The sequence below is a fragment of the Onthophagus taurus genome, chromosome 2, assembly GCF_036711975.1.
Source record: "Onthophagus taurus isolate NC chromosome 2, IU_Otau_3.0, whole genome shotgun sequence".
Classification (NCBI taxonomy): domain Eukaryota; kingdom Metazoa; phylum Arthropoda; class Insecta; order Coleoptera; family Scarabaeidae; genus Onthophagus; species Onthophagus taurus.
Genome location: NC_091967.1, coordinates 8,364,406 through 9,398,467, shown reverse-complemented (window position 1 = coordinate 9,398,467; position 1,034,062 = coordinate 8,364,406). Strand labels below are relative to the sequence as shown.

General features: G+C 32.8%; 74 protein-coding genes, 12 long non-coding RNA genes and 4 other non-coding genes across 149 annotated transcripts; 48 read left to right on the top strand and 42 right to left on the bottom strand.

Moving 5' to 3' along the window:
• The first annotated feature begins 5,914 nt into the window (after nt 1–5,914).
• On the top strand, nt 5,915–109,787 carry LOC111427293 (TOX high mobility group box family member 4-like). Of its 5 annotated transcripts, none has more exons than XM_071194125.1 (11): nt 6,379–6,454; nt 51,251–51,295; nt 67,501–67,544; nt 81,067–81,109; nt 94,890–94,970; nt 99,896–100,432; nt 100,546–100,661; nt 103,901–104,036; nt 104,178–104,546; nt 104,873–105,138; nt 106,331–109,787. In XM_071194125.1, exons 5-11 carry the CDS (start codon nt 94,959–94,961, stop codon nt 106,395–106,397), a joined length of 1,503 nt encoding a protein of 500 aa, XP_071050226.1. In that variant the 5' UTR covers nt 6,379–6,454; nt 51,251–51,295; nt 67,501–67,544; nt 81,067–81,109; nt 94,890–94,958; the 3' UTR covers nt 106,398–109,787. The 5 variants fall into 5 exon arrangements, with proteins under 5 accessions (XP_071050227.1, XP_071050228.1, XP_022918122.2 ...); XM_071194124.1 differs by lacking the exons at nt 6,379–6,454; nt 51,251–51,295 and adding exons at nt 66,722–66,817; nt 66,869–67,442; XM_071194126.1 differs by lacking the exon at nt 51,251–51,295 and having other exon boundaries at nt 5,915–6,454.
• A 1,812-nt stretch (nt 109,788–111,599) lies between these two features.
• On the top strand, nt 111,600–114,196 carry LOC111427136 (sodium-dependent nutrient amino acid transporter 1-like). The gene is made up of 8 exons (XM_023062125.2): nt 111,600–111,931; nt 111,988–112,108; nt 112,165–112,296; nt 112,376–112,920; nt 112,975–113,462; nt 113,515–113,689; nt 113,738–113,860; nt 113,923–114,196. The coding sequence occupies exons 1-8, from the start codon at nt 111,629–111,631 to the stop codon at nt 114,184–114,186; spliced, it is 2,151 nt and encodes a 716-aa protein (XP_022917893.2). The 5' UTR covers nt 111,600–111,628; the 3' UTR covers nt 114,187–114,196.
• Nucleotides 114,197–119,923: 5,727 nt separating this feature from the next.
• Nucleotides 119,924–150,527, top strand: LOC111427554 (vasoactive intestinal polypeptide receptor 2-like). Of its 4 annotated transcripts, none has more exons than XM_071194123.1 (12): nt 119,924–120,073; nt 145,921–146,053; nt 147,508–147,617; nt 147,681–147,827; nt 147,881–147,975; nt 148,034–148,199; nt 148,253–148,418; nt 148,538–148,668; nt 148,729–148,959; nt 149,011–149,153; nt 149,209–149,342; nt 149,655–150,527. In XM_071194123.1, the coding sequence occupies exons 2-12, from the start codon at nt 145,933–145,935 to the stop codon at nt 149,879–149,881; spliced, it is 1,671 nt and encodes a 556-aa protein (XP_071050224.1). In that variant the 5' UTR covers nt 119,924–120,073; nt 145,921–145,932; the 3' UTR covers nt 149,882–150,527. The 4 variants fall into 4 exon arrangements, with proteins under 4 accessions (XP_071050224.1, XP_022918524.2, XP_022918523.2 ...); XM_023062756.2 differs by having other exon boundaries at nt 119,924–120,078; XM_023062755.2 differs by lacking the exon at nt 119,924–120,073 and adding an exon at nt 137,863–138,203.
• Nucleotides 150,528–152,309: 1,782 nt separating this feature from the next.
• On the bottom strand, nt 152,310–158,803 carry LOC111427593 (Na[+]-dependent inorganic phosphate cotransporter). The gene is made up of 10 exons (XM_023062806.2): nt 158,679–158,803; nt 157,966–158,216; nt 157,420–157,677; nt 157,282–157,366; nt 154,786–155,006; nt 154,576–154,722; nt 153,699–153,831; nt 153,330–153,485; nt 153,111–153,196; nt 152,310–152,714 (listed from the first exon to the last, which is right to left on the bottom strand). The coding sequence occupies exons 1-10, from the start codon at nt 158,695–158,697 to the stop codon at nt 152,493–152,495; spliced, it is 1,578 nt and encodes a 525-aa protein (XP_022918574.2). The 5' UTR covers nt 158,698–158,803; the 3' UTR covers nt 152,310–152,492.
• TRNAT-AGU (transfer RNA threonine (anticodon AGU)) lies at nt 154,424–154,497 on the top strand. Its single transcript has one exon. It is a non-coding gene; the product is annotated as a tRNA-Thr (tRNA).
• Nucleotides 158,804–169,648: 10,845 nt separating the features above from the next.
• On the bottom strand, nt 169,649–180,101 carry LOC111427570 (uncharacterized). 2 transcript variants are annotated; one of them, XM_023062780.2, is made up of 7 exons: nt 179,950–180,101; nt 175,827–178,779; nt 172,551–175,460; nt 171,478–172,461; nt 170,927–171,418; nt 170,002–170,874; nt 169,649–169,865 (listed from the first exon to the last, which is right to left on the bottom strand). In XM_023062780.2, exons 1-7 carry the CDS (start codon nt 179,995–179,997, stop codon nt 169,792–169,794), a joined length of 8,334 nt encoding a protein of 2,777 aa, XP_022918548.2. In that variant the 5' UTR covers nt 179,998–180,101; the 3' UTR covers nt 169,649–169,791. The 2 variants fall into 2 exon arrangements, with proteins under 2 accessions (XP_022918548.2, XP_022918549.2); XM_023062781.2 differs by lacking the exon at nt 170,002–170,874.
• Nucleotides 180,102–181,059: 958 nt separating this feature from the next.
• LOC111427270 (lipid droplet biogenesis associated protein seipin) lies at nt 181,060–182,713 on the bottom strand. The gene is made up of 6 exons (XM_023062321.2): nt 182,319–182,713; nt 182,110–182,255; nt 181,831–182,033; nt 181,636–181,774; nt 181,367–181,504; nt 181,060–181,308 (listed from the first exon to the last, which is right to left on the bottom strand). Exons 1-6 carry the CDS (start codon nt 182,588–182,590, stop codon nt 181,214–181,216), a joined length of 993 nt encoding a protein of 330 aa, XP_022918089.1. The 5' UTR covers nt 182,591–182,713; the 3' UTR covers nt 181,060–181,213.
• Nucleotides 182,714–183,242: 529 nt separating this feature from the next.
• Nucleotides 183,243–188,514, top strand: LOC111427072 (bifunctional 3'-phosphoadenosine 5'-phosphosulfate synthase-like). The gene is made up of 3 exons (XM_023062042.2): nt 183,243–184,256; nt 187,071–187,866; nt 187,929–188,514. Exons 1-3 carry the CDS (start codon nt 183,468–183,470, stop codon nt 188,228–188,230), a joined length of 1,887 nt encoding a protein of 628 aa, XP_022917810.2. The 5' UTR covers nt 183,243–183,467; the 3' UTR covers nt 188,231–188,514.
• Nucleotides 188,515–188,878: 364 nt separating this feature from the next.
• LOC111427073 (irregular chiasm C-roughest protein teiresias) lies at nt 188,879–298,850 on the bottom strand. Of its 2 annotated transcripts, none has more exons than XM_023062043.2 (9): nt 298,417–298,850; nt 292,437–292,635; nt 249,265–249,696; nt 235,121–235,480; nt 218,345–218,614; nt 216,980–217,090; nt 212,246–212,440; nt 189,499–189,674; nt 188,879–189,441 (listed from the first exon to the last, which is right to left on the bottom strand). In XM_023062043.2, exons 2-9 carry the CDS (start codon nt 292,507–292,509, stop codon nt 189,187–189,189), a joined length of 1,872 nt encoding a protein of 623 aa, XP_022917811.2. In that variant the 5' UTR covers nt 292,510–292,635; nt 298,417–298,850; the 3' UTR covers nt 188,879–189,186. The 2 variants fall into 2 exon arrangements, with proteins under 2 accessions (XP_022917811.2, XP_022917812.2); XM_023062044.2 differs by having other exon boundaries at nt 298,421–298,850.
• LOC111427074 (uncharacterized) lies at nt 222,299–224,185 on the bottom strand. 2 transcript variants are annotated; one of them, XM_023062047.2, is made up of 3 exons: nt 224,042–224,185; nt 223,475–223,978; nt 222,299–223,408 (listed from the first exon to the last, which is right to left on the bottom strand). In XM_023062047.2, the coding sequence occupies exons 1-3, from the start codon at nt 224,088–224,090 to the stop codon at nt 222,489–222,491; spliced, it is 1,473 nt and encodes a 490-aa protein (XP_022917815.2). In that variant the 5' UTR covers nt 224,091–224,185; the 3' UTR covers nt 222,299–222,488. The 2 variants fall into 2 exon arrangements, with proteins under 2 accessions (XP_022917815.2, XP_022917814.2); XM_023062046.2 differs by having other exon boundaries at nt 222,299–223,978.
• Nucleotides 225,603–229,055, top strand: LOC111427071 (uncharacterized). Its single transcript, XM_023062041.2, has 3 exons — nt 225,603–227,262; nt 227,375–228,097; nt 228,155–229,055. Exons 1-3 carry the CDS (start codon nt 225,669–225,671, stop codon nt 228,934–228,936), a joined length of 3,099 nt encoding a protein of 1,032 aa, XP_022917809.2. The 5' UTR covers nt 225,603–225,668; the 3' UTR covers nt 228,937–229,055.
• On the top strand, nt 234,862–234,933 carry TRNAP-UGG (transfer RNA proline (anticodon UGG)). Its single transcript has one exon. It is a non-coding gene; the product is annotated as a tRNA-Pro (tRNA).
• Nucleotides 246,258–248,123, bottom strand: LOC111427076 (uncharacterized). Its single transcript, XR_002707899.2, has 2 exons — nt 247,352–248,123; nt 246,258–246,990 (listed from the first exon to the last, which is right to left on the bottom strand). It is a non-coding gene; the product is annotated as an uncharacterized lncRNA (long non-coding RNA).
• Nucleotides 254,412–255,327, top strand: LOC111427075 (NADH dehydrogenase [ubiquinone] iron-sulfur protein 3, mitochondrial-like). The gene has a single exon (XM_023062048.2). It carries the CDS (start codon nt 254,442–254,444, stop codon nt 255,228–255,230), a length of 789 nt encoding a protein of 262 aa, XP_022917816.2. The 5' UTR covers nt 254,412–254,441; the 3' UTR covers nt 255,231–255,327.
• LOC139428974 (uncharacterized) lies at nt 283,674–284,768 on the bottom strand. The gene is made up of 3 exons (XR_011639674.1): nt 284,631–284,768; nt 284,298–284,553; nt 283,674–283,939 (listed from the first exon to the last, which is right to left on the bottom strand). It is a non-coding gene; the product is annotated as an uncharacterized lncRNA (long non-coding RNA).
• Nucleotides 298,851–323,034: 24,184 nt separating the features above from the next.
• Nucleotides 323,035–324,818, bottom strand: LOC111427587 (uncharacterized). Its single transcript, XM_023062798.2, has 5 exons — nt 324,655–324,818; nt 324,335–324,601; nt 324,002–324,274; nt 323,471–323,947; nt 323,035–323,410 (listed from the first exon to the last, which is right to left on the bottom strand). The coding sequence occupies exons 1-5, from the start codon at nt 324,758–324,760 to the stop codon at nt 323,100–323,102; spliced, it is 1,434 nt and encodes a 477-aa protein (XP_022918566.2). The 5' UTR covers nt 324,761–324,818; the 3' UTR covers nt 323,035–323,099.
• A 3,070-nt stretch (nt 324,819–327,888) lies between these two features.
• On the bottom strand, nt 327,889–327,960 carry TRNAW-CCA (transfer RNA tryptophan (anticodon CCA)). Its single transcript has one exon. It is a non-coding gene; the product is annotated as a tRNA-Trp (tRNA).
• A 1,667-nt stretch (nt 327,961–329,627) lies between these two features.
• Nucleotides 329,628–335,370, bottom strand: LOC111427363 (glycerol kinase 3-like). Of its 2 annotated transcripts, XM_023062476.2 has the most exons (13): nt 335,247–335,370; nt 335,097–335,174; nt 334,666–334,924; nt 334,281–334,495; nt 334,013–334,225; nt 333,497–333,607; nt 332,117–332,216; nt 331,874–332,030; nt 331,614–331,819; nt 331,424–331,561; nt 331,268–331,351; nt 331,127–331,162; nt 329,628–329,945 (listed from the first exon to the last, which is right to left on the bottom strand). In XM_023062476.2, the coding sequence occupies exons 2-13, from the start codon at nt 335,169–335,171 to the stop codon at nt 329,836–329,838; spliced, it is 1,704 nt and encodes a 567-aa protein (XP_022918244.1). In that variant the 5' UTR covers nt 335,172–335,174; nt 335,247–335,370; the 3' UTR covers nt 329,628–329,835. The 2 variants fall into 2 exon arrangements, with proteins under 2 accessions (XP_022918244.1, XP_022918245.1); XM_023062477.2 differs by lacking the exon at nt 331,127–331,162.
• Nucleotides 335,371–337,652: 2,282 nt separating this feature from the next.
• Nucleotides 337,653–351,996, top strand: LOC111427362 (Anaplastic lymphoma kinase). Its single transcript, XM_023062475.2, has 17 exons — nt 337,653–338,112; nt 338,864–339,471; nt 344,498–344,699; nt 344,758–345,182; nt 345,245–345,375; nt 345,432–345,792; nt 345,851–346,013; nt 346,069–346,363; nt 346,566–346,711; nt 346,778–347,235; nt 347,293–347,394; nt 347,442–347,637; nt 347,978–348,263; nt 348,318–348,738; nt 348,789–348,997; nt 349,049–349,249; nt 349,299–351,996. Exons 2-17 carry the CDS (start codon nt 338,964–338,966, stop codon nt 349,602–349,604), a joined length of 4,410 nt encoding a protein of 1,469 aa, XP_022918243.1. The 5' UTR covers nt 337,653–338,112; nt 338,864–338,963; the 3' UTR covers nt 349,605–351,996.
• LOC111427364 (inactive peptidyl-prolyl cis-trans isomerase shutdown) lies at nt 342,215–344,013 on the bottom strand. Its single transcript, XM_023062478.2, has 2 exons — nt 343,824–344,013; nt 342,215–343,577 (listed from the first exon to the last, which is right to left on the bottom strand). Exons 1-2 carry the CDS (start codon nt 343,883–343,885, stop codon nt 342,299–342,301), a joined length of 1,341 nt encoding a protein of 446 aa, XP_022918246.2. The 5' UTR covers nt 343,886–344,013; the 3' UTR covers nt 342,215–342,298.
• A 207-nt stretch (nt 351,997–352,203) lies between the features above and the next one.
• On the top strand, nt 352,204–363,783 carry LOC111427055 (calpain-B-like). Of its 5 annotated transcripts, none has more exons than XM_071194121.1 (15): nt 352,204–352,242; nt 354,616–354,860; nt 356,024–356,197; nt 357,262–357,449; nt 357,514–357,648; nt 357,702–357,870; nt 358,021–358,456; nt 358,515–358,678; nt 358,737–358,954; nt 360,224–360,266; nt 360,419–360,557; nt 362,000–362,347; nt 362,520–362,647; nt 362,708–362,903; nt 363,470–363,783. In XM_071194121.1, exons 2-15 carry the CDS (start codon nt 354,636–354,638, stop codon nt 363,553–363,555), a joined length of 2,649 nt encoding a protein of 882 aa, XP_071050222.1. In that variant the 5' UTR covers nt 352,204–352,242; nt 354,616–354,635; the 3' UTR covers nt 363,556–363,783. The 5 variants fall into 5 exon arrangements, with proteins under 5 accessions (XP_071050222.1, XP_022917784.2, XP_071050220.1 ...); XM_023062016.2 differs by lacking the exon at nt 352,204–352,242 and adding an exon at nt 352,361–352,620; XM_071194120.1 differs by lacking the exons at nt 352,204–352,242; nt 354,616–354,860 and adding exons at nt 355,537–355,939; nt 363,029–363,098 and having other exon boundaries at nt 363,470–363,563.
• A 494-nt stretch (nt 363,784–364,277) lies between these two features.
• Nucleotides 364,278–369,818, top strand: LOC111427647 (uncharacterized). Of its 3 annotated transcripts, none has more exons than XM_023062885.2 (8): nt 364,278–364,424; nt 364,561–364,626; nt 367,078–367,575; nt 367,630–368,668; nt 368,717–368,861; nt 368,916–369,047; nt 369,102–369,292; nt 369,352–369,818. In XM_023062885.2, exons 1-8 carry the CDS (start codon nt 364,367–364,369, stop codon nt 369,710–369,712), a joined length of 2,490 nt encoding a protein of 829 aa, XP_022918653.2. In that variant the 5' UTR covers nt 364,278–364,366; the 3' UTR covers nt 369,713–369,818. The 3 variants fall into 3 exon arrangements, with proteins under 3 accessions (XP_022918653.2, XP_022918655.2, XP_022918654.2); XM_023062887.2 differs by having other exon boundaries at nt 364,283–364,424; nt 368,729–368,861; XM_023062886.2 differs by having other exon boundaries at nt 364,283–364,424; nt 368,720–368,861.
• LOC111427649 (alpha-1,3/1,6-mannosyltransferase ALG2-like) lies at nt 365,458–366,928 on the bottom strand. Its single transcript, XM_023062888.2, has 2 exons — nt 366,628–366,928; nt 365,458–366,578 (listed from the first exon to the last, which is right to left on the bottom strand). Exons 1-2 carry the CDS (start codon nt 366,823–366,825, stop codon nt 365,526–365,528), a joined length of 1,251 nt encoding a protein of 416 aa, XP_022918656.1. The 5' UTR covers nt 366,826–366,928; the 3' UTR covers nt 365,458–365,525.
• A 12,474-nt stretch (nt 369,819–382,292) lies between the features above and the next one.
• Nucleotides 382,293–562,438, top strand: LOC111427128 (dendritic arbor reduction protein 1-like). 3 transcript variants are annotated; one of them, XM_023062117.2, is made up of 5 exons: nt 382,293–382,825; nt 558,731–559,096; nt 559,203–559,716; nt 559,775–559,834; nt 560,947–562,438. In XM_023062117.2, the coding sequence occupies exons 1-5, from the start codon at nt 382,670–382,672 to the stop codon at nt 561,135–561,137; spliced, it is 1,287 nt and encodes a 428-aa protein (XP_022917885.2). In that variant the 5' UTR covers nt 382,293–382,669; the 3' UTR covers nt 561,138–562,438. The 3 variants fall into 3 exon arrangements, with proteins under 3 accessions (XP_022917885.2, XP_022917887.2, XP_022917886.2); XM_023062119.2 differs by lacking the exon at nt 382,293–382,825 and adding an exon at nt 524,746–524,882 and having other exon boundaries at nt 560,947–562,437; XM_023062118.2 differs by lacking the exon at nt 382,293–382,825 and adding an exon at nt 524,769–525,382 and having other exon boundaries at nt 560,947–562,436.
• Nucleotides 422,359–422,429, bottom strand: TRNAE-CUC (transfer RNA glutamic acid (anticodon CUC)). Its single transcript has one exon. It is a non-coding gene; the product is annotated as a tRNA-Glu (tRNA).
• Nucleotides 562,439–562,557: 119 nt separating the features above from the next.
• On the bottom strand, nt 562,558–569,942 carry LOC111427127 (nardilysin-like). Its single transcript, XM_023062116.2, has 9 exons — nt 569,178–569,942; nt 568,953–569,121; nt 568,223–568,596; nt 568,049–568,170; nt 566,454–566,574; nt 565,797–566,401; nt 565,591–565,741; nt 565,168–565,536; nt 562,558–563,384 (listed from the first exon to the last, which is right to left on the bottom strand). Exons 1-9 carry the CDS (start codon nt 569,766–569,768, stop codon nt 562,590–562,592), a joined length of 3,297 nt encoding a protein of 1,098 aa, XP_022917884.1. The 5' UTR covers nt 569,769–569,942; the 3' UTR covers nt 562,558–562,589.
• Nucleotides 569,943–570,238: 296 nt separating this feature from the next.
• Nucleotides 570,239–578,870, top strand: LOC111427134 (uncharacterized). The gene is made up of 6 exons (XM_023062123.2): nt 570,239–577,087; nt 577,141–577,182; nt 577,236–577,358; nt 578,055–578,114; nt 578,169–578,297; nt 578,359–578,870. Exons 1-6 carry the CDS (start codon nt 570,325–570,327, stop codon nt 578,802–578,804), a joined length of 7,563 nt encoding a protein of 2,520 aa, XP_022917891.2. The 5' UTR covers nt 570,239–570,324; the 3' UTR covers nt 578,805–578,870.
• Nucleotides 576,160–579,864, bottom strand: LOC139428973 (uncharacterized). Its single transcript, XR_011639673.1, has 6 exons — nt 579,548–579,864; nt 576,564–577,931; nt 576,427–576,493; nt 576,311–576,373; nt 576,236–576,250; nt 576,160–576,178 (listed from the first exon to the last, which is right to left on the bottom strand). It is a non-coding gene; the product is annotated as an uncharacterized lncRNA (long non-coding RNA).
• A 92-nt stretch (nt 579,865–579,956) lies between these two features.
• LOC111427537 (aprataxin) lies at nt 579,957–580,806 on the top strand. Its single transcript, XM_023062730.2, has 2 exons — nt 579,957–580,496; nt 580,553–580,806. The coding sequence occupies exons 1-2, from the start codon at nt 580,052–580,054 to the stop codon at nt 580,711–580,713; spliced, it is 606 nt and encodes a 201-aa protein (XP_022918498.1). The 5' UTR covers nt 579,957–580,051; the 3' UTR covers nt 580,714–580,806.
• Nucleotides 580,807–581,289: 483 nt separating this feature from the next.
• Nucleotides 581,290–582,810, top strand: LOC111427536 (uncharacterized). The gene is made up of 3 exons (XM_023062729.2): nt 581,290–581,955; nt 582,032–582,142; nt 582,209–582,810. The coding sequence occupies exons 1-3, from the start codon at nt 581,338–581,340 to the stop codon at nt 582,779–582,781; spliced, it is 1,302 nt and encodes a 433-aa protein (XP_022918497.1). The 5' UTR covers nt 581,290–581,337; the 3' UTR covers nt 582,782–582,810.
• A 1,915-nt stretch (nt 582,811–584,725) lies between these two features.
• Nucleotides 584,726–589,432, bottom strand: LOC111427371 (CTD nuclear envelope phosphatase 1-like protein dullard). Of its 2 annotated transcripts, XM_023062484.2 has the most exons (5): nt 589,053–589,432; nt 588,580–588,646; nt 588,107–588,526; nt 585,710–585,851; nt 584,726–585,621 (listed from the first exon to the last, which is right to left on the bottom strand). In XM_023062484.2, exons 1-5 carry the CDS (start codon nt 589,149–589,151, stop codon nt 585,405–585,407), a joined length of 945 nt encoding a protein of 314 aa, XP_022918252.1. In that variant the 5' UTR covers nt 589,152–589,432; the 3' UTR covers nt 584,726–585,404. The 2 variants fall into 2 exon arrangements, with proteins under 2 accessions (XP_022918252.1, XP_071050219.1); XM_071194118.1 differs by lacking the exon at nt 584,726–585,621 and having other exon boundaries at nt 585,697–585,851; nt 589,053–589,423.
• Nucleotides 589,433–589,568: 136 nt separating this feature from the next.
• Nucleotides 589,569–590,721, top strand: LOC111427481 (MOB kinase activator 4). Its single transcript, XM_023062647.2, has 2 exons — nt 589,569–589,735; nt 589,919–590,721. The coding sequence occupies exons 1-2, from the start codon at nt 589,676–589,678 to the stop codon at nt 590,525–590,527; spliced, it is 669 nt and encodes a 222-aa protein (XP_022918415.1). The 5' UTR covers nt 589,569–589,675; the 3' UTR covers nt 590,528–590,721.
• Nucleotides 590,642–593,951, bottom strand: LOC111427480 (fatty acyl-CoA reductase wat-like). The gene is made up of 6 exons (XM_023062645.2): nt 593,783–593,951; nt 593,463–593,561; nt 592,886–593,411; nt 591,168–591,600; nt 590,847–591,107; nt 590,642–590,792 (listed from the first exon to the last, which is right to left on the bottom strand). Exons 1-6 carry the CDS (start codon nt 593,870–593,872, stop codon nt 590,705–590,707), a joined length of 1,497 nt encoding a protein of 498 aa, XP_022918413.2. The 5' UTR covers nt 593,873–593,951; the 3' UTR covers nt 590,642–590,704.
• Nucleotides 593,952–594,965: 1,014 nt separating this feature from the next.
• On the top strand, nt 594,966–597,728 carry LOC111427396 (sporozoite surface protein 2-like). The gene is made up of 2 exons (XM_023062524.2): nt 594,966–595,069; nt 595,166–597,728. Exons 1-2 carry the CDS (start codon nt 595,018–595,020, stop codon nt 597,577–597,579), a joined length of 2,466 nt encoding a protein of 821 aa, XP_022918292.2. The 5' UTR covers nt 594,966–595,017; the 3' UTR covers nt 597,580–597,728.
• An 8-nt stretch (nt 597,729–597,736) lies between these two features.
• Nucleotides 597,737–600,535, bottom strand: LOC111427398 (Cytosolic thiouridylase subunit 1). Its single transcript, XM_023062526.2, has 2 exons — nt 600,449–600,535; nt 597,737–598,762 (listed from the first exon to the last, which is right to left on the bottom strand). The coding sequence occupies exons 1-2, from the start codon at nt 600,491–600,493 to the stop codon at nt 597,749–597,751; spliced, it is 1,059 nt and encodes a 352-aa protein (XP_022918294.2). The 5' UTR covers nt 600,494–600,535; the 3' UTR covers nt 597,737–597,748.
• A 185-nt stretch (nt 600,536–600,720) lies between these two features.
• LOC111427397 (tRNA methyltransferase roswell) lies at nt 600,721–602,118 on the top strand. Its single transcript, XM_023062525.2, has 3 exons — nt 600,721–600,859; nt 600,910–601,667; nt 601,722–602,118. Exons 1-3 carry the CDS (start codon nt 600,721–600,723, stop codon nt 602,061–602,063), a joined length of 1,239 nt encoding a protein of 412 aa, XP_022918293.1. The 3' UTR covers nt 602,064–602,118.
• Nucleotides 602,119–602,983: 865 nt separating this feature from the next.
• LOC111427462 (Down syndrome cell adhesion molecule 2) lies at nt 602,984–655,036 on the bottom strand. 2 transcript variants are annotated; one of them, XM_023062620.2, is made up of 22 exons: nt 654,967–655,036; nt 625,130–625,456; nt 624,483–624,644; nt 623,326–623,472; nt 618,230–618,347; nt 616,868–617,313; nt 615,839–615,983; nt 611,640–611,791; nt 611,049–611,321; nt 610,148–610,432; nt 609,341–609,460; nt 608,159–608,764; nt 607,622–608,092; nt 606,064–606,372; nt 605,707–606,003; nt 604,800–605,645; nt 604,599–604,739; nt 604,430–604,546; nt 604,194–604,366; nt 603,994–604,141; nt 603,854–603,941; nt 602,984–603,796 (listed from the first exon to the last, which is right to left on the bottom strand). In XM_023062620.2, the coding sequence occupies exons 1-22, from the start codon at nt 655,010–655,012 to the stop codon at nt 603,553–603,555; spliced, it is 5,661 nt and encodes a 1,886-aa protein (XP_022918388.1). In that variant the 5' UTR covers nt 655,013–655,036; the 3' UTR covers nt 602,984–603,552. The 2 variants fall into 2 exon arrangements, with proteins under 2 accessions (XP_022918388.1, XP_022918386.1); XM_023062618.2 differs by lacking the exon at nt 610,148–610,432 and adding an exon at nt 610,528–610,812 and having other exon boundaries at nt 602,984–603,941.
• Nucleotides 630,500–668,044, top strand: LOC111427465 (uncharacterized). Of its 12 annotated transcripts, none has more exons than XR_011639659.1 (9): nt 630,500–630,588; nt 630,647–630,757; nt 630,833–638,387; nt 641,729–641,941; nt 643,630–643,884; nt 645,440–645,610; nt 652,561–661,973; nt 662,163–662,328; nt 667,575–668,044. It is a non-coding gene; the product is annotated as an uncharacterized lncRNA (long non-coding RNA). The 12 variants fall into 12 exon arrangements; XR_011639660.1 differs by lacking the exon at nt 667,575–668,044 and adding an exon at nt 662,413–663,218; XR_011639662.1 differs by lacking the exon at nt 667,575–668,044 and having other exon boundaries at nt 630,833–631,092; nt 631,146–638,387; nt 662,163–662,397.
• LOC111427463 (trehalose transporter 1-like protein) lies at nt 663,167–665,140 on the bottom strand. Its single transcript, XM_023062623.2, has 2 exons — nt 664,881–665,140; nt 663,167–664,557 (listed from the first exon to the last, which is right to left on the bottom strand). The coding sequence occupies exons 1-2, from the start codon at nt 664,945–664,947 to the stop codon at nt 663,215–663,217; spliced, it is 1,410 nt and encodes a 469-aa protein (XP_022918391.2). The 5' UTR covers nt 664,948–665,140; the 3' UTR covers nt 663,167–663,214.
• LOC111427464 (acyl-CoA Delta-9 desaturase-like) lies at nt 665,699–668,752 on the bottom strand. Its single transcript, XM_023062624.2, has 3 exons — nt 668,519–668,752; nt 667,947–668,466; nt 665,699–666,116 (listed from the first exon to the last, which is right to left on the bottom strand). The coding sequence occupies exons 1-3, from the start codon at nt 668,664–668,666 to the stop codon at nt 665,750–665,752; spliced, it is 1,035 nt and encodes a 344-aa protein (XP_022918392.1). The 5' UTR covers nt 668,667–668,752; the 3' UTR covers nt 665,699–665,749.
• A 2,964-nt stretch (nt 668,753–671,716) lies between these two features.
• LOC111427342 (Tousled-like kinase) lies at nt 671,717–721,023 on the bottom strand. Of its 8 annotated transcripts, none has more exons than XM_023062441.2 (12): nt 720,500–721,023; nt 719,952–720,013; nt 705,881–705,966; nt 690,246–690,330; nt 684,898–685,175; nt 681,571–681,690; nt 680,337–680,891; nt 679,855–680,150; nt 679,645–679,792; nt 677,335–677,585; nt 676,925–677,144; nt 671,717–674,482 (listed from the first exon to the last, which is right to left on the bottom strand). In XM_023062441.2, exons 2-12 carry the CDS (start codon nt 719,980–719,982, stop codon nt 674,228–674,230), a joined length of 2,325 nt encoding a protein of 774 aa, XP_022918209.1. In that variant the 5' UTR covers nt 719,983–720,013; nt 720,500–721,023; the 3' UTR covers nt 671,717–674,227. The 8 variants fall into 8 exon arrangements, with proteins under 8 accessions (XP_022918209.1, XP_022918212.1, XP_022918218.1 ...); XM_023062444.2 differs by having other exon boundaries at nt 684,898–685,154; nt 720,500–721,020; XM_023062450.2 differs by lacking the exon at nt 705,881–705,966 and having other exon boundaries at nt 720,500–721,020.
• On the top strand, nt 687,229–688,157 carry LOC139428971 (uncharacterized). Its single transcript, XR_011639669.1, has 3 exons — nt 687,229–687,312; nt 687,363–687,562; nt 687,628–688,157. It is a non-coding gene; the product is annotated as an uncharacterized lncRNA (long non-coding RNA).
• Nucleotides 695,910–698,487, top strand: LOC139428972 (uncharacterized). Of its 3 annotated transcripts, XR_011639672.1 has the most exons (3): nt 695,910–696,403; nt 696,460–696,548; nt 697,892–698,487. It is a non-coding gene; the product is annotated as an uncharacterized lncRNA (long non-coding RNA). The 3 variants fall into 3 exon arrangements; XR_011639670.1 differs by lacking the exon at nt 696,460–696,548; XR_011639671.1 differs by lacking the exon at nt 695,910–696,403 and having other exon boundaries at nt 696,411–696,548.
• LOC111427346 (uncharacterized) lies at nt 713,006–714,368 on the top strand. The gene is made up of 3 exons (XR_011639656.1): nt 713,006–713,942; nt 713,999–714,210; nt 714,267–714,368. It is a non-coding gene; the product is annotated as an uncharacterized lncRNA (long non-coding RNA).
• A 2,463-nt stretch (nt 721,024–723,486) lies between the features above and the next one.
• Nucleotides 723,487–728,336, bottom strand: LOC111427344 (late secretory pathway protein AVL9 homolog). 2 transcript variants are annotated; one of them, XM_023062451.2, is made up of 6 exons: nt 728,172–728,336; nt 727,689–728,112; nt 725,329–725,518; nt 724,405–725,277; nt 724,260–724,348; nt 723,487–724,186 (listed from the first exon to the last, which is right to left on the bottom strand). In XM_023062451.2, the coding sequence occupies exons 1-6, from the start codon at nt 728,241–728,243 to the stop codon at nt 723,948–723,950; spliced, it is 1,887 nt and encodes a 628-aa protein (XP_022918219.1). In that variant the 5' UTR covers nt 728,244–728,336; the 3' UTR covers nt 723,487–723,947. The 2 variants fall into 2 exon arrangements, with proteins under 2 accessions (XP_022918219.1, XP_022918220.1); XM_023062452.2 differs by having other exon boundaries at nt 724,053–724,186; nt 724,264–724,348.
• A 244-nt stretch (nt 728,337–728,580) lies between these two features.
• Nucleotides 728,581–730,705, top strand: LOC111427133 (retinol dehydrogenase 11-like). Its single transcript, XM_023062122.2, has 5 exons — nt 728,581–728,682; nt 728,735–729,055; nt 729,104–729,420; nt 729,469–730,153; nt 730,212–730,705. The coding sequence occupies exons 1-4, from the start codon at nt 728,583–728,585 to the stop codon at nt 729,658–729,660; spliced, it is 930 nt and encodes a 309-aa protein (XP_022917890.2). The 5' UTR covers nt 728,581–728,582; the 3' UTR covers nt 729,661–730,153; nt 730,212–730,705.
• Nucleotides 730,706–730,994: 289 nt separating this feature from the next.
• Nucleotides 730,995–732,816, bottom strand: LOC111427379 (isocitrate dehydrogenase [NAD] subunit beta, mitochondrial). Its single transcript, XM_023062501.2, has 5 exons — nt 732,640–732,816; nt 732,486–732,539; nt 731,812–732,399; nt 731,546–731,755; nt 730,995–731,488 (listed from the first exon to the last, which is right to left on the bottom strand). The coding sequence occupies exons 1-5, from the start codon at nt 732,679–732,681 to the stop codon at nt 731,249–731,251; spliced, it is 1,134 nt and encodes a 377-aa protein (XP_022918269.2). The 5' UTR covers nt 732,682–732,816; the 3' UTR covers nt 730,995–731,248.
• LOC111427380 (uncharacterized) lies at nt 732,754–733,546 on the top strand. Its single transcript, XR_002707932.2, has 3 exons — nt 732,754–732,818; nt 733,025–733,198; nt 733,259–733,546. It is a non-coding gene; the product is annotated as an uncharacterized lncRNA (long non-coding RNA).
• Nucleotides 733,547–734,026: 480 nt separating this feature from the next.
• LOC111427148 (Casein kinase Ialpha) lies at nt 734,027–747,073 on the top strand. Of its 3 annotated transcripts, none has more exons than XM_023062141.2 (5): nt 734,027–734,296; nt 734,851–734,957; nt 740,921–741,440; nt 741,595–741,829; nt 744,862–747,073. In XM_023062141.2, the coding sequence occupies exons 1-5, from the start codon at nt 734,168–734,170 to the stop codon at nt 744,870–744,872; spliced, it is 1,002 nt and encodes a 333-aa protein (XP_022917909.1). In that variant the 5' UTR covers nt 734,027–734,167; the 3' UTR covers nt 744,873–747,073. The 3 variants fall into 3 exon arrangements, with proteins under 3 accessions (XP_022917909.1, XP_022917910.1, XP_022917908.2); XM_023062142.2 differs by having other exon boundaries at nt 744,848–747,073; XM_023062140.2 differs by lacking the exon at nt 744,862–747,073 and adding an exon at nt 741,933–744,152.
• A 355-nt stretch (nt 747,074–747,428) lies between these two features.
• LOC111427324 (uncharacterized) lies at nt 747,429–781,423 on the top strand. 4 transcript variants are annotated; one of them, XR_011639653.1, is made up of 9 exons: nt 767,264–767,641; nt 767,713–768,023; nt 768,210–768,453; nt 768,551–768,886; nt 768,943–769,038; nt 772,903–773,081; nt 776,980–777,356; nt 777,420–780,601; nt 780,659–781,423. It is a non-coding gene; the product is annotated as an uncharacterized lncRNA (long non-coding RNA). The 4 variants fall into 4 exon arrangements; XR_011639652.1 differs by lacking the exons at nt 767,264–767,641; nt 767,713–768,023; nt 768,210–768,453; nt 768,551–768,886; nt 768,943–769,038 and adding exons at nt 760,133–760,322; nt 760,379–760,489; nt 761,288–761,416; nt 761,469–761,701; XR_002707927.2 differs by lacking the exons at nt 767,264–767,641; nt 767,713–768,023; nt 768,210–768,453; nt 768,551–768,886; nt 768,943–769,038 and adding exons at nt 747,429–748,047; nt 761,288–761,416; nt 761,469–761,701.
• Nucleotides 748,327–806,102, bottom strand: LOC111427321 (putative leucine-rich repeat-containing protein DDB_G0290503). 3 transcript variants are annotated; one of them, XM_023062403.2, is made up of 11 exons: nt 805,773–806,102; nt 789,009–789,459; nt 783,432–783,542; nt 766,320–766,453; nt 760,955–761,045; nt 755,622–755,840; nt 754,493–755,546; nt 752,560–753,564; nt 751,790–752,505; nt 750,002–750,158; nt 748,327–749,584 (listed from the first exon to the last, which is right to left on the bottom strand). In XM_023062403.2, the coding sequence occupies exons 1-11, from the start codon at nt 805,808–805,810 to the stop codon at nt 749,340–749,342; spliced, it is 4,221 nt and encodes a 1,406-aa protein (XP_022918171.1). In that variant the 5' UTR covers nt 805,811–806,102; the 3' UTR covers nt 748,327–749,339. The 3 variants fall into 3 exon arrangements, with proteins under 3 accessions (XP_022918171.1, XP_022918174.1, XP_022918173.1); XM_023062405.2 differs by having other exon boundaries at nt 749,496–749,645; XM_023062406.2 differs by lacking the exons at nt 783,432–783,542; nt 789,009–789,459; nt 805,773–806,102 and adding an exon at nt 776,317–776,478.
• Nucleotides 802,275–805,300, top strand: LOC139428967 (uncharacterized). Its single transcript, XR_011639649.1, has 2 exons — nt 802,275–803,234; nt 803,398–805,300. It is a non-coding gene; the product is annotated as an uncharacterized lncRNA (long non-coding RNA).
• Nucleotides 806,103–806,212: 110 nt separating the features above from the next.
• On the top strand, nt 806,213–808,753 carry LOC111427322 (tRNA pseudouridine synthase-like 1). The gene is made up of 5 exons (XM_023062409.2): nt 806,213–806,382; nt 806,436–806,558; nt 806,614–807,172; nt 808,245–808,430; nt 808,661–808,753. The coding sequence occupies exons 1-5, from the start codon at nt 806,336–806,338 to the stop codon at nt 808,670–808,672; spliced, it is 927 nt and encodes a 308-aa protein (XP_022918177.1). The 5' UTR covers nt 806,213–806,335; the 3' UTR covers nt 808,673–808,753.
• On the top strand, nt 808,430–810,206 carry LOC139428855 (serine-arginine protein 55-like). Its single transcript, XM_071194113.1, has one exon. It carries the CDS (start codon nt 808,471–808,473, stop codon nt 809,434–809,436), a length of 966 nt encoding a protein of 321 aa, XP_071050214.1. The 5' UTR covers nt 808,430–808,470; the 3' UTR covers nt 809,437–810,206.
• On the top strand, nt 809,601–810,080 carry LOC111427323 (MAP kinase-specific phosphatase). Its single transcript, XM_023062411.2, has one exon. It carries the CDS (start codon nt 809,601–809,603, stop codon nt 810,078–810,080), a length of 480 nt encoding a protein of 159 aa, XP_022918179.2.
• Nucleotides 810,207–810,481: 275 nt separating the features above from the next.
• Nucleotides 810,482–810,963, top strand: LOC111427408 (mitochondrial ribosomal protein L55). Its single transcript, XM_023062542.2, has one exon. The coding sequence runs from the start codon at nt 810,573–810,575 to the stop codon at nt 810,882–810,884; it is 312 nt and encodes a 103-aa protein (XP_022918310.1). The 5' UTR covers nt 810,482–810,572; the 3' UTR covers nt 810,885–810,963.
• Nucleotides 810,925–813,651, bottom strand: LOC111427407 (NADPH-dependent diflavin oxidoreductase 1). Of its 2 annotated transcripts, XM_023062541.2 has the most exons (5): nt 813,551–813,651; nt 813,121–813,355; nt 812,000–813,059; nt 811,719–811,945; nt 810,925–811,227 (listed from the first exon to the last, which is right to left on the bottom strand). In XM_023062541.2, exons 2-5 carry the CDS (start codon nt 813,273–813,275, stop codon nt 810,999–811,001), a joined length of 1,671 nt encoding a protein of 556 aa, XP_022918309.2. In that variant the 5' UTR covers nt 813,276–813,355; nt 813,551–813,651; the 3' UTR covers nt 810,925–810,998. The 2 variants fall into 2 exon arrangements, with proteins under 2 accessions (XP_022918309.2, XP_022918308.2); XM_023062540.2 differs by lacking the exon at nt 813,551–813,651 and having other exon boundaries at nt 813,121–813,544.
• A 106-nt stretch (nt 813,652–813,757) lies between these two features.
• Nucleotides 813,758–814,888, bottom strand: LOC111427604 (uncharacterized). Of its 2 annotated transcripts, XM_071194116.1 has the most exons (5): nt 814,760–814,888; nt 814,620–814,709; nt 814,314–814,560; nt 814,103–814,256; nt 813,758–814,015 (listed from the first exon to the last, which is right to left on the bottom strand). In XM_071194116.1, exons 1-5 carry the CDS (start codon nt 814,796–814,798, stop codon nt 813,964–813,966), a joined length of 582 nt encoding a protein of 193 aa, XP_071050217.1. In that variant the 5' UTR covers nt 814,799–814,888; the 3' UTR covers nt 813,758–813,963. The 2 variants fall into 2 exon arrangements, with proteins under 2 accessions (XP_071050217.1, XP_022918589.2); XM_023062821.2 differs by lacking the exon at nt 813,758–814,015 and having other exon boundaries at nt 814,023–814,256; nt 814,760–814,886.
• Nucleotides 814,889–815,911: 1,023 nt separating this feature from the next.
• LOC111427339 (uncharacterized) lies at nt 815,912–817,293 on the bottom strand. The gene is made up of 4 exons (XM_023062438.2): nt 816,712–817,293; nt 816,469–816,576; nt 816,280–816,412; nt 815,912–816,227 (listed from the first exon to the last, which is right to left on the bottom strand). The coding sequence occupies exons 1-4, from the start codon at nt 817,258–817,260 to the stop codon at nt 816,070–816,072; spliced, it is 948 nt and encodes a 315-aa protein (XP_022918206.2). The 5' UTR covers nt 817,261–817,293; the 3' UTR covers nt 815,912–816,069.
• Nucleotides 817,294–817,395: 102 nt separating this feature from the next.
• LOC111427338 (retinol dehydrogenase 14) lies at nt 817,396–819,903 on the bottom strand. Its single transcript, XM_023062437.2, has 4 exons — nt 819,710–819,903; nt 819,275–819,552; nt 818,409–818,645; nt 817,396–817,961 (listed from the first exon to the last, which is right to left on the bottom strand). The coding sequence occupies exons 2-4, from the start codon at nt 819,549–819,551 to the stop codon at nt 817,471–817,473; spliced, it is 1,005 nt and encodes a 334-aa protein (XP_022918205.2). The 5' UTR covers nt 819,552; nt 819,710–819,903; the 3' UTR covers nt 817,396–817,470.
• Nucleotides 819,904–820,088: 185 nt separating this feature from the next.
• Nucleotides 820,089–823,261, bottom strand: LOC111427337 (uncharacterized). The gene is made up of 5 exons (XM_071194109.1): nt 823,055–823,261; nt 822,763–822,993; nt 822,481–822,713; nt 821,770–822,431; nt 820,089–821,422 (listed from the first exon to the last, which is right to left on the bottom strand). The coding sequence occupies exons 2-5, from the start codon at nt 822,958–822,960 to the stop codon at nt 820,263–820,265; spliced, it is 2,253 nt and encodes a 750-aa protein (XP_071050210.1). The 5' UTR covers nt 822,961–822,993; nt 823,055–823,261; the 3' UTR covers nt 820,089–820,262.
• Nucleotides 823,262–823,766: 505 nt separating this feature from the next.
• On the bottom strand, nt 823,767–830,519 carry LOC111427451 (probable sodium/potassium/calcium exchanger CG1090). 2 transcript variants are annotated; one of them, XM_023062603.2, is made up of 7 exons: nt 829,949–830,519; nt 828,805–829,273; nt 828,088–828,198; nt 827,858–828,035; nt 827,132–827,803; nt 826,527–826,657; nt 823,767–826,463 (listed from the first exon to the last, which is right to left on the bottom strand). In XM_023062603.2, the coding sequence occupies exons 2-7, from the start codon at nt 829,268–829,270 to the stop codon at nt 826,264–826,266; spliced, it is 1,758 nt and encodes a 585-aa protein (XP_022918371.1). In that variant the 5' UTR covers nt 829,271–829,273; nt 829,949–830,519; the 3' UTR covers nt 823,767–826,263. The 2 variants fall into 2 exon arrangements, with proteins under 2 accessions (XP_022918371.1, XP_071050211.1); XM_071194110.1 differs by lacking the exon at nt 829,949–830,519 and adding an exon at nt 829,375–829,460.
• A 1,169-nt stretch (nt 830,520–831,688) lies between these two features.
• LOC111427279 (center divider) lies at nt 831,689–839,448 on the top strand. Its single transcript, XM_023062333.2, has 5 exons — nt 831,689–832,712; nt 835,083–835,403; nt 835,824–836,331; nt 836,648–836,923; nt 838,410–839,448. The coding sequence occupies exons 1-5, from the start codon at nt 832,440–832,442 to the stop codon at nt 838,907–838,909; spliced, it is 1,878 nt and encodes a 625-aa protein (XP_022918101.1). The 5' UTR covers nt 831,689–832,439; the 3' UTR covers nt 838,910–839,448.
• A 171-nt stretch (nt 839,449–839,619) lies between these two features.
• Nucleotides 839,620–843,196, bottom strand: LOC139428968 (uncharacterized). The gene is made up of 2 exons (XM_071194115.1): nt 842,341–843,196; nt 839,620–839,966 (listed from the first exon to the last, which is right to left on the bottom strand). The coding sequence occupies exons 1-2, from the start codon at nt 843,071–843,073 to the stop codon at nt 839,932–839,934; spliced, it is 768 nt and encodes a 255-aa protein (XP_071050216.1). The 5' UTR covers nt 843,074–843,196; the 3' UTR covers nt 839,620–839,931.
• Nucleotides 840,134–842,253, top strand: LOC111427544 (uncharacterized). The gene is made up of 4 exons (XM_071194114.1): nt 840,134–840,747; nt 840,914–841,017; nt 841,857–841,989; nt 842,044–842,253. The coding sequence occupies exons 1-4, from the start codon at nt 840,300–840,302 to the stop codon at nt 842,196–842,198; spliced, it is 840 nt and encodes a 279-aa protein (XP_071050215.1). The 5' UTR covers nt 840,134–840,299; the 3' UTR covers nt 842,199–842,253.
• A 233-nt stretch (nt 843,197–843,429) lies between the features above and the next one.
• LOC111427642 (ADP ribosylation factor 4-like) lies at nt 843,430–844,147 on the top strand. Its single transcript, XM_023062881.2, has one exon. The coding sequence runs from the start codon at nt 843,487–843,489 to the stop codon at nt 844,024–844,026; it is 540 nt and encodes a 179-aa protein (XP_022918649.1). The 5' UTR covers nt 843,430–843,486; the 3' UTR covers nt 844,027–844,147.
• LOC111427639 (uncharacterized) lies at nt 844,143–846,070 on the bottom strand. The gene is made up of 5 exons (XM_023062877.2): nt 845,463–846,070; nt 845,315–845,413; nt 844,835–845,262; nt 844,559–844,777; nt 844,143–844,505 (listed from the first exon to the last, which is right to left on the bottom strand). The coding sequence occupies exons 1-5, from the start codon at nt 845,631–845,633 to the stop codon at nt 844,172–844,174; spliced, it is 1,251 nt and encodes a 416-aa protein (XP_022918645.2). The 5' UTR covers nt 845,634–846,070; the 3' UTR covers nt 844,143–844,171.
• A 70-nt stretch (nt 846,071–846,140) lies between these two features.
• LOC111427638 (Brahma associated protein 55kD) lies at nt 846,141–853,154 on the bottom strand. Its single transcript, XM_023062876.2, has 5 exons — nt 852,781–853,154; nt 852,118–852,728; nt 851,911–852,064; nt 847,834–847,922; nt 846,141–847,780 (listed from the first exon to the last, which is right to left on the bottom strand). The coding sequence occupies exons 1-5, from the start codon at nt 853,001–853,003 to the stop codon at nt 847,565–847,567; spliced, it is 1,293 nt and encodes a 430-aa protein (XP_022918644.1). The 5' UTR covers nt 853,004–853,154; the 3' UTR covers nt 846,141–847,564.
• LOC111427641 (sperm flagellar protein 1-like) lies at nt 846,503–847,390 on the top strand. The gene is made up of 3 exons (XM_023062880.2): nt 846,503–846,596; nt 846,707–847,143; nt 847,197–847,390. The coding sequence occupies exons 1-3, from the start codon at nt 846,503–846,505 to the stop codon at nt 847,335–847,337; spliced, it is 672 nt and encodes a 223-aa protein (XP_022918648.1). The 3' UTR covers nt 847,338–847,390.
• Nucleotides 853,155–853,513: 359 nt separating the features above from the next.
• LOC111427640 (myb-like protein X) lies at nt 853,514–855,298 on the top strand. Its single transcript, XM_023062878.2, has 2 exons — nt 853,514–853,659; nt 853,866–855,298. The coding sequence occupies exon 2, from the start codon at nt 853,867–853,869 to the stop codon at nt 854,941–854,943; it is 1,077 nt and encodes a 358-aa protein (XP_022918646.1). The 5' UTR covers nt 853,514–853,659; nt 853,866; the 3' UTR covers nt 854,944–855,298.
• A 2,314-nt stretch (nt 855,299–857,612) lies between these two features.
• LOC111427316 (adaptor protein complex 2, mu subunit) lies at nt 857,613–859,566 on the top strand. The gene is made up of 3 exons (XM_023062397.2): nt 857,613–857,782; nt 857,895–858,084; nt 858,133–859,566. Exons 2-3 carry the CDS (start codon nt 857,908–857,910, stop codon nt 859,270–859,272), a joined length of 1,317 nt encoding a protein of 438 aa, XP_022918165.1. The 5' UTR covers nt 857,613–857,782; nt 857,895–857,907; the 3' UTR covers nt 859,273–859,566.
• Nucleotides 859,567–860,630: 1,064 nt separating this feature from the next.
• LOC111427190 (Sil1 nucleotide exchange factor) lies at nt 860,631–900,880 on the bottom strand. Of its 3 annotated transcripts, XM_071194111.1 has the most exons (5): nt 900,692–900,880; nt 900,598–900,639; nt 898,773–898,816; nt 884,917–884,959; nt 860,631–861,817 (listed from the first exon to the last, which is right to left on the bottom strand). In XM_071194111.1, the coding sequence occupies exons 4-5, from the start codon at nt 884,939–884,941 to the stop codon at nt 860,718–860,720; spliced, it is 1,125 nt and encodes a 374-aa protein (XP_071050212.1). In that variant the 5' UTR covers nt 884,942–884,959; nt 898,773–898,816; nt 900,598–900,639; nt 900,692–900,880; the 3' UTR covers nt 860,631–860,717. The 3 variants fall into 3 exon arrangements, with proteins under 3 accessions (XP_071050212.1, XP_071050213.1, XP_022917959.2); XM_071194112.1 differs by lacking the exons at nt 898,773–898,816; nt 900,598–900,639; nt 900,692–900,880 and adding an exon at nt 893,791–894,007; XM_023062191.2 differs by lacking the exons at nt 884,917–884,959; nt 898,773–898,816; nt 900,598–900,639; nt 900,692–900,880 and adding an exon at nt 868,550–868,964.
• Nucleotides 865,063–865,956, top strand: LOC139428969 (uncharacterized). The gene is made up of 4 exons (XM_071194117.1): nt 865,063–865,241; nt 865,300–865,604; nt 865,663–865,754; nt 865,812–865,956. Exons 1-4 carry the CDS (start codon nt 865,178–865,180, stop codon nt 865,927–865,929), a joined length of 579 nt encoding a protein of 192 aa, XP_071050218.1. The 5' UTR covers nt 865,063–865,177; the 3' UTR covers nt 865,930–865,956.
• Nucleotides 869,184–871,198, top strand: LOC111427191 (nucleoplasmin-like protein). 2 transcript variants are annotated; one of them, XM_023062192.2, is made up of 4 exons: nt 869,184–869,539; nt 870,074–870,468; nt 870,566–870,610; nt 870,665–871,198. In XM_023062192.2, the coding sequence occupies exons 1-4, from the start codon at nt 869,518–869,520 to the stop codon at nt 870,770–870,772; spliced, it is 570 nt and encodes a 189-aa protein (XP_022917960.2). In that variant the 5' UTR covers nt 869,184–869,517; the 3' UTR covers nt 870,773–871,198. The 2 variants fall into 2 exon arrangements, with proteins under 2 accessions (XP_022917960.2, XP_022917961.1); XM_023062193.2 differs by lacking the exon at nt 870,566–870,610.
• Nucleotides 871,835–882,929, top strand: LOC111427305 (Inositol phosphate kinase 1). The gene is made up of 5 exons (XM_023062378.2): nt 871,835–871,990; nt 872,047–872,482; nt 880,731–880,924; nt 881,678–882,312; nt 882,368–882,929. The coding sequence occupies exons 2-5, from the start codon at nt 872,056–872,058 to the stop codon at nt 882,531–882,533; spliced, it is 1,422 nt and encodes a 473-aa protein (XP_022918146.1). The 5' UTR covers nt 871,835–871,990; nt 872,047–872,055; the 3' UTR covers nt 882,534–882,929.
• Nucleotides 883,818–885,142, top strand: LOC111427306 (protein-lysine N-methyltransferase EEF2KMT). Its single transcript, XM_023062379.2, has 3 exons — nt 883,818–883,945; nt 883,996–884,304; nt 884,357–885,142. Exons 1-3 carry the CDS (start codon nt 883,859–883,861, stop codon nt 884,903–884,905), a joined length of 945 nt encoding a protein of 314 aa, XP_022918147.2. The 5' UTR covers nt 883,818–883,858; the 3' UTR covers nt 884,906–885,142.
• LOC111427132 (PRL-1 phosphatase-like) lies at nt 889,704–899,557 on the top strand. The gene is made up of 2 exons (XM_071194655.1): nt 889,704–889,709; nt 898,921–899,557. The coding sequence occupies exons 1-2, from the start codon at nt 889,704–889,706 to the stop codon at nt 899,497–899,499; spliced, it is 585 nt and encodes a 194-aa protein (XP_071050756.1). The 3' UTR covers nt 899,500–899,557.
• Nucleotides 900,881–901,777: 897 nt separating the features above from the next.
• LOC111427573 (MICAL-like protein) lies at nt 901,778–921,025 on the top strand. Of its 2 annotated transcripts, none has more exons than XM_023062783.2 (7): nt 901,778–902,615; nt 908,511–908,729; nt 909,521–909,708; nt 912,671–912,762; nt 915,631–917,744; nt 919,576–919,768; nt 919,827–921,025. In XM_023062783.2, the coding sequence occupies exons 2-7, from the start codon at nt 908,578–908,580 to the stop codon at nt 920,790–920,792; spliced, it is 3,705 nt and encodes a 1,234-aa protein (XP_022918551.2). In that variant the 5' UTR covers nt 901,778–902,615; nt 908,511–908,577; the 3' UTR covers nt 920,793–921,025. The 2 variants fall into 2 exon arrangements, with proteins under 2 accessions (XP_022918551.2, XP_071050208.1); XM_071194107.1 differs by lacking the exon at nt 901,778–902,615 and adding an exon at nt 908,076–908,431.
• On the bottom strand, nt 911,151–912,518 carry LOC111427575 (uncharacterized). The gene is made up of 2 exons (XR_011639655.1): nt 912,054–912,518; nt 911,151–911,514 (listed from the first exon to the last, which is right to left on the bottom strand). It is a non-coding gene; the product is annotated as an uncharacterized lncRNA (long non-coding RNA).
• A 319-nt stretch (nt 921,026–921,344) lies between the features above and the next one.
• On the top strand, nt 921,345–927,783 carry LOC111427621 (eukaryotic translation initiation factor 3 subunit a). The gene is made up of 6 exons (XM_023062846.2): nt 921,345–921,532; nt 921,609–922,306; nt 922,361–922,569; nt 924,711–926,581; nt 926,634–927,350; nt 927,476–927,783. The coding sequence occupies exons 1-6, from the start codon at nt 921,484–921,486 to the stop codon at nt 927,532–927,534; spliced, it is 3,603 nt and encodes a 1,200-aa protein (XP_022918614.2). The 5' UTR covers nt 921,345–921,483; the 3' UTR covers nt 927,535–927,783.
• Nucleotides 927,784–929,262: 1,479 nt separating this feature from the next.
• On the bottom strand, nt 929,263–931,261 carry LOC111427336 (clarin-2). The gene is made up of 4 exons (XM_023062435.2): nt 930,679–931,261; nt 929,775–929,963; nt 929,583–929,718; nt 929,263–929,519 (listed from the first exon to the last, which is right to left on the bottom strand). Exons 1-4 carry the CDS (start codon nt 930,896–930,898, stop codon nt 929,387–929,389), a joined length of 678 nt encoding a protein of 225 aa, XP_022918203.2. The 5' UTR covers nt 930,899–931,261; the 3' UTR covers nt 929,263–929,386.
• On the top strand, nt 930,083–930,985 carry LOC139428970 (uncharacterized). The gene is made up of 2 exons (XR_011639654.1): nt 930,083–930,181; nt 930,248–930,985. It is a non-coding gene; the product is annotated as an uncharacterized lncRNA (long non-coding RNA).
• Nucleotides 931,262–936,673: 5,412 nt separating the features above from the next.
• Nucleotides 936,674–940,778, bottom strand: LOC111427359 (vacuolar protein sorting 51). The gene is made up of 8 exons (XM_023062470.2): nt 940,603–940,778; nt 939,782–940,551; nt 938,314–938,514; nt 938,036–938,258; nt 937,759–937,986; nt 937,557–937,703; nt 937,031–937,503; nt 936,674–936,972 (listed from the first exon to the last, which is right to left on the bottom strand). The coding sequence occupies exons 1-8, from the start codon at nt 940,681–940,683 to the stop codon at nt 936,864–936,866; spliced, it is 2,232 nt and encodes a 743-aa protein (XP_022918238.1). The 5' UTR covers nt 940,684–940,778; the 3' UTR covers nt 936,674–936,863.
• A 9-nt stretch (nt 940,779–940,787) lies between these two features.
• On the bottom strand, nt 940,788–941,998 carry LOC111427360 (retinol dehydrogenase 12-like). Its single transcript, XM_023062472.2, has 3 exons — nt 941,848–941,998; nt 941,114–941,739; nt 940,788–941,054 (listed from the first exon to the last, which is right to left on the bottom strand). Exons 1-3 carry the CDS (start codon nt 941,996–941,998, stop codon nt 940,863–940,865), a joined length of 969 nt encoding a protein of 322 aa, XP_022918240.1. The 3' UTR covers nt 940,788–940,862.
• On the bottom strand, nt 941,954–943,337 carry LOC111427361 (retinol dehydrogenase 11-like). Its single transcript, XM_023062474.2, has 3 exons — nt 943,155–943,337; nt 942,464–943,089; nt 941,954–942,411 (listed from the first exon to the last, which is right to left on the bottom strand). Exons 1-3 carry the CDS (start codon nt 943,291–943,293, stop codon nt 942,220–942,222), a joined length of 957 nt encoding a protein of 318 aa, XP_022918242.2. The 5' UTR covers nt 943,294–943,337; the 3' UTR covers nt 941,954–942,219.
• A 491-nt stretch (nt 943,338–943,828) lies between these two features.
• On the top strand, nt 943,829–951,861 carry LOC111427131 (RCC1 and BTB domain containing protein claret). The gene is made up of 10 exons (XM_071194104.1): nt 943,829–944,261; nt 944,319–944,632; nt 944,689–945,051; nt 946,663–946,830; nt 946,879–947,111; nt 947,163–947,549; nt 948,064–948,880; nt 948,937–949,395; nt 949,468–949,866; nt 950,269–951,861. The coding sequence occupies exons 1-10, from the start codon at nt 944,009–944,011 to the stop codon at nt 951,508–951,510; spliced, it is 4,635 nt and encodes a 1,544-aa protein (XP_071050205.1). The 5' UTR covers nt 943,829–944,008; the 3' UTR covers nt 951,511–951,861.
• Nucleotides 951,862–953,030: 1,169 nt separating this feature from the next.
• Nucleotides 953,031–956,016, bottom strand: LOC111427276 (facilitated trehalose transporter Tret1-like). Its single transcript, XM_023062329.2, has 2 exons — nt 955,774–956,016; nt 953,031–954,915 (listed from the first exon to the last, which is right to left on the bottom strand). The coding sequence occupies exons 1-2, from the start codon at nt 955,835–955,837 to the stop codon at nt 953,546–953,548; spliced, it is 1,434 nt and encodes a 477-aa protein (XP_022918097.1). The 5' UTR covers nt 955,838–956,016; the 3' UTR covers nt 953,031–953,545.
• A 116-nt stretch (nt 956,017–956,132) lies between these two features.
• Nucleotides 956,133–1,029,035, bottom strand: LOC111427332 (5-hydroxytryptamine receptor-like). Of its 4 annotated transcripts, none has more exons than XM_023062428.2 (7): nt 1,028,736–1,029,035; nt 984,321–984,380; nt 974,097–974,242; nt 970,847–971,074; nt 969,433–969,566; nt 959,085–959,194; nt 956,133–959,030 (listed from the first exon to the last, which is right to left on the bottom strand). In XM_023062428.2, exons 3-7 carry the CDS (start codon nt 974,176–974,178, stop codon nt 958,004–958,006), a joined length of 1,581 nt encoding a protein of 526 aa, XP_022918196.2. In that variant the 5' UTR covers nt 974,179–974,242; nt 984,321–984,380; nt 1,028,736–1,029,035; the 3' UTR covers nt 956,133–958,003. The 4 variants fall into 4 exon arrangements, with proteins under 4 accessions (XP_022918196.2, XP_022918198.2, XP_071050206.1 ...); XM_023062430.2 differs by lacking the exon at nt 1,028,736–1,029,035 and adding an exon at nt 985,033–985,137; XM_071194105.1 differs by lacking the exon at nt 1,028,736–1,029,035 and adding an exon at nt 984,707–984,784.
• On the top strand, nt 994,406–996,366 carry LOC111427333 (cytochrome P450 4C1-like). Its single transcript, XM_023062431.2, has 4 exons — nt 994,406–994,702; nt 994,760–995,143; nt 995,202–995,990; nt 996,046–996,366. Exons 1-4 carry the CDS (start codon nt 994,495–994,497, stop codon nt 996,216–996,218), a joined length of 1,554 nt encoding a protein of 517 aa, XP_022918199.2. The 5' UTR covers nt 994,406–994,494; the 3' UTR covers nt 996,219–996,366.
• Nucleotides 997,524–1,001,586, top strand: LOC111427334 (cytochrome P450 4C1-like). The gene is made up of 5 exons (XM_023062432.2): nt 997,524–997,747; nt 997,801–998,184; nt 998,525–998,591; nt 998,643–999,367; nt 1,001,408–1,001,586. Exons 1-5 carry the CDS (start codon nt 997,564–997,566, stop codon nt 1,001,569–1,001,571), a joined length of 1,524 nt encoding a protein of 507 aa, XP_022918200.2. The 5' UTR covers nt 997,524–997,563; the 3' UTR covers nt 1,001,572–1,001,586.
• Nucleotides 1,029,036–1,034,062: the final 5,027 nt, after the last annotated feature.

The following is a 1,034,062-nucleotide window of genomic DNA, read 5'->3' as shown; positions in this document are numbered from 1 at the left end:
TAATAATTTTTTGGTATTTATTTTTGTTTTCGCTTTTATTGTTATCTGTTCTATAATAACAGTGTAATATTTTCCGCGATATTCCAAGGTTCTTTTAAAGTGGTTTCTTTAGTAAACATGTGACTTAAATGTTCGCATACCGACTAATCTTTTAAAAGAATGCAACAGAAATTAACTATAGAAATAAGAAAATATGACTTGATTTCATCGGCATTCTAAATATGCTTTGATTATTCGAAAGATGGTGTTTGTAATTTTTCATTACCATTTTCTTTCTTATATTTACATTTTTCTACAATAATTCAAAATGATTGCTTGTCAGTGCATATGAAGAGTAATTTTTATGGTAATTAATGAGTCGTTATGATTGATCTTCTTGTTTATACAAGATTTTAATTATAGCTTGGCTAATAATAGTAGCTTTTAATATTCAGAAAATGTGTCTATGTAAACGATTTTAATGGAATACTAACATTGTTTTATATTTGTTTCTTATACCTGTCTATTAACGTGACGTTGTTTTTCATTTACTACGATGTTAAAATGCTTTTTTGAAGGTTTGCAATTCCCCATGTTAAAGTAAATTGAAATTATAGAGTAGTTGCTTTTGTTATTGTACTGAACAAACATTAATCATAAAAAAAATGTTACTCATTAAATTTACTTAATAAATCCATTTTAAACTTAATTGACTTAATTTAACCGTTTTTTTTTGTAAATAATATAAAGTGAATTATTATTATTCATCTGAAAATACAGTTAAACCTCAATATAACAGATTAATACGGGAATGGGAATAGGATCAGTTGTAGCCAAAAGTGCATTATATGAAAAATTAAAAACTGTGTTAGTTCTAGTTTTAGTTCAATGGAAAATATACAACAATTTAACGCTGAATAACAACTAAAAGTAGAACTAACACTAGACTTAGAACTAGAAACATTCGAGATTAGCCGTCTTATGAGACGTATGGCTAAACTCGAATGTTTCTAGTTAATATAACTATATAATATAACTAGTTAATATAACTATAACTAGAATCATTTGGGTTTAGCCGCACGTCTCTAAAGACGGCTAAACCCAAATGATTCTAGTTGTAGGTATAGTGTTTGTTCTACATAGTAACAGTGCTAGTGTAAAACTAGAACTAACACTACACTGAGTGTTACTGACTAGAGTGAAGTTCGAAGTACGTTCTAACGGGGTTTGTTATGTCGAGGTTTTACTGTAAGCCTTTTTTCTATCAATATTCGTTTTGCACGCATTAGGTATTTAAAGCAAGACCTGTATAAAACAATGTATAAATTAAAATATTAAAATATGGATTAAATGTTATAATGTAAATTTCGTAAATGGCCAAGTTATTAACTTTCCGTTTAATAATTAACCATTACAGGTTATTGCGAAATAATATTCCGCGAGCTTGCACTTGCTCTCACGAAATAACAAGATCGCACACACTTTCATATTGTACACACCTCGAACTCCCTCGGTGTTAATTTCACGACCTTTTGCTGAAAATGTCGCCCGCATTCAGCTGAAAACTTATAATAGAAGCCTTACGTTCCCGGTTTAATGACTTATTACTTTAGTAGAGAGAGAATGAGAGAGATGGGAGTCTAATTGGGGCGTGCAGTTTCGTAGTTCATTCGATAAGGATTGGGGAGGAGCGCGCGAGGTTCCCCCGCGGGACCAGATCGATATCGCCGGGAATAAATTTTCACTTGCCTCGAGACGGGCCGGCCCCGACGTTTTTTCTCCTCGCCCTCATTTCCGATTTGCATACGGTTAAAATTTAATAACCGCGGAAAAAGGCGATTACGTGCCCGCGCACGTACCGTAAATCATCTCTGTCGTGATTTATCTCTGGAAAATATCCTTAGGGCCCCCGCTAGCTTTTCGGTAGGATCGCTCTCTTTCTCGTTCAAACAAAACTATCCACTCGAAGAAGAACGGCTAATCGACTATCGAGTACCCTCACTCAATTACTAATATTCAGTTTTTCTTCGTTCTTTGAAAATTCAATATTTTAGACACAACATAAGATGATTTACTGAAATTCCAGATTAATTATTGATACAAGTTGAAATTAATTAAATCCATTATGTTGATTTATCAATTTGTGTTGGTTGGTTATGATTAAATTTAAGTTAGATTTGGTTCAATTTAATAGTAAATTGTCTCAAGGATGGATTTATTACGTTGGAACTTTGAACTGGACCTTTTAATGCAAACAAAAACAGAATTCAGCGTCTGTAACTGTTAAAAGAAAGATATATTTAATTGTTTTTAGAATGACGATAATATTTAAAACATGCGTTATTTCATCATCATCGAACATGTAAAACAAATTTATCCTTGAATTTCAAATCAACTTAATTTTGTGAGACATGAAATAACATAAACAAAACACAACACACATTTGATTACTCATTTTTCGATTTACATCCTTTAATGTTCCTAAGAATAGCTCAAATATAAAATAGTATAATATCTCAAATGTTGGATTTTATAAGATGTGAAAGAAAGATGCAAGGTGTATTATGTTATTTATTTGTGATACACAGCATATTGATGTTTTCGTTTCTGTATAAATGACCTCATTAGATAATTAATTCCATCAAATCATTACTCTGCAATTAAAACGGATGGAATAGGTTCATCAAAGCCAGGGACTGGTTTATTACCACAGCTATTCACCTACTCGATAGCTGGCCACAACAGCTACTATATACTATATTAAATTAATTTTATATCGTAGTTGTAATGATATATTTGTTTATTGTACATCGTTATGCAAATATTTGACAGGTTAAATAGCTTAAAATACTAATAGGAACATTAAAAAGTCAAATTCATTTTCTAAAAAATTTTCATATACGTAGTTTTGTTAAATTTCATATTTTTGACAATAGCGATTTGGTCACCAAATTTCTTATGATACCTGTGGAATCAACAACAATATTAATAAGATTATTACTCCAATTTGATGTCTTTGCGAGTGCAGCCAGACACACTTTTGATTTGCTCAGAACTAAAGGCAAGGATTTGAAATATTCATACCAAAAGTAAAAGCTTTTGAAGTAGTTTTTACCAAGCATATATGTAAACTTTAGGTATTGCACCGATTCTTAAATCGTTCAACCTAAGATTTAGTTTTTTAAATGAACTTAGGTTCATTCAAGAATTTCACATTGTAATGAATATTTCTCTCTGCTCTGGAATCTTTTAATAACCGAGTTGGTTTCACTCCAGAACTCAAGCAAGCTTTGGTGCAGCCCTATTTTTATGCTGTGTTTAAATATGTACAGGGTGTCCAAATTTCGATGGGTTTGCAGGGTATCTCAGTTATTATGAAAGGTAGAAAGTTACGGCTTTCGCGAACCTGAGCTACTTTTTTGTGAAACTTACAATGGCGCAAACCAAATTTTCATAGCCCTCTTGGTTTTTGATATACAGGGAGTGTTTCAAAATTTACGGTTTTCAGACACCTCCTGTATCTCGGCTATCCGGAAACGTAAAAACGGGTTCTAATAGATTTTTTCACGTAGAATCCAATGGTGCATGTAGAATTTTTCTAGTCATCATGGTTTTTGAGTTATAAAGAGTTAAGTATTTTAGAAGTTGAGTATTCAGTATTTGAGTTGTGTTTATAACTCAAAAACCGTGATGACTAGAAAAATTCTACGTGCACCATTGGATTCCACGTGAAAAAATCTATTAGAACCCGTTTTTACTTTTTTACTAAGTTTCCGGATAGCCAAGATACAGGAGGTGTCTGAAAATCGTAAATTTCAAACACTTCCTGTATATCAAGAGAAGAGGGCTATGAAAATTTGGTTTGCGCCATTGTAAGTTTCACAAAAAAGTAGCTCAGGTTCGCGAAAGCCGCAACTTTCTATCTTTCATAATAACTGAGATACCCTGCAATCCCATCGAAATTTGGAAACCCTGTACAGTGTTTTTAGGCAGATGGTGTGCATTTTGTTAGAATTAAACAGTCTGTTAGTGTTATATAAAAGTGCAAAATTAATGGTATGTGAATTGCAGTGTTTTTAGGCAGATGGTGTGCATTTTGTTAGAATTAAACAGTCTGTTAGTGTCATATAAAAGTGCAAAATTTTGTAGTGTGGACCATTCCTGTTATTTTCATATACTACGGCAGTGGATATATCGGGTTCTGCCACTTGTAATAATGAATAGCCTATATATCTTGGTTTTCTGCCATTGAAGCTAATTGACCGACCATCAGTTGCAGTTACGATGGGCTTAAAAAGAAAGCATCGTTGCTGTTGTAAATCTACCTGGTATTAACATATCGATCATAAAATATTTTGCTTGAGATGCTGATAAGCAAAATTACCCTTACACAACATTCTTTCACGCGACGATTGACGTTTCAAAAGAGAACTAACCTTACCTAACATTCTTTCATGGGATAATTGGCGTGTCAAAACAAAACTAACCGTGCTCAACATTCTTGCACGGTTTAATCGACATTACAAAAGAAAACTGACTTAGCCAATATGTGTTTTAATTGATTTTTAGAACTTAGAACACACAGATAAAGTTCCATCGATGAAATGCTTGGGTGCAAAATCACAGAATAAATATTTATATTATGAAATGATATCAATTGAAGTTGCACATTTGCATTAGCCCAGTAGAAAAGTATCAAGAGAAACAAACATTGCAACACAAAGACGAAAAGCTTAACTTGCAGGATATGTACTACCTGGAAGAAAGACGTCTTTGTGGTCCTCGCATACCAGATTAACTGTAAGCTAATAATTATGCGTAATGTAAAAATTGTGATAACTTCAATTCAGTTTTTTCTGTGTAATGTAAGAATGTTATGTCGAAAGTGATTTAATGCGTGGCAAAAACTCACCGGTAAAGCTATCTTTGCTAAAAAAGATGTTTCGATAGAAAATGTCTGCTTTAATCTTTTGTGTCTATTAAATAAAAAAGTTGTATTGATGAAGATCAACTCACTGATTTTATGTGTAAGCTTGTTTTTTGACCGACGGCGATAAATATTGACAGGGCAAAACCCGGATTTACAAGCTGATGATGTTCTTTTTTTGCCGCATAGTATCATATCGGGAGGACTAAACCCCAATTGGAAAATCAATAAAAAAAAGATCAGGCTGTCTAATGGCTTGTTTCTATATTCTGCTATCTCCAAACACAACGAGATATTGGCAAGTATATGCGCAGAAACGTTCTGAAAACTGTTGGAACTGCATTTTGAGCTTTTTTTTAATAAATTTTCATGAAGGAGTGTAGACCACTGGACTTATTTTAATTATGCGTACCCCTTCTCTACGAATAATGTATTTTATATGGAGGATAAATTAGCATCTTTATGTTGGGGAAAAAGTAATTTACGTAAATTATTCAACGTTTTCGATTAAGTGGATTATTAAATTTATTTATTAAAATTCGATTAATTTTAATATTTAGAATTTCTAATGAAATACACTAAGCACATTAAAATAAATAATAAACCATAAAACGTTAAGAATAGAGAAATTTCAACACGGTTATGAGCGAGTAGAGACATAAAAGAAAATGATTTAAAATTGCGTAATAAAAATCAATCAAAAATTAAATTAAAAACTTGAAAAAAAAACGTTGAGTAAATGACATGACAATTTCATTTTATAAGAGTGGAGCCCTTAAAAAGAAGTGGGCTTTCCCCCCTATTCAAGAGGGGTTCTTGTAAGGTAAGGTTTCTTCTGGAATATTATTTATTCGTTTTCCATAGATTTTTTGAGATTCGTGGCGGCGCGGGACCGTCTCAGTTTTAGTGGAACCTCGCGCACCCGGGTGGGGAACAAGGGGGCCCCGGAATGGTCGTGGCGGGAGGGGTCGGTCGCTCTGCGCTCCTCCGCGCCGCCTGCTACTCCGTCTCTCGCGTCCGTACCGTGATCACACGTAACGCACCGCGCGCCCGGAAACATGCTTAAACCGACCACGCGTCCGGAGGACTCCGCCGGTCACTAAAAAATAAAAAAAGCTCTTTTTAAAAAATTGTTGTTAAAAAAATTAATAAAAAGCAAAAAAACTGTGCCTGTGTGGATTTTTAATTAAAAACATCAATCATAGAGAATTACTGAAACTTGATCGTGACTGTGTGCTTTACTGAAAAAAAAAAAAAACGTGAAATAACAGCTGATACTCTGAAATATTCGTGAAGACAGTGAAGTGAAGAAGACAATCGAAATTGGATTCTTTTTTCAGTTTTTTAATATACTTAGTACTTTCGCCGAAACGGTTGATTTATTTTCTTCTTTTGCCCTGGACAACTTAAGCGAACACCCTGGAACATTTAAGGCCTGTGGTCGCGTCCATCAACACCCTCAACGGATTTTGTGAGAATATGGAGGCAACCTATTGCGTCGGGAACGATGTAGATGTTTGCAGGATGTTTGACCAATATTTATACAAGGTACCTAAAATGTTTATATTTTTCATAAAAAATATTAAATCATCAAAGCTTTTCATTCAAGTCGAACGGCCATAGTTAATCCTGAAAGTTTTTGAAATTTGTGCTGAAACGTTCAAATTTTTAGTTCGCGTTAACACCGCATGGTGGCGTTAAAATTAAATAATTTTCAACATTTTTTAACATGAATATATCATTATAATGTTTATGGTAAACGATTAAAGTTGAATTTATAATAAATATGCCAAACTCATAGATTGTTACCACCAATTTATAGCTTTATATTTTCTAAACTTATTTTATAGTTTGTTGCTTAACTTCCGCCCCATTTCATTGCTTACTAATTATTTAGTTCAAAACTGGTAAATATAAATTATTCATCGAGATTAAAGTTTTATTCTAACATTCATTATTAAAGTCATAAAATTCTCCCAACGTGGAAAATTTATTATTTATTAATTTGAATAAAATATGATAATTACCTTTTAGAAAGATGTTAAGAATGATTCGTGCCATTTTCACTTTATTCAATAAAGATATCGTTAATAAAATCTAGGAATGCTATAAAAATGGCATTTCCCATAAACATTCTATAAAGATTAAGCTTTAAAATAAAAGTAATTTCAAGATTAAATCTCAATTAAAAAGTATTGTATGGTATTAAACTTTAATAAAGTTTCATCCCTTAATCGTAATCGAAATTCCAATTCAATCAAAAATGTTTTTTGCAAACAAAAACATAACCTTTAAAGCTTTAATTTAAAAAACCATTCGTTTCATAACTCGTAAAAATAAATTCAGAATGATTTTTAAAAACTTATCAAAATTATCATAAAAAACCACTTTATATTCTCAATCAATGCAATGGGAAATGATTAAATCTTTAAATCTGCTTTATAATTTTTTAATTTATTCGTTATTCATTAAAAATATTTTCAATTTACCTTTCAAATCGTTTTCTTTATTAAATCTTTCAAGATGAATTAATTTGAAACTTTCTTATTTTTGTTGTTGTTTTTTTTAAGAGAAAGTTTTACGTTACATACAAATAATGGCACTAAATTATAAAATAAACTTGTACTTTTCTTTTCGATTAAAAACCTGTTAATTGCTTATTATTTAAGGTTGAATTAACACGCCGCGAAATTTAAATAACAATAAAAAAGGTACTCTCTCAAAAAGAAAAAAAAAATTCACGACAAAAAGCTTTGCAAGTTTTCCCTTCTTAAATTAAACGCCATCTGCGAACTAACCGAGTTAAAAATTGCACATGTCACCGGCCCAAATAACCCAAGTTTATGGATCATCACTGTTATTCAAAAGTAACTTTCTTTAAAAATTGTTTATATTAACATTTTTAGAAAGTTATTTCTTCATTTTGATAAACTTTTTTGATTAAATAATCAAAACGTGGGAAGTTATTTAAAGAAAATGGTCACGTATACATTTTATTCTTATCATTTCTTTATTTATTTACAGCTTTCTTATCTTGGTGATAATGTAATATGTTAATAGGACAGTTTCAGATAAAATATCTCATCCATTACATAGTTTTAAAATAGTGATTTCCGGGAACTAAACCAATAAACATTTCGTTTTATGTTAAGTGCTTAAAAAATTTAAAGTGCTATTGTGTTAAAAATACTATTCAAAAGGATGTAAATTTGGAATATAGACCGGTAAAAATAACGTACCATTTTTAAAACTTACCTTTCTTGTACCGGATAAAGTATTTTAGAATAAATTCCTTTCAAATAACGTTTTTCTAACTCTTTTATATCCGAGTCGTAAAAAGGAGCACTTTATATTCTGTATGTTTGGGTTTATTCTATATGTATTCAAATGGTTGAATGTAAATATTTGAATCGGTGCTATGATGTAGAGGAGGAGGAGGCTTTTTCTATGAGAATCATCGTAAAACGGATCGTGAATAAACGTACATTTCAAAATTTACGGCCACGTCGATATCTAGATACATTTTTATTGAATTTAAAACTATAAACTTTAAAATTAGGGGATTTCAAATTGTAAATCTAAATGAAATATCGATAAATTCATCGGACATTTTTTATAAATAAAAAACACTTTTTATTTCTCGCATTACATCATTGTGTATTTTATGTAAACTCGCAAAATAAATAAAATGTCCAAATGGGAAGAGTAATTATTTTGTTTGTTTGTATATCATACATTTTCTCTCGCTTATTTTATCTACTATAATTGTTATCAAATGTTGGTTGTTCATAAATAATATTATCTTTTAAAGCAAATTGTTAAAATGAAAATTAAAATGGTTTCTTTTAATATTACTTTTTACTGAATTTAGAGAAATAATTTAAATATGTTTTTAAAATCCATTAATAATAATTTATTTCTGCCTATAGTTGTTATTTTAATCTGACAAATGATTCGTTTAAACTTAATCTGAGATCTCCATTATTCAGGAACATCCTTATCATATTTTTAGAACGAATTAACAAAAACATCACCGCAATGTTATCATACGATTTGTTGTAAAATTTTTAATAAAATTTGTATCATAAAACGTTAATTTAAAGATTTGGAAGATATGTTTTATAAATTATGTCTTTATGATGCGTTTTTTTATTAATACCATTATCATCTACTGTTTTTAATTTTTGAGATAAAAAATATTTTGATGTCAAATGTGTTAAATTTGAAATCTTACGGATTTAAATTCGCTAAGTTGGTAATAATCATAGTTGAGTTATAAACGATTTCGGATAATGTTAAGTTGATTAATTACAAACAATTTTCATCCATCACATTTTCTCCTAGTACTTTTACATTTCGGGTTATACTAAAAATTTGTTATACAAAAATGTAGATTTAGTGAGTTTGAGATTTTATGGTTTATAACTAAAAATGTGGTGTAGTTAGAAAGAAATAGTTTCTGGATTATTTCTTTATGATGTATTATGAGCAATTTTTATCAATACAATTATCATCTACATCTTTTAATTTTTAAGATAAAAAAGATTGTTATTAAATGTGTCAAATTTGGAATATTTCGGATTAAAATTCGCTAAGTTGGTAATAATCATAGTTGAGTTATAAACGATTTTGGATAATGTTAAGTTGATTAATTACACACAATTTTCATCCATCACATTTTTTCCTAGTCCTTTTACATTTCGGATTATACTAAATATTTGTTATTCAAAAATACAGATTTAGTGAGTTTGAGATTTTATGGTTTATAACTAAAAATGTGGTGTAGTTAGAAAGAAATAGTTTCTGGATTATTTCTTTATGATGTATTATGAGCAATTTTTATCAATACAATTATCATCTACATCTTTTAATTTTTAAGATAAAAAAGATTGTTATTAAATGTGTCAAATTTGGAATATTTCGGATTAAAATTCGCTAAGTTGGTAATAATCATAGTTGAGTTATAAACGATTTTGGATAATGTTAAGTTGATTAATTACACACAATTTTCATCCATCACATTTTTTCCTAGTCCTTTTACATTTCGGATTATACTAAATATTTGTTATTCAAAAATACAGATTTAGTGAGTTTGAGATTTTATGGTTTATAACTAAAAATGTGGTGTAGTTAGAAAGAAATAGTTTCTGGATTATTTCTTTATGATGTATTATGAGCAATTTTTATCAATACAATTATCATCTACATCTTTTAATTTTTAAGATAAAAAAGATTGTTATTAAACGTGTCAAATTTGGAATATTTCGGATTAAAATTCGCTAAGTTGGTAATAATCATAGTTGAGTTATAAACGATTTTGGATAATGTTAAGTTGATTAATTACACACAATTTTCATCCATCACATTTTTTCCTAGTCCTTTTACATTTCGGATTATACTAAATATTTGTTATTCAAAAATATAGATTTAGTGAGTTTGAGATTTTATGGTTTATAACTAAAAATGTGGTGTAGTCAGAAAGAAATAGTTTCTGGATTATTTCTTTATGATGTATTATGAGCAATTTTTATCAATACAATTATCATCTACATCTTTTAATTTTTAAGATAAAAAAGATTGTTATTAAATGTGTCAAATTTGGAATATTTCGGATTAAAATTCGCTAAGTTGGTAATAATCATAGTTTGGTTATATACGATTTTGGATAATGTTAAATTAATTAATTACAAACAATTTTCATCCCTAACATTTTTCCCTAGCACTTTTAGATTTCGGGTTATAATAAAAGTTTGTTATTCAAAAATGTCTATTTAGTGAGTTTGGGATTTTATGGTTTATAACTAAAAATGTGGAATAGTTAGAAAGAAATAATTTCTGGATTATATCTTTATGATGTATTATGAACAATTTTTATTAATACAATTATCATCCACATCTTTTAATTTTTAAGCTAAAAAACATTGTTATTAAATGTGTCAAATTTTGAATATTTCGGATTTAAATTCGCTAAATTGGTCATAAATAATCATAGTTGGGTTATAAACGATAGTGGATTCTGTAAATATATTCTAAATTTTTCGCTAATTTTATCATTGCATTAGCGTTGGATATAAAAAAAAGTTGAGTACAGACCACTTTAGTTAATTAACTATGGTTTGTGGTGTGGCTTAAATACTAAACACCAGGATGAATGAACGTGGAAATTAAAACTTATGAAAGTTTGCTAATAATCTATTAAACAGCATCTATTCACCAACATAATCTAACTTAGCCTTTGCCTTGTTAAAATCAATAAGAATGAACAAAATTGAAATGTGGCATAAAAATATTCACCTTGAGCTTCTAAATAAAGCTGTAATTATTTAAGAAAAACTTTATTTCACTGGTTTTAGCCAAAATACCTTTTAGAAATTATGAGAAATGGTGTTACACTATTAGAACATACACTGGCTTGTTAATTGCTTGAAAAAATGTCACCCCACTTTCCACGTCAAAACAAGTCTAGAAAACTGGATTCAGATCATTATTCTATACAGTAATGTGGATTTAAATTCCTTTTTCACGAATACAACTAATAAACTTTTGATAGTTTACGGTTAATGAGAATTATAAAACTTGCGCAATCTTTATTTACGAGAAATAATTGATGAATAATAAAAAAGTATTCAAATTAAAACTCAAATTAAAGGTAAAACCATCTATTTTAAGAGAAACCAAAATAACATAAGATTAATGATGGAATTTCCCAGAATAAATTTTCAAATCAAGCGTATCATTACCGTTAAAATTAGAAATTCTTACTTTTTTATTTATGAGAAATTAATTCATTATTTATAGCACAAATTAATATTTAAAGTTGTTGTTTAACAATGACATTTATTAGAAAACATTCAAAATGGATATGTTATTGCCTTTATTTTTGCATAATGGAAATTTATTTAAAAAAATATTTATGTTAAATTAATGGTATAAACATCAATTTTAAGATAAACTAACGACCTAGAACGTTCCAGAAATGTTTGAAAATGGTATCTCATGTTAAAAGTAAAGTCATCTATTTTAAGATAAACCAATAACAACATGGGCTTAATCATCGAATTTGCCAAATAAAATAACTTAAAGTGATATATTTTTGACATTTTGAGGTTAATGGAAAATTAAAAATATCATTATTTGTGGAAATGAATTCTTAAATCATCAATAAGATGAGAAAATCAATACAATTGTTATCTTAATTGTGCCCGTTGAAGTAAATAACTATTACTTCTCGTATTTCTTTCTATATCATCATCCTCTTTTACCTGAGAGGATTCCGGAGGCATATTAGAGTAATACGAGTGATCGATATGACATATACAGTTTCAAGAGTATCATTAAGTTGTCCTACTTTTCAGACAAAACCTTCAAAGTGTATTTGTACAGTTTTCACTCAATTTGTTCATATCATAAAGACCAGAGAAAAATATCAGAAGTTTTTATTCTTCCTTTTTTTTTCAAGTCTTTGGTATAAATAGAGGTAAGCTTTTTTTGACCAATTTGTCACACGATCAAAAAGTTTTTGTTTTTATCTTAATTTCAATCTCGTTATGGAATACATAGAAATGAATACGTTGCACGAAATACTTGGTTAACTTCTTATCTAACTTATTATTTGTGTTTTGCCCTCCTAAGCAATCAGAGTAAGGGATCAAATATTTAACTTTAGCTGATAGTTATTTAGTAATCTAAAATATAAAGCCAGTGTTATCATTTCAAAAATATGAAAGTAATAAAATTTACTTTTAACAAACACGACCCAATTTCCTGAGTGCGAAGCTGTTTTATATCATGTAAGATTGTCTAGATATCGCAGATATTTGCATAGATGTTTTGTGGAAGTTGCTTTAAATAGTCATTTTTTCTAAATAAAATTTTTATTCAATTAACTAAATAATGCGTTTCGCTTGAATACATTCATAGGTGTATCTATTGGAATACAATAATTACGTTCGTATTATTATTACTGTTGTATTATCGCATAACCATTAGTCTGTAATGCGCTATTGAGCGCATACGGGCATTTCATTCGAAATCCTGTATCACATTCACTATGTTCGATTATAATATAAATTATAAAGCCATTAAGTTCGTGAACCTCGTTCCCACAAAATAATAGCCAGTTAATGAAATGTTCCGGTAAATAAACGACCTTATTTGCATTGAATCGTATACGCCGGGGTATTACTGTTAACGAAGCAACTGATACAATTATTTGATAAGACGAGGAGGTTCTGATGGCGAGGCCCTCTTTTCGTCGAGCTTATTAACTACCGACTCTCCATTGCGGGAGGGGTTCTTGTGGGAGAAAGGGAGACGTGGTGGGACAAGGAGGGAACACCCTCTCCCCGATGTAAATTGCCGAATAGTTAAAAAGTCTTAGGGGAACTTTACTCATAACATCAATCTAAACTTTGGGTAACTCGACCAATTTAGGATGGCGCGAGTGGGTAGTTCTCATAAAGGGAAAAGTTGCGTTATTAATTATTTTTATAACAGCGAAATTGTTAGTTTTTTCAACGAGTTTCATCGAAAAGTTTTAATTGAATTTGTTTTTTCTTTATTTTTTACTCTTTACTATTTTAGATCAACTTTTAATAAAAAAAATATAAAGTTATTACACGAAAGCTTTTTTTTTCTTCACTACAATTCACTACTTTACAAAAGTTATTATTAACAACATTTTACATAAAAACTTGAAAGTTATAGTTATTCCACATATTGATCAAATTTATTATTAACTCTGTATACCCTCTAAAACATTAATCTTCCCTCCCTGTCTGCAACAACAGGTGGAGCAATCTTGAAGCAAACAATGGACCCTGATGGTTTTAGGTATTCGTCTACCTGAAAAGAGGCAATAACCGCTTAAAATACTTAAAAAGGAGCTTTCATGTAATAGAGAAAAAAGATTAATCCAACATATGGGAATATAGAGTTATTTTAGATACGTTCTATATTTAAATCACATATTGTTTTCACACAACTGCTTTATTAATTTTACCTTAAAAGTATATTTGTGTAACGCCAAGAATATTAAATAAAATATCTTTTAATAACCAGCTCGTCATGGATTGGGTGTATTGGTTAATATCGATTTCATTCTGAGAATAACAGAAGGTATTTTTGGTTCGTTCTGAAAATAACTCAAGTTTTCTATTTATTTGCCTTGTATCGAATTCATTTCGTGTTAGTAATTTCGACCAACAAGAAACTATTTTAAGAAATTATTTCTTCTATCATATTGATTCAGAAATTATACATCACCTGTTTTATCACCGTTCAAACACGCTTTAAGATAAGAATTTTAAATAACAGCAAACACACGAATAACTGAAAAAATAAACAACTAAAGGGCAGTAAATCTTTCAGGTTTTATAAACGAACGTTTTAAGTTTTTTTTTTAAATATCTCTTACAACCTTAATACAACATAGAGGGAATACACAGTATAATTTACACGGGCTTACTGATATACGAACGTAAATATTTGGATAAAATGTTTTAGTTGGTTATATTACAGCAGGTAGATATTACGAAAATTCGTTACCAAAGTAAATTTGAAAACTTCTCCTTGTAAATCCATTAATATTCGATCTAATCGGGTCAATTCAATAACTTTTGCAATCATTTCAAACTTTAACGGCTTTAAACAATTTAGTGTTGTCTGTAATAGTGCCAGAGAGACTATGATGAATGAAAATCGTGTTAATGTAACCACAAGAACTCCATCTTGACGGGCCAAACATTTTCTTGGCGAAGATATATTGCTAACAACAAATTACTTGCGTCATTAAGAAATGGGGTCAAGTATCCGGTCGTAAAAGAGCAATGGTAAACCCATTACGATTTTGAAAAAAATAATAATAAAAAAGACATAAATAAGTAGATAAAAAATATATCGAAACCATTAAGATAAAGAAAAATGTTATCTGACAGCATAATGTTAATAAATCGAGTAATTAATTTCGAAATTATACGAAAGTTTATCGAAAGCACTCCTTGTAACGTGTATATTAACAGATTAACGTGGTTGGTGCAGGTGTCAAGTTTGTGCACTAAATGCAACAACGAACTGGTTATGTTATTAATTAAAATCTCCTTCTCTATAAGCGACAGGAATATTAAATATTAGATTTATGAAACTATGAAATCAAGGTGAACATGTTATTTCAGTAGTGAAATAGAATAGATAATATGAGAATAAAAAAAGGTCAGTGTGAAAGTTTTCCCACAGCCTCATTGTTAAAGTTGTTGTAACAAATTATAAACAATAGACATTTAAATTGCATTATTAATTATTTTGTGCTTTATTTTTTTTTCCATTATAGAACGTAGATTGCACAAAACTGTGATAACTTACAATAATATCAAGTTAAAACTAATCTAGGATTTTTAGCACAGAAAATCTGCCATAAACTAAAACTAGAACTAATAGTAGCACTATCACTAAAACTAACGTCTTTTGAAAAAATGTTGTAACCTTCTTTATCTTCGAACTTGTTTCTGAATAAGGTTGCAGCATAGTATCAGAAACGTCAAACATTTTTTCAAAAGACGCACGGTTTAGCCGGAAAGTTAGTTCTAGTGATAGTACAATTAGTTCTAGTTTTAGTTCAAAATCTGGCATAATTTTCATAACTCTGGAGAGATAATTACGAAAGAATAAAGTAGTATATAATAGAATTGATCTAAAACATAGTCGTGTATCAATTTATTTGTTAATTACACAATATGTAGTGTAATAATGCGTTTTATTTGCGTTAACATGATGAACGTACAATAGAAATAGCAACAAACTAGCAAACCAGTTTTAATTAAAAGCGGCAATAAATAACAACAAACACACAGAACGAAGCGTGATCGTAAAAGCTTAACGATAGCAGCATTAAAAGGAAACATGACGGGTTTATGGTTATCCGATATTATTCCACTTTGTGTCCGGCCGTTCTTCCCATGGGAAGGGCAAGATAGATCTTCTCCATCGCGGACAGGTTGGGGTTAATTTATGGTAATTACCTTTGTTGATACGTCTATAGGTATATAATTACGTAGAGATATGGATTGTAAATAAGAGGAACGTCGTGTACCAATCAGATAAGATAGGGCAATGTAAGCAATACCGCGAGGTAAATTTTATAAACGAAAAGTTTCGTTCTATCCTTCGTTTTGACTCTTGTCTCTTTTGCTTGTCCCCTTCCTTCTTGGATCTTTGAATGTTCCAATCGAGTGGTACCCCGTTTTGTCGAACGTGGAATCTTCTTGTATATGTTTTACTATTCGAGGTACGGCCGTGGAAAACAACGGAGAGAGCGCAGGAAACAAGAGAAAAAAGAAGGCAAAACGACACGAAACAGGCCATAGACATTATATAAACCCGTTCCCGGCGACTATTTATAAGAGAATAAGGCCATTAAAAGGCAACGTAAACTGGTTATAATGGTCGATTTTACCCGGCCAAGTTGACTGTGCAGAGAACCGAAACTGGATATTTCAATAAGGGACCGGAGCCCTTTTTACAACAGGTTTTCGACGGGTTTGTTTTATTCAAACGCGAAAATATACGGTCGGTATACGTAATGAAGTTCACGGGCGCATAAACTTTGTTATTTTACGTTGGGTTTTAGTCATCTAAAAAGATTTAATAATTTAAGATTAATTCTTTATTATATAAAAAAATCTCATTATGTAATAATACTTTTATCTACGACTGCTTGGGTAAGTCATCTTTACCACACTCATTTGAGGTGATTTGAGTTACGTAATGAAGTTCATTACCGCACTGGTTTCATTACGTAACGCATTTTTAGTCCAATCAGAACAGACTTAATTTATTGAAACGAGCAACAATACAAAAGGAAAAGTGGAAGTTATATTTTTACATTTCGAAACACTTATTCCAGATGAGTAAACATGTTATTGAAACTGACATTAATTCAAAATTGTCAACAATCATTTCAAAATAAACCTTTTTAAAGAAATTGATATTTAAGTAATTTTTAGCAGTCGTACATAAAATGTTGTATATCACACGTGGGTTAGAGCATAATTACAGTACTCGTGTGATTACACACTCGTCATTAAATATGTTTCTAGCCCACTTGTAATATAAATAACTATTATATAGATCGAAAGATGTGAAATTGCATTTTAGCACATCATATTTTACATAGAACTATATAGTGTTTCTTAACGTAAGATTCGAACTTTTGCATTTTTAAGAATAGACGCAATAAAATGGGGGAGAGTAGTCGCCCTCGAACTGAGAGCTTTGTGTCGAAAATTGAATGAAAAAGCTTTTAAACTTTTGTTTGAAATTGGGGGAAGGGGGCGAATCCTAGTTGGATCGGAAATGGGACCCTAAGGTATAGAAGAAAATTTAAAAGCGTTCGGGTCCGTTAGCTTTTCAATTGTGAAATAACTACATTCCATAAATTTTACTAATTCACTATAACTATTAATTCACTCTAACAGTTTCAATTTAAATTCTATCTCCGTTCCCTTTTTCTATGTACATATTACATTTTTTATTTTGTTTTTATAACGGAAAAGATTTCCTCTTCAAGATATATAGATACATTAAGTTTTAATATGGAAACTTTGTGTTATTTTAACAAGTACAATGTCTCGCAAAACTTTCCGTATTAAAACTTAGGTCGTTTTGTGTAGGGAAAAAATAAGAATATTATTGTCTGATTATCTTTAAATTGACTGCAAAGTTTAATTTTCATGGAGAAAGGTGGCATAATTCTGATCTTATCTTCAAATGAATGTGTCAAAAATCAAGTTGATCTTGTAATAATTCAAGTACAATCCATTCATTTGCAATCTTCTATTCTATAATATGACATGAATCAACATTGGTTTTTGTATGTTATTTAAAAATCATACGTTCTTTTTTCATAAAAAAACTACAAAGATAATATTTTTGGTCGCTCACAGTGAAATACTTCCCATAATTAATGATTGGATAGAAAATTAGGCATTCTACAATAAATAAAGCAAAAACGAGCAAATCTTAGGTGTAAAAATCGTCCTGTAGCTTTTGCAAGAAAAGTCATTGAAAGTGGAACTCAGACTTATTACGTCAGTGTGATAGTCGCGTTTCTACTTTCATTCAATAATACAGTGCTAAACCGCATTTATAACTACTTCAATGAAACTCTTACCGCGTTAAATTTTGCCAATACTCCAATAAACGTCTCGGTTTTGAATGCCATTCAGAGGCTGGAATACCAAACTGATGCTTTAGATGTCGATAAACTTATTGATATCGTCTTAACGAGGTTTACAGTCCTCCATAACATCACGAATGAATTATAATTCAATTAATAACCAACCCAACCCATTTAGGCAAAGACAAATTACTTCCTAGGTGCTTACTTCTATGTACTTACTAGGTGGATAGTTATCAGCATGGCATGGAGCTTGGCAAAGGTACTCGAAAAAAATTAGCAACTATGGTCACAGTATAACCAGAAAGGACAGTAATGGCGGTTCCTTTGATGTTGGAGGAACCGCATTTTTTGAATTCCGCTATCTTTAAGAAGAGACGATTTGATAACGTCGTTCGTTTTCGCTTGTTACAGGTTAACCGAAGAAAATCTCTTAATCAAATTGTGCATTAAGTTTGGAGCACTTTATAAATACTATTCTTGAACACGAATATTTTGATATAATTGACAAAATCTCTATTTTTTTCTTGATCGCACTTAATATTATTCTTTCTAACCTTTCGAAAAGGTGTGTAAGTCACGAATAACCTGTCGTAAAGTAATCTTAGCTAATGGGGTGGCCCGTAACTGAATATCCCAACCAGATGGGGTGACCTGGGATCAAGTCCGATCTGATTACGGGGCCCAATGAACCGAACTAAGCATCGGCACATGGCTATACGTTCCCCATCTGCACCTTTAACAAGACGCAGACGATTTTTTCCCAACTCAAATCGCCACAAATCACGATTTACTTGTTAACAGTTCGACGCTGGGATAATTCCGTTACAACAAAACGAATTGTTGTGCACGCAACAGATTTTATCCTTAACTAATAAACAATAAAATTATTAAAAAAAAATCACTCATTTTGCATTCAATGATTGAGTTAGATGTTTTTCTTGCTTCTTAAAATGTGGAAACTGACTGAATAATAAATAAGATTCTTCGTAAACACGTTCTCATTTATTGCATGTAAGATTTTGAATTTAATTATAAAATACAACGTTATTTCTAAAAAAAAATTAAAATCAATATTGGTCCCGTTGAGAGAGCTTTTCTTTAGCTTTTACTTGCAACATTTCAAAGTGCGCGCACGATTTACATCTTTCTTGTCGTGTTATTAACTAATTACGGCGCATTGAGGAAGCTGCCAGTCATTTTGCCGTGATTACGCATGGCCACGCGTATCATTATTAAATTATAAGCTGCACATCTGCTCGATTGTAGGCAGAGAATTCACGGAAAAGACTATTAAAAGGTACCTACCTATATAAGATTTTACATTAACTCTTTAAATGTCGATTTTATATGCGTTAAAAAAGTATTTCTGCAATTCTATGCTTCATTTTCGAGCAAAATTCCCATTTAGATGAATTAGTTCGTGATTTAATCAGCTTAATTTTAACGAGAAATATCTGTCGATAGGGAATTATAATTTAAATAAAAAACTTTAATATTCCAATCAAAACGATAATTGCTTTATATTCTCTCGCTGATATTTCAACCAGCAAAATGGCATTAAATCATTCAATTATATTAATATTGGAAATCCTTTATTTGACTTGAATAATTTCATTAAAACGTATTCTGCTATATTCTTTGCTTCGTTTTATCAAGTTTGGCGAATCCTCGTATATGTATTCATGATGGGGGACGGAAAAGGACAAAAGTAAAACGCCCCGACAAGATTTATAGTCCATTGTGTATCAAATGAGGAAATATAACCGCAAAAGGACCTCCTTATGCGAACAAATACATGCAGCGTGCCAGTTTGCAATTTCGTTATGCAAGAATTTTAGAAAACGGAGAAACTACGCCTCAATAGAATCGCAATTCAACGGGCTCTCTTCATTTTTATCCATATCAAACAAGGTTATTGTCAACACAAGAATATTACGGAAAGGATTTTGTCTTAAGATCTAAACAAAAAACGATTCATTGAGCAATTTGTACTCTTAACTTTAGTAATTCAGTAATTAAAAAAGTCCGTTTATTTAAAAAGTAAATGAACCATATTATTCCGAACTTCCTCTTTATACTACGATAGGATGAGAAACGACCGTTCTGTTTTCGAAAATTAATACAATTATACGAGCCCAAAGTTAGAAAGTGGCACCATTAATCTTGAGTAACTATTGGGAGGAAGAAACTTTGAAAGGAGAGATTAATCAAGTCTATATAAATTATACATTTACAGAATATAATGTGTTCATCTCTCTCAATGTTCACGGTTCCTTCTCCTTCTTCCGTCTCATTCACTGCCCATCACGCTATTACAATGAAATATGACTCTTGTCAAGCAACAACAGACACGCGAATGCATTTGGATTTCTCCATAAAAAAATTCTTTACAAATGACAGATTGCATCTTTCCCTCTGTTCCCCATTCTTGGTATTATATTAAGTTATTGTCCATTCAAACTGGACGAACTTAACTGTAAACTGGAAGTCATTAACATCTATATGCATCAATATTTAGATGCGTTTGAAGACTCATGGCTAAACCCGAAACTTTCTAGTTCTAGGTCTTGTGTTAGTTCTAGGTCTAGTGTTAGTTCTAATTTTAGTTTAATAAAAATATGCAACATAGTGATTATATAACTGGCGCTACCTACCACTGTCACTAGAACTAACACTAGACCGAGAACTAGAAACATTCGGATTTAGCCGCACGTCTTTCAAGACGGCTAAACCCGAATGATTCTAGTTTTAGGTCTTGTGTTAGTTCTAGTGATAGTGCTAGTGTAAAACTGGAACTAACACTAGACGTAGAACTTTCAGGTTTAGCCGTGCGTCTTCAGACCCGAATGTTTCTAGTTCTAGGTCTTGTGTTACTTCTAGTTTTAATTGTTTTTCAGCTATGACGTCATGAACGGGCCTTTGAGTATATAACGAACTTTTGGCTATAATGGACATTCCCTTTCCCGTATTAATCGAGATTTTATTGTATTAGAAAAAGACTTGGAAAGATAATATAAGCATTGTTTAAAAATCGAAAAGATACGCTTAATTGCCTCATTACAATTAATTAAAAACATTATACCTTGAAACTGGTTTCGACCGGTTAATAAAATTGGATCTCGTTAAAATTTACATTCCTATATGTAAACAAAAAGATTGAAAATAAGAACTATAAATGTTTATGCGAGATTGTATCTGGTTGGTTTTAATTAATTTTTTCTTGATTGCTTTTTAAAGATAACATTAATTATTTTTAATCACAAAAGATTTTTAATGCCATCAAATTATTATTTAGAATTTTTGTTATTAATTTATTGCATAGAGTCGTAAAAATAATGAGGATTAAACTCGACAATCTTGGCATTTGAATGTTAAGTGAACTCGACTCGTAACGGATTCCGCAAATAACGAACGCCAGCACAAAAGGATGAGGGGTGAATTTTTTAATTAATGCAACCGGATATGAAAAGAAATGGCACTATTACAGAAAAATCTAAGTACCGTCTCAAAAATAATGATGATTTTAAAAAGAAATTCTAAAAAATGCGGCATTAGTTAAATAAACTGTGTTGATTTTTGTTTTGGATGTTAATCTGATCGTTAAAATTCATTGTTTGTTTTCGTGTTCTAAATAAACCTGAAAATAAATTTGAACGAAACGCGTAATGAATAAAGAAGAACGAATTTAGCACTGATGTGGTTCTCAGCAACACCACTAGAGTTCGCGGCGGCGCGCAACTATCGCCAAAACACCAATCCGACTACGATAAAGTGCACAATGGATAAAGTTTCATCAATAAAGATTAATTTTGGTGATTATCACATAATGGTTTTCCATTACTGGTAATAATTAACGTAACTTGCAGGATTCAACGTTATTATTGGTGAAGACAAGATTAATTTTACTAATTAATTCGCCGTATTATTTTTCATTTTCACATGATGGAATAATAGGTATAAATAAAATTTACAGCTAAGTACATTGGAATGTGCAACAAATCTGAAGTAATAAACGACCAGATCATTGATCGTTAAAAGAATAACAATTTAGTTCCAGTTTATAAGTGTTGATCACGAAGATATCGTGGCTTGGTCGTTGTGGTTACCTCATTCGATTGGTATTCGTTAAATGCCACACATAGTTGTTAATTAGCAATTTTTGCCACAATAACCCAACACGTACAACCCATTAAGTTAAATTCAGACTCATTATCATTCACGGTTCGTTGTATACTGAAAATTGACCATCAATTAATTAACTGTGACCGTAAAATAATCATTTAAATTTTGAATAATTGGACTAAATTCATGGACATCAAACATTTATAGCTGATCCAAGTCAGTTCACGAATCTACACCTTGCAGCTGTATGATATAATATTGACAACGTCCATCAACAGTCTCTATTCTCCCTGGTCGTTAATTCTTTTGATGCCTCATTTCTAAACAAAAAAGGTTTTTATCAAATGCATTTTTTGAATTCGTTAGAATTATTAAGAAGACATTTTGTTGATTTATTTCATTGTATTGGTGAAACATAAAAGCTTTATTTATAACCAAGTTGATTAGGTAATGAAAATTTCTAAACAAGTACGTGAGCACGACGAGAAAGACGGCCTAAATCACTTTATACTCGTTTTGTAAAATTTCTGTTTAAGACCAGTTTCCAAACAACTGTTTGGTTAAAGAAAATTCTACCTCTCACTAACCTAGTTAAGTTTATTTACATAATTATTTGCTAACTTTATTGATTAATTTCATATCCGCATTCTAGTGCAATATCGCATTGTATATTAGTTACTTCTTTTGTAACAGCTACAACCAATAATTATCGGTTGTTAACCGTTACAACATTTATTATTAAAAGATAAAGTTTCAGTTGCAACACAAACTGTAAATTTAATATTGCGATTAATAATTAATTCATTAATTTATCAGTTTCTTTTTAGTTTTCACCGAAATACAACGTTAACAAAGTTTCTATTTTTAATTCGTCCCGCAAGCAACAAGAAAATTGCGTGCATAGAGATCGTCAACACTGATTCTAAGTAAAACAGTACGGATTGAAAATGAACTACATGCAAATCCACCCGTAGGTATTCAGATAAAGCACCTACCACAAAGTTATTGCAAAGTTTCGATGTCGCTGTAAATCACATTATCGAGCAGCGCGAACATTTCGCTAGTACAGTAATATGTAAATGAGGCTCGAGTAGTGAATCACTGAAATGAGCATCGCGCGTCACGTCAGTCCGGTCGTCCAGATAAAATAAGCCTCGGAAATGGACGGGTTAGACGAGATAATAAATTACCACAGCTGTCTTAATGAAACAGGTAACTTTAATTGGTATTCGAAACGTGCGATTTCGACACATCACGCACGATAGCTAACACAAGTTCATTCCTATTCCGGTTTCTGCATACGTACTGAGTAAATTCTCAACTATATGTGAATATTTGTATGAAAACAAAAAAAATATATACATAATGGTCCATTACTTTGATTTACGATCGATTACCAGGGTCTCCAAGTAAGTAATCGCTCCAGTTGATAGATGATATAATTTAATACCATTACATCTTTTAACTCAATCCAATCACTTTTCTAGAAATCATAAGCGAAAAGGTGCATTGATTGAAGTTTAACATTGGTGGTGCAATCTCATTATCGAAGGTGTCCTAGAATCGAACGGGGAAAGAAGGAAATTAATTGATTAATTAACAAAGCTTGTTTGTTTTACTTTGATTAAAAAGTAAAATAAATGTAAATACGGAAGTAATTCAGATACAAAGTTTCTTATTGGAAATGAAAGCATTTATTACGAACATTTTTGTTTAAATAGTTAATTGTTAAAGTATTGTGATATAATTAACTAGACTAACACTAGAATACTTGAAAGTTCTCTTGAAGCAAGTTCAACGACAGACATAGTAGTTTCTGTTACTGTCAGATAACATTTTACTTATACAAATATCTCGGAAAGTTTAAGAATATATCTTAGTTCTAGCACTTGTGCATATGGCATCTCATAATACTCAACAAAATACTTCCTGAAGCAGCAAAATAAGAATTCCTTTAAATTACGGTCTCTAGTGTTTCCTTTATAACTTTGCGCAAATATTGTTCAAACTAATGTTCATGCAGAAATAACGAGTATAGCTCCTTAATGTTTGTAAGATAAGAGCCTTCATTAGCAAGTGTTAACTTTTGATATAATATATTCAATATTGTTTGACGGTGGTTCGCTTCCAGGACATTTTCTTAAATGCGATTGAATGTCGTTAGTTATCTCGTGTGAGACAATTTGCCAGTTTGGCGCTTAAAGAAAGCAATTGAACAATAGATATTCCAAAGGTATTCTTAACCTATAACATGGTGTGTATAACAGGGTGAAAACGAGTTCTCTCATATTGTTCGTGGTTTAGCATCAATAATTTAAATAATTAAATTGTTGTGTTAATTTGTCCTCACTATTTGAAGCAGGATCTTGGCAAAGATAGCGCAATTCCGATATCATCTAGACTTCTATAAGATGTTGCCTGATAAGCAGTCAAGGCTTAAGTAGGATACATGCAGCTATCAGATAGAACTACTTGCAATAACGTTGCAAGTTGTACCATGTTGATTTTCCTTATCTTCATTAAAACGTTTTAAACCATAAATGATAAAATTTTATTATCATTACTGCATTATATTGAACTTAGACAAGGAGCTATGAGATGTATATATAATCGCGAGGATCCTTCTTTTTCTATGTTGAGGTACACATTCAAGAGATCGTTTTGGCCATTAGTTTTCGGGCATTCTCATCACATTTCTATAATATTAAGACTGAAGCAAATGAAACGCACTATGAGGTTAGCTATAAGATACTTTCATATTTAACATAATTGACATAGTCAATGAAGATCTGCGTATAAATAATCAATAATGGAATAAAATGTAAATCTCTGTAATTTAATAGTGTGGTGTGTGTGGGCTTAAGATTCTATGTCTTATTATATTATTTGTCTTATATGCTGTATGAGCTACGTTGTAAGTAGTTTTAGCTGAAACACTTAATTTTTAATGAAATGAGCAATACTTTAAAGTATTACATCATAAAAAAATACTGTATAAAGTTTACAAAAACTATTCTGTACTTTTATAAATAGTTAAATTATATCTATTAAAACAAGTTTTGCGAAAGTTCACCGAATAAATAATAAATTACTAGTCGCGTAAATTATCGTTTCATAATAATTAATGGTCTGTGAAACACGGCGTAATGTAATTAAATCGGACAATCCACTTCTTGCCCAACCACGGGAGCATTGTCTGTTCGGTAATTCATTAAAAGCCAATCCCCCAAGCAATGTCCTTATCGAAACTAAATCACTCGTTAATTGTAAAACAAAGTTGAAATAGATCCGTGTTTCGAAATCGGCCCCCTTTTTATTTGTTTCCTTTAACATTTTTTACCGGATTTCACGAAGGATCTCGACTTCCGCATATTTGGTGAGTACAGTGGCGTGTAGTCACGTTCTTCCACACGGTTGTCAATAGGTGTTGCAATCACTGGTGTCACGTCGTACATGTCTTCGGCGACGAGGAACCTATATTAAATCCGATTGTGCAATTCCTCTTCGTAAGGTTATTTGATATTATGCAACTTTTCTCAGAAATTGGAATTTTTAAATGGAATTTTTTTATTAATATGTGGAATCCTTTTTTCTTTTTTTAGTTACGAAATAAATAACATATTTTTATCGATAACTCCGCTTAGAAACACCGAAGACTAGCGATCTTTTAAACCCGTTTCGCAAATTGGTGAGCAAAACAACAAAAATCTCATTTAATTTTTTTTTTATTTTCGGGTTTCGAAAATAAACGAACGGGTAGATTTGAAAATATGATTTACGGCGATCAATTTAACCTTTTCGAAAAACGTTCGCGATGAAACGAAAGGTCAAGGACCATGTTGCACAAAGAGCGCATTAACATTTTACACAATGAACCAAGCTTTCTGGAAGACGACCAGTTTATCGCGTTATCGAGAATAAAAAAGTGGGAAAAACGAATTCTTCACGATTCACTAAATGTAATTTTTATACTAGAAAAGGTTCATTTGCAAACGGAAAATTGGGTTACATTTAGTATTCACGACGGGCAAATCCAATTTCATTTGAACAGATTCAATATTCATGCTCGTATATTACATTAATATAAATTTAATATTTAAAAAAGAAGTATGAATTAACCGGATGTAATTTAATATGATCAATAGAAAAAAAAAAGAATATTAAACGCTGTATGTATACATAATAGCATCTAATTGCACGTTTACAATACATTCCACTTTGTCGTAGCAAAGAAGATTATGCGTTATAAATTAAAAACATACAAATAGCCTCATTATACCTACTTAATGCATATCATTAACGTCGCCGGTCGATTTCTTCCACGTATGCGATTATCTGCAATTTGGCGTGCATAAAAGTCGAAATTCTCGTGCTTTGTAGCCGGGTCGTGTAATATTATCCCGTTACGGACGCAATGTAATGCCGGTTATTAACATTTATTCAGGTGCTAATCGATTTTTATGTTGTTGTTTCAGGTAAGGAATGCCAGGGAACACTATTCTCCAAGGAAAATTATAGAGGCGTTGCCGTAAGTAGGTTTCGCAATTTCTATACCGCGGGATCGTGTTTGTATGCTAATCTATAATTGCGAATTACAATATTTATAAGCGATCACATACGTTTATGTTATTTATTATAAATCTACTTGATTAACAATGAAAAGGTTTAGTATAGTTGAACTTTAGAAATGTGTTTTCATAAATTTATTAAGAGATGGTAAATGTGAGCTTTAGAATTATGTTTCTAGTTTTAGGTCTATTGTTGGTTCTAGTTTTAGTTTAATGAAAAATATATAACAATATAACGCTGAATAACAACTAAAACTGGAATTAATAGTAGACCTAGAACTTAGAAATATTCAGGTTTAGCCGTACGTCTGTCAAGACGGCTAAACCCGAATGACTCTTCAGTTTCATTGCTTCATGCTTTATCAGCATATAATAAACAGTCAATGTCCTTAAAATAATAGGGAAAGTCATTGAAAAACATCAAAAATAAAAGAGGACCAAGGATAGAACACCCCAAGTCAAAGTGACTTTTTCCGATGTCACTTGACCACAAGTCACCTGTTGCGTTCTGCCGGACAAATAAGATTGGATTAGAGCAACACTTTTGTCGTCAAAATTATAAACATTGCGAAGTTTATCAATAAGAATTGGATGAGAAATTGTATCGAATGCACGAGATAAGTCCAAAAACAATGACATACAGTATTCACGCTTTTCAAAGCTGTCAAGACAGATATTCACATATTTAACTACCCCTTCGAAAGCCAAACTGATGAGGGTGTAATAAATTATTTTGGTCAAATATGCGATGATTCTATTGGAAAAGGCTCTTTCAAATATTTTGGAAAAGGTGGGCAGAATACTTATAGGACAAAAATTAGCATTGTTGTTCTTATTTTCGCCTTTAAAGATTGGAGTTACATTAGCTATTTTTAATAAGTCAAGGAATACGCCAGATGAAAAGGAAAGGTGAACCTAATCGTGTAAAGGGCGCCACATATAAACCGGTGTTACTTCCCACAAAGTTTGCAGAAATGCCATAAATGTCTTTAGAGTTACCTCAAACCACCTCGTCAGCAATGCCAATAAAAGATTATTTAATTCATTAGGGTTTAAATGAGAAGTGTCATCATTCATACAAGTATGCCTAGTATTATTAATAAGATTCCACATTGCTTTTGGTTTATTCTTGCACTGCTTAATAACTTCACTCGAAGCCTGCTTTTTTGCATCAAAAATCGTCTTTCTATATTGAATTCTAAGTTTATTTTTAGCATGAAGTAAGTCATCCGTTTTAAATTTTCTACATAGCTCACAAGAAGAGTTATACATTTCCCATATCTGTTTCAAATCATTGTTAAACCAATTGAGGCTGTCATCACAAGACCTGAGATTTATTTTACATAGTGGAAAAGACGCATGAAAATCCCCTATAATGACATTATGAAATATTCCATATGCATCTTCACGCTATCAGCAACCTCAGTCAAAATTTTCCAATCTAGTTGATTTAACATGTTAAAATAGTTCATTCTACCGCTTAGTGTTAGAGGCCTGTGCAGTTTTGTATTATTGGTTTTAATTTCATGATGTGTCGGTATACTAACACATTGCACCTTGTGATCTGATAAATTTGATTCAATCACGGTAATATTGAAATATCATGATATATCTGTACACTCTTCGTATATATCGTCCCACTAAGGTTCACCTGTGCTTTACGTATAACCTCTTCACGGGCAACGTTAAATAGATTACAAGACAAGGTATCTCCTTGTTGAAAGGTTTCGACAGTTGTCCTTGTGGTCTGATTACCCATTCGACATTTTCCATGGTTAGTTTGACCATATCCATCAGAGAGCCTGGTATTTTGAATTCTGTGTTGAATTGATGAGTATAACTTTACTCTATCAACCGTATCAACGAGGTCCATTATATCGAGGTTTTTGCATATATGATTATTTATGACTTTTCACATTTGTTACATAATACACACATTATCTAACTGATCATCTTTGACGTTTACTTAATCATAAATGTGGAGGTGTGCGAACAACAACGACCATTAAATTGTCACTATAAATTAATCATACATCCCGAGAGACGATTACGCCGCAGGTTTGCAATGTTCGCCGAGGCGGAATCGTTTCAGATAAAGTCCGTTGGCGCAGTCAAAACGTCTCTCCTCATCCAGATTATAAACGTTAAATAATAACGCTATTACTTAACGCACATCACAGTTACGGACAAAACAATGAGCGGTGGCGACGCTGTGTAATAAAGTAAATAGATGCCGTTGAATAATTTATAAGAAACGTCCGCTGTTCAAAATATACATGAAGGTGTACCGCGTATTCGAGCCGTAAACAGTAAACGGCTATTTCAGGTATTCGCGCTATTTACGTTGCTTGAAAGACTGAAAAGTTACTGGGGCTTTGTTAATTTCGATAAGGAAATCGCGGAATGTACCGAACAGTGAAAAAATCGACGTCCCACATTTATCGCTTTATTTATGAGAGACTTTGAGTTGAGGTGGGAGGATGATAAGGTGACGTGGTAACATGCGGAGATTGATTGCGAAAGAGTAAAGTGACTGCGTCAGGTGTACCGCGGCGAAGAACATGAAAATTATCGCGTAATTCGATCGCCACGCCAGCCGGTGTTCTCGTGTGTAACTTTCGTCTGTGTACTGGTGACGTCTGATATACAACATCAGGTGAAGTGTCGTGCCGTTACTAACCTAGGACGTGACGGTGTGAGTTGTGACTGACGTTCGTGATTGACTGACCAACACTAACCTAACATCTTTTACAATACACTCGAATTTAATCGTAACCAACATAAGAATGATAGATATGAACTTTTTGAATGATCAAAATAATTCGGTTTAGAATTAGTTCGTTTTGAAACACTCTGTAAATTGATTGAATCATTTTAGTGTTTGTTCATGACCGCCTCCGTGCGTTTCTAGTGGCACGCGACCTCTACCGCCCCCGCACAAAACGGTCTCGCCGGCAATAACGCCATCTAACAGGTGTCGGACGTCTCGATATACTCGTTGTCCCGACCCACTGCAATCACTTTTACGGTTTGCCTGACGATCAGAGACCACAACCAGCATATTTAATCCGGATAAAACTATGCTAATGCATACTTTTGGTCATAAATATAAATTAAAATAAAACCGTACCGTTTATTTGTTTTTCCATTATTCCAAGGGCTTTAAAATATTTAAATTCCGGATGGTGTTTTTAAAATATTTCCGAAATGAATATTTATTATTTAAAATGACGGTAGTAAATTGTTTGTTCATTACATAAAAATATTTAAAATTGCGAAAAATAACAATTTCAATTTTACGGATTATTATAAATATTTATGAATATTTATATAGGTTGAAATATAAATTTTTGTTAATTTTTTTACAATAGGAATATTTACACATTTTTGAATAAAATATATACGGCTATTCATTTCAGTTTACCATTTACAAATATTTTTTTATAAAACTTAGTTCTCTATGAAATATTAGTATAGCTAATTACAAAATAATTGTTTAGTCATGATTTTTAAAATTAATTGCGATGTTAATTTTTTTGTTTGTTGCCTGAAGATGACTCAGAAGAACGAAAACAGCATTGCATCATGTTAGTGTTTTACAATATACTTCTACAGAGTGTTAAAAGATTACGGAGTGTTTATTTTTGGTCTAAATTGCTCCCGATAGACAGATATCGATTACTTCCAATAGCTTGCGTTTTAAATGCTTCTCAGTTACTTTATGCTCTTAAAGCTAAATTGTCAAAAATCGTTTTCTTGAAAATTTTTACAGAATTCCCCCAATTATCACTTTAAGTATCTACCTTTCATACACGCTTTAAAGTTTAACGAAAATCCTAAACCGAAAAATATCACCTAAAATAAAACTCGTAAAAAACTGCGGCGATAAATGGACTACAGATATTCTCATAAAGAGGTTAAGTTTTTACATCAACATTTTTTTTACCCCAAATATACAGTCCGTTTGATGGCGGAAAACCACAGCGGCAGCGAATGAGAATAAATTATTGTTTGGCGAATAATGATGTTGTAGAAGTCAAGTTCGTGGAATAAAGATATTAATAAAAAGGATGACGAGATTTCGAGTTGTTTTGTCCTCTGCGGAAAATCGTCTTATGGAAAACGAATAATTAAAGACCGGCGAGACGATAGCAACAAACTTTTTCCTTTATATTTCCACCTACTTCTAGGGCCCATATCTTCGTTATATAGAAAGATAGCGAAAAACAAAGATATCCGTCCGAAAAGTAGATGGAAATACAAAGGTAAAGTTTGTTGCCAACTGCAGGCTCTTTTTCAGGAGCGTTTTTTTTACAGACGCCGACAGATAGTGATGGACGAAAACTCGGAATAAGATAGTCCAAGGTCAGCTCTTTCCGAATATGTAAACCATTTATTGAATTTCCATCTGGTAACGGCTGCACAAGGCCGTGAAGTTTGGTAATTTTGAGGTAAATTGAATGCAGCGCGACGTTTCTTATTTTTTCTTGCTCCTATTATCAACATATCGGCGGACTCGGTTTAAGATAGAGAAAAGGCCAAGCTTTCCAACCGTGTGCTTAGTGTTTCGCTATCTTTCTAGATAACAAAGATATGGGCCCTACAAGTAGGTGGAAATATAAAGGAAAAAGTTTGTTGCTGAGCGGTTTGTTGCTATCGTCTCGCCGGTTAATTAAAGGCAAGATAAATAACGATGAAAAATCGGTATTCCACCCACATATCTCAAATATCTCTTCCAAAGACAGCCAAACTTTCAAACAGCTACTATTGTATATTGAAACTGTAAGCTTTTATCTTTGTTGAGATTGATATGACGAATGATTTATAATAACAGAGGTCGTTTTGTGGCCGAGACGCTGCAATGGAAACAATCAAACTTAAAATACAGTTAACCTATGTATATGATCTAACCTGTTTTAAAATCGATTATATATATCTAATCCTTTAAGAATTCAAAATATAATGAGTGTTATTGTTTTTAGAATAAATTTATATACAACAGCCGAAATCACTTGTGAGCAAGGCGCTGCAATTTAGAGCGTTATTTTAGATAATCAGTTAAAATACTAAATGCGTACCCAATCTACAAGAGATAAACAAGATAAGCAAATAGCTCTCGCTGTAGAACATAAGTCAGGTAGAACGTGATACTACAGTGAATTCAAACCTTCTACCGTAATCTCGTCCCAGGAGCGCACCAAGACCGTTTTGAACCCCTCTTCGTGTTTCTGAGATTTTTTGCTTTAAAATGGACTAAATGTAGTAATCCATTGGGTTGAGATCCGACGAATTAGGCGGCTAGCTTCGAAATTTGCTCCTTAGCCATTTTTCTAATCAAACGTTCCGGCTTTAATTTCGTAAGGAATCCTATGAAATCATCAGAATAAACAAATAATCACAATACCAACCTCAATTAACGTCAAAAAAATGTATGGCAACTTTTTGAAGCTTTTTCAGAATTGTTCAAAGTTATAATAACATTTTATTTCATTTCATAATGATTATATTTTCAAATTATGCTTGAAACTTTAGCAATCAAGGCGTCCCCAACACTGCGAACTGCTTTTATGGGGTTTTTATATAAGTTTACGACATCGAAAGCAATAATACGAAAATTAACTATAAAATAATAAGTTTCGAAATGATTTCTGGTAGTTGTCGATGTTTTATCTTACTTTTGATTCAATTCCAAAATGTTGATTTATGAATTTGACTTTTTTTTTGGATCGAATTAAATGTAATAGTATATTAAAAAATAAGTTTCGTAAGACACGCTTGAAACGCACGAATTCAAGTTGAAAAACGAGTGGCGAAGCCACGAGTTTTTTAATGAATGAGTGCTTTAAGTTTTATGAAACGTGTTTTTTATGCTATTTTTTGTAATTCGCGTTTTTATCCTTTTTTTTTCTCAAAAATAAAATAAATTTTGACAATGTAGGGAAATAGGTATGTAGCAGTTGGTAACAACGTAACACTTGAAAATAGAAATTTAAATGACAAATAGAAACTGTCAAAACACAAAACGTATTCACCTGATAAAAATGTTTCATGTACACCTCCTAAAATAAGAGAAATTGCTCAATGTTCAATGTCCTCATCATTGTGGACCTTGTATTCGATGTTAAGAACGTGTTTAAACATCCATAGACAAACACTGTCACATTGACAACTAGAAAAATTAATGACCCAATGTCACCAACTTGAACTGATTCCATAAAATGTTACTAAAATCTCATTACAGCATCGGATGCTGTAAAGAGTGTAATTACAGCACCCGTTTGAGTACTGTAATAGCTTTCATTACCGTCGCGAATTACAAAAATAAATATTTATGATATTCATATTGATTTATGTATGAATTATATCCAGTCCTTAGAAAATTAGAGATGGCTTTAAGCTTGATTGTGGCTATAGTAACAATTCCCAGAATAGCAAATTTATCACTCATAATAAAATTAATTTAAAATCACTATAAATAAAAATGATTAATAGAGGTATTTAAATAAATTATCACTGCAGTACACAACTTAGTTATAAAAATAATAAAAATAAAGTATACAATATCATATGTATACAAAATAACTATTTGCGATAACAATCTTTTTCAACTTATTAACATACTAATCCAGCGCAACGGTATTACACAGAAAATATATTCAAACAACTGCGGACACGAAGGGTAATAAATACATGCCCGCAACTCACCGCACCCTACCTAATAACCCGCCCCCACCAACAATGCCCTTTTACCGCCTTTTTTTTCTTAACAGTAATAAATAACGACATTTTGCCCTATTTATAAACGTAAATTGCGCCGCTAACTCCATTATACAAGTTCAGAACGAACGCCGGACGGCAAACTGTATGCAAACGTAACCATTATGCAGAACAACTCGAATACAATTAATTTCAACTTTAATTATATACGTGAATTATGAACGAATGAACACGCCACCTTGTCTTCTTGTAAAATTAAATCTCATAAAAATAAAAATATCTTATTGTTTGTACTAAAACAACTGTTATCTAACAAATTGAATTGGCCTACTTAAAATTAAATTAACGTTAATATAGACTTTATTATATGTTGTTGTTGTATAGAAAGTTATTTGCAGTTAATTTTATTGTTGAAATCTTTATTGTCTATATTAACTTCATTGAAAATTTATTTCAAACAATGAACAAACAAGTTGTAAACTTGCAAATAAGAGACACTCAAAACTTCGCACGCGCGCAGTGTGTGCTGTGTATAATATTAATAACTTATCCTATCCCTTTGAAGTGTTCGCCTCAGCAATAACCGAGAGAAGATCCCTTTTAGAACGACCACAATAATCAATATACCATTACAACACACTACTTAGGTGAATAAATATTGGATCAGGCGTGCGGAACAAAAGGGCGCGTTTTTGTTTACTTTCGCGGGTTTTTTTTTTCTTTCGTGTTTGTTTTCTTCCCGGTCCCCGTGAAGAATGTTAAATCACCGGAATTTAATAATAAAAGCGAAACAGATGGTCTCATATCGTCAATGGGACGTGATTAATCGTTTTAATTTTAATATATCGCAAGATGGTCATCCCTGATATATTACAAATTAATCCGTTCGATTACGCAATCGATCGTAATTAAAGCCACTATAAAAAAAATGCCACAGTCACGATGTGGTTATTATAAGTCCTATAAGAACGGAAGGAGAGTGAAGAATGACAACAGATGCCATGCAGATTTTTTTTTAACTTTGTTTGGTTGGCATAGTAATTAACGATTCAAAAGAGATAATCGAAATTAACTTTTATATCTTAAAGAGAAATTCAAGATGGCAGATTCATCAAATATGAAAATCTGATGAATTTCGTTGTTTTATAAGTTGTTAATGGTGACCACCCGGGAATCGGAGCATGCTATAAAAAAACTTTTAGAACAAAAGTTGTAACAAATTTTATTCCTAATAATATTGCTCTCTTGCACTTTTGCTCTTAGATGCGTCATTATTGAGAAAAATACAAAAATATGAATATTGGATGAATTTGTTGTCTTTTGAGGTTGGTCATGGTAACATTTGGGAAACGGAGCATTTTACAAAAAAAATTTTGGAACTAAATTTGTAGCAAATTTTATTCTTATCAATGTTGCTTTCTTGCACTTTTGCTCTTAGATGCATCAATATTGAGAAAAATACAAAAATATAAATATTGGATGAATGTGTTGCCTTTTGAGGTTGTTATGGTAACATTTGGGAAACGAAGCATTTTATGAAAAAAATTTTGGAACGAAAGTTGTAGCAAATTTTATTCTTAATAATATTGCTCTCTTGCACTTTTGGTCTTAGATGCGTCAATATTGAAAAAAATATAAAAATATGAATATTGGATATATTTGTTGCCTTTTAAGGTTGTTATGGTAACATTTGGGAAACGGAGCATTTTACGAAAATACTCTTGGAACGAAAGTTGTAGCAAATTTTATTCCTAACAATATTGCTCTCTTGCACTTTTGGTCTTAGATGCGTCAATATTGAAAAAAATATAAAAATATGAATATTGGATGTATTTGTTGCCTTTTGAGGTTGTTATGGTAACATTTGGGAAACGAAGCATTTTATGAAAAAAATTTTGGAACGAAAGTTGTAGCAAATTTTATTCTTAACAATATTGCTCTCTTGCACTTTTGGTCTTAGATGCGTCAATATTGAAAAAAATATAAAAATATGAATATTGGATGTATTTGTTGCCTTTTAAGGTTGTTATGGTAACATTTGGGAAACGGAGCATTTTACGAAAATACTCTTGGAACGAAAGTTGTAGCAAATTTTATTCCTAACAATATTGCTCTCTTGCACTTTTGGTCTTAGATGCGTCAATATTGAGAAAAATACAAAAATTGCATGAATTTGTTACTTTTTCAAGTTGTTAACATTAGGGTTGGCAATGCTGGGTATGTTCAAACTTGCACGCTGCAGAATTGTGTCCTGTGTCCGTTTTTGCACATCCTAACAAAATGCTTCTTCTTTATATAATAATATTAAGTTAGAAATGTGTGATTTATTATCGAAATATAATATTTGGCATACAATATTGGCAGAATATAAAAGTTACCATTAGATATTTGAATGCCCGTTAGTTGAATCCGTTAAACAGCTTTGTAAATATCTAAACGTTGTTTAATTTGGTGTTTCCTGCCATAGTTTCAAACGTTTCTCTAAAACTGTACCAACACTATCCGTTATAGCTCTGCAAGTTCAAAGCAAATAATCGTATAGATCGAGGTTCTTTTGTGTTCCTAGTTATTATTACCGCCAGTTAAATTTTCAAATTATCAAGCGGTATTTTAAACTGTTTCTTTAGTTCTTTAATTCCACCATTTCGATTTACGTACAAAGTTTTCAAAGCAAGACTAATAAAATTTAACACCAATGACACGAAATGTTTTTATTTACGAATTTAGAAAAAGAACTATTTCAAGGATTACATGATAAAAACTTTCCTATTGACCTAACCAATTAAAATAAACGGCCATTGTATGCGATATTTGACACTTTCAATTATGGCCTATTTTTATTCAAATAGAACGAACCACGTGTGAAAGTCCACGAAATTTACATATACGTTTAGAAATTTTCCATTACGATTAAAAATAAAAATTAACTAAAAAAATAAACATAAATTTCTACATAGAATTAAACTTTCTCTGGCGATTCTCCAACATACCAATCAAGTCATTAAGTTTTAATCATAAAATTTTAATAAAAGTAATTGAATTTAGCTTATTAAAAAAAATTTAATTACATTTAAACGATGCGATCCGATACGACGAATAATATTCATTCGATGGGAAACAATTTAATAATTCAGGTATACAAGGGAAGACCCTTGTAGAAGATGGGCATATTATTACCGCCCATTAATCCCAAATATAGAAAACTATTATCGTTTCGACCCTCCACTTAATGACATACGAAGCATTCTTCGTGGATCAAGATTGTCGTTTCCGCTCAGTTAATCCCGGACTTGGCGCGAGAATATTAATTATTTCGGATTTCCAGATTAGAAAGTCAGTCCGTTTGACCCCTTCGGCCTCTTTTATAACGAAGAAAGTCGTGTCCATAAGTTCAATTACAAGAAAACAATAAGATAACTTAAGACGACGAATATTATTATAACTTGAAAATTAATGTAATTCGCATAATCGTGACCGGGATTACATGTGAAATTAGATTTTTATCAAGTATGCATTCCCGACTTTATGGGAAAATAATAATTTAACTGACCGTTGACCCGCGATCGTGTAGACATCTCAAGAATGAAGAGAGAAAAAGGAATATAAACTGGCTTTATTGTATATTTTTTATTTTATTGCTTTTCGTTTTTGTTTTATATAATTATACGATCCTCTTGGTTGTATCATCAATCATTTTCGATAATTCCGATTTACCCCCTTCTAAGTTTAAGAATAATTACTCAAATAAATCCGAACATCAATAACGTCGTTATCGTTTGTTCTTCGGATCGAAGAGATGGACTATTTGTTTTAGTTGAACGAGTACGTTTCTCATCAATCGAAATCGAATAAACACCGCTAAAAAAGGCAAGCAATCAGTCTTACAAGGTCTTATACATCACTCACACCTACATTTCTAATTTAGATCTTCAACTATGATAATAAACACGAATTTGTACGTACTAATAGATCGTTTCGACGATTACAAAAACGGATTTTACTAAATTAAATTAATAACATTGCATTTTAATCACCATTAAATTTTAGATTTGAATCGAATGAATTTCTATATATTCGTTTATTCCAGGCTTTCATATTATTATAAATGCAATAAAATCGAATTACGCGGTTGAAAGGGCGATTAATATAAATTTTAAATTGTTACATTTGCAATACTACCGCAATAATTCCCTATTATGTATAATTTTGTGTGCTTTTATTCAAAGGTGATTTTTAGAATTAAACCAACCCTTTGGGACATCGTGTAAACAATTAAACCTATTTATATGGTTCGTCCCATAAATGTATTAACGAACTCCGTCATTATATTTCACGTGTTTGTTCTAATCCGGACCTCTATAAAATTATAATTTAATGCAGTCCATTATAGTGAAACTAATATTTGCCATTGAATCGATGGCAATTTATCTGCATAATTCCGAGTCCAGTTTAACATGATCAAAGGCCTCGAATTTAATTTTAAATGCCTTTTAACAATATTTCGTGGGATGGGAAATTAATTGAAATTGTGAAACTAATTTTTGAACATACATATACGTATACGTATTAGCAAACAACTCACTTTATTTCATTTTGAAATTTAAATAAAGGTTTCCAAAAATTAATTATTAATTTTTCTTTGTTTGTTCTACCTAATTTAAACTAAAATATAAATTTAAGTATATATAAAAAGGAATATATAACCTGAGAATAATTTATACGTGGAACTATTAAAATTCACTTCAAAAGTCACTTTACACCAAAACTGTATAAACTTAAATTTTGCAGACTCTGTGTACTGTAGAATCAAAGTTAGCCTTTGCACACTCTGAGCCTTGGTATCTTCAACAACATGCTTCCATTCGTCTCGATTTTGGGCAAATTTTCTCTCTTGGTTATTCTCCACAAGTGTCTTCAGCTTCTAGGCTTTAATCTACATTGATAGTTCTGATACTTCCTGCAGTTCCCTTATCTTGTAGTCCATTAATTGTCTTCATCCTCCCAGATTTATATCAAATTCTGACCCATATATCATTCGTATCCTTAAAATCAAAATTACAGCCTTTCTTTACAGCTTCTTGTTAAAAGTTTGGACCGTTGTAGTTTGCCCAGCGCAAATACTGATATTGTTACTTTGAGTTGTAATGGAGCCTAGATATCTAACTCATTCACCATTCCAAGGTTGTTACCTCAATATGCCTACTTGTCACTAGCAAGCCTGGTCACATGCCCAGTAACCAGTCATTTCATCTTAGCCACTTCTTCAGTTATATCAGTAACCTTTGTTTCTCTCCTGATGTTTTCATTTCTTATTTTATCGCGTAGTAGCATCGTTCCTAAGCTCTTTGAGTTGTTAAGAGCTTGTTTGTACATGCTTTTGTTACACTTCTATATACTTTTCGCTTCAGATTTATAGAGAAATTACTTTTATTGACATTGTTGCTGTTTACAAAGGGTTGCAAGAGTTGTATCTCCTTTAATTGCAATTATTAGAGTATTTTTGTAGCATTTCCTTAATGTTCAGAAGACTTCAAATTATCACAACTTCTATTGATACTGCTCTGAACACTATGGAATATAAAATGTTTCTTTATGGTTTATGACGAATTATCAATAAAAGTTGCAATGAATATTTTATGTACGAACTTTTGCTTTATTCCAGTAACTAATTAGGATTAATAAAATTGACGAGCCTCTTTTTATAAGATTTGGAACAATTGTAATTAGATAACAGGTAGTTTCAACTCCATATAGGAGTAAAATAAATAACTTGATCAAGTTGAAGTTAGACACATCACCATCTACTACTGCATTATCGAAGTTCCTCAAATGTCGACCAACAAGTACCCCATATAAGATCAGTACTCTAGACACGTCGTCAATTGACGAGGCGCGCGCTCTGTTTGGCATATAAAATCGTCAATTTGCCTTCCCCTATAGATAGGTGATGTAGATAAATAACCACGTTCGAAATAAATTAAACGCTTTTTTACCTGACTTTAACTAGTTTACCCTCGATGAATCAACGCACGGCGTTTCTTTTCTAAATACACCTCGCGAAGTCCTGGACCTTTGTTTCCTACAACTCGTTTTTTAAGTCCGCGTGACGTGTTCGTGTGAGCGTTTCTTTGTGCCGGTGGATGTGAGAGAGTAATAAAGTTTTACTCTTATTGGTTCTGTTGTGGCTACGTTTGAATGTATACACTTTTTTTGTTAAACGTCTGAAAGGTCCATGACCCCCAGAGAACGCGCAGGCCCCCCCCGAACCGAACATTGTACTACACAACCACCTATGACCTCGGCATTCCTCTACCTGTTCTTCTACATCTCACCAGACAACTCGACCGTTTCGTTGATGGCTTGATTGAAATTACATTTAATGATTGATCTACGAATAGGCGGACGTGTGTTTTAGAGTTCGTTGTTTGATCAGCTGCTTGCTTCTTATGAAAGTAACATTTTATCACGTAGAATGGTAGGGCAAATTCGCAAACTCTATACCTAAACCTTTCTAAATATTGACGTGCGCAGTTTAAATTAGCAGGTTTCGAACGAACCAGAATGGTTAATCGACTATGACATTATTAAAATGAGCTCGAGCACGCGTCATAACCGAAATGGTATGGGTAATTTGCTATTTGTGTTAGAATGTGCATTATTACTGGCGGCTATGGCACTAACTTAATTTCCTGTATATGTGAATTTAGGCTTGGGTTTCTGTGATGACATTTCAATATTCAGCACATAACTAAGTAAATATATGATATTAATATGAAACGCTTTGATTAAATTTGATTTAGAACTTTAATTATTTGTTATACTATTACTATATATTATATTAGTTACGAAGTTAATGATTTATAGTGGTTAATAAATCAAGAAACGCTAAAAGTTATTTAAATTGAATGAAAAATTATAATTATTTTAAAATGGAAAAAGACCTAGTAATAAGATTTTTAATGGATCCTGTCATTTACAACAAACGAAGTTGGTCGTTTATCAAGGCAATTCATTTTCTGACATACTAAATAATTAGTGGTAATAATTCAAGCGGCGTTCATAACATGAAGAATGGCTTATATTCGAATATACGGTTGTTTACGTGAACGTTAAAATTAGTGGTTTCGTAATAACAAAGAAACGACCTCGGCGTTAGAAATTAATATCTTTTTTTTCTAGAATAATAAACAATAATAAATTCGAATTCGCGCTACGTAACAAAAAAAATATGTGAAAAATACGATAAATTCGTTCGCATCGAGTTGAATCATCGCGTGTATTTTTGTACACGTGAGTAATTGAAACATCTGTCCGAAATGATGTACGACGTGCGCATCCTTAAGTGGAGAACATCTATTTGCAAGTAAATTCGATTTCATTAAAAATAAAAAAATTACATAATAATTTTGTACTTATTTTTTGGTCTTTTCCCACATAACATCTTTCGTAAATTGGTGTTGTGTATGTACACGCGAAAAGAACGTTCTTAGGTTGTAATCGGGCTCGTTCGATCAGACCTCCATTTGAATAATTTACATACCCAATTAATTTCACGTAATAGTCAAGTGTTACTGAAGGAAAAGTCATTCATCACATCTAGACTGAATCATTAGCAGAGGTCATCAATCAAATAATTTTAATACATCCTATTATTACTACCGGATTAAGTCCCGCAGCTATTGTTTTTTTTCCTCTTGACCTGAAAAACGGAAGCATACCAAATGGAGCAACGGACCATGAAATGAAAAGATATACTTACTTCACGGTACAGTTACAATGCAAGAATTATAAATATGCAATTTGCTACAAGTACAATGTAAATTTTTTTAATGTGTTATAAGTAACTTATCTTATTTCGCATTTTTACACCTTTTGTTGGTTCATAATCTAAAAATCTAAACAATGGGAAAATTAAATACATAGTTAAATTTAAAAGTCGATCTATGACCTTGGTTCTTTAGGAATCCGGTCAAACGAGAATATCAAACAAGATGGAAAGACGAAGAAGAAGAAGTTGTGAGAGGAGTGGTGGGATTCTAACAGCACGAAGAGAAGACTCATCTTAAAAACTATACTATTACTGCACGATTCTGTCTGGTCCCGACGTATGTGTGTGTACTAAGAAAACTTTTCATGGCAGCTGTTTGACTTACGCATTAATCAGAACACAGAGATTTCTTTTCTCTGTTTTTTTTAAGGTTTAGTGGGGAGTTGTTGGGACATGAGTTCCATAATAAATTGAAATCTCTCCATTGAAAACAGGTTGGAAAGTAAAGCTATTTATCCTTGTAATTAGTGTAGGTTTGTAAATAGTGAAATCCGGATTTTAATTAAATGATAAGGATTAATTTAAGTAGTTTACCTAGATATATTTTTTTCCAGCAACATTAACTATTTTAAATTAATAAATACTTCCATTAAATTATTAATGTACTTAATAAAAGTTAATCAACCGAAAAATTGCTAATTATGCAACAAAATACCACTTTAATCCTAAAAGAAGGATTTAGAATGAATCGGCAAATCATAAGCTTCAATTAATTTAGTTATTCCAATTATATTGGTGATTTCATTTTGTTCTAAGATGTTTAATTAGGAATCTTCTTAGTCACACTACAAAGTTCATGAACTTCATCAACTGTGGTTAAAATTTAGTTAAATATTTTTCCTCATTTTTTATCTCAATGTTTGGTGCTTTCTTTCTGTTTGGTTCAGAGGTAAGAGTAAAATTACCTCTTAAAATTAATCCAAATGACTGAAACGGCTGACCCTAGAATACGTCATCCGATCAACCTAATTTTCAAGTACTTTTTTAATTGTTTGTGAAATTGTAACATCGAAAATGTTATCAAAACTTCATATATTGTTTTCTCTAAAGCTAAAAGTTATTTTTCAAAACGGGTTGGTTCATTGGAAAGAGGACACTTTTATTAACATCTTGGGAAATTTTCATACTCATATTCCAAGAAATCGATTTTATATGAATTTTTAAAACTTAATCGGCGAAAATTATAAAATTTGAAAAAATTTTCGATCATTTCAAAAATTTATTTCTCAAAAACTGAAAGTGATTTTTCAAAACAACTTTTTGCATTAAAAAGAGGATGTTTTAATTAATAATTGGTGATATTTCCACAAGGATCCTTCAAGAAATTAATTTTATAGCGAATTTTGAAAATTATCGATTAAAATTGCAACATCGAAAATTTTATCAAATATTGTTTTCTCAAAAACTAAAAGTTATTTTTCAAAACGTGTTGTTCATTGGAAAGAGGACACTTTTATTAACATTTTGGGAAATTTTCATACTCATATTCCAAGAAATCGATTTTATAGGAATTTTTAAAACTTAATCGTCGAAAATTATAAAATTTGAAAAAATTTTCGATCATTTCAAAAATTTATTTCTCAAAAACTGAAAGTGATTTTTCAAAATAGCTTTTTGCATTAAAAAGAGGATGCTTTAATTAATAATTGGTGATATTTCCACAAGGATCCTTCAAGAAATTAATTTTATAGCGAATTTTGAAAATTATCGATTAAAATTGCAACATCGAAAATTTTATCAAATATTGTTTTCTCAAAAACTAAAAGTTATTTTTCAAAACGTGTTGGTTCATTGGAAAGAGGACACTTTTATTAACATTTTGGGAAATTTTCATACTCATATTCCAAGAAATCGATTTTATAGGAATTTTTAAAACTTAATCGGCGAAAATTATAAAATTTGAAAAAATTTTCGATCATTTCAAAAATTTATTTCTCAAAAACTGAAAGTGATTTTTCAAAACAGCTTTTTGTATTAAAAAGAGGATGCTTTAATTAATAATTGGTGATATTTCCACAAGGATTTTTCAAGAAATTAATTTTATAGCGAATTTTGAAAATTATCGATTAAAATTGCAACATCGAAAATTTTATCAAATATTGTTTTCTCAAAAACTAAAAGTTATTTTTCAAAACGTCTTGATTCATTGGAAAGAGGACACTTTTATTAACATTTTGGGAAATTTTCATACTCATATTCTACGAAATGGATTTTATAGAAATTTTTAAAATTTAATCGGAAATTGTTGATTACTTCAAAAATTTATTTCTCAAAAACTGAAAGTGATTTTTCAAAATCAATGTGCTTTTAGCAGCCTCTTACAAGGTTGGAAGCAGTTATACTAATTTTCTACTATTTTGATTATTATTAATTTAAAAATTCCACGAAAAGTGTCGTGCGAAGAAGCACGCAATACTTTTTCACACTTAAAAAACTTCAGAATCTTGTATAAGTTGTAAAAAAAAATAAAGTAGTGGAAAGATTATATCTACCATTAACTTTTCCGGCAATGTTTTTATAATTGAGAATAAACACTACTTTTAATTCTTCTTGGTTTTAGGAAAGAGTATGTATCTAAATTTAAGGATGGCGTGGACAACTTTTATTTGGATTAGAAAACACTAAAGTATTATAGTGAAAAAGGAGAGGCAATGATGGAGGGTGAGAAAGCAATATAGTGAAAGATACAATCCCACCATGACTGACTAAAGAAAAAAAGCTAAAATTGCTCAATGGGGATAATATGTAAGTTGTGTTATGAAGGCATGTCCTGAGTGAGAGAAGATCTATGACCATTTTTGGACTTTAGCGCAAAGAATGAAATGGACTTTGCAAAAAGCTTGCCAGAAATCAATGTTACATCGCCTAAGAAATATTAATTTTTTTATATCTGTAACATTAACATTTTTCTAATTGAAACTATCTATTTACAATTAATTTTTTTTGAGATCATAAAAGAATTTAATTTGGTAATACTTTGAATTTTTAGAGATGAATCACTATGTTTAGCTATGAGATACAACATCAGATAAACGAATATCCCCACAAATTACAAATTTATTATTATGGTGGTAATCAATAATCGAAGTAATTTCCTCTACAAAACTCTGCAGCGATATCGTATCGTAAGGGGGAGTATACATACACACATACAGCACACATGAAGCCGCTAATGCCTCGAAACCCGGTCAAACCCGTTAAATCATGTGTGATGTAATGTAGCAGGTAAAACGGTGCAAACAACGGTCAAAACGCCACCCCCATGTTGTCGGAAAGATTATGGGGGTCTATGTGATATACGAGGTGTGTAAATCAAGAGATTAGACTCTTTTTTTTATAGAATAATATATGAAACTAAACATTGTCTCCGTCAATATTCAATCTTCGTAGCAGTGCTGAAACTTCATTATTTCAAATTTTTAATTATGACACATCCATTTTATGACCTTCACAACTACAGTGTCTACATTAACGATTAAAAAATAAAAATAATGTTGTAAAAATACTTTAAATTGCTTTTAAAAGTGACATATTGCATGCACATTTATCAACAACAATAAAAAGAAAATGTTAAGAATGCAAAAACCACTTAATGCCCGTTGTTCTCTTCATCAATCATTCGTTTATCATCAAGGATCTTGTCGCCAGTATTAAATTACGAATAAGCAAAAGCGATGAGTAGATATTTTAATTTATGGTCAAATGCGGGTAAAACAGCGCGTATGATAAAATAAATAACCTCCAATGGCACAGGAATTATAAAATCTCGCATGTGCAGCATACATTACTGTCAGAGCGGGTATCAAAATAAACGAAAGGAAAAAAAATTAAGTACAAAAATAAAAGTAAAGATATTTGCAAAAGTAACATACATTGTAAATTGTGAGTGCGCCGAATCCATTAAATCTCGAGTTCTCAGATAAAATACCCGTGGCGTTGTCCGAAGAAGTTCTAGAATTCGCAGGTACATGTTGTGAAGATTTTCTGTGTGCGTTCATCTGTGTGTGTGTGTGTTAGTTGGATGTTTGTAATTTATAGAACGAGTTGGAGTCTTCGGGTCTTCGCCCATTATTATGCAGCTCCCTGATCTGATGAGAAACAAAAGACCGTTCACAATGGCAACTTGTTCTTCGCGACGAACCGTAATGTATGTGCCCATTGAAACGTCTTTTTAAATATCCTCCTTTTTTTCTCCTTTTTTTTCGTATTTTTTTCTTATTACGATCCTCTTTGAGTCATAACTACTAGGGGGGCGGTGTCACATTGCCAGGATTTTATCCTGATTATAAAAACCACCTTCATTAATTGCCGAAAAAAAATTCTTGATCTAGTAATTACTATATACATATATTTCGTGCTGGGTAATTACGATGGCAAGCTTGATAACGATCTTTTAAAAACTTCTTTTCATGGGAAAGCCGAGTTAGTTTTTTTAGATCCTGCAATTACATCCGAGCGCTCTTTTTCTTTCTAAGAGGCTCAGGAGTTATTGTGTTTCGTTTTTATTGTTGAACCGAGTACCCTATTGTGAGAATATTACAATGTGTCGAGAAACATTTTTCAACATCCGGCCTCTCGTGTAATAACAATAATAACGTTACCCGTGGTATTTATTGGAATTAATTAATTTTCTATCAAATTACGTTACAAATAAATAATTAATTACCAGCTTTACTGCATCGCTTTATACATATTCCATTATTTATTACAATTTCGGTGCTGCTGCATCGTTCCCAATACACATTATAACAATGCATTCAATTCGATATGTGTATGTCACGTTCATTAATTTTAGTTGTGCTGTTAATTAATCTCCGGTTTTCATTAAATTAAATGTTATTATTCTTCTAGATGATGTTATTACTAAAATCATCAATCACGTTAATTGACTCTTTGTAGTACCTTACAATTTTTAATCAATTTTCAATATAGTGTTAATATTCCAGTGGAAAATGAATTGTTTAAAAATAGTTAACTTAAAAACGCCTATATCACAATGAATCTTGTTTATCACACTATTAAGCGTTTTAATTAACAGCAATTAGAAGTCAAGGACGCGTTCGTTTTACATTCCATAAGAACAAAACCCACGGTAGTATGGAATTCAAGATGATAAATAATTAAAAAGAATTAGTTGTGCGATATTTTTAAACCGAGTATGCGTTCGATTGCAATTACGTGAGAACCTCCACAATTGCATTAATTCCAGTTAATTGCATATTTATTTCAAGCGCATAATACGTTCTCAGCAAATCTCTTTTCTTTTTGCTTATTTTATTGCACAATTATCAACAATCGGTCATAAATTCAATTTGAGGGGGGAACTGCGCGGGAATATCGCCTTTTGTACGAAAGCGTTTTCTCTTCGAGTTATAATAAATGGACACTTCAAGGCGATATAAACGTATTAATTTTAATCAACGTCCATTCACCTGTGTAGATATTTTCTATGGGTTAACACAGGAAATGATGGTTTCTATCCACCTGCGTCGAAATTAACTTTAACTTATTTAATGAGGAGTTCATTAATATAAAAAAAGTTGAAATTATCTTAATTTGATTTAAAGAAAAAAATTGTAATGTAATGTATACTTCTGCTACTTTAAAATTAATGCCTAAAAAGTAGTACCGGTTTGAACCTAGAAAAAGGACAGAAAGGTGCAACCATAAATATTTTCACAAACAGTTGGGTTGCCCTAAAGGCAATTTAGGTCTACACGTGTGATTCTGCACTGATCAGAGAAGCGATGATGTTACTCTGCGGTGGGTTCTAGGACACAAAGACATTGATGGCAATGAAAACGTCCTTTATTGGACCCCAACATTAATAGTTTGGGAGGCCTTACGCTGGAAAGAACTTCCAGGTTACAGACAAGCGAAGAGTATGATAACTTCGTCGCAAAACAAAACCAAAGAGGTTTTATGCCTCAGCAAAGGAGATCAGGCTTCCTGACCGGCCATGCGCCCCTTAAATACCATCTCTTCCACATTGGACAAGCTGAGAATCAAACTTGTCTAATTTGTAACGACGAGTCAGAGACTTCTGAACATATACTGTGTGAATGCATCGCCTAAGACACAAAATTTTCGAAATAAAGGAATCTAATAAAGAGCTTGGAGCAATACTAAGGTTCATCAAGGATCTAAATTTGTCCTAAACTTTTGGAGGGCTTCAGTTACAATCTGTAAGTTCTCTCAGCCCGGCAGCAATAATAATAATAAGTAGTACCAGAGTATTGTAAAATTTTAGAAAGAATTTATTAAATGTTGTGCGAAACATCTAATTTCTTAATATAAAAAAACTTTAAGAAAAAGAAATTTAATTTGGTTTGAAAAAACGAAATTCTCGAGATAATTTTAATTTATTTAATCTTAATTGACGTTTAAACAGAATAAATTAAAAATGTCGTTCCTTTTTTAATTAATTTGATAATTATGAAAACATCCAATCATTACTTTAAGTGTAATCGTTGATTTTCGATAAGGAGCTTTTTACCAGTTACTTCACGATTCAGCACCAACTGGGAAATACAAATTATTGAGTAATAGTACACAGAAAGTTCGTCGAATAATTTTTCTTCTTTGCTTTTCCAACTTCCTTAACTTATTTTATCAAATTAACAAACATTTAGTACGATTCTTGTCTCAAATTTACGAAATGACTTGACCATAAACGGAATGTTAGCGCAACTTTAACGTTATGAATAGGACATGACACTGAATACGTATTTATTCACTTATCAGAAACTTAAATTTTGATTTTTGGACCATTGTTTGTGCATTTCCACGGGGAAATCGTAGCTCATGGCTTATACAAACAGAAACACCATTGTCAAGGTAAAGGCATGGATCTAGAAAGAAAATCGAAGCTCATTGAGATGGTTAACAATTATTGTAATTTCGACATTCTAGAAACACAGGAAGTTGTTATGATGATAGATTGGTTATGGAATATGATTTCTTCGTCTAATGCGAATAATTTTTTCCAATTAGATTATTATGCCATACCAAAAGCCCTTATCATATCGTTGCATATGTTGTAAATCAGCTTTCATACTTACATTACATCACGGATTGAGTTGGTTTTTTGTATTTCTCTTGCGTCTGTTTCTATCTACTTTCTCCTTGGCCAAAATATGTTAAAAGCTAGAAGAAAACCATGCCACAAAAAATAAGAGTCAATTTTACTTCCGTTAGAATTTAGTGTATTAGAAAAACCAAACGCCAAAGTTTACAAAATTCGAACGGCATAAACGACATTTGCTTCATTTGCCAGGAAACAAAAAAAAATTCGTCGCGTTATTCAAATAGGCACTTTAAACCAATATTGTAGCGATTGAAATTTGTCTGTGGTTATGCCGCTTTAACTGTTGAATGCAGATTTAAAAACTCAATTCAACGGTTTTTTGGCTTGCATTGCCGATATATACAGCAGAAACAGCTTCAACTCCATTATTTTTTCAAAATAAATTGACAAAAAGCATAACACACTTTACCAATTAATGAGGTTCAAGTTTTTTTTCGGTAATTTTGTAAACTAGTACTGTAAACTACATCAACATTTCCAGGATTATTGAGGTTGGATTTTCTCTTAAACAAATCTAAACTTTAATTTTTCGAAGACGCATTTCTAATGTTGCAAACATTTTTTCATTCAAGGTTCGAGTATGTGAAAAGAATAAAAAAGCCACATGTTTCTTAGAATCCTTTATTACGTTAGCGAGTTAACAATACGAAGAAAACTTAATAACGCGTCTTTAAAAAGAGAAGAATCCAAGAAACAAGTTTCAACAAAGATTAATTACGAAATTAGTTAAGGTTTTTGTATGTGTTCCGTGAAGCAAACGTGATTTAATTACGAGCCTTAAATGAGTAAAAGAGACGAGACAAGTATGAAAGTATCGTCTCCGAGTTCCAATTAATGCGATTAGGGCCGAAAACACTTGGGCGAAGTTAAAAACTTCCATAACTACTCTCAATGTTAAATACGAAATCCCCTAATTGTATTACCGAAGAAGTTTGTTATTACGTTGAGTGGAGGGGACCATCTGAAGAGGTTTCTAACCCGGTGTTGAAAGAGAGGGGTCGAAAAGTGAGGGGGGTGCTATGAGTGCATAAGTGCTCCGACAATATCTTTAATCAGTGTAGGAATTCAACGAAGTTGGACGTCATTCCGCGGACATAAAAGCTCTGAACTCAGCACGGAATTACATTCAATTGTGAGTTCCCATTGTTCACGGAAATTACGTTTGTTTCGAAATAATTTCGTCTTTTTGCTTCGACAAAAGTTTTAAAAGTTAAATTAGACAATGTAAACCAAACGAAATTTTACGACTTTCGCGTACATTATAAAAGTAGTTACGGCCAAAGTTTCATCCCCCTTTTTAGAAAACTCGTTTTAGAATGGCGATAAAACCGCCCCCAAAATATAAAAATACGCGACTCACCTTATAGAAAAATTGCGCGCCATCCCCCAAAAACTCCTCGTGTGCTCGAAATAAATGCGAAATAAAAAGGGGACGTAAAAGACGAATTTACATAACACAGAAAACTCGTTTCTTGCGTTACGTACCGGCCAACTCGCTCGTAATACAACACTGTTTTGAATTACACTGGGCATTACATAAATTTTCCACGGGTTCGCTTACATGCAACGTTCCCAATAATAAACGATGCTAAATTTGTAATAGTGGACGTAAAACGTTTTTATTACCTGTTGAAAATATAATCCCATAGTAGACGACTTATAATCTTTGTCATCTTCTTTTTCTTGTTTTTCTTTATATTATGAATATATTACATGATTCAATCAGGCAAATATTTTCAAATACTTCAAGTAATGCAGCGAATGTTTTTAGCCGATTTTAGCCACAAATTATTACACTGGTCGAGTTTAGTAACAAAGAGTAAACAAGCTCAATATAAAATCACCGTTAAATTAACACCAGAGTTACCGCGTTTTTTTAGTTCGAAAAAGCTCATGATAGCATTAAGATGACAGCTTGATGATGAAATCGGCCTTAACACGCGATTCAATAAAGCTCGATTAACGTCAAATTAATTTCAAAGTTAATCACTTAATCGCATATTCGTAATCCAATACTAATCAATATTATTAACCTTTTTGATATTTTAAAAAGATCATTTTAGGTAGATTTCGTAATAACGGCCAATTAATAGCGGATTAAAGTATTAATTTAATTCTGACTTGATATTTAAGTAAATTCTAAAGTTAGTCTGCAAAAAGAAGCAAAAACAATTAAGAAACCAATAAGCCACATCGTAAATATCAATTGCTAATTAAGATAATATCCATGTTGTATGGTTCGTAATTTATTACCGATAACAACAAGCGTTTCACAACGAGATTTCTTTAGACAGATCGATTGATACTTAATACAAAAACCCAAGTTGACACACTTTCTATCAGTTTCTTTCTCGCTTTACACCTACGTAACCACTTAACGTCGAATAGAACGGCTAAAGTATGTAAAAAAAATAACTTCTCGTCGATTTAATATGCTAATCTTAGTAATTTCGCACTGGGATTATAATAAAAATAAAAGTTCACGTCATTTGGATTACATGACACCTTACCTTAAGGAAATCGCTGATCAAAAGGTGAGGAAAGCAATTTGTCGAACGCGAGCGCGTTTCGTTCTTAATTGAAAATCTACTTCGGATGTTATTCAAGACGGCAGAATGTTAACAATCTTGTTTTCTTCTTGGGAAACGGAGCCCCCTTTACACGAAGGCTTTGCGTTAGTTTTATTAATATCAGCAGAGTAGGTCGCTACATCGGCCATAAGTGCTTGTAAAACGTTCCCCGCTTCCGAGAATTTAATTTCAGTTATACCTTTTATATTTCGCTCGAAACGTTCAACTCATTCGTTCTGTAAACGAAATATTAAAAATTATTTCTTTTTTTATTACAGGTAAGGATCGTATTTCTTCTGTTCAACTAATCCGAAACCGGAGATGTAAGTATATCAAAAATGTTTTTTTTTTGTTGTGTAATCACAAGAAAGAAAGTAATAAATAATGGTATAATTATATAGTTTCGACATTTAAATTGATCATATTAAATCATTAGGGTATTTTAGAAAGTAATAAAATTTTGTAACTATAATAAAACTGAAGAGAAATTTTACGAATTTATCGTATTTGCTCATCGCCTTTTACTTGAAGATCTCTCATTGACCTCAATTGCGTTTGTTCATTTTACACGAACCCAATATAAATTGCCTTTATATTACTTACCGTGTTGGCTAATGAAGAACTGTACGGAAAGCTACCGTAATTAAATGTCAAGGCTGATTTGTTCATAACGGCGTATTAGATGCTTATTATAATAGATTTTAATAACCGTGTACCGTGGAAGCGTTATTAACATTTTACAACCTATAAACGATCTGTCATCGGCGTAAAAACGCAATGAAAAGATATTAAAAAAATCTCAGGAAACGTCTATTTAACACACAAATGAATAAAATTTTTAACAAGAAAGATAAAATAGTTATTAATGGTTTCTTTTATTTCCCAATAAATATGTAAATTACTTTTCTAAATCTTCCTAAATTATATTTCGTGATGGTTTTGAAAAAGCAATTTCATTTGCATGAAACAGAAAGAAGTGGGGTGTCAAGATGAATTAACTGGAGAGGGATTTGAGTTGACTTTCAATTAGAACAGCAGGGAGAAAAAGAAAACCAAAGCTTTGTCAATCAACTGATTGAATAAGTCTCTTCCATTATTTTTTTTATCTTTCGAGGGAGCAAAACCTTTTGTATGAGTAAATATGAAAATGTAAGTGCTGTTGATCGGAACAACTTTTATTAATCTCTTTTTCTATGTATTTAAAACATTTTTTTTATTAAGAAATCAATTGAGTTTTCCCAGTTTATTGTTCAAAATTATTATTGATCAAAAAAAAAGAAAAAGTTCATCTGCTTAATTAAGTCATTTGTCTTTGAAAGCTTTCCAACTTTCCACCGAGATGGTATTTATGTAGCGCCTCGGCCGCAAGAGGCTTCGCCTTAATTATATCACACAGCCTTAAAAACTATCTAGGTTTCCACCAACATGGTATCTATGCATTTATGTGGCACCTCGGCCACAAGTAAACTCAAGTTACTTGAGCCACGTCACCTTGAAAACTATCCAACTCTCCAACTTCATGGTATGTACATAATATGTAGGTATTATGGAAAGTACCAGCTTCTCATCAATATGGTATCGATGTAGCCTCCCGATCACAAGCAGCCTTGGCTTAATTTCATAAAAGATTGTTAAAGCTTCGACCCACTTCGAATATATTCACAAAGCTTGTAACTCAAATTGACGTTGTTCCTTTTCTAACTGAGTTACCATCGAGCTTAAAAAAATGAAATGAACAATTAGTTTTAAAATCGATTAAAGAGATTAAAGAGATTGTTATTTAGGTTGAAATTAGTTACAGATTAAGTTAATTCGATCCTTTTAGTAAAACTTTCATAACAGTAAATAATATGAAAATGTAAATGAAGTTAGTAACATAACTCTCTTGCACCATAAACCACGATTATTTCATCTTTTTATGGTTTACACGGTTTAAACCGGAGAAAGAACTTAAAAGCGCTATTTACCATGAACGTTTGACAAATAATCCACTGTAAATCACCTCAACTCCTTCTCCGTATAACGTAATCTCCTGAAATTTAACAAGCGCACCAAGAAAGGATGATAAATCGGTCTTCTTTAGTTAATTCGGTAATCCTAATGTATTGTATGTAAAGATATTTTAAATTAAAATGCATCAATCGCCCGGTATTTAGTGGATACTTCCTATTTGTTAGGTAACTAATACTGTTTGAAATTATATAAAAATAAACATGTACGCAGTTTAACTATAAACTTTATTATAACGTTAAATCCTTAGTTTTAGACTAGCACTATCACTAGAACTAACACAAGACCTTGAACTAGAATCATTCGGGTTTAGCCGTCTTGAAAGACGTGCGGCTAAATCCGAATGTTTCTAGTTCTTGGTCTAGTGTTAGTTCTAGTTTTGCACTAACACAAGACCTAGAATCATTCGAAAATAAGTAATATTTCAATTTAACATGGTTCAATTTTAGTGTTCACATTTAACTTTAATACAAAAAAAAGCAATTTCAATCAATATTTATGAACCTTTGTAAAATTTATTATATTTTGCACCATTTGTTATGCGTAGGTTGAAAGTCTTCCTTTGAAAATATTACTACATAAATCTTCAGTTTTCCACGAAAACGTTTAATCATAAATACTAGAACGGAGTAAAACAGTCTTGTATAGCCCAGTCTGGGCAACGTTTCAAGAATATTAATATTATCCGTACCGTTATCTAACGGATTTTATATTAGAAACAATGAGTTTAAAGGCGGAATGGCAACTAGAAACTTTTTATGGTGTTTTGAGTAGGTATGTTTCCAGGCTGTTACAAACCCGAGAAACGTTATGTTTTAAAAGAAACCTTAAACCGACTCATCCAACGAATAAATTAGTCTTTGAACACATCTAATAAGAAGAAGTGATCTATTAATATTCTTAATCAAAGTAATTAAAGATATAAATTGGTTCTGGTCCAAAGGGTAAAAATCGAGACTTAATTGCCCACAACCGACGAGCGGATTAGTCGGAACAATTACTTTATTTAAAAGGGGTTAATAAAAAGATAGGAGAGGTTAGGAGAATTTCAAAGTCATGAATATGCTTGTAGGCGCATAAATCTAGTGACATCGTCCGGTACGGGTTCGGAGGATTGGGTTAAAAGGGAGAGAGAAAGGAGCACGCCGCGTTTAGTGTACTGGAAGTTTTCGTATCGCTCTAGAATCCAATTATCCGCTGATTTATGGCTAATGGTTGACTAGCAACGGTGTAGTACAAGTGTTAAGGGGAAGAAACGCACAGTTTCAGCGCTAAATAACGACCTTTGGGGTTTTATTTGTAAAATTTAAACTAGACGATTTATGCTCGACTAGAACGAAATAGTTAACACGAAATATACAGGGTGTTTTTACAAATTACAAATAAAAATTAATAATTCTTAATTATAATCAATCTAAAAATATTTTAGACCTCACCAAAGTAAAAGTTCCATCACAGTTTTATATTATTAAAACGCCCTATTTTACTTCATTATATCTGACCTCGTTCTAGATTTAGTCTAGATATTTAGACGTCCTCCATTTTATAATTAGTTGGAAAATATTTATGGATTTAATTATGCGGATGTTACTTCTAAAACCGAAAGAGTTACGGTAAAACAGTGTTTCTAAAAATGAAAACGTAAAAACTAAATAAAAAAAATTATTTGAATCTATGTATTACATCATTGAAGTAATAAGGTAAAACACCATAGTAATAAATCTTGTTAATTACTAAAATGCGACGTATAAATAAATTACGTAACGTGTAAAATAAAGCGACAACATCCCAGGCAGTACGTAAGTGATCGGTTTTGTAACTAAACGATCGATGTCCATTTATGCCGGTTTCAATCAACCCAATCCCAATTAAGGTGACTTTAGCAATTCTATGTTCGCCGTATAAATAAAAACCGTAACAGCAAGTAATTTACGTTAATAATTTTAAGTTGATGTTATACATTGAACTTATTTTAATTGGTTCGGGACCGCGTCGTAAAATAAATAATAAACGGGCCAGAGTTAAATTGGATGCAAATGCGACCCATTGCGTGTGCGCGAATTTATTCCGCAATCAATTAAATATAACGTATACATAACAATTAGCATACAAATGTATTTTTGAAAACGAGCACATCACCACCATCAAATAATATAAATTGATGCCTGTTTCACTGGGTACTGCCACATCCACGATAATCGCTAGTAATTACTTCCAGAAATTTCAATAACCACCAATAATAATAATAAATTAATGTCGATCGGCAATTGTAATGTCAAATTGTAACCGTTAATGATATGCGATGTAACTGAATAATTTAAAAAGAGTAAACAAATATGAATATATCGCTTTAATCAGTTATGTGGGCAAATTAATTAAAATTTACATAAAAATTTAATTAATGATAATCATAGAAAAAAATTGGTTTTATTCTCCACATTCTATTCTCTGATAATAACTCTGATAATGTGTGTGTTATGAGGCAAAATTTCAATGAACTTGTTTCCATTTAACCTCCATAATCTATTAGCTGGGTGCACTATCTGTCAATAACAAAACTTGAAAAGCAATATTGTTATTGGGATTTGATGGATTTATGGGATATTGTCATTTATTAGTTCTTATTCTTTAGGACTGTTTTCTTAGTGAGTTTAGTCTTGAAAGAACGCTTCTGTAGAGTTTCCCTTAAGAGGATTAAGCTTCCATACTGGGCTTCGAGAATCACAAGCTGCAAATTTCTGATGTGGCCTTTCATCCATGAGAGTTTCATTGTGGACCATTTTAATCCATGCCCGAAGAGATGACACTATGTGTTATTCACGTTCAGTCTGATATTTGATTCAAAGGTAATATTGACTACAAATACGCCTAGATAGTAGAGGATGTCTTTCGCAAGTGTCTCATTCCCTGGATGCTTCCTATGTCTCGTGCGCCCTCGGCGACATTGTGGTGTAAGATACTTCACAGTCTCCATGAAATGTTGGTCATTCGTCATTTGGGGGTAAACTCAAACACCTCTTTTTAAATTTATGGCCTTTTTGACGGTAGGTTGGGATAGATTGGTAATCGCAGAAGTCTTCTGCATTTACCTTCTAAACCTATAGACCAACAATAATTGGCTGAAGAGCCATCTTAGTCTTTCTTTTCAAGTAGCTAAAAGCCATCTTAGTTTTTAGCCTTTTGAAAACGTTTGAAAACTGCCTGATAGGCGAAAGCAGAATCCCATTAACGAAAAATTATGAAGTTTGGCTTTGCCTAATAATCTATACTTACAGCAAATTATGTGATGAAGAGAATTTAGTTTCACAACATTTACGTATAGCTTTGCTTCTTATTATACCAGAGCTTAGCTCTTTTTGAGCTTGACTTTCAATATATAAAGCGAATACGTTTTCAATTTTTGCTATAGATTTTTTTTCTATACATCTTTTTGAATTATTTCTTTATTTTGACGAATTTTGCTACAATTTTATAATCTAACTTTACACATTACATAGGTTGGAAGGTTTTCAGGCTCAATGTGTATCCTTGAGATAGATTAAATTTGCTTTAAAATGTAATTTAAGATATCTTAATTCATTCATGAGATATAATTTTTGAGTTGAATTTAAAAAACCACAACAACGATGTTTATGGCATGTAAGAAATTGTTTATGTCGCGTTAAATTCTCATTAAGTTTGCTTTAATATGTTTGTTATTTTACCATCATATTATCTCAATTTGATCGTGAAAAACGATTTTTAAAATTTCTATTTAAAACCCATAAATACCAAATATGCAAAAGTGGAGTTAAAAAATTACAACATTATTAGAACGTAGTTAAACCCATAAAATTTGTTTTTTTTAAAAAGTTGCAATCCTTCAAAATTATTAAATTATTATTGCAAACTAAATATACCTGTATACCACAAACTCTTCTTTTTCAGTTAATATCTATTAAATCCAACAGAAGTCAATGAGGTGGAAACGAATTAAGGAAGACGTGGGATTTTCTTAGGCGAACTGGTCGAGTGGGCTTCTAGCTATTGTATTTCTTCTTTAAAAAAATAACCTGGTATAACATCTGTTCAACCGTGTAGTCTATTATGGTTATAGCAACTCGGCTACTTGCATTGTCTTGAAAACAAATTCTTCTACAATATTATTTTTTTACTTCCATTTTGAGATAATCATCAATTTTAATATCTACACCATTAATCTTTACGGTATCTAGTTTATAATTACGCATAAATTATATCAGTTTTATCTTATTAATCATTACAAAAACACACGATTGTGTATTCAACTATTCTTAGTTCTGATGATGTAACTCTTAAAAAACAAACAAGGAAGTGTTATTTTCCAGTTTCATTATTGATAGTTCTTCCCAAGGTCTTTCAAATGTAAAAATATACATACTTAATTATTCTGCAAATAACAAAAAATTATTGTTTAAGATTTATTATTAGATTGGAGTGTTTAATAAGGTGGTTTTTAAACAATTTTGTTTTAAGTTGATCTAGATTTTCTTTGGAATGTAATAAAAATACCAGCATATAAAATTTTCCTCTCTAACGGATATTGCACAATCGCAATTTGGAACGTTCAAAATGACAGAAAGAAACCATTATTGTTTATTTAATTAAAATTATGAAAGGAACATTATCTCTATTGGCATTTCGATTGATCACGTTGAAAGGGAAAGCGAACTAGTTGTCCAACAAGAAATAGAAAGTAAATAAATGTTCGCCAATCGTATATTAAAATAAAATAATAAATATGATTTATAAATCATGTCCTCCTCCCCATCGTTTTTCCTTCCATCGTTCAGTTTTAAATCAATCGAATTCACGAAGAGAGATAAAAACGTTTCCAGACTGGATTTTGAGGGGCAATATATCTTCCGTATCTGATTTTCTGTAGTTATACGGCCCTGATTGGATTTTGTCGACTCCCCTAACTGCACGAGATGAGGCCCAACGACGAAGATAGGGTCGGTGAACTTTACCAAAGACGAATAGAGGTCGTCCTAAATTAGATGTGAAGACGTTCCAAAGAAGAGGAAGAACAAGTGGAGGCAAAAACACTGATGGGGGAAAAATAATGAAACAAAAAAAGAAAAATTAAACGGAAATGAAAAAAAAAAAACAAAAAGAAAATTAACGAAAACGTTAATGAAAATGTTAATCAAAACGAAGGGCAAATATGAAAAATGAAAATTCATGGAGTTATAAATATAAATAAAAGGATTAAATAGTCGTGCGACAGGAAGACAATGTAATTAAACCTCTGATGAATATTAATGTGAAAGAATACGGGACGAAATCTGGGTCCGGTTTAAATGCCTAAATTAGAATAATTTTTAAATTTCATTTTCCAGTTATGCATAATGTCAGGTTTAATTTAAAAAAATTCTTTTCAGTTTAAAAAGAAAATGGTTACCGTAAAATTAAGACACCTTTTTATTATTAAGAATTATACTTTAGTTATTTAATTAGTAATTCATATGGAAATCAACGCCATTTGTATGCCGGTTAAATAAAGACTGACATTAAAATTAATTCCTGCCTGAAAATCGTTGTAGGTCATCGGGGGTTTCTTATCGATTTACTATAAAATTTCATTAAGATAAAATGTTTTGTATACAAATTAGAAAGGAAACCATACATTTTGTAGATTTCATTTTAAACTTTATTTTCTTGATACATTTAAAGGCGATCAATATAATCTTAATGAAGAAAATTGAAAGATAAATTAAAATCTGATTTTACAGAGAGAAATTGAGTAATTTGCTATTTTCTACATGCAAAAATGTATTTAATGAAAAGAAAATGCAAACAAGAAGAGAGACAGTTAAAGAAACTAAAGAAAATCAAAATAACCTAAGATACAAAACTACCAGAAAAAATGTAGCAGGAGAAGAATATTAAATTGAATGCCTGGCTAAAGCTTGTGAAATAAGCTACAAGAAAATGCTTGGTGGGATGCGTTTATTAGAAAATAAGTCCTTACCAAGAGATTAAGGAATCAACCAAGGAGCTTTCTTCAACCAGGAGGATCAACCAAGGGGATGGGTAAACACAAGTAATGAAACATTAGCAAAATGAAATATCCTGATATTTGCTAAACTTAAAACGAGAAAACAAGTTGTTTGAATAATATAACTCCTAACAATTAAGTACAACAAGAAAAAACGTAATTAAAAAACCTGATGGTGCCAAAGACATGAACAGAACGATGTAAACGAATTCTGAACCCACAACTATTAGAGAAACAGTAGGTCAGAAGAAAGATATCAAAAAAACAATATGGGTTCGGGAGTTGCCTTTTTGAATCAGATTCTTGATCAGCAAGATAACCAAAATGTCAAGTGTATCGTGGATGATGATCAAGTGCAATGTCGAAGCTAGGTGGTAATGAACATAATGGGTTGGGTTGTGTTCTCGTTGAAGTATCTTGATGTAATAGTTTGTAGATTCCAATAGAAGAAAATAAAATTTGTCTAAAAACTAGTCTTCCAATCATAAACCATGACTTCTGTGACCAAACTTATACCTCTTAGTATTCTCATAGCTTATTAATGTCCTTATGATATTCTATTCGATTTTTCTCAACACCTAATCCGGGTATAGAAACGAATATCTAAACTTAAAAAGTTTAAGATATGGGTTTTAATAGGCATAAAGCAAAAGTCATCGTGGCAAAATATTATGGGATTTTGATGAAGGCTTTATTGAAATAATCAACTATAAGATAAAGATTTGTTTATCGAAAATCAATATGAGCTGGGTTTGTTAGATCAATATCAATATTCTCCAATTATCAGTAAACTAGGGAATAATTAATTATTCTGAACCTCTGAATACTGAGAGACGCTTCTTGTTAATTTATCAAAAGCGTGTTTCAGATATAATTATTATCCCAATTCATGGCCAAATCATGCCAATGACTTGCTAATAATTTCCCTACTGTAATGGTTACATATAAATTACTTGTAATGTAGTACATCCTATATATTTCAATGTTTTGATATTGAATTATCTCAAGGTTATTTCAAACAGGTTCCTACCGGTTCATTAGAAGTATAAAGGTAATATGAAACCATGGGCAATCGCAAAACGGTAATCGCATCTGGAAATCTCTCACAATAATACCACGTCGCCGTGGATATAAGCGAGAGAACGTTTTTCCACATGCAACGATGCACGATCATTCCTTATTACTATAATTATCGAACAATGAGGGGGCTTATTTGCGATTCCATTATGATAACTTCGTAAACTCTACGTACTATTTGTCGACGATTGCACAATAGACATTTTAAAGTTCATTGGCCTATTAAAAAATAAAAGCAAATTTGTTGGAATTTCTTATCTAACTTAAAAGTGTTGATTACTTAAATCTAAATTATCTTATTGAGGTTTACACTAAATTTTAGTTATTTTATATTTAAAAGAGGAGGTCCTTAAACAAATATATCAATATTTACTTTGTAGAAAGTTATAACTTACTTCTCATAATCCTGAATTATAACTGCCTGTAAGTACATATTCAATTTGCATAGAAGATGGAATTCTGGAACTGGGGTTTGGGGGTTTGGTTGTAAAGCGAGTGGAGGGATTTAGGGGAGTTGAAGGGGTTGAGTTAAATCTCAGCATCTCTAAAACAATCTGCTAGCGGGGGTTAATCCTCTACTTTATAATGAGGAGAAAATTCGCATTCATGAATTTACTAAGAATAACTTTCGTAAAATTCGTTTGACCTTCTTTACAAATAAAAAAAGAAAAGAACTAATCCCATTTCCGCACAATGTTTCTTAGAAATTCGAATAAATAAGCTTTTTCGGGAAATTGAATCGAATCCAATTACAGAAATGTCGCCAAGAAATGAGAGAAAACATTGCAAAATTTATTGTTATTTATAAAACGATCCTCTTTTCATAACTTTTGAAACATAAAACTGGCCGGAGTTTTGTGACTTTATTCACAGGGGGCGAGTTCTTATTTGCGATTTTAAACTTCTCCGAAGACATAATTAAACTTTAAAAGTGATTACAAAGTTAACCCCGACAACGGAGTTTAATGAATGCTTTTTAATCTTGGCGTTTTCGGCTTTCAGAATAGAACCGAGAATTTTAGTTTTATAGTAGTACTTTAAAAATTTATTACTTTCAAAAACACTGCTTTAGTACTTTCAATTTATCAAACGAGAAACTTTTTTTTAATTAAATAGAAACGCCCGAAAAATCAATTAAGGTTAAATTTTACACGTCCCAAATTCTTAAAAAAAAAACAACTTTGTATATTATTATTAAACGTAATATTAACGGTGTAAATTTCTCCATCGTATTTTATTTAAGTCCTTTCGAAGTATGTTAGTAGGCCATCCGGTACTTCTCGTCGAAAACTAAACAATGTCTTAAGATTCAATCTTAAAAGAGATTTTATCATTCGAAAATGTTTTCAGAAATGATTAATACAAGTTAAATTCTTGTAATATTTATTATCTTTCAAGTTTTTAAATTTAAATTTACAACAGATTTAAATCTTTCACAACGGAAAATAATGTTGTTGCGAAAGATGGTCTTCAATTTGAATGTTCCCATCGTTTATCTTCGAGAATAATCTTCAAATAAAACCACTAATGCAACAAAACGGATTTAATAACGCGCGTGACCAGCTGTCGAAATAAATTACTTTCTATTTTATTTTTTTTTCTTTTTATTCCTACAGCTTTAAACGTCACAGCATTTCCGAGAACTCATCGTAATTTCGTTATTTTAAGTACTTAATAACGGTTAGAAAAGGTCTACATTTTACGTGGTGATTATTTTCTTTTTGTTCGGCGTGATTTGCTTTTTCAAATCCAACTGGGATGAAATTGTATAAAGCTTGGATATTGATTTTAAAGGGAGTAAAAGTCTTGTACTTCTTTTTACCCTCGTTATGTGCCGTTCGTGGAATAGAAAATGGAAACGTGAAGTAAAATCCATTGAAAATTTTGTATGGAACTCGGGGTTGATGTTATCTTGTTACTGCATATACAAACGGATTTTAAATTAAATTTATTTTTTAAAAGAGTGATCTTAAATTTGCTTTGATTGTATTAATTAAAAAAATTATTTGTTTATTTGATTAATTATTAATGGAAAACTATGTATATTTTATCCTTTAACCCCTCTCATTTTTAAAGGGGTGGTCCATCCCCTATAGGGTTTGAGAAAGAGAACATCCGGCGAGTTCTCTGGTAATCCAGTTCAATTTTAGCTGCAAACTTCTTAAGACCTTAACAATATTCAGAATTTAAACTAGTGCGTAAGTATTTGGTTTACGGATTGCGTTTAACAATTTTCGGAAAGTTCTCTCGGTTTCTGTGGAAAGGGGCTTTTGAAATTCTGGTAAGTTTTATTGGGTGGATAAACTTAACTAATTGCCAAAGTTGTTCTGAAGGACTTTCTTCGGCTTTAATTATAGGTACAGTTCCGACTAAAATGTTTCAACGTTATTAAATGAACCTATTTATTTAAGAGGATTATGTAATTTAAAAAATTACACTGTTGATTTAACTAAGCTTTTTTCTTGATTGAAACGATAGTTTGTAAGGCGGATTAAAAATTTTTTGTTGTTGTATATACACTTTTTTCAGAGGTTCAGTTTGAACACATAATAAAACGAATTGGCGGTGATACAATGCACCGTTCGCCCTAAGAAACCTGTTTACAAAAGAACAGGTTTTCGAAACACGTTCCTCAAACATGACCCCGGGGTCGGGATTAACACACAACCACCATCTGAAAGAATAAATAGACTTCGATGTTGATTCTGGTTCAAAAAAAATCTTAATAATTTCTTAAATAAACAACTCCACAAATATTATATTTTCTTAAAACATAAATTATTGTTTAAAGTTTATGATTACACTGCTCCACAGTGGTTTTGTTGCCCTAGATATAAGATTGATTTTGGATATTTGGATTGCACTTGCATTTTCCCCCATTGCGATTTAATTATGCAGATTATCTATATAGATCAGGATTCTCAGGTCGAGTTGTTCTCTATAACTAATGAATGTGACTTTTTCTTCAAAAGAATGTATATGTAGCTGCACCATCTTTAAGTAGTTCCATAATAGTGGATTTGTGGCAATAGTGAATTCCACATTTCTGATCCAGTTCACTTGTTGATCGTGTTGGATTATCATCAGCTTAGGTGTCACGAGATAACTGTATACTGTTTGGGTTATTCCTCCGCAGCTTATTAACAACAACATTTTATCTGAACGTTGAGGAGTAGCCTACTTGACATTGGCATAAATCTTTTAGCAAAAAATTGCAACAATTTTTATGTGTATGTCACAGATATGTGTATGAGACAGGAGATATTAAGGAACGGATGCAGAATTCCCCAACATCTTATTCTACAGGAACAAATTACTTTGTATAAAGACTGACATGAAAACACTCATCTTAAATTAGTAAAGTAATTTCAAAATTTGATGTCGATCAATGTTTGTTTTGGGCTGATTATGTGACACAAAGACTACAGAGTTGGTATTTCTGCACTTAATATGCACAAATAATAATTTCTGTACAAATATCGTTATCAAAAGATTGTCGAGATAACGTCAATATCGATTTTATGATACATATATGTCCTAAACACTTGAAATATTTCGGTTTAACAAATTCAAAAATCAATCATTATGCAATAATCAGAAATTTCATTATAGAACTGAAATAAACCAATTCCGTTAGTTTTCAACCGTGTTTGTTAATTTGTTCGAAATAGGAAAGCTTTGGAACAAAACGATATTGGCCCGTCGATCAATTCGACAATGATAAACAGTGATATAGGTTCATTAGTCGTTAAACCATTGCGAGCCCAAAATTATTTGACCGAACTCTGGTGGTAAATACCGCAGCCGTTGAGCAATTAATCTGTTTATTGCTAAACCTAAAATGACACCCAAAAACCAATTTCCTATATAATTACAAATATACTATAAAAATTTTAAATAAAAATCCTTTTTAATTAAATTTCTATTGTGTTGTAATAAAATTTCTATTTCATCTTAGTCGAAGTAATTTAATCATAAGATTTCAAGAAGTAATTTTATCGTTATAAAAAAAGTTGCTTTATAATGATATATAATTATCGAGCATCCAAGCGCAGATGTTTATTTATCTTATGGGGACATCTGTTCGTCTCATTCTGTTCTTCTCATCCTGTTCATCTCATTCTGTTCATCATATGAAAAGATAACGAGAAAAGAATATAACGTGAGAATATTTAAAAAAAATAATTAGGTGTAGAAGAACTTTTCATTTTAAATACAACTTGATGTCTTCAATTAACACTACATTACGTTGTACAATTTTAATATTACACAATTGACGCACGACCAACAAACCTATAGTTATTTACAAGACTTTCTATTGATTAGTAAATAAGTAATATATTTACATCACTGAGAGTTGTTTCTTGCGGAATGGAATGAGCCTCTCATTACAAGCAATTTACATTTTGATTAAATTGCGAGTTATGGTAACATCTTCAAGCTTCAGCCACTTAATGAAAATGCCTTGTATCGTTTAAACGTGCGAATCGGCTTTTTCGACGTCTCCAGATGAGATGGAGAGAGAAAAACATTAAGATCATTAAGGTTTGTCAATGTTGAAGCCATTAAGTCTTAAGTGGTTGCAAATATTCTTTCTTATTTTTCATTCGGTTTTAATCTTTTAGATCAGTTAATTTATGTGTTTAAATCTAAGGTAAAAAAGTATAAATTGCGTTTATGTTAAAATGGAATAAAATTGAATCAGATCTGATAACCTTAGATAGTCGGTGTTTAATCAGATTATCAGGAAAATTTGAAAGCTTACAAAAAGTCACAATATCCTTTTTATAATATATAAAACTATTGCAGAGTAATAAAGAATTATAAATGAAAGTTCTGGCAACCCAAATTGCATCAGCATAATAGATGGCATAAATCAACAATTCAATACCAGATAAAAATAAAAACAAGACTTTACGAGTCTTAAATACGAGTTCACTCCAAAATTGTTTGCATTCTTGTTGTAATCGCATCAAACATTGTATGATGAGGAGGTGTTGACTTGCATAGATCAAGTTGAAATGCTGGAAATTCTTAGAAAAATCACCCATGCTAATATCCCACATACTAAGACAGGGAGCACAAAAAGTAAGCTAAGCATATTTGTGAAAAATGTGTTAAGGAGAATTTGGGGCCAATCAAAGATAACTATATGAAGAGTCAGATATAATCACCTCCTCGCAGAACACCTCTCGTACAGTTCATCAGACTTCAAAGGCTGCAATGGGCAGTATCTTAGCAGGATGGAAGAAGAGAGACAGCAAAGCAAACTCATGTAAAGTTAAAACTTTATTCCTTAAAATGTAATATTTTTGCAACAAATTTTTATGGAAACAATAATAAAAATGGAAACAAAAAACTAAAACCACAGCATGAAAAGTAACGAAAAATATTTCAATTAAATAATAGTTGTATTATTTAAAAGGAGATACTAAATAAAATAACCTTATTTTGTATTTAAGTGTATTAAAGTGGATTTAAAGATGTATCTCCTATTATTGATTGTAGAATCGTGGCTCGTGTGTGGTGCCGTTAGCAAATATTTATAGCATAATTGAAGATTCTTGCCACGACACCACCAATTGCGAAATGTGCCATTTTGCCTTTGATTATTTTAAGTAATTCATTTGCTTTAAAGGTTGGAGCTGATGACATTACGGTCAAGCTTGTCGAAACAAGCATTATACTTTAAAATATCTTATTAAATTTTCCTACTGCCTTCTGAACACAATCTTTTGATTGATACAACTTAAAATAAAATTTAATTTCTTGCAGTGTATCATTTTCCCATTGTTATTGACAGTTATGAACAACCAATTCAATCTCTCGAACATTCTTGCTTGTTCCCTTGCATATATATAATTGTTTTTACTGCTGCTCGTCACTGTTATCATTGATTTTTCTAAATTTTCGAATACTTGATGGCAATCAATCAATGTTGACCGACATGAGCAAAAAGCAATTGCTGCAACGGCTGTATTCTTTTCCCAAATTTATCGTTATACTCGGACTGAATCAATGTCATCTTTTGGTGTTAATCTAATTGCAATTTTGTATCAAGATCAATATTTTGATATACAGAAAAGTTACAAATAGACTTTAGATTCTCTTTAGGTTTTTTAAGTGTATGGTATAAAATCAAAAACATTTTAGATAACATATTCATAGCTAATGCAACATAAGAGGTGCAAATTATATTTTAGGCAAAATTGTAAAATAAAATTAAAATTTTCAAATTTGTGTCCATTTAATTAAATTATTTATCAATAGATGGCGCACTCTGCTAATTTTGTTAAATTATATTATTGCCTTACAAAAACGCAAAAATCCAGCGTTTAATTAATTCCAGTTTGTTTAATTAATAAATACATTTATAATCCTTTTGAATTAAGAAAAATTATTTGCAATAAACAAGGAATTAAAAAATCATAATTACTATTTCTATTAATAGGTGGCACTACTTGAACTATAACTGTCAAAATGTATAAAATTTGGATTTATTTGGGTTAAAAATTTCATCCCAAATATATTTAAATAAATGGAAAAATTATTATTATTATTTTCCATAATAAGTTTGAACTCGCTCCAATTCATTTAAATTGTATTTCCCGCATTTATTATTACCAACCTCATTTTGATTTTGTATACAACATAACCTCAAAAATTCTTGTCACTTTACAATAACAACGTGCTTTACTACTTAGGAGATATTAATTAGAAGTGCTTATAATTTTCTAAGGTAAGTTGGCCTCCAATTTACTTTATACGTATAGTAATCTAGTTATTTCAGGAAAACCTTTAATTAATCGATTACCAATTTCAATCGATTTTTTAATTCTTGGCAAACGCTTCTTTGGTGCCTGAAAATGCATCAGTTACTTGTATGGAAATAAATTTATGATAAATTGGCTATAATCCCTTTGAAGGAATTCTCCATATGGTTTATCTACAGTCCAACAAACACCATATAAATTTTAAATACCTTTTGAATATGTTTGTTGTATCCTTAGCTGAAATCTATTAATAAATGATACATGATCTAAAGCACGTACAATTTGTGGGCGGACTCAAAGAATGTGAGAGGGCATGTGACAAATCGCACGGTTACCCTAAAAGCTTCCTTTGTGTTTACTGAAGCTTGACGCATTACCATCGCATTAACATAAAGCGACGAATGGGCGCTTTTATGTTTTACGTGTTTTTCCCTCTGGTTTCATTTTCTTTTCCTACTTACTCAATAAAAAAAAACAATACCGAGAAATAATTCGATAATTCTTTAAGAATTCTTCAATAAGTAGAGTAGGTTGATGGATTTAAACTAAATCGCATTAAAACTGGAACGAACATTTGGCCTATTGATTTTTGTAATTTCTAACCGATTATTATTTTAACTGGGTTAATAATTTTTCTCTTTAATTTCAGGTAAGGAATCAGAACAAATAGGAATAGCGACTTAAAAATTTGTGGTAAGAAATAAATTTTGTTCTATAAAAATAAATTTATCATTAAAAACATAACATCGTATATAAAATGTTTAAAAGAACCTATATGAATCACTAATATTTACGGGGGAAAAGAATTTAATGTACAAAACTTAATATCCAAAGAAAAAAATTCAAGAAAAAACTATATACGCGAACCGGCGCGAGCACTTAACTTCTCTTGAAGTTTAAGATCAAAAGGAATATATTATTTAAGCCATTACCATATCAAAGAGGTTTTGCTTTGTTTGCGTTCGTGTTTAACGAGAAATGAGTTAAATTTAGTGGCCCTTTCACCGGGGAGGATGTTTAATTTTAGAAACATTGATAAATGAACGGGCGGTCATTACAACGGTCCCTCCCCGTCCGGTAAACAATCGTGAACATAATAAACGTTTTAAGACTTGGCGGTTAAAGTAGTTCAGATAGAACGCAAAAATGCCAGCGGTTATTTTACAAATAGCGGCCTCAGCAAAGGTCCGAACGAGGTCGACCTCAAAACGCTCTTTGAAAAATATTTTCCCTCCCGTCTCCTTATAAAGAATACGAATCCGCATGGAGGGGAATAATAAAAGCACTTTATAACTTCGAAAAAGCCATTTTATATTCCTTTTGACAAACACAATTTAACTTTTCCGTCCCCCCTTCCCACTCTCACCCCCTCCCCACCCTAAGTCTTGTCTTATCTCCGTCACCCGCTTTTCGGGAGATTTCAACTTGATGTATTTTCTCAGACAACGCAAGAAATTACAATGTTACAATTTTAAAACATTTTAACAAGTTTATTTAGAGCTTATCAAAATAGGACATCATCGACAATGATTTCACGGTAAATAATTCGATCGCGTTCAAATCGCATCAACACGAAAGTGGTCGTATTGTAAATATTGCTATAAACCGGTTCAGCTCAACTGTGGTTTTATTAGGACTTTCACGTGCATGTTAAACATCATCAAATGTCGTTGTGTGTATTTACAAGTTCCTTCCACCTGAATCAACAAAGGTTAGCTATTTGAATAGATTTATCAAATTATATTAATTTTTATTTTAGCATTGATAAAAAAATGTGTTATTACACGCAAGGGCAATTATTTTCTTTTAACTTTCATTTTTTTTAATTATCACTAAATTTGACAGACAAATTTAGGATGTTATTTTGAAGTGAAAGTTAATATTATGAAAATTGTAATGATACTTTGAAGTTTGGAACAATATCCCCTTGGAATATGTCATAAGAAAAATGTCGATCAATTCTTCAAACATCTTCAATAATAAGTCCTTCCAAATAGCAGCATATGACGACGACATTAATATAATGGGAGGAGCAATAACAACGGCGAAGGAGATATTTATCGAACTATAAGACCATGCTCGAGAAGTGGGTCTATCAATAAATGCAGATAAAACCAAAGTTTGAACCCAAACACGCTCAGGCAGAACTGAAAAATATGCAAATATTTATATAAAAGTATTCCAATATTAACATATAGGTGCGAAATCTGGTTCCTCACCAAGAAAATCACAAACTATATAAGCGTATTTGAAAGGAGAATCCTAAAAATAATATTTGGTCCAAAGCAAGAAGACGGGGAATGGAGATCCAGGTACAATCGCCAATTGTACAAAATGTATAAAGGGATGTCTATATCCGTTTTCGTCCAAATACAAAGACTCTGTTAGGCTGGCCACGTAGTTGGATCTAAAATAGATCACGCAGGCCAGCGGGAAGTCCCAGAAAGTGATGGCAGGATGAGGTGGAGGAGAGCTGGAAGAGAGCGGCTATGGATAGAGATTGATGGGGAAAGAAACTGAAGGAGGTCAAGGCTCAGAGCGGGCTGTAGCACCATTAGAAGAAGAAGAAGATGCATGACGTTTGGCAAATAGCATTGAAATAGCGCGAAAATTCATTATATACTTGGGTTGGGTTTTTATACAGTAAAATAAATGCTCACAAAAAATGGTGACCAGAACACTTCAGCCTACTTCGACACAGACCTTAAACATTCTCTTCTACTATTCACACATCTTATCAATTTGTAGCTCCCAATGATGCACAGTATCTCTAAAAGTGTGTCCATACTTAGTTATTCTTACGATTAGTTATCAATCATAACAAAATTTGCAGTATCCCAAACTTATTCTTCCCAAACATGGAGTCAATTGAAATCGATAGTAATTAAAAAAGGATTTCCTACTATACACACCAATACTATCCAATCGAGATACTCTAAAATAGTTATTAGAGTTCAATTTGTATGTTGAATACTAAAAGACAATATTTGAAAGCCTAACCCAGCTATTATTTATTATAGTTTCTTTTTGTGTTAATCAAATAATACTTAATAGAAAATATTTATTAAATTTTGTTGATTTTATTTGTAATGATAACGTTTTCGGTGTAATTCGGAACCAGGCAGAATGGCATTGAATTAAAATATTACCATGCCATTAAATTATTCTCGATGAATTTGTCCAATTGGGTGGTAGTGGGCGGCCAATTATTGAATTGAGATAAAATTTAATTTCGTTATAAATTTGCTGACAATTACCCGTCGCGACCGATCGACTACGCGTAATTAAAACAATGGCTACACTCTGTTAATTAAAATTTAATGAGTAATATATCTTTGGGTTGGATGCGTGTTCGCTCGTCCATACGAACCTGTGTCCAGTTCACCGCTTTGTTCACCTAATTGGATCTCTAGTATAGATTTCGTATACATCGAGTTTAACAATTTTTCCTGTGACGTTAAAAATGTTGTTTAAGTAGTTAAAGTAACTAAATCCATTAATTAACGAGTTTAAAGCCGTAAATATACATGGTTGGTAAATAGGAGGTCATTAGCTAAAAGTTTCAGTCATTATTTCAAAATAATGAACCCAACAAATATCGATCAAGTGACACGGAAGCACACGGACCGCAAAAGCTGAGGAGAAAGAGAGAGGGTGGGAATAAAATGATCGTCCCCCGCGCTATCACCCGAACAAACCCAACAACTCCATTCTTAATGAGATTTTCCCGGTTCCATAAATTTTGGCCTATAGCTCATTCCGAGACATTAATTCTACTGTTAAACACTCGCCTCGTTCCATTAAATTATCAATGTAACGAACGCGACACAGGGTCGCGATTTACAGTTATATAAATAAATTTATGCCGATTTAAAATAACAACGTGCCGAGATCGAATTCGTAACGATATCGAAACCGAACGATTATGACGGGACACGAAGCGCGAAAAACTTTCGGAAATATCTTCGGAGAGGTCGTAAAAGCGGTTTTACTGCGTCCTGAATTATTTTACGGAGGCAATTTTGTAGTTCGGACGTGACAAGAGCGCTAAAAGTTTTACAACTTTCTTTTTAAATGTTGCCCCGTACATCGTGTTTTTTTCTCTCTTTTTCATGGATTCATTCGATACTCATGTGGTTCAAAACCGGAGGTGGAATCCGTAATCATTTATTTTAAATGAATGGAACTTAATTAAAGTTCTTAATTAATACTATATAAGTAGCAATAAATTTTATAGATCTTCCGAGGAAACGCTTAATCAAGATCGACCTATCAGGATTAACATTTTTGATTATATATATTTTTTAATCGCTTTAAATAACATGTTAATTATTTTTAAAACCTACATTAATTCTATCTAGTTAGTTATAGGAGTCGTAAAATAAAATATGTAGGGTGATTCAATAAATGGTCCATCTATTTAAGATTAATTAAGAAGATTCTGGCTCGTTGCCTATAAAGATTCTCGAATCTGAATGGTAAAGTTGTTTATTAAGTTTTGAACAATTTTTATCTAATTTTTTTTTATTCTGGGAAAAACCAACATAATGTTTATAGCGTTTTAGAACGATTAAATGTAAGTAGTTAACAGCTGTTGGATATAACCGAGATTAATTAAATCCAGTTAATTCTCACGACATGTTATTCGTGAGACAGTAACCGGTGATGTCCCCTAATGGATACCTCTTCAACACTTAACCATAATTGATTAAAATTCCGCCATAATGAATCACGGTGGATGTTAACACCGAACAGTATTCTTCTTGGTCAAAACGATTCTTCGGAAGCAATTTTCTTATCCCGTGTGGTTCGATAACATTACCATAACATGAATATGCGATAGGCGCGCACCACATATTGAACTGCGGGGTACACAATATGTCGAGCAATTTCGTTAATTCGCGTTCGCTTCAATCGTGTTCATAATGCCGTCGGGCCAAAATTATGTGAAAATATAGATTCGCGCTGTTTGTTAATTGAATGTAAACACGCATCAATTCAGATTCTATATACCTATATAAAATAACAAGTCAATAAATAAGCGCTAACGGTAAATATTTTCGTATAGCACGTTTGTTTTAATTCTCATTACGCCAAAATATATTTGCTCTTACCATCAGATCAAAACCTGTATAATTGGATTAAACTTTTTATATACATATTTATTTTTAATGAAAATAACATAGCTATTTGAACCAGTTTTGATTGAATTGACTCTCTGGATCATTGCCAAAGAAGAACCATCAAATCCAAAGCTAACGGCCTCACGACAATGACACTAGCATGGCAAACGCGTGTATCACTCGACGAAGACGTTATTTACATAATATTTATGTCCGTACATAATCCATTCATAAAACATGAAATGATTGACAGCGAGGGTCGCGATATACTACGTTATATGGGCCCTTCGATGCTGTTTTGTTGTACCGATATCGGACACAATGGCTCTCTCTAGAAGTGCATTTTATGTTCCCACAAGAAGGCCCCATTGTTTGGCCACAATAAATAATAAACTTGCACACATGGTGATGTCTTGAACCGTGTGTTAATCCGGAATGTACACGACCAACTGAAAACTCAAATTGATAAAGTACGTGATGATTCGTAGTTTTTCGATTGTATAGTGTTGAATTTTTTAAAGTTATTTTACTATTTATACACTAATAAAAAAAATTTTTTTAGCTAATCTTCTGTCATTGTTAAATGGAACCACATTTAGTTTTAAAAGCTGTGATGAAATCATTTCCTCAAAAGTTACCACGAAATGACATTACTGAAGTCTTCTCAGCGCTACATTAATCACTGATATTTTAAAAAATTACCATCTTCATTTGAATCAAAACACCAATACAATTCCTTTTTTAAATCTGCGTATATCCAAGATTCGGAAGAATTGTAGATGTTGTTATGGGTGTAATTTCTTCTCATGAAGAAAATAGCGACTTTGACAATGAAATTGGGCTTTCAGTGGAAGAGGGCAAAAACTTTTAAAGGCAGCAGGACTTTTCAGGTCTCATTTACCGAGCAGAGTGAAAATGAATAAATATAACGGCTTCTACAGTGACAGAAAATTTATTGCAGTTTTATTCAACATGTCATTCAGAATGCCAAAGATAACATCAACGAACTATCATAGATGTGTCTATATTGGACCAATACTGATATGTATGATTGTCTAAAAAGAATTATTACACATTGCAGATTGTTGTTGAACTGATAACGACTCAGATTACACGAAATCTATATTAGATTCTATATTAGCTTTTTTTTGAGATCGACTCTGAGCATGTGTTTATAAGCAAAAATTGATTCTGTTACCATGAACTCTACACTCTTAAATTTAGTATACATACTTGTGCTACATTCTGTATATATTTATAAATATAAGTGCGTGACCGGTAAACATATAAGCCAAAACGTCATAGACGTTTTAAGATATGAATTAAAATCTTTATAAAAGTGAGGTCTAATGATAGATAATTTATGTGTTATGCAGTGGAATGAACATAACAGTATTATTACATCACATTTCTCTGTGCGGTTTGTTTTGGCTTTATTAATTAAATTCTATAAATAAATAAAAAAATTCAAAATAAATTTTTCGTTATCAAAATAAATTGGACATCAATTTCAGTTTTATGTTCGATAATAAAAATGAATTATTCTATGTAATATTTTATAAAGATTTATATTTTCTGATTCAAAAACGGTATCTGAGTATTATCTTTATGTAAATATTTGTAATGTAGTATTTATGGTGGTATCGCGTGCTCAAAAAATCACCCATAATTGGGTCGCTCTTTACATAACGTGTTTGTCGTTATTTTTAGATAGGAAAAACACACACATACAGAGTTTAACACGGCTATAGAGCATTTTAGAACGTGGTTTTAGTGATCGTTCGGACCACGTTAAATAGAAATGGTCAATGAACGCGTGCGTGTTCGTGACGATGTCTCATTCATTTCGGGTCAGATGCGTTGTTGGCAATTAACACCAATCTGTTATCAAACCGGTTTGGACGTTTTCACAGTCTGTCAAGTTTTCTCTTTTCCGCAACCTCACGTTTAGGGTAAGAGAAGCTTTTTTTTGAGTTACAATTTGCGTACTTGAATGAATATAACGATTGACAACATGTTAAATTAATGTCATTTCAAGTACTTACTAGCCAAGATCTACCTAAATGCAAATTTAATTGAAACATCCTGTTATTTATGTACGACTCGTTCGTACAAAAACATCGCCCTCGTTAACCGTAATTCGTGTTTTTAATAAAACCATTACTCTAGTTAAGTACCACATACATATAACGGCCGTTAGCTTGCAGGAAAAAAAATGTTGAAACAGTTTCATTAAACTTCGTCTAAAGATTTCAATTGATTGAGAATATAAGTATTTATTATGTGTTGAGAGTTAGTATGTCATTTAAGTCGGAATAGTTCGCAGCTGGATAATGAATAATATTTTAAAACCAAATCATTGGCGAGGTTTATTAACCGTATTGATCGAGCTAATAAGATGTTAAAGTCATTCCGAGTTTGTCCTTATTCGATGGGGACTAAACTATAATTAAAAAAGAATTTGAGCCGAAGTACATCTGGGAGTTAATGGAAAATATATTACGTTCCACAAGAGTGGTTTTTAGATGGAAAAAACGATAGCGATGTTAATGCAACACAGATGCGCTTGGTAATAGCTATGGGAACAAAGTCGTGACATCACGCTCTGGTATGTTTAATATAATTCTTAGAGATCTGATTAGTTATGTTATTTTTTTCTTATTTCTTAGTATTATCATTGTGTAAATATCTATTGTAAAAAGTCAATATATGTTGCAATACTTTTTTATGTGTATAACATATTGTCTTTAAATCTTCTATACGCTCAACTCAAGAAAACAATAGTTTGGGGTTATTTAGTATTATAATTCATTTGAGCACCATTTTTGAATCTCAATACTACGAAGTAGATATGTTTTAGGATATGCTTCTAAACTTCACCATAAAATTACGCTAATTTTTCTAATATATATGAAAAGCTGCCTTTCTAATAACAATTTCAGCTAATTTTATCGAAAGCTTCCAAACATCAATAACTGTTTCATCCCAACCCAAGTTGTAGATTACCAACTCTTTAGAGCTGTACTAGATATAGCGGATACTAATATTCAAAATAATACCAAAGTTATAACGTAGATTTGCTTCAACATTTCTCTCTCTTCCAAATGTTGCAGTACTCCAAAGAACATTCTTAATCATATCTTGTTACTATCAATTTCCTTTCCAAATCTATCAACCATCACTGTTTCTTCCCGCTTTGATTTCTCAATCCTCTTTCACCAAATCCCACTCCGGTTTCATTGTAATTAATTTCTTCAATATATTCTCAAGTCCATCCTCGGAAATATTTTCTCTTGTAATTTTTCTCAGATTTTCTGCTTCTCTTCCTCAGCTCCGCTCTGCCCATTCTAAAATCTGCGTTGTATCTCCTGAAGATATTGCTGTTAACAATACCGTTTTGAACAATCTAGTAATCATGCCTACATTTCCCCGGATTTTCTATTATATGCATTCCTAATTTCTTTCGCAGCAAGAACTATTTGTTAGGGTTAAGTATACACCATACTTGATAGGAATGATGATTATAACATAATAAGAAAAATCGTGATGATGCTCTATTGGAGTACATATAATTGAATTAACTTAGCAACAGAACTACCATCTTTGTTGATGTGCTGGCGATGGGTCAATAACGGTTTTCCTCAATGTTGGTAAATTCTTCAAATCACTTGAGAGACTGATGTTCATAACTGTATTGCAACTAAATGGTTGAAAGGTCATACAGGAAATAAGAGCCATGGTCATTGCTATTGTATTATCTCATATTGTGATTTTCTCTGCTAATCTAATTCTACGTTAACCAAATGCAGATACCCAGATTCTAAGTAGATTAAGAGATGTATTATTTCAGAAAACTTTTCAATTATATCTGAATTTCCAAAATAATAAAAATAAGATAAAATAACAGTTATTATTTTTAGTTTTGAATATTAAATGTAATACATGCTGTTCATGGTGGAGTGCAACGTATTATTGTTACGTCAATTATAAAACAATCGTGCACGTGTGCAGGTGCATGTTATATTGAAATTTGTCACGTAACATGTAATATTCAGGACTATCCGCCGATTATTCCGACAATCAAATGTCACATTCTCCCTCGCCATGCCGCGTCATACAGCTTGCATTTACGTCAACCCGCATCGTAATCAACGGTAGGATTATTACTACAAAGAAAGGGGAGGGGAGAATACTATATTGGTTATGACAGCGATTAAATTGGAAAATTGATTTGAATTACTCCGTTCTTATTGCTTGTTATGTACTAGAAATTGCCTTTTAAAGTTTTCTTAGAAAAAATTAAACGAATATTTAATATTTATTCGTTCTTAGAAAAATTTTAGTTGTAACATTTTAAAAGAGTTTTTAGATGATTTTATCTTTCGTTTCTTTTTTTGCTTCCTTTGTAAATGTCATCTTCTGAGTGATGCAGGTTATTATTATGTATGATGGGAGATAATAACATTGTAATGTTTCGAGTTGTTCCTTTTATATCTTTAAATCTACACACATAAAAAGCTTTAGATGTATTATTTTGATTAAGATTAAATTTGATAAAATAATAAAACTTATTTGCTGTTTAGAAAAACTGTTTAAAGTATATTTCTTAGTTTTTTTAATACAAAATCGGCTTTTTTTTAATAATTAAATACGGATGTTAAGTGTTATTGCTCTAGAAGGAGCGGTTAGGACATAAAACGAATTGACTCGTACAAAAATCCGGATAATGAATGGATACGTCTGGGATAACATTACAAGAATTTTAATGGCCCTTGTTTGTTTTACAGTGACAAGTTTTTCTGGACTGTAGGGAATGTAAGCCTTTTAAAAAATCCTCTCTCATAAAATATGCGGGACGATCGTTCGGAAACGTTTTACAAACGCATTCAGTGACATAATTAATTTTACGATTTTATTTAACAATCGGTTAGGTTTGATTAGCCTCCCCCTTTTCCGAATAGTTGTTTCATTTAAATTAAAAACCATAAATTTGTAGTAATTAACTTGCATTCTTTTATTTAAATAAAAATTGCTTCGTTTCATTTATCGCGGGAAATTAATTAAAGTCGACGTCGATTAATTCCGCGGTTCGGAGAAACTTATTCCTTTTTTCCTGTGACTATAAATGAAATAATGAGATTTTTATCAACGCGTCTGTGCGTGACGTTTCTTTATTTACCTCGCTTTTATATCCCACTGATTGTACTATACTACTTCGTTTAATGGAAAAGATGACGAAAAAAATCCATTTTCGTCTCTTTTCTTCTTCGAGCTAACTATAAAAAAATCATTGAAAATTAATCGATTTTAAGATTTATTTTACAAGAAACTTACATATGAGGAAATAATCTCATGTAATACCTATTAATTTAATACATCAGCGTTTCTTCGTGAAAGTAATCGAGTAGAGAAAAAGCGTCTTCCGTATTCCAAAGATATTTTCTCCTCGACTTGCACCCGCTTCGGATATTGTTGTATCGTTCCTTTTTATCCCATCTATAGAATAAAAGCTTCGGTGCAACGATAGTGGAATGGAGCATAATCCATTTATTCCATGTACGTCCTGATGTATTACTTCGATTATACCAAATGGGTTGTTTTTGATTTATACGATTTAATACACGACGTGGTCCAAACGTGGATTTCGTTTATATCCCACCATTCAGGTCAGCGTTTCGTAGTTATTAGTTTAAATCAATTTAATTGGTGCACGCATTGTTGATGTTGTTGTTGTTCCGTAACCTCTTGAGCAACAATAGTTGTTGTTGAGGGGTCACAATAGCCTCGTGTTCGCATCTACCTTTCAATTCACAAATAAAGGACCTACACTGTTGATATACGCGATGCTATACTGTGCGAAGGGAAAACAAAGGGGTCCTCTTTGATTTACGGCTGCGAAATTCAATAAAGATTGTTTTATAAAATATAAAAATCGGCTTGACGTATACTTTCTTTCGTGATAAATCGGTTTATTTCTAAAGTGTGCTCCAGAAACGGGCAGATACACAAAAGTTGATTTACGCGCTCGTGATTTATCGCGAAGAAAACACACCACTTACTCTTGGAATCCTCGATATTACGACGTTTTACGCTCGGGATGGGGAAAATTTATTATTGGACGGTTGTGTCTTGATGTGTATACCAAGAATGACGTACTACGATGTCATATTTATCTACAAGAAAATATTTCAGAAAATTCTGAAAAGTGTATAAGAAATTGTTCATCAGATTACACAAGTTAAATGATGGTTGTTAAGAAGAACGATCTAGAACAGTTAGTATTCTAGACAGAAAGATATATCAGGTAAATAACAAACCTTTCCTAGTAATAGGGAATCAAATGGACCGATGAAACTATTTTAAACGCTAAGATACTCATCACTAATAATTGTTTTAACAATGTTCCTTAATGAATTTTCTTCTGAAAAAAATATGCTTATTAACATACTATGTTGAAGATTATTAAAGTTATTATGCTAAACGTTGTTATTATTTTTTTTATAAAAGAAAATTTATTCAATATCCTAAACAACCGAGCAAATTTATTATGTATTCGAATATTATGCAAATAGTAACAATTCGAAACACAATTTTGTGGATCGTAACCACTTAGAGAAGGTCGAAGCCACCCCCCAAAGGGACAGTGAAACACGGTGGAGTCCGAACCGCATCGCTTCAGTCCATAAGGACTCTTTTGCCGTTCGAAGCGGTTTACAATGAACTCGGCCGGCCCACAATTATTTTTTTATGTCGTGTGAATACTATGATTACATCTTGTAATAAGTACTTGCGGGCCCACAATAGAGAATGGAATTTAAATCATATCCTTCGAAGGTTTTGAAAATTAACGTAATTGGTAGGAGGGTTCGGTCCGGCACCGAGATGGGGTGATTGCCACTTTTATTTATGAAACGAGATGCACAAGCAGATTGTAATTACATCTTCCGTTTTTTAATTTAACTCTTTTTTTTATCTTTTTAGTTTTTATCGCTCAAACAAAAAATGAATTGTCTATTCATTAAAACTCTTTATTCATTAATTAAAATTCTATGTATAAAAATTCTCATAAAAGGGCAAAATTTTAATTACATACCATTTTGACTTTATAATTCGATGGATCAATATTTGTGACAGGTTAATAATCGATAGATTGGAGTTAGCAAATGTCGAGCGCTGCATGATACAGCAATATATCTTGTTAGGTCATTGTTAAATGGTTCTATTAATATAATAAAAGGATGATTCGACCAATTTTGAGTAGAACTAACATTACAATTCCAATTTCCATTTAATAACTCTGAAAGGAATAATCGAAAAGTTAGAAAGGAAATTCAAAGAACCATTAAAAAACTGAAATTATTTTTTCTTTGAAAACTAGTGGATTGCTAAACCCCAACAAACTACGTTATCCAGTCAAGAATAGTTTGTGTTGGTTGGTGGAATTGAACATATAACGTTAAAGACCACATAGTATAAAATAGACTGCTACTATAAAATTATTGTATCTTCAGCTAGATAGCGGATTAATCTAAGTATCTAAGTAAGATATGGTATCCTGGTATTGTGGCAGGACATCTGGTTGCAACCCTAACTGAATCATCATATAAATAGAATGATACATGAACCTACACCATATACGAAAGTAAAAATTTCTTTTCTATTTTCACAAAGATTGAGGACTTATTTCTTGAAAAAACAATACGACATATAACCAAACCTTTTCATGGCTATTGAATTGGTATTATTTAATAACTAGTTTGAGAGAAGCGCAACCACTTTTCTGAACATTTGAGATCATCTAGTAACTATACATATCTCCATAGAAAATAATCTAGAAGTATGATACTTCACGATAGTGGAATGCACAAGCCTACAGTGCTCATCGAACTTTTTCTGCAATTAGGTTTTCCAGTTCTCTTCCATTATTGCCATCAAACTCAGTTCTTTATTGATTATGACACAAAATTTTGATCAAAACAATTTTGTTTCCGGACCACACATCAAAAGTTTGGACGTCTTGGACGTTTCTAAGCCAAGATCTTTTTTTTTGCAAAATCTTCCATAGATACAACAATTGGACACAACTCAATTTTTAGGCACGGTGGTGAATACAGTTATTCAGGCGGTTGTATATTTCTGTTGAACTAAAAGTAGAAGCAACCCTAGAACTAACACAAGACCTAAAACTAGAATCATTCAGTTTTAGCCGTCTTGAGAGACGTGCGGCTAAACCCGAATATTTCTAGTTCTAACTCTAGTGTTAGTTCTAGTTCTAATTGTTATTCAACGTTAGATTATGGTATATTTTTATTAAACGAAAAGTAGAACTAACACTAGACCTAGAACCAGAAACATTCGGATTTATCGTACCGTAATTATAACTAACATAATTGATTTTTCTTATTTGAAACTGATTTCAAGTTGTTCCCTCGAATTCGGAACCGTTCCAGAATAGTTCTGGCAACAGAACCCAAACGAAGCCATTAACTTCCATTACAACTATTTTTTATACATTTTTTTTACACTTTGCCATTGACGTATCTTGGTAATTGAAACTTGCGCAACAACAGCTATAACAATAATTCATCTCCATCATTATTTCCTGCATAAATATAAACCGGGAACTTTCTCCATGAAAATTCTTTCCTCTTTGTACCGGAACGAATTCCGGACGGGAATGCATTATTCAAATTTATCGAATACTCCAAGTTTCGCAAAGAATAATTTACAAAGTTTCGGGATGGCATTAATTTTCATATTTCAGAACCTCGCTCTTGTTTTCTCTTTGTTTCTCTCTCTCTCTCTCTCTCTCTCCTTCTCTCTTTCTCTCGCTCACTTCCATTATATATTTTTTTGCACTTTTTTACTCGTTACTTGCGCAACTCACTTTGGCGCAAGTGGAGGGAGAAAACCAAAAAAAAAAATAATAAAATGTGGGGGAAATGACGTAGGAACACGTCGATAACGTGTTCGGGCAACCATAAAATTGACTTTTTTAATAGTTGCTTTACGTCCAATCTTAATTCAGTTTTATTTCTTTTCTTTTATAGGTTTTTATTGTATTTTTACTAACGAAAATTTATTTTTTACAGGTAAGGAAGTCCATCTAAGAAGTTAAGAACGTTAAATTGAACGGTAAGAACCTAAAAAGATATTAAAAAAAAATAATGTTCAATTAAAAATTTAATTACTTTTATGGTGGGGGTATTTCTTTTGTTTATGCAAAGCGTTTTTTTTCGCATTGATCACCCCTTACAACTTATTCCTATAATATAAAGTTGTGTATCTAACTGTTCCTCAGATCTAAATCTCCGTTTTAGTTTTATTACCACATTTACTTTGCCCTGTGTACCAGAGCATAACGAATTACCAGGTATTTCCTGTAGCATTACTTTTGTATAATGCTCCATTGTTGTTAGCTATATACGATATCGTGTGACCATTGTGGGAAAGATAACAATAAATGAATATTAATAAATTTTGAAAAAAAAAAATAGATTATCCACTTACTTTGTAATTTCCATTATTTTTATTTCAAGCTATTGTAGTTTCAACTCAACTATTTAAAAATACACAATGAATTCGAAACACGCACAACTCTTTAAGTTGAAATTCCCTCGTGACGTAATCTAAAGTCCGAATTGGGAACATTAGTACATTACGAATTGGTCGCTTAAAATGGACATGTCCAATCAAACTGCGGGAGAGACAACTTGCTTCATCCCGGTCGAGATTTGAATTGGAAAGTACAGTCTTGATAGGTATAAATTTTATATTGACATTTATTTGACCATTATTTAGAAACCTGCAGCTCGTTGCAAATAAATGTTAGCATTTTAAATTAGAAGTCGTATTTTTTTTTTGATTCGTTTTTGCCACAAACGTGAATGAGTTAGCAATGAGCAAAGTTAATGTTTATTTATGTAAGTCGAGGCTAATACATCCTAGTTTCTATTTTTTTAAACTAAAACGACTTTCACAAAAATTAATTGATATACAATGAGGTTATTATTTATATTTATACAATTAAGGATTATTTATGGCCTCCCTTATGAATATTTAGCGATCGGTTAAGTAAGAATAATAACTTGTTTAGCGTGTCTTGTGTAATCTATACCATCGATCGGATCGATCAGATAGAATAGAGATGTAAAAATAACGTCATAATCGAATGCGGAGGCGTACGTATAACAGAAAATACCAATTAAGAGAACACATAAAAGCATTCTGAACAAAACCCAGAGAGTTGTTTGACTTTTAATTTAATCGGATACGAAATTGAAACCATGGAATCAATACTTCAACCTATATACCTCATCATTTTTCAATTAATCTCAAAATGGAAATAACAAAAATCAGATAAAAATATTGAACATTAATCATAATTGAATAAATAAACAAATTTTTTTTAAACGTAAATTAGTTTCAGAAATTATCCGTTTCTATACTCATAATAACATGCATTAAACGATTCTATGTAATCGTTTTTCTTTGTCCATAAGCGTTTATTGTGCAAATAACAAACTTGAATTCTAGATAATTCCACATCGTGACGAAGTGTACCATCATCAATAGACTTTTAATGAGCGAATTACATATCATTAAAGAAGAACCAGCGTAAAATAACACAGCACGCAACTCATCGAAGCTATGAAAAAGGGCATTCATTAAAATTTCGCTACAATGAATACGAAAAGGTTTAAAAACACATCTCTATATGTATTGCAATTTTGCCTTATAGGGGCGTGAACAAAACGAATGGTACATATGTGCAATATCTCTACATACTAGGTACCAATTATCATTAACAATGGTCTTTATGAACATTTCTATCGTATTCGAAAAAGTCTGTCTCTTTGTACACGTGTTCCAAAACATTTTTTAATCACCAAACTAGGCCAAATACAACAGATAGAGATATATTAAATAAGTTGCTTAATTTAGTGCACAACTGTTTCGGTGGAAAAGTGGGTAGAGAAACGAAGTCGGAACTCGCTTCGGATTTAATTAAAAAGTTGGAATTAGTTTTTGTTGTAATTCAGCATTTTTAAATTTTTCCACGTTCCTTCGTTTATGATCAAACTTTGCTCGCTTAATTAAATGCGATAAGATGGAAATTAAATTGCCCGCAATAACTGTGAATTATACTCAGGGTCGTTTTTATAAATAGGCCTTTTGTAATTTTCATAATGAATACCGATCTCATTTTGAAATTATCTTTAATACCTTTTTACCTATTTCATTTATAATTAAAATGACAATAAAAACAGATTTATTTTTATATCCACTTTTTGGTTTGAGTATAAGATATAAAAAAAATTCACAAACTTTTACAATTTGAGATTTTCCCACTAAAATATGGTAAATACCAACACAAACCCAATCCTCATTGAATATTCATAAACAAACAGAACGTCACCTAAAATCTATTTCATTGGCGCGCATATTATTCGTGTGGTGTTCATAAGTGTTAGTATGAAAGCAAAACATTTAACTTGTATATGAAAAATATATATTTCGATAATAATCAATACTAAATTAATTTAAACATTTAACAGCTGCTTATTAACCCACGTATTTGAAAAGACGCAATATTATTTTAATACTTGATTGGGGAAACAGAATTATTGTTGAAATTATTACAGTATTAAGCTCTAAAATTTTGCAATGTGACATGTATTCTTGTTTTTCCGCAGAATTTCTTGTCACAGCTTCTTGTTAGTTTTATGTGTTCTTCTCTTTTTGTCTAAAACCTGTGCAACCAACTTTTGCAACCAAAAGTTCAAAATGCTAGCAGCATTAGTAGTAAGAAGAACTTTATAATTAGACGCTTTTCTCCTTGCCGTTTATATTTCTGACAATGTTTTTGTCAGAATAGTTGATTACCAACAAGCGAAAGTTTTAAGAGAGAAAGTTGAAACTGTCTGCCTAACTTTGATCTTCACCGTACCTATTTACTTCCTTAGAGATTCATGGCTGGGTGTCTTTGCGTAATCCAATGTTTTTCTTGAAGCTCTTCATTCTCACTTGTGTGTTTTATATATCCACACAAATAATCCAATATTGTTCGTCATGTTTGAGTAATTAAATAGCCGTTTTCACGTATTCGAGTAAATGAGCTACTAGAGCATTTGCTTAGAGTTATCGAGAAAGAACTTCCAATCTGCTGCATTATGCGACGTCACACCTAGTTTTTGAGAAGACCTAGAAAGCTCTTCTGGTGAAATTATTACCTACTAAAAAAATCACAAAGCGCCTCGAGGTTAATATTTAATAGAGTTTCTCATAAAGCCCTAAATCAAGCACTACATCACTCGATTTAGGTAAATTATATTTTTGAGAAATCAGAATCTATTATAGAATATCCAAGATCATTTCCATTGCTTTCATATTCAAAAACCTAGACCATTTCGTCAAACCATGAGAAATCTAAAGCACCATGGTATGGTGCTTGATTTTCCGCTCATGCTCAATTGAACTGTTCCATTATTAATTAAATTTGTGGTCTACTCAAACTACTCTACTGGTATAGAACATGATAACAGGTTTTCAGTCAATATTGTGATCGTGGACAAAATTATTATGAAGTAGAAATGCCTCAACTGCAGTTGTTGGTGTGGATAGCGGTTTTTAAGATAACAAATCTTCTTGTATGCAGCATATAGCACATAGAGGTTTTCATGTACGCCAAAGTTCGTTAGGACCAATGATTTCTCTTGCAATTGCGAGAGCTCCACACCGAACCTCAGTTTAGAGACATATCATATAAGACATATCACTCCAGTCCTTCGGAGGACTCGTTAAACCGTCGGTTGCAACAACGTGTTAAAAATGTCTGGGCTGCAGCCTTTTTTACAGTACATTTTTAGAATACTTTTACAATTAAATAATACTATTTAGCCTGTATTCAACCAAACGCCCAGGCAAGTAATTTAGAAATCTCAGACTTTCTAAGAGTTGTACATAATACATCGCCTTATATTTTTGATACTCTGTGGAGTACGAGCACCTCTTGGTCATTTTATCGGCTTCTGTTGCATATCATCGCTTTTGTAAAACATTCTTTTGTAAAAATAAAGCTTCTTAAAGACAGCTCTTTAATATTTCACTTCTGTACTGCGATTTCATAACATCATTGAAAATTTATTCCAAAAATTGTTGCAGCACTCCAATTTCCTTTTGAAATTGGAAATACTAGCTCTGTATGGTCTGTGTATGTTTAAAATTTTCTTTCATATTTGATTATACCACATAGATAAATTTGATGTTCAAAGTGTATTGTAATGAAGATTCAGTGCTATTTCTCTATTGTCTAAGTGCTTTTTTATTAACCGATGATAGATTAATTAATCGATATTTCAGGTCAGCCTTTCACCCTAGTTTGAGAATTAAAACAGCTTTCACTTCTCCTTAAGTATATAAGGACATATATACATGCTAATAGCAGCATCACTCTAATGACATCAGTATCGACACCGAGTTAATTATAAATTATATTTCAAAAATTCTTATTACAAATTCTTAAACTGTCCAATTTAAATCTCAAAACATAATTAATTTTACGCAATAATAACCATGTTATAGCACAATTCAGTCGGATATAGAATCAAGTTTATGTAAGCTTCTTACCAAATGGGTTTGTGCAGTGAAACGATACAGATTACTTAGAGTGGTATCTGATTTACTCCGTATAAATGAAATAGTAGAATCATAAAGTGCTCCACTACTTACGCGAATAAAGATACATTCGCGGAACTTTCACGCGGAAATAATAACGATAATTATTCGTACTAATTTATGGATATTCTGCGTCGTTTTGATAAAAAAAAAATAATAATAACCAGCTCTCACTTTAGTTTAACGGCCGTTTTTAGTGCCCTGTTTTAAGCAAACAAAACTCATAGAATGCCATTAAATGTAACGATTACGGTCTGACTATTAACATTTTTATCATATTTAGGCCATGACGTCGTCGGTTTGTTTAAGTTTAAAAAAGAATTTTTATTTGTATTATTACGAAATAATGAACAGAAAAATGAAATAAACGTTCAAAATAACACATATTTTTATTCATTTTTAACTCTTTTTTTATAATTATACATTTGTTTTTTTTTTTCATGATTGTTTCAAGGTTAAAACATAACTAACAGTAATTAAAACAGGCGTAATTTTTTATTTTTAATTAAGACGATCTATACAACGACCAAGGAATTTAAAAACATTTTGATGTTTATCGTTTATATTTCCGTTGTTAATTCTTAGAAATTGTGTACATCTGGCGTTTTTAACAGACGGTTGTAATAAAAATCTACTTGGAAATAGAAGTAATTCAAACAATTTTACGGCACTCCTACTAAAATATATAACATCTGTTTTTCATTTTGAATCCGAGTTTTGTAATCAACAAATTATCGTAAAGAGCAAAGTTTTAATTAAAATTTTTATGTATACAATTATAATTAATAGCCAAGTTTTGTGTTCAACGTGAATAGAAAGGAAGCGATAGAAATTCAATTAAAACTAAAATACAAAGTTCGTTTAATCATGTTTCGAGAAGGTAAACACAAACGTTTAGCGAGATCGAATTTGTTGAGAAGCACGCAAAGTTAGTATAGGTACCTTGGAGAGATGGTAGGGATGCATGTTTATCTAGTAGACACACAGAACTTGTCCCTTTCAACCAATCTAACAATTGCAATCCGTACAAATAGGCATAATTTAACTTTATCTGACATTAACATCCATTTAAGGAAACTAAAGGGATTAGAATAGTTATTATTTTAGTATTAATTTGAATTAGCCTTAATCATTACAAGATTTAATTTTGCATAAATAAGGCGATAAATCAATTAATTCAAGTTAGTCATTCAAATGATTCATACAATAAAGTTTTTTTTATTGCTTTGATACTCTATTGTAACCTTCTATATATTTTAAACATATTTCTTGTATAATTTCACCTTGACATTTTCAATTACGACTACGGCGCCAAATGAAACTTAAAATTCTGGTATGAAAAATATCCGCATCAAGAGAAAATCTATTCGCGAATTGTAAAAGTATTTTTTTTGTTGATTCTTATCGATGACACTTAATGACCGTAGTTAATCCTTGCTGCAAGTTGTTTATTTGTTGTAAAATCGGTGAAAGTTAAATAAATATTTTCTCTTCAATTCAACAAGATCTCATCTAAAATGAAACTTAACATACTTTCTACAATTTGTGTGTCGAGTACGTGAATTTATTCTGGTATGTTCTTTTTTTAGAATAAATAATCTTGACAGTAATCATTCTTTACATTAAACTTTATATCTTTTTATTTTATATTCTTAATTGTATACATTAATACATTAAACTTTTTTATGGTTTAACTCGTACATTATGATTCTTTTTTAAATTTGTTATGTAATACACAACATCACCGGATGTATATAATTTAGCTACAAACGATTGAGTTTAAGATGGTCGAAGGTCAAATGTCATCCAAAAATAGTATCTCATAATAGTTTTCTTTCTAATTTAACGATATAATACTAATTAAAATTTAATTAACTTTACTCAACGCTAATTGGGACTTGTCTACGCTAATGCAGGGCACTAATAAATTTAATTGATAATTAAAACTTTCTAGAATACGTAGGATGTTAGTACGGAGTTTCTTTTGTTGGGACTAGGAATGAGGTAGATACAATGTAATGTGACTGGGACGGCCTTGGTTTTATTTAAAACGGAACAAAAACTCGCTTAAATGTGCCGTCATAATATGCTCATATATGCAACGGACGTATGTATCCGTAGCCTAAGGGTCAATCTTGTTTAACGACTGAATAATTCACACGACCTTCGTTAAACTGGAATACAAAATTATTTAATACTGACCATTTATTTCATTATAATTTTACCTTATCTTTGATCGATTGAATATCTTTTTTCACAAAAAATTAACAAGTATAATTATTAGTAATTGAAATTGATTAAAAATTAAATTTAGGTCATTTTGCAACATCTTGACTTCTATTTTGGAAATGTCAGAATTTCTTTGCCACAATGTTCTTTGTAAAGTAACAACGAGTCATTTTATGATATTATTTTCTTTCTAGTGAGGATTTGAGGAAAAACATTTGTATATATTCTAGTCTCTCTTAAGCTGATAAGTTATTGGCATATCTGATTAGTGGTTCTGAAAGTTGAATATAAGCCAGACTCATTGTTTTGTATTGAATTACAAATTATATCTGCACTTGAGCCATTCATGCACATGTCACACTATAATTAATGATGCCCTAAATTCATGAGATACGACAGTGTTAATAAACTGCAGCATTACGTTAACCAGGTATAAAATTGTATTTCAAAATACGAGATAATTTCAAAATATGTGTGAAGATTAATATCTAGTAAAATTTCATTAATCAAAAGTTAGAATAAAGCCACACCATAGATGATGATACTAATTCATCAGGGAGTAGTTAAGTTCTTGAGCTATTGAAGGTTTCCAGAACTAAAATATAATTGCCAGAAATTGTAAGGATATTTAGGTTAAACTGAAGTTTTTGATCGAGTTCAATAAGAATTCAAGACTGTAATTGGATGGTTCCAGATCATTGGAGCCATGACATGATAAAATAAGAAACACCAGGTTAACACTCAGCTGTTTAAACTACAACTCCTAAAAAGTCCATTACAAACCCAACAAGTTCTAAAACAACCTAACCCAATTCAATTATGCATTGATCCAAACTTTATATTTCTAAAATTTAATCAAAAACTAATACAATTCTACCTAAACGCCTCTCAATTAAGAACCTTACAAACGTTACTCAACCTAAGCCCTGTCCAATCAATCCATACCTACCTAACTTGAATACTTCCGTAATCTGATCCTAAATTCAATACAACTCAACCTAAGCGCCACTCCACCCCTGCCCAACCTCAATACTTCCGAAATCTGATCCTAAATTCAATACAACTCAACGTAAGCACCACTCAATCAAGAACCTAACAAACACTAATCATCCTAATCAATGATGTGGAAAATCGCAACCGAACCCATCTTCTCGACCAATCTAACTCATTTTTATCATTTTCCTAACCTTATACTTTAAAATATTTGAAACCGAGTGCATAACGACCAGAATTAGTTCCAGAATCTTCTTCGTAATACAAATTCATTTTTGCGAATTAGTCAAGACTGTGATTTGTAGTGATTTTATTGTCACACATTGAACACTAAAAATATTGTTATTACACCTTGCTGTAATCCTGATACAGTAATTCTGTAAGCTGTACGGTAAATTGATTGTGCTCTTCCACAATCTCCTGGATTACCAATAATTTTGAGACAGGCAAAGATGATCAAATCATTGCTCAAATCAGGGTCTCTTTAAGAGAGAGCTTTGTGCTTAGAGGAGGCCATATCGTAAATCTGGAGAGAATAAGTAATTACATATCTTGCGTTGTCCATAACAAGCAAAATATGCAATGACTCAAATTCCTAAAAAGTATTTTTTCACAAAAGGTAAACAAATTCAATTGTTCAAGCAACTTCTCAAGTCCTGTTGGATCACGTCACATTTACCCTAGTTATCTGGCCTTCTCGGAATTTTCAGAATCTATAAGCTTCTTGAAGTTGTCGATGAATTATCTTTGTATCAAATCTTGCTACTCCACCGTGGATATAATAACAATGAGATCGGTGAAAGTTATTGCCTAAAGAGTCATATTTGAAGAATATTTATTGTGTAAAATTTTGTAATCCATATAAAAATTATCACAAATAACACGAACGATAACACCTTCACACTAATAATTAAAATAGTAGATTTCTTTTAAGTATAATGTCGTTGTAAATAAACTCGATTTCTCACGTGCTGTCTAAATAGAAGAAGAGAATTAAAATAGTTGTATATATATATCCCAGCGACAATAGGACGTATACTTCTGACAGTCTAGTAATATGACAAGATAAGCGATGCGCTCGTATCTCACAATTCATTGTCCAATTCTCTTTTTGCAAGCAACGTTCGTTGGGGTAGCTAGAAAGAGAGCGCTGGATATCGATTTTGTCTGAAACGTTTTCTGAAAAGTACACCTAACGCTTTTAGCGGGATATGTTGCCGGTATATTTCAAACAACAAATGAGTTTGTTTTTTTTTATTCTGTAGATGCGATTCTCCGAGCCATCGCAAAACATGATATTCTCATAGCCAGACGTCCGGCAATAAAATAAAATTAAATGGTATATAGGGGAGGAATATTCTCCGGATGCCGTGTTATTGTGAGTCGAAGAGATTTATGTTTCGTGTAATGGGCGCATCAATCATAAATAGCAATCGTGGAAACGTTAAGTTTGTCCGCCCCGCAAAGTTAGTCGCAAACTATTAAACCTACTACATAATATAATGCCATTTGTACGTTGATTAACTGGACTGTTTTATATCAAAAAAACTTAATTTAAACTTATATAACACAAACATCTTCTTCAAATATGACCGAATAAACAATGAGATATAAAATTTAAAATGTTGTATACACAGTAAATATTTACAACTTAAAAAGATTAGATTATGATTACAAAATAGGCACGTGAGATTTGCTGGAGTAATAATACAGTTTAAGATAAAAATTGTAGGACGTTTTCATTTCCCGAATGCGATAAATCACTGAACAAGGATAATAAAAGATGAGTTAATTCTCATCTCTTTTATTTGGCTCATTCCACCGAAGAGCCAAAGTACTATTATCAATTTTTCATTTCGAAGTCATAACGAAAACACAAAGGGCCCGCGTTTTTTTCCGGACGTGGTAATAAATTCCAAAACAATGTCCCTCCCCCAACCGACGTCTACGATATAATAAAAACAAAGCCTCATTTTTTGTTTGTTTTATTTAGACATTTTTTTTAATTTTTGCCCTGCTGCTGCTGCTGCTGCTTTGCGAGCTGAACATAAAAGTTGCTGGTGGCAGGTTCGTTTGAACCGATAAGGGGGCCAAAACGGTTATTAATTACGTGGGAGTTGGTAATTTTCTATGAAAATGTAACGTTTTATTAATGAAAATTGAAATATTTTTATGACATAAAAAAAGTTTAAAACACAAAATAGGTTTATTGAGTGCTACAGAAAACAATCAACTCAGAATAAGGTTAATCTATTTTTTTTAGTATGTATTTTGTATGTTAGATATAGTGATGACAATTTTAACACATTGAACTAAAATTAGAACTAACAAATAAAAACAAAAACTTTCTAGTTATAGGTCTAGTGTTAGATCTAGTTTTAGTTCAATAAAAATATACAACTAAATAATAACTAAAACTAGAACTAACACTAGTACTGAAACTAACACTAGACCTTAAACTAGAATCATTCGGGTTTAGCCATGCGTCTCTTAAGACGGCTAAACCCGAATGTTTCTAGTTCTAGATCTAGTGTTAGTTCTAGTTTTAATTGTTATTCAGCGCTAAATTCTTCTATATTTTTTTCTTTTGTCTAAATTTTACACACTTTTTGAATAAGTTAGTCTTAATATCTTAAAATACCATTTGATATGAAGGCCAATAATGTATAATTCATAAAGAAACTTGGTATAGGATATTTGGATATCGTTATGGTTTAACGATGATGACGTATGCATACATAGTGAACACCCTGCATTTGTACCAGAGTGAAATCCGTAGTGATTCGGGCCACAAAACAGTAATAACGCGCTACACTTGCCTCGGCAAATTGTGTTTGCCTTTCTCCCCGTACTCCGCCAAACACAATGAACTATGACGGCACGGACAATTCCATATTAGTCGGCAACCATTTTACGAAAATTGCAACATCCTCATGAATTACAATAACTTCTTCTCACGTATTATATAGACTATATAGAGCAAGCATTAAATAAATGTTCTGGCATTCTTAAGGACACCTTGTATCACTAATGATTTAAACTTTATTTTACGAGCAAATAATTAGCGATTTACGACTTACAACCAAACACCATTATGGTTTAAATAGGATTTAAAAAAGTGCAAGTCAATACAATTACTGACTTATAAAGCTATTATATTAGGAAGGATTTGGATTTTCTTTTTAAAACATATTAGTTTGAAATCAATCGCAGTACTACAAAAGATTATTTTTACAAAACGAGAAACCTTTAAAGTATAAGCCCATTATAGGTATCGACCGTAGTCGATAAAACCGGGGCTATAACATTTCTAAAAGAAAACATAGTTATGTCTACTCATAAGTTTGCGATTAAAAACAAATTAGCCGTTTTGAAACGAGCAAATTATGCGTTAACTCCTATTGGTTTGTGAGTCGTTAAAGTTGTTATCCGTGGGCGACGTTTCATTCACTTTACGACCGCTCTAATCAGAAAACTCCGATACACAACGTGCACAACACGTTTTTCTGTACTATCCATCATGACTACGTTGCGTTGTCAGAACTTACGAGCAAATAGAATGACCCGAGTTCGAAAACCGGGAATCAGCTTATAGTAAACTTTATTGTTTGTGTATGTAGTAAATTTTTTTACATGTACATATTTTTCTCTTATTAATTCTCACACAAGATATGTAATAAACATTATAAACATTTAATATAAAAATTGCTATTTACTAAAACAAATCGTTTTTAGATATGGCTTAATAAATAATCGAGTCAACTTTCCCCTGTAATTTATTGTTAATACCTTTAAAGGCCACAAATAAGGAAATAATAACAATAAAGATTTATGTCACGTTATTTGTCAGATAGAATGTATTAAACACACTTACGTAGAATATAAGTTAAAACTTTACATGTTAAATCCTTGAAAACGTTATAAATCGATTAAATGCGCACTTTACGCCAAACAAAAACTATTTTCACATTAATATTGCACGGCGAACTAAATAAATCGCATCCAATGAGCCATAATAATAAGGAAAATCAAGACAAAATTTCTGCTAGTAAATTGTAACTTGTTGGGTGTACGCCAAACGCAGATATTGTGCAACTTTTTAGAACATTCCAACTGGAAACTGTATGACCCAATCAATGTTTGTTTTGATTGAGACGAGCACGTCCAACATGTGCGGCATGGAAAATTCGTGATCAGCATAATTTCAGAAATTGCATTCCCGTCCCTTTTCGTGTCGTCTAGCGGTTGGATCTTTTATAAATCTCTTCTTTGGTACGTTCAATGTCGACGTAAATAACAACGTTTCCCACGTGCTGTCTAAATCGAGAAACTTAATTTAAATTGTTGTATATTTATTGTATTTTCATAAATACTTGGTTATTTTGATATTCAGTTGAAGAAGAATCATAACTTTGTACTTCTGTATTAAGTTCTCGGATATATTTTTCTTCTTTGTAAGGATCAAAGTGACCAAATCAGAAGTTTTCCATATCTGTAAGTCATCTATTTTAGTATGAAGATATATAAAATATAAAATAAGTAGTTATACTAGACTGTTCAGATGTTAATTTTGGAATTACAAATAAAAGACTCAAAAATTCAAATTTATGTTTGCAATATTACAGAACTCATAGAATGAGGAACAACAAATATTAAATCAGATATGTGCCATGGTAAAAGATGTGCACGAGATTGATCATGAGTTGTTAAAAATACTGGAAAGGTCAAAGTGAAAGATTATGGTGTATTTGTCAAAACGTTCATCATTCTATAAAAAGATTTGATATGTGTTCAGGAGAAGATATGCAATTCACGGTTTTTATTTAATACTGTATTATATTTAGTATTCTACTGGCAATGTCTAGTGTTCCGTTAGCAATATCTTATCTTACACAATACCATCTTGTCTTTTACCAGCAGTAAATAGTTTGCTGCAAGCAGTATCTAGTCTTCCATTAATAATATTAGCCCTTCACAACACTATTCATTCTTCTGTCAGCCGTAAATAATCTGCTGAAAGACATACCTAATTTTCCATTAACACTTTTTGGTATTGTATTAGCAGTATATAAGCTTTCATTAGCAATATCTTTTCTTCTGCCAGCAGTGGAATGTTTGCTACAAACAGTATCAAGTCTTAACATAATCTTCTATTAGTAGTATTTAGTCAAAACATGCTCTAATATTTGTCTTTTGTTGTATTTTACTTCTTGCTTTTTCCTCTTCCTCGAAACGGTGTCGAACCCTAGCCTCTTTCATCTTGAGCCTCCACACCTCTTTATCTCTCGCCTCTCTCTTCTAATTCCTGCATCCCAGCACTTTTCCTGCGTCCACATAGACTGTCTTCTCCGCAGTTTTCCCTTCGGTCTTACTCTCTGCATTTTCTAACTTATTAACATTATAGGTAGCTTTCCTTCTTCTATTCTGGAAACATGCCCACCTCATTGCATCTTCTAAATTCTTATGTAATTAGATACCTCTGCTTCATTGAAGTGGACGTATTCATGACTGTATAAAATTCTCGCTTTTCTGCTCCCAGAATTCTGCTCAGAACATTCCTTTCCATTTGCATATTTTGTTCCCCTTTCACAGCCATACTTAAGGATGGATCTTCAAGATCATCAAAAACTATAGAAATAATAAATATATATGAATCCAAACTTAATCTGACCTTCTGCAAACTTTTATAATTAAAACAATCATTTTTTATCCAATTAATAGAATCTCTACAATTTCAAATTATACATATAATATATTGTTTTTATAATAATAGAAAGTAAGAATGATTAAAGTAATTGAAGAAATTACAAATAACAAGTCGAGTTCCATCTCGTTTTAATTAAAAACTTTTTTTTCGTTGGTTATGGTTGGCTGGTTACAACAAGCGTGTAGATACGTTGTATTTAACTACGCTCACCTGGTTTGTGTACTGAGTCATTCAAATGCTAATGCACGGCAATTATAATGAATAAACCGACAAACTGATTTTTAACATCGTTTATTCTTTTTGTTGCAGAGATCCGAAAACGTTGACCTATCGCTCAGTATTCCACAATCCAATTTTCAAACAAACAACGGCTACGATATGAGTGATCAGGTAAGAAAAATATTCAACTTCATAAATTTTTATGATATATTTAATCATATATTTCGTTTGTTCATCCACAAATCTTATATCATTATATGCCCTTTAATAATTCAACCGACCGTGAAACCTAAATTATCCACCATATCTTGTAATAAATGCCTGAAACGTCTCGCAAACGGCTGTTTACACGAGCAAAGTTACGATCAAAACATTCACGCTCATTACAGACCTGTCTAACGTTCAAGCATTAAACAACTTTCCTTCTCGTTTTAATTTTTTTTACCTTTTGTTCTTATCCCCGATTCGTACACGCCTTAAACAACTATAATTCACGAGAACCATCCCTAAAGTTAATTCGCACGCATTGTTTACGATAATTCAAAAACGTTCAAAGTTAATTTCCATATTTACAGGATGTTTCAAAAATTATTTTAAATAATCGCTTGATGAAACATCCTCTTTAGTACGAATCCAGTTGTAATAGTCACAAATTTTCACATTTATGTCGAAAATAACCAATACTATTTTTTTTTCTTTTTTTTTTCCAATGGATAACACACGGTATTAGCCAAAATAAACCGGAACAACGTCGATGGTGGCGCCGCACACCGTACCGAGACAAAACGGCGTATTTGTTTCAAAACGGTAAACTCTGTTAAACAAAAACGATTTCAACAGGTGGTCGAATTTTTGCCGATTGTTGATCCGCAATTTCTCCATTAACGTTAAATAAACGAATACCGTTCATGGATTGAATAAAACTTTTAATTGTCGTTTAAAATTGCTACAGGAAAAAATAGATTTATTTAGTATTTCGTTTATCTCCACAGTTCTAAAAAGATGGAATCTAATCCATCATCTAAACTCTTATTATTTGTCCTATTTCATAGTTCATAATACTACTACTGTACGTGCCTCTTGGAGTGTATAACTTGTTCCATATGGATTTACAAGAGTTGTAAGTGCGTTTAATAAAGACCACGGGTCACCTTGATTTGTACATTGACCCCGCAGCACGGTCATCGTATCAATCATCGTGGTGCACCATCCAGGAATCAACCGTTGCCCTTCTTTCTAAATTGAATCTGAGCTTTCCATTTTTTTTCCACCCGGCCGCAAAACGTTTTACATGTCTGATGGTAGACGGACATCTGAGGTTTCTTCGTGTGTGGTAATTCAATTTCATTTCGTGACTATGGGTACTTTTGACGTCTTATTAAAACCGTTGGATCATCCCATACAACAACGGCTTTTGAGCTTTTCGTGATTAATTTAATCATTTTTATGGAAAATTTAATTTTTATAATTGGTTTTAATTACGAACAACCTAATTTCTCCTCGTAATTAATTTATATATTCGATCTTTTTCACAACCTTCTCGATTTTCTTTTTTTAATTTACCAAACAAGAAATGTCAAATGTTGAAATCATTGGAATCCTTGACATATATACATATTATAGAAATTGCGATATTCTTCTACTTTACCGCGAGAGTTGCCCAGTCACTTCTTTATTGTATTTCGATACAATAAACACTTCAGATGATTTTCTATCTTTTGTATAAAATTTTATTTATCGATATTTCATTACAATAAGTAATCATAATGACCTTATTTTAGTAATTAAACGATAATTGTTGAATCAAAGATTTCTGAATATTTATGAGTACGAAAGCTTTCATGGCCAGTGTTAATTCAACTAAAGACCAGCATTAGAACTAACACTAGAACTTTCGGATTAAACAGTGCGTCTTTTGAAAAAGATTTGACGATTCGGATGCCATGTTGCAACATCTTTACTGATGGAAAAAAGGAATGGACAAACTATAAGCTTTAACTGCAAAAAATTGCTATTCCAAGACTTACTGATTAGGTGGCATGCTATAGCTGGGCCCATTAAAAAGAGAAAGGCTTTTTTAAACACTTAAGGAGAAAGAACATAAGATACCCAAAGGATCTAATAAATTGCGTTTTGTGTTTATCACAAATTGCAGAATATATCCGACGTTTAGCAGATAGCTGTGGATACTTCAAAATTTTGCTCCTGAACTTGATTGGAAAAGTGAAGTATGTGCTTTTGTGAAGCCACCAACGGCGTTTTATGTTTTCACTTTCCAAGCGATTCTTTATTAAATGAAATCAAAAAAAAAGAATGTGGCAAATCCTAGACAAATTTCTACCACAGGAATCCTAAACGCTTCTAAAGTTTGCGAGGTCGATTAGCTTTGAGAAAACAATATGGCGTTGACTGGCAGCTGACCGACTTCCTTGAGTTACAACATAATTAGTTTCCAAATGGCTTCTAAAAATAAACCGAACCAGGAACAATTTACTCTAGATGAAAATACCCTTTGAATTCAGAAAATTGCACCAAAAGACTAAATTATGTGGACGGAGAAAGATTGTACAATCAAGTTTCAAGTAAATCAAGATGTAGAAAGCATGCTCTCTTAGATACGACAAAATAGCACAAATAAATGGAGAAAAGGTCACCCTTTTGTTTAATACATTCAAAATCGTGTACCTACTATTCTAGGATCAACAAGAATTTTTCTTTGTTAGATGGCTGACAATTTACATGGAGTCACACATAAAATTATTTCCATGATTTAAGTAAATTTTTCTTAGAACCTACAAATCGTTTAACATTGCACACGTCCACTGTAACTAACAACTGGTTATGTGACGACCATGATTTTCTACATTGCGCTGAGCGCCACTCTTTTGCAACGCACTGCGCATGGTACTCCGGGAGAAAATGTAGTTTGATTTAGGTGCACGTCGCATTTCAGATGTGTTGCTTGCCATAAAGTTGTTTATTAGTTTAGTGCAAAAAGTCATTAAAATAATAAGAACCTGCTGAGAAAATGAAGTACTCATCCACTTGGTATGTAAATAAACCAAGTAATTAAAATAATTAATGGAAAAAATTTCATAAATATTTTCGAAACATGTTAATACTACATTTTTGTTTAATATATACCACAAATGTTATCAGGGATCATCATTTTGCAGATTTTCATTTGCAGGATTCTGTTTGGAATACATGTAACTCAACAATGTTCAGCAAACAGCAATACAGAAGCATTTCTAATATTGAATTTAATGTTGCGTTTTTAATCTTAAGAAGCACATTACAACATTTGGACAGCCAATGCAGCAACAAGTCCAACAGATAACATGCAAAGGAGAATCGTGCTAAAAGTTACATTTCTATGAAATATCTTAATCATAGCAAAATGCAAATTAAAAGTAGCCATGCAATCAAAAATCCTCCAACACGTCATCTCTTAATCTCTGTCTGTTATATTTTTCTCAAACTGTAATATCTCGTTTCAAATTAGAGTCAATTGATTACAGATACATCAGCTTGTTTAAAAAAATGATGAGTTCTGATCTTTAAAACTCTAAGGATTAACTCAGAATGTCGACAGCAGGTGCAGAATGCAAATCAAAAAACAATTTGGAATTGTCAGTAATTATCACAACTCATAATCAGTACATAAAAATGGTGCATATATTAACATTTTATCTTAGCTGTTAATACGAGACAAAACACTTTTATGTTGTTTAATTTCATCACCATATAATGTTGAATGAGTTGTGCATTAATTTTTATTTAACTATAAAATACTGGACGATCATAAATCTTATTATTTCAAAATGAAAATTACAAAACAGCTTCCATGTAATATTATTAGATTACCACCGAGTGAAATATCGTATAAAACCAGATATTGAAGAAGAAAATAACGGTACTGTACAAGTGGCGCGTACTTCTGCGGATATAATAATAAAATGCAAGAGAGAAGCAGTAATCAGGTTTAAAAGTTTTCTTTTGTCCGAGTTCTTCCTAGGAAACATTCAACTGGCCGGGAATGAGAGCGGAGCAAAGTTTAAAATTGCCGTAATAAAATTTTATTCGTTGAATTATGTACCTTCGGAACTCTCTGGACTCTTTGTCAGCATTTTCATGGCGAGTATACTCGCGTTTACGTCGACCTGCACCACTTTTGCTGCTAATCATGATTATTATCGCGCGGTGCGAACTGTTGGTACGCAATAAACGGGGAGGGAAAAAGATGCATATTTCTAGATTGCAACACTAATGGACTCATTTCGTTGCTTTCATTATATTTCATAACCAAAGAATGAACTAAACAACTGTTCTGTAATCATTAAGCACTTTGAAATTCTATTCGACTATTATTACTTAATTTCTGAAATTTTAATCAAACTAACTTTAACCAACTGACATATAAGTCACGTATAATCTCAAAAGTGATTGTAAAGATTCCGTGCTGAAACAAAATATGAAATATCGTTCTCGTCCCTGTCAAAACTTGTTTATGAAGACTGCAATTTGGCGCTGCGAAAATCGGCGGCGTCGCGTCGACCTTCCGAAGTAACTTTAATAGAGTCGAGCTGAATACCCGCTGGATGTAATTTATTTGGCAGCGGAGAAATATGGCCCATAACTTTGTATGAGAATAAAGAAGAATTATACGAACATTATAAATCAGCGTTTCGGGCCCGTTTTTATTGCGCCACTGCCAAATTTATTATTTCCCCTAATTAAATACAACGAACAATTCGAATTAGCGACGTCCACGTTCATTAATTACTTTACAGGTCGTTATATTAACATTTATGCAGTTAACATATGTACTGGACACAATGGTTTTCATTGCAAAAAGCTTTTCCCTTCCATTCCAAGTCGAAACTCACTGAAATCGTGCTGAAAATCCAATTCCTTTCGTGACGAAAAGAAAACCTTCAACTCTTTTCTTTTCTTATTTCTTTCTTGTTACATTGAAAAATAACTCGGAAGTCGTTCCATTAGCATCGGAAAGTTTTTGTTCACCTTTCAAGTATCTCACTTTTAACGGGTAAAATTTCAATTTTGTTAACATTATTTATGTAAATGTGTTATAGACATTTCACACTCCAAATTTCGGAGATGAAGAGTTTGACATACCGGCCATAAATCCACAACAACAACACGGCCCCCCACCGGGGGAACAACACAATATGCCCAATTACCAATCTCAACAGCAAATGAATATGTCACAAATGAATCAACAACAGGAAGGGATGGGCATGCATGATCCAACCGGTGGTTACCAACAGCCTCTTTACCTTTCCGGGCCGGATCATGGAATGGTTAATCCATCATACCACAGTCCACAACCTAATTATAATATGGCAAATTCGAATCAACCCCAACAGCAACAACAACAACACAATAATCAGCAATTATTGATGATTCAACAACAGCAGCAGCAACAGCAGCAACAACAACAACAACAGCATCAACAACAAATGATGATGGGTCATCCACCTGGAAATAGGCCACAATATGGGGCGTCTCCTCAACATCCTCAAGGTAGAGGGAATAGTCCTCCTGCTGCTCCTGGTCAAGAACCTACAACTAGTGAAGATAGTGATGATAGTACACCTCACCCTCCTGTGGTAAGTAAATCATTTTACTTTAACGTATATAGTTCCGGTTAACAGTATTAAAATTTGTACGAAGATGTTATCGGTTTTAACCGTTACTCATGAGTTGTTTGATCATTTTGTAGATAACCGGCGTTAAGAGGCCGTCGCCCGAACCAGCCGATGTCCAATTGACGAAAGCCCAAAAGAAACCCAAGGTGCAAAAGAAAAAGAAGAAGAGGGATCCTAATGAACCTCAAAAGTAAGTTATCACAACGTCGAAGTTAATTATTCAACGTATATTATTATCTTATTGATGTTTCTTATATCTTGCCCCGTTGTTCAAAAATGTGTTCTCGACGCGTGTGAGAATATAAAATAGTTATTTATGCTTTTATATCAAAGTACATATAGAAATGAATGGTTTCCAGATAGCATACTTGAGATAAAGTTGAAGTCATTATTTACTCAACGGCCACAATCCAGTCATGGGAAAGAATGAACGCGCTGGCTTAATAAAAAAAAAACATTTTTATTGACACAATGAATAAATAAAATATGTATAAAGAATTCAAAGAGATTATTTCAAAGGAAACACAAAAGAAAAAAAAGCAACAAAAAAGATTTTAATCTCATCATCACAATAAATTCCTTACGGTTTATAATCACCATCTGGTTAATTTCAAAAAAAGTTCTTTCTTTGAATGTAAATAACTACGACGACCCCTTTTTTTTACTTCTTGTGCGGCCCACATGTTCTTTTCTTTACACTCAAAATCTGTTTACCATTCCCCCCTCCTTGAAAGAAGAAAAGAAATGGAAAAAAGGCATATGGCCACAAAATTATAAGGAAGAATGAAAATTTTAAACTCAGAACGTCTTGAATATTTAGTGAGAGGCGATAACAACTCCTCCTCCTTGGTTTATATAAAACACGGACGGCGCATCAGAAATAATCGATAAGGACACCCCATTTGAATTGAGGGTTTGAAAACTATTTGCGCGAAACCGCTCTAAAATGGTAGTCTGCTCAGGTACTATACAGGTCGTTAACCTGAAACACCTGAACAGAGAGTTTTTGGTAACATAACGGAACAATTTTTTATTTAAATTTAATTTATTTTATTATATTCAATATTGTTAATAATATTATTCATTTTATTTATTGTTAATCTTCAATTTATTTTGGTATAGGCAACCAAAATAGCTTCATTACAATTAAGTTACATTAAGCGATTACTTCAAAATAATTTTTTTAATATCAATTTTCGTAAGTTAATTAGTTAGTGGTATTGATTGTTGTTAAAGAATTATTGTTCTTTTTAAATTTTATCTGCAAATTTTGTTTATTCAACGTTGGTAATTCCTGACAGTAAACTTTGAGCAACAAGAATACGCGCAGGCAAATATAAATCAAGGCACTCACTCACCCTCAGTTGAAGAAGTGGAAGAGGCCCTTCCAGTCACTGGCAAGTAAAAAATCGCCGAGATCTAACGGCATGTCGTCAGAACCACCATTTATGACAGGAACACAAGATGCCAGAGGAATGGAACACTGGAATGATATGACCGGTACACAAGAAGGAAGATGTATATGATTGCGCTAATTATAGAGTAATATCTTTGTTAACTATATCATACAAGATCCTGTCGGTAATACTTAACATACGACTATGTGGAAAACACACTGGGCTCCTGTCAAAAGGAATTCAGAAGGAATTGCTCGACAATTGATCACATTTCGTCTATAGGACAGATACTTGAAAAACATACGAATTTGATATTGACTGCCATTATACAGAGTTAGTACAAAAGAATCATCGGGTTTGACGAAGCTATATTTCAGTTAGTATTACAGATAGAATAGTAAATGACATGTCTATAGATAGAGAAAATACTCATACAATAGTGTTTAATGGAGACAAATGTTCTATGTGGGCTCCTCAAGTAATACAACAGATGTCACAACAATAGTCAAGTTCAGCAAATGCACGCTGCAATGTGCTCGGTCCATACTGTTATATAACAGCATCAGCAATGCGTCTTCTGAGTTTACTCAGTGTTATAGGTAGTGGTGTTACGAAAACCTTCTCTTTAATGTACCCCATATATAAAAATCGCACGGCTCCTTGAGCACGGCGGTCTATTCAACGGTGAGGGAGTTTCTAGTTCTAGGTCTAGTCCTAGTTTTACACTAGCATTGTTAGTATGTGGAACTAACACTATACCTAGAACTAGAATCATTTGGGTTTAGCCGCACGTCTCTAAAGACGGCTAAACCCGAATGATTCTAGTTCTAGGTATAGTGTAGTAGGTGTAGTTCTAGAACTAGAATTATTTGGGTTTAGCAGCACATATCTTAAGACGGCTAAACCAGAATAGCAATATTGAACAGACCTGTCGGAACCAGAAGTCGAGGGAGATCGAAACTGACATAAAACTAATAGGAATAAGAGCATGGCGATGAAGAGCGAGATAGGAAAGACTAGAAGGATATTCTGAGGCAGGCCAGGGCCCACCTAGGGCTATAGAGCCAAAGAATAAATAATATAATTCAATGGGTAATTGTAATTTTCTATTTCGTTATATTATGAAATAACCACTTAAATTATATTATTTCTATAATAGTAACAATCATCGATCCTTTAAATACTTCATGCAACTTCAAGTTTAAAATAGGATGACTTCAATTAAGGAAGGCATTCGATCATCGAACCAGTCGCAGACGTCGGCATTAAATCACCACAATTTAATCTAATTAAATAATGCATTGAGCGCACGATACCATCGTTACATCGACTTCGTCGTCGGACGTTGCTTCGTCCTCTTCGTAAAAATATCGATTTAGCTCTCTCTAAACCTATTAAATAATATTAAAACGTTGAAGAATGCCATTTCATTCCCTCAGCCCCCTTTCGAGATTACCGTCCGCGGTTATATGGCTCGTAAAGCTTTAGACGGCCCTCAAACCCCCCTCGCAAATTGTTGCATCAGATTTATTGTTGCAATTTTCCCTCGCGTACTATGTAGTAAGTTTATTGTGAAATATTATAGACGTTAACATTTCTTTCGTAAATAATAATCGTGATGTATTAGAGAATTACAAAAAAAATTTTAATAATTTTAAATTTGGCGCCATTTTAAAACGTTCTAAATTGCTCACAAAATCATGAATCACGAATAGCTTTTTTATAATAAAATAATTATTTTTAAAATAATTTATTGTTGAAATAAATAATAAATAAACAAATTTATATCTTATAAATAAGTATTTATAATTTGAACAGTTTTTAAATTGACGTAAACATAACATAACCTTAAAATTCAAAACTATCAAAGTCAACAAGTATGTACGAGTTAGAGTTTGATAAAAAAGCTTTTTTAATAAATACAATGTCGGATAAGAGAGTTAATTGCCTGGAAAAGTATGAAACTAGATTATCACATAAGTGTTTTTCAAATTTAACCTATTTTATCTAAATTTTCGCTCTTTATTTTTAGGCCCGTATCAGCTTATGCCCTATTTTTCCGTGATACTCAAGCTGCCATTAAAGGACAGAACCCAAATGCCAGCTTTGGTGAAGTTTCCAAAATTGTAGCATCAATGTGGGATGGATTGGATTCAGATCATAAAAGTGTAAGATACGTAACCTCACTTTTTGATCAGCTTATACTTTTTATTTAATGCGCTTGCGCTGGGATGTATTTGCGTTTTGAAAAGATGTTGCGCAAATATAAAATAAATATTATTTTAATAATTTTTTTTGTTTGTTTGTAGGTATATAAAAGGAAAACAGAATTAGCAAAGAAAGATTACTTAAAAGCATTAGCTGCTTATCGAGCAAGCTTAGTATCAAAAGGTGCTGGGGAGAATGAGCCAATGTATGGTAGTTACAGTAATTATAATAATTCCGGCGGGCCCCAATATGGAGGATACTCACCGCAGGGTACGTTACCATCACCTCCAATGACATCAGCACCTACGCCACCTTCTCAATCATTGGCGAATAAAAAACCTATGATGAGTAGTATGAACCAACAACAACAGCAACATCAGAATATGATTCAGTCCCCAATGGGGCCAGTTCCGAGCCATATGTCAATGCCTCCACATATGCAACAACATGGAAATACTTATATGCAACAGGTATTTGATCTTAGCTGATTAAAATACATAAATAGAGTAGATTTAGATTAGTAATAATGATTGAATTTAAAGTAATTTTTAGGGTGGAATGTTTATGAGGGGTGACTAATCAGAGAGATTTTTTATACTCTCAAAGTTGGTGCTTTTAGAATGATCTCTTTTGTTATTTACCTCTTATATTTTGGATTAATTTATCATTAAGCACGTTGTTTATGTAGATTAATATTTAGACTATTAGTAAAATGAGTAGTGCACGATTTGGTGTTGTGCGAAGGGTTAAGGAAAAATAGTGGGGCTATTGATGAATTCGCCACGTTGGCTTTCAGGTTCCCCAGCAACAACAAGTTCCCATTGCTGCCCACATGCAGCAGCAACAGCAGCAGCACGTCAGCCCTCCCCCCATGGTGTCAAGTTCCCCCCCTGTTTCGGCCCCCGCTCCAACTGTTCCCGCCGCAGTACAGCAAACTGCTGAACAAGGACAAATGCGACCCCCAAACTCTTGTATACGCCATGGATGTCCCAATCCAGCCATATCAAACTCAGAGTGGGAAGACGAATATTGTAGCAATGAATGCGTTGTCAGCCATTGCCGGTAAGTAAAATTATTAATTTATTTCTAATCAATTAAAATTAAATAAAAATGATAATAAAATCGCAAAATCTCAATAATCTACTTTTATAGAATTTATGTTACTTGTTTTTGTATCGAAAAAGAAGTTAATTAATGTTTACATACCAATGAGAAATTAGAAAACGAAATGAGAACACTAAAATGAAATAAATCGTTATAAATTTTATAGAGGAAACAGAAAAACTAAGAACTTAACTGCAATAAATTAAATGTGTTAAGAAAGAGAAAGTGTACCTCTAGCAAGGAAAGTTATGAGAAATAAGATTATAATCATACATCACTGGAGATAAAGAGTTATGTAATTTAACATATAGCAGATAACATAAAATAAAGCACAGTTCAAAAGTAAAAAAAATGTAAAGTAAAAGTAAAAAATTCATCAAACTCATTATCACTTTCCATCTAGGTTATAGACTTCTTCATCTATACAACGCTTGTTTGATCTTTCTACACATTTATTCTTTTTCTTCACTAGACCTAGAACTGGAATCATTTCGCTATAGCAGTCTTAAGAGATTCGTTCAATAAAAATATACCACAATTTAAAGCTGAATGACAATTAAAACTAGAACTAACACTAGACTTAGAACTAGAAACATTCGGGTTTAGCCACACGTCTTTCAAGACGGCTAAACCCAAATGATTCTAGTTCTAGGTCTTGTGTTAGTTCTAGTGATAGTGCTAGTGCAAAACTAGAACTAACACTAGACCAAGAACTAGAAACATTCGGATTTAGCCGCACGTCTTTTAAGACGGCTAAACCCGAATGATTCTAGTTCTAGGTCTTGTGTTAGTTCTAGTGATAGTGCTAGTGTAAAACTAGAACTAGCACTAGAACTAAAAATATTCGTGTTTAGCCGTGCGTCTTCAGACTGTCTTCAGATTCTACATCTTAAGAGACGTACGGCTAAACCCGTATGTTTCTAGTTCTAGGTTTAGTGTTACTTTTAGTGCTAGTGTTAGCTCTAGTTTTAATTGTTCCGCAAATATCTGAGCTTATGATGCAAATGGGTTAAGTTATATGAATTTAATACAAAAAAGTAACTTGATTTTATTATCATTTTTATTTATATTTGAAATAATTAACTTTTTCTAACAATAATTTTTCAATAAATTTTTTTATAATTAATTTTTAATCTGTTTTTTTTTCTAGAGATGTATTCACAAACTGGGTGGCATCAAATCAAAACCAATCACAAACATATTCAACTGTTAAATAAATAAATAGGTTTAGCCAAAACAAGTAAATTTTATATTTCATTGAATATTGTAGCAATATCCGAAGAGAAAATATTATATAAACACACAGAGAAAAGGGAAAAAACGATTGTATTTAAAAATCAATGTAAAGCGGCGAGTGAAAACAATAAAGGCGAAGAAGTGACTAATGAGCGCGAAAGAAAAGGAACAAAACTGGTGAAATTTTTGGAGTGGAAAATTTTAAATCAAGACGTTGATATTGAGATGAAATATGGAACAGAGAAAAAGGTATTGTACATAGATATGAAATAAGCTAGGACCCCCGAATAAAACCTGGAAATAACGTGAAAAAGGTCGTAGCTATAAAAAAAAAGTGACACTTGTAATCTTAGCGTAACTAAATTTGTTAACCATGCTAATGTACATGCATGTAACCTTCTTAAAAAGAAAAAATCGAAATTTACGTAGAAATGTCCAAAAAAAAATGAATTAAATCGACGACGAAAAAGTTTGTAAAATATTTTCTTTCTTTGATTTCTAAGTAATGGAAATTATTTTTTTTCTTTTTCAAACAAAAATGTATAACATTTAAATGTAATAAAGAAGGGTTATATCTCTTAACTTCTCTACTAAGTATCACCAAAGATAAAAAAGAACAATCATAAAAGCGCACCGACTCGAAATCGTTAGTTTTTAAATAATAATCGTCATTGTATTTAGTTTTTAATGTTAACGATAACTTATTCTTATATAAATAAATTTAAAAGAAAAGCAGCGTTTAATAAATGTGTATACAAAATCAAGACTTATTAATAATTAAACATACACAAAGAAAGACAATTATTTTAAAATATTTATTGAAAATCATGTGGTTTGATAAAATGGTTCATAAAATGAATAAGTAAAAAAAAATGATCTCAAAAATTAAACAGTTTATATGTTAATTTAGAATACGCAGGGTGATCTGGTTAAGTTTGCTAATAATTGTTTAAATTATTATATAACTTTTAATATGGAAATTTAATTTTAACTGAAACATATCAGTATTGAGAGAAATTAATAAATTAGTGTCGGGACATTTCTTAAATAAACCAGAAATTTTTAATAACAACCTCAATTATAACAGGAAAAAGTTAAATTAAGGAATATTTTATTAGAAATAGTTCAAGCCACTAACTCTTCTTCTGTATTAACAGGTCCTTAAACCAATGACTTAATATGATCCCAAACGCAAAAATCAACTGTAGTCATAATATTTGGTGAATGTGCAGGTTAAAAAATCGGGTTTTTATTACCATATCTTTCTTTTTTTATATCGACTGTATAATTTCTTTCTGAACAATCTGCCTCCACTCCACTCTATCAAGTGCTTAACTTATTACGCTTTTTTATGTCGCTATATTTCTTCGTATATCTGGATTGCTTACAAATATTTTCTATACTTTCCTGGTTTTACTCATTTTTAAGATGTGTGTGATTTTTTTCTTTGAGTTTTGGCAAACCTAACAATGTTTTTTACTTCAACAAGGTTGTGTAATTATTTATTAGCACGACGTAAATAACGTAAACAGTTTTCTCGATCATTTCTCTAAATTAGGAATAGTTAATCATTCTGTGACACTGTATATGTATGCCGAGGTGGATGATATGACAACCCAAAGTCTAAATTAGATTCATTGCATTTTTTGAACTTCTTATACATTATATCCAGCAGAGAAAACTTTTAATTTTTTGTATTGTTCTGTTGAATCGTTACTGCACATAGAATTCCATCTGGTCTTCTGCAGGATACATCTCCAGTTATCAAAAAGGTTACAATCAACAAAACTGAATTTTAGCCTAAAACTGAATTTAAGGCGATTATTAATCATACATACATACATTTAAAGCCACTCTATTATGTCAGAAAAATGAAAGTAATTCCAAATATGCCACGACTACATGATTTATGCTTTTGATCATTCTTTGTGTGTACATGCTATTAGATTTTCGCCATATATGGGGCAATCTCCACGCTGCCAAGCCAAAAGGGCATAAACAACATTTACTTGATTTGTCAGGAATCATATTCAAATAGGCATTTTAGTCAAAGAAAACCGTTGAATGGTATGGCGACCTTTTTTTTATACCTATTTTATCATCATGTTGGGAAAGATACTTAAACAGATCACTCTGTAGATCTGCCATAATTTTTATTTTTAAATCCATCACAATTAATAATCTATTCATATATTAATATCAATGAAATCACATGATTTTTATAATGGGATCTAAAAAAAGAATGAAAATAAAGATTTCTTAAAGGAAAAATGGTTTGGTGATATTTAGATAGGAAATAAAACTAAACTGGTTTAAAAAAAAGACAAAATAATACCGTAAGAAATGAAAAGAAAATGATATAAAAAAATGAATCTGTATTTTCGTATGTTGTAGGTAACTGTCCTAAATTAGTTTCTTTTTTCATTTTGAAAAATAAATTGTTATTGTAGATAATTATTGATCTAATAGTGTATTTAGCGTACAGTTATTTTTATATCATTGACCAATCAAGTTACGCTTTTTTGTCGATGTATATACGTATATATATTAATAAATTTGCAGTTGTTTATTGTTATTGATGTAAGAGCATCTGTTTTTTCGAATGCGAAAACATCTCTTAGTATTTAAATTAAATGAAAATTAAAAAAAAAGAGAAAAATTACATAATGGTGACGGATGTATATTTGTGAATATATTGATGAATTTGTTGGACCAGACTGTTCCAAGCAAGCCAAAAAAAAAAAATTGTAACGACGAATCGAACCGTCACTTTCGCCTTTTTTTCGCCAATAAAACGAGAAGTTCGCCCATTTCATTTTATTTTTGTTTATTAGTTTTATTATAATTTTATTTTTTACTTAAGCTGCTCTGCCCGGCACAGTCTGGACAGTAAGAATTGTACATTTCAGATTTTAGGTAAGATATATTATTGATTTAAAAAAAAAGCAGAAATTAAAAAAAAATAAAAACAATGTAAAATTATATCTCGCGTAATAAGTGATCATTTTTGTTTTTTAATTATTATTAATACGTACGTTTTACGTTTATTGTTTTTTTTTTCTACTACTAGTAGTACTCTTATAATCTTGAAAATAATTGTGAATTTATGGATGGTGATGATGATGATGATGAAGAAAAAATAATAATAAGAGAAACACACCGAATCCTAATCTCCTTATATGAGCTTTAAGAAAAAAAAATTGTTAAGTACGTTTTTTCCGTTATTTTTATTATTATTATTATTTTGTAATATTCTTTTTTTTCTTTTTTCTTTCATTATCGACATTGTAAATACCATATTTTATCCTAAATGAGCACATTACCTAAACTATGTAATCAATTAATATTTAAAATAAATAGAATCTACTTGATTTTAACTCTTTTTATTGTGTACCCTTTTTAATCACATCATTTAGTACTTTATTCTTTATAATCAGATTTTTTAAATTGATAGCGATATCAGTTATCCAATAAATAAAGTAATAATAAGAAGAACAGATTTTGTTTGAAACTGCGCTAAATTTGATTAATACGATCATTGTATAAAAGATGGCGATATTATACAGATATTGTTGATAAAATTGTTAAAAAGACAAATGTTTTGAGAATTATAAAAAGTTAAATAATTCTTTATTTATAGGGGCTGCAAAATTAACAGTTTACCGTATGATTAAAGAATATAAGGAAAGGTTGTGCGTATTATGGGACTTGATGATATATTTAAAATATGGAAGAATAAAATATGTGGAAGAAATTCCAAAGGCTTAGAAGAAAGGGTTGGAAAACGTTATAAACTTAGACTTAATTATTAATAAAGCTGCAGAACTTCTATTCATTAGTTTAATATTAATGCTAATAGCGATATCAGCACAGTTGAAACTTCAAACAATGATAACTTTGATATAGAACGACAGATTTACTTACTGATTTAACACAATTAATGTGAATAGATATTAAAAATATCTTATATTATATTATACCTGCGCTTTCCTTTTTAAAATAATTATAATACTTTATGTATTGTTCTGATACTATATTTTGCATGGTAAGAATGAAACTTTGATAAATATATGAGAAATAAATAAAATGTAAATAATAATATTTGTTTATTGTTATTAAGTAGGAATTATGATATTTTCTTTTTGTTGAATATCGGTTACATTTATAATATTTTTAAATAATAATTGATAACGTTAAGTTTAAGGGTCATAAAATGGTTTCAAACTAGAATAAAAATAGAAGAGAATATTGTTAACCACTAAAATTTCATTACGACAGAAAATACGAGGCACGTTTCTTATTACGGAACTTTGTTATAAGTTGGAGAGCGGTAGCACTAAATTAAGTTTCCTATTTCAATACAGTTATACTGCGTGGTAAAAGCAGTAACTATATTGTGGATAACTAAACTTTCAATTTCTATTTATCACTTTAAAAATTGATTTGCATCGTTGTTTTATTCGATCAATATTTTAGACGTTTTCTTAATTAGAATTAATCCCAAAAACAAATCGAATGGGTATTAAAAGTAAAATAGTAAAGATAAATCATATTAATTACGGCATAGCGCCGTATTCTGTCGAGTTAAGACTAGAGTCGTTAATTTTCGTTGTACAAATGCCATACTATAGCATCCGTTATCATTTGCAATTGCTCATTCATCAGATTGCATGCCCAGCAGCGTGTATACAATGTTGAGTGTTTGCTTCCATTACACGAGACCATATTGTATGTAGATTTATTAATTGTAGTGTTTTTTTTTCTACATGAACCATAAAAAAAGATATATACAGTGCGTTTCAAAAGTAACGGATAAATTCGATAAAATCATTACAAACAATTTATGAAAAAATCGCTGAAACGGGTCTAAATATTTAAATTTTTTATTTACCATAGTTACTCATGGCTATTGCTATTTTTATTATTTTTACTGCATGTCAAGCAAATTTGAAGAAGTTAATCTTTAAAGTAATTTTTCTCGAAAATTTTCTTATGTAACCAATATTAATATTGAATGATCTAAAAATTTAAAAATTTAAATCTTAGACCCGTTTCAAGGATTTTTTCATAAACCGTTTATAATGATATTATCGGCTATATCCGCTACTTTACGGACACACTATATAGTATGAGTAAAATCATAATGTCATAATTTGTAGTTTTTAAAACAATTTGTCAAATTATTTAAAATAATTCTTTATAACAAAAAAAAATGGAATTTATATTTCCTCCAAAAAGTTCGCGAGATACAACTACTGTTAAAAAACGTATTATAATCGAGGCTCAAAAAGCAATAGAAAAATATAAAGCTGCTGAAGACCTAATTAAAGAAACAGAAAAATTAAGTCCGGTTGATTCGTTAGAATTTGACCGGCCAGTTTTTGAAACTACAACTCTTTATTATCAAGATGTAAAAGCCGAGGAGATATCCGAAGGGGACGATTCTGATTCGATATTTTCGCATCATTCGTTATTTTACCGAAACGCCTTTTTAAATAGATGTTGTCTAAAACTTGTACTTAACATGATACCAACAAAAGACTATGCATTTCATTAAATGTTTTGTTTTAGATCACGAATAATAGAGGATTTAAATTATCTTGGATGCAAGTATTATGTTTTACATTTTTATTGCAAGTTCCTCTTACAGCTATTGTTCGTCATATTTCTATGGTACAACAGTTTGGAGCGTGTACGATTTAATAACGTATTATTATCTTTGCACAGCAAAATTCCTTTGTTTTTCAGTGATGGTTTTATTAACGTATATTGTTATTGGATTTTCAGTATGCGTGCCGGTTTATATGCTTTACATGTTTATGGGAGTTTTCACAAAACGATCTTACATCAGGTTTTGGGATTGCGTTCCAATATTCAAAGGTAAATATAGTGAATGATTCAATTTCAATAAAAGTTTCAGTATAAATCGATTTTAATTTATTTCTTTATCCTCTCTTAGGTGTAGCGTATTCTTTAGCATTCATTTCAATGTATTTAGAAGTTCATAACGTTTTATTTACATCAATAGCCGTGCAATATTTAATATGGATGTTTAACGATAGATTGCCATGGGATGATTGCGATTTTTTACACGCTTCGGAAGAATGCGTTCCATTGAAATTTTCCGAAAAGCATTCCTACACCAAAGAGTGTTGTCATCCGCAACGCGATAATTGCAGTTATACGGAACAGTTGAAAACAACATTTAAATATTCTGCTTATGAATATTATAACACTCACGTACTTTATCTCGATGGTGTAGGAAAACCAATTTCGTCAAGTAGAAATTGGAATTTAATCATTATTTTAACGGTATTGTGGTTGATCGTTTGTGTAATGTTGATTTTGGGATTGAAGAGGATTGCGAGATTTATGACTATCATCAATTTGTGTATGATATCTGCGTTGATTCCGGTCGCTTTGTTGATGTTTGTTATTAGTCCTCAATTTACGGTTATTGAAGAGTTTAATTGCAATTTTTGGGATACTGTAACAAGTTATCAGGTAAAAAAATTTTTATTTAAGATTTTTTTGAAAATAAAGTTTGTTTTATTATAGTTTTGGTTATATACTGGTATAAATATAATTCATAGAGAATTACCAGCTGATGTAATAGCGTATGGTTCAATTTCAAGAATTGGAATAAGTCTAACGGTGGATGCTGCAATAATGTTTATGATAAAATTATTTTTTTTCGCTTTATTTACTGTTTGGATGTGTATCGGAGTACAATATCAATTAGCGTATTATAATATAAAATTTTCTAATTGTATTGTAACGGATGGGGACGTTTTATTTTTTGCTCTGTTTCCGGATATAATATCTCATTTACCCGTTCCTCAAATTTGGTTAATAATTTATTACCTATTAATAGCTGTTTGGGGTTTATCAACCGCTATTTATGTTTACATGGCGTTTGTGGATGCATTACAACAAGAATTTCGCACTTTGGAAAAATGGAGATTTTTTATTTCCGTTATAATTTGTACTGCAGCCGCCATTTACACTGCTTTTGATATACGTCCAGACATGATGATACATATAAAGTAAATAATTTCTTTTTGTTTTAACAAAACATTAATTTATTTTTAAATTTAGAATGAATATTTTGGAAATCATACCGCAAACAAAAATCTTTATGCTTTGCGTAAGTTTTGTAGGACTTTATTTTTATTCTATAACAACATTTCGGCATGATTATCATTTTTATAATGGAACTATTTTGGGCGGTTATTGGACCGTTGGATTAAAAGTCTCGATGCTGGTCGTTTTTGTAAGTTAAATAAGTTAGTTTGAAAAACAGATTGAATGTTTGTTTTAGATTTCAAATGGATTAAATTGGTTTAATCAATTAAACGAGGAAGTTGGAAATTATTCTCTTGTGCACAGTTCGATTCTTGTTGTGCTAGGCGTGATTATAACAGCGATGAGATATGCTTTAAAGGTACATCAATAATAACTTTTTGCACAAACGAATATTTTATTTTTTAACAAATTCTCGTTTAGATAAATAATACTTTAATAAGTCCAACACCAAAATGGGGCCCACCAAGTAGAAATCAAAAATTAGCCCGAATCAAATTCGATCCATCCCACGATTTACATTACAGATCTGTTGTACAAAAATGTCCTCATAGTTGTTTATTGTATTCGAATGCTTTGAAAAAAGAAGTTAAGCATTGGGTTAGTAAGAAAAATATTTCAGAAGGACGAGATCTCGGGCAAACTTTATCTCTTCATACTGACAGGTCAAAAATAAAAGAAGATTAAGATAATTTTTTGTAAATTTAATGTTTAAATAAAATTTAAATGATTTATGTTGAATATAAAGGCATTGTTGTTACTTCTTTGTTTACAAATGCTTTTATTTTAGAAAAGTTTGGTGCAAAACTCGGTCAGCTCCATATTTTATATTTTCCATTGGGCATTAAATGAGGTTTGCTAAAAAAAAATTAGGATTACAGAGAAAAATTACAGCGAAATTGCCAAAATATTTATTTATTTAAATAAAATATATAAAATAAAGAAGATTAAATCTTGCTTTTAAATTAATTTTTTTGTTGTTTCACATCCTGTTATTTGTAATTTGTATATATTCCTCCTTGTACATGTATTAAAATAAATTGGAAATGTGTCACTTACAGTATGTACAACGTGACAGTACCAGCTCAATTTAAATTGCAAATTATTTATCTTTATTCATCATACATACATACTGTTGTGAATCTCCATGATATTTGCTCCCAGTCTCAGTGAAATCTGTCAATTTTTGGGAATTATGTACTAAATTGCAGTCTCTAACAAGCTAAATCTCACCATCCCCATCTAATCTAACTTAATAAGCTATAACAATTCCTAAAGATTTTTTATATTCTGTTTACTACTTTTTAAATGTTCTGTTGATTCACTTAATTATTTTTTGAGTTTGATATCGATTTATCCTCTTCAAATATATTACGCCACAAATGCGATTTTGAGAGCGATACGAGGTACAATTTTTACTGTTTAAGGACGATGTGTGGGTCCATTGGGGACAATTTTTGATATCGATCGGCGAAATAAATGCTTTCAAAGCTATACTACTTCCATTTTATCACCCCATTGTACACACTCGTGAAGATTAACGTGTTTAAATTTAAATTATAACAAATATAGTGTAACAAATAATTTTAATTTAGATAATCATGGTTAAATACACGATTATCACCATAAAAACGAAAATGTAAATGATTTATTATGGTTACTAGAATTCGTTACGATAACTGGTTGAAAATGTAATGATAACATTGTTGAGATCTTCAATTTAATCTTCGTTTCAATTAAACGGAGGTTAATTAAGACTGAAATTAAGATAGTAAGGAACGATGTTTGATTTTAATGATAAATGTTTGAATTATTATTTCAAATTAGTCCTTTGATGTAACACGATAGTGCAAACTAAAGTTCATTCTTAATGCTGCCAAGAACATTTATTCTCAAAGAAGACGAGAGCGAAGCTCGGTTCTAATTAATCTGATTAAAACGAATCCTGTGTCTATTTTATTACTCAATTAAGTAACGCTAAGTATTTCGAGCTCAAATAGGATGAAATCTTGCAAGCAAATCGAGAAATTGATGCATTTCTATAGAATAATCTTTCAACAGAAGTACTTAAAAAATTGAATCTGAGAATTCTGAGTATAATAAAATGGTTTTATGGTTATATTTTATATTTATTGCTGAAATACTGCAGAATTCGACTCCTCTTGATTATTGATTTTCCTCAATTTCCGATATACTTTTATGTTAATATTTTCAGAGTTAAAACAGTTTAATTGAAATAATATAGTAACAATTAGATACAATACAAATAATATTTAAGCCATATGTGATTAAAATTATTTTACATTTTTGGTTTATATTATTTAAAAACAGTTTCCAAGTAAAACTAATGAAAAATGAGGTTATTTGAGATTATTAAGTCCCTTATCGTTGAAGTACTGGTCGTTATGGGATGTCAAGAGTTTTTGAGTTAAACCCTATCATAAGCTTTACGTGCTTTGTTCGTTACATGTCGTATTAAATTTCCAAGTTTTCTAATTTCCAAATAGATACTATGTGTCAAAATCATGTGCTAAGTTCAGTATTAATATTTAAATAAGAAAACGGATATTTGAAAGGCATTTTTGATTATATAGAGTGCTCCTTATTTATATACAACCTGATTCAGAGTAAGCGCCTTATTTTTTTTAGCCACACTATGGGTACTACTTTCAAAATATTTGGTAGTAATATATTTTGGGTCATTCTCTACACGATGGTGATGCCACATTTTCAATTGGAAGAATTATTTCAAAATGGCGGCTGTCAACTTTTTTTTTTTAAATGGAATGCCAAAATTTTTTTTTTATTATTGAGGTCCTAAAAACATTCTTTATACGATAGTATTTTGTTTTTCTTAAAAATTCATTTCTTTCCCCATCAAAAAGCACACATTTTAATCTAGTAGCGCATGAATGTTTTACACTCGATGTTATTTTTGTCCAAATATCAAGTAGCGCTAGACACAAAAGAAACAATTAAACTTTATTTTGTAATAAACATCTACTTATTTATTTATTTTGACAAAAATAACATCGAGTGTAAAACATTCATGCGCTACTATACTCTGTTTTTAAACCAGGAGGAGTAAACGCGAAAGTCAGATTTACACTAGGAAAAATCACCAGAAAATATCACTAGATATTTTGGCGGTAAATTTAAATTAATAATTGTTATTATTTATTTATTTACTTATTATTGTATTTATTTTCGTTTGTTATCGTCAACACTAAACATACAAATTAACATTGAAGTTATGAGTGTATTTATTTCAAAATATAATAAAGAAGGGTTTAAGAACACAAAATTTACAATAATGACACGAAACTGTCGAATTGTCAATAACCTAACCTTCAAATTCAAAATTCAAAATTGCCTGTGTGTGAACCTTCCTCGCATTCAACCAATCACGTGCAAGGTCAATCTGGTGACAAATTTAAAATACTCCTCCTGGTTTAAAAACAGAGTATACCGTATGTTCTCGAATCTAATCCGCACCCTTTTACAAATTTTATATGCTCTAAAATCAAGTGCGGATTACAATCGAGTGCGGATTACAATCGAGTGCGGATTAGATTCGCAGTATAGTTGCAATTTGGAAAATAGTAAAATAAAATCGCATTATAACAATAACACTTTATTAAGGGTTTTAGAGCGATATTTACATTTTTATGTATCATTTTCTGCCCATATTACGTCGTCTTCGGATCTGTCCAAAGCATTGGTTATACAAAACTTCTTAAATGATGTTATAATATTGTTTTCAGGGATCGTTTTCCATGTGTGTTTCTGGTCTACGACTCTATACTTGTCTTAACCATTCCATCATCAGCTTTTCCATTATTCATCCTTTTTGTTGTGCCCTAACTAAGACGTCATTCGGGAAGTCTTTCGGATTTCAGAATGGTTTCTTTTTCTCAATATTGATAATGACAGAATTTTTTCCCTATCACTTGTTACTGCTAGCATACTAATGTTATGCACAATTTTTGCAACCACTCGTTTCGAAGGAAATTGGGAGGCATATCCAGATATACTGCCATTTCGTCGGCATTCATAGTTTGAGACAAATTGAAATTTTTTTGAAAATCATTAGGGGCTTTTGGGAAATTGTAGTTTGTCCAACCTTTGCTAGTATTAAAAATTTTTTAGTCTCTTCTTCCGCTTTTCTTAAGAGAACCAGAAAACTGCCTCGTCAATTTCATGAAATCGTCTCTTCTTTGACTCTGTAAATTTTTTGCACGATGCCTCACAGTTTGCAATAAATGCCTTGTCTTTCCGCAACAGCCGCAACGTTACTCACATTAACGGCAAAAATTGTACCACCTTTTCGATTTCTTTCTTTTAACGCTAACTTAATAACATCTCTTTAAACTTCGCTGTATAGAAGAACCTCTTCGATTTTTGCTACTTTTTTTCCATAATTACGCTGTTATATGTATAATTAATCACACACCACATAACTATTTATTTTTAAAATTATATTTATTTTCCATTTTTTTCTGGCTTTGTAAATTTAAAGTTTAGTCTAATAAAAACTCGGCGTAAACAAGGTTTCTTTAGGTGCATTAGTCAACGGAGAAAATATATATTTATGGTTAACAGCAAGCATCGCATCATTTTGTTGTTGTCGAATTGCTCAGAGGAAGATGCGGATTACATTTGCAAACTAAATTTTTTTACCATTATGCATTTTTAAAACCGGGGTGCGGATTAGATTCGAGTGCGGATAAGATTCGAGAAAATACGGTAATTGCCAAAGAAAACTTCAAGGTATAATTAATGTTTGTAAACAAAACTAACCTTACCTAATATTCCTTCACGCTATAATTGACATTACAAAAGAAAACTTCACGCTATAATTGCCATTACTAATTACCAAAGAAAACTTCATGGTATAATTAATGTTTGTAAACAAAACTAACCTTACCTCACATTCCTTCACGCTATAATTGACATTACAAAAGAAAACTTCACGCTATAATTGCCATTACAAAGGAAAACTTCACGCTATAATTGCCATTACAAATTGACAAAGAATACTTCATGGTATAATTAATGTTTGTAAACAAAACTAACCTTACCTCACATTCCTTCACGCTATAATTGCCATTACAAATTGCCAAAGAATACTTCATGGTATAATTAATGTTTGTAAACAAAACTAACCTTACCTAACATTCAGCGTCTGAAGACACAGGGCTAAACCCGAAACTTAAAAATATACAACTTACCGCTGAATAACAATTAAAACTAGAACTAACACTTGCACTAGAACTATACTCTGTTTTTAAACCAGGAGGAGTAAACGCAAAAGTCAGATTTACACTGGAAAAAATCACCAGAAAATATCACTAGATATTTTGGCGGTAAATTTAAATTAATAATTATTATTTATTTATTTACTTATTATTGTATTTATTTTCGTTTGTTATCGTCAACACTATACATACAAATTAACATTGAAGTTATGAGTATATTTATTTCAAAATATAATAAAAAAGGGTTTAAAAACACAAAATATACAATAATTACACGAAACTGTCGAATTATCAATTACCTAACCTTCAAATTCAAAATCAAAATTCAAAATTGCGTGTGTGTGAACCTTCCTCGCATTCAACCAATCACGTGCAAGGTCAATCTGGTGACAAATTTAAAATACTGGTTTAAAAACAGAGTATAGATTAAAATATTAGGTTTCTTTTGGATGGGGAAAGAAATGAATTTTTAAGAAAAACAAAATATTGTCGTAAAAAGAATGCTTTTAAGATCTCAATAATAAAAAAAAAATTTTGGCATTCCATTTAAAAAAAAAAAGTTGACAGTTGCCATTTTGAAATAATTCGTCCAATTGAAAATATGATATCCCCATCGTGTAGAGAGTGTCCTAAAACATATTACTGCCAAATATTTTGAAAGTAGTACCCATAGTGTGGCTAAAAAAAAATAAGGCGCTTACTCTGAATCAGGCTGTATATAAAAATTGTACCTTCGAACATTTTTATATCACGATGTAATAAAAAGTAAAAGTTGCATATTCAAATGATTAAAATTGTCGAAACATTCTTGCTCTCGCATATTCATTTAAACTATGCCTATTTATCGTAGTTTCTCTCATATATGCTCGGAATGAAGTTGTGGTCTACTTCCGGTAGACTAGAATAGTGGAACCTAAAAAAGTTATAACGAACCAGTTATGTGAGACACCCTGTATGTAAATAAGGTTGTTGTTAAATTTTTCAATTACCAATAATGATTATGATACATAATATTGTAGATGGTTAAAAAAAAATGAGAAAAAAGGGTAGTTTTGGCATATTACCAGGTATTGGACTTGCGTGGTGCAGCTTCCGCCTGTAGAATTGCGTTAAATGAGGACGATTTGGTGCAGAGCGCACAGTTTCGCGCTTCCAACAAACGAGAAACCTGCGGGCCGGTTCGTTTTCTCTACTTTTATACGAGCAATTTGTTGCATTCGTGCTTTATGAAAACGACCTACTGTTACGAACAGTTTTCCTATGTTGACAGTAGTAATAAAGAAAATTGTTGAAAAGGAACGAGCTATTATCTTCAAGTAAGGTAAAAAATAGATCTTTTTTTCAACATCAGCTAAAAAAAATTGGCTTTTTTGAAACTAATTAGTTTAAAATCGATACCTTTTTATTTCATTTTTTTTTTTAATTAGCATATATTTTGCGTTCGTTTTTTTTTTGTGAAAATAGATTTCATTTTAAAAGAGTTATAAGTCTCATTTCGATCTGAAACGCATTTTTATTAGATTAAATAAATACATTTTATTATCAGATTTGCTTTTTAGCATTTAATCTGAGTACATCCAGTCCTTTTCATACTTCTTACACTTTAAATAAAAGTTTACTATTAATCCTTTTTCAAGAGATAAAGAAAATAATGTTTTAAGGTGAAAAATTTCAAATTGAAATAAGAACTTTAAATTTTAAATCATTACTTAAAATGTATATTGGTCAGAGTCCTTTATTATAAGAACTTTGTCACACGCTACTTTTTCAATTCTTTCATCTCGTAAAAGGTAATTTTCTCTGGCGATTTAATAATGTAGCAGTCGGATGCTCTATTAACATTTCTTTGCTCCATGTAATACGTATTACGAATAGCCTTAAATAAAATCAATGTTGCGGTTATCTCAATATACTTTTATTAGTTTTATTTTTAAAACCGGCTCCTCCACCAAAATTAGAATCATGTAAAACAACATACTTCACTTTTACAAAATACTTTGGTGATTCTAATTTAATAATACATTTTTGTGTATATAAAATTTCATTTTGCAAATATTAACGTAGAATGAACTAAAAAATTGTTTCCTATCTCATAAGTTGTTGTTATAACGAACATTTTGTTAGTGTTTCGAAGTTTGTCGCTTCCATGGTCACCGTGACCATTATCCCTTGGGCCGTCATACAATTAAGGTCAGCTTAGTTCTTGACCTCATACCCAAGGGTACTTTTTTCTTGCTAGAACACTGTTTAACTTCATTTTCAGTTTGTGTGCATATGCATACAATTTAAAACTGAAATGGTACAAAAAAAAAGTTTCAAATTAAAAAATATTGTGTAATTTTATTATTAAATATATCAAGTCTAATTAAAATTGTATTAATTACTGCGCTAGTTATATTAAATTTAGTACGCTGGTGTTAATTGGTGTAGGATACGAGTCGCGTGAAGGTTTTCCCCGAAAACTTACCCCCATTTTAAGTTTATCGTAACATGGTTATTAATAAAGTTGTTGTTAACTTCAAAACTATAATATTAATTACATATAATATTAATTTTTTTCACTTGGTGTTGTAACAGAAACTTGATTGTTGAAAAGATTAAAATTAAAAATTAAACGTACAGAATTCTACGAATGTGCTTTTTGTTACGTGATTGAGTTTTGGTAATTGATGTTATCGTGGTCAATTGCAAGTCCGTATTATGCCAAAACATTCATTATCGCCTCATTTAATCGACAAGTCATCAAAATATGCATTACAAAGCCGTAAAAATTAGATTATCCCATTTCTCCCTTTACATCATTCAATGATATTTGTCAATAACGATGTGTTTATATCCTTACCACATTTGTCTAAGTTTACAACACTGTGTGTGAACTTTTGTCCTTCACTGTATGTGGTTCTAGACAATACTATTATTGTGCACAATAATGCTTTCTACGAAACGACTACTAAAATAACTTAACGATGTATCGTTACTGAAGCTGCGAATGAATCTTCCTTATTTGACAGATACAAATTTGAAACGTTAATATGAATAGAATTTCCTGTATGTTGTTAATATAATTTACGAAAGCGTTATCATCATTTTCACCCGTACTAAAGCACTATACTAAATGAAATAAACAACTTATTCTACTTGAATAGTATTGCGTAAATGCTCTCAACAAAATTTTACTCAATTATGATTTATGGCGTGATTATTTAAATAATCTGATTAAATGTATTTCGAGAATAACTTTGCGAAATTTACAAATAAATGTGTAAAGTCGACTCGAAAAGCGGTTTAATCGAGGCGTTTGTCGGCGTCGCATCCGTGCATTGTTGGTATTTTACAGTTTATAAAGCCACTGCTCGTAAAGTATCCTGTTATTGTAACTTTAATACTGCCACAATCTGGTCTACGTTTACGTAACCTACAAAAGTGTAACGCAATTTTATTCCTATTTTTATATTTCTTTTATAATGTAAATTATAAAATTGCGATTATTGTAAAGTAAAAACTATCTAATAAAGAGAGATTATTAAAATCATACATACATAAATTAACTTATAATTTCGATGAAATTGAGCAAACACAGCTGGTGCGTGAAATGAGAAGCGGTATATTGAGCTTTGCATGTAGCTTTGTGTTTTCCGATATGGTGATTGTGCGATGTTTGTTAACATTAGATAAATTGCCGAGGCGTAAACGATAGTTAATAAACTTAAAAAAAATGATTGTATCGGTTGACTTATAAAGTACGATCACAAACGATTTTCGTAAGATCCAATACTTTTTCCAATATCGAGAGGAGATAAACCATTTTAGTATTACCGGTAAACCAATATGTGTTCGAACATGAAAATGGGTTTATTTGAAAGGAATGGTTTGAACTTTTCATTATTTAATTGAAAAACAGGAATTTACCTTTTTATTTCCGACTTTATTAAATTTCTCAGTTTCAACGAGTCTTTAAGTTCTTTAAAATTTCTACGTTCTATTTACATTTCGTTTTGCGATAAGTGAACTTTTAATTAACTGTATTAAAAATTGAAATGAAAATCTAGTTCGGCAACAATTATAAAATATTTTTGATTTAAAATTACTGTTATAAAAATGTAATACTAGGATAATGTGTGTTTCAACCTCATTTTTGTTTTTTCGCTTACTAGGTATACTAATATCACAGCCATAAGCTTTTATGTGATCTCCATGAACAGCTTACCTTACATTTTTTGGTATCTCGAAAGCTTTACAGTAATAACATTCCGGTTATAAAGTAAACATCGTTGTTTAGTACTAAAATTTAAGGATTATTTAAGCAGGTTATTAAATTTTATTGGATATAAAACGTCTTAAATACTTTTTACTTGTTTACGGCCACATGTATCGCAATGAAATGGTTATTTTTGACTTTAGACTTTTTTATTTTGAAAAATATGTTAAAAACAACACGTAAGTGGCGTCATAAATAGTCATTATGATCACGACGAAATTGTTAAAAATGTTTCTAAACCTTCAACATCAAAATATAAAAGTAATAGTAACAATATTTTTTCCCGGAAACGGAATTATTCAGTTACAAGTTCTGCCAAGAGCAAGATCCATCTTTATAGTTAGGAGCATGTGTCCTTTGCTTTTACAAAGTTTCTGTCCTCGAAAACTTATGTGTCTTGCCGAAACCTTATGTGTTATTTACAATTGTATGAATTCAGCTAGTTGAAGGAACCATTTTAGTGGCGATTAATATTCTGCTCTATATTTAACCGAGGTCGCTGACGTCAAGAAGCTACAAAGACGCCTTATGAAGATTATACGCCAACGAGATTTTGGCAAGAGGTGCAAGTAGCTGTTACATAGTGAGACAGAGAAGATGAATTCTTGCTGATTATAAGAGTTTGAAGCAGAGGTCGATTGCGAGCGATGCGCTATAATAAACCGCCTAATGATAAAACTTTACAAAGATACTGCCTCGGCCGCAAGCGACCTCGGCTTGAAGATACAGGATCGCCGCTTTATTACACAAAAAGGTATACCAAGGCAAGGAAGATTTATTCTTATTGAATATGAAGGTTTGTAGCCAAGGTCATTTGCGACCGAGCCTCTACAATGACGCCCCATAAAGAGAAAACGTTAAAGAGACACACTCGGTACCAAGCGAACTTCTTGAATATACAACATCTTGATCTTGTTATACATGTAACTATTGTATACCAAGGCTGGGAAAATAAATCCTTTTGAAATCGATGTCTAAATGTGGGAATGAAATAAAATAATTATTTGTTTTTAAATATCTACTATCTGCGTTGTGATTTTCTGACTGACGTTTTCGTTCTATTTTATGAAATAGATTTAAATCTAATTTTATTGTTTAAAACAACAATGTAAATGCACAATGTTTAATAAATAGAGTGAAACACATTGTCGAACACACTTTTCACGTGTTGGAGTCGGTGTTCGGCAGCAATGACAATATATGGTAGGTAATAAATTATCCCTTTGGTTCCCTTGAACAAAGGAATCTCTCGTATCTCATGGCTTTATAAAAAAATCTGTTACGCAAAAATAAATTGTTAGTGCTAAAAATAGATTTTATAAATATATCGAAGAAAAATCTCTTTTTGATTCTAAATGTTTTTAATATAACGAAATTTATAATGAGTGAAATATACCCAGGTGAAGGTTCAATTGTGAAAGAATATCTTTTAAGTTGATGTTAGAGAATCTACGTAGTAGTATTCAAGGAATGCGCATGGAAAATCTCGAAAAGGTTTAAAATGTCCGTGAATTGTTTGAATGCAGATGATGTTAACGTTGGAAATGTTCCAACTGAAGTGACTCTTCTCTTGTTTTCTTTTCAGGAGATCGACATTTAGTGTCACTAGGAAAATTTTAAACGAAATGTTGTCTTCTAGTTTGTAATCCTTTAGTAAATCCTAATTTTTTTTCCTATGGTTGGAAAAGCGATGTGTAAGGTGTATTCAGGTGTAGTAAGGTCTGTGAGTGATTACGTTGGTAATTTTTAGATTGAACCAATATTACGAGTAAAAAGCTGATTAAAGTAGATGAAGGACGATTCTTCTACGTTTAATCAGCTCTTTACTTGATTAACTAGCACTCTGGAGGAAAGGAAAAAGTAAACAAAACGAAAGTTCAATTTAGTCTCTTGTATTGTTCTATCTTTAGGATAGTTCCGGTACCTAACATTTTTTAATCTTAATTTTTACAAAATCTTTTATTTTAATCATTACGATAATTACTTCCAGTTTTATATAACTTCGTGGAAAAATCCTCTGTTGATTGTAAAATTTTTCTCTTTCCCATTCACTTCTTATTATTCTCAAGCCCTTATGTCAGTTATTCTAAAATGGGATTGGAAATCGATTTTGTTGTAGACCCTTTTTGGAATGGTGGTTTTTCTCATTATAAATCCAACGATTAAATTAAACCATTTTTTCTTTTCAAGAAAATAAAGCAAACGTAAAACGAATTTAATGCACTATTTAGAATTCGCTTTTGGAACGTCAACCAAAAGAAGACCGATCTTCAAAATCATTGTGGCTTTTCTCTCCATACTAACTTTAATGTTTACAACTCCACTTTTGGGTTTTATAGGTTTAACCTTTTATCCCTTACAAGTTTTAGTAGTTTCCAAATGGTCAATTAAGTATAAAATTACTGTTTAAGTTGCTTTTTGTTAAGTTGCATAAACGAGAAAAACTCAACGTGAGTTTAGACGTAAAATGTGCATCTCGAAATAAAAGAATCACGGAATATATACTGTGGAGATAGTACTTTTTCCAATCTGGGTTTTATACATCAGAAATTCTATAAGTATTTTGTATTTTGCGATTCTCTGCATTTGTGTGCTTTCAGCATATTCGTACTGCTACGTCGCATTTCAACAATAGGTTATTCTCTGAAGTCGTTTAAAGAGAAAAGCACGCTCTTATTTCGGTCCCGCTTTATTGTTATCACTTTTGCACAACATAATCAATATTTTGTAAGGTTAGATTAAAATAAAATTCGTACTACCTTAGAAATAAGAGTTTTGTCGACGTGAAAACCGTATCTGTGGTATTTACCGGATTTGACGAACGATCTTAGTCTTGGAATTCAATTATCGCATATTTCCTCGAACGAGAATAGCAAGGCAGCGTGACTTTTTGCTCTTGTTGCTGAAAAATTTTTCATCAAAACTTCCAACCTATTTTGCTTCTGTTTACTACAAAACAGGTAAAATAATCAGTTTGTCATCGGAATTTATTGATTTTCATAAAAATTACAAAGTTTTTATGTTTAAGAATAATCGTTCTGATTCTAAACCATTAATATCTTTTTTAATACTGCTTCATTAACGATTTCTCTCTGCGAAAACAGCGAGATGATTTCCTAGCTTCCAAAAAGAATATTTCTCTTTTAGCTTTAATTTAATATATTCAATATAATCGTTTAATTCGCAAAAAATTGATCTGTTTACTTTTATAAAAAAAATTACCTTGAAAATATTACTTTCTATGTTAATAACCTACTTCATAATTCAGTTCACATAATTCATAAGCTTTTGATGGACAGATATTCAGAATGTATAATGATGTAAACAAGAATTAGTGAGATGAAAATAAATGATCTTCAATATTCCATTGAATTTAATTTCAGTTGTGGACAACAACACTCAGAAAATGTGAAATAACGATCCCTGTAAAATCGTTGCAAATTATTGATTTTTTTATGGCAGTAGATTCTCCAGCTTAAAGTAATATCCAGAGAGCAAATAATCATTTCTGGCTTAAGAAAACGTTGCACAGAAATAATAAGTTGTTTTTGTTGGTCTTTTTTCCATCGAGATTTCTTCAGAACTTATTAATAAAAGATAATAAGAGTATTAAAATTCTAATCAAACTTTATTAACTTTAACTTTTAAAAAATCTCATCCTGTTAGATAAAATTGATTGATTTTTTCATACCACAGGAGTTTATTGTTTTAACTTTTAATTTAAGAAAATTAATTTCCGTTTTGTACTGAATTTTACTATGATATTGATTTTAGCGGAAATTGGTTTTATAATTCAACAAGTGAGCTAGTAAAATAAAAGCAATTAAACTTGGGAAAATGTTCCATAAACAGTTAAATATGATGAAACTTTTATTTATTTTCAGGTAGATTTTCAACAACAATGATTTCCTACGATATTAATCATTGAGTCTGGTCCGCAAGCGACCTAGGTTTAATTAGTCTAAAATTCTACAAGTTTTCCAGATTAATGCAAGGTCACTTGTGGCCGAGGTGCTGTCAGTTTCAGATTGATTTCATCTTAATTACTGAACCTCGGCCGCAAACGACCTCTACTTAATTAGTCAAAACATCTGCATGTTCACGTAATAAGTATTTTCTATGCTAAAATATTTGGGCTAAATTGAATAAATAGGAACATTTTTAAATTAGACAGGAGAGAGTAAGTAATGAGACTTATTCTAAACCAAAGCTTTAAGCTTTCTCTTTAAAATTATGTATAATAACTGTTGGGTTGGATTGGAAAAATATTGAGAAAAAAAATGTTGAAGCAAAACTTACATTTTCGTATAACCTAAAAGTTTCAAAAAAGATGCTGATTTAAAAATTCCTGAAAGCCGTATTTATTGAAATTAAGGAATGAGACTTATTCTAAATTAAAGCTTTAAGCTTTCTCTTTAAAATTATGTATAATAACTATTGGGTTGGATTGGAAAAATATTGAGAAAAAAAATGTTGAAACAAAACTTACATTTTCGTATAACCTAAAAGTGTCAAAAAAGATGCGAATTTAAAACTTCCTGAAAGACGTATTTGTTGAAATTAATGAATGAAACTTATTCTAAATTAAACCTCAAAGATTTCTTTTTAAAATGATGTATAATAGTCGCTAGGTTGGATTGGAAAAATATTGAGAAAAAAATGTTGAAGCAAAACTTACATTTTCGTATAACCTGAAAATCTAAAAAAAAATGTTAATTTAAAAAATTCCTGAAAGCCGTATTTATTGAAATTAAGGAATGAAACTTACTTTAAATTAAAGCTCAAAGCTTTCTCTTTAAAATGATGTATAATAATTGTTAGGTTGGATTGGAAAAATATTGAGAAAAAAAATGTTGAAGCAAAACTTACATTTTCGTATAACCTAAAAGTGTCAAAAAAGATGCTAATTTAAAAATTCCTGAAAGCCGTATTTATTGAAATTAAGGAATGAGACTTATTCTAAATTAAAGCTCAAAGCTTTCTCTTTAAAACGATGTATAATAATGGTTGTGTTGGATCACAAAAATGTGGAGAAAAAAAATGTTAAAATTAAACTTACATTTTCGTATAACGTAAGTGTCAAAAAAGATGTTAATTTAAAACTTCCTGGAAGCCGTATTTATTGAAATTAAGGAATGAGACTTATTCTAAATTAAAGCTCAAAGCTTTCTCTTTAAAACGATGTATAATAATGGTTGTGTTGGATCACAAAAATGTGGAGAAAAAAAATGTTAAAATTAAACTTACATTTACGTATAACGTAAAAGTGTCAAAATAGATGCTAATTTAAAACTTCCTGGAAGCCGTATTTATTGAAATTAAGGAATGAAACTTATTTTAAATTAAAGCTCAAAGCTTTCTCTTTAAAATGATGTATAATAATTGTTAGGTTGGATTGGAAAAATATTGAGAAAAAAAATGTTGAAGCAAAACTTACATTTTCGTATAACCTAAAAGTGTCAAAAAAGATGCTAATTTAAAAATTCCTGAAAGCCGTATTTATTGAAATTAAGGAATGAGACTTATTCTAAATTAAAGCTCAAAGCTTTCTCCTTAAAACGATGTATAATAATGGTTGTGTTGGATCACAAAAATGTGGAGAAAAAAAATGTTAAAATTAAATTTACATTTTCGTATAACGTAAAAGTGTCAAAAAAGATGCGAATTTAAAACTTCCTGGAAGCCGTATTTATTGAAATTAAGGAATGAGACTTATTCTAAATTAAAGCTTAAAGCTTTCTCTTTAAAATGATGCATAATAATGGTTGGATTGGATTGGAAAAATATTGAGAAAAAAAATTTTGAAACAAGACTTACATTTTCGTATAACCTAAAAGTGTCAAAAAAGATGCTAATTTAAAAAGTCCTGGAAGCCGTATTTATTGAAATTAAGGAATGAAACTTATTTTAAATTAAAGCTCAATGCTTTCTTTTTCAAATGATTTAAAATGAGTCTTTAAAACTACCGGTACTTTAAAGTACCGTCGTCGGGACACAAAGGGTTAAGCCAACTCCGTCATATGCTACTAAATCTAGTTCAAGTAGTTTCCGCAAATCAACCTGACAAAGTGATGTCAAGTGAAATTAATAACGGAAATAATCAGAGAGATGTCAACAGTTTGACATAGAGATGATCTCTCAACTCGACCTTATTTCACGCGTGTGTTCACATGTAAAACCCTTATGGATTTCATCCCAACTGAAATAAAGCGATGCGCGATGTTTACAGAAAAACGTTTTTTAAATTTTATTTTTCATACGGGCTAGCAGCATTTTGTAAAACAAGTTCTCATATTAACTTTGTTGGGTTTCAAGCTTCCGGTTATATTTATTTAAAACGAGTTAAAAAAACTGGGTGAATAGAACTTTGCTCATAGAATCACGTAATTAAATCATGCCATTAAATCAAGTAACTAAATTGCAACGGATCAAATAACGAAGTTATCCATTTACTGATAATGATTACGTTATGGTTCTAATCATTAAGATCCTTAGTATTAAGATGAGACGATGAATTATACATCCATGCAAATTGAAACTGAAATAAATGGTTACAAGGATGAGTTTTATTGCGGCGTAATTACAAAGTAATGACCTTTTAATGAAAACAAAGCTAATAGATTCAGGGTAAACGACTATTTCACCCTTGTTTTCTTTGTCTCACAATTGTAAAAAACAAAATATTTATGTTAAACACGATTTCGTCTAAAAATTATACAAACAGGGTTTACACTTGAAAGTTTTTATATTAATATTTTCATCTAAAAACGCTTAAAACTCACAAACGACTCATCTGTAAAGTAATTTGATATATGAATAATTTAATTTCAAGTGGGATTTCATCTTTTAATTTTCAACTTAATTGAAGTTGGTTTAAACGTTGTTAACATCGAAAGTAATTTCATTGAGATGGATTTTCGTTATATCACAGTAGTCAATCTTAATAGAGTTATAGGAGTTACTCCGAAATTGACTGAGGACACTGGTTATTAACTACATATAATTGACTTCCTGAGTGTGTAGTTGTAGATTAATTAACTATTTATACAACAAATTACCCCTTCTATTAAATTAATACTTTTCTTTGTTGTAAGTAAACTAAAAATGCAGTTCGGAAAAGATTTCAGATTAATAAGTTTTAGAACGGATCGAACACACATTGATGATGTTTTTATTTTTATTATTTTTAGTAGATACCTGTCATCGTATAGAACATAGAATTGATGACATTTACCAACATTTCTACTAAAACTTATGAGAAATATTGATCGTTTATAAAATTATTTCCAACCAAGTTAGGAATTTAATTAAAGTTTAATATAAATTATAATTAATCGATTTTAATGATACCCTTTTGGTGATAATGAAAAGGACTGACTCTACGTTATTGTTAATATGACGTTTTAGAACCTGGAGGAGGTGTTATAAGAACTTATAATTAATAACCCGTACGCGAACGAATAGATCAAGCTCCTCGCAAAATTTTGTAGAAAATAATACTTCCCGGGAATTGAAACCCTGCGGGGATGAGAAGTAACACATCCATTCAAATACTCGAAAAATAAGAACTTTTTCAGGAAGCTTTATTTTTATCTGTATATTTTTATTGAACTAGAACTAGAACTAACACTAGACCCAGAACTAAAAACATTTGGGATTAGCCGTTTTATGAGACACACCCCTAGACTCGATCAAAATTTTTCTTTTATATTATAAACCTTATTAAATTTTAATAAGATTGTATCTTAACCTTAATTTGTTCTCTAGTTATAATCGGTTACATCAAAACTATGTTTCCGTAATTGGGGACTTGAGTTTCCGTTGGAGTCGTTAATTAGCGAATGTTGAGTCGAGCATTTCAATCGTTGTATGCATTGCCGGATATATTGCCCATTGAGATGTTAATAACTAAAATTGATCCATTAATAAACAAGATAACCGATGTGTTTGATTAATTTGTCTTAATGTTTGGCTAAACATTAAGCTTTCGATTTTCACTTGCTAAAAATTTTTATCTTAAAATTAGAATTAAATTGGTTTAACTTTTTATTCAAAAAAGAAACAATTAAAACGAATTCTTCTACGAATCTTTCTTATATAAACGTTTAATTTTAAAAGGTATCTGGTTCACCAGTAATAATGAACCATTAACTTTTAATTAAAAACGGCGGTCGGAGCAATTAAAATAACCTTTTTAAAACCTTTTCCTTACTTGCGATGATTCTAAACAATATTCAATTATCTTGCATTGTTTATTTTAAATATTTAATTAATAATTGATTCAATAGATATGGAAAATTAAATTGCATGTGTGTAATAGAAACGGTTTACCGAGTAAATTGAATTAATTCGATACGAATCAACTGTACATATACTTGCACCTATTTCAATTTATGAATTAATACAACCATCGTTCCAATATGAAGAACTTGGAATTTACATAACTTAGAGAAAATAGTAGTTCAAAACTTTAGCAACAAAGTTCGAATTGTGCCTTCACAACTGTACAGATAGAACATTTGGTAGTATGACAGTTTCGCTGTATATGAATCTACGAAGTTTAACCGGTGAATATGGGACCAGGTATATGTAAACTATATATCGATTAGATCTAATTGCATTATGAAGAGAAACTACGATTTTAACTTAATGTTTGTACTTATTTACATTATTGTAGTTTAATAATAGAATATCCTCATGTAATATTTGAACAACTGGTATATTTCGCATAAACTAATAATATTTTGTTTCCATTATCTAGATAATCACTGTAATTGACTCAAATTTTGTTTAGTAATAGTTTAGATTATTAAGGAAAATCCTTGGGGAAGAATGGATTTGTCTCAATTTAAAGTGCCAGTGCTAAATAAGTAATCTAATAAAGTTCCGACTACGCAACTTGATTAAAATTCTATATCTCAATGTTTCTCGCAATTATAAGAAAACACATAGCATATTAATCGTTTAAAATGACTTTCAATTCGTTGTATGTTACTGATTTAAATAATCCTGTAATAATGGATTAGACGGTTCATTGGGAAAATAAAACAACCATCGAATAAGTTAGTAAACATCTCCGAACAACTCAAACTAGACATTCAACTTAAACGAACTTACAACGTCCATAATCTGTAGAGTCGTGATAAAGTCGAGAGAAGAGCTTTGAGTTCGTTGAAAATAGAATAAGGGCGACACGGATTTAAATCAAATCAACTAACGTTCAAACAATCCCCGAAGTTCATCTTAAATCCGAAGGCAAAACGATTTTCTATAGTAAAAGGGACAAAATAAGAATGTATAAAATAGAAGATACGATCTAAAAGATTTTGTAGGATACACGAAAAGGTTATTATATTGATGGATATTTTATAATCCATTTATTTTTATGGGTTTTTGACTACACGAGGAAATAAAACGATACAATTCGGGAATATTGACCGAATGGCAACCGATCGATAATCACCATTATAATGAACAATTCGAAATTAACGAAGCGGTATATATTACTATACAGAACGATCATCACATGCGTGATATTACAAGGTGGTATAGTATCTAGTTACAGCCTGATTTAATCCCTGCTTGAATATCATGTAAATCTATTTCATACAACACATTCCAACAACCCTAATTACTCATCATCAGCTATTTGATATACGAATTAAATTAACGAAATAACTCTCTGTCTTCTAATCCTTTAAACAAGATTGTCTGTAGCATTATCAAACGATTGTGTGATACGAAATTGTATGTTGCGGAAATTGTGGAATTTACATTATTGGATTGTTACTCTGCATAGCTGACTGCAGTGTTTTAATTGACTTACTATGTAGATTGTTACAATGATTAAAAAAATATTAAAAGTAATAAGCTAAGTACAAATCGCTTGATGAATACTAGTAATTATCTAAAATGCTTTGTAGTTATATCACGATATATGGTAAATTAGTGGAAAGAGCGCTCGGAGAGAATATCAGTGTAATGTAATAACGATGTTATAAATGTGTATAGGATATAATTAAATGCGTTTATCAAACGTTCTGAAACACTTTATAATTTATTGCATTAAAACATTAGTTGTAATTGATTAATTAGTATGAAGATGAAACAAAATTAAATCCAAGAAAATAAAATGAAATGATTTATATGATTTAATGAAGCTGTAATGAAATCAATTTGACCAAATATATGTATCAGATTAATTCGATCTAAAACACTACAGATAATTAAATGTCAATTTAATGTTGTGTACATTGACACGCTAATTTACTTTATTTACCATGAATATTGAGGACATAATCGATTTATTGCAGACATAAATTTGAAAAATGAGATAATCGGAATGCCAAATAAATTATGTAACATTTTACAACAACTAGATATTAAATTTAGTTACTAAACTATTCAACAAACTTATACAGGTTTAAGTGGGTTAATGGAAAGGACAAAAGAATACTAAATTTAGTGAACAAAGAAGTTAGAAAGCATTTCGGTGTAGAAATTTATGAATTGTTTCTAAATGAAAATCGATTAAGTTGGCATATAGATGTAGCTATATTCCAACATTTATCGAATTGAAAACAACTCCCAAACGAAACGCATAGTAAGTAACACGTTTTTCCGTTCAAAGTTCACGGTTTCTCGCATCTCTTTCTTCTGGAAAGAGCACAACGGCGTAAGGAATTGAATGTATAAATTTAACGATCGATGTTCAATGCGACAACGAAACCACGCGTTATTCGATTTCTCTTCGCTTCAAGTGAAATGTTATATTGTAGGATGTAGATATTGCAAGGATTATTTTAGCATGTTTCAATTTTACAACAGCCCTAAACATTTCTGACTTTCCATTAAATTTGCAATATCCATATAATAACTAATTTCCAAACATTCATTAGTAAATTGAATGTGATTGACAGTTTTTGTTATGGATTATTTTCTAATAAATTGTCGTGATCGAATGAAACAAAAGGACCAATCTAAATAGAACATGCAATGACAGGTCGAAATCACGAAAGCGTAATGAAGCGATTTTCTTGTTTACGTGTTTCCGCAGTGTGTGCGAAGTCTGCTAAAATGATTGAAATGAAAGGATTGCTTTTGTCAGTTCTATTATGCTATATACAACTTATAACCCTTAACTTTTCATTTTAACCTTTTAAAAGTTACGGTGAAATTCCAACGCAAACATTCCAAAAACTTTGTTATTAGTTATCTTCAGTTAATTATGAGCGGGATCACTCCAACACTTTCCTTAAGTTTTCGAAGTTATTCAAATTCGAAATTATATAAGATTCAACTTAAAAATGAAACGAATGAAGTTGGATTTTAGTGTTTACCTGGCGAATTTCAATGTAGATTAGATTACTCTCTTCCACTTTAAGTAAATGCAGAAATTATCAACGTCTGCAATATTGGTTCAGACAATTGCTTCGGCGTTTGTAATCGTATGGCAAGCAGTGAAATTTATCTACAAGACGTGAACCAATTCGAATAATTTAACCGTTTGTCGGAACGTGATGCTTGAATATAAATTATGTAAGTTAACGAATTTCAACCGTTTATAGAAGATTGTCCTTAACCTAAATTATCTACATTTATAAATAATGAGACCATTAATATCTAATTATCTTTAAAGTGTCAAATTTTATACATAAAAAGTATGATTTAACATTTATAGGTTCCGTAAGAAAAATTTTAAATTGGGACGTGATGAAAAGTAAATTAAAGGAGGAATTTAAACGACGCTGTACTTCACAAAATGCTTACTTGATTACCGTAAGGATGTAATGAACTATTATGCAATGTTTACTGAAGGTGTACGAAAGCGCAATTAAAGGGTACTTGGTAGAAAGTGTTTCTAGAAACGTTTCTCAAACAATGTTATAAATTACAACTGAATCCAAAATCAAAATGAACAAAATCTTTGAATTAAAAGACAAGGTTTTTTTTCGTTTAAAGTGTGTTTTAGATAGTCTGGAATGTTTTTCTGTCTGAAAATTTCAAGCTATCTGTAACCGCTTTGTGTTTCCTATTTACTCAGTTATATACAGTGTGTCCCAAAAGGTATTACTGCTTGCAATTTACTCTAGGAATAATAATAAATATGACATTTCTTAGAAAATCTTCACAATTTCATCAAATGTGAATATTTTTCAAAAATCCTAGGTAGTTCCCTAATTTTTCAGTTTAGAAAAGTAATCGTACTCGAAATTTGACTAAATCCAACCAATCCGGCTGGTGTGTGATCCAGACTGGACGTCGCGCATTTATTTTACCTATACAAAGAAATAAAGGCGCGACGTCCAGTCTTGAACACACACCAGCATCATCTTTTCCGATTAGGCGGAACACCCCCTGATGGCTTCCTTCAAAAATCTGGTAATTACAACAAGCTTTACTCCAATTTTTTTCATCGGGCAGGTGCGAAGATAACGATCTACTGAGGGATGACGATAACTGAGGGATCTTGACTATTAGCCCCTATATAGAAATAAAATACGTTTTAAAACTAGAAAAGCTGCTTATTAAAACCCCACATGCCGTTTTTAGAATTATTTTTCTAAAAATATCAATATATATTACATCAATCTAACAAAAAAATCTTAAAGTGAATATGATTGATGGCACTTTAAATCTTACGTTTAGATTATCAGTCATCCAGACTCAAATAACTTTATATAAATCTGTCTTGTTGATATTATTTTTTGTTTGTTTTCGAAATGTCTGATTTTATATAAAAATCATACGATGTGTATTCTCCAACAATCACAGCGAAAATATAAATGCGATAACAATTCCTAAAAACAATGTATTGGTATAAGATTAAGATAAGTTTTGTTTTATCAAAACTATAATTATTGTGCTTATCAATTTTTTTTGTAACGATTTGATTAAAATTAATATAATAATTATGTTGTAAAGATAGCTTATTTAATATAGAGTAATAAAATATGTATTTTATTTCATGTTTATGTCGCAAAAATTAAGCGTTTTTTAATTATTTTTTAAAGGTAAGTTTATTGTACGTAGTTCAAGTGGCGTTGAAAAGTCTCATCAATAACGTTTTATTTTAAGAAAATTTTTTTTTTAATCATTTACTCAAATCAGCATATTAAATCTTGTACTTTGTTCGCATCTACTTTAAATCGACAATGATCGGAAATTAAAACACGCAACAAATATTTATGTGCTTATAACATAAATAACAACTCAATTAATTAAATGATTACAAGATTTTTTTGATAAAATTTCTTTAATTTTAGCAATAAATTATCGTTTATCTTGTAGAAAATCTTAAAAAATGTTTAAGGAGATTAAACTTACTTAATTTATAATGAATCCACTATGAGTCATTTAAAATAAGATTGATTAAAAAATTGAATAAAAATTTAAGGTCATATGCACTATAATTAATAATATAATAGTAATCACCAAGGTTATTTAAGTCGATACATTAACTTATACTCTTGAAAATTCAACCCACCCACATGATAACAATAATTTAAGTACAAAGCCCAAATTAAACCACTTACTACACTTATTGTTTATTTTGCAAAATTTTCTTATCGTTATCTTACAGTTTATTCCGTAGAGTAATTGAATCCGGCTCTTATGTTGTTATATCTTATTATTGTATTATTAGCAACATTTAATCGTGTTCTACCGCATTATTTACGAAGATAAATAAAAATAAATCATTGTAAGGAATTTTAAGGGAGTGGTAAAATATGCGGCACACTCTTATTATACATAACGACCTCTCCATGTACCATCTGGGGCTCATCTTGAAAAATGAACATTTAAAAGCCATATATTATGTTTGAAACTATAACGTTTTAAATCTTTAAATAATATTGTGTAATATGTTTCATAGGATATTATGTATCATACATGCTTTCTTTTTCTCAAATAGCAAAAACGTACAATGTGTCAATCCACATATGCATGATTCATCGTAGTTTCAAGTCACGTACATCTTGACTCGCCGGCTGGCTTAACATTAGCTTCATGACGCGCCTTTATAAGATGGAACTGAAATGTTACAGTCGATTCTTTTCTTTTTCTCCATTCGTACCGTTATTGCTTTTGATATCTCTTTGCTTTGCTATGTTTGGTGAAAACTATATAAAAACAGAAGTGATTTGCGATAATGATGTTGAGAATACAAAAAAGTCTAATAATTTTGAAAATTTTAATTAAAGTTTTAATTATAATTGCTACGAATTGAGCGTTCATTAAATCAATGTGATAAACTACTACATAGTTGACATGTACATTAACAAAACCATTAATTAAAGTGATGTGTTTCAGAAATTATGTACGTGTAGAGTAGTGGGTTGGTATATGAGCAATATATGAAGTTTAGGAATTGTCAATTACGAAGACTATTAAAATTTTACTAATTTGATCATAACACATAAGCTTGGGTCTCACTTACATTGTTGTTGAATTCAAAACATGTAAGAGTTTTCAGGAATGACCCTGTATGTTTTGAGTAAGTATTCGCACTGCACCGTTTAATTGGTCAGTTGTATCTATCATTGTGATGTAGTCCAGAATGTACAAAATATCTATCATATATAAGTCTCGTTTACTGAGTTTCGATGTATTCTGGGTAGTAGCTTCATTAAGATTTTTTTGAAGTCATCTCGAAGTCTCTAATCAAAAATCAATTTAAATTAAACATAAAATTTGGAATAAACAAAATCTATCTCTATCGAATCCCCCTCATCAGGACTACCGTTAGGATAACCATGAGGACCACTATTAGGTAAAACGTCACGTCTGTAAACATGGTAAAACCATCCGACTGATTCGGTCTGCGGTTGATTCGAGTACGATCTTATCTAATCAAATATCGAATCTGGATAAGAGCTTCGCCGGCCAACAATAAATCTCCGACGAACAAAAATGCTCGTGCACAACTCCGGATGAGCTAGACAATCGAATTACTTGGTGCTACAAACCGCAGCGGTCGTTTTTTTTGCTTCATATAAACAATTTAACCGAATACGCAGAAAACAACAAATTTGTTGTAGAAGGAGTTGATTTAGAACAAGTTTAATTAATAATAATAAAAGTTTTAAATCTTTCGATTCGTGTAAAGTGTGTTAAAATTAACGTTAAAATAATTTTTTAATAAATGTTGTGGCAATTGAAAACGATAAATCATGCATATTCATATGGTAAGAATATTTTGATTGTTTATTGTTAAAATAAACTATGTGTATCGCTTATTGTGTATTTTAAGATAAGAGTCTATTTCTTTATAACAATAGTCATAGATTTATTATTTTTTTTTGTGATTTCATTCTCTTCATTTAAAAAAATTCAATTTATTTATATAGTTATGTTTTTATTGTTTTCCAATATGTTTTTGTAACAATATTAATAGATAGATTCGTGTTTTAATAGTTCTCGTTACTTTTATCAATTTATTATGTGTTTATCGTCCACGCAGTTATTATATTGAAATTTATCGGTCAATTAATCGAATAGTAACAAGTAAATTAATTGTATCATATTACATTTCACAGCTAAACTTCTTGAAACACTGTAATATTCATTACAATTCAAATCAATTTGCTAATTATTTATTGTTTCCCATAAATATTTACGGATCAATTACTTTATTAATTACGAAAAGATGGATTACGTCTCATCATCGCGAGGAAAGTAAATATTTTGTTAAGGTAACCTTTGTGACCATGAAATAAAAACACGAAGTAATTTTCTTGCGACCTGTATTGTTGTGCAAACAAAACATTAATGGTTCATTTCGTTGACACACTCGTTAGAATACGCGGTTTGTTTATCAGGGGCGGGTTGACAAAATTGTCTTTGCCGTCTCATGTTCCATTAAAAATTGTATTTAATTGTGTATAACTTCACTAAGCGGTTCTAAATGCTTAAAGATCAGCAGAAGTTTTAAAACAAGTCTCAGTACTTTGGTATAAAATCGTTTCTAATAAATATTCAACAAGAAATTTATCTTGGAAGAGTTACAAAGTTGTTTGAAATTAAAAAGTGGGTATATTAAAGTTTCGTGTTCTTTCCGGTTACTAAGTTGACATTAAAATAATTTATACGTAAATATAAGATTAATTAAAATAATGTAAATGAATACAAAAAGTTGTGTCTTTTATAAAATACATGGAAAGACGTGTGTATTCTTCTGCTTCGTGTTCTCATAACTGAGAAGTCGTGATTATATGTTTATGCCTCTTTAAAGTACAATATGTGTACAATATGAAGATGTCGAAACAAGGTGTCATATTCTTTTAACGATGCTAGATCAGTAATCTTGGTTTTTATGTCTGGTTTTCGAATTCCACCATCAAGTTCTTCCTTAATATGCTCTATGGGATTTAGGTGCAGTGATTGGGTTATTTCTAACATTATGGAGCAATTCTTCATATTTATAGTTGTTTGCTTTGGATCTTTATCGTGCTGATCAATCCAGTTTTTTTCCGAAGCCAAAACTAGATTAATATGTTAAAAGTTAATATTTCGGCAATAAACATCACATGACACTAATAATATCTGTTCGAAAAAATTGTCGATTATTTCAAAAATTTATTTCTCAAGAACTAAAAATGATTTTTCAAAACGGCTAGTTGCATTAAAAAGAGGATACTTTAATTAATAATTGGTGATATTTCCACAAGAATGCTTGATGAAATTAATTTTATAGCGAATTTTGAAAATTATGGATGAAAATTACAACATCGAAAATTTTATCAAAACTTCAAATATAGTTTTCTCAAAAACTAAAAGTTATTATTCAAAACGTGTTGGTTCATTGGAAAGAGGACACTCTTATTAACATTTTGGGAAATTTTCATACTCATATTCTAGGAAATGGATTTTATACGAATTTTTAAAACTTAATGGGCGAAAATTACAAAATTCGAAAAAATTGTCGATTATTTCAAAAATTTATTTCTCAAGAACTAAAAGTGATTTTTCAAAACGGCTTTTTGCATTAAAAAGAGGATACTTTAATTAATAACTGGTGATATTTCCACAAGAATCCTTCGAGAAATTAATTTTATAGCGAATTTTGAAGATTATCGATGAAAATTGCAACATCGAAAATTTTATCAAAACTTCAAATATAGTTTTCTCAAAAACTAAAAGTTATTATTCAAAACGGGTTGGTTCATTGGAAAGAGGACAATTTTATTACCACTTTGGGAAATTTTCATACTCATGTTCCAAGAAATGGATTTTATACGAATTTTTAAACTTAATGGGCGAAAATTATAAAATTCGAAAAAATTGTCGATCATTTCAAAAATTTATTTCTCAAGAACTGAAAGTGATTTTTCAAAACGGCTTTTAGCATTAAAAAGAGGATACTTTAATTAATAATTGGTGATATTTCCACAAGAATCGTTCAAGAAATTAATTTTATAGCGAATTTTGAAAATTATCGATGAAAATTGCAACATCGAAAATTTTATCAAAACTTCAAATATAGTTTTCTCAAAAACTAAAAGTTATTTTTCAAAACGGGTTGGTTCATTGGAAAGAGGACACTTTTATTACCACTTTGGGAAATTTTCATACTCATGTTCCAAGAAATGGATTTTATACGAATTTTTAAACTTAATGGGCGAAAATTATAAAATTCGAAAAAATTGTCGATCATTTCAAAAATTTATTTCTCAAGAACTGAAAGTGATTTTTCAAAACGCCTTTTAGCATTAAAAAGAGGATACTTTAATTAATAATTGGTGATATTTCCACAAGAATCGTTCAAGAAATTAATTTTATAGCGAATTTTGAAAATTATCGTCGAAAATTGCAACATCGAAAATTTTATCAAAACTTCAAATATAGTTTTCTCAAAAACTAAAAGTTATTTTTCAAAACGTGTTGGTTCATTGGAAAGAGGACACTTTTATTAACATTTTGGGAAATTTTAATACTCATATTCCAAGAAATGGATTTTATACAAATTTTTAAAACTTAATCGACGAAAATTACAAAATTCGAAAAAATTGTCGATCATTTCAAAAATTTATTTCTCAAGAACTAAGTGATTTTTTAAAACGGCTTTTTGCATTAAAAAGAGGATACTTTAATTAATAATCAAAAGTGATAACAGCGACAGTTCTGTTAGTAATGAATGTGATGATGAATTATAAGCGAAGAGCAGTTCAGAAACTGGTTGTTTCTTATTCCAAACGATTTAGCAAGCAACGTGGAATTAAATGGAACTAAAAAGTCAAATCATTAAGACGGGTACGGTTTGTTTTTGCTTATTTCTGGTCTACGTTTCTGAAATAATCCAATTACTGACTACAAAACCCGTTCAATAACCCAATCAACTACATAAAGAACCTCGTTTTCACTTCGTGTATATCATAATGAACGAATTTATTACGCTTAATTTATCCCTTCAAATTAACCCCACTAAACGAAAGAAAAAGGGTGGATTAAAAGTTCTTTCTACTCAAATAGGTACAAGTTTTTATTACCAAGGCACCGTTTAAAGATTTATGCACTATAAAATGAACGATCCTCATAAATAGCGAACAGGGTAACGTTTTAATACCGTTCAATTTAATAACGACTTAAATGCCGAATATAGTGACCTGCTTATTAGCGTTTTCCCCATTTAGTCGTTGAAAATTAAAGGTACTTAAAAGATGAAATGCTGAAAAGTTGGAAACTAAATTTCATCGCGGAATTTTGGTCGTCGTACATCGTGTGCGCATAAATAAAATATTCTTCGAGAGTATAATGGAGCAACAGATGGGGACGCTTTAAATCGAGAGCACCGGAGCTAAATTGCATAGTGTGTCTAAGTGACCCGTTGAACTAGTGACAACGAAGGTTCTACACGCAGTGATGAGCCCCAATAATTTAAACCCAACATTAATGTCGTACTTGACCGAGTTTAAAATAACTAGTGCAAGTTATGTTTTTACTTAATTTTGCTTTATAATTGGTAAGCAAGAAATGAGCATAATTGATGAAATTACTTACGTGCTTTCCTACAATTTCTGGACTTTTCATCATTTTGCAAGAAATTAATTTAACTTAGATTTTTAAATGCAAATAGTTTTGGTATTTACATTAACATTAATAATTTTGCCCTATTTAATTCAATTTTAGTTTCTACTAAAAACAATGTTTGCGATTCATTCTATGCAAAAATATTCCAAATTAATTTGGCAAACAAAAAAGCTTAATTGGTGCATAGTTTGAAACAAAGAAATAATATAAATATAGTGATGTAAACTGTATTAATTTACACAATTGTGAATTTAGATCAATTTCAAAAAAAAAAAACAAACGCAATTTAATTTTATTGCAGAATTTGAGCAAATAAATTACTTGTTGTTTAAACAAAACATTTTCCATCTCACTGGAAAATATATTCACTCAGAAAGCAATTGTAAAATGTTTACTCAATATCGATTTTACTATGCAAATACTCTTTCACGATACTCGAAAAAGATTTACACTCACTTTTCCACGGAATAAAAATGTTCGAGTGAATGTTCACGTATATTTTTAACGTAAAATGAACTTACACGGGAATGATTTCTTTTACATACATTTTCCACCGTGTTTTGATTAAGAACGAAACAAAAATAGTGTAGGTACAGCTTCATGATATTGATCATTTTGAAACAAGTCTCGTTTAAATTGTGTTAACGTTATCTTAACACAAACTTGATTGTTTTAAAACCTTTATTAAATTTCGACTAAGTATTTTAGATAAGAGAAAACAATTTCCGTGGGTTCACTCTGAATTACTAGGTCCCCAGGTCTATTTTACGATGTCTTAGGTAATTATCTTCTTTCTTGGTAAACTATTACAACAAGAGTGCAGACGACATTAACTTTAATTAGTAGTAGCGTACCCAAAGGCTTTGTTGGTTCTAATGGGTATGCTTAGGTGGTGGTTCTGACATAATCAATTTATAATCCATTAGATTCATTTATATTTGTATCAAAAATTCGTAAATCTCGTATTCGATTAAGATACTACGTGCATGTCGCAAATGCAAATGTTTCAATTACGGTTTTGCAAACTCGTAATTGTTGGTTACAAACTCGTCGGTTGTATTTTAGTATTGCAGCATGATTTAAAAGTACTTAAAAGTTCCGATTTAAAAATTAAATTGGATTGCAAAAATTTATTTTTGCAATTTGTTTGCACATAATTAACAAATTTAAAGGTACAATAATAATTTAGTTTTTACTAAATCAGTAAACAATATGTATTAATTTATTTTATTAGTTATTATTTTAACAATTTTCGAATTCACGTAGTGTGCTACAAATGGATATAATGAATCATGAATATTCGGTGAGTTTTAATATAGTAGAGATTTTTTTTTGAGTGTAGAGATTTTAATATTAATAACAACAATATTATTTGAGTGAAAAAATAATATTTTTACTGGCTATTCAACTTCGAACTTTGATTGGGTACACACAAAGTGGTCCACTTAAAACGGTTACGAAATAGATTTAAGATCTAAATTAAACTAAAAGTGATAACACGGAACTTGTGAACAAAAACGTTTGTTATTAAATAATCGATAATATAAAACAACCTGGCGCCATTACCCACTCTTTGTGACTGTTCATTTAGTTATGCATTATCTTGTTTTTGTTCGCTAACGATAATGTAAAAAAATTTGAAAGAGCAACTTTAAATTGCTACGAAATTGGAAAAGGCAAGATATATTTCAGGATTTTTTCTGTTACTATGACTATTACTATTTTAGTAGCCGAACTTGTTAAAAACTTATAAAGATCATGAACATATCTGTTAAGTATGCTAGTTTCAAAATTTTTAACACCATTTTTCAGCTCTTTATCTATCATTTACAAAAACTTGAAGTTCATGTCCATGTTCAACAATTGTTCGATAATTGTCAGATACCTTTCTGGAACCTTTTTTGTGGAGTGAGACATATATCAGTTTAGACTAGTCTTCAGGCATAATATATTCTGTAGTGCAGTTATCATTCCCCTGATGATTTACAAGGTTTTAATTTTCTGAGTGCACTTACTCTATTCTTTGTTGCTGGTCGTCTCGGTTGTGTTTATTGACATTACTTGCTTGCAGTAATTTTTCCATCTTTCCTTGAGCTGAGATTTATCAGCACACCATCTTAAGATCTTATTGCTCGCTGTTTCAGAGTGAAGCTGCGCATTTTCAGTCTAATTTTCTTGAATACTGAGGGTTTCGTTTTTGTGTATTATTCTATTTGTAATCGAAAGAAAGTAAACCATACTTTTGGAAACACTGATTTAGATCATGAAAGTTTATGTTTATAAATGCGATATTAATTGGTTAATTTGTTTATAAAATTTCTTACTATTTATTAGATAATGTCATGCGATAGTATCCACTTTCAAATCAATTAATTACATATACGTTATAAACTTTATCCAATACCTGATAAAAATGATGGGCGTAAAAAGTAACGTTGTACTCATTGGCCATATGGACAGGGCTATCATTACGAGCTACATCAAAATGAAATATAAATTTATTGCACATAGCCTCTTTTAATTATAATAAACTCTCCCTTTTTACGTTTATTAATGAGAAAGCAATAATAATGATGATACAAATCAAGCAATAAAATAAATAATGTGGATAAGAAATAAACGCTGATAAGTATTTCATATTTGTTTGTATATTCCGTAATAGTCACATATGGTACAATACGAAATAATCATTATGATATAGGTTTAATTGAATTAATTGCAAATGACTATTTATTAATACTAATATTATTAACGTGGCTTTCTTAATGTCATTTTTTTAAAATAAAATACAATCGTGTAACAGTCAAACCGCCATTAAATATTGACGTTCGCTGACAACATGGTCCACTTCCGTTTATCGATTTTATGGTGACCGGAAACGTGACCAATTTTGGGAGTTCATTTCATGAATCTATTATACTCGAAAAGTCTCTATTCACAAATTCTCTTATACGACAATGGATGAATAACGACTATAATAAAAATTTGATGTCTCAAACGTTTCATTTCTTCGATCTTTATGGAAACGTTAACTTTACGGATAATTAAAAGTAAATTACTCTCTTTTAATATACCGAATTCATAAATAAAAACGAGCATACAATAAAAAAAAAACGTATTACATGGATCTTTTCTTTTTTATTATTTCTCTTGAAATATGATTGGAAACTCTGACCGAGACTTTGCGAAAGGGTTTGTGTTTTTATAGAGGTTCCAACAAACTCTTTGAAAAGTTAGTAAGTAATCCGTTTTCAAGGTTTCTACAAAGGTTACTCATAAATTTTAAATGCTTTCATAAATGGGTTACTTTATTTACGATGATAATAAAACTATATAAAAATAAATTCTTTTTTGTACGTTATAAAAGTCCACAGTATTTGTTGTAACACATTACAAACTTTATAGTTCTTAAAGTATACAAAACAATACGAACGTGACGACTTGTCAATATCATTAACACGCAATGTTGAAATAGCTGACTCGTGCGAGTAATCTAGACCAAGATGAAAATCTAAAAAAGTTTTCTTGCAAAAAATTTTGTTCGAAAATGTCTAGGTTAAACTTTTTATTAGTTTTGAATACTTTTATAATTATACATAAAACATGCGATCAAATACACGAAAACTTTATTATTAGAGATATGTATTATCGAAAACAAAAAAGAATTCCATTACTTGTAATTATCTATAATATAAATACTTCAGATATATATCTTTACAGAATAAAACATGTTCAAGAGGACAGCCTCTTTGATTATGTTAACTGATCTGAATCACTTGACATAACTTAATTTGCATTTAAATGACTGCTATATCTGTGTTTATTTTTAATCGAGGACATGATTAATTTATTAATTAGATATTATTATTTTCGCAGGATTTACTCGACATGAATGAAAGCAAACGACTTCAAGAAAAAGGGATAAGGGAACAACGAGAACATTGCTATATTAATTATGGAGCTGGATCTCTATCGAATAGCACAGCTGCTATATTTAATGAAACTACAGGTAAAGTAAATCGTATTTCAATATGTCAATTTTAAAGTGTTAGTCATTCTACGATTATCATTCTATTATTTATCACATGATGTCATTTTATTTCTGTCAATTACTTAGACGTATTTCTGACCAAATTTATCCAACCATATACAAAACGCATTATATTTAGAAATAGCATTAGATTCAGAACATTGTTACGATATTGAGTGGTTTGTTGAACGAACCAGACTAAATCGGCGAATCGTCAGTTTTCTGCCTGTAATATAACTTGAAGGCTTGAGGTTCAGATCTCCAGCCAGAAACACTGTTTTCGTGTTATCAACTATGTGACCGTGGTTAGATCTATGATCACATACGGAGCGACAATCTGGTATAGGAAAGCTCGATAGACTTCAATTATCACTAAAGTTTCACGAATTTAACGAGTAGCTGGATTGACAATCTTTGGTGCGATAAGCACAACACCAACTCTAGAAATGGAGGTTCTGCTTGGCCTATCTCCTTTGTATTTGCATATAGAGAAGGTGGCCAGAACAATCATTTACAAATTCAAGAAATATGTATAAAACTGCTCCGACATGTACTACCAATGGGCTGCGGAAGACACTATAAGCACTGATATTGTGCTATTAATGATGTTAGATTTTACGGGATCACTACCAGTGATTAATGCATGTTCACAGATGGATCAAAAACGCTGGAAGGGGAAAAAACTGCCACACACTTCGAATTAAGCAAGCTTACAGCCTGGGTACGTACTGTACTGTATTCCAGGCGGAACTATTTGTTATTGACATGGGTGCTAGATTCCTTCTTGAGAGAGGGGTGAAGAACATGATAGTACGATTTTTCTCACACAGTCAAAGAACATTAAACACACTGAGTTGTAATAACAGAGTTTCTCTGATCTGGGTACCAGATCATTTTGAGGTTGCTGAGACGAGAGGGCAGCGCTAAAGCGTTTCTAGGGCCAGAGCCAACAGTTGGTATATCATTTGCGAAGAGAGACTTCGCCTATTGTGGACCAATTCTCCTGGAATGAGACACGCTTAGTTGTTTATCAATAGCGCCACTATCAAACCAGGGAATATTTTAAGACTTGCATGAGGCAGCGTTAAAGTTCTTTACTGGGAACTGCCGATTAAAGACACACCTCAACTTGTTCGATCTAGCCGACGATGTTGAATGCCGATTATGTGCGGAGGACGAGGAGACGGTTGAGCATGTTTTATGCCACTGCTTTGCTGTTAATCGTATCAGATTTTCGATTTTTGGGTCGCAGTTTATCTCTCTATAGGATCTGAATGATTTTTCACTGAGCAAGGCATTAATGTTCGTTAAGAGCGTTAGATCTTTGAAGTTTATGTAATGTAATGTAGTGGAATCAAAGTGATCAATTATGTAAAACAAATTTATTTCTTTATTTCTTCAAAAAAAGCTTATAAATAATATTACATTTTCAGAAAAATGGTTTTGTCCAGCTTATTTTGACGGAATATGGTGTTGGTCTCCAACTCCTGCAAATTCTTCGAATATAGTACCATGCCCACCTTACATAGCTGGTCATAAAATAGTAAATAATTTTACAACCGTTAATATTAAAAAATTAAAAATAATTTTTGCTTATTTTATTTAGGACGCGAATGCAAGTAGATTTTGCACTGAATTGGCAGAATGGTTTATTAATCCTGAACGTAGAACGTATTGGACAAATTACTCCCAGTGCATACAAGACAATCCAACGGTTGTGGATAAAATTTGCGATGAAAATGTAACATTTCCGGTGAGATTCCTAATATTATTATTTTTTTTATTTATTACATTCGATATTTTTAGCATTACATTCAACTTATTAATGTTATATCACATACGGGATACACAATATCATTTTGTGCACTGCTGATTGCTTTCGTGGTAATGTTGGCGATAAAGTAATTTAAAAAAAATAAGATCTAATAAATTAAAAGTGTTAATTTTTAATTTTTGTAGAAAATTACATTGTCCAAGGAACAAATTGCATATGCACCTATTTATGTCATTTATACTAAAAATATTTTTCGCGCATTTAAAAGATATTTTATTCGTGGGTGGAATTGGATTAAAAGAAAATATTGTTTCTAAAAACGGGGATAAATACTTTTTTCATGATCGAGAAGTAAATATAATTTAATAACCTAATTAAGAATATTTAAACTTTATTATTTACAGACTAATAATTGGACTTGCAAACTTGTAACAACGTTATGGGAATTATTTATCACAGCGAATTATTCATGGATACTCATGGAGGGTTTATACTTACATAATTTGATATTTAGAGCTCTCTTCGCCGATTCCGATAGAAATATTCTTCATTATATCATTCTCGGTTGGAGTAAGTCCTTGTTTAAAATATAGAGATAAATATGAATATTAATAAAGCACGGCTTTTTTAATATTTTTAAGTCCCACATATCTGCATCATAAATATTGAAATTCATGTTTACGTTACAGCGCTACCAACACTCGTTATAATACCATGGGTTATCACAAGAAGAATATATGATGATACGTTTTGTTGGACAACGCATAATGAAGAATACATATTCTTAATCATACGAATTCCTACAATGATATCAGTACTTGTAAATAATTTTATTAAAAAAAAAGAATCAATTTACTAAATTATTATTAATTAATTTCAGATTAACTTCGTTTTATTTATAAGAATAACAAGAGTAATCTATAGCAAATTGCAAGCTCCTATTTACGAGGAAGCTCGTCGATATCAAAAATGGGCAAGATCAACCCTAGTTTTAGTTCCTTTGTTCGGGATTCATTACGCTCTCTTCATCAGCATTTCCTACCTGATGGATCAGCATCCCATAACAGAATTAATATGGATCGGATGTGACCAATTTTTCGCCAGCTTCCAGGTAAACATAAAATGAATTATTAAGGACCCTAATCAATCTTATTTTTTTAAGGGCTTATTCGTTGCTATTTTATATTGCTTCATGAATGCTGAAGTTAGAGCTGAAATTAAACCGTTTATGCATTCATTTCTAACCAACTGGGCTACAAAAGACTATTTTAGGCACCTCTTTCCCTGTCGTAATAAATATTTGAGGTAAAATATTTTAAATTGATTTAAAACTCATTTCTCATATCATTTTTGCATTTAGGTCAGGAAGGGGAAGACCATCAGTTTGCACAACAATGTCTTGCAGTTCTTTGTATAACAATGGAATAGGACATCATCGAAATAGCAAAACGAAATGGGAATCATCTTTAAAAGGAAAACATTCTGGAATTCAAGGTAAAAATATTTTATTCTTACCTAAAATATTTTCCTTGAAAACATATTTTATAATTAAATTTCATCGGTTACATTTCTGATCGAACTCAGAATCTGGCCACGAAACGAAGCGTTTTCAAGCTCTTAATAGCTTTCACAGCGTTGAGTAGAGTCGATCGTTCTAATTTTCGCTTTGCGATCAATACGAGTACATCACGTAAGGATATTCACAGACCGCAGGCATGGTTGCTCATTTTAATATTCGATTTAAACGAGTTGTATTTATTACGATTTTGTTGATATTTAACAAAATTTTTGTTGTTATGATTGCAGATAAAGAAAAAGATCATGTTTGTAAACATAACACAAGAAGTTGGCATGAAGCGTCCTCGAAATGGTTGCAAGGAGATAATCATTCAAAGGAATCCGAATTTAATCGATCGTCGCAAACTGAGATGACTGATGACAGATCTATGAGATTAATTGTTGATAATGAGAAAAGTAAATCCGTACCAAATTCCATAAATGAAACTGCGTGCATGTTGCCGAGAAAAGATTAAAAATTCTAGTCAAAAAAAATTTTAAACTGGTGAATCAATATGATGATAACATATCACCAAAAAATAAGACATTTTTTGTAGGATACTGAGTAAAAAGACAGACATATGTGGAACAAATGTGATATAGTTTGGAAACTTTTTTATCAGATACGAGTAATATTATTTATAAGCGATAACTCATTCAAAAGACCTACTTTGTAACTTTAATGTGATTATATAAAAAATAAAATACTCGATGTTTTGAGGTATTTTTTCTAATAGTACAAATTACTGTAAGTTTTCGAGTTGATAAATGTATGAAGTCATTATTATAACATAAATATCCCGCACCTTTTAAGGGTTTTAAGATTTTAAGGTTACTACTAACCTTAAACCGCTTTTGATTGAAGTTTTCGTATTTTGCTTTAGCATCTGATCATTTTGCCATTATCAAAACCGTAATTAACCGCAGTATGAGAATACGGAATAAATCAAAAACAAAAGAAAACTTTAATATCAATAATATTTATTTATTTTTCTTAAAGAAAATTATACATTTTTTTATTATCTAGTTATAATTAGATGTTATATGGAATTAATATGTGTTATATATGTTAGATGTATACAAATTTCTGTGTATAAATAAAATATCTATTATAATTGAAAATTTTGTTTCAATTAGTTATCCAACTAGAAATTATTTAATTAAATATTAAACAATGCTTTATATTTATTGTACCACGATAATTAATCGATTAAGTTTATAAAATATTTACCAAAAATATTAATTTTTATTATTATTTTTCTTTTTGTCACATTCCTAGACAACCCCCCATACTATATATTTGAATAAGAATGTTTTTGAGTTTACTTATTGTATCAGTTCTGTTATATTTAACATCCGATCTTCCTGAACAAGTGAATACATTGATCTACAATCGATCTGTGTCTGTGCTTGCTTAAAACGTATTAATTTTGCGTCCACCCAGAGATGAGGATAATGCTGAACCAATGGAAAATGATGAAGAAGATATTCCCTCAATGTCTAAAGCCATCCCTAATGCTCCTATTACTGCTTAGACCAGTTCCAGTATTCATTGGTCCTCTGTTCCTAGTATTAACCTACGAAATTTCCAATTTACTAAAAGATAATACTTAGATTCTAAACTAACAATTGGAAACAAATATCATTTGTAACATACAGACGAATATTTTGCCAAAACTACTGTTTCTACTTCTTCAACCAGAAAAAAGATCAAGGTCAAATTTGTATGTTCTACAAATCTCGTGGTTCAGATAAAACGACAGAATTAGAAATAACTACCAGGTAGTTCATGTAACTAAAAAAGTGTAACGAAGCAAAAACTGAGAGACAAGAAAAAGATTTTGAAAGAAAAAAGAATTACAAAGTAATTTCACGTAGAGCTTTCCAAGCTGTCTTAGTTTGATCACAGTTGCAAACTTCTTGTCTAGTAAAGAAACTATTGCATACAAAATTCTAAAATTTGATTTTGAAAGATTCTGCGACAGAAATGTCAGAAGATAAATGTTGCCCTTTCCTACTTCGTACATGTTAGCACGGTGCAATTCACTTTCACCCTTCTCCTATATAGATACTCAAAATCTCCACTGCAGTTTGAATCGCAAGAAATGTACCTGTTGTTTAATGAATTTCTTGGAGACGATCAAAACTAAACTACATACAGAAGATCAATATACTCCAATATATTTGAATAAGATTCAAACGAACGCATGCCTAGAGCTACCTAAACGGTTTCCTAGGTCTTAGCTTTATTTTCTGATAAATGCAGAAACTTACCTATTACAGAAGAATTTCAACATTATGATTATAGAGCAAAAGTGTGTTTCTGTGTTTACCATCCATGAATGGTATAAATTTCCGGATGGCCAGAACATTTTCCGATTTCCTTGATTTAAAGTAGCTTTCAACATCATTATTAAGCTAAAGCATACCTTAGGTAAGAAAGTAAGCTGGTTGGAGAAAATGAAATAGCTAACATCATATTGATTGCAATGTTTTAGCAAGTGAAAATAACACATAGGTGATGATTCTTAAGTTATTCACACTTCCTAGTTAGTAGAAAATAATTTTTGTAAAAACTCCTACTAATTTATGATTTTAAAATAAATTGTAATATAAATTTATAATTATTAAAACATTTAAGTGAAATAATATTGGGCAGTTAGTTGAGCGTTGGATGTAACCATTGAGTAAAAGTAATTACAGTACATTTGCTTCTCTGAAACAGCTTTAATCTCGTTGCTATGAAATTGCGAAGCTTAGCTCATAATTAGCCGTGCATTTTGGAGTTGTGCCATCTGTTCTACAATTGCTTTGACCAGCTACAATGCGGTTACTAAAGTCGGTGTAATTTAAAGAAAAATTTTTTAATTATTTTTCCAAATAAACGGAAAATAAAATAAAATGTTAAATTTTGTCCCATAAACTTTATTTCACTAACATTAATATTTTACAAATAAATATTTAGGTACTTTTTTTTATTATTCGATTACAAATTACAATCACATAATGATATTTTTTTAAAGATTGTTAACATAATACTGGAGATAGTTTTAATTTTTACTGTAATATTAATTTTATTTATTGTAACTATTTCTTTTCGCTTTCAGTTTCATTCAATCTCTTCTTTTCCTCTTGGACATCAACAAACACTTTTTCAAGCATTTTATGTTCAGCTTCGTCTTTTTCATTAATAATAGGATTATTCCATGGTTGAATTTCCGATTTAGAAAATATTAAATATAAAAATCCGGAAGATAACATCATTGCAGTTCCTATCCAGAATACTTTTTGCCATTGGCCAACCGTTTGCTGGAAAAATAAAAATGTATCGATTTTTAATTAAGCAATTACATTCGGCTGCGTAATTAGATTCCATATAAATACTCAAGATACTCTGAATTGAGTGAGTATAGTGTCAACACCAGATAACCACGATAATTGTTTCCTAATTGAATAGAAATTAATTAAACTGTGTTAATGATTTCTTAGTTGGTTGGTGGATTATATTAAGAATTTGTTTTTTTAATTTTAATTTGAAATAATCGTTATTTACCGCATCTGCATCGTATCTGTGAGTGAAGGCCAACTAGCTAAGAGTAAGAAACCCAATTAATTATGTCGTTGAGTGGATTTACCAGGAAATTATGCAGAGATGGGCCGAAATAACTAATCAACTAAGTAAAACTGATATTTGTTTATACTTACATTTCCGAACGTAAAGTAGCTTACTGTAGCTGGTGTAAGAAATCCAACAATAGCAACGACTGTGTTACACATCCCCAAAGATATGCCTATAAAAAATTGAATAATTTCTTTATAATATACCGAAATGACTTTGTTTTATTGAAATATTTAATTACATAGTAAAGAGCAAATGCTTTACTTAATTCCCACAGTAAAGTTTACCCTGTAATGTTTACATACTTGCATAGTTTGGGCTAATATCGACTAAACTGGCTAAAGGCCCAGTAGAGACTGCACCATTTGCCGCAGTAGACGCGCTCAAGAACAAAATTGCTGCGGTATAGTTGCATCCGGAATAAGCGAGTCCTAACATCAGCAATCCCTGCAATATGCAACCTGCAAGATAAATTCAATATCACAATTAATTCGGTTAGCTGTTTCTCGAAGATAAATGTATTTAATTCTATTAACAAAGTTAAGACTCGATTACCATATTGTTGTAAACAAACTAAACACCTTGAATTATTCATCTCACCAAGTTGCAATGGTTACAAAGTTGATAAAATAAATTATATTGCTAAAAATACAAAATATAATAACATAACTTACATTGTGTAGCAGCTAATTTTCGCACGTTCGTTCTGGATAGTTTATTGGTCCTTAATAAGAAATCGCCTAATTCAGAGAATGCAAATGCGTATAATACTCTTAAAATGTGGGGAATCCCAGATAATATTCCTGTCTGAAATAAAATTAGATTCAATTAATTGCAAAGATAAGCAACAACCTATACAATGTGTTAATTAATTATCGTACCCGACGTCATCATTGCAAGTATGCAACCAATATCACAGCATTGGTATTGCAATACACAAATCGCGTACAAATCTGTGATATTGGTTGCATATTTGCAATGATGACGTAGTGTACGATAATTAATTAACACACTGTATTTAATGTAATGACAGCATTTAATTGTAACGCGTTTTCTAAAGATTGATTTGATAAAAGACGTAAAGAAAATCACCAAAATCATCACGGGAAAAGCAGTAATGCAGTCCTATCTCTCTTTCATTAAAGCAAACAAAGTTAAATAAAGAAAATGTTAACTAATATATGAAATTATAGACATTTCAAAAATTATTTTATTTATCTTTATTAATTTTCTCCTAATTTTAAGTTGAATCGTTTTTAACAATGGAAAAGTATTCACTGATAACGTCATTTTCAAGTAGATACATATTTAACATGTTAAAAGATAAAGGTCATCAATAATGTTTAAAAAAAGGCGATGATACGACTTCTCAAAAATATAAGTGATTGAAAGTTACAACGGCGCCGTGGCTTAGTTGGTTAAAGCGCCTGTCTAGTAAACAGGAGATCGTGGGTTCGAATCCCGCCGGGGCCTAAGTCCATCATTAAAGAGCTTGGTTGGGCTACTTTTTTTTGTACTATTTAATAAAACCAAAAAAATTTTTAGACTTACTGATTTAATATCCCATCCATGAATAATTTTGAAATACATCGGTGCGTGTGTCATTAAAGTAAATAATCCCCATATTCCTCCAAATTGGCACAAGATGTTCATCCATATCGGCATTGAAGTTAAAATGTGTTTCCATGGGATTGGTGGCTAATAAAAAGAAAAATTTGTTATAAATTCTTTCAAACTGTAATAAATAGAAGTAGTAATTACCTTTTCTTTTGCTACGCTATCTCCCAAACTACTCAAGATGTATTCTTTCTCGCGTTTTGAAATTGTTGGATGTTCGGAGGGAGAATCATAAACGTAAAGGTACCACAAAATATACCAAAGTGATCCTAAAACTCCGTTACCATAAAATACCATTTCCCATCCCCAATGATCAATTATCCAACCACAAAGTGGATAAGTTAATGCTGTACCAATCGAACTACCTGTATATAAATAAAAAAAAAACAATGAGTGAATTAATGAAGTTATTATTATAAGATAGCGATCACTTCAAGATTTTTATTTTGTTTTGATAATAACACAAAGATAAAATCGCACAATATTATTTGTACTGTAAAACAAAGATATATAATTAACCTCAATATTACAATTGTTACAACAATTACATCTACACCCCGGTTTTAGACGACACTTTATTTTAACGATTTTGAAAATAAGTGAACTAAAAAAGAATTAAAAGAAATCTGTAGATACTTTTTACGACCTGTGATTAAACTGCGTGGAATTTTAAATCTAGAAGAGTTGTTTCAAGAAGAAAAATGGATAGTAAAATCCATTTTATCAGCAAATGTGAATAAGATTTGATTTAATTTTGATTTAAAAATAAACCAATTGTACTTTTGTACTGGTTTATTATAAAAATATTTCATCTTCAGAAGCGTTGTCGTAAAATACAAAGTTTAAAAATAAAAACGACGTTACATGAAAAGTTACAAAAGTAAAATATTTCATAATTTTTTTAAATATTTAATATTTAATTTATATTTTTTATTTAATATTTTATATTTAATTAATATTATTTTTTAAATATTTCATATGATAAAATATGATATATTTTATCATTTTATTTTTGTAACTTTTCGTGTAACGTCGTTTTAATTTTTAAACTTTATATTTTATATTTTTAACATGTTAGTTTCATAGTTTTTTAAATTAATATTTGCAATTGTTGTTTAAATATCACTTTATTTGATGTGCTGACCTTATTTACGTTTTCCGCATTCATGCGAAGTTTTTTGAAACTTTTATTACGACAACGCTTCTGAAGATGACTGATTAGTCGAAACATGTAAAGCGAAATATTTTTATAATAAACCAGTACAAACGTACAGTTAGTTGATTTTTAAATTAAAATTAAACCAAATCTTAAAAATGGAAAAAGCAATAATGATATGGTTGGAAGTCGAACCTCAAAAGAGCATTACAAGTGATAGCAATACAATTTCAAATAAGACTTTGCAGGTTTACGAGAAAGTTGAGAATTAGTCACCATCTACTTCTTCAGCTGAAAAGGAGACATTTTTTTGCAAGCCAATTCAATGATCCAAACAAAGACTTTCTTTACATAATGTAAAAAGAGCAAGCTTAAAATGTTTCCGATAATTTTTACACTGTTGATGGTTCCGAGTTATTTTGGAATAAATGCCATAAAGCTTTTGGCTACTGCTCACCGTTTGACGCTAATTTTATGTAACACCTCGGCCACAAGTGACCTCGACTTAATCAAGAAACATCATGCATTCTTAGTTATGCATTTCGCATCATTTAGTTGTGGCCACTTTGGGCCGCATTGTGTGCAACACAAGTTTTATGTTGATATAGTAATAATTGTAGCACCTCGGCCACAAGCGACCTTAGCTTAATCGAGCTTAATTTAGCTTTATTAATTATATTTATAATAATTAATTTAGCTTTATTATATATAGTGTAAATTGTACCGCCTTGGCCGCAAGCGAGCTCGGCTTAATCAAACAGCATCGTGCATTCTTTGTTATGCATTTAGCTTTATTTAGCCAAGGCCGCATTCGACACCAGTTTTGTGTTGATATAGTATTAATTGTAGCGCCTCGGCCGCAAGCGACCTCGGCTATTATTTCTTTAACGGTGCAGATTGTACGAGCTGCGCTAATATCTCTTTAACAAAATAGATCCTACTGCCTCGGCCGCAAGCGACCTCGGTTATTATTTCTTTAACGGTGCCGTTTGTAGGAGCTACGCTAATATCTCTTTAACAAAATAAATCCTACTGCCTCGGCCGCAAGCGACCTCGGCTATTATTTCTTTAACGGTTTAGATTATAGGAGTTGTATCATGCATTCTTCGTTATGCATTTAGCTGTATTTGGCCAAGGCCGCATTTGACACCAGTTTTGTGTTGATATAGTAGTAATTGTAGCGCCTCGGCCGCAAGCGACCTCGGCTATTATTTCAATAACGGTGCAGATTACAGGAGCTGCACTAATATCTCTTCAACAAAATAGATCCTACTGCCTCGGCCGCAAGCGACCTCGGCTATGATTTCTTTAGCGGTGCAGGTTGTAGAAGTTACGCTAATATCTCTTTAATAAATAGCCAAGGTCGCATTTGACACCAATTTTATGTTAATAATTAATTGTAGCGCTTCGGTCGCAAGCGACCTCGGCTATAACTGCATAACTATGCTCTTCTACAGCAAAGCATAAAAATACATTTTACTCACCTAAATATGCAGTAACAAATTTACTTCTTTCATTAGGTGGAATCCACTTAGCAGTCATATGATGCATTGCAGGCCAAGCACAACCCTAAAAAAATTATTTAAGAAAATCATCTAACTATAAAAAGTTAATCATCTTACTGTTATGAATCCTTGAATTATTCTTAATGTAATCAAGTACTGATAACCCAAGTTGGAAAAGAAAGGAATCATAAAACATATTAAGACCCCGATAAAGTTCGATAACCCAAATACAAGTTTGGTACCATATTTCTGGGCGAGTAAACCACCGGGTATTTGAGTTGTCCAATGCAGCCAAAAGTATGCCCCAAGAATTAAACCTTGAATGTATTCATCCCAAACAAACATGTCTGGTTGAACCGAATCAAATTCGATTTTCTAAAAGAAATGATACAAGTAATTGCAACATAATTGTTTTTGCGTATAGTAATGTCTAAACAGAAACGCAAAATATTTCTTATCGCTATGGTATTTAATAATATTTATTTATCATTTTTATGCAGTTCCGTGAAAGATGATAATTGAATAACAAGATGTATTTAGAACAGTCATTATCTAAAAAGTTAGTTATCTAAGAGTTAATTAAATAATATTATTAATGATTATAAATAGAGACGAAAGAAATTTTGTCCTACAAACGAAAATAACAATACAAAATATACTTACTGGTTTTACATCTTTCTCGATACTTGCATTAGAAAAAAGTTCATCAAGTGAATTACTTCGATTAACATTATCTATTAAACGTGAAATTGTTTCTGTCTTTTGAATGCACTCGCTAGTTTTATGAGTACTTCTTGGATGTTGTTTTACCATAGAAACTAATGCTATATTTAAATTAATTCTAATCATATAATTTACAGCAAATCCAAAAAACACTAAATACCAAAGTACCCGTCTTGCCGATCGTGGTTCTTCTAAAAAAAAATTAATAAAGTTTTTAAGAAATAACAATAAACATCATTTATTTATAAACACAAATAAGAAATTGACGTCAATACTAAACGTCTTCTTATATTTCTTTGTCTTGCATTGTTAAATAATATAGATAAATAATTATTAACAATCGACGCATAATAATAATGTGTAAGGTTATCGGCATGATTTGTTGTTTCTGGAAATATTTATATATATGGTGCATATTGTGTTTGGATGAACCAAAACATTCCCAAAAAATACAATCTTAAAAAATATTCCATATTTATGATTTGTACAAATAAGATAAGCTGTAGGATGTTTTATTTTAAGTTAAAATTGTGAGAAAAATCCTAAAGTGAACTAAACGGGATTTAATTTAATTTAAATCAGTATTTATCAATAAAATCAATGTTATCAATGTAACTGTTAATAGAGAAATAATAAAATTAAATTTAACTTGCCTTCCTTAACGTTTTCCATTTTGCTTTTAAATAAAAGTCCTACCACTAAATATCATTAACAAAAATTTATAATAATTTCTTTTTACATCCATATAATACCCCACCGAATGAATTAGGCTGTTGTCTCCAGCGCATCAAGCGAGAAACTGCTCTCGCACTTTCCTACATTTATCAGCTAAACGCTATTTTTACAAAACAAACAATTAACAAGCTACAAATGTAAAATAAAATGATATTTCTTTTTACTTATATGATAAAACAATGCTATTACGCAATGTTTGCGGAAAATTATGCAAGGACAAAATTACCCCACAATTGTTTCGAATAATTCGATTGTTAACTTGTATCTTTGATAACACTTTTCGATTTAAATTAGTTTATAACTTCTTCAAATGAATGATAATCTTGCAACAAAGAAATTGCTTTAATATGTACTTGATTTTATTCAAAATGAAAATAAAATATCTAATGGAAAATTATGTCGTATGAATGCTATTAGCGTAGTCCTACTTGAAATCAGTAATTATTCTGTTAATCATCTAGGTGTCTAAATGTGTGGCATATTCAGGTATACAATACTGCAATGGACGCAGAAAGAAAACGCTTAAAATTAAAACAATAACAAAGATTAAGTGAAATGACTTTGTATAGTTGTTGATGCAAAAGTTTTGATATCTAGGGTACCCTTTAAATTATCAATAAAAATTTAATGGAAGGATTTACACTACTAATTCTTCAAAAAGTCTTCTTCTTCCTCCTCTTTTTTTAAAGCCTTTGCCTTGTACGCTATAATCTAGAGACGATGAATTCCAGCTTTCATACCACCTTGTGGGTGGGCGTCCAGGAAGTCTGTTTGATCTTGGGATACCATCCCTTGCAATTTTCAGCAATCTGTTGTCATCCATCCACTCAACATGGTCCCTCCATGCGCGACTATATCTTGGACACCACTGAGTTCTTTGATGCCTCCGCTTCTCTTATGGTCCCTCAGGGTGCTATGGATCGTAGGGTCCTCATCTCTGCTGTTTGAATGATTCTTTTTGTTGCAGTTTTGAGCCCTAGTTTCCATAGCATACAGGATCAACAGTGTGAAAGGATATTTTTCATTTCATATCATATCATATGCAATAACTTCCAACCACCTATGAGTTTAAGCAAAATATAATCTTTCCTATATGTGGATGTTCATCTTTGTGATATTTTAAATGAAACTGTGCGTGCAGTGACATCTAACGAGACCAATATGTAACTTTAATTACAACGTTAGTTTCCTGTATCATCAAAACAGAGACTTCCCTAACAACTCAACTCTAGCCGTCTTACTTTGCTATTGTCATTGATTATACTACTCCAGATTGCTAACCATATGTATAAAATCGGCAACTGTATATGTTGGGTTGCATCACGCACTGTTTATTCTCAAAAAGAGAATAAATGTAGATAAGTGAGATAGAGTCATAATAAGAAAAGAGACGATCTGAAAAAGTTTTCTTCATCTCTCTCATTATCCGAGGAATAAAATGCTTTCACTTTGCTCAAGGGTTTAATGTTTAAGGGTCGATAGCTAACAATTAATACATAAAGTTCATTGGTGTTACTTAGATACAATCGTTACTATTTAAAATTCTCCTTAGAAAGAATCTTAAAAACGCACCAAAATGAAGTAGGACTAATAAACATTTTACTGAAGGAAATAATAACAATCTTTAAATGTGGAAATGTCTTTTAGTGTATCTTGTTTAGTGATTTGATGGCGTGAATTGGCGCACGCATCTATTAAAGAAAAAAAAATTAAATACAATAAAAGTTATGTAAAGCAAACGCTAGGGCCTCCGTGCCTAACCGTGGGATCAACTATTGAAACAAATTATGAAAGAAATAAATAAATATAATCTATTTAAATAAATTTAAAAAAAAATACAATATTTAAGGCATATATTCGAACATAGACGCTACAATACTAATTATTATAAATTATCTTATCGCATATACTCTAATAACGACTACTTACATAAACTAATTTAGGTACTAAAATAAAAATAAAAAATTCTTATTGGCGGTAATGGTGAGGAAAACGAGAATAAATAAAGAAAACTTAGCGTAAATCTAGCTTAAACTATGGGCACAAACGAGAGAAGAATCATGTTTAAAGAATCTGCCAGTTCCAAGATTCCGGAGGAGACTGAAAGCTATTGTCACGGAAAATCCGATATATACCATTGACATGTTATTCCATTTTAATGTTCGAATTCAATTTGTATTATATCACAATGTAATTATTGTTAAATTGACGCACTCTAATGCTTTTTTGTAAAATGGAGAAATAAAATATTATTATTAAAATATTAAAAATATTATTCCTTGTGGAAAATATATTGAATACTTCCATATCTTGAGCTAGTGTACCATATGTACAGGGTGGGCAAATTTGGGTGTTATTATAGGCTATCTCAGAAACTATAAGAGATACGAAAAAGGTAGGTGCCATGTCCCGGTCTCTTTTTTCGAGACTAATTCAATCCCGCAAACATCAAACCTCTATCTTCTTTTGTTTTTAAGTTATAGCCAAAAAGTCAAATTTTCGTGATTTCAAAAAATGCTCATATTTCGTTTATTTTTTTTATAGGAATGGGGTTGATACGTTCTTAAGACACTTTTTTAAGTGGAATATACTGCCGTTGAAAAGTTTTAAATATACTTTATGATTTTTGAGATACAACACAAAGTTGTGTTTTTTTAAATACAAACTATACTTGATTATGATGTTAAAGAAAAGAGCATATTTTTAGCTTTCCAATGATGTATCGCATGTATGGTGTATTTGCAGAAAATAAGCGTTAATTTTCAATTCGAAAATAGTAAGCGCTAATGTTCAAAATTTTGATTATAGTAGGCGGGTCCGGACAGTAAATACTACCTAGTGGCTATAATATATGGTTTTGCACGAATATGACAAAATAAAGTTGGTTTTGTACCATTATTCAGGATAAGTTGGTTTTGTACCAACGAATAAAAACTTTGAATAGTTAATTTAAATTTCTCAGCATCTTATCCCCGACTTTGTTCACTAACAAAAAATGATGCATTTAAAGTTTGTTTATTAAAAATACAAGAAATGTATTAATTAATGAATAATTAAATATGGACAACTTCAGGAACTAAAGAGTCATAAACTGTCATCTTCTTCTACTCAACTTACTGGTTGTAAGATTAGAACAGTTATCATATCGGTATCAATGAATGAAATCTTCGGTAGTATTTTCCCAGTTTTCCCCAAACATAAGATGTAGAAGTTTTTTGATATCAGCAATCTTTTCTTTTGAAATTGGGTGAGATAGAGGAAAATTAGGAATTATAAACTGGGAGCGGACTTTCCATTGAAACACCGTTTGAATGGGGATATGAAGACTTATCATTTTCAAAGCGGACTCCAATATATTCTATATTTAATTTTATCGTTTTATTTAAAGATAATGCGGAACTTCTTAAACGGGAAACTCGTTTCGCAAAATTAATGAATGAAATGACAAGTAAACTCACGTTGCTATAGTAACTAAGTAGTATTTAGCGTTTTCCTCGCCTACTATAATTAAAAATTTGAATTTTGATCTTTAATATTTTAAAAATGGAAAAATAACGCTTATTTTCCGCAGAAACATCATGCGTGCGATACATCATTGGAAAGCTAAAAATATGTTCTCTTCAGTAACATCATAATAAAGTATAGTTTGTATTTAAAAAAATACAATTTTATGTTATATCTCAAAAATTATCAGCTATGTTAAAAATTTTTCAACGGCAGTATATTCCACTTAAAAAAGTGTCTTAAGAACGTATCAACCCCATTCCTATAATTTGAAAAATAAACGAAATATGAGCATTTTTTGTAATCACGAAAATTTGACTTTTTGGCTATAACTTAAAAACAAAAGAAGATAGAGGTTTGATGTTTGCGGGATTGAATTAGTCTCGAAAAAAGGGACCGGGACATGGCACCTACTTTTTTCGTATCTCTTATAGTTTCTGAGATAGCCTATAATAACACCCAAATTTGCCCACCCTGTACATATGAATAGAACATTCGTGCAAAATTATTTAATATTAAAATAGTATTATTTAAGTGTTTGCCGAACCTATCCTTTGATATCGACTCTTTCCGCTGACAGAATGAGAATCATTCGGCTTGCGCATACTACATATCAATCCTATTATTCCACGTGGAAAATAATCATGATGCAGATATACCCACTTCATAGGCATGCTGGAGGGTTTGTAAGCCCCGCTAACGACAATGCCTCCATGAAAGTACTACCTCTCATTAAGATCAGAGCATTATGGTTATTTTCCACGTGGAATAATAGGATTGATATATAGTATGCGCAAGCCGAATGACTCTCATTCTATCAGCAGAGGGAGTCCATACCAAAGGATAGGTTAGGCATACACTTAAATAATACTATTTTAATATCAAATTATTTTGCATGATTATTCCATTTACATATACATATGGAAAACTAGCAGATTCAGATATGGAAGTGTTCAATATACTTTACACATAATTATTCAGCCAGACGCAAGCTTTCGTTTGATATATAGAACATTAAAATCGGTCAAACCGTTCTTTAGTTATAGCGAATTTAATCAAAATTATTTTTTTTCTAACTAGGGGCCAGACTTCCAGTCGGTAGATACCTGGAGTCATTTAAATGGTAGGTTAAGCATACACTTAAATAATACTATTTTAATATCAAATTATTTTGCACGAATATTTTAGTTATACGTATATATGCAATTTTTATTATAATTCCTCGTGGAAAATATATTGAATACTTCTATATCTTGAGCCAGTGTACCATATGTACATATAAATAGAAAATTCGTGCAAAATAACTTAATATTAAAATAGTATTATTTAAGTGTTTGCCGAACCTATCCTTTGATATCGACTCCTTCCGCTGACAGAATGAGAGTCATTCGGCTTGGGCATACAGCATATCAATCCTATTATTCCACGTGGAAAATAACCATGATGCAACTATACCCACTTCATAGGCATGCTGGAGGGTTTGTAAGCCTCACTAACGACAATGCCTCCATGAAAGTACTACCTCTCATTGAGATCAGAGCATTATGGTTATTTTCCACGTGGAATAATAGGATTGATATGTAGTATGCGCAAGCCGAATGACTCTCATTCTATCAGCTGAGGGAGTCCATATCAAAGGATAGGTTAGGCAAACACTTAAATAATACTATTTTAATATCAAATTATTTTGCATGATTATTCCATTTACATATACATATGGAAAACTAGCAGATTCAGATATGGAAGTGTTCAATATACCTTACACATAATTATTCAGCCAGACGCAAGCTTTCGTTTGAGATAAAGAACATTGAAATCGGTCAAACCGTTCTTCAATTATAGCGAATTTAATCAAAATTATTTTTTTTCTAACTAGGGGCCAGACTTCCAGTCGGTAGATACGTGGAGTCATTTAAATGGTAGGTTAGGCAAACACTTAAATAATAGTATTTTAATATCAAATTATTTTGCACGAATATTTTAGTTATACGTATATATGCAATTTTTATTCTAATTCCTCGTGGAAAATATATTGAATAATTCTATATCTTGAGCCAGTGTACCATATGTACATATAAATAGAAAATTCGTGCAAAATAACTTAATATTAAAATAGTATTATTTAAGTGTTTGCCGAACCTATCCTTTGATATCGACTCCTTCCGGTGACAGAATGAGAGTCATTCGGCTTGCGCATACTACATATCAATCCTATTATTCCACGTGGAAAATAATCATGATGCAGATATACCCACTTCATAGGCATGCTGGAGGGTTTGTAAGCCTCGCTAACGACAATGCCTCCATGAAAGTACTACCTCTCATTGAGATCAGAGCATTATGGTTATTTTCCACGTGGAATAATAGGATTGATATGTAGTATGCGCAAGCCGAATGACTCTCATTCTATCAGCTGAGGGAGTCCATATCAAAGGATAGGTTAGGCAAACACTTAAATAATACTATTTTAATATCAAATTATTTTGCATGATTATTCCATTTACATATACATATGGAAAACTAGCAGATTGAGATATGGAAGTGTTCAATATACTTTACACATAATTATTCAGCCAGACGCAAGCTTTCGTTTGAGATATAGAACATTAAAATCGGTCAAACCGTTCTTTAGTTATAGCGAATTTAATCAAAATTATTTTTTTTCTAACTAGGGGCCAGACTTCCAGTCGGTAGATACGTGGAGTCATTTAAATGGTAGGTTAGGCAAACACTTAAATAATAGTATTTTAATATCAAATTATTTTGCACGAATATTTTAGTTATACGTATATATGCAATTTTTATTATAATTCCTCGTGGAAAATATATTGAATACTTCTATATCTTGAGCCAGTGTACCATATGTACAGGGTGTCCCAATTTCGATGTCCGCATAGGCTATCTCCGAAACTAAAAGAGATAGAAAAAAAATAGCTTACATGTCATGATCTCGTTTTTCGAGAAAATGCTAATTCCGAAAACTCCGAACAGCTATCGTCTTTTGTTTTCGCCCTATCGGCAAAAACTGAAAATTTTGCAAAAACGACAATCGCGAATATCTCACTTATTATCAAAGATGGAGTATTATAAATAAAACATTATATGGGCAACTTTTTACGAAGAATTCAGTGGCGTAGGTAGAATTTTTTTCCCATCTTTTATTTTCGAGATTTTAGACATAACTTTATTTTTTTAAATGGAAACCATAGTTGGCTATGACTTAAAATAATTTGTTATTTTCTTCTGATAACAAATATATATAGTTTGTAGGGTATATTTCTTATAGTTATTGAATAATTAACAAAAATTCATTTTGTTCCATCTAAATCTAATGTATGTATTTAAAAGTTAATGTTGCTATGGTGATAACCATACATACTATGATGGAATATAATGTATCATTTTTTTTTGTTCTTTCTAAAACTATTGTGTGTATTTAAAACTTAATGTTGTTATGGTGATAACCATACCATGAGGGAAAGCATTGTTTTCAATTATTGCCAAAGTTTGTAGCAAGGACAGTAGAATCTAACAGGACTGCTACATCCACTCTACGTCACACTATTTGCCACGCCTGGTAACTGTCTATGTTTTTAGAGGTTATATGAAGGACATTAATACGTCTAAAAACATAAAACTTCAAAACTAATATGAATACGTCTAGGATATAACCTCTAAAAACACACAGCAAACGCATAGACCATAACAACAGCTGGACGTGGAAAATGGTGAGACGTAGTTTGCGGGTAGGCTGTCACAACAATGGATGTAGCAGTCCTGTTAGATTCTACTGTCCTTGAGTTTGTAGTAGTATTTAAAAATTCACTAACAACTCTGGCATTATGTGCTGGTGCTCCGTCATATTGAAAATATATCATTTGAGACATATTTAGTGGCAAATTGTCGACCAAAGGCTCAATGTGCTGCCTTAATATATTGAGGTATTTCCCTGAGTTTAAGTTTTTATGGTAGATACTATATGCCAAAATTCTATTATCTAAAAGGGCGCACCATACATTAAACCCCAATCTTCTTTGAACACTCAGAGACTTCATCGGTCCAGATAACATTTTGAACAAACAGCAGATTATTTAATTTTTTTAAATATCATCTACAAAATTCTAATCTTCGATTGACATCTCCGGCACGTAAATAATGAGTTAGCCCCGCTTTGTATGGTTTATACTTATTTTTCTTTCATATTCGGGAGCAGCGGCTTTTGGGTCAGACGTCTTGTTGCAATTTCTCTTGCAGGTCATTTTGGTATGTTTTTGTATGTGGTTTGGGAAAGGACCAAATATCTATTAAATTTTCTGCTAATCGGCTGAAGGTTTTTTCGTGCGGTTGTCTTCTTTCTGGATATCTTGTGAAATAAAATTCCATCATGTTACATTTTTCATAATTTTCGAAATTCATTGTAAAGTTTTATTCAGTTTTGTTATACTTTGACACTTAACATGCTGGTGCATCGTACCAGCACATAATGCCAGAGTTGTTATCGAATTTTTAAATACAAACGTTGGTAATTATTTGATACATTATGTTACATCATAGTATGTATGGTTATCACCATAGCAACATTAACTTTTAAATACATACATTAGTTTTAGACAGAACAAAATGAATTTTTGTTAATTATTCAATAACCATAAGAAATATACCCCACAAACTATATATATTTGTTATCAGAAGAAAATAACAAATTATTTTAAGTCATAGCCAACTATGGTTTCCATTTAAAAAAATAAAGTTACGTCTAAAATCTCGAAAATAAATGATGGGAAAAAAATTCTACCTACGCCACTGAATTCTTCGTAAAAAGTTGCCCATATAATGTTTTATTTATAATACTCCATCTTTGATAATAAGTAAGATATTCGCGATTGTCGTTTTTGTAAAATTTTCAGTTTTTGCCGATAGGGCGAAAACAAAAGACGATAGCTGTTCGGAGTTTTCGGCATTAGCATTTTCTCGAAAAACGAGATCATGACATGTAAGCTACTTTTTTTCTATCTCTTTTAGTTTCGGAGATAGCCTATGCGGACATCGAAATTGGGACACCTGTACATATAAATAGAAAATTCGTGCAAAATAATTGAATATTAAAATAGTATTATTTAAGTGCTTTCCGAACCTATCCTTTGATATCGACTCCTTCCGCTGACAGAATGAGAGTCATTCAGCTTGGGCATACAGCATATCAATCCTATTATTCCACGTGGAAAATAACCATGATGCACATATACCCACTTCATAGGCATGCTGGAGGGTTTGTAAGCCTCGCTAACGACAATGCCTCCATGAAAGTACTAACGTTGGAAATAGCCAACGTTCCACATTGGAGCACCAGACTCATCCGCGAGTCCATCGAAATAGAGAAGAACGGTACCTTCAACAAGAGAGATGACGCCCTGCACTTGTCAGCCACTTGGAAAACGGTCCTACACCGTCCCCGATCCGGAGCAGCCTTCCTGAGGGAGGGGATTTTGGGCAGACCATAGAGTTTGGGGCACCTGCTTGATTTTTCCCGAGGGATTAAGGTTTTCTTGATCTCGGGGCCTATTGGAGATGCCTCTATTATCGATTTGGTGGTTTTTTTCCAGGTAAGTTGTATGGTTTTTTGCTGCTAAAAAAAATTAAAAGTCGTATAAACGATGAAAATATTTTATTTCGGTGTTATCTTCGAAGATTTCGAACGGTTATCGTTCTTCTTCAGGCAGGACTAAGGAATATTCAGATATAACAAAAACACAGATAAAAAATATATATAATTACCGTCGGTGTAGGAGCATCGAGAGTGAAGAGAGTATTGTTTTAGAGTATTTCTTCAAAAAGATTCCGTTTACGAAAAATTCAAATGTAAAAAAACTTGAAGAGTAAATTGAAAAATCCAAAAAATTAAAATGGCGTTTTTCTATTTATCGTAAATCTCGTTTTTCAAAGTGTTTAAAAATAAATGTTAAAAATTAACGACAAAACAAATTACCAAACCTGTAGAGAAAGAACCATAATAACTAAATATAAGAAATCAAAAAAGAAAGAAAATTTTTAAACTTACAATTACCACGTTAAAATTTCCTTTAAAATTAAATAACTGGAGTCAACATGATGAGGGATGAAATTGGACTGAAGGTCATAAGGAACGTTCGCCAGATGATAAAGGTGAAAGAGTGAGGGAAAACGAGTGGGAATAAGAACGTCAACATAAAATCTTTCCATACTAAATTAATTCTTCGCATCATTAAAAATCTGAAACATAAAATTAAAATAGAAAATCGTATTGTTACCATGGGAGACAAAAATGCAGGCCTCGTTGAGTTGGATAAAGAGTCATACATAAAAAAGACATTAACTTTTTTCAAAGAAAATAACATTTTAAAAATTAAGAATAATTTTATCTTTGTTTGTTTATTTATTTATTTATCTTTATTTCTCTAGCTCGACCTCTAGCTCTTCCAGGGATGCGTTCTTCTTCCGAAAGGTTTTCTTGAACAAAGAACAACATATGCTTGTATAAAGCTAGATCTACACTACACGATACGCGAACTTGTTCGCCACTTCATTGAAGTATCTCTAGCCAAGTACCCTTACCTCAAGTACCTCTATCTCTATCTCAAGTACCTCTATCACTACCTCAAGTATCTCTATCTGAAGTACAAAATATTAATATGATTTTTTAATGAAAATAAACTGGTAGAAACAACCGGTTTTTACGGAAAACGTATAATGTTTTCATACAATAAAATTTTATTTATTAATTAAAAAAGAAATACTAAACAATTTTTATTATTAAACTATACTACTTAACTCTTTTAGTTTATTATTAACTATACTACTGTTCTGTGAGTGCTGCCATCTCTTAATCATATCCATTATTATTATAAAATCCACCAGCGCCTCCATAGCGGACAAATCCAAAAATAACACTTTACGCGTTACCAATTTTTACGTAGCGGTTAGCAGTCTGGTATAAAATAGTCAATGCTATTGTCTACACTTCTTCGTAATGCTGTTTTGGCCCTCATTTTCCTTCTAAAATTATTGTTGAAAATAAAAACGATATAACCTCAAACGAGTTGTGATTGATTTCTGAATTTCATAGTACCAATTTAAAAAATATAATAGTACTAAATGGGGGTAACGTTTAAGTTTTTAAATTATGTTGCAACCCAATTAACTTAGAAATAAATAATTAACAAATAAAATTGACCAGTGAAAATTAACATGCCCTTCTAATAACAAATTATCAATTACAAAATAATTTAACTCATTTTTCACGTCCGGTGTTAATTAAACTAATACTAGAACTAACACTATCACTATACAAAACAATATTTCATTATACAAAATTAAATATTTAAAAAGAACTCAATAAAACAGTAAATATGATTTCCGAGTCAGGGCGGTTGTATATTTTATTGGTAAGTATGATTTGGCTGATACAGTAGTAGTATAGGCAGAAATTTTTTCTTGTTGATAAAGTTTACCAGACTGTTTTCATTGTTCGGCTTGAGATAAAGTGTCTTGTTACATTTTTTGGGTCTTATAGTGGTCCAATAGTTTGTCTAATTCTTTCTGAAGACTCTCAGTTTTATTCTTTTCTGAAACCAATAAAATAATTACTAGTTACAAAATTAAAAAATATAATAAACATGTACATCAACATCTATAATTAACATAATATTACTAAAATCATTAACACAATCACGCATTTTGTTTCATTTTAAAATCTCTTACCTGTTTCTTCATATATCGTAGTTGACGTAGTAGGATTAGGAAAAGGTGAAGTGAAGATATTTTTAATCGCATCACTGGTCATTTGTTTCTGAGCAGCATTATTATTTAAACATTTATCAAAAAATACATCTCGACTAAATATTGGTTCAATATTATTACTTTTAATGTTAGAAATGCTAGGTGTCTTCTTAGAAACTTCTTCTTGTTGACACAGTTTTACTAGATTCTCATACATTTGATAATAAGCTTCTTGGGCTTCAACTTCATTAGCCGATAAAGCTATAGCATCCATTCCATCTTTTACAGTTGTTAGTACTTTTTTCGCTAATTCTTCTCCTTCTAAATCTCTTATAGCATCATCTGTCGTTTCATTGAAAAACGATGGTTGCGAGTGGCCCCAATTTTTAGAATAACTCGAAAACATACGTCTTTGAGCGTTTGTGTCGAACTTTATTTTTGGATTGGTAAATGTCGCATGCTTTTTGGCTTTTTGCAGATTTTTCATGTCATAAGCACCGTTAGATCTTAAACGTTCAAATATTCTATCTCGTTCGGCACTTTGATTGATTGGTTTAGTTAACTCTTTTTGATGATCAGAATAACAGCTGTATGGCGTGCTAACCGGAGAACATGGATGGCGAGAACTCGAATCGCAAGTTTCAACATCATCTCTTTTTAAAGCATATTTATTGTATTTCGGATTTTTATTACTCGAAAAATGTCTATACGATACTTGACAAAGATTGGCCTGAGAACTGCTACTTAATATTCCTGAATGTTGAAAACATCGGGGAAAAATACTTTTTCCCGTCATTGATACATCACATATTCTTGGCACTATTTCAGGTTTATAATCTGTTTTCTCAGTTTCTTCTAAGAACACCAAACGGGTTTTGCCAATGACTAATAGCTAAAATTAACTTACCTTTAGATAAACATGATTCGGTATCAAATTCGATTTCATCATTTGGGTCAGCAAAGAATTTATCCACACACGTTGAGAATTCCCTATCACATGGTATTTTATGAGGTGGTTCGCATTTTCGCAATTTCAAACCACAATTATTATTATTATTTCTCTTTTTAGGCGACATGTCGAACATTCCAGAGTTTTTCATTTTAATGAAAACTTTTTCTTGTTCAGAACACTCGCAAATTGGAAGTCGAGGAAATCCCTTGTTGCAATCGGAAAAACTTGGATAAGGAGCTTCGATACTTGCACATGGAGGATACGGAGCCTTAATATTGCACGATTCTCTTGCTTTTGGTAAACAACAACCTTCGGGGTCAATTTTGCATGGTTCTTTTGCACAATTATTATCAGTACTGTACATACGCGTTTGGGAAAGCGTTGAATACGATCTAATATTTTTATGCCCGAGGATGCTATCAGAGAAACGAATCGAAGCGTTATTTCCTGTAAAAATTATAATGAACTTTAGTTAATATTCAGATGAAAACAACACAAACACTTACCACACGATTTCTTTGTTATATTTACCAATTGTGGTAAAGTCAACGTGCTGCAATATCTTCTCACAGCGTCTGCGAGATACGATGTAGTATCGTCACAGTTTGTTTCTGAATAAGTTTTAGGAGGTGCCAGAAAGCTTGCAGAGAGAAAGAAATTTTTGAATTCTTTATCTGAAAGCTTTTGAAGGTCTGAAGAGAATACTGAATAAGCAATGCGCTGCAATTTGTGATCATTTGAACCAACAAGGGTTGCTTTTGTTGAGCTCGACACCTTAGTTAATTGACTGCTATTATTACGTTTAACAGACGAATCAGTTTTTGTAGGTGGTGGAAGAATATTATTGAAAATCTTAGCTTGATGTGCTAACGCTAAAGTACTATACTCCTTACAAGAAGCAGCTCCCTTACAACCAGGATCGTCTTTTTTCGGCGCACCATGTCTGAAGTCTCTAGGTGGCGTTTTTAAAATATTACATATATCTAATTGACCGGTTTGCTTCTGTCTTTCGAAAATTCGATCTTGCTCAGTGCATTCGTTTCTTGGTCTCTTGCAACATTCTTTCTGACATTCTGAGAAACTTGGATAAGGTGCTTGTTGCGCTGTACATGGCGGGTATGGTGCTTTAATTGAGCAATCAAAACCACGTGGATTGGGACCACAACATGGCGGCTTTTTTATACTACACTTTCCAAATTTGGGACATTCTTTCGAATCAGAATCATCGTTGTGATATCTAACCGGTGCACAGCGTTTTCTGTTTTCTTTAATTTTTTTAAATATACTGCTGCTCCCGGTTGTATAGACTCGTAAACTTTGAGTTGCGTAAGTTCTGTAATGAATGTTTGGTTTATTCGGTCTTGAAAACGGGCCAAGATATTCTGGTGTGATTGCACTTAAATCTTTTGATGTTCTCTGGGAGAGGGCAGACGGTCTCGATTCGGCAGACCCAAAGGTTTTACTCTCGTTTGGCAGTCCATTGTACCTACCTGTAAAAGAAAAAAATTATGTTGTTTTTGCAAATACTATTGTTTATTTTTAATTTTATTCTTGTTATCTACACTATAACACAACATACCCAACAAATTATTTATGGCAAAAGCAGGAGTAGAGTTTTGCGTCAAGCAGAAGAAACCTCTTATGCTTTCATATATTTTCTGCATTGAACTAATACCAGAAGGTGTGGCAACCGCAGTACAATCGTTACAACCGTTTGATAATATTTCATTTTCTCTATTTCTTATTTCATTACTTTCCTGTAGCTCCACTGTCTTAATTCGTTTATTTAAGATATTCGATTTACCCGTCAATTTCTTTGGGGTAAGATGTGAAGAAAATACATTTTGCCAGCCTTTATTTGATGCAATCATTCTATAGCCTCGTTTTGGTACAAAAGACGGTGATTTTTGCGCTTTGCATTGTTGAATATTTAATTTTCCGCACGTCGCTGGTGATGCTATTACAATTTTTAACATATTCTCACGAGAATAGGTGCTGTAAGGTTGAATGTTTTTTCTATCCCGTTTTGTTTTATGAATACAAGTTAAATTAAGTCCTTTGTATGTTGGAAATACACAACTTTGTTCATAATGTTCCTTAAAAGATTTGTGAGGTATTTTAACAGGTGTTGTACAATATTTTAATTTAGGTGATTTGTATACACTTTGTGGTAAAAACAATTTGTTGTAGCTATCAGAAGGTGTACTAAAACTTTGTCTAGTATTACATGATTTCGTCCATTTTTTAATTAACAAATCTTTTCTAATATCTTCACCGGAATCGAAAATTAAATAATTCGCAGCAGATGAAGATTTTCGACAAGATTCCATTTTGACAATTGATCCTTTTGAATACGAACATGATCCACACTTCACCGCTTTCTTTCCACAAGATTTTTTTGGAGCATCACAAGATTTTTTTGGAGCACCACACGTTTTTTTTGGAGCACCACACGTTTTTTTTGGAGCAGAACATGTTTTTTTAGGAGGACCACAAGACGGTTTCGGAGGAGGGCAAGGCGGTTTCGGTGGAGGGCAAGGCGGTTTCGGAGGAGCGCAAGATTTTTTCTTGGCACAGGGTGATGCTTTTGCACCACAACCACCTTTAGGTGGAGATGGAAACGGACAAGGTTTCTTTCCGCATGGTTTTTTCTCTTCCTTTTTAGCACAGACAAACTTTTTCGGGCATAAATCAAATCCCGCAGCAGCTGCTGCTATTTCAGCGTCTCTTTTTAGTTTATCTTTCTTCCACTGATCTGGTGCTGGACAACATGGTCTAGCACGGAAATATTGAACAATTTTTTCCCAGAGGCCTTTCTTCGGACAAGATGGCGAAACTACTGGAGCTGGCTTTGGATCACATTTTGGCTTAGGTTGGCAAGGTGGTTTCGCAACTTTTTTACAACTTCCGCCTTTGCATTTTATAGCTTGAACTTTATTTGATGAACACGTTTTCTTTGGTTGTCGACAAGGTGGTTTCGATGAACAAGTTTTCTTTGGAGATGGACATGGTGGTTTTGCAGCACATGTCTTCTTCGGTTTTGCACATGTCTTCTTCGGTTTTGCACATGTCTTCTTCGGTTTTGCACATGTTTTTTTCGGTTGTGGACATGAACTCTTTGGCTTTCCACATGTACTCTTTGGCTTTTCACACGCACTCTTTGGTTTTTCACACGCACTTTTTGGTTGTGCACACGGTGGTTTCGTTGATTTTTGGCATGGTTTTTCTTCTGGACATGGTACTTTTATTTTCTGACACTTTCCAGACGATCCGCAAGGTTTTGTTTCCTTTATTGTTGGTTTACCACAACCTTTTTTCGGTTTTTTGCAACAACGTCTCTTCTTAATATCATCATCACTATCTTTTTTTTGTCGTCCACCGAAACCGCCGCACATGGTAACACTTCTAATCTGTTCACCAGCAGTACGATTTATTCCTCGTTTCAGTGTCCTGTTTACTCTAGCTGAAGTTCCCATTCTTCTATAGGTACCTTTGTTTTCATCTGGTGGTGGATCCTTACACATCCATTTCTTTTTACAAGCAGTTAGTGTTGGAGGACTTGGGTTGGGGCAATAAGCTTTACATGGCCGAGGGGGTGGTTTCTTCGGTATCGGTGTGCAATCTTTAATAGTTCCCTTGCAAACGAGATTACCTTCTCCGCATGGTATGTGTTCTGGTTCCACGCAACCACATGACATAGAAGGTGTTCTAGCCATCAAACGGCAATGTAATTCATCAGGAACGCAGCTGCTACTGTCTATTACTGGGCAACCCTTTCCACGCGATACTCTTGGACCTTTATTACAAGCTTCACAGTGTTCTATTGTTGCTTGCTTCATAGCGGCAGGAATAAGATTTTTTGCTCGTAACGAAACGTAAGGCTTGCCAAAGTCATCGCAAGTTGTTGTACCATAATTGTCTATTTTTAAATTGAGTTTTCTAATCACACAGTCTTCTTCTATCCTCGGATCTATTCTTCTCTGGATCGGAGGTGTAATTACACAAAATTTTCCAATTACAGGATTTTTAGGCTGCAAATGTTTGATGTCCGGTGCAATCTCCACTATACTTTTGTACGGATCATCGTCCTTGCATTCGGAGAACGATGGATAAGGAGTTTTTTGTTTTCCACACGGATTTGGAGGTCGGGGTTTACAAAGTTTTTTCTCCGCTTCACAACGTTCTATATATTTCTTATCGTAGTCAGGTTTTATAATGTTCTTGAGAAAAATAAAATTTGGTAACATGGTACTAAATTGTCTTCTTGGGGAATCGGGTGCAATAGAAACTAAGCTTGGTTTCCTCATAGACAATATACTTTTAGTAACATCTAAACTAGAATCAGCTTTAATCGGTGGCGAATTATCGATAAATGGGTGTGGTGGTACTTGGCAATCGATAGGTATTAATAAAGATATATTTCTGGAAGCAAAATCTTTTCCGCTAGCGGCATGAGGACGAGTGGTAGCTTCAGGATGTTCAACGTTTGCTGAAATATTTAAACGATTAAGTTTCTTGCAATCTCTTAATTCTATCTTTTTCATTGGTAAAAAATTGGACACTTGCAAATGTGATAATTGTTTCATGTCTAAAATCGGGCAAGATTCATCTTGTACTCTTGGTACGCATGAATTCACGAATTTATTACACGGTTCGTCTCCATAGTGAAAAAGTTTTTTAAATCGAGCTAGAGGTACAAGTGGTTTATGGTATGTAGGAAAACTTGAAGATTTTTCGTAATCACTTGTTGGTATCTTTTCAATTTTTGACTGTTTCAGGCAATTATCAGTGTTGATCATTTTTAATAATGTCGAATTCGTGCTGTAACCTCTAGTATCTACGTCACTAAACTTACCGGTATATCCCTCTTTTAATAAATGGATTGGTATGATGGTACTCCTTTTCACATCACCAATGGGTTTTCTAATCAGCTGCACAGTTGCATTTTGAGAATTATCTGGTTGTTCTTGACGTTCACATTCAACTGTAGCCAATTTTTTTTCTTCACCAAATTGACTATTTTTAAAATCTTCTACAACTAACCGGATTTTCTTGTTAGCACAACAGCACATGGTGTCTTTAGAGTGTGTACAATAATGTCTACTTTTCATACGATTAAATTCTGACGTTGATACTTCATTATAACGTTCAGGCAATAGCATAGTGGGTAGGTGCTTCTTAGGTACTTTATAACCACAAAGATCGTCAGACCTTGATGGTGGTGGGCAGCAAGGATTTCTATATGTTGGTACACAAGGACATATCCTTTCCGTGTACACGCAAGCACATTTTAAGCGTTTTAATGGCGGGCTGTCTACGAGTTCTTCAGGACAAATTCTGGGACAAGTAGGAGCAATAAGCTTTGGAAGTTGCTTAGGACACACTCGCATACCTTCGTCTGCTCGTGTAATAGGCGGTTCTGGGCACATAGGGGGTTTACAGGGCGGTGGAGGATAAACGTCCCTAGGTATTAATCGAACCAACGGTGGTGATGTCATAATAATTTCTTCGCATCGGCCACACATTTTCGGTACTAATTTTGGAAGAGTCTTACGCACCGGTTTCAATCCATCATCAGCCCTAGGATCAATGCATGGAGGTGGAGGACAGGGTCTAAATGGTATAACGGGACGTGGTTGTAAACGCCTCAAAGGAACATCTGTCATACATGGCGGAGGAATTGGTGGACAAGGCTTAGGAATAAGTTTTGGAAGACATTTCCGTGGAACTTTTATACAACCATCGGCCCGTACTGCATCATCACAAGGTTCTGGACAATCACGACACGGATCGGGAATATGAATTTTAGGAAGTCTACGTAATTTTACCATTACTGTATATTCCGATTGGCATTTTTTCTTACAATCGGGATTAACGTGGGTTTTTGGAAACTTTTCTATGTGACAATATGCTACAGATTCTGGCGGTATTTTTCTCGGCGGTGGATCGCACAAACAGTCATCCGGTAAACCGGTACTGGTCCCGGAGCCGTACCCGGTACCATAAGAACGAACATTTACGTAAGGGATAGTATTTTTTGTTAAAAGATGTTTATTTTCTGGCAAATCTATTCCTATTATAAAATCTTTATGTACGGGATGCGCCAATATCTTCTCCATTTCTACCTCCTTTTCAAGAAATCGAAAAGTTGAAAACCTTCGCGTCTGCCTTTCGTTAACTGATCGTGATTTATCCTTCACTGCTGATGATGCTATTGATTTTGGAATTAAATTAAGATTACCTGTATTCGCATTCTTCCCTTCTTCTTCTTTTTGCATCTTAACCCTATCACCCCACGACAACCATGGCACTGTAAACTTTTCACCACTTTGTGGAATTAAAGACTTTTCACGCTCTGAATATTCTTCTAATGTCCATGATACAGTTGATTGTAATTTTAATCTAGGTCCTACTGTGACCTTAATCGGTTCTGTTTCTCGAATTTGTTTGTCATTCTGCGGGGGGGTATTGTCCAATACCTCATTTGCGTTTATCGACGAGTTCATTGCATTTCGTACAGCAAATAAATTTTCTTTTGAAATTTTTTTGATACGTTCTAGCAATGCACTTCCCATTGAAGGCTGATTTTTCGACATAACATTTTTAAGAGATTCATTGTTCTTCAAGTTATATTTTTGACTTGTAAAATTCCGTTTTTCTTCCATTAACGTACTGATCATTTCTCGCTTTTTTGGCGCAATGTTATTCTCAACGGGTTTTTCCGTTGCTCGATACAACTGCAGCGAGGTTGATTCATTAGTATTTTTGGTGTCTATGTCCGTATTTCCGACTTTTCCAGGTAATAATAATGTTGGTTCAGAATCCGAACAATATCCAGACATATTCGCTTTTTGTATTGTAGAATATGTTTTTCGCGTGCATTGTTCTATTTGCTTTGAGGATGATATACCACTACGAGAGAAGGCGGGATATTGAGAGGAATTTATGGGTTGAGAAGTAAACTGAGTACCACCTGGTGCATACTCTACAGACGAACGTTGATTGCTTTCACTAAATGCTACATGTTCGCTCGTAGGTACGGCATCGATCGATGGCGAATGTTGATATGGAGATCTAATAATAGCATCGTTCAAATGTGACATGGATAACGGCTTATGTTTAATGCGTTCCGCAAGTGGCGTACACCACTGTTTACCCAAAACATCGCCGTAAGGTTTCATATTTTTTGGTTGCAATTGAGGCACTTGTGCGGCAATACTCTGCTCCCTACTTTTAATGGCTGCAATTATATTGTAAGGGTGCGTACCTTTTTCCACTTTCGGCTTTGCAGCGTCCAATTCGTAACGGTATCCAACATTTTTAGGTTGGGCTGCAGCTGTTCGAGAGCTGATGACATTGAAAGTCTTAATAGCTTGTTCGTATTTAACAGATGCTTGTCTCTGTACTTCATCTAAGCGATTATCATATTGTTGTTGTACCGCTGGTATAAATTGTTTATCGAAGTGAATGGAGGATGTCGCCATCGGCGGCAAATGTTTTGGCTGTAACGAATAGTTACCAGACTGCTTTCTGTTATTTTTCAACGATGACATGGTTGATGGTATTGGTTCCACTTCGTGTGCCGACTGCTGCGGCGATTCAGAAGACGACGAGGTACTAAGCTCCCTACGTGTTGATGCAATAGGTGTACTGAACTTCGTATGCGAACGTGCTCTTAAACATTTCCTTTGAGTAGTTTCTGTTCCTGTCGGCAACGCATCTTCCACTTTTTCTACTTCACAATCATTTCCGCGCGATAAAGATCTATATCGACGAGCATTTGAAGCACTTGAATTTTGGAAAATTAGCTGCAACAATATATCAAAAATTACCTCCGTGTATGATGATACCGATATTAAGTGTGGTATGTTACATGTTAACACAGATTTTAACATAGAGCAAAATTTACCTGCCCACACTTTTATACCAACCAAAACAAATCCGGTGTGTTTAAGGTGAAAAAGAAACTGCTGAATAGAAAAGCAACGTAATGTTGATGAACGTACTTAATTAAATTTATATTTCTAATTTACTTTAGCACTAGCGCCATCTTTTTCAATTTTGAACAGGTGGTAGCATGATGTGTTCTTAATGCATACTTTTATTCTTTCGATTACTTTTAGTAGGATACGGTTATGTCAAAAATGGCTGTTATCAGTATTTCAAAGTTATATCTCTTTAATTTAAACAAGCGATTTAAACGCTTTTAAAAAAAAATTAAAAATAATTAATTTAAATTTAAAAAAAAAACAGAAATAAGCCATGCGGGGAAAGCGAGGGAGTCCGTCCAATCGGAATAGATGGTGTGTTCCAGACTGGACGTCGCGCCATTATTTATTTATGTAGGTACAATAAGGCGCGACGTCCTGTCTGGAACGTACACCATGCAGAACTCTTCTTTTTCATTTAACTAGCGATAAAAAGAAAATGTCCAGTGATTACAGAAATCTTTACCACAATTTTTTTCATCGAGCGGTTGCGAAGATATTGATCTCTAAAGTTAGGGGCCTTAACTATAGCTACGGATTCCCATAAATAGGGTTCCAATCCTCCGTAAAAGCTACATTTTGCTGCATATAAAACCATATTTTGAATTCTATACTTAATCTGTATACTATTATCTTAATACTGTATATAATAAATACGAACATTTTATTTGAACAGTTCAATTTATTGTAATATTTTAAAGATTAATGTTTAAATGGTGTGTACAATTAATTAACTTATATAATAAATTCAAAATATATTTAATTTTCAATCACCAAAATGACAAAATGGAAATGTCAAAAAAGATATGCCCCATTTCGGGATACCCTTAGCAGATTTATTATGCCAAAATCGAATGAATTCTTTATATAAAATGATACAATTATTGTTTATTGAAAAATATAGCGCGTAATAATAATATATTTGAAATCTAGAATATTTCGTTTAGATTTAACACCAGATGATAATATAAATAAAAGTAAAGTACTTACATTTTTATTCAGATTACGAGAAATTTGGTGCCCAAGACGAAACGCCATGATAACAGAAATTTTGATGGCCGTAAAACAATGGATGGATTTATAAACTAATTTGTTTGGTCGCCAAAGAGTCGAATGAAACGTCGTATATCATTTTTTTTTATAGTAACATGATTATTATAAAAAATTTATATTCTATTTGATAAACAAATGCTTGGTTGACTTGACTTTACATTCATAAGTTTTTATTTTATTTATTTATAATATTTTCAAAGTTTATAAAAATAATTATTTATTTATTTATTTTTAAGCTCATTAAATTGAGTTCATGAAACTGCAATTCTTTCCCTATTTAATCGTCTCTCGATCTCCGCTAGTTTTCGAGATCTCCATACTAAACATGGAAAAAAACTCACCCTGTATGAATACAAATAAGAAAGATAAATGATAACTAAATGCCTATACTACTGCCTGTACTAAATTCTAAATTACAAGAGATAAATCTCTGTTTTTCCTTATAGTGTGGATAAATCATTTGTATTATGTTCCTATTTTGTACCTTATTATATAAGTTTTGAACAAAATCTACCTTGTATCCATTATTTAAGGCCAATTTCAAGATAAATTTCACTTCCTCCGTAAAGTTCTGTAACGAGAGGTGTTGGTCAATCTGTTAAGCAGAAATCTTTGTGTTTTATGTCATTATAAAAGTTTTTGTGGAGGGTTTGTGATAAATTTTGAAATTAATCTTATTCTCCGCTAGGTTTTTATTTTTTAATCAGAGTGACGTCCAGGAAGTTTAATTTATTATCCTTCTCCCTTTTAATAGTGTATTCCAGATTGCCCAGGTTATTAAGATTATGTAATAATAACTTTCATTTGGTTCATTTTTATGTAAAATGAACCGTTTTCGAGATAATCGCTTGTCTCACGTTAAATGGACCACCTGTATATATTACTATTCTCCAATTTCAATATCAAAAATAATATGTATTTACTACATTGAACAGAGATAAATGTAAGTACTACAATTCTTTCACTTAAAATAATTACTAATAATATATAAAATAAAAATGCAAGTACCTATTCAATAGAAACAATGATGTTAAATAATCAAGTTAATAAAAAAAGCACAATAGTTTTATTTAAAAAAAATATAACTCATTAATAACAGATAATAAAATATGAAAGATTAAACTTAAACGCTATATTATTTAATCTTAAATCAATATCTTTGGCGTTGATAATTCCCCTTTAAAATCATAGGACAACATTTTTACTCTTGTCCACTCACATCTTCAACACTTCCTCTACGTTTAACGTCTTTTTCTAGAAGAGAAGCATCCTCAACTGATGAAGAATTAGAATCATCTAAAAAAAATAATTAAATTAATATAAATTATAAATATTAAATCAATCTCTGAAGTACCATCATTTAATAAGTCATTGTCGAACATTTCTAGTTGTTTTTTACTATTAACATATTTTAAATATTCTTCTGAATGGATCAATTGATACCAGCTTATCATGACAATTAAAGCGATAAAAAATAAGTTTGTCGTAATACCTGAAAATGATAACATAATTTTAATCTAAAATCGTCAAGGCGAACTATCAAAGTTCCTTGTCAAAGGTCAAAAAAAATATAAGATAACTAAATTTAATTTTAAAGATAAAGATATTTCAGTTTTTAATTACCTATACAAGCAGAGAGAACTGGCCAGTTAAACATTATGTAACGAATTCCTGTAAATTTAGCATTTATTAAAAACTTTGCTGAATAAATCTCAACTTTTCTTGATTGAATTTCCACATAAATATCCGTAACAGCATTATTCTAAAAAGAAGTAAATTAATTTACATACATAATCATTTATTTATTTATTTAAATACTTCTATTTCTTCGTAATCTTCGTACAATTCAACAGCAACATCTTGTTTTTCTTCTAAACTACCCATCATTAAAAATGGACTCAACGCTACCGTATACAGAAACTCTAAGGTAGAACTTCGATAGTGTAACATTGTTGATCGGCAAGATCTTGAAATTAACTTTCTTTGTTTTCCACGAAAGTCAACACAGACCATAAACATACCTATTAAATATAAATAAATAATTATTATAAAAACAATTATTTGTATAACAAGAAAGGATTAATGGTAAAAAATTACCCAAATTTTTATTAGCAGGTGATTCAGGCATTTCTAAAACTAATTCCATTTTGTATGGTTGCCCCAACATTAAAAACTGTTGCCTTGTTGTAAGTTCAACATGAGCAGAAGGAAATGAACATAAACCACTCTCATATTCACAGGTACTTGTTAATAAATCAGAAATTAAGTAAGCACAATAAATATAAAAGAAGTAAAACCCAACTTACTCAAATTGAAGATGTACTGGTTTTTCGTAAGCTACTTTTGGTACATAGGCATAGTAAAAAGAAACGTACATAAGAATAGATAGCCATACTAATGCAGCAACTGTAACGGATACTAAGGTGCCTCGGAATATTGTCGTTCTTACTTGCTCTGCCCCCGACCTAGTCTTTGATTTAAATAATTCCACTGTGTGGTATGCAAAAGCGATTACTGGTAACTTGAGTTTTAACCTATAATATTCCCTGGGTGAACGAAATATACTCGTACTAATCATTTTAATCGAATGTAACACCGTAGTAACTTCATTTAAAAACCTAAACTACGACTAATTGAAACCGATTGGCAAATTGATATGGAATTTTAAAGTTCACAAGATTGACAGTATAATGAAGTTTGAGGTTATTGATTAGACAAGGGGACAACATAAAAAAAATATATTTCTTATTTGCTATTTATTAAAATTAAAATTAATTAATTAAAATTAATTTAAAAACATTAATGCGAATATAAAACGTATTTATTAGATTTATGTATCAATAATAAAAAAAATGTGTTTTTAAAATTATCGGTGTGAAGTTAGCGACAAATAAATTTAATTCAATTTAAATAAAATATTTACAACTACATTATTTATTTTTAATTTATATAAATAATGTTAATATACTGATGTATTAATAATATTATTTCTTAACAATTTAGATTCGAACAATTTAAGTTTCTTATTAGCGCCATCTTTTGCCTATAACACCAAGGTTGGGAAATCCGAATTTATTCGATCTTTATATGGTTAAAGTTTGGTAATTATTTCTTTTTCATTAAAATACAGTAATTTTTTTTATAAATTCACTTTTATTAATAAAAATAATATTTAATTTTAATATAATTTAAATCAACAACTTTTCCCGCTTCTTTTTCCTTCCTTCTGTCAATCGGGTGATCTAACCTTATTGTTTTAACAGCTGTTTTATTTATCTTAAGATTCAATAGATTTGGGAGGGGAAAGTGTGGTTAAAAAGAAAGTTTAAAATTGGACGGCGAATCCAAATATTTACATAAAATCCGTTATATACTTTTCACATTTTACAATCTTTGACCCAGATTGTTGAGAGAAAGCGAGTATTTGTGTCCATATTAACAGTTCTCTTAAAAAAATGACGAGCACTGGAGATATTTTAAAAAAGCAAAAAACTTGCATGCAAGTAGCAACAAATGTAGTAGAACAACAACATCATGTGTCAAGGGCTAAACGTGGCCAGATTTTGGGTCATCTAAGAGGATTTCGAGGTTGTACTGTGTGGTTTACTGGTCTTTCTGGAGCTGGGAAAACATCTATCGCTTTTGAATTAGAAGCGCAGTTAGTAGCGAAAGGTATTCCTGCTTATGGATTAGATGGTGATAATATGAGAACTGGCCTGAACAAAGATTTAGGCTTTTCCAAAAATGACCGAGAAGAAAACATAAGAAGAGTAGCCGAAGTAGCAAAGTTATTTGCTGATGCGGGTCAAATTTGTTTGTGTAGTTTTGTGTCTCCATTTGCAGAGGATCGAGATTTGGCTAGAAGAATACATTCCGATAGTGACTTAAGATTTTTTGAGGTATTCGTCGATACTCCACTTTCCGTATGCGAGGAAAGAGATACAAAAGGTTTATATGAAAAAGCTAGAAAAGGAATGATTAAAGGGTTTACTGGAATAGATCAAGCTTATGAAAAACCAGAACATCCCGATTTGGTTGTTAAAACTGTTGATTCCTCAGTTTATGAATCAACAATTCAAGTTATTGAGATGTTACAAGAAAATGGAATTATTCCTTTTGATACTGAAACAACAGACAGAATAGAAGAGTTATTTGTTTCTAATGATATGTTAAATGCTGCTTTCGAAGAGGCAGCTTCATTACCAAAATTAAATATTGGTACAATTGATTTACAGTGGGTTCAGGTAAATATATAAAATCATATTTTGTTTGGTATAATTTAAGAATTATCATGTGGCTTAAAAATCGACATTTTTTTTTAAATCGATGGGAAGTCACTCAAGTAAGCAGTTACTTAAAAAAAATCTAAAAATCACATTAAAGTTTCGACGTGACGTCACTTTTTGTGACGTCATCGACCATACTAACCATATACAGCGTGTTCATTAATTATTGTACCCAACGTCATCATTGCAAGTATGCAACCAATACCAATACTGTGATATTGGTTGCATACTTGCAATGATAAAATCATATATATACTGTTTCCTATATCGCTGACTCCCTATTTAAGCAATGAGAGGAAAACTTTTTAAAAAGTTTGAAGTGTTTCGCGCGTATTTTATGCAGCTTTAAAATGCAATTATTGTAGATGGTTTACTTATAAATTATCATTGATGCATCAAATAAATTAGAATATACATATGTACTTTTGTGTGAAATTGAGGTTGAATATTGCTTTAAATATCAACTTTATCTAGGCTGTTCATTATATTCTTTAAAATTAAATTAATGCATACATATTAATTATTAAATATGTGTACCAAAATATAGTTATTAATTTTTAAAATAATTTGTGAGCTCACGCTATTTAATGAAGTTGTGAAGTTAATCAAAGATATAATAAAATTCATAAAATATGTACTTAAGTACTTTTTAACAAATAATAGTTACATTTTAAATTGCTTAGTCCTAAAATATGTTAATAATTATGGTATTATACACATGAAACCTATAATATACATAACTAAATATTTAGATTTTAGGTTATATTCATATATCAAACGTTTATTTAGAAATTTTGTGATTTATAAACATCAAGGTCATCAGCTGCTATTAATTTTTAATTCTACCGTCCAATAAGATAATAGCGTACTCACCACGTGCTCACGCATGGCTCTTGTGTAGAATGGACATGACAGAGACAGATGTATATATATCTGCACTCTAGTCTTGACACTCTTTTGCTGCCGCAGTATACAGGGTGTGTCAAATGTCTGGAATATAGCCAATAACTTCGCCATTTGTGGTTTTAAAGAGAATTGTTTAATAAAAAATTCTTTATTAATTGTGGCGCATTTTTTGCCGATGCTTGTTTACATTGTTCTTTGTTTCGTTGCTATGGCAACCAACATTGTTATTTTAAATGGGATGCATATATTTTTTTTGCATACTTTTATAGAGGATAAGTCCCTCTATGCGATGAACACATCAAATCACATGGTTGTATAAGAAAAAAATCGAGAAAAAATGCGTTTTTTGAAAGTCTTAAATCAGCTAATTACAATCAAAGTAGGCGCCGAAATAACGCCGTTGACAGCTTTAAATGTCAAAAAACTGACAGTTTAAACAAATATGGCGCAATGCAGTAACAACTTTTGCTTGAAAATTTTTGCTATTTTTAATTTAAAATATAAATTTCTTAATTTCCCTCTGTATAGTACACAAAACGATGTAATTGCAAAATCACGGTTAAATTGTCTCAAATTAAAGCTACATCGTATTAAAATTTGAAATACTATTTCTTAGTGTTATTAATTATTAATAACAATTTTTGATATCTCTACCAGATGGCGATAAGGTCTGACACAAAAAGTGATATTTTGAGGTTATCTCAATAATTATAGATTGAATCAATATCTTTTATTTGAAAAATTAATAATATTGATAATACCTTGGCATATTGATAATAATATTGACCGAGTAATGTGAAAAATTTTATTGACGGTAAATATTGATGGAGTATTGATAAAAATCCGGATTTTCTTATTTTCAAATTTGAATCAATACTGAAAATTGGAAGGGATATTGACAATACTATTAACCGTGTAGGATTGGCGCCAATATTTCCAGCAATACTCAGTGTAATAAACGCAACATTCAAAATTAAATACTTTTATTTAATTGTAACGATAACAAAACATGTCCATCAACACACTGAAAAAACGTATCTTATTTTAACCCAGATGATTTGAAAACAGGATTAATTCTTATTTTCTACATTACACTCAATTCAATTCAAGCCGCGCGCCTGTGAAGAAGTGGTGATAATGACCGACCCATTAATTGACGTTGTTGACGTTCAACATGATGGAGATACTATTGGTTCATCCAGTTGGTTCATGTCTTGTAGGACATGTACATGTATAAAGGTTTCTATTTCAGCTTTGCTGATAGTTGCTGAGGACATTATGACAGAAAATTTCAAGTCTTCAAAATTTCTTTCTGTGGCCAAGTACCTCAGGGTTATGTTTAATCTTTCCCTAATACTTGTACTTTCTCTCATATTTCTATCTTGTCTTTTCAAAAATGGTTCAACCATCAGTAACAGTTTGTTAAAGGCACTTTCATCCATTCGAAAGTAGTTCTTGAAATCATCGCGATGTTGATGGTGGCTGATTTCTTTCAACTCTTCTTCTTCAACCATTCATTCATCCAGTGTTTACGTATCTTTTATACGATTATTCATATTTGGAAGGGCTCTTTAGACGCACGGCTAAACCCGAACCTTTCTAGTTCTAGGTCTAGTGTTAGTTCTAGTTAATGCTATCACTAGAACTAAGACAAGACCTAGAACTAGAATCATTCGGGTTTAGCCATCTTGAGAGACGTACGACTAAATCTGGCTGTTACTAGTTTTCGGTCTTCTAGTTCCAGTATTAACGCAGAGTCTATTGATACACACTCTATCTAACGACAGGTACTCAGTCGTTATGCATCGAAATTTGACATTGATTTTGTGATTTTGTAATTATTGTTTATTTTCTACATTATTCTAGGTATTAAGTGAAGGTTGGGCACAACCATTAAAAGGATTTATGCGCGAAGATGAATTTCTCCAATCTCAACATTTTAATTGTTTCACAAAAACTGGAAATGAAACGATGAGCCAAAGTATCCCGATAGTTTTGGCAGTTACAAATGAAGATAAACAACGTTTGGAAGATTACTCAGCCATAACGTTAATGTACAAAGAGAAATATGTTGCAATAATGCGAAAACCCGAATTTTATTATCATCGGAAAGAAGAAAGAATCGCCCGACAATTTGGAACGATTAATACCGGTCATCCAACGATTAAAATCATTTCTGAATCTGGTGATTGGTTGGTTGGGGGGGACCTTGAAGTTCTTGAACGTATCCGTTGGAATGATGGTTTGGATGAGTACAGATTAACACCGAATGAGTTGCGCGCTAAATTTAATTTAATGGGTGCTGATGCTGTTTTTGCGTTTCAATTGAGAAATCCGATTCATAACGGTCATGCATTGCTTATGTCCGATACAAGAGCTCAATTACAAGAGAGGGGTTATCAAAAACCGGTTTTGTTGTTGCATCCATTGGGTGGTTGGGTTAAAGATGATGATGTACCTTTGGATGTTCGTATGTTACAACATCAAGCGGTTTTAGACGAGGGAGTATTAGATAAACGATCGACTGTGCTTGCGATTTTTCCAAGTCCTATGTTGTATGCAGGGCCTACTGAAGTTCAATGGCATGCTAAAGCTCGTATGAACGCTGGGGCTAATTTTTATATTGTTGGGAGAGATCCTGCAGGAGTTCCACATCCATTAGGTATAAAAATAAGATTTTATTACATTAAAAATTAAATTATAATTTGTATGTTTATTATTTAGGTACTGAAGGTTCTCCAGATGGTAATCTTTATGATGTAACACATGGAGCAAGGGTTTTAAAAATGGCTCCAGGATTATCATCCCTTGAAATAATTCCGTTTAGAGTAGCAGCTTATGATAAAAAATCTAAAAAGATGACGTTTTTCGATCCTCAACGCAAAGACGATTTTGATTTTATTTCTGGGACGAAAATGAGAAGATTAGCAAGAAATGGTGATAATCCTCCAGATGGTTTTATGGCCCCAAAAGCTTGGTCTGTTTTATCGAACTATTATCAAAGTTTAAACAAAGATGTTTATTAGACAAATATATCATGATGATAATTGGCTTTATAATTGAATTTAAATGGTTATTTATAATACCAGTTTGCATTTATGTATGTCAAAAGCCAATGGTAAAATTGATATATTAACCAATAATTTTTAATCATATTTGTTGCCATTTTTAAAGAACATATTTATATTATTTTTTTATTTAGCTATATATACATATTTTATTTATATTGTAAATGTAATAATTTGTTAATATATTTGTAAATTTTTAATGTTTTGATGCCAGTGTTTAAATAAAAATTACATGTATTTGAGTGTGTTCATTCTTCTATTTAATTAACAAGATATGCGATTAATCCTATTTAAATGATGTCTTATCAATTTTTACATTGATGTATAAATATGAATGTACACCTTGGAAAATCTATCTTGGAGTTGCGCAGAAGAAAGATTGAAGGAAGTAATAATAAGCTCATAGATAAAGGAAAAGTAATAAACCACAAATTTTTGTCGCATATTCAACCATTCACTAGACAATAAAATCTGCAATACATGAATTCTCAAAATCGAGAATATTCTATTTTCTTTTTTCGAGAATTTTCCATCTCTAAATATGACTAACTATTTATATTACTAACTATTTTTTATTATATTTCGTTTAAAGAAGAAAAAAAATAATAACACATGGACGTATAATTTATTAATTTTAATTACACGTAATTTATACATTTAAGCGCCGTCTATTTAACAAATCACTTTTTATACACATTGTTACGTGTTTATCTTATGACATTTTTTTTTGTTTGCAAAAGAATAAAAAACTATACATTTAAATACCACTCTCGTTCCATTAAGTCATCTTTATAATTATTTATTTATTCATTAAACGCTTACAATGGTTCTTCTTTTCTCGGAGAATAATACGAGTTAGTCCTTTTATTCGTTTCGTTTCTTTGTCGTTCACTCTACTCGTCTCTACATAACGTTCATTCTTTTATTATCAAAAATTTACTCATTAATATAATTAAAATAACTACGTGGGCACTTGCGAAGATCTTCTTTTGGCTACTCGAACTTGGATTTGGAACATTATAACCACTGGCGTAGGTCATATTCACCGTAAAGATCCCTTCAGATAATCCATTTGGAGATCTCACTATTAAAGTATATTCTCCCACGTCATCGTTACTGACTTTACTCATATAAAGAACTGCTTGGTGACAATTTGGTGTTGAGATATTCTATGGGAATAAAAGCAACATTACTATAAGTTGGTTAAGGTCGTTTAATTTATTTACGGCTATATTGTAAGCTAAAATTCCATTTTCTGAATCGCCAGGAAAATATATGTGATTTTTAACGATCCAGAAAACCCTGTTGAATGGTGGATTGGCACAAAATTCCATCGAGAGTGTTAAGGGTTGTCCATAAACGGCAGTTAAAGTTTTATTTCCAGGGATTATTACAGGCCGTCCTAAAACAAATAAAACATACATTATTAATTAAAATCTTTAATTTTAAATCATTTGTGTAGATTTATAGAATTAATAGAATAAAGGATCGTTTTTTTTTATAGTAGAGAAGAAGCTTTCAGCATTCATTGAATTATATTTGTGTTTCAAATTGGCAAACATTTATAGACAAAACATTCAATTAGCAATGGAAATTCTATGTGCATGTCAATGATTTTGAGCAATTAAGGAAGCAGTTCATTTGAATACGCACTCCCCTATAACGTTATCTAAACAAGTCTAATATATCAAAATCTTTCATGAAAGTTAAATTTTTTAAGATTACGTTTTAATATTTGTATAAAATTGGATGTTATGTAGAAAAAAGTGGGAGAAAAGTTAATTAACGAAGAAGATGCTGGTACAGTGAATAATTTTCTGGAGATTCATCTTTATTTACTTATTTAGATTGGTGAGCAATAACAAAACGAACCCAAGTTAACTGCACGAAGATGTGCACGATTATCAAGGAGTGAGCAATTTGAGGTTTAGTTGATGAGGATTAAAGATGCATGGCTAAACCCGAAATTTTCTAGTTCTAGGTCTAGTGTTAGTTCTAGTTTTAATTGCTATTCAGTGCCAGATTGTTGTATTGCAATTTTCATCAATAATTTTCAAAATTCGCTATAAAATTAATTTTTTGAAGGATCCTTGTGGAAATATCACCAATTATTAATTAAAGTATCCTCTTTTTAGAGTTGCTTCGTTAGTTAAATCAGCATCAAAAAAGTTCATTTTGTATCTTGGATCCAAATAAGTTGACATATCTTATCATCTTTCTTATTAATTTCATTTTTATTCAAATATCGCAATAATGTGGGTATCACTTCAAAAATGTACCAGAAATTATAACCATAATGGCCGGATAAATATGTCGGATATCCGGCCGAAGGGGATGCCGAATATCCGGTATCCGGCTTTTCACAAAATCACTATCCGTTCCATCACTAATATATATTATAGGTTAGAAAATGTTCATTTTCATCCGAACATTTTACATTTGATTTTTCAAATATACGATGACCTGTCACCTTATGAAAAATTGTAGATGGAAGATGGGATGTAGAAGCCGGACGAAAACCCGTTCGTTCTTTTCTCCATTTGATATGACTATCGTAACTTATCTTCCATGCGAGAGAGTGTGTCCTCGAAATCGATATCCAATTTTTACGGGGTCTAATATGGAATTACGTTCGGGGAGAATCGCGTGAAAATTGCAGTGCAGGTGCTGCTTACCTCTTTGCCTCGAACGCAATCTCCATAACACCGAAATGACGCCGCTACAACGTTAAACCTATCGGTTGTGAGGATATAATTTTATACGAGATTTTAATATTGAAAATTTATTATAAATAAAATTTTATATTAGGAGTAGTTTTTTAAATAATATATATATCTATATGTATAAGTGGTCGTTTGTTAAAGTTAGTATTTGTTTTCCATATATTACCTCTTGAACGGAAAAGTCAATTGGGTGCAAAATTAAACAATACCAAGCTTAATTAAGTGGAAAAGGAAACGGATATTAAGGGCCACGAAGCAGGGATTGTTTGCCTTTTGGCCTCTCTTCCGGCCACCGACGGAGAGCGGCCGTGCTCCTGTTATTTGTGTTTATGTCGTTCTTGTTTTTTTCTTCTTTTTTTCATGGTCGCACTTGCGCAAGAATGAATAATTACGGGAAGCAGGAGCAGGGAGAACGCTATTGCCCGGAGAAGGTAATTAATTGCCTCGAGCCTGCGGTGACGTTAAAATATCGCATTATTTGTCAACTCTCCTCGGTTATAGGCTACGAGAAATTTTCATAAACTGACTATCTTTTGAATAGATGCGTACAAGATTTATAATCAAATTAATTTTAATTGCAAAAATTGGAAGATTTTCTTTGTGAAATATCAAAAATATTGTAGTGCTATATATATTTTATTCAAAGCACGTATTCAATTTCCGTCGTCTGCGTCGACAATCGTCGAAAGTATGTGTGACATGCACGGTTGGAACGTTTGCGTTGAAATCGATGCGCGTTTATTAAGTCTGGACAGTAAAAATTTTTTACATTTTTGCAAATTCATCCTATGCGTCGCATTTTTCAAACTTCGTACACGGCGTGTTTGTAGCACATTTATCTGCTATGTGGTATTCCTGAAATTTTTTTAACTAGTTAATTAAGACAATATTTGCACCAAAGATACTGTTTATACATTGTAATGCAAGTTGAAAATCCGTGATATTAAGTTACACAACCGGACTTTAAGCTGGTCATAAGAAGGGTTTTAGTGAGATTTAAAACTTTTGGTATTAATGGAGTCGTAACTGTTGACTCTTTAGCACCGCTCAATATAAAATGTCTGGTAAAAGTTTTCGTTCAACAACGGTCGTCCAGGTATATAATGAGTAAAAAAGAGTAGGTTGGTGAAGTTTCTAGAACACTCGCGGTATTATAGCTCCTTGTCGGCTGGATTTTTCTCCTCCACAAACCCTTTAAGCGACCTATTTCGAGTGAAGACATTGCAAACTTTTTTGATCGCTCTCCTTGTCCTCATCAGTTAGAAAATGAACTTGTCGTTGGCTGAAATTCGATCATCTCCTGATTACCCTACTTTTCAGGTTAACGGTAAAAATTAAAATCTAAACGAAACAACAAAGCAGAAAAAGAAAAAAGGAAGTTGTGTTTGGAAACTTACTTAACAATTATGAGGTAATGAAAGCATCGCAACGAGCAACTCGGCTGCACAAGACAGCTAATTTAACCATCGCTAAATAGCTACAGAAATAACCTATTATAAAGTTATTTGATTAATTAATAATTCCATGAAAACGCAAGTCAAAAAAAAATTATTAATGATTTGAGTTTGATGATGGTTTCATAAATTATTTTAAAATTTTCAACGAAGACTTAAAAACGGATGTAATGAATGCAAATGACGCTTCTCGCGTTCAAATTATCCGCTAACTCTGAAATTTTTAAAAGGCATTAGGAAAAGACCACCATAACGGAGGATAATCTTTATTGAAAATCTTCGCACTAACACTAAATTTGAGTTATTTGGATTTAGGGCAAACGGAGGCTTTGGCGCTATTCTTACCTATGCAAAAGTTAACGAGATTTTCGAGAACGCGACGATCCAATTTATATTTAAAATTCAGCTTCGTTCTAAATTAGAAGCATTATGTTACAATCAAATTGTAACTATAGTAAAATTTCGATTTAACGCATTAATACACGGAAGGGAGTGTCCGTTATAGCCAAAAGTCTGTTATATTGAATGAATAATGTTAATGCACACAAATTCGAACAGCTATCCATAACGTTGCGTTCTTTATTAAGTAGTTCTAGCTCATAAAAAAAACAACAATTTAGCGCTGAATTATAAATAAAACGAGCTAATACTAGCATTAGAAGTAATACTAGACCTAGAACTGTACAAAGTGACTGACTGCCAGATGTAGACCTTTTAAATTTTTATACCTAGTAACAATGTTAAAGATTCTATGGATGTGTTTGAGTCTACGGTGACTGAGGAGGAGGTAGAAGATGCCTTAAGAGCTATTTCTTCCAATGCTCAGGAAGCTTTCTATATCTATGATAAACATATGTTGTCCCTTGATCATACATTTCATCAAACACATTTCTTCATTCTTTTGACGCAACTTCACAAAAGAGCCAGACTTCTATGGTGCCAAGAAAGACAACGTATTATGTTATGGGTGCCTTATTGTTGCGGTATTAGTCACCTCTAGTTATCATCCCTGACAGTTTAAATATCCCGTGAGGTTTTACACCCCGTTGTAATACCCGGGCTAAACAAGTAGAAATTCTCCCCTGGCCTGCTCGCTCTCTGGATTTAAACCCGATCGAGCATGTGCGAGATATGATGGGTCTCTTTACGAGCGGTTTAATACAAGCAACAAACACTTTGCAGAAACTTCGTCGCCATCTACAGCAAGTCTGGGATGAGATTCCACAAGATTCCATTGACCATCTCATTCAGAGCATGCCTCACAAAGTTAGACAATGCATAAACAACTGTGAGGATTAACATTATATTGACATAAATGGTTGGTATTTATTTTTCAATTGTTATGATTTACTACTGGAATAAACACAAATTTTTTGGCACGTAGTTTATATTGTCCGTTGTTTTACTGCATTTAAAATTTTATTTGGTTATTAGTTTTATATACGATATTGTTAACTAAACTAAATAATCGATTATAATTAAACGCATGATATTCATAGGAATTTAGTGCCTAAACCAAAGAGTTTTAATTATATTTTTTACCGATGGAAAATTGTATGGCAATACGCGATGTAATTCAATTACGCCCTTTCCAGTTGAACTTATACCGCGAAAACAATAACGATGTCACGAAACAAAGCGTGTTTATGCAGGCAAATTTGATTATATTCGTAGTGGCACTGAAAATTTTCAATCCCACTCTCATTTGGTTGCCCTTTATGTTTGGATGGTCATATTTCATGATGTAAACTATGCACGTTCGGTCATAAACGAGAATGTTCATCAAAATGTAAATTTTTAATATTAACCATCTACTCTTTCATTTCTTGCCTCTATTACCTCATTCGATCATTTCATAACGAAAATAATTGGAGTTTGCATATTATCGTTTGTGTAAATATTGATCGAATAGTAAAGTGAATTACTTTACGTTTTAAATGCTTATGATGTTATAATTAATACAGCAATGGATACGTTGGGAGGTGTAAAAAATGTAGTAAATTTTGGGAGTGTTGCTCTTTCGGTTTGTCAGCATCTGTTTATGTGGTTATATTTTCTCGGGGATTGTAACACAGTTTATTGTGACTGTAATTTATTAGAATGGAGCAGACCGTTGTGCCCATACTTGCGTTTTTGCGGTACTAGATGAATTTGTTGTGCACAAAACTTCGCTGGTTGCTAAAAATATCAGAAATAAATAATTCCATTTATAGTTTGATTAAAAGTGAACAATAAATTGTAAGAAAATGTGTTTTATTATGTAGTTTTGTTTTGTATATAATACGTGGTTTCTAGGATGTTATCTCTAGCATAGAATGAAAAGCGACACAATATCATTACTGGCAAGAATCTAATGGGAAGATAACAGCAGGCATCGTTATTGTGCTTGGTTGGAGCCCTTACTGGAGTGGAACCGGGGAAGTGGTTTAGGTGTTTTAGCATGCAAACCGTTCCATTAAGTGCGGTGGCACAGAAGTTATCGTGACTAAAGTTCAGTTAATGGCGGCTAAATGATTATCTTTTGAGATCCTCGACCTCGCGCAGTAACTGACGCCACCACTGAATTTTACTGCAAAATACAACTTGTAATAAATGTAACCAAAAAGAAATTGTAAAAGATAATATATTTTTTAAATTTATCTTCTCAAACTCTCACTTCTACTGACATGAATTGTCGATCGACAGATGGGATCTTGTTGGGTTGTCAATCATTTGCCATCGTTGGTGGGGAAAGTCATCCCCCACAGATAATAATACATTGTCAATTTCGTCTGATTGCTCCTCTGGTGTAGGGATTTCCAGTCCCACGAGGGATTACGTTTGAAACGAACTGATGATTCTCCAGTGCCGCGTAGGGTGGGATTGTAATGAGAAAAGAGGAGATAAAAAGCGCCGAATACTACGTATTCACCTCGCGTAGCTAGTTAACGAAATGTCTGTTATTTTTTTTTTCATACCTTTACATAAAACCTATGATAAAAAATATTCGTCGAAACGAAAAAACGGACATTATTAATGAAACAAAGAATACGAAACATCTGCTTTTAATTATATTAACACGTAATGCAAATATCGACCATTTTATGTTCTGGTCGTTAAACCAACTTTAAGAAAACTAAAGAGTTAATTTTCCGCATGATGTTTTAAATTAAACTAACCCACCCAGCAAGTTGAAACTAACTCAACTACTTTCTTTTAAAGTTTTATAAATATTGAATTTATTTCAACACAACCTCAACATTGATATATTCTTTTTGACATGAAACCCACGTATATTTCACGGTGATATCCTTTCATTCTTGTTTTACAAGGCGGATATGAGGTAATCACATTTCCTATCATCTCGAAAATAAATCAAAAGATCAGTCCGTCAACTTTCCATCCGTCCTGAATAAATAACCCGTCAGAGAAGCGATATCGACGGTATGCAGGCAAACACGTATGTGTATGTGAGAGAACCCCGTTTTCCACGAAAATATACCACCAACGGTCAAATTCAATCATAACGTATCTCTGTGAGACGTAATTGGAGAAGACCGAAACGTCGATCCGGACTCTATCAAAATGTCTCGACCAATAAGCGTCTCCTGGTGTAAAAAAAAATCTACCCAGTTCGAGTTGGGTACTCTCTTGAGGATTTCGATATCGAATTTACTAGATAGTTTCAATCGATCCCATAATGTTGAGAAAAGTAAAATAGCATCGTTTAAAACTTTTATATCGATAATGTAGGGTGATGAAACATTGGATTAGTGACATGAGTTGCAATGTCTATCTGTTCATTAATGGATTGTTGATATTGCATGTAGGACAGAATGCTGGCGGTGGTGCTGGTCATGGCAGGGAATGCTTAAGCAAATACTGATTACACGTAATGAGAATTCGAGCTAACTGCTCGCGTTTCGCTAACTGGTCTAATGGAGTTTCCTGTATTGTGTGCGTGATAATCAAGTCATTGTTGTCGAAATTTCTAAATAGGTAACAATTCGGTTTGATAATTTCTATTAAAAATTTTATCTAACAACTATCATACAAATAAACAAAATGAAATAAATCTAAAATTATCTCACAAAAAGATTTCGTGTAATAAAAACTTTCGGCCTTAGTTCAGTAGATACGAATTAGCGAGACACGTTCACCACTTAACGTCTTTTGTGTTAAAGTTTCTTAAGTTTTCTACTTATTGTTTCGAAGAATACAGCTCGAAACAAAGCAACAATTCCCTTCCGGAGGAAAACTGAATACGTATAGTTTTCTCAGACAGTTAAATTTGTGGAATTGTATAAAGTATTCTCGTTTCCAAGTAATCCATAACATTCTTTTTACTAATTTACGTTACACGTTTTACGTTTTATATTTATGTATCTCAAACAGTAATTGAGATATCATCATGAATTAGATCATCATGACTTAGAGTATTTAATATATAAGATATTAATATATTGATATTAAGATCATTTCTTCGAATATTAAAATTAATCTTAACGTATCTTAAAAACGAATTGAGATATCGTTATGCAATAAAAAACAGTTTAAAGCAAATTTAATGAAGATGTAATGCACCATAAATCATTTCTTATTTTCCATAATCATCGTTGTTATGATGCTTTAATTCCAACTCTGCATATTTGATTGTTTTAGACATGAAAGATAAATTTAAAATAATCGTATCTCACGAAGGAGTTGAGATATCATCATGCAACACAGAATTTAAAGGAAATTTGATGAAGATTTAATGTGCCATAAATATTTTTTTATTTTCCACAAAGATCGTTGTTATGAATGTTTAAACCCAACTTGTCATGTTTATTCTAAACTTTAAGAAGAGACGTTAAAAATCGTATCTCAAAAACGAATTGAGATATCGTCGTGAATTAAAAAGCAATTTAAAGCAAATTTACTTAGTATTTAATATATTGAAAGTCAATTCTTCGAATCCTCAAATTTCGGAGCTATGATTTTTTGATTACATCCTTAAATAATCTTAAACATAAATGTATGGGTAATTAATTTTAACATATCTCAAAAACTAATTGAGATATCGTTATGATTAGAAAGCAATTAAAGTTAATAAAGATATAATGCACCAACTCTGCATATTTGATTGTTGTAGATATGAAAGATAAATTTTAAAAACTCGTATCTCATGAACGAGTGGAGATATTATCATGAAACAAAATTTGATGAAGATTTAATGTGCCATAAATATTTTGTATGTTCTCATCAAGGATGATTTTGCTTAGAGTACATTTAATATAAAGACACAAATATTAGCAGTAACCCAGAAAAGCCTCCCAGAAAAAATAATATAATAATAGTGGCCTTAAGTGACAAGATACGTCTATAGTTGTTCTGAAGTCTTTAAGATTAAGATTATCCACAAACTTCGTTGTACACAAGTAAAATTAACTATAATTTCATTATGTTTTGTTTGTTTAATTCTGAAACTCTCTGTACATACATAAAGGAAAAGAAATAATAATTTTAATCCTTAGGTATTAAGATAGTAAAAGTGTAGCGCATAGTATCTAGGTACTTAATCTTAATGTAAGCTAGTGATGTTGAACGGGGTTCCCGTAGGGTAGTTAAAGATGATTTTGGGGCGGGACTGTCGTGACTCGAGTATTTTGAGCCTTAATTATTCGTAAACGAAGCTATCGTGCTTTCCCACAACTGTCACGCATCTCTACCTGACCGTATTACAAATAGTCGGCAATTACCGACACACTAAATAACCATTTTGCTAAACGGCCAGGAAATTTCGAGCACGTTTTAAGTGTGTATATTCCTCGCGGTGACGTCTACTCGCCTTTATGGGTGTGCATCATGAAACAAGGCCCCATTAATATCCGCTAATAGGGACGGTCGTTTATTTCATTTTCTAATCTTGATAGATGAAAAACGATTACTTTTAGTACGAAGTGAAGCTCGTTATAAGAACAAACGATATTAATTGAGTGCAGGTAGAACTTTACTAAATTTGCTTAAAGGCAAATAACTATTATAAAAGTTTTTCTTTCTAAAACTTACCCACCAATAAATTAAGTCTTCCCAACTTTAATTGAAAATGAGTAAGAAAGGAGGTCTTATCTTGTTCTGAATTGAAACCACTACGGTAAAAAACAAAGTAAGAATATTTTAATAAAACTAATTGAGGGGGCAACTTTTTCTCTTGGCCCTTTGTTTGCGCTCACTTAAAACTTTTCCTCTTCCGTAGTGTTCAACTTGGTAATAGTACAAACCTTTGAACGATTTTTAAAATTTATGTTGCCGTGCACTTCTTTTCCAAGATTTGATTGGAATTTTTCATCTTAATCTATTTTTAATTGTGGTGCGGCGACCGCTTTAGTAAAGCTGTAGGATTTAAAATAGGTTTTCAATTACAAAAAACCGGAATGTATGCAAAGAAGGCAACTGCTAATGGCAGTTTAATTACGCAGAAATAAGGATAAGGTTGTTGGCGTATGCAAATATAAGGAAAAATAATAATACTTCTCTTCGAAAATATGGAAATTTGTAATTCTCAATCCAATTCTAACTGACTTGTCGTTTGATTTTTGTTTATTTAAATTTAATCTCGAGCATATTGAGTTAGAAAGTGGAGAGAGGGTGCATTTAAGCAGAAATTATTTTGGAAGGTCGGTACGTGTCAAGCCACCGTCCGCTTAAAATGCAAATTTGTCACACGCTCGAGCACGCATTTACATAATCTAATACGCAACTATCCGAGAGGCTGGTGTGATCGCGTCTCGTCGTTCGACCATGCGGAAAAAATCCCCGAATTTAAATGCAAAAGTAAATGTCAGGACAAGTCTCGTGACGAGCAAATAGGAAGATGGTGCCTGCGGCACAATTTCGTCGGGTTCGGTCTCAAAAGACCACCGCACGGTTTCGTATAGGTACAATTACGGCTTATTTACATATCAAAAGCGACCTTCCAAAATTGCAGCAGATTGTACGTGAGTCATATGTAATACACGACTTCAGGCGATTTTCATCATTACTCGTTTATTCCTTGTTGGATGTATGATTTGAATTCGAGCATTTCTATATAAAAGAGGCAATTTGCCACATCACAAATACTCGCCATTTCTGCAAAAGTGTAGACTTTTTTTGGGAAAAATAAAATTTTCTGTGGGAAGTTTGATCAAAAGGTAAGTTTACAAATTACGTGGAATAATGAAGTGCGTCGTTTCGTTGGTGTACTTATAGGCAGCAAAGGTTTAAGAAACATCAAATCTGCGGGTACTCTCATCAATAATGCATTCCCTGTCCACCGGAATCGCGACCGCCCTCTTTGCGTTCGGGAAAGGACGATATTATGCCGCCCCCCCTAAAGGGTCCTCCTATTCGGCCCTCTGCGGCCCATCCACTTCAAATTCAACGTCCGTAGTGCAACGCTGTCGGCATTGATTGAGAAGAGGACGGTGGGGAATGGACAGGAAGAGCACCGGGACGTTCAGGACGGGAATCAGGACTAGACGGGAGTATCCAGGACAAACCAGGACTACCCCGGCCGCAGGTTTTAATCCCCAAACCGTTGGACTCAGGTTTATTTATAGGCGTCAACTGGACGCAGCTGGAAGAGTGAAATGGCGCGCGCTTCCATTCCGCCCATAACTCACACCATGCACTAGGCAAACGTTAAAATTCGCCCCGATTTTATTATGCAGAAAATGCGCTGGATAATTTTTTAAGCGCGACACGATACACTGCGACGAATAAATCCTCTTCTATTTTTGTTTCCACGAGAACTGATCCATTCTGTACCGACCGGATAAGCGATATTTATAACTGTCGGGAAAGCATTTTACACCCAGAGTGTCGTACACCGAGTTAAGTTATGACTTCATATGTGAAAACTGTGTTTAACCAAAAGACCTATTATTTTTACATTACCTAAACAGGAATTTATTTACTCATCATCACAAAACGTAAAGCGTGGAATAGGTATTATCAAAATTTTTGAAATAGATAGTTAAATATTATTACATTGAAGATATAAATCATTTTGTAGTAAACAAAACATGAAAAACATCGAAGATTTAAAACAAATGCGCCATAACATCCGTGGAATATGGGAATTTAGTGGAATGAAGTAGACCTACACTATTTATTTTTTGCACGTTGAACGAAGTCACGACTTGGTTGGTCGCATAAATCTCCGGCCATTTTCGATAGTAAGCCGACTGATCTATTTTCCATGCGCAGTGAATCGGCAATATATAAATATACGTGCCGTACAGCTACCATGGTTACGCGAACCCGAACAAACACTCTGAAAACCTATTACGGGAGAGCTCACACAAAAAGGGTATTCCGGGACAAAAGGTCGATTCCGGTAATTCCGGCATGTTTCGACACTGCTGTCGCCCTATTTTTTGCCGCCCCTTTCGAACAAAGACTAGACTCAACTACGTGCCGCCACACAATCAGATACTGTTTGGATAAATGAATAGCGACGATTAATATGTAATTCCAATGAATATAGTTTTCATCTAACCTGTATAACGGAATACCAAATCGGATTTCCTCATATAACCGGTATAACGGAATACATTTCAACGTTACACTAATCATGGTAAATGTTATAAAGTTACAACATAAACATAATACAGTAAAATCTCGATACAACGGACAAAATATTTTCAATCATACGTCTTTTTAAGTCTTTAGATGCACAGATAAACCCGAATGTTTCTATTTCTAGGTCTAGTGTTAGTTCTATAATGTAATGTTCATTATCCTTGGTGGACCTTTGAGTTTATGTGGAGTTTCCAAGTGAGGTGGTGATAAAGGAGAACTCCGAGGTATTTAATGGCTTCATCTTTTGCTTTCCACTGTATTTATTGGTCGTTTATAATAATGTAAGGAGCATTTCGATAGGGTCTTAGCGACAAAATCTTGGTCTGGCATTGAGCAGAATGGTCCATTTTGATAACCATTTTTGGATTATGTCCACCGACCTTTGAAGTGTTTCAATAGCATCGATAAGGATGTCGTTTTGTCCCATTATTAACATGTCATCCGCAAACAAGGCCATTTCGAAGTTTACGTCGGTCGGGATATCATGCATAAAGATGTTGAACAGAGCAGGGGATAAACTACTACCTTGTGGGACGCTTGCAAGTATTCTTCGAGTGCTGGAGGAGTATCCATTGATGGTGACGGAGAAAGTTCTCTCCTCCAGGAAGGAGAACAGAATGGCTTGTATTTTAATCCTTCAATCCAAACAGTATCAAAGGCCCTTGCTACATCCAGCGAAACAACAGCGGTAAACTTTTCAGCCTCGAACTCTTCCTCGATATATTCCGCTACTCTTGCCATTTGGTGAACCGTGGAGTGTCCCTCTCTAAATCGATGACTCGTTCGAATAGCTTAGATAAGGATGAGAGGAGACAAGATGGAGTGAAGTTATGTGAATTTTACAGCCTCGATAGCTTGCTAGATGATCTTGGCCACAATTGGAACACTGTGGTAGATCAACTTAAAGTTTGTTGCAATTAGTGTGGTTGTGATTTTCACCAGTTCATCAGTAAATAGTCTTTTATATTATAAAAATAAGTTTATAATTATTATTATTTATAATTATTTCAATATGATACGTTTTTAAATCTTCAAAATTATGCTAATGATTGGTTATAATATTACAGTACTTTTCATTGGACAAAAACTAGAACTAACACTAGACTTAGAACTAGAAACTTTTTAGTTCTAGTGTTAGTTCTAGTTTTAATTGTTCTTCAGTATTAGGAAAAATGGATTGTATAAACAATATATTCAGCTATTTTTATTCTCCAGAGAATAAAGTATAAGTGGATGAATATTGGACAAAATTCAAAAGACGATTGAATTCATTCAATCCATATAAAAGAGCCCCATTTGGCATAAAGCTCTATAAACTTTGCAGATCAAACACACAGAAGTGACTTTCAATTGCCTCTACTGAAAGTATCGTTATGGAAGCAGCGCAACCAATTCGTATTTTACTTAATATGAAAATTTTCAATGAAATTACCCTTAGTATTAGAATCAATCGTGTAACCCAAACAGGTATGGTATACCGTTTAGTAATCGTCGTTTAGAAAAACCAATTAAGTTTTCTTTTCATTAAAAAAAAATCTGCATACGTAACCTGAACCAATAATAAAATCTGAATACAATTTAAGTTAAACTGTATCCAGCAGATAATACAGGTTAGGTAACTTAATCGAATCTCTCCTCGACATCATTAGGAAGAAGCTTAAGTGGAGCATGTTACGTTCATAGAAATGTCACTTTATATCTCTACGGCAGCTGCCTTTCTCGACATTACAACTAGCGAGAATCCCTCGGGAGTAACGTGCTATTTGGGGGTAAAGCCAAATTTGGAAACACGCTAGTAGGAAGGGGGAATGTGAGGATATCGACGAAAATCCCTTCTCCCCAAGTCTCGTTCCGTTAACTCACAAACTCACGTGTAATGGCGTTCTGTTAAATTTGCACGACGGGTCTTCGGGAGGTCGTCTGTGTGACTGGATGGCGGAAGTGAAGCGCTTGAGCTCTTTCCGATCTTGGAACGTCAACGAACGTTAATGTTCGCCTTTCAGTAAGACTATTGTAATTTGAACGGTATTCGAAGTACTCCGTAAATCTCGTAGAAAGAGAAAATTCAAATTGGAATCTCCCTCGAAAATCAATACACACATTATTATTTGAAGACTTTGAATGAAAACAAATTGAACAAAAAAATTAAATAATAAATGTAAATACTAAGTTTGTATATGCAAGCGTGAAAATGTAAAATAGGTAACCGTCAAAAGGTTTATACAAATCGACGTAGCACGTCGCAGACAACTCTGTAAACAGTTTAGAAATTTTCTCCACGTTCACGAAACAAACGGACGCGAAGCGTCGTCTGGCGTCCGTAAATTTTGCTTATTATCAAGGGCAAAGACGAAGCCAAGACACAACAGCAACGACATCTCCGCTTTTCGTACGTGTTAACTTCTTGATTCTCTCGGAAAGACGGTTGGTATCGAGGGGACCGAAAGAATTGGAGAGTTAAGACAGCATCGGGAGCTACTTCGCACTTTAGTTGTAGCCACGGGAATTGGCCTCGTTTACGTATGTTCTTCTTTATTGCCGTCCTGCGAAACACATTCAAGTAAATGCAGAACGCAGGTACCCATTGACGTTGTACCTACTATTGTACAAGTTTAATATTCACGTGGCATTCACGGTCTCGGCACTAGAGGAGAATGGGACAAAGTAGCGTTTTCGTGAAACGTACCGAGTTTAAATTCGTCTGGCGCGTCGTTTTAATTGAACCGCAATTTCTTAATTAAAGCACCCTTTTATTGCGTTACCTTGACGAGATTCGGTTTATTAACGTTGTAATTATTATTTTACTTAATGTTAATGTTGTTGTAGGTATTCAGCAGTTGTAAAACATTATTTAATACAAATTTAGATAATTACAGTTAAACTTCGATTAAACCTCGTTAGAACGGAATTCGGATATAGCTTAGAATGTTTCTAGATTTAGGTCTAGTATTGGTTCTAATGCTTATGTTAGTTAACTAAAACTAGAACTAACACTAGACCTAGAACTAGAAAGATTCGTAGTTCTAGTGTTAGTTCTAGTTTTACACTAGTACTATCACTAGAACTAACACAAGATCTAAAACTAGAATCATTCGGGTTTAGCCGTCTTGAGAGACGTGCGGCTAAATCCGAATGTTTCTAGTTTTCGATCTAGTGTTAGTTCTAGTATTGCACTATCACTAGAACTAACACAAGACCTAGAACTAGAATCATTCGGGTTTAGCCGTCTTGAGAGACGTGCGGCTAAACCCGAATGTTTCTAGTTCTCGGTCTAGTGTTAGTTCTAGTTTTACAGTAGCACTATCACTAGAACTAACACAAGACCTAGAGCTGTCTTGAGAGAAGTTCTTGTTTTATTTGACAATTCAGATAATGATGGCATTTTAGCCGAAACCTGTACTGATTATATTAATTTTATAGCGAGAAAGAACTTATTTTATTTAAATACCTAAATTTTATTAACTAATTTATAACAATTTTAGGTTTACGCTATAAATTACGTATAAATCTGATTAATTCTAAAACATGGTGTGTTATAAATAGTTTGCATGCACCTAACACGTGCTGATTAAGGTGATCGTAACTCTGTAATTGACGATCAAAAGTTTAATAAAAACCCGGCATAATAAATAACGGCTTAGCATTTACAAGTTTGCATGTTTAAGAATCGCATGTACTGCTACTGTATTTTATATAAAGCTTTACGTTTTCATTTACGAAATACTTCCTACTTTTACTTTGATCAATTCTTAAAGTACACGAAACTTGTACTTGAAAAAACAAGTTAAAATTGTCGAAATATGTAAATAATACTAAAGATATCCATATCTAGTTAAATCGTAGGTGTGAGGACTATCGCAATAAATTAATTTCAATTATAATTCATAATGAGAACGATACCTCTGGTTGGATAAACATACGGTTGGACACTAAATCTTCATTCGGTATCCGCCAGTCATACATACATCTACATGATAAATTATACCGAGGGTATATTGTCTGTGTCTACCAATGCTAAGTGTACCGCGAGCCAACGGTCACTGAACGGACGATATGTGCTATACACGTTTATACCAGACGATATATGCGTCAACGCCTGTGGAAATCTCATGTGCACGTGTGAACACAAATATGCTTTACCGATTCCTCTCTAGTGATTTATTGAGGATTGGCTTTATTTAACGTACGACTTGTAATCCCGAAATTTACACAATGACATTATTTTATCGTTTCGTAATTCTATTAAACCGTTTCCATTTTTGTAACTCTATTATCTCTGATATAGGTTCATTTCACTTTTTAGTAAAACGTGAGCTTATAAATCACGGAAAACCGGAAAAGTTTACCGCTACTTTCCCTAAGTTATGAGAAGAGCAATAGGGGCGGGTAAAAGTGCTAACCCCTTTTTTTCGTTCTTGGCTTCAAGCAAAGATGTCGAGGATCCCCTTAGCCCGCCCGTTGTTCCCCTGACGTCGGCTCATTTTTTTCTTTAGCACGCCCCCTAGACGGGAAAAGGAAATTAGTGGGGCGATTTCTTTTCCCCACGGCCAGAAAGAATTGTGAATTACGGCCCCTGAGTCCGCATTAAGACCATCGCATAAAGAATATTTTATAACAGACGTTATATTCTACTGCATACGGAATATAACAGACGATTCAACTGAATAACTTCAATATTTACGTACCCACTTTTTGTTTTAAAATATTCTATTTTGTTGTATCATAGTTATAATTAACAGTACTTTACATCAATCACATTCGTCAACAGTTACTAATTATTCATTTGGTTTTCGGTTCGTCTCCATACAATTCCATTCGTTACGTTACAAAACCCCCCAATTACGATCAAAAGATTTTGTAATTAATACATCAATATATGTATGAATGTATGTAAACATAGTCAATAAAAGGGGCAGGTGTTTGATTTTCAACGAATACTAATGAAGTATACTCTGATTATATACGTGGTTCGATTCCACAAAATCAATGCGTGTTGATTTAATTAACTTGTAATCATTCTTTTATTGTGCAGCATCGAAACGAATAATAAAATAAAATAACTTTAAAAGAATTGCCTATAACTTTAATTAACTTCTTTGAAGGCGAAATGTAACGACATTGAATTGACGTAATTTATGTTTGAGTGTACGCCCAGTATCGTATCAGTTACCCGAAACAAGATTTATGTCTACATGTCCTTGTAAGGAGAAATACGTACAGCTGCTATGTTACAGAAAATCAATATAAATTGCACGAAAGTTATACTTTTTCTTAGTAGAATTAAATAATTTAAATTCAAGTTTAAGATTAACACGTATACGGAGATACAAGTTTATCAAGTAAGACTAAAACTAAAGTGTTTTAAAACTTTTTAATGAACGTTGTAAAGATATGAAGTTGTACCGTTTTACCAAGATACCAGTGAATATTTAATAAAGTCTTTAAAGAAGCTAAGGGCGATATTTCAGACAACCCTTATTTAACTCTATAATTGTATCTTTAGAAGTAGTTTTTACTTGCGCAAATATACAAAGTATATAGAAGGATAATATTGTTATGCAAACGTCCTTTTTAGTAAATGGAGTGTGTTTCCATAACTGTTCATAACTGGTAATGAAGCCAGAAATTCGGATAAGCATTTGCGACGATCTAATGGTGTATATGGTGTTTACAGGGTTTCTGTGTTTGAATAATAATTTGCAGAGTATTTAAAAACATAGTTCTGCATACTCTAAAAGCCTGTTTTTTCTCTCACCACGTCATTTTCCAAAATGGTTCAAATATCAGCTGTCTGTCTTCCATTAATGAAAACCATTTTATCAGATTTCATATTTTAAATCTTCTCCAACAGTAGAAGAAAGAAACATAAAAATGATATTGGTCTATATGCCACCGTCGTTCTTTCATCATATTTGGGCATCCAACTGTGCGTTACTGGAAGCTGTGTTTCAGACAGGATACTGCCAATGGAAGACTAGGCACTGCTAATAAAACACTAAATACTGCTTGTAAAATACTAGACTCTTATTATAGATGCCGCTTATAGCAGATTAGATACTGCTTAAAAATACTTGGTGGTTATGGAAGATTAAATATTGTTAGCAAAAGAATAGATTCTCATTATAAAAGATTAGATACTGCGTATGATAAACTAGATACTGGGAATAGCAGACTAGATACTGCTTTGCAGAAGACTGGATATTGCCTGGAGAAGACTGCTGGTAAACGGAATACTAGCAATGGTAAACTAAATACTGTTGGCAGAAGACTAGATGCAGCTTGAAGACTAGCTTTCATTAGCAGTATCTAGTCCTCTGCCTGAAATATAAAAAGTACGGCCAGTAGTGTTAATTAAATGAACAATATACTTAAGTCGTAACCATTTTGAACTAATTTGAAGAAATTTTTTTCTTCCAACATATCCTCTTCCAATTTGCCAGAGTTTTTTATTTCTTTGAACAAACCATATTGATTCTGCAACGTTTTTTTCTTTTTATATATGCGGCGGATATATGTTTTTCATAGATGGATCTAACAGCACAGTGTATTTTCCCTTCTGCGGATTTTTTCTATGATAAGCCAAATGACAGAGCTGATGATATCTGTTATGTTTGTAAGGCAACTCTTAAGCAGGTATATCCAAGATATTGTCCAGTCTCAGTTGGAGATTAGTTTTAAGTTTAAGATTTGAAAGGTTGGTTCGAAGTGAAACGGTCAAGTGCTTATTCCAACAATTGATTGGAATATGATCTGATCTTCTACCGTTGTCCTTTTAACTGTATAAGTAACTCTTTAGTTTTTTAAACTTATCTTCTGTTCTTCACTCCTCCAAGATTTCGAGAATCAATGGAAAGTGGTCTGAAAATAAATCATATTTTATTTCAATATTCAGTCAGCATCTACACAATCATTTTTTGAGGGGAGCTTTAACACTTCGCCTTCGAAATAACGCAAATTTGGATATTTCACAAATTCTGCAAAAAAGAGTCAGTTATCTTTCAATCTGAATTACTTTCCTTTACCTTTGATCTTAACGGAAGTGGGTAATAACTTTCCCAATTTCTTTCGTAATTAAAGTATATCTAGTAATGAATACTTGACCAATTATATTTTTATATTGTTTGTTTTAAATTAACACAAACAGCTTCACTATCTATCTAAAACAGCTCATATACTTTAAGATAAGATTTACGAAGCTTTGGATAGAAAACGTCAGCTTGTTTTTCCAGTTTTCATGGCCGATTTCTCAACGAACCGTACTACAGACGTTATCAACTCAACGGATGACTGCCCTAGACAAGCAATAAAACGACCCTTTTTTATTGGAGTCCGATGCAGCAGTTTTCCAGTGTTTATAAATGAGCCAACTGATGCTATCTTCGCGTAGAATATTTGCCGATTCATAAAGTATTCCACCATTACCGCTTTAGTAGTAGGTTATTTACGATAACAATCAATGAATTATTCACCCACAGTAATTATTTTAATACAGTTTTATTTCCCTTATCTGCATATATAAAATATTTAATGCGAATTGATACCATTTCGAAATTACATAGAGAAGTTTCTCTTGTAAAAAAGTTGTCGAATATTCCCTCTTGACGCTATACACTTTCCACATTTATATGCAAATGCCTTCGTTAAAATAAAGCAGACCGTAAAACTTGTCATATAATGTACAAAATTTGCAAAAAATAAAATATCATAATTTACATTTTAAGTCGCGTTTAATATTTAAGTTGTTTGAGGAAATGCTTGAACCGATATTTCTTTTTCCAAGATCCGTTGAATTGCTCGCCGGGTACCCTGACCTTTGTAATTACGTCTTTTCTTCTGCTCTTCCTTTTATGGAGCTTCTGCCATAACAACGTTGTCGCCTGGGGGCTTCCACTGCACTCTCAGATCTTAATCCAATCTGCATAAGATTGGAACGTTGACGACATCGTCGACGACGACTCTAAAAAGAAGAAGCTTAACTTGTGGGAATTATTTAAATATCGTTAATTCACCAAGAGAATTTTCAACATAGTCTTGTCTCATAATTCCTAGCTACGTCTTCCTATCATTATAATATTTTTAGAAACGATTAGTTAAAAAATGAAAATAGTAATTTTTTTATTGCGAAGATATTTATATACTATAAACGAATATTTTTCCGTTTTTATTGATACAGAAATACATTTGCAATAAATATTGATTAAACATAAATATTTAATACTAACGATTTATTTACGGTCCGTAGACATGATAAATGAATTAAGAGAACGCTTTGATCCGTCCAAGTGATGCATAATTAATTGAGCTTCGACAGTGTGGAAAGCATGTGTCGTGTGCTTGCAAGTTGCTTTACCCAGAAATTTCATTAAACTGAAAACTGATGCGGGAGCTTGGACGAGATCGTTTGATAATTTCCGAGACCATAAATAAATTGTTACTTCAAAACAGCTTTTACAAGATAACCGTGAACAGTCGTTTCCTTCGTTCTCTCTCTTAAAGTTGCCTACGGCCTCCCAGGGGTTATTTTCTAATTTCCAAAAGAAAAGATATAATATTACAAATGAATCGTTATTCGCAAACTTTGGAACTTTGGTATGTCTTGTAATTAATTATTGTGTAGATTTCGAACAGTGAGATGTTGCGTTAGCACGTATTTTATCGTTTAAAAATATATTCGACGATCCAATTAAGCAGATTTATCTCGAGAACGTAATGGTAATTAAGTTTTTAGTGCCCCCAGGAGAAATTTTTAAACCGAGTTATATTTCTAAAAGCTTTCCACAATGAAAATTATACAAGAATTAAAGAAGTACTCAATTTTAAATTGGTTTTATTATCAGAAAATTACCAAACCACGCCATCCGGGTATATATTGATGTTCTTTGAAAGTTGAAACTTATAGAAAAGAGTAATGTTAATCGATCACTTACTATTAGTATTTTCAGAAAGCCGTGGAAAAACTTCCATCTACGACTGGGACGTTTAATGAATCACAGAAGGGAGCGTCAATGTTAACGACAACAACCATTTACTTTGATACTGAGATTGCCCTCCGAAGACTACTTTACGCCCTTATTCCCTTAAATTTATTACTTGCAAAATTGCACTTTTACGTTATCGATTGCCGCCGGGAGCAAGGCGAGGAAAGGAGAACATACCTTTGCGGCCACGTCGTTTACTACCTCAAAGAATAAAGGAAATTAAACTTCTCCAGGATTAATTACGGCGCAAGGTCCGTAATTTAACGTTACCCTAAATTAATCTATATTAAAAATTTATTCTTGCCGTAAAATGAAATATACAGTTACATTTTCGCTTCGTTAATTTCACAAATGCTTAATACAAAAAGATTTAAAAATTAAAAGATAGAAGACCATGTCGATAGAATAAATGGGCGAAATAAGCAAAGGAAAAATCTAAGTCAAAGAGACTTCCTGGCAAGCCACCTAAGAGATGGCATTAGAATGGACACAAAATTGTTATCAAAATTTTCTTTGTCTTAATAAAGGAGAAGAAAACTTTGATGTCGATATTCTTAGTTGGCAACTCGTTAAAGTAGAGTAAATTAATTTACCTTTATATAGCCTTATAGCCATGAAATGTTAGTTATCAATGGAGACCTAGATGGCTTACCACAAATTAAAATTAAAAACATGACTCAACTCACAAAAAAGATCCTACAGTGAAGTTTTCACATTTACAATTTTTTATGTAAAGAAAGAATGATTTTTGAATGATGAAAAGAATGTTACAACCCCACATTTTTTTTGAAATACGGGTAATTCACATCATCCGAAATTAATGTTTGTAGCATTGAAGTTGAATAGAATTCCAGCTTCATCAGTCCAAATAGAAACAATGTCCTCAAATTGCTCGTTTGTCTATACACCGCGCAATTGCGGAATAGTTTGGATTTTCAACAGTTCAAAATGTTCTGTGTGTATTGCAGTCATAAATCTGTAGATACAAGTGTTGAATTAAGTTTATTAAATTTATAATTTTGAATTGTTTTAGTAGTAAACAGAACTGGAACATATCTAGAACAAAATCATAGTAATGAAACGAATCAAGTGTAACAAAGACATTTGTTAATGAAAAAATTCCTAACGTATTAATGTATACATAAATTTTGAAGCGTAATCACTATTTCATGCAACAAAGAAAATCTGAAACTTAAAAGACGTCTTATCATACTTTATTGCAACCAAGGGAAGAAACAAAAAGAGCGTCTCAAAGGAAAATTTAATAAGCAGTTTTTCTTTATCTTTTTGTTAATAAAAATGGAACCGACAAAGAAGGGTAAAAATATAGTTTTGTTACTTTTGTATACATCTTATGTAATAATTTAACTTTGTCATTACACAAAATATGTTACGAAACAATTTCTTGGATGTGTTTATTAAAAAAATTGAGAAACATATTAATTTATTCCTTAATTTGTACAAAAATTTCGAACTCATGTTTCAATTTTTTCGACAAACAAAAATTTAAAGAACATCAAACGTAATTTAAACACGGAGTTTCTGAATTCTCGCCCTAATGAAACAAAGGACGTCGCCGCAATTGTTTCCCCTTTTCATTTTACGAACGTTCTTTCCGTTTAGAGACTCAGTAGGAAGGGAAAAACCTCAATTCCCGCTGGATACGATTGATTTAATACGCAAGGATAAGCATACCGTTTTTATTTTTCCATGGTTCCAGTCAAAGGGTGGAATTCTTGTGAACCAGAGTCGCGCCGTCGATCGAATTCCCGCTATAAGGAAAGGAGAATATCGAAACGGTAAAAGAGACGAAGAGTAAAGGATTCCGACTGCGAGGTAATGCGTCAGATAGGCACCGGCTATAAGTAAAACGCGAACGGCGACGTAAACCTCGCAACGTTAAGCACTATTTTCACTTTGATATGTACGAGCAATACTCTTTGTAATATTGGTTTTAAAATGATGTGAATATTTTTAAGATTTCTGGATCAGTTAGAAAGAAATACGATAGTTGTCTTTGGTGTCGTCCTCGTCGAGTCGATTCAATAGAAGAAAATCCGGATGCTTTAGCTAGGATATTAAATTGCTCAGGTGGAAATCAGTTCTGATTTTGAAATCGGATGGAACGGCGTTGAATACCCGCTTTTTCTCATGCAAAATAGTTCAAATTAAAAACGGCTTTTATTCGTAGTTCATTTTTAGCGATTCAATAAAAATTTTTTTATAACTTACCTATAACATTGACGTCAACGCTCATAGCACTTCTCAATGAATCAAGCTTACGTACTGTATCCCTGTTAGGAGCAACACATCTATATTCTCCAGCCTCTTGATATAAAACATGTTCGAGTCGTAATTCTTGGGAAGCCCCGAGTGGTTCTAAACGTCCTGTGCCGGAATCCACGCGTGTCCAACAACCTGTAGTGCCTGTTTAAGCATAAAATTTTATTTTATTTTCTTGTGGGGAAACGTTCGATTTTTCTATAACCGAAACATCCACGCACACGACAAGGGAATAGAAACTTCCCCGATCTCAATAAATTATTTGCGCGATAACGAGCTTGGCCGACGCCACGATAAAAATTGATTCGCCACGACTTCCGAAACTCTAGATATTGCCGATGAATTATTAACAATATCGCTGGCCTTAAGCCTTATAGCTCCTAATATCGCAAAGTTACGTGTTGCTCAGATTTTAAAAGGTCTCAGATCAACTTTTTCTTGCCAATATTTTTGGATTATTGATAGAATTCTTACTTTGGTGTTTAATAATGAAATGGCCTACGTAATGTAATACAAAAGCATGATAAACGATGCGGTGTAACCGTAAAACGTCCTAATTGTGAAAGTGGTTTCGTTCGTTACACTGACACTTGTCATTTGCTCGTTGATGTGGCGGTTGTAACGTTGAACACGATATCACTGAAGTGCGCGCCTTTGTTTTGTTAATTTTAACGATCCATGGTCGTATTAACAGACAAAAGGATCCTTTGATGTAATGCATACCGACGAAACAGGGGTTGGTGGTGGTTTAAATATCTTGCATGCATGCAAATTTTAAAAAGTCTTTACTTAACTCATGCCGATACACAAAATAATAAGCATAATAATTAATAATACTACTCAAAAACAAAGCAGTACCTAATAAATGGAACGTATCATTTCGACACAAAATAGGAATCCCATAAATTAATTAATGTATGAGTTTAATACACTGTCGAACAAGTTAATTTGGATTTACGGCGCGCTTGTACAAAAGATATTTAAATTAACGTTTCGAACAGATAAAACAGTAATAAAAATGAAATTAATCGGATGTGCAATTAATTGGAACGAAAGTGATGAACAATAATAGAGTGGGTTTTACCAAAGTGTCATTTATGAGGTAAAGTTATCAGAATGCTGCCCATTTATGTGAAAAGCGGTGCATAAAGCATCATCATAATTAACGACAATCAATTTTGTGGTGCGCAATAAATGCAGCCGAACAAACGAATTACTAAAATTCACAACATTGTAATACAATTTCATGCAATATTACCGGATTATAGTTGATGAGGCCATAGAAAATTAAAAAGGCTAATAATACAGTTTAGTACATGCATTCGAATTGAGGTGTAAGCCATTTTGATGTAAATAAACGCTGCTGCGACCTTTTTGGTTTTATATATCCTCGTTCTCGTTTTACAATTCCAAATTAAATTTTAATTGGCGAAAACGCGGTTTCAAATTAGCATTAAATTGGATTTAAACCATGGATAGATAAAATATTTGGCCATGTATGTGAACCTATTTCAATTTATTATTACAAATTTAATTTACACACTTTTTACTTTTGCGCTTATACGAGGTTTTTATAAAGAGAAGATTTTGTATTCGGGTGCTTCACGGTATAATTAATATTTGTAATTAAAACTAACCTAAAGCTGGCCATTCATGGACGATCCAAATGGAGTGACGTGGCGCGCAATCACTCTGGCATTTTTAATTTTCGCAATATGGATGAAATTTTTCTCATGTTATCTACGGTTGTAAAAGACGAGTGAAACAATGGCTTTAACTAACATTGGAACCTTCTGACTGGAGGAATTATTTGAGGATGAATGAAGACTGTTATTTCCAATTATTTCGTTTGATAACGCCGTTAAATCAGAAAAAAGATAAATAATTGAGGGAAAGTATTAGCCCTCATGAGCCCTAAACTTTGCGATTTTTGGCCACAAGTATGAATTATAAAGAGCTTAAATTTGTCAACAGCTATTATTTCTATCTTCAGTTTTTTTTCTAAATGAGTCAACTGTTTCAAATAATAATAATTCTTCCAATGCTAAATTTCTCTTATTTTTATCATAATAATGGGGATCTGAAATTTTCCATAAACAAGAAATATCCTTATACATATCAATAAGACTTATAACAAAATCACTCTTTGCACTCTCTGTTGCGCGTTTTCCCATTCACGATGAGTTGCAGCGATAGAATTTTGGAGCGGAGTGATGGATTTTTGTTCGGATGGAATTCCAACTAGTCTCATCATTCCACTCCAATCACATGAGGATTCCAAATTTACGTAACTCCATTGAAGTGCTATCGTTCCATATGACTAGATGGAACGGCCGAGAAGGGCCAGCTTTACATAACATTCCTTCACGCTATAATTGACATTACTAAAGAAAACTTCACGCTATAATTGGCATTACTAAAGAAAACTTCATGGTATAATTAATATTTGTAAACAAAACTAACCTTACCTAACATTCCTTCACGCTATAATTAACATTACTAAAGAAAACTTCACGCTATAATTGCCGTTACTAAAGAAAACTTCATGGTATAATTAATATTTGTAAACAAAACTAACCTTACCTAACATTCCTTCACGCTATAATTGACATTACTAAAGAAAACTTCACGCTACAATTGGCATTACTAAAGAAAACTTCACGGTGTAATTAATATTTGTAAACATGGGAATTTTATAATCTATAGATGGATGTTTTGCAAATGTTTTGAGTGTATCAGTATCATATACAAAATGTGAGGATGTTGAATAGTGGTCAAACCAGTGAGCTTATTATTAAGATGAACTAAATACTTTATGCTACACTGCAACTTTTTTAGAGGTCTTATGACCACCACAAAAAATAATTTAAGTATGTGATATCGTACGATCGGAATGTTTTATGGTTACAATAAATTGATTGGTTTATTAATATTATTTATTTCGAGAATAGAATTTCTAAATTTTTTTCAAAGTTGGACTTTAAAATAAATGTAAGTTTACGTACAATAAACCCAAAGGTTCAAATTGAAGAGAACAACTACTGTAAAATTTAAATTCGTTCGTCACAGATGTACGGAGAAGGTTTCGGATACTTGGAAAAGTTTTGGTCAGGCGGAATACCGCGTGCTGCCGAACTTGCTGCGAATGAAAAAGTTTAAGTTTGGGTCGGTTCGCGTTCGGGCGTAAGGTTTAGGTTGAGTTGGCGGGTCAATATCGGCGCGAATAAACACGAAAATTCATTGCAACCGGGGTATGAGCTCGTTTTGCAAACGTCCGTGTGTAAAAGTTAAAGCACTTCTTGGTGCAGTTGTTTCGATGTGTACCCATCCGAATTTCTACGCTTGTTTAACTTAATATATCGATCGAAACAGGTTTCGACGTTCGAAACAAATGTAAAATACTGTAGGTAATCGTCCGAATAGACCGTTTTGTTCACATGCCAGAAATGAATTTTAAAGTGTAGCAAATAATGCTGACTTGGTGCTTTTATGCTAAAACACTATTCGAAAGTTATAATTTTAAAATAGAAATTTTTAACATTTTTAGAAAGTGTTTTATTTGTGCAATAAAAATCTAATTAACCTCATGCAAATAGCTTCATTTCATGAATGTTTCTAAATCGTCTCTGACTAACGAGAATATACGGTAAGATAACGGCTGAATTATACACAACATAGGCAGATATACACCTGGGTATAACGTTGTTCAAGTTTCCTCATTAAACCGAGGTTGCTCAAATTTAGCTTCACCCCTAGTTTCATTCATTAATACAAGCGAGAAATTCCAGTCATCCTCTGTTAATGACGGTGGAAATTGTCGAAGGTATTGCCTTACAACGTTTTCTTATATTACGCAACGACTTTTATTATTTTTAGTAAAACCTCGATCTAATGGACCGTGTTAGAAGGGACTTCGGATATAACGGACAAAATATTAGCGTTAGATTGTTATACCGGGAATTTCATATAACTCGCAATATATGAATACAGTAACCACAGTTAAGAAACTACAGCGTGTTAATTAATTATCGTATCCGACGTTATCATTGCAAGTATGCAACCAATATCACAGTATACGCGATTTGTACGCGATTTGCGTATTGCAATACCAATACTGTGATATTGGTTGCATACTATACGTATGTATTTGCACTGCCCTACATGAAATGCAACATAGCTTAACAGTATAGTACTGGATAGTTTTACAAAGGAAAAGTTTTGTTCGGAAAAAGATGACGTCCTTATGATAACTCTGAATTTTCGACCATTTTAAGAGACGCACGGCTAAACCCGAATGTTTTTGGTACTAGGACAATGTAACGCTGAATAACAATTAAAACTAGAACTAACGCTAGACTTAGAACTAGAAACATTCGGGTTTAGCCGAACGTCTCTCAAGACGGCTAAACCCGAATGATTCTAGTTCTAAGTCTTGTGTTAGTTCTAGTGATAGTGCTAGTGCAATACAAGAAGTAACACTAGACCGAGAACTAGAAACATTCGGATTTAGCCGCACGTCTTTCAAGACTAGTTTTCGATGTTTTCGTGTAAAACTAGAACTAACACTAGATCTAGAACTAGAAAGTATCGGGTTTAGTGTTCTACTTATAGTTGTTATTCAACGTTATATTATGAGCTAGAAACAGTATATTAAAAGTATTTAGTGCATTATAATATACAAACCGAGAGGGCATGAAAGTTGAACAGCACCGCCAAGAGAAACTTCTAATTGTCGTCCTGTAGAGCTTAGTTCTCTGACATCTAAATCGGGCTCTTGAGTCATTTCAATTTCATCTGAAATTTACACAAAGAAAAAATATATTATATTGATAAATCTTTAGAAATGAGAATCGTTTACTTTTGGAAAGAAATTACTAAAAAAAGAACTGAAACTAGAAAACGGGTATTATTGTTAATTAAAAGGTGACCACACAGTTTTACTCCGCCATAAAGAGAATTACCAGCGATAAATTTTCGTATACGGTTCCAAATAAAATTGAATCCAGCGAAAAGCGGGGGGAAAAGGAAAAGAAAGGAAGGAAGCGCAGCGGAAGAGCCCAGATTATCTCGATACACAAGATTCCCTGTGCACTAATTTCACCGTTACGATCTTGTGCTGTTCAATTAAATTTTATTTAATTTCCGGCTCGAAAGGCTGAAGTTCTCAACAAACCTGATCAATTCGCAGTTTTCTTATCATGAATTTAATATCTTTTTTAAACAAATCTTTTAAATATAAATTTGTAAATTCCTATTATCTCATATTGGGTTACCACAAATATTCAACACACGCGCCAAACAAACCAAACAATCGATAATTACAGTTGACTAAACGTTCAATAATCGAAGCTGTAATTTCATATTACACCCAGATTTCAGGTTATATTGAACGATATCAATACACACTTGTGATTAATTCCATTTCTACCCCATAAGAAATACTAGAATGACGAAGACAACGCAAGAAAGTTTTAATTTAATCCGCATAATAACGAACAATTAAGTTTTCATCTAGTGATATCGCCTTGCCCATAAATAGTTATGGTGAGTGGATTAGTTGTGCAAAGCGCCTTGGATGAGGAAGAACTTCAGCTGCAGGCCAGTTGTTAATTAAGTTAAAACCCTGCGAATACGTTTTATAAAGTGCTCCTACCCCGCTGTTACTTAAATGAAACCAGAACAGTTTCAGACTATTTCCAGAATTTGCTTTCCTTTGGTAAATGTTAAATAGAATATTAAATAAACGCGACGATTTCAATGTTAACTTTAAAATATTGATAAATTGAGTTTTTGTCAGTGTAATTAGTAAAATAATCCCTAAAACCCAAGCATATCGCTATCAGATTTAAAGCAAGCGTTAGCTTAAGTCTGAAAATAGGGCAACAAAAATCAGTGTGTACAGCTGGCTTCCGGTTGGTTCTCGATCCTGGAGTAATCCTGGCGACCCTAATCTGATTAGCCGGTCTAATGGGAGGACGCAATTTAATCAAAAATAAATGCACCGCAGAGAGGGCGAGAGTTTAGGCGTGGAGAGAAAGAGATACTTACTCCTCACGTTGAGGTAATATCCGATGCTGGAGAATCTACCGAGCAGATGCCTCGATATGCACTTGTACCAGCCGCTGTGCTCACGCCGGATTTCGGTGAAATTGAGGAAACCGTCGGGAGTCTGTTGAACCGGTGGGTCCGTGTCGTCCTTCTGCCATATTGGAGCGGCCTTAGGGTTCGCGTCGACGTCGCACTTTAACGACAACGGCATTCCTTCTCGTATGGGAAATCCGAATCCGGGCTCACGGGATATTGCGAAAGAGGGTGTATCTGAAACAAGTCAATCGTAGGGGATTACTGCTTTGGACTGGCTATATCGTTCCTATCTGGTTTAGACCAGAATCGGTATATAGTATGTATTGGTGTGATTCGTAATTACCCAAGGGAACTAACAAGAAGGGATACAATTTTATAGAAAATCTATAAATTTGCCTATAAATTACTAAAAATATCCCTGTACTAAAAAAGTATTACGAGACCTAAAAATTAGAATCATTTAACTTTTTCTTATATGTACCGTAAAATTCTGACATAAAACTACAAGAACGTTCGTAAAATTTTCTCTTTTTCCCAGTCCGCTTCTACTCAATAAAATAAAGTCGCAATAGTTACCGACAACTGCGGCGTACGTGTTTATTTTCCCTACGATGGAACACCGTTTGCGAATAAGTGCTCGGGTATATTTCATATTTTTCAGTTAAGAAATATCACGTTCGTACATTTCGACTTATATTTCTCAAAGGACTTCACATCCGCGCACGGGCGCTCAAAAGTTTACACGACCGATTCATAAAATTCATGGAATTTCACATTGCATGACACCGGCGCGTATCATGACTAAACTTTTTTAATATACAAACTGAAATTGCACAAGCACATTTACTACCGGTTCTAGGGAAATCATTTATATACTCGCAGAAATAGTGAAAAAAATAAAAACAAAAAATTGGATTTTCAAATATTTTTCAAATATACAAAACCTATTTCATACAATTTTCTATTTATGCAAAGTTAGATCCCAATTAAATAGGATTTTACATAGCCGGAATTTCATTTAACCCGCAATATATGAATGCAGTAATCACAGTTACGAAACTGCTATACACTTGAACTGTCCCACATAAAATGTAACATAGCTTAATAGTACAGGCGTTGGGTAGTTTTGCAAAGGAAAAGTTTTACTTGGAAAAATCGTCCTTATGATATCCAATCTAACGCCAAATAACAATTAAAACTAGAACTAGATTTAGAACTAGAAACATTCGGGTTTAAGCCGTCTTGAGAAATGTGTGACTAAACCCGATACATTCTAGTTCTAGGTATAGTGTTAGTTTTAGTTCAATAAAAATATGCTAACTAGCGCTACCTACTACTGTCACTAGAACTAACATTAGATCTAGACTAAAAACATTTGGATTTAGCCGTATGTCTCTTAAAACGGCTAAACCCAAATGATTCTAGTTCTAGGTCTAGTGTTAGTTCTAGTTTTACACTAGCACTATCACTAGAGCATTTGGAACTAGAATCATTTGGGTTTAGCCGTTTTAAGAGACATACGGCTAAATCCAAATGTTTTTCAAAAGTTCTAGGTCTTGTGTTAGCTCTAGTGATAGTGCTAGTGTAAAACTAGAACTAACACTAGACCTAGAACTAGAAACATTCGGGTTTAGCCGTGCATCTGAACACTAAAACTAGCACTAGCATTAAAACTAACATTAGACCTAGGAATTCAGATATGTTGCATTTTGTGTGGGACAAACTAAGTAGGTACGCTCTGGTTTCTATGAAACTATATTTTTGTATATTGCATCTTAAGTGAAATCCGATTTCGATGTACATTCTTGATGTACATTTACACGGTTCTCATTCGAAAACTCAATTCTTGGCCAATACGATAGTGATGGGTTAAGATTTTGAATGAGATTTAGATTTTCTTTTTAGTTTTAGATTTACTCCTTTATAAATTATTGATTTTTATGATTTAATAACTCGACTAAGGCATAGTCTAATAAAAATGATTTATAATAGAAGGCAAAACGAATTGTCACAGCCCATCTGGTTCTATTTCCGAAGAACGAACGAGGTGGCAACAGCTTTGTCGGCAACGGAGATGGCCACACATGGTGTCGATATTGGAGATAGTGCGTTGCGTCGGCATATTCAGGATATTAAATTTCCCCATTTCATTTTCAATTTATAACTGTAGTAATGGGGTGTCACCTGGAATAAAGTGTGTTAACATACAGTCGATATTTGACGGATCAGGTGTAGGACGTCGACTGTACGAAACGTATTGTGAAACATGACCAGTATCAACACAAGCTTGGTGGAAAGCGTGAACTGGAGCAGACCCAACAGCGGTTAAGCAAATGCGGTCGACGTATACATTATACGTTTACTGGTAGGTGACATGATAAGTTGAATGCAGGATTCTGGGTTTGAATGTTTCACCTGCGACCCCAAAGGCGAATTGATGTTTCTGTTGATTCGTGCCATATAAACAACAATACAATTCATGTACCAACACATACAGATCAAATGCGTTGATAAAATTTCAATTAACAGAATCCAACACACAAACGTTTACAATCCTGTTTACAATATTTAAATTCAACTTAGCAATAACAAACAATTTGAATTTAAATGTCAATAAAAAAAATAATAAATAGTTTTAGATAAAACTTAGTACCGAATATACGCTAAATGCGTCCATATAAAGGGCATTTAGGAAAACTCGACGGTAATAGAGTGCTCCGGAAACAGCTATTCAAACTGCGGGAAATCCACTATACTGCGGAACTACTGATTTTAGTGGTCGATATTTTTCTTTAACAACCTAGTCTCGTCCTTCTAATGTCCCTTTTTAAGGGCATTTGAAAGAGACAAGGAACACTCCCGGGAACCCTTACAGAACCTCACGATGCTAAATTATTAACTAGTTCACTTTTATTTTGCTACACAAACGGAAAACCCCAACAAAATAATTGTAAAAAATTAAACGAGTTTTAAATGGAAAAACTTTACAACAACAAACATTTATATAGACCGTTTGAAATTTACGGACTTGATTAGTTTTACAATTTGGATAATTTAAAGAGATTAAATTAATTTTCGGGTAACTATGGATGTAGTAACAGTCTAAAAGCTTCCGAGTTCCCATAATATAAAAGGTAGCTTCGGTTTGTATTTGTGTGACTTCTCAATTAAATTAAATCAGGGCAAACAGCTTCAAACTGAATTTCACAGTTTTCTCTTCGTCGAGTTATTTGTACACGAGGGGCACTCTGTTTAATTTGCCGCATTATGAAGTTGAAAATTGGTCCGACCTACTACTCCTACATCGCTTGAATATGTATGTATGCTTTGTTGTAGAAAAACAAGTACTCTGGTTGTACATATTAGCCCATACCCGCTTTTCTTCCTTAAATAAATAACTGCATTTTGCAAAACAAGTCGCTGTATATATATATATATATATGGAAATTTTAGCTTTTTCTACCATTGTTTAAATTGAATGTGTAAAATTTAAGTTTAATTTGCTACCGATTCTATAACATTTTCACTAGTATGCAGACTTTTATCATTTTTCCAGAGTTGTAGGCACGAGAACTTAGTCGACCTCTATAAGATGTTCTTGTTTTTCTTCGTGAGCGGATAGACCAATAATCGTTCACACTATTGTTCCTAACTCGTCCCATTAATATAATCAAAGTATTTAGATTTAATATACAGCATCCCGTCATCTATGAGCACCATCTGGTATTCCTCAAACAGTATTTAGTCTAATACAAGTAGTATTCAGATTATGCTCAGTCTTGTCCAATCAAAAACTGGTTTCTCAAAAGTGTACGTGCTTTCAAATAGCGTGTAATTATCTTCAGAATATGTTGATAAAATTACTTTCGTCTCTCAAAAAAAAAAAAACAATATAAGATATGTTAATAAAACAACAAGTGTTTTAAATCAAATTTAATTAAAATTTCGATTCAACAATACGTTCAAAGAAATAAAATATAACAAATTACATCGAATTAATGCCGTTTGATTTAAATTTCAATTGCTGGAACATATTTGCACAACTTATAAAAATATTCGATAGTGTTATTATAACATAAATTTACATTTCAACAACAATGAAACAATTTTATCGCTTATATGGTTTAATTGGTGCGTATAAGTGGTACCTATAAGAACATTTCGGTTTAAAAGGCCATGTTTGGTGCGTATATGACCACATTAAAAATATGGAAGCTAAAATGATTAAGAACGTAAATAATGAACAAAGCGTTCTCATGCATTTACATGTACATTTATGATGATGATGATTCGAACGTGTTGAATCTTGTTCTGATTTGCTGGATATAGCATCGTAACTTTTCACTGACGAGCTACTTTGCCTGTCGTATATTTCGTTGTCTAAAGAAAATTTTTCTATTTTTTCGGATACTTTATTAGAATGTCTATCTGATGCCTTTGAGACCGTTTTAGTTGATGTTTTATCAGACGGATTATTAATTATTTTTTCTACCGGATTAGCCACAATTTTATGTTTAGTCTCATAATGTTCCGATGATGTTTCATGACGTTCTGACGATGTATCATGATGCCTATGTGTGTCATGATGTTCTGACGATGTATCATGATGCTTTTGTGGTTCATGATGTTTTGGTGTATCATGATGTTTTGGTGTTTTTACTGGAACAATTTCAGGTATAGCTTCTATTACGCTTTCTGCTAAACTCTCATCATTATGTTCTGAAATTTTTTGTATCCTATCTGCAATATTCAATCGTTGACAAGGAACGCAAGGAGGGCACATGCCGTTTCCGTGATAAGTTGGACATTTTCCACAAGGAGTGCACCCATTACAAGGTCTATATCCACAAGTATTACAAGATGTACAAGTTGAACATGGTACATATGTCGAACATGGCGAACATTTCGAACAGCCGCATGCTGAGCATCTACGGTCTCGTAAACATCCTCGTAGCGAGGTTGGAGATGATGAAGCAGGTGTTGCGGGTATACTACTTCTCATGTTCATTGGTTTTGTATAAACAGTACCTAAATGTTCATCAAGATTGTAAATTGGATCATTTCCTTTAAACCCCAACACTTGAGATATACTACCGTCACAAAATCTTGTAGGCGAACTATTCCTTCTTACCGATGATGGTGATTCACTGGTAATATTTCCATCCTTCTCTAAATGCTTTAAATGTTTTATATCCTTATCTCGTTTATTATTCAATTTGGTTCCATCATGTGTATAATCTGCCTCTCGACATCCATAAGCTAATCTATTCGGACTTGCAATTCCACAAGGGCAAGTATAACACATTGTTTCGCTAATAAGACGTTTCTGATTATTTATATCTGCAGAATGTGTACATATATCACAACCACCTACTACTTTACATGCCTTACAAGTACACATTTTGCCGCCATTGCAACCATCAGAAGTAAATTGATGATACAGCTCTTTACATTTGCACTGATAGTTGTGAGCGTTTTCATTGCACGCATCAAAAAGAGCCAAACCAAAGACACCTGTCATTTTCTTATTATATGGAAAATTTTTCGACAATTCAGACCACTGTCTTCTTAAAGTGTTGAAATCGTAAGATTCATGATCTGGATCAGAACAATAATTATTTTCGTATTCTGACGTTTTGGTGAAGTTTTTCTTATACTCACAGTTGCAGTTACACAATGGGTGTTGAGGCGGTGTTACCACAAACGACATTTTAATGATAATTTATATTGTATGGTAGAAAACACTATAAATTTAGACAACATCGCGAAACGCACGCGAAAATGAATGATGACATCGATGATAATACAGTTGTTGTTATAGTGACGGTCATGAAGTTGAAAATTTATGTGTGACATTAAAATGAAATTTTCTGGAACATTAGGTAGAAAATTAATGTAAAATAAGGTTTAAACTGTAGAAAAAAATACGATGAATTGCAAAACGTTGCAATTTATAAAATTGGAAAAGCTCCAAAGGGGTTATCTAGGATGTGCTAGGATCAATCTAAGGTTATGTTGGAATTATAATTTAGTTGTTATTCTCATCTAATTTTATACATGCATGCGTATTACGTTAAAGTATCATTTATTTTTTGAAAGTAGATTACAAAAGTTTGCCTAATTTGAATAGGGAATATAAAGTATTGATTTTCTGATGGAGATGAAGAGATGTTCGTAAAGTTAGAAAAGTTGAAATCGGTTTATCTTGATATAAACTCGCATTATGGTGTACGATTACGGTCATAAACTTAAACAAAGGGCGAATGCCGTGCATCAGTTTGTTTATTGTTGGTTTTCGCAAACCGTCGCGCTGATCCTGGCAGATGTTTTAGAGCTAATATACCCAACCAGACGGAGCAGAAGCTTCTCGACGAAATTTACTCGATGTAAACACCACCGTTAATACACAAATAAAACTGATAGATAGCTATCGGACTTTAATGTTTATCTTTTTCAATGCGTCGAACAGTTAACTGCTCTACTAATGGTGTCCTATTTATCTCTCCATTAGTTGGAAATGCCTGATTACCGTAGTTAGTTATTGATTTAATCATCAACAATCGGTTTGTTGCTATGTTTTACAAAGGTTTTAATAAAATTCTACATTCCCATTAATTCTATTACTTAAAAAGATAGTTTGCAATAAAAGCTGATTGCATGACGTTCTTTCGCGTAAGCTCAAGATAATAATACCCCCCATCTCGCCATTCAAGCCGATTGCTTTGCATGATCCGTTCAAATTAAACCATTTTAATCTAGCGAATGGTCGTTCAATGTTTAGCTTTCAAATTGAGGCAATTTTCATGGCGTAGTCCCCAGAGAAATTTAGATAATCTCATAGTCTACATATATCATTACTATTCGAGCGGCCGCGGTTACGTGTATGATTTTCGAATTCGTCCCTTTCGTTAGAGAAACCAACTACAAATATATCTGATTTGACGGGTAGGGTAATATGAAACCACGTTTCCCGAATGTACCTCGGTTCACGAACGGGGATGTTAAAGGGAAGAAGCCGTAAAATGAAAAGAGGAAATCCCGAGCGAAAAGATAATGAAGGGATTCGCCTTGACATCGTTTCGCCACTCGATACGTTTTCGGGGGTCCTAAAATATGGTTTTGATAAGAATACGCTGGGGAGATGAATTTTCGTCAAATCAATAAGTCTGACAAACTTTTATCTATTCACTCTAATGTTATCGAAATGAAAAGATGTAAAAGTTGTCAAGTAAACGTTATAAATGACATTAGCTCAAAGTCTAAATTATTAGTTTATATAGTAATTAAAATGCCGGGAATTCGGGAATTTAGAACGTGTTGCGATTGCAATTCAATAGTAGAAACGACTCATTCGCCTGGTTTACATGATGATTGTGAATGTAATATGGATTTTCTTGGAACTCAATATGATAGATACAGCTACAAAAGATTTCTATATCCACAAAATATGAAATGGATGCAATGCAGGTATCCAGGAATTTCTAAGAAAACATCATTTAAAAATAAACATTTAACCGCTATTCATTCCCCACCATGGTGGAATTTAAATAAATTTAATAAAATTTCGCTAGGTAGTAGTTTAAACCTTTGCACAAGCGACGAACAATATCAAGAATGTACCAAGTTATCTTCATTGGAAATGAAAAGGGCGGTTGGTTTAGTATATCCATGCTTCATAGATGACAACAATCGAAACAAAAGAAAACTTAGAAGTACAACAAATTTTCGTGACGGTAAGAAACCAAAAGAGCTAACGACAGTCTACAAAAGAGAATGCGACATGACATCATTAAGTACATCAGATTCTGGAACGTTATGCTCTTCTATTCATACACAACGTGAAATACTTCAAGTTCCATCTGTCAATTTGAAGTACAATACTCCTGAGACCAACGTGGAATGTTGTTTAGTAGAAAGGGTGATACCTTTTAAAAGAGACAACACTGGATATTTTGAAGTTGTTTCACCGAATGATAATTTTATACCAGGAAAGACTCGCAAGTCTCGAGGGAAACATAAAAAAAATAAAGTCCAACTTACGACAACAACAGTAACAACACCCGTGTCAGAAGGATTACAAGAAACAAAGATACAAAATAATAAGAAAGATGTGCTAACTCCCATTATTGAGTATAAACCAGATCAAGCACCAACGAATTACGTTACTGCAAAGTCTTACCATTCGATAATAAGAACAAAGGAAACATCTTATACTCCAGACGATATTGAAAACATAAATTATGAAACAAAAAGAATTTCGACGTTACATAAAGAAGATGTAAAAAGAGTGTCGTTTTTAGAGCTTGATAAATTTCCTACCAAAATTAATAAGGATATCGATGCTAAACGATTAAATGATATCAAAATGGAGGATAAATCTTTATCCGCACATTTATCATCATCTAGTGATGATGGAAAACTACCTCCTAGTATTACAAAAATTTTGACTGAATTATTATTAGACCCAGAACACGAAAAAGTCATTAAAAATGTTCTTCATAGTTTAGCACGGAAAGCTGCCATAAGAAAATCGTTATCCAACACCATCTTAGAATTAAAAGGGAAAGAAAAGCTGGGAATATCGAAAAGGAGAAGTTCTGGATCAATCCAGAATGTGAGTAGCTCCGATTTGGACCGTTTGCACTTTGAAAAATATAAAGCATCAGTAGATGTGGCGATTAAATTGTTGGAGGATCGTATGACGAAAAAGATTTACGACGCGGTAAAAAACAAAGAACATAAACGAAAACGGAAAGAAGACACAGAAAAATATTATAAGGATATAGTTACTTGCAGTGTTGATAAAGAGAGTTATGTTAAAGGGAAAGCTCGTCGTGGATTAGATTCGCAAAATTCTTTGCTTTCTTTCAAAGATTTGGCAGGTATGTATAAAACATAATTTATACAACCACTAATACTCACAAAATTACAAACAACGTGTTTTTATTTAAAAAAGAAATGAAAAACGTTCTTAAATTAATGTTGTGATTTCAGAGAAACCATACCCAAGCGAAGATATAAGAACTACGTTAGCATATAACTGTCACGTTAAACCATCTACAAGTCCATTTAAGAAAAATCAAGAAAAATACGAACATCCTCGACGAAATACTTTTAGTATACCGGGTCAAAACCAAAGTAATGTAGGACAACCAACAAATAGTCCGGGAGAAAACAAAGCAAATGATTTTGAAAAAAATGAGGAAAATCCAACGAAAGAAGAAGCATTATTGAAAAAGACTGAATCTAAAACAAAAATTATAAATAGTTCCACCCAACTGAGTAACAATGAATTTACACCAATGCTTCAAAATTGCGAAGAATTAATAGAAACGAATAGTAAGAAAGTATCTCCAGCAGATAATTCTAATGAAGATAGTATGGATTCAAACAATAGTTATCCGAGAGGTTTTCGAGAAGTGTGCCGCAATGATACTAAAAGAAGACGAGAAGATAAACATCCAAGAAAAACATCGCCTGATTATCAAGTAGATAACGAAAAAATCCACCGCTTCCAGCATAAAAAGTATCAAGATAGTAAAACAAGATATAAAAGTAGTTCTCGTGATATTTTGTCAATGAGTGAACATCCACGAAATTCTGTTTATAAACATCCTATAGATTACTGTAATATATCACCTCCAAGAGATTATCGCGATAACAATAATGTTTATGAAAATCAATTTGAAATAAGAGATGTAATTTTATCACCTCCAGGTAATGCGTTATTAATTATAATATTTAACATTAACAATTAACTTACACCTTATCTAGATACATCAATTTCCGAAAAAGATAGTTATGGTCCTCAAAACAACGATAACGGACGATTACCACGTATTCAAGAATCTAAAGAAAATAATAAACCAATACTTAATACAAAAACCATGCAACCTAACCATTACAATCGATTTCATCTGGAATACCCAGACAAATTGTTTAGTAGAAACACCATTGAAAAAGTTGATGCTTTATTCAATAATAATAAACATCCTGTACCATTGGATTATAGCCTAAATCCTAGTAGCAATAGTACATCTGTTACTCGCACTTCGCAACATGACACCCATTCAGTCGGAAGTAAACAATTTTCAACACCACCGATTTCATCTTCTAACGAAGACGAAAAAGTAAGAAAATCAAATAAAAGTAGTAATTTAGGACAAGAAACGAAAATGAAATTTAGTGAATCTACTAATCGATGTCGACGGCTACCACAATATGATGATAACGATGATTCTAGGGATTATAATGAAATTATGCCACCCGAATATTATTGTAATTATGGTTGGTATATGAGACCATATCAAAATAGTCCGATGGGACATTATGATAACTTACCCTATATGAATAGGATTCAACCCAAAAATTATACATCGGCACATAGTTCTCAAGATTCTCTACACGATCCTTATACTTATGGACCTAGTTATTCTGAACGGATTAGGTATACTTGTAGATTTCAAGGAACCGAAAATGCAAACTTAATAAGCTTTGTGGTATTTTTGATGCTATTTATCGGGTTGTTTCAATATCTAAATATTCATATCACGTAACAAAAGTATATATAAGATCAAATCTAAGCATTCTCTTTTGTTTTCTTAAATACTCTCTCAGGATTTAATGTATTGTACTCAAATAATATTTTTAATAATCAAACGTTGTATACAAGTGATTGCATTCAATTTTATTTTGACGAGATACTGTTTGTTGTAATTTAGCTAGTCAATATTGACTGTTTGTAGATAGAATCGGCCAATCCTCTTGTTTATAGTACCTTTAATGATGTTTAACGAAAATCAGTCGACATTAGATAATAAATTGCCAGATGGGATAAGAAATTATAAAAATAGTTTCCTTCCTGACCAATTAAGAGCCGATATCGAAATTTGTATTAAAATAATAATATGTGAACAGAATTTTAAAGTGAAGTATCCAACAATCCAGAAAGAAACTCCATGTGCACAATTATTTCTATAAGATAGTGAATGGAATCGTTTACGTAAATGAGATCGAAAGTGGCATGGATGCCGAGGAATTCACAAGTATCTGGGTATCGTTCTTGGAAAGTAAAGTACTTCTTAAACCAGACAATGCAACTATAACCATTTACATGAATGGCTGCAACTATCTAAAACGGAAATTGTGTCATGACCAATACTTATTTAATTTAACAATAAACTATAAAGTAATAATAAAACAAAAATTTCTGGAAGTTAGACATATTAGACAAAAATTAACAACATAATAAATGTTGCAGCTAATTATATTCGTGCTATTCAATACAGGTCAGACGAGAAGATTTTTTAAGATGAATTTTGTGGAGGAAAGAAAAAGCCTTACTCAAACAATATCATCAAATCTAAAGTACTGTTTATGAAGTAAGCTGAAAAATTGTCATGAATGATGATTAAACCAACGTTGCACGTGGATTCAGAATACCATAAAGTACTGTGAACTTCTTTTTAGGTGTTTTTGTAAGATTTTTTGACAAGTTACTACTTTAAGTCATAGGTAGTTTTTAAAATAAAAAAAATATCAAGATAAATGGAGAAAACACATTTTCTATTCAGTGACAGATCTTCCAACAAAAATATCGGAATGTTTCTCGTGTTAGATGTGAATTTCTTTTACTTTAAGGGTAGTCGAGGGAGTCGATGTATAAGTCATAAGAGTTGACGTGCGAATCGTTCCGTACACATTTTTTATTTTGATTCCGTATGGGAAATCGAATCCAGAGCTGATGTGTGGACCTACATATATGAAAAATATGAAACAGAATTGACATGATTGACTGGTTTAATACTGCGGTGCTGTTTGTTCACATCCAATATTTTTTTAATATTGTCAAAGATTAATGAAAATGATATAACTTGCAAGTTAATACAACCACTTGAACTCATAAGTTTCGTACATATCTTTTTACACAGGATTAATTCCAGTTTAATGTTTTGGTGGAGGAGCCGGTGTTCATAAAACAAACTTTTGATAAAATAAATACTTTTTAGGATCAAGAATTATACCACACGACAATCAATTAACTAAAATTAATCTATTTGATTTAGTGTATTGTTAATACAACCATAAATAATTTATAGCCATTCAACAGTCATTGATTTATTGTGATTAGTCTCTAATTGTCGAAAATTAATATTGAGTTATTGGTATCACCAAGTAATACAAATGATTGATTTACAATAGAAATAATTTCGTGCCAATTATATTTTTCAACTCCCACGCTCAAGATTATAAGAAATTAGTTACATGTTAAAACGAATTTTTGAATCCCCAATTAATGATTCACTGAAATACGAATCCGTTGTTATTCCTGTTGTCGTAAATTGGAAATACCGTCGTAAAAAAATAATAAATCGCCTGCTAACAAGATTTCCTTTGTCACTCCTTTTCGTTCGTATGTTACGTCATAACCGGATTAAAGGAAATTCCATTTTGTCGACGATGTTGTAGAACATAATAATTTTTCGTGCATAAAAGCGTACAATTTTCAAGCGTACCAGAACCCATATTCGCGTTCATTTTATTCAAGAAACGTATATTTGGTTTCATTATCTATCTCATCTTATTGCGACACCGTCGAGTAAGAAGAATGACAGTAGTGCAGCCGCAAAAGGGTGTGTCTGTTTCGTGTTAACATCACACAGAGTAGTTGGAAATGTTAGTTGTAAGTATATATTTCAGTGTAGATCGTATTAACGGCTATTATGTTACAAAATAAACAAGAATTATTACAAGAATTAATATTAATGAATTATTACCTATGAAAACTAGGTTTTTAATTGTATATGCCTGAAATCTGACTAGGTACTCAGAACGCAACGGGAACTAAAACAATATATTCTGATTTATGCAACGATAATTCATCACGTTGGCTTCCCGCAATCTATCTCACGGTATTAAATTAACATTCCATTTGCAGGCATCAGTGACAAATTTTAGCTAGATTTATGAGTACGGATGGTGAAAAACGTTAAAGTGCTTTTTTTGCCTTTTTAAATTTACTAAGTCTTTAATACATCAACAATTTAATCAAAATGTTTGCAAAACGTTTTGTTAGAGAAAGCGTTAGTGGAATAAATTAGTTAACGAGGAAACAACCCAAACAAATGAAACAAAAGGTTTGGTTGGTTTTGTGTTTTCTCCGTTTTAGTTTTCTTTTAAGAAGAGGACCTTCCGCCCCCATTCATTCCCCGTCTAAACACTTATTTACACAATGGGAGCAAACTTAGAGGCGAACAATGGTAGTTGATACGAGCATTTTATTTGCTCGCGAACACCGGCTCGTCCGGTAGTAGCACGATTGTTCTCGGGTGCAACGATTACAAACTTATTTAAGTGCATAATTTATAAACTCGTTCCGCTTTGAGATGTTTGTTCAAAAAGTATCTTATTTACATGATACTCAAGACCACCCGCTTTATCCCCCTCTTATGTATTTGGAGGAAGTTTCATGCTGAACAAAAACTTTTCACTGTAAACATGGGTTGCGAACGTATATTTGCAGATTTCTATCTCGGTTCGCAGTTTACTCAGTCACAATATAGCCGCTCGACGATTTTCTGTTTAACTTTTGAACTATCCGATACCACCTAATCAATACACGTATACATATACGACCCCAATAGATATTATTTCTATGTTAAGTACTAGTATATTCATCAAAACTTTATATTTTGTTGTTCAGGAATAATTATATGAGTTTTCCCTTCTATTCCAAACATTAGCTCTAAATATAATGAAGCAAATAGCTTGAATAAAGCGAGTAAACATGTACATTGTAGTGTGTAAGTTATAATGTCGAGGTATAATTTGTGACTGTTGAATCCTATGGTTTATGGCAACAACGTGTATAGTTTGTGATACATGTGCAACCGCAGATTACACGCTTAAGCATCTCCTTTGCTTAGATGTTGTGTACTGATGCATATATACCGACGTTGTGGTAGAATTGATTACAAATATTATAGGAGAGAAGGGGTAATATTCCAATAAATAATTAAATTATTAATGAAGAATAAAATTAAACCATTCATAGTAGCAATTTTTATCCCAGCTTAAATTTTTTACTTTCTATAATAAACCAAATCATTATTGATGAAGGTATTAAGGAGTATAATATAATATTGATACATCCCATTTCTTTGTTGACTTTATGGTGGCATATGATAGCATTCTCCGACCTTAACTGTACCAAGCAATAAATGAGTCAAAAATTCCTGAAAAACTTATTGCGCTAACCTAGACAGACATTCGAAACAAAATTATTTAAGATAGCATTGGAAAAAGTCATAAGAGATGCAGAACTAGACATTACAGGCACAATTCTCAATAAGTCCACTCAGATTCTTGCGTATGTTAATGTCGTGGATATTATATTGTGATCAGTAAGGAAAGCTAAATAAGCCGTGTCGACTCTGGAAGCAGCAGCGGGGACGATGCCTCGTTATCAATGAGGCAAGGACAAAGTTTATGGCAGTCACGGATAATAGAAGACTGCGAGATGCTGGACAAAACATGACAATTAGTGATCAGAATTGAACTAAAATTAGAACTAAAACTAGAACTAACACTAGAACCTTTCGGGTTTTGCCGTGCGTCTTTTAAGAAAAGGTTTGACGTTTTGGATTAACTTTTTCAGAAATTGGTTCGAAGTGAAGGTTTTGCCTTCGTACTTATAGTGATCAGAACTTTGAGATTGTCGCAGAATTTCAGTACCTAGGAACATCACTCAATGTAGATATCAACATGACTACACTAATTAACAAACGCATCTTATGTGGAAATAAATGCTATTTCGATCTGTCCAAGTACCACCTACTACTAATAAGACCCTTACAATACCCATTTTGGCGTATGATTCCGAAGCGTGGACTCTAACTAAAAAAGATGAATCTATGCTAGCCACATATGAAAGAAAGGTGCTGCGTCAAATATACAGGTGATCTATGTATCAGGAGTATGAAGAAGAAGTTACAACTTTAAACTTTATAATGCCTATAGATCATCTGGAAATAGAAATATAGTGACAATTATGAAGGTGGGCAGAACTGGCGACGATGACCCAGTAAAAAAGATATTTACGGCAGAAGCTATAGGTAATAAACGTAGAGGAAGATAGTAGTATAATAATGAGAGTTCTGGAGCGGAAGTTGCTCCCTGTGCTCCCTGCGCATGCGCACCAACCAAATTTTTTTTCCATGATTTTAAATTTTCGCACGCCATCTATCCCTCCCATCAGGTAAATTTAAATTTTAAAAATATAACAGAGCCATCTATCGCCCATCAGGTGAATTAAAATTTTAAAAATATAATAACGCCACCTATCACCCATCAGGTAAATTTAAATTTTAAAAATATAACAGACAACAAATATAATTTCCGGCCCAACTTAAAAAGATGACAGCGCCATCTATCGTTCATCAGGTAAATTTTAAGCTGCGCCATCTATCAATCATCAGGTAAATTTTAAGCTTCGCCATCTATCTGCCATCAGGTAAACCAACCCTTTTTTAGTTTAACTACACACCACCAGACAGCGCCACATGAATTTTGAATTTCAAATTTCCCGCGCTGTGACGTCACTTCCTGCGCATGCGCAGGGAGCACAGAGAGCAACTTCCGCTCCAGAACTCTCATTATTATACTACTGAAGATCTCAACTACCTTGGAGAGATGGTGTGACGGAAAACACCAACAAAATGGGTACTTTTATTTTTTTTGTTGCTTTCGGGCTAAGGGGAACTGTGATGTATAAGATTTTTGTAACTTACACCTTAAAAAGATTTAGGGAAACTCTAGGTCCTTGATGAACTTTAGTATTGCTCCAAGGTTTTGTTCCTTAATGTAAGTAGGTGTCAGGCAAACCTTTCCGAAAATATTGTGTCTTAGGCGACCTCTGGCGATATAATCATACGGAATATGTTCAGCAGTCCTGACTTCTCATTGCAAAGTCGACAAGTTTGATTCTCAGCTTACCCAATGTTGAAGAGATGGTATTTTAGCGACGTAGAACTTGACAGAAAACTTGAGGGCGCCCTTAGGTATGCTATGCCGATAAGATCAAACTTTTTTAGTTTTCTTAATGTTGAGTATTCGAAACTGGACAACACGAGCAAGGGACAGGAAGCAATGGAGATTGAAGCTTCAAAAGAAATGATGATGATGTTGAGATTGTGCTTATTCTGTGATTGAGTTTATTGTTGTGCTTAATTGCCAACTTAATAGCTAGAAACGATTCAGTTAGAAACACCAATGAAAGTGGAATTTGGAAGCAACAAAACCAATTTAACAGTGTTGTGTCATCTTAGAAACTGGTGAATTATTGGTAGTGATGTCAAGATTCCAAATATAGAAATGTAATTGATTAAATATTGTCCATTTCAACTTTAAATTGAGTGTTATATATATATATTTTGATCATATTAATAATTAAATTGAAAGTTGTAATAACAAATGAACATAGAGGCTCAATGGTCTAGGGGTATGATTCTCGCTTTGGGTGCGAGAGGTCCCGGGTTCAAATCCCGGTTGAGCCCATTTTTTTTTTAATTTTATTGTATTTATTTATTTTTTATTATTTATTTATAATGTCGTATTTAAATAAAACTTACAAATATATATTAAACGTCATTTTAAATTAATGCAATTAAATTACTAGGTCATTTTTTAAGATATTGTGTGTTATTAATAGCAAATAAGCAAATATGGTAACAAGATACTTACATTGTACATCTAGCAGTAAAGATACGTTAAGAGGTTGCAATAGGGCTATATGGTGCACGATGCAGGTAAGGGTGGCGTTGTGATGAGCGCGCATAACCCTTTCAAGACGCGCATCGTTCCTTGCCCCGACTTTCTGTTCGCGCACCGTCTCGGTGAGATTAAGGGCTTGGAAGGGCACTTCTGGAGCGTCCAGTAACGCAAGAGACCCGAGAGTTAATTCCCATGAGAGTGACGGTTTCGGATTACCGCCATCCACAACACAAGATACCGTCAAGTCGGTGTTTTCCTTTACCGGTATAAATAGGTTGCCCGGATCCAAGATTCTGTTGTCGATTAATAAGTACGGTTTTTTCGGTGGATCTGAAATACAAAAAGAAAAATCTCAATAAGTTGTATTAATTCAGAAATGTAAAACGGAAGGCGACGGAATGTATAAAGGTATTTTAAAAACATTCAGTAAAAAGGGCTCGACGTTATGAAGGAACTTTTCCTTTTGTACCTTAATGAACGAATTTGCATAAATTTTAATACGTCGCAAATTGTCTGCTAACGACGTTAAAATGGAAATACGAAACGGAAATGTAGCCGCGGTGATGTGAAATATGAACGTGCCAACGCTTTTAAATTAACGAATAAGTATAGTTTAGCGAACCGTAGATAGTTCGCCCTACGAAAACCTCTCATTTATAAATACACTTATCCGAATTCTAATTTACTCCTATTCACTTTATAACTATACAGAAATTTATGTAAATTAAATTCGAGCTTTGCATTCGATTAAATTAGTTTCTTCTTTAAAAATGATTAAACTTGCAGCTTTCTTCGTCGAAAAAAGCATTATTGATTTTTATGTAAACTCGAACTTCTACAGGCGTTGTTGCATTTAGCCATAAAAAAACCGTTCAAACTCCGCTAAACAAGATAACACAATCAGTATTCTCTTTGCAGACCCGGAAAACCCATTTAACTTTGTTTTCGCACGGCTCTGGTTCATCGATACGTATATTTTGAAAAAAACGGTTAGTTATATCAGTATGCAATGTATTGTGGTGTATAATTGAATTTAGAACACTTTTTTTGTAGATTATTAAAAAAACTCACACAACAGTCGCAAAACATAAATAAAAAATACTTTGTGTAGAATTGTAGTTTAAGTGTAAATATTTCTGGCAGTTTTAAAACGATGTTGGAGACAAAGGAGGGTCCTTTTGTTCCTAGAACTAACGAAATAACAATATCATTCTGCAAATATTTGGGAGATAGCACGTCCTCAGGCGTGCAATTTAAACTGTAAACACACCAAAACGGACCAACTCAAATAGGATATCTTCAACAATTAACTCTATCTTTATCTAGAAAGTTAAAAGGATTAAAAAAAAATTAAGTCAACTAAGATAAATTGGTTATTTATTAGGATCCGATCTCTAAATATTTTGATAAGACAACGTTATCCCTCTTAACTTTTCGATCCGCTCTCTCGCTAAAGATTTCGTAACTTCACCCCAGTCGCTGTCCAGAATAACAATGTGTATGCTTTCGAAATTTCTATAGGCTTTCCTCGAACTGTTGATCTCCATACATCTAATATAGATGATAAGGCTCCCGGTATGACCGGAATGTAAATTACTCTCCGGAAGTATGAAACTTTATTTATTTTTGAATTTAATTTAAATTTATGTTAAATTGGCTTAACATAAATTACAGTAAAACCTCGATATAACGGATTAATACGGAGAAGGGAGAGTTCGATATAAAAAAAATTTAATTTGCACTTTAAACTGTTTGAATTAATAATCTTAATGCAGACAAATTCGAACAGCTATCCAACGCTGAATAACAACTAACACATATCTCATCCATCTCTTGCCGTCACCCTCTCTCCCAAAATCTGCTTCCTGTTCATCGCCTCTTCCTTCAGCTCACTACATCCTCTCAACATATGTTCCAACGTCCCCCAATCCTTACCACATCGTCCGCCCAATTCGCTCTCTCCGCATTGCCACAGCGGAATTTGGCCACCAATCTTTTCCACTCCACGTCTCCTTCAATCAACAGATACTTTGGCAATTCTTCAGTCACTATCTCCCTATACCTTTCATTATATCTTCCTTCCAGTATCTGTGACCTTCTCTCCTGCCTCTGTATGTCCCTGTCTCTATCCCTCAGTTCTCTCCACATTTCCTTCCCTATCTCCTTGCCCATACATATATCAACCTCCTCTCCTTGATTTCCCACTAGAACTCTCCCAGTGTCCTGCAATGCGGTACTTAAATGTTCTTCTCTCAGCTTCCACCCTTATTCCATCCACCTTACCCTCTTCCCTCACTATATACCCTGGAGCCTCCCTCGCCAACCCTAGTACCTATCTCTAATACCTTGTTCTTTCCATCCCCATACTTCTGCGCTGTACATCATTGCGGTCCTCACCAAGCCCTCAAACATAACTTTCCTTTTTCCCACATCCATTCCCTAAAGTTCTCTCTGCATCCCCAATATCAACCCTATTACCCTCAGAAAACACATATCCCAAGTACGTATACTATTTCACTTCCTCTATCATACTTCATAATCTTTGTCTTCTCGACATTTACCTTCAACTCCTTTGCCTTAAAATATCTGTCCGGAGACTTTATCATTTCCTTCATCTCCACCCCTTCTCTTGCCACCACCACCAAGTTCCTCTATAATTGTCCAACGCCCCTTTACTCGCCTTTTCATGCAGTGGGCATATTACTCAAATTCTCCACCTGTCTGGAAACCCCTCCTTATACCCCTCCTTTCTTCACCGTCTCCGTCGCCTCCAACCATGCCTTATTCTGGATCTCATCCTCTCCTAGCGCCCTTCCCCTCGTCAGCATCCTCAAAATGAAATTTTCCATCCGAAATTTTACAGTATTTAAATGAATCATTACGTAAAGATAAATATAACGAAATTTGGTGATGGTAATTCTAATCTAGTACTGTCAATACACGCAAATAATAAATATCCGTACTTAACGATTAATTATGTCAGATTGCGTATTGTGTTATCTATTTGCTGCATATTGTTATCGAATTTCGCGGGCTGCCGTATTATTAATACGTGATTTGTTATTATGTCGTGTGCAGAAGCGCGCATTGATGCCCTAATTAGCAATAAATATAATGGGATGGATACGAAGACTACGTTATTTAGCAGATCGAAATTATGAATGATATTTACAATCAATCGTAAAATAATGTTTTAAATTATTTAGAACTTGTGTCTATAATAAAATGGATTGATATTTACAACAAATTAGAACAAAACATTTTCGTTAGTATTAATGCTCGTTCGTTCGTTATCGTTATTCGTAATTGAAAATTTAATTGAATAGGGATAAGTGGTAGTAATGATGGAGTGTTTTATGAAATAATACGGCTTTATTAATAATGAGGTTAATAATGTGTTTTGGCGCGAAACATTAATGTTGTGTTAAGTAAAAAGTTTAACTACGTTATTTTAAATGGTATCAGCATTGATTGATAATTTCATATTGGCATTTACATAACGTATCAATCACGAGCTTTTGGTTAGGTCGGTTGACATCCTGGAGGACACTGTTTACGGTATCGCAAATTGCCTGGTCGCCAGTCGATGCCAACACATATAGAGGGTACGCTTCTACGACAGTCACGATCACAAATGATTGGCATAAATTACTCGTCTGGTATATACGAGCCGTTCGATAACCTGTAATTGATATAACTCACTCCGGCAGGGTTCCGATCGCATTATTAGAACGACGACGGAGACCGCAAAGTTGTCCGTTACGATGCGTGCACCTTAATGATATATATCATCCGCCTTCATTACACCGTAAATGGTTTATTAGGGGATGGGTACTGTGACCGCTACGTGCCGTTCATTAGTTATGAAATACCGCAGTGTGGCGGTAGCTTAGTGGGCGAGTTACTGCCACTGACACAGAGGACCGGAGAGCTTTAATCGCAAACCCCAACACCGGAAAGTCGCAGCTCATACCAACACAAAGGATTGGTCTCCAAACCTACCGTTACAATACCGAATACCCGACAATTTGTAAAGACTGATGATTGTACGAACGAATAGGTAAACAATGCCGCTTTGCATTTGTTTTGCTTTTTTGAATTGAACATGGTGGATTGCAAAAAAGCCCAAAATAGAAGCGTTTCAAAAATTGTTTTTTTTTTGAAAGGCTACATTTAACTTTTGTTTTGCTAAAACTGTTTTTTTAATCAATAATTTAGATTCTTTTTCAGAAAGACAAATTAGTATTAATATTAAGAAAATTTCTTGGGTATTTTTTATTCCACCTAGTTTACCAGCCAATATCTTCGTTGTCTTTAGAGGTAGTCTTCATCTAAAACCGGGTTTTGTCAATATCATGCATTATTATCAGTAGCAGAAAAAAGTAACCAACGTCGTCGTGTACTCACTCAATCTCGTGTGCAGCTGTTATGGAACCCATTTAAAAAAATTCCATATTTGTCCATTTGAAAATAGCACACTTTTAGCAATCTAAATCCGGTCAATACACGTCGGGCAAAACACAGACCTAATAAACAACTCTACACATATAATCGCTAAATTGACTTTTTTTAATACAACTATTTATTTGGTACGAACAGAAAGCTAAGGCAGTATTAATCATATAGAAAATTTTCTGGTCTTTCTATCGGTGCAAAATAAAAATCGAATACGAGATTATTATATTCGATATTACATTTTTATATATTTTATTTTTCAATTTTCATTAATAAAAATTTCATTAGAATAAAATAAAAAATATGTAGATATATGCATAGGTGCTGCAGTTGTCAATCGATAAGTCCGCATTCCACTGCGGTTTTAGTTCACGATTAGAAGCTATGCAGAATTGGAAGTGCAGATTTGAATGCACTACTGATCAGAGAATCATTCTATTACATAGATTAGCTCTTAAAGCTAATTGGAATTGCCATAGATAAATTAAACTTATCCAGTAGTAATTAGAAAATATGAACGATTATATTAAAAGTTAATGATTACAAATTTAATTTTGTAACTTGAAAGTAATAAACTCCTTCATTACAGTAATTATGACATTCTACAAATAACTGTGTCACCATTTTCGGTAATAGTCGCACGTAGAACTAATCAAGCCGGTTACCAATATCAATTCGTTGCAGTAACGACCTAACTTTTATTTTTATTTCAGGCTCGTTACCACTTATGAGTTAGGAGAATCGATTGGTAGTTTCGAAACGTTGGTAAAAGTTATTATTACTCTACAGCTGAAACTTCAGGTATTTGGTGACACCATTAAATGAAACGATCATTGTTATCGATATCGTTGACGAAATATAAATGACATACATTCACGTTTTCAAAAGGAAAAATGTTATAATACCGGAATTTATTTTGTAAGAAAATCTGGCAATTCAATTATGTTTTATGACCATGAAAAGATTTAGAATATTTCGGAATATTGAATAAAATTGAACTTAAATACATTTTTATTGTCAATTTTGGGTTTTCTATATCTTTATTTTCGAAATAGCTGTAGAAACTTTCTATTCTTTCCCGTTAATGGGTGGTTTCATTCTTTTAATGGATTTTGTGATAGAAGCAATTTTGTCAAGCGCCTTTAGCAAAATCACTTACGTTAATTCGTCTTTTTTCTTTTCACCATTTTTAGTGGTTGGAAAAAATCAATACATTTTCTTATCGAAATTGAAGTGCGTTTGTGAAGATAAAGATAAAAATTTTATTAGTTTAAAAATGTTTATGATAAGTACTTATAATTTTATTTTATGACCGGTTAAGGAAGAGAAAAATAAGTTCGAGAAGACAGCAAGAACAAAGCTTTTACCATGAAAAGAAAATATGTATTTCCAGTTCTCCAAGTCAATATCTTGGTATAAAGTTTTCCGACCTCGAGAAACAATTTCCCTGGAGTGCTTATAAACATTACTCCAAGTAAAAATCAAGGACTTGTTTGCGACACCCTCTGCGAAGGATATTTTTATCAATAAGTCTCATACAGGGTTTCTGTCACGTTTGAAGACTTTTGCAACGTCGGAGGATATTGCGTCCAAGATGGTCAACAAAAGGTTCATTAGTGTGAACGTTCGGTTCAATCACGATCCTTCCTTCTCCACGCCACCGATAACTTGTACGTTCGGTGCCAACTGAGATTGCAGGAAATGTGTTATTACCGCTCCAGTTTACTTCCGGATTGCCCTAAATGTGACTTGAAGTTAGCTACCGTTTTACTTTGTTAACTATAGAACGAAACTTCCGTTGTTATCGAGATCGTCGGACATCGATTGGGTTATAGATTGAGAAATAGAAAATGAGACATAAAAAATGTGCTGTATCTTTTACTTTAAAATGGCTCTTGGAAGCACTTTAACCCGTTACCATAAAATCGGCAAGTTCATTCGATGCAGGCGATAAATTTATATGTAATTTATTTTCCTCAGCGGTATTATGAACTTGAGTCGTAAACCCCGCGCGAAACTAGAGGACTAATAAAACCCCTTTTATCGCCTTTCCACTGTAATCGATTGGAAAGCAAAACAGGAGATTCAACACGCTCCGCTCAAGCGCACTGGTTATCCCTGCTAATAAATATTTAATTTAGATCAGTTGAGTACTGTCCAATTTGAAACTTTATGACTTCACAATTTTACATCAGTGAAATCGTTTATTGAGTCAATCGAAAAAGTTTTATAGTCATATAAACATTGAAGTAAATTTATTGCGGTGGAGTATTACGAATATACACGCCTTATATTTTCTCTTGTATGTACATTTATAGCTTTTGTTGTATGAAACCATTGCGAACATTGAGTGTTGCTTTGCGGTTGAAGCTCTTTGTCCGGAGTGACCCATCTAGCGAGGATGTCGAGCCGCCGCGATTGTCAACGATATTTTATCTTTTATCTTATATTATCAAGAAATATAAATCTTTTTAAATTATTATATAAATTGTTACATATAAAAGCACCCAACCTCAACAATTTGTGTAACTGTATTTTCGTTGGTTTATGAAGGAAAAAAAATAATAAAACGTGTTATTTTATGTTTAGACATGCATGGATTTAGTAGCGCTAGTAGTTGCGCCAATTCTATTTGCACGCCAGTAAAGGTCTACACTACATGTGCAAAAACAAAATAAGTGACACGCCAGTTCAATTTTTAAAGAGTATTGCACAGTGCGCAATATGTCGAGTGAACTTTCGGAAGCATGCAAAATAGTCGCTAAACTTTTAGTGGAAAAAAAGATAAAAGAAATGTAGAAAAGAAACGACGTGTCTCGGTTAAACCATGGATTCGTCGACCTACTTCTCCAAAACTTCTACGAGAACTCGCAGCAGAAGATTCTGCAAGGTAGAAGAATCATCTACGAATGACAAAGCAAATTTTGATACTCTTCTGGATTATGTTCTGACAAGCACTAGTATGTATATCCCATAAACAGGGATAAGATTCATAGCCTTCAAGAAATTTGATTGTCAGTTCTGCCGACCACTTTTTTTAGCTGTTATAAACTCTATAAATTAGGACACAAATTTTGTTTTGTCATCACTGGCGCCAGTGATTTCAGAAGGGTGCAGACTTTTCCGATCCATGCATGCATGATTTCAACTTGCATGCCAGTTGATGTTTACACATGTAATTTAATTTCACTACATCCATGCATATCTGAATTCACCTTTAACCAAGGCCAACGGAAGCATGTCTGGTTAACGTCTTCAGACGTATGATTTGGGTTAAGCCGCACTTCTCTAAGGACGACAGATTCGAAGACATTCGCTAAACCCGAATGTGTCTAGTTCTTCCGTTAGTTTTCCATAAATCTTCTACGTTCAAATGATAGACTTTACGCACGGCAGAAAAGTGTCCAAGCTATGCTTTTATTTCAATTATATGGGTAGTAGTTGCTATTCGATATTCACTAGAATACTGATGTTGATTTATAGATAAGTAATACATTCAACAAGAAGATTTATAATCTCATCGGTAAAAAACCATGACCAAATATCCAAAATATTTGATGAATTACGTACTGGTCCTTTTACGCCTGTTGAGGTTGTATTTATATTTTTTGCTCGAATTTGTACCCTCTTATTAGATGGATGCTTCTTACATTTTGTTAGGTTGTTCTCTATTGCACCCTAAAATTGAAGAAAAAATGTTTCATTCACCTTTAAATATAATTATTTTATATAAATCTAATCATAATATACATAAACCAATGTCACTATACTAATAATATCGTAGATAAGAAAATCTCCCAAACGGTATTGTTTCAATGAGACCCCAGACAATCCCATATCGAATAATTGGGAGCAGTTGTGAGTCAGCATGGAGAGCGTTCCTCTGTTTGTCGATCCCAATCTTTCGGTATACACCACATTGAAATTATAATTGTATAATCTAACTTGTGGTGGGCAAATAGAGATACTTGGTCGATGGAAGGTCTAATGGGAATTGTCCGCTCGCTCCCTTGCGTTTCCATCGGCTGGTTAAGTTAGATTATGCAACTGCCTTCCTCCTAACTGCGGACGACGGCTGCAATGTTCCAAGATGCAATTCATAAGTTACTAACTAGTTACAATGGTATTGGAGTAATTGCTTTGCACTATTCGAGTTAAAGAGGGAACATCTTGAATACGACATCTATTCCCGTTTCTACAACAAATCGAAATTGATCAATATCATAAATCTCATCAATTAAGGAAAGTTTTCTATTTTAGTTGATCATACAGAACACCTATATTAAATTCTCAAATAATAGTTTTTCTTTAGTTTGATCTGATAGTAAGATCGAACTAAATGACTTTTCTATAACTTTCTTTTGAAAAGAGTTATTGCGAATGAAAGAATTCATCACATTGACATTTAATTAAGGCTATCTGAGTGCTTCCACTTGTTTAATCGCGCAGTCGCTGTAGAAACTTAATAAAGGACGTTTATAATCAGATATGGAAGCCCTCCAAATGTACTCACCCAATGGGACTGGGTTATTTATTTTCACTCTGTTCGCTAGGGTGTCATGAAAAGGAACGTGGAACATGTTACGATAACCGAATGTAGTACATATACCGTGGAACGGTATTTGTTTTCACGATGGACGTTAGCGAAAAGAAGTAAATTCGATTATTGAATTATAAACATGTTGTTCCTTCATTTTCTACACGCACATTAGTAATGCTAGTATTTTACTGTTGACGGTTTTCATAGAATCGGAGACTTTTCTCAAGTTGAGACTGCGATAAATATTTCAGTTCGCTCGGAACTAGATCACAAACTTCCGCAAGCTTCGTTCGGTAGGGTAAATTTGATAAAATTTATATCTGTTTTTACTTCAAATGATGGCTCTTTGTTGGAACGCTTCAAAGCTTTTCGTTCGTTAGCGCGATATGTTCAATATAATTTTTTTTTGGTTTTCTGTCTTCGTTACTTTTTCATGATGGTAATTTACTTTTACCTTACCAACAAAGTTATATTCGTTTTATTCGATACACCCTCTCAAAATAAATAACATTATACAGGAACCTTAATTAAAACACGGTCCAACTTACTTTCATTTACTTCCCCTTTCGAATTGCTGCAATAAAAACACATGCAGTTGAGCGTGCTCTTCGTTCGCCTGATGAAACTTTTAACGTCAAAACACGTGCTGCTGCACGAATTTGTGAAAGTTCGCAGGAGAACTCTAGTGAACTCCGGATTATCGTATGAATAACGTTTTTCCGTATTAACAGCGAGCACTTAATGAATACATAATTTTATGAAGAATGGGCATTTTAATAAGTACTTTCCAAAACATAAAGCTTCGTTTTAGCAAACTCATAACGTTATACGAACTTTTAATGAATTATTTATTAAACGTCAGATATTTAATTTCACACGTTCACCTCTAGTACTAGAAGTAAAATTAATTCAATTTAAATTGTTAAACTATGAGACAGCTTCTGACCGCACTCGTTTCGTGTCGACTTTATCATCGTCCACATACGTCCCGCAATTATGTTTGAAATATTAAACCTGTCTGCGAAGAAAGAGTCGGTGTCATAATGTAATTGCTCTGCAGGGGTTATTCGAGACATCATTACTTAAGAAACCAAAAAAAATGATTTTTGTTTTTAAAAAAAGATGTCACATCGACACAAATCTCTAAAAAGAACAAATTTACGGTGAGATGTTACTGCAAAAATATTTTCTTGGAGAGGTGATATTTTCGTATAAGAATCAGGACACCGCAAATTTTTCTTTTCTAGCAAAGTTCTGTGGGTGAGTATAGCGAAGCTCCAATAATAATAAGTACTCATGGTGGTGTCGAAATGAAAGCCGGGAAGGAAAGCTTTTGTATCGGATAGCTGCTGATATAGTGGTTGACAGCAATCCAGGGTGAAAAGAAAACGTCTATTGCTTATAGCGATTGTCTGCGGCACATCTCGAGGAGCTCTCTGGTTTCATACGGGAAAGCTTCAACGTCACTGCCTGCATTTCTCGCTGAAAGTGGATGAAGCGCCTCCCGTGGAACAAACAGTGTTACCTCTTACGATAAGAGTGCTAGAGGATATCGACGTACTGCACTTTTTACTTGTAATTCGAGAGAAAGTTCGTGGATCTCTAGTACAAAGTTGAACTAGTCTAGACAGATCCAGAGCATGCAAAAAAACACTACTCCAAAAAGGAACAATTTTTCCGGACAACCACGTCAACTGCTCGATTTAATAAAATGTTCCAGTTTGTTAGTAAAACCATTAAATCGAACTCTACCATTTTTACATGTATAGATGGACGTATTATTTTTTATTGCACACGCATTTGTGCAAAAATGGATTAGGTCATGCATAAACATTTTTAGTTGAAAAGTCAACAGGGAAACGATTGGCGCATCAGTTTTAAAACCAAAAATGGGTCCTACTCCCGGAATAATATACGATGCGTAGATAAGCGAAAAATATATTGCGGTGTATAAAATGTTACACAGCTATTCGCAGGAAATACCACCCGGGAAATATATTATTTTTATTACAGACACGTACCAACACATCTATCTGTTAAATTAGAATACAATAGCAATCTAGATAAAAATATGTCAGTATGAATAGATATTTAGTACACCAATGAAGTATATACATTCTTGTTTAATATTTATTCGTTTGAGTAGTACTATTAACTGTACCATTTAATTTAACGTATTTAGAATAAAATTAGTACAGTAAAACCTCGTAGCGTTGAATAACAACTAAAATTAGAACTAACTCTAACATTAGAACTAACACTAGACCTAGAACTAGAAACATTCTTCACCTCCAAGCATGCTGTCCCACATTCTTTTACCTTGATGTATTATTGCAGGAGGCAAATATTCACCAGCAGCGTTGACACATGCTAAAACTGTGGTTGTGGTAAGACCACTGCCTCCTGTAACTCTCTTGGCGGGATTCCTTTCTAACAAACCACCTTTGTAGAGCCAGGATCAGTACAAAATCCGTTAACAGTTAAAATCCGATTAACCGTCTTAAGAGACATATGGATAAACCAGAATGTTTCTAGTTCTAGGTCTACTGTTAGTTCCACTTTTACATCAATAAAAGTATTGTAATAATTTTAACATTCTCTTAGTTCACCGAGAGAACATAACCTAGAATTTGTGACAGAGAGATTTTTTGTTGGTGAAAATCTTATCTTAAACCGTTTTGTTTACTTCCAAATGTATCAATTATTTATAGTTCAGCTCCTAAAGCACATTTTTCATCCATCTTTTGAGGTTTTAACGTTATTTTGAGGAAGAAATCCTTGATTTAAATTTGAATTTTTCTAACTTTACTCATTGTTGAAATTTGGCGTGTACTCCAATGTATGTCTAAAAACAAGAAAAGACAACGTTGAATACGAAGTTTTATTACGTTTCATAAAGGAATAAGGGAGAAATCAACGAAAAAAGAATTAAATTTTGAAGGTTAATTCCGAGAAAAATCAAGAGATGACGCTAGTTTCGAAGCAAGAATTTTGAATTTTGAAAAGGGCGCGAAGCTAAGGGCCAATCAGAAACGAGGAAAAAAACAGTTGGAGTGCCGGGGTATATAAGGAGATCGCGAACAGGGAGTGAGAAAGTCGTCGTCGGACCAGCGCTGAATCCATGTCGTCAGATAGAAGAAATTTTGAATCTCAAGAGATAACCTCAAAAATTTAAGATAATCTTTTTAAAAGTCAAATCAACTTACGATATTAAAATAAAAAGTGAATCATCCTACAACCTATTCCGAGTACTACTGATACTTCTTCAAGATCATCCAAGACCCTATTTCCGAAGAACAAACAGTTCAATTTCCCGTAAGAAAAATCCTGTAGACAATCCAGAAAATTAGTTAGTGCCCCGAACACAAGAGACAATCCATAATCCAGATACCACATTGAACTCCAATCCTTTCTTTTTCACAGTGAGTCGGATGATAATTTTATTTTATTATTTTACATAACCTACAAAAAGAAAAATCAAAGAACAACTCACAAGAGTTTCCTATAATTTTGATCAATACTTGCTTGTGGGTAAAGATTTATTAGTTTTCTTGAATAACGTTCATTTATTTAATTCTATTTTTCTTCAACGAGTTTGATGACAACTTAAGACATCGGCCATTTGTTATTTTCAAGGAACGGTTCTAACGAGTTTTATCCTACTCTCTCTCTCTCAAATAATAAACGGGTTCTCTCTAATATCGATATTTCAGTCGATAACCGCAGTTATCTATTTTATTTAAAAGTTATCTCTCGTAAATAAGCATTGTTATTAAAGTAAATTTAGGAAAACCATTTTCTTTTGTTACTCATAAAACGAGTTAATTTGATTTTGTGTTTAATTAAATGAATTTTTTGTCGAACCTGATTAATATTCTTTTGAACCTGAACTTGCCCGAAACCCTGATTTTTTTTAATAAGAGTCTCTTAAAATTAAAGAAACCCAAATTTATAGTTTAATAACTTGTGAAAAAACACACTAGTGAAACATCACAGTATATAACAATCTAGTGCTGAATAACAATTAAAACTAGATCTTTTACTGTATTTACTATTCCATCGATGTGAATGTACCCTAGAATAATAATATCTAACTTGAAGTGGGTTTTGTTAAGATAAAGGTAATTGGCCTCATTCGGCTTAGTCATCGATATCGTCTGATAATGAACGGACTACAACGTGACTAAGTTAAATAACACTGCGACCTGGTCCGAGCAACAACAGTTTCCCGGTTCTCTGAAGAGTTCCACTCGGAGCGCGTGAACGGAATTAATTGCAATTAAACGCCCTACCCCCAATCGTGTCTGCGGTTCCGGACAGAAAGTTTTCTAATTAAAAACTTAGTTATAAATCCACTTGTCGACATTCCGGTTGCTGTCTGCATATGGACCAGGCTAACGTTAAAACTATTTGACCTAACAGTTATACAACTCTGTTTCTACTAGTTGTTGTGCACTCATTCAGACTTCAATACTTTCCACTTGTTCCATTGACCCCTTTCGGAAAATTATTTAAATCGGAATATTGAGTTGAAAGCGACTTAATAATATCGATCTATAAAGAAAGTGTTTTAGTCGAACATATTTAACCGCTCAAATCGAGTGCATCAATTTAAAATTTAATTAAGTCCTGTAAGCTGTAGTTACGCAAGCTCGTTTTACGGTCGTGGTGTTCGAAAGCAGAAGTCGCTCTCGAGCATGCCTCTCGCGTCCGGAATTATATTGTTTGAGACCGGATATATGGGGCAGTCAGGAAGCGGTGCTTAGCCGGGTCATAAAATGGCGACACAAACTCCATCCACCGATTACTTCCTTCCCAGTCGACCACAGATATGGCAAACCGACGAAGTTAGCACCCACGGGCAGCAAACAACCTCCGATAGCAAATAACAGCCGATAACTTCTTGGCGTTATCTGCCGCGAAAATGGGACCCTCGAGATACGAACGTAAGCTTTTGAAATCCCTAGACTAATGTCAATTGAATCACCTCTCGCTGGTAACAAAGTAAAAATAAAGGAAGCCAAGTTAACTTGCGGATGTGTCTCTATACTTAGTGGGTATTGTTCTTTTCTTTTAATGTCAAGAATTCTAGACTACTTCGCGTTCAGAAGGAACTTACCTAAAACTGTCAGCTGAATGGGCTTTCCGGTGACGACGAATCCGTAAGGATTTTCAGCTTCGCACTGCCACCTGCCATCGTCCTCTAAGCGGACGTTCTCTATGAGCAGATTGCCCAAGTTGTCGACGAGAAATCGGTGCCCCGTAACGCGCTTATTGTTCGCATTGTCCTTCAGGATCGTCTGAACGATCTGGCCGTCCTTAAGCCAGATGCTGGTACTGAAGGTGATATTCACGCCGCAATCGAGGGTCAATTTGACATGCTGATTCGAGTAAATCTGCACGAATTTCGGCTCGGCTCCTGATGAGGAACTCGACTCTTCGACGTCCCCATTTTCATCGCTTTGATTCGTTCTGACGTCAGCTCGAATCGAACGGTGGTGTACACTTCCGGTATGCGGATGGCGGGTGTGCAATCTCGTTTCCGCATGACCTGAAAAATAAATCTCGGTTAAGCAAAAACCTATTGAAACGCAAAGAACAAACAATCACGAAAAATTAAACAATGTGTCCAAATTCATCGTCACATACACGGTATATATTTTATTTATTTCAAATTTAATTTATTTCGAAATGTGGTAAATGTTTTATTATTTACAAAATAATAGGTTATTCTTTAATATAGATTTAGGTTTCAAAATTTGAAATAAATACGAACGATTCGTTCGTCGAAAACATTTTATTATAGTTTTTCCGTGAAATTAATATTTACTTTTTATTAATGTTTAATTAATTAAATATTTTAAATCGTCAACTCAATATTAAACGTATAAATATGATGGATTATTTATTCTTTTATTTTATTCCTTATTTGTAAACACGACATAAATTCGATGTCTCTATATTGTGTTAGTGTCTCGTTTCATTCGATCGACAATAGTCCATATGTTCGAAAAGAACTCGACGTTAAATTTAAATTCAAATCGTACTCGTCTACGAGCGAGTTGTGTCTCGAAAAAGCCGGCAGCTTTGCGCTTTTCGCGGTCTTTTGTGGTAAAATCGTGGGCGACGCAAGTTTCATATATCAAAGTTCCCGGCCGATTGTACGGGAAAACCTGTCAACGACGAAGTTTGAGTCTCATAAATATGCATCTGAACCTGCATATCCTAATCCACTTCGGGGTTACCACTCGGGAGAAAAAAATCTATATTGAATTCCGAAGCTGTTGTGATGCCCTACCAAACTTTTCCACGTCCGAGAACGTGAGCAATAGAATTCCCTGAGTTATATTGTTCGGTCTGCATTCAAATATCTACCGGAAATATTGTTATTGAGATATCACGAACGCTATCAACTGTGGTCATTTTGACATTCTTTGAAACGACGTATTAGTATTCCCTAAAGCATTCATGGAACGAAGCATAAATATCTACTTCATTAACTAGAAATGAACAAAACTAAACTCTTATATCACATTCTTTTATTTCTACCTTAACGGCAAAAGTAGCAACTAATTAACTGGTAGGTTTCAGTTAGCGGATCGTTTATTTCCCTATTTCCAAGAAAGCTTTGGGCGGAGCTGCACAAATAAATTGCCATCCTCTGTGGTATTTGGGATGTACCTTTGAGCAACGACGGAGCGCCATGTTAATTCACTGAGTCTAATTAAAATAAATATCCGTTTCGACTTGTTACCACTGAACTGCACGTTTCGTGAAACGCCTTCCACATCCATTAATGTAATTGAATGCAAATTTTTGGAGGAATTGGATAAAACGTTAAAAGTGGTGATGTTAGGTTGTTCCTTTTACGCAAATAATTATTGTTATTTGAAACCAAAAAAATTTGATATAAAAACCATTTTTTAGCATACATCGTAGCAAAATGTTTTATGATGAAATAATAAATTATTGATCAAATGTTGAGTTCTTAAAAGATTTCTGAACTCGACCAAAAAGCTACATACGTAGTACCTAGCATGTACATACATACATAGTAAAACCTCGATTACTAGTAGTAAAACTAGAACTAACACTAGACCTAGAACTAGAAAGTTTCGGGTTTGGCCGTGCGTCTTCAGTTGAATGAAAAATATACAACGATCTAACTCTGAATAACAACTAAAATTAGAACTAACACTAGACCTTGAACTAGAAATATTCGAGTTTAGCCGTCTTAAGAGACGTGCGGCTAAACCCGAATGTTTCTAGTTCTAGGTCTAGGTTAGTTCTACGTTTCTCCGTTATCGAAGTTATAACAAGGTCGGATATATCGAGGTTTTACTGTACTAGCATATCATCTTATAAATCTCAATATCCGAAATTCCTATTCGATCTTGCGATTTATCCATAATCTTCTTGTACGGTTGAATTATCTATTGATTAAATAACTGGTTGTGTTGGTCTGGTAAAGGTCTTAAACAAACCGTTCTCATTTTCACAGTCGAACGGTCATGTTCCGTCTTCCAAGTGGAAGAACCGCCGACGAGGACGCTCACTCGAATAAGCAATTCTAATTTAATTTCGTAAACAGACGACACATTTCGTATTGAATAGGATTAGACGGGATGGACGGATTTTCGTAAGACAATAAAATCTCCATTAGGATTTCAAATGGAGTTCAGAGACGTACCTTCTGCCATTGTTTCCACCCTCCAAGTAAGTGAATCACGATAATTAAATATTTATTTTGGTGAAGCAACGCTGATACGACAAATAAAGCTAAGATTACATTAAATTTTCCCGAAACGTTTATGTATGAAAACCTCGCTTTTAATGTTTTCACTCTCTGATAGTAAATTAGTAAATTATTACCAAAAAAAATTTGTTAATTCTTTGTAAATGTTCGTGTATTTTTTTTGGGAGTGGATGTAACGAACTAAATTTCCATTGCATTCCGTATTTTTTTTGCGATTGTTTTTGGACATGTGCATCAGGGTCGTTAATTATTGTCAGATTTAACGTTTGTTGGAGTGCCCTTTCATTTTGTATTAATTAAAAGGGATCAGCACTGTTATATTTATCAAACGAAATTTAATTTTATTTAATTAAAGTTGAATCGATTTTTCCTTTGGTGTTTACACTTGTACGAAACATATTAAATTGAATGCAGCTGAAATTTGCTACCGTTTTTTCAGTTAAGTAGTGCATTAAAAGTAATTACATTTGCTACTATTTAATGAATTAAAGTTCAGCCACTTTGTGAATTGTTATATTTTTTTAACACACATTATTTCAAATTAGTCTCAACGTTGGTAAGCTGAACTCTTTAATACCATTAAAATGTCATCAAGGAAGCTTGAGTGCACATTAACTTCTCCAAGTGGTTCGCTGAAATTAACTAAATAGATTGCTACCGAGTTTAGAGTGTTACGTATATCAATTTTAACCAAAACTACTTTTTGATATTAATTTGTTAAATAAAACAATTACATTAATACATAATTATTTAAATAAGTTACATCAAAATGATTTTATTAACTTAATTAATTTAATTAACGACATCGGGATTATTTCTAGATTGATAAAGTTTCAATCAACAATTTCTGTTGTTGCAAAACTTTGTTAATTATCAATAAATGGGTATAGTACTCGAAATGTTTACGGTGCCCGGTAACATTCTATATGCTGGTAGGGCCCCACTTTGTAAAATTATCCCTGCGCGAACTTGCCGAACTTTAATTAACGTCAGCATTACAACTTGTCCTTAATCGATACAAGAAGTTCGAGCTCGCGGTTACAACCATAACCATAATTTTGGAAGGTACGGAGATTCTGAGATTCAGTTTCTATGTTAACTATGAAATAGTTACCTTAACTAAAAGAAATTAATGAAGTAACTCTAGGTGTATTAAAATTAATTATAAATCTTTCGATTTATCAATAGTAAATTAAATTAAAATAATAGCTATAACTAAAAGTGGAACTAAAACTACACCTAGAACTAGAAAATTTCGGGTTTTTTCCGTACATCTTCAGACGCACGGCTAAACCCAAATGATTTTTTTAATTTTTTAATTCTCTACAAATCTTTAGTACATGTCCCAATATCTATCAGTTACATATCTTAAGATATTTAATATAGTGTCATGTTCTTGAATGGTACGCATCCGATTTCGCAAGCCACATGACTAAACGACCTGGTCCGTTTCGATTGAAATTCATGTGTGCACCTTCCGGAGGGATGATCAATATTCAAATGTGGCGAGGTGGTGGTATTTCAAAGGGAGCTAGCTACCAGGATGAATAGGCGTTGCTAGGAGCGTCTAATAAAAAAAACGCGTACACCATGTCAACGTAAATACGATGCTTACGTGATTTGCAATCGACGCATTTGGCATTCGGAGTATTCGTTGACCGAATTGTTAATCAATGTTTATTTGCGGAAAATTCAATTGAAATGTTCAACGTTCATCCTCATACCGGGAAATGCATTTGAATTTTTACAATAGCAAAAAAGTTGATTTACGATAACATATAGCACTCTGTTCGCGTGTGGATATCGTTCAAATTCAGTTATTAATTATTGCAATTTATTTATCTTTGTTGTAATTTGCGAATTGCTATTAATTATTTTTATTTGTGCAACCAACTAGTTTAGTGGGGAATTGATGAGGTCGACAAAAAAATCAATGCTTTTCTCATTAAAATGTACCGCTATAAAAATATCCGAATTTTGCATTCAACCCGTTTTAAGCGAGTTCAACAATGACACGATTCGTTTTTTTTTCAAACCCGGCGTTATCCCAAGCGGTGGATTAATATTCCCTCAAAAATAACCGATATCTGCACTTACACAGAACGCAATCGGAATCGTAATGAAAGCTATCTCAGATTTTAATTAAAAAGCAAATTAACGTGCCTAGAATACGAAATCCTACTGTAGATTATCCGGATTGCAATCTATCGTTTCTAGGCCGTTTTTACCTTCAGACAATCTCTACCTTTCCATAATACCAAGTAATTCTTCTTTTAATTAGAAACTCTTCGAGAAAATGAAATCGATTATTTTGAGTATTACTCAATATTTTGTATCATATTTACTTCGTATTAAATTAATCTTTCAAAGCTTAATTCTTCAAAGTTTATAATTATCTTTTAATCCATTTGAACTCCTCCTAAATCCTTGTTTCAGTACAATTTCGTAATCTAAAATCTAATTAGTTTAATGACAGATTTAATGTAAAAGTTTTCTTTTAAACAACTTGACAGAAAAATATTAATTTGACATTTAATTAAATGAATTTTAATTTAAAAAACTTACTAAAACCTATATTTACCAAAAATAACACAGGGCGTTTTAAATTTGGAAGTTGTCCGTATAAAAAATCAAATGTTGCGATACAATGTGATCCTAAACCAACTGTGAGGAAATCGCATCCAAAAGAACGTGAACAATTAAAACGATTCGGAAATTATTGCGCTCAAATATTACCAAAATTCATTCAAAAAGTACAAATAACAAAAGGGGATGAATTAGAAATATGTATCGTTCCCGAAGGAATTTTACCAGTTCTTCAATTTTTAAAAGATCATCAAAACGCGCAATTCGCAAGTCTTTGCGATGTAACAGCCATAGATGTGCCGAGTAGAGAGTATCGATTCGAAATTTTTTACAACCTACTTTCGTTACGGTTTAACTCTCGAATTCGTGTGAAAACCTACACGGACGAATTAAGCCCTTTAGACTCGTGCGTTTGCATTTTTGAAGGCGCAAATTGGCACGAAAGGGAAATATGGGATATGTTCGGAATATACTTTTTGAATCACCCGGATCTTCGACGTATTTTAACAGATTACGGGTTTCAAGGACACCCATTGAGAAAAGATTTTCCATTATCAGGATACATCGAGGTGCGATACGATGACGAAAAGAAACGGTGTGTGTACGAACCACTTGAATTATCTCAGGAATTTCGTCGATTTGAATTAGAAGTACCCTATGAACAGTTTCCGAACTTTCATAAATCTGGTCCTTTACCAGAAGATGTCCCCTTTGACTGTAAACAACATAATGAAGACAATTAATATTTATGATGTTTTACACTTTTTTCTTTATATCTTTTTATATGAATTTGGTATTAAACATGATTGAAATGTGAAATAAACTGGTCTACAAATGAAATTGTACAGATTCAATTGTCGATAGGTATAAATTCAATAAACAAAGCGTTCGTTTTATTCGGAAAGTACTCTCTGTTCGTATTGCCGGTGGCCACGTGAGCTTCGTAATTAAATTCCGGCCTTCGGTGGAACAGAAAAGCTCTCGAAACACGTTCCTCCGGCGTCCGGCCGTTTAACGAGCCCGGGTACGTGCGTCCAGCTCGGTCGGCCATTACAATTGCATTTTAAACTGCGCGAGCCCTCGGTCAGGTTTTATAAAACAATTACCGCTTAAAAGTTAAGGGACCGCTGTTAAATATTAACCAACGCCGACCACAAAACCCTTGCTCGACGAGATCCCTCCCTTTACTCTGATGTCGTTGAGTTATCGCGCTAGTTTATTCACTATTTCCAGGAACCATTTTGACCACACCAACGCATAAATTGCAGCTGCGCTCTAATTATTCAACTCTGCGATTGTATTGTAATGATAATCTAAGGAGATATCTTTCACTGTTTTCTTTTATATGCACGCAACAGTTTTTAAATAAGTTTATTGTTTTTATCCAACCTATAAATCTATTTCAGAATTTAAGTCGTTAATCAAATGTATTTTTATTCAAGGTTTTTATTTGGACCACGAAAAACCTGGTTGCTAAGTTTTGTTTTCTAATTAGTGGATATTTCTAAATATCCACTATATTTCGAAATACATTATCTAGATGTCGAATATCAAATATCTAGGAAACTAAAAAACTTTTACTACAATTTTTTTCATCTATTAGTCCTTATTTGTCATGAGGAATAAATACCCAAGTTTGTGCGTATAGTTGGAGAATCACCATATAGATATTTGAAGAATAGAAATTAGTTGTTATGGTCAAGTAGAGCTAATTTTAACATACGGGTCACAATACTGGCAGCACACTACGAAAAGAAGAAAACACCTTGATTGCGTTCACAACGCTTACTCGATTCACCCAGGTTTAACCCTAGTCGTTCATAATGACATCCATTATTATATATGTTGTCCACATGGATGTCATTATGAACGACTAGGGTTAAACCTGGGTGAATCGAGTAAGCGTTGTGAACGCAACCCTTGAAATGATGGGGATGGACTTTCTAAGAAGAACATGCAGAGTATCAAGATTGGAACATGTACTAAATGAGAAAACTAGGATTTGTACAACAATTAATGGGGTGGAAACCAAACAGTTGATATGGTATGGGCATATGATGAGTTGTCTGCTTTCCCACCACAGAATGTATTTGAGTTTGATTTAGGTTGGTTGTGTTTTTGGACACTTGATGTTGACATTAATGGATTGAGAAACAGTATAATTTAAAATAATTGCCTTTCGGCGAATGAGATGAGATAAATGTAGTAAGGTTCGATTTGATTTAGGTTCAGGTTAATAAAATAAAGTAACTCAAATAACCGATATTCAGCAGATGTTATTTTAGGTAGAGTTGGAGTGAATGTTTTTTATTTAGCTAGATCTTAGCTGTTAAATTCTTTTAAGTATATATTATAACGAAATTTTAAAAACATTTAGATGGCTTATCGTAAAATAGAACCTTGTAATTCCAATGTAATATATAAGCTCACAAAAATAACCTAACAGCGACAAAAAAGAATTAAATTAACTAATTCAAATTGAACTTTACAATTTGCATATCGATAAGACAACGAGACATTTATATAAATTCTATATAACATCCATTTGTGAAGCAAATAGGATGACGATATTAGGGTAATACTATAGCAATTACGACCCTCTCATAATTTGCATATTGATTGGTTTATAAATATGCATTGACTGGCATTATCTTATACCTTCGATCAACACAATTCGGCTATAGTAATTTGGCGCCCACCCTAGTCTATAGGTTGTAATATTCTAGAGATAATGCGTATCCTCCTCTCTGAGTAATTATCCGATGTAACCTAGCTATACAACGTTAATACGCCAACGTACGTATACGAGAGCAATTATACGTATGTAGTGGTTATAATACACGAACCCAACATTCGCAGACGTGGTGTAAACGATATTAATACGATACTAAGATTAATAATACTGACCTAAACCGGCGCGAGAACTTACCAATAGAGATACAACGTTGCATGTTCAATATTGGTTGAATATAAACATACATGCAAAACAAATAGACAATGACTACTATTATTTGATAGTAAGAAATTGCCGTAAGCAAACTAGGAGAATAATAGCTATGTTCCGGTTGGTATACAATAGATGCTACGGAGATCTCTATCTACGATTATATCTTAATTGTGTCCGCTTGGTGGAAACTTGGAAGTGGACGATAAAAGTCGTCGCATAAATCCCGTTCATAGCGCCCTATAAAACTGTTTTTATTTTTTCTATTTGAACTACCAGAGCTTTTTGATGCTGGTTGTAAAATAAATGGAACGCATATTCTATTGCGAATCAAACGTATGAAAACAAAAAAAAGCATATTCGAGCACAAAACAAAATTTACATCGTCCATAAAAAATGATATGGTTTTAAAACACAATAAAACAATAATACCTGAATTGGAGTGAGAGTTAAATATTCGAAGTATGGATATAGGTTCTAAATAACACGCCACAAATATACCCGAAAAATTTTTATTCACAATACTCTTTAAGCACATTAAATATTAACTAAATTAATTTGAATTTGCGCAACATAATGTGGGAGTGTCGAAAATAATGTTCGGAAATGACAGATCTCTGGTAATGATGGTTAACCACAATTTTCCACAACAGCATATTTGGCGAATAAACGAGTTTATTAAATCATTTGTACAATGGCATCCTGACATCGTCAGTTTGCCGCAATACGGTTTAATCCGGTAGAACCGTTTCCACCCGGAAATGAACGGCACTGCTCCCCACAAGAACAGTCAGATAGTTCCGTTCGTTAATAAAGCGCCGTAGAAGAGAACGGCGAAATTAAGATGTGCACGTGAAATCTGAAACTTAATTTGTGACAGAGTTGCATTAAAATTTATGATCTTGGTGAAGGAGATCTAGTGCACTGCGTAACTTCGCCTGTAGCTACCGCGACACGTCCACATTTCACATTTAAATCTTAACACATTTCTCCTAGAGGGCGGACGTGGTAATATTGTATGCTTATGTGTAATAAGTTCTCGGCAATTCTAACTTCCCAACATGGCAAATCTAATTAATGCATTAATTATAGAGAACAGTCCTGTGTGGAGATGCAGACGCGAAATCTTCTCGCTACCTTGAAAACTGATTTTCTAGTTTTGGAAGAAAATTTAATATTCTCCTTGAGACGAGTGTCCTTCTAATTACATATTCGTACTTTCTTGTAAGGGTGTGCATAATAAATTTCCTTCAACTTCAGTTAACAAGAGTAACCAATATCACAAAAATGTTTGTAAGATTAGATTTTTAAAACACGGTCTCTTAAATTTGAATAAAGGCCCAGTTACCTTGAACGTCGGTCTTTCTACTAGAATATACATCACGCACTCTCTTCAACTTCTTTCCTTACATGAAAAGAAAATTCGTATTGCAAACCACGAACACATAAAACGGACCCACCGAGCGAAAAATCTCCGAGTATCCAGTTTATTTCGTACTATTTTTTCTTTCTTGTTTCATACCCGAGGGCAATGTCAATGTTGTTTTCAGAAAAGCACGTACATATAGTATGTGGAGTGTGTCGTTCTTTAACTCGAACTCAGTAAGCTACTGCACGTGTAAAACAGCTTGATATCATTTGAACTGGGTACGATTCTGCGGTTAGAAATATGCTTTCAATTCAACTCATCACGTATTTCCGATATTATTTTCGTTTATAGAACACTATTTCTTGTTTAGCGATTATTTTTATGAACAATTATTAATTACTTAATAAATAATTAGTTATTTTATTTTATCTAAAACTTTTTTATTGTTGTTTTCAGACTGCTCATAAATAAAGTTCATCGGAAAGGATACTAGAGATACCAAGTACGGCAAGAACAAGTTTTAAATTAATTGTGAAAATATCCACATCTCTTTTATCGTATTACTCTGAAACTTTTGTGATAAATTCTAGCAATAACGTCCCCGTCTTTGAGAAATTTCTTGTTTATTATCTTTTAAAAAGAACAAGTTCCTAATTTTATATTTTCCCTAAAAGTTTATTTTCATGAATCTCGAAATCCCGTTCCAATTAAATTAATTAATCCCACGTTAACAATTCTGTTAGATACAGAATTTCAATAAAAAAATAAGATGTTAAAATAAAAACTCTCTTTTATACAATAACTATTGTATAGGAAGATCCGTAGATTCACCTAACGTACAAAATTTAATTCCATCGCACAAAAGAGCGAACCACCTTCGCAATTAGATTAGGGCTTTATCAGTGCGGATGCTAAGCTATAAATTCACCCGAGCGAATTATCGACTTTCTGCACTTAATCCGCAAAGTCACGTCCTGAGCGTAAAGTCAAAGAGGCCGTAAATACGTGACGATGGATGACCAGCCATTGTGGTTAACTTCGTCCTCTTGTACTACGGACTCCCATTAATTCCTTTATTATCACCGAGCGAATACGAAAATTTTAAGGCTTCTGCGGTTAATTTTAAAATTTCACCGAAACTTTTAAGTTAAAACGAAACTACACCGAAATCAATCAATACTATACAAAGAAACGTCTCGGCTGGAAAAAATATTGCTCAAAGTACATTTAATTAAAAGTGGATTAGCGAGACGGTTTTGCGAGATCCGTCGTTCAAACGGGCGAATATTCGTTAGTTCGTTCGAACGGCGCAAATAAATCACGCGTTTTCGTATCACTGGGCTTTACGGTCGTGTATTCGCTTACACAATGCTTGCTGACAGTTTTCACAATAGCGCGGCCTATTGTAAAAAACGTTGCGAGTTTATTGAAACTCAGCGCACGCTTCAGACAGATACTAAATTATGGTCGACCATTCTAATTCCCTTTTATAAAACCAACAGTTATCTTTCAAAATCCAAACTAACTAGTATTAATACAATTTAAAAAAAAGTTGATTTTAGTATCTAGTAGGTAAGTCCCGCATTGTGTAGATGATTCCAGTATCTTATTGTTAGATGTAGTAGTTACAGAAATTAGTTCCAGTATCCACAAAATACATATAGTTTTTATATTCATTGGAATCATAATTTCGAGGTTGATTCCAGTATCTGGTCCAATATTAAGTGAGTAATTTCAGTGTTGTGTGATTACAACGAGAACATAGTGGTTGGTTTCAGTACCTAGTGGATGATTCTAGTATCTAGTAGATGAGACCAGTATTCAGTGCGCAGTTCCATATTCTGTGGATAATTTCATTACCCCCTGGGTAGTTTCAGCATTATGTGAATAATTCCAGACTGCTATGAATAATTCCAGCATCTTAATGCTGGGTGTTAACCCAATCAAACCCAACCAAACCCAATCCAACCAAACCTCCATCTATTTCTTCGCTTACAGAATTTAGGAACGCCGTTGCAAAATATATTCTTTCTGTTCTGCTTCTATTACTTTTTCTCTTTCAGCAGCCTTTTTCATCTGCATCACTTACCTTAGAAAGTCCATCGTAGTGGTGCCTTGTTGTCCAATCAGTGTACTTTCTACGGTGACTGCTTCTCCCAACTTGATCTCAGCTGAATTTCTTAATTGCTGGAATCTATCATAGTGGAATATGGTGCGTAGTGATGTGTCGGGTTTCCCACATCTAAACCAACACTCATCTAAGTAATTTTTTTTTATCTCTTTGAGATACTAGGAAATACTGAGTAGTGAAGTGTAATCGCTTGTGTTGTATGGTAATCGGTAGCTGTGACACTCTCCCGCCACACACTGACATTTTTAATGACAGTTGATTTTCAACCATTGATTCATCATTTCCTTATGACTTTCATCAATCCGTGTGTCCTTATTTCGCCAGTTCCTGGATCTTTCTTGGACGAGTAGAGGACTTATTGATACTTTTCTCTCTATTGGTCTTATTAGATTTTTGTATTTTTTGTACTTTAGGGCTTCTTCCTAAGCGTATAGCATAATCGATCTCACGACCAATCCTAAGAACTTCCTATTTACCTGACTTGGACCTCCAATTCGTGATACTACTTCTTCGTAAAAGATATTCTAGAGAATCCAATCCAATCCAACCCAACCCAACTCATCCCAACCCAACCCAACCCAAATTCGCAGACGACCAAAGAAAAAAAACAGACATCATCCCAGTTCATTCTACCAATTGATATAAATTAATTTCAGTATTCAGAAATTCCTATAATCATTGGAATCAGAATATAGCAGTTTATTCCAGTATCTAACGTATGATTTCAGTATTCTGTAGATAATGTCATGTCCCGTTGGCGATTTCAGTGTCCAGTTATTGAGTGCAGTGTCGAAAGTGATTAGATCTGATATCCATAAGATAGGCACAGCTTCCATAGTTATTACAACCAGAATATAGCGATTGATTTCAGCTTATAATGGATGAAGCCAGCATGTGGTGAGTAATTCCAGCATTCTATGGATAATATCATTGTCCTGCGGGTGATTCCAGTGTGAAGAAGTTATATACAGCTTCTATAGTAATAGGAACTAAATTCTAGTTTTTGGTTCAATATCTAGTGATAATATTTATGGTGATTGATTCCGGTTGGTTACGTTTCTAATCAAATCGTTGATTCCAAACTATCTTGGAATGGGCAAGTTTTCGCAACCCAAAATCTATAAGTTGTAAAAACAATAATGAAAGAATGAGCAGTTTCTCGAGGTATTTTTGGAGACATTTAATCCTCCTCGCTATAAAGTTCTTGATTGATAAGGAATCACCATATGTTACTTACAGAAAAGAGATCTTTGCCCTTAGGATATTATAAGAAAATACTAACAAATTGAGATCTCTTTATTCGTACTTGAGAAAATAGATATTTTAAATATTTCTTTTGTGCACGACAACAGTAAGATATAAACATTCGAGAAACATTCATTTCGTGGTAGGTTAAACAGATGGGATCTACGTATTTATACCGTCGCATACATTTCTCACCAAATAACTTTCACCATTCGAATCGGAATATTTCCCGAGACCATCTTCTACAGAATGCGAACTGTTTATCACGCATGAATTTGAATGAGCAAACAGACGAGGGGCAATCGATAACGAATACCGTGCCCTAAGAAAATGGAAGCAACACACATCGTAAAAACCAGATGCCGCTACAAACGAAATTCGATTCATGAGAAATGTTTAAAATGAGTCAATGTTTTACAGTTGGAATTTGTTTTTCTTTCGTTTTTAATTTAAAGATGGCTAAATGGAAATTACGATTAGCGTTCCCTCATTTTTCTAAATTACGAACTTTATTAATGATTGTAATGCTTTCTCATTTTTTAGAAGATAGATTGAGGATGATTAAAGTTAATGTTATCGCAACGGCGCAGAGTGGATGCCGTATGGCGAATATTAAAGTTGTTTTTGCGAATAAAAAATAGAAACAACGCACAGCGTCAGACTTTTAATATCACTCTCATAACTCCCTGTTTAAATCCCCGGGGACGCCGTAAAATGAGGTTATAATGGGATATTAGTCCTTAATACCTTGATAATTTATATCGCTTTATGCATTTTAATCTCTCTATGTATGGCTACCAGTAGAACTTTTATTACAGTTCTGACCACAGTAAATCAACAGATACTGCTTATTCCAGTAAAGGTTTGAATTGCATAATCATTCTACCTTTATGTCACACCAGATTACCTACTTCGGTGTTTTATTATTTTAATCTGAAATCTTTTCTTTTGTGTAGATATTTTATGAATGCTTATTGTTTAATTCTAAATGGAATTGTTCGCGTCCAATTATAGTTGATGTCCGAAAGTCCGTTACGGTGAACGAGCTAGTTAGGGTATGCATTACATAACAGATTATGAAATATACCTGTCTTCATTAGAGCATGAAATACAACGTGCTGTTACAGTACCTAGTGTCCACCATTAATTTCCAATTGGCATTAGATTAAGGTATGATTGATACTCTGTTCATCTTATAACGAAGGTTTAATTATCTTCGTATAATGGATTACTCCATTACAATATGACATCCATTTAAAAACAACGAAATGTTTTTTAAAGTATAATAAAACATTAAAATCGTTTTAGAAGAGGAGGTTTTTACCAAAAATAAAAGTATCTCCGAACGGAAAGGTTCTCTTTCGTATCGTATATGTAGAAAATGGTTGCGAGACTGGCAAAGGAAAGCCATTTATTCCTGTGAATCTTCTCTACTTTGTCAGCTCAGACGGTAAGGAAACATAAAACACCATTAAGGGCCTAAGTTGCTTTGCGCCGAGGTCAACGGCATACAAATACTCTTCAGCACTTCTCTATATCCTTAGATGTAGGTGAACGTGTCGAAGGATCAAATACTCTAACAAAAAAAAATTTAGATTATTATTTCATCCGATGTTAGAAGAAACCACAGATTTTCTCAAGATAAAAATCCAATCTATCTGCAACATACAAGACGACAGATGACCTATTTCGTCGATAAAATCGTTTCATTCTTAACGCTATTCCCGTACTAGTTGACCATAGAAGTACGAAAGTGGTTAAATATTCTTTATATACCAGCGATTGCCCTAGATAACAATTTTATGTTTGCGAATGGGATATTGGTTCTTTCCGAGATATCTACCAAGTTTATTTTACTTCAAAATGATTGAATACACAAACGTCGCAATTTTGAGTCGCATCATATCCTTTAAATAAATACTCAGACGACGTTTTCTTACGTTACATATCTGTGATCATACGAAAAGTAAATATATTTTCTATGTATGACTTCAATTTTCTATAACTAGTAATTTTTTAACTAAATATTGAGTTAACCAATATAATCTTTAATAAAGGTTTCATTAAACTTTATAGTTGTGTAAGCGCATTCACGATGTCAGATGACGTGAACATATCGGAATAGTCTCGTCCATTGTAATATGTATAGTGTGAATAGAATGCTCGTCAATGATGTTGTGCATATGACAGAAGGCAGTAATGGTAAGCAGGACGTCCGGATGTTGAGCGTAACGGCGCCGCTCCAGCCGATGGTGCCGTTTGAAGTTCACACGCTGCGTCAACGTACGTGAGTACTCCCGTAGTTATGCTTGATTCTCATTTCCATATTTTGGGTGTGGGAAGACGACTCTTGGAAAATTATGCGAGCTTTCGTTTGCAATTCATGAGATGTCAGCGTGCCCCTAACGAGAAAGTTGTGTATCACGCGGAAAATTCTCGAAAACAAATTCGTTCTGTCGTCTTATGCGACAAGCCATCCAATTACGACGAGCCTCCCGTAGATATACTATCTGAGCCTTATCGGTGACCCAAACGACCTATATTTACGACAGATATCGTTTCGCGTCAAACAATCATAAAAATCAAGTTGAAATAAAAAAAGAGATTATTTAAGGCATGCAATTATAAAAATATATTAGGGAGTGAGATGTTGATATATTTCGTAGGGAGAACCTACGCCAATGTCGTAAATGCCAAATTAGAAACAAAGTTATCGTACAGTCTTTTGATATATTGCGGAGAGGGAAGAAACGTAACATAGCAATAAAAATAACGGGGCGAAATCCCTGTGTCATCACGCATAAAAAATGGAATTGGAAACAATTCCCAAAACAATTTTGGACAGTGCTCGCTTACTTTCATCTTTAAGAAATATTTTTCTCCAACTTTTTTCATATGTGACATTTATTTTCAAAGAATTTTTGTTATTACTGGGTATGGAAAGCATAATAAATTTTTATAACAATTTTAAATAACAGTATTTTATATAACACTGCTATTCTGATATTTTTTTCTAAATTAATTGGAAAAAAACTTGGAATATGAATAATCACCAAGACTATCATTCACTATAATACTTTTATCTAAAACCTGCGGCTAAAGACTTTGCAAAAGCACATGTTTATCGGTTATCACACATTTTTCAATCTACAACATAGTACTGAAAACGCAATATTATACACCGACAACTACTTTATGAAATACACCTTTGCCTCAGATACTCCTTTGGGTTGGGTTGGGTCTCTGTCACGCAGGAACACAAGCTAAGGTGATATCTAGATGACGTATCTCTATCCAAAACGGAAGATGTCAACGCACTGTGGGTTTGTATCAAAATGAACAATCAATTGAAAGAAGTGACAACCTGCCTCGGAATAGGACGGACCTCACGATGACCACAAGAAATTTCTAGGAAATATGACTGCGGATACCCAATCCCTAACTTGATAGTGAAAGCACTGAAGGCAGAAGATAATCATAATGACTCTTAAATTAAAAACTTGACCGCTAAAGTTCAGACAGAAGAAGCACTGCAATTGAGTACAAAGTATCGATGTTATAAAAAGCACCTACCAAGAAAGCACTAAGACACACCTGAACAATTTTATGATGTCAAGTTATATCTAACACGAAGAGGAGTTTTACTGGAATTCTTATTGGGTGCGCTTTTTTGGATAATATCTTATGATGAGTTTCTATGGCTATGTAGGAGAAAGTTTTGTTGTATGCGAGGACAATATGGGGAGCAGCTCTGAAGTATTTGTTAACACTGGGGCCTCAAATGAGGCTAAACTTAGCGGTTAGATCTATTTGCACCCCTGTCTTGTTATCTATTAGATCTATTTCTATTACATATTTTTTGTCCTATCTCATCACACTGTCCCATCAGCTTTTCGCAACTGTTTACTCTCATATCTCTTGTTGTATCATCACTGCTCCACATACCCCACCTGCACCATGCATAATTACTAAAATCTACATACAGGAACAGTAATATTATAACAAAGGCACATTTTTATATTCTCCAGTTATGCAAAAATACATTGTGTACACATGACAAAAATGTGACATACGTTGTGATTATTACATTATGGAATTCAATTTATACTCCTTTTCACGATTGGATTAATATGCTAATTTATCTCGCTACTCGTCGGAACTGGTCTAATTAAAATTGAAAATAATTGAAAATGTGGTTTAATCCAAATTCCAATTGCATGTGTATTTGTGAGCGTTATCTGTTATTAATCGCTCAGATAGAAACACAACCGAAGTTCTTTTCGTTATTATTTGTTAATATCTAAAATTGAATTGAATTGAAAAAGTAGAATTAAATCGATATTTAGAATATAGTATGCATAAAACAATTTCATTCAAGCATTTGCATGCTTTGTATACAATTAATTAGGCAATGTATCTAGTTCACGTATTCTGTTTGCGTTGTATAGTATCATTAAAAGGCATCTCATCTGAAAAATGCATTTATGTTGACTTGCATTGATGATTCACATTATACACCAGGTTCTATTATGAACGCTCATTAAACAGCAATTCACAACCCTACGGGGGAACTCGCTTTATCCTTGCATCACGCGTTTCAGTTTGAAATTTTAAAGCCGCCGGGAAAAAGCCGCTTAAGAATGAAATACTATTATGGTTTCATTTTCGAGGTAACGTACGGTTATCAGTAATGTATGCGCATTTGAAAAAGTGGATCGATGAAACGTATCTGCTGGCTAAAGCTATTTTTAAGATTTCATAGGTGGATTTTTTTATTATTTTCTAGATTAGAGAATCAAAGTAAAATAAAGAAAAGCGCATGAATATGTAGCCAAATCAAAGGACACGGATGCTGTTAATAATGGAGAGAATTGACCAGACAACAATTTAATTAATCACGGTGCAATGGGTTTATGACGTGACCCATATGGGTAGCACGGAAGATAAACGCCATCTATATATCAGTGATGGATTGATTAACGCGGACATGGAGATGATTTGTGAAGCATTACGTTACCATCGAATATGAAAGGACAACTGAGTACACGTTACCTTTAAAATAATGACACCGACAACGTCCTACTTTCACATAAATCATGCAATAACCATTTCTCGGGTCTCACATCTTTCTTGGGCGTTACAGGAAAACTGAAATATTAATGAGGCGTTGACAGAAAACCGTTTGAGATGTTAAATAATTGCAAAGTTGCAAGTTTTGGAATAAGAAGGTGCTGTATTAACTAAACTATCATAAATTTTGGAAGTTTCAAGAATTTGTAATGAATTGCAAAGTATTTTAAAGTTTTATCTTAAAGTAGAGCGTTCAACCATCATTAATTTTGAAAATTGTATACTAGTATACAATAAAGAATTTATTAAACAAACTTATTTAGACGAGTAAATGTTATACGATTAGCGCACAGTTTTAACTAATTTTTTCTCAATAAAAAATATTTTGAGCTACGCTAATTACTTTTTGAATGACTTGTAGAACTTTTCCATACATTTTTCATAAAACCTGAAACCATTTTTCTCATATCTCTTTTACGTCTTTTGATTATAAGAATACGGAGTTCTCGGAAAATTCGTTTTAGCAATTAATCTTCTACGTTTCTACTTTTCTATCCTTTCTCAGGCTTATCTTTTATATCATAAGGATTTTACAATGTAATTTAAAGATCTTTTATTATTCTTATTACTTTTGATTGTTTTATCACTTCATCTTAATCACTTCACTTGAAGCGAGGATTATTCAATGTATAATTACTAAGAAACTCTACGACAAACTAGATTACTACTGTTCAATTTAACGATATTAATTTAAGGATGTGTCCTTATCGAATGACTTTACCCTACTCCGAACAGGTCTAGGCATAATCGCATTAAGATGTCGATAACCAACAATGATATTCACCATCGGTGTACATTATGATGTAATCTCATAAATTCGTCGGTAATTATAATGTTATTACCAAAGTTTTTTTGAAATAAGAAATTTTAATTACAGATTGAAATGTTTTGAAACTGAAATTACATTTTAGATTTGGACGGGCAAACAAGAAACAAATCAGTTTGGAACAAAGTTCTTGTTGAAATTTCTTAGTGTGAAATCCAATGCTCGCCAGTTTCTGGTGAATCATGCTGGGTGCTGTAACGAAGGTTCGCAAAACAGTTTGGTTGTAGGTACCTAGAAACTCGTTGCGAGTGAGTTTCCTTATTAGAGCTTTCGGTGTGCGCCAAAGATACACGCAGTAAATCAGCAGTTTCGCGCAAGATACACAATTAGGACGCGGTCGCGCTTCCCCACAGTCGCTTTAGCGGATCCGAATGTTTATACGGAATTAATCTAAAGCCACTTAACCTGGCAGTAATTGTAACCGTGGCGAAGGACGGAACCCAGTTCCACGAATAATAACTCATTTTAACGGTCGTCCAACTATAATTTCCATGAGAAATTGAAATTGCTCGACAAAAACACTCACGCCGTAGTGACGTTTAATTTCGAACGGTTGAGTTCGTGAATCGGTTATTTACGCAAATACGAAGAACTATAGACCACATCAGTTTTATATTAACACCTAGAGATTTAATCAAATGACTGTAAACCAAACTAAACTTGTTGAATAAAATCAAATAAATATTACAAATTAGTCGTTCGGAATGGTGAGCTAAAATGTTAGTGGAAAAGTTAAAAGAAAAATGTACGAATCTGAATGAAAACTTTAACCGAAAGTCGTTTGTTTGAATTCTGGTAGAATCGTTGAGCTTTTGGTAGTAAAGCAAAGACGAAAGGGGTTAAACGAACCGACTGCCAACAATGCATACCAGAATACAAAGCCAATGGCGCGCAATGTCGGCCACGGTTGACCAAAGTTATGTTTGACTTCCTCCGCGAATGGGGCGCCTCTGAAATTTTCGTCCAGAAAGTTTATGTCAAGGTGTGGCTGTGCAACTAGCCTCAACCAACTAGTTGGTGTTCGCGCAGATGAAAACTTTTAAATGAAATAGTTCACGGACGACAAGACACATTTTATTCAACGCCGGAATTGTAAAATTTCGCAATTCTTAGAAGAAGTTTTCAACTTACCAAGTTATTGCCGCTCTATCTAAAAGATATATAAAAATTTAACTATTTACACTTTTTAATTCAAAAAATAAAAGAAAAACCACAAAAATTAAACATTCCCGTCTGTATGATTTAATTAACGTTCTGATATCACATAGTAGCTAATTCTACTCTCAACAATCGACAATACTAATTATAAGATATGCACTACCCGGATTTGGGATAACACCACACGGCAATTAATTTCACACTGCGTATGTACTGCAACGGGAATACCCGGAAATCTATGAGACCACGGTGGTGTCCTCAGGGCGTGTTACACATGAAAATTTATTGCGAGATTAAACGGGGAGGGCGACCGTCATATAGTTGACTAGGGACATTGAAGGACGTTAAGACTTTTTTTTTGTTCTATTTATAGCCTTGTTGGTTTAATATAACCCATAATTTAAAAACGTTCTCATCAAATATATATTATCTAATTTTATATCAAATTGGATCTTTGGCAACAATCTTCTGATATGGTAACTTAGTCCAAATAGTCGCCATACTCACACGTTTTATGAATTTACCCCGAAATATTCGTTGAAATTTTTCAGGGGGAAAGATTATGGGTCGACTGGCCTTTGTGCTCTAAAAATATGACGCTTTAACCCATATCTTTCGCTCGCCTGCAACGTGAGCTATATAATATTTATCTTTTGAACCCGTTGACTCCCATTACTGCGGTTGAATCGGTTGCCCGGGGAATTTGTTGGATCTCTTCCAATCATTTGTTTCCCGTAACCGCATTAACTCGCTTTATCTACATTGCCGTAATTTTCTTTCGCCAGCGACCACACAAAACGCTATTGTGTTGAGCCGATGAGTTAGTTTTGAGATACTATTTCATTATATATTATAAGAGGAAAATTCTTTATGTTTTAAATGAATTATTAAAACGAATACATTTGACATATATCTGGACTGGCCAGATCCATTACGTCCACGACGCGACGGTATAGAACTGGCTATAAAGCAGAACACCTGCAGTTGAGCACTACAGATTCGTATGATGTATTAACTCAATTGTGTGAAATCAGAATTCAGCACGGACCTTAAATAACCGCCCCCCGAACCATGTAGTTCCGCACATATCCGTGTAATTTTCGCGGAAACCCCAGAAAACGTCTACATCATACATCAAATGGTTTCAGGCCTGTCTGAAAACTACCCATACCCGCGGTCTTGGCGTTGCATGCCGAGTACTCACTCGACCTCCAGACACAACGGTAGGTATTTGCAGTAGGCACCCCGCCACGGTAATATATTACCTCGGTAGCAGATCTACCGGATAAAACTAGAACGCTACTTAAGGTATTCAGGAAGGATACTGTATGTGCTTTAGTTGCGACGAAACGACGCCGGCTTCTATTGCAGATCTACATTTCGTTCATGTCAAATGTGACTCGTCTACTACTCACTGTTTTTTCCCGTTATTTTCCTACCATGTTACTCGGTGCATTCATTATTCTGCTGTAATTACACGGTTGCAGTACTCACCTGAAACAAAAAAGTAGAAAATATTACACATACGATATGTGTATCTTATTATGAGAAAAAATACAATGATTTTAACTTTTATAATTACATAGATATTCTGTAAATATACTATATAAGTATACTATTAGAAAAAGGAACATTTGAGTTGTTGTGTTTGACAACTCTTCTAATTAACTAAGAGTCTAATAATAACAAATCGCAACCATAAGTGCTTCAGTTAAAAAGGAATTAGGCGATTTTATGCCATTCATAGGAGTTGAGAATTTCTCAAACCACATTGTGGCGAAATTTTGCTTAAAGATTTTGGCTTACATCCTTACAAAATCAAATTAACTCAAGAACTGAAGCATCTTGATCATTTGAAGCGCTACTTAAGTGAAACTTCTTAAATTGGGCTCTGCAAAAGTTTGTAATCCTGAATTTCATAAAAAAATCATCTTCAGCGATGAAGCTCACTTTTGGCTTAATCGCTTTGAACGCCATGTTACAATCAATGGAGTCACCATGCCATTCGTAGAATAGTTTCTGCCAAAATTTGATGCACGTGATATCGGTAATATATGATTAAAACAAGATGGGAACCACATCCACACAGCTTAAAAGAATTCTTGCGTATGTTGATAACACGGATCAGTAAGGAAAACTTAAGAAACCGTGTCGACTCTAGAAGCTGCAGCGAGGAAGATGGGCCTCATTATCGATGAGGCAAAGACAAAGTTTATGGCAGTCACGAATAATACAAGACCGCGACATGCTGGATGACACATCGCAATTGGTAACCAGGATGTCGCAGAGTTTCAGGGGCGAAGATCTTTGATGGATCAGCTGGAAACAGGGATAACTAGTGATAACTATAAAGGTGGGCAGATTGAGATGAGCAGGTAAGAAGTAGCGACGATAACTCAGCAAGAAAGATATTTACGGCAGAACTTGTAGGTACTAGAAGTAGAGACCTAAACTACCGTGTAGAGATAGTGTGACGGAGAATACCAAGAAGACGAGTATACAAAACTAGACGACACAAGCAAGGGATATGAAAGAATGAAAATTGAAGCTTGAAAAAGACAGTGTTCTGCAATAGGGCTTTATGGCTAATGATGATGATGAAGATGAGATTTCTTTTTATGGGATTAGGTTAAGTCGTTGATTTATGCAATCAAACGTACAACGTTAAAGGAAGTCAGGGACAATATCGAAATTGTTTCTTTCATAATATCCACTAATTGGGCATATTCCGTAATCAGGTTTAATAATCCGCTTTTAAAATTTTAACAGCAATAAAAAGGAAGTAATAAAATGACAGTATTTCAAGTATTTAATTTTTCTATAACGGAATTCCTTCATTGAATGATTTCTGTTTTAGAGTGTAGGAATTTACCTTTTGTCTTGTTGTGATGAAAGCTTCGGTTCTTGGAAAAGCTATAAAATTGATCCGAACGTTGAACGCTTCGATATATTGGATTTCAGTTTTAAAGTTATCTCTATATTGGAACTACTTTAATGCATACTTATTGTTTTTGTTATTTCTTTTGAACTTAATTATTATTCAACAGAAATTGTTCCCATAAATCCACATAATACTTGGGGTCGTTTCGACCAAATTAAAATTCCGGTTCGTAATTCACGCTTTTAACGTTATTGTTCGTTTTTCTGCGGCTTCGAATTTAAATTCGCCATAATTACATTAAACTTGGCTCAAAACTTTGAGAGCACAGCGTGTTCGGGCATTTGAAATTGTTCGAAGTTTCGAAAGCAGAACGCGAAGTTAAATACACACAAAGCTGGAACTGTTTCTATAACAGTTAGCCCATTAAATGGAAATAATTAGTCGGCATTCATTATTTTTCAAAGCTAAAGCATTATCTCTTGTTTACTAGAACAAGTACTATACTATTGAAATGACCCTAAACCATTGAATCCAAACTAAATACATGCTACGTGTATTGAAGTTTCGACGTTTGTCATCATAATACACCACTAATAGATAATAAAAACGACAATACACAATAGAATTTAAGTGGGTATTGTGTTCGCAATGTTGGAATGCTTCGTGAACTGGAATCGTTGGACATGCACGAGGGCTTTTCGGGCGGCTTTCGGGTAGCTTTCGTGACGTCGTGTTTCGGTGCTGAAGATTTCCTCTAGCAGGAGATCACGAAACGAGCGGGTCCTTAAGGACGGCTTCTTAAAAGGGAGCTTCCGTTGTCATTACTGGTCCAGTCGAATTTCGACATGCCGTATAAGCACTGAAATTGCACTCTATACAACCGCAATAAAATGGAAGGTCCTGCCGCTTTAAGCTGACCCTGCAGATACTTCGAGCCGTTATTTTCTGACGACGAACACGTCACTGCTGTCTTCGTGAAAACTATTTTTCTCTACTTATGTGAGACTATTTTATATTGAAGTCATGTTTTGCTGAACTCGGAAATATTGAATTTTAAAAAATTACTAAGTTCAACTAAAATTATAGTGTTGTTATAATAATTTCACGTAGAAGATCATGAGGAAGGAATTGTCTCTCTTTTGCTAAAAGAATTGGATTAATTTTTCCCGAGAATATAATCTAAAAATATTACCTTCTCGTGAATAATTTTAGAGAAACTAGTTTCCGCGCATAATCTTGATTAAATCTCATTCCATGTCTCAAAAAAAGTCCGAACAAAAAGGTAAATGGACTCTGTAACATATTTCAACTCATTACCTCTACAGCCATTAGCATATTTTCTACTAAGCTCGATTTAGTTTACTTTTCAGGAATTTTATAAAAATGGTATCATTTTATTTTCCTTATTTAAAAGAAAAAGAAAGAAATGCAGCAATATGAAGGAAATTAAGATCTACTAGAGGTTTGTATACGTTGAAAGTTTGTTCGACAATGGTTAAGCCAGCTACTCGTATTCACAGAAACGACATGGTTTCCTTGTTCCCAACACACCCCTTAATGAAGATAATATTCACGAACCAGTCGTCCTGGAATCGTCTACTTCCCTTCCGTACTCGCAGGTGTAATTAACGGACTGGTTAACGGAATCCCGGAGCCGCCCTTCGTTACAGGATACATTACAATTGCATCTTATGGTACGACGGAAACCGCCGGTTTTGGGAGAGTGTGGATACTGAGAAAGTGCCGCTCGTTAATCCGACCAGTTTCAAATTGCTTCCGAATTGAGATCGGTTTACCTAAAGTTTAACCCCGAATTATGATACTTGGAAGGTGTTAGGAGGATAAAACCCCCTCTGGTTATTATTGGGATTTAGTTGCAAAATTATTCTTTGAATAACATTACAACACAAATACATTTATCAAATTGTAAATACAATAATGAATTGAGATTACAAGGTCAATGGTAATTACTTCATAATAATACCGGGTCTTCGTTTTTCCTTGGTTAACCTTTCTGCAGTACACATCGTTGTGATGAATGTGGGAGAGATGCGTTGAACCGCAGTTTGTCAAAGAAATTTCGTAGTCGATCATCAAGAGTGGTGCCACCAAACACAGAAATTGATCGAATTGCTTTTGCTGGAGGCGAATATAACCAGATATATTCCTCCGAACTTGTTAGTAAGGGTCAGTGATGAAGGCCAATCTATAAGGCCCGCAGGGAAAATTTTTGCCAAGATATATGGGAGACCCTGGAGAGATTCTAAATTTGGTGTTTCTAATCTGCAAGGGAAGACGTTACATTGATCCAATATCCTTTTAGGAAAATCCATCATATTAGAAATCATCTTTGTGGTACTGCAATGGAGCTATGGTTTAGTGGCGGAACGGATATCCGGCAAATATCCGGCCGGATACCGAATAGTTACCAATTATTTATTACCCCAATAAATTTTTGAAATGATCGACAATTTTTTCGAATTTTGCAATTTTCGCCGATTAAGTTTTAAAAATTAGTATAAAATCCATTTCTTTGAATATAAGTATAAAAATTTCCCAACGTGTTAATAAGAGTGTCCTCTTTCCAATGAACCAACACATTTTGAAAAATAACTTTTAATTTTTGAGAAAACAATATTTGAAGTTTTAATAAAATTTTCGATGTAACAATTTTCATGGATAATTTTCAAAATTTGTTATAAAATTAATTTCTTGAAGGATCCTTGTGGAAATATCACCAATTATTAATTAAAGTATCTTCTTTTTAATACAAAAAGCCGTTTTGAAAAATCACTTTTAGTTCTTGAGAAATACATTTTTGAAATAATCGACAATTTTTTTGAATTTTGCAATTTCCGCCGATTAAAATCACTATCCGTTCCATCACTACTATGGTTGGTAAGGTGCAAAAGACACTATTTAGTCTGGGAAAGCGAGCAGTACAAAATCATACAAGATACTGGATTTTAAACCCATTTCCTGCGATAAGTTTATTTTGCTACTATCTTATCTGGGCACCGCCTGAGCTAGATTTATTCTTAAATTTAAACACACAGAGAATGTTCAGCATGTTGACAGTGAGGTTAACATATAAAACATCCTGGGTTTGCGTCCCAATATTAAGCCACTGTACAGGGTGTCCAAATTTCGATGGGTTTGCAGGGTATCTCAGTTATTAGGAAAGATAGAAAGTTGCGGCTTTCGCGAACCTAAGCTACTTTTTTGTGAAACTTACAATGGCGCAAACCAAATTTTCATAGCCCTCTTCGTTTTTGATATACAGGGAGTGTTTCAAAATTTACCATTTTCAGACACCTCCCGTATCTCGGCTATCCGGAAACGTAAAAACGGGTTCTAATAGATTTTTTCACGTAGAATCCAATGGTGCACGTAGAATTTTTCTAGTCATCACGGTTTTTGAGTTATAAAGAGTTAAGTATTTTAGAAGTTGAGTATTCAGTATTTGAGTTGTGTTTATAACTCAAAAACCGCGATGACTAGAAAAATTCTACGTGCACCATTGGATTCTACGTGAAAAAAATCTATTAGAATCCGTTTTTATTTTTTTACAAAGTTTGCGGATAGCCGAGATACAGGAGGTGTCTGAAAATCGTAAATTTCAAACACTTCCTGTATATCAAAAACGAAGAGGGCTATGAAAATTTGGTTTGCGCCATTGTAAGTTTCACAAAAAAGTAGCTCAGGTTCGCGAAAGCCGCAACTTTCTATATTTCATAATAACTGAGATACCCTGCAAACCCATCGAAATTTGGACACCCTGTACAGTAGTATATTAAAGGTACATTAAATAATAATTGTAGTGCTCATGGAAAGAGCGCTGCTTCCGGTTAACGAGATAAATCGATGTATCGAGTTGATTAAGAACATGAAGTTTATACTCAACCTCGATGGTTACATATCATCATCGAAGCACCACCAGAACCGTTCATAGCTTTGCTGTGACCAGACGTTAATACTGCGTTAGGTTTCAGTGCTTTTAAACGTTGTAGCAGCTTTCAAAGTTTAAATAGATCTTAACATATACTTCAACTGTTCTACATCAATTGTTCATGTTATGAACAATGACGAACATTTTTGGTACAAACGCAATCAAAATATCAAGCCAAAAAATCTCTCTGAAGAGGAATTCTTGCATTAGTAGTAAAAAAGTTACTTGAATGAATATATTTTATCTCAGCGTGGATACTTTTTTAATTGCAGTTTGATCTCTCTTTCTCTTTTTAAATGCATGGTTTTACATGCAGGTTTAAGGTTTTCGAAACTCTTTTTCTATATTTTTTTATTTATCAATACCATTCAGCTGGCTTTCCTCAATACTCTGTATTTTATTTGCGTCTATATATTATTTTTCTTTATACATTATCCGATTTGATAAACAAAAACTGTCATCTTCTTGCTCGTCTCCGAAACTAGGAGTTGGCAGGAATCGATAGTGTATCCAGGTCGGAAACTGGCAGCGCACTGGAAAATTCGTTGAATTCCCCTGACTACGAACGAAGATAGCTAACATTACTAATGATAAAAAGAATATTACGCTAATATTCTCTAGCGTGTCGTTTTATAATTCTTTAACGTTCACATTTTGCCAATGTTGTTAATGATGTTTGAAGTAGTCATTGTTAGTTTATATGGGTTAACTGAAACTGAGTAATTAAAGTATGTCAAACGATGTTTATTTAAGCTCGTTTATATGAATTTCAAAACAGAACCAGATATTGATTGGATTCTATTATTGCGTATATCTTCAATATGTAGGCAATAACAAAGTAAAAAATGTAAAAAGATTTTTCCGTTTATGTAAATTAATAAAGCGAGATGTCTAAATGTGCCTCTATCAAAGAGAACCCGTTGCCAAGATATGATCCCAACCGGCTGTTTCTGACACGTCAATACCAAAAGAGGGCGAGGAAAAATTCATTCATTATTTAATATGTCGAGAGTGAGAGCTCGGTCGTTTTTAGAACGTGATAGGGATTTATTATACCAAGCGAGGGCTAGGTAAAACGAATGCAGCAATAACTGACGTTTATCCACAGAAGAATGGTGAAGATTTAACAAAAAATCCCTTACATCCATAGAAAATTTATCAACATTAATATGTTTTCATCAATTCTTAAAATTTTAAAATGTGATGTAAGGTTAGATTTAATACTGGAGCATTAAACAACCGTTGTGCGGAGTAGGTATATTCATTGCACACACACACATACACACACTGCGGTTGGTTGTGCTATCGACTGGAGAGAACTAAAAAAGGAACAATTTAGCGAGTACAAAGGAAACAAAATGCGTCTAATATGTATTCAGAGCTCGAGCACACTCGCTCTCGTGTAAGTTGTATAAGTTTTCATGAAAACGATCGGAAACGTGTTCGAGGGTTTAAATATCTTGAGGCGATGGCTTGCAATGTACCTGTGAGTTTTCCTTCCTTCCACATTTTCCTTCTTCGTTGGTTTGAATTCATTGCTCGCCGCGGTACTCAAAGCTGCCCACACGTTCGGTAAATCGAAAATATCAACTCTTCAATGTTATCTAAGTATCTCTTTTTTATCTATCGCAAAAATAACTTTACGCGAAAACGTTAAATGTTAAAACTAACACCATCTAAACTTCCCCATTACTTTCTTTTGCAGTTTTGAAACTTAAATGTAAAAGTATAATTTCTATCATACAATCTATTTCCCTTTGAATGAATTTGGGCGTTCACATAAATTTGAAACTAACCTGCCATTTCACAAATCCGGGGCAAAACTGGGTGCTTTCGTAAGCCCGCACAATTCGCCTACGTAAATCCGAGGAAGCAACGTGTATCTGGTCATGTGATGATTTATCTTGGCGGAATAATAAATGCTCGAAACGTGACTCTCGCAGCCAGTGCCATCTGCTTTTTGCTGCAAAACTGTTCGGGATGCGTTCCTCTCTTCGAAATATATTAATTCTTTGCCCTGGGCGTGAATAAATCTAAAACGTGGATGAGAATGGAAAACGTCCTTATAACCGATTTTGGTTTTAAGTTATAGGTTTAAGTTTCACGTTGAATATTACGTTTTACATTTAAACTAGGGGTATTCCCCCGAGTTGTCTATACGATGTATAAATCAAGGATGGTAGTTCTAGTTTTAATTGTTTTTCAGCTCTAGATTGTTGTATATTTTCATTGAACTAAAACTAGAACTAACACTAGACCCAGAACTAGAAATATTTTCAAGTTCTACTACTTTCTAGTTCTAGGTCTAATGTTAGTTCTAGTTTTACTTGCTATTCAGTGCTAGTTTGTTGTATATTTTTACTAAAACTATAACTAACACTGGACCTGGAACTAGAAACATTTGGGTTTAGCCATCTTGAAAGACATTTGGCTAAACCGAAATGGTTCTAGTTCTAGGTTTTGTGCTAATTTTAGTGATAGTGCTAGTGCAAAACTAGAACTAACACTAAACCTAGAACTAGAAATATTCGGGTTTAGAAGTGCGTCTTTAGACTAGTGTAAGTTCTACTTTAAAAGTAATTAAAATAGTTTAAAATAGATTTACAAAGAGGTGTCATAATGAATTAAAATACATACACAAACGATAATAACAGATTAAGCAAAAAGTTGGCACAAAAGCAATTGTTGTCCATTTATTGATTGTGGCTACCAAGCGCATTTTTGATGCGCGGACCCGTAAATTGAAAATGACAGAAGTAATAACCCTATCGACGATGCTTAACGACATATTCGTGCTATAGACGAATATTGCTTTTTGCAATCAGTCGCTTTTTGGCGCGTTGAGCGAACGTCACCCACGTTGACGTTGTTATTAGTGGTGGCTGGCACTCTGCCGTCCGATTTCAAAGGGATATGCCTTGCAAATCAATGTGAATGTGCCGGTTTGATTTATTTATTGCCTCACCCCTGATTTTGCAGAGGTTTTTCCGCCGTCTACACCCCGACGATACTCGACATATGGGGACGTATCGTACTTATGATTCATGCTGAGTCACCGTTATCGTGGATTTATTGTTCTTAGAAATTTATAAAATTGTGCTTTTAAAACAAAACTGATTGAAATATTAAATTAAAATGCTTTCTGTAATAAAATTATTTATAGGTCAAAAATATCCAATTGGAAATATCGCTTTACTGTTAAAAGCCTTTTCCTTTAATTTACATAGCATTAAGATGCTGAAAGGTAGTGCCTTATTAATGGAGGAAGAGTTTCGAGCCATCTCGGAACGTTATACAAATTTTATGTATTTAGCGTTTCCATCGTCCTATATTTAACATCGCCTCTGAAGCTTTGAATTCTAAATATTACCACTGTATAATCCAAATCAAATTAGTGGTAGTTGCTTCCGTCTCGTATAATGTCATTTACTACCATGAAACGTAAATGAGTAGCAAAATTGTATATAAAATAATTTTCACACTATCTTTTTCTTCTTAATAATGTTAGCCGATTACAAATCTAAGCTATACAAAAAATCATTGCGGATATTATTGTAGTAGATCAACAGTGTATTCAGATATGTAACTGAAACATCCGTCGTGTGGTTGATTAGAGAGAGGAAACTTCCACCTAACTCAGTACACAGAGCTGCAGAGAGAGAGATATCGAATGCCGGAAGCCCTCAGGGATCGGAAGGCGTGGCAAGTTTGGATTTTTACGGCGTTCCGTATAATTAAAAACGTGACCGCCTATAAATAACGGCTAACTGCGGCGTCTTCCCTATTTCTTCTGTTTGGGGACGAGTTCGCGAGTTAAGCCTTAAGAATGGAACGAGGGAAGTACACCCAACATTTATTAAAACTTCACGGAAAGTTCAGACTGGCGAAAAGAAGGCGGTGATGTCTCGTGTACGAAATACCACTACAAACACGCGGTAAGCGCTCAAATCGCCTTTTTTCTCAATGCAGTCTTGAAGTTTATCAAGTGTTCCAATTAATAACCACCAAAGCTTTGTTGTCATTTTTTTGTAGGTCTACTTAACGTTAAGTAAGTTTTACTTCTAAGTAAGAACATTTTTAGTTAATTATACAAGGTGTTTAAAAATTGTGTTCGGTTATTTTACCCACATATAGTTCTCATCAAGATAAACAAAAAAGTCTTAGTAGTAAACTTAGGTCCTAAAAGCAATTGTTTTAGGATATAGTTGATTTTACGTTGCTTTTCAATAAAGTTTATATCTAGTCGTTTAGTCACATTTTGTCTTTACTTAGTGTTAATCTCACGTCACTTTCGCTGGCGTAGTTGGGTACTTTTATTTCATGTAAGCATAAATTAATACACAAATACAGAAATGGCTAATGCTGCTAATGGTAAAGCTTATGAGGCACGTCACCGTTAATCGGAAACTTACCCCAACCGCACAAAATTGCATCGTTTGTCGGAAGTGAGTTCTTTTAAAACAACTCAGCTGCTGCTCCTGCAGTAGAAGAGGATGTTTTAAGAAAGGTTGAAGATAATCCAGGTACGAGTGTAAGAAGGATCTCTGCTGCAGTAAACATTAATGCCTCTCTAGTTTGGAAAATTTTACGTCAGCAACAATTGTATCCTTATAATTCAACGAGTTCAAGAACTTGTCGCTACTGACTACGTTTCGAGAGGATCATTTTGTGAAGTGATGTTGCAGAAGCTTGCACAAAATCCGATATTTCATGCTAGTGTTTTATTCACTGACGAATCTGCTTTTGCAAAAGATGGAATTTTGAATTTTCATAACAATCACGTTTGGGCGGATGAAAGTCCTCACGCTGTTGTGCAATCAAGAAGCCAGTATAAGTTTTCTGTAAATGTTTGGCTTGGTATACTTAGTGACCGATTGATAGGATCAACGATTCTTCCTAATCGCTTAACTGGTGAAACATATTTGGACTTTCTGCGAAACACTTTGCCGATATTATTCAAAGATGTACCTCTCCAGGATAGGTTACAACAGCCTGATTTAAATCCTCTAAACTTTTTTGCATGGGGTTACTTAAAATCATTAGTATATTCAGCACCTGTTAATAACTTGGAGGATCTCCAGCAAAGAATACAAAACGCATGTGAGACTACTCGCCAATCTTTAGAAGTCTTCGAAAGAGTGTCTATTTTTTTGAACGAAGATGTCAAGCATGTTTTCAAATGGAGGGAGGTCATGTAGAGCATTTTGTGTTCAGTTTTTATGTTTTGTTTGTATTTTTCCCAATTAAATAAACATTTGAAGACCAAGACACATCATTCATTAATAACACTGGAATTGTTTATATTTTCGAAACCACTGCTTTTAGGACCTAGGTTTACTAAAACTTTTTTGTTTATCTTGACGAGAATTATAAGTGGCTAAAATATCCGAACACAATTTTTAAACATCCCGTATTTAAATCAAAATTAACCATTTCAGCAAATTAAAGTGTTTTACATGATTCAATTTGAGGTTTATTGTGTACATTATAAAGTTTATCTCATTGATGCGAAAAGGGACACGGAGTCCGTAACGCTTAACCACGAAATGTGTTTTTCCGCTTCGCTTAGTTGTACCTCTGTACGCATTTCGGTATGTTTTAGCGATAATTGGCACTATCCGTCGGTTGATTTACGCAACAAATAAAACCGTCCCCGAAGTACGCCGGTTTTATTAGCGGTTTGCCATCATCCGCCGAGCTCGGTTGTTGGCCGTGGTGCGTGTCGGAAAAAGTACACAACGTTTATTTGATCCGGGTAAATGCAATAAAACCAGCACATTTATATTTCATAATATAATATTTCGGCGTGTAGTTAATATTAAATAATAATTGTTATTGTTTTTTATAACGATGTGCATAACCTACCGATTTTGTTTCCCATTGTGTTCGTTTTTAATTTTTTTCGTTAAAAACTACTGCGAGAAAGAAGATTAAATTCTAAAAAGTTCTACTTTATTTTTCAGAAAAGACACCTTTTAATGATTTCTAGACAGGGTTTTCTCTTTAAAGGATTGAAATCCAGTCCAACTAAGCTTTAAACAGTACATCTAAAGGATATTGCTAAGAGGATACAACATAACATAAAAAGAGAAAAATAAAGTATTAGCATTAATTAATTCTCCGTACTTTGTCGTGCCTTTAATAAATCGAATATATTCTCTTCCGTTTCTGTTAACAATGTCCGAAACGGACTTGGACTATACTCAGGGGACTGTCGAAATTAGATTTTCACGCTTCCGGAGGGATCCACCGCAATGGATCCAACCCTTCGAAAGCCTGTCAAATACATAAGCTGGTTTTCAGTTGAGTAATTTTCAGTAAGTTTCTCGTATTTTCTTTTTTTTTGTGAAATGATAAAGTTCGATCAAAATTTGGATGTTGCTTAACAAAAAAGAAATATCATAACTTTGGTCGTTGAATACCGTACATTTTTTATACGTTAAACCCCGTACTGACTGTCAACAACTGGAAACCATAAATTATTCGTTGTGTTACTCGCCGGGTCCTTTATTTCCAAACCGTAGTTAGAAAACATGTCGATCGTCAAGCATGAAAAATTAAATATTTATGCACTAAACTGTCATTGTGGTCTAATTATTTATAGAAGTTTCCAGTTTGTTGGATGAATAGATTAAAAGCTAAACTTTCAACGTTTGTTTATTAGAAAAACTGCAAATCATTAATTAATATTTAAAACGTTCCAAATAGAATTTCAAACTTTTTTCGACACTTGTTTTTCGTTTAAGCGATCTTTTTCGCGATAAAACTGAGCAGTCACTTCAATTATTGCTATCGAACACGACCAGCGACTTTGATGGCTCTCAATCACGATAAGACGCTGACACTTTCTGCCTGGTTGTTACCATGATCACGCTTAATGCCTTAGAAAATTGACGGTACTTTGAGAAGACATAAAAAACCAGATTTAATTTTATATACAATGTTCAGAAATAAAATTGAAAAGATGATAAAAAGAAATCGCTTAGGTAGCTATAAGTATTGATAAAATTCATGGCAACACGCCATATTTACTAAGAGTTCAGAATTTAAATGTCTTTTATATCTCGAACATCAATACTCTTTGTTTTAAAGTTTTAACAGGTGTGTTTTAATAAAGATATTTCCCAGAGTGAAGACATCCCTTTAATTCATCTAACCGCGCATCGTGGGTACTAGCTGAAGTGAAAATAACAAGGGAAGGACGTGTCAAAAATAGCTGGTTTGCTAATGTGGGAAAATTACATAGGGGTGCCCCAATTACCTGCCATCTGGTTTTGACACGTGTACCATGTAAATGTGGGCGATGCGGTAACCGTTATTAATTAATGCCATTTTATAATTGGATGTTCGCGTGTTCAAGATACATTGGCTTGACGTTGTTTTCTTTTTATATTCAACTGACGTACGAAGGACATAATCCTTTCCTTATCTTATGTGAAAATAGTTGTAAAAAAAATTGCTGCACACAAAAATTTTTTTCATGTATTCTAATTTTATTATCTAAAATTAATAAACTGTAATTTCATTAAGCTAATAAAAGAATTTGTTATATACTGTGATAATTTTAACATTCTCTTAGTTCACCGAGAGAACATAACCTAGAAATTGTGACAGAGAGATTTTTTGTTGGTGAAAATCTTATCTTAAACCGTTTTGTTTGCTTCCAAAAGTATCAATTATTATAGTTCAGCTCCTAAAGCACATTTTTCATCCACCTTTTGAGGTTTTAACGTTATTTTGAGGAAGAAATCCTTGATTTAAATTTGAATTTTTCTAACTTTACTCATTGTTGAAATTTGGCGTGTACTCCAATGTATGTCTGAAAACAAGAAAAGACAACGTTGAATACGAAGTTTTATTACGTTTCATAAAAGAATAAGGGAGAAATCAACGAAAAAAGAATTTAATTTTGAAGGTTAATTCCGAGAAATATCAAGAGATGACGCTAGTTTCGAAGCAAGAATTTTGAATTTTGAAAAGGGCGCGAAGCTAAGAGCCAATCAGAAACGAGGAAAAAACAGTTGGAGTGCCGGGGTATATAAGGAGATCGCGAACAGGGAGTGAGAAAGTCGTCGTCGGACCAGCGTCGAATCCACGTCGTCAGATAGAAGAAATTTTGAATCTCAAGAGATAACCTCAAAAATTTAAGATAATTTTTTAAAGTTAAATCAACTTACGATATTAAAATAAAAAGAGAATCATCCTACAACCTATTCCGAGAACTACTGATACTTCTTCGAGATCATCCAAGACCCTATTTCCGAAGAACAAACAGTTCAATTTCCCATAGGAAGAATCCTGTAGACAATCCAGAAAATTAGTTAGTGCCCCGAACACAAGAGACAATCCATAATCCAGATACCACATTGAACTCCAATCCTTTCTTTTTCGCAGTGAGTCGGATGATAATTTTATTTTCTTATTTAACATATCCTACAAAAAGAAAAATCAAAGAATCAAGCTCAAAGAACAACTCACAAGAGTTTCCTATAATTTTGATCAATACTTACTTGTGGGTAAAGATTTATTAGTTTTCTTGAATAACGTTCATTTATTTAACTCTATTTTTCTTCAACGAGTTTGATGACAACTTAAGACGTCGGCCATTTGTTATTTTCAAAGAACTGTTCTAACGAGTTTTATCCCAAGGTTTATACAGAGTGTCTCAGCGAGACCGGTCATTAGACGTTTCTGAGGTTCTGGTCAAAATAAAAATTTGAGAATTCAGACTTAAGTATTATCAATTACATTCTCTTCGACTAAAATATTTTCAGATTTCTAGCACTTCCGGTTATACCGGAAGTAGCTACCTACTTTATTTTTTTAAATGGAACACCCTGTATATTTTTACATATTTGGATTTGTCTGTTTTCAAGGTTTATAAATAACTTTACTTTTTGCAATTTGATTCGGCCGTTCTCGAGTTATTCGAACTTTTCTAGAAAAATCTGCTCCAGCGGACATTTGTTCAAAAAATCATAGAACACTGGTTTTTTGAGATATCAATTTAAGATTCAAAACATGCTTAAACAATATTATGGAGTATGTTCTGGTGCCGAGAACGGCTGTCTAGATCGTTTGTTCACTTTACTATGAGACGTTAACTTTTCGAAATTTCGAAGCACCATAACTTCATTTTTTTAAATGGCACCCCCCATATTTTATTACTTAGTCGTCTTCGGCGTCTCATTTTACATCTTTTATATCCCATATGTCCCATACCTAACATTAATAGTTTGAGAAATAATTAGGGTTTTTTGAAAAATGCTCACATATCATATCGATATTAACCTAGTGTGCCATGGAAAACAAATGTTTAATGACTTATTGACAAACGTCAAAGTCTGATTTACGTTGTTTGATGCTAGTGAGTCTAAAACCACTTAAAATGGATATTAATAACGTAAATAATGTTTATACAAATGAAGAAATCCATAATTTATTTTTTGTGCACGAAAAGTGCGACAAAGTTCTTAGTAGAACTTGCAGAATGTTTAATGAAAATTATCCACATTTACCTCCGATGACAAAAGGTAAATTTAGAAGAATAGAAGCAAATTTTTTGCATTTTGGACGAATTAATCACGTGTTAAACTGACCAAAAAATGTAGTAGATAATACAACAGAAGATGTGAATACCTTGGCTTATTTCGAGCCCAGTCTCAACACCTCAATTCGAGCTGCCAAAGAAGATCTGGGAATCATACTACGAACATTGTCGCGCTTTTCATGCATAAAAAATAAATTAAGAATTTCTTGATTTGTGTAAATATTACTTTCGTTATTGTTATCGATTTTAACTCTTTTCAGTACTAATATTAAGAGACCTAACAGATAATTATTAGCTCACATGCATCAAGTGACGTAAACAAATGAGTCTTTAACAAGAACTCATTGAGAAGGCTTGTTTTCCATGGCACACTAGGCTAAATATCCATATGATATGTGTGCATTTTTCAAAAAACCCTAATTATCTCCCAAACTATTAATGTTAGGTATGGGACATATGGGATATAAAAGATGTAGAATGAGACACCGAAGACGACTAAGTAATAAAATATGAGGGGTGCCATTTAAAAAAATGAAGTTATGGTACTTCCAAATTTTGAAAAGTTAACGTGCCATAGTAAAGTTACCAAACTTTCTAGACAGCCGTTCTCGGCACCAAAACATACTCCATCATGTTGCTTAAGCATGTTCTGAATCCTAAATTGATATCCCAAAAATCGAGTGTTCTCTGATTTTTTGAACAAATGTCTGCTGGAGCAGATTTTTCTAGAAAACTTCGAATGACTCGAGAACGGCCGAATCAAATTGCAAAAAGTAAAGTTATTTATAAACCTTGAAAACAGACAAATCCAAATATGTAAAAATATACAGGGTTCCATTTAAAAAAATAAAGTAAGTGGCGACTTCCGGTATAACCGGAAGTGCAAGAAATCTGAACATATTTTAGTCGAAGAGATCGTAATTGATAATACTTGAGTCTGAATTCTCAAATTTTTATTTTGGCTAGAACCCCAGAAACGTCTAATGACCGGTCTCGCTGAGACACCCTGTATATAAAAGGTTGTCTAGGTTCGTACGCAATCATACTGCGCATTACGTCACATGTGGAAAATAATACCGCCAAGCAATTCAAATTAAACAAAGGCATGGAGCACCACATGGCCATGAGGTTGCGTGCGCAATTCGTGATCGCTTACGTCACGAAACACTCCTGCTCTTGCCCCTCGCCCACAAACTAAAATCAAAGTATTGCAGCATAGGAACTTAGACAACCTTAAATATATAAACCTTGGTTTTATCCTACTCTATCTCTCTCAAATAATAAACGGGTTCTCTCTAATATCGATATTTCAGTCGATAACCGCAGTTATCTATTTTATTTAAAAGTTATCTCTCGTAAATAAGCATTGTTATTAAAGTAAATTTAGGAAAACAATTTTTTTTTGTTACTCATAAAACGAGTTAATTTGATTTTGTATTTAATTAAATGAATTTTTGTCGAACCTGATTAATTTTCTTTTTGAACCTGAATTTGCCCGAAACCCTGAGTTTAATAAGAGTCTCTTAAAATTAAAGAAACCCAAATTTATAGTTTAATAACTTGTGTAAAAACACACAAGTAAAACATCACAATACCTTAAAGTTTCAATGATTTATTGATAGAGAAAACAACAAGATGTGCCTGCAAGAGAGTCGTTATCTACAGGAAATAACAAGAACATTTTATTACATATAAATTATACTCTCTTATTTGATTATTTCTTTTTATCTCAAATTCATTCTAAATGATGTCGAATAAAAATACCATTTTAATATCAAATAATTGCCTCTTTCTTATGGTTGTATGGAATTGCAGTGTATTGGTGTATTGCAAATACGTGCCCAGAGGAAGGGATTACGCGTTAGCTACAGACCGGAACGACATAAATGCACGATTGAGTTAACTAAACAAGATCCAGTGGCGTGTCATAAATGTTGCGTTCGGGATTAAATTGTTCCAAGTTACAAAACAATGTGTTTACCGATCGTGTCGGCGCGTTCGCGCCGTTAAACTGCGGATGAATGATAATTATCATCAAATGGGAAACTTCCACCATGCGGGACATTTATTGTTCTCTATGTTGTTAGCGATTAAGTAACATAGTGGTCGAATAAAATTGAATGGGATTCCTAGAATACGTGATTTTAACAGCCCTTTTATTGCAGGTATTTTATTGTAAAATATAACCGGGGGTTTCCCCTTTGGGATTGTTTGTACGTAATGTTGACTTAGAGTTATGTTTTAATACAGCCCCGCCGGCGACGATACCAATAAATATCTCGACACTTGTGCGAAAAAAATGACGAAATCCGTTCGCTGACGACAACGAGAAAATGGAGACGCAGAGGACGGAGAATGAACGGTACCCCGAAAAGTGGAGAACACAAAATGGAACTGTTATGTTTGATTTATTCCATTGATCCGTACGATGTTTCGGATGCGGACCTCGCTTTAATACCGATATAAATCGAAAGCGCCATTTCAGATTGCGAACTCGATTTTTCGCTTGTAATTTTCACCATACGTGAAATCTCGAAAAATATTGTTAGTACCGTCCCTGGTATAAAGACAGTAAAACCTCGATATAACGGATTAATACGGGAATATTGAAAATTTTTAATTTGCATTTTAAACTGTTTGAATGAATCATTTTAATGCACATAAATTTAAACAGCTTACCACACCGTTGTGTTCAACAATCTAGCACTGAAAAAGAACTAACACTAGACCTAGAACTAGAAACATTTGGGTTTAGTCCTGCATCTCTTAAGATTAGTTCTACTTTTAGTTTAATAAAAATATACAAGAATTTATAGCTGAATAGCTACTAAAACACAAACTAATACTAACATTAGAACTAACACTAGACTTAGAACTAGAAACAGTTAGGTTTTACACTGAATTTTGATATCTATTAATTAATTAAATAAGAACTGAAACGAACTTACTTGCAAAAATATATAAATCATTGAATACGGTTATAGTAAACCAGTGTATAGCAAGTAGATACGTGCATATACCTATTATGCGGTTGCAATTTAGGGGTTCCGATTAAATTACTTTAAAACGGATTAGCGAATGAAATTTCAAACGTACGAAATCGATATCCCATCGTGATCAGCAGTGCATTACGAACATTGTTACAAATTGATATTGGGCACGGTAATAAGTACAGCTTATGCACGAACTATTGTTTAGCCAACTACATCTACATGTCAACGTACTTGTTGATGTGTGTACTTCATTATCATATACGTCATTAACTTATTGTGCAGCATTGTGTGGCGATTTGAATGTAAAATATATGATTTTATAATCAACCAAAATCATTCGCTTAAAATTTATACGACCAGCTAAGAATCTTGGCAGATTGTACGGGTGAATTAAAAGTTTATGACGCGGAGTGAAAGGAAATGGGACTCGCCATAAGATACCTACACAAAAAGGAAAACTGGATATTAAAACGTTCTCCCCTCTAATGACAAAATCAATAGTTTGTGACACTTATTCGGTTACTGTGGTGGCAGGCATCATGAGAAGTGGCAGAAGGTATAATCCGAGACAAGTTGAAATGACGGCAAATTAACAAATATAACTTTGGTTTATTAAAAGAATGACATTTAAAAGTTAATGAAAAATTGTTTTCATTCTTTTAACTTTTATAAATGAAGTTGGTAAGTTATTCGTAGAAGTGTCTACTTAGTACTCTTCAATATATAGCCCCCATTTAACCCAATCACCGTTTTACGCTTGAACGAAGCGTCCATAAAATTTCTTTAATTTAAAAGTCCGACATACCAAACTGTTTTTAGTCGAAAGCAGCCCGAATTCAATTAATTCGAAGCTCGTTGGCATTCGACTATTCAATGGAACTTGGACGGGGAACTGTCCTTAAATTTAAACGAATCCCTACGGAGCGCGGCAATTTTAACCCGGATGCCGTCAGCGGTAACTGCATTCCTCTGAACTCTGAAACTTTGTCAATGATAATTTTCCTAGTACACAGAGGGACGAGCACGATAATCCCCACCGTCGAATAAAGCGACCTTTGAAGGTGACATTAAAAGAGAAGTAGTTTACCCTTGAAGTATCCAAAGCGGACGGCAAAGGAAAGCAATAAGGGTCAGTTGACGAAAGATAAAGGAACACATAGTGGAACTTTGTCGCCGTAAAGAAACTAATATAAACTTCATTCAGACTGGTCTACGTATCTTTTGAATGGTCTTCGTAATGATGGAACTAAGAGTGTTTTCACCTACTGTTATAACCTATAAAGAAAACGCACAAAAAAAAAAGAACATGAAACATAAATAAACCTAAGATTAATAAGATTATTCAAGAATGGAAGAACAAATGAAGTGTAATAAAGTTCGTTAAGTTTGTCGTCCCTTACTTATTGTTGAGATATGGAGTGGCGATAAGTAATCAAGGGTTTAGTTACCCTCATATATCAGGCTTAGGAGAATAATGAAATAAAGTCTCGGTCCCCTTCCTATTTACCTTCCACAGGAAGTTACCCTTAATCCCACAATTCTTCGCGACTATTTTTTCTAATCCCTTAGCGAATGGATAGGCTTATAGACAAATCGATAATAAGACGACGAAGAACGGTGATTGAAAGTATTATAAAGTACAAATGCGTACAAAGGAAATATTTTACTTCCAAGAAATTGACTATGTAAATTAAATTATGTACTTTACGCCAGCTCGGGGCCAATTTCTTAGATATACACGGCAAGATGGTAGCTAATTGCAAAATTAGTTAAGTAATGCCTTTCATAGTTACGAAGTAAGATAAAGAGAAGATTGAATCTTTAAAATTATTATACAAGCCGTAGTGGAACTCTATTATTATATCCTTCCCGCGCACGCACACACGTTTTCCAACAACTTCTTCGTTAATGGTTATATTTTTCGAGTACGAAGTGGCCAAACAGAGAAAATGATTAATGGCACTCCATCAAAAAAAAACGAGCTTTTTCTATCTCCGTCACGAAAGGCCATTTTACTGGTAGAAATATTTACAAATGATCGAGAAAGTAAAAAGTTTGCCCAACCGAGACTCCAATATAAAAGTGTTAGCGTTAGCACCGCAAATGAATGAGCTGGACGTCGACAGCTACTTTTTGTAGGATCAATTTTCACATTTAACGTATTAATCATCTCGGAGAAGATTAATTGCTGACACATTACCAAAAATTTCAGTCAGACTATAACCTAAAAAAATAATAACACTTTAATTTTTTTCTTTAACAAAAGATACATTATTCATAATCAGATAATTTTATATAGTTAGTTATAACCCAACATATTATTAATATTTATTCTAATAATACTTTAAATACTTCATATTTGATACTCTTGCAGAAAACTAGATACTGCTAATTGAATACTAGAATCTGCTGGCAGATACTGCTACTAAACTGTTTGCGCAGTTTTAGAGAGACGTATAATTATTAGATACTGCTAATGGAAGATTAGATACTGCTGGAATACTGCTAGATACTACCAATAGAAGACTAGATACTGCTGGCAAAATAGTGGATATTATTTCCAGAAGACTTGATATTGTTGGCATACTTCTGGATACTGGATACTAAAACTAGATATTGCTTGAAGATGAATAGATACTGTTGGTAGTAGACTAGATCTGGTAGTAGTTGCTACAGCAGGATCAGTTGCACACTTTTGAGTGCAAGTTTTTCAATAATATCTCATTTTCACAATAACACAAAACCATATAAAGCAGACTGTGTAATGCGGTAATTGAAAGCATTGGAGATGAGAAGAATATGAAGCCATGATAGCTGTATTATAAATCGTGTAATATCAAATATGTGCCATAAAAAAATGCGAAACAATTTAAATTGTTGACTCCTCGTTTTTTTTTGTATAAAAATTTGTAAGTTGTAGTCCTATTTCTACTGCTTCTATTATTAATCCTAGGCTATATTTAATCATCCCAGATGAATACTGTTCCTTTCATTGAAGGGACACATTTGGTTTTACATACAGATGTTTTGTATCTAAATATTAAAGATCACATAACAAGCTATTTTGAAATCTATCTTACATTTCAACAATTTAATTAAAATAATTGTGTGATGACTTAAAAATAGATTAAATGTTTTTTTATTTGCTAATTCCCGTTTACATTGTGACCTAAACTAAAAAAGAAATTCCAATATAACTTCTTTATTAGTAGTAGAGGTTTTGTAAAATATCGAAATGGTTGATGGAACAATATCCTGCAATATCATTCGATAATTGCTTTAAAAAAAAATACTGTTTTGTAACAACCGAGCGTTTCAAAGGTTTCAAAATATTACGGTCAATCTAAAGTCAATGCGATGCGTGTTGAAAAATGGATTGCGAAACTCGATGTATAAATTCGGATGAGAGAACATTTTCCAACCCAAGAATGATTGATACCGAATGCAAATTTCATGTGTGACACGGTTGATACGATTTATACCGCGTATATGCAAAAATACACTTTTACTGCCTTGTTTTTTTTTTGTGTCATCTGACGGGGTTATCTGAATAGGCTCGTACTCGCATTTCAATATATCGACAAACAGAGTGAATTAAAAGCGCTAATAATTCAGTTGACCGACGTTCGAGGGATATGGGAAAAATCCCGAACGCGAATATCATCAATCCATGCATAATTATTGCCAATTTTCCCAATACGAATTTTTTGATCGACGAAGTATAGCGTGAAATTACAAACGAATCAAATCGATGTTTTATTTTTATGACTTACCTAATACAGTTGAAAACATAAAAGCTGCTAAAACGAATTTGACCCATGGTAAATAAATTGGAGATGATCTCATGTCGTCTGCAATATCATGTCTATTTTTCCACTATCACTATACAAAGATCACTTACACTTAGAAGTTACACTTAAAAGTTATACACAGAAGTTACACAAGAGTCACTGATAAAGTTGATAGATATACCTGAAAATAAAAAGAAATACAATATCAATTTTTATTTCACACAACAATTACAATAATGGAGCGATGTTAAACGAGGAAAACTTGTATATATGTTTGCTTCAGACAGGGATTTATAGTTCATGCAAATTGCATGGGATTATAAATTACGTTTAACCTAACCTGAACAAAAGGTTGGCTTGATTTACGTTGCCGTTTTTGAACAAAAGACTTAACTTATGAAGGTTACAAAACAATATAAAACACCAACGAATAATACATCTATACAATTCAATTTAATAAATTCGCCGCGATAAATTACCGCTTAACAAAAGTATTAAAATTTTAAATCAAATTAAAAACTCGGCAATTACGAATTACTCAAAATTAAAAAAACAATTACAAAAACTTCAAGTTTTAGTGGCAAATTTGAAATTTTGCCAATTCAATCTTTTAAAATTGTATTTTTATCTTCTTGAGTGAACGTTCTTAATCCCATCAATTTCTTTTGAGTTGAATTCAATTAGGTACTATCAACCCTAAATCAGTTAAAGTTATTGATTTCCTGTCGTATTCGGACTCACCCTTTTGTAATTTTGTTACGTAATTACTAATACCTTATCTACTCACTTTAGAAGTTATATCAAAAATTGTTTCTTTAATTTTTAATTTGGCATTTGATGAGTTATTAACAGCGTCAACCAGTTCAACAATAAATGTTATTTTATGGTTTTAGGAACTAACAATATCATTCTGAATCTTATCGCTGTCTACTAAGTCTTCATCTACAAAGATATCTTGTGGAAGTCTTTGTTTTAGGAGGATATGAATTCCAATATCTCCTAGTTGATGTTATTGAGCATTTAGACACTTTTGGAGGTCGTGTAAATATTTTCTGGTTGTTTTACTACATGCATAGGTTATTAAATGTCTTATTCACGATTTATAAAGTCTGCTAACGATAGGATAAAGGTATTTTGTCCACGTAATAAGTCTGGTCCAAATATACTCCTAGATATTTGACAGCGTTATTCCACTTCAAAGAATGAACTTGGATTGATATTGTTGTAGGATTTTTAACTTGCCTACTTAGGTGTAAATATGTTGATCTCACATTTACTTGCATTTAAGTAAAAGCACCAAGTGGATAACCTTTTATGAATCAGATGTTAAATAGTAACAGTGAGAGGATGCTGCCTTGAGAAACTTCAGCCTTGATTGATTCTAACATAATCTTCTTAATTTTCTAGAAATAAGGATTTTATATTTTGAGAGTTTGCCAAAAGAACATTTACAGTACTAATAACATTTTTATGTTTTTATGCTTCCACAGGTCGATTGGATTAAGAAATAAATGTTAAAACCAATTTGTTAGTAGTTAGTGATTTGAAAATCAAATTTCAAAGTTTAGCTGCCAGTTTCAATAGTTGAAAACTGACGTAACTATTGACGTGCTCGCCGTAATAAATAAATAAAAATAGAGAATTGAATTAAATCGAGCAACGGGAAAAAACCGACACTATAAATTGAGATAAATTAATCAAATATATTATTAGCCTTTACCATCATAAATATTCACATGTAAAAGTTTAATTAAATTGCATAACCGGAAGTTACCTTGACTTTCTGCCGTATCATGTTACAGTCTAAAGCCATATACAAATTAATTTATTTAGATTTTAATAATCATTTTTCGAAATGCACACATATTTTATAATAACTGCTGCAAATTTTACGATTCTCAATAAAACTTTAAAATGTTATGTTTTTATAATTTTAAATATTTAAATTTGCGGTCGATTTCAATGTTTTCTCCTTGACCACTCGAAACTATTTGTTATTGTTATTTGTTTTATATTTTATTTCAATTTTTGAAGCAGTACAGTAAAAGTTCGATATAACGGATTAATACTGGAAAGGGGGTGTTCGTTATAGTTAAAAGTTCGTTATATGAAACATTTTTAATGTTTGAATGAATAATTTTAATGTACACAAATTCGAATAGCTATCCACACCGTTGCGTTCTTTATTAGATAGTTCTACTTTTAGTTTAATAAAAATAAAAAATAATCTAGCGCTGACTAACAATTAAAACTAACACTAGACCTAGAACTTTTAAGTTTTTATCCATTATATGTATCTAAAGTATGTTTTAATGAGGTCCGTTATATCGAGATTTTACTGAATCGTAAGCGAGCTGATAGAAGAGGAAAAGAACCGAAGGCAGATTCTAGAAGAGAGGGGAGAAAGCTGAGAATGGATCAGGGTGGCGGTTGGAACGAGGGGAGGGAGGAAGGTTGCTGATAGGGGACAACAAAAACTCTTATATATATATATGTTGCTATAAAAGCCGGTAAATCCTAAGATTTTCAAGTGAAACCTAACATTTACCAACTCTGAATGGTAAAAGTCCGAAATGTTCTGTGATCATCGTTCATTTCGAACTTTTACCACCATTCACTCGGTAAATCTTAGATTTTATCGCAGAGACACGGTAAATGTCGAAAAATAGACGCGTTCGGTGCATGCTCTCGTACTCGTGAGCAATCTGCACCCCCCGCTACCCATACCACCTCTATTTACCATCACCACTCGTCTCAATCGACCATTTCACACGTTTGTTTTGATTTCTGTTTGTTTTTGATGTCCGAAAGTAATTTATGAATCGAAAGTGATATTAATTCGATATATGTGAGTGTTTTCACTGTCTGAAAGTAACTTATGAATCAAAATGAGTGTAAAAAAGAAATTTTATGAAACAATGAACGAGCTTGTAGCAAGCAAGAAAGATAATAATTTTTATATCGACAAAGACAAATATGGAAAGGAAGGAAAGCGTTCATTATAGGTGATTAAAGCGTTATGATATTTTGACTATAAGCTGGCGAAGAAAAGGTAATTGCGCCGGTGAAGGAAAAGAATGAAGAAATCAAGTATTACGTTTGCTACGACGACTTATTTAATATTGTCGAAGAATCGCATGTTGCTGTTGGATACGATGAAAGGACAAGGATGCTGAAGGACTGTAATCGCAAGTATAAAAATGTAACAGCTGAGGCTATTATGACATATTTGAAGGTATGCCAACATTATCAGACAAAAATACAGAAGACTTTGAAAAAGGGCATTGTCATCAAGCCTATACTTCATAGTGAAATGAAATTTTCGTTGTAGAATGCAAAAGTGTCATTTCGCTATCTTGTATCAAAAATAACTATATTGTTTTCTTCTGAAAACCAACATTTACGAACAGTTATTGGTAAAGCCAAAAAAAAATTATCTCTTGTTTAAAAAATCTTCATATTTACCAACTCAAACACCCTCTATATAAAAAAACCTGAAACACCCTGTATATACTGAATCGTATTTTTGATTTGAATCTGTGAATCTGAATAATATATGGTAAAAATTTGGATGAGATATCACCAGATGTTGTGGTCATTGTTTATACGAAACCAACGGTTCCCATAGGTACATCTAAATGCATGCATTCATGTGTACACATGTGCGAATTTGAGAATTTGCTCGGTGAGCTCGACAGGAATAAAAGAATTTTACAGGCTTTCGCACAGCACAACCCGGTTGTCCACAACAGATCGCAATATTTAAATTGCGAAACGGGAATTTTATTCCAATTCAAACCGAGCGATTTGAACTACAGAAAATACATCCTCGAAATCATGTTAAAAGCGAAATTAAACAATATTTTTAGTATTAATTTTTATTAATATAAACTACTTTTTAGTATAGTTATATATTACGTCAAATTATTCGTAGGTAAATGTAAGCCGGCGTAATAAATTCAACTCGTGTGACGTAATTAGTAGCCGCCGAGCGATGTGCTCATGTTACAGATATTAAATTGGTTATCAAATTTCCATGCAGGGGCGATTTAAATAAATCGTGCCGCGGATATTCGTCTCTTGATGAAAACAGAATCTCGTGCGCTTAAATCCATATATCTCGCTGCCAAAGCATTTCGGATATAAAATGATTAATGAGTATGAATACAGCTCATCAGATCGAATTCAGATAAAATAGTCGTCTCTATTCAATACAGTTTTAATTTTTTTTCTATATGTATACATCGCGTATTGAATGACCGTGGTCACAAAGTTCAACGTTTCGGTTCAAATCTAATTTATAGCGTAGACATACGACGACGTTCATACTTTTGAAAGCTTTCAAAAACTTTTCGTTTTAGAAGAAAGAAACCGAAATTAAACTGGCTCTAGAAATTCGTCCCGCTCTGATTTGAGGTGCAATTCACGCCTCTTTCATAAAACTTTTCGCTCGTCTCCCGATGTCACTGAAAACAGGTAATAATGTTACAGAGTTTTCCAATTTGTACATTTTGTTCCTAATACATATCACAACTAGAACGTATTCTATAATTCTTAATAAATTGTAAACTCTTTTATAAATGTAAGTAAGAATTATGATTTAAATTTTAAACTATGATTAAATGTCGTATTTCATTTACGAAGTTTCATAACAACTTTACAAAGGAACTCTTTCCATTAATTACCTTCAATTACATTCTTGCTGCTATATTTAAATTAATTAAATGTTTCAACATTTAACTGAAGAAGTATTAGTATTAATAATTTTATTTTTGATTTAAACGTTTTCATTTAACTAATTTAAATTAATTCAGATTGAATTCGTTTACAGCACCAGTTGAGTTAAATTAAGAGAAGTGTTCAACGAAAGAAAGTTAATTACTTCCACTTTAACAAATTAAAACAATTTTCGTCAACAAGTCTATTTTATAATAACCAAGGATACACAATGTGTTAAATAAGATCTTTCCTAACAGGTTATTTAGATGTATTAGTTTCATCTCTTTCATTTATTTTCTTTTGTAATTCAAAGATGAAATCGGACATCGTTTATTGTTATCAGGCCAATCCTCTTGGATTCAGTTACCTATTAGAGAATCAAAAAGGACCCAAGTAAGAAGATAATTAGAAAAATGAAAGAATTTTTGAAATCTACAATTTTTGTAGATCACCTAAACACCAGACAAGTTTTTCGTACAGCCCCCAGTACCACCAAGAATCCTATCTCAAGATTGTCAGTGACCTAAATTCTCCAACTTATCAGCTGAGGAAACACCTTGCCAAGATTTTGTCTCTTTATACAGCTAAAACAGAATTAATCAGAAGTATGAATTAAATCCCAGGATATCCTGATAAGTTTCGATGTGGAATCTCTATTTACAAGAGTACCAGCAAAAGATGTCGTGGATGGTCTTGAGTATATTATGGATATATTAGAACTTCTCCATACTCCACATCATGATGCATAAAGCTGTAATGTAGATGTGGTAGCAAAGTATTTTATTCAGAATGTTCTTCTCTTGAAGCGTTGAAGATTTTATAGGACACCAGTTTTATTTTTGGGCAACCCATGCTACTTTGCTGGCCAAGAAGTTTGATACATTCCAATCACTACATACCAGCAAACCGCCAAGACGTTCATATCTATTTTGGATGTAAATTGGATGTAGAAAACGCCCACATCAAATTTGTTTCATAACTCTGCTACAACTTGGCAGAGATTAGTTCACTATGTATTGAGTCTAGAGTAAGCACCGCAAGCTTTGAAGATCATGTTGAGGTGTTGTCAGAAAACATCATCTAAATTAAAACATGCTTCAAAAACTCAACTCATTAAAGACTTAATCATATCAAACCTTCATCACAACCTCACATCATGTCTTATAAAACATGAGTTCAAAATCAAGTTTACTAATTGTAATAAATTTAGTATATTTAACAATAATAAAAAAAATGGTCGTACCTACAGGAAGAGAAAACGTGCAGAAAGAGAGAGAGAGGGTATCCACTGATAAACACTCAGTTTATCATACGAATTTAGTCTTTTGTAAGAATTATAATTATGTCAAGTCAGTGTCAGACAGAAAAGCATAAACAGCGATCACAATAGCATTGTTAACGATAAGTGTTTGGTCGCGACGTGAAGTGTCGTTGTAACGCGACTTTATCGGTTACAGTGAGCACAACGAATGCACGCAAGAAAAACACGCACGCACCGAAATCTCGGTAAAAATGAGCATGTGAATGGAACAGCGTCGCGACGCTGAATGAGACCACGAGACGACATCTCACACGCCGCCGACACCGGCGCTCACCAAGAGAGAGACGACTACAATGAGAATGAACGACGATCACACGAAACGAGAACGCGCCGCGACGTGTAATTCGGCCGACGCGCAATAGGGTGCGCCGCAAACTGAGGCAACCCTTGGTTCGGCGCCTCATCCACTGATAGTGGAGGGTGGAAGCGGCGCCTCTCCGCGTCTACCCATACACGTGGAGAAGAGTAAAGGGAGAGTAGAGAAAGCGTACAAAGTGAAAATGTGAGAGTGAGAGGGAGATACTTTAGGGGTAGAAAGGCATCCTTCCCTCCCTGTCTTTTTTCGCCAGACCGTTGGAGGGGTGGTGGCGGCGGTTGTTAGCGGCAGCGTCACTCGTAACGAGAGGAAGAGAGAGAAAGAATTCTTCTTATAGTTCGGTCGGTTGGGGCATTTTCGACGGGAAACCGGGATGACATTTACTGATTCTCGTTGTCCCCGGAAGTTGACCCGCAAGCCTTCTACTAGTAAAGCGACGAAAAGACAAAGCAGAAACAGAATTAATCGCTCAAGGCGCGATCGATTCGATAAATCTTCCTTTGTCCTCACCTGACGCGACGAAATTGGCTGTCTTGGCGTCCATACGAAATTAAACTGATTAATAGAAGATTGCCTCATATTTTAACTTTTTTCAACATCCATAACAACAAAATCTTGGAAATATTCCTTCTATACCACTTCTGAATAGTGTTAAAGGGCTCCAATTCGCAGCTAAAGAATTTAGATGTTAAAATAATCTACATCGTCATCATTGCAAGTATGCAACCAATATCACAGTATTTTTATTGCAATACGCGATTTGCGTATGATGCGTATTGCACCGTGATATCGGTTGCATACTTGCAATGATGACGTCGGGTACGATAATTAATTAACACACTGTATATTATTTTGATCTTATCAGAAAACACTGACACACAAACGTAATCATAATTGACATAAATAGGATAAATCGGATATATGCATTAAAACATTTAGTGAATACAATTTAGAAGCTAAATATAAGATAGAAAACAGTTTCAATAATTGGAGTGTTTAGATTAGACACAACGGAAGGAATTGCAAATCTAACTTCGTGTTGATTCTTCATCGCTTATCATTAAATTTATATCAATAATTGATTTATAATGGGTATTTCTGTATATTTACAATCATATTGGCGATATGGGTCATGAAATCAATCGGGCTGCAATCAAACCTCAGTGTCAATCAAATTTTATCTCCTCTAAAAATCTATACAAAGTCATTTATTTTTAATTGAATCCATCCCTATCGTCATTGTCAGTTAATTCTAGTTGCGAAACATTTTATACGGTCGATTGAAAGTGGTGTTTGATATGAACGCGGAACTTCTGAACTCGCGCTATTGGGCGTCCTTACTGATGAAATTGGAGACATTGTGAGAAATGTCCACAGTATTGATTGATTGACCAATTAACTCTAATTGAAGTCCCTTCCGAAGATAATCATACACCATAATCACATATTGTACATTATTCCAAACCTCATACATTCGGAATAAAAGATATTTAATATATTTGGATTTTCTTAGATTCTCGGTTGAGATATCTTCTTTTCCAGGAGATTAACTCGCCAGACTGTTAGTTTACTTTTTCTTGCTGTAGCTCCAGCAGAATTCTGTTCCATCGTTTCATTAATTATCTTCGATAACTAATATGGAAATAGTTGGGTAGCTATTATTAGGAATTCCAACTGATCTTTGAAATTGAACTACTTTGTGATACTTTGATGTTAGTGGAATAGGGTAGGGTTAGTTTGCTTTGGAATTAGATTAGATTGATTTGAAATTGACATGGCTTGGTTTGTTGTTAGGTTGGGTTGCCATCTACTACTCAACTTCCATCTGAAATGAAAAAAGTATTATTAAAAGTATTAGGAATTGGACTTGGATTACTGTGGAATTGAGATAGTTTGTGATAAAGCTGGTGTGGAGTTGAATAAGATTGTATTAGTTTAGTTTTGGAATTAGGTTGGGTTGATTATTTGTATTATTTTATTGGAGAATAAAGGTGATTATTATTATTATTGTTCAAAATAGAATCATGGGGGTTGTAATGATGGCGTTGGCAATCTTGAAATATGCAGAGTTGGGGTTGGGTTGGGTTGTTTTGGATTGGGTTGGATTGGGTTTGGTTGATACCTCGACATTTTAACCAGCAGAGAAGCAGAGTTTTCATCATATTGTACTTTCTCCATAGGACATTTTTCCATATTTGTCTATTTCCTGGATATCTTCTTGATTACCTGTCGATTACATTGTTTGGACTTATGCACCACGATGCATACAGTTTTACCTACATCTTAGCCAAAATCATGCATTTTTAATATCATTGCGATGTCTTGATAAAGCTTTTGTGGTTGAAATCTTGCGAATCCACATATATTACGCGTTATATTAGAATAAACCAAAGCTTAATTAAAACCCATTTATGAAAGATAAATATATATTCAAACGAACTCTATCGTAAAATGAGCTATAAGAAAAATAAAGATCGTATGAACAGTAATAATAGAATATTGTAAATACTTTCATTTTATATGAATACGTTCAATTTCCAACTGTGTTACTTCTTTGTATTTAAAATTTTCGATTTCTTATAGTTGAGCGAAAGGAGCAACAAAGAAAGAATAATGAGCAGGATGAGTAGTCAAAGGTGTTCTCCTTTAAAGTAAATGGAATTGGTCTCCTAGACAATTTATAAGATTCGCATGCCAGCGCATACGAAGTACTAGATTTAATTAAATTGTCTACCTCTGAAGAGAATTTTAATTGAACTAAATGTTTCAAAATTTAAATTAAAAACTCCGGTGCTATCCAACTAGTTTGGATTACGTAATTTGATAAAAGGGTGCGGTATTATTTACACACATGTATACAAATTATAGAGAAAGATCTGACGACGTATACAACCCCACCGAGGACGACATAATTAATTAATTATACAAAAAAACTTTAATTAATTATGAATGTACTCTCATCATCTAATTTATAGATATAAGAAAAAGTGGTTTAATCAATAAAGTTATTTTAGAAAATCCGTAGATAAACGAAATGTGTAAAGTTATAAAGTAGCACATTACAGTAAATGTCGATAACGGATGTAGTGAGTGGGCCATACTTGATGAAAATTACGGATCATGTGCCTTTGATGTTCGATGGGCTTTCCGAGAGCGAAAGAACAAAAAAGCCGTGAGAGGGAACATAATTCGACTTTATTGGAATAGGGGAACCCGTTGCCGTCGTTCCTCCTTTAATATGTATTGACCGGGAATTTGATACGAAAAAAAAATACAAAATCGAACGCTTTGACAATGTATTTATCGGTTTATTTTTTTGTAAATAATAACGAATCGTCGAGTTTATAAAGGGTTTGAATTGAATGATTTATAGTGACATAGCCTGTATATCGAAGGTATAGATTTTTCACAGAATTTTCCATTACAGTGGCGAGTCTTGAAAATAAATTTCAGCTACCAGGAGTGCGTATGACAGTAAAACGATCAGTATAGAACAATACAAATTTAATGCGAATACAAATTTGATTCGATATCATAAATGCAAAAATTTATTTCATTTTAAGCGAATAATATAACCTGTTAGGTTAAGTTACCTATTAAACAGAACCACGAGATAACAGGTGTAAACTTAACCAGAACCAAAGATTAACGAGCTCCGTTGTTAAAGCATTATTACGTACGGGAAATTAATATACACGCGGAACTACTAACATACCCACATGGTAGTACCGACGTCTTAGTAAATCACCCGAAATTTGCAGTAATTATTCTAGAATGAATCCCCATACATACATATACCACATTATTGTCTCTACGTTGTAACTACTTGACATCTCACTACTACAATGTCAGGTACTTCTAAGATGTTACCAAACATTTACATGATTTATTTAATTATTTATATTTATAAGTTTAATATTAAATGCGTAACACGCATTAAACTGAAATCAATTATTAGTTAAAACTTTCACCCTTCCTCTAAAGTTTCGGAACAATACTCCAACCAACCCCTGTCTTGAACTAACTTCTCAAATATATCTTAGATCAACGGTTCTTAACTTGTGCGATTTCGTGTATTAGATTGAATGCGTTAAGTGGTAGAGGGGAAAGTTTAAGTTTACAAAAAACTGTCTAACTGAAATTTAAATGTTCTTTGAAAATTACTTAACCACTTTTTTATTGCTACCAAAGAATTTTATATAAACGTAGTCAATAAAATTCTCATTTAAGTTTAAGTGCCTCGTTATATCTTTCTAAGTTGAATTAAATACGTAATTAGATTCTATTCAGCTTTCGTTCCTCCTTTTAATAGAAACTAAAGATTACAACCTGTAATAAGAAAATCATTAACGATTCATACCTTATCCCGGCGACCCAGTTTCTTTCAACTAATTACTGTTTGGTAGATCGGAAACTATGCGCAAGTGCAGCCGGCGGTATGAAGTTGTCCAAACTAACTGGAGACCTGTAATCGCGGGTTAATGCGGTTACGAAACGAGCAACGTTAGGGCCAAATTGCAGTGTTAGTACTTCACTGTACTTCTACACATAACGGCTTATTGGGCTAATATTTAACGACTTGATAGAAATTTCGTGCAGGTTAAAATATTTTAACTTTAAATTGGATAAAACTACTTAGATACGAACGTTCATGTATTGATTAATCTCAACAATGCTATTTTAATAAATTTCAGGGAAAGTTGCGTATAACCACTCCTCACATATGCTTGTCACTCATAGTTTCAGAGTTTTGGCATTTAACAAGGAGTAGTATTAATCTCCTGAAACGTAACAACGGAGCGAAATAAACCAGAGTTCGCAATCGTTGACGGATGGTTACGAGGAAAAGTTTTGGATGGTAACCGAACGTGTGTTGTTCATAACGAGAGTTTACGGATCATAAAGTGTTTCGGACGAAATATGTTTTAAGCAATACAGACTATTAACATTTATATTAATAATTAATACCGAATATTTGTATTTAAATTAACAGAAAGTTTCTGATATAAAATTTTAACCAAATCGCGAAACCGAAAGTGATACTTTATCTGAAAGTTTTAACCGCGCTATGTAATTACCGTGCCTTATTAAAATTTAATATTCCGTCGGTTATCGTTAAGTTCCTGAGTAATAAATCATGAGAAATGGTTTATAAAGGTTGCAGTAAGGTTGAAGAGGATTTAAGATTTTATGGACAATTAAAAGATTTTTCGATGCAACTTGTTTTGCCGTATAAGATTCAAACTCAATTGAGACAGCTTTCAAGCCTAATCAAGATGATATCTTAAAGTTAGTGTAAATTTCAATCTTAAGCACGGTAAGCAAGCAAACTTCTCACTTACGTTCAGGATTAGATTATAGTTACATCTCTTCAATCATTTACTAGTTATGTTAATGACGTAATGGATTGCAAAGACTTCTTCTGCACAAAAAAAAAATGGGTTGGGTTGGTTTTCCGAAGAAATGCCAGTTTGGTGGTTCTGGAGAGAAACCATCATCTTTTCTACCATCTTCCAGCATGCATTGATTATCTCCTCCGCACGCAAAAAGAAATAGGATGGGTTGGGTTTAAAACAACCTAATTTTCGAAATTAATGCAGCTGAGAGCAAAAGTGTTACAGAGCAATGTATAAAGGATAAAATTTACTACAACTTTTGTTCTAAAAGTTTTTTTGTATCATGCTTGGAATACCGTTTTTTTTATTAACAACTTCTGAAACTACGAATTCTTCTGCAAATAAAACTATGGCAATTCCGAAGCAAACTAACCCACTCCAAAGTAGCTCTACCACAAAGTAACCCAATTCTAAATCTTGCCAATCTATTATCATAGCAGATCAAAATGGAGTTGTGGTGCAAAGAACTGAACCCAACCACAAATCAATTCAAATCAATCCAACCTAATTCTAAAGCAAATCAATCTAATCCCATCCAACTCCAAAGCAACTCTATCACAAAGTAGTCGAATTACAAAGCATGGCAATCCATTTCTAAAGCAACCTCTTCTCAGTGCAGATCAAAATTGAACCGTCATGTCAACTTCAAACCAACCCAACTTCACCCCAAAGCAAACCAGTTAATTCACAAGTAAGCTAAATAACTTCCAAAGCAACCCAACCACTAACGAAGCCAACCTAACTTCATATTAACCCATCCTAACTCGATACTTAACCCCTAAACCTATCAAGCTACCCCGAAGTGACCGAATCCAATCGTAATACAACTTAACCGTAAAACTATCATTTCATTATAATTGTTTGTTTATAAGAAGTAAATTGGTTAAGCAAGCAATAAAGTTTCACTTGATAACACAATTAATAAATAAGGAGGTTTGGTACCTGTGCGAATATAACGATAGGAGTAACCTATATTTTTCGAAAATAACATGTCTACCCGATCGTAAGTTGCAAGAAGTGTTCCAATTAAAAGTTGGAAAACTTGCAGCTGATATCGTGGAGTCCACGTATTGACGATTTATTTCTGGACTTTCTACCGAACTCGGACAACTGTTCCGGTTGGGGGGTACGTTTAAAACTGAAACTTTTAATAATTACGTTGCTGCCGCCCGATCGATAGAACTAATAAAGTTACACCATTTCCCCGGTTCAAGTGTAAACAGCGTTATTATTTATTAACGTAATAAAATTAGGCGACGCTGCTTGGGAACGGTATAAACGCAGCCTGAATAAAATTAATTTGCAGAATATATTGTCGACCCTGTGCTGACCTAACCCTTTTGCTACTAAATCTCTATATATACAGGACTATACTTAATTATACATTCACAACGGCGGACGACTGTCTTAATTTAGTTAATATACCATTCGGTATATCAGCTTCTTCTATTCTAATACCTCAAATTTAATTGGGTTGATTATACATGCATTTAAATTTATTGAATAGGTAGCTGACATGAATAATAAAATCGTTCGGATATCTAAGATAAAATGAAGACTTTAACGCGGTAAGGAATTAATGCAACACCATAGCAAAAAATAAATAAACTTGTAAAGATATCGTTGAAAAATAGGTGTTAATTACATCCTCAACTTCCTGCAAGGTAATTAAAGCACAACCGCTAAGACCACCAACTCTCGGCTGCAATTTATTGATCTTAACTTTATTAATTTTCAGAGAATGTTCTCTGAAACTATGGATATAATTAAATTTTTATTAATGTTTTTTTTAACAAAGTCATTAAAAAATAATTAATGAATATGCTAAATACAACTTTGTACGATCGAAAAAAATTCGTTTCAGTTTCTATTGCGAACTTTCAGAAACTTTTTCTTGACTTTAATTATACTCAATACCTCTACTTTTAATCCAAATTAGCCGTCGGAGCGTAATACTTGCTCAAAAAGAAAACCTTTTTGGCATTGAATTTAATAAAAGTTGCGACCGCACTGTAATTAAGGAATACCAACAATTCCACGATCCGGTGGCGAGTAAAAACCACTCTGATCTCGACGTTTTATTGGAGTCGAGTGGCCAACGTGAAGGTAATTATTTTTAGACTGAGATTAGTTTATCAGCAAACACTTTTGAAGAGGGAAAAATGAGTCGCTATAGAATAAGATTCGCCGGGAAAAGTTCAACTGGTCGGAAGTAGGTTAGGAAAACGAGCAATAGGAAGAGTCTCATAATGGCGATAAGAACTTTTAGATGGATTTTTGTTTGCTGTGATAAAAGACGTTCCAATAAATATAGTTATAATCGAAGTGATAATATCTAAATGAATATTAATCGGTATAAAAATCTATTCAGCAATTTTTTGGGTAGCAGGTGTTATTTGTAACAATCAATAGAATTTTGTACGCGGTAACCTCTCAGGGTATTACATTCCTGAACGAATTCTATTTCCCGATATTGTCCTTTCTCGTCCACTAGCTAAAAAGAAAAATAGGTTTCGTCAAATAAGTTGGTCATTTATTTAAAAGGTATTTACATCTTTGATCAATAACGGTTTCTTTATGCAATAAATCTTAAGTACCGATTTGTATTTATATTTTAATCTAATTTAATGCACTTGCAAACATCTACTAGAGAACATATAGGGAATCACGTCCTATGCAAAGCACTAACGATCTAATCTAGTTGTTTTCAAACAAGTCATATTTGAACGGTCGTGTATCAACAGTTAATTGAACTACATTGGGAAAGCTATTGTTCACACATTTAAATTTCCGTTTGATTAGTATTGTTTCAATTCTAATCTCGTAACTTTGTATACATTATAATTTTACCTTTCAACCTATGTTGACGAAATATCAGTAAAATCAACGGTAAAAAATCGGTAGGTTTAAATATAAAGTTAGTAACATTGAGGAATCGGAGGATGTTACAAAAAAACCTTTGGAATGAAAGTTGTGGCAAATTTTATTCTTAACAATATTGATCTCTTTCAGTTTTGCTCTCAAATGCGTCAATATTGAGCAAAATACGAAAATATGAAAATTTGATGAATTTCGTTGTTTTACTTGTTGTTAATGGTAACACTGGGGAATCGGAATATGTTACAAAAAAACCTTTGGAATAAAAGTTGTAGCAAATTTTGTTCTTAACAATATTGCTGTCTTTCACGTTTGCTCTTAGATGCGTCAATATTGAGCAAAATACGAAAATGTGAAAATTTAATAAATTTCGTTGTTTTACAAGTTAATGGTAACACTTGGGAATTGGAGCATGTTAAAAAAAAACTTTTAGAACAAAAGTTGTAGCAAATTTTATTCTTAACAATATTGCTCTCTTGCACTTTTGCTTTCAAATGCATAGATATTGAAAAAAATAAGAAAATATGAAAATTTGATGAATTTCATTGCTTTACTAACTGTTAATGGTAAAACACTTGAGAATCGGAGCATGTTACAAACAAACTTTTGAAATAAAAGTTGTAGCAAATTTTATTCTTAACAATATTGCTGTCTTTCACGTTTGCTCTTAGATGCGTCAATATTGAGCAAAATACGAAAATGTGAAAATTTAATAAATTTCGTTGTTTTACCAGTTAATGCTAACACTTGGGAATTGGAGCATGTTAAAAAAAAACTTTTAGAACAAAAGTTGTAGCAAATTTTATTCTTAACAATATTGCTCTGTTGCACTTTTGCTTTCAAATGCATAGATATTGAAAAAAATAAGAAAATATGAAAATTTGATGAATTTCATTGCTTTACTAACTGTTAATGGTAAAACACTTGAGAATCGGAGCATGTTACAAAAAAACTTTTGGAATAAAAGTTGTAGCCAATTTTATTCTTAACAATATTGCTCTCTTTCACTTTTGCTCTTAGATGCGTCAATATTGAGCAAAATATGAAAATTTAATGAATTTCGTTGTTTTACTAGTTGTTAATGATAACACTTGGGAATCGGAATATCTTAAAAAAAAACTTTTAGAACAAAAGTTGCAGAAAATTTTATTGTTAACAATATTGCTCTCTTATACTTTTCCTCTCAAAAGCATAGATACCGAGAAAAATACGAAGATATGAAAATTTGGTGAGTTTCGTTCTTTTACTGGGTTTTAATGGTAACACTTGGACCTTTTAGAACAAAAGTTGTAGCAAATTTTATTCTTAACTTTTGCTCTTACAATTAGATGCATAAATAGTTGCACTCGCCGCATTTCCCCCCAATTTTTATTTAACTATTGTCGTAATCGATTAACTCTTTAAGATTTCACTACCTATGAAAATGATTATTTGAAGTGAATGCATTTTAATTTTCTGATATTACCATATGGTAAATATTTGATGAGGTTTTGCCAACAAGGTTTTAACTTAAAATTCTCGATTATATCCGTATACTCGTAAACTCGTACACGCGTGATTAATTGTATTATTATTCGATCAATACCCCCATTATCCACGGCCGACGTAACCAGTCTACTATAACCAGGAGCGATTGTCTAATTTCGTTCTCACTTTATTTCCGTAAAATGATATAATTAACAGGTTTAAGTATTACTTTAGTAAACCTTCACCGAAATGGAATGTTTTAAATGTTTCATTTCGGTGAATATCACACGAATTAGTTAAAAAAATAGTATCATACTAATTATTAACGTTCAATACACTCCAATTACATTTGAATATGTGCCCAAATCCCTCCTAAATTTGACGCAATATCCGCAAACTACAAAGTATTGAACTGAACCGAACCGATCACATAAAGCTACCCGATTCGGAACAAAGTTTGGTTTCGTGATTACTACTACATTAACCAATAACGGATTTCATCTACAGTTTAGCAATTCAGGCATTTCGATTATTCAAAATTTCGAATTTCCAAAAGTCGCGTCATTCGAACTTAACACATTAAAATCAATTATTTCGTGGAGTAAAGAAACGTTGAAGTTTTAAAATAAAATTTGGAAGATAAATTGACGTTAACAATGAAGTGCAGAAAAAGTGCATTATACCCTTTAGATTCCCTCTTTTTATTGAATGCAGTTGCCTACATTAAAAAAAGGTTCAATTTAAGGGCTGAAAGACGGAAAAGGAGCATGGAAAATGGCAAGCGAGAGCTGAACAATGAAAGAAACTAAATTAACCGAGCGAAAAATGCGACTGAGATGAAGACGCTTTAGAGGCAAATCGAATAAAACTACCTCGAAAACGCAAGGAATGATACCTAATTTATTTATACCGTCAACTAAACAGTGAAATCCTATTTTATTGTTCAAAATGTTGTTTGTTTTAGATTCAGTGTTAATTCTAATTTTAGTTGTTATTCACTACTAGATTGTTGTATATTTTTATTGAACTAAAACTAGAACTAACACTAGCCCTAGAACTAGAAGGTTTCGGGTTTAGCCTTGCGTCTTCAAACTGTTTTATTTGTATATAAAAATAAAATATTTTGTATAGTTTCTTTTATTTAGTTTAAAACTGTGTGGTCGTTAAAAAAGAAACAATAAAAATTCCGTACTACTAAAGGCAAAATGGTAATTTCAGTTTTAAGTTTTAATCCTCGACTTCAGGAAATTCTACGCGCGGAACACTCGAGCTTTACAAATTGCCTGCGCGTGATAAAAATGTAAAAACATTAATGTTCTACTTCTTCCTCTGACAACAAATAATTCCTTTCTAATCGCGTTCAATATCCATATTCGCGATAATCTTGGTAATGTTCGTAAAATTTATAAAAATAATTATAAATCTAATTGGAATTATTTTTGTTTAATTTACGCGTACAAATTTATTGAACAACCATATTGTATTTTAATTGTTAATCTCGGCATGTTTGTTTAATGCTCGCATGAATTCGGTTAATATGAAATTATTAATATGAGTAGTAAAAACAAAATTATTAAACACCAGAAACCGATTATCGAAACTGGATGGAATTTATATATTATACATTTTCTTATTAATAACATTGTTCGATGAAATTTAATAATTTTAGCCTACATTTTAATTGAATTACATCGAATAAAATTAATTCTATATTATTATTTTAATCAATTTAGGCTATAATATTACTCATAAGTGTCAGAAATTCACTAAACATAATAACACTTCCAGAAAAGCAGTTAAACATAATTGAACTTGAAGGACGTGCAATTCACTCTAGTAATATGACTTCGGTGCTCGGTTATGTGTCACATATGTACCCAGAGTCAACGTTCTCAACAGACTGTTGTTATGAATATGTTTCGCACCATATTACATATTTAACTACAAGCATTAGTTAATGAAACCTTCTCGTTTTAGTAATTTTTCCATATACATTGTAAGAAATAACGACGAATGCGACCTTTCGTCCAGAATTTAATAATGTTTTCATCTTTTCAAGTTCGCATAACAAGCAACCCCAATAACCTGCATGCCGCTTGTAGAGTAATGAAATTCTAGACCGATATAGATAGCTAGACTGAGTACTGAAAGCAAATATTCAATAGTCGAGTGCGTCTCAAGTGTGTCAACTCTCCGCACATAAGACATATACCCACTACGTTTTAGGAAAATGTGGTACAATCGATATAAGATGAACTCACCCACACTTACGAAGAACTTTGGTTATCGATCGTCGAAAAGCTTTCACGTTTACACTCGACTGCTATTTAACAAAATATCAATTGTGTCGTCACATGAAAAGTTGGTGTTAAGAGACATTTTTATAGTAACAAATACATGGATAAAATATTCTATTTCGGTACTTTAGAAAAGAGTACAAATACTAAAGGCAAACGAGTGGAAATATTTATGACCTCCGTACTTTTACCGAATTGCCTTCATTTATTGTAAAGTCTCAATAGTTTTGTGTGCAATAAAATACTTTTTGTTTTTAGAACATTCTTTTACTTAAAACAAACGACATTTTTAAAAAACAATTTAACATTATTATAAACCAAGATTTGCTGATGTTAGCTATTTAAGAAATCGTTAAGACCACACTCTTTTTTTTATCATACACAATTTCGAACAGCGAACAGCCCGTGAAGCGCTGAAGGGGCCTTATTTCCTACGTAAAAAGCTGAGGCATGCAAGAGACGTCTCCACGGAAGGTATATAAATGACAGGCCGAAACAGCATACGCGACCTAACATCAGATTTTTATACAAAAAGCTTGTGATATACATATTCTTTAGAGACCGCCCGACCACGGATTATGATGCTAATGCAAGACATATTTTTACCATATTCAAGAATATAAATCTAAAAGAAAACGAGATGTAAGGATTTTTTAAAAAGACTGGTGAGAATAAAAATTTAAATATTTTTTTGTATTAATAAAACAAGTTATATTGTTTTCTTGAGTTCATTATTCGTTCTTGAGTTTAATTATTTTTTCTCCATGAATTTTTTAAAAAGAGAAGTTTTTTTGAAAAAGTACTTTATTGATGTGATTTGTGGTAGTAGGAGTAGTACGGAAGTTATAAGATATAGAAAGAATGTATTTTGTTTCTACATTATGTTAAAACTGCTATAACAATCCTCAGCAATTCTTGAGTGAAATTAATAGCAAGATTCTTTGCTATGAGAATGAATCCAAAACATGTTTATTTGTCAAAAAAATACCAATACTTTTTTTTTATTTCAGAGTACAATAGTGATGGTTGTTGCTTTATTGTTCCAAATGCAAGAAGAGAGATATCGTCAACCATTGCGTATACCTCCCTGGAAATTGGTTCAATTTTCCTATGGCTGTACGAGATATGATTGTAATCATTTCAAGAGAAAGCAGTGTGGGCTAGCACTGACAACAGTAAAAATAGTTAATATCTGCTTAAGTACTTAGTGTCTCTGATACTTTAAGTACAGGGTGTCCCGTTAAGAGTACGGAGCGGCTGTATCTCTAGAACGGTAAGGCCAAAAGGTTTGGGAAAAAAATCCTTATAAGCAAAGTGACCAAGAGAAATAGCTGGAAATTATTTTAAAGTTCGTAATTCGACCGCTAGGGGGCGTAACTGCCATTGAGAAACATAAAGTTGCCGCTATCTCAGAAACTTAGACGATGCGCTATAACTTTGACAACATCATTTAATAGCTTGGATAATACCGCATCGCTTTTGTTTTGCGATATTTCTCATATCTGTCATAATAAGGGAGGGGGAGGCCAATGCGTTTTCATATGTTTACATTTTAATATCTCCTAGACCATTCAACCGATTTGAATGTTTTCGGTGTTGTTTGAAAGAGCATTTTATGCTCTTTTTAAAGATATTTTCAGTAAGACCGTCTGCTTTAAAATGAGCTAGAAGACGTCATCTGCAGCGATTACATATTTTTGTGATTTTTGAAGAAAAGTTAAATGGAACGATACTATTTACTTCACAGACCCTTAGTCACCTTAAAATTTGCTAAATTTTAGTGAAAACCGCATCTCGATATCGCCACCCGTTCTCGAGTTATAGAAGAAAATGTTAAAAACTCGAGTGCCATCAATCGGATTCGTTACCTCATCGAGAAAAGCAAATCACATAACCATGGTAACTGTAAACATGTCATTTACTAACGCAGAAGCGTATGATAGAGCGTATGATGATTTATTTTCAATGTTTTGAATACGATGCAACTGCATGGCAAAAATGTGCAATGGAATTACGACAAAGAAAGACATTTTTCTCTAGAAGTGTTTTTAAGATTGACTTACCGATTACGGAAAACTGGCAACGTGTAGCCCATTCAGACATCTCTATGAATTCGTAAATCATATTGGTGCGCAATGTGATCCCACATAATCTGGGAACTCCGAAAACAATTGTCCACAAGAGTTCTCAAGAGAATAATATCTCCACCACGTTGTTTTACATCAGGCCTTAACAGATACCGATTATGATAACAGACTGAACTATTACCATTGACTTTTAAATATGATTTGGGCAAATCCAAACCTTTTATCACAAATGCTATGGATGCATGAAGCATCTGTCCACAAGCTGATGTAAACTTGCATAATATGCATTCTTGGTTCGAGAAAAACCCACATTGCTTTCACCCCTTTATCTATTGGGTAGACTAAACGACCTGACTTTTCAAGAAAAACCAATAACCAGGGAAAATATGACAAAACACTAAATACCAGTAGAAACGTATCTAGGGCCGAGACTTAAGCAGCGCTTTTTTTTTCGTCGAAACTAGATTAAATAAATGCATCGAGGTTTATGAAAGGCATTTAGCACATTAGTGAGTTATTTTTGCCAAAAATTTAAGTTATTCTAAGTGTTTTGGTTTATTTTGTTTTATTATCATTGTTAATGTTTCATTGATCCGTTGGCTTTTCAACACACCTCAAAAGTAGTTTTGAAGCAGTTCTAAGCTTGGATAAAGTGTTCTAGAAGGTTCTAGATAATAAAATTATTGTTCTCTCTTATTTGTTTCTTAAGGTAACTTGATCCGATTAAGATATACGAATTTTTAACATTTTCTTTTATAATTCGAGAATGGATGGAGATATCGAGATGCGGTTTTCACTAATATTTAGCAAATTTTATGGTGATTAACGGTCTGTGAAGTAAATAGTACCGTTCCATTTAACTTTTTTTCAAAAATCACAAAAATATGTAACCGCTGCAGATAACGCCCTCTAGCTTATTTGTTTTAAACCAAGCGGTCTTTCTGAAAATATCTTTTAAAAGAGCATGAAATGCTTTTTCAAACAAGACCAAAAATATTCAAATCGGTTGAATGGTCCAGGAGATATTAAAATGTAAACATTTGAAAACGCATTGGCCTCCCCCTCCCTTATTATGACAGATATGAAAAATATTGCAAAACAAAAGCGATGCGGTATTATCCAAGCTACTAAATGATGTTGTCAAAGTTATAGCTCATCGTCTAACTTTCTAAGATAGCAGGAATTTTATGTTTCTCTATGGCAGTTACGCTCCCTAGCGGTCGAATTACGAACTTCAAAATAATTTCCAGCTATTTCTCTTGCCCACTTTGCTTATAACGATTTTTTTCCCAAACCTCTAGGCCTTACCGTTATTGAGATACAGCCGCTCCGTACGCTTAACGGGACACCCTGTATACTTTATTTGGGCTCAAAGACGTAATTGGCAATAAGACGGCCAATAAACTAGCTAGACCTGCTAAATCAGGTCTAGCGAAGAAAAGTATTGACTTTTAATATTTTATTTTAGGACAACTCTCTTTGCATGATACATGTCAAGAGATATACTGATATTTCAACGTTCAAAACCAGAAAAAAGATTTTAATGGAAGATAGAGATAAAATATGTTGCAGAATTTGATTAAAGAAACAAAAACAGTTTATTTTCTCCAATTAAGTAATATATAAAACGAAATAAGAGAAATATATGAATAAAAGTATGTTGGATAATGCCAAGAGACAAATTAAACACAACCTTTACGGAAACGTTCTCAATTCAGTTTCAATTAGAACGTTTATTGATCTGAAAAGACATCGAGGTCTTTCTAAAGAAGGTTGTGATTTAGTAGCATCTGGATTCAATGAGAAGAATGTGACTGGCAGTGAAATAAATATCACATTTTATCTCACGAAAACGACTTTATATTTTGTTATGATGTAATAGAAAATCTGGTCATTAATATTGTTAAGGTAATTGATGCTTATTTATAAACAGAATGACAAAGCCATGTTATATCACTGGAATAATTTCGAACATTTTTCGTTAGTTATTTTAGAGGTTGTATAAAATATTATATTTATTACATCCTTAGATAACTTGAGTGTTGACATAGTTCTGCGTTAACGGAGATATCTGTGTATAAAGTTGGTTAACTTTTAATTAGAGCTGTCGTAATTTATATACTTAATCGATATACTCACAAGAAAGTTTGTTCTTACCCTCTGTGGAATTAATAGGAAATTCAAAATGACGTAGAATAACATAACTAATATATCAGTATAACACTGAAAAATAGAATTGTACTACATATAAAGCACAGTGATACAATACCATCTTTCGTACATTGTGGTTAATGGGGTGTAAATCGCCGTTATGATAATCGACAAGTGTTATTTATGATGGATACTCACAGTTTGTTCACTTTATTCTTAGTAACTAAAATTGAAATATCGTTTCAGTTTGTTTAGAATTTTTTTACAATCTTGGGTGAATAGGTTAATACTTCAATAATAATTACAACCACCACATCAATCAAAAACATCTATGTTATTATTAATGACCTCCAAACAAAGCAAACTCGCACAATACAATGTAGTATTTAAGCTCGAAGTGGACCCGTTTTACCGGTAAATAGCTTCAATCGGAACGTTACGGAAGCTTTAATCCGATTAACAGCACCCAATTCGCCTTCATGTTTATTAAATTGAACATCACAAAATCTATTACAAGCAGTTCAAGTACAAAACTTATCGCAAAGTAATAAAGCAAAAAACGTTATACATAAAAGTTGCCACATCTCATCTTGAAATACTCTAAGTATTCGTTACAGTTCGAAAGAAAGGTAAATCAATTTCAAACCAATTCTACAATACCACTTAAAGTTTAATGGCAAAAGTTAAATCACTTTGCAGAATGTCGTTCAGTCTTACAAGTAGTTTCATTTACAAAGTACTCTCACTTAATTTAATTAATTAGGATTGCTTTACTAACGTGCATCGTTCATAATAAAAATCACGTTAAAAACTCGTATTTTATAATAAAATTTTAAATCGAATCGACACTCGTTTTAAAAGCTTGTATTGATTTGACATTAATTGTGGGTTAATTCGATTTCTAACCGAATGAATCCCAATGTTCGTTTCCATTAAGAGCAAATCGACTTATGTGAAATAGAGTTTAAAACTATTTGATGTCGTCGTCGTCGTTTGGATCAATACTGGCAACTAAAAATTTATTTTGTTTTATTTTGTTTCTATTTTAATCTAGTCAATAAAGAAGGTAACGTAAACAATTTCTGGGGTAGGTTTGCGCGCTCTTGTGTTCGACGTGCGCGATGCAATCCATCTTCTTGACATTTGCGTAACGTAGCTAATTTTGTATCCCACGAAGTTGAAAGGTGATATTTCTTCTTCTTAACATTACATTCGTGAAGCATTGTGGTTTTTGATAAAAGAAAAAAATAAGAAATAACTTCGTCCTGTGTTACACTCATAAGGAATGTTATAAGATAAATTTTTTACGCATCCTTTTTTTTGTTTCCTTGTAAATGGAAACAAAAAATATGAAAGAAAATGATTAGAAAATGTTTTCAATGTAATATTTATAGATAGTAATAAATCATTCATGGTGAAAATAAATTTTTCCTAGTTTTACTCGTCATATCTCTTCAGGTTCGATGATTTTGTGTTATAGCATGCATGCCGCCGTGCATGCTTGTCTAAGTTGAAAATAAACGTTCAACTTAGACCTCTTTTTATCTTACGCAATAAATATTTCAAATATAAAAAAATAATTTTTTAATTTATGGATGTAATGTTAGTATGTAGATGTGGATGTGTACAGAACACTTTAATTTACACTGTGAATTAAAGACGGTAATAAACGCCAAGGAAGTTGGGGCATTTATTTCAATTTCTCGACGTTTTTACTTCCCGGGTTTTACACCGTAAAAGCGCGGTACATCATAAAATATGCATGGCATACACTTTGTACACAACACATATTAATGGTACGATATTTCAACGAACGTCGGAACTATCAATGCATATAAATTCAACTCAAAATTAAAACAATGATAAAATTTATTTTAGGTGCCGTGTAAATAAGTATATTATTACAGGCTTTTAAAGCTTTTTCCACTCGAGTTCAAACAATGCCACTTTAATGCGTGTTTTCAAAACAGGGTGCATATGAAAGAGTATACCCCTCTTACCAGTGCAATACATGAGGGTAAATCTCAAGTTAAATGTGTAGGGGATCCAAACAATAGAAAAAAATCGATTTTTTGTCATTTGTTTGGATGTATGGAAAATTTCTTTCTAGGATAAGTTCTAAAGTAAAGAAAAAGAGGGAGAATGTGGTTTAAATAATGATTGCCCAGGTCTTCAGCATGATTAAAGATGGACAAGATAATCTTGTGGAAGAATTAGGTGTTAACGCAAACGTTGACCATTTCAATCCTAACAATCACCAAGGTTTTTGGAGCAAGTTTCATTTCTCAATTTTAAAGCATTTTGGAAAAAAATTGGAATCAATTATCATCCTGGAAACTTTAAACTAGAAATAGAAGAATGTTTGAAGTATATAAGCTCAAAAAGTTTCATGTCACCATTTCAATCCGTTTTGGGGAAAAAATAATTTCTCAAGAAACATCAAATTCAAACCAAAGTTGACTGTTTAACCTGGAAACTTAGTTTGGTTCAACATAACCAGAAATATTACTTATAACTTCACAATAATAATAATAATAATAGCCTTTATTGCACATTCATCAGAAAAAATGAAAAATAATTATAAATAATTGATTACAAAAATAAAAGTAAAAACAAATTGTAATAAAAAGATAATGAGATAATTAATAAAATAATGTACTACAGTAAAGTATTAAACCAAATAAAAATAAAATAAAATAATAATAAAAAAAAAGAACAATAACAAGAGAAAAAGAAATAGTGCAATCACGAGGCAAAGATTCAGTTGTATACCAACTGATTTTCAATCCAAGCCTTGACAATTATTAGAGAGATATGAAATACATCATAATCCTTAACTCTACAAAAAATAAAAAAAAGAAAGAAAACAATATCTTAAATAAAGTAAAGAAATATTCGCAGCAAAACTGTGACTCACCGGTCTCTGCCAGAAATAGTAGTCACCTGCTCTCCAAGTAACCGTGCCCTCAAATGTTTTTTAAAACAATTAACACCGAGATTCCACAACTCGTCACCAATGCTCCCGTATGACTTATATATATGAAAAGAAAAAGATCTTTGGAAAAGTGACGTTCTGTGTCGAGGCGGGTCTATGCAGCACCTAAATCTAGTTTCACGATTGTGAATATCGCACCTGAAAAAAATCTTATTGTACAAATATATAGGGGTTTTAGTAGTAATCAATTTATGATAATAAGTTAGAGTATGAAGTTCTCTTCTTGAGCGCATCGACAACCAGCCTGATTCAATAAGCCAGTGGGAAATGTGATCGAACTTCCGGATTCCATAAATGAAACGAAGACAGCTATTCTGAACTCTCTGAATCCTCCCCGAGTCATATGAGCACACAGCCGGATGATATAAGGGAATCATATAGTTAAACTAAGAAAGAACCAAGGAGTCACATAAAGTTTTTTTCAACATGATAGGCAAATAGCTTCTATGGGGATATAGTAGCCTTAACGAGTGATACGCTTTCTTGATGTAGTTATTAACTTGACTATGGTATCTAAAACTGTTATCTACAATCAAACCAAGACTCCTTGCCTCACTCACAATCGGCACTTCAGATCCCTGAATGTGAACTTTAACCAAACCCTTTAACTGGTCGCAAACGCTTTTGTTACCAAAGAGCAAAACGGCTGATTTATTAGGATTAATTTTCAGACAATGCAAATTGGAAACATTCGTTATATATTCCAAGTCAGAATTTAAATTATTAATAGCATTGCGCCATTGGGATGGACCAAAAGAAACATAAAGCTGGGTATCATCGGCATGATGAACTGTGAACTTGATTGTGTTTCACATTATGAAAGATTTTTGAAGTATATATCGAAAACAACGTGGGACCAAGAATTGAGCCCTGAGGAACCCCAAAATCAATTGGTCGAGAAGAAGATGTTATGCCCTCAATCCGAACACACTGTGATCTCCGTCCAAGATAACTGCCAAGCAGAGCAACCGCCGAAGGATCAAGCCCAACAGAGTGAAGAATCCTAAAAAGGACCGCATGATTCACAGTATCAAACGCTTTACTATAGTCTAACAAGGTAAGAACGGTAACTTCACCCTTATCAGTCGCAGAGATAATGTCATCTGTCACCTTCAGCATCGCAGAGCAACAATCATACCCTCGACGAAACCCAGACTGAGTAGATAATAGAGAGTCAGTATCCGTAATAAATTCCGTTAATTGAACTTTCAGTACTCTTTCAAGAACCTTTGATAACATTGGCAGAATACTAATGGGTCTCAGGTCCTTCAAAGCTTTTGGGTCACTACATTTAGGTATAGGCTTAATTAAGGCTTCCTTCCAGCAATCAGGAAATACACTTTCCAGAATGCAGGAATTTATAATATGTGTAATAAAAGGTACTATATGGGGACAACAAAGTTTTACCATCTCAGGACTAATTTTATCAGTTCCTGTTGAAGCAGATTTTATCGATTTAATAACATTAAGTACCACGAGTGGCTCAACGACACTAAACTTAAACCTAGAGTTATTATCACTGATATTCATGTCATATAATATATCAAGAGCAGCGTCACTAGAAGGGGGGAAATCATCCACAATTTCAACTTCTTCAATTTCAATAGCTTTATTATTCAATTCCAATATATTTGAAAGAAAATTAAAAATTATTTTTCAAAAGTATAATGATTTAACTATTCTGAAAAGTTAATAAAAGCATACGTTGAAAACATTTGTCGTTACTTCGAGACGTTATTACTACCGAAGAAAATGAATTTAATTTAGAGAAGTTGTAGCCGGTTCTCATTTCGCAACATATGCTGCCACATTCGGGCACTAATATCCAAGAGCATAAGGAACATTATAACGACATCTGTACCTTGGGTTTAATAATTTTAAATTTCATTCTATTTCATTCTCCCCGAATATATTAGTATTGTTATTATAATACATACAACCGTGCAATCATTTATATCAAAAAGTCGAAATAAATAATGAGTTACGTGCGAGAATTTCAAATGTCACATTTTGATAGGTTTTTGAGGTCGTTTGGTACAACTACAGGGTACATCGCACATGATGGGATGAAAATGTCACCGCCAGCACCGGAATTTCGTTTTCAAAGAGATGTAAATGAGAGCAACCCCACCCAACGCAACTTGCAATTTATTGTACGGATACATTTACCGAAAATTTCCATTTTAATACTTGAAATATGACTAGGAAAAATTTCTTTTCAGATTTAAGTGTGAAAATTTTTCATAGCGGATAAGTTTGAAGTAAAGTATCTCTTAAAATTGAAGCCCCTAAGCCAACTTATTCGATTAGCCGCTCCTACTCTCGAAAAAGCTATTGAATAGCCTGAAGGGATCTCATGCTTTCAACTACAGGAAATTAGTAAATAATTAAACGGCCTCGAGTTACGAAGCATTGATTACCTTTCTGATTGGATATTATAAACTCAACACTCTCCATGCATTATTGAAATGCATAAATAATGAAAATATTAAAATGTTTACCGTACGTAACAATTATTTTAATCAAAATCAGTCAATTCGAAATTGTAGTCAATTTTCAATGTAGTATATTATAAATAGTTGTTTTCTATTGCCCTATGCTTTACGATGTTTCCAGCGTAAATATCATTTACGGGTGTATTTTATTTGCTAAACTGCCATAAATTTTTCTTTACTGCTCAATAAAAATACCTATCTATACTTATTGCGATACATCCAGTAGTTATAGGTTCATATAACGGTGTCTTCCTATTGAAAATTATAGCGTTTTTTATTATGGATAGTATTGAGTTGTCTTGATTATCTAAAATATTAATTATTAATGTAATGAATGAAACATAAAAACATAAAAAGTTGCACATTCAGTTCTATTAAGGATTCTAGTTGAAAAGTTTGGATTAAAAAAACGGCAGCCGAGTATATCCTCACGTCAAATACGAGTAGTTTCTGTTGTACGTAAATAAATTAACGAGTGAAATGGCTACTACAGCAAATAGCTTGATTGCAACTCCGTACTACTAAATTAGCGCCATCCAGCTTTTCCACTCGTACGAAATTAGTTGTTCAAATGACATCAAGCAAGTACACGTTTAACCTTTCTACGAAACCATTTTTTAATTCTTATTATGCACGCTTATTACTTTGAAATTCTAATCGCAGAGAAAGGTTTTAAGGTTTTTTCAAATTTTAGCTTTCAAGTTCAAATCGCAAATGTACTCAATTATACAATATATTTTTCAATCGGTGTTGAGTAGTTCCTATATTACATAATTTATCTCATCATTTCCAATGGCAAAGCTTAGTAGACAGGCTATTTTCATATTAATAACCTATGTACTAGGTATTACCCGTATTTCACTTTAACATGTTCCGCCTTTATGCGATGCAACTTAATTCCGATTGCAGCCAGAACCTTTAATCCGATTACCGTCACTGATTTGCTTTGCGTCTATGTTTGTTAAATTGGGTATTATTTAATATGCGAAATTGTAATTCATTAAAAAATATATACTATAATCCTTATTTCATAAATTGGTCATGTAATAATTTTTTACTTTCTCGCAAATGCGAATTGTATACATTTTTTTCAAATAATAAAAGGTTGTCTAACCAGTATCTACTATTCTATCAACAATATAGGATATTCTGGAAATAGTATCTAGCATTTCATTGGTAATATCAAGTCTTCTACAAGCTGTAAGTGGACTTGTACTAGCAGTATCTTGTTGTCTATCAGAAATACCCAGTCTCCTGGAATAAAGTATTCTACTAGCTATATCACATATTCTGCAAGTAGTTAGTAGCCGCGTGCAACTAGTAACTACTCTTCCATCAACAATGCTCCACCTGGAAGAACAGTTTTCGACTCTGAAAGCAAAATAAAATAGATATTAAGCAGCAAGTAATCTCCTGTAACCAGTATCTAGTATTCTATCTCAGTATTTCGTCTTCTGGAAATAATATTTGGCAATATCAAGTTTTCTGTAAGCTGTAACTAAACTTGTAAATGCAATATCTTGTCTATCAGAAGTATCCAGTCTTCTGGAAGTAATGTATAGTATTCCATTAGCTATATAACATACTCTGCATGTAATAAGTAGACCCTTCAAGTAGTAACTAGTTTTCCATCATCAATGCCCGGTCTGGAAGAACAATTTCTGATTCTCAAAGCAAAATAAAATAGATATTAAGCAGTCTCGTGTAACCAGTATCTAGCATTCTATCTCAGTATCTCATCTAATCCATAGCTTCCAATATAAATAAGATGGGGTAAATAAAGTTCGCTATAAAACTTGATAGTAAATCCATGTTAACACACTATCCGTATGGATACCAACGATGCAAAAAAGATTTGATTTCTTTATAAAGATTGGAGAGTCGATAACCGTTGAGTGGGAAATTCGAATACGGAGATAATAATCGATAGACAAAAATGCTCACAACAATAAGACACCAAGGAGGGGAAAGTGGTGGATTCGAGCGAAGTGAAACATGTGGGTAAATAACGCGGGTTGTGAAACTAAAAACAATTATTGCATTTTACAAGATAAGTATGAGGACAAATTGAACCGTTCATAATCACTTCCCATAACAGGAAACTGGTCAGGAATTCTTTGAAATTATACTGAAGATGGTTTCAAAGAAAGATGAGATTCCAAGAATATAAGGATATTTGAAACAAATCAAATTAAATTTTTAATTAGTTAATTAAGCTTTTAATTAACAAATTAATCCTTTAATTAATATATTAAACAGGATATTGAACAATAGAGACCAGTGAGAGAATATATAGTAGTTGCAAATAGAGAACAGGATACACAGATCTAATCTACATCGTCACATGTGACCGAACTACATACGTACTCGAATTGTATTAGCATAATTTAGGAAGGAAGATGCTTACTTAGGAAATTACTTGCTTGCATTTGCAATTCAGGTTATAATTCACAATAGAATTAAAATGTGTTCAAGTTTATTGTAATATAATTATATTTTTACAACTTATATGTTGGTAATCGAATTAAATGTCAAATTTATTATATAAATCATCATCGCAACCGTCTATTATAGTTTCCATAACTTCTCCTTCCCATACTCTATTCGCAGCATAAGCAATTGGTTGAATGTTGAACCAAAAGTTACAAGTATTGAGGAGAGTTCGAAAACTAAAATATGGTTCTTCGATTTTTTGGGTTTTCGTATCAACTCCATCAAAGTACGTAATTGCGTAATCTATTTTTTTGCATAATTCGGTATTTTGCGGCTTATTCCACCAACAATCCACAAACTTTGATTTTATTGTACAATTTACGTCATCTACTGGTCCAACATCTTATAAAATAAAAAAAAGAAATTAAAAAGAGGAATCGTAACAAAATACAGATAATTTACCGCCAACTAATTCAAGTTCTGAGCTTAATCCGTCAATGTAGTTTTTACCATCAGCAACAGCAGGAATGACTTGAACAACTTCGAATTTACAAGTTTCCAATTGTATTGGTGCGAAAAAATGCGTTGTGTGTACTCGGACTGTTTTTTGATTAAATTTAATAAAATATTGCAAATCGCAACCGATTCCGCCGATAGGAGCTTTCCAACTTAAATAAACGTTTTTATCTTTTGGTGCAACTTCGAGACTTTGTACAGCTCCTGGTTGTCTAACAATTGTTTTGTTGGTTGCGAAACCTTCATAACCGGTACTAGATACGGGTAGTATAACAAAATCGCTTACGTAACAATCACCATCTTTTTGGATAACTTGATAATCAACTTCTCCGCATTCGTTTGGTATATTTGTTGGAGGTTTGAAGTCTACGACAACTTTTCCTTCGCGATTTTCTAAAGTTACATCTCTAACAGATGGTATTCCTAAAATGTTTAATAATTAAAATAATTTAAGGAAATTTAATTTTTTATGGATACCAATTTCATAGTTCATCTCTGCTTCTGGAGATTTCATCTCATTACTAAATGCTTCAACTTTTATGATATATGGGATACAAGGATTATCTTGAGTTAGTGGCAACACAAAGCGAGAACTATCTAAATCGTTAATAACTTCTTCCTTGTTTGAACCAACTTTATATCGGAGCGAATATGTTACTTTACAAAATCTACCCAAATTTAACGGATTCCAGGTTATTTCTATTCCCTTTGAAGTTCGCTCGGCTGATAATCCAGTTATGTTGTTTAAATCTACAGGAGAACATATAATTTTTGGGACCTTACAAAAATGTAAACGGTCTAAAAAATTACCTCTTTCTAAATCATATTCATTCGATACCGCAAGTAACGTATCATTTTCTAAGACCAATATTTTAATAGAAACGTCCTCACACTTTAATTTTCCAACGGGTAATATAGCCATGGGCATTCCCACTGAAACACTATCACTAACATCAGTTAAATTTTCATCTACGAAGTACTGAACTTTATATGTTGGCTTTAATGAACAATCATTGCTCACAGGTCCCCAAGAAACAGCTATAATTTCGCTTACGTATGTAAGAAAAACATTTGTAACTAAAAATAGAATTAATAAGCAACTAATATAGAGTATATTATATGTTAGTTACCTTTGCAGTCAGATTTTAAGTTTTCGTTATATTTAATAACATCAATAGTTCTTGCCTTTCCTAAAAAAATAACCAAAACGGTTAAAATCACAAGTAAGGGACTCATTGCTTTAAACGAATATTAACAGGAAAATGGAAACTATGAACGAAAATTATTCATTTTAAATACAAAACTTGGCCTGTTTACTACTTTTAATGACCGCTTTGTTTCAAAACAAAGATTCGAGAATAATACCTTTTCCAATTATCAAATGCGTAAATGGATTATAACGACCTTTTATTCAAGGAAGTTATTGATTAATATGAAACTATGAAACTTTAAAATCTGATTCGTCACATATCAAGAATTTCGAGAGAAAAACAATTTTTAATAAAATAATAATTTGAAATACTAAGCTATTTTAAATTAGCAAAAATGGTTCTAGAAGCTTCTTTCTTTTGATATTGTTATGGAACTCATTATCTTTTTTATTACTCCTAAAGGGAAAATTTCCGACTGATAGACTTCTTTATTAGCAGGAATGTACCTTCCAACCTCATAGAAGTTGAAGTGAACATTGACATAAACTCCGATTACTCTGCCGTCATACTAATACTCTTAGCAACACAATACAAGAACAAAATCAACCTAAACGTTAGTCTTAGAATTAATGAAGAACTAGAAAGAGAAGCTGAACATTTCACCTGTCTTATCGAATCAGTGAACTACAACAACACTAAGGAACAACACAAGTAACCAAAATGTACTAGCATTCAGAGAAATTGTCAAAAAAACGAAGTGGTAGAAGAAAATGGCAGCAATCGAGGTATCCCTTATACAAAAAAATATACTTAACAACAAGACCCAGAAACTCAGAAAGAAAAGACGAAGAAGAAAGAATTGTTGCTATTAATAGCAACAATGGACCACGAGCTAGAGACAATAAGTAAAAAGTAACGCGGTATGCTTTATTATTATTATTATTGCTGCCGGGCTGAGGAGGGCGGCCCCTCTCGTTACCGCGACCTATAAGATCTATTGTAACTTTAGCCCTCCAAAGGTTTAGGGCAAATGTAGGTCCTTAATGAACCTTAGTATTGTCCTGAGGTCTTGAACCTTTATGTCGGTAGGTAACAGGGGAGTTTTACCGAAGACGTTGTGCCTTAGACGTCCTCTGGCGACGCAATTGCACAGTATATGTTCAGCAGTTTCTGACTCGTCGTTGCATAGTCGACAAGTTTGATCCTCAGCTTGTCCAATGTGGAAGAGGTGGTATTTTAGGGGCACATGGCCGGTTAGGTAGCCTGAGAGCGTTCTTAGATCCCCTTTGCTGAGGCATAAAACCTCTTTGGTTTTGTTTTGCGACGGAGTTATCATACTCTTCGCTTGTCTGTGACCTGGAAGTTCTTTCCAGCGTAAGGCTATCTTTGAAGCCTCCCAGTTGTTGATTATTTGTTTTAGGTGGCTTTTTTGTAGTCCACATCCAGGTTGGGGTCCAATGAAGGGCGTGTTTGCTGCCTCTTTGGCCAGCTTGTCGGCCTTCTCATTGCCCTCAATGTTGCTGTGACCTGGAACCCACCATAGGGTAACATCATTGCCCCTAGCGAGTTCTCTCAGGTTGTTGGTGCACTCTCTGATCAGTGCGGAGCCACACGTGTAGGCCTGAATTGCCTTTAAGGCGGCCCGACTGTCTGTGAAAATGTTTATGGATGCACCTTTTTGTCCCTTCTGTAGGTTCAAAACGGTGCAGAAGTTTATAGCAAGAACTTCTGCTTGGAAAATTGTTAAGTCCGAGCTGAGGGGCAATTTGATGTGGCTATTTGGTCCACTAATGCCCATGCCTACTCCAGATCTTACTGTCTTTGAAGCATCGGTGTACCAGGCTAGGGCTCCTCTTTTTAGTTGAGGCCCTCCTTTCGCCCAATCAACGCGGTATGCTTAATATATGGCTGAGATCCCAACTCAGGCCAAAACAGTCAAGAAATAAGCAATATTGTGAATCAAAGAGCAGAAATATCACACCAGTTACTCGAGAAATTCTAAAGTACCAGCCTAAAAATGGTATAGTCGTACTAATCGACCTCTTCAACGCAACCCAACTAAACAAAATGCCCCCAAAACAATACTTAGAGACAGACTCCTAGACAGTTAAACAAGAAGATGAAGACTCAGACTTAAAAAAGATAAATCCTATATACTAGTGACATACCAGAGTTGAGGGTAACTACGTTTGCAGATAATACAGGACTACTTGCGTAGAGAAAGATTTGGGAATCTACAAGCAACCAACAATGCAATAAAAATGGAGGATAAAGTTAAACGAGATGAAATTCATCCATATCAATCTTAGAAATAAACAGCAAAAAGATACAGCGTCTCTAGATATACATGGTACTAGTGGTGGAACGGATATCCGGCAAAAAGCCGTTTTGAAAAATAAATTTGAGAAATAAATTTTTGAAATAATCTACAATTTTTTCAAATTTTGCAATTTTCGCCGGTTAAGTTTTAAAAATTCGTATAAAATCCATTTCTTGGAATATAAGTATGGAAATTTCCCAAAGTGTTAATAAAAGTGTCTTCTTTCCAATGAACCAACCCGTTTTGAAAAATAACTTTTAGTTTTTGAGAAAACAATATTTGATGGTATGATAAAATTTTCGTTGTTGCAATTTTCATTGATAATTTTCAAAATTTGCTATAAAATTAATGTCTTGAAGAATCCTTGTGGGAATATCACCAATTATTAATTAAAGTATCCTCTTTTTAATGCAAAACCCCGTTTGAAAACTATCCGTTCCATCACTACATGGTACCATTGTGAGAACAATGCCCAGTATCTAGGCATGATTCTGGACACCAAATTTAGGTGGGAAGACCATGTAAAAAAGAAAAGAGCACTATAAGCAATAAACTACTGATAGCTCCACTGGCTGGTTAGGAGGAATTCCAAAGTACAGCATCTGGGGCTGCGCTGGTAACACGAAAATCAAGGGTATTCAAATATTCCAGAATAAAGTGTTGCGAAACATAATTAATGTCCCATGGTATGTGCAAAATACATACAATGCAGAGGTTTTTCACTGCTGTGTAGCCAACAAAACGTCCAAAAATTGAAGAGAAAATGCAATTGATAGCGTTAGCAATTTTAAATAAATGCAGATTCAAATAAGATATAGCTTAAATAAACGTATAAACATATATAAACTAAAAACATTAACTAATTTTTTAAAATCACAAAAAAAAGCAATAATTGACCCCGACGTGATTTGAACACGCAACCTTCTGATCTGGAGTCAGACGCGCTACCGTTGCGCCACGGAGTCTTGTGCGAAATATCATTAACTCCGCAGCACAATCCATTATCAGGTAAGTTTATTCTTAATCTAAACATAAAATAAGGATTACGTTTTATTATTCGTGTTCGTTTTTTATCATTTTCAAGTTCGTCTTTCTTTAAGACTTAAAAAAGTTGTTCAAAAGTAAACGAAAATAAAAAGATTAAAAGGTTATCAATTATGAAATTGAAGTGGTGTTAGTTTGAATGAAAATGTTACAAAATAATACACAGATTTTATATATTTTAATAATTATATTGTTTTCGATACAAATTAGTAAAAATAATCGAACAGAATTACTAGAAAATCAAGTGGTGTACTATCAAGCGATTTTATGTGATAAAAACCAAGTGATTTTTACAAGTAATGCGACGAAAATTCTTAATGATGAAATATGCGAGATAAACGTCGTCGATAAAAATTATACAGTTATCGATTCAGAAAGTTTTAAGGATTTTAGTGAACTATTAAAATTGAAAATAGTGAATTCGACGAAAAATTTAATGCCTGGTTTTATACGAAACGTTCCTAATTTAGTTTCAGTAAAAGTAACATCAAACGTTATCCCTAAAATTTTTGAAAACATGTTTAATCATATTCCGATTAAATATTTATGGCTAAACAATAATAAAATAGAAATTATTGAATCTAACGCATTCGATAATATGCTTAACTTAGAATTAATTGATTTAAGCTCAAATTTATTAACTTTTATAAACGGTAATTGGTTTACAAACAACTTTTCATTGTACATATTAAACTTTTCTAATAACTCTATTACATCAATAGATGAGACATGTTTAAAAAATTTAAAACCGTTACATTATTACAGGATATCTCTTACAAATAATAAAATATCCACGATTCATGAAAATACTTTTAATCATATTAAGTACATAGACTACATTGAATTACAAAGAAATGAGTTGTATCATATTCCGATCAAATTTCTTTCACAATTTTATGACGTTGGTTATTTAAATTTATGTTATAATTACGTTTCTTGTCTCGAATTTAATTTGAATACATTTAACAATTTTTCTAATTTTTATTTAAAAGGGAATAATTTATCTTGTTGGTGTATTAATAATTTAAGGAATATTAATTTTATGTTTGGTTATAGTAGAATTCATTTTGATATGAATGATTTATGTAAATCAAGAGGTGAATATAGATATAACATTTGGAAATTGGAACATGATACTTTAAAGTTTTAAGATAAAAAAAAAATTTTACTAAAAAACTAAAATCAGGAATCTAGTAAACTATTAATATGTTAAGAAATGTCAAAGTCAACTTCACAATATCAAATTCATGCGTAATTTAATTTAAAGTTTATGTTTTTTAATATGATGATGGTTGCTGTGGTAATTTTAGGTATGTAATAATTATTAAAAATAATTCTTTTCTATTATAATAATATACATTGATTTAAGGAACAATCACGGTATTGTTACTTCTTATTTGTTTGTTATCAATATGCGGGATGATTTATCATAAACGCTTGGAATTTAACGTTTGGGATAATATAGGTAACATTTTCAACGCTCTTTGTGCTCGTGAACCGATTGTAATTGAATATGAAGAAATGGATCGTTTCCCAATTGTATAAATTGTTTACTTAAATAATGTTAAGGATTATAAAAACAAACATGTTTGTTATTATTAGTATTTAATAAGTACAATAAAATAAAAATAGATACAATAAGTACATTTCGTATTTATAATTTTACTTTAATCTGCATTTCGATTGATTTACTAAATTATAGCACATAAATAAGACGCCATTTATAAATAATAAGTACTGTTACCGTACACCAAATTAAATTTTATATATAAAAGAAAAATGCCGATAAATTAAAGCTATGCAGCAGCATTTTTTGCGACAGAACTCGCTAAGACGAGAAGTGCAAAAGAGGAAACCATAAATAAACCTGCAGATAGCGTATTGAACTTTGTATTCTCATCTTGATCTATAAAAAATCAAATATATTTTAGAATCAAATTCATACAAGTGTTTTCATTAATAATTGTACTTAAGTATTTTAAGTTAAATCATAAACTAAAGTGATTGTTTCAAAAATAAAGTCCTTAACGAAAATCTCATCAGTTCTCAAATATCACTTATTTTTCAAAACATAAACGTAATTCGGAGTAATTGTCACCAAATTAATAATTTCCAAACTACATTTTTCACCCAGTCTAACTAGTGTTAGTGTGTAGGAGAGCTAGATGGATACAGCAAGTGATGAATAATAGATTCAAAGTCGTCATAAAGAAGGAAGAAAAACTTTGTGAAAAAGTATATTCAAAATCAAGAAACTGTATGAAGCGATCGAAAAAAGAAGAAAAGTGAATGAGTAGATGGAAAAAGATGTATCCCAGCTGTTAGAGTGTGTCCAAACATTGCAGGGTGATTAGAAGTCTTCGCGCGCGGCATGCCTCAATTTACCTAAAGCTCACGTACATTATTAGTAAGTGCGCGGCGTTCAAACATTTTCTGGTATGTCCAAACTTGCGTGTGGCAGAATTGTGTCCTGCAAACGCCACGTGTTTCTGCCACGCTCTGTTTGAACATACCGTTAGGTTGTGTCAAACAAAGTACTCTACCTGCCAGAATGGCCTGACTCCCATATGACGTGTAGCACTGCCACGCAAACTACATTTTCAAATAGTTCTTGGTGATTTTCTGGTATGTTCAAAGATTTTCTAAAATTTATGTAGTTTTGGCAAAATATAAAACATTATCAGCTGAGAATAGAAACATACTTTGTATCTTCTGCCAACGTTGTATTTGTTAAATTAACTTATTGTGTTTATTTTTCGTTGAACACCTTATTTTTGAAACATTTACTTATTATAAATGAAACACCCAAATATCTTTAAGTTATACATGCTATAACCTTTCTTTGTTAATTAAATTAAATCTAATGATACAGTAACAAATCTAAGAAAACTCAATACAAATCAAAGTTGATTTTTTATACATTTATAAAGACACAAAAACAAAAATAAAACAATTCCAATCAATATGAATCTTAAAGTTACAAAAAAAAAACATGCTAATACAACTCAAATAGATCTTGAATATACCACGAAATAATTTTAATTATTAATTTAAAGCAACTATGCTAACCATGCTTATTTCACTTACCACACTCATCCTCAAATTTTGAGATAGAAGGTAGGCCTACAGCCATCAGAAAGTTTTATTATACACAGATCATAATAATATATTTTTTTTTTAATTAATCATTTTCTTTTTAGTACTTTGAATAGTATTTTAATTTCTTACCTGTATCTTCATTATCTCGATCATCCACCCAATCTAAACCTCGAGCTATTGCCATCTTCCACCTTGAATATCGAATATCTCTCTCTAAAAATTAAAATTAAATATAAATATTACATAGTTTAGTTTTAATTATAAATATGATTAAAGTTAACGTACGATCTTCTGTAATAGCTGGTACAAAGGTGTCGCTAGGAACTGCTTGGACATTTTCTAAATCCCACACTTCAACCCCTTTTGCATGACCAGCTGCAATAGCCGCTCCAAGAGACGTCGTTTCTGCCATTAATGGACGTACTGACACAAAAAAAATTGTTTTTTTGAAATTAACATATTGATTTCAAATTACCAACAGGAATTCCGCAATAATCTGCTTGAATTTGCATTAAAAAGTTATTTGCTGTCATTCCTCCGTCTACTAACAATTTTTGCAGTGGGTATCCACAATCTAAAGCCATAGCTTCAAGGATATCGCGAACTTGAAAAGCCACAGATTCCAAAGCACCTCTTACGATATGACCCGGTTTTGTTTCCTCGGTTAGGCCACATATTACACTAAAAAAATGTTTATAGTAAAATTAAATAATTATTTAAAACAGATTTTGATACCCCCGAGCGTCTTTTCTCCAATATGGAGCGTATAAGCCTGAAAAAGCTGGTACAAAGTAAACTTCACCTACTTCTCCAACAGATTGGGCAATTTTCGTTGATTCTGATACATTTCCAATTACTCCTAAATTATCTCTTATCCATTGCATTGCAACACCTTTATTTAAAAAAAATAATTAAATACTTAAGTTATGAATTTAACTTAATAAGTTAATTAAATAATCGTATTTTACTATAAATAACCTGCAATTGCGATTGATCCTTCTAAAGCATAAACAGGTGGTTCATCACGACCTAATTGATATCCAACTGTCGTCAATAAACCATGACTTGATTGCACAATCTATGAAATAAAAGATATTTTAGATAAACACTCAATAAGAATTATTTTATAGAAAACTTCATTCTATTTCATATTTAACTATACCGCACGTCTCTCAAGACGGCTAAACCCGAATGATTCTAGTTCTAAGTCTTGTGTTAGTTCTAGTGATAGTGTAATACAAGAACTATCACTAGACCGAGTACTAGAAACATTCGGATTTAGCCGCACGTCTTTAAAGACGGCTAAACCCGAATGATTCTAGTTCTAGGTCTTGTGTTAGTTCTAGTGATAGTGTTCTTGTGTTGTAGAGGGATTCAATGCGCAACTTTTTTGTCTCTTGACATTTTCTCCTAAAATTGTTAGTTTCATCATAAAGAAATAAAATAATACAGAGGCTTACGTGAATTATTGATTGGTTATTATTAGTCAAAGAAATGATGTTATGTCAAATTGATCTCAGCATTATTTTATTTTTTGTGATCAAATTAACAATTTGTTAGTTGTAAAATATCAAAAGATAAGAAAGTTGCAGATTTTTTCCCTTAACTTTAGAGGGCTATAACTTGGAGGAGAAGGGGTTTTGAACAAAAAGTTATATGAAACACCCTTTAATTTTTGCTGAAAAATCACCCCGTGAAATCTTTCGTATCAATTTAGAAACACCCTGTATATCTACTATCTACCATCAAACTATATTTTTGGGTTTAGCCATCTTAAGAGACGCACAAAAGTTTCTAGTTCCATGTCTAGTGTTAGTTCTAGTTTTAATAAATAATAAAATTCGAATAATAGGTCATAATAACTTTAAATAACGTCATCTTTTGCCCGCCGATCGTTTCTATCGGCAATTGCGTCCAGCGCGTGTAATAAATATTCCATAGTTTTTAATTGAAGAGTTCTATAATTTTTTATTTTTCAAACTGGACTTGACTAGTTTTTCCAAAAACAAAATTTGAAAAAACTTTGGAGATGTCACCGTCGTTTCGCACGCGGTTGGTTGAAATAAAAATCAATAAAAGGTGAGATGCCACGAGAATCTTATGCGCTAGAAGAAGAGATCCGAACGATGCACGTTTGTGTCTTCTTGATCTTAAGCGAGCTTTTATAGATGGGATTTTAAATTTTAATATTAGTTATTCCAAAAATTAAACAATTTTAGGATCTGAAAATGTTACTAATCCTTCCATTTTTACATAATCTAACGATTTTTTGAAAAACGGTCTTTCCATTGTATAAGCGCATGTAATGGAAGGTTAAATAAAAAAAAAATGCTTAAATTTATTCAATTTTAAGCTTACTGCTGTTCCTGTATTATATAAAAGAAAACAACCCGTTCCATAAGTACTTTTAGCCTGTCCTTGGTGAAAGCACATTTGCCCAACCAAAGCTGCTTGTTGATCACCCAAACACTAAAAATTAAAGAAAGAAATATAAAATGTTTTTATTGTCATTATTGATATCATTTTAAAATAAATAATTAAACTATGATCCACATATTTCTCATTGACCTTTAAAATTCTTAAAACATAAAGTTGTGCCAAACTTTGTACACCTGGCTCATTCTAATTTCAATGTGTATAAACATGAGTAATTGGTAACTTAATATAGAACAGTCTCAATGAGGTAATCTTTGGAACTTGATTAAAAATTTTTGATCTTATCTAAGATTAATTCCAACATAGGTTATGATAACAAAAAAAAACAATAAAATTGATGGACACACCTTTTAAAACTAGATTTTATCTTATCAAAGTTATATTTTTTGTTCAGATGAAATAACTTTGTGATTGATGTTTTTGTTTTCAATTACTTACTCCAGATATTGGAATGCCCTTTAAAAATGATTGAGTTAGATAACCATATATTTCTGAAGAACTCTTTATCTCAGGAAGTATGCTCATTGGAATGTCAAATATTTTACATAATTGTGGGTCCCATTTTAATGTTTGTATATTCATTAACATTGTCCGAGAAGCGTTTGTAACATCGGTGATGTGTAAACCTCCATTTACACCGCCAGTTAAATTCTTTTAAAAATTAAGAATTACAAAAAAATAAAGTTTAATTAAGATAAAAACCCACCCATATTAACCAAGAATCTATTGTACCAAATAAACATCTATTTTCTTTAATAGCTAATCTTACTTCTTCCACATTATCAACAAGCCAACATATTTTTAATGCACTAAAATAAGTGCTCACTGGTAATCCACAGACATTTTTAAGAAAATTTTTGTTTCTTTTTCCATTAAGAAGAATTTTATCAACAGTGGAAGCAGTTCTCATATCAAGCCATACTAAAAAAAAATAATTATATCAAATAAAAATACAAAATTTATAGATATAAATTAAAAACAAAGTTATATAGATTAAATTTATTATGCTATAAAACATCATCTATTACAAAACAAACACTTACATAATAGACAAATAAAAAAGAAACCAAGGTTAAAATAAAGCTATTTACCTAAAGCATTATAAAGTGGTTTCCCACTTTTTGAGTCCCATAAAACGGTGGTTTCACGTTGATTCGTTATTCCTGTAGCTACAATATCTTCAGGACTAATATCTAATTTCATCAAATTATCACATGTTACATTGATCGTTTCGATAACTGAATGTAAAATCAATTCTGGGTCTTGTTCCACCCATCCTTCTTTGACGGTAATTTGTGGAATTGAAACTTGGTGGTAGGTTAATACTTCGGCAGTTTTAGCAGCAAATACCTACAAATAAAATAGTTTATTTATTATTATTTTAATATAGTATTTTGTGTTTATTTTAATTTATGAACTCAATAAAGATTTGATAAACATGTTTTGATTTAAAACAAATTGTAATATTTAATGTATTTACGTTTATCAGATATAAAACTTAAACAGAGTTATTTAAACATACCAAAAATCGTGTACTCGACGTTCCTTCATCAATTGATCCAACTAATGGCCCAAATCTTCCACGAACAGGTGGCATTTTCTAAATAATAAGTAGTCAAAGCGATCAATATATTAAATGCACAAGTCTCGTTTGCAAACTGCAATAACCTACCGTAACATAACCTTATCTCGATTTCCGATAAGACACTTAACAATCAATGATAGTTACAATAATGTATTCGTGCCTGATAAAATTGATTCTCCTTTTCTAACTATCGCAATTTGTATCATTTCTTCTTTTTTTTTGTGTTAAAGTCTTATTTTATTGAGTGATCATTGTTTATCCGTGCATTTCACCTACTATACCGACTGGTTTTAGTATAATATGTGATAAATAGATGGCAGGATTCAATCAAGTTTAACAATGTCACTGAAAAATATAAATTTACTAAAATTATTTTTGATTTTGAGTAACTGAAAAATAAAGAAATAAAAAAGTAATAAAGTAATCATAAAAATCTTAAAATGATATTAATATGAAAAAATATGTATGTTATGACAATGTCGGTTTGTTTAGAATTCTTGGTATTTGTAAAAATCTATTAATACAGCATTTTAAAAATAACGTTTAGTTCTGGAACTCATCTTAAACAATATACATTTAATTTTAATAGATATTTCATTAAATAGGAGGTGTCTAAACAACTGGTTTAGAAAGAATAGTTTACCTAGTTTAGAATAGGAGGAAAAATTGTATTCCTATATTCTTATAATAACCCCATTCTCCTGAATCATCCCTAATTTCAACTTGTTAAGAACAATACACTGAGAATGACCAATTACTTTACTAATCTGGAGATTTGAAACCAGAATTCACGAAATGGCAGTTAAAACAGTTTGATTTGGTGTTGTAGTCGGATATGAAACAAGTTAATACAAATTAAGTAAGTCTTCAGATATGATTGTATTGATTCAGCCATATTATCGTCTTCTTTGCAAGCATGACTAAAGTATTTATGACACAGTATTGATTCTGTTATTTTATCGTCTTCTTTGGAAGCAAGTCTGAATTGTATCTACTTAGTTACAACTTTTTCGAACGACATTATCAAAGTATTTGTAAAGTTGAATGCAGTATTATAACCCAAGTATCAGTTAGATTAGTTTCAATGTTTCAGTATTCTTCAGAAATAATGTTGTAGTGAGTCTGTCCTACCGCAATTTTCTTCAGAACCAGATTGGAAGTGTTTCCAAAAAATAATGCAACATAGTAACTGAAATGTCAGTTGTATTAGTTTCTATATTTCTTGCTTCAGAAACAACATTGTGGTGATTTTGTCATACTAAAGTCTTAATTGAAAATTAGTTTTTAAAGGTTTCTATTAAGTTACAAGTTGTTTTCAACTACATTCTCGAGGTATTTCTAAAGAAAAATGCACATAGTAACGAAAATGTCAGTCAGATTAATTCATGTTTCTTCAGAAAGGACCTTGTAGTAATTAAGTCATATTGCAGTCTTTATGGGAATGAAGTTTGAGGTATTTCTACTAAGCTACAAGGTTCTTAAGCGACATTATCGAATATTTCTAAAGAAAAATGCGATTTAGTGAAAGAAATATCAGTTACATTCCTTTTCGTGTTTCTGAGTTTTCCAAAAAGAGCATTGTCGTGATTTTGCTAGATTGTAGTCCTCATTGGAAACAAATTTGAAGTATTTCTAAAGAAAAAAGCAATATAGTAACGAAAATGTCAGTCAGATTAGTTTTTATGGTTCTACTTTCTTCAGGAAGAATCTTGTTGTAATTTTGCCACATTGCAGTTTTTATAGAAATGAAGTTTGAGGTATTTCTACTAAGTTACAAGGTTCTTCAGCGACATTATCGAAGTATTTCTAAAGGAAAATGCGATAAGGTGATGGAAATGTCAAGTACATACCTTTTCATGTTTCTAAGTTTTTCAGAAAGACCATTGACGCGATTTTGCAGTATTTCTAAAGAAATATCCAACGTCGTCCATAGTAACGAAAACATCAGTCAGATTGGTTTTCATGTTTTACCCTTCTTCAGAAAGAACATTGTAGTGATTATGCCACATTGTAGTCTTTATTGCAAACCAGTTTGAGGCGTTCCTGTAAAGTTACAAGTTTTTTCAACGACAGTGTCTTAAAAAAATCCAACATAGTAACGAAAATGTCAGATTTGTTCTCACGTTCTGAACTTCTCAATAGCAACACTGGTGAAATATTCAGATTTCAAGTATTTTTGAAGACTGAAAATTTTGTTGAGATGTTTTTGGGACTTTTTTTCAAACAGTTTTATTTTCTCTAAACAACAAATAATTATACTAAAACAAGAGATATCAAATACAAGTTTATAATGAATAAAAAATACCGAGAAAATAACCAATTAAAATTAACAAGTTCTTGGAAGTACTTGAAAGACTAATGATTTTTATTTGATTTTTGTTAAAGGTCATTTTTGACGACATCCTGCGTCTAAAGTAGAGGCGTCGACGTCCGTCGCGGTATGACGACACAGCATCCCGTTAGATGGCGCTAAGTTTCAGCGACTCCTCTCGCCTATCTCTCCGAGTACTATTCATCCCGCGACGCCGGCAAAATCGATATAGGCACTGGGCATCCTTTTCCAGGATACATTGCCGCCCATACGTGTATCCCTTTTCCGTACCAAAAAGCGTCCTAAAGCACAGACGACGACGTCCACACTGAATATTATTTCGTGGTTTTCGGGTAAAAGACATTGAACAATTTACTATCAAATATAAACATACGTTTAACGTGAAATTTTTAAAAGGTGTTGTAAAAGAAATGTTTTCCTTGGTTGATGTTCCCGCAGTGACGTTCTTGTACGGGGTTGAATCTTTCTGGTGAAAAGCTACCCCGGGCGAGCTTTTCTAAAGTGTGGTATAGAACATGTTGATACATCTCGCAGTTTGACCATTAAAACGGCGGACAATGACGATTTCGCGTTGACGATGTGAATTTTTAATCAATTTAAGTGCGCCCGGACAATTTTAAGGTGAGTAGTGTAGGTGTTGAGATGGGTGTAGATTGAAAAAAAAAGATGTAGGTAAAAGGGCGAAAGGTTTCGATGATCCTTCAAGAAAATTATATAAATTTAAATATAACAGAACGAATTGAGGAAAACGACGAAACATCATCGTCTCTGTGGTTCCTGGAACGAATCCAATGAACGCATTTAGAACCGCGAAAACTATTATTTTCATCTTTTTATTTACAAGACGCGTCACAATGACAACAGTTTGTCCACGATAAATTTAATGATGAATTTCTTATGTTTACTAATAAACTTGTTTTTTAATATTTCGTATATAAAGTATGATTTGAAAGAGAGGAAAAGGTCATAGTTATTGGAAGATTCCCATTTCCTAAATCGTTCAGGTACCGCGGAAATTAAGTAATCGAGGAAATTACTTGAAAGGATAAGCCAAATGAATGAGAATAATAAGTTTCTCATTTTAGCAATAAAATATGATATTGGTTTAACTTCTAACGGAAATGTTATGCCTATATTCGATACTATAAATAAACCATACTCTAAAATAAATTAAGTGTGTGTAATTTACAGCTGTATTAAATCTTGATTTGAATGTTATGGTACAGGTTTTAAGAACATTAAATTATTAAAATATATTCATTTTTAATCAGTCCATGATTAAATTTATGAGTTACAAGTGATAATTAGTTTTTATGGAATAAAAGTCTAAAAATGTAAAACTCCATAAATAACAAGTATTTATTTTTTCCAGATAATTATAGAAATCTTCGCATGCGCGAAGTGCATATTTAAAAATGCCCTGGAAAATCATTCATCACTAAACAACGATTCAAAAAAAAAACCACCATACTATGGCGTTACCACAAAATATTATCTTGCTCATGGTGTTGTGTTTCATTTATGGTCAATTCGTGAAATGTTATAAAGATTTAGTCGATGAAAAATTAAATGTAACGAAACAAATCGAACATACACAAACGCTAAGGAAATTGTCATATTACCATATATTACAAAAAAGAGCCGCCCAGAAACCTGATCATTTCGCGAATGTACGCAAACGGTTGCTCGCCGATAAAATGTTGGGAAAGAAAAACGATACGGATAACGCGATATCAAGACCATATCCTCCTGTGGGTATTTTAAAGACAAGGCCTGATAATAAAAATTTAAGAAAATTGATCGAACTGACCAATCCGTTGAGGACGCAGAATGTTCACTTGGGAACCGAGTGTAATTTCGAAATTGACTGTCGTTGGTCGTGGACGTCAGACATTGCAAATGTATTTGTGGTCGCTTCGTCCGGAAATCTTCTTAATAATGAAACTGGACCATTGATGGACGCTGACAATAACGTTGACGGTAAGTATCAAAATAGTTTTACTCTAACAAATAACATATTTTCAAAACCGTTCGATTAAGTTGTTATTCATAGGAGTCACTTTAAATTATGCAGTAGACGTTGAACATTAACTTAATATTACGGAAATGGACCATATCCGCATTCAGACGACTGAACATAACACTCCATGTCTTGATGTAATTGCCGCTAATGGAATGAACGCCTCAGATACTATAGGTTGTGTGTATAATAAAATATTCACGTTGGTTATTCAATAACTTATCTTTTGAGTTATAAAAAGATTTTAAAATTGTATTTTAGATTAAGCTAAAACACATGAAATCAATTCAAAAATAACGTTATGTTCTTCAACAACTTTGTATACAAATCTGTTTTATTAAACATGATGAATCAAAACAAGTCGATGGTGTTAAAAAGGGTTCAGATATTTTTATGCAATCAGCGTATTGTGTTGAATATATCTGTTATGAACATTATTCTCAACCAGCTGTTTCATCCTTAGGATTTTCGTAACTATTAAATGATATTGATTAACGTCAACAAGTTGCACACGCATTCTACGACGCGACGTAAGGGATTACCTTTTAAAGCTTTGGAAATTCGTTAATAGATTCTGAGTTTCGGTCTAATGGGAATGCTACAAGATATGAATACTCCTGGAAGAGTTTTCGAAGTGTTTACTATCCGTGTGTTTTGTTCATTGGCTATGTTTAATTGGCCTTTGGCAATGATGACTAATTTAAGTATTAAAAATTCAGCCTTGCCGAATCGATGGAAGTTTATCAAAATTGTACTTGACCTCAAAAGGGGCCTAGAAGCCGTTAATTATAGATGTATAAATCTAAGTTAGCCATCCTGTGTCAGCATTATGCTCTGTCAATACCTACAAATACCAAGTTGGACTATTGATAATCTAAATCCTCACTAATGTAGCGATCACATAGTCTCTTAAGAGGTAGAGGATCATACAAGATGTTAACCATAACATCCTAACAACCCTAAACAAATTCCCGCCAGATACTGTATAAAACCTTCCAAGCCTCATCGTAAAAGAACAGGTGTGATATGATCTGTTGTTGCTATTGTGGGGGTGAGTTTCTTCACAGCACTTAGGCCCCAGCGGGCACTTTGTACATCCCCACAATTACTGTTCATTCAAGGGTTAGAAAACCAGCCCAATCTTTTCATGAACGTTATATAGAACAGAAAGGTATGTTCCTTATATCCGAAATTTGGAGCCATGGTACTCCAAAAGTGGATTCTCTTAAGTACGCGAGGTTGGGACAGTCACAAAAAATATGACTTACCGTCCCGTTTTCCATTTCACACCCTCTATAGAGGGATGTATTCGCCAGCTTTATGTAGAACATGTGCTTACGAAACCTGCAGCGTCCGGTCAGGAAGTGGGTGAGAAGCCTCGAGTCAGTTTTTGATTTTCCTAGAAACTGAGTAGATCTCTTCCGGTCAGGGTAGAGCAATTTTCTTTGCAAAGACACCTACCTACTGCTGTCTCATCCCATCTATCGCAAAAAGCTCGCTGGGAGATGGAGTTTATTAACTTTGATAATGTATTAACAGCTAGTAGTACAAACGGTTCAGGGGAGATCGGTGACTTGTTAGCCGCCCGTTTCGCCTACCTGTCCGCATAATTTAATTCTGATGGTCCTTTTCGCCACTTTATCGTGACATTGGTGTATACGTTTGCCTCCTCGAGTGATTGCCGACAGGACTTCACCAACGATGATGTAGTTTAATGTCTACCAACCGCCAGCATAGCTATCAGTGCAGATTACGTTTCTGCCTACTTTTTTGGAGTGGATTATCGCATTTGCTGCTATGTTTATAGCAGTTATTTCGGCTTGAGCAGTCATGCAATACGACCCTAGCGAAATTCCCGCTCCGGAGCATCCAGCCTTCCAGTATTCATTAATGAAACAGTCCAACTATTGAATCACCTAGTATTCCTGCCCAAACATTAATCTTTTGTGGTCTCTGGCTATGTTTCTCTCTTGTCATATGGGGATTTTAGTAGCTCCAATATGGTACATTATGCTTGTTCACATGTCCATTTAAGTAAAAAGTGTACTCGTCACTAAAGCAAATGTTTTTTACTAAATTTGGATTCGCAATGACGATTTCAGTCATAGTTTCGCAAAATTCTAGTCGTCGGTCGTAATCGCCCTCGCTAAGTTCTTGCAATATCTGCACCTTGTAAGGACTAAATTTATGCAGATTTGTCACTTTGTGTAGTAAGAAAGTCCGGTGGATGCTGCAACCTGACGCAAAGAAATGGTTGGCTCCATGGTAAAATTTCTAATTACTTCCATCTCCGCCAGTTCATCTACTACCTTATTAGCATACCTTTTCTTGTTCTCTACCGATCCAGTTGCTTCAAATCTTTGATTATTTTATTTGATATCTTTGATTAAAAATAAAAACTCTTTCTGTGGCACGAGCACATTTTTGGGGAGGTATTCGTGTGAGTGCAGGGGTAAACGTCAAAAGTGTGAATCAACAAGTCAAACCGTTTCCCCCTTGAAATATAAGTGGATGGTTTCGGAAATTTTGAATTTCTTTTTGGTTTCTGAAATATCTCAGTTTTCAAAAATATTGTTAATTTCCCCCTTTATATTCTAATGTTTTTGTAATCAAGTTTAAGGAAAGGACTGATGAAGAGAAACCTCTTAAACTCATAATAGGAGCAAAAACGGTATATTAGGATCAGTTTCAAAAAAATGATCATTTAAAAACTGAGCGATTTATTCTTATTTCTTATAACTGAATATAAATGAATACACTTTTATATAACATAGAAAAAAAAAGAGATTACTTATTTATCTCTGGCTTATAAACATAAAAATGCTTTTCATCTTGTCGAAATTTAAGACTTCTTTTTAGCGCTTCATTTCGAACATATTCATGTTCTTCTTCTGACATACCATCATTTAATTTATACTGTAACCAATCGGGATCATCAACTAATGCAGTCAAGGTTTTCTGAATTTCGCTTTTAAATTCTTCGGTTAAAACGGGTTTGTCGCTTTCTTTAGAACTACCAATTAAAGCCTTACAAATTAATTTCTCCCGTTCGAGGCTTTGTTTCTTTAACTTTTCTAATTTGACAAATTCGGCGGCAATTTCGCTGCTATTCGGTTCTAAACGATGGGCAAGTTTTAATTTTTTTTCAGCTTCACTGAAATTATCCAACATTATTAAAGCCCGTGCATGATTATAATGAACTTTAACCGGAATTTTTAAAGATGTTCCTTTTACTATATATGTTAAATCATTTGCTGCTTGGCAAGCTTTACGTGCCTTTTGGTTCTTTGTATACACAACAACTAAATTTGTGTACAATTTTAATAGTAAAGATTGTTGTTTTTTTTGATCTTCATAATCATTTAATCGGGAATGTTCCAGTTTACAAATTGCCATGTTATATTGTTTAATAGCTTGACGATACAGATCTCTTTTATAGAAATCATTCCCTTTTAAATGTAAAGCTTCAGCGCGTTGGTAATTTTTTTCAAAACTGTCTTCTTCTCCAGCTTCTTCAACAGTTTCCGCCTCACCTAAATTTATATAATTTCTTAATTCAATTTCAAATAAAATCGTGGCATTTTCAGGGATTCTATCCAAACATCCCATAGAACCATACGCATAATCGGGATGTATTAAAAATTGAGATTTTTCATTCATTTTCATTGATTTAACCGCAAGTTCTAAACCGGGTAGAACAAGACCTGCGCCTAGTTGAAACCGAAAAGATCTATGAAACGCGTATGTTGAATCAAAAGGTTCAGGATTGTATTCAAAAAAAGCGTTGTAATCACATGTTATGGAAGCATTTTCAGTGACAATTTCTCCTACTCCTTGCCTTAAAATTCGCTTTTTTATTTTACCATCAGGTAGTAAATCTTCCATTTTTTTAGCAAGTTGTGTAAATGGTTCATCATTGTAAGTATCCTCATCACTAAGACCCAAACAATCTAAATTTGAATAATTAAGTAAGTTGGCAGGGTTTTCTGTGGACATAGATTCAAAGTTTTCTTGAACATCACTTAAATCTATTTCAAATGTTGTACCGGCATCGGAGACTAATTTCCTTAAAAAAAAGTATAATAAAATATAAAATTTGTTTAATGACAGTTCAAAGTTAACCTCAAATTTGAGGGTGTTAACTTTAATAAAAAAATAATAAAAATATTAACGCAAAAAACGTTTAAAATAATTAAAAAAACATTTTAATGGTAATACATAATGATTTTATTTAACCATGTATATATTTTTTAAAGAATTTAGATTTATTTATTATAACCTTGTGAAGTAACATAACCTAAAATATGCTTACCCTAGATTAATTCCGGATTTCAATCGAACAATACTTTCTGCTGCGTCCTCCGCTTGATCCATTTCTCCTTACTTTAATAATATAACTCAAAAAATACTAATTTTCGTTAAAATTATGAGGTTATTTAGTTATTTCAAGAAACACTTTTAATCGATTGAAGGCGGAAGCCATAGATGGCGGGCGGTTTCGAGTTTCGATACTACTCAGAACGCCACCTAGCGGATAAATAAAGTCGCACTAAATGCAAGGTCTATAGAACATAAGGTTACCCAATACCGATTCTCCTCCTCTGAGAGGCAAGGTGGGTCAGTGACGTAGCTGGTTCTATGAACAACACAACACCACCTATACTGTGGTACAGTCTATATAAAATATTTAAACCTCGCATCGTGTTGTCACGTATAGGCACATGTATAGGCTATCTTTTATTCTGACTGTATCGAACCAGTGACGTCAATTTGCGGGGTAATAATCGATACTACAGAGGCATAGGGAATGAGGTAACCTTATGTTCTATAAACCTTGCACTAAATGAATCTGTTCAAAAATTGAGGTTATAATAATTTTTTTAAAATATACTTTTTAATTTACTTAATAAAACTCAACAAATTGATAATTCTTATATATCTTAATTTATTAAATAACATATACATTTAAATTTTCTTTTAATATAGGACATTATCTTTTACTTCGTTTACCATCCGATACAAGAGTACATGTAACAAGTCCACAATTCAATCCAAGTGAGGAAGGATGTCATGTTCAACTACAAATTTACCAGGAAGCTATGCGAAATGGAATTGTTAGGATCGTTTTACACCATGTAAACAAAACTCAAATTATTGCAAATGAGATTGCAGGTGAAGATTCAGGAAGGTACATATCTTTTCTTTATTTTTTAAAGTAATTATAATAACATATTATTTTGTAATAGATGGAAAAAGATTGAAAGAACAATAGGAAAAGTGAACCAACCCTTTAGTATAATTTTAGAAGTACACTCGCCACAAAGTACTTTGAGACGATCTTTAGTAGCATTTGATAATATCAAATTGCTTAAATGCGTTCGAAATGAGAGCACAATTCCATGTTCATGGCAAGAATACAGATGCAATGATACAAATATTTGTATTAATAATACAAGAGTGTGTGATATCACCCCAGATTGTAAACATGGTGATGATGAAAAACAAAATTGTGATAAAGTACCATTTGGTGCTCGTTGTACTTTCGAAGAAGATTCTTGTGGATGGATTAGTGAGGACTCAAATGGTACATTTCAATGGAGAAGACATCATGGAGAACGTGGTACAAATTTAACAGGACCTATTGATGATCATACATATGGTAATTCTACAGGTAACATAAACAAATAATTATAACCAATTGATTTTAATGTGAGAATTTATTTTGATTTTAAGGCAAATATCTTCATGTTATGTCAACTGATGATCGAACTTTTGCAAGAATAGCAACCTTACGTAGCGTTATTTTCAACCCACCACCAAAAGTACATGGAAACTCATCATCGAGATACTACAATTCTTGCACAGTAATTAAAAAAATCATTTATATCTCATTGATATTAAAAGCATCAATAAATTTTAGATCCGATTTTCTGTACATCAATCAGGACCACATAAAAGTGGTTTAGCTTTACAATTAATTGAGTTACGCCCAACGGAAAATAAAACAAGAGATATTTTTTGGAGTTTTAATTCTTTTAAAGAACCGTGGGTTCAACAAGTTGTTACATTACCAACAGTTAATTATAGATATTATTTCCAATTTGATGTTCGTACTGGTCTTCGTTATTTACGTGATATAGCACTTGACGATTTATCGTTAAGTCCAGAATGTTTTGGATTAAATATTCCAGCTATTGAACTAAATGGGTATAATTATTATAATCCAGACATTGATTATTTAATAGACAAGGAACCACATCCTGATTTCGTTAATAAAACATGTATTGTTTTTTATCTGTTTTATATATAAATATGTAGCTTTCAATGAAATATTTTTAGATTACACAATTACAACTTGTGGACAAACGGGGCGATATGGACCTAGTAACGAACAATGTAACGAAGCTTATCAAGATACAGATGTTGCAGTAAAAATGTATGATGATGATTCACTTTTGAGAGGTGTTCAAAAATGGACAGTTCCAAGTGCAGGCTATTATACGTAAACTAACTTTCGATTAGTTTTTTTTTTTTAATTTAATGAGTTAATTATTTAGGTTTCTTTTATATGGAGCTGGTGGTGGTAAAGGAGGGGGAGGAATGGGATCATCACGTGGGGCGATGGTGCGGGTTATTTTGGAACTGGGTAAAGGTCAAGAATTGTATATGGCTGTTGGTCAAGAGGGAACAAGCGCTTGCGTAAAAAGTTTAAATTATCATGGTGATACACCTTCTTCTTGTCAATCTGTTGTAATCCATAATAGAATTGAAAATAGTACAATCAAAGATTTGTTACATATGGAAGTGTTGGATGGTGGTGGGGGTGGTGGAGGTGCAACATCTTTGTTTGTGGTTAGTACTAACAGTAACATTACACCACAATCCTTTAATATCTAGGGCGACATGTATTACTCTTAATCCTCTCTTTTGTTGTATCCTTCCTATTGATCCAAATGTATACTCCATATTATTTCTATAGATAACTTTTTCCTAGTAAAATTTATTTTAATTTTCTTTTTGATTAATTAATTTAATCTTTATTGTTTATTAATAGATTAGCAATGATAAACAATGGGTTCCTATTGCTGTTGCTGCTGGTGGTGGTGGTTTAGGCTTAAGATTTTTTGATACAGGAACGCAACACGGACAAGGAATTAATATAACAAGAAAACAATACTCAGGAGAAATGAACGGAGTGAAGTGAGTAACTTCAAAATAAAAATTATCGCAGGGGTCAAGTTGAATTTTAAATTTTTTCATTTTTAGATCTCCAGGTGCAGGAGGTGGTTGGAGAATATACCACGGTCAATTAGAAACGGATATAATGGGTCAAGCAATTACAAAAGGAGGTCTAGGAGGAAAAGCTTGTTACAATTCGACTGACGGAAAAGGTGCTGGCGGATTCGGTGGAGGCGGAGGTGGTTGTACTGCAGGGGGTGGAGGTGGAGGATATTCAGGTGGAAATTCTTGGTCCGAAAATTCTCGTGAACGCAGTGGTGGAGGCGAAGGGGGTTATTCTTTTTATGACACGAGTCGACCTTTAACAAATTTTTCGGACGTCATTCCTGGTCATCATATAGGCCAAGGAGAAATTTTAATTCTCCCCGCCATATCAGGATGTGGTTGTTATTATCGGTGTTTACCTTTGGATGCGCAACAATCCGAAGTGGCTTGTATTTGTCCACCGCCTTGGAAATTAGGACCAGATGGAAAAGAATGTTTATGTAAAATAAATTGCATTATATTGAATAATCTCTTAATAATTAATCATACTTTTTTAGCTGTTCAACAAGACGATGTATTTCCATCTTGGACTGTTCCAGCTTTAACTGGGGGTGTTTTAATATTAACAGCTATGATGGGAATTTTATGTTTCCTTTTATGTAAGTGTTTTAGAAATTAACTTATTTTTATTAATTAATTTCTTTAGATAATCGTTATCAACACCGCGCAACCAGCGTTTTTCGAAGAAAAGGTCTCAGCGGTGCCGATTTACAATTAAATCGGCTACGCGTCGCATCTGAAAGTATGATGACCGAATACAACCCCAATTACGAATTTGGCGGTATCGTTTATACTTTAAAAGACCTCAAAGACATACCAAGGAATCAATTAAGACTTGTTAAGTAAGTAAATATCACATATAATTATTTCTTTTTGATTTTTTTTGTGTTTGAATTGTTTAGATTTTTTTATGTAATAAAAGATGCATTATTCTCTTAAAATTTTTGTGTTTTATTTTGTTTTATACATTTTATGTTGTTGCATTTTATTTTTTATACATTTTATTTGTTTTAGTTTTTATAGTAAAAAAAAACAAACAATTTTTTCTCTAGTTATAACTAACAATTTAAAAATTATAATTAATTCGAAGGTAAGCATTTTATAAGATTGATTATCTTAAAATTAAATTTCTTTATTTAATTATACAAAGTGTATTATTTATAATGTAATTTTTATTTTTAGGGCTTTAGGGCAAGGTGCTTTTGGCGAAGTGTATCAAGGATTTTATAGGCAAAGATCGGGTGATGCTGTTGAAATGCCGGTAGCGGTAAAAACTCTCCCGGAAATGTCAACAAATCAAGCGGAAATGGATTTTCTAATGGAAGCGTTAATAATGTCGAAATTTAATCATCCCAATATCGTTTATTTTATTGGTGTTTGTTTTGATAAACACCCAAGATTCATAGTATTAGAGTTATTAGCTGGAGGGGATCTCAAGAACTTTTTACGTGAATCACGACCAAAACCTGTAAGTCTTATTAATACTTATTTTTTATTTACTTATTCTTGTTTTATATTTTAGGACCGAAGTAGCCCATTAACAATGAAAGATTTAATTTTAATCGCAATCGATATTGCGAAAGGATGTAGATATTTGGAGGAAAATAGATTTATTCATAGAGATATAGCCGCAAGGAATTGTTTGTTAACAACAAAAGGACCGGGTCGTGTCGTGAAAATAGCCGATTTTGGAATGTCAAGGGACATTTATCGGTCTGATTATTATCGAAAAGGTGGTAAAGCAATGTTACCCATAAAATGGATGCCGCCTGAAGCATTCTTAGATGGTATATTTACAACAAAAACGGATGTTTGGTCTTTCGGCGTTTTACTTTGGGAGATTATGTCTTTGGGGTATATGCCATATACAGGGTGTACAAATCGTGATGTGATGCAATTAGTTACTAGTGGGGGAAGATTAGAATCGCCAATTAATTGCCCAGGTTATTATTTTTTTAATAACATATTTTGATTTAAAATAAAAAAATTTCAGACCCAGTATACGCTATAATGACTCAATGCTGGCATCCTATAACTGATCAACGGCCTACATTTGCACTTATCTTAGAACGGTTAGATTATTGTGCGCAAGATCCTGCAGTTGTTGGAAAAGCTTTACCAATATTTAGCAGACCACCATCAAATGAACGAGATGCAACTGTCATGCGACCAAATAACAGCGATGGTGATAATTGTTTACAGGTAAACGTATCTTGGAATAATTAGAATAAATTAAAATAAACGCGTTTCTAGGTACCACAAGGAACCATAGACTACCTCATTCCAAATGATACTTTAAGATCTGATACGGCAAGTGGATCAACATCTTCGATGGATAAACTCTTACCTGGAGTACCAGAAAGATGGGAAACATCATTTAACATGTCCCATTCAAAATCGACCCAACCGCTTATTCAAGATTTAGTAACGAATCAAGCAGAAATAGACGACGAGGTAAAATCCTTATTTTCCAAAAATTTCTTTTCTAAATCTTTCTTTTTAGAATTGTGATCAATTGGTTGTAACAGATACAAATCAGAATGGTGTCGTTAAACAATTATCAAATTCGATTAATCCAAATAATAACGGATCGAAAACTGATTCGACAAACAATTCGTTAATATCCGGTTTATCGTTAGATGCCGGTGCTTTAATTAAACAAACGGCACCGATTGGACAAAACAAAAAATACACAAACATTACAGGTACAGGTAATAACGGAGTCATCGCGAACGGTTCTTATTCGAATTCGAACGCATATTTGTATAACGCAAATAAGTTTGCGAACGAATCCGAAATTAGTTGTTAAGATCCTCGTATTGGCTGTATATCGTTAAAGATATGTGGTAATTCCGTTGTGGAATGTTATAATGAATCGGTTTAGTTAAGATTTTGATCGAAAAATTTAAAACGTTTATTAAGAATTGTATTAAAGAATGAGCCGGATAATTATAAAGCGATGAAAAAAGGCATTTTTATACTTTTAATTGTTTTAGATTAATTGAAAAATTAATATTTGACAATAAATTGAAAAAGACAACATTTTATAAATTGATAAGTTTTAATTTATTATTAAAAAAATGATCTCGTACATATCAAATACTAAATATATCTTTTTTCTTCAGTTTCATCAGAAAAACTTAATTTATGAATTTAAATGATGGCTCATTCTTATGTACATTAATCGTTTTTATTGTCTCATTCATTTTATGATAACATTATTATTTAATGACGAAATTAAGACAAATTTGGATCTAAAAATGAACATTCTTTCTTTAACAATACCGATAGAAAAGTAATTCTAATCGTAGCCGGAAAAGATAAAGTTTTAAATTTCTCCTTTAATTAAATAAAAAAGAAAATCTAACCGACGATGTTTCGCAATGGTGTGAATCTGACATTTTTTGATGCAATTTATCTCAAACGATTGTTTGGTTTAATGTAAACTAATGCCATTGAGTTGTGAACTATGGATTGTGTTAAATTGCATGCAACTAATCTGATATAAACCTAGCCTAACTTCGTATGTAAATGAAAAAAAAATACAAATTCTATATCATTCACCATAAGTAACTGTTTACCCACCCATAAATCGTTATATCACACGAAACACGTATTAAAAAACTTAAACAGTACGATAGTTTAACGTATGCCCCATTTTATAAATGACTTTTCAAAGGAGGAGAGAGAGAAGACGCATGATTGAGATCATATTTTTTTCTATAAACGTAGATATCTGTCCATTAATTAAAAAAATTGATAAACATAAAAAAAAGAAAGAAACGTGAAGTATAATATAGTTTTAGTAGTGCATGTGCTAAACAAGAAAAAAATACAAAAATGTAACACGTTAGGTCTATGCACTTAGGTAACGTAATTTTTATTTAATTATACAGGGTGTTAGAACATGCTTTATTATTGATAAAGAATAATTATGTACATATTAAGAAAATATTATTAAGTGATTTATTTTTGTTGAAAAAAAATTAATTTTTGAAATGTTAATTTAACCATAAAAATAAAATGAAACAAAAAATTATAACTAAAAAAGTAGGGCTGTCATGACACTATTTCTAAGAAACCTATGGTTGTGTTATACAAGAAAGAAAACTGTTTTAATTAGTGATTTTTACAAATATTTACTAAGTTTAAAGGTTGTGGTTAAAAAAAAAAACGATAATAAAAATCCTATTTTAAACAAACATATACATATTATACAAAAGATCTCTATGCGTTTGCGAATTGGTATGATGGATACTAACGAATCACTTAACATATTTTGCTCAAGTTTCTCATTGCAAAAAAAAAACTTAAATTTAAGCTGGATTTATAAAATGATCTTATTATTACATTTTGGTTTGCTTTAATGCCTGCATCAAGGACAATAAAATGCGTTAAGAATTTGTATTGAAAACGCTCAAGATTCGTCTTATTAATATAATTATTGCACACCGATTTAAATGAGAATATAAATAAAAGATTGCGCTCATACATTGTTTAATGTTAAGGAATTTATTAACTTAAATAGTTTTTAGAATCCCATTTGCAAATTTATGTAGTAAAACTAAATGGATTAACTACATAAATTTACCACGAGGATTATCGTATCCATCATATGTAGTTCTTTAATTATTTCTTTATTATTACCAATTTTTTTTTGATTTTTGAATAGAAGAAAAAACACAAAAAGACGTACAAATTAAATAATTAGGTGCTGAGTTTTTATTTTAATTTTTATTACGGTAATAATTATTATTACCAAAACGAAAATCGTTTAACTTTTCTGTGGATCCACAACACATAGTATAAGTTATAACGGAATACAATAATGCTTTAAGTACCTTTAAGGATGTATATATCATATATGTATGTACTACTATGGAATCACTTATAACGTGGAATATATTCCATCGATTTCCGTTGGAAACGGTGTCTACAAAACATGCATATCTCGAGAGGACGCGTTTGAAACTTGGAAATTGAAGATGTGTAGGTGAATGTGTAGAAGTTACGATGATTTGGAAATTATTTGATATTACATGTTTTGAGGACCCGTTTTTTCCTCGAAGAAAATAATAAAAAAAACGAATGTAATATGATGATAGAGTTTGTTAAATGTGTTTTGGATCGAGATTTTCAAAATATATATAACATACTGTATGTGTATTATATTAGACAAAATATATATGTGTTACAAAATGTTTTATCTTATCATAAAACCAACCAATTAAAAATCCAATTAGTAATCCTAACAGTTTTTTTTTTGTTAACATTTCCGAGGTGAGTCAAAGTAAAAATATAACTTATTAGTCAGAAAAGACGTCATTTTAATCGGTGACGTTAACATCTTGGATAGATAACTGTTAAACTGTTGAATAATTAAATATTTTGCTGCTTTTGAAATTGAAGGTGAAATCGTTAAATGAAATAGTCCTTCAAAATAATTGGTATGTATTTGTCAAAAAATAAAAAGACAAAGATTATCTTATTAGTCACTTTTATTCCAGTTTATATTTAGAATCAGATGTTATTAACGTTGGGGTTTAGATCTGAATCCTCTCCCACCTAAATACAATGTCAGACTCAGACCGTCAACAGAACTCGGTCAACGTATAGAAAGACGGTATATTTTTAGTATAGTCAAGTACCAAATCGTTCGCAGACGTTTCTTCGTGAATTGTTAAAATAGAACTCAAATTTCTAAAAATCAGTGAACAAAATTTTATATTAACTATTTAACCACTATGACCTAGAACTGACGGAACGTGATAACGTATGACTTTCGTGTTGCGGATTAGAGTATTGTGAAGTTTTTTAATATTCAGGTTCGTATGAATATGTTAACATCAAGGTTACGAGTGTGTGAAGTTTTTGTTGCCGTACATGATCAAAAAGTGAATAAAGGGCGCCACACCTACGCAATTTAATTTTTTAATGAATACATTTGGTGTTAGGTTAGGGGATATTGATTATTCATGTGCGTGTTTACTTTCATTATATAAAAAAAAATAATAATTAATAATTTAGGAAACAACGTTTAACGAGAAACCTTTGAAATTATATTTTAGTTATGTTAAAATAGATATATGACAGAAATAAGTCATGACATCATTTGATTTATGTTACATTAGTAAAAAAATAACATGATATGGTACTTGTTTGTGTATCTTACTTTTTGTAGAAAGCACAGTGAATTACTCAATTTACAGAGTAAGTACATATTTCTCAAGTTTTATTTTTCGCTCTCCCTGGCCTAATTTCAAATAAAGGTCACCAACAACTGTTGTAATATCAAGGTTGTTTGTACTTATTTCCATAATAAGGCATCACATAATCTAAATTAAGAGATTTTCTGCTAATAGATTTATAGTTGAAATATTTATAATTGAATTCGCGAGAAGGAAGTAATTTACAGTTACCTGGATGTTTAATTTGGCTACGAGTCTGTATATAAGAATCTCTACGTTAAGTTCTATACATATCCTTCACTTTGTTATCTACGTGGAAATAGAAAATTATTTTTTTGTTTGTTTAATTTCTATTGGAAATGAAAGTAGTAATTGTTACAATTTTTTGTTTGTTAACACAATGAGCCAGAAGGCCAATTCAATCTAACTCAGGTGTTTTCTTCTTGGAAATAAATACAGCTCATTCTTATAGTCATCGTACCAGGGCCGGATTATATCTGTATTTACGGCCGTTATTTGGTGAGCCAGAGATTGTGAAACTGAGTAATAGTTTAATGCGATTTGTCTATTGCATATAAGTTTCTTATCGTTAAACAAGTATACTTAACAGCACATTGTAAAGTTTTCCGCCTGGTAAAGTTAAAATTATGAAATTTTGGGTGGGATGTGTTTACAAAAACCATTAAGGTCGTCAGGAGTACTTAAGGCTAACACAATGCGTCCTTTATTATTTTCTGTGCATCTTTTATATTTGAGGTTCATACTCTAGCAGGACTTCGTATGAGGGAATGCTCTTAAATACCACAATCCACAGGTCTTGGCATGAACCATATTAGTCACCTCGTATAGTTTTACAGCGTTTTTTTGGTCATCACGAGGACATGGCGTGCAGACCTTACTTTACAGACAGTTCTCGGTGGTGGACTATGTATCCAAGATGTTACCGAATATAATTGCAACACCAAAGCAGAGGATTTTCTACCTCTTTCTTCTTCTGAGCACTGGGCTGTTATCGTATTTGGTCAGCAACCATTGATGTCATCATCTCAATACTTTGTTTTAATTGAATTTCACTATGCTCAGCCTGACTCGTCCTGTTTCTCACAGACCGTCTTTATCTCGACTTTTAATGTGGCTATATTCTGCTGACTAGAAGCTGTTCAGCTTGCTGATATGCGTACGAAATAGTGCTACTCCACCATGTAACTTTCCTCTATATTTGCAAGGTCTAAGGAAATTTTAAAACTTTTTTCTATACTTGACGTTTTGAGAAAATGATAAATATGTTAAAAAATGTTCCTTCTTTTCGAGAATAACAATCTAGAATACGATGGTCCTCTCGAAAGATAACAACAATTTTTAATAATATAAAGAACCAAGTCTGATAGTTTAACAATGTTCATACCAAAACAACTACTTGAACAATAAAGTGCATTTACGTTATCTATTACTTACGTTATCTTTAATCTAAAAGACCACTTCTCTACTAAGTTTTTATCCTCAACATATTTTAACCACTTTAAATTGACAATGATTAAAAGAAAACATTTCATTCACAACCCATAATTTCTTAATTGAGCTGTAATTAACAAAGAGGCGATGTGTTAAATGTCTATTCCTTTTCTTTTATAGAGTCATAACTTGAATTAAAAATGTATGGATTTGCTGTAAACCCGCAACAATATTATAACGCGTATCCAACTGTTGCGTATAATCAACCACCGAGTGCAATTAACGGTTATGGCTGGCATGGAAATGGATATGGGTGGCAAGCCGATCCTTCCACGTGGCATGTGCCAAGCCCGGATGAACCACCTAGCGAAGTTGTTGAAGAACCCATGCTCACAGCTCAAAAGGTTGAGAAACAAGAGTCTTGGGTGAGTGCTCATTATTTATAAATTTACATTTTTTTATTAATATATTTAGATACATGAAATAATAATAATAATAAAATACATGATAAAAAGATATAAGTAAGACAAAATCAATAATACAGGCGCCAACAATCTTGAAATGAATGTGGAGCCAAAACGGCAGTGTATTACAAGATGCTGCGAAAAGCATAACGATTTCTATCAAGTTCTACTTATCGTTAGTAGTGAAAAATCTAAGTAAAAATAGATTTTATTAATTCATTTATAAAAAATATTAAAATAATCTAAATGACAATAGGATTCAAATTCTTTAAAACATTTAAGGTACGTGAAATAAGTACATAGTTTGAAATAGGATAGGTGTTTACATTATTACTGTTTGAAATTTTTATCGTTGTTACCTTAACAATAGTTGAAAAACTAATATTAATAATAAATTGCGAAATGTAGTTTTATAAATATTATTCGTAACGTTTCCTAGACATATGATGTTAGTTAAAAACCGAGTAAATATTGATAACACAATTTAATTAACCATTAGGTGGAGTACACCCTCCTCTTGGGTTTTAATGTGATATCGCACATTTTTATCAGCTTTTCGACCATATCCGCTCGTCGCACTTTCCGATTAGTTTTATTCGCGTCGCGATTCTAACAAGAGCTTGTGTCGTATTTTAAAGTTTCTAACAATTATTATTAAACATTTTGTTATAAAATAGTTTTTGATTATGCCGATTTTTAATAAATTATTTCGGCGTAAAAGTCGCGAATCAGAAACGCCTTTAGATAATCGAAAGTCTAAAGGAGCTGATGATCTGAATGGAAATTCAAATCAAATCGCCGAAACTTCAATTAGTAAATTGAAAGTTGTTCAAACTAAATTAACAAAGCATACTGTTGCGCCGTTGGATTTGATTCCATCACCTCGCCATATTTCTGATGTTAAAGAATATAGTGATTCTCGAAAACTCGTTATTATTTCGCCGAAACCAAAACATAAATCGTCTCTTGAAATTCAACTAAGCGAAGATACTAATAAAACGTGTAAATCTGTTGGTTCTATTAAACATAAAATATATAAGGTAGAAATAATTTAAGTATATGATTTTATGGAAACTAAGACGTATGTATTCTTTAATTAATTTTTTATTTGTAATTTATTTCAGTTTGGTGAGCGAGGTTCGGGATTTAAACGAGATGAACCTCAAGATTTCTATTCTTTGCGCGACGAATGTTTAGATAATGGAACGTTATTTGAAGATCCAGATTTTCCACCAACTGATTCTTCCTTGTTTTATAGTAGACGACCAGATAGATATTATGAATGGAAACGTCCACACGTAAGTAGATAATTAAAAACAATTATTATTTATTATTGTAGCTTTTATTTATTATTTATTAAACGTAGCGCTTAATTTTTTTATTGTTTATCAAACCACTAATACCACAATACAATAACACCATCAATATCAATATCGTTGCTTATTGTTCATTTTGATAAATAATCAAAACTTCCTGTTACTATTAAATCCATTTTTACAAGTTGCAACTAATCGCAATAGGAATTAATAGATACTGTTTAAAAATACATATTGTATACGGAAGATTAAATACTGCTTGCAAAAGAATAAAAGCTGTATCTAAAGCAGATTCTCACTGTAAAAAATTAGATACTGCGTAATGCAGACTAGATACTGCTTTTAGAAGACTAAATACTGTTTGCAGAAGACTGGATATTGCTTGCAGAAAATTATATACTACAGATAGAAGAACGTCGTCGTCTGCAAGTAGCTTGAAGACAAGCTTTCATTAGTAGTATCTAGTTTTCTGCCTGAAATATAAAAAGTACTGCCATTAGTATTAATTAAATGAAATACCCAAGTAACTTATAGCTATTTTGAACTTAATATCGTTTCAACATTCACTTTATTCAAAGTTTTATAAATACTGTTCTTATCTTGTGCCTGCAGTATCTAGGGTATCTCTCTAGTATCTGGTTTTTTGTTTGCAGTATATGTACATCTGATTATAGTAACTTATCTTATTGCTTGCTGATTGCAACATACAGAGTAGAAGTACTGCTAATAATTGATCTAATGGAGTGTTTGTTCTCCTTGACTCTCAATTCCATCAAGTGTAAAGATGTAAGTCGGTCCTTTATCCCTCCATCATAGTAGATACTTGCTTATTAATTCTCAAAGAAATAATTTCCTCTTGTAATAATATTATGTGCAGTTCACAGATGCACCATAAATTAAAGAACGCAAAACTGTTAAATCCAATTCTATTTCGTTCGTGTACTCGGATCGATAATCTCTGTTATTGCGACATGATTGATTTATTAGAACAAACACGTTTCACTAAAAAGTTTTTAGATTAATAAATAAATTAAAATTTTTTACAGGAAATTTCCGATAATCCTCAATTTTTCGTCGAGGGTTACTCGAGATTCGATGTCCAACAAGGTGAATTGGGTGACTGTTGGTTACTGGCAGCTGTCGCAAACCTAACATTATATAAAAGATTGTTCTTCCAAGTAGTTCCTGATGATCAGGGATTTGAAGAAAAATATGCAGGCATTTTTCACTTCAGGTAATTTAATTGATAACATAATTTCTTAACGTTTAAAAATAATAATTTTCCTTAATGATTGTAGATTTTGGCAATATGGTCGCTGGGTTGACGTAGTTATAGACGATAGGTTACCCACGTATCGCGGGCAGTTAGTATTTTTACATTCAACTGAAGATAACGAATTTTGGAGTGCCTTATTAGAAAAAGCTTACGCCAAGTAAACACTTAGTAACTTTTCTTTTCAATTTATTTAAATTCTTCATATTGTAGATTACACGGTTCTTATGAAGCTTTAAAAGGAGGCTCAACATGTGAAGCTATGGAAGATTTTACTGGAGGTGTAACCGAAATGTACGAAATGAATGCGTCTCCACCTAATTTATTTAAAATTGTTTTAAAAGCATTTGAAAGATCTTCATTAATGGGCGCATCTTTAGAGGTGAGTTTATTTATTCACGCTATTTAACCATTAAATTGTTATAATTAAAATAATAATTTAATTAAGATAATATCTTGTAATCTAATCCTTAGAGAATTAATTTAATTTGTGATTAATAAACACAATTCTTTTATAATTAATTAATTTTAGCCCGATCCAAATGTCTTAGAAGCGGAAACCGGCGAAGGTTTAATCAGAGGTCACGCATATAGTATCACTAGAGTGCGTTACGTCGATATAGAAACGCCCAACTCTAGAGGAAAGATTCCATTACTTAGACTAAGAAATCCATGGGGAAACGAAGCAGAATGGAACGGACCTTGGAGTGATAAATCACCCGAATGGCGTTTCATTCCGGAACATGAAAAACAAGAATTAGGTTTAACATTCGATAATGATGGCGAATTTTGGATATCATTCAAAGATTTTATGCAACATTTCGATCGCTTAGAAATATGTAATTTAAATCCGGATTCGTTGACGGAAGAAGAATTAAGTGAAGGACATAAAAAACGTTGGGAAGTTTCGTTCTTTGAAGGTGAATGGGTTCGTGGTGTTACAGCTGGAGGATGTAGAAATTATTTGGGTAACTGCACTAAAGATTAATTCCACTATGCAACTAAGATCATTTAATTCTTTTACAGAAACATTTTGGCATAATCCGCAATATAGGGTTACATTAACGGAAGTTGATGATGATGATGAAGAAGGAAAATGTACGCTTATTGTTGCGTTGATGCAAAAAAATAGAAGGTCTCAACGTAATATGGGTATAGATGTCCTTACTGTTGGTTTTGCTATTTACCATGTAAGTTATCGCTTTGCGTTGTAATTAATTTAATAATATATATTTTTTGTTATTGCAGTTACCATATCCAGATAGAGTATCAAAACCTTTAGACTTAAATTTTTTCAAATATAATGCTTCAGTGGCTCGATCTCCATCATTTATAAATCTTCGTGAGGTTAGCTGCAGGTTCAAATTACCTCCAGGAACGTACTGTATAGTTCCGTCCACTTTTGAGCCAAGTGAAGAAGGCGAATTCCTGTTGAGAATCTTCTCAGAACACCAAAACAATATGGAGTATGTGTCCTCTAATTCTGATAAAGTTCAAACTGGTGACTATAACAATCGAGTCTCTCGTTTTTCTGGCCCACCTCGCTATCACGGTTCTTATTACTCAAGTACTTACAGCAACTCTTCTTCCACTCCGTATCCAAGCAGTAATAATACCATGCCACAAGCGAGTGCTCCCTATCCAAGTTCACCAGCCCCATATCCAACTGGAGCTCCATCTTATCCAAATTCTCCATCTCCTTATCCCACTACTGCACCTCCATATCCGACTTCAGCAGCACCACCTTATCCTACTAACACAGCTCCTTACCCCACTAGTCAAGCTCCTTATCCTACCCAAGGATATCCTCATCCTCCTTATCCACCTGGGTCTTATAGTGCTCCAGGAGCACAAGCTCAATCTGCGTATCCCTATCCACATCCGCATAATACAGGTTACACATCATATTCTGGTTATTATCAGCAAAATAATTATAATTATCAATATCGAAAATAAAAGCTTTGTTGCTTTTGCTTTTTTGAACATTTTTGTGGTTGTTTGGTTTGAATAATAAGTTATGAGATGAACTTTTAATCTGTTTTAAATTTAATTTGACATCATAGTTAGTTGAAAAATATTAATTTCCCAATATGATCTCAATCCAAAACTTCTGATTCTTTCTTTTGTATACAAATATGCATTTATCTTGGAACATTTATTTAGGGTCTACATTTTTCTTTTGATGTTATTGTTGATTTAAAATGTAACAGTGCGGTGTCTATAACATCCACAAATTAATAGTATTTAAAACTAGAAATTAATAGTAAGAATCTCAAAAAAAAAATAATACATTTCATTTTTCTTAGATCTGTTACTGAGACTGCACTGTAAATAATTACATTAAACATTATGTTTTAAGTAAAATAAGATATTTCATTTTGTTTTTCTTTTTGTACATTTAACAATGCTTTAATCAATACTATTAAGTTTTATTGACTAAAATATTAACATCACTTAGTTCTCGTGTGAATTTCAATTTTATATCTTGGTACATTGGGTTGAGCACTTTGGCAATGAAAATCCACAAGCAAGAACTATACGTTTATTAAAAGAAAATTATTAAATTACCTTTACAAAGTTGTTGATGTGAAACTAATAAATTTGGTTTGAAGAGTTGTGCTGTATCATTTTAAAATGTTCCTTTCTTTTATAACTAATAAAATTACTCGTTTCCTATTTTAAAATGATATCAATTTAATTAATTTTCTTAACTAATTTGTATTTATATATTTTAGAGAAAATGACGCTCAAATCGGCATGGGTGAAGTTGATAAAAGGGTAAGAATCATTTCAATTCAGTTAGTTCTAAAATTGTATTTGATTATTAGGTTTTACGAACATCTATAAAATCTTAATATAACGTCGTTATAAGGGCTGCTAACAATATACAACAATTTCGAATTGTGATACATATTTCTTGTTAATAACAGGTTCGAAACGTTCAACCGACACCTCAAATTAATCAGGTTAACGATCAAGTTTATGAATTTTTCAAAAAATTGGCTGGTGAGGACGGCGAAGTTGATTGGATGGAATTAAAACAAGTTTTGGATTATGCTATGAAATTAGGTCAGATTTTAATTTGATTCATTAGATATGCAATATTAATATAGAATAGTTTTGCTTTGTTTAATACTTCATTTACTTCTTAATTTATTAATTTGAATGTATTTTTATACAAGTTGTTTCAAAAGTAGTAACCAAATTTAATTAGAGTGGTCCATATTCAACTTTCTTGCATATTTATATAGCATTGATAGATTATTAACGGTTGAAAAATAGATTATGAAAAATTAAATTTAAAATATAATACGCTAAAACTTCTGAGTTCAGATTCTCGTTATGGAGCACTAGAAATAACTAATAAAAGACTACATACTGCTTGGTGAAGACTACACACTATTTGAATGTTTTAGAAAACCATAAACAGATTGAAGGCAATTATAGTGCTTGCAAAACTAAACATTTCTATTGTAGAAGATCAGATACTTCTTATAGCACACTAGATACTGCTTGCAAAAGACTAGATGCTAGATTGCAGAAGACTAAATAATGTTTGCAGAAGACCAGATTCAAATTGCAGAAGATTAGGTACTGCTTATAGCAAACTAGATACTTGCAAAATATTAAATATTGTTTTCAGAAGACTAGATACTGTTTGTAAAAGACTAGATAGTGTTTACAGAAAACTAGATTCTACCGACAGATTAATATATCTGACAGATATTACAATTGACAATATATTACGGACAGAAGCCTAGATATCTCTAGAAATAGACAAGATATTACAGATGGAAAACTAGACTATCCTTATAGAAGCTAGACACTGCTTCCAGATGACAACAACTAGCGGTTACTGCGGTTTACTAGTGGTTACCAGCGTTGTGGTAACATTTCCTTCGATTTCTTGAATCGTCTCATATGGGTTGCTTGAACTGTACGAATCGTTTGATGCAACCTTAAATTTTATGTCAATAATATTGTTGGTCGTCAATTAATGCCATTATTTATGGGCAGATAAATCTTTCCAGCAGAGTTTTGTGAAACTCGGTGAAGAACATCTTATTTTTCTGTAATAATTTTTTGTTGAATTTGGTATATTTTATTTGGCAAACTACTTTTCTAACACTTGTATGAGTTGTGAAGTTCTTTTCTGCTTTTGCTTTTATCCCTTTAAACGTCTCCATCCACAAAATATTACATGAATAACCTGTCCACTTTATAAACACAAATAACCTCATTTAATTATTTTATTTTTCTTATGAACAGTAAAGTTATTCTAACACCTGTTTAATACCTTGTCACATTGAATGTCACACAGCTTAAATTTTTAATTTATTTCTCATTAACTTTTTAATAAAATCTAGAAAGCACACTGAATGCATAAAACCAATTACATACTTACAAACAGATGGTTGCATTAAAAAACATGGAATGCGGTTAATAACTGGGATGTTATTTGTCTAACCAATTTTCGGCTGATAACATTTCTTTTATTATTGTAAATTTAGATGGTCCGATAGAGAAGATGGGTATGAAACAAGTGGAAGGTGTGGAAGGTGGTCCTGGCGGTCAACAAGGGGATTTTCCTTGCTGCCAGGACAAGTCGATGCTTTTGTGCATCGGCGCTCTGTGCTGTTTCCTTTGTATGCTTATGTGCAAAGACAAATCAAACCAAAATCCGCAAGATATGTGCGGAGCTTGTACCGGTGGTATTCTTGCGAATTTATGTGCTGGTAGTTTGGCCGGCCAAATGCAACCGCAAAGAACTAATGATAATCGAGTTTATAATTCGATCGACAATGAAATTATTACCGCGCCTCCAGATCCATCAAATCCACCACATCCGGCCAGTTATGGTAGGTTTAGAGAGTGCCAGAGGTTTGCTATCAGATAAGGACGGTAGTATTTTCCATTTTTTGTTGTGTACAGAAGCTATATCTTATGCATGCTTAGAGATGTTGCAAAAATATCGTTTTACTTCGTTAAAATCAATCTAAATTTTTTGTAAACTGGTTGAAATTTTTGTAGAGTTACAAAATAAAGGATTTTCAAAGGACGTTTGTAGGAGTATGGTTGCAATGCTCGATTCTGATCACTCAGGAAAGTTACGATTCGAAGAATTTAAATCTTTATGGCATGATGTAAGAGACTGGAAGGTATTACTAACTAAAGCAAATGTCGAAATTTAATTCACTGAATGTTATGTTACTTTTTAGATGGCATTCCGTTTGTATGATAGAGACAATTCGGGAACTCTGGATGGTTTTGAGCTGCGCCAAGCGTTCACCTCCGCAGGATACAATTTAAATTATCGCGTTTTAAACATTTTAATGCATCGTTATGGCAATCAAAACGGTCAAATGGAATTTGACGATTTCATAAATTGTGCGGTCAAGTTAAAAACGATGTTAGGTAAATATATTTTTTTATATTAACTCATAAATCTTTATGAATTAGTCTTATAAACGTTTATATTTGCTGTAAATTCAATAGCTTTTGTTTTGTCAGGATGTATTTTTTTTGTATTTTATTTCTAGTTCAAACAGGTGGTATTAGCGAAGATGCTCTTATTCGAGCAATCCAATACGATCAAGAAAACGACAATAGGTTTGTAAATCGATACAACGAGAAAGGTTTTAATGTCAATAATTATTATGGGTTTATATGAATTAACGACAAGTTCTACTAATAAAGTAACAAAATTGTGTTGTATATTTATAACATGGTATGATGTAATAATATTTGTATTACTAAAATTAACGCTTGTCTTGCAACTTGCTTATTTACTAAATTATTGCACTTCTCAAGCGAGTTCTGTACGATACACACTTTTAACACATTGATTTTTAAATCTATGTCACTTATGTGTTAACCTAATTGTTAGCTTTTGAGGAATGTTTTGGTGTTGATTATCTAATAATTATTAATTGAGGTTTACCAAATTTTAATTCTTGTCTGTTCTATGTTTTATCTTTCAGGTATATTTGAGAGTAAAAACGAGGATCGCAAAGACAATGCGGAGTTTTCCTTAGAAGAATGGATATGTAGCACAATGTACGCTTAAAACTCAAAATTGATAGTTTTTTTAATGAAAATTATTAAGTTATATAAGCTTCCATCGCAGCGGCTTTTATTTTATATTTATATTTATGAAATATTCAGGTTCAACTTTCAACTAATATTCCGACATATAAATTAGCAATTAATTACATGTTATATACGTAATTAAAAAATATTATCTATTTTAATATTAATCATTAAAAATTATATTTAAATAAAATTTTAATGCTTTTGTACGTATTTTATTTTTTTATTGAGCTAAGGACTGCTTAAAATAAAGCTGTTAAATGTATAGTAGTGTGCCAAATATATAAAGATGGAAACTGTTAAATATAACTCGTTAAAATTTGCGTTACAGCTATTACTCACTAGATGGGAGTAACGTTCATTTATTAAAATTTTCATCGTTTCTCAAATTGTGATACGTGTACCTCTATTATAGAGTACGTGAACTGGCTATGCAGAAAAAAGATTGCCATCTAACAATCAGTAGTTGAAGTGATAATAATACATCTCCTTCTATATTAGTGTGGGGTTCCCCTGATCTGTTTCTTTATTTTTATCAATTTGATAAATGTTAAAAAGACTTGAAAAAGGATTATTAGATTGTCCTTCAAAAATCTTAAAAGCCGTGAACATTTGACATTTACCTATATCAAACAAGAAAAGATCGCTTAACCTAACTGCCAAACCAAAAATTTTGAACACTGTAGACTGTGGGTTAAGATGACGCCTTAATACTTCACTGGCATACGGATTTTTGTAAATGGTGGGAATACAAGACAACTTTGAGCGATTTGAACCACTTTTACTACATGAAAATGAGTAATCCGTATTTTCGCATTGAAGACCATCAACAGCAAATATATCAAGGTATGTACAATGCGTCATTAATTTTTGACATTTTTGTCATTGTGATTTGTTTCATGTAACTTCATGCAAACGAAAACGAATAATTTTTCACATTTTTAAAACACATATTTTCTGTTAAATGATATTGTTATTGTAGATGGGGAAATGGATATAGATTGCCATTCGGTTACTAGCAAAGCAAGTCAACATGTAAAGCTACATGGTAAGTATCACTTTTTGAATAGTTAACTGCTAATACGATAAAAATTTAATAAATTTACAAAATCAAGCATTAAAAAACACTTTACAGCTATTAAATTTTTTTATATATATCTTTTCCAATTTCTTATTATTAGTAAATAAGCTTGGTTTCAATTAAATAGCAGATAGATGCATTGCTTATCATCTGGTATCCTTTTCTAATTATCTGGAATTTTATGTTAGTTGTCTGTAATTGCCTTCTAGTCACTTGATATTTTCTGCCACCTATCTGGATATATTTGTTAGTCTCAGTAATCTGAAATTTTCTACTAATCGGCTGATATTCTTTTATAATCATCTTGCACTTTTTGTCATTCATCTGGTATTATTTATCAGTTCTAGTAACCTAAATTTCTCTGATAATCATCTGGTATGCTTGAGTATCTCATATATTATTGATAGTATTAGTTATCAGGAATCCTTGTTATTTATTTGGTATTTTCTGCCAGATTCGGCAAAGATTATTTATCAGAGACATTTTGGATATGGTAATTCTATGCCAGTCATTTTGTATTATTTGTCAGTCTAAATAACCTGGAATTCTTTGATAATCATTAGATATTTTCTGCCAGTTATTTAGTATGCACGATCGTCAGTTTCTTTCTTCTGTCTTCACCAACTATATTGCTGTTCTCTTTTTGGAGATTGTTACTTTAGTGAAAAGCTCTAATATTGTGCAGATGATGTTTAACATTTTTTCGAGCAATCCGACATTTAATAATTTAGGAATTTGTTGAAATAATTTGATTTCGTGTTTCTGAAATAGATTTTTATTGATGGAAAAAAAATTAAATCCAAATTTAATTAGGCATTTATAAATTTATTCTTGCAATTTTACAATTTCTGGACAAACATCGTTTGTTATAAGACAACATTTTTTCTCTCAGATATTTGTTTTTCAACGACACTATTAATTTTTCTCGCCATACAATGATAAGAGAATCGACTTCGAAATACATCGGCTGCCATTTCGCAAATAAAGGTATGCACCATGGGATTAGTGCAAAGTTTAATCATCGCTGCGGCAAATTTTTGTGGATCAGCATCAACGAGTATTCCGGAAATTCGGTGTGTAATTGCGTACTTCGCGTACCCTGAGTTAGTAGCAATGATAGTTTTCCCCATATGTAAAGCTTGAAGAATTGTATCCGGAAATGGGTCATGTTTAGTTGGTATCAACACAGCCGTACATTTTTTTAATAACGTCTTTTTTTGTTGTATCGAAAGTTGTTTTAATATTGAAATTTGTGATCCGTATTTTTTATCTTTTATAGCGTCTAGTAGTTCGTCGTAATAAATGAGTTCTTCTGGTCGTTTTTCGTTGCAATTGCCACCGATTACAACGTGAATTTTTTCTTTTAAGTTATCATCAGCTATGATCCAAAATACTTCTAATGTATCCATAATTAACTTGAAATTTGATCTTTTTTTGTATTGGCCAAAGACAACGAAAATGTGTACGTTCGATGGAAGATCTGGAATTACTCGATGTATATCTATGCAATCGTCTTTCCAAGAACCCGTATCTACGCAAGGGCTAATAAATGTGAGGTCGCGATTATAATTTGGAAAGGATCTTCGAAATATATCGCCCAAACATTCACTTTGTACCACTATTTCATTGGCATGCGTTATACTCATCACAGTTAATAAATCTGGCGTTACCTTCAAATAATTGGAAAATAAGTCCAATGATTGTATAGCGGAGAAGTGAGCCAATAAAATCGTTTTGTAACTAGATAGTTTCGATAAAATAAATAAAGCGATTGCGTTTGTATCACACACGATTACTTTCGGGGTGGGTTTCGGAGGGAATATGCATAATCTAATGGCCATGATGATGGCTTTCAAGCAATACCAATTTCTTGGGATGTAACTTGCTGAAAATTTCACATCGATGTCACCTTTATTTGGCTAAAACAAATTCTTTCGAACATCAACAACAAAAGTTATTATAACATACCAATAGTTCTGGAAAACAATTATTTCTATCAACCTCCGTAGTTAAAATCGTTACTTTATGGCCGTGATCTTTAAGCCCGTTTGCAAGATCGACAATGTATCGATCATCTTTTCGCCTTCGCAATTTATTGTGCATGAACACAACATGGCATTTATTCCGATCAAAATCTGCGCGCACCACTTGATTATTGACAGCCATTTATTACTATATTAGTATTATTCAGGTTCTTAAAATTTTGTTACACCTTTCAATTAGCATGATGATGTTACCGTCACTGTCAAATTATGTCAATCTATTGTTTATCAAAAAAAATATAGCGGCTATTTAATGTTTTCGTTTTCAATCAAAAGAAAACAAGTCTTTCTTTTTGATGCTATAAAGAATAATTAATTAGAAACATAAACAAATTTAATCCAAAACCATTTTTTTGTCATAAAAATTATTTGCTAGAAATGGAAGAGCAACTAGAAATAGCTGAAAACCGCTGTAATTCGTTGAAGGATCAATTGGATGAAATGAAAAGGCTCTATCAAAATAAAACCGACTCGGGCAGAAATCAAAAAATTCCCAGACCTCTGAGTGCAGTTAGAAAAATTCCAGAACTGAAAAAGTATAAGGCAACGCCCCGCACGTGCAAAGATTTTAATGACATCCAAAATGCATCGGATAAATTATCAACCCCTGTGTTAACTCAATCCTTCCACGAACGTGACAACATCTCATCAAGTCCCGATGATACCAACGTGGCAATGATGAAACAAAATTCTCAAATAATCAGTACCGATACTTCCGGTGCTGCCGTCCAAACAATCAACAATATCTTGAACGGCATTACTGATTCTGTAAACAAACTTTCTCAACTACACGTAAAATTAGAATATGATAAACCCCTCGCAGCGCGAAAATCGAGAAAATTGAAGGATTCAGCTTGCGGAGATGATCAACCAGGTAACGTTTTCAATCATGAAGTGAATAACATTTATTTATTAATTCCATATTTAGAATACTCACCTCGTTTGGAATCAGTACCGGATCAGAGTGATCATGGCGATCACACTCAAGAGGACCTCAACCCAAGATCATCATCAATAGCTAGTTTACCCTCCAAAAGTAACGTTCCCAGAAGAAAAATTAGACGTAAACAACAACTAAATAAACGATCGACGATTTCCGTCAACATCACTACAAAGAAAAGCGTAAAATCAACCGCAAAACACGTTGAGAAAAAATTTAAAATGGAACCGGTGAAAATGGTGAAACATGATTCCGGTTCAATTTTATCGCCGAAATCAAAAAAATCAATTCAACCACCAAAACGATTAATGCCGACTTCTCGCGAGAGAATGCAAAAATCTAAAACGTTAAAAACAGGTTCGTTAGATCCTGAGAAACTGGTGGAGATATATCATAACGTTGCAGCGAAAGATACCGATTCCGATGAGAGTGCAAGAGGAGATATTGCTAAAAGAAAGTCGAAAGATAGGAAATTTAAGTCGAGTTCTGAAACTGTTCCTTCTTATACTTTCGATGAACAATCCTCCGAATTGATCGAACCTCGTCCTCAAACGCAACAAAATGTGAAAACACACTCGCAATTAACGCAATCACAACTAACACAAAAGTATTATCAACAGAATGTTTCCCAAGGTGATCCAGGTGTTTTGAATTATCAACGCCAATTGTCTCCTATTGATGAAAATACATACTCAGAACCGAATGCTCCTAGAATGGAATGTTACAACAACATGATAACTTGTTCAAGAAATTATGAGTTACCTACAATTGCTTCGAAAATGAAGCAGGTTGCTAAAAGATATTTGAGAGAATTTAATTTAAATGCGATTCCATTTTGTCCGACTAAATCTACAAGTCCCAGTCATAACATAGGTATTAACATCCAACAAGTGATGAATATTTTAAAGACAAGGCAACCACTTAGTGGTATATCACCTACTTTAGCGCACAATATTGGAATAGCTGCTGGAAAGTTACGAAATAGATCTTTATCCGCTATGGCTTCTACAATAGGTTCTCGAGCTGGGTAATAATCTCTTTTAAGTTCAAGTCATTTTATTGAAATTGATTGTAGTAGTTCTATTAGGTACGAAAGAATGGCGTGTCCCTTAAACCGACACAGCTTGAATTATCATCAATTACAAGAAATGGCTAAGGAGATTCCTGAAGAACCTGACGAAGAAGAAGCCATGGAATCTGGAGCAGCGGGTGATACAAATGTAAGTTATTATTGAGTGGTAATTAACCTTGAATAAATATTCTTCTTTGTACAGAGAATTTTTAAGTGGACATCAGATCCAAATAAACAAAAAACTTGTACTTGCGTGCCACAAAAAGGTAATGATTTTCAACAAATTTACAACAAGTACCAAGGCAGCGTTTATTCAACTAGCACTATTACGCAGGTATATTATCCATCTCATTAGTAACAACTAAACATATTCTACGTGTATTTGTAGCCAATAATACAAAACAATCCAATGCGTGTGCGTTGTTCCTCTGCCAGACAGCCGTTTCGAACAAAAACAAAAGTTTGGTCTAAACCCGATAAATCCTTAGATACGAAACCAAGTACTGTTTTGAAAGGAAAAGAAAAAAATCTTAAAGAAGTTTTAACAAATCTTCACAATGAATTTGCTTATCTCAACTCGTATTTAAAAAATTAAAAAATCATTTCGTTTAATCTAAAATTAATTAATTTATTTTTAGAGAATATGAAAATTTATCGAACAAAATAGCCGAAATGGGCAACCAACCCGACGAAGAGCTCGTAAAGCAACTTGAAAATATGGAAAGGTGTCTTAGCAATAAAGAAGAAGAAATAACTATGGTGATGGCTTTATACAAAGAAGTTGTCGACTTGAAGCAGCAAGTTAAAGTGTTAAAAATCAAAGCCAGCACTGCATCAGTTACACTTTCTCAACAAATGCAAATGCAACAAGTTGTACAGCCACCTCAAATTAGTAGATTTCGCGATTACACCGATCCGCTCGCTGCAATACATTTAACAAAGCTTTTAAGGCAAATTCAAGTATATCAAGAAACGAATAGGATAGGACGCAGGTCGTAAAATTGTCGTCATACATTGATTTCCATATTTCATGATAAATTCTAGTTTAAACGTTTATTGTATTTTTAATAAACATAAATGTTACATAAAATAAGCTATTATACAATGTGTCTTAAAAAATATGGTGTTAGAAGTATATAACTTAAAACTAGAGATTACTAAAAGTTTTTGAAAATCAATTCAAAACATCTATTTCATTTTTGCTGCATAAAAAGTACTTGTGGTAAAAATATAACTTATCTAATCCAGGAACAACGCATCAGTACTAATCGAGATAAGATTCTAATGTGGAGGAGGATTCCTAGAATGGCTTAATAGATTTCGTTTTTGTTGTTACACATCGTGCCCTTTTTCCAGGTATTGTACAAAGTTAAGACAACTTCCGACTACCATCGAGGTTCCAGGTGACCCTAGATACCATTTGCGCTTGGTGTAAGGGAGAGAACCTCTCAATAAACCCGCAAAAGACAATTGTTGTGCCCTTCACTAGGAAGCGAAAGTTGGATGGACTAATCCGCCCAACTATCCAAGGTGAAGAAATTCCTTTCTCAAAGGAAGTCAAATATCTAGGAGTAATCCTAGACAAAACCCTGTCATGGAATGGACATTTGCAGGGAGTTTTGCACAAAGCTAGACTATCCTTGTGGACTTGTCGCAGTCTTTGTGGAAAAAATTGGGGTCTTACCCCTGAAAGACTGTACTGGCTCTATGTGACTGTGGTTAGACCTATGATCACATATGGAGCAGCAGCCTGGTATAGGAAAGTCCGACAGACTTCAGTTATCAGTAAACTTTCACGAATTCAACGAGTAGCTGGATTGGCAATCTCTGGTGCGATAGGCACAACGCCAACTCTAGCAATGGAGGTTCTGCTTGGCCTATCTCCTCTGCATTTGCATATAGAGAAAGTGGCTAGAACAACCATTTACAGATTTAAGCAATATGCTCAAAACTGTTCCGACATGTCCTACCAATGGGCTGCGGAAGACATTATAAGCACTGATACTGTGCTATCAATGCCGTCAGATTTGGCGGTATCACTATCAGTGATTAATGCTCGATACCAGATTGTACTGCCTGAGCGGCAGTCCTGGATCGAAAATGAAAATTCTCTGGTTCGGGCAGACATTTGCTTGTACACAGATGGATCAAAAACGCCTGAAGGGGTAGGAGCAGGAGTATACTGCCAGACACCTCGAATTAAGCAAGCCTACAGCCTGGGTACGTACTGTACTGTATTCCAGGCGGAAGTATTTGCTATTGACATGGGTGCTAAAATCCTTCTTGAAAGAGGGGTGAAGAACATGACAGTACGAATTTTCTCAGACAGTCAAGCTGCTCTCCAGGCGCTGCAAGCCGTGAAAACGGTGTCGGCTCTGGTTAATGATTGTAAGAGAACATTAAACACACTGAGTTGTGATAACAGAGTCTCTCTGATCTGGGTCCCGGGTCACTCTGGTGTTGCTGGCAATGAAGCGGCAGATAAGCTAGCACGAGATGGCAGCGCTGAAGCGTTTGTGGGACCGGAACCAGCAGTTGGTGTATCATTTGCGATGGCCAAATATAGGATTGGACTGTGGGCTGAAGAGAGACTTCGCCTACTGTGGACCAGTTCTCCTGGAATGAGACATGCTAAGGTGTTTATTAACATCTCCACTGTCAAACCCGGGAATATTTTAGGACTTGCCCGTAGTAGCATAAAAGTTCTAATGGGTGTTTTTACTGGGCACTGCCGATTAAAAGCACACCTCAACTTGTTGGGTTTAGCCGACGATGTTGAATGCCGACTATGTGCGGAGGAAGCAGGGACGGTTGAGCATGTTTTATGCCACTGCCCTGCCGTTAACCGTATCAGATTCTCGATTTTTGGGTCGCAGTTTATCTCCTCAAAAGATCTGAATGACCTTTCGCCGAGCAAGGTATTAATGTTCGTTAAGAGCATTGGACTGCACGGTGAAATTTGATAACGATATCTATCGGGGTACAATAGATCCTTAGGGTCGCGGTGCAAGGTTGGTTGGTCCGCCTACCCGATATGTATTCTATGTAATGTAATGTAATGTAATGTACCATCGAGGTTATAACCTTTATTAGAGGAATATCGTTGAGCGATTAAACTAGAACTTTGGAAACGATTCGAAACGACTTGGCAATTGAGCTCATTTCATAAGCTCAAGCCCCAGGGGTCTTGGTCAACTTTATTAACCTAAATTTTAATATGTTAGAATTTATGATCAAATTACATCTCTAGGCTACATTATTATGTTGAATTTGATTCGTAGCATTGAATAAGCATTATACTGAGTGTTTGTGTTTATTTAAGGAAGTAGATATGCCACTGCTAAAGCAACTACAGTAAAACCTTGATATAACGGATTAATACGGAGAAGGGAGCGTCTGTTATAATCAAAAATCCGAACACTAACTAACACTAACATTAGAACTAACACTAGACCTGGAACTAGAAACATTCGGGTTTAGCCGCAAGTCTCTTAAGACGGCTAAACCCGAATGATTCTAGTTCTAGGTCTAGTGTTAGTTCCACTTTTAGTTATAAAAAATATACAACAATCTAACGCTGAATAACAATTAAAACTAGAACTAACACCAAACCTAGAACTAGAAACATTCGTTCTAGTTTTATCATTACTTTTAACACATTTTAACACCCTGTACAATTTTTAAACAAATAGAAACGTTTTCGCTAATTAATTTAGTTCATCTTGACCTTTAAACACTTTAGATGTTGTAAAAAGTATTTCAGCACCAAATTAACAAGATGGTTTCTAGATATTTTTTTCAAAATATTTTCAAAATTACTTATAAACTTACTAAATAATAATAGATGTCTGATGTTATTGTGTTCTCACGTTATACATAGATCTATTGCATATTCAATGCCGTATTGCATATTCTATGAGGCATTTACATCACCAATTTTTATTTTATATCAATTTTTTGAATATTTCCTTTCACGTGGAGAATTAAAATTGTTTTCTCGTTATCTTTATTTTTAGATTCGTTAAAATTACAGAAATGGAATGTCCTCCAGGTGTAGAGTTAGGTGGAGGAAGAGTAAACTGCAATTTTAGAACTCGTCAAGATTGGCCGCCGGTTATGGTGTGACCACACTCGATCGACATATGATGTAATATATGCGCTCTCATCCCCTATAATTTCGTTTCTCTCGTAATTACTATTGACATTAACATAACTATTGGCTGGATTTAATATCGAACCTGTATTTAACCGCACTTAAATCACTTAAATCATAGTGATGCAAGGTTTATTTTGAATTGTGTCTCAGATTTACGTTGTATCACCAATTTTGTTATGCATCTGCGCATAATTTATAATCGATTAATTCATAAACGGTTTGGAAAATGTTACTATTTTAACAGAATTCACAACTTTTGTAGTTGACTGCCGTTACTTTAAAAGTACCCCATTTCTGGACTCGCAATTCATTAGGAAAGCTTTTAACGGTAATGTAGATTGATGTACGATGTCGGTGGCACACGCGACGTTGGAAACAGCCATAGGCGTCGTGTTACCCTAACTTGATGACTATGATGAAATAGACGGACACCCTTTTGTCGACTCGTGTTCAACGTTACCTGTGTGATGTTAAGGGAAGACACGAGTATGGAATTAAATTAAATAGAGTTCGCACGCACCCCTACGACCATCATTTTTGTTGACTTAGCCTAACTTTTTTTTACTATAATACAATCGAGAAATCTAACTTAAGTTAGAATATCAAAAGTGATTGTAATAGTTAATTTAATTTACAACCGTGTAACCGTACGATAATCAAGATCCCACTCAAACAATTGGAATTATCGTCGGCAAATTATACACGGCTTATAGAAGGTATAAATAAGTAACCGGTGAATACCGTATAGTCAAAGTTTGCAATATAAACGTTTTGACCTTTCGATAAGCGTTCGTCCGGATGGATGGACGTATTTTACGTGGGCGGTATATAATTGTTTTCACAATTGAAATAAATGTTGCGCATTTAAACGCACCGCTAACGGACCTCGTTTATTGCTTAATTGTATGAGAACGATGTGTTTCCCTTAATTGCAATAAAAGTCGTCTTTAAAACGCTTTGTTACGACGGTACTGCAATAACGTCTGTGCCCTACGGTATGGTGAAATAGTAAAAGCAGTACTTTCTCTATTTCCTTAGTAAAAATATGATCCCACGAGTAGCATGCACTGTATGGTATTAACAATAATTTATGGCTGTCTTAAAGGGGTTCTATGTTCTACGTTTCCGACTATTTAACGACTACTACGCGGTTTTGTTTGACGTTTTACTTTGTTTGGTTTATTTCTAAAGCTTACGTTAAATGTTCATTTCTCTGACTCATACTAATACCAATAAAATAAATTCAATATCGATTGCATCACAGCATTATCTACAAATAAATTGTTACTTAAAAGACAGTTATGGTTTTTAGTGTTAACACGCTCAGCAGAAAATGCAATAACGGGGTATTATTGTTATTAATTAACCTTTCCCAAATATCTACAGGTTTAAATCGGCTTATATAGTAGTGCTTCATCTGCGGTTAACAGATATTTATTACAAACTATCTTGTTTCAATTTTATATCAATTTACAGCTTCGTACTTTACAGTTTTTAATTGCTGTTCATCCTGACGCGAGGTGCACTTATCGAAGTGATTTTAATTGATTTCAGTTTTATGACACAATTCGTTGCTTGTTAAATGCGTTATTTTTGTTTTACGTTTTAGGTCGTAACTTCTTCTCCTTACATAGTGAGCAATTTAATTAAAAGCAAACGATTAATTACCGTTGGTTGGATGGATCCTTAAAGCATTAAATGTGCAAATTACACTTTAAACGTCAAGTAATACTCTTTATGTATTGTCTAGGCACTTAAGTATGCTTAAATAGTTTTCTTGCAAGAATATTTTTTTAGTTTATATTTTCGTATAAATATTCAATTTTGGAATAATACAAATCGGACTGTGTGTGGTAAGCTTAAGTCCGCTGGGACCATATCACTAAGCAATCTTGATCGGATATACGACAGGAAACATCTACGTACTTAAAACAGGTTGCTTTGACGTCAGATTTAGATTATGACTTGCAATTTGTCTTCCACTCAAATACGCGCGGTGGGCAAAGGAGTTTTGATGAATCGTCGATTACGGGATTCCCGGTGAGCATCCGATTTCTGCATTACCGCTGTGACGATGATCCCTGACGGAGAGGATAATAACAATCCTATCTTCGATCTTGTTTTGATGCTACCAAAAAATGAGAATGAAATTAGAAAAATCGATTACATCAGGATACGGAAGAATATTAAATTGGTAACATACCGTAACGTCGCATGTTACGGTATGTGATATAGTGACCGCGAAACCGACTGACCAATGCGTAGGTGGGACCAGTCGTTGTGTCTCGTTAATGTTACTTACCTTGAGATCGCGATAGACCTTAAAAGAACCACTTTCAGTACGACTATGTATACAATGCAAAGAGAAAAGTATAAACAAAAATTACTACTAATACAAAACACTTTAGTTCACTTTAAAAAGTAAAATTTAAAAATAGCTGATACACGAAACCGGAAAGTCGTAAATTTATCACTGACAGAAACGTTCTTACTGTCAGATTTACACACCATACAGCGTGACAGATATGGGACCTCGCTGTAGGTGTAAATCCGTGAACTAATAAGAAGATATTTGCGGTGCAATTTTGCACAGGCTACTTATACGTCTGCGGTTATTTCTCTGGCTGCGATTATAAATTTCATTTCAATTTCAAGAGGTGTCAGCAAAGACCTTTACCGTCTCCCGGGTCAATAATAATTACTATAAATCAACGGTCGGCAACAGAACGCTCCGGTGCCAATAACGTTATTTATTATTTATTTGTTTTCACGTTTCACTCGACATTCAACGACCATACAAAAATGGACATGCTATATTTTACTTGTTTTTTCGTTTTATTTTCCTATTTATTGATTAAACTAAAACAAAATATATATATAAATTTTTGTCGATAAACCATCTCAATTACACGATCATTTTTGCTACGTTAATATATTGCGTGTCAGTAAATTTAAGCGAGGTTACCCGTATGGTAGTCACAATGGCCACAGATGGTTATTACCCATTTCTGTATATGTCCACAATAAGGCCACCGCGGCGCCCATAAACTGTAATCATTCCGACAAACGAAAACGAACAGAACGAAACTCGCACGCACGCACCCGGTCCATCGTTTTCTTCCTCGACCACAACGACGACGCAAAGGACGACTACGACAACAACGACGACGACCTATAGATAAATCGAGTGAAGAACGTTTTATTTTGAATAGGGCATAATTGTGACGGTGAACCCCTTCGCCGTCCCGTTTAAAAGCCCTAACAAGATTAACCTCCGTCACGCTCATAAGTCATCATTAACTGATTTTAACGCCTGTTGCGTGCGGCCCAGCCGCTTACCTTACGACAGTTGTTAATTCTCATTATAACCGTTTTAATATAAACATAATGGCGGCAGCACTCTATAGAAAACTAGTGACTTACGGTATCACTATAAACATATCATCTCACTTCTATGCTTCAGATTACTAAGCCATCTTTGAATAGGGTTGTAAAAGAGATATCTACGATAACCAGAATATTATCACTCAAAGAAGAGTACATTAATGGTGATAAGTGATTTATTTAATTTAAATTATAATACAGATATAAAAAAATTATGCATTTACTCATCCTTTTAATACTCATTAATACAGAAATCATTAAGTTGCTGCTTCCGGCATCTCACCTATTTCGCACAGCACTCAAGACCAAAGTAATGTGTCTAAAATAGACTAGCGAATGTGAATAAACCTATTATCGGCACTGATTTCTTAGGCAAGTACAATATCTTAGTAGATATTAATCAGTCGATATTAATAGCCTTTCTCTCCCATATTTCTTCTGCTCAACCACGCCTTTTCTCTATTGAAACAAAATATACTCAATTACTAAAAAATTTCCAAATTTAACTTCTTCCCCCGATTTCTCCATTCCTATGAATCATCAAACAACACATAAGATAATAACTAACTCTCATCTGCCTTTCAACCGCCCTCGAAGACTAGATTTCAGAAAAAAGAATTTGTAATCATGGTATCATTAGGGATCTGCCGTCCATCATCTTCATCAGTAGCATATCTTTTGCACGTGGTCCCTAAAAAGGACTCCGGAGATTGGCGCCCTTGCGGAGACTATAGGCAACTTAACCATATCACAGTTCCAGATCTTTATCCATTGCCTCACATACAACATTTTAATGTTCACTTATCTGATTGTAGAATTCTTTTTGAAAGATTAAACAGTTATAATATAAATATACAACCAAATAAATGTATATTTGGCGTCCCCTCATTAGACTTTTTAAGTCATACAGTATGAGAAAAAGTACTCTATAGTGGAAAGTATTGCTTTTAGACGTTTTAATTTAGCAATTTTAATTTTAATACAATTTAAAATCTGAAAAATAATCCAGGACTTCACTAATGCCCCAAACATATGACAAAGTGAAGACAAAAGTAATGGATTTAATCGTACAATGCGAATGGTTAAGTTGTACGAACGATATATGGACAATTCCATCAAAGTCTTGCTCACTGACTTGCTACTGAGTTTGACAAGTCATTTCATTATGAGATCACAAAGACTGAAAGTTACATTGAAAGCAATTGTACTGGAAGAGGACAACACCGGCGGTTACGTTTCAGAAAAGCTTACTCGAATTCTGGCCAAATGAAACATGAATATTTTTCTATTCGTTAGAGATAATGCAGCAAATATGGGTTGTGCAAGAGTATAACGCAATTCTATAGGTTGTGTATCTCATACTTTGCATCCTGTCATTAATGATGCCTTATTCAGAGAAGAAAGAATAGTCGGAAAAACAACTGGCCAAAATCAGACTTCCCACTTGCTCTTTACTACAAGACAAAGAAGTGCAGTGAAATAGCACGTAGCTAATGTTACGACGAAACTGAGACAAAACCCGACCCAACCCAACTCCAATACGTGAATGTCAAAAACATTTTTAAAAACAATCGGACGAATACGAATTCTAATAAAATCAAAGCGATTAGAAGACCAGCTAATAAACTATGTAATTTCCTGTTACAAAAACCGCATTGGTAAACAATTAAGCACAAATAAACTGCGCAACGACCTTTAATGACATTTTAACGGATGAATTCATTCAGAAACAATCCATTGTCTTCTTTTACTGGGTCACATCCGGCGATTTTTGTCTCATCCACTAAACCACTAAAAATAAAAATGGCTTATTTAATTGGAAATTATTTTCAAAATTTTTTAGTGATATCTCTTAATCATATTGTGGTCATATTATTTAAGAAGATAATTTTTTAAATAATTAGAAAGAACAATTTTTATTTTGTTGACAGTTAATAAACGGGATCTTAAATTTTACGATGATAAAACTGTTGTAAACTCAACAGTGGCTTGGTCGTTAAATAAACATATTACTTGGTCAGTTGTGGAGTCGAGAACGTAAACTTTTAAATGGTTAAAAGTGCTCAGCACGTTTTTACGATTTTTTGAGAAAATTTTACAAGACGTCGCGCCCGGTAAATACGCGAACGTCGTATGTTATAGTCTTGTTTTCACGGGACTCGGTCGGTCGGAGTATCGTAAATTAAATGGACCGCACTTTATTGGCAGTAAAAGTCACAAACTGTATAAAAATACAGACCGCTCATCCAAGTGCGGTTATCGCATACACGGCACTCTATTTTCTCATCTTCCTGTGGCGAAAATAAGATAAGGCCGCAGATATAACTTTATTGTCCTCTTTGCGGAGTTTCCGTAATTACCGAGGAGTGTACCTTTTACTACGGAACCGTTGACCTGTACAAAAATTATATTTTGTACGGGTCATATGAGAACGTAATAAAAACGATTACATCAAAATTGTTTTAAAAGTTCATTGCACCGAAAGGTATCAACATATTATGACTATCGTGTAATTTACAATTTATATTTGAAATGTAACTAACCCTATGATTTGAATTTCTCTCGCTTAATTACCCTATTGTTACTAAGACTATAAAGCTATTCTCTACGTTGAAACCAATAAAAAAGTCTAAAATTACCTCCAACATCATCTGAGTAAATAACAATAATAATCGGATTTAAATTTATGTAGGGATATTAAGAAGGAGTGATCGTTCTGTATCGACAGGCTGATTTAAATAATAAAATTGAACCGTTCTTCATCTTATACTGGATTTACAATGTGACTCACTCCGCCATAAATACCCACAACATGCCGGTGTAATTGTAATTTTAATATTTCCCTCCCATCAATGAACACGTAATAATATTTATACAATTTCTTGAATAGAATGGAAACCGTAGGTTTAAAGTATTACTGTATGCTAATCAAAATACTTCAAACACTCGTACATTCATCACTAACTAGCTGCGGTGTTAATAAACTTGCTTATTCCTTAGGGGTAAATTACTCCGAAGGTATGCATTCAATAACAAGTAAATTATAAGTCAAAAATATAAGAGCCATCAATAAAAAGTAAGACAAGACTTGTTCTGAAAGTAAACATCCAAACAATTTGATATAAGCGATCGCATCAGGGTAAAATAAACAGAAAGTATTCTTTCTGGCGAGCATTTGTAGTGGTGTTCGTCCTTTTATTTCTTCCTTCGTCCTTTGTGTGATTCTCGAACGGAGACAGAGAGGTCCTTGGCTCGTTCAGAGGGGTCTTCGGTGATGGAGAACACGTCTTGGGCCGCACACATCGTGGTCCACTTGACTAATGAACGTGGCCACTGTGTACTCGTACCCGCTGTATCGGCCAACAATCTACCACCAGAAGCCCGGCGAGCTCTTTTTATTCCTGAAAACATCCTTACAACACAACGGGCAACGACGGCTACTTACCCGTACTAGTGGTTCTTTTAGGGATGCTGCCTGCTACCGTGGGCTAAATTAATTGTGCGAATTCATTAGGCAAATTAAACATAAGACCATCCCGACATCTACCTGCAACAGACTCAGTTTAAAACATTATAGTTCCTTTAATTTAATAAGAATAAAAAAATACTTTATTGTTATCATAAAAGTTACACCAATTTTATATAAATATTTATAAGTGATGAAACAACAGTAATTTATAATAGGTCGTAGACCAAAACGACGCAGATGTTCCGCTAATGTGCGATTTCGTATTGATTTCATATTAATCACCGACTATAAGCCATTACCACGTCAGATGCGAGACTTGAAATAGTGCCCTGAGGTACAAATGAATAATTGGTGAATCATAAATTCATAACGACGACGGCTTAATACCTGTTACACGTACTAGATCAAGAACTTCCTATGCGGTATCTATAATTATGGGAAATTAGGTTTACTTGATAAGTGGATAATTGAAAAACCATATTTACTTGCAAAATCAACGATACAAAAATAAAGATAATCATGTATTAAAATATTACTTAAAGATTATAGTAGCTTAAATATCTAGATAATTAATATCTATAATTAATTAATTATTGGTATCATAACTTTTAAATATTCGTTAATTCTTGCATAAATTCATTCTTTTGAATAAATAATTTTAATGCATACAAATTCGAACAGCTATCCACACTGGTGTATTCTACTTTTAGTTTAATAAAAATATACAACAATTTAGCGTTGAGTAACAACTAAAACAAGACCTAGCACTAGCATTCGAACTAATACTAGACCTAGACCTAGAAATATTCGGGTTTAGCCGCACGTCTCTTCAGACGGCTAAATCCGAATGATTCTAGTTCTAGGTCTAGTGTTAGTTCTACTTTTAGTTTAATAAAAATATACAAAAATCCAGCGTTGAATAACAATTAAAACTAGAACTAACACTTGACACTTTAGCTGAATAAAAATATACAACAATTTAGCGCTCAATAACAACTAAAACTAGAATTACCAATTCAAGCACCTGGCCATATACTCCTCAAACCTCAACTGATGATCCAATGTAATTCCTAAAATTTGTACATCATCAGAAACAGTAAGAGGTTTATCATCCACCACCAATTGACCGGATATCAAAAGTTTAATTGCTCTCCTTGTAACACTACCGCAAAACAGAAGAACAGAAGACTTAGATGGATTAAGCACAAGCTCATGGCGTTTCGCAACATCAGAAAATAATGCTACATCGGAGTTAAATTTTATGCAGGCGTCATCCCCATTATTTGGATTAAAATTCAGCAGAAGCTGTGTATCATCTGCATACAAGTGAATCTGCGAATGCTCAAGAACTTGGTTAAAATCAGATGTATAAATAGAGAAATAGTGGCTCCAAAATGGACCCCTAAGGGACTCCACGAGGAACAGACAGAGTGCTCGATATTTGACTATTAATCTTCACTTGAGACCTATCCGACAAAAATGGCTTTATTAAAATTACAGCCTGATTTCCAAGACCAAAATAATGAAGTTTAGATGCAAGTATATTATGATTTATTACAAAAGTGGGGCTTGCTCGGCCTCTCTATAAGCAAATACCTCATCAGTAAGGTTCAATAAAGCTGTTGCGCAGATGAAACCCGAACGAAACCCAGATTGTTGATCTGGCAGGATATTATGACTTTCGCAGTGTGCTCTAAGTTGCCTTTACAAGACTCTCTCTAAAATTTTTGATATTACTAGTAGGATACTGATCGGTCTAAAATCCCTTAGGGCAGAAAAGGAAGATACTTTAGGTAACGCAATTACTTCAACCATCTTCCAGGCATCCGGAAAAACTGATTGATGAAGTATATGAGTAATATAAGGAATGAGAAAAGGAATACACAAGTCAATCATCCAGACTGAGATACCATCAGAACCCACCGCTGCAGTTTTAATGTTATTAATTATTATAGATACTTCATGTTCATTAACAGGCATAAAAGCTTGCATTATTTGCACTCTAGGGTTTACATTATTTTGATAAAATATGGGTAATTCGAGATCAGTCTGGATATAAAGAAATAATAAAAAAAAATGTAGGTACTTTGTTATCGATTTTTTTATTTATATTTAAAAGCTTAATCTTTCTCCAAAGAGCTAGTCAGCGTAATCATAGTACGCCTTCTTTTCAGCTCGCACCGTTGATGTTAAAAGATTGCAAGATAAAAGGAAGCCTCTTTTCAATTATCTAGCCTTTGTCGTGTTGGTCGTGTATCCCAATAAATTACTTTAGTTCTTAATAATTTGAGTTTCTTAATAACTACTTCCAATGTTATAATATCAATGGTAGTGGTGGTTACTGTTTGAATTCACTGGAAACTTTTTAATTCTGATTTTGTGCTTTTCAACAATACTTCTACCTTCGTGTTTACAACAACCTGAATTTCGTCAACTACGTACAAGTCTAAGACATGGCCAAGTTTCAAACAGTTTCCTCCAATCTCCCTGTCGTTGTTGTCGCCGTCGATGTTGTAGTCTTCGGTTCGCCGGCGCCGGTAAGATTGCAGTCCGCGTGCGACCGTTGTCTTGGCCACTACGCAATCACCGTCTCACGTTACGCCCACGGCACGCGCACGTGCGCGAATTCCGCACTGCGATCGCGCGGTTAACACCCACCTGGGCCCATTCAACAGAGAAACTCACCCCATTTTCAGTAACACCAAGACCGACGACGTCGGTACAGGATCCCATATACATTTATTTTTAATTAAAACCATCCTGATAAAAAAAATTTGATCGCTATAAGAACAATTCAAAATAAAGTGTAGAAATAGTTGATGTACATTATCCTTTTGACTTTTTATTCTTTTTTTCTGTTATTATTTTTTTATGCTTGGATAAAGTGTAGGTGAAATACTTGATCATCCTGGTCGGCCGGGAGGTTGTGTTTTTAAGTGGTTGTGCTATGGATGCGGGGGCGTGCTGCTTAACGCCTTCAGCATCGGCGAACCAACACTCAGAGGATCAAATTGTACCGGCTCATCCGGCAGATTGTTGGAGTACGCACCACCATCAAAACAATCACACTCAACCATTCGTTGACGCGTGGTTACAAATGCAGGTTGGTCAAGATATTCAATCAAAATGTATAATATAAAGTTTTTGAAATCAACATAATCTCCTTAAGTTAAGCTTGGACTATAAGTTCTAAATATCTAATTTTATGGATGAACAATTTTATTTTAATAGTACACTAAAGAGCTTAAAAGCAACGTGAGAAACTATTACTTGAAATATGATATTGAGGAAGTAAACAGCAATTAAAATATAATTGGACGCCCACAGCGCAAAGAGTACAGATACAGTTATGGTGGTTATATTGTCTATTATAGTCTTGCGAAATAATAAACATATACTACGTAATTGTTGTTAAACTTTTACTGAATCAATGTTTATAAAATAGTGGTTTTTTATCTCTGTTTAATTTTTTGTGTGTCATATTATTTACGTTTAAAGCAATAAAAGATAAAAAACCAATAAGTAACCTCTGAAGAAACGTCGTAGGAGGCTTCTTATTTCATGATCAGAAGAACACTTACACTTCCCGTTTGATAACTTCGGAATTGAAATTGTGATTGACTCTTATGTGGGCAATAACCATCAAAATCATAGTTTATGATCGCTTTAGCCAACTGCGGCGTTTATAAGTACATCTGCGATGAAACATGTGCTAACGAAGCGTTAAATTTTAAGATAAAATAACACGAGGCAAAATTAGGAATTAATGTTCCGTGTCGAGGTTACCATTCCTTTACTGGTTTTCATTTGTGTATGTCATTTAATACCAAATAAAATCGTTTATTTATGATGTATGTTTAAGCTTAAATGATAAAAAATAAAATAAATATTATGTTATGAAATGTAAGTAAAAGTAAACGGATATTCAAAAAATAAGTTCACATTTGTGGTGAACTAAAGACCTTTGGTAGTTTAGTTTATCGTTGAGAAGGTAATTGTGAATAGGGCACGTAATTTGCTATATAACCTTTACTGTCTTCGAACAAAATAATTTTGCTCTCAAAGTACGTGTCGAAAAAATTGATAAAATCTCACAAAACTCACCATCAATTCTATTACATAAAGAGAGTGAACCGTTTACGTAAGAGCGAATCGCGAATAGTTGCTGGGGAGTCAGTGAAAAATCGCTTATTTCAACAATGCGCTTATCTCTCGCCGAGATACTTGTAGAACAAAAGCACGAAGCACGTGGTAATTAAATAGCATAAAAACCGTGTAGCAGTGTAAATAGCATGGGATTCTTCACGGCCCGCTGGCCACAGAGTTACGTTTCCGACATTCGCCCCACCGAGCGCACTTTGCCGATAAAACGGGCGTTATAATAGCCGCTTTCATGCTCATTTGCGGCCCGTACTCGATTTTATTACACACGTTTACGTTAATTATTTTGCAGTCGGTTAAAATGGATTTAAATGAGAACCAAACGGGAAACTTTCAACCCGATCCAATCGATGAGCATACACGTGACTCACTACCACTTACGTTGGGAACTTAAAGACAATCTTACTTAATACTTTCTTAATACATACTATTACGTTGTTATCATGATTCTAGTTATTACATTTTTATAATAACTATTAATACTCGTATCATAAGCCAGAACCAATGAATGACAACGTTTCTTAGCTACTTTTCAATCTATTTTTGATAGAATTTTTCATAAATTAGGATTTTTTTGCAGTATAGTATATTTTGTTAAAATCTGATCTCCCGACAACGTTATTCACTAAATTTTCATAAAGTCATTAATCTTGCCCATAAATATTCAATCTTTTTCTTGCACTTTAGATCATGCCCGAATAATTACAGACTCTTCTTCTAGCTTGGAATACACCCAAATTCATTTGTGACAATTTTTGGCTGGAGACAATTTTTTGACAATTTGAACTATGGTTAGAGCGGCCTTTTTCATACAGGTGTATGGTGGCTGGTCATTGCTTGTTGTTATAATCAAGAATCTTGTCAGTATAATCACAAATTTTCTCTTGCAATTTGGAATTCGGCCAGCGTAATTCTTAACTATTTCTTGAAGTCAGAAGTCTGGCTAGAGTAAGCCCAAAAATCTTTTTTAACGGATTCGTGCCTGATCGTTGTAATTCTCAATTTTCTTTTGAAGTCTGGAATATAGATAGTGTATGTTCAGCTTTTTGCTTGTAGTTTGGTGTCTACCCAGTACAATTCTAGACACTTTCTGAAAGTCTGGAATCATGCTAGTGTAATTACAGATTTTCTCTTGCAGTTTGGAATGCAGGGTAATTTCTGGCTGTACTTCGCAAATGTAAGTTCAAACAGTTGTTAGTTTTATGGCATCTGGTCTATGTGATTTTAAACTTGCCATTGAGTTGTGGAGTCAGACAACTTATTGTTTAGACTTACAAAACCAGCAAGATGTTAATAAGTCAATTAATAATTTTGCAAATTAATTCTGGGCGATCTCAAATTAAACGTTGTAATATTAAATGAAACAAATCAATCAATTATTGCTCATCTGTCCTGCCATCAGAGAAAGAAGAAGATTAAAGTTTTCTTTAAAATAGTAATATACGTAGACGTTAATTTAATGCTAACTTTAACTTTGTTATTGACATGGAAAATATTTCCCATTTTCGATTAATAATTTATTATTTACTATAAATTATTTCCTGATTACCATAATTATAGTTAATATAAGTTAAAATTCCATTAATTCCGTAAATTACTATTAAATTCGTTGCTACAATATTATTTTGACATTAATAATTGTGTGTTTAAGGAATGTTGTAGTTATTCCATGGGAATTAAACATAAATATCCGTTAAACTAACAGACGGAAGATCAGTTTTCAACCGGAAATTAGTTTCGTTCGTCCCCCTAATCGCTAGAGAATAACCTTTGTTTTATTTCACGATTACCTGTTGATATAATTTGAAGGATAAAAGCAATTAATTTTTTTACATTCTTTATTTTTTTTTGTACCGATGTTTCATACAAAAAGACGATTATATTTGCACGCGCCGACAATATGAAATGTAACAATAAATAGTTAAAGAAACCTTGATGTCAATTGGCATGATCTATTCCTGCATATTTCACATACCTAAACAAGATGTTGCTAAGAAAGGTCGAACAAAACTATGTAGATCATAATAGAATTTATGATTTTAACGATGACGTAATTTAAGAAAAAAAACATTTGATATTGTATTTTATATAAAAAGAGGTCTTACATTTCACTTAAAATTTATGCGAACCGCAAACTGCCGCTTATTTTCAAACGAGATTCACAAACTGGGACGGGGAACGCTTGGAAATTCCTAATTGGGGCCGATTTTGGTGTTGCGGTTTGCAAACTGTCATACTTGACCAGAGTCTTGGTACGGTGTACGGGATTTATTATTAGTATAGTTTCCGCGAAAGTTCGCTTAATATTCTTATAACGTGGTTCTTGCAATATTTTCTGGGAATTACTACTACTTCTGAATGTTAACCGTATAGTTTTTTGAAAATAAAATCTTTATCATAATTATTTCCAAGTAATTTTAAACAAAAATTTCACTTCATGTATTAAGGTAATTAAGTGTTGTTCGTGAGTTGCCAAATTCTTACGGTTCATTTGCCTGATGCGAAATTAATTCCGGTTAACTTGGCTAATACGCACTTTGAAATGCAGTAGTTGTGACCTTTCTTTAGATTACGGTGTTGTGAAAGAATGTAGCAATTATAACGGCATCTGTATCTAGAATAAGACAGTTGAATTTATTAAACCTAAAGAAAAATACCTATCGATGTATGTGATCTGATTTATTTACGATTTACTGTTTTCCTATAAGTAGGAAAATCTAAATAGTAGAACATGGAGTGACTTCTCTTATGTTATATTCTGTTTTAGTTTACCCCCATTCCTTTGTTTTTCATCTCCTGTGTATTTACATAATATATTATCTGATAGATTGTGATTAATAAACTTTACGTCTAATTTAAAAGCAGCGTTGCCAACATATGTCGGCCAAATGTTATAAAAAAACTTTTAGAATAAAAGTTGTAGCAAATTTTATTCGTAACAATATTGCTCTCTTTCACTTTTGCTCTAAGATGCGTCAATATTGAGAAAAATACAAAAAATATGAAATTCCGATGAATTTGTTGCTTTTTCATGTTGTAAATGGTAACACTCGGGAATTGGAGCATTTTACAAAGAAATTTTTGCAACAAAAGTTGTAGCAAATTTTATTTTTAACAATATTGCTCTCTTGCACTTTTACTCACAAGTGCATAGATATCGAGAAAAATACGATAATATGAGATTTGATGAATTTCGTTGTTTTACAAGACGTTCATGGTAACACTCGGGAATCGGAGAATGTTATAAAAAAACTTTTAAAACAAAAGTTGTAGCAAATTTTATTGTTAACAATATTACTCTCTTTCACTTTTGCTCTTAAGTGTATAGATATCGGGAAAAATACGGCAATGCGAAAATTTAATGAATTTCGTTGTGTTACAAGCTGTTAATGGTAACACTCGGGAATCGGATATTGTTACAAAAAAACTTTTAAAACAAAAGTTGTAGCAAATTTTATTGTTAACAATATTGCTCTCTTTCACTTTTGCTCTTAAGTGTATAGATATCGAGAAAAATAGGGCAATGCGAAAATTTAATGAATTTCGTTGTTTTACAAGCTGTTAATGGTAACACTCGGGAATCGGATATTGTTATAAAAAAACTTTTAAAACAAAAGTTGTAGCAAATTTTATTCTTAACAATATTGCTCTCTTTCATTTTTGCTCTCAGATACATAGATATCGAGAAAAATACAAAGTATGAAAATTTTAAGATTTTCTCTTTAAGTTATATTGATGGTAACATTCGGGAATCAAAGCATATTACAAAAAAATCTTTAGAACAAAAGTTGTAGCAAATTTTATTGTTAACAATATTACTCTCTTTCACTTTTGCTCTTAAGTGTATAGATATCAAGAAAAATAGGGCAATGCGAAAATTTAATGAATTTCGTTGTTTTACAAGCTGTTAATGGTAACACTCGGGAAACGGAGAATGTTATAAAAAAACTTTTAAAATAAAAGTTGTAGCAAATTTTATTGTTAACAATATTGCTCTCTTTCACTTTTGCTCTTAAGTGTATAGATATCGAGAAAAATAGGGCAATGCAAAAATTTAATGAATTTCGTTGTTTTACAAGCTGTTAATGGTAACACTCGGGAATCGGATATTGTTATAAAAAAACTTTTAAAACAAAAGTTGTAGCAAATTTTATTCTTAACAATATTGCTCTCTTTCATTTTTGCTCTCAGATACATAAACATCGAGAAAAATACAAAGTATGAAAATTTAAACATTTTCTTTTTAAGTTATATTGATGGTAACATTCGGGAATCAAAGCATATTACAAAAAAATCTTTAGAACAAAAGTTGTAGCAAATTTTATTCTTAACAATATTGCTCTCTTGCAGTTTTGCTCTCAAACGCATAGATATCGAGAAAATACCATAATATGAATATATGATGAATTTCGTTGTTTTACGAGATATTAATGGTAACAATTGAGAATCGGATCATGTTACAATACAATTTTTAGAACAAAAGTTGTAGCAAATTTCATTCTTAACAATATTGATCTTTCTCACTTTTGCTCTTAGATGCGTCAATATTGAGAACAAAACAAAAATATGAAAATTTGATGAATTTGTTGTTTTTTCAAGTTATTAATGGTAACACTCCGAAATCGGAGCATTTTGCAAAAAAACTTTTGGATCGAAAGTTGTAGCTAATTTTATTTTTAACAATATTGCTCTGTTACACTTTGCTCTCAGATGCGTAAATAATAGGGTTGGCAACGCTGTTTAAAAGACTAAAATGAACAAAATAAAATGGAAAAAATTGACTCAACATGATTTTTGAACACAATTAGAGAGAAGTAAAAGAAGTAAGGTATTCCGGACATTTTAATGTTTACAACTTCGTGATATGTTTCCAAGAAAAATCTGTGGAACTATAACATTTACATACGACTTAAATGATGCAATTAAATTTAGCTTCGAGCTTCGTTTTCTTTAATAATAATCTCGATAAATATCTTAATAGTACAATATTGTTGGTAACGTGAAATATCACCTCGCTTATTATCAATTTGTAAAATCAATGGTGTTAATTTTTTCGCTACCGCCGTTGGACGTAAAATCGATCGATAAAAGCGTTAGACGTAAGTATCCCGTAAATATATATTTTTTCTATGATAACTTAACGCGTTTCACAATCCACACAATTGCGCAAGCGAATGTAAGTTATTACATAAAATAGATTTTATATTTATTCCAAGCTGTCGCATTTATTACACATTTAAATATTTAACCTAAATATCGTGACATTATACGCTTTATTATTACGATATTATATTTGAATGGATTTTAACTATAAGAAGGTGAGTTTATTTATTAGTAAATGATATAATAATATTAAGATTTACAAAGTGATCAACTACCTTCATCAACCAAATTGGGTAAATTGAATAATTGTGTAAAAATTGTGTTCACCTCGTTCTCAAATAGTCGATTTTTTTTATTCCTCAGCGAGAAAGATGTATGTCGCAATTATCTGGACGGATAAATCGTACGAGATACTTGAATTAGATAAAGTCTTGACAAATTAGAGGCCAAAGGAAAAAATTACGACTACCGAGCAGCAAACGAGAAGCGGATCTCTCGTCTTGGAATTGCGTAATTGGAAAATGGCAAAGATTCTTTTTTTTCCAACGCGACGAACTTAACGGGTTTCATGAAATAATAAAATTTTAATGGCCACACTGTCGCGAGTAACGATAATTGTTAAAGTGACATAAATGTTAAAGTAGACGGGTAAACCGTTGAAATTTTAATCGCTATTAAATTACTTTAAAAAAATACAGATAAAAGAAATTTATTAAATCATTAATTAACAGAAAAGAGTTAATTTATTTAAAATTATTGATATTTAACGAGTTTTTATTTTAATTGACTTATCTTAATGACTACAAAAAAAACAAGTAGATATATTTATGAGACTAATTTAGAATTTCCCGGATGAAAGTGTTCGGTTTAAGTGGAATAAGATGAGTTCAATATTATATGTGTGTGAAAGGATTATGATGTTTCTATGACGTCTACGTTGTTATTTTAAATACATTTCCGGTGATAATACAGACCAATCTACGTGTTCAGTAAACTGAAAAATTACTTTGTAAATGCAGTAAAACCTCGATATAACAGACCCTGTTGAACGGACATAATATTTTTATGTCTGAAGACGCACGGGTAAACCAGAAACATTCTAATTCTTGATCTAGTGTTGGATTTAATTGTTATTCAGCGCCAAATTGTTATATATTTTTAATAAACTAAAAGTAGAACTAACACTAGACCTAGAACTAGAAACATTCGGGTTTAGCCGTCTTAAGAGACGTGCGGCTAAACCCGAATGTTTCTAGTTCTAGGTCTAGTGTTAGTTTTAATGCTAGTGTTAGTTCTAATTTTAGTTGATATTCAGCGCTAAATTGTTGTATATTTTCATTAAACTAAAAGCTGTTCGAATTTGTGTGCATTAAAATTATTTATTCAAACAGTTTAAAGTGCAAATCAAAAATTTTTACTGTATTTATAAAGCTTCCATCACTAACTAAAGTATGGGAAAAAGAAAAATGTTTTTTTAAAAATATTTATATAAAATAATAACAATGACAAATGATTATTTCATTGTTACATAATCACGCATAATTACATTTTATGTCACATTATTACGTTTTATGATAATGTATTTTCGTTATTACGACCATTTAAAACGAAAATTTATAGCTCAAGGTACTAAACATGCTCTCCATTGAATACGTAATTTTTAATGCATACATAAATATCTATATCACACCGCATGTGTAGATCTAATATCCATTTAAGGTCATAATAAAACTTTACAAACATTTATACCGTATTAAATTATAAAAAAAGCTGTTGATAAAAATTTGTTTATAAAAAACTTTCGTAAATTCATACTGTTTAACGTCAAACAAGAAATATGCGTTTCTCCGCGGAAACATAGTTTTACCGCCAATTATTGTCTTATTAAATGGAGCCAAGCGAAGCTATTTATTAATAAGGCATTAACGGGGCGTTTATTTTTTAGTTCGCCCAAGGGCTAATTAGCCGTTTCGTACCACAAAACCTTTATTTTTAATTCCGGGAAAACGCCATTAGGGCCGTACACCGGAAGGCGTGCTTTCGTTATCTCCATGCGGAGTCATCGAGTTTCTCTTCACTTTCCCTTTCGCAACTTATTTACGCTTAATCTTTTACACTAATCTTTGGTCGCCGTTATTCGGACGTTTAGTATATCTCGTGGTCCACGAGATAGCTGAAACTAGATACGAGACTTACTCGCGTTATTTAGGACAACGTGTGGACGCCAAACGAGTCACTAATTAGCGGTTAATGTCGCATTAAATATGTAAATGGGTTTTAGCTATACTTTAAGTGGTGATATTAGATGTATACAGGAAATTACAAATAAAATTTCATTTTATAGAAAGTTATTTTAAAATATTTAAAGAAAAGATTTAATTTATTTCATCTAAATTTTGGTGTATTTCTGTTTTTTTTTAATATTCGCCAAAAATCTTGTGATACATTGCAATACGGTATAAGGCTACGATAATGATAGATTACAAAACTAGTTAGTTAATACAGCCGATTGAACAAGTACTGTTGGACAAGAAGAGTTTATATAGCTCTAATCTGCTGAACTTGTTAGGTATTTGTGCGGAAAATATGGTATCGTGAGACAGAATCGGTGCTCTTCGTGTGATGACATCTCAAGTAAGTACAGCACCTCTTAACCTTTTCCAAAAAGGAGATCATTAGCTGATGTCTTTTACTTCGCCTCCATCACCATTACCAAACACCGTATATAGATTCATCACAATAAGATCGCAGGCAATGCCTTTGTCTAAGCTCTAATCAGGAAGAATGTACTTTAACTTTTAAGTCATATTAGTATTTGACATTTCAATTCTATTTTATTTAATTTTCTGGAAGTTGGAAGCAAACAACAATGGTCACTGAGTTACCAGCACTAAAATGTGATGATATTTACCACTATTTTCATTGTTCGCTTTTTTTGGTCTTATTGCCATTGGATTTTCAGCAAGAGGTGTTTGAAAAATTACCACAGAGATATCTTGCTCGTCTAGATTATTAAATGAAACCATTGTGCGACATGACTCCACTGTTAAAAAGTGGCATTGATGGAAACATTGGTATGGTAGTGGGTTCAGAAAGTTATTGATTGAGTGAGACTTGGGTTGAGTGGGGATCTCTATATCTTCTAGAAACTTTAGGTCCTCTTACCCGCTACTGGTGTAGACCTGGAAAGACTAAAAGTTCCTAAATCTTAAATGTCAATTGACACACTAATCCCAATCTAAAATTAATCCCAACCTAACGTTGTTTCTATATGATAACATTGCTGGATACAGAGTATGAGGAGGCAGAATAAGCCTTTTAAATTCAGGGTTTCTTCAACTAAAATGATTTAAGCAATATTTTTCTTGTAGAATATCATTCCCATTGTGGTGGAATCTGAAATTAAAATGGAATCAAATTATTCCCGTTGAGTTATTGTATTCGTGACTTAATGCCAGTAGTCTCAATACGACATGATTTAATGCATTTTGTACGAGATAGGTAGGTATAATAAATATCTTAGCTTATTTTTTTCGTCAAGTTTAATAATTAATTATACAGTTGGGTAGATAAGGAATTTAAGCTACTGCCACCTTGTATGTAAATATATTACACGCAATTGTGTATTTACGGTGCTTAAGTTTACGCCTTTGATGTTATATGTCACAGTAATTATAATGGTAATGACATATTACCCCACTAAACGCTTTTTGTGCGACAAATAATAATACTTACACTTTGAACTCAACTTGAAACGGTCCATTATAAATGATAATTGTATGGTACGTGATTTATACCGCATTAAAAGGTAATATATCTTGGTTTGCGCGCTTTTATACCAACATTTACGTAGTACACGTATCCTGGTGACCGTTAATTCTAAATGGCGTCGATTTTTACGTCCGCTATCTCTTTCCCTCATGGAAAATGCAAACGACGTACTTACATAATTTCGTGTTTTGCCGGATAATGTCGAGCGTAGTAAATCAATGGGCGACCGTATAAGGACACGGAGCTAAACGAATTTTTTAACGGGCATTGTCGTGATGTCTGTTGAGCAACTGTCCGCCGCCGCGCCACTTTGGCCGCTTGAACCGAAAGCCTTGAAGATTTAATCTGATTTTGTCAATCTTATACAATATGGTATAAATCAAAAATAATTAGAAAATATTAGCATAACACACATTTTCGTTCTAAATATGGATTCGGTTGATCATTCACGTTGTTTCTATAGATATATTTCGATTCGTGTGGTAACCTAATTTAAAATAACAAAACAGAACGTGTATTATTATTTTAAAATCTAAAGTCAACACATGTTTCTGTTGTCTTCATGTTCGCGAAGCCGTGTAATTAATGCGAGTTAATGCGTATTGAGGGTAAGCATTAAAACGCCGGTACCGGAAACGGCGCATTAGCACAAACAATGTGGAAAAACGGTCAGAAACTCCTACCGGAACGAAAAGCTTCGGTTGCGTGACCGCCTATAAATCAACCAGCTTTTTTATACAAGACAGACGCCGGCCAACAAAAGACATTTATCGTCCAATTATTTGCCTAATTTAATTAGTTTTTAACCTATCGGATGATTCTAAAACGATGAAGATTAATTTCGATCGTTTTAGTAACGTTTCAAATGTAATTGGTAATAAGTTTTAGTTCAACTGTTTACGATTGTTTGTATGAGTGGTTACAGGATACTCAGTGTTTATTAGTTCTCCTTTATATGCGTCCATGCACTGTATTGTACCATCAGTGTGTAGGTCCATTCGGTTCTCGAACGCGAACTGATGTCTATATATGTTCGTATATCTGTCCCGCGGCTCCTAAATTATGGCTCGGCAGTTAGAGGAACCCTTCCATCTAGAAATATGCGTATGGGGATCGTAGTAAATCCGGCGTACGTGGGTTAACTCCTGGAATGCAAAGTCTTTACGATCGTTCTGGCCGTCGGCGGTGCATGCACAGCAAGAAATCCCGGAAACCGTACCTATATTACTCTTCCTCTCGTCCACTTTTCATAACTCCACGTGCTATCAATACCGCGGCAGAAACAATAAAAGATAATAGCTTGCGCTAGAGACTTGAGATGTACTCCGCCTATATAATTAATGAAGGAATTATTAGTAACATTAACTTATCTTGATAGAGAATACAAAATGCTCATTAAGCGCAATAATCATCGGCTCGTAAAACGTTCTTCAAAAATTTTTATTTTTTAAGTAATATAATTAAGTTGTATAATTAACCAAACATACTAAACACAAGCAATAATGAGAGGTTCATTAATGGGGAGATCTTAATGTTCTATGCGGACAATAACCGACGGCATGATTACAACATTAAAATACACCATGTATCCTGCACCGACTTGTATTGAAAAAATATAAACATACTAATTGCTTGAGTATGTAAGAAATTCTTTATCCATATTAGTACCCCATTGATATATGTTGATGTGAACTACAAGAGAATATAAATAAAAAATTCTTATAGTAAATATATATAAATAGGTGGTTTGCGAAGAAAAGATTAGCATATAGAAATAGTCGTATTTTGTAGTAGTTTAGTAACTAATAATCTAAACAGATTAACTGCGTCATTATTATGTATTTAAACCGGTAAGTTGTGTACCTGAAACGGTTTCGCCGACAAGAAATATAGCATTAAGATAATTGTACACCGGCTATAAGTTAACACCGTGTGAAGTCGGCACACTTGATCCAGCGCGCCATACCGAAGGTATTGTGTGCTGTTTGACATGTATACGTTCCATTTCTTGACAAATGTCGGCGCGGAACCGTCAGAATAACTTTAACGGAAAAGGAAAAATCAACGTGGAGGAAGAAAAACGACCGAACCGCTACCCACGCGGCCCGCGCTATATACAGAGGCATAATAATGTTCATATCGACACTGGTAACAAGAGCTCGAATTTATTATTATCCGCGGCAGCCTCGCGCTACCGAGAACCAATATGTCAGAATTTACATATTCAGCATAAGGCGACCACTTTCGGCGCTGTTCGCGGCCTGGTGTTTCTGTTAGAAATTGCCGCTATAAACAACAATATCATAAGGCATGCTTCGGTCGTATTCCAGCCATTTTGCAGGACGCGTACTCCCAATAAATATCACAAACCAATTGCACCCCTCGAGACAGTAATGAATTTTCACCAGGATCCTGCACTAAATTACCGCTTTATAACAAGAACTCTTTGCTCTTCCCACGAGATTATAACTGTACCTCCTCTCCAATGAGATAACCCATATTACACATCAAAATTACAATATTTAAAGTAATCGTTTTGTATAATATAAGCAAGAAACGTACGCTTACATTTCGAACCAAAACATTCAAGTCTAGATCGTAAAGATTAAAGCAAGATAATTAATATATTTGAGTTTTCATTGAAGATTATTTCAAAGATTTCGAAAATATTGATAATGAGAAATTAATGTATAATAGTAGTCTTCCTATTAAAGCAACGCAACAAAGTTGAACTCTAGAAAGGAGCTGATGATTTTGAGATAATTTTTAAAATAGAGATACATGGCATAAACTAAGATCATAAAAAATATGATTAAATAAGAGAAAATGTGTCAAATTGATGAAATAAACTTTCAAGGTGATTAAACACTTGTTCATTATAGTACAGTGTAGTCCGCTTAATTGGGACACGATTAATCGGATTAGCCGCTTATTTGGGACAAATTTCAAACTACGAAATCGAAACTTTAATTAATGCTTATTTCGCTTTATAGAGACAGCCGATTAATTAAAACAAAATGTCTGAATGATGTAACTCCCCACAAGATGCGTGAAAACCATTTTGAAAGAATACAAATTTAAAAGTATGGTCGGAAATTTAACATACTTAACAAGTATGAAATGCTACTTATTGTTAGAAATGAAACTGTACAATACCAATTTGAATTAGATATGTGTTCAACAAGGAGGTTCATCTCATTTTGATGGTTCGGCATTATCTTGATAAAGTATTTTCTGGACAATGGATTGATAGACTATTTATTGTGCAACCAATGACTATTCTAAAGACTCATCAAATTAACAACATTTTGAACATTAATTCTTAATCTTTTTAGAGATATTTGTTCCACTCTGTATATATATTATAGTCTCATTCAAACAGGTCCGTACCCAAGATGATGGAGTAAGGTAATTTGGAACATTCCAGGAACGGTGTTGAAATGACACTTTTCTCGCCTTGTGCGCCTTGTAGAGACGCTATAGATTCTAAAGATGCTGTTGATGTATAGTCCGCATAACGAGCCACAGATCCACGCACGTACACTCGCATTTCACCAATTGTTAAGGGCACCATACGCCGTCCAGGTGTATACATCATCGGACGGGTTAAACCGTTTAACCCTTTGAATTCCGCCGTAATGATGATAGAACGGTACATCACATGGAATTATCGCAAGGAAAGAGATCATCAATACTCGTTAAAACTCTTTTCTTACACGATGGTCGGAACAATTCGCGACAATTTCTACACTTAACGAACTTTTTTTATCTTCAACTTGTAACTTATTGATTTGAAATATATGATTTGAAATGGATGATTTGAAAAGTAAGATTAATTTCTTAACGATCTCTGTACCTAATTATTAAAGCTATTAATATCAAAATTTATTAATTTCTGTTCCTGCGACTAACAGTATAGTTAAATCATAACTGTACATGTTTTCCGGTGAAATAACATCCATCGAACGGTGAAGCGTAATCACTCTGGAATAAAATACGTGTTATATCATTAAAATCTATAGAACTGTGGAGCTATTAATCTTATTGCACTACGAGTCATTGGTGTTTCTTTCACTATATAGTATTTATTGGTCCTGGCCGAGTGTAAGAAAATTACTATATACAGCATCATAAATTAATGGCATTTATTACTACGTGGAATTGAATCGTAGAAACTTATAGTTTATATTTTTTAAAAGAAAAATTTTCCAAAATGATTTAAATTAGTTAATTTAAAATACAAAGCTCATCTTTTACCCACACTTTGAGATGTAGATTAGGATAACCGCCTCGTTTTCAGTGTACACTGTAATCCATAATAGGATAGTTGTCAAGATTTGCACTCTTTATGGTGTCGTATAGAACGGAATGGTCTCGAGAAATTCACCATATGAGCATAGAGATATCCGTATCTACGGTAGTAAAATAAAGGATAATTAGCTAAAACATTGCCGCCGCTTATAAATAGATATTATTGCGCGGGCAACAATCTCTGGTTTAAGCTCGCATGATAATTTCCCTGGTGGGCACTAAAAGACTTTATCGTCATGACGGTTTATGTACCCATAAACAGTAACAGCTTTATTGTTTAGTATTCGACTGTTCTTCCTTTTAATCTTTAAAATTTGTAAATAATTGTATACACTTTGTTTATATAGATAAACTCAGGGTATTACCCGTGTTGTTACTCAGCGTTAGATTGTTGTATATTTTTATTGAAACAAAAGTGGAATTAACACTTGACCTAGAATTAGAAACATTCGGATTTAGCCGTCTTCTATAAAATGGGCGATGATACTAATGAAACTTTTATTATTGTCTGACGTCCAAATATCTGATATCAAAGCAATACGTTCAACGTCCTGCAATTTTCCATACGAGTTGTAGACTCAATGTTATACTTTTCTTCCAACATCTGAGTCAATTTTTTCCTCGAAGGCAGTTCATAATTGGTATTTAATATTTTGGTGTATTTGCGCAAACCTTTATTTTCGACAATCCTGAACTATCATTTGAATCAACGCATTATCTCCAGATTTTTGCAAATTTTTTTGCAGAAAATGATACGCTTAAGCCAGTTTGCTTCAGTTCGAGTTAGTAACAGTCTAACTCGAATTGACATGAAATAACCTCAACTCGAGTTAACCCGGTGTAATAAATCGAGTTGACCCATCTCTAGTTTCTAGTTCTAAGTCTAATGTTAGTTCTAGTTTTAGTGCAATGAAAAATATACAACAATTTAACGGTGAATAACAACTAAAACTAACACTAGCATTAGAACTAACACTAGACCTAGAACTAGAAACATTCGAGTCAAGCCGCACGTCTCTTAAGACGGCTAAACTCGAATGTTTCTAATTCTAGGTCTAGTATTAGTTCTAGTTTTGATTGCTATTCAGCGCTGACGTCACAAACGGGCCTTTGAGTTGAGAACCTGTTCCTAGGATGTAGTATATTATATATATATATTGTTACACAAAATGATACAAATTACTTATAATTTCACTTCCCGTGTCAATTTCATTACACCTATTCTAGTAAATAAATTGAAAATTTGTAATTTTCTTGAGAAATGGTTATTTTTTTTTGGCAACGATTATCCAAACTTTTGTCCGAGATAAATAGTTTCTTTTATATCCCAAATTCGACAAAAGTTCCCAACATCTCACCGTATACCAAGAATGGAGAAAAAAAATCTCGCTTTAACACCTCACGGTAAAAACTTAATTATTGTCTCGACCGGATGGTTTACTTGTCGGTGCCATTAAAACGAAATCAAGCCGTATTCACGCATGACCCTAATTGCGGCCGGTTTCTAGGCATTATGAGGTCCAAATTATGTATTGTGCGGTTGCCATTGTCCACGGAAATTAATGGTGAATCGCCATTGGCTCTCCTGGTCTGGTAGCGCAAATAATGAAGTTATTATACTGGGGCATGCCCCGGAACAAGACGGACGCAATCACCATTCGTCGTGTATTATGTTGAATTAAGTATTTCATTGACTTAAACAATTACTAAAACTGTTAACCGGATAATTGAACTTAGTGCGATCATATTTTTGTGTAGAATTTTTAAGAGTTAACTCAAAGAGATTATTTATGGTAGATTTAAGTAATTTTATCAATTTGCCGTAAACGTACAACGTACGAAAGGAAACGGTTAATGATTTCTTAATACACGCACATACGTCAGTTGCCCGTGCCAGAGGAAGAAATTATTTTATTGCCATTTAACTACGTATGAGACCAGGTAATTTATGGCTTAAAAGGGATATTTACGAGATTCACATCGTGACCGTGACAATATATAGCGTTCGCATGACGAAGACGTGGTTGGTTGGTGCGCAGTGCGCCACGTTTGGTATGTTCTTATGATAATTTCGTCCGGTTCGTTCTAAATCGTAACGGCGCGGCTGTAAAACGTTTGGTGTTCCACACTAAGAGAGACACGGTTCACCTTCGATTGTCAATTTGGTTTCGATTTTTTTACGGAATGATGCAAGCGAACGTCCTTGCTTCAGATAGATGCGGGGCGTTTTCCTTCGATCTGATCGATTAACCGATCAACGTCATATACACTCCTGTCTGTTGAAAATGTAACGTTATTTGTTACAGAGCGATTTATGTTGAACTTTAGTATTCCAAGGTGTATAACCAGTTGTACTGTACCATGTAAATGTGTGTCGTTTAGTATCAAATGTCACCATTATAGTTATGCCTTGTAACCCTTTGTTATTTTTCCGTATTATGTGTAATAAGTTATTAAACTAATCATTTCTATTAGTCATATAACAGTTATTCCCGGCAATAACTTCAAATGGACTCCCACAGTTAATTACAGGTTATAATGTAATTATTATTGGCGATGTTGCAATTATAGAATTATCATGCTAGGATCATAACGAAAGAACTTGGAGGCGAGGAAATCACAACACACAGACATGTCAATAACACACTAATTAATTCAGCACCGGATGTTTTGCATTTTACCTCGTGCTTGGAGAACGAAACGAAAGTACGGTAACGAATCGGTGCGATTAATCAATGTGTTCTTTGATAGATACGATTTTAATTAGAGTGTGGGTATTGCGAAATGAACCTCGACGATGAGAGATATCTTGATGGATAGCAACCGTTACAATATTAAAATTTTCGACATGACCGTAATTATAGCTAAGATTGTTACGCTTTGAGAATTATTATATTATATTTTCTTTTTTCCAAGTAAAATCGCTACGACACGGTGTACACTATATCATTATTGATTATTGGATGGTCGCATTCTTCTACGTTTCCATTCAATCTTTGGTTCGACCAGTAGCCCGTAGTCTGGAGTTATATTGGCATAAATCTCCGAAATGTATCATTAACTTCGATACGAAAGCGATTATCGGCAATTACGTCACAAAGGGGAATATTCTAACGACCCGGGGGTAAAGCAGCACTTATATTAATAACGTGTTCCTCAACATCGATTATATAAGCGATCACTGTCTTTTATGCGTTAATTCTTCACGCTAAAACGTTGAGTTAAATCCGCTCCCGTTATAGAATCGCAAAAAAGAAAATATCGTACCTGCCGGAAGGGCTGTATTTATAATTAAATTTACTCGACTTTTATTAATGAACACTTATATGTATGTGTTAACATAATCGATTTTCAAAGAGACAATTATTGCTGTTATACTCATAAACATCTCATTACAAGTTAACATTGTGTCACGTATTGGTTGTTACATAAACATCACCGGACCGTTATAGCTACTGCTATTGAGAAAGAAGAATTTTTTTTCAATGACCGAAGGAATTCGGAATGTTTTCTTCAAATACCAGAGTATCGGGATGCGGAAAAAAGTGGATCGCGTTTTTCAATTACGCTCGCGTTTACGTCACACCCGGGATATCTCAATGGTAGATGGCGGTCATCAGTCTTTTCCACCAGTCGTTGACTGTTTACTGGTACGCATGAATAGTGGGCAAGAATGGAGTTGACATTCAGCGAACCTGTTCGTTCATAGGCGGTGCTTGAGAAAGGTGCATTCATATTATTGGAGTACAGACTTATTTATATTCACAGACAAGTTTGTTTACTATTTGAACATTTCTTTTTGCAAAATAGTATTAATTTTTGTTTTAAATTTTAAATCAATTTCTAATTCTTATAAAACATTATCTCTCTATATATGTAAATTGTTTCATGATATTTACTTATCGTCACAAACGGATGAGATCGTCTCTTTTCACGTAGAGTGGTCATACTCTTGGGGAGCCTCAGGAGCTTGGCGACCAAAGAGCGTTAAGCCTAGGACAATATACGATCAGCATTTCCACATGATTGCATTGGTGATTTATCTTAGTGCGCCGCTCGGACATGATGTATTGTCTATTCGCAAGCCAGCGTTACAAAATCCTCGAGGTATTTAGGTCGCTATATATGTAAGCGATCGTTCATTCCGGTTCGCTCGCGGCCCGACGCGGTGCTGTGCGGTTCGGTCTAGTGAAACCGCGCCACACATCCACACACGTTCCTTCGCACACATCCACCATGAGCACACACGATCGAACACGCACAGACTATCGACAGTTTACAGTGCCCCCAAGCAGCATACGTAGTAGTCCCTTACAATCGAATGTCTGAGATGATATATTTCGATAGGGTAATTTATACCTTTCGATACAAAATTCGTCTTCACTGAAAACTAAAAAGATTATTAGATTTAATTTTAATATTTATGCCTTAAATGTCTGAGCAGAAATAAATATTACAAAATTGTTCATATAGAATTCAGAGCCAAATATTAAAGCAACCAACAGTGATTTATGTCCTCTTTGTGGTTCTTCAAATCTTTGTAATAAATTAATTGTTTTGTTTAAATTAGAGTTTTATTATCAGGCAACACAACTTTTCAAACAAAATTTTCTGGATAATATGAGCAAATATACACGTCATAAGATGAGGTTACATCGATGATCTACAACAAATCCTTCTAGTCAGCATTCTATTAAGCTTATTTTTGTTTAGCTAAGGCAGAAAATACATTATCATGAAATATAACATAAAATATATTCTGCGCACTAATTTATCTCCATAATGCATGCTTCTAAGTAGTGGTACTTTTCATTCATTGATCTAATACTAAGGTAATCATAATTCCTCCATAATACTACTTTCATATACAACATCTTTTTTTAATTATTTTTTTCTTTGGCTACGTTGCTTCTGTTGACCATCACAACTCGAGTAGAACCTTTTCCCTATTCAGCATGGCATCGACTCTAGGAGATGGTCGATATCCTCTTGAAGTGTTGTATCCCAAGCAATCAGTAATTCGTGTTGAAGACCTGGCAGCGTCTGCGGAAATTGCAATAAGTTCCTTAGGCACCTTCCCATAATGTCCCAAGCATGCTCGATGCGGAAAAGATCGACACATCGGGTTGATCAAGAAATTCACATTATTCTCTGCAAATGATTCATAGAATAGGCATTATTTTGCTTGAAAGATGGGTCCACAAACTACTTATTATTTTAGTATTATTTATTTTTATTGAATAACACCTCAGCAACTCTACACTCTTGGGCAGTCGCAATCTGCACTACTTCAAACGTCGCTGTCAATATTGAGGTGTTAGTGAAAACTAGTGGTGGAACGGATATCCGACAACTATCCGGTATCCGGCCATTTTTTAAAATCCGGCCGGATACTGGATAGTTACCAAATATCCGGCTTTGGCAGGATATTAAAAACCTATTACTTAGTACTCCACCATTCGCAGGAATTAGTATCTCTTTTAGGTGTTGGACGCTGCACATAATAATGAAGTTCAACCTCAATAGCACTTTTTTCATTGAATACAACTTTATTTATATCAGTTTGTCTTTAACAACCTCATTGTAACAATCTCAATACGATACATAAAATCTTGTTGCAGTTTCATCTAGTTTCCTTCTCTTCGCTTCTAATTCATCATCACATTAATTACTAAAAGAACTGTCGCTGTTAACACTTTCGATCATTAATTAAAGTATCCTCTTCTTAATGCAACAAGCCGTTTTGAAAAATCACTTTCAGTTCTTGAGAAATAAATTTTTGACAATTTTTTCGAATTTTGCAATGTTCGCCGATTAAGTAAAAAATCGTATAAGATCTATTTCTTGGAATATAAGTATGAAAATTACCCAAAGCGTTAATAAGAGTGTCCTCCTTCCAATGTACCAACACGTTTTGAAAAATAGCTTTTAGTTTTTGAGAAAACAATATTTGAAGTTTTGATAAAATTTTCGATGTTGCAATTTTCATCGATAATTTTCAAAATTTGCTATAAAATTATTTTTTTGAAGGATCCTTGTGGAAATATCACCAATTATTAATTAAAGTATCCTCTTTTTAATGCAACAGGACGTTTTGAAAAATCACTTTTAGTTCTTGAGAAATAAATTTTTGAAGTAATCGACAATTTTTTTGAATTTTGCAATTTTCTCCGATTAAGTTTTAAAAATTCGTATAAAATTCATTTCTTGGAATACAAGTATGAAAATTTCCCAAAGTGTTAATAAAAGTGTCCTCTTTCTAATGAAGCAACCCGTTTTGAAAAATAACTTTTACTTTTTGAGAAAACAATATTTGAAGTTTTGATCAAATTTTCGATGTTGCAATTTTCATCGATAATTTTCAAAATTCGCTATGAAATTAATATCTTGATGGATCCTTGTGGAAATATCACCAATTATTAATTAAAGTATTCTCTTTTTAAAGTTGCTTCGTGAGTTAAATCAGCATCAAAAAAGTTCATTTTGTATCTTGGATCCAAATAAGTTGACATATCTTATCAGCTTTCTTATTAATTTCATTTTTATTCGAATATCGCAATAATGTGGCAATGTAGGGTATCAGAAATGCACCAGAAGTTACGTTCGCTATCCGTTCCATCACTATTGGAAAAATAGGCTCTGATACTTTACTACTAAGCCAACTTTTGTTACCCAGCCATTAACAAGCAATTGATTTTTTACTCTGTATCTCGTTTATTCTTCTGCACTTCCCAGCGTTCCCGACTATTCCTAGTCCATGTCTCTCTCTAGTCCATGCCTGATAGCAGTATATGATTGAATGATCTGGTTAAGGTGATCTGTCATTTTTTCAAACCATAATCCACGTTTGTGCAAACTAACAAAATGAGCTTCAAAAAAATCATTTACACGCTGGCGCACTGTAGAAATTATCACACCCTGAAACAAACGAGAAAAGCAAAGATGATAAGTATTGAATAAAGTCTTGCAAAACATATAATTGATAAAATTGTTAGAAAAAAGCTCTCAAATAATACAAATTCATTTTTTCAGGTTCCATTGAATCCTGAATCATTATTCCTGGCATTAATTGGTTTCTTTTTAAATCCATGTTAGTTATCTTATAACTCTTGTGGGTGCTTTAACTAATTAACATATACCAGTGAGAGTATTAACCGGAATCGTAGATCACGTCCAGGACGTGGTTCATGCGGTAGAGGACGTACGTCAGAGTGTCGATGCCGTTGAGAGCATGAAAATAACTCAAGCTCCAAGCTACGGTTTAAGCGCCAACCGGCCATCCTATGCGCAAAATATGTGCGTGCCCGCAGTGCGCTCGTTACCAGGAATTGATTTTATGGACGCCGCCGTCCGCGTTGATTTGCTCGGGCGTCCCTTAAAATTTTAATTGTGAAATATTTTAATAATGCCTCGGCGCGGTTTTAAATCACCTATTTCTTTTTTTCGTAACGGTCCTGCCATAAATCCTTTAGCTAAATGTGGTGGTTAACGCGAGCACACGTTAATCGCGGTGTATATCTTTCTTTTCGCGAACATACTGAAAGGGAGCACCACGGGAATCTTCAGATGACTCCATATGTGTTAATTATGGGAAGCGGTAAGGAGATTTTATGGACTATAAAAAGCCAATTGGGAGCTTAAGCGTTATTAAGTTCGTCTTACGCAACTTCATTTGCATCATCGTTCAATATTAATTTCTCCAAAATAAAAATCTACATTCCAACACGTTAAAAATCGAATATTATTATAAAATGTAATAAATAAACATTGCAACCTTTACCAACCAATTATTAGAATGTCTAGATTCATTAACAACTTCTAGGAACACTTCAATACATTTTCATTGTTTTCAGTGTAGAGATATGGTAATCTGTTTTACTCATGTAGTTATGTTGTCCGACAAAATATACATGATTATTCGCTAACAAGGTCTAAGATAAAAAAAGTTCAAGATGGATATAGGCATGAATGAGTTATGCGCGTAAAAAGAATCATTTAGATACAACCGGTGATAAGTTGGTGTTTTGTTTATTGCGTTGAACATGAAACTGGAACAATCTGATTGCTGTTCTAAATGGTTTCAGTCGTTAGGAGTGTCATTAGCCGTGGAAATAAATGGAATAGGTGAGAATTATCAAGATCGACACACGGTAGGTGCATTTTCACCGTTAAAATTGAAAATGCTTTATTTTAGATAACGAAGAACATCTGGGTTTAAATTGTAGAATTGACCTTTTCCAAATAAAAAAAAAATCTTTTAGTTATTGTTAACTAATGGAATGTTGGAATATTGCGTTTAACACCATATATTAATGCGTTGACAGGCAATAAATATTAATAAAACGTCTGTAACTATCACATTAGAACGTAACTTGGCAAAGTGTTATCATTAATGAAAATCTTTGTATCTTGCCCTAAGGTAATTATTGGCCTTTCATTTATTTCAAGTGTATCGATTGTTTACGCTAATAATTTTCAATTTTTCTTTGACCTATCACAATCAATTAATAACAATAGATTGGTAAAAAGTTATTTTTTAAGTTAAATGACGTTGAAAAATAAAGTGACGTGATGACAGCTCTGGGAGCTACTCAAGAGCTACTCGGCTATAAAATTAATGGTTGCCCATAATTTAATTGGTGAGATCGTTATCAAATAAAGAACTTTTCATGGCCGTTACTTAATTAACTAATTGCTCTACATTTAATATAATTAGTTCTCATACTAATTTAACGAAACCTAAAAAATATCACTGAAGATTGATAATGTTTTAACAATTACATAGAATGTAACGAGTCATCTCACCTGTTGTAATAATATGGAGCACGCGCTACGCCCATGTACTCGACACGTCGATACAAAACCGAGAACGGTAAAAAAATCACGCCGGCGGCTTGTAACCTTATGGAATGATTTGCTGTTATGTCCACCACGTCCTCCGGCCTCGTATTGTAATGGAGGTGTAATCAATGTTGACATAATGCCCGGTGTCCCAGTGACCGATGTAAAAAACACCGCCCGTTTGCGCTAAACTTAACAGACCATTTTGCACCGATCTTGTTACGCCCTCTACGAAACTATTACGCGTCCATTACGATGATTTACCGGTCGACTAAAAACATCGCTTCAGGTCATACACCATTAAAACGTAATACAAAGTTCAATGCATAAGTTATTTTATAGATTTGTACGTTTACTGCATGATCTGTTGAGTTCGTTGTTTCAAAGTTAGGGAATTTGCGTCGACGGAGGCTGCCATAAAATCAGATAAACGTTTCATGTATACGAGCCAAACTGCCGTTATACCACAACGTATATGATCCGCGATATGAAAAGATCTGTCATCTACTTCCCAGTAATAGACCGTTTAAATGACGCGGTGTATGTCGTTTTATACATAATGTATAACCGGTTCTTGTTTTGTTATTACTTACATAAAAGGTTTAACATCGGGTATATATTCAATAATATAAAGTTTTTGTTGGGTTGTAATGTTTATGTAGCTTTCATCCGATGAAGCGATTTGTCTTTATTTCAGATTGTGAGTTAACACGGCATAAAGTTCAATAAACATTAATAATTCTATGGTGGTTGTGACTCTCCAGACCAATGAACTAGCGGATCCACTAATTCTACAGCTCTAAGTTTGTATCTCACATAAGATCAGTGTAAGCAACCCAACCTAAGTGATGTGTAAAATACATTGTAAATTCTTATGTGAGGCATTCAGATTAAGTACAAGACTGTATAGTTTATGGAATAACCTGTTATGCTTTAAATGAGAATCTTGAGGATGGAAACTATACTTTGAGACTTGTGCACAACGTTGCCAACATATACTAGTCAAGTATCGGTACTTAATGCTAACATTAAGATTCGGAGCATATTACAAAAAAAATATTTACAGTAAAAGTTGTAGCCAATTTTATTCTTAACAATATTGCTCTATATCACTTTTGCTGTCATATACATAGACATCAAGAAAAATACGAAAATATTAAAATATCATGAATTTCCTTGTTTTACTATAATATGATAATGGTAACAATTGGGAATCGGGGCAAGTTACAAAAAAACTTTTAGCACAAAAGTTGTAACAAATTTCATTCTTAACAATATTGCTCTCTTGCAGTTTTGCTCTCAAACACATAGATATCGAGAAAATACTGTAATATGAAAATATGATGAATTTCGTTGTTTTACAAGTCGTTAATGGTAACAAATGAGAATCAAAGCATGTTACAAAAAATTTTTTAAAACAAAAGTTGTATCAAATTCTATTCTGAACAATATTGCTCTCTTTCACTTTTGTTCTTAGATGCGTCAATAATGAGGAAATACAAAAATATGAAAATTTGATGAATTTGTTGCTTTTTCAAGTCATTAATGATAGCACTCGGGACTGGGAGCATATTACAAAAGAACTTTTAGAAGAAAAGTTATGGCAAATTTTATTTTTAACAATATTGCTCTCTGGCAGTTTTGCTCTCAAACGCATAGATATCGAGAAAATACGATAATAAGAAAATATAATGAGTTCAGTTGCTTTACTCGATGTTAATAGTAATAATTGAGAATCGGAGCATTTTACAAAAAAACTTTTGGAACAAAAGTTGTAACAAATTTTATTCTTAACAATATTGCTATCTTTCACTTTTACTCTTAAATGCGTCAATATTGAGCAAAATACGGAAATATGAAAATTTGATGTATTTCATTGTTTTACTTATTAATGGTAACACTTGGGAATCAGAACATGTTACAAAAAAGCTTTTGGAATAAAAGTTGTAGCAAATTTTATTCTGAACAATATTGCTCTCTTGCAGTTTTGCTCTCAAATGCGTCAATAGTGAGCAAAATACGAAAATTTGATGAATGTCGTTGTTTTACTAGATGTTAATGGTAACAATTGGAAATCGGAGCATGTTACCAAAAATTTTTTAGAACAAAAGTTGTATCAAATCTATTCTGAATAATATTGCTCTCTTTCACTTTTGTTCTTAGATGCGTCAATATTGAGGAAATCCAAAAATATGAAAATTTTATGAATTTGTTGCTTTTTCAAGTTATTAATGGTAACACTCGGGGATTGCAACATTTTACAAAAAATCTTTTGGAACAGAAGTTGTAGCTAATTATATTTTGAACAATATTGCTCTCTTACACTTTTGCTCTCAAGTGCATAGATATCGAGAAAATACCATAAATATGAAAATTTGATGAATTTCATTGTTTTACTAGTTGTTAATGGTACCACTGGGCAATCGAATTATGCTACAAAAAAACTTTTACGACAAAAGTTGTAGTACGATGAAAAAGTAATAAACATCCTATGTCTACTACCTATACATAGTATATATTCTAGTTAATTCGAAATATTTCTTGATATTTATAGGAAGAAAGAAGAAACATGAAAGGACTTGCAAATAACTGCTATAATGTAAATAAACTTAAAATTTATGGTTTGTTTCGTAGCAATTCCACACCTCAAAAGCCGACGCAACTGATAATTAAATCGATTTGCATAGTCACATCATTGACATGAAGAGTCAATTAGAAAGCGAGCACAAATTTATTATCGCGGCCATTCTCATCGTTGGTTCCCAAGATGTAAACCAAGTAATTTTTAAGGACACGCCGACGTTTTATTACTAAATTATTCCATCCATAATACACTAAATGCTAAATGGTCTGGAGTTGATTAATACTTGTACGGATCACGACCCCTGAAATTTATTTACACCCGGCGACATATTCTTCGAGATTTTTGTTTAGCGTCGTCTTAATTATAATGCGAGGTGTGAAATATTAAGGGACCATATTAATTGCTACATTGTTCCCTGTCATCCTCTCGCAAATATATCGCCGTCGACGTGAGAACGTTCGCACAAGAAAGGGCATAACTCACGGGGATTCGTAATAGAGCAGTCCGTTTAAAGTATGACTTGATGAAGTTGCTTATTCCAATGTGCACAGTCAGGCGCCACTTTGACATCATTCCTTAATCTGCTGATGATGTTCCACGCGGCGCAGATTTATGTTTTCAAATTTAACAATCCTGTGTACATACCTGTGATGATGCATTAGTCGGATAATGGGCACCGCGGGCCCAACGACAATTTATCGGCAAGAACTCTACGTGAAATAAATTTTCTATTTTTATACGAAACTCATACATTAAGTATCCTTAATATTTATTATTGAATTGAGTTTGCGTAAACAAAAAAGAAAAAATAAAAAAAGAAATGAAAGTTAATTGGAATACATTTTTTATTTTGAATAGGCGTCAATTTATTTATTTCAAAATGAACAATAAGATCTTATTATCAAATATTAACCAGATAGGACAATGGAACGGTAACGATTGCACGATAACCTTCTTCATTTGAAAAAGATCGTTTAGAAAACAGAACCACTATCTACCTTGGCTATTGTCCATCCAAACAATCCGCATAGATCTCGGCCCCGTATTTAGCGAACGCAATTTATTTATGGTACAATTAGAGACATGCTGCCGTTAAATGTTACAGTCTCGCATTTACGCAAACGGCCGGCCTAAACAATACACGGTCCATTATCGAACGCCAAACATGCAAATGCGTTTCCGAGAAGCGTCATAATAAACAACATTATCATAACAATAAACGCAGATCAGTATCGGGTCTTTCATACCTCGTTTATTAGATTACAGGGTGGCCAGTTATCCGAGTAGGTTGCGCTTAACAGTTATGCAAAGGTACTTAGTTTGCGTAAAAGCGGCGCTAGTAGCCTAAGTAATGAGCCGAGTTGAAATAACGTTATCACAAATACGTGGATCAATCGTTATGACGTACTTAATGTGCCTTACCGTTAACTGATTGAATGAAGTGGATTCAACTAAGCTATAACGCTTAAGTAATGGTAATGACTATATAATGTACTGTTTGTACTTGTTATGATTATTATTCACGTATAAAAGACCACTTTATAACTCCTATTCTATTATTAATCTAATTTACATACTTGATTTGTTGTACTTAAGTTAGTTTTATTATAATAACGTAATGTTGTCCCGTTTTACGGAAGTTTTGTTCGCTGATACCATAAAGATCAGGATGAATTTTCAATTTGCTCGCACTGGCATAATGGAGTCGATCAATTAGAGATAGCGAAGACCTCCGCGATCCTATCGACAGGCCGGGTAATTAACAGACAATTGTGGTCATTGTTGACGGTTAATAGCGAAACAACAGTTATGGAACATGGAGTGATCGGGTAGACACGACATTAATTAACCAGGATGGCAAGCCACGCGGAAATAGAGAGCGGAAACGAATTTACGGGCGTGTCCCTTTTCGGCGGTAAACTTTATTTCGTTACCAAATATGGCCGATTCGGTTATTAACAACAATACACATATCCGAGAAACTAATGACGTGCAGTAGGTTATATGCAGTTGAATAGATTTGTTTGAAAGAGTCTCCTTTTCCAGCTGACAGCTAGTTACTTGAATGTAGTACGTGCGAATGTGTGTAATTACGCTTTACTAATTACGTTGTCGTGATTACGTACCATACAAAACTATTTCGGTGAATCGAGCCTTAGTTGTAATTTAAATTCGTTTCATTTTCAAATAAATAGAACGATGAAGAACTTTAGGAATATCGAAAGTAGGTCGCAATGAAGAAAAAAAAAAACATCACAATCTAGTGTATTGGGCGTAATATGAATGTCAGTAGTGACAGGCCATATGCACACGATCGTAAATCAAAATTGATAATTTGTCGCTCCGATAACTAAGTGATTTATGTGGTGGCGTTTTTCACTATAAGTGTTGTGATACAACATACCATAATAAATTATATAAAAATGGCTTGATTGCAATTAATCCGACGATAGAATTTGCATCTCATAGTTAATAGTGATTAAGCAAACATGATGGTATTGCCACCATCGTGATAACGATAGAACAAAGCACATCCGGCTTTAACTGACGTTGATTAGAAGTGTATCTAACTGCATCCAATAAGGAAATCAATCTGTTTGCTGTCATTTCCAATAACTGATCTCCTCATTTAAGGTGTTCACTTAGTGGCTCGTTAAGCGACTTGTTCGTTGAGACCCTTTCGCAAACCACTGGCATCTAGTGTGAACGAGAATTGCTTGTCAAGCTCATCACTGTTTACCCGTTGTGAACAGGAGTGGGCGCGAAAACTTCGTTATCCTCTCTGCGGTGGACAGTTAAAATGAGGAAACTGGCGTGTTTGTAAATTTCTTAGAAATCTCATTTACCGTTACAACACCAATGCCAAGTTTATACATTACAATTTATTGAGTGACTAAAGAAATTAATTAATTAAATATTTTATGTAATCATTAAAAATGTATGCTAATATTTATTCGTTTAAATCATTTATTTAATTTATTGTGTTTTGTCTCGGAATTCATTTCATTCAATTCATTTCTAACAGGCACGCACATTTTCAAACTGGTACAATTATCGGCATATACAATAACTATTCCAGCAATCAATAATACACCACTCCGTTTCTATTATACTATCGCAAATAATTTGCTTACCGGTGAGCGATATATCAGTGCCATTTCCTAATTGAACGATAAACAATAAACAGTTTCGCACGACACGGTGGCAACACACGCACACCGATAGTTTCATTCATTCGTCAATCTGGGTAACGCAATTTTGCTCGAAACGATTCGTGCACGCTTAATCGCGATGCAAAAAAACTTTGCGTTCCGTACGACTCCAATTAAAACCTAGGCGAGATTAATTAAGTAATCGCAGACTAGGAACAATGTGCCGCAAATCAGAACTCAAGGATAAATGTGGCGCCATAAGTACTAAGTACGAATCGACAACACAACCGGATGAAAGTATGGAGATTTGAAATCGATTTCATTCGCTACTAAATAATAATAAGAAATTGTTTGTCACAATACTAGAAATTTTCCATGTTTTTATCTAAACCAAGATCTTAATTTTTCTATTTTATAGTTTTCTGAACTCCTATTTGTTCTGGGCATGATTACTGATACGTAATTAGTTGACTAGTGATAGAGTATTCGTATTTGCTTTATAAGAAAGTTTTACTGATATTGTTATACCGTACGTGGTTAATACGAAAACATGTATTGGGATTGTATTGGAAGCATAGGCTTTTGTACATCCAGCCTTCTACCTCGTTTCTAGAGTCTGCCAACTTGTTGGCTGCATGAGCTATTAGATCTCCAACCTCATATTTATCATTTTGAAGTCTGCCAACTTGTTGGCAGCATGAGGTATTGTACCTCCAGCCTTCTATTTCGTATCTAGAGACTGCCAACTTGTTGGCAGCATGAGCTATTGTATCTCCAGCCTTCTACTTCGTTTCTAAAGTCTTCCAACTTATTGGCAGCATGAGCTATTGTATATCCAGCCTGTTACTTCGTTTCTAAAGTCAGCCAACTTATTGGCAGCATGAGCTATTGTATCTCCAGCCTTCAACTTCGTTGGTAGCATGAGCTATTATAACTTCAAATTCCTATTCATCATTTTGAAGTCTGCCAACTTGTTGTTGTTTGTCTGACATTATTGTTCTTAATAAGTATTTATGAATAAGTCTTTCCTTTTTCTATCTGAAAACAAAGAACTTCTTTTATTTCGGTTGTTAGATTTATAATGGTTAATTGCGGAGCTTCTCCTTCTAATTTAACATCGTGAAGCATAACAAAAACAACAATTTTGTTGTTACTTAAGAAGCAAACTCATAAGCGTTGATTCATGAAGTTGTTTTCTTAAATGTTTGTTAAAAAAAATGGAATTTATAAAATTATTATACAAATAAGAAAATTTTGAACGAGTGTAGCCGTATAATACGTGTGTGTGTATTTCCGGTTAGCACGTTTAGTGCCATTGTACTAATGGCGTAAAGCAAATGTCAATATTGACGTAGTCGTACGTGTACATACATTTTTGTGGGAACGAAGCTCCCCACACACACGGCCCCATTCATCAACAATTTGACTAGCTCCGTCTTTGTTGAAATACACGTACGACCATGCCGAAGATAACATGCAATCGTTTGCGTAACGTCAACAAAGACTTAAATTGCCTTATCGGAATCGAGCAATTAACGTAGTAAGAACAAGAATTGTCTTGTAATTGCCGCACGTTAGCTCGACCTCATATTTAAGTCGCTTTTCATAACGGGATTAAGTTATAAACATTAATCATTTCTTGTCAATGGTACACATATGACCGTATTATTACCTTAAGCCGGATTTTATAAAGTAGTTGAATAAAAAATGTGAAAATGTTTTATAAAAAAAAATGGAACATAAAAAATTTTAAGATATTGATAAGAACATTAAACGCCAATTATTATAAATCAATAATGTCGATAACTAACGTTTGTACACATGTTTTGGAATTTTTAAAGCAATTAAGCAATATATTACACCATGTAAGACTGATATAGGTTCTAACAATACGTTTGGTAATTAATTATTTTAACATATAAAATATTGGATCGATATTAGTAAGTGACTAGTTTACATAATTGAATTGAATTTTTCAGCATTTGTTTCCGTTATCTAAAATTGTAATCTTGGTTGAGATAATTAATCACTTAAAATGAAAATCTCTCTCTGTTCTAATGACTTATCTTTAAAATTGAATAAATGATTACGTAATTCGAAAAGTAAAAGACACTCAAGGCGTATTACACAGTTTTAATGTATTTCTATAGAGATCAACTCCCGTATCACGCGTTTAACGAACACCATAAAAAGAAGAACTGTAGGTGTAGCACATTATTGATATTGCTTCGGCAGTGACCCACTGCAGTTAAAATCGCTTTTTATGTGGCCCATAAGGTCAATGGTATCGGGACCGATCTTCGCCGTGGCACGCCCACAACAACGATCCGTTCACAATTACACCGGGAACTATCAATTGTTGATTTTTTTTCGTGTTACTCCTTTTGAGGCAACTTTGTCCGCAATAGTTCCGAACGCGTTTGGAATTACAATAACAGTAGTCAAAGATTTTTTCGTTTTCGTGGAATTCTCGTCTTGCCGCATTCTCTCTAGGAGGTTCAGATTTGCTGAATACCAATCGTATGTGTACTGTACAAGTTAATCGGTATGGATCAATTTAATTTAATTGAATAAACAATGATTTTCATAGCAAATTGATGCAATTATAAATCAAAATCATCGTAATTTGTTTCTGTTTATAATAATATTTTGGTTTTTCGAATATAGCTTCCTTTTGTAAGGAAGTTTTTCTTTTCTTTATTGACGATTATAAGGAAGAATGTATAGAAGAAGATATTTTTTGATTGTTTAGAGTAAAAACCCGATTTATAACTTCAAAAAGTCCTACCAACTTTATTTTTAAGAGTAAATACACGATTTATACCTCAAATTGAACCTTGAAGATCCTACTCTATAACATGATAAGAATACAATGATGTTTGACTATGTGAAAATCCTGAAAAATTCATTAACTCCATCAAAAATAGGCAACTTAATTAAGAATAAGATTATGGTAGATGATCTTTTTTTCATTACAATATTTAAATCCCATAAGGACATTTTTTGTTCCCAACTTTGTCATCTTGTTATTTATGAATTGCGCAATAGAAATCTAGTGGAGATTGGTATAGAAAGGGACCATCATTGAAAATTAGAACTCATTTCAAGAAAATTCATCAGTTTGACATTTGACACAATGTTTTAAATATTGTATGCCAGTTTTCCATGTTGCTAAATCATGTAAGAACATTGAGTGATGCCATCTTTGTGGTGGAATAAGACATACAATCCATAGTACATGTATTGTAACGGGAAGAGTAAGAAATCTTGATATGAAAATTGTAAGTTAGCCACATTATCCTATTTATCCGAGTTTTAGATTTACAAATCTAACCATCAAATCGGATTTCTGGCTAGGTTTTCAAATAATTTCGTTGAAAGAACAATCCAATCCAGTATACTATATCAAAATTATTTAATCTAATGATACTTTATATACATTAAGATTTTTTGTATACCATTTAGAAATAATTTATCAAAATGTTAATAAGTATAATATTCTTTATTGGAGTGATTAATATTTATCAGAAACAGCATTGTTTGTCCCATAGGTCAGACATTCTACAGAAATAAGTCGTGACTTTACATAATCGCAACAGTAAACTTTTAATACCACCCATTTCGCTCTTGAACGAATTACCGAGTGATATATTTGCAGTTGCATTTATGATCCTGGTATTGTTAGGGCGGTTATAAATTACGATTGTTATTGTTTCTATTTGTCACTGCTTTAACTAACTTAAACTGCTTTACGAATATGGTTTTCTCTATCCATAAACTATAAATTGTGGAAATAAAGCTGTGTGTGGCAAGAGTTGAGTTAGTAAATTCAATAACTAACAATTATGTGGTAATTTATATAAACTTTTTCCTTTTCATATTTGATTTTTTCAAAATATGCCAACAAAGCACTTTCAATCTTATCAATTTAATGTTGGTTATTTGCAGTAAACACACATTAAACATATTATATACAACGGCGTTTTATCTTACCCCACTCACTTTGTTAATGGCACGGTAATTTATAATGTAATTACTTATGTTGGTATTCAGTTTTTTTAACGTGCACCAACGAGCACAGCCGCTTACTTTAGTTTGAGGACTTTTGCGACAATTTTATGGCGTCGTAAATGTGTAAAAAAAAGTAATAACACTAAAAGTGACACGCACAGTTAAATAAGAACGAATGTATTAACTTTGTTTTGCAATAATCCATGGTTACTCTCCGCGACATTCATCGCCTCAAGATAATAAGTGCGTAGGAGTAAACGATAAATTTGAATAATTTTGTAATTAGCGGTCGACTTAAAAAAGTTTAATTCAATTTGCAAGGCAATTTTATACCATTGATAATAAAATTTAACGTGCTATGTTAATGAAGTTTTTATTTCTGTTTTTATTTTTAGTTTATTCATCTATGAAGTCATGGTAGACAGGTTTTGTCAAAGTTCCGCGAAGTAGTATTTAATTCTTTAGAAAACGTTGTTGTTTCCTTAAAATTTAAATGTGTTACAGCAAATTTATAGTCTTTCGCCGACGAGTCACGCATCGTAATTCAAATTAGTCATGAAATACAGCTACACGGATAATCCACCTTCGATCGATTATTTATAGCTACTGTTTACATCTTTAGCATCATAAACGTGATTCACAAGTTAACAACATTTACCATAGAAAAATAACATTTCCGAAAATAGAAGTATCTCAATAATAATGTTATAAATAATGTTTTAATCAACGTTTAGGTCATCATTTATTTAAAAACTTCTCACGTAACTCTTTAACAATTATTTCCTCTTAACATTTTAATGGTTTGATTACGTTTTTTTCTCAATGGTAGTACAATTGAATTGGTTTAATACCAATAATTCTAAAATTGCCCATAATTAAACAATTAACATAGTATCGCGAGATTGAAAACGTCAAGAAAGGTCGGAATGTTATCTAGGACAAACACTGGTTAGTGCTCTAGATTCTTAAGCCAAAAATAGTCAAGTAAGGCTCCGAATGCGATCGATCGGTTATTCATTCGTGACAGTTTATTGCCATTTTGAATAGTCGTTAAACGACCTGGCAAACTGCGTCCAATCAGAAGCCATTTGATGTATACGGAAGGACGACATCACCTTAATTACGATGGCATCGCAGAAATAGCAGTGTCACGTTAAAGGTGTACGCAATAATTAACCTTCACGGCGACCAATACAGGCGGTAATTAAGCAATTATTGGTAGTGGTAGTAAGACATTACTGGTTTCTAAGATTGGCGAGACAACTGTAGAGGGGCTCATTTGTTGTTTTTTTTGAGTAACATCTTTGTATCGGGTCTCCTACTTTGCAAATGTACAGTAAAAAGAATGTTCTTAGTAAAGAAGTTCTCCTTTTCTGGTATTTAGATTTCTCTATTTGGAATCTTTACCTTTTACACTCCGACAGCAATTAAGTATAATTATTTATTTATTATTTAACATACCAGCGTATCATTTCTTATAACCTAATAATATGTTTAGTAGAAGTAGATATTCTGATTTACAGGAATAGTTGTTGCCAACTCAATAATTTTACAAAATTGATCGTTATCATTGCGATACGAAATGGTTTTGCATCCAATTGATATTTACGAGACGGTTTCCTAACCCCAAAGCGCCTTTGCGATCTTTACCACGCGATATGCAATAAATTAACACGGTATTATGAATTACAGATTAATTCCAGTTATGTATAAATTAACATAAATATTCATCGGGATCGTATAATTAAACGCTCCAAAGTTATTATTAGCTTTCGCGGTTGGCGCAATGAAAAACGATGCAACGCTGTCCCATTGTGTCAGGAATGTACGATGGACGGATTTCTAATGTTAAAATTTATTGCGTTAAATAAAAACGTTTAATAAAATAAATAACGATTTATTGTTATAACGCAATATTTTAACTTCACATTGAAATTTCCATACGCGTCTTTATTGTCCGTAATGGGGTATTAAGCAAACATAAACGCCCGGTTTAATCACGATTATCGTACAAGATAAAACATCGTAATTGACCGACGTCTATTGTTGTACGCGGAACAATTTCCAACGTTGATTTCATAATTCTCCTCCTGACCATTAAAAGGCTTATTGAATGCGCGTAACCTTTAGCCGCAACCGAGATTCCGGCACAACGCTACTCTTATCGCGCAATATAAATAATGGTAATAAAGTATTGGTCCTTGAAAACAAACACATAAATCGCGAGGCTGTTGCCGCGATGCTTACTCCCGATATATTTAATAAATGCATTATGATTCTATATTATCTGATTTGAATAAATTATAAATATAACGGCCGTTATATTTCATCCGCGCATAGAGAGTTCTCGTTGTCTTCTGGTGTCTCGCATCTATTCATCTCCCCATAGCAAATAATATATTTTATGATACTTGCAAACCTGGATTTCCATAAAACCACTTTTGCTGTTAAGAAACCAGAAGTTACGTCGTCTACTTCTTGACAATTTTATGTGTTACCTTACCTACGACGTTATGATTTGTTAAATTACCAATGCTCACTTTATACTTCCATCATAATTTATCTATAGTCTTATACATCAAAATAGAATAACTTATTGTTTCTTTCTGAACAAAGTTAAAAAAACTAAAGGTGATAGAGAAAAACGTTTCCCATAAAAATTGATGATAAGGAATCAAGATAACATAATTCATAACCAATGCTATCAGAGATATCACTATTTCTTAGGTTCAAGCCAGGAATTCTCAAAATATCAAAATTGACAATCATCTGTGTTAAATTCTGTTATAAGTAGAAAATTAGAGGTGATAGAGAAAGACGTTTCCCATAAAAATTGATGATAATGAATCAAGATAACATAATTCATAACCAATGCTATCATAGATATCACTATTTCTTAGGTTCAAGCCAGGAATTCTCAAAATATCAAAATTGACAATCATCTGTGTTATATTCTGTTATAAGTAGAAAATTAGAGGTGATAGAGAAAGACGTTTCCCATAAAAATTGATGATAATGAATCAAGATAACATAATTCATAACCAATGCTATCATAGATATCACTATTTCTTAGGTTCAAGCCAGGAATTCTCAAAATATCAAAATTGACAATCATCTGTGTTATATTCTGTTATAAGTAGAAAATTAGAGGTGATAGAGAAAAACGTTTCCCATAAAAATCAATGATAATGAAGCAAGATAACATAATCCATAGTCAATGCCACCATAGATATCACCATTTCTTAGGTTCAAGCCAGAAATTCGCAAAATATGAAAATTGACAATCATCTGTGTTAAATTCTGTTATAAGTAGAAAATTAGAGGTGATAGAGAAAGACGTTTCCCATAAAAATTGATGATAATGAATCAAGATAACATAATTCATAACCAATGCTATCATAGATATCACTATTTCTTAGGTTCAAGCCAGGAATTCTCAAAATATCAAAATTGACAATCATCTGTGTTATATTCTGTTATAAGTAGAAAATTAGAGGTGATAGAGAAAGACGTTTCCCATAAAAATTGATGATAATGAATCAAGATAACATAATTCATAACCAATGCTATCATAGATATCACTATTTCTTAGGTTCAAGCCAGGAATTCTCAAAATATCAAAATTGACAATCATCTGTGTTATATTCTGTTATAAGTAGAAAATTAGAGGTGATAGAGAAAAACGTTTCCCATAAAAATCAATGATAATGAAGCAAGATAACATAATCCATAGTCAATGCCACCATAGATATCACCATTTCTTAGGTTCAAGCCAGAAATTCGCAAAATATGAAAATTGACAATCATCTGCGTTAAATTCTGTTATAAACAGAAAATTAAAGGTGATAGAGAAAAGCGTTTGCATAAAAATTAATGATAATGACTCAAGATATTATAATTCATAACCAATGCTATCTTAAATATCACCATTTCTTAGGTTCAAGTCAGAAATTCTCAAAATATCAAAATCGTTACAAACTGATTTACTAATTTTACAAATACAATAAAACAGTTTCCAAAGTTTTGTATACCATAATTTCAGACAAATTGTAAAGAGAAATGTATACCATAATTTGGGACAGAGGGAGTACTTTTTAACTCGTTATTAATAAATATTTATATAATTACACTAACTTTTGTGTTATTTAAGTAGAGTAAGGATAAAAAAACTTTTTCTGTAGGAGTATGAAAATTATTAGCGAAAATATAAAAAAAAATTAATTTTTGGAGTGATTACGGTAGTGGTCGTATATTAGATAGTTTTCTAAAAGCAGCAAAAATTCCTTGCTGATATCGACCAAATTACTACCGTAATCATCATAAAGATATTAACTAAGCCCACGATGATCGGTGAAACGTTTGTTGATGGCATGAAACTCATTCGAACGCATAAAAATGATCATCTCCTATATAGCAGTGGTGTCCACTAATTTTTGATCAAGATCGACTTTTTATATAAACTTCTTGCCAAGATCGACCGAAGGGTTTAAACCTTCCCTTTTTTTTTGGCTCTGAGGCCCAGATACAGATATTTCAGATTCATGATCATCTCCATATAGATTGATTCTCATCAACCTATATGGAGAAACTTGGGAATTTATTCCTCATGACAAATAATGATTAATAAATAGGTGAAAAAAATTGTAGCAAAAGTTTTTTTTATCTTGGAAAAACCCAACCGAACCACACATCTTGTCTAATATTAAGAGCAACATCTTCGAGCAATCCGTTCCAAAGGGCCAATAAGTAGTCTGTTCACAATTCCAGCCCACACATTCACAGAAAATCTTTGTTGAAGATGTGTTACGTGTGAAAATCGTTTCATTTGTTGCTAAAATGTTATTGGTAAAGTTTGGGTTCAACTGATGCTGCTGTAGCAATCACTCTCAAAATTATACTCGATGGGGAAGATCCTCTGGGCTTGTGTGCCTCAATATTCGCCAAATTGTGAATCTGCAAGTATCGTAGTGCATATCATTTACGTATTTAACCGAAGAATCTTAATCTATATCTTTGTTATTCTTTGTGGACTCCATACATCCTACCTTACATCCTAGTTCAGACCTTCTCCATCCCTTACAGAATTTCATTATTTTTGTTTGTTTCAAATTGAGTTCCAAATTTTTAAAAAGTTTTTCTCTATAACTATGTTTTTTGAATAGGATATGTTTCTTGATCCAACTACCATCTTGCTTTTCCCCAATCTGTTTTTAATCTTAATGGCAGAAACAGACTGTGGTCAATGGGTAATCTCATCTGAACCCCCTCCTTGTCCAAAATACTCTCGCAGGCTTAGCTCATCTCCAACTATTATTCTCTAACAATCAACTTCTCTATACCACCGTGTCGTAAACATGATGTAAAATATCCTTATTCTTGATCGTAAGCAATTTATGGAATTAACGATATATAATAAAGTTTCCTGTTTAATGTCCCGAAAAATTGCTGGAATCTTTAAAATTTGTCACATTCTATTTTAGTACTAGTTTCCTAACAGTAATATTTAATATGGTAGTGTTGACAAAGTAAGTATTTACTATAAATGTAAATTCCAACCTTACCGGTAATAACTATCGATACGTTCATAGTTAAATGGTATTCGAATGCCTATCCGATAATAGGTAATATCGGTATTTAACGCAATTCACATTGAATGTCATCCTGCGCATTGTTTCGTCGAGTCTTCCGCGTCTCATCGTTTACGTAATCTAATTAGATATTTTCACATACGCGTGCCAGATTCCTTGAACGGGCAGGGAAGCAGTTGCGAAACGAGACGAGGACGGAGACGACGACGACTAGAAGAGATAGTATTCGTATAAGAATTTGATATTTCACGACAATAATAACTCCGGTACAATCGTTAAGGTGACCGATAGTCCGATAGTCGAGGAGGCAGTTAATGCGAACGACGGCGAACGCAACGAAACGACCGAGTTGGTCGACCAATGAACGGCGTTAGCCCGGTTCGAAGATTAGATAAAATGGAAAGTACACCGTATGTACTTATCTATGTGAATATACGCTGGTGATCCTGACAATGCAACCCAACCGCAAGGAAGATATAGCCACGCAATTAGCTACAGAGTTAGTATGTTGCTCCACATCGAACGTAAATTAGTACTTTCTATTGGGAAAGCAATAAAAAAATCTCAAGTTCTTGGAGAAATACCACTTAGGTGTGAACCTTTCTAAACAATCTAAACCATTATTGGTATATAAATTCAAAGTTAAACTCACGATTATTGTGTAGTTACATTATCTTACAATTTTACCCTTAAATATATCTTAAAGACATTCACTGTTGCAAATGTACAATAAGAAACGTTACCACTAGAAATACTTATAATTGGCTAAGATAAATTGTATTGGGACGCAACCAGTAACTTATATTGTCTTCGTCATTTTTTACGTCCTTTACATGAAAATGGCGCAGTGTATAGTCGATCTCGACTACGTAGGCGGACGTTATAAATGTTGCTCATATTTTGTAATTGTAATCAAGATTATCGGTCGTAAATTATGAATACACCGTTGTAATAAATAAGGGGTTGTTTAAATATTGAAATTTTGATTCTCATTTTGAATCTTTGAGGTAATCATAAGATGTTAAGGACTTAAATAAGAATGAGAAAATTTAATTTTAGATTAATACATATATCTTTATTTTAAGGATATAAAAAAAAATTCAAAAATTAAAGCTTCCGATGCCGGGAATTGAACCCGGGCCTCCTGGGTGAGAGCCAGATATCCTGCCACTAGACCACATCGGAGTTGCTATTTGTATAGCACCACCGTGATATCCAGACTTATTTAAATACAAAAATAAGTTATTTCTGTGTTCTATTTTGGTTAAATTAAAATAAACAATTTCAAATTCAATTCATTTCAATTTTTTAACACAACCTTAAACACGTGGTTCTTTACAATTAAGATACCCAATAATGTTATTATAATGTTGTTAGAAGAGCTGAAAGAGCTAAATCTAAGAAGCGTGCGGAGTATGCTCATTTTTCGCTGATTTCTTTTCTTTGGTTTTTGTTAATTCTTCTCAAATCCAGCAGAATGTGGATTGTGTGGAAACGGATGCCCTTCCTTTGAGTCAGATGCAGTTTGATAGGATTGAGGTTGAGGAGGCTCTGATGGGCATCAGGGTTACTAACAGTATTGATATTAATGGTATTGCATCAATTTTAATCAAGGAATGTTCACACTCTTTCCCTTCCTTTAACTATTTTATTTAACGCTTCATTAGTAATGGATGTCCTGTAATTTTCTTTTATTGTGGAAGCGGGCTTTTATTCTTCTCATTTTTAAATCTGGGGACCGTAGAGTTATTTCTGATTACCGCCCCATATCTATTTTGCCAGCATTTGGGAAAGTGGTTCAAGTACATCTATTCTTTGTCCTTAAGTCTAAAATCAATTGTAGACAACATGATTTTGTTCTGGTCGCTCGGTTGAGGATAACTTGCTTGAAAATGTCCAGTACATCTTATCTTCTTTGGATGATTCTTGTCATGTTGATTCAGTTTATTCGAATTTTAGTAAAGCTTTCGATTGGATGGATCTTTTGTTTAAACTAATGAAGTTTGATATTCAGGAGAAACTTTTGCAATGGTTTCCTTCCTATCTTAAGGAGAGATCCAAGATTGTTTCGGTTAATGGTTTTTTCTCTTATCCTGTGTCGGTTCCTTCTGGTATTCTCCAGAGTAGCCATCCAGGCCCTTTACTATTTAATATTTATGATAATGACATATTTGACGTTGTTAATTATGCCCAATGTTTAATGCATGCTGACGATTTAAAACTCTTTCTCCGTATGTCACCTCTTGATTTTTCTAGATTGCAATCAGATTTAGATAATCTTCATGCTTTTTGCTTAAATAATCGCCTTTCATTAAACTTATCAAAGTGTAATATTTCCTTCTCTACACATCACTATAATTATAGCGTCGCTGGTAAGAAATTGCAAAGTGTCTGCAAATAGTGTTAACATAGATCTGTTTTAGCATTCTTTCTATGCATTTAAAAGTTGCTCTTTGCTGCAGTTGGTGTGTTTTGCCTTCGGCATTCATTTGATATGTGATATTTATATCACCTAGACTTAGTTTTATTTTTCTCCTTTCAATTCACTTTTGTACGATTATTATTAATTCATGATTATTATTCTGAACTGTAATTTAACTTGTATACAACTGGTTGTTTGTGGTACAGTGTTATTGGGTTCGAAATGTTTCTGTACCCACTTGAGATAAATAAATAAATAGATAAATAAATAATACCATTATTGTACTTATAGGTGTGGTTATGATATTGCAACAAATAAATAACAATAATCGACTTCTCAATTTAATTAAATCATTTCATCAACATTTTAACACCTTCCCAATCAGATATTATTCAAAATCGTGAAATGTTCTTTGGGTTATTAATAAAACCGAAACAATTTAGCTTAACGTTTTGCGATCCATGCAGCTTTCACGCACCGATATTTTGTCAATCATCGACTGGACTGAAACACGACGACGACGGATTCGTGACACGGCAGAAAACCCGGAGCCTTAACATTTAACACATCCCCTTCACTTTCGAGGTGCCTACAACAAAATGAAGAAAAGAGAAGAAAAGGAAAAGGAAAGGAGCAGACAAAAAATTTAACCACCCCCGTTTGAGACGATTTTTAGCGTGACCGGCGCGTGTGGTATCGATGTTGATCGATTGCATAATCGAATTCTCGCACACCAAACTAAATTATCAACGGTCCGTTGCGAATTAAAATATCACGGAAAGGTGGAAAAAGAGCGAAAGGAGAGAGAAATTGTGGCGGCGGCGGCTGGCTTCGTTGTTGCGTCATGGGACCGCACTGTGCGCTTCTGAAATGTCACGCTCGTGATAGTTGTTGGAGTTGGTGGAATGCCTCGGGCCGAATATAACGGAACGATGCAAAGGCATCCGACCGCAGAAGGAGGAGGAACATGGAGATCTGCTTTCGGTGCTCCAGATACCATAGCAGGTGGATCTCTTGCGGAGAAAGTGATCCGATTGACCCCGCATTAACATATTAACTATTTAATTAACATTTAAAATTTTTGATTTTATATATAACAAAAAAAATCTTTTTGTAAATTATATGACAAGAAGAGAACAAATTTATCGTTAACCGATAACGTTACGGCGTACACTTTACTCACCGCAATAAACTCCCACGCACACCCCTATCGTATTTTCGCAGTAAATCGTCGGTTCAGTGGACCGCGAAACCGAATCGTACCTCGTTAAAATATAAACCAATTAAACGCGTACAAATAATTTCCGATAGAACAGGTCTTTGTGGCGGCTTTCGTCACATTTATTGGCTATCTTTTGTGCGCCCCGATGGCACATAATGGCCACTTTAATGAAGTTCGTTCGTATAAGCGCAAAACGATCCTCTCGAATTCAACGTGATCCATAAATACCTTTAATAAAGGTCATAACTCGGACGATAAGTAATTGTGTTGACACGAGGCGGACGCTTTGCAACTAACGGTCGTCGTGGTTGTTGCAACACCGATAATTAAACGCTTGCGTTAATGAGTTTAAAATGTGGCATTGATTACGAGATAAATGGTCCTGTTATTAACATACAATGAATATTGCGGATATTGGTTACCTTTTACGGACATCATAATCTCGGCGAAAAAATTACAAACGAATTACATACACATATCATTGAGTTTTATAAAAAGTTACTTGGTATTTAACAACGCTACAGGTGCATGAACACCAATCAATAAATTATTATTCTTGAATATAAGTACTTACATGACTTTTCGTGGTCATTCAATTTGTTAGTTTCTATATAACATGAATGTGTAAATACCAGAGATATTTACTTGAAATGACTATAAACAACAAACATTTTTATATCAATATTAAAATGACATTTATAAACTTTAATTATAACATTGTAATGTTAAATATGACATTTGTAACTTGAGAGTGATATTTCGAATCAAAAATTTTGTAAATCATGAATATTATGGCTTCAAGCAAGATTTTTGTTTATAAAAGTTCTAGTAATAATAATAAATATTGATATTATTCATTATTATTGTCTGCATGGGTCCTCGCCGCTTTGAGCTTAAATAGTTCCAAACCACCGAGGTCGTTTACGAGCGAGGCGCTACAATCTTGTGGTGATATATCAAATCTAGCGCCTCGCCCGCAAGCGACCTCGACGATTTGAAGCGAATTTGTTCCTTATATATCTTGGTAAAGATACAAAATTTCTTATAAAAAAATTTACCCTCAAATCGTCAAGAGACTTTGAATATTTACCAATTATATATAAGGAACTATTTAGCCTCAAATCGCGGAGGTCGAATCTTCCAAAGCTTACGATTTTGTGTTGATATATCAAATCTAGCCTAAACCTCGCCCGCAAGCGACCTCGGCGATTTGAGGCTAAATAGTTCCTCATATATCTTGGTAAATATACAAAGTCTCCTATAAAAAAACATTTACTCTCAAATCGCCGAGGTCGCTTGCGGGCGAGGCGCTAGAATCTTCCAAAGCTAACGATTTTGTGTTGATATATCAAATCTAGCGCCTCGCCCGCAAGCGACCTCGGCGATTTGAGAGCTGTTTACGAACTGCTTCGACTGCTTTACGAACAGAAACAAAGAAATATTCAAGCAATGATTGATAACATAATTGCATCTTCATCTTCTTCCTCTTCTTTCTAACATAGATATCCATATGGTGTAGGCTACTGCCTGTTTATTACTAACACGTGTCGATGAGGTCCATCGTTTTGGTGGTCTTTCCTGTGATCTGTTTCCTACTGGGTTATTCATTGTTGCACCCATTCTTTTTATATGTTTCTTCCAGAATCTTCGTTTCTGTCTCTCCCATTTTACTATGTTCTGTATTCAGCAGTGTGGTCTGATATCTTCGTTCCATATCATTTCTGATAATTGATACAAAAAGCAAAATTTGCTGGTCTTTCTATCGGTGTATAACAAAAATTGACTACGAGAACTAAACCAAACCCAACCCAACCCATTTCTTTCTGCAGAAGCAGAGCCGTACCGGTGCGTTTTTGCCACCCATTATATCACATTCGGGTTTTTTGAAATTAAGCATCTACGAGATGTATAAATTAAGTAAGACAACTTAAGAAACCACTTAGGACATAAAACTGGATAAAAATTCAAAACGTAACTATAAAGACATCCTAGATAATCGACTATCTTAATAAATATTAGTATTTTAATGAAGTTGTAAACACACGTTTAATTCAATTTAATCGTTCAATTTGTTCTTCTAGGTAAAAGTGAATACGATGATCGCAGTAGCCGTGACTATCAGTCACTTCAACTAAAACGTTTTTATCAACGATTTGATTTGCATAAACGGGATTTGCAAATGCAAAAATTTACATAATGGCATCTAGTATTGATATCAAGGTTTTATATTTGCCCCGAAGAAAATTCTTCTATATTTTCGACGTATTGCAATAATTTTTAGTTACACAATATTATTTAATATCGCGATTTCAACAATCAAATCTAATTGTTTTCTTTTATTAGTAATTACTAAAGGTTGCTGTAAATAAGGAGTTTAATTATAGGGATTACGATGTTGTTAATTTGATAATAAGTGACGTAAAGTGTACGTTGAATACGACCAAAGTGTGTCAATGCGTAAACAAACATTCTTTTCGTGTTACTCCACATCGTGGCTTAGCGAAACGGAACACCTCTGGCGGTGGTAAATGGGCTTTTAGCGAAGAAATGCAGTTTATGTTGGTGTTGGTGTAGCTAAATTTATGAATACGACCATTATTATTTATGTTTCTCGCCCATACGAACGGATGAGATGTTACTTCATGATGGTTTGGCGTCTACCCGTATAAGTCGTCTATGGTTTATTTAATGATGAAGAAAGGTTAATGCGTGTCTCGACTCGTTCTAGGGTGACGTACGAACTATGAAAATTATCACTCAATAAGTAAGACAATGTATCTAGGGTCTATGATATTCCTTCTTAGTCGTAGGTATCGATTACAATTCGCACTAGACTTATGTATGAAATATGATATAAAAAAATAAAATGATGTTTAAGATTAAGTTACCTCAATAAACATTACGTAACCAAATAATTGATTGCATCAATAGTCTCTCTGAGAAATTTACTTCTAGCAATACAATTGTAGGTTTTGCATACAACAAAGTACGCTACCTAGTTTAATGTTAGTTCGTAATTTATGGCAAGATCTAAGAGCTTAGAGCAATGAATCATCACGAATTTATAAGATTTGTGTGCCGATTTCATGGGTCGAAGTACGAGTGGGCTGTAAAACATGCAATCGTAGTTTCCTCGTAAAGGTTATCTTACATTTGTTTATATTAATCTGACGCGTTGGATTAATATAAGGCTAAACAACAAAGAAAAATGTTAAAACCTTTAATCTTTGGCTATTTCATCGTTGATAAGTGATTCCCATAATACACACTTAGAACGGACGTTACGCAATAACTCCAGATCTCCCTCGATGTCTTCTCCTATGGCAATATGAATAGGTTTTATCCTAGCGAGGAGTGCGGTAGTGAACGGACACACTGACCAGTCCATAGGAAGCGGTTGAGGCATGGTCGTAACGTCTGGACGTGTCCGTGCATCGTTCACTCACTGGGGATCTAGTAGGCGCTGACATGCACCCGTTAACTTATTGCCATTCATTAGCCGTGTTTTGTTCTCCTTAAACAGTTGAACGCTCATTTATAACGAGGAACCGACCGCGTGATTTACGTCCACCTCTCGGCCGATAAGGCAATTGTACCACGCCGTGCGGTCATAAACAGCCTCCCGGTGAATATGGTGTGTAATCAAAAAACTGGCATCAAAATTAATTTACAAGAGAAAGCTTTCAGTTAATGATACGGATGAAACCGCTTCGTCTCCTTTTATGTAAACCCATCACAACCCGATTTGTTTTCAAGTAAACCATTAAGTCTATTGATTAGATTATAATACCAAGGGATGAATGATATATTAATAATCATTTAAAGAACAACACTACTGATTTGAAAAAAATCATATGCAATTATAGATGAGTACGATTATATTCAATTATTTTAATATAAAAAACTGGTAGGCAACTTTGGTTCATGAAGATCACCGATAAGCATGGTAGAATTTTGGTGACTTCTTTGATCGGTGACACCTTGGGTACGCTGATTTTAAACGCTGTTGACAAAAAAAACTGGAACTCAAACATCGAGAGCAGATGATTTAGTATTGGTCCTATGTTTTTTTGGCAATTTATTAATTTTGGATTCGTCAATATGGTCAAGTCTTTGTCAAATCTTGCAAAAAACGAGGTGATTTAGAACGAAAATGTGAAACTGCATCCAAAGAAAAGCCCAACCCAAGATATTGAAAGATCCAAAGAGCAAACAGAAAATTTTTTTTTAAAATAGTTGCAAGCTATCATTCTATGGTGGTATTTTCTTAAATATGGTATGGACATGAAAAATGATGGTAATTTCTGCAAGCTATAATATTGAAAAAAATGAACGAAAATTACTATTCTCCATTGTGACTTCAGGGATATATTATACTTTGCTCAAATCTACTTTAAATTTCTACCATATCTGCATTAAGCCTCATTCTTGATTAACTGTGTTTAGGATTTTTCGTACGAGAGAGAGAGAACAATATTTATTTAGGCCAACTTTTTTTCTGCAACAAAAAGAAAAATAAAATGTTGGCCCAAAAGGGTTATCGACCATAGTCCTTCTGCCTGGCATAATCTTGGTTTAAATTTGGCTTCTTCTTAGTTTGGATAGTGATAAAGAGGTTTCTTTAAGATATCATGAATAGGGAAGTTGTTGACAGCATTATGGGATAAAGATTGTAGACGGAGATGGATTGGAGGGATTTCGGTAAGATTGTATAGGAGCTGGTTGCTACATCTAAGATCTAACCTTTCCGCCACTTCTAAGTGGGTTCTGGTTCCTTTAGGAGCATCAGATACGATTAGTATTGCATATTCGATGATCGCTTTTCTAGACATATTCAGCGCATTTTGTTGCTATGCCGTGTCCCTTACATATCAGAGAACTGAAGTGCTTCACACGATTTATAGCTTCCATCTTCACCTGATGGCATGGTCGGGAAACTTTAACCTTCTGTTAATCGAAATTCCCAGCTATTTGCAGTTTGGTGAGGAAGATGACCGTGGATTGGACAGTTATGGCGGGAGAAAGAACAAGGACTAGACGAAATAGAACGAAAAATTGGGGTTTGGAAGCGTTTTCTTGAATTCGCCATTTCAGCAGCCAGCTCTCTGTAGATTGAATCAGCGCTTGCAACTTTTGAACTGCTGATCCGATGTTTGACAACACGTTGTGGAGTGTCGGGGAGACTCTTGAGGATGGCCTTGGTGAGAGAAGAATCTCCGAGAGAAGTGGTTTTTAAATTTCTTTTTTACTTATATTTTATTAAATAACTTGAATGAAAGAAGTTAATGTATTAATAATTATGTCCATGTCCTAAATACTTACACGAAGAAGAAAGGGTTTTGTTGAATAAAGAGATCGCGGCAATGTGCAATTTCATTCTGCGACCTTTTCGCACAGATTGCAACCTTGTCTTCGGTGGGCGGAGTGTAAGATCGTGCTCGCGGTTCAAAATCGCGACCTTAAGATTCAGCCCCAGAGCAACGGAATAAATCGGACGCAATCATGCGATATCGAAGCACGTGTGGATTATTCAACCTTGTCCCCGGTTTTCGCCCGTTATTTTATTGCCGTTTTATGCGGCGCTAATGTGAACCTCCACAATTTATTCAACGGACCGTGGTTTTACTCTTTTTACCATTTTCGCTCTAAGCGTTCCAACCATTGGTTACTGTCGTTTGATTGAAGGCGTTCGTGACGTGCACTCGAATTGGTTTCTCTTACCTGCAAGAACAGAATCATTTATTATTAGTTACACGTGAGGTGTGATTAAAACGTAAATAGTATTATATAAATTAAAGTGTTTCGTTTATTTAAGTTCAATCAACTCCACACAGAGCTAAAAAATAAAAAATGGCAAAAGTAATAATCGTTTTATCGCGTATCAATGTAATCAATATCACCGTGGTTAATTTTGAAATTATCCAGAGGGACTCTAATTCATCCTCATAATGTTAAAAAGCAATTACGATCCCTTACTGATAAAAGAAAACGTGCGCTCTCAAACTGATACTAATCGTGAAAACTCAGCAACATATCGACAATTTAAGGTTTCTAATTTGAACCCTATCTTCGATCGCGTATAACGTGAAAACTATCTGCCAAATGTCATGCTTGACCGGTTACGAAACCAGTCGATACTTCGTTAAATTAATTGTTCGTAATTAATTGTAGAAAGCTATTTTCCGAATGTCTTTATCTTAAAATTCCGCGTGTGCGTTAAAACGGTTTACGCGTTAAGACTAAAATATATTGTTGGATTACTATTTAGAAAAAATTAAAGAATTTATAATGAAAGTAAAACATGCGGTTTTAAGTCGTGATATAGTTGAAGATCTAATACTGATAAATCTTATATGACATCATAAGAACATATATGTTGTGGCGAAAGTTAAAACTTTCGTCGCCGGAAGTTATATTCAGTCACAGGTTCGCAAATATAATCGACGCGCACATTCGGAAGTGACGTTATGTTATTTCCAGCATCGTTATCGTCGCTAGAAAGTAATTTTTTTCTTTTCAGTTGGCGTTTTTGCAATGACGCCTCCGGTTTAGAAACCGATCCGGAATTTTGCAACGTAACCCGGTATCGTTACAAACGCTAGTCGTTCTTAATCGCATTAAGCACGTATGCGTTAGATAATATCTCGTTATTGTTATTGTTTTCGCCATCAATTTTTGAGTGAAAAACTTATTAAATTTTATCCGAACAAAAACGTAGATTTCATTAATAGTTAAACGATAATGTACGTAGAAGCGTTACTTTCCTAATTAAGAAGGGAACGCGCCCAATAAACGCTTTACGAAGCCCGCAGACGGATGTAATATAATATACTGTCAATATAATAGTTGGGTACGAGTAGCTAGGTAATTCGATGCGTTAAACCCGCCAATTACACTAATGAAATTTCTCTCATGTGTATAGTTGTATATTATAATAAGCCTATTCCTTAATGTAGTTCTAGTAGAAAAAGGTACGGTAGTGACCGTTAAAACCGAGTAGCCAAGGAACGTGCACATCAGAGGCGGCTCTAAGAACGCAAATTCGATAAGGTTAATTGAGAGTTGATCCTTAGGGCAAACCATAATACCAACCGAGACTTAGATCCGCCGTTGAACCTCGCTCCAGGTATATGGACCCGTGAGGGAAACACGTCACACGTGGGCGAAGAACAACGGTTGGAGAGAATGGAGAAAGCGAAACAGGTGGTGGCCTCGGATCGAATGTAACCCGAGGTGTCCGAAATCAAACCAGTCATTGTTTCAAATTAATATTTATTAGGGAAAAAGTTACAGACTCATAATGCGTTTAATCAATTTATTTTTTTATTTCACATGATATAAAATTTTCGATATCGCCTTAAATAATATAGCTACAATCGTGAATTACACAACATTTTGAAGCTAAAAGTGTATACTTTCTTTCATTTGTAAACATCGTTGTTCTAAATTTATTAGTTTAATAGGGATAAATTTTTCAAGATGATTTAATTTAGATCAAAAATACCAAATCTCATAATATAAAATTATCAATATCTCTCAAAACAAAATCGCTAGAATCATGAATGATACATCATTTGGAAGATAAATGTTTATATTTTATTTTATTTATACAAATTATTGTTGTAATTTCATTAGTTTGCAAGAAAAAAAGTTCTGAGCTTGTTTAAAGTTAAACTAAAACCTTCAAATTTCCATAAATTATCGTAATTTAAAATTTTCGATATCTCATGAATAAATATAGATAAAGTCATAAATGATACATCACTTTCAAGCTAAAAATGTGTGCTTTATTTTACTTCCATAAATTTTTGTTCTAAACTTATTGGGAAAAATTTTAGAATTGATTAAATTTAGGTCAAAATCACCAATTTTCAAAAAATCTCACAATATAAAATTATCAATATCTCACGATACAAAATCGCTAGAATCATAAGTGATAAATAAATTTCAAGCTAAAAGTTTATACTTTATTTTATTTATACAAATTATTGTTGTAAGTTCATTAGGAAAAAAGTTGTCTACTTGTTTAAAGTTAAACTAAAAGCATCAAATTTCCCTAAATTATCATAATATAAAATTTTTGATATCTAATGAATAAATATAAATAAAATCATAAATAATACATCATTTTCAAGCTAAAAGTGTGTGCTTTATTTTACTTCCAAAAATTTTAGTCCTAAACTTATTAGTTTATCAGGAAAAAATTCCTCAAGTTGATTAAATTTAAGTTAAAATCAAAAAATCTATTACAAGATGGGAAGAAAACACGATAGAGTAAATAAATTGATAAAGATAGATACAACAAATTCGTTAATAACTTATTAAATATCATAACCACTTTGAATAATTCAAAAACGTTAAAAGCAACTCCGTGTACGAGAAGTCTTCGTCTAAGTTGCAATTAGTCAGCTATGACATGAAAGTGCTGTTGATTTGAAAATGGCAACTAGGATAGAGTATCAAGCAACTAAGATAACATAACTAGCTACTAAACGTTACGTCAGAGTGTCACTCCGTAATACAAAGTATGTTACATAAATCATCAATGTGCGTTTTTATCTTATTAGTATCGTTTAGATATGCACCAACATTAAACCCACTCAACCAAAACGGTTTTTGCGAGACAAGATGTTTTAAATTATAATTTTCAGAATAGAATTCCAGGCGTTCAATGAAAGAGGTAGGTGTTTCGACTAAAATGTGGGTACGCAGTGGAAGGTCCGTTACATTCTATGTCGAGTGCGCACCACGATGTAATGTGCTTCTTTCACAGACTCTAAACCAAAACGTTGACACAAGTTAGATGCAAATGAGCTTTGTAAACTTGGAAATGAAAACAGTAGTTAGTGTTCGTTAACGCGGAAGGAGCACGAACAAATCTTATTTAAATGCATTGGAAGTCGACAGTCATCTTTGACGTTTTGTAGAAATAGGATAATTTACATTCATAACATTTGCAAGTTGAGTATGCATTGTTTTAATGTGTAATAAAGTTTTAGTGCAAAAGAATATTTCTTGGAAATATTGTACTAATGTAAATAAAATTTACTGTTTATTATTACAATAATAGACTAAAATACACCTAAACGTCAATTTTACATTAATTACTGCAAATTAGCAAGTGATTAGTTAACGCGGTTTGAAATTCATACTCGACATTAATTGTCCGAGAGAAAATTACGTACGTTATTATGATGAATAGTTAAAGAAGATTTTGTGCGTAGGTGTGTACGTTTTGGATCTTGTAAGATCCGCAGGTCCTAATGAGTTTCTACTATAAATCACTTCATAACCTGGGGTCCCTATTAATTGTCTCTGTCACTGTTAAAAACCCCTAGAGGCCACGGCGACGAATGGACCTCCACGGTAACTCCCGAGATATACGGTCATCCGCACCAATAAAATACGTCAGCGGTACTAGTGCCCCGGATCGATTTATACGGTCGACGGCCAAGTGTTAAATTAATTACACAGATTTTACAAGTTGAAAACTAATGGGTATTCGAAATCGTAAAATAACACAGCGGGTTATTTTCAAAAATTTATTACATCTTATTAATAAGTATGTTTATTTATTTATTTCGTGTATCGTTAAACTAAAGTATTTGAAATATTCAGGCTCGTTTACCATAATAGACAATCTCTTGTACTACTTTACAACCTGACACATTATGTACAAATACATTTAAAGAGCATTTCAACTATGAAAGTGAAATTGTTCATTGGTATCGCCATATACGACCTGGGATAGTGCGCTACCGTAAGGACATAAACGTGAGGTCAAACTTCTTTGCATATGTTGTGCTCAGTGCCCTTTTGAAGTAAACATTGTGGTCAAGTAAATCACGATTGGGTAATATTTAACACCATCTCTGCAACGTTTAAAAATTACAAAGATATATTAATATTTTATAAAAAAACATTTTTTTTTTAAATCATATGTCTTAAAAATATACATTATTTGGAAAACTATTGTAAGTTGTGTCTTCAGATTCCACAACATCAGTGTCGTTGAGCTGGTGTTTTTGCTTAGATGTTGGTCTGTTACGTAAAATACTTCAGCTGAAATTGGAGCAATGAGCTCCTTTCGAGGAACTGTCAAAATCTTCCGTTGCATACCTTTGTTGTTAACTTTTCATATCTTTCTTTCTCTGTTCTTCAATTCTTCCACTGTTTATTTATTTGCTTTTTACGTTTCATTTGGTTCGATATTTTCGGAGAAGGGGATATTTTCAGAAATGATAGCTTGGTAGTTCATTTATTATTAGTTGTTTTAGCATCATTTTTATTTTGTGTTGATCCTGTATCCTAAACAACAATTTTCATATAGATTCTCCTCTTCAGGCATATTCTCTTTTTCTGGGTGGGTATTTTCAAGTTCAATATTTAGCCACAAAAAGATGGTCAATAAAAATGTCAGGATCAATATATTTTCTATAGTTGCAGCCTTCTCATAGGTCTTAGAAAAAAGCTCACTAACTTAGTACACAGTTATAATACGTCCAAAAATACAAGAATGTACAAAAAACTGCTATCTTTAAATGTATCATTTGAATATTTAATGATAGGATTGTAGAAAACGGTATACCTACAGTTCTCGTGGGAAACCAATTCACTCATTTGACTTTACCTAATCCATCTTGAATTTTAATTCCCCTCCTTGCTTTGTAAAATACTAATTTATCGTTTCGATTTAATTATCCAACTTTCCTTTAAGTTTAGTTTATTTATACCATTAATTTTCAACAAGTCTTCTAATATGTAGATTTATTTGATAATATTGTTTTGGTTGCGATGTTTCCGTCACCGTTGAATATATAATACTCTTTCTGAGTGACTAACTTTAAACATGTTACGGATTAGAAATAAGGATTAGAAATAAATACTATAATTTCTGAAGAAGGCTGCAATAAAATGACAGAATCGGAACACGATACGGTTGACTAAACGCGTCAGTGTACACCGTCAATATAATTGCAAAGTGAAGAACTTAAAGTATTTCTGCCTATCTCCTTGATTTTAAATGCATCAACATAAGAAGACATAAATTTCGCATAACTACTTTGGAATATCTCTTGGTATTTAAAAAAAAGGTAACATGTGCAATTAAGAGGAATTAAAGTATGTAGTGTTAAATATCAACTATGATGTAAGCGTTGTGAGTGTGATTTTTTTTAGAATTATCCGTGGACTCGTTAGCTAGCGAAATACTCTAAATTCTCATTATGCCCCTTATATTTAGAACACGCGCTACGTAGCAGTAAACTGCGTTCTTCTCCTTGGACCAACACGCATTCCTTGCACCTTAAACAGTATAAATCGACCCGGACAATACTGGTGCTATGCGCAAAACGTCCATAAATACCCCAGCCAGTTGGATAGAAAAATATCGACCGCCGACATTGATTTATTACCAACCTCATTGAACCGTTTTCTATCCCATATTCCTAGAACGACGTCGGCGGCGGCGTAGCGAGGAAGTGTAATTCGTATCAAACGTTCGCATCTACATGGACAAGATGCTGCCTTTTTACAGTCTCCGTGGCAGCGAGAAATTTAGAGCGCACTTCAACATTTACTGTTAGGTAGATTACGAAGATCACATACTGTTGCATTAAACAAGAAAATTCAACAAGTTAAAATGATAAAGATGAAATTTTAAAACATTAAGTTTATCGTAAATCAATGTTACATTTAATAGCATCGTTAATTAAGAAATTAAGATAATACAATGTATTTTCTTTGCTTTATTCCATTACTTCTTAGAGAATTTGAATAATGAAATTATGCACTTACTTATGATAAGATTTTATATTCATTTGCTATCAAGGTAATAGGTATCTAACGATTCTTAATGGTGTTACAATCTTGCAGCAATAGTTCGTAAGTGTAGTAGCACCGGTTATATATCCTAAGGGGTTAAGTGTAGCCTACAATGTAATTTACATCAGCATCATTTAGTTGAATATAAACAGTGGGTATGGGTTTTGATTTATAAATCATTATGACATATATTGTAGCCCCCTTAACTGATTTCATTATTAATAAGTTATAAGTTAAATTATACAATTACAATTTAAGAATAGAATAAAATAAATAGTCATAATAAAAAGAAACATGTAATGTAACATTAAAAATGCACATGGGTCGTATAACTTTGTATGCTAATTGTACATATGCCCTGTCATGTATTTTACGTCTTGGCCAATACTTGCATTAAGTTCGTGTCCTATTGTTTCAAAATAAATTATATTCCGCGGTCGGATGGACGGGACCTCGTCTTAAATGCGTGGGCGTTTATGGATTCATTGTACATGAGCCGGGGTGTACTAAGTAGTGGCGATGATAAAAATCGGTCTCGGCCAATTTATTCGTCGCACCGTGTAAATACACATTTTCACACTTATCTACTATCTAAAGTGTTCCGTTCTTTCATTCTTGGAATGAGCCAAGGAGATCGATTGTCGTCGACCAGTTGTCGCCCAGTTTATGATCGTGAAATATTGTCGGTAGGAATTTTCGTTTCTCGTTACGTCATTCGAACGATTCGATTATACGGCTGTTTAACTGGACGTGTCGAATTTAATTAACCGCGATTCTAATTACCCATTAAGGATTAAACGAAACGTTTATTTAAGCGATTCTTTTTTTTTTGTTTCACGTCGACTCGCGACCAACGACAAAACGTGTAATTAATCGAGAGATTCTGAAATCGATGGTGCAATTAATTCGTTTGTATGTAAAGGGCACGTTAACTATGGTGATTATTAAGATATTTATGCATACCAATAATGACTATGGTTAATAATCGGTTTCAATTTCCATGGTAATTCGCCAATTAAATGAAGAAATCTTGCATGCGCCAATAAAATCTATTTTGCGAGATATAATCGGCGAGATATCATCTTATTATAAGTTTAATGTAAAATAACGAATACAATTTTTGAGCAATACAAGTTTCCAAAATTATAGCTAATCGGGCTCAAAAAAGGACAATTTATTTAAAAGGTTATTCGTCTTATAAAGACCGTAATTTTGTTGCTCGTGATTTGTTGTATTCGACGTCGTTATTTTAACTAAGAAGACATAAATGAGACAATCATCTTGTTTAAGATGAGCATGAACTTTGCAAGTAATAACTAGATTATGCCATCTCAATGATTAGCTAATCGGAATTTAATGTTTAAAGTATGCGGTAAATTGGTAAATTTCATACTTTTTGTATTTGAATGGTATTATGAATTCATTTTGATGAGAATTCAAATAAATAATAAAGTCTTTAATTATTTCTAATTTTAATTTCGTTTTGATGGAATAATTATACTAAAGATAATACCTAATCTTTAGATGGATCTTCTCTGCAACTTCTAGGTAAGATAATGTTCGATATAGACGAAAATTCAAGCCACTACTTAGTCCTGTGCGCCATAAATATAAATAAATATATCATAAGCATAAAGAATCAATATTATCAAATATATGTATAATAGTCATCAGATGATCAAATTGAATCAAGTGATATAACCTTTGTGGAAGCTGACACTTTGATGTTACACGTTACATCCAAAAAGACTTTGCAAAAAGAATCGGCAACTTAAAGGAAACACATAGTGCTCAAAATAAGTTGCCATGTCATTAATGTAACTCAAAATTTCCAACCCGCACTGCCTAACAACGATAAGAATCGATTAAGATGTTATGATCAATCTTATGCCTGGTTTGATTTTTGATGATTTGAAAATTTGTCGAACATTTTAGCAGATAAAAGCAAAAGGATATATCGATATGGGATGGTACTAATATATGTCACTACGGTCACCATTCTCAAATACAGGCAACACAAAACTGTTCTTTCATCCTCCTGGAAACGAACTTAAACACAATGAATTGAAATGGATAATATACGAAAGAATGATCCACCCTCATTAAACAAAAGCATATATTACGTGCTCTGACCTAACGATGGTTAGGTTAGGTTGGGTTAGGTTGGGTTGAGTTGGGTAGGGTTTGGTTCTCGACATCAAACTAACTCCGTCTGATGCAGTCAAGGATCGATAAGCATACTGCCAATGAAGACAGATTTAAAATACAGAAAAAATAAAGAATATTTTCAACGTATTCTTCTCGAAGATATATCAGCAACACTTCAGGCGATAAAAAATCTAGCAGGATGGTACCTATAGTAAAAACCAGACTGATGTCATTAAGTTATGTCAAATCAGCTTTCCATCAGATTTACGTTGTCAAACTACGGCGAGTATACAAAAGGATTCCATCTAATAGAAATGTAGGTAAAATAACTCGGCCAATCGCGCATTCAACACACCCCTATATGCTTTTGCCTGTGTTGAGTCTAATGAAAAGCAGCCTTTAAGGTAGCTACTTAATATTCTGTCTTTTGCAAGTAACTCTTTTTAAGTTTAATGTAGGTACACAACACAATTACAGATCAACTCGGTTTTTTTAATCAAAAGGAGTCGATGTACTTATGATAAAAATATCGCGCAACTATCGTTCAACTACGATAATACCATAGCTTCATATTGAAGTGCACAAACAGTGGATAGTTTAGTCGATCGCTTTTGAGGTCTTTAGGAATTTTGATATTTACTGGTTGGCATCTTTACATTCCTTCCCAAATTCAGATTAGTTACATCTTTCATCATCTGTGTTGGAAATTGTAATGCTCTATACCACTTTAGTTTTTTCGAGTGTCGGTAGCAGCCATGGAGTCATTAGCAATTAATGATATGCAAAGGTTTATAGAAATGATACAAGCACGTCAGGCGTTATAAATGTAAAATTTAAAGAGTATTCCGAGGTAAATGTAAAGAGGAAGATGTGGCAAGAAATTTCTATGGAAATACTTCCTAATTGGGGAGAACTGTCCGCCGAAGTCCAATACTCAACCCAACCCAACCCAATACCGCCTGTTAGGTTTCTTTCAATCTCTTTATTTTAATGTATAATAAGCCAAGTAATAACGCTTTTCTATTTAACATTTTTGCAAAACAATAATTTTTCCACACAAATTCTCCACCACGAAATTACGGGTTGGTCTTGAACCATATTTACCTTCAAAATCCAACTCTTTGGTGAATCTTTGCTTTCATCAGAAAACTGTCATCATACAACATTCTCAACAGGAACCTAACGACTATATTCTTAGGGTTTCGATCATTACTTTAGCCAGAGTTAAAATCTGTAGAACTTGTTTGGAAAACCTTCTTACATTAATTGCGCAAACTTTTCACATCTGCCCGAAATCCTTTAGGAATATAAAAACCCCGTTGATTCCACCATGGAATTTTTGGACAATGTGAAGAATTACTCAATAATTGTAAGTAACACGAATTATAGAGCTCACCGAGCAATAAGTTAAAGAAATATCATACTTCTCAGAATTAGCAGAAATAGGGAAGAATCTCAAACTCACAGATAGATCGTTCAGATTAATTTCCGTTCAATAAATCAATTCGTGAACGAGATACAAGGAGTTCGCATAAACAACAGAAATCTTGTTGTGTAACCCACACACATTTTGATAATAATTAGTGTATAGGCCGTAAATAAAGAGGAGAAGGGAACATCTTGTAGGTAAGATGTAAAGCATACCTTAGAGATTTTTCAAAGTATGCGGAAGAGTCAGTGATACCAATACAAACTGTAAAATGGCATTAAGCGGGTACGCATATCCCTAGACATATCAATGAACAATGTGTTCGCATTGTATAGCAAACAAGGACATCGGGTCAAAATAAATTCAAATTCAAAAATGCTTATTTAAACTTCTTAACTTTTATGTCACTGGATTGATTAAAATTTTATATTTAAAATTTATATATAAATTCTTGAAATAGGATTTATTTTATCCGTTATATATTACAACGTCATTGTTCCAGTCGATTTTATTTCTTCTCTTTTTTATTGCAAAACCAAGCGGTCGCGCGGAATGTGACATTGAGTCGGGCAAAAATCAATTTGCAACGAGACCGATAAATCGGCTTCTGTCGTAATTATTTCATTTCGTTTTTTCTTTCACCTGATCTAAATGTGTGCGTTTAACTAAATGCTCTGTTGATACGAAATGAATGAGTTTAACTCCGTATATAGTAATATTGGTCAACGAAGATTAATTTAAGCACTTAACAGTCTTACTTTTAATACTGTTATATCACATCAACCTTGAATATATCGGGTTTAATGAAAATCATACAAAACATCTATACCAGTATTTGCTATTGTTTATTGATATTGCTTAGAGGCATCGCGTTTCCTCGCATACGGGGGGTGAGGATGGTAAAATAAGTAACTAATGCGCATCTGACGTTTACATAAAAAAGAGAGATGTATTCTAACGGAGGAAGACAAAACGAAAACTCTCGGTTGTTGAGGCGTGGGTGATAACAGCGTGTCCGTTCGAGACCGTTCGCACAATAATCGATGTAGGCGGGCGAAAAGCATTGTGTGCATATCCCATTCAACTCGAATTGAAATATTAATATTATCAACTTACGTTAGCGTTTGAATCCGTAATTTGTGGGGGATCCGTTGTTATTTATAAACTCTTCAACACTTTATGTTGAACCTTATAAGATTTATTTTTATTTTTATTGAATAAATAATAGATAATAATACGAAGAAATTGTGAGTAACAAAAAAAAGTTTGTATTTTTTAGATATTTACACAATCTTGTGAGAATTTTCGTGTAACACATCTCGATAACAAAGGCACACTTTCATACTTTCATTTTGCTCAAAATACACTGATTCACCTGTATATCTTAATGCTCTGGTCCATAAAGTTATCTGAGATAAGATAAATCCGCTTTCTCACACACGCATGAAAAGAAACAATGTCAATATTGAACAGGTTTCGGGAAAAGTTATCCATATGTGTGTCATTGGGTATGTGTATTTTCTTTATCGTTTATTTTTCCGTATACAAATACTCACATCAGAACAAAATTGAGAATTATGTCAGGATGAAACAGTTTGACCGCACCTTTCTTTACTTCTCGACTTCGTCAATTATCACGTCAGTACGCGAGCTTGTGCGTGTTGTTTACTTTTATCTTGAAATTGCTACTATAAATAAGGTAATTAGCGGCTTGTTTATTTTGTTTATAACGTGAGAGGTACCCGGTGACTTAAATTACGCGATCGTTCTTGTTAACATTACTACGAGATGTTTTTGTTGCCGGGGTTATTGCAGTTAATAGGTATTATTGAGACGTTAGCGAAAAATAAATAAGAAAACCCCTCGATTATTTCAATGCGCGAAACGCTTCATCAGATAAAATTTGCGCTCGTCCTGCTTAACATATAAGAGCGTGCGAGCGGCAACTATACATGACAGCAGACACAGTCATCGTTGTTGAACATGCGAGAACGTTTAGGGTTCCTTCACCTTCATACAATGGCAAATATGTATTCAAACATCGTTCCGTCTTATTATCGCGTTTACCCAGGAATACTAATTAGGCAAGCTCAATGCTATATTTATAACCAAAATACTAAATAAAACTACTCTATTAATTTATATGTAAAAAGATTAATCGATTAATATTCATGTAGGTGTATTTATATTCATAACTACGTAACATAAAATGAAATGTCACGTAATTTGAGTTAATTAAGTTTGACCTTAATATCACGCTTTGGTATGAATAACGAATTTCCGTGGAATTTATTTCCGAATCGCGTAATATTTAAATACAATAAAATCTCGATATAACTGACCTCATAGATAAACTATATAAATTAAGGACGGTAGTTCTAGTTTTAATTGTTATTAGTAGATAAGTAATTCCGGTTCTTTTTGACGTCACGCTCCAATGTTATAAGTATAGGAAAAGTGACCAATTTAAATTTGGGGAGAAAAAAGTAACTAAATTTAGGTTGGTATTGGAAAAGCACCTTGCTCCTGCCTTGACGTCATAGCGCGGGAAATTTAAAATTCGAAAATTTAAAAATTCATATAGCGGGTCACAGTTTCTTTAAAATTAAAGATTATCTGCAATAAAAGCCCTTTTTTAAAAATATTGTCTACTACTAAAATATTGTTCAAGATTAGGTTATAGTATATATTTATTGAAGTAAAACTAGAACAAACAAACCTAGAACCAGAATCATTCGCATTTAGCACGTGTCTTAAGACGCTTCATCCAGAATGTTACTAGTTCTATGTGTAATGTTAGTTCTAGTTTTAGTTCTTATTCAGTGTTAGATTGTTGTATATTTTTCATTGAACCTAAAAGAAGAACTAACTAATAAAGATTACATCAGTGTGGTTAGTTGTTCGAATTTTTGTGCATTAAAATTATTTATTCAAACAGTTTAAAGTACAAATTAAAATTTTTTTTTTATATCGAGATTTTCCTGTATTTAGATTTATCATGTTGTTGCATTTTGTCGAATCGCGAGTGCAAAATTTACTTCTACACGTAACCGAGTTCGTGTGTGGTGGAATACATAAGTCCTAATGCATATGCATACCATCCTCTTTTTTTACTGTTTCCGTTAACTTATGTTCGACGTACGCGTTAGCACTATGTTGAAAGCGAGAGCTGTTGACTTACATTATTGCTTCTACGATGTAAAATCCGGTGTCCAGGTATCAATTTACGTGTATTGATTTCCTATAAGGGTCTTCACATTACGAACTAGAAAACCACGAGATTTTTTGTAATCATAATAAATTCCAATTTATACAGGATAAATAAATATTAATCTTCTTTAAAAAAAAGCTTCTTCGATTAATATAAAAATGAATATATTTTATGCAATACTTAGTTACTTTATAGTCTTAACACAGGGTCTTTCACACGTCGAAGAAAATAAATGTTGTGTAACGATACTAACTGTCGTCGGTCGTTTGATTGTAATTTTTTTCTGAATACGCAAACAGATTGCGAAGTATGCAAAACGGTTACGGCCAATGAGCAGTTTAGAAGTACAACTCGGATGTTTGTTAGTTAATCAATGGAACTCACGATTTATCAGACGACAATTACCGGTATTCCACATTCTAACAACCAATGTCAGTCACCATTTGTTGTGCAATATCCAATCTATGTTGATTCCGAAATTCGCCTCTTCAAAACCGACAATACAATTGCTAAGAGTTGTCAGTTGAAGATGAAAATATCTAAAAGACCAAGGCTAAACCCGTTGTCATATTGTTAATAAAGATTGAACTAGATGAATAATATCCCCATTAATTAAACATGCGAAGGTAACTTAAGCTAACAAAGTTGTATTCTAGGCGGTTATTTTTTTTCCTCAGTTATTAATCACTCTGAACATGATTTAGTGGTAAGTAACTCGTACGAAAAGCACTCGTATTAATAAAGCGCACGAATTGACCTTAGGTAACATTGCATACCTGTAATTAACAGCTAATGTAAAAGATCTGTATTGTTAAGGTAACCTTTTCATAAAGATTTTTTTAAAAAAATGTTCACACTTCGCTTATTTCACTTTCATGTAAAAAACTTACAATAAATTACATTTACGAAATAAATTTCAAAAAATAAATTCTAGAAATAAATTGTAAAAATAAATTTTACCTACACCTTGTATCCGAATGATTGAGAAGCGCTGGAAAGAAAAACAGAAGCAAAGAGAAGATGGTACAGGCAAAGACGGCATAAATAAAAAAGTAAAGAAAAAAAAATCTCGGCGCGAGTTAATTTACAATGGTGTCACACCGCGTAAAATATTGAGCGTACTGCCTTATGCGTTCGTATATGTATATACAGGTATGCCACGCGAATATACGTGTGTGGCAGACGGGAAAACAGCAAAAGCGTTATTAAAAATGCAAAGGAACACGTAATAAAACTGGTGACATGTTTATGCGTACCGGCCAATAAAGTCAAGAATTACCAATGAATTAACGGTCCTCGGTGTCTATAAATTTTCTAGACTCATGAAGTACTAATAATATCTTCTTGCACAAGAATATCACAAAACAAGAAATTTACTTTTCAACTATTTGGTATTTATTTCTATTTTTTATGTTTTTTTCACCATTTCAAATTTATGAAACTGGTAACACATTATATTTATGGTTTTCATATTTTTCGTTACTTTGTACTTTGCATAATCAGCGACATTTTTTTTTAGGCCTGACAGTATTAGCTATAGAAGGATTTTGACAGTACGATTTTACTGCATTCTAGAGAACTTTTTCAATGACCATGTACATAATTAAATAATTTTTACATAGTAACAATTTATATGTTTACGTGTCAAAATTAAGGTTGACTGTGATGCTTGCTGCCATTTTAGTTTTTTTTTTTTTTGGTATTTATAGTGTTCGGATAGAAATTGAATGAGAAAGCTCAAGATCTTTTCTCAAAACTGTTGTTAGCAAAAATGGTAAAATGTTAGCATTTTTATTATAGTCGTTTAGTGCCTTAGTCGCTGAGTCAATGGCAGCTAATTCTGCCTGAGTGGTTTTATCACAACTCTGCTAGATATCTAGAGGCAACAAATTGGTTATATTTGACCTAATAATCCAACCTTACATGTGTAATTTAATACTAACTCAAAGATCTTGGAGTTATCTTAGTGTTATCTCTTTGAATTAGTACTAAATCACATCATTAGTATACCTTACTGCAACAAAGTACTTACTTGGCATTTAACTTACGAGTAAGATTATCAACTTCAAAGTGGTAAAAGTGTCTTTTTGAGAGAACTCTTTATACTGTATGACCATTCCTGTTAGCCTGAACGACTCTACTAGCAAGTTTGTTATTTATCTAGGTTGCAATAAGAGGTTGTACGGCCCAGGATGTTATTGCCAGGTTAAATAGCACCAAGGATTTATTAAAAATTAACAAGTCAAACAAAAACTGAAACATCTTGCAAGAATACTCTCACTGTCTATTTGCAGTGATTCCCAGGGTAGAGAGAAGTTGACAAATTATTCCACAATGCCAGTAAACGATACTATTTAGAGTTTACGATGAACGCTTATAAATCTAATCACTAATATCTAAGGATTTGGTATGGTACCTCCCAGAATTAAAAGAATTTTGCCTGACATCGACTTATTTAAGTTGGAATGACGAGTTTTACGTGCAATATGAAGAGTTAGCATTACCGCTGTCACAGGCCATCTTCTGTTTCATCATGTAGCTGTTCAAAGAAGAAACTTTAGACTTCTAGCTACCATTCATCAGGACCAACAATGCGCAACTAAAATACAGAGTACAAAGGAATAGTATACAGACAGGTAACTACAAGCTTCATCACCCCACCTGTCAGCCCATCTAACGTCCTCTACGAGCAATAACAAAACAAATTTCAAATTCGTATATCTCATGCTCGAAAACATAAAACTATCAAATTTTATGTTAATAGTACAAAAAGCTTTAAATTTATCAAGAAATTTTTAAAAAAGAATTTAAGTTTCAACACCCTGTGCCTCGAAAACCTCTGACATTTGTACAAGAGATCTTAGGTTAAATCATCATATTTTGGTGTCTAGTATCTCCGGTATTCGGTTTTCCCATTCTTTCTGGCTCACCCGTATAAGTAAAGATTTAAGCAAAACTCTCTTCCGTGTATATATTCTCATATGGTATGATATTTAAACGAATTTATATGCTATCTTCTTGATATTCCAATTTTTCCGTTCTCGATTGAGTATGTAAAATGATTTGTACTGATGATCACTACAAACGACAACAGACATGCACGAAACCTCGATCACATGAATTCATGCATGGCCCAATTCGGGAGTATCCATCACGTCAGTTTAAACGACCCGATGCTCTCTTTATCATACCAGTTATATCCGTATGATGCTATTCTCGTTCTCGTTCATCGACGTCCGTGATAGCGGCACTCTTCGGCCGTTGAAAATCGCTTTCACTGCATGTCCGTATTTGTAATTTTCAATTGACACGGCACGACGATAAAGGCGGTATCATTTTATCGGGAAGATTGCAGATAATCACGGTTGATTGGAAACGTGTAATCATGAACTTGTGCGCGGCTTTTGATGGCGCAACGCGTCGTCGTCGGTCGCATCGCGAATTACAGTGTCTGCACGAAGGTTGCTCTTTTTTCCTGGCGGTTGTCTATAGCAATTATGTAATAAAATATGGTTAATTTATGTAATTAATTCGTGACACTAAAGGTATTTAAGAAAAAAATTTGTCACGGATAAGTGGTTTTGCGTTAAAGAACATCTATTTAAAGATTTGCAACAAAGATTTAATTTCATAAGATAATAGAAAAGGGTGGATTCGGAAATAAATTTTTTCAACATTAAAATATCAAGTGGAGATAATTTCGTCATTGCCTGATAGTGTTACGATTTATTCCGATCGAATACAAATCCTTACATGTACCAGGTAAACAAGCAACATGTAGACATTATCATACAAACACCGGGCGCGCTGTATGCATCGCTATCAATTTTACGAATTGCAAAATCGCAATCTCCCAATGAAATGAACACGACGCATGTAACGACTTTATATCGTATGAAAACCAACGAAATACATTCTGGATTACACAAGACTTTTGTCGAACACCTCGATACCCAGATACTTTTTCACAATTAGCATATGACCAATAGAACGCAGCGCCGCCGCCATAAGAGTTCTCTTGCATTCTAAAATGGTTGCATTACAATCTCGATACATCGCTCTTACACCATCCACGATCTCTAATGATAAACGAGTAACACAATAGAATTCGTCTATTGCGAACTACTCGACGACGTCTAACGTGCCGAAATTGGGTCATCTAACTATTATTGAGATGTAATCCTTAATGTATTCGATTCGAAATAATAGAGATATTAAAAGTAGGGTATATTCTAAACGGGAACATTCGGATTGCATCTAAATTATATGATACATGATCTTAAGTTGCGAATGCTTATGTTAATGTATTTATTTAAATAGCACTAGGGCAAAGAATACCCGTACTTTAAGATATGTATCTGTTCTGGTTATATCGATTCGTATTGGGAGCTATTTGCTTACTTATCAGACAAACACATCGTTTATATCACCATAAATCATTTCTAATAGAATTATACTTAATTATTTATGCATTCGGTTATGATTAACTTTTTGAAGTGGTCAAGATAAATTTATTTTGTATTAATAAATTTTTTTCATCACCTAAGCTGGATTAAAATAAAACCACTATAATTTTTTTATGTTAATTCGTGTTAGATTCTCTTAGTATCGACGTGTAAATGTAACAACTACATAGTAATTTTTGCATATTAGTTGCCACAGGGTCGTGTCATTTTAATTTAAGTCGTGCAGTAAACAACATTAATTGCTTTTGGTGCCCAAGGCAGCTAAACTAATGAAGTGAAACTGAGGCTACCTGAACAAATGTCACCGTTAACGGCAAACGTAAATTAGTAGTCGGGCGCACGGTTTTTTCGCGCATATGAACATTATTCAAGTGCAATTTACGCTCGATGATTTTTACGGCCGATTTCTCGCTGTTACAATGTTTTTCGTTGGAAGCAAATATTTAAGTCGACCGATTAATGCGTTCGGCCACCCGTAATTTATGTATTTAATCTACTTTCGAACGTGCATTGCTTTGCGGGTCGATAGATATCGATGAAACGACCTTAACCTTTGGCAATTTTCTCACATTTGCAATATACTCACATGATCAGAAGAATTTAATTACCTCCTTATTCATTGAATAAAGTATGTGTAATAAGGGTAATTATACTGATCGTAAAGTCAAAGAAAAGTTTTATTATAAACGATTATTTATAAGAAGATAGCTTCAAGAATGCGGAAAAAGATTGTCCGTTAGCTACCATGAACCCTTGCGGACTCACGAGAAGCTCGTGACGTGATCATATGTGATCTACTATTTACAATATGAGCCACGACTCGACCGTTATGGTCGGGTATACCCAAGATTCGTGTAACAGGAAACGACTCCTTATTACCTCTCTCTTTGGTTATTTCTCAAACGATATTCATTAGAAATGAAAAAAGTCTTGCTTATTTATTTATTAAAATATTATTATTTCATCAAAACCTGGGCGATTTTGTGATATTTAGTTATCCAGTTAGGAGAAGGGAGTCATTCATTTTTAATTGGAACAATTCTTTCCTAATTGCCATATATCATTGGTTGTGATAAAGTGTGACGCTGAAAGTTGATTAAATTTGCTGGTCGAGCTGAAGTAGTTCTGAGATATTGACAAATTCCACGACGACATGGATGATATTGGTTCCATCAAGCTAGAGGAAGCTGTTATAATCATATAGAATACGAAGAGAAGAACGTAAACATAACCAAAAACCACATAGAAATGTAGTGGGATCAAAGACAAGCTAAATTGAGTTTCTCTATATCATGAAGATTTATGGTGGTGATTGATGATGAGATGTGTGATGATGAGTTATTCAAAGAAATCCGTTAGCATCAACTGGCGATTCTAACCGACAAGGAGAATGTGTCTTTCTAATAACTTTATTGAACCATAACATAATATCTTAACATCATTAATTTTAAAAGAATTGAAGCTATATCTACCTTTTAAAAACCATCTCTCATACACCCCGCTGTAATTTGAAACAACTTTGTCACGAAAAAATATGTACGTTTTAAGTTTAACCCATCATCTTTTTGGCTGGAAGAATTTGAAATCAACTTAAAGTCAGTTCATAATAGTTAATTAATATACGCAAGATTAAAGAATAGTGTTTACATCATGTACCTACTTGTGTCGTTCTACGTGAGACCCCTATCACTCTACCACTCATAACAGGGTTTGGTCAACCTCTTCAGTGTCCTTCAAATTCTTCAAAACGATTTACAGTTTTCTGCATCGTCGCCTTATGGATAGGGACATGATGTATCATTCTCTCTAAAATTCTGTCCTACCGTCATCCTCTTTCATCATTAAGACAGTAACTCTGCTAGCCCATTTTTCTAATCAAATCACGAATATCAAGCCTGGAATCTCCCTAACGCATCAAATTTTCTTCAACTCTGGTTGCCATTTAGAATAAATTAAGCACTTCCAGACATTTGTGGAACAATATCTCTATGTAATGAGGTTTAGCAACAATTGCAGTTGTTGATAGAAGTTGAGGCATTTAAAGATTTTATATTTGAGGAATTATAAATTCAAGAAATAGATTGTTGGCAAACCCAACCCAATCCAACCTAACTCAAACCAACCGAACCCAACCCAACTTTGTTTAACGAGGTTGGGGAAAAATCTGCTGACAGACATCTGTGCTGGGATGTTGAGTGGCCAGATAGTATGGGGTTATGCCCGAACAATTTTATTTCTACTCATTATTGAATGAGGGAGTAGTCCTCTCATCTATCCTCTTCCCTTCCTTCCCTTTCCTTTCCCTTTATCTATTTGAAATGACGTTTTTTCTTCCTGCAGTTGAGATATTGTGGCGGACATATAACAAAAGTTCAGAATTATTTTTCAGAAAATGATTTAGTTTTTTAAACATTTACCTGAGTGAAGGAAGAAACCCCCCTCCACCCTTTATCCTCCACCCATATACTACAATTATTTTTATACTGTTACCTAAAAACAGAAGGAAGTGTATGTCAGCAAGATTTGTTCGGGATGTGATGTCGGGTGTGGTGGTTGCATCGGGTGTTTTGTCGCAATTGAATTGAATATAAAAGTTCCGAGGTTTGGTGCTCATGACTTTAATGTTTTTACTACCAATCGCGGTCACACAAATATTGGACTAAATTCCCCATTCAACAAATTAATGCGAGCTGTTAATACGACCGAATGTGTATTGTGAATTGTTGTTATTTGATTTTTCATTTTTCATTGAATATGTTTTCTTTCTTTTTCTTTTTGTTTGTATATATTTACTTCTTATTATGTCAATTAATGTACGTTCATAGGCTTAATTATGTTGTTTATAATATTATCTCTCTTTTTGGAAAACAAATTTCTGTTGGGATAATAAAGTTATTATTATTATTATTATTATAAATGACCTCTTCCTGTTACCATTTCGTTTACAGCGTTCTATTTGTCTTTCGTGTCGAGCATTTGTCTTAGCATATTATTTTCGTCTTTGGAACAATCAAACTAGAACGACATCCAAAAGTTTATTGACGAACCCATCCCAACCTAACCCAACTCAACCCAACCCAAACCAATTTTTTTAAATATCATTTTGTCATACATACCCGGCTCGGAGAGATACGCCTCGATCTTTCCTCTTCTCCCCCACTAAATTCTTTCTTATTCCTCTCCGGAGGACCTCTCACATTCTTCAATCATGGGGGTTACTTCCTCATCTAGGTACTTTCTTGCTCCCTCCCTTTTTCTCATCTCTTCTCCTCTATCTTCTTCTCCATCATCACCCCTCGCAAGAAACTCATCACCTCTTCTCTTTCTTCCTCGACTCCGGTCAATAGTTCTGCTACGGTATCAATTCGTAGTTTTCTTCCAATATCGCTTCCGGTGTCTTCGCCTTCACTATCACTGCTAACTCATCTGCATATTTGCAATCGTAGATGCGCCTTCTTCCATTTTCAGTCTATCAACCCAACCCAACCCAACCCGAATCCTTTCAAGCTCCTAGAGATTCTTTCAATTAATAACTTTTTAGTTTCTAAGCGATTTATCTCACAGTAAAAAATAATTTTAAAAAAATATGAAGGAACAATTTTGCCAAAGCCTTTTGACCTCTTCCTATAGATTTGGATGAATACAATCTTTGTCTTGTTACAAATAGAAATGATGATTCTAGCGGTATTATATCGAATTATAAAAATGAAAACAATGCAAGTTATGCTTCCTGCCGCATACGGTAAATCACGAAGTCCACGTAATAAATTAATAATGTACTCGGTCGTGTAATTAAAGCTCACCGTACGGGAACAAATTCTCTCTCTTAAATTCCAGGCGATGCAATCGGGTAATTTATTTACCGTGATTAGGTAGGTATTAACGTTGCCATTAAGGAAGCGTTTCTAGGTAAGCGATGTTCCTGTTATCTACGAAATGATATATTGCAAAATTGAATATTTAGAAGACACGAATAAACCATTCGCTAAATTTATAAAACCGAAAGGCAACGACTGATAAGTGTATACTTAAACAATTTTCAATTTCTTAACTGGATAAAGCCACCATCACCATCAATTAACGCACGTACCGATTAATATCTAGCCAAAGTTGTTCGGATAATTGTGACCTCTCGATCAAGACTCATTAAGTTCTTAAAAAAGCCCGAATTGCCATCGTCGTGGGTCGCGTTCTGAAATCGTGGGAAAGAAAAAGTGTGCTCCACGACATAATAAAAGGGCAATTGAGGCTTGACAAGAAGAGTTGTTTTCTTTTTTTAAGTATCAATATGTTCTTCACATACGAATATATAGATATTGCTCAAATCATTAATCTTCAATCGTAAAATTTTAAATAATTCATTAATTTTGAAAGATATATGTGAATTAGATTCCTATAGAGTTAATCGATTCATATGAATAATTATTATTCCGTCAATTCTAATCACAATAAATAGTATGGTATTCGATTAGGACGAGCTCAACTTGTTATATTCGTTAGCTGTTCGAAATCGATGGTGAACCGATAAATAAGGAATTAATACAGTTTTTTCTATCTCCAACTGTAAATTACTTGCGTTCTTAGAACACGTTTTGGAGGACCGTGAGAAAGTCTCTGCATACCGTTGATTACAGACGATCTACAGTTAGGTGCACTTTTAAATAATAATTTGCAATTCTTTTGATGGAAGTAATTTCACTGCAAATGTGATGGCTACCCGACGTAATTTCCATAAACTTAAAGACGTCGGAAAAAATCAACAAAAAAAGATGTCATAAATTTTCTTTGATGTTTCTAAGATTTAAGTAATAACTTAAGATAAACCTGATTGATTTGATTTATGTATTAAGAATTTGTTATAAACCGGAAGTGCTTTCATAACTGTAAAACGATGAGAAAAAAAGCTCATATTTATTTATCGCTTAAAAAGGTATTGTTAAAAATCGGCTTGCGTTTCGGACTTTTTTAGGTCAAGTCGAGTCTTCGACCTGACATTATGGTGGACCGTCGGCTTTTTACGATATCTTAATATGGAAATCGATTCTTATTTCTCCTGGCGGACCAAAGCAACGATGCCGCTCAGGCATGTAGCTGCCGTTTCTCGCGGCTCACATCCAACGAACTAGGTCAATTTTCTGGCAATAATTTCTCTTTGTGGCGCAATTTTCACGTCGTTTCGCCCGTTGCGTGTCTAGTCTCCTTATTTTTTAATTGGCCCCACTGCGGGTGAAATGCCCGACACTCATCTTCCACCAAATTATCACGTTTCTAAATTTCGTAAACAAAATGTCAAAAAACATAACATGTAAAATGTTATATTATTAAAAACAATATAACTTTGAATATTCTTCGTTAACGGTTTTATCTTAAGTAGTATCAAACTTTCTTCATCTTCAATTCATTTTACTTCGTTAAAAACGGCTCAATTCATGTTCATTGTTGTAGGCAAATTCAAAAATGTCAAATAAATACTACTTGGATAGATCGAGATATTTTAAGAAGATGCTGGATTTATTCTGCATTTTGATCTTAACACTCCAGTTATTAAGAAAACATGATTTTATGAATTTTTTTTCAATTTAATAGATGTAGGTTGCTGCACCTCGTGCTTGAAATAATGTGGAAGAAAGTACTGTTAGGGACATATTTGAGGTTGACTTCGGAAGATCCTGAAGTTGAAAAAGAGGTTGATTTGAATGGTAACTATCATTATCAGTTAAATATATCATTTTAGACTAAGGTCAATGATTTGGATAGAATAGGAGGAAGAAATGATAGATGTGGAGAATGAGATACAAGTAAGAGCTTTATAAAGTTCTTATATGTGGCTCTCGTATGATGAGCCACTTATCTCCATAATTATTAACTTTAAAAGATTGCAATAGGTGGGACATGTACAGCGCATGGAAACAGGATTGTATTCCTAAGAAGACATTTAATAGTAATTTTGGTCGTAAGAGGAGAGTCGAAAAACCAAGAAGTAGATGGGTGGGTGCTGTGGAAGAGAACACGAGGGCAGTTTTAGGTGTGAGGTAAGGACGTGGAAGGCTAGGAAGGAATGGAGGAGCCTGATAAAGGAGGCCCAACCCAACTCAATCCAACCCAACTGGCTTTCTTGTTTTCGTATTCCGCTCTCCAGGCTCCTACTGTTCTTGTCTCTCTCTTTGGTCTCTATTACTTGTCTTACGTAGTTCACAACAGTATTTTAATTCTCCTCACTCTCAAGCATAACTCCAACGCAGCTTTCCGGTGTCATCACTCTCCCCAGTTTCATGCTTAACCATGGTACTAAATCAAGCAAGATTCTCTTTGACCAACCAGCTTTCCCACTGTTTTCTTTCCATTTATTCGCCCATTCTGCCATACTGTCCACTACATTTATTCCCTCCTCTTTCGTATGTGATATTCTTGTTTTAACCATTAGATCGATAGGTGGTGATCCTCTCAGGACAAGTAGTGCTTCTGTGGATATTGTTCTGTACGTACTGATAACTTTAATTAGTATTTGTCTTTAAATTCTTAGCTTCTTAGGTTAGCTTAACTACGTCTTCTTTCATAATTCAATAACACAACCCAACCCAACCTTTTTTTTGAACGAGGTTGGAGAAAAATCTGCAGTAAGACACCCGGCTTGGGATGTTGGTCGACCGGGTAGTGTGGGGATCAGAACTAGCTTCTTTCTCTCCGGAACCACTTATGCATAACGTCGGAGACTCCGGTCCGGTGGTAGTAATTTCCATTCCCTGTTCGTCTTTTCGCCTTCTCTGATGCTACCTGGCTCTCCAGGGATCCTCTTAGCTCTTCTATGCTACTGCTCGCATCATCTTTCTCTTGGGTGCTCCAATCGTTCACCATTACACATAGAGAGGTAATACAATTTACTTATAACTTTGTAATTGTCATTATTTTACCTACATACCCGGCGCGGGGAGACAGTGAGCCTCCAGAAGACTACTCACCACGTTTTTTCATCATTCCAGAGTTGTCCAGGCGGGGGGCACTAGCTCCCTTCTAGGCATCCTTCCTCTCTCTCTTTCTCTCTTCTCTTCTCCTACATTTCTTTCTCAATCATCACCCTTCTTAAGAAACTCACCACTTGTTCTCTTCCTTCCTCGTCTCCGACCAGTATTTCAACAATGTTGTAATGTCACTGTCATCAATTTCTCGTCTTCAGATTTTACATCGAAAATGTTTTTCGTTAAGTTACCTCACAAAAGAACTGACAAAGTACTAATTTGTTTTCTTTTCCAACGTTAACTTCATTCACAAATTGATTAAGTTTGTGTTGTAGAGCAGAAGCAATAACGCTATTCATAAAATACGAATTAGTTAAGCATATCTTAAAACCACTTAAGAATAATGTTATGCTTGAACGTATATGAATGTACCTGTCTACGGACATTCATAAAAATTTTGAATTTAAGAGGGTATACGTAGTTTGCTAAACTTTCTAATGGAATAGGAGATCGTTTCGCTTATGATTCGACATCCTATTCCAGTATTCATGTATGCAAAATCAACAGTTCAACCAGTCGAAGAGAACTCCCGGGCAAAAGCTCCAGGAAAGTTATTTGCGTAAAGTTCAATGTTTATCGGAAACTGGAATCTCTACCGATATCTATGATAATTTAAAGTGGAACAACGTGCATGTATAAAAAAATGAGTGGTCAAGTGTATGTTAAAATATTTATTCGAGTGAGATTCATTGCAAGGTAATCCCAAGTAGCGTAATCTCCTCCATTCACCTTAAGATTTAAGATTAAAAGCTCTAGGTTATAACGGTCAATAATTGTTAATTCAATATTGAATAGATAACAAATCAATACAATTCAATACTTCAATTCCTTTCGAATACAATAAGTAACGTTGTCGCTTTAGGTCGTATATAAACATTATCGGTTTCAGTTCAGAAGATAGACGTATAAATCTGTCCCGGCGTTATTTCGTTTGATTAACTTTTGAGCGAACCAAGGCAATCAATTACCGAGAAAGTGGCATGTCGATAGTCCATAGACCATCGGCTTTATATGGTCGCGATATCATTGCCGACCCGTCTTATAAATCAAATCTTTCAACCAGGAAATTGTTTATGTGGCGGTCCGCGGCGCTATTTACAGTTAGTGTGCTCGTCGTACACTCCCATACGAAACCGATCTTTGCAAATCGACGCGGAATCGTCTACGCTTTGATGTCCGAGTTTGAAAAAGTTAACGATTGACTTCGATTTACTGTTAGATTTAAAGTAGATGATCAACCGTAAAGGAAACTGTTTTTGTATCATTTAAAAAATCATACTTGGAATAATTTAACTATTTTAAGTAAGTTTTATATTAAATGAGCTTCAAACATCATTAACCTCGTGCTAATCACATAGTGTTGAAATGTCGTTACCTTCGCAAAATTCATTTAGAGTGTCTTTAGGGCACGAAGGAAGGCCTCGGCATCACCATTATTATCTGACCAACGTTGGCCGTTCGACTACTTCTTTTGCATTGCAAATAAACGTTCGCTCAATGGCAGTACTGCACGAGATGTGTTTTGTGCGGAATCTGTAACAAACGACTACGTTTCATCTTATTTGTGGAGATGCTTCTGGGCTAATTCATGCCTTAAGTAAAGTCAAGTTATACATTTCGTTTTTTAATTTTTAAAAGAATTATTTTAAATTCTGAATGATGGGAGCAGAAACGTGTTTATATCTACTTATTGTTGTGTGTCGCAAAGATAACTCACGCGTGTTGCACGTTTGACGCGTAAATAGTGGTAATTATGCAAATATATTCTGAGAATGCAACGCCTTTCTTCTACTGTACAACGAAGCGATGGCCCTTAATGTGAATCGTTATGTTTTATAGATGTTAACGGTATCACTTATTCATACAATTTGTAACTGTATATTGCAATATTTATGAGTCGCGAAGTCATTTACATCAACGTAATTTCAACTAATTAATTAAATTTTAACATGATGATTTTAAGTAAAATGTGTTGAATGCAATAATTTACGTACGATTCCTCGCGCGATTTCTTAAATGTTGTAGTTTTTTTTTTAACCAACGAATTTCTCCGGTGCCGAATTTCTAAAGTCCCATTTAATTCCGCGCATTAAGCGTGATGAATGCTTCCGACCCGTACTCAAAGACGTAATTACCAGCCGCGAGTTTTAAAACTTTCGTAAGCACTCACGCCAAACCGATCTCGAAGTTTTTGTGCACATCACAAATTGCCGCCATTATAATTCTTTTATGTTCCGCTCCGATCTTTTCTCCTTCGTTTTGTTGTATTTCTCTTCGGCGACCAGACCAACGATTATAATATGCAAGCAGAAAGGTTAAATTCCTCCCGAAAAAAAAATAAAATGGGACGTGCGAATTAACTTCGTATTACGGTGTGTTTTATCGTACAACCATAAAATACATAACAACATCATTTTGCATACAGTTTTGGCAACGAAATTGGATCGGTGAAAATAATTTCAGGGAAACAACGATTACAAGGTAGTAAACTATTGCAGATATTTTTGCTTTTTTAAAACGATTATTGTTTATCATAAATATTCATTATTGTTGATGTGGAATACAGACATTTTATAAAATACAGCAAAACTTCGATATTACGGACTTCGTTAGTTAGTTTCCAGTTGTAGATTTAGTGTCAGTTCTAGTGCTAGTGTCAGCTCTAGTTTTAGTTGTTATTCAGCAATAGATTATTCTATATTTTTCATCGAACTAAAAGTAGAACTAACACAAGACCTAAAACTAGAAACTTTTGGGTTTAGCCGTACGTCTCTTAAGACGGCTAAACCCAAATGTTTCTAGTTCTAGGTCTTGTGTTAGTTGTTATGCTAGTGTTAGTTCCTGTTTTACTTGTTACTCAGCGCCTATAGAGTCGCACTGCTAAACTGGATCAAGATTTTTCTTTTACATTATGAACCTCACTAAGTCTCAAACTAACAACATTACAAAACAAATAGAATAAATTAAGCATTTGCTTATTCAAAGCATGAAATACTGGTTGCCTATCCCTACGTGACGTCACGAATGGGCCTTCGAACTGTTCACCTTAACTTAAATTAAAAATTCTTCATATAACGGACTTTTTGCTATAATGGAAACCTGTATTAATCCGTTTAACCTGTATTATCGAGGTTTTACCGTATTTCTAATATACATTTCTTTAATTAATACCTTTTTTGTGTATTTTCTTAGATAATTCTTTGAAATGATAAAAAAATTTGGTAGATGTGGCCTCAAAAGATTATATCTAACCACTTGCAAACTAGTGTGTAATTGGTTAATGATATTTATTGATTTTAGATCAGATCGGTATAATCTAGGTCTCGGCTTCCTGTTATTTGGAATTCAGAATAAACTCGTTATCGGAAATCTGCGTTTAAGAATGTTGCCACTAATGGATATTATCGATTTAACCCTGACATATATTTTGAAGTGATTGGGGTGACTGAACTGGATAAATCTAATAACAAATAATTATATAAACAACAACAATTGATTATTATTGCATATATAAATATGTTACAAAACATCTTTATGATAAGTTCAATGATTGACGAAGGCAGTTATAGGACAGTATTATTTAAATTGATTGTTTAGACAGTTGCAGACATGTTTTAAATGAATAGAAGTTAAATAGAAAATATTTCAAATTTTAGTGTCAAAACAGTGTGAATATAGCTTTAGATACTACCGCAATTCATTCGTAACGAACGCCTCGCGTGCTATTGTAGTGACATCTCGATTGGTATCTCTGGAATTGGAATGAAATTTCGCCGTAAATCAATCGCTCATCTAAAATACAAAACGCGCCGTTCAACAATAAATCAGTGACCGGCTGGAACGAAGAAATCGTTCCCGCGTACAATAGCAAATGCCGTGCCGCCGCCGCGGAGAGTTGCCGTTAATTGCGCAGCTCTAACCGCACTAAGCACCGACTCTTTTTCCTATGCCCGACAGGCGTCACTTTACATTCTTCCTTTAAACAAAGGCCAAGGTCCACGGCGACTGCTACTTTTATTCTTTGCGCACCTATGACCTATACAAGTATAGGTATATGTCGTGCACAGTGAACAGTAATGCCGTTTTCATTTGCATGTCTGTTAATCCGAGACATAATTATACCATTTATTCGATTACACTGTATGATATATCGGAAAAAGTTTACTGTGTGAAAAGAATTATGAGGTTTTATGCAGAATGTGGATGTTTTTTATTTCTTACGTTTCCCGTGTGTTCTAAGAATATTTGTATGCAAATTGTGTTAGAATAGATTTATGATCATAAAATCGTGATTTATCTAATTCTTTAATAAATTAGTTTTTTATATTACATTGCTTTTTTTCACAATTCCTAATAACTTTGATTATATTTGAACTTTACATAAAGAATGCAATAACAACAATTCACCTCTTCAGATAAGCATACAAAAAGTTCAGAGGTGTTAAGTTGTGCTAATTGTGACTTTGTATGTATGAAGATGAACATCTTCCAAGAATACGATGAGGAGTAAAAATTAGCCATACTTTTTCAATCGTAATACTCTTTTACTTTTTCTTTTTTTTAAATGATAAGCATGTTCAACAATAAGACCACATTGTTGCAAAATGTAGCGCTCAATTTGCTAATTCCAGTCTATTTCTTATCAACCTAACACAATCATTAACTTATCAAATGAGTACAATACGATCAAGTTAATGAGTTTTTCCTCGATGCACAGATCAGTGTGTTGGGTGACGCCAATTTAATTCGGCATTATCAATCTAATATCTTCCCTGGTGTCATCGAATCACTGTCCTTTTCTCTCGCTTCGGAAGAGGAAATATTGGATATTCTTTGTAACATTAAGACAACTACAGTTGGAGTTGACGGTATTAGTGTTAAAATGTTGAATATGTGTTGTCCAACAATTATACCGTATATATGTCACATTGTGAACTATTGCCTTGAATTGTCTGTGTTTCCTGACCTTTGGAAGATTGCTCAAGTCACGCCAATTCCAAAAACATCCAGCCCTCGGGAACTTAAAGATCTCCGCCCCATAAGTATTTTGCCTATATTGTCCAAGATTCTGGAAAAAGTGGTTGCTACTAGACTTACCCAGCATCTAAATAAATTTAATATCCTACCAGTCCGTCAGTCTGGTTTTCGTTCAAGACACAGTTGTACGACAGCCCTTCTCGATGTCACGGATGATATTTTCCATGCAATTGACCAAAAAAGCGCCACGATCCTGATTCTCTTGGACTTCTCTAAGGCCTTTGATACCATTCACCACCCCACTCTCTTAGCAATACTCCACCATATTGGCCTTTCGGAGGGTGCCATAAAGTTTTTTAATAGTTACCTCCTGAATCGGTCACAAACTGTTAAGCTTCATGGAAAGGAATCTTCAGCAGCAGTGGTGTCCTCAGGCGTGCCGCAGGGTTCAATTCTTGGCCCTCTGCTCTATCTAATTTATACGGCTGCTTTACCAAAAGTACTAGACTATTGCACTGCTCACATGTATGCTGACGATACTCAGGTCTATTACTCATTCAATGAGAATAACATTGACAAGGCTGAAAGAGCTATCAATTCTGATTTAGACAAATTAGCCCACGAAGCTTCAAATCATTGTTTGATTATTAATCCGTCTAAATCAGCAGTTATGGTATTTGGGAGTGGTGGTGTTTTGAACAGGGTCAAGGAGTCTCTGAGTGTCGGAGTGGGTGGTGTTAAATTGAATTTTACGGACGAGTGCTGTAATTTGGGTATACGTCTTGATACTGCATTCCTCCGATTCCGTGGACATGTTTCTTCACTAATTCGTAGAGCCTACGTGACGCTTAAATTATTGTACAGTAACAGGAGCTTACTTAACCAACGTTTGAAAATCCAATTATGTGAAGCTCTTGTTCTGTCCATATTCAATTACGGAGATGCTTTATATCATCCATGCTTAGACTCTGTAACCAAAGTGCGTATCCAAAGAGTGCAGAACTCATGTCTGAGGTTTATATATGGTATTAAAAGACGGGAAAACATATCACACACTCTGAATTGGGCAAATTGGTTGAATATGACGCGTCGTAGAATCCTTCACAGTGCTTGCCTCTTTCACAGAATTATTATGTATAAATGTCCACCATATTTAGCCAATAGAATCAGGTATCGCAGTGACGTGCACAATATTAATATACGACATCGGCACATGTTATGCATACCACGCCATGAACTTCAAATCTTTAAAAGATCTTACTCTTATAATGTAACTACTATTATAAATAGCCTTCCTGATTCAGTCAAGCAGCTGAGTGAGCGACGTTTCAAGTCATATTATAAAAAAATTCTTTTGATTGAGCAGAACAGCATTTAAATTTAAATTTTAAATTTAAGTTCTTATTAAGAGGTAATATTCACTTTTCACATTTCTGAATTGTATGACCTAACAGGGCAGGGGGAGATTGTTCGCGGCAGCTTGTTCAACCTTTTCTTCATTTTGCTATGTTTTTGTTCTTTAATTTTGTTGTATTTTTTTTTATTATTCCTTATTATTGTTATTTTTCATTGCTAACTAATTTAGGTGCTTACTTCTGTTAATATAGTTTTTTTATATATATATATAGTTAGTGCTATCTTGTTTGAAACCAATTTATTTATTATTTCTATTATAAAAGGGCCGATGAAAAACAATAGCAGACAAGCTATGTCTGCATTGACTCGGCTCTTTTTGATGATGCGCTGTGTTAAGTCCGGTTTTGTTGATAATTTCAGAGTGTTTATTATTTTATTTACTTTTATGTATTATTTTTTGTATTTTTTTTGTGGGCTTGTAAATTCTTTGTTGCATCATCAATAAACATATATATTATTATTATTATTATTATTATTATTATATTATATTATTATTATTATTATATTATGTATTTCAAATCTTGTGCTCTTTTTACCCTTTTGACTCCTTTTATAAAGTTGCTAACCTAAGTACTGAGACTAAATTGAGATTAAACCGGAGTTATGAGGAGAGCTTGATGATACTTATTAATAAAAATTTAAACATCTAAGCATGGAGGTGATGGTTATTGGTTTCTAGTTATTAATGGAAGATGTGAAAGAGAAACAGGTAGAAGAGATTCACTGCCATCAGCTGACGAAGTATTGATGTATCAAAGATTTTGAAAAAACGGCAGCGATTTTTGGTTCGAAGTAATCTAAAGTTAGGCAGAGTGAAAACTACGACGTCTATCCACTGACTTAAGGCATTGAAAATAATTTTGGAGCAGCCTCCACAAAAGGAGAAGACCACTGCCGACATGAGGTCTTAAAAATTCATGGAGACTAACAAATAGGCCCACAAGAAATCTTTTAGGATCAGAAATTAATCATCTTGAACCAGCTCAGATGAGTCCATTCCTTCGTTCTTCTTGATTCATTTCCCAACCCGACAGATGGAAATTGTTTTGGAAACAACAGAAATGTAAACTTTGCACTGTCATGCAGTGAGTCTATCTGACATTCAAATATCTAACCAAAACAACATACTGGAAAGATCATCAACCTAAGTATCTGTCTCCAAAATATCTAATGTTTAAAAACAATTGGAAGAATAGTTTTAAGAGACAACTTCTCAATGCCATTTAGAGTCATAAAAATTGTACAAAATTCGAATTATGTAATATAACTAAAGAAAATATTATAATGGAATACATAAGATTTATATTATGGCATCTTATAGAGTATTTCTATTTAACACTGCTCTATAATCAACAGTCATAAAATTATAGTCTTCGGGCTGTCATCTATAAAGTAGGCAAAACAGTTTACAAATATAATTTACTGAATAGGATGCACGTAGCTTGGTTGTTTACGAGTACGTTTATGAAATACCACCGTAATTTTATAAGTAATTTTATTGCACATTGGCGATGTTTGACCCTTCTAACCCAAAACGAAGCGCACCATTCGCAACGACCACCAGAGAGTACTTTCGTTCGGCGACGAAGACTATCTAAACGATTGTCGACTTATAAGGAAATTATGCGCCGAAGGTATAATCTTCGCATTAGCAACTCAAAAAACTAATTCCGACTTTGCCCCTTTCGCGGATTTCTTCTCCACATAATACACCGTCTTCTTAAGTACGGGTTTTAGCCGGTTGCGTCGTTCCACTAGTAAATTTACGTTGAAAACGCATTCCGAGTGGCAATTTCATTAAGGATGTTAGTACAATAAATATTACCGACTGGTTATTTGATGCCGTTTTACACTTACGCTTTTCCCTCGTAATTGCGCAAACGACCCATCTGTTTTACCTTTTACAGTTAGATGACCATTAAACCTGAAGATTTAGACATCTGAAAACTCTTACGAAACTATCAATTTTTTAATGTATTTCTATTAAATTTTTATTGTTTGAATTTGAGGTTTAGAAAGTGTATTTGATAGCAAAAAAATCTATGTCACAATGTAAAAAAATCGTGATGAGTCCGATCGATAAGATTTTGTTCTTGAACAATGAACCGACGACGTCTCACTCCACGTCCGAGTTTTCATCGTCGATAGATGGATTGGAGGCGCCTCACCCACGAAGTCGAAATAGACAATAACCGTTAATTATCATCCGGTCCACAGATAGCACGTTCTTTTACCGTTTAGTCGCAAGACTTGAACGTAAAATGTCATACTTTGCGTCATCTCATCGTTCAATAAATGTCATAAAAATATTGAATTACGATAATACAGCTTTATTTCACTTTGTCAATTTTGATGATTTAAATGTTATTTTATCACAGATTTATTTTATGTGTGGGCCTTCGTAATAAATTATACTTATGGTACAACATTTGTTATTTTCTGTTTAGTTAGTAGTGAATTCTGCAAAAGATGCCTACGCCTAAGTAACTTAACTTAATGGTTGCTAAACGTTTGGTAATTTATCATTCAGAAGATTGCGGGCGTGAATTTTACTGGAAGAGCTCGAACCTACATCGATTGCATTGAAATTGTGTAATTTTCATTATTTTCTTTAATTAGGCGGCAAAAACGTTTGTTTCAGAATGGTTATCGTTAACATTTAGAGCGTTCGCGAGGATCTAATTAGACTAATGCTCGCCACTAATTACAACACGAAAGGCATTGCCTTTCGTTTCAGAACGAGCTTTTCTGTTCATGTATTGTGGTTCTCGTGCCGACTAAAGTGGGTTGTTTATGGTCGCCGGAGATTAGAAATCCAAAGTTGCAGTGATATATACAGGAAACGTAAAATTGACCAATTAAGCATTGCTTTCTGTATTTGTAACCCACTGAATATCCCCCTTGGGGATTATATAATACCAACTTATTTATAATTACAATGTAATTTCTTAATAAAATTAAGAAATTATTGCAAACACATTTTTTTACTTTACCTTATTAAAATTCTATGTTATCGTTTGTTTCTACGTGGTTTGTGTTTAATGTTTGTTTTTCGACCGCAGAATTCGTTTTTACAGTATGCAAAGCACCTGTTTGTATTATAAACAAGAATTGCTTCTACGTACACATCATAAAACCACCGTTATTGATGGTAATTTATAACATTTGTTCGTGTTTTACAATCATTTTAAAACGAAACTTATAAATTTTAGATTGTCGTTAATCCAACTCCTGTTTTCTAATCTTTACGTTAACAAATGTAGCTAAAGCTCTACAAAGTTAGTTGCTGTTTTCCTTTTACGTATATTGTAAATAAAATAGAACTTCGATCTTGATCGGTTAACTTGTTTACTAAGCTCAGTGAGTATAAGGACAGAGAGATTTCAGTATCAATGGAAATGACTTCAGCTCTTCGACCTGTGATGGAAATCTAACTAACATCGTGGTTTAACGATAATTTCGAACCGGCGAATATCAAACGGACAACTAGAACAGTGCCGGATTTATCGTGAATGCAGACGTCGTCGTCCTTATTACCGAATGTCTAAATAGTTTCTTCGCTACTTTCCGTTCCATTGACTAGGTGACATATAGACGACGATGGGTGAGTCAGCCTTTAAGGTTTTATGTGCGTCGTGCCGGATAACTGAAAGCTTGTAAACTAATCCGTCCGCCAGCGAAACGGAGATTGCGGCCATCGATCGAATTCTATTTGCATGAATGCATAGAGATTCGCAGAGGCTTATCTCAAATCTCACACCTCTCGAATCGACCGACGCATAATTGAGACTAGCTACAAAACAAATTGTTAATTTATTGATTATCAATTATCATAAAGAGCTTATGTAATGGTGTGAGAAAATCTTCTCTTGTGAAATGTAAATCTTTGGTTACTTAACTTAAAAGAAATCTTAACACTGAAATTAAAGAAATCGTATCTCAAAAACTAATTAAGATATCAAAATAAGATAAAAAGCACATGAAAGCAAATTTAGTCTAGTTTTAGTGCGAATTAAATAATTTCTTAGTTTTCATTTTCCTCTTTGTTTCGATTTTACGAACCCAACCTTGCTTGTTTGATAGTTATCGAGCTTCTGCAAAAAGATAAAAATTAAAAAAATCGTATCTCAAAAACTAAATAAGATATCAAAATGAGATAAAAAGCATATGAAAGTAAATTTAGTCTAGTTTTAGTGTGAATTAAATAATTTCTTAATTTTGATTTACCTCCTTGTTTCGATGTTTTGAAGTTAACCCTGCATGTTTAGTAATTATCGAGTAAGTTAAAAAAGATGAAAATTAAACAAATTGTATCTCAAGAACTACATAAGATATCAAAATGAGATAAAAAGCATATGAAAGCAAATTTAGTCTAATTTTAGTATTAATCAAACAATTTCTTCATTTTCATTTACCTCTTTGTTTCGATTTTACGAACCCAACCTTCCTTGTTTGATAGTTATCGAGCTTCTGCAAAAAGAAAAAAATTAAAAAAATCGTATCTCAAAAACTAAATGAGATATCAAAATGAAATAAAAAGCATTTGAAATCGTATTCTATCTAGTATTAGTATGCCTTAATGAATTAAGATTAAAAAGCATGTTTAGATTAATATTTACTTATAAATAGATTTTAATACAACAATTTTTATTTTTTTAATCATTTGTGAGACATTTTTATTTGCTTATCCATAATAGGATAAAAATAATTATGAGAATGTAATAAAGTTTGAAGTGGATAAGACGAGAAATTCTTTCAGTAGATACAACAACCGCATAGAAGAAGTAATTAAATTAAATTGTCTATTTGTGTAACTTGTATCATTGTCGGTTATCGCTGCAATGTTTCTATAAGTGCAAACAATGTCGGTTTAAAACCACGTAACTATAGTCGTTTAATTCAATTCACACCTGACAATGTACTGACCGCACCAATATTTCCGCAGCTACGGTTATTCATGTCAGTATTCGCTTCCCTATTTGGTGATCAATTACACATCAAACGTGCCGGATGGCATCGTTCTTAGAACTCTCGTGTTCTAAATCAATTTTAAATGCTGGTTACGATTTACCGGTCATAGTGAAAAAGCAATTGTTTCAGATGGACATCGTGCTTATGGTTTACCACACGGGAGCTATATTTAGAAATTTAATGTTTCTAAGATAAACTAAATGTGTATTTATATATCATTTCTTGTAGTCGTTGCTTTTATTATATTTTCCTATGAATAATTTTACGAGAGATTTTAAACGAAGAAAATAATGAAGTTGTCAAGAAATCTGGTTAGCAAACTGATAAAGAAAAAAATTGATTTATTAATTACCTCGGTGATTTATAGACATCGATTTATTCCTTATAAAGTCGACCTCGTAGCCGATATTTATGCAATTTTTAAACCATCGAAAGTCGCCTTTGACACAAACCTGAATAGTGCCAACATAATTTCTTCTTGGAATGGCGTCCTCGTTCCGAAACTGCAAATAAAGTCGACGTGTCCCGTAACAAAGCGAAGAATGCAAAACGAACGTATGCAAATTGAGAAAAGGATGCACGAAATAAAGAAAGCCAATAAACGAGCTTATTTTTATCCGATCAATCAATGGCATCCAGGCTAAGGATGATCATCACTCTTTAACTGCGCAAGCAAAATGTTAATCGACAATCACGAACATTCCTCGAGCTTATTTACTCAGACATCTCAGAGCTACCAACAGATTTGGGTCAAACGACATGAAGAATCCGGAAGAATAAATAAATGCGAGTTAATTTTTACTTAAAACGGTGAACCCGATTATTCGGTAACGAATTACGATTGACGCCAAATTCTTTTTCGCGATCAACATCGCAACAAGTAGTATTCCAAATCGCACACTTAAATCATGTCGTGTGGGCTGATTTTACACAATAGTAGTGGTACGCATTAATGAGGAGAGATTTATGAGGTGTTACGTTAACACATGTAACCATAAATTAGGCCGTGTTAAAAATACATAAGTTATTCTTTTGACATTTGAATCATTCTTCCACATCATTGTGTGACAGAAATGAATAACATAGTATTTGGTAGTTTCTTAGTATTTAATAACATAAAGGGGAAAATATATAATAATTAATGTTATTAAGAATGAGTTAGAAAATTTAATTAGATAGAAGTAATCTATAATCGGTAATATCGATCTCTCATTTATCGTTTATACTTCAATCAAGCCTACACATTGAAAGTTTAATGACCAATTTAAAATCTTTACCGCTCTGCTTCAGTATAATAATTTATTAGCTGCCCCGGAACATTAAGTTTATTAAAGTACACATTAAATTTCGTGCTGTCCGGTTGCAAACAAACCACTTCCTTAATACGCCCAAGCACGGATACCGTTCGACGAGAACCAGAGAAGGAAGATTAAAAACGCCGTCGAAGGAATCTTAATGACCTTGTAGTGATTTATTGCCCCCATTTTTAATTAGTATCAAATCTGTGGTATTTTAGGTCGACGCTCACACTCATTTACAATAAATTCGCCATGGAATATTAATTATCTCATAAAATATGAAGATGTTAATGGCGAACACTAAATTAATTTCACTTCATGTATTCTACTACTTACTAGCTAAATAAAAAAGATCACTCAAAGCGTCTTTATTCTCTTGTTTTATGTAACTACAAACAGCCAAATGACAGACCAAAAAAGAATACTAATTTGTTTTTGAGTTATTACCCAAGCAAAGATACGACATTCGACTAACAAACGAGCGAGTATTAGTTAATGCAATCCGGTTTATTAATTTCGCATCCGTGGAACTGCAAAATGATCATATTCCCAAGACAGCTTATACATATGCATAGACGATGGGGAACTGTTGATTATGCATGCCAAGGAAGCACATAATTAAACTTCTTTTGATTAACTTATAGATTTTCTTAACATCCCACACATTAGATTATTTAATTTTAGTGATTTGTTAAAATGTATGGCAAATTTGAAAATTTTGCGAAAATGCATATTTAATAATATAATTTTGAGCTTTTGACCGTTCTAAGATTTTGTATTATTCCATAGAGATCTTAATAGAAAGAAACTTTTTTTTTAGAAAATGTTTATCAGCATGTTTTATGATAGTTTCCTAATGACATCAAATACTGCTCAACAAAGATTGCTAAATGTCTTGCTAACATCACCCTGTTAATTTGCCTTATTCTTCACTCAAAATAAAACCAATGAGACTTTTTCAATCAATCAGCCTATTTCAAACTGATGATGCTTCTAAGTAGGAGGAACCCAGTAGTTTAGACAAAGTTTCAAAAACAACATTAATATTGGATCTTGATATCCTCTTATATTGGAAAGTTTATATTGAACAACATATATGTATATAACAATTATTACATATAATTCTATTATAAGAAATCATAGTTATGCTATAACACAGATAGAAAATTTTTTATGATCATCTTACTATAAAAGAAAATACTTAAAATGTAAATGATTTTTGTAGATTATTGTGCAAGATCTTGTCATTCGATCAACATTTGTTAGAGAAAGTTTAAGACAATTTTAGTTAGTCTCCGACACAGTAAACACAAATCTCGTGTTAAATTAAACGTATATGACATATTCTAATCCATGTACCGACGACCAGATGTAATATTACCGATATAGATCAGTATCGACCGGGTCATACAAAACACGAACCAACTGCGCAGCACAACGGCCTCTCGGGTTAATACGAAACGCCGCCTTTGTCACGACCTGGCAATCCATCAACCTATTAATAATTGGTTACCTAATACAACTGACACAGCGCTAATTTAACGTGTCTGTTCGGAATTTGAACGCTTTCAGGTCCTATAGCCGCCTCATTTTATTTTATACAATATGCGTGGGTTTCCGGTTCGTATGAAACGGAAGGTTCATAAATATGCACAACTACGAGGACAACGACAAACAATTAAAATCAACTCACTTCTTTTACATATTACGTATGGTACTTTTTCAGCTCGAAAGACGTAATATATAACTTGGGCCAACCATACGTTTGTACCCTCTGACATATTTGTGTGCAGCGCTGTCTTGAGCGCGTAATAAACAAAGTTCACATGAAAGATGTCGATCCGCATACACCGGGTCAAGTTTGCAACTGGATTTATTCTTTCCAACCACGGAATTGATAAACAACACCGTGTATATTAAAAGTTATTGACCGTTACAAACATTTCAACGAGATTAAATCAAAAAAGTCTTTAATGATTAGAAGAATGTTTTAAAAGTTTTTGATAAATCTAATCGGATTAATACTGATTTAACGAAGTAATAAAATCGAGACAAGTCGTTAGGTAGAATGTCCTCTCGTGGACCTCTTCTTGATGGTAACCGAATGATCGTAAACACATCGACTATTTTACCTGGACTCTCACGGAGCGTCTTCTTCGCGACGTTTTTTGTTGTCCTCGCACGTGTAAATGTCACCACTTGACACTTCCACCATGTCCGAGCCAATTTATTCGCAAATTATTCTCACGTCCTCTTATAAACTATGCCCGGAATTAGGTATTTCCTTCGGTTTAGTACCTCGACGATACCAACTTCGATATCTGATCATGGCGGTTAGATTGCACCATTAAAAGTATTTAGCTGGAGTTGTTCAACATTTTCCGGTTAGTATCGATGCTGTGTGTATTCCATGTTTTCTTTGTAATATACGATGGTGATTAGAATTCTTAGATACAACTTCTTAATCATTTTTAGAATATTGTTAGTAATTATGGTAAAATTGCTGGATCCTACGATTACATTTGTAGAGAAGCTTTTAATTAAGACACTTATTGAATGGAATCCTTCAACTCCCTGTGAGGTCCGCATTCGTTCCATTACATTAAGACGAAGTACGTCTAGAAAGAGCAACAACGTGTACCGAGTGGAACAATAAATTGTAATCCGTGCGTACGCTTTGGCAAATTGCTAAATAAGGCGTGCGGAAACTTACTGTTCAATCTCATAATGTCAGTCGAGTAATATCATAATTTCAAACTTTCCATCCACGTGCTTTCAAAGACTAAAAATCTTATTTATTTTTTGAAATTATTTATTTATTTATATACGCACTTAATTAATGTTTGTAGACCAATACGGAGATGATATTCAGGAATTTACTTACTTTCAAGACTAGAAACTCAGTGAAAAATGACGAAGTGAGTAATTTATGCTCGCACGTTATCCAAGAAGGTTGCAGAGTCGTCCGAAAAGGTTACGGAGGTTATTTTACATTTGATTCAGGCATTGCCGACATTTTCCAGATAAGTAATACGGAGGGTATTAATAAAACGCGAGAAGAGGTGATTTCGAAAGCGGTGCGGACGAGAAAGGATCTGAAATGCGGAATTCGCAATGAAAATTTAAGACCGAGCCGTGTGGCTCTGTCTTCGAGAGAAATCCGGTCGCGCAAAATGAATCTGGACGAATAAAATTATATAACGCAATTCTTTGTTTGTGTAAGATTTTAACAAAATCGTTTCCGGTCAACGTTGTTACCCAGTAATTATGAATATTACGCGTTAACGTATACGGAACGATTAATTTTAAATTTAGATTGGATGTTTCTTTCATCCGACCATCATGTGTATGCCTACGCGTTCGATTGTGTGGAGTTTTCTATACGTTTTTGTTCGAATTGCCCGCAGCCTCCCTTAGATACGTGGGTGATTTATCAATTATTCATGAAATAAATTTTATGGGAATTACTGTTATTGTAATCTCCAAATAGTATTAGATATGTGATGACATCACAATAAGAGATGTTGGCGTGTTTCAACATACAAAATACATTTTTTATACACACTCAGAAATGTATTAAATTGATTATAGCTTCCTGATTGCTTATGCTATATACGAAGTATGCAGATTTACGATGAGAAATTATTAAGCATTAATTAACCGCTCGATTAATAACAACGGGCAACGTCGAAATCAACATTAACAGTCGCTTTGATTGTCGGCCACGTTCCGTATCTCACATTCTCTTCGAGTCTTTGCGCCTTCGAAGATGAATACCGCAATTACGAGTCAAGCCGTCAATAACCATTCCGTAAGAAGACAAACGCGGGTGTGCAATTGTGCAACGACACGTAGAAATTGCCATTGAAAATTGCGATCATTGCGTCTGATCGTTCGGCCTCTTTTAAGTTTTTTCGCGATAGCCCTCGCGATACGTTCCTCGACCTTAAAAGCAAAAGTTATTCGATATGATCAATTGTTATTTGGTAGCAATGTTGCTTCAGTCACGAACTCGTTATCTGGCAGTCGCTTTGTTTTCAAGTTGCGCAACCGAACTACGTATACATATAGTATGCCTACCATAGAGATACGTGTGCTGTGTGTTTCTTTCTCGGACGGGGACGGTCGAAACTCGACCGTGCAACAGATGTGTGAGGTGCTCACGAGTAAGATCTATACAAAATAGATAAAATTTTGACGGGTATTTACAGTGGATTCGTAATCGAGGTTACCGTTTCTTTTTAACCCGACGAACCTGTATTTGACCAGATTAAATCAAAACTACTTAGTTACATCTTATAAAATAAATAATGTTATTGTTTGGTAAACTTTCAAAAAACATTTATCTATACTTCTTTTTGTCAATATTATAACAAACTTTTTAATGCATTCAAGGCATTATATTCATAATATGGCACTTCAAATGATAGTTATTATGAGTAATCCATTTTCTTTGCCAATTTATCCAGGTGAATGTGCAAAAGTAACAATTAGTCATCTTTGTGCAGAAGCTTGACAATTTCCTAAATGTCTTTTTTATGATTGCTAAACGACTTCAAGTAATAAAATTAGTGTTTAAATAGTTCCAGAAGACAAAAGCTGGGATCCCAGAAGCTGACAAAATGAGTTAGGAAAAAGTGCAAGACGAAAACCACTAATTATTAAATAGAACCAGAACATTGGATTAAAATTTACGAAGTAGCACAAGAATAAACATTGTTACTTCTTGGAACACTATTCTGTTTACAGACCGAATTAAAGGAAAGACGATTAGCTGAATTTAACAAATTTGCGACCAACTTGTTTTCAGCTGCTAGACGAGGACCTTTGCACTTCGTCGAGCAAAAATGAATCAAATTATGTATCTATATAATTTAAGAATCAATTTACCACGCGGCGTGAATAAACTATATATTGGTGGCGATTCTACCAAGATATCTACTCGAAACACAAAGCTACACGGTACATTCCTGGCTCTCATGTAATGGAAACGCCACCCAAAACATGGATATAAATTCCATCTAGTATTTGGGGAACTATTTGGATAGTTTCAAGGAATAGAAAGGTGCCATTTCCAGTAAACCTGAGATAAAAAACATCTTGAAGAAAAATTCTGTTTTTGTACAATAACTATCTATAAGAAATTAATAATAATAATATAATAAGATATTCAGAATGGCTTTTGACTTCATATTCACCTTACTGGTGCAGACAAAGAATTTAAAGTTTAGATCCAAGTTAATTCTGAGATAGTTGAAATTGCCAACTTTACCAAAAAGATTTGAATGGAGAAGATTACTGTGTGAATAAGTGGCTGAAGCCTTTGCATCAACAATTGTTTTCTACATTTGTAGAATTTTTTCCTATCTTTGCCCGATTACTAAGAATTCTCTAACACAATTCACCGTTCGTTGAAATATTAATGAATTAATCTCAACTTAAGTACATACCCTGATTTAATTCAGTTCCATTCAAAATTGCGCAGTTAGCTACTTATACATTTAGAGTGAAGTTATAAATAAATTGTGTTAAACAATAAATAAATCGTGATATTTTAACGATTTATGTGTATATAATGGAATGGACTATCATAAAAAAGAAATTGTGTCAACACCCGTGTACATTTATTGAACAATCGGTTGAACAATACTTATTAAATTGTAATTTTTTTATGTTTATTACACATAGGTTTCATTTCAAAATAAAAGTTGAGAGAGATTTGCGTAAGACGTATAAGAAAATTGTTGTTTTGATTTGATCGATTAAATATAAATAATTTTATTGCGTAAATTTTCGATATTGGTGCGAAATGAAAGTGTGGATTACAAAATGTCAAATTAGGTTGCACAACAACGAACCCCGATCGGTCAATCGGGATCGACGCTCTGTTCCATTTCGATTGTGCGGAATAATCGTTCCGATTACCGGCTTTTTCTATTAACCTGTGGTCAGTATTGTAATTTTCTGCGGCAATTTCGCATTTCACCGTTAAAGTTCAGCCGTGTTTCTCAGTTTCTTCGGTTTAACGGTACGAAAACCGTCCCGTCCGCGAAAATGCCAAACGAACTGAATTTATGCGCCTATTGTCTTAAGAACCTGCAGCATCGTCACTGAACTATAACCGCTTTTGCAAAACTGAGAACGGACCAAAATGTCAGCAGTAGTTGTACGACATGCTGACGTCTTGCATGAGTTGTACAGGGTGATCAATTTAACCAATGTAACTAACGGCTATCTATTACAACGTACTGATGGTGTAACCAAGATACATTCTTGTTCGTGTTCTTACTCAGTAATACTTTTTATTTAATCTGCAACTTTCTTATACATTGTAGAAAAAAAATTTAATCTCAACCCAAGTTAATTTATGAAGTTACTTATTTCAGTTCACCGTTATTTGATCATTTCCAGTGTCCGCATACAACGCACTCTTGGTTGAAAAGTTGCGCGACTCACCTCTCAGCTAAGACCATTGAACAGGTACGGGAGCAATTTATCAGGAAAGAGAAATTTATTTATTACTTTGGCAATTCGAATATAATGGCATTTCGTCGAGTGCGATATTTCATACTCTCTTCCCGGTCGAGAGAGGCGCGGAATGCGGCCTCTTGGAACAGATACCTGCAAACTGGCATAACAGCGACCGGATTTATCACTAAGCGCGGATTCGAAACTTATTTGCTATCTGCGAGGCGACATCTCAATAACTTAATTTATTGGTCGCCTAACGGGGTCAATATTGCGCCGTTTGTCTTTTACGGACGGTTTGTAGACGGCGCGAATTAATTTTAGTTCCGCTTTACACCGTACAACTACCGTTATTAACATTTACAAGACATGTTAAGTATCTAGTTATCAATATTTCTTTGTTTTTTCGTTTAAAATGTTTTACAACTACAGTAAAACTTCGATATAACGGACCTCGTTAGAACGGACACGTGGTATTCCCCCAGTTGTCTACACGATGTATGAATCAAGGACCGTTCTAGTTTTAATTATTATTCGGTGGTAAATTGTTGTATATTTTTATTAAACTAAAAGTAGAACTAACACTAGACCTAGAACTAGAATCATTCGGGTTTAGCCGTCTTAAGAGACGTGCGGCTAAACCCGAATGATTCTAGTTCTAGGTCTAGTGTTAGTTCTAACATTGATGTTAATTCTAGTTTTAGTTGTTGTTCAGCAATAAATTGTTCTATATTTTTCATCGAACTAAAACTAGGTCTAATATTAGTTCTATTGCCAATGTCAGTTTTAGTTTTAATTGTGATTCTGCATTAGAATATTACAAATTTTTGTTGAATTAAATCCAGAACAAACATTAAACCTATAATTAGAAAGTTTCGGGTTTAGCCACGCATCTTCAGACAAAATTCGCAAAATTTTTCAAATCACAACTAAAAAGTTTATACAAATTAACTAATACGTCTTGAAACATACTCAAACTTTTTTAGACTCATACCATACATCTTCACAAAAAATTTATTATGTGGCAATATCTCATTTTTTTGAGATGTTACGCAACCATCTCCGCGAGATAAATTTAATTACACCACGTCAGGTATATAGCCATTTATAATACGTGTATCCTTTGTAAAATAGTATATCTAAGTTCAATAATCTCGAGCAAGACGAGGTTTAGCACGCACTTTCGCAATTTATTTGCCGGTTTACGACGAAATCCCTCGCGGGCTGTTCATAATTCATTATGATATCTTTTTTTTTGCTGTTGCTTTATCTTCAGAAAATTTGCCGCTGCTTCGTGTGCCAGGCCGTTTGTAAGCGCACTAACGACTTAATTAGGTTAAAACGTTTTCCCGGTGACCGTGAGGTTTCGTCGAACGTAATGATCTTTTGTTCAAGAACTCAACGAACAGGGTTACGGATATTCCGTGGCAATGATTCACTAACCTTAATGGTGGTAAGCCTAAAAGGGTGTTGGTAATTTCTTAAAACAAGTAATATTGATTTCTTTTTAATAAGGATAAAATTTGATACAGAGAACAATAATTGATCGAAATCTGAGGTAATTTTCATTGTAGTGGTTTTGATGAAAAATGAATCTTAATTAGCGATTCATTAATCACAAGTCGAATTCATTAGTGCATCCGATAACGTTTTATAAACTGAGCTGCATCTCGTTTCTCCTGCGCTTAAAGTACCTATATGTGCCACTTTATCCGTTCGCCGCATCGCATCGTTTCAGACGTCATTTTGCGTTGATCATTTATCATATTGTGCCGCTTATTATCCCATCTTGACGCATTTCTTGAAATTACATCTTCAATAAACAGCGATATTACATTTGTATTATAGGACTATTACGTTGAAACGCCACAGACAGCCGAGTATAATAAAAGAGATGTTGAAATACTCCGTGTAATAGTTATCATAAATTTGTTAATCTATAATGATGTAATTGTTATTATTTGGAAATTAAAATTCGTCGATAAAATTTACGATAGATCGACTATAGATAGTTTGGGATACATTAACTTTATTTAACGCCGGAAACAAGGTATCTTTTATCGTTAATTGACACGTTTATGTTCTCCACCTTCGCTGGGCTCCTCTTTTTTCGTCCTTCAACCCGACCTGACCAGAAAACTCGCACCGCTTTACGAACGTCGAGCACACGCAGACAGATCAATGGTACTCGATACCTGAAACAATCAGATTTGTGGGTTGGAAGAATTATATTGATTTTAAAATTAAAGTTGAATAAACTTAAAATAATTTAAACGTTTCCATACAAAATAATTATGCGTACAGTTGCGACCATTTTAAGTATAATAGCTTCTAAGTTGCTATCCACTTCGTTATCCTGTGATTATCCACAGATAGTTGCCACAAGTGGCTCAAGATGATGGATGAGAAGATGCTCAACTGACGCATCGATCCGGTTATATCCCTGCTAAGTACGAAATAATTACGGCAACCGCATTAGAAGCAACTTGGCGGCACGCGAAGCTCGTAACTAAGATTGACGAGGACCCGTTTTTTTTAACTACTCAAATAAAATAGAAATTAAATACTTGTTTAAGATTTAAACCAATAAAAACACGATAACCGTTCTCACCATTTCCTGTACAACGTAATTGATATCTTAAACTCTTAGTAACTCGTTCTAGAAGTTATATATAGTGGAATAAAATTGTCCTTTTGGATATTCTTGAAGAAATTATACTCGCACTGGTTCAATAAACTTTAAGTATTAATTTTTTAAGCTTCTGAAATTACAGACGTTGTTAAGTGGTTATTCAATCTTCTCGGCTCTTGCATCCTCAAAGCGTAATTCAATGTCAGGGGTCTGTTTTACGTAATTCACAGCTCGAATAATTAATTTTACTTATCCAGGTAGCAAATGTTCTTTATTTGTGCAAAAAAAATACTAACCAAAATAACTCGTCTAAATATAGGTTTTTAAATATTTTTGACATTAATGATGTTTCTCATTATGGTGCACAATTTATAAATTAGTACTTTGTTCCTTCTTCTATATTCAGGTTAGCAATAAGCTAGTGCAGCATAGAATCAAAATCATTAATTCTAATAAGTCTCTTAAATCCCTTTCCTCAATCAACACCCTTAGAACAAAACAACACAGACTCGTGTCATCAATCAAGTTCAAGATATGACCTGGATAAAGCTGTCAATATCTTGTAGTGAGAAATCCATCTTACAATTCTGAAAAGATCCCAAATAATGATTAATAATGAATTTAACAAGAATCAGGAGAGAAATGTCGCAAAACGATGCTTAAACTCAAAAGAATGACTACAATCCTATTACTTTACTAAGAGAGTCCCTGAGAAAAAGAGAACAGAAAAAAATGATTGGAATGAGGTTATGCAGAAAAAAAAGATAAGAAAATGATCATGGAGGTTAAAAAGGAACGAATCAAAGAAAAGAAAAATTGGAATGGAAACAGAATAAAGAGTCTAAATAAAGAATGAAAAGAAAGAAGGTGGCTGGCAGAACAAAGATAATAAGAAATGGACTGAAAAGAGGAGTAATCGAAAGAGAGTGGCAATAGAACTGGTAATAGAACAGACGAACTGAACTGAAACTGGAAATGAGGAAAAAGATAGCAAAATTGAATGAGAAGAATGAGACTGGTATTGGATTATAAAAGGATGAAAGATCTTCGACAGAAAAGAGCAAGACCAGAAAGAGAAAGGTAATAGAAAAAATTAAACAAACACTGCGAAAACAATAAAAAGACTGACAATAGAATAAAGAGACTGATCAAAAACTGGAAAGAGGAATGAGGTATTGATCTAAGAGCACGAGGACAAAAGATTTGTGGGTTAATGATCTGAGAGCTGAGATTGAGTTACGATTGGATTTTGAAAATTTAATGAAAGAGAGATGGCTAGTTAGGTTTACCTTTAGTCCAAGATTTTATTTGGGGTAGTGGTTACATTTTGGAGATATGAATTAATTAATCCTTTATGTCGAAACATAACGTAGAATGATAAAATGTTGGATAAATATATTTAGTAAGTTTTAAAGATTTAATATAAAAATTAATTTTAAATATTCTTTCTAATAGTATTCTAAAACCTTACGACTTTAATGAACCTAATTGCTCTATTGGCACCTAATGCAAATTCTAGCCACTTTAGAACAACCACTATGTTAGACGTATCGTAAACTGTAGCACGCACGTGGGTTACAGCACGTCCGTGTCGCGATAATAACCGCGAAGGTTGTAAATAAGTACGAGAGGAAAACACGCAAACCGCTCTTAATTGATTTTAAAATAGAAAAAATACTTGGTTTATGGCCTATAAGCTTTTATGTAAATAAATTTCTATCAAAAAAAAAATAAAATGACATTCCACTTAATAATTTACATTATGTTTGGTTGTTATATCTCTAACAGCAATGAAGATAAACCACTTTGTGTAAGAGTAATATATAAGAGCAGACAGAAAAAGTTTTTTGACATTCCATTTTTTGCGGTCAAACGTTTTGCGAACATAATTGGACTCTTTTATTGAGACGTTCCTTGTACGTACACGGTGAAAAAGTCACTTTCAGTTAATTTGCGAGAACCGGCACAACCGCTGAGGCCATGTGATGCAAGATGACGGCCAGATACGGTCAAGATAACAGATATCAGCTTACTAACTAGCTGTTCGGGAATCACCATCAGCATACTAAAAAGGGCCAACCGACTCTCTACGAATCGTGTACGTACAAAGCCGCGCACATCCTTTCCCTGTTACTTCTGAACAATAATGCGATGCAAAATGGCTTTATTTAACTTGACGTTTTGACAAGACAAGACCTGACCTGTACACGTACTTCTATAGGTCTTGTAGTAAAGAAGATATCTATTTAACTTTATGGAAATTAGATACCTATTCAATATTTATGTTTATATATTGAACCGTAATATGTGACTGGTATATAATGTAAACATAAACATAAACATTATCTAATGGTTTTAATAATTAATATCTATATCGACCTCTACACATATGTTACATATTACGACGTATAACGTTTCCATTACGTGATAATAATTTATTGCTATTGTTCAAAACGACGACAACTAAGTTGTTGGAGCGAAATTATATACCGGACACATTGTCTCCAAATAATTACCTTCGCAACAGCTTTCTATCAGATAATATGCAAATATAGCCCTATTGGCAACCTATTGCGACACGATCGCCTTTAATTTGTGAAACAATTAAGTGGAATGTACCGCGTGGGCGATAATGTTTCCATTCGAGTCCTCCAATTCTCCATAAATCTTCGAACCACTCAGGGAAAAGTGCCGGCTTATCTGATAATTAAAATAACTGACCGTTTTAATCTGGTCTTTTACCAGGAATTTCAATAAAGACGTGTCGATCTCTGAGTTACGACACAAAACTCGTCCATATAAAGTTACTAATTTCATCTTTTTTTTGTTTCAGGTATGAAGATCCTTCTGGATATCAATTTGATAAAAAGTTAAAACAAGAAACCTTTCATTGGCATTCTTGCACAATAATAAAACTTAGATAGCCCTCGAGGTGCAAAACCTTCAATGTTATTTAAAAAATGTGTATCCAATTGAAAATCATGATAAATCCTCGACATTATCACAGAGATATTGCGCCAACGTAATTCTCTCGTATCCATATACATATCTACGCAACCTTTCGATTGGTTCAGTGTATGAAAATGCAATTTCCCATTCATCTCTAGTTTGCCGGCGGCAATTTAAGTATATGTATGCCGCCTCTCTCACAATCATATGCTTAATAACCGTAGCACATCAATTAACTGACGACTCAGGTTTCATATACAGCTAGAAACCATCTCTTCAATTCCTTAGCGTAAATGTCAAACCGTACGGGACATGGTTTTACTGCACGTGTAAGTTTATTTACGGTTAAAGTTTTTCGAAATATAAAAGTGAATAATCTCTGACAGCAACCATTAGTTTCGTTAACTCAGAATTTGCTCTCATGTGAAGGATATAAAAGAATAACATAAATCTACTGTGTTTGTAAGCATTAAATCTTTATATTCTCTAGAGATCTCCACGATCTGAAACGTATTTCGTCCGGTTTATTTCGAGAAATACATTATTCATTCGGTAAATAACCGTGCACTATTAGTACATATTTGGAGCCAATTTTACAAATAAACAATTTCTTTCGAGACCTAACAGTGCCGACAATTACGGGGCCGTTCTGTATACGGGCAGCCGGTGAAACCAGCCAGCGCCCGGTACAAATAGAAAATACACCGCGAAGACGCGGGTAGAAAAGAAAACGACCGAGACCACCGAGATATATATCGCGCGTACACAGTAAATACTGTATTTCCTTTTCCACTTAAACGGGCGATACCGGACAGTGATATCGCTGTCCATTCACAAAGAGGGGCCCCATTGTGAGCGGAAGATATACACACACTTGATGATGTTGCCCAGATCTCGATGCGACGACCGTGAGCACGGTCGAAACCGGGTCCGCCAAGACACAATCAGACAAACCTTACGGTTTCTTAAACGAACTTCTTCAACTTCTCAAACCAAAATCCATTGCGTAGGCCCAATCATAATTTTTTTCTTTGTCACTGCAACTAGAAAAATTTTGACTCAAAAATATCAAAGAAAATGTTACGAATATATTTATAAATTTAAAGAAGCACGTGCAGTCTAGCACCCAGAAATCCCGCTATTTATACAATGGTATCATTATTTAAGGGATATTCTAATATATCATCGCGCACGTGTTATACAGAATCAATTGTGCTCGCACGAAACTTATCATTACCGGTGTATACAATGGAGGTGGGTGTCTCAATGAAGTCGGACGTCGTCGAAAGGGGAGAACAGAAAGAGGACGAAAAGAGAAAGAGGCCAAAACCACGACGAGACGACTTGCAAATTATCGTGGTGGATCCACGCAGCATAGACAATGGGCTCTAACGCATGTTATTAGGAGTTTATCTTTCGTTTTCAGTCGCCAGTCATTTTTGTCAGCTTCTTTTTATCGTCGCTGGTCGTCATCCTTCTGCCTCCTTCTCTCTCTCTCGATCTCTAATCGAAAAATCTCCATACAAAGGTGGTACGTTGCGGAGGTCGTGAGGAGACTGTAATAGTTTGCGCTCTACGAAAAGCGAAAGTGGTGTCGTGTAGATAGCCACGACAGAATCTCCAATGTAGATACGGATTGATACTGAAATCTATGTGTACCAGAGGTTCTATTATTATCATGTACCTACTTCTATTGAAATGTATTATATACATACTTACTTTATTACTACCTAATCCAACAGATAAGAATACGATTTCCAAGATAGATTCGGTTAAAACAAAAAATTGCGGCTACTATGGTCTAGTAAAAGAAGCTGTGCAAGTTTTTGGAGAACGGGTTGCTAACCATCCATAAGGTTTAAAACTTTAAAAAGATTAAGAACTGCAATGAAGAAACGTAAAAAGTCCTCGAGGTCTACAACGAGGTCGCTTTCTGATGAGTCTACACTTAAGCAAGTGGTCAAATGATCCATTATGTTGTCATCAACAGTCAAAATCTAATGCTATCTCAGAAAGAATAGATTGCGTCCTAAGCTACATGAGTTCTGCTTTCAATATGGTCAAAATTGATAAAATAACTTAAATACATATTTGAAAAATTCTATAAATCAAGCCTAATCAAGCAAAATAGTGCTAGAAATCTTAAAAACAATTGTTGCACCATCATGCTATATCAATACAGTAGTATTAAAGTTTCTAAGGTGTAGACCATACCACAAAGATCTTCATAATAAAATATAGAGGTGATGTTAGCACCAACACATAAGAGGCGATCATGATAGTCTTGATCAATGCAGTTGTAATATCTCTAGTGAAATTCAGTTATTGAATAAATTATGTTCTTCAATACAGCTGTAACCTTCATTGTTATAACTTAAGTATTGACAATATGCTCAGGAAGCTTCGGTAAACCAGAAAGCGTAGAGATAAGATCGAGTTAGATTGGGTTGGGTTGGATTTAGGCTTCAAATACTGAAAATATCATCACAACTTAGAAGGAATCAATGAGAAGAGCTGCTCTAGGAGGAAAAGAATTACAGCAACTTGCTATTTTACATCAACAATCACTTTCCAGTCATCGAAAATTGGTATGATTCTAACTTATTTGACTAATTCTTATTATCTTAGATTGCAAAGTTTTAATTTCCTGCGTCCATATTTCCATAAATACATATAGTTTAGATGTTTTAAACATTCATTTAGTTTTAAACTTAATTCAAAAAATATATATCTTATTGATTTATAAGAATGATGATATTACGTAAAATTTACTAATTTCTGAAAAAAAAAATTCTGTTATAAAATAATATTTATGTAGTGCTAAATTTTTATAATATGATTCTATCGGCTGTACTAAAATAGTTCTTGTTGTAATGTCTCGAATTGCTGTAGAAGAAAGATGCGTCCATTGATTCCTTTTACGGCCAACGAAGTGAGTCGTGAGCACACAAACCTTCCTTTATGACCCAGACCTACGTTTATGGTTTTGTCCATCTAATCCGAAGCTGTTTTCGTTGAACGGCCATTACAAAAATCAACCTGATTGCGCGACACACAATACTCCGCAGGAATTAAGATATATTTCACGTCCACAACGTTATCTGCGGTGTTCGTGAAGTCCTTCGGATCGTTTTCTATCCTTGTTTTGCTCGCAACGTCGACACGGTCCGAGGATAAACTTTAACGTTTTTGAAGTGAATCTAAATGCATGGTATGAGCTCTAGGACCCGATCTATGGGTTAGAGAACAAGGGAATTGTGGGTAAAGTGCAATTATATATGTTAATCTGAGACGTGGCCAATAATGGATTCGTATACTTATGGGGGTTTAGTGCAGTTTCTGCAAAAGACGGTTATTTACAGTGACGGGTATTAACTCTCTTTTAGGTTTACTCCAGGGAAATAAATTTTCAACGTTTCAATGGACATTATTAAGTTAGTTAACAAAAATGTGATATCTAATATCACAACCTTATAGAAAATAGAGAAAGCAACACATACATTTATGTATGTGAAGCACTTAAACGAAATATGGGCAACTTACATTGAAACTGTTCCAGTTCAGAAGAGAAACCTCAGTATTTTTCATTTAGTGCATGGTGACGGTATTAATAACCCAAATTCGGTATTAGACAAAATTGGAATATGAAGGATTAACTTAAAATGGATTTAAAACATTTTTTTAATCGTAAATTTATAAAGATTTATAAAAAAATCTACAGATACACGTTATAATGACTAATACATCTTGGAATGCGAATGTATTTTGCAACAACTAAAGGTTAACTAACTCAAATTGAAAAATGAAAAACCTTGTTAGGTGAAGAATCTCATATAGTATACAACCAACGAGTTTGAACAAAAAAGTTTTTAGTGAAATTATTTGCGTTGGTCGATATGCTGTCTGGTCGATCATTATTAATAGTGTTTTATTCCTAATGGTCGGCGATTTCCATAAGCGCAAAAGAGAAAAACGGTAAAACTTTACCAACACTCTCAACGCCGCATCATCATTAGCCATATTCGGTGGTTGTAACTCATGTAACCGTTGCACAATCAATATTCGCAATCTGCAGTTCATCAAACACAATGTGGGATTATAAATGATGTTGTACTATGTCCGTACGATTGTAGTAGGTTGGTTGGCCAGACGTAAATGTGGGGAAAATGAATATGATTGTTAGAAGATTGGACGTAAAAATATGCTAATGATATGTTTATTGTTGGAATAAATTAATGAGACTCGCATAAACCGAATGTATAATGTACTATTTGAATGCATAATTTAACAAGTATTAATGTATCAAATTTAAATTTTATCAAATTAATTAAATTCCATTTTTAGATATATATGATTTATTATGTATGTTTTATTATTCCACATTTTTAAGAAAAAATGATTTAAAAAAATCTATTTAACTAAGAGTATAAGACAATAAATTAAAATCTTAATGACACACTATATTCTGTAATAAATTGGGTTATTATTACAACAATTCTGTCACCTGCTATTCAACAAAGGTGTGGTTAAAAGTGTTTCGCATAATAATGGGTCCATAGTTATATGTATATACTCAAGTATACTTTAATTATATTTCAGTGTCAGGTGGTTATTATCACATTATTTTTTTTCTTTATAGAGTATGATAATATTAAACTTGTAATGTGCCTAATTCATAACACCTATACTATTATTATTAATTCTGTTTATACAAACTGTGTCGCGTATATTACAATTGACCGGATAATATATGCTTTAAAATGATTAAAATAGTGTATTTAATTTTCTCCCGTAGGCTCTCGCAATTAGTATTCAAAGGAAGTATTCTACATACCGATTGAAATTAGATTTTAACGGATACTAAATTGAATTTACGATGTAAGCTAATAGTTATCTATATGCTTTAAATCATATATCCGGTTATATCGGTTCCCATAATTACACTAAATGTAACAATTTTAAAGGTTTTTGTAAGTTGAATCAAACCAGGTTATTTATGGGAATCAGTTACTTTTAGATTAAAATAATGCTTTTAGTTGTTTTGAAGGATGACTTCACCATATATTATGTCGTAGCTTGGTTAGTTTTGGGCAATAAATTGGTAAAGTTTTTTTTATAAGTCTCCAGATTAGAATCCAGAATAGACGAGTGAATCTCAAGGCTGCTTAAATTATCAAATAGGATAGTCCTATGGGAAGAAATAAACCGCTAGTCCATAAATCGAGGATTTATTAATCCAAGGATCACTGCAATAACATTAGTCACCATGTGCAAGTTTTGTTTCAGGTTTGCAAATATGGTACAGGTTACACTACACAACTTTGAAAATACCCCACAACCTCAGTACTTCACTTGAACTTCTTTTGGTCATTTTAGCAGTGAATACAGTATTTGGCGAATCGCAGCATCGATGCATCTTTTGTTATTAATGTAACTCCACTTAGGTTGGGTTGGGTTAATCCATCGAAAAGGTTTAACCAAATCCACTTAGGTTGGGTTGGATTAATCAATCGAAAAGAATTAACCAACTACACCTACACAACTAAGTTGGGTTGGGTTAATTCATAGTACAGGATTAACCCAACCCAACCTAAGTGGAGTTGCATTAATAACAGAGAACACATCGATGCTGCGAAGCCAAAGCGGCAAAAACGCCAAAATGGTCATTTTTTACTTAGCTAAGCTATTGAAAAAGATTTTGGCATTAGTGTTGTTCTGTTTTTTATGAATTTAAACGATTACCTTCGTATGTGTTCCACTAGGAATTTTTAGAAACTTTTTGAAGCATAGATTTGATTCACATTTGATTCATAGATTTGGTTCAAATCTAACTCTTCTTAGGAGTTTTCAATCAATTTTGCGACTTAATCATATGAACAATTTTAAATAAATTATTACATTTAAGGTATTTATTGCAATGTCTGTACATTACAATGAAGATATAGCGTAACATAACATAAAGTAATAACTTGAATGTAATAAGTTGTAAATAGTAAAATCAGTAAAATAAACAGTTAAGTACACGAAAAGGTTAAAGTAATAGTAATAATTAACGACAATTAAGTAGTAATATGTTCCGTTAGTAGTGAACAATAAAAGCTAACTCTTTCAAGAGAGGTAATCCGGTTTGTTAGGGTCATAAAAAGATCATAAAACGCGCGCACTGTGACATTTTAACAATAAAACAAATAGAAGTTCGATTGAGCAATGACAATGGCCGAACAATCAAATTATTGAACCGATAAACTAATGCCATCTGACAGGCAATTAAACGATATTTAATTATCTATCTATGTCAGTAGTGGTATTGTATCTTGTAATATCTCGTGGTGCTTTTCACAATGGTTTCAGTTGACACCTTAAACGTTGTTGCTCCATTTCTTTTTAAGAATTAAAGCACGCTTACGCCGTACAGAATCAAAGAGGTGACCTTTCGCGTTCACAACATCGAAAACCAGTTATTAGCTAAAGTGGTCACTTCTATTGTTCGACGTCGAATGAATTGTTTTTTCGGGTGGCCCACCATGAGGTCTTACAATCTAATGACAACTTCGTTCTCGACGAACAACGTGCTCTCTGCTTGCCCGTTCAATTTTAACACTTTCATTGTTTTACATAATTGTGACGTTATATTCCGTTCCGTGCTGTGGGGTTATTGTTGTCGGTGGTGTTGTTTGGACCGCCGTCGCCGGGCGTCCCCATTGTGAACCGGTAATTTACAATGTGGACCAACTTGATTGGTCTATTATTAATTCCGTTGTTATTATTATTGTCCAAACCCAACTATTAATTACTGTCACCGTCGTTGAGGGAGCACGTGTTCGTTCTTCGGCTTTATAAAGTCACTCAAAAAATTATTTCTATCAAACGTCGATTGAAATATAACAGAAATGTAAGCGGAAATATCAAACAGTTCGGGAAATTAATTAATGTGGACCAACTGTTCATTCATTATAATCAATAATATTCATTAATCAATGTTTTTATATTATGTTATTATAGTAAAACCTCGATTTAGCCGATTTTTAGTTCAATCAAAAATATACAACAATATAACGCTGAATAACACCTAAAACAAGAACTAACACTAGCATTAGAACTAACACTAGACCTAGAACTAGAAACATTTGGATTTAGCCGCACGTCTCTTAAGACGGCTAAACCCGAATGATTCTAGTTCTAGATCTAATATTAGTTCTGGTTATACTTCAATGAAAAATATACAACAATCCAACGTTGAATAATTTGAAGAATAAGCCGAGTTGGATCCTATCTATGAGCGCTAACATTTATATTTAAACATACTGATATATTAAATAGATAATATTGCCCAATACATTTACAAAAATAAATATGTAAGAACCTAATTGAAATGCACATCATCTAATGATGTAAATTGGCTAATTAATTCTCCAAGTTGTCCGTTGCGAAGGTGTTATTGTTCTACTCTGAGTTAGCCGTTAATTGATGCGGCCGTTAAAATTATGGTGCGACGAAACTCGTTACATTCGACATGTCAATCTTACCTGTCAGAATAGCAACAAGTCTGTAATTAAATTTTATCGAATTGCGTAAATCCCATCGTTTCATTATAAAAACATTTCTAACTCTATTTGAAGTATACATCGAGTGTTAGAGTGTAGGATGATACTTTTACAATGAAAAATAGGTGGACATCATTTATCTTTTTTTAATTATGTTTCTTTTGAAAAAATAAGAAAATGTTGCGTAAAATAAAGACTTCTTCGTTGATGTGGAAATAGTTGAGCGGACGGCAAATGTCAAAAATAACACGAATGGTGGAGAGCCTTGTGATTTCAATTTCGATTTCAATTGTAATGCTGGACGATTCGAATGTAGGTTAGATAATGGGCGGATGAACTTTCAAAATTCCTTAACGTTTCGTGTCGGTTCAATATAAGAGTGATGTGGCACGTTTATAATTGATTACAACTTTCCAGTTACTGTTTCGATTAAATCGATTTAACAATAGATTCATTGCCATCTTTGGTATATGATATTAACTCATTTATTAATTCATCTTTCACTTTCGATTCTTTTACTTTGTTTGTGGATAGAAGAATTTTTAGTATTGGAGGAGGTATTAAGGTGTAATCTCCCAGTATATTGCTTTTAGTAAATACGGATAGATAGGTTTTTGCCATGCAATAATTTTTAGCATTAAGCGAAGCCAACGGCGGATACCGTTTAGATATAAGTGTTACGTAGAATCGCTAAATACCCCATTTCGAGTAATGCCTTGGTGCTTGGGCAGCACTAAGATCTTTTACCGTACAGATTAATGGTTGCCGACGCTCACGTGTCGGTGCGAACCAGAAATTTATAAAGTATGCACGGCTGTACTGTTATACGATGAACTTTGCCTCCAATAAGCAATGGAACAAGATTTCCGTAACACATATCCGCATTATACCAACTGGTCGGGCGCCATTACCCTCACCTTCTTCTTACCTATTCCACGGCAAACGCGTGCACTGGAGCCGTTAAGTATTAATGCATCCAGATAAATTGTCACGGATTGCGCTACGGTACATGTAACTGCGGACTCTTCGCCTTTTGAATAAAGCTTTTAAGAGCAATCCTGCACTTTGCTATTACACGATACCTTGGTAATTTCACCGACGGTTTACGGTTAAAAGGTGTTGGTATATTGGTTCTATACCGACCCATAAGGAAATCAAACATTATTTTTTTACTATTAATATGTAAAATGTATGTCTTCATTTAATACTTACTTTTATATCATCTGCTATACTTGTATACTTTCTACTAATTCTGCACAATATGATTTAAGATATCTATAATTTTCTTATGAAGAAGACTTCCGTCTTCTTCTCGGTTGAAATCTCATATTAGAGAATTGTTATTTCATGAGTTCTTCTCTAGAGCATTTCTCTATTCATCCTTGCTCTCAGCCATCTTGAATGTCTTTATCCCGTGGCGTTTATGATATAATTGTATGTCAGTTATGCCAGTTACTACGCCTTCTAAGATAAGTCTTTCAAAAAAATTCAGCCATCAAGTCGAAATTCTTGGCATTCTGCGATTCTGATTTTCTTTTTGTCTGTTGTTCTTCATCACCAGCACTCTAATCTGTAAAGAAAGATAAAGAAAATCCTTATCAACCTCATTATCGTTCTTTAGTCAGGGCTAATCATTTGTGTAATCTATTCAGTATATGTATATAAATGAGCATGTAAAATTTTCTGAATTTTTCTATGATTTGTCTTATACAGGCTGTATCTGAATGACTGCAACAAACTTCAAGGGTGATTCTTTAGTGAATTTTAAGGGTACTTTGATATATGAACCATGGGCGACTTCGGCTCCCCTAAGGAACTACACCCCTTCAAAAATGGCGGAAAATTTTGGTTTAATTTTTTTTTCTCGAAAACCATAAACGCTAGGAAAATGAAATTTGGGGAATATATTTAACTCATAATAGGGCACGTTTTGACCCTATTTGTACTTTCAAAACCCTTCTAAACATTAGAAAAATTTTACATAGATAGATGAAAGTATTCTAAAACTTTTTTGTCACTCTGAAATTTTTCCAAAAACGACTAATTTTTGAGACAAAAAATAGTAAAGCAAACACTGCCCGTTAAACAACGGGGTTGTCGATCAAAAGTTGGAATGAATTTTGAATGAAAAAATCTTAGTAGGCTTTGCAATCTTTGTCAGAAATATTTTTGACGTTTAAATGTCAGTTTTTCGTACTATTATTGTTTCTCAAATTAATTTTTGAATAAAGTTCTATCGCATTTACGCTCGTTCACTCGACGTTTCAAAATTTTAAATAAAACAATAATAAAGTAAGAAAACCAACTGATATTTAAACGTCAAAAATATTTCTGACAAAGATTGCAAAGCCTACTAAGATTTTTTCAATAAAAATTCATTCCAACTTTCGATTAACAACCCTACAGCTTAACAGTGTTTGCTTAATTATTTTTTTTCTCAGAAATTATTAATTTTTAGAAGAACATCAGAGAGACAAAAAAGTTTTAGAATAGTTTTATCTATCTAACTGAAATTTTTCCAATGTATTTATCATCTTCATAAAAAAAATCTAGGCATAAATTGAACGGGGGTGGTTACGTTTAGTAGTTTAGAAGCTTAGATTGAAAGTACAAATAGGGTCAAAACGTGCCCTATTATGAGTTAAACATATTCCCCAAATTTCATTATCCTAGCGTTTATGGTTTTTGAGAAAAAGAAATTAAACCAAAATTTTCCGCTATTTTTGGAGGGGTGTAGCTCCTTAGGGGAGCCGAAGTCACCCATGGTTCATATATCAAAGTACCCTTAAAATTCACTAAAGAATCACCCCTTGAAGTTTGTTGCAGTCATTCAGATACACCCTGTATATTCAATATTTGTTCTCGCCCTGGAAGCCCTGGAAGCCTCAGTGGTAGTTGTGACGATATAGCGACGATATTCTGCTATTATTTGGAACATGAATTCGTTTGCGTACGAGATGAAGGTAATTGTTCAATAATTGCCAAATATCTCTCTGGAATCTTTTTTGTGAAGTGTGACATATATCGATTTAGTCCAGTTTTCTCACCCTGATCCCAAATCACTTGGCATATTTTGTGCATAACATCGATTCCTGTATCTCCTAGTGTTGTTATCATTTCGCCCACGACGTTATCTTCTCCTGGTGATTTGCTGGGTTGCAATTTTATGAGTACAACACTTACTTCCTCTCTCATAACTGAGGACTCCTTTTCTGCACGCTCTATTCTTTTTTGTTGGTTATCTCGATTTCTATTTATTGACTCCTGGTTAATGACTCTGCATGTCCTGCAAGACTAAATCCTTCTTCATGGATAAACTTTCTGAATCTTTGAATTTTCTTTGAATTGGATAAGGCTCCTAAACAAGAGATAAGAGTTTAATATGATCTTTCTCTATTAGGTGGTGCTGTTCCTAATATAACTGAGAATATCTTTATTTGAGCAGAAGTCACGTTGACAAAAACTTGGCTATATCGAGAACAATTTTCCCAGAGCCATAACAATAAATAGCTTAAATAGTGTATTAAAATTGAATAGTTTTCTATTTACCAAGAGAGTGTCATATTATGCAAAAGAATATTCATGATCGGGCATTTGAGATGAGAGGTGTACACAGAGTTCGCAATAAAGGCATCACTTCCCCTTTCAAAGCATCACCGGATGAGTTATGGGCCCGGTCTCGTTGCTTATTTTATGTAAATCGAGACGGCAAAAGAAGAGAAACCGGCGAGTAAAAAGTCGGCGCACAAAGAACGCTCCGGAGGCCGCCGAGACATAAATCAGAATATCGATTATATAGTTTAAAATCTACATGTATAAATAATATCCCACACGAATGTCTACATATTTACACTGTAATTGGGGATTGGTTGTAATTAAAACGCGAATAGGATGAGCGTAGGTTATGGATTTTTACCGACAACGATCGTTAAAAAGCGATGACTCAGAAAGGATGAGAGATATCACTACTGAATTAAATAAAATCGGTTGTTGATTTCGATTGTAAACATATTATAATTATTTATGAACCGTACGCTTTCATCGGATTTATCATCGACAGTATTGGTCAGTTGTCGGTGCACCGATGCATCGCCAGATCAAGTTTACATTTCAATTAAAATCCTCGAATTTAAATGATAATAAAGGCCAATTTCTCCAACGATGGCCCAGATCCTTTACGACGGGACGACTCGACTGATACCTGTACAAAAGTTATGAATAATTTCGCGTAGATGGATGGCCCAATCTGGACTCTCCCGGTGTGTCGAAGATGACTTCTCATCTTCCACCATCAGATTAGACTTAATACCTCTTCGTTTCCATTCCAGGAGCGAGCAGCCGATTTGTAAACTTATCTGATCGAATTAAATTAGATGTCTCGTATTATTTATTTACCTGCAGATGTGTGCGGTGCGTACTGAGAAGATACGCCACATTTTACCAAAGCTTTATGGTCAACCGACCAACTCTACCATGTAACGCACACACGCGTATCAGATATACACGTTAGCTTAAATGCATTTGTGAAGTAATTTTATGTTATACTATAAGTAGTTAGGTAAAAATTATCTTCCTCAGAAATTGAAAAGTACCATTATCTTACAATTACAGGATTTATGATGTGTATTTAATGAGTAATAATTATTAAACATTTTCACATCTCCCATGTGAGATTTTGTTGCATCTTCTAACTTGGAATGAGAAATCAGAAATTGATGTGTTATTCATACCCTTTAACGTAATAAAACTCGTTTCTATATGAGGCTAAACACAAAATAGAATACTAAATCTGTATACTACACAATAAACCGGTAAATTCTTAAGTCGGTTGGTTCTATTTCAGTTCATGGAATGTATATTTAATGTTACAACTTATTTAAAATGGGCAAAATAATGCGGCATTGAAATAAAAAAAATTTACGTCTTGATTTAACTTAGCTTAACTTATTATTGTTAATTAAATAGAAACGAAACTATTCTAGATACATACTCGCCTTGTTATACGATGTCATTTGCTTATCTATTAGCTATTTCACTAAACTTTTATAAGTGTGTCTTTTAATCGAGATCCCATTAACGATAAAAGCGATAAATTCCACCCGAAGCGTAGAAGCAAATGGTTTTCTTATTTATATTTTAACCTTGATGGTCACAATTAAACGGAATAAAGTGCGTTTTTACCTATAATAAATAAAGTTTTAATGCACGTAGGTGTTGTCGCGATATCGAAAACGTGATAAGTTAACAGGAAATTAATTTAAATTAAATCTTAAGATTAAAAATTTAATCGGCTAAATAACAATAACTAAATAGAAGATATTTATATAGATCGTGTACAAGATTTATGCAACTTGAAGCTTTGCTACACATTAAACGTTTTTCTGTATAGCAACAACTCGTAATTAATCACGTCTTTTAAAGTTTTCGTTTCTTCAATATTACCTGGTTTACCTTCATTTTTATTATGTGTGTTAGCGGGTATGAATTATCTGACGTTTATGACCTGCATGTAACTCGCATTACCAGCAAGATCCGGCGGCGGCGCGCGACTCCAGATGTGTTTAATGTTTAATTTATCGACATTAGAACGCGTTCCTGGCGGTACACTTTCCTTGCTCGGAAACCTATTATACGTCCAGTTTTTTTTTATTCATTCTTTTTATTAATACGCATTCTAGGATATGGATAAAACGTCTTTCATTGCTTGGTGACGACGCGTGTTGTGTATAAGTTATTGTAAATGAGGCTATTCAAAAAAAAACATACAAATGTAAAATATAAAAAAATTTTATGAGTCCAATTTAAAACGTAATTATTTATAGTTGGGTTGTATTTGGTTGTGGATCATTCTTCATCAATCTTCACCAATTTAAAAGACAAAATCATCGTTTTGGTCAAAACTTGGAGTCCCTCAAAGTGGCAACCAAGACTTTTCTCAAGAAAATGTTCCATTGGTTGTTGGTGTAGTTACTGATCTTCAGCTGGCTCTACAGCTTAACAGTTCCGCGTTTTTCGTCCACAAATCGTCTTTTCGATCTACCAACCCATCTTGTACGCACAAGTCCACGGCGATCAAAGATAATTCTAGTGGTACTTTTTATGTCCATTCTGGTTACATGGCCAATCCATTTCAACCTTTGCATTTTTATTTAACTATCTCTCACGCTGACATCAGACACCGTTATCGTTAACAACGGCATATATTCTTCTAAGCACTTTCCTCTGTAATCTCCTTAGTGCTTCTTGGTCTTTCTGCACTAAAATCTATGTTTCTGACCCATAGTTAGTATTAACTGCTTATCATGACCAATCTTTTCCACCATAACTTGGTCTTTGTAAATTTTATCTTTAAGGCCATCTTCTCAATCTTGTTTTTCAACCTTGTAAAGGTCTTCTTTATAGTAAAGGTCCTCGTTTAAGTTAGAAGTTCTTGCTTAGTAAAGTTGCTCGTTAAGAAGTTGACATATTTGTCAACTTCATAAAAAATCGTTTAAAATGACTCCAAACTCGACATATTTAACTTTAATATTAATGGAAATACAATCATTTCCGGTTTGAAACGTCAACGTCAATTTTGATATATTTATCATCTTCATTAAAAAACCTTTAAAATGAGTCCAAAGATGACACTTATCTCAAAAAACAAAAAAGTTGTATTAAAAAACATTAAACCCGAAATTAGCAACAATGAAGATAGCAATTTAATTTTTAAATATTAATAGCAACCTTAATTTTAAATTTTTTTTAATTATATTTTTGTTTTTGTGACAAATATTAAGACATTTTATAAAAATTAATATGTCAAAATGACATTGACATTTCAAACCGGAAGTTGCTTATATCTCAAATAATATTGGAATTAAACGTATCATGTTTGGACTCATTTTAAAGCATTTTCACGACGATTACAAATATGTCAAAATTGACGTTGACATTCTTAACTGGAAGTTGACCATAACTTCATTAATATAGAAGATAAATATGTCGTGTTTGTACTCATTTTAAAGGATTTTTAATGCAGATTACAAATATGTCAAAATTAAGGTTGACATTTTAAACCTGAAGTTAGTTATCATATAATAGAAGTTTTATAACTGAAATTAATCTAGTGTTAGTCACTTTTTACAGAAACACTCTATATAATCGTAAAACGTAACGACTGACCAAGCGGCTTCTGTGCTTCTAATAACTGTCATCAAATAGACAGGCAGCAAACAATTTTCAATAGATTGAGCTTGTCTATTCTGAGAAGTCTTATATTTTTTGAGAGATGAAAACGAAAATCTCGTTTTTCTCAACATTATTAATTTGTCGCTTAGTCAAGTGATGTATAACGCGGTCCAAATGGTTACTGTGCGAGTGATGGTGTAACTCAGGAGAGATAAACAGATGTTTTAAGGAGTTTAATGCAAAATGTCCGGATAAAACTTGTTGGCGGGAACGGATAGGTGTAATTTGGGTAAGCCGTAGAGGACTTCGTTATTAGGATTAAAATCGTTCTTCTTCTCGCATCACGAAGGATAATCAATTCCATGATTGGTCTGCATAGCATTTAGTTGATAATCCACAACCTCTAAATGTAGGGATCAAAAATGCTTGACGCTGTTCTTGACTTACATCTTTACTTTGATGGCTTTGATTTTATGAATTTTTTACAAATTTATTTTGATTTCAAGACTATTTTCAGAATTTTCTTTTGCAACTCAAGTCATAACAAAATATGAAAATTTCATGTTTTTCTTTAAGCATTACGATGTGGTCTAAGATACTAAATTAATGAGTAGAAAAACTAATTTTTCCAAGAAATTTTGTAATTATTTCTATTTTTTTTAATTACAACAACTTAGAAACATAATCTGTTTGAACTCCCGGTATTAATCTCTGTAAGAAAAACTGTCAGTAGTGAATAATTAATAGATATCTAATCAGGCTTATTCTGATGACTATTTTTTCTTCCGCGACCACCTTCATTGTCTACCGTTTCACTTAAGACGAAAATAAATGATCCCAACGTTCATTATAAATCTATGTAATGCATAATAAATTAATGTCCTACGGACTAACTCTTCAGCGAGCAGGTGTCCGTATGCGGTCATGAATAAATATTGTCCCGAGATGCTATTTAAACGCTCACATGTGAAACGAAGAGCTCGGCGAAGCTGGTATATAAGACGTACAAAAGTCATAATTGATATCTTAGCTTCATCTAGAATTAAAGTGGAGAGGTTCTCAGATGAGTTATTAAAGGGATCGTTTATTTGTTTGCGTTTTCTTTCAGTGTATAAACGGGAAAGCTCTAATTGCATTATTCAAATCAATTATTGCACGCCTCTACGGAATTACCGGTAGCGATAAGAACGAGTCATTATTAAATGGCTTAATTGGCGCTACTTGAAGCATTTACGTTTGTTTCTTATTGTTACAAAGGGGCGTGAACTAAAGTAGTGCAAACTAGTGATTATATATCCTGTCGGTTTACTTTCAAGCGAACTATAAGAACCTATCGAAGAAGATTATTATAATTTAATGTTAATAATATTCTTCTGATTTGTGTTAATTGACCAGATTTAAAAACCCGATTTAATCATATTTACAGTAAAAGTTGTTTGACTGAGAAAAAAATTACAATCCGCATTAAGAAGATAACTTATCCTTGGTCGCTGTCTCTTTGCTCTAAATACTTTCTTCTCCGGTAACCTCGCCGGTGTGCACCATAAAATGTAACGATAACTGGCGTACTAATGCCAACGGATACTGGATCCCCACACGAAAGAAAAGCGTTTGCGTGCGTGTCTCCCGGCCATTAAACCGTGAATGGAAAAACGCGCCCATTCAAACCGCTACCTCCTTTTAATTAATATATATGATAATTGCAGTGGCCTATTGAGGTTTTCATAGAACACGCGGATAGAAAGACAACGAGGTAAGAATATACCAAACGGGATATTTCATAAATCGTGAGTGGTTATCGCTACTGGTAATGGCGAGTGGCGCATTGTAATTACTGTACCGAATAATACAATTAACCAGTTTGGTTACGAGCGAAATATCCACTTAAGAAAATGTGTGTGTAATGTAATAAGTCACTCAATGGTCTGTTATTTTAGTATCGTAAGCCGACTAATTGCTTCCTGTTTTCAAAACGATTCAATCAATGAAACCATTAACATTTTCTTACTCCAATCATTATATATTATTAAAATCAGCCTTTCTTATTAATTTAATTTCGTTATTATTACAAGGATTTAATTAAAACTTCCTTAAAAAATACCCAGATTTCATTTTTTTTTGAAATTTTAATAATCACGACAACTTTAATTCTAGTAAATTAAAATCTCTTTTAAATAATTCTCATTCTTTATTCTTAATAACACGTTAAGTGGCGGGTATTTTTTTGGTTGAGATGCCGATAATTGCCGTTGTCGACGTTTCGAAAGTAGTAGTAGAGAGCGAAAGAACAACCGCACCAACCAAAAATTTCATCGCGAGACCCTTTTTTTAATTGCTTAAAGAAAAAAAGTGGAATTCCTTAATGAACGTAAGTCTCCTATAATTAGCGTACAAGATGTCAGTCAACCCGAACGTAATTAAAACGTGACCGGCGGAAAAGCACGTAGGTACCTTTACAACAATAAATACTCGTCTGCGACGATTTCAACTGTACTGATTGTGAGTAAACAAGTTGGAACGTTAAATTACACGTTATTAAATAAAATCCATTCCGGGAATACAACGACGACGTGCGACGCCTACAACGGAATATAGGGATAAGGAAAAACTCATCAGAATGTTATTCAACCCATTGTTATTGTAAATATGCCCTCGATTGTGTAATAGGTTTAATGTCGGCCAATTTAAAAGGCTATTTCCGAGTGTTCACGTTGACTTACTACGACTTTATTATTCGAATTGACAACACAATGCTTTATTGAACATCGGCGGCATTGGACTTTTTAATTACTTAATTTATTGCGAAAAGTTCAAAAGTTGATGGTTATGGTATTTTGAAATCGCATTTTATAACTTAAATACCAAGTAATAATTCATTGTCTTTTTTATCACAAAACATACCATTTTTTATTTTATTTAAACGGAACGTAGGTTTATTAACGCTTGTTAAGTTATGATTAATGGTTAAAAGAAAGAACAACGGAACGTTTTAACAACTCGTTTGACAAATGAAGGTATAACAGTGTTAAAACGGCGGTGTCCCTCCAAATATAAAGAATGGAACCCTGGAGTTACTAAGATACTTTAAAGATAACGCCGTACCGCCGCAATTCTCGCGCCTACGTGTATCCTTCTTGCGGATAAAATACAAATGGGGTATAAATAACTATGATATGAGCACGCGGGGAGCATACGTTCACATAATTGTTCGTCCGTTATACAACTAATGGTTGCTATTAGTTGTGGGTTTTAAGACTTGTGGCGATGTCCAATGGATTAGTTAGTTAAATGGCAATATGAACAAGTTTGTACGTGCCACATGAGCAAGTTAACAAATTATTTTAGTAATAGGCGATAATACTTTTAACTACAAAAAAGGATTTGTGCTTTTAACTGTTACAGCTTATAACTAAAAATACGAAATGGTTCGAAAGAAAATTTTGTGATTTTGAAGCCGCTGGGTTGGTAATAAACATAATTGGAATATAATTGCCTACAGATATCGTTTTATTAATTCATCACGAACAATCCTCATCTACAACATTTTCTCCTATAACTTTTAATTTATGAATTATAATAGAAATATGCGTTCAAAAATGTCTATTTAGAGATTTGGAAGTTATAGGACTTATAGTTAAAAATTCGAAAATGTTTTATATAAATCGTTTATAAATTATGTTTTTGTGATTCATAATAAACAATTTTTATTAATATCATTCTTAATCAGAGCTTTTAATTTTTGAATTAAAAATAATTTTGCTGTTAAATGCAAAATTTGAAAATTTTGGGATTTTGAAGCCGCTAGGTTGGTAATAAAGGTAGTTGGGATATAATTGTCAACAAATATCGTTTTATTGGTTCATTACGAATAATTCTCATCTACAACATTTTCTCCTATCATTTTTAGTTTATGAATCATAATAGAAATAAGCATTCAAAAACGGCAATTTAGAAATTTTGAAGTTTTACGGTTTATAACTAAAAATTCCAACATTTCCAAAATTAAATAGATTATGTTTCTGTGATTCATAATGAACAATTTTTATTAATATCATTCTTAACCAGAGCTTTTAATTTTAGAATTAAAAATAATTTTGCTGTTAAATACAAAATTTGATAATTTTAGGATTTTGAAGTCGCTAGGTTGGTAATAAACATAATTGGGATATAATTGCCTACAGATATTGTTTTGTTGATTCATTATGAACAATTCTCATATACAACATTTTCTCCTATCATTTTTAGTTTATGATTTATAGTAGGAATATACATTCAAAAACGTATATTTACAGATTTGGAAGTTTTTCAGCTTATAGCTAAAAATTCGAAAAAGTTCGATATAAATCGTTTATAAATTATGTTTTTGTGATTCATAATAAACAATTTTTATTAATATCATTCTTAACCAGAGCTTTTAACTTTTGAATTAAAAATAATTTTGCTGTTAAATGTAAATTTTGATAATTTTGGGAGTTTGAAGCCGCTAGGTTGGTAATAAATCTAATTGGAATATAATTGCCTACAGATATCGTTTTGTTGATACATTACGAACAATTCTCATTCATAATATTTTCTCCTATCACTTTTAATTTTAAAGTTATTGATTAACAACTGAACATGAGGCCGACAAAATTTATATTATGCAGATGACATTCTCCATAATGAAGACGTTGAAGTAATTGCATGAAAAAGTTGAGTGTAGACCACTGTAGCTAATAATGAATAAAAAATAAAAGAAATAATAAAATGAAGTCTAATTAAATCACGAATACATTTGTATTAACATTAACATTATAAATTGAGGTATTGATCACTATTATCATATAAAACCAATAATCACGTTTTTGATCGAACGTTAGAATTCCTGTTTTAACAACTGTTAATGAATATATTAATTAAAAGAAATAGTTTGTGTACATAAAACGACAGTCTAGAGAAATAATTGACATTCCAGAACAACCGACAATTATCCGATGAGTCACGCGTCCATTATTAGAATATTTGTCGAATACATTTCCATAAATTAGAATTAATGGTCGATCGGTGACTGGGGAAAATAGGCGAACAAATAGAAAATCGCGTAAACGACGATAGTGCGCATGTACATTACATCCTTCTCGTCGTTTTCGTCCATGGAAACCGTTCGGAGCGAGGCAACGTCCCTTCCATTGTGCCACAAAATCCATTGCGTCGCGCGACTTGCGCAATAGTGGACCAATCAGAAGTAGATATTGATTTTATGTCCGTTGTTGGATTTGGGAATTAATGAGCCGAATACTACGTTCGTGTGCCAGTAAATTAAACGTTAGCCTTCACTGGAAATACTTCAACGACGAAAAAAAAACACTCTGGTGTTTTGTTATTTTTATTAAACTAACAAAAAAAGGAACTAATTTATGGTGACCTTGTTATACTTCGTAAACACTAATAGGAACTGCGGATACCTTGTTTATACAGTGAAAGCAATTTTCACAAAACCTCCGGGAAATTGAATTTTATATCAACATCTTATGTAATCAGAAAATATTATAACGTTATTAAGTGTTAAATAAAAAGTTTGAAAACAATTATAATAATAAAAGCTCTAACTGTGTCTATTCAGCTCATTGCTTAATAGTTAAACGGTTTTTAATTGAATTTCACGCTGGTATAATTACGTTTAAACGCTGTGAATAATTCAAGGTCGTCTGCGGTTCCAATTGGCAAGATCTGAAATAATTCAATTCTCTGAAAAACTAACAATTTGGGTTTTATAAAAAAAATCTTCAAGTAACCACAAAATATTTCACACCCATTTTAACAATTATGATAAATAAACCTATTTTATGTTTAATTCCGTATTATGATTTTCATTACAATGGACACAAAGTTATGTATCTGTTTTTCAACTCCTGAAAATGGCGGATTTTTTTACCGAAACCTGTTTGGCAAGGAGTCTAATCTGATCCCAGAATAAACAAAGTAAAACGATTCATAATATATAACATAACATCGTTCCAGATGTATACTATCATCCTTAATATCGTTCTAAGTATCCAAGCATCCCTCAACATCATCCCGGACTTCTTCATTCAACTGCTACACTCCACTTCCCCACTTCTCCAAATCGTCACTAGAAATTCTCGAAATCATTCGCCAACAGTTTCCAAAACTGCTTGCAATATTAATCTTCTTGGTCAACAAACAACATCGGTTTGGATACCCATCGACAACGTTTCGACCACAACATTGTCAATGATAACAATCAATATCATTCTTGACATGATTTAGTATTATGCCTGGCACAAAAATCTCCTGGACTAAATAGATATTTAGTTAATAGCTATGGTATTGATAATTAACTGATAAATTGAATTCGTACAATATTGCCATGTCACAGTACAATCTTCAATATTGACTCTGATACCTTTCAATCTCATCCCTCACCTTCCTCATTACCATCGCAAACATCACTTAATATCATAACTTAACATTTACAACATTGTGGTAAAAGTCTAGATGTCTAAGAGTTTCAAAAACTCCTGGTGATGACGGATTATACGCCGAAACTTGTGTTTTTTTTATAATAAAGCGAAAGACAAGTAAAAATTATCATATTTTTTTTTATTCTTAAGCACATTTTCTACTTTTTAATTTCTATTCAACTTACTAACACACTTTTTAAATTTCTGTGTGCCGTTTTGATTAGATTGAATCGCAATGTTAAATAGGATATAAAAACAAAACACTTTTCTCGGTGACAAAATAGATTAATTAACAATTGGTTGTAAAAATATTCAATTTCTTCAGTTTCCTTGATTGCGTATACATTTACATAACTGAACCGGAAAAAAACGTTAAACCAATACCATTAGATCTTAACGTGTACACTTTACGCATTATTTTTAGAGTGTAAACTGTTTTTTGTCAAACAAGAGTTAAATTATTGATTATTTTTTGCGTTGTATGTACTTATTAATAATATAGTAAATTTGTGTCTACTTATTTTTGAGTTGCCATTGGAATATCAACACATAAAGGGATGATTTGACTTGCAAATAACGATCTTGTGAGAGTATAGGTACACAATTTTTACGTTCTCGCATACATTGGCACATAAAAACGAACCGTAAATATTCAAATTTATCCTTTCTACTTCCGACGATCGTGAAAAAAAATCAAAAGATTAAGTAAAGAATCCGACATATGCTAATTTACGGTCGTAAACGGTATAATAACCCGACGATTTGCATCAACGACGAGCTCGAACGACGCAAAGAGTTTTAGCCCAAAAATTTACATGGTAAACATCCCGAAAAAGTTAAAAATAAAATAACATTCAAATTTGGATAAGCTGATTATTTTCAGATTGGCTATTTTAAAATCAATCTGGAAAGCAAAGTCAAGATCATCGTCTTCGTATCGAGTTCGAACGGTCTCGGTGACACAGTTACTGTTCAGACGGCTGGTGAGTTTGCGAATCAAGTTCAACAACTTTTTTTTAAGACTTTTAACGAAGTCGATGTTAAATTTCCAGATGATTTCATAAGCCCGGACTACTGAGAATAAAGAACCGGAGGCAAAAGTTATGCAATAATTGTGTAGATTCGCAGTGGTCAATTGCCAACGAGTAAGTTAACGCTAGATAATTGGCAAAAATTTTAGGACGCAATTTAAATACAACAAAAAATCAACAATTCATGCGCGACGAATTGTATTAAACGAATTTGTATTAAAAAAAAAGTTACCAAATGGGGATTTTTGGCAATAATGTGTTTAATCACATAAATTGGAACACATTGCGAAAACTAATTTTATCTCAAACGCATTAGTAAAAGTTTATTTTATATTTTTCCTTGAAAAACGAAATCATATTAAAACAAACAAGTTAATCTAAAGATTTCTTTTTCCGATGGAAAATTTTAATTTAATTAAAACAACATATAAATCTATTAGATACGTTTTTTAGATAAACTGTCGTTAAGTTTTAATTTATAATAAATAAAATTAAATAAATTATACCGTTCGCATCAAAAGTAAATGCCGCGTCATTATTTATTTAATACATCCGTTTATATTTAAATTTAAATGTGTTAAATATAAATACATGTTCATAGATAATCTCTATACAGAGTGTGTCAAATGTCTGGAATATAGCCAATAACTTTGCGATTTGTGGGTTTAAAGAAAAATGTTTCAAATAAAAAATCGTTAAAAAAAAAACGAGAAAAAATGTGTTTTCTGAAGATATTATCAGCATTTGTAGTTCTTGAGTAGTTTGTCTTTTCTGACAAACTCGAAACTGCTGTCTTAAATACAAATTCTTTACAACACCTTGCTTTGTTCCTATTTTATAAAGTTCGTCATAAGTTTTTTTGTAAGAATACAGCTAGTATATTGCGAGCATCACCACGGCCTCTATCGACTTCCGGAACAGGGATTCTTCATAGGGAAATTTTTTTCGAAAAGTGTTAAACATTTTGTGAGTTAGCTCTGTTAAATTATCTTTGGAACTGATACGGTTCTCTACAGCTAAACTTTAGAACCATAGCTATCTGCCATATCTTTCTCCTTCCCTGTTCTCGCTTTTTACACAAATTGCCGGCTTCGCATTCGGTATATTTCTTATATTATCTAAACGTTTTAGGTATTCTAAAAAATAGCCTAGGTATTGTAATGCATAATTTTCTATTAGCAAACGTGTGCTCTTTTATTGTTAATCCAAAATAGAAAACCAAATCTTTCTAGCTTTCACAGTTTCGGAAATATTGCCAAATTTATAAGACGCTGCAAATGTCATTTTTTTCGAAAATCGTCATATAATTCAAAAACTATACCACTTAGACCTAAGGTATCCTTAACAAAGTACCACTGAAATTTCACAAAGAATCTAAAAATGCAATAATATACAGAATGTTCTATTTAAAATAGCAAAGTTGATATCCATTTCCGGTAGAAGTGGAAGTCCGCCATTACTGAAACTAATTTTAAAATATGATTCGATTCAACTTTTATTTGAAACATTTTTTGAAAAACTCAATCATAATTCGGCTATGGACCGAGGCAACTTAGGTGGGACACCTGTACATATATACAGGGTGATTCACATAAGAACCGACACAGAACAGGGACATGTACAGGACAATAAATTAAGACGATTTAACACAACTTATCTCTATACTAAGTTGTACTCCTGAGGAGTTATAGGCCTTCAAAGTTGGGTCTTAAATTTTTAAAACATTGAATATCTTCGTAATACATTAAGTTAGAAAAACCAAATTTGGTATACGTTATGAGTGTACCGAGGGTATTAATTGGTAGCAAGTTGAGACCAATTGAGGCATTTGAAAGGGTTGATTACGGGTGATGGTCCCCTAAATTTTGACAAATTTTTTAAACCTTTTGGTGGATTTAACAGATTATTACCTGATTTCATGTGGAATTTAATTCTAAAACTTTTTCTACTCTTATTATTTTTTAAAAAACATTGTCGTTTTCATAAAAAATTCAAATAACTAAAGACACGAATTTCGTTAATGCTACTTAAAATCATCGAAAATTCAGTAGTCGGCTGTGAAATTGTACGTCAAACTTGACAAATAGGTTATAAAACCTTGTCGTCAAATAACTTTATAACCTATTTGTCAAGTTTGACGTACAATTTCATAGCCGACTACTGAATTTTCGCTTATTTTAAGCAACATTACGAAATACGTGGGTTTAATTATTTAAGTTTTCTATGAAAACGACAAAGTTTTTTAAAAAATAATAAGAGTAAGAAAAGTTTTAGAATTAAATTCCACATGAAATCAAGTAGTAATGTATTAAATCCGCCAAAAGATTAAAAAAATCTGTCAAAATTTAGGGTACCATCACCTTTAATCAACCCTTTGAAATGCTTCAATTGAGTTCAATTTGCTACCAATTAATACCCTTGGTACACTCATAACGTATACCAAATTTGGTTTTTCTAGCTTAATGTATTACGAAGATATTCAATGTTTTAAAAATTTAAGACCCAACTTTGAAGGCCTATAACTCCTCAGGAGTACAACTTAGTATAGAGATAAGTTGTGTTAAATCGTCTTAATTTATTGTCCTGTACATGTCCCTGTTCTGTGTCGGTTCTTATGTGAATCACCCTGTATATTTGTGATTTTTTATTTTGTACCTAGAAAGTTGAGATAAAATCAAACTTTTTTACATTAAAAAAAAAAGATGAGTAATAAAGGTGTGTAAATGATAATTAGGTCACAAAGTCGTCGTACAGTAAACCTGTCCACATTAAAACAACATAAATTTCTCGGAGTAACCATTATTCACGTAGCCACAAAAAGCTCCGTCGAGTGCCATCTAAAAGAAAGCAAAAGTAACGTGACTTGCGTATTAATTGAACTGGGATTACCTCGTACTCATACACGTTGTTACATACGCTCACATTTGGTACATTGTAAGATTTTATGAACGGGATCGATTCGTTTGTGCCTCTCTCTTTCTCTCATATGCGCGAATTCTTATAACGCGACTTGCTTTCGTTTACACCTGCGTCCAATAAACAAAACTTTCTCGTGGAAACTCTCGGACAAATTAAGATAGAGCGCTAGTCGTAATTTGACCGTACAAGTGGTCGTAAATCTTCGACATCACGTTCAAACCTTGAAAGACGACCGACTATAGATGATCTAGAAATCTCTCTCACTGTTCCAATGTTATAACCTAACTATTTTTAACTCTGATTTAATTTGAAATTATTTTAATCGATAAGAAAAAAAAAGTTGTAACAAGAAAGTTACAACTTTCGATACGTATCAAATGTCGTTAGAAAATCGCACGTGGACAGAGACGTTTCACATAAAGACCCATGTGTGCTTAAACGAACAGTTTCGACGTGTAATCGTGCCCGCCCCTTGGGCTATAGGTCACACAAAACACCAGTGAACGACCCGAACTCTGTCCAGATGGACGAGTCAATGGTGCGATTTTATTAAAAAAAAAAACTTTAAACTATGTTCCGATTAATTTCGTTTCATTCGGTTACGACACATCGTTTTCCCGGCGGCCACGCCGATCACGTAACCTGCATGTGTACGACGAGCGTAAAGTTCTCCAAAGGTCTGTGTGGATTTACACTTCCTCGCTAGTGGAATGCGGCATTAGCACGATGAATGGTGCGCACGCCTTCAAGAGATCTTTAACTCAGTCATCATTATATTAGCATGATGTTGTAAAGAAAGGAATGTGATTTTCTAAAATTATATTGATCAAATCAAATAGTTTGGAATGAAAAATTTAGGTAAGTTGCAATTATTACTGAAGAGTTAATGTCAAAACGTTATGAACGTGTTATGAAATTATTGTGGCGAATTTAGTGTTACGATTTTTCATTGTGTCTAACCTTAAGACTATGTCCAAAAGTTTTCAAAACTCAATGTGGGCAGTAAAAATTATGTAGTAGTAATTGTTGCTGATTCTATTACTGAAGAATTGAGAAGAATTTGCATTCCTTATAATCACCATGTATAAAATAACTGACCTGCCTTTCAGCATGCTGCTTTCTTCAACTTTTTCTTCTCTACCCAAGTAGCACCCCATCATAATCAAACACAATTCCTGTCGCCAACTAATCCTTCTCTCTCCTCCTGACCTCATGTTTGCTTAACATAAACACTTCTTTAAAGTGGATAACATTTCTGGCCTAATTTAGTAGTTAACACCACGTTGTCTAAGTATGATTGTCCAAGTCTGACTTGATTTTGATTTAATAGGCTTTGGCTAATTCAGTTTTAAGACATCGAAGTATGTATTAAAAAAAAGTTTGTTGGATAACTTTTTTTAAAGTTCCCATATTATTTGCAAAAACACATCACGATCTTTACACATAATTAACTTTATGATAATATTTGTAAAGGGTGAACGTGCTACTTGTTTAAGCGTGAAAACCAAGAATATAAATCATCCAAAAGCATTCCAGAGGATAAAAAAGGAGAAAAATACACGCGTTCTTGCATATTAAAGAGGACGCGATGTGAAATTTCTACAGAAAAAAAAATACGCTTCCAGTAAGCGACTTTTCATACGAAACGGTGCCGTCCGTTGCACCTGACAGGGAACGTTATCTTCATATTTACTAGCACCATCTACGCATAAATAGCGAGTGGATGGTTAAAAATATCACGCGCACAGTTAAAGTACAAAAACGTTCACTGATGTGTATGGTCGCTTAGCAAAGATGAAAGGCTGTGTAGTGTTATTGAACATTCAAATTTATGGGCGTGCGAGTGGATGGTGGTTCATTCATGAATCTTCTACGCGAAAGGATAACGTTAAAATTTAAATAAATTAGTTATGACTTAATAACAAAGTGTTACTTTACTTAAATTCTAAAAACGGTAAATTTTTAGAGTAAAAAAATCGGTTTGTATAAACACAGTGAAATTCTTAGAAATCAGCTCGTTTATTTATTTTTTTGAAGTAACCTTGGTACTAAAATCACGTTCATTAAAAAATTCCATTGAAAAATTTTATGTTATTCAAGGTATACAAAAAAAAATTAAATTACGAATATGTACGTAATTTCCATATCATCTCATTAAAATTTAATAATATACCGTTCTCATCTAAATCTTTAACTTTGGCGCGAATCGTGTAAGTAAACGTCATATCCAAGATAAGATTTATATCCTTCCTTAATCCTTAACATTCTCGACTTAAAGACTTTTGCGATTGTATCGTTTAATGCTACATCCTCGACGTTTAATTCTAACCGCTTGGACATTCCCACTTATTACGGTTTCGATACGTGATAATTACAGCCAACCTATGGCAACTTGAAAAGTCCATCATACCTGTAATACGGTTCTATTAGGTAGGCGTACTGTTCTAGAGTCATCACGAAACGGGTTGGTATAAAGCACGACTTGGATCACACCAACTTGAAAGAAATTATTAACAGTTAATCAATCTCGCGATTACGTCGTGATTTCAATTAAGGTCGTTATATTGTCACTTTTAACCTTGAATTACATGATTTTATTAATTTGTTGAAGATATAATTTAATTCATTTTAAATCTACTTACATAAATATATGGGGTTAATTTGCGGTAAATAAAAATTGAAAATTACATATTTTTAACAGATTCAAGGCAACTCATGGTTATTATCAGAAAGGGGCTCTCGCATGCATAAGAAAGGTTTGCAATGTTTGAGACCACAAATTGGCCACCATGCGCCTTGGCGGCAACGCCACTAAAAAGTCATAACCGCAAAGTATAGTCGTACGTAACGGTGTTAAGCGTATTTCGATTAACGTTACAACGTTGGCGCGTCTTGCATCGCCGGGCAAACACAATAAAACGCACACCGAGGCTCCCCTAACACTACAACGTATCCTTGACATATGATTCGAGAGCGAACCGTCTAACGGTCAATCGAGCGTGTCGTTAATACGTCAAAAAAAATCTGTAAACACATACGACCGTAATGAAATTACACACGTATTGCGGGCGGTTTGATCCGATAATCCAACCATTACCATTATTATACTACAAGGATAGATCTAAGCAAGGATTCAGCGTGTAATAACTAGAGTGGCTACACGTTGTATTTATTCACAATGTAAAATCTCCTGGAGGAAAATTCTTATTACTCTGTTGACTACAACAAAGTACAACGAAATCACCTATGCGAAGTTAGCTCCCATTTTTCTAGCCCCCAATTAGATATGTTGATGATATTATATTAGATATTTTGCATGATTATTCTATTTATATGTACAGGGCCAAATCCTCTTTCTATAAGAGATAGAGAAAAAATGATATCAGTGTCTGAGGCTCGATTTTTATAAAAAACTTAATGGCGAAAACCGCATATCGATATTTTTTACGGTTTCAGAGATACAGGATGTTTTTCAATAAACTGCATTTTCGAAAAATCGTCATAACTTTTTTCTTATTGATAAATCTCCCTTTTTGTGAAAACATTTCCAAAGCAACTTTTTATGTAGAATTCGAGTTAGCTTTTCCTCAAAGCAATATTTTAGTGGTTATTGACATAAAAATGATTTTTTTAAATGGAACACCCTATATATTTTTGCAAATTCGACGAGAGCATAAAATTTCCTTTCCAAAAATATAGCACACTTGATATCTCGTTCAAGTCTTCTTTGAAATATATAGACTTGAAATTTGAACTGCACTTTCAAATGGCATCTTTCTATCGTATGACCTACAGAGAAACTGATACGATATACAGGCTGTATCTGAATGACTGCAACAAACTTCAAGGGGTGATTCTTTAGTGAATTTTAAGGGTACTTTGATATATGAACTATGGGCGACTTCGGCTCCCTTCAAGAGCTACACCCCTCCAAAAATGGCGCAAAAATTTTGGTTTATTTTTTTTTTCTCAAAAACCATAAACGCTAGGAAAATGAAATTTGGGGAATATGTTTACTTCTAAACTACTAAACGTAACCACCCCCGTTCAATTTATGTCTAGATTTTTTGTATGAATATGATAAATACATTGGAAAAATTTCAGTTAGATAGATAATACTATTCTAAAACTATTTTGTCTCTCTGATGTTCTTCGAAAAATTAATAATTTCTGAGAAAAAAAATAATTAAGCAAACACTAACTGTTAAGCTGTGGGTTGTTAATCGAAAGTTGGAATGAATTTTTAATGAAAAAATCTTAGTAGGCTTTGCAATCTTTGTCAGAAATATTTTTGACGTTTAAATGTCAGTGGTTTTCGTACTATTATTATTGTTTTATTTGAAATTTTGAAACGTCGAGTGAACAAGCGTAAATGCGATAGAACTTTATTTAAAAATTAATTTGAAAAACAATAATAATAGTAAGAAAAACACTGACATTTAAACGTCAAAAATATTTCTGACAAAGATTACAGAGCCTACTAAGATTATTTCATTAAAAATTCATTCCAACTTTTGATCGACAACCCCGATGTTTAACGTGCAGTATTTGCTTTATTTTTTTTTCTCAAAAATTAGTCGTTTTTGGAAAAATTTTAGAGAGACAAAAAAGTTTTAGGATACTTTCATCTACCTAGGTAATTTTTTTTAATGTATTTATCATCTGCATAAAAAAGATATTAGCAAAAATGTAAAGGGGGTGGTTACGTTTAGTAATTTAGAAGGGTAGGTTGAAAGTACAAATAGGATCAAAACGTGCCCTATTATGAGTTAAACATATTCCCCAAATTTCATTTTCCTAGCGTTTATGGTTTTTGAGAAAAAGAAATTAAACCAAAATTTTCCGCCATTTTTGTAGGGCTGTAGCTCCTTAGGGGAGCCGAAGTCACCCATGGTTCATATATCAAAGTACCCTTAAAATTCACTAAAGAATCACCCCTTGAAGTTTGTTGCAGTCATTCAGATACACCCTGTATATGTTTTTTTTGCAATAAACTTATCAATTTCAAGAACAAAATCAATTATCTTAATTTGACTAGGCGCCATTTTGCCAATAATGTTTTTTTGCTAAGTTCTAGTTCAAACGATAATCACAAGTACACAGAAAAGAACATCATTTGATTTTTGAGTTTCAGATCATTTCAAGGATAGATATTGTGTCAACCAGCAACTTAGACAATCCACGCACCAACTTGGTTGAGAGACAATGTAAAGATTATTTTCTATAAACAATTGCAACAAAACATATGCAAAAGATTAAATTGAAATACCATATAATCTGGCAGCAAAAAATTCCCAAAGAAATCATTTTATTTGATACAAAAAAGGAGATTCCCCCCTTAAAAAGCTTGAATTAGATTATGCTAGTATTATCTGGAGTAGTTCACACTCAATTTCAAATTATTTCATGTTTTGACAATGTTAATAATTACAGCTTTATAATTTTTCAACCACAAAATGCAAAAATTTATTGAATGGTACCGTTTTTCAAGCACAAATCCAATGAGTAGCGTTGAAACGATTTTTATCTGGCAGCATTACATCGTTCAAATCGCGAATTATCCCGATATATTTTGGTAAAAGGTGTTGTTTCCCTTGGATTTTACTTCGAACCTCAGCTGGAAAGAAAAGATAAATTAATTTATTGTGACAAAAAAAATGAATTAATACGATACCTTTTAACATCCATAAAATAGCAATCCTATGATCTCAACTATATCACATCACTAATATCACCTAACACTTAGCATAAATATAGCACGTATTTATCACTTAATTCAAGTAATAAGTTTTATTTTTCTAAACTGCTTTATCACCCTTAAATGTCCGCACATCAACTAAAATGCGTCAAATTCCAAACATCCCCTCCTTAATTTATTGTGTGAGGAAGGAATACTGGAGGTGAATCAACAAAAAATGTAAAGACGACGGGGCAAAGCGGTTTTAAATCGTTTTTTTGGTTTTAAAACTCAACCTTTCCATAAAAAAAATTACTCGTTTTCTCGAAACATTTCAAATAAAACTTACGTCATTTTACTACTAATTTTACTAGAACGAATCGAGATATCATTATGAAATAAAATACATTTTCTCCGTAGTTTTAGTTCGATGAAAACATCAGCCATTAGATCTAACACTAGACCTAGAACTACAATCATTCGAGTTTAGCCGTCTTAAGAGATGTGCGGCTAAACCCGAATTCTAAGTCTAGTATTAGTGCTGAGTAGCAATTAAAAGTAGAATTAGCGTCCTTGATTTATATATCGTAAAGATTCGAGGAAGGATAACTCGTGAAATACCCCGAGTTTATCTATTAACATGGAAAGAGTCATGGTGTTTCATTTTTGATGAATCCATAAAATAATAAAACTACGAAATATTATAAAATATTATAAAGTGTTAAACAAGAAAATTCAATTAAATCTCTCCACATCAACTCATAAATAACCGTCATCGAGTACATTTTTTAAACTTTCTCTCGTTCTGCGTCTTGGTCGCTAATAATTGGTATTTTATTTCAAGTAGGCAATCATCCGTTTCCGCCCTCATTCCGGCGTGAAAACCAAGGTAACGTAGAGAACGATAACTGGTGTGTATTTGTTAGGTGTTTATTTATAGAATTCGATTATTAGTTAACCTAATCGGTATGCGCACGTTTTGTTATTATTGCCATTGAGAATGAGATCTCGACGACGTTCTATACTGACTACCGAGAGATCTAGACGCCGATATTACAGGCATCTATCTCGGTATTTAATCGGAATTATCCAAATGAATTGTGCTGCACAAACAAGTTTGTACGTTTGCCGTATAAGATCGGCGTTTAAGATACGAAGGACACGCATTTCTGCACTCCATAAATTTCCTCGGCAAGGTTCTTTCTGAACAGCTATAAGCAATTATATTTAACTAGGTTTATTAAAGTTATAAATATGAATAATAAAAAAGTGTAAGGATTAATAAGATTCCTGACCGACATATTATCAGCTTTAATATTCAAAATATCGCTCGCTATTAAATTATTAACGGTAAACTTGATACCGAAGTAAAAAAATTCATTAAGGGATGTAAAAAAATTCCATTAAGTTGAAATGACGGAGCATTAACTGTGTACGTCGGCAAAGCTATGACCATATAATTACGCGAATTGGGTTCGCAATGTAAATCAGTGCTTTGTCTCTCTGTAATACGCCTTTACGAGCTATGGGATAAGGTGAGGATCATTAATCAACTTGAAACAGTTTTTAAAATCAATTAAGTTTCATTGGTATAAGCTCATGTTTATCAAGGTTAATTATACTAACATGAAATAAAATTTATTAAATAAGAAATTATTGTTATTGACACATTATAATGTAATTCTAATCAAATTGAAAATGTTGTCTAGTCTTATATATATTATCTAAATATGTTTCTCCTCGTTTAGTACTATTTTGAAACACACCAAGAAGCTATTTCTATTTTCTGATATCCTTGAAGCAGTTTCAAAATACAGTTGAGTGGGTCCAAGGAAGCATTTCATTCATTCATATTCACATATTCAGATCCTTAGACATTTTTCTGAGACTCCTCTTGAAATTCTGGCGAACCTTATCCTGGACACGCTTGACCATGGCGGAAATCACGGTAGTCCGTGGTCTTCCACTTCTAGGATGATATTCGATGCTACTAGTTTCGATAACGATGGATGGTGCCTCAAAATCGTGGTACGATCTAAGTTAACGAACAAAGTTACAACATTGCAAAATAAGGCTCCCAGATTTTTGTGACACCCTGTAAAGATGAGTCCAATCGATTATTTCCATTATGATATACACCTAGAACCATTTTCCTTTTTTTGACAACCTTGAAACACTTTAAAAAAATATCTTAATTAACTTTTTTGTTCTTTCACCTTCGTTAAGTATTTTAGGGAGGTTCTTTATCAATTAGAACCATTTTGATTCACATTCATCAGCTTGTCCCATATTCCAAAATCTTTGAATCTTCTGGAAAGTATCTCATATTAATTTTATCAACTTTTCTAGTATTTATCAAGTACTTTGAAGATATTTTCAATCAACTTGAAGCATTTTCATACCCACCAACCAACTTTCTACATTTTATGATATTGCACACTTTCAAAACACTATAATAAGGGTTAATGATTTAGGTTTAACGTTAGGTTTTAACGCTACTTTGATTCACGAGGCTGTCTTACAAACAAAACGTGCTATAAAATAGTATGTATGATAATATAATGTATAATAAGATATATATTCTGATATAAAAATGGCTACTTACGTGTAATTAAAGTTCATAAAAATTATTAATAAGAATTTATAAAGGAAAAAATGAGATCATTCTCAGAAATATTTTCCCAGAGAAGATTACCGAGACTAAATTAAGCTTTTACCCGTTATCATTTTTAATTATCGCTCACTTCGTAAAGGATCGGAGGTTCAAAAAAGAGGTCGACTGCGGTCGCTCTTTCGGGCGCCAAACTTAAGTTAATTAGCTAATGCGACCTTCTAAGAATTTTGTCCCGAGCTACCGATAATGTTCCGGAATAAATGAATTTTAATTTCATTAAAGTGGCGTTCGTTTGCAGCCCTCACGGCAGACAGATTAAGATTGCTGGTTCGCGTGCAACTTTACATAAAGTAAAACCACCACGTTGAGCCATTTTCACTAAAAAATACCGTTCGAGGATTTACCTTTTCAAAATCTTTCTGATTGGATCGACGAATCAAAATTTTTTTATAAATACTAATTAAAACCGATATAATTATGTTAATTTGATCGACACGAATGTTATTAAAGAAAAAAATTTAAAAACGATGAACCGTGTGATTAAATCTTTTTTTTTTTGCTTGACCACAAAATATATGAGCACACAACTGCCGTAGACAATTACATCGCACATAAACTCATCGCTACACGCCTATAATTAATAACATTAGCCGAGAGCGGCTTCGGGAGCTGCACGTGAGTCGAACCAATTAGCTCATTTGAAAATTATGCTAATTGGAAGTTGGAGTCCGCGGTGAAATGACAACGGCAATATATTCGACATCGAAAAGAAAGTGGGATGTAATTCGAATCGGGCTGCGCATACGACGAAAACAACTCTAATCAATACAAAGTTGGGATCGGGTATTTTAAAATGAAAGGATTCGATTAAATCATCGATTTTTATTAATATTACATCAAAGTATTACAACGGATACACTTGTATTAGATACAAAAATCAAATTTTCGTAGTTTCTCACCTCCACCCAGACGAGACGTCGAAACGAGGTATATATAAACCTGGTTGTATATTTACTTAGACAGGTAGCGTGACGAAGACACGTGTTGCAAATTACGCGATAAAACGTTCGTTTCAGCGACCCATTAGCTGAACGAAGAACCGAGAAACGGAAAAATTCTGTTATTAAATAATTACGTAGTTGATGGGGTGTCGTTTGTGTGTGAAAGTCGTTTCTGAGTAATAATAACGGGTTGTGAGCTTTCACGACGTTCCGTAACTTGTTACGATTTTCTGTGGTAAATTGTTACGTTTTGTTTTCACTTAAACTCATTTTCATCAAATAAGGTAAAAATTCCATGGATCCTTATAAAGAAGCCGATTGGTAAACGTAGGCAATTTATATTGCATGACAAGTAATTAACGCATCTTTAATAATTGTCTATAGATTGATATTTATACAACTGACACATAACATTAATAAGTTTGCAAGATAGCAATCTTGATTATACGTTAAGATCCGTTAGGAAATAACATCGTTTGATTTTCCATTCTATTGTCTATGTATGTAATGATGGAATGTAACCACGAATACGATCGTTTTGACTTGGAACCGATGGACGGTGGTTTATAATTAGTTATCTATAATTAATAATCGTAGCGAACTATTAAAAAGTGAAAGTTAAGGCGGACTTGTAACCAACGGACGATCAATCTTCGGCTACCCAAAAATTATACACCGCACGCCAACTATAACTTAAAACAATCTATGATTTATTTGAAGAAATACAAATTCTGATACGGTAACTCATCTAGTAATCGGAATCAACAAATTTTACATAAATACAATTTTTTATAAATAATTTAAGTACATTATCAATAATTGGCGTCAAAGTGCCATTAAGATAGATTGTTGTATATTTTTATTGAACTAAAACTAGAACTAACACTTCAGACGCACGGCTTAACCCGAAACTTTCTAGTTCTAGGTCTAGTGTTAGTTCTAGTTTTAATTATTATACAGGGTGTTCTCGTAAGTCGTGGCATAATCTAAGATATGGGCTTTCAAAGTTAAGAAATTTTTAAACATTTTCTTAAATATTTTCCATATAGTTTGTCTTAGAAAAATAAAATTTGGTAAACAGTGCAATTTTATCATGAAAAATCGTTTAGGTTCACATTTGAAAATATGCAACCACGGAATCAATGCTACACAGGTGTTCACAAAGATTATTTCCTTAAAAATTTTTAATCATGTCATAAACCTTTAAATTTTAGAACTAATTCTCAAAGCCTATTTCATTATAAAATTATTTTCACTCTTACAAATTTTTGATTAGACGAATCGTTTTCGAGTTACTCGGCAAAAAGTACAACCTCGATTACGATTTGTTTTTATTAATCGTAGGTACATATGAAAACAAACTGTAATTGGAGCAGTAAAGCAACTGTCAAATCATTACCCAACATTCGTCAGTCGGTAATAGTTGCTTTAAATGACAAATAATTATAGTTGTAGTGTTTAGGAGTGTTTAGGCAATGCTAACGCAGTGGTGAGATGATATTGCAAATAACTGATGATATCAACAGTTCGGACAATTCGGAATATCCAAATATCCATCGGCGTGTTCCATACGAACAGCAGTTGTATCCATACCACTGGTCGGCATTAGAAGAATTAAAAATTGCTGATTATCCGTTGGGAGTACAGTTTTGGCATACTATGATGGAAAAATATACCATTAATACTGCGTATTTAGAAAAAATACATTTTATTGATGACCATTAATTTAACAAATTGCTTTACTAACTTTTTGTGAATAACTCTAAAACGATACATACGTTCAAAAGTGATCTTAAACGATTTGTCATGATAACATTGCATTATTTGCCAAATTTTATCTTTCTAAGACAAACCATATTGAAAATATTTACATATATACCATTTTAACACACACTAATAAGCTATTTCTATTTTCAGGAATCCTTGAAACACTTTCAAAAAGTATTTTAATCAATTTTTCAACTCTTTTATCTTTGTTAATTATGTTAGAAAAAATTGTAATCGTTTAGAACCATTTTGATTCACACCAATCAGGTCTTCTCATCTCCCAATATCTTTGAATTTTCTGGAAAACATCCCCAATCGATTAGTACCATTTTGACACACACCATGAAGCTATTTCTATTTCCAAGTTTCCTTGAAACACTTTCAAAGAACATCTTAATCAATATTTTAACTCTTTCATCTTCCTTAAGTATCTTAAAGATATTTTTAATCGAATAGAACCATATTGATTCACACCAATCAGTTTTTCTCATATCCTTTAAATTTTCTGGACACATCCCCTTAGCCATATTAACGTTTTTCTGCCTTTCGCTACTAACATAACGCTATTTCCAATCGATTAGTAGCTTTTCCTATTTTCTGGTATCCTTGAAACATTTTTATTAATTTTTTAATTCTTAAATTTTCGATAAATGTCTTAGAAAATGTTTGAAGTAAATAAATGTATTTAACGGATTTTAAAAAATAAATATAAATATTTCAAATACAATTAATCACTAGTTGACGTCAAGGTACTATTGAGATAAGGTAAAAGGGAAACTATACCAAAGTTAGGTGAATGTTGAAAGAGATATTCTATTATTCTATGTATGGAATCGAGGTTGTCGTAAAACATCAAAAGATCGTTAACAATAACATATACAGGTAACCCGGAAATAATTCTTTTTGGTATAAGTCATAAGGAAAACCGCGTTATACATCGACATTTATAGAATAGGACTAAATCTTAAATAGTTTAAGATTTAACAATAACAAAATGATTTAAAAAAAACTCCATCCTTGAATTCGAAAGCTTGCCTTTACCGCTCACGTAAGACTTAATAATTTAGTCTTACATGTTTACAGTGAAATTGGTGATGCCGGTGTGAATGGTCCATTGTATCAATTTTTATTCAGTACGTTCAGATTTATCAACACACCGCCATTATTGACTCGAATAATTATCGCGGCCTTTGAAACGTTTTAGTAACCTTACGCAATCGTCTCATTCTTGCGGTTGTAACCGTTGAAAAATCGTTGAACTTTTGAGCCAATATCCCAACGGAGCAATTTCGGTTATTTCTTATGCGGCGGACAATGAAATCTAGATTTCGTTATGTATGAAACGTTGAAGGTAGCATACTCGGCCGACCTAGACTTGGGTAATTGACGTCGTCGTTGCCGTAACGTCGACTTCTTAATTTTTATTCAATTCTTGGAGAGCGAGATAGTGAGGACAAGGTTAGATGTGTTGCGAGATATAAAATTAACAACAATAATGGTTAATTTTAACTAATTGCCGTAACCCAACGATGAACTACATTTTTTGCAATTCGATTAAAAAATTGTTTTAAGAAACGGTTTATTCAAGGTAATCCAAACTTTCTCCGCACGTTAAAAAATAAGATTATCGTAAGATACTAATAATATTACTAAAAAGACCTTATTGGTTTCACCCAGAACTTTCACATTCTAATCATGCGAACACAGCCTATCGTGTCCTGTTTAGTAATGGCTTTAGATCAAGTTTAATATATCCAATTAGGTAGGATTTGCGGTACATCATTTTTGAAAGATATTTGTTTGCAACTAATTAACTCGATACCAATCAGTAAAATACATATAAAAACAACCAGTTTAAAATCTATAAAATAAAATAACAAATGTTAAACATCTGTTATATTAGAGAGCTTTTACAAAACTGTACATCGAATCACTAATAATTAAAAAAAGATGAGGTAAGTGGATTTGCTTTTTCTTTTAATAATTATAAATGGTGTAATGAGTTGCAGCACGAGACAATTTCAAAAAATCGTTGTTCCACATAAAGGAAGGCGACGAGAGACGTCGTTAACCAATTACCGTGAGCCAAAAGAAGATTCAAACCGTCCGTGGCGGAACGATCGTTTCCGCTTGACCACCGTCGCGTTAACCATAGTGCCTTTTTGTGACTCGTACGACAACTACGACATTACGGCTCCTTTTGACCATTAGTCAAGCTGTATAAAACCAGCACAAGATGTCACCTTGTCGACAATAATTCTGTTACGCGACAATTTCTAATATTTATACACAACGTCGTTAACGAATTAGTTGATTCATTTTAAAACCGATTTTGACACTAATAAGAGCTTCTACAATGCAGTGTCAGATCTTCTCTAATAAGGAAAGCGCTTCTAAAATAAGGTTCATGTATTTTTAAGGGTCAATAAGTGTTTTTTTGCTAATTACTAGTAAAATTGCGCTATGTAATTATGGTAGCGTGTACGGGGGGTTCTGGTAACTGCTAGTATATATGTGAGCAAGTAAAGTTGAAGACCGATCAACTTTACTACTCACGGTGAGCAACCTAGCTACAGAACAGAAGAGTTTATAACATGGCTGGTTGTAGATCAAGGTTGGTTCAGTTAAATATCTTGAAAATGGCACCTACAATGTCAAAAAAGTACTCCGTGGATATATGCCTTAATTCTTGGAGATGTTATAACTTCAAGTAGACCTTCAGCTTTTAATGCTTCTGATAATTCTTCAAAAGCAGAGTCCAAAAATTTTTCAAAAACTTGGTTATATTATTTACAATCCACTTCATATTGGCGCCTTGGACTGAGAAAATATGACAACCAGGCGGTTGCGTGTGTACGAGATCAAGCTTGTTTACTAGCTATGTATAGTCATGCGTGGTTCTTACTCACCAATTATCTGAGTAGCTACAGATAGTAAAAAAGTGGGCTAATGGCGAGCCTTAATATACGGAAAAAAATTCTTGATATTTTATAAGAGTTCAAAATCAAAATTATATTTCGGATAAATTCGTTAAAACAATTAAAAACGGTTTATAGAAAAATCGCTGAGATGGGTCCAAGGATTTAAATTTTTTGGTAGATTTTAAATTTTTTCCGCCATTTTTAAGCTAATTATGACGTCATCGCTATTTTTTTCTGAATTTGGTACAGCCAAAATTAATATTAGTTGCATAAGAAAATTTTCGAGAAATATTGCCTTAAAGTTTCATGATTTTCCATTCATTTGAGGTAGAAAAATAGCAGTAGCCATGCGTAACCATGGCAACCAGTTGTTTTAGATATTTTATTAAGACAATTCTTTTTTGATATCTGAAACAGTTGAATCACCCTGTATATATTGTTCTATATATACAGGGTGATTCAAAAAAACGCTGACAGACTTCTAGAGTAGATAATACATGGCAAATTAAGATGAATAGTCTTAATATACATGGGGTCGCAAATGTCTCCTTAACGAGATATAGCGGGACAAAGTTTCTTTAAAATTAAACATTATCTGCAATAAAAAGCCAAGTTGTACATGATTTACATACTCCTACCCTAAGTAAGAAATCAATTAAAATAACATTCTTAAAACATTTACTCTACTAAAAGAATAACTTTTTGTTATAATTATAACTTTGTTATACTTCAGATAAAAATCTTAACAAGCAAAGCGTCTATTTCAACGTTTGAACCGGATGTTGTTTCCGTACAAATACTCGGTGACCGGTTTAAATGGTCTAGGAACTACGGTACAGAAGATGACACACACAGTTGAGACGACCAAATGCGTTTGAATATTATCCGTTACGGTGCAAGGCCCCGTGAGTTCAAAATCGCGGCTAATGGCTCGTGAAATAGAGTTAACCTTTTGTACGACCATTTATATGTGGTGGGATATAAATAATATGACTTTAAACATTTGCGTTTATTAGAAGATACGTTGTAAATTATACGATGTAAATTATACTATTTTATATAAAATTTTTTGAGGTAATAAAAATGTGTAAGTAATGATAAATTGTGAAAAAGTCACAACTAATATTATTTCCGTCTTCTTCTTTGGTATTCCTTAACAACAAGTTGTTCGAATGGTTTAGAAAGGAATAAGATAATGAGATTGTAAACAGCTGGATAAATTAACTATACGCATAAAATAAGAAAAAGAAAAATATAAATGCCTTTTCTGACACGTTTCGTAACGAAACGCTTCCCACACTTTAACTTGCAGTTGAAACATATTTCATCTAAACCGTAGATTTGCTATCCCACTTTCGTCGTCTTCCGTGTTTCCGCAGCTTGTTTCTTCAGCCAGCACGCATATTACACTCGTGGTGTTGGTTACGACACTCAACCTTACAACCAGCAAAGACACCGATCGCAACTGCCAACTGCAGATATGTAGTTATATATATTTTTTTCTATCATGCATACTTCAACACCTTATCTAGATATATCAATTCATTTACTTTAACAAGAATTCACCTTGATTTTTAGGAAGGTCACGTTCTAGGATAAAATAAAAAGTCATCAAGGTAAAAGAAATATTTCTTTTTGTATTTCTTCGTCAATTCTTTTCCATGTTAAATATTTGTGAATGCCGGTCCTGTAATAATGTAAACTTCCTCGGCGCACGTTTTTATTTACACAAAACGTACCAAATGGGGCGTTCTGAACAGAACATGGCGGGGCGACATAAAAGCTTTCCCAATACCGGAAAGTGTACGGGTCACCGTTTTAGTCGTAAACGTTTAATTAACGTGACTTTCCGTGTATACGCAGTCCGTCGTTGTGCAAATAAAGCCTGAACGTGCCTTGTCATTATTAAAAAATTACGAATGCTCTATTGTTTCATATATCATTACGCAATAAGCAAGTTTGTAGCTTGGGGACGTTATATAAACCACCCACTCATTATTACTTTAATATAAGGAATTTAATCTTATAAAATCAGATTTAAAATTTTTAGTTATGAAACTTTCTAGTTCTAGGTCTAGTGTTAGTTCTTGCTTTACACTAGCATTATTATTAGAACTAACACAAGACCTAGAACTAGAATCATTTCTCAGCGCTAGATTGTGGTATATTTTGTGGTCAAATGTTAGTTCTAGTGACAGTGCTAGGTAGCGCTAGTTACCTTAGATATCACTGTGTTGCATATTTGTATTGAATTAAAACTAGAACTAACACTAGACCTAGAACTAAAAAGTTTCGGGTTTAGCCGTGCGTCTAAGACGAGAACTAAGAAGAACTTTCTAGTTCTAGGTCTAGTGTTAGTTCTAGTTTTACACTATCACTAGAACTAACACAAGACCTAGAACTAGAGACATTCGGGTTTAGTCGTCTTGAGAGACGTGCGGCTAAATCCGAATGTTCCTAGTTCTAGGTCTAGTGTTAGTTCTAGTTACAGTGTTTGCTCTAGGTTTAGTTGTTATTCAGCGTTGGAATCCTGAATGTTTCTAGAATGTTAGTTCTAGTTTTAGTTCTACTTTAAGTTTAGTTCTACTTTTGTAGTTTTTTCATTGGACTAAAATTAAAATTTAATTGGACTAATTAAAAACATAACGTTGTAGATAACAGTTCAAATTTGTATGCATTAATTAATAATTTTTTATTCCCCTGCCTGTATTAATCCGTTATATCGAGGTTTTACTGTACTGCTTTTTTATAAATAGATGTGATGATGAATGAATGTTTGAATATAAAACTCAGTACTTATATGAATCAAGGCTGTCTCTGTTGAATCGAAAAATATACGTGCTAATATTTTTATTATCGATGTTATTTTGAGTAAGCAAATAGATTTATCTTACTTAAGTAAAGAAAATGTTGAAAAGTGTGTATTTTGTGTACATGTACCACAAATACGTCGCAAAATAATGAAACGTTTTGGGTTTATCTGTTTGTATGTGGTATAAATTACGAAATGGCATAGTTTGAGATCAGCTCTATAATGTCTGAAAGGGGGATTTAACCTTCGCAAAACTATGTTTACCATACTTTTCTGGTGAAAATACTTTTATTTAATTTAAAATAGCCGATAATTCTAAATTAGGCGGTATTAGTAGGTGCATTCGTTTGGTTAGCGTGCTGTTAATTAATGAGCAACTTACTAACAAGCTGAAAATGCTCTCATTAGAAAATGCCAACCATACCAATGGTTGCTATGAATTACTGTTTATCGAGTATACGTGCATGACATTGAGAAACACATACGGTAATATTCATATTCGTGCCGCAAAAAAAGATAATTATCATATAACATTTATTCAAGTATCGCATAAAATTTACTTAGATAAAGTATAATTATGCTATGGTAAAGATTAAATTATAAAAACAAAAAAATCATGATCCAAAATAGAAATAGTAAAAATTTTATTACTTTCATTTAACATAAACATTAATTTAATTAGGTTAATAGTTAGCATTTCAAAAAGTTTTATGGAAATGTTAAGATGATTTTACTAGTACCATAGTAATACATCATTATCTTTGCAAATTGCTTATTATATAATAAATTTAAGTAATAAACACTGCCAATTATATATATAGAAACATAATGATATTTAATAAGCATTTTGATATTGCTTATGGTGACAGAAATCGTGGCTACATGATTACTCTTACCAGAAAATCTTACTATAAAAATAACACCCAAGATTTTGCTTCATTGTTTTATATTGTTCCGTGTGAACAACTCACAACAAAATACTTAACAAGTGGATGTTAAAAAAGGGGCATAAAAATACCCTTGCTCGCCGCCCCATATAATATCCAATTTAGGAAGTGAAACTGTCGGACCGAAGAACTATAACGGAACGTAACGCAATTATTAGTTTGTTAAAAATCATTTTCTGGAACATTTACTATAAATTCATCAAATTATGCGATTTGGACGGTTATTACAACGAATTTAAATCATAAGGCGGATTTTAGAATCATCTTAATTAATACACCGTTATCTTTTAGAACTTGTATTAAATATAAAAGTGGAGTTGACATCTGCCAATTTAATAACAGAAACGTTAATAATGCAAAACGGATTGATAAAAGTAGTGAGAATTTGAATCGATTTTAACGTGTCATTAAAATTATCGTTAATTACACGAATACTTTACTAATTAAGCGTCACCGTCAATGATAATGAAATTGGCACTAAATTATTGCCGGTAAAATAAATATTTTTCTTTGTTTGTACTGAATGTTTTGTAGATGTTTTTTTTAGGAAGTAAGTAGATACAATAAAGGAAATAATAAATTACAAACCAAAGGTACTGAGAGAAGAAATCCAGAAAAGAGAGAACTGTTTTGCTGTAGATCCAAAGTGGCATCATATGCTGGATAGTATCGTAATAATTTGTTGCTTTTCATTCTGATCAAGTTCCAATGTACAAGTGAGGTTCATAACGTGCAGAACAACTTACGTTTCTTGAATCCAAATTGATTCTTGGGGATTCTTTGACTTCATTTTGAAGTCGCTGCAGCGGAATTATTTTCATAATGTTCGATAACCCGGTCAGTAGACTATAAACACGAATTTTCTGGCAGTGATGCATGTTTTTCTTGTTCAAGGTTCTTTCTTTTTGGCGAAGTAGGTTTCCAAATGATCCACAAAAAATTCCGCTTATTCTGTATCGTTGTAAAATCCATCCTGACGATTAGACGGTGTCTTGGGTTCTACTTCCATCTTATCTGTTTCAAGAGTATCTATAAGCCTAAATTTACGCAGCTTTTTTTACCATGCTTACCTTACTTACCTACTCATATAGCATTTTCAAAACACCAAATATTTTCTCACTCTGTTTGGTCCCCTCCAAATTAATCTCCTTTAAATGGAGTTGTCTTGCAGAATATCTAGTTCATAAATAAACTCTAACGCGCTGATATTCTACAGGATTGTCATCAGACTCGTTAGTGATTTCGTTGGTCATTTTTGATCTAATCCACTATTACAGGAACCAATGCATAAAGAAAGTATAAGAGTCTACCTGGCTAAGTTTTGGTCAGCAGCCGTTTCACTTTTGTGTGAGACATGGTCTTTTGGTGCAGTGCCTTTCTTTGTGAGTGATTGTTAATTTTCTGGCGGAAAACACTCTTAAGCCGATGTCGCATGCGACCAAGGTTTTACAATAATAACCATGTTATTTTGAATATGGCCAACACAATGTAGTGCCTCGGTCGCAAGCAACCTCGGCTTGTTTCGTTAGATTTAAGGTTTCTCCTGATAAGCTGAAGTCGCTTGTGGGCGAGGCAGTACAAGGATTACCACGTGATTAAGACAATGTAGATTCATGGTTTCTCTTGATATGCCGAGGTTCTACATTGAATTGACGAAAATTTAAATTATATGTTAATCATTATAAGGTATCGGCGCAAGTGAGGTTTAGTCAGCAAAAACTGTCAAAACTCTACAAACCATGTGATTCATAATGTGGTCAAGACAATGTAGCGCCTCGGCCGCAAGCAACTTCGGCTTGGTAACTTGCTTAATTGTTCTTCTTTCCTAAAGTTTTTCATGTCGATTCCTTTTAATTCTTACTTGATATTTGTTACGTTTTTATGACAACTCTTGACATCATCCATATTATCAATATTAATTAAACAGAAAGTAAAAATTGAGGTTGGCCTCTTGGAAATTGATGATTAACCTCTTCATTCAGTCTTACCACCTTCATATTTTGTTAATACAGTTGTGAATAGGTCTTGAAATGGATTATTATAAGAGTTCTGTATACATAGATGAATGTAGTTGGTATAGTTGTTAGGTTATGAACGGTATATGTTTTGGTGTATTGTAGCAGACGGGCGGTCCTTCGCTCGACCGACTGACGACTAAGCTCTCGGCCCTGCGCCAGACATTCAGTCCGTCCGAACGTTCGACCGACCACTCCGTTTAGTTCTCTCGCGACCGAAGATCGAGACACACAGCCGCGCTACGATGGTGATCAACTTCGTAAGTGCGACGACCGACGTTTCGATCCCGAACAAGTACCATCATCAAGTAAGTCGATCGACGTCAGCCAAATTATTCACGTAGGAATTAGTTTCACTTACAAAAAAAAAAAACAAAATTATTTAACCAAGATGTGCTCCCTCAACCCTCCAATATAAAAGTGTCAACAACCAAGTTTTTGTATGTGCCCCTTATGTCATCATTTTAAACCGAAATCGTTGTAATTTATTAAAAGAATATATAGTGAAGTGATCCGATAAATAAACCAAAATCTTCACTCAATCAAGAACATTTAAATTTCATTTGAAACTTATTCATGAATATCGTCGCGTAACCCAGCATTTAAATTTCCTGAATACTTACCACGGTCGTCACGATGCGGTAACCGTATTCAAAAGAAATTTAACTTTTTCAATTTGTAAAATAATGGATCGATACAAGTGCGTAAAATTTAAAGTGACGGTATGTGTGCGACATCTAGTGAACGAATAAGTGACTACACACGTGATCCGAGCCTTTACTCTCCTGAAATGATTTCACTGGACGAGGTAAGTAAATAAAGGTGGTTTTATTGCGTTTAAGTAAATTGCTTTTATTATTATTATTTTATTATTTTTCGTTGAGTTAGATTTAGATAGGTAATTTACCACCTTTATGTACTTACCTACATTTTTTTTATGATTTCATGTCCTCCTAATCGTTTCACTATAAATTAATTACTACATTACATTTTATTTCATCTTTATTTTATCAAAGCAAATAAATTTATAACTTCTCTTATTGGATTTCGTAATTGCAAAGTTATTTAGTACGAGATAGTTTTATTTGAAATTATTTAAATGGTAAACGGGTAATTAAAACGTTCATTTGATATGTAATCAAATCGAGTTATCGACCTTAACATAATTCTAAATTTCCTGTTTAATCTATGGATTTTACTATGTAAATGTATTCTACCTATACTGTGTATAAAATGAATTTCGAATTTTTGGCTTGTGCCTCCGAAAAACTCTTCGCGTGCTCGTGTATTTTTGAAGTTATTGTTCGAGAAAATTAGCACTGAAAGCAGTTCGGATCAATTAGCACTTTGTGGTCCGTGAGAACCAATACAAGCTCAGATATTATATCGTTTAAGATCCCTTCGGTTATCTCTCTTATATTTCTACTGGATTTTTAGCACTGTGGTGTGAGATAGACACTCGAAACCTTTCGAGTGCCTTATTTATTCAGGCGTAAAATTTTAACACTTCCGAAAAATTTTCGTAAACCATCTTAATGAATTTTAAATTAAATCTCAAATTTTATGCCATTATAGTCTCTTATTTCACTTTTCAAGTCATTATCGGTTTAACCTTCTTTTGCGGTAATACTTGAATGACTCTCCATTATCGACAACTAAAGAGTCAAACCGAGAAAAGTGACACCTCGTAAGTAAAACCAGGGGTTTCTCGGAAGGTCCGATTCTTTTCAATACCTCTTAACACCGTAAGAAAAATACAACACGAAAAGAAAACATTGATAAAGCACCTGTCACAATAATAACAAAGAGTACTCGAACATCAATGTGGTCTCTTTATGTCTATTTCAACACGGTGAGAAAGAAAAACACATTAACGAGTACCGATTTATTTTAATGGGGGATATCTAATCTGTTTTATATATACTATAAGATAGTCATTATTTTCTTATGATCTAAAATTAACCACTTACGGTCATGATAACTACAGTTTATTTGATGGAAAAACTTTTTGCAATTTGTTAATGAGATATCTAATTGCACCTCAAGAGAAGTAAAGAAAACTCGTTGAATGCAGGAAGAGTATCCAATTATCAATGATTTAAATCGATTTATTGTTGGTGATAGTTTATCGTTTCTTTTTTTTTTCATAAGAAGTTCTAAAAGTAGACTTAAAGTTAACTTAAAAACTACAAATTAATTATTAAACAACTCAATTACAATATTTTATCCATTAATATTGGATATTTCGTTTGTTTTTTGATTTATTAACGACTTTGCTGTTAAAAACGTTAAGTTTGAGTGTTTCAATAATTTAGCTCTTCTAGGTTAAATGATGGATTAAAATACTTTTTTCTAGAATCAACTTAAAACAATATTTGTATGAAATTTATTTCCCCAACTCCTTTCATTTTTGATTTATTAACAATTTTGATGTTAAAATTGTTTATTTTGAGTATTTTAAAAAATTAATCCTATTAAGTTAATAATCATTAATAATGGATGAATATAATCTTCACCAATAATTTTGAGTATGGTTTTAGACTCTTTTTTGTTTGGTACGATCCTTCTTACCTTTTTGGTTTTTAATCTATTGGCGCTGTTAATGTTAAAAACGCAAATTCGTGAATTTTCCCATTCTTTCTCTCCTAAGTTAGAAATTGTTAATGAAGGAACAAAACGGAGTTTCTAGATGTTTTTTTACATTAATTTAAAACTTTTTTTGTACGAAACATATCTTGCTATATCTTTTAGTTTTTTGTTTATTAACGATTTTCATATCAAAAACATTAAGTTTGAGTATCTTAGAAGTTTAACCCTTCTAAGTTAGCAATTATTAGTGATAAATAAAAATAATTATTACTGCTTATTTTATAGGTGAATTTACAACTTTTTTTAATTAGAGACATTTCTTTCTGTCTCTTTTAGAATCTGATTTATTGGCTATCATGACGTTGAAATCGCTAATTTTGAACAAATTAAGATTTTAACGTATCTAAGTTAGTAATTATTAATTATGGATAAATATAATCTTCACTAATAATATTGAGTATAGATTTAGATCTTTTTTGTCTAGCATGATCCTTCTTACCTCTTTTGGTTTTTAATCTATTGGCGCTGTTAATGTTAAAAACGCAAATTCATGAATTTTTCCATTCTTTCTCTCCTAAGTTAGAAATTGTTAATGATGGAACAAAATGGAGTTTCTAGATGTTTTTTTAGATTAATTTAAAACTTTTTTTGTAAGAAACATATCTTCCTATATCTTTTAGTTTTTGGTTTATTAACGATTTTCATATCAAAAACGTTAAATTTGAGTATCTTAGAATTTTAACCCTTTTATGTTAGCAATTATTACTGATTTATCAACAATTTATAAAAATAATTATTACTACTTGTTTTATAGGTTAATTTACAACTTTTTTAATTAGAAACATTTTCTCCTGTATCATTTAGTTTTTGATTTATTAGCTATTATAACACTAAAATCGCTAATTTTGAAGAAGTTAAGATATTAACGTTTCTAAGTTAGTAATTATTAATTATGGATGAATATAATTTTCACTAATAATTTTGAGTATGAATTTAGATTTCTTTTTGTCTAGCACAATCATTCTTACCTACTTTGGTTTTTTATCCATTGGCGCTATTAATGTAAAAAACGCAAATTCATAAATTTTATCATTCTTTCTCTCCCCAGTTAAAAATTTTTAATTATGGAACAAAATGGAGTTTCTAGATGTTTTTTTGGATTAATTTAAAACTTTTTTTGTAAGAAACTTATCTTCCTATATCTTTTAGTTTTTGGTTTATTAACGATTTTTATATCAAAAACGTTAAATTTGAGTATCTTAGAATTTTAACCCTTTTAACTTAGCAATTATTAGTGATAAATAAAAATAATTATTACTACTTGTTTTATAGGCGAATTTACAACATTTTTTAATTAGAGACATTTCCCTCCATGTCTTTTAGTTTTCGATTTATTGGCTATTATGACTTTGAAATCGCGAATTTTGAAAGAGTTAAGATTTTAACCTTTCCAAGTTGGTAATTATTAATGATGGATAAAAATAATTTTCACTAATGGTTTTATAGATAAATTTAGATATTTTTTCATAGAGAACATTTCCTCCTATCGCTTTTAGTTTTTCTTTTATTGTTGGGAAAATTGATTTGAACCTTAATTTTGGACTGTTAATCAACATAATTTCCTGAAATAATTTTTTACTTATTTTCTAAGTAACATTAAATTTTCTGTTTAACCAAAAATGTAAAATAACTAACAAATATTGTTATCTTTAGGAAGTAGATAATTTGCTATCTCTCGCGATTGCATTTATCGACATGTTTGTGAATTACCTTGGCTTAATATTTAACATCATTGATAAACGTGCAGAGAGATACAAATACCGAGAACAAGATAATGCAGTTTTAACATATTTTATCTAGAATAAAAATACTTTCAAAGTAGGTATAATATAGAATATAAATTGCATTTGATTTTTATTTGCAGAATTTATGATTAAATTACAACACAGTTTTATTTAATTATATCTTATACACCTTGATAATTACAATTATTACGAAAGTGAAGATACGTTTGAGAAATTAACGATAAGTGTATATGTACAATGACATTTCTGGTGGTAAAAGGTTATTGGATGGCGCAAATACAATTAAAGTCGATGCCGGCCGTAAAGTTTCCAAGTTTACAGGAAACCATACGAGCGGTTTCAATCATCGGTAATTACACAATCTTTCTAGTCCCAGAGAATGCCAACGCTCATTGGAATAATTTCATGTCTGTCACGTTCTAGCGTAATGTAAGTTGTACGGTACTATTGAAGACAACTATCTGTGCCTAGCATGTTTACCACCTTGGGAGGTTAATGCCACAAGGGAATATGCGTGGAAAACATCAGCAAGCTTTTTCATAGTCACGTATTAAACGTTTTATGTACAAATAATTTATTTACTCTACTTAGTATTCAACATCTTTTATGGATAGCTATTATAGTAAAATAATTAACATGTAGGCAATAAAATAAGATTATTTTAAACTAATATATTTTGCATTACCTTACAAGTTAAATTTATGTAGGTAGCAGTAACGAGTACTAACTCAGTAACAATAGAGATTCTCCAAAATGTCACAAACATGTCCCCAGAAGAAAATAGAAACAGTTTAGATCTGCCACGCGAACAATGCCGGGTTTGTTAGTCCCGTGAAGGACACTAATAGGATACAACGATGGCGCCGTTCGTGTGACTAACGGCTAAACTAACAACTTCTCAAAGGATCAATGTCACCGTCTACTGCCTACTGCCGAGCCGTCTTATTTCTTTCGCTTTTTTATTCCAGAGGATCGTAGGTATAATTAAATAACGAAAGAATCACTGCAAGCCGTAATTAATACCTTTTGATCCTCATGCCATAAAGGATAACAAGCATCGGCTCGCTCAGAGATTTATGGCGGCGAGTAAAAATACGTGAGGTTGCGATTAAACGATCGTCCTTAACACTTTCGCGCGCGATCGCACCATTTGTCGCTTATCGGGGTAACTGAAATGTCAGTCATTTCTTGATCGTTTTACAAAGGTTCATCGCGTGATCCTACGTTAGCAGTTCTTGCATTTTTCACGTTATTTAAGGAGAAAATCAACAGATTGCGACAATTCAACTCTTCTAAAAACAATTTCTAATTGCCACATTTAAACGATTTCATCTTGTTGCTCAAATTATCCTTGCGATGCGATGTTGCAAAAAAAAATCTTAATTACTTCGTAGAACTTTTTTTTTCTTCGCCGTATATCCATTATGTATACGTGGCATTTTACAATAACCGTTCGTTTCGCATATTAACCATTGTATTGTTTGCGGGCATCATTTATCAAACCGATATGCGACCACTCACAATGGATAGTATTTGCAAAGTCATTGTTTGTCACCTCCACAACTATAAACCATGGTGCCCCTTATCATACCCATCAACGTTCGAGTAAAGGATTATAACGATCACATCGTATCTATAAGCTTCTGGTTCTGTGAATAAGAGCTTATAAGACTACCAAGTTAAGCTGCATACGTTATAATAAATCGACGACCACAAACAAATACTTTAGAATAACCAAGAAAATAAAGAACTTTAACACTATTTTTATATGAAATAGTTTTTTCTACATATCTATTTATTTGTTCGAATAAAATTCTTTCCAAAACCTTGAAAACACTCATAAAATGCTTCTCGGACTCAGGTATCCCAAAAAAAATTACATAAGACAATAATAAAAATAGAGCAATAAATTTAATATCAAGAACGACGTTTTCTTTCTTATTATAGTTTAGCAAATCAGGGCTAGATACTGTTAATGGAAAACTAAATATTGTTGGCAAAAGATTAGCTACTGCTATTGATTTACAAATAGATACTGCTTACAAATAATTAGATATTATTTGCAAAATACTACTTACTGCTTCCAGAAAATTAGATACTGTCGACAGAAAATGCTAATAGAAAATCATACACAGCTTGCAGAAGATTAGATACTGTTCCCAAAGGAGTAGATAGCGCTACTGGATTGCTAGATATTGCAACTGGATGACAATAATAATTATGTATTGCCTCCAGTGGATTACAATATAATTTACATAATCATAATAGTGATAACAAGAACATTTCAGATATATCCATGTCATCTATATACTCTACCCATTTCTCTAGCCATCTCGTACCAGCCTACGTCTCTTCGCTGCCACCACCTCTCTATCCATCTCCTCCTCTCCGCCTTCTCCCCCAACACTTGCTTCCAGTCTATCATCTTCTTCAACTCATCAAACTCTACCAACTAATGGTTTAAAGACTCCCAGCTCTCCCCACACAGTCTACACGTCTTCTCCTCAACCGCTCGTTGCCACATCTAAATCTGGACACCAACCTCTTCCCCTCTTCATTTCCCTCTGATATCAAGTAGTTCAACGATATACTCCGTGCAAAATACTAACACTACACCTAACACTTGTAGAAGACTAGATACTTCTAACAGAAATCTAGATGCTGATAACAGAAGACTATTTACTGCTTGCTGAAAACTAGAAACTTTTTCCAGAAGATTAGATAGCGCTACTGGATGGTTAGATACTACTTGTGAAAGGCTAGATATTGCTACTAGATGATAATATACTACTTCTACTTGCAGAACACTGGATACTGCTTGTTGAAATCTATTAGTTTTTGAATAAGGATCAGATAGCGGTATTAGATTGTTAGATACTGCTTGTAAAAGACTAAATACTGTTGTCAGGAGACACTTTTAGTTATTAAAAAGAAACAACAGTAAATGAACGAAAAAAACATGAAAACTATTTCTGATGCATAACGATGCGGACTAGGATGGTGTTTGGATATCAAGTTGCCCTAACGAGACCCCTTTTCAACAGATTTCTAAATATGTAAGAAATCTTGCCCAATATTCTGCATATAATTAAAACTTGTTTTTGTTTTCTAATTAATTAATTAGAGATTTTGAAGTACATTAAATTGAGGTGAAGTAAAAACTAAATGGTCAATTGATCAATATGTAGTTTACAGTATGCCACAATGCAAAATCTCTAGAGAATTGTTCGCCACCGTTGCAGAAGCCGTAAATGGCGTGCTTCGACTCGATAATCGTATCCGTTGAGTCGGCGGTCTCTAGAGAACCATTCTCCAGATAACCATTGGCGTTCGACGATCATCAGATCCAACCGATTGAATATGGATGCATCGACGTCGCCGGCGAAAAGCGTCGTCGCCGCCGCCACCACCTCCGTTCTCATCGATTTACGCACCGGCTAACTCTCTCCGTATCCACCACTCTCCATTCCACTATCCATTATCCGGTCTCCACACTCGGCGGGCTACGAAGACCGCGCCGATCCGTACGATACGCGCGGCCACTTTTAATCCGAACCAAGAACCGCGAATCGCGCCGTTCGAACCGAACGCGGCTATCTTTCGAGCTTTAATTGGAATTTATTGCGATCGCCGTTTTCAATTTTACTCTCGTCTCGACGACTTATGGCGAGGTTTCAATTTCCCGCACCCGCGATTAGATCTCAACCCGTTCCTCTTCATAGGTGGCGCACCGAACGGACTCGTTAACGACAATTCAAACTGACGGATGTAACAATTTGTCTTATTATCATAAGATTTAGTTATAATTTTTTTGAGTTATTTTAAACTTAATCTTTCATTTTTAGAGTTTTAATGAACATTGCTATCTAATTTACAGGTAAATCAATCAAATCGAATAATTAAAAGGATTTGAAAGTCGAACTCTTTAAGTAATCTCAAAACGATTATCTTAAATCCCTTCACCTATAATATTGTTATAGCAGCCTTATAAATCATTTATATTTTACGTCGTATTTATAATATTAATAACCGCACTTGCGTCGTCGTCTAAAACTTTCTAAAGAGAATATCTTTCAGGTTTGATATTTAGGACTGCAGACCGATCGATCGTTGTGATCCTCTTAACACGTGTGTAGCGCACACTCGACTTTCTCTTGCGAATGATATTCAGCCTACGGTGTTTTTTCTTGAATGATATATGTCGTTCGATCGTTTCTCGGTTAACTTCACGTGATGAGTCGTAATTAATCGCGGGAATTTTTGATCGACACCTTTGGATAAGGGCGCACGTTTACATGCAAATATCAACATGCTAATTAGTGCGTGTATTCGTCTTACGCAACTTTGTAATCATCTCTTTACGTCCGTTTACCGTATACGGTTGGTCTTTTATCGACCTGTATGGCCATATGTTGCAACTTGGTCCGATGATATTAGCAATACAACCTCTCGCTCGAGTGTAAATTATTTTTCATCCAAGATCGTAACGCGATATAAGTACACCCATCGGCGTTTTAATCGTACAATTTAATTCCAACAGTTTGTATTTATTGTGGTTATCATAATAAATTGAGAGAAACTAAAATTGTTTTGTACAATAAAAAAATAATAATATAGGATGCATATTAAAAGTACATAAGCATCTTTTCATAAGACATGTTTACACCGCCGGGGAGATCGTAATATACCAATAATTCTAATCTTAATTTCACGTCTGTAGGCTGCATTTCCGTATAAGGTAAGTCACGATATTAACACACACATATGGAAGGCGTTTACGTACAATACAGGAAGCCTTAGATTTATTTACGGGGGTTTAACGTCTGTTGATAACGATAAAGCTATCATTTTCATAAACAGTTTTGTTTATCTATTTTACGTAGAAAAACGTTGGTGTTAATTTAATTTGATAAAAGCGGTACGATACAAAATCCTTTTCCAATTCCAATAACATATGGTTTCTATTTCCTTGTAACACCTAAAAATACGGGAAAAATATTGCGTTAGAGAAAAAGGAAATTACAACTCTGGCAATGGTACAAGGAAGAAAATTGACTACCACACAGAAAGCTAATGGTGTCTTCGTAATTGTTTCCGTCTTATGTCTTCTTTACGATTGCGCGGTCGATGTTTTTATGTGCTACTGCTCATGGAAACAGAAATAGCTGAGTGCGGTTGTGAATTACAATCAGTAATCGCGGCATTCGAAGAGCATCGTAAAACGATGAGTACTCGGGTGAAGAAGTCGTAGTGCTACCGTATGAGTCGCACGATTCCAACTTGAAACTGTGGAATTGCTATAACTTACGATTAATTTTATTGGAAATCTATATTGCTTTTAGTTATATAGATAAGATTAACAGAATTAACTGCGTTTACTGTTACATAAAATGGATAAAATATACTAGTAGTAATAATCTTTAACAGTTCAGTAGCGTTATATACCAGCTATACTTGCTGATTGTAAAAGTACAATACGAAAAAAATGCTATTACCTATATTTTTCAAGTCATATCATAAGATGTAGTTCTAGTTTTAATTGTTATTCAGCTCTAGATTATTGTATATATTTTTTTGAAAGTTTATATTTAGTTCTAGGTCTAGTGTTAGTTCTAGTTTAAATGTTATTCAGCGCTAGATTATTGTAAACATATATTTATTGAATTAAAAGTAGAACTAAACTAGAAACATTCACGTTTAGCCATTCTAGATCTAGTTTAGTTCTAAAACCAAAACTAGAACTAACACTAGATCAACATTAGGGCTTACTAAAACAGAACGTAACGGTGTGATTGATATTTTAATGCAAAATGCTTAACAACTGTTATAAATGTAGAAGGTTGCAATCGGATTCATCGACCAAAGGGGTTGTTCAATTATTAATAAAAACAGCTTAACCGATAGCTAAACAATTTAAATCAGTCTAGTAAAACCTAAATAGAACGCTAATCAACGCTTAACATGGCATTAATCGAATGTTAACTCTGAATTAGGATCAATTAATCAAAAATAAACAATATCGTCTTAATTAAGACACAGTTTTATCAATAGTTGATCAACTAAAAGAGTTGTTAAAAGTTTAATAAACACAAATTAATCTACTGTTAATCATAATCGTAATTATCATAATATCACACTAACCAACGCTTAATGTGATGTTAATCGCATATTAATTCAATTGTAATTAAGTTACATCGATCAACCGAGTTGTTTAGCTTTTAATAAAACCCGTGCGACGATGGCAATAAACTTTTACCCATCTACTTTAGCTGATATCTTCCTTATTATCAGAGATAGCGAAAAACTAAATGCACCATTTGAAAGCTTGATTCTTTCTCTATCTAAAACTGTTCTTCTTCAAAAATCGTCTGCCGATAAAAAAAAAGAAGAACACCGCTCTGTACTTAAATAGCTCAAAATTACCAAACTTCAAGCCCTTGTATGTTGTCAGTGTTGTGATGTCAGTAAAAGCAGCATTATTATGGATGACAGGATCAGGATCTTTGCTTTTGACACATTCTGGCCAAATACTTTTCCAACATGAGTTCTAGGTTGATGGCTTTAAGTCAGCTGACGCTAACACAACTTGATTAATGCAGTTCATAATAGAAAAAATTTTCCACACATCAATGACTGTTAAATCCTCATTATGGTCTAGATTGTCTAGCTTGTATTGGAATGAACGTTTTATATAGTACGTTTTAAAAGTAGCAATGATCCCTTGGTCTAGTGGTTGTATTAAGGATGTAGTGTTCGGAAGAAAGCAAAATTGCACAATTGGGTGCTCCAAAAACTTTAAATTCTAGACAGTTTGCATTCATATAGTGTCTAATTTCTGGGATGAAGTATTTCTGGAAGATTCCACTGGTCATCCAGGTCTCTTTATTGCTGTCCAGTGAATTGGCAATTTATTGAAATTCATCGAGCGTGGTCTTAAAGCACGATTTACTAGCAGTGGTTTTAACATACGTTCTAATGAAGCATTAGAACAAAGCAATAATGAAAAAACCACTGGCAGTTTTCTGCGATTTTGCAACATTCGGCATTTTTTTCCAAAGAAGGTCACTTTCATCTATATTCCAAACTTGATTAGCAAGAATTCTAATGTGACTTTTTAATGAGTAATATATTTTCGTTTTCTATTAGACTTAGGTTGAGATACACTGAAAATTTAAATTTCTATAACTTTTAAATTAAGTAATATCAGGAAACAATATCTACATGACTATAAAGTAATTAAAAATGGGTTTAATACCTAATAAGATTAAATTGAGTTGGAACGAAGTACAAACCGTTATAGCTCAATACACGAATCCTCTGTACTCTCTGTAACGGACCGAAGTAAAGTTTTTCAATTTTGTGACTGCGGTCAGCGTCAAAGTTATGAATCGGTATAATGAGGAAGCGAACCGTCGACCAGAAACGAAGGTGGCTATCTCTCCCGAGGCGCTACTGATGCGTGGCGACTTTGCTGCCCTTTGACATCTGCTCTTGAACTCCGGCTAACAGTAGATACGCTACTTGCTCTTCCTCTTCCACCTCCTTTATATACCATATATATATATATATAAGCTTACCGGCAGGTAAGCCGGACGTATACGGGCAAAATTAATAAAGCGTCATTAATAACGTACCGAGAGGGCATAGTCCCGGCACCGACTAACTCTCTTATCTATCGCAATTACACGGAATGCGTGGCATAGTGGTCGGATAAAGTCGAAGAGGAGAGGCAGCCGGAGGCACAAACCGTGTTCGACGTAATTATATTTTTCGTTTGATCTGGGAGTATTCCGTAGCGTTTTGATCGGTCGGTCGTTCGGACCCGATTGAGTAGAGTTCGCGATAGTAAACCGTGTGGAACAAATACGGCCTTATTACTATCCTCCGGTTTGGGCACGAGTCGCATCAGATTGATGGAGCGATGAAATTTAATAAATGAGAATTGCCCCGATCGTTGCCGCTAAAGATACTCTCATCTAATGCGATAATAACCCCAAAAAGAGAAATACTTTTCCATCAAGACAATTTATTAAGGATAAATGATTGTCAGTTTAATTATGGTCAATTAGTATATCAGATATTCTTCATTAACTATAACTGTTTTACTGTATATATTAATATTATATAAAATCAATTTATGTTCTTCACAAATGGTAGTAAAATAAGTAAGTTTTATAATAACCATATGCATTCGTGTAGTGTTTTATTACCCTATGAAAACTATAAAACAGTACTTTAATAGAATAACAGTACTTAATAAAAATAAACATTTTTGCTTTAAAATTATTATTATTACTAAAATTTACAGTTGTACCTTATGCATTCCAAATTAACCATTTTAAATATGTATTAGCCGTTAATTTATTGCTGCGCACAAATAAAATTTGTAGTTACATGACATGAGAATTCCTTATAATCCCTGTATAAAACCATAATTGAATTGTTAAAAATTGTGATATTTAGGCCAATAATATCCGTTAATATTATTCAAGTCAACATAATTTAATATTCAAATAGTTTAATCCTGATATATCTGTCTACATGTACTTAAACTAACATAAGTACAACGCCATACGGTAAGTTTTGTAATATAATTGAAGGTCATTTTAATTAGAACCCCTTTCTAGTTTCATAAATTCTATTCATATTTTTAATGATTAACTAAAGCTCTAGGTGGTTGATTTATACCAAAACTACGATAAGATATTAATGTGAAATATTGATATAAAATATTGATTGCTTTATTAGTATAATAAGCAAGACATATTGAGATGTAAAGAACGAGAATAAATAGTTATCCGTCGAATAAGTAATTAATAATTTCTAATTTTTCGTCATCATTTCTTTCTATTTATCCAGGTCGTTAAAAAGTTTCTGAGAGAAAAAATCTAAAATAAACTGATTAATGTACATTACACAAATACACCATTAATTTATACCGGCTACCGGAGATGATGATAGGATCTTTATAAAGAACAGACCCAGGTAGAAATGGTAAATTTTAATTAGATAAAATATATCGACAAGACTCGTTCCACCCCGGTCGTATTCAATTAATTAAATTGAAACGTACACATCTGCGCCGGACGATGAAGGATATGTCGAAACACGTACATGAATATATCATCGGCTCGAGAACGGCTCGTTGTTTTGGTTTGGCCGTTTTTTCTATCTTTTTGCTCTTAACGACTTCGGATGATGAACTACTGGAGTCTCATCGTCTCTTTCCACAGAGAGATGATTGATTAATATACACCGCTGACGGTGAACACCGTCTCTAACAGGCCTATCTACGGACTACCACCAACATACAAAATAAGCATAAAATGAGGCATGCGCTTATGCTTACTCCGCCAGTGATGATCTTAAGTCGTCAACGTTTCTCAAGAGGCTGTAAATCAATAATATTACCGCCTTTTGTATTCTCTATGCAGATAGAGAAGTCTATAACGGGTTTCCTAGCCATTGGAACTTGAAATCAGTATTCAATCTCTCTGTATTTAAGATTACTACTTTACATGCCACTCGTTATGAAATAATGGTTATTTTCTAATATGCCGTTAATAGATATTTTTTTATGTCAAATTTACTGTTATTTTTGAGTTATGGTTATTATCAATAAGTAACTCAATAAGTATCATATAGTAAATTAATTAAAAAAATCAAGCACAACAGTATTGCGTTCTTGTATAAATTCATTTAATTACTGAGTTTGTAATTGAATAACGCCATGATGTAAGATTTTGTGAAGCAATGCTATGAAACAATGTTAATCTTGTACGAAAAAGAACAAAAAAAAGCTTTAAGCTTTACGATATGATGAGGTGATCGGATCAGGAAACGATGATAATTTCTCTCAAAATGAACATAACATCAATAAATATTAAGATATATCAAACGAAATAGAGAATAATGATACTGAGCAGAAACAGGAAGCTGAAAAAAGAATTGCTGATAAAAATAAATCTATTATGAATCCAACTAATCCAACATTTAGCAAGAACATTTCATTCCAATCGTAACAATTTAGATTAAATCAAATAGGTTATATAGTCTCAGGTACACTTCTGCTGATGTTGTCCAGATGCTCATAATTGATGCATCTTTGATAATTAGTACACAAGTTATGTACATATAAGGCTGTTATATAAATATAAAGCTAAAAGACCATAAATTAACATCGGTAAGCATTGTTAGTCTTCAAAATGTGTTGCTACATAGCATCATGACTGGTAGGAGATCTTTTGGCATCATATAACGTATTCAGAAATTGCAGAAGATTGCATTCCATTGCATTTAGTCACTTGAACACTACTGCCATTAATGTTCTAGTAATAATAAAGCAAACAATCATGAGTATTAAATGGCTAGAAGATTTTACTGGATAAATTTGGATCCGTATTTTTTTATTTTCGATAATTAATGGCAGTACTATTCTAAAAGCAGTGTTGGACAAACGCATAATATGCTATTTTGTTACTCACTGGTAGCAAACGGTAATGTATTTATTACTTTGATATGAGTTCACTAAATTTTGATAAGAAAGTCACTAATGTGTGATAGCAACTATCAATACTAAACTGTCTAAAAGACCACGAGTTTTCTTTCCAACATCCATTCTCTCAGGGCTTCCATCAGGGCAGGAAGAATTCTCTTGGAAAGAATTCTGACCAATTTTATTGCACCCCAAACCTTTACTCTATAGACTGACATTTGAATTCAGGCTCATATGTTAAAGGCAAAATTTATCGCTTCAGATTATACTTAAAAAAAAGTTGTTACAATTAACAAAATTTTAGATGTAAGAATACATTAGTAGCAAATTTTGCAATCTGATCTTATTTAGAACATCGTTTAATACATTTAGTATAAACCTTTCCAAAACCTCACATTGTTATTATATTACTTACAACCTCACATAACTAGTCTTGAACCCAAGTTAGAATTGACATGAATTCTATAATAACTCTGACAACAGAAAACGTTTAGCTTGAAAAAACTTTCTTGACGGCGTCTTTCTTGGAAAACATAAAAGATTATTGATAATATTTTCTATTTTCTGTTTAACAATAGAAATGAATAATTAAAACAAAATTAGTTAAATTTTATACGTTTTACGCAATATACATAACAAACAATAATATTTTTTGATACATTAGCAATTCATATTGGATATTTGACACTCAACGACCTTAAAACTAAGTATAAGCGAAGAAAAATGTACGTGACAATTGCGTTAGCATACACAAGGAAATTTAATCCCGACACAAAAAAAAAGATGTAAGTGAGGTTGCGTGGGCATCCGTTTTGAAGATAAATATTAGGCCAAGCGAAACACGACGCGAGCAATTTCGCAAGAGCAACGCGACGTTTTAAAAAAAATTAGTTAATAGCATGTTATTTGGATGGTGTTATATTTCATCTGCATATTTTTGATTTATTATACAAAAATGTTAAATAAATTTTTTCAAAATTTACAATCACCTTATCTTGAACCCTGATAAATCCGATTTCCCCATTAAATTATCTATAAACGTCTTTTAGAGGTCCACTTTCTTGTTTATGAACGTGGTCTCGTTTCTATGCGATCCTTTCTCTCCGTTTTTCTGTATACACTGCGATCTTAACCTTATAACTTAACTTATATCACATAAATTAAAATAATCTTATACATAGGTAGTGCAACTTTATTAAATTTGAATGGATTAATGTCATTTAAGTTGTTGAAAATGAAAAGATTAATTATTAATCTATTTTAAATATTTATACCATTACGATTATTGCACGTTTTATTTTTACACATCACACCTTGATTTAATTTAATCTAAAGCGGATTATAAAATCGTATCGGCGTAAATTATTAAAATTAGTTTAAATAAAGATGAAAAATTGTCAAGTCACTGTATAGAATAAAAGAAGGGTGGTCATTGGTGCGCGTGCGAAAGGTAATGTGTTTAAATAGGGTTAATGTGTGACACGCGTGCCGGTAATTTGGTAATGGATCCGTTACGTGGAACCCCTATCACCCCTTAGGGGTGAGTTATGATCTCATTAGGATAATTGGATAAGGGGGCGAACCACGAAAACGTCTAAACTGGCCTCCTAACGGCGAACTTTCAACCAGTCGGCGTCGTCGGATCAGGTAATTGAACGGGAAAACCATTTGCTGAAACGGGGATTCTTTATATATCACCGATAAGGAATATTGCATTTTTTACGACTTTTTCACACGGACCGAAAGTTATTATACGTTTTACCCGTAAATATTTACTCAAATTACGTGTTTGAGTATATGGAAACAACGGTCTTTTCTAAGATAAATTTATTGAAATAGTGAAAAGTGTTAAATGATTACGGAATTTTTTGAAAAGTAAACATTATACAGATATAGCCGACAATAGATAACTTAAATAAATAATTTGGAAAAACGTCGCAATTTTTCATATAAATATGTGTCATTTATAATTCATTGTAAACAGTCATTTTAGATATTTTTGGCTAACTAAAAATAACACTGTTATAGTCTTTCAACATGCATGAATGCGAGAATGTTGAAATATAGAACCGACACGAACCCGTCTTAAGTCATTTCGTTATTGTTTCACAACACGATACCGAATAGTTTCGTGCGATCCACAAACACTTACGCCCGCTTACACTCAAATTTGTTTGCGTAATTTTTTCTACGGCAGACAAAAAATAATACCGTCTGATCAGTGTTACTGATACACAACGATTTAAGTATACTTTCTATTCTCTTTGACGTGTGTTGTATGTATGTTGTAACGTTCATATAAAACAACCCGGATCAATTTAATTGTTTGTTCATGCTTTTCAATGACGTGCAAAAAATATTATATAGAAAAACATCAATATAACGGATTAATAATTTTAATTTGCACTATAAATTGTTTGAATAATTTTTATGCACACAAATTCGAATCCTATCCAGAACTATCTAGACCTAAAACGAGAAACATTCGGTTTAGGCGTCTTAGGCCCACTACTACCACTCATAGTTAAAGTCTCTGATAGCGTTATCTATCGAATAGCTAAAAAATTGGTTACTACCACTGTATTTATCTTATAGATACCGCTATCCAAGGGATAACTTTTGAAATATCTGTAACCCGTGGATTGGATGTCGGATAACTTGCTATCTAAGAGATAACTACGGATACCTAACCTCAAATAGAATTTATAGTGACGTATAAAATTCGAGCGTTTTACTATTTCAGTTAAAATAAGAAAAGTAATATAAACTTAAATAAAAAACTATTAATAATTAACATTAGATAAAATCATCATGGATAATTTCTTCGACATTGGAGATGAAGAACAAATTTTTGAAGAAATCAATGAATTATTTCCTATGAGAAGCGAAAGGATAATATGGAGTAGAGTTGATCATTTAAATATTCATTCAGATGTTGAATTTATGACGAGATTTCGTCTCTCGAAAAAAAGTTTTAAAGAAAATGTAATAAAATCTCCATCCATAACGTAAGTAATTTGTTGATTGCTATTATTTAATGTAAAATTCATCAAAATTTTAGTAATAATGCTGTACCTCCTTCAAACCGTTTGTTGCTGACTGTTCGGTTTTATGCAATAGGTAACATGTTGCTATCCATAGCAGATTTTGCAGGAGTGAGTGTACAATTGGCATCTTCAGTCGTTCATCATGTTAGTTGTGGCATTATTGTTTATCATCACATTTTAGCATACAATAATACGAGATATACATACTTTTTCCTTTCCTTGCCATGTAACTGCATCACTTTTTTTGTTTTCTATTACATTTTTATGTTTGATAACAAATTCAAGAAGATGTTCGTATTCTTCTTTGGTGAAATTAGTGGTTCGTTGCCTTTTCTCAGTCTCCATTTCCAAATTTTAATTTTAGCCGTGCATCTTCAGACGCAAAACTTTCTAGTTCTAGGTCTAGTGTTAGTTCTAGTTTTAATTGTTGTTCAGCGCTAGATTGTATATTTTTATTGAACTAAAAGTAGAACTAAAAGTACTAGGTCTAGTACTAGAAACATTCGGGTTTAGTCGTTTTAACAGACGTGCGGTTAAACCCAAATGTTTCTAGTTCTAGGTCTAGTGTTAGTTCTACTTTTGGTTCAATAAAAATATACAACAATCTAGCACGGAATAACAATTAAAACTAGAACTATGAACATGGAATAGAGTAACTTAGGGACTAACCCGAGTTGGATTCTATTTATCTCGTTATATCCGAAGTCGTATTTATAAAGATGACTAATAATCGTATAGTTTTAATGATTACTATAGCAAAGGAGGACCTCTTTACATACGACACACACACAAGTTAGTTGTCGAAATTAGCATTTGTAATTAACCACGCTAATGACTGTCTATTTTAATTAAATTGACACGGAGAAAAGTTGGTTTGTCGATGCTGGACGCGCCAACACAAAAGGCCCATCTCCTTCTCTTCTCTTAAGAACAAGATGGTAAGCTCACGACTTGGTTTATCTTTGAAAAAGGTTATGTTTGTTTCACGTTCTTAACCGTGACAGCAACCGACAGCATCTATTTTACTTCCATTTGCAACCGCACGGCATTTACAAATGTAAACGATTTTATGGATGATTATTATTATTATCATTTTCTTTAACCAAACGATATATAAAACATATTATACCGTTAATTTTCTACTATCGTATTCTTCCATCCTCTATTAACAAGCTATGATTAATTATTTCCAAAGAAGCTAATCTTACCATCATCCATTTATCAAGTTTATATTGAGAACAATGACATTTCAAAACCGTATTATTTTTTAAGAACATTTTTATTCAATTCCCAACTAATTTTGCATGCAGGATCACACAAATCACAAAGGATCAATTTTGTTCGTCATCTTGTTCGCAGCGGGGTCGACACCTCAAGCTGAGTGTTCCGACGACAAAAAGGTGGTTTATTCTTGAAAGTTAAATATACCGGGTGAAGAATGTCGTCGTTTGAAGAGTATCGCTTGACCCCAAACACTTGAATCTTCGGGACGTGGACAAATAGGCGAAACTACCTGGTTTTTATATTAATTACATTAGGGGGGGCGTCGTGTGTGGTTGTCATTGAGCATTCGTCTCAGTCATCTTCGCACTACCGACGTGTTGGGTTATCTTCTTTTTACCTGTTATTCGACACCTAAACGCTAATGCCGGTCATATTTCACTTTAATTGTCCGTCTGTTTATGCGACCGTTACGTATAAATAAGAGTCGATTTCCGTAAAAGATTGTAATCTATACTTGGTTGGGTACGTTCGCGTTTAAGATCGAAAAATATCAAAGATACTTTACTATTTCTTCAAGATAATCTTATGCAATGAGAAAAGGTGATTTGTAAATGGATGGGGACATATACCTTTATTGCAACATCGCAAGTCACCGTTGTTCTGTTAAGAATTATTCAAGCGAACGGAGTGAAATGTATGCATTAGTTCTCGGTACTCATCAGTATAATGGAATCCAACAATGAACTCTTACGCCTACAAACTAATATTTCACGAATTTGTAATAACGCGGAGAAAGTCAACAACATTGAATAAACAAAAAGAATCGTAACAGTAATTTATGATCGTTCTCGTTTGAACCAAAGCGAGCGTGCGTAACCGACACCAATCAAAATCCGCAACAAAGAAAATCTGATTCAATTCGCCGGCGACACGCAGATAAATAGTCGTTAATATCAATTCTGAAGTGCACGGTATAACGTGATTCGATGTGACGCGACCAAAAGGTGGCGGTTTCTTGCGTGAACGCCGAATAACGACCAGGGGATAATTAATTTTCTATCGTGCGACATTTTTAATTAATTAAAACACAATGCCATAGACGAACCAGGTGACCTCTTTTGTTATAATTTCCTGTGTATACCGTCCTAAGGGTACCGTACATATTAATTCTATAATTACTTTTTGCGACTGACACGCTAAACCTCATTTGAATAAGACGATAACACAACTTGTAAATTAGATATTCATATTAATTACTTATTTTTTTTAATGAATATTGATACCAAGAGGAATATGATTAAACTAATGTCAGTGGAATATTAATAGACATCTTTTTTTTTAATTTCGTTCCTAAAAAGATATACAAGTCCTTGGTCTAATCTCATGTGAGACGAACTATTTGAAAAGGTAAATAGATATATGCTTGTCTCACTTCTTTGTCAATGTATCCAAAATCTACACATACATAATTGATTGAACTATTTTAATATTATGGACTCAGAAATTGCAGGTTCATAACTTCCTTTTGTAATATTACATTCGAGTTGTAAGTGTTAGGGTGGGTAATGCTTGTTGAAGATCGAAAGCTATTGTCAAGAAACTCTCATCAGCATTGTTTGTGTAGGTGTTATGGTATGAGGAACTTAGGGCCGAGTTAAATGCATCTTTCCTCGTTCAAGTCATCCTTTTTCTCCAGTATTTTGCCATTCGTTCATCTTCAAGTTGTAGTTTTATCATAAAATTGTATCTCAAAATGTATATTAACCTTCACAGGGAAGTTCTTTTGGTAGAAACTTTTTGTTCGGCTGTAGTGGGTAGAGAGAGATCAGTGTATTTCATTATGGTGATTTTCAAGTTGCCGCATCTAAATTGTTAGTACGCACCTGGCTTTGACAGGATGCTAGACAGCAAGAAGAACTTTGGAATAATTCTAAAAAGAACAAGAGCTGAAACGGAAAAAATAAGAGAAGTTACATAAATACGTTCTAGGCAACACGAAGAAGTTTGGAATAATTCTAGAAAAACCATATACTTACACTACAGAGCAAAATGTCCTCAGTGACTCCGACTGAATTCAAAATTACCAAAAATTGTCTGAAATTAAACTGGCAAGACATATTTTAGGAAAATATCAAGAATCACACTGCCACAATGCCATGTTATAACAGATCACCTCGAATTACTTACTGGCAAGACTTTAAGTTCAAAAACATTTTCTAGAATCATGCTCTTACTCCAACAGAATTGGAATTGGTTGATTGCAAAAAAGGTCTGAAATTACACTAACAGGATTCTAGGTTGCAAGAAAAAGTATAGAATAAAAGTGGGAAGAAAAAATTAGTTAGGAAAATGTCAGGAATCAGACTGCTACAATTTCATGTTAAACATGCAACTCTATGTTGCAAAAACATTTTCTAGAATCATGCTCTCACTACAACAGAATTGGAGTTGATAGTTGCAAGGTTCTCCCCTGGCCAAAACTTATGTTTGGCATAACTCCATCTTAACAAACAACAAAGAAAGAAGCTAAAAATATCTATAACCTCATTATTTTTTACCAAGTAACATTAAAACTGCATCAACACAAAACAACTCTTTCTTAGGATAAGGTGCCCTACAAAATCGTGAAATGTAAGAAGATTACTTTTTAACATTACAGCAATTTTTGATGGCAAATAAACTTCATCTTTCTAAAGATACAAAAATCATGTTTGAGTAACACTTTTCACAGTTTCTTACTTTAATTTCATTTTCAACTTGATATTTAAGCAAAAAAGAAGTACAATTCCAGTCCACTAATCCAACGAGTCAATCCAGTTCAATGCTGGGCTGGATCATATCGTTCACATTATTCCAGTCCAATAATCCAGCAAGTCAATTCAGTCCAGTGCCGGACTAGATCATCGTTTACATTGTACCAGTCATTCAATAGCTGTTGAATCGGTAACACTATAATAACAAAAAGAAGAACTAAAAAAGGAACAACGGATTTGGGTGAAGAATTGGATAAGCGAATGAAATACAAAAGGAGATCCCTCTGAATACAATGAGAATGATGGCAGAAAATTTGGAGGAGTTATTATCATTAATTTCAAGTAATATTCAATGCAGCGATACGTTTGAAGACTTTGGTTTTTAGTTCAAAACGATATGTGTTCAACGTATTTAGCACTTTATTGGCTGATCTATACTAGTGATATTAAAAACTTATTACTTAGTACTCCACCATTCACAGGAATTAGTATCTCTTTTAGGTGTTGGACACTGCAGATAATAATCAAGTTCAACCCCAATAGGACTTTTTTCATTGAATACAACTTTATTTATATCAGGTTTGCCTTTACTGTAACAATCCCAATACGATATATAAAATCTCTTGTTGCAGTTTCGTGTAGTTTCCTTCTCTTCGCTTGTAATTCATCATCACATTCATCACTAACAGAACTGTCGTTGTTATCACCTTCTATTATTAATTAAAGTATCCTCTTTTTAATGCAAAAAGCCGTTTTGAAAAATCACTTTCAGTTCTTGAGAAATACATTTTTGAAATGATCGACAATTTTTCCGAATTTTGCAATTTTCGCCGATTAAGTTTTAAAAATTTGTATAATATCCAGTTCTTGGAATATGAGTATGAAAATTTCCTAAAGTGTTAATAAAAGTGTGCTCTTTCCAATGCACCAATCTGTTTTGAAAAATAACTTTTAGTTTTTGAGAAAACAATATTTGAAGTTTAGATAAAATTTTCGATGTTGAAATTTTCATCGATAATTTTCAAAATTCGCTATAAAATTAATTTCTTGAAGGATCCTTGTGGAAATATCACCAATTATTAATTAAAGTATCCTCTTTTTAATGCAAAAAGCCGTTTTGAAAAATCACTTTTAGTTCTTGAGAAATAAATTTTTGAAATAATCGACAATTTTTTCGAATTTTGCAATTTTCGTCTTTAAGTTTTAAAAATTCGTATAAAATCCATTTCTTGGAAAATGAGTATGAAAATTTCCCAAAATGTTCATAAAAGTATGCTCTTTCCAATGAACCGACACGATTTGAAAAATAACTTTTAGTTTTTGAGAAAATAATATTTGAAGTTTTGATAAAATTTTCGATGTTGCAATTTTCATCGATCCTTGTGGAAATATCGCCAATTATTAATTAAAGTATTCTCTTTTTATTCTCTTTCTATTTTTTTTGTATCTTGGATCCAAATAAGTTGACATATTTTATCAGCATTCTTATTAATTTCATTTTTATTCAAATATCGCAATAATGTGGCAATGTAGGGTATCACTTCAGAAATACACCAGAAATTATAACCATAATGGCCGGCTTTTCGCAAAATAACTATCCGTTCCATCACTAATCTATACTATTCCAAGGAGTGAAAGAGTAGACCGTTCAATCCAATCACTGGACCGGATTGCTCACTGATTTCGATCACTGGACTGGAATAATGTGAACTAGGTATAAAGCAAAAATCACATAGGCAAGGAAATAAGGATGGATTGAATTTAATTCAACGATTTGAGAAAATATTAATATTACTTATTAATTTAATGTTAATAAAATGAAAATATGAAGAAATACGGCGCCTGGGATTAAATTATTTTAAAAAATTGTTGAATATAGTTAATGATGATCTAGTAGGAACGGAATTAACGTTTGGATTCGATTGCGAAAATGGTATTGAACCGTGTAAATTTTGTCTTAAATCCTTCTTTGCGTCCTTGCAAAGCCGGCCGAGAGCTGCGTTGCGCCACGATACCGGTGGTCTCTCGCGTTTTTCACCGATTACCTATTACAAGTATGATAAATGGCGTCTATTTTTCAATCGGCTCTATTGCGTTAATCCGCGGCCACGCTCCAACCGCGTTCCTATTGAATTAATAATATAACCAGATTCGTTTTTACGATATCCGATATCTCCAAACCCTTCCGATTCCTGACATTCCTGTCATCTCTTGCGCGATTTCACCGTTTTATTAATGAGTTATTGCATGGGGATAATTGCACGTTTTCAGTTTTAACTTATTACTGCTAACTTACAATTAGTATTTGTTACAAATTAAAACCGTGTTATATAAAAACTCATCAGTAATAATAAAATAATAATAGAAATTGGTTATTATATCGTTAACAATGTGGTTAAGCCGGTAAAAATCAATTAATAGCGATGCAATAAAGTGTCGATTGAAGTGTATAGTCAGGTATAATGCGTCAATTACAAGTTCCATTAAGAAAGAATTCGAAGATATCGAGATTGCGTCGTGACGGCGACGGCATTCATCTTACAATTACGTCGATTAAGTACACTGTCAATAGTAATAATACCCGCATAATGAAATAGTAAGGAAAAGGAAGAAGACTAAGATAACGTATTGACCGTAATTATTTCATTGCGGTTTCTAATTGCGCCTCAATAATTTATCGAAAGGTTTGAATTAATTTACGGGACAATATGGGGTTTGCAATTAAATGTTATTGTTGATTGTTCTTTATAATTATCTATTTGATTAAAAAAATCTATTTCTAATTGTATCACTTAAAACGAGTATGATGGGTTTTGTAATAAAATAAATTGTCATAAAGATTGTGTTTTAATTAATAAGAAGGCTAACTGTTCTTTCTGTGTGGTCACTACGTCGGTTGTCGTCGATATAACCGAAGGACAAACAATTTCTTTTTTTAGTTACACTATAATTATTTCCTGAACCATTAAAAGTCATTAGTCAGCGTCTCTTGGCATCGAAAGATCGCACGGTATTTAACGTAATACCATAGTATCTTTATTACCAACGGTTATGGGGTAATTATCAATGCGTGAGCGTAATGCGTAAACGCAAAGAAAATCGTTATATACATACATAAAATGTATTTAAATTAAATTACATATTAAATCAAGGATCTACTCCACATATGCATATATCAAGCAAAGAGCTTTTAACGCGAATTAAGTAATAAAATTAATTAAAAAAATTAAGAAACACCATAAAATTTAAAACCTTTATAATAAAGAAATGAAAGAAACCGTGTGGGTTTACTTTGATCTATGTTAAACTCGTATAGCAATAGAAACGGCACCGCTGATGTCAAGACCTATCAGATAACAGTAACACATTTCATGATGATTTATATCACACCATAAATGAACTACATTATCTGCACGGTTCTGTGACATTCTTCCGGTTAATGCAACGCATTCGCTTTATTAAATTATATATGTAAATCGAGTATAGGTACGAAAAGAATGAAAATGATCCTTACGGAAGTGTTTAACCGAAAGAGCTTTCACTCGGCGTGGAATAAAATTTAGTGTGAAACGTGCCTTAATAAAGTTCTGTAAATGTCAGGTTTCTCTTTCAGGAGATGTACTGTTTCGATTTGAACGATTTTGCCTAAACCGTAATGTACGCTGGACAAGAAACACCAAATGAATTAATTGTCAGCCAACGTTTCTTATTCTTAAGTGAAACTTTATTATCTACTTTTTAAACTTTCACTAATAAATCTTTTTATTTTAACCATTTTAGGTATTATTTTTATAAATGTAATGATGGCTGATAATTGGAAAGCAATAAACTTATGATGACCTTTCAATAATCAGTAGATAATATATATATATGAGTTATATGACATATAATTGAGAAACGGTTGCAATAAAATCCATAATAGTGCTGTAACAAATCGAGTGTATAGCACTAAATACGGTAATTAAACGTTTTATTGTGCAGCTTTCTTGAGCATAAAAGCTAATATGTGTGCTCTTTTCATTACTTTTTCTTTGTAATACGTAATTATTAATAAATCAATTTTAATTGGTTATTTTTAATTAGATTCCTTTTTTTTCAATAAAAGTATTTAGATAGATTTTTAACAATTAAGTTGGCGTTTAAGCGCCACCCAAAAATCGATTAGTTGCAAATTGACATATCATTCGTAACCTACATCTGTCAGTTGAAACCCTGAGGCTATTATTCGTGCAAATAATAGTATGAATTTGATTGTACGATAAAATTCACAATACAAATTGTAATACATGTATGTAACATATACAACAAAAACAAGAGACAAGGTTGTAATCTTGAGAAACGTTGACATTCCTTTTTTTAAGACCCCACAGCAAGCCCCAAAAACTTTGTTTTATGTAAATTTATTAAAAAAACGACATTGTTTATAAACGACATTATTTAAATTTTTCTTAAACGTCAAAAAGAATAAGATCTTCGTAAAGATAAGAAAATTTTAACCTAATTTGATGTATCACACCCTATATCTATCATAAAGTACAGCTTTAAAAGCATAGATGGCACAATTTATTAGTGTTTTGTTTTCGGCCATCTTGATTTTATAAAAATAATGATATCTTTGATGTTATAATACCTAGATATGTCGAGTTTGGACTCGTTTTGCATGTTTTTCGATTGTCTATCTCAATAACTACGAATCATTTATTTTCGGCCATCTTGGATTTTATAAAAATATATAAATCAAAATATCTGAAAAAGTTTAATAGCTAGATATGTCGTATTTGGATTCATTTTAAAGGATTTTTTATGAAGATTAAGAATATTTGAAAATTAATGTTGTATTTATAACGGAAAGTGGCCACCATTTAGAAATTTATGAATAAGACACAAAACGAATAAGATTTTCGTAAAGATCACAAAATTATAACCTTATTTGATGTATCACACTCTATATGTATAACAAAATTTATTATTAAAAGTATAAGTGACACATTTTTTTAGTGTTTTGTTTTCGGCCATCTTGATTTTATAAAAATAAAAATATCTTTAGTGTTATAATACTTAGATATGTCGAGTTTGGACTCGTTTTGCATGTTTTTCAATTGTCTATCTCAATAACTACGAATCATTTATTTTCGGCCATCTTGGATTTTATAAAAATATACAAATCAAAATATCTGGAAAAGTTTAATAACTAGATAGGTCGTGTTTGGATTCATTTTAAAGGTTTTTTCATGAAGATTATGAATATTTAAAAATTACTGTTGATATGTATAACTGGAAAAACCGAAAACTATTTTAAACCATTAATTACTCCTACAACTATACATCTTCACTGCAATGATGCAGAAAGAAACTTTAACTTAATACCAAGAAAGCAATTACAAGGTAACAGTGTGTTATAGGTCTCTTCTCTGTGCGTTTCTTATATCGTTTTTTGAAACGATTTTTATTGGTGGGTATAGTTTTTCTGTAATAGCCGACTTATAACACGGGATCGTGTAACTGGTTTTTTTTTCGTTATTTCTTCGTCTCCGATCGTAAACGTCTGCGAACAAAATTTCATTACTTAAAAGCAACCTTCGCGTACATGGATATCTTCGGGTATATATCTAACTGCTCGGTTTTTATAGAGCAATTACATTACCGGTTCGTTTCACCCTATGACAAGATTATATAAAAGTTAATCATGGAAGTCGAGTTGAGTGTAAGAAATCAGGTCAAACAACGAAACAACTAGTAAATAGAATTGACCGAAAAACGCATTGATACAGCTTATATGATACAGCGTATATGTCAGAGGTACTGTTATTTTTAGCGGAAACTGTCAATAATATACAATTACTCCTGCTCGAACACGTACCGTGTTAACTTGGACTGCGGCAGTTACGTGATATTGCACATCGATGGTTTATCTAGAGATCGTAGCGGTATACACGATCGCCGATCATAAATTGCTTTTCTACGTGTCTAGTTATAGCGAGGATATGGTAATCTCAATTAATGCGTACTGTGTGAGAAGATAGTCTCCTCTGTAATTGACCTCGAAGTAATAGACGCAATTTTTTTCTTGCCATTATTTAGATAATTAAATGTTATCGCCATCAAATTAGTAATTTCAAAAAAATATGTTTCTTAACATAGTTTCCTATAAAGGTTAAATCTTCAATTTCAATAATAAATAACATTTTATGTGTGAATTTCTTTTTTTATATTCACTCAAACAGTTTTATTGAACCATAAAAATAAAGGTAGTATATATTCTAAACATGGTAATGCATGGTTGTTTCGATAGAATTCAATCTAAACATCTGGCCTTATAAAGAGGACTTGTTTTTCGATTATTATCAAAACATAAACACCATGAAACGGCGTTTTATAGCCGCATTATACCAAGTAATTTATTCTAACAACCAACAGATGACATCAGTCGATATTTTCGATGTTATGTTTTTTGTAAAATTTATAATATAACTTTAATGTATCATTATGAGTACACGCTAAATAAATATGTACCATTGTGTGCATATTCAATTTGAAAGTGTAGTTACGTATTCGTCGTCGCATGAATACATTATCAAGTCTCAATCCTTTACCGACTTTGAGTTGTAGATAACACATAATGCTAAAGTGCGCGAGAGCGTTCGGACAAATACGCAATGAGCAAGTTTCACTTGCATAATTTCCACGCATTGGTTCGCGTACGTAGGTATTTCAAGAATTGCGCATGTGGGAACAAATTTTCTTTCTCTCGCAGATTCCTCGACCAAATGATTTACACTCAACTAATTTCCAAATACAGATTCTAAGAAATCTAATAAAATTTCATTGCTACTGAATAAGTCTCTACTCTAGGTGTAATGATATAGGGTTAAGTTAGTGAAAATGTTTTATTTAGTTGATTATATTTCTCCAGATTTTCTGTAATTCCAAAACTCAAAATTAGCATCTAACGTCAGCAGTAAAAATCTACTACAAAAAGAAATTAATCTTCTGCCAGCAGTATCTAGTATTTTGCCAACAGTATCTAATATTTATTCTGCAGGCTCTAATCTTTTGCAAGCAGTATGTAGCCTTCTATTAATAGTATCTAATCTATCATTGACAGCATTTAGTCTTTTTCCAGCAGTACATTTTTAATTGAAGTAAAACTAGAACTAACACTAGACCTAGAACTAGAGACGTTCGGATTTAGCCATCTTAAGAGACGCACGACTAAACCCGAATGTTTCTAGTTCTAACTCTACTGTTAGTTTCACATTCCGTATTAGTCCATTATATCAAGATTTGACTGTAATTAATATTATAACTTGAATCCTCACCAAAATATTAATTCTATTCATATTTTCAAAACAATTTTATATCAAAATAATATCTTTGATGATAAAATAAGATTCGTTATAAGAATACACGCGTGAGTAAATTAATATATCTGAACTCGTTCGGCGGGATTCCACTCGGTTTATTTCCTGTTCATCTCCAGTTATCTCATCTCGAAGTAAACACGTTTCATTCATTGAGAGCCATTCATGGCCACGGCGCGGCGACCGCTCGAGCACGACTCTCAAAGTTGGTTGTAAATAGTCGGAGGCGGATCGAGAGAATTGGACCGAAAGGAACGAAACGAAGAACGGGAAGAGAACGTTTCTTCACGAAGATCCTTTTTCTCCCCTCATTACGGCGTCGTTCATTTAATGAACGCCGGGACATGTGAATATGGCTCACGACCGACGACGGCGGCGAATACGCTTTCAGGTTCGTTAATTAAAATGTCTCAAAACGGGATGACGGCCCCGCATTCGAGTCATCGTCGTTGTTGGGTTATCCGCACGAGTCGTTTCTAATTTTCTTTTCGGGTACAAGTGAAAGTTTTAATTAATTGGAAGATGTTGAATGATGTATTGTATTTCGTGATTTTATATTTATGTATTTATTATTCCAAAGTAAACCATGTGGTTTTGTATTGTTCATCGTATCGGTTGTATATATGTACCTATTTGCGATTATTACTGAATACAGATTTGATGCGTGGCGGAATGCCGCGCAATGAAAAGAAAGAAAGAAAAGAAGAGAAGAGAAAAAAACAAACGGGCGAAGATAAACCGAGCTCTCTCCTGGAATAATAAATCGGCAATCGTTCAGTGACTCCAACCTCGTCCATATCGACGCACTTCAACTTCAACAGAGTCCGCGTATGAACTTAGTAAGTCCGCGTTCGCATCGCGACATGTTTAATTCAGGGCACGATGTTGGATTCCATGGCGATCGTTTAAAATTCATGTTTTTTGATATGCGAACCGACTCACATTTGCCCCATCACTTGTCAATCAATTATTTTGAGGGTTATGAATGATTTCTATAAAGATCTTTAATCATTTCAAAAAATTCCGCTTGCACATATAAAGATAAATCACGGACTAAAGGAAGTTACCGCGGTTATTAGCGTTTCATTACCTTCTTGAAGACCGCGACACATTTAAATCACAACGTCGTTTGCTCTAACAAGGTTGGAAATCGTCTAATTGCAGCCGATAATTATATGTATTTGAACGTCACCGACGTGCTGCGGCTCCCTAGCAGGCGGCAACCTGTTCTCTCTTAAGGGGGCAAAAGCATGTAAATAATTTAATAAAGTACCGACGATGCCGCCACGTACTACGGTACTTTCCCGATGCGAATGTGCACGGTGATTAAGATGCTTTATAAAAGGCGGCTTAAGGATGATAAAATTGCAACACGCAGTTGGGTGTAATTAGAATGTGAGTGACTTTAGATAGTGTACGACAATTCTACAAGACAAATATTCATCAGTAACAGTTCCGTATACTTTGATAAGTAGAGAGTTTAGATTATCAATAAATAAGGTATCTTGTGGTTAGGTTGGGTTGAAAACTCAAAATTAGCATCTAACGTCAGCAGTAAAAATCTACTGTAAGAAAAAACTAATCTGCCAGCAGTGTCCTATCTTTTGCAAGCGGTATCTTGTATTTTGCCAACAGTATTTAATATTTTTTCAGCAGGCTCTAGTCTTCTGCAATCAGTATGTAGTCTTCTATTAGTAGTATCATAAAACTAAAACCAAGTTCCTCACATTTTATACGAAAACCAATGATCGTGTTACAAATCAAACGACTAAATTCCTTAGCGTGGTGTTTACAGAAACTTTGAGTTGGTCGGATAAATATAGCAGCTTAAAAAGAAATTAGCAACTTGAATGTATTGTTTAAAAGTAATGATAAAAAACTTACCATCGGCTGAATCACGAAATGTGTATTTCGCATACTTCCACAGCATGGCGGTGTATTACATAGCAATATGGGGTGCTTCCAGTGACCTAAAAAAAGTTTTCAAACAACAAAAGAAAGCGATAAGAACGCTAGTAGGTCTAAAACAACATCAGAGTTGTAGAGGTCATTTTAAAACTCTAAAAATACCGATCTTCATATATACTTACGCGTCTAGACTATATACACAAAACAGGGACCAGACAACCTGACAAAAAAATTTTAACTATATATCTATAAAGTTATACAATGAAGAGTTTTAAGAGACAGGTCAAGAATATGCTCTTAAATAGGGATTTCTACTCTATAGATAAATATTTTACAGCTATGGAGATAAACTAATACCTGTTTTCTTTATTATCATTATTATTACAGCTTTTATTTGACGAGAATATTGTACATTTTGATGCGTATCTAATCTTCTTTAGCAGTATCTAGTTTCTTATCAGCTATATCTAGCTTTTGTCAGAACGATCTAGTCTCTTTCCAGTAGTATCTAATCTTCTGCAAGTATATAGTCTTTTATTAGCAGTATCAAATCTTTCACTGGCAGTATCTAGTACTGTAAACAGTATAAATTTGTGTATAAGCCGTATCTACTCTTTTATCAGTCGTATCTAGCCCAGTATCTAATGTTCAATTAGAAGTATTTAGTCATGTCTTCAAAGTATTTTGTTTTCCATTAACAGTATTTAGTCTTCTTCAAGCACCATATATTTTTCTATTTACAGTATTAGTTTCTATTAAAAATATCTTACTTTTTCGAACAGGATGTAATCTCCTATTAGCAGTATTTAGCCTTTTACAGTAATATCTACTCTTTCATTGGCAGTATTTTGTCTTTCATTAACAATATCTAGTTCTCTACAAACAGTATGTGGTTTCCTATATCAATACAGTATTCGATAGGAATAATTTTGTCCTTTCCAAAATCAGTTATGAATTTTGAAATTGTATTAAAAAAAATGTTATAAATCATCTGTTATAATATAAGCTGAAATGTTATTTAACATAAAATAATTAATAAGAAACTTTTCAATTAACAAGTTATATGATTTAAATTTTGACCATTTATCATAACCAAGTACTAGATTTTGTTCTCAAGATGCTAACATAAGAAATCGCCGGCATAAACCAATCGGAGGAAGTAATTATTTCAAAATACTGTACGGAGCTAAAGCCGTTTGACGTTTATGTTAATCTACTTAAGAACGAGAGACGTTGCCCGGAGGCGAAAGAAAACGGATCGTAGAAAGAAACTGGGAGAGACGCGCTCTTGAGTAGATGTCATGGTTTCGCCCGAAGCAACGTTGATGTGAACTCGGCGCGAGGGACCACCAGGCAGTAAATATCGGCAGACTCTAATGGCCAATAAATAATCGGAATTAGTTCCATTTTCATTTTCCTATCACGTGAACCATTGCTCGGCCGATGTCACACATAGATATTATTAACTCCGTTCTGTCCCAGCAAAACCCGGTCAACCGGAATTTCGCAGACGCACTCACCAAGAATCGCCTCACAATCACCTTTATTATTTATTTCATCTGACTCAGTCCAGATTGCAAGATTACAACTGCACACACTCCGCTATTGAACACGTGTTATGGGATACCTAGAATTATACGATCGACCACGCTTTCTTATTACATACATTTGTCTCGGTTCATGTCGTAATATTATCATCGGATTTAAACACTCTTTCATAGCAGCCACACTTCTGTCGAAATTGAAACTTGCAATTTTTGCGGTTATGACACTTTAACACACCATTAAGTTTTCGCGGTTTACCGTATGTGGTATGTGGGAAACTTGTAATTGATATTCTGTATGGACATGTCACGCTTTTTGGTTTGCAATACCTATAGTAAAAACTAAAAAAATTCTTTGATTTAGTACTAAACTAAATATTCCGTAAGAACATTTACCACAATAACCAATCCAATTGACAACATATAATTTACCATTATAAAACCATTAGGATTGTGTATACTCACTCACCATTTAACCTCACAAAAAAAGGGTGAATTTATATGAACGCTATCTTCAATAGCCGGACGTAATCGTTCCATTATACTCAATCACTTACAAACCGTGACAAATCAGGTTCGCGTTCTCTCCCCATCGAAACCCATCCAACGTAACTCCCCTTTTTTTTCGCTCAAATCGCACACGTCATCGCACCGCGGACGCTCTTCAGTTTGGACGCGAAGTAACACCGCAGGAGGGCAGCACCTCCCGGCTTATTGTATGTTAATTGGAACAAGGGAAAGTCGAATCCGGCCACACGCTGCGATTGCGCGTGTTCTCACCTGTCCCGCGATTGATAGATGAGAAGAAAAGTTACGCCCGAAAGGCATTCGCGCAAAATGACACAACCATTCCTTCCGATCGCTATGAATGGAACTGTTTTGTAAAGAAACAACAACAATATAAGCAATTATTTTAGATCTAAAATTACTTTAAACGAAGAGTTAGCATAAGAAAGTTGTAATAAGGTGTGCGTAAGAAATAATTTACTGCGTTGATAGTGAAAGTCGCTTTAAAATTTTTTCTAGAATTTATATCTCGTATTTTAGTATCTACGCAATGTATTCTCCGTCGTTACCAACATGAATATTGAAATCTAATAAGTATAAAGTAAGACCATTAAAGACAACGTTCGACTACCGCTGACCATCATCATTTCCTTGAAAGTTGGATCTCATACCCAACACTCGGCTCTAATGGAGAAATAAAAAGGACTTATATGTTGCCGTTTTTCAAGCTAATCGCATAGTTATGCAAAAGATGTTTCTCCACCGCATCTTTGCATATTTCGAACAAAGTATTGGTACCACTTAAGATAGATACGTACATATTTTATTAGTACATTACATTGAATCTTACTTATTGCCAAATATATCCGCAAATTTATATACCTGGTAAAATTTGCATATACAAATGACCGTAATATTTTCAGGCAAGCGACTTGGACACGTTCCTGTGCAAACAGGAGTGGGAACGGCGGTTCGAAGAGGAATTGGAAAAACCTCGGAGGGATTCCGCATCCCAAATCGATGAATTTTTCGATCCCCAATCACGACATCAAACAACGACGATGATGTCGTATGTGTCGATGAGGACGCTGCCCGGTACCGACGATGATGTCTTCCTAAGGCCACCATTATGGGATGACATCACGAGCAGCATCCAAAACATAGACCCTGAAAACGCCAACATGCTGGGCATCGTCGGACCAGGTCAAGTTAAATTAGAGGCTGTTGATGATCTTGCCATGAATGCACCAACTCCACTCTTATCGCCATTAGAAATTAAAACGGAAAAGGTTTGTACGTATATATTTAAGTTAATAAGATAATTAAGTTAATATTTAATATTAAGATAACTAAAGTAATTCTTAAAATAAATTTTATTGACAAAAATTTATTTAGGTGCTACAACAACCATCACAACCTACCCTTCATCTATTGGGAACTCCAACATCACCTTATAATCAACCTACATCACCGCCCCAACAACAACAACAACATTACCAACAACAAGCACCGCTTCATACCCATCACCATCATCAGCAGCATGCGCAAGGAAACGCCCACCCGCAACAGTTTAAATATAATCAACAGAATGGTGGCGGTGGAGGCGGTGGCGTCGTCGTTGGTGGCGGGCCGACGGCAGCGAGTGCCCTCTACGCGCCGATGACGCGGTTAATGTATGGGTCGCCGTTGACGCCGCCCAGCTCGGATCCGGGTTCGCCCGGAGGGACGTTGCCCCGCCGAACGCCTCCCCCACCTTACCCCGCACCGACGGCCGCCGCCGCCACCCCTTCTGCAGTCGTCGCGACGCCCCCCGCCGCAGCGCGAATCACAGCCGCCTCAGTCGCTAAATATAATAGGAGAAACAATCCCGAACTGGAAAAGCGAAGGATACACCATTGTGATTTTATAGGTAAACATTAAAATTTCCTCCAAAAAAACATATTTTAACAAACAATATTTTATTGCAGGCTGCACAAAAGTATACACCAAAAGTTCACACTTAAAAGCTCATCAAAGGATCCACACAGGTAAGAAAATCATCAATTTAGCGAATTTGAATTAAGAAAATATAGCGTTAATGGTGAAGTTAAAAATGTAGCTATCATTTACATGTTAATAAAAGTGGAGTAGCTATTGTATTTACATTTAGTTGCGCTTATAGAATAGGCTTAAAAAGCTTAGCTGACTAGTCAATCCTAGTCGCGCAAAGTGGAAGAAGAGGAATTTTGTAATTGCTTTTATTTATCTCATATGCAGATAGCTTTTAATTTTGAAAAAGTGGAAGATATGCTAAGATCTGTTTTCATAATAGGACCAAATTCTTAATAGTTACCATTCAGAGTAAAGTAAGCCTCTCCTATTTTCTTTGTCTTCCGTGTGGTACAGTCCATGTTGCTGATACTGGACTGCTAGTAATTGAGGGAAGCTGCGTTATTGTGTGGGTAGAACAGTAATCCACTTTGTTTTAGCCTTCCGTTAGACAAGACCATGATGCCTAGCTAACATTTGCTGTACTGTAACTAAATAGATCTTATAAAATACGACTTATAGAACTAGAAATATTCGGGTTTAGCCGCACGTCTCTCAAGACAGCTAAACCCGAATGATTCTAGTTCTAGGTCTTGTGTTAGTTCTAGTGATAGTGCTAGTGCAATTCTAGAATCAACACTAGACCGAGAACAAGAAACATTCGGATTTAGCCGCACGTCTCTCAATACGGCTAAACGCGAATGATTCTAGTTCTAGGTCTAGTGTTAGTTCTAGTTTCAGTTCAATAAAAATATATAACAATCTAACGTTAAATAACAATTGAAACTAGAACTAACACTAGGCCGAATGTTTCTAATTCTAGGTCTCGTGTTAGTTCTAGTTTTAATTCAATGAAAAAGATATAACAATCTAGCACTGAATAACAATTAAAACTATAATTACCACAAAATAACTGTAGAATTACCATCCTTGATTTATACATCGTATAGAGGGGAATACCCCGGGTTTATCTATAAACATGGAATAGAGCAGCTTGGGGAATAACCCGATTTGGATTTTATCTATGAGCACTAATGAGGTCCGTTATATGGAGAGTTTTTTGTATCTAAAAATATATTTGAAATATAATTAATATTTATTTTTGTTTTAGGAGAAAAACCTTACCAATGCCAGTGGCCGGACTGTGAATGGCGTTTCGCAAGATCAGATGAATTAACTCGTCACTATAGAAAACATACAGGTGCGAAACCGTTTAAATGCGCAGTGTGTGAAAGATCATTCGCCAGATCCGATCATTTGGCGTTACATATGAAACGGCATCTTCCAAAAACAGCTAAATAATGACTAAATAAACGTTATTAGTTCACTTTTTTTCACGCTTTTCTCTACTCTATAGTTTATATTATTCTGTATAGGCCATATTACCTTACCAGTACTACAACTATTTAATTAAACTGCTATGGTGATGAAAGTATTAAAACAATTTAATATTTACCATTGCAGTTTGAGTATTGTATATAGAAGAGTGCCCAAAAGGATCTCAAACACGTTAGGAATATAATAAACACAATTTTACATATCTTTAAATTAAATTGCAAGAATACAAACGTTTCCTAACAATCAAAATAGACGTATTTTAAATTAAAAAATGATTTAGTGTTTAAAAGTGTGACAAAATAAAATAGTGCCTTTTGCGAGTTATTTAAAAATCAAAAAAAAAGTGGCTTACACGAGGCCTTAATAAGTAGAATCTTGTGGTGTTATGTACCACTTAATCAAGCAGAATGATGTACAGTTTGTATATTTCATAGATACTTTGTTATGTAAGTTACATGTGATTTGATTTTTTAGGATATGTTAACTTAAAATCAATAAACTTAAAACATGTCCATTAATACTTAAGATGATTAACATTCCTTCAGCTACATGCCTTAAATCGAAAAAGTAGCAAAATAAAGTTCGATATTTTATTTAACTTATTAAATATTAAGAAAATTTGTTAAAAGTGCATTAAATATATTGTTGATTTCTTTGTCATTAATTAACGTCATCACACCGTTGAATAGATTATATTTAAAAAAAACATTGTGAAATCTTTTAAAGTTAACGAGATCGTTAAATTAATTGTGATGAAATGGCAAAGAAATTAATTTTATTTACGTAACTATTCTGCAGTAAATTTGCCATTTTTACCTTAGTGATGTGATTTTTTTTAGATATATTTTTATGATGGTGGTATACACTTGAAACTGTACGTATCGCATGTAATTTTCAGTATAAAAAAGTTACCAAATATGTACACTGAGATATGTTATGAAATGTACATAATTTAAATATATCAACTGACTAGAACCTAGTCAAGTATTTCCATTATTTTTAAGTAAAGAATCTAATAATTGCGAAATTGAGAAATCTGCTATTATTATTATTAGTTGTATTTATATCGTAAACTAAGATCCCCTTTTTAGCGGAATATGCACAATTTTATTAACTTTATTTTGTAATTTTATATGTTTAATTTATAAATATTATATAGTATATTTCTAGAACAATCATTAGTATATATTATAGATAGAAGTTGTTTTTTATTATTTTTTTTTGTATAATTTACATTAAATATAATTTTTATTTTTTACCAAAATCAATTTTATTCTCCTCTTCTCTTTTATGGTGATGAAATGTCCAAATAAATAAGCAATGCTTTTTACGGAATTTTTTAATAAAGTAGTCTTTTGCCCATAAAAAAAGTGACAAACATAAATAAATTATAAACTTAAAAATTTATTTGGGTTGTTAATATTTTCCTACAAGAGGTTCACACCTTTGTCGATACTCTAAAACATCCCTAATAAAATACTCCTCAGGCGTTTCTTCATTACCAATCGGTCCCAATAAATTAATAGAAAATTTTTTCTCTTCACCCGGAGTGGGATCACCTGGAGAAGTTGAACGTTTCGATCTTCCCCTATCATCTTTCTCTTTATGTCCAACAACTTGAACACTAAGTTTCCTCAAAAACCTTTTACTCCCAACTGTGGTATGATCCTCAAAAAATTTACGAATCTCCGAATTTTTTAATTCCTCAATAATTTTTGCCTCACGTTCTTCTCGATCAAACAAATACTCCCTCGACCAAATCTCACTCCAATTTCTTTCAGCCTCCTCTTCCAATTCAGTATCCGCCATTCGTTTTAATTTAATTAAATCTCGCTTAACTTGATTCATTTTGTTATCGGGCATTTTTTTTATTGATTTATTCATATAATCCATAAAAGCTTCGATACGTTTATCGATGTAATCGGTGGTATTTTTAGTTGCTTGAGCATTAACAGTTATTGAAAATCCTAAGATACCAAATGTATCTCGAACGGTTGTGTAAACATTATAACCTAATTGTTCCTTCGTGCGTAATTTATCGAAAGCACGTTCTTCCGCCATCATCAAAATCAATTCGATTAAAACAAAATCTTTTAATTCCGAAGAATCGCATTGATAATAATTCGTTATTATTGAATTTGAATCGTTTTGATTAAACGACATTGTACGAATTGCATGTTCTGATGAGATTGGGATTTTATTTACAATCATCTAGAATAAAAAGAAAGTTTTCATTTTATCTTTTTTTAATATAATTAAGGACCGGTTGTATAATATACTAATAAACTTCTCGACAACGTTATCTGGCCGATATGTTGGTTTGTTGATGACAGGGTATCTCAGCGAGACCGGTCATTAGACGTTTCTCAGGTTCTGGCAAAAATAAAAATTTGAAAATTCAGACATAAGTATTATCAATTGCGTTCTCTTCGACTAAAATATTTTCAGATTTCTAGCACTTCCGGTTATACCGAAAGTCGCCACCTACTTTATTTTTTTTAAATGGAACACCTGTATATTTTTACATATTTGGATTTGCCTGCTTTCAAGGTTTATGAATAACTTTACTTTATGTAATTTGATTCGGGCGTTCTCGAGCTATTCGAATTTTTCTAGAAAAATCTGCTCCAGCAGACATTTGTTCAAAAAATCAGAGAACACTCGATTTTTGGGATATCAATTTAGGATTCAGAACATGCTTAAGCAACATGATGGAGTATGTTTTGGTGCCGTGAACAGCTATCTAGAACGTTTGGTCACTTTACGTTAACTTTTGGAAACTTGGAAGTACCATAACTTCATTTTTTTAAATGGCACATCCCATATTTTATTACTTAGTCATCTTCGGTGTCTCATTCTACATCTTTTATATCCCATATGTTCTATACCTAACATTAATAGTTTGGGAGATAATTAGGGTTTTTTGAAAAATGCACACATATCATATATTATATGCTCATATAATAATATACTATTTTGTAATTCGCGACGGTAATGAAAGCTATTACAGTACTCAAACGGGTGCTGTAATGAGACTCCTTACAGCATCCGATGCTGTAGTGAGATTTTAGTAACATTTTATGGAACCAGTTCAAGTTTTGTGACATCATTAATTTTTCTAGTTGTCAATGTGACAATTTGAATTGGAATTTATTTATTTTTATTTTTCTTCTCTGGAAGTAGAGTTTTAATAGAACTCTGAGCAATTTCTCTTATTTCGGGAGGTGTACATAAAACATTTTTTTAGGTGAATACATTTTGTGTTCGGACAATTTCTAATTGTCAATTCAAATTTCTATTTTGAAGTGTTACGGCGTTACCAACTGCTACATACCTATTTCCCTACATAGTCAAAATTTATTTTATTTTTGTTAAAAACGTTTCATAAAACTTAAAGCACTCTCGTGGCTTTGCCACTCGTTTTTAAACTTGAATTCGTGCGTTTCAAGCGTGTCTTACGAAACTAGTTTTTTAATATACTATTAGTGATGTAATGAATTCCATTACCTGTAATGAATTAGATAAAATTTTGTACTTAACACGATAATTTGGAAAACTCGCTGGCTCGTTTTGGCAAATATTACGTTCGTCAAACAAAATGAGCCGTTTAATAACGTGTTAAGTACAAAATGTTATCTAATTCCATTGAAAAAGCAATTTTTGTTCAAAACTTGACTATCAATTTGTAGTTAGGTAATGGAATTCATTACATCACTAGTTATAAAAAGTGACGCTACATAACGTCAGAAAGACATGTAAAATTTAATTTTCATAATGGAATTGTTAAACAATTGTTATTATTGTCAAAATGATTCAAATTTCAAAAAAAAAACGTTAGCGTTACCAACCTACGGCACAAATTACTAGATATGGGGAAAAAGTGCTACCAACCGACAGCGAATATCTTTATCCTCCCGATAAGTTTATCGGCCGGATAGTTATCAGGTAGATTTCTCGGTATATTGTAAAACCGGCCCTAACATATCCAACTTACTTTACGAATATTATTTATTGGCAACATTTTAAATTGTAAAACGTTAACAATATCCATAGTTGTATCTCTAGCGACTTTTTCGCTAACATTTCCTTGAATTAAACCTTGAATGTGTAAGCAACAAACTAAATCCTTTGAAAAAGATTGTACCATTTCAAAGGTAGCATCAAGTAAAGCAGTGTGTTTCTCAATCGAAGTCCAATGTCCATTACACAAAACACTTAAACGTAAATCTTTAGCGAGGTTGTTTGGTTTTAGGAATCTGTTGTGGTAATATTTTAGTTGTTTTTCTTTTACCGCGGCCACTAATTCCGGGGTTAAGTTTTCATGGACGTTTTTTAAATATTTTGCAATCAATACACCTAAAGTCTAAAATTAGTTCAAAATAAATTAATAAATAAATTAAGTTTGGGGTGAACTCACAGGTAATTTTTCGTTATAACCATAAAATCGAAGCATTATCCCTGTATCTCCAACTGTTATTGAATAATCTAATTCTGCCGATATTGCGGGATAAACTTCTTCAGCTAATTGAATTCCAAGTAATGTTACAAAAATATCTGTTAAACTAGCTCTAAAAACAAAAAAATCTAAATAACTTTTTTTTATTATTTTAATTTATAATTTACCCTAATGGACTTTCAACTATAATAGGATTCAACAAAGTATAACAATATCTAGCAACGGGAAAATTGAATTTATCATCCTTTTTATACCAAATTTCCATTCCCACATCATCAATAATCTTCTGTGGAAACGCCATTTTTGGTTCCAGTGTTGGTAAAAGTGAGAAATCATTGGTTAAAAATTGATTTAGATCTGGTAAATGCATCTCTTTAAAAACTTCTACATTCGCCCATCTTGATTTCCACTCATCAGGAATATTTTGAATTGCGTAGTTTGTTTCAAACCATGGCTCCAAATGATCATAATCTATTCCTACAGGTAAAACGGGCGTTGAAACCATCACATTCATATTATTAACATTTAAATAAGTTAATGTGTCTTGAATCGCTTTGGGGTCATATTCAAAATAAAGTTCGGGACCCGCAATATAATGCTCAGGAGGATAATAATGCATATTTTCCACCAACGATTCGACGTAGTCAGCAGGAACTTCTTCTTCTCTAAATTTAAATGACACCTCTTCAACTAATTTTATTTCATCGTAGATTCGTTTTTGTGGACCTAACACAACTAACATTTTTATGTAGGAATAAATCGCTTCTATGACCTAAAAAATTTTTTTTAAATAAATCGTTACTAATAAAAGTAAGTGTAACTACTTTATCTATAGCATTTAAACCTTCTTTAGTTAACACAATGTTCATTGTGAATAAATAGTAAATTGAATTACTGTTTGAACCGGAATCGTCATTGCCACAATAAACTGCTAAACCCCATAACCTACAACATAAATTAAACGGAATTTAACCAAAAGTTTGTTGGCGTAGAGATTAACACGTTCGCTACCGCGCGTTCTGCAGCAGTTTTTTCCCGTGTACTATTCGTAGTTTCTTTGATTTCGAGATTCAGGTTTGTGTTAGTTACATGTTGATTTATTATATATGACATTTTTGCAAAATTTTTGTAAAAAAAGACCTAGTGCATTTTACTGGACTTTGAATTGCTAAGTACTGAGCCAACGTCCAGTCAACTGAACACACCTGAATTTCTTCAAAGTCACTTTTTTTCTAAATACAACGTAATGTACAATAGAAACCAAAATGAATACTACGGATACCCGAAAATATTACAAAACATAATTATTGTGCAGTGTTCCAGATTCTGAAGCATGGATATACGCATAAACCAGGGTTTTCTGGGCATAACGGGCAGTTGTATCTGATTTCTTGTAAACTCCACTTCTGCTACACTGGCAGCACCTCTTCATCGCGGATTTGTCTTTCTGTGTGCAGGGAAATGTCTCCAGATGATGGAATTCTGGTTGTTGGTCTGTGGTTGGTCTAGTATATCCATCATAGGTACAGGATACATAAAATCCTTTTACATGACTCGTTGGCCATCAAACATGCACTTCTTCCAAGAGGGCAGAAACATTCAGAGGAGACACAGGAAGCAAGGAGTAAGGACATGAAGCAGTAGGTGTGTTTCCAAAGAAAACTCTGCTCTACCCTGACAGGAAGAGATCTACACAGTTCCTGGAAAAATTAAAATGTGACTTGAGGCGCCTCACCCACTTCCTGACCAGACACTGCAGGTTATGTAAGCACATATTCTGCATGAACCTAGCGAATACATTCCTCTGCAGAGAGTGTGAAATGGAAGATGAGACGGTAAGTCATATTGTTTGTAACTGTCCCAACCTCGTGTACTTAAGGGAATCCACTTTAGGCGTGCTATGGCCTCAAATTTCGGATATAAAGAATCTTCTGTTCTATATCAACGTTCATTAAAACCTTGGGCTGGTTTTCTAACCCCTCAATGAACTGTAAATTGTGGGGATATACAAAGTTCCCACTGGGGCCTAAGTGCTGTGAAAGAATTCACCCCCACATGAAGAGCCATGCACAAGACTTAGTTCTCATGCTTTTAATATCATCGCATCCTGTTATTAAAGGCCTTAGAACGTTCTAGAAAGTCCCAGTAGAAGAACCGGAAAATGATTCTGATTTTAAATTTTTGTAAAAATAATTCTTCAGCATACTAGAAAATAAATTAGCATCTATTTTATTTTTTCATTTTATTTCCTAGAAATATGTGAAAAACCTAAAAATTCTCTTCTGAGAACTAAAAAGTTTAACTTGTTAAGCCCATAAAATAATTTTGTCCAGCTAGAATCGAGATTTAGCCCAGGTAGCGAACGTGTTAAAAGATAAAATTTTCACAAATTAGAATATTTCCAGCATACCAAACTTACTTTTTTTTTAGATACGATAATAAACTTCCTTTTCCTTCATGTCCCAACAACCAAGACAAGTATTGTTGTGGTTTACATTTATACAAATGGAATTGAGGTGGTAAAACCCACACAATATCAAGCTAAAAAATGACTTAATCAATTTTAATTTTAATAATTTCTTGATATTAATACCTGAGTAATATCTTTAACAGGTTCAACATAATAAATTTGCTTAAAATTTGGTGTATTAAATATCTTATTCTGATACACCGTAAAATCAATGGGGGGTTCATTATTCGTTTGTACATTTGAAAAGCAATTTAAGACAAACGATTGTAAAGTATCCAACGAAAATCGGCCTTGTATGGCTAAAGTCATCCGATGAGCGGAATAATGTCGTTTCCGGAACTCGTGTAATCTCAGATAAAGATCATCATCGTTAATATTGTCTTTCAGTGTTTTTAAATTTCCCCAAGAAAAAGTACAAATTGGTACTTCCGGGTTAAAAAGACTCATTAAAAGTTGTTCCTTGCGAAAATTATCGGACGGCAGAGCGATTTGGAATTCTTAAAACAAAGTTAGTTTATTAATAAAACGACAAAAACTTCTTTTTTTGCTATTCTTTTTGCTATTTTATTAAAATTTTACTAGAATTTAACCAAGATAGTTTTACCATTAGTTCCTTTTTGATAGTAAATAAGCAATGATCATATTAATTGGGTTTTTGTATAATGTTTTCTATGTTGTGTATAGATTTTGGGATTTGAAGATGAGTATTTAGCCCGAAACTAGTCCCATATATATTAATAAATAGCAAAGAAGAAGTTTTTGTGGTTTTATTAATACTTAATTAACTTGCAAGATGGATACAAATATTAAAATTGGTTTAGTTTTGTTTAAAAATAAATAATTGTTTTATTACCAGATTCAATGGCCTCTCTTTCACGTGTCATTGATTCCTTATGCATTAATGGATCAATAAAGAATTGGGCAAAACGATCAAGGCCATTAAATAAATGTTTATCCATTGTTTCAAAATGAAATGTTGTCAATTCGCAATCAGTTGAAGCATTATCAGAACCACCTCTTTTCTAAAAAATAATTAACTTTAAATAAAACATAATACAACATAAGAAAATCTAAAAACCTTGATGAAGGAATCAAATTCGTTCTCCCTAGGATATTTTTTACTCCCCATAAACACCATGTGTTCTAAAAAGTGTGCCAAACCAGGAACCTCTAACGGATCACTAAAACTACCCACGTTTATTGATAAAGCCGCTGCAGCCATTTTTTGCTCAACATTAGAAACTTTCTTCATTTTCGGTCCTTCATGTTCACTTTCGCTTGCTTCTAAATCAGATATTGGCCCTGCATCGTCGTCACCTTCCGAATCTGTTTCATATTCCGACTCTGAATCGCTTTCAGCTTTTTTATTTAAATCCACATCTTCCGTTAAATCAGAAATTAAACAAGCTGTTAAACCATTTTCTAACCTAATTACCCTGTACGATTTATTATCACTCGCGCTTTTAATCGGAGTATTCAATGTGATATAATTTTTCAATTGTACAGACTTAGCGGAAGCCGTTGAAATTCGAGAGCCCGAATTAACTTTACTTGCTCTTTTCTTCGTCATCGTGTCTTTGCTAAATAACCGAAACGAGGTGATGGTGTTTCTCGTGGAATTTTGGGACAATTTCTTTAAGACGTTTAACCCTAATCTACCTAGCGACATGCATGAATGTGCTTTATGGTTTATTATCGTATTAATTTAACGCTACACATGTTTACAACGTTTACACATCGCACGGACTCACGTTTTTTTAATACTTTTTGAAATTGTCAAAAACCTAACCTCAAATTTTTTTTGATGTGAATTGATACTTTAGATGTACGCTATAAAAAAGCATTAGAATAAGATTTTTAAATCATTTTAATCACATTTTAAACATTATTAATATGAATTAGATTAGTATTTTCAAATTAAAAAAAATTAATTTTTTAAATGTTGGTAATCAATATGCAGGATTTTGACATTTGTCAAATTGTTATAATTATTATTATTATTATAATTAATTATAATAAATATAAAAATAGAAGAAGAGATTTAGCCCAATTTGCTATTTTTGCGCGAATTGGATTCTAAAAATGTGGTTCTTTCGTTCTAATAAAAAAGTTTAAATTTTTTTTTGACATTTTGTTAATCTGCCAAATCATTTGACAAGCTTATTATAGATCAAAATTTATAGATTTTCGTATAAAATTGCGCGGGATATATTTAAATTTCGAAAATGCCTCAACATACCGGGTTAAAATTGGTTGCTAACCCAAATTTTAAAGAACCAGACTTTGAGTTATTACCGTTACATTTAATACCTAAAGATAAAGTTTTATTCAGTAACAAAGAAATTAAAAGCAATAAAAATCAGTTCATGTTATCAAGACTTCAAACGGCAATCGATTTATGCGGATTATTAAACGAATCTGATCTTATAAGAAGTGATAAAGATCTTGTTGGATCAGTTAAATCTGATAGTAGTGATGGGTTGAATTATTTAAGACAAGCAAAAACGAATGAAAATAATGTACTTTTCAAAAGTATTTGGGCTTTCTCTGCTAAAACCAAAGTTCCAGAATGTTGCCGAAGCTCAGATGAGAGAAAAACTAAAAAGACTAAAAAAGAGAAAAAGAAAAAAGGAAAGAAGAAGAAGAAGAAGAAAGGTGATATGAAAAATGATTGCTGTCTTGCAGACTGTTGTAAAGATCAGAGTGAATTGGTAAAATTGAAAAGAGACATGGAATTGTTATGCAAAAAAGAATGTTGTTTATCTGTTGAAGATAGAGAATGGAGAATTCGTGAAATGTTACGATTAAACAAACCTGATTGTTGTTTATCGCACGATGATCGCGCTAAAAAAGCCACCATGAGAAGTTGTGGTGAACAAGAAGACGAACCCAGCTATTTACATAAAAAACCCTGTTGCATGACCAGCGAAGAAAAAGCCGAGAAAAAGGCTGCGGAAAAAATGACTAGAAAATACACGAAATTAGTTAAGAAATCCAAGTCAGGACAACCGATAATATCTACAATAGGACTGCTTTCAAATTCTCCTGTGTGTTGTAAAGCACCTGGCCAAAAAGAAACTACAGAAAATGTTGGGCATCACGATCTTGCTTGTGGACATGATCAACATCACCATTCTCATCCTAATCCTGAATATTATTCTCATCCTCAACATCATCAATTTTCTCAACCTTATCCACATGCTCAACCTTATCCACATCCTCAACCTTATCCACCTCCTCAACCTTATCCACATCCTCAACCTTATCAACATCCTCAACCTTATCAACATCCTAATCCATATCCTCAACCTAATCTACATCCACATCCTCAACCTCATCCATATCCAGATCATAATCATGGTAAATACGATGATTTGCGATTTCAAGAACCAACTCACGAAACCCAATCTATTCATGGTGTTCATTTTGCGAACGATCATTATCAGACTGAGATTCATCATGATGATAACGTTCGAGAAGAAGGTGTGTGTCAATTACATGGTCAATATGAATGCGTTCGCCCCGAATGTTGCCTAACACAAGAAGAATTGGAATCACGTACAGCTTGTGTTTTACATGGAGTTTATGGATGTACCGACCCCGGTTGTTTAGAAGACGAACATCACGCGGATTGTTGTATTATGCTTGACGATGAGCATTATCCCTACCCGGTGAAGAAAAAGAAAGAAAAGAAACAGAGGAGAAGAAAGAAAAAAAAAGTTAAAGTAGATCCAACAACACCTTATTGTTGCCTTAAACCTAGTGAAATAATTAGGATGGCCGGTGAAACTAGGAACGATGTTTATAAAAGACCCGATTGTTGTCTTACACCCGAAGAACTAGAAATGAGGCGAAGAGAACGAACACCTAATTGTTGTTTGAGTAAAGAAGAGGTTAAGTTGAAACAAAAGGAACAAAAAGTTGCTCGCAAACATCGATCTGCAGATAGAAAGAAAACTGAGACTTTAATTAAAACGAGCGACAAAAAAATTAAAGATGCAAAAGCTGCGGCGTTAAAGCAAAAACAACAGGATGCTAAAGAAAGAGAAATTGATGCTAAATGGAGGGCTAAAATGGAAAAGAAATATGGAAGTAGTTTTAAAAAGAAACCTTGTTGTAGCAACAAAGGTGAAATCATACAAATTGGTATACAAAACAATGTTCAAGAGAATATACAAAGTAATATAGAAAGACCTCAGCATATCGTTGGAGACAATAATTCGTGTTGTTTAGTACCTGAACCTATAGAAAAAGAACACCGGGAGATTATTATTAAAAAAGAGGAAGCTAAAGAACATCTTAAGCAAGATGATAAACATCACGTGATTCACCATAATGAAAAATTTTCTGAGCGAAAAGATGAAGTATCTGTTAAGATAGTGCACAAAGACGAGGTGATTCATCAAGATTTAAAACCGAATACTTTAAGATTTCAAGAACCAACTCACGATGAGGTTATTTCCTATGAAGTTCCAACAGAAGAATTATTTTCAAACAACAATTACAATAGCAACATTTTTTCTGGCGACGATCTTATTCCTGCGGATCGCATTTGCCAAATACACGGTCAATATGCTTGCATTAGACCTGAATGTTGTCTAACATCAGAAGAATTAGAAGATAGGGATATTTGTATCTTGCATGGAATACACGGATGTACAGACCCTAATTGTTTAGGTATGGAAAGCGATGCAAGCGGGTGTTGCACAATGCTTGACGACGAACATTATCCCTACCCCGTGAAAAAGAAGAAAGAAAAAAGGAAGCGAAAGAAGAAAAAGAAGAAAATTGTAGTTGAAGAGTTTTCAAAACCTTATTGTTGCTTGAAACCGGGAGAAATTTTAAAAATGGCCGATGAGTCAAGAAAAAATATTAATAAAAAACCCGATTGTTGTCTCACTCCTGAAGAATTAGCAAAAAGGCGGAGAGAACGAACACCCGATTGTTGTTTAAGCAAAGAGGAGATTAAGTTGAAGAGACGTGAAAGATCGGTGGCGCGGAAACAACGATCACGCGAACGACAAAAAACTGAAAAATTAGTTAAAGCTAGTGAAAAAAGAATTACCGCAGCAAAAAAATCGGCTCTAAAACAAAAACAGGAAGATGCCAAAGAACGAGAACTTGAAGCTAAATGGAGGGCGAAAATGGAAGAGAAACGTACCGGGGTGAAAACAACGAAAAAATTTTCATTATCATCATGTTGTGCTAAAGGAGCAGATGAAGAAGATGAACCACAACCTGCAAAAATCATTAGAGATGATAATTTTTGTTGCTTAACTCCAGAATATAAAGAAAAAAAACCTAACATAATCATAAATGATGATCAAGCAGAACCTGTTATTAAACGCAAATCAAAAGTTGTTATTAATGATGAAATTGAACCTTTCGATCATAAAAGTGAGCCAACTAATGTTGAACAAGACGATTTTTATATCCCATCTGGTGCGAGTCTACCAAGACCAATTCGCAAACATTTTTCTTCCTCTGAAGATGTAAGTGAAATAGATTCGAAAGGGAGTATTTATCGGATTTATTCAGAAAGCGATGGAAGAGTTGTAATAACTCCGGTTGGTTATGATAAAAAGCAGCACTCAAAATCATATAAACATCATTCAGAATCCGAACAAGATTCATCACAATCCGGTGAAATCCACAGGATAAATTCAACATCTAGTCAAACTAATGATGCTAAAGTTATTGGAGAAATCATTGGTGAAGACCGCATAGTAAAGGAATTAAATGGAAAACGAGTTAAAGAAACACCATCAAAACCTTATTGTTGCCTTTTACCGGATGAAAAACATAGAATGTTTGAAGGATCATTACTACGTAAACAAGAGAATCGACCTGAAGATGCAGAAAGATGGCGTCGTGAACGAACTCCCGATTGTTGTCTTAGCAAAGAAGAGATTAAATTAAAAAGGCGCGAACGAATAGAAGCACGCAAAGAACGAGCGGCCGAAAGAAAACACATCGAAAAAGAAATCGAAAAAAGTGAAAAAGCAATTAAAGCAACCCAAAAAGTAATGAAAAAACAAGAAAAAGAGGAAGTTAAGGAAATGAAAAAAGAAGCGAAATGGAGGGCTAAAATCGATACGAAACAAGATCGCATAACAAAATTAGAACAAAAACGTCTTTCAAAGAAAACTGAAGAACCCTACGTTTGTGATGATGCTGTTTGTACTGCACATGACACAGATTCACGTCCTAAATCTGAAGCGAATTTAGATATTATTATTATTGATGATGACGATGGGGATAATATAGAAATTGTTACTCAATCGAAAGATGATGAAATGGAAGAAAATGGAACTAGACTCTCAGATTCTATTGATAATAAATTAACGAAATCGGACGACGAAGATCTGATGGTGCTCAATTATGAATTGGAACGTAAAAAACGAGCGGATGAAAGAAAACGAATTGAACAGGATTTGAAAGAAAATGAAAAAGAAATTAAAGCGGCAATGAAAGCGGCGAAGAAAAAAGAGAAGGACTATGAGAAGGAACGAAAAAAAGAAGCTAAATGGAAGTCTAAAATGGAAAAGGAACAAGAACGTTTAGCTAAAATGGAGAAGAAATTAAGTAGTGTGAAAAAAGATGTTTGTAAGGAAGGTATTTGTTCTACGACGAAACTTCATCATAAAGCTCGTTCAAAAATATCGGTGGATGATGAGAAACCTACGTCGAAACTTCATCATAAAGCTCTTTCAAAACTATCGGTGGATGATGAGAAACCTGCGACGGAATTAAGTTTGGATAATAAAACAGATGAAGGTGGGGAAACAATTGAAATTATTGTTCCATCAAACGATGGTCAAAGTGAAACGATAATAATACAAGATGATGAAGTGCATATAATAAAAGATAAAGAAGAGGAAATAATAAGAGATAAAGACGAGGTAATTACAATAGATAAACAAGAGGAAGTAATAATAAATAAAGATGAGGTAATTACAATAGATAAGGAAGAGGTAATAGTAAAAGATAAACATGGGGAGATAATAAAAGATGAGGAAGTGATAATTATTAAAAAAGAAAAAGAAATTGAAGATGAACCATCAAAAATAAAAACTGATTCAAAAAAACACCAATATGTTTGTGTTGATAAAGATGGGCGATTTACTTGTCATGACACCTTCAATAATAAAGATGTCGATGTTTGCGGTCATTCTGCAAGGAAATCTTCGGAAATAACGGAACTAAAAATTTTAGAAGAAATAGCAAAAAAACATCAATATATTTGCATTGATAAAGATGGACATTTTATTTGCCATGATGATATAAACGATAAAGATGTTGATATTTGTAGGCATCGTCCAAGAAAGACTTCAGCAACCACGGAAATACAAAGGCAAAAGCATCCATATGATAGCGATGAACTTGACGTTTGTGGTCATATTAAGTTAGCTCATGAACCGATTTCTATAAGAAATCGAGAACATGATTTACAACCACATCCTATGTTTATGCATCCTCAATATAATATTCCACCTGGATATTTAGGTTATCCACAACATCCTATTTACGCTCCACATACAAGTCATTATATGCCACATATTCAACATCCTATACAAGGACCACATACAGGTCACTATAGTTCACATCCCCAATCTCATATTCCAACTGAAAACGTAATTCATCCACCTCATATAGAACACCCTGTTACAGAGGAAATTGTAATCCGTACAGATCATCATATTCCAACTGAAAATATAAATCACACTCCACAGGTTGCAACTGAAAACATTATTCATCCGCCACATTCAGAGCATCCTGCTACAACAGAAATTATTATCCATAAAGATCACCCAACTGAAAATATAGCTCACCCACCACAAACAGAGCATCCTGCTACAACAGAAATTATTATCCATAAAGATCATCCAACTGAAAATATAGCTCACCCACCACAAACAGAGCATCCTGCTACAACAGAAATTATTATCCATAAAGATCATCCAACTGAAAATGTAGCTCACCCACCACAAACAGAACATCCTGCTACAACAGAAATTATTATCCATAAAGATCATCCAACTGAAAATATAGCTCACCCACCACAAACAGAGCATCCTGCTACAACAGAAATTATTATCCATAAAGATCATCCAACTGAAAATGTAGCTCACCCACCACAAACAGAGCATCCTGCTACAACAGAAATTATTATCCATAAAGATCATCCAACTGAAAATATAGCTCACCCACCACAAACAGTGAATCATACTCCAATAGAAAAGATAATTCATCCGCCACATGCAGAACATCCCACTACAACAGAAATTATTATCCATAAAGATCATCCAACTGAAAATATAGCTCACCCTCCACACACAGTGCCTCATATTCCAATAGAAAACACAATGCAACCACCACATGCAGAGCATCCCACTACAACAGAAATTATTATCCATACAGATCATCATAAGCCAAATGAAAATAAAATTCATCCATCACATACACTAACTAATACTGTAGTTCATGCACCACATACAGGATTTGTTTTACCTCCAAATGAGCAAAATGTTCAAACTCATTTATTACCAGTTTGTTCGCCATCTCAAGCTTTGGAAACTGAGATAAAATGTACGAGTTTTACAACCAATACGGATGATTCCACCGAAACAAAAAAATTAAAACATGAAAAGAAGAAAAGTAAAAAAGGGGTTGTTGCTAAAACGAAGAAAGTTGTTGAAGAATTTGAAAGCGATGAAATAGAAGAGGAGGATGATATATGTACGACTTATTCTTGTACCGCATCGTGCGCATCAAAAGGATCTAAAAATTATTCTACCACGGATAGTAGTGGATCTGATGACAATAAATGCAAAGACTCTCCATGTACGGAATGTCAAGTTTTGCAAAAGATGATTGCTCAATTTACTGACCAATACAAAGGCTGCGAGTGTAGTCTTTTACGTAATATCGAAAATAAACTTCGACATGTAATGACGAATATTAATGAAAAAGTTTGTCCAGAAACTTGTATGTAACTTAATCAATTTTGCTTCATTTGAAATTTGATGTTTATATTATAGGTAAAGAAGTAGAAAACGAAAGGAAACTACAAATCAAAGAAGGTAAATTAAAAAACAAAAAAGTACGTTTTTCTTTATTTTTAATAATTATGCAGAGAAAAAGCGAGAAAAAGAATTAAAACAAGCAGAAAAGAAGCGCAAGAAGGTAGCTAAAAGTAAATCAAAGTCAAATTCGGGGTCATCTGAAAAAATGGTTGGGGAGAAATCTTCAAAATCAAGTAAATACAATAATGATGAAATATTTAAGTATATGGAGAAAAATTTTAATACGAGTTCATCTTAAAATATCACATTTTTCAAAATACACTTAAATAGGTAAAATGGTGGCATTGTACTACCTTGACCTGAGTTGACTTGCAAAATTATTCCCATCTTGTCCTCGCTTTTCTCATCTTCTATCTTCATTTTCGCGTCGCTTCCATTTAGAGCAAATATTCTTATTTCCATTGTTGCCAAAATGTTCTAACAATCCATGGCATCTTTTGATACTTGTCTAGTCTTAATATTTTGAGGTGTTGCGCATCTGGGTATGTTAGTACCGTCTATAGTTGTACAAGGCGGAAGCTAGACATCGTAGTGAATATGGGTGTAGTGCAAATATATGTATTTAGGTCGAGGTGTGGATTGTAGCAAAATGTGTAAAACTACAAATACTCTACTAACTTTAGCTTCTAGTTTAACACATTTTATGCGTTGTTCGACAATTTGTTGGGTTTCAGCAGCAGATCATTTCTAGCATAAGCAGCAGCGCCCCTGCTACTGTATTGCCAACAACAAAAAGCTGATAATATCTGGACATCAAAAGTTGCAGGGGTTTCAAGCTTATAAAGGAATTTTTGTAGTTGTATTGAAGAAAATTATAAACGTTCATTTTCTATATATTTTATCACTAATTAATTTACTTTTATTTTTAGGTAAAAAATCAAAAATTGATTTTCGTTCCGTTCCTGTTTCTTCAAAACATTCCCGTCTAGGTACTTTATTAATAATTAATTTTGATAGCTTTTTAACAATTTCATAAAATATAGCTGAAAGTTCAAAATTATTTTTGGGTTTACCTTGTGGTTTTGAACAACTGGTTAAAAAAACGATAATTGATCGCAAAAGCCGACTATCCATCCCGGTTGTGCAACCTGTTGTTGGAGTTTGTACCGATGGTAATGTTTCCAAATATTTTCCACGTTCCTATTATTTTCTAATTTTTTTCATTATCCTTAGGTCTTTGCGATGGACATACACATGGAACTGAACAACCTCAAACCGTAACTTACGCTCAAGTAAAAATAACAGAATTTCAAAAATATTTAACGTATGAAATAATGAAAGCCAGCCCTAAAAAACCTTTTAACATGCCAAATTTTATCGAACAACTCTTCGTGAAGAAAAAAACGGATTTACTTGAAACGCATGATACGAAGAAAGGACGTCACAAACATAAATCTAAGAGCACTAAAAGCATTGCTAGTAAAGAAAGCGTACAAATACCATGCCCCGCTAAGAATAGAGTAAATTTTTCTAATGAGGTTCTTATGAATTCGGGAAATAACAAAAAGAAAAAAAAGAAACAGAAATCTTGTGAGGAATTAAAGAAATGTTTGTCTGAATGTGAAGTTAAACACCAATGTAAGAAGCAACGAAAATCAAAAAGCAAAGATAAACATTGATAGTTTTATATTGTTGTATTGTTCGCGTTTTAATTCGGTTTTAAAATTAAAAATTATATATAATAACTTACTTTTTTATTGTTTATTCAAAGATTAAAAAAGTAGTTAAAAAAAAGTAGGAATTATAATTTCAAAGTGGCGGATACTAAAATTATTTTGAACAAACTTCAGGTAACATACTATGAATCTTATAGAGCTATACTGGGTGCCCTGAGATCTTCACCAATAAATGCGTTAACGATTGAAGGAGGTGAAACATCTATTGAAGTTAGAGCAAGATTTCTGATTAGAAGTCTTTGTATAATTGATTGTCCAGTGATCAAAAGACTAGACAGGGTTTTGATTGCTAAAATCTACTCAAAACTCAAGCCTGATATCCCAAATTTATACAAAAAACAAATACATGACATGCACACCATGGAATATAACGTCAGAATGCTGGAAGAGTAAAAATCTGTGGAAAAGAATTATATTGGCAAGATATTGATGACATCAATGGGAATAAGAGTGGATTAGAAACAGCTCAACTAAAGGGATTAGGTACGCTATGTGCCAAAAAAATTCCCTTTGTATCACGCCAGTTCTACACTGTCATTACTAGACTGAGAATAGGACATGCGCTATGTCCCTAAACCTATCTGTTTAAAATTGGAATTAAAGAACATATCTTTTTTGCCTGTCCAAGATATTATAAATAAGATATAAACTATTTGCAGGTCTTTTTAAGAATCATTTATATTTACCAATTAACCTGGTATCTTTGGTAGCCATCGCCTCATTTGAGATATATTTGATGTTATTTGAATATGTTACATCTGCAGACATTCTACTGTGATAACAGCATGTCTCCGAGAGTCCTCATCGTCCTCATACTATCCTATGAATGTCAGTTCGGACCACTCGAACTCCAAAACGTCCAAAAGTCCAAAACCCAATGGGATGCTAATCAATCATAACCTCAAAATTCAGTCGTATTTCTGAACGGTTCCTAATATTATTTCCAAATTATTATTTTTTTTGTAAAACTCCAATAATATTTAAAATATCAACAAAATATGATAAAAACTTAAATAAATAAACAAATATAACATTATTTTTTTTGTTAATAATTAATCTGAGAATAACAAGCCGTTATTAATATCTGAACGCTTCTAGTTGACACCTGGATTTTAACGACACATACAAACCACCTAACCTCAAAAATCATTGTTTTCAAACAAATTTTATCCAAGTTTTCTTTGTGTACGATGTCAGGAAAACGAAAACGCGTTGTTGGCGAAGACAGTGATAATGGTAAAAAGGTGAAAAGTAACGGTCATTGGCAAAATGGGTTGTTAAGCGCTATGGAAGATCCTGAACTAATAGTACAATCAAATCCCAAGTTGGTTGTTATAAAAGATAAGTTTCCGAAGGCGGAATTTCATTACCTTATAATTCCGCGTGAAGATATTAATAGTTTAAAAGCCGTCGATCAGTCTCATGCAGGATTATTAAAGTACATGCATAACATCGCCCAACAATTGGTTGATGAACCAAGACATAAAAGTCGATGTTTTAAAATGGGTTATCATGCAGAAGCGAGCATGGCAAGGTTACATATGCACGTTATTAGCGATGATATGAATTCGCCTTGTTTAAAAACAAAGAAACACTGGAATAGTTTTACAACTGAATTTTTAATGGATTCTAAACGTAAGTTGTCCTTGATTTTATTTATTAATCAATAATTTACAAATTTCTTTTTGTAGTAATATTGGAAGATGTGGAAAAACATGGAAAAGTAAAAGTATTTTCAACAGAATATTGCAAACGGCTAATGGACACTCCATTGAAATGTCACAAGTGTGATTTTGTTCCGAAAACAATGCCAGATTTAAAAAAACACATAGTGAAACACATAACAAAATAATATTGATAAGAAGGGTATTTTGTATGATTGTTTTATATTAAGGCATTATTGATAAAAACAGAAAAATAGGTAATAAATGAGTTTTTGTGGAGATTTTATGTGAATATATTTTGTAGCAATCTATTATCATAAATAAAAATGTGCATATCTGTCTTAAACAATGAAAAATCCATCCAATCAAAATTATTTTTTTGTTCACAAAGTGTGTTTGTAAAGAATTAGAAATCAATATAAAAGTAAAATACCTCCATATGACAGATTAATACAGGGAAGAAAACGCGAAACTTTCTAGTTCTTGTTTAAATTATTACTTAGGAACTAGAAACATTCAGGTTTCGCTGTCTTAAGAGACGCACATATCATAAACCTTAAAGTCTCAAACTAACAACATTACAAAACATGAATAAATTAAGAATTTTGTTAATTTAAAATGTGAAATAGTGGTTGCCTAACCACGCATGACGTCACGAACGGTCCGTCGAACTGTGCATCTGTTCCCAGGATGTAGTCCTCTTAGATTCCACCGTCCTTCAAATTTCCCGTCAAACAAAATGTCAAAAAGAAATGGAATATGACGTGTTCGTTTCATTTCGCTGACAAACCAAAGAAAACTGGTATGTTTTGATGACGAAAACTTTCGGCGGAAGCAAATTAAGAACGAATCCTACACAAATTTTAAAACGTGTTTTATCTAAATCATCGAAAACGACATCAATTATTGAAGAAGAAAAACGGAATCGTCCAATGGAAGGTCAAAAAGAACCCCCACGGCAATCTTCGAAACCTAGTTTAAACGTTGAAGCGGAATTAGAAATGTTAAAAAAACAAATCGGAAGTTTACAAACGGCTGTTGATTCGATGCAAAATGAAACGATAAAGAAAGAGGTTACAATTGAGAATTTATCGAAAGAAAAAGAATTATTAGCGGCCGATTTGAAGAAGCAACAGCGTACTAATTCAACGCTTAAGCAACAATTAGAGGACGAAAGGGAATTTTATTATAAGGAGAAGGAAGTGTATTGCCAGGAAATGAACGATTGTAAGAAATTGAAAAAAACTTTAAAAGTTGGCGATTATAAAACGCAAATTGAACATTATAAAAAGGAAATAGCGAAATTAAAGGATACGCTAACCCAAACTTTGGAAGCTAATTATAACTTAAGTATAAAGTTTTTGCGAATGAAAAATACTAAATATTGTATTAAGAATCGATTGAAGAAATTAGAAACTTTACACGAACATGTGTGTAATTATCAAAAAAGAAAAAAAAAACCATTTAAAATTTACAATTTATAAATCCATTTTTCTTCTTTTTTAGACCATCTCGGAATTAAGAATACAAATGGAACAATTAAAAACCGAACTTGGAAACATAGTCGATCAAAAATTATTAATCCCAATCCCACCAAGCAATAAAAAATACTTACAGGTCACATACCAATAAAAACAACAATTCTATTTATTTTTATTTAAACATAATTTCGATGATTTGTAGATAGTTAAGCAAAATAGCACTTTAGCACATGAAAACTTATGTTTACGTCTCGAATTGGATAAACTCAATTTAGAAATGGATAAACACCGGATGTTAGAAATTCAATTAGAAACTAACAGCAAATTAAAATACATTAATCATAAAACGCGCAGTGAAACTCAAATTGAAAAGGATACAAGCGGTGAACATTCAAAATTACCCGGTCACGATAGGAAACAATCAAAATCCGAACAAAAATTGCGATCGAAAAATACAGATCGAAATACGGAAACGCTAGATTTGTATCAGTTTGAAGAGAAACCGAGAACGGCGAAGATAAAGTCCGTTAAAAATGATTTTGAGATAGCGGAAAATATGAAGATTTCAACGGAAGAACGTCCTTGTAAAGAAAAAGACGACACGAATGGCGATGGAAGTATGAATATCGATTTGTTACGGTTGGATTTTATTGAGAAAAAATTTTCGGAAACGTTTACGCAAAGTAGTGATTGTACAAATGATACTTACGATGCTGTTAGAACGCAATCCGCACCGGAAATAGTTCAATCTTCTTTATTTCTTAAGAATAAGTAAGATGTAAAAACATCAAAAATAAATTGGGAAAAAAATATTCAGTATATTATTATTTAGATTAAGTTGTGTCATAGCTACAGCTAGCAGATAGACTACTATAGGTATGTGAGGTGTAAAACTTTATAATTAATAAGCAATACTTCATTATTCCTCAGTAAAAGAAGGAAGAAGCAAACTCAAACACCAGGATAACCACACAAAAGATAAAAAGACAACTGGAAGTCCACATCTTAAGAAACAGTTCGGCTGCGAACTCAGATTTTTACAAACCAACAGGTCTAAAACAAGTGGAAGAAGAAGTTTTGCGTTATTTACATGATCCAAATCAATAAATAATTGAAGGTTTATATCTACCGCCGAATTATCCAATAGGCAATTGTCTAGCGTCCTGGGCTGTTAATATCATACTGTTAATATCTGAAGAAAAATTTAAATAAAAACCATTGATCCCGAAATCACAATATTTAACGGGATTAAATTTCTTGTTGAGAATGGATTACAGGTGGTGTCTTTGATTCAGATACAACATTATGGAGTGTAGAAAACACTCATTATTTTATTAATACAAGTTTCGTATCTATTTGCCAATTGACGAATTTCTTCCAGGAACTCCAAGGTTTGACACTTTGACCTTGATCAATTCTTCCAGGAATACCGAGGTTACATTTTAACCTGAATAATTTCCTCCAGGACCACCAAGGTTACACTTTGATCTTGAGAATATCCTCCAGGACCACCGAGGTTACACTTTGATCTTGAGAATTTCCTCAAGGAACACCATGGTTAGATGTTGGCCTTGAGAATTTGCTCCAGAAACACTTTGATATTGAGAATTCCCTTCAGGACCACCGAGGTTACATGCCGGCCTTGAGAATTTCCTCTAGGGGCGCCAAGGTTACACTTTGACCTTGAGCATTTCCTCTGAGGCTGCCGAGGTTACGTTTTGATCGTGAGAATTTCCTCTAAACAGCAGTTACACTTTGACCTTGAGAATTTTCTTCATGAACACTGAGGTTGCATTTTGACCTTGAAAACTTCCGCCGGGCCATAGGGATTACACTTTGACTTTGAAAATTTCCTCCAGGAGTTCAACATCTTTTTTGGTTTATATAATGCATGTTATGTAAGGTAATTTCTATTTTAATTTGCGAAGGAACTTCTTGTGGAACACACATTTCCTGTCATTATATATATTCACTTTCTTGTTCGTGTTTATTGTTTTGCTTTATTTGTGTTCACTTTCATCTGCAGCAATATTCTCAGAATATATAAAACGTCTCAAAAAAATGTATCAATTTAACACAAACTTGATTTCTGTGATACAACTTAATCCATTTTAAGTAATATTTGCTGGTATAATGCCCAGATTCTATTTGTGTTCTATATTTCTTCCAAACAAAAGTTTGAAGACTTTCCATCTATCTTAGTAATAAGGATATGAAGGATATGTGAAAAGAATAAAGGTCCATAAATACATGTAAAAGTAAAGATTATTCTTCAATATCTTATTGTACAGTTTTTCTTTATTATTTCTGTATATTGTAATTATTTACAAGCAACAAGAGATCACAATCGACGTTGGGTTCCGTTTTTTTTACGTTTCGAGTCGGTCGTTCGTTCGTGTCGCGTTTAACAGTAAAAAAAAAATAAAACAAAAAAGAAAAAGTGTTCATTCTAAACACACTTTTCGTATTATCATGTTCCGCAAACAACAAACAACAAGAACTTTATAACATTTTCTTCATCACCATCATTAACGTTCGTTCGATTGCTTCTTTCACACAGGTACGTAATAAAAAGTGTTCTTAAAAAATGGTTTTGCCGAGGCAAAAAAAACAGGTCTCTTCTTCATCCTCGTCATGTTCCAATTTTTTTCTGCAATAAAATACGAATGAGTTTTAGGTGTATTATTTTTAAGAGGGGTTATGCGGCGTACACAAATACCTTTTGATCGCTTATTCCGAAGACAGTAGTACTGCTTCACACAGTTTTATTTACTGTCGTCGTATTACAATCAACGCTATACATGAAAAATAGATATTTTATGGATGAGAAATGTTTTAAAAATACACAAATAAAAATACGGCTTTCGTTTAGTTTATATGTATTGCTTAATTCAATAATGATTTTCAGCCAAAAACAATGATAAAAAAATTAAATTGGATATAAACCTTTGCCAAGTTTTGAAACAGCAATTCTATTTTAAATATGCACCTTAGTTGTAAACAGGAATTTCTTTTCAGACACAAAATCAAATTTTCGATAATATAAATTTTATGTCACGCTAAAATTTTTATAAATAAATTAGTTTTTAGTGTGAAAATCAAATATTGAATAGATAATTCATAAATTTTCAATCCCTTGCAAACCTAACAACATTTTTTTTTAGTCAATAATATTATTGAGATTTACGCTTATTTTTTAATCCTTTGCAAATTTGACTTTATTTTATTAAAACTTAACATGAATTTCTATTTGTAGACACATACGAAACGATACTGAGCACCAATTTTACGTTTTATCTTACTATTTAGTTACTTTTTGCTAAACGGCGTTATAAAAATTCATTTGAAAACGTTTTTTTTTCTGAGTTCATTTTCATTTATTGTTTTTTCTCTTTAATTCAATCACATTTAAGACCCTTTAGGCCGTTATAGTGATTAACCTCCTCATCGCAGTTCTTAATCGCGACGGCGTTAACATTTCCCTCACAAACGGAGGGGCCAACAACAACGCAACCAATACCACCAACACCACCGCCTAGGCCCACTTTCAACGCTACAGTAGCATTACCGGCATCATGGTGGCCGTTTACCGTACCGGTATCCTTTACCGTCTGGCTGTTGTAATGCACAAATGGAAACAAGAGAAAAAAAATGCCGATTACAATTGGGTTCCAAGGGCCAATAACTAACCTGTCTCTACTACCAGAGTCTGTGCAGGTGAAGATTCCGCGACAGCACGGACCGCACATCCGCTGTAAAACGTAAGGCGTCTAACACCGGCAACAGATTTAATAACGCCACGTCCGATGGATCCGAAAACCATGATTTTATTGGTATTGCATTATCTAATTAAAAAGAAAAATAAAATAAATTATAATGAAGTATGTACAGTGGCTTCAAGCCAAACTCGAACAGTAGAGCAAAAATGCTTTCTTACTAAAAAATATTTAAACTAAAACAGCTAGGAAAAAAAGTAAATTGATTTTCAGTAATTTATTAATTACATTTTCAAAAAACAAAAATTTAATAAAAAAATATAAAAATCAACGAAAACAGTACAAAAACTAAATTAAGGCAGTCATAAGTAAAAATTATAAACAATTTCATGTAGACGCTTTAACAGTAGACAAGGGGAATTCCCTAATTGACTTTTTTATATTATTCGCGCGAAAATCTAGGTTTTTATTCGAAATGTCTAGACGTTAATCAGTAAAAAGAATCAAAACATCAGATTAATATTTGCGAAAGAGCACGAAAATAAAAATTTTTCTTTTGAAAAACCGTTCTATTTACTGATGAAAGTAAATACAATATTTTTGGGTCAGATGGCAAAAAAAAAAAAAAATTTAAGAACCACTGTGCAACATGGTGGCGGATATGTGATGATGTGAGGGTAATTTTCAGCACCTGGACCAGGATGCTTGCATTTCATCGAGGGAATAATGAACCAAAATTCTTCCAAGACAACGATCTAAAATACAAGGCGTACAAAGTACGTTCTTGGCTCTTATACAGGGTGGGGCAGAACGGACGGACGTTTTTAAAACAAATAGTATTCAATTTAGAGTGTAGATCCATGTTGCAAGTGAATTATTTAAAAAATAAAACGAAAAAACTTCTTAACTTGCTATATTTAATAAATTTGTAGTCAAACTAGTTTCGGGGCTAGCCCCATCCTCAGTGACAATGTCAATAGAAGACTAATATTGTAAACTGAAGATCATCAAAAAGGGGGCAATTGAAAGCATGTATAAAGCTGAAGGCGATATAATGCGGTGTTAAACGTGTACAGCAAAACGATCAAAATGGCGACAGCAAAAAAGCACGTTATGCTGTATAATGGCAAGGTATGTAAATATAGCAAGTTAAGAAGTTTTTTCGTTTTATTTTTTAAATAGTATTCAGGATTTAGTCGAATCTCGTTGAGGTTCAGTGTGAGTTTCGTAGCCAATTTTATTTTTCGAGACGAACACCATTTCACGTTGGGTAAAATCATTTCGTTTACGAGGAACAGTGATGCATAGAAAAACCGCAGAGCCTCCCATTTTGCGGAGTTTAACAGGGTTAAAAATCTGACAGATCTGTCAAATAGCTATTGAAGATTTACATACAGTGTATTAATTAATTATCGTACCCGACATCATCATTTCAAGTATGGAACCAAATACGCAAGTCACGTATAGCAATACCAATACTGTGATATTGGTTGCATACTTGCAAGGATGACGTCGGGTACGATAATTAATTAACACAGTGTATGTAGGTGAAAATACCATCGCTTAATCACGTATAAAACCTGAATTTGTTAGAAGTTAATACACGAACTAATGAATAATATTTTCACGTATGTAAGCATAAACATGCCAGAGTTTACAAACATTGGACGATCGAGGACGGAATGGGGATTACTGTATATGTCCGTGACAAACAAATGTGGTTAAAAGAGTACCAAAGATTAAAGAGTAAACAAGATGAGTCGCTTCGTGTCAGCACCTTTGATGTAGGGCTGCCATTTTTTATGACCTTGAACGCTGGTTTATTATTGTCAGGATGGACATTTAAATTGTAATGTCTTGTATCTCTTTTCACAACTAGAGTTTCTCACTCTAGCGTCGCAATTTGTATAGGTCAATGAAGGGCAGTGTAATGTGGCTACTTCAAAGACACATCTAACTGTCTTTGAAGCATTGGTGTACCAGGCTATGGCTCCTCTCTTTAATTGAGGCCCACTTTTCCTCCAATCATCCCCGCTTCTAAATATGAGCTCCATACTAAATATTAGTTATTAAAAATATAAATACGTTTTCTAAATTTTGTTTACTGTCCGTGTTTGGCTTATGCATAGTTTTTGTACTGTTTTCGTTTATTTTTATATTATAGTAAATAAATTTTTGTATTTTGTGTTTGTTTTTTGAATATGCAATTAATAAGTTACTGAAAATCAATTTACTTTTTTACCCTTGCTGTTTTAGTTTAAATATTTTTTAATAAGAAAGTATGTATTACTACTTTAGTGTCCAAGTTTGGCTTGGAGCCACTATTTGTTGATATAAAAAATTGATACAACTTCATTTTAACATTTTTTTGATTTACTATTTACCTGGATAAGCTCTATAGGCTCCAGGACTATTATCCAATATGAATACACTGGAGAGATCGTTACAGATAGCGCTTAGGTCCTTGGTATAAGATCCCAGATCAGGAGTACAATGTTGCCGATAAAACCTTCGTAGTAATATACCACGTCCGGCATCCAATCGATCCGCAACGGCTGCACCATAAATCTCCATACTCGCAGTGAAAACGACCAATTCGTACCACTGCGAGACGATATCAAGAAAGAAATCGACGTGCGGCCTTTTATGAACGAAAAAACGCACTGGATGCCGATCGATTACCACTCGCAGCACAAAATCCGCCGGTGTTCCCGGCCTTACAGTCTGTCGGACCACACCGTCATGGAACGAGTGTATTAACGTTTCGTCTAGATCCAATACTAGAACTTTTCGTTTTACTATACCTATTTAGAAAAAAAAATGTCATAAAAGCTTCAACTTTATTCTTATTACTTACTAAGTCTGTGTTTTGATAAAGGTGATAATGGAAATATATCATATTTTACAGATTGATGTTGGATAATCTGAAAAATAAATAATAAAAAACATAACCTCACTTTATTATTAAATCGCATAAGTAAATAATAAAAGAAATTTTAATTTCCTCCTTTTATACATCTTAACATGGAGAATGTAAACAAGCTTGTTTAGTCCCGAAATAATAAACACCGATAAGATAAATGGGATCTTAAGTTAGAAATCTACATAAAACATTTCAAATTCTCCTTATCTAAAACAAAAAAATACAAGTAATTATCTAATCTATCCCGTATATAACAAATATCTAATCTCTTCTATTTCTTAATCAAAGTACAATTACAGGTTGGAAATAATTTTTTTAAAAATTATGAATAAAAAAAAATTGTTGGGTCGTGATTATAAAAAATTTTGGTTGTCAAATACCCCCTTTTTTGGGGGAGGGCAACTTACAGCTCTTCCCTGCTTCTTTATCACATAACATAAACAACTCCAAACCTTGGAAGCGAGCAGTAAGAAGCCTCGTAAGCCGATCTGCAGTTGCTTCAACATTTGCACGGCGCGCGATTTATTTCTTTCGATACGCACTATTTTATATTGATACTTTTTTTTCGTTAATGATTTTATATTTTTGATCCACGGGACGCACAACCAACAACCGACACAACTTGAAATTTGCTTACATCACATTTTTAGCATCTCAGTGATCTTCCGTACACAAACCGCCATTCCTAAATCGATCCATCCACATTTTTGACAGTCAAGTGTACCAATCTAAAAAAAAATTAAATAACCATAATAATCCAAATATTACCTTAAATTTGTTTTATTTATTTATGTTTTAGTAAATATTCAGCAAACCCCTCATTATTATCTATTATTATTTATAATTAATATTAATTATCCCTTTTTTATTGCTTGTGGAAAATCAAAAATATTTCTAAGACTTGGCTTGTCAAATGTCAATGTCATTTGTATTAAGATTAAAAATTTCCTGTTGATGCTTCTTGTTGTCTTCGTGTCGAGATCACTTTCTCTCTTAAAATAAGTAATTTCGCTTTTAAGACCGTTTAAAGATGAAGATGGCAGATGGATGTATGATTTTAAGAAGAAATAGACCAGGAACTAAAGCCAAGGTAATTTTATTATTAAATTATTGAGTTTTTTTTTTTAAGTGAAGTAATCATCTAATTATTTATGTTTTTTTAAATCATTATTTAAGTTAATACAAATCATAAAAAAATAAATTAAATTTTTGCAACTAAATTGAACTGTCAAATAAAAATGTAACCTCAAAAAATTTTTTTTGTTTTATTTAGGATTTTTGTCGTTGGCCTGATGAAGCGTTTGAAGAAATGGATAGTACACTAGCTGTACAACAATACATTCAACAAATAATAAAACGTGATCCCTCAAACATAGAATTAATTTTAAAAATGCCCGATGCTCAAGATGAAGGTGTTTGGAAGTACGAACATCTCCGCCAGTTTTGCATGGAGTTAAATGGTCTCGCAGTAAGATTACAAGGTGAATGTCATCCAGAAACTTGCACCCAAATGACAGCCACTGAACAATGGATATTTTTATGTGCTGCTCATAAAACTCCAAAAGAGTGTCCAGCTATTGATTACACCAGACATACATTAGATGGTGCTGCATGTCTTTTAAACAGCAACAAGTATTTTCCAAGCCGTGTGAGTATTAAAGAGTCATCCGTTGCGAAATTGGGATCAGTTTGTCGAAGAGTTTATCGAATCTTCTCCCATGCTTATTATCATCATAGACTGATATTTGATTTGTTTGAGAACGATACATGTTTATGTAGGAGGTTTACTTATTTTGTTACAAAATATAATTTGATGTCTAAGGATAATTTGATTGTTCCAATTTTAGAAGATGATGGCACAACTGGTGAATCAGAGGCATAAAAAAAATGATAAAAAGAGATTTTTAGATTGTATAATGTATTCTTTAAAAGATTTTTTTTTATTCCACAATTTAATTTGTTCTAATAGAAATAGTAAAATTAAGACAACATCTCATAGTTGGTAAGAATTTTTATTAAATGTTTATTTTGATTGTATTTAATTTCCTTGAAAATACAGTTATTTATAACCTGAAAGCAATGTTTGTATTAATTTAAACCCTATGTATACGAAAAATATCTTAATACATATATCAATGATATAACATCTGGAAATAAGAAAATTTTAATGTTTTTTTTTAAATTAATTTTAATTAACTTACATGTTAAGAATAATTCGTGATTTTAATAAGTCGTTTGTATCTTCATTTTTTAAGCTATATTTTCTTGATCCAAAAAAGCATTTTGTTATATACTCATCTATGTTGTATTCTTTATTTGACATATAGAAAATATCCTGTTCCTCCTCCGATAAAACCAGGTGTAATTTTTGTACTTTTTCATTGAGAAATTTAAAATTTTTGAATGTAAAATAGGCAATCAGGTCCATACCCAAACTTAATCTTTGTTGAATATTAACCAAACTAAAATTTAACCTCTTTGTTGAAAGTTGTGAATTCATGAAAAATCATTTTTTAACTTACAAAGGTTTTTGGAAAAACATAACTAACAAAAAATCAACAAAATATGCCGGTATTGTGTGCAAAAAGAAACTTAGAATCGTGTATAACCAAAAACTGGACGTTGCAAATCCACTTGGGTACCATAAAAATCTTTTATAAGGATATTTAATGGCTAAAACTCGTGCTTTTTCAGATATTTCCCTCCAAGTAATTTTGTACAAATCCCCTTGTGTTATGTTATAAACGGGTGTTTCTTCAAATTTTTGTTTCGCTCTTAACCAACCGATTGCTAACGTTCCATTTATTGCAACATCAACGGGAATTAATTGCGGATATGTGTCCACATTTGCATATAAAACCCTTAAAACACCTTTACCGGCAGCAGTTAAGATTCCCATTGGGCCGTTTAAATTATCTACCCAACCTGGAGTTGGTAATTTATAAGACGGAAGAACTAGAAAGTAAAAAAACACTTTAACGTTCTTCTTTTTTGTTATTTAGGTGTTAATAATAAGCCTTATATATTAGCTAATAACTCATTGGAGAAAATTCCAATGTAGAGATGCAGATGATCATTGCAGATATTGTATGGAAACTGATTAAATTGATTCAGTTCGCCAAGATTTTTCATTTTATTTCTGGCAGATGAAGACTAAGAACAAAAAGGTAGTCCATGAATGAGTACAATGCCTGGTTATCTTATGGCGGTTATAGTAAGACTATGTTCTCAGGGAAAACCTGAAAATTGTTGGACAAGAATATAAAAAATTACAAATGCACTGAAGAGTTTGTATTATGCTTATGTTGTCAGGACCGATTACTACTTGTATAGATAGGTTTAGAACCTGATAGGCAAAGAACGCAAAAATTTGGAAGTTATAGGTTCATACTGTATATTTGTTGTTATCTCTTTAGATCTTCATTAAATGTTGGTTGATAAAATAACGATAAGATACACCCTGAAGTGCGACTAATCTTAGGCAAAACAAAAAATTATTTTTAGAAATAAAGTATTATGATCATAAACAATATTTTCAGCAGATGCAATAGAAAGTATTTAATGTAAAAGCAAAATGTCATGTTTAAAAGCAAAGTATTGGCAGAAACAATAAGTCATCAAAGGGAAAATTGCGCATAGAAGCTTAATATTATAGGCAGGCGCAAAATATTACTGATAGAAACAAAATACCTTTGCCAAAACAAGATGAGTATGATCAAAAGCAAGATATTATTGGCAGAAACAATTTCATACAAAGAAAAGATTATTTCGAAGCGCAATATTATGAATTATTTGGCGCAGAAACAATATATTGGTCATTAGCAGAAAAAATCATCACACTCAGAAGCATATTATTATATTCAGACCTAAAATGATATTGGTAGAAACAAAGTATTTGTTTCAAAACAACGTATTATACTCAGAAGCAAAGTATTAACAGCAGAAACAATATCATGGGTTGGATTGGGTTACTATTTTTTTAAAGTTTAAAAGTACTGTTGGTAGAAACAACACCCTAAATAGATGTAGCAAGAATAATACAAAAAATCTGTAATACCTGTATAAAACACAACTCTTCATACAATTTTTCAGCGATAATAAGGTTTGACTCATGGTGAGGTATTGTACATTTTGCTTAAGTTTAGGCATATAGTTAAATAGCTATACAAAATATACATTTTGTTACTAATAAAGACAATTTAAAAAAAAATCATTTTTCAACCCATATTTCTATACATACCTATTGATGGTCTTGCAATAATAATTGGCAAATCATTTCCCATATCTCTAGCAACAATTTCGGCTAATCGTTTTGTATAAGTATAGGTATTTGGATGTGGTTTAATAAAACTTTTTTCAATTTTTTTTAATAAAACCTCATCGTTTTTAAACTTTTCACTAAACATTTTTACAATTTTTACAGTTTCCAACGGCGAATCGACATTATCAAAGTCGTAAACTTTTTCTTCCATGCATTCCACATCGATATTACAAAAAGTAGTTGAAAGGTGAATAATGGAAACTATATTTTTTATTTCTTTACACAAATTTAAAATATTAAACAGACTCAAAACGTTTTGTTTCATCGCTTCAAGTAGCGGCAAATCAAATCGAATAGAAGCTGCGAAATGCATTACAACCGATACTTGGTTTTTTATTGTTTCTCTATCGGTGTTGTTTAAACGAAGATTTTCAACACTTGTATCGGCTTCTATTGCTATAATTTTTTTAAATTGGTTTGGGGCGATATCATTAAAAGTGAATGGCTAAAATATAATACTATTTCGCTAAAAAATATCATAATGAATTGAACTTACTTCTTTTTTTAACATAGCTTCGATCCTTTCTTGGGGACTGAGCCCCTTTTTTGGTCGAACCAATACGAAGATTGTACCTACATCCGGTATGGATGTTAACACTTTCGCGTCCGCTCAACATACAATTAGGATAACGCCAATGGCCGGCATCTTCGCTACGTATTGTTACGCCAGGAGCCGCAAGTAATGTCATATAAACGTAAAAATACGTGAGCGGCGCCTGGCTATAGACAATATAAAAACGTAAAAATACGTGAGCGGCTCCTCACTGATGACAATATAAAAACGTAAAAATACGTGATCGGTCACGAAAGTGTTAATATCTTTTCTATTAAAACTTTTCCCATAAATCCCGTCCCACCGGTGATTAAAATCGAACGGTTTTTATAAAAATCACGAATTCCCGACATTCTAACGGGAATAAAATGTTATTTATGACTACTTTCTTTAGTGAAAATGATCCTTCTAATAAAACTTCGAATCATAAGACGTGCATTTTTAAAGACAGCGTGATTTTAGCAATGTCATATTCAAAAATGCACATCAATTGTATTATAATACTTTCAAATTAACCTTTCAGTTTTCTTTTAATTAAAAATTTTTGTTTGTTTGGTAATTTTTTACGGTATATTTATGATAATCTCTTTATCAGCAAACTCCGTTCAAAATAAAACCATAATAAAATAGATGAACAAAAAATTGATCCCTTTAATTGATTTAATTTTTAATATAAATTGTGAGCGTACAATATCAGTGAAAAATAAGATTACCAATGAATTGCTTTCAAGGTTTTCTTATTTCAAAATCAATATATTTTTTAAATCTTTAAAATTGTATTAACATTAACATAAAATTTTCATTATTTTTATCTTAGAAACAGTTATCTTGCATTAATCCAAAGGTTAATAAATAAATAAATATAAACATCTATTGTAATCGTTCTTCCAAAAAAGACACCTCATAAAATAGTTTAAAACTACAAAGTACAACGAATGATTTGCAACTTTCGAACGTAATTTAAATCATACCGCGTAATTTAGATAATAATTCGCTTTGTTCAGAGATGAATACAATAAAATTTAAAAAAAATTGTTTATCCCGTTAATCTTCCACCTTAGTTATAATTTATTTTATTTATCTTATAATCGATCACTCTCCTGGTTAAATATAACATAAAAATGACACCAATGATATTTTTTTCTTAATGAGATCAATATCTGCGATTAAATTAAAAAACAATATTTAAATTTCAGACTTTTTGACAGCAATTAGGTTTTTGAAAAATATATTATCCCAATAAATTTTAACGCTTAACCGTTTTATAACAGGGATAATAAATCACATTTTTAAAGTGCAATCTTAATAAAGCAAATTATAGTTGTATAAGATGCAATTAAATCATGCGCAGTTTAGAGGTACTATTCAAAAAGATGAGGATTTTTTGCGAGATTTCGGGATTAATATATAATTCCAAAGATAAGCGTTTTCTATATAAATGAAGTTGAAACAGAGGCACGTAGTCATACACGAAATTTGCTTACAATAAGAAAGTAGAATGACGACGACTCGTTTGGGAGTGGTCATTCTAGTTCTATTGGCCGTAAATGGTAAGTTATAAAGAATCTAATTACTTTATTTTCATTATAATTATGATTTGGGTTCAATTATGAAATTGGTTAATTGTGTAATTTAATTTGTTCAAGGCTATTTAAGCGATGCTGCTAGTTTGAAGGTACCATGTAAGAATCCAGATTCTGTTGATGATTTGCTTCGTCCAATTAAACCGGAAATAGAGATTAATCCAAATGAACCTGGATCAGTAGGTGATCTTCTTCGCCCTATTAGGCCAGAAATTGATATCAACCCCAACGAACCTGGATCCGTTGATGACTTGCTTCGACCAATTTGGCCAGAAATCGACATCAACCCTAATGAACCAGGATCTGTTGGTGACTTGCTTCGCCCAATTCGGCCAGAAATTGATATCAACCCTAACGAACCTGGATCTGTGGATGATTTGCTTCGTCCAATTCGGCCAGAAATCGATATTAACCCAAATGAACCAGGATCCGTCGATGACCTTCTTCGCCCAATCAGACCTGAAATCGACATCAATCCCAACGAACCAGGATCTGTTGATGATCTCCTTCGCCCAATCAGACCTGAAATCGATATCAATCCTAACGAACCCGGATCTGTAGATGATTTACTTCGTCCAATTCGTCCAGAAATCGACATCAATCCCAACGAACCAGGATCCGTTGATGATCTCCTCCGCCCAATCAGACCCGAAATTGATATCAACCCCAATGAACCCGGATCTGTAGATGATTTACTTCGTCCAATTCGTCCAGAAATCGATATCAACCCAAATGAACCAGGATCCGTAGATGATCTTCTTCGCCCAATCAGACCCGAAATTGATATCAACCCCAACGAACCAGGATCCGTTGATGATCTCCTCCGTCCAATCAGACCCGAAATCGACATCAACCCTAACGAACCAGGATCTGTTGATGATTTGCTTCGTCCAATTCGTCCAGAAATCGATATCAACCCAAATGAACCAGAATCCGTCGATGACCTTCTTCGCCCAATCAGACCTGAAATCGACATCAATCCCAACGAACCAGGATCCGTTGATGATCTCCTCCGCCCAATCAGACCTGAAATCGATATCAATCCTAACGAACCCGGATCTGTAGATGATTTACTTCGTCCAATTCGTCCAGAAATCGATATCAACCCAAATGAACCAGGATCCGTTGATGATCTTCTTCGCCCAATCAGACCCGAAATTGATATTAATCCTAACGAACCAGGATCCGTTGATGATCTCCTCCGGCCAATAAGACCAGAAATCGACATCAACCCCAACGAACCAGGATCCGTTGATGATCTCCTTCGCCCAATCAGACCCGAAATCGACATCAACCCTAACGAACCAGGATCTGTTGATGATTTGCTTCGTCCAATTCGTCCAGAAATCGATATCAACCCAAATGAACCAGGATCCGTTGATGATCTTCTTCGTCCAATCAGACCCGAAATTGATATCAATCCTAACGAACCAGGATCCGTTGATGATCTCCTCCGGCCAATAAGACCCGAAATCGACATCAACCCTAACGAACCAGGATCTGTTGATGATTTGCTTCGTCCAATTCGTCCAGAAATCGATATCAATCCAAATGAACCAGGATCTGTCGATGACCTTCTTCGCCCAATCAGACCTGAAATCGACATCAACCCTAACGAACCAGGATCTGTTGATGATCTCCTCCGCCCAATCAGACCCGAAATTGATATCAACCCCAACGAACCAGGATCCGTTGATGATCTCCTCCGCCCAATCAGACCCGAAATCGACATCAACCCTAACGAACCAGGATCTGTTGATGATTTGCTTCGTCCAATTCGTCCAGAAATCGATATCAACCCCAATGAACCTGGATCAGTTGATGATCTTCTCCGCCCAATCAGACCTGAAATTGATATCAACCCAAATGAACCAGGATCTGTAGATGACTTGCTTCGTCCAATCAGACCCGAAATTGACATCAACCCCAACGAACCAGGATCCGTCGATGACCTTCGTCCAATCAGACCTGAAATCGACATCAACCCCAACGAACCGGGATCCGTCGACGATCTCCTCCGCCCAATCAGACCCGAAATTGACATCAACCCCAACGAACCTGGATCTGTAGATGATTTGCTTCGTCCAATTCGTCCAGAAATCGATATCAACCCCAATGAACCTGGATCAGTTGATGATCTTCTCCGCCCAATCAGACCCGAAATTGATATCAACCCCAACGAACCTGGATCTGTAGATGACCTCCTCCGCCCAATCAGACCCGAAATCGACATTAATCCAAATGAACCAGGATCAGTCGATGACCTCCTTCGCCCAATTCGTCCAGAAATTGACATCAATCCCAACGAACCCGGATCCGTTAACGATTTGTTAAGGCCAATTCGCCCAGAAATGGAAATCAACCCAAATGAACCAGGATCCGTTCAAGACTTGTTGAGACCAGTTCGTCCTAACAAAGAAATTACGCAATCCGAAACGGAAACAATCAACGACTTATTACGACCCATTTATTATTAACAATATTTGTATTTTGTAAAACAATGAAATTAGAAGTCAAAAAAGTTGTTTCTAGAGAAAATTAAAATTATATAAAATAAGATTATACTCTCTCATACGTATTTTGTCAAACCAATTAAAATTAAAATTCTTTTAGTGATGGAAAGATACTCCAATGGCAATTTTTAAATTATTTATTTTTATCTGTATTATTACAATTTTCACTACAACCATTATAACAATTTCCTTTAAAATTTGTATTATCTTTCAAATTCATTTGAATATGTCGATTAACACGACTTGATTTTCCTATTCCCAACCTTGGCAACCCCTTATTTAATCCTTCCAATAAAACGCAAGCTTTACACACGGGTTGAGATGAAACATAATTACATCTTTCGCATCTTGTCAACGTTGGTAATTTTCTCTCCTCATCAATTTTTAATGTTTGTCCTGACTGGATGATATTCATAATAATTGCGGGATCGATTTTTTCGAGATCTTTTAACAAAACCCTAGCGTGGCCTCTATAAGCGTTTGGCGCGAAAACGCATTCGGTTGAAAAGTAAACCAGTTTTTTAAAATACGCGTACATTACTATTTCTTTTTCGTAACTATAAATTAAAGGTTTTACTCTTGGAATATTATCACCACCAGAAGAATCCGTTACAATTGAGGTGCAACGTTTTAATCGTGCTAAATCTCCTCTTAAAATATTCATTAAAACCGTTTCAGCCACATCGTCAGCGTTATGACCAGTCACTAAATAATTTGCATTTAATATTTGAGCCCCACGATCTAAAGCTTGTCGACGGAAAACGCCACAAAATGTACAATTATTTTTACGACCAATTTTTTCAACAATTTCATCCATCGTCCAACCATATAAATCTTTATATGACATTATCTTCAAAGGCATCTCGTAATCCTCCTTGTTTTTTTCAACGGTTTTTAAACTATCATCTCGATAACCCGTTATACCTTCATCAATCGATAAAAGAACCAAATTTAATCCGTAGTCGTATTTTTTGTTTAATAGTTTTAAAACGTAAGCTAAAACGGTTGAGTCTTTACCACCAGAAGCTCCAATAGCCACCGTTGAGCCTGGTTTAAATATTTTTGAACGAGATATTGTAAAATGAATTTCATTTTCAAAAATTTCAAAAAAACATTCCTTACATAAATTATCACCAGTTTTTGGGCGCTAAAATAAGAAAATAATAAAATAAAATCGTTAAATAAATATGAGGTATAATTCAAGAATCATCATGTCGCTTAAAACATTTTTTTCCTAATTGTTTAAGAGCGATTTAATTGAATTAAAGAGAAACAGAAATAAGCTATGCGGGGAGAGGAGGGTTCCGTCCAATCAGAGCAGATGGTGTGTCCCAGACAGTACGTCGCGTCTTTATCTTACCTACATAAAGAAATAAGGCGCGACGTCCTGTCTGGGACGCACCTTCTGTTCCGATTGGAGGGAACCCCCGTCACCTCGCAGAGCTTATTTCTGTTTCTCTTTAATTTGTAATTCCATTAAATCGCTCTTAAAAAGCTCTAATTTTGTAAAACTGATAACGGAATCCGCCAACCGACATTATTTGACATATTTTGGTCAAATCCCCAGCAGTTTTCGACATAACGGCGTCTTACTTAAACCGCGATTTTCCGCGAAACTGTATAGAATATCGAAAAAATAAAATTTGCCACTCATTAAGAACACATCAGGCTACCACCTGTTTAAAATTCAATTTTTTTCGTACGATAGTTTTCGAGAAAAAAAATCGCATAGTTGACAAAGTTGCTGGTACCGTAAAAAATCGGGTATTTTTTTCATTTAACTCGCGATAAAAAGAAAACCGTGGATTCGAACATTTTCAAATTAACATATGTTACATAGAAATGTTCAGTGATTACAACAAATTTTGGTGCAATTATTTTTATGGAGCGGTTGCGAAGATATCGATCTCTAAAGTGAGGGGCCTTGACTTTTTGCACGGATAGTAGTAGTGTTTTGGCAGCAGTATATAGTCTTCTGAAAGCATTAAATAGTCTTTTCCAACAATATCTAGCTTTCTCCAAGCAATTAGTAGTCTTTCCAACAGTATTTAGTATTCTGAAAGTAGTTGAAAACAGTATCTTGTCTTTCCAAGCAAATAATTAGTTTGTCCCAACAGTATTTAGTCTTCTCCAAGCAAGTTGTAATCTTTTCTAGTATTATATAGCGCTCTGAAAGCAGTAAGTAGTCTTATGGAAGCAGTACCTTGTCTTTCCAATCAGTTTGTAGTTGTTTGTTAGCACTATCTAGTCTTCTCCAAGCAGATTGTAATCTTTTCCACCAGTAACTAGCATTTTGGAAGCAGTAGGTACTTTTTTTGGACAGCATATCTGTTCTTTCCAAGTAGTTATTAATCTTTTCCAGCAGTATCTAACATTCTGGAAGAAGTGGTATGTAGCTTTTTGGAAAGCAAATCTCTTTTCCAAACAATTATTAAAGTCTTTGAAAGCAATAAGTAGTCTTGGAAGCAGTATTCCGCCTCTCCAAGTAGGCTGACAGCAGTGTTTAGCGTTCTGGAAGCAATAGGTATTATTTTGAAAACAGTATCTAGTCTTTTCCAAGTAAGTTGTGGTCATTTTCTGCAGTATCTAGCATTTTAGAAGCAGTAGGTAACTTTCGAAATAGTATTTCCTCTTTCCAAGCAGATTTTAGTCGTTTACTACCAATATCTAGGATTCAGTCGAAACATTAAAATGATTTTTCGCTATGTTCTACACTTTTCCGCACTTTTTTTTTTATTTTTAACATTTTTTAGGTCATCTCACATTGATTAAAAAAATCGCCAATTTTTAAGCCACATGAAATGATTCTTGAATTTTTCCAAATATAATTTACCTTTAATATTGCATTTTTACCACATTTTGCACTACATAAAGGCATATTTGAGGTTATGTTTTTAATTACAATAATTGCGAAATTGATAATAGATTCGATTTAAATTAAAGTATTTTGTTTAAATAAACTAATAATTCACTTTTTTGTTTAAAAAAATGTGTTTTAGAAGTTAAAAAAGCATTTTTTCTCATTTAAACATGTGTACATTCGATTTCTAGGTTATATTAATTGCACAACTGTCAAATATAAAAAGTGAGGTTATATGATTAAAAATGTTTCAAATATTCCAAAATTGTTGTAAAATCGCTTTGAAACGTCCTAATTTAAAGTTAAATAGCCTCAATAAGAATTTAATAGAAAAAAACGTTTTCAATCGAAAATATTCCACCGCAATAAAGGTGGAAAATGCAGGTTAGTTTCTTAAAAGAATAAATGTTGTTTTCTACATGATTTTAATTTAGATCTGGATAATAAAGAACCTAATATAGACTTAATAACCAAAGACGATCCGGAATTAAAGCACAAATTAAAAGTTTTGATGCTGGAGGCTGAGGTAATGAGACAAGATGGACGGGCAGTTCCGGATGCTTCATTTATAAGAGACGACCACTGGAGTGAATTGTTAAAATTACCATCCATGTCGGCACGAAGAAAATATTTAACATTTTTGTTTAAATTACAAAAGAAGAAAGAAAACGAGCAATTACGTAAAGAGAAAAAACGAATAGAACGTGAAGAATATCTTAATTCTCCTAAACCAGAAGATAATTCTCATATAATTTATGGTTTAGGACATAATAATATTTTTTTAAGATTTTATGATACCACAATCAATCAATTTTTGAATCATAAACTGATCCAAGCAATGCAATTCGGTCAGAAATTAATTGTCGATTGTGGTTTTGAGAAAAATATGGTTACAAGAGAAAATATAAACTGCGCAAAGCAATTGATGTTATTGTTTAGTGATAATCGCAACGATGACGATCCCTTTGATTTACATTTTTGTAATGCAAATCGTGAGGGTCAATTAATGAAAGCTTTACATAAACACATTGCTACAATGTATGAACCTTCATTTCCATTACATTTTCATGATGATAGTTACACAAACGTATTTGAAAAAGAAAAATTGGTTTATTTAACACCACATGCTCGTGATGTTATGACAAATTATGATCATGATGCTATTTATATAGTTGGGGCTATAGTTGATAAGGTATTATTTATAACAAAATTGTTAATAACAAGTTGTTTAATTTTTGTGTTACAGATTAATCAAGAGCCTTTAACTTTTGCCAAAGCAAAAAAGGAAGGGATAAAGATGCAGAAATTTCCTTTAGATAAATATTTGAGTTGGGGCGCAGGAAGTGGAAAAAGCTTAACTTTAAATCAGGTTCTTTCGATTTTGTTGGATGTAAAAAGAACAAATGATTGGAAATATGCGCTTCGACACGTCCCTAAGCGGAAATTATTTAATGTGGATCAAACTGGTAAAGCTTCGAGTGTACTTAGACGTCTTGACCCACAGACTTTTAGTCGGCCAAGACAATATCAGAAAAATAATAACAAGAATTCTCGACTTATAAAAACAAAAACACTTTTTGAAGATTAATTTGTACTATTAATTGAAAAATAATTTTCATTTTAAAAATATAATTTTAATGTTTCTTAAATAAATTTTTATTTTTCCCTAATATCTGGTTTTCTAACACCACAAAAATGGTTTAATCTAGTAAATGAAAGTAAGAGAAAGGTACAGGATGTCTCTAAATTGATATGAAAGACTTTTTATTCAAAACCTCTTCTCCCCCAAGTTGTAGTCCTGTAAAGTTGAGGGGAAAAATCTGCAACTTTCTTATCTCTTGAGATTTTATAACTAACAAATTGTTAATTTGATCACAAAAAATAAAATAATACTGAGATCAATTTGACATAACTTTGCCTAATAATAACCAATCTGAATTAATTTACTTGAGCACGTGTATTATTTTATTTTTTTGTGGTCAAACTAACAATATTAGGAGAAAATGTCAAGAGACAAAAAAGTTGTGTATTGAATCCCTCTATTTAAATCAAGTTTTTAAATAGAAAAATGTAGACGCATTAAAAAGTTCTGATGCAATGTATTGTAAGGGTTGATTTTTTCACCCCCTTGTAATAACATTTTAGGGTTACAAAAATCGTCAAAAGGTGTCATTTTATTAGCAACAGTTATCTGTGTATTATGCATTTGAAAGCATTTAACGCTAAAGTATTCATGTAACTATGTATTTTGAACATGATGAAATAAATATATATTGACGTTGTCTTTATAGCAAAAACAGTTATAAAATACAAAAAATTTACACATTTATTGCTGATTTATAAGGCTGTTACATGTGCGCTACGGGCTTCCCCCACTGCAACCATGGAAAACATGTTGAACCTAACGCCACTTCAATTTACTTCAATTTATTTTATTTCAATTCTACTTACAATTTTTAGGACATTATATATTTACTGTAATAAGTAAAAAATAAAAAAGCTTCAATATAATTTACAATAAATTTATTATAATTCAAATGGATCTATTATTATACATATTGTTTTACAATTATGGGACTAGGGAAGTTTTGATTTCGTCAGACATTGATTGTTTGTTTTCTCTGTGGTACACGGAAGTACGGAAGATTAGTTATTATCATCTATGATTCTGTTATTTAACCTGATTCGAAAACAAAAAGGAAATTCTTTCAACCCAAAATTTAATACTATGTACAAAAAAAAACGGAAAACAAACATCCTACCCTTTCATAAACATTTAATCGTTTTTATCTAAATATCTTCATAATTTCATCATCTCCATTTTTTTCTTCATAATCATTTTCTTTTTGATTGTATAAAATTGTATAATATATTATCTCAACGCTAATAATTAATTTTGATTCTTTTAAAAATTATTTAACAAAAACTTTCCTCGCGAAAAACCCTTTTTTTTTAACCTTAAAATACATCATCGTAACCTCTCAAAAACGTTTATTAAAAACCACCGTTTCAAGTCTTTTAACTTTTCTTCAACCTTTTTATTTTATTTTTATTTTTTTATACAATTAAGAACACATTTAAACCGCTATAGAATAATCGGATGGTTGACCGGAAGCGGTCGGTCGCGACCAAAGCGACGACCGCAATCCAAGTTTGAGCTTCTTGAGCGTATCGATATCGCATTCTGCTTCACTCAGTTCTGGTCGATCAGGGGTACTTTGTTCGCCAGGGGGTGGTTGACCAGGTCCTCCTTCAGTAAACGCAGTCTCCGCTACCGATAAATTGGAAAGCATTGTCCTCCCACGTTGTTGTGGCAGCCACCTGTAATCGACCGCTTGGTCATTTTGACGAATGTTTGTCGATTTCAAATTGGAGTACCTCGAACGGCCTCTTCTTGGCAACGATTTCTGTTCGGACATTGGTGACAGATCTGAAGAGGTACTCGAATGACCATGGTATATGATATCTTAAAACAAATAAAATAATTTTTTAAAAATAGTACTTTTTAATTATCTTACTATGTTTATGCTTCATATCTAATTGATTGGAAGACTCTGTCCTACTTGAAGTTAATTGTTCGGGGTCGGACTCACTTTCGTCGGTGTCTACATCAGCTTTTCGATTGGCTCTGCGACGTCCATGCCCTTTGGTACTTTGAAATTTTTGCTAAAACACACATTAAACATTTTTTTATCTCTCCAACATTCCTAATCCTTACAATATTGTAATAAGGTGAGTTTCGTTGTACGGATGTAGATGGCGGAGGTGACGCGCAACCTTCAGTCATGGCATGTTCATGGTACATGAAACTATGAAGCATTGTGTTTTGAGGTAAAGTACTCGGTTCGGAAAGTTGAAAAGTCGCGTATGGCGATATATCCTCGGAGGTTTCTGTAAACATAAAAAGTCCAAAAAAAAAATTTTATTTTTAAGTAGGAAAGGATTTGGAGATACCTGGAATTTTCTCACCCGATTGTAAAGAAACTTTATGAATCGTTGCGTAATAACGTTCCCTTTGAGCTTCCGCGTTTTGTTGATTATCTAATTGTTCTTTGGCGGCTTCGTTTTGCCCTTAAAAAAAGAAATTTAATAAATTGACGCTTTTAAAACGAAAATTAATTACGATTTCTCCAACATGCGATAACTGTAGCACCAGAAATTAATAAAATTACAGCAACCACAACAAGAGGTAGGATTATTTTAAAATCGGTGTAAAATGGTAAGGTGTCGTTGCCTTGTTTCATTAAATCGGGTGGAGGAACATCTAAAATTAAAGCAAAAAACATATTATATTAATTTAGTTAATTTATTAGTGTATTTTTACCCCCATCCTTTGTTAATGTCATAAAAGAAAATTCCTCCATAGAATATCCAGCGATATTATGGGCTTCCAATTTAACGATATATTGAGTAGCCGGATTTAATCCGGTGATCGATGTTCTTCTTTGCGGCTTTAAAGCGTTCGAAACTAAGGTCCATTGAGATTCGGCCGCCTTTCTATACTGCACGATAAAATACAAAATAGGACATCCGTTATCCGGCCAAACGTGTAACCGCAAAACGACCGAGGTAGAATTAGGCGAGATAAACTGTGATGCAATAGGAACACCCGGAGGCCGCCCTTGAGTTCTCGCTTGTAAGGGATGACTCGCCGGCGAACTTCCGATTTTATTATGAGCGACCAAATATAAATGATACTGCGTGCCGCACAATAACCCTTTTAATTCGAAACTAACTGCGTGCCGAGATAACATAACTTCATCCAAATTTCCGTGTTCTTTACGATAATTTAACGTGTATCCGCTGATCGCGGCTCCTCCGTTATTCCCAGCTTTCCAATGAAGCAAAATACTGCTACTCGTTGCGCTTGTTGCGTATAAAAGTGGCGCCATAGGCGGAACTTGAACGATTAAATTATACGTTACTTTATCACTGCCTTGGCCGTTATCAACGTGACATGTATAATTCCCTGAATCGGTTTGTTGGAGGCTGGATAAAATTAATTCGCCGGTATCGAGGAGTTGTACGTTATGGTTCGCACCACCTTTTAAAATTTGATCACCTCTTTGCCATTCCCTCCGTGGAGATCCAACAGCTATACAAGATAAAGCTATTGAACCACGAAATGGACGTACCACCGTACCACCAAACGATATTATTCTAGCTGGAACTATAATAATAAAAATATAATTAAAATATTAACTCCTCAATTAATATTAACAAAAATTAACCTCTATTTGAAGCAACTTGAGTAACAACTCTTGAACTTTGTCCTTCGCCGATTCTGGTCGATGCCGTAACCCAAAATTGATATTCAACGTTCGGTTGAATTCCTTTAGCTTCGTAATTCGTGTGTTGGCTAGATATGGGTTGTTTCGCGTGGTCTATTTCCTGTCTACCATCCATACTTCGTTTGTATAAATTGTATTTAGTGATGAGCCCGTTGGGTTCGTGGGGTGGTAACCAAGAAACTAAAAGCGACTGTGGCGAGCTGACTACCACTTTTATATCAGCGGGAGCACCCGGAACTAAATCAAAAAAAAAATATCGAAAAATATCTCGATAATTATGAAAAAAATTTTACAAACCATCCTCTTCGGTTTGGCAGTAAGTTGTGGCAGTGAAGATTCCATCTCCTATTTTCGTAAATGCCAGCACTTGAAAACTGTAATTGGTGTATTTTCTTAACCCTGTAATAACCGTTGTGAGAGCAGTGGTTTTTCTCGTTTCCAATTCGTCGTTTCCTTTCCAATTTTCGTCCATGACGGGTTCGTACGTTAATTTGTAACCTTGTAAGATTCCGTTACAATGTTCAGAGGGAGGTGGTTGCCAACTTATTTGAAGGGATTGTGAAGTCACGGCCGCACATCTAACATCCATTGGAGGCATACTTGGCACTAAAAAATATATATTGGCATTTTGTAATTCTTAACTGTATTTGACTTTTTGCATCACTATTTAATTACTACGTTTGATGTAGATTCGGCTGATGATGGTGTAACACCGAAATCGGTACCGCAAAAATGAATGATTAATGCAAGTAAGAAGTTTTAATTTTAATAGTATTTCAACCAAATTTTATAATATACCCAACTTGCAACATGGATTCATATAATAATAATCAAGATAATACTTCATCTTTGATCCATGATTATAAAAAAGGCTACATCAAACTGGAGATAACAAAGAATCATATTAATTTTATTAACACATGTATACGGGAAAACGTAGTTCCATCATTTGCGTAGATAAAATGTAAAAACCTTAACCAGAAAACCAAAGGTTATATCATTAAGAAGATAATGCAGGAAGAGAAACGACGACATTTTAAGACACTAAACCAAGCTTATGAAAAATTAGCTAAGTAATGACCACAGACAATTACATTTTTTAGAAATTGAGGACTTAATACAGGAAGTGACAGTACATGCCATACTCATCAAAAAGGATGACCTAAGGAAGCAGCGTCAGACGATACATAATCCTAGGAAGAATGCCATCCCTATATAAAAAAAAGTAATCCTTCCATACACGAAAAACCAATTCAGTTCAAAAACCTTACTAATATTTCCTTCAGCGAAGAAGAATCTAACCTAATGAAGAAGGGATACAACTACACTCTTCAACCTAAAACCAACTTACCACATGATGCCATAAAAATGGAGGTGGCTATCAGAAATCTTCCAGAACATGATTTTATCAGAAAAGAACTCATCTCATTTATATCAAGGAAATTTGATAAAAAACAGCAACACAATAAGATACAACAACAAGAAAAGAATGTTATTAAATCCATACGTAATAAACTTGATAAAGGTAAGAGTATTTATGTAAAAACTGATAAGGACGCAGGGATAGTCATAATGAAAAGAGATTATATATAAGTAAAACTGGTGATTTTATGTCAAATAATAATTATCTTAAACTCAAAAACTATTTAATTACTACGTTTGATGAAGATTCGGCTGATGATGGTGTAGTACCGAAACCGGTACCGAAAAAATAAATGATTAATGCAAGTAAGAAGTTTTAATTTTAGTATTATTTCAACCAAATTTTATAATATACCCAACTTGCAACATGGATTCATATAATACTAAAAAATATTGTTCATAAAATCATTTAAAACAAAAATTTAATTGTTACCATCTTCCATTGTTTGTGCTGTAACCGGTTCCGTTAATGGTCCAGCCCCCACTTCATTAAATGCTTGTACCACGACGGCATATCGAGCATACTTCGCTAATCCGTTTAATAAAACTTCATCGCCGCCATCTTCACCGTCTCCAGATACGGAAGTAAAATTATACGATCCAACATTTCCGACGCGATATCCAACGTTAAACCCTTGGATATCACCGTGTCTTAAATCCGGTAAAGGAGGTTTCCACGTAACTAATAACGAAGTTGAGGAAGCTGGCCGAACGGAGAGATCCAACGGGGAACCGGCGGGACGTTGAGGTTCAGTTCGAACCAACAACTCATCACTTGGAGTACTTTTTCCTGCAGGACCCTCAGCAAAAACACGAAAAACATATTTCGTAGCCGGTTTTAAGTTTTCGATTAAAGCCGCGTATTGTAGTGGAGTATCAGTTAATTCCATTTGTTGCCACGGACCTACATTTCAAATTAAATAAAATAAGAATAATTATTTTCCTTAATTAATAATATATATATACATACGTTCCAATTCTTTAAATTCAACAACAAATTTAAAAACTTCATTTGAATCTCCAGATTTATGCTGCCACTTTAAATTAACTGATCGACTACTAACCATCGCTGCTTCAACATGTTCGGGACTTAACGGAGGTTCTTGCACCAAAAGATTAACTAATTGTTGTTCCTTTCCATACATATTACTAGCGTGGCAAAAATAAGCTCCACTATCCGCTGCTTCAGCGTTAACAATTTGAAGCTCAGCGGCGACTCCGTCTGGCGTAACATCTTGTTTTACGTGTACTCGGTAATTCGTGGAAGGATTCAACTCGGTTTTTCCGGCTCTCAACCAAATCACACTGATTGGTTTATCGCCGTTAACATCGCAGCGCAACGTCGCCGTATCACCTTTTTTCACCGTAATCAATCGGGAAGGTGCCGAAAAATACGGCGACGAATTTACCCGAAGCTGAATTACTTTACCAATCCCGGTTCCGATACCATTATCAGCTTGGCAAAGATAAAAACCTTCGCGATCTTCTTTTACATGTTGAAGAAGTAATGTTCCGTTTTCTAATACTTTTGTGTACATGTGATCGCGCACTTCTTCATAATCACCAGATTTACTACCTGTAATAATGAATTAAATGATGAGTTAGAAACATAAATAACAAGAATGGATTAGTAAATCAAAATAAATGATAATGTTGGAAATTTGTTATTTGAGAATGTTATTTTGAGAAATACACTATTCGACGTATTTCTGTATTTGAGGATTGCTATGCAAGAGGATTTGTACAAGGCTGTTTTCAACCAAGCTGGTTTGGACATGAATAAAGAGCAGAAGGAAAGGCTTGGCTCTGCGACTCAGCAGTGATTCAAGTATTCAACCTAGAGGTAAAATAGTGTGCGAACTACTCTCAGAAATAATGACTTTTTCAAGAAGAAATAAAGAACTTTTCAGTTTGTCAGTGAAGGAATTAATGCTCATTTCAATTTTTTTTTGGGAAAACTTAAATCTGCATTATTTAAGCAGTTATATACTTGGAAATAATTAGGTTCCAAGAAGAAGTTCCAAAACTTGATCATTGCTCTAGGTGTTGCGGTTTGCATCAATCTCGATGTATTCTGTTCTGTACTTTGTTAAGTGTTTATGGAGACGTTGCAATTGTTGAAGTACAAAATTATAATTATTTGTCTGCTGACCTGTTGCTTTTTTCCAAGTAACTGTAGGTGTTGGTACACCCTGAGCTTGACAATGAAGCGCCACGTGACGATTTCGTTCAACACTGATGTCTACCGGTTCAACAAGCCATCGCGGAGGAACTGAAACAAATATCAGGCTAATGAAGAAAAGAGTTTATTTCATAAATCGGTGCAAAAAGAACATCAATCAAAAATACACGTTGCGTTAAATAAGTAATTAGTGAGTGCCGTGAAATTGGTGGTGACGACATCAATCACACACTACGCGGTTTTATTATTTTTTTTAGGTGAAAGGATTTTTTTATTGGTTAGTGGCTAATAAATACGGTGGCAATTGCTGCAATAAGCAGATACTGGTGAGGGAGACGTAAAAAATTCCTGGCTGGCGGTGAATTGTGTTGTATAAAAGCTCCTCGTAACATATTAAGTAAAAAAAAATTCAACGAAATTCAAAAGTCCGAATCAATTCTTAAATTCAAAAATGAAATTATATTAGACACCTTTAACCGTTGAATTTCAGTTGAAATAAAAAGATGATAGAATTTGATTATTCTATTATCTTTAAGATATTTAAGACATCTTTAAACCATCGATCATACACATGCAATTAACAAATCAAAAAAATAAAGATATGATAAAAAAAATTCTACAAAGATAGAAAAATCAAAAAGAAAATTAAAAGTGGGTGCAACAGTACCTTGACCTTTTTTGGGGGCCGGCTGCGGCGTGTGCCAAAAGCAACAGTGGTAGGGCAGTGAAGGGGTATAGTGAATCGCATTTGGGATGGATATGGGGGGATGTTGTTACCTTTGACCTGAAGTTTGGCGGTGTACCTAACCTCCGCGGCCGGATTACTGGCCACGCACGTGAAATCCCCCGAGTGTCTCGAATCAAGGCTAGAAATGCTCAACAGGCTAGAATAAGGGTCAAGGGCCGAAACATTCGCGCCCAATGCGGCCGTCAACGGCTGCCCATCCTTCAGCCAGGAAACGACCAGCGGCGGGTCGCCGGAACTCACGCCGCACACGGTGCGCGTGCGCATGCCCTCCGACAGACCGTCTTGGAAGGAAAAGGGCTCAATAATAGGGGGAACTGAATAGAGAAAAGAGAGAAAAACAAACGTCAGAGAGACAGAAAAGGCGGGCGGTAAAAACAACGCGCGAACACGGCGCGCAACAAAAATTTACCATTGACCACTAGCTGCTGCGTATGGGACACTTCCGCAGCCTGATTCCGGACCATGCACGAATAGTTGCCGTTGTGATGCGGTGATAAGCTTTCTATTAATAGAATGCTAGTAAATTGATCCACTTGAGTAATCGAAACCATTTGAGCTGGGTCGACATTTCGACCGTCCTTATGCCAGGATATGGTCAGGGGTAGATCACCCTTTGTCACAGAACAGGTTAAACTCGCTCGATCACCAACGTGAAGAGTATCCTCAGCGTAGAATGGACTAACCTTTGGGGGAACTGAAAAAAATAGTATTTTTTTTAAGCTGATTGAGTTCATCATTTTCAAACATCTTTTTGGCCAGGATCATAACCTAAAAATTAATTAATTTTAATCTTCCTTCTTGATTTCAATGTCTTCGTTTGGATTCAATCTGTAACCTCGTAACAGAAACATATTAAGTTCAACAGGTATCAGTATGTATTATGCAAATTCTAGATTCGCGTGTAGCATATAAATCAGTCCGTTTCCTTACCTATTACGTTAACTTCACCGCTCCTTCTAGCGTTATGTCCCTGTTTATTCCGTGCCCAGCAGGTATATATTCCGGTGTCAGCCTTCTTCTCAACCGGATTGATCTGGAGTGTCCCATCGGGTAGAACCTTCTGCCGTAGCCCGTCGGGTAATTCGCGTCCTCCGCGTTCCCAATGGATTTCCTCGATGGGATAACCGGCCACGGGGCACTTCAGTTGAAGCGTTTCTCCTGCGACGGCAGTCACCTTCGGGATCAACCGGATGTAGGGCATTCCTGTGGGAATAAATACGACGACCGTGTTAAGGGGGCGGTGAATCTCGTTCCGTTGGGAAATTTAGGTTGTATATTTATTATGATCGATTGTTTGTTGTGCGTGGGGAAATTCGAAGAAGTTATTCGAAATGCTGGATTTCGTGGCACTAATTGGATTTGGTTTCGGGGCATCGAAGGCTTGTGCCATTCATTCGAAATACACAAGCTTAATTAGGATGATTAAAGGAAAATCCATTTTGATGGGATGTTCGTATTTGTTTCAAAAAGTAAGGCTAGGTTTAATGGGGATTAAATCGATTTTATTTTTTGTTTACTTACCGTATATATTCAATCTCGCGGAATGGGATGTTTTTCCCGCACGATTTTCAGCCGTACAAGTATATTCTCCACCATCTTCTACCATTACGTGGCTTATATTTACATGACTTATAACGTCTCCATGTACAGTGACGTATTGCCCAATAACGAATCTGAAAAAAGTAATGTAGGTTAAAAATATTTTCAAGATAATCAACTCGTTGATCTTTTAAGGCCATATTCTATTCAAAGAACCTTCCTCTAAATGACTATTTTAAAACCCAATAAACCAGCCATAAAAAAGACATCAAGCTAGGTGAAAGGATCCCACACCAAAAGAAAACCTCGTCGTTTCGCATCCTTCCTTTAGAAAGCACCAGATATAAGATCCCCAACGTTATCCTGTACCTACCATAAAACGCAGGTGACAGGTATTGAAAAGCTTTCCCGCCGAAGAAGAAGATTATCGAAAGTACGCAAAAAGCTTCTTATTAATTCACCTTCAATAAAGCCGTTAGTGGTTAAATGGAGAGTAACCAGGTGGGACACTCAAAAAAAATGGACTTGAAGCAATTTTTTGTTAGTAAATATATTTCATATCTGTGTCGAAGTTCTCAAACTTAGATGGAAGTAACTAGACCGCGAACGCTTTAGGTTTTGGTCGACGAAGTTGGAGTAAGTTTAGGCCCCCGTGAAAAACAAAAGTTTTACGCTCCGTCCGCCAAATCGGCCAACTTCACTCCGGTCGTAACGTTTTAGATAAGCGTCGCAGTGTAAACCGACTTTAAGCCCCGTAAGATCTCCTTTAAATCGTTTTCTGAACTCGATTACATATTTTTTTGAAAAAAAAAGGTAATTAAAATATTTTAAAGTTAGAGTGGAATTTATTACAATTAAAAAATTTTGTGTATACACGATTAAATATTGGTGATGGAATGAGATTTTAGCTAAGATTAGTTGCAACCGAGGTGGGGTAAGTTAACAGTTTTTAATACAAAGCCAAAGCGAAATTTTTCCGTTTTAAGCCAGTAATTATTTAAACATTAAAGAACGCAATGTTGGGTGTCGAAATTGGCAATCAGAGTGGCAATGCAATTTTGAACAGACATAATGAAAGTACCCTTTTTTTCGGTAATATTGTGGGTTTTGATGTTAACGTTGAGTTCAAAGCGAATTTACAATTCGTGTTGTTATTATAGTAAAACCTCGATATAACGGACCCCGTTAAAACGACCTAAAGCTAGAATTATCCGGGTTTAGACGTTTTGAGAGACGTACGGCTAAACCCGAATGTTTCTAGTTTTAGGTCTAGCGTTAGTTCTAATGTTAGTGCTTCGCGGTATAATTAATAGCTTTGTTTGGTATCTTGCACTAACGTACACCAGTGCACACTTTTTCTTAAAAATAGTGTTTGGTAGACTGGTGCAAACAAGTGTAGATAGTGCCGCCGCGTTTGGTAAGCGATTGAGTTTTAAAAGTGCAGACACTTTTCACACCGACTCGCCGGCAAGTGTAGGAAGTGTAGTGTAAGTCGACATAACCTTTAAGACGTATTTAGTTTTTTGAAAGTGTCAAAGTTAGATTTATTTAAACAAAAATAAAATATTGTAAGCTAGTAAAAACAATAAATAACAGTTTGATTTGTAGAAAACGTTCTATTCAATTAAAATTAACAACCCAATAGGAAGTTCTAAGGTTAAATATAATGGCTAAAATTGAGACAGTTAAATGTAAAAATAATTTATGATGAAGGGGGAAAACTACAGGCAACATTTCCTTTTTTGATTTATTCATCTTGATTCTTTGATCAATAATAAATTATTCAACTTCCTACAGAAATAATAAAGATTACATAACCTATAACTGTCATAATAATCCGTTTTACCAAACACCTAAAATTGTTACACTTATGCACTTTGAAAATGTGTTGAAAATTGAGAGTTGTCAACTGCACTACACTTGCTACACTAGGAGTATTTATAGCAAGTGTACCAAACACAGCTAATATTTGTAAACAAAACTAACCTTACCCAACATTCCGTCACGGCATAATTGACATTACAAAAGGAAAACTTCACGGTAAGATTGCCATTACTAAAGAAAACTTCACGGTTTAATTGACAAAAGGAAAACTTCACGGTACAATTGCCATTACTAAAGAAAACTTCACGCTATAATTAATGTTGGTAAACAGAACTAACCTTACCTAACATTCCTTCACGGTTTAATTGACATTTCAAAAGAATACTTCATGCTATAATTGCCATTACTAATTACTACAGAAAACTTCACGGTTTAATTAATGTTTGTAAACAAAACTAACCTTACATAACATTCCTTCACGGTTTAATTGACATTTCAAAAGAATACTTCATGCTATAATTGCCATTACTAATTACTACAGAAAATTTCACGGTTTAATTAATGTTTGTAAACAAAACTAACCTTACATTTCAAAAGAATACTTTAGCCGTCTCTCAAGACGGCTAAAATGTTTCTAGTTTTAGGTGTAGTGTTAGTTCTAATGTTAGTGTTAATTCTAGTTTTAGTTCTTCTTCAGTGTTAGGACAAGATAATACAAGATAACAAAAACACAACTTTGTAAATAACAGTACCTATTTGCAATATTCGTGTATGTTTCTTTTAGAGAAGCTTCTATGTTTAAGTACTTAAACTAAAAATAAAAAGAAGTTGTAATACGGTTCTGTGTAAAAATCGAAGAAGTAAAGAACGCGATGGAACGAAGTCGGGGGAAAAAGCATGTAGAGAACATAATGGAGCGGCTGTTTCAGACGGAGGCGAGCGTGAAATTGCGCTTATTATGTTAAGAGTAGAAAAGCGAAGGAGAAATCTTGCTGCTGAAACGATGTCTACTAAGGTACCCTCGATAGAGGTCGCAGTTTTTTTACCTTTTATTTTAGCCTTTTACTTTCCATTTTCAAAATCTATTTTTATCTTAAATCTAATAAATTTCTGAAAAATCTACACCATCTAGAAAATAATTTTAATTTCACTAATAGAATCTCGGTTAAATAGTGACCTTTGTAAGGATTATAACCTGAAACGTATTAATTTTACGTTTTCAAGCCCCCCTCACGCCAATTAGTCTAAGTAATGGCGCGGAGACGTGGACGAACTAATCGCAACGTTCCTTCTCTTCACTCACCGCCCTCACCATTCCCCTCAAAGGGAGCGTTATTACCGCCGTTAGGACTGCCATTGTGTCCCAACCCCCTCAATGTCAAGAATGTCGATACTTACAAAGAGATTTCGTTCCTCACGGTTTGTACCAAGTCAGGGCCGTATCGGGGAAACATTTTCGTGAGAAAGTTTTTGATTGAATAATTAATTGAAAACTTTTATATTGACTTCGAAAATGAGAGGGAGAGAGACAAAAGTTGTTAGTCGTTATTCAAAGGGGAAAACCGAAAGTCTCGTCGTTTTGTATAAGCAACGGCATCAGTTTTCCTCTGTATGCGGCGTTATCAGTGAACGAAATGTGCGGAAATTTTCTGGGGCAAACTTTATTTACCGAGCTTTATGTACTCGGAACGAAGCTTCCACTCGGTCGAGGTTTACAAAAGAAAGATATTGAACCGCAACATTTTACGATGCGAAGCGGTAAAAACTTTTTAACAAACTTTAATATTCTTGATTACAAAGGGTTCGAGTAACAAATTTAAGTTTCTGTTGGGACTGTTAAATCTTTAAAAAAATATATATCTTTTAAAATTTTTTTTAACAAATCTATTATACTATATTTTTATTATCAATGTAGTTGATCATTACTTTCTTCGATAATAAACTGGACTGCATAGTCTATAACTATTCATTTTTATTGAAATTAGCAGTTTAGAACTAGGAACATTTGGGTTTAGCCGTCTTAAAAGACGCACGTTTTAGTTCTAATTTTAAATATATAACAATCTAATGCTGAATAACAATTAAAACTAGAACTACAGTCCTTAATTTATACATGATATAAACAACTCGGGGAATATCTCGAGTTTATCTATGAACATGGAATAGAGCAACTTGAGAAAAATATTTTGTCCGTTACATCCATCCTAACGAGATCCGTATTATCTTTTGTTACAGTTCACGTTTAGTTTTGAAGAAACAACAAAAAAAATTTATTTTGAAAATTTGTAGTTTGTGTAAGATTAAAGTTTTAGCCCTCCTAAAAAAACCTTTAAAGTTTACTCTTGTTTTGCACTCACCTTCCATGGCTCGGTAATGGAAACCCGTCCAACGTCCAGGATATCTGCGGGGTCGGATTACCAGTAGCGCTGCATTTTAATGACACAGCAGGTCCCGGTTGGAGCGTCTGCTCGATAAAACTATATATTAACACGGGCGGCGCATCTGCAACACAGAGAAAGAGCCCCATATTAAATTCCGCCGCTTTGCGATCTGACACCCTTTGTCCTTCCATGCAAATGTTCGCATCCTCCATTTTTAAACTCAAAAATCGTCCGTATAGAACACTTAAAATTCTGTTTGATGTCTCAAAATTTAGTTACAGTTTTAAGTAAAAAGAAATGGGATAAAATACGTAGAAATGAGAAGAGAGATATGAAACAAAGGTCGTAATATAATAATATAGGGGTGTTGTGCGGGTAACCACCCGGAGATAACTTTGTTTCGTTCGCGGAGACTTCTCGTGGGGCGAGTAACACGCATATAATTGACAACTTGATGTGCACCTGAAATTAAATTTCTCCATTTTACTTTTTTCCCAGTAGAACCATCATCCATTTTAATTTCGAGAATTTTAAAAATATTCATTATTCAAGAATAATTTCATATTATTCCAACACAAAATGTTTCAAAACGTTTCGAAGCGCGTCTCGTCGCGTCGTTCTGGTTTGTTATCACAATCAACGCAAAGGATTTCCAGTTCCGAGGAGAGAAGGACAGGATGTCTTTGAGACCATATCTTCCGACAGTATTTAGTTACGGTAGGAATACAATTAGGCGCCGAACTCTTGCAAGTACCGCCATCCCCTCGATTAGATAAGACGAATTAGCTGTAATATCAACCGGGAACACAACTATCTTCGTTCTCAAACCGCCAGTAAACTTTGTTAAACTTACTGAAACTGACGGAAAATGTAATAAAAATTAAAAGGAATGAATATAAAAGGAAGTTAAGAAGATTTATATCTACTTTTAAATTACTTTATATACATCAAAAGAAATTTATTGCTTTTAACCTAAATTTAATGGGAAATTAGGACTTTTTTTACCTCCTAATTGTAATTCGGCAGCAGCTTGAGCAGTGTCGCCTTCAGTTCTTCTAACAACGCATTGATACATTCCACGATCTTCCCTTCCAACATTATTTATGATGAGTGCTTCGCTGGTGCCTCGTCCAGTACTGGGAAGTTGACGCCCATCTTTGTACCAAGTCACCAAATGAGGTCCGCCGTTTTGGGCGGAAACTGAACATTTAAATTCGGCGCTTCCACCCATATGGACACTGAGCATAGGCGGTGTAATTTCGACATGAAGCGGAGTTGAAACCATCAAACGTAAATCGGCACTCGCTTCGCCACCGGCGTTCGATGACATACAACGGTAGATTCCTCCGTCTTCCGATGTAACGGCTTCTATTGCTAAAACTGGACCTAATTGTCGTATTCTAGGTCCTGGGATTATTAACGATTGTTCACCATTTTTTTGTGAATACCATCTAAGTATTAAAAAAAGAAAAAATTTAAATCACAAATGCTTTTTTAATTAACAAGTTTAAATGAAGAATATATAGATAGTCATTTAACTTGATGTGTTGAGATTGACCGGATATATTTAAGGTTAACGATGGCCAATTGCCAAGTAGTTCTCTTCGAAATGAGATTTCCGACGGAAAAGGTGGCGCCGCCATCGACGACGACGAACAAGTAGCAAGAAAACTTTTTAGACCAGATTTGCTGGAGTCGATCAGAGAAAACTCGCTTTCCAACTTTTATTCATAACTCTGGTAAAGTTTATTTTTGTTATTAACTTCACCGAACGGTTATTGATTCCAGAATATAAATTTTAGGATTTGAAGGAGAACTATAAGAACACGTTGAAAAACTTTGATCCGTTTTAGCTTATTTCGGCACAAATAAATGTTAAACGACCCATTTTCTGTTTAGTCGTCGAAAATAACAATTACAATTTCGAATTGCGTTGACAATGAAAATTTCGAAGTCGAACATTGTTTATTTTTATCGAGCGCGGTCAATATTCGGTTTATTTTCCCCGACAACGATACGCGAAATAGAACGTGGAAATTCGTTTTTATATCTATTTTACATTCATGTTAAACTCGTTTTACATTCGGTTTATTTATTTTTTACCTCGCGAAAGTAGTAAATGCGACGACGACATTCCAATTTGGCAAAGACGTGTTGTTTCCGATTCGGAAGAATGAAAACGTGGAGGAAACACGCGCTTGGAAATGATAAAACATGCACAAGATAATTCCTTGAGAGAAGGATGAAATAAAACGGAAGGAGTATAAAAAACAGAAAAGTTGTTGGGCGGATGTAGAACAACCGGCGCATGTTTCGGGGTAAAGAAGGCGACTTTTTAAAGTAGAAAGAGTAAGGAAAACGTTTTACCTGTATTCCGGAGTCGGACATCCTTGAGATATACATATTAAAGCTGCTCCTTCGTCCTGGGCAACTGTTACTGTTCCTGAATTCTCAACGACTACCGGTGAAACAATTCCTCGGTGCTCTACAAAGAAAAATACATCAAAAAAATGAAATCTAAGAAGAAACAAAAAAAGTGTATAGGAAAAAATGACAATAAACAAAGATATAGCAAAAAGGAATATTTAAAAATCCTCGTTTTTTGAGGGTAAAATAGGGCTCTATTTGAACGAGGTCTCGTTTTATGTACACACAGTTTAACGGCCCTATTCTACTCTCGCATTAATCATTAATCTCCCTTCCCCATCTTTTATGACGATGCGAAATGGGAATTTAGCATTAAGTACCGTGACAGACAATTTCAAGGGTCGTTTACTTTTGTATCGAACGAAAAAGAGACAAAAGGAAATTTAAGAATTGTGTAAATATAATGTTAATTAACCCCCATTGAAGAAAAGTAACCACTAGAATCTAATTCAAAATCATCCAGTAAGACACTTAATCATGAATACATTAGTGTACAACTCATGTATACAAACATCCCAACTCCATTACAGTGGATGCAAGAATATATCAATTTTATGAAGACAACCTGACACAGACTTATTATTATTATTACTGCTAGGCTGGAGGAGTGGCCCCTCTCGTATTGTAACTTAAGCCCTCCAACGGTTTAAGGAAAATCTAGGTCAGGAAACCTGACAGCGACCCTTTGCTGAGGTATCAAACCTCTTTGGCTTTCTTTTGCAAAGGAGTTATCATACTTTTCGCCTGTCGGTGTCCTGAAAGTTCTTTCCATCGCAAGGTTACTTTTGTAGTGCAGCACAGCCAGCTTGGAGTACAATAAAGAGCGTCCTCGCTGCCTCTTTGGCCCCCTTTTCATGGCCCTCAATGTCTTTGTAACCTGACACCCACCATAAAGTAACTTCATTGCCCCTGGCGAGTTTTCTCAGGTTGCCGGTACATTCTTTGACAAGATTACGGATTTACACGTGTAGCTCTGAATTGCCTTTAAAGCAGATATTGTAGTTTAGTAATCTTTCTAACGGATCATTCTGAAATATCCTCATGCTGAGGATAACTTTGACATTCCGAGGAGAAACTGCAATCCTTGTATCACTTTGAATTGCTCGAATGAGAATCATAGTCATCATAGAAGTATCCTTTTCATCATGTTCTGCTTTCGAGATAATTTGGAGTGGACTACAACTTTTTGCCGGCCAAAACGTTTTGTGTATCGATATCACTTATCGGCGTGCACGTATCAGTGTGCTGGTTTAAAACCTAATTGTTGCGATTAATCAGAAAGCAGAATCTTGCGTTTGTGTATTTTACAATCCTATATAATTGCTTCCATTGATAGCGATGGAAAACATGCTGAGCAAGAGATGGTGTTAATTATTATGTTACGAGTGCAGATTTTTCAAGGATGCCGCCAAAAGTTGTGTAAGTCTGGACGGAGGCAGTGGAAAAAATATCTTTATAGAGTGTGTAACTGACTATACGTAGGCAAAACTCATTTTTAGAAGAAACAACACTCTTAACCTTCACGGATGGTTCTAACGGACGGACTGACACAGGGGCAGAAATCTTTTTCTGAGCTACAGCTCAGAATTCTTACATTGTTTAGAAAACATATCACCTTAGATATCATTAGGTGTAGATATCACCTGGTTAAATTTTTTTTTAATTAGTTGGTTAAAATTGGAGATTAACAACTACCTAAGGTAACAATTACAATTCAGAGGACTCAACCTTCATGCTTGTAGATGGCATGAAGATGATGTGTTGTGCAAAGCCTTAGACTGACAGCCGTGGGGCGTACGTGGAATAATTCTTATTGATAACATTCAAAAAGGGTAAAAAATAACGGTAAGCATTATGTTAATGCAATGTAACAATGAGATAAGCTCCAGTTGCTTCTACCCGCAATGAAGAAGCCTTGAAACGCAATTAAAATTAAATTATTTAATCTCAAATAAAAATATTTGCTTTAACTTCCCGATTTTCCTAACACTTGTTAGAATCCGATTTTGTGAAAATAATGAGGCTAAAATAAATATTGGGTATATCCATCACGTTCATCCATCTCTTTTCAATCACCTTCTATCTCGGTGTATCTTTTAGGGTGAACCTAAACGGATTCGGGACACACATTTTTACGTCCCACCCTTTTTCACACCAACCCAACTAAAAAAAAAATCCGCCCTTTCATTTCTTTTTCCGGTTTTATCATCATTATTATTTTTCCCTTTTCTTCTGATGTGCGATTTCTGAAGGGGATTTCTTTTTGTGGATCGAAATTTGTACGTGAAAAATATTGCCCGTAGAATTCGCAGGGAGACGGCGGCACGCTAATGATCCCCACCCGCAAATTAAAAGTGTATGTTCTCGTCACGCGCCCGTTTTTCATTTGTGGCTGTTCCAGCGGGATTTTCCACCCCACAAATCTAGCGTCAACAAAAAAATCTAAAAAATAAAAAGGAAAATAGTGAAAAGGGTAGCTACTGTCAACGCGTGCGGCAGATGTTACAAAAATTACAACGACTGCCGTTGACAGTTCAAGTTAATTACAGTTTGCACGGATTTTAAGATTTAATTTCCTGATAAGTTCAAGTTTAATTTTGTATCAATTCCAATGTTTTAGTTTCTAAATTATTTTATGGAACAAAATGAAGGTTGGGTTTAAAATAAATAGAAATAGCAAAGAGTTATTACAATTAATGATAATTTAGGAAATTTCATTTTGAAATAGTGCGATGACGTAAATCATCAATGGCGTTTCGATCGAACATTCATTGTTCGATTTGAACGACAATAAACGTTGATTGGAAGAATAAAGCAATAACGGTCGTCTCCCCATTATGGGATCGACACAATCGTGGTGCATCCGCCACCACAAATTTGTCTGCGGCCGCTAATGTACGGAACGTAATCGACGTTTATGGTAAATATTTGGTACGAAGCGACGGCCCCAGCACATTGACAAATGGGAAACGTTTAAATTCGGTTAGGTTTCCGGGTTATAAAGTTCCCCACCGAAATCTATCAACAGTACTTTTTAAACCACGTCAATAATTTGTCAATAATGTGTCATCAAATATAAAAAGGGGACGAATGAAACCAAGAAATAAAGAAATCCAACAAAATGGAATGGACGAAATCGGAAAAATCATTTACATTTTCTTATTAATAATGTTGATTCGATTAATAACGTTCAACAACGAAGTTTACCAAGAAGAAGACGACGTTATAAATTTTTTTCTTTAACAATAATAAAAAAAGCTAAGATTTAAACTTTTTTTCTTAAATTTAAAACAAACAAAAATCGAAGAGACGTTTGTAAATAAGGGGGCTCACATTGCATAGTAGCGGTAACGGTTGGGGTGGGAAGCGATTGAAGTGTTCCTTTACTCCTCCCAACCTAAGGACGAACACTCCACAGATGAAGCATCTAAACTTGAATGGGACCACTCCGTAGCAAACCGTGTGGTCCTCCCTCTATGTATGTATGTGTGTGTAACGGGGGGAAGTGCGGTTATGAAATATTGATACGAGAGCTCGCCGCGAGGGTAAAAGTGGGCCCCCTATGGAGTAGAGAGCAAAAACGAGACGACTGCAACGTGAAGTCGTCGTCGTCCGTACACGTGAGAGCTAGAACGTAAGAGGAAAAGAGGAAGATAAACCTTTAGTTACAATCTCCGCGACAAAAAGGGGATGAAAGAGAAGAGATTTTGTTTTTGAGAAAAAGAATTGGTGATGAAGTAAAATTAATTAAAAAACATCGTTTTATATGATAATTATTATTATTGGTTTATTCCTAATTATTTTAACTACAAATATTTACTTACCACAATGTACTTATTGTTGGGGTATTGATTAGAAATATGATACATTCGTATTGAACTAGTATTACGCCATGCTTCATATAGTATTAATTAACCTCTTAGTCAGAATTAATTGTAATTAGGGGATTTAGTTGAACCAATCAATAATCAAATTTCCGTTGCGGAACTTTGCAAATGTAACTTAAAACAATCAGTGAATTTTTTTATAACCTATTCATTTCTCAAATATTAACAAGAGTAGTTTTGATAATTTTTGGTATTATATTTGTATAGAAGCAAAGATCATTCTGAAACTTTTTAAATTGCGCGAATTTATATGCAATTCAGGTTAGTTCGGAATCAGATGAGTATTGTAAGCCATCATGAAGATAGTTTTGGCTAAACATAATACTGGATGTAAAAAACGTCCAAATTATCGAGATTATGTAAATTAACTTGAACCCCAAAAACTTGTAATGGGATCACTCAATCAAAGAAGAGTAAGTGTGGAGGTAACAGTTAGCAATTCCAAGTATTTCATTCTTGTGGAAATAAGAAGAGTGATGATCAACAGTGCAATCTATCATAGGTCACATGGGGTAGGCTTATTTGTATTAGAGTCACCTATTTTTTCACTGCACTTAAAATATCCCTTACCACATAATGTTCTCGTTACTTTTGGTATAAAGGTAAACACATGTGGAGAAGGGTTAGGAGAGCATAATGGGCGTTCTCCCCATCCTTTTTTTCATTTTTCCCATCTTCGTCTACAGTTACTACTTTAACTACTTTATATGAGGTCTTGTATCGTTATTGAAGTGATTGTGTCTGTGTTTAGAAGACTTCGACATCCTCGTAGTAAGTTGGTATCGCGATTTTTGTGATTTCTGTTTTTATGGGGTGGTCCTTTAACATCGTGCTAGATGAAAAAGATTGCAACATGCTTCAACCAACGTCGGTGCAAAACCTAAGATATAAAAGCGTTCTGCCCAACAACATTCATTAATTCATTAATGAAGCGTTATAAAGCGTTATTTAACCGTAAAGTGAATGTTACGCTAAATGTTAATCGAGCAGAAGCATTCACTTTAATTATGAATGGGGTTGGATTGGATATAATAACACAGATGAAAATAAACAACTCAAATTCCATGAAAAGCAGCAGTAATTTTACATTTATACTACGTTTCTAGTAATCTGGAAACAAATTAAGAGAAAATGAACTTATTAATTTACCTGTAATCCGAACGTTGGCCGCGTTACTAACGACAACTTGTCGACTCAGTCTGTGCATAGTCCTGCATCTGTAGGCCGGAAATTGATCGCTGAATTCCAAATTGTGAATGAGTAGTTCTCCTGAGGGTAATTGGTGAAATTTTCCATCTGAAAATAAAATAAACATCAAAATCAAATTTCTTATAAATTCTCAAATTATTCATTTTACAATTCATAAACAACTTTTTGTTTTAAATTTTAGAATCAAGATTTTTTCGAAACGTCAAATAGTAGACCGTGAAATCCTACAAACATTTTAGCAACTTGAAACCCAAACGCAAAAAGGGTAGTTGTTTAAAATTTTAAAAAAAGTTCTCTTGTAAAAGTGATGATCCATTTATAAGAACAAGCCCTCGTAAATGAAGCTTTTTATCAAAAAATACACAATACAGTGAATTCAGTATAAGACATCCTGAAACATATGAATGAAAAACTGGCAGACGTTTTTGAAAAGATCGCGTGACCGGAATCCGGTAGCGTGACAAAGAAGGTACCGAGAACTCTTCAATCAGTTTTCGTGAAAACCTTCTGATGCCGACACCGAAATAAAACTTAATAAGATCCGACCCGAAAAGGGATGTATACACCCCATCGGGAAAATGAACCCTATTCAATCATCGAATTAGTCAAAGATGTTTGTTAGATTCGCTCAAATAAAAATTCTCTAAAATTACACGTGATTTAAAAGTTTGTTTTACGCTATGTGATGTTAAGTTTGGAAGCTGTTCAAAACCCCTTATCAAAGAGTCGTTTCCAACAGAATGGACAACTAAAACGAAACGTATGGGCCAATTTAAAAGACTTACGCCCCTTTTCAGAGTGTAGTCCGTGCTTGTAAGCTACACGTACTCACGTACAATTAACCGGGTCGATGAATCAATCGCGGGACGCGTTTTATCTTCATCTAAACGAAAACGAGCGATAAATGAATTTTCTTAGGGGAGTTTCTGTAACCAAGATTTATCGAAAGGATCTTGGAACAAAAGAGTCTCATATAAAAAAGCTTACGTTACCTATTTTTTTTATAAAAGAAGCTTTTAGATGGAATAGATTAAATTTTTTATCGACGTCAACAAAAATAATTAACTTTTGAGTGAAATATAAATTAAGCTACTTACCTCCTTGTAGAGATGGGTAAATGTAAAGTGATGGTTCTTGTACCCATGAAATTATTCGTACCAAGTCTTTAACGAATGAAGGGACCACGCATTTTAAAACCGCCGTACAACCTCTTGCCGCCCCCAAAACTTCAACATCAATCTTAAACGGTTGAGTAACAACTAAAAAGAAAAGAAAATAAGAAATTCATGATGACAAGTTACAAAAACGTTTGAGAACAAATTGGTTATGTCGTCTGATTATGGGAGTTAATATATCGGCCCCTTAGGAACTAATATATCACTTATAGGACAGATGGGTGTGTAGTGACGGTTATCGTAACAAGAATTGATGCTGGTCACGGCGAAGATAAAACACTTTCCTTGTAGGAACTATTTGCGTCGTGAGGAAATTGACCGCTCAGTCAACGACGCTAACGTTTGCGATTGCGCTGGCTCCGATCCAACGAGAAAATCGACGGCCCCTTTTCTTTTTTCCTCAATTATTTTCCGATTTGCTTCTAGACGGCGACGATTTATATTTTCATAAATAGAAAGGAAATGTTGAGGAAGCATCTTAAAATAAAATTTCATCCCCCAACGTATTTCAAGCTAACATATTTTTCTGTATATTTATAACTTATTTATACCTATAGCTTTATAGTTACCTGCTCTAACTTGTACATCTCTGCTAATGATTCTGCCGACACTATTAGAAGCAACACATCGATAGACGGTGCTATGGATATCTTGACGATAGGCTGCAGCAGCGAATGGTAGCAGAACGAGGGTTCCGTTTCGTAGAACACGTCGGATACCGGAAACGTCTCCAACGGACGTCCCGTCTACCGAAAGCCAATCGATCGATGGTTGGGGACTCCCCGAAGCTGAACAGTCCAACCAACCACCGCTTGAGTTTGAAAACTCCAAACGTGTTGGAGGTTCCATAACGAACGCGGGTCCACGTAGATGAGAATCAAAAGCTGACGTCAACCCTGTAATGACACAAAAAAAATTAGAAATTTAAAAATTTCATGACTTAGATTTAATAGTAAATAGTAATTTCATGTTTGCTTTATTGAGGCAATTGTATAACGCACGTATCTAGGAGGATTACTGACATGTGGTAGTCCTCAGGGCGCAGTTCTAGTCCAGACGCCTTATTTATTTAGAGATTTATATGCAGTGTGGCACCATTGGGAACAGATGAATGTTCCCAAAGTTCGCGAACTTCCCTCACAAGACAGTAGTAGCGAGTTTCAAGTGGCATATGTAAATAAATCTTTGGTGATACAACAAAGTTTGGGCAGATAATATTTTGTAAGCACGAGTTTTAAACATGCACTCGTTTCGAATTGAACACAATAAAAAAAAATGATAGATAAACACCGAAAATGATGAAACAACTAAAAAAGAACACCCACAAAAAAGAGTTGGGAATGCAGCATAAAAAAAAACTAAACAAAAAAACTGCTACCATTGAGGATTTTAATTGCGGACGAGTAGACACGGTTTCAACCGGTATATTGAAATTTTCACCTCTCCAAATAGATCTACCTGATAGGTATCCCAAAAGCAATATGCTGATGGTGGCAACCGTCGGTCAGCATCGATATTTCACGTTATCTTTTTACATAAAATATGCCACCATGTTCTTTCTTTTGCCCCTTTTTTATTCCCCTTTTTTTTTGACAGAAAGAGAAGCGGACTCGCCCTTCAACCCTTTCTAGCTGAATTATGCACTCTTCTTTTTCTTTTTCTTGATATCGTTTTTTCTCTTTCTAGTTTTGAAAACGAACATTTTAACGGGCGTCGCGACTCAGGTGAGTCTACGGCGACGTCGACGCTGGCTTTCACGACTCGGTCCGTTCATTCATTGCTGACAAACGGACACAAAGGACGTCGTAATTTCTGTTTACGGTTGTGTAGACTGTAGACGGAACGACATCTCCAGGGATTCTAGTTTATTATTTTTCTCCTTCTTTTCCTTGCCTTTCAAGGTAAAAAATATTTCGTTAATTATTAGTTTTATAGGTATCGATGTATTGTCTTAAATATCAATAATATCACATAGAAAAGAAAGATACTAAGATTGAGAGAATTTGGAAATAAGTATGCAATAAATAAGCATCACTATTGTAACTACTGCAATTTCAAATCAAATTAAAAATTCCAATTTATATTATTAGAATCAACAATAATTGGAATTAACACCAGTACTAGCACTACAACTAACACTAAACCTAGAAACATTTGGGCTTAGCCGTGCGTCTCCTAAGACAGCTACTTTCAGTTGTTATTCAGCGTTGTATTTATTGAACTAAAACTTGAACTAGCCGTTTTAAGACACGTGCGGCTAAACAGGAATGTTTCTAGTTCTAGTTTATATTGAGAACTAAACAGAACAAGAAAGTTTTGGGTTTAGCCCAGACGCACGGCTAAACCAGAATGTTTCTAGTTCTAAATCTAGTGTTAGTTCTAGTTTTAATTGTTATTCAGAATTGCTGTGGATTTTTACTGAACGAAAACTAGAACAAACACTAAACCTAGAACTAGAAACATTTCGGCTAAACTAGAAAGTTTCGGATTTAGCCGTGCATCTTCAGACAGGTTTGTCAACAACTCTGACTCTACTTCCTCTACATAAACTCACCAAAACCAATTACATACAACCAAATATATTACTATTTAATAGTAAATCTGGTTGATGAAAATGTAATGACTGGCTTGTGAATTCCTCTCTTTTTTTAATTAATCTCGCTGGGAAAGAGAAAAGTCCCGTAGGAAATGAAAGGAGTCGCAACGTTGGCGCTCATTGTTTCATGCATTTCTGTTGAAGGGGAGTTTTATGGAAAGGGAATAGCAAAAAAAAAGTAGCAGAGGATCAATTCGGTTAAAAGCTTTACGTGCCACTGACGGCTACCGGAAGTGAGTTTTCTAGATTTTAGCATTGAAATCGACATATTTCGTAACATTGACGTAAATTTAATAACAATATTGTAAACGTTGTACAGGTCAACGGCCAGTTTTGAAACACGCTCGTTGCATTTGTGAGAAACCTTTATTTATTCAAGAATTTAGCTGTTACGGGTCTCAGTGGAATCGCTGAGATTGTATCTACAATTGTAGTTTGCTAACTTCGAGAAATCTTTGTCTAAAGTTAATCTCGAGGGTATTAAAACTTTAAGCATTTTTAATAAATTCATTAGTAGTAAGGGGAAAGGTATAAAACATAAAATTGAGGAATAATGTTTCAATTGAATGTCACGAACCAAACTGTTGCTTTTTAAGATTTATGCGATAAGTTTGAACAGGGTGGGGTAATAACTTCCTTCTAGTCACGAAAACAAATTTACTACTAGCTAAAATTCCTTTTTATTTCGGGGATGTCGGTTCGAGTGGCCTGATTAAATGTTGTAGTCTCGGGTTTTCGCCCACTGGACGTTTGTCTTAAACACGTCGAGTTAACCATTAAAACACCCTAATAAATTAAGGTTGTAAATCTCCCTCTTTTATTTACTCTTTACAGATTATTTATTGCACAAGGAGATATAAATTTATGTTCCAAACTAAAATAAATGCCGATATTATGGAAATTATTATTATAATTTTGATTTGTAATTCCCACGTTATTATTGCATGAATTAAATTTACAATTATTGTGAAGTTAATTTATTTTTATTTAAGTAATTCTTTTTCGAAGTGTATCAAGTTTGATTGGTTAAATATATTTCTTTATCTAAGTACAACCCCATAATCAATCAATTACACCACATAACTAAAAAACATAACATATACATAGCCACTAAAAACAACACTAAAATTTCCAATATCCTCGTCAATAATAAACACAAATTTCATTTTCACTTACTCAATGGAGTTTATAAAATTTCCTGTAGTGAGTGTAACAAAATTTATATAGGTCAAACAGGGAGAAATTTATTAACACGCTTCAAAGAACATAATAAAGATAAAAATTCCGCGATTTTCAAACATATTAATGAAACTAATCATAAAATAAATCTTAACAATACAGAACTCATTCATCACCAACCTAAATCTTTGAAGTTGGACTTACTGGAAGAATATGAGATCTATAAACATTCCAAGGATAACACCAATGTTCTATTAAATGAATTATTAGATAACAAATACACCCGCCTATACCATAAATTTTAACTGATTACTTCAAAGAATTTTTCATCATTCTGTATTCCGTACGTGTACCGACATAAAACGTTTTTAAACCACACCCCATTGTTTGTTTGTATTCCAAGATTGACTAGATTGTTGAAAGGGTTTTTTGTTTATAATTTTTTGAAAATTATTTATGATAATTTTTTATCTGTTGAAAAGTAGAAAGATATCTTGATATATTTTTAAACCCCACCTACTACCTAATAATTTTTCCATTTATTGTATATTAATCCAAGTAAGTTCACTTTTTCAAAGTCCGATTTCTCCTACCGTATTAACACGTTCCGTTTAACATTTGTTAATTGTTTCTTGTTTCTTTTAAATTTAGGTACTGAAGATGAAACATTAGTTTCGAAACATGTATACTTGATAAAATTAAACATTTTATTATTATTTCTCAAAAAAGTTTTTTACTTTTCCTACGTTTTTATTTATTACTAGAGAAATATGGAGAATTTCATCCCATTTGATTGGTTATCTAACTGCCAAGGGGTTAAATTTGTATTCATTATACGTCATACATTATTCCAATAATTATTATTAATGAATATATTTTTAATGTGGAAATGATAAATTACCTCAACCAAATAATCCTACTTCGAAAATTGTCGATGACGTTAAAATTAATTAAAACACGCGTGTACACGCAATTTGGAGGCGATTGTGCGCAATCAGTGTTTGTATTTTGTATAGATCCGGGTGGATAATCGCGCGAATATAACCTCCTGGTACATATAAAACAATAATTGAGGATTGTTTACTGTGATATACTTCACTATCCCAGTATTTCGTTACTCACTTCATAAAATTTATTATTAATATCCAAATTAATTTAAATTTATTAAAAATTTTCAATTGTGATTTAAATGGCTATCATCCGGTTTTAAAACCAAACATTTCAAATTTTATTTAACCCAGTCATAGTTTTCATAGATCTTCTTTAATTCATATCTTACTTCATCTTTATGATCTTAATAATGACTTGTCTTGTAGTTTGGTCTTTGCAATCTTATTATTATTTATTGTTTTCGCTGCCTCTTTGGCCAACTTGTCCACCTTTTCATCCTAGCCTTTGCAGTCTTACTCAACTTAATACAAAGAGATAAAACAATTGTTTTTTCAGGTTATTACTTCAAAAGTTGTGAAACCTGAAGATGTGGAAAATAAATGTATTAATAATTATTATATTTTCCTCTTTGGTCCGTACCTGCTATATATTTTTTTGAGATGTTTATATTTCCATATTTCACATTTGACCCAATTGAAGCAACATTCTTCATGTCGGTTATTATTATATGAGGTTGTATTGTTACCATAATTGTTTATATTCCTACTTTCCTCAGATTTATCTCATTGTCAGATCCAGAACTTTCACGTTTCACTGCTGTCACATTTCAAACTTGAGCAAGTTCGAACATGTCATGAACTACAAGATGGAGGAAAATGAAGCTGGCGCAATGCTACCAACTCATTTTCTTTTGTACAATAAAACATAACTATTGTATTTCTGAGTATAAAAACTACAACATCGATAACTTAATCAGTAATAAAAATGTACCAAATCCATGTATGTCGTACCAATTATTAGAAAATGTATCACATTTGTACCACCACTTGCAATCCTGTTTCAAACCATAACCACTACTCAAAGACTCATCTGATTTAAAGATATCTTCAATTTCTTTTCTTGGATTACTTGAAAAGCAATATTCGTTATTATATGGTCCTGCAACTAACTTTTGAGCTATTTGGTTTATAAACTTATTTAGAAATAATTGTCAATTACCGTTGCAAAAAGATTGCTTCGCTTTGGTAGTGCCATCTTTTGAAATATAAGAAAAACACTAAGGTTTGTAACTAAACTACTTAACAACTCTTATTTTAAAAGAAAAAAAACAATAATGTAAATGTAATGATGTAAATTCATCTTGTAAGTAATGTTATATTACGTTTTGTAAATTGTAACTTAGCTAGCTTATTTTCTGTAGGTTACTTTGATATGTTTCTGGATTCTGGTATCAAGATCGGAGTACTAGTGAATTCGAATGGCTCAACAAATTCTCATTCAAGATTCATGGAATACTTTATCCAATTCAATTGTAGGTTAAATTAACTGACGAAAGAATTGATATAAACCTGAAGATTCCTCTTTTAATTCCGATTATTGGTTTTAGGTTATGTTTGGTATTTCTGTTCCTATTTTACAATATCAAATAAATTTATGGTTTCATGACAGAAGCTATTTAGAGCCTATTTCATTCATATTATAAATTGAAGTGATATCAAAGCCACTCACTGATAGAGATTAAAATTAATAGGATCAATGAAGTTATTTATGAAAGTTATATGAAGCTGAGCATTCCTGAGCCGAACTGTGGTCTACAGTAAATAAGTAAAATTGTATGAATCAAACATTAAATTACAACTTAAATTGGTAAGTGGTGGTAAACTTCTTGGTCTTCAATCTTCAATAATATTGAATTACAGTCAAATTTTGATATAATGGATTAATACACAGAAGGGTTGTCTGTTATAGCCAAAAGTCCATTAGGTATATGAATAATTTTATTGCACCCACACTGTTGTATTTAGTCTATGTAGCTTTATATTTAACCCAAAGATGGTAGAATCTAAGAGGACTGCTATATCCCAGAAACATTTGGCATAGAAAATATTTTATCCCTTACATCTAAAGTCCATTCTAACGAGATTCGTTCGTTATATTGAGGTTTTACTGTACTTGAAATATCGAATTTATTTTATAATTTACCTATTTATTTTTGAAAATTGATCGTTTCATAATAAAACGTTTCAACTATTACATTACAGCATAATCAATTTACATCAACATGTTGATCTAATTACAATTACACAATGTCGAAACTTGTAGCGTGTTAATAGCGTATTACAACACTACCAGTTACCTATTATGTTGTGGCAATTACATTTTACATTCTCTGTGTATGCAATTTTTTGGAATTTTGAAATAACATTTATTTGTGTAACAAACAAATCGCGGGATATCCAACTAAACGTTAAAATAAATATGTATTTTAAAAATGTATATAGAAAAATTGTGTGAGCGAATACAAACTTTTTTTTAAATTTTATTATTTAACCGGGATAGAACTTTTGTACGCTCAAGTTATAATTTATTCCGTATTCGGTGCGAGGTAAATCGAGCTCTGAACTTGTTTGTTTTCAATTCGCGCCGAAGAGTTTTATTTTTTGAGCGAACATATTTACCTGCACGTGCATGCGCGTCACAGTCCGCGATATGAATATTGATTTAAATAAAATATTGACAACTGACGCACCCTTTTATACATATTTTTTTAACTCGAACCGAAATTCCTATTAAATTAACTAAATTAATCAAAGTTCTTAAATTTAAAGTAAAAAAAAATCAATGAACTTATTTTATTTTCTTACAAGTTCTTTTTTTATAATTAAAAAGAAATAGATTTCTGAGAATCTCTCATTTTTTTTTAATTATAAATGCTGGAAAAGGGCGAACCTCTTCGCCCCGGCTTCTCTTGATGACATAGCCCAGATTAAAATTTTTAATCAATGCTTCGCTGTTACCTGCAACGTTCCAACTCTTCGTCGTTGGTTTAACGAACCGCGTAGAGTCTCTTTACTAGATTCGACATCAATGACATATGGAAAACCTTCATAGTTAAGCTTTAAGGTTCAAAAAATTTCGAGCGCACGAACTCTCTGAGTGGAATTAGTTACTAATTCTACCCTGGGGAACTCATGGGTGTTAATATTCTTGTTTAACGTTTTTGCCTACAAAAAGGGGTCATAATTTTCTTATCACATTTATTAACCAGCAAAGTTTTCAATCACATTTCTCACTATACATCGATTGAAACTGGTCAATTGTTGAAGTTACAGGACGGTTTAAAAGAGGGTTCATTGTTCGCAATGTCGAGATCGAACCGTCGAGGCTATTGTTCTTGAGTGCCAATCGCTAGAAAATTGGAATGCGGCGATTCGTCGAAGCGTTCGTTCGCCGATTCTTTGTGACTCGCGTTCAACAACGCCAGCGCCGCAGAGAACATCTGCTTCGGAGTCTGGAAACAAGTGGGTTCAGTGATTTACTCGAGCGGATCTCCCTTCACGTATGCTGGAAAACCATGTTTTCGCTGACACAGGAGGATGAAGAGAAAAAGGAAACCATTGTTATCTCTTATCTAAATTCCAGTTCGAATCGACGGAGGAATTTGCATCCATTCGGAGTTGGGTCGGTTAGAATTTGAGGGTGAAAAGCACCTATTTGGACGAAAAAAGATGCAAACTTGCAGATATACTTCTTTTGGTTGGTGGTCATAAGAATGAAGAAGATTACGATATCTATACGGTATTGATCTTACTTGACAAAAGGAATTTATTTCTGTTTGCGCTTGGAACCGTGTTTTAGAAACTCTTAAATTGCGTAAAAGTACTTAAGATAGCGAAGCAACAATCGTTTTATTAACTAATTATGCAACGGTTTAAGAAGTTATCTAACAGCTCTCGGGTTTCGAGTCAAAATATTGACAGAAAAATCGGACAACGGAAGAATTAAGAGAGGCTTTCTACGAAATTTAGGAAAGAGCAAAATGAGAAAAAGAAGACAAATAGACTTTGACTTACTCATACATTCTAAATTTAATTATGCTGATTTAATCTGTGATTGGTTGTGAATTCTAGCAAACTATAAAGGCTACAGAAATTTGTAAATAGGTTTCAATATTTATGGTGTTTGAGCTCGTCATCCGGTTTTACATAAACTAATTGAAGCTAATTTAATCAACAAAATAACATATCACACATTTCATAGTCCCAATTAACAATAGAGATAGATGCCCTTTAGATACCCATATGCAGTGATTTGTATTCCGAGATAATCTAATTGGAGAACCCGCTCAATGATCTGGTTTTGCACTACAACTTTTTTTATGTTTTTCGTTTTATTAGTTTACCACTTCACATAATCTCCCGTCATTTTTTTCATTAAATTCTTTATTACATCAAATTTTGAATATTGTAAAAGACATACGATCGTTGTTATTTAATACAGGATTAGAAATTTTATCCCAACTTAACCCTACACTTGACCCTTTCATTATTTTGTTCAAAAGGGTTCATTACACAAGTAAGGTTTCTTATAAAGCATGATAATATAAACCGATTAATTAAATGGAGAAACTAATAAATCATAATTTTATGTTATAAATATTTTTAAGGATATCTTAATAGTTTAAACGACACCGTCTTTGTATGACTTTATAAAAGTTATTAACACCGAGGGAGTAACTCGAAGTATACCAAAGACCGTTTCTGGCTTTTACTATCCCCAAACCATTAAAACCCCCACTGGGTTGAAGTTGGAAAATGGGGAGGATGAGGGAAAAAGGAAGAGGAAAGGCAGAAGGAATAGTCAGTCTAATTAGAGTAAATTACCGGAAATGTGAGCGTCGTCGTCGACGCCGTCTGTAAATTTACCTTCCAGGAAAATATTACAGATTACAGGTGTTCCAGGATGTTAACCGTGAACATAGAAATGCGAAGACAAAAATAACAATTTTAAGAAAAACTAATGAGTGTGAGACGATGTAACATTAGTATGAGTGGGTTGAATTTTAGGAGAAGATCTTACTTTAACAAATTTAATTTTAAAGCAAGAGTGAGAATCCGTGTTTAAATTCCCTTGTGTTTGTAATTTATTGTTGTTGGTATAACACTTATATTAAAGTTTCTTGATGTTAAGAATTTAACCAAAATTATAGTGAAATAGATGAATTGAAACAAAAAATTTTAATTATTAAATAACTGAAAATAATTCAAAATTTCCACCCCACATTTTGTGTAGTTGAACTGCACCCACGTCGCGTCGTTTCAAGTAGAGCTTGGGGTTCGTGCAATATTAGGAACGCCGTGCCTTACTTATCGCTATATAAATCACCCTTTATTGCCTCCCTCGGACTGTTTTATTCACAGTCCTTTTCAGGAGGACTACTGCTGGATGAATATTTCTACACAATTTTGAAATATAAAAAAAACCAACAAAATTGTTTTCAAAAACTTTTACCTTCAAAATTAGCTCATTAAAATAAAAGTGATCTTGTAGTTAATTTAAAAAAGTAAGTTTCTTTTTTGTGTTTAAATTATGGGGACGCGTTATTTGAGGGAGGCCTTAACAAATAGATATCGATTATCGCGCACAGCCTCCGAGCCAGGTCCGAAATGAAAAAGTAGGTCGTGCAGGACCGTAACGCCTAATTCAACGGACGTTACGCCCTTCCGGCCAGATGTCGCTCTCCTTTAATTAGCGCAGTCGTGGGGGTTGGTGGGGTGGTTGGCGTCCATCGAATATAAACGATCGAATCGGAAACCTTCCCCCCTTCCGAGCCCAACCCTTTTCGCGTACATCGTAAATATCATTGATTCATTACGGCCCTTTAAACATACAAAATATACATTTAAAGTTAAAATAATTCAAATTTAAACTTTTACAAACAATTTAAAATTGATTTGAATCGATATTCATAGGATGTTCATCAAACAATCGTAGTCAGCGCGAAAGGATGACAAAAAAAGGCGTAGCGAAAAGCTGAAGAGGAAGGGGGGATAATGACGCACACGTCAGCATTTTCAACAAACGTACGGACATTTACGGGGGCGGGTGAGGAGGAATTTTCGTTCGGAACCATACTCGCCCCTCGGATGGATTCGGACGCGTTCAACTGAAAAATCCCATAGAACGTGACGTACATAAAACGAACGCGGGAGGCTAACAGAAATGAATAGCCTCCGTCCGGAGATTTCTGCACATGACACAGCCCGCTTTAGGTTTAAAAACCTTCACGTACCGTTCGTAACTAACTATCCGGGAGAATTTAACCCTTCGAAGAAGGACAATATTATTAAAGTTATTATAGTTATGATATATAAAGTTATATAAGCTTTTTGTTAAATTGTTGCACATCTATTTTTAAAACGCCACACCCTTAAAACTGCTAAATACGTGGTCAGTCATTGCGAAATATTAACAAAACACATTTTTGGTATTTTCTCAAGTTATCTTCATATTATATCATATGTAAGTCATAGAAATAACAAATCTCAGGTTATATATGCGAAAGTTTCATTATGTTGAGTTCTATTGTCAGAAAATAAAAATAATTTTTTGCCAAGGTTACACAACTAGATAGATACGGATTCTATATTGTCTTCTCTCTTCATTCTCGGTTTTGGCTATACAGTTAAATTTTTTTACTCAAAGTCATTAGGTCAATCAAAATACACTAATGACCATAAACAATACTGAAAATGATTCTTGGCAATTTGCCTCAATTGAATAGCCGCTACTAAGCCATGCTGCAATACTGCAATATTGCATGTGCCAGCTTTACCAATAACACTAGTTTACAAGAAAAATCTCGAAGACTGTGATATTTTTTTTATAACGTAGAATGTTGTGGTGATTCTGAAACTTTCTTCAGTTTTTCTCCATCACGTCCAGTTTTCGAAATATACCCAAAAATGTGGAATATCGTAAATTAAAAAACATAGTACGGTTCATGTTCAGTATAGTTTTTATTTTGCATAGTGTGCTTCTGTAGCTATATGGACATGAAAGTAGAGATCCAGACGAACATTTTGAGGTATTGATGGCAGCAATCGAACTGAAGACAGTTTCAGAATCAGCACAACATTCTATGTTATAAAAAAAATATCGCAGTCTTCGAGGAAAAAATTGATTAAAATTTGTAAACTAGTGTAATTTGCGTGTGGATTATACTAGCCATAGATTTGTCACAAATCATATCCACATCCAAATACTAGGCATTCTACACACTATACTAACATTCCAGCAGGAGTCTATGTGTCATCAAGGGAATAATTTCGGATTTTATCTCATAATCTTGTTAATTTTCTTTCAAATTATAGATAACTTTCAGGACAAGGCAAATTCAACTAGGGCATCTGCGTATTTTTCCAGGGATATGCCTTCTGATATTGATATTCATAAGATGTCATCTTGGAGAATTAGAGATATCTTTCAGAACTTAACAAGTTATTCAATATGGAAAAATCCTGTTTCCATGACAACAGGATCTCATTCCAACGTACTGTATTAAAAGCGTTTTTGATATCAAGTGATAACAAGAGCAAAGAAAGACCTGAAATATGGATTAACACTCTGCGCATCTTGGAATGCGGTAACAATATCAACCTTAGATAAGTAAGGTTGAATTGATTTTTGACAGTGTCCATCATGCACAATGGACACTGTTACAATCTTTTCCTTTCCATGAAATTTCTGTTTCTTCCATGCTGGACTTCATGCTTCCAATGTTTTGAGATGGAAGCATGGAAGATGTTCTTTCCATTTCCTATTTGATTGTCATTGTCATCAATTTCTCTCAGACCGGAGGATCGATATGGCAGCGGTATCAGGATGTCAATAAACCAGCCTAATATCTCTACATACATTACATAGTTACAACATACTCGGCAGATTGATGTATCAGTCCTTCATAGTAGCAGTTTTTAGCAATCTATAAGCAACATGCTCGTTTATGTAAACTGTGTTTTTCGTGAATTTTAGGCGATGTCTTCGATAATTCTTATTTTTAGTTACATCAATTTCATTGATAGTATTTAGATAGTTGAGATCAAGGAAATCCATCAGCAATTTTGTTAAAAAAATATTTTTTTTTTGTTTCGATTAAGAATTGTTTAGAATGAAGAGGGATTTTGTTGTGGAAGTAGAAGAGAAAGTAAATCACCGCCCCCTCTTTTAAAAGATCCATTCCGTTTCTACACTAATCACCCCGGAAGCTTTTACCTAAAGACACGCCCTTAAAATTCAACACCACGGGGAGGAGAAACTTTTTTGTTTTCCCCCTTATATATGTTTTTTTTTTGTTAAACAAACAATATTTCAAGAACAAAAAATTGATGGTATAAAATATTATTTATTTTATATGTATTAACCATAAATTAATTAAAATCCCACCATGTAACTGTCAGCATATTTTCTGCTTTGAAATATACATTTTTCGAAACATTCTCTAATTGATGGATTGTTCAAAAAGTTCTATTTTCGGATTAATTAGAAAATCCTTTTTGAATTTAAAATACATTCTAAATCCACTTCTTTGTTGATTTATAAATGTAAGTAGTTTTGGTGGATGCGCCGGCGAACAAACAAAAATTAGATATAAATCGAAACTATTTCATGAAATTTAATATCTACACAGAAATCTCAGTTCTAGGCGTTAGAACGCCTCACTCAATAAGCATTCTAACGCGAATCTCCCTCCTCCTTCCGTCACAACGAGTTAATTAACTCCCTCGACATTAATAAAGCACGAGTTACGTAACGTAATCAAAGGAGGAGAAGGAGGTGTTAGATAAAGAGAGAAAGAGAAAGTAATTTCAAACGTCGAAGAGTTGGTTGTTCTCAACAGGTGAGAACTAGTTTTCAGTTTTTACTAAAACCCAATTGCAGTAAATATTTTATTATTATATTTAACATTATTTTATTTTTAGTATCAATCGCTACATATCCTCGGAAAATAATTTTTGTCGAGATCGGATTTAACATCGGATTCTTCGGTAATTACCAAGTCGTCCGGGATTAACGTTCAGCAGAACGAGCTTTCATAAATATTCATTGGTTATTTGTTTGGAGGGTTACCAGACGGAATTTATCTCGTCGAGGGGTTGAAGGTACCTTTATCCTATACAAAATTTTACAACAAAAAAATCAAATTATCTTTGTTACAACGAAAATCTTGCCATTTTGCGCAATCTTTATTACTGCATGTGAAGAGAATTCCGGTTATATTACAACCACCACTCCAATGTCATTTTAATCAAATATTAGATCCTCGAAGGGAGGTTCGTGAATAAATTATAAAGCGCGGGCGTCAGTTGGAATGAGATCGCCTTCACCTTATTACGTACCACTAGCACCATCAGCGAGCAAGCGTGTAATAGAATTAACTTCGTACGTTTCACGTTACGAAGGAGACAATCCTCAGCAACAAGTTTAACCACTTTAAAACTTTTAAAAGGAGTCTAAATTTCCAATTGATGTTTTTTTGTATGCTTTTCTACACGACAATCTAATAGGGGCAAATACAAATTACCCCAACATAGCCTCAAAGAACCTTTTTGTTGTTACATAAATTGAAATAAATTTAAAATTTTAATAACTATAAATACATTGAAAATCCATTGAGGGGGATTATTGGATTAGTCGCAAATATCGCGAACAATTTAAACGGTAGCATTAATTCTCAATTTATAACCCGAAGGTATTCCGGTGTTGGTTGTGGTGGTGGTATTTGACCGGATACTTGCCCATTCGGATACGGATTCGAATTCGAATACCACGAACGGACATCAACCGACAACGACGAAGATAGACTAAAAGGAGGTCAAAGGTAAATGGGTTGGGCTGAAAAGCACCGGTAGCAGCAACGCAGGGTGGTAGGCTCATAATTTATGGTACCCGATTGAATCCGAGTTCTGGTGTCGCAGTATCACCCGGAACCGCCTCGAGTACTACTACATTCTAAACCCCCTCTCTATTTTCCCGAAAGCTACTAAGCCGGTGTAAATCTACATTCTACCTAGTTATCAGGAGATTTATAGAAAGACTGGTGGAAATAAATTTTTCCTTCGAATAAAGTCCCGTATAATAGCTTCAGTACTTCGAGGCGGTACTAAAATAGTTTAGTAATAATGTGAAATGGAAAATTGATTGCCTTTATCTGTTGATGGTCATGTTAGAAAGCTTTTATTACAACTTTCTCGTAATCCTCACCGCTAATCATTGTTTATAGAGAGGAAAAGAGAAAGAGATTTTCGAAATTAAAACGGATGGTTCCATGGGGATTTGCTCGGAAAATTCAAACGCATTTTTACCACTTACGGGAACTAAGGGTTTCAAATGAACCAACAGATATGTTACGCCGTGATCCCTAGCGGGCATTTGTAGCTGTTACCGGTGAGAAATGCTTCTAGACGAAAGCTCCGACGACGACAAATAATAATTTTACCGCGACGAGACGAGAAAAGTGGAGAGGCGTCTCTAGGTAGGTAACCAATAAGAGTCCGTTCGTACAATGGGGCCAATTTTGTCAGAGCACGGTGTGGAATCGTTCCCCACCCCATCCTTTTTAACCGATTCGGGGAATCACCTCCAAGCGCTTTGTTAGAAATAATTTCTCTCTTCTTCAGCTACAAGAAAAATGTGATGAAAAATGTTTTCCACCCGCTGGGTTACCTTCCAAGACATAACGAGAAAATACTTGCTTGAGAATTTTTAGTTTTATATATTGTACAAAATTTATTTCAATTAATTTGGACATTGAATACGATAGGATTTAATTAAAATTAGATGTAATGATATTTTTAACTATGATACACGAAATCAAGGTAGTGACGATAATCAACCGAGATCAAAAATTCTTTGTCTTTGCAACAATATACTATAGTTCATGCGATACTGAGTTTTGTGACTAAAGGATGCTATGTTGCATGGAAAATTTCGTTGGGTTGGGATACCAGATGGATAAAGATTATCTACCAATATATAAAGATTTCACCAAGATACATAACTATGTCTATTCTGCTGTTCTTATAATGTATACAATGACTTAGTAAACTCAATTAGTACACATAATCCTGATAATTCAAAAAACTCAGTTTGCAAAGTGAGCACAAGTGAGCTAATGACTAAGATATATACAGGAAGTTTAATAGTCAGGAGGAAATTCGTTTGCATGACTCTTTTTGACGCATTATGACACTTTTCAAAACTTTTTCATCACTATGATTTATCGAGTTTTTGAAGGTTTAGTTATTTCAGAAGTTATCATCATTATCAAGATAACCAACGATGACTTGTGCCAATTAGATATAGTACGTACAACCAATTGAAAGCTATTTGGAGCAGTAGTGAATCACTTGAAAAAATTAACAGACTTATTAAATTACTGGAAGCTGGTGTTTGACGTTTTAGGGAAAAATTAAGAGTCTTCAATTAACTGCAACTAAATTTATGTTTTCATGTAACATAAGAGTCGTGCAAAATATATCACAATACTTGAAAAGAAAACAGCAGATGTGAGGAAAGATGGTGTTAACGAACCTCTATAAATTTCAACCCCTCTGCTTTAGCAAAGTTTTCTTTCTGCCAAAATGCTTCCAAACGAATCTACTAACAAAATAAAAACTCCCCGTTGAGAAGAGAGAATATCACGTATGTGATAGGTTCTGAACCCAATAGATAATCTACCTTCCGTCAATTCAGCTCTATCCAGCTAATGTCTGGATGGACAGGATGCGTAGTAATACATAAAGCCAACAGCTAATGGATCAATAGATACATGTACACAATTGATATTTAGACTCCATTTCATAAAGGTTTCATAAATAGTATTAAAAATAAAAAAATTCATCTATTACTCCTATTTCTTAACTTCAATTAATTTGATTTTTTGTTTTGAAACTTGTTCGGAACGAATTGGAGACCACAATTTTCCTGTCCGGTTTTTCGTCGACCGCAGCAATTGGCCGAGAACATGGTCGGAGTCTTATTAGTAACTTTTTGCGAGCTCGGCGTTTTGCCCGATGTATTATTAATTCGGGGAGGTGGTTTTCCCTCGGCCACAGCGCACCACTGCCTGAATTACAATGGCGCTCGTTGCCAAAACCACCGCTAAATTGCCTGTCGGGCGTTAAACGTTTACGAACCGGTGTGTACGTCGAACATATTCAACTAAAATTATTGATTAAAATTCGTTTCTTCAATCAATTTTTATTTTAGCTTGTATTTATTTAATTAAATCCTTTCATTATCAAAATGATATCAAGTTATGTCATAATATACAAAGCTTAAAACGTTACATCGTGAGATCCCTCGAGGCAAATTAATTAACTAATGGTGGAAATTAGTAAGTAGGTACTCTACTACTAAGTAGGTAATCACTCTCAAAATAACTTACATAATGATAGATTATCAACATATTTATTTTATAATTAGAGATTACTTTTTTTAGTATGAAAAGATGGATTTTCGATAACCGTCGTTCCTCCAATAACTCAACAAGTGAATTGGAAGATTAATCAAACGAGCGCAAAGGGGATGAGGGCTTGGAGAGGGCACGTTTTGGCGAGAGAGGCGCGACTGAAATATATGGACGCAATGAAACCCAAGCGAAGTTAATGTACGACCGACAACAATGTTAGCATCTCACACATTTAAGCACACGGTATGCACCACACACGACTAGAACGATTTAAATACCGATACTGCATTTTAACATAATTATGGTTAAAAATCACATTTAAAGTTAAAAATATGGAAAATTAAACGTTGAAACGAAAATGTTCTATCGGTTGGAAACTGGGTTAAACATCGTCGTAGCATATTCAGGACCAGAAGCAGCATTTACTGACTAAACCGCGACGACTTAACAGCTTCAACTTCTTAACGACCGAAACGACTCAACGGCGGTAGCAAGGTTCGAGTCGGTGAACAATAAGGCACCAAATTGCGTACTACCCCGAGAGTCGTACAATACTGGATGGCGAAGGAAATCGTTCCTTGTTATGGCAGCGCAATTAACCGTAGGATTTAGTATACATTAGTAGTTAAAGGACATGATGGAGGAAGGGTCTTTCTAGAACCCACTATAATTTCCTCTAATTATATATAAATTTATATGTTAGGTATATTTCGTAGTCGTAGAAAAAAGAACTAAAATAACCATAAAAAACTACGAATGTTACACTATGTATTAACATTCGATTGATGACGTCATCGTATGACGTTGACTGGTGCAAAACGGTATAGTGTCCGATTGATTCCGCCAGTGAACGCATGTGTGTATGCTCTAGGGATAGAGCAGGACGTTCGATGGCCAACCGGGACCACGCACAATCATCCGGTGCGCCCGTTAATGGGATCAATGCAAATCCCGGATTGAATCCTGCGCGCCTGCTGCAGGGCACATTGACCTATTTACCGGGCAGCAGCACTCCTCTGACCGGGACCGACCTGCGTGCGTTCTGTTGCAAAGCGCGTACGCACAAACTGACGTCGGAAGGGGTGAGAAGAGGGGCGTCAACCATCGCGTACGTGGTACAACGTTTGACGTCACAACTTCAAAACTTTATCGTTAATTTATAATACGAATAAAGTAACTCGTTGTTACAATAAATTAAATGTTGCGATGTGTGCTTTGTACCGTAAATTCCAGATTTCTATAAAGATCAGAACGCGTATATCAGACTTCGATATCGTCGAGGCGTGAAGCGTACATCTTCTACACTAGAATGGGGTGCAAAGAAAGAGGAGGGTGGAGAACGTCGCCGTCGGCGGTATCCGTACGTATCGGATACTAAACTGTCGATGGGGAAGTCGTTTTGAGAAAAATATTAACTTGTATAGTACAACCCGAAAAGCGGGGAAGCTTAAGGTGATAAAAAAAATAACTAAACGAAGATCACTAAAACGAGAGTTTTATAAATCCTCTTTATCTAAACTCGATATCGTATTTTACTTTTTTTGATACTACGAAAGAACATCAAATGTTATATTTTACTGTAATAATCCAGAAAGGATCGACGGAAAGGATGTTTACTACAGTAATATATCTGCCAATTTTTTTTTCTTTCGTTTTACGATAAAAAACACTCACGCAACGGGGCCAATTGCCCCAACGTTGATGGGAGCACACTTGAGTCATATAAAGGCGAGATAGAACCAAAATTCCGTAATAGTCAGCGATATCTTTATGAGATTCCGGTTATTAATAAGACTTATAGCATCAGCAATTCTGAACTAAATCTAAATAGTTTACTTTATCTAATTAAAGTATTAAGCTTTATCTAAATCGAATCAATCACCTCCATTAAAATAAAATAGTGAGTTATTTCAGCATCATTTGTATTCTAGATGTCGACGCTGACTTTGGATATGGTGGCTGGCAGGCAATTGCCTCAATTACTCCCCATGGGTGTTCGGACTGACGTAACATGGTTTCCAATTTCTGCCAGGTTATTCATTCATCACGGACGCCGTCATGCACAGAGAGAACGACGACGCCGCCGCCTCAAATGCTGGAACCCCCCAAATGATTGATCGTTTACTTCGGAAATTAACGGTCGTCAACTGATGCGTTAATATGCCTATCGATTAAGAAGTCAAAATGTAAGTTTTAATAGAAAGAGGAGAGGGAGGAACGAAACGAAGACGAAGAGATGGTTTTTCATCGACGCTGAAGCGTAAAAACCCCTAACGGGGTACGTTAACAAACCCTCCTCGTTCTCCCCTCACTTCCCTCTTTCTTCATCTGTCGTCTCTTTTCGAGCGGGCCTTTTCATTTCACATCCGTGCATGTTTATAACCCGTCTCTTGCGACGGAAGTAGCCTATGCCTTTGACGCTGTCGTTGCCTCTATAATTAACGTGGAGACTCGAAAATCGCTCACAAAAACCCGCGCCTCGGCAACGTACTGGTAGTAAAAAAGAACACGAATACTAATTAGTAGAAATCTGGTGCTGAGAGAAAATTTTTTGAAAAGAGTATCCCAAAAAGAAATAAAATAAAAATAAAGTCTCGTTCGTAATCCGATGGTATTAGGTCAAAAATAATCGCGTTCTCGCTGCCTCGAGTATTGATAAAGCGTGTGGGTGTCGTCGGTGGAGATAGAAACGAAATTGACGCGCGGCTGAAGCGCGCCAACCCGGTTCCCAGGGGAAATCAGGCGCGTCCTCTTGTCACCGGGACCTCAAACGCCAAATAACCCAACGGCACAGCATATCTCCAAGACGTAAAGCCCTCGCAGAGAAGCCCTAGGATTACCTCCTCAACAGACGACACGTTTATTTTGAAAGACATTTCTTGCTCTAACAACACTAACAAATGTTTAACTTTACTTAAAAATGAATTAAATAAAATCGTTATTTTAAAAAATGAATGTATATAATAAGACGGTATTAATAAAGTAAAATATAGGGGGTAGAAGGTGCCACGTAAGCCTTAATTCATTCGGCTTCGCGCACGGCTTATTGTAAGTGTCAAGAAAACGGGGCAAGAGGGTGCCAGACGAGGGCTTCCTTCCGGACTTATTAAATTTTCAGGACGACTTCGCGATTTCGTATACTATACGAATTTGCTTCTTGCTCGTTGCCGAGGTTTGTATCCTATACCCACAACACGTTCTGACGTAGCATAATGAATATCCCGGTTCGTGAAGGATAATTTATCAGAAATGTGTCGCACATGAAATTAATTATTAACCGTTTTGAAATTACAAGTAAAAATTCTCATCAAGGCTAAACGTAAATGAAGATATTTTTTGTCATTGGTCAACCGACTTGCATCTCAACCTCGTCGTCGCTCTCCAAATTGAGATAAAACGACTTGTACACCAGATGAGATTGAAATTGAATTCAAGACGCGGTCCGCAAAAGTCATTTTGACGAAACCGCCCTCCTCTTAATCTTCCTCGTCGGATTTTATCAGGTTACTTTTACGGACAAATTCTCAAATTTTTCGTCCGAACCACCGTTAGTTGGATAGATGGATCAAAGATTAGATACCATAGTACTGCAACCTACATATTTATTATAAGATTATCAATTTATTCTTAAATAGGTTAAGTAATGATGTCAGTTTTATAGGATACCTACATATATAAAGGTTTTAATGTCAAATTTATTATTAATTTTGTAGTCATTATAAGCTCTCTAATCTTTTGCAGTAAATGGAGAAATACAATAACTTGCAATATGGATCATATCAAACCAAAAAGAAGAGCTACACAAAAGATAGACACTGAAGAGTTATTGATCACAACCCAATAAAGTTCTTCGACAACGTAAAATGTTAAACAGCCCTAAATGCCAGCAGGAAAAAGAAAATAGATTTTCAGGTACGGTTTTGTTCATAAAAAGGTATATACTAATAGTAATACAGAAAAACTTCGATATAACGTTATTCAGCGCTAGATTGTTATATTAGTTTAGTGTTAGTTCTAATGCTAGTTTTCTTACTATTATTGAACTAAAACTAGAACTAACACTAGACCTAGAACTAGAAAGTTTCGGGTTTAGCCGTGCGTCTGAAGAAAGTCGAAACATTCAGGTTTAGCTGTCTTAAGAGACGCAGGGCTAAAGCCGAAACTTTCTAGTTCTAGGTCTAGCGTTAGTTCTAGTTTTAGTTGTTAAGTATTTGTTAATTCAAAGTGTGAAATAGTAGTTGCCTATCCCTGCGTGACGTCACGAACGGGTCTTCGAGCTGTGCACCCCGCATGTAGCATCGAGGTTCTACTGCATAATTGAAACTTTCACCACATACTACAACATCAACAGAACTAGTAGTAGATTGCAATTAACACTTTCCTTTCATTATTTGAATATAAACCATGGTGTAATAATTTTCTGCTTTGAGTTCATCGTAAATACTCAGTTGCTACATTAAGCATCATTTGATCGTTATTCAGACTCTACCATACTAAAGAAACAACAATATTCAAGTGAGAGAATCGCTTAAATCTTCTAAGCTATAAACAAAAGGAAAAAAAATGAAATACAAAACTGGATTTCGTATAATAAACGAAGGACGTTACTCGTAGAAAAGTTATGAATTTTAAAGTTGGCGGTAATTACGGAAAAACAAACGGAGCGGCGGTCGGTCGAAAGGAGGGATTTGACCGTTTCGTCGTACTTGGGAAAGTTTAAATCAGGGTAGAGAGGCCGAATTCGCAGCGAACCTTTATTCGCTTAATCCTGGATGTTTCGCTCAGAAAAACGGGCTTAGTTTTAATTAAATCCGCGTGCTGCCACTCCACGTAAAATCTTTACAATCAAAAATTACTTGATATTACAAATATTCTTTGGTTTAGTGGTGTTGGAAATAAAATCTTTATATTAATGGGAAGACGTGAAGTTGGCAAATATAAGAAAGGTCTTGAGACGGAACAGAACGTTTTTGGGGTAAAAAAAAGAACGACCGACTAAATGCGGGAGATTAAACGCCGTTTTCGCTTCCCCTCATTCTTCTTGACTCAACGGGGGGCGCACTACGCTACTCGAAAGGGTGCTGACCGTACCGGATTCCGTCCACAGATGGCGGCATCGCCGTGGGGACGCATGCAGACAATGGCCACTTGGATCGTTCCCCTATACAATACCTATTGTGGAACTGGCAGTAGACTCCCCCGCTGCCTACTAGGTCTGGTCGTGTCCTCTCTGGTTGGCATCGTCATGAGCTTTTCGGCACATGTCCGACAGATAACGACCATTCCCTGAACAATAGACTACGTCTAATTAAAATCTGATCAAAAATCGACTCAGACTCGATACTTATTTTATTTATTATAAATTTTATCATTTATATCTTTCGTGGTTTTTGTTAGACGAACAAGAAAAGTAGTTGACAGATGGAAAATACTATGGCGTGTCGTCACGACCGCTCACAGCGACGTCTATGAATACAAAACGTGACGAACGGCACTGTCTTTTCTTTTTTCATTTCCTTTTTCCTTTCTCTTTTCTATCTTTCTCGGTCGACGATGTCGTGAACGTGGAGTTTTCAAAAGTCCAGACACGAAAGGGGCCTGATACTCCATGGAATTCCGGATTGAATCCGTTCACGCGGATTCTTCCGTGGAATGCAATTTTTCCGAGTGTGTGCTGCAACCGATCGAATTCCTGACACCTTTAGAAGATATCGAAAAACACAACTAGCAAGAAAACGTGTTTTAAGAATTTTTTCCCATTTTACGACGCCACTTGGAACGTTACACGTTACGATACAACTGTCGCGGAGATTACGGTAGGAAAATTGGAAATGGAAAGTGTCGTGACGCGGATTTTACGTCGTCATCGTCCTTTTTTACATCGTCTCCCAACGCCTCTGCGTCTCTACGACGTTCGTTTCGCTTCTATGAAGCGAATGGGATTGGTTTTCAATTTTCCGCGTCAAATTTCCACCAGAATTGAAGACTACGAATCCCATTTTGTTGCGCGAAGAAGCGCACCCGTCACCCGTTATTTAACGAAATCGCGTAAACACGAAGCGTTCTCAAAATCACAAATAAATATACAATTTCAATGATTGCATAAATTTTTATATTGACTATATGTATTTATTGATTTATTACTCCGGCGTCGAAACGTTGCCACTGGCGATTGTAATATCCGGTTGAGGAGTCTCTCGATGTCCACGATTTTGACGAAATTAAACCCTCTGGCAAGATGGCCTCTCTCGAACACTCTGGCAGTTTAATCCATACCTTGTTAATTATAGGGGTTAAATTCGTTGAAACGTTACGGTTTAAGTTCCACCCCGATTACTTGGACACAAAAAAAAGGTAGAAAAGAAAAATTCAACGCGCCGTAATTAAAAGCACCCCCTCGTTAAAATGGAAAAGGGAATGCGGAACGAACTACAAAACGCAAGTAATTAACGGCGAATTTAATATTATCGGGGATATTTATCGTGTAGCGCCCGGTTCGTGTTTACACGTTTTAAATTACCCAACCCGATGGTAATCGTTAATTAAGTGCAGGAAAACGGGATCAATTAAAAACACTTTTACTTCTTTAATTCAAAAAAACAAGAACAAATTAAGAAAGAAACAAAAACAAATCTATCACGGCTTAAAAAAAATTACGAAAAAAGACTTAATATTGTAATAATATAATTAAAAATGCCAGTGGCAGAAAACGGAACGCAAAATTTGCATTGGAAATTTATTAAAATTGAGTTCACCCTCGTTATAATAAATCTGTTGTTCTTCTCAATAAAATACGTTGCCTGCGTCTTAATTGAAACACAAAGCGGCGCGTAGTAGAAGAAGTGAAGCGTAATCCTGTAACCGTCTCACGTAAATAATAAAGGGATACACCTCAAGCGTAATGAGAAATAGAAATTATGGGGTTAAAGTAACGAATTTTGTTTGTGGTGTCTTGAGGGAAATCTTATCCATGTAAAATGAAAAAATTAAATAATCCAAAGGATAATAACTTAATGTTATAATGATTTTCGTTGATCACATAACATTTACATCACAAAAGCATCTAAATGAGTTTATATCATTGTTTCTATTGTATAAAGAATTCCTAGAATTTTTTAGAGTTGGAATTGTTTAAAGCTTAATTATGCATACATAAAGCTAGAAATTCTAAATTTAACCCATGGGGATAACGATAAACCCGCAGTTACTTGCTCACCGATTTCTAAAGATCAGTAATTCTGGAAAGCTAAAAATGTATATGTTGTTATGGAAATAACGAGCAATCCGAAACGACAATACATACTTGCTTTCGGGTCATAATAATGGTGCAGCTAGACCAAATAAAGGAAAGAAAACATGGATTGTAGTAATAGTTAAGGATGTTATTACTGACGAAATCTCGTAACCCACTTCTTTGCATAACAATTAAAAGGTCCACTTTTTACGAATACTGAATACTGACTATAAATAGCGCTGATTATAGAATCACAAAAGATTCATGAAAACATTTCCTGACCTAAGAAATTCCATCTTCGAATTAATTTTAATTCCAACCACCATCAATACGTTATCTAAATAAACACCCATAGAAGAAAAATTCTGGAAAACATATATAACGTTTGACAACATGAAGGAAGAAGAAAACCTAAGAGAAGGCACCAACTTCGATTAATAGTCTTAAATTGTTGAATCTTCAAAAAATATTTGATCGCTCAAAAAGATAAAATCGTATTTTTGTTGCTACTGGACGCCGTGAAAGAATTGAATATCTTATAAAGCTCTCAAGAGAGCTACTAATATACGATATCTTTAATCATCAGTAATGCTCCGTGTCAATGAATTTTTCCATCATTAACTTTCAAGGCTAAATCTTTATAATCCAATATCAAACCCAATCAAATAAGCATAGTTTACTTTGAAACCAGATCCAATCTGCTTTAATCTCTAATCCACAAAATAAGCCCCTTTTGTTTTTCCCCTAGAGGCCAAAATTGAAAATATCGTAAAACCAGCAAGTGCAGTTATCTTGATTATTATATTATTATTATAGGTGGAGTATTATAACTATGACATTATATGGACACTATTTTACAGAGAATTTGATGACGTAGTAACGTTGTCACAAATCCTATAATCGTTTCCCATTATACAAATAATAGTGCGAATAATAACCTATGGTACCTATGGTCGATGAAACTTAATATTATATGATATGCGGTAGAACATTCCCACCTCATTTCTGTGTTGATGCATTTAGTGGTGATGATCGAGACCAATGACATGGCAGAAGCAGCGATTCTACAATTTTTCTGGTTTGCATGGTTTGGATGACGAAGTATAAAAGTGTATGTAACATAAGCTGGGAGGAAGGAACCCAACCTGCAGTATATGAAGTACAACCTCAGTCGTTTTGCAAATCTCCGTCATATTGGACGTCAAGTCAAACCGGAATTCGAAATGACACCAATCTTTCTGATGGTATCAGGAAAGGGGGTCATTCCGTACAACAATACTGTCATGAATAATGAATTACGTTGTATCTGGATTTAGTACAACACCATAACAACTAGATCAGTATGAAATCCCTTCTGGATTACTGTTGTCTGTTTATATAGTCAATGTGCTACAAAAATCCGCATACATCCATGTCATTGGTGCAATCTGGTATGGATGCACACCAAAGGTATGATTGTCAGAACTCTATATAAGAAGATGCAGTAAAAGTTGATCAAACAAGTCGAAAGCTTTAAGAAAATAAGAGTTTCCAGATTCCATCATCCATCTCACTACGCACGAAATCCAAGAGCCTGACCAGAAAAATATTGCAGAAATCTATAATTTAATCAAATTCATCTATATTACCTACAAAGATTAAATAGTACAACACCAATACCCATAGATGTAGAACCACAAAATAACAATGGAGATTTTAGCTATGTCATCTTCAACATGACAGATTCATAACATTTTGTAAGCCATTTGCAATCATTCCACCAACGCGAACTCTGATGCATATTCAACAAACAATAATATTGTATTTTTAAGAAATTTTCCAGCTGGAGTCTGATAAGGAATTCCAAATTATCGACATAATTCATTAAGTCCTCATGTACACTTAACTGAAAAATCCCATTTATCTGAAGTTTCCAAGCAAGCACGGAGTTTGTTTAATAGAAAATATATTTTCCTTTGCTCCAAAATACACAGAGATCAATATAGAAACTATATCTGTTTCTAGGAAAATTCTTGTCTTTAGATAGACACTGAACAAAATTTCGAACAAATATAAATTCAAAATCGTATTAAAGAGGAGATTAAAGCCGGGGTTTGACTACTACTTTAATATACATGTAACAAGATAAAAATACCTTGTTGGATGATATTATTAACTTCGGAGTCGTTTTCTTGTAAAAGGTAATTTTTCAAATACAAAATTACGTCGTATATCTCGTCCGGTATATTATATATATATTACAAGAGGTGCACGTCCGCAAAACCGAGGTATCTGTCGGGATTATGACGTACGATACCCAAGCAATATATTCCCTGGACGTTGCCCGCATTTCATACCGAGAATACCCTCGAGTCGTTGAAATTGTCTTCCGAGATTGATTACAAAGCAAAAATCTCTCCTATTGTATAAAATAAATCTGTATTATTACAAACCGACCTTTCTATTTTATTTCTCACGTCCCGTCGATTTCAAATATATCATAAGGTATCTTCGAGAACACACAATAGCAACAGAAATTCTCCCAACTACAATTTCGAGGAGCGCTGAAAAATTCGCACCCACCTCGGATATTAATTTTAACCGTCAAGACGAACGTTGTGAAACTTGGTGAGAAGGGATGTACGATTTCAATGTCGGTAGCATCTTGAAGTTCCTTGAGGTTGGAGGCAGATATGGAGAGTACACGGAATGGATGGAAATCGTAGATTGCGCTATTGTGTGCGGACGAAGTAGCTGCGGAGGGTCCATTTGCATCACTTTATCGACAATGCGTTCCGTTTCGTCGTCGGCAGAACCACCAATTCCAATCCCTTCGCCTCTATCCCACCTCCCCAACAACAAAAAAAAACTAGTTTATATGATGATCAGCTTCGAAATCGAATATTCGCGAAGAGTTATGGAATTATTTAGGAGTGTGTAGATGACAACCAACAACAAAAAATGTTTTTATGATGGACTGGAAATAGTTGGCTTGAACACAAGAAACCTTTCAGGTCGTTCAAGAAATAAACAAATATAAGGGATAGGTTCTAGACATCTCCTCAAGCAATGCTTGTTTACCGACGAGATTCGAGTAAACTTCGCAGCAGACTCGACATATCACTTTGAAAGGAAGCAAAAACCTAGACAATAAAGATAAAAGTCAAACTTTAAATTATATTCCCATTTTTCTTAGCATTAATTTTTCACCGTCATCATTCTTTCTCGGATGCCATTCACCCCGGTTAAGAGGAGAGGAGGAGACAACGAACGACAAAATGCACCGACGACGCCTCCACCACATTTCATATTCAGCGCGCAAATATCGACCGGGCGTGTCATCAGCCAGATTCAATACTAATCAGCTACCGCGGCAGTACCAGCAGCATCTAGCCTCCTTCGTTGCGGTGTTGACCGGCGGCGTCGACTCGGTCCGTCCCTTCTACTTTAAGCCGGGACGACTTCTAGTTGGTGACGTGAAATCAGAAAGGCGATCGTCACGAAATTCGCACCGGAAATTACGAAACGGAAGGTGGAAGTCTCCTTCCTCTTTTAAAACGAAAAAAACAATTTCAATGATTTTCAAATTTAAACGTAAGAATCGTCTAAAACAACATAATTAATATATATGTTTTTTTTTTTTTGATAGAATTGCGTTTAAATATGACGAGAGGTTAAGGATAAATTCTTAATGCCGTCATTTAACCCTCGAAACCGAGCTTCGGTCGACCGGGGGAATAATCCTGAATTAATTGAGGGAAAACCCGTGTTTGAAGAGCAACGTCTCCTTCGTATCTGGGCCAGGTGAGTCTTTCCGGAGAGTTAAGTCTTCCCTACTGTTCATAATTCACCTGGGCTCGCGTTGCGCCACTCTGACCACACGTTCACTAAAACACGAGTATACTAAATAAGTTTCTGGTTCAACTAACAAGAAAAGACTCTCAATTTTAAATCCAAAAAAATTCAAATTTTGATTTTGTTTTCTATATTTTATAAAATATAGAGTTTTGGTTAGTTCAATGAAAAATATACAACGCTGAATAACAATTAAAACTAGAACTAACACTAGACTTAGAACTAGAAACATGCGGATTTAGCCGCACGTCTCTCAAGACGGCCAAACCCGAATAATTGTAGTTCTAGGTCTTGTGTTAGTTCTAGTGATAGTGCAATACTAGAACTAACACTAGACCGAGAACTAGAAACATGCGGATTTAGCCGCACGTCTCTCAAGACGGCTAAACCCGAATGATTCTAGTTCTAGGTTTTGTGTTAGTTCTAGTGATAGTGCTAGTGCAATACTAGAACTAACACTAGACCGAGAACTAGAAACATTCGGATTTAGCCGCACGTCTCTCAAGACGGCTAAACCCGAATGTTTCTAGTTCTAGATCTAGTGTTAGTTCTAGTTTTAGTTCAATGGTAAATATACAACAATCTAACGCTTGAAAGTTATGCTTGAAGTTCTTGGGTTGGGTTCAGTCTATGCCATTGTTTAACGAACAACTCACAACAAAACGTTTTCAAATGAAAAAAATAAGTCGCCATACAACGATGTTACTTCACACGGGCGAAATTGCAGGACTATACAAAGAACGTCAGTGTGCAGTGAAATTCTAGATGCTGATCACCCATCGAATACATGCAGTGAAATGGAACATGGCAGCGAGAATAATGGAAACCGCAAAGTTAAAATCGAGATGCAATTTAATGCATTGGTAGAGATCAAATGAAATGGTACCTATCTGTATGAACAGAATACGAAAAGTGAAAGAACAGAATTGAGATGTATTTTCAATGAAAGTCAATTACATGTACAAAAGAAACCACAACTGTTCAGAAAATGGAAACTTTCATAGAACTTCTGTACCTACATAGCAAATATTTTAATCTTTGGACAACAGCTAACACTGGTGTTTAGACACATGCAAGGATAGAAACACAACTTATTGGGTGTTGAACTAAACCAAGCGGCATTAAAGTGCAAATTGGAACTTATCTCGTCTCTGAAAAACTTCTATAAATTTCTTATTTTCTTATATTAATAAAACCCATATTAATCATTAGATAATAACTACGTATCTATACATGAAGCAATAACAAGAAAACGTGATGCTTCAAGATTACCTTACACCCTCCATCCTTCGTGGTAATTAACCTCTTGATATCGGTTGGGAGCAGGTCGCACAACTTCTCTTATCGCTTGCGTTTAAGCTGAGAACTCCTGTTAATATAGGTTGGTAATTGTAGTACCATTCGAGAAGACACAACATCCAACCAAGAACTCATATAACAGTTTCGATATTAAATTAGTTCTAGGAGTCCCAAAATGTTAATTACGACAAGTTTTTTTCGTTCATCGAAAAAATGTTGTAAATCTAAAATCTTTTGCACAACGATAAAATCGAGATGCGAGAAAAGTTTTTCGTTTGCAAGAAAAGCGAGAAAGCTGCGCATCCTAATCTCCAAAAGTTTCAAGCTTTCGGGGAAACTCTTGTATGGTAAATCGGCCGCGTACATTACCAACTTACTCTTCTCCCACTGGATGGGAACCTGTTAGAGTGTAATTGAATACAACGGTGTGCTTTTAGGTTAATGCAAATGAGTTTTTCCTTTTTACATACATCCCTAACTATTTAGCCACACCGCCGAGTCTTTTGAGACAACGTTAACATCAAGAGATAATAAATTAAGATGAAAATTAGTATTGATTTTATTTGTAAATGTTTAAACGCGTTGCGAACAATACAAAACTTAAGCAAACTTAGCGAGGCGGTCTAAAATTTGTATAATAAATCAGGTTGCCGCTTAGAACGACGCCATTTTTCACGGATGCCGCCCCCAAGAACATGAATATAAATCGCGTTTACCTGTTAAAGCTTCACAAGAAGCTTTAAAATGCTCGAGCATGATTCTCAGTTTATCAAATTTACAACTTTCAAATTGTTAGACTAGTTTTTTAATCATACATGAGCTATTCAAGTATATGTATTTATGCCTAAAAGGTTTTCAAAAATTTTGAACTTATTGATGAATAAAAACTTCAAAGACTTACCTGTTGTAAGGGAGCCAAAAAGAGCAAGATGAAACACCACCAACATACTTCTTTCGTTTGTTTTTCTTATTTTTTTATTTCTAGCTAGTTCGCCCGAACTTCTCTATCTTTCTCTCTTTCGGCAACTAACTGCAAACCGCGCGCGCTAAGGTCAGTTACTATTTTCTTTTACAAGCAGAGCATAATGTGGCGCGTCGGACGTTTCCAGACGCCTTCAACACGCGGCTTTTAACGCCGATCGAAAACCGTAACGGCGTTGATAACAAGAGCGGCGGCAATAGCAGCAGCATTGGCGGTAGCCTTCCAAAGCGTGCTCCATCGTCGATGCGACGTCGCGCGCGTCCTATCACCGTCACAAACGCCGCGACACTGGCGTCGTGACGCCAGCAACGGGCTTGCGCCGTACAAACCTTATTGGGGTAGAACTTTTCAGAGTAACCCTCAGTTTCGGCGTCTTTGTTGTAAGTTGTTCTCCAACTACGTTCTAGGTGGAAGTAATATGTAGTAGCAATAATAGATATTGTTCAACAAGTTAGATGTGAATGTAAAAAAAAATTATGGTTAAAAAGGAAAACTTTTAAAAGATAATGAAAGGAAGTTTAATCTAGATTTGGAATCAATGTAAGTGCAATTGTTAAAAAGGTCTCTTCAGAACTCCAATCTTCGGTACTAGATGTGTATTGCGATTCAAGTTTGCTACATTTGTTATGATACTAAATGGAATAAAAATCTGTAGATGCCTAAATTACTCCTAAGTAGGATACAAAATTTGGGATTATCTATTTTGGTATGCGGAGATTCCAGACTTGATGAAGAGATGTTTGCAACTTGTAAATGCTTCAATTAAAAATCAATCCACATTGTGGCGAAACATCATCTTCAGCGATGCAGCTCTTTTTTGACTTAATTTATCAATAAGCAAAATATGCGGTATGGGACAGTATCAAAACGACACGTGTAGCAAGAGACTCAAAAATTGAGTGTGGGTTTTATGCCAGAGGTGTTACTAGAGTTCTTTCGGGTTGTTTTTATCATCTTCTTATCTCCATTCGTTTCTTCCATCCATACTTCTGCTAAATTTTGCCGTTTGCAAGCTTTCTTGTAGGATATACTTTCTGCCATACGATACTTCCTCTCTTCTGCCATTTCCTATGAGCTACTATTATCTACAAACTCTTAACATATCAATACCAGATGTTATTTTATCATTTTCTGGCCACCATCTAGTTTCTATCTACCACCTGCTTACTTCTGTTACCTTCTTCCAATCACAATATTCTACCATCACCACCTATTCTACCAGCTCCTATTACCTCCTACCTTTTGTTGCCTTCAATAGTTCTTCAATAAATTCTCGGAAAATGTAACTATTCTCGATGTAGTGCCGTACTCTTCAGCGTCATTCCTAAGATCTCCCGTAGTTATCCCTAAAACTGTTATATTATTACAGTTTAGTGATTATTAGTAGTATTGATATGTTGCTTTAAGCATAAAGAAGTTTATTAGGATCTGTTCATCTCCCTGGTAGATTAGGTATCCCTAATACAGTTCAAAATAAAGTAATCTTGCTTATAAAGTATCGTGCAATAATAATAATAATAATATTACTTAGTTGTTAACGTAACCAAGAAAGTTCATGAATTTGATTGAAATAACTCTATTGATAGATAATTTTTTTTTTAGGATCGAAGTAGTTTCAAAGTGACAATGTGATCGTATTGAATCGATTTTTGAATAAAGTACGCGCTACCTCATTATTCCCGATCCACTGTGGTCGTCTCCAATCGAAGAGAACCTTCAACACACCGAGGGGTTAGTTAGAGGGATAAAGAACTTTTTTTAAGACAAAAAAAGCCACCCTGTCGTCGGTCTTTCCGACGTAAAACGCAAATTGGATGGCAATCTCATTAGTGTAAAGGCAGGCCTTTCACCATTCGAGCGAACCGCTTGCTATCCAATTAAGAAATTCATTTCACGCGAAAAAAGTACCTATATCGATGTATGTCAATTCGGTGAATCCCACAAAAACGTTTCTAACATATTTCGAATAAAATTAAGAAAGAATTAAGCGAAAAAGGTAGAGTGACAAGAAAATAAATGGTGAGTGCACAACAGCATCTACAACGACGCGACGTCGACGGTGTTAAAATTCCCGAAACAAAGTGCGTCAAGTCAAGAATTTCCCAACTATTCGCAATTTGCCGCCCCACTAATTAGCGAGATTACACGGAAAAGAGCTCCCCCCCCCCTACACTTCATCTCCCCCCATCTGTGACAAATCGTTTCTCGCTTCCCCTTTCCGTTACGTCACTTCAATGCCGAACTTCGCCTTCACAACCTCCAAAGAGAGAAAACGAGTGGGGCACCAAAGGGAATGTTGGGCAAGGAAGGGATGAAAATCACCGTTATTAGGTGTAAGTGGGGAAACGTTGATTGCTCTAAAATTTCTGCTAAATATCAAAAATCAAAAAAAAATTTGATTCTTTTCTGAGAATCGATGTGGGATCGTGTTTAACAAATTTAATCATTAGGTCAAACGAGAAAAACTAGAACCTACCCCAACCATCTCGTAAATGTATTGAGTTGTATGCAGTTGCATGCTGTGACCTGGATACTAGAGAGATTGTTGCGCTGGTCCGAACAGAACACCGTTCTACGTGGGGGGGTTGAAGAGACGAGGGAAACACTCCCCACCTATATTCGAATAAAACATCATTCTCGTCGAAAAATCCCTCTTTGAAGTGAACGCTATACGTCTCCCGGTGGCGCTTTCTAATTACTCGTCGCTTTGGGCAGAGGGTGGTTTATCCCCCGAAAAGGGTAAGAGAAGAGGAACGCGTTGAAACCTTGGGGAGTTACTAAAACCCCGCTGGATTGTGGGTCGTCCTCTTGGAAAGACGTGCTTCCAACTGAAAGGGCGAGATTTTTTATGTAAATCCGATATGGTGACGATATTCAGGAACATGACCCAAAAAAAAGTCATTTTAAAAGTATTATCTCCTCAAACGATTATGTTCTTCTTAAATGGATTTACTACATAATAGCTTCCTAGTACCCAATTGGAATTCCTTGGGAGTAGGGGAGCACGATTTCACTTTCACCCATTTACCCTAATCGATAGCAGCCACCCCACAGAAGAATATAGCCCAAATTTAGTTCCATTACGTTCGAAAACTTAATCTCCAATGGTGGTCACGTAAGGGATTCGTGAGAAGATTTTCGATGAATCTCAGAGGAAACTCATTCCACGGTTTGTAATTCAATTTTTATTTAAATCTATGTACACAAAATATTCAACAGATATTTAGAAACAAAGATCTGAAATTTTTATCATTTCCCCATTTTTAACCAAAGCACGAAACGTATATTCAAATATTTATTCAAAACTGAATATAAAAGAGTAAATGTTATTAATAATAAGTGTTGGGTGATTTATTGGAAGCAGTAACATTCATGTTCCAACAGGATAACGCCCGACCTCATATCGCCCACATGTGTCAGAACTTCCTACACGAAGAAGAAGTACAAGAAGTACCCTGGCCTGCTCGCTCAAGCAGCAAACACCTTGCAGGAACTTCATCGTTATCTACAGCAAGCCTGGGATGAGATTCTATAAGATATTTCAGAACATGCCTCGCAGAATTAAACAGTGCATAAACAATCGTGGGATGTAACATTTTATTGACATAAATTGTTGGTATTTTTTTTTTAATTACTTGTATAAATTTCAGCTTTTTGATTCAGCTCTTTCGAAGTGTTGCAATTTTTTTGACACGTAGTTTATTTATTGAACTAGAACTAGCCATGCGTGACGTCACGATCGGGCCGTCGAGCTGTGCACCTTCGTATTATGCAATAATACAAGATATAGAACTTAGATGGTTAAGTATCAGTTAATTGGAACTTTCTTTATCGAAGGAAATTTAACAGCTGATACTACTTAGGTATGTAGTTGATTCAATAAGTCTAAATTACAGCTCATTTTGGCTGTTAAAAAAGTTCGGCGTTATCTAAAGCATTTGCAGGATAATGGATTACTAATATTGGATGAGTCACCTAATCTCAATCCTAAGACTACTTTTATCGAGAATCCTTAAAAAGTCGAGTTTATGAAACTAATCATGAAAGTGTTGCAGAGTTAAGGCAACGAGTTATCAATAAATCACGATTAATTTCCGTACTGCATCGATGAGAGTACTGTTAAATTAACAACACAACATAATGAACGCTTAATGAAGTAGACGTTATGTATTTTAGCAATTTAGTTGTTTAAATTAGTTATAATACAGTTGGGCTGCATTTAAAATTTGATTGAATTCGTATTGAAACATAAATTCTAATTATAAAACTATATACAAGGTGTTACATTTAAAAATTCAAAATGATTAGAATAGTATCAAGTGAGAAAGCAAACTTATTGGATTTGTCCCCCACAAATACGCCAAAACTGAAGTATATTGGCTTGGATTCTTAATAATTCATCTTCATTACCATATTACCATATTGCCATATTACCATGTTACCATATTACACGAAGCAAGGTTAATGAAATGGAAATTAAACTATTTCTGATTTAAAAACAAATAATTCAATTATAATATTACATAGACCGTGATTTTAGATTTGAATCGTGTGTGTAATGAGTCCGTAATCGACGAATAACGTCCTCCGGGCTTTGAAACTAATGGATTTCCGATAACATTGTAATGAGGTAATTCCCCAATTATTGTTAGGTGGAGTCCACGATCTGCATCATACCTGCAAAATTTCATTACCCTATCAATCGGCGATTCATGTCTATCGCGACATCCACTTTTAAAGCAGAAAGGGCGTTCAATTTTATTGGAACTTCTGCGGCAAATTTATATCGGATAATCGGATTATTCCGATTTCCATAGTACTCGAAAACATATCCCGTCTTGAGAAATAACATTTCAAGTTTTGTTTTGTAATTCGTTGTGAACCTATGTTAACTGGGGATAAAATTTAAACAAAAGCGTTCATACAGGTTCCGCAGCTCGGTCCAGCCCTTGTCACATACCGTGTCAATCAATATTTCGGCGGCGGTGGCACACGTGTACGTGTCCATTGTGTCACGGGTGTGCTTCGTAGAATGGACCTCGGTTTAATTCACATGCCATGGACATAGTGTAGGCGGGGAGAGAAACTTGCGTCATCCTCCACTGATTTTAATGTTGCATAATGATAATGTTTTTTTTTAGATTATCAAATTAGTATCATATTAATAGCTTTCTTTTGGTACGATTAATCAATACAAGAAAATTATACGCTATGTGGTGTATAGATTTCACGTAGTAGGATAAATCGGGACCGAACAGAACAGCTTCCGGGAAGTGCACAAACCCTGGGGCCAGTCCAATATTGCGCATTGTAATTAATTATTGATCGGCACGCTGCAATTCCGAACGACGACGACACCTCTAAACAAGTACAAAAGAAGAAACCGTGAAGTTATTGACTTAGCTTTAATTATTAGTGTGTTGGTACATTTTAGTTATTATCATAACCCTCTCGTAACATTATATCAATATTTCAATTAACACTTCGCAGAGATATTCCATGTATATTTAGGGATAAAGCCTTATACGTCCAGTAATTATTAGCGTAGTGTATATGTGTCGTAATTGCTGCGGATAAGCTAACCCAGTTTCAATATAAACGGTTTGAGGAGAGATATAGATGAGAGTTATTTCTCGCTGCGTCGACACAAAGTGTTTAATAATTATCAGAACGATTGATTCGAATCAATGCATCCCTAAGCCTACTTCAATAGAATTCCGTGAACTATTCCAACCCTGTTTTACCCATACAACCTATTCGGTGTATTTTGAGTAGCGAGGTATTGTCAATAGTGCATACCTAATGTTCGATTAAAGTCCTTCAGAACAACAACTACACCAGTAACAGATGTATAAGTGGAATTCGTACATATACAATAAATACATACATGTTGTAAGTTGTATTTACTTAAAGATAGTTCTTAATTTTGGTTGTTTGTTTATTTTAAATCTTAATCGTGGTAACAGTTTTTGATTTAGTTTCGAGAGTTTCTTTTCGACACGTCTTCACGTGTACTTTTTCAAGTCCTCCGGGCGTTGATTGCCCGAGAAAGTAAACTTGGCGAGATTACGGCGATTTCGACGAGCTCGAAATGGGAATTCCTACGGGAAAGTTAGCCGGGATTGTCTCGTTTGAGAATTTAAAGGCGAAAGAAAGCGAACGAGAGACAGCGCCGCGTCGAACACGAAAATAAAGTCGCCCCATTGCCAATTAAATTACGAATTTCACGGACGCTTTTCCGCTTTTCTCTTTACAATTGCACATCTTTTTATTTTCTCAATGTATTCTTTTTCTTTTTCTGGCATTAGTTTTCAGTTCTTTTAAAAAATGATTTTTATAGGTATTTCACATTTGTAAATATTTTTTATTGTGATTTTATTTTATTTTTATATAAGTACATAATTAATTATAAACCGCAATAAATTAATAAATTTTTATTTTGTACTTTACATTATCGTTTTAAATATTAAAGTGACATCTGTTATTCAATCGCAAAAGTAATAACTAAGTTATAAACAAAGGCTTAAATGAAAGATAAACTGAAATGTGCCTCATAGATGGCGTACTTTAAAATCAAATGCCAATCAAGTACCGTATTATGTTAGTATGGGTTGTATCCAAAGTCCGTTGAATAAACATACTGTATAAGGTTATCCAACAAAAATATAAAAGAAAAGAAAAGAAAATTTAAAAAATATTAAAATATAAAGCGAAATATTAACGGTTATAATTTTATTATTGTTAGGTTACCCAACTTGACTCGGTTACCATGGTGATTAAGATCCAAATATTGCAGGTGCTTGTTAAAAATGAAGTAAAATTTTTATTTTTTAAATTTTGAGTTTTTTACGGGAAAACTGTTATTTAATTGGTTGAAAAGGCTGTATTTAACTCAAAATTGGTTTATCTAGGGTATTATAAACAAGGTAAGTGGATTAAATCAAAAAGAGATATTTTTAATTTATTTCTCTTAATTAGAATCGATTTAAATTAACTAGAATTAACGAATTTGTTATGAATGCGAGATAATCCTAAAGAATTCGAATTGTTTTAAAATTAATAAAAATTAAGTTAGAATTGATAAAAAAATCGGTATAAAATTTTATTATTTTAAGGTTATCCAACATGTCTCGGTTACCATGGTGATTAAGATCCAAATATTGCAGTCGCTTGTCAAAATTGACGTTGAATTTAAGTTTTTTTAGTGACAAACACATATTTAATTGGATTTAAAGGTTGTATTTAATTCAAAATGGGTAAATGGATGAAATTATAAGCAAGGTAAGTGGATTAAATCAAAAAAAAAATAGTTTTAGATCAATTAAAATGTACAAGAACACTAGACCTAGAACTAGAAAGTTTTAGGTTTAGCCGGGCGTCTTAGACAAGAACTTAGAAAAGTCTGAAGACGCACGGCTAAACCCGAATATTTCTAGATCTAGTGTTAGTTCTAGTTTTACACTATCACTAGAACTAACACAAGACCTAGAACTAGAAACAGTCGGGTTTTGTCATGAAAAAAACTTTCAGATGTCAATGTCAACTTTAATTTTATTATTATATCCGTAATCTTCATAAAATAACCTTTAAAGTGAGTCCAAACTTGGTGCATTTATCGCAAAAAACCAAAAAGTTCGATCTTTCAACTTTTAATTTTGACATATTTGTCAACTTCATAAAAAATCCTTTAAAATGGGTCCAAACTCGACATATTTAACTAAAAACTGACTTGTGGAGTTGTGAGTACCGGAACACTTTGGCCAAGAATGATTCATTCCTCAGCAAGACTAAACGCTGTCACATTCGGTCAATTCGACAATCGCCATTTGCGAGGAGCTGTTTCCTGGCTTTTTGGAGCAACACGTCTTCGAAATCGGCCGAGATTATTTCTTATATCAACTCTACTCGTGATACTTATTTCTGTTACTTCTTATTTCTGATTTCAAAAACGTTGGTTGCCACAAGTTTTGTTCGTGGTACTTGGGGCGGCTGACTTCTCTTCTATCAAAAGGAATAATCGTGGATGACTTCGAATACGTCGAAAAAAATGGTTGGAAGACCATAATTTTCTTAGTGTTGAGTTGAGTTAATAAAAATAAGATATTTTTTGAATTATTTATTAATTATATTATTTAAATATATAAAACCATAAAAAAATTAAAATAAATTATACATTAACGTCTTTAATTTCTTCGGATCCCTTTAATTTTTCCCCCCTTAAAATCATTTGAATTTCTTCTAAAGTTTTTCCTTTCGTTTCGGGTATAAAAAAAACGGTAAAAAAGGCAGTCAACATACAACAGGTAGCGAAAATATACAAGGGATAATAAATTCCGAATCTATGAGTTAATTCTTGATAAATATAGATACAAATAATACCACTTATTATACCGATAAAATCACCGTACGTCATACCTTTAGATTTAACGTTTAATGGAAAAATTTCTGCATTCATAACCAAAGGAACCAGGCATATTCCAATTCTTAAAAAAACGGAATAACAAATAACAGCAAACAACGGTATCCAATGGATGTTGTAATGATATTTGTTATCTTTTAAAACAAAATAAGTTGCTAATAATGTTAAAGATAAACCTGTTAATACACAAGAAGTAAACAAAAGTATTTTTCTACCAAATTTATCGACTAATCTTAACGCTATAATAACTCCGATTAACATTACTATCGAACAAATTATACTTGATGCTTCCGGCGACAAAAATTCTTCAGCTTCCGAAAATATTTCGTTCAAGTTCATTGTAATAACACTCATTCCACCGAAATGTAACGTTGCACTTAATACTGTTATTATTATCATTGCTTTTCGATTACCTTTATTCGCAATTAATTCGATAAATTTTCCTCTTTCAGATCGTTGACGTTCAACGGCAATCCTAATCTCGTCCAATTCTTGTTCAACATTTGAATTCCTTCGAAACAATTTTAACGATTTCCTACCTTTTTCTTCATCGTTATTTTTTAGTAAATAATACGGAGATTCGGGTAAAAAACTAAACGTTCCTATCGACATTACATTTAACCCGGCTCCAATTAATGCGGATTCGGAAATTGTTAAAAACGGCCCTGCGCTGTACATTATGATAACTCCTAAGATTGTTGCGACCAAAACAAATCCAGTTAAAGCTCCACGAATATTTTTATCTGATATTTCAGCTGTGTACATCGGTATTGATACAAAACCCATATCCGCTGTCATTCCCGCTAAAAATCTTGCTATATACAAAACATAGATGTTTGTTGTGCATGCTATTAAAATCCAGGAAAGCAAATTTAATACACTTGCTGATAAAATAGCGATTTTTCTTCCTAATATGTCGGTTAGATACATTGTAGCTGGTAATCCAGCTAAACCACCGATTAAATACATTGTTTCTAGTATTGTTATTGAAGTCTTATCTAATGGTATTTGTGGATCCGCCGATTTTAATTTTGGAATTATCGGCGATGACCAACCATAGTGCATTCCATCGGCTATTATAAATAAGTTCACTAAAAATTTAAAAAGGTACGATAAAGTTAGTTAAATGTGGTATTAATCATCTTTAAAAAATTCGTGTTTGCATTTTTTTGTAGATTAAGCAATGAATTTTTTTTTACATCAAATTAAATCTGATTTATGGTTACTAAATAACAAAATAATCTCAAAATTTGACTTTACGTCAGTTGAGTGTCGGAAGAAGTTAATTTTAATCGTGGTGTGAAATAAATAAGCAAAATAATAAGCTAATTAAAATGATTTTTTTTGAAACAACAAAAAAATTATTTATTTAGATTTATTAATTTAAAGAGTCAAAAGATTAAAATTAACCAACCTGTTACAGCAGCAAGTGTTTGAGCGAATTTCCCATTGATTTTGATTAATGTACACTTTGGAAACATCGCGAACCGAATGTTTCGGTAACCACATAACCAAGGTTTAATAAAAATATTTTACGAATGGGTGTTGTCCTACTCATAATATCTAAGACATGACGTATTATTATTATTTTTTCGACTGTTGAACGATACGCTATCGTCGCAACTGACACTACTTGCTAAGTTTAACACCTTCAACACGCCAAAAATTTATATATACTCTTATATAGTACACTATATATATATATATATACATATATGCATGCGTTGATAATCAATTCGGTAGCGGGTAATTATTAAAACATTCGTAATCGGGTGACCCCACTTAAAAAAAATCCTTTAATAATAACAAAGACGTCCGTTAAAAGTTATGAATAAAGAAAGAAATATGTTGGGTTAGATAAGAAATACAATTACAAAATAAAATTTGTTATATTGTTAGAATTATTAAGTACTCATAAATTTAAAAAATATATTGTTAGTGTTCTTAGGATTTTTAAACCTTGTGAATTCCCCCACAACAAACGTTTACATATTAATTCTTATAATTGTTGTAAAAGTTATTACTTCATAAAATACGGTTAAAAAAATATTTTTGAATTTCAAATTTCACGGAAATTAACAGATTTAATAGCGAAATCACCTGTTTTTGGATTGCAACTTGTCATCATGCATGTTACAGCAGCACACGTTACCAAAAACATGCAAAGTGAACACGCAACGTATAATTTTCAACTAATTTCACTATCTACGTAAAAGAAAAGGTTCATTTACAACAAATTAAATAAATTTATTGATAAAAAAGCAATACAAAAAAAATCTTGTTTTAATTATGCTGAAATAATCGGGTGGTATCTTTCTTTTCCTCTGGAATCATATCGACGTCGTCCCAACCCCACAAATAACTCTCGTAACATTTAGTTTCGGCGCCAATTTGTTTCTTTCCATTAATAGCTAAAGACCCATCTCCGGTTCGTAACATTCTTTTTTCTATCATTTCCTTTGAAACCGACTTTAAATCGTACGCCCAACCAATTTTCGCCATTAAATCGATAAAGCCCGTACTCAAATTCCAACCGTATCCCATATATTCTGAAGCTTTGTAATCCCATGGAAATACGTGATGATAATTATGCCAACCTTCACCAATTGTTAATGGACCCAATAAGTTATTTTGTACGGCTTTCATATTTCTAAAATAAAAAAATGATTAAAATTTTCTTTTTATATAAATCTAAACTATTAGTTTTGTTTATAAGTTGGTGTTTTGGAAATTTGACGTTTTTAATCATGGACGGTTGAATCACACCTCAACGGACCGTTCGTGACGTCAAACTTACACAAAACTTAGAACTAGAAACATTCGTGTTTAGGCGTGTGTCTCTTAAGACGGCTAATCCCGAATGTTTCTAGTTCTAGATCTAGTGTTAGTTCTAGTTTATTATAATCTATACAAATAATTTATGTTGAATGTAGTGTGTCAAATGTCTGGTTGCTATGACAACCAACAATGTTATTTTAAATGGGATGCATATATTATTTTCATGGATGATAAATCCTTCTATGCGATGAACATATCAAATCATATGGTTGTATAAAAAAAGTATTTCTGAAAATATCAAATCATATTTGACACACCCTGTATAATCAATATTTAGTTTATATCATCTTATCGTATAAGATCTTAGATTTGTTATTTGGCAGAAAAAAACTTCTATCTTGCTAAAAAAAATAAAATTTTTTGCAAAAAGAAAATGTGAAAAGAGTAGACTATCTGTGAAACATTTCAAAATGTAGAAAAAGCTATAAAAAGCTAAAAAACTGCAAAAGTTATTGAAGTTTGTTTCATGTAAATGTTTTCCCTCATATACACAAACAAAATGTATGCTTATGCAGCATCAGAATTACAGTCGTTATCAGTATCACAATATTTGTAAGTGAAGACAACTTTTATCCATCTTAGCACCACACCATTCTGCATCGTGAATGGCTTCTTTGAAGAATTATCGAGCAAGAAAAGAGCTGTTGGCAAATCCAACCGCACCATGAGTAGCATCATCCATAATACATTAACATAAGACATTCTGACTTTGTTAGAAGTCAATGGTGATCACGCAATCATGATCAGTAACTGTTTCCAAGCAAACATTTCCAAATCGTCTGGCTCCTTTCAGTGAAAAATAAGTAAAACCAGTTTAATGTCAATTTATATCCATAAAAATGGTAATTTAGCACTAAAAATGAAATAAACATAGGCGATCCAATCAAGGTTACGAAAGGTGGTCCACTCAAGGCAACAAAAAGGCACGAAATTCTGAGGGTGCCACCGACATGTTTTCCAAAGAATTATTACTTACAATCATGTATAAAATTATGATGACTTTATGCTCATTTGTACACAGAATCACGTCTGTTCATTTCGACTCTTTTTTATATGGATTGATGGTTTTGGGATGCACTGTTGTTAACACTATTAGTTTCACACTTCGACTGTCACATCATAAAAATGTTTCAGGCGGTCCACTCAAGATGACATTACCCTGAAGTTGTTCAATATACAAAATACACAGTCATAAGCTTATGCAAAGAAGTTGTAGCAATAAAAACATTAGATTCGCAATTTTTTATAAAATTTCATTCTCACATTTTAGGTCCAAAAGCTGATACATAATAGAAGTCTGGACAGGCTGAGGTTAGAAGAAAAAACTGAACAGGGACCAAAAAGAAAGAAAGGAGACTTAAACATATTAAATAGAGATTGAACAGAGAATCTAAATATAGAGATAAAGACTGATAACAACTTGATACAGAAAGATACCAACCAAAAGACAGATGAGGTTGTACAGAAAGGATGGAAATTATAAAGGCAAAATATACATTAAAGAGAAAAACTGGAAAGAACATAAAATCAACTTAAAATGGTGAGTTTCCAATGATTTTTTGAACTCACGATATAGTTTAGTTTAGTTTTAAAATATTCTTAAAATCAATTTTTTGAATTATATTAAAAAATATTTTCTTACTTATCATAAGGTCGATATCCAATCGTATGACAAAAACTATTTAAACACCAAGTAAGATTAATTGTATAGCAATAACGAAACATGGTGACGTAAAACGCAGTTTTCAAATCTTCGTTCCAAAAATACCACGGGATTAACGTCGGCAAGATGAAACAAAACATCGGCATTAAAACGAAATAATATTTTTTTTGGAACATCACGATTGGGTCGTTTTTTAAATCGTCCATGGGTACTGATTTTCCTTTTTCAAGAACGTCCGGGTGTTTTTTAACCATCAGCCAACCCATGTGGCTAAAAAATAATCCTCTGGCTGAGTTGTGAGGATCCGCATCGGTTTCGGAAAATTTATGATGAACGCGATGGTCTCGCACCCAAACATAAATGCAATTTTGAAAGAACGACGAGTTAAAATATAGAAGTATAAGTCGTAATGGAAGTTTCGCTTTGTACGATTTATGGCACCAATAACGGTGGCATCCGGCTGTTATTCCTAAACTTCCGATTAATGCTACGTAAAAAGCTACAAAAGAAAATTAAATTATATTAAATTTTAAAAAATTAAGGTGACTTACCATGAAGATTAGTTTTCCAAGAAGCATGAAATAACGTTGCGTACAACCCATAAATAGCCACTAAATGAAGATAAGCGATTCCAATCACATTTAACCAAACGATATCCCATTTATATTGGGATTTATTTTCGGTTTTATGACTTAACATTTTTAGTACCTAAACACACCAAATTACCTAAGTAAAGTAACTTGTTTGAATGTTTATAGTGAAGTGTTGTGTTAATTTGTGCGAATCGGCATTTATTTATGCTGGTTAGACGAAAAAATTATCCTTTAACGATGTATTTAACCGGTTCATCAATAGGTAATTAAACACTTCTCCACAAGTGGGCGAAAAAGTGATTTTAATGAGTTTTTAATTTTTTTTAATATCAATGGAATATTTTTCTAGGAACGCCAATATAAAGTCCGTACTCAAATTCCAATCGTATCCCATATGGGATAAGATCACAAGATTATTCAAAAAATAAGTGATAGTTTCAAAATGAATTTTATACGGTGGGTAAAAAGGTTATCTTAGGTGTTAGCTTACAACTTACATCAGTAGTTCGAGTACTTTAGCATTTTCATGTAGGTAAAACTGTTCTGCGTGCTTTTTTATGTACCTTTTAACTTCTTCCTTGACCGTTAATCGTTTTCATCATTTAGTCCATTCACATACTCTATCTACTAGTCTAGTACTAAGTATCTGCAATACTTGACTAGAAGCACACGTTTAGTTTCACTCCTAACAATGCTATGCCAGGGTTATCTGATGTATGTTTGGTATATTGTTGGTATACAAAGCATATTGTAGATGTCCAAACACACTTCACTGAGGTACTACTATTTGCACTTCTTTAAACTGTGAAAGGGACGCACGGCTAAATTCGACCAAGATTTTGCTTTCCTATTATGAGCCTTATTTAAAACATTCAAAAATTATAATATAACCTTTATTCAAGCACGATACAATCTATGTGTCACTATGACGGACCAACCCTGTCTGAAGACACAACATTCAAGTTTAGCCCAATAACGAATTTGTGCATCGTGGTTTGGTAAACGAATTGGTGAAGATTGTCAAAATTATTATCATGTGTTTTCATGGGATTACAAAGCTTCAGAATATATGGCATACGATTGGAATTTGAGTACGGGCTTTATATTGGCTTTTCTAGAAAAATATTCCATTGATATTAAAGAAAATTAAAAACGCATGAATTGAAATCACTTTAATTTTGAAGAACTTTGCGCCCACTTATAGAGAAGTGTTTAATTACCTATGATAAACCTGCATTATTAAAGGATAATTTTGTGTCTAATCTGCATAAATAAATGTCGATTAGTTTTAATTGTTATTGAGTAGCTAGATTGTTTTATATTTTTATTGAACTAAAACTAACACTAAACCATAGAAAAATTCTCAATTGAGCAGTGAGCAGTTACTCAATAATAGGAAAAAAAGTCGGAATTAACAGCATCGATCGCTTGCAGATACTTGAGTCATCGCAGATTCGTTGTAAAATTGCTCCATGAATGGAGAAGCTTTGGCTTAAAACTTAATTATCAATGACAAAAGAAAAGTTGTTTTGGATGCAACATATATGCAAGAAAATGAGCTCATCCTAATGCCATGTTATACCTATCGATAATTTTTTTCCTAATGGTTTCGTCTTGCGTAACATCCCAGAGTTCACAAAATCACAGAATTGACGATAGAAGATTCAGTGCTTTGTATCTTATCAAGTGTTACAGAAATTGGCTTTAAGGTAGCAATCATATCTTTCACATTTCTTTTTAACATAACATTGCGAACTTTTCTTTGCACATTATAATCAATTTTATTTCAGAGCAAAACAGTAAACTATTCCAACGAGTTTCAGCTGGCATAATAAGTTTTGGTGCATCTGATTCTCTATGTAGAACATTTGCTAAATGATTATTTAGAAAATACTTAACACTTACAAGAACATGTTTCGTGACATTTTGAAATTGATAGTCATGAGAAAAAACCAATTGGGTTAAATTTAGTAATTTAAACCTGCCAACCCTGAGTTCAATCTAACGCTGCATAAGAAGAATTAACTAGAATTAACACTAACACAATCACTAGAATTAACACTAGACCTAGAACTGGAAATATTGGAGTTTAGCCATTCGTCTCTTAAGACGGTTAAACCCGAATATTTCTAGTTTTAGGTCTAGTGTTAGTTTTACTTCTAGTTCAATGAAAATAAACAACAATCTAGCGCTGAATAACAATTAAAACTAGAATTAACACTAGACCTAGAACTAGAATCATTCGGATGTAGCCGCACGTCGCTCAAGACGGGTACACCAGAATGATTCTAGTTCTAGCTCTTGTGTTAGTTCTAGTGATAGTGCAAGTGCAATTCTGGAATTAACACTAGATAGAGAACTAGAAACATTCGGATTTAGCCGCACGTCTCTCAAGACGGCTAAACCCGAATGATTCTAGTTCTAGCTCTTGTGTTAGTTCTAGTGATGGCGCTAGTGCAATTCTGGAATTAATACTAGACCGAAAACTGGAAACATTCGGATTTAGCCGCACGTCTCTCAAGACGGCTAAACCCGAATGATTCTACTTATAAATCTTGTTAGTTCTAGTGATAGTGCTAGTGCAATTCTGGAATTAACACTAGACTTAGAACTAGAATCATTCGGGTTTAGCCGCACGTCTCTCAAGACGGCTAAACCCGAATTATTCTAGTTCTAAGTCTTGTGTTAGTTCTAGTGATAGTGCTAGTGCAATTCTGGAATTAACACTAAACGCTAGATAACAACTAAAACTAGAGCTAACACAAGCTCTAGAACTAACACTAGACCTAGAACTAGGAACATTCAGGATTAGCCTTGCGTCTCTTAAGACGGCTAAACCCGAATGTTTCTAGTTCTAGTGTTAGTTCTACTTTTAGTTCAATAAAAATATCAAACAATGCAACGCTGAATAACAACTAAAACCAGAGTTAACATTAGTACTAGAACTAACACTAGACCGGCTTAATGGACGCAGATTTAAATCCGAATGTTTTCGAAAATAAAGTGATTTTAATGAATTTTTGATTTTTCTAGGAAAGCTAATATTAATATTTGGATTGGATTTGTCGATTAGGTTTTAAATTATTAAAAAGGTACGAATTAAAAAAAGATTAATAATTATATTTTTCGAAAAAAAAAAATAAATAGAAAAGAAAACGTATTTAAATTTTTTTACTGTGTACTCTCCGTTATTTTGGGGTCAAAAAATACACAATTAATTAATAATATTTACAATAAGTTGGTAGACAATTACCAAAGATAAAATAAAAATAATAAAAATAATAGTTGAATAATAATAATTGTAATAATAATTAATATAATAATAATAATAATTATAAGGAAGAGTAAAAATAAAAAAAAAAACAGTAGTTAGGTTGATACAACTCTTACGTTGATATTTTCTTTTTAAATATAAATACAAAAAATTGTATTATTGGAAACGAGACTTAAACAAACTCAGGCGATTATAAAAAAAGGAGTAAGTAAAAAGAATTGATCGTAACATATTCGCAAAAGAAAATATTCTTTTTAATTTATTATATCACAATTATCTTAAACAAACGAAACGAAAAAAGAAGGAAATTATTTTTAAATTCTTTCTATCAAATTGGTTTTGATTCTCCAATTTATTAAATAATTCTTCTAAGTCAATAAGAAATTATTTTATTATAAAGTGAAAATAGTAAAATAACCTGAGACGTTTTTAACAAGAAAATTTATTTCGTTGAAAAAAATCCAAAAAATAAGATGCGTCATAGTTTTTATCTTTTTTTAATATACCACTAGAAACTATCGTTAAAACTTTACAACTTCCGATTTCCGGTTAATTTCGGGTTCGGAAAAATGTTTTACATCGTTTTAAAATGCTTCTTCTTTTAAATTAAAAACTCAAGACTAATTTTTAATTTTTTTTCTTTACTTAAGATTCTTTTTTAAAATTTACAATTGGTTGGTTTTTTTTTTAATTCTTTTATTATTCTTTTGGGAATCGTTTACAACAGGTCATTTTTTTCGTCTTGGCGAGAATGCTACAACGTATTTTTTCATCTTTTTTTAATAATAATAATAATTAAGAATATTTACAAAGCGACAAAAATGAAAAGGTTTTTTTTTGTATAATTTATATCGTTATTTTCTTTATTTAAAAGACGTTTTTGTGTTTTTAACCCTTTTTAGCACTTTAAAAAAGTCGATTTAAAAATTAAAGGAACAAATTGAACATTCTTTTTTTTATTTAAGAACTCAAAAAATAACAAAAATTAGATTATTTATTTCTTAAAAATTTAAAGATTGAGTCGAAATTAAAAAAAATATGCATTAAAGGGTTAAATCGAAATAATTTAAAAGTTTAAATAAGATGTATAAGCGTATTTTTTAGTATAACGTAACATTTTCGACTAAAAAGATGAGTTACAACAAATTTCTTTAAATTTACACAAAAAAATCACTTCCTTTTTTAGAACATTTCAGTTTTTGGTTTTGGAATGTTTTTTTTTAAGAAAAAAAATACTATGATGGTTCAAAGTGTAAATTTAAAGATATTTTATTTCTGTAAAGTTATAATTTAAGTAACTCCAACAACTTTTTGATTTTTACAAAGAAAAAAAATTAATCATTAAATGGAAAACAACGTTTTATTGCGCTGAAGAATGTGATGACTTAGAAAAAGACGGCGCATGTTTAATTTTTATATTTTGGTGTGTGGAAATAATAATAATAACAATAATTAGGAAAAAAATAATCGAAAAAAAGGTTTTGGATTTTTTTTTGACATAGGAGGGGAAAAGTACACACTATATGTTACAAAGCAAGGTCACTTCATAAAATAATAACTTATCGATATCTATATATACTATTATATATATAATATATGCACTTTTTATATTATTATTATAAAAAGGAAACATACAAGACTATTTACTCCATTTTTCGCATTATTTTAATTATTTTTTTTAATCGATTCGCCTGCACTGTAGACACATTATTTTTTCCTACACTCCGAGTTATTTATTTTCAGTTTATTTTTACACATCATTTTGAGAAACGGCAGAAAAAAAATTTCATGAAAAATCCAAGGGAAGCAGCAAGCAATAAGAACCGTTTTTCTTTTTATTTAAATTTAATCATTTCAATAACATTTTCCATTTTTTTAATCCAATTTTTTAATAGTAGAGAGAGAAAAATTGTTACTTTTTAACTTTATTTTCATCAATATCTATTTATATATTTATATATATATGTATATATATCACACCGCTCGCTCCATCTCGTTTTTATTAACTTCTTCCTTTTTCTTGTATCTCCACCAAAAAAATTCTTAATTCATAAATTATCCGTTTATTTATTACAGTTTTGTTTTAATTTTATTAGTTCTTAATTTAATATTATTTTTTATACAAGTTCTCACCCCACTTTCAAAAAAAAATTCGTTTTTCTAAAAAAAATCTTTTTTATCTTACCTCGCGCACATTTCATCATCACCAAATAAAAAGATCTCAACAATTATTTATTTAAATCATTATTTCTTTTTTCATCGTCGTCGCGAATTTTTCACTTTTCTCACACCGTTTGCGTCTGTTATCGCGGTGGCTGTTTGTTGTTTCTGGGGGGCACAATTACGGCTGATGGGGTTGGATTGGTTGTGTTGGCGACGACGACGGCACTGCACTAAGATGACGAAGAAGCGTTCATACCACCGAATAGTCCCGTTGAAAACGTTGTCCCCGGTTGAGGGCTCGTAAACTGGCCCTGTTGTTGCGCGACCGCTGCCGCTTGTTGTTGTTGAGCGGCTTGTTGCTGTTGAACGCTCGACGTTAACCTCGAATGTTTAGGCATTGGTGGTTGTAGGTATTCATGTTTTGCCAATGATAATACGTCGATTCGATCCTCTTTTCTATATGCCAAACAGCTTCGAATAAAACTCTATGAAAATAAACAAACAAAAAAACATTTTAATAGTTAACAAATTTAAAAAGAAAAAATTAATTTCGTTGTAACGATTCGTCAGTTGGTAGTGCATGAATAAAAATATATAATCAAGGTTATATTTTTCATATAAATGGTGAAATTTTGTCATCATTAAACTCATAAAATTAGGGAAAATTTATTTTTAAAAACAAATTCATACAATATAAATCAACAATGAATGCATGATATCTTATGTCCTACCAATGGGCTGAAGAAGACATTATAAGCACTGATATTGTGCTATCAATGCTGTCAGATTTGAGGGAATCACCACCAATGATTAGTCAAATATCTAGGAGTAATCCTAGACAAAACTCTCTCATGGAATTTTACAAAGCTATATGTGACTGTCATTAAACCTTCTTTTTAGATTAGATACAATAATGGTTTTAATAAACAGGACATGCAGAATGTTTATTTTAGTGTATATAACAGAAAAATTAACAATATCATATATCCTCATTATAAAATTCCTCAACATTTTATTATGTTACCATATTTACTTTATTTATTTCATTTATTTACTTTTGAGCATTTACTTCAAACAGAAAGCTAGGACACTTCTTATTGATAAAGAATAACCACAAATTTGACAATCTAGAACTTAGTGGACTTTACAAAATTACATGTGAGGACTGTTCAAAGTTATATTGGACAGACCGGACGAAATTTGAAAATTAGAACCAAACAACATCTAACTAAGACCTCTTCTACATTTTATAGACATCTGAAAGCGAAGAACCATAATCTAATATTGCCAATATACAATTAATAAAGAGAAAAAACAAGTCCTAGTAACTAGACCTGATAGAGGAGTTCGAAATTATTAAACAAAGAAACTAAAGAGTGATTTGATTTTAAATGAAATCACGAAATTTAATGAGATTTTTTATAAAATTCATAAAATTTAGCGAATAAATTTACATTTGCTAACTTTACTTTTATATATTGCAATATTCGGGTTTAATTTTAAGTATATAGTACTATAACATTTTAAATTAATAAGTGAATCTTAAGCCTTGTGGAGCTGTTGGCAAGGAGGAAGTTTAATAATGGGATTTCCAATACTATATGTAATTTGTTGACCATGAAGAAAATTATTATGATATACTGATACAAAGAAAAATTTAACCCTTTCTTAACAGAAGGAGACAACTCATGATACTCAGATTATTGTAAAATTTCATGTTGCTTCACCGTCATGTTCATTTTTTTTTAAATTTTGCTTGATATAATTTGTAATGATTTGTATATGAACGTTAAATCTCCAATTAATAACATTTTACCTCTGATGGATTCCACATTTTGCGGAATAACCAGTGTTCAAGTAGAATGTTATCTTTGTATTATCAAAATATCGCAGGTTTGAACACTAAAATAAAAAGTAAACCTTGCCACTTGAATCCATCTGAATTTACTTATTATGAATCATGGTTTAATTATATGTATTACGTGGTTGCGATTAACAGAGACCAATTAATTCAATTAACTAACAATTTAAGTGATGGTGTGCTGATAGAATTATAATTTTATGATTGGTATGTAATTGGAGATTCCTGTTGGTTAATACTGCTTATTAATAAATAATTTGCAACAAATATTAGAATTATTTTAAATAATATTTGTTGTTTGTATTTTAACATTTCTTACTTTATCTTCCACTTGTGCAACATTTGTTCAATGAGTACCCTTTATTTTCTTGTAACGAAATGATCTTGGTGTGCAATTTTGATATTGTGACATGCATGCGAGTAGGAACCACTACTAATTGTACTCCAAATCTTATGCAGTATCTTCATTACAGGTTTAATTTGAATGTTTTCTTATTGTGCCATCTTTAATCGTTCTGGCAAATAAATAATTCTTAATAATCATTATTAGATTCACATTCAACACATTACAGTGTTTCATTCTTGAACCTGATAGGTGTTACTCTGGTACAAAGAGCTATTTTATTAATAGCAGTCAATTCAGCACAATCTGTTACTTTATTTGAAGAATATTTATCATTAAGAATCACAGCCTCAATAGTCACTAGAACAATGAGTTTAAAAAAAATCAAAAGTCATCCTAAAATAGGAAGGATCTATTAGCAAGTGTAATCAACAATAATGGTAACAAAAAATATAGGGCTAATTGGTCTTTCAAAAATAGAGAAAAACATTCAGAATCTTATCCAATTCACCAAACACTTTAGCCTTAATCATGCGTTACATCACCCCTTAAAATATGCTAAAAATCATTGTCAGGTAATAAATGATTTATCATCATACTGCATACTGAAGTGTCAATGTATGATATCTGAACAAAACTGTAAGTTATATTAGAAAAAATAGAAAATACCGATATTATTGGAATAAAAACGGTGATATCTTTATTTATTTGAAGTCTACTTACTTTAGCTTCGTTAGTCACAGCGGGTTTATTGGCAAACTGAACTTCCGTCGCTTTTAAAATGGTGTTTTCCTCAAGTATGGTCGCTTGCGATTGATTATGGCCAAACGGTTTCTTCCCATACAGACACTGGTAAAATATCACACCAACGCTCCACACGTCGACCTTCGAAGATATTTTTGGAGGATTTTTACCCACCACAAAACACTCCGGCGGCAAGTACCTATAAATAAAGCTCATTTAATCATATATCCCAACAATATTAAACTATTAAATTATATTTAAATTATTAAAATCAGTTGGTAGTGCATGATAAAAAGTTTAATCATTATATCATAAATTTCGGTGATTTTTTTTCATCATTTTATTTATTTATTTATTTTAGTTTTAACGCGATTAGAATAAAAATGTACCAGTATGTTCCAGCTCCTTGTGATGTTAAATCCATCCCATGATCTGGATTGTAATTTTCCTCATCCATCACTTTACTTAATCCGAAATCGGTGATTTTGATTTCACCGCAAACATTGCCCTCTGTTAACAGGATGTTGCCCGGTTTAAGGTCGTAATGGATAACGGGCGGTTTAATTTCGTTCAGGTACTTGAGGGCCGACACCACTTGCATTACTATAGATCTTGCCTCTCTTTCTGGTATTGTCTTATGCTGTACAAACAAAAAAGATAATCTTAAAAACAATCCTTTAACATATTTAAATTTATTAATGTATTAATTAAAATCAGTCCCGTCTTGAAACAATTTTTGTTCACTTTCATTGTTGCAAAAGCTCAAGGAACAGTTTTATCATCATTAAAAGTTAAAACAAAACTTTTAAGTTGGAGAGTTAAAAATTGAGGAATTATAAAAACAAGGATTTTTATCTGCAGGTAAAAATTTCTATTTGTTGTTTTTTGTTGTGGTTTATCATCCACATAAATGTATTAACTAAAATCAGTCCCGTTTTGAAACAATTTTTTTGTAATTCGCGACGGTAATGAAAGCTATAACAGTACTCAAATGAGTAGTGTAATGAGACTCCTTACAGCATCCGATGCTGTAATGAGATTTTAGTAACATTTTATGGAACCAGTTCAAGTTGGTGACATTGGGTCATTAATTTTTCTAGTTGTCAATGTGACAATGTTCTTAGCATTGAATACAAGGTCCACAATGATGAGAACATTGAACTTTGAGCAATTTCTCTTATTTTGGGAGTTGTACATGAAACGTTTTTGTCAGGTGAATACATTTTGTGTTTTGACAGTTTCTAATTGTCAATTCAAATTTCTATTTTCAAGTGTTACGGTGTTACCAACTGCTACATACCTATTTCCCTACATTGTCAAAATTTATTTTATTTTTGAGAAAAAAAAGGATAAAAACCCGAATTACAAAAAATAGCATAAAAAACACGTTTCATAGCTTCGCCACTCGTTTTTCAACTTGAATTCGTGCATTTCAACTCGTTTTATCATAATTGAAAATTAAAACAAAACTTTTAGGTTGGAGAGTTAAAAATTGAGGAATTATAAGAACAAAGCTTTATCTGCAAGTAAAAATTCCTATTTGTTGTTGTTGAGGTTTATCATCCACATAAATGTATTAACTAAAATCAGTCCTGTCTTGAAACAATTTTTGTTCACTTTCATTGTTGCAAAAGCTCAAGGAACAGTTTTATCATCATTGAAAGTTAAGCAAAACTTTTAGGTTGGAGAGTTAAAAATTGAGGAATTGTAAGAACAAGGCTTTATCTGCAGGTAAAAATTCCTATTTGTTGTTTTTTTATTATTGTTAAGTTTATCATCCATATAAATGTATTAACTAAAATCAGTCCCGTTTAGAAACAATTTTTGTTCACTTTCATTGATGCAAAAGCTCATGGAACAGTTTTATCATCATTGAAAGTAAAAACAAAACTTTTAGGTTGGAGAACTAAAAATCAGTCCCGTCTTGAAACAACTTTTGTTCACTTTCATTGTTGCAAAAGCTCAATGAACAGTTTTATCATCATTGAAAGTTAAAACAAAACTTTTAGGTTGGAATGTTAAAAATTGAGGAATTATAAGAACAAGGCTTTATCTGCAGGTAAAAATTCCTATTTGTTGTTTTTTGTTGTTGTGGTATATCATCCATATAAATGTTTTAACTAAAATCAGTCCCATCTTGAAACAATTTTTGTTCACTTTCATTGTTGCAAAAGCTCAAAGAACAGTTTTATCATCATTGAAAGTTAAAACAAATCTTTTAGGTTGGAGTGTTAAAAATTGAGGAATTATAAGAACAAGGCTTTATCTACAGGCAAAAATCTATCTATTTGTTGTTTTTTATTGTTGTTATTGTGGTTTATCATCCATTTAAATGTATTAACTAAAATCAGTCCCGCCTTGAAACAATTTTTGTTCTTTCATTGTTGTAAAAGCTCAAGGAACAGTTTTATAATCATTAAAAGTTAAAACAGAACTTTTAGGTTGGAATGTTAAAAATTGAGGAATTATAAGAACAAGGCTTTATCTGCAGGTAAAAATTCCTATTTGTTGTTTTTTGTTGTTGTGGTTTATATTTATCATTGATTAATAAATTCTCTATGAAAAGCCACAAAAAGATAAACAAACCACAATTCACTGATTTGTACAAAGCAGAAATAATATGTGCTTTGGTCTATTTTTCAAAAATATTATTGAGGGTGACATTGTATTAAGCCATCAAATACATATAGAATACAAACCTGTTTCAAGTAAAAATCCAGATCATGTCCATCACAGTACTCCAAAACTGTACAGAATGAGTTTGCATCTATCTCAAAAACATCATATAATTTAACTACCCTAGGATGATCTAATGCTTTATGTATATTATATTCTCTTAAAGCATGCCTAAAACAAACAAAAAAATTAATCAAAAAATGAATTAACCTATAACAAAGCTAATTTCTAACTTTATATAGTTCGCCTTTTTATCTTCTTTCCAATCTTTATTCAGCTGATGAACCTTACAGGCAACGTACCGCTGTTCCTTCAAGTCAAATGCTTTATGTACCTCACTAAAACCACCTTTTCCAAGTAACATCAGTAGCAGGTACCGTTCGTTGAGCACAGGGTGATTATTAAACCTCGATTGATCCTCATTGTGAATCCGTTTTAGTTCCCTAATATGAAGATTTCTTTCGCGCTCCAATTTCTCCATTTCAAGCTGAAGGTCAGCGTCCTCCTTTTTTAACGCACTTTGTCTTAACTAAAAAATGAAAAAAAAGTTATTTTTGTTTCAAATGAAACACTCTGTGAGTCACATTTCGATCATTCGGATGAGAGGAGAAAATTTCTAAATATAGAAAGGTTTGTGACAGAAATAGCAGCCAAATACAAAACTGTTTACATAAAATTGTAGGAGATTCTTGGATTACAGCCAAAAAAATGTTACCTTTAAAATTTCATCAGCCTCATAGTACTCCTGTAAGGAAAAGGAACCAGGAACAGCATCCGGCTTCAGGAACGTTGAATCAGTACCGTTATGTAACGAGGACGCCGAAGAATTGTTTCTTTTGCGTCCACCTTCGCTGTTAGGCCTTCGTTTCAATAATAATTTCTTTTGTCTATCGATTTCTTCTCGTTCAGCAGTAATTTCCTCTTGCCGCCTTGCAAGTTCTTGAAACGCATGCCCGTCCGTCCAATTCTCTTGAAACGTTGCACCCACTCGTTGCGTCACAAATTGTCCCAACCTAAGCCTATTTTGCATACATTTCTGCCGCGCCTCTTTCTTCTCTATCGAACTTTTTTCTTTTAGAAGCTTTTTTACTACTTCAATACATTTATTTATGTGTTGCTTGTGCTGATCCGTCGTTTTCTGTTGCGCGCTCATCTGGTGCCTCAGTTCTTCATTTTGCCGGGTCAGTTCTTCAATTTTATTATTCCGCGCCTCCAAATCCGAAGATGTTTGTGTTTCGTATTCTTGGATTTTCTGACACGTTAATTCAGTCTGTTAATTAAAAGAAATTATATTTAATCATCAAAATAAAAAAATTCAATTAATTTATTTTTTTTAATATCATTTCAGTTGGTAGTGCATGATTGTTAAAATCATGGTTATTATCATATCTTGGTGATTAGTTATTCATCATTTAAATAATTAAATAAAATCTAACAATAAAATAATAAAGAAAGCAATTTTCTCTCAATAGATGGCGTTGCCCATCAATATCAACCTAACCTAAAATTAAGGCTAACATTTTTAAATTATTTTGATATTTTTTATAAATTCTTTACCTTTCCACAAAACGAACGCGTCTCAACCTTCATCCTTTTCCTCGTCAACATTTTCATTTTTATTTCTTTCTTTTCGCCGAAATTTTCGAAACATGTGCTTGCGCCGAATAAATCGATATTTAATAACCGAACCGCTTCTTTCAGTACTAATTACACACCCCACACCGCCATAGAACTCGCCGAAATGAAATCCACCCCAAAATTTACAATTAAATTCATCGTTTAACCTTCGTAAATGAATAAGTCGAATAGCGAGACTTGTACGCGACATTTTCGTTTTCTTAAAATGGCAACCGGAAACATCACCACCGTGAAGTGAGGTGTACGAACACGACCGATTCCGATCGAAGCAGAACGAAGGCGGGAAATTCAAATTTTTGAATTCAACTTACCTGTACTTGTTTACTAACGGTAGGAGCATGTAATCGTGGTTGCTGGCCTTTGTAGAAGTCGAAGGGCACGGTGCCCGGAACTTGCGGTGATGTCATCACAGGCTGTGGCGAGGGTGAGTACTAAATAAAAATAAATGTTTTTAAATTTCGCGCCTCTCAATGTTATTTTGAAAATTAAATTTGTTAACGTTCGTTTATTCATGAATTGTTTATCGTATTCCAATGAAATAAAAAGTGTTCATATAATGTGTATGTAAATGTGTATCAAACACACACAAATTCCGATAAGAAATGGCGATAATGTTATATTTCTGTAACCGGGTGTTTTTGTAAAATAAACAGTGAAGAAAATAATTAGGATTTATTAAATAATTTATAATAAATATATAAAAATAAATAGAAAACTAGACTTAACTACAATGTCTGTAAATAAGTCACAATTATGTCAATTGTATTTATATCTCATGTATAGAAAGTTCATTAAACTTAACTTTCACAGTACTTATTTCTCTTTTGTAGTATCAAAAAGGTGCTAAAAGTTCAAATTTTATGATTTTTAAATTTATTTAAGAAATTTAGAAATTTTTTGTTTTAGGTTAGATTTAGTTTTAACTGTCAAGGAATTGTCAAAAATCTGTCAATATTGCAAATTTCTAATTTGAATTAGCGGATATTGAAATAATTAATCAATAAGACAGTAATAAATCGATATTTTAGAATTTAGAACATACTTTAGGAAAATTCCAAAAGATTATTTTTGTGTTTACGTCACGATTTTATTTAAAATAAAATTGAAAACAAAAAAAAATTTGTTATCTAACTCGGGGTGTGGTTTACACTATCTCTACTTATTATGTTATTTTAGTAGATGTAAAACCCACAATTCCTTCTTTTATATTTATTATTATATTTATATTATTATTTTACAGTGGTTTAACCTACTTGAAAGAAAAAACGGAAATAATACCTCCCCTCTTTTTTATTCAATGTAAAAAATAAAAATAGAAACCGCAGATGTTAAATCTTCGCAGGTAAAAAAATTCGTTCTTGGTTGCCAAAGAAAGTGGAAATTTTTAAATTTAAAAACTAAAAACAATCAATATTATTGGGTGTTTGTAAAGTCGTTTTTATAGTTTCGTAATGCTTCGGTATGTAGTTTGGTATGTCGTTAACTGTTATGGTACACTACGTTAAAATATACCCAAGGATATTGAATGTATTTTAGCAGTAAATTAAAAAAAGAAAACTTACATAAAACCCACTTCATTAAAATTAAATTTACTTAAACTCTTAACGTTACCAAAACTAGATATCAATTGACCTTTATTCATTATTATTGAATTCATTATTATCAAAAAAATAAACCTTTGCAATACTTAAAACGGTAAATTTAATATTATTGGAAAAATAAGAAAAGCGAGGTTATAACACAATGTCAAATCTTGTGATTAAGACAGATAGTGCCAACCCCAAAATAAAAAGGTTACTTGAAATTTTTATTTTAATTATACAGATACAGGTGTTTCTGTAAGTCGTGGTATAACGGTAAATTTAATATTGGAAAAATAAGAAAAGTGAAGTTATAGCACAACGTCAAATCTTGTTGTGATTAACAATGATAAACAGTGCCAACCCAAAAATAAACAGTTACTTGAAGTTTTTTAATTATACAAGATCACTGTGATGACGATTCGTGTTAAAATTGTGTTAAAATGGTCAAAACCCATAAATGTCTAAGACAACATTTAATTATTTTCAATACTGTTTGTCTTAGAAAGATAAAATTTGGCCAACAGCGCAATGTTATCATGAGAAATCGTTTACGATCACTTTTGAAAATGTGCTAACACAGGATCAATGCTATACAGGTGTTATTTCCTTAAAACTTTTTATTATCTCGTAAACCCTTAAATTTTCCAACTGATTTTAAAAGCCTATTTCGTTTTAAAATTATTTTTACTTTTAGATATTCTTGATTAGGCGCATCGTTTTAGAGTTATTCGCAAAAAAATACAACCTCGTTCTTGTTCATTAATTACAATGGCATTAAAACAAATCATAAGTAAAGCAATCTGTCAAAATATTATCCAACGTAGCGTAAAATCTAGATTTTCTTCAGTCCAATTATGAGCATTTTTTAAATTAATGGTCATCAGTAAAATGTGTTTTTTTTTCTAAAAACGCAGCATCAATAGTACATTTGTCCATCATAGTATGGCAAAACAGATGATCAGCAATATTTAATTCTTACACTGTCGACAAGTGGTATGAATATTTTTTGAATATTTATGGATATTCCGAAATGTCTTCTTATATCAACAATATTAGCAGTAGTTTTCTTGTAGTTCGAGTGTACAAACTGACCTTTCATTCCCATTATCATCTCGTGGTTGTATTAGCAGGACTTAGAAGACTTTGATCAACATTCTTTTTCAAAGTAGTGCAACGATACTAAGACAAATTATAAAAGAGCATTCTCAATGCCCCTGGTATTGTAGAAATAGTTAGTTAAGCCATTAGCGAAGCCATCAAAATTCTCAATAATATGAACCAGATCAGAAAACTCAAGAGGATTAGACTCTGTTTTGCTTGTTCTGTTTCTAGTTTTTGTTCATAACAAACTACCCATCTTTTCAGTATTTTCCTTGCTCCATGAGAATTCGTCACCTTTAGTCATTGCTTAGCATAATCCTATCTTTTAGATCCTTTCCTATTCCTATTTACATTCTGGTAAAATATCCTCGTGTCCGACTGTGTTCTTAGTTTCTCTAATTCTTGCCTCTCTCTTTTTCGGGCTGTTTTCTTCCTTCCTCCATCCTCTCTGCTCCTCCTCCGTTTCTCTAAGAAAGTACTCTAAGAAAGTACAAAGTGACCTCTGATTCACGTTATTTCATACTTTTAGTAATGTTTTTTATGAGGTTGTCTGTGGCTTGGAAATTCTTTGCAATATCGTCTCGCCGCTGCATTAATATTGCCTACAGACTCTCCCATTTTAAACAATTATTAGCGACTAACGTATGTTGGGAAATAATTTGACACTTGCTTTACTTGCAATTTGTTTTCATAGGTACCCTGAACACCCTGTATAGCATTGATTCCGTGGTTGTATATTTTCAAAAGTGATCTTAAACGATTTTTCATGATAACATTAACACTGTTTGTCAAATTCAATCTTTCCAAGACAAACCATATTGAAAATATGTATTTGACATTTGACGTTTGATTTGACAGTTGTCAAATATGATGAAATAATATTGATTTGTTTAATACGAGTTATAAAGGAGTTTTTAATGATTATGAATAAAATTTTTTATAATTTAAACTTACCAATGTGTGGTAGGGTTGTTGGGGCGATGGACTTTTGGCGCCCCCATGCCTGATAGGGCTATTCCCCGGTGGCTTCGTGCTAAAGTAATCGTTGATTTTCTTGTCGGTGGCGGAGGGGTTGCGGACGACCTTTGCACCGGTCGTGCCGCCGCCCCCTCCGCCTCCATCCTCCTTCCGTTTCCGTTTCCGTTCCGAGGGCGTCCTCGGCACCTTCTCCGGAGTATTGGGGTCCACCTCCTTGTCGCTGTGAGACGAACCTAAGGGCAACAGGCGGAACACTACATCAGCGAGGTCACGGCTCTGCGGGCGCGCCTTCGGCGAAAATAAAATAAACGGGAAACGATACAATTAACATCATCATCACTTCTTCATTTCTTCGATTGAATCGAATGTGGTCTGCAAATACGAAGAATAGAGACCATCAAAAGTTTTTGGTTTTTATTTGATTTTTGATTTTTTTTTTAGAAATCTAGTTTGGAAATTTCACCGTCTAGAAAAAGGTTTTAAAACGGGTCATGTAAAACCACTCGGAAGCGTCGTCGGGGGCAAAGAGTTGAGACCAAATATTGATTTTCAAGTGTCGAGTCTGGCAACCGCTGCTCGTGCTACGAACTCTTTCTGGCTTTGAACAGAAAACGTAGGGCGATGAACGACAGGTAGAGAGGAGGAAGAGAGAAAACAACAGGGGTAAAAAAAATCTAGGGGCTTGCTCGATTTTCAAATGTAAGCAGTTTGATGAAGGCCAACAAAACGGAAAATTCCGTGTTAGTCCAGAACGGAACGAGTTCTCGGCTCTTCTCGTTGAATTGTTTGTGTATGTACAGCTGTGTACTGTTCTTTCAGCGACACCATTTTCGATACCTGTTTTCAAACGCTTTTGTAAAATGTCTTTTGTCAAATAAAATACACCCAAAAATTACCTACAAAGAATTCTCTAATAACCCCATCTACTTTCGATCTTTTGATATTTCTTTCAGCAACCTTAAATTTTTGAATATCTCCTCATTTAAGTTCATAACTACATACAAAATGATTTGATACGAAAATGTAATTTTAAGTCTGGTTAAAAGCCGTTAGAAGAAGTCTTTCGAATCGGTTTCTTGTTCATTGTACCCGCGAAGAGTTTACCTGAGCTCAGTGAAAACCAGTTAGGTCACGTGATCGTCACCTTATTGTTCCCCGTTTTTCAAAGCGTCTCGTTTCTTTCTTCTTTCCTTCCTCGATATAACGCATCAAAGCACCAGTTTTAAAATAATAAGATTATTTGTTGAAAGAAGAAAGAAAGAACCACTCGTAAATAGAATCATGTAACTAGAAACTCGAAAAAGGTGGATTTTTTTTTAGTGGTTTCGTTCTATTTTTATGGCAGTGAGAGCAAAAATTTGATCCGAAAAGAGAAAAGAGGACATCTTGGTTGCTTAAGAAACCGTTTGGGTAAAATGGCGAAGAGAAGAATGATTATATCGGATGGCACATCGAAAGAAAAGGATCCGCGAGTGAGAACGATGACCCCAAACCAACGATGTTCCTTTACTACTAGTACTATTACCACTCTTCGTTTGGTTCTTCGTCTATTTTATAATACTAAATACGTTTGTGCACACGACGAGGAATCTCTCTTTTCGTCTTTCCCCTTGGAATAAGAGTTGCTTCTTGTGGAGTTGTTGAGAAAAGCGACATTCTAAGAGTATCGAATTTTAAAGAAGTTTTATTTCAAGAATAAATCTTTTCAAAACATTGATTTTTTAGACACATTTTAAAGTGAACCAAAATCATTAAATATAAAAAGTTCAATATCACAGATTTTTGATTTAAAAGATATATGGGATATATTCAATGTTGAATTATCAGATAAAAGGTTGTAGAAATAAAAGCATGATTCATTTATGCTGAAACCCCATTGGATTAATTGATAGCAAAATAAAGATTATAAGTTTTGGGATAACGAAAAAATAAATTAATTATTAAAATATCATTCGGAATCTCAATCCAAATTGCAATAGAAGATAAAATAGCTTCAAGGCCACCATAAACAAAGATAGATCAGAAATAAGAATTGTTATTTACCTGATAATAGAGCCTAAGAGGTAATTAAGCAAAATATGATGCAAATGGAGTAAAGAGATAAAATTTGCTAAATGATATCAAACTAATAATGTACAACTATGGTCATTCTCTGCGCTTGGGAAAGAAAACAACTGCAGACTTAATGTTAAATCAATAATAAACGCACTTGAAGAGTAAGTTTCAAGCTTATAGAGAGAGTCGTTGAAAAAAAACCATTTTATGTCATAAATATTATTAAAAGCCATTTTGACAGAAGAACGATCACATATAACTAATGTCAATAAAATGATCTTGATGAAATCTTTTAGAAAGAATTTTTAGTTCAGGAACTTAACGAAAAGCACAAAGGTGCAATTAGTTCGCTAAACGAACTAGTTTGTTATCAAATTTTTTTTCAGGTCATGGAGTATTAGGAACATATCTCAAAGAAATAATGATGGTGAATCCGACTTATTCTGGTTCTGTCTGATAATCAGCCAATACAATTTTTGAGTGCGTCCACAAGAATATTACTATTATTTTTTTGAATTGAGTTTTACTGCCATAAACGGTAGGGTTAACAGAGTGAATCGAGTCGAAAATGTAAGATTTGGCAAAGGTGAGTGAATTAAAATAGTTGCCGTGAGCCATAACGATCATGAGTTAATAAGGGATAGTTTGCAGAAAAGAAATTTTAATGACCTCAACGCAGAAGTGGTGCAAGCGATAAGACTGGATTAAGTCAAGATATAATCACACCGCAACACAGTCTGCATCGGAAAATTGCCTCCCTAAGCTTCTAACCCGACACTATCTAGCCCATGAGATCTTAGACCGGATATCTGTTAGTAGACTTTTTTTAAGGGTGTAAAAAGAAGGTTCCGGGGTTAAAGCTGAGCCACTACCGGTCACGTCCCTTATTGTTAGTGAGAAGCAATAGCGTTTTGCCAAAGTAATGGTGGAGGAATCTTCTTGTCGCCAAGATGATGTTATAGATTTATGGTCGAAAGTGTTTTATGATTAATTTCGTTTTCTTGTGTGTTATATTAGTCTTCCTCTTAATGTCAAAAAATTACTGTTGTTATATACTACGCACGATACATATTCAGTTCTCATGATCATTATTGTGGAGGATTTTGATTAGCCACCCTTACATGGTGTTTAACCACAATTTATTTGTTAGCTAATGAGATTCCCAAATAAACATCATTAAACAAAAATTTGATTTCGCTTCTATTACAGACTCAGTGCTCATCAGTATACTTCCTGTTTCTTTTCAATTCATAAAATGTACAAACCCTCTTTATATGATTCATTTTAGATTTTCTCACGCAGCTAACGGCCAAACGGCTTCCCTACCGTATCACTCAAGTTCAAGATTCCAAAGAACATACATTATAAATTCCAACAAAACCTGATTTTCTACTTTCCAGGTAATACAAACTGTGAATAAAACCTAGTTGATAGCGCAAAATCATTTGGTTCCAAAGCCAGCAATTGGCATTGCATTTGTGATGGCCAAACCAAGATTTTCGAGGTCTATTAGAATCTATTAGAACCGTATTGTAGAGACTTTATTAGAGTTCTAATAATTACAGAGTCTTAACATATCAGATGTGTTTTCAGATGTTTCCACGTCTATTTTACTGTCGACATGATCGTCCAGCGAAACGAGTTATTCGAGAAAGTATGAACTGTATTCAGAACGTACACTGCGTCTCAAAGCAGTTGTTGTAGAGCGTAAAGTTAAAAAACACAGCAATTGCAGTTTTATCCATCCACTTTATGGAAGATTTTGCTTTTTGATTCTGGAAAATTTTGGTTTACGAGCTGATAAGATTGAGCAGAGATTAAAACGCTGTTACAAGTTTTTTGGCTGTTTTTTTGGCAATTATTTTTCAGAGACTAATTTTAAGAATTTGTTGTTCCTCAGTTAAATGGTGTTAATGTGCCACAGCTGTGGTTTCAGCAAGACAGAGAAATATGTCACATAGCCAGCAATACAATCAGGTTATTGCAGGAAAGATTGGATGAGCGTATAATTTCACGTAATGGTCTTGTGAATTGGCCACCGCTATTATGTGATGTAACCTCTATCTACGTTCTATAGAGATATGTAAAGTTGCTTGATATTAATAGTATCTTATTCGGTACCCATTATGCTTAGAAAACGAAGAAACAGCTTAATTACTCCCTGAAAAAGCGCCATTCTAATTTTTAGGGAAATCCTTTTTAGGGTGAGGACGCAACGGTGAGTTTTTTATGATTATTTCTCGAAACGCTTGGGAAACTTGCAATAGTTTTCTGCAATAACTCCCCAGAACGTATCTTGCAGTTTTTGCTGATAAAATGCTTTTAAAAATCTTCTATTTAGACACTTTCATTATCATTCTGTGTTCTTTATGACTCTTTCTGCCTCCATTCCGTTTTATTTATGGCACTCTATTGGAATGCTTACTTGACCGTTAATAAATAACTCTTCTTTTTTAGTTTTCATGTTTTTGTTTTTTGTTCGTTTTATGCATCTGTGCCATTTTACTTATCTTGGTATAATGGAATTCGTAGCGAAATTAGCTATCAATATAGTGTCTCAAATCACCAACCAATGATCGTAATCATATAAACCTCTTGACATTGTAAACAACATTGTTCAGGTTAGATTAGTTTAGATTAAGTTTAGAAGAAGCGTTTGAGAAGGCAGCAACGCAATCGTGAACACACTTTTAAAAGAAGTAAGAATCACATTGCTTTGGATATAAGAAATCTTTCACGTCGAATATGTTAGTATAATGCAGATTGAGTTAAATGTTTTAAAAGATTTTTAAATTTCTATAAGAGTCAATATTCAATGAGTTTTTAGCACGGTGAAAGCGATAAATGCACCAATAATTAACCGATTTATTGAGTAACATAACTCAACCGCTAATAACGTCGTTTTTGAATCATATGATTTTCGTTTCACATTGATTTAACACCAACGTTTTAAGCGTTCATGAATTCCTTCTTGTCGCATTGATTATAATGTATTTATTAAATGATCAACATTTTGAATCTTGGGGAAATTTTCCAAAAGGTCGCCAGAAAGGTCAAGTGGTAAGGTGAAGTACTCTCACGCGAAAGGTTCTCGTTGTCGCCGAGTTAGTGAAATTCAAATAAGAAATTCTCGTATTGATCGTCGTTTTAAAATATTAATACGTTTATAATTCAATCGATTAAATGTTATGGGACATGAAAAATCGCTTCAAATTATTTATCTTCATTCGAAATGCAAAAAAAGATTATTTGAATTTTATTTTATTTACCTGTACTCATGTTTGAGTCTTGGCTATGAACGGGTTGCGCTACTGTTGACTGCGGTGCCATCTGTATTTGGGATCCAGCTGACATCTGAAACATGGCAAACGAAAAGGAAAAATTAAAAACCTAAAGAGAACAAGAATTAATACGACCCTTCCAAAGAGAGCCGACCGACGTTTTCAGGTCGAGGAATACCGTGTAAGAAATGGGAGAAAATATTTTTGTAGGGAGACGATGACGAACACCCGACGTAATCGTCATCCGTTGCCAACTTAAAAAAACTCTTTATCGATTTCGAGAATGAGGTGCGTTTAAAAAGATTCTCGTTCTCCTACGACCTTTATAAAAGAAAAGTCGGCGGCCATCATTAAAATATTAAACTCGACTCTATTTATAATGCAACCCCGAACGCGAGTCGATATATTCGCGTGTTTAAACTCGATGATTAGACGGAAATGACGACAAAATTACGACGTTCACAATAACAACAACATAGATAGTTATGGCGTTATATCTTTGATTAAAATTGATTTTATTTAGTAAAATTCGTAACTCACAATTAGATTATCTTTAAAAAGAACCGAGATATAATCATTTTAAAACAATTATCAACAACATTCTCCTCTCACCAAATCTAATTCATAGCACAAATACTTCTTGTGTAATCGTCTGTTTATTAGGAAAACGATCACCTTTCACGTAATTTTCTCTTTACAATTAAAAAAAAAATGAATCATATTAATATGACCAAGTCAAAATTAACCCCCCTCGTTTAAATAGGGAGAAAATTCCCCTCCCAATTTCCTAATATAATTACATCTGTAGACTCAACCATCGAGTCACCCATGTTCGAGGGATTACTAACTTGAACAAAAAGCAAGTGACTCATGAAATCAACTATACGGTCAAAACAAACGAAGGGGACTCGTTTGTTTTGAGCATATTTCAGGAAAAGGAACAAAAATGATTTAAAAAAAGCGTTTGTATCACTAGATTCTTTTGTGGTAATTTTAGATGTTCTGTTCTCGTTTCCGAGGTGCGAAACGCTATTTTAGAACGTACCTCTATCTCTTTTACTCTTTTGTAACACGACTACGATCCAAAAATAACTATGGATAATACGAAACCGTCCTTCTATCCATCTTAAAAGTTACTCGAACCGGTTAATGACAAAAAAACGTGGTTAAAATTCAAAAATTAAAATTCATGCCCATTTTTACCAACCTAGATAAAGTTACCATGGTTACAGCGGTTTTAAACACTCTCATTGGTTAAGAGTTGGATTTATCTATCGGATAAATTTATCAAGACTTGGTAAAAGTGATAAATATCTCGGTTGTTTTTATAAACACCCCCATCGTGTTTGGACTCGTTTAAAATGATTTTTCACCCAGATAAAGTATTTGTAATTATCATCTTGATACAACAAATTATCATGAAAATGTATAAAATTTTCGAATAAAATTAATTGGAAAATCTTCGTTAACGACCTACCACAACAATGCATTAAACATGGTCGACAATTTCTAAAGTTGGCCGCGTGACATTTAACTCTCGTAACACTTTACGTCTTTGCTACAAAAAAAATAACCGAATAATACCAAGCAGTGGTAACTATAGTAATCACTTTCTTACATAGAATATAATTAAAAATAAATTTCTATTTCAAGTATCAATTTGTAATGATAAAAAAAAAGTAACTTTGCAACAATGAAATTTTATTTGGGATCTTGAACGTATTGAAAATTATAAAACTGTTATAAGGGTCAGTGACCCGGCGTGATTTTTTTTTCGTAAGGAGCAGTACTAAATACGGCAACGTAAAAGTAGCACGGCCTACTAGATACGGCTGTTAGAAACAAAGAAATTCACCGAGCGTTAGACAAAGACAGAGTTAATAGGTAATACAAAAGCGATAGCAAAATTGTAATTCAATAGAAAGAAACAGAGAAAATAGCTTTGGTAATGTGAAACTTACGAGAGAAACTTATTTGTAACCAAAGTTATTTTTTTTGTTTACATGGCAAATATTAAATTAACCCTTAAAATGTATTCAAAATTGATATAAACAATTAATACAACAAATTAGGTTAAAATTAACTGATCTCTTTTTCTTTATGATGCTTTTGAGCAGATTTAATTGAGTGATTAACCTCGGCTTAATCAAGCGAATACATTCTCCGTTCAAAGATTAGTGAAGAATATTTGTTAAGAAGTTTTGTGTCGATTGGTATCAAATGCATTATCTCCTTTAAACTTAGTTACTAAAACGCTGCAACACGTGTTATTGGCTTAATCAGAGGAATACACGCTCCGTTTAAGTTAACCGAGGTTGCTTGATTAAAGTTGCTTAACACATCTCAGTGTCTCGAACGCAAGCTCCCTCATCTTTATCAAACAAATATAGTATTCACCGTTTCAACCATAGCGACTTCAGCTTAATCAGCAGACATTCATATATTCGCTGTTCCAAATTTAGCCGATTAACATAACTTGTAATGATATGGTATTAATAACAGAACCTAGGCTTATCTAGGTTCACTAAAATTCTGGCTATGAAATTTCACAAGATCCAACGTCACAGTGGGGATTTATTTTGGATTCACTTTTCATAGCAATTTCGCTTTAAGCAACAAATAAAAATATAAGATCAACGTCTTGTTCAACATCTCTCTAAATGATGTCAGGCTCTATAATGTAGATATTCCACTTTTTCTGCGCTTTCCGCATTGTTGGGTTGTATGTAATTGCTTAGTTAGCTCTCCAGACAGTTCCTAGGATGTTAAAATAGTCTATTATCACTTGTAGTTTTATACTTCCTTCCTCACTTTTCGTGGCGATCTCTTTCAAAAATTTCCTGCCAAACATTTATGGAAAATATCGCCCGTTAGTCCCAACGATTCTGCAGGAATTTTGGTTCTGGCTATTTTAAATTCATAATGTTCAGAAAATATATGTAAAATTTGTCAACTTTGATTTCGCTATGGCTTAAGGATGCGAAAGAAAGTTGTTGCTAACTCATAGTCGCTGATCTTTGGATTGAATTTTGCAACTTTTTCAGTATGCATAAATAAATTCCAAATGTAGTCAATTAATGATTCGCAAGCATACCAAATCATACTCTGTTTAATCATGCTCCACTAGGTTTGCACCTCTGCTGATATAGGAAGAATAATTTTATCAAATTCATAAAAAATTGAGATTTCTCATCTAATACTACTTCTGCAAAACTTCCTCATTATTCACCAGTGATATTAGGCCCAGAAATTACCAAATGTCATATTTATACAATAATAAAAATCTTTTAACGCCTCCTGCGCCATAGCTATCACTTATTTGTTTTAAAACTGGTTTTGAACTAAACTAAAGCTATCAGATATCTTTTGACAACAACCCAGAATCAGTTGGTTAACTAGACATATAATAAAAAAGTAGTCTCTGAGACTAAACTGAAAGGAACCGAGTTAAGTCTACTATAAATGAAATAGCTAGCCTTACCAATAGAAAATTCTCATTCATACTGCTAGCGAATTAACTCTACCAATGTTAGTATCGCACCATATACACTATGTATACTCTGTGAATCCAATGAATATCTGAACTAAGAATTTAAACGGACAAAATAAGGTTTGATTAAAACCACAAACTGCGACAGTAAAGCAATATCAAATGTGACTTATCATTACCACAACTTGTATCACCGAGTTACATTTCAACCGCAAGGTTTAATCAAGAAATCATACATTGTTGGTACCACCTTGAGCCAAGGTCGCTAGTATGCGAGGTGCTGCAATGTATGTAGCCACATTTAGATAACTATAATATTATTAATCGCTTTGGCTACAACTAAGAATTCTTTGTATTACATTAAACCGAGGTTGCTTGCGGCATAGATCATATTTATTCATAGGCTAATAAATGACGCACCTCGGCCATTTTCTTTGATTAAAACCAAGATGGGTTTTTGATTTAATCAAGGGAAATCATACACTTTTCATTACAAGTTGAGGTTGCTAGCGGCCGAGGCGCTGCAATATCTGTTAATTACATTTAGGTATACATGGTATTAATTCCAACTTCTAAGTTTAACCTGACAAAAACTTTTTCGAACTAACTTTACTCGAGATCACTTGCAACGGAGGCGTGTTTATATACATACAGTGATACAATAAAGTCTACATACACCCCAGAAAATAATATCTCAACTCCTGAAATGTAATTCAATGAATTTTTTAAACGAAGGATAATTAATAGAAGTCTATATTATTTTAATTCAAAGCCGAAACAGTTCGACTTGTGCCACGAAATGAAGGCTACAGCAGGAGATTTAGTCGCACGTCTTTCAAGACGGCTAAACCCGAATTATTCTAGTTCTAGGTCTTGTATTAGTTCTAGTGATAGTGGTAGTGTAAAACTAGAACTAACACTAGAATTAGATACTTTCTAGTTCTAGGTCTAGTGTTAGTTCTAGTTTTAGTTCAATAAAAATATGTAACATAATGATATCTTATGCTAACTACGCTACTTACCACGTCTCTAGAAATAATATTACACCTAAAAGTAGAAACATTCAGGTTTAGCCGTTTTAAGAGATCCACGGCTAAACGGAATGTTTTTAATTCTAAGTCTAGTGCTAGTGTTAGTATAGTTTTATTTGTTATTCAGTGTTAGATAGTTGTATATTTTTATTGAGCTATAACGGACACTGATAGACTTTTTTGAGTTAAAGATATGATTATGATTTGTATTCCCCTTGATTAATAATAACTCATATAGTTTTTATGTAAAATATGGAAATAATATGGACTTTTACAAGTTTTGTTAAAAAAAATTCATTGAATTACATTTCGGGAGCTGAGATATTATCATTTTCCGGGCTGTATGTAGCCTTTATTGTATCACTGTATATGGTTTCAAATGCTACTCCTCGGCCATAAGCAATATGAGTTGTATTAGGCGAAATCATACATTTTTTTAACTTAAATTGAACTGCTGACCAGTTCTGTGTCAATCTCAAGTATTTAATGATTCAAGTTTAGGTGTTATACATCTATGTTTAAAAATAAATTTTAACTATTTAAGACTTGTCTTCACGACAGGTTAAAACATACGCTTTTGACTGTTAAATATAAAATTAAAAATGAGGCAACTAAAGTATGATCGTTTTAAAATGACGAATCTACTTTATTTTTGGTTGAATCATTTTGTATTATAATATTTGATATAAACTCACCGTATTTGGAAACATTTTATACGACTTCTTTATAGGAATTTAATAACGCTTTAAAAGCTAACGGAAACATTAAAATGACTGGATTAAACAATGTATTGCGTAAAATCTAAAAGTGTTTAAACTAAAATACGAATATATACATGGATTATGAGCACACATTATGTACTACATAATTGGTATTTTTCCAAATGCGTTTCTTTAAATTCCGACGTAGTTGACGTCATCCGCGATTTGACCTTAAACTATTAGTCAATCTGAATTATTTTGCTTATAAAATTATTAGTCATTAAAAAGAAGGAAAAATAAATAATTGTTTGATATAAGTTTAACACGACACAATTTCCATTAAATGTAATCTAAGCAAAAAAAATTATCCATAGTTTTGGGGGTAATTTTAAAGTAATATTATTATATTAAGTGATATTTGAGAAAATTCTAAACGTGGAAAGAAGTTTTGAGTTGAACTCAACGTCGCACTTCGATTACGGCTTTGCTCTAGATTATTTTCCGTTGGTAATCAATGCAATCCGTCTGTTGGCATTGTGCGAGTGTGAGCTGGCCCGGGTACCAACCAACCGATGGGTGTGTAGGGGTTTGGGGGGTGGAGAGAGAAAAACGAGCGAGAGAAAGAGACGAAGAGGGGTAAAGCGGGCGGGCGGAGAGCGCTATCCGAGAATGTGATATTTTTAGAACGGTTAATAACACGCCGTCGCTGCCGTGTGTTCTTCTTCTTCCTTGATCTGCAAAGGAGTCGTCTACTATACACTAAAAGGAGCTCTCGTTCGAAAGACAAAGATCGAAAAAGTGACAAAGAGAGAGAGAGAGATGATCAGGTGCACACGGAGAAACAAGCACGCGACGTGGGGAAAGAAGCTCAAAATATCGTTGTTGTTACCACGTCCAACTCTAAAACTCGATGTGTAGACGAAGGTAAATTCCAAAGTGAAAAGAATCTCCTTTTATAGTTTCTATGTGTGTATATACAGATACAGGGGTTTAAGTTACACCTAAGTTAGGTTCGATTCGCCATGAGACTTGGAATACGAACGTAGAATACGAAAGAGATACATAATGGGTAGGTTGAGTTTTAATAATGTGGGTTATCGACCCATAGATTCTCCTTCTCAAGTCTCAAGCAATGGTGAGTTGACTCTCATCGGCCTTTCACGAAGAATCACAATACCAATACAAGAAAAAGAAAGCAAAAAATTTTTGTTTTGATAGTAACAAATAAATATGATATTCTTAATCTCGTTTAAAATACATTTAAAATGAGTCCAAACACGATATGATTATCTTTAGAAACAGCTGAGATACGATCATTTTGACGTAACGATATTCATTTGTTTCTTTTTTGAATCACTCGGTATCTCGGTTAATTTTCGAGATAACCCCGTCGTGTTTGGATTCATTTTTGAGGATTTTTAATTTCTTATAAGAATATTGAAGAAATTTTAATAAATTAAAAAAAAAATTGTTTTTGAGTCAATTTCCGGTTATTTTTTTGAGATAACCTAATCGTGTTTGGTTCATTTCGAATGTTTTTTTGTTATCTATAAGAAAATTCGAATCATTTCCGGCGAATCGTTTCTATTTTTGTGTAAAAATGTTAAAATCTGATTTTCTGTCTCGTTGGCGATTTCGCATAGAGAGTCACCTTCGCGCGTCTCTGCAATTGCAAATAATCAATATTACACCCTCCTATCCACCGGTTTTGGGAGGAGTTCTCTTCCGATCTCCATTTTTGTGCCAGATTCGAAGAAAATTCGATTCGAGAAATTTAAAAATGCAAAAAAAAATAAATAAATTGGAAAAAATAAGAGTTTTTTTTTTACTTTAAATAAGTCTCGGTCCCGATTGGAATGTTTCAGTTTGAATAGTAGACGAAAAATCGATATAACAACGGTAACGAAAACATCTGTCAGCTGATAGGAGACAAAATACCAGAGACAGAGAGAGTCCAGGTGTTTCGGTACTTTTCCATTTTATAACCTAAAATTTCGTTAACGTTTTGTTTAAGGTCGGTTTTAAAAAAAGAATCTTTTTGTAATCGTTCCGAAATCGTTTCTTAAAGGAAACCAACCTGATGATTGTGCAAATGGTAGTGCACGAGCAAAGCTTTGAGCACTCCTTCCATAGCTGGCTGCGATCCGCTCGATCCGAAAACAACGGCACATCGCCGCACTCAGCGCCTCACCGGACGATGTGATAATATGAACAATACCCGTATATATTTATAAAAAAATATTTAGTATTAATAATCGAGAAACACTCATCATCATCTTTTCACTGATTATTTCTTTGCACTAAATCACTTGAAACATTGGATAGATTAATATTAAGAAAACTATGTTGTTGCAAAAATGACAAATGCCAAATGAAAAAAAAAATAACAAAAACTCGATGTTTTTTTCTTAGATCACGGTCGTCGTCGGCCGTCGGAACTCGTACCGGTACTAATCCATAATCCAAGTAGGCGTCGGGACGGAAGGCCCCAGGAGCGGACCGACCCCAGAGCCCTCTACACACTCAGGCGGGTGTAACGCACTCACTCCGCAACCGCGCCGAACCAAACCGACTGCATCACTACGGCGTAGACCTTGCAATGCCATTCATCTCTACGGACGTTAACACACCGAAGCGGCAACGTTGCGCCGCCTCCCAGCTATCAGCTGGTGGCGCTCCAGAACCGACCTCTATTAGCCATTACGTTGCGCGCACGGCGGATGCCGTCACAGCCACGCGCTTTTGATACCCCGAACTCCGTTCGTTTCCATCCCCACCTCAACTTACTACCACCACCATCCGACCCAAAAATAAATTTCAACAGAGTCGGGACTGCGCGATTATTTCGCTCATTCACTCGACGTTCGTCCGCTCGTTCGTGTCGCTTGGTATCTTATTGCTCGAGGTTTTCTTTCGAGTTTCGCGCGTAAACTCAGTGCGACCTTTTATTTATTGTTGTTGTTGATTTATTTTGATGATTAAATGAAATAAAAACGGAATATTATGTCTCTTTTTGAATTACAACAAATCCCTTAAAAAAATAATTCAAAACGATAAGCGCAAAAAGGTAGTGTTTACTTCTCCTTCCGATCTTTGGATTATTATGGATTATTTTTGTGTGAAAAAGCATGTAAGTTGATAAATATTGAGTCTAGAATCGGCTTTAAAAGGATTATTTAAAGAAATTTAATCGGTTATAATAAAAGTAGTGAATAATCCTCGAAAGTGAGTCTTAAAAAACAAACGAATACAATCATTTTAAAAATGATGATCCTCATTTGTTTTTTTTAAATCATTTTGGGGTATCTCGGTTATTTTTTGATCGTGTTTAGAATCATTTTAAAAGATTTTTATTTTCTATATATCAGATTTATATCAGATCGATATGTACCGAAATATTTTTACATCGTTAAGTGAGGTTATGTTGGAATCCCGAAATACTCACTCAATAAAAAGCTGTATAAATCGGATTTTATCGGTAACGATAAGATTTTATCTGTTTTAATGTGTTATCTAAACAAATAACTAAATCTTACCTCAATTTGTTGAATTAAAAGTTGTGACGATAAATTTAAGATAAAAATGTTTCGTTTTTATGGGTTGATTCTTTTTTTGATATGCTCATCACCGGAACTCTGCTTGCAATGTTATCGAAAGACCAAAAAAACTTTGTTTAGTAAATTTTGGTATTTCTAATAGAACACCTTTATAATATTAGCTAATTTAATCGTCTCTATCGTTCTGATGTCTAATAAATCGATAAAGTATCGTAACGTTTCTGCGAATACATCACACATTTCATCAAGCGATAACGACTTTTATTATTTGTTCAGTGACTTAAGTCCACTCTATATTAAAATCGATACTACAGTGTTTCCCAAAAGTAACGGATAAATTCGTTAAAATCACTAAAAACTGTAAAAACAAAAAATTGTTACATAAATATATTATATTGTATTAATTATAATTGTTGACACCTAAAACAATTGGTTGCCATGGTTACGTATATTGCTATTTTTCCATCTGAAGTGAATTTGAAATAATAAAATTTTAAGGCACTTTTTCTTGAAATCTTTTTTATGAAACCGTTATTACTACAGCTTTTTTGAATTCGCATAGTGGACAAAATCGGGTACTTTTTTCATTTAACTCGTGATAAAAAGAAAACCGCGGAGCCGAAAATTTTCAAATTCACAAATATTACGTAGAAATGTTCGGTAATTACAACAACCTTTTCGCAATTTTTTTTATCGATCGGTTGCGAAGACTTTTGGCACGGATAGTAGCTGCGTGAAAATTGTACTCAAAAATCACAAGAATCAATTGTATGGTTATGTATAATGGGTACTCAGTTAATTGGATGTTTCTTTATCGAAGGAATTTCAACAATTGATAGATATGAAATGCTACTTAGGATTGAAATTGTTCCTGGACTAAGAAACTTGTTTGAAACCAGTTTGAATCAGATATAATTTTAATAATACGGAGGTCCAGATCATTTTGGCGTAAACGTTGGGTGTTATCGAGATGAGGTATTTTATAGGCAATGAATTGGTAGACGAGGTAGTATTGATGTAAAACTTCCAACAACCGTTTTACCATTCCATTTTCATCTACTACGTTCAATTCTTCAAAATTTCCATCTTACGTTGTCCAATGTTTCTAATGACGTGTTTACGAACCATCCTTAAAATTTTATACCATAGATGCTTGATAAAGCTGAATCAGGCGATTGAGGAGACCTTCCTACTTTAAATATTAACCATTACTTTATCCGTTTTCCGATACGTTTCGGACCATAATCCTAATGAAAGGTAAGTACTCATCTAACTTAAGCTTTTGGGAACTTTCATGTACGTTTTCCTGCAACATATTTAGGTGCATATTTTGATTCATAATCCTTTCTATAAATATCAAATTTCCAATTTGTAACCCTACACGAGAATGCTTTATAGTAATTATAGTTCTCTTATCAGATTTAAAGACAAAAAATTGTAATTTATCACTAAAAATCGAAGACTCCCAATCTGACATTGGTTTAAATGTTTAAAGTTTATGGAAAGCGCTCAACTTCTTAGGTCTACAACATTAGGCCTGTTTTGGGTCAAGAGTTCTGTAGTTCCGAATAGTTCTGAATCTTTCCGCGCACACGTGTAATATACAATATGTATGCGCAGAAAGGTTCAGAACTGTTCGGAATTATTGATTGATTCATTATATTGATTTGCCTTCTTTTCTTAGCAGTATTGAAGGGTAGATTGTAATGGTGAAACATACTATGGAAAGTTGTATCTAAAAATGACTCATCATGGTCAAATCTGGCCTTATCCGATCGTAACATTTGCAATATCTCAAATATTGTACTTAGCTTACTTATTTCCGAGAAAATTAGGCGTTTGACGACTTTTATCTCACTCTGTATATATAAAATGGAATGTTCCACTGCCTACTGGTTTACATTAGCAAGGTCAAAAAGGACACAAGAAAATATGGTGCAGTCGCATTTAAAATACTTGCCTTATGACGTCAACACGAATTAATAAATAAATTGGTATATATTTTCTTATGGTTCATCATAAAAATAAACAACAAAGACGAATAAACACTTTGATATTTTCATAATTTTTAAACGGCGTTAAAACGGTACTAAATCCGATTATTATTTATTCTATTTTTGCCGTTTCAACGCGATAGAAACGGCAACGTCGCGTTTTAGGTGTATCGGTTCGATAAAATCGAATCGTTATCGAGGTTGCCGCAATCCTTCCATTAACTTCGTATACAAAACGCCTAAGCGAACCATCGTGACCTTTAGATACGCGACGAAAATAACTATACACTTTAACCGTCCTCGAAGTGACGATTTTAAACGAAAATATATGACAAATTTTTTTTTTTAAAGCGATTTAAAATTTTGGAAATTTTTTTATAATTTTATCGTTTTTAATTTTTTTTTCTATCGTGTAAAACGGACTTTGTCTCGCCGAGCAATGAACTTGTTAAAGCGTCAACATCGCAGGCGGCGGGCGGCTACGATCGACTCGGCCCACTGCGAAAACGGCTAAAACGGCGAAGTCACGGGCCACTCTCTCGTGTTATAGCGGTGGTAAAACAGAGAAACACTCTAGATAAAGATAGATCTCGAAGTGAGACGAGAAACTAAGTGAGATGGATATAGCGACGCGACCCCGGCAGCGCTCACTCGATGCCGGTGTTCTAAATTCCCGATCGCGCCGTGTCCTTGAGCGAGAGCAGCAGCAACACGGCTGCTCGCTTCGATCCGCATCGTCGAGAGGAAAGGGCTTATTTGAAACATTTTCACGCTGACGGCGTTCGTAGTCGTCAAGAGGGCTACGGATTATTATAGAGTTTCAGATGCCATCTCTGATCGTCGGACTTTAACTAATCAGTTTTGTTGGTAGAAGTGGATTGACTCCGTTTCGTGTAAATATGTTGTAATCCTTACATAATTAGAATATACAGTGTGCGGCAAAATGAATTTGTTTATGTCATAATTTAAAAACAAATGACTATCGGGAAGTGATGTGTATTTTGAAAAACCAAAATTGAATTCATTCCATAATTTTGCAACACACTGTATAAATAATTTATTGAACCAAGTTAAATGTACTTTTAAGTATTTAAGTAAACCGTTTATGTAAAATATTAACAAAGAATAAGCGGTTAATAAAAAAACCTACTGTTAATTAAACGATAACACCGCTAATAAAACTTAATTATCGTTAAGATAACTCGATTAATAATTTAAAATAACAACTTTAAATATTAATTAATTAATTAAATAAAAAATAATGTTATGAACTATTTATTTAAATAGATGTCATCGAATGGTAGCCATGTTTTACGTCTTGTGCCGTTCAATGTGCATCGTAACACGTCGCGGTCGTTTTAGTTGCTCACCGGGTTGGGCAACACTCCGAAAATTGAGAGCGCATGCGCTCAAACAATCACGACGGGCTTCATTAATTTACATTCGCGAGTTCTACCAGCAACGAAATATGCCGTCCGAGTTTCGCTCGATTGAAATCGAGGGGCCCCCATTTACGAATTTGCGACGATTCAATTTCATAAACATCCCGACTCTCACGATCCATTCGAATTTAATTTATAATACGAGCCGATTCGAATTGACGAATTTTTCGAAATAAGGTCGATCTAGTTACCTGACGACTACGACGACGTAAAACGGCCAATATGGCTCCCTCCTCAGTGTGAGACACTTGATAGCACGTCACGTACATGTACGCGGCGGCAGCAGGCGCAACTGAGAGGCGAGCCCCGTGTAGAAAAAAAAAAGACAAAAACACCGCGTTAAAACGAGATAGGTGTATATAAGTATATAGAGTCGGCCGACCGCCGTCGTCGTCGTCGTCGGTTGTTTCTTTATTTTTTTTTTATTTTACAAAACGGTCCCAAAACGATTGACAAGTAGGCTGTGCGAATGCAATTCAGACTTAAAGCCTGACTCACACGATCAAGTTTACTTAATACATGTAGCAATTAAATTCAATTAAGAAATATAATTAGAAAGATTTTGATTCTATGTAATCCCACTACACTGCACGAAGACCAAGTATTAAAAGACAACGCACAACGTATCAGTTTTCACTTCAAATGCATGAATAAAGGCAGTAAAACTAATTTTCAAGAAATCAAGTCGAGCCATCAGTACCATAATTAGCGACCAGATCATATTCTTCTTGATAATTAGTTCACTCAGCTTCTATATAATAGACCTAAACTCTCCATCAACTCTATAAATTTGCAAACTATCGGGCATAACTGTAAATTCAAAGAATTCAACAATAAGCTCCCAGTACAGCTTAACATTAAAATTTGGCACTTCGAATACACATTATTGAAAGTTATTTTAGGGTAAAACATTTTTTATAAAAACAAATATTGAGTATACTCAATATCTCGGTTACATCTTGTTACATCTTCTGGACTATAGTCCAGAACGAAGTTAATGGATACTATGGATGTTAAAGTCTACTAGGGACGACATAATGAATGATACTGAAAGATGTCTAAAACGATTTTGACGTATGTATGCTAACGACGACACAAAGGGATATGTACAAAGGATGTTGAAGGATGTGAGGTATACTATTGAAGAATGGTTAGGGATTTGAGGCAGGGACAAGATTGAGATAATGCAGAAGAATGATAAGGATGTTATTGCGAGGTAGCCGGGGAGATTCTAAGGCTAAAACATACATAATTTGAAGTTTGAGACAACACTGAGTGTTATCCAAAACTATATTTTGGGATGCTTATGATTTTGTGGGAAAGTATTAGGAATAATATTGAGAGATATGAAAGACATGATATTGAGATATATTTGAGACTGTGTTGACATATATCGAAGACTTTATTAAGGGATGTTCTGGACTACGTTGAGGGATGTTAGATTAGATATTGATAGGTATCAGGTCTGATGTACTGCATCGTGTCGATTCTATTAAAGACTTAGGTATCGTATCATTTTGGACAATAAATTACTTTTTGATCAACACGTTGATGAAGTTGTGGCTAGATCTAACAGCATTGCCTATAATTTCTATGTATAATGTTTTTGTAAATAGTGTTTTATGTTTCAGAAGCACTGTTTGGAATCCTCACTATGATATTTATGTTAATAGGATAGAAAGTTCAGATCATGTTTCTGAAATACCTTTCCTATCGATTCCGGCATCCTTATACAGATTATTTGTCTGCCTGCCAAATCTACCATATGTCCATGTTTCAGCAGCGTAGATATTGTAGTGATGTTCACTTCCTGCTCAGGTTGGTCAATGGTTATTTCGACTCCTCATATCTTGTCTCAAGAATTAACTTGCATATTCCTCCTCGGTTACAATATGAGTTCTTATAAGAATTCTCCAATCATACGGATGGAAAGAGCAGTAGATCGCCTTAGGTTGGACATATTTGCCCTCACGCCAAACAATGTTAAACGTGTTATTCGAAGCGTCATAGCTCCTAATGGAACTTGTCTTGTCGCTACTTCCATGTATAAATAAATAAATACTTGAAACTATATTGTGGGATAATATAAATGATTTTCAATGATATCCAGGACAATGTTGAGAGATACCTGCATTAACACCTTTTATCGGCTTCTGATATCGTAATAGTTGTCACACATAAATATTTGATGAATCCTTTCAATGTATTTTTCATATTTAATGGTTTGTAATACAGATTCAAAAAATCCTTGTCAAAATAATCAAATTGCTTATTGCATAATGCTTCTTCAAGTGTTGTCATTTCGACAACACAATCCAACCCAACCCTACCCAAATCAAAAAATCCTTATCACAATAATCAACTTGACTATTGGATAATGCTTCTTTAACTATTGTCATTTCCACAACCCAACACCATCCAAACCCAAACCAAAAAATCTTTATCAAAATAATCAAGTTGCCTATAGCATAATGACTCTTCAACTATTGTCATGTCCACAATACAATCCAACACCATCTCAACACAACTCAACTCAAACCAAAAGATCCTTGTCAAAATAGTCAAGTTGCCTATTGCATAATGCGTCTTCAACTATTGTCATGTCCACAACACAACCCAACCCCACTTCCTTCTCAACAATTTATGTAACTGATAGATTGATTCTGACAGCAAATGCGTTTCAAAATTGCTTGCAAGAGAATGAAAGGACTTCCTTCTACGTTCCTACTTCTCAAACTTCACCGGAAAAGATGTTGGGATAAATATACGTTGTTGTTGATAGGAATTTAAAATTTTTAACAATAATCTGTTCGAACAATACGTTTTCATTAAGCACTAAAATAAGCTGAGTGTACATTATGTCAGTTGTGGTTCTTGTGGGCCATGTATTTCATTCCGAATCAGCGACGAAATGGCAGAAGTTGTTTTTTATTCTCTCAATCTCTTCATTCATAGGCACATAAGTGCAATGATGTTGAAAGAGTTGCAACGATCGACATCCTTCAGGTAATCAAGTTCTCTATTAAGGTATTATAAAGGAAAATCACTCGGTAACAAAGAACGCGTGTGGCACTTGATAACAACAATACAATCATAAAGGTGAATCAAAACAAACTTTTCGTACCTTTCTAATGAATGTCAGATAACTCGTCATGAATCAGAAGCGATCATTGAGATATTATCATTAAATAGGTGAAAATTATTTATCTTTTTATATATAAAATTTTAACGACTCCACCCCGTATATTCTAGGACTATTGATTTTTCTATTTGTCAATAATTAACGTTATTCTAATTTGTGAAAATGTACAGAGAGGTCTAAATAGTTAGTTAACTAGAGGCCTATGTAATACTTATATAATAAAATGATTTTAGAATTATTTGTGACTTTTTGAATTTAAAACTCACCCTAGCACCTAAAAAACGCGCTTCGAGGAGCTCCTGCTTTCTTGGGTCAAGGGCGGCCTGGAATTGCTCCATCTTCACGACAGCGCCTGGAAATAACCCCGAATAATTTTAACTTTATCTACTAGGCAACGATATTATAAATTAACTATTTTATCGTAATTAAAGGCCTCTAATAAACCAACTATTCTTTAATTAATTCAAAATTGTTTTTTAAAAAAATTCTCTAAATTGTTTTGGTTTTAAATAAATTTTTATTTGAAATCAAATCGAATGAAATCAATAAAATCGTGGAAAAGATGAACTTAGGACGACGCATGCCCGCCTCATTGCGGCGGTGTCAGATCGTCCTGGAACCCAAGAGAGGCGACAAAACGCATGAACATAAACAGGTTGCGGGGGCCATACACAGAAGTGGGCATCGAAGGCCCTGACTTCGTTGCAAACCCAACGTTTAGAACCGCAGCAACAACACCGATCCATTCACAGTGGTAACCAAAATTTGGACCTACCAAATCGATATCAAGATTTCGTGCACACTAGGTCAATCAAAGGCAAGAATCAAATTTTGCAAAAAATTCTTACTTTAAAGGATTTTTGATTTTAAAGATGATGTTATTTACGTAGGTCGAGTTCTTTTCTTGTTGTCACACCCTCTACACCCACCAAATAACTGAGCGGTGTCTAGAAATTGTTTTCAAAACCGGCCAAGTTTAATTTTAAACAATAAACGATTTTCTCTTGTAAATTTATTTAACGTGTTCTATTTTTGTTACACCGTTTTTAGACTATGATATGTTGTTTCTTTCAAATTGAATTTCACGAAAAAGTTTTATATGTAGGAAACTTCGATTAACATTTTATCTAAAGTGGTTCTTGAAAAATGTATTTTTAACTCAAGGTCATCGATGACGCGCCCTGATAAACTTTTGTTGCTACAACCATGAGAAATCGGTGTAACACAAAATTTTAGTTACGAAACGATTTCTAATACTTTTATATATTTACGTTTAAATTGGTGTTAAAACTAATTCAAATATTTCATCAATTCGTTTGAATCGTCATCATCACAAGCATAACCGGATATCTTAAAATAGAAGCAAGCCATTGTTGAGAATCTGCCGGTCGATTACATCTTCCTTCACTCACTTATGTTAGATTCAAACCACGAAAATAAATAAAAATCGGATTAAGATATCCCAGAAAAAAACCAAAATCGTCTTGGGATCCATACTTTTTGATATCTCTGTATTTTAGGTTTTCATCGAACTGGGATTGTAGAATATGTAATAACCTCGGCTATCGCCGTTGAGGTCAACATTTTCAGTTTAGCGCGTACAATAAAACGGAAAACGTCGACACACGAATGTGTTGTTGTATTAGTGTGTGTGTATGTGAGTGTGGAAAAGAGAAAGAGGGGAAATGATCGGACCCCGTTCGCCATCGTAAGGTGGGCAAGTAATCCGCGGTGTCGCCCTCACTTTTGGACGGAACTGTACGTCCTCCTCGCAGCAGCAACACGCCAAAGTCGCCTCTCGGGCGCTTTGCGTTTTAACGATCCAACCAATCGCGGGACATTTCAAATAGGGCTTGTGTTCACTCGCTTCTGGATATCACGTGATCCCTTGAGTTAACCGTGTTGCCAGAACAAAATCGAAACACGGTTTAAAATACGTTGTGATATTATTATATTCGATTAAACCAAAAAATTACTGCGTTTATGAAGAGTAAATTAAAAATCCTTTAAGATAAGAACAAAACAACATCACTACAAAGGTTGTTTTTGGTAAACTTGATAAAATTGTGTTTGGGTTCGCTCAAAAGCAGTTTTAAGCAAGATTAAGGATTTTGACTATTCTAGCTTTGATTCTTTTGAGGGTATGAGACTGGGATATAACGCTCAAAAGGGTTTCCCAAATCTAGGTGTGGTTCCATTTTCACGGAAAGGTATTTGCTAGATAAAAATCAATAGCACCTTTAGGGTAGCAGCAGCAGCAGCCAGAGCTCGCTCGGTACAAGCGCGGCAACCGCGCCGTCCACGAGTTGCGAGAACAGTAAAAGGGGAACTGGAGGGCGCTTTGGTTACCATATTTATGTATGGAAATGGGGATTTCAAAAAAAAGAAAGAAAAGTAATTGAAAATACTTTTAGTAATGAAACTGGAACGACGCTGGATGCAAAGTTTAAAATTTTGCAAAATGACGTTTCATTTGACGTTTCAACTTGTCATATAACTAGTCAAAAATTTGTTTCAGAATTCAATCGGCTCGAAAGTAGAATTATTTCGCTTTAAATTTTGTTAATAACAAGAAATCTTACCCTAATAAAACATTGTCTAATGATGAAATAGTTTTCAAAATAAAAACATTTAAAAGTTAACGTTTCATTTGACGTTTCAATTTGTCATTTAATTTGAAAGATTAAAATTTTAAAAATTTATATTAAAATTGAATCCATCCGAAATTATTTCTCTTTAAAACTTTGTTATGATGCTATGATATAAAATCTTACTCTAATAAACCCATGTACTATAATGATAAAATATATTTAAAAATTGACGTTTCCAAATTTGACATTTCATCATGTCATTTAGTTTCATAATCAACATAAAAATGAAATTTCTAAAGAAATGATAATATTCGTAATATTATATTTCAAAACACTTCATTATAAATTATTTTAATCGAATTTGTTTTTGTTTTAAGTTTATGCCAATACTACCAACTTAAATATATGTAATCGAAACTGTCTTTATAAAATTCTGTATTTTATGATAATGTTGATAACTTTAAAAATGTTAATTGAACAAAGTTTTATAAGAAATAAGGAATGTTGAATTGAATGCCTAAACGGTGGTTGAGGATATATTCAAAAGACGATGTTCAAGTTTGCGGTGCAGAATGCACGATGAATCGCTTATCGACCGAATCTTTCTCTCTACACCGAGTACATTCCGGGCGAAAACGGCCCCACAGCGCGCGCGGACCGCTTTTTTCGCATTTACAAATCGATGCTGCCACGCCCTAAACTTATCCAAACTTAGAGACTGAAACCACCCCCAAACCCCGCCGAGGACAACGGAAATCGCCCAATACCCCGAATTCAATTTAAATGAATTTAATCAATTTAAAACCACTCAAAATAAGAGTTAATCGAAATTGTTAAACGAAATAAAATAATGTAATGTTGTGTTTGTAAAAATGTATAGAAAAGAAATAGTTAAGGAGTTAAGTTTCTGAAAAGAGACGAAGAACCAATGCGAGATTCCAAGGTCAATAGCCTTCGGGTTTGAGTTCGCTCCGTCACAGCAGGCGCTGTACTCTAGGTACCCTCTCTTTCTCTCTCTCACTCTTTCTTTCTCTTTTTCTCATCCTCAAGCAACCTGCCCCGTTGAAGCCGTTCCAAAAATCAGCTGTTAAAACCTACCATCCCGACGACGATTTCTTAACACAGCCATCAAATTCTCACAGTATACTACTTCTTGCTAATTTTCAGTTATGTTTTTAGATAATTTCGTTTTTGTGTTTGAAAATTTGTAACACTGCACTCGCCGAGCGGTCGATATAATGCGATCGCGGGAGAGCAGTGGCGGCAGCGGTGTTTGAGGCGCTCGATCCGCTCTTCTGGTGTCGGCCGGCCGCGTGTGCCACCGCGGGACTAACTGAAACGACACCGTCGAGTGCGCCATCTCGATGTTCCCGTCGTCCTGCTGTTGCCTAAGGGTACGACACACGGTAAAACGTACGCCACTCTCACTCACACATACAAATTTTTCGTCACCCCATATATTTCTCCAAACATTCTGAACAGACAAAAAAATCAAATTTTCAAAGTATTCAAAAACATAAAAATATACAATAATCTAACGCTTAATAACAATTAAAACTAGAACTAACACTAGTGCCTAGATACTGCTGCCAGAAAACATTATAGACTAGAGACTGCAGCTTGAAGCTTAGATACTCTTAATAATAGACTAAATATTACCAACAGAAATCTAGATACAGCTGCCATACTCTTAATAGAAGATTATACATGGCCAATAGGCTGGTGGCAAAAGAGTAGATACTGTTCACAGAAGGACAGATACTGCTGATAAGATTAGATTTTGCTTGCATACAATCATTAGTATCATACAATCAATTGCTTGCAGAAGGCTGGATATTGTTGGCAAAAATTATATAATTTGTCAAAATTTCATTAAGTGTTCGATCCAGACTTAAGTTTTATTTTTCAACAACTATTTTCGACTAGATAAAGAATAATTGTAATTACTTTTATTTTGTATACATATAGAAAGCTTTCTGAAGATGCCGAAATAAATAGGCAAAACCGGTAAAAGCTGATCAGTAAAAATAAAGATCCATTGTTTAGTGCGAAAACCATTTTTATTTTTAATTTTCAACAATGGAAAGAAAAGAAAACAACAATATATATAAAAATCATATACTTCTAATACAAGGCTAAATACTGTTGACAAAAACTTGATACTGCTAATAGAAGGCAAAACACAAAAACTAACACTAGAACTAGAAACATTCGGTTTTAGCCGTTTTGAGAGACATACGGCTAACCCGAATGTTTCTAATTCTAGGTCTACTGTTAGTTCAACCCTTCGTTCACTAAAAATATACAACAATCTAACGCTGAATAACAATTAAAAATAGAACTACCATCCTTGATTTATACATCCCGAGTATATCTATGAACATGGAATAGACTTGAACTTAAATCTAAAATCATAGTAACGTAATGGTTCCAAATGTAAAAATACATTAAAAATGATCTAACACTTAACGTGTTAAAGAGGAGTAATCCCGGGGTTTCATTAGTAGAGTTAGTGGTAGAGTAACTGTCGTACTTTTAAGCCGATCTAACTTTACTCTACTTAGTTTGGTAGAGTAGCTGTTTTCACTTAAATTGAATATAGTATTATAGTACAGAAGGTAATAGCAAACAGTGATAAACGTACGAACTGTACGAAAAGCATTGGTATGTGCGACTGATCTTTTACTTGAAGAAGTAACTGTAGCTAATAAGTAAGAACAAAATAGAACCAAGAAGAAATGGCGCAGTATAAGAAACAGGCGTAGGATTCTTGGGTTCTCTTAACGGAACTTGATTTAGAAGATGTAGAAGAGTACATGATATAAAACCATTTCAGTGTATGATCATTAACGCCAGCTCCAGATTTATTTGATTTCTAGATTTTTAAACGTTCTTGGTTATATGTGCATCTAAGGTTTTTTATTTTTTTGTTTTAATTCAGCAACTCCAAAGTAATCCATCCATCCATCCATTTCAGCTATTATTGCTGCGTATGCAGATGTTCGTTTGCTTTTATTTTTATAATCCACTATTGTTATATTCTAAAAGGCATTCATATTCACCTTACAATTCTACGAATTTAATAGTTTCTGCCTCAGACCATTTCATATTTACACAAACACGCTAAATACTTCAATGATACATACTAAGTGGTAGAGTAACTTCACCACACCACTGAACACTACTACAACCAACTGCTCTACTCTACCATTTACTCTACCCAACCCAACCCAATATAAAGAAAACCCGGCTTAAGTTAGTCACGTCGCATTCTTCAACTTATATGCGATGACTTTTGCAGAACTGCAACAGTGTCTCAAAATGATCACTCCCCCAGTACACGGCAATTTGCTTATTTGGCAGAATGTTTTTAATGCAAAGTATGTGAGTGCGTTAACGACAGATAGATATAGTCACTCCCAGACTATAATGTTGGCACCATCACTCGAACAGCTTTATTACTCCACTTACAACAAACATTTCAAGTAGTTCCATACAACAGATATAAACGATGTCTCTATCGTATCAGGAAAATGTTCGGAAATTCTGTTCCGACGAACTTGACAGTGTTTCTAATCGGTTGGGAATATCGATAGAATAGGTAACAATGACGACGAAGTCAATTTTTAATCTTAATGTTTTTCATAATAATAATGTTTCCCTATAACAACATTTTTTATCTATTTACAGTGTAAATTTGTTTGAAAAGAAGTCGATGTGATCAAAAGATGACAAATTTGCCATTAATTTAGGTTTGACCTAATTTGGTCACTATACATACAAAAACATATTTGTATACACATAATGACTCAATTCTTTTTATATACTTTGTATATGCGTGGAAGTCTAAGCACTGAATCTACATAATAACAGCATAACCTATTATTTTAACAAGTATAAAACTTAATGAATCTGTTTACAACTTTTTGAAACTTAAAAATAGCTTTAAAATTAAATTAACTGAACCTATAATTAACTAAAGATGTAAATAAAAATGATGTTTTCTATGCAATTTGTATTAGTTCAAAAGCTAAAAACAAAGTTTTAGATTATTACCAGCAGGTTCTTTGGGGCGAGGTTGGAATATTTTTGGGTCATGTTGTGTTATGGTCAGGAAATGTACCACTTTTAAGTCAACCATCTCATTCCAATCAACTTTTAAGGCGATGAATTAATCAATTTTTACCGACAGGTAAAAAAGTAACCATAAAATTATAATTAATTTAAAAGTGAGGTTAGAATGTCAAATAAATAAGAATAAAAGTTTTCAATTTTAAAATTTGTCAAGCCTTATATTTGGACTTTACTCCGCAGACAAAAAGAACCAGCTCTGTGCTCATCTTTTGGGCGGTCGTCCTTGTGGTCTTTTTCCTTTCGGTCGTCCATACGTACATATTCTGGCCAATCTCCTCTCATCCATTTCTGCCACATGCTCCTTCCACCTTTTCTTTCCTACTTTTGTCTATTTTACTACATCCTGTATGTGACATCTTTCTCTGATAGATGTGCTGGTCTGCCTATCTCGCAGATTTTCATCTCCATCACTCTCATCCTATGTTTAGTCTTCTTTGTTTCTGCTATCGGCGCGGTACCATATGTTAGTATGGATCGTACCATGGCTTTAAATATTTTTATTTTCCATATAGTGTCCTTTAGACAGCTTGCCACTTGTGTGATTCTTGTAACTTGTGCTTTCTTGCATAGATTTGTAACTTTTGGAACTTGTAATTTTTACACCTAAATATTTAACATGCATAACTTGCTCTATTATAGAGTCTTCAACTTGTAGTTTGCAGCGTCTTGGTTTCTTGGATATTATCACACATTTTGTTTTCTCCGTTGATATTTTTATATTGTATTGCTTATTTAGTAATTTATGATGTGTGTAAATAAGTTGGCAACACTTTTCTACGACACATCATTGATTTGAAAATGTCAAAACGTTAACATTGCGAATAGAACAAATAATTTTTTTATTTAAATTTATTTAAAAAATTAACACGTCAAGAGTAAATTTAATGTATTTAAAAAATAAATAAATAAACATTATTTAAAACGAAAAATAACATAACCTCTTTTTAGTCGTTTCAATGTCATTTAAAAGTTAAACCTTTTTTCGTAAAATATAGATGTTAATGAGAAAACAGCAATGTTTTCCACAGTGTGACCTAATCTCAACCGTCAAGTTTAATCGATTTGGCGGTGTTGCACGTGCATACGCGATAGGGGATTCGTCAAATCTCGTACAGTGGTCCCCCCTACCCTCTGGTGGATGTGGTAGAATGATTTTGGGGGACGTTGGTTGCCGGCAAGGGCGACCTCGAGCTGCTGCTGCCCGCAGCATCCCCTTATTGACCCGATCCGCCACTGGCTAATGGATTTTGCACCCCCCTCTCGCGCGCAACTCACCTCTCGACATCGAAAACGTCAACCATCAAAATGACAACGCAAAAAATTCTTAGTGAAGATATTTATCATTTTTTTATCACCTTTTAGTATGGAACCAGACAAATCTAACATTTCAAACGAAGAAGAATTAAATGAGAAAATTGAAATTAATCATATTCAAGATGACGAAAAAAAGGAAGATGAAAAATCTAGTTTAACATCGTTACAAGAAAAATTTAAGGTTCCTTTAAGAAATACCATTTTTTATAAACTAAGAGCTAAAATTAATGCTGAATTTATGGTGTATATGTCGATGGTTTTTTACATAGTTTGTTTAATAATTTTAATCGTAATTACTTTGTAAAAACATTAATAAATAATTTAGAAGAAAATTTTTGTTTTCAGGTCAATAATAATTCGTTCTAGAAAAGGTGCGAATGTTGCCAGGTTTGGAGGTCGTTGAAAGCGGCGAGGTCCCGGTGGTTCGTCTAGGGAGGAGGGTCTGCGGGGGAGAATGGGGAGGTTGGGTGTTTTGTTATCCTCTTTCTTCGAGAAAATCAATGTTTGAGATGAATTCGTCCTTATCTCCAACACAGAGTTGCCGTCGCGTATCTTATGTATGTATGCGCCAATCCTGTGGGACCTTCGACCGAAACGGACCCGATGTTTTCAGGTTGGACGAACGGAGGACCTGAATTTGCCCTCGCTATATCTATATCTATAGAATATGTCTGCACCAATTTAAATTGCATTAAAAAAAACTTGGTTATTTTTATTGAACGTCCGTATCTGCGTTGTTTAAAATTTTAATCGTAAAGCAAACTTTAATTTTAAATAGTACTTTGCGCGCACACGGTAAATATTTTTAAAACGAAACGACTTTGTATATGTTTAAACTATTATTCGAAAAGAAAACGTCATCTCAAAATTGAATTCTCCCGCAAAATGTGTCATCATTATGTGCGATTCGCAGCAGCAAAAGCCGATTAGATCATGCAAAGGTCACTTATTGTGTATAAATAGACTTATTGCAATCAAAGACAATTACGAGGATAATTCGAGGTTAGTGTTTTACAGCTGTGTTTAATTAATAATTTATTTTGGATTTTAAAGTATTGTCCTCGTTTCTTAGATTTCATAAAATAATCATCTTTTTATAAGGTTGGGTTGCGTAAAGTTTCTTTTACTTTAATTTTTCTACCCAACCAAGAAAATAACCATCTCAAAAAAATCATTTTGAAATAAATTAAACGATTAGTTGTTTCACGTCACATTTAAACATCCTGGTAGTTAAAACAGATCCCTCGTATAAATAGATAGTCGCCACGCTCTATTTTCGGCGTCGGAATGTGGAAGCAGCTTCCAAATCGACCATTTTAATTTTAAAGTCTGTCGTACACGCTTTTTTTAAATATACTTTTGTGAGAAGAAATAAAATAAATTTGTTGTCGATCGGAAAATTTCGCATCAAGATTGCGTTTATTTCCGTTTTGTTACTTGTTGGGCAACGTTCGGATGATATCGTAGGAGGCAAGGAGTTCTTTAACCTTTTGCGCCGTGGGGCCACACGGTTTGAAATCGGCCCGCAGGGTTGCCCAACCTAACGAAACCAAAATCCCAGCGATCTGGCAAACCGGCAGTTTTGCGTCGTTAGAAAGGGACGGCTACGACGCCGCCTGTCGATTGCTATCCCGCCTCCCCCCTTTTCAGGTTAATATTGATTATGCAAATTTTCTTTAGGCAATGCACGTCTAGTTACCCTGGGAAACAAGATTTTACGTCATCGAATAAATAATCATTAAATTTATTAAAAAAAAAAAACAATTTTTTTTTATTAGCAAAAAAAAATAAATGAATGTAGATTATAAAACAAAATAATGGCGCGGATTATATATTTGAATTTTACGATCATAGTTGTCCGGTTTTAAAATTAGCGCTGCGAGCGCGAGAGTCGTTTCGCTTTTGTTCGTGAAGCGCGGCGCGCGTCATTCAAAAAACACGGAGGAGAGTCCGCAACAGCATGCTGCCTGTGTTGGGATCGCGTACGCCAGACGACGACGACGACGTCGCTTCCTCGTAGTAGGCGTCGACCGCTGGCCGATTAGCACAGCACCGCTGATCGGTGCGCGCGCACCGGCTCGCTGCATCGAGGCATCCGTGGAATTCCGACACAGTCACCGCCGCCTCTATAAAGCCCGCGATTCCCCAGAGTCGCGGTCGGTCGAATACAGTACCGTATTCGAAAATTTTTAATCAACTCATTAATATTTTTTAAAAGGAAATTATAATTAATTAAAAAAATATAATTATAAATTAACAACCATTTAGTATAAAATCTTTATAGTTGGGTAGTTATTGCACTTTAACATATTCGACTACCAAAACAACCAACTTGTTCTTGATAATAACCCCATTTTTTAACCTTTCGCTAAAATATTGATTGAGCAATTTTAGCATTATTGGTAATTTTAAAATAAAATTTCAAATTCTAAAATTTTCAGTTTTGAACTTTACCTTTAGTAGACGAGTTAACACTGATTTTATTTCATTAGGAAGATGATTATACAGAGTGTTTCATAATATATGCGCAGGACTTCAGGATGTGATAGCTTGTCCAAAAATTTGAAAAAAAGTTTCTTTCAACTTACCCTCTAAAATGCACCATTTTCGAGATACAGGGTGTTGAAATTTAATAAAAAAAATACTTTTTTGCGAATATCTTCGGAATCGTTTATGCAACTTTTATGTTGAAAAACATGGTCAATTTTTTGAAATAAAAATTTTATTTTACAATTAAACAAAATTTATGTAAACGTAATTGCTACATAATTGCAAAATTTAAAAAAATGATACAAAAGTTTTTTTTTCAAAATTCTCCAAATCGTAAAGGTAAACGCATTTCGCACATTTCAGCGTTTGTGTAAAAAATTGTACAATTTATTTTTAACAAGTAGGCTTTAAATTTTATAACAAAAGCTACTTCCTGTCAAAATAACAATTAGTTTGTACCTGCAAAAAGTAAACTTGTATTACAAAATTAAAAATGAATTACACAAACGCTGAAATATACGAAATTCATTACCTTTACGGAATGGCGTGCGGTAATTCGGCAGAACCAAGGCGGGTGTATCAAGAAAGACATCCTGATCACTCAGTACCACACCATAACTTGTTTTTACGCATTCACCAACGACTATGGGAAACTGGAAGTTTTAAAAGGAATACTGCTGATAATGAGCGGCCTATGGAAGTTGCAAATCTCCAAGTAGAAGAGGTTGTCCTCAACGAAATTGATGAAAATCCGACTACAAGTACCAGAAAAATTGCTCACAACTTAAACCTATCTCACTCGACGGTTTGGAGAATTTTGAAAAGGCAACTTTTGTATCCCAACCATATCCAAAGAGTACAAGCCTTATTGTAATATGTTTTAGAATTCAGATAAATCTTGTCATCAGTGTGTAAACTTAGCTGACTTTTATTTCTAGTATGGCACTCATGTGTTCGTTGTATTTCTTTGTACTGTTGTGGATATAGTCTTACACCTATAACACTCTTCAAAGTGTAGATTTCTGTTAAGGGAAGTAGAAGATTTTAGTGCAACTTTATATTACAGAATAACCAGAAGTGACAAATCTGACACCATATTATAGCGAATTAGCAAGGTATTGCTGCTATTGGTGGTAAATATTTGGCAGGATACCGCCAGTATTACTTCTGGTTATTCTATGCCTTTGGTAACTCGCGATAAGATGGCGGATTTTAAATCAAGGTCACAAAACGAGGTACCGCTAACATCAAACGAATCGACGTCAGTATCATTTATGGTTCTCACAAAACTGGTCGCACAATTTTTAAATTTTGGTAGTAGGATTTAATCATCCTCAGCTTTCGATCTAAAATACTTTCAAGATGGCCACCACTTCCGATTTACCGGAAGTAGACCACAACTTCGATATTTTATATATAACTTTCATAAAAGTTATTGGTACAGCGTTTTTCTTTTTCGAGTTATTTTGATTTTATTTTTTATTCGCATTTCTGATGCAAAATGCCAGAATAAGTTTTATAAAAAAAACTCAAAGTATGGAAAGAAAAGCGAATGAAGATGCAGGTACAGATTGTGATTTTAATATTAAAGCAGTTTTAGACGACAAATGTACTTGATCTTTCTAAAGATATAAAAACCATGCCAGAGTTCAAAATGAAAATTTTGATAAGATTGCATGGATTGTCTGCATAGATCTTTGCGACTTGGAATAGAAAAGAACTACGGGGTTAAAATTTTCAATATTTTGTGTACATGAAATGCCCAAGAAATGGTGTATCTTGAAAATATTGTTGATGCTAAAATGTTGGGTTTAGGCGTAGATAGCCAAATGTGTCTTAAAGAATTAAAAGATGGCTTGTTAGCTAAAAGATTACTTTGAGTATGAATATTTTTGCGACTATTACAGTGTTAAATACAATAATGCAATAAAGTTTGTAGTAAACTATAGCATTAATCGAGAAAACCCAATTTATATTAAAAATAATAAAAAAAACTTTGATTACGGTTCTGTGTTACGACGAATGTACGAGAGAGGAAAGCGATCGTGCCGCGCGTAGTAGGCACACAGGGAGAGTAGAAGGAGGGTGGGGAGAGCGAAACAGTCGACGAGAACTGACGCTTCAGTTGAGTACCGCACAGCCGCCTGGATCGCGCCGATGTCGGAGCAACAAGTGTTTTTCGGCCGCCACGACTGGTGGCCCCACTGCACCACAGCCGCGACCCCGGCGCGCCGCGATCGATGCTCCTCGCTCAACTCGACAAAGTCTCGCCCCGTTGAGGCCAAATCTACACCGGTTTAACCTTGCCACATTACACCATAATAATAATAACACTCCAAAATAAAACGATTTCTCAAAAAAATAAACCAAAAACATTTTTTTTTAATTACTCAAACTAGATTAACAAATATTACATCTATTTATAGCAAAAAAAATTAATTCCATATTTATAAAAAGTATTTAAGTGGAACCTTTATCTTATCTTTTGATTACACAAAATAATGTGGTTACGTTTCTCCATCATTGATGATTTAACCTTTCTTTTACGAAACGTTATAAAACTAAGTCTAAAATTTGTAAGGTTAAAATATTTAGTCCGCCATCTTTATCTCGACACCGCCGATTTCCGATCGGGCGTCCACAGCTCGGCCGCCTGCGTTGTGCTCTCTTAATCAATTGTTTCCGAACCGGGACGACTCTTAACGCCCTCTGTGGTACAGCGACCAGCTTAATACCATTTTAAAACATTTAATTCATCTCAATCGGAATCAAGAAAAAAATTTCAAGATTATAAAGTTTTTTTAAGGAAGTAAAAAAAGAAACTTCTACTTTCTCGATTAGAATCCCGTTCTTCTCTTTCTTGATACTAAATGATACATAAAAATACTTCCATCATAAATATGATAGGGTTTAAGTAAGGTGAAATTCCCCTAACTCTAACTTCTATATCTCGAATTATCCTCTAAGTCGAATAATTTTCGTAAGCTCAAGCGTTTGACTAGGCTTCAAATGTATTTTCTCTAACTCGAAGTTTTCTTCCGCTCCCTTAGTGATTCGAGTTAGGGGAATTTCACTGTATATGTAGTTAAGGGTAACCTCTTGGTTATAGTTTATCTTGTAGTAAAATCGAGGAATTAAGTTTAAGTTAAGTAACTTTTAAAATATCTTCTCAGATGGCGCTGTTTTATGGAAAAATTACACAAAAATGTATCCAGTTTAATCCGCCTAAATAAAAGTATTAACTTAAATAATTTCAAGGTTAAGTTGATACGTCACATAACGTTAAAAAATCAAACCTCAATGTTTAAACATTTAAAATCAAGCTAGCTAATATATATATTATAAGCTAATATATATGTATATTGAAATAATTATAATTTTAAATAATGTGGGTTGGCTATGGTTTTAGGGAGGAGTTACGATTGTAACGCGATAGGAGGCGCAACCTACAATGATAAAAGACAACAACAACACTTAAAACATGGCAACAAGTTTAGCAAGGAGAAAACCAATATGTCGCTGGTTGAAGACGTTCATTTGTTGCATTCGAGTAATCTAAGTTAACCGCGAAACAATTTTCAAATCGTTAATATCAAGTCGGCGATCACGTGATCGTCGTTCGACCGAGGAAAAATCGAACTCGGTACACATTACGAAAGCTATTAATAGTTTTCGGGCTCCGCGAATCAGATAACGAGAAAAGTATACCTACGGATTTAAAAACATACGGCGTTTTTAAGTTGGCAACAAAAAAAAAAATCATTCTTAGGAAGAAAAAAAATTTTCTTTGAGGTTAAGAGGTACTTACCACCTCCGGAAAATAATCTGTTCTCAGCCATCCCTTTCCGCCCTGTGGCGCTCCATGCAAACCTGCGGACAAGGAGATAACTACATCTAAAATTCTTTCGGTTTCAAGGCACACTACCAAGAAAAATGTTTTGATTATTACATATTTTAATTAGAAACTTTTATGTATAATTTTAAAACAAATGGCCGACGCGAATCTTAGAAAACTAAATAAATAGAAACCGTATTAGTGACTTAATGAAAAAGGGGGGCCATGTGGGTTCTCCAACTCCGATACACACCTGGTTTTAAAATTAAATATGGCCTACTTAACAATAAAAAAAAAATCTATATATAATAATCTTAGTAAGCTATTTAAAACAGAAGTAAATCACCCGTTCGGATTTGTTTTCCGTCACTTATACACGTATTAAAACGTATCTATCATGGCTGACTTGACTAGGATGTTAGATTTTCGCGATTAAATCAATTTACCTTCTCCTTTTTTTTAGGTTAAAATTAATTTTAACGATTTAATTGAACCCTTTGAATATCTTAACTTAAACTCACCACTTTTTCCTCCGGATTCTCCACGAGGAATCTCGTAGATACTTCAGGTTAGGTTAAAGAAGAAATGAAAAAAACAAAAAAACATCGAAACTAAATTATCGACACATCAACGTTGTTCGAAACAACGGGGCGATCGTCGTCGTTTAAAAAAAAAAGCACTACTACTCCGGGTTTAAGATGGCGACCGCATATTGTTTCGTTTCATGGTCATTTTACTCAGTTTGTTGATCAACAAAACACTCGTTATCGCACGCGACCCTTTACCCACCGAAACCGTCGGCTAATTTCGTTTAATTTTCATCGAAACGGTTCTGTTTTCACTCGCGTATTAGTCGCGAAAAAATGAAAAATATTTAACACGAACACTTCGTACCACGAGAGATTGATCCACTTTTCTATACGGTAATGTTTTGCATAGTAGGCTGGGGGGACGAAACGAGAGAAGATGTAAGCAAAGCCTTACGCACTCGAGTAACACAGCGGGCCGTAGGTGACAGTTGCCTGTCGGGAAATCGGCAAACGACGGCCGCGCGGTGGGAAAATAAACAAACTATTATACCGGCAAATCTCGTCGTCTCCTCCTCGCATCGGTTTGTCTTTTGTTTTCAACGAAGCGGCTCGACGCCGCTCATTCAAGTATCGAGTGACCTGGCGCGCGACGTTTTGTGGTTATGTTACCGCCCTACGATGCTTAACATAACCTCAAAAACTTAGTCGGTAAATATAAACACTACCGGATTTTCTATGACGTATTTCTCTCTTTACTAATCAAATTAAATGGCCATGACGTGACTTTTTATCTTTATTACTGTTTCTAGGTTATGTTTTTTATTATTTATAAGAAAAAATAACTTTATTTTAGATCGATCGAAAATTTTAGACAAGAATTTGGAAATCAAAATGGTAATTGTTTAGAATGGCAAATTTGAACGTAAAAATTAATTTTCTCATAAATACTTTATACAGTGTGGTTCTTCAAAATTGTAACTGGACATAATCTCATTTTGGGATACTTCATTGATATTAAATACATTGAAACAATATTTTAATGAAATGCAAATAATATTATTTGCTGTAGAGACCCCAGCAACAATTTTGAACACATTCCTAAGTGGTGTTTTTGCAAAGATAACCTTAAATTATTAATAATTTTTTCTAACCACATTTTTTTAGACAAAATCAATGCAGAATTTTACTTTAAGAGTCTTTTTTCTTTCAGCCGTCCATATATACATATTCTGGCCAATCTCCTCTATTCTTTCCACATTATTATTATTGCTGCCGGGCTGAGGGGAGCGGCCCCTCTCGTTACCGCGACCTATAAGATCTATTGTAACTTAGTATTGTCCTGAGGTCTTGAACCTTTATGTCGGTAGGTGTCAAGGGAGTTTTACGGAAAATGTTGTGTCTTAGACGACCTCTGGCGACCCATTTGCACAATATATGTTCAGCAGTTTTCGACTCGTCGGTGCATAGTCGACAGGTTTGATCCTCAGCTTGTCCAATATGGAAGAGGTGGTATTTTAGGGGCGCATGGCCGGTCAGGTAACCTGAGAGCGTCCTTAGATCCCCTTTGCTGAGGCATAAACCTCTTTGGTTTTGTTTTGCGATGGAGTTATCATGCTCTTCGCTTGTCTGTGAGTGGAAGTTCTGTGAAAATGTTTATGGATGCACCTTTCTGTCCCTTCTGTAGGTTCTAAGCGGTGCAGAAGTTTATAGCAAGAACTTCTGCTTGGAAAATTTATTATGTCCGAGCTGAGGGGCAGTTTAATGTGGCTATTTGGTCCATTGATGCCCTCCGGATCTAACTGTCTTTGAAGCATCGGTGTACCAGGCTAGGGCTTCTCTTTTTAGCTGAGGCCCTCCCTTCACCCAATCATCCCTGCTTCTAAATATCAAAATTCTTTCTGTATTGGCATCCTGCGAATCTTCTCCAGTTTCAAAAGCTGCGGAATGTTTCAAACCTGGATAACACTTATCTAGGAATAAAAAGAAATCAGGATAAAAAAATTTATTAGAAGGCTGACACAGCAAAAATGATAAAATATCACCAAGAACTAGTTGAAGTTTTGAATGAAAATGAAGATGATGCCAAAACAAAACAATTTGGGTTTTTATAAAGAAATCGCACAAACTACAATAAATCTACTAATCTGAAGTCAGAGATAGATAATTATTTAAATCATGAACTCAACTCATTCAAATAAACGAGCTTTCAATAAGATGGTGGAAGCATAATGGCCAAATATATTCTATGACGTCAATGTCGAAGAAGTTTTTGACTGCACCTGGAAGTTATATATATTGAGAAAAGTTGTCTTCGGAGGTAAAAAACATATTTGAAGGCAAACTACTATTCTTATACGGTGGGAAACTGGTATTCCTGCACCACAACTCTCCCTTACTGTATTTCGACTATTAAAAGTTTGAACTTTTTGTACAAAATGTTTATTTTTTTAAGAGTTGATTAAGTATACAATTTAATACTGGGTCATCTAATAAAGAGTAAAAGTGGAGAAAAACTCTTCACTATTGACAATTTTAAACTTCAAAAGAAAATTGTTACCAACATGAACCATAAAATAACTGTGACACACCTGGTGATATTTTTTTGTTTAACCATTTTAATATCATTTCGACTTATTAGGAGTTTTATGAACGCATTAAACTTGATTATGTTACCAAATAAAGGATTTAATTTTTGCATTTTTCAAGGAGTTTGTAAGAAGCTTTTAAATTCATAAATATAACATTTCGGTTGTGACCCAGTGAAATATGATCAAGCGTTTTCAACATTAAAGGGTTGACAAGAACAATTCAATTAATCTAAGGATAAATAGTAACAATTAAATTTTTTGATTACCTCTACCAGCTTTATTCTCAATATGTGTGAGAATGTGCAAATAAGAATGAACCTTATGTTTAATTTAATGTATGTGAACGATTGTCTTGAAATAAAAAAAATTGCAAAAAAATTAAACAAAACCTCAAATACAAGTATTTATTACTTATTATAATTAACGATTACAAAAATTACAAATCAAACTACATTTTAATTGCTGCACTTTTACAACAAACTAATCTTAATTATTTTATTAGTTAATTTTTATATGAATAAATTAATTTTTTTACACACATTGAATTGATCTTAAATTATTAAACATTACACTTCCCCTTAGATTTGAATAAAGTTAAAAAAAAAATTGTAATAAAATAACAAGAAGTAAAATTTAAATATCACAAAAAACTAAGGAATGAATAATAAGATTAAGAGTGTTTTTAAGTTAATAAGATTTTCTAATAGTAACATTGTTCTTGATTTTTTTTGTACAATAATACTTTTAACTAACATTTTGATGATTTTTTTAAAACCTTTTCGTTATTTATTTCATCTTCATTTCTTTTTCCACACACACAGACTGAAAAGAAAAAAATAGAAGAAATCTTTTTAAACTAAATGAACTTCCCCGGGTTTATGATCAACGATTTTTTCCGTATTCGTTTCGATTTCGTTTATTAAAAACCCGTTAGTTACTTCGATTTGATTATTTTTATTATCTACACCGTCCGGTTTAATATTTGTATCATTAAGTACATCGATTGTTGACGCATTTGCGGGATCCGGGCTCACTAATAAGTTACTCCACCAGTTTGAGAACGCACCTTTTGCTTGAGATATAGCACCACCTTAAAGAAAATTCGAAAAAAAGTTAAATAAGTATTTTTTAAATTAATTTTAATAAAATGATATTTTACACACCAACCGCTTTACTAGTTGTTGCTACTGCTCTACCTGTTGAGACCATGGCTTGATTTAATTTTCTTCCACCTTCGGTATTTTGCATTGTACTAGAATTAAAACAACTCTATATTTATATATTATATAAACATATATTAAATATTACTGTGAAAATCTTAGTTTCATATCTGCAACAGATAATTGTCCTGAAAATGGATGACCAGGATTAACTTCTAAAATCGTTGGATAATCAATCCCACTCCACATTTTATAATTAAAAGTATCCTTCCAAGCCGATATAAAATTTGAATTGAAATGCTCAAACTCTTTGCAATCATCTTGAAGCAGCGAAGTTCTTAATAAACACAACAAATAAATTTTAAATTGAGTCCGAATCCATTCGTCGCCGCCTTCCCAACCAACTCCATCCAAAAAGACGTCGTGTTTCTCTTCAGAGACGTGTTTAACGATAAAATCGGCGAATCGTAAATCTTCGGTCGTTAGGTGTAGGTGTTTCCTTAACTCTAAATCTTGGCATTCAATTTTTGCGGTATCGATATCGACCAAAATATCAAAAAGTTGACGTTTTTGCTTAAACAGAACATTAGTGGCCCCAACAACGTACCCGCGAACATTCACATCATTTAATAAATCCATGTAGGGGAGCGAAAGATACGGAAGACACAAATATCCCTGGTGAAAAATTTTTAAAGGAAAACCACACGTTTCATTTTTTAATTGAGCCAATTGAATCCAATTATTACATGATTCCGTTTCATTTTGTTCTTTGGAATTTTGCGATTTCTCATTATTACCATTTTCTGATATCTCTTTAGTGATTTCTTCTTCTGTACTTTCCGTAATTTCTACACCTAATTCCGTGGATGACGTATTTTTTTCAGGTGTGCTTTTTTCGTATTCTTTCGATGGAGCTTCAACAAATTCGATTTTGATGTCTTTGGATTGATGTCGAGGACTTGCCTCTGGGGTAATATCATCATCGGAAAAATTTGGCATTGGCGACATAGGTCTCGATAATCTAAACGATACACATTGAAGATGGGGTTTAAGACTTAATTAATAATAATACCTTACACACGCCGATTTATCCAACCCTTTTTCAATCATATCAGGAAATAACGATAACAAACATAAAACTGTTGAACATAAATCGTGAACGGGACTTTTATGGAAAATTACTCGTTTCTCTAAAAGCATTAATTTAAATAGTAATACTGCTTTATGTTTCCAGTGCATTATGAAATCTCTTAAAGATAACCCTAAAATAAAAAATACAATAATATATACAGGATGTTTCACTTAAATTAAAACTTCCAGGCCAGTTATCTCTGGAATGGGTTGAGATATTTTAGTTTTGTAAAAAGTTGTAATTTTGTGCAACATTTACGACCAGGCGACGATATCAGTAGCCTTCAGTTCTTGGCTGAATTTTCAGTTTTTACTGAAAGAGACATCTTTCTGAATAAGTTTGACTGTACAAACAATCAAACTATTTTTGGGGTCAATGTTTGGTGCGGGATAATCAATGGAACTTTAAGTAATGGAACTTTAAGTCTGTAAGTTACGGACTGGAACCATCCATTTTTGAGGCAACTAGGATAACACTAACTTCGTGGAAATGTATCGACAATATATTTATGTACTAATCTCCATAAAGATAACTACTTAGAAAACAACATGGAATATAATAAACTCGGAAACTGGACGGAAAAGACATTCAATGTTAACCTCAACTAGATTAACTGCTAACTCCTTTAACGAATTCTTCACAAATATTATTAAAGACCTTATAAGCACTCTGCCATTTACCCAAACTCAACCTAAAGATTATCTATGTAAAATTCTGAAAAAACATCTCTCATTCTTTTTTTTCCTACAAATCCAGATGAAGAGCAACCATAATAAAATCGTGCCAAGACCAAGACTCCATCTTTTGAATGAAACCGTAAACATCATAAAAGATCCAGTTTCTGATGTTATAAACTTCTCAATTATTAAACTTTGAATTTTGAAAATTATCGATGAAAATTGCAAATAACGAAAAAATTGTCGATTATTTCAAAAATTTTTTTCTCAAGAACTAAAAGTGATTTTTCAAAACGGCTTGTTGCATTAAAAAGAGGATACTTTAATTAATAATTGGTGATATTTCCACAAGGATCCTTCAAGAAATTAATTTTATAGCAAATTTTGAAAATTATCGATGAAAATTGCAACATCGAAAATTTTAGCAAAACTTCAAATATTGTTTTCTCAAAAACTAAAAGTTATTTTTCAAAACGGGTTGGTTCATTGGAAAGAGGACACTTTTATTAACACTTTGGGAAGTTTTTATACTCATATTCCAAGAACTGGATTTTATACGAATTTTTCAAACTTACCACCAACCTTACTTAACTTTACCACCAATAAATTTGTTACAAATCGTAAAAAATTGTCCAACATCCACTTGACAACTAGTTAAATTCATCACGAGTTTCAAGGAGGAAAGGTGCAATATTTGGGTGTTGTTCTAGAGTTTCTAGACAGTCTTCTTACTTGGTGCCACCACGAAGAATTACTCGTCAAATATATGTGATTAGAAGGGTGCGACAATTAATTGGCAGTGAGGAAGCCAGGACAGTTTACTTTGTCTTATTTCATGCTTCTATGTTGTATGAAATTGCGGAAAGCCGTTCTGGCAATTGATGGAGTTCCTCAAACATCAACATGCAAGCCCCTATTTATCAAATACGATATAATGACGTTACCATCTGCCTATATACACGACAGGTTGTTAGAAATTAAAAAGAAAGAGGCCTCACTAGATAAGATTGAAGATGTATAACACCAGACACTACCAGTTACTGCGTATTCCAAAAAGTAGGAATCTCTAGGTTCGAATTGTGCATGCATGAAAATGGAAGTAATTTTGAACAGTTATTATAATTTTTTGTTGTTGTACCAGTTATTATTATGGTGAAAAATGTATTTGATAGCCTAACATGTTATTTATGTTAGAAAATAATGTTGTCACCATCTTATTGGCTTCTACAAATCATTTTATGTCAATTCTTAGAATCTACTAAGTTTTGAAATCAATGTTAATAAGAAAAGTTGCACAGTTTTTGATGTTCTATCACATGCACCTAATAAAAAGTTTGTGTTGAAGGGTGTTGAAATTTTTGTACAATGCAAAATAATAATACTTAAGAACTTTTTAACAAAACTCAAATACCTCAGCCATTCCAGAGATACTTGGCCTAGGAGTTTTAAGTGAAACACCCTGTACATATAATAATTCAATTAATCATTGTATTTATAAACAAATTATCAGTTACTATGATTCATAGCTACAAATAATCAGCCACATAAAAGAATAAAACAAACATATTAAATTACATTAAAAAAAAACTTGTATTTCCTTTCTAGATATAAAAAAAAACTCACCCACATATGTTTGTGCATGTAAATCATTTTGTAATAAAACGGAATTTAAATGATGATAAGTATCCTCAAGTAACGAAACTTTGCTAAAATCCCCTTCATCGAAATAAGCATGCGTAATCAATGTCATTTTAACTTGTATGTACCCAAATAAAGGCACAGTACTTAAAACACAAACCGATTTTTGTACAGTTCCCCTCGTAATATCAGCTGTTTTATTTTTTAATTTCTCAACGGGAATCTGTCGATAACACGATATACCATACACGGTTTTTCTGGGTTGTGTTAAACTGGGTAAATGAAAAAATACGGTATCCTCGTCGAAATTATGAGATCCATCTGGTAAAGCTAAGGTTGGTAAGTATTTCCAACCGGCTGGACACTCGTTTGGAGATTCAGGAACCAAAGGGGGGAAAGAAAACTCAACCTGCATTGTAAGATTAATGTATGAAGGTTCATTTAATAATTATTAGACGATTTACGTACCTGACAACCTTTTTTATGATGAAACCCAATCACCAGGACATAAAGAATCGGCCCTTTTGTGTCACTCATCATTAATTTTGGGTTTAATTTAGCTAAAGAAACATAACATTCAAGTTATTTGTGGCATATTTTGACATTAATGACAGTGGGAGAGATATCTCAGTAGTACCAACTTGAATCTCTTTCACAAACGTCAATAAAAAGACTGAATTAATTATTTAAAATGAATTTAAAATTAAATTAAAAAATTTGAATATGCGATTACTAGTTAAATTTTTTTTCCTTTTTAATTATAATACTAAATAGTATTTATTAATTTAATTCATTTTATTAATTTCAATTTTATTTATGTTGGTACTCCTACAACAAAATTTAAAACTGTCATATTTAATTTTTGATTAATTGTTAAATATGACTGCATTCAGATATTTATCTTTAATAACGAATAGTTCGTGTAAATGCACAACTTTTTTAGGAAATAAAACCGCTATAGTAACAGGAGGAGCATCTGGTTATTATTTTTTTTTTTGAAATTATTGAGAGTAAGAGTGTTTTTTTTTTAGGAATTGGACTTCAAACTGTAAAAATCTTAGCTTCTCGTGGAGCTAAAGTAATTATAGCAGATAAAAACTATATAAACGCCGAATTAGTGTTACAAAGTTCTTCTTTTGCTGCTAACATAACTTACAAACACTTAGATTTATCATCATTGTTATCGATAAGACAATTTTGCCATTGCATTAATAAAGAAGAAAATCATATAGATATTTTAGTAAATAACGCAGGTGTTGGAGGTTTATTACATCGATATACTAAAGATTTACTTCAAGAAGAGATGCAAATTAACCATTTTGGGCCTTTTTTATTAACACATTTATTAACAGGTTATTTTAATTTATGTGATTTATTTGATTTCAGCTTTCTTGTTGTAGATGTTTTAAAAAGATCTAATCCAAGTAGGATAATATTCGTTACCTCAACTCTTGCTTACGCTAATAATTTAACATTAAGCAACTTAAACACAATCTCGGATTATCCGATAATGGATTTTATGGTGTATAGCAACTCAAAATTGTGTAATATAATTGCTTCGAAAGGTTTTGCCGAAAAATTGAAGCACTTTGGGGTTACATCTAACGCTGTACATCCTGGGATTGCAGTTACTAATATTTATCAAGGAATGAGGGGCGTGGAGAGATATCAAAATTTAAAAAAGTTTGTTTATTTTTCGTTGGATAAAATCGCAAAGGTTTTGTTGTGTGATTGTAATATTCTTGGGATTAATATAATATTTTAGACTCCTTTACAAGCAGCTCAAACTGTAGCTCATGTAGCTTTAAGCGAAACGCTTCGATGCATTACCGGAAAGTTTTTCATTGAAAATGAAATATTTGCACCACCGAAAAAGGCAATTGATTTAAAATTTTGCAATGAAATTTGGAATGCCAGTGAGGAATATGTTGATTTACAACACAACGAAAAAGTATAACGTAAAGTTGTCATAGAAACCCAGTTATTTACCAAATACTTCATAAATATTCATGTCTACCCAAAATTTGATTGTGCATCGACAAAAAAATTTAAATTCCAAAAATGGCAAATGATAAGCCTGATAATCTATCCCAAATAAGTTCATTCACAAGCGAACCTAATGTTGCAAAAAGCGTTATATCTTCAACAACAACTTCAAAAAAGTCCTTCCGAAAAAGGAAAACTTGCAGTTGGAGAGTGGCGATGTTAGCGACACCAAAATATGTTACAGCCAAATATAAATCGGAAGAACAGTGTTGCCATCAACATCACAAGCAGGAAGAACAAGAACAAATTCCACCAGAACAAGGAGAGCAGCAAGACCAACAACCAAATCAAGTTCAATCAAAACAAGAACAACCCAAATTACCAAAACCAAAGAAAAAACCTACTCGTTTGGAAAGTATTAAATCAAGTGAACGACTTGAATATTTAGCAAGACCACATCTAAGGTTATTACTTTTATTAAGATAAAAAATAACATCACTAATATTTTTCTTTTATAACTAGGTCTTTATACACAAACAAAAATTCATATACCGGAAATCCAAATACATTTAGAGATTACGAGGATCGAATGAATAAACGTATAAACAGCGCTTGGGATAGCATTTATAATGAATATAGAAAAGCTAAACATGAAGAAAAGTTAAAACCTGTAGTTAAGATTGAAGAATTCACAAAAGACGCATCAACTTCTCCGAGAATGATGTCGCCAGTTAGAGAATTATCGGCTAAAAAAGTTAAAAGGAATTCAATTAAGGAAAAGACCATCCAAATGATTGGAAAAAGTAAAAAACATAACAAAAAGGATGACGACGTTTCGATAAAATCGAAAGCTTTCGACGAAAGCTTACATAAAAGTATGGTTTCAACAAAAAAAGAGGTTGTCAAGAAATATATTCAGCCGGCTAAAATTAGTAGTAACATGAATATACTTTATAAATATGAATTTTAGTGGTGTATTATCAAAAATAAAATTATAAAAAAAGTTTTGATTATTAAAATTCGAATTTCGCGCGAAATTTTGACATGTCATTTTAATTAATTGATTTTCCATTCTAAAAACATTAAAGAATTTCTTTTATAAATACTAATAATCATTAAATTATTACTTTTTTAAGATTTTGGTTTATATTGGATTCACTTGATTATTTTCTTAATAAATAATTGTAACATAAAACTTTACATCGCTTATAATAGATGGTGTTTCTGATTTGTCAAATTTAAAAATTAAATTATTTTGTTTATAAATACTAAAAAACTGTTTAAATTGAGGATAAATTATACTACTTTTCCTTTAACACCACATCTTTATTCTAATTATTATAATACTTTTCTTTCTGAATACAAATCATTCAAATCCAATAATTAAAATCAATAAATTAAATGATAAAATTTTTTTAAATTATTAAATCAAAAAATGCTAATAAATAAAATCAAATATTATTATATAAATATTAACCACACATTCCCTAAAATTGTGGCTATTACGAGTTATTATTATACTTTTTAATAGTAACATTTCAAAATAATATTATATCTTTTTATTGTTTATGTTGTAAATTATGTATTACAGCATAAGTAAAATCTTGGGTGCTTGATTGACCACCAATATCTTTTGTGCGTATTTTCCCATCTCTAAGTACTTTATCAATTGCGTTACGAATCATTGTTCCATAAGATGGTAAATTAACGTGATGAAGCATTTTTGCAGCACAAAGCATCATAGCTGTTGGATTTGCTACGTTTTTACCAACGGCTTCTGCAAAAGTGTGACGCGCGCCCTAAAAAATAATTAATACTTTTTTTAAAAAACACTTTAATTAATTAAATTAACTTACAGGTTCAAAAACAACACATTGAGCTGAATAAGAAGCCCCAGCAACAACACCTGCTCCACCAACTAATCCAGATGCTAAATTATCAACAATATTTCCATATAAATTTGGGGTAACCATCACATCGAATTGTTGAGGACGAGACACCATTTGCATCGTACAATTATCAACAATCATTCTTTCGAATTCAATTTTTGGATATAATTTAGCCATCTAAAAATAATTTTCCTTTTAACATCCAATTATTTTTTATAATCAATAATACAAACAGCTTCACAACTCCTCAAAAACAATCCATCCCCTAACTTCATAATATTTGCTTTATGTACAGCAGTAACTTTTTTTCTCTCATTTTTAGTAGCATAATCAAATGCAAATTTAGCAATCCTTTTAGACTTTTCTTCAGTAACAATTTTTAAACATTCCACCACACCATGAACACCCTCATGTTCTAAAGCTGAATATTCCCCCTCTGTTTGTTCACGAATAATAACACAATCAATGTTTTCATGTCTGGTTTTAACACCAGGTAAAGAACGCACATGGACAACATTAGCATACAAATCCAAGGTGGTGCGTAGTTTCATATTTAAAGTTTGCAATTCTCCGGTATGGCTGTAATCGGGAGTGGCTAAAATACCCTTCAAACATACTCGATTTTTCGATATTGAATTTGCAACAGAATCTAAAGGGGCGCTTAATGTTGGGTTAACCTCCGAAAAGAAAAATGTTTCAAAATCAACAGGAACAGCAGCTGCTTTAAAGAGTTCTTGAACCGAATATACTAATTCGGGGCCTACACCATCTCCAGGAATTAAAGTACACGTCGTACGTGTATCAGGACGCTCAGAAACAGCCTTTAAAAATCAAATTTAAGAAAAAATGTGGTGTTATTATGTAACGCATTTTTCTTTGGTTAGGTTTCACAAAAGCGGTTACTTACAGGTGTATTAGCGGTAGTGGTTGAGTGTATCCCTCTTAAATTTTGTTGGGCACCCTAAAAGTAACGAAAAGATCACGTGATTAATTTTTTGAGTTTATGCTAAATAGGGATTTAAAAAAAATAAAACTGTTCTTTTTTAAAAATTATAAATAACCTGAGCGAATATTCTTGAAAAATTTCTCATAACCAAAGCCATGACGAGTTTAAATGGTAATTATCACTTGAGGTTGAGTTAAATTTAATTTTTCCCTTTCAGAACTGGATTAAAAATTGCTCATGTTGTTGAAATAAAAATGTTGATTGGAAATGAAAAGTACCAACTCACTTTTTTAGGTTGGTAATAAAATCTTAATTTATTAATTTAATACAATCGAAATATAAATATTATTGATTTTTTTTTACAAATTAGAATGATTTAGTGAAATTTTAAATAATCATATTCTTTTTTAAATCATTAAGTTTTTAAATTATTTTAATTTTGTAACCAAAATGACCTTGCTGTATATACTTTAGTTTTGACAGCGCTTTAATTTATATAGGTTAGGTTACCGACTTCTCAATGATTCCTGTGTTCTAAGCCTGTTTAGGGGCTATACCTCAATTTAATTGAGATAAATAAGTTCTTAGAACTAAATAAAGATGTTGATCCTAGTGGTAACTCATAACAGATTTTACTTTTACTAATGAAAATGATGTTGATAAAATTGATACTGGTAAGATATATGTTTTAAAAATTATATCAAAGTTACAAAATAACAATGCTTTATTTGTAGGGGTTGCAAAATCAACAGTTTACCCTGTGATTAAAGAATATCATGGTTTGAAAAACCGAAAAAGTTATGAGTTGTAAACAAATGTTATTACAGAGCTTCATGATGGTAGGAAGGTTTTAATAATCATCCAGTGGTGCCAAAATTATCTCGTTATTATATAAAGTGATATAACAAATTAAATTAAAGTAGATTTAAAGTTGGTCATCTGTCAAAGTATTGTACCTGAAACCTAAAATGTTAACTTGTGTGTTTAGAATTAACGAAATGATAAATAAATATTAAAATAAGTTTTATTGTAATAAATATTAATAATAATTAAAATATTTAATTTTTAATAAATAAAGGATGTGAATTTAAATTTGCCACCAAAAATATCTAGTGTCATTGCTTTTTTTATGTTGGTAGTAAACAAGTTTTTTTTATTTATAATTGAAAAATTTAAAATAATTATGATTTTAAATAAATATCTACATTAATTTCGATATAAATGAATTTCCAATAAATAATAATGTTTTTTAATATAAAAATAAATGAATTATATTTTAAAATATAGAAATCTGTAATTTACGTGTCGCATAATATCAAGTTTATTTTAAATGAATAAAAGTTTATAATAAAATAAATTATTTTACGATTACGAATTAATGGTATATTATGTTCATTATTAATAAATAAAGTATAAATCGGAATTTTCGTATAAAATAATTGAATATATTTAGTGATTTTATTGGTAGATGGTGTTGATGTTGGTAGTTGGTGTGACGTCAGGCGAACGTTCAGTCAAGGAAAGTTAGACATGTCGCGCTGTTGTAAGAACAAGTGATAGTTAATTGTGCACGAAATATTTGTGGGTAAACCTTCTAAATTACACAATCGTTCGTTTTAAGTAAAGACGAAGACAATTATCTAATGGCATCCATAGCCACACTGGTCGTCAAGCCTGAGTTTATAGTTGGTGGAAAATATCGTTTAGTCCGTAAAATCGGTAGTGGATCTTTTGGTGACATTTACTTGGGTATCAACATTACGAACGGCGAGGTGAGTGCGTTCACGGGCGTTACCATAAAAAAATCACATTAACGTAAAATATGAAAACGCAGAGATTTCGATACAAAGAGAGTTTTAGGATTTAATAGAATCCTTTGACATGATGATCGCCGTCGTCTTCCACGAAGTTTCTCGGCAGCCATATCTGGTTTTGACCCAAAGCTTCTTTTTTGAAAACTTTTCTAAATAAACCAAGTCTCGCAGCGAATAATTTTCAATAACACCTTTTATTATTAATCACGTATAATGATAATAACGTAAAAAAATCGATGATAAAAAGTAATTAAAAAAAATTTGATGCGACGTTGTTTTGCAACCATATTATTTCGAATGTAGGTTATACGACCAGGATGCAAAATACAAAATAAAAAAAAATGATTACAAAACCATTTCTTGGTTTCAACAGAATCTTTTATTATTATTTTTCTTTACGTTTCTTAATTGTTTTTTCGTTCTTTGAAGGCCAATGACTAAACCTTACCATTAATTTGTAATTTTCAACAGGAAATCAGATTAATATTTTTTTTTTTTGCTTTTTTATCCAGGAAGTTGCTGTGAAACTAGAATCAGTTCGAGCAAGACATCCACAACTTTTATATGAGAGTAAGCTATACAAGATCCTTCATGGAGGAATCGGTATACCACATATCAGGTAAGTATTTTAAGTAATTTTTTTTTTTAAATAAATTGATTGCAATGTTTTTGATGCTAAAATATATACAAATACAGTGAAATTCCTTTAAGTTGCTAAGGGAGTGGAACAAAAACCTCTAGTTAGAGAAGAATTAGTTGAATTTTAGCTCTAAAGGAAAAAAAATAGAAATTTACTTTTTTAATACATATATTTAACCTTTCAACTAGTTGAATAAAAATATACAACAATCTAGCGCTGAATAACAATTAGAACTAGAACTAACACTATACCTAGAACTAGAAAGTTTCGTAATAATGTCGAATGTTTCTAGTTCTAGGTCTAGTGTTAGTTCTAGTTTTACACTAGGACTGTTACTATGTAGAACTAACACTATACCTAGAACTAGAATCATTTGGGTTTAGCCATGCGTCTCATAAGTCAGCTAAACCCGAATGTTTCTAGTTCCAGGTCCACTTTTATTCAACTAAAACTAGAACTAACGCTAGACCTAGAACTAGAAAGTTTCGGGTTTATAGCCGCGCGTCTGTTGCCTTACAGAACGAATTCAAATAGTTTATTCTTTGGAAAATTCCACATATAGAAGTTAAAGGAGAAGTAATTTCATAGTAGTTCAGTTCAAGTTAGTGGAATTCGGCATAGAAAGATAAAAACACATTGGAAACGTGGTAAAACGCTTGACCATACGAAAATTATTCGCCTTAGAGGATAATTCAAGGTGCAGAAGTTCGAATTAGAGGAATTTCACTGTATATGATACATTAATTTTTTATGTTATAGATTTTTTTTATCAAAAATTGTTTAAATTTATCTTGACTCATTACTTGTTAATTTCCTTGAGTCTTATCGTTTTTGATAGGTTTACAATTCTCGAATTGTTATCCAAGTTTTTGTTAGTAAACGTTTTTAATTAATCATTTGATTGTTTTAAATGAAATGTTTATCCTTTCATTTACAAAAATCTCACATGAAATGTATATTATTTTATTTAATTTACCGCCACACGTGGTAGGTATTTCTATATTGATAAGATAAATATTGATATATAGATGTATTTTTTACTTTTAAAACTGTTTCGTATTTTCATACTCAGTCTGTTAGCGCTTACAACAATTTCATTGGAATATCATTCTGGACTTGGTTTTTAGATATACTATTATGTTTACAAAAGCTAAAAAGTTATCAGTATTGAAAAGCGGTACTAGATTAATGATGAGAATATCACCGTAATTTGTAGTCTCACGAGATGAACGTGTGAGTGTAATACATTGCATCGTTAGTTCGTTATGTTGCACCTGTGGCTACAAATCATTTGAATATTGCTGACCATGGAATTATTCTGGAAGTTACTGCAGCTTTACAAAATCAAGATCCATCTAGTTTTTGCAAACAATATTTAGTTTTCTACAAGCAATACATAGTCTAAATTACTGTTTTGTTGTGTTAATGTTTTTCCAGCTATTTTTCGCTGTTTACAAACAATGTTTATTCTTCTGCCTGTAGAAGTGGGAGGAGCTGTAATTTCAAATCGCTGAATCTGTTCGATGAACGAACTATATTTATCAAAATCTTTGGCAGAACTTAACCAAATTCTAAAGAATATACATGAACATGTGATGCGCTGACTGTAAATTAATAAATAATTTCAGATTTATTCTAACCACTAAAAAGCAAAACACATATATGCTAAAGGTGAAATCAGCATCTCTCAACAATCGATTAATTAGAAAGATAAATATTGGTACTTCTCAAATGGAATATTATTATTTTAGTTTTTTTTCATTGACAAAGAATGCGTTCGCTTTGCAAACTGTGGAAACCAGTTAGAAAGAAAATATTTTACGAGGATCATATTTTCTCGGCGGAAATGGCAAAATTATTATTTCTTTTTTTGTGTTGCGTGTATTGTTTGGTCTACGTATTGCTAATAAAACCGTATATATTCGTTTCATATACTTGTTTTGCATTGAACCCAATCATAAAGTTAACTACGATTTTATCCGGGTAATTATTATCGTTGTTTTGTATTTGAACAATCAACCTGGAATTATGACTGCTCCATACAATTCTTCTTCTATAAAACATTATTTTGATTAATTTAATGTATTCTAAATTTCTTGGTACTCTTTCGACTTTAGGGAGCGTACACATCTACGTGCGCTGCTAAAACGTGTCCTGACACGTTTTAGCTCTTTGTTCGTGTATTGCGCAATATTTCGTATAACACGTTTGTGATGGTTAATCAATGTTTCAAGTAAATAATTCGTTATCTTTTGTATTAATATTATTTCATAAATACAAATTTCTTGGCCATCCAGAAAATAATTCTTTCGTTGTGTTAATAATAAGTACACGCGCCGAAATTTTACGAATTTAGCCCACGCAACACAACGGTGAAAGTGGTATCGATTTGAAAATATCCACGTCGACAAAACGAACAACACCGTAAAAAGGCAGCTTCTTTTATCGACGATGTACAAAAAAAAAATACTATGATTCATAATTTTTTTTTTTAATTTTTCGATTGTATCTTTTGTATGATTATTGCGTCGCGAGAAAAAGTCTCGTCTCGTAGTCTCCTTTATTATTATTGCTCGGTTTGTAGGGACACGCGCCGAGAGTTATTTTTAAAACGTGGTTCTCGCCGAAATGTCTCTCACAGTGTGCGTAGCCGATTTTAATGCAGCCAAAAGAAATGTTTTTTTTGTTGCTACATAAAATTTTTAATGTATTTTATAATCGTTTTTTGATACAAAAATTAATTTCAATAAAACGTGTTGTTTTTTTTGATAAAACAAAAAACCTTGAATAAAGTAAGGAGATTTTTTTCCGTTAACTTTGAGCGCACGCGTGAATTATACACACTATTCAAGGACTTAAAAAATGTGTTTAGTAAGTAGCAGCATGATTGATCTCGTAAATCTATGCTTTGGAAATACACTCAATGTTATCTTAGTTTTAGAAATACGTTTGAGAAAAACGATTCGTTTAAAAAAAAAAATAATTGCGTAATTTTGTTTTAATTGCGTCGTTTATTTTATAATTTGTAGAAATTTAATTCGCGATTTTAACCGCAACATCCTATTATCGATAAGACTAAGGAGAAAGTTTTTTTTTATTTAAAAACAATCTTATTTATCAAAATATTTCTTCATATTATTAAAAAAAAATTAAAAGTATTGAATTAGAAAGCAAATTTTCATCCAGGTGTAAAAAGCGTAACAGTTATACTCTGGTTTGAAACTTTTTCTTTCGGGCCCGCAACGACGAAAACATTGAAATCCGTAACGTAATCGTACGAATATAAAAAGAAGCTTTCTTCCTTTCAATACGAACATTTCTTTTTTGCGTCGAAAAAACGTTCGGTAATTAGAGTTAAAATTGCACCCTCTCTTTGGTGGCTTTATTTTACTTTTGTGATTTTGTAAAACCAAGTGTATACATTTGAGTATTGTGGTGAACACGCGAACCGCGATGACAACAACCGATCACCGGTGTTCGTCGTTCTCGGTTTGGGGTCGTCGTCCTCAAAATGATCCCCTGTGGTCCCAACTGAGTAGCGCTCAAACACATCACAGTAACAAAAAAAATTAATTCAAAAAAGATTGTAACGTGAAATTTGCCTAATTCAATTAAGTTATAAAGTTTGTTTAATTTCTTTAAAATTATTCCACTTTTTCTTTCTTTAAAATTGTTTATAGACAGAAAGAAAGATATTTATTTCCAAATTTATTTCAGCTTATCACAATACAATTAAAAATTAAATAATATTATTATACAATGTAAACTTAAAGTTAAACTTTGAAGCTGGAACGGGCTACCCACCGTAGTCCTTCTGCCCATGTTACACTGATTAGTCATCTTTTAGGAATCCACGATTTTCTTGTAAAGTGTCAAAATTTGAGGATTCTAAAAGAGAACATATTTTTGTAAGCTTTTTGTGCGAGGAGAGATATTCGTTGAGTAATGGGAATAATTTGGTATTTTTCATAAAGGAGATTGTTAGAGGGGTTGAATAGGGGATTTCTGGGATTTCGAAGTTTGGATATTATTGTAATTGCTGATCTTTCTACTAATTCTAGATGCGATGTAGCTTTTTTGCTGATATTAAGGAAGATGGGAGCTCCATAATCAAGAATGGGTCTGCAAATTGTTTTATAAATATGCATCGCACATTTAAAATTTATCGTAATTGTTTATATTTATTAAGTTTGAAATTTCTAGTGTTAATGTTCTTGAAGCTAAAACCAGAACTAACATTAGCACTAGAACTAGAACTGGTCTAGCTTTAGTGTTAGTTCTAGTTCAATAAAAATGTACAACAATCTAACGCTGAATAACAAATAAAACTAGAACTAACACTAGATCTAGAACTGGAAAGGTTCGGGTTTTATTATTATTATTATGAACACTAGACTAGTGTCAGTTCTAGTGCTAATGTTAGCTCTGGTTTTAGTTTCAAGATTTATAACTGCCATCAAATATAACATCGTAATCTATATCATAATCTAATATCCGAGATTATCCAATTATCAAATCTTGATGTCTTCATCTCATTCTGAATCTGAGAATCTCAATCCAGTCTCATGAGAAATTCAAAAATCTCATCCTGATATCAAAAGAAATAATAAGAAATAGAATGTGTCAACCGAACCTCATTATGGACCAAAAAGTATCACAATTTGAATAACCAATACCAGTTCGATGCCTTAACCTCACTCTGAGTCCAAGAATATCTGAATCCAGTTTCATGAGAAAACCCAATCGAAACTCATCATGGACCAAAAAGTATCTCAATTCGAACACAACCAATACCATCTCGATGTCTAAACCTCATTCTGAGTCCAAGAATATCTCAATACAGTCTCATGAGGAATTCAAAAACTTCACCCTGATATCATTATAAAACATAAGAAATAGAATGTGTCAACCGAATTTCATCCTCAACAATTAACCCAATCGAACCTCATCATGGACCAAAACGTAATAAAATTAGAACAGAACCAATACTATCTCGATATCTTAACCTCAGTCTGAGTCCAAGAATATCTAAATCCAGTCTCATGGGAAATTCAAAAATCTCACCCTGATATCATTATAAAACATAAGCAATAGAAGTGTCAACCGAACTACATCCTGAAGTGTGCAATAAATCCAATAGAACCTCATCATGAACCAAAAAGTATCACAATTCGAACAGAACCAATACCATCTCGATGTCTCAACCTCATTCTTAGTCCAAGACTCTCAATTGAATGTCATAAGCAAACCCAACCTGATTATTTTGCAAAATATAATCTTATAATCTCAACCCAAAAATTTTGCAACTGAGTCTGACGTTCTGCAAATGTCTCATTTCGTGTAGGATCTTTCCCACCTTATCTTAACCTCACCATTTGCTAAAGAATATCAGAATTCCACTTCAATGTTATGGAAGACTTTTGACATTCTCCATTGACCAATGTAGTGTATTCATCATGGTGCAGGTTTTATTATTTAAACTTGATCAATTAATAAATCTCGAAAACTGCTATAATGCTGCATGGTTTATCATTAGCCAGAACTTGCGGGTTTGTAGTCTACGGATTTGATGAGTACTAAGAATTTTGATTATCCAGACCAATTTGCGATATGGCAAAATTAAAGAAACATGTGATTCGTTTCTGCTAAATTCTTACTGATTCACTCTTAATCTTGAAAATCTCAAAGTTTATTAACCAAAATATGTTTTGTATATATTATGTTAATTTTAGCGAAAATATTTCTATTGTAATCACATTTTTTTCTTTTTGTTGGCAAAATTAAAGAAACGTGTGATTCGTTTCTGCCAAATTCTTGCTGATTCACTCTTAATCTTGATAATCTCAAAGTTTATTGCCCAAGATATGTTTTATATAAATATATTATGTTAATTTTAATAAAAATATTTCTATTGTAATCATTTTTTTTTCTTTTTCTTGCAGATACTATGGTCAAGAAAAAGAGCACAATGTATTAGTAATGGACCTATTGGGTCCCTCCTTAGAAGATCTCTTTAATTTTTGCTCGCGTCGTTTTACAATAAAAACCGTACTGATGCTGGCCGATCAAATGATCGGTCGCGTCGAGTTCGTGCATTGCAAATCGTTTATACACCGTGACATCAAGCCCGACAATTTCCTAATGGGCATCGGACGTCACTGTAACAAACTCTTCCTGATCGACTTTGGTTTGGCAAAGAAGTTTCGCGATATGCGTACTCGTTGTCACATCGGATACCGTGAGGACAAGAACCTGACGGGGACCGCTCGGTACGCTTCGATCAATGCCCATTTGGGTATCGAGCAGTCGCGACGCGACGATATGGAGAGTCTCGGCTACGTTCTTATGTATTTCAATCGTGGATGTTTGCCTTGGCAAGGATTAAAAGCCGCCACCAAAAAGCAAAAGTACGAGAAGATTAGCGAGAAGAAAATGTCTACTCCCGTAGAAGTTTTATGCAAGGTAAAATTTTTATTTTAATTTTTAAATGAAACAATCAATACTTAAAATGAGATAAAAATAATCTGAATGAGATTACTATACATTTCTATTTCCGATTGTTAACAAATTAAAAGTCTTAAAAAAATTAATTAATTAATTTTGTTTAAATTTTTAGGGTTTTCCAGCCGAATTTTCCATGTACCTGAATTACTGTAGAGGTCTTAGATTTGAGGAGGCCCCTGATTACATGTACCTCAGGCAGCTGTTCCGTATACTGTTTCGCACTTTGAATCATCAATACGATTACACGTTCGATTGGACAATGCTAAAACAAAAAGCGGCTGGTTCGGGGGCCGCGTGCGGATCCTCCACGCAGGCACAACCGTCCCAAGCCGTCAATCCACAAATTGGTAAGTGTTCGCAAAGTAATCCAAAACGAAAATTTTAAAAACAAAATTTTACGTTAACGTTATTTTCTTTTTGGACGTTTTTTTTCTTTTTCGGGTGTTGTAGTAAGTCGTGATAAAGATAAAGATAAAGAAGTCGTTGACAGGAAGTTGTCGAAAGTGATCACGGCACACCCGAAAGTGAATCCCCCCCATCTGGCCACAGACGCTGTGAAGGCATCTGCGAAGGGCCACTGATCTTGATTTTTTGAATAATAATAACTCGTAGAAGCGTTTTCTAATTTAGTCTCTCATTTTGTGTCTCTGTTTTTTTTTTCTTTTTTTTTTTCCACCGTGAACCCATGATGGGGTGATCCTCATTAAAACAAGTGTGGAGAAATAAAATGTAACCATTGTGTCGATTTGTTAATTTTCTTTTTGTAAAATAAAAAAACGTATTATTTATTAACAAAATAAGAACAAATTAAATTTAAAAAACTCTGTAAAATATTAGCAGTTAAAACAGTGATTCCCAAACTTTTCATCAGTAACTGAGTTTGTAAATAAAATTCGTGTATCTTTATTATTAGTTTTTCTGTTACATTATTAACTAAATTAAAAAATCTGTACATTCTTTAAAATCGTGCAATTAAACTGGATACAACTCAACCCTCAAATAGCTATGACTTAGAAATATCATATTTATTTGGCGTCAAAACTTATCTTTACTAGCTTTTCTGCTCCTTGGTTTTTTTTTATAAAAGCTGATATTTTTTCAGTTGCTTCAAAAAGTGCCTGTTTTCTCTGTATTCTTCTGTATCTCTTTCATTTTTAATAAAAATAACAATTTCTTGTTGCAAATCAAAGGTATGTGAAACCGTAAATCTTGTGGAATGGACACCAAAGAGCAAATCATGTAAGTCATTCTTCAATCTTGCGTGAATTATATAAAAATGAATTTAAATCATACTAAATTCATATGATGCAAGAATTAACTGAAGATGGCTGCAATCTAGATGACTCAGATATGGTTTCAACAAAAGGGAGCTCCAACTCATTTTGTTGTAAATTCTTGACGTTAGCTGAGTGAGGTATTTCCTGGACAATAATTGGTAGATCAGGGTTGGTAGTATTGAATGGCCTCTTTGGTTACTGGATCTTAATTCTAAAGACAGCTTGATTTAGTAGGTATAAATAAACGTAATTTAGCTATATTATTTACGACTTTTCTGCATAATATATCAAATCATGAATATTTATGAAGCCAAAAATCAATGTTCAATAAATTGGGCTAATATTAAACATCCAGGCAAAAACATATCTTGTATGATCTTTTTGAAAAAGTATCTATGGCTTACTTTTGAACAACAAATTCTATTATTTAGTAACTTTTATTCCAAATTGCATTTGAACTTTCCCTTGAAGTTTGGGCCTGTATCTTTAATATCTGTCTACAATGAGGAAGTTTGATTAAGACACGGTATTTGAATAAATCTTTCTTAGCAAATTCTGCGACAAAGTGTTTTTTTACAACTGAATCTTCGTGGTTCTGACGCTTATAAGTCGTTGTGCGTCCACCATCACTTCGTCCTCCCATCGTTTTCGTGGCCTCCCTCTTGGATTCTTGCCTTGTATTCTGCTGTTTAAGAGCTTTTTTGACATTCTAAATTTATCTTATTGCAGTCTTTGCAGCGTAACCAATTCTGAAATAAATAAGGGCTTCCTTGAACACATAGTTAAGTTTCACATTGTATCGCCTTCTCCATATTTTATTCGCCTTTATTGGACAAAAGATTTTCCTCATTACAAATATTTCCAGCTTAGCCTTTGCGCTCTCTGTCATAATCCATGTCTCGCATCCATAAGCACAAGATAGGACTACCTAATGGTGGTTTTTTAGACTCCAATTTTTGAATGTCTATGTACAGTTTTGGAACGGAATACATCTGATAGGGTTCGAACCTTCCGTATTGAGTTTGACGTAAAGTCTTGCACTTGCAGATGATAGGTTTGGACATACAGAGTGTCCGGAAATTGCGTCTATATATTGAAAGAGGTGCCGCGAATCGTTTAATACATTTTTTTTTGGAAACGACTGGTTTTACACAATTCTTTAAGTGGTACCTTTTTTATGTATTTTTTTCCGCAGAATTGATTGATGCATTGAAAATAGCAGAAAAAATGAAGACAAAAAAATGTGGCCCTCTACCTATTATGTTGGACCCCATAAATTATTTATTTCTTTTCTTTTGATTATCACATTTGTCACGTAAAAATAACCATGTACACCAAATTTCGGCATTCTAGACCTTGCCGTTTTTGAGATAACGCTAAAAAAATACTTCTTGAGTGCCATCTTTAAAGCGCTCTAGCGCTATTAGGAAGCATTTTCGGCTTTATATAAACTTTTCTTCATGATTTTTGTTGTAGAATCATTTTTTTATATATATGGATGCAATTTCCGGACACCTATATATTTCTTGAACTTGCGCTGAAAGTATGGTTAATTTTTTAGTTACTTTTTGTGTTACCAACTGTAAAAAAATATAACGACATAACGTGTTTTGTTGGTTTCTTTGTGTACATGTGGCTCAATCTTTCAAAAGAAATGTGTTGGCAGCATTGATTGCAACTAAAATATTACAATTAAAAGTTGCCAAATGTAAGGCACATCCCTCAAGACGGCTAAACTCGAATGATTCTACTCTAGGTCTTGTGTTAGTTCTAGTGATAGTGCTAGTGTAAAACTAAAACTTAAAGTATCGGGTTTAGCCGTGCGTCATAACTTCATTAAATATCTCTAAAACTAGAATCAATCTTAAAAAATGTACTGTAAATTCAGATTCAGCGTCCCTAATTACCTTAGAAATAAGATTTTGTTGCTCACGTCCAAAACCGTGAGTTCTTGTGTAATAAAAGCAGTTTGGGAATCACTGGTTTAAAAAAGTTAACTTTTAAATTTAATTATAGAGATCACTAAAAAGTTAAATGTGTAAAAATCTTTAAACATATTCCTGAAGAATTTTTTTTGTTTTTTTTAAGTGGATTAATTACAGGTAATCGCTAACACTATACAACTCAACAACGCCTGCAACAACAGTCAAATGTCAACACGTCTTCAACGGCAGGGGTCGTCGTCCGCAAAATTGCGAGCAAACTTGCGTGCTGTTGTCGATGGTGGAGGTGTCCCCCGAACGAAGAGGGCTCGCCCTCCGTCGACAACAAAGCCAACAACAACACGTTCATCTAATAATAAAAGAAACAAAATTTAAAGTTAACAAACGTAAAAAAATTAGATAAAAAAACTTAATTACAAAGAAAAAAAATGGTAAATCGGGTACAAATTTCGTAAAATTATGTGTTAAAAAATGAAATCGTTTCAATTTGATTTTGATGCGCAATTTTACGAGGTGAGTGTACTACATTGTTTAGAAAAAAAAATTAAATATATAAATATATAATTATATAAACTTAGTTTCGTAATCGACGATTTTTTTTTCTTTAATTAAATTTCATGTTTTTTTGTTTCGTGTTCTGATCAAGCGCGCCGCCAGCCCGCTTAATTATTAAAATAACATTAATAATTATTACTATTACATAATTAACAAATTTAAATATTAGTTATTTTATAATTATTTTGTTTTTGGGGGTGTTTGAGACGTCGCCCTCCCCCACTGAAGTCCTTGGCGACGTCCGCACTCTCAAATAAAACCGAATATAAGCGAGTGTAACGTGTGAAAGAGTATAATTATTAATATTACGAATTATTATATTAAAAAAGAAAAAAATGGGTAAACAGACAACCAAGTTTTTTTTTCTTTGATTTTTTTTTGAGTTTGAAAGTTCCGTGAGAATGTTTTCTACAAGTCTGGCTGTACTATTTAATATTATTCTAGTTTTTAAGATTTAGCGATTAAAAGAAAACAATTATTACTACTGTCATAACGCGAAGTTAACATTAACAAATGAGAGGATACAAAAATAATTAAAAAGTTATGAAATAAAATAAAATAAATTGCGTGTGAGTAAATAAGGAAGGGTATAATTACTAAATATTATTAAAAATTAGAAAAGAAAAACCAAGTGATGATGATGAAATAAAAATAATGATGAAGTCTCTGTCCGAAATTTTTTTGTGTTGTGAGTAGTACATCTTCATTTATATCACATATTATTCATTAAAAACAATTAATTGGATATAATGCAATAATTTTTTAATGCACTTTGTTAACTAATTAACTTTAATGATACATTTCAATTATTTTGTGTTAATAAAGTGCGTTAAAAAATAAAAATTAAATAAAATTTAATCGTAATAAAAGAAGTAATGATGAATATTTCGAAATTAGAATGGTTGTTGTAAATTTTTGAAGAGTTCTACTTGTACATATACTATTAAGATTAAAACGGTAATAAAAAGAAGAAAGAAAGATGCCGACTTGGAGAAAGAATTTCAAAAAAAAAAGAAAAAACAAAAAAAGATTTTACACAAATAAAATTTATTTTTAAATCATTTCTTTTCGCAATTACGTTATTATTATAATTATTAATAATTTATAATATACAGTGTGTTCATTTAAAACAAAAATCACCCTTCCTCTGTATATTATTATATCAATAAAAAAATATTATTAAAGTAAAACGCAATTTTTTTTACGTTTCATTTTGACGTTAAGCTACTTACCCGGATTAAAAAATAATACAAAAAAAAACACAAAATGTACGAAGAATTAGTGTCTAAAAACTACATATATTAATATGTGTATATCATGTAACGGGGATCTGTTTGTAAAACTCGTGAATGATGATGATTTTTAGTCATCTTAGTAAATTATGAAGTTATGTGGAAGAAAATGTTTTTGAGATCTGAAAGTATTAAGGATAAAAAGAAAAAATAATAATCCGGGTTTTTTTGAAGATGAAAGATGTAAAGGAACATAATAAGGAGATCGTTTCCGGTGTATATAGTTTTCTTTGTTTCATTCGTCGAATTCTAAACAAACTTAAGAAATAAAATACAAATATCAAATTTTACGAGTTATTTTGCAATAGATTTATTTCATTATTATTATTAGTTAGGAACGTTCCGAAAAAGGGATATCGTTTTCTCGTTTCTTTTTAGTTTTCGGATAGGTCCTCTTATCTCTTCAATTTATTATAATTTTATTGTTATTTAGGTTCTCGTGATTTCAATATGTTCATTATTTGTAGTGTTACTCAAATTGTAACAGTTTCATGTATAATAAAAATATAAAGTTTTCAAAAATAGTTTTTATTTGTTATATCATTAAATAGGCATTTCTAGATATATTTATACACATCTTAATTATATTCACTGATATTAATAAATTTTAAATCTTAAACAATATTAACGACATCTTTTGTAAAGAGTTGAAGTTATAATAGAATGTATTAGTGGATACGAGATGGCGACACAAATTTTGATATAAATAAAATTCATTCGTCAACAGTTCAGAGCTAAAGCTTTATGAATCTCAGCTTGCGCTCCACACTCTGCAAAATGATTTAGACTAGTTTTAGTTAGAATGTTGCATTGGATTAGGTTAGTTTTGTTTACAAATGCTAATCATCCCACAAAAGAATGTTAAGTTAGTTTTTTTTTTGTAATTCAATCATACCGTGAAAGAATGTTGAGCTAGGTTAGTTTTCTTTTGAAACGTTAATTAAACCGTGAAGAAGTGTTGAGTAAGGTTAGCTTTCTTTTGTAATGTCAATTATACCATTAAGGAATATTGAGTAAATTTAGTTTTCTTTTGAAATGTTAATTAAACCGTGAAGAAATGTTAAGTAAGGTTAGTTTTACAAAAAAAAAATGAGTGGTAAGTTTTGTTTACAAATGAAAATATATAATTTCGAAGACCCTGTATATTAAATCGACATTAAGACCCTGTATATTCCATAATTAGAAAACACCGGGTAACTAGTTTTTGAAACTATTTAATCGACCAATCAGAAGGGATAATTTTTTAAAATAAAAGAATAACAAAAGCGTGTGCAAAAAACGACGCGCAAAAAGAGATGCTGTTTGGACACGAACGAGTCGCCGTCGAAATTGGGTACACCGAGAAAAATAAAATAAAGTCAAGTGAAAATTATACAAAAACGGTTAAAATGTTAAATTAATTGGAAAAAAGAAATAAAAACGAAGAAAGGAAACTTTTTTAAAAAAGAAAACGCCGCCTATTTGGAGTAGGAAAACGATAACGACGTTAAACGATAAGGTAAGTGATTTTTCTTTTGTTTGAACCGGATTTGACATACCGGCTCCTGAGATCTTGATCAATTTCTTTTTAAATCTTGTGTTATATCAATTAACATGATAATAAAGCTTCTCTTCGTTCTCTTGCCCCTATTTACACCTTACGATGTTGGGTTTTGGATCCATCTTATTATACATCTTCCTATCTCTGGCCATAGTCCGTACTTCGGTGAGTCTCTACCCTCCTCTTTCAATCTTTTTTAGAGATTTTAAGAGAACCATTAAAATTAAACAACACAACTATTTTATTGAATATTATTTATTTTCTAGGTTTTGTACTAAATATATTATGTATGTAAGTAAGCCTATATAAAAATACATCACTCTACACACGTATAATACACAAAAATTGAGAGAAAAAAGGGAGATGTTTCTTCTTCAAAAGAAAAACGAATATAAATAACAAGGTTAAGTAAAAAATTAATTCTCAATTAATGTACAAGAAAACGTTTACTTTTTATTTAATTATCACAACAAAAAAAACGTGTTTTTACGATTTTCTTTATTTTAAGAACTAATAATTCGTTTTAATTTAAAAAATCATCATGATAATGTTTGATTTTATTTCTCATTCTTTCTAAACAATGATTTTGATTACAATTTTCTTTTATTTTAAGTACCACAAAAAAACTCTCGACTAATAAGAGAACGATTTTAAAAAATAGTACGGAACATAAATGATTTTAAAGGTATACACTTGTTTTAACACGATATATAGATATATATATCAATATATTACAAGTAGTGTTTAATAAAAAAAAACTTAATTTCGATTGAAAAAAAGTTCTAAAAGTTTTTTGTTATATTTAATTTAAAAACAAAATGGATAAAGTTGATTTTATCCTTTTAATTTTTAAATGAAATAGAGTAATTAGTTGTAATTAATTTTTTCTTCGTCGATAAATAAAAGATTTATGTACAAAGGAAGGGTCTTTAACATATTTTATTCACAATTAGACATATGCAAAAGACAATATCACTATTCTTTTATGTATTTCATATTAAAGTCATAAACAATAAAAAAAAAATTAATTAACTTTAAAAAAATAAGTTATCTCATAATAATTTAACCCTAACTTAAAAAAATCATAAAAAATAAAAATACTGCATTGTAAATAATAATTCAAAAAATACAACAAAAAAGAAAGTTATTTTTTTAATTTTTTTTAATTCTCTTTAAATAGGTACACATTCACGTTTTTATTAATTTTTAATCATTTCTTTTTGATTTTCTACTGAAGATATTTTTTTTTGTTACACAACGCTTTCAGTTTTATTATTATTGAATATAACTTCATCGATTGGCAAAGAATCCTCTTCAACGGAACAACAACTGCTACTCGTCGTTGTTAATTCATCGAGAAAATCAAAACTAGCGACCGCTTCACGTTCCTTCTCACCGTAACGCACAAAAAAATCCGGCCGACCAATTATTGAAGGTCGAGCTGGTGGCATCGAAGCTCTAACGACCGCCATCATTTCCGGTCTGGCTGCGTGTGCTACAAGGAAGGGCCTCGATTCAAACTGCCGTTTCCGTGATTGGAGTACACGTTGATGACGCTTAAACCCCCACAAATTGTTGATGAAAATACAAGAAATTTCAATCAATTTTGAATAAAATAATAAATAAATAAGAAATAATAATAAAAGGAAAGGATTTTTAATAGCATACAAAGTTATTTTTAAAATGCAGGAAAGAAAAAGGATTTTTTTCGATTAAATTCGTCGATTTATTTAACTAACAATTTAGGGATTTAAACGTATCAACCTCCACCAGAAAGTAATAAACCGTTAGGATTTATGGTTAAACAAACATGCAACAATTATTATTATTATTAAAAATCCAAATCAACAACAAAAACTACTACATCAACTAAAAGAGTTAACACATATTATAATTAAATTAAATAAAGTACCTTTTTTTTGTCGATGAAATCGATGTATTCTATGTAATTGGCCGTAATCAGGAGGTTCTTCTGTTGATTCGCTTGTAACACTTCCCCCACAAGATGATGTTGGTGATGAATCACTCGAAACGGACGTCATCATTATGTCTAAAATGTTTGCTCTAGCCTAAATTACAAAAATTACAACAATCAATATTAATAATTCTTTATTAGACATAAACTAATGGCTCTTCAGTTTAGAATCGCAGCCACCATTTGATTGCCAATTTTTAGATTATTTCATAGAATGGCTGCTGAGATATCAACCCCCAAATACAGTGTGTTTGATTTTAGCTGTCATACCAGATATCTCAATTACTGTTGGAAATGTGATAAAGTGTTATTAATTGTGCGTGGGATAAGACAAGGCGATACAATGTTCCCCAAATTGTTCATTATAGTCCTGGAGAGCGCATTTAAACAACTGGATTGGACCCGATAAGGCATAAACATCGATGGCAAATACCTAAGTAAATTGCTACGCGGAGAGATGAAACTGATGCTGAACGACTTACAGGAAATGTGTGCAAGAGTCGGGCTAAATATCAATATGAAGAAATCAAAATTTATAACAAATCTTGTTTGCAGCTCTAACATCAACATTGGAGATAATGAGTTTGAGAGGGTTGACAGCTATGTATATCTTGGCCATGAGGTTCGTGTATTGAGAGATAGTCAAACAAACGAACTGAACAAAAGCATCTTCTTCTGGATCACTTAGAGATATCGTCAAGAGCGATATTCCTATACATTTGAAAAAGAAGGCTTTCAATCAATGCGTGCTTCCGGTTATGATGCTCAAAGTAACGCAAAGAAAGCTGGAGAGGTCGATACTGACGATGTCAAAAGAATAACCAACAATTGGATTCAGACAACACAGAAAAAAATCGAATGGAACAGAATAGGTGAGGCCTATGTCTAACAATGAACGCAAATGCACAATGTTATTAACAGCAAATATACGTTTACTTAGATCATAGCTTTATTCAAAATAGTAAGCGATGAAACAAATTTGTGATTTTGACAGAAGAGTGATATTTTGTAATTGACTGAACAGCAATTTAAATGTATTGAACTGAATACTTTTGAGAGATGAATCTAATTTCAGTAATAACAGAATTTCTAATAGCAAAAATGATTTCTTCTGGGATATAGACAATCCACGTTAATTTTGGGAATGCAGATTTTTTGATCTTACGCGAAAACCTCGTAAACGTCACCAAAGCTTTTATAGAGGGGATTTTGAATTTTAATATTAATTATTGCAAAAATTAAACAATTTTAGGATCTGGAAATGTTGCCAATCCTTCTATTTTTACATAGTTTATCGATTTTTTAATGACGGTCTTTCTATTCGATTATGGGTAAAGGCCTGATTGTTATTTAGCGCTAGATTGTTGTATATTTTTCTTGAATTGAAACTAGAACTAATTGTATACTATTATTGCTTAGTCTACTTGTTAATTTATTGTTATATTTTGTTCATATTATAGTTTTATTTGTTTTTTGTCATTTGCTTTTTAAATATAAATTTGTGGTTTGAATTGAAGATAACTATTTATGTAACACATTTAATGCTCAATTGTTTTTTTGAACATGACAGATAATGCAATATTAAGTGTGAAGAAACATTTTATCATATCTCCAACAATAATCAAGATATGTATTGTGATAGCTAAAATCAAACACTCTATATATCTGGTTATTTGCCAAACACTCCTCAATAACGAAAAGTTAAATCTACATTAAAAATTTTACCTTTGGATCATTTAAATCAACTTCTTGCTGTTCGACATGAACCCACCCTGTAGGTCTACACGCCTCATCCATTGTAACATTAACATTCTCAATCGCTTCGCCTTCTTCCCCATTTTTTATCATACGATTTAATTCATCAATAACATCTTTGGAGGTGGCTCGTTCGTGAAAACTAACGGCTCGATGCGGGGGGCCATCAATAATATTACTAATAACCCCCGATGTCGGTTGAGGCAGCTTTTCCGCCGTTATTACATGCTGTTTCGCTTGATGAATATCATTTTCAATTTTAATTAATTTTTGTTTCTGGGCCGGAGTTTTTGGACGCGAAATTTTCGAATTTTTAGCCGGAATTTTGCTTTTTATTTTATTACTATTAGATTCAACGTTTTTAGCTGGACTGACCGGGATTTTCGACGGCAAATATTTTCTTCTGGGTATCTTTGAAATTACAGTATCGGGTGTGCTGTTTGAAGAAGTCATCGATTCGCTCATGTTGTTAGTTGTATCGCTATTAGTTAGATCGTTTATCAATTCGTTGAGTGAAGAGGAATCGTTTTCTATTAAATCGTTGAATTCTTCGTTTTTTTCTCTACCCATTATTTCAACACTTACACTACTACAAATATCAACGGGTTGTTCACTTAAATTTGAACAATTTTCACTTTCAATATCTATGGGAGTTACTAAACATATTTCTTCAGCGTACATCACATCTTAAAAATAAAATACATTTTAATTTAATATTTTAAATATAGTTAATTAATTACCTTTTATTTCTACATCAATTGGATTTAAATTTTGTTCGTTTTTACATTCAACTGTAATAACGTTTTCTTCGTCGGAAATTTTTGATAGTTCCGAATTCGTCGAACTTGATTTATTACTAATATAATCACAATCTAATTTAATTTCGTCTCTTTCTTGAGGAGGAGCTTCAATGTTAAATTCTTTGGTGATTTCACTAACTGTCGTTGATGAATTATCTCTTTGTTGAGTTACGTATTTTTGTTGTTCCGCTATAAATGTTAAAACGTTTTGTAATGCTGTATCTCTATCCCCTGCTTCTGATAAAGCACCCCCAAGACTCCTCGAAGACGTCGAAGCTAAGCTTTTCGTACTTTCAAATTTAACCAGTCTATAAAAATCTCTAGTAAAATCAGTTCCGATCATCGGTAATTCCCCCGTATCATCACTACACCCACTTAAAGCCGCCGATGATCGTTTCGAACAAGTTTCCGGTTCGTGAGATGGACAACAATCAGACCCACCACTACTCCAACTATTATCAGGCGAATTTTGAACCCCATTAACGTGATTATTGATAGCGTAAGGCCATTGTTTCTCTGTATTTCCATTATCCATTAATAAAGTTACGATTTCATGACCTTCCTTATCCATTAAATAACTCGGATTATTCCATAAACACTCGTTCGAATCTTCCTCTAATTCTAAAGTATTATTTTCTTGGATACTCGGTAAAGTCGCTAAAGAAATTTGACCCGGAGTCGTAGCATCTCTTTTCCAATTTTCTCTTATATCATCGTTTGATAACGATAAACTCCAATCTTCCAATTCAGTTCGATCGTATTCTAATTCAAATAAATCGCGGTGTTGTTGGAGAGTTGTGCGAGTTTCATCTAATCTTAACCAATGTTGAATGTATTCCGCGTCCCATGTTGAACATTCTAAACGTTCTTCTGCTATACTCGACCATGAGTGTGGTGATGTTGTTTCTTCATGAAGACATTCAATTGGATTTCCAGTTGAAGAAACTAAAAAAATTATAGTTTTATAATTAAATTGATTTTGAGATGTCATTAATGACATTTTAATCATGTGTCATAATTAATAATAAGTGGTACCAACTAAAAAATCAGTTGTAATTTAACGCACGGTTAAACCCCAATGTTTTAAGTTCTAGCTTCAGGGTTAGTTCTAGTTTTATTTGTTATTCAGCGCTAGATTGTTGCATAATTTTCATGAACTAAAAGCAGAACTAACATTAGACCTAGAACTAGAAACATTCGGATTTAGCCGCACGTCTCTCAAGACGGCTAAACCTGAATGATTCTAGTTCTAGGTCTTGTGTTAGTTCTAGTGATAGTGCTAGTGCAATACTAGAACTAACACTAGAACAAGAACTAGAAACATTCGGATTTAGCCGCACGTCTCTCAAGACGGCTAAACCCGAATGATTCTAGTTCTAGGTCTTGTGTTAGTTCTAGTGATAGTGTTAGTGCAATACTAGAACTAACACTAGAACAAGAACTAGAAACATTCGGATTTAGCCGCACGTCTCTCGCGACGGCCAAACCCGAATGATTCTAGTTCTAGGTCTTGTGTTAGTTCTAGTGATAGTGCTAGAACTAACACTAGACCAAGAACTAGAAACATTCGGATTTAGCCGCACGTCTCTCAAGACGGCTAAACCCGAATAATTCTAGTTTTAGGTCTTGTGTTAGTTCTAGTGATAGTGCTAGTCTAGAACTAACACTAGACCTAGAAACTTTCGGATTTAGCCATACGTCTTCAGATTAGTATTTAATTGTTATTCAACGCTAGATTGTTGAAAATTTTTATTGAAACTAAGTTAGAGTCAACTAGAACGAAAAACATTCGTGTTTAGCCATCTTAATAGACTGTTAAAGTGACGCTGGGATGTAGCAGCCCTTTTTAGATTCTCTAATCTTTGAAACTTACCTAATAAACTAGCGGTTCCTTTCGTTCTTCTTAAAGGATTTATTGTCTTCTCAGTAATATCAACTAAAACAATACTTGGACTACTTGAAATAGGTGATGTAAAAGTATAATAAGGACTTGGTGATGTAGTAATTTTAATACAAAGATGTGAATCAGAAAAGCTTCTAACGATATGTTGAAAAGGTATAATATCTTTACCAGGTGGAAAACTATTTCTTGGTTTCAAATTAAGTAAATTAAACGGAATGTAAAGAATATCCGGATCTTTATTGTCAGTTACCAAAAGTCTAGTTTCACCACCGCCTAATAATTCTTCCTCTTTTAAATCTTCCAATCCCCGTCCTTGTGATGCATCACCACCGGATCCTCGTGTAACTTCGGCTTGAACATCTGAAGACATAGTTGAGTACCCCTCGTCTCTATTTCCGTTGCTTTCCGGCGATTCGTTTCCGGTTGTTTCTTCTTCACTTTTTGAGTTACTACTTTGATGTGCTAAAACCGGTCGCGATCTCCTATATTTCGCAGCTTGTAATATTGGTAATTGAAGATTTAAAGAAACCGGGCGTTGTGGTGGTACCCAAAGTGTTGAATCAACGCTACTTAAAGCTTCAATTAGTCTTTTTGGGGTTACCTCCGTTCCTTTTAGTTCGGTCCAAAGCCGCGTTAAAACTTGATGTCTTTTTTTATCTTCCAAAGAAAATCGCGTATCTAAAATATCCGAACCCGCGGATAATCTCTTTTCGATACGACTAACCACCCTTTCCGGCGACGAAGATGATTCTTCGTTATAATTCGGCGACGGTAAAAGAAACTCCGAATTAAACGAGCTACAATTTTTGAAATTAAGGCTCGATTTCATTAGATTCGTAGGAGAAACGTCAGCGGAAGTGTTATTATCAGATTGTTTGTCTTCTAAAGCTAACCTAGAAAGGTTTTGATCACTTTCCGAGATGTCACCGCGTAATTGGTGGACTAACATTGAAGTTAGAGCTCGATTTTGATTTTCTAATTCGAGTATTTTGTTATTTAAATTACCAACTTCTTCTCTTAAACCCTAAAAAATATTTTATTACCATAGTGTTAAACTTTAACAACTTTAGTAGTTAAAGGGAATACAAATTTTAATCACCTTTTGTGCTAATAAAGCTTTAACAACTTGATTAGCAACGTCGTCTAAGCACCTTTCGTATTGTTTGCGAGATTCTTCAGCTTGTCGATGTAAAGCGGCCGATTGAGCTTGAAGTAAACCTTCTTGGGATGAATTTGTAACTTGTTCTAATTGTTGGCGAAGCGTAAAAATTTCTTGGTTTAATCTTGCGACTGTGTTTTGATACTGTTGGCACCGATTCTATAATAATAATAAAAATAAATTAGTTGTTTGTGAAGTTGTAAAAGTTACAACTTGAATAAAAATGTAGTATTGATTTCTGTTTTCAAATATTTCCTTGAAAATACGAGGGAAGGTGCAATATCTGATAAATCTTTCGAATTGGGTTAAAATAGAATAAAAGAATTTATACGGCTACGATGTGTCCCAACTTTTCCGTAAAACTCGTCTACGTCTAACTTTTAATGCCTTTACGACTTCTCCACAACACTTTTTACAAGTCCTCTAAATCCTAAGACAAGTTGTAAACTTGCCAACAAAGATACGAAAACTTTAACTCTTTTAAAATATATTTATCAACCTATATATCATTTAACCTCACGAGTCTATCAACAAAATTGATTTAACAATTAAAAGCTTATTTTTAAATTAAAAACTACTCAAAATAACCCCCTTTTCGTTTAATTTACATTTACTACCCTTATAAAACTAAAATGAACTAAATGGTGCGCATAGTATGCAACTTATCGCACCGAATAGCATTTTAGGGGTGCAGCGGCAATTTTACCCTTACGTTTAAACTAAAAGGGGAAGCCGACGCGTTTTTGGGGAGAGACCGAGTCCCCTGCGGCTACGAATTAATAAAAAGATGTCCTCCGGGAAGTCCCTCAAACCCCCCCATTCTGCCCGTGTTGTGCACACACAAAACATATACACAACATCTAAAACGTGACAAACAGAGACAGATTAAACTTTAAAATGAGAGAGAGAACGTTTATACGAAAACGTATAAAAGGGGTGAAATTGTGTTGTTATCGTGGCAAAAGTAAGTTAGTTATCCGTAATTCGATAATAGAGCTGAAATAAGGTCTCGTTTTGGTACAATGCAAAGTCCGTAAAGTGTATTCTACCAGGTTGGCCAGACGAAGGATTTCAACGTATGAAAAGTAAACCCCCTGATATGCCCTAATCGTGACGTCACGTGTTACAGACGCTGACGTTTTAAGAGAAAAGTATTCTATTAAAGTATATACATTATGTAATTAAATAAAAAAAGAAAAATACATAACTTTCATAATAAGAGTGTTTAATTAGAAAAAGCAGTATATTTGAGATAAATTACTTCGTTTCAGTCTCTAGCTTCAAAACGCGTTCTGCTGTCTCTGGTCAACCTGGTACAATGCACTTTACGGACCTTGGTACAATGAAGAGAGTTAGTTTGAATTTTATAGAGTATAGGTAACTAGAATGTCAAAAGTGCTAAAGTGGTTGTCTATGCGTATATTTATATTTATATAAATTTTTGAACGAATTCAAGATTCCCACCAGGAGGAAGGTAGAACTTAACCTTACAAAATAACAATACGATATTAATAGTTCCCACTTTAATACTATCATGTCATGTGATTGATATTTTAGTTCATAATTATTCTCTTCTTCCTCTTTTTAAGGCCTTTGATGAATTCCAACTTTCATACCACCTTGTGGGCGGACGTACAGGAAGTCTCTTTAATCTTGGGCACCATCCCTTGCAATTTTCGGCAATCTGTTGTCATCCATCCGCTCAATATGGCCCCTCCATGCGCGACGTCTGGTTCGGGACCATCAGACTATATCTTGGATACCGCAATGTTCTCTGATGTCTTCGCCTCTCTTATGGTCCCTCAGGGTGCAGCCTGCTATGGATCGTAGATTCTCCTCATCTCTGTTGTTCGAATGATTCTTTTGTTAACATGTTCCAAACCTTCCTCTGGCCTCCATAAAGGTCATGTTCCAAGTCTGCAGAGAACTTTTCACAATGCGCTCTCTTGATGTATTGGATGTTGTTGTTGTTCGTATTTCGTTTGGTAGATTTATTAGATATTCTTCTTCCCACAACCTCTTCGGCGGCTTTGAGTATATTTCATTTTATTTTTTGCCAGGCAGCTTCTTAATGTTGTCCGTTTCTAAGATGCGATACTGTCTATTTTTGTGTTTGTTTTTTGATGAGTCTTCATGATTATTTTGGCCAGTACTAAGTTGTGGTTGGATTCAGCGTTTGCGGAGGTTAACACTTTGACATAAAACCAATTTGACGTTTCTTAAAACTATATAAACGCCATCTATGAGTAAAATCAAAAATTAAACTAGTAACCGCGTGAAGTTAGTTTTTTTAATATCTTGTCAGTTGTCAAATAATGTTTGTTTACTTCAAAAACAAATAAATTATGTTCAAAATTCAAATTTAATTAAGAAAATTATTGAATGGGATCTCAAGATAATTATAAAGGTTTATTGTATTTGATGAGGTTCGAATGAATGTGTTTCGGGGTGTTGGCCCCTTTAACGTAGTCCAATTTGTGTAGTAACGGAGGGTTTTTACCCGAAAATCCGGGAAAGTGTGATGAGAAAAGAGAATTGACCCAGTTTTCACGAATAACGTTCGGCGTGGCGACCGTTTTGCTCGAGATAAGCTCTTAATCTAATTAAATAAGAGCTCACCGAGGTGTTTCAATCTAATCCCGTGTCGTGAACCAGTCAATTAGGACGCCTACGGAAGGATTTTGAGTAGGTATAATATACTGAGAGGTTCATAAAGATTGGATTATGTTGATTTTACACCTTGAATGAACTTTCTAAAATAACTTTAATAAAATAACTCGATTTCAAAATCGAAAAATATAAAATGTGAGGTTAGAATTTCAAATCTTATTAAAAATCGTGTATATAATACCCGAATCAATTTGGTGGTTTAAAATGTGAGCCTAAAATTCCAAGTTTTTAATCAATTTGTTTTGACGTTAAACGAGGTTGGTATTTTACGGTAAATCTCTCATTAATAGCGTCCGATATCATAAATTCAAAGCAGAACCGCGTTTATAAATTACCCAGATACGGTCCTGTCGGTGGGGCCCCCCAAAAACGTTCGAGCGTCAACGTTTTATTTATTGGACGGAATAACTTGTCGTTTTTGGGCCCCATTAAATTCGGATCATACAGTTTATACCGGGGCCAATCGTTGTAAATTTTCACTAAAAACAACACAAACTTTTTAAACTAAAGTTATCCCGTAATTATCCCTAAACGAATTGAAGTACTTTCAATGCATCCACCGATTATAATTAGCCCCCCATTACCATCCCTTACAATAACCCCCTTAGTTTCCCACTTTCACAAACCGTTCGATTTTGGAGTCTCCAGGCGTCGTTTCTCCCCAAAGTACCAATTATCCCCTTATAATCGACGTTCTCCAGAATTTCAAGCACATATCAACTAATCAAAACCTTTCAAGAAACTTCTCTTGTGTATTCACGGTGTTCAACTCAAGTTTTGAATGATTTGTGTTACTGTCACGTTTGAAAATTATCAAAATAAACGTTTAAATTTTAGAAACCAACCTAAAATTTAAAATTTTTAATGTGAGGTTATGTTAATAGTGTAAGTAAGGTTATGTTAATTTGCAAACTGTCAAAATGTAATAAAAACAGGATTTTTTAAATTGGAAAATTGAAAATATCCTGTGAGTAAACCGCATTTGAATCAATATGGGGTCAAAACCTACCCTTCAAAGGGGGATCCCTTTTCTACTAATCACCGCCGAGCAGAGAGAAGGGGGGCTCTTTATCGTTCCAGCTGTACACTTTTGCAGTTTACAGCAAGCTAAGTTTCGAACAAACCCCACGTTTGAATATATCCAACACACGAGACGTGTGTACAATAGGGCTTTGTAGTGTGTATACGAAGAGAAGGGGGTGGAGCCCCAAAAAGCGACCCGAGTGGGTTGTCTGGTGGAAAGTCACCGCCCGTTGTATGAACGCGGAGATTTTGCGTTTTGTTTAAAAAAAAAATTGGTTGTGTTTAAATAGTAAGATAACATTTTTGAAATTATACAGTGAATTTTACTTAAAATGCAATGTACAATATCTGAATGTTTCTGGTTGTAGGTCTAATGTTAGTTCTAGTGACAGTGGTAAGTAGCGCTAGTTAACATAAGATATCACTATGTTCCATATTTTATTTATTTATTTATACAAAACTATATACACTATCACTAGAACTAACACAGTGTAAAACTAGAACTACTAACACAACACCTGAAACTACAATCATTCAGGTTTAGCCGTCTATAGAGACGTGCGGCTAAACCCGAATCTTTCTAGTTCTAGGTCTAGTGTTAGTTCTAGTTTTAAATGTAACTATGGTTACTGCATTCATATATTGCGTGTTATATGATTTTCCAGGTAAACATATTCATAAATAAATATAACTTTGATTTTAGTTTATTTTGTTTTTTGAGGTTGGCAATAAAATTTTTGACATTGACAGAAATAAATGTCATTCAAAAAATGTTTTATTTACATGTTTACAAAGTTTTTTGAATAAAATGGAGTTGTTTGTAAGTTATCGTCATTGTGTATTCAGAGAGATTTTCCGTATTGTTTTTGGAAACAGAAACTCGGCTTGCCTAAATAGAGATAAGACTCTTTAGTAAACAACCTCGAGGCCCCCTTCAAAATGGGGGAGGTAACACTTTATATAATAGTTCTATCTAACAATGAATCCATCTCCTCGTATTTCAGTCGTTTGTGGTAAACTAAATTTACAAAGTGATCCTTAAATTATGAAAAGCGAGGTTATAACATTCAAGAAGGTATATTACACGTGTGACCGCTCTATTACAACTAATGCAGGTATTACCCGTGCTTTGCAGTAAATTATAACTTAATTGTATCAGTTAATTGGTCGGCGAAAGCGGGTTTCTGGCGATAATCGATTATTAGTAGGGGGAAGTTGAGGTTAGGAACAAAACCGTTGAAAAGACATAAAATTTTATCGGTAAATTGAATCGAGGAACTTAATACAAGTCGGCAGACTCGGCTTGGAAACTTAAATTACACCAAATCCTTTTCGGGTAAAGTATATTTTAGATGTCAATAAAAAATTAAAAAATACATTACGAAGTCTAACGATGAAAATTTAAATCCCTTTTCCATCGGAAGATCCCGAAAGGGTGAAAGAAGGAAAACTAATTAAATCTTTTAATCCCCCAGGACTTTTATTTAAATTAATTAACTAACTTCCAAGGTGTGGTCAAAGAGACGAAAGAGATAAAAACTTTTTTTTAATTGAAAATAAAAAAGAAAACATTTTCTTACCTCAAAAGCAGCAGTTAAAGCTATTTTTTCTTGTCTTAATTGTTCGGCTTGCTTTTTATAAACGAGCATAGATCTAACTGATTCTTCCATTCTGAAAAGAAAAAGATATTAATAAAAAAATGCGATTATGCAACTAAATATACATCATTTATAAATCTTCGATATTTTTTTTATTTACCAACAAATATTTGAAACGGTGTAATTCAATTTCTACCGGATACACTCAAATAAAAAGCGGAGACTCCTACTAAAAAGGGGAACTTTCGTACACAACTCTTAAAACGAAACAAATATTTGCCGTATATTTAAATGCCTTCCTCTTATTTTATTAAGGGCCCTCCGGCGGGACAGCTAGAGAAGAATCCCCCGTCTCCGTCGTGTTTGGGGAAAACAGCCTGTTTGCTAAAGAAAGCGTGTCTAAGTTGCCGGAGAGTTTACTTTTTGAATTAAGGAAATTCAAGGGTAAGAGTTGAAGACTAATAGAAAAAAATGATGTAAACCATGCTTGTTACAGCGGGATATATTTTCCCATACCAATTTAATCGCTGAACTACGTAGTGAACCTGAAGATTTTCGCAACTACTTGCGTATCGATGAAAACCACCATAATGAACGAGATTTTTGGCAACTGGGAGACGTTACTAGGAATTGAAATTTGCAGCAGTTATTTCCAAATCAGCTCTAAGCGCTATAATTCCAGAATCATGTGACGTAATTTACAAGGCATTAAAAGACACTTATCTCAAGGTAAGTTTATTGAATATTATTAATAAGTTATAAAATACAAAAGGATGTAAGATGTAGTGTAAAAATGCTTTCCAAACGTTCCACTGAGGTTGCGAAAAAAATCTGCAGCACTTTGCTGGGTGCTGAATGATTGCTGAGTTTTGGTTGATGATTGAGCGTGTAATGAATGCTGAGTGTAGAATGGAGTCTGAATACTGCAATTATGCCTCATAGAACACGTCTTTTATTATTTTTTCTGCGTGCACAATTTGTTCTGGATCGACGTCTCTCACAATTTTGATGCCCATGATTTCCCGATAACAGAAAATCTATTTGCAGTAAAATTCAAAGGTTGAGCTAATCCTTTTCCAATCAGATCTAACTCTTCGTCACATTTATTTTTGAACCACAATGAATATTATCATTCAATGCACATGTCTAAGATCGAAACTGAGGTGAGCATCGTTCACACGCTCATGCCAATACACCAACCTCACAACCGATTTTCTATCAAGACAGATTTTACTCAACCTATATTTTTTGGCTTACGGAAACTTCAGGCCAGCGTTAACACGCAACAATTTACTTGTACAAAGCCAGTTTGCGCAAACGGTTTGAGTGTGTAAACACACAAAAATATATATTTTAAATTTTGACATTTATTAAAAGTGAGGTTATGAAAAATAAAAAGTTTAATGTTGACGTTTAATTTGACATTTAAATTTTTCAACGTAGAAACGTTTAATTGTATAAGATAAAACACAGTAAAAAGTAAAGAAGTACTTCGTATCACGTTAATGTGCGTTAAAGGTCATTTCTGAAACATAACAGATCTTGATAATGTCAAAATATCGTGGCGCCCACATGAACTAGACGTTATTAATTAAATTTAGACGCCGATATCTTAGTTATCGAGGGGAGACGACGCCGTCGCTTCTGTTACTACGGTCTAAAAGCGGCGACGCAACCGGAAATTAACAAGGACCCCCGTCTTGTTGAGATACGCGACCCTTATTTATTCCGCTACAAAACTCCTTTTTGTTCGACTTCTTTTTTAATCGACCAGATTGAATCAATTTTTATCCCGATTCCGAATTATTTTAATAAAATTTAATTATAAAGATGTATCGATAGAGAAAAAATTTAATTCGGCCTTGTTGCCCGTGTTAGTTTACAGCTGCGTAGACAGAAAGCGCCACTAATGCAATTATAAACCCGGATGATTTCCGACAGTGTTACCACTGCACTAATTAAAATTAACACGAATCGTTCTAGTAGAAATGACATGGTTTATTTCGAATAATATTTTGAGTTTGTAGTTATACATATAAAAAAGAAAGCTTAGAATATTTTTTGACATTGACGTATAATGTCAATTTAACTTTGTTGGCTAACTTCGCGATACAAATTATTTTATTTAATTTTCATTTAATTGGCATTTTTGATTAATACTCGAAATGTCAAAAAAAAACTAACCTAAAAACTTTATTTTTATTTCTTTTGCAATACTTTTTTTTGATTTAATTAATTTTGTCTGGTGGTTATAAACTAAGATAACAAAAGTCGCACTAAAAACCTTCCATTTCGTACAACCCTTTTCCCTCTGGCTTGAAAATAAGGTTAAATCGGCCTTAAAATTTATTTTTACGATCGTATAAACTATGCACTAACCTAGAGCAGCAAGTGCACTCGGCGTTTACCATTAATTTACTTAGTTTAAAAGCCAACCTTTCCCTTTATTACATTTTCCAACAAAAAGAAAAAGTATATTAAAAAATAAAAAAAGTTAAAAAATTCCTTTCGGTCTGGAAGAATCATAAAACTTTTTCGTCCCGCTACTCTTCCTATTGGTAACAGACAGTCGTAGTCAAGTGGTTAGGACGGTAGAGAGAGAGAGGATTTCTGAAGGGTCCTTAAACTATGGAAAGGTACCAAGATCCCTTCGTCAGCCACTTTGCGAAGATCCCCTCACTGTCAGATGCCTTGGCATAAGCCACTTCATCCCTCTTTCTCCTTTAACATCAAAGATCGAAGACTTCGTCATGGAGAAAGCTATCATAATCGCGTTAACCGAGGACGAGAACTAATCGAATGACGGTGCGCGTCTGAAATTGGTTAACTCTAACCACATTTTAAACATCATCCGATAGATATCTTTTACTTGTTGAGACTTCTGTTGAAAATCGATTTGGTAAAGTTGGTAAAGTTCTTTAGGACAGGAGACAGGTCTATTGAACCGAGGAGATCTCTTATTTTTGTTCGTTTTAACGTGAGAAAACGGACCATGGATGAGTTTAAGTGGAAAAGTTCGTCTTTCTCTCTTATTCAATGATTGTTTTCGTTCTTTAGAAAACTTTTCAGACTTAATTATTAAAATTTCTTTACTAAAGCATTAAAATTTTCTCATCTAAATTCTAAACAATAAAGAGACATGATCACATATGAGTTAATGATGATTAATTAGTGACCAAGTTGATTAATTACAAAGAGGTATTCTTGATTGATTATCCTCGAGTCTGGAGTACAACAGATAACCAACACGTTGAAAATTGAATCAATAATAACTTATCTAAGTAGCACCATTCACTTGAACAAAATCAATAAAATTCCTTTTCTAAATCGGATATTAAACCGGGGATTTAGAATTCAGGTAGAAATTTTATTATTGGATGCCGTCCACGAAACGACATCTATTATTAGCATTTTGAACGTTCAAAATGAAATCTCTTAATACTCTTCCAACATGAACTCTACATAGTCGAACGATTTTCGTGGTCGGTTTCTATGTTTTTGCTTTCCAAGACGACGACCACGTTTACTGGAAGACGATCAATACCCAAAGATGTAGTGTGTCATAAAAAACTTCCTTATAACCTCTTCGTTGGGTTGGGGAAGAGGGTGAGATTTAGTGGCGTCGCCTCGTTCCCCTTTCATCCAGTAAATACTTCCTCGTATCCGAAGTTATGAGATTTCCCGTAACGGGAAATGAAGAGTTCTTTATTTAATTGAAAATCAATTGAAACACTAAAAAAACGAATGTTTGTAGTTCTAGATCTAGTGTTAGTTCCAGTGATAGTGCTAGTGCAATACTAGAACTAACACTAGACTGAGAACTAGAAACATTCAGGATTAACCGTCTTAAGAGACATACGTCTAAACCCGAATGATTCTAGTTTTAGATCCAGTGTTAGTTCTACTTTTAGTACAAGAAAATTATGCAACAATCTAGCGCTGAATAACAAATAAAACTAGAACTAACACTAGACCTATAACTAGAATGTTTCGGGTTTAGCCGTCTTGAGGGACGTGCGGTTAAACCCGAATGTTTCTAGATCTAGTGCTAGTTCTACTTTTACACTAGCACTATCACTAGAATTAATACAAGACCTAGAACTAAAATCATTCGGGTTGGGTTGGGTGCTAGTACTAGTTAAATAACAAATATAAGTTAACACGTTAAAGGACAGAAATAACAGAAAGGAAAAATTAGCAGCGCCGGACTTCTGGTTGTTTCATTTATATGTTACACACGTTAATATCAAATTTCGATTAATATTTATAAATATAAGTTAATTAAAAAATTTATTAAATTAAAAACAAAAATTATATTATAAAAATTGGACTTGGTGCTTTCGTAATTTTTAGGTTGGTATCATTTTCCCGTGAAGTTGAATCTACGACTTTATGCGTTAAATTGAAATTTACAATCACAAAAAATTCTTGTATTTCTTTTATCACAAAATTAATTGTGATAACATTGTGATTAACACCTATTTTTCACTTAAAAATAATCGAGGTAAGAAAATAACGAAAAATTAATCCAAAATAGATTTGACGTTTTAACGTAATTGACCTTGATACTCTTTGTGTCAATCCCAAACACAATTTATACTTATTTATTGATATTAACCCATTTTATCGATTCTAATATAGGTATAGTAACAGAAATTAGAGCAAATTGGAAAATATTGTAAATTAAAAATCATGATTTTTTTTTATAGAAAAGAAATTTGATAACACTTCACACAATACGTCAAAACTCACAACATAACCTAACTTTTTAGATATTTTGCCGAGAAAATCTTGTAATAAATAAATAACTAACAAAAATCGTCAAGATTTAATGCTCCAATGTAATACGATTATTTTATTTCCGCTTTTCTGTCGTGGAAAGGGGGATTATGTTCCAATAGGGAAAAGGGAGAATTGGTTGCAGAGATATCTACTTTATGTCACATCAAAGTGGAAGGATAATTGGCATCGCGTTGTGATCTTCCGCGATAGGGAAACCGTTAAATCTACTTAGCGGAGAATGTTTCAAGGGGGCTTACGTACCTCTTCGGAGCTTCCAACTTAAATCTATAATAATTTTAATTAAAACGGTTCTCATGTAACATTATTTGCGATATACAAAGAAAAAAATTCTTTTTAGGATTGCAACTTGAAACATAATTAATACCAACTGTTACCAGTATTAACAGTAGGGGTAGTGTAACAAACGGCGGGGGTTCTTTACGATACGGCCTCCTAAAAACTCGTGATAATGACGAATTTTGCTCCCTTGACACTTAATTAAAACTATTAATCTTTCCCGGATCGGATTATAAAAAAAAAGGATAAGAAAATGATCGGTCTTTACCTTGCAAATTCACTAGTAAGTAACTTGAGCCTTGATCTGCATCTCGCTGCTTCTTGTACAGCCTGTTTGGCCCTGGCCTCACTATCGGCACGCATTCGTCTTTCACGGTCCGCATCTCTTTGAGTCGCTTCCCTCTGAAAATAAAAAGAAAACAAAAATTTAACAAAAAGATAGTGAAACGATTTAAATCTTAAATTAACCTGCAATTTATAGTAATTTAATTCAGAAAACATTTCTTTCTAGTTTTCAAGACGAAGAATCCTTCTCAACTAACACAAACTGAACAAATTGTAGAACAAATGTCACAGTTTAATTAATTGAGCCAATTGGTTCGTTATTATAAGAGAGAAAGAGAACTATAAATTTTGCTGCGGGAATATCTACAGTGAATTTCAGTTAAAATGCAATACATATACAAAATTATAGTACCAGTATTATACTTTGTCTCATATAAAATGTAACATGTCTGAATGTTTCTAGTTCTAGGTCTAGTATTAGTTCTAGTTTTACACTACCACTATCACTACAACTGACACAAGACCTAGAACTAGAATCATTCGGGTTTAGCCGTCTTGAGAGACGTTCGGCTAATCTCGAATGTTTCTAGTTCTTGGTCTAGTGTTAGTTCTAGTTTTACACTAGCATTATCACTAGAAGTAACACAAGACCTAGAACTAGAATCATTCGGATTTAGCCGTCTTGAGAGACGTTCGGCTAAACTCGAATGCTTCTAGTTCTTGGTCTAGTGTTAGTTCTAGTTTTACACTAGCACTATCACTAGAACTAACACAAGACCTAGAACTAGAATCATTCGGGTTTAGCCGTCTTGAGAGACGTTCGGCTAAACCCGAATGTTTCTAGTTCTTGGTCTAGTGTTAGTTCTAGTTTTACACTAGTATTATCTCCGAATGTTTACAGTGCTAGGTTTAGTGTTAGATCTAGTGGTAGAGTTAGTTCTAGTTTTAGTTGTTATATAGCATATTTTCATTGAACTAAAACCAGAACTAACACTATACCTAGAACTAGAAAGTGTCGGGTTTAGCCGTGCGTCTCTTGAGGTGGCCTTTTTCCAAGCAAAACTTTTTCTTTGCAAAACTTTTGACATTTTATGTGGAACAAGTGCAGAGTAGTTTCGTAACTATGACTGCATTCATATGTTAATAAGTTATATAAAATTCCCGGTATAAACCTTCTTACAAACTCACTCCCCTAATATATCAATGACACAACTTGAAGATTGCCTGGAAATCTCTCCCCCTTTCCGGAAGAATATCTTTGCCGTCAGGAACATACATATGAAATATAGATCTACAAATCCATGGGTGGGTAAAAAAAAATCTTTTAAATTCACTTAGGACGAAAATTTTTAAAATACGTCTCCTCGTATTTGAAGTTACGGGGTAAATAGCCTGTGAGAAATAAATAACCTTCTCGTCGTCGTCGGGTGGATGCTTCGGAACGAGGATTCCTGCTCGATAGCGGTTCCACAGGAATCCTAGACCGGAGAGAGTAGAGCAGCAGACAATGGGAATGGTGGCGTGAGCTGAACGTTGAACTTGGCACGACCACCCAAGTCTACATCAATACGACCAGACCATCCTCGTCGTATACGTCGTTATTTTCTACGTTCTCGTTATACCTTCATCGTTGTTGTAACAAAATATCCGACAGCACAATACCACCGATTACAAAACAAACTTTGAGGTTAGAAATATTTTTGACATTTCATTTTTTACTTGACGTTTAATAAAAACAACTTATTTAAAATTAATTATTTAATGATTTATTTCCATTTTCTTTTTATAATTTATAAACTCATTAAATAGTTAAGTTTTAAATAATTAATGTTTTAACACTGTATAAAACAAATTAGTTTTTTAATTTTTTTAGGTTGGCATCACCATTCGCTACGTTCACGTGATTAAAAAAATAACCTATTAAAATTCTGTTTTTGCTTCAATAATTGATCAATTTGTAATCGTGGAAAGGTAATTTTCCGGACAACGAAATTTCAATCGAACAGAACCGAATCGAAGGGTCGCCTCTACAAACAACCCTTATTAATTGGTTTGTAATCGAAAATTAACAAACGAGAAACTAAATGTTGTGAAAATTTTGGGATATCACCTTTAAGGTTAGTTTAAATAAAAATTTTTGTCCCCCAAACTCCCTCGAACACTTTTATTTGGGGGAGTTGTCGGACAAGCAAAACTCGCATACACTAATTTTAGGATTTGTGATGAGAAGAGGGTGGTCACGTGGCGGTGAATTTGACAGAACCTGACAGCACAATGCTAGCTCGTCAACAATGGGAGTTAAGCTTAGGGTGGGCGAGTTTTTTCTGGACCTAGGGTCGAGATACAACAGATATTGTACTGTTGTGTTCACAAAACCCGGATTTTAAATCTATCCCCCCGAATTTTCAACCGTGATTAATACTAAAAAATACAAGATAACGAAAAAAAGAATCTAAATTTTCGCACTCCTAAACCTTAGGGACCGTTATCAAATTTAAGGGACCCCAAGGTCCTTTTTGTGTATGTGAGGGTTGCTACCTGTTGGTTTAGGTAACCATTCTTTCACCGCGATAGGCATCGTGAAGTTACGTTTAAACCGTTTTCAGGGAAAAATGTGGTGAAAATACTCGAGGGTTTTGAGATGGATTTTCTTCGGGTACGGAATATTTTTGCAGTTCTGGTGACGCATCGTTTCCCGTTAGGTAACGTCCTGCTTGGGCCGCCGTTCTACCTGCTTCCGGCCTCTATTTTCTACCCGAGATATTTATGACCCCGCATTAGCACCGTCATAAAGCCATGGGGGCGAACGGAGGAGGATTCGGGTTTCGCAACGGTAGAACGCGCGTCCGGTTTAATTGCCCCAAGAGAAATGATGACAAAATTTACATACTCATAAATTATAAGATTTTTCCATTCTAAAAATATTTTCCAATATTATTTTATTATAATTAAGAAGAAAGTGAAGTTAGGTTTGGTTATTATCCGGGTTGAAAATCCACTTTGAGTTTCCGTTTACCTTGGCGAGAAGTTAATCGGTGCTGTCACCTGATGGTGGAGAACGCGCCCCGATAAAATCCCCCGGTAAAGTTGTAAGATAAACGACGAAATCCGTTTCAATTAAGCGACTCCGGGACTCAGCAATGAGAACGGGGAGGAAAAGGGGGGCGCTAAAATCGCTTTGGCGGCTTCGTCGCAGGACATCGCGACTAATTTAAATGATAACGAGCCTGGGCTACGTTCATTAACCGCCCGGTTGCATGCCACTATAGATCTCGACAATCTACATTTCTATTACAACCGGAATGAGAAAAACGCAATAGAGAGATGGAACTCATAAGGAAATAAAACAAAAATCGGATGTTGTTTGAACGAGACGTACAAATCAAATTCAAAGTCGATAATTGATTGGCGTCCGGGGAAAGTGCAGGGACGGAGGATTGTTTTGCGTGTTGTGATGTGGGAAACGAGGAACGAGGGGGATGGCTGGTGTCGGGACATCCTTTGTATCTGTGCATACGATGACGCGACGGACGTGTCAACCCAATCGATAGTCAAACAATGACACCAAACGTGCGTTCAATGACACTTGTTGCCCCCTCTTCAAATGATTAAAAAAAAACATTAAATCCTCGATATAACGGATCTCGTTAGAACGGACTTTGGAGAACGGAATATATATTTAAATATAAATGCTAGCGCTCATATTACTCTATTCCATTTTCATAGATAATCTCGGGGTATTCTCCGCGTTGTCTATACGATGTATAAATCAAGGACGGTAGTTCTAGTCTTAATTGTTATGCAATGATAAATTGTTGTATATTTTTATTGAAAGAAAAGTAGTAGCCGTGCGTCTCTTAAGGCGGCTAAACCCAAATATTTCTTGTTTTAGTGTTAGTTCTAGTGCTAACTAGCGTTATCTAGCAAAGTCACTAGAACTAGCACTAGACCTAAAACTAGAATCATTCGGGTCATACGGCTATGTCTCTTAAGACGACTACCCTCGAACGTTTTTAATTCTAGTGCTAGTTTTTGTGTTTTACCTTCTATTAGCAATATCAAGTTCTTGCTAACAGTATTTAACCTTGTATTAGCAGTATATGATTTTTGCCAACAATATCCAGCCTTATGCAAGCAAAATCTAATCTTATCAACAATATCTAGCCTTCTGCGAGCAGTATCTATTATTTTGCCAGCAGTACCCAGCATTGTATTAGCAATATTTCACCTTCTTCCAGCAGTAGTTAGTCTCCTATTGGCCATGTTTAATCTTCTATTAAGAGTATGACAGCTATATCTAGTTTAATATCTTTTCTGCCAGTAGTTTCCAGTTCGCTGTTGGTAATATTAAGTCTATTATTAAGAGTATCTAAGCTTCAAGCTGCAGTCTCTAGTCTAAAATGTTTTCTGCCAGTAGTATATCGGTATCTATTAGTAATATTTAGTTCTATGACAACGTTATATGATCAACGTCTATGTGTTTTCCAGCAATTTCCAGTATTTTATTAGTAATATCAAATTTTTGCCATCAGTATCTATCCGTTTATTAGCAGATCTGATCATCTGCAAGCAGTGTTTAGCCCCCTACAAACAATATCTTGTCTTCTGTCATATATCTACTAGATGTTTTATAATTATATCCTTACCTAGTCCGTCATGAATGAATAGTGCTTGCAAATCCAAGTGTGATCTTCCACATAGCGTATCTAGTATATAATTAGTGTAACCCTTATAATTCATGTGAATCTGGTTATAAAATATAATTCGGGTACCTTTGGCCCCCGAAAACCATAAATGTCGATAAAAACAGTAAATTCGTGTGGATTAAACCCTTTGCGTTACTACCGCGGCGACGTTTTAAAACTGGGATCAGTGCCAAAACGGGAAGTAAACGGGATCTAGGGCCGCAGCGCTATGCGGATTCCGGGGTAAATATTGCCAGGATTCACCGTCGTTGGAATAATTGATAGTGTATAGGGATGCCAGGGTTTGTATATGGGGGAGAGGGACGTAATCCGGGAACGTATTCGAGGGAGTAGGGCGTGAAGGGAATAGACGCTAAAACCCTCTATTTACAAGTTCCTGTTATCTCCAGGAGCTAATATATTAAATATTTATCCCCATGGTTTGTACTTTGTACCGGGGACTATCTCCCCTAACCTCGGTTAGGGATGTCAATTTGTACTTTGTTAGGTGATGTATTAAGATTAAGCCTAAAGTTACTTTTGAGTTTTGACGGGAGATGATGCTGAATTATTCAAAAATCAATTTGAGAAAAAAAATTGAGGGATTTCTCCGAATTATTTACATATCAATCATAAAACTAAATCCGCTCAAATACTGTTTAAAAACAGCCCCTGTAATCCGAGGGGATTCGAGAAGCAATCCGAAGGGGGGAAAATTGGGGATACTCATTCTTTTCAAACAGAACAAAGAAACAAAAAATATATATATAAGTCTGTTTTGACGTTTCTTACTTCAATTGTATCGTTGACAACCTAATCATAAAAATATCAGAAAATTCCTAAATTTAATTTTAAAAAAATGTTATTTCTAAAACAAAAATCAATGTGCTTATTATCGATTAGATTTTCCCTTTTGTCTTAACATCACCAGAGGTGCACCCCTTAAATTTCACCCTCGCCGTAATAACTCGGGGCAAATTTCTATCTCTCTCTTTTAGCACGGCGTTTTGTTCATTGGGCTATTATTAGATGCGTCCATATCTTTCAAGACCACCGAGACTCCGCGTGCTCCTTCACCTGTCGTCTGTCTTATTCCCCTTCACTCCACCCCTGCCAACCCATTTTCCGAATTGAATTTAAGGTTAATCAAGCCTTTAAGGATAAGGGTGGCAAACTCTCTTTCCGCTCCTTATTAACGGTCCGAGTCACTTCTACACCGTTGAGGTGTAACCCTATAGGGCCCTTTCATTTTAACCCCTCTTATTCTATGGATCGACGAATCCTTTAAACGGATTAAAATCAATTCATGATAAAATTACTACTTAAGATAGTATTTAAATAAATTAATTTTTAAAATAAATTCTTTAGTTTTTAATGTTATTCTCAGAGGGTTAATACCTCGGGGTATTCCCCGAGTTGTTCGGTACTTCTAGTTTTAATCGTTATTCAACGCTAGGTTGTTATATATTTTTTATTGTAGTAAGTCTTCAGACGCACGGCTAAACCCGAATGTCTCTAGTTCACGGTCTAGTGCTAGATAGCTTTTTGTTGAACTAAAACTAGAACTAACACTAGACCTAGAACTAGAAACATTTGGGTTTAGCCGTGCATCTGAAGACGCACGGCTAAACCCGAAACTTTCTAGTTCTAGGTCTAGTTTTATTTGTTATTCAGCGCGCTAGATTGTTGTATATTTTTCTTGAACTAAAGGTAGAAAAGTAGCTTTTTCAATTCAGGTCAAAGATAAAACTGAAAAATGAAGTTGTCTCAAGCTAGCATACTTTATGCAAGCAAGAATATTTACATCTTTGCATTTGATTAATCTTTGAATCGAATTTCAAGTTGAGATTATACATACACTGACATCATCATTTGTTACAGCAAAAGCAGTGGAACGTTTATCTTAAGCAGACTACTTGCCAAACAGCTATGAGGAACAGTCTGATGAGGACTTAGTCAACATTTGAAAGATAGAATAAGGGGTGGTTAAAAACCTTCTTCAATTGGACCAAGTTAAATGATACAAATTAAAGAGAAATAAAACAGCAAGGAACTTCCAGGTAAAGAATTTTTGAATTTAGAATAACCCGATTAAGTGTAAGTAGATCTTATTTGAGATCTTAAGAGTCATCCCAAAAGTATTTTTTGATAAAAACTTTTATTACTGGTGACACCTATAAAACAGAGATAAAAAAAAAATGAAAATGATTGATGACTTGCACAGAAAATAATAATAATAATAATAAAATGAGATGAATATTTTTTTTGGTGGTTCTTTCACGAAGGGTAAATATCTGTAAAAATCTCACCCGAACGAACGAAAACGCTTTCGGCAATTTGCATTTATGGCCAGTAATATCCTCCCGGTCGGCAGGGGGCGTAAATAAACCGGGTTACAGCCGCGTGGGTCGCGCCATCTGACGGGAATGGTCCCGCGGACAAAAGAGGCATAGAATTAACGGGGGGCCGGCTGCGAAAAAATCCCCGATTACACTTTAAATTTCAAAAGCCAAAAATGTTTTTCACTCCTTTTTTTTTTTTAATAAAAAATTTATAACTTTCCTCCCCCACTCTTGAAAGAAATCCATTATTAACCCTTAACTACCCGCCAGGGTCAAATAGATGCGAGTGTATCAAACTTGACTTTGAGATTATATTATATTTAAATGTTAGATTATATTATAAAGTTAAATGTCAAAATAGACATATCAAGATTAAGAACTGTCATTTTTGACGGATAAGAGTCAAATTTAAGATGATCCGTGATATTTCGAATGATCACCCTGTATAAAAACGGTAAGAATCTTTTTCGTCGAGATTACGGTCATAATAACAACACAAAAGGAGATGAAGATATGAAAAGAGCAGTTCTCCAATTTTTACTCCGAAGGGGGTCATTCAGCAATTTCCTCCCTTCCCTCGCCGAACGAGACAGGCCGGGTTCTTTTCTTTTGGCGACGACAACAGACAGTCAAATGTCGTCGAGGATGAGAGACACAATGGCGTGTATAAAACGGGGGGATTCGAGAACGAGATTTCTGGGGTATACACTTGAAACGGAGAAAAGGCTATATTCTAATTAAATGAATTATTCATGTCTCTTGAGAATATTAAGATAATACCATCAACGATTCTATGCCCTCTAAGAATTTTTAGTAGTAAATTACTACTTTAGTTTGCATAAAACATTTTTTAGCATTTAATAGAAGAGTTTTATATATATATGTCTAGTTAAAAGAGAAAGATCAAATTGTCACCACCTACCTATCAAAGGGGAGTTTCGCTTTGATGCGATTTGGATTTTGGCGAGAAATGCACGCGCCGGTTGCTATGGTTAATGGTGACACGGGCCCCCTAAATTTGAGAGTGAGAGAGAAAGGGGGCACCGTGTTTGTCTACGTGCCAGCGGAACGATTTCTACAACTACAGAAACCTACCAACTCCTTCCTAATGGGACCTCGATTGCGGCAATTCCATGGCTCAAAATCGAATCGATCCCATCGAAAACACCGATCGAGCGGAAATTAAAGACCCGATTACCAGGAAACCATCGCCGATATTACATTCGAAAGACCAAAAAATCTTTTTCTTTACAAAAAATATTTATTTATTTTTGCAGTTAATTTTGATTTTTGTTCTAAACTCGCCCTTTTAGTTTTAGGAGAAGCCGGACGATGCGTGCAACGTTTTAATATGCTAAACGAGTTTTTATGAGCGCCTGCGACCCAACCCCGGTCAAAGTATTAATGCAAATCACGAAATTATTTCACTATTTGCCCCACCTGCTACCAGCCAAAGCACCCCCACGGCACCCCCCGTCGTTTAACGACTCTCTTTCTCTTCGACGTCGTCGTCGTCGTCGTCCAAAAGTTTTCCACCCACCAGTATAGGTACTAGTTTCAACGTATAATTGCTCTTTGGGTGGGGAATTTTTTCTTTTTCTTTCTCATTTCCTCTTTTTATTTATATTTTTTTTCTGAATACATCCACCCTTCTGGAACGACCACTTCCGTTTCCGTTTCAAACTTTTATATTCACATTAACATTTTTTTATGGTAATTATTATTAGGGAAAAGTAAAAAAGATAACCTAAAAATAATCAAAAATTTAACACTTTTTTTAATAATGTGTTGGTAGCACTTATATTTTGACAATTTTAAACGTCAAAAAGTGAAAACAATAAACTTGATATTAGTTTTTTGATGTTAAGTGCAATTAGTCATTTGAGTGTAAATTTGTTGTAAATTGGTACAAATCATTAAAACCGAGACTCATACACGTAAAGTCAACTACTTATATTTTTATTGAACTAAAAGACCTAGAACTAGAAACATTCGCGTTTAGCCGCACGTCTCTCAAGACGGCTAAACCCGAATGATTCTAGTTCTAGGTCTTGTGTTAGTTCTAGTGATAGTGCTAGTGTAAAACTAGAACTAACACTAGACCTAGAATTAGAAACATTCCGGTTTAGCCGTCTTATGAGACGTAGGGCTAAACCTGTATGTTTCTAGTTCTATATCTAGTGTTAGATCCAGTGACAGTGCTAGATAGTACTAGATAAAACTATGTTGCGTATTTTTGTTGAACTAAAACTAGACCTAAAACTAGAAACACCCGAAACTTTCTAGTTTTAAGTCTAGTGTTAATTCTAGTTTTATTTGTTATTCAGTGCTAGATACTTGTATATTATTCTTGAACTAAAAGTAAATAAGTAAAGTTTTTCAATTCAGGTCAAAGATAAAGCTGCAACATGAATTTGTCTCAAGCATAACATAGCATACTATATTATATGTAACATATATATTATATATACTATATTATATGTAATAGCATACTTTGCAAAAAAGAATCTTTACATCTTTGTATTTGATTTATCTTTGAATCGAATTTCATGTTGAGATTACATTAACACTGACATTAACATCTAATTAACATCTATCTCAGACAGACTGCTTCCCAAATAAAGTTAAACCATAATAATCTTGAAATTAGTTTTTTGATATCAAGTGCAATTAGTCGTTTGAGTGTAAACTCGTTATAAATTGGTACAAATCATTAAAACCGAGACTCATACACGCAAAGTGAACGACTGAATTTCATGTGTGTGTGCGTACGCGAACGGTTTAAACACGTTATATGAGGTTTGTTGACAGGAACACGTTTATATTATGTATGCAAACACCTGTACTAACCGGTAACGATCTTAAAATTCAAATGCAATTAACGTTAATTACCCAAATTAATATCTACCATTAATAATGTTAATTAATTTTTAAATAAAAATTTGTAACTTACACGACTGGTTTTAGTTAAATTAGTGCCCATTCATTAGATGACCGTTGATGATGGATAGGTTTTTCTCGATGAAACTCACATAACTTGATACACAAACTTTTTTACGTAAGCTTTGAAGCTCTCAACTCGGAGCTTTTTAGCGTCGTGTCATTTCACCCCCGAAGCTCGAAACCCTATGATCTTCCACGCCGTGTTTACTACCCTCCCCGAGCTCTTTCTCTTTCTAACCTCACTTTCGCAGTCAACGTTTTTCGGACATGCGCCGTATAACACAAATATCATTTATATTCTATTATTATTTTATTTACTTATCATTTATATTTTAATGCTTAAAATGTAAAATATTTACATTTAAATATTAAAAATAAATGTCAACCAAAAAATAATAAAAAATAAAAACGGTTGGTACGAAATGTCAGAGCAACTAAATGGGTTAATTAAAATTATTAATTAATTTTAATTTATTTAGAAAATTAAGGTGAATTTAAAACGATTGTTAATTAGTATTAACAATTGTAATATAATTTTAGACCAACATTAAGAAATTGGTGAATTCGTATAATTTTTTTAATAGGTTGGTATGATATATTTTTGACAGTTAATTTAGAACTAAGAAATGTCATTATACATTCTGTTTAAGTATTTATATTGTAATTTTATAAGTTTTAGTTTACAAACCCCAGAAAAAAAGGGAGAAAAAACGAAGAAATAAAACGGAATAAAATATATGTGACATTTTAGACGATTTGTTAAAGGGGTTGGAAGACATGTGCCTTCGGGGGCTTGTACTACTAACATCTGAGGCTGTATCTCTGTCTGTATACTGTAGAGAGGAACTAACAAGGACTATAAATAACGGCCTGCTAGCGTCGCCAACAACTCTAATGACGATGGATTTCGACGGCACGATATACCGCTTGGCTTATACACTCTTTCCCCGAATGCTTATTTTTACTGTGGATACAAAAACGTATATTACAAGTTCAAGTACATAAATTAGAAACTTAAAAAAAACAATTTTCAAAGTAAGCGAGTAAACTGTACGGAAATTTAGTGTTATGTTAAGATAACCTAACATTTTAACCCATTTTATTGATTTTTAGGAAGTGTTTCGAGCAGGTAACTTGAATATGCACGTCTGAGCATAAATATTCAACGCAAACTTAATTCTTCCATTGCGGAACGCACCGCGAAAACGAGTTGAGAAGCAGCGGAACACTTGTTGCTATGTCTAGACGCTGGTTTTGCATTTTGCATACAGCAATTATCGCCTCTGAGTCTTTGAGTCTACACACGTTTCAGAATTTAATAACGTCTTGTTAAAAACAAGAAAAAAATATTTTTTTGCACCCAAAATTGACAAAAATTTTAACTTTTGGCCAAGTTCTAAACTAGCCACAAATTATACAAGCATGGAAAAAAGTGGATTTACATAAAATTATTTAGTGTCTGGAATTGATAAAAGTAAAACAACAGATTTTTCCATTTTCCTTTTCTTATTTGGATTTATTTTCCGTCGGCGTGCATGATGTATTGCCAAGACCTGATCCTTGAACTCGACGGCCAAAGACCCAAAGCGTCGAGACGGTCGGCAGTCTGCACCCCTTTCCATATCAATCCCCAACTGTGAACTGATCGATTATTCCCTTATACTTGGATAACGATTAAATTTACTAAAAATATTCCACAATTTGATACTAAACAAAATCGTTTGTGCTAACTTCATTGAGTTTAAATCCAAGTTGTAATTAAAAATCGATAGATGGAGTTGGGAAAACGAAATAAGAACACCGCACCGAATTTTCTTTTTATTTTTAAATTGAAGGGGAGCTTATTCAATAAATGAGCATTAAAAATTAATAAAGACTTCCTTTATGAGTTTAATAAAAAAAATTTCGTTGCTTTTAAAAGTCCCCTTTCATTCCGTTCTTTTGATTTGTTTGTATCTTTTTGAAATGCTTCTTCGTTGATTAATTTTATTTTTCCTCCTCAAAATTATAAAGAAAAAAACATCAAAAAATAATTGGTGGAGGAGCCATTATTTATTATATCATTAATTATTATATATGCATATTTGAATTAATTATGAGACATTAATTAAAGGACTCTAACCAGCAATATACAAAGTTGGAAATTAAAATTGGCTTTCCATTTCTAAATAAATAATTTAGAGTTTAAACTTGTGGATTAGGTTCGGAAAATTTCTCTTTCGTTTTTTGGTGAAGGCTTTGGTTTTCAGGATGGTGGTGGAGGGTCGTAGTTCGTTTTCAAAGGCCGGACGGACCTTTTAATTACTGGATCTCCCCATTAAAAGGGGCGTCGCTTCAACCCCAAAACGTGGTACAAGCGTATCTACTCTCCGAAAGGGGAGTATGCTGAAAGGGGGAAGGTTTTGTACGCGAATAGGTGCCGGCGGTTTTCGAACCCTAATTGCCATAAATCCACACGTTTATGAATATTTATTGTATGTGTATGGTGGGAGTGATTGTTTTGTGTTTTGACGAAGAAAATTTATTTGGTTTTTTCCGGTTATTTTAAATGTTTTCTTAACACTTCCATTTTCTTTAAACCACCCTTCCTTAACGGTACCTAATATTTCGTTGTTGAAATTTATTTCTCGATCGTTTGAGTTATGGTCGAAGGATACGTTGATAGATTCGTGTTTATCCTGTAAAGATTTATCGCCCTCGAAGGAAGTAACACATTGACAACCATAATTCAACCACCTATCTTGGTTTATGTATTTAAGAGGTACAACAAAACTTTAACTCGAAATTCATATTTTTATACCGGGAATTTTATATAGTTTGCAATATATAGTAACCTTAGTTACGAAACTACTTGCACTGTGCCATATAAAATGCAACATAGCTTAAATATGCAACATCTTCCAACTTTAAAACAATTTTTATGTGTTGTTTGTTCTTCAGCTTCAATAAACTTCAATGTGTGCAACAAAAGAGGAGTGGAAAAAGCCAGAAAATTAGTACTGATTAAAATCGTGTTTTGAATTGGGCGAACCCTGATGTCAACTAAGATTTCTTAAAAAAATGTTTATAAATTCTTTTATTTTATCACTCTCCTCTTCACTTTGCAACATAACAACGTTGGTTAATTCCATGGTACGTAATTACCTCGAAACCCGTGTCCCGCAGGCGCCCGTCCATATTACGCTCCACCTTTCAAAGTACTCTCGGTGGTTTTACCGCGAGAGATTTTTTTTGCCTTTAACCAAGTCCGAACATAATACGAATTCCAGCTTAATGCGAGCAGTTTATCGACTATTAAAAACCGGCAGATTCTCTCTCCGGGGATCTCGCGGCTTTTTAAGCCACTTTGGCATCTTCTCCGTCGTGCCACCGTTGCTGTTTCTTCCTCTTTCTTCGTTCGTACAACGATAACACCGCCGCCGGTCGTCGGTCCCGCTTTTAACCCCAACAAAAATGTACGTTGATTCACGTTGATTAATACGGGCCGGCTGAAATAATAATTACGCGTCGACCGGTGGCACCGTCGCTAATAAGAGACGATTTATTCGACGACATCGGAGCACCGTTTGATCTTGAATGTTATTAATTTCATAAAAAAAATGAATTAATGTTAACATATATCACGATTTAATGATGAATTATTACCGAAAACTCCTGTTAATGAGGAAGCAAAGATGGTGGCGTTTGGAAAATTCCATCGATAAAAAAAAGTTTTTATATAACAATTATTATTGATTTTCCCTCCCCAAAAAATATTAAAAAGAAAATTACGATTCTTTTCTTAGGTAACGACATCACCTCTAAACTATTATTAGGCATTTTTCGAGGCTTAATGCTTTCGAGGTCGTAAAGACGGGAAATTTACACTCAACATCCTCAGCGTGACCTCAAAAAAGGGACCTTAAAAAATCCAGATCCGATTTTACCCCCCTTCATCGTAAACTCTCAATTTTAATACCTTGCTTTGTGTTAACATCAAATTTCCCAATAAAATCGAGGAGAAAAAACAATTTTGATTAAAAGAAAAATTTCAAAAAACAAGAATCCTCGCTCATTTAGTCTTGGTTAATAGCTCCTAGAAAGAAAGAAGCGAGGGGTGAGAGACTGCAAGACTTGAGAAAGGTTAGGTAAATTGAACGGAAGAACGATTTAAAACAGCATCAGCACGAGAAGGTCTGCAGATGAAACGACTATTAGTTGGAATTTAAGACCCAAATAAAATCAGACTAGGGACGTTTTGAAATGACAATTTAAGAGAAAATCAGAAAATAAATTTGAAGAAAATTATAATTAAGGTAATCCTAAAAAAAAAAAATTGTTGATTAAAATTAGTCTAGATATTTAATTTTTAGAGATAAATTAATCACCAGCGAGATTTGAAAACCTTTCAGCCAACTTTTCCAACTCCAAAGCTATAACGCCATGTGGAGTGACAAATTTAAAGATTATTTCTCCATAATGACGGCTCTGTAACTTCCAAACCAAGGGATTCACAAATGCAATGTCAAGTGAACCACAAGAAGTGCTACGCTCAATTTGATAACATTTTGATTTAACATATTGGAAACCAAGGAGAACGATTTTTTAAAGCGTTTGTCTTGTACTCTATAATCTAGATACATGGCTAGGAAGATGAATTTCAGATTTCATATAATTTGGTGTATAACCTAATCCATAGAGCATGATTATTTGTTATGACTCCAATAAAACCAATTTGCATAATGGGAATATATCCTCATCAGTGACTTTGTTGACAATTTATGAAAAAATCACTGAAATGAGTCTAAAGATTTAAATTTTTTCCGACATTTTTAAACGAGTTATGATGATTTTTTATATCGGAATTTGAAAGAGGATTTTTTTCTGAATTATGTACAATAAATATTAATATCGGTTACATAAGAAAATTTTCGAGAAAAATTAATTTAAAGTTTCATTATCTCCCATTCATTTGATATAAAAAATAGTAGTAGCCGTGCGTAACCATGGCAACCAATTGTTTTGATTTAAAATAGACAACCTAAGCCTTGACGTCACAGAGATGGGCGGAGCTTATACTGACTCCAAACATTTTCGTTGCTAACTGTGTTGCTAACGGTAAATCACCATATGCAATTTTCCATTAGTATTAAAATAAAATAAACTAAGTGATGACATTTCAAATGACATTTTGACAACGAAATTGTTTGGAGTCAGTATAAGCTCCGCCCACCTCTGTGATGTCAGACTTAGGCAGTCTATTTCCAAGTGTCAAAATTCGATTTGAAACAGTTTATTGTGCGGTAATGAGATTATTTTGAGTAGTATTGTGGAGTTCCTTGTGTTAATTGTTGTTATTCATTGTTATTCGTTATTAATTGTTGCTATCCATCGCTATTCGTTGTTATTTGATCTTACTGTTTATCCATTACTGGTTATTTTTTAATTATTGACTGTTCGATAAGGAAGAAAGTAATAATGACGCTTACTGAAACTGAAAAAATCGAGATTCTTATGATCATTGGTTTTGGAAATAGAGTCCGAACGTTTCTATTCTAGGTCTTGTGTTAGTTCTAGTGATAGTGCTAGTGCAACTAGAACTAACACTAGACCCAGAACTAGAATCAATCGGATTTAGCCGTGCGTCTCTCAAGATGGCTAAACCGGAATGATTCTAGGTCTAGTTTTAATTGTAATTCAGCGCTAGATTGTTGTATATTTTTATTGCAGTAGTTGAAACGTATAAGAATTGGTGCTAAATAAAATCATCTTGATTTGAATATCAAAGAGCCATAAAAAGAAGCTTATTCAAATTTATCTTTGCAATCGACCCGATAATTTACATAATTAATAAATATTATTGTTATTTATGAAAATCATTAGAATTAATCGAACTTAAAAAGTATACTTTATAATCATTAAAACGACTTCTTTATTATCTGGTGAAATCGTTTAAATAGTAAATGTTAGGTGAGAAACACGTGCGCGTTTAATAACGTTTAATAAGCGCGAGTTTATTGACGTCGACGTCGTCGCAAAATTTATTAACCCCACGGAGCTCCCGGTTCGTATTTATTAAGATTTCTCCGTTTAAAACGAACGGCTGAATACGGACTGAGTCTAGACAGGATGCGACGTTCATTTCAATGTGGACCCCCCGGTATAGAAACCCTTTTTACCTTTTTAAAATTGAATCGTAAAATTGTAAAACGGGAAATAACTTTTACATTTATAAAACGTAAAAAAAAAAAAAAACGTTCATCAAAATGAAAAAAAATTTTTGATATATAGTGTTTTCTTTTCAAATTTCGTTTTTCTCGCTTTAATTTCAAACTGCTTAGAGTCGGAAATGGTTTTCTTTGAGTGATTGCCGAGGGTTTCTACATCTCCCCCTACTTCCGTTTCCCTAAAACCACCGGGTTTTACCGTTTTAACTCCTCTCCCCCACTCGTACTTCAGTAACACTAACCAGGGAGGTTTACTAAAGTTTCCCTTCGCGACGTTCTAATGACAAATGATAAGGTGGTGGAGAAGATCCTTTTGTTTCAACGAGATAATTGGACTTTAAACCACCCCCTCTTCCCCCTTTCTCCACTCTCATTACTTATTAAGTCGTATTTTATAAATATTAATAATTATGTAAGTTAAAGCAAAAAAGATGATGAAAGAAAAAGGTGTATTTTCCTTGTGAGTCACGCGCGCCCCCTATTTTAAGACACCAAACCAGGAAAGTCCAATGAATACGTAACTTTCCCTTTTTTTCGCATGCTACCAGCCGTAATTATCAACAACGCAACCCTGTTTTTACGGGGTTACCCTAGAAAATTTTATTTATCGTGCACGGTCACGCCACCTAACGGAAAATTTCGACAATCGATAGAATGAAACTAAAAAAGTTTTTGAATAAAGTCTGGATTAATTAAATTTTCGTTGGTACACTAATATTTCGGAAAACTAATATAGCTTCCGGTTTAAGTTAGATCCGGGTTATAACAAACAAACGAAAGACAAACAATCGAGAAATGCCGCCGTTGCTGCCGCAACCGCTGCGATCGTCGCGCTCTCTATCGATCCTTTCTCTCCCTATGCAGATGAACGCTCGGAAACAAAAGGACGCGACTACTTCATCAAAAAAAAAACACTCACCCTTGACAATTGGCGCTGAATTTTCGCCAAGGCCTGCTTGTCCTTCAACTCAGTTTTTCTTGCCATCTCCAAGGCCGTCTCTAATTCTAAAACTCTAATCTCCAATTGTTCCTATAACAAAATTAAAAATTGTAGGTATTTACATTTACAATAACACATAAAATGTTTACATAAACAATTTACGGTAGCTAAGTTTGAACAAGCTGCTAGCGGGTTTGGGTTGGGTAATAGTTGTTAAAGTTGCGTAACAGAAAGCGTGGAAGCGATTTTCTCGATAGATAAGACCGGATATCGGTGCCGCCATCTACCGACAAAGCGTATACATACGAGCGAGAACTACAATTAGCGGTTATAAATAGACGCGTACACGTTTGTAAGTAGACGTTCAAGTCTTGAAAATCGAAAGAGAATCGAAATCGAAGGAAGAGAAAGGGAGATAGGTGGTTATGGAGAAGATGTTGTTTGTTATTAAGGCGGAGAAGAATCTTCCTTTACTTTTATTTCACGATAATGCTAATTGATTGCATCTAAATTAAGATCATTTCAAGATCGGATTAAAATAAATTTTGTTGTATTGATTTTTATTCTTTTCTCAAAAAAAAACAAATAAATAAATGTGGAGGATAAAAGTTTGGAAAGAGATGAATTTCTTCTCATTGGTGTAACAATAGGGGGTGAATTTCATTCTTGATCTGACGGACAACTAACGCCAAACCCTGACGCTAACTAGACGAAAATGTTTGTGGAAAAACGACATCCTCCTCTTTTCCATCCCCTTTTGTGTCTTCCCCCCATTTTGAGGATTTTATTTTATATGACCCAAGAGAAAATAACTAATGATCCTTATATTCGAAATTCTTTTATTACAGTCTTTTCTCTTATTCCTCATTAAAATTAATTTTGCTCATTAAAATTTTCATTATTATAACATTTTTACGTCTGAAGACGCACGGTTAAAACCCGAAACTTTCTAGTTCTAGATCTAGTTTTAGTTCAATGAAGAATATACAATAAATGTATACTAGATATGCTATGTGGAAGATCACCCCTACCTTGGTTGCAAATAGTATTGTTTTATGACGGACTAGAAACGGATATAATTATAAAACGTCTAGTAGATATATGACAGAAGACAAGATATTGTTTGTAGGGGGCTAAACACTGCTTGTAGATGACTAGACGTTGCTGGAATGACTAGATATTGCTACTAAACGGGTAGATACTGATGGCAAAAATTTGATACTGCTAATAGAATACTGGACATTGCTGGAAAAAACATACACCTTGCTTGTAGAAGAGTAGATACCGTTAGAAAAACCATATACTGCTAATAGGAAGTAGAATATTACTGGTAACAGAATGGTACTGCTAGCAAAAGATTAGATGGTACTGCTAGAGATTGTAATTGTCAAATTAAATCTTGTGGCAACATTAACAGCGGACCATATAACGTTGTCATAGGACTAAATATTACTAATAGATACCTAGATATTGCTGAAATACTTACAGCTTGAAGCTAAAATACTCGTAATAATTGAGTAAATATTACCATCAGAAAACTGAAAACTGCTGGCAGAAAACATATCAAACTACATACTGCTTCCATATAAAATAATACCGCCTCCAATATCGATTGGTAAAATATGTATAAAACAAACCACCCGAGCCAAAAACATTTAATTTTAACTCCTTTCAAATATTACATCCTCCCAAAACACATCCTTTCGAAAAGCTTTAATTATTCAATTATCGTGTTTAAAACTTTCTGTAAGTGACCAAAAAGTTTCCATACGTTTTCTAAACGACATAACAATCCAAAAAAAACCCATCGAACAATTCTTAAGATGAAAGAAGCTTTTTTTATGGGGGGCGTTTGACCAAAAGCTGACCAAGGATTTCAGAGACAATCCACAACGTGTTATGGAATTCGGGATTACGACTAGAACTCCCAAGAGAGGGCGTCACTAAGTGCTTCATTATCCTCCTCTAAAAACAGATCTCCCCAAAACGAACAAAAAAAAAGTTTCTCTCACTTTAACAAAAAATAAAGCACCCCTTTAACTCCACCCATTATTTTTCCACACGAAAAATTTATTCTATTATATATTTTGACAGGTACGTTTAGGGGATATCTTATCGGACATCGTTACCACCCCGAAAACAAATTTAATAAACCACACTGAAATATATCGCTTGAGAGAAACGATTTTTTTAAACGTCAATTTTTTCGTTTCTTTTAGTATTTTCATCAAAATATAGGAAACTGTTTAAAAAAAAAACGTTAATACGGTTGGCGTGACACAAAACGTTATCCACTCGCCTTCCCCTTATCCCTTTATTCCCGATCCCCTATTTTATCCTTCGCGTATTTCCCCTTAAGCTTTTTTTCCCATCTCCAACCACCTTCTAACTTGCCCTCTTCCGTCCGAAGAAGAAGCTCCGCCCTTGTATCCTGTAAATCACCGTGCCTTCATTCGATTCATTTGTGTAATGTTTCTCTTGTCCCGAGGTCCTAAAGGGGGTGGCTTTTCGCTTCCTGATTTTGGTCTACTAATGGGGTTATTGTATTGAATGAGAGAAACAAAAAAAAATTCTCGTTTCTAAATCTATTGATTTGTAAAGATTATAATGAAGCGAAAACGTAACACGACAGGGGAGAATGAATCCCGTGAATTGATCGGGTACTGTTTTAGAAACGGTCCAATTTGCATTTTAAATTGAATCCAAGCCAATTTTCCGCGCACTTTTCTCCACCCCTTTTCATCCTCCCTTCTCAATCGTTCATCCTCACGGATCGTAGTAGAAACGCCATATGACGCCACTGACTAATTAACTCATTAGCAACTTTTTCCCGTAGCCCCAAATGCAATTATTGAACGGGGTCGGGACGTCAACGGCTCCAATTTGCACACCTTCGTTCAATTTACACTAACGAACCCGATCTCACCCCATTCAAGTTTCACAAATCAATAAATTAACAAGAAAAATAAAGATGTTATAAAATTAAAATTTTCTGATAATTTGTTGAAAAGTTAAATCCAAGTGGAAGGATGATAACGTAACTTTAGGGGTTGTAAGCATTTATGTAAACTAAACCCTTACCCCTTTCTGGATATATACATGAAGGGGAACGTTTAAAATGCGTGGACACGGTTTTGTAATAAACCAAGACCTTTTTGGTTTAAAATGGAAATAGGTTTGACCCTCACATAACTTTAATTATTAAAAAGACTTGTAAAGTTATAAATATAATATGTATGATGTGCATAATCAACAATAAAGACATATACATACATACAGTGTGTAATTAATTATCGTACCAGACGTCATCATTGCAAGTATGCAACCAATATCACAGTATTGGTATTGCAATACGCGATTTGCGTATTTGGTTGCATATTTGCATTGAAGACGTCGGGTACAATAATTAATTAACACCATACTCTTAATAGAAGATTAAACATGGCCAATAGGAAACTAAATACTGCTGGAAGAACAGCAGTATTTAGTAAGAATATTCAAATTTTATTCTATTGGTATAATATGCATAGTCAATAATAAAGAGATATACAGGGTGTTGTAGTTATAGGGGTGATTTAATTGAATTCAAAAAAGCTTTTAACGGTAATAATCATCTTTCATACAATTACAGTTAAGATTAATTATCTTTAGAAGTTGGAGAGGGATTGTGTCGCCGGTTTCGTAATTCGATTTGAAACATGACAAGAAAGTTGAGGGTGAGTTAAACGAAGAAAGAAAAATAATTCTCCAAGTTACAAAAATAATTATTTATTTATTTTAAATTGAAAACGATCCTAAACTTCGTACCCCCACCCTCAATTGAAAATTTATAGATTGTCGCAGATGCTTTTCGTTTCAAATTCAAGGAGAAAGGATTTAATACCCAATAAATCTCGTCCTCGAGACCAGTTTGCAACCAAATTATTTTCAAGCTTGAAAGATTTTAGAGACGAAATTCATCAACTCGGATAGCGCTTCAACTTCAAGCCTCAGGAAGGATACAGAGCATTCAACGAAGTTTCTCGACGCCCCTATAAGGAACTTTGCCATCTGGTATTAACGTGTCATTACCGCGAAGCCAACGCGTTAATTATCGTAATTATTTCTCCCTTAAGAAGCGAAATAGAGAGTTACATAATCACCCGGGCTTTGTTAGAAGTAAAAAAAAGCGTTTTAACCAAGATTTTGCGGTCGATCTTATGGCGACTTTATAGAAACGTTTACAGCATCCCTTGGTACTTTCGATTGAAATGTACCAGAAAAACCGTGCCGGTTGTTAATTTTACGCTGGACTAAGTTCTCAAATTAAAGACGGTTTTAAGCTTACCCGCTATATCGACCTAAAGAATCTTTAATTATAAAAAACGTTGAGGGTTGCGGTTTTTTAGTAAACGTTTTAGGTGTGGACTGAGTAAATATAAGATTATATGGAAGTCAGCGTTTATAAAAATTAATATTTGTGTAAGTTTATGAGGGTTTTAAATAAGATTCAAATTTCCAATTTAAGCCAAATTTAATATTTGAACATTTTTAATATATAGTAGATATGCTTTGTAGAAGATCACCATCGGCCAAAATGGATTTTCCAAGTTTTATTAGATTATTTCCATTAAAAATGGCAGTTAGAGTTAGAAGCAGGTAAAGTATCAGTATTCCGATTGAGGAATTTATCTCAAAATTTGATATGTCTCAAAGATTATAATTCAAAAACTATACAACAAATTTCATTAACGTACTTAAAGCCGTTTTTGAGTTATAAAGATTTACTTTGATGTATATACCGAGTGTTTAAAAAAAAATACATTTTCAAAACTATCTAAATCCAAAACTATTCATCGCACAAATTTAAGATAAAAATATTCATTATAAAAACGACCTCGGGGAATCACTTGAGGGTATTTTCAAGTTACTAAAATTACCGCTAGGTGAAGTAATAAAAACGTAGTGATTTTTTTTTTCAAATGGGATAATGTTCCTAATAAAATGGTCTGTACGGGGAGATTTAACATCTATCTAATACCGTTTCCAAGCGATGACGCTATCAGTTTTTCCGGCCGATTTCCCCGAAAAACCGAGGGGAAATGCCCGGACAGAGCGAAAATCAAGGTGCGGGTTACGAACATTTGTCATTTACTCGACATTTTTGGGGTATAAATAACACAAAGGATCGCTAAACCACAACTCACAAATCAATAAATTGCGAAAAAAAATAAATAATCTAAATACACCCTAAAATATTGTGTTTATCATTTCTTATGTTAATTTTTTCAATATGTTTTCAACTTATTATATCGTTTAGCTTAATAAATTTACAACCTCACCTGACATTGGAAATAAACAAAAAAGAAACTTCAGGATTAATAATCGCGATTTAAAAACAACATTGGGCACTTAATTCCAAGAAGACCTTTTAGCAATCTGAAGTCGGCATTTTTTTAAAAGAGATACGCCCGGAATGTCAAGCTAATTGACTTCCATTTTCTCATGAGGAACAAAGCATTAAAAAAAAAACATCAAAAAGCTTTCCGCTCACTTAAAAAAATCCACGCCACCTACCTTAACTTCATCACACTTTTCATCATCACCCTCAACATCGATCGTTTGCTGCCCTCTAGTAACGGTTATCCGAGCACCAAGTCGAGGTGTAGCAGGCGGCGTCACGACGTCAACGTCATAAACGAAACCGCCGCCATCTAACGGTTGTTTAGCGAATTCGATCCTTCCGCCCTCTACAACGATATTCGGCGCTAAAGGGTAGGTTGTCGGACTCGGATTCGATTCTAAACTAGCACGTTTCGGATACGGCGGGGGACTTGCATTTAAATCTATCATAGGGGGCGGTGGTGCCCCACGTTTCGAACGTACTTCAACGACGTTTTTTTCGTAGGCGGCCAGGACGTGAGTTTTTTCATCCGAAACGGGGTGCACTTGACGCGCAGATGGCGTTAGTCGTGGTTTTTCGTGACCGCCGCCGCCTTCGATTGTTGTTATTTCTCCATTTGATGCCCTAAAAATAAAAAAAAATAAATTATAACAATTTTTTTTTAATAATATTGTATTAATGTAGAAAGTTTTGTCATGTCGATTTCATTTCCTGTCACGACGTGACTTCATTTGATATTCTTTAACCGAAACAATGTTTCGAATGTGTCTGGGAGAGATAACAGTTTGTTAAACGAGTGTTATCCTCTTTGTATGTATGAGTTTTACATAGTTTGACTTTTAAAGGTGACCTAAAACAAAAAGACTACTTGTTGATAGTCATTTTAGGTCAAATTCTTACTTCGAAATTGTTTATAATGTGTGTACTTTGAAAGTAATTTCTGAAAATAAAGATTGTTTCGGTTTGATTCATACGATTCCTTTTTTTATCTAAGAGAGAAAGAAGGGGACATTCCGCGCATATCGTATCTATTTTTAAACGGTCGGTGGAAACATCTCGTCGAGCTGAAACGGCGAAAGTTTGAAAACGACCAAAAATTGCGAGAGAACCTCAAAATGGCATCTTTCCACAACATTAAGATAGTGCCAAGAAACACAGGTGTTTTATCTCAAAGAAATACCACAACTTAAAATAACCATTAAAAATAAAAAAGAAAAACATCTTATTTTTGTTGGTCAACAAAAAATCGACACTCTCAATTTCTCTTTTTCCATCCTACTCTTTTTCTGTAAAGTTCTTTGAATCGGTTCCCGTCATAATAAAACCATTGTGCATTGAAATATCCATTTAGAAAAAAAATCTGCCTCTATTCAGTACACCTTGCGTGAAACGAGGTATTGTTTCTTTTTACAATATCCGCGCTGTTTTACGGTACTTAATGGTTATTCTTTATAATAAATTAGCACAACATTCTTTTTAATTAATAATTTTTTTAAATAAATTACTTCGAAGACGATAATGAGATGAGTCAGCAAGATCAAAAGAGAGATTTTTAAATTCTCGAAGAGTAAAAGTCACGGACGACCGGCTCAGAATAAACCCACAGGACCAAAAACTAGGGTAGAAGGGATTATCCCGTTTCACCGCCATTAGGTGATTCATCATCGCAAGGTTCTTTTTTTTTCAGTTGAAAAGGGATCATGAATCATCGGCGAATCTACGAAAAAATTCACCCTTAAATTTTCTTCTAACCTCGTAATATATTGATTTGAATAATTGACTTGTAAGGAAATAATAAAATAAATTAAAATTTGTAAATTTTACCTGTAAATGTTTATTTATAGACTGGATGTCGCATCTTTATTTTTTGTGTTAGTAAAATAATAACACAATTTGTAAGGTTTTGTTGTCGGAGAATCATTTCCGAAGTAATTTTATGCGTAGAATCATAATCCAAGGTCAGAACTGGACCATAATGTCAAGATTTTGAGATACCTGGGGTTATGTACAGGGTGGACAAATTTGGGTGTTATTATAGGCTATCTCAGAAACTATCAGAGTTAGAAAAAAAAAATCTCGGTCTCTTTTTCCGAGACTAATCCAATCCCGCAAAGACCAAATCTCTATCTTCCATTGTTTTTAAGTTATAGCCAAAAAGTGAAATTTTAGCGATTTCAAGAAATGCTCATATTTCGTTTATTTTTGAAATTAGAGAAATGAGGTTAATACCTTCTTAAGACACTTTTTTGAGTAGAATATACTGCTGTTAAAAATTTTTAAACATAGCTGATAATTTTTGAGATACAACATAAAGTTTAAATACAAACTATAGTTGATTATGATGTTACTGAAAAAAGCATATTTTTAGCTTTATTCTAAAACAATAAAAAATAGACCTATCTAACCCCATATTTTTATAATCAGAAAAAAATAACGAATTGTATTGGTTTTCTGAAATTCCACGAAGTTCTTCTAAACTTTAAGGTTCGGGTTATAATAATGCCATCGAAAAAAGTCTTGTGGCGTTAAATTAGGCGATCTGACTATTTGTTAGATCCTCTTCGCCTTATTCATTTATTTGGAAATAAATTATCTAACCATTATCATACTGAAAGAAGATCGTGAGAAAGAACTCTATCTTGTTGAATCACACTTCTGCTACTTGTCAGTGTTAATCTGTGAATTTACACAATTTAACAATTAAAGGTGACCTAAAATTTGTGACCTGTTGATTCTAGACAAAAAATAACCGTTGTTGGAAATAAATGGGGGAATAAGAGTGTGGTCGACAAACCATTTCAATACAAAAAAAAGTGTGTTTTAACGATTTCCGTTACGTATAATCATTAAATTTTGAAACGAACTCAGTTTATCCACCGATCCACCTGTCTGTTTCCTACCCCCATGGTAATTAACATTTTTTGTAACACTTGGTGTTTCAAAAATAAACGAAACGCAAATGGGTATGGAAAACTTAAACACAACAGGAATTGTAGGAATATATATAGAGTTTCTAAACCCATACGAAACCAGATGGCGGCGTATTCAAATCAGCTGTGAACTTGTAAATTGTTTCTTAAGAGATCAAACAATGATTTTCGGAAAAACTATCCATAAAAAGACTACAAAAGATAGAGCTAAAAGAATCGGAAAAAAACATAAAGAACGTGTCTTCTTCGAAACCTTTAGAACTACGTAATAATTCAACGAGGACTTCCTCTTTCGAGATAGAGAAGATGAACAAAAAAAAGACGTCGAGTTGACACTTCAAAGTCGAGTAAACAACCGCGTCTCTCCAGTTTTAGCACCCGCGCGCGTCTCTTAGTCGTCTACTTGTGAATGTGTCGCGGTCTCGTTGACGGATATTATTCTTCAATTAACGGCTTTCGTAGGTCATCACCCCAAAGATACTTTCTAAATGTTTACAGAAAATATCTACATAATTATACAGGGTGTATTATTTTAATAACCAATTACTAAACGTTAGGAGGTAGTATGTTTGATGTTGCCTTTTTTTGCCAATACAAAAAGTAATCGTATGTGTCAGCTTCCTCTACGCGACATGATCATCTTGTTGTAGAACCATTTAGTAATTTGGCCATTTCAGTGTCATCGCTGGAATCTCTTTCGCATATCCACGAGTTTGAACAAAAGTTCACACTACTTCAATGCAGAGTTTGAAAATGATATTTTGGCCAAACAGATTTTGCCAAACAATACACACTCTTCTGATTTACTTTTGGAATCGTAGTTACTTTTCTGTACACTTGGCATCGTTCAAAAACCATTCTATAATACCTAAATTTAAATCAATAAAGCTAAAGACTAAACACCAAGATGAAACGTATTCGATTTAAACGCAATCTACGGCGCCTATTAATCCTTTACGGTCTTCATATTACCAACTGGTTGTCTCTAGCGGTAGCTGGACAATTAAAACGGACGTTTCCATTTACGTTTTAGAAAGATAAATCGGATACGTACACGCTACGCTACACAAGAGAGAAAGATTTTATGCTATCACACGTACGTTTCACCCACGTGCGAGTTAATACAAGTTCGCATCGATTAGAAATTCCATTCCAAACGTGGAATGGAAAAGTAAGAAAATTAGAAGTTTAATTATAGAAAAGAGATTAAGGCAAAAAATAAACGATGTAAAAAAAGAGAAAGATTCGAATATATGTACAACCGAAAGAGCAACAACTCATTGAATGGAAACTGCGCGGACCACTTTCGAACGTTCACGTAGTAGGCGTCGGCCATTCACGCGTGATTCTCTCTCTCTCTCTCTCTTTTTCTCTGTTCATTCATTGTTTCCAAAGCCAACTCCTACACACGTTGAAGCTGTATATAAAATGAATATTTCAATAAGATAGGGCAAAAAAAATTGCTTCTTAAAAACATTTTTAAGATTCTAAGAAACTTTTGTAACATTTTGATGGTCTTCAAACAGAAATGTGCCATAAATGGTAAATCCACTGATTTTCAGTATCATAGTATACTGATGTGAATTTTGTAAAATCTAGTTCTTTCCCAATATCTTCTTGTTTCCAAAGAGACATTTAAATGAGAAGCAACCTCCGTAAATGGAATGTACCGTAACAAGAAGCCATTGTCTCTCTTTTGTGACTGACTGACGGAACGAACATATCTCTCACTTCTTGTTCTTCTTCCGCATGTCGCTGTCCGTAGACACGTCGCTATGTTACAACTAGTAAAGTGAAAAAGGTAGAAGAAGCAAATATCGCCGGCTTTTACGCGATACCCGGTCGTTCAACTCTTGATATCTCTCCGAGCGGCGTCATATCGCAAAAAAAAATCGATTTCGAAAAAAAAATTTGTAATAAATAAACAGGAAGGAAAGAAATCGGGTCATATCATGTTAAATAATTTATCTTTAAAATGTTAGAAAAGAACTTGAAGGAGAGAATCGTTGTTGTTGAGTGTTCTCTCGGGTCGTGAGAAAGGTTTGCCTTTCTTCGCGGACCATTTGTCAGGTAGATGGTTCTCGATTGTGTACCTCTTTGCCGGTTCGCGTGATTTGGTGATCATCGTTTCACGTGATTCAACATCAACAAAGAATAAGCAATAATCCCTTATTGTCTACTAAAAATCAAAAAACAATCATAATAATTGTAGTTCTTCAATTAAGAAACTACACCGTGGTTCTCATCAATTTCTTGCACAATTTTGCACTTGATCTCGTGAGCGAGAAACTCGCTCGGGGCACCTAACATCGGTTACAGAGTGGTTACAGCACGGAGATATAAAGAGACTCGATATAAATTATTCATGTTGGGTTGTTCTAAGCGTTTCGATTACGAAACGACGCGTATCCGCGATAAATTATAATATAGGTATCGGTCTATGAACCTGTAGGCGTTTTTCATCACGATAATGTATTTGTCAAAAATGGGTTATGTTAACTTTCCAATGAATCATTAAAAAAAAGCTATAAAAAATGTTTATTTAAGAAAAAGATAACGAATTATGGTTGATATTAAAAAAGAAGGATTTTGTCCTCGAAGGTGTCCATGATCGTTTATAACGAACGAAGCGGATCGCCTGCCTATGTAATTTTCAAAGTACACAGGGATAATTGCTTCTCGCGTGAGTTATTACAGATAAATCGGCGTATTGGCTTTCAAGCGAGAAGGGGGACCCTCGATTCACGGTCCGCGGTGATTTATCTTCACTCGATATCGTGTAAAACGCCAGAGGCCTGTTTTACCGGTCGATTTCCATACCAAAGGGAACATCTTTCATCTTTCAATGTCAACAAAGCGATAACAAAAAAAAATAATGAAATCGCTATATAAAGAACATTTTTATTCCCATTCAGAAGATTTGATCCTCAGCAAACTTAAAAACTTGAATGAAAATCGAAGACGTCGACGACGAAGAAAACCAAGACAGGTGGTTGGCTTTTTTTTTGTTGGAAACAATTGAATTGCCTCCGGTGCGTCGCCGTTGATGTGGCCACACCTTATAAGGCGAGGACAACTTCTGCATGTAACTATTACTACCTGAACTATCTTGAATTAAATTTTTGTTACTTAAAAAAATTATTCGAAAAGTACAGTAAAACGGACTAATATGGAGAAGGGAGTGTTCATTATAGCCGAAAGTTTTTTATATGAATAATTTTAATGCATACTTCCTTGCACATTATAGCAAGGACGGTAGTTTTAAGAGGACTGATACATCCCAAGAACAGGTGCACAGCTAGAAGGGTCGTCAGTGCTAAAACTTTCTAGTTCTGGGAATCTTCTAGTTATAAAACATCTATTAGATATAGACAGAAGACAAGCTATTATCTGTACGGGACTAAACACTGCTTGCAGATGACTAAGTGTTGCTGGAAAGGCTGGAAATTGCTAATAAACGGGTAGATACTGATGGCCAAAACTTGATACTGCTATTAGAATACTGGAAATTACTGGAAAAAACGTAGATGTTGCTTGCAGAAGGGTAGATACCGTTAGAAAAACCATATACTGCTGTCCACGCAGCACGTCATGGTTTGTGTCAAAATTTGCTGGTTTTCTTGGTTAATTAGTAGGTACTTTAAAAAGGTGGACCCAAATGTTGATCGAGAGCTTGTCTCTAAAAAACTCCAATCGATGAGAGGCACGTTTCGAAGAAAGCTGAAAAAATTTGAAAAATTTAAGAGAAGTGGGGTTTCTAGTGATGATCAGTATACGTGCCAAGTCTCTGGTATTTCAATTTATTAATGTTTATCCGAGAACATGACACACCTTCAGAGAGTTTTGATAGTATGGCGAACAGTCCTTAGTCTCCAGAAGAGATTTCCGCTTCTGAGACCGTTGACATAGAAAACAGCAAAACTTCTGTCAAAGAAGGATATCTACGTGCTGTCCCTATAAAGGAGAAGGAAACAGGTGTAAGCAATAAAATGTTGTATTTAGGTTTCATTGTATTTAGTAGCTAAATAATTTCTAAAATCATCTGGATTATTATCTCTCAAATCTCGTAAAAGCGACATGTGACAATATTTTTCTCTGTCAGTCGCCAACTTTTCTGCCATATATGTCGTTTTTTCTTTTTGTCTTTAGAGATTCAATTGGCCATAATCGCATATGCAACAATACTAATTTTTCTCAACGTCAGTAACGAAAATCACGTTGGAAAAAATTTAAATGACACGATAAATGACACTTTTTGCCCACCCACATACGATTTTCCCTTGAAACTGATGTACCACGCGCAATCACACGCTAAATCATTTAGATATTATACCAAGTGTATGGAACATGAAGCTGTTTTTGCCATGCTGTCCTTTCTCGCATACCAACCGCCACATCTCAACTCACCACGATTTTTGAAACGAAAGAATGGCCTGCTGATAAAAGAGTAAACAAAAAGAGTAGATACTGCTTGCAGAAGATTAGATATTTATTGCTGATAAGATTAGATATTATTAGTCTTCTTCTAGCAGTATCTAGGTGTCTATTATCAATATTTAGTCCTATGACAACGTTATTTGATCCGCTGTTGGTTTTTCCACAAGATTTAATCTGACAATAATAATACCTAGTCTTTTTCTAACAGCATCATTCTTCTGCCAGTAGTATTTCCCCTCCTATTCCCACTACCTGATTTTTCTAACGGTATCTACCCTTTTGCAAGCAACATTTACGCTTTTTCCAACAATTTCCAGTATTCTATTAATAGTATCAAGTTTTTGCCATCAGTATCTACCCGTTTTACTGTAAGTATGATTTTCTGGGGTTAATCTTAAATAAAATAAAAAATCCTTTAAAATGATACCAAACACAACTAGGTTATCTCGAAAAGTAGCCGAGATATAACCGGAAATGACATAAAAAACAATCGACAATCGTTTCGTTAAAACAATCGTGTCTTGGTTGTTTTTAAAGATAAATATGGCGTGTTTGGGTTCATTTTAAAGGATTTTTAATGGAGATTAAGCATAAAAATTAAAGAATTTAAAAAAAAATTTTTTTTTGAGTATAAAGTTTTTTTTAACTTTACCGTCATATGGTGTGCGGTGTGAGCACGCGGATGACGTCGCCGTCTTGAAAAATTTATGAAATCGTTAAGGGCACTTAGCGTGGCCGTAGCCGCATCCTTTGTTGAGCTTCGTGAAGCGACACACCATGCCGCGAGAACGAGGAGCAGGTGCAAAAAGATCCAGGTGTATAATATAAAATAAAAATACGAACGCAAAGAGAAAACGGAATATGAAATAGGCTCGTGAAGAAATAATGAGAGAACTAAATTCTTTTTCTTTACGCTACCACAAAAAAAAATGAATCGAAAAAGTCAACAAACTCGACTAATTAACGTCCGTTGAACGTTACGTTTCAGTTATGCACCGATGCCAAAATCATCAAGCTTGAAAATTTAACGAGAGATTTAAAAAAGATGATAAAAATAAATATCGGTTAACTTTTTTTAATCAGCTTTTAGTAGTATTTCGTATCCATTTCTTGGGAAGTATCGCGGCGAAGCTCGATTCTTGAGTGGTAATTGAGTAATTGATAATTTTTAAATAGCACGTGCTTGATACAAAAAGAAACGCATAACAGGAAGTGATGGAAACAAAAAATTTCCAGTTCCTCTTCTTTGTATACCACACCTTCTTTGTGTTCTTTGAGCACGCTTCGAAAACTGTCCTAAGGGGGCGTCGTGTCGGGTGGTAATTCGAAACCCGCGGGTAATTCTTCAAATTACAGCGTGTACGATGGGGGCCCATCCATCCATCTCGCTTTTTCAAAACGTTCTTCAAACTCGCGTGTGCACGACGATAACGCCCCCTCGAGTACTACTCGGGCACGTTAATTTTCGACCCCGTTAAATCTTAAAGTTCTTATTCACCTCGAAGGTAAACAATTTTTTGTATCAAATCGTTTTTATTTTTTTAATCTCCTTTAAAGGTCCTTCAAAAAATATTTTTTTTTTCACTTTAACCTTGACCATTCTCGTAGAAGATGAAACCTTTAAAAAAAAATCTTTTCAACCCGTCGAGTTGATCATCACTCCTTGAAAATCCACGTGGAGGAACAAGATGTGACCTAGTTTTTCTCAAGATTAAATTTTTTTTTTCTTTTTGCGGTAAAAAGGTGGACGAGGATAAGTTATTAGTGGACCTCACGCGGAAAGTGACGGTGGCGGCATCTTCGTCGTTAACCGAGGGATTATGTTTGCGGGAAAGATAACGATATCCTTCTTCTTATTGTGAAGGATAACGAGAGAAGGGAAAGAAGAAGTTCCCGCTTCGTTGGTGGCGAGTTATTGTCCTCGATGGCGTTGCGATAACTAGTAGTATATACTCGGAAAAGGGCAAAAGAGGTTTTGGTATAATACGGGGTCCTCTTTATGGAGGGCCAGTTGGTTTACGATGAGATTAAAGGAGATAAAGCAAAATAAAACGAAATACAAACTGAATTATTTAAGATAATGTAGGATATTGTCAATGATTAAACATGATTTTAAGGAGAAAAATAACGAGTTAGTTGACTAGATGAGAGATAAAGCTACAAAACAACTTAAGAGGATGACGCCTTAGGAGGAAAAGAACAAATACCACCTAGTTGACATTCCAAACACTCGGCAAATGCAACTTCAACTCAATTTTTACGGCTGACTTTATGTTGCATAATAAACTTGAAACTTGCTATTTGCAAAAATTTGTTGCGTAATTTGTTTTTTACAATTTGCAAGAAATAAAATTGTTTGCTTGGAGATATTTTATAAATACCGATTTCACAATGAAATACACTAATTATTAACTACTTCGTTTGGGTTGCAATAAATTAGAAGATATTATTAATATCCAAATTGTTTTCCATTTTAAGAGGAATTCCTCGAGTTATTTAGAATATTTCCGCATACCTCTTTTGGAAACAACTACTCAATTGCTTTCAATTACGCGTGGAATTACACTGGCTTGGTAGCGGAAGTTGGTTAAGAAATGTGACATAAAGATACGGTGTCTTAAACAATAAATAAGATAATTCGTTTGATTTCTTTAAAGTAATTTGGATTTGATTTCAATTTGACTTAGGTTCATTATGATAATGAGGGAAGTCAAAAATGTTATTGAAAACTCAAGTTATAAAAATGTTTGTAAAAGCAACATAAAAGATATCTAAGACCCCCTTTTTTACTTAATTAACGTAGATGTCGGCGACGTTTCCCAAGATAAAAAGATATCGTTTATATCATGAACATTATGCAACATTTCTCATCAACAGAGACCCCACTTTATTTCATTCACTTAAGAAAAGTGATTAAATGCGATCATTTATACGTACTCTAACAGGATATTGAGAATGGTAAAGGCGTGATTCTTCTCCTTCGTAAAATAACGAACGAGATTCTTTCCGAACAATGGGATGATTGTTTATTATTATTGGAGGTGTTGAGGAATCGAAACACAATGGATTCTTCCGTGGTAAGTGGGTTAGAGAGATTCTTTTCGTATCGGTATTCCTCTCGTGCGATGCACAAAAAATTATTTTTAAACTCATTTTATGGATGCCGTTTCGTAATCGATTTCTGTGTACATACATACACTTGTAAACTTTTATAGTTGGTTTAGTAAAGTTTATTGATTAACGCGCAACCTTCTCCTTGTCTCCCGCGGTTTCTACGTTCACTTCCACCGTAGAAACATAATAAATCTTTATAAGTTACCAGAACGAGCCCCGTTCTCATTATAAATTCCACTATAGGGAAAAAGGGTTACGCAACTCACCTGTCTCTCTATAGAATACCACACTATTTAACCCAATTAAATATTCAAACCACTCAAGATTAATATCATTTATGTTTATATTGAAAAATATTATTATTAATAAAAAAAATTAATAATCTTAAATGTAAAACCTCGAGATAACTTGATATTCAAAAAAAAATTATTTTAATTTTTTCATTTCCACGCTTAATCTCCATTAAAAATCTTTTAAAATGAACCCAAACACGCCATATTTATCTTTAAAAACAACCAAGACATGATTGTTTTAACGAAACGATTGTCGATTGTTTTTATGTCATTTCCGCTTATATCTCGGCTATTTTTCGAGATAACCTAGTTGTGTTTGGTATCATTTCAAAGGATTTTTTATTTTATTTAAGATTAACCCCAGAAAATGATACATTTACAGTAAAAATTAATGTTAGTGACTCCTTGCGAGATTATTGACTAAATATAGAATTGTGACCGTTAAGAGAGGTTAACCGCTAACCAGGAACTGATATGGTCAAGGATACAGCTAATTGACAAGTTAAAAAAAATACGAACTACAAAAAAAAGTTTCCTTTGATTTATTTTTTTTTTATTTGATATTTGTTGATTCAGCATCGAGGACATAAGACCTCAAAGGAATGCCAACCTAATAAATAATTGATAAAAACGCACCCATAAGAACGAATACCAAGTAAAAAAGGATTTGTTGACCGGATGGTGACCAAACGGGTTGTTTTTACTTCAAGTCATCGATAAGAGTACCATCATCATAAAATGTTTACGTTTTACAAACAGGTTTAATTATTGCTACATTTTTATTGTCACAATCTCATGACCTTAAACAAGTGTGTATATTTAACCTTTGCTAAAAAGAATGTTTTATGCTTTTTTCCCCACGACTTTAATCTGGGCATACCTTAAAAGCCCAAATATTTACCTCAACCGGCGACGGTAGTTGTGTTTACTTTGTTTTATACCTTTTTATACGATGACTCAGAATGTCTATCGACTATTTTCATTTTTAAATCGCCGTTATTTACTCAAAAGCACATTTCAAGTTGAGTCATTCTTTTTCACCTTGTGTTTTTTTTACGACTTTGCTATCTTTGGTGAGTTATCTTTAAATAATTTAATGTAATCATTACTTTCTCGCTAACCCCATCAATATATGACGAAAATATCCGGGAAAAGTATTACTTCCGGTCTTCGCAAAATCGTATGCCAGAATCTAAGATCCCAGCAAGTTAAATCGTTGTTTGTATCCCACAACCTATTCGCTAAAGATTTGGGTTGCATAAAACTTTTGTTCATAACTTGCCATAAGTAAATTAACATACCTATGACTAAATACTGTAGGCAGAAGCCCCGGCGCAGCTAATGAAAGATTAAATAAAGCTGGCAAAAACAAATTACTTCTAATACAACACTAAATTCTGCTGGTAGTAGTCTAGAGACCTAGAATCCCATATACTACTTTCAGAAGTTTACCCACTGCTGACAGAAAGCAAGATAGTAGAAATAGATAGATGGTCGTAACAGAACACTAGATACAACCGGTAGGAGACTAAATAATGTTAATTGAAGACCATATATTTCTTGTAAAAGACATGATACCTCTTCTAAAAGGTTATACACTGCTGGCAAAACACAAAACACTGCTAAAATAGAAGAATTGATACTGCTGACAGAAAACTAGATACTACTAGCAGAAGCTAAGACTGCTTACAGCTTGAGGAAATACTAGATGCTGCATGCCGAAGACTACAAACTGTTTCCAGAAGACTTGATACTGACTACGGAAGATAATACAATTAGACGACCAGATACCCTCAACAAACAGATTATATACTATTTAGAGAAGACTTTTTGGTACAATACTAGATACTGGTGCTTGATAACTATGTACTTCCTACAAAGAAAAAAATACTACTAATAAAAAACTTGATATTATTGGCAAAAAAACTAGATAACGCCAAAAGACTAGATACTTCTTAACTTAATATTGCTTGGTGGAATATTAGATACTTCATGCTGAAGACTGCAAACTGGTTCCAGAACGGTATTTAGAAGACCAGATACTGGTAACAACAGATTAAAAACTATTTTTAAAAGACTGTTTGACCCAATACCAATTACTGCTACTTGAAGACCAGACTATGTTTGTAGAAGACAAATCACTGCCAATAGACTACCTGATACCGCTTTCAAGATAAGAGATACGTCTTACACATGACAAATTACTGTCAATATCAATGCAGAGTATCATGTAACGTAAGTAGATTCATAAATATATCTTTACTTTTTATATACTTGTTTATATAGGTTACATCAGTTCTATGACCTAACACAACATTACTACTTTTTTTTACAATTTAAAATTGAATTTTCATGATTCGTCAATGATGTTTTTTTTTCGTCTAAAATTATTTCTTTGGCCCACATCCACGGTGACTCACCGAGTCAGTACGAAGATGTTTGGTCGAGAGCGGTCCCGTGGAGGTCGTCGAACTCGGACGGCACCGTGGGGCCGGAGACGGATCAGACTGCGTGACGCCCGACCAGAGAGACATTGCGTTGCACTTGCTGTACTTTCTATTTTTGGGCAGACATCTCTAGAGGTACTTACATCTTGCAGTTTTGCCCCTTCCTCTGTAAGAGGCGAAAACCGCCGATAAACTAAGTAACAAGAGTAAACTAAGTAATTTACAAAAAAAAAGGAACAAGATGTAAAAGTAATCAGATACCATTTTGATTGATTGAAAAACGATACGAATTTTGATTGAAATCGATCTGGATGAGAAGAAAGAAGATATCTTGTAACAGTTAATAAAAGTAAGATTTATTCAAAATGAATAAAGTTGTTCGGATCTAAAAATGTTGAAGAAATATATTCGTTATGACATGGAATTGCAACGCCATTCTAAATTTCAATTTGGCTCTCGAAAATTCTCCAATTTTCACTTCCGGTAGCCTCCTTTTTTGTTTTAATTTTTTGCCTCATCGAAGAACCGAATTATTTTGGGACTTTGGGATCCTTGGCGATTTGGCTTAATGCCAAAACCAAAAAAAAAATAAGAAGGCGCCATCTACGTCATCAACAACATTTTCAGAATACTTTTAATTCTTAGTTTAATAGATTTTCTTTTAAAATTAACCCTTAAATGGTAGGCAAGTAGACAAATTTTACGTGGGTAGAAGACAATGTTGTTCCCCTTATAACCTGAAACGTCGTTACATAACTCCGATCCGGAATTGGCCGTTATCCGCCGGCCCACGCATCCGCCCCTCCTCTCGTATAATAATAATTGCGGACACCGAGAAAGCTTTCGAATTGTGCCACCGAAGTAGACACCTTGGCGATAGATATACTCGTTATACAATTTCCTTTCAAGTGTTTTCATTCCGTTACCTTCGCAGAAATCAAAACAGATCAATCGTAAATCCTTTATATCTTTTTGACGTTTCTCATTATTTTTGAATTCCAACCTCAAAAAGGAAAAGCACAGGAAATTGGGAATTAATCAAGAATTATAGAAGAAAAGGTTAAAATGAGTCATTTTGTAGGAAAGAGGAAATCGTATTAAGAAGGAAATTATTAAAGAAAGGAAGTTAAAGAAAAATATTCTAAAAGGAAAGAAATGTCAGTTTTGACACTAAATTAGTTAAGTTGGCACCGCAATTTTCTTATAATAATTTTAACTTTATTAGTTAAAATAATAATAAATTAATATCCAAAGTTAATTAAACAATTTTATAAATTATACCTTTAAAATAATGGTTAGTTTATATAAAAGAATTAATTATTTTTAATATTTACTAATTAGGTTGGCACTACTTCGTTGATAATTCTGACAGTACGTAAACGTCAAAATATGACATCCTTTCCGACCACAAAAAGAAACTGGTAATATTAAAATAAAATGAATAATTATGTCCGAAGAGGAAATGAAATATCGTATTAAAACGGAAATTGTTAAATTGAGGAAGTTCGAAGAAACAGTTTGTGGTAAAGACAAACCTGAAAAGGAAAGAAAATCGCCGTTTCTTTGTGGTAGTGAATATTTCCCGTGCGATTATTCAATTACGAGTGATATTAACGGAGGTATTTGCGTGTGTAAACGCTAAATGACACCGCAATTAGAATATTTAAACTATTTTAAACGCTGTTTAAATAATTCTTGCGAAATTAATAACTTTCAGATACTGAGTTAACAAAAATATTTTACATTTTAAATCTTCGTAAATACAGGTGGTTATGTAATTTTAATTGAAATAAATGTATAAATAAATCGGTAAGAATTAAAATATTGTAATTAAAGAAAGAATACGGAGCACTTAAGCAGCGTTAAGAGATTTAAAACGAACAAAAAAAATCCAACACTTTCCCTGCATTTATATGTGTATTCCAGGTTGGTCCCACGAAGGCGGTGGGTAGAAGGCTTTTAAGACAAGATCGTAACCATCCCACGTTTTTACCTTATCGGTAGTGTTGTGTATCAAATATCTGCATATAACCCAAAGAGATTCTTTTACAAAACCGACAAAATATTTATGATTTAAACTTTAGCAAGTTAATATTGTTAAAAACGTAAAAATTTTAGGTGCAAGACTAGTTTTTATTGGTGGATTAGTTTTACACCTTTCCAAAAACATCCGAGAACAACCTCAACCTGTGAACGAAGTTGTAGTGATTCCATCTTATTAAAATCTATCCATTAACAATGAGTAACGAACGTATATGAAGTCTGGCGATTGATAATCAAAGCGCACATCAAATTAATTATAACGAGGCCATAGATTTATTTGCAGAACAAAAGGCTCGTAAAGCGTTACTGATTAGGTTTAAGTAGGTAATAACTCACGGCATACAATTCCTTTGTTATAGAACTATGATAAAGATATTTCTTAATCTAAAAATGGATTTTTGATGAAAAAAAAAATAGCACTAAATGACAACAACACAGCTAATCTTGAGACGGGACAGCAGTTGAGAACCTTGGACAGTGTTTAGTTGATCCCAAATTGAATAATCGCAAGTCTTCTGGAGTAGATGAAATATCCAACGAGAGCTGTTGAAGCACGGAGGCAGCGAACCACCAAACAAGCTGCACGTAATGCAACATCCGAATGTTTCTAGTTCTAGGTATAGTGTTAGTTCTAGTTTTAATTGTTATTCAGCGTTAGATTGTGGTGTATTTTTATTAAACGAAAAGTAGAATTAACACTAGACCTAGAATCAGAAACATACGAGTTTAGCCGTGCATCTCTTAAGACGGAAACTCACAGTTGTTATAAGGACGTCACCTTTTCCAATCCTGTACTATTAAGCTGTGTTGCATTTCATGTGGGACAGTGCAAGTGCATGGTAGTTTCGTACTGCATTCATATATTGCGAGTTATATGAAATTCCCGGTATACAATCGATTTACAAAGTTGTTGGTGCTTAGATCATCATAACCTTTTCGTATAAAAAAAAAGCATAACTTTCCAGGGTTAAAAAGAGGAAGAAGAAATATGCTTGATTTAATTAATTTAAAAAGTCAAACATCACCTTTTGACATTTCTTGTCAAAATATTATCAACATAATTTAATGCCAACCTAAAATAGAAACAAAAAAAAATAATTTAATTTTTTCTTTAAAATTAACACAAAAATTTGTATCAAACAATAGATAATAAAGAACAATCTTATCATTGTAATCAAAAAATATAACACAATCTCACCAATTTGTTTAAAGTTTATTTTGCAACAGTAAATATTTAAAAAAGCCACCTGTATAAATTAACACATTCATTATAAGCGATTCGGAGATAATTTATGCAAATTGATTTTAAGCAATAAATCTTGAAGACAATAAATAAAGAGAAAGTTAATTCATTAAAAACCTAACCTCAAAAAAAATCTAATTTTAACTTTAATATTAACACCATCTCGATTCTTTTTTGTTTCCATATCTACCTACTTAATTAATTTTTGATATTAAAAAAAATTAATTTTTTAAGTTAAAACTCTAAACAAGATAAGTTTTTAAATGGACCACTTAAAATCGTTCCTTAATTTCCGCCTCTTTCGAAAGATAACCTCAAAAATGTATAAATATCGATGTGTGTCCGGTTTCATCATGTAGGTCGTGGTACCAACCGAATTCCCGGATCAATAAACAGCTGTACGAACTCCTCATTCTTAAAAAAATCTTACCTTTTGGGCTTCCATCTACGCTTCAACACCCCGAACATTCTCCACCAGTGGAAATCTCTTTTAATTCACCTTCGAAACACCACAAACGCTAAAAATCAAGTTTCAAACACTCAAACACCACCATAATATAACTCTTTTCTTAAAACGGATCACAGCAAGCTCTAAATGGCGGTTTTTAGATTTTAAATTCGATTGTTATTTTTCGGTTTACATAGTTTATGTGGGTTGTTGTAGATAAATTTTTGAGACGGATAATGGAGAGAAAAAAATAAAATAATTAAATGGGGACCGAAACGAACGATCCGTTCGCGGCGGCGCTAAACGAACTGACTGGAACCGACTTTCCGAGACCTGAAGACCAAAATAAACAAGATCGCGTTTATAACAACCCACGTGACTAAAATGGAACGTTCTCATTGGTTGGGATACTGACCCCACGCGTTTCATGTTTAGTGAAGAACTTAACCTCACATTTTTTTCATAACCTATAGAAAATAAATAAATTAAAACAAATTTATAATTTTAACATATTTCTCAGTGGTAATTAGATTAAAATAATAAAAATGAGACGCTACTTAATTAATCTTTCTTATATAGGAACGGGATTTCGGTAATTAAAATAAAATTAAAAAAATTTTAACTTAAAGGAAAATTATTTTTTAGTGGTATTCAACGACAAACTCCTTCTGTAGACATTGATGATCCTACAACGATACAAGGCCAAATCGAAATGGGTTTAAAACTATTAAAACCAAGTTATATGAGTTCATGTGCAGTTTCTAGTCGGTACATAACCTAAATAATTGAAATTAAAATCGTGGGTGCATTTCTTTATTTTTAGGACAGATGCCGGGGTCCATGCTTTACATACAACTTTACACGTAGATTTAACCAGACCAAATAACGAACCTTATGATCCAAAAACAATAACAATACAATTAAATAAAAAATTTTCAAAATCGTTTCTTCCGATAAGAATACTAAGTACTTATTTGGTTCCAAATACATTTCATTGTCGAAGAGAGGCCTTATCAAGAACTTATATGTATAGATTATGTGTAATTAAATACAATGGGTTAATAAGAAATACTTTAGATAAGTTAATTCCAATTGAAGAACATAATAGGGCCTATTTTATTTGTTGTAACGATTTTGATATTGATAAAGCTAAAGATGCTTGTAAATTATTTGAAGGATTACATGATTTTCGTACGTTTATGGGAAGAGGTTCTAAACAGCAAAATAAAATAACTAGGAAAGTTGTGGAAAAATTGGATATTATTGATGAAGGACATAGATTTTATACAAATTTTAGTTGGCCCAATTGTATTAATCAAAATGAGAGCGATTATAAATTTTATAATATTTATTGTAAAGGAAATGCATTTGTTTATAATCAGGTAAGATATATTTCATGATTAATTATTAAATTAAACTAAATTTTCAATAACAATTGAATTAAATTAAATTTTATGTGTCTACTATCTATCAATACAGATAGATAGTAGACACATAAGAGTACATACATATTTTTGAGACATCTCTATTTTCAGCTGATCAACTTCAGCTTATAATTATTAGCATACCTAATTAACAACATTTATTAATTAAATTGTAGCTTTATAAAACTTGAAAAAACGCTAATGAGTTTTTTCAAATCAAAATTAATTTAAACGCTCCTTCGATCAATTAAACTTACTTGATTAAAATTGAGGTTATGTTTTATATTTTCCCTAAAAAATTTGACATTTTTATGTCAACGAAATTTGGCAATTTTATAAAAAAAAAAACAACGAAAAAGGATAACAATATTTTTTATAAATTATTACTTTAATAATAATTCTTATCATTCTCATGTGATAATAATTTTGATTGATTTTGATTGGCAACTTTTTGCTTCAGTGTTGCGTAATTAATAATTTTGTGATTATAGTGATATTTAATGTTGTTGTTGAATTATGTTGGTATCTCCGGAGTCCTATCGATTTTTAAAAATTTTATTATTAAAAATGCGCTTAAAACAATTACAAAATGTATTAAATTTGATTTAGACACAATATTTAAGATACGAAACGATTCATTTGAATAAAAAATAAATTTGGGATAAGTGAAAAAAGTTTAGGTGACGCTATTAGTCGACGCGCGCCAACTTCACGTCAATTAGAACGTTCTGGTTTCCTTTCCGGCTAAGCAAAGCATCGTGCGTCATACGAAAATCGTTTTAAATTTAGAAAATATAAACGAAGAAACTCCGTTGCCGTCATAAACTAATTGTAAGCTAACACAAATTTGATCGTTGTTTTTTTATCGTATTGAAATTAGTTAATATGTTGTTGTATTGACAATTGATTCGGACACGTTTCTTAACCTCAAAAATATAGCGGCCAACCGATTGGAGGTCCAAAATGGCCACTTTGAAAAGGTAGTTTTTTAGGCATTTAGTTTTGTAACGTTGTTTCGTTATCCGCACAGGTCCGAAGGACGGTGGCCGCTTTGATAGCAGCAGCACAAGGTAAAGTGTCAACTAGAGATATAAAATTTATGCTAGAGGTGCCTTCGCACCACAGCTGGGACCCCAGGATCAAAACAGTACCAGCCCACGGCCTCTACCTCTGCGAAGTATCTTACTCAGAGACGGATAGGGGGACATTCCACGAAGTGAGTTATTAAAAAATTTCTTTAAAAAAATAAAGGTAGTATGGTAGGGACGCGGGTGTACGTCGGTGGGTTACCGTACGGGACCACAGAGCGAGACCTGGAACATTTCTTCAGGGGTTACGGTCGTATGCGCGACGTTTTAATTAAAAATGGCTACGGCTTTGTTGAGTTCGATGACTATCGAGATGCTGACGACGCAGTTTATGAATTAAACGGTAAAAAAATTTTAGGGGAGCGTGTGACTGTGGAAAAGGCCCGCGGAACTCCCAGGGGCCGAGACCAATGGTCCAGCCGCAACGATTACCGCTCCCATGAACGTTACGGCCCCCCAACCCGCACCAACTACCGTCTCATCGTCGAGAACCTTTCGTCTAGAGTCTCATGGCAGGACCTCAAGGACTATATGCGCCAAGCCGGCGAGGTGACCTACGCGGACGCTCACAAGCAACATCGCAACGAAGGGGTCGTGGAGTTCGCTTCGTACTCCGACATGAAAAATGCTTTGGAGAAATTGGACGACACCGAAATTAACGGACGTCGAATCCGTTTAGTCGAAGATAGAAGCGGTGGTAGACGTAGTCGTTCCGGGTCTTATAGCAGTCGCTCTCGGTCGAGAAGTCGCTCACCAAGAAAATCGCGTTCGCGAAGTCGTTCTCGAAGTCGCTCAAAATCATCGAAGAGTCGATCGCGATCCAATTCGAGAAAGAAATCGCCCGACGATCGGTCGCGTTCTAATTCGAGAAAGAAATCAATTGAACGATCCAAATCAAGGTCGCGATCGCGGTCTCAACTAAAACGATCAAAATCGCGCGATAGTCCCGAATCAAGATCAAGATCACGTTCGCAAAGTAAAAATAGAAGCAAGTCACGCAGTAAGTCAAGAAGTAAGTCGAGAAGTAAATCGAGAAGTAAATCGCGAAGTAAATCTCGAAGCAAATCAAGGAGTAAATCTAGAAGTAAGTCAAGAAGTAAATCAAGAAGCCGCACACCATCCATGGATAAATAAATAATTCAATATATAAAACTAATTAAGTACCCACCGTTAAATATTATTTTTTTAATGCAATGAGTTTCTTATCTTCACTAATTAATTCAAAAAAAAGTCTTAAACACACCTCAACCATAATTACACAAGCTGATGGTCGCAAATTGTTAGAAGACAACAACACCATGACGCCGCTTCAAGAAACTTCCCATGGATTTGTTATCGATACCAAACCAGATAACATTCCATCACAAATCACGAAAAATATTTTTTTGGGGTCTCAAGATTGTACCGAAATTAATGTATTACAAAAATTTGGAATCAATTACGTTTTGAGTGTTGGAATTGAAGTTGAACACCATGCAGGGATCATTTACAAATTCACCCCATGTTTGGATTTGCCAGAAACTGATATCACTGAAATACTAAAAAATGATTGTTTTGATTTTTTGGATATGGTTGTTTTAAGCGGTGGACGAGTTTTGGTACATTGTAACGCTGGAGTTTCGCGATCATCAGCTATTGTGATTGGGTATTTAATGTTAAAGGATGGTGTAGATTATGATGAAGCGTATGATGTTGTGAAACGTGTTAGGGTTGTTGCTAGACCTAATGATGGGTTTATCAGGCAATTAAAACGTTTGACTTGGTCTCGTTCGAAGTAGTTTTGTTTTGTTCAATTAATTATTGTCAGTTTAAAGAATGATTATTTGTTTTGTCATGGTTCAATTTTTATTGATGTAGATTAAAAAACAAGTTTAATGGTTGTCATAATAGATTACTTTTGTACATCTTGAGTATTTATTTTATTCCTATTGATAAAAAGAAAAAAATCCTATTTTGGTTCAAATGACGTTTTGTTGACAACTGTCAAAAATTATATAAAAGTAAGGTTATGTTAATTTCTAATAATTCTGGAAGTAGAGTTCTATTTTTAACCCCAATCATAGAAAAATATATTATATAAAAAAAAAGAAATTGAAAGATCTTTATTTTATTATACTCAACTCTGTTTTTTAATTCGGAGGAAAAATGAAAAGTCACGTTAAATTTATTTTAGGTTGGTAGTCCTGCTTTTATATCGGTCTGTCATAACCTCATTTAGTCAATACATAACCTATCTGGTTTTTCTCAAAATAAACTTGTTTGAGGAAATTATGTCATTAAAAATATTATTAAATCAAATACGAAATTTAAATTCGTTATCAGCAACAATAACAAAACCTCACCGAAAAAACTACCTGAGAACTTATCCAACGTTAATGGTAAATACGGATGGTTCGACTTACACAATAAGGTATCATGAGCCTCGGCAAATAATAACGCTTCCGATAAACATTTGGACGTTAAGTGAAGCGGAACGTAAAGAACGTTTGGATAGGCGTAAACCTAAAAAGAAGGTTAAAATTGAAGATGATTTAGAAGACGATTTTGATTCAAAGAAATATTTGAAGTATTTAAAAAAGTAAGGATGTAGATCACAAAATAAATAAATAAAGGAGACTGTAGTTCAATTAATCTTAGTTTGTAATAAAGAATAAATAACAATTTTTACAATTTTCTTTGTCTACATTAAATTAACATCAAAACCAAGTTTCTTGTTGGTAACGATTATATTTTTCCATATTTGCTATGAATTCCTCAGCTGAATCAGGTGTTAAACCCCCCTTTTCTATACAAACAGCAACAAAAGCACTTCTTACATCTTGAGGCATCGATTTTGAACTTCCAGCTACATAAACATGGCATTTTTCATTCTTTAAAAGATTCCATACTAAATCCATGTTATCTTTTATTTTATGTTGAACATAACTAAAAAGTTAAAAAAATATACACAGGGTCATAATTGACCATTTCTATACATATGAACCAGGCTGTATAAATAATAATATACACAGTGTGTCAAATGTCTGGAATATAGCCAATAACTTCGCCATTTGTGGTTTGAAAGAAAAATGTTTCAAATACAAGTTTCTTTATTAATCGTGGCGCATTTTTGGCGATATTTACTTGTTTGTATTGTTTTTGTTTCGTTGCTATGGCAACCAACATTGTTATTTTAAATGGGATGCATATATTTTCTTTGCACACTTTGATAGAGGATAAATCCCTCTATGCGATGAACATATCAAATCATATGGTTGTATAAGAAAAAAATCGAGAAAACCGCGTTTTCTGAAAATATTAAATCACCAAATTACAATCAAAGTAACGAAATAACGCCGCGTTGACAACTTTAAATGTCAAAAAAGTGACAAAAATGACATTTGACACACCTGTATATAAAATATATATAATTTTACATTTTGTAATCTTGATCTCTAGAAAATGCAACAAATAAATTCAATTTATTTTCTTTTTCGAATGTTAAAAACTCTTCTTTGCATAAAAAATCGGTTTTTTCACCTCGACATCCAAAAAAAAGTGTTAAATTTTCTTTAGTTGCAGTTCCATCCGCGACCCTTTCATGAATATAACTACGGAAAGCAGACATACCAGTTCCCGGCCCAACCATAATCACAGGTGAATCCTAAAATTCATTTTTATTAACTCATTTATTTAAACACAACCAAAATTTAACTACCGTTTCTTTCGGAAATTGAAACGTTCCTTTTTTAGTCCAAACTGAAATTTTGTCACCAACTTTCAATCCGGCTAAAAAGTTCGAACATAACCCCATTCGTTCCTTTTTTAAATTAGTTTTATATTTAACAATAGCAACTAAAATATGAATTTCATTTTGATGCGCTTTAAAACTACTCGCAATTGAAAAATCGCGCGGTTTTATGGGGGGAAAAATTTCAAATAAAATATCGTGAGTAATATTTTTTGTCGCGTGTGGAAAATCTTGTAATACTTCAACAATCGTTCTATGAGGTCTTGTAGCATAATCGTACATTGCATCTTGACCTTCTGGTGAAATAAATTCGTTACATTTTTCGCGTTCTAACTCGTTATCTGTTAAGTGACCCAAAACGGAAAATGTGTATCTTCTTGGAACAGCTGTTAAATCAAAATATTCTTCACATAATTGTCGAAAGGTTACTTGGTATTTTAAAGGATTAGGAACTGGGACATCTCCAGTTATTTGTGAAACAGAAAATATCGTGTTTTCATCAATATTAACTTGGTTTTCTTGAAGAATTCTTTCAAATTCTTTTATTTGATCTAAATGATTTTTTGGTCTTAAAATTATGATGTCTCCAGGAAGGTATTTTTCACCTTCTGTTTGAAGACGAAGTAATCGAACATCTTGGAAATGAGTTTTAGAAGTTTCTCGAATGTTGTCTAAAACTTTTACAGTAAATTCCGTTTCAGGTTTTGTAGAATAATAAATGGATTGTTGAGATGTTTTAATAACAACGTTTTCTAAAAGTTTAGTTTTTACATTCCATCTTGGTACAATATTAGTTCTTGATAAAGGTTTAATGCTTTTAGGTAATGGATAAACCTCATTTAATTTATTCCATAACGAATCAATCCAAGGATTAGCAACAGCATCACGTCCTAAATCATGTTGTTCATCTCCCAACCCAATAGGTTGTAAACAATTTCCTCCCAATTGACTTAATCGCTTATTTAAACGTTTTGCAGCAAAATTGAACTTCACATAACTAGAATCACCTAAACCAAGAACAGCAAATCTAGAAACATAAACAATAAATTTATTAGTTAAATTAAACTTTTCTGATCATCTTACCTAACCTCAAATTAATTAATGAATCTTTAGAAAGGCTTTTTCTTAATAAAAACCTCCAAAATCGTCTCATATTTTCGGGTTCTTCGCCTTGCCCCGTTGTCGAACAAACAAATATTACACAAGTTTCATTTATGAGATGTTCTACGTTGTAATCATCCATGCAAAGTATGGGGCCCGAAAAATAATAACACTTAGATTCACGCCATATCCTCTCGGCTAGTTCTTGCGAATTTCCCGTCTCTGAACCATATAAAATCGTTATTGTCTCGTTACGATAGTCGATCATGGTTCCAAAGATCAAATATTAAAATGTTGAAATTGAGGTTATGTTAGGTTATGTGTCAAAAGGGGGAGAACACATTTTAATTTTACAACAAATGGGGGGGTTTTATTGAAAAATACTGCTTTTGAGACAATTATATTAGTTTCACTTACATGTTTTGATTAATTTCATGGTTATTTTTGATGAAATTAGTTTTTTTTTGAAGGTTAGTTAAAATTAAATAATGTAGTGTTACCAACATGAATGTAATTCTATTTTAATTTTTTCAATTTTACTTTTAAATGTTAAAAAACAATTTAAATCTAGTTCAAATTGAAGTGTTAAAGAAAAGTGATTTATAAAAATTAAATTCACAACTTTATTATTTCTAAAAATAAATCCTGGTGCTGCAAGCTTGGTAATCGCCTCATAGATGGCGCTCATTAAAATAAAATTTAAAAAAATATATATTTGAAGTGTAGGATATTGAACCAAATGCGTATTTGAGTAGATTTTAATTCCATGATTCTTATGTTGATCATATAATTATGTTATTTCTGATTATTTGCGTAATATATTTTTAATTTCATTGATACAGTTTCTGTATAATTCTAATAGATGGCGTTAAAAAATAACATCTAAAAATTGCACAAATTATATTTACTTATTTATATTTCCAATTTTTATTTATTTTTATTTTTTCTTGTGTACATTATAATAATTACCTTCTATCATTCGGTTTAGCTAACTCAATAATTCTAGGTGATGCTATATATCTCATTGCTGCTTTTGACGGTGAAAAAGGATTCTGTTTAAAATCAACACTGAACGGTGATTTACGCGATCGTGGAATGGAGAGTTCATATTCTTTATTGGTCGCTAAAAACACAAAACGTGTTTAAACACAATGCGTTTTATTAACTTTCTCTTTAGTACTCAAATGGTCCAAAGCTTGGTGCGACACTGAACCCGGGGTGATTCCTCCTTTAGGGGCCGAATTATACCGTTTTGGCTTTGATATTGCTATAATTCGATCTGTTGCTTTGTATTTTAAAGCGGACTCAGCTACAATGTGTTTCGGAGATGACGGTCGCTTATATTTTTTATTAACACTTGTCGGTTTTGATAGACGATATAATCGTTCATTTCGTACTTCTTGATAATATTTATCTTCAATTTCTTGCTAAAAAATTTTTATTTACAAAGCAAATAGAATAGGTAAAGTAAAGTTTTTTGATTTACCAGTTCTGTCTTAAAGAGTGAATGGGGTACTATGTTCGAATCTAACCCCTTTCTTATTACTGCGTCTAAATAGCTGTCTTTAATATCTCGCTAATAAAAATATTATCATAAAATCTGTTAAATGTGTTAATAATACTTACTATTTCTGTTTTAAACGATTTGTTATTATTATTGAGCATTGTTTAAGTAAGGATCTTCACTGCAAATTTTTTCATGTTTGACGTTTGACAAATAAGATTTTGACAATATCAATTCTAACCTATACTTGTTAGATTCTCAAAAATATACCGGGAATTTCATATAACTGGAACTTACACTAGACCTAGAACTAGAAACAATCGGGTTTAGTTCTAGTGATAGTACTAGTGCAAAACTAGAACTAACACTAGATCGAGAACTAGAAACATTCGGGTTTAGCTGCACATCTCTCAAGACGGCTAACCCCGAATGATTCTAGTTCTAGGTCTTGTGTTAGTTCTAGTGATAGTGTAAAACTAGAAACTCGGTTTAGCCGTGCATCTTCGGACCTGAAACTGACCTAGCCTAACATTCTTTCACTCTTTAATTAGGGTTTCTTCACGTTTTAATTGGCGTTTCAAAAGAAAGCTACCTGTCTTAACATTCCTTCACGCTATAATGAGGGTTTCAAAACAAAACTGACCTATCATAACATTCTTTCACGCTTTAATTAGGGTTTTTTCACGCTTTAATTGGAATTTCAAAACAAAGCTACCTGTCTTAACATTCCTTCACGCTATAATGAGGGTTTCAAAACAAAACTGACCTATCATAACATTTTTTCATGCTTTAATTAGGGTTTCTTCACGCTTTAATTGGAGTTTCAAAACAAAGCTACCTGTCTTAACATTCCTTCACGCTATAATGAGGGATTCAAAACAAAACTGACCTATCATAACATTCTTTCACGCTTTAATTAGGGTTTCTTCACGCTTTAATTGGAGTTTCAAAACAAAGCTACCTGTCTTAACATTCCTTCACGCTTTAATTAAGGTTCAAAACAAAACTTACCTAACATAACATTTTTTCCCCTGGATGATTAACATTTCAAAAGAAAACTAATTTTTCGCAACATTCCTTGCGGGGATGATTAACATTTGTAAACAAAACTAACCTCATCCAACATTTTATCTGAAACTATCTGCAGTGAAAATTTCATTGGGTTATATGTATTTCAGGAGCTGAGATATTATCATTCTTTCACCTTAAATTAAAATAGCAAAGATATTCTTATTATAAATTATTAATTTAAAAATGAGAAATAAAACATTTTTTTAAATAGAAACTGTAACAACTTTACTTCTTTTCCATATTTTTTTGTTACAATTATTTATTTTTCGATTTTTTTGTTTAAATTTTTAATTTTCTTGGAGATTTCTAACACCATTATACGTGTATATGTATAAAGTAATGTTCCTGTTTCTGTGTTAATCTAGCCTCTAGCCTGTGGTTTAGCTAATTCGATAATTCTCGGGCTTGCTTTATATTTTAATGCATTCTTTGAAATAGAGAAAGGATCCTCTTTCAAATCGGCATCGTTTGCACTTGCTCTTGCGCGCGGTACAGACATCTTGTTATCGTACTCAGTTGCTGAAAAATAATTATTTTTTTGAATAATATAGATATTACTTGTTACGGTTACTTTTATGCATTAAAGCTCCTCGTTTAACAGCTCCGGGTTTAAATTCAGGTTCTTTTATTAACATACGAGGTGGAATTGTTGCTAATTGTTGGACTCTTTCGGTAGGTACATATAATAATGCAGACTCTTTTACCTAAAATTTAATTATTCATTTTAATGGATTAATTTAATTTTAGTTGATTAATTTACTAGATGTTTGGGAGGTGGTGGTTCCACATATTTCTCTTTAACCGTCGGGGGAGTTGACAACGCATCTATGTGTTCTTTTATATCGTCTATGTTACAATGAGGTCCACGCTGAAAATAAAATCAATTATGTCTTTATATAAAAATACAGTAAAACCTTGATATAACGGACTAGCTAGTGTTAGTGCTAATTTTAATTTTTGTTTATCGAGGTTTTACTGAAATATTTAAAAATTAATGACTAACATCAACGGGTGGTGCTTCTGGAACTGGTTTAGGTTTTGCCGCTGTTTCAAGCCATTCTTCTACATGTTTTTTATATTCGGCGGAATTCATCGAATAGATGCTTTTAACTCCTTTTGCTTTACTATCTTTAGCACCTTTGCCACCTTTACTAGGTGGTTTTTTCCCTCTTTTACCTTTTCTAGACTGTAACCATTTTAAATGCTTTTCATGTCGAACTTTTTTGTACTCATTATAAATGTTGTTCCAAGCCTGATGGATTTGAGTGTCCATAATTGTAACATAATCTTTTCTTATTGCGGGATTATGGGCATAAGTTTTTTTATTGTTAATAAGTTTCGTTAAAGGTGCCATCGCCAATTGTTTATCGCGTGGTTTTATTGGAGCTTTTAAAGCCGCCGGATTTACCCCGGTAAATATTGCGTATGGTGGTGGTACATATTTTTCGATTCTTTTAGTTGGTACTGATAAAACATTTATTCTCCAGTTTTCTTTGTGTTTCGGATAAATTTTATGTTGTGCATCGTCGTTAAAATTGCTGACCATGTCCATGATTACGTTTTAAGAGATTGTTTTCAATCCAGGAAAGTAAAAATTTAATTTTTGGTTTTTCTTTTAATGGGTAACATTTTTACGAGGAATTTTGGATGTTGTGGTGTGACAACACCCGAACGAAAAAAGTTGACACAGATTATGACAAATTTATTAAAACAAAACAATTTTGTTTTTTTCTTTTAAACAATATTTTAAATAATAATTAAATTAAATTCTTGGATCTTCATTAGTTAATTTAACCAATTTTTCGGATTCCTCCCAAATCTTTTTCGCTTTTCCCATATCCATAGCGGCCGCGGAGAGCCCCCTTTCCTTACAATCCATAAAATACTTCCCGTTTACACCTTCAACTTCTTCGGAGGCAGCGAGAAAAACGGAAGTTTGACATCCTTGAACTGGAGTTTTAAAAAATCCTTTCACAATCAACATCATGCCCCAATTTAATGGAATTGGGACGTTTCTCCATATCCCTGAATCAATCATTCCCGGGTGTAAACAATTCGCTGTTACGTTCGTTCCCTCCAATCTTCTTGCCAATTCTCGGGTAAAATAAATGTTGGCATATTTCGAAACGTAATAAAGAAATAACGGAAAATAACTGTTTATTGGATTTAAATTGTTTGTTGTTACTTTTGCTAATCGGTAAAGTTCGGATGCAACGATCACTATTCTACTTGGTCCAGAACGTTTTAAAAGATCTAAAACAACAAAATAAAATGATATCATTTTATACATAATAGTATATTATTCAACAAGCGTATAATGGCGGCTGTTACCCACGAAGAAGAAGTTGCAACACGAGCGAGCGAAGCGAGCGAGTGTTGTAATCTGAGTGGGTAACATCCATTATACGCAAGTTGAATACTATACTTTATCTACAACTATTTAATTTTGAAAAAAAAATCAAAAAAACGAAAAAAAAATAAACTTGATAGACATTTCAGACATAACCTCAATATAAGAAAGCTGTCATTTCTGTTAATATTTTATTTTTTGATTAGTAGGCAGTGTCAGAAGTGTGGAATAATGGCCTCATTATTCAACACTTTGTCTGTCATGGGTAATGAGTGTCATTACCCGTCAAAAATCAATTGTATAACGAATAGATAATTCAATAGTTGTAGATAAAAATAATTTTATCTTACCTATTAATAAATGTGTTAATAAAAACGGCCCAAAATGATTTGTAGCCATGGTTAATTCCAATCCATCTTCAGTTACTTTAATTTTCGATTCAGCAGTTCCAGCGTTATGAATCAAAACATCTAAACGATTTTCTGTTGAATTTATATCTTTAGCAAACTCACGAACGGATTTTAATGAAGATATATCTAACTTTTTGACGATAATGTTTTCGTTTCCTGTTGATTCAATTAATTCATCTAAAAATAGAAGATATTTTATTGTAATTTAAAATAATTTTTATAAAATTGGTTGTTTATTTCAATTTGTAGTGGTAGCACTGATCTCAGACATTACAAGAAGTGACATATTGTACTCGAAACGTCATTATATTATTAAAATGACGTTTAAACGTCAATCTTGCTGATTTAATTACATTTAATTGGTTTTGAACGAGATGGCGCTATTATTTATCAAATTTTCTTCTTTCTCTTTTTAAGGTTTTTGCCTAGTATTATCTAATCTATAGATGTGGTTGGGTTGATGAATTTCAGCTTTCATACCACCTTGTGGCCGGGTGTCCAGGAAGCCAGGAAGCATTCTTGTGGAGGAGTTTCACAAGGTCCAAATTCTAGACTGCTGTCGTTATGCTGTTCCATGTTAAAATTTGCTGTGTTGTTGTCAATGCTGTAGAGTTGATAAAAGTGTTGTTTTCATTGACTTGGTGCTATTTTTGTTATGTTTATATGTTCGTTGATTGGGTTTTTCTTGTTTCTTAATATATCATATTTAGATTCATCAAAAATACATTCTTAGATTAAGAAATATCTTTATTTATGGTTTTGCCATTAATTTATTAATATTATTAAAGATTTTAAAAATAACTTACCTTTAACTTTTTCTGCATTTTCAATATTTCTACAAGCTAAAATCAGTTTTGCTCCTCTTTTGGCTATATCTCGAGCAGTTTCTTTGCCAATTCCACCAGTTGCTCCGGTTATAATAACAGTTTTTCCATTCATTTTTCGATTACTAGCGAATCTACCACACGTAACGTAAGCGTAAAACTTTAACAAAGCGATCAATGTAAAAAATCCAACGATTCCGACCGCTATAAGCGATTGTACAATAGGACAAGACAAGTCAACGAAGCCGAGGACAATCATCCTAAAAGTAAATAACTTTAAATAACCTGGTCGTCCTTCAACGTTTATTTAAACCTTCAAGAATTAATTAAAAACTCATTTGTAAAGAAAAATTTATGTTTTAACTATATATAAATCGTCTTTAAGTGATGATTTAAAGAATTTCTCTTTTCACTTACCTACTATTTGAGGAATTTCACAAATTTTTATTTGATTTTTATTGAAAAAACAAAGAATTATTTAAAACCAACAATCGCAAGAGTCGAATAAGATTCAAACCGAGGTGGTTTCTTAAGAACCTTCTTTCTTAACTTTCTTTTTGATGTGGTACGAACCGGCTCGATGTGTTTTATAACGGTTTCTCTCCCGGTTCGTGGTTAAGAAACGAGTCGTCGACGGATTTTTAATGAATATGCCACGTAGGTAATACAAAATAACACGTTTTCAAAGCAAATAATTACTCATATTGTGTTTAAAAATTTAATTATTTAGCCTTAGAGACATCGTGTTATTTTGTATCAATTTCTTTTTAATTGTTCAATTTATTAAACGTGTACAAAGTCTGAAAACAAGTTTTATTTATAAATTCCAATTATGTACTTTAACAATTCGAATTAATTATTATTAACAACTTTGAGAAGGATATTGATTCGATTTAACCTCACATCCTTTTAAACGTCATTTTTGACGTTTTGAGGTTAAAATACAAAAATGTGTTTAACATAACATTATTTATAAAGGATTAATTTCACTACAACATAAAGTAGTGATAAAAACACTTCTTCTCGTTGCTCGTAATTCCAACCATTGTTCTTGATTTGGAACATACATTTCAGCGGGCATCATTTCAGTTCTTCCCGATTTGTTGCTAGACGTTTCATCTTCAGCTTCGATTTTTTTCGTTTTATCGCTCATTTTGATGTGTTCGCCGGGAGATCTTAACAATAATTTTCCAACGCCTTCGCATCTCCGTAAAACTTCGTTTTTTAACATTCTTCGTCGCATTTCTTGGGAAATAATCGAACAGTTAATAATCCACGTGCTAACTGAGGCAAAATCGGTTAAAAGTTGGATTGCTCCGCATTGACTGAATTTAATTTTGTTTACATAAATGTGATCTAACCATGATTCGCACATTATTTTTAAAATCATATTTCCGATTTGATGGTTTTCTGTTGATGTTAAAACGGGGGTTAATACTCGTTCCAAAAACTGCGCAACATACCCTAAAGGTTTGTTTGAATAATAATCTGATGATCCGATTCGCCAAAAATTTCCTGCAGGAAAAATCATTTGTAAATTAGCTAAACTAATCGTTCTACAAGCGCAAGCTAAACAATCAACGCATTGCGCCGTTGCTTCTTTTAATTTTTCAATGTTCGCTTTTACTTCTGAAACTAATTTTTCCCGCATTGTCGCGCATACTTGAACGTGTTCGCCCAACTTAATTTTCCCATCAATTTCCAAACTGTGGTCGGCTAAACGCAAATCATTTAGCTGCAATAAACATTGTATCACATCATTATCCGTTATTAAAAAGAAGCATTCGACGTTCCATAAATTTGATAATCGTTTCGCTTCCGAAATCGCCCACAAACGCGTTGTGTGAACGGAATGATCTAGTCGATGGAGAACCGGAATTTGTTCAACTAAAGGTAACTCATCCAATGGGGCCCCGATTATCCATTCGTTCGTTACTTCGCATTGATTACAAAGTGTGACTAAATCTTGAAGTAAATCCACAAAATAACCACCGGTTTCTTGCGTTATTGGTACTTTTGAAGCTACCAAAACTTTTCTGAAACGTTGATCCCAAGATGTTGAGGTTATGTGGACTCCTAAACCATCCGAAAGACAACTTAAAGCTGATAAAATAAATTGAGGAACATCAGCTAAAATTAAAAAGAAAACTAACATAAAATTAATTGTTTATTTCAATGTGTAGTGGTGATTAATCTTAGATATTAGGAAGTGACACAGACAGGGGGATTCACTAAGTCTGTTCTTGTTCAACCTACTAATGAACCGTATAAAAGAAGGCAGCTAAGTGCAAGTGTAAAACTAGAACTAACACTATACCTAGAACTAGAATATGCATGTATGGGTGACTAAAAGGAAAAAGACCACAAGGACGACCGCCCAAGAGATAGGCACAAAGCGGGTAGAAGATACAGAAATCTTTATTAGTTTTAAACGAGATATCGCAATTATGGTTATAGCTATTATGTGCTTATTTTACCTGTTGGTAAAAATTGATTAATCCATTCCCTTAAATGTTGGCTAGAATGAGGTGGTCGACTTGAAAGTGGTACATTTCCCCACCATAAAACAACATGTTCCAAAAATATTCCAACCTCGCCCCAAAGAACCTGATGGTAATAATCTAAAACTTTGTTTTTAGCTTTTGTGCTAACTTTAACTTCTCCCGTTTTCAATTTTTTGATGGCATCGTTTCCTAAAATCCCTGGGGATACTTTAACAGCCATCGATAAAAGATCTAAAATATTTTTCTCTTCGCATCGAATTAATTCGTTCATATTCGAAAACGCGTTTTTTTCGTGTAGTTCTCTTTCGCTTGATTTTGAGTCGTTTGATGTGTTTTTATGGGGAGGCGACATATGTCTGGTTAAAGCACGATAAATTTCAACGCTTGAGGTATCCGACCCGGTTTCTTCATCTTCTCGATTATCGAAAAGTTTATAAGTTTCTAATAAACAATCCATTAATTTATGGCAGCAAAGCTCCGCTCGGTTTTGTGCGATAACCTGAAGGATTTTTGTTATGGATAATTTCTTCATTGGATACATTAAATATGGGCAAGAATTATTATAAATTGGTGTTGATTTAAATAAATTATATTTTGTATCTAAATGTAATAATTGATTGTGGATGTTCGATAACCTACAAAAAAAAATCTAATCTTTTAACAATCAAATTAAATAAAACTGACTTTAGAGTTAAAGTTAAAATTTGTTCTCCAAAATAAATAAAAAGGTGAATAAACTCAATAATACAGTGTAACAATAAATAACAAATTCTCATTTTGTATGTCCAAAGCACATCTTTCCAATAAATCATTTTAAAATGACTCAAATTTGAGGGTTTTTCCATTGTTAGTTTTCCAAAAACTTTTAAAAAATCGTCCTTTATCAAAACACCTTCTTCAACAATCATCTCCAAATTCTAAAATATACATTAAAATTTAAAAAAATACAAATTAATTAATCTTTACCTGAATCAAAACTTCATCGCAACCCTCTAAAAACACACGAGAAAAATTCCTCGATTTAAACCCATTTAAAAACGAACAAATTTTTTGATCGAAACAAATCGACGACTTTCTTAATGCTTTACATTCGTTGAAAATCGTTTTGTGCTCTTCTAACTCTAATGGAACCCATTTAGTTATCGTCATAACACTTCTCGACATCAGAGATTTTTTAGTTACAAGGTATATTATTTTCTGTAAAAATATTTAGATTGGTGCAAAAGTAATAAAAAAAAATTTGAAATAAAAATCTAACCTGGAAAGTGTTTTGTAGAAATCGATATTTGGTACCATTGTACCACGAGCACCTCTTGTATTATGGTAATATTGATTATTTTCGAATAAATTAAATGTTGAACAAAAATTGTGCATAATAACTTTGTTGCTATAATTTCATACCGTTGTTTTTTTTTAGGTTAGAATTGTTTGTCGTTTGACATTTCTTTTTAAATTTAAATTTATTGCCAACTTAATTTTATTTTAGTTTAAATTGACGTATTGACGTTTAATTTAAGATTATATTGAATTTTTAACGTTTAATAATTAATTTATGAATTTAAAGTTTCAACCTTTAATTTTTAAAGGATAAGTATCAAATTATTATTAAAAATTTTTTTTTATGATGGTTTTTTATTTAGGTATGAAATATTAAATTTGACGTTTTAAATCAACTAATAATTATAATCATTAAAAAAAAATTAAAAATTCGGGATCAACAACAATCAACTGCAGGTAAAGTTTCTTTTCCACAATAAAAAATCGATAGAATTTGGCATCCACTTGGGTTCTTCTCTGAAAAGCTAAACACTACAAAACGAAAGTGTGGGATCTAAAATAGAATTGTTTGGCTTATAGAAAGCAATTCTTTGCATTCAACACAAAGTGGTGCAGACTTAATGCAAGGATAGAGATGAAAAGTAGTATGAAATTTTTTCTTAAAATCATTAAAAAATATTAAAATTCCTTAATTACTTATATTTCCTTTTATTTTTTACCATTTAATTCATTACAGCTCATTTTTATACAATTTCTTTTATTTTTTTTTGTAATTAACAGATACTGTTGAATGCTACATCAAAATATATGCTTTTTTAAATTGACTAGATCAAATTTGACACTTCTACATGGTGTTAGTAATAATGAATAGATTGCATTGTTTGCACATAAGACTTACGTATTATCACCATAAATAACTAATCTTTTTAATACTTTTATACGTATTTTCTATTTTTTTCATATTTTACCATTAGTTATTTATGTTTATTTTTTTTTGTTTACTTTAAATTTATTTAGCATTAATAAATACTCAAAAATTATTCGCTGGGTGCTAAAACAACCTTCATTTATCGATTAATACAATTTTAAAATGTGAGTGTGTGTGCATTAATAATCTTAATACATATTTCTATGTTATTTAATAATTTTTTATCTGCAAACGTCAAAAATGATAATGTTAATGTCATTATCGATTCTGCGTTTGTACGTTTGGTTGCATAATTTGATGTGATTTTTTAAAAAATTTTTTATTTCAAATTATTTTTATAATAACGTTTGTAGAAAAACATAACATGTTATATTGGAAGTAAAACGACACTTTTACTCATCATAAATCAAAACACTTTTTGCTACGTTTTAATACGTATATTAATCTAAAATTTTAATTTAAGGCTTTATTATTGTCATCATCAATCATCATTGATATCTAATAATAAACTCAAATAAAAATAAATCGATCTCAAATAAAATAAATACAAATTTAAGCAAATTTTTGCTATAATTACACAGCACTATGATGCTAACTTTTTCTTTTTATGCCTTATTTCCAAGTAAATAATAATTATACTTTATACATACAGTGAATTTCACTTAAGATGCAATATACAAAATTATGTTTCCATAGAAACTAGGGTGTACCTACTTACTTTGTTCCACATAAAATGCAACATATCTGAATGTTTCTAGTGTTAGTTCTAGTTCAATAAAGATCTACCTACCACTATCACTAGAACTTACATTAGACCTAGAATTAGAATGTTTCTAGTTCTAGGTGTAGTGTTAGTTCTAGTTTTACACTAACACTATCATTAGCCGTCTTGAGAGACGTGCGGCTAAACCCGATGCTTGTACTATTATTAAGTTATGTTGCATTTTAACGTGGGACAGTGCAAGTGCATAGTAGTTTCATAACTATGGTTACAGCATCCATATATTGCGAGTTATATGAAATTCCCGGTATACAGCTTTTCTGAAAATAATGAGTTATAATAGAACAACCTCGAATTAGTTGCTGCTTTGTATCCCATTATCTCCACTTGCATATTAATATTTATATCGATTTCTAAATGTGTTTAAATTAAAAAGAATTTAAAATTAAAACAACATTTATTCATCCATATATGTTTTCTTGAGAGAAGAAAGAACAACCACTACAAGATTTATTATCTAAATTCTTTTTTCTAATTATCTAATTATCTACAATTTGATCGTTGAATTTGTGCACGATTTTCAATGATATGTTGCACAGATTCAACAAACATGATATAATCAACGGTAATAAAGAAAATAATAAATAAAAATAGATTAAGGAAGTTATATAAAAATATATCTACATCCTAGAATAGAGAAATTTTACATAATAGATTTAATTTTAATTTTTTTTTAGTTCCAAACGATCATAAATCGCACGGATATTCTTTAATGCAATTTATACCGAGCTTTGTGTGCTTTATAAAGAGAATAGTGTGCATTTCGAGCATAATAAAATGGAAGATAAAACGTTTGGAAGATAAAGTTAAAAATTTGACAGCTTAAATAGCAGATAACTTGAGATGTCATATAATAGTACCAATCACAAAATAAAATAAAATCATACACATTTTTTTGTAATAATCGATTTAAAAGAATTTTTTCATGCCATATTAAAGCTAAAACATTCACGCGTTAATATTTCATATGAAATATTTAAAAAATAATAAATATCTTACTTTTTGAAGATTGTCAAATTGACAGTTTTGAAATTATAATATTGGATTATTAATACTTTAAGCAACAGTAATAAATAGGAATCCATTTTTGGCACAACAACAACATTTATAACAATTAAAATTTAAGAGGATGAAGTTTTCCTTTTAAAGTTTTTTTTTTAATTTGAGGTTAATGTCAAATTTCTTTTACATTTTTTCTTAAATATTGCAGAAGTAGAACACAATCATCAAAAAGAATCTTATCTTTTGCTTTCTTTACCACCTTAGAAACTTTTTTTAATTATTTACTCGACATGGAAGTAAAAAGTTTAAATTATTTTTCCTACAACATTTTTTCAACACTTTCGTACACACTTAACATCTAATTTGGTACGGTACAACTGGTAATTCATATAAAAGCTATTTAACAATATCTACCATTTCATTTTTTTCTTATTTATCTCCATCGTTGTTCAAATCAATTCATAGTTTTAGTACCCAATTAATAAAAACTAATACATTCCGGAGGATTTAACGGACCAAATATATTTAATTCATACATACTGGCGAATATTATAAACACCACATACCAAATCATTAAAATTATCCCCAGCTTTTTATCCAATTTCCATCCGTTTAAATGTGTAGCACCCACCAAAAACACAACCGTTGATAATAACGACAAAGTTGAATAAGTTAAACCTACAACAAAAACAAAATGTATTTGATTAAAATTTAATTATTGTATAAAAGAAATTAATTAACCTTTACTGATAACGTTAACATGAGATCCAGGTTTAATAATTGCCGTTTGTATAAACCAGGGTAATCCCAAACAAACTAATATATCAAACACATTCGATCCCACAGCATTTGATACTGCCATATCACCATATCTAAAAAGAAATAATTAATAAATTATTTAAAGGAACATATTTTGAGGGTAATTCGTATAAGAACCGACACAGAGCAGGGAAATGTAGAGGACAATAAATTAAGATGATGAGTCTTAAATTTTTAAGACATTCAATATCTTAGTTATACTTTAAGCTAGAAAGACCAAATTTGATGTACGTTATGAGTGTGCCAAGGGGTACAACTTAGTATAGAGGTAAGTTACATTAAATCATCTCAATTTATTGTCTTCTACAGTGTGTTAATTAATTATCGTACCCGACGTCATCATTGCATGTATGCAACCAATATTACAGTATTGGTATTGCAATACGCAAATCGCGCAAATACCAATACTGTGATATTGGTTGCATACATGCAATGATGACGTCGGGTACGATAATTAATTAACACACTGTACATGTCCCTGCTCGGTGTCGGTTCTTATGCGAATTACCCTGTATATATTTTCTTACCCCTCTTTTAAAACTGCAATACTGGATAATGCATCTGGTACGGAAACTCCAGCTGCAACAAAAGTCAACCCCATAACCGTATCAGGAATATTAAAAGTACTTCCAATGATCGTAATCATCCAAACCATAAAATATGAATAAAATGATATCCATATCATTGACATAAAAAATGTAAAAGGATACCAATTTCTGTACTTATCCGTTCGACAATCAGGCATAGTTAATTTTGCCATATAATGTATAGGGTAAACAATCGCCCAAGAAAATCGAACGTAAAGTGAACCATCCACAGGTTTTTCTAACGGATCGACTGGTGGTTTGTTTGGATCATATTCCTTAGGCCTATAATAATTTTGAGCAGCCGGTTGTTTAGGGGGTTGTTGGTTATTAAGGGGAGCAGGGGGATTATTTGCAATTTGATTGAGCTGCGCCCCGCTTAAATTTCCTAAATCATCGGTTTCATTAGGTTCGAAATTTTTATCAGGACTTCCATAACTAGATCGTTTCATTTCCTCGTTTAATGTTTTGTAACTAACCAAACCGGATTCTTCTTCCGGCGCTCTCATTTTACAAGGAACAGGTAACGTTTGAGCCCAAGCTTCCAATTGCGGATTATAATGTAATACAACGCAATAAACAACGTACATAAACAACATAAACAATGATTCACTCCTTAAAAATAAATTTTGATAAATTTGAATTTGTTTAAAAAGTATTTCTTCTTACCAACTTATTGTTTCATTAAAAATCGTCATTAACATTACTAAAATTGATACCGCGTAGAAGAAACAATCTCTTACAAGCGGCCACCAATTTAAGTAACAAACAGTGTTTGTACATAAAGCGCAAACGGATATTACGAACATTATGTTGAAAACTGCTGACCCAATAACTCCGGAAATACCTTAAATGTACATAAAAAATTAGTTTAAATCGTTTAAATCTTTTAATGTTACCTATATCATCTTTTGCGAAGAAAACACCAATAATAACTGTAGCTAATTCTGGTGCGGAACTTCCTGCAGCCATAAAAGTGGCACCAGCAACATCGGGTGATAATTTTAATTCTAAAAAATTAAATTAATTCTAATATAATCTATCAATTAATGTGGTTGTTTTGCATCTATTAGTTAAGTAATCTATTTGATTGTATAGTTTTGGATTCTGGAGATTTTTGTAACTGATTAACTCAATTAAATTAAAGTATTGCACACAAAACGGTTTAGAACATAAAAGAGATAAAAATCGTCGACTTAACCTATAAGTTCAAATCGCTGTCAAAAAGTTAAACGTCAATTTGAACCAACCAATCACAAGCAAGGTCATTTTGGTTATAAATTTAAAATTATCTTTTACAAGATTTAAAAACAAGGAATAGTTTATAAACACATTTTTATAACAATGATCATTTACAAAGATTCTATTAATGTTATATAAACGTTTTGGATAATTAGAAGGATATATTTCAAAATAAATTAAAAATTGCAAAAGTGGTACCAATACACAAAAGAAAAGAAATAAAATATGAAAACTTTAGCCTTATATCGGCGCAACCTGTTTTCTCCAAAATACTTAAAGATTTGATTAATAAGCGTTTGGTAAAATTTGTTGAAAACAAACTAATTCTGTATAACTACCCAATGCCTGCACTATTAAGCTATGTTGCATTTTACCTTCGCATATTCTATCAAGTGATGCAACAAAATATTCATCGCATACAATCGCCAATCCAATAAATGTATAAATAGCAACCAAAACATGTATAATAATCCCCCCACTTTTTCTCGCTGTAGGTCCCATTAACGGTTTAGGAAATTGTTCTATAGCCGGTGGTGTACAATTAGATCTTTTCGGTCGATAAGTTGGTACGACATGTATATGTTTAGTTTCTTTGGGACTTCCGGTTATTGGAACATTCGGATGTAACGGACTTTTCGTGGTTCCTTTCATTGATAATGTGGGTATTGTCGTTGATGATATTAAAGGAATCGGCGTTGGGATTTGTTTTAATACTTTCTGTATCTCTGCGAAATTTTTGGTTTCTTCCCCATCGCTATTTTTTAAACCATTATTTCGTTGAGCATCGATTTGTAAAAGATTTATTAAAAGAAGTAGAATAAAGATGTTCTTTTGCTCCATTATCTACAAAACGAAATCAATAATTTATAGAATCACTTCGTCTCTGTTAGGGAAGGTTAAAAAATAAGAACGTTATTGATCGTAATCCATTTATAATTAATTACCAGTAATTTATTTTCCATTAAGTTTTAACTGTTTAATTGTATTAAAAATTAAATCGATTAAATCCGGAACCTTTATAACCTCTATAAAGAATCAAATTTTATCGATAAAGTTGTTATTGTGAAAATATTTAACAAAACATCCTGTTTTTTTACGATTTTAATTTACAAAAATAAAATAAAACCATAAAATTGGATGTTTTGAACACTTTAAATACCCCACTTTATGAAACGCTCAAAATCGATATCTTCTCACATCAAATTTCTTATTCCCCTTCTTTTTTTTTAAATCACAGAATTTCTTTTATCTTTTTTAACTGAAAAAGAAATTCGGTTTCACGTTTTCTTTTCTTTTTTATAAAATAGGTCAAGATTTAACATCGTTTCTACTTATAGAATTTACCCCCTTTCTCCTATTTGACCCCTAAACCACCCACTACCATGTTATATGTAACCATTTGGCACGAAAGCTTATCTCTAACACTCTAAATTATCGACCATATCAAAAAATTATTTCCTTTTTAATCTAAATTGCATTATTTAACCATAACAGTAAATTGTTGATTTTAATATTTACCTAGAAGTAATATTTTCCCTCTTGAAATTGGTCAATACTGATTGAAAATCCAGGAACTTTCAGCTCAACATGAACACTAAAATAAAACTATGGAAAACTTATGTTGCATAGGATACATGTAGACATTAAGAAGTTATATTTTTGTGAGCTTTGCTTGAAAGCCCGAAAACGATTGTGTATAATTTCCCCGAATTTCGTTCGTCGCTGAATTTCAGACCGTCGCGCAAAGAGAAGGAGGAGGTGATTTCAGGTGGGCTTTTTCAGACAAAGTACGCATGTCACGTAGGAGGAAATTTTTGGGGGGGATAGTTAAGGTTTTATTGAATAGACCCTACAATAATATATAAATTAAAAACGAAAATGTTTCATTGAAATGTTAATCTAAAAAAGCCGTTAATAAAAAAAGGAAAATGAGTGTAGTGAAGAATCCGGGATCGAGTGCTGTTGGAATCCGGACAATGCTCAATGAATCTACTCGACACGACGGCTAACACTCGAAGTCATCTTCAGAGATTTCTCGAAACGACTCCAATTGAGAGTTTACTGAGATGTACTTAAAAATCTCGAAGAATGTGTAATTATCGATTTAACACACTTCAAATTTTAATTGACATTTCTGTCAAAGAATTTGACAAGTCAAAAATGCTGTCAAAAATTTTTATGATTTATTGGCTTTTTATACACAGTAAATGTTTAGATATTTAGATAATTTTAATTTTTTTAATGTTTATAATAATTAACGCTGTAATTAGTTCAGTTTCTTTTAATATATATCTTTTATCATTTGAACTTTATAACTTTTTAAAATTTTGAAACGACATCTGTTATTCTATAGCTAAAACAGTGTATCATTATCATTACACAAATATTAGGTCCTTATATTCAAAGAGTTTTAATAGAATTTTGATTAAAATTTAAATAACATTATTAACATTAATTTAAAATATTTACAAAAATTTTTTTAATTAATATTTTTATTATTAATAAATTTTACCTATGATATTTTGGTGGCGTCATCTATGATTTAAAAAGGTAACCTGAATATCATTTTTGCTTATAGCCCAAATTTTTTGCAAATTAATAAAAATTAAACAATATCGTTATGTTAGCAAAATTATAACAATAACAATCCAATAATTCCCGTTTATCATTACATTTAAGAAAGCTATTAATAAGTACTTAAAAGAAAATTGATTGTTGAAATACTATTTTGTTGCGCCATCTCATCGCAACCCTCTTAAACAAAATAATTCGTTGATGATAGTTAAATTTAAATAGCATTTATTTTATTTAAAATGTTGGTTTGATACAAAATTAGTGTAAATTTAAATAATTTTTTAAATACAAACAGAAATTTTTATTAATAATAAATTTACTTTTGTTATTTTAGTGGTGTCATCTATGTCTTGAAAAAGTAACCTGAATATAATTTTTGCTAATAACACAAATTTTTCGCAAATTAATAAAAATTAAACAACATCGTTACGTTAGCATAATTTATAACAATAACAAGTCAATAATCCCCGTCTTATTATTATATTTAAAAGATTATTTAAAAAAAAATTAATTATTGAGGTTAATACCAATAACATTTATTTAATGTATCCATTTTAAAGCTTCTATTTTTATTAATTTTCAGTTTACGTCAATAATCATAATTAATTCATGATTAATAAAAAATTTTGTTTAAATAAATTTTTGTTTAGTTGTACTTTTCAAATTTCCCGGGTAAATTATGTTGTGCGCAGTCAGGTTTTAGACAGTTTGCAAATGGAATTCGGATAAACTTTTTTATCTGTACTCTTGTTGGGGTCGCCGTATTAAACGACGAGTACGAACCGAATCCACCCAAAAATACCAAGAAAAAACGAAAAAAAAATATATAAAAGTGAGTAGTGATTCAAAATTGCATATTTTCGTGTGCGAACATCTCGATCAGAATTAAGTGAAAGCCAACTCTCCTCCGGGGACTACTACTACTGTCAATTACGAACGTTTTTCCCTTTAGTGAACGGCAAATAACGAGTTAGTGCGTTGCTTTTCGGTTTTATCATAACGAAAAATTTTAATTCTACGATTTTTGAAGTGTTAAAAAAGTAATATATATTACACTTTACAAAGAAAGAGATAAACAAATAGAAGATTGTTTAAGATAGAAAAGGATAGAGAGAGATTTTGACAGATGTCACATTAACCATGACTTTTTTCTTGAGTGCCACAAATGCGTACATTAAATGAGAAAAATTTAAAGTATGTGCGCCCCATCAACAAGGTACATCGAGTTAAGATATATCATCAAGTTCAGGTTTAACTCGATTTGTTCGCAAATATGTACTACGAGATCGGCTGACGGTTAACATCGAAAATAATCGTCTGAGAGCGCCCCTTTATTTTAAAATTTATAATATTATAGAAAAACTAAAGCTCAACCAAAACCTAATTGATTAATTACAACAAAAAATAGACGAACTTTTAAGCTACGTTATTTATAATGTTTGCTAATAATAAGAAAAATAATGAATCTTCTTCTTCGACGAAAAATGCTTCTTGTATGTATGATACACCATGTGATCCCACCGATCAAGATTACGAGAAGGTGTTTTGTCCCAATAACGAGTTATCGGAACCACCAAAGACACGTTCAGATAAATTAAAAACTGGAATATCTTGTCAAGCTCTCAAACATGCTGTGGCATCATTACATCGACTCGATGATTTTCATCAAGAAAAAATTGGACACGGATTTTTCTCTGAAGTTTTTAAGGTATTATAGAAATATAATTATATTAATTAAAACTTGGTGAAAGTGAAGATTGTGTTATTGAAGTTATTCATTTGGAAAAGTTCGTTTTTCCTTTTTTGTATAATCTGGTAACTTTTTCTTTTCTTCATTCTAGGTCAAATTAATATCATTTTTGATACATTAAACGACTTTTAATTCTTAATAAGTACGAAATTTTTTTAATTTTAAGTACTAAGGTCGTTCTTATCTTTCTAAAAATTATTTTCTCATCTTATCTAAGGAAATTGTTCAAAATATAATCGCGCAATCATTAAAATTATCTTGTTGTACAAAAAAGATAACTAAATTGAGGATAGGAACTAAATATGATTTATAATTTTTTCAATATTACATGTATCATTGAATTCAATAATCAATCTTACTGATTATTATTTATTATACTCTATTTTTTAATTCGGAGGAGTGTTTTCAAATTGAAGCGCCAAAAAGAAGGGTATTGGTCAGTTTTAAGCAAAAATTATACTAGGAAAATTCGAGATATTGACGGCCGTCTAGAAACATTCAGGTTTAGTTCTAGTGACACTGCTAGTGTAAAACTAGAACTAACACTGGACCTAGAACTAGAAAGTTTCGGGTTGGGTTGGGTTGGGTTGGGTTTTCAGCAGGGTTTTCAGGTTGCGTCTTCAGACATAGTTCAATAAAAATATACAATATAATAACATCTTATGCTAACTAACGCTACCTACCACTGCCACTAGAACTACCACAAGACCTAGAACTAGAATCATTCTAGTGTTGTTTACGTGCGTGTTTAGCCGCACGTCTCTTAAGATGGCTAAACCAGAATGATTCTAATTTTAGGTCTTGTGTTAGTTCTAGTGATAATGTAAAACTAGAACTAACACTAGACCGAGAACTAGAATCATTCGGGTTTAGCCGCACGTCTCTCAAGGCGGCTAAACCCGAATGATTCTAGTTCTAGGTCTTGTGTTAGTTCTAGTGATACTACTAGTGTAAAACTAGAACTAACACAAGACCTAGAACTAGAATCATTCGGATTTAGCCGCACGTCTCTCAAGACGGCTAAACCCGAATAATAGATCTTGTGTTAGTTCTAGTGATAGTGCTAGTGTAAAACTAGAACGAACACTAGACCCAGAACTAGAAAATATCGGATTTAGCCGCACGTCTCTCAATATGGCTAAATCCGAATGATTATAGTTCTAGGTCTTGTGTTAGTTCTAGTGATAGTGTAAAACTACAACTAACCCTAGAACTAGAAAATATCGGGAAGATTTTGTGTTCATATATCAAATCTAGCGCCTCGCCTATTTGAGACTAAATGTTGTCTTATGTGACCTTGTACGTTTATCAAGGTCTGCGAAGAGATTCTTGGGGTATGCTTTTCCATTTCTCAATCAGGCCTTGTGTCAGTTCCTGTATGGTTAGTAGTGGATTAGGGCGCTTCCGTTCCACTTTCAGCAACATGGATTGTTTACAAACTAGTTGTTAATCATTTAGACAAGTATTAAACGATGCCCTTTTTCAATGATTTTGAACAACATGAGATAGCTATGAAGCCGTTTTCAATCGTTTTGGAAAATTTTTCTTGCTTATAAACCAATTTTGGATGATGTTGGTGCAGTTTTCAGCAGTTCTGAGTAATTTCGACTTGCTATGAACTAGTCATTATACATTTAGACAACTTTTCAATGACTATCAACTAGTTTTTAGTCATTTTGAGCAACATGGATTGTTTACAAACTGGTTGTTAATCATTTTAGACAAATATTAAATGATTCCCAATCGGTTTTCAGTGATTTTGAACAACATGAAATAGCTATGAACCCGTTTTCAATCGTTTTGGACAATTTTTCTTCCTTATAAACCAATTTTGAACTATGGTGGTGAAGTTTTCAATTGCTCTGAGTAATTTCGACTTGCTATGAACTAGTTCTTATACATTTAGACAAGTTTCAATGACATTTTAAGCAACATGGATTGTTTACAAACTAGTTGTTAATCATTTTAGACAAGTATTAAACAATGCCCAATCGGTTTTCAATGATTTTGAACAACATGAGATAGCTATCAACCCATATTCAATCGTTTTGAACAATTTTGTTGCCTTATAAGCCAATTTTGGACAATGTTGGTGCCATTTTCAGTAGTTCTGAGTTACTTCGACTTGCTATGAACTAGTCCTTATATATTTAGATAAGTTTTCAATGACTATTAACTATTTTTTAGTCATTTTGAGCAACATGGATTGTTTACAAACTAGTTGTTAATCATTTTAGACAAATATTTTTCATTTTACTCCTCTGAATTAAAAAATAGAGTATACCCTGTCATATAAATAATCAATAAATGTCAAAACTTTTTGTTTAGGTAACTCATCGAGTAACGGGACAAATCATGGTTCTAAAAATGAATCTTCTACGATCGAATCGTCGAAATATGCTGAAAGAAGTCCAATTAATGAACAAACTTTCCCATCCAAACATTTTACTTTTTATGGGCGTTTGCGTCCACGAGGGTCAATTGCACGCGCTCACCGAGTTTATAAACGGGGGCTCTTTGGAACAATTAATACAAAATCGAGCGACCGAGTTGCCCCAAACCACTCGTATCTCTCTCGCTTTAGATATCGCCCAGGGTATGGCTTATTTGCATTCGAAAGGCGTCTTCCACAGAGATTTAACGAGTAAGGTATGTGTAATGTTTGTTGTCTTTCGATGGAAGAGAGAAAAACCAGTTATTTTTAAATGGAGTTTTCGAATTTGGCACTATTCCAAAAATTTCAGACTTTTTTTTTTGTAATTTTTGAGTGTATTTTGATCTTATTTTTTTTACCTGTTTTTTTCTCGTAGAAGTTTCGGATAAACCACTAAGATGACATAACCTCAAATTTTTTTTTGACATTTTAAAATTTATTTTTAAATAATTATTATTTATAAAAATATATAAAAAAAACTATTTATATATTAATTTTTAACCTTCCTAATTTTAATTGTTGATTCACTCAATTTTTTAATTTTTAATTTAAAAAATCACTTTTATTAAAGATAACCTCAAAATGTTAAAACTTTTATTTTTATTAATTTTTATTTATTTATTTTTTTTTTTTAGAATGTCTTAATAAAACGTTTTGATTCGGGTGATATGGAAGCGGTTGTTGGTGATTTTGGGTTAGCAGCGCGCATCCCAGATCCAAAAAGCCCCAGAAAACTATGTACTGTGGGTTCACCATATTGGATGTCCCCAGAGTGCCTTCGAGGCGAATATTACGATGAAAGTAGTGACGTTTTTAGTTACGGGATTGTTTTATGCGAGTTGATTACGCGGGTTGAAGCCGATCCTGATCAATTACCTCGTACCGATAATTTCGGTCTTGATTATATGGCATTGCTGGAGCTATGCCCCCACGATGTCGTCCCAGATTTTCTTCATTTAGCCTTTTTATGTTGCACCATTGATCCAAAAAGTCGGCCGACGTTTTGTGGAATTATTGGTGGTTTAGAAGGACTTTTAAGTAGCCGTCAGGAAAGTGACGCAAGGAGATTGTTGGTTGGAAATAGCACGAAGAGTGAAGAACAATTGGCTGCGTTAACGGTTCAAGCACCCAGTCATAGAAAAAGTAAGTTGAAAATATATTTAGAAAAACTTAGTTTTTAAAATTATAAAGTAAGAAATTTACATAACCTCGCTAAAATTTTAAGTATTATTAAACGACTTTTTACTTATTGTGATTAGTTTTTCAGAAGGTGCGTTAGTTTTTGGATAGATCTCTTCTAGAATGATTTAATAATAAACCGGACATGGTTCTTGTTTGGAACAAAACTAAAAAAAAAGAGCTTTTGTGTCAATAATATGGTTAATAATAAAAGATTTTTCTTTTTTATCGCGCATTTTCTTTTCGTTTTAACTTAATTTTGATTTAATTAAATTTGTAGTTGCTCACAGAAGGTCATTATCCGAAGATATATCATCATTGGCACTTTTAACGGTTCATCCAAGTCCTAGTGAAAAAGCTCGACGTCACGCTTTAACAATGTGCCGTCAAGATCCGCATTATAAACCACGTACAACAAACCCTTTTGCATCTTTAACTCAATTTCAAGGAGTCAAGAAATTATTGGGTAATTTTTCGTCGTGCTGTGAACAATTATCTGCATTTGCTGATAATGTTGAATTACCAAGATCTTTACCAGGATCACCACCAACTACAAGTAAGTGTATTAAAAGTAAGGTCTAGTGGTAGTTGTAGTCCTAGTGTTAGCTTTAATTGTTATACCGGGAATTTCATATAACTGCATGAATCCCACATAAAATGCAACATAACTTACACTTTGCTGACCAAGTGACTTGTCTTTTTATGCCCAAACGTTGTTGACTGGTGACGAGTTAAGTCGTCATTGCACTTACATTGTCTATTTTAGTGTTTAGTCATGTTCGCTTTTTAACAAAAAAATTACTTTTCTCTGAGGTTTGAGCAAGTCATTCAACTTCTATATCAGTGATAATGTACAAAATGCGCCTAGTAGAGACAGACTTTGTAAAATTAGACCTCTATTGGAATACCTTATTCCAAAAATTCAATTTATGTATGTACCAAAACAGCAGTTATCACTTGATGAAGTATCATAATGATACCATGGAGAGTATGTCTCAGCTTCAAAACATTTTACTTGGAATGATTTGTGAAAGTGAGTCTGGGCACATTTGTCTGATTATTCGCTTATTAAATTCGTTATTTTTTTCTGACTGCAGAAATACAGGGTTCGACAGGTCTATTTCTTATTGTTTTAGAATAAAGCTAACAATAAATTTTTATTATAAAATTGCTAAACGCCGCCGAATAAATGAAATTTACAGTTTCCTGTAAATTATGGGGCTGTAGGTAAAATCTAAAAAGTTAACAATTAAATAAGAAGATAACTTCTGGTATTTATAAACAAATAATTATGTTTATTACACGAACTGTTAATACGGAAATATTTAATGGATTGCATTCTTTTGAATTGGTGAAATATGTTCTTTTAATTTTTAGTTATAGTACTGCAATTTACAGGAAACTGTAAATTTAATTTCTTCGACGACACTAAAAAAACAATTTGTCCACGACTACCTTATAATATATACTTTATGAATGAGTTTTCTAAAACAAAATGGTAGTCATTTTTCACGGAGTGAATATTAATCATTATTCACGGGTAACCAACTTGACAGACTAATAATAATTATTTGAAACGTTAAAATTTCAAAAAACGTCAGTTTAATTCAATTTTTTAGGAGATTCTAAAGATTTGACATTAAAAAACCCTAAACAAATTCCTTTTTTCGTATGATTTAAGCATAAATTAATTAATTTTCGTTAAAAAAAACGTTTTATAAAATTGACATTTAATTTTGACAAACTGTTGTGAAGTTGGTTACAGTTAGTAACATTGAATTTGTCACATTTGACGTTTAAACTTAATTCAAAAATTTATTTAATAATTAAATTTATGGAATCAATTTCAATAGTCGTGGACAAAGTATAGTGATTCTACTCGCATATAATGAGCTATTATTTACTCAAGTTAATTATGCTTAATCTTAAAATCAATTAATCTTACAACCATTTGACAGGTATTATAGAAAAAAAACGAACTTGTATTGCATTTATACAATAATTTAATGTTTAATTTTGATAAAGATATTCTTTTTTCATAGGAACTGTTGAAGCTCCACCACGTCGAAGAGGTTCTTGTGAATCTGGATTTTATTCAAGCGTTGGAGAATGTTTATCTCCAAATAGTTTATGGGATAGTTGTACAGCGGTTAGTTCTCAAAGATCTCTTGATGAACTCGAATCAGCCGAACTGCATTTCCTTTACAAACGTGCGTCTTCCATTTACACAGATAGCAGTGAGGATGTTTCCAGTGTGACAGGATCCGATTGGATGGGGCAAGGTCCCCAACCGAATATTTCAAGCATTGTAGAGTATTTTGAGAGAAAGTGCGCCAATCGTCATACAGGAGTTAATCGGGGTGGGGTACAATTAAGTTCGAGGATAGCAACGTTACGAAGAATTTTGGAAAAACAGACAACGGGGACTTCTTTAAGTACTCCGTCGGTGAGTGGAGCTCCGCAGCAACGGACAAAGTGTTCGCGATTAGTTGTGTGTGAAGGGGCCGTTCGCTCAAAGTTACCCCTTTTTGATAAGAAATAAGAAAAATGATAGGTGTTTATTTTTTTTTTTTAGTTTTCTTCCAATGTCATTGTTTATAAATGGTTATATTTGATTAATTTACTAAATTTATTTTATGTTCTATACTCAGTTAACCAAACTATAAGTATTTATAAATAATGTCTGTGTCTAGTCAGATTTATCAGTGCACATTTTCTTTTTAAATGCTATATCTTTTTTATTTATTTTTTCTTTTAATTCTTTCTTAAGATGTGTTTTGGAGGTTAACTTTTTTAAGTTTTAAGTAGAGAGGAATTAAAGAAAAACAACGTTGTTCTTGTAAATATAAAAAAAATAGGCGGTTATTAAAATATTTTATTGTATAAAAAAGACTGGTCAACATGTACTATATAGAAACATTAAAAATATGATTATTAGTGGAGTAGAATATCTTGTATACAGTAATAATTGTGTCGGTTATCATTACCTGATTAAAAGAAATAATAATTAAAAAGGAAGATATTTTTTTTGAGTATTATAAAGTATAAAGAATAAACTGGTGGAAGAGTATGAAAAGTTAATTTTTATTTATTATCAAACATCTATTTTTATTTTATTTTTTTTAGTATAGTAAGGGAAATACTGTAAATAATTATTAAAAAGATACGTATTATAATTAATTCAACATAAACATAGACTGAAGAAATAAAAAACATCGAAATAATCATGCTTTTATTAAAAAAAACAATCAAGAGGATGTGAGGCATTTATTTTTTGAATGTTTATAGTATTGGAGAATGGAAATTAATCAGAAAATATACAAGATTAAAAAAGAGGCGCTTTTTATTAAGTTTTTTCCATCAATAGTCACCTTTTTAATTCCTTTCAAAAATTGAAATGACAGTTTTAAATAAAATGCACCATCTATGTTTCAATAGCCAAATTAATCTTACAAAAAGTACTCGAAGAATAGTGATTCAAAAGTTATGACAAAAATGTTATATATATACTTTTTATGTTTGCAAGATATTAAAGTACTAATGCTTCTTCTTCTTTCTTTGGCTCTACAACCCATGGTGGATTTTCGCCTCCATAATATCTAAACATAAAATATTTTATCCGCAAGTCCTCAATGTTGGACTTTAAATCAAGGAACATCTCCTTTATTGGTACATCATTTCGCCCAATTATGACCATGTTACCATGTCAGTTACCTGCCTTTCGCTTTGTCTTTCTTAGATGTTAGAATTTGTTTGACATTACATCTTAGAACTGTCAAAATAATTTGTCAATAACATGTTAAGCTAACAGCAAAAAAAAATTTCAGTAAAAATAATGTTTCATTAAAAAATCCTCATATTTACTTTACTTGGACATTTAAAAATGCCCGTTTAAAAATTAATAGAAACTAATTAAAAAAAAACCATAAAAAATGAGTACTAATAAACGTTTTGGAAGACACCCGGCAATAGAATCTGCGAGTGAACCAATATTAACAACGCAGCCGGAAATGAAAGACGAAAGTAATAACTGGAGATTAAAAGTATTATCAAAACCTAAAACACTTACACCTAAATACGAAGAACCACCATACGTATTTGAATCAGGAGTACGTCCAGAAGCTTTAAACTGTCGACCAAAAAGCCGAGATAAACATATTAGTCTTCCAGTGTTGCGAAAATTGTACGAAAACAAACGTACTTTTGCCGGTAACCCAAATACGTTAAAAAATTATGCCGAAAATATGGATAAACATATCGCAAAAGCTTGGGATAGTATTTATAATGAGTATAAAAAAGCCAAAAGAGATAAAAAATTAAAGTTGTTGACGAGAGACAGAAAAAATGTATCCAGAATTAAAACTGGTAAAAAGGGGAAAGGTAACGATGATGGAAGTTCGTACGGATCGGGGGATCGGGAGAAACAATTTTCAGAATGGGCTGTGGTAAAAGCTCAACCTAAAAAAGTGTTTGAACCAGATCCTATCGATGTAATATTTTATGCGAAATCATTGCGAATTAAACATAAATTATTTTTCTTTTTTAGCGTGGACCTCGCGCCGATTTAGAAGAAATGCATTCAAAAATAAATATTATGTCGACACCACGGAAAGTTACAGCAAAATATTTGTTAAACCACCTAAACATCTGGTACAAAAAAATATTTCTAAGTATTCATAAATGATATTGTATTTTTAGCAGCTTTTCTTGGCCTATCCTTTTCATCTCCACGTTATCCCGGACCAATTTTTTTCTCTTCTCTCAAGTGGGATTCTCTCTTTACTCATCAAGTTAGATCAGTTCATCCTCCTTAATTTCCCTTTCTATCCTAATTTTCAGGATCCTTCCATATAACTTTCCAAGTGATGACGTTGGATTTCTTTGGCTTTAGTGCATTATTCGCTGGTCCAGTGTTCACCAGCACATTTAACAACTCTTGGATTTTTGTGGCAATAAGCTTTGGTGTGGCTCCAACCTTTACACCTTTTGCACTGGGGCATTTGTTTTGGCTTTCTGTACTCTTCGATTTTGACACGCATTCCTAATATGTTTCTTATTTCATGGATTCTTTTTACATCCTCTGACGGTGCAAAATCCAAAATGTGTAAACGAAGAGGCGCTTTTGTTTTGTATCTTAACAGATTTCTGGTTTGCTTATTTTCATAAGTTGATCAGGACAATTCTTTTCAGTAAGCGTCTTTGATGCTTCCCTTTGGTGGTTACTAGAGGGTTAAGATTTTGTAGGGTTTTTAGACCTTCTATAATGCCCCTCAGGTCATCTATTTGTTTCTGAAGAGTAGTTCTCTTGTATATGGGGATTATTTGAGACAATCTAGTGGAATGTCATCTCCTCTAAGACATTTGTTAAATATCGTGCATATTATATTCCAGGACTTTCATGTAGCATGTTTGATTAGCTTTATAGGAAGATAGAGCTTATAGGGCTCTATAGAGAGTATTCATAAATAATTGCTTAATATTTTTTTTAGGTGAAGGAGAGTGCTTTAAATTATGTTCCGACTGAAAGAGTATTAAAACTGACTGTACTACCTCCACGTTTGGCTAAAAAAGAGTCAATAATTGATACAGGAGCGGTAAAGCCAGGTGCATTATTATATAAAGGTAAAAATTTAATTATAAATTGAAATTTGGAAAAATAATTATAATTTTTATTAGCTACTGAACGCGATTTAATATTAGCAACACCGCGTTCAATAGCTGTATCAGCCGAACCAGATTTGAAGGAAAATCCTTTTATGATTTCTCCAGGGGCTTTAAAATATAAACCAACCCCAAGAATTTTGGAATTAGCGAAACCGCGAAAATATTAAAAATTATTTATATATAATAAAATATGTCCAAGTAAAGTAAAAACATTTAAAAAGTTAATAAGATGTGTTTAATTTAATCATCAAATCATATGAAATTGTAACAATACTTTATTAACACAAAAATAATAGAATTAATAATTACCATACTTTTCGTTATTAACATTTGTATTCCTCTTCATATCGTTAACGAAACGACACCGTAAAGGAGTCGTTGTATGAAATGATTGTAAAATATTATTGAATCGTTGTTCGAGTTCAGCAATATCTCCTCGTAATTTAACATTGTGTTCCCTAACTGAGCTACTAGTCGAAAATTCATCTTCACTTTGCATAGGTTTATCTTCATAGGTTAAAAAGCTTTCAGTACTTCTTTGAAAAATATCAACAATTTCCATATCAGATAAAGCAAACTCGTTAGGTGGACAATTAATCCTAGTTCTACTATTAGAACTACCCCAACTTTCGCATCTACTTCTACTTCCATTTCGATACCCAGTCCGTTTATAATCACCCAAATTTTGTAAATTATTATTTGACATTTGCTTATTTTTCGGTATTTTAAATCCATATTTGCTTAACAAAATCGATATGGGATGTTGCAAAAACGCATCGTGTTTCTCTTCTTCTTCCGCTCGTTTCCTCGCCTCTTTCTCCACCAATTTATTGTTGTACAATTTTTTGAACTCGTCGAAATGTTTTTTGCGACGTTGCATCTCGGCAAGTTGATATTCTGGAATTTCTTCCTCCAAGGCTGTATCATCGGCAAAATCATCTTCAAAATAAATCGTATCTCTGGAGGGATAGTAATTTTTTGAACCATTCGTTATTGACAGGCGAGATTGATATCTGGAATGATTACTACGAATTTTGTCCATTTTAATCCAAACTTAACCGAAAACGAATGCTGAATAATTTTTTTATGACATTATCGAATTTTTGTTGTTATGACAAATCAAAAAAGGAATAAATTTAAGTTTGTTTAAATAATTGTAACTTTATAACCTCAAAAATTATTTGGTGACGTCAAAAATTCCAACATGAATTTAGTAACTTAATTTTAATTTATTGATTAAATCGTTATTATTGTTTAATAATAATAATAATTATTATTATTATTACACTATATATAATAACTATGTTATTTATTGATTTATAACAATTAATATTTTTGAGGTTATTTTTTTTAAATCAACCAATAAAAATTAATTTTTTTAAAGTTGGTCACCATTAAAAGTTTAGTTCAAACATTTATTGAATGATATAATCATTTAAAAATTAATTATAAAAAATGGGTTTAACTTTATCAAATTTGTTCACTCGTCTTTTTGGAAAAAAGCAAATGCGTATTTTAATGGTAGGATTAGACGCCGCGGGAAAAACGACCGTACTTTATAAATTAAAATTAGGCGAGATTGTGACAACAATTCCCACTATCGGTTTTAACGTCGAAACGGTGGAATATAAAAACATATCATTCACCGTTTGGGATATCGGGGGCCAAAATAAAATACGACCGTTATGGAAACATTACTTTCAAAGCACCGAAGGAGTAATTTTCGTTTTGGATTCGACGGATCGCGAACGAATCGACGAAGCACGAAGAGAATTGCACAATATTTTTCAAGAAAACGAAATGAAAGGCGTCGTTTTGTTGGTTTTAGCAAATAAGCAAGATTTGCCGAACGCGATGAATATGGATGAGTTAAAAGAGAAATTAGAATTAACCAAATTAAAAAATAATTGTTTTTTGCAATCGACTTGCGCTACGAAAGGAAGTGGGTTATACGAAGGGTTTGATTGGTTATCGAACGAATTAAGTAGAAGATGAAAAAATTATTTTGTTAGTTTAAATTAAAAATTATTTATTGTTTAGGTTAGGTTGTCAACGTCAAGTTTGAATTATAAATTACAGATTCCTGTATTTATTTTGATTAAAACGTCAAATAAAAATGAAATTTTATTTTATTAATATTTTAAAAAAATTCTTTATTTTTTTCATAATCTAAAACATGTTTTCCCTCGATATTTCGATACATCCACTCGGATCCACCCCATCCTTTTAAACCGTTCACTTTAAACGTACATAATCTCTCGAATAATTTGGCCTCCCAATCCTTACTAATATAAAAATGTGGCGATTCCTTGACATGGACTTTAATAACGTACGATTTATGTCCGGCATAAATTGAAAAGCCATAATCAAAAGGAGCTTCGCCGTTTTCGCCGTGTTGATGAAGGACTAAATCGCAATTTTCAATTGGATACATTTTTTGTTCAATCGATGAGTAAACAAAACCCATTGAAAAACTAAAACAAACATAATTAATAGATTAATTTAATTTTTAATGAAATAAAATCACCATGAAATAGCTACGGGCATTGAAACAACTCCAATCATAATTCTATCGCCGTTTTCAACCGTAATAAAATGCAAAGCGTAACGGTGAAAAATTCTCCATTCCCTTTTAGAGGCAAAACTGTGATCTCTGCAAACGTTTATTTTTAAATTGAAAGGTTTTCCGTCGATTTCAACTTCAGTTAACATATCACCAAATTGTTCATAATGCATTTGATGAGTTCTAAACAAAATTATATAAATAATTAATTTTAAATCTAAATTTTAGTTTAGTAATTACTCATTTAAAGTTCTAAAAAAATCTCTACTCCATGGCTCAACAGCCAAAGCTTTCGCCATCATAAAAGGATCCATATCAACATCAACGTTATAAGGTGGTAATTTTGAGACAAATTCTCCAACGATTTTAACATTGTACCATTTACTTCTATTATCAGCCGATTTCATTTTTCCGTTATATTTAATTTTCCAAATTTTCATTGGTTCAATTACGGATATTTCAATTCCTTCTGCTTTGTATTCTTGCGTTTCTTCCAATTGGTAAAGAGCAGTACTCGGTAATTTAGGACTTTCAAGTAATCCCAATTTAGAATCGTTTATTTTTAAATAAATAAATCCATCCACGAGTTTATTACTTCTTCTAGCGGTTGCTATAATGAAATAATCACCCTTCGAATTTGCACCGTTAAAAAATACAGCATCAACAGCCTAAAAATAATAATTAAAAATGCAAATTGTTAATTGGAGTCTTGAAGCAAACCAATTCGGAGTCTTTCAACGGTTGGGGTCCATCTTGAAGAATATATTTATCGACTTTTCCTAGATCTCTCCTTCGTTCACTTTTTAAATAATTAGCAATCTAAAATAAATTGATGAATTAAAAATTATAATGAATACTTAATTTTTACCTGTCTAAACTTTAAGACACTGTACATAAAAACAACTTTAAACCAATAAATTTTAGTTGGTCGTTGGTAAACGTTGAAAATCGGACTCCTTGCTTCTCCGGTTAATAACTTAACAATAATTATAAGAAACACAGAGGACGCTAAAATTATTAAATCAATGTACGTGAACATTTTGGTTCGATTTAATTTTAAAGTTGTTCCATAATCTTGAGTTGAACCTATCGAAGTGAAAACTTACAGAGATAATAATACAATAAACACGTTTGGATAACTTTTTTTTTTAAATTTAGTTATCTATGGTCTGAAAGGTGTATTTGGTAAGAAACGGGCAAAGTTTACGTGAGATTACATAAAATATCTAATCGGGGTGATTCAAAATAAAAATGAGTTGCAATAATAAAAATAAAATAATTTAAATAATCATATGTGAAAAAGATAACGATTTTATTTGTGTACAGGTACCTGTTTTATCGACTTTTGTGAAAGGAAATTTTAATGTTATGTTTCGATCTCGTTTTGTATTGATTTCTAAGATTTAATCTTTGAAAAATCATCATCAAGCAGCCCTCTGCGTCCATTCTTGGACATAGGATATATTCTGTTCTATTCGATTCTATTATGTGCTATTCCACTGATTTTAATAAGGTAGGTTTTTGTCTAAATAAATTTATCTCTCCAAACTTTTATATTACTTTATATTATTCAATTTTATTTATTAATAATATAGTTTTATTTTACATTGTATTTAAAAAAAATTGAAATAATGAGTAGAAATACGCAAATTTAAACAGAAAAAGTGAATTATTAGAAATTTTACATAGATATATTTAAATATTTAATAAGAAATTACATAAAATATGTTTCGCCATCGACACTTAGAGCGCGAAAAGATTATTATTTAATCTTCGAAGAATGAACCAGCGTTGCGTTGTGTATATAAACATAACAATAACAAATTTTGAAGTTTTATAAAAGTCATATCAAAATTATCAGTAGCATCATAACACTTATCCACGGTTGGTCAAAATAGAAATTAAAATATGGACGTTAACGTTGAAGAAATATACAGATGGATAGACGGTTTTACTATATCGCGACCAAAACGTAACATACACAGAGATTTTTCAGATGCAGGTAAAATTATCATACAAGATCTGTCACATTAGTCACAATAAAATCCACACGTGACTATTTCTATTAAACACTTCCTCGTGAGTCAAATTGACAAAAAAAAATTGTTTTAGTTCCATTGGCGGAAATCATCAAAATCCATTTTCCAAAATTAGTCGATTTACACAATTACAGTCCGAAAAATGCTTTGGCACAAAAAATCATCAACTGGAATATATTGAACAAAAGAGTTTTAGCGAAATTACGTATCCATCTAAACACGCAACAAATTGAGGAGTTGGCCAAATCTACTCCAGGAGCGATCGAAAAGCTTTTATTTAATGTTAAACAGCGCGTCGATGAGAAAAGTGATAAAGATAATAGTAGACCTGGAAGCGATATTTATGTTGTCGAAGGATTGTCTGCTCAAGTTACTGGCGAAGTAGTTCCAATTAAGGTTAAAAGTGGGTCGAAAATTTTAGATCAAAAAATTGTACCCTCCGATATGTATGATAATATGAAAAAGGATATTGAGGAAAAAGAAAGTGCTATAAGTACATTAAAAAACAAGGTTAAAAAAAATTAAATCTGGTTTTTGAAATTTGATTATGCGTTTCATTTTAGGTTGAGCATTTGGAAAGTTTATTAAGAATGAAAGATGAACGTATCGGTGACCTTTCCGACCAAATTAAACGACTATCCGATACTAATAACACCTCTTCTGGGAATCGATTTCTGCCAAAAATGTTTAGCACGGATAAGTAATTAATATCAATTATACTAATTTATTAATAAATATTTAAAAAGAAATTATTTAATTATGTCAAGCTTCATTATGTCAAGACCCACTTTTAAATTTTTTTATCAATTTCAGTCATACACAACATTAAAACACATATTTTATACTTATAATTAAAATTAAAATACAAAACAAAATGAAACCATTAATCAAAACCTCGTTAAAGGTTTTGTTTTAGAATAAATTCAATCGTTTAAGGGCACTTGCGATCTATTTGAACTTTACCAGATTCTTGATACTCTTGCATAGAAACCCACATTTGTTGGAATGTTCCTATCGAGGCTAAAATCGAACCTCCCACCCAAGCCCCAAAACGTCTCTCCACAGTACCGTTAGCTGCTATCATTTTTAAACGCATCGAACCGGGTGTTTTCGATTGTAAATCTTTATTTAATCTGTCACTAAAACCCTAAAAATAATTTAATTAATAAAAATGTTACAAAAATTATTTATTTTGGGCACCTGTACTAAAGAATTTCCTCCTGTTAATACGACTGAACTATAAAGAGCTGGTCGAACATCAACATCGCACATATTTGCGCTTGTAATCGCTAAAAAAAAATTGATTTAAAACGAAAATTATTAAATCGGATTAAATTGATTCTGCAGCATAGGGCTTATTAGTCAATTTTAGATAATTTTAGTTTCCTGAATACGAAAATAATATTTTTGTTGAATTTTAAAAAGAGGGGAATATTTTTAAAACGTTTATTTTATTATTATCAAATGATTTCAAATAAACAAAGTGCTATAAATGACACAAAAATAATAAAATTAATCATAAAAAAACATGTCAATAAGAGTTAAGAAAAACGTTTTGTATGGGATTTTCTATGGTGTTTTTAGTCTGGACAGTGTCCTTGCAACTTCCAGCAGTAGTCTGCCATCATATGGCGATTCTTGATATCCAACGGCCGTGATATTTTTCCGGTGGAACCGTTCCCGTTTTTGACACTCATATTAGCTTCTAATTTTTAGAAATTTTGGAGCAATTTGTCTACTACTTTGAAATAATCCTCAGCTTTGATTCCCCAAAAAAATTTTGACAATTGACACAAAGGTTCCTCCTTCCAAATCAACCTAAGTCATGTTGTGTGAAATCATCGTTGTTTATAAGAGTACGGCTTAATTGCGGCCTATCAAAAATTCCTCCTTTTAACTTTTCTATATTGAGACCAGGAAATAAATGACAAATATATTTGAAGCAATAGCCATTCCTATCTAAAGCTTTAACTAACTGTTTTATTAGCCCAAATTTTATATGTAGTGGCGGAAGAATGATTTGTTCTTGGCTGATGAACGATGTTAGCTTTCCCTACAGTCATGTTCATTCTGTATGGCTCCTTTTTCCTGCTCCAGTGTTTACTTTACGCACGACTGTCCCACAGACAAAGTAAACATTTTTAAATCTACACACACTGACCACTGACGATGATAAATTAAGTTTTTCTAAAACAAGTTTAATATTCTTCCTTAAGAGTAGTTGAATGATCGGGATTGAATTATGCAGTAACACACATTGCAAACTTTTTTTTGAGCTATCTATGAAAAGTTGCCAGTTTTTTAGTTGGTATACTCTTTTTGGTCATTAAAATATAGAAGAATGTCGCGCTCTCTATCATACTAGTGATACGCCAGGCTGAGGGCAATGTTTTGCTTTTAGTCTTGTCGCAAGAAGCTCAGCTGGAGTGTAAGTACGAAGCAACGCACCTTTAACCATATTCGCGCTATTATCGTGAACAACCGCTTGAATTTTAGTGATGAGTATTTCCCATTTCATCTAACAGTTCTCTTGTGATATTGTCTGATGTGTGTGATGCAGGAAAATTCACTAAGTTTAGAACGGCATGATTCAGTTTAAAGCTTGCTGATGTCAAGTGCGAACTGAGAAATGCGTCATTATTTACTGAACAAGTCCAAAGATCGGTTGTAAATAATATATCTTCAGCCGTTTCTAACTCGCTCTTTAGTTTGCTAACCACTCTCTCATACATGTCTGGAATGATTTTCTCAGTGACGTACGTGCTGCTAGGAATAGTGTATTGCGTCAATCCCCTACCCTACAGTATCAAAAGCTGGGTTATACAAAACGAGGTATTCCCAGTAAAATAGGTACAAGAAAAGGGTTGCCAGCATTTAAAAATGTAAAACCAGAATAATATGAGACTGATTTTTTTAACTTCATTGCTTTCTTATCTCATAACCTTCGAAATATTTTAGATTACAGTAACAAATAAATGACTGGTAAGTTCAAAACTACTAAAAGGGTGATATTATTATTTTTGACTACCTTATAATATACAGGTGCCCATTATGTGTGGAATAGTATATATCTTAGTAAGTACCAACTTTTTAAAAAATCATTTTATACAACAGTTGTTTAATATTTGATTTGCCATAATCAGTTGTTATTAGACTATACTCTGTTTTTAAACCAGGAGGAGTAAACGCGAAAGTCAGATTTACACTAGGAAAAATCACCAGAAAATATCACTAGATATTTTGGCGGTAAATTTAAATTAATAATTATTATTATTTATTTATTTACTTATTATTGTATTTATTTTCGTTTGTTATCGTCAACACTAAACATACAAATTAACATTGCAGTTATGAGTGTATTTATTTCAAAATATAATAAAGAAGGGTTTAAGAACACAAAATTTACAATAATGACACGAAACTGTCGAATTGTCAATAACCTAACCTTCAAATTCAAAATTGCCTGTGTGTGAACCTTCCTCGCATTCAACCAATCACGTGCAAGGTCAATCTGGTGTCACAAATTTAAAATACTCCTCCTGGTTTAAAAACAGAGTACAATTGCCAAAGAAAACTTCAAGGTATAATTAATGTTTGTAAACAAAACTAACCTTACCTAACATTCCTTCACGCTATAATTGACATTACAAAAGAAAACTTCACGCTATAATTGCCGTTACTAATTGCCAAAGAAAACTTCATGGTATAATTAATGTTTGTAAACAAAACTAACCTTACCTCACATTCCTTCACGCTATAATTGACATTACAAAAGAAAACTTCACGCTATAATTGCCATTACAAATTGCCAAAGAATACTTCATGGTATAATTAATGTTTGTAAACAAAACTAACCTTACCGAACATTCCTTCACGCTATAATTGACATTACAAAAGAAAACTTCACGCTATAATTGCCATTACTAATTGCCAAAGAATACTTCATGGTATAATTAATGTTTGTAAACAAAACTAACCTTACCTAACATTCAGCGTCTGAAGACACAGGGCTAAACCCGAAACTTAAATATATAGAACTTAGCGCTGAATAACAATTAAAACTAGAACTAACACTTGCACTAGAACCCTTGTTTATAGATATAAATATATCTATATCTATAAACAAGGCTAGAACTATACTCTGTTTTTAAACCAGGAGGAGTAAACGCGAAAGTCAGATTTACACTAGGAAAAATCACCAGAAAATATCACTAGATATTTTGGCGGTAAATTTAAATTAATAATTATTATTATTTATGTATTTACTTATTATTGTATTTATTTTCGTTTGTTATCGTCAACACTATACATACAAATTAACATTGAAGTTATGAGTGTATTTATTTCAAAATATAATAAAAAAGGGTTTAAGAACACAAAATATACAATAATGACACGAAAGTGTCGAATTATCAATTACCTAACCTTCAAATTCAAAATCAAAATTGCCTGTGTGTGAACCTTCCTCGCATTCAACCAATCACGTGCAAGGTCAATCTGGTGACAAATTTAAAATACTCCTCCTGGTTGAAAAACAGTATAATAATAATTATTTGAAACGTTAAAATTTCAAAAAACCTCAATTTAATTCAATTTTTTAGGAGTTTCTAAAGATTTGACATTGAGATAAACAAATTCCTTTTTTCATATGATTTAAGCATAATTTAATTAATTTTCGTAAAAAAACATGACGTTTCATAAAATTGACATTTAATTTTGACAAATTGTTGTGAAGTTGGTTACAGTTGGCAACATTGAATTTGTGTCACATTGACGTTTAAACTTTATTCAAAAATTTATTTAAAAACATAATTTATGGCATCAATTTCAATAGTAGTTGTGGGCAAAGTATAGTATTCCACTCAAATATAATGAGCTATTATTTACTCAGGTTAATTATGCTTAACCTTAACTCGTATAATAATATACTATTTTATATTCCTTTTTTTATGTCAAATAATAATGGCAAGTTATTCGACTATTCGCCATAGGGAATTGCGATTAATTAGTATTCGATACAACAACTATTCATGGCATTTCTAGCAACAATAAGTATTTGTCATGTTATACTACGAAAAAGACACGTTAATGAGGGAAAGTTTGTAAAAAAAAAACTGTATTTTTTATAGAATTATGAGAACCGATGTCAATTCAAACGAAATAATGTATAGGCTGAGTACTTCATAATTATATGTATCTAAATTGACTTCATAACCTTATGCAACAGACAAAAAATCTTTTTTTGTTCCCCTGTGAATTATTATTTGATAAATTTACCAATATTTCCTGCCCCTAATAAATTATGATCAAATAATCCTTCCGCCAAACGAAAACGTTCTGAGCCAAAATCTTGATGGTACCCCGATGGGAATTCATGATGAACAGCAGGTATACTACCGACAATTCTTTCGTCATAAGGAGATTCAGAAACCTATTTAAAAAAAAAATTAGTTATCTTTTTAATCATTAAAATCATTATCTAACCTGTAAAATACTTTGTTGAAAATCTTGTACAGTTCTTTTAACCATATAAACCATCCAACTATTTGTTGGGGTAAATTGTAAAGCTTTTTTCGTAAATTTAGGTTTTTCTTTATCTCGAACAACTTCTTTATTTGCAATTAACGGAGCGGGGGTTAAATCAATATTTTGGGACTCAAGGTTTTCCTTGGCACGTAAAATTAAATAATCTCCACCCAACGGTGATTTAACAACAGCATTATTAATAACATAACCGTCCAAAACGGGAACGGCGGTTGTGTGAGTTGCCCCGCTATCGATAACTAAAGCCGTCGATCTTCCATTTGCGAAAGCAGCTAACGCCGCGTTTTTAACCAAAAAGAACGCCGGAACTTTGTACTTTTCAAACATTATCTCAGTCAATTTTTCACGTTTTAAACGATTATTCCATGGGGATTCGGAAAATAAAACCGGGTGGTACTCAGAACCTGATTGGATGATTTTTTCATAAGAATAATCAATTACTTTTTCGAAGAAATCCCAATTCTCAATCATCCCTTCTTTCATGTAACTATGTAATTCCATGCTGGGGCGAGGAGTATGTAAAAACGTTGTATCGATATAAAACTTCCATGCTGCAATAATAATTGTAAGATTTATTAGGTATAAAAAAAGGATAATATTTACACGATGGTGTTTGACTGATATTGGTAGGATCTTGTTTCGCTTCTGGTTCGAGTTTAGCAACTGGGGCCACACCAACGACGGCGGGAATTTCCGCTTTTGGCGTATCTTCTTGAGCGTACCCAACTCGCAAAGAATGATGACCTGGGTCAAAAACTAACGCCCCTATTTCATCTCCGCCGTATAACATACCCGATTGAGCGGCAGCAGCGGCCGCAGCAGCCATTCTTTATGATTATTAATGCAGAAAATGTGTTATTTGAGAAATAAACCCGGCTTAAAAATGCACCAAACCAAAAGTAGGGTTAAGTTTGGGATTTTAAGTGGCGCCATCTTTATCATTGATTTTATAAATTGTTATTAAATTTATTTTAAATAATTTATTTATTTATTTGGTGAGTTTTGTAAATAAAAATGTGTTTTGGATCGTTTAAATTTATTTTTAATTATGTTTGAAAAAAAAAGTGTTATTTAAGAAATAAACCCGGCTTAAAAAAGCACCATACCAAAAGTAGGGTTAAGTTTGGGATTTTAAGTGGCGCCATCTTTATGATTGATTTTATAAATTGTTATTAAATTTATTTTAATTAATTTCTTTATTTATTTGGTGATTTTTGTAAATAGAAACGTGTTTTGGATCGTTTAAATGTATTTTTAGTTATGTTTGAAAAAAAATTAAGAAAATGGGATATGTTCATCTTTGTTTTGTTGGGAATTTTTAGTGACTTTTCATGTTTGTGAGATCATTGAACGCGTCAACCGGCGCCATATTAGCATTGTTTGTGTTTACGGTTTAATTCACCGCATTTCAACAAGAATTTTCCTTTTTATTTTTCATGTAAGAGGCTAAAGTTTATTCAAAAATAACCGTTTATTAATCACGTAAGTAAATGAGGTTTTTCTATATAGTTTTTGTAAAAAAAGAAATTGTATACAAAAATTACTTCTGTGTAAGTATTTAGATTAAGTTTAGTCCCTTCTCTAAGCGTTACGCTTGAATAGTTCTTTGGGCGTAGTTCAGTCATTTAATTTTAGCTGTAGTAAATCTGAGCTGTTCTTATATTTTTGTTGTATTTTAATTTTTATAGAATGAGTCAAAAGACTGGAAAACGTTCAAGAAAAACTACAGATTCCCCTGTTGTGGTAATTGAGAACAAAAAAGAGACTGAAGATAAAGCAGAGATTAAGACAAAAAATGATTTGACCAAAAAAGACTCAAATATAAGTACAAAAACGATTAATAACGTAGAAGAGACCAAAGAAATTAAAGATAAACCACAAAAAGATAATATACAAAAACCAAAAGAAAAAGAATCTGAGAAAAAAGACACATCTCAAACCAGCGAAACAAGTATTAATATTATTGAAAATGAAAGCTCAACAAAAAGTGATGAAATTTCGAAGAAATCTTTTGAACAAGAGTCTCTTGATGGAGAAATTTTAGAACCTCTTATTCTTGAAGAAGCAAACGGAGTACAAATTTTGAGTCAATCTGAGGAAATAATACAAAATGGTGAAGGAGATGAAAAGAAAAAAGATGACCAAAAAAAGAAAGAAGATACTAAAGAAGTTAATAAAGAAGAAAAAAAAATTAACGGTGAAGAATCTCACGAAAGTTTAAAAAACGATGATAAAATCATTGAAACTTCAGCCGTTGACGGCAAAAAATCCTATAATTTAGAAGAAATTGATTTAAATAATAAAAATGAAACGACTTTGGAAACATTTAATGATTTAAGTACTCAAGCTGTTGTTGGAAGTGATGTAACTCGATTCACGGAAGATTTTGAGTACAGTAAATTTTTGTCAGCCTCGAAAGATCATTCGTTAACAGAATCTTTACGTCATTTATCAGCCAGACGATCAATAAGACGAAGTTATTATCCGGGAGTTGTAAATTTCGAGCAAGCGGACGCAAGTCGTAAACGAAAATATTTTGGTGGTGACTCATTGGAGGAGTCTAAGCGAGCTAAAAAAGATTCAAATTCATCAGGAATTATGTCTTATTTTGCTTATCCGTTTGCCAAAAAACCCGAGGCTTCAAGTACGCCTAAATTAACGGGTTATAAAAATAATGTTTTCGATAATAACGATGTTAATAAGATTGGTAATTTAAATACAAGCAATGAAAAAACACCGAGTAATAAGTGGTGTTCTGTTATGTAAGAATTTGTTGTTAAAAACATTTTTAAAAAAGGAACACGTTAATTTCATAGGATCTTTTTTATTGTTTTGACAAGTTTATTATTAATTACCTATTCATGCTCTTTATATTTATACTCTATAACTTTGTCCTCATTTTTTTTGAAGAGTATTAATTAAGTTAGTTTTAAAAACGATTCTTTTATTTCTTTTTCTAGGTTTACCTTGTATATTGTAACCTGTAGATAAATATTTTTATAAACAAATTGAACGTATTGAGATCAAAAAAGAAATTGTTGTAAAGTATTATTCTTGATTTATAGAAACCATTATGTAATAATCACTTTTTCAATAAAATTAAAACAAAATTAAACATTAATTCTTTTTTAAGTGAGTTAGAAATGTATTCTTGATAGATTATATAAATTATACAGTGCTTCCCAAAAGTAACGGATAAATTCGTTAAAACAATCAAAAACGGTTTATAGAAAAATCGCTGAGAGGGGTCTAAGGATTTAAATTTTTTTGTATATATTTTAAAGTTTTTTCGCCAAAAAAAACTACAAACAAAGTTATGACATCATCGCTATTTTTTCAAATAGCAATCCCCCATTTTTATTATGGAATATGAAAGAGGATATTATTTTGATTTTGGTACAATCAAAATTAATATTAGTTACTTAAGAAAATTTTCGAGAAAAATTACCTTAAAGATTCATGATCTTCCATTCATTTGAGGTAAAAAAAATAGCAGTAGTAATGCGTAACCATGGCAACCAGTTTTTTAGATATTTTATTAAGACAGTGATTAATTTTTGATATTTGAAACAGTTGTTTGGCATGGTACTGCTATTTTTCCATCTCAAATGAATGGAAAATCATGAAACTTTAAGATAACTTCTCTCGAAATTTTTCTTATGTAACCAATATTAATATTGACTGTACTAGATTCAGAACAAAGTCCTCTTTCATATTCCGTAATCCATACCAAACAATTGCACATAATTTAAATCTTTAGACCCGTCTCAGCGAAGAGATTTAGCCGCACGTCTCCCACGACGGCTAAACCCGAATGTTTCTAGTACTAGGTCTTGTGTTAGTTCTAGTGACAGTGCTAGTGTAAAACTAGAACTTACTAAAGGTGCCTTTAGTGCGAAGGAGATTTGGATATGTGGGTATTGGGAGATTTGAAGGAGGGAGAGTGACACTGTCACGAAACCTATTTACTGCGCAGGGTATTTGGTGATACAGCGATCCGGTCATCACGTGACTTAAACTATAAACTAACAATTATTTGTAACATAGTATGGGATAGGAAAGGTTTCAGATTTTTTTGGGACAATTTCACCTCCAAAACATAAACTTCAACCAACTTTCGGGTATTTGGAGAAACGGAGATTTATCCCCAACGTACTGACGTCACGTGATCGTCATCAGACGAATCTCCGTTTCACCAAACCTCCCTCGCACTAAAGGCACCTTAGGTGTTTTTTATAGAACTTTAAGTTGGCAACACTTTTTTAACTGGCGGCCTTTATTATAATTAAATTCGTAACTACAGTTTAATTAAAATCCTCTCTGGTTTTAAAACTCCCCAAAAACACAGAAAGGTATCACTCAACAGAAGAATAGTTTCAGTAAATAGTCTTCAGCCAGTAGTATGTATTGTAATCTCCAAACACTTAGCAGTGTTTTGGCAGCAATATATAGTCTTCTGAAAGCAGTAAATAGTGTTTTCCAACAATATCTAGCTTTCTCCAAGCAATTACTAGTCTTTCCAACAATATTTAGCATTCTGAAAGTAGTTAATAGCCTTTTGAAAACAGTATCTTCTCTTTCCAAGCAAATAATAGTTTCTCCCAACAGTATTTAGTCTTCTCCAAGCAGGTTGTAATCTTTTCTACTAGTATATAGTGCTCTGAAAACAGTAAGTAGTCTTATGGAAGCAGTATCTCGTCTTTCCAATCAGTTTGTAGTTGTTTGTTAGCACTATCTAGTCTCCTCCGAGCAGATTGTAATCTTTTCCACCAGTATCTAACATTTTGGAAGCAGTAGGTACTTTTTTTGGACACCATATATCTTCTTTCCAAGTAGTTATTAGTCTTTTCTAGCAATATATAACATTCTGGAAGAAGCGGTAGCTTCGAAGCGAAGTAGGTAGCTTTTTGAAAAGCATATCTCTTTTTCAAACAATTATTAAAGTCTTTGAAACCAAAAAGAGGTTGGAAGCAGTATTCCGCCTATTCAAGTAGGTTAACAGCAGTGTTATTAATAGGTATTATTTTGAAAACAGTATCTAGTCTTTTTCAAGTAAGTTGTGATCTTTCTGTAGTATCTAGCATTTTAGAAGCAGTAGGTAACTTTTTGAAATAGTATATCCTCTTTCCAAGCAGTTTTTAGTCTTTTACTAGCAGTATTTAATCTTCTGATAGCAAATTAGTCTGCATAAATAGAATAAACGTGTTAAAAGTTCCGAATTAAAAAATAGAAAAGTGCCATCTATTGACAATGGTGTTAAATTTATTTGGTTGTTAAAAAAGATCTATCTTAATTAATTAATATTAAATTAATTATTTATAAAATATTATTTATAAACATGAAATTAACCGTTTTAAACAAATAATGTAAAATGAAAACATTTTTATTCTTTTTAATATTAGATATGTCAAATTTAAAATCTTCATGTGTAGATGTCGCTTGAAACTTGAAATTGACAGTTCTAAAAGTGGGTGTAATCAATATGACATTTTTGGTTTTATGGTAGAAACGTAATATTTGTTGATTTTCCGGTGATAACCACGAAATGTATCGATAATTGTTGAATAAAGGTTCAGATTTGTTGTTGCGCGCCAAAACTGAACGGGTAATTATCTTCCATCTTATTAATTTCATTCAATTAAGCCGACCTATATTTATGACGTGTTAAAGTTATCTTATTATAAAGGTTATATTAACTAAATATATTTTCTTATTAGATAATCAGTCAATATGATTGGCGGGTTATTCGTTTACAACCATAAAGGCGAAGTCCTAATTTCAAGGGTATACAGAGATGATATTGGGAGAAATGCAGTTGATGCATTTCGAGTAAACGTTATTCACGCTCGTCAACAAGTCCGTTCACCAGTTACGAATATTGCAAGAACATCCTTTTTTCATATAAAGGTATAAACACAAAATCATAATTTGTTGGTGTTAACAGTGCATTTTTAGAGAGCAAATATATGGATAGCCGCCGTAACTAAACAAAATGTAAATGCTGCAATGGTGTTTGAATTTTTATTAAAAATAATTGATGTTATGCAATCTTATTTTGGTAAAATATCCGAAGAAAACATTAAAAACAACTTTGTTTTAATCTATGAGTTATTAGATGAAATCTTAGATTTTGGGTACCCCCAAAATTCTGATACCGGCGTTTTAAAAACGTTCATAACACAACAAGGTATTAAATCTGCCACAAAAGAAGAACAAGCTCAGATAACTTCCCAAGTAACGGGACAAATCGGATGGCGCCGCGAAGGAATAAAATATCGCCGAAACGAACTCTTTTTGGACGTCCTCGAATACGTTAACCTATTAATGTCGCCCCAAGGACAAGTTTTATCAGCGCACGTAGCCGGAAAAGTTGTAATGAAATCATACTTAAGCGGAATGCCTGAATGTAAATTCGGAATCAACGATAAAATCGTTATGGAAGCAAAGGGTAAAAGTGGACTATCCGGAGCTTCAGAATCAGAAGCCGCTCGATCAGGAAAACCCGTAGTTGTAATAGACGATTGCCAATTTCACCAATGCGTAAAATTATCGAAATTTGAAACGGAACATTCCATTAGTTTTATTCCACCGGACGGTGAATTTGAATTGATGCGCTACCGAACGACAAAAGACATCTCGTTACCGTTTCGAGTAATTCCTCTAGTTCGAGAAGTAGGTAGGACAAAAATGGAGGTTAAAGTTGTTTTGAAAAGTAATTTCAAGCCATCACTTTTGGGGCAAAAAATCGAAGTTAAAATTCCCACCCCTTTAAACACTTCCGGCGTTCAATTAATCTGTTTAAAAGGGAAAGCTAAGTATAAAGCGTCGGAAAATGCGATTGTTTGGAAAATTAAACGATTAGCCGGAATGAAAGAAACACAATTATCGGCGGAAATCGAATTATTAGAAACGGATACAAAAAAGAAATGGACCAGGCCACCAATTTCGATGAACTTTGAGGTTCCATTCGCGCCCTCAGGATTTAAAGTTAGATATTTGAAAGTTTTCGAACCAAAATTGAATTATTCCGATCACGATGTTATTAAATGGGTTAGGTATATTGGAAGGAGTGGATTATATGAGACGCGTTGCTAAAAGTAATGAAGGAAAATAATGAATCTTGTAATCGATTATAGATAATGTTATAGATACATGATGTATAAGATTATGTTTTTGAGGTTATCTAATTCTTGTTTTTTTTTTCTAATTTTTTCTTTTAATGTATAAGAAAATTATGCTTGATGATAAATGTAATAAATGTAATTGCTTTTTATGTTTAAACTTAAAATAATAAATGGATTAAAAAATTATTCAATTAGATAAGAAATAATGTTAATAAATGTATGGTACTCTTTTAGTTAAAAAAATAAAATGTGTGTAAAGAGGAAATTTTTATGATTTTGTTCTATCTAACGCAGAATATCAATTAAAATTAGAACTAAAGACATTCTGATTTGGCTGTGCATTTTTAAGACAGCTAAACCCAAATGATTCTAGTTCTTGTGTTAGTTCTAAAAAATTATACAACAATCTAGCGCTGAATAACAATTAAAACTAGAACTAACACGACGAAAAAACCTTTCAGGTGTTAATGTTAACTTTAATTTTATTATTATATTCGTAATCTTTATAAAATTACCTTTAAAATGAGTCCAAACATGACGCACTTATCTCAAAAAAGTTATAATAAAAAACATAAACCTGAAGTTAGCAACAATGAAGAGAGCAATTTAATTTTTAAATATTAATGCCAACCTTAATTTTTGATTTTTTTTATTATATTTTTGTGACACATTTTAAGACATTTTATAAAAATTCAGAATATATCAAAATGACGTTGACATTTCAAACCTTATATCTCGAGTAAATTGGAATTAAACGTATCATGTTTGGGCTGATTTTAAAGGATTTTTTCACGACGATTACAAATATGTCAAAATTGACGTTGACATTTCTAACCGGAAGTTGACCATTACTTCATTAATATCCAAGATAAATATGTCGTTTGTATTCATTTTAAAGGGTTTTTAATGAAGATTACAAATATGTCAAAATTAAGGTATTTTAAACCTGAAGTTAGTTGTCATATAATAGACAAATGGACAACTTCATGGTGTTATTTCATGATGTTTTCTTTATTAAAAAACCTTTAAAATGAGTCTAAACATGATGTATTTTTCTCAAAAAACAAGAAAGAGAATAAGAAATATTAATCTTGAATCTTTTTAGTTCTAGATCTAGTGTTAGTTCTAGTTTTACACTAGCACTATCACTAGAACTAACACATGACCTAGAAGGAGAAACATTCGGCTTTAGCCGCAATTTAGACGGCCGGCAACAGCTCAAATTTTCCTAATGTAACGTTTGCTTAAATCTGAAAAACTGACCAATAGCAACCGTTCTTTTTGGCGCTTCAATTTGAAAACACTCCTCCGAATTAAAAAAATAGAGTATTATAGTTTTATTACAATTTTATTATTTTATTAAACAAAAACATTACAACTTTTAATAAATAAATCTAAACATAAAACAGGTTAATATCACAATTCAACTTTAATTTTTTGAATTCTCTGAACAATAGCATTGGATAAATCATACAAAGTACCAAAATAATCAGGATCACCATCAACACTCTCATTTTGACTCAATTTCCGATACAAATTCCTCAAACTAAGCACAATATCTTTAGATTTATCAGTTAATTTCGATGAACAATCATCAACCATCAAATATAACGCCCCAAGACATCTCTCGATGATATCGTGATCGTTAGCTTCAATCACTACACTGTTTACAATCATTTTATTTAAATGATCACAATAATTATGAACTATTAATCGTTTTCTTAACTGGATATCCTCGTATTGTTTGATTTTTTCAACTTGTTTGGTGTCTTTTTTTGAATCAATTTCTTCTTGTAATAAATCGTTGATTAAAGTTAACATTTTTTGTTGGATTTTGAGATTATCTGACTCGAAAAGTTTTGAGAAGACACTTAAACCGGCATTTTCAACAAATTTTAATTGGGCGTAAGGAAAATCTCTTAATAAACCGCTTAGCGCAAATAAAGCTCGATATTTTACACTCATATCCGTGTCTAAAGCTAAAATGCGTAATAAAATGTCAACACTACCAGTCTCTAAAGCATGTATTTTAACGTTAACGTTATTTTGCATTGACGATCCTAACAATTTTAAAGTTTCCCTTTTAATTTCGCTGTTGGTTGCATTCAAATTGTGATAAACAATCGTTTTAAATCCATCCATTTTCACAAAATCGTTTGCGTTGTCGTATTGATGAACCAAAAACTCAAGATCTTCCAATATCGTTAATATCTCCTCTTCATCGCGATCCTTTTGTTTGGATATATCGACATGTTTCTCAATTAGTTCGCGTAAAATTTCCGCATCCGTTTTTGGGTTCAAATTTAATTCGTTAAAATCTTTTTTGAGTTCTTCGTAATTTTTGTAGGAAGTTTTACGATTTTCAGATTCGGAGGAGGTTTTTTCTGGGAAATTATTTGATTCATCCTCGATCATTTTTAATGCGTTTTTTGGTTTATCGTTGCTGATTAACTTTGCTTCCGTTACACCCGTTTCTAAGTTCATACGAACGTGAAGACCTTCTGGAATTTTTTGACCTATAAATGAATAATTGTGAAAATAACGTAACCTATAATTCATTTATTGGGTAAATAACATTAAACGTTTATAACTTATTGAGTAAATAATGACAAAATCCGTATTCAAACACCCTCCGAAATATTAGAAAATCACGAATTACTCTAGAATGGTAGTAGAAATTTGAAATATTTTTGATGATTTTTCACTGAGAAGAGTAACCGAACGTTAAAGGACATTTTTATCACAGTTGACAGCAAAAGCCTTATTCGAACAGTACAAACTTTAATTACTAAGAAAATTATACATTTGGAATAACACTAACACTTTGCTGGATGTCTGTTTGCGTAACAACAGCACTTAGACATCTCGGCGATTTCGCGAGGTGTCTAAGTCTCGATTCCGCTAGTTTAGTGGTTAATTGAGGTGGTATTTATTTACAGAATGGACTATTCTTCAACGCTATTTTTAAATCGATTACGTTTCTAATATCGTAATATTTCAATTTCGTCTTGAATATTGACCATAGGGTTAAGATCCGAGCTTCGTGATGCCGTTTTGAGGTGCTCTGAATAGTCTCTGAACACGATCCAAAGTCTAGAATCTAGCGCGGTATGCTTCGAATCATTATTCTGTTGAAAGATAAAATCTTGTAAACATCTATACACTCCTTCACAGTGAATATATCGCATATCTAGGAAACTTATGTTACCATTTTTTCACTAATAACTATATATAATAACTGTAATAAAATTATTTGTCTCGAAGAATAAATCCCCAAGTTTATGTGTATAGATTGAGAATCACCTGTATGTATATATATATAACTGGTGTGAAGTTATCCATAAATCCCAGCAATAAACTTAAAACATTAATAATTCCGTAACTAATACGATTTGGGTAACCAAATTTCACACAGAGGTCACTCTTACCCTCAAGAACAGCTTACCACCCCCATTTGGTAAAAAAAATTTGTTTCAACCCCCACCCCCGAAAAAGGGATGTTTTCGCCCTGATGGGCACCTTCGAATTAAACCAAATTCTACCACATAATAGAACACAGTTCTAAGTATTTTTATCAATTTTCAAAACACCGTAAGCCTTAACGGTTTTCGAGAAAAAAAATCATTCTTATAAACCGCGGATGGGACTTTAGGGGTGAATTTGACCCCGTTGGGCACCTCCAAAATTGATGAAATTTTAGGATGATTTAGAGGATGCCTTTAGCGATTTAAATCGACCATCCAAACACCGTAAGGTATAACGGTTTCCGAGAAAAAAAAATTGTTATTAGACACTATAGGTATACAGCGCGGCGCGGACTTTGGGGGTGAATTTGACCCCGTTGGGCACCTCCAAAATTGATGAAATTTTAGGATGATTTAGAGGATGCTTTTAGCGATTTAAATCGACCATCCAAACACCGTAAGGTATAACGGTTTCCGAGAAAAAAAAATTGTTATTAGACACTATAGGTATACAGCGCGGCGCGGACTTTGGGGGTGAATTTGACCCCGTTGGGCACCTCCAAAATTGATGAAATTTTAGGATGATTTAGATGTTCCTTTAGCGATTGAAATCAACCATCCAAACACCGTAATGTATTACGGTTTCCGAGAAAAAAAATCTGTTATTAGACACTATAGGTATACAGCGCGGCGCGGACTTTGGGGGTGAATTTGACCCCGTTGGGCACCTCCAAAATTGATGAAATTTTAGGATGATTTAGAGGATGCCTTTAGCGATTGAAATCAACCATCCAAACACCGTAATGTATTACGGTTTCCGAGAAAAAAAATCTGTTATTAGACACTATAGGTATACAGCGCGGCGCGGACTTTGGGGGTGAATTTGACCCCGTTGGGCACCTCGAAAATTGATGAAATTTTAGGATGATTTAGAGGATGCCTTTAGCGATTGAAATCAACCATCCAAACACCGTAATGTATTACGGTTTCCGAGAAAAAAATCTGTTATTAGACACTATAGGTATACAGCGCGGCGCGGACTTTGGGGGTGAATTTGACCCCGTTGGGCACCTCCAAAATTGATGAAATTTTAGGATGATTTAGAGGATGCCTTTAGCGATTGAAATCAACCATCCAAACACCGTAATGTATTACGGTTTCCGAGAAAAAAAATCTGTTATTAGACACTATAGGTATACAGCGCGGCGCGGACTTTGGGGGTGAATTTGACCCCGTTGGGCACCTCCAAAATTGACGAAATTTTAGGATGATTTAGAGGATGCCTTTAGCGATTGAAATCAACCATCCAAACACCGTAATGTATTACGGTTTCCGAGAAAAAAAATCTGTTATTAGACACTATAGGTATACAGCGCGGCGCGGACTTTGGGGGTGAATTTGACCCCGTTGGGCACCTCCAAAATTGATGAAATTTTAGGATGATTTAGAGGATGCCTTTAGCGATTTAAATCGACCGTCAAGACACCGTAACCCTTAACGGCTTCAGAGAAAAAAATTTGTTATTAAATTGTACACGTATGTAGACCAGATAGCAGGTGCCTTTAGCGATTTTAATAGATTATGAAAACTGCGAAACTCTTAATATTTCATGGAAAAAATAAATTTTGTTAAGAAAGGCATTTTGTAGTTTTATGTGCTTTTAGTCGTTACTGACAAAGGGTAAGAACTCCGCCACGTGCAGTTACAAAAGGCGCAGGTATTAAGGAAAAAATATGTCCATATTTTTTGCATTATAAGTGCATTCCGGGAAAATAGTTGCCGACTTATTCGGCGTTGTTTTAGAGCGCCTTTGTTTTTTTTTAGATTTTGCCAGAAGGGTGAGGAGTAAACTTATAAATGTGCTTAAACTATTCTATTGGGGACGGAGATCACTAGTTGATATATTTTGCTGTAGTTCGCGCTTTATGGATATTTTATCGGTTCTTTTTAGAATCAATCTGCTTCGATATTTTCGTTAATATTTTTGTGTATATAATATATTGTGTATAAATAAGTTATTATATTTATATATAATATAAATTATAAATTACAAATATAGTTATATTTAATTAAATATATAATATATATATATTAATATTTGGCGAGGTAACGACGTCTTCATTTAGAAGCGCGAAGTTAATAAAGAAATAGTGATATTCAGAAACTTATTTTTGATGTTAATAAATGTACAGGGAATTCCTTTTTAACTTCTTTTCAGTAAAAAGGTCACTTAAGCAGGTACGTGGCTTACGAGTTAGTGCATTGTAAGTACACTTACACCGGCTTTGACTAATCATAGCCATCGATATTACTGTAACACAGGTAAGAACTTAATAATATATAAAGGTTCCTCAGCTATTGCAGAGATCAGTTGTTCTGCTTATCTCTTGTTAAAACCAGTGACCAGCGAAGATGCCGACGAAATTACTGTTTTTGGGCGATAGTAATTTTTGCCGAATGCTACGTACTATACAAAGTAAGTATTTGTTTTAACAGATATGAAGTTAATTCCTACTAATGGTATATATTTTTAGGACGACAATCAAAACGGACAAGCAACGGAAAATATTTCCTCGACTTAGCAGTAGGCGGTCAAACAATACTAAAACTTTTGCGGCGCGCAAAGTGTATTCCAAAAACATGTTCCCCTTGGTTTTGTGGAGATATTGTTGAACGACATATCGTTATAATGATAGGAACTAACGATATACTCCACAAAACATCACCATCCCAACTAAAGTCCCAATATTCTCACCTCTTCCGCTTCCTTCTTTCCTTAAATCCTAAAGGAATACAAATTTGCACAATTCCTCCCTGCAAAAACTTCGAGTCTGTGAACGTAAGATATTATAATTTCTATGTCATGCTATAAATAAATACTCTCTATGCCTTTATAGGAAATCAATCATTACATTCGACGGTTTTGTGCTGAAAAGCAAATCAATTGTACCGACATTGAAGCAATTGTTAACAGAAACATGATGGAAGGGTAACACAACGTGAAAATTTTTCTTTTCTTATGTGTTTAATACAAATTTCTACACAGGGATGGCATTCACTTAAATGAACAAGGATTGGAAGCGGTTTGGAACGCGGTAGCAACTAATTATAATAATATTCTCAATCCATTACACAATTTAATTATAAGTAAAACAGACCATTAATATAATAAATTTCATTCTTTATCAAAAGTTTTTTTTTCTATCAAAAATCCACTCTCCAAATCATCCTAAAATTTCAGACAATCTCGGAAACCGTAATACATTACGGTGTTTGGATGGTTGATTTCAATCGCTAAAGGCATCCTCTAAATCATCCTAAAATTTCGTCAATTTTGGAGGTGCCCAACGGGGTCAAATTCACCCCCAAAGTCCGCGCCGCGCTGTATACCTATAGTGTCTAATAACACATTTTTTTTCTCCGAAACCGTAATACATTACGGTGTTTGGATGGTTGATTTCAATCGCTAAAGGCATCCTCTAAATCATCCTAAAATTTCGTCAATTTTGGAGGTGCCCAACGGGGTCAAATTCACCCCCAAAGTCCGCGCCGAGCTGTATACCGATAGTGTCTAATAACAGATTTTTTTTCTCGGAAACCGTAATACATTACGGTGTTTGGATGGTTGATTTCAATCGCTAAAGGCATCCTCTAAATCATCCTAAAATTTCGTCAATTTTGGAGGTGCCCAACGGGGTTAAATTCACCCCCAAAGTCCGCGCCGAGCTGTATACCGATAGTGTCTAATAACACATTTTTTTTCTCCGAAACCGTAATACATTACGGTGTTTGGATGGTTGATTTCAATCGCTAAAGGCATCCTCTAAATCATCCTAAAATTTCGTCAATTTTGGAGGTGCCCAACGGGGTCAAATTCACCCCCAAAGTCCGCGCCGAGCTGTATACCGATAGTGTCTAATAACAGATTTTTTTTCTCGGAAACCGTAATACATTACGGTGTTTGGATGGTTGATTTCAATCGCTAAAGGCATCCTCTAAATCATCCTAAAATTTCGTCAATTTTGGAGGTGCCCAACTGGGTCAAATTCACCCCCAAAGTCCGCGCCGCGCTGTATACCTATAGTGTCTAATAACACATTTTTTTTCTCCGAAACCGTAATACATTACGGTGTTTGGATGGTTGATTTCAATCGCTAAAGGCATTCTCTAAATCATCCTAAAATTTCGTCAATTTTGGAGGTGCCCAACGGGGTCAAATTCACCCCTAAAGTCCCATCCGCGGTTTATAATACTGATTTTTTTTCTCGAAAACCGTTAGGGCTTACGGTGTTTTGAAAATTGATAAAAATACTTAGAAGTGTGTTCTATTATGTGGTAGAATTTCGTTTAATTCGAAGGTGCCCATCAGGGCGAAAACATCCCTTTTTCGGGGGTGAGGGTTGAAAAATTTTTTTTTTACCAAATGGGGGTGGTTAGCTGTTCTTGAGGGTAAGAGTGACCTGTGTGTGAAATTTGGTTACCCAAATCGTATTGGTTACGGAATTATTAATGTTTTAAGTTTATTGCTGGGATTTATGGATAACTTCACACCAGTATATATATATAGGAATTTAGAAGAACGAAATTTGACAGTTAACTGTTGCTAATAAAATGACACATTTTGACGGTTTTTATAACCCAAAAATGTTACTACAAGGGGCTGAAAAAATCAACCCCTATAATACTTTTCATCAGAACTTTTTAATGCGTCTACATTTTTCCATTTAAAAACTTGATTTAAATAGAGGGATTCAATACGCAACTTTGTTGTCTCTTGATGTTTTCTCTTAAAATTGTTAGTTTGATCACAAAAAAATAAAATAATACACAGACTCAAGTGAATTAACTCAGAGATTGGTTATTATTAGTCAAAGAAATGAAGTTATGTCAAATTGATTTCAACATTATTTTATTTTTTGTGATCAAACAATTTGTTAGTTGTAAAATGTCAAGAGATAAGAAAGTTGCAGATTTTTTCTCTCAACTTTAGAGGGCTATAACTTGGAGGAGAAGGGGTTTTGAACAAAAAGTTATATAAAGGACACCCCTTAATTTTTGCTGAAAATCACCCTTGAAATCTTTCACATCAATTTAGAAACAGCCTGTATATATGAATGATTTTCTAACAGCATAGAGACTTTTAAAACCAAGTTTTTAACATTATTTCGCGCCATTTAAGGGTAACACAAACACCAAAGACGTGTTCAAGACTGTTGTAACCACTTATGAGAGGATCCTTTTTATAATAATTCTAAGACTTTGAAGTTTTTTGAAAAAACTAGTGCTTAACAATCAAAATGGGAACAAAACATGTTTAAAAATCTTGTATAACAGCAGTTATCTACACAAAAATACAACTTTTTGTTGTCAACTGTTAACATGTTTATTGCCTGAATGTTGAGTACCACAATATTGCTGAGACACAATATCATGTGTGGACAAAATCTTCATTGTTTGGCGCATAATACGGCAATATACACCACTAATGAAGTCCCCTGATAAAATTTTTCGTATATTTATCATCCTGTAAAGATATTGACTGAGAGGGCACTGAAAATGTTAATAAAATGCTCTTTCGTCTACTGTATAGATAACCGAGACATCCACTTTTGCTTTTACTCTTCAAATTGAAATAAATCATCACAAATATTTGAAATTTCTACTACCATTCTTGAGTAATTCGTGATTATTCGATGGATGTTTAAATGCGGATTTTGCATACTGTATAAATACAAGTTAATATTTATTTATAAAATTGATTGATTTTTTGATAATTAATTGAACCTTTTTTGACGATTTTCCACTCATGTGTTGGTACAAATATTTCCTCATCATCTTCTTTCTTGCTAGTTTCATTTTGAACGCCGGTTATTAGGGCGATAAACAATATTAAAAACGCGACCACTTTAACGTTCATTTTTCACTTTTAGCACGAGTTAAGCTACCGGAAATTGTGATAAAATTAGTTTTTTTAAGGAACACGCATAGAGTATATTAGGTTAGATTCGTGGTGATACATATCTGGTGCTTGATTATTGGACCACGTATTTAAACAGAAATGTCAATGTTTATGTTAAAAATATTACTTTTTTGATGAATAATTATAATTTTGATCAAATTTTAAACATTTTTTTAACAACATTTAAGCCAATTTTTTATGTGCTTATTGTTGTGGTTATGAAGCGTGGTTCATATCGCGAACGGTAGATGTCAGATAAATGTGTAAAAATATATTAAATTTATAATTTCACTCAATATTTTGATTGTACAAATTTGTTAAAGTACTAAAATGCATTAAATATTCCACAAAGAAGGATTTACCTCATTGTTAATTGAATTTTTCGAATTTATTTTAATTTTCCCGCTAAATTATCTTATTTGATTTCGCATTACTTTTTTTTATTTGTATTTTTAGAGTGGTGGAGACGACGCTAACGTACTTTATGTATATATCTTCGATGTGTTTTAGTGATTAATATTGTTTTAAACAATACGATTATAAAAAAGAATAATTTCTTTGTAATTTTAGTAATTTTTTTGTTGTCATTGTTGTCAATGCTTCGTCGAATTGGTTCGAATTCTAGTGTAATTCCCTAAAAAAAAGTGACGCGAGCGCCTTAGGTGGTCGTTTTTCGAAGTTGCGAACTAACGGCTACCGCCATTGCATTCGCCCTCAATCATTCCGTTTAGTTAGCCGGCTTCTCTAGTCACGTGCAGTTTCTTTAGAAATCCACAAACATCCTGTACCAGACATGGCCGATGAATATTTTTATGGTAAGAATTATTATTTATAACCTGTCCGGATCGTTTATCAATATTATTACAACGATTTGTTGCGTAGTTACAGCGGTTTGAGTAATTTTTCGCCAACGGCGCCGGTGTTTTTGCGCGCCATTACAAGAATTCACTCATTGTTTAGTGTTTACCGGTGACTCTTTGCTAAATATCTTTTAAACCGTTTATTACCAGCGTTTAAATCCGTGCAATTTCGATTAACCGCGATGTTGTTTAATCAACGGCTTCGTAATTTATGTGCGGTTTTAGCATTTCACCCGCCAAAATCGTTCTTGTTTACATCGGGGGCTGTATCGTCTCAAAATCCTTTTGTTGTTTGTGTTCCCCCTTATTCAAACGGTTTCTCAACGGTTTTTACTTTTAATACGAAACGTTTTTCAAACGATTTTTTGAGGTTATCTTTTAAAATACTTTGATAATTTTTTAATTTCTTTACTAAAAAGAAGTCAATTTTTGATTTTTATCTTTTTTTTCATCATCATTTAACATAACCTCACTTTTTTTTCTTTTAAGCATTAACATTGGAAGGTGCAAAAGCGAGTGAAGTATGGGATCCTGAAGCAAAAGTTCCTGAGGATTACCAAGGTGGACACAAATTGATCATTAAACAAGCATTATTGGGCCCGGACGCAAAAGAAGGAGAGGTGAACGTGATACAAGTAGAGGCGATGACGTGGAAAGAGTCCATTAAAGTACCAGTTGCGACGTTGAAAGCGGGTGGCCCCAATAACCAAGTGCTCTTAGATCTCTCTTTTCCCGATCCACCAGTTACGTTCAGTCTCATTCAAGGATCTGGACCCGTACACATCATCGGTCATCATTTGATTGGAGGTCCAATTGAAGAATTCGACGAAATGGATGAACTCGAAGAAGATATGCTTGATGAAGAGGAAGGTGAAGAGGGAGTGGTGAGTTGTTTTGAATTAATTTTTTAAAGATAAATAGAGGGGTTGTTGTGGCATGATGTTTTGAATATATTGGGTATTCAAAATTGCACCTTTTCAGGATGGGAAAAGAAAAAGATCGTTGTCCCCAATCGAAGAAGTGAAGGTGCGATTTTGATGATGTTTTTGATGTTAAAATATATTTGTTTTTGTGTTTTAGGAGGAAGATGAGGAAGAAGATGAGGCGCCGAAGAGCAAAAAAGCAAAGACAACCAACAATGCGAAAGGGAAAGGGGCGGCGACGAAGAATAACAAGGGCAAAAAGTAAAGAGACGAGTAAAGGGTGAGAGAAAGAAAGTGAGCGAGGGTGGGTCGTTTAAATTCATCTTAACATATTAAATGTAGTTTAGTTCCACACATTAAGTTAGGACTTGTTCTTTTTTATATACATATAAAATAAAATGACAAAAATGGAAAAAATAATTTAAAAAGAAATAATGAGTTATTAAACATCACCCTTTTTAGGGGTTGACGATTCTTCCGCTTCCTTATAAGAATTAAAAGATATTCCATTTATCAATAATTTCATTGCCCCTAATTTTCTTTTTTATGTTTAGTTTATCCTATCTCAATTAAAGATTAATTTCGTTATAACCATTGTGAACGTTTTTCCACTTGTATTTATTTGCAGTTGTGGTTTTGCTTTGTAAATACCAAAAAAAAACAAATCTCATTAAACGATTCTTTTTGTAGATCTGATTCTTTTAATTTTTTTTTCTCATTTTTTAAATTTGAAATCTTTCAAAGAACTGAAAGAAGAGATTAAAAATGAAAAAATACGTTGTGTTCGTCAGTATTAAAAATTAATTAATTACAAAAAATAAACATTTTTCAAATAATCGAGGCATTGGTTTTATTCCCAAAAAATTATTCCAAAAAACCCGAAAAATACGATTTTGAGATAGATTTTATAATTTCAAAATTACAGTTACCTGTATTTTAAATCGTAGGGATCGCTTGAAGATGGCGCTAATGATGCAAGTAATCAAAAAAATATTTTTAATATAAATAAATATTACTTATTATGTTTATAATAAATAAGTGAATATTGTTATGTATTAAATTTAATAACATTATTTAATTAGTAATAAATTCTAAATATAGTATAAAATATTAAAAATTGGGGAATGTCGTAAAAATTGAACAAATAACGTGTTTACAATTTATCTCAAAGATAAGGCAACCCAAAATTAAACGGTATTTTTTGGTAGACGCGATAAAGATTTATAAAAAAATATTTTTTTAAATAAATTTAATTGTTGAATTGGTAGGAGTACTGTGAAGTTAGCCGCGGATGAAATGTCACATATAAACGCGAGCTGTCATTAAAATAGTTTCAGTTCAGCTGTTGTGGCTGTTAAAGAACTGAAAAGAAAACGTTTTCGCGTGCGTTCTATTAAAAATGTGATAGTAGTTTTTAAGTGCAGTATTAAAAATCGTTAAATTATGTGTTTTTTATCTTTATAGAACGGAAAAAATTAAAACGGTAAAAACTTTATAACCTCTAAAAAATTCTTAACTATTTTATTCTTTTAATCTTAGATAACTAAAATGACTACAATTCTTCATAATTTGGGAAACATAAAAGAAATCTTCGCGAAATTCAGTTTCTTATTTTTCCAACAGCCCATAAAAGGATCTACAGATATAAAACAACAAGACTGGATTTATAGAGGCGAAGGTAACGCGAATTTAGTTATTTCGTTACCTAATCGAAGACAGATATTAAGGATTAAAAAGACTCAAAGAAAATCGCGTACCACCTTAATAGATTGGCTCGTTGAATTAATTACGGATTATTTGAATCAAGATCTTAACGAAGATATAGAAACGGCAACTGAAGAATCACTTGACATTAAATTTTATCGAAATGTTATGACCCCATTGATGGGGTGTTTTGTTTGTGACGCTACTCTTATTATTATTAATAGAAGACAAACGGAAGATCTGAATAAAGCTTTGCAACAATGTAGACCAAGTAAGTAATTTTTTTCCTTTCTTGATAAATACGTTGTTTTAAAATGTTTCGCGGAAAAACCATGCTGATAGGTTTGGGAAATTTTGTGAACACCAGGAAATAATTTTGAGTCATAATTTTCTTAACCGTTTTTATTTTATTTTTAGGTAGAAAATTTTTCCTTTTGAAATAAAAAAAAGGAAAATCCGGAAATAACCTTAAAATAAAATAAAAAAGTTGTCTAGACAGTAGACGACGCATAAGTTTAATTATAGCAACTCAAAACATTTCTTTCCACTTTCATTCGGGATCCCAATTAAAATTGAAACTCGTAAAATACGGGTATATCCTTCAAATTTGCTACAATTTCATGTGTATTTAAGTCCAGACGTTACATTAGACGATGATGACGAATAAAAATAGAACTTCACATGTTCAAAATTAGTTTATTCACGTTTTTTTTTAATGCAATTAAATCATAAAATGTGAATATAATTTTTATTTGTGTTTAACCTAAACTGTTAGTCATCGTTTTATTTGGTTATTGCCTATTTTGTAACGTATATGCGGTTAAATTTTCGGTTTCTATATTTATTGCTAAAATTGGATTACTCATCTTTTTATTTTTTATAAAAAAAAAGAAGGAAAACAATTTCACAATAAAATTTCAACTTAATTGAGATAAACCTCTTTACTTTTACACCATTCATAATAAAAGTTGATAATTTCGAACTGAATTTCCGATAACGATACTGCTACTACTACAGCAAAGTGATTAAGATAATAATATAAGCTCAATTGTAATAAATTTCTAGTGTAAAAATAGAAACGGGGTAATTGAGCAACATCGAGCGGTTATAATGGGTCGTTTATAAATCGTATTGAGCATTTCTTATTAATCAAAAGGCGTCTTAAAGAAGATGTGTTCTTATAAACACAAAGATTTTTTTATCGCACATCTTCTTTTTTTCTTAGATTCTTACATTACTTTTAGTTGGGATCAAATTTTCACGGAATTCTAATCGGAAGTGGGTTTTGTTTATTATTTTTGTACCGTTTTTGTCTTCTTTCGTTATAATTTCTCCTCTCTTTAATTTTGTGTTCCTAAATTTCTTTGGCACAAACTTATTTACTCCTACAGTGTCGAGAACATGTGTTTTCTGACAAAGAAATGCCGCTGCTAGTAAAATTCTTCTGAACTACACAAGACTTCGAAGACGTCGGCCCCCATAATTATTGTTCGGGATATTTGGGGCGGCCAGCTTCAAAGACGTCGGTCGTCATCTGTTCGTGATACTTGAAGCAGACGACGTTTTTGAAGTCTGCCGAGATTAATTTTTATATCAACGGAAAGAATCTCCTATAAGTATCTCTCGCTATAAGTATTGTTCATGATTCTTGGGGCGGCCGACGTCTTTGAAGTAATTCTGAAGCTAGGTGTAACTGCCATAAAGTAACATACATTCTACACACCATACGTTTAAACCAATAAAGCAAATTTACACCACGTGCACTATTGAAAGATGCTCCCGTAATATTTGTGTTTGTATAAAACAATGTGGTAGAGATGCATATTATTATCTTGAAGAATCTTGTGGACAATTGTTTTCGGGATTCCCAATTTTTTTTTCCTCAATGTGTTCTACGAATTTTACAGATGTCTAAATGGGCTGCAAATTGCCATTTTCCCGTAATCGCTTTGCCAATCTTGAAAACACTTGTCGAGAAAAATATTTTCTTTGTGGAAATTGCATTGCATATTTTCGCAACGCAATTGCAGCATTTTTGTAACATTGAAAATAAATCCGTAATATATCATACGCTTCTGCGTTAGTAAATAACATGTTTACAGTTATCATGGCTATGATTTGATTTTTTTTTCTTGATATGGTAATTGGGTCCGATTGAAGGCATTTGAGTTTTTAACATTTTCTTCTATAATTCGAGAACGGATGGAGATGTCGAGATGCGGTTTTCACTAACATTTAGCAAATTTTATGGTGACTTAAGCTAAGTTTCCACATGCATGGATTTTTGGCGCCAGTAAGAAGCACAGTAATAAAAATGGCGTCAAGTGATGTACTTCGTCCTCGTTTAGGTTTAGGCCTTGTTGATTTGTACTCATCCTTCAGACCACCTCTTTCTCGGGCGTCCCACTGATCGTCTTCCTCTTCGTTTATACTGGAGTGCCAATTTTAGTATTCAATTCTATTTGTATTCTTTGATTTTATCGTTAACTGCGAAAATTTCAAGTTCCAAGCTATTTCAGCCCTTGGTCGCTCTTAGAAACTGCACTTACCCGGACTCTATCTTGCTTATGTCCTTTTTCCTTGTCATCTATGGTTCGCTGCCATACATCAGGGTCCACACATTCTTGTGTAGATTGTCAATTTGTGTATGCCATTATTTTTGTCTTAAAGATTTCCCAGTTGTAATATCTACTTATGCTATTGAGCAAGTATACGGCTTTGTGAAGGTTATCTTCTGACGTAGCAACAATTATTTGATCGTCTGCTCTGTTTTCAGGACGTTGTACTTCGTGTTGGCATCAATGTGGTAATGCAAATGTAATGCAAAGGATTGTAGTTCTTGGTGTAATGTTAGTTCTAGTTTTACACTTGTACTATCACTACACCTAACATTAAAACTAGAAACATGTGGGTTTAGCCGCACGTCTCTTAAGACGGCTAAACCCGAATGTTTCTAGTTCTAAGTCTAATATTAGTTCTAGTTTTACACTAGCACTATCACTAGAACTAACACTATACTTAGAATTAGAATCATTTGGGTTTAGCCGCACGTCTCTAAAGACGGCTAAACCCGAATGATTCTAGTTCTAGTGTTAGTTCTAGTTTTAATTGAATAAAAATATGCAACATACTGATATTTTATAAATAATAACGAAAAACTTATTTCGTTAAGATCGAATCATTGTTTCTTTATAATCCGCCATTTTGTTCTTATTATTATCGAATTTGATTAATCCAACATCGTATTCGTGATCTACATTAAATTCTCTTTAAAACGAGCCCAAACTCGATGGAGTTATCTTAAAAGATAACAAACTTCTGATTGTCACTTTTTTGAGGTTATGTCAAAATTAAATGTGAGATATCGCGGGTGTTTTTTAAGATAATTGGATCGTGTTTGAACTCGATTTAAGAGATTTTTAATTCTCCATCCGATTATGAATAAGAAAAGAACCTAACCTCACTTTGTAAACGTCAAATTGATATTGTTTGATATTTTTCGCCATCTTGATTAATAATTTTAATTAAATAATAATAAAATTCTTTGTTTCTAGATCTAAAAATACCCGGAGAATTTAATTTCGTTGAAATCGAATCATTTTTCTTAAATCATCTTCCATTTTGGTTTTATTACTATCGAATTTGATTAATCTAACATCGTATTCGTAATCTTAATTAAATTCCCTTTAAAATGAGCCTAAACTCGGTCGAGTTATCTTAAAAAAAAACAACATATACCACCAACTTCCGGTTGTAACTTTTTTGAGGTTATGTCAAAATTAAATGTGGGATATCTCAGGTGTTTTTTAAGATAATTGGGTCGTGTTTGGACTCAAATTAAAGGATTTTTAATTTCCCACGTGATTATATATAAAGATAAAACCTAAGCTCACTTTGTAAACGTCAAATTAATTTTATTCGCTATTATCCGCCATTTTAACGCAACCTTTAGGAAAGTTTCGTTATTTACATCATTTTTCGGTCAAATTTACTACATAAGATAAGCTTTATAACCTCTTCGTCAAAAAAAAATAGTCCAAATATATAACAACATCAAAATATTTGTGCGTAAATCAAATTGAAAACAGATTTTTCCATGGAATTAAAACGTTTGTGTCTAACTTCACAATCCTCTATTCAAAATCCCAAGCAAATATCGTCCAAGTATTTCGTTATTTTCAATTTTTTTAAGATTATCTTCTTTTTGGATACAATAACAATTTGGATCTTGAGGAAGCACATAAAAAAATTATTCACAAATGATGATCTAACTCAATTAAGAAGATCTAATAAATTTATTTTTTATGTCTTTTTTTATTATCAATGAATTCGAGAAGGTCAAGTTCATGGTTCTCATTCAAAAATATACGGTCACCGATTTCTAAATGAGAAAGTGAAAGTCTTTCGAAACGGCTCTTTCGCCGTTAAAATCTTCTTCGGTTCATTGAGTATTCTTTGCCGTTTTGTCCGTTCAATAAGACGGCAATAAAAGAACGGTTGGAGACACTGGGAAGCTGGGAATCCCGTCACTACCTCGACCAGGTGTTCTTTTTATGCGTGTGTGGGTTTGAAACTTCTTTAACACCTGGACGATGATTCCGTTTATACAAAAAAGCAAATATAAAAAATTATAATAAAGATTATTGGGGTTATATAATAAAAATAGAAATGAACACGTTCTTTATTAATAAATTGAACTGAACCGGAATTATTATATTAACTTGTAATGGAAAGATATTTTAGAAAGGCTTCCCTGTTTCTACTTATTTTTATTTTTATTTACTTTATCCTGTTTGTTAAATGCGGTTATAACGTTATAAACATATTTTCATATAAACATTGGAAAATTACATTATTATTTCGCTTAAATAAACATTAATAAGTATTTAAGTGATTATATTTTAATTTTTGTTGTGATTTACGATGATTATATTAATTTAATTTATAAATATAACCTGTATCAATTATTATCATTACGTCACCGAAATCATACCAAATTCCTGTAGTCGAAAACGTTTTGCTATCTTTTCAAGGTTTTTTTTTCGGTGAGCAATAAATGGACGAATTGAAAAAAATTCGAGAATTTATTTATCGCTTTTTTTATTTATTTGATAAGTTTCATTCAACGAAACATACAAAACAACGTTAAATTTGAATCATTTTATTAAAAAGAAATCAAGGGGATTTTTCGGTTTATCTAAAATTGTTGGAGAAGAATACGGTTGTAGAGATAAAAATTAATACGTAGAAAATGATATTGAACATGAAAAATCCATAATATAGCAACGTAATTGTTAAAATATGTAAATAATTTTTTTTTGGTTTAGTCATTACACCTGCAATCGACTTTTTTGTTGTAAAAAAATCTCGAGTGTATTATCATAAAAAAAACTCCATTCTCTGATAGAGAAGGAGATTGCTTCTCTGTCAATATTTGCGTAACACATCAGGCGCCACGACGTGTTTTTCGCAGGAAACGTCCCCTGGGGGGGCCGCGTGAGAGTTCAACGAAAAAAAAATGAAATAAAATAACAGGATACGAAGGGGGGCAATTATGAAATCGCGATGTTGGTGGCCCCGCCGCGGTTTACTTTAATCTAAAAACATACATTTCATGCTTGCGTCCCGCAATTATATATCTATTCGAAAGTTACGTAATTTTTAATCTCACTCCTCATAAATAGGACAAAAAATTAGAAAACAAAAATTTGTAAAGATATAATTATTTGAATGCGTTATGCAACATTCTTAAAAGTATTCTTAAATGTGATACTAAAATAAATAAAGCGAAATTTCGCTGCAATAACTCATTTTTCTGGGGCGCTTTCTTCGATTAAATCAATTGGATCTGCCCATTTAATGTTACATCTTCTACCACTCTAATTAGATATACGAAAACATATTTTGGCAATTTATGAAGATCTACTAAAAAATAACTTACTAATCAGATGTTTGGGTAGATTTAAGTTATTAATGAACCTTAGTATTGCTCACAAGTCTTGCTCCTTTATGTCCGTAGGTATCAGATAAACTCAGTCACACAGAATATGTTCAGCACAGTTTTTGAGTTGTCGTTGCAAAATCGACAAGTTTGATTCTCAGCTTGTCCAATGTTGAAGAGATGATAATTTAAGGTCGTGTGGAGTCAGGAAACCTGAGGGCGCCCTTAATTCCGTTTTGCTGAGAGATGAAACCACTTTTCGCCTGTTTGTGTCTTAATGATCTTTCCAGCGAAAAGCTATTCTTGAGTCAATCACCTGTTTGAAAACTTTGAAGTGGCTTTTTTATAGTCCACAACCGGATTAGGTTCCAATAAAGGATGTCCTCGCTACCTCTTTAGCCAGCTTGTCCATCTTTTCATTACTCACAATATCTTTGTGACTTGGAACCCATTTTGACTTTTGGCGAGAATGATTATAAAAGCTTCAATTTGACAGTTTAGTGATTAATAACCGCAAAGACAGTAACATTCCAGCTTGAAAATACCTAAATCATCATTTTTCCCTTCCTTTTTATCCCAAACTTTGCACATTTTGCAATATGCACTTATCACAGCAATATCAAAGATTAAAGAGTAAACAAGATGCGACGCTAGAGTGGAAAACTCTAGTTTTGAAAAGAGATAGAAAACATTCCAATTTAAATGTCCTGACAATAACAAATCATTTTAATGTAAAGGTCCATAGCGTTCAACTTGATTATTATCTGCAGGGTCCAATACCTAAAAGAGATACTAATTCCTGTGAATGGTGGAGTACTAAGTAATAGATTTTTAATATCCTGCCAAAGCGGGATAGTTTCCGGATATCCGTTCCACCACTACTTTATCATTTCCCCTAGATGCCATCACAGCTTTGGTGTTGTTCCTCCTCTCTTGTGCCCTATTTTCTCCTCTCCTTCGTTTTCCATCTATTCCCATTTCTATTAGGTACTCTTCTGGGAATTCTCTCTTCTGGCATTCTGACTATGTGTCCATACCAGCGCAGTTATTTGTTTTCTATTTCAGTTACCAGCGGTATTTGTTCTGAAATGTATTTTGACCAATTTAAATTGTCAAATAATATAATATGGTAATTTGAGATATTAATAATCTCACTAGTCGTGAGCTTTCGCACCTGCGTGATATTTTTACAAATCAGGAAGTTTTGCAGTGTTTATAGCAACCCTGAATATACAAATAAAAAAAGTTTAACCACCAAGGCCGTGTTCCTTTACACCATAACCAAGCTAATTACCCGATTGTATTTTTCCCTTGATTTATTTTTATTATAACAAACTTATATTCTCACCTTGATGGTATCATGTTCATTCAAGTTTGTTACCTGATACTAGAAAAGTTTTTGCGTTTTTGATTCCTTTTAGATGTCCAAATAATATGTTAACATTGAAGTGTGATTTTGACTTATTACTTAGAAATTTAACTGATATTGAATGACATAGTAAAAATTCAAAAATAAAAAGCTATTAAATATTTAATGTGAGTTAAACATTTTTTGAGTCATCAACCTTTCTTGTCCACGTGCGACGAGATAGTGTTCGTATTCATTTTTCTTTTCAAAGAGTTCACAAACCGGTCTCCGGTAAAAGGGGACCATTGTCTGGAAATTCGATAAGAACTCCTTTCTCAACAAAGCAAAAAAAGGAGTCTCGAATCCCAGACGTTTGATATCTGTTTGTCTCGCCACTGTTACCTGACACCAACATTATCTCGTTACTCTTTAATATTTAAGCCCCACCTCAACAACTCTCGAAACTAACGGCGAACGAAGATTAAATGGTTCGATTGTATTCAAACATTAAATTAACATCTTTCTCTTTCTATTTATTTCTTTCTGATCAATTTAGTCAGCATTTTTTATGTTGTGTCTAATACATGTTTATATTTATGAGAACAATATTATTGTTTTGGATCTTTTTTCAAATTTCGATGAAAATGTTATTACTCAAAAATCGTTAGAAATAAATAAATTTATTCATCAATACAACTTTTTTTCGCATTTTATTGTCTTACAACATTTTCGATTACTTTTTTTCCGATAAATTGGGATGGAAATTTTTTTCAAAGCAGCAAATTTTTGATACATATCCTCTCTGCATTCAACCGCTTGCAATTCGCAAGATCTTTTTCGTCGTTTTAACGCATCAATATCCCGCCATAAGTTACAATGAAGACATTTAATAAAATTTTCGTCCTCGACGTGTTTTGCTCTCATTTTCGTTCTGGTCAATTTCTCATCGATTTTTGCTAAATTCTCGCAAGATTTATCCAGTTTTTGTTGAACCGCAGCTTTAAGTCTTTCCAACGATATCAATTTGCTCTGATTTTTCGTTAATTTCTCGGCGAGTACACACGGAGATTTATTCAATAAACATTTAAATTTATTGTGTTTTTGTGAATAACAATGTTTGTTCACTTTCATTTTCTATTAATATTTTTTTTTAGTCATAACGACGAATTTTAACTATTTTTGACAACTTTTTTGATTAGAACGTTCTTGATTTATTTTGTTTTCGTTTAGATTACAGGAAACACAAGAAATTAAAATTTGGAAAAGCAACATTTTTAACGGATTTTGCCTTCCTGCCCAAACATTTAGACTCTTATGGATTAATTGGGGCTACTTATTCCGTTGAAATTAAACCAAAACAGGGATGGATTGCTAATAGAAATCCTTTGGAAAAATGTAAATTTTGCCAAAATCAGTACTTAAAGGTAAGATAATTTAAAATTGATTAAAAAATTATTAATAATAATTTAATGTATAAATGAAATTCTCCATCTAGCGGAGAAAGTGTAATACAAAAATGTCGATAATACAGGTTTTCATTCATAATATATTTGAGCGAAATTGTGCAACAAAATTAATTAATTGATTAAAATTTTATTAATAACTGTATTTAAATAAACAAAATAAGTTTATTAATTATACTTCATAAACTTATTTTTTTCGATTTTAACTAAATTCGGTGCATATAAACATAAACATAACCTCAATATTGACAGTTTTTTAGGTTAAAAATCATCTGTCAAAATTAACTATACTCTATTTTTTAATGTAGAGGAGTAAAATAAAAAGTCACGTTTACACAGTGTAATTTCTCAAAGCTATTTTTTGGCGGGAGTTTTAAAACCAGAGAAGATTTTAAGTAAACTGTAGTCTGTACTTTCTAGTTCTAGATCTAGTGTTAGTTCTAGTTTTACACTAGCACTAGAACTAACACAAGACCTAGAACTAGAATCATTCGGGTTTAGCCGTCTTGAGAGACGTGTGGTTAAACCCAAATGTTTCTAGTTCTCGGTCAAATCTCGAATTTTCCTAGTGTAATTTTTGCTTAAAACTGACCAATAACAACCCTTCTTTTTGGCGCTTCAATTTGAAAACACTTCTCTGTATTAAAAAATAGAGTATAAAAATTATTGTCAATTTTTATTAAATTATTTAATTAATACTATATTTCTTTGTAGTTGTCTCAAGGACAAATAAAAAAAATAAGTAATTACTGCCCATTAGATTTATTTTCGGGTGAAAAACATCGAATGATAAAATCAATTAAATCTCTAATAACCGATCCGCAAAATAATTTTAAAATATTTCGAAATGGAGTACAAGTTTACGGTGAACAAAGTAACGAAGATAATTTAATAGATCTCTTAAAAGATTGGCTCCATCATAACAAAGAGTCGTCGTCAAATTATAATTTAATGGAGGAATTCCTCGAAATAATTTATAAAACGTTAATAAAAAGTATTGATATAAAACGTTCATCGTGTATTTTTAACTCGAATCGAAAAGAAATGGATCCAAATTGTGGCGATCTTCCGGAAGGTTGTATTTTAGAAAGAATATTACGTGTACAAAAATTAGATTCGATGGGGATTAGTTATTATAAAGAATTGAAAGATCGTATGAAATTGGGGAATAAAAGCAATTATGTTAAAACGTTATTAAATGAAATTGAAAGGAAGAAAGATTTTTTGTGTGTTAATGAAGAAGAAAACGGTAAAGATTTTAACGAATTAGAATTAACTCCGTATTTAATTGCGTCTGTAGCGAATGATTGTTCGTTTATGTTGACTTATCGAAAAATGATTGATTTAAAGTAAGTAATTTAAATAAAATTATTTTGATAAAATAATGATTGATTTTTTTTATAGAACATCTGTAACGTTAGATCAAAGATATATTTTGGAATCGTCAAACGGATCTTATGCGGTAAATGTAGGTGTTTTCGATTTATATCCAAAGCCGATTTCAACCATTGATAAACATTTTAAACGAATGGAAGAGTTATCCAAGTTATCTTCACAAATAGGAATGTAAAAACAATATTTTTCGTTTTAAATAACTAGTACAAATTTACAAATTAATTATTATTATTAAAAAGAAATTACATTATACGCAATTAATTAATTTATTTGATGTAAAAAGCCATAAATTACTGTGCTATATTTTTAAAACCTTTGTATTATTGTGATTTTTATCGTGTCATTTTTTTAAATAATTAATTCGCCCCAATTATATTATTATTATCTCTGACATGACACCACGATTTTTTTTTATTTTTAACTTATTGCCTATATCGTGTTTTTTATGTCTTAATTTTTTATCTTGAACGTAATGATTTTGTAAAAATAATTATTTAGGATATTTATTTAAAAAAAAAATTTATATTTTTTTTTGTGTATGAAAATATTTAAATAAAATGAATGAAAGATATATTAGCTTTTTTTTATTAAATTTAAAGTTAATCTCTTTGATTTTTGAATGGTAAAAGTTTAGCGCCATCTTTTAGTAATAAAACTAAATTGAAAATATTTTTGAATTAGGAAAATGTAACCTTTGTTTATAGATATACATATATATCTATAAACCAGGTGTCTATAAAGAAGGTTGTATATAAACAAGAATATAAGCTTTTTTGTTAAATTTGATGATTAAGTTTTCGTTTTGATTTATAAATAAAATGACTTAAAAATGACAAGAGTTTAGCGCCATCTTTTAGTAATAAAACTAAATCGATAATATTTTTGAGATAAGTAAATATAACCTCTGTTTATATACATATATATTTAAAAACAAGCATATTTATAAATAAGGTTATATATAAACAAGAATATAAGCTTTTTGTTAAATTTAAAAATTAACCTCGCTTTGATTTATAAACTGGTTTAAAAATGGTGAGAGTTTAGCGCCATCTTTTGGTAATAAAACTAAATGGAAAATAGTTTTGGGTTAAGATAATATATTCTTTGTTTATAGATATACATATATATTTATAAGCAAGCATGTTTATAAAGAAGGTTATATATAAACAAGAATATAAGCATTTTTGTTAAATTTAAAAATTAACCTCGCTTTGATTTATAAAATGGTTTAAAAATGGTAAGAGTTTAGCGCCATCTTTTAGTAATAACACTAAATCGGAAATATTTTTGGCTTAAGAAAATCTAACCTTTATTCATAGATATACATATTTATCTAGGATATCAATAAACAAAGATATATATAAACAAAAATACAAGCTTTTATGTTAAATTTAAAGATTAACCGCGCTTTGATTTATAAATCAGTAAGAGTTTAGCGCCATCTTTTAGTAATAAAACTAAATAATAAATATTTTTAGGTTATGAAAATATAACCTTAAAATGTCTCAAGAAAACTTTAAGAAATCAATAGAAAATATTAAGAAACAATTCTTTTGTTGTGTTCTAATAAAAAATTTAAACATTGAGGTAAGTTATTAAAAAGTTTTAACCAAAAATTATGTTTTTTAATGTTATAGAGTATCGAAAATTTATCATCATGGGATAATCAAAATACATTAATTGAAGAAACGGTAAATAGTCAACAAATTTTAAAGTATCCTATAAAAATATCTTATCAAACGGCGTTTATAAAACACATAATTGAGGTGTTAATAAAGCAGAACGCTGAGATAAACGATGTTGTTTATGACGCTCTCGGCCGCTTGATGGCGCTAATTGATTCAAAAATAAACTTTAAACATTATCTTTTTAACGAAGAGAGGATTATTTTAATGGAAAACTCTAGCATTATTTCCGAAGGAACCACTGGTTTATGTACGTGGCGGGTAAAAATTAAAAAGAATTAATTAACCACAAAATTCAACAAATTTGTTTCAGGCTTCGTTAATCCTTTCAGAGTGGTCATTAGAAAATAAAGAAATTTTCATGAACAAACGCATTTTAGAATTAGGATCTGGAATTGGTTTAACGGGAATAGTTATTACGAAATATTGTAGCCCAAAAAAATACATTTTCACGGATTGTCACGATTCCGTGTTAAAAAATTTAAAAGAAAACATTAATTTAAATCTAAATTCTTCAAATAAAGTTAATGAAGTAAGAAAAGTTTCTTGGGAAACTGTTAATTCGGACACAAAAGAAATTTATGAATGCGATGTAACCGTAGCCGCGGACGTTGTTTATGATTCAAAATTATTTTTACCGTTACAAAACACTTTTAAGTTTTTATTAAGACGTGGAACTTGCTCGGCGATATTTCTATCATGTACTGAGCGAAATGAAGACACTTTAAATGAATTTTTAAATTTATTGTTGGTGGATAATTTCGAAATTGAAAATTTAAAGGTGCCTTCTCCGAAATATTTTAATTGGGATTGTAATTTAATTGTTAAAATGTTTAAAATTACACACAACAATAGGTTATAAGTTGTACTTACCAATACATCTTGGAGGAAAACCCATCTTTAATTCCAGGATTTTCTGAAACAAGATAAAGGTTTAACGTTATGATACTTTTAACACTAGGATGTTATTGAATAATAAAAAGTGTCTTTTATAAATAACTTTGTTATTACATAACATTCTTAAAACATTTTAAGGTGATGTAATCGCAAAGAATACATTAAAAATAATAAATTCTAGTCACATCTTGAACCTAATAAACACGGTAAATGTCTTTAATTAATTAACCCATCTTGTTAACTCGTTTCGTTGTTGAAATTAGTGAAATTTAAACAATTAAGAGATCATTTAAAAAATTTTTAGAATCTACTAGAAGAATTTTACCATCATCTCTTGAAAGATAGGCATCTTCTTAGAGACCGGTTCTTTGAAACGAGAAGAAGATGAAAACGTTGCGCGGAGAAGAGGGTGATATTTAGGATGCACTTTATTAGAGAGGCCGTGGGGGCATCCATCGTGAGATGCAGGTTGGGCTGTCAGACGAAAAATTAAAGACGACAACAAAGAGAGCCGACCGAGACTCGGAGAGTACACTTCTTAAGTCAATATATTACAACCCGCGCATCTCTTAAAATGTTTGAATGTTCTGTTGGATGGTTCAAACGAGTTCAAATGGAAAAAAGTTGAATAAATAATTTTACTGGTTTAATCTAACCAGGAAAGTTTCGTTTTGTAATTTTATTTATAACGTTAAATTTAAGTTAAATGCAGTTTAGAAGCAAAACGGTTGCACTCTATTTTGCATATTGTATCGATGTAATTACGTAACGGTTTTCTAGATTTCGAACGGATCGTTTTAAACACCGCAGGATAACATCCGGTTTTGTTGGTTGTTACGAGTTGTGAAAACTGGGTTGATGCAGAATATCTTTTTCAAATACAAGATTACAAATTGTTTGTAGATCCTATTCTATGCATAGGAGGAATATTTAATGTGTTAGTTTCATCATCATAAAAATTTGAATTTGGACATCAAAATAAAAGTTTTCACTTAAATTTCGAGAAACGTGAGAAATCTGTGGATGTTGAGGTCACAGGAAACAAGGTCTTCAACTTTAAAAGTAAATTTAATTGTGGAGGTCAGAATGTGAAGACGCCTGGACAACGCTATAAAAGAGATAACAAGCAGGTCGACGATGAGTTTTCAGATCGTTTTTATTTTTCAAAGCGACCAGATAACGACCGAGTCTCGTTTTAAAAAGACGAAAAGCGTTTTAATTGAACGTCGAAGAATGAATGAAACGCTCCAATTGCTCATAACATTGTTGTAGTTTTATATATTTTAAATGAAACCTTTTTCCTTTGTACGTAGTAACCTTAAATTTACTTTATACATTGTCCCGGTGTGCAATTTTATATGGTAATACAACCTGGAATTGTCACGGTCCCATTCTCTTGAGATCGCCTTGCCAAGAAGAGATCGTGTTTTATTTAAATCTACGTTGTAATAACAACGGCTATAAAAACATTAAAATAAAATTTCATTCGATTAATAATATTCTTTGTAATTTACATTCAACATACTAGATATTCTTTTGGATACATGAAGGTTTTTCAATTTAAAACGTAAATGGCCGGTTATCGCATTTCCGGTCGAACAGGAAATGGGATCGGCTCCAACACCGTACGTTTACGTGTAGTTATACTGTTCAAGGACCGTGTACCTTTTTAGTTATTTCCTGTTTTAACAATAATTAAACAATTTTTGATTTAAAATTATATAAAAAAAATTTGTAACAATTTTAATGACACATTGAAAAAGTAAGAAAATTACTTTTAAATTTCGTTGCGGTAAGGATGATGAAACCGAAGAAAAGGAGAAGATTATCACAGAGAAAAAGAAGGATGACGAAAAAAAGGGAGGTTATTCGACCACCCGCCGTTACTTACCGCGTGTGATCTTTAAAGAATCCCTCGGGGCCAAAATACCTTTTGGAACAACCGCTTATTTTACCTTTTCTCATTTTTTACCAACCACATAAAATTCTCTTTTAATATTAAATAGCCGTCTTTAGAGACGTACGGCTAAACCTAATGAATTTTTCTAGATGTCTAGGACCTAAATCTAGAAATATTCAGCAGTTTCTCTCATCAAAAATCTTATGAATGGAGCTGCTACATCACCAACAAAGTAATTTGAGTAACTTTTCTGCTAACGAATATAAACAATATGGATTGATCTGGTTCTTTCAATTTTATTAGTGATACTTTTAAAATCAATGGGCAGAAAAATTTAAACTTGGGCCATCTATTGAAGACTTTGTCTAATTCCTTTTGGAATGGTACTCTGACTTCAACTAGCCCCTCAACTAAATGAGAAAATAATACTGTACTAAAACTTATTTAATTAATTATCTGTGAAGTAAAAGCAGAAGAAATTCGACAAGACATAGCGAGAGTGCTTAAAATAGTAAAACCACCAAAATGATATACAGGGTGGTTCAGTTTTTAATCGGGAAACTTTACTAGGATGTAGTACATACCAAAATAACCCAAATTTTTTATATAAACATAGGGTCGCAACTCTTTTGTTTTCGAGCTATGAGCTGTATAATTACAATCCCACAGTTTCTACTTCCTTTTTGCAAGTTCAAGTTAAAATAATGAATACAAAGTTTTATTTTTTCAACAAAATTTCACTAAATATTGTGCACAATCATAGAATGGTATAAGATGAATGTAACGTGCAAAAAAATTGTGTAATGGATATGACGAAAAGAAAATTTCTTCTGATGAATATGACGAATATATACGCTAGCTGCTAAAATACGTGGCCACTAGGAGAGCCACTACCTGCAGCCTATCAATCCGCTTAACGGGTTAAAGACAAACAAACCCCATTAAAGGGAGAGGGAGTCTACCGGCTATCGTGCAGTTGTGGGAAGGATTACGTTGGCCAAACTGGACATAACATCGAATTAGGCAATGCCAGAAAGGAGGACACCATAGAGTTCGAGAAAACCAAAGTATTAGCTAGAACCGGACATAATTTCCAAAAAATGGCGAGAGAAGCGGTAGAGATTCATGGGTATGGGAATAACAAGATATGATAGAGAAAACGGCTGGGAACTCAGCTGCACATGGATTGATGTGGAAGACAAAAACAACTTAACTGACAATTAGATATCAATTATAATTATATAATGCCTTCAAAAAACGTACCATGAAAGCCTTCGTTCTTATATTAATTGATTAATATCAGATATTTGTAGAGGTAAAAATTGTATAAATACCCATGTTGTTGTTTATTTGTTGAGATTTATTTTAATAATGGATAATCAATCATTCAAGAAACGATCGTTTTAAATGGATCCGTTATAAGCCTCGCGGTCACATATGGACGCGAAAGCGAACACAATGGACAAGGGACCGATATATTATAACGGGAGAGGTATAGAGGGGAAGGAAAATATCGATGGAACGGGCACAAAAAAACAACGATATACTGTTAATCATTCGGTTCAACTACCTTAACAATAGGTGAGACCGTGTGCTGTATTTGCAAAATAGTACGAGATTGTTCAAAAAACAATAGGAATAATAGAAGCGTTTAAAATTTAAGAAAAGTTTACGAAAAAAGAATTATAACCCATAAATCACGTTATTAATTGTCAATAACACGCATACAGCAAGCTTTCTAATAAAGCTTTCCCTCGTCGCGACAAAAATGTCATTCATGTTCGTGCTTAGAAAATGATTTACCTAGAACTAGATCAGTGGAACGAAGCAGCGATAATTTTAGCAGAGTTGATTTTTTCTTATCACATTTTATTTTGTATAAGAAAATTACATTTCATAAAAAAAAAACAAATATTGATTTGAATCGTGTCTGAACTAATTTTAAAAACCTTTTTTTTTTGTTACTTATGTTTATTGGAGCGAGAATTTTGTCCTGAGAGATTAAAACGTGACCAAGCGGAAATTATTTTCATGAATAATTCTTTAGTACCATTTTAAAAAAAGTATTTCTGGTTGAAGCAACCCAGTTATCGCGTTTAATTGTGTATAGAAAGATACTTTATGTGGTTTCCAGAGAGGTCATCGTGTCTACGTGACACCTTCCTTTAGAACTGGACCTCACCCATAGACTGTTAATGATCACAACCAAGCAGCTTTCGTTTGTGTAAGTACGACGGCAACCGTGAAGTCGTAAAATCTTTAAACGTACTACGCGTTCCACTAACCCAATAGTAATTTTTGCCGATTTCGGTTCAAAGATGAAATTATTTCAACTTTAAAAAATGTTTTCATGGTAACGTTTGTGTCATGCAATTCCCACAAGAAGTTTAGTGTCACTGAGAACGGAAACTGAGAGTACATACTAGAAAATGTGCGCGACTCGCATTTAACGCAACTCAAGGTTATTAATAATTCCCCAGGTTGTGTGGGAACCCACTTCGTGTCACCCTTATTAAACACACTCTCACAACATACACACACAAAACGTACGCTTTTCTTTATCTCTTCCTTTTTTGCTTCTTGTAAACTTGTATTTTTTTTGTACGTCTTTTCTAGTTTGTAAAACGAGTACAGATCCTTTGCGTGACAAGAACATTACACAGAAAACGATTGGTAATCAGTTCTAAGTAACACAATTTTAGCTCCAACTGAAAAATTAAAATTATTATTAAAAAAACCAAATCAATATTTTTTCAAACTGGCTCATAATGGTCTTTAGCAGGTCTCAACGCAGCCAATCTGATGATCTAACAATTCTGGTTAGGAAAATGTACCAAAGACTATGGTGATAGTCTTTAGCACAATGCAGGTAAAACATAATATAGTTCGGAAACAACCTCTTTCTGCTAATCTGAAGAAGATGGAGATGATTCTATTATATGATAACTAACTTCAGGTTTAAAATGTCAACCTCGATTTTGACATATTTGTATTCTTTATTAAAAATCCTTTAAAATGAGTACAAACACGACATATTTATCAACATCAAATTCAACTACAAAGTATTCCAACTCGAAAGCAGGTCAATTAAAAATTAACCCAAATCTAAACTAAATAAATCCAACCCTAACCTCATCTCTAAAGCAAACTAATCTAATTTCAAAGCAACTTAAATACAAAGTAATTGAACTCCAAAGCAAACTAACCACAAAATTTCTCACCTTCAAAGCAAAACAATGCAACTCAACCATAAAACCACCTAACCTCGAAGCAACTAAGCTACAAAGTAACCCAACTTTAAAGCAAAATAATCCAATTCTAACGCAACTTAACCACAAAGTAACCTAACTCAAATGCAAGCTAATCCAATTCTAAAGGAATTTAACCATAAAGTAACTCAACTCCAAAGCAAGCCAATCCAATCCCAATATATTGCAAAGTAACCCAAGCATAACGTAACTCTAAAGAAAAGCAGGACATCTCCAAAGAAACTTAACAACAAGGTAAACCAACCCCAGAGAAACTTAACCACAAAGTAAATAAATTCCAGAGCAACCCACTTCCAAAGTAAATTAACTCCAATAATGTAACCCTAAAACAAGTCAACCCAACTTATTGTGATTCAACAGGATTTGAGTATTGTGATTCAAACACACAAAAAATCAAGCGTAAGTTGCTTTTATGTATTGTATTGTATCTTGTATTGAGTTACATGCATAACATGCATTAAAAGTCGTTGTCAAAAACTCAGATTGTAGATAGTCAAGAATATCTGATTATACCATTATGTCTGATTTATTTGGACTGTTCTAATCAAACATAATTTTCTGGTTATCAGATTTCTTGATTATGTGGAATAAAAGTTCCAATAAGGTATTCATTGTATATTACACATTGTAAATTAGAATTACATTTTACAGATATAAAAAAAACCTCTCCTTTCTACTCTGTAAGTTATAAATATCATACTTGTTGAAGTCTAGAATTACACTGGTTAGGTTGATGACCTGAGATATGAGGGTTTCGTGAGGAAGCGAAGTCGGCTCTTTAGGTTTAAAGCACCCCAATCTTAGAATCTATATAAAAGTCATCGATCATCATACAGACAATCTAATAGATTTATGCTGTCGTACAAGCAAGATTAAAAAAATTTTGAGATGTAACCCAAGCAGAAAAAAAGTGGATCTTCTCCAGTTTACTAGTTTTTCCAAGAAATTAAATGACTATGAGTCATATCGTCTAGTTCTAAACCGCGATTAAGACGATTAGGTTAATATTATGATCAGCATATAAATAGATGTCTCGCATCCTTAACCTTTTCATAATTTTTTTAAACAAAGTTTGTTAAAAACACTAACATATTGTGTTAATTAATACTTAAATAATGATACATTTATAAATGAAGAGTAATATAAATTTTAAATAAAAACTAAAACATGACTTTTATCACGCATTTCAACAAATTTAATATAATTGTAAATATGCGACGATAAAATCCAGGAAATCATAAATCTTGTAGGGTTTTATCGTCATTTTAAACATTATGGGTTCGTTTGATAATTGCCTTTTCGGTTCTTACAAGACTCACGTCCATTCTATTACGAAATACGAATCACGTCTTTTACAACTTTTTATTTTTCCTGTTTTCCTGGTGTTATTCTTTTCTATCGCACTATTATTTCTTCTTTTTATTTGTTGTTTCTTCTCTTTTTTACGACGATAGTTTATCGAAGAGGCGACGACGGTTAAGAGTTAAAACATCCATGAAAAAGGTAATGCCCAACAGATCCAATCAATCAATACCGTTTCTAGTTCGAACGAGATGGCATTTTCCCAACCGACTGCGAGTACCATGTTTGTTCACGAGAAACGGTTCGTAGAAATACGCTCTATATATTTTCTTTCTTTATCGTAATAAAAGAGATTATAAAAAATCTGTAACTACAGGTTCAGAAAGATTTTTAATAACATTAATTTTTATGTTAACAAAAATCGATTTGACTTCTTTTTTTGTTCACGGTGACTTTGTTTATCGATTTCTTTGAACAACCTAGAACATTACGAATGCTTTAAGCATCGAATTCTTTGCCGGATGCCAGAACTCTACGTTCTCTTCTCTTCTCTACATGGAATAATTATCGTTGCTCACAGTTGGTGATAAAAACCAAGAGGAGGAAGGACACGTCCTTGTCCTCTGAGTAATTTAATTTTCTTCTATAAATTTTATTTTGTTTCCTTAAACAACGAAGAATTTAATATAATCTTTGTTGAGGTCAAACGTTCGATTCGTCGTTGGGTTGGTTCTATAGAGACGGATAATATATGGCGAATTAGTCATAGAAATAGCCGGCGAGGAGGTAAATCGTTATGACCTATATTTTGTACGCTCGAATGTCTAGTTCTAACTGTTACTTTGATGTCTACTAAGAATTACGATGTTGTATTTTGTAAGCTGGACAATGAATTTTTTTGAAATTTCAAATTTTCCTTCACCATTAATTTCATTTTCTTAGATTTCCTTAGAAAATCACAAACAGGTGTCTTCACTTTCGTGGTAATTTTGAGTCACTTTACTTTCTAAACTGCACCGGAGCAAATAAGTAACGAACCTTATTATTAGGTTTCACAACGACAGCTGAAGAAAACACTAAACACGTGTTATTTTACAATTTTTTTCTCGCCTTAACTTCATTTCTCTTTCTGAAAAGAAGAAATTTCTAAATCCTCCATAAACGATTTTTATTTATAAAAAAATCGCTATTATTTATTACGGTATTGAATTCGTTGGAGATTGTTTGATTACGTTAGAAAAACGTTAAAAGAAAAGTGAAAGTGTGATGATTTCTAAATTAATTAATGGTTCGATTCGGATGTTGCTCGAATTTAGTCTGGTTATTTTCAATCTCTCTGGTCATTGACACTAAATAAAGTACAACAACCCGAAAAAAAAATTAATCTAACCCAATTGATATATTGTTGAAGCTTGTTTAAAGTGAGTTTCGATGTGAACGTTTTTCTTTCTTACAAATTCCAACCACATTCATTTCAATTCGTTTATTTTTTGATTTCAGTTTTTTTGTCATCTAAATATTCATCTCGCAGCAGTATAATTTAAAAAAAATTAATAATAACTGACTTTAACTAACGTGTCTGTATGCATATTCCAGGATTATATCTAGTAATAACGGAGTTGTGTGGTTTGAAATAGTGATATAAAGCAGCGATTCTCAACTGGTTCCGTTTAATTTTAAACCATGTTCGAGCTCGTTTTAAATAATCAATGACCAATTTGTTTTTATTTATACCGAAAATTTTTTTAACATAATTAAGTCATAAAAAGTCATTTTATGTTTTTTTAACATTTCTGAATTAGTGGATATATCTAAAGCTGTTTAAAACGGTGTTTGAAAAGCGCTGGTACGAAGCGATCATGCAAATCGGAGATAGGAGGGACAAAAAGTTAACTTTAACCAGCACACATAGACATCTAAGTTTCCGGGTTCATGCAAAATGGTTAAAAAAATATTTACGCTACAGTTAATATGCAAATAGACCAAGGTAAATCTGTAATTATCGGTTATGAACCTGTATACATCTAATCTCCTTTCCTTTTATTTTTATTTTTCAATTGTAGCGATTTTATTTTTGTATCTTGTCTATTGGTCTAGTAACTTCTTCAGGTTTTCATTCTGTCTTTGAGTTCTACAAATATAAGTAATCCCTTTTGCATGATAGTGTGTATTTGTTAATTGCAGAGTGGTATGTTAATGGACTAAAGGTTTATCTATAAATTTTCTTCTCCAAATTTATTTGATAAATAAAAAGATATTTTCGGTTGTCTTCTTCATCCACTACCGTGAGTTATCTCCTTGATTATTATTAGGTTAACTAAACTGTCACAAAGTTTACTTCTTATCTTAACAACATAAACTTATTAGCAGCATACAAACCTTTTCTGGTCTTTATGTTATTTACAACATATTCTTTTCTTCGTGTCGTCCATTAAGTGATAATATAAAATCAAAGTTAGTGATTCAAATCCTATCGGGATTAGCACTATGTTCTGTATTTCACTGCGCCACATAATATAAACGTAATAATGATCTCTTTGATATTCGATACGTTTTAAAGAAGCCATAATAATGAAATGGTTACTTTGATTTCCGATTTTGTCGTCGATTTTCTATGGTTTCCCAGAACATGTTAAATATACATACATACAAGCACCAAATAATTCTTTTATTTCTTAGCAAATTTGGTATATATTATTAACTGACAAGGGAAGTGTCACAACTGTGTCTCACCGATTTCGATGCAATTTGGTACAGTCATAGAATGGGCCAAAATAAGGTTCGCACATTTTTTTATACGTGCGGTAAAAGCCCCTGGGGCGAGTTATAGGGGTTGAAAGTTTGGAGAAAAAGTACGTTTTCACTTATATTTTGAAAACGAAAAGTGCTATCAAAATTTGGTAAATTGTAACTGATATTCATTTTAAAAGAGCTTTCTTTTGATGTGTCACACATATAGCAGAGGGTTAAAAAGGGCGAACTACCCCTATTTTTTTGGAATTATTTAAAAACCACCCTATCGATTTTGGTGGCATTAAGTATACTTCTAGTGCGTTCAAAAATATTAGTTAAGGGTTTTTTCCCATTCGCCCTAGATCAACCCCAGCGAAGTTACGGGGGTTAACATGTAAGCACTTTTCGTAAGAATGATGTGATAAAATTGTCAGGTATTTTGAAAATACTTTAAACAAAACCGTAAATTAGTCGCACAATAAAATGTTTAGTGTAAAATAAGGCATAATACACCATATAGGGGTTGTTGGGGTTATCCACCCCCTTAAAAATTAATTCTATCCCGGGCGTTATTTGTCGATTACGGCGAAATTTGGTACTGTGTTTGTTTTATATTTGAAGTAAAAATTTTTGAAAATGGTTATAAGGGTTACAAATTAGGGGTAGTTTTTTGTTTATACCTCGAAGATGAAAACTGCCATCGTAACTGTGGTATTGTTTTTTAAAAATCTATCTATCGATGTTCCACGAGGTAAACTACCCTCATTTTCTTTAAATAATAAATATAAAACTACTAGATAAATAAGATATTTTATTTATTTATGAGTTAAAAAGCAACTGACAAAAAAAATAGTTCAATATACCAAAGAAGTTTATTCTACATTACTAATTGACGTTTTTTATGTATTATATTAATTTTCAATATTAAATTTATTTTTATTCTACGTAGTGTTGGCAAAAATGAAAGTCGTGGAAAAAATGTTTTAAACATAAGGATTTTTTACACCATGCACATGTTATGACCGCTATATCCCCACAGATATCACACGTTGGCTTCTCACTCGAAAAGCAAACTTCCACGGGATTTTCAAAATGGTCTGGTCTCTCCTCTATATAGCCACTTGCAAACCATGCGTATTTAAAAACATTTATAAACCGAGGGGAAGCCAACTGGTTATGCGTCAACGATTGCAATTTTAATATGTTATCCCTCTGATGTAAATTGACATCATACTGGTAAAGAATAATCTGATCAGAGAATCTTCTAATAAAATTTTTCCATATTCTGAAACCAAATACATCTAGGGGCTGTATTTGACCTGTTGTCCCTGCAGGTATAGATAAATGTTTAAAATTAGTACCTGATGGAGTTATTTCACTAATAACTTCAGGACAATGGCCACTCCAAGAATCTAATAATAATAATGATTTAGAACCAGTATTTGGAAAATATACATTTTGGAGCCAATTTTTCATGTGTTCTGAAGTTAACTTTCCAGATTTTGATGCCAAAACGTATATATTGTCTGCTTTAAACATTGTATTTGCTACCCTCGGTCCAAAGCTGCCAGAGGGTTCTTTTAAAACAATAAAAAGTGGAGAAAGAAGTTTCCCATCAGCAGATATTACGGGTTGAATTGTGTAACTGTGCGTTGTAGATGACACCGACTGGACCACACTTTCTACGGTTTTAACTCCTAAATCGCTTAATGTTCTTCCCGAATGGAATTCCAAGTTAAAACCGCTCTGATCCGAATTGTAGGCGTTTTCAGGTCCATATATTTGGATTTGTAGCTTTGCCTCTTTAACGAAATCTTTTGCTAAAGTTTTTACTCGATCAACATTTCCAATTTGTTTTTGGGATAGAAATTTTGTTATTTTTCGGCTTACTAACCGATTTGCTTTCTTAAAACGTTGCACCCAGCTATGAGATGCTTTGAACAGTTGAGGAGATAAATTCTTTTCATTTCTAGCTTGTATAGCCCATCTGCGTATATCAATATCATGTAGTGGCAATTTATTATCTACGGCGGCTCTCGCTTGATTAATTACAAATTCGGTAATTTCTGCTAATTTTTCTTTGTATGTCCCTCTTTCTTCAATATATTTAGACCATCTGTGCAATTGGGTCTTTGACGTTACTTTTCGGTATTTGTTTTTTACGGTTTCTAGTTTCAAATAACCTTTCTTCCCACTTGTCCAGTAATTTACCGCCTCTAATTTGTACTCGTAGTCGATGTCATCCTTCGATGGACAATGAGCATCAGTATCTTCTACAAACCTGTCAGTTGTATCCTGGTCTTCAATAATTTGCTGACCGTCATTGATGCCATTGGATGAATCGAAAATTAATACAGTTTCGTCTTCAATTTGCATATTGTAGTCTTCCATACTTTCCATTAAAATACGCTGTATATTTTCTTTTAAACTAACTTCTGCTTCATTTACAGGAGTCTGGGGAATATTCATAACAGTAAAAACTGTCATTAGCAAATTTAAAACGTTTATTGGGTTTATTGTAACCATTGCTTCTGTCAGTTGCTCTGAAACTAAAATCTACCCACTGGGCACACGTTCTTTTATACTAGAAAAAACTATTTTGAGAAATGACCTTTAGCAAGCGGCACTAAAAAAACAAATATTGTGCCAAAATTTTTTTGGTAGGTGTATTTTTGGCAACATTATGTAGAATAAAAATAAACTTAACAATGTTAATGATGTGATAGAGAATTTCTATTTATTCTTTCATTAATTTTCCTTTATTAATAAAGGAATTTTATAGAAGATAGGAAAAAAGTGTTAAATTAATGAAAGAATAAATTTAACATTGAACATAAAAAACGTCAATTAGTAATGTAGAATAAACTTCTTTGGTATATTGAACTATTTTTTTTTGTCAGTTGCTTTTTAACTCATAAATAAATAAAATATCTTATTTATCTAGTAGTTTTATATTTATTATTTAAAGAAAATGAGGGTAGTTTACCTCGTGGAACATCGATAGATAGATTTTTAAAAAACAATACCACAGTTACGATGGCAGTTTTCATCTTCGAGGTATAAACAAAAAACTACCCCTAATTTGTAACCCTTATAACCATTTTCAAAAATTTTTACTTCAAATATAAAACAAACACAGTACCAAATTTCGCCGTAATCAACAAGTAATGCCCGGGATAGAATTAATTTTTAAGGGGGTGGTTAACCCCAACCACCCCTAAATGGTGTATTATGCCTTATTTTACATTAAACATTTTATTGTGCGACTAATTTACGGTTTTGTTAAAGTATTTTCAAAATACCTGACAATTTTATCACATCATTCTTACGAAAAGTGGTTACATGTTAACCCCCGTAACTTCGCTGGGGATGATCTAGAGCGAATGGGAAAAAACCCTTAACTAATATTTTTGAACGTGCTGGAAGTATACTTAATGCCGCCAAAATCGATAGGGTGGTTTTTAAATAATTCCAAAAAAATAGGGGTAGTTCGCCCTTCTTAACCCTCTGGTATATGTGTGATACATCAAAAGAAAGCTCTTTTAAAATGAATATCAGTTACAATTTACCAAATTTTGATAGCACTTTTCATTTTTAAAATATAAGTGAAAACGTACTTTTTCTCCAAACTTTCAACCCCTATAACTCGCCCCAGGGGCTTTTACCGCACGTATAAAAAAATGTACGAACCTTATTTTGGCCCATTCTATGACTGTACCAAATTGCATCGAAATCGGTGAGACACAGTTGTGACACTTCCCTTGTGAGATAATTATTTATTGTTTTGAGTTTCTGCTGACATTCGAGATAAACAGATCTCTTCCACGTTACCGGAGATCACGTTTCATAGCAATCGCAACCGGCGACATCAATATTTATACCGAATATAGGAGCGTTTTGTTTGTTGTATTTTAAATCCCCCCACTTGGTTTCAATTTTAAAAATAACGTATAGAATGGCTTTCTTAGCCGCAAATTACGTTTTATTCCTATGAGTAATTGTTAGAAAAGGAAACAAAGAAGTCGTCAAGGACGAAAATTCCTTTAATTGATTCGTAAAGGAATCAACAGGAAACTATGACCGTATTTATATTATTTAAAGTTGTATTATTATTATTATATTACTCATAAAATTTTTGTTTTTAATTTCAAGAAATAACCGCGATTGTAAAAGTATTTCTGATTAAAACGGAATAGTTAATCGGAACCAAAATAATTCAGATATCGTTTTCTAAGAAACATATTTTTAGTGATTGTACTCTTTCGATTAAATTCTTTTAAATTCGTCCAATGTGCCTCTGATTTTTTTTAAAGCATCATCTGCGTCGACTACGCTGTGTTTTACCAATACACACAGAGAGAGTCACAACCAGAGACTGGCGCGCACACACACAGAGGTCATTCATTGAAAGCGCGTTGTCGAAGCAGCCAGACTGGTGGCCCTTGTAATAATCTTTCGACGGAACAGTAAACCCAACACTGATATCTACCGGTATAAAATAAATACACGGAATACTATCGGGTTCCGCGGGCACGATCCACAAGAACAACTTATTTTTGGCTCACTCAGCGGCGCCACACGAACACTTCTAGAAAACAAAAAGTGATAACATTTAATTGAATACTCACCGGTTGCGAAAGCTCATTCAGTAGTGTTTATTCCACAATCCGCACTAGAACAAAGAAACAAAATAAGTTTTCTTTTTGAATTGATTGAGTTATCAAATGTGTATGGAAACTATTCTTGAAAATTACGAAAACGTCGCAAAAACGTTAGAATTCGTTTTGGATAGTGCTGAATTCTGTAAAGATCAACATCCATAAGAAAATTAAAGTAGCAAAAGCAATAAAAAAAATTAAAATGAGACTTGAAGCTTCGGAATTTGAATACAAAAATTATAAATTCCTCATCACTGATATGCCATCTGACTGCACAATTAATCTATATTTAAATCAGCTGAAGAAACACACGGTGAAACATGTGATCAGGGTTTGTAAGCCTAGTTATAACATTGAATGGTTGATGGAACGTGGTGTTGAAGTCCACGATTTAGTTTATGACGATGGTGGATCCCCTTCGAAAGATCTCGTTGAGCGATGGTTTGATTTATTAAAAATGGCTTATCAAGAAAATCCCGAAGGATGCGTTGCAGTTCATTGTGTGGCAGGATTGGGAAGAGCACCTGTTATGGTCGCAATAACTCTTATTGAGTTGGGAATGGATTACGAAGATGCTGTTGAGTTGATCCGGCAAAAAAGAAGAGGTGCCATCAATACGAAACAATTAAATTATTTAGAAGAGTATCGTCCAAAAGGATTTTTAAAAAATAAGAAAAAATATTGTTGTTTAATCTAATTTTTTTAGTTGTTAGAAAAAATTATAACTAAATTAAATAAAATTAAATAATAAATAACATAGTCAATTTTTTTTAACCTCAAAAGATTATGGGCGGTGGCTTCAAATAAAATAGAATCAGATAAAAACCATTCTTTAAACCAAAGTTCTTTCAACCGGAATGAATGAAAAAAAGTTTTTGGACAATAGGAAATCATTGGGTTACGATGAAAAGGGCCGGACGGGATGGGCTAAGCTTTTTCTTAGAAAAACAGGTAGGAAAAGGGTCGATTTTTAATGGACTTCTAATATTTTACCAACTTCTTGAACTAATATAAACTTCCACCTCCTAACTTAACCTCTTAAACCTTCGCGTACACAGATCATTATTTAAGGTGTACAGGAAGTAGTTTAATACCCACTTTGTCACCTATAATAACCAAGTACACGTTTCAAAACGGTCCATAATTCACGGTTATAAACTTAAATTTTATCTCAAAACGATCAAGATCAGAAATAATTATGCGGTTATTTTTATTTATAAATAAACACGATCGTGATTCAACCGGTTATTTAAAAAATATATAATAAAGATTAATTTTATCTTATCAGCTTAAAAACAAATCATCATGAGGACTTGATAACTTATAAAATTCTTGAAATTTCTAATTATTGCCTGGAATTTAATTATAAACTTAAAACGACTTTTATATTTTAAATAAATTCATAATTAAAATAACTTAAAGGTTTAAAGCAACGTAGAGAATCAGTTAAATATATCATGAAAATATATGCAAAAGTTTAAATTGAAATACCACATAATTTGGCAGCCAAAAATTTTTCCAAAGAAATCATTTTATTTGACACAAAAAAAGAGTTTGAGAAGTTTGAATTAGATTATACTAGTATTATTTGGAGTGGTTTACGCTCGATTTCAAATTATTTTATGTTTTGACAATGTTAATAATTAAAGCTTTATAATTTTTCAAGCACAAAACGCAAAAATTTATTGAATGGTACCGTTTTTCAAGCTGGCAATTACAGCAACATTACACATGATTAAAATCGCGAATTATCCCGATATGTTTTGGTAAATTAATAAAATCGAAAACGACTTACCGAATGGATGTTGTTTCCCTTGGATTTTACTTCGAAGCTCAGCTGCAAAGAAAAGATAAATTAATTTATTGTGACGAAAAAAATGAGTTAATACCTAATAATGAATTAATCACCTAACACTCAGCATAAATCTTATTTTCAGTCTTGAGTCTTATTTTTCAAAACTACTTTATCGCCCTTAAATGCCCGCATATCAACTAAAATGTGTTATTAGCGAATCAACTTCCAAACATCCCCTCCTTAATTTATTGTGTGAAGAAGGAATACTGGAGGTGAATAAACAAAAAATGTAAAGACGACGGGGCGAAGCGGTTTTAAATCGTTTTTTGGTTTAAAACTCAACCTTTCAATAAAAAAATTACTCGTTTTCTCGAAACATTTCAAATAAAACTTATGTTATTTTACTAAAATAAAACGCACTAATAGAATTTCAATGTTTAGCACTTTCTGCAAAAGAATCAGGTGCCCAACAAATAATTAAAACGAAGCAGCCAAGACGTTGGATTATGCATCATTCTTTATTTTTGATATCATGAAATAAAGAACATTTTAAAGCAAATTTAATAAAGATTTGAGCTATACAGGGTGATTCACATAAGAACCGACACAGAGCAGAGACATGTAGAGGACAATAAATTAAGATGATTTAACGCAACTTATCTCTATACTAAGTTGTACCCCTGAGGAGTTATAGGCCTTCAAAGTTGGGTCTTAAATTTTTAAAACATTGAATATCTTTGTAATACATTAAGCTAGAAAAACCAAATTTGGTATACGTTATGAGTGTACCGAGGGTATTAATTGGTAGCAAGTTGAGACCAATTGAGGCATTTCAAAGGGTTGATTAAGGGTGATGGTCTCCTAAATTTTGACAGATTTTTTTAACCTATTGGTGTATTTAATACAATACTACTTCATTTCATTTGGAATTTAATTCTAAAACTTTTTTTACTCTTATTATTTTTCAAAAAACTTTGTCGTTTTCATAAAAAACTTAAATAACTAAAGACATGTATTTTGTAATATCACTTAAAATAAGCATAAATTCAGTACTCGGCTATGAAACTGTACGTCAAACTTGACAAATAGGTTATAAAACCTTGTCAAATAACTTTATTGGCTAAGAATTCAGCTTTCGAATGAGACATTGTTTATCAAAATCGGTTCAGTGGTTCTCTTCTTATCATCAAAATACTATACATGTAAAATCCTATCTAATTAGGGGCTAGAAAAATGGGGGCTAACTTCGCATAGGTCTATTTAGCCTAGTTTTTCTGGCTGAAAAATGAAAAAAAAATGTATATTAGAAATTAATTGAGATATCATGTCGAAATAAAAAGTATTTAACCTATTATCTACAAACAAAAAATCTTTAAATCCTATAAATCTCGTTATTCTGATTTTTTTAATCCATCTTTACATGTTGATAATTTTAGAGGTTAAGTTGACAATGTCAATGTCAAACATTCAACATTTTAATATGAAATGAATCACACAAACAATTCTCGGAACAAAAAGAACACCAAAATTACAATAATTAAGTAAATTGTTGTAAATTTTTACTTTCTGTTTTTACTTTAAGTAAATATCAACATAATATGCGGTTTAAGAACCGAAATACAAACGATGTAGCGGCGCAGGTAAAACACATGAGCATGGAGTACCACCACCACAACGTTCACAACGCCAACACGCATCGTAGAATCGTCGTCGTTTCTCTATCGACGCGTTATACTCCGCTATATCCGGAGCAGACTTGCGCGGTACGAAACAATCGTTCGTAAGACGTCTGTGTGTAAACGTCTCTCCGCGTTATTCCTTCGTTCCGTATTTAATTATTGTAAAACGTGATTTCATTCTTACCGATGTGCTGAAATTGTTAAAAAAATACACAACCGAAACTTTCTGGCAGACTTGCTTTAATAAAGTGGACTTCATTTTTTTCATATTTTAACTCAGTGTTTGTTTGATTTTCTTTACGTGGTTTTGACTGTATTCTTTTCCCGATCTTGAAACAGGTAAGACGACATTTTATTTTATAAGCTAAAAAGAAGAACATGTTAAAGCGTGTAAGATCAAAATTCTGTGTCTTTGGGATTTAAATTTTATCTACTTGTGCAAATGATGTAATGTTTAAAGTGGGTATGTCAAGATAAAAATTATAAATAATTTACATTGTTTACTTATAATATTTTAAAATGAGAACAAACATTCAGTGAAATAAGTGGCGAACATACAAAAATGAATTTGACAACTTACAGTTGGTATTAAATTACTATGAATATAGAAGTAAGGTTATCTTAGTTTATTGTTATTATAAAATTTCAATTAGCCCATAATAAAAAATTAATTAAATTGTTTATGAGTTTGAGAGAAGACGAAACAAAAAAATTAAATAAAAACGAAAGTTATTTAACGTTTCGTTTGAAACGATGCGGTAATAAGTTGTGTAACTGTTTGTTGCGGATATTATTAGGTTGTTTTAAACTTTTAACGTTTAAAAGAGTTAGAATTTCGAACATTTTCCAAATTTTTGGCGCGTTTAAACCAATCTTTTGCCAAAGATTTCGTTATATATCTTCTATTTAGTGTAATAAAAATAAGATCACGCTAAAAAAAATCACCATTACCATTTTATTTTCGACCCGATTTTAACCTTAAAAAATCTCAATATGTCAAATTTCAAAATACCAACTTAATCCTCAAAAACTAGCTTTCTAGAGTTTTTTTTTAAACATCACCATTTTCTTTCTCTATTCGTGTTAGTTTTTGCTTCATAGCTTTCTCCATCCATAGAAAGACCTTGAATTTGCGGTTTTAATCGTCAAAGCAAAAAAGAACCCGACTTTAGAAACGTTGAAAGAGATATAATGAGTTTTTTGTACTCTTTCTGTTTCCTTTTTATTATTTCCTAGGAATATATGGGTCATTTTTTTTTGTTATTTCCAAGATCGTAGAAAGTTTCCTGTATCGCTTATGAATATTTATAAGAGCGGAAAAAATCGATAAAAAAATTAATAAAATTCTTGATTTAACATTGGTATATTAATTTTGTGCTTGGATGTTTATTAAGAATTTCTGATGAACTCATTTGTAAAATTAATCCTCAAAAATCATCAAAATCTCCAAACGCATTTTTTGGGTGTCACTTTGATAAACTTATCAATATGATTCATGGTTTTATCGTCTCCCGATGAATGTTTTACAGTGTGTGGTCTTTTATTAATGTCTGGAGTGCAATAAAAATCTTCTTCAATTAGTCATGTGTAATTCCTGATATTTTCTTGAAAATTTCTGCGTGGTCATGTTAATCCCAGACTTGTTTTTGAACTTCTAAAGACTGACCAAGTTAGCTTCAGATATTTTTTTCCAATTTGCATTTCGGTTAGCGTGGTTACTGAACTCAAATCGTTTCTTAAATTATTTTGGAGGTCCTTTTTCGTATTTAGATCATTTGTTCCCAAAAACAGAATCACACAGACGTGCCACAAGATCTATCTAATCTTGTCAACGTGTCTGGGAAATACTAACTCTCTTAGTAACTCTCTTATCTTAATTCCAGTTTTATTGGAGTTATTATATATTTGCCAGAAATTTTGAAATAAACTGAGTGTAATTGGAATAACGTTTCTATGAACAATAATAAGCTGCAATTTACCCTTTAGGAGCAAGATCGTATATATACGCAAAATAAAAAGTATTACAATATCAGCCCAAAACTATACGATTGCGTTCATATGGTTTTTTTACAGCTCATTGTAAACCTTGGCCTGCCTTAACATTTCCTTTCAATCATCTTCATCCCACGCCTGTCTCCAACCTGACCTACAGTCTTCTTAGGTCCTGGGATGATTAACAATAAATATGACTGTGCCAAATTAGTTAGGTTATTTGGTATGTACGTGCCACCGAGATTTTTCGTTTTGATTTATGTTTTTGGCAAGGTCAGCTGATCGCCTTACAGTTGACATCTTTTAGCATACGGTTCCTAGTCCTCGTCGAGCGCCATCTTGTTAAAATATTCGTCTACCTATAAATTTAAGATTGAGCTTAGTTTTAAGTTTTGTTTAAAATAGAGATACAGTATAATTGGGTTTATCCCGCTCTGTATTTATCTATAAATAAAATAAAAATATACTTTTCTAAACAATCTCCAGTCTCCTTAATGTCTCCTCTTGGTGTTTCTGCAATAAGGGCATAATCCAATCCTGTTGGCTTGGAGTATTCTCTTCTTTATTTCCTCGATAACCGACTTTTTATTATTCATCAGGGATTCCAGGTATACGAAACTGCTAACCATTTCTATCTTGTGAATCCCAACTTAAAAATGTTCTGGCATATTTCCACCAACAGGATTTTTTTGTTGTTGATGAAATCTCGAAGATATCTTTTTTAATGAATAAAATGAGTGAACAGGAAGTGTGGCGCCTTCAATCAAAACCGTTTTTTTTTGTAGTTGATGACCGCACGCATCACAGCGCCAGTCTTCGATTCTTTTTTCACGTTTTTCATGTCTTAGTTACCACGAACGCCTTCGTCTTCTTCTTCTCGTCTACTACTGCAAAGAAAAAAATCATAACCGTTAACTTTGGACTCGTTAAAATCTCTGAAAAGTTCAACAAAAAAAAGTATAAAGATAAATGTTTATTGCAACGTAATTTAATAAATTTTAATAACTATTAAATCAAAATAAAGAAAAATTGAGAGATATCCGGTTTTAAGAAGGTCAAAAATTGTAGGTTTCATCGATTTCAAGATCAGGCTCCGATCGTAAACACCGTTTTATAGCAAATTCAAGTGTCCTCAAAGGCCACGTTAATAGAAACTTACCAGATATGGTAAAACCTTATTAAATCTAGTTTTTCAATCGATCGGATGAACAATTTTAAAATTTAAATTATTTTTTTATGATCACTATTCATTTAAAAGGTCATTCTTCATGCTGTTGGTAGTCAAATCAAATGATTCATTTTTTTGTTTGTTGAATTACAATTTCCTTTTTTCTGGAAATCTCTTTCGTTTTGCAACCTTCATAGAAACTTATTCGCTATAAAGCGGAACACGTGATTGTAATGTTTATAATTATTCCCTATTTAACCGGATAGACACGTTGAGCGTGTCTGAAACGAAGAAGTCTCCGCAACCTCCTTAGGGCCAATGGCACTCAACCGTTTCTTACTCACCACGCTTCTTTGCTACGTTTTCACACAGAGTGTATGGAAATTTAAAGAAAGAAAAACTTTAAGAACAAATATTTAGTTGATTTTTAATTAATTTAGATAGAATTTGAATTTTCTTAAAAAATTGTTTAGTTTAAAATAAGGGGCTCTAAATTTCGTTTGACATATTTTTGTAAACACCCTGTAGTAGATCCAACTTAAGAATCAACCAGAGCCACTCCTTTTAACTTATGCATACACGAACTGGTCTTTACAAGAAAACCGCTTACTTTTAAATCACTTTATTATGACCGCACATTTTAAGAATGTTTAAAAATCCCATTTTTATAGAAAGTGTTGTTAAGAAAAATGTTTATAAAGAAAGCAATTTTGACTCAAAGAAAATAATCTTAGAGAGAAAATATAAATAATAAAGAGTTAGATATCGTACCTTTTAAAAAAAATTTAAATTTCCTTTGTGCTTAAGTGTGGTTATGTTTTTGAACGTTTAAGTTCATTTAAACATTTTTTAAAAAACTTATACATATTATTAATTAAAGTAAAGTAGATATTTGCAGACTTTCTTTTATGGATTATACAACGATATTTCTTACAAAAGTAATAATTTTTATGATAAACATCCACTTTGTTAAAATGGTGGCTAAAAAACAATTGGGATGGTAAAAACAGCGTGAGTGATCGTGGTGAATATAGAGGGCGCTAGTAAAAAATAATTAAGGCGGTTAATTTAAATTGATGTCAATATTAAATTAAAAATCAAAACTTAAATCGTTTTTGTTTAAATAAATTTTTCGATTTTTATGATTGATTAAGATGTTTCTTAATAAACAATTAGTTAGTCGTGATGTTTGTCCGCGAGTTGGATATAAAAGCCGTTCCCACACGGGTTCGGTTGGATTATATTTATGCTTCGGCCGGCAGCATCTTAGATAATCTCTTAGATATAGACAAGAAAAGCCGACGACGAGAGGCCACCTGCGAGGATAAGCGGCTTTCACTACGCTCCTTTATGATGACGATAGAAATAGTCGTGAACAAGTGTTTACAATCAATCTTCTCTCACTAGTTCACCAATAGTTTTTGAACAAAATCAGGTTTAAATCGGTAATAAAAGAAATTTAAATAAACAAATAAGTGTTAATGCGTGTCCCTTAATTATTATTTTTGATCGCGAGTGCGAAAAAGATAAAGCAATCCTCCTTATGCATAACGAATTCGAAGACATAATTTGTAAGGATTACTTAGTAGGTTTTCCTGTGTCACGAAGCGAACGAAAAAGCAACACAACCGCTTAAGTGATCGAAGCGTATGCAAATACATGAGACATCCCACTTAAATCCCAATCAAGTTTTTAATCATCCCGGTTTGTAGGGTGTCCTTGATAGCATGACTTTTTGTTTCTTCATCATTAACGCGTGGGCATCAATCATTTTCACAATCTATGGAAACCCTATAATTTCAATTATATTTTTTTTGTTTTAAAATTTTGTTCAACAAAATTGATAAAAATAACACGTTATTATCTTTTTTATGTAAACAGAAAAAATTATTTGTGTTAAATAGCACATTATTTGACTTATAAACCAAATAAGTGCAAATAAGTTCAAATAAATGAAATCATATTGATGACGTTTGGTTAATTTGACTTAATTTAAAGTGTCTAAGAAAAACGTGCAGATACATCAAATCTAAGTAGTACAATATGTTCCTGTTCCTAAAAAGTAATAGTTCCAAAAACCTGTTAGAACTGTTCCTCTGTTCCTAGTGATAAAGTTCTAAAATGTGAAAATTGGATATTTTTTCTTAATAAAATTAAATATAGCTGAAGTACTAAAACTGATGAAGAAAGACTTTGTGAATAAAAAATATTCGTATTGCATCAAGGAATCACAATCCATAATTATTTCATATTTATCTTTCACTATTTTCTAGTGATGCAGTATAAATCACAAAATGTCAAAATTGGACGATTTTTCTTAATAAAATCAACTATAACAAAAATACCAAAACTGATGGAGAAAGACTTTATGAATAAAAAATATTTCTATTGCATCAAGGAATCATAATCCATACTTATTTCATATTTATCTATCACCAGTTTCTATTGATATAGCATAAAAGACAAAATGTCAAAATTGGACGATTTTTCTCTCCTTTTTCAGCTCCTCTGATTAAGCAATCAAAACCCAGAATCAATTGTTGTTGATATTGAACTAAATTAGTTTCCTTAGAGATAGCATAGTGATTGAATATGGTGAACATGGTGAATTGAAGGCTCAATTTTCGTTACAGTCCATAAAACCTATCAAGCTTATGAAGTACGGTTCCGTCCAACCCAAATCCAAGATCAAGTCTTATAGATTTTGCAATAGTTTACTTATGTTTTTGAAACAGTGAAGTCAGCCATAGAACGAACCTAAAAAACACAAAATTACTGGTATTCATGGCTAAATATTTCTATTTTACCATTATCGTAATTAACCAAAAAATCATGTATCATGTTTAAACTTCAATTTTGAACAAAATACGTATTTGACGTTGAGATTAAAAATTTTAATTTAATATTTTTACAAACAAAATATCCGAAAAGATGTCATTGTCCGACGCCCCCCTATTCCAACAACGGGTGGGAACGCAGCCGCCGGTCTCTTATTGTACGATTTTTTATTCTCACGTTTCTCACAGGTCTTTGTTATTTATTTTTTCAACTGATTTTTTTTTATGTTGTTACAGATCCCCGTCTTCCTCCCGATCGTTTTAACGTGCTGTTCTCGGTTACTACCTGCCCCGGGTCGAAATAATGGCAGAACGAAGGGGCACGAAAGCGCTTGAACTTTGGTGTAGGCGGATGGTCGAAGGTTATCCGGGGGTCAAAATTGACAACATGACTACATCGTGGCGCGACGGACTCGCTTTTTGCGCCATTATTCATCATTTTCATCCTGAATTAATGTAAGAAATTAATGTAATTGTTAAAAAGTTAAAGAATACAACATTATTGCTTAAGAAATAATAGAGGATGTACAGCTGTTGTAATAATTTTGAATTGATTGTCGGCTACGTAACGGCTATATTTATATTTAAGTCGTGAGTCGTTCTCGAGGCGGCACGGCGCATCCTTGAGGAAAAGGGGTCACTTTGAAGTCGATGAGAAAGGTTGTTCTCCACCGAAGAACGATGTTAAAATGGAATTAAATAAATTTTTTATTAACCAACGAAAAAAAACATATCCCTCTCGCACGTCATAAAGTGAATAAGAGTCGATTGGGGACAAGACGGTAATTGAAAATTCAATTATGGAACCTCTATGACGATTATTGTTGATCCTAATGACGTTTATTTACAGTTAACTTTAAGCTACATCATCACCTTTTCCTAATCGTTATTTCATTTACAATTTTTTATCAATTAAATTAGTCTATAGCAAATTTCTTTAAGAACACCAACATGAAGTTTGTATTATGTTTGAGAGTAGGAAGGAAATACCTTCTTCTTCTTGGTCATCTTAGGTAACCTTTTAAAGGATGAGTCCACGCGCCGCGATCATCTCCTAGAAAGGTTAACGCCGTAGAAGAAGAAGAAGCGGTCTTCAGTTTTTTTTGTTGTTGTTATTCGTTCAAGTTGTTATTTTCTGTTGGGAAAGAGCGGTATCCAAGACCGCGACTGCTCGTTTTTTTTTTTCGTTAAGACGACCCGAAGAACTGTTAATCGCGCCTCTAACCGAGACCACTCTCTTTCCACAGTGATTTCGCCAAACTCAACAAGGACAACATCTACGACAACAACGAACTTGCATTCACAGTGGCCGAAAAACACTTAGGGATTCCAGCCCTTTTAGATCCCGAAGATATGGTCGAATACGATGTTCCTGATCGATTATCAATACTCACATACGTCGCGCAGTTTTATAGAACTTTCGCCTCATCTCAAGGTAAGAAATTTTTTTCTTTTATCTAGTTATTTAGTTTCTAGTTTTAATTGTTGGTGTTATTGGCCTTATTATCGAGAACGTGATTGTAAGAACTTTGGGTCAACGACTGCCACTACGCCGCTGTCATACACCGTAAATTTAATTATAGTGTTTATGCATTCGGGAAAAGGCGAGAGATGCTGCTGCGCCTGGTGTGTGCCTCGCAATTGTGTGTGAGGGGGCACTTTTACATCCGCGCTGACCGCGGCCGTTAGAAAGGAGTGTTGCAGCCGGCGTCTGTGACTGGAAGAAAACCGTTTTAGTTCTTTCTTTTTATTTTATTTATTGACGTTATTGTTTGCCGGATACAGGAAGTTATCTCGATTGTGTATTTTATTAAGATATTGTAAGGTATAATTTGCATTCAACATCTATTACAATATTTCATTTCTTCTTTATCTCTTAAATCACTTAAATTTATAATAAAGATAGTATTGTAGTAATCATTTCGTTGTCTTGGTACTCTTTCATTAATTTCTTTAAGTTGAGCTTTAGTTTCTTATGATTCTGCGAGGCAGTCAGGGGGCGTTTTAGGAGGACGTCAACGGATTACTAACTGACATCGTTCTAAGAGTGATACCTCATCAATATTGTCTCCTTCAAAATAACTTCCTTAACTCTTATGATACCACTTTTCGTAATTATATAATATTAATGGTAATGATGCCAATATTTCCATGATAATACTGATTAGAAATGTATTTTTCTATTAGGTGCTTATTAAGGTTCAAAAGAATTTATCTTTTATTAAAGAGACTTCTTGCATAACCTAGAAGAATTGAAAAGGGGCTCGGCCGAACACGATTCGACCTCGTAACAACTAAACAACTAAAAGTTCCCCTCGACTCTCCGTTGCACGCGAGGGGAGTTAATTAAGAAACACCGTCCGCGTATCAATCTTTTGAAACGTATGCGTTGTTGTACCCGGTTTAAGTGACATACCATAGAATTATGTAACTTCTTAAGATTGAGGGGCTGCTGCCGTTTCGGTTTCAAGAGTTGTGTATTGCGATCCTATCCAATAGATAAACAACACGAACCCGGAGACCGTTTGTTTCACAATTAGCATACCTATTGTCGACGCCGGGGCCCCGGAGTGATTTATTTTCAAAGACCTTCAACGGCCTTGCTTTAAATTCTATTTCATTAATCGTTTAATAATCTGATTTATTAGATTGTTTTTATGTTATTTTGAAATGTAGGTAAGTAGTCTGAATAGTTGTCGTTACAGCTAAATAGAAGCGTTTTACAACAGCCGGCGGTGATCATCGTACGGTTTTAAAACAAATAGCGGACTCCAAGGACGACGACGGGTGACCGTTTTGCTTCTTGTTGCTTTTACACAGCTGTGCTCGAAGCGCGGCAATCTTTTAATGGGTTAACAACGTTTCTATACTAGGATATAGATAAGACTTGTTTCGACATTTTAATATTTTAGGGTGTGTACACGTCCATGTTTATTCTCTATTAGAAATCACCAACGAAATCGGAAATGTTAAATTTCTTCCGTTTTTGTAGTAGCTTTCCCAATGATTGATTTGTCGATAGTTTATAGTCCCCATAGATGTTGATGGTAAAAGTGCTTTCTTTTATCGGCGAGAGAGCAGTTTTACGACAGTTTTAATTGTAGAAAGAGTAGAAAGTCTTTGTGTTTTTTTTTGCTCTTCCTATTTCCTCGGTGATTGGTTGTTAAATGTTATTTTCCGGTGTACGATTTCCATTGAATTTAAGAAGATTTACCAGACAATTAAATTACGATTACCACTTCTAAAAATAGTAAAAATATAGTTAAAACTGTATAAATCTTAAATTAATTTACAAATGACATTAACATAACCTCACTGTTTTTAGTGACCAACTTCATTAATATTGTGGTCGCAATTATCGTTTATGATAAATTAAGTTTTGAATTGCGGTTTAATTTTATATTTCCTAAATTAACAAAAGTAAATTAGTGTTTAAAACAAATTGTGGAATTAAATAATAAATAACCATTCGATTCCAAAATGTTATGTTCCTAACTTTATTATACGGTACAAAACATGTTTAAACAATTAAATTTTGAATTTAATCTAAATGTTATAGATTAATGCATTTTTAACTTATACCAAATAATTATTCATATTATATAAATATTTATATGGTTTAATAATATAGTTTTATTCTTCTATGACTTCTTTTTATGACTAACTTCGTGTTGTTATTGTTTGGTAATTATAACCTAATTTAGCAGTTTAAAATATCTGTTGAATTTTAAAATTAAATTATTAGAAATCAAAATGTAATTGTACGGCTAGAAAACAAACCAGTAGTTGTTGGATTTCTTCTTTTGATCGTCTCGTTTCGATTGCGCAAAAGAGAAGCCGTTGAGCATCAATCTTCTGGCGTAATAATTACGCAACAAGTCGTCGACGAATTGCGGCTTTTATCAGAAGGGAACGATCGAAAATGGGTGTTCGTCGTCTTCTTCTTCGATCGGCGAAGAGAAAGCCAAGAAGTCGGTCGGGATGGAAGAGGGAGGTAAAGTTAACGACACCGAGCAGTCTGGCGAAGTTGGTTGGGCGTCGCGACGGATAAAAAAATTAACAACGGCTTAAAAAAACGAACAACATGATTAAGAAAAAAAGGACGAGTTAAGAAAAATCGAAACCACTTTCGCTTTCGAACAGGTTATCGGTGGTAGAAGGTCACAAGAAACGAAAAACTTGTAATTTTCTTATTTAAAATCCAAGGAGAATTGAACTAGTTGGCTTAAAAATTAATTTTTAATTTAATTAAGTATAATTAAGTTAATTTGATTTGAAATCTTGTTGGATTACTGACAGATCATATAATGATTCAAGTAGAGGCATCTATTAGTATAAAATTGAAATAAAATAGAATTACAACAACATTTTTATTAATAAACATTGTTTGATTTTAGCTTCATCTCCGTCACGAATGGTTCCTAAAAGAACTGCCACGGCATCTGAAAGAGGAATTGTATCTCCAGCTTCAACGAGTCCACCAACAAAAGTAAATACAAATTCTGTTTATATTAAGCTTTATTTATTTGAATCGTTTTGTTAATGTTTGTGCAATGTGCCGTTCAATCTTTATGAATACATCAAAACTAATCATCAATTTTAACACATTTTTAGAAACACAAAATAACCTTTTCCTCTTCCTATCTTTTATATTCCAATTTTCATCGTTTTTATTTGTGATAGTTTGCATGTTTGTGTTGGCTTCTTGTTTCTATGGTTACGAAATATTAATAATTTGGGAGAGCGAAGATAAAGGTTTTTTGTTAATTTTGTCATGAAGTTAGTTGCTTTTTTAAATAATTTAAATTTGCAAGAAAGGATTTAAAAAGGACTCGTTATAAAGGTTATAAGATATACATGGTGATTCAGTTAAATTAAGTAATTAAGGGCTGCGTTCAGAAACGCAAACGATTAATGGTTGCTATGACGATTTAGTGAGACAAAAAATCTTTTAACTGAATCACCTGTTCATACACAGGTGTTTCACGGAATTGGTTTGTTAGAACTTTTTTAGGTTCCACTATTCGTACAGCTTTGAAATTGGGTAGTAGGGGTTAAACTACCTAAGCCATAAGTCTACCGGAAGTAGACCACAACTTCGTTATTTTAAATGGAATGCTGTAGTTTTTATTACACGTTTCAATTATATGCGAAAAAGTATGATAAAAGTTATTGATACCTATCGTTTTTCCTTTCAGAGTTATTTTGATTTTATGTTTTTTTTTTACAAATTTCATCATGCTTTTTCAAACCCCATTTCTCAGTCAACGTTTAAATTGGCACGATTACTCTTTCATTTGATATCAAATAAATTGTAATTTATTGCGTTCCATTTAAAATAACGAAGTTGTGATTTACTTCTGGTGGAACCTAAAAAAGTTGTAACGAATCAGTTACGTGAGACACCTGTATATAAAAAATAAACCTATCGTTTTCTTTTTCCAACTTAGTCTGTTTTGTTAACACTCGTTTTAAAATCGTGAATATTTAAAGTTCATTGTTCTTTGCTTTTTGGGTGCGTTGATTTCTCGTCCTCAAAAACGAACAACAACATAACCTCTCTTTCAATTTCAAACAATGACTTTTAAAATTTAACGGTTTTTAAAACACGTAGTTGTTTCTTAACGTATTTTTTGTGGTTATTGCACTTTTGTAAATAATTATTGTACACAAACGCAAACAGTGTGGGATAAAGGATCACTTAAAATTGATTAATTTTTCTATTGATAATGTATAATGTATCTATAATTGTATATACGGGGTGAGTAGTAGAATTATATTTAAAGAATTAGTTATAATTCATTAGTTATAACTCGAAAATGTCGATTACTATAAAAAATATAGGGTGCAACAAAAGTTATTATAACCCTTAATTTTTTTTTTAATATTTTACGACATAACCTTACATTTCTTAAAAGTCAAGATGGCGGAAAAGTCAAGTGTTGTGGGTATCATTTCGAGCAAGTTACGTGACGTTTGTTACATATTTTAAAGTTATTTTGCCTTATTTTTATTTTGTGCTTGTTCGCACGAATGTGTCAAGACTGTTTTTGACAGGTTTCAAGCTCGAACTGTACAGTGGCTGACAAAAGTCTACATTCAGCATTGAATTATGAGGTTTTTGAACAACGTAATAACAGAAAATTAGTATTACAGTGATTAGAGATACTTACTTATTCACAAAAGAAACAAAAAACAAATCGCTGAATAGCTATATAATAAAAATTCAACAAATAATGCAAAAACTAACACGACAAACGTCTACTTCTACATACTACACAACGCACTTGAGTTAAAGAAATCAAGTAGGAGTTGCATAAAGTAGCATTGCATTTTTTTATACTAATTTCTATTCAATGCTGTACGTAGACTTTTGACCTTCACTGTATAAAACGAGTTCCTAATTGGTTAGAATCATTTTTACGAAAAATCTATCATAGCCTCAAAATGATATTGGGTATTTAATGTTTTATATTAATAATAATTTGATAAGATTATTGATCGGGTTGGGTGTCATTTCGAGTAACTTAATGACTCACCCTGTATATGTTACACGATCAATTTTTGTATAAAATTATTACTCATCACTCCTTACAACATAACATTAACGAAACACAATAATTTAATTATTTCGTTTTATCTTTCTTTATGCAATCTAGAATAATCTTGTAACATAACCAAAAACAGCCTAAAAATGTTGTATGAGAAAATAAAAAACATTTAACCTTGTGAGTCTTAAAAAAAAACTGGGGAAATATTTTTTCGTCGAGGAATTTATTCATGAGATTGCAAATCGTACGTGACTAATGTCGGTGTCCCCTCTTTTAGTTCCATTTTATCCTTTGTCTTTCTCTACTTGGGTAACTTAACTTTTATCGAGTTCAAACGACTCGATTCGTTCGTGTGAGTTAAAACAGATTATCGTCCGTTATGCATCCACTTAAAAAAAACTTTCAAAACGAAACAATGCTACTATTTACTACTACCGTATAAGTGTCGATGAAAACGCCTTTCTTCTTCCATTTTGCCGCATGCAAAACTGTACTTTCCACCTACGTGTGACTTTCCACCACTACTATTTTATTGGTTGAACGAAACGTTTTCCTACATTGTCGATTTAATACTGTTAATGAAAAGATAGAAATATTTCTTCAAGTTCGGCACATTGCACATTAAATTGTTGTCAAAATAAACTTTTCCCCCCACACTGTTTGTTTTTGTGTTATATAGGAAGAAAGCTTGGACATTATTGGGCAGTACAAACCAGAAATATTCTGCTAGAAGGTAAATTTTTTTTTTAATTTCAAAGAAATGCTTTAAGTTATCATTTTTTGTGACGTTTTTTTCTTTTTTCTAGATAATTCATAAAGTTGGTATACCTCGACGCGATCCTTGTACAAAATGCGGTCTTCCGGTTTTCATAGCTGAGCGTTTAAACGTAGGCAAAGGTAGCCTTTTTCATCGTACATGCTTTAGATGCGCACGTTGCAACTCTCAACTTTCATTAGCAAACTATTACGAAACGGATTCAAATCAATTTTGTTGCGAAACGTGTCCCGACGAAGAAACACCATCACCAATAACAACAATCACGCGCTCACTCAGCGACGAAGAAAAATCTAACAACAATAAATCAAATAAACCAAACATTAGTTGTAATAACAATAACCATAGTGATTCTTATAGTTGTAATTTTGAGACTGCTTTAGAAAGTGCGAATTTATCGTTAAATTCAACAAAAAATAGTGATTTAACATCGATTAGTAATGAATTCGTTACGGCAAGGTCAAAGTTTCTAACAATGCAAGTTGATGAAGAAGAAAAACCTCCCGAATTGCCAAAAACAAATCCCCCCGATTTAAAAAAGACACAAAGTACTCAACCGGAAGAAAGTATTGATAGTGTAAATAAAAATTTATTAAAAAATAGTGATAATAAAAATAATAATGATAATAAAGACATGAAAAACGTTGTTACCAAAGATGTTTTGAACGATTCCAATTTAACAAAACCGACATCCGTTCGGGATCGAATGAAATTATTTGAAACACCTATTAGTGAAGTTCCAATGGCAACTTCTGAGAAAAAGAACACAACAAAAATTATCAAATATGACGATATTGATACGTCTTCACCCTTAAATGATGCTACAACAAACAAAATTAATAGAATTAGTTTGTCACCTATAAACGCTGAAACATCAAAATTAACTGAGTCATCATCATTACCATCATCACCATCACCATCAAAACTAAATATACTTTTAGAAAAACAATTGTTAAAAAAATCACTTACATCTCCATCAATAAATAGTGATTTGGGAATAACTAAAGTTTTATCATCAGAAAGAAATCAAGATTTAACTCAAGAAAATGTTAATGTATTATCAAAATTGCAAGAAAAACCACCTCATTTACCACAAAAATCACCTGAAGTTAAAATAAATCAAGATTTAACTCCAAAAGATGATATTATCTTCCATAAAAAATCGGATATTGAAGAAATTCGAGATGTAAGTTTAATAGAAGCTAAAATAGTAGATGTGAGTGGTGTTTTAGATACTGCACCCGCTGTTGATGTTGTAGCTTCATTAGAAATTGTTGATACAAATGTTGAAAATCATGTTGATGATGATGTTTCAGAGAAATTCCTGGAGGAAAACGATTCGAAAGACGAAATTGGTAAAATATCTGGAGATGGAGATTTAAAGAGAAATGAATCGAGCGTTACTAAATCGTTGTGTGATGAATTTACGAGCGATGATGTTATTATCATCGATGATAGTGACGATATTAATAATTCTCAAGATTACCAAAATACTCAAGATAATATTATAATTGAAATATCAAGTGATGATCAATTAAGTCAAGATATTATTGAAATTTCTCATGAGAAATTAGCTTATCCTGAAGATCTAAATCCATTTGGTGAAGTAGATGAAGAAGAATGTCTAAAACAAGAAAAAATTGAAACTATTTCATCTTTGGTAAACCATCAAAAATCTTTAAATCCTTTCGATGAAGATGACGATGATGAAGAAATTGAAGATATTCCCAAGAAAAGTCAAGATGTTCCTCAAAAACCCATTCCATTAACGAGAAAAAATATTCCCGATTCGAAAAGAGAACACGTTAAGAAAGAAGTCAGTTTAAATCCTTTCGATAGTGATGATGAGGATGACGAAAATGTTGAAGATGATAAAAAAATGATCGAGAATGAAATTAAACCGCCCGTCAAAAAGGTGATTGCTGCTCCTGTTCTTGAATTAAATCAAGATTTACAAGATTCGATTTATGTGAAAAGAATTAGTTTAAGTCCTAGTGTTGTTGGTCAATATAAACAAATCAATGTTAAAAAGAAAGTTGTTGCCGCTCCCCGGCTTACTTTAAATTCGCTTTGGACGGATCACGATGATTGCGATGATGATGATGATAATTTAAAATATCCAGTTCCTACACCAAGGAAAATAAGGTTAGTTGTTTTTTTTTTTCAATATTAGTATATTATATTAGTTTAGTAATTGCTATTGCGTAAATACTTTAATTTATGCTTAAATCATACGAAAAAAGGATTTTTAATGTCTTTAGAAACTCCTAAAAAATTGAATTTTCGTAAAGAAAACGACGTCTTATAAAATTGACATTTAATTTTGACAAATTGTTGTGAAGTTGGTTACAGTTAGTAACACTGGATTTGTGTCACATTGACGTTTAAACTTTATTCAAAAATTTATTTAAATTTATGGAATCAATTTTAATAGTCGTGGACAAAGTATAGTCAATACATTTCCGGCGGAAAAAAAAAATTAAAAAATATTAATGACAATAATGACACGAAACTGTCGAATGATCAATAACCTAACCGTCAAATTCAAAATTGCCAATTCAACCAATCACGTGCAAGGTCAATCTGGTGAGAAATTTAAAATGCTTCTTCTGGTTTAAAAACAGACTATAGAACATACAATGTCACTGTATTTAACAGAGGTCGCTTGCGGGCGAGCCGCCACAGTTAATACCATATCAACACAAGGCTGGTGTCAACCAAGGTATCGCCTTGGTCCGGCTTAATACACTACAATATAGAATGTCACTGCTAAGGTTGCTTACGGGCGAGGCGCTACTGTTAATATCGTATTAACAGAAGACTGGTGTCTAACAACGTACCACCTAGGCCGCAAACGACCTCGGCTTAATAGAATAGACAATGTCACTGTATTAAGCTGAGGTTGCCTGCTTCCGAGGCGCTACAATTAATACCGTATCACCACAGCACTAGTGTCAAACAACGAACCGGCTCGGCTTAATACACTGAAATGTACGATGTCGCTATTAAGCCGAGGTTGCTTGCGGGCGAAATTTTTGGATGACAGAAGAACAAAGGATTTATTCTTGTACAAGAACCTGTTATAATAAGAATACAAGAGGGCAACAGTGATGAAGACGACGAAGATGATGCCATTGAAGAAATAATATGTAATTTTGCAATTAAAATAGTCTCTTTCTTACAATATATTTTTCGGTTAGGCAACACATATATACGCAACGTGTATTTGGTTGCCTATCCCTTAAAAATTCTTTAATAGCAATGAGTCATTCACGTTTCTCGTGGTAAGGACTATATTCCTCTTCTATTTCCAAGTAACTTTACGTTTCACATATCGTAGTAAGACGCATATGGTCGGCTTAGATACAAACGGCCTAACTCCACTTTTATCTCAAAATAACATTTTAATGTTATTCATGTTCTTTATAGGTTTTTAAAGGGCTTTGTGGGTAGAATTAGGAATCACAAACTTGTAGCACAGAATAATAATTACTTTGAATAATAATTAGTCTGACACTAAAGTCCTTTAGATCTCAGTTGTTGATAATCTTTCACTAATTTAATGAATAGTGGGATTAGTTGATTTAAATTTGCAGCAGCATATAACTGTGTTAAATTTCAGTGTTTCTGGTACACTCTGGCCAAGAAGGTCAATAACAGTTTTCTAGAGTAAGGTCAAATATAATTAGATCTGTAACCTGTTATGCGAAATATATCATACCACACAAATAAAATGATCGTTATTGTAATTACCGAATTGTTATTATAATCAAATTATTTTGGTTGCTGAAATCTATTTAATATTCACACCACTACGCAACATAACTGTCTACCTCCATAACTTTTTTATTTGATTATTTCCTGACACAGAAAACCAAAAAGACTTTTTCTTTTTATAATTTCATTCGTTAAAACACTTTAATACAAAGAGGTCGTTTTATTTTAAAATTAATATGTTAAAACATCGTGTTTGCAGAAACAATCAGGAAACGCCAGAAAGAAAATTACGGGATCAACATCTTCCTGCAATTTACGGCTCGAATTCTTCGTTATCAAGCGCGACTTCCGGCGGGCAATCGGTGAGAAAGAAAAAACCGGCGCCACGGCCGCCCATTTTAAGTCCTGAATCAACTCAAAGTTCATTAACTTCAAGCCCAAGCACGAGTGCTGTAAGTACATCCGTTAAATTAATTTACAAAATTTTATAAAAAATTTTTTTATTTACAGCAACATTCCCCGAGATTATCATCGTCGAAAAATCGTAAAACAAAGAGAGCCCCACCGCCACCCACTCACCAAAGAAATCTTTTCGAAGTAAAAAATGATCTAACATTTATAGAACGTGAAAATATGATTCGGGAATCATCGTGGGAAGAAGAAAAGGAAAATAAAAACGTTGAAAATCAAAAACGTCAAAGTATTTCCGACGATTCCGATCATCATCCACAAAGACCTTCATACATTCCAAATAAAAGTACATATGGCAAATGGAAAAAGAAAAAGGGTCCTGCTCCATCTCGTCCAATTCCACAAAAACGCAACGTTAAACAATTACCGGTTAAAGAGATTAAAAAAGAATTGGATTTGATTGAATTACAACAACAAGGTTTAGAAAAACAAGGTGTTAGATTAGAACAAATAATACGCGAACGATGTGAAGGACCTTTATTAGATCCAAACGAAATCGATCCAATAGAAGTAGATGATTTAATGTTACAATTATTCGAAGTCGTTAATGAAAAAAATGAATTGTGTCGAAGACAAGCGGAATTAATGTATTTAAGACGTCAACATCGTTTAGAAGAAGAACACGCTGACGTTGAATATCAATTACGTTGTTTGATGATGGAACCTGAAGCTACTAAAACCGATAGTGATAAAGCAAGGGAAGAAGAATTAATTGCTCGAATAGTTGAAATTGTTGAACGTAGAAATGAAATTGTTGAATGTTTAGAAATCGATCGATTAAGAGAGAATGATGAAGATAATAGTATTACTAATTCAATGAATGATTACGCCGCGAAAAGAGATGAGGGATTAAACGTTATTGAAAATGTTGATAAAAAGGAGAAAAAGAAGAAGAAAAAACTTAAAATCAATTTTTCTAAAAAGACTGATCTCGATAAAGATGTCGACGAAAGTGAATCAACCTCGAATAAGGAAAAGAAAAAGAAAAAATTTGCTTTGTTCTAGATTTTTTAAGATTGTAGAGAAGTATTTTTGTAATGTAGATTTGTTATTTTGTATATTTTTTTTATTATTATTGTCCAGAATTTAATTTTGTTGAAAAATAATACTTACCTAGTAATTCTTTATAAAAAGCTGTGCTTATTTTTTATTAGGAAGTTTTATAAGGAGGGTTAATGAATCATGATTTTTTTTATATACTTTCAAAATTTAAATAAATATTCATTTAAAAGATACAACTTTTTTATTTACCTTTTTATAATTATTAAGTTATTACAGAAAATATACTAATTAAAATAATAATATATTAATTAAAAAATAATTTAAACTCATTTGACAGGTAAATTGTTTAAATGATTTTTAGTTCATCTATTCAATAAGAGATGGCACTACGTACTCATGGATTATTGGGTTTAATTTTGAATAGTGTTATTTAAAAACATTTAAGTAATATCCCATACTATTAACAAAATTAAATTGGTAAATTTAATAACGAATTTAAATTAAAATTTTGATTAATTTAGAAGTAAATAACAGGGATTTTTATTATTTTATGTTAATCAATTGCATCCGCCATTTTGCCGCAATTATTTTCTGCTTCCGAGTGTCATTCGCAGTTTCTAAGGCGAATACTCGAAGAAATCCCAATATTTACGACCGTTAAATGTGAAAAGTGGCCCCGTGGTGATTCCCGATTATGGCTAGATACGGTCAGCGACCAGAAAACGCTCTTAAAAGGGCCAATGGTAAGTCTAACCTCACTCTCAGCATATGCCAAACCACGTTTTCATTTACGCTCGTCCTTTTTACCGATTCGTGTAGAATTCATCGAAGTTGGGAAACCAACCCGGGCCCTTGATACGCTCCAGGAAGTTTTCCGGAATAAAAAATGGGCTTACAATTGGTCGGAATCTGTTTTGGAACCCATCATGTTCAAGTACTTGGATTTGTGTGTCGAACTCAAAAAATCCCATATTGCAAAGGAGGGGCTGTTTCAATACAGAAATATGTTTCAATCTGTGAATGTTGGATCTTTAGAAAATGTAATCAGAGGATATTTGAGGATGGCTGAGGAAAAAACTGAAAATGCCCGTGAGCAATCTGCCCAAGCGGTGGTTGATATAGATGATTTAGATAATGTAGCTACTCCGGAAAGTATATTATTGAGTGCTGTGTCTGGGGAGGATGCTCAAGATCGTTCAGATCGTACAATCTTAACACCTTGGGTAAAATTTTTATGGGAATCTTACTGTCAGTGCCTGGAATTGTTACGTACAAACGCCCATGTTGAAACTTTATATCACGACATAGCCCGCATGGCCTTCCAATTTTGCCTCAAATATAATCGTAAAACAGAATTTCGTAAATTATGCGACAAGCTTCGCAAGCACCTCGAAGACATCTGCAAGCTTCCTGCTCAAGTTGCTAACGTTTCTATGTCTAAACCAGAAACGCAACAACTTAATTTAGAAACGAGACTTTATCAATTAGAATCTGCAATTCAAATGGAACTGTGGCAGGTAAATAATTAAATTGGAATTAACGAAATGAGATTAATATTTATTTTAATTTAGGAAGCTTATAAAGCTATTGAAGATATTCATGGGTTAATGAACATGTCCAAGAAGATGCCTGTGCCAAAAACGATGGCTAATTATTATCAAAAATTAGCAATGGTTTTCTGGAAAGCTGGGAATTATTTATTCCATGCAGCTGCATTGTTTAAGTTATTCCAATTGTCGAAAGAAATGAAGAAAAATATTACACAAGAAGAATTACAACGGTAATTCTATTATATTCATTAACCCTCTGTTAGGCGCGTTTAAGAGATTTATAATGGATAAAGATTAAGAGATTAATATAGATACATATTTTTTTACCTTGATGTAAATCTTAAACATACAAATATAATTTGTTTTCAAGATTTTCTTAACAATACTAAGGACTATATTTGTCCTTGCCAAATTTATATCTCTCCAAATAATTACAAAAGAGTGAGAAACTTTGTTTATATTTTATGAAAACAAGTTTGGCGCAAATTGGGATGTCTGGCACAATTAGAGGTATATTTGGGATTTATTTAAAAACAGAAATTCTTGGTACTGAATAAAATGTTTGTAAATATAAAGAATAGGAGTTGACCTGTTCTTGAGGTCACACTCAACCTAACAAGATCAGACAAATTTATGAATAAAAACAATTCTAAAAACAGACAGGTAAAAGATGATTGTCATTATTGCAATATTGTAATAATAATTCTGCAAAAACAAAAAAAATCTTGTAAACAAATTATATTTGTATGCTTAAGATTTATATCAAGGTAATAAATATTTGTCAATAAATTAATTTTATACAGGGTGTTTCTGTAAGTTGTGGTATAATTTTAATCACAATTACTAGAGTTAAAATAATGACAATTTGTGAAAAAATTTTTGGTCTAAACCCACAAATACTTAAGATATGGACCTCCAAAGTTAAAACATTTTCTTAAATATTTTCAATATGTAGGAGAAATAACATAAAAGTTTTTTTTGTACTTTTAAACTGGTCTTTAATTAGATAATAAACCTGAGTCTTACAAGTTTCGGCTACAAGCCATCTTCAAAGACTAGTTTTTTAGAGAACGCTTTAAATTTAAAAAATTTATATTTGATATTTTAATCTATAATTGTGTTCAAAAACTAGTCTCTGAAGATGGCTTGTAGCTGAAACTAGTAAAACTCAGGTTTATTATCTAATTAAAGTACAAAAAAACTTTTATATTATTTCTTCTAAATATTAAAAGCTAGTTTCGAATATAATTCTTTATTTTCAATATGGTTTGTCTTAGAAAGATAAAATTTGGCAAACAATGCAATGTTATGATGAGAAATCGTTTGAGATCACTTTTGAAAGTATGCAACCATGGGATCAATGCTATACAGGTGTCCACAAAGGTTATTTCCTTAAAACTTTTTTATTATGTCGTCAGCCCTTAAAATTCCAACTGATTCTAAAAGCCTATTTCATTTTAAAATTATTTTCACTCTTGGAAATTTTTGATTAGACGCATCGTTTTAGAGTTATTCACAAAAAGATATAACCTCGTCCACGAAATACTGTCGCATCATCTGTCGAAATTAATCGTAAGTAAAGCAATAACTCAAATTAATGGTCATCAATAAAAATTTTTTTTTAAACACGCAGCATCAAGTGGTATGGATACAATTACTGTTTGTGTGGCACACGCCAAGCCGTAATTTTGTTATGATATCTATATGATATCTCAAAATCTAAACTCTAAACATTTTTTTTGACTACGTCATGAAATTCTCTGTAAAAAAAGTGTCCATATAATGTCTTAGTTATAATACTCCACCTATAATAATAACTATAATAAGATTTTGGCCTTTAGGGGAAAGACAAAAGACGATAGCAGTTTCAGGTTTTCGGCATTAGCAGTTTCTCGAGAAACGAGATCATGACATGTAAACTTTTTTTCTAAGTCTTATAGTTTCCGAGTTAGCCTATTTGGACATCGAATTTGAACCACCCTGTACATACGTATTGTATAAAGTCCCTAGATTATCAAAGTACCGCTGTTTGCCGCCATTTTGGCTCGAAAGTCAAGCGGGAAATTTAAAACTACGTCGTTCTGTTGATAAAATTACGGTAAATTTCCTTTCTTTTTTTTTCTCGTGGTACTCCGAAGAGTCGAAAGCCCATCTTACTGCTATTTTTGCAACTCCAAAGGCAACAAGACGGCATTATTTTTGGAAATAAGTGGTAACATGCACTTATAAGCTGTCAAACCGCCATTTTGGCTCGATATTTCGTACTTTGATAATCTAGGGACTTTAGTATTGTAAAGATATATGCGCGCCTAACAGAGGGTTAATTAAGTTTAAAGAATTTATTAATTTTATTTATTTTTTTTAATTTTAGAATGGCGTGTACCGTTTTAATTGCAACTTTAGCAATTCCGCTTCCGTCAGCTCACCCAGAATTTGATCGTTTCATTGAAACCGATAAATCTCCGTTGGAGAAAGCACAAAGACTCGCTGTTTTATTAGGTTTATTCCAACCACCAACCCGAGCCTCTCTTTTAAAAGATATTGTAAAAGCTAATGTTGTGAATTTAGCCACCCCCCAACTTCAAGATCTGTATAATTGGCTTGAAGTTGAGTTCCATCCATTATGTTTGTGTTTCCGCGTTAAATCCGTCATTGAAATATTACAACAAAAAGAAGAAAATTCACCATTAGCACAATACGTGCCTGCTTTACAAGATGTAACCTTGGTAAGATTAATCAGGCAAATAGCCCAGGTTTATCAAACCATCGAGTTCTCCCGATTAATCGAACTCGCCCAATTTACGACTCCGTTTCATATGGAGCGTTTATTAGTTGATTGCGTCCGCCATAATGATATGCAAATCCGTATTGACCACAAGAAATATTGCGTTCATTTCGGAATCGATTTATCGGAAAGTCAAAGGGAAGACAACCCCGAAGGGCCAACTTTGCAAAGTATGCCCAGCGAGCAAATTCGCAATCAACTAGTCAGTATGGCAACTGTTCTCCATCGAGCCGTTAATGTAATCAATCCGAATAAAAAGAAGAGCGAGCGCGAAAAGATGCGAGCCGCAATGGTCGCGAATTATCACGAAACTAAAGTCCGAGAACATCAAAGAATATTGCAACGTCGCCGGATCATCGAAGATCGCAAAGAATATATTGAGCGATTAAACACCGTTCGTGAAGAAGAAGAACAACGTCGCCTCGAAGAAATGGCTCGCCAACAGGCTTTGGCCGAACAGAAACGTTTGGAACAAGAGCGCGAAGAACGCGAACGTAAACGAGCCTTAAACGAAATCCAACAAATCAAAGATCGACATTTAAAAGAGAAAATGCAACAAATCTCGCAAACGAGTCACGGTCAAAAGATTTTAAAAAAACTCGACGAGGATGATATCAAAAAAATGGACGCCGACCAAATCGCAGCTCGTGAAGCCGAAGAATTACAAAAAGAACGTCGCGAACTACAAGCAAAACTTAAATCACAAGAAAAGAAAGTTGATTACTTCGAACGCGCGAAACGCTTAGAAGAAATCCCACTACTACAAGCAAACATGAAAGAGCGTCAATTACAAGACCAAGCGTTTTGGGAGCAACAAGAAGAGGAACGAATCAACGCTGAAATTGAAGAAAGAAAACTTGCCGAAACCACCCAAGAACGTCTCGGTCGCATGAAAGCCGACAAAGCAGCTTTCCTCGAGAAATTAATGAAAGAACGAAACGTCGTTTACGAGGATAAATTAAAAGATTTCGAACGAATCTTAGCCGATGAACGTAAAAAACGTCTCGATCAACGCAAGGAACAACGCAAACAAGAACGTCGCGCGAAATATCTAAAAGAAAAGGAGGAGGAAGAGGAACGTAAACGAGCGGAACAACGGCGGAAAGAAGAAGAGGAAAAAGCTAGGTTGGAAGAAATCGCGAGAAAGGAACGCGAAGAAAAGGAACGTATAGACCGGGAGGAGAAAGAAAGGGCGATGAGGGAAAAAGAAGAAATGTTGGAACGATCGGCCGCTAAAAAAAGGCAGAGAGAGGAGGAGATTGAAAGGAAGTTGCAAGAGGAAAAGGAAGCAAGCATGAAATCGAATGAAGATGGAGGATCTCAAATTTGGAGAAGAGGAGGAGGTAGTGGTGGTGGAGAAAGAGATAAGAAATTTGGGGGAGACGATCCTTGGAGACGTGGAGGAGAACGTGGGGAAAGAACGGAGGAGGTTAAAAAACCTACTGCGTGGAGATCTTGTAAGTTTTTTCATTTAAAATGTTGTCAATAATACAAACGTTTAATTTTTAGCTCGCGTGCGTGAAGCTGAACGTTCATCTGATTCAAAACCATTAGAATCATCATCATCAGATCATCGACCATCAGAACCATCTGCCGGTGGTGGTGGAGGTGGTGGTTGGCGTTCGGCTCCTCGTTCCGGAGATTCCCGAGAAATGGACCGTCGCGGAGATGATCGTTATGACGATCGTCGTCGTGGTGACGATCGCGGTGGCTATGAGAGAAGAGACGATAGAGATCGTGATGATAGGAGAGATGATCGCGATCGGCGCGATGACAGGAGGGATGATCGAGACCGTCGGGATGATAGAAGAGATGATCGAGATCGCCGTGATGATAGAAGAGATGATCGCGATCGCCGTGATGATAGAAGGGATGATCGAGATCGCCGCGATGACAGAGATAGGGATAATAGAAGAGATGATCGAGATCGTCGCGATGATCGTGACCGAGATAGAAGAGATGATCGCCGTGATGATAGAGATAGAAGGGATGATCGTGATCGCCGTGATGATAGAGGCTCATCATGGAGATCTAAAGCTGATGATGATTCTAGACGTCCTGCGCCGGGTGGTGATCGCGATCGTGATCGTTCTTCTAGAGGTGGTAATGATTGGAGAAGTGGAGGTGGTAAAGATTTAAGAAAGGATGATAAAGCCACGAGAGGAGGAGATCGTGATAGAGATAGAGATCGAAAATCAGGACCGACTCGTAATAGTGATAATAAACGTAAGTAATTTTTTTTCTTGAATACGTTTACAATTACTTAACTGTATAACCATAATAATAATAATTTTGTTATTTTTTTTTTAATTAATCTTTTTTGTTGTGTTTATTCGTGATAAATTATATAGAACATGAGCCAATGCCCGAATCTGAAGACGGATGGTCCCAAGTATCCAAGCGTCGTTAAAAAAGGTACAACGCACATCAGCGCCTCGATTTATTAAAATTGCGGGTTAACCATTAAAATTAAGAATCCGATTTTAATTATTATTTTACGGGATTTCATTGCTTTATTAAGAATATATTTTACCAGTTTGATTTAATTTCCTCTGTTCTTACTTTTTCTCGCCCTTCAAAGTTATAATAACAGGTTTACGATTTATATATTTATTAGGATTGTAATGCTACGCAATAAAATTTGGTGAGGTTCAATAAATTGTGATTTTATTTTATTTATATGAAAATTATGCAAAAATTATATTAATTACATTTTGTAGTTATGCAACCCAAATAACTTATTGTTATTATTATTGCTGAGGGGAGCGGCCCCTCGTCGCCACGACCTATAAGATCTATTGTAACTTAAACCCTCCAAAGGTTTAGGACAAATGTAGATCCTTGATGAACCTTAGTATTGCTCCAAAGTCTTGTTCCTTTATGTCAGTAATTGTCAGCCGAATTTTACCGAAGATTTTGTGTCTTAAGCGGCCTCTAGCGACGCATTCACACAGCTTATGTTCAGCAGTTTCCGACTAGTCCTTGCAAAATCGACAAATTTTATCCTCAACTTGTCCAATATGGAATATATTAGGCGCGCATGACCGGCCAGGAAGTCTTAGAGCGACTTTAAATCCCCTTTGCTGAGGTATAAAACCTCTTTGGTTTTATTTTGCGACACATTTATCATACACTTGTCTCACTGTGACCTGGAAGTTCTTTCCTGTTTTAAATGTCCTTTTTTGTAATCCACAGCCGGATTTGGGTCCAATAAAGGCCGTTTTCGCTGCCTCTTTTTCTAATTTGTGCGTCTTTTCATTGCCCTCAATGTCTTTGTGACCTGGAACTCACCATAGAATAACATCACTGCCCCTAGCGACTTTTCTCAGGTTGCTTATCGTTTTGTCAGTTCTTATCGTTCATCCAGACCAATTGATGTAAAGTTTCCTCAAAATAAACTAATCACCGATTACATTGCGTTGGAGTAGAAGCGTTATAGCCACTTTTAAGGGATAAAAATAAATTACAAAAATGACCTTATACGGCGGGTCGAAATTCTATTCTATCAGTATAAGGTCCGTTTTAATTTCAATCAAGTGGTTTAGACGTAGTTTCTTGAATATTTCGACATGTCCTCTGAGGTTATTCTGCATCAATGACTGAAGAGCACGTTTTTTTTTTCTCCTTTTGTATGTATAAATGAAGTGGTATGAGCAGAACTTCAAGAGCAACGGTTGGACAAGATCTTATTGCCTCTGTTATATTAAAACATGCTAACTGCAGGATTTGTGCTGTCTTGTTTTATTTTTGGCCACCAAACCAGTGAGGCATAGGCGACTATTTGTGATTTAAAACTCCAATTTCTTCCAAGGAGACTGTGGCAGATCTAATTAGCAATGATGGCCTTTTTTCTCACCTAACTGTGTGGAAGTTCCAGCTTAATTTACTGGCTAGTATTACCCCTAGGTATTTGACTTCTATTTTGAAGTTAATGTTCTGCCTGCAATGGTGAATAGTCCCTATTTTGACTTTGTTTGGATTAATGCTTCTGCATCAAGAGCTAGTAAGTAGTACAGTATTATCTATGGTAATGATTGTGTCAAATTTACCTTGAATTGTGATTACCAGGTCATCAGCAACCCAAATAACATTCTACAACATGAAGTTACAGAACAAAATTTTAAGATTAATCAAATAATAAAAATTAAGTTTTTTTATTGCATATTATGTATAGTGGTAATTATAAATATTTATGTACAACGAAAAAGAAGTTTAACCTAAAATTACAAGATTGTTATTTAAGAAAACAATAATAAAAAGAACTAATATAGCATAATGGCCCCATTGGTTTTTTCTTCAAGCATTGGTATAACGGTTTCTTTATTTCCATCACTGTTTGCTATCAGAAGAATGATTATATTAATAAAATTTGCGGCTGCTGCTCCTACCACAAACCTAAATAAAATTAAAATCAAAAACTCAGTTTGGAGCAAGATGTAGATGATTAACGAAAATTACCAAAATGAATATCCTAAATCAGCCATATTTTCCGATGTCCACATATTCTCCAACTCTTCTCTCGATAAAACGTTCGATTGGAGCTTAAAATAATATTGTAATAACCAAAATCCGATTGCTCCCAGATTTGAGAGCACTAAAAATAAACAATCATTAAGATTCTTCAGTGGTGTTAAACAAATAGAGGCTTACTTGCTAAGAAATTCCATAAATAGAGACGTTTTGATGTTAAAAGACAATTGGAGCTACTTGTTCCTGCGTTAATAGCAGCGAAAACACCACTTAACGCTGAAAGAAGGAGTCCGGCACAAACGCATGTTATCGTTCCCAACCATAACCAGTAATTTAAAAATTCTGGTTCATATTTTAATAAATGTACCACTAAAAATAAAAAATAATACTTATAATAATAAATTTTAACATTTTAATACAAAATTTGAATTTTATTATATTTTTATGTTGGTAATACTAAAATTCAAACTGTCAAAAATTTTATTTTGACAAACGTTAAAATGTTGTTATGAATACGTTTATTTATGAGCAAGTTTTATTTACATTTTAATTTTATTACATTTGTAGTAAAGAATCCCATTTTCAAGGTATTTATAACTGTTATGTAAACGCGTTTAAAGCCTGAGGCAAATTTTCTTGTTCTTTCTCCATAGAAAATAACGCAAGGAATTGGGTTGACCAAAAACAAGTTATAACAGGTTCCTGAGTGACACATTGTAAAGGTAGGTGTATATTTTTTTAACAAGTCTTTAGTTGTCTCACTTTAATAAAATCAATTAAAATCAACCTAAAAATAACTCCTTTAGTAGGAATGTGTTAATTTTCTAGTTCAATAAAGGTTTGACAGTGTGACCTTGAAAGAATTAAAGAGTTTAATAATTAAAAAGAAATATGTTGGTAACATTTTTATAGTTATTCATATGTCTTTATTATGGTAATTTATTAAGTTTTTTCTCAAACACACCTTTACTTTTCTTCAAACGGTATGTTAAATCCTATAAATATTAATGATTTCAAAGGATCCTCATGAGAATTTTAAACAAACTCAATGAAAAAAAAAAGCTTTTTTTATTCTTTCTCATACCATCAATAGGGTAAGTTCTCCATCCATACGCAACGTTTAAATCCTTTTTACCATCGAATAAACCAAAATTAATCCTCCCTTGACTTTCTTCGGGGTTTATTGTTCGTTTAGCAACCGCATTGACCCACTGTTTGGTCCCCAGGCTGGCCACCAGCAAAGCTATGGCAAAGCAGGATCCGAAGAAGGTCACGAAAATCATAGCCCTCTTAAACATGGTCATCTCCAATACAATCGATCATCGATAATCGTCCAAACGAAGAAGTAACACATTTTAAAAATATTTACACTTTAAACTTTTTAAAAAGTCTTTGAAGTTTTTTTTTGGTTTCACATGATTTCTTTTGCGTTCTTTTCCACTTTTTTTTAAAGTTAAGATAAGAACACGAACCGAGTTAGGTATTGAGAACCAGACGGTTTTGTTGTCCGTACCGGAACGAGGATGACGGCGTGGAAGAAACGGTTTGGGTCGGGTTTTGTCGAGAAAGCAACGGACAAGGACGAGAGAGAGAATTCTACCTGGGTTAACTTTTACTTTGGTTCACCTGGTTTGGAATTTATTTTCTTTTTTTTAATTCAGATAGGCAACCCAAATAACATTTTGTTATGATCTTGGTTTCCTAAAATACTATAAAAGCATAAAAAGTACAGAGAGATCGAAAAGTCGCCCACATCAAATTAAATGTATGTTTAATAGTAATTTCGTGCGAAATATTTAGATGTTGGAGTACCCAATAACTCAACAATAACGAGATTAATTGCCCGTTTCCATGAATGTGGATCAGTTGTGCTAACAAGAAGAAAACCAGGAGACCAGCCATTTTAACCGACGAGAAATTGACATTTGAAATGTGATGCTACTAATTTTCTGTTATCGTATTACGTTAATTATTAATTACTACATAATTAAATTTAAATTTTTATTTTAATTTTCAATTTTTATTTTGACAACCCAAGTATCTGTCTAATTTATAAGCGCCATCTAAAATTTTACTGATTAACTATTTAACTTCTATGAAGTTAGGTGTGCTTTCCAATTTTATCTGTTAGATAATTATTTACATAATCTCCTTTAGAAATATCTTAAAAAGTTATTATTTGGGTTGATAAATGCTAATAAAAGTAATAATTTAACAATAAAAAGTACATATTTTGCATAAATTTAATTAATTTTGACACATGTATATTATTTAAAAAATGTATGCAACCCAAACGACACGCGATGAGAATAAGATGTATATAACCTAAAATAAAAATTAATTTAAACTAATTCTAAAAGTAGATTAAATAAAAAAAGGAAATAAAACGGACGTTGCCGAGAGAGGAGAAATAAATTGAAAAATTACTTTACAACCTACTTAATAGCCCCTTTTGAAAAAAAAAAAAACAGGAAATGACGAAGATAGTGTCGATTGGCCAATGAACTCCTCGTAAAGAAACGTTTACAGTAGGATGTTGTTTATTAAAATTTAAACCACATCAATGGCGATGTTGTAAAACTTCTTGGGCGTCTCCTGCTTTCTTATTGATAAGCACTTGAGCAGCAGGAGCAACGAATAACTCTCCTGCGGCACTAGTACTTAGAAACAAGTCACAGAATTATTTTTTAAATTTATTACCAACCTAAAGAAAATTGAGTTGGTACCTTGTTCTTTTTTGCGCTTGGTTGGAGAAGTACGAAAAGAGTTTAGAAAAAAAGCTCAGACTTAATTGGGTAACGAGACAGATCATTCACAAACCGGGGTCATATCACTTAACCTCAAAAATAGATGGAATAAAGAAAGATAGAGAGGAAGAAATAAAGAAAAATATATCGTGGGGATTTTTTGCTTTAAAATAATTAATTATTAAAAAGAATGAAGGTTAATTTGAGGTTATACCCACCGAGATGTCTATGTTGATACTTTTCATCAATACTTTTTGAAACAAATTTAAAAAAAAAATTAATGTTAAAGAAAAAAAATTAAACTTACCGATTATCGGTAGGAAACAAGCGACGATCGAACAACAAATGGCCGTGTTTATTTCAAAGGCGACTCGATTGTTCATAGGGTCAACGCAATCTTCGATGTGTCACGGGGTTATCGTCTATCCATATTCATAAACGCGATTATTTTTCATTTTCTATACTCGGGATTCTAAATGCTATTTTCAACTAAAACAGCGGTACCAATAATAATTTTACATTTTATTTTTACTTTAGTTGTGATTCTAAATCCAATAGATGGAGACATGAAAATGTTTTTGTTATTTGATGCAATGACAGTTATTTAAATTTTTAGTTAAACATTAGTCCAATAGATGGAAGCAAATGTAATGTATTAATTATTAGGAGTTATTTATTATTTTTAAACAAATTAAACACGACATAAAATAGTGTTCAATTGAGGTTAAATATTTAATAAGAAGAATTAATAAAAGAATACAAGAAAAGTTAATATAAAATTGATTATTTGAATTCTTACTTGGAAATAAACCCAATAGATGGAGACTTAATTAAGTTTTTATATTTTTAATTATTAAAAAATTAAATTATTGCTATTTTACATTATACGTAACTGAAAATAAAGAAAAAGGATAAATTAGAAATCGTTTAAAGAATTCATTAAAAAAAATATTTTAATACATTATGCGCTATTTGGGTTGCATAATATTTATAAAAAAAATATTTTTTTCTTAAACAATTACACTAACTTTGTTATAAACCTAAATATTATGTATGAAATTGTTTTAAAGGATTTTTTTATAACCTACAAATTTTAATAAATTTATAGGTATATAAAATTAATAAAAAACAAGAACGTTTCGAATAATAATAAAAGTAATATTTACGTTTTAAATATGTGTGTTGAAACCATGTTTCCTTCAAAAACAACATTCACGTAACACGACTAACGACGAGTAAATGATGACTGGGGCCCTCTTAATAAGCACCAATTGGGTATATATGTGAACCCACATCCCAAGTGTAATTTAAGTTAAATTAAGAGATTATTTCCTTTTGTGCACGTTATTATTCTATTGTGGTCAGCCCCATTGTTGATGCGTCAAGTAACTTAAAAAATATCTAAAAACTAAATCTAAAAGAACGCTTTATGGTGGTGGTTATAAATATTCATACGTTCCGTACGATTAATTAAATAAATTTAAAATTAACTAAATTAATTAAAAATTGACTTGTACAGACAAAATCGAAAATAAAAAGAATTCCACGTGTTAAACGAATTATTATAACAAGTAGGAAATTGTTTTATAAAAGTCTATTACGTCAATTTATAAAAATAGAATCATTGGTTGAGTAAAAGAATGAAAAAAAATATACTGGTTACCGGTTTGAAACCATTTGACACCGTCGGCGTTTCGGTCAATTGGTAAATTGAATTATCGCAATGAATACATGAATCATTTAAAAAGAGAGTGCGAGGTGGAGTTGATGTTGAATTGAAAGAGCACGTTTATGATACAAGAAAAAGGGGTGACCGGACGATGCGGGACCTAGCTTAACGCGGTTCCTTTTTTTAACATTGCGTAATGAAATTTCCGGTCCAACGAAATTCAGTAATAATTACTTTTTTAAATGTAACTGACAGGAAACGTTTCATTTACACATGATTTAAATTTTGCATAGTACTGTATACAGTGAATTTCATTTAAGATGCACTATACTAAAATATATTTCCATAGAAATCAGGGCGTACCTACTTACAATTAGTTTCTCAATATAATTTGACATTACAGTAAAACCTCGATATAACGGATCAATGCGTGGAACGCAGTGTCCGTTATAGCTAAATAAAAATATACAATCTAGTGCTGAATAACAAATTAAACTAGACTAACACTAGAACTAACACAAGACCTAGAACTAGAATCATTCGGGTTTAGCCGTCTTGAAAGACGTGCGGCTAAACCCGAATGTTTCTAGTTTTAGGTCTAGTGTTACTTCTAATTTTAATTGTTTTACAGCGCCAGACCAAGTACTAGATTAATTCAGGTTTCGCCGTCTTAAGAGACGTACTGCTAAACCCAAATGTTTAGTTATTATAAAGGGATTTTTCAAGGTGTCTAATTATAAGTGCTAATTATTGTTAAGCCAACAGACATTCAGCAAAGTATTAGTGTTATTCCATATGTACAATTTTCTTAGTTATTGTTAAAGTTTGTACTGTTCGAATACTGTTTCTGCTGTCAACTGCAAACTGCAGAGGTAACCACGTACTTTTGCTTTTACTCTTCTAAGTGAAATAAATCATCCAACATATTTGAAATTTCTACTACAGAGCGTTCAACAATGGTTGTAAGGTGTACCAATCTTGAGTAATTCGTGATTTCCTAATATTTCGGAATGTGTTCGAATACGGATTTTGCATACTGGAGTTATAAAAGAGTTGGGTTTATAATATAATAGACTTGTTCGCACAAACCTGTCAAACCGTTTCTGAATGGTTTCAAACTGAAAACTCCATTTGTACGTGTCAAATAATGCAAGCAAATCTATTGATATAAGCGATATAAAATAAATTTCCAATCATTTATAACCTATTTTACGTACAAATCTAATAACAAATGTCGTAAATTATTTCTAATAAAGTTTGCTTCGTTTATAAAGATGTTATAATTTGACGTTTAACTTTTTGAGGTTAGGTTAGATTTGTAATTACTCATCTTGTCAAAATTACTCTTAAATAAGTCTTGTACTCTATGTATTAGTCAAATACGTAAATTATTTACGTAAATAAAAGTTTAGTTAAACTTTTTTAGGACTTTAACAGCTTTAACGACGCTAGTTTATTGTTTGGCAGTCGCGAAATCAAATCTACGTTATGCCATTTTTCTTAATACCAACCTTATATAAACAAAAATAATATTTTTATTGAATTAATCTTTTTATAAATATTTTATAGTAAATTTACGATATTAGTTGATATACTCATCGTGCGACGAAATTCCAAAAAGATACAATTTATATCACATAATGCATTACGATACATTAAAATTTAGTTATGATTTAGTATTTGACAAGTAAACATAACCTTAAAAATTTGGTTGACGTTTAACCTTACAGTTCAAATAATCATTGGCAACATTCCATTTTCCTTTCTTTACTTATTTGAAACAATTATCATTTCTTTTTTCGTTTAAACATTAATGCATTTATTATATAGTATTTTGACATACTGCTAATAGTCCAACAGTTATTTATCTATTAATTTTACTATTTTTTTGATACAATATAGGCAACCCAAATAACATTTTTCTTACTCTATATTTTTTTATTACATTTTATAAACATTTACAATCTTCATTACTATTTTTAAACTATTCCTTTGCTTGATTGAAATCTGTCTCCTTGATAGTTCGTCATGCTGCCATGATTTTGAGTCGAGTGAAAATCTCAAGTCTCAATCTATTTTTTTTTGTATCCAGATCGACTGTTACTGTTTATGTAATTATACCACGGTATCAATTACACATACACACACACACTTCTTTGCTGCCACAATATTTTTCTGCTGATTCGGTCTACCCAAGGTAAAACCGTAACACCATCAGCTGAGGTTTATTACAAAATCGTCAGTCGTTTGTACAACATCTTTTAATAATTTTCTCCATTTTCTAATCATTAATTTTCAAATCACTAATTGAAATAAAATCGTAAGTAAGTAATATTTTTAATTATATTTTTTAAACACTATTAGTTCAGAAGATGATTCTTTTTTCTTTGGAAAACTCTTCAAGTTCTTGTTTGGAATGTTCAGCAGATAATAAGTAGTTATGCCGTATGTGTTTTCACTTATTAAACGTACGGTATTACTACTTTTTATCTACCGAATACAAAACTACCTTTTCTTTATCAACAATTTTATTTCATTCGATACAATTTTCTTCAAATTATATGGGAAGTACTGGATCTTAATGTCAGTTTAGGGGAATTAGAGCTACCAACTTAGGTTGTTTAAGTTGGTAACTCTAATTGTTTTAAATTGACACAATCATCAAAGTTTAATTTTCATTTTATTTTTCTAGTTTTGATTTTAAATTAACAATTTAATAGAAAATAACAAAAAATTGAATCTAGGTTCTAAGAAAAATCATTTAGATGGTGCTGTTATAAATGGGAATGAATATATTCGTAAATTAAGCATTTATTAATAATAAAATTTGTTAAATTATTGATTTTAAGTGTTTTATCCCCTTTCACATATAATATCAACAACACTTGGTTCCATTAAAACCGGTTCTAAACAACGATGAACAGCAGAGCCCAAAATTTCGTCCAACAAGAAATGAACCAAACTGAAATTTAAAAAAAAATCAAAACAATTTTATTATCCAATAATAAAATAATAATTACTTTTCGTCAGCAACAAATCTCCACAAATACAATTGTAAATAATGAGTGTCAACTTGAATTTGTTGTAATCCATATTTACTGTAAGTTTTTAATCGGACGCATTCCATAAACGTTTTTAAACTAATTTTTATGATCCCAGTTAAAATAGAAACTTTATTAAATTCGACCGTTGAAAAAATTTCAATCCTTTCACTAAACAATTTATGCATGTTCGATACTAGAGTTGAATCTAAGTGGTTTGGTGTATAGGTTGACCAATTTGATTTATATTGATGACGTGAAACAGAAATACTGTGTGTTTTTCGACTTGAATCGCTGCTATGTTCAGTATTATTCCCTTGATCTTCATATAACAAAGCTACAGTTGAATCAATTGCAGCTATATCTTCAACAACACGTTTCATAACAGCACGAACAGTTCTTGGCTCAATTGTGTGTAACCAATCTCGAGTTTCAACACTTTTACGTAACATCTGTAATAATGCAAGTTATTAATGAAGAATTTTTGATTTATTATAAAATTTACTTGTGAAACGTTTAAACCTTGTATACGAACATAATAATTTAACAGTTCTTGAGCGGATTCTTGCATTGTCGTGTTAATTTCAGATTCTTTAGTTAAAGCAATTGTTCCTTTTGAATTAATTCCGAATAATTCATCAGTTTTAGATAACTAAACAAAAAATAATTATTTTAAATTTGCTTACAAAACCTAATTTAGCTCCTACCAAATAATGAATATTTCCAGTTTGGAAATCAATACAAAATTTGGATAATAATAACATTAAGGTGGGTGGATTCTTAATATCCATTGTATTATTGGAACAAAAACTTCTAGCAGTTGCTGTTAAGTGGTGAATAAAACATACAATGAGCCCCTCTCGAACATTATCAACACAAAAACTATCTCGAAATTGAGCCTTTTGAGCGAACGTCACATCCGGTTGAATAAAAGCCTAAAAAATAAACTTAGATCACGAATTTTTATGGCACAAATAAATTCACCACAAGATCTTGTAAAACTCCTTTAATCTTTTCAACGATCGTCATCATCAACGAAACTAAAAGCTCATTCAAGTTTTTATCATCTTTATCTTGCGTAATTAATTTCGTCGTGTTTAAAGATTGACGAACTTTCGTCATTGATTCAGCAAAATGCATTTTTAACAGGTTAAGATGCATTTTACACTGTCTTTTACCTGCGTTTATGATAATTTCAATACCTTTCCTACAAAAGAATGTGATTTTAAAATAAAATTATCTTCATAATCAGTTTAACATACTCTGAAAAATCTACGTTTCTGCATAACGTGTTCATGGCTTGTAATCGTCGAAAAAATCGGTCTAAAGCGTTCACCAAAACTACGGTGTCTCCGTTGTCTTGTTCGGAATCAACTTTATTTTTAACTAGATCAAAATACTTTTTCATATTTTGTAAAATAAATGAATTTAATTCTTTTGCAGCAAAATTTTCAAAAATTTCGCTAAAAAAATCGACATTAATTAAAAAATACTTCCTTTTTGGAATCATCATATCGCTTAAAAATCGACAAATAAAAAAAAAGTGCGGTAAAGTGTAAAACTTACCCAAACATCACTTTAAAGTTTCGGCTGAATGCTAGATACTGTTGGCAAAACACTAATTATTGCTATCAGAAATTTAAATACTGCTAGTAAAAGACTAAAAACTGCTTGGAAAGAGGAAATTCTATTTCAAAAAGTTACCTACTGCTTGTAAAATGGTAGATACCGCAGAAAATGACCACAACTTACTTGGAAAAGAGTAGATACTGTTTTTAAAATAATACCTATTGCTTCCACAACGCTAAACACTGCAATTAGCCTACTTCGACAGGCGGAATACTGCTTCCAAGACCACTTATTACTTTCAAAGACATTAATAGATGTTTGGAAAAGAGATGTGGTTTCCAAAAAGCTACCTACCACTTCTTCCAGAATGTTAGATACTGCTGGAAAAGACTAATAACTACTTATAAAAAAGAGAGAGTTTTGCTTATATCTAGCTTCCAAAATGCTAGATATTGGTGGAAAGGATTACAATCTGCTTGGAGAAGACTAGATAGTTAATTGAACCAGTTCATCAACCCTGCCTAGAATTAGAATCATTCGGGTTTAGTCGTTTTGAGAGACGTGCGATTAAATCAGAATTTTTCTATTTTTCAATCTAGTGTTCTAGTATTAACACAGTCTTTCTAACGACAGGTTGTCAATCACTATGCATCGAAAGCCTAAGAAAAACAAGGGTGTTTCATTCGAAAATATACAGTGTGTTAATTAATTATCGAACCCGACGTCATCATTGCAAGTATGCAACCAATATCACAGTACTGGTATTGCAATACGCGATTTGCGTATTCAGATATATTCACACAATACAATAATTAATTAACACACTGTACGTTGTAATCATCTAGTTTAGTGAAAATAACTTTACTTTTAAGTTTATCAGATTGATTTTATGCGTGGCTATAAAATAAACAATGTTTAGGTTAGGTATTGACCGGTTTAATACGAAACTGCATGATTAACATTGCTTGTGACGTCACAAAATATGACGTCACATCAAAACTTTAATGTGATTTTTCAGTATGTACTTTTCTGCACTTTCTTTTTATTTTTAACGTGTTTTTTGGGTCATTTCACGTTGATTAAAACAAAAATCGTCGATTTTTAAGCAACATGATGATTTTTAAATTTTTTCAAAACTTTTTTTGGTTAATTTTTTGTTACCTATTTTCGACATCATCATCATTTTCATTCATTCGATTAATAAACATATCATGAAATGATGCAACAACCAAACATAAATCACTTAAAAAACCTGTACAACCCAAATCAACAAATTCTGTAATATCTCTTTGTTCAGATTGGTCCCTTAATAAAACTAATTGTTCGCCGAGACGTTTTTCAGCGCAACACAAAAATTCCATACACAATTCTCTAGCTGGTTCATCAAGTTGTAATAATAAATCAACAGATTCGGCCAATTCTTTAGCCGTTGCATCTGCATTGGAAAATTTTCCTCTCAATTTAATTTTTAATTCCTTTAAAATCACTTCGCAATCACTTTGTATTCCTTTAAATGAAGCCATATTTCCATACTGTGTTAACACTCTTTGTGCATGTAAGTAATCTTGAACAGCTTGTGCATAATTTTTTTCTTCAACACGATTTTTTAGAGTTGAAGGAAGTTTGAAAAGAAATTGTAATCGCTTTAAAAGGGTATGAACACCGGATAATTTACTTATTTGCTGTCTAGTTCCTTGTAGAGTGGTCGAAATTTGATCAGAAAACGATGTTATCGAATCCATATTTGAAGCTAAAAGATCCATTTCAGTTTCCATTTTTTTAAAATCCGTTTTCATTTTTTTTATTGTATCTGTTGCTGATATAAATTTATTGTAGTTTTCATAGACTAAAGTTTGCATATCTGAATGTAAAGTTTGGGTGTCTTTGACTACTTCTGCTTCGTGATCCATTACTTGCCGAAGGGAACATTCCTTTAAAATTAATAATTTTTTTTTTAGGTTGGGTTTTTTTTAATAACTTACTTTAAATAATTTTTCGAGGTATAAATTAGGATTGAAATTTTGGCCATCTATATCTAAAGAATTCGACTTCTTTTCTTCCATTTATCACGTTTATTTTGATAATTTTATGAACTTATTGATTTATTAGTTATTTATTTAATCTTATAGGTTATGTTGTCATAAAATTACAGATTTCTGTACTAATATGTCATTAATGACACATTGGTGTAATTATTTAAAAAAAATGTTAGGTTAGGTAAAAAAATTTTATTTAATTAAATTTATAACTTCTCCTCATCTTTTAAGCCCACCAGTTCCTCACTTTTTCTCCAAATCTCTTGAACAAATAGTTTATTTTTTGCTTTAAACGGTAAAAAAAACGGTGTGCAATCAACAAAAAACTTTCCAGACACTTTTTCTAAGCTTTTGGATATAGCGCAATGAATATTAGTTTGTGCACCTTCAAAAACACTCTAAAAAGAAAATATTTTACTTACTAAATTAAATAAAATGAATATCTTGAAGATTTTACTTTCCCAAATAATTTAAGAAAAACATAAAAAGCATCTAAGCTGGATTTGGGTAGATCTTGATGAGCATTTCTAAAAATTGGGGTATTAACTAATCCTGGATGAACTGAATTCGATGTAACACCGGTTCCTTTTAATTTTTCAGCAAAAACATTTGCTGTGATTATATTGCAAAGTTTTGAATTTCCATATGAGAGAGAAAGTGGAGATAACACTTTGTCGATATTTTTAATGGTTAGATTGTTTATAAAAGCCATTAGAGAGGATACAAAAATAATTCTACTAGGAGCTGATTTCTTTAAAAGATCCAATAAAAGATGTGTCAATAAAAAGGAACCCAAATGATTCACTTGCATGAGTTCTGGCAAATTATCAATGGTTTTTAATCCTGAATAACCTAATCCAGCGTTATTAATAAGAACATCTAAGGTGTCTTCTTCCTCGATAATTTCTTTAGCGAATATTCGGATGGACTCAAACGAACTTAAATCAAGCATTTTTGATTTTACGTTTGGATTTTTTGTTTCTTGGATTATTCTATTTTTTGATTGTGTTGAATCATTTTTGTCTGCTATAATTATTTTCGCACCTCTTCCAGCTAAAATTAATGCAGTTTGATATCCTAAACCTAAAAAAATATTTGTTTTAGCCTTTTTTAAGCATTATTTATTAAAATGTTATTGTTGATAGATTTCATAAATATCGTTAATTTGTTTAGTGGTTAATAAATACTTACCGGAATTTCCACCAGTTATTAAAACAGTTTTCCCCAACATTAAACAATTACTTTTCATACATCCTTTTGTTAATTCTAGGAATAATTTAAATAAAACGACAAAAAATACAATAAAATATAAAACAATACAAAATATATTCAAATTTATCATTGTTTAATCGAGCGTACAGATCGAAGTTTCGAAATATTATCTTGCCAAGTACCTTGCTTCCACTTTGTTAGAAACGAAAGTGAAAGTTAAACGTGTGGGGATCAGGAAATAACAACAATCCATTAAAAAGTTAAAAGTTGTAACATTGTAACAAGTTGTACACGAATAATTACCAAGTAATTATTTTAGCAATTAAAAAGAGTGATTGGTTGCCTAACTGTCTAAAGTTTTTCTTCTGGTTTTAATTTAACCAATTCTTCGCATTTATTCCAAATCTCATTGCAAAAAGCTTTATTTCCGATTCCAAAAGGTTGAAAAAATTCTCTGCAATCGATAAAATATTTTCCAGTAACGTTTTCTAAACGTTTTGATAAAGCACAGTGTATTTGACATTGTGCACCTTCAAATGCATCCTAAAAATAATAAATTTCAATACATTAATCTTATTATTCCATTATTAATTACTTTTCCAACAAATCTCATTATTAATGTCCAAATCCAACCGAAAAAGAAATTAAATTGGGTTAAGAACACATCGAAAATGGGTGTTTTCACTGCACCAGGATGAACAGCATTCGATGTAACTCCACTTCCTAAAAGTTTTTGTGCGAATCCATTCGAAATAATAATATTACAAAGTTTCGTGTTTCCATATGAAAAATAATCATTTGAAATGGTTTCATTTAGATTTTTTATGGTTAAATTGTTGAAAAATGCTAAAGCGGAGCTGATAAAAATAATTCGGCTCGGTGCCGACTTTTTTAATAAATCTATTAACAAATGGGTTAAAAGAAAACCACCAAAATTATTAACTTGCATATGGCCCGCCAATCCATCTTTTGAAAAACCCAAAGTTTGCGCGGTTCCTGCGTTATTTATCAAAATATCTAAACGACTTTCTTCGGCGTTTATTTCTTTTGCAAACGAACGAATCGATTCCAATGAAAGAAGATCAAATTTTTTTGATATTACATTTGGATTTCCGGTTTTTTCGATTATTTTACGTCGCGATTCCGTTGAATCATTACAGTCAGCTATTATTACTTTTGCTCCTCGACCGGCTAAAGCTAACGCAGTTTGATAACCTAACCCTAAAAAGAACCGATTATTAAACGTCAATTTGACATTTCTTAAAAGTGAGGTTAAAAAATCAAACCTGAATTTCCTCCGGTTATCAGAACGGTTTTTCCAATTAAACAAGTTGAACTTCTTACTTTTCCTTTTGTTAATTCTACGTATAATTTTATTAAACTTAATATCAAAATTAAAATACATGCGAAGAAGCAAAAAACCATCTTGAAGCATAAAAAGTTATTAAAAAAGTCAATTTACATTAGTAGTTATACCTGGTTTATAATTGCATTTATTATCCTATTTATATAATGACATGTTAATGAATAAGTGTCGTACTTTGTTCAAACGATTAGAAAGAATATCATTAACCCATAACTCATCAAAAAAAATTAAGTGGAAAATGACGCAAATAAAATTTACAAATGTTAAATAATTAAAATAATTAGTTTTTTATGAATCGATGCAAATTATAAATAGATTTTTGTGGCATAAAACGCGTGATATACGGTAATTAAAGTTAAAATTATTTAATTTCTTATAATTTCTTTCAATTTTCAATTATCAAAACGATAAGCGCCATCTCTTGCTGTTTAAATTAATTATGATTGGTATTAAAGATAATTTTAATTTTTTGTTATCTCCTTTATTTATAATAAAACTTACAAATAATAATAATCTCATAACGAATTAATTTAAAAATATTATTTAAATTTAAAAATAAATCTTTCTAATTTATTGAATGAAATCAGCTGATTATGAAATGTCAACCACCCAAAATTGTCAACTGTCAGCTGAGTGCGGGTGCTTATAAACTTGATTATTTTTTGTAATTTTTAAAAGAAAAGTTAATTAATATTAGGCGATGAAGTATTCATATAGGAAGACGGCGATTGAATTAATAAATTAATATGTATGGAAGTTAATAAAAGGTAGAAAATGTCGCAGTTACTCCAAGACATCTTTGACTTGAAAGCAATTTTAAAAGATATCGATATTCGACTAAACTGTAGAATTGAAAGTGGTATTAAACAATTATTAGCTCTAATCACTAATGAAGGGGATATAATCGTTCATTATACTTATGGTGAATTACCAGCGATAGTTAAACGAATACCATGGTTTAGCGAAAGTAATAAAACGATTCAAGCAATTTGTTTTGATCCATCGGCGACATGGTTGTTAGTAACATGTAAGAGGGTTTAATTAATAAAGTGATTAATTAATGTAATAAATTAATTGATTTTAGGTTCGGATAATTCCTTGTACATAATTCCAGCTTTAAGTTTGGTAGATAAGAAACAAAAAATTGATTGTAAATGGTCGGTAACTGATTTAACACATTTTCCAAAACATCCTTTAGCACCTGATTCAAAACCCCTTTGCGCCATTTGGTGGCAAACTTTAGAATGTAACCAAAACGCTTTAATAGGTTATGAAAACGGTTCAATTGGATTAATAAGTTTAACGGATGGGCGATGTTTAGGATATTGTACTATAAGCGAACCCGTTATTCAATTAATTATTTGCCAAGATAATAGCCAAGATACTGTAGCTTTATTAGTATGATTAAAAAAATTTTTTTTTTTATTTAAATTAATGTTTTTATTAATTTTTAGATTAACGCTAACAGTGGGCAGCAATATCGGTTACTTTTGGAGCAGCCTTCCGTCGGTTATTTATGGCCACCTGAAGCTTATAATTTAAATGAAGATTCAACGCGATCCCGGTTATACAATTTACGCCAATTGGGGGTTGATAAATTTTTCTCTTTTAAACAACGTATAGTCGATGGAGGCCGAGGACCCCGAAGAGACAGCCAAGCTAGTGATACAACAAGTGAGTCATCACATTCGGAGCATTCATCAACAGCTTCAGTACCAGAATTATTACCGAGACTTTGTGATACGTATTTCGCCTCGCAATATGCTAAAAATCGATATTTGTTTTCGGCCTTTTATAAACCCACAGCACTTTTAACGGTAATAAAACCAAAATATACAGGGTGTTTAGAAATTGGCGGATAATGTACACATCTTCGTTTTAATTCTAAAGCGAAAATCTTAATTTTAAAATGTAAAAAACAACGAAACATGAGGTTCTCAAAGGTCGGATAATATGTCCATAAATAATCATATATTTACCCCAACTAGCAATTTCTTATTTTATTAAAGCTGTAAAAACGTTTTCATGATAATTTTATATAATATATTCAGTCTCAGCAACGTAATAAAAATGTTTATAAAGCAACTATAGCACCAAAATAGGCACAATTTATATAATATATTCTTCTTCAATTATTTTATAGTTGTGTCTTGATCTACTATAAAATAGTTATACAGGGTCGCTGATATGTATGGAAACGGTCGGTTATGTCCTAAAGTACAATACAAAAGTTTGAGTGTTTTTTTAAATCTATTCCAATAAAGACAATTAAGTATACAGGGTCAGTCAAAAAGTTATGACGAAACCAAGTTGTATTTTCTTTAATGGAACACCTGTATATTATTCTATATCGGTTCATCTCCAAATTCTAAACAAAATTCATATAGAAATTGTAAACTTAACCGTTTTCGAGATTTTTCATTTTGAAAATCACTCTTATAAATTACACAAAAATATATTTGTCAGTTGTGTTCATAATTCATCAATCTTCTCATCTCCATAGCAACGTAGTGGCATAACTCATGTCAAAAATACAAAAATAGTTTAAATAATTTACGCCCAAAGATAAATTACTTATTAGATAAATTCGTAAATTTTTAAAAGCTCGATATTTGGAAAACGGTTAAGTTAAGGTCTATGATGTGTTACATGAATTTTGTTTAAAATTTCGAGATGAACTGAAATATGGAGTAATATACAGGCTGTTCCATTAAACAAAACGTAATTTTGTTTCGTCGTAACTTTTTGACTGACTCTGTATACTTAATTTGTCTTTATTGTAATAGATTTTAAGAAACACTAAAACATTTGTATTTTAACTTTTTTCGCAGCTTTTATCATCGTAACAGTTTTTACCAAAGTTCTGGGATCTTGAAGAAGTACAATTGGAAATTTTTCATTTACCATTTGAAAGAGGTCTTAGTGCTGAGTGAGGTATACGATGTTGAGCTGTCCATTTTCTTATATTACGTCTAAATGTTACCTTTTTATTGAGCTGTAATGCTTCTAAATCATTGCTTTGGTTAGATTCTAGTTCAACTAACCAACTTTCGGTTGCCTTTTCGTAGTCGGTACATCCTTTTAGATTCGGTGAAACTGTTTGCGAGTCTATTTGATCTTCAGTTTTGCTAATAGAATCGTTCTGTACTGTAAAGACCTTTATTTGTGGTTTACAATGAGTTGTTGTGCTTAATTGTGTCCCTGAATTTTTAATTAATATTCTTTTAGGAGTTTCCCTTAACATATTTTCATAGCACTTTTTAACTTTAGCTTTAAAGTTCGTTTTTAACATCTTTTCATTATCATATCTTCATGAAAAACACAACAAGTAGAACAACATTTTGACACTAATAGATACATTATCCGCCAATTTCTAAACACCTGTATAGAATTTTTTAATAAATTTGATTTATTAATAATAATTTTAGGTACATGCTTCGGATATAGAATCAGCACCTTTGTATATTCATCGTCTACCTCTGCAAACTAAACAATTACTTTTAACGGATCGGTTAATTTTTACAGTTCACGATGATTTAACGACCATATCTGTGGTTAGTTTTCAATTGTCGGAGTGTAATTTAGAAGGAGAATCGGTAAGGTTTTTGTTTTAAGTTTTTTTTAAGTTAAAAATTGTTTTTAAGCTCTTTAATCAACATGCTTTATTGGCACAATTCAAAGTACAAAATGATGAGAAAATCCTCGATATGTACAAGTTAACGGATGTAACAATCATAAAAGGTTCCAGAAAAGATGAGAAAAAAGATAATAAAACTTATTCCTTACCAAAAACGTTGGATGATTTAAATCTACGAAAAACTAAAATTGATACTTGTGTTATAGTTACAACAAATTCCGTTTATAAATTAATATTAAAGTAAGTAATAATTAATTATTTATTTATTAAGTTGATTAATTTTTTTTTTAGTTGTCAACCTTCGTATAAATTTATTAAACTAATTAACGAAGAATGGAACGTTGATTTAGCCGAATATTTAGCGGTTATTTTCAGTTTAAATATGCAACATCTTTTGGAATGTTGTGGAGATCTTCTTATATCAAATGGTGCTTTCCATCAAGGTTTAATTCTTTACAAACAAGCTAAAGTACATCTTTTGAAGCGTGTTTTAAAAGTTGCTGTAACTTCGGATTGTACAGCTCTATTAAAGTTTGTTAATTTATGTTTGAGTGCTAGCAAAATTGATATGTCGATGGCTACAAAAATCCATATTGGAAATTTAGCCGTTATGGCTTACACAGAATTGGTTTTAAGACATGGAGGTCATATGAGAGTGGCAAATAATAAAGAATTTATGTTAGTATTATATAGGGTGACTGGCACATAAACGTATTTATTAAAATGTATTATTATAGAGCTAAATATGCCTTATATAGTTGAATAGTTTAGGAATTAATTAATTTTTTTGGTTTTTACATTTTTCAGCATTGGAATTTAGAGGTTGCTTTGACATCATATTGACTTCTATCAAAAATGACTACCCTTTTGTTTTAGAAAACTCATTTATGAGGTATATATTTTATAAGGTAGTCATGGACAAAAATATTTTTCAACTTAAAATGTGTATTAAAGTGTAGTCTATGCAGAGAAGTCAAAGAAACTATTATTAAACTCTAAATTCCAATATTTGTAGGACAGAAAATGTACAAAAACCAAAAAATTGACTTTGTATAAGACATATTTGGCTTAATCAATTACAAATGAGCTCTATAATAATGCATTTCAATAAATACGTTTATGTATCAGTCACCCCCTGTATATAATATTAATTAATTTAATCAAAAAATTTCCTTTGTTAACTTATTTTTAGGAATTTTTTATATTACGAAGAATATTACGATCAAATCTTGGCAGTAAATGTAGCTTGTCGAGCAGCTCATTGGAGTATCGTAGCATTATTGGCAAAATCCCGTGGTCTTCAACCTGAAGTAGTGGACGCTCTAAGCCTAACGATTCAATCTTCAAAACTCCAATTAAACGAAGATTATGAATTCTTATTAGCACTTTCCGAGCCGTGTTTAACACAAAGTCTCTTAACGAACGGGCCAGGAAGTCACGTGATCTTTAAATTTATTAAAACCAACCTTCAAACGTTTCCTATAAATATTTTACAAAGATTTTCAATGCAATTGGATCCTAGCCAACCGGGTGCACTCTCTTTAGTCTCGAAATTATTTAATAAATCCTCAAGAACTTTATCCAGTTTAGAATCAACGGTGGATTCGTTAGATTTGGAAACTTCGCCGCAAGCTGCTGTTATTGTTCGAGAATTCATTGAAACGTTTATTTTTGTTGTTATCGGGTTGGTGGCTAAAACTGATAATAATGAATACGACATCGATTTATTAGATAACATCGATGAAGAGAATATTGGGGAAAATTCGGAAAGTATTATTAAAAAATTACCCGATTTTAAACCGTTATCGTGTGGTTATGAACACGCTGCTGTCGTCAGAAATAATTGTGTTTTCACAATGGGGGTGACAACATCTGGATGTTTAGGTTTAGGACCAATTTTAAGTCAAAGTAGCCCACCTAGGCTAGTTCAAATGTTAGCCGACTTGAGAATTAGAGTTTTAAGTGTTAGTTGTGGAAGAAAACATACAGTTGCTTTAACTGATTTTGGGGTAAATAATAACATATTTAATTTGTGCTAACATATATTAAATTTTTTTAATTTCAGATTTACGCTTGGGGTTCTAATTCTCATGGGCAACTCGGTTTAGGTCCCTTTGTAAGAGACACTCCTTATCCTCAAGTAATAACTGCTTTAACTGGAATTTGTATCATTGATATAGCATCGGGACAATATCACACATTAGCGTTAACATCGACGGGAAAAGTTTACAGTTGGGGTTGGGGTATTCACGGACAATTAGGACATGGGTCTTGTAATAATGAATATTATCCCAAGTTACTTGAATTTGATGAGATTGTGGTGCAAATAACTGGTGGTCACGCTCATAGTTTAATTTTAACCGAAACTGGAAAGATTTTTGGGTTTGGTTCAAACGTTTTTGGCCAACTGGAATGTAATAATGTTGAGGGGGCTATTAATAAATCAAATAAACCTGTTTGGATTGTTGTTATGCCAGATATGTATGTTCCAGTTGAAAGAATAGCTACATCGTATTTTCATAACGTGAGTAAATTTTAAAGTGGTTAAATTAAATTAAACAATTAATATTATTATTAATTTATTTCTTTATTTAAGATTTGCGTACATTCAAATCAAGTTGTTTATACATGGGGTGCGAATCCTCAAGAAGTGCGAATATCAATGACCAAATACAGCCAAAAAAAGTTTGGTACAAATGGAAAGCCTTACGAGCCATGGAGAGGAAGTTGCAACGTTTACACAAGTTCAATTAATAAACCAATAGAGCAAGTTGCAACAGGATTTCGACATTCGGTTATTTTACATAATGGAAAATTAGTTTGGAATAAAGTTAAAGAAGGTGAAATGTCCTCTCCGAAATTGCGAGATGAAGATAGTGCTTTAACGGCAACTTTAGGGCAACGATTTTTGCATGTTTCTTGCGGTTTAGATTACGTAATGGCGTTGGATACTAACGGAAAAGTTTTAGCGTGGGGTAACAACACAATGGCTCAGGTAAAATTAATTTATTTCAGTATTAACATAACATTTCATGAAGTCGAAATGTTATTATATTGAATTTGGTCGTTTTATTAATTTATAAAATTTAGAACACGCAGTTTTCGAAAAAAATTTGTTTGATACACGACAGCGAAATTCTTTTGCATTTCGACGTCATGTCGCTATATTGTATCAAAAATAACTATTTTCGTATGATTTAAGCATAAATTAATTAATTTTCGTAAAAAATTATGACGTTTCATAAAATTGACATTTAATTTTGACAAATTGCTGTGAAGTTGGTTACAGTTGGTAACATTGAATTTGTGTCACATTGACGTTTAAACTTTATTTAAATTTATGGAATCAATTTCAATAGTAGTCCTATATACTATAATTCTTTTTCTTCGTTTTTAGACTTTACTGGGTCGAGCTTACGAAGATTTTCAAGATGGAAAAATGTTGCTTCTTCGAAACACAAAGCGTATACTTAAAGTACCTCAAAATCAACAACAAAATACGGAAGCATATCCAATAGAAGTACCAAATTTACCAACAATGGCGATTACTTATAATCCAACGGATCATAATTTATTATTAAATCAAAAATTACCTTTTTATCGTATCTTTAATATTGAAAATAATGATTTTTACCCCGAAAAAGATTTTTGTTTAAAAAATAAGTTTAGAAATTCATTAAATTTTGATTATTTAAAATATACACCAAATTTTAAGTTGGGTTCGAAAACTTTGCATTATATTTTAGAGAATTATTATGGTTATTATGACTCAGAAGCTGTTTTAACAAAATGTTTATCGTTTGAAAGTTATCAAGCTGCGAGTAAAATAGCATTTTTAGATGGAAGATTTAGTGATAGTTTAGGTTTCCAATTAAACGCGTTTAAAAAGTTTATGGAAAAGAATCCTTTAGATTTAACGATTATAAAAAAGGAACAAGAAAATTTTGAGAAAAAAGAAGAGTTTAATGAAGATAAAAAAATTAATCATTTAGATTCGAATAAATCAAAATTTGAATTGAATTTAATGAATTCACCAGGTCATATTCAACAAAATATGTTAAGTACTAGTTCATCATTGGATAGTATTCGACAATGGGATGATTTGGAGCATCAAGGTGGATGTGAAAGTCCATGTGATTTGGGTGAATTTGAAATTCGAAATTCCGTTTCGCAATATGTTCAATCGTTAAAAAATGAATCACCACCGATAACGAGCGTTTCAAATTTAATTTCGGGGAATGATTTTAATAAAAGTGTAAAATTAAAATCGGAGGAGTTTGAAGTTAAAGATAAATCGACTAAAAATATAATTTTGATGGCATCCGAGTTAATCGAATTCTACATTAAAAAAACTTACGTTTCTGAGAATCACATTTTAATGCAAAACATTTTATTGAAATGTATTGAATTTTGGTTATCTTCGAATTTGCCGGTTCCAATTTTGGAGAAAGTTTTATTGAAAAACGTCGATAAATATTTTTATCCGTTAGCGATTTTATTGTTTTGTAAAAATTTTAATAATAATCTTGGGGAAGAATGTAAGGATAAATTTAAATCGGCCGGATTTTTAAAACAATTTTCAACCAAATTTTGTTTGCAATTGTGCTCGATGGTCTTAGAAAATGCCAATAAAGCTTAAAACAAATTTTATACTATAATAATAAATACACAATTTTAAAAATAAATCTTCTTGAGTAGAATGTAAAAATTATAAAATATTAAATAAAAAAAATTATCATTTCCTAGTCAAAAATAGTGATCTCATTTATATTGTTAGAATTTTTTTCCTTTTTTATTAGTATTATTATTAAATTTACACTCCAAATCTAATTCTAATGATATTTAATAATTTTTAATACTTATTAGCATATTGTATGTAGATAATCACCGTAGAAAATGATATTTAATCTCTGATAAACTTTTAAGAATTTTTTTTTAGTAATGTACCTGCAAATTTTACAAGTTTTAGATAATTTTTTTGTATGTATTTACGTTTTTTATGTAAAAATAAAAATAATTATTCAATAAAATGAAATAACTCTTTGTCTCTTACGTTCCACACGTCTCTTAAGACGACTAAACTCGAATGTTTCTAGTTCTAGGTCTAGTGTTAATTCTAATTTTGCACTAACATGAAGTCTTCCTCAGGTCTTTTCTCTGGTGGTTTCCATTCTGTAAGGATTTTTGCATTTCTATCGTCTTCCACTCTTCTTCTTATTCTTCTACTGGACCAAGTACCTTCTCAATGTCCTTCTTTCGAACTTGCATCCATACTGGTCTTGGTCTTATTAAACTCTTATATATTCTCATAATATTATTATATATATATTTTCCTTAGTTTTGCCACTAATTCTAAAATCTTTCATATTAATTATATAAATTAGTCGCGCCATCTAGTGATTTCAAATCAAACGATTAAACATTTTCCACAATACTACAAGTTACTACTAGAAAATCTTGTTAGATGTCGCTGACGTTCAAAATTTAAAACAACAGAAGCATTTTGACAATGAATCAAAACATTGTTGTTAAAACTAAATTTAAGAGGAACACACGTTTTTATTTTAAGTGTTTTAATTAATTTGTGGTCTATTATGAAGAATTCTGAAACGAAAATGAATCAAAACAATGAAGTAGCAAAATTGCTTAGTTTGGATGGTTTCGATATCTTTAGATTTGGATAGTGGTTAATTTGGATGATTTCAAATTCTTATTCTGGATGCTTGCTCATTTCGTCCAATTCAATGGGTAAGTTAAATTAGCTGATAAGATTTAATCCAAATCTAAATTAATTTGATGTAACCAAGGATGAACATGTTTACAACATTTATTATTGAGTATTGTTTACACAAATTGTCAATAGCTTCTTATTAAAAGCTTTTTTTGTTGTGTTGGTTGTGGTATGTATATTGTATTAATATAATGCAAAACATGTTGAAATAGATAAAATAACTGGTTTGATGTTTTTGCATTTGCAACAGCATCTATGGAGGAAAATTAAAAATTATATTAATAACTGTGAAGTTAGCTTGAATAAGTTGACAGTTGTCAAACGTCAAATAATGGTTTCTTCTAGTTAAAAAAATAATGAAACGAAAAACTGTTTAAAAAGACTTTCTTAACGAGTTTGTCGTATAAAATAATTGAGATAAAGTATACATTCTGGAATGTAGTTGTTTTATTTCTTTATACATGGAGGTAGCGATAGGACAAGTCCCATCATGAGCTACCTTACAACCACTCACAACTATACTACATACATATGTAAATTGTTCCTCTACCCATAACTGTTGTATACAAGTAAAACATTGTTATTAGGTTTGAGATAATCTTTAAATGATATATATCACAGCAACAGCATCGATAAATTTATTAATATTAGCGGTTTATTGCGTATCAGGTAAAGCTGAGTATCCCAAAACACCTTACACTTTTTCATTTAATCAAAAACGAGTTACTATCTGGTTCAGAACCCGTATTCAGTTCTAAAAAGAAATGATTTCATAATCTTAAAAATAAATTTAATTAAGTTATAAATATAGGCAACCTAACAATCACGTGTGTCAAAAAAGTTGCAAAAAAGAATTATAATAAGAAATTTTATTTTGAATTTTAAAGTAAAAAAATAATTTTAAAATCACTAAATTAAAAATTAAAATAAAATACAGATTTTATTATAAATTCTCAAACGATTTTATTCGAATAACCTCTTTCTTAACCTCACCGTTTTGACACGGTTCATTTTTTACACCTTTTAAAATCATTTGAATCTCCTCCAACGTTTTTCCCCTCGTCTCTGGAATACAAAAGATCGAAAACAACAATGTTCCAAAAGAGCACAACGCAAATAAATAAAACGGACAGTAAATTCCGACAACTATCACTAATCCCTGATAAATATAAATGGAAACCGCGCCAAAAATCACATAAATTGCATCAGCAATCGTCATTCCCATCGATTTAACACTCGTTGGAAATACTTCACCACTCATCACAATCGGTACCATGCCCATTCCACCTTTAAAAACGATCGCGAAAAGAATAACCGCAACAACAGGAATCCATTTAATGTTTGTTATATCACCATCATGTTCTTTATAAGCAAAGTAAGTGGCTAAAATTAATAATGAAATGCATGTCAAGGTGCTGGAGTAAATCATTAAATTTTTACGTCCGAATTTATCTACCGTTGAGATGGTGATAGTTGCTGAAAGTAACATAACAACCGAAAATGTTATTGCTGAAGATTCAGGTGGAATAATTCCTTCGGCGTCTTTTAAAATTGTGTGTAAATTCATCAACATAACACTAATTGACGCCATATGTTGCGAAGCATTCAAAATTGTCATAATAAATAAAGCTTTCCGATTTCCCTTATCTTTAAATAAATCAATTAAACGTCCTTTTTCTTTCTCTTGGCGTTCAACAGCTTCACTTATTTCATTTAATTCCAATTCAATATTATGTGTGTTTCGAAAAAACATTAAAGATTGTTTCGATTTCTTTTCATTTTTCTTCAATAAAAGATAATAAGGCGATTCCGGCAAAAAAATTAATGTCGTTAATTGTATTAAAACAATTCCGGCGCCAACACTCGAAGAAGTTGTTAAATTAACAAAAGGAGCTACCGAATAAATTATAACAATTCCTGTCAACCAAGCGATAAAAAAACATCCCGTTAATAATCCTCGAATTGATTTCGATGATATTTCTGCTATATACATCGGCCCAGCTACAAATCCAATATCACCGGCAATTCCACAAAGAAATCTTGCGATATAAATCGTTGTTAATGATTTTGACAACGCGATCATTATCCATGATGTTAAATTAAATATAGCTGAGATTAAAATTGCTTTCTTTCTTCCAAGTCGATCACAAATGAATATAGTTAGAGGAAGTGCTAATAATCCACCGATCATGTAGAGTGTTTCGATTATTGTTATTTGATAATCGGAGAGATCTGTGTAAAGGTTTTTTAATATTGGAGTTACGGGTGATGTCCAACCATAATGCATTCCAAGTGCTATCCCGCCAAAACATGCTGAAAATAAAGTATTATTTAGAAACATGTTATTGTAGTTTATCATCAACAAGCTGTTCTAGCAAGGAGAGATGCAAAAAGAGTTCATCTAGTTGCACCTGAACGTGCAGAAAGTGCAGCAATTGTGATATGCGGTGTAATGGTATTGGTACTGCATTTCCACCTATACTTATATAAAAAAATCAGCGTGGATTTAAACATTACTAATATAGATAAACATCACGTTATATTGATATATAACTATTTGAAATCTTTTGGGATGAAAAAAATTTGTTATTCTATGATTAGTACAAAATTAGCAACTTAAGGACAAGTGATTTAAGAGAAGTTTTCAATAGGGTGAGAACTTTGATAATAAATTATATACATTGCTGGGATCTATCGGTTCGCCCCTCAACAAATGAGGCACAGTTTTCAGCGTTTACTACTTCAAACAAAAAAGACTCATCTTCTGACTTCAGTGAATCTGAAACCAACCCCACCGTTTCGTCCTTAGAGGAAGTAGTACCATTAAAGACACACAAGTCTCATACACAAGAGACTCTAGAAGCAAGTCTGGTGGTGAGAAGCTGGTGGAGTGTAGTGAGTTGAGGGAAGAGGAGATGGATTGGAAACAGGTGCTGAGGGAGAGGGCGGAGGGAAGGAGATTGATGGAGACGTAGGGTGACAGTGAGAAGCTGCTTAAAGTTATAATAATTATATAAGTTCAAAGGAAATTTTTTATAAATATCAGTAAAGCCCCAACTTATTATTTAAAAGCACAAAAATGGCGTTTAAAGTGAATTCACTGAATACTTTTAAACACTTCACTGTTATGTGTTACCATAATTATCAAATAAAATATATATTAATGCTTACCTATTATAACGCTGAAGAATTGTACACTTTTTGGATAACTTTTTGAGCCAAATTGAAAAAGCATTGTTTCCAATTTTTGGAGTTTTTGTTGACCTTTTAAAACATCTTCTAATAATTCTATTTTAATAATGTTCTCATGGCAAATTTTCTTTTACTTAACGTGATTCTGTGATGTCAATTTACTGACTACTATAAAAAAAACACTAAAGAATGTAAACAATTTTTTCATTGCTGATTGTAATGTGTTTAAATACCACATACAACCGCAATAACAATGAAATACACAATTAGGACTAAAAAATGCGGGGACTATAACAAACACACACGTTGAGGTTTTACCAAGAAAGTCACATCATGGGTATTTTTCCTGATATTAATAATCACGATATATTGATGTTTCATAATACACGTTTTCGTTACATAATAATTTATTTAAGTCACTTATTATTTAATTACCCGATGATGAACAGTAGTAGTAAGTGTACAATTTTTTATTTCCTTAGTACTTAGTAGATTTAACGAGTAAGATTCTTTTTTCGTTTCCCCACTTAACGCATTAAAATTTTTGATCAATTTTTGATTTAATTAATGAAATTTTATGCGTTAATGGGTTAAATCGACTTAAATATAATGTTTTTTACACAATAATCGAGATATTTATAAATTTCTTATTTTTAATTTTTCATAAAACTTATTTTTAAGTTATAAGAGGTACTTTTATTTTTATCTTGGGCATACATTCTTTTTTGGTTAAATTTTATGGAGATAACGAGCAAAAATTTATTTTATTTATAATTTTATGTACACTTAACCTATTTGTTTATTTAATTAATTATTTTTTACATATAAATACACTTTTTTTTTTATTATTAACTTTTTGGTTTTCATTTCTTTTTGATATATTATAACACGCCCTTCGCAAAAATTATTGTTTAACGAAAAAACCTTTTCAGGGCATTTATCACATCGCGAGTTCATGTTTTTATTTATTTTTTGATCATTATTTTAAAAGCAACAACGATTATTATCTTATTCTAATTCTTAAAAATAATTACACAGTTTATTTTATTACATTGCTTTCCTTTTTACACTATTTAATTTATTTATTAATACAATTTAATTATTTACAAATCTTTGGAATACTTGTTTTTTAAATTTTAATTATTAATTAATAAAAAAAAAAATAAATTAATTAATCTATATTACAATCTTATCTCTTTATAAAGGTAATGCACCTTACGATTCGCTTTATTTTACGGAATTATTATAAAAACGCAATAGTTTATACGTTGAATATCCAGGCTCATTTAATATTCAAACGTATAACTATTTGTTTCGTGTTTAGGTTCATTATTTTTTGTGTTACGCTTAATTGGATATGTTTTTTTTTTATTTTTCATCGTAACACAAAAAAGTTTTCACAACATTTTTATTTTCGTTTTTATTTACAAAATGTACAAAACTTTAATTTTAATCTTAAAACATCGATTCAATATTCAATAGTTTTTTGTAGATTGGAAGCGGATTATTTTTTATTTCTCTTTATTAAATAGTTTAATCATTTTTACATTCTTTAATACCCCCCTCTCCGTTTTTACGAGAAGAAAATATAATTTGATACATAACTAATGAGGTTCTTATCGTTTTTATGTCGATACGATTCACCTCATCTACGATTTTTTGTATTAGAAAGACTTTGTAGCGTTGTATTACTCTTTAAATTTTGGTATTTTCAATTTATACCCGGATTAATATTACTAAATTATTAATTATACAGCGTGCGCCAAATTTAATCACCATCTAATTTGAAAACATTTCCAAATTAGATATGGGGAGGTACATTTGACGCGCACTGTATATCATAAAAAAATAATTTCGAATTAATACAATAATTACAAAATGTATTTACACTTTTTTTTAATGGAATTAGTTTATTATCATTTATAATCACCTTGAATATCCTTGTATTTAATTTTATTTATTTAAATACAGTAAAACTTCCATACAGAAGCTCAAAACTTTAATTAATTCATTAATAAAAGTTATTACCTTCACAATTTTAAGCAAATTTTATTTGAAAATAATTTTGATTTGATCAATAATTAGAAAGATAATCAATTTTTATACCAGTAATATTAATAGTAATGACTTAAGCATATTTTGTCTGTTATATCGAAGTTTTACTGTACTACTAATTTTTATTCAAGATGATATTTTTTGAAAATTAATTTTATCTTATTTTGCCTGATCTAAAATTTCTTGACCTAGATCTACCGCCACCACATAAAATTCTTTTAAAAGCTTGCCTAAATTCTGGATTAAATATTGTATAAATAACCGGATTTAACGTTGAATTAAAATAACCTAACCATAAAAAAAAGCTCATTATATAAGAATTTATACAACCCTCGCACATTGGTGAGGCTAACGCTAAAACGAAAAATGGTAACCAACACATAACAAAAGCTCCGGTTATAATCGCCAAAGTTTTCGCAGCTTTTCTTTCCCGTTTCGCTTCGATACTTTCCTTTTTTTCTTTTCTCGTGGACGGTATTAATTTGTCTACAGATGCTGGACAAACGGGAATTTCTTTTTCAATATTTCGACCGTTATTCGTCGATCTTTCCGGCGAAAATTTTTCTTTACTATTTATGTTTGTCGTAATTGTAAAAGCTGTTGTCTCTTCCTCAACCGTTGTTTGATCGTTAATTCGATGTTGCTCATCATGTTCATCAACAGTTTCCATTGTTGTCGTCGTTGATTGACCCTCCATCATTACCAACGAAGCAACTAAAGCCTCAGCCGCTTTTGACGACTTCTTTTCTTTACGACGCTTTGTTTTTAAAAATTTCGGTTTCGTTAAAAAATTTCTCGTAATCTTTCCACCGCTACTGTTGCTGTTGTTATTCGTAGTACTATTTGAAACGTTTATAGACGATTCGAGATTTTGATTTTTCATTTCTCGCCGTTTACGTATTCGTTTTCGGGCTGTTTGAAAAATTTTCCAATATAAAACAAAAATCACTAAAAGTGGGACGTAAAAAGTTGATGACGTCGCGAATATTTGATAACCTATATCTTGACTGACCATACATTGATTATTATTTATCCTTACTAAATAATCGGGATCTTTCCAACCGAACTGGGGCACTTGGGGCGCTAAAGATACCACCAACGCCACACTCCATACCATGATTATCATCACACCTATTCTTGTCCCGTTTCTTGTATAAACTACGTTTGTTACAGCCCAATATCTAAATCGAAATAATTAGATAACTTTACATTAAATTAATTTAATAATTAATTACCTATCCATTGCTATTGCAACTAGATGGAGAATGGAAGCTGTACAACAAAGAACGTCTATTGAAGTCCACATATCACATAATTCTGGACCCATAATCCAATTGTTACTTATCTGAAATTAAAATTATTTTTAATCAATTAATAATGCTTAAAAAGATCATTTAATTTTGAAAAGTCATTTTTGTACATTCTTATTTACTTTTTTACTATTGTAATCTTATTTTGACATTTTAAAGAGGATGGGAGTTGAGTTAGGATTGAGTTGGGACGACCAATATGGGGCTTCATGCGACATAGATCTACGGTACAGGCAATTGAGAGGGTTTTGGATGAAGTTAAATGTATAGACAAGTTTAGAAGAGGAAAGAGAAAACTCTGTAATATGTTTATCACGTTGGACGTCCGTAACGCCTTTGAATCCGCGCCATGGAGTAAAATTGTGGAAGCTATGGGAAGGATAGGAATATCGGTACAGTTAGTTAACTTAATAAAGGATAATCTGAGTAAAAGATTTGTGAAGTATGAAGGAAACATATATGAAATTACCAAGGGAGTGCCACAGAGGTCTATTCTGGGACCACTATTGTGGAATATCTTCTTTGACGAACTGTTGCAATCTGTCAGAAAGTCAGAAGAAACACAGCTGGTTGCTTATGCCGATGACGTGGCGGCAATCATCACAGGCTGGAATATTGAACAAATTGAACGAACGGCACAGAGAACGAACCGAACCCAATTCAACCCAAAACAACCCAACCCAACCCAACCCATAATCTTAAGCTCGCTTTTCTGCTTTAGCCCATCCTCTTACTTTATCGCTCTTCTCTTCTTCTCCAGCTTCAATTTCTCTCTTACTAAACATCCTGGAGTCTCCCTGCTCAACCTCAAGACCCACCTCCAATATCTCTCCTGGATCTTCTCCACCATCTTGAGTTCCTTTCACCCCCATATTTCCATACATTATCACACTCCTCACCAATTCATCAAACATTATTTTCTGCTTGCACAAACTTTTCTAAATATGCATTTCCCCAATAATCTATTTCCCGCCCTCTCTCGCAGCACACCTTCTTCCCCCTCCCCTATTTAAGAATTCTTAAATCTGTGACACTGTGACATTTTATAATGTTTAACAGTAATTGTAGTCATAACAACCAGATATAAAATTACAATCAGATTATGATGATAGACGTTTAACAAAAATTTTTAGTTAATTTCTATTAAACTCTGTATTTAGATTTGTTTTAAAGAAATTTTATTTTTTATACGCTACGACGTCATCATTGCAAGTATGCAACCAATATCACAGTATTGGTGTTGCAATACGCGATTTGCGATATTGGTTGCATACTTGCAATGATGACGTCGGGTACGGTAATTAATTAACACACTGTATGAGTAAAATTAGTAAGCTAAATTAGGTTGATTATTTAATTATTTCCATTTTAATTATTGAAATTAACGAGTTTACATATTGTACAGTTCGTGTAACCGTATCGAAACCAGACGTAATTGGGAATCGACGGTGGTTTTAGATAAAACAACTCTCGTTAAATGTAATTTAAATGTAAATGTTGTTATTAAAATTTACGGCTTAACTAATTTTAATTTTTTTTATCTAAATAGATCAAAATCCCTTTTTGTTTTCTTTTAAAAAGTTTTCGTTTCGAATTTCTCTCAAAGAAAACAAGGGGTGGAAAACACACCAGCGGCCAAAATCGTATTATTATACTTCTTTAAGAGTTCTGGTTCCATTTTCCTCTCGAGTACAATTGCGGTAGCTTTTCAAACAGTTCTCTTTCACCTCAAACTTCTTCCTTCCCATCCCTTTTCCGAGGGGGGTTGGAGATTCGTTAAATACAGCGAGAAAATTTTGGGGAAGGTTGGACTTCAAATAGAAGACGTTTAGCTGAAAATCGAATTATTTCGAGGCCGCAGGTGGTGATTTGACTTTTCGTAACTGTAGGGGTGAAAAGTTTCGTTCGGTTCGTTTCTTTTTTGTTAAGTCTCAAGAGGGTGGTCGGAAACGAACGGGGTTGAGAATTATTATTATTATTCATGAACGTAATTCGGTAACTCTTGCGCGCGTTCGCGAATATTGAAACGAGATCCGGTTATGAATTCGGAAACCCTACTGTGGGGGTCGGTGGGGTATTTTCAATGAGAGGGTTGGGTCTCGTTAGCGATCAACGACAGTTTTGCAAATTACAATGGAAAAATCGCGAATTTAACAAGTCACGTAGCAAAAGCTGTGCAATTTATTTTATGTTTCGGTTATAATTTTGAAATGTTAAATAATACAAAATTTGCATTAGATTCTGTAATCATCTCTGGAGAATTATAGTAGCGAACCAACAATAAATTTGCAAAACTGTTATAGAATAAACACTAGCCAATTTATCAGGACGTAATACCCCCGGAAATTAGATCGAGCTCGAGCGGTCTTGAAATCCTTGTGCAAACCATGCCACTCTACAATATTTCACCAGCCAACCCCAATTTATCACTATTTATTCAAACCGATCCTCTCTTTCTCCCTCACTCGTTATCTTTTATGACGTCAAAACTAACCAAATATCTTCTTCATACCTAACAAGATGTTTAATATAACTAGGAAAGGCTCTCAACTGGTAAATTCAGAATAATTTTAAATATGGTGTAAACATAGAGTTTCTCTTTAGATATTTGTTATATAATTGTGATGTTTATATTTGATAACTCAAAAGCGATATAGTAGGAAAAAGATTTAAATTTATTAAGCGAGAACAACGAACAAGAGTGGAAATATAGAACTCGAGAGGGTTGAGTGGAAGAGAGGTAGAGTTGATAGAGGAAATGATAAGATAAATATAAGGTCGAAGGATATAAACTGATTTACTGCGCCACTGGGAACAAAAGTAAAACTTTCTAATAAGCAATTAGCTAGTTTACCAAATAACTGACTGGTAAAGTATAAACACACGAATAATTTCATTAGATATGGTGTTGAGGGAGAAGGTAACCCTCATACAAATCTATGCACCAATATAGGATGCAGAAACTACACAGAAGGAGTCGTTTTATACAAACATGGGACAGGGCTAAAGAGAGATCGAGACATGTAATTATTGGGAGGAAAAACAAGGGAAAGAATGGACTACAATACAATACTAAAAGTAGCCGCAGAGCTATGTGAGAAAAAGAGAGTAGTCTAAGGCTTAAAATAACATGATTTTGTGGTGAGGAGGTGAAACAGGAAGCCAAAGAAAACAAAGGTCATTGAAAAGGAATTTTCAGACGAAAAGAGAGCTACATAAATAGCAGGAACGAAGCAAAAGAAAGTAGTGAGAGAGGCAAAGAGTAAAATATGTGAAAACTTCGGAAAGTCTCCTTCCTTAATTTCAATAAATACGGCTTCCAGGAATTTTTAAATTAGCATCTTTTTTGACACTTTTTAGGTTATACGAAAATGTAAGTTTTGTTTCGACATTTTTTTTCTCAATATTTTTCCAATCCAACCCAACAATTATTATACATCATTCTAAAGAGAAAGCTTTGAGCTTTAATTTAGAACAAGTCTCATTCCTTAATTTCAATAAATACGGCTTCCAGGAATTTTTAAATTAGAAATTTTTTGACATTTTTAGGTTATACGAAAATGTAAGTTTTATGTCAACATTTTTTTTCTCAAAATTTTTCCAATCCAATCCAACAATTATCATACATCATTTTAAAGAGAAAGCTTTGAACTTTAATTTAAAATAAGTTTAATTCCTTAATTTCAATAAATACGACTTCCAGGAATTTTTAAATTAGCATCTTTTTTGACACTTTTAGGTTATACGAAAATGTAAGTTTTATGTCAACATTTTTTTTCTCAATATTTTTCCAATCCAACCCAACAATTATTATACATCATTTTAAAGAGAAAGCTTTGAACTTTAATTTAAAATAAGTTTCATTCCTTAATTTCAATAAATACGACTTCCAGGAATTTTTAAATTAGCATCTTTTTTGACACTTTTAGGTTATACGAAAATGTAAGTTTTGTTTCAACATTTTTTTTCTCAAAATTTTTCCAATCCAATCCAACAATTATCATACATCATTTTAAAGAGAAAGCTTTGAACTTTAATTTAAAATAAGTTTAATTCCTTAATTTCAATAAATACGACTTCCAGGAATTTTTAAATTAGCATCTTTTTTGACACTTTTAGGTTATACGAAAATGTAAGTTTTATGTCAACATTTTTTTTCTCAATATTTTTCCAATCCAACCCAACAATTATTATACATCATTTTAAAGAGAAAGCTTTGAACTTTAATTTAAAATAAGTTTCATTCCTTAATTTCAATAAATACGACTTCCAGGAATTTTTAAATTAGCATCTTTTTTGACACTTTTAGGTTATACGAAAATGTAAGTTTTGTTTCAACATTTTTTTTCTCAATATTTTTCCAATCCAACCCAACAATTATTATACATCATTCTAAAGAGAAAGCTTTGAGCTTTAATTTAGAACAAGTCTCATTCCTTAATTTCAATAAATACGGCTTCCAGAAATGTTTAAATTAGCATCTTTTTTGACACTTTTAGGTTATACGAAAATGTAAGTTTTGTTTCAATTTTTTTTTTCGCAATATTTTTCTTATCCAACCCAACAATTATTATACATCATTCTAAAGAGAAAGCTTTGAGCTTTAATTTAGAACAAGTCTCATTCCTTAATTTCAATAAATACGGCTTCCAGAAATGTTTAAATTAGCATCTTTTTTGACACTTTTAGGTTATACGAAAATGTAAGTTTTGTTTCAACATTTTTTTTCTCCATATTTTTCTAATCCAACCCAACAATTATTATACATCATTTTAAAGAGAAAGCATTGAGCTTTAATTTAGAACAAGTCTCATTCCTTAATTTCAATAAATACGGCTTCCAGGAATTTTTAAATTAGCATCTTTTTTGACACTTTTAGGTTATACAAAAATGTAAGTTTTGTTTCAACATTTTTTTTCTCAATATTTTTCTAATCCAACCCAACTATTATTATACATCATTTTAAAGAGAAAGCATTGAGCTTTAATTTAAAATAAGTTTCATTTCTTAATTTCAGTAAACACGGCTTCCAGAAACTTTTGAATTAGCATCTGTTTTGACACGTAGATTATGCAAAAATGTTAATTTTTGCTCAATATGTTTTTATTAATATATATGTAATATATATATAACCCGAATTATTCTAGTTCTAAGTCTAGTGTTAGATCAAGTGTTAGTGTTAACTCTACTTTTAATTGTTGTTAAGCGATAGGTTGTTGCACTATTCGCACTATAATGTTAAAAAATGTTTTAGTGTCAGTTACAAATAACATTGTAGAGATTATACTTCGTTAGAAACTTAGACTTTGAGTTAAATGTGATTAACGGGCTTTAAGAAATAAATAAATTTAAGTCCGAAAATGGTAGAAACGCGCATTCGTCCGTATCTTTAATTCAACGTTTCCGGGATGGCCTTTACCTAAATTCCATTAGTCGGATGGACTTTTAAATCGACCGCCTTCTTTAAACGTACCGTACACGCCCGTTTTCTTTCGTTGAATCCTATTCTTTATTTGAATAAACCAGTTGTCTTGTTGTAAAATAATATTAAACGTAGTTATTTTTAGAGGCTTTTAATGAAAATCTAAATTGGTTTTGGTGTAGAGGTGTTTAACAGCTCTTAAGCTGATGTTAAACCCGTTCGTATAGGAGAATAGGGACCCTTCGGGTTGGGTATAGAGATGAAAAGGGAAAGTGATAGGTAATAATCACGCAATAAGCGATTATCCTCGATACCTCTTATCTACCCCATTTTAGGGGTTTACTTGTTCGAGTGCAATTATTTGCGGATAATGTCCGAACTTAATCCGACCAATGTCGGTCAAAATCCATCTCTTGAAAGAGCTTTTATTAATCGAGTATCAAAAAACAGTTTTTTTAAAACCATTTTATTTCTTTTTTTTGTTAAAACTACTTCTCTCGTTGTCTCGTTTTCTTGTCTGCTTGTATTAGGTTATGGTGTCAAGTGTGGATTGCATCAGATGCCGACAAAGAGAGACGAACCTTCTGTAGGTGTCACGTTCATTTGCACATGATATATTGTACAAGACACCGCATGTCTTCGCACCAGATGTTAGTTTTCGGTTTGGAAAATGTCTTCTCGAGATAAATTTTTTTTATATTAGATATAAAGTCAATTAATAGTGTATTTTTAAAGGAAGCAAAATTGTTGTCGATAAATTGGAGATAGATATTTATTGTAGAAGAAGTTAGAAAAGATGGTAGAGCGGGCGCGATTCAATTCCTTCCGGTCTTGCTTTATTCATGAGACCTTGATCCGAGCTACGGACTGATAAATAAAAGGGGGCGCCCCGTGTAAATAATTGAAAGAGCCGCTGACGCAGAATCGCCGACGGAAGCGGAAAAAGAACTCAACCCCTAAATGGCCCTACTCCACTCAGAATTTAGGTGGTTCTATTTACGTTTTTAATAGAAATCTTTTATTCCAACACACTCAATCAGATCATTTAGAAACTTCAATCAATTTATTTTTCAAAAAATATTTTATACATTCATTTTTATTACTTGAAATAAGACAAAAATACCATTTTTATCTTTATTTCTTTCCAACAAAGAATTTTTCCTCTTATTTGCTTAAAAATAACCAATAACTTTTCCCCTTCGCCTTCGGAAGTCTCGGTTAAGATGGATGGAAATTAACTCGAAAAGCAGCTTCTGAAAGTGAAAACCTTTTTGAGCCATATTTTAGCCATTTTTCGCCTTCCTGCCGTGAATTTCCGCGACGGCGGCAGCGGCGGCTGTGGCGATATTTACGGTTTAACGGTGGAAGGAGGCTAAAAAGGTCGCAGAGATTACGTTCGCAAATTTGACTTCGGAGTGATTTATGAGCGCTTAACGGGTACCCTACGACGACGACAACGCTAAACGTCGAGCCGGTGGCGACGTTGTCGACGTCTCGTGACGCGCACAAAGCACCCCAACAGCTAAATAGTTTAACACCTTCGAGAAATTACGAAAATTTTAAATGAAATGTTAAGTATTTTCAAATCTGGTTTTAACCTAATTAGAAACATAAGTGGTCTCTAAAGTTTTCTGCCAATGTTACTCTGAATTAGCAACTACTGAAACAGCTCTCCTTCTTTCTTAAAGTTGGTTAAACAGTGGGGTTCCCCGAAAACTTCACTAGGTCGTTTATTGAAAGCGAAGTATCATGTTGTCCAATTTGTACGGACACATCCATTTCAATCTTTTTCCTCTTCCCCGATGTCGCAGTCATTGAAAATGAACACGTGGAGTCTTGGTCTTGACTTCCAACAATCGGAATACACTGTCTGAGCATCCTTCTGTGGCGATCCTTCTTGTTGTCACTTCCCATTTTTTCAAATGCAAAATCTTTTTAATAAAAACGATGGAGGATGATCTGTTTTTATTGCTTCCTCGATGCTCTTTTCCTCCAATATTCTATTTCTTGACACCTTTTCCACCCCATTCTGTTTAAGATAGCCAAATGTATGATGGAATACTAAATGGGCGAAAAGAGACAAAATCAAGGTCAAGAGTTGTATTGTATTTGGTTGGATCATTTTTTGGGTTAAGAGCTTTTCAAGCAAAAACGTACCATTACAGGAACATTGCGTGTAAATAAACGTCAAGTTCTCCATGAATTTTTGTCATATCGTATCCAGAATGCTTTGGTGTTACAGGTCAACTTACATTAGTATCCTATGAGCCAAAAATTTGTTTACTGACTGTTTCACAGTACTGATAAAGTAGGTAAAATAACCCAGAAATAAATATCCATTGTAATCTGTACCAAATTTGTTGTTTGTTCTACGCAGATTCAGCAAAATATCAAAGAATGTGTTTTAACATGGAAAGATTAAAAAAAATGAGCAATGCCTTCCAGAAAAGGAAAGTTGAGTTAGGTTAGTTTTGTTTATAAATGTCGGCCAGTTTTCTTTTGAACCCTAATTACAGCGTGAAGGAATGTCGGTTTTCCCTTGTACCCCAATTATAGCGTGAAGAAACCCTAATTAAAGCGTGAAGAAATATTAAGACCGGTGATTTTCGTTTGTAACCCTAATTAAAGCGTGAAGGAATGTTAGGATAGGTCAGTTTTGTTTCCACCTGTCAATCATCCCGCAAAAAAAATATTGGGTAAGGTTAGTTTTGTTTACATCTGTGAATTACACAGAAACTCTAATTAAAGTGTGACGGAATGTCGGTTTTCTTTTATGCTCTAATTATAGCGCGAAGAAACCCTAATTAAAGCGTGAAGAAATGTGAAGACAGGTAGCTTCTGTTTGAAACCCTAATTAAAGCGTGAAGGAATGTTAAGACAGGTAGTTTTCTTTTGAAATCCCAATTATAGCGTGAAGAAACCCTAATTAAAGCGTGAAGGAATGTTAGGATAGGTCAGTTTTGTTTTTACCTGTCAATCATCCAGCAAAAAAAAAAATTGGTTAAGGTTAGTTTTGTTTACATCTGTCAATCACACCGGAAAAAATGCTTGGTAAGGTTAATTTTTACTTAAATTTTGAAATTCATTGTAAAGTATTATTTAGTTTTGATATGCTTTGACGTTTAACAATTTAACATCGACCTAAGCTTACTACCCAGATATGTAATGACTTAAGAACATTAGTTTGTATTAGTGATAGAACGGATAGTGATACCGGATATTCGGCATCCCCTTCGGCCGGATATCCGGATATCCGGCATATCTATCCGGCCATTACGGTTATAATTTCTGGTACATTTCTGAAGTGATACCCTACATAGCCACATTATTGCGATATTTGAATAAAAATTAAATTAATAAGAAAGCTGATTAGATACAATGTCAACTTATTTGGATCCAAGATACAAAATGTCCTTTTTTTGATGCTGATTTAACTACCGAAGCAACTCTAAAAAGAGGATACTTTAATTAATAATCGAAAGTGATAACAGCGACAGTTCTGTTAGTAATGTATGTGATGATGAATTACAAGCGAAGAGAAGTAAACTAGACGAAACTGTAACAAGAGATTTTGTGGATCGTATTGAGATTGTTACATTGAGGTTGGTAAAGATAAACCTGATATAAATAAAGTTGTATTCAATGAAAAAAGTCCTATTGGGGTTGAACTGGATTATTATCTGCAGTGTCCAACACCTAAAACAGATACTAATTCCTGTGAATGGTGAAGTACGAATAGGTTTTTAGTATCCGGTACCCGGCTGGATGTTAAAAAATGGCCGGTCAGATACCAGATAGTTGCCGGATATCCGTTCCACTACTAGTTTGTATCATAATATGGTTATCATACATACCATCATAATATTGCATCTTTGATAATAAGTGAGAGTTGCGTTTGTCTTTTTCGCAAATTTTTCAGTTTTTGCTGATAGTTCGAAAACAAAAGACGATAGCTGTCTTTGTGACGATGCCGTACATCTTTCAAGATGGCTAAACCCGATACGAGTACTAGGTCTAGTTTTAGTTCAATAAAAATATGCAACATAATGATGATCACTAGAACTAACATTAGACCTGGAACTAGAAACATTCAGACATGTTGCATTTTATGTGGGACAAAGTAAGGAGGTACAGGTGGTTTATGGAAATATATTTTTGTATATTGCATTTTCAGTGAAATTCACAACAAAATATACAGATTGATGTAATGACAGAAGCTACCATAATCAATTTCTATAAAAATTAACATAGGAAATAGCAACGCCTAATGTACGGCATAGAAAATTAAACGGTAAAAACATCGACATGTTATTGATGATAAATCCACAAGAAGAGTTTCTACTTTCACCAGCAAATGTGTTGCAAAAAATGCTACTAGTTCTAGATGCGCATTTTGCCCTAGAAAACATGACCAAAAGTCGAGAATATCCATGTGGAAAAACCGTATATAATCTTCACAGCATAGAAGTAAAAAAATATTATTGTCCCAGTTGTGAACAATAACTAATTATTACCTGTATTACATACCGACTTGTTTTTCTTAAAATATAAAATATTTTGTTTTGTATATTTTGACTTAAAACAAAACACCCCACGTTTCGTAGTAATAACTGAGTTGCTCCGCAGGGTCTTTGATGCATATTCCATTAGCACAGTCACGAGAGGGTTAAATATAAATTCTCTATAGAACTAACAAAAAAAATGTAAGTAGATTACTATTTTAAGTGATGGGTGGTAGCTAAGCTTCCGGATTCGACGGAAACGAATGAACATTTACGATTACACCGAAAACGAGGAGTCGTTAAGACACCGGCCACCAGAGATTAGGTTGGCTCTCTAATTTGAACTTACCACGTAAACCGCTCCCAGAGGCATCACTAAACAGGCCACCATTAAATCTGCAACCGCCAACGACACTATCAGGTAATTGGCAACGTTTTGTAGATTCCTCTCGAGGAGTATTGCTGCTATCACAAATACATTACCTAAAATAAAAAAAAAATATTAACATACTTTTCAATAATGAAAAGAAAACCATATTTATCTAAGAGATTATATTTAAAAGGTTTAGGTTACAAAAAGCTAAAAGTGCTTCCGACAATAACACCACATCCATTTTTCTTTCATAAAATGATATAGCGCCATATAAACACATTTGTGTTTTTATGGGGATCGTATAAAAGGTTTTCAGTGGATTATATAAGATATTTTTCTCCGTCACAATACAATTTTAAGATGCAACTTTAACGTAAATAAACACTCTATTCATAAATCCCATTAAAACTGTTGAAACGGTTAGTAAAGGAAGTTTCTTTAAAGAGAAATGACAGTTCTAATTTCTGCGTTTTAATATAACAGAGACCAACTGAGAAGTCGTTGCAATTATATGCTAATATCGGTACTACATCATTTCCACCCGAGACAAACTTTAAATATTCACGGCGGCTTTTCGCAGGTAATTAACCGCCTTAACGAGAACTCGACGCTTTTCCCTTTTCAGCAACCACGTCGAAGAAGAGGCGAGTTTCTGCATTTTGTGATGCTCGAGAGAGAATCGCAATTGCTCACTCTCCGCTTTTTGGTTTTGGTTGGGTTTAATTAACGTCGAAAGAGCCCCTTTTAATCTACGAATGACAATAATGGTAAAGAGAGTTGGTGGAAGTTTTTAAAATTTAAATGATCAAGACGAAAAAAATCTAAAAACTAACCCGATTTAATTTTATTTTTATTTTTCTACAAAATCTATAAAAATGGCGCTCCAGTCTTTCGTTTCAAAAAGAAATTTTCATGGGAAATTGCTGATGGAAACTTTTCGTCGAGGTTTTAAGGGTCGTAGTAAAAATTTACGGAAGCGAACGTCCGTTTTAAAGGGGGCGCCACCGGACGACTACGATCCGAACGATAAAAGTTATTCTCGCGGAAGGCGCTTGTTGTCAATGTTTTCAATAACGCGGAAGTCGAACGTTTTACGTTTAAAACCGTAAAAAGGGGGACAGTAAAATTTAACGATTACCGAAATATAAAAAACCCACCAAAACTTACTTTCGAAACGAAGAAACGACATTTTAGCACATCAAAAAGGGTTAAAAATACTTTATTATAATTAAATACATTATCATTATATCTACATTTTTTAAAACGAGATTGAAGATTTTTCAGATACCAAGTTAAGTATCATCAACGCTTAACAATAGGGAGCTCGGATTCATTCAGAAATCCTTCGACCTCTCAAGTTTAAACTCATCCTCTGACGAGTACCACTTACCTATGACGGTGACAAGTATCATAAGACCCAGAAGTATGGAAAGGAGGATCATAAGTATCAAGTCGGCGAGAGGCTCAGTTCCTTCGCCATCGAGAAGAGTGTCGTTAGAGGTGTGGTTCGCGATGTTTGTTAAGTTGGTAAGATTCAAATAGAACTGCTCCAGCGAAGATTCGTGCTCGTAAAATGACTCAACGAATGGTATTCGTTGAGTTCTATTCCATTGCGACCCTACAAAAAAAAGATATAAAATAGAAAATGAAGGGAAATCTTATCACGTATATTCAAGGATGTTTTGTGGTCGCTGAAGCAATAAATTTCTACCTCCGGAGCACTATAATTTCCGATACCCGCCTCCACCATTGCCTTTCATCGTTGATTAAGCGGCTCTGCCCTGGAGGGGCCTCGTGTATTTGCACAACTCCTCTTGTTTACGCATAATATCGAACTCTAGGGATTTGTATAAAATTAGGTTAAATTTTTTTAATTTAAAAAATGACATATTACTCGATTGTATATTCATTAAAAATTTATTTATAAAATACATTAATATCTAGATTTAACTTTTTAATTAAAAATTTATTTAATTAATGCGAAAATTTGTCGCAAAAGGTACAATTATTTATTACGACTGCTACATCACGGGAACAGGTGCACAACTCGACGGCCCGTTCGTGACGTCACGTATGAATAGGCAACTAGTTTCACACTTTGATGCTTAATTTTTCTATTTGTGTTTTGTAATGTTGTTAGTTTGAGTCTTAATAAGGATCATAACATGAAAGAAAAATCTTGATCGCGTTAGTTGTGTTCTACTTTTAAAACTTTCCAAAGTACGAATTTCTTTGAAGACAAAATGGAAAATTTGGTAAAGTTTGGTAAATGTCGTGCGACAAATTTGATAGAACTATTTTTGTTTTGCTTGTTTCGACATCGATTGGTCTCTGCAGCTAAGGAGATTTACCAGAAAACGCAACAATGCCTCTGACACAACTCAGAGCTCTTTTGATTTTGAACATTAGTTCTTTGTCTTTTGAGAAATGCTTTGAGCAACATCGCTCTGCAAAAACTTTCGTTCCTACGATTTGTTAGATCTCTACGCAATGAACATATCAAATCATATGGTTGTATTAGAAAAAAATCGAGAAAAAATACGTTCTCTGAAAATATTAAATCAGCAAATTACAATCAAAGTAGGCGCCGAAATAACGCCGTTGACAGCTTTAAATGTCAAAAATATTACGAATTATATTATTCAAAAGACGCATTTTTTTTTCAATTTTCTTCTTATACAACTATATGATTTGATATGTTCATCGCATAGAGAGACTTATCCTCTATCAAAGTATGCAAAAAAATATATAATCCCATTTAAAATAACAATGTTGGTTGCCATAGCAACCAAACAAAACACAATACAAACAAGAAAATATCGCCAAAAAATGCGCCATGATTAATAAAGAAATTTGTATTTGAAACATTTTTCTTTAAAACCACAAATGGTGAAGTTATTGGTTATATTCCAGACATTTGACACACCCTGTATAGGTTATTCATTATTTAAGAGTATCTTTAAAAGGCGCGACGTCCAGTCTATATAGTCTATACACACACCAGCACCATCTTTTCCGATTGGACAGAACCCTCTCTCGCCGCATGGCTAAATAAAATATGCTTCTCGTTAAGAACACATCAAGCTACCACCTGTTTATAATTAAATTCTTTTCGTCACATAGTTTTTAAGAAAAAGAAATTGCAAATTAGCTAAACCTGTCAACATCAAAAAAATCGGCTACTCTTTTTATTTAACTTGCTATAAGAAGAAAACCGCGGCCATAAAAATCTTCAAATTCACATTAGGTAGAAATGTTTAGTGATTACAACAAACTTTACCGCTATTTTTTTCATTGAGAAGATATCGATCTCTAAATTGAGGAGCCTTGCCTTTGGGCACGAATAATAAGATGTTAAAAAGCTTTTAAAGTCAAAACAAGTAAACAACAACTCCAACTCAACAAAAATCGGGTGGAACTATATACTGTACAAAATTTGTTATAAATAACTCACTGCTTAGACATCGGTTGAAGTGAATGAGACAACAGAAGTTTTCAGAGATGCTTAAGAGATGGTTCTTTAGAATTCGCGGCGCGGCGTGGTTTGTAAACTTAACTTTGACATTTGAGATCGCCCTAACGATTTATAACAATACGGGACTTATATACAGGGTGAGTTTTTTGCCATGTTTAGTATAAAGATCTTGAAAACTAGCGGAGATAGAGAGACGATTAAATAGGGAAAGAATTGCAGTTTCATGAACTCAATTTAATGAGCTTTTTGTTTTTTGGATAAAATCGTCTTTTTCTTATATCGTTCGATACCTATTGCTCCGCTATTATTGATTTTAGGAAAAATGTGTAAAGGAAAAATTTGTAGGGTATGACATATTTAATAAAGCAGTCTAATTGATTTTTTTATTTTAGCAATAATTTTTGAGTCATGACACAAATTTGAATTTTTCTAATAGTAGAACCATAGTTGACAACGACTTTATAAAAAAGGCCTTCTCTCAACGATTCTAATGATATACCACTTGACATAGATATTTTTATTAATAAATAAATTATACCCATTTATTCTTTTAATTGGAAAACTGTTCAGGTAGTATGCTATGGAAACAATTGATAGATACGTTTGGTTATGACAGCTTAAGGCAAAGTGGCGTGTTCAGAGCTCATTAAATTGAGTTTATAAAACTGCAATTCTTTCCCTATTTCATCGTCTCTCTATCTCCGCTAGTTTTCGAGATCTCCTTACTAAACATGGAAAAAACTCACCCTGTATTCATCGAAAAACGAACAGTATTTTAATAAATTTAACCGATTTTACATAAATTTTATGAATACGTATTTTTTAATACTAAACAGTTTTCTTTAAATTTGAATACAGAATACACCAACTAAATAATTCGTTGCGTTACTCCGTATAAATCAAAATTATGGTTTCCTTTATTGCTTTGCGAAATTCGATGTAACATTTGTAGGTAGTTTCTGAATCCACATAATAGAAAGCGAACGTTTTTTTTGCTCGTTTTTACTCGTTTATACCTGGTTTCTATTTTCTTTTCGTTTCGAAACCATAAAAGAACATAAATCCATAAAATATATTCGATCTAGATACACGAAAAATGTTATTTCCCCGACAATTCCGTCTACCGAACAATAAAATCTAATAATACAATAATTTATTTACTTACCTTGTGTCGCATTTTCATCCCTTTGAAGGGCAACCCCCTCGATGACGTCATCAAAAACCTCCTTCAATACCCTCAATGGCATTTTTCAAAACGAATTGATTTTACGACATCCTAGATTCTTTTTATTGTTGTAGATGATGATTTTTCTGGAACAATAAAAAACGGGATTATAGTTAAATTTTGAACGAAATCGTAAATTTCGAGATTAATTAATGATCGGAACAAGGTGTGCTGAAAATTTATTAAATCCAACTTTCTAGTAATTCGATGAAATTATTATTTGAGGAATTTGGGGCAAAAGGGGGTTTGTATTAATTGGAATAGGGCAGATGTTGCGTCTAATTGGTGTGAATTTCACGGTTTCCTAAATTGGGGGTTAATTTCGAACCCTTTTATAATTACCGATTATTCGTCTTAATTTGTTTTTGATTTAATTAGAACTGATTTGATTTTTTTTTATGTACTTTCATAACCGTCCACGGGATTATTAAAACTTTGAGCTAAAAAAGAAATTTAAAAAGGGCCTTTGCGGACTTTGTCGTCTCGTTTAAAAGACCGCAACGGCTTGGGGTTCTCCTTTTGACCGCGCAACAGACGATTTCTTTATTGCTAACTGACGTTTCTGGAGAAATTTAAAAAGGGACTTCGCTATCTTCATAAAAATCGAAACGAACCGAACGGACAGGGAAAAAAGAGCATCCAAACTCGGTTGTGGTGGTCGTTTTCTGCGCGCACTTTGTAAGGCGATCCTTCACCATGGATTTAAGTAGACATCGTCGTCGTCAAGGGACGCATCTACCGCCACCGAAAGAAGAGCCACTTGACCTCTGTCGGTATTGTACTGTACGGACCGTGTTTTCAAAAGCGATTCTCATTTTTATTGCTGCCCAACAGTAAGAAATTTTACTCTCCTTGGGATACGGAACAAGTTGTTGCAGATGTTCTCAAGTTTACTACTTATGTTTTCAAGTACATACTAAGAAATATTTTTAAATCACACTATTAATATTATCTACAGTGTGTTAATTAATTATCGTACCCGACGTCATCATTGCGAGCATGCAACCAATATTACAGTGCAATACGCATCGTACGTAAATCGCGTATTGAAATAAAAATACTGTGATATTGGTTGCATACTTGCAATGATGACGTCGGGTACTATAATTAATTAACACACTGTATTTAGTTTAATATTAGTAAGTTATTCCCCAAGTTGATCTATTCCATGTTCATGAATAAAGGCGGGGAATTCCACGAGTTTTCCTGCTATATTGAAGTACAACTATCCTTCCATCGCTTTGTCGCTTGGACGCTGACTTTCCATTTCTAGCAATTTAATTAATTTTTAGTGTCGTCGAAGAAATGAAATTGACAGTTTCCTGTAAATTACGGTACTATCACTAAAAATTAAAAAAAAACATATTTCTCCAATCCAAAACAATGCAATCCATTAAATATTTCCATATTAACAGTTGGTCTAATAAACATAATTATTTCTTTTTAAATACCAGAAAAATAATACCCCGTAATTTAAATACCGCCTCTTAATTTACAGGAAACTGTAAAAAACTCAAAAACCGCTCAGGTTCGCGAAAGCCGCAACTTTCTATATTTCATAATAACTGAGGTACCCATCGAAATTTGGATACCCTGTACACCTCTTCTCGGGATGTAGCATGTAGCAGTCTTCTTAGATTAATTCATTCTTGTATTATTTTTTTTACTACTAATCTAAGATAATTAAATCATCTTAATAGATTAATTATAAATTAGATTACGAAATATAGAAACGAGTTCACGCAGTTAGTGAACTGAACAAAGTCATAATCTGTTTATACAGAGATCCACTCGGCGAAAATAAACACGACGCTGAAACTATTTGCATGTAACCCCCGCAGCCAGAAAGGGATCTCCTTCTAATAACATTAAAAGAAAAATGAACAAAACGAAAGGCGCGTTGGATCGTGCCGTTTTCAAATAACATTTTGTCTCTCCCTCTTACATGTGCGCATTGTAAATTTAGGACGCTTCTGCACGATGAGAAGCAGCACTTTCGTAGCGTCGTCGTTTACTTTCACAAAGTACGTACAGAATGTACAGAAAAGTAGAGATAATGCGGCAGGTAACGTTATTAGACTAATATGATCCGAAAGCGGCGACGAGATGCTACTTTTATAAAACCCCCTTGGAGTTGTAAAATCCATTTTGAACACAACACGGGATGCATTTTCGTAAATTCAATTAAAAAAAATTTTATGAAATATATATCATCTCAACTCATCGTAGAAAATTAACGTTCACATCGTTAATTTTGTATAATTGTCGAATTTTAGTTTGTCGAGTGGCTAAATACAAAACTAACACGACCGATGGCGTTTTCGTTATAATACGAGTGGGGAAATTTATCACTGAAATTTGCAATTTGCCAAATTCAATAAGCGCGCAGGCTTATTGTGGCTTTTGTATGCCTCGGCCGTTTAATAAAGAGATATCGTTAAAATTATACGTACAAATCAATTCGCGTCTCGCCCGTTTCGATTGACGTCTAAATATTCGATGGAACTGGGGGGAAATCGAAGTTCGAAGAAGTGGAATTAAAGTTCGTTCTCTCCCTGCGAATTGAAATAAAACGGGGGTGGTAAAGCAAAATGAAACGATCTCACTCCGGTTGGGTTCAAAGTTGAAATTCATGGAAAATTTTCAGCGACGGACGATTTTTTAGTTTTCAAATCGGCGCGCTGGAATGGAACTGGGGTGGAACTTCTGCATTGTTAAACAAATAACTCTCTAGCAGATGTCGCCAATATGGCACCGAGTTTTATTATTATCATCTTTCTCTTCCGGCTTTTTTTTCTCTTCCGGTTAAAATATGAACCAAATAATATATTTTTTAAATCTCAAATAGACCGACTATAAAGCAAAATAATGATTTTAGTATCCATTTTAGATGAAAAGAATATATCTCGATAAAAGTTAAACTCCTCTAGGTCATAGCTACCAATTAGTAAAGCAATTCGATTCGACTGTATTTCAGTATTTAGTACCCAACGGAGTACGAATCGAATGCCGTTATAGTAGTCAATTTATAGGAAAAACGAGACGTCGATAATATACGTTATAGAGGATTTGGTTTTCTGTTTTTGTTGCAGCCGACAACGTTCTCTCTTAAATACTTGCTCTCTCTCTCCAGTTTTCATCCCTGCCCATAACACGGAGATATGAAAACATGGAGAGAACTAAAAAAGGGATGGGAGGTCGACATTTACTAAACATTCGCGAATCTAAATCGAATCGTCCCTATGAATTATCGCAGCTTTTTCATCTCTCTTTTTTAACCAATTTTTTTTTTGGGCTTTTTCGATCGATCAATATACAGGATCATACAAATACGATGAAGGATGAGAAATGCAACGAGTTTGACAATAATTTGCTAAAAATATTGAAAATATCAAATTTTCCTTTAATTCATTTCAATGATATTTGATAATATGTAGTTGAATTAACAAGACAAGTTCATTTTTGACAGATTTAACGTTATTGGCGTTTTCTTGTTCAGTAGTGATAGAACGGATAGTAAATTTGCAAAAAGCCTGATACCGGATATTCGGCATTCCCTTCGGCCGGATATCCGGCATATCTATCCGGCCATTATGGTTATAATTTCCGGTACATTTCTGAAGTGATAAAAATGAAATTAATAAGAAAGCTGATAAGATATGTCAACTTAAAAAAGTCCTACTGAGGTTGAAGTTGATTATTATCTGCTGTGTTCAACACCTCAAAGAGATACAAAGAAATTGTTGTGAATGGTGGAGTACTAAGTAATAGATTTTTATCCGGCCGGATTTAAATAAATGGCCGGATACCGCATACTTGCCGGATATCCGTTCCACCACTATTGTTCAGTATCAAATTCTGCATCATACATTGCAAGCGACAAAAAAATGTTGGTTGTACACGATCGTATTAGTAGTTAACAATATTGAACAATAATTATAATCGTTACAATTAGATTAACAACACAACACCATACAATTAGATTATAATCGGCCAAGTTCTGACATTGAAAAGTGATAACTCACATTCAACGAATAGTAATGAAAAATATAGTTTTTTCTCACATAACTACAAGTCACTTGCAATAATTTCTTCATGCGGAATATAACTCAAAATACGGAGAGATTCACAGAGGAGCTTTGTGACAGACCGAAGTACTTGATGAAGGAGGGGTTGAGGAGGGGAAGAAGTAGGTGGCCAGTTAAAAATAAAGTCACGAATGCTACTTCATCTGGAAGATTGTAACTATCTTTATAGACTGCCAACTTGTTGGCAGCATGAGCCACTACATCTGAAAATTTGTAATGATCCTTTCAGGCTGCCAACTTGTTGTTCTAGTAGCAAGTCTGAAAGATATTGGATTTCGTTTGCATCAAAAGTTTCCCACTTCAAAGTATTATGTGGTTGGGTATAAATTTAGACATGTTACAACTTTTTTCCCAAAGCAGATTAATTTGTTCTTATCATTTTCATATCTCATTTCTACATCGTATTGTTTCATATCTTCATTCCATGCTTTATATCTAATCTTCTGTCAGAAGTATTTGGTATTCTGCTATTAATATGACTTGAGAATCAGAGCAAGCCATAACTTAAACGCAAAATTTCTTATCTGTATAATATAGTCTAGTAATAGTCTGCCAACATGTGTGACTTTTGTATTATTCGAGATACCCTTCAGTGACCTCAAAATAATATATAGGTTAAAGAGGTCACGCGGAAAATGTTACAAATGAAAATGTTTAAGAAAACTAGTCGTTTCAACAAGTTCTTAATACTAATGGTATAAGCCTTTAAAAGGTGAATACTGAAAAGGACTTGTTGCCAAACAATTAAATGCCAACGGCACGTTTCAAGCCCGTAAAGTAGATAACATCGGCAAGTTGCTTGGAAAACCCACTTCCCGATATATCACTCTCCAAAGTAGGAAAGTAATTTATCTTCCCTTTCACCAGTTTCACCATCTCCCATTTTCACTCGTCTGCCAGATCCATTTCGTATTTCTTAAATAAAATGTGTTTAATAATTTTATTATTTAGCCACTAACGATTTTGCGGCTATTAAATTAATTAATTTAAAAAATACACTAAAACAAGAGCTTTATTATTCATATTATATTAGAATTTTATTATTAATTCCCTTTTCGAGCGTCACTCATACATAAAACGGGGAGGGCGTTCTATTGCATAGCACCGCACGGGGTGTTCGTTCCATCTGGAAATTTAATTACTTTTACACAGCGTCCCTCCTCGTCCGGAATGTATATCCCGGTTGTAACCGCATGTTTATTTAATGAATGTGAGCCTAAGTTTTCTCCCCATGCTATACATCGACGCCTCTTTTAATTTAGTCACTTTATCGTTTTCACCTAGACAAATTCAAATAAACTCTATTTTACATGCATTAATAATGAACTTAAATTCCATTTTATCCTTAGATTTAAAAAAAAATCGATCACACCACAAAACACATTTTATAACAATCGGTCAACGGAATTGTGTCGAGAGAGAAAGCGAATGAACGGTCAGCGTATTATTATCGGAAATGGACATCTCGCTGACGTATTACAACGAAACCCGTGCGAAGCGTAATTTCCCGTATAACCGTGAAAAGTGGCGTTATTAAATTCGCGTTTCATTGTTGTCCCCAATGATGATGGTAAACGATGATTCGGTTTAAATGTCAATTTTGACAGTGGTATTCAATAATACTTATTTTTTTTTCTTGGTAAATTTTCTAGTGTTAGTAAAGGCGTTGCTATTAAAAAGATCGTTAAGATTTTTCGCATATACAGTTATTCGCTAAAGTGTTGACTGCTTTCATGATACATACGGTGCCGTTACATTAAATTATATTAGTCTCGTGAGTCTATAGGACGTCGTTTAGTGGACGATATCGGGCTCTGGATCGGTAATAACTGGCCCATGTGGTGCCAAACTGTGTTATATAACGACCCCATCTCAACCTCTCTCTCTCTCTCTCCTCTCTCTCATTTTATATCGAACGTTTTATACAGTTTTTTTTTCGTTTAATCGATCTGTTTGAACAATAAACCAAAAAAAATTCGTTTTCTCTACTTTCCAATTTGCAAACTCTATAGGAGAAGAGATTGAGAATGACAAATAATGAAAAATGTCAAAATTCCTTTTTCAAGTCGAGGTGTGTAGATTCCTCGTGACAAAATTGCACTGTTTTAGTGTAATTTTTAAATGTCAAATGAACTTGATCATGTTTGTTGAACAATTTTTAACTTTCCTTCTCTTTTTCTTCTTCGACATATTATAGGCTTTAGGTCTGTAATTTCCAACTTATCTTTCATCGTCATTCAAGAATTTTATTTATCCAACTTATCTGTTCTTTTTGAGATCTTGATGTCCATGATTTTATACATCTCTTTGGAGGTCTTCTCAGAAGTCGTCGTGTCCGTGGTCTACCAGTTGATTATGTATACAGTGAATTTCACTTAAGATGCAATATACAGGGTGATTCTCAACCTATACGCATAAACTTGAGGATTTATTTCTCGAGACAAATAATGACTAATAGGTGAAAAAAATTGTAGTAAAAGATTTTTAGTTTCATAGATATCCGATATATGCGGCGACATCTAGATAAGGTGCTTCCCGGAAGATAGTCAGGTAGAAGTAGTCCATTGGCCTCGCCATCTCGATCGCCCAACCTCAATCCTCTTGATTTTTATTTTTGGGGTTGCTTAAAAAGTTTAGTGTACGTCACCGAAGTTACTACAGAGCAAGGATTGCGAAATCAGATACAAACTGCTGCCGAGACAATCCGCTAACACCCTTAGGTTTAGGCCGCGCTATCATATCATCTCCAAAGGGTACAGTTTTTGCTTCCAGAAATCATCTTACACAGCAACACCAAACTATCTCATCTGTTTAGAACTGATACCACCATACTTATTTTATCTTCTGCAAAAAAAATGTTTACATACATTTAAGTGTGTCGTTTGCTCACGTCCTTCTGATTGCAAGAGTTGCCTAGACAAATGATGTATGGCGAAATTTAGTAACGAGATGAAGAATGACATGTACGGATCACACAATGTTGAGAAAAACGTTGAGAGCATCAAAAAGAATCAGATAGAACTCCGACGAAAAAACGTCAGGCAGCCTTCCTCTATTTCATTTATCTAACCAAAACTTAGAAAACTTAGTTTAGCCGTCTTGAGAGACGTGCGGCTAAATCCGAACGTCTCTAGTTCTCGGTCTAGTGGTAGTTCTAGTTTTACACTAGCACTATCACTAGAACTAACACAAGACCTAGAACTAGAATCATTCGGGTTTAGCCGTCTTCAGAGACGTGCGGCTAAATCCGAATGTTTCTAGTTTTAGTTTTACACTAGCACTATCACTAGAACTAACACAAGACCTAGAACTAGAATCATTCTGGTTTAGCCGTCTTGACAGACGTGCGGCTAAATCCGAATGTTTCTAGTTCTCGGTCTAGTATTAGTTCTAGTTTTAATTGTTATTCAGCGTTAGATTGTGGTATATTTTTATTGAACGAATGGTAGAACTAACACTAGACTATGGTTACTGTATTCATATATTGCGAATTTTATGAAATTCCGGGTATATGATGATCTCACATTTATGTCTTATATTTGTGTTTCCTTTTCTGTCTTTTAGTGTGTCCCTGAAATGTTTCTGAGTATCTTCAATCTTGTTGTTACAAAATTACTTTTCGTTCTTTTGTTGTCTGTTCTTGTTTCGAAAGCGTATGTGAGTACGGGTTTAACACAGTTTATTTTTACTTTTTCTGTATTTGCTAGAGTGTATCTTATTTGTCTATCTTTCCCCCGATTTTTAATATTCATTAGGGAAAAGATGAAACCCACCTTTTTCTTTCCATTCCATTAAAACTACCTTTCAACCAAAAAAACTAAAAAAAAAAACGAAAAAGTATCTAAATGAAAAGGAGATATGATTTCTTAAAAAGCTCTTCGGATCAAAGGCAAATAACTTTCCCTCCAGCGATTTTCGAGGGTTAACCAATTGGAGCCCGGAGATTCGCACCACGTCTCCTATTCACCTAATTAAGGTTAATTACTATTGCAGAAGGGCGTAAGCGCGCGCGCTGAAGAGAAACCTCCAGCTTCTCTGTTTCCGGTAACTTGACGGATCATACCCTCTTTGTCTTACTCGTTGTGCGTTGCCTTTAGGGGAGTAATTACGAACCTTCTGTTCCCTTGACGTACGTGCTCTCTTATAAATTATTCTTAAATTGCTTAGCGCGGTAGAAATTTTTCACTTTCAGACAGGTCTAAAACCACCTCCGAACAAAGATTTTTGCAATTTCAGAAACCACAGTGAAAATTAAAAAAAAAAACTAATAATTTAAAAATACTCTCGTTAGGAATAAAAAAAAAAATTATAACAACCAGATAAACAGAATACATTTGTAAAATCCATAGACTTGGATTACGTGGAGTAAAGAATAGAAATGTCAGAGTTCGTGTATAAATAATCAGTTCAACATATTGATTCTAATCGATATTGAGAGCTTTCAGGAGTACCAAAATGGAATTATTTTTATAATAAAAATCTTAATATATAAAAGTTACGTATATTTCATAATATAGAGATACATCCAAGTTGGTTGATGTGTATAAACAAAAAGAGGATGTTTACGCCGCTGTGACTAATAGCCTGGTATTAATTTCTTTGAAGCAAAAACGTCTGGTTCTCCATGAGTATACATTGTTTTGGGGAGGGTTGAAGCCGAATATCTCACATACTGTTAGGTTTGACAAATGTATAGGGTTGGGTTCCGTTTAGATATATTACAGCTTTGTTAGATTTTTTTGGCATGTTAAAAACGTTAAAAAAGCAATGACTGTATAAAACGTATTTTCTTTGTAAATTTGATTATCTTCGATGAAGCGATCATATTACGATATAAGCAATCAATTATTCGGGTTTAGGGTAACAGCTACTTTTTTTAATTTCCAAAATTATTAAAAAGAATCTTAATTAACACTACAACTAGAAACATTCATGTTTAGCCATCTTAACAGACATGAGGCTAAACCCGAATATTTCTAGTTCAAGGTTTATTTAATCCCTTTTCGTAAATAATAATGCTCATTTTAAACTAAGAATGATGACAGTTATTGAAAATGTTTCGCATAACTTATCTAGTGAAATACTGAAAAAAAAGGTACATTACAAAGAGATGGACGTTGTTGGATCTCGGTTAAATTGAAAGGGATGGTGAACCGAGCAGTAAGTGTATCTTGGTATATCACGTTTTCGACCGAACAATAATGGACGGACTCCTCTCAACCTTCATCATCATCTCGGAAACGGGTGAGAGACGGAAGCTTTACCACAAAACTTTCTCCACCACCAACCTCCCGAATACTCCTCGAAATATGGTTGAGACGTTTCAAGGAAACCGCTGTTGACCGCAACCGAAACGGTTGTTATCTGTTCTATTTGTATAACTGTGTTACACAAGTTCTCATCTTATAATGCAAGATGGACAGAATTACTAACAGTGTTACACGTTACAGGTTCTTCTTAGATTATTATTAAAAAACCTTTTAGTGAATAAAGTTTCCTTTACATTATTAAGAAGGTTGCAAAAAAAACTACATCAAATTAACATCTCAAAATAGGACTGTTAAAAAGTTGCTTTAAAAGTTTTCATATTAATTATTTAGCGACCGTTAAGTGCAATTCTAGTGTTTTCTCGACTTTAATAATTTAATTTTTAAATCTACAAAGTTTTACAAATTAAATCCGCTTTAATTATTAATTTTTAAATATTTTTGTCGTTAAAAGTTGGGATTTATTAAGAAATGAAGAAAATGAGTGTGAGGAGGGACGAAGGCGAATAACCCCATGTTCGAGAGCAAATTGAACGGACTTTCAAAAGTTTTTCCAGACCGGTAATTAGATTCTCTCTCTCTCGAAAGGAGTAAAGTTTGATTGGAGTTGGTTTCGGTGTTTCGAACTTAATGACGAATCTGAACCGGAAAGTAAGCTTGATGACATTGGGGAGGAAATAACTGCTATGTAATTATAAATTACAGTTTACGACGAAAAATACTGTTATGTTTATATTCTGTAACTTTCTGCAAGTGCCATTATGGTATTAAAAGTGAGGTTAAGTTATAAAACATTTTAGTTTACTTACCGAAAATTATTGGAAACTCTATGAGCCATACTAAAAATAGCTTGTTCTGGTTGAAAACGTCTGCAATAAAAAGAAATTCGAATGAAAACATAATAAGAAATGGTCCAATTTTAGTAGTCTGAAGTAAAAAGGGAAATGTCAAAAAATCACGTAAGGTCCGAATGAAAACGCGTACATTGCAATTTCTATCCAGTTAATGGAACGTGACACGCGATTTACGGGGTGGCAATTTTACTCTTGTAGTTTGTAGTTATTGCCATGTCGTCGAAAAATGTAAAAATACGGGCACAATTTTACTTTCTCGATATTGTACTGGTTTTGCCAAGTTTACGATTTAATTTTTAGATTCGAAAACTACTATATATGCTAATGTTTCTATTTCTCACCTATTTCACCTTTAAGAATCGTCGAAAACTATAACACGTGACTTTTAAACGCCAAAAAATATCAAAAGAAATTTTTAGGTTAACGTCATCAATTCAAATTTAATTTGAAGCAAATCCGTTAGATGGCGACACTTATTATTATTAATTATTTTAATTATTTTTCTTTAATGTTATTATTTTTATCAATAAAACACGTTATAATAAAATTAACCACAAATTTATTTTCATTTTAACTTGTAATAATTAAAAAGATTAAAAAATTATGTTTAGTGTAAGTTGTGTTGCCTAATTATAAGTAATAGTTATTAACAACTACAAATACTCACAATTAGATCTATTTATAACATCGTTTTTGATGTCTAGATCTCTTATTGTATTTGTACGAGATGTACTTTATTGTCCGTTATGTTTCATTGTTCACGTTGAAAACGATGGTTCTCTATACACATATCCCCTTTGTTCTTTGTAACATTCGTTTCGGGTCATTGCTCAACAAAAAGTGATATTCTAGAATCGAGTAAATTATGCGTTAAGCTTAAATCGTCGATGAGATTAATTTTACAATAAACAAAGCACCGTTTTGCTATACTTAGTTTAACAAAATTTGACTCATATTTGTGTCTTGCTCTATTTTTGAGTATGTTATTTAAATATTGAAATATACTCGATTTCTAAAAGTACCAATTTATTTTATAGGAATTTGATATTCGAATTTTTTGTTCCCTCGTTTTTTATACAATATCAAACAGATTTAATCAAATTTATTTCAACAATTATTTCGCAATAAATTTTTAAAATACAAAAAAACTTTTGGTTAACGTAATTTGAAAAATAAAATATTAAAATTGAGATAGAATAACATTTTGGTTTAGCAAAAATGTATTGTTGTTGTCAGGTCCGTATTAACTATGAAGCGAATGAGTTCCGATAAATAATGATTTTTATTTGATTCGGTCCTAGTTGAGCCAATTACGCGGTTCGTTCGAGCTGTAACGATATTTTCGGTCCCTCGATTTCATATCCATTCTATACTGTATGGAAACTGGAAACGGACGGTAGGTTTCAAATATCATCATGTTCTGATTATTCGAGTCACAAGTTGAATTTGCGTTGAGCGTAATTGTTAGAGCTGATTGACCTTTGGTCCTTTGAATTGGCTCAATGCCTTGATGATCCGTCAAATAGTTCCGGTTAACCACAGAGCCAACAACATCCTGTCAATGAGCTCAAGTGTGGTATTAATACAAGAGATAGTATCGAAATTTAAGCAAAATCAAATATTGACTCGGTCTTTTGCATAAATTCTTTTTTTTTTATGTCGAACATATGAAACATTGACAGAGGGTATTGAAAATAACTAGCTATGCATACACAATTCAATTTGAAATTGAGAGAATGAAAAGAGTTTTTATTGAAAATAAAATATTGTTCTCGTTTACGAAGTCTATTTTTTTTAATTTAAAATCAAGTTAAAAAAATCTGTTTTAAATTTTTACTTACTTCGCTGGAATAACTTTTGGGATCAACTACATCATAAGTTATAATAGAAAATTTGATTACAACCTAAAAGTAAGTTTGTTGAATCTGTTTATTTTCAAACAAGCCCTTTCAAACGAGGTTCCTTCGTCACGCGCGCGCCCCCTTTTCCTAATTGATTTCATAACTTCTGATTTAGCCGTGTCCTCGTCGTACACTTTATTAACCCAGTTTATCAACTTGCCACGTTTTCCACGTGTCCTCATAGAATTTAGCTTCTGTCTTTCAGTTGCAGCAAACCACCAACGTTAACCTTAATGATTTATTAACTCAAATTTTACTTTCATTAATTAATTTAAATGTTCTATTATTTCAACATTTATAATGTTTCTTCTTCTTTAATTAACCAAAAATAATACAAACTAACATGCTGATATAGTAATAATTTCAAAAAAACAAGATAAAAGGTTTTACGAAGTTTTAAGCTATGAGAATATGAAACTAGTTGCCAAAATGTCCCCAGACGTCGACAGAAACCTTAGAGGGATATGCTAAATTGCTGGAGTTTGGAAGCGGGGTTTGAGTTAGACTTACTAGACGAGGTTAGGGGTTTTGCTATTAAAATGAATCCAAACATTATCTATTTTGGTATTAAACTTTCCGAGATACTTTGAGTTTTATATTTGCTATAAACTCCAAGATAGCCGAAAACAATGTAAAGATCATGTATATATATATATATACAGGGTGGGGCAGAATGCCTCGTTTCAAAAAATCATCGTAGGGCGCCCGATGTTCGTAGGACGATGCTATTTTAGAAACATGCTTTCCTCCTCCTTCAATCCCATCCTGCCTCCCATATCTGTTTGACCAGATTATTTTTGCTCTTTCTTTCCTGGTCTTATCCTCATAGTTCTAAGATTTCATTCAAAACTGAAATGAACAGTATCGGGCTCGGTATTCCCCCTTGTTTTACACCCTTGTCGTCACAAAATGCGTTGTGCTATTTAATCTCAATCTCACCATATGTCCGGCCATATGTCGGTGGAATCTCTTTTAGTATGGAACGGATATCCAGCAACTATCCGGATAGTTACTAAATATCAATGCAATTTTCGCCGATTAATTTTTAAAAATTCGTTTAAAATCCAGTTCTTGGAATATGAGTATGAAAATTTCCCAAAGTGTTAATAAGAGTGTCCTCTTTCCAATGAGCCGTTTTGAAAAATAACTTTTAGTTTTTGAGAAAACAATGTTTGAAGTTTTGATCAAATTTTCGATATTGCAATTTTCATCGATAACTTTCAAAATTCGATATAAAATTCATTTCTTGAAGGATCCTTGTGGAAATATCATCAATTATTAATTAAAGTATTCTCTTTTTAATGCAACAAGCCGTTTTGAAAAATCGCTTTTAGTTTTTGAGAAAAAAATTTTTGAAATGATCGACAATTTTTTCGAATTTTGCAATTTTCGCCGATTAAGTATTAAAAATTCGTATAAAATCCATTTCTTGGAATATGAGTATGAAAATTTCCCAAGGTGTTGATAAAAGTGTCCTCTTTCCAATGAACCAACCCGTTTTGAAAAATAACTTTTAGTTTTTGAGAAAACAATATTTGAAGTTTTGATACAATTTTCGATGTTGCAATTTGCATCGATAATTTTCAAAATTCGCTATAAAATTAATTTCTTGAAGGATCCTTGTGGAAATATCACCAATTATTAATTAAAATATCCTCTTTGTAATGCAAAAATCCGTTTTGAAAAATCACTTTTAGTTCTTGAATAAATTTTTGAAATAATCGATAAGTTTTTCGAATTTTGCAATTTCCGCCGATTAAGTTTTAAAAATTCGTAAAAAATCCATTTCTTGGAATTAGAGTATGAATCATATCAACAAATAAGTTGACATATCTTATCAGCTTTCTCATTAATTTCATTTTTATTCAAATATTGCAATAATGTGGCTTCAGAAATGCACCAGAAATTATAACCATAATGGCCGGATAGATATGCCGGATAACCGGATATCCGGTGGAAGGGGATGCCGAATAAAAATGCAAAATCACTATCCGTTCCATCACTAATGGTACACTCGTGAAACGGAGCATGTTATAAAAAAACTTTTAGAACAAAAGTTGTAGTAAATTTTATTCTTAACAATATTGCTCCCTTGCACTTTTGCTTTTCGATGCGTCAATATCAAGAAAATATGCAAATTTGATAAATTAATTTGAAAAAAAACAATTTTACATAATCATTAGTAGATTACAAGAACCATTATGATCGTTATAAACGTGCTGCTTATCGTCGGTGGTGAAGACGAGTTTCTAATTAATACGTAAGCGTAGACGTCCCTTTAAGCGTCGGGACGCCTATGTACTTTGCAGATAATTGGGAACATACGCCATGTTCGTTCTCATCTTCTTAAGTGTTTCGTGGTGGATCTCTTTGAGTACGTCTTTAATTAAAACCAACTTTTAATTTAGTGCACTCAACCTTATTTATTAATGTTTTTACTTTAAAAAGATTACCCGGTTTTTTGCGTTTATTAAAAATTTTCTTTTCGGGAAGTAAAGATAAAGAGCATTTCTTATCCAAACGAACGTTATCTTGAAAATAACCCCGCGTTGGAAAATTTTCGTTCAAACAAAACGACGGAAATTATTCCGCCAAGAAATATCGTCGCGAAAATAAATTTTCAAAGGGGTCGTCGTCATCTTAAAGAGGCGGCGGGGTGGTTCCAAAAAGATGGCCCTTCGTGAAAGACGGCGACGTGACGAGGTGTGCTAAGAGAAAAAAAAAGAACACCAAGTGGAAAGCTAAAGGGTGACGAGAAAACTCCACACAACAGAAAATTAAATATTTCAGGTTTTCTTACCATCTTAAATCTTTTCATCCACTTTATTTCTCTATTTTTTTTCTAATTTATTTTTAACGATTTACTTGGTTTTAGTACCTAGTTAGTTTTTAATCTAAACTTTTTAAATGTTAAGAATCACAAATGCAATTAATTTCGTAAATAATTAACTAAATGAGTTGTTATAATCTACTTTATGCGTTCATTTGAAGGTTTTTAGATTAACTAGGTGAAATTCTAGTTTCTCCTATAAAGCAGATGTCGTAAACAGGAGCTTTGAACTAGGTAACTGGTAACTGTAAAGCAGGTTTAGAGCGGGATTCGTTGTTGTTGGAGCTGCATTTGGTTGTATTTCCTATTTTATGTGCGTTTCCCAATTTTCATACCACAACGTTTCTAAATTAAACACGGGATATAGAATAAAGCCAGGATAAAAATATCTGTTTTCCACCGAACAAAAGATGAAAGCTTGTTGTTTATTTAAATTATAATACAAAAGGTTTTATGTATGAAAACAAAAATTTAAATGAGATTAACGTTTAAATCAATTTATAAGCTTATTTTATACGCTACCCTTCAGTAATTTTCTAAATTAACATGTTATATTTTTTTATAAAAAACGTTACAAACCAAATTTTTGTTATAATCAGCAAATTTTAACCTTATTGATGTATCACACTCTACGTCTATCATAAAATCACATAAAATTTCACTTTTAAACGTATAAATGACAGAATTAATTAGTGTTTTGTTTTTGGCCATCTTGAATTTTATAGAAGTTACGATATCTTGGGTGTAATATACCTAGATATACCACTTTTGCATATTTTTGGTTCCTGGGCGATACTTACGTCGCAAGAAAAGGTAAAACAACGATGATTCGAATACTACAATAATGAGCAGCCAACAGAAACTAGCAGAACTGACAGTGATGAGCAGCGTTGCCAACCCTACAGATTTATCACCGAATACAGAAGAAAAATATTAATATTTTCGTATTTTTCTCGATATCTGTGCATCTTAGAGCAAAAGTGCAAGAGCCAATATTGTTAGGAATAAAATTTGCTACAACTTTTATTATTAGGTAAAATTGTTTTTTTTTCGTTCCACCTCAAATTGAATGAATTTAATAGATTTTTTTGTCAGTTGGTATTATTACCGGAATTAAAGTATAAACGGGGTGGATTGAAAGGAGAAAAATCTCATAAAAAAAAATAATGATTGTTTCGAAGTTGTCTGGAGTTGACGTTTTCATTAAAATCGTCGTCGTCGGGGGCCAATTTTTGCCATCACACAGAACTTGTTAAGCAGCAAAACTCTCCCCGGATATTTTACGCGACCCAAAAATTATTATTTGTAGATTAATCCCCACTTCTCTCATTTTCCAGTCCAAAATTTAATTCCAAATCTAAAACTTTTCCGACCCCTCTTCAAACCTTGTCAACCCCTTTAACGAGTATATCATTAAACTTTATATATGTATATAAATAAAAATAAATAAAATTCTTTAATAACTCGAAGATAAGGTTTCTGATTTTTCTTATTCTTATTTATTTCGATTAAGAATTCCATTAAAATTATCTGATTGAATTTAGTCTTAATGTTCGAAATATTTGCTATAATCGCTTTAATAGCTGATTTTTAATTCTTTATTCTAAGGGGTGTGGATAATGACTAAAATTTCCATATAGATTCGTTGGAACCGGTAAAATATTTTGCTTAAATTTGCATGGAACGGATGGTTTCAGCTCGGTTTTCGGACTGTTTTCATTCTGACCTACATGAATAAATTTCAGGAAAAATTTTTAAACCGTTAAACAACCCGGTTTTTGTGTTTTTATCGTTTTATCTTGGAGTTAGATCAACAGATCTCTTAGTAAACCGTGTTAATAACCGGGCTCTATCTGATTAATTGTAATTATCAGATGAAGCTGTGATTTATTTCATTCCCGGCTTTGAATTGTAGATAAACGGATGTTGGGAAAATATGGATTCAGATGCCATTGGGAATTCAGATAATTGATAATAATTTTAAAAGCAAATTAAATTTTAAAACAATAATAATATTTAATTATAAAATATACCGCCATCTATTGATTTAAATTGGAAATAATTTCATTAATGAAGTTAGAAACGATTAAATCAATTAATTTTTTGTTAATTTTACAATAACTAATTTATAAATTTAATAAATTTAATCAAATTTTTCTATATTTAAAAATAAATTAAAATATTACAAAGTATTTACCTAAAACTAACTTGTTATTTTAAGCTTATCACTTTGTTGTCAATTGTCAACTCGTCAACTGTCATTAAAAGGATGACAGTTTTTAAAATCTTTGAGTTTAATCGCAAGTATTTCGATAAAAATTGCTTTCAGAGAGCCAATTATCTTTAGAATCGCTTCCGAAGACATTAAATTAAGTATTACGAGAAATTTTCGATATCCGGAAAGTAATAAAATCGTTCAATGAAAGTTTCAAGCTTTTGAGGAACATAACCTTGAAATCGGTAAGATTTGAAAAAATAAAATTTAATAATAAAAAAAATCTTATGGTTAATAAAATAATTATAATTTAACTGTAAATATACGTTTTAGCTTTTAGGAATTATAAAGAAGCACGGTGGGAAGTAATTGAGAATCTGTGCTCGGCATTCCCGGACGTTAATAAACCGGGGGAAATCATACTGAAAGCCCCTTCTAGTACTACTATACATTGAAGGATTTATTCGTCCACGTAAAAGCTGGGTTTAGTTTCGTGTCCCAGGAACTTTAATAACGATACTTCAATATAAAAAAAAATAATAATGCTTTTTTAGGATAAAGATACGAATTCATGTTAAAATTAAAAACCTTATAGAACATAAAATGCAATTTAATGAAGTTTTTTTCGCAATTCTCGATGCAATTTCAAAATAGTGTTTTACGATTGTATTTAAGTTTACGACAAGAATGAAAATTAAGTGTTGAGAAGAAAAGTTTAATTTAAAAACTCCTTTTTTTATTTTCAACAATGAAATTGTAATTTTTAAATTATTGCCTCTTTATTTTAACTTAGCTAAATAGAAAGACACGCGAGACTCTAATTTTCAACGGCCACTCGAGAACTGACGGGAACATTCTCAACGTTGAATAATTAAAATGTCCTCCGTGACCGATTTCAAATTCTACTACAGGTGAATTAAAAAGGATTACGTTAAATAAAACATGAGTAATTTCTGAAGATTAAAAAAAAAGCATTTTAAGTAATGCAAGATAATCCACTTAAAGAAATTAATCACCTAAAAATAAATATTTCTTAAATTGTAAACGAGAGATAATTTTAAACATAAATAATCAATATTTTTCACGTGAAAAAAAGACCTTAACACGCGTGATTGAAGCTTTTGTAAATCTCTTTTGATCATTTTTTCCGATATATTTAATTTATTTAGGCTCGATTGATTTAACATTCGTTGTTCAACCGAAGAAAGCTTAAAAAAGCAGCAAATCGTATTAAATTTATGGAATTTCTTGCTTATAATTTTGTGAAACGCCGTTTTGTAACCGGATAAAAGTGGGAAAAGGCAAGAATATAAAAGGAAACCCTTTATATTACCTCGAGCTTAATTAAAAATTTCAAATGCCACGATAAAATTGCTGGTTTCTTTGGTATTTATGGATAATTAAAACTGGTGTAGAAACGGAAATGAAGTGAAAATAAACGTTGATATTGTGGAATTTTCTCACTCGGATATTTATCAAAAAGAGAGTTAGTATTGATATGTTTCTGTTTATGCAGGAATTTCTTAAACATTAAACATCAAACAGGAACTTAGTTTCTAAGTGTCTCGCGGTCTTCCTCTCTTTCCACTGCACATGAATAAGGTTGGGCTCAATTCTCCGCTTTGTCTAAGACGTAAAATAATTAATACTGATGTTAGACAATAAGATTTTGTAGAAATGAAATTATATACCTACTTATATAGCATCTAGCCCAATTACCTAGCCTCGGAAAAAAACAACAGTTATAAAAATTTAAAGCGAAAAAGATGGATTGGTCAAAAGATGATCAAATCAGGTACATGAAGTTGGGTAATGTCCAAGAACGTCGAAACATTACTAGCAACATTGGAAAGAAAAATCCTGCGACACATATTTGGAGGTGTAATGGCCAATGGCTATCCAGACATCTTGAAATTCATAAAAATCGGCTGCTTGCACTGGATGGGTATGGAGAGAATGAGGGACAAAGAGAATTACTAAGATGCTGTGGTCGGAAAAACACTTATGGACTAAGTGGAAGAAGACATTAAATGCCTCAATATCATCAACTGTAGAAGCTATCTGTAATTCTATTTTTAGTTCACCATTTATTTAATGTTGTTTTGCATCATCAAGATTACAAATGGATAAAAACCGACAAATTGTTTTACCAAATTGAATGAAATGAGGAATTATTACAGAATGAGAGATTATTGGTTGCTAATTTCATTACGAATAACGGCCATTGATCTCAACAGACCAATAGAACATGTAATTCGATTAATACAATTAAAGCCTCCACTTAGAAATTATTAGGTTACTAATCGACTAGATAATTATTAACATAAATCACTGTGTAACGAGTTAATTTTAGCTATACACATAACACATAGAAGAAAGAAATTGAGTTATATCCAATTTTAATCCGATGTTTTGATTTTTAGGTGGCATACGTATTAAATATTAAATTTACTATCTGTTGAAGGAGAAATTCTTTTATCAGAACATATAATTGCTTTTCTAAAATATGCCCGTAGGTACATGATAGTATCCAAAGATATTAGACACTAGTGGTGGAACGGATATCCGGATATTAAAAACCTATTGCTTAGTACTCCACCATTCACAGGAATAAGTGTCAGTGATAACACATTATTGATAATTCAATAATGTGGCAATGTAGGATATCACTTCAGAAATGTACTAGAAATTATAACCATAATGGCCGGATAGATATGCCGGATAATCGGATATCCGGCCAAAAGGGATTCCGGTATAAGGCTTTTCACAAAATCACTATCCATCACTATTAGACACACTAGAGAGGACGTTTATAAAACTTAGTAAATTTTTAATTAATTAATTTAATCTATAATTTATGTTAAAATCAAAAAAAAAGATAATATTTATTCATTAATTTTTATTGTCCGCATAGATAAATTTCTTTATCCATTGACCTTAAATCTCCTTGAACTTAATTCACAATTTAACGTCTCACTATGACGTTAACCGATAAAGAATTAATTTTTTTATAACAAAATATTTTTGATAATTATTTTAAATTTAATTAGTTCTTTGTTGCTATTTAACAACCTTGACCTCTTGAGACGAAACATCAACACATAATTGCGATAATACCATTAAAACTGATTCATCAAATAAACTCCCTTCGCGTTTTCATTACATCATCATTGTAACAAAGTAATGCAAAACCGAACCATGGATATAGGTTCCATTTTTTCGCAACTACAACATTATTTACCATCATTATGGATTATTTATTGCTTAGTTTTGTTGTTAATTGTGTACAAACTTATTCGGGGTTTTAATGAAATGAAATATCTTAAAAAAATTCCAGGTGCAAAAGGTTTTCCAATTGTTGGTGATACAAAATTAATTTCACAAAAACCCGGTAAGGACTTTTTTTTCTTTTCGTTATGATTTAATGTATATAACTTTTTTGTTGTAGCCGATTTATTTCAAACTTTACGAGATTACGCAAAAATTTACAACCCAATTTTTAAATTAACCGTTGGTTTTTCTTCCGTGATTGTTTTAACTTCACCGGATGATATCGAAGCGATTATTTCGCAAATGAAAAATTTACAAAAAGGAACAGTTTATATCCCGTTAAATAATTGGCTGGGTGAAGGGTTGTTGTTAAGTAACGGGGCGAAATGGCAGCACCGCAGGAAATTATTAACCCCAACGTTTCATTTTACCATTTTAAATCAATACACAAAAATTTTCATCGATGAGAGTAAGAAGTTAATTAATAGCATTGAGAAATTAAACAACGAATCGATCGATGTTTTATCTGTAATCACCGACTTTACTTTGCAATCAATTTGCGGTTAGTAATTAAAATTTGATGATTTTTTTTTAAATCTAATTTTGTTGGTGATTTTTAGAAACCGCGATGGGTACAAAATTAGAAGAAATTCGATCTGGGGAGAAATATAAAGAAGCTATTTACACAACGGGCAATTTAACAGTTGATCGATACGTTACTCCGTGGCAACATAATGATTTTTTACATAAATTAACTCCGAATTATTGGAAAACTCGTTCCATTTTAAACTATCTCCATAAATTTACATCGAACGTTATAAAAAATCGCGAGTCTTCATTTAACTTGAACGACATCATACAAAAAGAGAACAAAATTGAGTCAAGAAAACGTTTGGCAATGCTCGATTTGTTATTATTAGCGAAATTAAAAGGGAATAACATCGACGATAAAGGAATTCAAGAAGAAGTCGATACTTTTATGTTCGAAGGACATGACACGACAGCTGCAAGTGTAACATTTACCTTAATGTTATTGGCTAGTTATAAAGATGTGCAAGAAAAAGTGTGCGAGGAATTAAAAGATATTTTAAACGAAACTAAACGTGATTTTAATATGGAAGATTTAAACGAAATGAAATATTTAGAGCGCGTTATAAAGGAATCTTTGAGATTATATCCAAGCGTACCGTTTATTGGAAGAGTTTTAAGCGAAGATATTGAAACACCGAGTGGTTATTATTTACCGAAAGATACAAGCGTTCTTTTAGGTATTTACGATATGCATCACGATCCAAAATATTATAAAGATCCGGAAAATTTTGACCCCGATCGATTTTTAGCCGAAAATATTATCGGGAAACACCCATATAGTTATATTCCTTTTAGCGCTGGACCAAGAAATTGCATCGGTAAGATTTGGTGTTACCAAATATTAAAAAAATTAAGGATCTTTTTTTATTTTAGGTCAAAAATTTGCCATGCTCGAAATGAAGGCTGTTATTGCCACGATTTTAAGAAATTTCGAATTATTCCCTGTTGATACACCTGGAACCATACAATTACAAACTGATATTATCTTAAGAAGTGTTAAACCGATTTTGATTGATTTCCAGCCGAAAATGAATAACTCGTTTTAATACAGTTACATTACTTTTTAATACATTACTTTTGTACACTTATCAGAGATGTCCGATTATGAGAAAAAATACTGAAATTAAAGTACATTCACATACCACGTTTTGAAAAATCGCTTTTAGTTTTTGAAAAATAAATTTTTGAAATGATCGACAATTTTCCAATTTTCGCCGATTAAGTTTTAAAAATTCGTATAAAATCCATTTCTTGGAATATGAGCATGAAAATGTCCCAAAGTGTTAATAAAAGTGTCCTCTTTCCAATGAACCAATCCGTTTTGAAAAATAACTTTTAGTTTTTGAGAAAACAATATTTGAAGTTTTAATAAAATTTTTGATGTTGTAATTTTCATGGATAATTTTCAAAATTCGCTATAAAATTAATTTCTTGATGGATCCTTTTGGAAATATCACCAATTATTAATTAAAGTATCCTCTTTTTAATGCAACAAGCCGTTTTGAAAAATCGCTTTTAGTTTTTGAGAAATAAATTTTTGAAATGAGCGACAATTTTTTCGAATTTCGCAATTTTCGCCGAAATTTTTTTCGATTAAGTTTTAAAAATTCGTATAAAATCAATTTTTTGGAATATGAATATGAAAATTTCCCAAAGTGTTAATAAAAGTGTCCTCTTTCCAATAAACCAATCCGTTTTGAAAAATAACTTTTAGTTTCAGAGAAAATAGTACTCACTCCCAATTTTTCTGCAATTTCCTTTGCTTTTTTCTTTACAAATGCTTCTGATAGGGCAATATTTTGATTTCTAGTTTTTACAAGTCATTCGAAACAAATTTGTCGATCTTTGAACCCTCACTACTCAAAAAGTTTTTGACCGTTTTTACACTGACACCATATTGCCATTTCGTTCGAATATTTTCTCTATCTTTGATTATTTTTGTGGACATCTTTTCTTTATGGTATATTATTAATGGTCTTTGAAGCCATTTCATCGCACGTTACACGCAAACAAACAAAACTAATAACGGGACTCGAAAAACGAGGAATCCCCGAACACATGTCGGTAAACATCTACTACAGATTCCTGTAATGTGTTCGTCTGGTTACCTACGCAACCGTTTATTAGAAATATTTGCCCGTCATGCAAAGAAAAGTCCGTTTATTAAAGCATCCGCTTATAATAATAAATTTATACATGAAAATATAGGTTTGGGGTTGGTTCCAAGATTTTTGTTCGCTTATTTTCGTTTTTTCTATCAAAATATATGAGATTACTTTAAAATGAAACAAAACAAGATTAAATTTTAATTAATCATATTCTAATAATAACTTGATAAGTTTTAAGAACTTCAGTTTCTTGTAAACAACTTAAAAGACAACATTGTATACAATGAGTTTTTCGGGAAATTTATCAATTTATTCACCGACTTTTTGGTTATTCACCGTGTTAATATCATTATGGTTAATTCAGAAATTTTTTAAAGCAATATTATTTTACAAACATCTCAGAAAAATACCCTCCCCGAAAGGAATCCCATTCTTCGGAAACATTCATCTAATATGGTTAAAACCAGGTAAAAATAATATAAATATATTTCAAAAACAAAAAAGAAAATCAATTTTTTAGATGAATTATTCGCCGATTTAAGATCGGTAAGAAAAACGTACGGTTCGATTACCAAATATCAAATCGGATTCGGAATCACTGTTATCCTATCAAATCCTAACGATATAGAAATAGTGATATCGCAAATGAAACATTTAACGAAAAGTGCTACTTATATCCCGTTAAATAATTGGTTAAAGGAGGGTTTGCTTTTAAGCGACGGCTCAAAATGGCAGGAAAGGCGAAAATTATTAACACCTACTTTTCATTTTACAATTTTGAATCAATTCACTAAGACCTTTATCGAGGAAAGTAATAAATTGGCGATTGATATAAAGAAAAAATTAAACGAACCCGTCGATGTCTTATCACTTGTTACAAATTTTACTTTACAATCAATTTGTGGTAAATAACCTTCGATAAAAATCCTTTAAAATGAGTCCAAACAAGATGGGGTTATCTTCATATGTAGCCCAATACAATACGTGTCAAAAGTAAATCCCAACCCAACTAAATTGAAAATGACTTTATCTTAGTCCACTTTATTTTTTTACCATACGTTGTAGTTAGCACTTTTGACATCGTTTATCCTAATTCAAACTTCTGAATCGTTTATGGCAGCATGAAATATTAAGCCAAAATAAATAAATCTGATAATCTATTATCAGCTCACCTTGTACTCATTTTAAAGAACTTTTATTAAAAAATTTTCCAATAATTTAATCAATTTTATTATATTTCTCAGAAACTGCAATGGGAACAAAATTAGACGAACACAAAAGCGGTGAAAACTATAAAGATTCAATCTACAGGTAATCTACGTAATTAACAGAAATCATCATTTAACCATAATTCATTTTTAGTTTGGGTTCACTTATAATAAATCGTTGTATAACACCGTGGCAACATTCCGATTTTCTTCATAAATTCACTTCAAATTATTGGAAATCACGATCGTTACTAAATTATTTACACAAATTTACTTCGAACGTAATAAAAAATCGTGAGTCTTCATTTAACGTACTCGAAGTGATCGAAAAAGAGAAACAAATCGAGTCTAGAAAGCGTTTGGCAATGCTCGATTTATTATTAATAGCAAAAATGATAACGAAAGATATTGATGATGATGGGATTAAGGAAGAAGTTGATACATTTATGTTTGAAGGTCACGATACAACAGCTACAAGTTTAACGTTTACTTTGATGTTATTGGCGAATTATAAAGAAATTCAAGATAGTGTGTATCAAGAAATATGTAATATTTTAAATGAATCAGACCGTGATTTTACAATGGAGGATTTAAATGAAATGAAATATTTAGAACGTGTTATAAAGGAATCTTTAAGATTATATCCCAGCGTTCCTTTAATTGGTAGAACTTTAACTGAAGATATTAAGAGAACTAGAACTGGTTATTACATTCCTAAAGGGTGTAGCGTTCTTATTAACATTTACGATTTGCATAGAGATTCTAATTATTATACAGATCCGGAGCGGTTTGATCCGGATAGGTTTTTACCAGATAACGTTAAAGGAAAACATCCTTATTGTTATATTCCTTTTAGTGCTGGGCCTAGAAATTGTATCGGTAAGATTTTGTGTTAAAATATGGATACTAGTGTTGGAACGGATAACCCGCAACTATCCGGTATCCGACCATTTTTTAAAATCCGGCTGGATACCGGATGGTTATCAAGTATCACCAATTATTATTTAAAGTATCCTCTTTTTAATGCAACAAGCCGCTTTGAAAAATCACTTTTAGGTTTTGAGAAATAAATTTTTGAAATGATCGACAATTTTTTTGAATTTTGCAATTTTCACTGATTAAGTTTTAAAAATCCGTATAAAATCCATTTCTTAGAATATGAGCATGAAAATTTCCCGAAGTGTTAATAAAAGTGTCCTCTTTTCAATGAACCAACCCATTTTGAAAAATAACTTTTGGTTTTTGAGAAAACAATATTTGAAGTTTTGATAAAATTTTCGATGTTGCAATTTTCATCGATAACTTACAAAATTCGTTATAAAACTCATTTCTTGAAGGATCCTTGTGGAAATATCATCAATTATTAATTAAAGTATCCTCTTTTTAATGCAATAAGCCGTTTTGAAAAATCACTTTTAGTTCTTGAGAAATAAATTTTTGAAATAATCGATAATTTTTTCGAATTTTGCAATTTTCGCCGATTAAGTTTTAAAAATTCGTATAAAATCCATTTCTTAGAATATGAGCATGAAAATTTCCCGAAGTGTTAATAAATGTGTTCTCTTTCCAATGAACCAACCCATTTTGAAAAATAACTTTTGGTTTTTGAGAAAACAATATTTGAAGTTTTGATAAAATTTTCGATGTTGCAATTTTCATCGATAACTTACAAAATTCGTTATAAAACTCATTTCTTGAAGGATCCTTGTGGAAATATCATCAATTATTAATTAAAGAATCATCTTTTTAATGCAACAAGCCGTTTTGAAAAATCACTTTTAGTTCTTGAGAAATAAATTTTTGAAATAATCGATAATATGTTCGAATTTTGCAATTTTCGCCGATTAAGATTTAAAAATTCGTATAAAATTCACTTGTTGGAATATGAGTATGAAAATTTCCAAAAGTGTTAATAAAAGTGTCCTCTTTCCGGTGAACCAACCCGTTTTGAAAAATAGCTGTTAGTTTTTGAGAAAACAATACTTGAAATTTTGATAAAAATTCGATGTTGCAATTTTCATCGATAACTTTCAATATTCGCTGTAAAATTCATTTCTTGCAGGATCCTTGTGGAAATATCATTAATTATTAATTAAAGTATCCTCTTTTTAATGCAACAAGCCGTTTTGAAAAATCACTTTTAGTTCTTGAGAAATAAATTTTTGAAATAATCGATAATATGTTCGAATTTTGCAATTTTCGCCGATTAAGATTTAAAAATTCGTATAAAATTCACTTGTTGGAATATGAGTATGAAAATTTCCAAAAGTGTTAATAAAAGTGTCCTCTTTCCGGTGAACCAACCCGTTTTGAAAAATAGCTGTTAGTTTTTGAGAAAACAATACTTGAAATTTTGATAAAAATTCGATGTTGCAATTTTCATCGATAACTTTCAATATTCGCTGTAAAATTCATTTCTTGCAGGATCCTTGTGGAAATATCATTAATTATTAATTAAAGTATCCTCTTTTTAATGCAACAAGCCGTTTTGAAAAATCACTTTTAGTTCTTGAGAAATAAATTTTTGAAATAATCGATAATATGTTCGAATTTTGCAATTTTCGCCGATTAAGATTTAAAAATTCGTATAAAATCCACTTGTTGGAATATGAGTATGAAAATTTCCAAAAGTGTTAATAAAAGTGTCCTCTTTCCGGTGAATCAACCCGTTTTGAAAAATAGTTGTTAGTTTTTGAGAAAACAATATTTGAAATTTTGATAAAAATTCGATGTTGCAATTTTCATCGATAACTTTCAATATTCGCTGTAAAATTCATTTCTTGAAGGATCCTTGTGGAAATATCGCCAATCACTATCCGTTCCATCACTAATGTATATATTAACATTGTCTCCATTAAAATCATTCATAAATCGAGATTTTACTGCGTTAAAAAATTAAACATTTCTTTTTAATTTTAGGTCAAAAATTTGCCATGCTCGAAATGAAAGCTGCGATTGCAACGATTTTAAGAAATTTCGAACTGTTCCCTATCGACACACCACAAACTATAACGTTACAAACCGATATTATTTTAAGAAGTGTTAAACCGATTTTTGTGAAATTTCAACAAAGAGTTGAATAAACTAATTTAATTTCATTTAATTTATTTTAATTTTTTTCCAACTCCCTTTGAGAGCGAGGACGAATTATTTTCGTGTATATCTTTTTTCCGGTGGTTTTCAAAGCGCATCATTTCACGACGTGAACTTGCTCTGACGTTTCCAGAACGTGCGCGACATAAAGTGGAAAAACCTACAAGAAAAAAACCTCTTAGACGAGAAATTTCGAGGTCGAAGGTCTCTTTGGATATATTGAGGTGACAAGACTCACACGGTTTCTTAAATTCTAAACGAAAACTCATCGAAAGATATTTTAAATTTCTTATTTAACATCAAACACCCAATTTAATTTTTTTAATATCGTAGAATGTTTGTTTTTGTACACTGTGTTAATTAATTATCGTAACCCACGTGACCTATGTAATATTGGCTGCATATCTCAATATGTAGTGGTAATAATAATAATTTTTCTTTTTAGATATATATCTAAATATATTTTAAACGGCTTTTAAAGTTAATGAATCGTTTTTAGAAACCAATCTGTGATATTGGTTGCATACTTTGTCGTACGATAATTAATTAACACACTGTACATAAGACGCAAAGTTTCACTATATTTTACATTTTTACGGTGTAAATTGGGTTGGATAAAGTTGCGGTTGACGATAAATCTTTAAAAACGTTCCCGGAGGCCGCGTTTCTACAAGTAACACAGCGATGAGCCGCATGTGTTATCAATGCTTCCGGTTTCTATTTATGACCGAACTTGGATCGAGTTATCTACCTCGCGGACAAGAACAATTTAAACTTTGCCCTCTTCAACTCTTAACTTTATCATAAAAAAATTTCGAATTTAAAAATTTTTTAATTTTTCTAAACATTTTCTATCCTTTTATTATCCCTCTTTTGAAGTTGTGATGTAATTAGTGTTTCATTCAAGTGATATTCAACGTGTAAACGTTAACGGTTGGGTCGATATGGACCAAAACCACAGAGTTTTGGTATTTATCTTAATTACGTTGACGCACAAACCCAGCTGGAATTTGCGCAGAGTTTAAAAGGAAAATAGAGAAAGAGATATTCAGAGAGAGAGAGATTGGGTGCAACTTTTAATTGCGAAAATACCTGGGGTTTCTTAAACGGGGGGGATAACCACGCAACAACACAGAAGTTTTCCAAGGGATACCTTACGAGATGGCGCTTCAACTTGGAAATCAACTTGGAAATATATTGCACTTGTATAACTCAACCCCAAGCAACCCTTCGCGTATCGAACTTTTCCCCAGGTTTTCGATACATATATCTTTTTCCACTTTCGTACAATATTGCTTTTAACATAGTTTGGAGTCGAAATTGGGTGCCATTAAATCCACTTGCGACGTAAAGCGATACTCAACTTTAGATTTAGCACCAATAATAATACAGAAAAGATTTTCTTTCGTATATTGTTCAAAAGCGTTCCTTTGATAAATACTATAACCGTTTCGGATTTTAAGGGAACCTATTAGAATTCATGAAGCTAAGCGGGATTACACTTGTACTCACTTAAACTCGTAAATCTGGTTACGATTTCGGGACGCGTTCACTAATTCGGGAAGTTCCGCTCATAATTAGTGACCGATTTTCCCACCCCGAAACCTGAATACAAAATTTATGGTGTTTTGGCTCTGCGCCAAATTTTAAAATCGAATAATAAACTCGATTGGGTGCTTATTTCTTAATTAATCAAAAAAAGAAAACGATCGAATCGAATCGGTTACAAACTCCAATTTAGTTTCTCGTTTATTTTTCGGGATTCGTTCCAATATATTTTTTTTGTCGCCGTCGTTAAAATGACAGCCGGACTGTCCGAAAACCACTCGTTTCGTCCTTCCCCATCATTTACCACCATCGAAAATATCCCCTTTTCATTTTCTATCTAGGGGTTGTCATCCTTTCCTCTCGGTTTTTCTTACTTCATATTTCATATTTTCAAATCTATCGTTTTCCCTCGGGAGAATCCCAAAAAAGAAATCCTCGTTTTTTATATAACATCGCATAAAATAAACTCGAGAGAACCGCATATTTATATTTTACATGAACATTTTTTATCGCTATGTCAATATCAATAATGTCCATGTATTTCTTTTAATGAAGAAGGAAGTTTTCATCAACAATGACGTGTAAAATGTCATTTAAATTAACAAATCAATAAAAAACTGTGTGATATGTATCTAGTGTCGACGTCAGCGGAATTTAAAAGAACAAAGCTAAGCTAGGATATCAGCTATAGACCTCCGCGTTGAAATGACGTGGATGTTCGCTGGGGATATGAACGGATTCGCTGCCTAAAACGAGCATCGTATTTCGATTGAGTTCTGCGTGCAATTTGCATGTAAGCAGAGCTACTACTATTACGCCATGTCATCCCGATCTCACAGAAACAGCTTGAATATTAACGAGAATACCTTTATCACCCAGATCTCAATGCCAAACAAGTCGATTTCAATCAAATTACATTTTTTGATTAAACATTTTTAATCTCATAAAGTGTGTTTTCGTCGTATTACTACGGATATTTTACATATTCTAAAACCAAAAACTTTCTAAATTACAAATTTTTTTAGCCTTTTTACAATCGCGTAATTTTTTTTACTACTACCAAATTTGAAATGTGTGTACCCATCGTGTTCTTTAGGTCATTTTGAACATCTTAGGAACAAACAAAAATAAAAATTTAAAGTTTTAAAGTTAAGGGATCAAGCAATTTTCTCATTACCAAAATTGAAATGTGAGTATTAGTCGTGTTACAAAGGATATTTTACATATTCTAGAAGCAAAAATGTTCAAAAATAATAATTGTATAATTAGAGCTAAAGACTTTTTGCAATCGCGTAATTTTTTTTGCTACTGCCAAATTTGAATTGTGTATACTCATCGTATTTCTTAGGTCATTTTGAACATCTTAGAACTAAAACTAGAACTAACACTCGACTTAGAACTAACATCATTAGGGTTTAGCCATTTTGAGATACGCACAGCTAAACTGTTCGGCTAATAATTTTTCAAATAACGAACTTTTGGGTATAACGGACACTCTCTTTCCATATTAGTTCGTCATGTTGAGGTTTTACTATACTACTGAGACCTAGAACTACAAACATTCAGGTTTAGTCTTAACAGACGACTAAAGATACCGAAAGACCTCAAATACCATTTGTTCTAAAGGATAAAGTTAAGCGACAATCACGTTATACGATTTCAAGTCCGATTTGCATCATACGTTTAAGAACTAACATAGATACGACACTTAGATACAGCAAGAAATTCTACAATAGAAAAAATAGATAAACCTACAATTTCGGGCCAAATAAAATGAGTCCAAACATTTTATTTATCCCAAAAAGTTCGAATTTTCAACTTTTAATTTTGACATATTTGTCAACTTCATAAAAAATCCTTTAAAATGAGTCCAAACTCGACATATTTAACTTTAATATTAATGGAGATACAATCACTTCCGGTTTGAAACGGCAACGTCAAATTTGACATATTTATCATCTTCATTAAAAAACCTTTAAAATGAGTCCAAAGATGACGCACTTATCTCAAAAAACAAAAAAAGTTGGAATAAAAAACATTAAACCCGAAATTAGCAACAGTGAAGATAGAAATTTAATTTTTAAATATTAATACCAACCTTAATTTTTTATTTTTTTTTTTATATTTTTGTTTTTGTTACAAATATTAAGACATTGTATAAAAATTAATATGTCAAAATTGACGTTGACATTCTTAACCGGAAGTTAACCATAACTTCATTAATATTGAAGATAAATATGTCGTGTTTGTACTCATTTTAAAGGATTTTTAATGAAGATTACAAATAGGTCAAAATTAAGGTTGACATTTTAAACCTGAAGTTAGTTGTCATATAATAAAAGTTTTGTAACTGAAGTTAATCTAGTGTTAGTCACTTTTCCACGCTTAACGTGTTTTTTAGGTCATTACACATTGATTAAAAATAGATTATTTTCTTCAAAAATTTTTACACGAATCAATTTATGCCACGACTTACAGAAACACCCTGTATAATCGTAAAACGTAACGACTGAAGCGGCTTCTGTGCATTTGTAGTCTAATTAAAGGATTTTAAATGAATGTTATTTAAAAAAAATTTTGTAACGAAATTTTTTTTTTGATGGATCATTATTATTATTTTTTTTGTTGATTGGGATTTTCGATGATTGATGTTTTAATAAACGTTAGCACGCGCTGTCACGTTTCTTCCTCAATTTTACCCTCTCTTGATTATTTCCCGCTTATAGACCTTTATTCGGACGTAGACAACGACGAAAATGAGATTTTTCCTTTTTCCTTATTAATCTTTCATTTTCTCTCGATCCACCTCTTTCTTTTCCTTGCGATGTAATCAACTTTTCTTTCCTTAATACGCCATGAACAATAACTAATAAGAACAAAAACTTTTAAGCAACCAACAAAGGGCGCGTAGAAAAAGGAAAAAAAATCGGAAAATATGTTTGGTTTTAAAACCTTTCTCGAAACAGCGTTAATGAATAAATATGTTTAGAGAATAGGTCGTTAGGGGAAGCTTTAAGTAAAATCGTAAAAGATAACGTCCCCGGTGAGAACAACAAATTTTTTGATAACATAATCTTTTTTTTAAAACCCGGCTCCTCCACCAAAATTTCTCAAAAAAGATTTTTTTTAAAATAAATAATAAGAAAAATGATCGTAAAGATAACATCTCCGTTAAGAGAACGAATTTTTCGATTTAAGCGGAGAGATCACATTTTTAAACGATTTTTTTCTTTTCGCTCGATTTCCTCAATTTTTAAAACTCTCGAACTTTCCTTTCAATTCTTCCCAACTAAATACGGTCGTCAAATCGACCGAGATAAATCTTTAATTCCGGATCGTCGCCGAAAACCGAAAACTTTATTTCCAGACTTTTAATTACATCCGCTTTCTACATAAAATAATTAAGGTGGAGTGACCCATATTCAATCTTTTCCCATTTTTATATACACCAACAAATTTTTACAAAATCATTCATCAATGCATGATGAATGTTTCAAATTGATTTAATAAAACAGTTCGTGCATTTTCATTATTTTTTTTTTATTTTATTAACGCTGAAGTAAAAATAATAATTGATGTAATGGATGAGTTTGCAAATCAATGCAAATTTTTTCAAATCATAGTATTAAATTTAACGCGGTCACCCTCAATTCCTTTTCCATGCAAATGGAGCAGAGCATCTCAAAAATGCACGCCATCGTGTTCGATTTTGAGCTATCTGTTTCACTTCCAGCCACCTTTTCCTGTTTCCTTTATCTCTTTCATACTCTCGGCCATGTTGTTCTGCGGTTCCCTCTCCTTCTGATGCCTTATAAGTTCCAGTTCAATGTTGTCTTCCCAATATTTTCAGATTCCCTTCGCAGCGCGTGTAGGGGATGTCCAAAAACTACTTAGGCACAATGTAAGACCGCAAAGGCTGGAGGTTAAGGTTGGCACCATGATTACGACATTATGGGAAAGAACTTAATGCATTCTCCGTAGACACTTATTTAGGACGCAATACTTTAAAAGGAAATCGACTATTTACTAGAATCGATGTCACGAAGAGTGGGGAAGTGCACAACCACTAAAGGGAGCGATATATTGTTAATGAATAGATGACTTCAACAAGGCCACAGTTTCTTGGAAAATTGGTGCACTATACGCCCATCTAATACATAAACCAGTTAGTAAATAACGTAGTTTTCCTCGATTTTAAACTTATTTTTCTAAATAAAATAACCTACTTTTCATAATTTCTTGTTTTTCTCGATTTTTATACATCTGAGAGCAAAGGTGGAAAAAAGCAATATTATTAAAAATTCAATTTGCAACAACTTTTATACTAAAACTGGTTAGCATTACCAGCTGTGCGTTTGAAGATGCACGCCTAAACCCGAAACTTTCTAGTACTAGGTTTCTAACGCTAGTGTGATTTCTAGTTTTTCCCAGTATTAATCCATTATATCGAAAAAAAATCTAAATTTGAGGTTTATGTATTGTTATTTTCACGTTTCAGTATTACGGTGGCGATATTTTACTTTTGAAATATGTTACGAAAACCGTTACGATTTTTTTCGTTCCGGAACGTTTATGACGTAGTTTTTCTCTTGAGCCGTAATAGCGTCGAGATATGGTATTAGGTACTAACGGTTCGTCGTATATCTCCTTAAATGTCACAAGGTAATTTTCGAAGAAAGCACCTAGTAAATGTTGGGTTGCCAACATACGCGATTGAGAGTATTAAAGTAAAAGTAAGATTAAATCTTTAAAAAGAAAGACGTGGATAATTAAATTTTGTTGTACGATTCAAATTGGATACTAACTAACTCAATTACGTCTATCTCCCTAAAATTCAGTTACAATTTACAATTCAACCAAACAACAACGTGAAATGTGAGAGAAAAAATTCGTGTTTTCGGTGCTGACTGCGTGCGAATTATCCTTCGTTGTGAATACAACTGCGTTTGATAAATTTAACAGTCTCGCGCATGTTTATTGATGGGGTAGTTGGCAAAAAAGCGGAAAAGACCCGTGGGAAACTCGAGCCGAGCTTTCTATGGGGTTTATCATTTGTAATGAATGACAAAAGTGTAAATATAAAGTACGATTTTTTTGTTAACGCGATTAAATCAAAATATAACCTTATTAATATTACGATTTTATATGGATTTTTTTTTAAAGCAATTTCTTTGTATAGTTATATAATTTGAAATATATATCTTGATGAAACAACCATTCGTCTCGAAGTGACGTTTCATATGAAAAGGTATCCAAGAAAAACCATTCACATTTAATAGGAAATGGAACTGAGCAAAAGACCACGCGTACTTTCGTATTTTCTGCAGGATTTGATAACAAAGTCGGTATTTGTATGCAGATATCGGCGACATTCTTTTTACGACCTAGTCGTCGTCTCGAACTGGTATCTTGCCCTCTTTTTCCCTTTCTCCTCCTTTTTCTATCCCTTCTAAGATTAAAGCTGTGTGGCAGAGGGATTTGATTCTAACCTGACGACTTATCTACGTGACCTTTACTTATTTTCTATTTTTATAGTAAAAGAACTAAAAAATACACCGCTATTCGTTAAAACAGTCACGTAGAACATTTTTATAAGGTTATTTTGAGATGGTTTAAAGTTCTTTAGATGCATGGCTAAACCCGAAACTTTCTAGTTCTAGGTCTAGTGTTAGTTCTACTTTTAGTTCAATAAAAATTAACAACAATTTAGCGCTAAATAACAATTAAAACCAGAAGTACCGTCCTTGATTTATACATCGTATAGATAACTCAATCGTACAAAAATATCCCAATGTTGTATTTGAAATTTTATTATCCTACAATTATACGATATCCTTAACAACATTCTCATTATTGCGGGATTTAGTTTTAATACCCTCAGACGTTATAGGAGGGGAAAATATAATAGTTTTGGATGGTGATAGTAAATTTTGGGTGAACCGACTCGAAACCGCCTCCGGTTTAATATCGCCGATAAATTGCTCTTTTCGTGAGACCACATTTACGACTGCAATATAATCTACGTTTTGCGGAGTAGTTCTCTCCCGTGGTATCCTGATTAATCTTCATAATCGCTTTTCATCGCAACCGTTCGAAAACCAACGACCAAAACGGATCCGATGAAACGCGTGTAGCACTCAAATTATTATTTGAGTTGGAAAATTTAGTTGAAACTTTGAAATTAACTTGCAGCGAACTTTGTCCTACTAATATTTGTATGCATAAAACATGAGAAACAAAGATGTAATAATGTAAGAAGTAATTTATAATCATCCAAAGGTTTTTAGGTTAATTGACAAACGTTTTAATTAGTTCTTTATAACATAGAGTATTTAAAACGCTTCAATTTGATACCAAACATGATATGATTTAGATCAAAATCAATCGAAGTATCATGGATTTATTTTTTTGAGGTTAAAATTTTTAATAATCTATTTAAATAAACATTCAAAACATATCTTTTTTTACCTTAAAAATGTTTGAAATGAGTTCTCTTAGAAATAATTTTTATTCTAATCACGTATAATGGTTATTAAACTTATTTCTGCAAAAACGAAAAAGTTTTGTGAGGAAATTTCCATTTTTGTTCTCCCCCGGCTCCTCCACCATTTTTTTTAAAAACATTATTTTGTCCGTTTCTTTTTTCATAAATAAAATTAAACGAAAACTCGATGTAACGTGCAAATTTGCACACCTTCTCGGTTATAAAGAAAGAAGTAGGATTTTCATAACGGTCCCGCGACGTTTTCGTTGAATTTTAACAAAAGCTGCAAAGAGCGAGAACGACAATCGAACCGGTTTTAGCAAATGTTTCACGCATCACATCACCGAGAAACATATCTGGATATATTTCATGTGCACCAACGAATTTATCGTGAAACTCGTGAATCGTAGTCATATTTTTGTCAAATTGAATTTAAGCCATTGAAACAATCTTTTTCTTATTCTATAAATATCATTGCTTTACCAAAAACGATTTTTATTTTGATTAATACCTTATTTAGATCAAAGAGGTCTTTGAACGTTTCAAAATCAGTATTGAACTCATTAATACCAAGTCTGAAACTGAGGGTTTCTATCCCGTTATTGATGTTGAGTTGCAAACCTACCCGCTTCCATCCTTATTCTCGCGTAAAACGGACCGTTTCAGAATAATCTCAATTTAACTTGGACCTCATTACAGAATTGGTTTCGTAAGTTTAATCGTCTAAACTTTGATACGAATATAATTATTCCCCAAAAACATTTAATTGATTCGACCCATTTTTACTCAAATATAAAATAATTAATTACAATCATTCACTTTCCATATAAAAAAATTCTTTCATTTGGTACAAAACACGACCTTGTTTAAAAAAATGAGAGTATTAAAAATTGGGATATCTCGAAAAGTGGAAAAACTATACAGTGTGTCCGTAAAGTAACGGATATAGGCGATAAAATTTTAATAAACGGTTTATGGAAAAATCCCTGAAACGGGTCTAAAGATTTAAATTTTTACGAGTTATGGCGTCATCGATATTTTTTTTACATGGCAATCTTCCATTTTTATTGCGGAATATGAAAGAGGATTTTTGAGAATCTAGTAAGTATCTTCAGAATTTTTTCTGAATCTGGTACAGTCAATATTAATATTGGTTACATAAGAAAATTTTCGAGAAAAATTACTTTAAACTACTTCAAATTTATATAATGATAAAAATAGCAGTAACTATGGTAACCAATTATTCTAAACAATTCCCTGAGTGTCAAAAACTAATTTAGTAAAGCTTCTTGAAGTGTGGTGACGCGCCATCTTGTTGGAATAACTGCCGTTGGAATTGAGTTGTGTCAACATTATCAGGATGAAAGGAAAGACATCGCTTTGAAAAAATTTAAACACCTCTTTCCACTTAAGGTTTCCTCAAATCTTTTGCGGATATTGGGTGAGCGACTTTCTTAGCTAATTTGTAAATGTCTCTTTGTCGAAAAAATTATGTTTTTCACAAAGTGCATTGCTCGTGAATCAGGTTTACTTTATGGGAATGATATTTTGCGGGTTTTAAAATTTTATGAACCGTTGATTTACTAATGTCGAAATTAGACCCAATACTCCTTACAGTAACATGAGGGTTTTCTTGCCCAGCCAAAACCACAATTTGTTGAACTTCCCTTGCAACATTTACTAGGCCAGACTTCGAGAAATGCTCCGGAGATGGCCATGCTGTTTAAATTTAGTCACAGCTAGGATCATCATATTTTGGCTAATGAGTTGGCGATCAGGATATGTTGTATTAAAGAGGTCAACCACTTACTACATTAGTTTTTGACACTTAGGAAATTGTTTAAAATAATTGGTTACCATAGTTACTCATGGCTACTGCTATTTTCATCATGTCAACAAATCTGAAGTAGTTAAACTTTAAAGTAATTTTCCTCGAAAATTTTCTTATGTAAGTAATATTAATATTGACTGTATTAAATTCAGGAAAAAATCTTCTTTCATATTCCGTAATAAAAATGGGGGATTGCTATTTGAAAAAAATACCAATGACGTCATAACTTGCTTAAAAATGGCGGAAGAAATTTAAAATCTGCACCAAACAATTGCAAAAAATTTAAATCTTTAGACCCGTTTCAGGGATTTTTCCATAAACCGTTTATAATCATTTTATCGCCTATATCCGTTACTTTACGGACACACTATATAAAGAGGAAAATTTTCTATGGGTTTTATATGGTCTTGGAGTTTTGTCCGTATCATATAGAAAGTTATGACGTCGCAAACATTTATACAGGGTGTATCTGAATGACTGCAACAAACTTCAAGGTGTGATTCTTTAGTGAATTTTAAGGGTACTTTGATATATGAACCATGGGCGACTTCGGCTCCCCTAAGGAGCTACACCCCTCCAAAAATAGCGGAAAATTTTGGTTTAATTTCTTTTTCTCAAAAACCATAAACGCTAGGAAAATGAAATTTGGGGAATATGTTGAACCCATAATAGAGCACGTTTTGACCCTATTTGTACTTTCAACCTACCCTTCTAAACTACTAAACGTAACCACTCCCGTTCAATTTATGCCTAGATTTTTTTTATAAAGATGATAAATACATTGGAAAAATTTCAGTTAGATAGATAATACTATTCTAAAACTTTTTTGTCTCTCTGATGTTCTTCTAAAAATTAATAATTTTTGAGAAAAAAAATAATTAAGCAAACACTAACTGTTAAGCTGTAGGGTTGTTAATCGAAAGTTGGAATGAATTATTAATGAAAAAATCTTAGTAGGCTTTGCAATCTTTGTCAGAAATATTTTTGACGTTTAAATATCAGTGGTTTTCTTACTTTATTATTGTTTTATTTAAAATTTTGAAACGTCGAGTGAACGAGCGTAAATGCGATAGAACTTTATTCAAAAATTAATTTAAAAAACAATAATAGTAAGAAAAACTGACATTTAAACGTCAAAAATACTTCTGACAAAGATTGCAAAGCCTACTAAGATTTTTTCATTCAAAATTCATTCCAACTTTTGATCGACAACCCCGTTGTTTAAAGGGCAGTGTTTGCTTTATTATTTTTTTTCTTAAAAATTAGTCGTTTTTGGGAAAATTTTAGAGAGACAAAAAAGTTTTAGGATACTTTCATCTACCTATGTAAAATTTTTCTAATGTATTTATCATCTGCATCCACAAAATTTTAGCAAAAATGTAAAGGGGATGGTTACGTTTAGTAGTTTAAAAGGGTAGGATGAAAGTACAAATAGGGTCAAAACATAATTATGAGTTAAACATATTCCCCAAATTTCATTTTCCTAGCGTTTATGGTTTTTGAGAAAAAAAATTAAACCAAAATTTTCCGCCATTTTTGGAGGGGCGTAGCTCCCCAAGGGGGCCGAAGTCGCCCATGGTTCATATATGAAAGTACCCTTAAAATTCACTAAAGAATCACCCCTTGAAGTTTGTTGCAGTCATTCAGATACATTCTGTATATGGCAATTATACGCAGTTTTTGCAGATTTTTGGGGGGAAAGTGCTTGTGAGAACATGTTATTTAGTCATATTATATAGCACTGTATAGAGTGGAAAATTTCCTATGGATTCTATATGGTCTTGAAGTTTTGTCCGTATCATATAAGCAAGTTATGACGCCGCAAATATTTACATACGCTTTTTATCAGTTTTTGGGAAGTTTGCAGAGTTTTAATTGTTAAACCCGAATATTTCAAATTCTAGCCCTAGTATTAGTTCTAGTATTAGTTATTATTAAGTTGTATGTTTTTCATTGAACTAAAACATTTTTGATTGATTTTTTAATTTTTTATTGATAAAATTGTTACCATTTCACTTTATTTGTTTGAGTAATTTATATTTTCGAGAAGCGAACGAAGGTTTAAAATGGATCACTTCCGCACTGGAGAACCGGTAAATTATCCTTTAAAGGGAAGAGAGAGATCGTTCGTTTTGGAAGACGATATAAGCAACTCGACAATCCAATTGCACGTTTCTAGTTGAATTTAACCCCCGGAGAAGGGTGTCTTTTACGTTGAGAAACAACGACGAAGACGACATTGTTAAGTTATCAACTCTTAACGTGTTGATAATTGCCGCTAATTTTGTCGATTTAATTAAAATTAAGACTTTTAAAATTTATTCGAATCTAAACAAAGAATAAAATTCGAGCTGAGAAATGTGGGGTGGGTAACTAAAGCGGAACTTTAGGAGGAAGGAAGGAAAAGTTAACACTTTAGAAGATGCCATACATCATCGTCCTTCGACAAGATATGAGGGTATCTTGTCGGTGGAAAGTTTTGGACGTACTTCCGATATCTCATCGAATCGATAACGTCCAAGTAATTTAGTTAGTATGTAGAACGGAGGACTAAAGGATCGGAGAAATGAAGTTTTTATGAAAAAGCATATGTATGATCTTTCATCAAAAAAAAGAAAAGTGTTGTGAACAATTCCATTTAGATACATTTCCCTTAAAAATGTAGTTGCGAGATCGTTTTAAAAAACCTCTACATCATCCCATATCCTTTTATCCATTTCAAGTTGATACCATCGTTTTTTTTTTTTTCTTTTTCTCACTTTTCCCTATAAATTTTTAAACTTTAATGAATTTAAAATTCTATTTCATATGAAAATCGATAAAGAACGCATTGTTTCTAAATTGGTTTTTGGGTGAATCCGGAAACAATAAAATTTTTGGGAGAAAAATTCCATTCTTCCGGATCTAGTTTCGATCAGTCCACCTTGAAAGGAAAAAAAAAAGAAAAACTAAGGGATGAAAGAGCGTAAAGGTGGAAAATGGCTCAACCAGGAGGAAGGCACGATGCTGTACTCTCGTTAAGGTGTATCGAGATCCAGAATAGTTCTTTTTTCTATCCCTTTCATTTCTTGTTTCAAATCAATTCTTTTTCCTTTAAATTCGTTTCTAGAGAATCCTAGAACATGGTTTTTAATGAGGGAATCTTTGAATTGAAATAAATTTTAATTTGATTTTGAGATACAATCGTCGTAAATTAGTAATATTCTCGGTTTGGCCAAAAGGGGTTATTATGGGAGGGTTGAATATGTAGGATTGTTAGCGCTTGTAACGGACACCGCATACGAATTGCCGTTAATATCGTTGAATTTCACTACGTAACGGGCTATAAATAAAGAAACGCATTGCGCCAAATGTCTGGGATTACCCTAAATGGAGTTAAAATGTTCTTCGAAGCTTGATAAACTATAATAGAGTGTGTAAATAAGATATGAAAAATATATATTGTAATAAAATCCTTGTTTCCGAAGAAATAAAAAAGACTAATTAAATTTAAGATCTTTAATAAGATAGTAAGACAGAGGTAATTCCTTGAATATCCATGACCTTCAAATTTGACCTTGTCATTTACATTTTTGACAGGTATTGATTTTGGCGGCGATTTTAGATTCTAAAAACACGCAAGATCGATAGATTGTATCGATTTAGCCCATAGGCCGCAATTTCATCCATTTCTGCATCATTTTATAAATTTAAATTTCAATTTTTCATTTCCAAACTTCAACATCAAATTACGACTTACTCGAAGGAAATTGACACCCGAAAGCGCGTTTATCTAAATAAACGTAAAATTAGCTACAAAATTACAGAATCTTAATCAAATTAAAAGTTTATTAATAATTTCGAATATTTTTAAAATTGACAGTTATTTTCTTTAAAAAATCAATTATTTTGGCTAACCTGTGTAATTTATAATTCCCGCTACTTAATCAACCAATCAGAGAGCCCAGATTTAAACTGAGAGGATCAAATTCGGATATCCAAGAAGCCTTTGTCCAAAAAGGGTATATAAAGCCGCGCAAATTGACACCGGAGAGAGTTCAAATTTGGCTAGAGCCAAGCGTTGTCGAATCTACGTCAAATTAACCTTAAATTTTCTAACCTAAGTGAACTTAAAATTTTTTTTTTTACAACTCAATTTTTTATATCAAGTAAAAGTAAATAAGCCTTAATTCTAATAAAAGTCTGTATTATCTTCGAAGAAATCGAAACCATACCTGAGTTCGTCTACAATCTTCCATCCTGTTCCCGAAAATTCTAAACTTCTAACATCGAAGAATACCCATCCCTCAAGATCAAGGTCAACCAGCCATTTTTAACTGACATGTCACACGTCCGGAAAGAAACAAGATAAGTGAACATATTTCCTTTTATCGGTAATCACACGTTACTAACTTGAACTTAATCGTACACCTGTTCCTCGTTTAAACCATTCCGTTCCTTCAAAACTCTTTAATTGTTATAACCATCGCGATTAAAAATCAATCTTAAAAGACACTCATAAAATGAACGCGTATAACCTTTGTCTACGACAACACTCTTCTAAACGAGCTAAACGAGTTACCTTTTTCTTGCACAGACGTATTTATTTAGACTCGTTTTTATGTTTAGTTCGTAAATTTAAAAATTTAGTTAATAGATGTCTCCATGAACCTGCAATTTATTTTTCTATTCCCTGAAATTCACGTTCTTTAATGTAAAAATGTATTTTTGTTCGTTGCGAATCAAATAAAATATTTTTGTGTGAAAATTGGTTTGCATAAATAATTATTAATCGAACAAAAACAAAATAATACAATATTTATAGATATCTCAAAATGTAATTAAAGAAAATTAGTCGTGTTTGGGTTCATTTTAAAGGATTTTTATGGCACCGTTTTAATGAACATTTTGTTTTAACGGTAAAATAGTCCCCAATGACTCCATATGAATCGGGTAATGGAACGAATCTAATTTTGGGTCACATCGGAATTCAAATGTGTTGCACGCGTATGTGTGGATTTTTAGGAAATGAACGGGATGTGACATCGCGCCGCAAAAGTGCGATTCCCGTTATACGATGGGGTTTAATTGAAACCCTAACGAAATTATTTCTGTCGCATGTTACTACCAATTGGAAATATGAAACAAATGGGGAAAATATCGGAATTTCAAATATTTTATATTATTTTTAATGGTTAATAAAAATTCACTATCAAAAAATTTGTGTCAATATTTTTCCACCCACTTTACAAGCCGATATTTTCGTTGTCTTTAGAGATAGCGAAATATTAAATACACCGCTGGAAAGCCTCTTCTTCATCTACAACTGGGATTTGTCAATAGCATGATATTAACAACGGAAAGAAATAAACAACCTCACCGTGTACCGAATACATTTCAAAATATGAAACTTCAAGTTCATGTGGAGCCTTTACGGAATTGAATTTGAAAAAAAGCTTTATCAATTTGTTGCACAAGGATTTTCCCCTCAAATATGGCAAAATCCGCGTGAAATTGCCGTATGCCAATGTTTCCGGCGTAATAACTTTCTTATATGATACGGACAAAACTTCAAGACCATATAGAATCCATAGGAAATTTTCTACTCTATATAGTGGTGTATAACTTTAGTAGGTCGCATGGTTGCACAAGTATATTCCACCCAAATTAACATCAAGAAGGTTTCCCGATGCAGGTACACTTGCATTTCTAAGTAGCAATTAATATCCAACAGAGTATTTTTTTCTTCAGAGTACTCACTGCACCCTAACAAACATTTAATTTTTATGGCTATTGAGGGCAGTATCCACGTATCCACTTGTTAACGAAATTCCCGTCAGTTGCAACTTTTGCCATATTGAAAAATGTAAAAAAAAATGTATATAAATCCTCAATAAAGCTCTGCATTGCATCTAAAATTCTGTTGTGATTCCTGACTATATTTAGTCGACCTCTACGGTGCCCATCTTCTACGCTTTCAGTTTTCTCAAAGTTCAAGTTTTTTGCAACATGGAAGAACGAATTTTTGTTGTATCGTTGAACAAGGTTGCCACCTTCACTATAAAATATTGTTCCATCATCGTACCGTCCCAACCCAAGCCAACCAAACCCAACACAACCCAACCGAATTTATGTATGTTACTCAATCCCTCAAAAGTATCACTCAAGAGTAAATTAGGCATTTCCAGACTTTTTTTACGCTTTCTTCAACCACTACATTTTTTGACGATATTTTTACGTTTTACACAAAAACCTCGATGTTATTTTTATGAGATGTAACTTAAACATCAAATATCATATGTCAGTACGGTTTTATCTTGCTTTACATACCTGATAATCAACAATATTTTAAATGTAAATAAGCTTAATATGGGCATAATAAATGGATATTTTGATATTTCAATATAATGAACACTCATTGAAGGTTGAGTGAGTATTTCGAGGTTTTACTGAATTTTTGAGGAAGCAAATTTATCACGACCGAATTGGTTTATGAAATTATGAGAGAACAGGTATTTGTTATTTAATATTGTTACCATCCGTTTCATCAATATATTATATCGTTTATTTAATTTCAAATTATAATTAATGATATTTAATCCCTCTCTGGTAAAACAAAATAAATATAATACAATACAACTTTATAGTTAAACAAAAATAACTTGGTATTTTTTTTTAATAAAACGTTTGAGGTTGGCGTATATTTCAATCCAAAGAGGAGTAATTACCGACATCGCCGAACCACTTTACCTAAGTGAAAATCAATGCTCTCTCTCTCCGAGGAGGTGTCTTATTTATCTTCTCCGCTATCGGCCTTTATAAGATTTATATCTAAAGCCTTTGGGGTGGAACAAAACGAGTTAACAGCTTTTTAAAGTCAGATTGGAAGCTTTACGACCACCAGTTTTGTTTCTTATTATTATTTTTTTAATTTTTGTGAATACATTTTAAACGCGTTACGATTATCTTTCAAATTATTCCACTATAACCTTGTGTGATATCATAAATATGAGATTTTACGTGCTAAAAGAGAGTGTGCGTTTTCATAAAAATGTTAAAAGGCGTAAAACTTAACTTTCTCGTGGGATGGGACAATATCGCGGCTTTAGTTCGATTCGTATTTCCTCGACCGGAAAAGCGAACCGAGATCTCGGATTATATCCAATCTGCCATCCAATTTTAAAATCTTTCTGGTATTGATACGATCGGATTGTATTAGATGAATAGGTTTGATATTTTTTTTTGAATTCTACGTAAGAAATGATTTAAAATGACCTCAAACAAGGCTAAATAATTCTCGTCTATTTTATAAATTGGAATTGAAAATAAATAGAGACCGTTTCTAGACCGTAAAGCAATGCTTTACGCAAACAAATCTGACGGTCGTCTCTGTGGTATTGTTTGTACGTCGACCACTAGTTACTGGTTCGAACACGCGTCTTGCATCATTAACCGCGAACGATGGAAAGGGGAGTTTCCCGTTATTACCTGCAAAGGCGGACAATGCGATTCTAGTTTTCACCGCTGAATTTCATTGCTTTTAGTATTGAACGTTAACCAACTCGCAGAGAATAATCAAATACCGGTATACAAACTAAGTTTGGGAATTTGCCTCAATCAACGCTGATAATTTAACAAGAAAAGATTCCCCATTGTCAAACAACAAGCTTTTAAAAATCCTACATAATCAGTTAATATTAACAAAATGTTGTATTATAAAGGAGGAGAAATCAATTTAGTGGACAAACACAGATGAGATATTGGCACGTCCGTATTGATGATCGTCATATCGTTAAAGCAAAACGTTAATATTTACTAAACTCGCTTTGTTCCCGGTTGGGGATGCATAATTCATCGAGCTTGTCTAAGCAAAAGCAACGTTTTCAACCATTTCGTACAATTACCACTCATATTTATAGTATGCGAAATGCTTTGCTCACATAGTTTACAAAATTAAATAAAAACAAACCTTTCCGCTCGTTTTTTCTTTCGATATATTTCAATAATTGATTGAAAAAGTTAAACATGAAAGTTTTTCGTAAACGCTAAGCGAGTTTTGAAAATGTAACCGGGAATAATTCAATATCAAGAGCGGTTTGAAACACGTCGAAATGAAGGGGGAGTAGATTTAGCACTCAGTTAATCGAGAACCCATTAATAAATTCGCATAATATGTTCGATGTTGAACAACTAATCTGGTCGTTTTATCTATATTCGAGTTTTGAGTGGTGTTTATGCACTCATATGCGAAGGTTTATTAATAAACGACAGGTGTCTCTAAAAAGGGTTTTCTCTACAATAAAAAATAATAATAATAATAGGTTGGATGTCATTTGTAATCAATTAATAAATTTGTTTAGTTTAGGAATTAATTTTGTTTTAAATTAATTAATTTTGGAGAATACGGTATTTTCTTTGTATTTCTTTCAATAAACCCAAAACCAAGGTCACAGAGCATTAAACTGGATAGAGAACCTATATTTTAATCTTAACAATATTGCTCTCCTTCACTTTTGCTCTCAGATGCATAAATACCGAGAAAAACATAAAAATGTGGCAAGTAGGTGAAATCGTGATATTACATATTATTGGTGGTAGCGCATGGGATTAGGAACATATTGGAAAAATAATTTCAGTTTCAGTATTGCTCTCTTTCAGTTTTGCTCTCAGATACATAAATATTGAGATAATCAAGAAAATGTGAAAATTATGTGAAATCTATTACTTAGTACTCCACCAGTCATAGTAAATAGTATCTCTTTTAGGTGTTGGACGCTGCAGATAATAATCAAGTTCAACCACAATAGAACTTTTTTCATTGAATACAACTTTATTTCTATCAGGTTTATCTTTAGCAACCTCATTGTAACAATCCCAATGATATATACAATCTCTTGTTGTACTTTCGACTAGTTTCCTTCTCTTCGTTTGTAATTCATCATCACATTCATTATTAACAGAACTGTCGCTGTTATCACTTCCGATTATTAATTAAAGTATCCTCTTATTAATGCAAACAGCTGTTTTGAAAACTCACTAGTTCTTGAGAACAAATTTTTTGAAATGATAAAAATTTTCGCCGATTAAGTTTTAAAAATTCGTATAAAATCCATTTCTTGGAACATGAGTATAAAAATTTCCCAAAGTGTTAATAAAAGTGTCCTCTTTCCAATAAACCAACCCGTTTTGGAAAATAACTTTTAGTTTTTGAGAAAACAATATTTGAAGTTTTGATAAAATATTCGATGTTGCAATTTTCATCGATAACATTCAAAATTCGCTATAAAATTAATTTCTTGAAAGATCCTTGTGGAAATATCACCAATTATTAATTAAAGTATCCTCTTCTTAATGCAAAAAGCCGTTTTGAAAAATCACTTTCAGTTCTTGAGAAATAAATTTTTGAAATAATCGAAAAATTTTTCGAATTTTGCAATTTTCGCCGATTAAGTTTAAAAAATTCGTATAAAATCAATTTCTTGGAATATGAGTATGAAAATTTCCCAAAGTGTTAATAAAAGTGTCCTCTTTCCAATTAACCAACCCGTTTTGAAAAATAACTTTTAGTTTTTGAGAAAACAATATTTGAAGTTTTGATAAAATTATCGACTTTGCAATTTTCATCGATAATTTTCAAAATTCGCTATAAAATTAATTTCTTGAAGGATCCTTGTGGAAATATCACCAATTATTAATTAAAGTGTTCTCTTTTTAACACAACAAGCCGTTTTGAAAAATCACATTTAGTTCTAGAGAAAAAAATTTTTGAAATAATCGACAATTTTTTCGAATTTTGCAATATTCGTCGATTAAGTTTTAAAAATTCGTATAAAATCCAGTTCTTGGAATATGAGTATGAAAATTTCCCAAAGTGTTAATAAAAGTGTCTTCTTTCCAATAAACTAATACGTTTTGAAAAATAACTTTTAGTTTTTGAGAAAACAATATTTGAAGTTTTGATCAAATATTCGATGTTGCAATTTAAATCGATAATTTTCAAAATTCGCTATAAAATTAATTTTTTGAAGGATCCTTGTGGAAATATCACCAATTATTAATTAAAGTATCCTCTTTTTAATGCAATAAACCGTTTTGAAACATCACTTCTAGTTCTTGAGAAATAAATTTTTGAAATAATCGACAATTTTTTCGAATTTTGTAATTTTTTGAAATCATGTTTTTTTTTGTTGTTGATTGTAGCGCACGGGATTAGAAACATATTAGAAACGTAATTTTAATATGAAAGTTGTAGCAAGTGATTTTCTTAACACAATACTCTTCAACTCAATTAACATAACCCCACTTGTTATTATAATTTAATCTATTTAAAATTAAAAAACGGTTTTCTTTATCAACATAATGTTGAGATTAAATAACAACACAAATGAGTAAAGTTTTAATTAAGATATAAATTGTTTCTTAGTTCCCATAAATAAATTAGGAACGATATAGTTAAACTTGTACTGATTTAAGTAAGTATTGAAAATGATAGGGTTTTAGTTAAGAGGTTTAAACTAATGGTGCAGAACGAGAACACGTCGATGTGGTAATGTATTGTTTGAATGCTGTCCCATGCATGTCCTGGCTAAATTGCAAATCCGGGGAACTACAACCCCGTATAGAACCAACACTACCACCTCTCCATTCGATGTTGACAGAACGCTATATATCAATTGGAATTACAAATTAATTGTGATCACAAACAGAGAATTTCACAATTTCACATATATTTTTTAAGTAAACTAAAAATTTATTAAATTATAATTTCGACGGCAAACCGAATAAAAAAAATTAATTTTTTGAAATTTTGAACTATATTTATTTATTTTTTTTTGTTTTTAATGAAGTAATTACCCCTTAATTTGAGGCTAATTTAATTTACGACGAACGATTTACGAGAAGTAATTTTAAATTAATTGCTCAAAGGGAGTTGTTTCCCCATTACAACGTTTCAGAGAATCTCTTCTTAATCTTCTTGCGTTTAATTTCGAAATAAATACGCGCCCTGTATTAAGTTGTAGAATTTCATTGTTTCAATTTCACGTGTGAGATAAGAATACTTTTGCGAGTTTTACCAATTAAAAGTTTCTAATTAAAATTTAAAATTAAATCAGAATTTATGTAATGTAATATAATATGTTTACACATTTTGCAATTTCAATGGGTTAATAAATTCAGCATAACGATACCTGGTGCTCTTAATCCAATTTCTGCTTTGTTCCGAAACCACGACTCTAACAATCTCTCTCTCCCTCTCTGTTTAGGTAGTTCACTCTACTCTTAACAATATGAGATGTGTTTTCAATTAGATAATGTGCCGAATAATTCAGGATTATCCAGTTAGACGAGCCGGTTCGATATGGAATTGTGCACCAAATTACATTTTGGCTCTCGAAATTTGATACTAAATACAGTTCAATTAGACGTTAAATCTTTTGTTATACCCGCTAAAGTTATTTCGTATTGAATCTTTTGAAAACTTTCGTTCGTTTATAATTAAACAAATATCTGGAATCGATTTATTTATTTTAAACCATTTCCAGTTGGATATTTATTTAAACAAATTTACGAAAGCATGCGTTCCGGTATTTATTAACTCGATTGAGTTGAAATTTTTGAAACCAACGACCGTTCGATATTTTTATCTAAATTATTTCTGCGTAGTGATCTGCGTTAATGGTTTATCAAGGTTCCGGGTGTCCAGGATTAATAAAAAAACAGCACTCCCGAAACGAACGAACAGCGCTTCGTCAGTTAATTTGCATACGTTTTGTTGTGTTTGTGTTTCATTAAAGTTTTATCACGAACATTCTCTAACAAGCGATTTTTTTTAAGGAATGTGTACGAAGTTTACTTCAATAAATTATTATATATTTTTTTGTAACATAAAATAAAAAATATTTATACATTTATAAATTTATTGTTGTTTTAAATAGTCGCAATATTGTTTTAAAACAGTGAAATATATTGACTTCATTTACAGTTGATTTCTACAATATTTAAATGCTTAGCTAGCAATTATTTCATCTAATTTTCGCATTTTTCTCGATATTTATGAAACTGAGAGCAAAAGTGAAAAAGAGCAATATTGTTAAGAATAAAATTTGCTACAACTTTTATATTAAAAGTATTTTTCCAATATGTTCCTAATCCCGTTCGCTACCATCAACAACATCTAAAATCACGATTTCACCTATTTTCCACATTTTCTTGTATATCTCAATATTTATGCATCTGAGAGCAAAAGTAAAAAAGAGCAATATTGTTGAGAGTCAAATTTTCTACAACTTTTATATTAAAATTATTTTTCCAATATGTTCCCAATCCCGTGCGCTACCATCAACATGGAAAATCACGATTTCACCCACTTTCCACATTTTCTTGTTTATCTCAATATTGATGCATCTGAGAGCAAAAGTGAAAAAGAGCAATATTGTTAAGAATAAAATTTGCAACAACTTTCATATCAAAATTATTTTTCCAATATGTTCCTAATCCCGTGCGCTACCATCAACAACATCTAAAATCACGATTTCACCTATTTTCCACATTTTCTTGTTTATCTCAATATTTATGCATCTGAGAGCAAAAGTGAAAAAGAGCAATATTCTTAAGAATAAAATTTGCTACAACTTTTATATTAAAATTATTTTTCCAATATGTTCCCAATCCCGTGCGCTAGCTACCATCAACATGGAAAATCACGATTTCACCCACTTTCCACATTTTCTTGTTTATCTCAATATTGATGCATCTGAGAGCAAAAGTGAAAAAGAGCAATATTGTTAAGAATAAAATTTGCTACAACTTTTATATTAAAATTATTTTACTAATATGTTCCTAATCCCGTGCGCTACCATCAACAACATCTAAAATCACGATTTTACCTACTTTCCACATTTTCTTGTTTATCTCAATATTTATTCATCTGAGAGCAAAAGTGAAAAAGAGCAATATTGTTAAGAATAAAATTTGCTACAACTTTTATATTAAAATTATTTTTCCAATATGTTCCCAATCCCGTGCGCTACCATCAACATGGAAAATCACGATTTCACCCACTTTCCACATTTTGTTGTTTATCTCAATATTGATGCATCTGAGAGCAAAAGTGAAAAAGAGCAATATTGTTAAGAAAAAAACTTGCTACAACTTTTGTATTAAAATTATTTTTCCAATATGTTCCCAATCCCGTGCGTTATAATCAACACAGAAAATCACGATTTCACCCACTTTCCACATTTTCCTGTTTATCTCAATATTGATGCATCTGAGAGCAAAAGTGAAAAAGAGCAATATTGTTAAGAATAAAATTTGCTACAACTTTTATATTAAAATTATTTTTCTAATATGTTCCTAATCCCGTGCGCTACCATCAACAACATCTAAAATCACGATTTCACTTATTTTCCACATTTTCTTGTTTATCTCAATATTTATGCATCTGAGAGCAAAAGTGAAAAAGAGCAATATTCTTCAGAATAAAATTTGCTACAACTTTTATATTAAAATTATTTTTCCAATATGTTCCTAATCCCGTCCGCTACCATAAATTAAATGTAAAACCACGATTTCTCCTACTTTTCACATTTTTGCCTTTTTCTCACATTTTCCAAGAAGATAAATTAACTAAACTTTATTTATAGTCATTTTAAAGACAAGTACCGACGACAGTGAGCAAAAGTTGTTTTAGGATTAACAAGGGAATAGAGTAGATTAACCGGGACCAAACACTTTCCCTGAAACTTTCCGACCCTTTACGAAATTTCCAACGACTACGACTACGACGCCGGTTAAAGTTCGACGCCGTGGGCTTAAAGAGTTTTCGGACGCTCAGAAACCGCACCCCATTTTATACCCGTTAAAACTCTTATGGGTCGTTTCGGGAGGAAAACCGAGTCGTAAAAGTGATGACAAAAATGATCCAAATTAATGAACAAGGAAAACATTCAAAAAGTCATAAAAAACATTTTAATTTAAATATTTTTCAAACGAACTGAGGGGTTTTAATTGTTGATTTATCGCTGCGATAATAGACCTAGGAAAGTCGTTATCGACTAATTACAACAGAAACTATGGATGTTGTGAAACCAAAACCGCGGACTCGGCCATAATCGGTCTACACCCTTTGGGGCCCCACTCCCCAAAATGTATAAATCACGTCGTTGACGCGTTATTCGCGTTTTCAGGAGGTTTCGACCCTACGCTGTCACTGTACTATTGAGATCTATGACTATAATTACACCTTTGCGGTCTCCATCTCTCGTCGATATTATTCGAAAATGATTAATTAAAAATATTAATTACTACAAATAAAATAATTGTAGGCGAAGCACTTAAAACGTAAAAAGTTGAAGGTTATATTTGAGTAAAAAATTTAAATGTCAATTAAGGAATGAATTAATGTTGTTTTTTTTATAAAAGTGTGCGATTCATCAGGACGGGTTTAATTAACATATTTTAAATTGAAAACAATCCAACTAACCATTCTGAAAGAGATAACGAGCACGATTATGTTATAAAATTGTAATTAAAAAGTAGAAATGCTGTACACGTGTCATTTGAAAATAATATTTATTATTAAAAAGAAATTTGTTTTTTAAACACAGTTTTTAGTACAAACTGTATTTAAAAATTTGTGTTATTTTTTATTCAGCGTTAGATTGATGTATATTTTTCATTGAACTAACACTAGACCTATAACTAGAAATATTCGGGTTTAGCCGTGCGTCTGAAGACAATTTACCACAACTTTTGTACCAAAAATATTTTTGTAATATGTTCCGAATCCCGTGCGCTAACATCAACAACAAGTAAAACCACGATTTCGCCTACTTTTTAGATTTTCTTGTTTATCTCAATATTTATGCATCTGAGAGCAAAGGTGAGAAAGAGCAATATTGTTAAGGATACATTTTGCTACAACTTTTGTACTAAAAATATTTTTCTAATATGTTCCTAATCCCGTGCGCTACCATAAACAACATGTAACACCACGATTTCTCGCCTACTTTTCACATTTTTTGTTTATCTCAATATTCATGCATCTGAGAGCAAAAGTGAGAAAGAGCAATATTGTTAAGAATACAATTTGCTACAACTTTTGCACCAAAAAATTTTTTTTAATATGTTCAGAATTCCGTGCGCTAACATCAACAACATGTAAAACCACGATTTCGCCTACTTTTCACATTTTCTTGTTTATCTCAATATTTATGCATCTGAGAGCAAATGTAAGAAAGAGCAATATTGTTAAGGATACATTTTGCTACAACTTTTGTACCAAAAATTTTTTTCTAATATGTTTCTCATCCCGTGCGCTAACATCAACAGCATGTAAAACCATGATTTCTCGCCTACTTTTCACATTTTCTTGTTTATCTCAATATTCATGCATCTGAGAGCAAAAGTGAGAAAGAGCAATATTGTTAAGAATACAATTTGCTACAACTTTTGTACCAAAAATATTTTTCTAATATGTTCCTCATCCCGTGCGCTACCATAAACAACATGTAAAACCACGATTTCGCCTACTTTTCACATTTTCTTGTTTATCTCAATATTCATGCATCTGAGAGCAAAAGTGAGAAAGAGCAATATTGTTAAGGATACATTTTGCTACAACTTTTGTACTAAAAATATTTTTCTAATATGTTCCGAATCCTGTGCGCTAACATCAACAACAAGTAAACCACGATTTCGCCTACTTTTCAGATTTCGTTGTTTATCTCAATATTTATGCATCTGAGAGCAAAGGTGAGAAAGAGCAATATTGTTAAGAATACAATTTACCACAACTTTTGTGCTAAAAATATTTTTCTAATATGTTCCGAATCCTGTGCGCTAACATCAACAACAAGTAAAACCACGATTTCGCCTACTTTTCAGATTTCCTTGTTTATCTCAATATTTATGCATCTAAGAGCAAAGGTGAGAAAGAGCAATATTGTTAAGAATACAATTTACCACAACTTTTGTGCTAAAAATATTTTTCTAATATGTTCCGAATCCCGTACGCTACCATCAATAACATTACACCTATTTTATATTACAAAACACGAATAGAATATATTAAGCATTTGTCAAGTGTGAAATAGTAGTTGCCTACCCATGCGTGACGTCACAAACGGGCCTTCGAGCTGTGCACCTGTTACCTGGATGTAGCAGTCTTCTTAGATTCTACCGTTCTTGGTATAAATATAAAGCCACATAGAATGAACGCAATGATGTGGTTAAAATTTTTCATGTAACGGACTTTCCGCTATAACGTCACATCGTGTTTAGCCTCATTTCAAAGGATTTTCAATTTTCTATCCAAATAAAAAATAATAAACAATTAAAAAATTTGAATTCGATTCCATTTTCGCTTTCACAAAACATTGAGCCGGTTAAAACTCGCGTTGCTTGTGGTTTCAGTGGCAGTTGCGGAGAGTTACCCGGAGTTTGGACTAGGGGGCGCTCCCCGCGTCTAAACTAGTTATTTGTTTGTCCTTATCGCGATCCCCATTTCAAAGGGGTGGGCGCTACTCCTCCTCTAAAAGCAAATATCAGCCAGGGAAGGTTTTGCTACAGTATACACGAATATTCTCTCTCTCTCTTTTGCTTTACCTCTCGATCTCTGGCGAAAGCTCTCGGTGCTTTCTCGTGTTTGTTTGTTGTTCTGGGCCCTGTTTTAGACCTGTAGTGTTGGTCGGCAGAACTAGTTTTATGTCTTTATTGAGAGTGCGTCATCATATTGTATGAATAAGGATCAAATTAACACAATTTTGTTGATGTTTTCTGTAAAATTGTGTTCAGCTAATAAATATTACTTTATTAGATTAAATTATTATATTATTTTTAATGTAGAATATTTATCTAATAAAACGTTATGTTAGAGTTGCAAATAAATCAAATGAATCAATTTTCTGCAATTTCCTCGTTTTATTATGCACTAAATTGACTGTAATTTAACCAATTGAAGTTGAAATCTCTGGAAAAATCGATTTTAAATGAAACCTTCATGATTACTCAAAATAAAAAATTGTTTGATCAAATGGAATCATAAAAAAGTGGTTTTCCATCATTGAGTCGTTAGTTTTTGTTCATTAACCATTTTGCGACCCGTAATCCTGGCTATAAAATAACTTTAAGTGGTCGTCAACTGAGTGTTTTCTTTTTGTAGCATTTTAGCGTTTGTTTTGAACGCAATAATTTTATGGTAAACATCAAAATCAATCGGAGTCAAAAATATTTAAAAATTTCAATCAAAATTCGCGAAAAGATTATTATCTTAATTATAAAAATATGAATAAAATTAGAAGAAAACTTACTGTTCGCGATGAAAATTTTTTGACCCCCAAAAAATCCTGAAGATGTCCAAGAAGAAAAATCACATCACATCACTTGACAAAAAAAATGTTTTTAGTTCAACAAAAAAAAATCAATTTTATAAAAGAATATAAAAAGAAGTTGCAACACTTTCTTCTTTTTCCAATAGAAAGGTGTTTTTTTTTTGACGTTTTTGATACAAAACTGATTCTTTACGATTTCGCGAGAACCGGGGAAAATCTATCGGAGTGCTATCAGGGCGTACTTTTCGAATGTTACTGGAGGAGACTGGCGTCACGACGGATGGAGTTAAAATTGCCGGCGACGCAAGCGCCATCCAACGCCATAACGCGACGATTCTCGCGCAACAAGCTGCCCAACGGAAGCTCTCCCACCTATATCTATCTCTTCTCTGTTCTACCTCCCCGGTTTTGATCCATTCTGGACGATACGATTCAGGATAATTTAGGTGAAAAAAGGAATTTCTTAAAATTTGAAAAAAAAAAATTTTGTAGTTTTCAAATACAAACTTAGCTTACTATCTTAGCTTAGAATGGAACCAATTACAACTACATTATACATACAAGATATACTTCTTTTCTAATCATCACGTGATTAACTTTAAATGTATGTTTGTTAAAATATATTCAAATTTTAATGTCATTCAGAGAGTAACAGAAATTGTGCATTAACTTTAAGGACAAACAATCCATGGTAATTGAAACAATTTTTGCTTATAAATTACATGGGCTAATTAAGCTTGTTTCCGAAATAATTAATTATTAATATGTATTTGCGAAAACCCATTTTACGTGCTTTAGTAAAATACCCGGCTCGGAGTCATTCGCTTGATTTCTCTAATTGGTATTGTTGGCATAATTGCTATTATGATGGTTGTTGTTGTCTTAAATGGTGTTATTAATTGTTACGTTTCGATTTCTTTTGATTCTTTATTCATGGCTGATACCTATATAGTACGCACATTGAAGAAGTGCATTTATTTTTCGTACACCCTGTATATATGAACGTTTTGAAGTCCACTGTAAAACAAAAATTAGCAATCCTAATGAAATTTGAAATAACGACATTTTACTTAAAAATTTCATGTGAACCTAAACTTTTATTGTTCATAACCAAACATATATTTCGGTATATTGTCAATATAATGAAAAACTTATAAATATCAAATTTTCTGGAACTAGTATCTAGTGTTCTGTCAGTAGTGTAATAAGATTATCTTTCTTTTGAAGCAACTACAAGCAGTATCTAGTCCTACGCCAGCAGCCTGTAGTCTTCTGCAATCAGCACCTAGTCTTCTAACATCGCTATCTAGTTTTCAATAAACTTATTATATTTAATTGGTAGTAATCACTTTTCCTCTTCGTTTCCTCTCAGCAGTATATAGTCTTCTGTAAGGAATAGGTAGTCTTCAATGAACAGTATCTGGTCTTAGCAGTATTCATTCCTTTGTCATCAATATTTAGTCTTCTTCTAGCGGGATTCAATTTTCTATAAGATTATTATGTCATAAACAACATCTACTCAGTCTAACCTTCTACAAACAATATCTAGTTTTCGCCCCAGCAGCAAGTATCTATATATAAGTAAATAAGTAGAATTCTGCGAACAGTATCCAGCCTTCTGTCAGCAGTGTGTTCCATTGGAAGTATCCATTCGTCCTCATTCAGTGTTTAGTTTTCTTCTGCAAGGTTTTCAATAGGTCTTCTACAAGTAGGATCTATATAGTATTATCTTCCATTGGTAGCATCTACTTTTCTTCAAGTAATGTTTAGTGTTGTGATAGTATTAGTCTTCTGCAACCAGTTGTCCATAAAGTTATCTTTCATTGGTAGCATATATTATTCTGGAAACAACATGTAGACTACTGGTGGAACGGATATCCGGCAACTATCCGGTGTCCGGCCTATCGGGTTTGGCCGGATATTAAAAACCCATTGCTTAGTACAGGAATTAGTACCTCTTTTAGGTGTTGGACACTGCAGATAATAATCAAGTTCAACCCCAATAGGACTTTTTTCATTGAATACAACTTTGTTTATATCAGGTTTGTCTTTAGAAAGCTCATTGTAACAATCCCAATACGATATATAAAATCTCTTGTAAACTTTACAAACTTCTAGGACTTGTAGAGGGTACTAAGTAGATAATATTTTGAATTGGAACCCATCTTCGAAAACGTACCTGTTTTCAAACGGCTGATGTCAATTGACGTCTCCTTCCTCTCGAAGCTTGAGTCTCATTCGAAGCTCGAGATAATAGAAAACCGCTCATCTTTATAAAGATCGTTATCCAAAACCCTCACGTCACGTGTGTCCAGGGATCCTAACACAGAATTGGTATCAATGTGTGGGCAGGTACCTATTTTGAATGGTCATGTGATTGGACTATACCTATATTCATAATAATTTTTCATTTTTCACTTCATGTTCGGAAAATCTGCACTAACGATTTAGACAAAGATGATCCACAATTACCGGATTTGACTCCATTGGATTTTTTCTTCTGGGGTGATCTGAAGAGTTTGGTTTATGAGACTCCTATAGATATAGAAGATGTGGTGGCACGAGTTGTGGTTGTTGCAAGACTGATTGCATATACACCAGGTGTGAAGGAGCGAGTTTACCAGAATATCGATCATAGGTACAATACGTGCAACGAAGATGTTGGTCGCCACTTTTTTCTCTAAAACTCCTTTTAAAAGGTTTTTTTTTTAATTAATTTGTTTTAACAAGAAAATTATAACACTAATTTATGATTACAGTATTAAATGAAAAATGAAGTAGTCATTTTAAATGATTTATAAAAAAAGAATTTGAGTTAAATCCCGTCTGGAGACCTAATTACTACGAAAATATCTCAGAAACTTTCAAACATTGATAAACGACGAGTTTAATTACTTTGGGTAGGACGAAACAACCACGTAAAAAAAGGCAGAATATAAAAAAAAATGGATCCTCATCTGGAAGTCGTTATCTTGAAAACTTAACGGAAATATAAAAGCCGCAAAACATAACCACCCATCAGCTCTAAATCCCCCCAATTAAAATCGGGAGATTTAAGTAAAATTTTTGATAAATGAGTTATTTTAAAACGATTTTTGTGGAAAAAAAAATAGATTTAAATTTACAGATAAAGAGAATGGACAACTAACCTAGAACCTGGGAGGTGAACTTTTCCGACCGACCCCTTCAGAGGTGGTTTGAAAAGTTTCTCGGGTTGTATTCGTCCCGGCGTGGATTCCTAGCAGTATTTCAGGAAAGGAAATTTAATTTACGAACTCCCGTCCGTCGTTAGACAACCTACTTTCAACAGCATTTTCCCTTAGGATGAAAAAAATCGTTCATAAAAAAATATATATATAAAAAGAAAATAGTTTCATAATATAAACTCATAAATGTGTAAACAAAACATATCGAAACTCGCGCGTGTTAAAGGAACAGAAATTCAATCAAGTTGGAAAAGTGTGGGGGAAAACCCTCAAATTTCAACTACACACAGTTGACGACAACTAGGGATCGTTATTTGTTGGCACGCGTGCTACGAATTTCACATTTATTTTCCTTCCAATATATAAAAGTGACTGTTTATCCCCTTTTTGTATTATTTTTTTTCTTAGAAAAGTTATTCTTGATACATTTGACTTGGAAATCACGATTTTTATTCTTTATACATTAATATAATGTTATAACAATATTTCTCTTCTTTAAACTTAAAATATTGATTTTAAAAAGTTTTTAAAAACCGGAAGAAGTTTATAAGTTGGACCTCATTTCCTCGGAAATGCTTCTTTGGATTCGCTTCCGGAGAACGAGAACGCATCCAGAATCGCTAATTTACCCCCTCCCTTTTACATAGTAGGAGGTAGCTTTAAGCTTGTGCGAAAACTTTTAGCACGCGAATACTTCACGGATTTCTGCCTGCTGTGCAAGTCCAAACTGGTACTAATACGGAACGTGAGCCCTTTTCTACAACTTCAAATGAACTAAATTCTAGTCCGGTTTAAGGTTTTTGCTTAAAGAAACTATTTAAAGTTATTTTATTTCGTACATTTATTTAAAAACATCGAAATAACAATATAATAATTCAAAAATTATAATCTAATGAAAATTGTTGTTACTGTTTTCAAATTTTCAAGATTGTTTGACTGACCATATTGATTGAAATATAGAAAACTTTTCTCCCCATTTTGGGCAGAAGACTCGATATTAGTGCCAGAAGGCTAAATGTTATTCGCAGAGAATTGGACTTTTGTCAAAGACTACCTATTCCTTGTTGGATTCTAGTTACTGCTGGCAGAGTGATAAAATCAATGATGGAATAGAAAGCATAAAAAAACATAAAAAGATTAACTTTTCTCAAAAACTAAAAGTTATTTTTGCAAAACAGGTTGGTTTTGTGGAAGGAGGACACTTTTATTAACACTTTGGGAAATTTTCATACTCATATTCCAAGAAATGAATTTTATACGAATTTTTAAAACGTAATCGGCGTAAATTGCAAAATTCGAAAAAATTGTCGATTATTTACAAAATTTATTTCTCAAGAACTAAAAGTGATTTTTCAAAACGGCTTGTTGCACTAAAAACGGGATACTTTAATAAATAATTGGTGATATTTTCACAAGAATCCTTCAAGAAATTAATTTTATAGCGAATTTTGAAACTTATCGATGAAAATATCAACATCCAAAATTTTATCAAAACTTCAGATATTGTTTTCTCAAAAACTGAAAGTTGTTTTTCAAAACGGGTTGGTTCATTAGAAAGAGGACACTTTCATTAACACTTTGGGAAATTTTCATACTCATATTCAAAGAAATGGATTTTATACGAATTTTTAAAACTTAATCGGCGAATATTGCAAAATTCGAAAAAATTGTCGATTATTTCAAAAATGTATTTCTCAAGAACTAAAAGTGATTTTTCAAAACGGCTTATTGCACTAAAAAGGGGATACTTCAATAAATAATTGGTGATATTTCCACAAGGATCCTTCAAGAAATTAATTTTATAGCGAATTTTGAAAGTTATCGGTGAAAATTTTATCAAAACTTCAGATATTGTTTTTTCAAAAACTGAAAGTTATTTTTCAAAACGGGTTAGTTCATTGGAAAGAGGAATCAACCTATGAATTATGGAAGGCATTTCGAACATTTATGAGTTATTTTTGCCAAAAATTTAAGTTTTTCTAAATGTTTTGGTTTATTTTGTTTTATTATCATTGTTGATTTTAACCAGTTCTAAGCTTGGATAAAATGTTGAGGAAGGTTCTAAGTACTAACATTTTTGTGCTTTCTTATCTGTTTGCT

Excerpts from the sequence above, each read along its gene's own strand:
- LOC111427639 (XM_023062877.2), bottom strand. The coding sequence starts at position 845,633 with ATGTTCACGTACATTGATTTAATAATTTTAGCGTCCTCTGTGTTTCTT. Across the intron at positions 845,414-845,462 it reads GTGTCTTAAAGTTTAGACAG|ATTGCTAATTATTTAAAAAG; the intron begins GTAAAAATTAAG and ends AATTTATTTTAG. Across the intron at positions 844,506-844,558 it reads ATGCCCGTAGCTATTTCATG|TTTTTCAATGGGTTTTGTTT; the intron begins GTGATTTTATTT and ends TGTTTGTTTTAG.
- LOC111427333 (XM_023062431.2), top strand. The coding sequence starts at position 994,495 with ATGCAAAACCGAACCATGGATATAGGTTCCATTTTTTCGCAACTACAA. Across the intron at positions 995,144-995,201 it reads TACTTTGCAATCAATTTGCG|AAACCGCGATGGGTACAAAA; the intron begins GTTAGTAATTAA and ends GGTGATTTTTAG. Across the intron at positions 995,991-996,045 it reads TGGACCAAGAAATTGCATCG|GTCAAAAATTTGCCATGCTC; the intron begins GTAAGATTTGGT and ends TTTTTATTTTAG.
- LOC111427647 (XM_023062885.2), top strand. The coding sequence starts at position 364,367 with ATGAAAATGAGTAATCCGTATTTTCGCATTGAAGACCATCAACAGCAA. Across the intron at positions 367,576-367,629 it reads TTGCGGAGATGATCAACCAG|AATACTCACCTCGTTTGGAA; the intron begins GTAACGTTTTCA and ends TTCCATATTTAG. Across the intron at positions 368,669-368,716 it reads ACAATAGGTTCTCGAGCTGG|TAGTTCTATTAGGTACGAAA; the intron begins GTAATAATCTCT and ends AATTGATTGTAG.
- LOC111427360 (XM_023062472.2), bottom strand. The coding sequence starts at position 941,998 with ATGATAAATTTGAATATATTTTGTATTGTTTTATATTTTATTGTATTT. Across the intron at positions 941,740-941,847 it reads AATAACTGGTGGAAATTCCG|GTTTAGGATATCAAACTGCA; the intron begins GTAAGTATTTAT and ends ATATTTTTTTAG. Across the intron at positions 941,055-941,113 it reads TTCTTAAATTATTTGGGAAA|AGTGTTTTTGAAGGTGCACA; the intron begins GTAAAATCTTCA and ends TTTTCTTTTTAG.
- LOC111427279 (XM_023062333.2), top strand. The coding sequence starts at position 832,440 with ATGTTTGCTAATAATAAGAAAAATAATGAATCTTCTTCTTCGACGAAA. Across the intron at positions 832,713-835,082 it reads TTTTCTCTGAAGTTTTTAAG|GTAACTCATCGAGTAACGGG; the intron begins GTATTATAGAAA and ends CTTTTTGTTTAG. Across the intron at positions 836,332-836,647 it reads AGCACCCAGTCATAGAAAAA|TTGCTCACAGAAGGTCATTA; the intron begins GTAAGTTGAAAA and ends TTAAATTTGTAG.
- LOC111427334 (XM_023062432.2), top strand. The coding sequence starts at position 997,564 with ATGAGTTTTTCGGGAAATTTATCAATTTATTCACCGACTTTTTGGTTA. Across the intron at positions 998,592-998,642 it reads TATAAAGATTCAATCTACAG|TTTGGGTTCACTTATAATAA; the intron begins GTAATCTACGTA and ends ATTCATTTTTAG. Across the intron at positions 999,368-1,001,407 it reads TGGGCCTAGAAATTGTATCG|GTCAAAAATTTGCCATGCTC; the intron begins GTAAGATTTTGT and ends TTTTAATTTTAG.
- LOC111427321 (XM_023062403.2), bottom strand. The coding sequence starts at position 805,810 with ATGTTCGGGGTGTTGAAGCGTAGATGGAAGCCCAAAAG. Across the intron at positions 783,543-789,008 it reads AAAAGTGTGATGAAGTTAAG|GAACAATTGGAGATTAGAGT; the intron begins GTAGGTGGCGTG and ends ATTTTGTTATAG. Across the intron at positions 761,046-766,319 it reads CTTACTAGTGAATTTGCAAG|AATGGAAGAATCAGTTAGAT; the intron begins GTAAAGACCGAT and ends TTTTCTTTTCAG.
- LOC111427342 (XM_023062441.2), bottom strand. The coding sequence starts at position 719,982 with ATGGCTGAGAACAGATTATTTTCCGGAGGTG. Across the intron at positions 690,331-705,880 it reads CGCGTTTTTTAGGTGCTAGG|ATGTCAGCTGGATCCCAAAT; the intron begins GTGAGTTTTAAA and ends GCCATGTTTCAG. Across the intron at positions 681,691-684,897 it reads AACAACCCTACCACACATTG|TACTCACCCTCGCCACAGCC; the intron begins GTAAGTTTAAAT and ends ATTTTTATTTAG.
- LOC111427276 (XM_023062329.2), bottom strand. The coding sequence starts at position 955,837 with ATGCTTTTTCAATTTGGCTCAAAAAGTTATCCAAAAAGTGTACAATTC. Across the intron at positions 954,916-955,773 it reads ATTCTTCAGCGTTATAATAG|CATGTTTTGGCGGGATAGCA; the intron begins GTAAGCATTAAT and ends CTTTATTTTCAG.
- LOC111427072 (XM_023062042.2), top strand. The coding sequence starts at position 183,468 with ATGACGAGCACTGGAGATATTTTAAAAAAGCAAAAAACTTGCATGCAA. Across the intron at positions 184,257-187,070 it reads TTGATTTACAGTGGGTTCAG|GTATTAAGTGAAGGTTGGGC; the intron begins GTAAATATATAA and ends ACATTATTCTAG. Across the intron at positions 187,867-187,928 it reads AGGAGTTCCACATCCATTAG|GTACTGAAGGTTCTCCAGAT; the intron begins GTATAAAAATAA and ends TTTATTATTTAG.
- LOC111427573 (XM_023062783.2), top strand. The coding sequence starts at position 908,578 with ATGGCAGAACGAAGGGGCACGAAAGCGCTTGAACTTTGGTGTAGGCGG. Across the intron at positions 909,709-912,670 it reads AACTTTCGCCTCATCTCAAG|CTTCATCTCCGTCACGAATG; the intron begins GTAAGAAATTTT and ends GTTTGATTTTAG. Across the intron at positions 919,769-919,826 it reads CAAGCCCAAGCACGAGTGCT|CAACATTCCCCGAGATTATC; the intron begins GTAAGTACATCC and ends TTTTATTTACAG.
- LOC111427641 (XM_023062880.2), top strand. The coding sequence starts at position 846,503 with ATGGACGTTAACGTTGAAGAAATATACAGATGGATAGACGGTTTTACT. Across the intron at positions 846,597-846,706 it reads CAGAGATTTTTCAGATGCAG|TTCCATTGGCGGAAATCATC; the intron begins GTAAAATTATCA and ends AAATTGTTTTAG. Across the intron at positions 847,144-847,196 it reads TAAGTACATTAAAAAACAAG|GTTGAGCATTTGGAAAGTTT; the intron begins GTTAAAAAAAAT and ends GTTTCATTTTAG.
- LOC111427361 (XM_023062474.2), bottom strand. The coding sequence starts at position 943,293 with ATGGTTTTTTGCTTCTTCGCATGTATTTTAATTTTGATATTAAGTTTA. Across the intron at positions 943,090-943,154 it reads GATAACCGGAGGAAATTCAG|GGTTAGGTTATCAAACTGCG; the intron begins GTTTGATTTTTT and ends GGTTCTTTTTAG. Across the intron at positions 942,412-942,463 it reads TAATGAGATTTGTTGGAAAA|GATGCATTTGAAGGTGCACA; the intron begins GTAATTAATAAT and ends TATTATTTTTAG.
- LOC111427398 (XM_023062526.2), bottom strand. The coding sequence starts at position 600,493 with ATGCCTTTATGTAGTGCAAAATGTGGTAAAAATGCAATATTAAAG. Across the intron at positions 598,763-600,448 it reads GTAAAAATGCAATATTAAAG|CGCCCAAAAACTGGTGATAA; the intron begins GTAAATTATATT and ends TTCTTATTTTAG.
- LOC111427131 (XM_071194104.1), top strand. The coding sequence starts at position 944,009 with ATGTCGCAGTTACTCCAAGACATCTTTGACTTGAAAGCAATTTTAAAA. Across the intron at positions 944,262-944,318 it reads GACATGGTTGTTAGTAACAT|GTTCGGATAATTCCTTGTAC; the intron begins GTAAGAGGGTTT and ends AATTGATTTTAG. Across the intron at positions 945,052-946,662 it reads AACCCACAGCACTTTTAACG|GTACATGCTTCGGATATAGA; the intron begins GTAATAAAACCA and ends TAATAATTTTAG.
- LOC111427638 (XM_023062876.2), bottom strand. The coding sequence starts at position 853,003 with ATGGCTGCTGCGGCCGCTGCTGCCGCTCAATCGGGTATGTTATACGGC. Across the intron at positions 847,923-851,910 it reads ATTAGGGGCAGGAAATATTG|CGATTACAAGCGCAAATATG; the intron begins GTAAATTTATCA and ends ATTTTTTTTTAG. Across the intron at positions 847,781-847,833 it reads GAGGAAATTCTTTAGTACAG|GGTTTTAGTGACAGATTAAA; the intron begins GTGCCCAAAATA and ends AATTATTTTTAG.
- LOC111427322 (XM_023062409.2), top strand. The coding sequence starts at position 806,336 with ATGAGACGCTACTTAATTAATCTTTCTTATATAGGAACGGGATTTCG. Across the intron at positions 806,559-806,613 it reads TCATGTGCAGTTTCTAGTCG|GACAGATGCCGGGGTCCATG; the intron begins GTACATAACCTA and ends CTTTATTTTTAG. Across the intron at positions 807,173-808,244 it reads ATGCATTTGTTTATAATCAG|GTCCGAAGGACGGTGGCCGC; the intron begins GTAAGATATATT and ends TTATCCGCACAG.
- LOC111427306 (XM_023062379.2), top strand. The coding sequence starts at position 883,859 with ATGTCTCAAGAAAACTTTAAGAAATCAATAGAAAATATTAAGAAACAA. Across the intron at positions 883,946-883,995 it reads TAAAAAATTTAAACATTGAG|AGTATCGAAAATTTATCATC; the intron begins GTAAGTTATTAA and ends TTAATGTTATAG. Across the intron at positions 884,305-884,356 it reads CTGGTTTATGTACGTGGCGG|GCTTCGTTAATCCTTTCAGA; the intron begins GTAAAAATTAAA and ends AATTTGTTTCAG.
- LOC111427481 (XM_023062647.2), top strand. The coding sequence starts at position 589,676 with ATGAAGATGGCAGATGGATGTATGATTTTAAGAAGAAATAGACCAGGA. Across the intron at positions 589,736-589,918 it reads GACCAGGAACTAAAGCCAAG|GATTTTTGTCGTTGGCCTGA; the intron begins GTAATTTTATTA and ends TGTTTTATTTAG.
- LOC111427397 (XM_023062525.2), top strand. The coding sequence starts at position 600,721 with ATGTTTCAAATATTCCAAAATTGTTGTAAAATCGCTTTGAAACGTCCT. Across the intron at positions 600,860-600,909 it reads AATAAAGGTGGAAAATGCAG|ATCTGGATAATAAAGAACCT; the intron begins GTTAGTTTCTTA and ends ATTTTAATTTAG. Across the intron at positions 601,668-601,721 it reads TTGGGGCTATAGTTGATAAG|ATTAATCAAGAGCCTTTAAC; the intron begins GTATTATTTATA and ends TTTGTGTTACAG.
- LOC111427305 (XM_023062378.2), top strand. The coding sequence starts at position 872,056 with ATGACTACAATTCTTCATAATTTGGGAAACATAAAAGAAATCTTCGCG. Across the intron at positions 872,483-880,730 it reads TTTGCAACAATGTAGACCAA|ATTACAGGAAACACAAGAAA; the intron begins GTAAGTAATTTT and ends GTTTTCGTTTAG. Across the intron at positions 882,313-882,367 it reads CGAAAAATGATTGATTTAAA|AACATCTGTAACGTTAGATC; the intron begins GTAAGTAATTTA and ends TTTTTTTTATAG.
- LOC111427133 (XM_023062122.2), top strand. The coding sequence starts at position 728,583 with ATGACTGCATTCAGATATTTATCTTTAATAACGAATAGTTCGTGTAAA. Across the intron at positions 728,683-728,734 it reads AGTAACAGGAGGAGCATCTG|GAATTGGACTTCAAACTGTA; the intron begins GTTATTATTTTT and ends TTTTTTTTTTAG. Across the intron at positions 729,056-729,103 it reads ATTAACACATTTATTAACAG|ATGTTTTAAAAAGATCTAAT; the intron begins GTTATTTTAATT and ends TTCTTGTTGTAG.
- LOC111427359 (XM_023062470.2), bottom strand. The coding sequence starts at position 940,683 with ATGGAAGAAAAGAAGTCGAATTCTTTAGATATAGATGGCCAAAATTTC. Across the intron at positions 937,987-938,035 it reads GAGTTTTACAAGATCTTGTG|GCTTTTATTCAACCGGATGT; the intron begins GTGAATTTATTT and ends TTTATTTTTTAG. Across the intron at positions 937,504-937,556 it reads AAGGTTTAAACGTTTCACAA|ATGTTACGTAAAAGTGTTGA; the intron begins GTAAATTTTATA and ends GCATTATTACAG.
- LOC111427136 (XM_023062125.2), top strand. The coding sequence starts at position 111,629 with ATGGAATTTATATTTCCTCCAAAAAGTTCGCGAGATACAACTACTGTT. Across the intron at positions 112,109-112,164 it reads GGTACAACAGTTTGGAGCGT|TGATGGTTTTATTAACGTAT; the intron begins GTACGATTTAAT and ends TTTGTTTTTCAG. Across the intron at positions 113,463-113,514 it reads GACATGATGATACATATAAA|AATGAATATTTTGGAAATCA; the intron begins GTAAATAATTTC and ends TTTTAAATTTAG.
- LOC111427462 (XM_023062618.2), bottom strand. The coding sequence starts at position 655,012 with ATGTTGGTGGTGTTTCATCTTGCTCTTTTTGGCTCCCTTACAACAG. Across the intron at positions 624,645-625,129 it reads AGATGTACAAGTTAGAGCAG|TTGTTACTCAACCGTTTAAG; the intron begins GTAACTATAAAG and ends TTTTCTTTTTAG. Across the intron at positions 615,984-616,867 it reads TGCCGAATTACAATTAGGAG|ATGCGCCGCCCGTGTTAATA; the intron begins GTAAAAAAAGTC and ends TCTGTGTTGCAG.
- LOC111427396 (XM_023062524.2), top strand. The coding sequence starts at position 595,018 with ATGACGACGACTCGTTTGGGAGTGGTCATTCTAGTTCTATTGGCCGTA. Across the intron at positions 595,070-595,165 it reads AGTTCTATTGGCCGTAAATG|GCTATTTAAGCGATGCTGCT; the intron begins GTAAGTTATAAA and ends AATTTGTTCAAG.
- LOC111427536 (XM_023062729.2), top strand. The coding sequence starts at position 581,338 with ATGACGAAAACTTTCGGCGGAAGCAAATTAAGAACGAATCCTACACAA. Across the intron at positions 581,956-582,031 it reads TAGAAACTTTACACGAACAT|ACCATCTCGGAATTAAGAAT; the intron begins GTGTGTAATTAT and ends CTTCTTTTTTAG. Across the intron at positions 582,143-582,208 it reads GCAATAAAAAATACTTACAG|ATAGTTAAGCAAAATAGCAC; the intron begins GTCACATACCAA and ends GATGATTTGTAG.
- LOC111427544 (XM_071194114.1), top strand. The coding sequence starts at position 840,300 with ATGAGTACTAATAAACGTTTTGGAAGACACCCGGCAATAGAATCTGCG. Across the intron at positions 841,018-841,856 it reads TTAAACCACCTAAACATCTG|GTGAAGGAGAGTGCTTTAAA; the intron begins GTACAAAAAAAT and ends TATTTTTTTTAG. Across the intron at positions 841,990-842,043 it reads AGGTGCATTATTATATAAAG|CTACTGAACGCGATTTAATA; the intron begins GTAAAAATTTAA and ends AATTTTTATTAG.
- LOC111427323 (XM_023062411.2), top strand. The coding sequence starts at position 809,601 with ATGACGCCGCTTCAAGAAACTTCCCATGGATTTGTTATCGATACCAAA.
- LOC111427344 (XM_023062451.2), bottom strand. The coding sequence starts at position 728,243 with ATGATGAGTGACACAAAAGGGCCGATTCTTTATGTCCTGGTGATTGGG. Across the intron at positions 728,113-728,171 it reads ATCATAAAAAAGGTTGTCAG|GTTGAGTTTTCTTTCCCCCC; the intron begins GTACGTAAATCG and ends CTTACAATGCAG. Across the intron at positions 724,187-724,259 it reads AACAACTAGTAAAGCGGTTG|GTGGTGCTATATCTCAAGCA; the intron begins GTGTGTAAAATA and ends ATTTTCTTTAAG.
- LOC111427480 (XM_023062645.2), bottom strand. The coding sequence starts at position 593,872 with ATGTCGGGAATTCGTGATTTTTATAAAAACCGTTCGATTTTAATCACC. Across the intron at positions 593,562-593,782 it reads AAGTTTTAATAGAAAAGATA|TTAACATCCATACCGGATGT; the intron begins TTAACACTTTCG and ends GACGCGAAAGTG. Across the intron at positions 591,601-592,885 it reads TATTGCAAGACCATCAATAG|TTCTTCCGTCTTATAAATTA; the intron begins GTATGTATAGAA and ends TTTACTTTCTAG.
- LOC111427336 (XM_023062435.2), bottom strand. The coding sequence starts at position 930,898 with ATGACCATGTTTAAGAGGGCTATGATTTTCGTGACCTTCTTCGGATCC. Across the intron at positions 929,719-929,774 it reads TTTATGGAATTTCTTAGCAA|TGCTCTCAAATCTGGGAGCA; the intron begins GTAAGCCTCTAT and ends GTTTATTTTTAG. Across the intron at positions 929,520-929,582 it reads GATTTAGGATATTCATTTTG|GTTTGTGGTAGGAGCAGCAG; the intron begins GTAATTTTCGTT and ends AATTTTATTTAG.
- LOC111427407 (XM_023062540.2), bottom strand. The coding sequence starts at position 813,401 with ATGATCGACTATCGTAACGAGACAATAACGATTTTATATGGTTCAGAG. Across the intron at positions 813,060-813,120 it reads GATTCATTAATTAATTTGAG|ATTTGCTGTTCTTGGTTTAG; the intron begins GTTAGGTAAGAT and ends TTATGTTTCTAG. Across the intron at positions 811,946-811,999 it reads TTCAATTTCCGAAAGAAACG|GATTCACCTGTGATTATGGT; the intron begins GTAGTTAAATTT and ends AATGAATTTTAG.
- LOC111427148 (XM_023062140.2), top strand. The coding sequence starts at position 734,168 with ATGGCATCCATAGCCACACTGGTCGTCAAGCCTGAGTTTATAGTTGGT. Across the intron at positions 734,958-740,920 it reads ATCGGTATACCACATATCAG|ATACTATGGTCAAGAAAAAG; the intron begins GTAAGTATTTTA and ends TTTTTCTTGCAG. Across the intron at positions 741,441-741,594 it reads CCGTAGAAGTTTTATGCAAG|GGTTTTCCAGCCGAATTTTC; the intron begins GTAAAATTTTTA and ends TTAAATTTTTAG.
- LOC111427055 (XM_071194119.1), top strand. The coding sequence starts at position 355,586 with ATGCCGATTTTTAATAAATTATTTCGGCGTAAAAGTCGCGAATCAGAA. Across the intron at positions 362,348-362,519 it reads ACCACATCCGGCCAGTTATG|AGTTACAAAATAAAGGATTT; the intron begins GTAGGTTTAGAG and ends AAATTTTTGTAG. Across the intron at positions 362,904-363,469 it reads CAAGTTAAAAACGATGTTAG|GTATATTTGAGAGTAAAAAC; the intron begins GTAAATATATTT and ends TTTATCTTTCAG.
- LOC111427337 (XM_071194109.1), bottom strand. The coding sequence starts at position 822,960 with ATGTCGAGAAGTGTTATGACGATAACTAAATGGGTTCCATTAGAGTTA. Across the intron at positions 822,714-822,762 it reads GCGATGAAGTTTTGATTCAG|AATTTGGAGATGATTGTTGA; the intron begins GTAAAGATTAAT and ends TGTATATTTTAG. Across the intron at positions 822,432-822,480 it reads ATTTTAACTTTAACTCTAAA|GTTATCGAACATCCACAATC; the intron begins GTCAGTTTTATT and ends TTTTTTTTGTAG.
- LOC111427338 (XM_023062437.2), bottom strand. The coding sequence starts at position 819,551 with ATGATTGTCCTCGGCTTCGTTGACTTGTCTTGTCCTATTGTACAATCG. Across the intron at positions 818,646-819,274 it reads AAATGCAGAAAAAGTTAAAG|ATGAATTAATTGAATCAACA; the intron begins GTAAGTTATTTT and ends TTCTATTTTTAG. Across the intron at positions 817,962-818,408 it reads ATTAACACATTTATTAATAG|ATCTTTTAAAACGTTCTGGA; the intron begins GTAAGATAAAAT and ends TTGTTGTTTTAG.
- LOC111427604 (XM_071194116.1), bottom strand. The coding sequence starts at position 814,798 with ATGCTCAATAATAATAACAAATCGTTTAAAACAGAAATA. Across the intron at positions 814,710-814,759 it reads AATCGTTTAAAACAGAAATA|CGAGATATTAAAGACAGCTA; the intron begins GTAAGTATTATT and ends TATTTTTATTAG. Across the intron at positions 814,257-814,313 it reads CCAAGCTTTGGACCATTTGA|CGACCAATAAAGAATATGAA; the intron begins GTACTAAAGAGA and ends TTGTGTTTTTAG.
- LOC111427642 (XM_023062881.2), top strand. The coding sequence starts at position 843,487 with ATGGGTTTAACTTTATCAAATTTGTTCACTCGTCTTTTTGGAAAAAAG.
- LOC111427270 (XM_023062321.2), bottom strand. The coding sequence starts at position 182,590 with ATGATTAGTACGAGTATATTTCGTTCACCCAGGGAATATTATAGGTTA. Across the intron at positions 182,256-182,318 it reads CCAGTACATCTTCAATTTGA|TACCTGTGAATATGAGAGTG; the intron begins GTAAGTTGGGTT and ends TTTATTAACAAG. Across the intron at positions 182,034-182,109 it reads ACCTGCTAATAAAAATTTGG|GTATGTTTATGGTCTGTGTT; the intron begins GTAATTTTTTAC and ends TATATTTAATAG.
- LOC111427379 (XM_023062501.2), bottom strand. The coding sequence starts at position 732,681 with ATGGCTTTGGTTATGAGAAATTTTTCAAGAATATTCGCTCAG. Across the intron at positions 732,540-732,639 it reads TTTCAAGAATATTCGCTCAG|GGTGCCCAACAAAATTTAAG; the intron begins GTTATTTATAAT and ends CGTTACTTTTAG. Across the intron at positions 731,489-731,545 it reads AATGTGTTGTTTTTGAACCT|GGCGCGCGTCACACTTTTGC; the intron begins GTAAGTTAATTT and ends ATTATTTTTTAG.
- LOC111427464 (XM_023062624.2), bottom strand. The coding sequence starts at position 668,666 with ATGTTAAGTCATAAAACCGAAAATAAATCCCAATATAAATGGGATATC. Across the intron at positions 668,467-668,518 it reads TTGGAAAACTAATCTTCATG|CTTTTTACGTAGCATTAATC; the intron begins GTAAGTCACCTT and ends TTTCTTTTGTAG. Across the intron at positions 666,117-667,946 it reads GGATATCGACCTTATGATAA|AAATATGAAAGCCGTACAAA; the intron begins GTAAGAAAATAT and ends TTTTTATTTTAG.
- LOC111427537 (XM_023062730.2), top strand. The coding sequence starts at position 580,052 with ATGTCAGGAAAACGAAAACGCGTTGTTGGCGAAGACAGTGATAATGGT. Across the intron at positions 580,497-580,552 it reads ATTTTTAATGGATTCTAAAC|TAATATTGGAAGATGTGGAA; the intron begins GTAAGTTGTCCT and ends TTCTTTTTGTAG.
- LOC111427371 (XM_023062484.2), bottom strand. The coding sequence starts at position 589,151 with ATGTTGAAGCAACTGCAGATCGGCTTACGAGGCTTCTTACTGCTCGCT. Across the intron at positions 588,527-588,579 it reads TTTATCAAAACACAGACTTA|GTATAGTAAAACGAAAAGTT; the intron begins GTAAGTAATAAG and ends TTTTCTAAATAG. Across the intron at positions 585,622-585,709 it reads CTTCACCTGCACAGACTCTG|CCAGACGGTAAAGGATACCG; the intron begins GTAGTAGAGACA and ends GCATTACAACAG.
- LOC111427127 (XM_023062116.2), bottom strand. The coding sequence starts at position 569,768 with ATGTCGCTAGGTAGATTAGGGTTAAACGTCTTAAAGAAATTGTCCCAA. Across the intron at positions 565,742-565,796 it reads ATAGTTGAAAGTCCATTAGG|AGCTAGTTTAACAGATATTT; the intron begins GTAAATTATAAA and ends TTTTGTTTTTAG. Across the intron at positions 565,537-565,590 it reads GTTATAACGAAAAATTACCT|ACTTTAGGTGTATTGATTGC; the intron begins GTGAGTTCACCC and ends AACTAATTTTAG.
- LOC111427128 (XM_023062117.2), top strand. The coding sequence starts at position 382,670 with ATGGATGCGGGGGCGTGCTGCTTAACGCCTTCAGCATCGGCGAACCAA. Across the intron at positions 559,097-559,202 it reads TAGAAATTAAAACGGAAAAG|GTGCTACAACAACCATCACA; the intron begins GTTTGTACGTAT and ends AAATTTATTTAG. Across the intron at positions 559,717-559,774 it reads ACACCATTGTGATTTTATAG|GCTGCACAAAAGTATACACC; the intron begins GTAAACATTAAA and ends ATTTTATTGCAG.
- LOC111427408 (XM_023062542.2), top strand. The coding sequence starts at position 810,573 with ATGTCATTAAAAATATTATTAAATCAAATACGAAATTTAAATTCGTTA.
- LOC111427339 (XM_023062438.2), bottom strand. The coding sequence starts at position 817,260 with ATGGACATGGTCAGCAATTTTAACGACGATGCACAACATAAAATTTAT. Across the intron at positions 816,577-816,711 it reads CAGAAGCACCACCCGTTGAT|CGTGGACCTCATTGTAACAT; the intron begins GTTAGTCATTAA and ends TTTTATTTTCAG. Across the intron at positions 816,228-816,279 it reads AGGAGCTTTAATGCATAAAA|CAACTGAGTACGATAACAAG; the intron begins GTAACCGTAACA and ends ATTATTTTTCAG.
- LOC111427134 (XM_023062123.2), top strand. The coding sequence starts at position 570,325 with ATGCCTCAACATACCGGGTTAAAATTGGTTGCTAACCCAAATTTTAAA. Across the intron at positions 577,088-577,140 it reads AAAAGTTTGTCCAGAAACTT|GTAAAGAAGTAGAAAACGAA; the intron begins GTATGTAACTTA and ends TTTATATTATAG. Across the intron at positions 578,298-578,358 it reads TGTTGGAGTTTGTACCGATG|GTCTTTGCGATGGACATACA; the intron begins GTAATGTTTCCA and ends CATTATCCTTAG.
- LOC111427191 (XM_023062192.2), top strand. The coding sequence starts at position 869,518 with ATGGCCGATGAATATTTTTATG. Across the intron at positions 869,540-870,073 it reads GGCCGATGAATATTTTTATG|CATTAACATTGGAAGGTGCA; the intron begins GTAAGAATTATT and ends TTTTCTTTTAAG. Across the intron at positions 870,469-870,565 it reads AGGAAGGTGAAGAGGGAGTG|GATGGGAAAAGAAAAAGATC; the intron begins GTGAGTTGTTTT and ends GCACCTTTTCAG.
- LOC111427554 (XM_023062755.2), top strand. Across the intron at positions 148,200-148,252 it reads ACTTTTTTCATGATCGAGAA|ACTAATAATTGGACTTGCAA; the intron begins GTAAATATAATT and ends TATTATTTACAG. Across the intron at positions 149,343-149,654 it reads AAAACATTCTGGAATTCAAG|ATAAAGAAAAAGATCATGTT; the intron begins GTAAAAATATTT and ends TTATGATTGCAG.
- LOC111427463 (XM_023062623.2), bottom strand. The coding sequence starts at position 664,947 with ATGTTTCCAAAGTGTACATTAATCAAAATCAATGGGAAATTCGCTCAA. Across the intron at positions 664,558-664,880 it reads AACACTTGCTGCTGTAACAG|TGAACTTATTTATAATAGCC; the intron begins GTTGGTTAATTT and ends TTAAATTTTTAG.
- LOC111427593 (XM_023062806.2), bottom strand. Across the intron at positions 157,367-157,419 it reads TAATTCAAGGATTCATAACA|GGTTGTGCTTGGCCTGCAAT; the intron begins GTAAGATGATTA and ends TAATTTTTTTAG. Across the intron at positions 155,007-157,281 it reads ATTTGTTACTGCATATTTAG|GTAGTTCGATTGGTACAGCA; the intron begins GTGAGTAAAATG and ends ATTTATATACAG.
- LOC111427640 (XM_023062878.2), top strand. The coding sequence starts at position 853,867 with ATGAGTCAAAAGACTGGAAAACGTTCAAGAAAAACTACAGATTCCCCT.
- LOC111427332 (XM_023062428.2), bottom strand. The coding sequence starts at position 974,178 with ATGCCATTGAGGGTATTGAAGGAGGTTTTTGATGACGTCATCGAGGGG. Across the intron at positions 971,075-974,096 it reads GGATGAAAATGCGACACAAG|GGTCGCAATGGAATAGAACT; the intron begins GTAAGTAAATAA and ends TTTTTTTTGTAG. Across the intron at positions 969,567-970,846 it reads GATACTTGTCACCGTCATAG|GTAATGTATTTGTGATAGCA; the intron begins GTAAGTGGTACT and ends TTTTTATTTTAG.
- LOC111427649 (XM_023062888.2), bottom strand. The coding sequence starts at position 366,825 with ATGGCTGTCAATAATCAAGTGGTGCGCGCAGATTTTGATCGGAATAAA. Across the intron at positions 366,579-366,627 it reads ATTGTTTTCCAGAACTATTG|CCAAATAAAGGTGACATCGA; the intron begins GTATGTTATAAT and ends AATTTGTTTTAG.
- LOC111427075 (XM_023062048.2), top strand. The coding sequence starts at position 254,442 with ATGAATTTTAATTTAAAAAACTTACTAAAACCTATATTTACCAAAAAT.
- LOC139428969 (XM_071194117.1), top strand. The coding sequence starts at position 865,178 with ATGCCGACGAAATTACTGTTTTTGGGCGATAGTAATTTTTGCCGAATG. Across the intron at positions 865,242-865,299 it reads AATGCTACGTACTATACAAA|GACGACAATCAAAACGGACA; the intron begins GTAAGTATTTGT and ends ATATATTTTTAG. Across the intron at positions 865,755-865,811 it reads AACAGAAACATGATGGAAGG|GGATGGCATTCACTTAAATG; the intron begins GTAACACAACGT and ends ATTTCTACACAG.
- LOC111427071 (XM_023062041.2), top strand. The coding sequence starts at position 225,669 with ATGCCGGGAATTCGGGAATTTAGAACGTGTTGCGATTGCAATTCAATA. Across the intron at positions 227,263-227,374 it reads TTCTTTCAAAGATTTGGCAG|AGAAACCATACCCAAGCGAA; the intron begins GTATGTATAAAA and ends TTGTGATTTCAG. Across the intron at positions 228,098-228,154 it reads TGTAATTTTATCACCTCCAG|ATACATCAATTTCCGAAAAA; the intron begins GTAATGCGTTAT and ends CACCTTATCTAG.
- LOC111427363 (XM_023062476.2), bottom strand. The coding sequence starts at position 335,171 with ATGCCACCTGTTCGTGGAAGATTTGGGCCATTAGTTGGATCAATTGAT. Across the intron at positions 334,925-335,096 it reads CGTCGAGTACACGATTTTTG|GTATTTGCTGCTAAAACTGC; the intron begins GTATGTTTAAAT and ends TTTTATTTGTAG. Across the intron at positions 332,217-333,496 it reads TATATAATACAGGAACAGCA|ATTGTGCAATCAAGTCATGG; the intron begins GTAAGCTTAAAA and ends TTTATTTCATAG.
- LOC111427451 (XM_071194110.1), bottom strand. Across the intron at positions 827,804-827,857 it reads TTTAATGAAACAATAAGTTG|GAGTGAATCATTGTTTATGT; the intron begins GTAAGAAGAAAT and ends TTTATTTTTAAG. Across the intron at positions 826,464-826,526 it reads TGTTAACGTTATCAGTAAAG|GTTTAACTTATTCAACTTTG; the intron begins GTTAATTAATTT and ends TTTTTGTTGTAG.
- LOC111427074 (XM_023062046.2), bottom strand. The coding sequence starts at position 224,090 with ATGTCGTTTGTGGTAACACCGCCTCAACACCCATTGTGTAACTGCAAC. Across the intron at positions 223,979-224,041 it reads CCCATTGTGTAACTGCAACT|ATCATGAATCTTACGATTTC; the intron begins GTGAGTATAAGA and ends GTTCTGATCCAG.
- LOC139428855 (XM_071194113.1), top strand. The coding sequence starts at position 808,471 with ATGGTAGGGACGCGGGTGTACGTCGGTGGGTTACCGTACGGGACCACA.
- LOC111427190 (XM_023062191.2), bottom strand. The coding sequence starts at position 868,682 with ATGAACGTTAAAGTGGTCGCGTTTTTAATATTGTTTATCGCCCTAATA. Across the intron at positions 861,818-868,549 it reads GTGGAAAATCGTCAAAAAAG|GTCAAAAAATTCCAGAAGGT; the intron begins GTTCAATTAATT and ends ATTCATTTATAG.
- LOC139428968 (XM_071194115.1), bottom strand. The coding sequence starts at position 843,073 with ATGGACAAAATTCGTAGTAATCATTCCAGATATCAATCTCGCCTGTCA. Across the intron at positions 839,967-842,340 it reads TGTTAATAACGAAAAGTATG|ATATTATGGAGGCGAAAATC; the intron begins GTAATTATTAAT and ends TTTTATGTTTAG.
- LOC111427362 (XM_023062475.2), top strand. The coding sequence starts at position 338,964 with ATGGCGTTACCACAAAATATTATCTTGCTCATGGTGTTGTGTTTCATT. Across the intron at positions 345,376-345,431 it reads GATACTACAATTCTTGCACA|ATCCGATTTTCTGTACATCA; the intron begins GTAATTAAAAAA and ends AATAAATTTTAG. Across the intron at positions 345,793-345,850 it reads TGATTTCGTTAATAAAACAT|ATTACACAATTACAACTTGT; the intron begins GTATTGTTTTTT and ends AAATATTTTTAG.
- LOC111427570 (XM_023062780.2), bottom strand. The coding sequence starts at position 179,997 with ATGGCGTTTCGTCTTGGGCACCAAATTTCTCGTAATCTGAATAAAAAT. Across the intron at positions 171,419-171,477 it reads TATAACAAAGAAATCGTGTG|GAAATAACGCTTCGATTCGT; the intron begins GTAAGTGTTTGT and ends TAATTTTTACAG. Across the intron at positions 169,866-170,001 it reads TACGATATATGAAGAAACAG|AAAAGAATAAAACTGAGAGT; the intron begins GTAAGAGATTTT and ends TATTGGTTTCAG.
- LOC111427293 (XM_023062354.2), top strand. The coding sequence starts at position 6,386 with ATGGAGGCAACCTATTGCGTCGGGAACGATGTAGATGTTTGCAGGATG. Across the intron at positions 100,433-100,545 it reads GTACACCTCACCCTCCTGTG|ATAACCGGCGTTAAGAGGCC; the intron begins GTAAGTAAATCA and ends ATCATTTTGTAG. Across the intron at positions 104,547-104,872 it reads GAAATACTTATATGCAACAG|GTTCCCCAGCAACAACAAGT; the intron begins GTATTTGATCTT and ends GTTGGCTTTCAG.
- LOC111427587 (XM_023062798.2), bottom strand. The coding sequence starts at position 324,760 with ATGAGTCCCTTACTTGTGATTTTAACCGTTTTGGTTATTTTTTTAGGA. Across the intron at positions 323,948-324,001 it reads AGAGATGAACTATGAAATTG|GAATACCATCTGTTAGAGAT; the intron begins GTATCCATAAAA and ends TAAACATTTTAG. Across the intron at positions 323,411-323,470 it reads AGAACTTGAATTAGTTGGCG|ATGTTGGACCAGTAGATGAC; the intron begins GTAAATTATCTG and ends TTATTTTATAAG.
- LOC111427073 (XM_023062043.2), bottom strand. The coding sequence starts at position 292,509 with ATGAGATCATCTCCAATTTATTTACCATGGGTCAAATTCGTTTTAGCA. Across the intron at positions 217,091-218,344 it reads ATATTACCTCAACGTGAGGA|ATGAAATTGAAATGACTCAA; the intron begins GTAAGTATCTCT and ends TGTAAATTTCAG. Across the intron at positions 189,442-189,498 it reads TTTTAGCTTACAATATAGCC|AATATCTCAACACCAAATTG; the intron begins GTAAATAAATTA and ends TTATTCCCATAG.
- LOC111427316 (XM_023062397.2), top strand. The coding sequence starts at position 857,908 with ATGATTGGCGGGTTATTCGTTTACAACCATAAAGGCGAAGTCCTAATT. Across the intron at positions 858,085-858,132 it reads CATCCTTTTTTCATATAAAG|AGAGCAAATATATGGATAGC; the intron begins GTATAAACACAA and ends GTGCATTTTTAG.
- LOC111427364 (XM_023062478.2), bottom strand. The coding sequence starts at position 343,885 with ATGGATCAAGCGGAGGACGCAGCAGAAAGTATTGTTCGATTGAAATCC. Across the intron at positions 343,578-343,823 it reads AAATCCGGAATTAATCTAGG|GAAATTAGTCTCCGATGCCG; the intron begins GTAAGCATATTT and ends CTTTTTTTTAAG.
- LOC111427621 (XM_023062846.2), top strand. The coding sequence starts at position 921,484 with ATGGCTAGATACGGTCAGCGACCAGAAAACGCTCTTAAAAGGGCCAAT. Across the intron at positions 926,582-926,633 it reads ACCTACTGCGTGGAGATCTT|CTCGCGTGCGTGAAGCTGAA; the intron begins GTAAGTTTTTTC and ends TTTAATTTTTAG. Across the intron at positions 927,351-927,475 it reads TCGTAATAGTGATAATAAAC|AACATGAGCCAATGCCCGAA; the intron begins GTAAGTAATTTT and ends TAAATTATATAG.